We start from the raw sequence: 1,068,346 nt of genomic DNA on the forward strand, positions 1-1,068,346 counted from the left end.
ATAATTTAAATGTAATTTGAATGAAAAGAGCACAACGAAAGAAAGCATCCCCTATTTGTCAGTGACCACTGTGATGGTATTTGCATAAAGCCGCAAAGTATGCAACACATTTTCGGGCACAAGCCAAAGTTCAGCAAAGCACAAAACAATATGCAAATTGCCCAGCCAACCCGCATCCACCTCTTCACGCCAAAACAAAAAACAAAAAAAAAATAGCCATTGGGTCAGGAGCAGATCCCTTTTTGATTTTGTGCTTTTTTTTCCCCTTAGCTGCATGTGTTAAGCGACTGTTAAGTGACTTAAGCCCAGTTTACACGCTCAATTACACGGCGAGCAGCAGAAAAGGGGCAAGTCGAGAGTGAAATGGCAGCTAATTAAGAAGCGCGTTGCGCAACGGAAATCAAAACCATAAACTAAACTGGCGCAAAAGGAAACGCGGCGCGGAGTGCATCTAGCCGATGGGCCACGAAATGCCATCTACTTTTGGCCAGGCCAAGATCGAGCTCGAAATGGCCAAAACGGGCGAAATGGCAGCCGACAGAAGCACGTGCGATGCTAAGTTTGGCCAACCAACTAACCAAACACACACTCGTGCACTTTGAAATGCACGGGGCAAAAAAAGTGTAGTTAGTAATTGGGAATATTTACTAAAAGTCATGGCAATATATTGCACTTTAAAGGAAACAAAGGATTTTTAAAGGGCAAGGAATATACATTTTTCAGTTGTTGTTCCACTTTATTTAGTGTTTAACTTATGATGACTACCGATTTCTACGCAAATGTATCTCAATCTTGCTTTGCAAAGTGCATTGTGAATTTATTGCCAAACTCAGAGATCCTTTTTGCAGTGCCCTCCGACACATAAACACCCTTGAAATGCACTCGTGTGTCCCCGTTCTCCGGCGGCGTGACAGGAAAAAATATGTACCAAAGCCAAAACAAAACCCAAAACCCAAAACCAAAACCAAATCGCTACATTTGACCAAAAGCACGTCAATTAGAGTTTAAAAGGGGTGCGGTCAATGTGCGAATGACTTTGATACGCCGAAGGGGTTTAGATTAAGCAGAACATGGCTAAAACCGCAGCGAGTGGCTTCATGTTCAGTTTGGCTCTTTATTTAATTTGAAAGCAGCTGCTTGTTTGTTTTCTGACTTTTTGCACTTCTATTTTGTTGATTTGTGGACCCATTGATGAGTTTAAATGGTTAAGTCGAGTCTCTTCGACGCTAAGGTTCATTTGGCAGGAACAAAGAGGACTCGAGTGACAAACATATGGGCGAGTTCGTGTATTGTGCAATGATAAATTACAAAATATGTGCCTTTGGCAAGAGGCATGTGTGTGTGTGTGTGTGTGTTGGTGTGTGGCTGTCTGTTGGTGTGAGTGACCCAGTGCCAAGATGAGGCCACAAAGGCCATTTTGTTGTTATTAAGTTTGCCTTTTTCCGTCCGGTCTTTTTTCCCTTTTTTTTTCGTATTGTTTTCAGCTGCACATGGCCTTTGTCTAGGGAGAATGTGGTGCGAGGGGCGACTCGACAGTTGTAGACTGCGTGAAATTAATGATGCGCCAAAGTTCTGCTTCTCCAGCGACTTCATTGTTGTGCAGTCGAAATGGCAACGAAATGTCCACAAAATGTAGGTCTAAAGACGCTTTTATTAATAGTCCTGGTACGTGGTCACGATTAACTGCCATTTTACGCACTCGCACTCGTCCTGCCACGCCCACTTATATCCTCCATCCCCCCATCTCAAATGGCCGATGGGCGGTCTTAGCCTTTTTGAAAGCTTTTTGCTGTTGCGTAAGTCGCAAAGTCGCTCATCTCCGTGGTGTGCGTGTGTGCGTGTGTAATCTGCGTGGGATTTGGACACGACTTTACTTAAGTTCATAAAAATTCTATTAAAGGCACAAAAACCACAGCGCAGGGGCACGCCCCCTTTTTCGTATCCTGCACGCCCAAGTAGTTAGGCGTTCTGCAATCCCCAATCACCAAAGTCCAAGGATTGTAATTATTTATGATTGCAATATGCTAGTTAAGATATATATATTTCTAGGAAATATCAGAATTATTATCGAATATTGATATATTATTACTTTGGTTGTCATTTACAATTTGCATTTAGTTTCCGTGCCAAGTGAAGTCAAACTGAAGTGGTTGTTAGGGCGTTTTCGTGTCGGGAACATCCGATGGAGGATGGAGGACCCTCATCCGCGTCCGTGGCATTGTCCTGCTTTTGGAACAATCAGAGTCGACGTCTTTTAATAACATTTTGCGCTGCGTTCCCTTCCCTTGCACTTTTTTGTGCCGCTTTTGTCTTTCGGTGCTTTTTTTGTCGCTTAAGTGGTGGCACCCGGATCCTTCGAGTGCCGCCTGCCACGCCCCCTTTGTCCGTGCCCAGCCGCCCAACATTTTACATGACATTTTAAATTTACGATTTACATTAAATGGCGCAATGCAAGAGCAACAACAACGGGGGCCAACTGGCAGAGGAAAAAAGAAATGCAAAAAAAATATCAGAAATGGAGGAGGAATAAGTACAACGAGTGGTTGTAAAATGAAATTGCTCAGCCGCTTGAAGAGGCTCAGTTTCCATTGGGGGCCCCCAAATCCCCGCCCACTTGGACCGCCCTCTGCGGTTGTCTGCCTGTCCTCGGAATACAGTTAAAAACCAATTTCGTGTATGTAAAATATATATCAACTATATATTTAAGTGGCTCTCGCATTGCTGATTCCGTACTTCCCTCGCTTTTTCTTTTCTTTTCTTCCCTTTTCCCTTTTTTTTTACATTCGGGGATGTCCTTTATTTTTATTCGTTCTACTTGTCGCTTGTCAGGGATAAATGCATTAGCGGGTGTGGCAATTTACACATTAAGGCGTGACAGGGGGGCAAAGGTAATATACGAGTATGGAGAGGGGGGAGGGAGGTGGCTAGGAATAGAGGGTTGCGTGAAAATACATTAAGGATAGGAAATCTCTTGGCGACTGAAAATGAAATCGTGTTGAACAATCACATAAATTGGCTGAGACGCAACCATTGCGAGGAAAGGATATGTGGCATAGAAATTGGCTTTGTTATTTATTTTCCGAACTAAGCAAGAGAAATTGAAAATAGGTGAAGCGAAATATTATTTATTAAATACTGGCAAAACTAACCAACGCTATTAATAACCACTGCAAACATCTTCATGGGCAGCTTAATCCATCCGTTGTATCTAATGAATTTTCTCGTATCTTATTCGACTATCCAAATAAATCTGCACCAACGACTAATTAAACTTGCGGCCCAGGAACTATCAATTTATGATGATTCTTGATGGGCCCATAACTTCGCCACTCCTCGCTTCGCCACCGAAAACTGTTGGCAGTTGAATAAATAGTTGTTTCGTCTTGTTTGCTACACACAAACACGCACAGACACAAACCTGAGCCACCTGTCCACACACTTGACGTGTATTTCCGTTTCCGTTATGCGAAAACTTTTTTTTTTTTTGCGAGCCACCAACAAGCAACTAAGACTTTCCCTTTTTCCCAGCCCATTTTCATGTCGAACTTGTCGAGAGGGCGAAAGTTTCACGCTTAACATTTGCGCCGTGCAAAAGTTGAAAAGTTTATCCCGACACACACAGACACACAGACAGGACTAACTAACTAACTAGCGGACACCTAGCACACCTTTTTCACACACACACACACACACACAGCTGCAGGCGCACCTGTAATACACACACACGTATGCTGATTAGCGTGGGCCGTGATTAAAGGAAAGGGGAGAGGTGAGGGGATGGATACTGCCTGCTGGCTAATTAAATTTAACTGCTGCTTAATTGCACGCCCGCCAGGGGGCGCTGCCGTGCTATTAATAATTTTGACCAAAAACGCTAATGAGCCAAACTGAACTTGAGTTTAGTTTGAACTGAGGCACGCCTCCAACTCAAACTCCAGCAACTTCGAGTCAAGTTTTTCAATTTTTAAACGAAACGCAAGGAGTGAGAGGTATAAACCGGTATAAACACTTTGCCAGCAAGCAAACACTATTAAAATTAATTTGTTATTACTTTCAAGTGCAGCTTATAGTTGTGGAGAAGCCAGTTTTCTAGGGCTGCAAAGTATTTGCTTGGTAAAAATAAGGATAAGTCCCAAAAAGTAGATGCTAGATGTGTTAACTACTAAGTTTTTGGTTTATAAATTCAAAAAAAATTAGTATTAATGAGTAATGCTACTTTTAATACCTATTTTCCAAACTAGCCTACTTTTATCATGCCCAGGGTACTTAGCTTTTAAACTCCTGGTCAAAACTTTGACGTAACCTTCGCTGCTTTCATTTATCATGCCGCCAAAGGACTCCATTGGTCGTGTGCCTCCATTTCGTCGCCTCCACTCGCCTGGCCCGAATTCCTGGCCACCGGCTGAGGCTATTAATTTCGCGTCAATTAAAAATTAAGCCAATTATTTGTGCCAGCCCCGTGGCAGTCGAACTGGCTCAACACCGCTCTCTGTTCCGAGTCCTTTTGGGGCCTTCGTCCTGGTTTCGGTTCGTCCTTCTGTCCAGTGGCCTTTGCTATCCTTTCCCTTGACTGCTTTCGAAGTCCATTAGGGCTTCATTTGTTTTTAATGCCGTGTAACCTTTTGTCAGAACGAAAGAATAACATAAAATAAAATGGCGAAGGAAAAACGCCAAATTTCGAAGTTGGCACTTTCACGGTTCGGCCTGGATCGTTCAGTTCTATTTCCGTTTCCGTTTCCGCTTTGCTTCTTGTATTGGTATTGGTGTCAGGCCGCCCGCCGTTTATTGGCTAATTTAATTTGCATGTCTTGCGTTTGGGCAATTAATCAGCGGAAACAGCTGTCCATCGCCTTAACCCTTTGACGCGCACCTTCCTCAACCTTTTCCATTTTTTGACCAGTTTGTTTTGGCCTCTTTTTCGTTAATAGAGTGGGAGAAACTCTGTTGAATACTGGCAAGAATTAAAATTAACATGAATATCATTTCTTATATTCGAACGCAGGACTTGTTCAAATAGCAAGTGATCTTTCTAAAACTTCTTTTAACTTTATAAGTAAACTCAAGTATAATTAACTTAGACCATAAACTCGTTTCACTGTACGTACTTTCGAGTGTCTAAGAAAGTCGGATAACGAATGTAATGCAATGAATTATAAACGAAACAGGATGATTTTTGTTCCGTACATTTGCTTTTTCGGCACTTAATTTCAATCTTCTTCAAGTCGCCGCCTGCCATGCTCTTTGTATTGCGCAATCCTGTCTTCCTTATTCCTTATTGAATTACGAATCCCCGCAGTTGCCGCACTTCTAGCAGTTCTAGCAGCTCCTGCTGATGTCCTGTGCCCTTCGCCTTTTAATTGCATTTTCCGTGAACAGGACTGCAGCTCAAGTGGCTCACCTTTTCGCCCCCATTCCATCCTATTTCATTCAACCCGTCAAGTTGAAATTAATGCAGCAATTTGTAATGAGTTTGCCTCTTTGCTTTGGCGTCACTATTGTGCCGGATTTATCGCTGTCTCCGGGTTCAAGTACTCGTAAATATACTTCATTTCTTTCTGCAATCCAATTTGCACTGCTGCACTGCTGCACTGCCTGTAAACATTTGCCGCCCTATTATGATAATTTATTGTACTTAGCCGGCTACTAATTGTGCGTCCAAACATTTTAATGAGCCACGGCCTCACGACGCCTTCTGCATAGTCAAGTGCCATCGAAAGCTGGCTTCCGTAAATCAAATTATGCAAAACAGCGAAGCTGTACAATTTTTTATTGCGACATTCACGGCACCCAAAGTCCCAAATCGCAAACAACCGTAGTGCACTCATGTGTCGGCTGAATGTTTGACCAATATTTATTGTCGTCTCGGGGAATTTGTGCGTTTTTAAGAGTCCACTTGAAGCACATCAGTTGATTTGTTTGCTTGCTGCTTAATAGTACATATAATCTATGGATAGTTGTGTTTTTTATACTATTTGATAGGATTTTGATTATAAAGTATTGATATGTACAATATACTATGTTCATATGTACACTCTTCAAAAAGCACTACAATAACAAATGAACAACGCGGTTTTTTGTGTATTTTAGTACACTTAACGAAATAGCTTTACGAGCTCAATTCTGACACCTAACATGGGGATGGAGAACTTGGGACGAAGTGGCGACCCCGTTTTCAAACACATTGTCAAGCCATAAATTTGTTTGGCTGCGCAGTATAAATTTTTAAGCAAAGACAAGCCATGTCACGCACCCTCCAGCCAAACGAGTAACGGCCATTGGGAAAAAGGACAAACAGGATCAGGATCAGAGAACTGCAGCAAGCCACCGGCACCCTAAGTGTACCCGCTAAACACCGGGAGTCTCCGCACCCGGGTGTTTGGAGACACCCTAAATTTAGCAATGACAAACACCCGGGTGTTTTGCCACCAGGGTGTTTTTTGTACTTGCACAAAAACACCCGGGTGTCTGCTGTGCAAAGAAGTTTAGGGTGGGTGACGCGCAAGCAAGGATCGGCCGCAGGTACTTTTCTGTATGCATAAAAATTGTATGGGTGGAAGCGAGACACGGTCCAAAAAATTTAGGGTGAATGGAAACACCCAAGAAAAAGGTCGTGCACATGTTTTTGCGTTTTGATGTATCTAATGTCTTAACAAAAAACAAACTTATGTATTATTAAATAATATATTATGTATATTATTAAATAGTATTTATACTTAATTAACACAATTCTATTTCTATTGTTTTTTTTTTATCATTTTAAAAAGAAAAATTATACATACAAAGTTAAATATGGTAATTAAATATTAAAAATTTTAACAAAGCAAATAATATAAGATATAAAAAAGAAATGTCTATTTCGTGTTGGTTAAATTTCTGTAAATAGAATGCATAATTCTACAGATTTTCGGCATAATATATTTCGTTTTTCAGTACTTAATGTACTTTTCTTTTTCGTATGTTACCTACCACAGGCACTCAAATGTCTACCAGACACCCGGGTGTTCACCAAAACACCCGGGTGTTTACCAAAACACCCGGGTGTTTACCAAGACACCCGGGTGTTTCCGAGAAAAAGGCACTTGCCTTTTTCTGCATGTTTGCCTTCTCTACCCTTCGTTATGAGTGGCGAGTGTGATTGGTACCCGCGACGTAGGGTGCCGCATTGATTCGGGTGCGCAGGCACCAGGGTGTTTGCAGACACCCGAATATTTTGACCGGGTGTTTGTATGTACCCGCGAAAACCGGTGTGAGTGGCACCCGCACTCAAAATTGTTGAGTGTGATCAGGGTGGCAAAAAATGCCACTCTTGCAGTTCTCTGATCAGGATGCGAGTGAAACTATAAAAGCGGCGAAAAATTGAAATAAATTGAAAATAGCTGAAAAATATAACAAAGTGGTGTCCAGCTTTTGAGGGTTAGTGGGTGGAAAAAGGGGCAAGCAATTCGTTCTTGTGTGCTGTGAAATTCCCTCTTCTGTAAGTTGAATCCTTTGGTCCTTTGTATATGTGTGAGTATGTGTGTTTGTGTGTGTGTGCGTGCATATAAATTAAGTTTTAAAAGTGAGCGCTCTTTCTTCGCTACCGTTTTCCACATTTCACCTTTGTATTCTATTTGAAAACAAAATAAATGCAGCATCTAGAATTTCGTGGGAATTCGATAGACACAAAGTGCTGGTTGCTACGAGGGGAAAGTTTTTTGAGCTGCCTGACTTGGACTTGAACTGACTTGGAGAGCTCTGATTTCCGAACTTTCTCCTTGGGCCATCTATCCAGAGCCATCTATCCACAGCCAGTTGCTGAACCCTTGAGTGGGAAAATGCATTAGCATATGCACTGTGTATTTAAAGATAAACATGCCATTGACTGGGCATAGTGGTCGAGTTTCAATGGAGATTGATTCTGTTTGCTCCAAGTTCCGGTTCAAGTTTTCATTCGTAATTTACTTAATTTGATTCGTGCTTTGATTTGCCAGCAGTGTGATTTCTTTTTTGAGCGCCATCAGTGGCAAACTTTGATATAGCCAAACCATTAAAAGAGCTCATTAAAGTGAAGTGTAAAGTACGAGTATATTAAAGCAGCTTAAGCCAGGATTCAAGGACCAGTTGGCTGGCTTCTGTGCGAGACCAGCATTCATTAGGCGAGCTTTCTTTTATCTTTTATCGATGCGAGTGTCAATTAAATGCGAGTTTGCTTTCCAATTAAGCCACTTGATTAGCTTTTGTGAGCTGCAAAGCGACGTTCCACTGTGACCTGCCACGCCCACTTCCCGTGCGCTTTTGTGTGGCCGTGTGTGGGCGTTGACGTTGCAGTGTGACCAGCATTATGCGTGAAGCATGTTAATTGCGCCTAATCAGCGACACGAGCATTGGGTTCACAGTTCGCCACATGGGCGTGGCATCGCAGCGCTTAATTACGCAACCGAAAGGAGTTTCCACTCTCAGAGAGTTTTCTGCTGATGCTCGAGTTTTCCAATCGCCGACATTTTCGCATTTTGCGCTAAGTTGGCCAAAAGCGTCGGCGACAATTTGTTACTTCACCGCACTCGCTTTCGGTTAACAGATTTCTTTTTTCGGTGCAGCTAACTCAATAAGCCCCACGTTGTCTTGCATGACAAAAGCAATGACGACAGACACTCAACGGGTTATTAGCGAGGGCTTGTCAAAGGACCCCACGCTGCGGGGTTAAGGGTCACGTTGATGAGCTGCCGCCCCCTTGTTGTTGCTGATTTCAGTGCAGCGAGCTCGTCGCTAAATGGATTTTTAATGTCGTTGGCAATGCAGGAAAAGTTGCCCCAAAAGGTTCTTCTTCTCATCGCTGGAGCGAGTATCCTGCGAGTGTGCGAGTGTGTAGCTGTGTGCGTAATAACACTTAAACGCTTAAATTCGGCAATAGATTGGAACGTGGCAGCCTTGGAGCTGACGCGATACTCAGTCACAGAAAGCAGTCATTATGGGTTAGTGCCATAGTTGACAGGAAATAAATCTTTACAACCAGACTTTTGAGGTGATTCAAAAACCATTACTCCATTTACACTTATTTTGAAGATATCCAGCGATATTTGCAATATAAATACAACTTATTTTCTTGGGTTTTCTTGCGCTCATCACGCTGCCATCTCTGTGTATAGATAGCCCACATGCCGTGGGGGAAAGTTGGTGGTGCTGCCTCAGCTTCTTTGGAAGGTACGTGCAACAATCAAGTGTCAGCGTAATGAGCTATCAAGCTGCAAAATATGCAATTTGAGCGCGAGTGAATAGTGCGACTAAGAGTACCAACACACACACACACTCACACACACACTGGCACTCACACTGAGGAACGTGGCACAAAGACAGGCGCACAAATGCGGGTTGAGTGGAGGAACAACGACCACGACAACTACAACACCTCGCTATCGCAGGAGCTTTTGCTAAATTTTGCGTGTAAGTGACAAGTCCCGCATAAAAGGGCATAACAACTGCAAAACGCTGATGACAATGTGTGTGTGCGAGTGTGTGTGTCCTGCGGCTGTGTATGTGGATATGTGTGTGAGTATGAGATGGAAGATGGCGACGCGTTTTTGTTGCACTTATTAATGAACAAACAACAGAGCGGCTACGTAATCATCGTTGTCAGCCAAGCGCCATCATAATCAAGCACTCAAGCGCATAATTATGCCATGGGTGTGGTGTGCTGGTGTGAGAGGGGGGGGGCGGCGATGTTGCGGTAAGGCGTAGTGGGCGTGGCCAGGGATTGAGCAATGAGGTGGCGTGCTGCTGTGACGTTCGTTTCGGATTTTGGGTTTTGCGGTCTGACTGTTGTCCTGCGGTCGCCAACTAATGCCGAGCAGAGGCGTCCTCGCAAGGATAAAAAAATGGGAATACCTTGCCATAAAATCATTAACACAACGGCCTAGAAGTATGCAATAAAATGGTAGAAATAAGATAAATGCATGCTCTTTATCACCTTTTTAAGCAACATAAGTTGATAAGTTTTATGCATTTAAAGTAGTAGTAACCCCTCAAGTCAGCGCCCCTGTTGCCACAATCCGAGAAGTGAACACTGAGCAGCGTTATGACCAGGACACTGTGTGACTTTGGTCTCGTGGAGCAATGATACTCCAGTTGGCCGCTCTGCCCATCGCCGCTTTATGTTATTTTTGTGTTGGTCCATAATTTACAATTAAAAATCATGACACTTAAATATAATTAAAATATGAAAACGGTTCTGGATGCTGCGCAGCAATAAACTGTAATAAAAGTTAATTAGAAGACGGCCAAAGAGCGAGTGTCCTTAAAGCGCCGTATCCTGCATGGCAAAGCCACTAAATTCAGCAATATCCCAGAACTCTGCGCACCACTAAAAAGTATTGAGTACTAATGAGTTTTTAATCACCAATGCAGTGGACTGAGGACTATTGAATGCCGGAAGGACGAAATGCATTCGCCGCTGTTTCGTTGTTTATTATCCTGTCGAATGGCTTTAAATAATAAATGCTGGAAATTTCACCCGGAGCCCGAAGCCCCAAGCCCCAAGCCCGAATCCCGATGACCACAAAGTGAGAAGCCAGAACAATGCAGCCATCGGGGTGTTAAATGGTTTTGTCTGCATGTCAAATTACAGGAAGCATAATTTCAAGCCTGGCTGAAGCCCGCTCCTGTTCCCAATCCGCAAGCCGACCTGCAACCAACGACCCAACTGGGCCCAAAGTAAACAAAACGTGCCACATTCCAGCCAAACAAAACAAAAGGTGCAAAGCTCTTTGAAATTATGCATTGAATTTTTGGGTCTGCCCATGGAGACGGATGTGTTCTGGGTTTCGGGAAGGAATTGGAATCGGAATTTATTGTTGGTCATTAGGCAAAACCACTGGCACATTAAGCCGAGTTTTAAAGGCTTAATCGAGACATCGTCTATTGATTTCAAAACAATGCACTAAGAGGTAATTAACTCCAAGTCCTTTTAATTGGCATCGTTTGTTTTGTGTTCGATTTGGTTAATATTTAAGTGAGTATGTACTACTTCCGATTGAGGATCGTGCTGTTTCAGTTTTCTTGATTAACATTCGAAAGTTGAATGTTTGATTTTGAGATATGAGACCATTTGAGAAATGGGCAAATGCATTCCGCATTTCAGCATCGAACGAGCTCACTTCATTCCGCGTAATGCAGTTTCGAGTGCACTATGCGCCATATCCTTTGTGCGGTGTGCTATTAATTAGGCTTATTAAAATCGACGCTGACAGCTTTGCGGTTTGGCGGTTCGAGGTTCGAGGTTTTGGAGCTCCACACAGCAATGGAGAATTCGGCGAATCCGGTGCGGAGGGTCTTAGCCATCAAGGATATTTTAATCAGGGCAATTGTTTGAGCAGCTGCATAATGCAACGCGCCAGCTGAGTTGAGGCAGCTCAGTTGAGGCTCATTACAAATGAAAATTACCGCTTAATAATGTTTGAGGGCGGCGGCGACGGCTCTAAAATTCTCATTACTCTCTACGAAACTCTTTGAATGCAAAAATGTTTCAAGGATATACTATATATACTCCTGGCACATTCGACTACATTTCCCCTTCCCAGTCGGTCGGCCGTACAATTTTATTTCCCTTTCCCTATTTTTTGTGTATTTTTTTTTTGTGGGTCACAAGCCATTAGCCAGGCCAAACGGAAAACACGCTAAGCCGTCGCGGACACCGAGAGTCTAGTAGAGTCGAGTCGAGATGAGTTGAGGCGAGGCGAGTCCTTTATGCATGCAGGATGAGCCGGATTCGCATTCGGATTGGTATTCTGATGCGGCCGAGGCTGCGGTTGTGGCTGAAAATGGAGGAGGTCCTGCTGCGGACTGCCGCCCGCCACCATGGGCCAAAAAGTTAATTGTAAACATGACCCAGTTTGCCGGGCATCTCGTTCCTCCTGCTCCTGCTCCAGCTGCTGCTGCTCCTGATCCTGTTCCTGCTTGTTTGCAAGTCACTCATTCATCCGCAAGGGCGCTTTGTCTGGAGCGGGAACTGGAGACAGTGGTTCAGTGGTGGTTCAGTTGGGTGCAGTGCATCCCTGAATGAAGAATGCCGCTCCCTTTATTATGCGACATTGGCCTCCGCAGCTGCCTCAAAAAAGGATATTTGTAATGCTCCATTGTGCTGGTGTTGTTGTGAGCTGTGCGCTGTGTCCTGTGCGCCTCTGCCGCTGTCACCTAAGTCATTTTGGCTTCACTTGAGTAATGGCAGCGACGCCTTAAAATATGCAAAAGCTCGAAAAATGTTTATAATATCTGCAGTGCAAGCAAGGGGCGAAGCAGAAGTGTACACTGCAACAAAAACTATGGGCTGGGTGCTTAAAATAGGCTGCTCTTTTGGGTATAAAAAGGCATGGCACTTGAATACAGCCCATAAGTCTGTAATGGATTTTGCACACTTGAAAATAATTCTGTTACCGGGCCGCTAAGTTACTCGTTAATTTTCCCAGTGTACCCAGTGCTAAGGGGATTTCCATGGGTGCTGGCCCGATCCGCAGTTGTTCTTGCAGTTGCTTAGCTATCCCGACAAATGTCCGCCGGGCTTCGCTGCAGCACTTTCTTTGGGTCGAGGATGTGGGTGGTTGTGGGTGGCTATGGATGGATGTGGGTGGTGCTGGTGGGTGCAAGTGGGTGGGAGTGGGTGGTGAAGGGCGTGCGTGTGCTGGCTGCAGTTCAAGTTAATTGGATTTGGGCAAAGTGCTGCCACTGGCGGCTTTCGAAGGTTGTTTGCAGTGCAGTGTGCCCTATGTGAGTATGTAGGAATGTGTGTGAGTGTAAGGTGGTGTATGTGAGTGTGTGTGAGTGTGTGCTAGTGTGTGTGAGTGTATGAGTGTATTGGGGGTAAATGCAAGTCTAATGGCTGCAAGTGCCTTTTTAATGACACCTGAAGTCATTCGGTAAGCTTAAGCATTTGTGCCGGCAGTAAAAGTTGCCAACTTGCAACCGGCTGACTGGGATTTTCATTTGAAAACCCTTTTCCAACCATTCTTTTTGGGGTTTTAAAACGGTGAGATTGCTTAATACTCTCCTTGCCGCCTTCTTAAGCAACATTTATCGGAAATTAAATGCGTAACTTTGCTGGTATAAAAGGGTTTTCGATTGAATGGGGCTCAGTACACAGTTTGAATGGAATTTTAAGTAAATATAATAATACATTTTTGTTCTACAGCTCGTCCGATACTTTCACGCTCTTGGAGCCAAAACGCTTCACCTTTTGGGGACTATGACTTACTGGGGGAAAATATAAGCGAATTTTTCCAGAGAGCAAGTCACTGCTCCTGCCCCAAAGACTCCCCCATGGACATTTACATGCACGCCCACATGAAGTTATGCCATAACAAAGACGTTGCACATAGGACTACTTGGATATGCATAAAACTATGCTACATTGGCACTAAAACAAACAGCAAATGGGGATACGGTTGGGATAAGAGGATGATGCTGGGAATGGAAAGGAAGGAGAGGATGGGGATGAAGATGAGGATGAGGATGAGGACATGGCACCAAGTGGGGCCGTGTGTGTATTCAGTAATGTAAAAGATGCTGTGTGACAAGATGATGACGATGCTGATGAAATATGCCAAGGCAAAGGTAAAACCAACTGGGCAAAAACACCCAGGGATGGATAGTCTAAATAAAATCTCAGTTCTGAACAAAGAAACTGTGACTCAAGTAAAATAACAAGACCAGAAAAAAAGTCTCAGCCAACTATGAAAAGGTAACAAAGTGTCCATAAATAATAGACATAAACTTTGAGTTATAAGTTAAAACTTAACTTTAAAGTGAGTGCCAACTAATCTGAAATAGAACATGTATACTCTTAGATAATAAATTGTCACAAATAAAGCCATTGAAAGTTGCACGAAAGTAGTCATTTAAAGATGAAAGTTGATAAAGTGAATCAATTTGCGAATGGAACTAGATCAAAGGGTCATTCAGCTCGGTGCTCCGGTTGAACTGGCTTTTCTATCTCCCTGCCTGCACCTGCCAGCCAATGGGGCTTCTATGTTGGCTAAGTAAATGTTTAAAATATTTGGGTTGCCTGCTGCTGCTCCTGTTCGTCCTGCAGATCCTGCTGCTACTACTACACGTTCTCGTAGTTGAAGTTTTGTGCCCAAAATTATTAAGATGAGTGGCATAAATTATGAGCAGACCAGCAGCAGGCCCTGCACAGGACTCGTAAAAGCCGCTGGCACATAATCCTTGGGGACTGGAAGTGGGTGGATGGGTGGATTGTTTGATGAGTGAATGACTAACTGCATGACAGTTTAGCCGCTGTGTGCCTGTGGTCGTGTGCGGTGAGTGTGTGTGTGTGTGTGTGTGTGAGAGTGGGCGGTGCTGATCACTTTAAGTATTGACAACGTTGGACTGCATGGCGTATACGTAATGTGGCATGTGGTGGTCGGGGGCCGCTGGCAGTTAGTTTAATATTTATTTAATTTAATATGCTAATTGGATGTGATCTAAGTGTGTGTGTGTGTGTGCTGCTGCAACTTTACGAGCGAACAATTCATAAATAAATGAAAGCGTCGAAAGTTTTCACATGTCAACGAATTGAGTTTGTGCTTGAGTTTTGCCTGCCAACTACTGCACCAATGACTTTTATAAATCGTTTATAAAATTTGCCACCAAAAACGGGAAACGCTGTCGTGGCAACTTCTGCCGCAAGTCGGCAGCCACAGGCGACGACAAATTGTTTTTGCGATAAAATAAGACAAGTGACACGCGGCCCTAATCGTTTGCTGGGCGGTGGGCGTTGGGCGGTGGGCGGTAGTTTATGGGCGTGGCCAGTTGCAACCTAAAAGGCTGCCACTCCGTTAACGTTAATTATATCAGAGTGACTGAGCCGGAACGACATGGAGAACAAAAAAAAAAGGGGTAGAGGGTGTAAAGGGTGTGTGTGGGAGCTAAAACGGAAACGGAAACCGAGAGAATATTGTGAAAAACTTTTGCCTGACCGTTGCAGAAATTGCATTTAAAGTGTGGAAAACAGCAAATGCATTTCCCAGCGACGACCTCAATGTTTTGCATTCAGCAATCAAATTGAATTTGTCAGACGACATAAATAAATGGTAAATCAAACGAATTGCAAACTCGGCTGTCAGCGGGAAATGAAATTGCATGCCAAAAAGTATGCAATGAATTATATGTGAAAAAAAAACTAAAAAAAAAAAACCAAAAAAAATACCTCAAACTGTAACAACTCAAAAGTGGTAAGCAAAAACTGGGACTGCGAGTAAAAATAAATTCTTAAAATATACGAAAGTATACAAAAATTGTGCAGCATTGGGAAATATTTTGCACCAATCGCAGGGTGCACTGAATGGATTGGATTGGCTTTGGCATTTGGGTACGGAATCTGACATGGCAATCAATTTTCGGAAAAGTTATGAAAAAAACCCAATTTCTGCTAAGAAATATTGGAAATTAAAAGTTCTTTGATGCAGTTAGGTAGTATTTAGTATCATCGAGTTGAATGAAAGTCATTGAATGTACAAACTAAATCCTAGGAATGCGACATGGTTGTTTGGTCTACTTTACAGTGGGGTTGTATAGACAAATGATACCCTTGTGACAGCGCATTCAACTGCCTTATAAATCCGACTTTCCCTTTGTTTATCAGTGCAGCAGCCTCGACTCCATCCATTGCACGATTTTTCACATGTGCAGCTCAAATAATATGAATTTAAATTGGAGCCGTGAAACAAAACAAAAAGGGGGCCAGTGGGGATATAAAGGAGAGCAGCTCGCTGAACTGTGAAAAGTAGACGGGAAGTAGCGAAAATGATGCACACGCACACTCGAAATGCGAAAAGCGACAAGCTGGCAAAGTCACTCAGTCAGTGGGTGTGTGTGTGTGTGTGTGAGTGTGTGAGTGTGTGAGTGTGTGTGAGTGTGTGTGAGTGTGTGAGTGTGTGTGAGTGAGTATGTGAGTGTGTGTGTGAGTGTGGGCGCCGAAGTGGGTGGTTCGAAGCATATTGAACTTGTCAACATGACAGTGGAGCGGAAACGAAGCCAAGGAAAATGAATGAATGAATGAGTGAGTGGGTGAGTGAGTGAGTGAGTGGGTGAATGGGTAGCGATGTTCGAGTGCGTGTGCATAAAGTGATTCACGATAGTGGGTAACGTATGCAAAATATATGCGCACCCAAATCCAGCGAAGGTCCTGCGGCAACAGCAGCAAGGAGTAAGGAGCAAGGAGCAGGGATCCTGGATCCTGGAGCCTGGGGAGCAGTACTTGTTGAGCTGAGCCAGCGTTACGCCGCTCCTTTTGTTGCATTTCAGTCAGTAAGCAATTGCAATTGCTGCTTTGCGCAAACTGACATTGACAGCCCCCGCTGCTAGGCTTGGTATGAAAAAGGGGGCGTGGCACTGCGGCTGGCCTGCCACTCTCTGTTGCCCATCAATTTGAATGACATTCACAAACAGGCAGCCAGCCAGCGAGCGAGCGAAAATGCAAGGGAAATTCAGCATGCACGACAACGACGACGAGTAACAAGAAATTGTGACATTTGTATAGAAATAGTTTTGCAGTTGTTGCAAATAGTTTTGCAGACATTTTTTGATTGCCGCATACTTTAAGCCAGCGAGCCAGTCAGTCAACCAGAATGGATGCCTCCAGCTCGCAACTGCTCTCGCAAAAATGCTGAAAGATGTGGAAAGCTGAGAAATGGTTTCTGGCTGTAACTGGTATTTTTATTTTATTTTTTTTTTGCCTTTGCCAGATCCTTGGGGCTCGTTTACTCCTTTGCTTTGATGCGGCTTCATGAAGCTGCTAGTAATAAATCTCTCTTCATACGCAAAGGGTCTCATTTGTGGTTTTTAATATTCATTTCGGCAATTTGTTGGGAATGCCATGCATGGTTGGCTGCTTCTCAACAATCTGTTCTACTATATGCCGCAAATTAAAAACAAACTAAAAAATATGTATCTTAACTATGGCTCTTAAGTAGAACTGCTGGAAAATTCGGGGAATTATCTTGGCTGTGCTTATTTTAATAGCCCGGCGATTATAGTGGATTACATGCACATACCCTTCATTATCAACTTATATTTGCAGCATATTTGTGTGCCGGCTGCTTCGACGTCATCTTACCCATGAGTTGGCATCCGTTGCCTGTGCATTTGCCGCATTTTGCATTTTCAAAAGGTTAATTTTCCAGTTATCAAATAAAAGGCCAGGCATGCTCTCCCACCCTCGAATCCATGGAAACCGAGCTGGAGCAGGATGCAGCAGCTGGCTGTTGGATACACATGCTTGGCAAATAGTTTTGACAGCCTCCGGGGAAAGTGGGCGGCAAAAAGGGGGCGTGGCGTGTGAGTGTGTAGTCGTGTGGCCAAAGCCGTTGGCATCCTCTTACGTACGAGTACGAGTATTTTCGCCAGCATTTTTCTTGTAATAATTTTAGCTTTAACCTTTCTGGCATGCAGAGTGAAAAGAGCGCTTTGCATTTCAGCATTTTGCTTGGCTGCTTTTGGGGCCAACGTTTTTTTTTTTTTTTATTATGGCATATTTTAATTTTCATTCGCATCAATTTGCTAGAAACACTGCATTAAACTAGGAATGTTGGTCTTAAGTCTACGTTCACATGAATTTAATTCTTCTTCTCGGTTAGATTGTAGATTTGCTTGGCAACATCCGATAGCTGAACATCAATGGCCTTGGTGTCGTCATATAGCGACGGTGCCTCGCCCAGGATCACAAATGTGCCCACCAAGGATGCGATCATGAACAGCCAGAGGAACAGGCGATCCATGACCATCGCCACGAAGCCCCAGTCCTGATCTTCCTGTAAGAGGAAAATGGCCAAAAGTGATTAAAAAATGCAAACGATATTCAAAGAAATAAATCAAAAGAAGCACATTGTTAGTGGATAAACGGTATAATGGTATATTCAATATGAATTTATTTCAATTATGCACACTTTGTATAAAGTTGAATTATTAAAAATGATTGCAATGAAATTTGCTGAATACTATGTATGCAGCAAGAGCAAAAATCCGATTTGTTTTTATGTGAAAATATATATGTTTTTGCTGTTGGCTGCCAGCCAATTTGAAGTTGCCCGCCTGCAGGAGGGTTAATTGCGCTTTAAGCCCACACTTTGAGCGATTGGCTTTCATTAAGCACTTCTCGCTTAATCTACTTATGGCCGGCATCAGCATCAGTTCGGTTATCAATCAAAGAGCGAAAGCGCAAAGCCCCGAAAAAATAAATGGCCAAAAGCAAAAGGGCCAAAAGCAAAGAACTACGAGCAGGGGGAAGGGTGAGGGGTTAAAACTCGTGGCGACCAGACGCCGCAATCGCACAACAAAGAACATTTGGGGTTTGATTGAAACGTTTTGCTGTAGCTGTAGCTTTTGCTGATGAAGAGATGAGGAGATGAAGTGGCTCGATTGGTTGGAGCTTGCCAATTGCCAGTCAATTGAACAAAAGCAATTAAAAGTGGATTTGCCGAGGGTCGGAGTCTTTAAGTGCAAATATGGCAAAAGCTTAAATAAGTCGACACAAAAAGGAAAAATGAAGTGAAAGCAAGTGCCTTCCAGGAGATCAGACTACCAGTGGCTACCCAGATGAACGAGAGCCTCCGGATGGGGAGGACGACATCATCGGACAAAGCGATTTTTGCGGTTTCATTCTACGGCTACGCCCGTGGGTACGTGGGTACGTGGGCTCGTGGGTCCGTGGACAAACGGAATTTCCAATTAAAAATTCAATCAGCTGCCGGAGTACTCACCGCATTGAACTCGTCCTGCCTCTGCATGTGGTGCTGTATGAACATGACATTGTGGATGGCCTTTTCCAGCTCGAATGGATACTTTTTGCGTGCGGCCACATCGCTCAAAGAGTCGTCCAATCCGGATAGCACCGATGGCAGTCCATTGTAGCCGCTCAGGGTGCTCAGTCCGCCGCCCAAAGCCCCCACCAAGCCGCTGAATCTGCAAAGTTCGGGATAAGAGAGTTCAGAGACAGTGTCCTTGTGACAGGATGTGCAAGCATTCGACGTGGCTCAGAAATCATTTATGGCTGCATCACCATATGCAACTGTTACTTGGCTTCGAACTTTAAGTTCAATGTGTATTACCTCGAAGTATTTTGCACTTAACTAAAGTTCTTAGCATAAAATAAATATAAATACTATTAGTTTCCTTTGAAGTTGTAGCTTATTAGAAAATGTGTCACTCTTTAGTTACTTTTAATGTATAACCTTATTAATCATTCTTGTTATTATTGCTGTACATGTTCCAAGTTTTGTTGAGACCAAAGTGGGTTGATTCACCCCCAAGCTGGATTAACTCACCTGTTTGTGGCCGTGGTCACGTGCATGCCATTGCACCCACCGGCGCCCACACGACCTTGCATCCGCCGCAGTGAGTCCGGACTGGAGCCGCCGGAGTTCATTTGCATCTCGTCCATCAGCGCCTGGCCGAACTTGGTCTTGCTGAACTTGAGGCCGTAGTTGATCTTGTTGGCCGCCAAATCACGCAGCAGGTCCTTGGGCACACGCATCAGCAGCAGTTTGGGCAATCTCTTGATGAAGAACGACCTAATCCAGGGGCGCATCTTGTGCGTACTCGGCTTGCGGTAGTGTATGTTCAGTATGATAATCGTGATGACCACACTCAGTCCAACCAGCAACATGGTAAACAGTAGATATTTGCCCAGCAGCGGCAGTGCCAGCGATGTCGAGGGTATAATCTCCGATATGAGCAAAAAGAACATGGTTTGCGACAGGAGGATGCTGATGCACAGGGCAATCTTCTCGCCGGAATCGGCGGGCAGGTAGAAGACCAGCACCGATAGATAGGAGATGCCCACACATGGAATGATGAGGTTGACCGTGTAGAAGAGAGTCTTGCGCCTCAGGGTGATATTGAAGAAGATATCTAAACAGTCCATGGCCATTGCAGCAGTCACACATCCAAGAAGGCGCAAAAAAAGTGGGATACAAGAATGTGTTGGAAAAAAGAGGGAAAGGGATATTTTTTCAGGGGATGAGTTTGGGTAGAGCTTTCGCGTAATTGCTGGCGATGGGAAGCTTTAAACTCCACTAAACTCACCCGGATACGGCTCGGCGCAGCAGGGATAGTACTTCTCGTGCCGCTCAGCCGGAACGCCAAGGATGTCCCACTCCACACTGGGATAGTATTCGCGCAGGTCGATGCCTATCTCCACCTTGTTGTCCTTGTCGTTCTTCTGGCTGATGTGCTTCAAATCGATCTGTGAATCGAGCAAAGCGCCCCCCGTTGATGGAGCCGTTAAAGTTACGCTCCTTTGCCTTTTGTCCGGCTCACTGCCACTTGCCGTGACATCGCCACCACCTGGCGCATCCCAGTCCCTACAAATCTCCTCCAATCTCCTCCAATCTCCTCCAGCCGGCAGACCGGCAGCCCAAGTGCAGTCGTTAAAAGAGTAGCGAAATTTAAATGCCTTGGCAAACGCCCGGTGAAAAAGAGCTCTGTCCTGCAACCCATCCCCAGCACTCAGAAAAAAACTAGTGACTTAGAAATGTAAATCACAGAGAGATTCTTATGGTTGCTCGCCAAAAACTAATAACTTTTCTTTTGTCATTAAGAACATCTTCTTAAGCTTACATTTATAGTTCGTCTTTAGGGAGGTTTCTAATTTATTGTTAGATACAAGACTTTTTTTCTAAGTGCACCTGTCCCTCATTGCAGCCCTGCGAAGGGTCAGCGGAAACGGAAGCTGCTTGGGTTGGGTGGAAGTCGCACTTTGGCTTAATTTATGGCCGCGCATTTTTATGACAGCGACACACACAGTCGAGTGCCTCTGTGTGAGTTACTGCCGCTCTCTTTCAGCGACACTCTGCGTCTGTGTGTGTGTGTGTGTGTGTGTGAGTGTGTGTGTGTGTGTGCGTGCAGCGGTTAGACAAGTTTCAATTACACTTTTACAATTTCTCACATTTTAATCTGCGAGATGCCAACGACGCCTTTTCGTTGTTCTTACCGCGTCTTAGGCGTGTAAGTCGCTGCCTCATCTCCTTATCTCCTCATCTCTCAGATAAATGGTGGGCCATAAATCGTTGGCCACGCCCATTTATCTGGGACTCAACTTGCAGTGGCAGTGGCAGCAGATAGAAGAACAATGATGAGGACACCACTCACCTGATCACCGTCGTAGGTCCACGAGCCGAACTTCATGAAGCAGGTCTGCTGATCGAAGGGAAAGTAGCGCACATCAATCTCGCAGCTTGACTTGAAGATGGCCGGCGGAGTCCACACCACTTTGCCGGTGTAATGGAGGATGGCCTTCGTCATGGTGGTGACCACGTACTCGCCATCGGCACTAAAGGAAACCGGATTGAAATGAAAGGCAAGAAATGGAAATGGAAATTCCACAAACGCAATGTTAATACTCGTATGCAGTTTATACTTAATGCTTATGCCAAACAAATTGGTGCTTAAATGTACATTTATGTTTTGGATGTCCTTTTTTTCCACTACTTACTTGTTGTAGAGCACAATGTCGGGCAGCCAGATGTGCTCGGAGGGCACATAAAGCTCGGTGACGCCGCCGTACTCCGAGGGATCCCACTTGAATTTATGATCCTGCCACTCGTGCTCCAGCCACACGTTGGTCGTTAGAATTTGATCTTTGAGATTCTGCAAGAGAATTAAGCTCGCATATACCGAAAGCTCTACAAGCCGCAAGAAATGTGCAGGGAATTGGAGCGATGTCGAGTGGAGTGTTTGGGTGGAGTTTTGGGGAGTTGGGGGTTGTAAGGCCCAGCCATGCATCAAGTGGGATTTGCATTTTATTCATTTTTCGCCACACATTTTTTTTTTGGGGCTTCTTTATATCATTTGCACTCCTCGCCCCGACTAATGTGCTTTTTGCTGTCAGCTTACGGCGGCTTCTTTTCCTTTTCGGCTTGTTTTATTACCTTTTAAGCCTTTTGCTGGCGGTGGCTGGGCAAAAAGGCAAAACCAACGCCCAAAGTGGCGGCCCTGCAGCCGGAATTGCAGTCTCGGCCGACTGACAAATGACTTGGCCCGAGCAACTTTAAGCAAGCGAACCCCTCCATGTAATGAAATGTTGGAGTGAAATGTTATAAAAATCTAGTGCTCCCCGGAAGTTGTGTTTTTTGTGAGAAATGCCAGCGATTTATCTGTTCTGGTGGCAGAGCAAGAGAAAGCAACCAGTGCTGACAGGAATAAAGTAGATGTTGCGAATGTTGAAATATGCCACTTTAATGTAGGGTATATACACATTACTTATTCTGTAATTTCAACTTTCAGCACTCATTCCTCGACTCGCCCTTTCTCGCTGTCATTATGGCTTCATAGATTTCTCTGTTCGCCCGCTTTCGATTCGCCCCATTTGTTGCTGTTTATTGTTTTGCATTTTTTTTATTTACGAGCAGCAGAAAGTTGCTGGCAAACTTTTACGCACTTCTTGTTGCTTGTTTTATTTTTTTTGGATTTTTTTCCCAGCTAATGTAGCGAAACGCGGGCTTAATTAAAAAACTCCACCCTCCAGCAGCAGCCGAAATTCGATGATTATAGCAATTAATTGTGCTTACCAAATCGATGAGTTGGGACAGCCGGAGGCCCAACTTGACCAGCACCGTGTCCGTGTTATTGCTCACGGGTCGGATGAGGCGATTGTAGTTGCTCAGCAGATCGTCATAGAGGCGCTTGGCATCGGGATTCGCCTGAACGGTTTCGCAGAGGAGCAGCAGCACCAGGAGCAGGCACAGCGGCTTGCAGTGGCGCCAGATGTGGGCGAGCAGTGCGTTGCAGCAGCCAGGAGCCATGGTGACGTCACGCCGTTGAATATAAAAACAAAAAAAAACAAAAAAAAAAAACAAAAAGGAAAGGACCAAAGAAAGGACCTTGGCGCTGTGCGGCGTGTGGGCGGTGTGCCGGTGTTTTATTGATGCACAAAAAACACGCGCACAGGTTTTTGTTTACCTTTCTGCCTTTGCCGCCTTGGGTGCTTGCTGCTTGCTACTTGCTGCTTGCTGCTTGCCCCTTGGTGCTCAATCTCTGACGCAGTTGGTGGGGCACAGAGCGAGTAAGTGGCTTTTAGCACATGGCCTAAAAGTGTTTACAAGTCTCCAAGTCTCGCTGCTGCTAACTGATTTCCCGATTCGGCGCACTGCTTGAGCAGCTGAAGCCGCTGCGCCCAGGCAGCTGATTTTGTTTTTGCTCCCGCCGCCTTAACTTATTTAAATTATTTTTTTTTTTAATTTTGCACCAACAAAATGTTGTGCTTAAAAATTTCGAAAAAATATTCAAACTTCTTAACTAATTTTTCTTGATTTTTGTTTGCAGTTTTAAGCGCAGTTTCACTGGTTTTCAACGAGCCTTTGGGCCCCGCTCCGTGGTGTCCTGCATAGATATTCACAGGATTCGTACTGACGCGCGTTTTGTTTTTGTAGCCTGGCCAGGACCTCTGGCAGCCTCCGTTTTGTAGCTTTGTCGCCGACGGGATTTCATCGGAATGTGGCAGCCGCAGATGCTGCGCAGCGCCTGCGCCTTCGCCCATTCACCCTGTTATCCTGCGAGAGCCGCATCCTGTTACACACAGTAAGGCCAAGCCCTAGACGGCAAACTCTCTTCGACAGGATGCTCTTCGATGGGTCAATCCCTCAAAGATTCAGGACTCTGGAGACTCCATTACAACTCCAGCCTGGTTCGGTGCTCTTTTGGCCGTACATATTTTTTGGGGCTCTCTCCCGCGATTCCCGGCGAGCCACAGCCCAAAAAAATTCCCCACAAATACTCCCAGCACACACTTACGCAGAAACAAAAAACCAAAAAAACAAAAAAAAAAAATATATGAAAATTGGGTAAAAAATATGAGGCAAGGCAAAGGAAAACTTGAAGCGTGTACATGTGTACACATACCGCTGCACACTTGGCAAACACTCATACGCCACGTTGGACCCACATTTCGTTTAACCAGAAACCAAATTTTTCGTAATTGTCAACATTCGTTAAAATCTACGTTAACATGCATTTCGCCCAGGATCCACTCACACACACACACACACTTATGCATTGAGCCACACATACACACGCATACAGCTATCAGCACTTGTGCACTTTGCATGTTTAGCGCTGCAATGCTGGCTACACTTTTTGCCTTCTGCTCGTTGGGTGTTGGCTGTTGGTTCAGCTCGGTTTTGCATTTCGTTTCGTTTGGCATTTTGCAACGTCTGTTCACATATGTGTCATATTGCGATTTTGAGTTGTTTCTGTGGTTTTGGTTTGGTTTGGTTCGGTTTTTGCCACCCATACTTGTATTTCTATCTGCTTTCTATCTGAATTCCCCTCCTCGGATGCCTGTGATGTCTGTAATGCGTTTGCCGTGTTGAAAACCAGCCGAGCCATTTCATCCCATAACGCAGTGTGGTAGTACCTTTAGCTGGCTGAATTTAATTACCGCATATTGAAAATGATTGAATTTAACAGCTTTTTCGAATGGTTAATTGAAATTAACATGTTTTCAACGCCGGTGAGTTAAGCGAATTAAGCTTTCATTTTTACTGCGTCGCATAGTTTGACAAGGAAATGTATGTAGTAAAATTTAATTTGTTTTCTTGATAAATTGAAACGGCTGCAAGCTGGAGTCCATTTGGTTTAGGGTTTATTTGCCCTGTTGGTCAGTGTTTTGGCTGTAAGTTTCCAGAATGCCCAGCATCCATAATGATACATGAACTCGGTCGCCATTGAGCCGCGTGTGTTTTATGGCTTACGGTCATTGAAGGCATTTTTAGCTGGCATTTGTAGTTCGCTTTTTTCGCTTTCGTGCCCAAAATTGGTGGCATCAGCGTTTTTACTTTGGCCAAAACGAAAAGATTCAATGAGCAATTTATGCGCCTGCTGGCGGAACAACTTTAATCTAGTCTATTAGCTGCTTTATTGCTGTTTTCGTGGCCACCCTTTTTTTTTTGTATTTATTTATATCCTTTGTTTGAGCCTCATTTGAATGGGCTGCTGATACGGTTGCTCCCTACGACGGTTGTTATTGCTTTCATTAGCCAACCCATTCCGACGAGTTACACATGTTTGAATACTCGGATGTTTGCGGCTCTGGAATGGAGCTGCTGAATGGAGCGGAATGTGGTGGGGAAGTGGAGGGGAAGTGGTGGGAAATTGGAGGGCAGTGGAGGGATCCTCACGTTTTATTGCCACCCACTGCTCCACACATAACAAAGCAATCAAAATTACAACAACCAGCGTTTGCCACAATGGCAAACAACAATTTTTAGCTTGTTTGCAACTCAAAGTTTTATTTTTATTTTCCTTTTTTACTATTTGAGTTGATGCTAGATGGTTTTTTTCTGTTTTTTTTTTTCTTCGGTATTGCGGTATTTTAGCAACAACAGCGAGAAAAGTTTCGTTCTCTGCACTCTGCACTTCACCCTGGTAAATCAACAACGCAAAATGGGTCGACTGTGTGAGTTGTGAATTGACTTTGATATACCCTAGATATATACACGTACATATATAGAGGTGCCATCAATCTGAGGTTCTGTCTGCTGATTCTCGGTGTGTCAGTCTCTCGGTGAAATTAAATCTTTGATGTCATTGATGTCATAACTTATATCACAGCATGGCCCGCCATTTTCAATGAATAAGTTAACAAAACATTTTCGATAACAAAGCTCAGGCTCCATCATCAGGCGGCAAAGCCAAAGTTTAGCCCAACACCTGACTTTTCGACTCGCAACTAGCTCCTGACCCAAGGACCTCAGTTTCAGTGCCTCTGCCGCCCTTCAGCCCCCCCAACTTCCTGATTGCAAGAAAACTCAATTAAAATTTAAATTTTCGAACGTAAATGACAAAAGTTTCTCAACTATAAATAATCGGCAGTCGCTCCACTTGGCTTGCTCTTGGTTTTTGGCTTGCCACTTCAAAATCTGACAAAGCCGCGACCAGAGACACTCTTTCGACCCCCTTTCGACCCCCCTTTCGATCCCCCTTTGAGCCCCTGAAAAGCCAGTCGGATTCACCCCTCCATAAAATGCGTGCGTGGCTGCGTGATCGAAAGTTTTTGTCTATATTCGTACCATTTATCTAACTTTTATGGCAGCCACACCAGCGGCAACAACAAACGTTTTCCTGCTTTTGGCCAGAAATTAATCGCAAAACTGTTTGGTGTCTCTATATAAATCTCCCCTAACTGAAACAACAGAAATTTATATGCACAGGGATAAATAAGTGCAAAGTTTGCTGAACTAACATACACTAAGATACTTTTAAAAATACTTTTTCAATTATACTTAGAAGGATTGTCTTGCCAATATGGAATATTACCATAATGCTTGGTTGTTACATTTTGATAGACTTTTTCTCTCAGTGCTTAAACTATGTGCATATATACATGCGAGTTTGGTGGCTTGTTTTTTGGCCATGGCAGGCCAATCACAATGAGCGCTTGCCTGCCACTTGAACAACATAAAACTGATTGCGAAAATCTGTACCGCGCAACCCTCTCCAAAAAAAATTTGTCAACGTGGACGGGTTGGGAGTGGGGGAGGGGAAGAGGGGTAGAGGAGGGGGAAGGGGGTGAAGCGGTCCTTTGTTCATCAATTCGAGGCTGCTGCGCTTGTCGTGCCCATTGTTGACACGTTTAAGAGCCGTTTGCTTTTATCAGCACTGTTCAGATCGACAGGCGACAAGCGAGCGAAAGGACGAACGGACAAACGGACGAACGGACAAACGGACGAAAGGACGAACGGACGAGGTGGAGCGGCAGGACGAGAGGCCACCAACCTGCATATAACATTTTTATAACAATTTTAATTGTTTCTGTCGACTGTGGAATCGTGCAAGCGCCGGCGACCCATCAATTTAATGGCATTTTCGCGTGAATCGCGCCAAAAACCAAAATAAAAAAATAAAAACAAAAACGAAAACGAAACCTGGGACAAAGAAAATCAAAGCCAGGGGCGAGAACACTGCTGGTTGGTTGGGGTCTTTCGGTCAATTAATGAAGATACCGGGTTTTATGATGGGCCAGCGACAAGTCGTGCTGAAAATGGAGTAGGAATTATACGCCCATTGGTGGCGTGTTTATGGCGCCGTAAAATTGCCGCTCGGCATAAAAATGTTGCATAGTTTTTGGGCCGCTAAGCGGATGTCATTAATTGCGCATTAGTTAGCTTTCGCGCAGTCCGTGTGAATTTCGTGATTTCGCGTTCGCAAATCAAAGGGAATTCGAGTGCCAACGAGGCGTATGCGCAATCTAATTTGCCATTAGCGTTGGTATGCCGCTGTGGGTGTAAACGCATGAGTGGGTGTAGGTATAAGTGTAAGTGTGTGTGGGTGTAGGTATAAGTGTAAGTGTGTGTGTGCGTGTGTGGGTGTGTGTGTATGGGTGTTGGTTCTTAGGGTGATGACTTGGCGGTACATTGTACGTACTTGAATTTCTGTTTGGCTGGCTTAACTTGATTCCTTGGCTGCGCATGTGATTTTCTGACTTGGTTTTAAGTTGAACCGCCCGTTGAGCAGCCGGCGAAGTTCTGGCCAAGCAACTCAATATAATAATATTATTATTATAATATTTTGCAGCGGCAACAGCAGCTGCCACGCCCATCAGCTCAAGCTCATGTACACGCCCTCACAGTTTTATCAAAACAGCGAAGAAGCGAGTTGAGTGCACTGAAAGAAAGCAAAGCGTTTAAGTTACCAAAAAATGGGTTTCAATTTATTATAAGTAAGTACATACGAAATTGTGGATTTACTTTGAGATATATATATAAACCTAGGTACTTTCTGTGCTGTTTGAAGCACACTAGAGCACTTTTATGCATATGTTACTATGTATTTCTTGCAGTGTGTGCGGAGTGCGAGTGACAGAGAGTCATCAGGCTTCTGACTTAGCAACTTTGCAATGACAAGTTTCGCTGTCTCGCTTTGAGCGCGCGTTTTACTATGAATACTTTGTCAAGTTTTTGCTCCAGGACCCAGGACTCATTGTCGTTGTCATCATCAGCACTTTCACCGCCGCGTCGTCTGTGCGAAATCCTCTGTCGCTGCAAAACATGCAAACTAAGTTAACTGGCACAATTGTGGGTTGGGATGTGGGATGTCTAATGATTTGATGGCCATAAATCGGGATAGGAATAGATTTAATAGCAATGGCGTAGAGTATCTATCTTGGTCTAAGTCAATTTTGAAAGCGAATCAACAATTTGTCACACTTGCTTCATTATCCGAGGAATATTTGGGGAGCTCTAGAGCGGCAAACTCTTGGTAAATGTTTTGCCAACTTCGTTTGAGCACTCAATTTACCCAGCATTTCATGGCGAACCTCTCTCTTTCCCCCGCTCTCTCTCTCTCTCTCTCTCACTCTATCTGTTTCGTGTTCCATCTTGGCACTGCCACTTGGCATTTCCGGTTTCCGGTTCGTTGTTAGCAGCGCCACGTTGTCGTCTTTATGACCAGTTGTACCCCTCCATTGTTTCAGTTCCTCTTCTATGTAGATATATATATCTTTTTATAGTACATTATCTTATGCGACGCGGCTTTTGTCGTTTGCTCTTGAAATATTTGCGCTTCATTATCATAAAAAATTTATACAAATTGACAGAAATCCAAGTAAATGCATAAATCCGGCACAGATCTCAAAGTTTTAATTGCGCCGTCTTGGATTTTATGGATGTCAATATATACGCGGGATCCCCTCGCAAATTCACTGTCATCTTCATCAATATGGTGGGTGCGTTGGGTAGATTATTGCGGCCACTCGCTTTTATTGTTATTTCGGCATCGGATTTTTGAAGGGGATGGGATTTTTGGAGGAACTGGTAGTTGGGTGAGTGGGAAGATGAGGCCTGACTTGACTTGATTGAATGCCATTCGTTGGCCAGGTGGCGCTGCTCGGGTTCCTGTTCCTTCCTACGTCCTGTTGCTGTTGCCGGTGATTTATGTGCGTATGCGCGTCTTGACGTCAATTCCGCTTATGAAATTGTCTGTAAATTGGCCTGACATTGATTTTGGCTGGCTGCCATCCATTAGTCATCGGCGTATTGATTGACATATGATAACCGCAAGCGGTTGCCATTCACCAAAAGCTTTTATCCTTGCAGCAGGCGCAAAACACCGAAAACAAAGACCGCAAAAAGCACCGCTGATGCACCACGAAATATGCTCCAAATTGCATTCAAGCGTTGACACCCATTAGTCGCCGGCAACAAAGGGGGTAAAAACTCAAATAAAAACCCAAAAAACCGAATGCCGACAAAAACCCAAGCAAATGGGAAAATGTGAAATGGAAATGGAAATGTGTGTAAGGCGGAGGCCTGCACTTGGCATCAATTTTTATATTTTAAGCCACAGGCTGCCTGCCACTTGAGCCGTGAGAACAATGCGATGCCAATGCAGAATGTGCAGATTGCACTAGGCACGAGTTGCAGAAAACAAAACCAGCCACTCACTCGTTCCTCCAATCGAAACACACACACAGTCAAAAACAGAAAATACAAAAAAAAAGGAAAGGAAAGAAAGTATGAAAAGATGCTGCCGAAAAACGCAAAATGCAAAACGAAAACTCGAGGATATCCAGTTTGATGCAGATGGGCCAAAAATCCCAAAGACAAAGTCTCTTGCCATCCAAATGCGAACCTGCCAGAGTAACCCAATGAAAATCAGTGCGAAACGCTTTCCAAATTTCACCAGCCAGTTTCTGTTTCCTTCTGCGATTTTCCTACCAACTGCTTGGCATCTGTGCACTGTACTTTGTGCACTACAGGCTTCGTTCCGTGGCACCCGAATCCTTTTGGCAATTCCATTCCCTATCACTTTGTTGTAAAGCCGCTTGTGCGGATTTATTAGCTGAGCGATCGGATTTGTAACTAATTTTGAATGGCGAATTTTCGAACAATAAGTGGTTTTTAAACTGAGTATGGGAAATAGGCATGCAGATTGCAGGGAAGTTTATTCTTCTGGCATCTTAACTTAACTGCAGAATTCAAATATTCTACACATATATTCATAGAATATATACGCTGTTTTTCCCCATTTTTTAAGTTCTGGTTTTCACTTAATTTATTTCACTACTTAAATCGTAAAATCGCACTTATTTTGAGCTATTTGGCAATCGAACACTTTTTAAACATGATAAGTTTCTCTAGAGATATTTTATTTTTCGCAGATTTAATATTCTAAAGTGAAATTTAATTATTGGACTAATATCAATTTGGAGCCTAGAACTTTGGGTTCCAAAATACCCTCGATGAGAGTATTTCCCACTCGACTTGAGGCACATTCGGATTGGGTTTTTGATTTTGTTTGCTTTTGCTCGGGTGTCGGAGTGCGTGCTTTTGGCGTTTATGTCAAATGCAGAATTTCCGTTTCATACTTTCTGCACTTGCTGTTTATTGTTTGCCCTCGGTGTGCAGTGGTGCTTTGTGGATGTGCGGCTGTATGGCTATATAGCTATATAGCTACTGCTGTCTTTGTATCTGTGTGTATCTGTCTATCTGTGCGTGTGTGTATCTGTGTGCGATGTGCTCTGATGTGCTGTGCAATAGCTGTGCACTTGCATCTGTATGCTGTGTGCTGTATGCTGTATGCCGGCTTGTTCGACTATTTTATAACTTGTTGGCTTAACTTCCACAGAATTTTGTCTGTTTTGTTTGGTTATGTGCTATTTTCACTCGCTGCCACCCTGCTGCATGCTCTCGGCCAAAGTGCCAAAGTGTTTGTGTCTGTGGTTGCGCTTAGTTCGGCAATTGTTTTCCAGAAATTCCTTAAGCTGCAAAATGTTTGTTATCAAACAATTTTTCGTGGCTTTTCTCCAGGGCTCTTGCTCCCACTAACTCCCTTCTATTCCATTCCACTTCCACTAATTATAACGAAGCTGCCGAGCAGCCGGAGTTGCAGTTCTAATTAGTTTGATTTTAATAGGCGGAGTTGTCGAGCGGTTGCCTCAAAGCCTCGACAATAATTGAAACCATTGTAGTGCCAGCAGTTCATTTGCATATGTGAACAGCAGCACTTCCTGGTGCTTCAAATTTATGGTACATGCAGTTTAAATATTAAATTAAATGTCTTGCAAAAATAATTGAAAATCCCTGCCCTTCACTACAACTACCACGAGGAAGTTATGTGCGATTAGTGCAAATATTGCTGTCTCAGATTTCCACACAATGACTGGGGGAATTTCGATTATCAAGTTTTGGCCATATCAATATTTGGACAAGCGTTTGCAATTGATAATTGAAAAGTGTGCGGCCAATGGTACGTATGAGTAATGTACAAAGGCGGACCATTGTTTGAGTTCCTCGACTTGTACACGTGTGTCTGTGTTTCAGTGTTTCTGTGTGTCTGTGTTTCAGTGTGCCTGTGTGCGTGTGTGCATGTGTGCTGGTGTGAGCGGATTTCCGTAGTCGTATCTGAAATGAAAATCAAATAGCAAGGGGAAAACGTGGCTCGGGGAAAAGTGCAGCTGAAAGAAATTAATTTGTGTGCAAATATTTTAGATAGTTCTTTTTTTCCGGTTCTCCCGAGCTGCTTTCAGTGTGTGTGTTAGTGTGTTAGTGTGTGTGTGGCGTTGGCAATTTCAATTTCTTTGCCAAAGTAATGCTTCAACAATTCGCCACGCCAGAGGGCGCTCACGTGCACGGGCGGTCTGCTGATTAAGGAGAACTGCCAGCTGGCAACTTGTCTTGCAATCGCATTTGCTGCAACCAACACGGCGTGTCCTTGCCGCCACGGCAACTCCTTTCTCCCTTGGCAAAACATTAAATTGTATTAGCCTAAAACATTTCATTACACACGGCCCTTCGTAGTGGCGCAATCAGCTTGAAAAAGCATTTGAAGATTTAAGGCAAATCCCTGGGATGGCCAAGTTGCGCAGAAAAGATGGAGGTGGAGGTCAGCTTGTAGCATACTTTTTCGAGCTGTTCGCCCTGCGGCGTGCAGCTAATAAAAAGGGAAATATTATGCAACAAGTAAGCAGGAGTATACACTGCTCTCAATTTCAATGGCTGCCTGGCCCAGTCTGTACCGAGTGGCGCTTTATTAGCTGACCCATCTTCAGCTGCAACGCCCTTCAGCCATCCATCCATCCCATACCGTTCATCCTCGAATCCGCCCACTCATAATCCCGTGTAAAATTGTTTTCAAGCAGCTGAGTGCATTTCATGCTGTATATACATTGTGCAGCTCTAGGGCAGGCCTTCTGCAGGATCTGCTCCTGCCCCTCATTTGTTGGCCCAGCTCCCAAACATACGTAGTACGTACACAAAGCAGCACAAGCAAGTAGAAAGTAAAATAAGAATGCAGAATGTGTGCTGCACTACACAGAAATAATTTCAATCATGGCACTGTAATTCCCAGGCACACTTACCGTCTCCTGTGGACCCTTGAAGGTTCCGCCGAAGAAAACCACTTGCACTGCGCCCCATTTAATTGCCGGAGTGCAGGTGCTCGAGCAGATGAGCACCGGCATATATACATATATACTTTTATATATTTGGCAGTGCCCTCGATTAAGTAGCAGGGATACCAACTTGAAGCTCTATACAACTAAATTCGTTTAAAATTTAACAAAAATTCCAAGCATAACTCACACAAACAGCAGAGATTAATCAAAAAACCACAAGCCAACACAATAAATAGTTGCGCACTTGAAGAAAGTGTTTTTAGTAGTGAAATTTGCTATATTGAGTGCTCATAAGCATATTTCCACTAAATAAATTTTAATTTGCTTTAAGGAGGCAGCGTACTGTTCATGCATGCTCAAATTCACCGGGAACCACATACAAACAGGACGAGGGACATCGAGGGGAGGATGGCAGTGGATGGCAGAGGATGGCAGGATGTGCCAACACTCGCTATTTATGAGTTAATCAACCATGAACTTTAAAGCCCCGTTCTGAAATGCAAAAAGGACACCAAAGCCACAAACACTAACCGCACTCGAGACCCAATAATGAATTTGCATTTTCTACAGCTACCCAAAAGGCATTTTCCGGCTTGTTGTGCTGTTCAGCACATAGAGCGAAAGACCACCGACCAAAAAAACAGGGAAAAACAAATGAAAACCAATTAAAATTTAATGATTATGCAGTTTTGCATAGTAGCAAACATTTTCAACGCTTCGGCGGTGAGCCAAAGTTTTTAGCAAGGTTTCTGTTTGATTGAATATGAGTGTATTCACAGTGCATACATAATGGCTCGTTTAATTCCGCTCGAAATAAGTAATTCATGTGGCCAGTGATTTTAAGTCATTCATTGGACAGCAGCAAACCTGTGAGCCATAAACCAAAAGAGGAAGCGAATCGGAGACAAACAGGAAATCAAACGCAAACCGCAGCTGAAAGCCAATACCGAACGATCCGCGGAAATGCGAAGATACCGAGATAAAGACGAACGAAATAAGAATGAAAATAAGAAGCAACTGTAACTGTAACTGTAACTGTGTAACTGGTGAGTGTGACTGTGTTGGTGGGTGGATGACAGGCAGATTACGTTTCCGGTTGCCGCTGACAAGCGATGCCGAAACCGGAAACCAATGAGCGGCGTATAAATGTATTTACAATACCGCCAGCAAAATAAAGTCAAAGTCCGAAGAGTATGCTACTTACACAAACACTTCGTCACACACTTGGACAGAGAATTGCAAATTAGCAACTGCCCATGTGAAAGTGAAATGAACGGAAACGTCGCCCAAATGGGCCCGAAAAAGGACACAGCGGTCGGTTAAGTAAACAGCAAGCGCACTGCAAAAAAAGTTGAGAGTCGAGGAGTGCCGTAGGATGAAGATGAAGGTCGACTATAAATGCGGCCATCAATTAGGGGGGCGGGGCAGATCGATGCTCCGCTGGATGGGCTATTTATATACATCAAAGTGCGGCCTTTTTCGCCTCGCAGTCGACCACTTAACTCGATCGAGCGCTTTCCCAGACGGTCCAGTTTTTTTGGGGGGGGGCAACAAAACTACTGAAGGGTATCCGCTGTTCGCCAGAGCGAACCCTGCCGAATTTACTTTTTGTCTATTGCCCCTGACTTACGGCCAATTTAAAGTGCTGGCTTAGAGTGGCCAGGCCGCAACTGAGGTCCTGCCACATGTGTGACCGGAAGCAGCGGCCAACAAGCGGAGCTTAGGCCCTAGAACTCAAGTTGATATTGACAGCACACCCGCACTTATATTAACCCAGACTCGCAGTCGCACTAGGGTGGCTAGTCCTTGAAAAAGCCACATATTTTTTATAGCAAAAATATTTACAAAATGACTCTTAATAGAACTATAAGTAACAACTAAAAGAAGTAGTAAATCTGTTGTACTTGCTAAGTATTTTTTCTATGGCTGCGTACTTAAATAATAATTTATCATATCTAGATAAAGCAGCATAAATGTTTTTAAATATTATTATAAAAAATTCGAACTACCCTAATCCCAGCACACGCACACTCACAAAGCGGAGCACCTACACCCACGCATAGTTGTGTGCGTGTCAATGTGGCTGAGGGTAGGAAATGAGTTTCAAAGTGCTTAAAAGTGGCTGCTGGTGTTTGGCTTTCAGTCCGCTGGCCTGGAGTGCCAGCGTTGCGCTACATTAGATTAAACAGCTTAAGAAGTCAGCCAGTAATTCCAAGGCACCCAACACACGCCCAGCACATACGCAACCGAAAGCTGTCAACGTGGCGTATGAGCAATGTTGCCTTTTGCCACTCGCTTGCCGCCTTGAGTCGAATGGCGATGGCGATGGTGATGGTGGCTGGTGATGCGGTCTTCTTGTGCGATGTGGCAGAAAAATTAGTGACCCTGAATTAAATTGCCATTATTTTCAACTCACTCGAAAAGATGCGCAAAATACACACACTCGCTGGCATCGAGTGTATTTGAGCGGCTGCTGAAAAGCGGATTTAATATGAAAATTCCGCATTACGAGTTGTTTGTCGTTTCACTTTGTGTACTGCATACATGTACATATGCACGAGCAATTGCCAGACTGTGCATGTGTGTGTGTGTGTGTGAGTGTGTGTGTGAGCATGTTAGGGTGTGTGCGGGTTTTGCGATTGAAATTCAATTACTTGTGTCCCTTTTTGCTGCCGCCCAAAAAGCAAAGCAAAAAAAAAAAACTGGCGGGAACTTTTTTGCCCGCAAAAAAAAAAAAAACAGCTCGTAATATTCAGCGTCTGTGTGTGTGTGTGTGTGAGCCTTATATCTGGTGAATGTCATCTGGATATAGCTACAACTACAACAGCATAACTTTGAACAACTGTCAGCCGGGTTCAGAGTGGCCACGTATCTGTGTGCGTTACATGCCCTTTGAGGTTGGTTAACTGTCTCCTGCGTGGTCCGAGTTTTTATCGCCAGTTTGTTTGGGTCTCTCGGCTTCAGTTTGAGTTTGAGTTTCGCTTTGAGTGCGTGTAGTTTGGGTAGTTTGGGTAGTTTGGGTAGTTTGGGCCAAAAATACAAAACACTATCAGCAGGCCAGCACCAAGAGGCCGAGAAGAAATCGAGCGACATTGCCGACATGACACACAACAAAGTTATGGCCTCTCGTCTCGGCAATCGCATAAATCAAACCTTTGTCTTGCAGGTGGCAAGAGGACTTTGGCATAGATATAGAAGCATTTTTTGGAAGCATTTTGGCTGCATCAAATGAGTTTATTATGCCACATGGGAGGCAATTTAATTTACATTTTATGTGGGCGAATTTAAATGTTTGCCAGATTTGTGGCATATAAATTTGCTGCTTAGGCAAATTTTAGGGTTTTCGCTACCAACGATGCGAAATAGATCGATGGCAATTAAAGGAATTCAATTAGCAAAGAGCCTTCGGTGTTTTGCGATTGATTATGTTACGCACATGATTGATGGCCATTTGAGCCGCTGCGATTCAATCATAAGCCGTCGCTTGATTATCCGCATTTGTACTCGGAGGCGAGCAAATAAAATTAATGAGCCGCAAATGCAAAGTAGGGATATAAATCCACCAAATCATATTTAAAACACGTGGCTTTGTTCTTCGTGCCCAGCATTTCGTTGTTTTTTATTACATTTTATGGCTGTTGTTGTACCTTTCACGTCAATTGGAATGCCATACATTTCAATGATTACGATGCGCAAATATTCAATCAACTGTTTCGCCCGTTCGCTTCTATGTGAACCTCAATCTTGGCCCCTATTTCAATATTTCAATATTTCCATATCCGATCCGAGCACCGCGATATCGTCTGTTTTTGTTATGGGTTTGTTTGTGGGTTTCGCGTGCCTGATTGCTTCATGTGCGAACAATTTTGGCATTTTTTCACGTTTATTATTTTAAATAATCGATTTTCGGCCAAACATATAAAGGCGTTTATGTACGTGAGGGCCGGGGCCATATCCACTTGCATACATATATTTTATGGCCCCAGGCTAAGGACACTCATTATTCGGCTCGGCCTGTAATAATACCGTGAATAAGAAACAAGAGCTGAAGTGTACCGGCTGGCCTAAGCCGACTGTCCAATACCCTTCTCATTTAAATCCCGAAAATATATGGTGCGCAGGGGTCAGGGTATCTTTCATAATAGTTTCCAATTAGTGAGCCCACTTTGTAGGGCATACAAATCTAAAGCAATTTGTTTGTGGCCACTAAATTGGCCATAGCCCCGCCCTCTTTTCCCTTTGTGTGTGTGTATGTGTGAGGCGTCACAGCTGCGGTTCATAAATAAAAATAAATACATCGCTTGATTTATATGGCCCTAATGAGCTCAGCGCCCAGTTCAAGCGACTTTGGGCCCAACAAAAGACCAGAAAAACCGAAAGGAGGCGAGCCACAAAAATAAATAAATAAAATCCGCAAGCACATCATGTAAATACTGTGCAAATAAAGAGATACATTTGGCGGAGTAGGGAAATGACTATGGCTATGGCTATGGCTATAAGGTATGGGGATAAAAGATGGCTTGGCAGTTGCGAAAGTCGCAATGTTGCCTACTTTTCGGCTGTTTGGCCGCCAGGCAGCGCGGCCATTTATCCGCTACGTGCGACACACCAACACACACAGATACACACTCACACACATATAAACACACACATGTCTAAAACACGGCATCGCCATATGTATATGTGTGGATGTGTATATTCGCTCAATTTGGTTTATCGTGCTCTACGTTTGATCTGCTTTCAGTGCGTGCCCATCATCATCAGCATTAGGCATGATTGTTGTTGTTATTAGACAAATATATATCTATCCAAAGGGATATCCATATGAAGGGCAAGGGATAGCTGGAAGTCGTGCAACTGTTTCTGGCATAATGACGCTAATTTTGTACGGTCCGGTGGCACTGCGCCTACCCTAAGTCCTGTACTCGCAAGGCAGGACCTGCGTCGATAACTTATGAGACGCATTTTTCAGGACCTCGATGTCCTGGCCTAATGTCAGGTGATTTGACAATGGCATTTATTAATTAAAACATGTGTCGCACGCACGAGCGCCCACAGACGACTGAACCGCCAGCCAGACAGCCAGACGCAATTGATTCGTCCTTGCCCAACAGGGATAGCACTGGAAAAGGTTAACAGGACGAGTTGGCAGGGGGCCAAAGGATCAGAATAGAAGCAGACAGGACACGACAAAATCATATCCCTGTGCGATGTGTGTAAGATGTGCGAGTTGGGGGAACAAGTCAATCGGGTGAGACGCAAAGTTCATGCCAATCCTAATTCGTAGCATTAAAGGCCATAAAAAAGTGAAGCTTTATTTTAGATGCAATCCATTTGATTAATGGCGATTAAAAATAGATTAAATTTCGAATTTAGCTAGTCAAGTTAAATATTGCTCATTAAGTGTGCAATTATTTTCGCATAAGTATCGATGGTTAATTTAAATGCATTTGGTTGTATGTTTATTCCTGCATTTGCTTTATTTAAATTATTATCAGCTTTAATTTTTATTAAGCTCGCTAAATAGTTACCGAATAAATTGTTTTGTTATTCTATTAAGCCAACGTTAATAACTTTAAATAATATCCACTGAGTGCGCATTAAAACTTCCAATGAAAGGATTCTGGTTAATCATGAAACACTTAAATAAACCGTCGAAATTGTGGATGGCATGTAATCGGTAGTCGGAGCTCTTAAAACCTTTTGTAATTGCAAATTAGTGGCAAATAATCCGCGGACATCTCGCGGCCTGGCAATCCGGCTCGCAGGACCAAACGATCGATGGCAACTCTGGCCAAAAAGGAGGCACAGTGGGAAAAGGGAAAAGGACAGGACAGTTGAGTTGAGTTGAGGCCAGAGGCAATGGGACAGAGCTGAGCAAATGAAGTCACGTACGTGCGATTTTTCTTCTGCTTTGGGGCACATATTAAAATACGTGCGTCTCGCTTTTACTATAACTTTTACACAAACACACACACCCAAACACACACACACTTACACACTCACACACATGCACATTAATGGCGTCATGATGAGGCAGCTAAGTTTGCGTGTTTGTTGCTCCTCACAAAAGGGCTACAAATGGCTTAGGCTTTTTTCCCTGTCTTTGTGTTAGTGTGGGCTCTTATTTTTCGGTTTTATGTGCTGGTGTGCGTGCGTATATATATGTATATATATTTGTTTCAATTTCAATGACTGCAAACAACATTTGCACTTAGTAAATAAAATATAACAAACGCAGTGGGTCGGGTTATGCTGTCGGCACTCGGTTCTCGGTTTTCAGTTCCCAATTCTCAGTTACCAGTTCTCGGTTCGTTTAAAGTTGGCCACACTGCTTAATGTTCGTAATGTTGGGCTACTCGCTTTTGGCCAATGGCCAGCATACAGCACACAGCATACAGCATCCCAGTGTCCAGCATCCCAGTGTCTAGCATCCCAGTGTCTAGCATCCCAGTGTCCAGCATCCCAGTGTCTAGCATCCCAGTGTCCAGCTCCAGAATCAGAGTAAGAATCTGAACCAGATCCAGAGTTGCTCATTTGCATTTTGGGCGCTGCAGCCGGGCAACATAAGAGTTGGAAATGGGCCAATGAACTGACAGACAAAGGCCGGGCTCCATTCTGGGACTTTGACTCGAAAAGGGAACGCTTGCTCCAATTTTGGTTCATCTCCATTCCTGTGTACATATATATTCACACCCTACGGATTGAAGCATTGAAGTAACAGATGCCATATGGAAAACACTGATCACTATAGTTGAGTATCATTTCACTAATATCGAATTAATTCTTGGCGTGCTGTTAATTAACAACGTGTTCTTGGAATTCCAACATAACTCGAACATGCTCCATATATCAGGTTAGTTAACCTTCTGAATATCGCTCAGCACTGGCACTCGCTGGGAAAAATCAACAGAAACAATAAGCCATTCCCCTGTTCCCCTTTTTGGCCAGAGTCATGTGCACCGTGTCGCTGGGGGACAGTGGCAGACCCATTGTTGACTTGATTTGTATTCGCCTTGGCTTAGTGCAATGGCCACTTTGTTTTTCTGGTATATGCCACTCGAAATTCCCCCATGCAGGCAACTTTATTGAATTTCCAGTGATATGCAAAGCAGCGCATCTCAAGAACGACGATAAGACCCCGACAGCAGGACCAGAATCCCCAAAGCAGCTAGCCATTGGATAGTAGCCATGGGTGTGGACTTGACCACCCCGCTCTTATCCTCATCGCAGGCGCAGGAGTGCAGGCAAATGTCGCAGGTGTCCTTCCAGCGCGACTGGTTTTGGTAGTAGATTCCGGCCAATTGCTGGCAGCCCAACTTCGGCGACCACAGACAGCACCAGTCCAAAATCGGACCTTTAAGACACATTAGTTGACTGGCACAAATCGGAGTTTTATCACATGGGAATTACTTACCTGTAATGTTATATTTCTGTGGAACACAGCCGGGCAAATGGTACAATCGTTTGCCTTTTTTCGTTGAAAATAGTATCATTTCCTTATCCGTTTTATTTTTACAAAACATTCCAGACTGCGAGACGGTACACTTGCGCTGAATTTTCATGCAGCTCGAGCACTGTGGTCCCACTGTCCGCACCTCGACTTCGTCCTTCGATGCGCCGCCTAGTCCTACATAGCATAAATATACAATTAAACACACTACCAGACATTTTCCGGTCAGCATGTCTTATATCAAAAATCTAGTGTGTGGAGTGAGTGTGTTTATTTGAAAGATGGCTCTGTGCTAGTGCTGTTCATACTCGAATCTTATTACAGGACAGGTATTGTAAAAATTATGATAACACTTGCTGTTTGCCTTTAGTGAACAATTATTTCATACATGGTGAAAGTATTTTCGAATAAATTCAGCATTCCTAAATAATTCAGCTGCAATTGAATTCGAGGAAATTCGAGATAAAACTGTAATTGCCTAGCAATTCCATTTGACCCAAAAAATAAATAAATAAATTTAACCCAGGAAGTTAAACAGTACTTGTATCTACGGTTTTTTCCTGTCTATTTTTCATTTGTGTGAAAATATATCAGCCGCAATTTATCTGCCCCGTCACCTGTCCTACGTGCGTGTTCATGTGTGCGGCGGCACAAGGATAAGAGGGATAAGGAAGGTGTCGAGGCGACCCCACCGAACCTGATGAGGGTTAATTTGCCAACGGCTCAACAATTCATCAGCCAGTCCAATTAACTAAGCGCGACCCATTTCCCCAGCGATGCGGCGCTTTCTCCGGCTTGTCGGGCGATATAAATTTAAATTTAAAGGCCAAACAAGGCGCGGTGCCAAGTGTTTTATCGCTAGTCCCGCAGATTTGCTCGAAATGAAGAAAAACTGCCGCCAGAATCTCACAGATGGTTACACGATGGTTCCAGGCTGTCCAGGTGGCCAGGCCAACTACTTGTGTTTTTGCTATTCGAGCCCACTCCCGATGACAGCGTTTGCACTTTATCCTTGTCAGCTGTTATCGTTTGTTGCGCTTCTGAGGCACAAGGAGGTGTCCGCCTTGAGAAATTGCCGCACAAAAGTCAACGTGTAACGAGAAAATAATAAATGCCATTAATACAGCAGCACGAAGAGAGGTAGTCGCAAAAACAGAAAGCGAAAGCTTTCCGGAAGAAAGCGAATGGAGTATGAAATTGAAAAGCACCTGCTTGCACAAAGAAGTCGAAGATATAGATACCCTATAGGATAGCTCATAAAGAAATACCAGCGGAGTACATTCTCCAGCTTTTCTTCTGCAACTTACTTGCATTATAAAAATGTATTTCATTAGAATTTAAGCTGTATATATTAACACTTAACCCTTCTCAGTGCCTCATAAATATTGACAAAAGTGAGCCCTTCTCTTTGGCAGGAAAGATCATCATCAAAGATGTAAGCTGATGAATAACAAACACAGTTTAAACTGTAAAGTCAACTTTGCCAACTGCCTATGCAGAATCCCAAGCCCACGCAAGCAATCCCAAGTATAAATGAATGATTCACATTTGATAGGCTGGGAATTATGTTATGATCAATTATTGGGCGGCCCCTTCGCCAGTTTGTGTGTTTTTTGAGACCAGGTGCCGATTGTCACGCAATGGGAAGTGGGCCTAAAGGCTGTCGGGTTCTTTACTTTTATTGACAAACTCGACGGGAATTTGTGCGAAATGTGCGTGCGCGACTTGGCCAGGATATACCTTATCCTTTGAGTGTTCGTTTTTCCCTTTTTTTTTTGCATTTTTATTTTATTTTGTGTTTGAGGACACAAAAAGAGAAGTTGCATGTGTGTGTGTGTGTGTGTGTGAGTGCGGTTTTGGTTTGGGCGTGGCCCAGGGCACAGGACATGGCATTTTTTTTGTCGTAGTTCCTTCTTGTGTCTTTTGTTTCCACCTCGTGCCACTTGACATTGCTTGCGGTTTGTTAGCGGTCCGGGCGAATTCCAGTGTGCAACAATCTCGTACGGGAAATTTTGTTATTCAAAACACGACGGATTACCGTTCATTCCGCTTACTCACACACACACATGCGTTTCGGTAGGCAGAGCACTGAGAGAAATCATGTTAACATATATTGCTTAGCAAACTAAAATAGTTTTAAAACAATTCTGGATACTTATATTAAACTTATAGCTTAGTATCTCTTATTTATATGCTAAAATATGATTCTTATTTTAAATCAATCAATAGCCTTTAATGATTGACTAAAAGTTTCTCCCAGTGCACATACACGCATGCCTATGTGAAGACCGCAGGCGGCACCTTGCCCTGCGACTCTCGTCGCTGCCGTTGTCACACGGCGCACATTTGTTAGACACTAAGCCCGTGTATGCCTCTCCGGTCGGGATAAGAATGTTTATTATGTTTATCACACACACACACAGAAACACACACACACACACACTCTTACACACACACTCTTACACACACACTGTTACACACACATAGAGAGTCTCAGAACGCTTACAACTAGAAGGCAAACCGCAAAGCAACCGCACGTACAGAACTTAAAGGGGCTGACGGCGAATGACAGACAACAAAACAGCAAAATGAAGCCGCCGCTTCCGTTTCCGTTTCCGCTCGCAGCGGCCATTGTCTTTCGTAACTAACTTCAAAATGGCGATACGCCGTGCCGCGCAATTATGGCCACGCCTACGACTTTTGGCATTTTCCGGTGCCTTTGGTCCTGCCCGCTTTTATTTCGCATTATTAAATGCTTCAGGTAGATACTTAAACACGTTTTCGATTAGAGCAGCTGCTGTCATTACTCAAAGTCGCGGAGCGGAGTGGCGCCACCGGGAGTCTCCTCCGTCTCGTCTGTTTTTTTTTTTTGGGGGAGGCGATTTCCTTTTTTTCAGTTGCCTTCGCCTCTACCTGCGATTTTCATTCTTTCCATTCTTACTTATTTTGTATTGTGTACATCTTCAATATTTTATAATAAAGTGAAATTCCTGGAAGAGGAATACAAAAATGTGCAGCCAAAGTTGCGCCAGCGGACGATGAGCTGCGATGAGGACGATGTGGCAGGTTGAAGCAGCTGCTTACTGGAGTGTGCTGATAAGACTCGGGATCAGCTTAAAAGAAAGGGAAACTTGCAGTATTAAAACCGAAGCAAGGGGGCGGAGAATATTATTTTTGTAATCACTAGACTACTTCATTTCCCCTCGCTGATAAGCCAGACTTAAATTTATATTGCTGCCGTTGTGGAGTGTACTTGAATGTTATCTGCAACTTTAGTTTTGCACAATGAAAACTTGCCAACTGCAATCTGCAAGAAGCGGAAAAATAAATAGAAAAATTTGCAGTCAATAAATAAGATTTTCAGATTCTCTTGCTTACTAGAAAGACAGTGCCTTAAGCAAGTAACCTAATATGCAAGGATACTTTAAGGACCGCAGCTTACATCTTAAGAAGGAAGTGAAAAACAAGAGAGAACGCTATAGTCGAGTTCCCCGACTATCTGATACCCGTTACTCAGCTAGTGTAAGTGCGAAGGACAGTTTTTGGCGGTTTGTGGGCGTTAGAGTGGGCGTGGCAAAAAGTTTTTTGGCGAAAAGATAGAAATTTACAAGACTAATACAAAAATGAAAAAATATCAAAACATTTTTCAAAAGTGTGGGCGTGGCAGCTTTGGGCGGTTTGTGGGCGTAAGAGTGGGCGTGGCAAAAAGATTTTTTGCAAGTCGATAGAAATTTTCAAGACCAATACAAAAATGAAAAAATATTAAAACATTTTTCAAAAGTGTGGGCGTGGCAGTTTTGGGCGGTTTGTGGGCGTTAGAGTGGGCGTGGCAAAAATTTTTTTTGCAAATCGATAGAAATTTACCATACCAATACAAAAATGAAAAAATATCAAAACATTTTTCAAAAGTGTGGGCGTCGCAGTTTTGGGCGGTTTGTGGGCGTTAGAGTGGGCGTGGCAACATGAATCGACAAACTTGCGCTGCGTCTATGTCTCTGGAGTCTGTGTGCTTAGTCTCAACTTTCTAGCTTTTGTAGTTCCTGAGATCTCGACGTTCATACGGACAGACAGACGGACAGACGGACATGGCCAAATCGACTCGGCTATTGATCCTGATCAAGAATATATATACTTTATATGGTCGGAAACGCTTCCTTCTGCCTGTTACATACTTTTCAACGAATCTAGTATACCCTTTTACTCTACGAGTAACGGGTATAAATATATATTTTTAATTTTTAATAGTAGTCAGAGATAATGTTGCATGGCAGAAGACCAACCCTTGTAGACACTCCATCGCTTCAGTGTGTCTAAGCAGCTCGGTGTGGCCATGGCAACCAAGCCGAGAAGCTGGCGGAATCCATCATGGGATCGTGGTACGTAGAGTAGCTCGAAAACAGCCACAACCTGTCATAATTTGATGTCTTAAGCTGCCAGATGGGCCAGATAGAAGTGGGGGCTGCGAAGTGGGGGCCTCTTTAAAAATAAATCTGACGGTGCTTTAATGTTGTATCCTGTTATCGCCGACGACGTGCAGCTGTCGCTATTAGCGTGTGACTGCCGTGGCCTCCATGTCCTCCTCCATGGCCACTCCCACTCGCGAGTCCTTTTCGTCCTGCCAAATGGCTGCCGTGTTGTGTCCTTCCCCCTCATTGCCTGCTGCCTGCTGCCTGATGCGGCGTGTTGACAGGATATTTACAGGATTTCTATCAATATGCCGGCATTAGCACGTACGCCTGCAATGAACGTGAACGTGAGTAATGCCAGGCAAAAGCAGAAATATGGGGAATTCGTAATTCAGGCGAAAAATGCCTGAGTGAGAGACAATGAAAGCAGCTGAACGAAAGTCGCCATCATTAACTTGGCTGCTAATTTAATCATATTTCAACACACCAGCTCATTACATTACTGATTCCAAAATACACTCGCTGTTTGTATGCCTCAAACTTAGGCAACTTACATACAACTTGTTTGTAAAAGGAAAGCATCTTTAAAGTGATTTACTGAATTTTTATGGAAACATCCCATTGAAGTGGGCTCAATTCACTAATTAAATTTAATTTGTATCCCCTTTTAAATGACTCATTGGTGGGAAAAATCACTTGGTTGCTGAACTCCCATTCACTGTGTTTATTGCTCTGATTTCTCGCTATTTCTTTAGCAAATTGAAAGATCAACAAGAAACTCAGGTGCTGGCCGTTAAACTTATTCCTCTTAAATTATTTACATTTCATTTGTACCTGCAGTCGCTGGCTTCAATGGGTTAAGAGACGAGGGCCCCGGTCAATTGTTGCCAGTCAAACAAAAACTGGCACAACAACAACTAAAACAATAACAACAACAAAAACAAATACAACAACAGCAACTACAGCTACAACAAAAAGGAGAACAAGTATTTGTGCCATTTAAAATTTGCTTTACCAAACGTCAAGTGCCTGGCAGCGGCAGTCGTTCCAAAGTGCCACTCGGTTCAACTTAACTCTTGACCCCTGACCCCTGGCTTTGGCCACGCCCCTTCCGGCCATCAAGTCGGCCCACTTGGACCTGGCTTATGTGCCTTGGTAACAGAAAGAGGGAGTGAGAGACTACGGCCTATTGGCCATAAATTATTAATGATTACTAGCCCGATATTACAGTTAACTCACTTATTTGCTCATTCGCAAATGAAGGCCAATTGCAGCTGGTTGGCGAGGGAGGGGGGCGGCATGGCGGAGTCTAATTTACTTTTACCACAAAACCGGGCCAAAAGATGAAGAAGGGTTAGTCTCCAGCTAATTGTGGGTCCGATTATGTTTAAATATTTATTTTGATTGTTGAAATGGCAACGGGGCGGCAGCGGCGCATCTATCCGAAAACTTCTCTCATTTCATATTCATAACAACTTTTTCGCATTTATATTTCATATAATTTTATGCCTGCTGCGCATAGGCAAAATGTATCCTAGTATCCTATTTCATGCAAAATTACGCATTTTTATTAGCCATTTGTTTCTTGTGGACTTCCGCTTAAAATGGCATGCGCCCCCTCAATTGATTTTCATTATTAGCGGGGGGCGCAGGATCCAAATCAAAATTCAATTTTTTTTGTAGACATTCGCTGATTGTGTTTGATTGTTGTCTTGGCCCCGTAATTCGCTGACTTTATTATGCCTTCCTTGGCTGTTCTCCATTTGATTATTCCGAATTGTTTGCTTTATGTTCAAGCGTACGTAACATCAAGTTAGCAGTTTAATTCCATTCATGGAGTGCACTTTCTTCGTATAATTTTATACATTATAATGTAATTCAAGTGCTGGTAGAGAGAAGTCTTTATCTTTTGCACGAATTTAGATTGGTTACCTTGAAACTTATTGCAACCTTATCTTAAATCAATTAAATTTGCCCATAACCCAAATATGGATTATCCTGAATGGCGAACAACTTCGCACTCGAGTTCGCTGTGCTCCAAACGAGTGCAGATATCCTTTCAGAGGAGCGAACAAAGCCAACGAGGAGAAATCCACACTGCATCCTTGCTGAATGAAAATGGATGGTGGATGCTGGAAAGTGGATGTGCATGTGCATGTGGATGGAGATGGAGATGGAGGAAGGTGCAGATTGAAAGAGTGTTGACGGCAAACTATTGAAGAACTATTGAAAAGTATTCAGGCGCGGGAAAGTCTCAGCTGGGGCAGTGGACTAAATGGGCGCGGCACGAGTGGCCGGTGGGCGTGGCAGGCGGGCAGAAGCAGTCTACACAGAAAACACAAGCCAGCAAGAATGTGTGGACAAAAACAAAAATTCTTTCTAAAGCACTCAGCAGCCCAAAAAGCGTGCATATACACACATACACACACATGCAGGCACACACACACACCCACACAGCTGCAGTTAGTTGCACTGAAAAGAGGATAAACTGCATTTTTATCTTTAAACACACTTCAAGTGCCGTCATGGGCGTTTCGGTTTTTCGGGGAACGAGAGTGCTAGTGGGAGTGGCAGCCTAACAGGCACGAAACTCACCAACACAAGTGCACACGCGCACCTGCCGTCGCAAGTGTGTGTCTGTGTCTGTGTGTGGGTGTGGAGTGCAACGCGTTGCTGCTGGTGAGTGTGTCTGTGTGCGGCAGGTGTGCTTTTGTCACAGCTCGTCCTTGTTATTATTATGATTATTATTCAAGTCATCAACGACGGCCATAAAGCAAGTTTTGTGAAGGAGCCGCGCACTTGCACTTCAAAAACGCAGCGAACAGTTATGAAGGATCGTTAAGGATGCGAAGGTGCCTTCGTCACCCATTAAATCTATCTGCTCGGATTGCAGTTGCATTAATCACCAAACATAGCCCCGCCCCCTCCCCCTTCCCCCGTCGCAAAAAGCGGTCGATCGAAATGGGGAAACTATTTATGAAATCAGGCATTTTGGCCTTTTCGCTTAAGCGAGTTGTGCGATAAACGCCTGGCAGCCGGTTGCCATTTGCCAGCCACGCCCATGAAGACATTACGCGATAAGCCCCAAGGTAACGACACTGCAGCAGGATTCTACCTACATACCACAACCCCCTCCCCCAACCATCCCCTTCGCTCCACAATTTTTTCGGCAATTTATTGCCAACCTTCAAAAGGCGAACTATGCCAATTTCTGGCTGCGAGTTGGCAGCGAATAGGGAGTGCGAGCTAAGAGCGGTTTGCATAACGGCAGAAATTAATTTTTTAACACGCACACTGCCGGAATAAGATAAAACGTGGAGGTGCACAACGAGAAAAACCTGGTCATTACGTAATTAATTTTTAAAATATTATAAAAGTTGATTAAAGCTATAAGGAGGTTAGTAGGAGCTATGAGTTAGTCAATGGATAGCATATAACATATTTGGAGTTGATGAAGACCTGAAAAGAAATGGTGTAAAATCAAATAAAATAGATATAGATTGATATTAATATTATAGCAATGAAATGCACTTAATTTTTCTTGCAGTGCAGCAAGAGATAGAGCGAAGGAGCAGCCCGCTGCGCGTTGACACTGATTTTGACGCATTGCTCCCAAAGGATGTGACCCAAAAAGTCAGTGCGGCAAATGAGCAAATGTAGGCGTTGGCAGAAAGGGAAGCGGCCACAGAAAACCGGTTAAGTGTTCGCCAGTCTGGAGTGCTGCTGTAAACCTGCTCACGGAATATGAGAGCTGGAGATCCGGGGACCTATGTAGGTTCTAGGGTCTAGGATCGGGGAGTGGGAACAGCAGAACAGCAGAGCTGGAGAACTGCAGGTGGGTGCTCACCTAGTCGTTAGTCGTGGTTTTTAATTTGCGGCCGACTTCTGGGAGGCGGGAGGCAGATACAAAGTGAAAGGCAGACGGGCCCTGTGCAGTGGCAATCAGACAGAAGAGATCCCACCATTTTAATATGCATATTGCGGGCCGCAAAAAGTTTCGAGCGTCAGGAGCAGCAGGGCAGAAAGGAAGTCCCTTTGAGCTGGTTCAACACACCCGAATCCAAATCCAAAACCAAATCCCAGAGCCTCCAATTGATAGAGACGAACTGGTTCAATGCCAGGCCAAATGCCGAGCAAACACAAAAAGCAAAAAAAAAGAAAGAAAAAGTAACTTGCAGAGGATAGAGAAGGCAAAACATGAGGCAAGATGATTCGCTGCGAGCGTCGCACAAGTGCTACACAGTGAAAATGCAAAAAGAAAACTGCTAGCTAAAAGGGGTAAAGAGATGGGGGGGTGGAGTGGGGATGGAGTGGGTAGGGAAATGCGAAAACGCTGAAAACCATGTCAGTTTCATGCTCGCGGCCGCACTTAACATTATTTCTGCTGCACCAGCTACAAAAATCCACTTCTTTTGTGGAGAAACAACAGAGGCAACGCCAGCGAAAACACTACCCACTACTACTCACAACATTCTTATAACGCATACGCCGCGTGGTACGTGCGCCAGCAGGTCAAACTTAAATATTTAATGAAGCGCTTAATGTGCAACTTCCCGTCCCCTCTTTCCCTCTCTCTCTCTGCAACCCAACTTTAACCCTTAAGCACCCCTAATTGCCGAGCCCCATCGTTGGCCAGCCCCCCAAAAAGGCTCCACTTTGTTTTTGCCCTTCTTTGGTCAAGCTGGTGGGGATACAAAAAAAAAACCTACAAATATTTTCAACAAATTTTTGCCTAATGCAAAAAATATTTTATTGTGCTGCTGGCCTCTGAAAGGCGGGACAGGTGGGTCTGCTCATGCTACCATAAATTTGAGCTGGAGGAAAAACAGTGGAAAATGGAAATGGGGAAAGGGGAAAGGGGCTTCTATGGCCAAGCAGCCCCGAAATATTTGCGGCGGTCCTCTAAGCCCTGGCATGCGGTTTTCCAGGCATGTGCAGCATTTCAAGCAGCGCACTTCACACACAGAGCCAAAACAATAATACACATACACACACACACAAACACACACACACACAACCACAAAAGTACACACACATACAGCGACACACCCACACGGTGGCAAACAAAGGACGCGAAGGCAGGCAGCCAAAACCATTCAGTTTTTCGGACGCCCAGCGAAGGTAACTAGATGCAGGTGCTGGCTTAGTGATGTCATGATCTAGAACTACATCTGATTCGGGATATAAATAATTGCTCGGCAGGCACACAAAAGCTGCAAAACCGATAAGGAATTGTTCAAGAATTGAGAGCAGTTAAATAGCTGCCCATGAATCGATTGAAAGCGGATAAGTTGCAAAGCTCTGCCAGAAACTTTATCATTTTATAGTGAATTATTGAATGTACTTAACATTTAATAAGATTAAAGTCCTTAATCTTAATTTTATTTTTCTAAAAAGACTTGACGCCTGTTTTCTGACCCATTTTGCAGCAGCCACCTGACTAAACTGCCTTTGGTGACAAAGCATTAAAACCTCTGTGCAAGCCACCTGAAAGGCGGGCTGCTCCCGTAAGCCCGGCAAGAACAATGCCATGGAACAATGCCAGACAGGCTCAGATTCAGAGCCAGTCTGGAGCGCTTTGCTCCATCTCTCACTTCCACTCACTGGCGCACACCACTTGTATCCCATTAACATTACCCATACGCCCCCCTGGCCAAGCCATTTACTTATTTACATCAAAGCCCAAGTCAAGGTGTTCTGCACACGATGCAGCCTGCCTACCAATTACCCACTAAACTTAAGCCACCACCCAGCATCCTGTGCCACCCACCCACACACACATACACACACACATGCACGCAATTTAATGGGGTTGCAATAAAGGGGGGATCCTTGCGACAGCAGTGGGCACAATAAACTTGCAGAAGTAACAAAATTCAGTTAACACGATGGCCAAGGCGACGCGGGCGTGGCTGTCTGCGCTTTGGTTTTTGGCGCTACTGCCCACATGTGGCCATAATTTTTAAGCGCCAAATGAGCGGCCATCCATTGGCCATGATGTCTGGCATTTGGCCGTTCGGCTGCCATTGACCATTTGCCATTTGTCCTGGCCAGTGCGACACGATGTATACCTTTGGGTGTTGGCCAAATTGCGAAATGCTGTAGCCACCGGAAGTGCTGAGGGATGTGACGATATTCTAACCGTAGTTGGTGGCCTGTTTGGGACCTAATAGCTGCACGTTGAAATTAACAACTTAATTGAGAAGCAACACATATAAATCGAACACTTTGCCGCTTCTTTGCTGCTGAATTACATTATTCTTCATTTGAACTCATTTCATTTGGATTTCTCAGCACGATTCATGACCTTTGCTCAACCAAATAATCAAAATCAGACATTGGCAAACCCTTTTTAGTTGGCCAAAAGCAAAACGGATACAGTCAGCAGCAGTTGTGAATGGATTGTGGAACTGCAGGCATGTCACGCACTGTCTGAGCAAAATGTGCGTGTGCAAAACCTTTAAATACAAAAAGGCAAATATTAAACAAAATTTTATTTCTATAGAAAAACTGCGCAACAGTTGCAATTACTATCTATGTATATAAAATTAAATTCTCCTCAAAAGTCGTTTTTCTCAGTTTTTATCCAAAAATAATTTGGTTTTTGACCAAAACTTTGGAAATATTGGTCCAAATATCGAATGGCATATCTCGAATAACTTCTAATTAAATCCTCAATTGATTTGAGTTCAAATTTGGCAATTTTTTTTTGCCATTTTTTGCAAAATTTGATGAAAAAATGCAAAAATTAAAAAATTTTTTTTTTTTGCAAAAAAAAGTTATAGAAATATGTTGTGTTGATAAAAACCTGTAAGAAACTGTTTTTATTATGTTTATGCAACCATTTTTAGCCCAGTTATGCTGAATATACCAACTGAAAATAACGAATTTTATGAAAAATAATCAGATTTTTGGACAAAACTTTGGAAATATTGGTCCAAATTTGGAATGGCATATCTCGTTGAACTTGCAATTAAATCCCTGATCGGCTGGAGTTCATATTTTGGAATTTTATGTGTTGGCCATTTTTTGTAAAATTTGATGATGGTAAATTTACAAAAAATGCGAAAATTAAAAAGAAAAATGTTTTTCTGTCTTTTACCCAAACATAACAGAAATATTTAGTCTTGGCTAAAAGCTTTAAGAAACTGTTTTTATTATGTCTCTAAGACATTTTTTATACAAATTATGACGAAAACATCAAAGTCAGCGTTTTGCCAGTAAAAAAAGATTTTCACGAGTTCACTGAGCACCAAAATATTTCAAAAACATTGGTCATAGTCAAAAAGTTGCAACATGCTAATCAATACACTCTCAAAATAAAATGCCGAAACTTCCAGCTATTCAGATGTCGCTCGCATTTTGAGCAACAGAAATGCAGTTGGCATAGGACGAGTTTCAATTGTAAATATTGCCACGTGTTTGAGTGCAAATAAATAGGGTAGCTGGCCAATTTGGCCGGGCAACATGCGACTGGAATGCATTGCAACTGAGGCAGAAACGGGAACAGAAACCAATCGCATGTCCCACAAAGTGGCAGGGCACACATTTTGTCAAAAATTCCCCCGCAACACACAGACAAATGAAAGCCAAACACAGAAGGGAGAAACAAAAACAGCGAAGATAAAGAGAAAAAGGTTGTTGGCGAAATGTGGGCGTGCTGGGCGGAGAAACCACAATCGAGACCATTATCAATTACACGCACAGCAGGACACGGCGGCAGGACACAGGAGCAGTAACGGGAGCAGAAAAACAGAAACAGGAAGATGGAAAACAGAGGGAAAACAGAGGGAAAAGTCGGAGGACGAGAAGCGCAAACGAAATGAAAATACGCATAAAATTGCAATTTACATCAAATCCATTTGCACCCATATGTACAAGCACGCACACACACACACACGGGCACACACACACACGCATGCACAAACATTGTTGCCAAATAAAATTCATTCACACGCATAATGAAACTCGCTCTCTTTTGCCCAGGCTCTCTTCCCTGAAAATGCAGAGGGCTAACAAAAGGCATGCCGAAATAAGGACAACAATGTTTCGAAATAAACAAACAAATGCCACTGGACACCCGGGGCGGTGGTGGGTGGTGATTGCGGCATGGGCGGTATGGGCGGCGGGGGTGTGGCAAGGACGGGCGGTGGGTGGCAGCGATTGCTCTGATTAAGGAGCACACGCATTCATCGCCGCTGGAGAGTTTTTCGGCCGGAGAAAAATCCACGCCCTGTATGTAAATTATTAGCCAGGCTGCTTTGTGTCCGCCGAACTCGCGGCGACACAAGTCCCCTGGAGTTTCTCGCTAACAATTTCGTGGGAAGCTGAGAGGTGGTGGCCAAAAAAAACCCATGAGAGACAAGCAAAAAAAAAAAAAACACAAGAAAAGAGACACTTTCAAGCGGAAGAGTGAGTGTTGGGCGAAGGATGCTCTCGATTTGTAGACTTTTGCCATGTGGCTGAAAGTAAAACGCCCTTTTGGAGTTGCAGATAAGAGAGAGTGCACAGCTAAGAGAGTTCATTATTTTTATTTTGCTAATGGAACAAAAATTACAAAATTAATTGAATAAAATAACACAAACACCAGTTTGTGGAAGTTAATTCAAGCCACGATGAAAATACAAACACATCCTTTGCTAGCAAAATCTATTGCCTACTTATCAGCGCTATACTAAAAAGTATTGCCTACTTTCAGGCTTGTCCAAGAAATTACCAAACATGAAGGCTGAAACTGCTTGAGAAGCAGAGCCCATTGCTAGCTTGCCAGCATGCGAAAGGACCTGCCACTCGAAGAGAGCGAGCAAGGTCCTGTATCTCAGAGATTCAGAGCAAAAAGGGTGGCTGGCCGCTCTTCGATTTTGTCGCTTTGTGGCACAGCATGCGCAGAGCGGCGGCGAGAGCGCTGGCATGTGCCACACGGCCACATCCCGAGCAGCATCCACACCAAAGGACCAGCGGCGGCAGCCCCAGCTGCGAAAAAGTCTGCCGTGCAGCGGCGGCCATCAGTAGTTGCCTCAGAGCCCGCGGGTTGAAGAAATCGTACGCATCGAGCGAGTGACAAGCGCCGCGTCTCACCAAACAAAGAAAAGCAAAAGCAGAGCCCTAAAAAAAAGAAAAAGAAAAATACAAAAAAAAAAAAAATCCATATAAAAAAACCAAAAAAAAACCAAAACTAAAACAACAGATAAACGTAGAATACCTGCTACACTGACACAAAATCAGAGCCAGTCCAACGAATATTTTGTAGTAAACCCCAATAAAAAAAACAAAACCAAAAACAATCGCAATCGCAACAAAATGCTGCCACGAATCGCAGGCAAATGAGCCCGCTAGCCAACGGCTCCCATCTGCGGCTGCTGCAGAGCAGCGAGTCCGAGCCCGGTCCCGCATCCGCACTCGCATCCGCATACGCATCCGCCTCCGTATCCGCATCCACATCCGCATCAGCCTCTCGCCGCGTCGCCCCGTGTGTGTGCCAGTGTTCAGCCAAAGCGGACCGCCAGCAATTGCAGTGTAAGGCGGTGTCCGCCAATCGCATTCCAGCAGCAAACTAATCTAAACGGCGCCGAGTGTCGCATCTGAAAATTGAGTTTCGTTTCCGGTTCCGCCGCGCGTCTCTCAATCCGTTTGGCCAAGTCGGTCGGTTGGTCCGTTGGTCCTTTGGTCCAGAGAAGTTCCGTTCCGTTTCGGCGCGGTCTGGTCGGTTGAATCGGTCGTCCGTTCAGACAGTTTTTCCTGCTCAAAAATTGATGACAGCAGCAGCCCTGTAATGTAAGTCACAGCCACATGCCCTGCAACACGACGCCTTCCAAAATATGTGTGCTACACGATTCCTGCTTAACTGTTGCTCCAAACTGCGGCAGCGTTCAACGCCCCAGCCAGGCAGACACACAAAAAGGCAGACAGACGGACAGACAGGCAAACAGACGGACGGACGGGCGAACAGGGGCATCGGAAATGTGTGTCAGTGTGCGAGGAGCTCACTGTACTTGAGTATTGAGGCGAAGGCAAGCCCCGTGTTTATGCCAGACCCATGTTCTGATATTGAACTGAGAAAGGAACTGGGATATATATATATTTACAGGAATTACCATTGTGATAGAAAACTGTGCCACACAAATGTCAATAAATAATGTGCGTCCTTACATAAACATTTTATAAGTTCTTTTATATACACATTTACCTAAAAAAGTTCAGTGTTAAAATGTTTCATTGAGCAATCCATATGTTCCATCTGATAGATTGCAAATACTGAGATACATTTTAAAACGTCACATCGCTGCCTATTAATGGCATGCCTGTTAATTTAATCACAATTCAGTGACTCGTGTAAACAAATGTTGACTTCGCTAGGCTCACATGTCTGGGCTGCCTTTGTGTTGATTTTCTCGTTTTATTATTACCTCAAACGTTTTTCTCGTTTGCTCTAATGAATACGCTCCGACCTGTTATCCCAGTTTCGCCAGTCGCCTCCTTCAGTTGGCTCCCCCTCCTCACCTCCCACGCCACATTCCTTCCCCCTCCACTTGCAGGCACCTGCTACCTGCAAGGTAGCACGTTACCCATACGCCCCGTACGCCAGCCATCCAACCAGCCAGCCAACCAGTCATCCAACCAGCCAGCCAACCAGTCAGTCAGACAGCCAGACAGACAGACAGTCTCCTTCGGCTTGCTTTCCCTGCTTTCCCAGCTTTTCTTTTCTTTTATTTTCATTTTCGTTTTTGCTTTTTGTTTTCGTTGTTATTGTTTTTAACGCAAATTCCCACTTGCTTAGTTGCCTGTTCTGCCTCGTTTTTGTGTGCCATTGTCTTTGTCCTGACACACAAATGTTACTTTTTTCTGCATACATATATATACATACATATATATACGTTTGTGTGTGTACATTTATATACATATACTATCCAGGCAGCGCCATCGTCTTGTTGTTGCGCAAATATTTGCCTTTTTTGAAGTTGATTTTTGGTCTCCGTCTGAGCGCCTTTTGTTGCCATCTCAAGTTCTCAAGTTCCCAAGCTCCCAAGCTCCACCACCACCAAAAACGACCCACACCATGGCAATATGCTGATGAATCGTTGCTAAATTGAATATCGAGTGTTTATTTATATTGGCCGGCAAGTGTCACGCCCGCCAGTCAGCCAGCGAGCAAAGCCACCCGTGTCCATTGAGTCCGGCAAAGGAAGAGAAGCTCTGCAAATAATTTGAAATTGATGTATTATCTGGGCGGGAACGTGGCACAATTGTCTCAGTCGATGACCCGCTCGTCCTTTCGTCCTGCTGCACGCTTAAGTAGTTTGTGCAGCGCAAACAAAATTAAGCAAGTTGCAAGTTGCGCGGACAAAAGTTGCCGTCACAATTGTTATTTCAGCGTTGCACAGTGGAAACGGCAATTTGAGCAAACAATTTATAAAGTAAACGAAGTGCTTGGCGAAAACTTTGGCGAATAAGTACAGAAATCAATATGCAAAGGAATCAGCTACAGTTTATACTCAAATATTTAAATGCAAGATATATATTTTAAAAACGTCAGGCAGCGATATTCGATTTGGTTTTGCAGTCAGCAATTGGAATTGCTTTGTCGCTGTGAACCAGAATTTATAGCATTCAATTTCCAGTTGCCGCCGTCTAACTAAATATTTAAGCCAGCTCATTAGTCGGGATTGCCCGGCGTGGCACCGCACTTGGCCAGAACGTGCCGCCGCATTCAATCTGGGCTTTAAGCGCCAACTCCCGAGTGCATTATGCGCTTCGCTATCTTTCCGCCAGAAATCTGCTTCCGAATCATTGTGGCCGGCGTTGCACTTAGCCGACCCGCAGTGCCTACAAAAGAATACTACTCCATCTCCCTTCTCCCATCTCCAGCATGGCATTTTTATTTTCAAGCCAACTGCCCGCATTGCCGGCTGCCTGTTCCCAGTTCGCTGCTCCTTTGTGCTCCATGCTCCATGCTCCATGCTCCATGCTCCATGCTCCATGCTCCATGCTCCACGCACACACACAAGAGATGCTCACAGATGCCCGAAGATACGGATGCATCGATGTCGCTGTTGGTGGTAGTGGTGCTGTTGGTGCTGTTGGTGGTGTGCTGCTGGCTGATGGACATTTGCTGGCAGCTCTTGTGCCTCCTCGGCTCCGTCTCTTTATGCGCCACAAATGAAAATGCAGACAGACAACGGGCGCCAGCCGACGACAGCAGCAACAGCAGCAACAACAGCAGCAGCAGCAGCAACAACAGCAGCAACAGCAGCAACAACAGCAGCAGCAACATCGGCAGCAACGACAGCAACGTCTGACGATGACGTCGCATTTCTGGAGACAATGAAACCAACTGGACCCGGCACAGATCCCAGCCGAGTTCGTTGACAACTGTGTCTCGTCCTGGCCGCTCGTCCTTTTTTCCTGGCAGCCCCGTTTCTATTTGTTTAACATGCATTTGAATTATGAGCAAACTGAAAGGCATTCTAAAACCCAACAGCAGCACACACACAAAATAACCAAAACAACTTGGGCTTTAATTCATAATTATTTTTATGTCAGCGCACTCATTAAGAGTTGCAAGCTTTTCATTCCATTTCCATTTTCACTTCCAACTCACAACTCCCAGTTTCCCGCTCTCCTCATTTTTTTACTGCCCACATTTTTACCATTTTTGCCATTTTTCCATTTTGCCATTTTCCTTTTTGCACTTTATCCTGGCTTTGTCATTTGCATTCCACATTTGGACTCCTTTTAGCATTTCAAATGTACCCACTGCACATTTTGTTCGTTTAAATGGCCCAACATTTTCTGCTCCGTTGTGCATTTTGTGACTTTTAATTGCAGTCCTCAATTACTGAATGGAAAGCAATAATAAATTGGACGCCACACGAACTTTGCCCCATTGCCGACTTTAAAAGCTGCTGCCATTCAAGTTTGCCTTAAATCGCTATTGCCAAACTTTGTGCAAACGAATTTTCTTACGAAATTGCGCCCGTTCAGCGTTATTGCAATTTAACAACTGCACAAAACAACAAAAAAAAATATTTAATTTTCCCCTGGCAATTTGTCAACTGGGCGTGGCCCCTCAAAAGCCCAAACCAAACCAAACCAGACCGAATCAGACCAAACCAGACCAGAAAGAATCAGATACACACAGCATGTTGGCACATATAACAGTCGGTACATACTATACAGATATATATATAAATTATCATTGCCAGCCAAAACTCAAATGCGATAAATTGCCAGGCAACCGGGCAGCCGAGAAAAAATCTATAATTTACACAAAATTCGTTTCCGCATCGGAACGCTTTTCCAATATAAATTGTTACCATTCCGATTTCGCATCGTTTATAACATATTCATGCTGATGCCGCCAGATATGGCCATAATCGCACCAGACCAGACTCCCTTTTACCAGCCAACTCGCGATAGGAAGTGTGCCAAATGGCCAAGATACAAGTTCTCTAGTCCTCGACAACTTGGCAACTGTTTTTGGTTAATTCCATTTGGCTGCACAGCATCTTTGTTAGGCTAATTGATGATATTATATTCATTAATTTTTGGCCATGATTATTATTACAATTCTGCAAGCATGCCAACAGTCACACTTCCAACTTGAAGTACTATTTTTTAGTTTAGAAATTGATTGTATTTGTTGACTTAAGTACACTTAAGTCTATTTTTTGTTTACAAGTTGATTGTATTAAATGACTTAAGTGATAGGTATTTTAAAGAGTCTCAAGAAAAGGAGTCTGTCAAGCTTCTTTCAGTTTCCAATTGACACATTCCATTAAGTTTTCGTCCTGTTTCTTTGGCCAATTTTTGCAGCGACAACAACATTGAAGACTGCTAACTGGAATTGCTTCGAAACATCACCATCAAAAACGAAGAAACAACCACAACAAAGTGCTGCCAGCAACAAAAAAACGTAATCAGGAATTTAAGCAAAACCCAACAGAGAAACATCAGGGACAGGAAGGAAGACACAGAGAGCATGTTCATGGAATTGTCATCGTTAGCGAGCAACTGACGCAACAGCTCAAGGCATGTGGCAACAGCAACAGCAGCAACAGCAGCAGCAGCAGCAGCAACACTGAGCGGCAGGAGCAACATCGGGCAAGAGAAGCAACTAGGAGCAGGACAACCTCCGTGGACAGGTGGTGTGCTGCTGTAAAGCAGCACCATAGCTGCCATTACAATAGACGCCGCGGCGCAACAGCAACGCTGTCGTCGTCACAATCAACGCCAGCGACAACACCACCCGCATCATCGCCATCGCAGACGACGACGGCGCAGCAGCAGCAGCAGCAGCAACAACAACAGCAGCAACAGCAACAGCAGCAGCAGCAGCAGCGGCAGCAACTGCAACTGCAACATCAGCAACTGCAGCAGCAGCAGAAGCGGGCTGTTGGGCGCTGTGGGCGTGGCCGGCAGCTGCCCATTGCTCGCCACCCAGCAACTAATCGAGGAGCCGGGCAGCAGCAACAACACTGGCGACGACGACGGCGGCGCAGCAGCAGCAGCAGCAACAACGCAGCAGCAGCAGCAGCAACACTGCGACCTGCAACATCAGCATTCCGGTCGTCGGCGACGCTACGACGGCCTGTCATCGGTAGGCAATGCAACGCGCTGTGCAGCAACGGTAAGTGCAGTGAAAACAATTATGCATATCCCTAAAAATATAGAAAATATAAAAAGTGATAGCTGAAAGAACGCAAAGGATATGAAAATATGATAGCGACTAGCCAGAGTTTTTTATCATAATTTTTTGCTAGTCATAGGTTGCTCTCTACCTTACCATCAAGCATAGAAAACATTTATCTTAAAGCACACCTTACATTTGAAGATAACACAGTTGCCATGAAAACGTTTTCATAATTGTCAATAATTTGTTGGGGAAGTTGGCCCCTCAAGGAGCTGCGAAGATAGCCTGCGACGCGAAACTCAATTATCCCATCTTTACAAGTTACTTCCGAGAATTTCCCACGACCATTACGTGATCTCGTGTCAATCCTGCCAGTCGGAGCCGGAGCCTTCGTATCCGGAGGCCAATGGAAAATGTGAAAATGTGAATGTGAAAATCTGTGCCTGCGACTCGGGCCTACGCCTGCCCATTAGCTGTCAGGTTAATGCACCCAAAATGTTAATAAAACACAAACACACACACACACAGTGGAGCTTCGCACATATGAATTTATGATAAGCACACGCAGGAGGGCTAAAAAAAAAAAATAGGGGGGGTGAGGAGGAGGGGGACTTGGGGATGCGAATGGCAATGGACTGGGGAATTGGAATGGGAAACAGGCACTTTAAAGTTGCGACAGCGTGACGTGGGCAAACTTTCAGCGAGAGACGTGCTAATGAATTCCCCAGCACACTCTGTCTGTATTTGTGTATCTGCGTATCTGTGTGTGTACTTGTATCAGCATTTGTATCTGTATCTGTGTCCGTGTTGCCGTATCTGCGTGGCTCTGCCAGCGACAGTCGTATAATTTCTAATGCGATGCTTTTATGATCGCCGCACACACACACAAACACTCTGGGAAAAAACACCCACGGGTGCTGCCACGCACGTGTGCCAGCCTACTGCTAGGATACATGTGTGTGTGTGTGTGTGTGTGTGTGCTTGTGGAAATTAAAATGCATAAAAGGATAACAGCAGAGAGACAAACCACAGGCGCGCATCGAAGCCGCTGGCTGTCAGCAACATTGTCATTGTAGGCAAATTTCGCCAGCGACTGCAGCGACAAGCAAAAAAAAAAAAAGCCGTGAAAAAAACTAGAGAAACAAGGCAGGATTAAACGAAAGCGAAAACGAAAGCAAAAGCAAAAGCCCCTGACAAATTGTACTGCAGGGAAAATTGAGATTTTCGCGCTCATCAACGGCGATGACAACAATGGCCCAAAGTGCACGTGTTGCTGTGCTGCTGTGATGCTGCGAAACGCAGGCCACGTCTGGTTTAATTTTAGCACCGTCTATGGGTCCCTGAGCCAAACCGAATGCCACTGGCTTGAATAAGGGGTGGTGGGTCGAACACCTTGACACTACAAAACGGGGCGTATACGTAATACACACACTGCATACTATTAGGCGCTCATAAAAAATGTAACGTTGTCGCATAAAAATAGATGCCAAACTCGAACCCTAAACAACAAAACCCTCCTCTCATCGCATCTCGTCGCCGTTGTTGCGGCTTAGCGAAGAATAAACCATGCATAATGCCAACCAATGTTGTTGTTGTCGCCACCATCAGCATTTGAGTTATAAATTTTTATATGATTTCAGCTCGACTTGTATCATAATTACGTAGCTGTATGCCATTGTGTGTGTGTGTCTGCTTAGGCATCGTAATAAAATGTACAACATTTTATGAGCGCACTTAAAGTTTTGTGTTTTGCTAGTTGCCAGGACGAACTTGAAACTCCTTATCACGCACACTGTGCAAAATGTACTGCATGAATAGCTACTATATAACTCATACAATGTGCTTAGCCATGCTTATGATTGAAATGAGCAGCAACATAGCTTAAATACTTTTTTATAAACATAGTTGCTGCTGAACGGAATCGCAGTTTGGCATAGACAACAAATGGACATCAAACGGGGTTAGTTACGAGACATGAATATAAGGAAGTATGTGAAAAAGTGGCCAATTTTTCGATTTATTTTTTTCTGTGGGTGCATCTCCAGCAGCTCAAGTGTCTTCCTCTGTGATTGCGACTAACTGGAGGCACGTTTGGGCCAGGAGCCAAGGAAGCAGCGATTATTATTGGCAATCAAGTGGAGTGTCATCTTGCCTTTGGCTAGTTTGATCTCTGATTGCAGTCGGTGCGTCAGTAGAGAGTCGACAAATTGCTCCAATGGGTGGCTTTCTGGCATTCTGGCTTTCTGGCCCCGGGGGCATCGACAAACTCACAGCTCAGCTCACAAAGCAAGCCGCTTCATAACATAAATGGAAATATCACAGGATGACTTCTATGCTATGTCGATAAAAAGCCATGAATTTGGGTTAAATATTTTCACGTTCACTTCACTTCACTTGGCCGTCAGCATTCGAATTACAGCCAGCCAAAATCCAATCTACGTTTCAGTCATCCTCCTTCCTGCTACCTATTTTCCCCCACAGTTATGCAATGTACTCGCAACTCGCAACTCGTAATTCATAAGCCAGAAGCACAGCATGTAATATGCCTTCGATAACATTTTGCTCGTGTGACAAATTTTTGTCGCAACCAAAAAAAAAAAGAAAATAAAAAGGGAAAAAAGGGAAAAGGGGAAAAAATCACGAAAAAATGCTGCAGAGGAACAGGAAAAGTTTGCGAGGAGGAAAGGACCTCGGCTAGCAAAAGGACAAAGTGTTAAATGTTGACATGTCATGACATTCCAAGGAGCAGCGGCCAAGCAGATGGGCCTTAGTCCACGGACCAGGACCAGGGGCTAACGAATCTGCCAAAGGACTCGGCAGATAGAGCGATGGGTCCTGGTCAACAAAATCGTAAGCAGAGAGGGAAAGAGAGGGGTACAGAGACAGAGACAGAGAGGCAAAGTCGCTAGAACGAGCGGCTTACGTGCTGACAGCTGACAGGCAAACCAATGAACTACGATATGACATGGCCGCCGCTTCAGTCCCGCTCCGCAGATCCTTTTCCTGGAATAACATGCACTATGTGTGTGTGTGTGTGTGTGTGTGTGTTTGTGTGTGTGCGTGTGCTCGCTCTGTTTGTGTTTGTGCGGAACATCAACTAATATTGTCAACGCAACATTCGACTTGTTATCCCTTCCGCTCGCCTGACTTCCTCTTCTTAATTTCGTTTTGAACTCCTCGTCGTCAGCCATTTTGTCTGCCCTCTCTCTCTCTCTTTATTTCGCTCTCTCTCTCTTTCGCTGGCTCTGTCAGTTATTTGCAGAAATTTATTGAAATTGTTTGTCAAATTCCGTTTACTTGTTTTTCGCATTTTGCCAAAAATTTCCTTTTTTGCCAGCACCAAATGATGACAAGGACAACCAGACTTCCGTCGATGTCCTTTTCTCCTCTCTCCCTCTCTCCTTCACTCCTCCTTTCTCTATCTTCATCTGCTTCGCTTTTTTCTTAACTGCGTGTGTGTGTGTGTGCTTGGCAGTTAATCTAAGAAGTCGAAGTTGCTATAGGGTCGCTCGGTGGCATATCAACTATAAGTTGGTCCTTGCCTCGCGCATCCTGCCATTATATTTTTTTATAAGTTGGCGCTATAAAATGTTGCGCCATTTCCCATATGCACGCTGCTCTGTTTGTTTTTCGCATGCAATTCTCCCTTTTTTCTCATCGTTTTAAGAGGCGAAAATAAATAGGGCACCAGCATATACTACATATATAAATATATTCAAGAAGCGATCCAAGATTTTATTGATGTTGCTTGAATTTGAATGACATTGTAAAATTATACGCAAATGTATGCAGCCACCCAAAAAAAAAAAAAAAATGAAAAAGACAAGTACTCCAAGCGACTCGTTCTGCATAAAAGAGGAGCTATGGCTGGAAGGAGGAGAACATTTTCGTGTTCCCAAAAGTTTTATGTGCATATCTATTACAAGTTCGGCGTTATGTATGTGCGCCATATTGGACAACTGTCTTATACAAACAGATACATACTCGTATTTACCCATACGAGCAGCGTATGTCTATGCATAAACCATAATCAAATTGGCACAGAAGTGGAAGTTTAGTGGATGCTTTCAAGCCCATTCGATTCATAAGCTCAGCCATGAAAATGTAAATAGATGAGTTTTGTCATTTTGGTGACCATAAAAATGATTGACATGAAGTCTTGGCCTTGAGCAAGCATTAAATTAAGTTATTTTATCAAAAATTTCACTTTAATAAACTTAAACGTGTGTGTATTTGTATCAACTATTTTGAGTGTCAACTATTTTCCAAATATTTTAGCACTCTTTTCCTCTTGAAGCGATTGCCACTTTACTGATTTGCCACTTTCTACTCTGCTGTTGCAGGCAAAATTCCGGAATTAGTGTCTTGTGTTTTTTTTTTTCTCAACCCTTTAAGCCCAATCTCAGGAAATGCTTTCTCCAGAGAGAAAGAAAGTCGCGGGGGTGGGGGGGGCGGTATGAAAATTGCACGATAACACGGCAACGAGAACACTCGTCTAAATATAGGCTATGGCATAATAGGCTCAAGACGCTTTCATTCAACACTTTTTAGGCAGCAGCATGAAATGGCGCCAGCATGAAAGCCATTCACTCGCACACAGGCAAAAAAGTGGAACTGAAATGAATGGGCACAAGCAGCAGAGGTAGCAAGGGGAGCAAGGGGTGCAGAGGGGAGCAAGGGGGGAAGCAGAAGGAGCCAAAGGACCAAAAGGAGTAATCGAGACACGCACGAAAGACAAAGGCCAAGAGCAGCAGCAGCAGCAGAAAAAAAAAAGATTCGGGAATAAAAATGAAACGAACCCCTTTTCAAATTTCCAACGGATTTTCTTTCTGTTTTTTTTTTTGTTTGCCACTGCCGGACAAAAGGTGGCTGCGAGTTTTCATTTAGACGAATATTCCGGGCAGGTGGGCGGTTGGTTGAAAGCCCTGGAAATGCACGAAACAAGTGAAAAAGTATTGTGTGGCAAAAATAAAAATGTCAATTTGCCAAATGTCGGCGAGCGGAAGTTCATGCTCCCAGCTCAGGTAGAAGGAACTCCCAACCCCGGCGAACTTCAAAGTCCGGAGTCCGGAGTGGTGTCAGCGTTACCACAGCAACCACCACCAGCAGGGCAAAGTAATTTCCGAAATATCGTACTCAGATGCTCACACACACACACATACTCGCACACACACACAGATACACACACACAGATACACCCAACGACGTAGAAAAGCCAACCCCCAAAATCCGAAAAAGAAAACCACTTTAATTTCCTCGGTCTCCGTTTATATAAAATATATATCTTTCGCACCAGTCACAGCAATTCGCATTCATGCGGGTTCTCGAAATGATTTCGACACGGATACTTTTGCGTTGGAGAACCCCTGAACTCCTCCTGAACTCCTGGACTCCCCAACTGCTGGCCACCGCGATGCCGCCGCTTAAGCCCGCCTGTAGTTTAAAGTGTATTTAATTTAAATGACTTAAGGGGGTAGCAAATTGCTACCGAAAGGGTTGGCCACGGCCCATCTTGCATGTAATGAGTGGAGCTCGTTTACGGGGTTGGCTTTTTCCAACGTGGCAGTGGCAAAAGTTTTCCCGCTGAAGACCAACAAGTTTGGGAAGCTGTCAAATTGTATGGCAGCCCACTGCTACAAGGACCTTACCAAAAAACTTTATCAAAAATGGTTAAAGCCCAACTGCCAGTGCCTTGCAGTTGACTGCTATCGACTGGGGGGGTTCTGGCCAAAAAGGTACATTTTAAGAGCGCAGTATCCAAAGAATGGGACAGGCCTTTAAATTGGAGCCTTTGCCCTTTGGTCTCAATGGCCAATTTCGCTTTTGGACTGGATGAATTCGGTTCGTTGGCTGGAAGCAGTGCAATTCGCGCGTGCAACGTAATAAACTGTCTTGAATGCTGAAATGCCGAAATGCCGAAATGCTGAAATGCCGGAGTGTAAGCGGGTTGTAAGCGAGCGAGGTGGAAAAGCTGGTGGAAAAGCTGGAGGAAAACTGGGAACTGGGAAAAAAGCCGTGCCTGGATAAGGTGGAAAACCGCAGTCAGCCTCACAGTATCGTGCCCCACGGGCGAGAGTTGGAATCTCAGAATCTCTGAATCTCGGCCTGGCTGGCTGCGTTTAAAAACTTACTTCCTTCCGGTTTGTTAGGCGGCAGAAATTGCCGGGCAGCGAGGGGAGCTGAAATGGAAAACGGAAAATGCCAAATGCAGTGATACAAATGCGATTTTCTGGCAACGGAAAGGCGGAAGAGGTGTGTGCCATACAAATACACACACACACACACACACACAAAGTGGCAGGCAGAGATTTAAGGCTTTGGCTGCTGACACTTTTTCAAGTTGATGGCGCCACACACACACACACACACACACAAACATATACCAAACATTCACGTTACACTCTATTTGGCAGCGTACCCAACTCAAAATGCCGTGGCGGAAATTATTGAACGCACTCACACACATGCGCCGATACGCAGCGCTGGGAAAATCGGGAAAATTGGGAAAAAACGGAAGGGAAAGGGATTCGCACACATTAAAAATGCAAAAAGTCAACGACTGCGCAGGAAAAAGCCACTGAAGCTCAGCTGAGCATTATAATGCGAGAAATATATTCATGCGATTACAATAAGAATCGAATAATGCCGCGTTCTTTTGCGTGTCCGTGTGCATATGTGTGATTGTGTGAGTGAGTGAGTGAGTGTGTGTTTGGGCGACAAGCTAACGCCTCTGATTCAGTCGAATTCGGATTCAGATTGAGATTCAGATCCGACTCAACCAACTCAAACGACTTAACAGCTGAACCGCACAGGAAAGAAGCCATCAGATAGCCGACTTCACCTGGGGGCATGAAATCAATGCAAGTTGAAACTCAATTGCAGAGATATGATGCGCCCATGATTTATGGTTATTTTCCACTTAATTGAACCGCTGATCAACGCCGCTACGTCTCGAGACGCAAGAGTCCGAGCGATAGCCGCATGGAGATATCAGGCCATAAATAACGCGACGGACATAATAGCAAAACGACTCTGCATTACGCATACGCCACGTTGAGCGGCGCAAGTGCCATCGATTTGCTGCCACAATTCGATTGCTCGCCGCTTTTTTCGCCGACTGGATATAACGAAATATTTATGCGACGTCATTGGGGCATCATTTAAGTCGTTTGTGCGGCAAAATTTGCTGCACTGTGGAAAAAATCTGTTGGTAAAATATGTTGGTAAAATCTGTATGGCAATCTGTTGCAAAGTGTGCTAAATGGAATTTCATTTTTTCGTGTATAGTACAAGTAATAGATCTAGTTTTATGTGTGTGCCTTTTAATATATTCATAACTAGATATACATTTTTCGATGTACATTTCTTTTTTGTTGCCACCAGCTGCCCATCTGTTTTGGGCTTACTTCTTGCCTTAATTTGAATTTAATTGAAGCGCCGCTCGAACGAGCTGTTTTGGAAGGATGGCTTGAAAGGTGAAAGCTGGTGGAAGCTGGAGGGTTGAAAGTTGCAGGTTGGAAGGGAAAGCTGGTTGCGATGGCATTGTAACTGGCACATCCAATTAATGGTGGCCGAAACTAGCGCCGAATGTGTGTCGAGTGCTCGTACAGCGACTGTTAAATAAACTATGGAGTGAGTTACCAGTGGAGTCGAGACTCTTGTGCTTGGCATTTTGTTTTTTTTCGCTCGAGCTTGTTTGCCAGCCGCTTGTTCGGCTTTCGTTTGCTTTAACCAGCTTTTCCTACGTTTTTTCCCAGCTTTTTGCCGCTTTCTCCTGCGTTTCGTACACACTATATATACATAAAATGGTTTGGAAAAAATGCGTGTGTTTGCCACTTAAGTTTACATTTTCATTTGCTTGCCCCAATGACTTTTGCCGTTTACAATCATTTTTCCGCATCCAGCGGCGCGAGTTTCGCTGCCCCATGGAAATGGCGTATTAAATTAATTTTTAGCTTGTTTGAAGTTTCGACCGGGACAAGAGTTTGGGCAAACAGTAAAACCCACAAATAGAACATAAAGTCCTGTAGTTTATGCCAGCTGCAGTTGTGTGTGTGAACGAACATGGCCATTCGGCAAGAGCCAAGTTGCTCATGGCTATTAGCTTTGGTTTTTTAGTGCGTTCGCCTCCAAAAATGAAAAGCCAGCGACGGCAAATAGTAAAATGTCAGCGTAAACCCGTAATTTATGTGCATGTGTGAGCTGCTTGGGTTCTTGCCCCAAAACCCCGCTGAAAATGGCCAAAATGGCAACCGAAACTGATACCTCATGCCACGCCGCCTTTTGGCCCTTTTATGCGGATTCTATGCCGCTCTGCCACTCAGTTGTTGCCTTTTGATGCCGCTTCGGGTTCGCTTCGCAACCAGGCGTACATCAATCAATTCATTGACTCCGCTCGGAGCATAAAACCCGAAAGTATCCTCCTCGACATTCGAGGCATTCGCACAGCCGTGGTAATAAAACTTTTCGCCAGCCTAGTCAGCCAACCTGATGTACTCACTGCAGTAGAATTGGCATCAGTAGTAGTGGCAGTGGCAGTGGCAGTGGCAGCACCTTCCGATCGATATGGGTATAGTTTTATGTGGCCGACTGTGGCTGTAATTCATGTGCTGCCATCAAAGTAATCCCCCTGGCATAATATCAGTCAAGGGCAGTGTGAGAAACGACAGGCAAAGCCAATAAAACTAACTGAAAGGGGGGAATTTTTTGAGGGCAAGAGGAGCCAAAAGTTTTTGCCACACAAACTTTTTCACACAGCCACGATAATTATTGCAGGGCATATATTTTTATTCCAGCAACTTGATCGAATTTATTTATACTTTTGAGTGTTCACTGAAGCGTTGCTTCTGTTCTGTATAATTCCCCTTTATTCTCTCTGCGTTTCAGGACCCCAGAATGTCGATGAAAAAACTATTAATCACAGAGAGGCAGAGAGATACGAGTTTCTGTGGGTTGTAACTCAAGCAAAAGGCTTATTTCACAGACCCAGTTAGCGATTCAGGACATATTCACGCCACACTTGTTAGCCAGAAAAGGGGCATAAACAGCAGGGGAAGTGGGGCCAAAGGGGCTGGGGCCACGTTTTTGTTGTGTAAACAACAGAAACGAACGTTCGCATAAATTTCTCCTTTTGGGGCCCCATAAAAATTTATATAATTGAGCCGCGGCAGGCGCCTAACTGAAAAACGGGCCTCCAAAAAATAAAAAAAAGAAGAAAACTGAAAGAAGGAAAACGATGCTGGGACACGCGGAAAGGATGAGCCTGCCTCAAAAGAAAACTCAGTTCATCTTGGGGCAATGGAAAGTCTGGGCTGCTGGTGCTGAAGGGTTGGGGGGTTGAGGATGTGAACTGAGTGAAAGGAAGGAAAGTTGAAGGCAAATCAAAAACTCGGCGATAAGCACGAGTTCAGCCAACAGTCACGCTGATTGGTATTTTCTATCCTTTCTCCAGCTTGGCTTCATCATCGCAGCTCCCTTTTTTTTTATATATATTTCCTTTCGGGGTAAACCATAAAATATTTCACATTTTCACTGGGCACGAAACCGTCAGAAATTTGTGCTATGCGCGGCAAATATGCTAGAAAGTATAAAATTTGTAGCATACTTTATGGGGCAACATATTATCCCCAGTTTTGCCCAAATGTGCGTATGTATGTGTGTGTGTGTGTGTGTTATTTGGGGTCCAAACAAAAACTAAATCCTCGAAGAGCCCACCTGAAGCAAAAGAGCGCGGTAAACACGCAATTAAGCTCGAAAATGTCTCAAGGATTAGGCATTTCGCCTGTCGCTGTTTGCTGTCATCGGGAAACCGACACCCGAAGAATCCAGGACCTCAGATCCTGTGACAGCCATTGGCAACAGCTGTCGCCCGCTTATTATGTTTATTATAAATAATTTTGCAGCTGCTCACCGCCATTATTATATTGCATCTGTTTTTGAGTTGAATCCTCAATGGGTGCAGATAGAGAAAAACTGTGTTCTCTTGTTAACTGAAATATCTGAAAGGGCTTTCCACTATCAACAAAATTATAACAAATATTTTACAAAGTAGCAGCATAAAAAGGCGAGCATTTTAATGGGTGTCCTTGTTAATACTTGTTAAATTAATACCTGTTAAATGAATACTTTTTGAATAAATAATTGTTAAATTAATACTTGTTAAATTACTTCTTATTAAATTTATTCTTGTTAAATTAATTCTTGTTAAATTAATTCTTGTTAAATTAATATATTTGATAAAACCATGCTGAATCATACAAAATTTTTGTTTAATATGTCTGATTGTATGCTCAGTACTATGAAAGTTGTGGGAGTCCTTGCTGCAGCCAGGTGAGAGGGAATCAGGGGATGGATTTCGGATGGGAAAGGTAATGGCCCAGGAAACCTCTGAGCCCCGAAGCGTGTGTGTAGCTGCCGCAGCCAGGCAGTAAATAAATACTTGAGCAATGACATGTCAACGTTAATAAATGATTAACTTGTCATTTGAAGCAGCAGCAGCGTGGAGTGAACGAGGGGGTGGTGGGTGGTGGGTGGTGTGGTTTTTGTGGTGGTGCGGCCTTGATAGTGGAAGGTATGTGGGTAATCTCGATGGTGTTTGAGAGTTTGAGAGCAGTTTGCTTGTGTGCTGAACGTTGTCTATGCCTGATGTCTTAGATTTCGTTTATGTGCGTACTTAAGTTGTCAGTTTGCATATTAGATACGAGTATCTGCAAATAGCTGCCCCGCATTCCCAACCTTCCCCCTTTCCACCGCCCCAAGTGCCGGACCCAATCGCAATCAAAGTTATGTCACATGCGAGTCCAAAGTCTTTGGCTCTTGAAGGAAATAAAGTTTTCCCCTCAATCTTTCCGCTTCGCTCCGATTCGGTTTCGAGTGCCGGGTCACATAAATCTTCTAAGCTGGCCTGTGAGCAAAAACGAAAGCAGACATGATATTTATGATGTTGGACCAACTAGCAGCAGAGGAAAAACCAGCAGCAAGGAAGTACATAATCATAACGAATCAAATGTCCTTCGAAAGGATCAGGACTGGGGTAAGATAAACTAACCAGGAGAGGACGAGAAATGAGGAATGGCGGAAGCCCGGCACGGCAATTGTATCTCCACAGATCAGACCGGCATTTCCAGCATATTTTCCGGCTTCGTAGCTAATTAATTTCCATGAAAGCGAAATTTAAATGCGTATTTTCACTGCAATCACAAAGGCTACAACGTCCATTTGCCATTCGCCATTTGCCATTTGCCATTCGGGGGTGGCATATTTATGGCGCTATTTAATGGCCACAAAACCCCAAACGCAGTTCGTCTGCCACAGAAGCCCCCTTTCGCACTAATTTTAATGTAACAAAAAAATAATGAAATACACAAACAAAGGCGAATACCTTCTGGTTCTGGTTGTGCCATTAATTAATGCCACGATTATTATCTGGCTCCTGGAGTAATGACATTGCCACTGCACGTGCCACATGTCGGTTCGTTCACCCGACCAGGTAAACTTTCATAATTAGTTTTACTACCTGCCGCCCGTTGGCCCCCTTCCCTTCCCTTCCCTTTCCATCGCAGGACGAAGGACCAAGGACCACATGCATAAATCTACCGCACCTGCCCACGAACAAATCACGCTATGATGGCGCAAATGAATGGATGAATGAATGGATGAATGACTGGCTGTAGTAGTTGCTGCGAGCCAATTATTTACACTGGCCAACACAACATCCGCTTGCAAATCGAACACTCACGAAAATAAAGGAAGCTCTTTTGAATATTTCATAATTGCTTTATTACTTTAGATATTGGTTTCTAAGCACTGAAAACATGATTTAAGCGAACTTGTTTTTGGTAAGCCAATATCTTTTATGTTTTATTCTGATTATCTTCCCCTCGTAAACCCATTTTTGAATCCAGTCTGTGCTGGTCAGTGTGCCAGTTCTAGCTGGCACAAAGAATTACGAGTCCGAAGTTAGTCAGGGCTGCCATGTTCTTGCAAATTTATAAGCGCCCCACATCCTGTTTTCCTTTTGGCCGCGCATTTTACGACTGAGCTGGGTATACTACTGCCACATCCTGGGGCATCCTGCGACTGGATGCCGTGGCTCCAGGACTCGGGTGTTAGATTGATGATGCAGGTGAATTACGCGGCCCTCAAGTGATGTATGTATGTGGAGCCAAGTCAGCTGGCTGCCTGGCTTTTAATTGAAAACCGAAATGACTTTTGGCCCGGAAAATGTGGGCGTGGCTGTGTCTCGTTGATTTTATGCTAATCCATGCAGCTCAGCAGCTCAGAAGCTGAGTGGCGCAAAGTCCGGCGCAGAGTTACCCAAGTCATTGAAATTCTGCATAAAATTAAGCGGCTCCATCTCCCCTCGAATATGTCAAAGCAAAATAAACAGTCTCTCTTTCTTTTCCACGACTGATAATTATGCGCTGCCAGTCAAAAAGAAGAAGTCCAGCCCAGGTGTTTGTATCTCGGCTCAGAGTTTTTATCAGTTGCTGCAGCGAGCAGCGGCCACTGCATTGTTGTAAAATTCAATTAAGATCACTGGGACGTTATTATTTTTATGATAATTAGACAGCCCAGCGAGTACGGCAACGTTTTTTTGGGCCACAAAGTGTGTTGCAAGTATATATGCGCTTAAGCGCAAGCCAAAACTTTGGCCAACAAAGCCGCAACTTTGGCCAAGTCGAGATGAATCGAGTGACCCACTTAATTGGCTTTAAGGCCAAAATCAATTTATGCAGCCAAACAAAAAGGCAGCTTAGTGCCAGTGAGACTGTGATTGGCATCTGGCACTCGGATCGATTGCGTATACGCAATGTGCAAGTTAATCAGGCCAAAAAGCCTTTCGCTCAGTTCGCCAAGTTTAAGTTTCGATTTGAGGCGACAGTTTTGAAGTTAGGAGCGAAAAACTTGCAGCAGAGTTAGAAATTCGTAATTTCATAATTCGTGGGTTCATTTTTTGTGCTCTCTCTACTTTTTTATTATTTAATCTCTGCCTTTGGGTTGAGAAAACTTTCGGCTTTCAAGCGAAAAACTATCCAACTTTGCTTAATTAATTATTTAAATTACCCGAGATGTGCTAAATAGCGAATGATTTATCTGGATGCAAGCATCGCGCTGCTAGAATGTATCTGATGCAGTTTTAATTATTATTCTTTGTGCTTTTTTACGCCTTTTTTTATGGCCGCGTTTTCTATTTTCGGAATGAAATTATTTTTCGCTCTAACTTTGGTGCAGTCGAATGAAATATTTTGATTTGCCGCTGCCTGTGGCAAAAGTTCGTTAAAATATTCATAATTACTTGGCGTGTGATGCGGCGCCACTTCAGCCCCATTGCCACGCCCCCAAGCCTCCCACTTTACCGCCCACTTGGCTGGCCGAGGAAAAACTTGGCGAAGAAAACAGAAATTGTGCTACTTAATGAGCGGCGATGGAAACTTTGGCCAAAACTTTCGCTGGGGGGCGGTGGGGGCGTGGCACCACGGGGCACATTTAAAATAATTACGAATTTATTTAAGCTGCTTTATGGCGAAAATATAATTTACAATAGATGTCGAAGCGAAACTTTTTTCGCTTAACCCTTGAGCGCCGTTTTTTTTTTGTTTTTGGCCAAATGGAATTTATGCTTATGTCATAGATGGACAAATTTGCACAATGCTGTGTCGTAAAAGAATATTAGTATTCGCTGGCTCTTTGCGGCTCGTGTTGTTTCCTATTTTACATTTTTAATGGCTGCCAGGGCCATTTCATTGCCACACTTGCCAGTCGGGCGATATCTATATAGTATATATAATATATACATTTATATATGCATATATACAGTGTGAGTCTGTGGACATGTTTATGAATACTATCGTAGTACGCACGCATGTACGAGTAAATTCGGACACACAAAGACGCAATTATCTCGGGCATCCCAACATCTAACTACTGTCCCAGGGATATGTGCTCTATATACATACATATACATATGTATATACAAGTATATACACTTTGTACTCCCAAAAAAAGAAAGAAAAACATGTGTAAAGCGCACACAAAGGACAAGTTTCGCTTTCGCCAAGTCCATTTGCAAATTCTGTGCTGAAAGCGGGTTAAAGTAACACAAAAGCCCCGGAAAAGCCCACACTCACCGGTTTTTCCGCATTTCCAGCACCCAGTACCCAGTACCCATCAACGTTTGCAACTCTCGGCCTGTGCACATTTTTGTGTATTTGTGCGTAAAAGCCTTATAAATAAGTTATACACGTGGCTGGAAATGGGATCAGAAGGAAACTGCCCCAGGAATTGTATTGTCATCCGAATGGGAGGCGCGTTTAAATCCATATTTCAGCTATAATTTCACAGGGCTTAACTCTTTAGGCCAGCTAAAAGTTCGGCAAGTTCCGCAAGTTGCGCATTCTGGCCGTAAATTTGATTGCTTCCAGCGAGTAGATGAGCACTTCAAAGTCATCGTGCTAACAACATTCAGAAGCCGCATTTTTATTATTTGTTGCTCTGCCATTATGGCCAAGTGTGAAATGGCTAAAATCGAGGGAAAAAGCGCTCGCAATAAAAGCAAAAGTCATGCGGTTAAGCAGCAAACTTCTTCTAGTCCCGATCTCATTTATTATTTACAGTACTTTCCCTTACACATGAGTTCTATTGGGTTTTTTCTCTGTTTCTCAGCTATTTGGTGTGAGTTGAATTCCTGCTTTGCATGGAAATTGAAAATTACTCGTTGGGTGACAGTCGTCGAAATGTTGTTATTGAGCAAAAAAAAAAGAAAAAAAAAATGCCGGGGTAATTTAATGCAATTTATACAGACCGAAGCGGAGTGTGCAATTAGCAATCGGCCCTTGCCATATTGATTTGCAATTAAGTGCAGCGAAATGCGGCGAAAAAACAGCCATAGGAATATTTCTTTTATGCGGTTGCCTTTTTCCCTGCAATCCAACTTAATGATGCGCGAACTATTAAGCGCATTAAGAGCGATTTTTGCCCTTTATTTCCTTTTTGCCAACCACCCACACACCCTTAACCCTTGTGCACCAAAAAGTAGAACATAAAAAAAAGGAGAACTGGAACATTTATTACCTTTGACACGAGCCATTAAATAATTTAACGCGCCGCGCGGTAGATGAAAAACTGGTGGCAAGGTGAGTTGATGACACCTGGCACACGTGAGTGTTAACCGGAAATTAAATTAATATTTTTTTTTTTCCTAACTACTTATAAAGCTTTTAGCCCGGCTTTGTACAGTGATGGTTTGTTGGAGTTTTTGGTGGCGTAATCGAATTGAACTCTCAGACGGATTGGATTAAATTACGCTAGAGCGAAGCGGCTGAAATTGAAATTTAATTTAAAATACATCAAGCGGGCATTAGAGGCGGCCGTCTGCTGGCAGATGGCTAAATGAACTTGGCCAAGACAAACAGAGCAGACAAGACTGAGCAGCAAAATAGGGAATAAGCAAAAAGCCAAATGCCAAATGGCAAATGGCAACAGAACGACTGAAGGGAAACGCACTCACACACACATGCTGGAAAAGCGGCAGAGAAAAGCTGGAAAACAGAGCGGGCGAAGTTGACATATGACATTTAATTTAGTGTCTTCGGTATGTTGCCCTTGCCTGGCACAATGCCAAAAGCATTTGCTCGCATTCATTAATTTTCATTTTCGCAATGGTAACCAAAAAAAAAACAACCTCTCAAGTCCAACGAACCCCGCATACCCTTACGACCACACGCTCATTATCCTTTTGGCTGGTGAGTGGAAAATGGAAAATGGAAAATTTCCCACACCCCTGAACCCATTCGCCATTCGCCCGTTTTTCGACAAGGAATTTATGTCTAAGCTGCCGAAAAGAAAAACGCCAAAAAATGCCACTGTTTGAGTTGAGTGGCACTTTTTTGTACGCTGCTGCCACCGTCGACGTCATTATGTCGAGCTGGAACTTTTCTTGTATTTTTTTTTGCACTTTTTTCTCTGTATTTGCCTTCTTGTTTTCGCCCATCTACTCGGCGAATGCAGTCGCTGGCTAATAAAATATTTTATGCTGGGCTTATCTGCCATATCAAAAGCATGAGTTTTGCAGCTGCGACAACACAAAAAGCCGGGACAACGCATTATTAACAGCCCAGGCCCGCAGCCAAAAGCCCACAGCCCACAACAGCCACGCCCCCTTGGCACCTCACCTCACCGCACCACACAGCACCGCACCGCATCCACCCATCAAAGGTTGCCACCCACCAGCACCACCCACTAAAACATAAACACAAACCAAGCGCCGAAAGTATAACAAAAAATTCCCAAAAGCACAGACACACTCACACCCGCATTAGAATTTATGAGAGAAAGCAACAGTGCAAAGTGGCTACACTGGGAGAAAAGCTACCAAGCAATAATTAAATGTGTAAATTATTCACATCATTCATTCATACTTCATTCAATACTTTTTAAAACAGTTTTTACGTCTGCCTTCAATGCTTAGTATTTATTAGGCTATTAAATTATTTCCAATATTAAGCATTTTTTTCTCAGTGCAAATGCGGTTTAGATGGAGAGTTTCTGCTAATTTGGGGCTGGGTTTTTAGTCAAGTGCAGCTCAGCCAAACATTTTGATGCCCTGATAGTAGAACCACATGCGGTTCCGCATGCGGAAAGTGGAAACTTTCCACCTGCTTTCTCTGTGACAGAAGCTCGTGTTTTCCAGCTCGTGACAGCTTCCAGCTGCTGTGCACTCCCTTTTTGCCACGCCCCCACATCCCGCACACGCCCCCGCCCACGGCGAGTTTTCATTTCCTCAAACGTCATGTCCATGTGCTTGGGTCAGAACAGAAAATTTCAATTAAATCCCGAATGATAAGCGGACTTTAAGGCTATCAAACTTCAGCTCGCATTGTTCGAGTTCCTTGGGCATCACAACCTTTTGTGCGGAGATTATGTGCGATGTTCGGGATAATGTGCAGTACATTTGTACTGATAATCTCCCAAGAGCATCGCAATAGTTGTCTGCTTCTGTTTTCCGGATATTTTCAGGGGCTTTTTGTGTCGCAAAACTTTCAGTGTGTGGCCTTTGTGGACTTGACTTTGCAGCTTGAAGCTTGGAGCTTTGAATGCAACTTAATTATTTACATGAGTGCGACATTTATTAACCATTTGCTAATTGAAATTTTCATTTGTTTGCTTGCAGGTGAGTTGATTAACAAATGCGACTGATGGCTTGGCGATAATCGCAGATAAGTGATTGAGAATTTATTGTTGAATTATACCACAAATGGTAGCTAAATCACCTTAAGCACTTACAAATATCCTTCCGCTCTTCACAACTACAAAGTAAACTTGCGAGTTAAATATATAAATATATAAGTCGTATGAAGATGTAGCTCTTCTTTCTGTCAGCAGGTTATGACTTTTAAACAGCCCACCCATATTTATTTATATATATTTCACCCACTACCTTTGGCAAAAAAAAAAAACCATACGGTGCTCGGCAAAAATCGCGTAAGGATGCTGGAAAAGCCAGTGGCATTGCATCATTTTATCCATCAATTTTATAGCTTTTACAATTTTCTTTTTGCGCTACAAAATAGCAATTGTATTAAACGCGCTCGTTTCTGAGGGAATGCTAGTGATTTAAGGGGCATCGGTAGTAAGGGGGCCATTGGAGCAGACATTGTAGCTGCCATATAGACACATCAAGTAATTGAATGCACTTGCGACACGCGGCAGGAGACAAAGGGCGGCACACACACACACACACACACACATACATATATCTGGCTGAGGGGGCGTGGCAATTGGGGGAGTCTCAGCTGGATGTCGTTGCTTTGATTTCGAGTTCGTTCAATGCTATTAGCGCAAGTAAACTAGAGGCGTTGGTGCGAGGCAGATAAAGCCAGCCATGGATGAGTGGAAATGAGTGGAGGAGTGGATTCGAGGGCACAACATTGTAGTAGTTCCTCAAATGATGATGCCGATTATTGGCTCTTTTACTTTATTATAAACTAAAGCGAAAAAATAAGGTATGCCAATCCAATTAGCAGCCTTGCACTGAATCTGCTTGGCTTAGATGTTGTGCGTTATCAGTTTGGTAAATCACATTCAAAGCATACAACATTTCTGATCTGATTCCTGAAACTGAAACTAAAACTGAGAGAGAACTCATGCCACAGAGCTGTTGAGGAAACCATTTTATCAAAATTAGCACAAATTCCAGCATTAATTGGAGCGAATTCAGCTGCCGGAACAGCCAGGAGCCGCTCGTATCCTCGTATCCTCGTATCCTCGAATGCGCCCATCTCCTGGGCTCCTCGGTTCGTCGGCTATTTGCTCAAGTGCTCTGCCAATGCGATGGTGTGTATAAATGTGTGTGTATACATGAGGATGTATGGTTATATGGGTGGCTGGATGAGCGTGTGAGTGAGAGTTCTGTGTCAATAGTTGGCACACATACACCCGATTGTTCATGGAAGCAGGCGAACTGAGAGAGGGAATGGATGGATAGTCATCGTCTACTTTGCATAGAATTGAAATTTGAAATTGGAAATTGAAAATCGCTTTGCCAACTGTGCCGTCGAGTAGGAGATGAGCAGATGAGTAGATGAGCAGTGGAGAAGTGGAGGAGTCTGTCTGGCTGATTGACAATGCATTGGATTTGCATTAAATAATCGAACTACGCGCTTCTGTTGCTTTTTAGCCATTAAGTTGAGCAAATATGCGGGGATCTGAGTCGGCTAAGTGCTGCGGAATCACATCGTTTCGTTCTGCAGCGATTTCGGCAATTTATCAAATTGCCTTTGCCAAAAAGTTGTGCAATAATTTAGTTTCCAAGCTGATGGAATTGCGGGTATTTCTCGATTTTGGAATTGGGAGTTTCGTGGATGTTGGCGTAATCGCTTTTGTGGCTGGTTATGCACCCGTTATGTGTGCTAGTTTCTTTATTTATTATCTTTCCCCATTTTTCATCATTTGGGCCAGATTTTGCAGAGAAATTGAATTTGTTGCATGCTACATAGACGAACTTCAAATGAACATGTTGGTTTGCTAACCTTGCGTTTAAATGGGCTATGCATTCCAATGTTTTCCATCATAACTCTGTTCCACCATGTCGCATTTGTACGTGCGTGTGTGTGGTTGTGTATATGTATGTGTGCGTGACTTTCTACCCTGGCACGCCCACAGCCACGCCCAATGCCGCCCCCTTTGGCCAGGGCTCAGTTGCAGCTGCAGTTGCAAATTCAGTTGCATTTGCAGCAGAAAACTCAATCCAATTCGAGTGGCTGCAGTTTATGCTGTTTGAGTTTTGGTTTGCTTGGTTTTCGTTTTCATTTTCATTTTCATTTCTGCATCCAGCTCGCAGCTATGCATATATAGCATGGGCATAGTATTTGAATAATTCATGCGTGGCAATGCATAAGTCAGCACCGAATGGAACTCCTCTCAAGCCATCAAGCCAGCAATACACCAAGCCACCAAGCTACCAATCCACCCGCAGCTGAGTCCACATCCACATACAGATTGCAGTTGTTGTGGGTGTTTCCAGCTGTCCATTTTATTCAGGGTCCAAGGACCTCCGGTATCTGGTCCAAAGTATCTGGTATCCAGCCGAGTAGAAAGCGACCACCATGGCTGCTGCTAAGTCAATAAAGCTCTCACTTCGGTGAACTTGGCCGGGGGCTATGGGCAATTTGAGGCCCCGGGTGAAACTATGACAATGATGGCCAAAATCGAAATCGATCTGCTGCCTAATTGGCAGTGCACTGTATCGCAGGATATCGATGCGCCGTGTCAGTTAAATGCTAATGAATTTTTAATGCATTTCACTTTTTCGCCCTTCGTGGCGAATGGAAATGCATTGAAAATGCAACACAAGGACACAAGGTATGTCCGTGCTGGCAGTATAATAATTATCCGATTGTGTTTGTGTGTGTGCGAGTGCGTGTTTGGATTAATTAGCTGTCATTTATTCATTTATCGATTGCATCGCTCATTTCCTACCTGCGAATTGCTGGCGAACTGCGAGAGAGCGATGGTCAAACATTAATCAAGCGCCAAACTTCGTGTTCCGCTATTGGGGGTAATTAAATAACAATGAAGTGGGAGCGGAAACATCTGTTTTACAATATCAATTTTGCAAATAATGAGCGCCAAACAAAACCCATCCATCAATCAATCAATTGTGCATTCACAAACTCCGCACATAATTAGTCAAAGCACCAAAATGTTCAAAATGTGCGAATAAATCAGTTATATATAGGAACATTTCCATTACGAATCTAACCTTTATTTATTGTATATCATTTATATACGTTTCTGGGCATGTTTATGTATATATTCGTAGCCAAGAAATAGGAATCATTTTGTAGCGGACATCTGTTGTCCAACTTTCAAATGCTGTCTGGCCCTTCTTATAGATAAATTTGCAATCGCCTTCGGTCGCCTGTCAGACGGTTTGATTTAAATTTATGACTATGGTTTGTCCAAAGCATGTGGCGCAACAAAAAGTAAGTTGAACAGTCTATGGAAGGGAAGTGAGTTTCGACGCGGAATATCCTTTAAAAGTAAATTATATTCAGTTAGCACACACATAGATTGCTCAGTCTCTGCAATCAAACTCGTCGTTTAAATTTGAATAAATTTAAAAATAAAATAATAAATAAAAACCTAATATCATACAAGTTAAAATTTCAATTTCATTTCCATTAATGATTTATTTCTTATTTATTTATTTCGTATTTATTTATTTCATTTCGTAATCCTTTCGAACCAAAGGAAACTTCCTCTTAAGTTTGTAGTAAAGGGTATGTGAATGTGCTATCCTGGGACAGGAATGTAGGTTTTTCTCGTCCACCGATGGAATCGCAATCTTATGGCCAGCAGTCCAAGATGAATTATGACGCTGCAGTTGGTACGTGAAAGTGTGTGTGTCTCTTTAAAATAGATACAAAATACAGAGTCAGTGGAAAAGGTTATATGGAATTAATTTTGAAGCGCTGTTTAAACTTCGCCGATGTGGTGTTTTTATGAATTGCCCGCCATTTTGTAGGCCATCCGGTGGGCGGCGGCCATCTTGAGGTTGGCTGCCATTCGCTAAGTGTGTCAACTTCCGGTGCAGTGTAAGTGTCCTGCAGCAACAGCAGCAGCAGCAGCGATAATCAATAAAACTGACGGCAGGCGGCGTGCACTTTTTACCACAGTTTATGTTAAACTATTAACAGGATACTGGCTTCCGTAATGAACCAGCTGCCGCCGCAGTCCGTTGTCCTGAGTCCTGAGTCCTGAGTCCTTATTCCATAGTCGGTAGTTGGTAGTCCGTAGTTCTCGGCGCCATGGCACAAAAAGCGGGTCGCAGAAAATAGAGAAGCCGAGTAAAACAGCTGCATTGTTCACTCACACACACACAGAAGTAGAGCTTTGCTAGAGAAAAGCGACACAGATGGCGGGGAAATGCGGGAAAGTGTGAAAGAGAGACATTGGTGCAATGTCCTGGGCCAGTGTGGTGGAAAATCGACACTCAATATTAGCACCGTTTATGAGCTATGAATGCGTTACGACTACCAACTACCAAGTGGAGCAGACGCGTCAGCCAGCTGACCCAATTCGATGCACTTTAATGCACAACCAGTTTACTTTGTCGAGTTTAGTTACTTTAATACTAAAACACCGGTAGCAGCAACAATTGCGTTTCCGCTTCCGGTCGAGACAAAAAACGGCGTAGGCATTAATCATGCTCAACAATGAATCCGCTGCCACGGCCACTTCGCTACATTAATTAACTCATAAATCTTGTGTGCATATCGAATGACAGAAATTGGCAATGGGCTCTGCACAACCCCACTCCTTGTACATATACAGCCAATTATTTCTGCCCAAATCACTCGAAATAGGTGAACGAGGAGCCCAGGACTCAGACTCGGTCCGAGTTCGTTTGATTAATGTAGCCGCTCCTCTGAAATATTGACAGGCCTTGGCAGCTGTCGGCATTGTTTTTCCTACTCTGCTCTCCACGAACATCTCTCTATCTATCTATCTATCTATCAAAATGGGTGAAAGTCATTCCAACAGCCGGCTGTGCTTTGTTTCCTCCAAGTGCTGAAAATCGAACTCTGGGACTATCAATTTGCTTCTGACACTGCCTGAAAGATGATGAGAGTTGTCGAAATTTATGAAAGTTAACTGGGCTCAGATTGCTATTCGATATTAAAGAGCTGAAACTCATTTTAATGCTTCATTTCCACTTACCGTATATTAAAATCTAACTAAAGTACCTCAGCTACAGACAAAGATTACAAAAAATGTATAATTAAAGAGCCCATTAAATATGTAAAATATTGCTCATTTCATTTACATTAAATAAATGCATTATTAATTTATTCTAGAATTTAAAAAGACATTTATGTTTGTGTTAATCTTATAGGAATTTATTTATTAAGTAATATATTTGTTAATGAATATTTTATGAAAGAGCATTGATACCACACAGATGTCATACGATTTTCAGCGTATTTTTTCTCTGTGCATTGCTTAGCCCATTTGCCTGAATTAGATGGTTGTTTTTGGTGGCGAGGGCGAGGTTTCCCCAATTTGTCAGATATTCCACCAGATATTGCTGCTGCCGGCTCTAAAATGTGTGTCTTGATTTTATGGCGTGTCGAGTTGCCAGTTGCGGGTGCCATCTTCATTGCCATCACCATCGTCCTTGCCATCAGCATTTGCAGTTTGTGCATTATTAGTATGCATTAAAGATAAACACGTGGCACTGTGTGTCGTGTCTTGCAGGTGGGTAGGTGCGCATTAAATTCTCGCTACGTTCCACCCCAAAATCTGGGGGATACATTACCATTACCATTCCCGCTCCAATTCGGATTCCCCTTCGTCGCCGGCGGGCGGTTGGTGCGGTAAATGCGACATCAAATGGGATGGCTGACGGGGGCGGGGGCGGGGGCGTTGGCTTGCGGCTTGCCATTGTTAGGCAGCCAACTAGTGGGCGTGGCACGTGGTATATAGAGTACTTATCATGATGATTATAATCAGAGAGCAGCCAGCAGAAGAGCAGAAAGCAGAAAGCGGGCCACTTGGCGCTTGTAATGTTGTTTGTTGTTGCTGCCGGCACTTTACGACGGCTTGCTGCACATCAAAGGCGCCGCGTAATGAGCAGCGCACGCTTACCGCCACTACGCTTCCTCCTCCCTTCTCCCTCCACCCTCCTCCCTTCTCCCACCCACTGGAAACTACCCATGCCTCGACACACCCATTCCCTTGGCCAAAGCATTCCCATCCGCCGGCATGTCCTGTCGTCTGCCAGCGCAAATTGACTTTGTCTGTGTGTTTTTGACACCTGCGGCAATTCGTTTCCCAGCCCCCAAACCACCCACGCTTTTCGCATCAAAGATAATTTAAAGCGAACGCGAAACTAGTTCACGGGTAGCTGCCCCTCAGCGAAAAGGAGGCGGTAGAGGAGTTGGATGAGGTGGTGGCAACCTACATATTTGCTAGTTTCGAGGCGTGGCAGGAGCCCAGCCCCAAACCCCGGCGTCTATTTGCTTTTTGGCATGCTGTTTCATAGCCGCAAGTCCCAACATTCTTCAGTTGTTAGCTGCTTCACCAGCAGCAGCAGCAGCAGCTAACGCAGCAAAACCACCAGCAGCAACAGCAAAAGCAGCAGCAGCAGCAGCAGTTTCAGTTTCTCTGGCGGCCCCAGAAAGTATGCCACAAATTTTAGCTGCGTGCATGAAACTATTCCTCGAGAGATCCTGCGATGCGGAGAATGGAGGCAAATCACCCTTTGCCGGAATTACCTACAGCAGCCATGGAAGCCATGTTTGCAGTTTTGACAGCCTCAACTGCTGCAGCAACTACCCATTCAACTGGATTGTTAATATGGTATCCCAAGTAAACTCAGATGAGTACTGGCACATATCACTTTCAAATGGTCATAAGATGGATTAACAGAGGGCAGAAACTAATGAAAATATGTATTTAGGATATCTGCCTTAGGTGTTTTGAGCTTATCAGTTTCGTGTGACTGATTTCTGAGAAGCCTCTTGTGACTGATTTTTGAGAAGATAGTGATAACCTTGGATTTTAGCTTTCGGTATTCCTTTATAGCCTCCCCAGTAAGCTTGTCATCTCGAAATTACTTAGCATAATTGTCCATCTAAAATTGGCATTATGCAAAGGATATCTCGTCTGAGAATTAGCATTAACCGTCACATTTCAGTTCCTGCCTGGGGCACTTCATGTTTTCGTAATTCGTTTATTAAATTAACACCTTGGGCTATTTATGCATACATCTTGTTGTGATCCTTAAGTCGGACATTTTTGATGTACCCACAAGTCTAACGCAAAGGAATCCTTACGACTCGCTGCTCTTTTGCTCTTTCTTATGCAAATGTCATTGCATAAACATAATTAACTCGGGCCAGTCAACAGGGCGTATGAAACTTTTTGATGACCAAATAAAAGCGCTTCAAGAGCTTTCGCCTGAGCCAAACTTACTCGCCCAAGTTTGGCCATAAAGTACGGAGAAAAAAATAATACGGTTTAAAAATCCTGCACCTGTGTCCTTGGCCAATTGCCGTGTCCTTCAGGAGAAATATGTATAGTTTCGCAAGTTGGAGGCAAAGTGAATTCAACAGTTTGGCACTTATGCGTCCCAGCGGGAACTGCTGTTTATTGATAAGCAGATGGGATAATGCAAGTGCTACACACACACAATGGCTCTCAAAGTGGAAAGTGGAGTCAACGGGCCATGAGTGAGATGCATTTCGAGCACAATCCATATCCATATCCCATTGTGTCTCCATCTCCGCCATCCAGCTGAGCTGTCACTTCTGCCGATTGTCCTGCTCCCCCGAGCTCCTGGTAAGTCCTAGTAAATGTTGCTGAAATTGTTGCCATTGTTGCCCCTGTCAGTCCGGCGTTTAAAGCTCAATTGGTTTAAGTGCGAGCATTTGAGATCCCCTCACTGCTTACTACTGCTAGCTGGTTACTCCTGCATGAGTTGCGAATTCACGCTGCAACAACTCGCAGTTGCAGTAGCAGTCGCAGTACAGGCAGCAATTTGTGTGGCTTTGAGCCAAATTAACCGCAGCAACGCCCTGCTTTTGGCCCTGACTGATGAAGCTTGCACTCGAGTTGGACACATCATCTGTTAAGTAATTGGCAGAATAAGTTAGCTTGAGGAGTCTGCAGGATTTGCATCTATTAAGGGACAGCATTTGATTTTATTAATGCCTGACAATCAGGCAGATGCATCATCATCAAACATCTCATCTTTCTGAAGTAGTTTATCAATTGCCAACTTGAATACTTGCCGATATAAATATTAATCAAAAGGCAGTTCATGTAATATTTTATCAAATTAGTGGAATACTTAATAAATTCTAGTGTTAAGTGAAGAATTTAAAGTAGCTAATGGGTTTTCCAATAAAATTAAGAGACGTGGCAAATGCCGCAGTAACTCTGCGACACCAGCGTTGCTGCCGTTGATGTTGCAGCTTCCGGCAGCTTCCAACAGCCATTCACCTGGGATGGGGGCAGCAACCCTTTTGCATAGCACTTAGGGCAAGTTACGACTCCCATTCGGTATTCCATCTCAGCACCCCGCATCCTGTGAATCCTGCGAATCCTGTGCATCCGCCCGCCTCGCCTAAATAGTCCGCTGAGTGCAGAAGGCAATAAATGCTTATATTTTATTTAAAGCGCTGATGGTGAAAGCAAGTGCATTTCATGCTTCACCCACACACACACACACACCCACACACACACACCCACACACACATACGCTCTTCAACACACATACACACTCACGCTCTGTTTGAGCAAAATTAGCTTTGTCTAGGTGCGTGTGTGTTGCGCGTGTGAGAGCTCGTAGCACTCGAAATTAAATATTGCGCATACGCCGCATTGTACGGTTTTAGTTCCACCATTTGTGTGCGGTTCACGCACATTTGCACATCATTTGCGCTGCTCAAGTGACTGTGCAATGGTACATAGTTGGTAAGCCTCTTTGGACCCAATGCTCAGATGTTTTGAGCTCATTTGAGCAACCCTTTGCCCGCGCACACACACATGAGACTACATCAATGTTATTTATGCAAAAATAATTTTCAAATGTTTTGCATATTTCCAAAGGTTTTCGGGCCGCATATTCATAGCCACCGTTGGCCAGAGGAAGCCGCAAAAGCGCGCCTCCCGTGCCATCAACCTCGATTTGCCCTTTTCCATTCACGAATCAAGAATCTAATAAAACTTTGCCCAGCTACCTGGCATACATCTGCTTATTTGCTTATCATATGCAAATTTTCATGTTTCAAGTTGAAGTTTTCCTCTCGTTTCTCAAAAAAAAAAAAACGAAAATACTCAAAAAAAAAAGCAAAAACACACAACACGTACACACACTTTCAGATATATTTGTGTATATGTAGGCAGCCCAAGAATGTTTAACAAGCTACCTGAGGGCGCTCATAAGCAAAAGTTCAAATAACAAAATTTCAGCTTTTACTTTTACCCCACAAAAAGTACACGCAAAAAACTCAGCCAGGTATTTTGGACTACCTTCAGCCAGATTACGGCTGTGTGTATGTGTGTGTGTGTGTGTGTGCTCCTTTGATTATACAACTCTCTTTCTACATCTATCCCTTTGGCTTTTCCCCCTTTCCCCTTCGCAGCTCCAAGTTTTCCCCATTCGATTTGTGTGCTCACTTTTAGCTTTTGGCTATGAATTTTCCGAGCGCAACTACAACGCACCACCCTTTAGCATTTGCCCGAGAAATTACTACGAAATATGTATAAATTATGCATGCATCTGATTCTGCACATAATTCTCAGTTAAATTTGCATAATTTCGGAAAAATGCACTCAGCCAGATAGTCAGTCAGCTAATAACAGGCCAATCAATGCGAAGCACCCAGCAACTGCAATTATATAAAACATATTTGAATAAATTAGGCACTCGAATGGCTTCAGCTGGCTGGAAATTTTTAAACACCTCAAGAAAGTGAACTACTGGAAGTTTTCTTAAAATAAATACTAGTTACGGTAGTACAAAATGATGGCATTTAACTCAATGCGAGCAGTTCAAAAGGAAAAAGTTGCCAGAGTTTACAACTCTTGACTGTAGTTGCGTACATTTTTTTTGAGAGTGCAACATTTTTTGTTGGGCACAGAAACGAGTTGATTCGCATGGGGAACCAACGGATTAAGTGCGATGATGACGGGTCCTTTTGAAAGGGGGAGAAGTGAAATTCAATTACGGGGGCGCAGAGACAAAAGCAATTACAGCAACAATGCCCAAAATGGCAGCTGCCGTTGCGGCCATGTTAATATATCAGCCCAGAAGTATGCAACGAAAAAGGCGGCGTGGGAGTAACAAAGAAATGGGATAAGGGACGAAGTGGCACATGCAAAACAAATAACACGGAAATGAAAAACGAACTCGACTGGAACATTGCAAGAGTCCCTCTGCCCAGAGCGCACACCCTTACCACCCAACAGCACCCACAACACCCACACACCCATATAGTACAGCTCACATACACACACATATAGTACAGCTCACATACAGCAAGCGGAAGTTGACTCGCCAGCCATTTTGCCGTCGACGGCGTTTCCGGCAGAGCTTCACTTGGTTATTGTTGCTGCTTTTGCTGCGGTTGCTCTGCGCAGCTCTGCCTACTAAAAAATTTACTGGCGCTTAAAAATGCCAGCGAAAAAAAAAGGAACAAAATAAAAGAAAAGAAAAACGGAACAACAAGCGGGCCAAAGTGAAAGAACCCAAAAAGAAGAAATAAACCAAACAACAAAAATAAAGCACCCAGGCAACTACAAGTAAGCGCACAAAAGACGAGCACAGAAATGACATAAAATATTTACCACGCTGAAAGACATTTTCATTTGTGGCACAACACTGCAAAAGCACCAGCAACAAAAGTTGGCCAACAACAATGAGCCTGGACTTTGGACTCAGCCGCAGCTCATTACGAACAAATTGACGGCTAGCTAACAAATAGTTTCTCTTTCAATATTTGCTGCAATTTCGCTGGCTGCACTCAAACGGGCGAAAAAGCTCGGCCAAAAATACAAAAAAATTGAGCAGAGAAAGCTGATACACTAAAATTCACCCCTCAGTTCAGCTCAGCTCAGCTTTTTCGCCTGTCTGCGCACCCCGCAACCCGCAAGCCGCTACTCGCACCACTGAGTCCTGCGATCCTGCAACGTTTACGAGTGTTTTTAATGCCACATTTTGGCTGCTCCTGCTGCAGTTTCAGTTTGCTGGGGAAGTGATTGAAATTATAGCCGCCGTCAGACACGTCGAGTGCATTCAATGTCCGCCTCGTTCTCTTTACGGCCATAGAGCTGGTCAGTTATTTTTGATACTTATTATTTTTATATTCCACCACCCTCTGTTCACCGCTCGTCCTTTTCCCCTCCGGCAGCCAACAAGTGCTAATAAAATGGCAGCAAGCAGGAAAACAGGATGCCGGTGCTTGCTTTTGTGCGGCAGTGTTACACTGGATTGTGTACTTAGACTATATATAAAAATATATATAAATATATATACTTTGGGCAATTACATAACAATTTGTTCTGCTGTTGGCGGGGAACCTGAACTGCTGCTCATATTGCTTCTGCTGCACTTAATCGCACTCGTAGTGGACTTCAATCCCCGCAAATGAGGATGAAGCACCGAGCGTTAGTTTCAGAAAAGGGAATCTTTCTTATAAAACTGAGAACTTGTTCTGCAAGTGCCCAAATCAAGCTCGTCTCTTCTTGCTATCTATGTTTTTTTTTTATCTTTTTCAAATAGCAATTAAAATTGTGGCCCGCAGTCAGTGTCAGTTTTTTGGCTTCATTATCCTGCCAACTCCGTGTTACCAAAATGGAGAAGAAACATTTGTGTAATTAAAATGGCGAACAGTGGTGAAACACGCAAGCTTTACTTCATAGTAAGGGCTGTTAAACGGGATAAAATGAGATATTTCGAAGCTATAATTTTATAGAAATATTTTATACTATTTTTCTGTATGGTTTGAATGTTTTAAAGAGAAACTTGTAAATTATTATGCAGGCTTCATATGAATGTATACTGAATAGTACTCCACTGTGCAGTCGACCATCTAAAACTCTAGCAGCAAAAAAAGCAGCGAAATTTCAATGAGAAAGTTTTGCAGTTTACATTTTTCATTAATGGCTTTGCGAGCCATTTTCGGGGGCAGGACACGTCATCGTCTGGTTTTTATGGTGAGCACTGCTCTAACGAAAAGTTTACACACAAACACCCACACACATATACTCACACACACACACGCACACAGCTGGCATTGTGTATATATTAATAAATAGTCAGCAAATAATATTGCGCATACGCAGCGTTGACAGCCGCAGCAAGTCAAATTGTGGCCAACAAAAAGTGGGTGTGCGTGCGTGTGTGAGGGAAGTATAAATAATAAATAAATATAAATGGTCATATGGAAATGAAAATGAAATAATCTGCCAACTAAGAGGCGCATAAATAGCCCTCGAAATGACATTCATTTTCGTTGTTCGCTTGTTTATGCCAGCCATTTTCGTTGTTCGACTGTTCGGTTGTTCGGTTGTCCTGTCGCCATTTTCTGTATATGTCATGTTGCCTTCCCGGCTAATATTATTATTATTATTTCTTTGCCTGCTGTTTTTGCTCTGCTCTACGCTGCTCTGCGGTCACTGACACGTGTTTTGTGCTGAATTATGCAGACGTCGGTATGTGATTTGATTTATTTTCGGTCGAGAGAGAGCCGCACTTTTATGGAATCAATGCACAAATTACAAACAATTTACACATCAAATTAGCATAATTAATTTAGCCTCGTTGCCAAACCATCAAATTGATAAATGTAATTGGCCGAGGACATTTTTTTCCATCCCCTCCTTTCCCTCTGAGTCATCACATACGATTTTGTATGTGCACATCAAATTATGAAAAACTTTTCCAGCTGACACATAAAATCTTTTGCGCAAAACTTTTGCGAAGTTCAAGGAAAAAGGCTAAAAACTAAAGGATAGCAAACTTTTGAGTATACAGTTTTTTAGTTTCTCCGTTAAAAGTTTTAAGTTTTAAGTTACAGTTGCCTTGCTTGGGCAAATCTTGAGTCGGCATAAAACCACTTGGTCAAGTGGCCATTTCGAGTTAGCCAAAGGAACCAAAATGGATCGAGCTGCTCGAGAATATGTAAATATATGTAAATAACCATTTACATCGTGTGCAGTGTGATACGCTTTGTTTGTGCCACATGAAGTTGCATTGCCAAATATTTCAGTTTTATATCTGCCCAAGCAAACAGTTATTGCTTTTGTCTCAATTACTTGGGCCAATATTTACTGGTCCACATATATGTTGTTCCTTTTTCTGTGCATCTCTGCTTCTTGGCCACTCTTCTAATTGGCCAGTATGCCCAGGAATGGATAATAATTGCTTGTTTGCGCCTAATGTAGCTGGCTGTACACGACAGCACTTGAGAATGTCTGTTGGAATAACGCTGGGATTTTTATGCATAAAATGCAGAAACGCATATTGAGTGGGTGGCTGGTGTATGATGTGTAGTACGAGTATATGGGTAATTGTGTGGGCAGGACTCCGGGTTCAAACTATAACAAAAATGTCGGTAGTCAGAAGACGCCGGAAACGGAAGGATGCTCTAGCACACACACACTCACAGAAACACACACAGATTCACACACACTCACACGCATGTGGACATGCTTGTTTGCGATGGTGTCTTGAGTGTTTGAGCCAAAGATTAAATGGTGTTTACGGCTGCACGATGCTGCTATTGCTGCCCCAAAAGGGAACAGAGCTCCAAGACTTTTGACACTTTAGCAAAATTTACGACTCGCACTCCGCTCTGTGCTTTCCCCCGCAGCACAATTGCAGTGGAAAGTTTTTATGTTTTATACTGAAATAATGCTAATGCAAGCGGAACTAAATCCGTACTGCCAAAAAGACATTACCCGCAACTTATTTCCATATATTTATTTTTGCTCTATTTGCAACACATGGACACAGGGTTGGACCTGGCGTAAGATGGGTAGCGTGCTATTCGCAGCTGTATTCATAGCATTACACTTTGCCACCGGCGGCCTGGCCAACCCAGATGCAAAGCGACTCTACGACGACCTGCTGAGCAACTACAATCGCCTCATCCGACCCGTGGGCAACAACTCGGACCGCCTCACCGTCAAGATGGGTCTGCGCCTCTCCCAGCTGATCGATGTGGTAAGTTACCCCTAGTTACCCCTTTCTTTTTTGCAGCAGAGAGCAAAGCAAACTCTGATAACACGTTTCGGACATAAATCAATGGGGCTTGTGTCTTGATAGTTGCCGGATAACAGCAAAACTTTCAATTTTATAGTTCTCCGGGGTGTTCAAAGGGTTGAATAAGAGCTATAGCGAAGCTGCTTCTTTTTTGCAAATTAATTTAAGAGCTTCAAATGTTTAAAATGTCATTATAGAGTTTACCAAGATTGTGGAAAGTTTCCAAAAGATTGATGGTTGTAATTGCAAAGAACATTCTTAATTCCTTGATCCCTAAGCCAAATACTCTGCCAATTGGCGGAAATTTGTTACGAACAATGCCGCCAAACTGAGCAATCCATTTGTTTGACAAGTGTGCCCATCCAGAGGCTCCTTGGTTCCTTTGATAAGCTTATCAAATGACAATCATAACAGATTAATTCGCGAAAGCTCCGCAGCGCCGGTAAGTAGGCAACGGCATTTGTGTAAGCCGCAGCAAACAATCGGCGCACAATTAATAACTGTTTACCCGCCGATTAAAAAGCCAGGCATCTAAGCCGGCCCACCCTTCATTGTTCCGCCTGCTGGTGGTTGTTTGCATAATAAATCAATGGCTGTGGCCCCGTTGATTGCTCTCTTGATTAACTATGCAATCGACATTTGAAATTAAGCAATATCCCAACTTAGCTACATACGTATGTATATCAAACATATATGCATTCGTGGCAATATCGAGGCAGATCGGTTTGGGGCCAGGCAAATGGAGCACAATCTTCTGCTCGGTGTGGCTGCACATGACAGCCGGAAATGGGCAACCGGCTAACAGTTACGTGCTGTTGGCCACACAGTATCCCTGTTCCCTGCATCCCTGCATCCCTGCATCCCTGAATCCCTGACTCCCTTTACGCTGCGGAGCTTTGGCTCCTGCTCTTTGCCAGCTGCCCTGTGATGCCTGTTCTTTGGCTTAGATTTTTGGCTCCTATTTTTTTTCACCCTGCTGTTATAAATCACGCGCTAAGCACCAAGACCACTAAAGGACATGCAGGAGCAGCAGGAGCAGGAGCAGGAGGAGCAGCAGTCAGATGCAGAAGGAGTCATACCAATGCACATTGGCACCGATCTTTAGCAAAATCTGGCTTAATTAAAAAAGGAGTTGTCCTATAAATCTTACTTTTGGTCTTTTTTAGGGATTGAATGGATAAATGGAAAGTACTCAGTAGAGGATATACTTATATCTGCTTCCTTTTTTCTCTTAAACATTCTTATATACCATTATAATGTGAATGTTAATTGGTTTAAAGAAGTAAGAAATATAGAGTTTCTACTTCAACACGGAGTTGTTAATGCCCAATCGACCTACCAAATCACCAGAAAATCGAGCAAAGGGCCAAACTATTTGCCCAAATCAACCCTTTTGAGCCATTTCCCCTAGTTTCCACTCCACTGTGGCCAACCATCTGGGCAACTGGCATAAGGTGCTTATATCGAAATTGCGTTTCTGTGTGTGCGAGTTGCTGCTGGTGCTGTTGCTGGTGCAGAGAAATATCGCACAGCCGCCCTGTGTGCGCTTGACTGCTGACTGGCTTGCTTGAAATATTCGCAGAATTTCTTTTATTGCAATAGTCCACTAGTGGTAGTCCACGCTTAGCCCTCACTCTCCACCCATTCCTCCCACTCCGCCCACTTGCCATTTGGTCCTGTTGTTGTGGGACACACGTGTTGCCTGCCTTTCCTTATTGGCATACAATTGCTTGTAAATTCTCCGCACTGAAATCACTGCTTGTATACATTTTTTTTTTGTGTTTTGTTCTCCTGGAAATTGCAATCAACTGTCAGAAGGACGAAAGAGAGAGACAGAGAGAGAGAGAGAGGGGAGGTTGAAAAGTATGTGGGGGCTGCTACAAAGCAGCCGTGCGTTTTGGCCGTAGAATTTGTAATTTGCAATTTTCCAACTGCTTGCTCCTCGGTCACCTGATCCATGGCAGAGCTGGGCTTCAGGTAGCTTGGGCTTATTAGTTGCATAACTGCTGCTTGACCAGGTGACAGGCATACTGAGCATTCGGGCCAATTCCAGGTGGCCATCACAATGCGAGCTGCATTGTGTAAGACCGGCTTACATTTGCCCACCCAAAACGCATTCAAATGGCAAATGTTGCACATTTTCGTGCCAGTTAATTGCATGTTGCCCATAAATTACACATATTATTGGGGAAATTGAAACGGAGACCGAAATTGTGTTCCATACAAACCTTTTGTGTGCTCCTGTTGCAATCCCAACCAAATTAACTTTTCACATTCTATTTGAGGCACATAAATGTGCGGCAAAGGGCTTGTGGAATTCACAGAGCTGCAATTTAATTGGAAATACCGGGAGAAGGTATCTTAAGCGCTCCTTGTTCTAGGTCAATATAAATGTAAAATAAAATGGAATTAAGTATATAGGTAATTGGGTTTTGGTGCCAGCAGAAAAATGTATCTACAGAAAATGTTAAATTTTCTTGACCCAAGTTACACCTTTGAGTTTTCCAAAGTCTCTTGCATTTTCCCCCAGTTACCAATTGTCGGAATTAGAAAGGGTCTGCTGAAATAAGGCAGTATTTCATGATATTTTCGGAAATTAATTTACTGCTTATTCAGCTTACACCGCCTTTCAAAGGAGGCTCCTGCTGATCCTTGTGGTCACAGGACACTTTTTTGTGTGCCAAGTGGAATGCCTTTTGCAAAGTTTATTTACTGCACACAGGAAATTCGATTTAAATTGTAAACAAGCCCAGTCAGGCAAGTCATGGGCACGGCACCGGGCCATCCTCTTCCTGCCCAGAACTGGGTATCCGGATTCAGGATCCCCTGAGTGGGTAAACCTGTCACAAACACACACACACAAGGATGCAAATCCTGCTGCAGCAGGACTGCCTTAAAGCACTTGGCTTAAGCAATTTAAATGCTGTATATCCTGCATCCTGTGAGAGAGAGGTGGAGGGAGGGGGTGGATCCTTGCCGCTGCCCCCGCCTAAGTGCGAATAGGCGAGACGTGCAACAACGACAAAAGCAACACCAATTACAATCCTAGGTGCGAACTGCCCGAGGAGCTGCACTAATACGAGTACAACCACTACTACAACTACAACTACTCTGGAAGTCGGCATCCTGATTGCAAATTTCTCAATTTCTTATGAGATAAGCTGCGGCGCAACGCCTGTGCTGATGCGTTTGCTGCACTGAAAGAAATTCCCTAAATAAAATATTTTAAAGAGGCTATTTGGGTTTTAAAACAAGTAATTTAATAATGTTATACCTCGCATTGAATAACATGGAATGTGATCATTAATTACTTTTTGATGGTATCTCCACTGAACACAGAACTTTCCCGTTTTTTAGCGTATTCCGCTTGCTGCCACTGGTTGCAACGGATGCCCCACATAAAGCATAAAGGCTACCGGCTCAGCTTTCCTCCGCATCCTTCGGCTTTCCCGCTCCCATGATGCCGCATATTTTATCTCTTCCTTATGCCGTACTCATCGCCTTTCTTAGTCATTGTGCCTGGTTCTTGGCTTTGTCGTTTTATTGCCGGTTTTCCGCGTCGCCCTCGCCTAATGACCTTTCCACAGACTGGCAGCTCTGCTCTGCTCTCGTCCACAGAAGGACTAAGAGTCCTTTGAGCGGGTGATTACCGGGGGGAAGGGATGCCAGGATAAAGGATCCGTGAGTCGGCAGCCTGGGTTGCGTGGCTGGAAAAATCTATTAACACTGCGTGCCTCGACATATTGCCGCGGTCCCTGAGGTTTTCCCTTCCCCCCATCCTCCAAAGATTCCAGGTCCGAACTCTGCGGCGGAAAAAGAAGTGCGAGCAACGCGTTACGCCGCATCATTATCATTCTGTCGTTAATTACATTTTTCAACGCTTAAGTGATTTATTCCGCAATTTTATCGTTTTCTAATTTTTTCTATTGAGCTTTCCCGCATTTAATGAGTTTCCCCCGTCGCGCTAAGAAATATGAGGGTGCAGATTCAGTAGCTTCCCCAGAGATGTCTAGGAATGAGCCAGATTAAATGGGGATATGTTATGTGTTATGTTTCTTAGCCATAACTTGGTTAAAAGTGGTCTCAAAGCTCTAATAATTGTAGCTGATTGCCCCTTAACTTTTTTGGAGCAATGGCATTTTCTATAAGTTCCCAGTTGATTTTGGATTTAATAACGAGTTCCATGCGATATGCCATTCTATATATGAACCATTATTTCCAAAGCTTTGATAACAAATTTGATGGTTTTTTTTTTTTAAATGCCAAAGGCTACTTTCGATAAAATTTGTAGTTTTCAATTGGTTTTTTCAACATAACTTGACTAAAAATCGTCCTATAAACATAATAAAAACAGTTTCCTTTAGGTTTTTATTAACACAAAATATTTTTACAACTTTTTGGTGGTATTGAAAAAAAAAAATTTTTCTTAATTTTTGCATTTTTTGTAAGGGGTACCATCATCAAATTTTGCAAAAAATAGCCAAAAAAATAAATTGCCAAATTTGAACCCAAATTAATTTATGGTTTAAATAGAAGTTAATTGAGATATGTCATACGATATTTCGACCAATATTTCCACAGTTTTAACCAAAAATCGTAATTTTTTTGGGTAAAAAGTGCCAAAAACTACTTTTGACCAAAATTTGATATTTACAAGAGGCTATTATTATAACTTGGCTTAAAATGAATATATTTATACACATAAAAACATTTTGGCCCATTACTTCTATTCTTACTGCAAAATGAGGGAAAACTTTTTTAAGATTACTCCCTAATCCGTTTCCCCATTAACAATTTTCCGTTCGATTAGCGGCTCACCGCAATGGCCACTTAAGCAAGCGGAAAGTTTTAGCTGCTCTTAAAGCCAAAAGTTCCTCTCATCGTCAGATCGACAGGGGAAGATGATATCCCCTGGCACATAAATTGATTAAAAGCGAATGGTTATAGGAGACTGCAGCTCACTTCACGACATCCCGAACCCAATGCCACTTGCCCCCACTTGAAGCCACCCTCTTTTCCACTTTTCGGAGCACTTTGAAATAGATTTGTTAGCGACAAGAGCTGCATCGAGTTGGCAGTGAAGGCAGTGGAGGAGGAGCCCGAGTTCAGTTCACTAAAACAACATTTTCCGGGCGCAACGAGTTCTATTTGATGGTCTCCGCCACTCAATGGTGTTGCTGTCGGAAAAGCCACCCCACTCCATTCAGTGGAAGTGGAAACTGTCAGCATTAAATTAATGAAACACTTGTTAACATTCGAGTCTAACAAATCTGTACGCTTTTGTCCCGTTTACTTGCAGAATCTGAAGAATCAAATTATGACAACCAATGTGTGGGTGGAACAGGTAAGTTATTCGCTTAAACCATGCACGTATCACGACTCAACTGCGCCACAAACTGAAATAGTTAGACATATATGTATATTTTTGCGTTTGCTCAACTGTGATTTGGCTTTCGAGGAACATGAATTTGCCATTTGCATGCCTCGCTGACGTCGAATGCAAAATAATTTGTGCCAGCCAATTTGGACGCGCTCGCATTATGCCAAACTTCTAAGTTGGCCAAGTGGCCGGGCTCCATTTCCCAGGACCACCAGGACATTCGACGCCCACGGCCACTTCCACTTCCACTTCCACTCCCACTTCCAGTTCCTGTGCGCTTGCCACTCGACATGTCCATTGGCTTTGCACTAATGCGGCGAGCAGCAGTTGGCCACAAGCCCAAAAACCAAAACCAAAAAAAAAAAAAAAAACGGAATATCAAAAAGAAAAAAAATACGAACCAGAGGAATATCAATTGGTCCGTAATGCCTCTTTTATCCCAGCTGCTTTTAAACACTCTTCAAATTTTTGCCTTCTTTTTTTGTGTGTGTGTGGAGGGATTTTAAAGTTTTCCGGTTTTGCATAAAACATGCACAGCAAATTCCTCGCACACAAATTGCAGTCAATAGTGGCAGCAGCTTAGCCAAAGTATTTGGTTTGACAATTCACTAAAACCGAAAACAATAGCAAAAGCGGCATACAAAATGATATATAAATTATGCATTTGCCAAGCAATTTGCCATTGTGTGCATCTGTGTTTGTTTTAGCCAAATGCAAGTGCTCATTTCAGTCCTCATAATGAGAGTGTGTTGCATGTTGAATGGCACATTGTGTTCCCGAATGGAATTTCGCCAGCAATTCAAGAAGCTTCCTTTTAATGTTAAAAGTATACTTTAGTATATTGCACATAAAATCATAAAAATTAGAGTTATATCAGAAGAATAATATATTTAAAGCTTGAACAAATTGGCTGAACATTTGGTTTAAATTCATTGTTGCATTGGTAAACCAAATAATGTGTAATAAAGAGCCAGATAAGGCCGCATTCAGGAACCAATGCCATGCATTATAGTGCAATTTGTTTGTTTTCGCATTTGGTTTCGTGGTGTGCCACTCCCACTCATAAATGGGCGGCAGTCTGTCAATAAAGCCACAAACGCTTGCGCACGTAGCCCCATAAAAGCTTTTGTGTATTTGGCAGATGCACTTGCATTTAAGCAGGTGGCCAACCGCAATTAGATGAGCCACGTATTTCCATAACTATGGTGGCAATGCAGAATATATTATATTATTTGAATTTCTTGTTCTCATAAGCATTCAGCACTAGAATTATACATTTTATGTTTGATAAACAGTCATCACTTTTGCATGGCAACTCACTTACTTCATTTAATGGGCGAGACTCATGTAAGGACAATTGAAACCCGATTTCGTGTGTAAGTCGGATCAATATTAAACCAGTTGGGAATCCCACTCAGCAATTATATTTGCAATTATCGGGGAATTTCGTGCTTGGTCAGCACGAAAGCGAGCGTGCTCCTGCTCCGTTGACCACCGTGAAACCCCAACCCAATATCAACTCTGGTAATCCCCAGTGTGATGGCTCCCACTTGGCGTGGTCGTATAAATACTATATATATGTGGAAAGTGGCAATCAACATAATTACTGATATGCGTATGAGCAATAAAAAAGAAGTTCGATGTCAGCTGAAAGCGTAGCGAATAGCAGATACCTCAAAAAGCATAATATATACTCAATTCTTATAATTTCACAATTAATTTTAAATTACTTAAAAAATAGCAAGGATAGTGAACTTATGTTTAACTTATACTTTAATTGTTGTACCTCAGAGCACTCAAGAAGCGTATATACCCTTGTTTGACTAGCACCTCGTGCTTAAACATTGAAACCCAACATCGAAGCACAATTGTATTATGAAAATGTAATTTAATGCCAACAGCTTAGCGACCAATGAATTAATGCATAATTAATGCAATTGAAATTGCAGCCATACACGAGAGTTAAACGCCCTGAACCGCAAAATGAAATATTTATAGATACACCAATGGCCTGAATAGCCCCACTCAAAGTGCGGATATTTTCTAATTTTTTACCCCGCAAATTTATACATTTGTTTTTCTATTATTTATGGCAATGGGGCATAAATAATTGCCATTCGCATGGTGACATCTTTTGTTGTGTGCCAGATCAACACTGCTTAACAATGTGCATTTTGTGCAATTTCAGGAATGGAACGACTATAAATTGAAATGGAATCCGGATGACTATGGCGGCGTGGACACGTTGCACGTTCCCTCCGAGCATATATGGCTGCCGGATATTGTGCTCTATAACAAGTAAGTGCCAAACTAATTTTCGCCCAGCTCATTGGCTCCAGGATTTGCCTTTGCCTGCACTTTGCAAGCCAGGCTCCTCCGATGGCCATGTCCTGTAGCCAGGAACCAGGAACCAGGAGCCAGGAACTGGAAGCCTGGAGCCTCTTGGCCATTTGCATAATTGCCCCGAATGGGTGGCGGCATAAATCAAAGCCTAGCTGTACTGTTCCCCGACTAGGCCATTTATCAGGCGATGATTAACGTATTTTTATTTCAATGTAACTTGAGCACTGCGGTTGCCTTTCGGCTCTCCCTGGAGGCTGGCTAAGTGTCCTGGCGAGGTCCTGCCCCACACCGTCCACAGTTCGGGGTCCGAACTGCTCTCAAATTGAACGTTTGCGTTGGGTTGGTATAATTATTATAATTTGCTGGAGTGAAGCCAATTAGGGGACAAGGATCGAAATGTATGCAGTGATACAGAGGCACTGGAACATGTCGAGAAATTAAGAGGAAATTCAAATAAAGTATCTCAACTAATTAGAAACGAGAGCGAACTTGGCAAGTCAATGAAATTGATTTAAAGCGTAATATATATAAACTTCGTATTTAAAAAGCTTTCAACATTCAAATACATTTGCCTTAATATTCGGAGGTAAAATTGAACTTAGTATTATTGAAATATATCTTAGGCAACCATATCGATTCCTTGTGCCTTCCAAATTCATTTGGCAATCCTTTTAAGCACTTCTGCCCACTGTAGCCGCTCCGTTTGGTTGCCTGGACACTTGACTTTGTCGATTTGCCAAGCTGCTCGAGTACACGCTTCCCAGGACATCGGTCAGGATATCTTGGCCATGGCTGCTATGGATGTTGTTGCTGCGGCAGATCGGCTTACGCGCTTTATGGGCCCTTTATGTGTGTTGAAACGAGGGGAGATACTCACATTTTGTACTCCAGCGACTTGGCAATGGCAACTATACGCATAGCACACTTTCGGGGTGTTTCGTTGGCGGCAGTGTCATAAAAAGTCGTAATTTATTGCTTGGAAAAAGCTTAAATTTCATTTGCCAACCAGCCAGCCAGCGACAAAGGCATTGTAACTAAAGCAACTGGATGCGGGTGTTACCCGAATAACGCCATGGGTGTTATATGGCCAGGGTTTTGGTCGTTGGGACGCCTTTTTTTTAAACTGCAAATAATTTGTACGCACCATAATGAAGCGCTTTCGCTTTGTTGCCACATAAAATTGAACTTGAAGTGTCCTTTGTGTGCCAACGCACTTAATTGTGCTGCGTGTTTTTCTTTTTTCTGTCTTTTTTCCTTTTCTGTTCTCCAAATGCCAATCGAAATGGCCGCGTGGCCAAAGTCCATTTAATTTAGTGTCAAGTTAAGGTGATGGCTTACGGGCAGCTTTATGGCATTCCTCGCAGAGAATCTCGGCCGAGAATCTGAGCCAAATTCATAAAAGTTAAACGAATGATAGTCGAATATTTATCTTGTCGGCTTTTAATGTTGCCGCAAGGATAATAAACGTAAGTCCAATGTCAATATCAATATCCTGGCTCTCTCACTCTCAGTTTGATTTGTTTCCGCTCGGAGATCCTTGGAGCAAACAAGCGGGCATGAAAATTTATGCAGAAATTAAGCGCCAAGTGTTGCAGTGCAAAAAAGACGCGTTTGCTGGCTGTAATTTTAAATGCAAATACATGTGCAGCAGCCGGCGGAGGAAAACGCGTTTATTGTCGCACTAACACATAGCCATACCCATACCCATACACACACACACATGCATACACGCGCGCAACAAGGACGATGGCAATCTATTTTACGATGCAACTTTTTGTACGCGTGTGAGTGGCGGAATGGGAATCCCTTGCGCCTCGTGCGCCCATTTGTATGCAATGAAAAATGTTTAATTGTCTGCTAAACGCGCAATGGCAGCCAAATAAATAGTTGGCCAGCCTTTGTAAATGGCCCGAATTCGTGCCAGCCCTTCACTACCACCAACACCACATAACAAAAAAAAAAGAAACAAAAAAATACCTGCGTGCGTTGCGTGCGGCATTTGTGGCACATACCCATACATTCATATCCTTGCAGAAACGCCGCACATTCAGGGCCAAAATGCTGGGGGAAAATGCCACAAAAAAATTCAAAACAAGCGTCAAAAGTTGTTATTTATTGCTCGCGTTCGGGCATTCGTTCTTGTTTTTCGGCCAGCGCCGCAGCAAAATGCAACATTTTGTTAATTATACCCGTTACTCGTAGAGTAAAAGGGTATACTAGATTCGTTGAAAAGTATGTAACAGGCAGAAGGAAGCGTTTCCGACCATATAAAGTATATATATTCTTGATCAGGATCAATAGCCGAGTCGATTTGGCCATGTCCGTCTGTCCGTCCGTCTGTCCGTCTGTCCGTCTGTCCGTCTGTCCGTCTGTCCGTCCGTCTGTCTGTCCGTATGAACGTCGAGATCTCAGGAACTACAAAAGCTAGAAAGTTGAGACTAAGCATACAGACTCCAGGGACATAGACGCAGCGCAAGTTTGTCGAATCATGCTGCCACGCCCACTCTAACGCCCACAAACCGCCCAAAACTGCCACGCCCACACTTTTGAAAAATGTTTTAATATTTTTTCATTTCTGTATTGGTGTTGTAAATTTGTATCGATTTGTCAAAAAACTTTTTGCCACGCCCACTCTAACGCCCACAAACCGCCCAAAGCTGCCACGCCCACACTTTTGAAAAATGTTTTAATATTTTTTCATTTCTGTATTGGTGTTGTAAATTTGTATCGATTTGTCAAAAAACTTTTTGCCACGCCCACTCTAACGCCCACAAACCGCCCAAAGCTGCCACGCCCACACTTTTGAAAAATGTTTTAATATTTTTTCATTTCTGTATTGGTGTTGTAAATTTGTATCGACTTGTCAAAAAACTTTTTGCCACGCCCACTCTAACGCCCACAAACCGCCCAAAGCTGCCACGCCCACACTTTTGAAAAATGTTTTAATATTTTTTCATTTCTGTATTGGTGTTGTAAATTTCTATCGATTTGCCAAAAAACTTTTTGCCACGCCCACTCAACGCCCACAAACCGCCAAAAACTGTCAGTGTTGAAGACCTCCTTCGCACTTCCACAAGCTGAGTAACGGGTATCATATAGTCGGGGAACTCGACTATAGCGTTCTCTCTTGTTTTTAATTGCAATTACCACTTGCATTTGTTTTCCACTCAACTTGTAGTGGGGATTCCCCCTGGCATCCGGCCTAATTATACGGCTAGCACTCGCATGTGAGCTCATCAAATGCGCATACAGTCGGCAGACGTGACTACCAAAGCCATTTGGCACTCATACTCCGCAAGCGAGTATGAAATCCAGTTGAAGCTGCTAAAATAGGCTGCCTGCTTTGGAATTATACCCAGCCCACTGATTGGGGCCACTGTTTGTATTTGTGAAAGCCGCTTAATTCCAGCAATTAATTTTCATGTTGATCCAAGATATTAAAATCGCACTCGAGTGACTCAAGACCCCCCAGTTTCGGTTTTGGCCGTATTCAAACCGTTACCAAGCTAACTCCGGCCGCACTTAGTGGTTTATTTCGGTTAGCCGGCATGCCGCACACATAACGCATATGAGTTTATTTGGCAACCGTCGAATAATTACTGTTTGCCTACATGGAGAGTAAAATTCGGCAACATTCAGCTCAATTTTTGCGTCACTTAATTACTTTTATTTGCTTTTATGAAATCGTTTAAAATATCGTTGCTATTTAAGAGGATTTTGTGATATCATACTCCCAACACATGCCACAGACTCAACACTAAGCAAAACATTTGAAATTTCTTTATTTTTATATCAAAATATCATATGTTTGTTTTAGTTTCATGTGATAAACCATCTCATTTGATAACGTGACGTATAAATGATCGCATTAAGTTTTATTTGCCGTGCGGAAATAGTTCTGGCCATCGCGTTTAAAACAGATTTAGGACCACGCCCATACGTCTGTCCTATTTGGCCAAACCAAACCAAACCAAACCCAAAAAAAAAAAAAAATAATCCCACTAAGCCGACACACAAACACATTCGCACAGCAACTCAGTCATGGGCGAAACGCATTACCATTTTGAAATGCCATATTAGCTGAATGCCATAAATCTCTGCCTGGGCATTAGACTTCCCCCCATTTTGGCCACATTGGGATGTGGATGTGGATGTGAATGTGGATGTGGATCTGGCTTCGTGCACTCAGCACTCAGCGCTCGGCACTGGGAACTCTGAACTCGGTACTATTCCCAAAGTGCTCTGCTTTGGCTTTGTTTTCTTTAATTAAATGAATGTTGTTGACAACTTTATTATCAGCTGAACTTTTGCGAGGCCCGGACTTTGACCAAAAAGGGCCACACCCACACCAACACCCACAGCCACACCAATACCAACTCAGCTGAAGCTACAGTGGAATCAGCGGAACAGGAGCCGCAGCCACTTTAATTCTATTATTGTATGTTGCTAGATGGGCGTCTAGTTGCTCTGCTTGGTTTAGGTTGCTCCACAACCACCCACAACCACCCACAACCACCCACAGCCACCCACAGCCACCCACAACCACCCACATTCATCCCCCTATCTATGATTCTTTTTCAACTGCTGTTGGCTTTTAGTTTTTAGCATGAAAGCTGACGACAACTGCGTTGAAATCAAAAGAAACGAAATAAAATTTCATTATCTTTCATTAGATTTATAAAAATAAAAGTGGCATGGCGAAGTAGCAGAAGGACGAAGGGATGTGGATGGGTTGACTACAAGCAAGACAAAGGCAACAAAGGGGCGAGTGGGGGGTGGACAGGGGGTAGCGCAAAGGACATGGCCAGGGAATCGGGAATCTGGAGCAGCGGCAACAAAGTCAGCAAAAAGTTTTTCTTGCCCGCCAGCGGGTTGCCAACTCCCTTGATTCCGTGACGGTACAGTGGAGCCAACTCACACGAATACTTTATACAACTAACTGAAGTTCCACGAACTTCAACTAATCAATCAATCAGTTTTAAATAACAAATGATTTGGTTGCTCATTAAGTTTGCCATCAAAACATTTTCAGTGATTTTACTCACTGATTATTACCGATCACTTTCCTGTGGCATGTGGCCCACTGTGCACCGCTTCGATTTGTGGCCTGAAAACTTTGACTGGACGCAGGGAGCAGAGATACAAAGATGGCGCGCACTGTGCGGCGCTGAGATTAACGCGCTGATAGACGCGGCAGGCGCCGTCGGCTTGGCCAGGATAACTGCCAGGACCACAGCGATGACACTCATACGCCCCGTTGTCCGGCTTCCATACACATACTTATACATTTCTATATCTATATATATGTATATATATTTGTGTAGATTCTGTGTGTGAATCACCGTTAAGATAATGGCTGCAATTGCGGTGACCCCCAGGCGTGGTTTTGGCCTTTTTTTTCGGTTTCGGTTATAAACTTTTGTTCGCTTTGTTGATTTTCTTTCTCTGTCGCCCCAGACTCCCACTCCACTCCCCCCTTATCCCATCCTTAATCTCCATCTCACTCCCTTGAGCCTGTGTGTGTGTCTATGTGTGTGTGTGTTTGTCTGTGCTTGTGTGTGTGCACTGCCGACAGCCATTTTAAATGGTTTTTAGCCATTAATGGTTGCTGCTGCCACTGCCACTGCTGTTGTTGTAATAACATTTTAAAACGCTTTGCTTTCGGATTTAGATTTAGTGTGAGTCTCTGGCCAGTGGCCATAGCCAGAGGATCCGCAAAGGACCTTGCTGCTAATGGACCGTCGTTCGCAGCGACCGATGCCTATATGCCTTATATAGGGGGGCGTGGCACCCATCTTTCCAAATGAAAAACAGTGGCCAAACATCCAAGCATTAGCCGCAGTTTTTCGCAGTCTAAAATGAATTCGTAATTAGAAGCTAAAATGTATTTTTAATTAGTTCGGCACTTTCAGTCGATTTTGGGCAAAGAAAAAACCAACAAAATGCTGTAGTGGAAGACCAAAGAGAAGCTCCTACAAAATTGTTAGAACTTGTAGAATTTAAATCTTGATATATTCAAAACTTAAATCACAAGATGATAAAATATCAATCTTACATACCTAATATATTAATCCAATCAAAATGTAAATCACTTTCCAAATATAACATATTTTCCATGTCCTTTTTCCCGTTTTCAGCGCCGATGGCAACTATGAAGTGACAATAATGACAAAAGCAATTCTTCATCACACGGGCAAAGTGGTGTGGAAACCGCCCGCCATTTACAAATCCTTTTGCGAAATTGATGTCGAGTACTTTCCCTTCGACGAGCAGACATGTTTCATGAAGTTCGGCTCCTGGACCTACGATGGTTATATGGTGAGTTGGGATATGACCCAGAATTCATTCTTTCGAAGGGCGGCAACAGCTGGCAGCTCTGGCCACGAACAGATTATCCCCCAGCCCATCAATCAAAATCGAAACCAAATAAAACAAAAAAAAAAACAAAAAAACTGAGAATACGGCTTTGGCTTGATTCTATCTGACTGAGTGCTAATCAAATGTTGCCCTGACTCGATTAAAAAAGCATTAATTTAAAGCAAAAAGAAAGTGCCGGCTAAACGACTATTTAAACATGTTAAATTAATGGCATTGAACGATTCTTTTTTTATGAGATTCTCTCGGGTGGATTTTCGTGGTTAAATATGTGAGCGTTTTTCATTTGGAATGTGCCGTTAATGTTTACTTTGTTGTTTTCCTGTTTTTTTTTTTGTTGTACACTTGACACGTTTCACTTGCTGTCATGTGATAAATCAAGTGGGGACTCCCCATCTCGCATTTTCCATTTTCCATGCACATGTGTGTGTGCTCTTGTGTTTGTGAGATAACAGCTGGCAGCTGCGTTTAATGAACCAGCCACGCCCACGCCCACGCCTTTTTCAAAAACTTTTTGCGTCGGCAATAATGTATAAAAAGAAAAAGCGCCAAGTTTCAATGTAAAAAAATATTTAATAAACTTTATTCATGTCCTTAACTACCTTAAATTAAACAAACAACCGAGAATAATCCTGCTAAAAATGTCTAACAAAGTATATTCTCTACATTTCAAGCCCCGCTTTTTTCGAGTGTACGGCTAAATTGATTCGAGAAAAACAACTGTTGCGCTGCTATATTGCTATATGGCGCCTCTTTCCTGTTGTTATTGTGTTCATTATGGGCAGCAACAAAAGCGTAGGAAAATCGGAAGCTGGGGGGCGAAAAATCGAAAAATGACAGCACATTATTCTACATATAAATTTTCGTTTTCCTCCCCTTCACGCATCACAAATTTCGAGCACGCTTCATTGACTTTCGACTTTTCTACAACTCGTATGGGATGTGAAATTTGTGGATCGGTTTTTGGGCCTTTTTTTAGTGTCAGCACAAGTGCAGGACGAGCTATTAATGACGACTGTCTCGCAGGACTAGAGGTCCTTAAAGTCCTTTTATTTGACCAGTTCGACACAAAGAATTTTATTATAGATGTAGTTAGATATATGTTAAAATTAAAACTTCCAAGAAAGTAAAACAAAGAAAACGCAAGTCTTGTTATATTAGAGGAAGAAAATAAATTGTTGTTATACACAATACACTTCACTACAAGTTCACATTCACTGATAAATGAGCAACAGACAACAAATGACAAATCCAGCCAAATGGAAATGAAATAAAGGTTACAAGCGTAAATGTCATTTGTGTTTCGGTTTCGGTTCGCACGTGAGTCGAACTTATCGCGATTCCTGCCATCTGTCGCTGAGTTAGGATCCGGAACAGGAATAGGAACCATTCACCTACCGGCATACCCACCACCATGCCAATCTCCATCTCCATTTCCATTCCCAGCAAACGATTCTCCGTGCAATTGACGATTGTCAAAAATTTGTCAGAAAGTACGTTTTTCCATCACCTCTGATTTTCTGATTCTGTGATTCTGTGACGCTGTGCGGCACTTGGTCCAAATGTTTCCGAGGAAGCTGCGTCTGGGGAAATGGGCCAACAAATCAACATAAATAGATGTATGATTGGCCTGGCTTGGTGTTGGATCGAGGTAAACTGGTGAACAGGTGCAGCAGTTGCCAAAGTTGCCGGCCATAAATCAGCAAGTTTAAAGAAAGAGCAGCTGGTCCTGCATATTGATTATCTCACCCTCAAATCAATGTAATCAGCTCAAAGTTATTAAATTAAAACGTAATTTGTAAACGTAATATAAAACTGTTTTAAGTACACAAAAATTAATGTTTTAAGTACACAAAAATGAGTGTTTTAAGTACACAAAAATGAATGTTTTAAGTACACAAAAATACAAAGTTATATATCGAATCCTTTTCAGGTCGACTTGAGGCACTTGAAGCAGACCGCCGACTCGGACAACATCGAGGTGGGCATCGACCTGCAGGACTACTACATCTCCGTGGAGTGGGACATCATGCGGGTGCCGGCGGTGCGCAACGAGAAGTTCTACAGCTGCTGCGAGGAGCCGTATCTGGACATTGTGTTCAATCTGACGCTCCGCCGGAAGACGCTCTTCTACACGGTCAACCTGATCATACCCTGCGTGGGCATCTCGTTCCTGTCCGTTCTGGTCTTCTATCTGCCCAGCGACTCCGGCGAGAAGATCTCGCTCTGCATCAGCATCCTGCTCTCGCTCACCGTGTTCTTCCTCCTGCTGGCGGAGATCATTCCGCCCACCTCGCTGACGGTGCCGCTGCTGGGAAAGTATCTGCTCTTCACCATGATGCTGGTCACGCTCTCCGTCGTGGTCACCATCGCCGTGCTCAATGTGAATTTTAGGTAAGGCAACTCTAAAATCTCTTGCTTAAATGATTCCTATTTCAATCCTTGGTTATGTGTCTGTTTAGATCCCCTGTCACACATCGCATGGCGCCGTGGGTGCAGCGCCTCTTCATCCAGATCCTGCCCAAGCTGCTCTGCATCGAGCGGCCCAAGAAGGAGGAGCCCGAGGAGGATCAGCCGCCCGAGGTGCTCACCGATGTCTATCACCTGCCGCCGGATGTGGACAAGTTTGTCAACTACGATTCGAAGCGTTTCAGCGGCGACTACGGCATTCCAGGTACGAGCCACAATCTCATCCATAAACCCAATTCCGTATAACAATGGTATTCCTTCTGCTGGGTGGGTGCAGGAGGAATCACATTCAAAAGGAGCAAAAGTTTTCCACCCATTTTCCCGCTCCGCTTGACGCAAACTTTCTGTGTAGAACTTGGCGTCCTGGGATTCGTGGGCTTCTTGTAGTTCGCCATGCGCTGCAGCTGGGAAATTTATGAATGTTTTCAACTGGCTTTAGTGGGCACATTACCAACGGTGCATGCAGCGAGCGACGGGAAACTTGCAACTTGCAACTTGCCAGTTTATATTCCATTTTAAATATGCACAACAACATGGAAATTATATGCATTCAGACACACCGCTTTATAATGATGCCGTGTTGGGGGGGGGGGCGGGGCGAAATAATTTATGACAATTAACAAGTGCATCTGCAAGGACGCCGACCAAAAGGGAAAGTTTCCTTCGGGCATTATAAGTTCTCGGAAATGCCTTTTATGCTATTTTGTCGCCCCCAAACTGACGGCATTTAGATGGCTTATTAAAATGTAGTCAGCAGTAACGAAGCAGTTTTTTAATCAAGCGCACACTTGGCGTATACGTAATATTGCGTATACGCCGCGTGGAGCAATAATTTTCAGCTTACGGTCAAAGAATTAAATATTTCCTACTTCTTCAAGTGGCATTCAAGGCGCGCGAAAAGAGAAAGGGAAATCCTAAAAGAAAGGACCTGAAACTTTCAAATGGCCCAGCGAAATAAATGGAAAACAGAATGCAGAAAACTATTTATTGAGTTTCCTTATTGTATCCCCGGACCTGAAGTCCTGCCTCTCAGCTGCTGCTTCTGTTGGGCCATCCTCGAGGTCGAGGGTCCTTTTGTCCACTCACTTCCTTCGGGGACATTGTGCCAAGGAGCATTGCGACGGCGAAGACAATGCAGCAAAGTTGCAAATTGCATTTACAACTTTATTTGCCTAATGCTGTTAATGCTGGCAAACACTCGCAAAAAAAAGTGCCCACCCCAAATTGGGCTTTTGAATCTGTGCAAAGTTACGCAAAAAGCAGCGTCTCTTAGAGATGGAAAGTGTAGTTTAAAAGAGGCTTTGCTTTCAAAGACACAGCAGTGGTTTCAAATCTAAAAGCAGGGAGAAAGCAGCGAGTGCTGTTCTTGTTTAAAGAAATGTACTTGCAGTGCACTTATAAGTAAATACTTATCATTTTTACCAGCACTACCCGCTTCGCATCGCTTCGATTTGGCCGCCGCGGGCGGGATTAGCGCCCACTGTTTCGCGGAACCGCCGCTGCCCTCCTCACTGCCACTCCCCGGCGCCGACGACGATCTGTTCAGCCCCTCGGGCCTCAACGGAGACATCAGTCCCGGCTGCTGTCCTGCCGCTGCAGCCGCCGCTGCCGCCGCCGCCGCCGATCTCAGTCCCACGTTCGAGAAGCCCTACGCCCGCGAAATGGAGAAGACCATCGAGGGATCCCGCTTCATCGCGCAGCACGTGAAGAACAAGGATAAGTTTGAGAGTGTAAGTACCAACTATTTGTATTCCAAACCTCAATTAAACTTCAATTACATTGAAAAGTTGATTTACATTTTGTTTATTTCCACGTTTTATCATAAATTATGTTTGCAAACCAAGTGCACATGCAGTTAACAACTACTGAAAGTCTAAGAGAGCTTTTCAGTTCATTTTCATAAATAATATAAAAACCCTTGTTTAAGAGGATTAAACTCACAGTAGACAGAATAGTGCTTATAAAGTGCGCATAAAGTTAACAATTCCAGAAAAGTTAAGAGCAATTTGAAGCCATTTATCAAGGTTTTAACTGCATGGTAATTTTACGTACAGCTTGTACTTTTCCAGTGACTATCTCCTACATTAATTCCCTATTGCATGGCAAAAGCTTGCATTTTCATTTCTACTCGCAATCCTGATTCACAATTCGCAATGGGAAGACCGCGATGTTATTAATTTTCCATGTTGCAAAACGAATGTAATAATCCGTGCCACACCGCCGCAACACGCAGCATTGCAAAACGGACGAATCTCGCGCCGTCGCTGGCCAATCAGCCGCAATCATTGTTGGCAAACTCGCAGCTGGAGCAGGCGGACTGGATACGCTGTTGGCCAGAAACCCGAAACGACCTGGCCAGCATGTCTGGTGCAGTGTTTATGTCTGCTCTTGATAACCCGCATTAGGACCGTAAAACCCCCCACATTTCTGCCCGGCCAAAACGAACCAAAGCCAGTTAAATCGCGTTGCTTGCGTCCTTTCTAATCAGGAATCGCGCACGAGTGGGGTAGCACTGGTGGATCCTTTTTTGGATCACGTTGGCGAAACTGGTGGTGGTGCTAGAGGTGCTGGTGGTGCTAGAGGTGCTGGTGGTGCCGAGTGAAGGGCAATCGGTCTGTCGCCACCGTTTGGAGTTGAGTGATTGAGTTGTTTGTGCGCAAATACGAAGAGTTTGCAACATGCGGTTCCTGCACTGCAGTTTGCCATTTGCTGGGTGTGCAATTGCTTGCTATGCTGGTGTGTGTACATCGTCTGTGTGTGCGTGTGTGCTGTGTGTCCGTATGTGCAGATGGAGTGTGCGGTGAGTGTGGGCCACGAGTTGCAATCGATGTTTGCTCTGGAACATTTCAATTTAACTCGCAACGCCCGAACCGCAAATCTGATTTGGATGTGCCAAAACCATTTTATTCGAATGCCAAAATGATTAATTGAGATGGTTAGATGCAGTGAAACGCTTATTAGTTTTACTCCCAGCGCTTGTTTATTTCTATATAAAGAATTACTTTAAATTAAGCTTTTCACTAGTATGCACTTAGTTTTTGGTTATTTTTTTAGTTAATACATTGGAATCTGAACTCATTCTGACTTTGTGTGCACACTTTTCAGGTGGAAGAGGACTGGAAGTACGTTGCCATGGTATTGGATCGTATGTTTCTGTGGATCTTCGCGATCGCTTGCGTGGTTGGAACAGCGCTGATTATCCTGCAGGCGCCCAGCTTGTACGACCAATCGCAGCCGATCGATATACTCTACTCGAAGATTGCCAAGAAGAAGTTCGAGCTGCTCAAGATGGGCAGCGAGAACACCTTATAGCGACCACTTGGGTTCGCGGCCGGCTGGTGGAATCTAATCATCAGCTCGCTGCGGACCCTGTTCGCCGCTCGCGACGATGATCGTGGATAATATACGATGAGCCACACCATGAGTATTTCCTCGGCGTTGTACAACACTAACAGTAGCAGCAGCAGCAGTATAAGCAACGCCACTGACAGTGGCAGTGCCATTGGCAGTGTTGTAAAGGCTATTGTGAGTAGTGTTGGCAGCACCAACGAAACGGATGACTCGTGGAGCCCATCGTAAGTGTCCGCGAGGCGAGTGAAGTGAACATTGCGAAATGAATTCAGATACAATCGAATGGAGGCAAGTTTTTGGAGCAGTTGATCAAAATATGTATGTAATGTAATTTGATGGAGTTGTAGTGTTGATTAACCGCGACAGTGCTGGACAGCGAAGCAAGCCACAAGATAGCTGCGAAGCGAAGCGTAGTTTGTAAGTTTTTTGATGTACTTGATGTATGATTGTGTGGTCGAAGAAGTTTAGGTGGTTTCGGTGGTTCCCGAACCAGTGTTGTAAAAAGCGTATGGAGTTTTGTAAGTTATATTGTATTTTTGAGCGCCAAAAAGTTCCTTGTTACATCTTTTAGTTTTAAAGTTCCACACACAACACAACACAACAACAAACAAGAAAGCAAACAAAAATGATGAAAAAACAAATGAAAATGTTTTAAAATTGCATTTTAAATTTAAATCTGACTGCATGTGTTCAGTGCGTGAGTGTGGGTGCTTCTGCAGGAGACTGTGTGAGTGTGTGCGTGCCACAATATACATACATATGAAGAAGAAAATCAATTTTAATGGTTTATTTATTTGTGCATATATTTCGCATTATTTTTAGCAAAGCAAAAACAAACACAGAAGAATTGCGCCCCACGCAGAATGGGTAAAAATTAAGTCTCATAAAATTCCAATCTATTTTTAGCATAAATAAGTGAAGTAAATACGATAAACTACATTTAATTAGCCAATAAGTCGTAACTAGTGGTAGCTAAGCAAATCTAGTATTGAATTAAATTTAATATTAAAAAAAACAACACGAGATCCGACACATCGGCTCGTATGAAGCGCGAAATTCTGAAATAAATTTAGTTGAATGTCGATACAAGCGAGTCGTCGTCACATTTTTAAAGTCACACATTTTTACTAACCACACGAGCAACCAACACACACAAACATAAATATATATATACACAAATATATATATTATATCGTGCAAGCATACATATAAATATATATAGAGTACGTATACGTATTTATAGGATTGCAGCTAGTCGAAACACAAAACACAAAACAATTTCAATTAAAAACACGCACACAAACAGACAGACACGGTGCAAAACAAGTAACAATAACTAAAGCGAATGGCTATTTGTTTAGTTTGAAGCCATTTTAATCAATTAAATTATTGCGTTTAAAACGAATTCCATTTCCACTTGATTTCGATTTCGATATAGGTTTCGATTTAGATTTTGATTGTTTTCCCCCAACCAACCACTCCACCCTTGCCGTTTATATAAGCAGCTCCTTTGTAGTTATCGGCACTCATTATGCATTCATTGGAGCATACGGAGTGTTCAGAAACCTTTGGCAGCTTCAATTTAAAATAAAAGTTTTTAATTACTTTCAACGGGCCACGCGAGTGCCGTCCTGAGCTCCAAGTTCCGCCTTCTGAGGTCTGGAGTTCTCGTTTCTAGCCATTCGAATGGCCCCGATTCCAGTGAGCGGCACACAGAAAACACCTTCAATTTAAATGCCAAAGCAAACGAAACTTGCCACAAGGTTGACTGCCACGCCCACACGCCCATTCGCCCCTCGTTTATGCCTTTGCATTTTTAATTGATTTTGCAAAACTTTTTGCCGCCGAAGCAAAAAGAACAGTAAACATTAAGCAAATGCAAGCGCCACCGTTGCTTTTTCGCCAGAGGCGTTGCCCAAAGGGGGCGGGGCTTGGGGCGAAAGGGGGCGTGGCGGCGCCGCAAGGCATGCAACAAATTAAGTGCGGAATGCAATTTGCCATGCTGTGTGCATAAGAGGCTGTGTGCGAGTTAATAAAAAGCCAAAAGTAAACAAATACTTACACTCTGCTGAAAATGCACTGAAAATGAAAGAATTTTCGAAGGGTTTTTAAGCCCAAAATAATTTCAGAAATATACGATTCTAACGGATTTCTTTCTACTTTTGTAAAACACTTCAAATAGAAGGCTCAAAACGTTCCTTCTTATTCATAAAAGAATATGAAATTAAATTCCTTAAGTGTGTTAGATGCTTATAAAAGAATTGCTCTCAGTGTAATCACATTCCAGCAACAATAACTTGCCAAGCATAAGTGAAATCTGTGGAAACTATTAGCAAAGAATGTCGCGACAAGCGACAGCGACAACCCTGAGCTCGCTGCCAGGGTTGCCGAGCGGCCTGGGCGCTGCTCATTGTTGCAGCTTCTGCTGCGTCGTCGTCAGCCGAGTTGTGCGTGCGAGGCGGCAAAAGTTTAATTAAAATTCCTAATCGAAAATATTCAACATTTGTGAGTGTGAATTAATTAAAATAGTTTTCCAAGCCAACGAATGTGGCACTGTTTAAACACACAGAAAAAGTGGCACACCGAGCTGGGCTAGAAAATGATATAAATTTCGTACTTGTTGTGGGTGAAATGGTCGAGAGAACTGGGTGGGAAATTTTAAATTTTCATGTTTTTATAATAAAATATTTTATGCCAATGCACACAGCCAAAGAAGACACACACACACAATCACACGATAGCGTAACAAAAAAAAAAAAAAGAGGAAAACTAAACAGGAAAATCTAAATAGCGGATGCCGTTTTGGGTGTATTAAAATGTAAAGTGCATAAAAATCAACAGTTAACATTTTTTAAATATCTAGCTATTAAAACTAAACGTATTATAAAGCCTATTAAATAAACGTCGGAATATCATAAATCAAGTAATTAAATACAAATGCGAGGACTAAACTTAGAATGAAACCAATGATGTCACATTCAAATTAAATCGGTTAAATGAACAATGCAAAAAGCAGCAATAAAATCCACAAAAATACCCGTTCATTTATTTCACAAGCAGGAAATACAATTGTGCAACATATATTGAAATTATTAAACTGAGCTTATAATATATAAAATAAATAAAAAATTGACACACACAAAGTTGCTAACTAAAATGAAGAAAAAAGGGCGTAAACAATTTGACAACATTCTCGACTTCCGTATCGAAAAGCATAAAATAAAAAAGTCTGAAAAAAATCAAGTATATATAGAAAAAAAACATACACATAAATACATAGAATATGGAACACAACACATGACACCTTTTAAAATGCAAAACCGAATAACCACTGACACAAGGCAAATACGCAAAAAACTGATTGCAAAATATTATTCATAGAGGACAAAATTGAATTACACAAAAAGGACACAAGATATAGTTTAAAGCGAAAGGACAAACCGGTATTGCCAAATGGAAAAATAATATAAATTTTGTACAATAATAATAAATTCGGCTCTTAGTTATTGGTTTTGTTAAACTTAAACTTCAGAATCGTAGGCAAAAAATATCAACCAATTTTGGTGTGACTTGTAAATATTATATACATTTAAATCAACATTTGCTTAAGCTTTAAATATGTTTGTTTAATAGGAATTATTCAATCAATTTAAGTGTGCTGATATAAGTTTTGTTTGAATGCATAAAAATTGTTGAATCGACTATTTACTGTAAGCTTCTTAATTTCAAACAATTTTGTACAGATTTCCAGCTTAACAAGTCTTTTGTTATAGTTTTAGACAATCAACTATTAAAATATATTTAAACGCAGCAAAGCGAAATGAAAACAAAGAACTAATGACAAGTAAATGGCGTAACTTTTCTGTGAATAAAATCAACTAAATGAGTAAAACCCGTATAAAACATTTATGCATATTTAAACCTAATGTCACTATGCAAATATAAAAAAGCAAAAAGAGAAAAAGAGAAAAAAAGCAGACATACAAAAAATGCGAGAAGCGTGGAAGAACAATTAGATGAAATTCATTTCAACAAAAACCATTTTTGTAAATTGTTTCACTTGGGAAATCGACACGCTAAAGCCAAAAATAAAAACAAAAAACTAAATAAATAGAGACATAAATGAAAAATCGTTTTACCAAATAATGCAAAAAAAAACACGAGGAGGAAAAGTGAAGACACTCGAGTAAAAAAACAAAATCGAATTAACGTCAAAATACATAGAAGTGTATATGCTCTCATTGGTTGTGTTTTTAGGTTATAAACAAATAGGTTTGGCTCTGTGTGGGTGTGTGGGCGTGTGGGTGTGCCGGTCCTTCGTCCTGCACACACACAAACACACGCACCGCCCACACGCACAAGCAAGCAAACAGACAAACAATCGTTCATTCAATCACTCAATCAGTCGGTCTGTCGATCTATCGATCCCAATCACGATCGATCGGACCTATAGTTGTACAGTTCATTTCAGCATTGATTCATAAATATGTATTAACGGGTAAATTAAATGGTATTTAGCGACTATCTGTATATTATGCTAGTAATGTGAAACATTTTGAATTTGCCTTTTCGTAACGATTCTGTTCAAGTTTTCCCTAGGTTTCCTAGCTAAATGTTTAGTGTGCTTGATACAGAGAGTTAAGCAGTTAATTTAGGTAATCCAGATGAAGAAACCGTGTAATTTAAATACTGCCACAAATAAGACGAAATGAAATGCAAATAGAACATATAGAAAATATACACATATATACACATATATGTATCATCTATATATGATATGAGTACGAGTATTATGATATACGAAAAACTAGTTAAGAGCAAACAATTTTCGCAGTGTGTCCACGGAAATGGAAAACAGATCCTTTGCGAAGGATCTATAGTCACGTAAGGGAAGATCATGCAGATCGGGGCTCGAAGTTAACATTGAAGCTAAGTACTAACTATATAGGCAACTCACACCAATAACTCTGTATATAGTTAAAGTAACCACCACAGGACATACACACACACACCCACACACACACAGCAATGCATACACATGAAGCACGCAGTTGAAGCAGTTCATACCTGTATATATAGATATAGATTGTGAGGCAACCGCCGATCCATCAACGATCGATCATTCAGCAAGCGAAAAGAATTTAATTCCAGTACAATTCATTTCCCGATTACAGTTACAAAGGACAACGAACTTGTGAACACACACACAAATCTTAGATAAAGCACAGGAAAATACTTGAGGAGATTAGTGACGAAAGCTACTCAACAGTTGCCGAGTATGATGCCCTTGAAGAATATATTCGAAATAACTAGATATTTCCAAAGAAATTCGATATAATTCGCGTTACATTCCATTTTAAGAGGGGCATTTACACCAGGCTATAATGTGTTTCATTTTAGCAAAAGGAAAAGCATTTTAAGGCCAATCACACTTAGCACTAACAATTATCATAATTAGTTAAACGCGAAATAGTTATTAAACGAAATATATAAAATCGAGCAAATCGGACTAACTGAAGCAAAATAATTACGATGTAAAACAGGAAATTGAGGTATTTGATAAATATGCGGCTTGACCCTGAGATTCAAAAAACATAAAATCGTATGTCTTCCAATCAAAGGTCGTCTTTTGTAGCAAACACAACAAGAATCAAAGTCTGCGTATTGCTAAAGAAGAAAAACACGTAAACAAATCGAATTGGAAGCAACTGCGGCGCTGATTAATGCAGAAATGCTAAATATCTGAAGCGCAAACCAACACACACACAACTTAAAACACACACCTTCAAACTCACACACACACACACACTGAAAGTGCACTCTGCAAGCTCGATTAGCGAATAATCATGGCATTCTTGAAGAGTTAACAGGTTAATAGGCAATTCAGCAGCATTCCTTGCTCTCACACTCTCACTTGAACTCTGACCCCATTCGGTTACCAGCAACTAATCAAGTACCTGACAATAGATGAACTACACTTTTCCACAATTTCTAAGCACAGCACATCGATCCATTCCATTAAAGCTCGTCTTGTACATACAGTTGCCGAATGATTAGTATTATTTGGCTAATAAACTCTCACCAACTTGTCCAGTAGCGAGGCAAATCAAAAACAACATAAATTAATTCATTAAAAACGGTTTCAAAGACAGCTAGAAAATTTAGACACCGACACACGAGTACATATTTCAGAGCAATTAGAAATTTCCCCAATTCCCCATTATTTATAGCAGACACGCAACTAAACGCATGGAAAACCAGACGACTTTTGTAAAATATTTCCGAGAGCAAAGCCAAACACACAAATGATTTAGTTAGAAACTGGCTTTTTCAATCCGATTCAAACTACTAAAGGTGCTTCAGAAATTGCTGGAGCATAGAAATCCCATTTAAAGGCGTATGCAATGCTAATTTCCGGTTATTAACCCCTTGAAGCGGCTAAAAGCATGCAATGGAAATTTTAGCGGATTTTAAATCTATCAATTTGTGAAGCACCTCCATAAATTCAAAAGATAATACATTTTTGAAGAGGTTTTTAATCGTTGACATAAAAAAAAGGAAGCAGATTTGCAAGCAGCACAATACACACACACAACCCTAAGCTAAACACACACATTCACGAATAAACTCAAATATTTTATGCTTGTGTACGTATGTGTTTCGTATGAAATTGGGTGAATGGCATTGCATGTGTGTGTGTGCGCGATAAAGCCAAAATCAAATGTGTAAATTCATAAACAAGAAATCGCTCGAGTGTTTAACTATAGTGTACTAACTATATATTATATTTGAAGATATATGGCATATAGGAGGTATACACTATGCATATACACTTGCATGTATATTTTTTGTATTAACAATTAGGTGCCGTTAGATTTAAGTGCTTCCGTTGCAAGTTTTGTGTAAATTTTCTTTCAATTCGTTCGATCGAGATATGAAAAGCAAAATCAATTTTAGCGTCAAGATTTTTAACTCAAAAACAAATCAAAGCAAATGGCAAATCTCAAAGTCTTGCAACTCACTGGGGAAAACAACACCACGAATATTAAAGTTAAAGGTAAAACGCCCACGGGCCAAACTAACGGCAAATTGCTCAACAAAAAAAAAAAAAAAAAACAAAAAAAGATAAAACCTAAAACCGAATAATTAACGATAAATATACATACATATACGCAGTAAAATAAAGCCAGATATAAATACAAGTATGGAGTAAACATTTAGTTAGGCGTCCCAAGCGCTCGCTAAAAATTCTACACGAGAATCAATTTTGACTAAATTGAAAATTTAGTTAAATGGAATCGCATAACGTAAGTAAGCTAAGTAACGATAATCCGATTTATGTAAAATACTTGCGACTAAGTATAGACTAAGCTAAATTTTGAAACTGCAAATCAAAGCAAGATCAGCAAAATGCGAACCTAATGCGAAAGTGGTGGTAAAATGGACATTTGTGCATCAGTATAATTCAGATAAATGTGACACAATACTTAAACTTAAACGGAAAAGCGTTGCATTTACATTTCACATAACAAATACGTGCGTAAATATATATATGATAACTACATATATATATATATATATATATATATATTGAATATATATTCAAAACTCTCTTGAACAACAAAACAGCAAACATATTACATAACAAACCGAAACTAAATTAATTACACTCACGCGCAGCCAGCAAGCAAACAATTGAACATTGAAAATTGCAAATTAAAAATTGATCAAAAATTACCAGATCATACACAAATAAATTGAAATAAATTGAAGATATTAAACAGAATAAACGAAATCGATAGAAGAATAAATATGTTGACTAACACAACAGTATAAAAAGAAATGCATTAACAACCTAAATGTAAGACACTAATTAACGAACTTAAGCTAACGCAAAAACAAATTGAAATAATAGCAACAATTGCGAAAAAAAAGAACACTAAAATTGAAAACAATTAAAAAACGACAACACATTAAAAGAAAACAATTACTATATAAATAAATGTTACGCGTTATTAAATAAAGAAGAATGAAAATAATTTGTTTTAAAAAAAAACCAGTCCGTCTTTTACTTTGAATTAATCCACATGGGAATGAAATATTTGTATTTTAGAAAAGTAAAACAAATCAACAACTGTTCCTGGTATTTATTTTTTATCATTTTAAATCATTTTTGCATTCACATGTAGTTGAATGAACTGAACTTCGTGGTAGTGGCTGCCATGTATTTGCCCAAAGCCAAAGCCAGCAGTGAGAACTGGCATCCCGGATAGATTTCATGGCACTCCCGTGAGTTCCGCTTGGAGCGCCGGTAGATGCGATCGTACTGATGATGCGCCTGCGGCTCGTGGGCAGCCACAGGGGAGGGGGGCAGGCTGAAGACAGTCCTGACCAGCTCCTGCAACATGTTGCCACGTTCCTCGGACGGCAGCATGAACCGCGCACTTTCGCACAGAGCTCGAGCCACACACGAACGACCATTGAATCCCATGCTAACAGAGCATCAAGGAAGTGGTATTAAAAGTTGATTCATAAGGGACACAATTACATTAAGTTGCACTCACTTGTCAAATATGGACTGCACCTCATCGTAGAAAGCTCGTCGGGATCGCCGCTTGATGGTGTCCTTGGCCAGGGTGGCATTGAGTCCATGAGCATGCTGGATGACCCACTGGTGGTTGGGCAGATCGTAGGCCACGCCCCAGTTGACCGCCCAGCTGAGATAGTCGACATCTGGGTTGCCAATCATGCCGATCGTCATGCAAATGGCACCCTGCAGGATATGACCACCATTAGAGCCGTTTACCATGCCAACTGGCCAACTGACCATCAACACACTCACACCGAAACCGAAGAGCCCTCCGGAAATGCCAGATAACGCTTGTGCCGGCGCAGAACTTTGGTCACCTCCTCTGTGCTCCGTGTGCCATTCGCAGCTGGTGACATGGACATCACCTGGGATTGCACCTCGTGCAGCAGGAGGCAAAGTGCCAGCAAACTGAAGTGGCCAGTTGGGGAGAGTCTCATACTGTCGGTAGAACGTTCCGTTGGTAACTGAATGCCAGCAAAACTGAAAAGGCAACCAGTCGCTTTAGCGGCTTATTAGTTCGAGTGCCGTGTTGATTGCCCTGATTAGCGGTTGCCTGCAAAGTCTGCTTTTAACAAGTGCCCATTGTGAGGTGCTGCTCCTACCAGGGATTGAGTTTTGGTTTGGTTTCCCCCCCTGACTCCCATCGACATGGCCAACACTGATTGCCGTAGCATGTAAATTTCTGTCAACAGTGGGAAATACACTTGTTTTGTTTCCACTTCCACTCCAATTGTCAGCATTGTGAAGCGAAAAACAAACAGCACAAATTATGGAATTGCCAGTTCGGATCCCCGGAGAGTGAGTTCCATGCACTTGGGAATCCATCAATGTTTCCATACCCTACTTCAACATCAGACACATTTCTGTCACCACAGTTCGGAAACTTAAAGTGAAGCGGGTATATTAAAAGCATTAATAATTTTAACTAACTACTATAAGCGGTAGAATGGTAGAACTCACATGCGCTGCATTTTTCGCTGAAGCGCACCACAAAGTGGCCAAAAAAATGGTCAATAAAAATGTCGATGTACGAGTATTTACTTAATTTTCATTCAACTTTCTGCTGCGGCGCACAATAAAATTCATTTTTTTCATTTGCTCATCAATTTATGCACTCGTTTTTCATTTGTATTTATTGTTTGAACTGTGGAAATATTACACAAATTGTAAATACAAGCTTACTGCACGAAAGTATTGATTTTTTAACATCGTAACGAGCTTCAGTAAGCGCCAGAAATTAAGGGGCAAAGTAAAGGGGTATTCTAAATACTACTAAGTACTTTCCGTTCATCTCTTCTATAAATTAATTAATAATGCAAATTGTTATCAAAAATTGTATATGCATACCAATACCCCTAATCTGCATGCAGAAATACCTCGCTTATTTACAATTCCGTTTATTGCAATCAAAGTGAACATGCAACGCGGTGCATTAACTCTGTACAGGGTATCATAGCAGCTAGCTGTGTCCACGTCCAGTTCGATAAATTCATTGGTGTGTTTTCCATATTTTCCCCTTCACACAATCAATGTGCGTATTTCTCCTGGAATCGCTCGCTGATGAGCAGCAAAAAACTCTGCCGGCAATGTGGGCCATACAAACTGGCGCATTTGTGGAGCGAGTGGCCGGCGGTGAAGGCCTCCCGGTACTTGGGCTTGTGGGCAATCTCCGGATGCACGTAGCGCAGCATGATGCGGAAGATGTCGTGGAAGAGCGTCAAGCCCGGCGGAGCCAGCAGATGACGTGCCTCGCACAGGGTTCGCATCACACAGTAGTTGGGTTGGTAATTAAACCTGCAGGAAGAGAACTTAAATATTATACTTTGCATAAGGATCAGTGCTTACATGGTGGCCATCATGGAAACCAGATCGAAGAGCATGCCGTTCGGATTCTGTGCCTCATTGATCACCCGCTTTCCCTGGCTCTCCAGTTCCCTTCTCAACCGGCGCGACATCGCCGATGGTCGGCAGTAGTAGGCGCCGTACATATCCTTGACCAGATGCGAGGCTGGACAACCCAGCTGCATCTGCTGCGAATAGGATTTGCGGCGACTCAGCGTGGGTATGCCTTGCGGGTAGGCGAAGTAGAAGGACTGTATGGGATCAGCGGGATTCAGCGGCACAATCACGGGTTGCGCTGGAAGGGAATTGGGATAAACAGGAGCACCAGGTGGCGCCGGTGGTGCTGGTGGTGGTGGCGGCGGAGGTGGCGGAGGAGGAGGCGGTGGTGGAGGTGGTGGTTTCACCTTGGGTTTGCCCACACGCCTGGGTATCCAATCTTCAATGGCAGCGGGTAGTTCGTAAAGACTCGTAATCTCTGCCAGCCACAGCAGTCCCCTGGGAATCGTGTCCAGAACCGCCTTGGCGCAATTGGCAGTGAACTGTGTGATCAGAAAAAGTAAGTAAGTGTAATCAGTTAAATAGTATATGAATATTTACTCACCGTGAGAGCGGATCCCAGTTCAAAGGTGAGCCAGCGCTTCTGGCGATGGAGCAGATGGATCTTCTCGTGCATGTAGGTCACGCCTCTATTCCCGGAGTTGGACTTCAGCATTAGGGATGTAGTACCATTTCCTGCCGCAACTAAGGCCAGTAAAATGGCCAAAAGCGCCACGCGTAACCATATTAAGCTTGCCATGGCGAAGCTGGCCAAGAACTGAGTAACCAGCCTGCTGCCGGAGCGACACTTAACTCCAGATTGAATAAGTAATGTTCCCATTCCGTTCGCGTGGCTATCCAATTTGTTCCGGAGCCGCTATTTGGTCAAGGCATTATGGTGTGGAAAGGGGTCACTTGGCCGGGCTCTAATTCAATTAACAAGTTGCCATTTTGATCGAACGCTGAGACAAAGAGCTGGAATTATGATTCAGTTGGAATTATGTCTGCGACTTGGCTGACACTCGTGTGCGCGGCATGGCTTTTGGGCGAATGCCAGAGCAGTTTGCCGGATGAATTTGCTCCGCTGGCGACGAGTCACGAAGCCGGCAAAGTCAACAATGTCACGCTGACTCCGCCAGGACTCGGCATCGTCGCTCAACAGGGGAAACAGGACTTCGATCGGGACCAGGACTTGGACCAGGACCCACTGACACCACATGCGGCCCCATCGTCGCAGCGGAAACTCTCTAGAGGCAAGCGCTTTGTGGCCTTTCCACAGGGTTCATCAGCATCGGTGAGTCAACGAACCCTCCAACAATGGGACACAAAACTCATGCACAGAAAAAAATAATAATAGAAAATAGAAAAGCAAAAGTAAATGAATGGAAGCTGGAAGCAAGCAATGCTACTTCAACCTATTTGAATAAAACATTTTTGTGACCGTGTTCCAGGGCGCTGTCTGCCTGACCACCGGTGTCATTGGCAACCCCAACCTGCTGTACCTCAGTTTGGGCATCAATTGGGGCGTCGCCTACGACTTGCCCAATGTCACCTGGGTGCTGCAGAATGCCCACGGGTGGACCACAAAGAAGTCGGCCAAGGCGCAAATCAAGCGCAGACATCGACGTGAGCTCTATGGCCGCCTGGAGACAATGATAGACAGGTGAGTGGGCAGGGGGGGGATTCATGGATAGGGATTCATAGATAGGGATTCATGGGTCAAAGGCACTTGACCAACTCAGGTCCATTTGGGTGTGAAAATAGAGGCAAAGCTGAGATTCCAAGGGCTCCCGTGCAGACAAAGCATATTTAAAACGTATTGTATTCCCTGAATTGGGGAATGAACTCATCATAAAGTTTATCAAACAAAACATTAAAGTTCACTTCACTTGAGCAAATAATACATTTATTTAAATTACTAGGTTTACTGCCTATTTTCTGTTAATAAAAGTAGTTTAAAGTATATAAGTAACTGTATAACTATAATTCAAATGTATCCTATCAATACAAATGATTTATTAGCACAATTAAGAAACGTAAATCATCTCAGCAGCAGTCTTGAATTACTCGCATAAATTCGCGCTGATTAATGACTTGTAGGGCTTTTTATTTGCGAAACGCACTGTAACCACCCACTTACTCATATGTAGATACTTTGCATGGCTCAAGTGGCAGGACATCTTCCGGCTCTTCGTCCTGCCTTCGCTGCCAAAATCAGCCAAGTCAAGCCACTTGGCTTATCACGCACAGTGCGACCAAGGAAACTTCGCACCCAAAGTGGTCGTTGTCCCTACCAGACCACGCCCACCACACCACCCACCACCCCATAACGCCCACATTACCGCCCTACTCTGCGATGCGTGCTCATGGCATAATAATAAAATGTTGGTATTTTATATTAGCATTTAAATTGGCTTTTTGTATGCTTCGGAAATAGTTTAATATCCGTAGAGGACCGTGAGTCGAAGTCGAAGTCGAGGTCTGCGGTTCCGGCAGCTTTAACTTGGAGCAAATGCGAAAAATGCATAGCAAATTAGGCCGTAATTGGGGCAGAGTTATGTGCCGGTTGGCCGTTAAACTATCTGCAATCTGTAAAATGTCTTATCAACGATCCGCACACCCACACCAACACACCCAAACACACACATGTGCACATTGAGATACATTCGGTGATGGGCGTTGTCATGGTAATCAAAGGACTTGATCCCCTTTTCGATACGACTTGAGTTTCTGCCTCAATTCCTGGGAGCGACTAAGCTTCAAGTGGTCGTCAAAAAGTTACCATATTTGTCCTTCGACCGGCTGGCTTCTTCCTTTTGACATCCTTCGCAGGATTTTCCCCTGGCTTTGACCTTAGCTTCACGTGTCGGGAATTCGGTGACTTGTATCTTGAATATGTGTGTGTGTGTTGGGTGTTGGGTGTTGTGTGTTGGGTGTTAGCTCGTCTTGTGTTTCATGATTGTTTTCCCTCGATTGGTTTCGCTTTTCGATTGTCTGTTTTGCTTAGCGTCCCACAATTGATGCCCGGCAATTTCGCCCCTGACTTTTGGCATTGGCTCCTCTGGTTTACGACCGCCTCTCCCTCTAATGGGTCAGCTAAGCGCCTTCCCTGGCCTCAATTGCCTCTATCCGATATATATGTATGTATATATCCCCACATATAGCAACTACAACTACATTCACATGTGGCACTCACACAGTGACAGTGGTAGTGGGAGTCCTTGTGTATGCGATGTATGCCCTATGGGGTTAATGAAGTTGTTTGTTTGTTTGCTCGCCTGTCGCCCAGGCCGCAGCATTCAAGTTGACAGCCGCCACTGTTTCAGGCGGGGATTAGCCCTGAATGGTGGGGCACTCCCAGGCTTAAAATCCCCGGCAAATTATACTATTTCGAGGCAAACTGCTTTAAGCGGTTCATTATGTGCCAGTTCATGTGGTTCCCATTATTTAATCAAAGCAAATGTATATCTCAAACTGATCTAAATCTGTTTATAATTTATTCCAAGCATAATTTAGCTATTAGCCAGTCTCGATGAGTGGAACTCTTTTAGCAGAGCAAGGCCTTTCCAGTCACCCAATCAGTTGAGGTGTGAACTAATATTGCACTGCACTTTCGCCGTGCAGCAGAGTTGGCAAATATGGACACCATTGCCGTCCAGCCCATCGATCTCTGTCATCGCATCTTTGACTTTGCCCACCCAGGCGCTTCGACCTTTCGCCTGGCATCGACAGGTGCTGGGAATGGGTATGGTGGATGGGTATGCAGGTACAGGTGGTGCAGTTGCAAGTGTCGGCACAGGCAATTCAATTAAGTTGAATGCTTGCCACCCTCCTCCTCCTCCTCCTTTGCTCATCGACCTTTTGGGCCGGTGCCATGTTTATTGTAAACGTGACTGCTGCAAGTGTCTGAAGAGCATTCTAAACGTTAACGGACAATTGACACATTTGCACTTGGGCCAGTTTCCTTTGGCCCGAAGTGAAGTTTCCACTGCAGTTGGCAGTTTGCAGTTGGCAGTTTGCAGCTTGCAGCTTACAGTTTTCAGTCGCCTGCTGAAGTGGCACGTGCCACGTTGCTCCTCTTTGCTGCCATGATTTACGCGCACTCCGCATTGTTTAATTATCGTTTAATTGTTGCAAAGTTTTTGATTTACGATTTAATTGCAACGACAAATGCCACGCCCTCGCTTTTCCCCGGTAATGTCAGCCGTGATTTATGGTCACCGCCAACATTGATGACTATGATGAAACGTGCGGATGACTCCACCACATCCACGCCAGAGTCTCTGGTTACAGCCTCGCATCTGTTGCATCGCCGTTGGCAGCGAGTGCTCAGTCGCCCGAAGCGCTATCTCAGCTTTCCCGAGGGCTCCTCGTTTTCCGTATGTCTCATCCCCGACCAATCCCCTCCTGCTGTGAGTCCATTTTTGTGTCACCGTCTCCTTGATCAGGTGGCCGTCTGCTTCACCGTGGGCATCATTGGTAATCCGTACTATGGCTACAACAGTTTCGGCCTGAATTGGGGTGTGGCCTACGACCTGCCGAATACCACGTGGGTGCTGCAGCATCTGCACGGCTTTGCCACGCATCCTGTGGCTCCAGCAGTCCTGCGTAGAAGGTCGAGGAGCGCCATCTACCGGCAGATCGAGTCGGTTGTGGATAAGTAAGGGCGGATTCTTGATTTATTTGTGTAGCTGCTACCATACTTTTAACTTTATTTATGGAATTATTAGTACACTCTAAAGTGCAACTATTTTTTGTTTTTTTACTAACCTAAAATGCATTTAGCATGGGCTACAATGGACGTGACTGCATCTTGAGAACCCTTTGCGAGAGTCGCCAGTACTTCCAGCGCACCAAGATGAGCATGGTGGGCGAGATGCTGCGCACCATATTCAGGTAAGTTCCCCATGAAGAAGTATTCAAATATCCAAAAATCTTCATATATCCAACTATATCCACAGCTTGCCGAAGCAGAGGATTTTCACACGGGAACTGCACGAGAATGCGGATATAGTGCACTATGATCAGGCATATCGCAATGCACATACCGACGACTGCACGCAGTACAACTGCCATTTCTCCTTGCTGGAACTGGCATTTGGAAAATATACCACACCGCCGAAAAATTATTACGCCTAATAAATTTCCGATTCCTAAAAGTGTTGCGCATTAAATTCCTTTCAAGTGTCAACTTCGTTGCGAGAGGGGCAAGTGCGAGGGGAAGTTGAAAAGGGCACTTGTTGAGCCAGGTTAAAAAATGACACTTCATGTATCTTCTTCTGGCCAGCTGCAAGTTTGGCAAGCGCCATCCCACCTCCACTCCTCCACCAAATGGAATTGATGGTGTCTGTGGGCAGACTCCGGCTGACTGATGTGGCAGTCGGTCTCCCGACACCTTCTGGCCCATCATTATCATCCTGGCAGTGGGAAACACAAGCCTCAATTGAAGCCAAATAAAAATAAAAATACATTGGGCCAAGTTTCTTTGCTGCTCTTTTCGAATAGCGAAATCAATCAAAAGGAAAGTTGGCATTGTCTTGGACAATGAGTGAAAATTAGGTGACCGGCTGACTTATTTACGACTATGGGCCAAAAACAGCCATCATTTGGGCATCGAGAAATATGGGCTGTAATTTAGAGCGCAATAAAATCTGAGAGAATAGTAAATTGACAATTTAAATCCAATTTTAGCTTTTTATTAAACTATAACGAATGCGATAACCTGAAAAAATATTTACCTATTTAAATTCCTTTACTACCACAAATTCCCGCTAATGTGGAGCTCACCCACCGCGTATAGAACCACTTCCAGGTGTTCACACCTCATCCACATGCTCCACTGGCCCCATTTATAATGGTGAACGGGGAAATTGGGGACGTCAACAAGAGGCAGCTCAAGCTGAAAGATGGAGCGAAAAGTGTTAACAAGTAAACGTCATGTCCAGAACTAGAAACTAGAATTCCGTAGCAGGATGGCATGGACAGAATGGGCAGAATGGTTAGAATGGATAGAATGACCAAGACACGAGATGTCACCGCACCACACAGAGCAATAAATAAATAAGCAACGCCAGCAAGAAGAAATTCTTTGTTTGTTTGTTGGTTTGTTTGCTTCTCTTTTTTTGGCTCTCGTATTTATGTCAGCCAGATTAAATATATATCCAAGCTTATATCAGTAGCCCAGGGGAACTGGAACTGGACACAAGACCCGTCGTCCACGACGAACAATGTGAGCGTGGCAATTAAGTGGGAAAAACGTCAAGAATTGAAGTAGTTCCCGGGGCCGAAAATCCATAGCAGTTGAAAGTATTAATTAGTGCACATTTGGAAATTCAGCAACATGACTCACCTGTCAGCGCTGGCATTGCTGATGCTGCACTTGCTCCTGGTGGTGCCCATCCTGGCATCCCATTCACCCCTCCTCACTCAACCCCAACCCGTTGACAATTCCGAGGGGCTCAGCACACTGTCCAAACATTTCGAGAGCCCCATGTTGGCCAGTCTATCATCGACCAGCAATATTCCCAGCTCCGACTTCGACCATTCCGCATCCGGCAATTCCACAAGGATACTGCGGCGTGGCAAGCGTTATCTACAATTCAGCAAGGGATCACGTATGTCGGTGCGTATAGGTTGCATATATGGTACATAGGTATGGTATGTTGTCCAGTTTTAATTGGCTCCTTCGATGTCCTGCAGTGGCGCACCAATGGCAAGAACAATCTGTGGACAATCAACACTCTGTGGGCCTACGGCTATGGCTTCCGTGCCAATTATCCCTTTCCCTCCATCGAGGAGCAAAAGAAGGATAATGCCGTCTTCTTCCGCCTGTTCAAGAGGGACCTCTTCTCCAAACTGGAGACCGCTCTGGATGGGTGCGTTTTCTATTCTTAAGATATGCTACTACATCTGTTTATCCATTTAACCTTTATATTCAAATGTTTCCTTATAGCCATGGCTTCGATGGCCGAGCTTGCATGCTGAAGTCATTCTGCACCGCCATCAACGATGTGGATAATCCCAAGCAGAAGAGCGGAATGCTCTTCAAAATGCTCAAATTGATATTCCGGTAAGTCGAGCATATGCTTCATTTTTCGGATGAGTCGAACGCAGTTAATTAGCATTATGCTCATAAGTCCATAAACACAAAGAAACCAGTTTTAATTTGAGTTAATAACTATCATAGGCTGTTCATTTCCTACTTTGCTGTTAGTTGAGTTCTTACATTGGTTACAATGGTCACGGTTCGCTTGGGTCTAATTCTCACTTTTCTGGCGCTGGTTGCAGGCCAAGATCAGAACTCCACAGCCATCCACAGTCGAGCGAAGAGATATTTGGATATTATAGAGACCACTCGTATATTTGTGGGTAGCACAAGGAGCCCTAACTGAAAAAGGATTTTGAGTTGAGATTTTTCCAGTTAGAGCTCCTTTACAAGAGTTGCATAGATTATATTTAATATTAAATACCCCTTAAAGTTTCGCGTCAATGCCAAAAACAATGTGATCAAATCGCCGATTGTGTGGGCCCATGGCTATGGCTTTCGGGCCAATACGCCGGTGTTGGTCAAAAGGGAGAACAGGCCCTTTCGCAGGGACACCTACGAGTTGCTCCACGAGCTGATCGATCGCAGTGGCCTGGATGGACGAGCCTGTGTCCTGAAGGCCTACTGCACCGCCCTCGCCGGGGATCATGGTCAGGGATTTTTGTTTAAGCTCTTGAAATACGTATTTACGTGAGTGCCTGCCTGCCTGCCAGTTGTACATTATAGTACATTAATGCGCCCAACCACACACTTTACTTAATTGCAGCCTGGATGAGCACGACAAGCGGCACATGCCGCATCTGCGGGAGGAGAACTGCGAGCAAATCATGCACAGCCATTGTCCTTTGAGCTTCGACAGCATATCTCCATACACGGACGATGTGTAACACTACGCACCTGGATAAGCGAACAGATTGGCCAAATAAATGTGAATAAGTATCTTTAGATAATGTACAAAAAATAAGCATGTTTCAATTAATGTTAAACTAATTAAACTAAATGGGATATTTCGAGGACACTTCCATATGCGGAGTTTTCTAAACAGGAAACCACCACTGAACTTCTGGCAAATAACAGCAGTGTAGTGAACGGGTTTGTTTTTTTAGAGCTACATAAAACAAACAAGACGCAGATTGAATTGCACATCCAAATAAACAAATATACACACAAAACTGACGGACTGATTGCCTAAAATAATAATACTGAATGTAATAAAAGCACTTCAAAGTGATTGAAGCCTCGAGTGATTAAACATTAAAGTTCGTGCCATGGCACAAAAAAACTTTATACAATTGTTAATTCAGCATGTTTTTAATACAAATTAAAAACTTTATTTCAGCACAAGCGTGTTCATCTTCATTTAAGTTATGTTTAATACCCTTTGAAAGGGTAAACTAAATATATTCAGTTGCTACATTTATAACAATCTTTAAACCTCAATGAGTATCATAAAAGTTAAGTATTAAAGCTTTGCAATTTGTAAGATTTTACAGATTTTTGTGGACAGCCTTCTGTAAGTGCTTGTGGCTGCTGATGATATTTATTCGGTGTTGTTGCCATTTGCAATTTATAATTAACTTGTGTGCCATTTGCAGGTTTTGTTTGCAGGATGAGTGTTTCTGTTTTCTGTTTTTTGTTTTTCCGGCAGCCGCTGTATGGTGCGTGTGGCAATCAGCGACATGCATTTAATTGGCATTTTTATTAAACAGCTGAAAATGAGCAGTTGGGCAAAAGCTGCAAACAAATACAATCAACACGAAAAAAAAGGAAACCAAAAAAGGATACCGGGCGTAGCAAGGACTCGCTGGCCATTGTTGACCTCGTTGCATGACAAAAGTGCTCCAGCTGTTTAATGTCACCAGCACGAAAATGCCGAGTGGTGTTAAAATGTTTGCGGCAGCCTTTGATGCACTTGCCACGCCCCTTTGCCTTTGCCTTTGCCTTTGCCCTTGCCAAGGAAAACCTGTCGCCCACCGCAGCGGCATTAAGAATTAACTTTAATTAAGTTGAAAAACATAAATTACATGCACGCATACAAGGCCATTAAATTGCAGTTGCGGGAGCTCTCCACTCAGAACTTTGCCACAAGGATACACACGATTCGGAGTGGCAGCAGTGCTCCCACTGGGACATTGACCGCAAAACTTTAAGAGTTTATTGGGCCACAACTTTGTCCTACTTAAGAAAAAAAAAAAAAAAAGAATGCAAAAATACACATGTACTTAAATGCACACGCAGCAGCGAGCTCCTTCCACAGCCTTAATCAACTATTAATTATCCTGGCGTGCGTTGAATTGCTGCATCAAGAGGTCAACTCCATCCATCACCTGTGCACTGCAAGTGACCTTACTCGATCCACAGGCATCCAGTCACCAAATATCCTAACCACCCAAACAACCACATTTCACATTACCTTCACTGGATTCATTTCAAATCGGCTAAAGAAACTTTATTACATTTGTGTATCATTATTAAGAGTTACATTATGTAATGTTTAAGTATTTGTTGAATCCTTTGCCAACTTACTATTTTTTTATTTATATGTTATGGAAATACACTACATTTTTATTTATTACATTTCACAGAAAACTCAATTTTTTACTTGTTTCATTCGCTGACAGCGCAATTTTTGTTGCTGTTGGTTGCAGTTTAATTTTCTCATTTGTTGCTTGCATTTTTCTCGCTTTCCTTGTAATTTTTTGAGTTTGGATGTTTTTGCAATTAAATTTAAAATACCCTGAAATATAATTATATATATATATAAAGATAAATATATACCTACTTTAGTCAGTAAGTAAGCAAATGAAATCACCATAAATGCATTAAGACTTCAAACATTATCGACTGCTAACATTGTAAATAAAATGCCAATTTATTTGTATTCAAAATGCAATGTGTGAAATCTATCCGATATAACAAAATAACCATATTTAATTGCTCCGAATTAAATCTGATAGCTGGCACTTTGCAATTTCATTTAGTTCTCCTACTCGATCTGCCAATTATATATTTATTCATATTGATACAGTTTCTGTCCTTTTTACAATGCAAAGCACTTGGCAAATAAATAAAAGTCAATAAATTGTTTGAAAATATAAAAGCAGTTTGCTGTTGCCCCAAAATGTGAAATAATAAAAACTCGCTTGCTACTAAGCGCAAATAAATATTTTAATTGTCAGCATGAAAGCCATTTTAATTACTTAGGAATAAAGGCAATTTACAACTAAACGGCTAAACGGCTCTTCGACATCCAAAATTAATATGAGCCGACAGGTGTGGTGGTAAGTTATTTGGCCCCCACTTCGATACAGATACAGATGGTATCCGATACATTGGCATCGGTGTGATTTTGGGCCAATGCAATATAGACGAGATTAGCGCACAACTAGGGGTAATTTATGGGCCGTCAAGGACCTGCGAAATGAGCATCTGCTGCGCTGCACTGGCTCATTATGCATGCGTAAAGGACATGTGACTGGGCGGAAAAGGGCAGCACATCCTGGGTGCAGTTGCATTCATCTGTATGCCACACACTCATTCATTCATTAATCGAACAGAGGTGGTGGGGCCGTGACTGGCATGCAAATTGATTTGATGCGTTGTCAATTAAAATGTGCAATTAATTTCATTTGGTTTGCCTCACATTATCGAACATGTAATTGCTTGGTTGGTTGGTTGGTTGGTTGGTTGGTCGGTTGATTGGGGCTCTCTATCTATCTAACTATCTATCTGCATAGCTATCTTGTTCGGCGGCTGGGGGGATTTGAGTTAGGGAATATGGACCCTGACAGCGGCTGCTAATGAGCTCAGTTAGCCAATTCAGTTTGTGGCCAGGATCGCGTGTGCCTGCGTGTGTGTGTGTCTAAATTAAACCGTATATGATACGGCAGAGAGCATGGCGTATACGCAATTAGTTAGTCAAACGCTGATTGCCGCGCTTTGCACAATGCCGTCCACGCGAATAGCAACCGCGCAGTTACAAAGTTAGGTTTCTCTTATAATTTTTAACTTTTCAAAATTCCAGTGACCTTGAGCTATTAGCGTATTAACCCATTGATTTATTTCAAGCTTGCACTTCTACCTTAAAGTAATTCTATCTTAAAGTGCACCGCTACCTTAAAGTAATTCTATCTTTATGTACTTTTATCTTACAAATTCCCTGCTCTATTCCTCTGGCTGGCTTTATAAAAACCAATATGCCTAGACCAGACTTAATTTTAAAATCCCAAGACTCTCGGCATCAGCGAATCACTCTCGCTGCCGCCTCCCCAAATTAGTTCAAGGATTAGTGCAATAAAACTAACGTGCCATGGATTTGCGCAGCCCTTTTGTTGACTTAGGGGAACTGGGCCAGAGATTCTGGCCAGGAGAGCACAAGGGTGCAGAGGGGGCATGTCACAATTTCCCAATTAGCTACTCATTGAGATAAATTTCTTATGCAAATGATGACAAGGCCAAGACAGCCGCTGGAGTGGCATTGGCATCCAAAATCCCCCCGATTATCCCAGATGGCTGGAAAAGCTAGCTAGCTGGCTGAGAATACTGTGAAGATTGAGAAGGCTGGGGAGTTTGGGACTTTGACGGGGAGGGGAGGGGGGGGTGGTGGGGCAACTGCGCCGGTGGACAACGCCAGAGTGACATTGACTGACTCGCGATGACGAAGACGCAGCGGCACATCCTTTGGCTCACTCCTCCTAATTGGCTGCTGACATTTGCCAGCTAACAACAGAAACAGCAGCGGAAATTACAGAGAGAAAGAGCTGCTACTGAAATGGCAGCCAGAACGGCAGCGTAAAGCTGAGTAAATTTGACATAATTAAAATGCCTGAATCCAAGCTGAATACAACCCTAGTCAGACAGCTCGAAAATATAAATAAAAGGTGTAGCGCCGCACATTTTGCTAATTTCTTTTCAGTGATTAAGCCAAGGTGCTAATTATATTAGCCAACTGTCCCATATTTCCCACAGAATTTGTAACAATCTCATGACGAAATAGGGTTCCCGTTAAGATTCCGGTTCCAGAAGTTCAATGGACTTCACAGCCAGGTGTGAAATAATCTCAGAGTCAGTGACTTGAAACGAGAGCTGCTAAACCATAGATCATGATTTAGAAAACACATTTTCTTGAAGAGTTCATAGCTCTGTACTCTGTATCTAAGTACATTCAGCATTTGTTAAAGACCAGCATTTATTTTTAATTTAATTTAATTCAAGGACTCGGTATTCTTGGAGGCACTTTTTCAGATGTCATCAGTGCCTTTGCATTTCCAAAATTTAATTATAACTTGAATTTGCTTAAGGCTCTACCTCGCATACAAATGCAAACTTGTTTTGTTTGCTATCTGGGTGCGATAAAATTCACTTGAGAGCATCGCCTAGAACTTTGTTTTGCTCCCCCAAAGGATCCAAAAGGACGTGGCGCAAACAAATGCAAATTGCTCATACGCCGTGTGGACCAGAAGCCAAACCAAAAACCAAACGAGAACGACACGGAGAGCAGAAATGGCGCTTATTAAAGTTTGACTTGTACTTTTGCATATTTTTATCATCATTTTTTTTTTCTGTGTGTCTTTTTTTATGTTTTTTTTGGTGGCAGGGGGGGAGGGGTGTGTGTGAGTGCAGCGGGGCAAAGTAAAAGTTTCGGATAACAAAAATTAAGCATTGCCTTTTGCGTTCCATGATAATTGCGAACAATAGACGCAAACAGGAGGACGACTCCGAGGAGCGGGGGGGTGTGACCATGTTAATGCTTCCGCATTTGCGTTCAGCTGCAACATTGCACCACCGCCTGAGCATGTGTATGTGCGTGTGAGTGCACTGCAAAAAATAATGAATACCATGCGTAATTTATTGCGCGTTTAATTAGCTAAAAGAATTAATTTAATGGACTGCAAATTCCTACAAATAATTGCAAATATTTAACAAATATTTCAAATTATATTTTAATAAATGCTTTAAAGGACTAATATTGAAATGTAATATTTTAATTAATTTTCTCCGCGTGTGTGTGTTTGTGTAGGTGTGTGTGCCGCACACATGGAGAAGTTTGTGTGCCAGCGACATTCACGCCTCGCTGCACTTTTTACATGCTGCATGTTGCCTGCGGGCATTAAGTGTGATTTTATGCGATTTGTACCAGGCAAACACCCGTTCAACGCCGCCCCCTAAGCCGCCCATATCCTGCCACGCCCCCACCCCCGTTTCCGCACCCCCTCAAAACGGCGCCACTGGCAGGAGAAAAAACCGCAGAAGCAGCAGAACCTTTTCCTCCTTTTACCCCTTCGCACTTCTTTGCTAATTTACATTTGACAAATGTTTTGCATGCTGCAAAATTTTTGCAACTGCTGCGACGACTGCTGTTCGTTAGTGCGAGGAGCCCCTGTACCGCGGCTGCTGCCCGTCGGTGTTTTGCTAGCTGCATTTGTTTTCATTTGGTTTCTCTGCTGACATTGTTTACAGTTCAACTTGGTTGGAAATTAGTAAAAATCTCACACGAGCACCAGCCACAAAAAACCAAAAAAAAAAAAAGAAAAGCGAGACAATAAAAATACCAGCAACTCGTATCGAAAAGACAAATGCAAAGGAGCACACAGCACGAATTTCGAGAAACTAATTTAAATTGATGTGGCTTAACTTTTGGCTGCATTCAAGAGCGTAGACGCTTAAATACTGTGCAAAATGCACTAGTTTATGAACCGAAAAATCTCTAAAATAATATTAAATACATAAATGAACCATTCCCCTGCTTGAAGAGACTGGCAACTGAATTATTTTTTATTATACTTAGATGGTTATCCTGGCCATTTGCATGAGTTTATGCCAGAGCTCCTTGCTGCAGTCACTGTACGTTTTCCGGCAATTGGCACCAGCTTTTCCGGCATTCCGGGCATGCAGATACTTTTCAGGCACATTATCCAGCGATGGACTGTTAAATGGTTGCAGATAACAAGTGCTGCATTTTCCTGTAGCTTTTTAAAGGTAGTGAAAACTATACGTACACCAGCACCGCATTGAGTATCTCGCCGAAAATGTGATTGTGCATAAAGGGGCGTTGGGATATCTCACAGATACTTTTCAGCAAACAGGCACCTGCATTCCGATCTGCGAACCTGTAATAGGAATAACCGAGTAAAAGGCGATGACAGATGAGCCACACAATACCAACCGCTCCAAGCCCGTCTCCACGACATCGTACAGCCACACTCGTGTCACGTCCTGGGCAACCCGGCTGTGGATGCCTTGCCTCCACTCCCTGGCGGTGGACACAAAAGCCGAGGTGTTCCAGAAACTCCACCAGTAGATTGGGATGGGCGATGGCACGTATTGCGCCTGGTAGTTGACGAATCCCCAAACCGACTGCACCGTATCCGTCTGTTTGATGGGAAACGCCAAGCCACCGACCAACTGGGCGAGGAACAATTAGGAGCCGGAATGACAAAGTTGGATCGATGGTCAAACCTTGTTTGTGCCCTGGCCATTGAAAATGGCCAAGCGTTTGCTGCGACTGTGGCCCAAACCGGAGCTAGCATTGCTAGCATTCCCATCTCCTGCAATACTCGCTGCAAGGACGAACAGGAGCGGGAGCAGGAGCAGGACGCAGGAAGGACTCGGCTGGAACTGTTTGCCACTGGAGTGCATGGTCAACTAATTTTGCAGCCGATGCAACTTGCGGCTGCATTGGGAAACTCAGCTCTTAGTTTGCCAAAGAAATTGACAGACTGAGAAATCGCAAAGTTAACGGAAAACTACCATTATGCACTGAGGAAATAAGTGTGGCAAATCTTTGAAGAAACCAATTTAATTTGTATAAATTAACTGAATTGTAAAATGTCCAATTAAATTGCATCTGAAGCTAGATCTAACCAAATTTCAAAACCACAAAAGCTTCAAAGACCACATTTCAAATGAATATTTAAGGCAGAACATAATCGTCTATTTATGTTATTGTATTCAAAAATGAATGGATGGAATCAATAGTGAACATCGAAACCGCAACTGGAACCTGGAACGCTTACGTGGCTTCGAGATGCAATGCCTCCTTAAACCATCTGCCCTCCAACTGCACCCAGCTCCAGTACTCCGTGACCGGAATGGCATTGTGCATGTGCCGGGATTCAATCGCCTTTGGCAAAGACTCTCTGTTGCCACCTGGTTTTGTTGCAAGCCACGGGCTCTTTGTCTGCCACTTGGATGGCGCTCCCCAATGGAGGATACTTGCTTCAAGCGGTGTTCCTGGCTGTCCATTCTCCACCATTGTCCTGTCCAGCAGCCGTAAGCTGATTGTTGTGGCCAATGGAAATCCGCAGTTTATAGCGCAAAACTTGGGCAAGTATTAAAGATGAAATATATTTACCACATACACATTTTTATTGGCCAATTTATATTAAATAATAGTGTTCAAGAAGAATTAATAAAAAAGCCTCGCCGTGACATTAATTTTGGGTTTGAATATAAAGAGTTAAAATAAAATGTGAAAATTAAAAGCCACTTAATCAAGCTGAGAATTTCACCAAATGCGTGACACGCTTAATCCTTTCGAAAGCTGCAGTGATTAAAATATTTTAAAAATTAACCATGAGCTACTGTTTTTGTTTTTACCCAACTTGTCACTTTAAAGATTATTTATTGCGGTTGTTAGCGCGAACAAAAAAAGCCAGCAAACACTGTCCCAATATAGTAATTAAACAATCTGTTACCGGGCAATTTGACAATGTACCAAATGAATGGAATGGTTAGAGTAAAAAATCGAGGAATTAGTATTTCAACTGCAGGCCATTCCGATTGGGAGATGCGTTGCAAATGGATCGGACTATTTAGCACCTTGCGAAGAGCACTTGGGATGGCACCGAATCGAGTTAACGACACTCAATTGGGTGCTAATTGTACAATTAAACTTTGCCATCCCGAACTGGCCCAAAATCCGCTGGCCGGAATCGCTGGCATCAGTTCGATTCGGACAGCTAATGGCATCAACATATCGTAAAATAAAAAGTTTAGAACGAGGCAAATCGCTCCCAATCGAGAAACCAATTCGCCTCTAATGGTAATTATCTGCTTCATAAATTCGCGTTCAATTCCGTCCGCAGTTTCGGCCCCTCTCGAAAAATGGCAGTTTTAATTGTACAGCCCCGATTGGAACGGAATCAAACTGGACCATCGACCAATTGACCAGCGAACATCGGCCATCTCTTGCGCCTCGAATATTGTCGAAAATTGCATTAATTTAACGCATGATTGGCATTGCCGGCAAATGGAAGCGTCACAGCTAAAGTGAAATTATGCAAATTTCGTCGCCGCTTTTTTCGATGTGAGTGCCCAGGCACGCAGCAATCGGAATGTTCGATTGCTCAATTACACTAGTGAACAAAAGGGGCACAATTCGTGAAGATACGAATTGAGGAATAAGTGATTGGTGCTCTAAAATAGTAAAGTAGCCATTGGCTTCAAAAACTCTGCTCCTGAATTAAGTTTAAAATTGTAAATACATTTTTATATAAATATCCACTTGCATAGCTACCAAACTAGTACTTATAATAAGTGACTAAATTCTGGCATTAATATTTACATGTTATCTACAACTCTCCCATTCAAAACACCTCCATTAGAACTCCATGTTGGCTGTCAAGTGTTGACCAAGTGACTTTTGCTGGCTGCCATTAAGGAAAAATGGGAAAAACAATCAAAGTAATTGGATGTGCTGGAGTCGGCACTCTGCTCATATTGCTGCTGCCTCTTTGCCTCATCCAAAATTATCATGCACCCAGGGGTAATGGTCACTCGAATGACTCCCACGCAGTGGACACCACAACTGCTCCTGCTGCTGCGCCCACTGCACCACTTGAATCTGGCAGGGATGCGATGATGCGACTGCATCGGCAGAAAAGGTACCTGCTCTTCCCCGAGGGCTCCTCCTTTCAGCTGGTGTTCGACATCATCATACCCATCGTGGACTACACCAACTACGCCATCCTGGGCATCACCTGCTCCGTGGCCTGGGAGCTGCCCAGTAAGCCGCCCAGCGAGCTGATTGAAAACGTGCTCACGCGCATCAACGACGGCACCATCGGCACTGTCCGCCGCAATGGCAGCGTTTCCGATCCGGAATCGGACCCTCCATCGCAGTCCCTCTCCCAGGAGCAGACACAGTCCCAGTCCCCGTCCCAGTCCCTATCCCTATCCCATTCCCAGTCCCTGAATCTGGAACTGGACAATCGAGGAACAGGCGCGGCTAATTGGCAGGCAGTGCACGCACCGCCAGCGAATCCACCGGCATATGCGGCCAATGAGCATGACTCCCACTCGTCGTGGTATTACACGAATATCCAGCGCATCCCGACCGCTTCATACCCATATGCAAATGCGAATGCGTATGCAAATGCAAATGGACAGCAGCGCCAGGCGGCGATTCCTGCTAATTGGCATGCGCGACAGTCGCCCGCAGAGTGGCAGCAGAGGGGGGAGGCGGGGGCGGCGACGGCGACGACGGGAACGGACAACTGGTGGACGCGGAATGGACAGCGGGTGCAGCAGAACTGGCGCCAAAAGCAGCACATGTGGGGACCCTCGAAGTGGGAGTAAGTAAAGATGAGATATGCACAATAAAGTTAAAATGCACATATTAAAGTTAAAATATTAAATATATAAAAAATCTTGCTTATTTTGCAGCTATGCCTACACCCAGCGACCACGACAAGTGTTGCGCGCACCACCCAAACATCACATCTATCCCGTGTTCGCCAGGCGGCGGAGGCGACGCGATCTGGAGCAGGATGCCCACTTGGAGCGATTCCATCTGCAACAGCATCTCAGCTCGAGGCAGCTGCTCTTTGGCAAAATCGAACGCCTGTACAAGTCGTGAGTGCAAGACGCCCAATGCCATGAAGCATTTCGCTCAGTGGTGTAGTAAACCTGTAATCCCCTCCAGGCGACGACTGAATGGCACATCCTGTGTGCTGCGAGCGCTCTGCGAGTCCGCCCAAAGGCAACGGCATGTCCTGCGAGGGACGAGGGCGGTCAAGCCGCAAAGCTTTATAATGGAACTACTCTCGGCCATCTTCCAGTTGCCCAGCAGCGAGGATGTGGATGAGCTGACGGAACTGGAGCTTATGATGTCACCTCATTATCTGGAGGCACATCGGCAACCGGGCGACTGTCGGCAAATCTACGGCGAATGCAATCACACATTCTGGTTGGACTGAACAAGAAATATAATAAAATCCTGGGAAATATGAGTATGCTATTGTGTTTTATTCGGAATTATATATAAAATTTTTAATTTCTATTGCTTAACTAACTTTGGGAATTAATGAGCTATTTAGTGAATGTTGTAGTTGACTTTGAGTACCCAAACAGAAAGCTAGTCGAATATTGTAAAGAAAGATTGCGCAAAAGTCATTTGGAAGTTTCCTCACTTGCAGCTAAAAGCATTTTCCGATTTGAGCATCGAGCATTCGAGTTTATACCCGGAAAAACGGAGACTAGTGATCACATTACTTCAACTTCAACTCCGCAGTGCTATCGAAATAAGATGGAAGTGTGCTACTTTCGGGATGGAACGAATAAACCAAAAGTTGGGAGCGTGAAAAAGTAATTTGAACCTCTAAATAGACCAATGAGCACACGGAGCAAAAGGCAAAGGCAAAAGCAGCAGCTCTTCTGCTAGACAAACTACTTGGCAAAACACAAGAGAGACGAAAAGTGTGAAAACTAATGAAAGACAAAGGAGGGCAAAAGAATTTCAACGAACTGGAAACTTTCTGGAGGGAAAGCTGCTTGGCCAACACCACCACCACCACTACTACTTACAATTAACAGCCAAGTTTTGGCCAAGAACTCCACTGCTTCTGCTGCCTCTTCTTCGGTTTGGGCCAGCAACGCGATACTTGGCCAACAGTTGCCGCATGGACAACGCTTCGACAGCAGGTTGGAAAAATGTCGACACGGACAAAGAAGGCGAGCTGCTCCAACGCCATCGAGTTGGGAAATTCTGCAATAGGTAATTGCTGGCCGACCATCCTGACGCTGGCCATGCTCATGCTGGCCAACTTGGTCGACGCACTGAAGAGCGGGGATTCCATTCAGTTGGCAACCGGGAGCCCACCATCACTGAGCATAAACAATGCGGACAGCAGCCTGGAGCAGCTCATCGAGATGCGGCTGAATGAGTCTGCGTCCGCATCCGTCCAGAACAGCCAGTCAGCCAGCCAGGAGCTGTTGTCCCGGAAACGACGTTATTTGGTATTTCCGGAGGGCAGCTCCTTTCAGATGGGTAAGTCCTCAGTCACAGCACAGTGGCGTAGTGCATAGGGGATGTCATCATTTTAATATACAAATATTTAAAATCTTAAATATGTGCATATTTATCACAAATATTTAATGGTAAAAATCCTACGACTATAAACCCTGTTTATTAATACCCCGCAAACTACGCCACTGTCTCAATGCAAATCACATGCCTCAATTACCCCCCATCTTCATCCGTTCAGTGTACGACGAGATTGTGGGAATGGTGGACCACACGAACTACTTGATTCTGGGCATTACGGTGGCGCTGGCCTGGGAGCTGCCCAGCAAGCCGCCCAGCGAGGAGCTGGACGATCTGCTGACCAAGTTGGAGGACGGCACAATAGACATCAGTCGCAACGACACCGTGTCGAACATAACCTACGTGGATGTGGATGTGGATGTGGATGCCTCCACTACCACGACGAGCAGGCCGGCGGCGGACTACAAGCCCAACTACATCAATTTGTCGAGTTACGGCTCCTCCTCCGCCTCGAGTGGCAGCAACTCCTACTACAACTCCTACTACAGCCATTCGCCCGTCTTCCGCACTCCGATGCATCCGTCGCATCGATTGGCGGATAGTTATTACTCCTCACGTCCAAAGGGGGGCAGGCGGAAGGATAACCACTACTACTACAGCTCCAGCAATCCATTCGCCAAGTGGACGAGGCCCTACTCTCACGCCCAGAACTCACGCTATCCCTACTGGGCTCTAAACTCAAGGTGAAACTATACACTTAGGAAGTTTTCATTTTGAAAATGTATTAGAACATCATTATCCTGCTGAAAGGATTTTAGTGCTCTGTTTGGAATAAGTATTGAGTTCTGCTTAGTTGTATCCTATGCATGTTCATATTTTAATAAGTTATCTATTTCATTGGCAGACTCAAAGATAGATACTACGGCTACAAAAGTCAACAGGCAGCACCGCCGGTGGCGCAGCGGCGACAGGACAGCACCACCACCACCACCACCACCAGTCGACCCACTCGCAGGCCAGCTCCTCGACATCATCGCATATATCCGGTGTTTGGCAAGCGCAGCATTCCGGATGCAGCCAATCCGCATAAACGCCAGCGACGCAGCGGAGTGGCCACCGAGCACGAGGACAAGATGAGCCGCCTGGAGCAACTCCAGATCAAGCACCATCGCAGTAGCAGACAGTCGTTGTACGAGAGAATCGAGAAGTATCTGGACAAGTAAGTAGGATACCTAAGCATTGTGTAGATTTATTCCTTTAAGCCACCTTAAAGTTGAAACACAAGTTTGATGTACATACACTCAGTAGTGATTTCGGTTGAGAAGTACTTATCCACTAATTAGCATGCTAAACGACTTACTTCCTCCGCAGACGAGGTCACCATGGCCACCACTGCGTACTGCGAACGCTCTGTGAAACGGGCCAGAAGTCGGAGGAGGAGGAGCCCGGCACCTTCGTGGGCGAACTGATGCGTGCGGTGTTCACCCTTCCGGAAGCCATGGACAACGAACCGGTTGCCTATCGCGACACCCACTACGACAAGGCGCATGCCACCAAGGCGGACTGTGCCGCCCTCTATCCGGAGTGCAAGCAGTCCATGTGGCAGGCCCAGTTCATACAATAAACACCCATTCCCCAAGTCTGCTCAAAGTTGCTTTTATTCAGTTCCACTTGCCACCCATTAGCCAGGCCAGTAAGTTCAGCTTACACGAGTCCCGAAACTGACGGTCACAGTCCTCCGCATCCATTTGCATTACGCGGGAATACTCATCCTCTACGCCGGATGTGGTGGGCAGTCTGAGGTGTTTAATGGGTTTTAATATTCAAGAACTGATATCGTTAAAGTGCAATACACTTACGTAAAAACCAGTCGCACAATATCCTGTATCATCGAGTAGCCCCGAGGCAGCAGCAGGCGTTTGCTATCACAGATGGCCCTCAAAACACAGGCTTTGGCATCGATTCCCAAACTAAAGTAGTTAATAATATGGAGTTATTTATAATAAATTATACTCAAGACTCATCCTTACAGCTTACTGAAGCCATCGAAGTGCTCAAAAAGCTGCCTGCGATCGCGATGTCCGTTGTAGTGCCGCATATCCTTGAGTTGCGCCAATTCAGGATAGTGAGCTACTTCATGTGGTGCCATATCGGGATCGTAGGGATCGTACAGCGGCTGAGACCTCACATCCTCATAGGGTTCCACCTCGGGATCGTAGTACTCGCCATCTGCAGATCTATACCAGCGTTTTGACCACTTGGGCGACTGCGTGGTCCACTTGCTCCATCTGCCAGGCTGACTGTACTTCTCATAGTTGTGATTCGCTGGCGACCAGTTTTCGTAACGATTGCCATATTTGGACCAATGTGCCCACTTGCCAGGATCCACATAGGTTGGTTTTTGGGGCCTCAAATCGATGCGTTGTCGCAGTTTCACTGGCATGGGTTTCTTTAGAGGCGTGGCCTTAAATCTCCAGTTTGTTCCGGGTATCCAAACGTAGGTGGGTTCCGTCGTTGTCTTTGGTTTCACCGTGGTCGTGGTTCTCTGACGATATCGTTTTGGGTAGACATCTTCGCGTTTTGTGGGCACGGGGTAATAACAAGCCTGCTCGATATTCATACTCACACCCTTTGGGTAAGCAGAGATCAGACCTTTACTCAGCTGCCCTGTGAACTTCAAATTTGATCCTGAAGGAAATAAGACGAAACGCTTTCGACGCGAGAAGACTCTATCAAGCACATGATTCAACTCCGTGTGATTCGAGTCCACTTGGGCAAAGGTCCAGTGGATTAGTTCGAAGGTAAGTAGGATCAACAGATCGAGACGCATTTCTAAAGAGTACTGATTGAGATGTTCGAAGTGAAGACAACCAGTACCAATTTCCAAGTACTGCTTACCATTGTAGTCGAATGTACTGAGGTGTTAATTGCACATTCAACAATTGTAGAACTTAATTTAAGAAGTTTAGACCAAGATACGTGACTGATAAATAAGTTTTACTTTACTCAAGTCTGCCGCTCAACAGCCAAATCAATAAATTCATATTACACTTAGACTTTAGCTCCGCTGCACATTCATCAGCATCTTTGTCCATTATGCGACTGTATTCATCCTCCAAGCCATCCAATCTGGGCAGACTTTTAAATACAACTTTAAATAAGAATTTAAATTGTTAACAAGAAGGTTTTCAACTTACGTGAATACCACTCGCAACATGTCCTGCAGCATGGAATATCCAGGTGGCAGCAGCAATCTTTTGCTATCACAGATGGTGCGCAAAATACAGGACTTTACATCAATGCCAATCCTTAAAAAGGTATCATATCATAGGAGAATTTTATAAAAATATTCCATAAATACCCACAGGGAACTGAGTTTGGTGAAGCGATCAAACAGTGATCTGCGATCGCGGTGGCCGTGGTAATGGTGCGACTGCCAGGCTCCACTGTACTTGTGCTGCTTCCATTTGGATTCCCACTTTGGCGAAGGTGTGCTCCATTTCGACCACTTTGCCTTGCTTGGATCACTGCCCTTCCATTGGTAAGTGTGCCATTTTTGTTTCTGACTCCAATGCTGCCACTTATAAGGATTCGCATAGCTATCGTCGTCGATGCGATGAGTTTTCGGAGGCGGTTGTCTCCATTTGGGTTTGGGCAAAGTCTGGGCCTTAAAACGCCAGTCGGTACCGGGTATGTAAATAATTGAATCGGGCAGCTTTTCCGGTTTTTCAGTCGTGGTCTTGGGCAGAAACTTCTTGGGGTATACATCCTCCACAGCACCGGGTATGGGAAAATAGACAGCTTCCTCTAAAACAAAGGATATGCCTTTGGGATAGGTCGCCAGAAGTCCAGTGGCAAAGGAGCAGGTGAACTTCACAAACGAGCCCGGCGGAAACAACAGCGCTCTTCGTCGCCGGGAAAAAACTCTGGGCACTGCATCTTTAAGTTCCGTTTTCTTGGGTTTTCCCAGGTTTTCTCCCAAACTTGGGCCAAAAGCGGCATACAGCACCAACAAGGCAAAGATCTTGGCTCGTAGCATCTTGGCCAACTGAAAAGCTTAAGTTATGAACGCTGGCCAGAGAGGCCAGTTATTCTGGCAGTGCCAACCGATTGCCCAAATATTTACACACAGCTGATTGACGTCTTGATATATTTACGGTGATCATGTATCCATTAACCCACCGACCCAATTTGTACAGTAATTTGGGGAATCGCTTGTTTGTAGATCGTTCAGTTCCGCTTCGAAACTCAAGACGAATGGTTCCCAAAATGAAACCTTATTCTTTAACTACGTATATCCTAGTGCTTATTCTCACTCAGCAATCGGAATCTCTGCTGTGGCCAGCCTCTTCAAACTTGGGTGTAAGTGAAGTTTGCTCATAGCTGAGCTATAATACTAACTCATCGCCTGTAGCTGACATTATCCGTGTCCACACCCATTGCGGAACTCTATCCGGAACGTCGAATTCTGATTGATTGGTGCTTCGCCATCTCCTACAACTATCCGTATAACTTGACGGAGTTCTATAGCATACCCATCTGGCCAGGATTTGCCAACTACAAAGCGAAACGCCAAGTTCCCCAACTGGAGCTGACTGATGGAAACTTCTATGCCAAATATGGACATGATATGGACAGTGGTATGCATCCCAAGGACTTTTCGGCTGGGCAACTCTACGGTTTCCTTGAGGATACTCTAGCGGGTTATGGATTCCATGAGACGTGTTTGCTGAGAAGTGTTTGTGAACTAGCACAGCATCCCTTCGATGACAACCATCAGCACTTGCTGAGCGACTTAGTGACCTTTGTTTTAAGGCAAGAATAGTTTGGGAGACCAATATTATTAGTTAATTTACTTTATATTCTTTTCCGTAGCCCCTCCCAACACGAGGGCTTTCGGGATGACGAAGACGTGTACAGAAATGCCTACGAACTGGCCGAGCAGGATGGATTCCTGGGTCGAGATTGCTTGAGTTTATACTCGCACTGCAAACACGATCTATTACAGCTGATGAGTCAAGTTATATTTCACTAGAACTAATAAAAACGCTGGAAAAAGGCCTACATGTAAATTGCAATGTCTGTGCGTTTCATTAGCAGCCACTAATTAAAGCAGTGCGTTGTGTTGTCAAGAAATCGAGTTGAGATACACATTCTACGCGGTGTGATGGTCACCAGATCAGAATGTATCTCACCGGCGTCCACTTCATTGGAGCTCTGCTGTCGCTGTGCAGCATTGCCATACCCATCCGTGCGGAGTTCCCTCTGCTCTTTCCGGCATCCTCGGTTTACCAGATCACCTCCTCGCTGTCCGTGCCCGTGGTCATTCCGGATCGCAAACTCTTCTGGGATTGGGGTCTTCAGATGAACTACGCCCTGCCGGCTCAACCCTCCTCCTTCTACGCAGCCTCCATTTGGCCAGATGAGTTCTCTCGCCGGGGAAAGCGTCACCTGTGGAATGAGACCACTAAGTATCTTCCAGAGGGTGCCTCCACAATGCATCCGAGTGACTTTACGGCCGGAGAGCTGTACGAGAGTCTGGAGAACATGCTCGTCCAGTATGGCTTTGATGAGTCCTGTCTGCTGCGCAGTGTTTGTGAATTGGCGCGACATCCTTTCAAGGATATGGAAAACAACATGCTCACCGCCCTGCTGACTTTCACACTAACGTGAGTAAAACCATATTATATTTCATCTATGGACTTGGTTACAACTTTCAATTGCAGACCCTCTTTGCATGAGGCCTTTGCACCTGGCGAAAACATTTATCGGCAAGTTTACGAACATGCGGAGCAACAAGGATTTCTTGGCAAGGATTGTGGCCATCTGTATTCCAACTGCCCCGTGGACTTTCTCGGTGGCATCAGCAGCCTGTTGAGCTAGCAGCATTTACCCGATCCATTAAACTGATTGTGGATAAGCAGCTGGCCCAAAGGCATACTAATAATTTAGGCAAGCATTTTCAATTCAATGAAGCTTAATTGTAAACGGCAACTGTGTGCCAGTGCAGAAATAATCTAGGCCCATTAAATAGACGACAATGTTATGGCTAAGGTATTTATTTCATCTGACCAGTCGGGTGGCGAGGTTTATGATATCTGCTTCACAACTGGGATATGATACATGACACTGGCCACCGAGAAAGCCAATTCGCTCGGCTTCTTCGTATCTATCTCGATAGTGCTGCTCGTCCTCAGCGAATCCCTCGTGTTGAGATGGTCTGCAAAAAAGTTCTCTTTAGTATAATTATGCATTTATTAAATATTATATTATATTAAATAGTTCTAGCTTTCAAAGCTCGAAACTTACGTGAGCAGGAAGGTTACAACTTGGGTGACCATTCCATAGAAGTGGTCCTCGGCAAAGGGATGCAGGGCCAGCTCACAGACACTGCGGAGCAGGCAGGATCTATGGAAACCATAGGTCTCGAGCATGTTCTCTATGCCCCGGTACAGTTGTCCGGCCGTAAAATCTCCCGGATGCATGCCACCCTCCAGATCCAGCTGCTGGAGATTCGCATCCAGGCTGTTGTCCAACTGGCGCTTCTGCCGCCGGGACAGTTCATCTGCCCAGATGGTGGCATTGTAGAAGGCGGACACGGTGGCCGGCAGGTTGTAGTTCATCTGGAAGCCCATGTCCATGAAGACCTTGGTGCGGGTGTTGAGGTCGGCGGGAATGGAGATGGATGAGGTCAGCTGGAGCACCGTTGAGGCGGGATAAAGCAGAAGTCCATGAATGGGTCGGAACAGGGTGATCAGCAGCAGAGTGACCTGGCCGAGATCTGCGACGTTCTGCAGCTTTGGGCGATACATGGCGATGTGATCCACTTGGCAATCATGCAACAAGACACCCAAAATCCAGAGCACTCCATTGTCTATTTGGGGATTAATTAAGGCGAGCTGTGAATGAGCGGATCAACGACCAGAGCGAGATGCGTGAATAGCAATTAGAACGGTCCACAAAACACCTTTTGAAAAAGTGGAGCGCATGCTCCATCATTAAGATCCAAATGGCAGCGTGATCTTGCCAATCAAGAGACATCTTCGGCTGGCTCCATTTCTTTTCACAAGAACATTTCATAACCCATCGATTGGTAAAAGCTATTCTTGGTTCTACACAGAGAAAAGTTCAGATTAGATCTAAATGCTGTACTTACAACTTTCACATAAGCCGAAGACATCTTCTTCTTATATATTATTGAACTTAATATTTATTTACTAATTTATATTTATTAGAAAGTTCAACAAACAGTAACTATGTAATACTTATTAATTTATATATTTTTTTTTGTGCATTCTTTTCTATACGGATCTGTGAATTTCTTGGGCAAACACCTCTTGTGTTCTTTGTGCGTCGTGGCTTAGATCCAAGTTTAAACAAAGAACGATTAGTTAGCATTGCACTAGAACGCAAACAAGATGGTCCACAGAGTTCTGACCTGTCTTCTGTTGCTCCTCAGTTTGCTCTTCACCATTGACTTGGTGCTGAGCCACACAAAGAATATCTACACCTCGGATGAAGCTACTTTAAGGATTAGCAGAAGTATAAGCCATCCAGATGAGAGCGGGAACAGCAGCTTTACTTCCTTGAGTCGGTCCAAGCGTGTGGCCATCTACAATGGCCAGGGCATTGTCAAGGTGGGATTACCACACTGCAACACTGTGGATTCGGCACATCTCTAACCACTTCCACTTATCCAAACCACTTGCAGCTGGTACCGAGTCTGGCGTATCCTGTGAAGCAGACCGACAAAACGCAATCCTTTTGGTGGTTCATTAACGTGCAAGGCCAGTGGATACCGACCACCATACCCATATACTGGTGGAGTTTCTGGAACACCACCGCCTTCGTGTCCACCGCTCGCGAATGGCGCAAGGACATGCAGGCGAAGGTCCTGCACGACGAGGCTCGCACGTGGGTCTACAATGCCATCGAAGTGGGCATGGAGCAGTGAGTATGATTAGCTATCTTTCTACAGCTACCTAAATCGCATTATCTTTCTGCAGATTAGATGGTGCTTACGGTGGAGTTTGCCTGCTAAGAAGCATATGCGAGATCTCGCAGAAACCCTTCCAGAACAGCAACATCTTCAGTGAGATCGTAAACGCTGTGCTGGTGTAAGTCTCATATTTTTCAGTAAATGAAGAATGAACTATGAATGCAATTCTAGACCCACCATGGACAATGTGGCCAGCAAGTATCTGCATGCCCGGGACGCGGGACGTGGAGGAGCAGACTGCGAGCGAACCTTCAGCGACTGCAATCCGCTGCTCTGGACCCTGGTGACGAACATGGCCAAGAATCCGTTCAAGTGATCAGTGATCACACAAACATACGCACACACACACATCCGGCATCCTTGCTGGCACTCAGGGCACACAATTTAATTTCCTCATACAAATAAAAAGTGTATATGCTATAGAATCGTAAAAGCGCTTTATATAATCAGAGCCACGACTCCTACTTCTTGGCAACGGCTCGTCGTCGGAACTCGGCCCAAATCTCACAGAGCAGCGGTTTCACCAGGCAATTGCACTCCTTGAGCGGCAGGGCGCCCGGCTTGAGGCGTCGGCACTCCGAGAATGAGGGGTATGGGGTGCGGGGCTTCACACACGGCAGCGGTCCCCGTTCCCTTCGGCACGAGGGTGGTCGGCGGCCATCGCGATGACAGCGACGGGCCAGACGAGGGCAGTCCCCCTCCGAGAGATCCGGACAGGGCTGCGGACAGGCGGTGGAGGGTTTGGCCGATGGCTTGCGCCGCTTGATAGGAGCCGGCTTGGCCTTGGCGAAGCAGCATATCTTCTTGGGCTTGATCTGGATGGGCGGACAGGCCACCCATGTCTGCCAGTACTTCCGCTTGGCCTTGTCCGACTCCACGTAGTAGATGTCGTCGAAGCGCGGATTGAACGGACAGGCTGTGTCGTCGGGATCGCAGAATGGATTCAGCCACATGGACTCGGCCTTGACTATCTTTTTCTTCTTCTGGGGCGGAGCCTGCAAGCTGGGTTTGCCGCATGGGAACTTGGTCAACACCTTGGGGCACCGGCTCTTTTCCTTCTTATCACAACCGGATGCGAATCGCACACAGCTGTTGACCGCACCCAAAATCGTCGGGGTTGGGCGGAACAGTGCTCGGGAGGAATTAATACTCAGTGCCATTATGGAAGCTCTGGAATTTTGAATTTTTAACCGAAATATATTTTCCAAAAAGTTTTGGGCCGGAATTTAGATGGAATTTCGAGGAACACGATACTGGGAGGCTACAGACCTATCCAGCTCGAGAACGGAACTAAAACTGATGGCTCTGGGTTATCCGGAATCACAGTACAATGAAAGTTCGATTCTCGGCTCACTACGTTTACAATTTTGCACTACTTTGGGTAAGGAAGTCTAGAACATTGTACGGACAACTGGGGGCGTAAAATCGGGCACAGTCCTGGATATCCATGCGATGCCTGTACTTATCATCGGTCACCTCTTCGGGAACTCTGAAACATAGTTAATATTAATACATTTCATAGCACAATAAAGCACTTTACTTACGTCAGCACGATTCGCATTAGATCCTCCATGAGAAAACCCTGATCCTGACCAGCATTCAATTTGGCCCTCAGCTCACACATGGCTCTCTTGATGCAGGACCTCAAGTCCAACTGAAAACTATTAATGAATTTCTATTAATTGAATTTCTTTTGTGGATACTATAACTTAAGGCTTACACTTTTCCCATGGCCTCAAACTGATCGAAAATCTCTCTGCGCTCTCTGTATCCACGATGCAACTTCCAACTAGGCACTTGAGCCCAGGACTCGTAAACTTCTTCCTTCGGTTGATTTGGGTTCTGCTGATTTGCAGACAAACTCCATGGGGTTTGATAGAATGGGGCCCTGTTTAATGTGGGTCTGAAATATTTTAGAGCAACGTTGGAGTCTTTCAAAGTTATCTATCTGATTTTACCTCGATTGGTAGACCTCTTGCCTGCGATTGGATAAATGCCAAGGAGTTTGGTAAAATGAATCCTTATTAAAGGCAGGGCTAAAACATTGAACTTGTAGTTATTAACTCGTGAAAATAAATTATTATAATTTACCTTGATTTTGTTTGGTAGAATGGTACTCTATTAATAGTGGGGCTGAAACTAAACATTTTTAATTTATTTTCTTAACTAATGAATTGGGATACTTTACCTTTCGTAATAGTTTGGATAATAGTTTGGATAATAGCTTACAGGCCTTTTGCTATATGACCAATCAAATCGGCGTTTTGGCATTGGCATTGGCTTCGGCTTCATCCTCTTCAGAATCTTGGGCTGCCAACCCTCAATGGTGTCGGGAACAGGAACATACATATCAAACTCCAGGCTGTACTGAAGTCCACTTGGTCGTCCGCCCAGAATGAGTTTGGTTAGGGCGGCGGTCAGGAGGAGAGCAGCCTTGTCCGGAAAGACCAAAGCGCGCACACGCCGCGATAGAATGCGATTCTCCAAGGAGGACTCCGCCAGATGGGTTTGATTTCCAAAAGCCGAACTGATGGCTCCAAGCCAAAGAAGTACCAAAATCGTAGACCTCATGCCGCCACTCCGAGAACGCAACTGATCCGTTGTGTGTCAGGTACTAGTCGTGGAAAATTAACACCAGGTGAGCAGCGCTAATTGGGAAAGGTGGGCTGGCTTACAGCATCAGGTGTGCCTTGATTCGTACGCACCTTACATGTCACCTCGATTCGTTGGAAGCGGATTCATTTCGTTACATGCCGCCTCTTTGGAAGCAGGCTACATTTTGGCATTCCAATAGTAAAACTTTCACAGTTCACCAACTCTTTTAATAAAATTCCTATAACTGCAAAAAAAAAGTATATTTCCCCGAGAATGGTTAACATACATGGTGGCACTCGGATGATGGTGAACCGCTGCATCGAGCTCCTTCGTGCGCGGATCGAATGCGCCTCCACGCGTCACATCGCCAGGCGGTACCAGCGTCCCAGGGATCAGGTTAAGGTGGGCAGTCAATACCTGCCGGACGATCAGATACTCAGGGAGCGGGAGAAAGCGGATGTGTACAAGAAGAACAAGCGACGCTCCATGTGGGAGCAGGACGAGGGCCACGGCGGACGCATCTCCGCCGGTGAGGATCAGGAGCGCTTCGATAACGAGCAATACCATCCGCGGGAACTGGAGCAGCGCAACTACGAGTGCACTTGGGTCAATTTCCCGGAGAGTGTGGCCACCAAGCAAAATCGCAGGCGGGACTTCCTGGAAACGATGGGCACTACTGAGGCTCCCCGACGTCGCCGAACTCAGGTATATATCTTAAGAGCTATTTTAAGGAAAAATCAATGTACAAATCTTTTTTTTCCAGGGTGACCGACCGAGTACGGCAAAACCATGTGACGACGAGGCGCGCGCCTTTATCAACCAATGGGACACCAATGCGGCAATGATCCAGCGCAACAAATTTGTTCGTTCCACCGATTGCTGTCCACCACCCATTGTATCTCTCCGGATGTCGGACGCCTATAGCACCCGTAAACGCCAATTCCTATATTAATCCGTTTTTATCCACATCAGAAATTCAAGCGATTGCTCAACTCAGTAGCCTGATCAAATTGATAGTGTCCAAGGCATCAGATTTTAATGCGTCCAAATCCGAAAATGTTGTACTGTGTCTGTAGTCCAGATGTGATTTTTGTTGCTAATAAAACATTTAAGTGCATTTTGTGTATTCAAAATATTAATATCAGAATTGCTTTATTGGTCTGCTAATTACATTTAAAATATAAATTAAAAATTAATAATTTCTACTAGTTTTTGGTGGGATTGGGGAAAACGAAAAGGCCAAAAACTACTTTTGATAAAATGCGTCATTTTTAATTGGTTTTTTCAACATAACTTGGCTAAAAATGGTCCTAAGATAATAATAAAAACAGTTTTGTACATCTTTTTAACAATATTAAATATTTCTACAACTTTTTGGTAAAACTAGAACAAAAAAAAAAATTTTAATTTTTGCATCAAATTTTGCAAAAAATGGCAAGAAAAAAAGTTGCCAAATTTGAACTCCAGGCGATTCAGAATTTAATTACGAGTTCATCGAGATATCCCATTCGATATTTCGACCAATATTTTCAAAGTTTTGGTCAAAAATTTGAATATTATTTGACGAAAATGCCAAAAACTACTTTTAATAAAATTCGTTACTTACAATTGGTTTCTTCAACATAACTTGGCTAAAAATGGTCCTAAGATCATAGTAAAAACAGTTTTTTACATTTTTTTAACAATATTAAATATTTCTACAACTTTTTTGTGGAACTAGAAAAAAATTTTTTTTTTTTAATTTTTGCATTTTTTGTAAGGGTTACCATCATCAAATTTTGCAAAAAATGGCAAAAAAAAAAGTTGTCAAATTTGAACTCCAGGCGATTCAGAATTTAATTACGAGTTCATCGAGATATGCCATTCGATATTTCGACCAATATTTTCAAAGTTTTGGTCAAAAATCTGAATATTATTTGATGAAAATGGCAAAAAACTACTTTTAATAACATTCGTTATTTTCAATTGTGTTTCTTCAAAATAACTTGACGAAAAACAGACATAAAGATATTATAAAAAGTGTTTCTTATAAATAAATTTACTTTACATTTTTGCTGATTTGTGTAAAATAAGGTTTGTGTCTGAACTATAATTTACCCACCGACTCGCAATTGTTGATGGACAATTGTTTAGTATATATCTACGAGCGGAATGATATATTTTTGTAACGGCCATTCCGCGGTCACACTTAATATCACGTTTAATTGTTTATTATTCGGCGGTTGGTTTTTAATTGTTTTTTGGCAATGGCGCTTCTCAGGAACGCGTCCAATGGCTTCTTGGGCAGTTTCCGGCGCTTTGCCAGCAGCGGATGCACCATCTACAGCCTCAGTTCCGGTCATGTCAAGTGCGGCGTGTCCGTAATCCGCGTCTCCGGGCCGCAAACAAAGAAGGCGCTCCGAGCAATTGTTGCAAACAAAGAATACGAGCCTAAGGCAAGTCAATCAATATACATATATTACCATACCATCAGATGTAAGAGAGTTCATGACCTATTGAGTAAATAGGATACTAGGTAAACCCACAATATATTTAGAAAAAAGAAAAAACCTGTTGCTTATCTATATTCTATATATACTCTAGAATCTAGAGAATCTATCGTGTTTAAAAACACTTAAATTGTTTAGCAATTTCTAAACTAACATGAAACTCACTAAATAAATGTATAAATTTACATATTTCATCTACAACTTTATTGGTTATAATTGGCAAGTTGCCAGGTTTCATTTGTATTTACATATATTTAAAAAAAAGTAAAACCTCTATATATTAATATAAATAGTGAATAGTAATAGTTCCTTTATAAATACTTTTTTAAATAGGCTCGTCAGGCGTACTTGAAATCCTTCTACCATCCCGCCAGCAAGGAGATGATTGACCGCGGACTCTTACTTTGGTTTCCGGGTCCGGCTTCCTTCACTGGCGAGGATTCCTGCGAGTTCCAGGTGCATGGATCCCTGGCTGTGATTGCGGCCATGCTGGATGCTCTGGGCAAAGTGGATGGGTTGCGGCCGGCGGAGCCAGGAGAGTTCACAAAGCGAGCCTTCTTTGGGGGCAAACTGGATTTGACAGAGGTGGAGGGCTTGGCCGATCTGATCCACGCTGAAACGGAGGCGCAGAGGAAGCAGGTTGGCAGTGTACTTGGGGTCTCTTTGATTAAATTTTAAGTCCACTTTTCCTCCAGGCATTGCTACAAAGCACCGGTGCACTGGCGCGCCTCTACGACAACTGGCGCCGGCGTCTTATCCGTTGTGCTGCCCATTTGGAGGCCTACATAGACTTTGCCGAGGAGGAGCAAATCGAGGGCGGCATCATCCTGCAACTCGGCAAAGAACTGAAGGCAGTGAAACGCGAGATTCGCGAGCATTTGAGTGACCAGCGGCAGGGAGAGCTACTCCGCGACGGAGTTCGCACTGTGATCATCGGAGCACCCAATGTGGGCAAGAGTAGTCTGCTCAATCTCCTCTGCCAGCGATCCGTGTCCATAGTGACGGATCAGGCGGGCACCACAAGGGATATTATAGAAACCATGCACAATTTCGGAGGATACCCGGTGGTATTTTCGGACACAGCCGGTTTGCGTCGATATACCACGGATAGTATAGAGCAGGAGGGAATGCAGAGAGCCAAAAACTGCCTGGTCCAATCCGATTTGATATTGCTCCTAGCTGAAGCCAAGCACATTGCACAGCTGACGCACGATGACGCAGTTGCTCCTTTTGTAGATAGCTATCTGGGCGAGTTGGATATACCCCTGGACATGTGCTCAGGAAAACGCCTGCAATTGGTGGCCAACAAAACGGACACTTTGTCGGATGAGGAGCATCAACAGTTGGACAAGCTGTCCAATGTCTTAGCCATATCATGCCATAAGCCCGATAAGATGCCCGTGTTTCTGGGATCGCTGGAGAAGCAGCTGCAAGAACTGTGCGGAGAACCACGGGCGGAGAATCCACGCATCACAAACACCCGCTACCGCCAACAACTGGAGCGCTGCATCGAGAACATTGATATTTTTCTGCGAGATTACAGACCTGACGTTTACCCCGACATGGCCATTGCCGCCTCCAAGCTGCGCAACGCCGTGCGCTGCATCGAACGCATCACCGGACACATCAGTTGCGAAGATATACTCGACGTCGTCTTCAAGGACTTTTGCATTGGAAAGTGAAGAGATAACTATAGTTTTTAGTTGCGAGTTTCGAAAATTATACTGCCCCGTTTGAGTATTGAATGAAATATTCATTTGTAGCCTTAGAATTTTAATAAGAAAAATAAATTAAAATTTCTGCACGAATAAGCAAAATTGGAATTAGTTTTATTAAAAACCATCATAATGTTGTTTTAATTGAAATTTTTTATTATAAAATAATTTATTCAAAATTCCGTTACTCTCAGTGTGACCTTAACTTTGGAGTTGACCATCTCGCAGTCAAAAGAGATCTGGGCACACACTGTGATATTGTTTACGTGTTTTGCTCGCAGAGATTAGTTTGTTTTAGAAAAATATGTCATCCTGGATCACAGGACTGGCGGACAAGGCCGAAAACATCTTGAACAAGCTGGACCAAAATGCGGCAACAGCCCTCCAAACAGAGAACTCCACCGGATCAGCGGATCCAATGCGCAGGAGCATGACGAGCAGCACCCAATCTCTGTCCACGTCCATGAAGTCCACTCTGTCGCCAGTGAAGCGCTCGGGCGCCAATAGCTCATCTAGTGTAAAAAGCGAGGGCGGTGGCGCCGTGGTCACCAAGGACATGCAGCAAAAGATGACTACATCGCCCAGTTTCTCCAACAGCCCCGATGTAGCCCTCAACTCAATGGACACCAATGAATTGGCTGCCTTCAAGATCGCCCTGAATGAGATCACAGCCGAGAGGGATGAACTTCGTCTGCGCTTAGATGATCTCAATAACGAAACCGAAAAGTTCGATCTGCATCAACACACCCAGGTGCTGGAAGCTCTGGTTAAAACTCTTTCCGAGGAGCGGGACAAGGCAGTACATGACCACAATGAGGCCCAGACAGCCAACATGGCGTACGTGCACTCCATCTCCGAACTGGAAACCAATCTGGCCAAGTTGCAGCAGGAATACATGAGCGCCGCTCACAAATTGCAAATGCAAACGAAGGAAACGGAGCAGCAGCGCCAGGAGCTCCAGGAATACCGCATCAAGGCTCAGCGAGCCCTGCAGGCGAAGGATTCCCTCATCGCAGAATTGAAGGCCAAGCCCACGGAGGAGGGCGCAGATCCAAACCTGGTGTCCAAGGACAGTGAAACGCGTTTTCTGCAAATTGAACACGAGTCACTCAAACAAGAACTAGAGCACGCCAATGAGGAACTGCAAAAGGCGCGTTTGCAGCTGGACGATTACAATTCACAGGAAAGACAACGACAGGTGGAGCTTAGCTCAGCCCGCCAGCGTGAGGAAACACTAGCAAAGGAGTTGCGACAGGCAAGGGAACACAGTGTGAGCTCCGAGTCCGATCAGCGAGTGCTCACCCAGGAACTGGCATCACTTCGGCAACAGCTTAGTAACCAAATGGCTGCTGCCGCCACACGCCTACAAGAGCGGGAGCAGCAGCTTCAGCAGATGCGTCAGCGATTGAGCGAAGAAGCCAACACGGGGGCCAAAAACAATTACGAGACTCGGTTGAAGGCTTTAACCCAATCGCTGGTCGAACGGCAGAGTCTTCTGGAGAGAGTTACGAGTGAGAGAAACGCCCTGAGATTGCAGCACGAGAAGGCACAGACGCAGCTACAGCAGAACATGCACTTGGTGGAAATGGAAAGCCAAAGGGGCAGCTCCCGCCATGCGTTGCTCAACAGTACAGATGATGGTAAGTCTAACATACTTCGAGTACCAAACAGCACATTAATATAAATTCCACCCAGTTAAAGCACAATTCCCGCTTCTTATGCATCCAAGTCCATTTGACAATCGTGTGGCCCGTCGCTTCAAGCGAGCACTTCGCCAGGCGGACTCCATGGGCATTCGGGTGGGAACCTTTCTGCGTCGCTATCCCATGATGCGGGTCTCTGTGATCGTTTACGTGGCTCTGCTGCACCTTTGGGTCATGTTTGTGCTGCTCTCCACTACACCAAACTAATCGAATTAAATACATTTAATTGAGCAATTGTTGTATTTCATTAATTGTGTATGTATTGTATTTTACACGCCAAAATTGGATATCTAGGGATACGAGTATATGTGTCATGTTTGTGGTTGCAACAATTGTATATATCGATAGTATACTTGTGTTTCGCACTCGTTCTAAATTCAATATTCAATAAACATCAACTATGTACAGAAATTGCAATTGATTTAACGCTAAAAACATCAAGCAAACAAGTAACAAGACCGAAAAAATTCGCACTACTAAGTGAGGATAAGAACGATTCCTCACAGTTCAAATATTGCATAAAGAATCTACAGACGCTGTAAAGGTGTTAAGTAAATGTGAATTAGTTTAACTTCAGTTGCTGGGCAGAGCTGATAGTTCTAGCTAAGCGGAAGAAAATAGAGAGTAAACGCTTTTGGGACGATTCGCGTAAAACATGCGCTATATGCCCCGCAAGTTTTTATATCAGTCATCGGCATGGTAGCTCACATAGACAGCATCGCCACCGATGCTAATCAGGCACTGGCCCTAAGAACACAAGAATTTAATAGAAAAACTTTGAGGTATAGATCATTATTTGCCTTACCTGATTTTTGTGCTGATTATCGAACAACATGAGTTCGGTGATGTAAAAAGAGACCATGGCATTTCCGCCCAGCGAAGCGATGTGAGCCCTCACTACAGCCAGCAGTTCGGTAATAAAGCCATGGACAAATCCGCTGATGCCGCCATTTTCCCGGATCGAGGTGCTCTCCCGAATAAAGAAGAAGTTCAGGTTGCCCAAATATTTATCTATACGACCACCGGGTATGAAACTTAGTGGTGTCACGTCCACTCCATAACGATCGCGCAGAGGAAACTGTCAGGAAACAATATTATTAATATAACCACATTTATGCTATTTAAATGTTCTTACATAACGGCTACGTGGAACCGATCCAACGTTCAACGGCTTGACTCCGGTTGAAGGCAATCCCGAAACGAGGTTGTTTAGACGCGATGGCGAAGTTTTTCGCATTTTAAATGAGCTCATTCCGAATGGCGGAATAGCGGTGCTGGTCGGCGTGGGTGTGTCCACCATCTGATCCTCGTCCAACGGAAATATGTAATCCTCCTCTTGCAGCATTCGTTTACCGTGTAACTCTGGCTGAGATTGAGTGGCGTGCACCGTGCCATCATGAAATCCGTTCTGCTGTTGAGGTGCCGGCTGCTGCTGCTGCTGCTGCTGAGCCGGTCGTCCGCGTCCGCGGTACTTCATTCGGTTGGCATCGCTCAGGCCCATAGCCATGCCAGTGACTAGCAATTGAATTTGATCCTTCAGGAAAATAAGTAAGTAAAGTATTTATGATCAAATTTAAAGCAATTCCCTTACCGTCTCTGGCAGATCTAGTCGGAAACGAAGATCGCAGATAGCACAGGGTATCATAGTGCGTAGCTTGAAGTAAATGGTCTGCAACAGTCTGGAAAAGCAAATATTTGTAGTGCGGATCACCTTAAGAAGATGAGAACTTACCTCTGAAAGTGTTTGGGAAATCCGTTTACACTTTGGCCCACCTCGAGTCGAGCGCGCCACACTTGGGTGAACATCTGCAGATTCTTGACTGTATCCATTTCCAGCATTCCCGGCACCTGCTGCGTATTGACCACATGGAAGCCTTCCGGCGGATAAGGCTCCATTAATAGCGATATGATTTCCAAGTCTTCGATATCGTCCACTTCCAGGACACACAACTCCTTGTTGCCACAGTTCAGATCGATTTCGTTCATCTCCTCTTCATCAGAGTCGTCTGTATCCGATTGTTTATCGCCAGAGGCGCCTGTGGTTGGTACTCCTCCGGCATTGGCTACCAAATCCGGATCCAAGCTTTTCAGCTGGTATATCTCCTGGTTGCGTTCAAACGTTTCTTGCAATTTCTTCTGCAACTCATTAAGCTTTTGCTTGTCGGTCCACGAGTTGCCTGCCACGATCTTTGGTACCTGCGGCACCGGTAAAGCTGTGAGAAATAGAGCCGTTCCCGTGGCTATCAACGCTATCATACGCTCGCCAATGGCAACTTGTGTGCGTAGTCCAAAGATGGCATTCATGCCCTTGGCCTTCAGCTTGTTGATCAGCACTCGATGAAGTTCGTACTCCAAGAAGGGTAGACCATCCGATATTTCTTTGGCGTTCAGCTCCGCACGCAGATCTCTTTTGGCGCGCACCACTTGGGCCTGCATGAAGCAACCCCTTCCGGTAACCTGCATAAACTCGGGCACTTCCAGCGTGGCGAGCAGTACATCCGGAACTCTTCCCTTGCGGCACACCGCGCACTTCTTCATCTTCACATTGAAAGGCACCGAACTTAGGTTGTAGGGTATGTGGCAGATGGCACAGGCATTCCGGGGTCCATTGAGTGGGGGAAGTCCATAGCGTTTGCCTCCCGAACTGTTGCCGGTGCCCAGGGAACCGCTGTCCTTGCCAATGCTCGTATCCCCGGCGGTGCTTCCATTTCCGTCCTCCACGGAATTTGTCATGGCTGCAACGCTGGCGGTTGCTTTTGACATGGTAAAGATATCGGTTTGCGATACAGATCGATTGAACACCATGTTAATCACTGCCGCCGTTCCTGTGGCAGATAAAACGCAGACATCGTCACTAAAAAAGAAAGATAGGGTATTAATTACGCTTATCTTAGCAGGTGTGCTCAGGGATTTCAATATAATAGATTATTGAACTTTACGTACGATATGGTGGTGGTTTCGGCATAACCTAGCACCACATTACAGCCCAGGGAACGGGCATGCGATCGGATCTCCATTCGGAGCTCCGTCCACCAGCTGTCTCGTACTTCTGGCTCATCCGGATTGGGCACACGCTCCAGCAGTTTTACGGAACGTGCCGCGACCGTTGCGCCCAAATGAAGAATGAATCCCGTCGGGTATTTTGTCATGGTCAGGAAGGGATACTCCAACATATCCAGACTGTCGGCCGCCGTTCCAGGTTTGGCTCCCACCGACGGCTGCGTTAAACGCATCATCGCCGTGGCGGCCACCAGGCGCTCACTAGCCACACATATGGAGTTTCCTGTGAATGAAAAAGGGTACCAAAGGTACTATAAGCATTTGCTTTTCTGGGTCTTACACATAGTGATTACATTTATATTTACAGCGCAATATCTTAACCACGTATGGAGTGTTGGAGATATGGTGAAAGTATGGACCGAAACAATTTTTAATCCAAATTTTATTATGATAATTAATTAAAATAAATGTTGTATTCTAAATATAACCCACAAAGTCAAAGTCTGGGGGTACTTGAGAAATGTAATTTTGAAAACAACAAAACAAATGAAAACCTATAAACTCAGATCCTCAGATCGCATCAAATCCCAATTCTATGACACACGTAATGATGGTGTAGTGTAACATGTAAGGACAGATCAGATCGGATGAAGCATTCAAGACTTGGCGATACAGAAGAGCAATAGCCTGCTTAAAGTGCAGGATGTAAAGAGACAGAAAGGAGCACGCACAGACACACAGAGGTACATCGAGAAAGGACATCGAGATTAGGCGGAGCATCTACTTACGCTTCCGGTGGAACGTAAAGGCTATGCCTGATAGCGAGTTGTGGCAGCGGACGCAAAGATAGAACGTTGAAAGATACGTTTATGGTTACTCAGAGACGAGACGGTCAGAAAAGAACGCACATTGACGGAGAACACACAAATATTGATAGCCACTAGGTGCTCAAATGCTTATAGTCTATAGCCTAACCCTAGATATAAACTAAAGGGAATGATTATCCCTGAACAGTCATGTTTTCGCTTACTTTAAACGTTATAAAGATATTCGAAAGCAGGGCTGCTTACATGGACTGGATCCCTTACATACCTTTGGGCGTGACACTAAGGTCGGAGTCGGAGGATCTGCGGCAGATCTCGCCGACGGTGGCCGGCACCATTGTTGTGGCCGTCGAGGCGGTAGAAGTGGATGCGCTATCCGCATTCGTTGTCGCCGAGATGCCGCTCTTCGAGGGACTAGGCGTCAACTTTAGACGACTGTTGCTCACCGGCGAGGCGAAGCGTTTCAAATTGGGACTGCTACCCTCCACCGTTGTGGGTATATTGGACGGTCCAGTGCTTGCGGCTGCTCCTATGGAACAGGGTTGCTGTTGGAGCTCGGAGCTGGATCTAATTACGCGTAGTGGTTGTTGTTGTTGTCGAATGGCAAATGGAGCAAGCAATGATGATTCATTATTGTGGTTACTATGGTTAGTACTATTAGAGATATTTACAGATTGATCTAATTGGGTAAGGCAAGGGGAGTTATTGTAATCGAAGACGACTAGATTGGACTGGGTGGGAGTGGGTGTAGAGGGGCAGACGCGCAGCTCGGGCGCCTTCAGCAGCAGCGTGTTGGGTGGAACTGGAGTGTCATTATCGGGTGCCACTAGATGATTCAACGACGCACTGCGTTGCATGGTCTTCTCGTAACTGGGGAGAAAGTTCAACTGCAGCATGGACGAGGATCCGCTGAGGTTGGATCCCAGCCAATCATTGGAGCAGCTAGGCAACTCCGGTTGTGAGCTGTAATACGGCTTGCGTTCCAGCGAGGGCACAAACGGATGCTTTGGTCTATTCTCTAATTCGCTGCACTTGGGGCTCAGATGCATCAACTTTTGCAGGCGACGTGAGAAGCCTTTGAGGTCGTCGAGCAGATTGTGGTGGCTTGGACCCAAATCCTGCTGGCTGTTCTCGCAGCTCCGAGTCTCTCCTGGCTTAATCCAATTATCTTGTAGATCTTCCTCCTCATCCGGGAAGTCTTCGCCATTGCTCTCAGGTGGCCCTATTTCGAGATCCAACTGCAGAGAGTCTTCTGATTCAGTTGAGTAATTAGATGTTGGCCGTGTCCTGGCTTGAAACTCATCTCCAGGCAAATCAGGTGCCGAGCGGGTGTTCTCTTGGTACTCCATCAACCCGGGCACGGTGAGGAAACTCTTGACGGGCATGTGACCAGGACGGACGTTCGAATCGCTACTAATGGATCTGGTTATAAAAGGAGGAATTGAGGATTTGGATGTCGATGCCGCGAAACGAGACTTGCGTCGCCGCCTAAAACTCGAGCTGGCTGCAGTGGCCCCGCCAAAGATGCTGCTCAACGACTGTGTAGCATTCTCCGGTATCTTCGGCTCAATCCGCCGGATAAGTGTGGCGTATTTCTGGCTAAAAATCTTACTCGAAGAGAGCGTTAGACGGCGCATACGGTGTCGTAGTTTTTTCTCGCGATTGCGATCGCCACGCTCGTCCTCTTGCTTAATGAGATTCTGCATTAGTTCCGCATCCTCGGTGTCGCTGCTGGCACTCTCCAAGTAAAACATTGTTGCTGCTGCCGCCGCTGCTGCAGACGAGGGCGCCGACGAGCTGGGTTCCCTATAGATATTTAGACGATATTGGGGCGTGCGGCCGGAGAGAGGCAAACTTGAGCTGCTCGCCCCCGCACAGTTGAGGAAGTCTAGATACTTTTGTGTCAGTCTAGCCGTATTTGGATAAGATGGTACGTAAATGTTTTATAAACATAAACACGACACAACAACGAAACAACGACAACGATTGGAACGTGCAATACGATACGACAAGGAGCGAAAGTTTAGATATTGAGGGATGAACATCGTCGGAGAGATTTCGGTGTGGGGAAGAACGTTCAAAAGAAGAAAAAATTCGCTTTAGAAATTATTTAAGTTCGTTTTCTACTAGCACCTACTTTCGGCTACGGATGCTAAACAAATAATTTGTACAATCAAGGGTAGGTTGGCTTCGGGAACCGAAGTTTCAAATACTCTTGCAACCTGATAAGAAACACTTTTACTAGACATCGTTAATGGACTTATGTAATCATGTAATCAGACATATCAGCTATAATATGACAATTGCTTTGCAAGAGTATACTAAATAGCCAAAGAAATCATAAGTTACAAGTAACCAGACAGCGCTTAGTGTCACCAAATACTCACTCTTCGATTAGAGCCACATCCGCACTGTTTGGCTGACTTGTGCTGGTGTCCTTGATCAGCGTGACAGCCGTTCCAATGCCTCGGGCCACCACACCCACGTCGCCCTCCAGATCGAAGCACTGGGTATAACCGATGACGGCATTAGCACCCATATTAATAGCCTTAAGACCCATTCTCCGCTGCACTTGGCCAGACAACTTGAGAAAAACCACTTGGCGAGCCTCGTTGGAAGCGCGCGGGGTGCGTATTTTGTCGATCCACTGGTACTCCGGATCGTCATTGACCACTAATTCCTCAACAAAGCCATGAATCACCTGGGCGCGGTAGCCAAATGGCACACACTGAGCTGTTGGAGAAAAAATTATAATTAGACGAATCCCTAATGGTGTATATTAAAGATTATACAATGGAAGAAGGGGATGCCGCAGGAGCTCTGCCGAAACTTGTTAACGTCCGAGAACAGATCCACCTTAACAATCACATTGATCTCGCCGCGGATGCCGTGCATAGTGTCGAAAACGGGAATCCAGCCGGATAGCACAGTGCCCTTGCCGTGCACCGCCTGACTAGAGCTCTCCAGGCACAGAGGATTCAAGCTGATGTTGACTTTTCCGATTGCATCGTTCGCAGAGTACGTGTCGTAGTCCATAAGGCGAATTTGCAGGGGCTCATCCTGGAGCTCAGCATCGTCCACCTCGAAACGGAACCTATTGGAAAGCAAGGTTTACTATATACGGAGCTAGTTAATGGTCAGACCTCACCAATCGGTATTCCAGGTGGGATTCAAACTCTTGCGGAAGACATCCGTCTTGTGGGTCACCGAGGCCAGTTTGATCTCCACGAAGGCGTCCGTGGTTTCGCTGCTTTTGTCCATCACGGGCAGGTTGCGCGCCGCCTTAATCTTCACCCCCACCTTGCCCGGCATCCTGTCGCTTTCGCCTGTCGTCCCTTTTCACCAGATACCAGATTGTGACCACCGAATTTCGACCAGAAGTGTTCACGTTTTATCTTGTGTTTTCCATTTTTCCCAGTGCTCAGTGTGGCCGTAGTCCGTGAAGTGCAAAATACCTACAAATTAGCTACTTGTCCTGGGTCTGTTCAAAGATTTATTTTTGTAATCTAAATGAAAATATAAGAGTTTGCTAAGTCATTAAGCAATAACTAGCTTAATTGTTTTAAACAACTTTAAAGCAACTGCTGGCGAATGCCTTTCTAACTGAAATTTGCTTTAAAGTATTCCCTCCGGAGTTTGGATATAACTTAAAAATATGCTTAAATGTGCACCTGAAATAATAACTGCCTCTATTTGTATACACGTTTTATAATTTTAATACTATTTAAAATTTTACTTATTTTGTAAATGAAACTCTAAAAATTTTATGTTTTATAGCTAGATCTTCGACCAAGGATGACAACACTGGCGGAAAAAGAGGCGAGTGGGCAGCCCTGCAACAAAAATCAATAGTCGCCGCCATATTTTTTCACTCAACGAAAACCAACGCGCTTCGGACACCGAATTATGTTTAGAAAACTAAGTTATTTAGGATAAGCTACAGTTAAAAGTGCGCCAAGTGACCAAGTGACCAGTTATCATTAACAGAAACGATTCCCCGTCGCCAGCAATAGTCCCCTGAATCGCCAGTCTCCGGCATCCTATCGCTGCTTCTTCTTCCTCCGGCTTCAGCAGTCTTAAACTCCGCGTCCAAGTGCGAGGTATTCCAGTGCAAGTGCTAGTGCGTGTGATCTAGTGTGCGAGAACAGCCAGCGAGGAGCATGGAAGGAGCCTCAGTGTCCTCGCCATCGATGGGCGGCCCACGTGGCGGCGGTTTCCGCGGACGGGGTGGTGGAGCCCCAATGCGCGGTGGCTTCGATCGCGGACGTGGTCGTGGCGGTCGTGGACACTTTATGGGTGGCATGCGCGGAGGCGGCGGCAGCGGAATGGGCGGAGGACCGCCCATGCAGGGCATGATGTCGGGTCCTCCAAGGGGAATGCGTGGTTCCCGAGGCGGTATGGGCTATCAGGGACGCGGCGGTGGCTATCAGCCGCGTGGTGGCGCTCCCATGGGCATGCGGGGCGGTCGCCCGCCATTGTATTCGCAGCGTAAGTTGCCGCAGACAAACCCTTGACTCCCTACCACACCTTGTAAATCCAATCCAATCCAATTTAGCTCCCAAACAACACACAGGTGCCGAGAACAACAAGACGGTATCACCAGTGCCCACTTCGGCGATCAGTGGAGAGCAGCCAGCGGTTGAGGCAGACGGTGATGAGGTCACCGACGGCCAGACATCAGCAGTCGTCCCATCTTCGAGCAACTCACATGGCGGCAGTTCCGCTCCTGGTGGCAGCAACGGCGGGGGACCTCCTCCCTATCTGGGCCGTGGACGTGGACGCGGTGGTCCCTTCAGCGGACGTGGACGTGGTGGCGGCGGCTACAATTCGCACATGAACGGCAGTGGAGGCGGCAGTATGTACGGTGGCTCCCACAGCCATCACGGCAATTCCATGGGCGGCGGTCCGGGCAGCGAGCACGGTTCGATGCCCAGGCGCGGAGCTCCTCGGGGCAGGGGCGGCTACAATCAAGGTATGAGTCGGCCACCCTTGCATCACCATCAGGCACATAATCCCAATACACAACTTGCACCGGTACCAGCTCTCAAACGCGGCGCTCCCGGTGGTCCTGGTCCCAAACGCGGTCGCTACGAGGGCGGTCCCTACGGCCAGCGGCCCATGACGCCCAAGTACCATTCCACCCAGCAGCATATGGGTGGTGGAGGGGGCGGCGGCATGTCTTCGCAGTCCTCTTATGGCTCGCCGCCAAGTCATCATGCGCCACAACAAAGGTGAGGGCATCTAATTTTTAAAAATAATATAATCCATATAAATTAATCAGCCAAAAATATTACCAAATTTCTAAATCTGCAAAAATTATTTAACAACTTCTGATGCTATTCTTTATACAGTCATCACAGCTATCAGACTCACGACCAGACCCAGCAAGTGGATCCCTACGCGCAGAGCGGCTACAGCACCCAGACCACCCAGCAGGGATACAATGGCTATGGCCAGGGCAGCAGCAGCAGCTATGCGGCTCACACATCGCAGACAAGTGCTCCGGCGAGCAGCAGCTACGGCGCCCATCACAGCACCGAATACGATCAGAGCCAGTATCAAAACTACAAGTGGGTTACCTAATCTCGACCTCTATCTCTCTACTTTTCCTGCCTTCGATTGGGTCGATCAAGTGCTAATGTTTCTTTGTGCTTCGCAGCAGCTCGACGGGCTATGCTGCTCCGCAGGACACGCGGTACCAGTCGTACAGCCAGGACTACAGCCAACAGTACGGCTCGACTGCAGTGGACTACAATGCGACCGGACAAGCGGACTACAGCCAGCACGGAGCGCAGAGCACTGGCTATGATGAGCGTGCCTACGCGGGTTATGGTAAGATTTTTTCGTGCCCTCCAATTGCATCATCCGTCATCGGTGTCTTCTTACAGATTCGCAGGCCTACTCGCAGAACTATTCAAACGCAGCCGCCTACTACTAAAAATAATATACAGCTTCCCACTCCCACCCCTGACGGCACACTAGAGATCAGAACGCTGCGCGTGCTTCGATAGGCCAAGAAACCAAATAAGAAGGGATTAGGGCAGAAAAATATCGAGTAACAGGAAGGGAATTTATGTTGAATGCATTAATTAACTTGCAATACATAATACGCAACACACACACATACGGTCACTCAAAACATACAATTTTAGTTGTTAGGATAACAGTTCTCTTTTTCTTAGCATTTAAGCAACACTAGTGTTTCGACGTCTTTCTACATAAACCCCTACCCCAAATTAATTTTCCCCTTTGTTTTCGTTTCGTCTCCCTATGAATCCTGAACAGATATATCGAAAATATCCGCCTTGCCTGTTGTTTAATGTTCTCTTAATAGACAAACGGAGCTAGCCCGCACTGAGCTCCAGCCTAAGAAAAATTAAATGTGCTCCTCCTTAGTTCCATTTACAATTACAAGTCACCTGTGACCAAAGTATGCTACAATCATATTTTTTATATGACGGAAAAAATACGAGTACGCACGTACATGATCTTCTGAATGAACTAAACTAAATTAAAACATTTTGTGAATCATGTAAAATTGTATACAAATGAATGCAATGTATATTTTAGTTATTAAGCTGAAAACTGCAAACGACTCTTGACACAGTTATTTACAATCCCACATGCATCTGAAAGCGTTTATGATTTTGCAAGATTGTGTTTTTTCTTTATGAATGACGAAAACGTGACAAAAGCGTGACTTATTACTTTTTTTGTTTTACAAAAACCTCTTATAGCAACAATTTAAGCAACAAAAGCTCGTAATTATGTAACTCCTTAAAATTAAGATGAAAAAAAAATCAAGTAACAAAATACACAAAGTATATTAGAAAAAGATGCAGAAACCATAACCATAATCAAAGTCAATAAAATAATGTTCAAAAATGTGTTTAATGCATTAAACTTATTTAAGCGTACATATTATTATTTAAAATATTTTGTTTAAAAGAAATCAATCAGTAAAACTGCAAATTATTAAGCAAAACAATCAATCGAAAGACGAATAATAAGTGAAAAATGTGAAAAACAAACGTAAGACTGAATATATTCACGAACCGAAGCTGCACTGCAAGCATACAAGTCATGAAAACTGAGAGGCAAATGAATGAAATAACAAAGTATTAAGTATTTACGAAACGATTACAACAAAATGCAAAGAACAATTAATCGCCAAGCGATTATCAAAGTGCCAAGAATACCTGATCAACAAAACTCAGGATAAAAACGAAACAAAAATCCAATATTACGAATGCGTTATGAAATTTCAAGGACATCAGTCAATCAAATTATTAAGATAGTGTCGCGAAAATAATGTTTACTATGATTGAGTTTACACGTACCATAACCATTCAATTAGATAAATATCTAAATTTACAAACTGAAAGCACTGAAAGTACAAAATGCAAATATTAAAACATATTTTGGTAAGTTAAGGTTAAAGCCAAAAAATATATATACAAAAACTTTTAGCATATGATGATCTCAGCAAGCAAATAATATTTATTTAATCTGATTATTACAAGCAATTTTTACACAATCTAATCGCCTTGTTGTTAGTCGAAGTACTTAATTACATTATAAAGTAATTTTTGAATAACTGGAGGTAACTTTATTATTGTTACAGAAGAAAAATTTAGCAAAATAGCTGTTGAGTTCTTCATACAAGCAAATGCGGCCCTATTGCCGCATTTACCATATAAATTGTAGCATTTAGATTTTTTTACAGGAATGAGAAATCAAAATTAACAAAATTAAAGCGATATACGCTTATCAAATCTGAAGGAAACGAACTAAATGGATATGTCGAGGGTGGTAATCTCAAAGCAAACATCACGAATACAATGAAATCAAAGAGATTATGAATATATACAAAATATTTTATTTTACATGTTGCACTTTTATGTTATTTATATATTTTCGTTTATGTATACAATGATTTTATTTGTTATTGTTAAGCCGAATCAAATACCTTAACTACAGTCTTAAAAAGACTAAACAAGATATTATGCAAATGAAAATTGATTAAAAAGACTGAATGATACTTCAACAAGATACAATCTCTATAGATCCAAAAGAAACTAAATATAAAATCAATCTATTTATACAACAAATTTATATAGAATCGAATCTAGATGACAATGAAATGCCTGAAAGACTTTTTTTGAATTTCCTAATAAATATTTATAAACAAACATTTATTACCAAAGATCTAAAAACAAATTTTGCCACAAGAAAAAGGACCTAAAACCAAGTCACATTATCCAATAAAAATGGAATACAAATGAAAAACATTACAAAATATCAGAAAATCTACCATAAAGCATAAAGCGATATGTAATGAGATCAGACAAAGAGAATCATTTTTAAAAGGCATATAATTTTTAATTTGCAAGCTTAGAGATTTTATGAATATGCATAGAAACCAAATAACTGCATTATTTCACGTTTTTCTGTCCATTTGATTTACAATATTCTGTTATTTGTTTAATTTTTCTTTAATTTAATAAAACCTTTAAGAATGGCAAAATAACTTAATAAAAACATGCAATTAAATGGTAACTTTTAACTTTTTCAGCAAAAGCAAAATATTGAAAATCAAAAAACCCAATGGAGCGAAAGTATCTGCGTACTATGGAACCCATTTACCATTTCATACGAAAATTTATTGCAAGGATACGAATAAAATTCGGAAATATTTTTCAAAGTTTACTGAAATGACATACAACAAAATGCAATAACGTCAATAATTCAAATCAATTCATTGAGAAACATTTGTTTTATTAGAGTGATTTAAAGTATAAGAAACCTCCAAACGCAATAAATGAAAATGTAAACAAATTTTTGAAACTTTTTATTGTTTATTATATGGTGAGTTACTATAAACTAATGAGATATATTGTTCATGTATTGTTATTTATTATCTAACTTACCAAAATCATCGCCATGTTGTTACTACAAGGAGCAGCCCAAATTTCCTATTAAATGTAAACCATTTCAATTGCATTTTGCTATGCATTCAATTGAGAGGAAAAGTTTGTCTTTATTAAAGTACACAACGGAAATTAGTGTTTGGATTTGAAAACATTTGTTGGTTATTTAATAATAGTGCTTCATGCTAGGGAAATATGTGTGAGATATTTAAACATCTTTGAAATACGTATTCTTAGTTTTTATAACACTCAGCAAATAAAGCAGTACAAATTAAATCAAAACCAAGGGTTTAACTTCCAGCACATTTCGAGGGTCTTTGAGTATGTACAAATATGTATTCGATTTTTGTTTGTTGTATAGAAACATTGGACATTGGATACATTTAATGAACTAGAGAGCTTCCAATTGAGTATAGTTCTGAGTTTCCATTGATTACGTTTACATAATTATGCTGAAGACGTCGAAAATAGTGTTGTGCATTTTGTGTGAACAGAAACAATTCCGCCGCTTGTGGTCAGGGTCCAGTGTCGTTGTCTCAAGTCGCAATCAACTGGTGTTCGCTAATGTCCTTTGCATGAATGTCCTTAACGACGTTTGCCGAAGCGCAGGAAGACGTGATCGACATCCGTTCGCTTGTTGTAGTTCTTCAACAGGTCATCAGAGTTGGCCACCAAAGCTGCAGTAGACATAAAAGTCAAGTAATCTAAAGGTATTGTGAAAGTCAGGCACTGATAAACTCACCGGATGCCTCGTTGTTGATGTAGGACTTGAGGGCCGATGTGAGTTGATCGGAGTTCTCCAAAGCCTGGCACACCTTCCGGATGTGCGGGGGCATCTCCTCGACGATGCCGGACTGGCACAGTGGTGGACCCTGGACAGCGGCCCGTGTGTTGGACACGGCCAGGAGGACGATGGCCAGGCAGCAGGCGACAAAGAACTGAGCGAAGGACATGCTGCAAGTGGGTTATGAGGCATTATGATTGACATCGGAAGCTGGTGTCGCGCTTATTTGATTAACGGCAGCAAAGGTTGCGCAGCAAGGACATCCTCGCTGGAGGGCGAATTAGCTCCATGCTACATGCTGCATGCCCCATCCAAGCCCGCTGATTTTGATTAAGTGTAATGATCTTAATGCTACGTGCCTGATTGCCACTCGCTGATGATGGCGATGATGGCGATGCTGGCGTTGCCCTGGCAAAGTATTATGCATAAATGGAGTTGTACTTGGAGCTTTCTGGCTCGCGGCAGAGTATCCATTTTAAATCGCATCCAAGCAGGCGACTTAATGCTACCCTAATACGTTTACGCGACAGACAATTTGTTTCTATTAGCTGGAAAAGGCGGAGGCAAAGGCAACAGCAATTTGTTCTGCGTCAACGCCTCTGGCTAATGATTACGATGGAATGATGAAAGGATGGCAGTGGAGGCAGCACTCATACGCCCCGTGTTGCAGGCGGCATGCAAACACCTGTGCGAACGTGTTGTCCCCACATCTGTTTAGCTTAGAAAACCAACACCGGAAGTCGGGAGTGAGGAGGAGGTGGTGGTGCCAATCGGGAGCTGCACATAGGGCACGTTCCAGGGATCCAAACTACTGATGCTTGTTTAGGGCTCAATCAAGGTGCACATATGCATGCAAATCAATTGCCATGTCTGTTTGCTTACAAGACACCATCTATTGCGATTTAGTGGCAATGTCTCCCACTGCTGATCAAAACTATTATGTTCTTCGAATGCTAGATTAAATATGCCATTGCATAGAAACATTCCTCATAATATAGAAAGTGAATATTTACCACTTCATCCATCTTAGATTTTTGAAGTGTTTTTAAATAGTTTTATATAAGCACAATTCCACCTTTCTTTCAATCTTATTACCCCATCAAATATTGTAATCGTTTTTAAGTGACCTACTATATTAAAAGAAGAAGATGATATTCACTGAACACTAGTTAAGTTATTATTTAAGTTTAAGCTCATAAATCCTCAAAATAGTTCCAACATCTTTCAATAAGATAAACACTTTTTAGATTTGTTTAATCACACTTTTAAAGTGAAACCTCAAGGATTCACTTTCTATGCATTCAGTTGGTATTCCTCTAAAGAGTCTAACACTCGGCACAATTGAAGACACAAGTACCCACCTGATGAGGGCTTTGAGGTATCGGTGTTTCCACGAAGAAGTTAATGGACAAACTTGGTAGTTCAGCTGCTGCTCTGTTTGCTGGACTTGTTGAACGCAAGCACTCGAATGATGTCCTGTCCAGCCAGGACATCCGCTTTTATTTACTTCCGCCGAGGACGAGCGCAGATGGCGCCGTGGCCTCTGATTGGCTGACGAGAATATACGGGCAAAATGGGGGACGGGGGACCACATGTTGCGCTCCTTGCTGGATACTTGGTGGGCGTGCTCAAACATCACTCATACGCCACCGACACCGACCAAAGCACGATGTGTGCACTTGGCAAACTTTCGACGGTAGCAGCAGCCGAGGTGGGAATGAAAATGGGAACCCACCGAGTTCGCCCCAATGTGTTTATCTATTATATAACTTTATCAGCTCTTAATTATGTTGTAAAAGTTGTTGGCTTTATGATCAGTGGCCGGCAACCATCACCTATTTATGGGTAGTTATAATCATTTATGGCCACCATCGAACATTGTCCCGTCCAAACCACGGATCTGCTTTAAGCCGCAACTTTAAAGCCATTGTCCTACTGGCCACTGCATTCTGCTCCATGGATGCGTAAGCAGAGTAATCTTCGGTTTATGAGACTGGGATTTGCAGGCGAAGCGTTGCAATTAATTTGAATTTGTGCGTGTTTCGCCTGCCAAGTTCCTTGATAGAAATTTCGACTGTGACGTCAGGATGAGCTTCTTGGAGTGGGATGACTTTGATGCACATATAAACTGGGAAAATTCGAATTATGCAAGAAGGAAATCTAATTTGCTTACCCTTTTGTAATAGTCAGCGTGACTAATGAAGTGAGAGGAATGAATATTGCTCATAAAAACTATAGCACTATAGTGACGAGTGTCTTATAAAAATATAAAAAATAAAACACTAGTACATAAATATAAAACAAAAGAGAGAAAATGCATAAGTACGCTTTATTAGATTTAAAACTAAGTACATAATCATGTGGCTTATGAAATATTTCATTTATTTCCAAGATATTTCTGTTTTTACTAAAGGAACTTTAATGCTATACTACAGTTTATGGTTTTGCCTCTAGAAATACCCACGCAAAATGTATGTTTCTAATGTAATAAGATAGAATAGGATTTGATTACTAAGGGATAATGTGCTCCATGTTGTCCACCAGCGTTGAGCTTACTAATTGGGTTATGGCTGGCTGCCATTTGCTGTCCATCTTTGATGTGGACACATCCTGGCCAAATAATGCAATACCAGTGCCATATGCGAAATGCCAAATGAGTGGTGGGTTATTCGAAAAAAAAATCCACACTTTGCTGGCCCAACAATGTGTCGCGAAATTTGCACAAAATTTGAATAAACTGATTGAGTGTCAGTGGTACGCGAATAGTGCGTCAGTGCAGGGAAAATGGAGAATGGAAAGTGGAAAAGTGGCAAGTGGAAAACGGGCGAATGGGTCACCATGTAGCCCATCGATTAACATTTAAATTATTTTCGCCACTTTGCGGCCTACGCAAATGAACGGAGGAAAAACCCCAGCCAAAACTGGCTTAAATTTTATTAACTTCTTGGGAATCGTATCGTACACGCTAAGGATATTGGGTTGAGGGTCCTGGTCGCCCCCCTTTCAGTCGAGTAACTTGGCCACAATCGGTTCCGGCGCCGACATGGCATAGCCCAGCTGATTGAGAGCTCTTCGGATCTCGATGAAGACACTGGCATCATCGATGGTCGCCGGCAGGATGACACGCTCGTTGCGGGCAAAGTCCGCCATCGCCTTGCGCATCGTCTTGCCGGAACGAGTGCGTGGCAGGTTGTTGACGGACGTGACCAGCCGGAAGGCGGCTATGGGCCCGACCACGTCGCGGATCAGCTTGATGATCTCCGTCGACAGCTTGGCATCGGTCTTCTTGCAGTTCTCCACCGGTATGTACAGGCACAGTGGCACCTGTCCCTTGGTGGCCTCGGGCACTCCAAAAACGGCCACATCCACCACGTCCGGATGCCGGAGCACGGCGTCTTCCAGGCTGGAGGTGGACAAACGATGACCGGCCACATTGATCACATCGTCGTCGCGAGCTGTCACGAAGATATAGCCACGTTCGTCCTTGTAGCCCGCATCCATGGTATCGTAGTAGCCCTAAGATGAAGTATATTATAGATTTTAGATATGAAAATATACATCTAAAAATCCTTAATATTTGAGAGGATTTCTTTTGATGACTCACCGGAAACTTTTGAAAGTAGAGCTTGCGGAAGAGCTCTTCGTTCTTGTAGAGCGTGGCCATGTTTCCGGGTGGCAGCGGTAGCTTGAGAGCAATCCTGCCCAGCTCCGAGGTCTGCGCCTCGCTGCCGTCCGGTTTCAGGATCTTGACTGCAAGAGAGATGTCCCAGGACTTAAATCCTCACCCAGTCAAGCTATCTGGAGCATCACTCACCGTCGTAGCCCATGAGGGGCAAGCCCGTGGAGTAGGTGGGCGGACTGAGGTTCTGCTGGAAGCCCAGACAGGTGGCGGTCACCGCGGAACCCGTCTCCGTCTGCCACCAGTGATTGAGCACGGGCACCTTGAAGGTCTTCTCGATCCAGGACTTGGTTTCGTAGTCACAGTGCTCGCCGGCAATGAAGATGGCGCGCAGCGACTTCATGGAGTACTGCCGTCCATAGCTGATGTCCGGATCAGCACGACGGATGACCCGGAAGGATGTGGGCACCGAGAAGATCGAGCGCACCTGGTATTGGTCGATGATCCTGCAAATGGATCAATTCATGAGTGTAAGAAACCACTTGGAGCATTAACACTCACCTAAAGTACTGACCCGGATCGGGAGTACGGTCCGGTTTGCCCTCGTACATGACACTGGTGGCACCGAGGCAGAGTGGACCGTAGCAGATGTATGAGTGACCCACCACCCATCCCATATCTGATGCCGCCCACCAGGTGTGGCCCGGTTGGATGCCATACAGAGTTTTCAGCGTGTACACCAGGGCAACCAGGTGGCCTCCAATCGTGCGCAGTACTCCCTTGGGCTTGTCCGTGGTGCCGGAGGTATAGAGGATGTACAGAGGATCGTTGGCCTCAATGGGCACACAGGCAATGGGCCGCTCGCCCTCCGACATCTTCAGGACATCCGACCAGAGCACATCCGTCAGAGGATCCAGATTGGTGGTATCTGGCGATACATTGTCCCGCCGGAAGATTATGTTCCGCTGCGGTGGTCGCCAACGCGACATGTTTATGGCTGAATGCAGGATGTCCAGGTAGGGCACCACCTTGCCCGGCTCCACGCCCACATTGGAGGCGATCACTAGCTTTGGCTCCACATGCTCGATGCGCGAGCAGAGTTCCCGGGCAGCGAAGCCACCAAAGACCACCGAGTGTATCGCACCCAGGCGCACAATTGCCAGCATAGCAATGATTGTCTCCGGGATGAGGGGCATGTAGATGACGACGCGATCACCCTTGACCACGCCCAGTTTGGCCAGTCCGCCGGCCAGCAGCACGATCTGGTCATACAGCTCCTGATAGGTAACCTGACGCACCGTGCCCGTCAAGGGGCTGTCGTGGATGAGGGCCACATTGCAGCCGCGACCGGCGAGTATGTGGCGATCAATGGAATTGTAGCAGGCATTCAGGTAGCCACCCACATACCACTTGGTGAACGGCGGATTGCTGTTGTCCAGTACCTTCTCCCATGGCCGATCCCAGTCGAGCAGGTGCGCCTGCTCCTCCCAAAAGGCAGCCGGATTCTGAACACTCTGGCGATAGGCCTTCAAGTAGAGGGGATCGTGCGCCGCCACCGGCATGCCGCATACAGTTTCACCTGCGGGGAAAGGCGGAGCAGCAGGTGACCATTAGATGTGGCGGGGGTTGAGTGTTTACCCTATTGGGTTAATCGCTGCTTTAAATTGGGCTACCAAAACTAAATTACAAACCTTCCACTCAAGACCACCTTACACCAGGCACATTGAATTTTAAATTATCCAAATGTCGCGGTCACTCAACTGATTGCTACTCGTATATACCCAACCTGGCCAACCATGTACTCCCCACATGGGTGTGCGGCTCACCCAGACGCCGAGCATAATCCACACGTCATTGCCGCTGGATATTGGACCCCAAAAGGCTTCGTGTTGAATAAGCTAATCGAATTCATTAATATTTAGTGCCGACAGTTTGGGCGCACAACTAAACTCTAATTAATCACTTCAAAGTCGCATCGAAAGTTCAATATTTTAATTGGCGAGCAGTGGTTGAAAACACTTTATTTATCACTTTGAACTCTTGTGCATGAAATCCTATCTCCATCCAACTGAAAAGGTCCAAAAGACTTCACTTTGATAGTTTTTGGAAAATTTCAAAATCTTTCGAATTCATTTAGTTCAGCGCACAATCAAAAATCCTTAATAGTTTTCCAAACACTTTTTTGATTTCTTAAGTACGTTCTTTAAACTGATGTATTCAATATGCGTTTCAAAAATCACGCGATTACTCATGGAATAAACTTTATAGCCTTTCATTTGAATTTGGAAACCTCTTTCGACTTACTGTCTTCGTAGTTCACTGCACTAGGACCGGGTTCCATTGTGATTTTCTATAACTTCCGCTCTTATATATATTAAATACAAGTTTATATATATATACTTATTATATATGTTCTTTTTGAATTTACAGATCGAACGAGCTCAGCACAACCGTCGCACTGGAGTCGAAACTTTGCAATGGGTCTGGAGAATGTAGAACGCAAGTTGAAAACCAAAGCCTTACAGAAACACCCGATCAAAGGTATGCTTTCGAAATGCTCCGAGATTGGAAGAGCCGGAACGGTGGAATGGGTTAACAAAACGGAGCGAAATTTAAAAACCTTAAATTTTATTTATACGAATTGATTGTAGTTACACATCTTCAGCGTAGTCGGGGGTTCCACTTAATCATAAATGCAAAGAACTATTTCTTTTTCTTATCCTTCTTGGTCTTCTTGGAAGGAGGTGGCGCCGCAACCGCTTGGCCATCACTCCCATCGGTGGCCGTTTCCACGCTGAAGCCCTTGATGTACGGCTTGACCAGTCGGAAGATCAGCTTCTCGTGCTGCACATTGCTGGAATCCAGGCTTAGACGTACCGTGACAGGGTCAAAGGAGTGGAACACCACGTCGCCGCAACGCTGCGTGTAATCCTCTTCGTTGAAGGTGAAGACAATCTCGCTCTTGGTGCGCTCCAGACCGTCCTTGCCATCCTTGTCCGACTTCAGATACAGGGTGCCTTCCAGGCCATACTTGGGAATTAGCACTTGCAGAGCATTCTTGCGCACAAATAGCACATATCTAAGGATAGTTAATACATATATGAAAAGAATGTTTGTACCCCTGGTTCCTGTGGCTCACCCTTCCTCGTCCTCCTCCTTGCCGCGGAAGAAGAGATGCGTGTTAAGGGCCACCGATGCGCGACCAGCATACTGAGCCATTTTGTGGCGGTAGTTAAGGTTGTGGCACAGCTCCTCGTTTGACTTGCGCTCCAACAGCTGGGCATAGGTGCTATCCGCGCCAATGGAGGCGGCCAGCAGGCGATGTACCATGATGTCGGAGTAACGACGAATGGGCGACGTAAAGTGCGTGTAGATGGGAGCAGCTAGACCGTAGTGGAAGAACTCCTCCTTCTGCAGACTGCCGCTGATGAAGTACACCGCCTGCATCATGCAGCGTGTGGTGAGGATGCGGATCATTGTGTTAAAGTACGGATTGTCCGCCTTGACACACTTGTCCAGTGAATGCGACAGCTCCAGTCCCGAATCGATGTCCACCTGGAAGCCCTGGTAGCGCGCTGCCTTTACCAGCGGATCGAAATTGGTGGGCGGCGGACGAGGATGGCGACGCAGAACTGCGCACTCGGAGAACTCCGTCGCAATATGCTCGGCCACTGTGATGTTGGCCAGCAACATGAACTCCTCCACCATGGAATTGGTCTCGCGCATCTGCTTCACCTCCACCTCGAGTGGTTCGTGTGTCTCGCTGTCCACCTGGAAGCGGATCTCGGGCGAGGCCAAAACAAGAGCTCTGTAAATTGCGAGTTGCATTAGCTATTGATTGCCCGCTGTTGAAAATAAACTTACCCACTATCCATGCGTCGCTTTTTCAGTATTTTGGCCAACCGGTTGAGGTTTCTCAGGGACTTGGCTATTTCATTCTGTTGCGTGGCATCGTCGATGATAACCTGCGCTTCCTCGTAGGTCATGGCACGCTTCGATTTGATAACGCTCTTGTGGAAGCGTTTGCTTAACACATTTGCCTCGTTGTCCACTTCCCACACGCAGGAGAAGGCAAATCGCTCCACGCCGCCAACCAGTGAGCAGAGGTTTGAGCTGAGTAGCTCGGGTACCATATCGATTCGTTTGCCCACCAGGTATACGGTGGTTCCTCTGGCCGCTGCCTCCTTGTCCAATGCGTTTCCAGGCCGAATAAAGTGACTCACGTCAGCGATGTGAACGCCCACTTCCAAGTTGCCATTGGGCAGTTCCCTGCAGTGCAGAGCATCATCGATATCCGTGCAGCCCGGTGGATCCACGGAGCAAATGTACAGATCCCTTAGATCCACTCGCTTGGCGTAGTCCTCCTCGGTAATTGTCCAGGGCATTTGCGGCAAGAAGCTGAGTACTTCGTCCGAGAACTTGCAGTGTGGGACGTCGTGCTCCAGCAGGATGACCTCGTTCTCGGTGGCCATGTCTCCCAGCGGACCCAGGGAGCGCACAAAGTGTCCATGTGGGTAGCGCGAGTTCCGCGGCCATGTGTCAATCGTCACGATGATGCGCTGATTTTGCAGTTTAGCCGCCTGTCGTGTTTCGATGCGGATGCGTGGAATCTTTCGGTCGGCGGGCACAAAGATGTGCCGAGTGGTATCCTCAATTAAACTGGGCTGCAGGATGCCACAGTACTGGCGCCACTTGCGTCGCACAATTCCGACAATTCGCCCTGTGGGCGTGCGCTCTGCGGATGAGGCAGCGGCGCGCACCTGCTTCAACATGTCCTTTTCATCCTCGGCCCTTTCCTCGCTGGGCACTTCGTCCGCATAGACATTCTTCTCCTCCAGCACAATTTCACTGGGCGCCGACCACTCCGCCTCGGGCAACAGCTCCACGGCCACCAGGTCGCCATCCACTGCCCGATTTAGGGCTTCTCGTCCTTGGATGAGGATCTATTAAACGGGTAAAGGTTAAGGAAAGGTTGTTAATCGTACGTCAATGATGGTATTTTATCAATTTAACTTACACCCTTTTCGAATTTCTCTACGCTGACGCTGCCCTCCAAGTAGTTCTCCCTGGATGCCTGAAAAGCGCCCTGCAGTAGCTTATTTTGACGCAGTCCTTCCAGCAGCTCCTTCATGCTGAGATGCGGCGGGTACTGGGGCAGACCCTTCTTCTCGTTCTCAAATGTCTTGTGCGACAGCTTATCGATCAAAAGTGGGAAATCCTCGAGAGATTTAACGTACTCTGCGGCTGAGGTCACCAGAATACCTTCTGCCTCGGCCTTGGCGCGATTTCCAGCATCATCTGTGAGCAGGATAACCCGCGTAGCAGCTCTGCCACTGCGCTCAAACTCTTTAGTGGATTGCGAGGCCTGCAGGTGGTCATCGTACCACTTGGTGGCCAGGCGAATGGCCCGATCATTGCGATCATTGGCGGTCTCATCTGGTTCGCGATCAGCATAGGTGTCCCTGGAAGAGACATGATTACAACATAGTCCCCCATTGAAAGCCTAAGCAACCTACTTGTGGTGCTCGTTGACGAACACATAGAAGTTCCTGGTGCGGTCGTGGACGATCTCATTGAACCGCTTGTAAATGGAGGAGCTCTTGTGCTTCACCTCGTTGAGCACGGTGGTCAGGACGACTACGTTGCGCAGCACATCCTCCTCCAGCACATCGATCTGGTCCAGAACCACATTCGTATCCAAAACGAGGTAGTGCGGGAACTTGAAGAGGGTGCTCTGATTCGCGTGCTGCGCGGTCAGCTGGTAGACCTCGTTTTGGAAGCACTCCCGGCACAGCTCGGAACCGCAACCAATGTCATCGCGCAGATAGTGCTCCCGCACGATCTTCAGGATATTGCCGCGCTTGGTTTTACGCGTAAATTCGCGTAAAGTTTGCATTTTGTTGAGCCGCGTTCGAATTGTTGCACATCCACATGTGTGCCGGAATGGGGAGGCCCGAGCACGATGCGACTGCGGTATTCAGGCCGGTTCACACTGCAGACGATATGGTTTGAGTCTGTGGTCAACTGCAGATTCCACCATATCTTAGGGTCAAAATTAGTACCATTTGTGCAACTGATTTTCTATATCGGCGCTTAGCACGTGTAGAACGCACGTTGCTCAAATTTTGTTATTTAAAACGCTAAATTACACAGCTCACCGATGGTGCCGAACGAGAAAAGCTTCCCCCGAGGCGGGACACTCCACACCGAGGCCAAGGCCGCCGACATCAGTTCGAATATCGTGAGTATGCCCCGCGAAATCTTCGAGATCGCTGTACATACTTTGCGGTCCCACAGGTTTTTGGTGCCTCGCAAAAGAAGGTGAAAAAGGCACCGAAGGTGAAAGACAATTTCCTGAGCGAGGAAACCGAGGAACAAAATGGCCAACTGGAGGCCTTCTCCGCGGAAACGCTCAATATGGACACGCTGCAGGAGGACATGCTGGTCATGGGAGTGGTCAAGGAGACGACAGCCACCGCGCTGCAGATCTCCTTGCCCGGCCGTATGTTCGCGCGCACCTTGGTGGCGGATATATCAGAGGCCTACACGCGTGTGGCCAAGGCGGCCATGGGCGGCGACACCAGCGAGTATCACGACCTAAGCGAGCTGTTCCAGGCGGGCCGCATCGTCTACGGCAAGGCCATCAAAACAGAGAAACTGGGCACCGGTCGGATTAGCTTGCTACTCTCCCTCAAGCCGGCCGATGTGCATGGTAATCTGCATCACAAGAGCATTAAAAAGGGATTCATCTTCTCTGGCGCCGTGGCGGAGATCCAGGAGCACGGCTATGTCATCGAGTCGGGAGTACAAGGACTGCAGGCGTTCGTGCCGTGCGAGGAGCCAGCACAGAAGCTGCACGTGGGGCAGCTGGCATTCCTGAAAGTCAAAAGCGTTCATCACGACACCCACCAAAGCACCTGCTCCTGTGTCCAGGTGGAGCAGGACCAGCTGCGCATCAAGAGCCAAAACGAGACGAATCTCGACTACATTCTGCCAGGCAGCATTGTAAAGTTTAAGGTGGCCAAGCACCTAAAGGACGGCCTCAAAGGCAGCATCATGAACGAATCCTTTAGTGCGTACATCAACGAGCATCACCTGACTAACGCTTTGGATACTTTGGATGCCTACGAGCTGAATGAGGATTACAATGCCAGAGTGCTCTACGTGATGCCCCTCACAAAACTGGTGTACTTAACTCTTAATCTAGATATCAAAAGTGGAGTGGCAGCAGAAAAAGATCAGGATGAGGAGGAACAAGAGGAGGAGCCCCTCAAGGTGGGTTCCGTGGTGGAGAAGGCCAAGGTCCTGCGCCTGGGCAGCGGTGGAGTGGTGCTGCTGCTTAACAAGAAACTGAAGGGGATTATCTCCTACGGTTCCATCAGGGCCAACTTTAAGGGGAACTATGACAAGGACGAAGTGTTGTCCAAATACGGAAGAAAAACCAAGCATAAAGTTCGCATCCTAGGATACGATATCATCGAGTCCTTGTACTACTGCTCCGATGATCCCAACGTGGTCAGCGAAAAGCTGTACTGCCTGGAGGACATTAACGCCGGCGACCTGGTCACAGCGAAGATCTTCAAGAAGGACGACAAGATCAAGGGCTGGTCGGTGAGAATCGGCAAGGTCAACGGAATACTGGAACAGTTCTATCTGGCACCCAATGTCCGCTACGATGTGGGACAGTCGTTGAAGTGCCGCGTCCTGGAAGTGAATGCCGAGCGCAAGATCTGCTACGTGAGCAATCGTAGCGAGTACTTGGGCAAGGGAATAAAACTTCTCACTGATTATGCGTCCGCTCACGTTGGAAACGTCTATGTGGGCACTGTGGTGCGATGTGAGGACAACTATGTACTCGTCAAGTTTGGCAATGGCATCAAGGGAGTCTTGCACAGGCAGAATCTAAAGGAAAATAACTCCTTCTTCGAGGGACAAACAACCAAATTCCGCATTCTGACGCGCAACAAGGACCAAATCACTTTGACTCTGCCGGAGGACAAGTTCCAGCTGGGTGAGATCTGTCCCGTTGAGATAACCAATGCCTTAGATGCTGGACTTGAAGTTAAAATCACCTACGCCGCCGACGATGACGAAGAGGATGAGGACGGGAATCCCAAGCTGGAGGAGTTCATGGGCCTAATACCACTGCGATTGCTGTCGGATCACCTGGAGCTGCTGCACGCCCAAATGCGTGTCCATCCCGCGGGCTCCTACACTGAAGCGGCCTGCATTATGCAGAACATCTTCAGCTTACGAGATGTCCCCTACTTCAGTGGCCAGGTCACCAAGGACTGGCAATCGGTTCAAGTGGGAGACATAATACGCTCCTATGTGAAGCACGCCACCGAGCAGGTGGTGGACCTGATGGTGTGTGTGCGCAACTACAACAAGCCGGTTAAGGTTCACGTTAAGATGCTTCGTCTGAATGCCGTTAAGAATGCGCCCGTGGAGCTAGTTCCGGAGCAGCTACTTTTGGTGAAGGTACTCAGCAAGGAGGTGGAAACTAAGACGCTAACAGTGTCAGCCAAGCTTACGGATGTCTGGAGCGGAGATCTTAGTGATACTGCAAAACTGGTCGAAGGGTAAGTTCAAAATAGAATCTAATTGAGTTCATTAATAAGATTCCCTCCCTTTCATTACAGCTATTTGAATGAAGTGGCGCAAATAAAGACAGCCCTGGAGGAAGCCTCTGCTCCAATCGCAAAATACTCCGTTGGTGAGAAAATCAACGTGGTGTTTAAGGGCATCGATGCGACCTCCCACGACTGGGTATACACAGTGGAGGGCAATGCCAAGGTGTCTGCCCTGCTGCTCTCCAGTTTGGCCGGCACTGCCAAAGCTCCTGAGACGGGTAGCAAGCACGAGGCAGTTATTCTGTGGATCGACTACTCCAGCGACGTGCTACTCATCAGCAACAAGAAGCTGGACATTGCGCATATTTCACCAAGCGGCGAACTGTCTACGAATCTGATCGGCAAGGCTGGCATGAAGGCCAAGGTGCTGCTGAAACTGGAGTCCGTAGCAGTGTGCTCGCTGAAGAAGGGCACAAACCCGTTGGTCATCTGTCCGATTCGGTTGCACGCCAACGATTTGGAGAACTCTGGAAGTGCCGAGCTGCGTCAGGGAGATTTCTGCAATATAGCCTTCATCCATGACAAGCTCCATATCGCAGTGCCAGAGACTGTTTGGCGCCTCTGGAGAGGTGTGAAGAGAACGGCGGGCACAGAGGCTGCTCCTGTGAAAGCCAAGAAGGCAAAGGTAGAGGAGTCACCGAAACAGAAAAAGGCGACAATTGAGGAGACTTCAGCAAAGAAGAAAGACAAAGCGGAAGTTAATGCGGAACCTAAAACAAAAGTTAATGCGGAAACTAAAACGAAAGTGAAAGCGGAAACTAAAACAGGAGTTAAAGCAGAAACTAAAACGAAAGTTAAAGCTGAAACTAAAACGGAAGTTAAACCGGAAACTAAATCGAAAGTTAAAGCAGAAACTAAAACGGAAGCTAAAGCCACACCCACCAAGCGAAAGGCAGAAGTGGTAGAAACAATTACCAATGGCCAAAAGAAGACGCAACCACTAACCAATGGCGTTGTGAAGGAGAAACCCAAGCAGAATGGCAAGCTCTTCTTCGAGGATAAGACTCCAGCCAAGGATGCCAAGTCCGAGACACCAAAAACCAATGGAACAGAAGGCAAGTCGCGTTTGCCCGGTGTGTCTAGTTTCTGGGAGGAGGATGTGAACCAATCCAAGGAAGCTTCCAGCGATGATGACGAGGAGCTGAATGAGGCGGAAACACAAAAAAATGCAGCCAAGAAGAAACGGCTCAGCGCCAAGGAGAAGGCCAAGGCGGAGGTCAAGGAAGAGCAGCGACTGCGCGAGATCGAGGAGCGTAATGCCGATCCCAAGGCACGTCTGGAGACAATCGACCAGTACGAGCGACTTGTGATTGCCCAGCCAAACAACAGCATATCCTGGCTGAAGTACATTGCCTTCCTTTTGTCCAACACGGAGATTGAAAAGGCTCGCGACTTGGCTCGAAGAGCTATATCGACGATATCCTTCCGGGAGACACAGGAACTGAGGAACATGTGGAGCGCTCTGCTGAACATGGAACTCGTCTACAGCAACAACTTCGATGATGTGCTCAAGGAAGCCCTCAACTGCAATGATCCTTTGGAGATCTACATTAGCGTTGTAGACATTTTGAAGAGGAACAAAAAGAAGGACCGACTATCCACCGTACTGACCACAATCCTCAACAAGTTTAAAACGGAGCTCAGGGTGTGGCCCGTGGCCGCCGAGGCGTACTTCTGGCTGGGCAAGTCCGACCAAGTGCACAATCTGCTCCAGCGCGCATTGCGGGGTTTGCCAAATCAAGAGCGTAGGTTTCATTTACCTTAGTTAAAATGTATCTGGTTTTAATTTTTCGTAATCATTGCAGACATACCCTGCATTGTGTCCTTTGCCAAGCTGTATGCGAAGCACGATAACAATGACATGGCGCAGACGCTGCTCGACGATGTAGTAACTTCCTATCCCAAGCGAATCGACATCTGGTCGGTATATGTGGACATGCTAATCAAGGCGGGTCTTATCGATTCCGCGAGGTGAGTTTCATAGATTCCAAAAAATAAAGTGCAAGGATGTGTAATTTACTGACTGATTTCATTTCAGAAACGTTTTGGAACGTGCCGTGTTGCAAAAACTGAAGCCAAACAAGATGCAAGTCATCTACAAAAAGTATCTGCAGCTGGAAGAGAACCACGGCACGGATGCAACAGTGGCCAAGGTCAAGCAGCAGGCCGAACAGTGGGTGAAGAACTACGCCAAGGCGGTCAAGTAGTTCCATCTGGCAACCGCATTCTAGATTGTAAATTAGGATTAATGCGAAAAGTTATATACAGTGTTTTTTCATGATACTTTATTCTAAAACTATTTTAAATGAAGTGTGATTCCGAGTGCTACCTTTAAATATATATGTATGATAGTACCTATATATTATAGAAATACATATAAAAAACGTTGCTTTGGCCATGACCCCTACACATAGAATGTAGGGCTGATGCCAATATTCAACTTAAGACTTGAACAATAATTGAACATATTCTCTGCCACGGTGTATGATGGATATGGGTTAACACTTCACGTTCAGGGCTACGGATTTGACGGATTTGGGCGTGGGACAATGACCGTAGCGGTGACACTGACATTACAATGAGAAGTGACGTGATTTACTCTTACATATTAATCAATAATAAGAAATAAGACGCTAGCAAATGTTACAATGGTTTGTTGATTTAGCAATTAGATTTAATTTATACATAAAACAGTCTGCGGTCACTCCTTGAAGATACCGCGCGCCTTGGCAGACGGCTTGCGCACCCTGCCTCTGCTGCTCACGTTCACCCGCTGGTCATCTGAGTCCACCGAACTACCCTCCTCGTCTTCCTCCTGGTCCCGCTCGGTGGAGGCCTGTGATCGCTCCTGGGAGCTGGCATGGGCATCGCCGTTGCGCATTCGTTTTCTCCGATGGGAATAGCCAGCCGCCGCTTCTTCCTCCTCAGACTGCTCATTGTAGCGCGGCCTCTTTTGGTTACGCCCGGCGCGCTGGTTTCCACCCCGGTTGGCACGACGACTGCGCGGCACAACATAGTCGTCATCGTCATCGTTGTCGTTCGCTAAGGAGTTATTCGATGGCGGGCGACGTGTGCGCCGCAGCGGACGCTCCTGAGTTGTAGCAGATGAGGAGGAGGTTTTCGCCTTGCGCCTCGGACGACCATTGCTGGGCGAGACGTAGCTGGTCAGTGGCTGATTGTCTTCCGAGTCGGAGTCTTCATCCTCATCTTCGTAGCTCTGCGAGCTAGAGCCTCCATCAGTGCCCTCATCGGAGGCAGCTGCATCCTCTTCCTCATGATCCTCGTCGTGCGAATTTGCCTGGCTAGCGCGTCCACGCAGACGTCTTGTGACCACGTTGCTGGTATTGTTGCTGTTCGTGGTAGAGGTGGGTCGCCGGTGATTGGCTATGGCTGAGAGCAGACGCGAGTTTTCTAGCACATCCAAACTGGTGTCCAACTCATCGGCGTTTCGTTGGTGGCGCGAAAGAATGCGACGCGGTGCCCGCGATGAGTTCACGTTGCCTAGGTAGTTGTGATCGTGGGTGGAAACCGCTGGTTGCTGTTCCGCCCGTGATGCTGCGGCCGAGGACGTTGTTGAGGTGGCATGAGAACGGGTCATATGGGTATTCCGTTCTGGCGGCGAGGCTAATCGACGGCGCAGGCTCAACGGATGAGGGGCCGCTGTTGCGGTTGAGCTAGATTTTGCAGGTGATTGATAATTTTCTGCAGGAAAAATGAGTTAGCTACCGTTTTATTGAAACGAATTTAAACTTACTTTGCTGATTGTTGGCCAGCGGCTCGTTGTCACTGTCGTCGTCATCGTCGTCACTCTGTGCTGGACGAACGACGGTGTTCCGGTTCGTGCGCAGCTGACGGGAAGGACCGGCAGCGGCCTGAGCCAAAGCAGCTCGACTGGTAGAGGGCACGTCGTCCTTTGTAGGTGTTGGCAGTATCTAAGGGTTAAGAAGGATATATTAGATAAGATAACTAAGATAAACAGTTACTTAATGCGACGACTAACCTCCTCGGCTTCCTCACTGTCTTCTTCCTCTTCCTCCTCCTCTTCCTCTTCAATATCGCTGCCACGACCCCAATCCATTAGCGCCCGCTTGGCGCTCTGGCGCGTGGGTCTGATAACAGGAGAGTCCGTATCGGACTCGATGATGCGACCGTTGCGCACAGGCAGGTGGTAACTGTGATCGTTCTCGGCCCCTCTGCTTCCGTTGGCCCGAGTGTTCCGTGAAGGACTTTCCAGGCTGGAGTTGGCGGCAGCTGCGGCACTGGTACTCGGTCCATTGCCCATTGGTTGGGATCTGCTGCTTGCCGAACGGCCTCGACGTCCTATCTGGCTATCCTGGGTGCTCTCATCGTGTTGCGATTGAGAAGCTGCCTCTTCTGCGGAACTGCCAACCACGCGACGTGAACGACGTGGCAAACTGGGGCCAGGAGCAGCATTGGCTGGACTTTTGTTCAACCGTCGCCTCTTGCTGGAGTGGCCATTTGTCTGTCTGTTGCTGGACGGGCGTGTGGCACCAGGTCGTCGGCGACTGTTGCGTCCCTCGTTGGGATTGTAGCTATCTTCGGAATCGTTGACATTGGAGTCATCGCTAAGCCGTTGCCGCTGCCTTGCCCTGCGCGTGCGTGTCTGCTGGGGCGAACTATCATTGGATTGGGCTCTTTCCTCTTCATCGCTGGTGGCATCAGACGTGGCTTGCGCACTGGTTTCCTCCTCCTCTTCCTCCTCGCTACTACTGCTTTTGATTCGACGCTGTTGGGCGGCGGATGAAGAAGTCACGCGGTTGGAGCCAGATGAACTAGCATTTACGGCCACACCGTTTCGCCGACGAGAACGCCCTCTCGTCGATTCCTCTTCCTCCTCATCATCATCGTCTTCATCATCATCCTCCTCGTCCTCATCTTCACTGGAGTTTGCGGCTGGCAATCTTCTGGCCGCCGCTGTTGGATTTTGATTGCGACGCGTGGATCGCTCCTTTTTGGCTCGCTTATTGGGACTGCTGCTGGAACCGCGTCCTCCACCACTGCTGCCGGATTTGTTTTTATTAGCGCGCCTGCATGCCGCTTTCCAACTAGTGACCACTGTCTTGATTTGCGACTCAAATAGCGCACTGAGTCGCAAGGTCATGGCATAAATCTGAAAAGAATTGAAAACGTACAATCAATTAGTATTGGTTGCAAAACGGTTAAAAGTATTGGGTGGTAGAGAACGTTAGTATCACAGACTGGGAGATGAAAAACCTTACCGCTAGATTATCCTACATTAGATGATAGTCACGGAGATCGTCATTCATTTGGTTAGACATTATATCAAAATGTTTTGATGGGTTATACATATTTTTTAGATTTGTTTTTGTTTTTTACATTTTTGATGGTTATGAGTTGGGGTGGTTAATTTGAAGATCGAGATTGAAGGCATGTTCACGGAAGGCAAAAGAAACGTAAGAATAGATGGATGAGCTTGCATTTGTGTCTACGTGAGTGAGTTTGGGATGGGGTCACAACTTAAACGAAAAGGCAATAGCTGAGAAAGTGGATGGATATCTCAGTCTTGAAATGCAATAAATGACGATCTGCAACCGATCTGCCAATCTGCTCTCCACTCACCCGTGAGCGCTTGTTGGTGTTGTAGTTCTTTGAGTTTTGGAAGATCAGTCGCACATCCTTTGCAAAGTCCAACGGATCATCGTAGTTGCCGCCCAGCAGATCCTCCTTAACAGTGCGCAGATCCATAGGAGTAGCTATGATCTCCAGGTAGTCAGGGAAGTCGATGGTGTCAACTGGCTCGCGGAACGGCGCCGAATCTGTCCTCGCCCACATCAGATCAAGCAGTTGACGACAGTCGGCACGCCAGTCTCCTTCCGAGTGAATTCGAGTGGATCTAAAGAAGATTGTGTTATTGATCAATATGATTATATGAACTTAAAAGTGTAGCTCTTACCGCCTGGCTGAGGATACCCTTTGCCTAGCTGCTGCTGCAGCGGCTGAAGTAGTTGGTCCTGTGCTGGTCGATGGCACGACATCCGAATCAACCTCGTTCTCCGACTCGGACGAATGGTACACATCAGCGAGCTGATGATAAACAGCAGCCACGTCTATCTCATCCGGCTCCCTAGAAGACGTTTATTTTTAAAACAATTTACTATTTAAAGCTGTAATCACCTACCTGATGATCCGCAGACAAAGATCTGTAACTATTCGCGAATGCTTGACGATAATGGCGTGCCGGCGATTGTACTGCTCCGCATTGGTAGCCAGGTAGCGCACATCGAACTGAGCTGAGGTTATGCGGCGGTAAAAGTGATTCTCAAAGCGAGACTTTATTGTGGTCAGATCGATGGGATATTCGATCAGATAAGCGTAGTCCGGATATATGTTAAGGTCGACGGGGGCAAGGAAATGTTCCGCTATAGAGAGACGCATAACCTGTAAGAAAATAAATTAATAAATAAACAATAACATTTACAATAATTAACACCGATCCTTACCTGTTCCAATCCATTAATAATTCGCCTGCAGGTGCCATCACGATCGCCTCTGTGCCATTCCTCGGACTTGGGCTGGTACAGAGTGGCGCGAATCTCCTCTGGGAGCACTGGAACAGCACCTCCCACTTCGTCGGGTACTCTTTGCTGGTCGATGGGTTCCATGTCCCAGGGACTCATAAACTCGTACTCCCCATTATCCCAGCGCACGCGGAAACACATGAAGGATGAGTCGGGGAAGTCAGCGGAGAGGGCGTGGCGCGATTCAATCTGGCCCATCCACCAACCGTCGACAATCATGCAACGAAACCGGTCACCAATGCTCCAGTTGCGCTGCACTGCAAGATCGAAGGTCTGGCGCAGCACCAGGAAGTCCAGAACGTCGGGCATGTCGTGATACTTAATCTTAAACGTTGTCCCCGTCATGTTGCCCTCCTCATCGATGATGGCCAACTTCAAGCAACACAGTCGGGGTGGGCGGATTTCGTACTTGATTCCAATCACACGCACCAGCTCGTGGTCGCGGAGTGTGTGAAAGTTCCACGGCTCCGAGCTGTGCGACAGTTTGTAGACCTTTTTCAGACGGACTGCATCCAAGTACTTTGCATGTCCTTGCCGGAAGTAGACCACCTCATCACCCATCTGGGGATAATAGGGCGCCTTTCGTGGAATCACCTCAGATAGCCACTCAGCTGGACGATACAGCTCCGGTATCTCACCGTTTGCATCTGTGGGCGGGAACAAAACAGTCTTGCGTCCAACCTTCCGGGCCGTAACCTGTCCACTTCTGGATCTGCCCGCTCGCTCATCATCGCTGCTGTCATCGCTACTGCGTGGTCGACGTGAGAGTGGCTTACGCTTGGATCTTTTTGGTGGTTCCAGATTCGGGCCAGGAGTATCCGCCACCCAGTCAGAGTAATCGGAACTGTCCGTTTCCGACTCATCGCTGCTGTCCTCTAGGTTTTCCTCCACATTCGAGTAGCTGGTGTCGCCGGACGAGTTGCTGGACACTTCTTCTTCCTCTTCCTCAGGCGGCGGCGCTATCTCATCGTAGCGCTCTGGCTCCTGATCTCGAACAGCGCGAGTGCGGTAAGCGGGCTGTGGCTGTCCGGCAGCAGGCTGGGCGCCACGTCTTCGTCCAGCTCTTGCGCCACCGCCATTGGCACGCGTGTTCCGTGGCCTGCCCACGCTACCCGGTTGCTGCGAAGATGCTGCACTGGCAGTGTTTATCATGATGGGTCGGCGGCGCATTTCGCGTTTGTACTCTTGCTTTTCAAACTGACCGGCAGAGTAAATAGTCTGCTTAAGGTTTTGCAACTGGGGATACTTCATAGGACGCACGTAAGTGCGACGGATGAACTTTAGAGGTAGCGCCTGTTGGACTTGTGCCTGGCCAGGATCGGCTATCGGTTCTGCCGGAGGTTGAGACGGCCCTGCTTGTTCCTCAGCTGGCGCGGCAGCTGCTGCACCCCATCCTTGACGAGGCGTGCTCAAACGACTGCCCAGGACATTGCCACGAGAGGATTGCCGGCCGTTGGAGTCCGGCATTTGACGATTGGTCAAACGTTCGAATGACTGATTGCCGTTGGTCGGATTGGCATCATTGGCATTGACATTAACAGACTGCCGATTGGCCAGGGCTGCAATCATGCGGTCGATATGGGAGTAGTTAGCTCCATGTGGTCCTCCAACAGGCACTGGTGGCAATGCTGCGGGCGGAGCTTCAACGGGTGCAGCAGCTATAGCAGCATCTCCTCCTGCACCTCCATCATCGATTACAACGCCATCCACGCCTACCGTAAGATTTGGAATCAATTGGTCCAGGCTGCAGCTCTCGCGGCCAGGCACAAATCGTTGAAACCTCGATGGATGCGGGTTACCATCCGCATCGACCAGGAAAGGCGGGGGCATTAGATGCGGCATTATCTGTGTTTGCTCGTCAACCACATGGTGCTGCGCATCTCTTATTAAAGGTCGGAAATCCGTGTGAAAGAACAGCTCCGTGGGAAGCTAAAAGGTAAAATACATTTAACTGTATGCTTTTGAATATCCTTCGATTCCACAATCCACTTACCATTTTGTACTTTTCAATGCACACGCCCAAGCCAAAGATAAGAATGTGTCCATGCGAATCGGTGGCAGCTATCATTGTGCCATCCGGTGACCACTTGGCATCGAAGACACTGCCATGGCCTTGGCCATCGATGTCGTTCAGGAAGTTGGCCACACAAACGCCCTGCTCGATGTCCCACAGAAATACCTGGCCATCGTGGCCGGCGGAGAGCAGGACATGCTCATCTCTTGGGTTCGACTCAAGTACGTAAAGCTCATCCTTGTGCCCACGCAGAACACGATGCAGCTTGGCTGACTTCGAGTCCCAGATTTTAATCTGTTTTAAATGGGATTATTAATTATAAGTTCATGTTAAGTAACTTTTAAGAGGTAATACTTACAGTAAAATCGTTAACGGCGGTGATGACATAACGGTCCGAGGCATCCCAGGCAACCATGGTTACCTTAAGCCTCTTTCCCTCCTCTGGCTCCGGACAGCTGTAATTCCAATACAAAGTTGTTAGTTCCCAGTGAATTGAATTCCATGCAAGCTAGCACTCACCTGGCCAGACGCTCCGTCATGCATAGTTTGGAACTTTTCCACTGCTGCGACTCGAACGTCCAGATGTGTGCGGTGCCGTCCTTGCTGCCTGAGATGAATCTCAGTCCACGATGCGACCACTGCACCGAGTCTACGGCATCCGTGTAAGCTTCTGTCTCCAATATCCGTTTCGGACCGTCCTCGCCCATCATATAGACGCGCACATGGTGATCGGCAGAGCCAGCGGCCAGAAAAATGCCGCCCGGCGAGAAGGTGGTACACATCATCTGAGCTTGTCCGGGTCGCAGCTTCTCGTGATACTGCGTTGGCTTCGGGGCAAACGTGATCTTTTGGCCGCGCGGCGTTGAGTATTGCCAGAAGGCGATGGACCCATCTGTGCTGGTGGTCACCAGATATTTAAGATCGCTCCGCGGCGACGGACAAAAGTTGACCGAAGTTATCATGCCCGTGTGAGCAGAGAGTACGGCGATGGGTGAGGTGGTTTGCATGTCCCACACTCTGAGGATGTGATCCAATGACCCGGCGGCCAGCATCGTATTGTCCAAGTTAATGGCGATGTCTGTAATCTCGGATGAAGCGCCTCGCAGAGTGGCCAGCAGGCGTCCATCTGCCGCTGACCATATCTTGATGAGCAGATCATCGGCTCCGGTGATGATATATCGCCCTGTGCGGTCAAACAGCACACAGTACACCGAGGACAGGTGGCCCACGGTGCGACGGAGCAACTTTGTCCTGCGATACAGGTCCGTGGGCACCAGTAGCTTGCGACGCACATCCCCGCCATGTTCCCGTCCAGTTAGAACGCGATCTGCGGAGATATAAATGGATTAGTCTCTCGATTTGCTCCTGAAACTCTACCATGACACTAACCTAAGTTGTGAGTCGGCTTCGTGAGGCGCGAATCCGGCAGCGAGACTCCATTGAGGCGGGTGCAGTAGTCCTTCAAGGTGCGATGGCAGTAGACGGTTTCCTTGGTTCGCAGGAGGTTCTGGCGCCCAGTACCCAACAGCGAGTTGATGCCCGGCACACTGGGTGTGAGCTCGCGATCCACCAGTGGACCCAGACGGCTGCATATTTCAAGCAAGTGATCCGCGCCAATGTGATTGTACTTTCGTTCCTGCGAATTCGAAATTAAAAGGTAACGTCTTTCTATCGATTTGTCGATAACCCGTGCGATAACTTCAACAACATATGGTTGTCTCGTTCCCGCTCGCACAAGTCAAGGCGAAGTGGTGGTTGCTTGCATATGTCTGTGCGCATGGGCTTGTGTATGTGTGCGAAACCAAAATGTCGGCTGGCTGCAGCTAATTGCTAAAACTAAATTACAATGAATTTGTTTAAAAAATTAAGATTTTTCAAAATTTGCAATTTTAATGGGGTTTTTAGAATTTTTCCGTTCGACTTGGACCTTTTACGAATTTTTGTTAATTTTGTTGTCCTTTTAATTAAATAATTGCTTACTTATTTGTTAATTTAACAGTCAGAATGATTGATGTCTTTAGTTGTAATGTTTTTTTTAATTAACAACTCAATTTTGATGTGCAACTTTTGTCTCTATCCCCTCACCCGATGACGTCACAAAGGGGCCCGCACGACAGAGATGGAAAATGCCGCAGCAGACACACACTTACGCAAGACTTAAATGCCGATCAAAAGGCATTAAACGATAACTTTGAAAAGCTAATTGATTAATTATGAAAACACTCACCAATTCCTCAAAGGTCTGCTCATGCTCGTTTCCCTGCCAATCGAGACGACGCGGCAAAACCTGGGAATCAAAAGGTGGTATATATATAGACGTGTGTAAATATATATGTTTGTATGCATGTATGACTCTTATCACTTGCACTCCGTGACGTCGACGATGACGTCGCGGGGCATCCCTATGATTCCAATTCTTTTTTCATGTTTTTCGCTTTTTTTTGGATGGACTATATATTCACGTGGCCCCAGCAAATCCACAATTCAGTCTGATTCCCAACTCTGAGACAAGCGGACGTACAAGTGGGTTTTTCGTCGTTCGCTGCCGGCAGCAGAAACAACAACAAAACCAAAACAAAGCGTATAAACAAACGCGGTTTTCTATTTTTTTTTTTTGGCCCCCCTCCCTCATTTCGAGTCGGTAATATCTTTGCCCAAAACACTGCAGCAGCTCCATCAAAACTTACCTTCTTCTCCTCGAGTTCCCGGATCAAGACCTACAGTTGGATGGGAATTTAGTTTGAAAATTAGTGTAAATGTTTGTAAACAAAACGAAATTGCGCTCTTTTTCCGCGAAATTCGATGCCACAGCGATCTCGCGCGAGCGCTGCTTTCAACCCACCTTTGCCGTCTCCTCCAGCGGTCCCGCGGCCAGGAACTTGGAGATGAGGAAGTACAGCTCTGCAAGATAGGGAATTTCACGGGTTTTAGTGCAACAAGTTGTCGGGAACGCGCTCGCAGGGAGTCGCCAATATGCCAAATATATCTGGCCAAAGGGGCCCGTGCATTTCGCTTGGCCAAACGCAGTCGAAAAAACGCAGCCATTCGATTCGAAGGGCGAGCGAAACACAGACACACATTTCACAGAGTCAAAGGGGCTTCGTTTGGGGGCTTCAATGGGGGCACTCGCTACGCCAGCGGGCTGTACGCACCTGGCTTTAGATCATCACCGGAACTGGGCCGTCTAGTTTCCATTATTCATTGCGAATTGCAGCCTCGATTATGACAAAATTGCAGTTGCTTTCTTCTAAAATTCTTTTCGCAGCTTCTTCTTCCCGTGTGACACTCGATTGCCATTCGCCGCGAATGGCTTGCGCAGGCGTATCGATAGTTGGTGACGAGGCTCACGAGGTGGCTATCGACTGTCAGTCGACGGGGGCAATTTTCGTATTTGAATTTGTGCAGATGCCCCGAAATGCTTCGCAGGTTTCTATGATCTGAGATATTTACTTAATATTGAGAATTTTAATTATAGTTAAATGGCCACACTCTTACAATTATGCAAATGTACTATATATGTGCAAAAGACTTTGGTCATTGTATTGGATTGAATTTGTACTTTTCAGTTAAGTTATCTTTGGTTGCTAAATGAATCAATAAATAGCTTACAATTATTCGCTTGTGATTTAACAATGTCTTTTAAGGGCATAAGGACATATGTACATAATAAATTAAAAGTAGTTGCATAATTTTATAAAATAAATAGATATTAATAACAAATGAACATTCCTTTTAATTTTCAAATTTTCCCATTGGTATCGATTATTTTAATTGCACTTCGTTCTGTGTGAATGGCAAGGATAATTTTCAAATATAAGGAATTTCCTCTTTGTATTATAATTATTAAATAAATTACTGCAACTATTTATTAGTTAAAAGCTATGCTGACAGAATATCGAAATATTCATTTGAAGACGTGTGGATTTAAACATGAATACCCTAAATGCAAAACGTACACCACTAGTTATGGATATCGGAGCAGCTGCGATAATTATTTTTTAGGGAGATTTTGCCATTTTCTCATGTAACAAAAAAGTGGATCTAGCCACAAAATAAACGTAAATAATAAATGCTCTTGGTAAATAAATAGCGGAAAAGGCGATAGACACACCAGCGAACATGGAGTGCAATCTGGGCAGCGAGATTGGACAGAAGATGCGCGTAAGTTATTGGAAAAAATCAATGAACTCGTTATGGATACCAATCGGATACTCCAATAATATATGTTTTTGCACTCCATTAATAGAGCGCCGTAAAGGCAAAGCTGCTAGAGCTGGGCACCGGAGGATCGGCCGGTTTTATAGACGATGAACTGCCGGACTACGTCATGGTCATGGTGGCCAACAAGCGCACCAAACAGCAGATGAACGCCGAGCTGAATTTATTCCTAGGCGACCAGACAGACCTCTTCGTCACCTGGCTGCACGAGGTGCTGCAAAAGCTCCAGGAGGTCACACTCCCCACATCCAGTGGTATGGTGGATATCCTTATCTTTCTGAAGCACCCACTTATTCCCATTTTTCAGCTTCCAGCAAGAAGCGCAAGTCTCGCGGCCAGGGAGAAACAGCAAAGGTCAAGGAAAAGGAGAAAGACAAAAAAGGCTCGAAGAAGGATAAGCGACCGCACCGAAAGTCCGGAGATGAGCTGTCGGAACCACAGTCAAGTTCCGCTGATGCCATGCCCGTTATCAGCTCCATCACGGATGTATTTGCCGAAGAGCTCCTCGAGAAGGCAAAGAAAACCATGGACATCGATCATAGTGCCAAAGACGAGATCTTGCACAAAAAGAAAAAGCGCAAGTCCATCGAGGATGAGGATGCATCGGCTAGTAGGCCGCAGGATGTGCCCGCCGTCTCCGAGATTAGCTCAACTACAACCGGTGTTAACCGACAAAAAGACCTCGCAGAGCTGGCCGAAATTCAAAAGAAAATTTATGCAGCCAAGAAGCATTTACGCCAGATTGGCGAGATCGGGGATGAGAGCGACGAAGACGATGAGGATCTTTTGAACTTGAGCGCGCGGGAAGAGTCTGTGGACCAGGAGCCAGACGAGGATCCCCCGCAAACGGAGGCACCACCACGAAAAGCTAAGAGTCCCATTATTTTCAACAGACGCGAGAAGACACCTGAAAAGCGTCCAGAGGCGGAACCGGAGATCGATTCTCGCCAGGAAGAGACGGAGGAGAGGAGCCCCAAAAAAGATTCGGCGGCTGACAAAGCCAAGGAGGACCGTGCTGAGCGGCGATCAGTGCATGACCGTCTCGGTTCAAAGGCCCAAGCGCCGGCAGAGCGTTTGCAGCGCAACCAAAAGGAGCTCTATGTGCCGGCCCATCGGCGACGCAGCGAACCCGAGGTCAGCAAAGAGCGCAGTCAAAGGGAGCGCTCCCGAGAACGACGCTCCAGTCGCGATACCTCTAGGGACACCAACCGTAATCACCGCCAGCGTCGTTCGCCTAGTCCAGAGGCTCCAAGTACAAAGCAACGCATTGGTTCTCGGGTTATTGTGGCCGTTAACAAGCCACCTGAGCCGTCGGACGATGAGGATATGGCCGACAAACCAGTCAACTCCGTGATTAAGATCAAGCCCAGGCCAAATGTTTCTCCCAGGCGACAGGCATGCAAGAACCTCCTTTTGCGAGCCGTTGCCGACGCCCAGCGCTCCACAATCCTGGCCAAGACTTCGACAAAAAAGGAGGACGAGGATGTGGGCAAGATCACAAGCTCTCTGGGCAAGCGCAAGTCGGTAGATAAGAGTGATCGGACTCGTGAGCGTGATCGCGAGAGAGACCGAGGCAAAAGGAGTGCACCAAGCAACGAACTCTTCAGGCGCACCACTCGGGAATTAGTGGTAAATGTGACACAAAGGGAAGGCAAGCGTGCACGGCGGTCCAACGAGAGTCGCGCTGAGATCAAGGTGGTGGAGGAAGAATATACACCAAGCTTAATAACTGAGCAAGTCGAGACGTATGTGCCGCAGTTGCTGACCAACGTGGATGAATTGGATTTGCACATCAGCTCCCACGATGAGCCTAGTCCCAGTTCTGGAGCCCTCAAGACTCAGTTTGTGGTCACGTTAAACGGCGACAAAGCTCTCGGAGCTAAAAATGGCAAGGGAGGCGTCTTTCGCAAGCGGCCGAGCAACTCACGTAGACGCTCCTCCTCGCCAGTATCCACGCCACAAGTGTCCTCCTCCAACATTGAGCCCACGTCAACGACGGCAGACAAGCGACGCCGATCCAATCGGGAAAGAAGCTTCTCGCCATCGCCGAGACAGAACAGTGGCTCACCCTCCCTGCCGACAACACGCAGCATCAACCGCAGCGAGGTTCTCCGGCAGCCACAGGAGATCAAGAAGATCATCATCAAAAATGACACAGATGAGGATGATGAAATGCACGGGTCACCGAAGAAACGATCACCCAACAAGCGCCCACAAGCGGCGGTAGCTAACACATCAGCTAATGGGCACAAGGACAATAAGGATAAGACTAAAATAGAGGACGGCTCCACAACTCCACCGCTGCCAGCCAAACCAAAGGCGCGGGCGGAGAAGAGAGCTTCCAGCAAAGAAAAATCCGTAAGATCTAATTCAGCGGAGGCGTCTTCGGCCGCCAAATCCGCCAGCGCATCCACATCCATTTCTACAACTACCAAAGCCAAGCACACGCCAATTCGCTTCACTCTTAAAAGTGAGGACGAGCCGAGTGCAAGTAAGAAGCGTCGTTCTGGCAGCCCCGACCGAGAGGTCGTGGCTCCGGAGAGACGCAGGGTATCCATACGCAATGCGGAGGACAGGAAGTACGACAACTTGCCGGCGTGTAAGTGTATCTATTATTCAAATCTAAATTGAACAATTACTTAAGACTTTACCCTATTTAGTGAGCGCAGTTAGCGTGGATTCTACAGTGCTGAAGGTGAACAAACCCAAGGAGCGCTGCAAGTATCATCCAAACTGTACAAAGCAGTTCTGTGAGTACTACCATCCAACGGCACCATGCAAGTCTTTCCCCAACTGCAAGTTTGCGGACAAGTGCATGTACTCGCATCCGAAGTGCAAATTCGACATGGCCTGCATGAGCATAGACTGCAACTACGCCCATGGCGGCCAAAGGGATCTGAGCCATGTGCAGCTTGCTGCTCCACCACTATGTAAGTGATAACTTTTGAATTTACCTGTACATATTCAAAAACTGTTCCATTTTATAGCCTCTCACGTCATACCAGTGCAGAACTACAAGTCGATATCGGCCCCTGTTACATCTACGACTGCGACTACAATGTGCAAATACTACCCCAATTGTTCCAAGTTGGGCTGCACCTTCTATCATCCCAAGCCCTGCCGCTTTGGCAAGAACTGCGTAAACAAGCTGGAGTGCATCTTCTACCATCCGGAGATGCAGAGCAAATTCAAGTGGGTGGCATCTTTGGGCTAATGTGGACTGCACTTACGTTCAAATGATATTTAGCAAATGTACTCTGGACTCCCGGCCATCGGTCACTATTCGATACCCCCTTATTTCAAGTGTATGATTAGGCGAGCTTGGAGTTTTTTTCTATCTATATACACGAAGTTGTATACCTATTTAATCTTCATTATTATTTGCATTCATCCTACTGCTTATAATTAATAACTTGTGTATTAGTCATTAGCAGCTCTCTCACATAAATGATAAACAAAACTAAAATTTGTTGGTCTTGCGAATTTGTTTGCATTCAAACCATAAAGTACACGTCATGGTAAAGTTGACGAATAAATTTAGCAATAGTTGCTACAAATTGGAAAAGAACACGATTGTTTTATGTATGGTTTGACGGGTGTCTTTATGTGGATAATTGAACAGACAATCAATTGGAAAAAAGTCGAAATATTTAATATTTATTATATAGTACAGTCTCTTAAGTTTACGCTTAGATATTCTAGAGCAAAATATGTTTTTTATTTGATTTACTTAACCAATACTTTCTCTGTTCTTCTAGTTGTCATTGCTTTTTGTTACTAATTTTTTTTTGTTATAAGGCCACATTTACTGATATATATACTCGGGTATATATAGGCATATAGGATTTTCGGTTTTTAATTTCGATTTTAGCTCAGCTAATTTAGTTTAGGAGTCGGCAAACAATCTTATTTACAAAAATACTCGTACAATACATTTGATGGGCTTCCTTGCGGAATGCAAAGGGAAAATCGACGTCGGAGCTCAACTTTGTTCGCAGCTTTAGGATTACATATACGAGAAATCGAATACTGAATCTAAACTATCGGAACATAACTACATAACGACTATAGGGCGGTACGTATGTCATCTAAACTACTAGAATAAATAGACAACGGCATTATTAACTAACTAAAGCGTAGGCATGGGATCGGGAACGAGTCGAGGTGGAAGCCTGGCTGCTGCTGCTGCTATTGCTTTGAGCACCTTAAGATGTAAACCGTAACTAGGGGCCAACTTAGTACAAAACATCGCGTTACTCCTACAGCTAGGTGTATATGGGCGGATTTAAAAATATCTTTTGTTTGCTTTGCTAATCGTCGTTCATGCTCAAAACTAAATAAGTCGCTCTTCCGGCGGTGGCTTCAGTACGTTGTCCATTTCCAGCCGTGGATTACAATACTCTTGCGCGCTCGGGCTGTAGGTGCCCCTGGTGGCCCGCTTGTTCCTGGCCATCACCAGGAAGGTGCCCAGAAGGGCTCCCGCGATCAGCAGCAGCACCACTACTACAGGTATAACAATGATGGCAATGTCTGTGGTCGAAGGTCCATCCTCCTTGGCCGTTATCTGAAATGGAAAAGAATTTAGTACATAGTTTTCCGTACATTAAATTTGTAGTCTAGGGTATAAGGGCAACTTACCGGTGCTGTGCAGTTCTTGCCTGCAAAACCTTCCGGACACTCGCAGTAGTAGTCCGGTTTGGTGCCACAGGACTCCACGCAGCGACCGCCGTTGGAGCAGAGGTCCGTAGCGTTGCAGGGATCGGTAAAGTTGCAATAGGCTCCGCAATGGGGTTTCTGGCAGATGCACTGGAAGGATCCGGGCTTGTTGAAACACCGGCCCAATCCGCCGCAGTAATCTCCCTCCACGCTGCACTCGTCGATGTCATTCTCACAGCGAATGCCCTCGAATCCGGTGCCCTGGCAATCGCACTCGTACCTGCCGACGAGGTCCTTGCACTGACCTCCGTTCTGGCATGGATTCGATTCGCACTCGTTGATGTCCTGCTCGCACAGACGACCAGTGTATCCTAGGCTGCACTTGCACATCGGTACCTTAACCGTATGAAGTGTTTCGATGAATAAATGATCATTGGGGGAATCTATTTTTAAGGCACTTACCGCTCCTGTGGTCAAACAGAGTCCACCGTTGTCGCAAGGCGTTATTTCACAGAAGGGAATGTCACAAAGTGGACCCTCGAAGCCGGACACGCAGGTGCATGTAAAGTTGTTGCCAGTAGAAGCATCTGCAAGGAGGGAAGATTAGTAATTGTTGAATGAAAAATTTGTAGCATAATAATGCAGCAACACTTACTGAATCCATTCTGGCACGTTGATCCGTTTCGACATGGCTCGTTCTCGCAGGTCATTTGCTTCAGCACGTCGCACTGCGGACCCATATAGTCCTCTGGACAGTCGCACACATACGAGGCGATTAGATCCGTGCAGTTGCCACCGTTGTGGCATGGTTGGTCCGCACACTCGTCGATGTTCTGCTCGCAGTGCTGACCCTCGAATCCTGGCTGACACTGGCAGTAGAAGGCAGCCACCTGGTTGATGCAGGTGCCGTTGTTCATGCATTCCGTGTTAAGACACTCGTCGATGTCCGTGCCGCAATCATCGCCCTCGAATCCAGGCTGACAGGTGCAGGCGTACTCATCCGATGGAGACTGGCAGAAGCCGTCATTTTTGCAGTCCGTCTGGAAGCACAGGATGCAGCCCTCCTCCGGTCGCGTGGCATTTAATCGAAATTGGGCCTTTTGCTGTACCGAAACATTGGTGCGCGAATACAGTTCCGCCATGGAGAAGTAGGGCAGTAGAAGATCGCCGACCCTTGCCTCTCCCACACAGCCCTTAAATTGGGAGCCCTGCTGGGCGGACAGAGTGGATCCACGAGCTTGTCGCGACTCTGGCATGCCACCCAAGTAAACCTGGGTACTTGTAGCGATCAGGGACTGGAAGGCAGCTTGGTCGATGTCGGTGGAAAAGGCTGGCGTCGGATCCACCATCGATTCCCATCCCTTCCATCCGCCCTCCAGTTTGCTGTTGTGTGCCCTTAGGTAAATGCGACTCCATTCTCCGTCGGTGTTCTCCTTCTCAAAGCGGGCAGACTCGCCAAAATGCAGCGCACTGAGCTTCCAGGTGATGGTCACACGTCCCCCGTTTACTCCGATTTCAAAGAATCCGTCCACATTGTCGATGTACAGGAGAGTTCCTCCAGCACGAGTGCGGAAGGCAATATCAATCACCGGTTTGAGGATCTGCTTGGGAGCCGCTTCACTGACAATATCGTCAGATTGAGGCTCCTGGAAATAGAAGAAGGCAAGAGGGCTGCGTTCCTGGCCAGTAAAAGTAGTGTTGGTAACACACTCATAGCCATCGTCCAGATTTTGGCACAAGCTTTGGCCCGGACATGTAACGTGTTGGCAGAATTCGATCTCCTGGCAATTCTTGCCCTTGTAGCCATTGGGACACTTGCATGTGTAGTCGTTCCATGTGTTCCTGCACTCTGCGTTATGCAGACACGGATTCTTTCGGCACAAATCATCGGACACCTCACCAGGTAACACAGAGGCGCGATCGATGGTTACAGCGCCCAGGGGCTTGGCATTCACTTGGACGTCCGTCACATTCAGGGAATACATCTCGACAATCAGATTGAGCGAACCGTTGCTGACCTTCACGTCTTGGATTATGCCCTTGAAGTAGTCCCTGCTGTCGTCCGCCTCCTTGGGCACTGTTGTGTCTTCAATGGGTACTCCTGCTCCCGGAACCGGAACCATACCTGGTTCTGTGGTCGCTCCCAGAAGTGACTCGCGTGTGGGTGCAGGTCCGCCCAAGTAAAGCACCTGTGCATCCAGCAGACCCGTCGTGGACAACGTCTTGCGGAAGTACTCGGTGCCATTGAGCTTGACCTGCACGAGCGTTTGATTGCGCACCACTTCGATCAGGTGGTTATAGCCGTTGTCCAACTTCTGGCCACCAACGGTGTAGGCCTCCGGAGTGCCGCTAAACTGCATCTTTACCAGCAGTTCTCCGCCATGTAATTTGGCCGCCACATATGAGTCCCCAACATCTGTTCAAGTATTAAGAGACAGGGTTAATTTACGTGCATTTTGAATTCGATTTCAACTCACTTTTAGTGGGCGCTTTGCGTGGATCGGTGCCCAAGTAAAAGACTTGGCCGGTTGGCTCGCGGGTACGAATAAACATGGAAATGTCTAGGATGGATCGAATGGCTCGCCTAGCCACATCTGTGGTCTCCACAATCACAGCCGAGTGGGTGGTGTTCTCGTGGCCAAAAGTAGCTGCAGTCATATCTAATGAAAGCGAAATTATAACGTTTCAAAACCTGTATGCACTATCTCCGCTCAAGACTACTTACTGTGCTGACATGTGTGTCCAAAGAAGGGTCTGGGACAATGACAAGCGAAGGTGTGCCAAAGGTCCGTGCATTCACCGTTCGAATGGCAGGGATTCGGTTTACATTGCTCCGTGCGAGGACAACCGCTTTGGACATTTTCCAGCTTGGTGTAGCTGACATTCGCATCCTGCTCATCGGGAAAGATCCATTTACCATTGACCATGATGTCCTGCATGCAGCCCACAAAAGCTGACGGCTGGTGGGTGAGGTGGCGCAGATAGGACTTCAGATTGGGAATAGTGCCGCCCAGATATGTGCGCGGAAACGAGGGCTGGCTGTTGTTGGCCGTTTCATAGGAGCCAACCGGAAAGATGGCCTGCTCGTCGTTGGCCGAAAGAACTAAATGCGATGTGTTTATGGCCACAAATACCTTGTGCCAGTTGCTGTCGTTCAGCTTCGATCCGATAAACACGCCCTCCCACTTATTAAGTAGCGAGGAGTGTAGATTCAGACGTCCATTAATCAGCTCCAAAATGTAGCTAACTGGTTCATTCTTTTCGCCGGTGGTTCCAAAGGCCAGAACTCCATTGGGCAGAGTGGTCCTAAATTGAAGATTAATGTCGTAGCCCTCCTCGCGTTCCGTGGTCACCGAAATCAAGCTAGTGGCCACCATAGACAGCGTGGTGGTCTTCTCGCATTTATCGCCTTGGAAACCGTTCTCGCAGGTGCAGTTGTACAGATGAGTTACCTCGTTGATCAGATACGGCAAGCATGCGCCGCCATTTAAGCAAGGCTGCAAAAAACGGAACAAACATTATAATAAAGATATATTTAATTTTAATTGAGAGACTTACATTCTGGTCACAGCCTTTGAGGAGCACGGAACAGTTTTTGCCTCCGTAGTTCGCATCGCAGTCGCAGTCGTAGTCGTCTATCTGGTCGTAACAAGTGCCCCTCTGGCAGGGATTATAGCGATCACACTCATCTATGTTGATCTCACAGTGGGTGCCCTCGAAGCCAGGTTCGCACTCGCAGGTATAGGTGCCAATCTGCAGATAAAGACAAGTTGAATATTAAATCTCATGGTTTATAAATCCTTAGTTTGGTAACTCACTCCATCATTGCAGTTTCCGTGCTTACTGCAAGGATTACTGTCGCATTCATTAATGTTGATCTCGCAGTTCTTGCCAATGATGCCGGGCACACAGACGCACTCGTAGCTGAGGAATATTTAGGTTAGTCCACAAATCTAAAATAGGATTGCGCTTCAAATGACTTACCCGCTGGCATTCTCGAAGGTGAAGGGCTGGCTAAACACCTTGGGCAGATCAGTGATCCGACTCATTTGGTAGAGCGTCATGTTGGAACGCTCCAGGCAGTTGCCATTGTACTGGCAAGGATTACTCTCGCACTCGTTGATGTCCTGCTCACAGTTCTTGCCCTTGTAGCCGTTGTGGCAGTCGCAGAAGTAGTCCTTAACCTTGTCCACGCACTTGGCACCATTCGTGCACGGATTCGAGAGGCATTCGTCTATGTTCAGCTCACAATTCTGGCCCTCATAACCGGTGCCACTGCAGTCACACCGGAAGCCGCCCAATTGGTCGATGCACTGACCTCCATTCAAGCAGGGATCTCCCACACAGTCGTCGATGTCGATGTCACAGATGCGGCCCGTCATTCCCGGAATGCAGTTGCAGGTGAAGTTGTTGATCCTATCAATGCAGGTGGAGCCGTTCGAGCAGGGATTACTACCGCACTCATCGATGTCCACTTCGCAGTTCTCGCCCTCGTATCCTGGTTGGCATACGCATTCGTAGGCATTTATCTAAATTATTAAAATTTGATTAAATATTTAGTTTGGGGTAATACTCGATTTTTGGTAATCATCAAGCATTATTAAAGTTATTTGATTGGAAATTCATAAGTGGACTAGCTTACTAAGCTTCTAAGCATTAGCATCGGGAATAGTTCATAAAAATCTAAGCTCCCACTCACTTGTCTCAAAATCCGATGCTTTCCGAATTTAAAGAAAAACAACTAATTACACTTTAGTAACAAACTAATCCTCAGTCAGCAGCGGCAGACTCGGATCCAAATCCGACTGCCATCTACCTACCTTGTTGTGACACGTGGCTCCGTTGAGGCAGGGAAAGCTGAGGCATTCGTCCACATCGGAATCGCAGTGGACTCCGGTAAATCCAGGTGTGCAATAGCACTTGTACGATCCCTTCTCGTTCTTGCAGATACCATTGCCGCAGATCTTCGGATGCAGTGTGCACTCGTCCACGTCGTTGCCGCAGGTACGTCCAGTCCATCCCCGGGTGCACTTGCACTCGTAGTCTCCATTCGGTAGGTCCACGCACTCTCCGCCATTCTGGCACGGTTGGGTGGCGCACTGGTTGCACACCTTGTTCTCCGGACAGAGGCACTGGTTCTGGACACAAACCATCGGCTCCTGGCAGTTTAGTGGCGAACAGTTTTCGGCCTTCTCGCAGCGATCTCCCGAATAGCCGACGGCGCAGTAGCAGTGGGTTCCGTTCATGGAGCAGGTGCCTCCATTGAGGCACTTTCCATTGGTGGCATTGCAGTTGATGGGTGTCAGGGCCAAAGCAGCCGCTCCATCGCCCGTGCTCGTTTGACAGTTGTAACCTGTGATTGTCTCTAGAGATTAGTATGCAATAGGACTTGGCTTTACTATTTAACTAACTAAATAGTTGTGGAATAAATATTTTAAAGTATATTTCGGATTGCTCAAAGTGTTGACCAAGTATTAATTGTTTAACTAGATCTACTTTTCTACGTATTTAAAGTTAGCTTATCTGGGGTTGCACTAAAAGTTTACAACTGGTTAGATTTAAACTAGAATCTTGAATGAATCCACAATGTTGATTATTCTGGAATTATTCTGTATTATTAGATAATTCTTTTGCTTAAATTACCACTGGAAAGGGGGAACCCCTAGCTCCATAGTAAATAGCTTTATAGGTACCTCAGCGAAGTGGATTCAGACAGGACCCTGGTCGAAATCAATATCATTTTAAACCCATTAACCGCATGCAAATTAAACTCCCGTGAGTGGATCAACCATGACATGCACACTTTTAGGACAACCCCGGACAGATGTATGCCAAACCTGTGTATCCACTAGCACAAATACAGGAATAATTGCCACTATAGCCCAGGCAGGTGCCACCGTTCAAGCAGTTTTCTTGGGGACATGCATTCAGGGAGGCCGAGCGTTGGGTCGGAGATTGCAGTGGCTGTTGTGGTGGCTTCCTGTGGTGGCTACCGCTGGTGGTCGTTCCCACCGATGTACGGCCGGTTGTTATTGGAGGTATCTTGGTGGTTGTTAGGGTGTTGGGAATAGCTGGGTTAGGGTTTGCTGTGGCTCTTGCCGTTGTTGTGGGCTCTTGTTCTGGTGTCGGTGTGGTTGTTGTTGGCAGGCAGTGACCAATGGGGCCTACGATTATTACCCATCAAACGCAACATGGTTTTGTACAATACAAGATTAGGCCATTAGCTTATAGCAAATAAATATACATATACATATATATACACACTTAGTGTGGATGATGGCGAGTTGTTATCAAATGAGCAAATATCTAAGGGAATATGCAACTATACAAGAACCCCCTCTTTCAGTACTACCGCATCCATTGCACCTACTTAGTTTTAGCTCACAACGCTTGCGTTTGAGCCACTCGGGCGAAATGTAGCGCTTCTTCTTTTCGCTGGGGCACAGCGTGGCATCGAGAATGTCCAGCTCGAGCGGAGTCAGCGGCTCCAAGTCGGAAGCTTATATTTATCCCAATTGATTAGGTTGCGAATTAAAGACCATAAGACCCAAAGTAAGCGAGTGAATATTCATGCAATGCCCAGCAAATGATTCCCATAACCGGAAAGAATGGAACTTGGAACTCACCCGATGAGCCTGGCTTACACACGCACTTGCCGCCAACACACTCCGAATCGATGGGACACTGCTGGGCGCAGCTGGGTGCGATCTGGCACAGTTCACCCGTGTACTCCGGCGGACAGAGGCACTGGAAGCCGATCTGTTTGTCCAGGCAGGTGCCGCCGTTCAAGCACTGCTGCGTCTGGCAAGTCATGGGTCGATCACAAATCTCACCGCCCCAACCGTCCAGACACTGGCAGGTGTACCAGCCGTAGGTATCGAAGCATCTGCCGCCGTTCAGGCACGGATTCTTGTCGCACTCATCCACATTCGTCTGGCAGAAGGCACCCGTGTAGCCGGTGCCGCTGCAGTCGCAGCTGAATCCATTGATGCGGTCGATGCAGCTGCCGTTGTTTTGACACGGCTGTGATGCGCACTCATCCGTGTCCACCTCGCACCTGGCACCAGCGTATCCCTTGGGACACTCGCAGGTGAGTGCTCCACTTCCGCCAATCACCACACACGCTCCATTGTTCAGGCAGGGATTCGTCTGGCAGAGTGGATGGATGTTCACCTCCGTCTCGCAGTGCTGACCACTGTGGTTGGGATCACAGAAGCACTGGTAATCCCCTCGTGAGTTCTCCAGGCAGGAACCGCCGTTCTCGCACGGATTCTTGGCACACGGTGAGCCATTGTCCTTCTGGCAGTTCTTTCCCGAGTAACGTGCCGTGCACCGACACTCGTATCCGTCGGGACTCGAGGAGCAGGTTCCATGGCCCATGCATGGGTCATTCAGACAGAAGTTGTCCGGCAGTCTGGTGAAAAGATCGTGATCACTGCAGGGACCTGGTGTCAAGGGACAGTGGCCAAAGACCACATTCTGCACGGTCGAGTTGTTCACAAACTGCAGACCTGGTCCATCCAGGAGGCAGCCGGAGAAGGAGTTGCCCAGTATCAAGATGGCGTCCTTGTAGCCGATGTCCTGGTTCGTCAGGAACTGGCTGTTGTACGTGGAGTTGGCTGTGGAAGGAGAACAAATGAATTCACATTATTTTCTAGTAATTAATATTCTCTTGGTTTGTTTGCTCATTTAACTCGCTTCTCTCACGTATTCTTTACAATCGTTGAATTGATTTTTCGAATGAGTTCATCATTACCCCTTTTCTGCCTCTATTCAGTTAGCCAGCACAATTGCATTACTTAACCCTCGTGCTGTGATTCACATCCATGTGCTTTGCTGTCCACGACTGACCCGAATGAGTGGGTGGGTGATAGAGCCCATTCCATTCCGGCACAAATCCAATTTGGGGCAGTCAGGAAGACATGGTTACTTACCAAATATGCTTGCCGCGCGATCCACATGCAGATAGAGATTGCCGTACTCGTACTTGAACTGCAGCGTATGCCAGCGGTTGTCCAGCAGTTGGTAGGGCAGCTTGACATCCAGCCGGTTGTTGGGCCCATGGACGGCGGGTCCGGCCAGTGAGATTTGCAGAAAGTCATTGAGCACTGAGATTACAATGGAGTTCTTGTTGTACTGCTGGGCGAGGATCTCGCCGCCGCGGCACGAGCGGAAACTAATCGCCGAGTGGTCCCAAATGGGCATCGGCGTGGTCAGGCGGAGGTAAGTGGAGCCATTAAAGTATGCCTCCTTCGTTGGCACCGCCACTGAGGCGACATCTGCAAGACAAGATCAAGATTGCCAGGGTTAGTGGGATTAGCCAATGCACTGAAAAGAATTTCCTATAAATAGTTTTAATCATAAATAGAAGTAGCTAAGAAGTGTATGTATGTAGATACCCGCGTGCAACTGATATGAACCACCCAATTTCACTTGAAATCCAAACTTAATTCATATAAAACCGGAAACCTGCAGTAATTTCGCTGAATGCATTGGTTGATGGGTGAATTAAATGAAGTGAGTGAAATAAAAGCATGACAAGGCCAGGTCGGTACGGTTCGGGCCAAGTCAAGTCAAGTCGGGCTCCCATTTAACTAATCGCATTTCATTCGCATTTGGCCAACGCATTTGTAACCGTAGACTTCCTCATTTCGCGTATTTGGCACACAGCACACGGCAAATGGCCAATTGGTTTACTTTGGCTTACATTTTCCCACTGCTGTTTAGTTCAGCATTTTCATTTTCGCCGCGTCTCTGTCCATTGCTCTCCGGCTAAGAAAGTGTTTTGTCTTTCGAATAGCATTGACCAAATTAGACGAGTTGCCAGTTGCCATGGCCCGGCACATGCCACTTAAATGGTAATCAGTTAAAGGCACCCGTCTGCTCAACTTTCGTTTGCGCTGATCACCAAAGCGCAGAATCAATTTCAGCTTCAGTAGAAAAACAGCCACCGCAGACCAGAAGACTCCATAACTGACTACAAGTCGCTTCTTTTTTTTTTTATTCACATTTTCTAAACAAATACGAAAAAATGGCAAGGCGAAACTAACTAGCTTTCTTGTGCACGAGGCGTTAAGATTTGCAAAGAGGGAAACTGTGAATGTACCAAATGTACATATGTACAACTTAAATAGACTTGCATGTTCATAAGCTGGTTTTCATCAATAGTCTGCAGATCAAACAAAAACCTGCAGAAAAAACAAACCTAAACAAAATCTTAAAACGGAAAGAAAGCGGCTCAGGAAAAAGTTATTAGCGAAAGGAAATCGAAACAAAATTCAGCGAAACCTTTCGTTTTTACATAAATTCGATTTTTATACAACAAATCTCTTTACAATAAGTTAGTTATTAAAAGCCAGGAAGCCTGTTATAATGCAATGCTTAAATAGCTTATTATGAGTTTAGAGTATTCATGCTTTTTCCTTGAGATGAACTAGACAGCGTTTGATTTATTTTACATACGCTATATACTTTTTAATTTGTTCACATATTGATGGTTTGCATTTGCCATTTATGATTTTTAACAACTCGGTGTCATTCAAAAACCGAAAAGACCATTGCTGTTTCAATGGCACTGTCCATGCTGAGATTTATGACCAAAAAACAACATTTACTTAAGTTTATTTCCCCTTAATAATGCTGGCACATGTGTACTTGAGTATTTTTGCACTTCCCACACGCAGAAGAGATCATTTTAGCACCTCCTGACTCCAATGAACCCGTCTGTGGTCCGCTGTGCCCTTTGGGCTGCCCTGACCCATGGCAGCCACGAGCTTAGAAAGCGCTTGGGGGACTTTGGGGTACTTGGAAGACTTGGAAGACCTCGACAGAACCCGAACCAGGTTTAAACACAGCGGGCAACAAAATACAATAGTTTATGAGGCCATCGATTTTGCCGCCTCTTTTTACGCGCTCTTCTCAAACATTTTATTTCGTAGCCATTCAAAGGCGATTTGTTTCGCTATTTGCATTGACAGTACGCTGTTGTTGTCACCTCTGTGATTATGTGTGCCAGGTGAGAAGGGGGCGTGGCCGGGAGGCGGGCAGCCAAGGTGTAGTTGGTGAGCAAGTAAATAAGTCGCAAGCAAAGTAGCTCATAATTATATTATACTCACGTACGAAACTATGCAGAAAAGTATTCAAAAGTTAAACGGCAAAAATGCTATAAAAATCACACATGTACACGGAGAAAAACAAAAGCCTCAAATTAACAAAAAATTACAAAATTGAATTCATTTACTAGTTTGTTACTTCCTTATTGTAGTCTTAATTTATGAACTTTAGTTTATTTTACATTAAAATTGTACTCAAGTAATAGTATTTTTAATCGAAACAAAATGTATTTCATCTCAAAACCATATGTATCTACTTGTAGAACCAGAATTCGATTGGATTGGTCGTTTATATAATCGTTCCGTTGACTGTTTAGATTGGCCGCAAACAAACGGAACGGAAATTTCATAATCATAACCAGCGGCAAGAATTCTATTTCCATTTTTTATGCTTTTTTGCCGTTTTTCGAGTTTTTTGTTTATTATTTTCAGTTGTGCCATGAATGACTCGACTTTGGAACTGCAAAAGTCTGGTTTAATTCTGCTTTGGAGAGCGTAAGAATTCTTTTTAGCGGTGTCATAAAAGAAACAGTTTAATAGCTTCTTCGTCTTTTGTCAAAAGCATTCTGGGCAATCTGCTGGAAATGCTTTTTAAGCTTTTAATAATGGTCTCGCTTGGAGTTTTTCGAGGACAAAGATTGTTTTGTGCCCGTTTCTTAGAAAGAGGCGTGGCAAATAACCAGAACCTACGAATTTTAAATGATCTTTATTGTGACAGCTTTGAGATTGTGAGCTATTTTCGTAGATTAAAGTGTTATGAAAGTTCCTATTGTACTCTTCTTGCATAATCTTTAGAAATGAATTTGAAAGTATCCGTGTCTTCTATATAATATAAACTATACAATTCCGTGCCTAGCTGGCACTTAACTGCTACTTAAATGATGAGCTACTTTAAATAGTAACTCCCTTTAGTCGTTCATTGCAACCTATAATTAATAGGCTGACCATCATGCTTTTGCAAATTGTTTTGCTCACTTAATGGGAACTATATAATAATTTCTTTGCGGAGTTTCCCTAAAACTGCAGAGCCCCTATACTTTAGTAAATTTTCCAATTTAAAAGAGAAAACGCTCTGGATCTTCAATCCATCGTCGAGATAATCACTCATTTTAAGTTCCCCCATTTCAGGTTTCCCATACTATTTACCACCCGTAAGAAACGAGTGATTTATGCAAAAAAAAAATGGTATGCGAAAAACTTTACTATGGAGGAAATGAATACTGCCAATTCCTGACCCACCCGCACTCACACCTCGAGTTGGCTAAAATGAGAGGCTCTCTCCAGTAGACCCAGTTAACAAAAACATTCAGCCCATTGCAACACACACACACACTCGCATGGCAATGGTGTAAGACACAACATAAGTAGATGTATGCAAATTGGCTCAGCTCGCTTTGCTTCGGTTTTACCTCAAGCTCTGCCAGTTGCATTTTGCATTTTGCATTTCGGATTTTGCACTGCATTCTGTTGGTGTGACTAATCAGCGTCAGCATATGCAAAAAACAATGCCGCACCGAGTGCAATACCAACGTGGAGTGTCTACACACAGCTGCGATCAGAATAATAGCAACCGAGAGCTCTGAGGCTTTAAACAATGGATAATATTTTTGTGAAAATATAAAGATCTATAGCAGCATCAAAAATAATACCTATATCGTTCGACTTTCAAGCATTTTCATTATTATCTAAATGGCAGCTGTGCACACATCCAAATGCATATTAACTTCGCTGACAGATGTCACCATAAGCTATTGCATTTGGCATTTTTTTCACGAACTTTTCACGATTCTAAAGCCTGAAGAGCTCTTTTGCTTGTCATCCCCCATACCTTCCCCCTTTTTTACATGCATCCAACCCTTATCCGAAGTTGCAGGTCCGCTGTTTGGCCACAACAAAACAGGTTGCACGTTGCTAACTGGGCTAACTTGAACGGTTGCCGAGGATTTTGTTTTAGTTTCTCCCTCAAACAGAAAAACACTTGAAGTAAAGTGGTAAATTGAGATGATAGAACCACCATTATTTAAGATTTAAATTTTCACAAAAGTTAGTGTAAAATACCTACATATCGTTAGAGAAAGTCTACAAGAGTATTGAATTGGTTTAAATATATCTTTTTTTTCTGTGCAAGTATTCGTTTTTTGTTGATGCGGGCCACTCTCTGCATTTGGTCATACTTCAATTCTTTTAGCTTCGTTTAAATGGTATATGGGGGTACATGACTATAGTCATGTTGCCTCACTTGGCAACCCACACAAAAACACGTTAACTAGTATTGTTGTTTTCAATTTTTGCTCTAAATACTTTTTACTTTTTCCGCAGCTTTTGAGTAACCGAACGCCCACGAAAAATTTCATTTTGCACTCGATTGTTTTGTGGTTTTCATTTCGCTTATCGGATGTTCAGATGTTCAGAAGTTGCATAAATTAAATTTGACCGAATTACACTTTTTTCCGTTTCTGTATTTCATTTGTTTGACGGCTGCAACAACAATAACACTGTTTTTGTTTTGTCTAATTAAGTTTGAAATTTTTTAATTGCATTTTAATTGTTGAATTTTCGTTTTCAGTTTTCGTTGTCTGTTCGTTATTTTTCTAATAATGGAAAAGTGAAAACGTGTCGCGATTAAAATTTAATTACAGCTTGTTGATAATACGATTATCGAAAGGGCTTAATTGCACTCGATGCTCAATGAATAAGAGAGCTATAGATATTTTTATATACGGGCAAATGATCACGGGGAAGATCTTAAACAAAGATAAGCGGAAAAATAATGAAAACGCAATTTTAATAAAGTTTTTTTTGTTGTTAAATTTTTCTTGTTATCTAAACCTTGTAGTTTAGCTAAGGAAACTTAAATGGATTTATATTATTAAAAGTGGAAATGGGTATTTAATTAATAGTAGCCAGGTATGGATACATTTCCGCTATGAGGCTTGTTTGGTTAAACTTTTCGGAAGTTTAATTAATCTCTTAGGAATTCTAAAGTAAACTAAGACATATTAAAATCAAAGAGTTATATGTCATAGCGCAGAACGGTATCTTCGTTATGAAAAATAGATACCAACTGTAACAAAGATCAGAACTATCTTTCAAGCTTCAGCCAACAATTCTTCTAGGGTACATGGTATAATCCCTGTTGAAAATGGTTCCTTTGTTGCGTTCCCTGGAGTCAACGCCTTTCTTCCCAAGATTAGTTAGTTCCCATGTCCAACGCTCTATTCTATAACTTACACATTTTCATGTCTGACTGCACTTGAGACCCGAAGAGCACATTGCTCTAAGCCATCATTTGTTCCAACACCTCGTTGGCGAGAAGAAAGAACCGAACCAAACTGAGATACGAATGCGTTCCCACACTAATTTCCGCTTGGGCTTCCAAGAAATGTGGTGAGGAAATACTTTTAAATATTTAAATAAAACCGCCTCTGCTACACAATATGGTAACAATACATTCAAAGTGGTCAGAAGCTAATTAGTTTTCATAAATCAACGTTTCCCATGAAAGCTGCAGATTATCAGGCAAACAAACCTAAAATTTCGAGTGCGTCACCAATCCAGTGGATTCGCTCAAGTTACTCTCATGAAATTGTGCACAAAATTAAAAATAAATAGAAGGTAATAAAATGAAATTGCCACGAACTCGAGAGAAATAATGGCAATGATATCAAAGCATGCATATCAAGGTTTGATATCAGCATACATAAGTGTGAAAAGTTTGAAGTTAGTGTTGACTGCAAGTAACAATTGAAGTTGAAATGAGTTCATTGAATACAATTATTTCGATTTTGTTAATTAATTTTCCTTTTTTGTGCCATTTCTCGTTGAACTTGTCTACAGTTAACCGTGTGAATAAGTCTTAACGTTTAACAGTTAGCGTTTATTCATTAATATCTCTGGTTCTGGGAACAGCAAGATGACTCTCAAGCGAAAAGATCCCCAAAAATAAATGCTTAGAATGGGGCACTCTCAAAATTAGACTCGCTTTTTCTCTCCCCCGCTCGTTTGGCGCCGTTCTGTATTTTTCTTTTTTTGTTATTTTTTTTTTTATAAGCCAACTCTGCGCAGGCGCGCCTGGGAACCAGTTTTGTGGCAGTCGGTGTGTTGTGTTGTTGCTCGACCGCTTTCTGTGTGTTGCCAACAAGGCGGCCCTTGTACATTCTGTGGGCCTGGAAAAAGGGGCGGCCAGACCCGTTCACAAACTGGCACAAAGCAATGAACTGTTGAATAAAACAAAACCGAAAACACGCCTGAGAATCTTTTCCGGTGCGTCCCCAAAGAGCAGCACCACCACATCCACCAGCACCACCAGAATCACCAGAACCGCTGGAATGAACCTCTAGAACCTTCAGAACTTACAAAACCGCCTGAACCCACAAACTGGGCAAACACAGACTTCGGGTGTATAAACGCAGTCCGTGGGCGTTGCACCGCGGAAAGGTTTTCAAAATAAATTTAGGGCTGTGAGTAATTATGGAAAAATGTGTAAAATCATATCAGGAAGTGACTTGACACATTCAGAAGGGCATACTGTACATCACGGTAGTATAAACTATAAAGAATTTAAGCCAAAGAAATAAGTATAGAGAATAACATCCCAGTATATATGTATATTTAAAAACCCTGCTACCTTATATAAGCTTTGGTTTGTGAGTTGCGAATCACAATGTGCTATTAATATGGTCACAAATAAATATTAAAAGCACGCATTCTGCGTCCGTTAATTGCCTTCAGAACCGTGGAGTATTCCCCAATTTCCCAGCTCAATTACCAAACAATTTGTGTTCGATTTCAGTGCGTTGTGGCCCATGGTATCGTTGTTGCTGTGACTTAATGCTAACAATGGAATTTGTTGTTGCTGGCAGTACGCTGCGTATGCAAATAGCGACAGATAAAACGCCACTACGTGATCACCGCGATAAAGACAATCCAACAGACAGCATTGAACAACGCCCACAAATTTTAAACATTTGTTTGCATCCCAATTTTTTTGGAATTAATATCGTGTAAAAGCGAAAGCTGCACAGTCTTTTTTAGTTTACTATACTGTCTCTTTACGATATATTGTTATATTGTTTCTCATATTTGTGGTTTTTGTGCATCGGTAATTTCCCAAGGTGGCTGGCTAATCGATGCAGACGCAGAAAACAGGCAACGTTGCAGTTAGAAACTAGAAAGAACTATGCAGTTGTCTCGACCTCAAGTTACCTCAGTCTAACTTACAACAGAAGGCTATATCCCAAATATTTCGGCTTTAGACATAATAGGTCTTGAGATCTGGGCTCTGCATTCTCAGTATTCCACTTCCGCCACAACTCCATGTTCCCCCATCAAGAAGTGGGTAGTAAAGTACCCCATAACCTTTAAAGGACGGGGGCAAATCAGTTCTTTTTTAGTTATACTCTGGCTATTTTTATAGACCTGGCTAACGACTTGCACTAATGGCCAACGTCAGGCAATGGTCGCGGCCGGCTGCGTAGGCCCACGGAACATGGCCCACGACGACCTGCGTCACGGCCGATTGCACTTTAACACTTGACCAGACCAGGCTGAAACACCGGACATCGGTGACCGTAGAGTGGAGAACGCGGGTGTGTCCCGCGCACAATTTCCATTCTCGATTTTCATTTACGTGCCAGAGAATTTCCATAAACTCGCGGGGTCACGTGTTGTTATCGTTAACGCAATGCAGGTAGTTTTGGTACATTTGTGTTTTCCCTCCACTTTTCCTGCGTGCAGAGAGTACCTGCGCCGCGATTTTCCCCTGAAAATGATGGATTATAGCTGTTTAGGGCGGAAATTCAAACGAAAGCCGTACAGAAACCACTCTCGACGTGAAGATGACGCTGATGATCTTCGCTGTCGGTGTCTGGATTTTACGATTGTAGCAGCTATAAACCAGTTGCTGTGAGATGCCTTACAGGGATTTCCCAAACCAGACATTCATTTTCTCTTTCTTTCATTTGCCAGTTTTCCCTGTCAATCATAAACCAAAGTCATTTGATAAATTCTGTGATAAAGGTTGTGGTATTTCGGGCCCATTAAGAAGTTGGATGTTACAGCAATTCCATGTTAATGGAAATAAAATGAACTCCAGTATTAGGGTTTTCCACTCTTTTTCTCTTTTATTAAACAAATGATGCACTTGCACTTTTGTAATTAAACTACAAATTTGTTTACTATAAACTCAAAAAGTGGATAACCTGATTTGCTATGTGTTTGCTGCATTCCAGGGCTTTCCCTACCTGGAGCTGGAAAACTCTGTGTCTATCTGTGCTCCCTTTTCCTGAGTGTTCTTCTTATTAACCTATCAACGGAATTGCGGTATTGCTGACGTTGAGTTGGCCGCGCTTTTGCAACTGTTGTACTTCACTTTCCGGCCAAAAGATAAGATTGCGCGTAACAACAGCCGGATGGCTGGCCGCTTGGTGTGGGTTGGTGGTACTCGAATTGTAAATAAATAAACCCAATTTTTGAGGTCGTTTTTGCACAATCCGATGGAAAAAGGGGGCAGACAACACCAAGCCAACTGCACAATTGAGCCGCGGACAAGATGTAACGTAAAATTACACATAATGAGTCAGCAAGAGTTGTGAATCAATTATTATGATCGTTATGCGATAAGTATCACAGATTTCACTGTTGTGATATCGCTAAAGGCGCTTTGAAAATGCAGACAAATGAGGCATTATAGCCAAAAGATCGAACAAGTATCAAAAAATGCAAAAATAATAATTTATTACGTTTTCCGGTTATTTTCCTAAAAATAAGTTATTCATTTTTATGTTACAGAGTGTAGGAAATGCGGGTCAAGTTAAAATATCTCTTCTATTTTCAGTTATTCATTTTTCTTGACTGAGATTGCTAGTATTAACCGCTTTTGAAGCAATAATTTGATTGATTACCTCGCTCAGCGACTAGAGTTGAGGAGTAGTACTATACTAAATATAAATTTATACGCAATCGAAGCTAATACATTTCTAAGCATTCCTTCTGCTTGAGAGATAAGACCGAGCACACAATCATCGAAAATTAGAAATGAGTGTATAATTAACACAGTCAAACTTCAGGTAAGCCAGCTCCGTGAGTCACTTCTTGGAGGAAAACCCGTTGAACGAGTTTTTCGTATGCCCGAAATCAATGGAAATCCAAATTCCTTTTACCCAACATGACTTTTCCTTGGGCCACATCCCCAAAAACACACGAATGCCCCCTTTCACACATACACACGACCTGTTGCTCTGTTTTCCGATTATGAGCTTTTGAAGCATCAGCAAATGTTCTGGCTGAAGCTAAAGAATGCATGTGGCTCAGCATATAAACTATTTACAGTGTGACATCCCTAAAGCAAACTGCTCAGTAAGAGTTAATTAAAATTTATGGAATTTGATGAGTGTTTAAGTTTTAGGAACTTGAGTAGAATTGGTTTATTTTTAAATACAATGCTGCAGGTTTCGTTTAAATGTTAACATTTAAGCCAGGCTTATAGACAATAACAACATTACAAATTCCTTTTAAAGTTGGTAAACATTTAATACATTTTAATAATTTATAATGAGCTTGGTCAATGCAGTGGAGTCATCACCGTAGCTTAAGAACCATGTAAACACTGTGTTGCTCTCTCATGTCCCTGACTATTGTTTCCCATCCTCGCTCCCCATCTCCTTCCGAATGTCCTCGACTCTCGTTCTCTCCATCCATGTGTTCTCTCTCTCACCTGTTGCTAAGTAAATAAGTATGAAGAGCGGTATCCATTGAGGCGACGAATAAACTGAAATGGCGCGCTTGAGCAAATGCGACGTAATTTGAGCTGCGCTTTTCGTGCGGTCTCGACTTCTTGCTGTTGTTGTTGCTGTTTCTACTGATGCCGCCACCGTTGTTGTTGTTCCTGTTGTTGCTTGCCGCTGCTTTTGTTGTTTTGGCAGTGACGCATTCGCGATTATAGCCATGATCGTTGATTTGTTGGCTCCAGTCGTGTTTGTCGTATTGGAAAGGGTTGCGTTTGGCTAGATGTTATTGATATTCAAACGATACTCATTGAGCTTGTTGTTGTTGGCAATTGCATTCTCCCTTTTCTTTCACCTTTCCTCTGCTCCACGCAAACACTCACACGCACAAACACACACGCACACACACGAGCAATCGGCACTTGGCTTAGAACAGGTTATTTTTATTTTTTTTTTAAGTTATATTCCTCTCTTTGCTGGCTGTAGTATTTGCACACTTTCGCACGCGACACTTTCTAGCCTGAATTTGAATATTGAGCACAGAGATTCCGCTTTGAGCCAACTAATTTGCCATTTCTTCCTAGGCCACGATTCTGAATCACACCAACACACACACAAGCACAAGCACAAGCGAGCGCCGAAGACTTGGCTTAAAAGAGAGGTGCGCTGTTCTTGTTGTTGTTGTCGCTGCCCTTTTGAACTGCAAGCAGCACACACACACGCGCGCGCACACACATTGGCCAAAACGGGGGGCAAAAAAACGTTACGAGCGCGAGCGACCAATTAAACACACGTCCGAGCAGCAAGAGAAATTTTCGACCGTTTGAATCGCCGATACTCGATTCATTGGCTTATATACGCTGCAGTGTGACCAGTTCGCTTGGCTTGGTTTGGCCGGATCTGGTTTTCGGTATTGCACCGAGCCGGCATGCATGGTCACACTAAAATTTAAGTTGCACAGTGGTACAAAATGCATATGTAGGAAATACAAAAATACTTAGCTTCTTGATTGTTTTCGCATAAAAATGTAATATTTACTTTGCACTTTTGCTATAACTATTTGATAGATTATTTTATAGTATCTGTATCGGTGTGTAAATGCACGATACGCGAGCTCAGAAAAGTTTGAATTTTGGCGGGAACATTTGAAAGTTAGTTTAAACTTCGTACTGATAGTTTCCGGCTTCATAAGATAACTGAATATATTTGTAAATTGTGACCTAATTTCATTTTCCGCTGTATCCAAGTGCTACGAAAACAACATGCAGCATATTTCACATAGAATTACAGAGCCCTTTAAAAGAACGCGAATCTTAACTTGCGAAAATTTCGCACTCTACATATTTCCAAGCTGGAATGCATAAAACTAAATTCCCCCATAAATCAAGAGGCCGGCGGATAGCAACAACGTACTTAATGTAAATGTAAGCGGCAACAAAGCGCCGACTTATCGGTTATTTCAAAAAGAACCCAGCATAAACAGCCTACGCCGACATGTCGTCGATTTTTGGAGGTCTAGGTGGGACTATATAATGTCGGTAAGCCCGGCTAGAAATCACAGCAGTTGGAGCAGCAGTTGCAAAAATGGAAAAATCGCGAAGTAAACCTGGTTCGCTTTTGCTACTGATTCTACTGGGCATTTCTCTGGGGGATGCCATGGCCCTGGAGGACATGGACTCCCAGGAGATGATCGACTTGACGGATCTTGGGGACACTGTGTTCGGCAATCCGGATGTGGAGACCACTGGAGCTTTGGTCGAGGCACTCGATGTGGAATCCGCGCAGAATCCCGAGGAACTGGGCACCTACCACGAAGGTGACATCTTGATTCCACTGAGCTACAGGAACGCCCGATCCAATGGCACCCGTAATGGCATTTTGGCGCTGAGCTCCCGCTGGCCGGGCGGCGTTGTGCCCTACGAGATCAAAGGACCTTTCACTAGCCAGGAGTTGGGGAATATTAACAACGCCTTTAAGGTAAGGTTTCAGTAATAACGCCTATGCAGTATGGATTATATATTTCGGATTTTAGGAATACCACAGCAGAACATGCGTGCGCTTCAAGCCCAGGACCACCGAAAAGGATTACATCTCCATTGGCAGCGGAAAGTCTGGCTGTTGGAGCAGCATTGGTCGCTTGGGTGGTCGCCAGGAAGTGAATCTGCAGTCGCCCAACTGCTTGCGCACATACGGCACTCCCATCCACGAGCTGATGCACGCCTTGGGCTTCTTCCATGAGCAGAATCGTCACGAACGTGATTCCTATGTGCGTGTGATGAAGGACAACATTAAGCCCGAGATGATGATCAACTTCGAGAAGTCCAGTTCCAAGACGCAGTACGGCTTCGGCGTGGAGTACGACTATGGCAGTGTGATGCACTACTCGCCCACCAGTTTCACTCGGAATGGCCAGCCCACGTTGAAGGCACTGCGTTCCACAATCGATGCCAGCCAGATGGGTCAGCGCAAGGGTTTCTCCGCCGGAGATGTGCGCAAGATCAACGCGATGTACAAGTGCAAAGTATAGATCACAGTTCTATTCAAAGTTAACTAACAGTATTTCGACAAACATAAATATTTATCATCAACAATCAATTCGGTTTACTGAAAAAATATGTCTATGGGTACAATATTTGGTTAGATAATTAACATTCTCCTATGTGCGTCGTGTTGTCTTGTACTGCTCCGGGAATTCCCACGCCATCCCATCCTAGTGGTACGGCAGGTTCTTATTTGTCTCAAAGAAGTAGTTGCCCTGCATGTTGAGCTCCTTGCAGATCGTGGAAAATCTTCGGATGGCGTTGTAGGTGCCGAGGTTACTGCCATCTTCACGGGGAAACACAAAGCATAACAGAAGATACTATATATACAGCACAGCAAGTGTCCGATTGCATGCATTGGGTGGTTAGTAATCCGAATCCGGATGATTCACTCCAGTCAGCGGATGGTTAGTGGGGACGCGCCTTTTGGATGGTGGCCTTACCTGGGCCCGCGAAACCGCCACCCGTCGCATTCAAATCCAGGTTCATATAGAGGGCCATATTCCCGGTGGATCCGTGTCGAGACCGATTGTTTAGGAAATCACGGATGTGCTGAACGATCAAGTCGATGGCCACTGAAAAGGAAAAGAGTGGGCAATTAGTTCACAGTCCATTTGGTTAAATTAAATCGTAATGCTGCACCATCGTAAGCATTGCAACTCAATGTGGAGCAATCCACTTACCTTGCCGCTCCTCACGAGCTCCGCCGATCCAAGCGGTCTAGTCTAAGCCCAGGACTTATTCTAGCTCTAGTTAGTGGGATCTATTACCTAAACGCATCTAAGCTGGGCGGCATTTTCTGTTAATTGGTATGCTACTGTGTCTTGTGACTGAAGTAAGTGTGCTTTACAATAAACTGCTTGTGTACTTACTAAATGAAACACCAATTTATCTTCACGCCTTGATAGGCTAATCACTGACTTGCATTTGTATATTTGAGACTGCATTAAAGTGTTTAAGAGGGATTCGCGATTCGATAACACTAAAGTCGCATGTTTCGACTTCTAAGATGCCCGGTACTTATGCTACTAGAAGCTAATTTTTAGTAACCCATTGAATTTTGGTTATTAATATTGCTTTTAAACTAATATATAGTTAGTTGTATTAAGTGGAACAATTCATAGGAACATCTATAAAGTATATGACCAAAATTTATGAGTTAAACGAATGAGTTAATTGTGTTTGCAAAGCTACTTAATTGCAAAAAAGTTAACACAATCTAGTCGGGAGTTTATACAAAATATTTGGAAAATTCAAGAAAATGCTGCTTATAAAACTTAATAAAGTTATTGCTTATACTAACATTCACAAACCAGAAATGGATAAGAGTAGTTTTCAAAGTATCGGGCATCGGAATATAGATACAATAGTTATATGTGTAACATGTGTGGTTTGGTGAACAGAGTGCTTAAGTCCTCGGAGGAAAGCCAATTGGGTCTAGGCACCAGGGTTAACTTTTAACTGTCGAATTTTGTACAACTTAAGACTGGAATCGCATTCGCTTGGTTGGGCTGGGTTATCTGGATGAACGGAAACGAGCTTACATACACACTACCATGTATTGTTGAACAAATGCAAGAGTAGATGCTAAAGATAAAGATACTTTTCAATCTTAAAACTACGTTAATCGGTTACGATGAGAAGACCAAATGAGAAGCGATGCCGGCGCTCATTAATGGACATTTGCCTTAGTGTGCTGCGCCGCCACGGGTTTCTATATCTGTCTTTAGCTTTTGGACTTTAGTTTTTTTTGGCAATTAGTACAAGCTCAAGACGCGGCGCTAGGACGAGGAATTGGCCGCCTCAGAAGCGAGTTTATATTTGCGTTTAGTGATCTCGCTTCATGCTAGACGCCGCTACCCTGATTGTGTTGCTGTGCTGTGCGCTGTTGGTAGTGGCGAGAATCTCCCCGATATGGTGTACAATAAGATCAATGGCAACTGCAAGAGATACAATAAAACAACAGGAACAAAACGAAAACAACGCAAAAATAGTAACGCAAGAGATACAATTAACAGAGATGACGGAAAAACAAATAGGGAGGAGAAATGTTGATTGGCATATAATACTTATATATATATATATGTATATATGTAAACATCAAGCAGTCTGTGTGATAAGGGTTTGTTGTCCCCAGACGGATTAATAGAACCAGAAACAAAAGAACCATTGCTAAAACTATGGTTATAGGCAACCAACTCAACGAAACACTACAAACGCTTAATGTGTAAGAGTGTGTATTGTGGGCGCATAGAAAGTAAATTAAAGTGGATAGGAGTGTGGGTGCTGCTGCCTCACCTGTGTTGTCCGCGCCTCGTGGTATAATAACGTCAGCAAACTTTTTCGTCTGAAATGGGCAGGGTCTTAGTTATTAGTTATATTATATGGCGCATGTAGCATGGGTTAAACTTACGGGCGAGCAGAACTCCTCGAAAGCCGGCTTTACGAAGGTCATGTACTGGGTAAGCACAGCATCCAAATCCCGACCACGTTCATTGATATCACGTGGCACTAAAAAAGGTTTCTTACTTATGTTGGTTATTGTAATCTTGCAAAACCGCGACTTACCTCTCCTCGCCAATCTGGTATCAGAGTCTGTGTCCACGAACAGCTTCATGTGGAACAGCTCGCGTATCTTGGGAAAGTAAAACACCAGGATGCCCTCGAACAAGACCACATCGGCTGGGTAGATAACCAGAACGTTTTCAAAGTCGCTAAAGGAAAAGCAAGTTATTATTAGAACTTATGAGATTAAACTTCGGTAGATAGCTTCGTGTACCATACACTTTAAAGAACTAAGTCATCCACTTATGGTAAAACTCACAGCGAGTTGGTGCGGTAGTCGTAGCTGGGTATCTCCACTTTGTGGCCCTTCAGGATGTTCTGCAGCGTGCTGTACATGAGCTCCTCATTGAAGGCATCCGGATGATCGAAGTTGAAGAGGCCCTTCTGTGCCTTGGCCTTCTCCGCGGGCGTCAGTTCGCGGTAGAAGCTGTCCTGGCTGATGGACACCACCTGGCGCTGCGTGTGATCCATTTCCGCCTGGCCAAGTTGCTCCATGATCTTTTTGCACACAGTGGACTTGCCGCTGGCCGTACCGCCGGCCACGCCGATCAGGAACGGCGACTTGACCTCATCGTTGGCCGCTGCTCCGTCGCCGTTTGGCAGTCGCAGCGTGTCGGCGTTCCTCAAATCCTGCATTTTTCTTTTACAATAGTAAAATCAAATGCTTTTACTTCACGCAACAGCTGATTACTTTCGAGATGGGATTACCACTAAAATACTATCGGTATCTCGAGTATCGTACCCGCTAAGGGGCACGGTTATCGATACACCGGAAGTGCAGTGCTGCCACACAGCCAAAAATTGCAAAAAAAGACGTTACTTTTTTCTTAATTAAGCTAATATTAAAACTTTTGTGAATACAATTATTTGGCTAATTTTATGACTGAGCAAATAGTGAATGCCAAATCTACACATACATGGAACATGATGACGCCGGCGCGTTGAGATTTGAAAACAATTTACTAGCGCATTGGAATTGGAAATATTTGCACAGCTTGGCTTTTTGTTTGAATGCCTGAGAATGCTTTTTTGTACCTGTATTTGCATAGTAACTGTTTCTGTATTAGCAATCTGCTGGCGGTCATATGCCAGTGTCTTTTCAAAGCCCAACTATGAAGGCTGCTTTAGATCTCAGCCCGCTTAGTTGCTTTTACTGGCTTCTCCACAGTTTCTTTGTAATTTCTGTGCTCAAATCCTGTCACGCGGTGCCCATTGTCGGAGGTCGGATCGTGTCAACCGTGGGCAGTACACTACAACATTTTACCACTTAGAACTTTAATTTAAAGCTCCACTTCCACTTAAAGGCGGCAATAGTAAATATCCGTTCATGGTCTCATTGCAAGATGTAATCGCGGGTAATACAACGAATGGAGTTTCCTATCAGCACTTTTGCGGTGGCAGCCTAATAAGCGATCGTTGGATTCTATCCGCAGCTCACTGCGTTTGGAGAAAGTAAGTTGGAATGCTCCTAATATATTGACTATATCTAGTTTGCTGTATTTCAAGAAACATTCACAACATTGCCGCCTTTATTGGCTATGAGAATATTGAAAACATTGGGCAGCTGGAGCCATATGGTCTGGAGAGCGTCGAGTATATTTACTTCCAACCGTGCGTAATCACTTGAGTCAAGTTTAATACTCCCCTTTAAGGGAGATTTCTATTTTAGAGAGACTCTTTTCTAAAGAGTTTTTTATATCTTAATGGCAGATCCAACTTTCGGAATGACATAGCTCTGCTTTATATGAAACGTCGATACTGGAGTGCTCCAGGAAATGGCTTGCAGTACGCACAACTTCCCCCACATGGCATGAAACCGGACCAAAATGGTATGAATATAATCAGCAACTCAATTGGGAGAGTGCGATACTAATCCTTATTTTACATAGAATCCTGTCGCATCATTGGCTATGGAGCCACACAGCACGCGGGTCCTTGTCAAAAGAAACTTTTCGAGGCAGAAGTTCGCGTGATTGACAACCAAAAGTGCCGCGATATTATTGGACACATCTGGGCGCCACAGAATGGGGCAAATACGGTGTGTGCCCTGGGCAACAATCAGGACTCCTGTCAAGGGGATTCCGGGTAAGCTTTCTGGCTTCAGTATTCAACAAGCTTAATGCCTAATTAATTTTGTTCCAATTGAAAGCGGTCCTCTTATCTGTCCATATGGCGGCAAGGACTACATCTACGGTCTGGTGTCCCACGGACTCACCTGCGGCATCCAGGGCATGCCCAGCATCTATACGGTGACCAGACCCTACTACGATTGGGTCCAACTACTGATGCAGTCCTAGATCTCTGGCGATCACGTATAAATAGTATATTTATTATGCGATATCAAACAGAAAAAAACAATTATGAATATTTACTTAAACAATGCAGGAATAGCAGAAACTAACAACTTACGCTTAATTACTGTAGGCATACATATACATATAGCTAGATTTATATTAGACTAACTAACCATTTTCACGACTTTGCTTATCAGTTCTGTCTTTTCTTTAGAGCCACCTCTAATGATTTTCACAAAAGTGTTTTCTGATTGTAAAACATTTGAAATAGCGAAAGCTACAGCTGGAGGTACAGAAGTCTTTAGGTGTAATAGCTATTTTGGTATTCCTTAAAAAGTAGTTAAACAAATTTAAAGAGTTTCGATTTGCACTGCTGACACATGTAGTCGTGGAAATGGAAACTAACCTACTGCTTCTCGACCGGCTCCGTGGGAGTGGAGGACGCACTGCTCTCCACTTTGTCGGAGAGCTTGCCCGTTCCCGTTTCCGGAAGTGTGAGAGTGAGTAGGCCAGCTACTAGAACGCAGCAGCCGCAAATCGTTGTTGGAATGTACCAGCCCAGAGCTCCCAGGACATCGACCACATACGGTGCCGATATGGAGCCCACATGGGCGAAGGTGGAGCAGGTGCCCAGCGCGGAGTTGCGTATCTGGGTGGGATACAGCTCGGCAGTGTAGAGCGTGACCACGGAGTAGGTGGCGCTAATGCCGAAGCGACCCAGCATGGCGAAGGCCACGATCCAGGTGGTGCTGCCGGCGGGCACAGCGAGGACCAGCAGCAAGGACACGCCCGTCCACATGAACAGGAACATGGTGGTGAGGCGGCGACCCGTGAAGCGCAGCATTATCACTGGGACGAGATAGGAGGGTATGTCCACCAGACCGGTGCCTATGATGTACAGGTACCTGGACACCGACAGATTGGCGGCATTGAGAGCTGCATTGGGAGAAACATTGGATGATATAAAATAGATGTGCAAATCCTTATGGAGTAAACCCACCCGTCACATAGTAACTCAGCGAGGTGACGCAGAACATGAAATAGGAGGCAAAGATCATCCTGCGCACTCGGCCATTGGCATACAGCTCAATGATGGACTTGAGCGGACCATTCTTGAGCTTCTGTCCAAAGGAGAAGCCCTCCACGGGCTCCAGCTGCAATGGTAGAATATTCCATGAGCACTCCACTTGGCAATCAGATGCACTGAACTCAGGGACTTTGCACTCACCGACTTCTTATCGCTGGCCACTGGAGATGGAGCTGCAGCGGCGGGCTGAACTTGGTAGTGGCTGGGCTGTCGGAAGAGAATCTTGTAGACGCGATCATATCTCTGGTTCGTGATCAGCCAGCGCGGTGACTCAACCATCAAGCTGTTGGAAGAGATCCTCGTTTCAGGAGTGATAAATATATTAGGGACTAGGATCACTCACTAGCAGTTTAGGATGAGTAGCAACGAGGGAATGGTGAGGGCCAGTTGCAGATGCCTCCACGGCTGGATGAGGTAGCCCACAATGGCCAGGATGATCATGCCCACGGGATAGGAGGCTGAGAAGGCGATGGACATCCAGGAACGATGCTTCAAGCAGATGTTCTCCACAACTAAAACCAAACACACAAACTAATGAAAGAATTATGGAAACATAGTTACGAACTTACTCATGGTAAATGCGGGATAGAACAGACCGGAGGAGGCTGCTCCCAGGGCGAAACGTCCGGCCAGGAAGAGGCTGTACCAGGGCGAGAAGCTGCAGAAGAAGCTGCCCACGATGAAGAAGGCTGCGCCCAGGGTGAACGAGGTCTTGCGACCAAATCTGCAGGCAAACCAATCATCAGTTATCATTACTAATCATCATAGCAAGGAGCAATGGCAAAAACCCACTTGTCGGCCAGAATGCCAAAGGAGAAGGAACCGCAGAACTTGCCCAGCGAAATGGAAACCTGGGCGGAGGTGCGCTGTATGCTCCTGTCACAGGTGAGATCCCAGTCCGCAACGAAGGTGGTTTCCGGATGGGCGAACTCATGTTGTCCCTTCACGCGGCAGGACACCTCCGCCGGCTGGGAAATCTGCGACAGATGACTGGTGTGGTTCCTGGCCGCCTCGTAGGACATCTTGGCCAGGTGGCCATAGTTCCAGTCCCACACGGTGCAGCCGCCCGAATCCAATCCCTTGCCCGCAATCTCACGCTGCTGGGCCAGCGTCCAGTTGGTGGCGTGCAGCTCCGGAATGCCGCACCACTGGTCATCGGGCAGGTGGCCCAGCAGAGTATAGGAGGAGACATGGAATCCATTCAGTATGTTGGGTGTGACACACAGAAAGAAAATCGCCCTAATAAGGAGGAGATAAGTAAGAGTTACACTCGGTAATTTGCCAATTAGGTATGGGGTATATTTCACTTTGCTGCTAATTGGGTTTTGTTTTCGCAGTTACTCTAACTCGCATCCGGATAAATTGTTTACAACACGCAACTCCAATCGAATTGGTGGCACATTGACACCGCTTGGCTAACTGCTCATCGGAATGCAAATAATAATATCAGCGATCATCACACAACAATGGATTCAAAACAAAGCTGTGAAGGTTGTGGGCGAAATATTCGTTAGTCTATCTATGTATATATGTACATACATATATGCTGATCACATAATCAGTTAATGGCAGTTTAAGATTCGCCAGAGAGCATATGTCTGCTGCGAACGTTAATCATTATACAAATCGGGCAACCGGAACGATGTGCGCATTATTTACATATCCATCCGATTTTCAGTTTCACGTGACTCCCCCACCCACTAAAAACAGCCACGTAAAGTTCCGCGACAAATCATCAGCATTCAAGTCAAGTCAAGTAAAGTCACTGCCTAGTAGGACTTCCTCCAGTGACTCAGTTGAACGTCCTCTACGCCGAAGCTCAGAGATCATATCAGAGGCGAGTGGCTTCATGTCCCCGTAGCGATCTGGGTAATGGAACCGGTACTCGATCCCACATCGCCCGATTTCAATTCACAAGTGAGTGGAGTGCCTTATGCCTTATCAAACTACGATTAAGCCGAGTGCAAATGTATTACTACACACACTGATAGGCCAGATTTCCGTGCTATATTGAAATGCCACACCGACGAGCACTCAAATGACCATTGGCCCCTCGATTGGAGCTCCTCCAGCTGGATGAGTCTACAAATCCAGGGCTTCCTGGTGTTTCTCTCTATAGCATACCTCATTGAGCTGCGACAAAAAGGTAAAAAAAAGCTAATTGATTTAAGTTTTAATTGCGCTGACTAGTTCATGGCTAAAAGGGGATTATAGCCTTTCAGAGCGCTCAATCAAGCAGAAAAACCAATTAAATCTGTATTAGTCAAGTTGGCGGAGAAAAGTGCACCACCCTGAGTAATGTCAACGAATTCTAAGCACTCAGCCTTCCAAAAGCTGCTTCACTGCATTCATTACGAACTGGGTCAAGTGGAACGTGATTCGAGCCGAGTGGCAAAGTGACTTCCTCAACTTCGATCGCATTATGGCAGCAATATGACTCCTCTCTATTCCCATTGATACGTATAAAGGCACCAGAAGTTGTAACCCAAATTAGCAGCTGCTCCCATTGTGCAGTTTTTACTACTAAGAATGGAATTGATTTTCTCGCAGTGTAGCAACTTACCACACAAATGCGCCGCCACTGCCCACGACTTCCAGCTGCTTGGTGAGCAGATCCTTCATGCTTTCCTCGCTGATCACCTCGCGATTCTTCTCCGGATTCTCCTTGGATTGAGTCATGTTGGGTTACCAGCTACTTGGGGTATGCAAAATGCGAAATGCTGCAGTTGCTGCAGTTGCTGAAGATGATAATGATGTTGTATGAGGCAGAGGAGTGACCCCACGCAAACGAATTGTGCAGATTGCTGCCACTGAACTTGAATTCCTTGGCTGTGCAATCTATTTTTGAATTCTGATGGTGGATTTGAATGCTGATACGAATCGGGCTTAGGAACCAAGTGTTTTAGATCCGATCCGGAATGCAGTGCATTCACTTTGGGCGCTCTTTGCTGGAGATAACAGCTCGATCGCTATATACTTGTATATAACTTTCACTTTCGCCCTCGACTGCAGCTCGTCATATATATACTTTTTATTTATTTATTTTTTTTTTTTTGGGTGTCTGTGTGATTGTTGCGGCTGTTTATCTATGTAGTTTATATATTCTGGTTCTATTTTCTGTTTATGTTTTTTCAATTGGTAATGCAGCACATGGGAGCGCTTCACTTTTGACGGACGGCGACACGTTTTTCTCGCTCTGCTTTTACTACGCGCTTGTTTTTCTTCTCGAACCGAATTTTTCCCAAGTTAAAATAAACATCAAAATGAAATTGAAATGATATATTTTTTCTGTTGTTATATTCTATTCACTGCCTTGTAGCTATGAGTTTTGGTGGTGCAACGCGTGCAGTTGCGTTCGCCTGCCGGTTTTCGCCGATCTTCGCTATCAACTACTTGTCGCCTCGGGAGCGTCTCACAAACTAAGCCCACGGGAGGCCGATCGCCGCGTTTTGTATGCCGCCGATCCGATCCGTTGAAGGATTGGGGGGCAGATGGAGGAGGAGTTGGAGGAGGAGGAGCAGGCACTGGGGCGGTACTGACATCGCACTCGGTCAGTGCCTTAGTAGCGCCGATTCGCTCGCGATCGTTCGGCTCTTTGGGATCCAAATGCGCGGACTTATGTTTCTTACATTTTTCAATTCGGGTGGCAGACATCAACAAAAAAATATTATAAAAATTGAAATCACACTCGTTGGGCGTCCAAAGAGAGAGCAATACTTAGCGAATGTCAATAAGTGCGCACTCCACAAACAAACGCTGATTTTTAAAAAAAACAATTGAATATTTTTGAAAACACAGCAATTGTCGAAAATTGCGCGATTTGTGTGGCAGCTGTTGTCAAATTTCCAGAATTAGTATAAACGTATAATTAGAACTCAGATGTGAGCATTTGCAAAAATCAACGATTATTTAGAACTAATGCAATAACAACTGATTATTTCGCTTGGTCATCTCCTTAACAATAATGTTATTAACCTTTTTAAGCTGCCGAAAAATTATGTTATTTAAAAGTGAAAAACATGTCAAGCTGAAAATGCTTGGTTCATAAATAATTTAGCACAATTTTCTACCAAAAAATAACGTTTTCACTCGGAAATCTCTCATTAAAAATGCGTAGCAGAACACGAAGGCATGTAAATACACTGCCGAACACTTGAACATATGGCACATATCGCACTCGTACTTGGAACCTCTCCCAAAACCATTCTCATAGACACCATGATACCATTACAATGCCCGAACCCCGCGATATATTTACATTAACAGGCCGTTTGGTGCTGTTGTCTCTGAATTTCATTACCATTTTCATTTTCCCCCCTTTGCTTTCTTGATATTATTCGAGAGTCGCGTATTGTTTACATTTTGTGTTTTTGAGTTTTTGTATTTTCGAGTCGAAATTCCCGAGGAGCAAAAAAGAAAAAAAGAGTAAAAAAGAGCGCACTTCTGAATGACAACATTGTATACTCGTACAATGTGAAAATAATGCCTACTTTCATATTTTGATATTCTCCCGACTAGTTTGTGAATGAATCTGGGCATCTATCTATATATGAAAATATAGAGTTTGTAGTGAAAAACCAACTCGAACCGGAACTTTGAAACGCGGCGATGGCACCGAACCAGATCTCTACGCAGTGATCCCCACTATCAGGTGATTCGATTAAGGTTAACCCGCCTTATCAACTGCTCAGCTGGCCAAGAGCTGGCAATTGAGCTCAATCAGAAGTCGATCGACGTCAATATCTTAACTGCCTGCTAACCCTGCGGCAGCAGATGCAGATTGGCATTGAAGGGGAAAGGGGAAAGGGGAAAGGTTCACATTGTGGGGCATACATATATACTCGTAATAACCCGTGCATTCCAATTATGATTTCCTTTGTTATCGCATTCTAATTTCAGCCTTGCCGCAATTGCTGCTCACTTGTTCACTTGGCTCAATTCGCTTCCCAGGCGCATTCTATTCATCTGTTAGTTAGTTAGTCGTACCTACTAACGGTTTTAGCCATAGTCTATAGACACTATACACTCTAGTCTTAATTGGAGCTTCGGTTGATGGCTCGTTGTGATGCACATGGGCGTGCCTCCATTAGCAATTCGTTTTGGGCTGAACCCCGGCATTATTTCTCCAGTCCAGAGCTTCATTGTTTTCCAAACGCACGTGCAACTTGCTGCGGATGTGTACTATTTATATAGCAGGGTATTCTCGTTTACTTACCCCAAACCTATCCACTTTCATCGGTCAACGTTCCATTCAGAGCTAATCTAATAATATCAACCCATCAACGCAATCGCCCCGAATGCTTTATAATGTGATATGCATTGTCGTACGGAGATATATTGCAATTTAAGGCGACTCAAGCCCAATTTAAATACAGCACAGCAAATGAAACTGGCCTTATATCAGTTTATATCAGTTTATTGTAATTAAATGATTTTGCACATTACAAATGATCTACATGTATTATAATGTGCTCTTAACTACTTACATTTACTACTACCCCACACACAGAACATTCCATGGAAACCTTTGAGATGATAATTTCTACTTATAACGACAGCACAATTTAGACATCCAGGCGTTGGCGAAGCTTAAGTGAATGATTGCCCGGAATTGTTCACGAATTCATAGAAATCCACACAGTTGCTAAAATGAGCACACTTAATAGAGACTAATCCCGACCAAGACTCCGACTCAAGCTCCTCCAATGAGGCATTCAAAAACAACACTTTAATTGCTAAAGGTACAGATATATGTAGTTGTGGTTATCCCTCAGAATGCCCTGGCATAGCCCAAGTTCAGCAGCCAGATGAGTCCGAGCACAAAGAAGCTGTAGAAGGTGACGTTGTAGAGATTGAGGCGACTGAGCAGTCCGCGGATTCTGCCGCTGGCAACAACATCCTGGGCGAGTTTGGGCCGCTCCACGAGCATATCCTTCCAGCTGACCACCTGGGGTCGCACCACAAAGACGGCATTCACCGCCGCACGGAAGCCACTCTGCACCGCGCCGCCCATCAGGCTGCGATAGCTGGTGCCCACGGCCGAGGAGCTGGACCAGATGACCCGATGCCAGGGCTTGGTCTGCGGCTTGTGCTGCGCCGCATTCAGCTCGTCCGTGTGGCACTGGCACTCCAGTGGCTGGCGCATCTCCTCGCCAAAATGCTCGGCCAGCAGATCGACGACATCCTGCAGCACCTCGTCCTGATCCTCTGGCGCGTGCAGCACGTAGCCGCAAAAGCTGGACAGGCGACACTCGTGGCCACTGACCAGCAGCGGCTGGGCGCTGAGAAAGTTACCGGAGTAGCCGAGATCCGTCCAAACGGACTTGCCGTATCGCAACCGGAACTGGCTGATCAGCTGGCGGCGCCTTTGGCCAGATTTGGATGGCGTCCGCGGCTGATAGGCTGTGGGTATGGGTGGCACGAACTCCAACTTTTGCACCTTGTTCCAGGGAATGGCCAGGATGGCAGCCTGTGCCGTGTGCCTGTTGCCCTGATCATCCGTCACCTGGACGTAGTTCTTGTAGTGGTCCAATCTCACGGCCCTGCAGTTTAGCGTAATCGTGATGAACTGCAGCTGCTCCAAAATGCTCTCGATCAGCATCTCAGTGGATATCTCATAGAAGCTACTCGGGTAGGTGAAGTAGCTGTATACGGGAGGTGTAACTATCATTAAATAGGGTCATTAAAAGTAGCTAAGCGGGATACATATAACACCTTTTGGATCTACGGTAGTATGATTATGCTGACACATACGTGACCTATAAAATATAACTATTCCAAGTCGGGCAATCAATCAATTTCATCTGAACTAGCTGTCAGAATGAATCTGATTTTCAGTTCATTGTCTAAACATGTATTCTATATTTACTACTGCCTTTGTGCTTTATTTGCTATTTTTAACCATTTTTATAGGCACTTGCACACCTTTTCTTTCAAAAAGTGAGACACAAATATTACAATGTTGTAATCATTCATCATCAAAAAAGGCATCAAGTATTCGTTAGGTATAAATATACTTTGTAGTTTTCTAAGTTAAATGCTAGATTAATCCAACTTACAAATCAATCAGCATTTTGAGACCACCACAGGAGCTGCAGATGGACATAAAGACATCGTAGTCCACCTCACTGGCCGGAACGCCACAGACCAGCTCCACCAGGCTGAGCATGAAGTTCCTCGACTTGCTGAAGAACAAATGGTGGCAGATGTGCTGCTCCATATTGGACACTCGCTCCCGCAGACTGAAAAATCATACTTAAGTCTATGGAAATCAAAGGCATTGCTGTGGTATCCAACCCACTTGAAACGCTTCGAACGAAACTTGGGCATCCGCAGGTCCAGCATCTCGATGTATCGTCCCAGTTCGAATTTCGCCGGCAGAGCTGTGAGTCCACGATCCAGATCCCAGCATCTGCGCAGCCTGCCATTGATGCTCCTCCGCCGACGCGGTGACAAGTGGACGAGGGTCAGCAGGGCGAGCATGTCCTGCTGTGCTCCATCCACCAGTCGTATGCCATTCTGACCCATCTGGCCGCCCAGGCCATCGCTCGCCTCGATGAGCCTCACCTTCAGGGTGCTCTCCATGGCCAGGATTTTGAGGGCAGAGGTCAGGCCCGAGAGACCTCCGCCCACAATCAGTACATCTAGTTCCGGAGTCTGTGTGCCAAAGGGCAAATCCATTTGGAACGGCCAAAAATTTGTATTTTCATTTCATTTCACTCTGAGCAATTTGAAAACTTCCGCCTAGACAGTTTGACATGCTTCGCACAGTTTGGGAGCGTTGGCTCTGACGTGTTGCATACTTTTGGGCTGAATTTTAAAACTGTTGCTTGATCACCGCTGCAAAAGGTGGAACCTGGTTAAAAACGCTTAAAATGCTAAATAAGAGGAGTAATTTGGCACTTTGCAGTTCCAGTAGCTGAGTAACGGGTATCTGGTAGTCGGAGCATTCGACTACAGCATTCCCTCTTGTTTTCATTTATAACCCATTTGCTCGACCGAATCACGCCACAATTCACATGCACGATAAGTTTAATCAAAGCTAAAACTCTTTATCGGCGAATTAGTCAAGTTAGTTAGTAATATAAAAATTAAAAAATCGTTGAACTAATAACTTTTATAATGATTATAAAATAGTAAAAATAGTATAAAATAGTATAAAATAGTATAAAATAGTATAAAATAGTATAAAATAGTATAAAATAGTTTAAAATAGTTTAAATAGTACAAGTTTAGTAGTTTAAAATAGTACAAATAGCGTGCAAAGTTGGGAGCTAGTATCTTTAAGTTCGTTGAACCATAAATCAGAGATACTTGATCAGTCCATTAAATCGAACACATGTACTTATGGTGGTGGCCATATGAGTTCTGTGGCTTTGATTCGCTTATCAACGGACAGCGCTGACAGTAATCAGTTTTATCACAGCCACTGATATGCGAAGGCATACGCTATTAACTTGATTAATGACTCCAAAATTTTAATGTTTCCATATGGAGCCATAAGATTGCTGGCTGAGCAAGTGCACTAGAAGATTGCACTCAACGAGATTATGGAATTTTCTTATCAGCCAAGCATTTAGACCTAATTCTTTTAATGAGCGAATTGTATATGGTCGTTTTACGAACTGAGACGCGCCTCAATAAACAAAGTGGTCACAAAGTTCGTTGAACAGACAGAGACTGGTTCGCAAATACGATTTAAATATTAATATATTAAATGTGCGTGACTTTTATTAAATCGCTTGCAAAGGTTAACAAATGTAAACAAATAGAGCTGAGAAAATGGAATGATTAAAAAAATATACATCTCTGAAGAAATGAAAGTGCGCAGAATGCCTAAATGCCTAAATGCTTAAATTCGTTGGAATGACCAGAACGCTGGCCAATTGAGGCCATCAGTGTAGATTGAGTGATTAAGTGCCCGGCCAGCTCCAATTAGCTCGACTTTCCGTTGAGCATCCCGGCCAGCTCCTGGTCCCCGCCGCCCTCCTCGGCAGCTTCCTGCGGCGCCGGCTTCTTGCCAAAGTTCTCCCCATCCTCGATGGTCTCCGGCATGGGCTTGTTCAGCGTCTCCGGCAGGAGGAGGGACAGCAATCCAGCGGTGAGGGACAGAGCGCCGCAGATGATCAGCGGCAGTGGGCGCCAGATCTCGCCCAGCAGTTTGAGATACGGTGCCAGAATGCCACCCACGCGCGCCACCATGGAGGAGGCGCCCAGACCCACATTCCGCACCACCGTCGGAAATTGTTCCGCCGAGAAGATGTAGATGGTGCCATACGAGGAGGTGATGGCCAGCTTGCCAATCATGGCGCACGCAATGATCAGCCAGTCCATGTCACTCGGCACGAAGACGGTGGCCAGCAGACTGATCCCGGCCACCAGCATGGTGCCGCACAGGATGGAGCGACGACCATAACGGTTCAGCGTGAAGAGGAGCAGCGTATAGCCCGGTATTTCCACGGCACCAGAGATCACAAAGTTAACCAGCTGGTTGCCGCCCAGGTTGTTCGTGTTCCACGAGAGTCCATAGTACACGCCACTGTTCACAAACCAATCGAAGAAGATCAGCAGCGTTTTCCGGCGCAGATTGGGATAGCGGAGCAGATCGAACACGGTGGCCGCCGGCTGGGAGGCGGCCATCTCGTCCTGCTTCTTCTTTTCGGCCACCTCGTCCACCAGCTGCTCGTAGATTTCATTGGGCACCTGCACCTTGTTCTCCTTGGCCGCCTTCTCGATGATCACAAAGGCCTCATCCTTGCGACCCTTCATCAGCAGCCAACGGGCCGACTCCGGAATGATCCAGTAGTAGCAGAGGAAGAGCAATCCCGGCAAGGTCAGCGCAATCTGCAGCCAACGCCAGTCGTGGATGAAGTACGCAAAGCCAGCAGTGAGCATGAAGCCCACGGAGAAGAACATCTGCATGGCCACGCCAGCGAAGAGGCGATACGAGGAGCCCACCATCTCCAGGGCAATCACATAGGCCACCAGGAAGACGCCCGATGTGGTGGCGCCCACAATCATCCGGGAAATCGTGTAGCTAAAGTACTCGGGCGCCACGGCAGCCAGCACGCCGAAGATCACCTGCAGCACCAGCGAGGCGAAGAAGGTGGGCTTGCGTCCCAGCTTGTCGGACATCTGGCCAAAGATGAAGCTGCCCAGCAGCACGCCCAGCATGAACAGCGAGTCACTGGTGGCACTCAGCAGGCTGCGGCTGCACACCATGTCCCACTCGGTCACGGCACTATTGAGGTACTTGCTCCGATCGTAGACGTAGCGGGAACAGGTCTTGGTGTTGTTGCTGCTCCGCGGAATGCTGCCATTCAGATACGCCGCCGAGTAGTCCACATCGTAGTAGGAGCACCTATCGTCCTGCGGGTACGAAAGGTTCCACAGGTGGGGCGATAGCTCGTAGGTGCTGCCATTTTCGTATGGCAGCGCACATCGGAAGTCGGGTTTGGCTAGCAGGAAGACACCGGCTAGCTTGTGGAAGGCGCAGACTATGGCCGGCAGGCAGAGGAGATAGTAGATGCGCTTCTGATAGGGTCCAAATTCACCCAGGTGGGTGATGACGTCGTCGTAGCCCATTTGGTGGAGTGGTGCCAGGTGTAACACCTGAGGTTCGCCGGTGTCGTACGATAACTGACACGCGTCACCGTGACGTATGCGCAATTTATAAACGTATTAACGCCTCTGCGTTGCGTATACGCCCGATGAACCCGTTCGATTGTGCAACAATCTGGTTGGAGAAACGGAACCAGGTTGCAACAGCAGCTGCCACAGCAGCAGCACTATGACGGAGCACAGCGAATCTCTGACCAGCGAATCTCGGACTGAATTGGAGCGCGCGATCAACCGCTCGCCAGCTGCCTCAGTCTCAGACTGAAAACACAGAGAGCATCGAGGGTTTGTGCGAGCCCAGAACAGAACGCCCGCCTTATCAGCGTGTCTGTGTGAGCGGTACAAGTCTATCAGTGTGTCTGTGTGAGCGGTACAAGTCTATCAGTGTGTGCGTATGTGCGTGTGGTAGAGCAGCGCTTCGCTGCCGCCGGCCGTTCAACCCCGTGGCCAATCTATTGATCAGCGATGCGCATTGGGAAACTCTAAATAGAATCAATAACTTCCATTTCAGAACGGGGATGAAATCGGGGCTGAGGAGGGGAGACGGGGAAGTGGCAGCTGCCTCACTGATTTGGACATCGTACGCTGTCAATTGCTGTCCGCAGGAACGTCTTCTGACCAAAGAAAGAGTCCACCGAATTCCAAGCTGTCTGCCAGCGGAACAAAGATTCACAACAAACTAATAGAATTTGTCTAATAAATGAAAATGAAATGAAAATTAATATGAAAAACTGGAATATCGAGATCATTCAACTCCAAGTAGCGTATACTAATATTGCGACCACGTCTGTGTGTTGATAGTAGGTATATGGTATTATAGATACTACACACTCTTCCACAGACTGCTCTTCTAATCGAGTGGCGAGTCTCTCTCCCTCAAGTCGATTTCTCTTAAAAGTTGTATACTTCCGTTTCTTATCTCAAACATGGGCTGGCTTGTTTAAATATTAATTGAAAAGTGCCAAGAACATGTGGCAGTGTACTCGAAAATGGTGCACTGCAAATAGAAGAGCCACTTTTACGAGCAGCCACGTAGAAAAAAGCTGAAGGTCAAGATGTGAATAAGATGTGAATAATGCAACATTATGTGGTGGCCCCAAGAATCGTACGATTATGATTCGCATTCCAAGCTATATGAGTTCTGCTTTCAGCTATTTATGATTGCATGTATAACTAAGCACTTGGCAATCTCGTGATTTGGAATGGCTATCAAGTGAGTTTCGATTGAGAGTCTCGTGTTTTTGGCGCTGATAAGCAACGACTACGAAAATAAACACAGCGGAAACACGTTTCGAATTCCGGGTTTACGAGGGGTCAGTCAGCTAGAAGAGGAGGGGAAAAACTAATTAATCTCTGGAAAAGTACATACGTTTATTTCAAAATCATCTACTACATATAAGTGGTAAGCTAAAGTTAAACATAGGTATAGGAATAAGTTATGCAGCAACACGGGGCATTTTCCAGCTGATTTTCCGGGGAAAACCGCCCCTAATCTTCGGCAATCGTAACCCCCTTTATAAGACCGCTCCTCACTACCCGGCTAAATGCTTGAAGGGTTATGATCTATTAGTTGCTACCCTTTCTTTTAAAGGGTTATGATCTATTAGTTGCTACCCTGTCTTTTAAAGGGTTATGATCTATTAGTTGCTACCCTTTCTTTTAAAGGGTCATGATCTATTAGTTGCTACCCTTTCTTTTAAAGGGTCATGATCTATTAGTTGCTACCCTTTCTCTTTTACGTACAATTTGTTGTTGTCTGGTCTTTTCGTTTTTGGTTACGTGTGAGATTTCAGAATTTTGTATAATACTTGCGCTATTCCCTAAAGGTAAATGCCCTGCCTTTGGCCTGACCGACTTCTAGATGCCCTGTAGTCTCTAAGTTCGGTAAATTCTGGAAACTTTTAAGTTCTTCTAGTACTTGTGGCCATTGGCTATGGCTGATCCATTCGCTTCGCCTGATCCCTTGAGTGGCTGCGCCTCGGGTACTCGCAGTTCTTGGCCCGTTTCCAGGTAGACATCGCCCTTGGTCTTCTTGCCAAAGCGCTCGCCATCGGCAATGGTCTCCAGCATGGGCTTGTTGTGCGTCTCCGGCAGCAGGAGCGAGAGCAATCCGGCCGCCAAGGAGAGCGATCCGCAGATGAGCAGCGGCAGTGGCTTCCAAATGGTGGCCAACATTTTGAGGAATGGTGCCATCATGCCACTAATGCGTGCCACCATGGAGGCGGCGCCCAGAGCCACATTCCTCACCACGGTTGGGAACTGCTCGGCGGAGAATATGTAAACGGTGCCATACGACGCCGTGATCGCCAGCTTGCCCAGCATGGCGCACGCGATGATGAGCGTGTGCATCTCCTCCGGAACGATGACCGTGGCCAGGAGACTGAGACCGGCCATCACCAAACTGCCGCACAGGATCGATCGCCGGCCCCAGCGGTTGAGGGTGAGCAGCAGGAATATATAGCCTGGTATTTCCACGGCACCCGAGATGATGAAGTTCAGCAGCACATTGCCGCCCAGGTCGTTGGTGTTCCACGAGAGTCCATAGTACACGCCACTGGTCACCAGCCAGTCCAGGAAGATGAGCAGCGTCTTGCGCCGCAGATTGGGATAGCAAAAGAGATCCCACACGGAGGGCGGCGGTCCCTCAACCTGCTCCAAATCCTCCAGCTTCTGCTTGGCCCTCTCCTCGCTGTCTTCACCCTCATCGAGCAGCTCACTCAATGCCTCATCGCTGATCTCCACCTTGTTGAATCGCGCCGCCTTCTGCATGTTGGCGATGGCGCAATCCTTGCGTCCCTTCGAGAGCAGCCAGCGGGCGGATTCCGGAATGATCCAGTAGTAGAACATGAAGATGAGTCCGGGTAGAGTTAGTGCAATCTGCAACCAGCGCCAGTCGTGGATGAAGTAGGCAAAGACCGCCGTCAGCATGAAGCCCACGGAGAAGAACATCATGACGAAGATGCCGGCGTACAGGCGCTTGTCCGGACCCACCATTTCCATGGCCACCACATAGGCCACCAGGAAAACACCCGAAGTGGTGGCACCCACCATCACTCTCGCGAACGTGTAGGTGAAATATTCCGGAGCAACTCCGGCCAGAACACCGAACAGCACCTGGATGACCAGCGAGGCGAAGAGTATGGGCTTCCTTCCGTACTTGTCGCTCAGCTGGCCAAACACAATGCTGCCCAGGAGCACGCCCAGCATGAAGAGCGAATCACTGGTGGCAGCCATGAAATCCCTGCCACAAACCAGGTTCCACTCGGTCACCGCACTATTGAGGTACTTGCTCCGATCGTAGACGTAGCTGGTGCAGCTCTTGGTGTTGTTGCTGCTCCGCGGAATGCTGCCATTCAGATACGCCTCGGAGTACTCCACATCGTAGTAGGAGCACCGCTCGTCCAGCGGATACGAAAGGTTCCACAGGTGGGGCGATAGCTCGTAGGTGCTGCCATTCTCGAAGGGCAGCGCACATCGGAAGTCGGGTTTGGCCAGCAGGAACACCCCGGCCAACTTGTGGAAGGCCACTGGAATGGAGGTGAGGCAGATGAGGGAGTAGATGATCTTCTGGTAGCGTCCAAAGTCGCCCAGATGGACGATGGCCTCGTCATAGCCCATGGCGACACTAAACACTCAACACTATTGTCCGGAGTCCACGAGAGTCTGAGTATTAGATTCCGTTCGCGCAGCTGACTTCGTCGAGTGGCGCCGGTACAATGAATCACAAAATCGGAAACACTATGCTTTTTTGGCACAATCTCGTGATGTCGACGCACTCGCAAGTTCCACAGAAATACTAGTAGACTCTCTGACGTGTACTTTGCTCCCTAGGGAAAGAGCGAAAGAGAGAGCCGGTTCCGGCAATTATCGGCCAACACGTGTTGCCAAAATACGTTGGCCAGCAGAGGAGGAGAGGAAGTGAGTCCGCGGTGGAACTGGAAACAAGGCTACTGCGCGCAAGAAACCGGCACTCCGCTATCCAGATGCGTCACCTCGGGCCAACGAAACCGAACTGAATATCCAAACCAAAGCAAAACCAAACCGAAGCTAACAGCAATAGCTCATAGCAATAGCCGACAGGGCCAACGAAAGGCGGCTATATATCGGACCCTCTCTGTTACGCGCATATATCCATCCGACTGTTTATGTTAAGTGCGAACAGAAGAACGGGCAAACAAACGCAAACGCCGGCTGCATGCGCACTCTCAGTGGAATTGGAATCGTTGGAATCATTGGAATCGTTGGAATCGGGAGAACGGCTCTCCTAATGCCAAGGCACCAATACCAATGACAGTGGCAGTGGCAGATACCACCACTCTCCTCTTGGACGAGGAGTAAGTAGGTGGTGAAATGGCTGGCAGCCACCCTTACTCGTGTTGGTAGCACATTACACCGATCCCCGTCCGCTTAACGGGAAATCCTCTACCAATTTCCATTTGCACAGCCGCTCGCCGTCTGGAATGTTACATACATACATATGCACATATGTACATAAGTGGAAACTCGCTTGCCACATCGGATGGCAGTCGTTCGTCAATCAGGCGATCACGATCACATTCTCAATCACTCAAGACTTCCCCCCGCGCGCTCTCTTTCACTTCCAATTGAGCTGCGCTGCGGCAGACAATTAAGCGGCTCTCGCAAAAAAGACGAAGAGATGGCTGCAGCTGAGGGTGGCGACTAGGGGATACCCCTTCCTGTTAAAAGCATAGAACATACTACTTATACAGCTGTATCTATAAGTTCACTGACTCGTAGTGCTAGGTATTTTCCACATTAAAGTCTAGTGTTACAAAGTTGGAGAAGTTCAATTATATATACTTTTTCTACAGTTTGTGAAAACCAATATACCCCCATGACAATTAATTGCTCCTAATTGAGCTCAATTAATAAGCGGGGCGCTGACCCATTGTGAGAGCGAAAAATCAAAGGCGGAAAATCGTACGATACAATGGCTCCTCTTTCACCCTCGTCGCATTCCCTCATACCCCTATTTATCCAAATCTCCAGACGAGGTATCATCTTGCAACAATAGCAGGCAGAATGCAACCAGCTTCGCAACTCCAGGGTAGCTGCCAAAGTTAAGGCAAGGAAAGCAATTAGTCACCTCACTTTTTACCTAGTAAACAACCCCTCTGTATTTTTAAAAATTAAGTATGGGTGCTATGTGGGCACCAATTGTCCTGCTCCACGTCACTAAGCTAAAAATATAAAGGCAGCAAACATATGAGCTCACCTGGTGGCTTTTAATAATTCATGAAGATACTGTTCAAACCTACGTGCAACGCACCTGTGTAAGCAGCCTCGCTCGATATATATTCTACATTTTGAAAAGTTGCCAAATCTTCTTGCGCTGCTGAAATAATTATAGTATAGTACTGAGTACCAAGTACTGAGTTTTCCGCCGGATAAAGCACAGCCACGATGGACCAGTCGTGGTGCAGGTGTTGCAGAAGAGTGAACCACTTGATAGCGCCGCATTCTTCATCCATTCCATTCAAACTTGGCCAGTTTCGTTTGCATCTTCTTTATTAAACTAGAAACTGCACAATCAGCGGTGAATCTTTTAGAAGACTTGACTGATTATCGTTACAACTAGAGCGTATCAACTTCATTTGTAAAGATTAACAATAAGTAGAATCTTAAATATCTCTATCCCTGAGTAAATAGCTTGGCTTACTAGCAAAAATGAAGACTAAAAATAATGTTTTTAAGCGATCTGATTATTTAGCTAAATTAGTAGGATAAGTACCAGATACTTCAATTCCCAGATAATAATTTGTAGCGAGTAATTTGAAAACGAACCAAACGATTGCGGATTTGAAAAGTAACGTACGTTTAAGATTGGCGCCAAAATGAACCGGCGGTCACACTGCACCGCAGATTGTGCGCACTAACTATCGGCGATTGGCGCACCTCTAGCGGCCAGCTGATTCGCGTTGTTGTTTCTGAGCCGTTGCTTTTCGAATTCGAACAAAAGTGGATTGTTTGTTGACAAGCGGTTTCAGTTCGACTCGATCTACCAACGCGACGGTACGCGGTTCGCAACGCTCGTGTTCGCCGTCTTTCGATCGCCGCTGGCATTTCAAATCTAAACTGCTTAACTGCTAAAACCGAGGCAAACGAACACAACACTCAGCTGAAAATACTTCAAGTGTTACAAACTTTTCGGATTAGTGTCGCGTGGGAATAAATTGCAAGTTCTAAATTCGAAGCAAACAACATCCGCGGAGCAGATCCGAGTAGTATTCCAAGTGGGCAGCGCCTTCATCAATGTGTGTGTGTGCGTCCCCGGAAACATAATCCCCATTTACCAGTTACTCACGCACGACGAGATCGGCCGCCGTCTTCAGGTAAGTGCCCAATATCTCTACAGGATTAGGGGGTTAGAATGCGAGTGGTCACCTGTGAAGGCTTGGGATTTGCTGCCACTTGCTTTCTGTTGACTTGCGCTTTCCGCTTTTCGCCTTTTCCGCCTGACATTGGCACATTCTTGTCCACGAAAATCGGTTACCTACATATGTATGTGTGTGTGCATGTACATACATGCCAGTGGTGCAATCAAGAAATCGATTAGCAATCGCGGAAGTGACTATATACCCTACATAGCAGCACTTTCCACTGGGCATCGTCTTTGGCACAATTTATGGTTTTATTTTCAATTAAAATGACGCAAACAACTGATTGGGGAAAGACCCTTTACTAAGATTTCATTGAAATTGTACACGGGAAAGAGGTTGCTTATGTTATAAGTGGCATATTAGGGAAACTAAAGTGCAAGTAATCATTACATTTTATTTGTTAAATGTGCATTTGTAGCAGGTTTTCCTACTATTAATATTAACTTAGAATTTCTTGCAATGTAGTTACCTATCAATTAGGTTTTACTGAAAGTCGTAATACCTTGCATACAGTTCAGTATTTTCAGTGTAACACCATCATTCATATTGTATTATATGTACATATATGTTTGCCCTCGAATATTATTAGTTCTCTATGGAACAGGAGGCTCGGAAAGAGTAGAACAAAAAGAGTGCGCAGTCGCAACGGCAACAGCAAATGTCACCACCATTCCTGCCATTCCCACAGCTGTCCTCCTACCACGCATCCTCATCCACATCCCGCACCCACAACCATATACCAAATACACACATATATACGTACCATGTTCCTTGTGTACATAATTCTATTTATAGGCAGGGGCCCATGTCAACGTCGTTTTAGTTGTTGTTTTTGTTGGGTTTGTAAAGCAAACTCAAAGATAGATTTGTGTCCCGACCATTTTAATTGAGTGCGGAAATGAGCAAACATTTCTTGGAGCTCCCCCACCAGGGACACACAAGTGTCGTTCTCCCCGATCCACTGGTTCCTTCTGATTCTCCATTCCAGGCACATTTCGTTTATTTATGTGGCAAGGGAGTTGGAGGAGCTGGAGGAGTTGGAGGAGCAGGGATGTGGACGCCGCTCCTGCGCATGCGTGTCCATGTTTGCAGACGTGCCCAACCTATTGTGAGCACTTTAAAGCCAATTAAACGGGTTCGTCGATACCCTTTCATGTGGCCAGGGTATTTACCTTTCTCGGGGGGTGAGAAGCGGGTCCTTTTTCACAGGAATCGCTGGCTAGAAATATGGGTGCTAACACTGAAACGTTATTACATATCCAAGATCATTAAACGATTGTTTTACTTTAGCTGTTTATAATACAAATTGTATAGATGTGCCGAGGTATCACTGTAGCATTTCACCCAATATTCGCACAAGGGTGTTGTGCATATAATTCCGCATAATTCGAGATCCTTTGCGGTGCGCAGAAGGAGCCAGTCCTGTCGCTGTCGCTGTCCCTGTGCTGCCTGTCACTCAAGCCCAGTTCAACCCCCTTTGCAACCCGACGTGACCTCCCCCTCGCCGGGAGGCAAGCGATTCCCAACACGCGCCACACAGCTGACAGGAGAACCCAAGATCACGATCCTCAACTCTGCCGTCCATTGTCACCGCCGACAGCTGCCCATATTATATGGAATTTTATAGAATCGGGGAATATAGCAAAGTATGGACGGAGGAAATCCACTTTTTGGAGTGGCCAAGAGTTGGACTCGCGATGCGTTAGACCAATTTGCATATAATACAAAAAGAGAAACACTGAAACGGCCGACGACGATTGTTCAGAGATTCGCAGTGAAAGTCAGCCGGAGTGTGTGGTTTAATTGCAGCTTTTGTTTTGATAGTCGATTAGCATAATTCGAGATGTGTTTTGCTCTTAACGTGGCGTCGTTGATGGATTTTTTATGTACATGCCCCTCTTGTTTTATTCATGTACTCTTTGTTTTTTTTTTTTTTTGCTGGGCCAACGCAACACGTGCTTGTTAAATATTGGATCAATATATGCAAGGAAAGTGCCGTTTCAGTTTCCTGCTCAAAAATATATATATTTCGCAACACGAACAACAACTTTGATTCAAACTAAACTAAACTTCGAACTCTGGGATAAGATAAGATAGTATTTCGTTTTGAAACCCTAAATAAACGAAAAATTTCCAGCTTAAACTTCAACACTATTTCCAATGTGAATCATTTATGATAATAAATGACTATGTCTATTTTTATAGTTACAAACGACTTCCCTTATTTGCAGTAACATTTAAATTCAAAATCCATAATCCCATCATCTGTAATTTTTGGTGATAAATTCAAAATCCATAATCCCATCCTCTGTAACTTTTTGTGATAAACTGTTACTTTCGTTTGATTAATGACTATCAGTCTATTTATAACATTTCAATCATTAAACATTCGTTTAAAACAAAGAGACTGAAAATAGATTTGCATAGCTATAGTTTTCGATGGGAAAGAGGCTCGACTTTCTGCGATTGACTGGTTGTGGGATTGCGTGGCCAATAAATTTGGTTATAATGTTTTATGGTTCGCATTACAAGCAAACTGACGAAAATAATTATATTTGGCTGGCATTTTTCTGGCGACAGTCAAACGGGTAATTGTGCTGAGTAGCGAGATAAGATTAAATGTTGAAACGATAACACATATTTGGGAACCACACACAGGCCGCCCAAAAAAAAAAACAAAAAACAAAGGCTGACTGGTTGGCTAACACAAAGCCCCAAATGCGACCCCAAATAAACAAAGTGGGGAGAACAGCCTTAAAAATGGTGTTCCATGATTTTTTCCCCTATACTTACAAGTGCAAAGTAACGACTTGCAGGTCGCCGCCATATGGAAAATCTGTGAACATGTGTTGGGGAAAATGAGTTATAGGCTCGTCACACAAATCCATCAACGTCTGGAAATGACTTGGTTAATGGCAGTGGCAGTGGCAATGGGCATGGGAATGGAAATGGAAATGGGATTCGGATCTGGGTCTGGATGTGGATCTGGAACTCCGGATGGCCAGCGGTTAGCATTTGCATTTTAATTGCATCTCCGAATTGTAGGAAGCGAGCAGCGTTAATTGCCGGTTTGGCTCACAGACAAAAAAAGCGCTTTTCAATTGTCGGTAGTTTTCCGGCTTTTTTCGGATTTCATTTCTTTTAACTGCTCCGCATTAATTGGTTCCACTTGCTCGACGTTTAACTATCGACAATCATTTCTTCGCCTCAAATAATCCCCCAACTCGCCGCTTTATTTTCATTTTTGTTTTTTTTAAACAATTCCAAGTCGTTGAACCCGCACTGCAAGCAAAAGCACTCGACTCGGCATTTGTGGGGCACGAAAAACTTAAAACTAAACTAAAATACGTACAAAAAATTATAAACAAAATCGTACAGAGATGGCAAATAACAGAGGCGAGAGATTGAAAAACAAAACGCTACGAAAACTTGTTTCGCTTGTGACTTTTGCGCATGCTCAGCGTTTTGCTTGCCAACGCTTTACGGTACAGTGAACTCTGGCCCCGTCACCGTTGCGTTTTCCCGCTTTTGGTTAAGCGAACCAAACTTGTGTTGTTTGGGCCATAAATTTTACAGCTGCAACTTCTATTGTTGCAAGTGTAATTGCTTTTCGACCAATTTTCCCCCTTTTCTTTTTCCTGTTTTTTGATTTTTTGGCCCATCCAAATGGGCCAAGTTAGAGCATTTAGACCGAGTGACTCATCACTCTGATCGCATTTGGTAGTGGCCACTGGCAGCTGCAAAATCTGCGGCCAAAACAAGATCAACTGGTTGCCCAGCGATGGCTTCTAAATCCATGCAGTCGCTACAGTTGGGGAAAGGTACTGTAGCTACTTCAATCTGGAACAATATGGATTGCCTTTGATTTGATTCCGTACCATCTTCAGAATGTCAGGTATATTTACCTATGTCTGGGTCACCTTTGTACTTCATTGGGGTCACCTCATCAACATTACTTCATCTAAACATCCGTTTAATGTTAGTTCCTATTCGAAATCCTATCTTAAGTTAATGAATTATGTAAGCTAGCACATTTTCGAGCAGTGCACTGCTGAGTTTTGTGGCCCCCGCGCTACACAATCCGTATCCGAATCCGAACCTGAAGCTGAAGCTGAACCTGTCGCACCGTTAGTGCGTCCCTGTGCCTCCATCCTCGCGGACCCGGTTCCCTGGGCTCCTGGATCACGTGAGCAGGCCTTGGTCTTGACTGGTTGAACTTGATATTGATATCGGAAGATGATGGTCAAGGAACTGGCCGGAATGGCGAACGCAACTGGTTTTGGGTTTTGATCATAGGAGATCGCTTCTGGCTGAACAATGCCAATCTGGCCAACAATGCTCATTGGATTCCGATGAAATGCTCAGTTCAGTTCAGTTCAGTTCAGTCCACAGAAAGCTGAACGATTCGCTAACGGACTGTGAGTTATAAGTTGTGAGCTTCTTTCTCAGCGCTTTTGGCCTCAAATTGCCTGCAGTTGTTCATGGGTTGTTCATGGGTTGTAACCCAGGAAAGTGTCGCAATTATTACACAATTTTCGTGGTTCGCTGTCTCGTTTCGACTTTGCTTTAATTTTCCTTTGTGTCTGAAATGTTTTGGTTTTCCACCGCGGTAGAATGGCATACGAGCTGGTTTTCTGCGTTATGAAATGTTGGCAATTGTCTCGCTTGCAATATTATTTTTTGCCTCTTCTCGTTTTCCTACTCTTTGTTTCGGGTTATGTTTGGTGCCAGGAAGTGGCACAAATATGCTACGCCAAAGGGCACTTAAAAGAAATGGGTCACCCAGCGGAGAAAACCAGAAAATATGGCAATGGGTTAGATAACAAATGCATTTCTCGATTTTGTATGCCAACTGCAAGGGAATCCATAAATCGAGATGGTTGGAATTGATAGGGATTCAATAAAACCAAGTCGAATGCGGTTACAAATTGAAAATTTCTCATAAACACTTAATTGCCAACTCTTTGCTTCAGTTTCCCCCAATTATTTATAATTTTCCCTACACATTTCCCCATCTAAATCAATTGATTCGAAAGGCTAAGTATCTTTCGTAGATCATCTGCTTCTCACATTTCTAAAAGTTTCGCCGCGAGGCAAATCAAATAAACAACCTGTGTGTTGTTTCCATTAATTACCAGCTTGCTTTTCCCTTTGCAGCCCGATAGGCAACCCCTTTTGGCCAACAGTTTGCCCTTAAACCTCCCCCCCCGAAACCCCGTGTGCATTTCCTTAACTGTTTTTTCATTTTGACCATTTCCAAGCAGCATTGCGCAATGCAACAGAATGCATAACAAAGCGCATGCCAAAACAATAGGCGCATAACGAACATGATTATTAATTATTCAGCAAAGGCAACGGTCATTTATTGTGTTTGCTTTGGCTTTTGGTTTGAGTTAAGGGCTTTGGTTTTGGTTTTGGTCATCGGTTGCTGCGGGTCTTTTGGCCAAACCGGAAGCTGAACCTCGTCGCTCGCAACGGTAGAACAGTTTTCCATGACACACAGAATGACACGATTTTTTAAGCCATTTTGGGAAATTTAAATGGGCAGTTGGGATATGAAATGTAAAAGGGGAAAATGGTTTTCAGAATCAACCTAGAAGCTCATATGGTATAGTATGTATTTATTGGCAGTGAATCATACTTCAACATGTCAGGCATGCACTTCTTATCGCAATGTAACGCTTATCAACACCTTTAAGGACAAGAAACGTAGTGTTACATTAAATAATAATATCACTACCCCTATTTTATAATGCATTAGGGGTAAAATATTATTTGAAGCAAGACAAGTCGTTTCCACTAAGAACTTTTAGAAGTAAACTTTCAATTTACCAAAATTTCTACTACTAAAAAGGTTATAAATAAAATGTTGCAAGTAATAGGTGTGTAAAAATAATTAATAAACAAGAAAAAGTGAGAAACAAAAAAGAATTGAAAGCATTGTCAGGTGTGGGGTTCGAACCCACGCTCCCTCTCGGGAACCAGAGCTTAAATCTGGCGCCTTAGACCGCTCGGCCAACCTGACTGTGCAGAATCGCCGACAAAAGAACTGTTTAAGCGAACGGCTGCCTGGCAGCCAGTGCCATTTTCGCTGTATGAGGAATAAGGGGAAAAAGGGATGTTTTACCCCCCTCTTTATATAGAATATGTATGTTGTATGTTAAGTACTTGCATACCATTGTTTATCTGTTTCTTTGCATAGTGATTAGTTATTCAAATGACTAGGCTGTCTACTGCTTAATTATAGTTGCTTAAATACTTAGTGTTATTATCCTTGATAGGGCATTTTTAATAATTTATACCCATTCGCAAATATTTATTTATAGAATGCTTTGCTGCACTCGTGAATAATTGTGTTTTTTGCAAATTTTCGCTCTCATTTCGCTTTGTTTCGTTTCGTTTCGTTCCGTTTGTTGGTATTGATCAAGCGATTACAGAACAGCAGATAGGCAAACAATGGACTCGGGTTCCTCCCCCCCACCACCCCCCATCGCAACCCCCTGATTTTCACATTTTCAGGTACGTCACAGCCCGCTGAACTGCTCTATCCAATCCCATCCCATTTGCTTTTTAGAAAGCTCGTAGGAAAAGCTCTTGTGATGCCGCTATCAGTTGCATCTTACGAATGCGAATCGCTAATCCAGCTCGGATTTTGTTTTGTTGCTCCCACCCTAATCGCTTTGTTTACCACAATTCGACGAGCTTTGAAGAAGCTTGCTCTTCACCCAACCCATGTAGCATAACACCCATTGCACCCCTTGTTGAATGCCCCAGTCAAGCAGCTGTTGCGTGTGAATAACTCAATTTGCCAATTGGAGTGAAACATAAGCAGCGCGGGATAGTCACGAGTATGGAAAGTACTATATATTCATACATCATATTCAATTATTCATACATCTGCGGTCTGCAAAGTTGCACCCAGATCTTAACTTAACCTTAACTTTAACCTTAACTTTATTATCTGATTTTGGGATTGTTTGTTCGTATTTTATACGGATCACAATAGATTCACACCTCAAGATCTACTCGCTTGACCCCTGCTGTATGCGTAGTTAAATCCGGAAGTTGTTATTCACGCCGCTGCATTGCCGCGCTGCGACTTCCTGGTGCAACATGGAGCGGCTGCCATGACTCCGTCGCACTTGAGGCAAGTGCCACGGGTGCCATTGTTTGATCCCGCTCCCGAATTGGGGCACAAACAAATAAAACCCTCTTTTGAGTGTGGGGAATGATATAAAATGTGCCTGGCACGCAGCTGGAATTATTACTGTACCACCCACCCACCCATCACTACTACTACTACCACCACCATCCATGTGCCATCGGTAATTGCGGATTCGGCGCAGTTGGCAGCCAACGAAGCCGAATGCCGTAAACGATACGATATGCTGGAGAGGCACGATGAGCAGCAACCCCGTGTTTCCACGTTTCCATGCGGGGCATCCTGCCCAGAATCCGGCAATCCGCAGTGCATGTCGCGCGTTTGCTGCAGTCGTCACGCCACGTGTGTCCGTCGCCCTCTTATAATTCTCAATTGGTTTTGGTCGTTGCCTTTTTTTTTCGGGGCGGTTGCCCGAATCGTGGAACTCGGTTACTGGGTGAAAACTGCACGGCAACAGCAGCAGCTGTGGCAACATCATCATCATCATCGTGCTCATCATCTTGGCAAAAACAGCAGCAACACAAGTTGCATTTGATGTCAAAAGTTCAGCATCGCAAGCAATTTCCCAGTTATATATACACCATATATATAACTCGACACGCGTCTGCTTTCGATCCAACATTGTGTTTAGCTCTTAATGTAGGTCAGAAATTGCCATAAATTGTGCAATGGCCGCAAACTAATCGAGAAAACTCAATTAAAAGTGAAAAGCTGCATCTCATTGGATAATCCCAGCGGATGGGCAAAAGTTAGCCAGCTATGGTGGAAAGTGTTTAATCGATAGTGAAAAGCGGAAAAGTGAAAATCAATTGTCACTGCCTGTGCAACAAATCAGCAAACTAGTTACCAGTATTCAGCATTATTCACTCGCATCCCAAACGGTTTCACATACAGTCAACCCCCGTGGTGACTCACCCAGCACCCTTATTCGCACTCCCTTGTTCCCCATTTCATTGAGTGCCAAAGTCTTTGCCCCAGTGCATTGCACTGCTATTAACCTATTGAGGAGTTTGGCCTGCAGTCGTGGATCCCGCCATGGATTTCTATGCCAACAACAATCCGGTGCACTCGGCCAGCACGGGTGAGTTCAGTTAACTTGGCTTAATTGCCAAGACAATCTTATCGCCAGACATTATTTCGATTAGTGAGTGCTGGCAATGGCTTTTTTTGAGCATTTCCCTTTGTGATCTAGAATAAATGTTAAAACATTCGCTCGAGAGCGTAATTAAAATGCAGTTACTTTGCGCAACTAATTGTTAATTAAATTGAATTGAAAATTGCTTTTTTTTTGAGAAAGTGCGTCGAGTTCAATGAAGAAGACATTCAATGTTTTATATCTCCTAAACCTTTTATATATAAAAGTTCTTTAAAGTAACTTTATCATAACTTCATTTGTTTTGCACAATCTTAACAAATGCATTTCCAGTTTAGTGACTTTAGTGCTGACTTTGCAACTTCTGATTAATTCTCGAATAGACAATGACGAATGCCTGCCAAAAAGTAATGAAAACAAACAGGCAAATTGTGCGCACGTTTTCGGAAAAAAAGCGAAGAAAATTACAATAATAAAAAGCTGGCACGCAACAATGTTTTCCTTTCCTCTTTTTTTGTTTTGTCGACGGAAGAGGGCGAGTAAACATGATGATATCACAGCCCACAACACCCACTCCGTTCAATTTTCGCAAGTAAACATTGTCTACTCTCTGTTCCTTTCAAGAAAATCACGCAGAGGCGTCTGCTTTGCGGGCTTAGCTTCTGGCTAATTGCTATTCGGACCTGGTTTTCCATGTGACCATGTGTTTGGCTTAGGGTTTGGGTTTGGGTTTGGGTTTGGGTTTTAGCGGGTCGTGGGTTCATTGCATGTGCTCGGATTACGTATACGCACGGTGTGCCCTGACCAAAATGCAAATAAGCCGGTTAGCTGCAGCAGGTGTCGCCCATTTGGGTGGCTCTGTCCCGGCTGCACTTCATCATTTAAGGAGCACAAAAGGTTCGTTTGGTCTGTGCGGCTTCACATTTCATGAGCTTCTTGAACATGACTTGGCTGTTTCTCCAGTTCTCCGTTCTCCAGCTCCCAGCTCATCCCCTCCAGCTCATCATCCTCCATTTGGAGGCCTCCGTTCGCTGTGTGTTCTTGATTTTTTCCACACCTTCGCTTCTGCTCTTGTCCATTGTCAATGTCGCCTTGAAGCATTTCCTCCGCCGCCAAGTCATTTGCAGCTGCCACACTTGGTTGCCTACTCTGCACTGGGAGAAAATCGCAGCTAAAACTAAAGATATATGTTCTGTGATATATTCTACCTACTGTTCTTGTTGTAAGCTACTATTTCTATTTAGGTTTCTTATTAAATTGGGCTATTTCGGATGAATTATGAAATATTAAACCTTTATTTATAAATAAATGTGCAAAGAAGTGAAATGTTTGCATAGTGCCGCCTTGGGTGGAGCAAAGAGTGAGAATCTGGGAGACCTGGAGCCTGCATTTCCATGCCTGGTCGTCGCCAAGAATGCAGCCGGGCCAGTTCTTCTGCCCCCCATAAACGGCCATCAAATGCTTCGTCTTTTTTCCGACCTCCATCACTTGGTTCCTAGGCAACTTCTCGCTTTTTATTACATTTTTTTGTTGTTTTTGTTTTTGCATGCACTGTGTGTGCTGGTTTTTTGCGCAATTTGTAATTTATGCCGCCATCTCATGCGCGCCGCAGATTCGAGTGGCCCAGCCACATGGGAAGGCAGTGGACTGAAGATCAATCACTGGAGGAATGGAGGATTGGAGGAGGCCCAGGAGAAGAAGGCGACAACGTGGCCGTGATTGTGGCTCTGTCTGTGTCTTGCATATGGAACAGTGTGTGGAAGAAGCCCCTCCTCCTCCATCGAGTTGCCAATCATTATGTTTTTGCTCTGTGCATAATCAAGATTATGTTAAATTGTCTGAGTAATTGTTGTTAATTTGCCTGGGCGCATTATAAAGCGATTTCCACCATATGTCTGGGGTTAAGCTCCGCTTTCTTTCTGGCCGCAAACTGGGCTAATTATGATGGATACATTGCAGCCCGTAAATTGTTTACAACACTTCGGTATCAGCACGAGATCGAAGTTTCATTTAATAAGCACCCTAATGCTGCATAAGCCACATAGTTTGGGGTTAAAAACTGAAGGAACATGAGTCACTTCATATGGAACACAAAAGCACACCAAAATTCTGGGTCGATAAGAATTCACTTGGTGGTTAATGCAATGTGCTGGTCGTGACATAATTTAAATGCAAAGTTCGGAACTAAAAGGTAGCATGAGTCAGCATATACTGGATAGTAACTATTATTATCTTTTATATGTAGGTTGGTTTTTGGTATTAAGTCAATCAATGGCTCATGAGAAATAACCATAAAATTCAATGCTACAATTGAATAGTGAAAGAAAGAGAGAGGATACTTTCCTAACAAAACCCATAATGCACATCTGCTTTCCATATATGTACATCTGTCTACGCTAAACGTTTCCTAAGTGTTCTATTGGAGAAACTCCCACTCACCAAAACCAGTATCTCATCTCAGCATCTGCATCTATAGAATATCAGTCTCTCCAGTTCTCTGTTTGGTGATGAGAATCTGTCAAAGCAGAGTCCCACAAACTGACTCATTTTGCAAAACAAACAGCGGCTTAACAATCATTTAATAATTTAGCACTTTGCGGCAAATTTATCTTGATGAACTGAGAAAACTATTGTCTCCCGCTACAGTTCCCCCATACAAAATACAAAATTCGAGAGCATTTTGTCGCCCTAATTTGTGGGTAGTTTGGGTAGCTGACATGGAACTCTGTCTGAATGCACGGCACTATGGAAAGAGATGGGGGAAAAGCATTAACCTAGCGAGCGCTGAGTAAATAGATTTCACCTTGACGCGCTCGCCAAAACAATAATGCCAACGTCACTGACTCGCTTACCGAAATCAGATATCTGTGGGGGAAGATGCAGATATATGCATATATAGAGCTATAGGGAAGGTGCAGATATATGCATATATAGAGCTACAGCTCCAAATGGGAGCTTGCGGTTTTGCTATACGTTTGTATATATCTAAGTGATGCTAGGTGTTTGGCAAATCGCACAACAAGGTCGTACAGCGGAGCTCAGATGTATATATGCAACTATTCTCTGGTAAATTATAGTAAACTGATTATATTTTATAGGTCATTTTAGGTATTTTATGGTAAATAGTAGAACAGCAGTAGAGGATACCTTGAGAAGTGATATTTAGCTAGGAGAAATGGGTATCATCCACTTTGCCGGGTAATGCAGTGCTGTATTATCTCTAAATTGCTAGACAGTAACTACCATTTTGACCGCGTCTGTGGCCGGGGGGCTTATCAACGGGTCTGCTCACACAACGCCCATGAGTCAGAAGCAGAAGTAGAAGTAGAAGGCAGAAGTAGAAGGCAGTGCATGACCAAGAAAGGTAACCAGCGAATAGACACAAGCGAAAGGCGAAATGAGCGGAGACAGACGAAAAACAGAAACTGCCACAGCGACAGCAGTTAAAGAACAATGGTATCCATGTGCCAGGGAGGCGAAGGTACCTCCAGTGCCAGTACCAGTTCCTCAGCTCCTCTGCTCATCAGCTACTCTATTCCTCAGTTGCTCAGCTGCTCAGCTGCTCAGTGGCTCAGTTCCCAGAAGAGAGATTCAGAGAGAGCCACAGAATGAGAGAGAGAGAGGAAGGCACAGGTAGAATGGCCATAAAACACCGGCACCACTAACGCTAGTAGTGGCCCTAATGCCTCTCCAGCCAGCCAGCCAGCCAGCCAGCCAGCCGATCGCTCCACTCCAGTCCACTGATTCCACTCCAGTCCAGCAGTCCACTCCACTCACTTGTCTTTCCGCACTCGAGCAGTGTGGAGCGTTGTACCTGGCCGGAATCGCAGTTCTCGCTTCTCTCTGTGTGGTTGGCACTGCGAGGTAGATAAGATTTTTCGCATTGATATTGTCCCGCGCCATACGTTTGTACCTGACATAATAAATGTAAAAGCGAAACTATTGAAATTGTCTTTAGTTTGATATTATAAAGTAAAGTGTTTCCTTCTGTTTTTTTACTTACTTACATTGGCAGTGCGCAAAATGTTGGAGGACACCCAACTGGTGTGGGTGCGAGATGCCGCCGAGGGCTATATACAGGGCCGGATCACCGAGATCGGCGCCAAGGAGTTCGAGGTTACGCCCACCGATCGCAAGTATCCGAAGCGCACGTGCCACTTCGATGATATCCACTCCTCGTGCGATGGACCCCAGGATCACGATGACAACTGTGAGTAAACGAGTTTCTGAAATATTCGATGACATCAATTATTATATAAGTTGGTTAGGAAAGTGCAAGAACTGCTCTTGATCGCAAAATAACTTTCCAGTTAAACTTGGAATTAGTTGTAGGTTTAAATAAACCAAATATTTCTGTATACCCTATACCCTATATACTCTTTATAAAGCATATACATATAAGCACAATCATTTACTCGAGTCTAGAAAGCGAAACCACCAAAAGAGTTTAGTGGGCTAAAGATAAAGATTTCGAACGTCAGTGATCTTGAATTAATATCAAAGGTATGAGGCTCATTTTCAACTGCAGCAGGTAGCGATCTTATCTAGCAACCCGATAAGATGGCTTTCACATTAAAGATACCACCTATGTAGAGCGAAGTTTTTCAGAGAATTAGCTTCAAATTGAGTGAGGGAAACGCAGGGCAATGGGATGGGTACGACAGATCTGACGAAATGCTGTGTGTGTGTGTTTCCCAACCCAAGAGAGTGGGGTAATCGTTAGCTACGCTCGCTTACCTGACCTCCGAACCCTGCAGACGGACGGGTGAAAGTGGAAGGGGGGGAGTAGGGAGGTTAGGGCCATAAAACGCGTACAATTTCCAGCGTTTTACTAACCCAGTTGATTTTATGATGCAGGCGAACTCATGCTGCTCAACGAGGCCACTTTTCTGGACAATTTGAAAACACGTTACTACAAAGACAAGATCTACGTGAGTACTCAAAAATTGAAAGCCACGAAAATGGAACCATGTTAAGAACTTGCATTGCAGACATATGTGGCCAACATTCTGATCGCCGTGAATCCGTATCGCGAGATCAAGGAGCTCTACGCACCCGATACCATCAAGAAGTACAATGGTCGCTCCCTGGGCGAACTGCCACCTCATGTCTTTGCCATTGGTAACTACAATTGATCTGCTAGAAATGAAAGAAGTATATAACCTAATTTATTATTCACCCACAGCGGATAAAGCCATACGGGATATGCGAGTGTACAAGTTATCCCAGTCGATCATTGTGTCCGGAGAGTCGGGCGCCGGCAAGACGGAGTCCACCAAATACCTGCTCAAATACCTGTGCTACTCGCACGACAGTGCCGGTCCCATTGAGACCAAGATATTGGATGGTAAGTGTTTTATATCTAAGGATGATTGAGGAACAGCTCCTGATGATTATACTCTTTGCAGCCAATCCCGTGCTGGAGGCCTTTGGTAATGCCAAGACAACCAGAAACAACAACTCCTCGCGTTTTGGAAAGTTCATTGAGGTGCACTACGATGCCAAGTGCCAGGTGGTCGGTGGTTACATATCGCACTACTTGCTGGAGAAGAGTCGCATCTGCACGCAGAGCGCCGAGGAGCGTAACTATCATGTCTTCTACATGCTCCTCGCCGGAGCTCCACAGCAGCTGCGGGACAAACTGAGCTTGGGCAAGCCAGATGATTACAGGGTACGTAATTTCCGTACATTTCTGAGTTGTTCTCCCTTCATGGCTCAACTTTCTTTGGCAGTATCTCTCGGGCTGCACACAGTACTTTGCCAACGCCAAGACGGAGCAGCTAATACCGGGCTCACAGAAGTCGAAGAATCACCAGCAGAAGGGTCCGCTCAAGGATCCGATCATCGATGATTACCAGCACTTCCACAACCTGGACAAGGCGTTGGGCCGTCTGGGACTCTCGGATACGGAGAAGCTTGGCATCTATTCGCTGGTGGCAGCTGTGCTCCATCTGGGCAACATTGCGTTCGAGGAGATACCCGATGATGTGCGCGGTGGCTGCCAGGTGTCCGAGGCCTCGGAGCAGTCGCTGACCATCACCAGTGGGCTGCTGGGTGTGGACCAAACGGAGCTGCGCACTGCCCTGGTCTCTCGAGTGATGCAAAGCAAGGGCGGCGGCTTCAAGGGCACGGTTATCATGTAAGGATTGAAACTAATGGGATTCATGGCAATCGCTTGATGACTTACAAAACGTTTGTTTATGCAGGGTTCCTCTAAAGATCTACGAGGCAAGCAATGCTCGGGATGCCCTGGCCAAGGCCATCTACAGTCGACTCTTCGATCGCATCGTGGGCCTGATCAACCAGAGCATTCCCTTCCAGGCTTCAAACTTCTACATCGGCGTGCTCGATATCGCCGGCTTTGAGTACTTTACGGTGAACTCGTTCGAGCAGTTCTGCATCAACTACTGCAATGAGAAGCTGCAGAAGTTCTTCAACGATAATATACTGAAAAACGAGCAGGAGCTGTACAAACGCGAAGGACTCAATGTGCCAGAGATCACATTTACGGATAACCAGGACATCATCGAGTTGATCGAGGCCAAGTCGAATGGCATCTTCACGCTGCTCGACGAGGAGTCCAAGCTGCCGAAGCCCTCGTACTCGCACTTCACCGCCGAGGTGCACAAGTCCTGGGCGAATCACTACCGCCTGGGTCTGCCGCGATCCTCGCGTCTGAAGGCCCACCGCACTCTGCGGGATGAGGAGGGCTTCCTCGTGCGTCACTTCGCCGGAGCTGTGTGTTACAACACGGAGCAGTTCATTGAGAAGAACAACGATGCCCTGCACGCCTCGCTGGAGGGTTTGGTCCAGGAGTGCGATAATCCCCTGCTGCAGACCCTCTTCCCCTCGGGCAGCAGTACTTCGGTTCGTGGCAAGCTCAACTTTATATCCGTGGGATCCAAGTTCAAGACTCAACTGGGCGAGCTAATGGAGAAACTGGAGCAGAACGTAAGTAACACGATGGACTTTTAACTAAAATCGAAACTAAATGGTGTCACCTTTCAGGGCACCAACTTCATACGCTGCATCAAGCCCAACAGCAAGATGATCGACCGACAGTTTGAGGGCAGCCTGGCGCTGGCCCAACTCAAGTGCTCGGGCACCATTTCGGTGCTGGAACTCATGGAGCACGGTTATCCATCGCGTGTTCTCTTTGCCGATCTCTACAGCATGTACAAATCGGTGCTGCCGCCGGAACTCGTTTCACTGCCGGCTCGCACCTTCTGCGAAGCCATGTTCCAGTCCCTCAATCTGAGCGCCAAGGACTTCAAGTTCGGCATCACCAAGGTCTTCTTCCGGCCGGGTAAATTCGTGGAGTTCGACCGCATCATGCGCTCTGATCCGGAGAACATGCTGGCCATAGTGGCCAAGGTCAAGAAGTGGCTGATTCGATCGCGTTGGGTGAAGTCCGCTCTGGGAGCACTCTGCGTGATCAAGCGTAAGTAGTTTCCCAAACCACTTTATATGACCTCTTGTCTGATGTTCCTTATGTCTATTCCCTAGTGCGCAATCGAATCATCTACCGCAACAAGTGTGTTCTAATAGCCCAGCGCATTGCGCGTGGTTTCCTGGCTCGCAAGCAGCATCGGCCGCGCTACCAGGGAATTGGCAAGATCAACAAGATCCGGACCAATACGCTAAAGACAATCGAAATAGCCAGTGGCCTGAAAATGGGTCGCGAAGAGATTATTAGCGGGGTCAACGATATCTACAGGCAGATCGATGATGCCATCATGAAAATCAAGGTAATTCTTGGTAAATGCCAGTGTAAATCCTTTACTAATTCCTTAATCCAAAACAGATGAATCCACGCATTACCCAACGGGAAATGGACTCGATGTACACCGTGGTCATGGCCAATATGAACAAGCTAACAGTTGATCTGAACACCAAGCTTAAGGAGCAGCAGCAGGCCGAAGAGCAGGAGCGTCTGCGCAAGATCCAAGAGGCCCTGGAGGCCGAACGGGCCGCCAAGGAGGCGGAGGAGCAGCGCCAGCGCGAGGAAATCGAAAACAAGCGACTGTACGTGTTAGCCTTTTTTGAGTTCTGAATTCTTAACCAGCTTGCAATCCAAAATCAACAGCAAAGCGGAGATGGAAACTCGACGTAAGGCCGCGGAAGCTCAGCGGCTGCGCCAAGAGGAGGAGGATAGGCGTGCGGCCTTGGCGCTGCAGGAGCAGCTGGAGAAGGAGGCCAAGGATGATGCCAAGTACCGACAGCAGCTGGAACAGGAGCGACGCGATCACGAGTTGGCCCTGCGTTTGGCCAACGAGTCCAACGGCCAGGTGGAGGATAGTCCACCAGTTATCCGCAAGTATGTGATTATATGGTCAAAACCTAATTGAAGTTACAAGGCCGGAAATGAGAGGGTGATGTCTATATTAAATGGGGTTTAGTTCGAATGGGCAAAAAAGATATTTTGTTGGCCAGTTAGGTTGTCCATTTATATTGTATATATTAATTATTATTATAAAACTCACCAACTTTTTCCTTCTCCCCCACACGGAATCCACTCCACACTTTCCACAACCAAACACCACCACCCAACACCCAATCCAACCCAACGAACACAACACAGTGGTGTCAATGACGCGTCTCCCATGGGTTCCAACAAATTGATCAGGTATAGCACGCTTTATGAATTACCTATGTCTACCACTCTTGTAAATTTTGTCAATCTTTTCTTGCTTTCCCAAAAACACTAATTGGATAATGACTACCATAAACAAAAAAAAATCAACAAACAATTCTTTACTACTTTATAACTACTTTACTTTCTGTATATTTTTGAAAAAAGTTTTTCACAAGTTGTGTCAAACATTGCTTCGCGGTACTTGAATAAGTGAGTTGGTGCTGGTTTTGAAATCATTTCATACTAACTAAATTACTAACACCTAAAGTAATGAGCTCCTCGTGCCCACTAATCCAAATCATCTGTAGCATCTACTACTACTAATACGACTAGCAAACTCCCATTGGCTTTTAGTTGTTAACTTACGATTCTCCTATTTATCCTGTCACTATGAACATTTGACGCCATCAATGACTCACTTTGTTTGCTTGCGCTGATATACATATCTATGTAAAAGTATTTACTTGAATATTATGCTAATGACCATTGCTATTCCTGTGGCAGATCGGAAAATGTTCGGGCCCAACAACAGGCGCTGGGCAAGCAGAAGTACGACTTGTCCAAGTGGAAGTACTCGGAGCTGCGTGATGCTATCAACACGTCCTGTGATATTGAGCTGCTGGAGGTGAGTCCCTATATACATACATATAGTATTTAAAAAAAAAATAAACACCATGATTTTGTAGGCCTGCCGTCAGGAGTTCCATCGCCGCTTGAAGGTGTACCACGCCTGGAAGGCAAAGAATCGCAAGCGCACCACCATGGATGAGAACGAGCGTGCCCCACGCAGCGTCATGGAAGCCGGTAAGTAAAGAGCACAGGCATAGTTATTGTATAATATTATTAACCATCTCTATTGCAGCCTTCAAGCAGCCGCCTTTGGTGCAGCCAATCCAGGAGATTGTGACCGCCCAGCATCGCTACTTCCGGATTCCCTTCATGCGCGCCAATGCGCCGGACAACAGTGAGTCCAACTCTAAGCTATAAAAGAATGAAATATTCTAAAACTTAATGATAAATCCTTTTGCAGCCAAGCGCGGCCTGTGGTATGCCCACTTTGATGGCCAGTGGATCGCTCGCCAGATGGAACTGCACGCGGACAAGCCGCCAATTCTGCTGGTGGCCGGCACGGACGACATGCAGATGTGCGAACTCAGTCTGGAGGAGACGGGTCTGACGCGCAAGCGCGGCGCCGAGATCCTGGAGCACGAGTTCAACCGCGAGTGGGAGCGTAATGGGGGCAAGGCCTATAAGAATTTGGGTGCCAAGCCGAATGGGCCAGCTGCCGCAATGCAGAAACAACAGTAGACCCCCAATACAGCAAACAGGCACTGCATTAATCAAATACGTTGCCGTTCGATGGTCAATAGGTCAAAATTGCTAACTAACGAAACTCGAAAACAAGTTTTTTGTCAGTCAAATTTTACTGAAAGCGACCACGTCCATAAAACATATTTTTAGTAAATATAACTCTATTCGATTAGAAATGTGAAACTTTTAATTTGGATTGCGATACCATTTGCCCAATCATTTTGTGCGCGCCCGAACTGTTTTTTTGGGGGCCTTATACACATAATAGCTATACAAATATATATCACTAATTAAGTGAATCTTATGATGTAAAAGGAAACGGCAAGTTGTATTTAGTATTTAACTAATTACTATTTAAATTGTGTATTTAGTTCACTGCGATGTATTTACATAATTGAATATATATTTTACAGTATTTTAAAAATAAATATTGAATCAAAATCAAATGCAAATTTTAAACTTAACCGGAACTCAAAATTACCGCTAACCCTCAGCTCAGTGTGAATGGGTCGTTTTATTTGGTGTTCCTTGAGTAATTAAAGCCTCAGTGTGCACAAGCTATTATAAAGAAGAGTGTGACCCTTTCAGGGTGACCATCACTGCCATGCGATAGTACTTTAAAGTACGGTCACCATAAGTTGGCAACACTGGCCCCGGTCTGAAATAAGCCAATTTGTATTTTAGCCTATTTATCTGTGTTAAAAGCCAGTCGGGGATCAACAGGTGATTCATTCAGCATGCCCACCATTGGAGTTAAACGGGATCTGCTCTTCGAGGCGCTCGGCAAGACGTACAGTGAGTTTGCAGAGTCCACGTGTAATCACGTTTTCATCGCTTGGAGCTCCCTAATGTTTACCCCTTTCCCGTAGCCGATGATGAGTTCCAGGAGCTGTGCTTCGCCTTCGGACTGGAGCTGGACGAAGTGGTAGGTGTAGTCCGTTAATAAAAAATACACATATATTGAAACGCCCTGAAATAATGCCCACAGACCACGGAGAAGCAGATGCTGACCAAGGAACAGGGCGATGTGGCAGCGGCGGCCAATGCCAGCGAGGAGATCATCTACAGAATCGACATACCCGCCAACCGGTACGATCTGCTCTGCTTGGAGGGTCTGGTCACGGGTCTGCTGGTGTTCCAGGGAAAGTGAGTTCGAAACATCGCCTTTTTAACAATGAAATCATACAACAAAACTCTGCCCTTTCAGACTCAAGCCTCCCAAGTTCCAGTTTGTGGAGCCGGCCAAGAGGCAGGTGCTGAAGATTGACCCGTCGACGGCGCAGATTCGTCCGTACGCTGTGGCCGCTGTACTTCGGAACGTGACCTTTACGCAGGCCTCCTACAACAGCTTCATCGATCTGCAGGACAAGCTGCACCAGAACATCTGCCGCAAGCGTACGCTGGTGGCCATTGGAACCCACGATCTGGACACCCTACAGGGACCCTTCAGTTACGAGGCTCTGGCGCCGGAACAAATCAAGTTCAAGCCACTTAATCAAACCAAGGAGATGACTGGCAGCGAGCTCATGGACTTCTATGCCACGCATGCGCAGCTGAAGCAATATCTGCCCATCATTCGGGAATCACCGGTTTATCCAGTGATCTACGATGCCAACCGTGTGGTGCTTTCACTGCCGCCCATAATCAACGGTGATCATTCCAAGATCTCGCTGAAGACCAAGAACGTGTTCATCGAGTGCACGGCCACGGATAGAACGAAGGCAAAGGTGGTGCTGGACACCATTGTGTGCCTCTTCTCCGAGCACTGCGCCCAGAAGTTTACCGTGGAGCCGTGCGATGTGGTGCAGCCCGATGGCAGTGTGATTTCCTACCCGGAACTGGAGGTGCGCGAGGAGCGGATATCGGTAAAGCGCGCCAATGCCTATATTGGCATCGACGAGCCGGCGGAAAAGCTCGCAGATATGCTGACGCGCATGTATCTGGAGGCCAAGGTCGATGGCGACTCGCTGGTGGTTAAGATCCCACCTACGCGGCACGACGTGATCCATGCGTGCGACATCTACGAGGACGTGGCCATTGCCTATGGCTACAACAACATCAAGAAGTCCCTGCCTGCATTCATGCAAATAGCCAAGCAATTCCCACTGAACAAACTGACCGAACAACTCCGCGAACAGGTGGCCCAGGCTGGTTTCACCGAGGCGCTGACATTCACGCTCTGCTCTCGCGATGACATTGGACGCAAGCTCAACAAGAACATCGACGCCCTGCCGGCCGTGCACATCGGTAATCCTAAGACGCTGGAGTTCCAAGTAGTGCGCACGACACTATTGCCCGGTCTGCTGAAGACTCTGGTGGCGAACCGCAAGATGCCGCTGCCCCTGAAGCTCTTCGAGATCAGCGACGTGGTGGTTGCCGACGAGAGCACTGAAGTTGGTGCCCGCAATGAGCGAAGGGTGTGTGCCGTAAACTGCAACAAGACCGCTGGCTTCGAGGTGGTTCACGGCCTGCTGGATCGCGTGATGCAACTGCTCTCTGTGCCCTGGAAAACGGCCAGTGGGTCCAAGGGATATTACCTTCAAGCTACCGAGGGTAAGCTGCCGAAAGGTTATTTTAGATCCTTAGTAAGCCAAATTCCATTTGATTGCAGATCCCAGCTATTTCCCTGGTCGGTGTGCTAATGTGATGTACGATGGGGTTGTCATCGGCAAGATTGGTGTCTTGCATCCCACAGTGCTGCAGGCCTTCGAGCTAACCACGCCCTGCTCGGCGGTGGAGTTCACCATTGAGCCTTTCGTCTAGAAGATTGAAGCTATTTACGAATGTTTAACATTGTCTAAAAGTTCACAAATAAACGATCACAAAATAAATTAAATAAAAGCAATATCCCAATCCATTTTAAACGAAACAATTTGTTGTAATTTTTTATTTATGCTGTTTAATGTTCTCTTTTATATTTTCCTTCAATACAATAATAATAATTATAAGAGTAATAATAATCCGTAGTATACTCATATAGTATGTGTGTATTTAATATATGTAGTTTTTTTGTTTTTCTTGTTTTGCGTTTTTTTGTTTCCATACTTTTCATATTTGAAGTATATTTATATTAATTTTTAAATTAATAAATCTATGTGAATTTAATTTCTTTCGCTTGAAAAAAATTCTATATTTATTCAGTATGCTTTTGTATTTTTCTTTTTTTTATTCCCCATCGTTTTGCTTGCGGTTCAATCAAGGATGCATCATCTCATAACGGCTGTATGTCCTCAGATATTCGGTTGTATCTTCTTTGTTAGTCAACAAAATCGAATAAAGGTCCTGTCGGGCATATAGGTGTTTGTTTAGGTGTAGGTGTATGTGTGTGTATATGTGGTAAATATATATCTCGCAATTTGTTGTATCAAATAACTTAAACAAACATCTCCACGTATTCCTATTACGCATTTACTCATTATTTGCTTGCAGCTAAAACATTGAAAAATAGAAAAAAAGTAGTTTCATGCTTCACTTATATTATCATTTATTTCGTATTTTCATATTCATCATCGTATTTATCATCGATAAAGTATATCTTGCAATCGGGGTTTTTGTGTTTTTCTGTGTGGGATTATGCGTGGATTGCTCTTTAAACGGTTCTCTAAGCATTTATGTATATATCATCTCAAGCAACGTTTACGTGTTTTCGTTCTCCTCTAGAATTTTACAAAGCAATTGCATGACGACCACCACTTATCCACCCGGGTCCGGGTTTTCGGACTTCGATTTCACTCGTGCCCACTGGTGGTGCGATCCTGGATCAGGCAGGATGGGGTTTTGGGTTGATCAAGTGTTTTTACATATCTTCTTCGTTTGTTTAGTTTTCGCTCGCGTTCATCAGGGATCGAAATAAAAGTTTATGTATCTCATATATGCTATTCGCTAGTATATATTTTAGATAGGTATATATTTTATGTACGTCTATGAGCAGTGTCGGAAAAGCATCAAAGATGGCAAGCAAGCGCCGCTTCGTCGTCTCGTCTCGTCATCTTAATTATCTTCATCATCGTATCATATATCGTTTAGTTCTCGTAAATGGAATATTAAAACGTTACTCGACCATTAAGTTATTGATGTTTTACTTAGTTATTTAAGCAATTTCAATTTCTACTAACTACATTTTTCGGGTTATCGACCAAGGGTTTCATTCACTTCCGACCAGAAGAACACCAAGCTCTGCAGCAGCTCCGTCTCGGATGTTTCGTTCGGATTGTGGTTTTGGTATCTTTGAGTTTGGGAGTAGTTAATGGTATGTATACGTTGTAAAGTTGAATTAAGTAATTATCTGTCGATTGTGGTTTTTCGTTTCGTACTTTTTGCGATTCATAGCGTATGCATATGCGTTTTCATAGCTTTGTTCTAGTTTCCGGTTTCGTTAGCTTCTTGTTGTTTAGTGCGGTTTGGTTTTTTTCGGGGACAAAACAGGGGGATAGAGAATAGTGCGCGCCTAAAATTTACAGTTTCGACATTCATTTGTTGCCTTTATTAATGTTATTAAATATATATATATAGATGTATTTATGTATAAGTGTTGTAATAAAAGTTTGTGTGTACTTTAACTTTAGCTGGCGCTAAACATTTCACTTTAATGTTTCATTCATAAGACTGACTTCTATCTTAACGTAAATGTATTTGTGTATGTATGGGTGTGGGTGTGTGTGTTTGTTGTGTGCGGGGGAGGGGGTTAGTGCATGTATATGTTGTGTGTAAAGAAGATTAACTTTTCGTTTCGTTTTCCCTCTAGCTGAACACACAAAAAGCTACCACTAACTTCATGCTTCTTCAAAAATATCAATACATTTAAAAATAAATAATATATATCGGTCCCAGTTGCCTGGGCACCAGTTTCGAACATGTTTTCTTCTAGCATTTAGCTTTTTATCATTTTTGCATTTCTTTAGCGTTTTTATATGTTTCTGGTTAAATTTCATGTTTTGCCTGCGAAGTTAAATAATTACCCAAATTCAAAAGTTTTTAAATTGATAAACTAAAGAACAAAGCCATGTTGCAATTTTCCATCATGCTGTTAATTGGTATCCACAAAAGTTGGCAGGCGGCAGTTAGAAGATTTAGGATTGGGGAGAAGAAGCCGAGAATCCGAATAGAAAACGTAGAAATTCAACAAATATTATTTCGCTTTGCATTTTCAAATCAGTGAGATGCTAATGGTGTTACGGCTGCTACTGATGCTGACATTTCTGCTGGGTGCTGGTAATTTTTGTGTAGGAGTTCTCTCAGCCATAGCTGCTCGATTCAGGCATCGAAGAGATCCTCCTGCTGAGTTTCGCTGGCACATCAGTTGGACCAGTTGGTGGTATAGTTGGTCCAGGGCATCTGTATAATACGAAAAACATTGCGTTAGATCAACCTAATATCTACTGTTCAAAATAGCAAGTGTTAACTCACGTGTTTGTCGTGGTGATCCCACACCTCCATCTTGTCCGGCATGTGTGCGGAGATGTCAACCGCTCCAGGAGCGCCCACAAAATGCTGGTAGCCATAGGAGGGCATCAAGTTGACGTGCTGTTGCTGCTGCTGGCTCATATTTGGAGGTGCCTGCATGTTGTGGTAATCCATGGGCATCTGAATATATTTGGAATAGTAAATTGAATAAAGCTAATCTTGCAAAGCCATTTCATCAATTGTATCTTACATTCATTTGCTCATGCTGCTGCTGCTGCGGATAGGGTCCATTGTTGTAGGCCCTGTACTGCTGCTGCTGCGGCTGCTGCTTCAGCCAGTTGAGCGGTTGTTGCTGCTGCTGCGACTGCGGCGGAGGAGGAGGCTGCTGCAAGCCCGGAGGCTGAGCCTTTGGCTCATGTGCCCAGGGGGGCAACACACTGGCTAGAGCATCTTCCATGCTGAGTGTCGAGGCTCCCACGTTAAAGTTGTTGTACTTCCATGATGCGGCTCGCTCGGTACCAATGGGACGCGGCATCTTGCGAATGTCGTCGTGATTGGGCGACATTGCCGATGGTGAGCCCATGCCCGCCATTCCGCCGGCTCCATTCTCCAGGTGCAGCATGTCGCGGCCGCTGTAAGAAGGATACTCTAGAGCGCCGCCATACCAACGCTGTGTAGCTGCTCCGCCCGGCTGTCTGGCAACCGCTCCAGGTGGTTGTCTGCCTTGATTTCCTCCAAACATATTCGACTGCGTTCCACCCTGCGGCGGTGGCTGTGGTGGCTTGGTGTTGCCTTGCGGGTAGATGACACGCTGATTCAGACGCAGTAAGTTATTACCATCCACGATGTACGATGAGGCCGTGGGATCCATGGGATAGTTCAGCTGCTGCTGTTGTTGCTGCTGTGAGGCTCCCACCATCCGTTGCAAGTTTTGCAATGTCTGCAGATTCTGCAAATTCTGCTGCTGGCGATCGATCATCGCCGATGCGGCGGCAGCAGCTGCGGCCTGGGCAGCCACCGAATTGTTGCCGCTTACTGGGTTGGAACCAATAGCTCCGAATGTGGGCGGTACTCCAGCCTCCGGCGCAGAAATCGGCATGGGCACATGGCGCTGGATGGGAACTGTGGCCGTGGGCGGTTTAATAACGCCTGGTGAATGGGCCGGAGCCGTCTCACCCAATCCTTGCGTTCCATTGATGGAGGGCTGGCCCACTGCGGGATTTCCTCCCTCGTTGGCTGCCACCATTGGTGACCTGGCTGGCGCTGTTGCAGGCCCACCCGGTTGTCCACTGGTGATGATGTTGAGAGCCTGTTGGCTAGATTGCGGTTGCTGTTGCTGTTGCTGCTGGATCACATTACCCACTGGAGGCGAGGTTGAGTGATTCGACGAGGCCTTGGAACTGCCCACGGGCGAGCTGAGGATGTTGCGATTGTATCCTGGTGCCTTGGAAGCATCCGCTTGCGGCAGACCATCGCCCACAGCTCCAGCTCCACCGCCGATGCCTGGATCGCCCAACTTTCCCCACTGCGACTGCTGGTAGTCACTGAACAGGGAATATGCGCTAGACAACTTCGCTGCCAGCTGGGCACTGAAGCTATCGCTGGTGGTGTTTGCTGCACTGGCGGCCATCAGATCGTTCAGCAGGTTTGTGTTGATCACGAGATTTTGCTGGGACGTCTGTGGTTGCTGTTGCTGTGCTGGCTGCTGTGGCTGCTGCTGCTGAGGCGCTTGTTGTGGCTGCTGCTGCTGTTGTTGTTGCGGCTGCTGTTGTTGTGGCAGCTGTGGGCCAGGAACTGGTGCTGATTGGGGTAGTTGCTGTTGTTGCTGCTGCTGCTGCGGTTGCTGCTGTGGCTGGGCTTGGATGGGAGATCCAACTCGCTTACTGGGCGGTGCAATGGGAGCAATGGGTTTCACATTGCTGTTGGTGGTGGCTGCTGCTCCTGCTGCCGCGGCTGCATTCACAGCGGCCACATCCGCTACATTGAAGGTGCCAATTGGTCCAGCCAATATGTTGCTGTTGCTACTGTTGCCACTTACACTTCCGAGCTGGGCAACGTTGGAAGCCGCCGTTGCGGTCGACCCTCCTTGGCCAGCAACAGGCTTGCCCCGTCCAAATGGTGCCACCACGCCACTGCTGCGTCCACCGGCAGCGCTGATCACCGCAGATGTAGCACCACCCTCAGCCTTTTTGGGTGAGGACTGTGCAACAGCCGCTGCCTTTGCGAAGTTTTGTGCCCCCGGTGCCACAGTCGATGATTTACCCAACGTGGTACTGCTCTTCTGTGCGGCTGGCTGGGATTTAGAAGAGCTGTCTGCCTTGCTCTTGGTCACGCCATTTGAGGAGGCACCTCCAGTGCTGCGACCAGGCTGCTGTTGGCCGAGATAGCTGCTGCCACCCCTGCCGTTCCGGGAACCCGATCCACTGGAGGCCGACACCTTGGTGCTGCTGCCATTAGACTTGACCGATGCTGACGCTGATGACCGTCCACTTGGGGCCTTCACTGACTGCAGCTGCTGCTGCTGCTGCTTGTGCGCATTACTGTACGCAGCTCCCGCCGGTGTAGTAGAGCTGGCAGACGAGCTGGACGAAGTGGAGGTGGTGGAGGCAGCTGAAGAAAAGGTGTACGCATTAACACCGGCAGCGGTGCGATTATCCCACGTTCCAACAGACATTGGAGCGCTTGCCCCGCCACTGGACGCCTGCTTAATACTGCTGTTAATCCTGGGCAGCATTTGCAATATGTCCACATCGGGATCCTTTATCAGTGCCAAAATGAGCATATGTGCCTGTTTTGTAGCATCGGTTAAGCCCTTGATCGTGATGCAACGCTCCGATTGGTTCTTGCCCTGCTTCTCCACCTCGATGTGAGCACCAGTGGTGGCGCGAATCGCGTTAATGTTGCTTCCACCTCGTCCAATCACCCGGGAGATGGCATTCACGGGCACTTGCACCTTCTTGCAGGTCATCTCGGGTACCGAAGACGTTGCGGTAGTGGCGCTTGTGGCCAGAGAGCTAGAGCTGTTGCTGGAGCTGTTGCCTAGGTGATGGTGCGGATGGTGCTGCACGCTGGTGGCCGAACTGGTGGCTGTCACAGGCACAGGTGCTCCACTCGCTCCCACCGCTGTGGTCTGCTGGGCGCTGCTCTTGCGGACTACTTCCTTCCAACCATCGACTTCGGTGCGCTTCGCAGGATTCAAACTGGTGGCACTCGCGGCTTGTGACACTGGCTTTGCAACTTCCTTGCGGGTAGTAGTATTGGCGCTACTGGTGTTGGTAGCGGTGCTGCTGTTTATGTTGCTCGCAGACTCGCTGCTCTGCAGTTTGCTGGAGCTACTGGGTTGCTGCTTAGCTGGCAGTGCAACCTCCTTGGGCGCAAGGTTCTCCTTCTCACGCTTATTGCTGCTGCTGGACGAGCTGTTCTTCTCCTCCTTCTTCTTGAGAGAGGGTTCCTCCTTTTTCACATCGAGCTGCCGCTTGAGAGGGGCAGCCTGTTGCGCGGCAGGAGTTTGCTTTACAACTTCGACTGCAGGTTGCTTTTTCACACAGATGCCCTTGAGGACGGTGTTCGATGTGACGACTGGAGGAGTTGGTGTTGGAACTGGTTCCACCGTTACCAACACCTTGTTTTTCGGCTGCTTCTTGTTCTTCTTTCCCTGGTTGTTGTTGGATACGGAATTGGCTGCCGCCTCCGCAGCCTGAGCGGATTGACAGCCACCCAAGCGCACACCTTTGGTGTCACCGCTGGAGCACGAGCCCTGATCGATGCCAGAGTCTCCCTCCTCGCGGGCGGCGGCCGGCGCTGCCTCCTCGTCTTCATCGTCCTTGTCGGAATCATCATCTTTGTCACTGGCGTCATCGTCATCGCCTTGCATATCGTCTCCGCCAGCACCATTACCCTGTTGTTGACGGCGCTTCTCCTCTTTCTTCTCCATCTTCTTCTTCTTCTTGCGCTCACGACGACGGGCGGCGGCAGCTTTGCGACTCTCCTCGCGAGTCCGCTCCAGATCCAGCTCCTCCAATAGGATCGAAGCATTCTTATTGGCCTTGACGGCCTGGGCCTCTTTGGCGCTACGCAGGATCTTCATGCAGTCAAAGCACTTGTCTATCAGCTCCTTGTCACTTATGGTACCAATGAAGCGAATCATCTCCTGGTCAGAGGGAAACTGCGACACATACTGCACCATCCACTTCACAATCTTGGTGTGCCCCTTGCGGAAGGCAGCCATCAGGCAGGAAACGCGTCGATTATCCTGTGAGTCAATGTCTGCGTTGTGATCGTACAGGAGCTCCACCACACTGAGGTGGCCACCATGGGCAGCTAGCCAGAGTGGAGAGTTACCTTTCTTATTTTTCACCTCTACGCTGGCATTACGAGATAGAAGGAGCTCCACGAACTTTTGATGACCCTTGTCGGCGGCAATTGTTAAAGCAGTGTCCCTGGACGTCGGCACTGGAGCAGCATTCACGTCCGCACCCTTGTCCAGCAGAACACGACCGACCTCTATGTAGCCGCCTGAAGCGGCTTCCATAAGCGGTGTCAGACCCGTCTTAGCTCGATGCTCCACATTGGCGCGTCGGTCGAGCAGCAGACTTACGACCTCGTGTCTGCCCTGGAAGCAAGCCAAAGTCAGGGCTGTATTGCGATTCGTTTCGATCTGGGCATTTATGTCGGATCCTTGATCCAAAAGCAACTTAACGGCCGGCGTATGACCATTCATGGCGGCTAGCATAAGCGGTGAAATGCCCAACTTGCTGCCCGTTCGCGAGTTGATCTCTGCTCCGTGACTAAGCAACAGTTTAATGATGTTCACATAGCCCCCACTGGCTGCCAAGCTCAGTGGAGTGTAGTCAGATACATTGCGGTGCTCTTTGTTGGCGCCAACGCTAAGCAGAAGTTCCACCACCTCGTATCGGCCGCCCGAACAAGCCAGCGACAACGGAGTATCCTTGGTACGCTCTGATTGAGCCTCCAGCTCAGCGCTGTGCTTGAGCAGAATGTCTACGACTTTGTCGTGGCCAGCGGTGGCGGCTAGGATAAGCGGTGTGAATCCCTTCTTATCGCGGTGCTCGATGTTTGCTCCCCGATTGATCAGCAGTTCCACCAGTTCTTCATGACCGCCGGCACAAGCCAAGGTTAGCGCCGTATCGTGGTTGGATTCCGTCTCTGAATCTATCTCGATAGTCTTGTCCACACTCACGGTGGTCGCAACGGCTAGCTGGTTCTGCAGTTGGGCTTGTTGCTGGGCTGTTGCGACCTGCGGCTGTTGATGCTGGTTGGTGTTCACTGCGAGGAAAATTAAGTTTATTTAATTAAATTTTATGAAATAAAACATATGAATTTGGGCATATAAGATTCTAATTACGAACGGCAAAAAACCCACCTTGACTGCCGGCTGGTGTCTGGCGCACCACGCAACGACGATCCTTGCGCGACTGCTTGTCAATGGCCTTTTTGGCAATGCCGCCGGGCATCGACTTGGTGGCGCTCACACCGCTGCTGGGCGTGGGAGTAGGCGTGCCCATCGGCCAAATGGAGAGCTCGTTTTGTTGCATTTGCTGTTGCTGGGAGGCCTGAAGAGCGAATTGTGTATATCCAACAGCAGGCTGCGGCACTACAACAGAAGCAGGATGCGTCTGCGTGGCCACCTAGAAAATTATGTTTAGCGCATAAGACATCACTGGATTCTTTTTCGTTTAATTAACATACCTGATGCTGGACACAGGTGGGTGGACACGGCGGCGGATGCAGGTTAAAGTGCTTTTGCTTAAGAGGAAGTGCCTGAACACCCACAACAGGAGCTCCTGCCGGCATCTGGCCGCTTCGCTGAAGCAACAGCTCTTGAGCCACCTGCTCTAACTCACTCTGGGTGGGCGGACGCTGACCGCCAGTTCGATGCTGAAATAGATGCGCCTGCTCAGCGTGTAACTGCTGCTGTTGCTGTTCGGTAAGGGGCTCTCCAACGGCCTGTTGCTGCTGCGCCTGATGCTGAGTCATGTTTGGTGGCAACTGGAAGAGCAACTGTACTGGCGGAGCATTCTTGTCGCCGCTCTCCACGTTGTAAACGAAGTTGGTTGCAGGCTGCTGCTGATGCTGGGCAGCCACAGCTTTAATGATGCGCGCGTTGGAGTACTGCTGAAGCTGCTGCTTCAGTTCTGGATCGTTTTCCAGGGCAAGCTGTTGGTGTTGCTGAAAATCGGCTGCATTGGGCAAAGCTTGGTGGTGAAGCTGCTGCTGCTGTTCATCCGTAAAGGGCAGTAAGGAGAGGTGAGGAGAAGGTGTTTGCTGGTGTTGCTAAAAAGAAAAGTAAATTGTGTTCTAACAATCTGAATTCTGCAGCAAGGAAAAATGTAACCAACCTGCAGGTGCATTTCCTCAGCATCGAGTAGTCGCTGCTCCAGTTGGATGTTTTGTTGCATGGGATAGTCGAGGAGGACAAGATTTGCCTGTCGCTGGGCATCCTGCGGAACATCGCCTGGGTTAATGAGACCCGGCGACCTAACGACGCCCACCAACTGCTCCTGACCAGTCCACTTGGCGGTAGATTGCGCCCAATTGCCAGCAAATCGACCCTTGCACATCTGATTGAGGCTAAACTCGGCCAGCTCGGGATAGTTCAGGCTACTTGCCAATTCCTAAAACGAAGAGGTAATACATGGTTATTATATGCAACTAATGCTTAACACAAGAAATCAATTAACTTGCCTGGAATATGTCCTCCATTTCGCCATCATTGGCAAAGTGCTCCAAACCCGAATACAGCTCACTTGCGCTAGCACTGCCATCATCTTCTGCAAACAGGGATTGTGGTAATCAAATTAGAACCTTAATATCACAAATATCTGTTGGTGATCTTACCGCACTGCTGGTCTCCCTCTCCATGCTGCTGCTTCTGGTGGACTGCAGCCGCTTTGGCGTGCGCAGCTGCCGCGGAGGCTGCTGCCAACTGCTGCTGGAGTACGCTGTTCAGAGCTGCGTTGCTGCTGGCCGCTGCTTTGAGATTGCTTATTTGGGGCAGGACATGAACCAGCTCCGAGTTGGTAAGCTCTGGCGGGAAGTCGCACAGTGTCTGCGAGGTCAGGATTAGGTTCTCTAACCGAGTGGCCATTTTGCGCTGTTTCAATGGCAGCGAACTGGCACCGCTTTTGGAATTGTTATTATTGTTGCCAGTTCCTTGGTCGCTGTCAGGCTCGTCCAAGAAGAACTCGTCATCGTCCGCATCATCCTCTTCATCCTCGCCATCTCCACCACCTTCGTCCTCGTCGATGTAGTCTACCTCACCATCGTTGTCCACCTCCGCATCTTCGTCATCATAGTTCAGCTTATCGATCTCGCCGCTGTTCGTATCCTGCTCTTCATCGTCATCATCCTCCTCCTCGTCATCCTCCTCTTCCTCCACAATTATGCCATCTTCCCTCAGAGCGGCTGCCAATTCAATTGGCTCTGGCGGCAGGGTGTTTTCCTCGCCATCTGCCCCAGCACCACCCTCTGCATCATCCTCGCATTCGCTCTCAAGTCCCGAACTAATCTCATCCTGATCCTTGTTAACCGCAGCCACTGCAGCAGCTGCTGCTGCGGCCGAGCAGAGCGTGGCCAAGTTCTTCATCTCGGCGCGAGGCTCCGATCCGAGACGATCTGCTTCGGTCGGTGAGGACATGGTAGTCTCCTCCATTTCTGGCGGAGTCTCAGTGGGCGACTTTGGCTGATCACCGAAGAAATTGTGCACACCCACCATATGCCAGCCGTCCTTGAAGAAGTTCAACTGGGGTGTTTTAAGAGCCAGGTCTTTTCTGGCCCTTGACCCATTTACCGCCGTCTCCAACATGCCACGGAAATCCTCCATGGCCGTCTTGCGCTGCAGAGCTACATCCATGGACTGCTGTTGCAGCTGCTGATCGACATAGTTGCCGCTGCCAGTGGGCGAGGGTAGTGGAGAAGCCGGAGAAATAGAGTAGGCCATGTTCGCGGATGATGCCGCTGCTGCGGCTGCAGCCGCTGCATTGTCCAGTCCAGCAACGCGCTGGTGATGAAGTTGAAGTTGCTGCTGAAGCTGGAGATGTGGATGCTGCAAGTGCTGCAAATGCTGCATATAGAAAGGAGTTATGTTATTTGGATGAATAAAATAGGCTAATGCTAGCAAAATGTACCAGGTTGTTGTAGATGGAGACCATTGGGTTCTGCTGCAAATTCGGCAACACTTGCTGAGCGTGCTGGGCAGCCGCTGCTGCTGCCGCCGCCGCCGCTGCTGCAGCTGCTGCTGCTGCCGCCGCTTGCTTCCGGTTGTTCTTGTTGGTGGCCTTCACCTTGGGCCTGTCGCTGATAGCAGTGCTCTGCAGTACTTCCGAGGAATGGGTTATTGCTCCGCTGGAGTTTCGCTGTAAGTAACATGGCAGTTGGTATAGAGATTGTTCTACAAAAAGGGCAATTGGACTTACCGCTGGGATCTGGGCGCAGGCACTATTGTCCAGTGCTGTCGGTACGGGCTGATTGTTGTCGGCTCCTGATTGTAAAGATGAATACAAAGAATAAAATATCAATTAAATAAACATTATGCTGCGTTTTAGCTTACCTTTAAGGGCTAGCTCGTTTGGGTCGCTGCTGCTGCTCTCCGGCGGCAGTTCACCCTTCTTCAGCTCCGGCATAAAGCCGCGTCGGCGCTGCAAGCGTGGATCCTCTCCAGCACATGCAAACTGTGGGGTCTTCCCATCCTCACCCAAAGGCTGCGTGCGCACCTGCTCACCATGCTGTTGCTGTTCCAGCGGGCAGTCTATAAACTCCACTACTTCGCCGGTTTTCAACGCCCGATGACGGTTGGGTAGCATGGCCTTCAACTTGGGCTGACCTGGCTGAAGTTGCTGCTGCTGTTGCATTACAGGCTGCTGGCAAACGGTGTGAAAGAGTACAGGTGGTGCGGGCGGTGCCTTTTGCGGCGGCTGCAGAGAATTAATGTGCTCCATGTCCAGGTCGAAGTGCTTACATGGCACTAACTGGTGGTGCTGGCCGGCTGCAGGTGGCTGCTGTTGTTGTTGCTGCTGCTGCTGCTGCTGCTGATCAAAACCCGGCTGCAAATGGAACAATCTCGACTTGGCAATAAGGCCCTCCTGCTGCTGAGCGCCAAGAGTAGTCAGGTCGATTCCTCCGACTTCTCCATACTCCTCCATACCAGTCTCACTCCCCGTGGTGCTGGTTCCGGCCCCCGCACTCATTCCCGCCGTAGCCGTAAGCTGCAGTTCACCGGCATCCAAAAAGTCACCAGTTCCCATTGCCACAATGTTGGAGGATCCGTTGCCGGCACTGCTGAACTGTTGCTGGTGGAAATGTTGCTGGTTGGTTGCACGTGCCGCCTCGGACAACTCATGCAATCCAGGGGGAGCGTTCAGCTGCTGCAACTGATGCTGAAGCTGTTGCTTCATGATCTTTTGACGCATCTGATTTTGACCAGGCTGGGTGGTGGTGGTTGGTGCTGCCTGGTTAACATTCGCAGCCGCTGCCAGTTCCGTAGGCGAAATGTTCGGGTAACGGAAAAGCAGCTCGACCACACGAGTGTGTCCACCCTTGGAGGCTTCGATTAACATGGTGCTGTTGTCCTTCAGCTTGTGGAACGGGTCGGCGTTGTTTTTCAATAGCAGCTCCACCACAGACTGATGACCCCCGGCACAGGCTAACGACAGGGCAGTGTGGTCATTACTGGTGGTCTGTTTGTTGACATTGGCGCCCTTTTGAATGAGGAACTTGACGGTGCACAGGTGTCCGGCACGGCAGGCTTTCATTAGTGGCGTTCGCCCGCCCTCGGACTCGTGCTCCAGTTCAGCTCCATACGATAGGAGTACACCGGCCGCATCCGTGTGTCCGTTCTCGCAGGCATGCGTCAAGGCAGTATCGCCCGTCTGGGTCTCTGCATGAACATTGGCCTTCTTCTTCAGCAGGAAGCTTACCAGATCGGTGTGTCCCTCTTGCGAGGCTTCCATGAGCGGTGTGGAGGCACCAAGCTCAAGATTAGCTCCCTCCTTGATCAGGAATGCGGCCACCTCCATGAAGCCACCGCAGCAAGCCAGCGTCAAAGCTGTCTCCTGGGTCTCCTCGGTGGTGGCATTAATGTTTGCACCCTTGCTGAGCAAAAGGGCCACCATCTCTTCGTGTCCCTCGCGAGCGGCCTCCATGAGCGGTGTGTAGCCCTCGTCGTTCACCTCCTCGATGTTGGCACCTCTCTCTATCAAGAGTGTAGCCAACTCCACGTGACCGCCACAGGCGGCCAACGTTAGCGGTGACTCGAAAGAATCCGTGGGCATGTTCACCTGGGCACCGGAGTCCAGCAGCAGGCGAGCCACCTCCACATGACCGTCCATTGAAGCCTCCATTAGGGCAGTGTGCATTTCGTCGGTTTTGTGCTCCTGATCTGCACCTGCCTGGAGCAGGAATCGCACCATGTCCAGGTGACCCTTGTAGCAGGCTAGTGTGAGGGCGCTCTCCTTGAACTCATTTGAGTGGGTGTTGATGCCGGCTCCATGTTCAAGCAGCACCTAAATGGTTACAAGGATAACAAGCAATTAGCTAAGCAAAAGTTAAAAACCAATACACTACTGCCGAATCCATCAGATAAGATCAAACTAAATCACAGAGCTTGGCATCTTCCCTACACCAATCAGTAACGCGATTCAGGTCGCAGGTGTGCCAACACTCTCAAATCTCGGATTATAATCATTTGTATTGTATTGTATGTATATTGATTGCACGGTATATACTGGTATCACTTACCTTGGCTACTTCCACATGGCCGGCGGAAGCCGCTTCCATCAAGGGCGTGTGTCCGTTCTCGTTCTGCTCCTCGACGTTGGCGCCGTGCTTGAGCAGCACCTTCACCACGTCCACCTGACCACCGGCGCAGGCAAACATGAGCGGGGTGTTGCCGGTGGCGCAGTGGGCGTTTACATCGGCGTTGTGGTTGAGCAGCAGTTTGACGATGTCCAGATGGCCGGCGGATGCAGCTTCCATTAGGGGCGTCGAGTCCTTTTGCCCTTTGTCCTCCACCTGGGCGGCAGACATGGCCAGCAGAACCTACGACAGACGAAGATTAGATTAGTGATATTCGGTCTAGAATTATCTTGCGGAATTGTTTTGTTTGCTGCTAACTAATTCGGGCCTATTTATCGATAAACCAGCTGAGCGGGCAAGCGTTCAGTGGCGGCGTTGCCACGTCGACGAATAGCCCGTGAAATTAGTTGGCACGTGAAAAAAACAAGGTGTATTTTTTTTTTAACTAGTTTTGACCAGAATCTAGTTAAATGGCAAAAAGTTTTTGAGAGATTGTAATGCAACATACCTGAGCCAATTCGTAGTAACCCGCAGAGCAGGCCATCGAGAGCAGGGACTCGCCATCATCCGTGGAGGCGGCGGCATCGTTCAGGTTCACGTTGCCCTTGCAGAGCAGTCGCTTCACCGTATTGACATCGTTATCCGTGCAGGCGGCCACAAGGGATCTGGAGAAACCACTGCTGCAGCAAAATAGGGGATAGATTGCGAGTAAATATACAATGCATTCCCGGGAACAAAACAGACGCCAACACTCACTTCTTATCGCGGGGACTGTTGGCGCAGCGCATCTTCGTTAGCGCCTGCTTGGTCTCGTCGATGGCGTGGGTGGCGTGGCGCAGGACAGGGGCCTTCTCGTTGGCCGCGGCCTCGAGTAGGGCGGAGATGTTGCTGGAACGCTTGTTGTTGGCATCCAGCAGGAAGGAACTCACTTCGGGCGCGTCCTCTTCCTCGTCCTCATCGTCGATCTCCTCGTCGTCCGCATCGTTGTCCTGTAGCACATCTGGTGATTGGGATAGGCAAGAAATTACTATAACGTAAAGCAAGCCAAAGAACTTAATACACTTACCTATCTCCTCTTCGTCCTCCTCCTCGTCGCCTTCGGATTCATCAGATTCCTCCGACTCCTCCTCCGTTTCGTCCTCATCCTCGCGCACCTCGCCCTCATGTGGACAGCTATCCGGATCCGACTCGGGAATATCGTCCTGTAAGGGAGAATAATACATTTTGATTCGTTAGATTCTGGCTGCTGTCAAGTCGAACTGATTTCTACTAACAAACTCGAAACTTTTACTGGGGGTGAGTAGAGTAGTAAAAAGTTGCCTACGAATAAATACGAGTAAATTTAGCTGGAAGTTACAAATTAGAGAAGCTATTTAATAGTTGATCAGTAGAGCCCATTCTTGTTGTCTAAGGCCAGCAACAAAGTGGTGTGGTTTAGGTGTGGTTTTAATCATGTGTGCGAGGAGGAAGCGGAGTAATTGGGTTATAGAACGATCAATTATTTTGCATAAATTAATGGTTTAGTAAAACTGGTGGTTTTGAAGATTGAGGTACTTTCGTTTGCCTTCAGTTAATGGATTATGTTGGGTTTCTTTTTTGTTTTAATTTTTGGGATGCGGATCGGGAAACGGGTAACGGGTTTATAACGCGAAACTGAAACTTACCAGGAGATCTGGCCTTAAACACAAGAATGCCAATAGGATCTACAAATAAAGAGAAACGAAAGAAACGTGTACATAAATAATAAAAATTAACGCAAGCAGAGAGAGTAGAGTTGAAGATTTTAAGGACTAGTTGAACTACATCTATTGTAGAGGTTACAGCGATTTTACATGGACGAATGAATGCAGCAGATAGTCCACGCTGTATCGGAATCTTCGTATCATTGCTTTGGTCAAGTTTTTCAAAAACGTGCTAGAAGTTGAGCGGTAAACCATTGCTGCCTTGTCCATTTGTTCTTCTCATATGCGTTGGAATTCGTTTACAACGGAAATTTAAAGATATATACTTTTTTTTTAAAACTAATTCAACATTGACAAACTTCAAATATGACAAGGACTACATGGCGAGCATGAAAAGTTTTTGAATATTCCTACAAAACAAATGATGTTTTAACAGAGTTGCCAATGCGGCGAAAAAGCGCAGGCAGGGCAGGTTGGCCAAAAATGTAATTATCGATAACAGAGTAGAACGAGGAGAAGACGTAGAGTGAAAACTAGCAAGAAACAGGACAATCCATTAAATGCCTAGTTACTTCTACTTACATTGGTTTCCCAAATGTTCGCCGAGATATATAATGGGAAAACCTTTTTTGACCCTGATTTTTACCACATTATCAAGTTGTTTTATTGGGAAATTTGAAGAGCCGCATGAGTCAGAGTGCAGTTCGCACATCGATTTAAATATGGCACGCACACACTCTCAACCTCTGCATAAATGTGTGTGTGTGTGTGTGTGCTCACGCCCACGCCTTAAATAATTGAACCAAAAATTAAAATAGGGGAAAAGACATTGCTGAAAAATATTGCCGAAATACATTTTCAACACGAGGCCAAGTGCTGTCTGCTTAACCTTTGATGAATGAACAGAGGAACAAAAAGAACATAACCAAGCTGAGGAGCAGTGAGAAACGGCAGCGGAAAGAAAAGAAAAGCAAAGAGAACCTACAACAAAAATTCATCATGAACGAGTTCAACAGCAGCCGTTCGTTTGTTCTCGTTGCTGCGCATTGGTATGCGTGTTGGACCGTGTGTGTGTGTTCGTAAATTTGTGAAAAAGAAAATCAACCATAAAATTTTTGCACGCTACCGCAGAAAATAATCAGCAAATTGTCTCTCTTTCTTGACCAAAAAAGTAAGAAACCCAAAGTTCATTACACTCAAAGTGCGTTATGATTATTATGGCTCTTATTTATTATTGTTTTTTTTAAGTGTTTCACATACGTTTCACTGCTGCAACAACAAAAACAACAGCAGCTAAAAAGAAGCAGATGCCGCGCTGGCGTTGCCAGATCGCTAACGGACATCTTTGTCACGCTGCCCAAAAGAGAATTCGCGAAAGCAGTCGAACAAAAATTATGTACATGTGTAAGCAGCGAGGAAATTAAACTACAAATTTGCGTGGGAGAGGCGGGGGGTCAATTGCAAGATCCCACCGATGCAATGACCTTTGATTTTAATTGAGTAGTTGCAGCATAAAAGCTTTTACGTTTATTTTTCGTCTTTCAGCTTGCATTTAGCATTTCGCAAATGTGCTTGTGTGCTAGACAAAGAAATACATAGGCATTTACGCATACTATGGCAAGCCAGCGAGCAGTCGAACAGCTGATAAATCATCATTCACCCACACTAACAAGCGAATAGGGCTAGCACACACACACACACACGTGTACACTCAAACAACAGCCTTCCGGTGTGTATGAGAGAAAGAGAGCGCTGCTGCCCTCACGCTGCAACAACAATTGCGTGTAGCACAAATATGTGCGATCAATGCGATTCGAGGTATTTCCCCACGTAAAAGCGAATATAATGCGAATCTGTAGAGCGGCCAGCGTGTATTTACTTTGAATTATAAATACTTGTTCAGCTACGATAATAAAGCACTCGATTATTCTGATAAGCTGTGCCATCTGTCTTAGCCGCACTATCTATTGCTGCACTATCTATCAAGATCTGTTTACTTTTATTTTCTATAACATGTGATTGTAGAAGAATAAGATTTCTGCAATTGCAATGCTGCTTACCACTATCCTCATTTCTAGACTAATTGATTTTTGGAAAGGAATAAATCTAGTTTTATCCACTGAGTTCATTGTACTCTCCTGTAACTCTAAGCAACAAAAGATGGTTCCGAGTAATAGATGGGCTTATAGAGATGAGTTAAGTATGTGTTTATGACTAAGGCCGAGCAATAACTAGTTCTACTTCTAGAGGCTTCGAGTTACAAACTTGAGAAGAGTTCCAAATTGCAGTTGAGTACAATACTCTTCAAGAGGAATTAAAGCTGGAAGTTGGACTAGTAGAACACTACGTAATGGCTTAAATGCAGGCGCGATGACACCTGGCCCACTTACCTCTGAAACGGACTCCTCCTCCGATTCGGAAAGGTCTGTGGTGACGGGCTGGGGATAGAACTCGGTGTCGGTGTCCGTATCCGGCGTGATGATGTTCTGCAGCGCCGAGGAAATGGCGTTCACGATGCCCGCCGACGAGGATAACGAGGAGGCGGTTGACGACATGGACGAGGTGGCGGAGCGATTGGAGGCGGAGGCCGAGGCAGCGGCAGCCGCATCCTTTAGCTTTTGCTTAAGCAGGACAGCGGCATTGGCCACATCTACGGCGGGATTTAGGGCCATTCTGGCCCCGCCTCCCGCTCCACCAGATGATGATCCTCCTGCACCTGATCCACCGGTAGCAGCGCCAGCGTTGCTATCGGCGGCAGCTGCGGCGGCGCCCATCAGCAAAGTGGTTGCGGCGAATTTCAAATGCGCCGAATCCTTGCTGGTCAAGTTGGGGGTATTACCGGAAACGGGCTGCTGCTGCTGTTGTTGTTGTTGTTGCTGCTGCTGCAGGGCCACCTGTCGCTTCAGGGCGGCCACTGCTGCTCGGGTCTTCTTCGAGGACGAGGAGCTACTACTGGGGGCAGGAGCAGTTGCGGTTGCTGCTGTTGCCGCAGCAGTTGCAGTTGCATTTGCAGGAGCGTTGGTTGCAGGCAGTGCTGGGCTGGGCGCCGAGGCCACGGCGGAACGGAACTTGGCGGCACTTCCAGCTCCGGTATTGGCTACCGATGCAGGATTGGCTATTACCGTGGTGCCACTACCGGCACCGCCACCGCTGCCACTCCCACTCGCACCGCCTCCGCTGCTGCTGTTCGTTGTTGTTGTGGTGGTTGTGCTGCTGGTGGCCGTGGGCGGTGTGGGCGTGGCCGAGGCATGACTGCTACTGGTTCCAGACATCTTGGCAGTGTTATTGGTGTTGTTGTTGTTGTTAACTTTCAATCGACTATTGCTGGGTAATGGTGTTGGTGTGTTGGTTAAAACGCCTGATGACTCCGTCGTCAGTGGCTCATTCTTGGCCGACAGGATCTTCCGCCCGCTGTTCTTCAGACTATCATTCGCCAGCAGAGCGGCGGCTATCGATTGTCTGGCGGCAGCGATACGGGGTAAATTATGATTCAACTGTCTGTTGGGCTTTTGATTGTTGGTGGTGGTGTTGTTGTTGTTATTATTATTATTGGAGCCAGAGCCAAAGCCTGCGTTATTCTTGCTGGTTGCTGGTGCTTTCGGTTGATTGGTTGTGGTTTGTTGGTTAAAATACGCCGTGGAGCGCACATTCAAGTCATCGCATTCATGGTTTTTCGCATCATTATTCATTTTACTCTCTCGCTGGAGGTTCTGTGTTGTTGGGGTTATTCTTTTTGATTTACTTTCAATTCGCGCGTCCTTTCGGTCATCAAAAGAGGTAAAGGTATAGAAATTAAAATTTGTTTTGTTTGGGTAAACAGAGAGGTCAGGTCCCAAGTAAATGTCACTCTAAGTGAATTTAACAACTTTGTTGATGTGTTTTTCAAGGGAGGGGGCACGTCGGCGGCGGCGGCACAAAAACACATCAACAAAAATAGGTTCTTCGGTTATATTGATTTTTGGATATTGTGAGGAATCGGTTTATATATATGCGATGGGCAAAAGAAACTAACACACACATTCGCACACACACACAAACACACACGCACGCACATCAGCCAGCGGGGTGGCAACGCTGCGCATTCTTTCACTTTGCCTTTGCACACTCGTTCGTCGTACATCGTTCGTTCGCATTTAATTCTCCCATTCCATTCCATTTCCCCTGTCCACTGATTCACATTTTTACACCGAAAATGGTTCAGGTGTAAAGCGAAACAAAAAAATCACACTAAATCACTCAATTTCCCTACGTTTCGTATCGCCAATTTCGTTTATTCACGGATACAAGACCAATCGATGCGCAATTAGGACTCGGGGCAACGTGCTTCACTATTTATATAATCGTAGAGGGGAGACGCCGCCGAAACGACCAATCAAAGGTTGCACTTTGCAAGTTTACAAACATTCTAAAACTTGCAATTGCAGTACTTTATTTATAAAACTTTTCGCAGCAGTTTCGACTTCGCCCGAACGAACGAAGAAAAAATCACTTTTCGACTTTGGCGTATGCGTTTCTCGCTTGGTCGATAGCCTCATCTCTCTCCCGCACACGCGATGCCCCGACGCGGCCAGTCGGACCGCTATTACCGTCTCGCTCACACGCGCAGACGAAGGCAGAAAATAGCTGAGCGACTGAGGGAAAATTTTTTTTGCCACTATTCCGATGTCGATTTTCACCAATTAACTGACGTTTGCAGTACAAAAAACTAGCACAATGCATGCCCCACACGATCGCCAACAATTTGGTGATATTTGCGCGTATTACCGTTTAAAATTTCTAGCAAATTAATCAATTTTTCAGCAGTGTTAAATTCTCTGTCTATCGTCAGAGTTTCGGATCGCCATATTATTCCCGGATATTGAAAGAAAAGGTAGGACCGTACTGTGTCTTGCGATATGAACTCACATCGATATTTCTCCCTTCCCTTTTGTTTCCGGCAAGGAGGTATTTTTAAATGGTCTCCTTGCGGTCCCATTGGTTTTTAATTTGTTTACTAACGTAACTTTTGCTTTATATATGAGAGTTAATATTATGGGGATGCTTTTAATTTTGTTTTAAAATTTTGCCTATCCAAAATTTTAAGGTTTTGAGTTTGCGGTTACACCTACGACGTGCCATTTATTTTTTTTAATTTAAAACAAATTTTCAATTATACAAGTGTGGCCATATAGGAACAAATAAGCAACGCCAATTTTCTTCTTTAAAATTCTTAAAAGGTTTTTATTTAAAATATTTTTATACATGATTTCCACAGCTTCAATATAAACGATCTTCCGCAAAATATTGTGATTTTATCCTATGAATGCTAATCGGGAAACCCGGGCTGAACCGGGAAAGTCATCGATAGTACATCGCGTACATACAGCTTATCGTTCCAGCTCTAGTTTTTTTCCAAACTAACAACACGACGTGTCATTTGCCGGATTCGCAGGAATAAAAGAATATTAAAATGCACACGGTGTTAACCCGAGGAAACGCCACGGTGGCATACACGCTGAGCGTTCTGGCCTGCCTTACCTTTAGCTGCTTCCTGTCCACCGTCTTTCTGGACTACCGGACCGATGCAAACATCAAAACGGTCAGGGTGCTGGTGAAGAATGTCCCGGATTACGGAGCGTCCCGGGAGAAGCACGATTTGGGCTTTGTGACCTTCGACCTGCAGACGAATCTCACCGGCGTCTTTAACTGGAACGTGAAACAGCTGTTCTTGTATCTCACCGCCGAGTACCAGACACCGGCCAATCAACTCAACCAGGTGGTACTGTGGGACAAGATCATCCTGCGCGGCGAGAATGCCGTGCTGGACTTCAAGAACATGAACACCAAGTACTATTTCTGGGACGACGGCAACGGCCTGAAGGATAACCGCAACGTGTCGCTATACCTCTCTTGGAACATCATCCCGAACGCCGGACTCCTGCCCTCCGTTCAGGCCACTGGGAAGCATCTGTTCAAGTTCCCGACCGACTATGCCACCTCGTCCATTTAGAGCTTAGGGCTTATGCTAATTAAAGCTGGTTCCGCCCAGGTTCCGTAGCTTGTAGTGTTTATCTAATAAAACCCCAAATAAAATATCTTTGTAAAGAATTCGAACTGTATCCCAGGTGAAAGAACTTTGGATAAATTCGTTGAAAATAATTTATGTTTGGTCCTTTTTTATACTGACAATTTAATCTATAGTTTTCTATATTTGTTAACCAGCGGCTGACATAAGAGCACTACTACTTAATTTTCGGTTTTTCTCCTCAAATCGCGGTTTTTTACTGGTACTATCAGAAGGAATCTCTTGGGTGGAGTTTATAGTTGGGACCAAGAAATCCGTTGCCGCATCTACGATGGGAGAAATGATTTCCAAAAGTTGCGCTGAGGTGTTAACGGATACAGCAACAACCAAAATGGCAATAAGGAGCTGTAAAGAATTTTCAAAATATTGAATTTCGGAACACAGATATTATAGGCAAGAACTATTCACCAATTTAACTGAGGCCATGTTGATATCGGCTAAAGAAATCCAAGACCATACTAAAAAGGTGTAAACCGTCGCCAATATATATATCTCGTATTCAAGGCCGTATCGAATGAGTTCGTCTCAAAAATGTAAACTGAGTCAAATTGGTTTAAATTTTTTACAAGTCTTAGGCAATCGTTTAATATATACCAATTTCAAAGACTCACTGACCTCTGAAAATATAATCCTTAAGCCAAAAATTTCGCTAAAGCCATGATGATGAACCCAACATGTGAAAATACTCTTTCGGTTAATTCACGACTGATATGACTAAGAATGGATTTTGCATTCGAAAGATTATTTTTATTTGAAACTTCATAAATAGAAGCATTCAGTTATTAGATTAGTTATTGTACAGTGGGGATTTAGCAATATTATTTAATGTTGCAGCAACTGACATGCGATAACACAGTTGTCCTTGAACTAGTATTGTACAAAAACATAATAAATTCATATATGTATATTTATAAGATCAGTTTAGTTTTAATATGGCAACGTATGGATGTGTGTAGACATTTGTAGTACAAACTTGCTTAAATGCATTCAGGAGATCGCAGTTTTATGATTACTTATCAGCATACATATTTTAGCCTTGGAATTTTAATGTTGCCCGACTTGGGACATGCGAGCGTCTCTTGTTTTGATATTTCCTAGTCTATATTTATAATAATTAAACATACAAATAAATAAAATTTTATAATAAAACAATACCTTTTATGACTATAAATTTGATATACCTATAGTTTAAATAAATAATTTAAATATATGTACGTTGAGATCATATTTTTGAGATACTTTTTACTATTGGTTTTTTGCTTTATGGCGATATTCTTCTAAAACTTCCCGCATTCGCTTGACAAACATAGCCTGATCATTCGGAATGAAGCCCAGGAAGGCGTTCCTGGGGGATGAATACAGCAGCATGATAACTTTGCAGACAACCTTGTCGGAGAAGCGGGCACAGCCACAACTGCCGGCGGTCATCGACGCTGCTAGCGATTCGTGCTCTTCTCCCTGCGTCGTCGATCGGAGTATTATGATTTTTGATTCCTTCATAAACTCTCCGGCGAACTGACCAAGGTAAATTGAAGGCATCAAAATCATAGACATATCTTTTGGCCAATCCTCTGAACTGATCCCGGGTTCACCGTTTTTTAGAGCTATGTACACGGAACACTCCAGCTTGTGACTAATGCTCTCCTTTGAATCTGATTTTGTTGTCCAATTTAGCGTTCCAGTCCATAAGAGTTCATTTATAATGGGCTCCTCTTCCGGCGGAGGCGCTTCTTCTGGCTTTGGCTTCATGAGCGCTTTGGCGCCCAGCTTTCGTTTTGCTCCCTGAAGAACCTCTTGCAGTCGTCCGCTAAACAAAACCTGATTGTTGGGTATGAAGCCTAACAGAGCTTGGCGATCGGTCGAGTACAGTAGAATTAGAGCCTTGATGTTGCAGTTGGGATTGGAGGTGAAGTGGATGCAACCAACGAAACCGGAGCTCATCACCCTGACCAACGAATCGAGTACATCTCCTGGGCTGGGTCGGAAAACTACCATCTTGACATCCTTAAGAAATTGTTCGCCAATTTTATCAAGCACACTTTTGGATATCAACTGTGTTTTCAGCTTCTTTGGCCAGTTCTCAAAATTGATCTCCGGCTGACCATCTTTAATCTTGGAGCTGACGTTGCATTGAAGCGTATGCAGAGTCTTTGGTTGATCCGACTTCTGTGGGTCCTCCCAATCCAGCTCTCCCTTCCAATGTGGTTCCTTTGGGTCAGCATTTTCAGGATTCTCCGGGTCATCTGGCAAAAGCAACGCCCCTAACATACGTGTTAGCCAGTCGAGTTCCCCCTCCTTATCATCCACTCCTCGTGCTTCCTCTGGAACCGACTCCATGTTTTTTTCAAGGCGCGACTAATTAAATTTGGATGAAATCGGAGAGGGAACTTGTCGGTTAGGAATTTGTTTAATTTTTTGTTTATCAGTGATATGCTTCTTCTTGCATTTAGCGGTTTGTTATTGGTATCGCAGTATCTATCGGCTGGTCGATTGGCGGCCATCGATGGGCAGCGCAATGCAACCCTGGCCAATCACTCTCACTTCTTCTTCTGCGTTTGTGTCAAAACAAAATTGAAACTAAAAACTCGCTAAAACCGTCTACCAGCGCAATTATCATTGGAATTCGTGTTATTTATGTGTTCGAATGTAAGCGTCGGCACCCCACATCACAGTGTTCATGACCCCACGTGTGCCACCTTGGTTTAAATGCCACCAATCTCCTGGCAGAGTAGCGCGTCTGAGCGAATGAAAAAACTGGAGATGTTTCGCTCCAAGCACTTGTGACTGACCAAATCTCATTTAAAACTCTGCCATGCTGCAGTACAAGAGTGCCGCCAGTGCGGCGACTAGTGCGCCCCCAGCCACGGCTTCGGCGGCAGGCGGTGCCAGCAAGGCGACGTTACCACCAAATGGAGCAAGTGCAACAGCTTCGCAAACGCAGGTCCAGGGTGCTCCCGGGACACCAACCATGCAGCAGATCATCAACATTCACCAAATGCCTCCCCAGTTCGCGGGCGGAGCGGTTGCCGGGAACGGTCAGAACACTAGCATGCCCCAAAACATGTTCCAGATCGTACAGCCCATGCCCATGCAAACGGTGAACATCGATGGCCAGGAGGCCATCTTCATACCAAACCTCAATGCACAATTGGCCACCGCTCAGGCGGTCAACTTTAACGGACAACAGGCCTTCATCACGCCCAACGGTCAAATTCTGCGGGCTCCCCAGATGGCGGCCAATCCGGCTGCCTCCAACTGCATCCAGCTGCAGCAGCTGAACGGCCTGGGCCAGGAGCAAACCCAGCTGATCACCATACCCGGCACCAACATTCAAATACCCGTCACCAATCTCATTCAGCAACAACAGCAGGCACAACAAGTGCACCAGGGTGCAGTGCAACAGCAGGCGCAAGGAACTAATGCTTCTGGAGCCAATGGAGCGGCAGTTGCCAACAGTGGGACAGCGGGTCAGCTGCCGGGTAGCATCACCATACCGGGCACGAACCTGCAGATACCTACGTCGGTGGCGGCGGCCAACGGATTGCTGGGAAACATCTCCAATATCTCCAACCTACTAGGCGGCGGGCAATCAATAAAGTTGGAGAACGGCCAATTGCAGATGCGACCGCAATTGGTGCAGTTTCCGGCGCAAGCCATGCCGCAGCAGCAACAAACGGTTGCTGTGCAAATCCCCGTTCAGACTGCCAACGGACAGACCATCTACCAAACGGTTCATGTGCCCGTCCAGGCAGCGGCAACAGCAGGCGGAGGACTGCAAAACCTTATGCAGGCGCAATCCCTGCAGATGCCCGCCGCCTCGCAGATGCAAATCATCCCGCAGTTCTCACAGATAGCCCAGATTGTTACGCCCAACGGTCAGATTCAGCAGGTGCAACTGGCAATGCCGTATCCTCAGCTGCCACCGAACGCCAACATTATACATATCCAGAATCCCCACCAGCAGCAGCAACAAGTACAACAACAACAGCAGCAGGTCCAACAGCAGCAGCAAGCGCAACAGCAACAGGCACAGCAGCAACAACAACAGGTCCAGGCGCAGCACCAGCAGCTTCTTCAGGCGATCAGCGAAGCCTCGGCGGGGGGACAACTGCCGCCCAATCAGCCCATTACCATTACCAATGCGCAGGGCCAGCAGCTGACCGTGATTCCCGCCCAACTACGACCAAATGCGCCTCCCGCACCCACTCCTGCCCCAGCTGCTGTGCCCACACCAATGCAGATGCCTAATCTTCAGGCGCTGCCCATACAGAACATACCGGGCTTGGGTCAAGTGCAAATCATTCACGCCAATCAGCTGCCGCCAAATCTGCCAGCCAACTTTCAGCAAGTACTTACCCAACTACCAATGCCGCAGCCTCAGGTGCAAACTCAGGGCCAAGTGCAGGTGATGCCCAAGCAGGAGCCGCAGAGTCCCACGCAAATGATCACCAGCATCAAGCAAGAGCCGCCGGATACCTTTGGACCCATTTCCGCAACCGCTAATCCACCGGCACCTGCCTCCACTCCAAGCACATCCTCACCGCAACAGCAGCAGCAGCAGCAGCAGATCAAGTTCCTACATACGGAAAGCAACTCCCTGTCCAGCCTGAGCATACCAGCCTCCATTCAGATCACAGCCCTGCCACAGCAAGCGACGAATCCACCGAATACCCCAGCCACACCCCAACCAATTCCTGTATCGTTACCTGCAAGAAGCAAAGTCAACGCTGTTAGCACGTCTAGCACACAGATTACGATTGCGCCGACTGGTGGCCAAGTGGTATCCGTGACCACGCAGTCTAGGGGAGCAACAGCCAGCATAAGGAGCACGAACACCAGCACGACGACTATAACAACGCCGACACAGAGCCATCTCAATATGAACATCAGTGTGGCGAGCGTCGGAGGTGGTGCACCTGGAGGCGGCGGTGGAACAGCGACTGGAGAGTCGAAACCACGCTTAAAGCGAGTAGCCTGCACCTGTCCCAATTGTACCGATGGCGAAAAGCACTCGGACAAGAAGCGCCAGCATATCTGCCACATCAGCGGCTGCCATAAGGTGTACGGGAAAACCTCCCATCTAAGGGCTCACCTGCGTTGGCACACTGGCGAGCGACCCTTTGTCTGCTCCTGGGCATTTTGTGGCAAGCGCTTCACCCGCTCCGACGAACTGCAACGCCACCGACGAACGCACACGGGTGAGAAGCGGTTCCAGTGCCAGGAGTGCAACAAAAAGTTCATGCGCAGCGATCACCTGTCGAAGCACATCAAGACGCACTTCAAGAGCCGTTCTGGCGTGGAGCTAATTGAGCTAAGCATCAAGCAGGAGACCAAGAGTGGCAATACGCCCAAAAGCATTAGCACGATGAACGGCATTGTGACGATAGAGATTCCGGGCGGCGGTTCGGCGGCGGTGGGCAGTGGAGCCTCCAGTGTGGCGGCCACGGTTGCGGGCTCAACTGTGACGCCGGGCGGGGCAACGATCGTTCAGCTGCCGACTGTGGAGGCCAGTGGCGGGGGCGATAGTTTCGGCGATGATGAGGATGACGAGGAGGATGAGGAATTGACCGAAGAGGACGACGAAGACGAGGAGCTCGACGAGGACGAAATGGATGATTGCGAGGATGATGAAGATGACGAGGACCCGGAACTGGACAGCGGCGATGAAGTGAAAATGACAATTGCGGTCAGTGAGCCGGGCGACAATTCGTCCAACTAGCATTCGGAGTCGCTGTTCATGGAACAGTTCTTGTTTGACCACTTCCCGTAGCACCCACCGCCCCTGCCACGCCCCATGGGACCATGGTTTAGCAATAAATAAATTGTACATAGCGTAATTATGTAAAAGCGAGCATTTTAAATGTTTATCTTCGTGTACAGTTCCGGTTGCGGATCATCCTAGATTAGTGTACATAGCTTAATCGAGCCTCGTATTTTAATTAAGAATTTTTATTATACATTTTATAACATTTTTAGGGATTACATGTTTTTAATTAAATAACACCAATAAAAGCAGAACTTTATATAGTTAAAAATTGGAACTTTCAATTGACATCAACGTCGATCGGCTCAGACCCCGAGTTTTGGAAACTGATACTTCCGTCTGAATTAATTGACGGTCCAATCGACATACTTTCCGAATTAATTTGATCACACCTTACCCAGCTCTCATTCATCTCTGTCTCTGGACAGGCTAGCTGGTCATCAGCCTCCTGAGTCGACGTAGGTTGTATTGATCTGCTCAATTGGGTGCCAAACATATAGTAGTCCGGATCAGACTCGGAATTTGTCGGTCCATTCGGCAATCTGCCCGAATCAGCTTGATCACATCTCATCTGTGTCTCTGGACAGTCGGCGTGCTCATTTTGAAATCCTGACCTGTGCTTGTGGTGGTGGTGCTGCTGCTGCTGTTCGTCCTCATCGTCCCCGATTCCGCTAAGATCTGATGGCGTCAGGACTGGCAGAGCCACTGCTTGAGACACTGAATAACGATTTGTGTCATCGTGGATCTCCACCACTTCATTATCCTGAGAATCTGGCTGAGTTGCATGAGCTGATTGGTTTCGCCTCTTTTGCTTTTGCCATCTATCCAATCGGCTGATGTTGTCCTTCTTGGTCTCCGCGGCAGCAATTTCTCTTCGCTGGGCCACATAGTCCTCCGGATACGGTTGGACCATCTTCCTGCGCACCGCTTTCAAATACATTAGGTTGATAAATTCCTCGGACTTTCTTTCAAAACGTCCTTTTGCATCAAATCTCTTTTTGGCTTCCCACAAGCAATTCCAAGCAGTCATATTGACTTTTACTTTGGTGCGTAAACACAGCTCCCTTACTTCGTCCTCGGTGTATGGGCGCGCCAAGTCCTCCTCGGTTATTCTCTTGAAATGCAGGGTACTATACTTATTAACAGAAATTCACAAAATCAAATGCCTCTTACCGTTTTTTCGTGCATCCATAGAATCATTTCGTTATTAGGATCGCTTTCTTTGAATTCCTCTCGTATTTTTTTGTCCTCATCGGCTAGATACTTCCTCAGGTAGCTAGATATTTGCATTCCAGACATTTTACACTTTGTACAAAGGGCACGATATTAAATTTAATAAAATCTACACTTTCCAATGGTATTCGCGGCTAAAGGCCGTTTCCGATAGGCTGTAATGTTATCGATTAATCAGTATTTAAATTTTAAGTATTTTAATGTCTTAGCTCGTTTCTAGCTACATTTTTTCGCTAACTACCAAATGAACTACATTTCATTTTCCCAATGAATATTGCAGAACTTGTGATTTTATTAAAAAAAAAAGTATTCCTAACAAGAGGAGGTATTTAAAAAAACCACGTTATAATTAACAGGGCCTTAAAAACTGTCATTAATAATATATTTTATCTTTTATAACCTAGCTATTTTCTCCCTACGATAGTTGGAAGCCCTGCTTGCCAATTTTTTCGATAGTCGATTAACAGCGAGTGGGCATTTCCGCGTACGCCAAACCAGCGCACAAAAGAGAAATGTAAAACGAAGGAAAGCGAAGAACGAGAGTTTACACATAGCAGCAGCAGGCTAAATTCACAAATAAATCGTCCATCCTGAGATCTAAAATACATCAAATATATCGCGTTGAAAGCCGAGTTCTCATCAAAAAAAAACTTTGACCGAAAAAAGTGGCTAGTAAAGCAAACAGTACGAAATATCTACGTGTTTTTATTTTCAGCCCTGCACCTCTGTGACCGTCTGTGTGTGTGTGTGTGTGTGTGTGCGTTTTGTGTGCAAATGTGTGTAATGTGCGCTTGTTTTGTTTTGACTAAAACCCCATTCGTCTAGTTCTTTTCACAAACAAACATCATCTATCAGTTTATCAGAAAACTAGGCCGAACTTCAGTTGGTCGAATAAGCACGCATTTTGTCCAAAATTTGCCGTGGTTCCGTCTGCTGATAAAACCGAGTGGCAACTCCGAGTGGTCACCATGTATACAAAAACAAGAAACGACGATGAAAGCGAGTCGCGCGATAAATAAATGAAAAGCGAAGGCGCAGCAGAAGAAAGAGCGACCTAAAACGTTTAGGGCAAATAGCAGAATCGTCGCTTCTGTCCCGACAAACACGCACAGAAATCAGCAAAAAAAAATAAAATAAAATAAGAAAAATAGAGGACCCAAAAAAAGGCACCAAAAACATTAGAACTCGGTAAAATTTCACAGTGTATCGTACGAATATCAAATATTGCAGAATTCCAAGCTGCGGCTTCCTTTTTCTTTCAAAATCCTTGAGTAAGTGCGGGCAAAGAGCGGAAGGAGCGCGTAAAGCGAGCAGAGACGGCAAGTAAATTTGAGCCCGAATTTCCGATTGAGGTGACTTCCTGGGAAAAGTGAACTGATCCAGGTAATCCCACATACATAGGTGCCTGGTATCCTCGATTTCCAATGTGCGACATACGGCTTTCCTTCTTTTTGTTTCGCCCGCCCACGCCATTCTTCTTTCTAACTGTATAGTGTTTCTGTGTGTGTGTGTGCTGCGCGTCCGTGTGTGTGTGTTGGTGCTTGCACTTTGCGCGCGCTTACCGAAATCATTTTCGTTTGCATTTACTTATGATTTACAATTTACTATCCGCAGCTGTGCGAAAGCCAATAGCAGTTCTATAAACTTCCTATTTGATCTTCAATAATAAAAAGAATCACTGTGTTCCAAAACTCATATCCGATTCTAATATCAATGAAATATGTACCTATAAAACATAACAAAATAAATATAAAAGTTTTCTTTAAATTGTTAAATTATCGACCTCTTATGTTAAAATAAAATTTTAATCATTGCAGTTTTAGTTCTGCTATTCGTTTTTCCCTAAACTGCATATCCATGATATGTAAACCAAACCCAAACCTCAACCCTCCTTTGTTTACTAATACAAAATAATAATTGAAACCACTTTATTAATATTTTGCAGAGACGCTTATCATCAGGCGGTTATTATGAAAGGTTATGATTTGATTCCAATACTCCTAAATACATTTAAGCTGAAACTCAAAGCATTCATTTTTGTTGCTAAGCGAGGTTTTGTCTCCTAACATGAGCCCTAACTTCCTTGAAACAATTCCAGATTTTAACTCTATCGCTCTCACATCTGGCATGTACTAATATAACTATCTTCCATATTTACCAAACAGGCAATCACTATAAAATGTCTCGTAACAAAGACAAATACGACAGCGCCAATCGGAGGCAGCAGATCTTTCTGTCGCAGGAGGATATTGCTGCTGGCAAGAAGACGAACTGGAGTGGCCTCGAGATTACTGGTGGGTGTCACTCACACTAAATCCCTTGAAATATCATATTAATTCTATCATATCTCTGTTTATAGGCTGCGTCCGCAATATCAGCCCGTCGCTGTGGGAGTTTGAGCATTTAACCTCCCTCTACCTGAACGACAACCAGCTGCTGCGATTGCCCGCAGACGTTGGCATGTTGACCAGCCTCCGAACCTTGGACCTGTCCAGCAATAAGCTTAGAAGTCTGCCCGCAGAGCTCGGCGAGCTCATCCAGTTGCGGTGAGTTTGTGGGATGGCATATCTAACTAATTACGTTGTAAAATGTTAAATTATGTTTTGAACTCGCTGTCCAGGGCGCAGGCCCTAATGATCACTGATCCATGCATTTCACTAAGCCACTCCAATTGTCTTTCCTCCTTTTAGGGAACTGCTGCTGAACAACAACTTTCTGCGCGTACTGCCTTACGAGATCGGCAAGCTGTTCCACCTCCTCATACTCGGCCTCATGGGCAATCCGCTGCAAAAGGAGTTCATGAACATCTACAACGAGCCGAACGGCACGCAGAAACTGCTCACCTACATGCTGGACAACTTGTCATGTGAGTCCCCCCATGTCTATCTAAATCCCTGTGTGTGTGTGTGTGTGTTCGCCTGGTGCGTGAGCAGCTCCTGACCGGACCAGGTGTGTGTCTGGCGTGTGGCTGCGTGTGTGCATGTGTGGGGTAAAAAGGAAAGCACGCGAAAAAAGGCTTCCGAAAAGAGAAAGTTTTTGAAGAAACTGCGGGATCAAGGGTATTTTAACTATCTCATTGGACCTGGACCTCATTGGACCTTGTTGATAAAAAGGAAATTTCATTCGATATTTCTTCCATGTAACTATCTTATGTAACCGCGCTATATTCATATATGTTCATTAGGAAACGTAGGGCAAATCCTGGTTATAGAGATCAAAAACGATAGTGAAACATACAGCAGTGGTGTAACATAAAGATATATTTCTTCGTCCATAAACAAACGCAGCTAGTTAGCTAATCTTTTTTCGCACACCAGGACGGGCCATAAAACCTGTTGCCAAAGCCATAATTAAAGTTCAAACTCACGGCTGCCCATTAATGCCAAAATAAAATACATAATGCCCGGGCATCAATTAAAAATGTCTAATTGAATGCAACAATTACAACAATTGCCAGAGTTGGCCAAAAGAACTGCACGACCTCGACATGCAAAAGCCAAGAGCCGCTCTCTGATGCCAATGCAAGTTGGCCCAAAAGAGAGCCGGCGGCTGAGCGTCTCATCGTCTCACCGTTCGTGTGGGCCAAGTGTGGAACCTAAGAGAGAGCGACTTAGAAAGAGAGAGAGAGAGAGACTTGACTTAACGGCTTTTACTGTTAGCCGGGCTTCGCTGTCGATCGCGTTTAGCAGCTGACTTCAGTCTGCCGCTCGCTTGGCTACGAGGCGGACGCACTAGCTCCACTCTGCTCCCCAATCTCTCTCCAGGTGGAAACCCGTTCGCGAGCGTCGCGCATGCGCCGTGTGTTTCGTAATTGCGATCGCGTCGTGTCCCAGTTTCTTGGCGTTCGCTTTTCATTTCGTTGCGGTGGAATCGCTCGACTGTTGGCCAACCGAAATGCCTCTCTGATAGGTGGCTCGCGCTCCAGCCGATCAATCTAACCAAGCGGCCAAGTGATGTGCAATCGACTCGATCCGCCGACAGGATTCAGTTTGGGACTAAGACAAAAACAGTATGAGATCGCATGTGGCCGTTTACAGGGCGCCAGAATCAGCAGCACCACCACCAGCAGCACCGCCGCCCAACTACGCATCCCTGCGATACCACCAGCATCCGTTGACCCACCATTGGCCGGGTAGCCAGCACCCAGCTCCTGTGTATAGGCTGCATCATGGTCCACCTTCTGCACCACCGCCCAATTGGGCAGTTCAGTCGGCTAGCCAACCACCTCAGCCTGCTGGCTATGGCATGGTCAACCAGCAGCGGATCAATGAGTGCGCCGGCATACCGCTCATCTCGAATGCCTCCAGTCACTTGTCGCCAGCCCAGCGACAGCGATTGCTGAGGAAATCCGCCCTCAAAACATGTCCAACTTGGCCACCTGGAGGGGCCACCATGTCCCAGCTGGCTGTGCATGCCCAGGGCATGCCGCTGCTCCAGCAGAATGGCAAGCAGCATCTCCAGCAACAGCAGCAGCAACAGCCGAAGCAGCTGCAACACCATCATCCACAACATCACCATCATCCTGTGGCCAACAACTGGAGTGCCTACCAGCCGATGAGCAGTCAGGCTGGCTTCAAGTTGGCTGACAAATCTCGAGCCCTTCGCTATCAGAATTCGGCACCACCTGTGCTCAGCAGCCAGGAGAAGGCGCCCAACAATGCTGCTAGCCAGGATCAGGCCACATCACCAGCAGAGACCTGTCTGCCGAGGATCATAAAACCACGGAAGCGCCGCAAGAAGGATCGCAAACCGGGCAATGGGGTTATACTCAAAATTGAGGCGGATATGCAACCGAAGATTAGCAATCTACTGGATGGTTATACCGCAAGTGCGGGGGGAACTTACCACCTACCATCTGGAATATTGCAGCATGATCACACGCACGGTGTTTGCTTCTGCCGAGAATGTGACCCACTTCGTTCGCTTTGGGATTACCCGCTCCGGCGATCGCTTTCGGATGCCTCATCCAGCGAGCAAGGAGGCGGAAGCCGGGAGTCCTCTTCGTCCACCTCATCCACACACTCGGACAGCTCCTGCGATAGCTCCATTTGCAGCCAAAGCCTGCCCAGCTCATTGGCCTTGCAGGAGGAGGCCAACGAGGAGTTCGCACCCATTACCGGCGATAGTAGCCGGGCGGAAAAAGTGGGCGTAATCGGATCCCAGCGGAGTCATCCGAGCGCTGTGACCACACCTTCGCAATGCCTGAGCGATGATTCCGGCTACGGGGATATCCTGAGTGGAATCAACATTGCCAACGATCTGTTTGGCAATTGCTGGCGAGGCGGGAAGCTGGGCAACGCCTCCTCCTCGATTTCCGCCCAGGCGGAGACGCTGCTCGATGAGAGTCTCAACGAGATATCACGCAAGCTGATCGAGACCTGCAATGCAGTGGATCACGCTGGATCGGAATCGGGATCGGGATCGGGATTTGGATCGGGTGCAGCCAGCGACAGCGGCTTGGATAGCGCTGGCAGTCACAACTGCGGATCGGGTCTTGTCTTTAACTTTGAGCATTTGAATCTGACGGATGCGACGCCCACAACCTTGGATTTTCTCGTGGATTGCAACAACAATAGCAGCAGCACCACCACCACCAGCAGCAGCAGCAGCATTGGCAACGGCAACAGTTTGGGCTTGATGTGGCACGGAGGAGGAAGGCAGCCTAGTGGAGGTGGCAGCCACGATGACAGCCAAGTGGCAGCTGCCAAACTGGGACCAGACAGCCGGGCCACACCCACCAGGCTGATATTGGGCACGGTGGGTAAGCTGAAGCCAGCGTTTTCCACCATCTCGTGACGATGCCCGTGGAAAACTAATCAAATCCAAAGCCATGAAAATGGGAAACAAGACGCGATATCGCAGCCCAGAAAGTGGCTCATTTTGCGACGATTTGGAGAAACGTGAGACGAGATGGCGATGCGTGGGCGCTTTTGAATTGGGAAATGTAAATCTACTCGATGGATTTTTGAATTTCTACCCAACCCAAGTTGCGCAACTCCGAAGGCGAAGGCGACAACGAAAGAAGAAAACCCATTAAATGGATATAACGCACATGTGAGGCGATCATCATCATCACATCATCATCATCAACATCAACAACATCGACGTGATCGCAGTGAAAAACAAAAGGCCAACGAGTTGACCAAATGGGCGCAGGCAAGCAGGCTGTTGGATGTGATCCCCGGCTAAATGGAAACTTATATAGACAGGCCGGGACTGGAAACCATGTACATACGAATCCCAGTCCGACTTCCACTTCAACTTTCACTTTCACTGCGGCGACGGCAGCGGCAGCGGCAGCGGCGGCGTTTTGTATATCTGTATTTTTTAAGACATTTTTCTTTTCTTTTTCTTTTTGCGAAGACCACAGATCCACAGATGACGGAGCTGCGGGTGGGGGTTTCGGGGGAAGGGTGCGACTCTTATGCAGATTTTGTGGCGCAAAAAGAAGAAGAAACTGTAGAAATCGTGTAGATGTACGATGTGAACTCTAGAGATACTTTAACTATATACCCCCATATCTCCATCTTACTACCTTACACATACAATTAGTTGTTCAATTGTTGTTATTTGTGCATTAACGTTATTCCATTGGGCCCAAACAGAAAACAAAAAGTAACCAAGCAACCCAAAATCTGTACTTCCCAAAATCTGGGATTTATATATATAGGGATATAGGGCGGTCGGTCCATGGGTGTTAATTTTTATCGTAGAGGTTAGGCAACGTTCCTACATGTTAGTTTTGTATCTTTATATATTTTTTGGGTTCTATTTGATTTTAACTGATTAGTTGGTTTGGTTTTTACTTAGTCCGTAATCGAAGCGCTACAACGTGAACTTTTATAGCCAGTAAGTTATATTTATATTGGGCAAACACAACAACAGATTGGATCTCTAGTGGTTTCTACTAAAAGCTTATATCTGTGCTGGGACCCAAAGGGGTCAGCCAATTAATTATTATTATATAAGAAGTAGGAGTTTTCACCAAGCCCTGTTCAGTTTCCTACAACGAATAAAGAAACTAAAACTAAAACCTACATCGTTCAGAAGAACTCTTTGCTTCCAATTGAATATTCATAAGCCTAAAGTGAGAGTTTCATTCTCTGAGGCGCTCCATTCAGTTTATATATCCATATCGCGTTATATCTTCGATTTGAGATTCGCATTTTCGACTTGTCTGCAATGGTTTTGCGAGAATGGGAAACAGGCGAACGAAGATCTGGTGCACAATTAATTCCGACTGGGATCGCCAAGCATAAAATCTAAATCTGAAAATCGAGAGCAGCCCTAGTTACCTGCTTACACAGGTAGTGTTGCAGTTAGTCGGCGAGTAAAAGTTTTCGCCTTATTTTTAATTAAAAGAAACTCACGAACGCGCAGCGCGCACAGAAATTGCTTGAAGTTTTCCGCTCCGCTCTGATCTGCTGGAGTCCACCAGCACAACTTGGCTCAACTTGGCTCGGATTGGCTTGGTTTGGCTTGGCTGAAATTAACTTGGCTCGAATCGTGTTGGCTGAGAGTAGCAATCGGAGTTGTCTCAGCATCTCGGCGCTGGAAAATGTCACAGATTTTCCATTGGCAGGTTCCGGCAGACAGTTTGTGTTACCATTCCCCAGATAGAAATTACCACTCGAAGCTAATTTATTTAATTAATATTTTCACTAGTTCGTATTGTATTGTGTGCGCGGCGCATTCTTATTGTATTATTGTATTATGGTAGTGTAGGCAGTTTGTGTTTGTTCGTAAGCATCGTTTTTGCACAAATAACAATCCTATAGTTAACCTAAACCAACCTCCCAAAATCCATTCATCAATACACACCGCATTTGTAACCCAAACACACATGAAAAAGGCAACACAATATGGCCAACTTATTTATTTTGATTAAGCCCGAACGAGAACCCAATAAAAAGTGTAAACAAAAATGTCAAACAAAAAGAACTTGATTGCTGTTTTGATAGCCCCAAAAAATACCAAGAGGTGTTGAACAAAATCAGAAAAATCATAAATGAAAAATGGGGGAAAAACAAAAAATCAAACTCCATCATCTATAATGAGGCACGTTTGAGCCGCATTTCGGAGCCGGAAAAACAAACAGAAGTCTATCCAACGAATTGCCAGACGCACTGCACCAAACAGCACTCGAAAATGAACTTTCCAAACATTCGAGGAGGAAGCTCATCGCTGGGAGAAGGCCAACGCTTGCGCAGATTTCAATTACCGAGTGCCGCTGAGTGGGAACCTTTCACCCGGGTGAATCTGCTTGTGGTTGGATGGGCTGTCTTTGACTTGGCCGGCTTGGCTTTCGCAAAAAGATTAACCGCTGTCATAACCGTAACTGGCAAATTAATTTCTGGGCATTTGTGCCCGTCATTAGGCTAATTAATGTCTCCATTTTAGGGCCTCATTTCGAGTTCTGACCAGCTAGTCAGTTAGCCAGTTAGCCGGCTAGCCAGTAGTCTTCTAGCTGGCTAGCTGCCTGTTAGGTCAGCTTCCAACATCGGCAGGCAGGGCTGCTCTTTCGCAATAGCCGGCAAACCTCTGGAGATCCGAGCTGGAGTTCCAAGCTGGAGTTCCATGCTCCATGGCTCGCACTGCGGACCCGGACAACGGACGAGCGTTGAGTGGGTCAGTGGATAATTGGGTCATTTGCAACACTGTTTGCGCCATCAGCCGCCATCTAGCACCACCGCACCATCGCACCACTGAACCACTGAGCCACCGGCCAGCTAGTCAGCCAGCCAGTCAGTCAGCCAGCCAGCGGTGGCTAATGTGTTTTGGCTACGTCAATAAATGCGTGTTGTAGTTGCTGTTGTTGTTGTTCTTGGTCATAGATGATATGGCCGGTGGCCAACGAAGCGGGGCCATCTTTCTTAGCGTCTCTTCCAACATGCTAGTTGTTGTTCGCTTTTCCTTCTGGCCCCTGAAGTTTAATTGTTTTTCCTCACCTTCCTTACCCAGCTGCGGGTATTTCTAATTTGTCGTTCTATTCGCTGCGGTTTCGAAATGACAATTTTTTTTGGACATGAAAGATGGTTTAGAAAAGCTTATGGTTCAATTGGGAAATCAACATGCTCACTTGAATCGTAATAAATCAATTAAAAAACTAAATCTAAAATGTACAATCTAGTTTATTAGGAACGGATGTAGATTTTCAATACACTAGTTTGAATGCTATAAATAAAAGTTTATACATTGTTATTAACTGTTGGATAGTTTATATAAATCAAAATGGGTCAAAGCTTTAAAAGTTATTTATTTAAATGTTCTTAGTTTTCAGTAAGCGTACACACATTCCATTTTCCATTTCTGTTATTTTTTTTTTAAACTAACTTTTCCTCCATTTCCTCCAAGTTTTCTAGTCAATTCGTTTAGCCGCTTTTCCTGCTGAATTTTCTTTGGCTAGAAATTAGCATTTCGCCATGAAATTGAAAGTTTCAGTTTCCAATTAACTTGGCCAGTTCAGTAGGCCACTTACACACACCACACACACCGGTAGTTCATCCTCATCGTCATCAGCTTGGTGTGGAGTTGCCCAAGTTACTATCTCCACTTCCTCTGAACACAAAAAGGCAAAAAAAAACACGGTTAATCGGGATAAAGGCCAAATGTCTTCGAAAAAGGTTACGCAAAATGTCAAACAGTTAAGAATCCAACTGCTAACGGCCACACAAATGTCATTATTACACTTATTCTCCACTTTTAATGCCGTCTGCTCGTTCGCTGGGTCGTCTTAAAGTGGTTTTCTTGCTTTTTGCCGGCAAACGTTGTTTGTTGTTTGTTTGTGATTTTCTGATTTTCTTTTCAGCCGTTCTCGTGTTGCCGACTACTTTGCTGTGCATTTTCACAGACAATTGCCGGTTGCCACTTGTCTGGCCCATTAGCCAAACTATATGTATATACCCACACTATTCATGAGCCACTCGAAGCGAGATGAAGGGCTCCACATTTTGAATTGAATAATTCGACGGAGTAAATGTTGCATTCATGTTGGGCAATGTGTAAATTTGATTGTCTGTGTGGTTACTCATTAAAAGTCACGTACTTCTTTTCGATTTTCGGTTGTATGCAGAGGGAACTTATTATAATATTTATAAACATTATATGGACATGCAAAAAGTAGGTTAAATGTGCTTACCAACTCGTAGTAATTAATCCCGATGAATGAAAAGCCAATGTTACAGAACAGAAAGTATGCCAGTATTACCTAACACCAGTTAATTGGGTCACTCTTTTTTCCCCACCTCCCAAAGATGATTATTAGCTTGATTGGGTCACCAGTGGCGACTGAAAGCCCAGCAGCAGAAGATGGTCTTCAGAACCAGAAGAGAGCCAGCGATTGAGCCCAGCCAACTTGGCCATTCATCCATTTCAGATGCCAGATTGACTACTTACTACATAATATATGTATATATATGTATATTTATAAGACCAGATCTCGCAATGCGTCGCTGCAGCCCCAAATGACGAAATCATTTGTTGGATGTAGGATGGTGTCTAGTGTCTGTGCCTGTGTCGTAATCTTCCGGGAAAAAAGAGCGAAGATGCAACCTCGTGGCTTGGAGCCCATAAATCAAAGGGCCGGTGTTAACTCCTAACTCTTTCTGCCATTTAAAGCAGTCGCCTTTGTAGCCTACTATGCTCTATGAAAGGTTTATACTATATACCTTCTTAATGGATATATCTAGGATCCTATCCCATATAATATGTTATGATCTTCAGAAGCAGCACGAAGAATCTAAGGTCTGTTAGGGTTGACTTTGTAGAGTATACCGATCTTCGGTCTCTGGTTGTGACTTATTCTCCCTCATCTTTTGTACCTTTTTTGTTTTTTTGTTGTGTCCGCTCACGAAATGGGCACAACATGAATTAATTTTTTTCTGTTTCTGGCTTTTTTCCGCTTGCCACTTGCCACCGTTGGTTGTACAAATGCTGCTGCCCCTCTATGTAGGTTTATCACTCGATTCGTCTGAGCTTTATTGTTGCTACCACTGTCTTTTTTTTTTCATCCGTTTTTCTGGCCAATGACGATGGTTTTTGTTTTTGTGTGTGTGTTGCTGCATACGATGCTGTTGTTGTTATTGTTATTGTTGTAACTGTTACCTAATCGTTTAATTGGCTTAAGTCGGTTGATGATCTCCTGGCGGCCCCTTCGGTCGCTTTACTATACTATACGTAAGTCTTCTCGTTTTCGGCTTTTATTTAATTTAATTTTTATGACAACTTTGTGCTTGGTAATGCATTTTAAACGCATCGCGGCGTCATCGATTCCCACAACGTTTGCCGATTTAGTGGAGCATGCCGAATCGCAATGTGGGAAGAGGAAGTGGAGCGAAAATATACTATCAAATAGGCTGTGGACTGGGCAGTACCCTGTAAAACACACTTGAACCACTCTAAAACACAATTATGTGCATATAACACTTAGGCAAAGATATATCGTAGTTAAGATGGAATAGAAAAAGATAGGATAGACGATCAGCAGGATCAGATCAGATAGGAAAAAATAAAAACAAATGTTGTTAAAGTCGGAAAACATAAACTAAATTAATAAAATGATTACTTAAATATTCTTATATTGTATGAACAAATTCTTTATAGTGTCGATATTAGTTATTATATCAAAGAGCCCTATAGAATCCCTTAAGAACTGTGAGCTAGGTTCATCTTTCTTATCATATCATTATCATATGCTTTTATATAATATTATATGTGTACTACCCCATATCGCTAACCTTTTTGGCCAATATACCCCGGCTTTCGCTCCGTTTAGTATGACAAAACGGCCCAAACAACCGAAATGGTTTATTTATGTAGCGAAACCGGTATTTATAACTGCAATTGGGAGTGAAGAAGCGGCGGCGATGATGATGATGATATTAGTGCCAAAAATTATAATAGTGTGGCGAGGGCAGTAACAAAGCGGCTGATCATTTGTGGCCCGCTGCCGAGCCACGCCCCTCCGCCCTGTGCCCGCCCCTTTGTCCGCCTTTGTGAATGTTAACGGTTATTTCGGTTACGAAATGTGAACTTTTTTTTTTATTTTTTCTGTCCGGGTTTTATATTATTTTGTGCTTTGTCATTGCGAAGCTTTTTACGTTTTTATTTTCATTGCTTGTTGGGCCGATTCGTTGGTTTTTTATTCCAGTTTTTTTTGTTTTTTTTTGTTTTTTTTTGTTTTTTTTTGTTTTGTGTTGTTGTGTTTTTTTTTATGGAGTAATTCGCATAATTGGCCCATATTTCGTATAAATATGCATCTGAAATCGGAAATGTTTTTCGTCTGCGTCGCCTTTATTATTATTGTTTAAAATGCGGAAGTGAGCTGAGCTTACAGCCTGTTTTCAATTCAGTTTTCGCTTTGGTTTCGTTTTCGTTTGCCGGTTGTTTCAGCTTTTGGCCCGGCTTTTTGGGCTTATCAAGGTTGTTGTTGCGTAAAAGGAAGTGCAAATGGTTAGAAAGTTTAATGGCCAGGGAATGGGAATGGGAATGGGCCGAACTGCACTGGGAAAAAATCAAGTATTTCCTGCTTAAGACCCCTAGTTGCCTCCAAGAGGCAAAAAGCGCAGAAGTAGCGAACTGAAAACAAAAACCATGCATCATTGCTGCGATTTCTCTACACAGTCATTTTTAGTACTTAAGAAGCCATTCTTAATTAAAGACCTCACGAGTTTTAGCACTTCGCTTTGCCAACAGAAACTTACTTATCCAATATATTAGTTTAATCACACTTGTAACTGATGCCTGTCTTCTGGGGGAAAAAAAGTTCGAAATGGGTTAATTTATTAATTCTTCGGGTGGTGAAATGTGAAATGTTGGGAAACAACGATTTCACCTCTTAAAAACTTGGCAATCTTAACCAAAAATGTGAAATTAATAAAAACTAAATTTACGAGCAAATAAATTTCCTTTTTTCTAGATATTCAACCGCTTTGGTTTTGAGCTATTTTTAAATGCTGACTATTACTTATTTATTTTCTAAAAATTGTTTATGAGGCGATATTTTTGTTCAGGATTTAGAGAGTAGGATAAATGCATTGCATGTAGAGATTTATTTATTGGTATTATTTATGAACGATACCTTTCGTTCAAAGTCGTAAAATAGAATTTATTGCTGCTTTTAATTGCTATTTGGTTTATTTGAATAATGATAGTTATTATTGAGGCATTTCTCAGAGTAACAGGAGTAGCACTTAAGGTTTCTAATTATTGCCGATCTATGATGTTTTCCTTTGGTGCTGCCTGGGATTCGATGGGATTGGTTTGGTTTGGATTGGTTTGGTTTGGTGTGGATGGCCCATTGCAGGCTGTTTCAATGCCAGGAGGAGGCAGTGTTCAGTGTTTAGTGATCAGTAGGCAGTAGGCAGTTGTCTCGTCGCCGCTTTCCAACTGCGGGAGAGAGAAAGTAACTGAGAGCTGCGACTTCGACTGCGACTTCCACTGCGAGTGCGCGCAAAGATTTAAAAGTGGATCAGCGAAAGAAAAATAAACGTAACCAAGCAGCGTGCGGCATTGTTGGCCGTTGGATCGCGTGAGGCAGCTCCGCTGACTCCTACGAAGATGCTGCCACTGCCACCTCGTGCACTGGGAAAAAACTGTGTGCTATATGTATGTGCTTCATTTATAGCGAAAGTCTTATCATTCCGAAACTTGGTTCATTAAAATATAAATCACTTACAGCTTTGTAAATCGCAGTTATAACAAATGCAGCATTAACTTCTTCATATACATGTGTTAACTCTAAGCTGAAAGCTCTTTTGGTTTTATGGGAAACAAAACAGCTCTTTCCAATTACAGATAATTATTGATAATTTCCCCTAAATGCACTTCATAGAATCAACAATGCTCAGAATCAATTGAATTTGTTGACTAATCATTGGATGTTTTTTGTGGTGTGTTGGCTGGGTTGCTTCGTGGAGAAAGAAAGCCCACGCCAGTGTCTTGTCTGCGAATGGAGCTGCAACTGCTGTGCTGTGCTGGTGGAGATGGGGTGCTCTGTTCCTATGCTCCTCTGAAGCGGCTGTTGCCACTCGTCATCCGCTTGCCTGTGCATAATCACTGTGCGCGCACATTTTCAATTGATTTTCCATGTGACGCAGCACAATTGGAGTCTTTTGAATATGGCGCTCACGTTCGGGCACGATCTGCTGTGTGTGAGAAATCCCGGCCAGAAATGCAGCGGCAAATGCTGTCCAACTGGTTTCCCACACGCACATATGTACACACATAGTATATTCTCGTATGCAAGTGCACAGAACTCTGAGCCCCCTCACAGCTGGGGCCATCAGAATAGCGATTACAAGTGGCACCCCAAAAAATATATCGTGTGACTTGTGCTCTAATGGAGGCTAAACAGGCAGCACTTTGTATTCGATCTCTGCAGTGTTTTGATTTCTTGGTTAACTGGTTTACTCTGAGTAGCGTCTCATTTTCCAGCGCATATTCATTATTTTTGCGCTAATGAAGACAGGCAACGCTATAAATGTGACCTCGTTTGTAGTTCCTTGCCTGAAGTGCACCTTAAATTGTGTTTCATTATTATGATTTTAATGCCAGATTGTCTTGGAGAAGCAGCGCATACCATCGATGGCGAAGTGGACTGACAGCCGATACCAGTCAGAAACTGGCAATCAGCAGCCAGCAACTTTGCCACTTGCAACTTGCAGCTTGCAACTTGCGATTGCTGAACGCCATTGAACATTGGCAGTCAACTGCTGCTGCGATCGCATCGAGCGAGAAAAAACTGGTGCAAATGAAACAAGTTATCTAATTGCAGTGCTCGCAGAAGTGTGGCAAGTGGCGAGTTGACTTTTGTTTTCTATTCGGGCCTGGCCTCCACTTCTCTACAACTCCTCCTCCTTCTGCTACTCGTACACCGCTGGAGTCCACCTCCTCCTCCGTTTCCATCGCCTCCATTTACCAACGTGTTGTGCATACGAAATCGTTGGCTTGGCCAATACACACACACACACACACACACACACACACCGCACACCCCACACCACACACCACTCACTCACTTACAAAACAGGCTCTGCATATTGGCCTCTTGGCGTTTTTAATCGCACCAAATTTCAATTTGAATTTCACTTTCTTTTTCGATACGCTCACTTGGGTTTTTGCCTTTCGAACTTTTGTTTGTTGTCTTTTGGTTTTTAGTTTTTTTTTGTTTCTCTGCTTGCCCGCTATTGTATTTCATTTGGTTTCTTTTTGTTTTCAAACGCTGCAAGCAGCGACCATGAAATCTTTTGGATAGAAAGGGCTTTCTAATGGCGCCCGAGGAGGGACTCCCAAAATGAAGATCCAGGGGAAAGGTGAAGCTGGTGGGTGGTGGTGAGAGGAGGAGGCTCCCCCGGATGGAGGAGGAATTGGAGGAGGCCGACACGACATGGCGTGACATTAGGCTGCTGGCTACGATGCGACTATTGAACCATCGAATGGCAACTTTGAGTGAACCGTGTCAGGAGAGAGTAAACATAATTGATATGCATCCATTAGGCAGTAAATAATCTTGATTGTGTGACGTTGGAAATTTATGACCGATCGAGCTGCTGGATTAAGGAAAGGATCGGAGACTGTGCACCGTCTTGTCTGTCGATGATTGGGAACATTGCCAATGCAATTGTGCTTTCCCAACGGAAAGTCATGATACTACTTACCCCAAGTCAATTAACATCTGACAGCGGAGAACCCACAGAATAACGTGCCAAAAAGTAGGGCACACCAAACAAACATCTTTCAATTACCACCCGAGTATGGAGAAACAGGTTTCGTTTTCACTTTTATTTTGGCAATGAGAACTCTGATACAAAGTTGAGCAAACAGCGAACTTACTTCTAAACCGAATTATATAACAAATAAAATCGAAAATTTAGTGTTAATATATCAATTTGTGCATACACTACAATAGAGTAGATCTTAGTTCCAATTATTACACTGTAAACTGATGTGAATGAATGATAGACTATGCGATGCTAATAACTTACACATTTCGCTGGGTGGGTAGTGGGTAAATTGGGTTGTGACTTTCCACAGTAACTTACCCATATACCTTTTACCATATATACCATTTACGATATACACATGTATGCCAACAAACAGCTAGCCATCTTTACCCACAAGCCGCTAAAAACTATGGCACGCTTCGCTGGCTGAACAAATTTGTTTTCAAATTTCGTCGAACGCTTTGTTTTGAAAAGTGTTTCCGATGTGTCTGTCCGCCTGTCTTTTGTTACACCTGTCCATGGGGTAATCACTCACAAATTCGGTGAAATTATTTTTCACCATTCGTCCCACTTGAGTCACATTGCCGTTTCGAGTGGGTGCGTGGGTGTTTTAAAGTCGACTGGTAAAAGTTTCGTAACCTAAGCACCTTTAACCCGTGATGATGATTATGATGATGATGATGATGATGATGATGATGAGGAGCAGTGCCACTTGAGGATGCTATTTATTTGCTCACAAGAGTTGGCATTGAGTTCGCTGTCAAAGTCTTTTGTTTTGGCGTTTTGTAATTCCAGCATTATTTTAGTTAATACGTGTGCTTCAAACAACAACGATCATTCAAATACACGCGTTACGTTTGCTTATTCAACCCTTTCTCATTTCGGTGACTCATTTTCGCCTTCTGTAATTTTATTGTGTGCCGTTTCAATTAAATAACCATTTGCATAATTAAAGAGCAACCAGAGTGCCTGGGTCCTAAACACGAATTGTACAATTAAAATGCAATCAAGGCTGTGTTAATGTAGTCATTAAAGGCTGTCAGCAGAAATAACAAAAAACCCGAAAAAAAAAACATATACAAATAAATATATAGCAAACACAACCGAAAACAAAACAAGGCGCAGACAGCAACAAAATTATGAAAAAAAAAATCACAAAATTTATTAAAAAGTGAAAGTTTTTAGTCGGCGTCACCGCTTGCACAAAATTACCAGAGGGAAAAAAGAAATGCAAAAACAATCAACAAGTCTGCGAAACAAAGCAAAACAAATCGCCCAGAGCCACCCAGCTACCGCTTCGCTTTAAGAGCGCCAGAGAGGAGGAGTCCATAGGAGCTGGCCATCGTAGCGATTAGGTTCCACATTTCCACATTCCCACTGCCACCCCGTTTGTTACCAAGTCGTGGCTCCCTTTGGCTGCGGCACCATGTTGTAAGCAACGGCCCAGTCACGGCTACCAATACGAGAAACGGTGGCGCGGGTGTGGCTCGCAAGCTTTTCCACCCGCACCACCAGCACCAACAGCACCATCAGCACCACCCCCATCAAGCGCATCACCAGCGCCACCAGCAGCAACAGCAGCAGCAGCACCAGCATCGCTCCTATTACGCCCAACTGCCGCAGACACCGCAGCTCGGTTTCGCCACAGCGCAGCATGCTCCTCTCAGCTGGAGGAGCACATGTCCCGGGCGGCAGGCAAGCAGTGCTTCCTCATCACGTAGTAAGTGGTTCCCGCAGCACTCGTGATGTGTTGTGGTACATATTGTTCTTTGCCAACATATCTTTAGTACCTTGGTTATACTAGTTAAGTACCTAGATCCTAAGTACGAGTACCTTTAAGGCGCCATCACTTCTGCGCCTCGGTGGTTTATGCAAAAAGCGAATCACCACCACCTGACTTGGACTGGTGGTGCCGCTTTTGCGCTGGGGCAACCCAAAGGCGGAAGCAATTTGATTGCTTGTGCATGTCACTTTCACCGCTTGCAATCTGCGCCCAGTGGACAGACGGCATGGGGGATTTCTACGGGGTGGAGATAAGTGCTTGTGGATTGTGGGAGAACGTGGATGGAGCCAGTGCAGCACTGTGTCAGTGGGATAGCCGATACGGAGTGCTCGTGTGTGTGTGTGTGTGTGTGGTGGAGTCTTTTATGTGCGGGTGCTAGTTTCATAATCTCTTGCAACTTGGCATTTTCACTCGCCCAACTTTACTAACCGCATATCCGCTTCTTTATTTTGCTTTTATCTTTGCAGTTACCGTCAATCCACCGCCGCAGAGGCCCTGGCTGCCACTGGCCAAGCCCAACAAAACGCGACCAGCCTGTAAGTTGAAGCTAAAGCTTAATGGCCGTCAATCGGCCTACAAGAATTTTCTATTAGCCCGCAAATTGCAGTTGCCCTAGATAGCTAAACAAGCCGCTTTTCCATCGACAAGTCTTTTAGCAGTAATAGGTACTTGAGAGCAGTTTAGATAAATTGTTTTAATTAATAATGCTGCTAAAATTAAAAAAAAGAACTTCCACAAAAGCGATAACCCCAGAAAATTAGTATGTAGTTATCTTTCCAATTTTACCTTTAAGAATTAATACTATGCATAATATGCGATAACCCCAGAAAATTAGTATGTAGTTACCTTTCAAATTGTACCTTTAAGAATTAATACTGTGCATAATATGCTATGCTTTTCATTAATAAATTCATTTTCTTACCTAACCCGTAGGCATTTTTACGGTCATGTGCTATAATGTGCTCTGCGACAAGTACGCGACGCGACAAATGTACGGATACTGTCCGACGTGGGCGCTGTGCTGGGAGTACCGGAAAAAGTCGATAATCGACGAGATACGGCACTATGCAGCGGACATTATCAGTCTGCAGGAGATCGAAACGGAGCAGTTCTATCACTTTTTCCTGCCGGAGCTCAAGAACGATGGCTACGAAGGCATCTTCTCTCCCAAGTCGCGAGCAAAGACAATGTCCGAGCTGGAGAGGAAGTACGTGGATGGCTGTGCGATATTCTTCAGGGCGTCCAAGTAAGTACACATGTAAATCTCTATTGGATGAGTAACTAATAGAGCGATCTCATTTCACAGATTTACGCTGATCAAGGAGTCACTGATCGAGTTCAATCAGCTGGCAATGGCCAATGCCGAGGGCTCCGACAACATGCTGAACCGCGTGATGCCTAAGGATAACATCGGTCTGGCCGCCCTGCTCAAGGTGAAGGAGAACGCATGGGAGCCGATGTCCGAGGTGACGCAGATCTCGCAGCCGCTGCTCGTCTGCACGGCGCACATACACTGGGACCCGGAGTTCTGCGACGTCAAGCTCATCCAGACGATGATGCTCAGCAATGAGTTGAAGACGATCATCGACGAGGCGAGCCACAGTTTCCGGCCGGGTCACAAGAACGACTCCAATGCTGTCCAGCTGCTGCTGTGCGGTGACTTCAACTCGCTGCCCGATTCAGGCGTGGTTGAGTTCCTGGGCAAGGGCCGGGTCTCCATGGATCATTTGGACTTCAAGGACATGGGCTACAAGTCCTGCCTGCAGCGGCTGCTCTCGAACGACACCAACGAGTTTACGCACTCGTTCAAGCTAGCCTCCGCCTACAACGAGGACATCATGCCGCACACCAACTATACGTTCGACTTTAAGGGCATCATCGACTACATCTTCTACACAAAGACGGGCATGGTGCCGCTGGGCCTGCTGGGTCCCGTCTCCAATGACTGGCTGCGCGAGAATAAGGTTGTTGGATGCCCACATCCGCACATACCCTCCGATCACTTCCCACTGCTGGTCGAGCTAGAGCTGATGCATACGGCTAGCCAACAGGCGCCTCCTAACGGGCTGATCAATCGCCGGTAGCAATAGAATAGACGCGGCAGACCCACCACCAGCAACAGCACCACAACCAGTACCACCCTGATGACGACGACGACGGCGTCGGCGGCCACGCGCACGTCGGCTGCCAGCGGGGGAGGAAGCGGTAGTGGGAGTGGGAGCGGGAGTGGCGGTGTAGCTGCAAGTGGAAGTGGAGGCGGTGCACTGATGATCCCGGGCGGATATAGGGGTCGGAGCTGCAGCAATAGCGGATGCCATCGTCTGACGGCTGCTCTTGGAGCGGCGAGAAAAGCAGCGAATCCCCCGCCGCCGGCGGATAAGCAGCTTACCGCTCCACATCCCGCTCCCAACTGACGTGGCGATCTGCTCGCATCAAAATTCAGTTTAAGTTAGATACGACAAACTTTGATTTCTAATCCGGTCCCTCAGCTCTTGTACCCACCACCACCACCACCATCAACCCCTCAAGATCCCTAAGTTATAAGCTGACGACGTTGTGGAGGTCCGCCGCTTTGTGCGCTGGATCGCAAAGTGTGCTCACCGATGCAACCCATTAACTAAGATCGTAATCGTAATAGGAAGGAATATAATTTACTTGCTGCACTCCTCTTGCGCGCTTCTCGTTTTGATTTTATCAACTGCACGTTTTCACTATCGAATAAATCCATTATATACAATATGCATATGTCAACAGTTAAATTTTTGAAAACACCATCCATCCACATTGTAAATCTAAGCCGATTTCATTTAACAAAATTACTAGCAGCCGTTCGTAAGAAGTTCCCCGAAACCAATTATGCATTAAGTGAAAAGTAAATTACATTGTGTAAAAAGTAAAAAAACAAAGATATCTAAGTAAAAAGAACCTATGCAATTCTAACTGATCGAACCGTTTTCCAAATTGAGTCTGTCAGGGTTATAAAAACTACAGAGATACAACATACAACTAATGTGTATAAAAACTATTTTGGCCAGGCAACTAATCTGTAGCGTTAATGCTCCGGATGTGCAAAGTAAAATAGATCCTTTAACTAGTTGATAATGCAGCGCAGATTCATGTAATGTATAACATTAGAAAGCTTCAAAAATAGGCCGACGGACTTTGATTTGAATGCATTGGGATAGGTCGATTTGTGTGGATGGGAATCGGTCAAATATTGTGGGGCGGAAATTATTACAATGAGATGTGAAGCAACAAAAATATTCTCAATGAATTCATTTCCGCCTCTTCGATTCTGAAGGATGAGAAATACACCCACCCTATTGTGCATATTTAGACCTAAAGAGATCTTACAAATATAAACTATATGTACATACATGCGTGCAGCTAAAATACAAAGTAAATGTCGAAAGAAGTATTTTTAAGTATTGATTGGCCGAAGAACCATCATCCATGGAAACGTTTCACCACACACAAGAACACCATGTCCGGCCCTCATTGTAAACTCCATAAAATGTCGAGGTATAACTGGATAATTCAATTTGTAAACTGCTGGCATAGACGAGGCGCACATCGGCAGGCGAACTTCAATCACCGAAACCCCTCATCAAAATAAATAAAGTCAAGAGAAAATCAAATGTACATATAAACATATTTTAATTACTTGGTAATCAGGTACTGAACGGAAAAGCCTCGCCGATGGCATTGTTCTCTTCCAAACGCTGGGCAATTGGGCTCCAAAGCTTTGGGTAGGATTGTTGCAACATCTCCAGGTTACCGACGATGTACAGCGCCCAGCGAGCTCGAGAAAGAGCCACACACACCCGATTGGCTAGGCGAAGGAAGCCAATTTGGCCGGACGCATTGCTGCGCACCAGCGATAGCAGCACAATATTGGCCTCCAGGCCTTGGAAACTATCCACACTGGCCACTTGCACCGTGGAACGATACATTCGGGGAAGCTGCAGAAGGAAAGAGAATTTGACAATCATATAATGTGTATTATGTATTGCTAACATACCGCTTTCTTGATGCACTCTATTTGGGCATTGTACGGGGACAGGATCGCAATATCGCTGTGTTTGTATTTGGCCTTCTGAATCAGGAACTCAGTTAATTTGGCCAACACGCCAGCTTCGTAAAGGTTCTCGATGGACATATCAGTGGTGCGTTGCTCCGTTTGGTTGTGCTGAACAAAGTACAAGTTCTTAGCCATCAGGCGGATGTTGTCGTATGCCTTCACTGACTCCGAGCAGAGCAGTTCGTCATAAATGCTGGGCACAAGGAGATCGGAAATGCACGGGCGCATGCGGTACTGCAGATTGAGCAGTGAAAATGGCAGACCCGCCACAATGAGTCGTTCAAAGAGCGAGATCTGTGGGACCTTACTGCTGCCGGTGAATGGTTGCAGCTGCTTGTGATCGCCGACAAGGATCACATGCTCTGTGTGTGGCGTTAGGCAGGCCAGGATATGTGCCTCCTGAATCTCAGCTGCCTCCTCAAAGACGACGCACTTTGACTGCAGCAGCCTGAACAAGAAGTTAACACGAGCCGCGCACGTGGTGGTCATAGCCAACACGTCCTTGTCCCTCGCTAGAAAGAACTGGAAAATCATGCGCAGTGTTTCGATACGCTCGGCAACCTGATTAAGCTGCTCCTGAGCCGCCAGCGTCTGCTGGTAGCTGTCCTCGCTGCCATCAAAGTTTGCGTACAGGCCTTGTAGGTTCTGAAACTTTTCCTTGTATTCACAATTAACCAGCCACCAAATTCGCTTCAAGCGCGGTGGCACCAAATCCGGGTTGATCATGGTACGCACATTAAACTTGGATATTTGCGGATCTCGCGACTGGCTGCCAAAGCGAAGAATCTCTTGGGTGTACTGCGACACCTTTACAAGGAATTTGTCCAGCGAGTTGTTGGTATAGGTCAGCACAATGATGGGTCCCGTGCCCAGGGCTTTGGCATTCTGTATCAAAGTGTTAACCAACTCCACAGAAAGGTGTGTTTTTCCGGTGCCTGGAGGTCCCTGAATGATGCTAAACTCCCTGGTTAAAGCTTCCTTGAAAGCAGTTTTCTGACTCTCGTTGAAGGGCAAACCGTCGGGTAGTTTGTCCAGCGTGAAGGGCTTTGTATTAAAACATAGCTTAACTCCTGGTTTCATGTACGCTGGCGGTGGTATCTCCAACTAAATAATTGATAAAGTGGAATCAATTTCAGTTGTTCAATTACGCTTAGACTTACTTCTCCGTCTAGAATATAGCGACGCATGGGAAACTGCTCTGTGCTGCAGGTGCTCAGGTAATTGTGAACCCTGAGATAAGGCTCAAAAAACACTGGCGCCTGGAACATGATCAGTGGTCGGTCGTAGATGTTTCCAATATTATATTGTTTGACAATCTGCACACTTAGCTGCGGATGTATAGAAATATAATGAGCATTCATCTTTATAATGATGAACATATAGCTTACGCAATCCTCCTTTAGTTTTTCTGGCTCCGTATAGCCAACGGAAGCCAGAATTAGATCATCAAAGGCGAGACTCGTGGTAAGACAGAGCAGTGTCCCAGATTTTATGGATTGCAGCCAAATCTTATAATCATTCTTCGATGCTTCGGTAGAGTTTACCTTCAAGAAAACTAGGCTGTGACGCTGAGCCTCCGCAAACTGCGGATTTAAGGACAGATGCGCATTGGACCACAGAAGGCCCTGTTGCTTAAACTCATCGACATCCGTTTCGCTGCGTAGTTGCTGCACAAACTCAATTAATGGGTCCAAAAAATCTTCCTTGAGTAAATTTCGCTGTGCATTCAAATATTGAACCACTTTGTTGGTCACTAAAAGCTCATTTTCTTCATCATTGAAGGCCTTAGTGTCTTCCTTGCCCAGTAACCTGTCCAGCGTCGGATAAATCTGTCCCTTGACATTATGTGAAAGGTTGCCGCTGAGTGCATCGAGACCTTCTGCCAATTCGCCTTTAAAGGAAGGTGCCAACTTTTTGTATAGTTCCACCAATTCGTAGCCCTGGCGACTAAGTACGCCATGCTTATGAGCTCGCAGAAGCATCCACTTAATATGGCTTAATATCAGAGCCGAATCCGCATCACATTTTGCCACAGCGGCTTTGGCCTGCAAAAGATTCTTGATCTTGTCCAGAAGCACCGTCTGCCGACTGAAAGCGGACAGAAAGATTTCATCAAATCCACCCAACTCCAGTTCGCAGAGCGACCACAGGATATCCACGAACAGGCCAACTCGTTTCACACTATCATTGGCCAGCACTTGATTCACGAAGAGATCTCGATCCTCGGACAAGAAGTATAGGAACATGTCGACGGCTGGCATTTTCAGCGCCTTTGTCAACTCGGTCAGGGAGAACCTGCCGGAGGCCTTGCCATCACTTCCGGCACTCACAGAGGAGGCCTCCAGGCTAAGTTGCTTCAAGTAATGTCCTCCCACTGGAACCAAACAGCTTGATAGTACAAGTATCACAGCTGGTGATTCGTAGGGTACTTACCCTCAGGTGGACAGCTTTCAATGTGCTCCTCATTCGCTCTCAGCTCCTGGGACTTAAGCGTCTTCTCCAGGCCCTGCAACAGTTTGTCCTCATCCTGGTTAAACCAATCTTCATCTGAACTTGACATGATGTTTCGTATGAATGCTTTGAAATCGCAATTGAAATGCCAAAAAGTGCGACGTGCAATTTACAGTGAAGCTTACTTATGTGGACAAATGCATTAAAAAAAATCCATTTGTCTCAGCGGCATTTTTAAGTGTGCTTATTAACTATTAAGCAAAATAACATTTTTTGTTTATTACCATGTACTAAAATTATTTAATTAAAACGATTAAATATTATTTGGTACCTGCTAAAGAGTATCTACTGCATTGGCAGAAATCCTGATTATTATGCGACGCTTTAAAGCGTTTACGACCTGGTCACACTACGCTTGGAACTGAATGGATGGTTGTGGTGTAATTTAGCGAAATTCTTTAAGATATTGCGCGTTAAAGTTCTTACACATTGGAATTACTGCCGTCAACAACAATTATAATAACACAAACACGTCTAAGCAACTAAGTTGAGTAAGTACAAAGTGAATCCACATGAAATTGTTTACTTTTAAATCAGCCCGCGCTTTTTCCCTCGCATAGAACAAAACCAAATGGAACGGAGTCGCAGAGGCAGAATTCGGCGGATGCCTACGTCCGGATCAGAAAGCGATGGCTCCACAGCAGAACCAACTCGCAAGAGGAGCAAACAGCAGCTCGAGCAAACCCAATCCGAGGCAGAGACGGAGGCGGACTATGTCGAGTATCACGAAGAGGAAGAGTCGGAGAAATTCGAGAACGCGTCGACTTCGCAGACGACAAGGTCTCGGAACAAGCAGGCGCGCCAAAGAACTTCAAACATGTCCCAGCGCAGCGGCAACTTTAATCTAACTGTAAGATTTAAGGATAAACCATTTAGACCCAGTTTATCTAACACATATTTTTCATAGTCTGAGTTATCCATACCGAACGCCTTCGATCGCTGCGGCAAGGTAATTTCCATGCGCCTCACCAACTTCATGTGTCACTCCAATCTGTTCATTGAGTTCGGGCCCAACATCAACTTCCTGGTTGGCAACAATGGGAGTGGCAAGAGCGCCGTAATCACGGCACTGGCTTTGGGTCTGACCAGCAGTGCTAGAGCAACTAACCGGGCCAGCAGTATACAGAGTAGGTAGGAGTAAAAGCAATACAAAACATCCAATTATGATACATCCATTTAAGAGCTCATCAAGAACGGTGAAGCTAGTGCCACCATATCCATAACGCTGTGCAATGCGGGATTGCGGCCCTTCAAAGCGGACGTCTTCGGGCCCCACCTCACCGTAGTACGACAAATACGCCACTCCTCCTCGACTTACGACCTCCAGGACGCTCGCGGTAGAAGCGTCTCGAAGAAAGTGTCTGAGATTAGGCGCATGCTGCTCTGCTTCGGCATCAATGTGGAGAACCCCATTTTTGTGCTGAATCAGGAGGCGGCGAGGGAGTTTTTAAAAGAGTAAGAAGATCCGCAATCGTCTTAAGAAATGCCTCCTAAGCATGTTTTATTGTTTGCAGATTGGAGCCAGCATCGAATTACAAACTGTTAATGAAAGCAACTCAACTGGATGTTTGCACCAGCAGTCTAACGGAGTGCCATGCTCAGCGACGTCATTTCACCCAAGACCTGGAACAACTGCAAAAGGTGGGTGTAGTTTAGCTAATAGTATTTCCTGTCTCTATGTTTGTGTGATTTTAAAATTTAACAGAAAAGAGAAGTGGTGGCCAAGCAAGTTGAAGCGGAGGAGGAAAAGGTGTCAATTCTTAAGGATAAGGAAATTGTCAAGGTAGGACATTTGAGTAGAATATAATAGTTAACGCTAAACCTAACATCGCTTTACTTACTCAGGTTAAATTGGAGCAGTGCAAAACAAAACTGGCATGGATGGCCGTGACGCAATATCAAAAGGAGCTCGAGAATCTAGAACATTCAATTAAACTGATTGAAAACAAGAAGGCGAAGCTGGAACAGACAACATCCAAAAAGGAGAGCACGCAAGCCACCATGACCCAACAATTGAAGTGAGATTATTAATATTCTATAGATGATTTATTGTATAAACATATCCCTTCCTATTATTTCCTCACCAGGGAGTTTGAGGCTTCTAAAAATCAAATATTGGCAACCTACAAGGCCCAGGATGAGAAGCTGAGAGCAGCCAAGAAGGCAGTGCAGGACCTGCTTTTCCTAGCCAGCCAAGTCAAAGCCCAGATCGGGAACGCAGAACGTCGCATGCGAGAGGATCAGCATGCGTATGATGAATGTGAAAAGCTAATAGGAAACTATCATGCCGACTTTAATCGGGTTAAGGAGCAGCGGGAAGAGCACGCTAACAAGATGGAGACGTTAAAGAAGCAGGTGGCCGATAGCGAACAGATCATTGCCCAGTTGCGAGAGGAGCAGCAGCAGATTAAACGAGACATTAACTCGGTCCAGGAAAGGGTGGACGCTGTACAAAATGAAAGAAGACAGCTGCATAAATCGAAGCGTGAGTGAATATCTTTCTTCTGAAAAAAACCTATTATTTATTGTTAAATTTTTACAGAAAACATCAGTTGGGAGATGGAAGCACTGTCTCGCAACAAGTCCAATAAACTTTCCGTGTACGGTGAGCAAGCGATACAGGTTGTGCATGCACTGCGAACTCAGTATGCCGGTTCCAACATGCATAGAATGCCTCGAGGGCCGCTGGGCCAGTATATCAGTGCGCCCAATCCAAAATACCGCGACCTGATTGAGAACCAGCTCATGTCCTGCCTGCGCTCGTACATCGTTAGCTCCGACCGCGAGCGCCAGTCGCTGCGGGCGTTGCTGCAAAACAAGTTCCAAGGCGGAAATATGCCCACTATTATAACCAGTCCGTTTACGGATCGCGTTTACGACGTGTCTCGAAACAAAGTGCAACCCACCACACCAAACACCACAGTGTTAATCGATGAAATCAGGTAAATGCATTTGCAAATTAAGGTAATTTATTTAATTTTTAATTTTCTACATTTTAGCTGCGATGATCCTGTGGTAATGAACTACCTTATTGATATGCTACGAATCGAAACGGTCCTTGTGACAGAGTCCAAAGAAACCGCCGAGTTCCTCACCTCCGACACTGAGAATGTGCCGCCCAATCTAACGCGTGTGCTGGTGCCGAACCTGGGACTGGAGTACATACCTTCTCCCAACTATGCTGTATACTCGACTAGGATAACACCCGCCCGCTATATTCATATAAACGTCGATGATCGGATACGACAGCTTCAAATGGAGCAAAGCGAACTGCAGGAAAAGGAGGCTTCTTTGGAAATAGACTACATCCAACACAGAAAGGCACTGGAAAACACCCAACAAATGATTTCGAAGAAGAGTACTATGATTGGTCAGCATCAATCAAGGAATCAGAAGGCTATGCAGCAGATAATGGAGCTGCAAAACTTTGACTATCAAGAGCTACCGGAGTACGATCGTTTGGTAAGTGCTATTTCTCAAAACCTTTCGGTAATAATTTATTTTATTGCTTTTATAGAAATCTCATTTAGCTGATAGCGGCGAAAAAATTGAGAAATGTAGGGCAGAACGGGAAACGCTTCAGGAAAAACTTGTTAGCATCCAAGAGAGCAAGGCAGAACTTGAGTCAACTGAAGCCGCAGAGAGGCGAGCCCTTGACGGGATTCACAAGAAGCTTTCCACACTGGACACCGAAGTTAGCGATGTCGAAAGCAAGATCCGCAGCCTGGACCTCCATTATGAGGAAAACACTCGTAATTTCCAAAAAACGTTGGAGCTAGAGAAAAAAATGCTCGGCGAGAAGAAGACCGTGCTGAACGAATTGGAAAAGGCTCGCGAAGAGGCAGAGAAAACGGGAGAGTTTGTAGCAACGACGCAATCGGAGGAGAAAATTCGCGAAGCAATAAGTCGCTACAAATCAAAGATTAAACAAGTGGAGCAGCTTAACTATAACCATGAAGAGGTAGAAAAAGGATTGGCGGAGCTGCGAGATGAATTGGGCCTGCAAGCTCGGCACCTGGAAGTGGTTGAATCCGTGATCAAGAAGCTCCGCGTGGCCTACCATCACCGAGCGCAACTCTTTCAGAGATCGCGACATCATTACTTCACAATGGTTCAGTTTCAATTTGAAGTACGTATTGAGTTCTTGAACCGCGATAATTACCTTAAACATGGTTTTTTTTAACTTTTTAGCAAGCGCTTGCTATGCGACAATTTAGAGTTAGTTTCGAGACCAGTGACAAAGAAAAGACGTGGAAGATCAACGTATTTCCGCCCAGTGGGAATGAGACGTCCAATACCAGGAGCTTATCGGGCGGTGAACGATCGTTTACGACGGTTTCCTTGCTGAAAGGACTTTGGAGCACTTCAGATCATCCGTTCTACTTTTTGGACGAATACGATGTGTTTACAGTGAGTTCGATTTATATTTGCCACTTTTTTGAGTATTCCAAAGCAACGTATCTTCTTTCAGGATGAAGTAAACCGCAAGTTTATCACGGAAATTCTAATCGGCGAGGGTTTGGAGTGGATTTCGCGTCAGTATTGTTTCCTGACGCCCCAGGACACGAGGGTCGAGGCTAGCAATCTGATCACCGTGCACAAGTATGAAAACTATTTAATCGAATTTGAGCACCACATTAATTGGATTCATTTGTTTTTTTTTTCTAGACTTGAGGCTCCCGAGCGGTAACACTGTTAAATAATAAACCAAAACTCAAAAGTTGCAGGGCGACGAAGAATAAGAACCAACTGTATTTTAGGAGTTAATGAAATGTATGAAAAGTTTCCATTTTTTAAATAAGATTTATATTGACGAGATAATTTTAAGTTGCTTACGAATAAAAAAATGTTCATTTTTCATTTATTTATAAATATTGTACTTTTAAAAGGTTTTTTAAATGTCTTCATATATTTCATTTTCAAAATATCAAGGGACTTCCTCGATGTGGCAACTTTGGAAAGAGCAGGGTGGCAACCCTTGCGAATCATATGTTGGTTGCATGTTCGAGCTGCATGAAGCGGTATGATGTTTTTTTACACTATTTAAAAACATATTTTCTTCAAATTTAAATAAACTTAAGTTTTAAATGCTTAAGGAATTCAAATTTCATTAGATTCTTAAGTCTGCCAGTTTAGGTTTAAGATATATTCCACATTTGAACCGAATACATCAAGCAGTCTGAACGTGCATTGACCCTCAGCTGTAAGTAACCTCAACGCGGCGGCGACTGGATTTATCGTATTTGTTTGTTGAAATTGTTGAACTTATTAAACTTGCACAATGAGCCGCAACTACAAGGAGGATCAGACCAACGAGGTGGAGGCGTTGGACTCCATATACTGTGGCGAAATGGAGAGTAAGTTGCACGGCATTTACTAAAAAGCCACATTAAGAATTGCCTCTGTTCAGTTCTCGCCACGGAGCCGCACCACAAATTCCAGATTCCCATCGCCACGGAGGAGTACAGTTCGGAGGAGCCCGAGAAAGGTCTGTCCTGCAAACTGGTCTTCACATACACAGCCACCTATCCGGATGGAGCACCCGTGGTGGAAATCGAGGAGCCAGAGAACTTTGAGCACACGTTCGAAACGCGTCTGCTGGAACACCTGCAAAAGACAATTGAGGAGAACCTGGGCATGGAGATGATCTTTTCGCTGGTGAGCAGTGCCCAGGAGTGGCTGAACGAGCGTTGGGATGAGCACAAATTCCACCAGGAGGAACTGCGAGAGCAGAAGCTGCGGGAAGTCGAAGAGGAGGAACGCAAGAAATTCGAGGGCACCCGTGTGACGGTGGAGTCCTTCCTCACATGGAAACTCGAATTCGAGGACAGCACCGGCATTGCCGCCAAGCGGGAAAAGAACAATGTGTCCAAGAAACAAACCGGACGCGAACTCTTCATGTGCGACACCACGCTCAACGATTCGGACATCAAGTTCCTCCTGGAGGCGGGTGAAAACATTGAGAATGTCAAAATCGATGAGACGCTGTTCCAAGATATTGGCGAACTGGATTTGGATGAAGATGATGATGAGGATTGGGTGCCCGGGGCGGACGACGACGACGATTAAGTTACAAACTAGGTCTACTCCGTAGAGTGAAGTTACAACTCAATGGCATATTTGTGAATTGTAAATAACATTAAATGCCAACTTCTTTATTAATCTTAGTTGTTTGGGTTCTGCAAGCTCATTTCGGAAAGCCGGAAACTGGTCTCCGCTTTAATGTCATCCAGGTCGAAGAACTCCTCATCGCTCTCCTCCTGCTTTGGCTTCTCTTCCATCTGGCTTTTCCTAACCGCTGGCAGTTTCTTGTTGGGGAAATTCAGATTAGACCAGGAGCCGGGCTCCAGCTTGGGCAGTGTAATCTCCACTTTAGTGCCAAACATATGCGCACTGGCATTGCTCACATTGACAATCTGCAAGAGAATATGATTAGCCAGTTTACCATGGAATTTAGATAGCTTTGGAACTTACACCACGCAATTCCAGGTCCAGGTCAAACCTGGCGTTGTCCTGCTCGGGAAAGACCAGGTAAACGTGCAGCCTGATGGGATTAAGCTCCACCACACTCTGACTGTAATCATACTTTTTGGCATAAATGGCCACTACCACATTGGTGGCCGTCTGGTGCCAGTCGTAGCGGCACTGCACAACCTTTTTGTCGTCGTTCTGAAAGTAGAGTTTACCAAATGCATCTCGTTTCTTCCAAGTCTATTGCTTTCTAAGGCACCCACCTCTTTAACCCATTTGTGCTCACCGTAGGCACAGCCCTTTTGCGCCATAAACTGGGCAAAGTCCGAGGTTCGTTTCTGGCAGCAGGACCAGAATTTCATGCCCTCGTGAAAGATGGGCACGCCCGGATGGTAGGTGCACTCTCCAAAGTCGCTGCTGGTACCCGTAAAGGAGTACGTGCATCCGTTATTCTTGCAACTGGTTCCCACTTCGATGGCATCGCTGGACTTTTGAACAGCCGGCGTTTTGGCTGCAAACACGATCTCTTTCAGGGCAGGAGCCACGGCGGGCTGTAGGACGGTCAGCGGCGAATCAATGGGCGGACGCGGCAAGGCTTCCCGGATGGGTGCCCGCACCTCGATTACATCGTCCTTGTCGGCGGACGCATCTCGAACAGGTTTCTCCGGCTCCGGTGGCTTCACATTGGAGTGCTTTGCCAAGGTGCAGCCCTTGATGTTGAGGAACTCGGTGAAGTCCACCGACTTCTTGTTGCAGCAGGACCAACCCTTGTAGGCGTCGTGGAAGAAAGGTTCGCCCGGATGGTGCCGGCAAGATTCTGGACGGGATTACGGGTGGTTAAACAATCCGCATTGACTTTAACGCCGGCTGCTTACCATCGTTGTTGGTCGCCGGATCGAAGAGTTGGCCACAGCCTCTGTTATAGCATTGTTCCATGATTATGTTGTTTTGGTTTAACTTAATATGTGCCAATTTCGCTTAAAATCTAGAATATTCGCCTGCAAACAGATGTGTTTCATACTTTCTTACCATCAGCATGGGCTCCGATATTAAGGCGCTAGTGAGTGATGGTCACACTGCAGAGGCAAGCGCGAAAATTCAAATTGATTGATTTGCTCACTTTCATTTACATTTCTTATTTTACGTAATAATATATGCTTGATAATTATTGAAAAATCTGAAAATTTATTATAAGTGTCCAAGGTTAACGAAGTTAAATTTTCTAGTATTTCAATTCAATATCTTTGGGTTATTTCTATTAATTTTATTGTGAACTATGTCATGGTTAAATATGTGTTTGTTTAAAAATAGGTGCACTTCTTGGCGAATAAACGTAAGCAGTGATTTTAATGCCTTGAAATATGTGACAAACAGCTGCTTTTTTGCACACCGATCATCGCTGGTGGCTTTTGGAAAGGCCAACAGTCGCGAATTGAGAGCAATTAAAAGTGATAGTAAATTTGGAATTATGTTAATTGCTGCCACTGTTTAGCCGACCAATGCGGTCTTTATAGAATTTGCTAATTGCAAGACGGAATTGAACCAAAAACCATTATTTGCCAAATCACCTGAAGGTCAGCAAACGACTGGGTTGCGGCTTTGGGTTTTGGGCTACGTGATTTTTGAACGGAACTGGCCAGCGACATTTTGAAATTAGATCAAAGAATGGGCGGGATACTGGAGTGCTGGTCTCTGGCGGCTTCTAACTGGTTCCCGGAGGCCTCGGGTAATGTCGCCGCCTTGTATGATTTCATTTTTTCATTTGTCGCACTCAGTCATAGACACACGTTTTCACGGTTTCATTTTCATTTATTGCCTGCGGTGTCGGGGCATAAAGTATACTTTATACTTGCTCACTGTAAGAAAAATCTAAGCTTTTTCTCTCAGTTGCAGCGAAATATGCATTAAAATGTATCAAACTAGAAAAGTTATCTATTTATTGTAATAGGTACGTGGAACATACCAACAATTTTCCAGCATAATCCCTTCGTTTTGAAATCGATCTACTTTTTTCACCGTGCAGTCGTTGAAACTGACGTTTCGCTGGAAATTCTTGTGGTCAACAAGGTTATCAACACGTTTAGCCTGGCGCTGTTCCTGTGCCTCGAAAACAAAATCAGAGAGAACGCATTAGTTTCTCGACTATCAGATACCCAGCTCAACTAGTGGCAGTACGAGAATAAAGTTTCAAAATTTGTTCATATTGATAACATCTATCTTTAATCAACTTGGCTGGTGATCCTGATTAATTCTTTCTTTTTCCTGTTACGAGTACAAGCTTTTCTAAGAATCTGGCATACCCTTATTCTCTGCGAGTATGTTTATGGTATAATTATGACAAAGTCGGCGTTTTCCACAGCTCCACAGGCACATTCGCCGCTTTAACTGCGGCTGTGAATCATGCCATGATCCAATGATCCGTTGCCCATTGTTGTGAAACCGAGCGAGAATTGTGGACTTTTTCTGGTGCGGTGCAATTCTGGCATTTGGCTTTTGACAATCGCAGAAATGCAACATATATAAATAAATAAAAAAAAAAAATAAATATAGCGGACACTCTGGTCGCAACATCGCCAGTGTCAGTGGAAATTAACACCGCCCGTTTTGACTTTGGCTTCGGCTTTTGTCTTTTGCCCCGGCCGCCCGGGCGTATACGTAATTTAGCATACAATGGCGAGCCAGCAAAAGCCATATAACATGCAATTGTGGCGCTGCTGTCATGTCATGCCGCACAGATTTCCCGCAATGGCAAAATTCGCAGCATTCCAGAGCCACTGACGATGCCCAAGATGTGCGTGCTGCAAATGCCCGGCAAGCAACCATTGCCAATACTTATTTGGTCTACTTATCCTTATCGCCGATTGCCGATTGGCTGCCAATTTCCCAGCTGAAAGCTGAAAGCTGAAGGGATGTTGCAATTAGGTCGCTGCAATGCAAATGATCTGCGCGCTGCACGCTCTCAAGTTCGTTTCCCAAGTCTTTTGTTTGCCAATCCAAATTTCAGCTAAAACACAGCTTGGCCGTCAGTTGATTGCTTGTTAGTTTCAATCATAATTATTTAATATTATGAATGATATGCTTGGTTTTTAGTGAGGTTGAGGTGCATAAATAGATGATAAGAAAAATCATACATAAATAGAATATAAAATATATAATGAATTCTTTAGTAGATGAGCCGGCAAATATTTTATTTCAAAGTTGGAGATCCACACACACACATTGCAACTCCTCATTCAAGTTAAACACTATTCAGTTGTTAATAAGAGTTAACACATTTATTTACAAGACAATTGTTTCTAGTCTCCAGCTCTTGCTCCTAGTTCTCCTCTCCGGCGGCAGTCAGTCCACTCCACTGTCCACTGACCACTGAACATGACTCGGTGTTTGGTTTTTGGCCACAGCTCCATCCGTTGGCTCAGAAGTATCTAAACCGCGTGGTGTACGGACTACCGAAGAAGTTGTATGTCGCATAGGCGGTGTCGGGGGTCTGGAAGGTGGTGCTAAAGTACGTGGACGGATCCCCCGCGGCCGCCACTGCCACAGCCGCCGCTGCTGTTCGAACAAACAAGAGCATTTTAATTGGGTTTCTCACACGACGCGGCGTCATTAATATTGGATTATTAGGTAGGTATATTGGGCAAGTGCACTTGGAGGCGGTGGGATTTCGTATTGGTATGGGGTATTGGGTATTAATTGTGGTTGCTGCGGGTGCCAAGTGGTGAATTCCAAGCGTGGGCGTCACCCAATGACACAGCTCGAAGGTCGCGCCGGGGTCTAAAGCTCATTCCGTCAATCACAATCGCCACTGCAATCACGGCGTCGACGTCACAGTCGTCGTTAGCCGATCTCGCCTTTGATTGTCCACCGAGTCGTCCGTTCGTCTGACAACGCCCAGCCACTTTGATTAGAATGTCGGTCACATTTGACCACTTGGGCCAATCGGTATGTACACTGCGGAAATTAATCACCTAAAGCTATGCGTTTTATAAGAAAATCCTATTGAATTCCAAGAAGGCGGTAAGAATAATGAAACAATATCACCATTTGAAACGTTCGTTTTCTAAGTCTTTTGTTTGTCCAAAGCAATCTGTGGCAACAAATGATCTCTGTCTTCAATTAATGGTAGTTAATCACCTTAAGAAGAAGTAGTTCTGCAATTAAAGTCATTTAGGGAACCAAAGGCGGAGATTTCGAGGAAGCACTTTTCTTTGTGTAATTGTGGTGGGTGGCTGCGGCTGGAGATTGCCCAACTGCACACACCGGCCAATCGCCGCTCGAATTCATGCCTGGAACTAAATCAAGAGGGGGCGAAAGGAATGGGGCATGGAGCATGCGGAATGGGGCGGGGGAGCTGCCATTAATCTACGCCAGTCTTGGGCAATTGTTACGCTGCGGCTTCAGTTGGACGTCGATTGGTGCTGCCGAAACCATTACCATGGCCTGCGGGCGAGTGGGTCTCCTAGCCGCAGGCAGTCCTCATCAGGAAGCCAAATGCCGAATGCCGAATCCCACTGCGTAACCATTTGGCTATATGGTTTTGCGGCTATTCGGTGGTGGTGGGGGAAGAGAACTTTTGCCATGCAAAGTTAATTACACAATGGACCAATGGGTCCTTGTCGACTCTCAGGCTTTTCAGTTTTTTCCAATCGTGCATAAATTGTCAAATTGTAAAAATTATCTCAACTTAGCGTCGTTGCCGCAAACGCTTTTTACGCTTTTTGTTCCCAGCTTCAGCTTTAACTTCATTGTGAAATGTCTCTCCATTCATTTGTACGAATGAGTTTGGCATCGAAGTCGGAGTCCTCCGGCTTCAGCGCGCATTCAGCATGGAAAAAGTTGCCCCATTTCTGCATGCTCAATATCGATATGCAAAAACAGAGCAAGCTGTGCTCGCAAAAAGCGAAAATCAACTGCCAACATATTTTGCATGCGGCAAAAATGCAAAGGCAGCCAAGTCGCATTAGTCGCGCATATCATTGGCTCCGTCTGGCCGGCGTCTGCTCCGTCCCTCCGACTCCATTCCATTCCTCGCCAGACTAGATTCCGCTCCTACTCCACGACGAATCCGGCACGGGACCACTTGCGATCTGAGTTGGAGCCGCGAATCGCGAGTCACCAGCGGCAATTGTTGCCTCAGCACCTGCTTCTGCTGGGATCGTTAAGGAAACTGTTTATGTGCCCTGCCAGCAAAGGTTATTTCGATTCACTGGTGCTGTTGGTTCTAAAAAGTAGCTAAAAACTAACTAAAGGCTCAAACATCAAGCAAGAAATATACTTTTTTGAGATTATTCTGTGCTTATTTTAATTTCATTACTAAGTAAGTTTCGAGCTTTCCAAGTTTGTTGCCTAAGTCTTTTGTTTAAAACATCCTCTACAGTTTACAGTTTATAGAGAAAACTGTTAGTTGTAGTTGATTTTTGTTTAGAACTAAATAACTGCTCAAGTTCGTTGCCTAAGTCTTTTGTTTTGTAGCCATCCTTTTCTCTTTGCTCACAAGAGGAATACCTCAAACGCCTTACACCTTAACCGGCTTATCTGCCCATTTGCATATGCATCACTTTGTCCGCTTTCCGCAGGAGACCACTAGTCAGCCACCTGGAGTACATGTGTTCCTCTGCGGCCTGCTACGCCAAGTGTGAAGCTGTGCGCCATGGAGAGACAGAGCATGCCCAGGTCGCGTTGCAAGTGGAAGTTGGAAGTCACAGTCGATGGTTTCCCCGGATCCGTCTTCGTCTCCGTTTGAGTCTTCGTTTGAGTCTGCGTACCAGTCTTTATTTGCCGCCATTCAATCGCGGAGCCGCTGCACTTCAAAGTCGGAACGGAGCTGTTAATTAGGCGCTAGTTTTATGTGCGCTTAAAATAATTGCTACCGCGGTGATCGCTGATCGGTGATCACTGATCAGCCGCTCGAGTGCTTTAATCCAGATACGAAATACGAAAAAAAAACATAAAATACAACTCAAATGGTGCATTGATAAACGAAAAATGCTGCAAATTTAATTGTGTTTTTTTTTGTTTAATAATATTTGTCGGTTTATTCATAATTTAAAATTTCGTTTTTTGTTACAAATAAAATAGGGTTAAAACAAAAGATAAAATCATAATACAATTCCAATTTGAAATATAAATTAAAAAAGAAGCGAAAATCATAAGACAAATTAAAATACAAAACGAAAACAATAAGGTGGAAAATAACTTCAATAGCGTTTTCAAGCTAATTAAACTAAGTAATGTTAAATTAACATTAATGGTTGGGGGGAAGGGGGATAGGAGGGGGGTAGGGTGCCGAGTTAGTGGGCTGTTTTTACTTGTGGGTGGCTGCAATTAGCTAAGAGGGACGCATTTCCGTTTCCGGTGCTGGTGTGCAAAGTGTGTGATTGTGGTGCTTTCGAGTGCTTTGGGTTAATTACTGGTAATCGGTGTGTGGTGTTGTTTTGTAGTGTAGGGTAGATTTGGTATTCGGTGTGAGGAAGATTTGTTACTTTAACCAAAGAGTTTTCCTGCGAATTAGACATTTGTGTGGGTTGCAAATTACTGGGCAATCGTTTAACAATATAACAAAGAAATAACAAAAAAAAAAACACGACTACATATTGCACTAATAAAGCTTTTCTTCTCTAGGAAAGTGTTTGCGTGTGTGGCTGTTCGAGTGTGTGAGTGAGATGGAGGTGGTGGAGCAGCTATCTCTATCTGTATATTCAGACAGTGCGCTTAAAGAGGTTCGCATTACTTTGCTGGGGCGGCACAAAACCGTATCCGGAGGCGCCCACGACCACGCCGCTGGACTCGTCCACTGCGTCTGGAGGGGATGGGGGGAACACCACGGGTCCTGCAAGGAAATCGTTTACAACAATTAAGAAGGTGCAACTATCTACATTCAGAATGTTAATTAACTTTTGCTGTGCAGTTAAATAAAGAGTTCTATTTGAGATCTGTGAATGAAGTCCATGTTCAACTGAGGACATCTTACCCCTGTTCTGTCGAGGATCCCGAACCTGTGTGGCCGTTGAGGGTCCCGCCAGCGCCACGGGATCGAATCCAAAGCGAGTCCGGCTGGGGAACTGGCCCAGGAAGTATTGCTGGCCCGCGGCGAAGGCCACAAGGAGGCAGAGGGCGGCGATGGTGACTAACTGCAAGAGGAGGTGGACAATGCTAAATTAGTTAAGGACTGCAAGTACCTCGCTATTTGTGTATTTGGATATTTGTGTATAACATGGCTGACGGCGTGCACGGGCCAATTGCACTGGTTACACGCCGGCCAAAGCAATTAAGCCGTGGCAATGTGTGCCAATGCCATAAGCCGACAATTAAATAGCGAACGCAAGACGCAGAATGCCACATGCTTTTGCTTTTGGCCCGGTCAAGTGCAGTTGCCTTGAGCGCGAGCCAGAAAGCCAGAAAGCCGAAAGCCTGGCCAGAAGCCCGAAAGCTAAAAGCCAAAAGCCGGAGTGCCAAGTACCAAGTGCCGGATAGCCGGAGTGCCATTAACAGTTGCAGTCCGCCAGCGATTTGATTTTGGTTCTGGTCGATGGCCAAAAGGCCTCTGCAATTGGCCACGTCAACTGCGGCAATGGCCCATGACGAATTTATGACAAATATGGCACACTTTGATATGGTTGTTAATTGTAACATTCTCGAATTGTTTAACAATTAACACAATTAACATAATTTGGTGCTTAACTTAAAATTACAAGCTTATTTCGGAATAAGCGATCAAATGTTAATTGCTACTTTGTTGATCGTTTACAACCAGTTACAAATTTTCCAAATATTTAATGCACTCATGTGTGGATTAAAAAGTGTGCTCATATTATATTTAAATGTTCGCTTAACCAGCAAGTATGTGGCAAGAGCTTTGGAAAAATAAAATCTTAATTACAGCCTGGGCTCCAGGAAGTTTTCAACTGATTTGTGTGTCGCAAGGCGCAGTAAATTAAAGCATGTGTTCCTTTTATGTGGTTTTGTGCTGTTTCATTGAAAGCATTCATTTTAAAAGCATAAAAAAGGCAAGGCATTGGAAAATGTATGCGCTTTATACAGATTATTCAATGCACATCACGTTGAGCAGCCACAACTGCGCTGAAGTGTGATAAATTTGTTAAATAGCAATCACGGCAGCGATTATTTTCCCCACTGACCCCAATGCTGCTCGATCGCCTGGGATGCTAATGGCCCATGGAGCTGGAGCTGGAGCTGGCGAGGAAGGAGGTGGCCAATCAGGTGGGTGGCTGGGTGGCAAAAGGGGGGCCACATGCTGTGCAAATTGTCTGGCCGACTGGTTCATAAATCCACTCGGGCTGTCTTCATGAAAGTCCGACCAAAAGTCGAACGTCTTAGTTAAGGCCGTCATTCGCCGGCTGACTTACTGACTTTACTGACAGACTGACTTTAATCATAGGGCAAATTTGACTTAATAGAACGGGTTTACGTTGGCCCCATCGATTGGACAATCCCAATGGCCCATATGCACCCGTTTTTCATATGCACATTCATATTGCACTCATATAGTAAGTAGTGCAACCTGCTAATGCAAATGTTGCCAATGTTTTTCGGGCCTCATTAATTGCCTAATGGGCCGCACCTTTTCTTGCTGCGAGGGTTCAAAAAGGGGCCCCTTTTCGGGGCAACAATAACGCTAATTGCTATTAGCCAAAATATGCTACAAAATAATCACAAAATATGCAAACAAGGCGGTCGCAAAGTTGCCAACAAGCCACCGTTAGACTTGTGAAAAAATTGTTTTAATTAATTCGTGTTTGCTGCCGCCACCGTTGTTGCTGCTGTTGCTGCTGTTTCTGTTGTTGCCGTCCAGCCTGAAACTAAACCGAAAACTGCAACTAAAACTGAAACCAAGACGACTATTGCCACATCCAAGTTTTTTTTTAAAAATTTGAAACAGTGGCGCAGGATTGAAGTTCTCAAGAGCGAGGAACATGAGATCGTTAAGGGAAATGCTGTCAAGTTTACAAGTGAACTACTTCACTGTCATTTCGAGTCACTTGAGCAGTGACTAATGATCCGATCATTGGGATTAGGCTATAGACTGTTTGTAATTTGATTGCTACGTTTACTCCAGAAGTTGGCACTTTAAACTGCGGAAACAACTTTGGTTCGCATTAATGTGGCATTTATCTGGGAATTAATGAATATCACATACACCAATATTCTTCATATTAAGATATAAGATATTGTTGTGCTTCTGAATTCAAAATAACATTAAACTTATTGAAAGCTTATTAATTATTAAGCTTATTATCATTAAGCTTATTGAAACAAATAGTTACCCATAAAACACCAGTTCATTAGCTAGCGAAATATTTCTTTTCCAAAACAGGTTTCATTTAGTAATTGATGTAAAACCAATCAAACTTCCTACATGAATGGCTTAAACGGAAATGAGACACAAGCCTTTCAAACCAGAGCTAAACAAATTAGATTCATCTGTCTTGACCACTGGTTTTCTGTGTTGGCATCTGTCTGGCTTCGGTTTTGGTATGGTTTTGGGTATGGTTTCCCCCTCCTGGCGATCTTGGCCAGAAAATGCGGCCTGTAAACACATGTAGCCGTCAGAATGTCGTCGTCAGCCGGCTGTTTGCATCTGGAATTCCGCAAAAATCAGGCAAAATCTCAGCCTTACATTGGCTGCTACTGGCGAATTTGAAAGTAATTGATTTAACTAGTTTAGTGACGTTTAATTGGGACTAATTAGTGGCTGGCGTTGGAATTAGGAACAATGCCTGCGGTCTTCCAGAGCCACCACCCCCAAAAAAAAAAAAACGGAAAATTCCGACAAATTAGGCGAACAAATGACCTTAGATATGATTTCGTAATTGGGCGACTTGGGCTACGGAGCAGCAGCATAAACCACACCAGAAAACACACACACAATTCAGATATCGAGGCACGCAGACAAGCACCTTTTTTTTTTTACCATTTTTTCTATTTAGTAGTAGTTGGCCAACGGCGGCTCATGCGAAAATAAAACCCACCCACCCACAACAATGATTAAGTGCAGCAACATGTGAGCGTGCCAGCGCATATGAAGCCAAATGAAAAGGCAAGTAAAAAATCACTAAACAACGACAGCGACTTGGAGCTGTTGTAGGAGCACCATGCAGCTCCATGGAGCACCATGCAGCACCATGGAGCAGCACCTTGGACAGACGACGATAGCTGCATTGTCTCGTTAGCTCCGCACGCTGATAGCCCCTGGATTTGGGGTATAATAGCGCTGTCATGCCGCAGATATGGCCACTAGTAACTTTGTGGCACTTGAAATTGAATAAAAATTGACTTGTAATTGTAACTTTGCTTGTGGAGTTTTAAGCCGCTTTTTAGGCAGTCTAGATAACAAACAAATTAATCCTAAGGATCAACTTTTTGGCAACTACTGGATAGCTTTTTAATAGAATGAAAATGAGTGCCATTTAAACTTTTCTTATTTGTCAAGTGTATTCAGCAATTCCCTTCCATTTTCTCACTTTAATTAACTGCTTATTGGTTATCTCTTATCTATATGAACAGATCTACTAAGGATTGTTGTAGTCTGCTCTACTTTAAACACTTTCCATAAAGTTAAATTCCAGCTAGCTACTCCCTTCAAATTTTCAATTTGTTTTTTCTATTATGCGCTGGCATTTATTGGCGTTTAAGTTTTGATTGGCTACCAATGTGCGGTAAAAGATAAATTATATTTATTGCTCGGCCAAAGCAACAGGTAATCGAGACTGCGACTTGGCCCAAAAAAGTGTGCAAAAATTTGAATGAGTCAGAGGGAGCCTGGAAAAGCTGAAAAGTTGAAAAGCTGAAAATCTGAAAAGCTGATGGATATCCAGGTGGCAGGCGAGCAGCTGCTAATTAATCTTGTTTATATTTAAACTTTAAGCGATTTGTCATTTGGCCAGTTGTTCGCTGGGACGTAATTAATTTTATGTGAAAACTACACGCAGTTGGAAAAGTGAATGTGATCGCAGCGATTGAACTCGGAACCCCGAACACAAAGTTATTATTGTTATCTTTTGTTAACGATAGCAACGCCTAGTTGCAGAGGTATTTTTTTTTGCTTTTTTTTGGCAGAGGGTTCAATGCTCGATTGAGCAACCATTTGGCTGACTTTCAACACGGAAGTTTGAGTAAAGAGCTCAGAGCTAAGAGTTAAGAGCTCCGGCAGCTTGGACTCTGCAAACGCAAATAACGCCGCTTGTCCGAAGCTGGATCGCTGCAAAGTGTTGGATGTAGTAGGTGCAACCAACAAGCAGAAAAAACAAAAAAAAAAAACCAAAAAAAAATAATGGAAAACCGACGACTGCCGCTTCAAATTACTTTGAATTGTGTTTAATAGGTGGGAAATGGAAATGGAGTCAGTTGGCGACTTCGTGGCCAGCTGCCCCGCTGATTTTCTATTGCTATTGCTGTGTTGCTGAGTTGCTGTGTTGCCCAATCTATTGTCAATTGTAATTGAATTATTAAACATCAATTTGCCTAGGAAGTGCAAATTGCCAGCGGTCGTGCAGCGTGAGAATTCGAGGTAATCCAATTTGATTTGGTCTTTTCAGTTCTCTTGTTTAGTCTGATTTTTCCTTTTTCCTGCCAGTGAAATGGGTTCAAGTTCAAACTGGTTTTCAGCTGCAAGACGCGGGCAAATTTGTAACGTTTAGAGTCTGACAAAATGCCAAACACAAACGACAGACGACGACGATGGCGACGCACATGCCTCATAAATATGGTAATGGAGCGCGAATATCTGGCCACAAATGCCATACTTTTCGCAACTGGCCGTCGTCGCATGTGGGCAGTTGGTTTTCGAACTCCAACTGGACATGTGCACCGCATGCACTTGCCATGGATACTCCACCAACTGACCTGACTGACTGACTGACTGACTGACTGACTGACTACATGGACAACTGGCTGGCTATCTGGATATCTGCTGGTGGCTATCCGATTGCGACAGCCGTTCCAACGCAACTGGAGAGCCCGAAATCCTATGCCGAATCCTATGCCAAATCCTATGCCAAATTCTATGCCAAATCCTATGCTCCAGCTCCAGCTACAGCGCCAACGCTAATCGCCGTCCAGCGACAGAAAGGCATAATAAAAATTGTTAAGCTCGCTCCGTGCGATGAAACGATATCGAATGACATGGCCTGGAACACCAGAAATCGGAGTGTACCACTCCTGGCGCGACTCAAATGTGCAAAGCTGACTTAAATGCCTCTTCTGGGAAATCTTAGCAGCTATAACTCGCGTTTCAACAAAGCTAATGCCTAATTAACTATAAATATACCAATGCTTAAACTAGCTAGTTGTAAATACTCCGTATTTCTCCCAAATCTAAGCTCAATTTTGCAATAGAGTCTGTATCACAATGCCACAATGTAAAGCAAAAGCCAAAGCCGACTTGCGAGTAATTATGCACGGAGTGGACTTGTCGTCGTCCCCGTACTTGGGCATTGAGCAATCGCCACTTTCCGGCGTGACATCTTCATTAGAGGGAAGCCAAGCGCAGCCAACTACGAATTCAAAGAGCACAGATTCGAAAACCGAAACTCTAAATACAAAATACAAAATACAACATCAAATTGTACAAGTACGTATGGCAATTAATTTGAATTTCCACACGCAAGCAACAGAAAGCTGTGTAACTAGAAATCCAAACTGGACGGACATCTGCTGGAGCGATTAACCGAGTTGGCTGTGAGCAATTAATAAATCTTGTTCGTGTGCATGGTCGTCGTCGAATCCTAATCGAGAGCGACACTGATTGCAGTTTCCCAGGGTGCCAGTTTTGCCTTTTGCCTGGAACAGCCACTCTTTCAGCAGGCAAACATTGCATAAGCCATTTTCCAATGCAATGCACGCTTGCATTTTTATAATGCATAAGTTTGACTTAACTCGACTTTTTTTTTTTTACTTCTTGGCATTTTTCACGCACAGCTTCGGTTCATTTGATTCATTCATGACTGCATCTGGGGTTTGGTTATTCGATTTTATGGTGGCTTACAGCTGGGAGAGCCGGCTTGGGACACGCAATGGGACACGAGAAGTTGGTCAGCCGGCCAACTAGCAATTGGTCTTGGCTTTGGCATTTCGGCTCTTAGCTCTTGGCTCTTGGCTGTTGGCCATTGGCGCGTGTGTATCGCACTTTTCAATTAAGTTACAAAACGCATGCCCAAGCACGTTTTCGCCTCGTTTTCTTGTCCAATCTGTCTATGCGTCTGTCTACCAGCCGTCTGCTAGTCTGCTGGTCTACGAACTCCGGACCCCGATACCCGATCCCCGATAGCCAAGCCCCGGATCTCAGATCTCCATGGCCTTCAACGTGAACTTGAGATTGTTATGTTATTTGGGTTTTTTTGCGCGCACGCCTGAGATTTTGCGTGCGTTTTCCCATGTAATTGCGGGCTACTCGACTTGATTGCCAACTGCGTGGCGGAAACTGTTTGGACTTCTTATTAAATCTGTTTAGAGGCGTATAATTTCGCGTTTCATTGACCCATAAAGCATGTTGTGATTCAGAATCTGATGCGAATGAAAGCCGCTGTTTATGAAAATTAACCACTTGGCTTTACCCAACTTGAAAGATTTTGCATTTTCAAATAACCACAAACTGAGTATAAACAATTCATTAGTGGGAGAATTCAATGCTAATAGTATCTTGGCTCAATACATATTTAAATAATCAGATTATAAAACAAATGGGACTTCCTAAAATAAATTTTTAAAGAATTTTTTTGGGAATAAATTAAACATTGTTTAAGCATACATTTTGTATGAATGGAGAATATTGTTCACTGTAAACCAATAACATTTTAATGGGCAATAAAAACAACTGGATTTTTTTCGAAAATGCAAACGAAAGGGAAAACACATTAGTAATGAAAAGAAATTTATAAAATTAAATATTGATTAAAACTGAGTTGATTGGTCAGCATTTTAAAAGCGCTCATAAAAACTCCCTATCAAGATCGAATGATGATAAAAATGATGATATGCATATTTTGGCCATATGCATTCAAATTTCCATCAAATTTTCAGCGCCTTGAACGCGGATGGTCACCGAAAATAATGCACATAAACTTATACGAGTATGGCTTATATATGGCCTATAGATTCAGATATAGACATATCGAGGCGGTGGCCTGGCTTTCATGGCCCGCTGACACACGACATTGTGGACCATAAATTAGAGTGCCAGGGCCCAATAAAAATTCTTGCGGAGCAAACAATGACTGGGTCGACCGCAGCAGTCATTTGGCAACTGTCAAACCGAAATAGTTGACTTCATTTGTGGCCTAAACGAGGCTCAAACGTGTTAACAATTACGGCGCATTAGCGACCGATGCAAATGCTGTGACAATTGTAGCGAAAAACGAAAGACTTAGGCAACGAACTTGCTGCAACTAACGAGGAAAACGCGAACGAAAAAATACTTACGAATTTCATATTTGCTGGCTGATTGAGCTGCGCGGCAGTGTGTGCGTGTGAGAAGCTGCAATTAGTTAACAAATATTTGAATTATATCTGGCTCAAACACTGGCACTTTTCATTTGCTTGACACGTAATCGATGCTTTGCTTTGCTAGGTATTTCATCAATTTTTTGCGTTTGTTTGGTAAATTCTTGCTGCTGCGAGTTTCGTTAGCAATGGTAGCAATGCGTTATTTTGATGCGATGTTAATTTTGTTGATATTTTTTTTGTTTTGTTTTCTTATTTTTTTTTTCGTATGTTATTTATGGATGACAACCGACGAGCACGCGAAGCCAGGAAAAACTGCATCCAAAGGCTGTGAACTGCGGAGTAGTACTCGTTGTACTCCAATATTGTTGGGCTCTTACACGGTGGGGCTCTCGGACTTTTGGATTTTGGATTTCGGATCTCGGATCTCGAACCGCTGTACGTCGGCCTGTGCGGTAAAACGTTTAATGAATTCCAACAGATATGCTCAGTTGATTTTATATAAAGCATGGACCGATCTCTGCCGCCGTCGACGGCGCAGTCGTGCGTTTGTTTTGAGTGGGTTTTTGTTTTCTGTGTTTGGCGCGCGATTTGAGTGAGTTTTTTTTTTGTTTTTTTGTTTTGTTTATGACTCTGTTGTCGTTGGGGCTACGTGCTATTCGGTTTTTGCATTCACCCCCGGCCACGTGATGTTTGTTCTCTGCAAGGGAATCGTCGGTATAGGTTAATGTTCATGTTAATGTTAATGGGCAAACTGCAGTGGCGGTAGCGAATTCAACTTTCTAGCGAATCAATATTCATCGTCTTGGTTCCGGTAACCAGTTTTGGGGTGGGTTTGGGGTGCACACAAAACGAGTCGATCAGCTGGCGATGCTTATGCAAATCGGTGTATCTAGCATATGTAATTGGAAAGCTGGCAGCACCTTGACTTGATTGCAGGTGAAAACATCATAGCAAACATGGCTCAAAGCGTGGCATTTGGCAATTTCTTCCGGCTCTGGCACTTCCACTTGACCGTGAAAAAATTTGCTGGATATTCGTTTGATTTAAATGACAATTTACGCGTTACGTTCGCTTCAGTGATTAAGAGTGGCATTATGCATAATCTGAATCATAATTATGTGCTCACAATACGCTCGTTCTCGGCCGGAAGCGTAGAATTCCGAGCCGCTTAGAATCCGGCGGCATTTTTTATTTTAAATTTTTTTTTATTCCCACAACTTAAGTGTATCGTTAAACGATTGACATTTGCCGCCGTGTGGCCCTTAAAAAAAATATGTATCGCGATAAATGTGAAATTCATGAGGAATGCCTGTCATGCTTGATTAGCTTTAATCTTATACGATTTGCACACTTGTTTGCTGCTATGCCAGCAATGTGTTCGTGTTGTACTTTTTGTGTTGGCTTTTTTTTTTTAAGGGGACTGGGAATAGAGGGGACTGCAGGCAGCTGAAGCGGCAGCAAGTTCAAGTTCAAATCACAGCTGGCCACAAAAGCTCCTTGGATAGCTGCAACCGCCAAAGTCGAAATGATTGACTAACAAGCGATACTCTTCGAAAAAGGTAATAGTTGCTAAATTATGGTCTTTATTAGATTATTTGCATATGCAAAACATTTTAGGAGCTCTTTAGCTGTTTTAAGAGGATTAAATAGTTAAGCATTGCTTTGTAATAAATATATATTAATTATTTGGGTAAATTCAAAATTACTAAATAGCTAACATTCTGCTTATGCTTAACTTATTTAAGAACATTTTCAGACATAGTTGTAGATACCTCTTATAACTGAAAACTAGGGTAATCCCCTGCAGTCGACTCCATGATCGACGATCAGCCATTTGGCCAGGGTACTTGCGCATTGTCCAACTGGCCTTCCGTTCCGTTCCGTTCTGTTCTCTTCGGTTTTTGCATTGTCTTCACTCCACGGCGAGAGGGTCAAGTTCAGATACAATTGCTGTAAGCGAGGCAATTAATGCGGCTAATTGTTGATTGCCATTGATTTATGCTGAATCAATTAGCCAATTGCCTTGCGCCAGTGTATTGGGTATTGCGGACTCGCTTTCTTTGATTTGGCCAGATTCGGTTAGATTCGGCAGCAGGTTATCAATCACCGAGCGGCCTCAGATTTGGCCTGTCTTGACCAGTTCCCCGGGTTATTGCCACTTTGAGGAATTGGATTTGAAAAGTGCTGCTTGTTTGGGCCTCAACTCTCAACTTGTCCGCACATGACAGCCGATAGCTGTAGTTTATAAATGAGCTTTTAAGCGAACTACTAATTGCCAGATTTGATCTTCTCGGGTATGCTAAAAATAACCAGATGATGATGCGATGTTCTAAGCATGATAATGAGCACACATCCTGTTGGGAAACTCGGCTCAAGCATTTATCATTAATCATCCCCAACTTTCATTAGGGAGCTTTTGGGCTGCCACTCCCCGAAATCGAAATCGAAAATAACCGCCATATCTCACTCCTCGCAACCATGAGGAAGTCGATCCGGCACAGGTGAGTCAAATATATATCGGATCGGGGCGACAAGAACGAATGAGGCGGTCAGAAAAGCAAAAACAAATGCAAAAAAAAGTATAATCTCAGCGGAAACTGGCTCGAAAAAGGCAGCTGTAGTTGTTGTTGCTCGAGGGAGGTGAAAAGTGAAATGATTTCATAAATGACTGATATAATTAGGCACGTTATATGCCAATTAGCGGCGTGTTGAGGAAGCAACCTCTGCCGCCTTTCACAGGTGACACATCTTGCACCGTTAGCCGCACACGTCTAATTGTGCCCAAATGTGCATTTGAATCGCATCATTATAATTCCGAAACCAAATCCGATGTACATATGTATCCGATGCAGCTGCATGCCAAAGTTCCTGCCGCATTTGCATTGGTAGTCGCAACATTCTCACGACCAGCGACCTTGACAATGACCCCCAAAAGGCGGCGCCTAACGCACGCCGAGGAGGAAAACTCTTGGCGCACTCGAACTGGTTTTCCTGCCCGATTTCCACCAGCTGAGATCCATGCGCCGCAAGACCCGAGGCGTGAAGGCGCCAATGTGCGTGTGCAATAAGCCATAAAAACGTCTCGCACCGTGACAAACGGGCTGTTTGTGGTTGTTGGCGTTGTAATCCGTTTGAAAGCTATTAATATGCAAACTGGTTGGACGCGGGAATTATGCGCCAAATTGGGGGGAAACTGTCCAAAACAATAATTTGCATTCATCAATTTTACAGTCTAAGCTGCACTTCCGCAGCGCACTTGTAGTTGGCAAAATTGTGCCACATTTATTGACAACGATAAACATGCACAAATAATTAAAGACCCAAAAGGCTGACAAATTATCAGTTCACTATTTAATAACCAATTTAAATTATTTATTAAATTGACAGAACTAAAATATGTAAAAGAAGTCACATATAGAGGCCGTTAACTGGTTAGAAATATAAAGGAAATGTTGAATTTTACTTTCCTTATAGCGAAAGAGAAACAATATTTTCTAAAGATAAATTTAACTATTAAAATTTGATAATAATCTCCGATAACGGTTGATAGTCACTTTCGATAACAGCTCAGCAATACGGCGTGACTTGAAATCGATGAGCCGCCGATAGTTGCCAATCACAGTAAGTGACTCACGGTTGCCCACCACTAATAGGCCGGCGAAAAAAATTTGTCTGCAAATATTATTTTCCGTGTATGTAGTTTCATCCAAGTGGGCCACCGAATGCAGCCATGACCAAACCGACGCGCGCACACTGTTCCCTGGCGCTGCTGGCGCTCCTCGTCGCACCGTTCGCGGCGCTCGGCGAGGATATGCCCAGGGAGCCGGAGTACATGAAGCGGGAGCACAGTCTAGTGCGTCCATTCCAAGGTGGGTAATTGGTCACAGGTGATGATGATATGGAGAGTACGTGTACCTCTAACGTGGCTTATGCCTCCTTTCAGGCGTAGGCGTCATCCTGCCACACTGGGACTTCCTGGGTAACACGATGGTGACCAGCAACTATATAAGACTGACGCCGGACTTGCAGTCCAAGAGCGGTGCCCTTTGGAACTACTCGGTAAGCATGAGCGCTGGTCTCGCCCCGCGACTTTGGATGTTCTATAATTATTGTGTTATATCCAAAGCCCGTGATGACTCGCAATTGGGAGGTGCATGTGGGCTTCAAGGTGCACGGCAAGGGAACTGAACTGTTTGGCGACGGATTCGCCATTTGGTACACAAAGGAGCGCATGCAAACCGGACCGGTCTTTGGCAGCAAGGATCACTTCTCCGGACTGGCCATCATTCTGGACACCTACAGCAATCACAATGGTCCACACAATGTATAAACCGCAAGACTTGGTATTTTCAATAGCTATATTAATCTGATATTTGTAGCACCAACATCCCTATCTCAGCGCCATGGTGAACAATGGCAGCTGGAGCTACGACCACGATCGCGATGGAACGCACACTCAGCTGGCCGGCTGCGAAGTTCGCTTCCGAAATGTGGAGTACGAGACGCTGGTTAGCATTCGATACGAAAACGACATTCTGTCGGTGTCCACAGATCTGGAAAACCGCAACGAATGGAAGAGCTGCTTTGTAGTGGCCAACGTGGAGCTACCCACGGGTTACCACTTCGGCATGTCAGCAACGACGGGTGATCTGTCCGATAATCACGACATCCACACCTTCAAGTTCTACGACCTGGACTCGAACGTAAATGTAAGTTCACATTTGTTTTGCAAACATCGGAAGGGGAGCAAGCATTACTTTAGCTGTCTGCTATTCGGCTGAAGCGATAAGGAGTGCAAGGAACCCGAAAGCGGACTTAAGTTTCAATATCTGCGTTTATGTATAAATAGCTTGTTTTTAATTGCTAAATCTTGTAATAATTTAGCAGCTGGCGTCAAACACACTGTTTGATTGCAAATCGTATTAATCTTTATATGACTCGTTAAAGATGAGTGTTCATTCATATTCATATCATATTACTAAAAACCAGCTTTACTTTCTTGTTTCAATAACCCTCCACTTTCTTTCTTTCTTGTTCGCAGCACGATGAGATTATCCGGCGCTCCAATATCATACCAAATGCCAAGACTTTCGAGCCCCCGCGCGAGCACAAAGAAGATCCCAAGCCGGGAATGTCCAACGCCAAGATCTTCTTCATCCTCCTCTTCGTTGTGGTCGTGGCGGCTGCAGTGGCCATCTTCGCCATCTCCTACTTCAAGGATCGCAACGCGCGAAAACGTTTCTACTGAGCTCCCTAGTCCGTCGAGCTAGTTCATTATAGCATCATGTTAGAAGTTTCCCGGACCTCAATTGAGCCCAATTTTTATTTATACATATACCGTGACTGTATCCCATTTCTTTTCACCCCTTTTAGTTTCCTTAATTTTTTCGAGAGAGGGTAAACATAATATTACACGTGTTGGAGAGTTAAATTTAAGTGCAAATTTTTAATCTGAACTATAGGAAAATTGAGACCGTGAGAACATTATTGCGTAGACAAGATTAAAAGCCACTAAACAAAACAAATGCATGCGCTTCTTAATAAACCAACCATCCGCTGCTAGTGCTGCCGTCCAGCTAACATGGACTCAATCTGGCGCACCTGGTTACTGACAAACCGATCCCGGGCACTGATATCCTGGCGCTGCCCCGGCGGCTCACCCTCCGACTCCAAGGCATCGTTGGACTTATGCATACCGCTCAGAATGCACTGCTCAAAAAGCGACTTGGACCGCGCATCATCGTCGTCGTCGTCTAGCGAGTCATCGGAGCTGTAGTTCGGTTTATCGCCATCCTCCGTCTGCTTCTTTGACTGACCATTTTCCCTGCAGAGAGTGCTGGTACTGGCGTTCGCCAGGCTGGAACTGGTGCTGGCACCACTGGGCTGAGGTCGACAGCTTCCCGCAGCAATGGCCTATTGAAAGGGGGAACAACTTTAATAATACAGGGTGTAAAAGTTTGCAACATCTACATTCCGATTTCTTAATCCACCAAGACACTTGGTTTTAAGCGAGTGTCTCACAAAATGTTTATAAAGTGAAATATATGAAGTGTTTCGAATGAAGTATAGTTTTCTAACCTGACTTAGAAGATTGCAGTCGTCATCCGAGTCCATGGAGAGTGAGCTCAGTGAGTCGCTTTTCTTCGGCGGTAAGCGCGGTTCTACCTCTCCCTGCACTGCACTGCGCCTGGGCGGAAGTTTGGGTGCCTGAGCCTCCTCTGCAGTCCGCATGGGAAGCTTCAGAACAGGCCCAGCCTTAGCAGAGCCAACTGTGAGATGAGACAGTCCCGAGATGACCGAAAACGTGCAGGGACTGTCCTCCACATAGTACTTGCTCATTTCATCCGACACTGGCAGATAACTGGGCAATGCATTGCCACCGCAGCGCATCTTAGAGATTGCATCTTCTGCCGGCATCCGAGGGTCCATTCCGGGAACATCAGCTCGTGGCGCAGGCACTGGCTGCGTCTCATTTGCGTTTAAATCATTCGGAATGGACAGAATGGAGAGATCGCTATTGCTTGGCGCTTTGGAAAGCACGGCGGGAGTGTCCTCCGTGCAATAGCTACGAGGAGCATCCCCATTGCCGTTGATGTCGTTTCCACGCTGTCCTCGAATGTCGTTTGCATTCGCGTCGTCCATCATGCTCAGATTACTTAGGCTGGTGGCGCAAGAGAAGGCGGCCGGCGTGTGCTCCACATGGAATCTGTTCAACTTGTCCTCGAACACAGTGCTGGGCTTCTGTTCAGGTGTATCTAAGTTATTTTGTGTGGTCACTTTTCTGTCCCTTCTCGGAGATTGAGGCATACTCTGGGTGGGTGAATCGGGCAGCTCTGAGGGTGAGATTACTCCACTCTGCATCCGGCTGTATTCACTGATCACGGAGCCATTGTCCTCGCAAGCAACTGTTTCGTCGTCGCCCACCAATGAGTCCATAGAGCTGCGACGCGAAAACATTAGTGGAGTTTCTAGCGCGGAATCGATGTTTTGAGGCGTACTTCCGTCTGCTTGTACCGGGAGAGCAGCAGGCTTCGTTGGAGTTTTCGGCGCCATGCATTTCTCCGGTTTCTCTGTGAGGCTGTTGAGCGAGTCGAAGCGACTGAAGCTGCCAGGAGTGCCTTCCTCACAGTAGTTTATTGGTCGCTCTGCAGTTTCTGTCTCCGCTTCGGTGGCCATTTTTTGTTTAGCTGCTGAAGTCGCCACCAGTCCAGGACCATTGCGCAGCTCCGTGGCCGAGGAGGACTTGGTCAGTTGCAACTCCTTACTTCTAATCTCATTAGTCTCCGTCTTCAGCTCCGGCTGTGCCGTCTGAGCGGATCGTCTCTCCTTATATCTAGCACTGAAATCTGTTGGCTGATCCAAGTCGATCTCAAAGGTCTTACTGCTATTGGGTTTGTGCTCCATGTACTTCATGGAGTAGTCAATGGGCTGCTCTTCTGTGGGTGTGACAATTTCGAAGGGATTCTTGGCTCCCTCCGACTTGGTTGAGTATTTAGTAGAATCGGATTTGCCCGAGTAAATGGACTCTCGGCTCTCACACTTTCTGTTCAGAAAGCCAGTTGTGCTGACTGTTGAAGGTCGCACTTTTTTAAGCGATCCCGTGGGATTTGAGCTAAGGCGCAGTGAGCTAAATCTCCGTGGCAACGTACCTCCATGGCCAGCTTCCTTGTCTAGTGGCAGAGACCCACCATCACCATTGGGCATAAGCTCCTGGGTAGCCCTGAAGTTCACCAGATTCTTTAGAGCCGAGGCACTGCCCTCAGCAATCATGGAATTCTTGGAGCTGATTAGGGCTCGTAAGAGCGGGATGGCATTGTGGTCAATGAGATATTGCTGGTCCTCGGGACAGCGCGCCGAAAGATTCCACAGAGTTCCGCAGGAGTTGCTCACCACGGTAAGGCTCTCCGATTTCAACTGTTGCAACAGAATGGCAAGGCAATTGTACCGTCTTAGGATTTGCCGGTACGGCTCACACACCGCAATGTGACTGGAGACATTTCGTAGAATGCCGCCTGCATTTTCGATGATCTTAAGAGTTTTACTCGGACCTTCGTAGCTAAGCATTCCCACCAAAAAGGCCAGTGCTCCGTCTACTGCACAAAACTCCGCCTTGTTGGTGCTGCAGTGCGCCGAGAGATTCCAGAGGGCTGAGAGTATGGCTTTGAGAGTATTCTCATTCTTGTTTTGCATAGCTGCTCGAGCCAAGGAGGTCACGGTGCCCAGCTCGTTGAAGATAGTCTTCATATGTTTGTCCGCGCGCCAGGAGAGATTGCGAAGCACACCAGCAAGAACCTGAAGAACGCAAAGGTAATTAAACTACGATCTTTTCCTTAATCTCCATAATTAAACGCACCTGAAGCAGTTCATCCGGAGCCGTGTTTAATTGCGCAATGACCACCTCCATGAACTGCCGCTGACCGCACAGATACGATTTGTTATGGACGTTCTCGTCCCCAAAGGTGAGATTCGTGAGGGCCATCAGGCCATAGCTCCTCAGGGCGTTGCACTGTTCCCGACCGGTAGCCGGTCCATGGACCGCATGATCGAGGTGAACCAAATTGGGAATCGCCTTGAGGGCTCCCAGTTCGCACATGGTCTGGCGGTGCTCCTCATCGAAACTAGCTTTCATAAGGAGCTTCATAGCGGCCAGCGGATGCCGATCCTCATCATCTGCGATGGCCTCACCGCCGCTCTGCAACTGGGTGCGCAGAAAGTTACAGTAGTCGAGAATCTGGTCCAGCAGGCGCAGCATCTTCACCTCCCGCTGCCGCTCCTTCTCCTCCGGATTATTGTGCACGATATTGTGGAGCGCCTGACTGGCGTACTTCCTCGCCGTGGAGAGGCCTTCGTCGTTGGCGTGCAGAATCTGCACCAGGAGCTGGATGCAGTCCGAACTGCGCAGGGCGGTGCATGTTTCCGGATTTCGAGACAGCTCCAGGAAGTTGCGCGTCAGCTCCAGGCGAGTAGCGTCGCTCTCGTTCAGCGTCATTGCTTTGAGTGTATCCTCAGCTATAAGTGCATTCAGATAGCAGGGTTTCTGGGAATAAACCTATATAGCTTTGCTTCTGGAAGAGTCCTGTGGCAAGGTCGCCTCAACAGGTAGTTCCTTTCGTTCTGAGATCCTCGATCTTTGTTCGAGATGGCCTGCGTTTAAGCCATTTTCCAAGCGCGCAGGCTCAGCGCTTCAGTGCTACCGATTAAGCTACTTTTTAGCTAGTTATGGCTTAGTTCAATGATGAGTCTTTTGAGTTCTTTCGCAGCCAGGGATTAAAACAAATAATGTAATATTTATCTCAGAAGCTCTCAAAATATTGTTTAAATAATTAAAAGCAACTGCATGTTATTAATCAGATAAGTTTATTTTTTTTTAAGCACTGAACTTAGCTATATTTTCCAAGCGACTGTTCACAACTCTGGCCCGCTTCAGGACTAAAATAAAAATCGATTTTCAATCAATGCTATCGAGATCCAAGACTTAATTTTTAAAACTGAAAAAAAAAAAGTATTTGCACAAATTATTATTTCATTATTTGTGGGCTACTTTTTAAAACAATATTTTAATCATATTTATTATTATCATATATTATTGTTACACCTTTAAGAACAATAATATCGAGTATTTATCAATACACTTGTCCATCTCTATCGAACCGTTACGTCACGTCAATCAGCTGTTGCTGGACGCAAAATTGTTTCTGCCGCAAAATAATGAACTTCCTGAAAAAGGTGAGTTAAATAACAACAAAAAACATTTACATGCTAAAATAAATTACAATTCATCATAGTTGGTGCCCCAGGTGGCGACCGAGGTGCAGCAGCTCAGCCGGTCAGGATTCCACACCAGCTCCGTGTGCTGTCGCGTGCAATCCGGGCGATACCGCATAACCACAAAGCGAAACAGGCCGCTTACCTATGAGATGGCCAATCCCCCGCATTTTATTGGCCACCGTAAATCGTGGAACTCATGGAACACATGTAAGCTGTGAGAAAAGTTTATTAAGCAAGCATGTTGATGATACCCCTCTCTTAGCCACGATGAAGGATGCCCTGCGTCCGTCCCAGACCGCCATAGAGGATGTATTCATCCGCAAGTTTGTCACCGGCACCTGGCACGCCCTCGTCTGCTCCGAGATCATCATCAAGCGGCAGCACAACACTATTAGAATTGCGGCCCTTATTCGCCAGGCGATAACCCCCCGAAAAATGTACTTCCTTATTGGCTACACGGAGGAACTGCTATCCTACTGGATGCAGTGTCCCGTGACCATGGAACTGCAGACGGTGGGCGATAAAAAGGACGTGGTCTTCAAATACATTTAGTTGATTTTCCTATTTACATGTCCAATATAAAAGTGTAGATTTACTTAGTGAGTGTACTCGACCTCGCTGCTGTTGTTTTGTAGCGATTTGATGGCCTTGTTTACGATAATAACACCGTCGAGATCCTTTACCTAAAGTGAATTTTTGATAAGTTATGGCTTAGGAAAGGGCTTCTTATTTACTTACCGTTTCTATCAGTCTTTTGACGTCTGCTAAAGATGTTTGCTTTAGTATCAAGGACCTTATGTCCTTGACTAGTTCTACAAACAGGAAAACAACAATCTTCCGGGATCCCCCGCAGACTTTGTCCCATATCTTGACCAAATCAGTTGTGCAGATTATACCAGCAAAGCAGGTTATGTACCAGTTATCCACCAGCGTTGAATTGGCATCAAACAGGCCCAGTAGCTCCAGGTGACTATAAGTAGTAATGGAAGGAAATCAGTTGAAGTACCGCACAAAACAAATGCAATCTTACTTAAGCAAGGCCAGATCTTCGCGTTTCAGCATATTCTGCGTTTGCTCCTTTAGCTTGACGCACTCCTTCTTCAGTTCGCGGGTGTACTTGTAGAATCCCTTTGCTATCCAGTAGGTTTCCACGTCGTCGTTGAATATTTGCAGCAACGTGCGCACAATCTCGATGAAATGCATGTCGTCCGCCTGGAGACTGGCACTAGCATTGCCATGCCACAGTCGATTGGACTCCATTAGCCACATGGTGTGCATGACCTGCTCCTTCTTCTTATGGTCGGCACATCGGAGCACAGTTACAGCTCGCAGCAGATCCTCGTACATTTCGCGCCTCTGGTCGCGTATATACGCCGTGGACGCTTTGTGGAGCGGCAGAATACCCATGACCAGGGCCCACAGATAGCTTCTATTGTTGTTCGGCACCGTGTAGTTCATGCAGAACTGCTTTAGCTTGCTGAGGTTGCGTATGTCATCCTGCAGAAGTTTGTTCAGCGACTTTTGCTCCTCGACGCTGTTTATTTGGCATTTTTCGTAGTAGATGGACCTGAAGTTCCTTTCGTCAGTATTTGTGGTCATTTTTGCGTTTATTATCCCAACAATAGGGATGGGACTCCCGTCGATGACCGCGAAGAGCAAGAAATGTCATGACCGACGTGATAACACCCTGGTTAACATAAAACTATAATATTGAAACCATTAATGTACATATATTAAACATATACATTTGTTTTTCAAAACTAAAGCGAGTAAAATTTTGGGCATTTCAAAATTCAAATAAAAATCAATAGAATTTTTAATTAAAACTATACAAACGGATGGCGAAACATAATACTCGATGCTAGGGTATGCAAATCGATTGGTGGCAAATCGATAGTGTCATCAACGGTTGTGCCATCACTAGTACCCACTGGATGCAAAAATGTCTTTTCTGAAAAGGTAAACAAAATGTGCAAATCGTCGTGAATAAAGACAATAATACGCTAAAAACGAAGGCGTAGAAGGGCAGTCGGAAGTCCTGCAGTTACGGATAGAGAAAGCCGGACGCTATCTATCCGGAATATCTGAGTGAACACGAGCTCGAGGCTGTTGCTCGCCAGCACATGAAAATCAATAATTGAATCAGAAAATCAAAACACGGATTCGCCCAGATGCATGCAGGCCCGCGATAAATTATGCAATTGTTGGAGCCATTAACAACCCCCCTTCCCCTTCCCATCGTTCCCGTTCTCGTTTTGGCCCCGTTTGCAGTTAATGTATTCAAATTCAAATGGTGAACTCGATTTTGGCCGTTGCCGTTGTTGTCACTACTGCCGTGCATGTTGTTGTAATTGGAGCTGGGAATCGCGATGGAGCAGGAAATCGGCACCTGGGATTCGGTGCTGCTGGAGAACCTGTCCGAGGATAGTTTCATAAACAACATCCACCAGCGCTATAAGCGCGATCACATATATGTGAGTGCTTAGAGACCTACCAACTCTTCACATTTCTATACGTTTTCATATATTTCGATTTTCAGACCTACATTGGAACTTCTGTTGTGGCTCTGAATCCATATCATCACATATCCGAGCACTCTCTGGACAATGTCCGCAACTATGGCGACAAGGGCATCTTCCAGCTGCCGCCACACATGTAAGCTATCCTGCAGGAGTGTTTGACTCATTTTCATTTCTTATAAAACTTTCATTTATCGCAGCTATGGTCTCACAAATCTGGCTTACCAATCGCTTAAGGATCAGAGCGAGGATCAGTGCGTCCTTCTCACCGGCGAAAGCGGAGCGGGCAAAACGGAGACCTTTAAAATGATTGTGAATTTTCTGACCCATATACAGGATCGCTCACACTGCCCCCCCACTCCGAATGTCCTGCGTAAGCAATCCTCAACCAGCTCAGCCAGCGGGTTGGTGCTGCACGCCCACAGGCGGGCCTCCAGCAGCTGCTCCGGCACTGCCAATTTTATTATATGCAAAAATCGGGCGGAAAATCCGTCAGCAAGTGTTTCACGGCGGCAGAGCCCTTCGCCAGGACCATCGCAACGATCGCGGACGCGGGCTGAGAGCATCGAGCGCCAAAGCAGGCGCCACATGCGGGAGAAAATCGTCGACTTTGATTTCTCACACCACAAGAGCAGTGAAAACATTAGCGGCCTTCCCGAATCGCACGCCCACCACTTGCATCCGACCAAGTCGTGCTTCAAGCACCAGCAGACCCAAGTTAGCGCCTGCACTGCCATGCCCGCGGGCGTCAAGGGATCGCCGAAATATGCTGTACCCACCGTGTACGGAGGTTGCCGCCAGTGCGGCCACAGCAAGTGCGTCCGTGCTCAGAGTCTGGAGAAGGAGGAGCGGGATGATCTGCGAGGCAGCAACTGCCGCCTGTCCACCACAGCCCCCGCCACCAGCAACCCGGCACATCCGCATCGCGGCAGTTGCTCCAACCTGATGCGCCACCACTCGACTGAGAGCCAGCCGGAGCGGGAACGGGATCGAAGCTCCCTCATGGGGTCCACGCAACGTATATCGCTGTACGATGCACACAAGCTGAGCAAGGTCCTGGGCGATCTACCGCCTCCTCCGCCTAGTTCCGTTTCGCCCACGCCCTCGGCCAGCTCTTCGCTGCACAGGCGTCACAAATCGCCCACGCAACGTATGCGCGAGTGTGTCACCTGTGCAGATGTGTTCCTGGAGGCCATGGGTAATGCCTGCACCCTGAAAAATAACAACTCTAGTCGATATGTAAGTGAAATGGAATCTTTACATATTTTTGTTTTAAGAAAAACATTGATGTGATTTAAATTAATCTATTGTTTCAGGGCAAGTTATTTGATATCGAAATTGATTTTAAGGGAGATCCAATGGGAGTGCACATTACACACTGTAAGTAAAACTGAAGCTATTAAGTATAAATATGTATTATGACAACTTTTATTTAATTCGTGCCTACTTCTAAGATATGTTGGAAAAGGTTTGATCGAATTTTAATTATCTTAGTTTATTCATGATCAGTCTAATACTTTATTTGTTTACAGACCCGTATAACCGACACTACCCTTGGAGAGCGAAATTTTCACATCTTTTACCAGTTACTATTAGGAGCTGATCTCCAGTTGCTAAGTAAGAAGTTGTGCTTCTTTTAAGTGCTACCTGCTTATTGTTATCTTCTTAGAATCGCTCAAGCTGTATCGAAATGTGGAAAAGTACGAGCTGCTTCGTAACACAACTGCCATGGAGGAGGACCGCATGAATTTTCATTATACTAAGGTTAGATATTAGCCGGATAATTTGGTTTATTAATATGCACGAAACCTAATCATCACTTCTATTTCAGCGATCCTTAGACGTGCTGGGCCTTAGTTGTGAAGAGAGCAACTCCATCTTTCGGGTCATTGCAGTGGTTCTAAAGTTGGGTAACTTTATTTTTGTTCCCATTACTAACATTGACGGAACTGAGGGTTGTCAGGTGTCCAATGTTTACGGTAGGTACTAACTAAATCACCAGCGACATAATTTTTATAATTTTCTGTTTACAGAGGTTCAAGAAACAGCACAGCTTCTTAATATGGAAGCCCAAATTCTCATCAACTGCTTAACCAGAGCGAATAGCTCGAACAGCGCTCAAGAGGATGTGGGTTGCGAAATGGATGCACGACAAGCAGCCATCAACCGGAACACGCTCTGTCGCACTCTCTACAGCCGTCTTTTCACGTGGTTGGTAAACAAAATTAATGAGTCTCTGAAGTCAACACAGCGAGAGAAGAACCTGGCATTGCTAGATTTTTATGGATTTGAAGTGCTGGACCACAACTCCTTTGAGCAGTTTGCCATTAATTATAGCGCGGAAAAGATTCACCAGGCAAGTACTCATGACTCATCCGCAATCTGTAGAATCAAAGTCCTTTAATAATATAAATTAATCCTTTTTTAATTTCAGAACTTTGTGTTTCATGTGCTGCGTTCGGAGCAAGAACTCTACATCCGCGAGGGATTGGAATGGTCTCGGATTGACTATTTCGACAACGAGTCAATTTGCGAGTTGATAGACAAACCCAGTTATGGTATACTGAGCTTAATTAATGAACCCCACTTAAATAGCAACGATGCATTGCTTTTGCGAGTTCAGCAATGTTGCGCGGGGCATCCCAACTTCATGACCACCGGCAGCAACTCTATGTGTTTTCAGTATGTTTTTGAGCTATATGGTCTCAATTTAAATGATATCTCAATGTATTTGTTTTCAGGATTCGTCATTATGCAAGTGTAGTGAACTACTCAATACATCGGTTCCTCGAAAAGAACTCCGACATGCTGCCGAAATACATAAGTGCTGCCTTTTATCAGAGCAAGCTTTCGTTGGTGCAAAGCCTATTCCCCGAGGGGAATCCCCGTCGACAGGTTACCAAAAAGCCCAGCACGTTGAGCTCGAATATCCGCACCCAATTGCAGACGCTGCTGGCCATCGTTAAGCATCGCCGCTCCCACTATGTGTTCTGTATCAAGCCCAACGAGGGTAAACAGCCGCACCAGTTTGACATGGCACTTGTTCAACATCAGGTGCGCTACATGTCGCTCATGCCGCTGGTCCACCTGTGTCGCACTGGACATTGCTACCACCTGCTGCACGTTAAGTTCTTTCATCGCTATAAGTTGCTCAACAGCCTGACTTGGCCCCACTTTCATGGTGGCAGTCAGGTAGAGGGTATCGCCCTAATAATCCGTAACCTACCGCTGCCCTCAGCGGAGTTCACGATCGGCACCAAAAATGTGTTCGTGCGTAGTCCCCGCACCGTATATGAGTTGGAACAGTTTCGCCGTATCCGTATTAGCGAGCTGGCCGTGCTCATTCAAAAAATGTTCCGAATGTACCACGCAAGAAAGCGCTTTCAGCGGATGCGACACAGCCAGATGATCATATCGAGTGCCTGGCGCACGTGGCGGGTAAGCAGATTTGTAGGAAATCTAATAATTTGCATGATGAGCTTTGCATTACTTTCATTTTCTGCATGTATAGGAATGCCGATTTGGCATTCCCTTCACTGGTCGTAGGCATTTGTGGAGTTTATATCGTGTCGTAAGCATTGCATGATTTATTCTAATTTATCGAGTACTTGTTTTTGCTATATATTTATTAATATTTAATTAATTTTCATTAGGCCCGCGAGGAGTATCGGTCCTTGAAGTACAAACGACAGGTGAGATGGGCCATCGATATTATAGGTCGCTACTACCGCCAGTGGAAGATCAGGCAGTTTCTTCTGACAATCCCCTTGCGACTGCCACCCAACACGCTAAGCCCGCTTTCCACCGAATGGCCAGTGGCGCCCTTATTCCTCGCAGACGCCTCTCGTCATCTTAGGTCCATTTACCATCGTTGGAAGTGCTACATCTACCGGAACTCCTTTGATCAAACAGCACGCAATCGAATGCGAGAGAAGGTCACGGCCAGCATAATCTTCAAGGATCGCAAGGCTTCCTATGGAAGAAGGTAACAGCTCTTTATTTTTTATTATTCAAAATAATATTCAATGAATAATTCGTTTACAGTGTGGGCCATCCTTTTGTGGGTGACTATGTGCGTCTGCGACACAACCAGCAGTGGAAAAAGATCTGCGCCGAGACCAACGATCAGTATGTTGTATTCGCAGACATAATCAACAAGATAGCGCGCTCCAGTGGCAAGGTAAGCTAGCATATTACAATGTTTAGTGAAATATTAAAACGAAGTTTGTATTATTTCAGTTTGTGCCGATTTTGCTGGTGCTGTCCACGTCGTCGCTTTTGCTGTTGGACCAACGAACGCTGCAAATCAAGTACAGAGTGCCTGCATCGGAGATTTACCGAATGTCTCTGAGCCCCTACCTAGATGACATTGCTGTGTTTCACGTAAAAGCGGTATACATATTGTGTAATTCCTAATTGAATTCCTAATATTATCAGTTATTCCTTTCACAGTCTGAATTTGGACGGAAGAAGGGTGATTTCGTTTTTCAAACGGGTCATGTGATTGAAATTGTGACCAAAATGTTTCTGGTCATACAAAATGCCACGGGCAAACCCCCGGAGATACACATAAGCACTGAGTAAGGGCTAACAATCAATCAGCAATGACCTAAATCCCCTGGATATGGAGCTATGTTGCTCTACATCCGAGGACGATTAAGGAGCTTTACCAAAGTTCATGGCAACCAATACTAATTTCTAACCCTACAGATTTGAAGCGAATTTCGGCCAGCAGACTGTCATCTTCTCGTTCAAATACGGCGGCATGTCGGACTTAGCACAAGGCCCACCCAAGGTCACCCGCAAGGCGAACCGCATGGAGATAATTGTGTGATCCACAACAGAATCGAAATCTGTGTATCTTGTGGTAGCTCATCGAGTCTGCTGTTATCATCTTCTTCGCCTTAGGCAGAGCTCGAGTTCGGCGGTCCGTATCCAAAACTGTCGCCAGTCATCATGCAATTGCAATTAACATTGCTTTTTGCTATGGCCGGGGTCAGTCGACTTTTATATGGTCCCAGGGATCAAAATACAATTTTAGCAATATATTCATACACTCACACTTACAATTTAGTTTCGTTCACAAGTGACAATCAGAGTAACCAATTTGTTGTCAAGATTGTGCCAAAAGCAGGAAACTAGAATTGTGCCAAGGAGTAAAAGAAAACAGAGCGAGCTAATTTTAAACTGCACCATTTTATTTAACTATGTAAAGTTAAAGAACAGAAAACTAACGAAGTGAAAAACTGAATTTATTCATTTAATTTGTCAACCTAGTTTTAAGTGTAAGTCGTGCACCAAGTCGATTAGCATTGCAACAATAAGTATGTACTGCAAATAAGCACTGGTAGCAGCTCAGCTCGAAAAGATTGGAAGCAGGATTTTGAGTAGGCGCGTGTGCTGGATGAGCAGTGTTTAGGATTTTACACAAACTATGATATTTCCGTTATAGAAACCAAGGCATTTCTCTTACATTTAAGGTTTCATACACAATAATTAGTAAACTAATGCTAGAGACAGAAATATAAACCTCTTTATATACTGGAAACACAAATGAACCCCAATATATGCAATTTGCAGCGACAAAGCAAGATAGAAACTTTTCCGAAGCAAAACAAAACATGTTAAACAACTATTTACAAAGCAGAGCAGATGAGTAGTTAAATATTTCAAATAAATATATAAATATATGTATACACCATACGAAATTAATAATGAGTCTATATAAAAGCGACAACAATTTGGGGAAAATACAGAAAACATGTTTGTTACAAGTTGAGAACGAATGTATGTAGTTGTTTATATATAACTTGTTATTGATAGTTCGGCCATCTACGTAATTAAAGCTGGAGTTGAGTTCTTAGAGCTCCAGCGATGTCACATGGTATCTGCGACATGGAACTCCATCAGTTTTTATTTGTATTTAAGTTTTAAGTGAATACTTCGAAAGAAAAGCCAAATATGAGTAAATCGAAACCCAACCAGTTGGTAGTTTATAAAACAAAGTTTAGCAATAATAAAACATAAACATAGTAAATTGTTTGTACACACACCCGTAGGGGGAGAACTCCCCTTACAACTTTGATTTTTGCTTCTTAAGCATGTTCCTCAGAATGCGACGCAGAATCTTGCCACTGGGGTTCTTTGGAATTTCATCAACAAAGATCACGCCACCCCTCAGACGCTTGGCAGGCGAGGCGTTTTCGTGGACGAACTGAATCACTTCGTTTTCGGTCAGTTGAACGTTAGCTTGTTTAACCACAAATGCAAGAGGCAGCTCGCCAGCTTCTTCGTCCGGCTTTCCAATGACCGCAGCATCCTTAATCTTGTCGTTGGTGAGCAACAGAGCCTCAATCTCTGCAGGCGGCACCTGGAATCCCTTGTACTTGATCAGCTCCTTGATGCGGTCCACGATGAAGAACTCAAAATCATCATCATAGTAGCCAATATCACCAGTATGCAACCAACCGTCCTTGATGGCTGTCTGCGTGGACTTTGTGTCTCCGATGTAGCCCTTCATGATGCCGTCGCCCTTAAAGCAGAGCTCGCCGCGCTCGTTGGCTCCCAATAGCTTGCCAGTGTCGGGATCGATCACCTTGGCATAGATTCCAACCTTCAGAACACCCACACTGCCTGGCTTGCAGAACTCATCGTTCTGCACCAGAACACTCAGCGTTGATTCGCTGAGGCCGTATCCTTGTCGAATGAATGGCACTCCAATACGCTCCTTGATCTGATCCTCAGTTTCGCGACTCAGTGGGGCTGCTCCGCACAGCAGGACCATCAAAGAGGACAAATCGTACTTATCCACGATGGGGTGTTTAGCCAAAAAGACCATCAGTGGCGGCACCATGAAGGCCATCATCACGCGATACTTTTCGATGGCGGAGAGGAAGAGGTTTTCCTCGAACTTAGGCAGGTATACCAATCGTGCGCCACGGCAGGCAGTGGTGATGAGGGTCAGGCAGCCAAAGGCGTGGAACCAGGGAATGACAGTGAGCAGAGTGATCTCCTCCATGGGAATGAGAGTGGGCTGGCTATTAAAGGAAAAACATTTTAAAGAAATGCTTTAATAACATACCATTAAACTTACATTTGCGAGTCGAGAGTGGCCAGTAGATTCATTTGGGTTAGCTGCACTCCTTTAGGAAGTCCGGTAGTTCCGGAAGAGCACACAATAAGAGACACATCCGCGTCCTTATTAGCCGCTGGGCTCGTGAAGTCAGGCTGTGTCTTGAACTTGTCGTTGTCCATCAACTCGTTAAAATCATAGATGTTCTTAAAGTTTTTGGAAGTTCCGCTGAGCGCAATGACGCCCTTGACGAACTTATTCTTGCTGGCCACCTTGGCAACACGATCAACGGTGATCTTAGAGGCGAATATGATCTTGGGCTTGGACAGGTTAATCGCGTGGTCCACCTCGCGATCGGAATAAGTTACGTTAAGAGGAGCAACCGTAGCTCCAACTGCAAAACCGGCAAACATGGCCACGGCGAAGTTGACGTTGTTCTCGCTGGACAAACCGACGACGTCATTTTGTTTGACTCCCAGCTTCTGAAGGATGTATGCTAGCCGGACAATGGACTTGTGCATGAAACTGGCAGTGTACTCCACCCCATTGACGGCATCCACCAGCACCGTCTGGTCGCCAAAGCTCTTGTACTTGTCGAGGACGTACTGGCCCAGGGATCTGGAGTCCTGGGCCTCCCGTTCAGTCACAGGACCACCGTACACAATGTTTCCGGGCAGTAGCTTTGAAGTCATATTGTGCCTGCAGAGAGATACAAGCATTAGAGTTATAATTATTTTATAACGAGCTATAATGCAAGATAACGGACAGCAGAACTTATTATCTACCCAAAAATATTCCAATATATCTACATAGGTCCCAGGCGAGTGTGAAGTTTTCCTCGAAAATGGTAACAGAAAAAAGGTACAGGGGTTGAAGTTAAGCAACCCTTCAAACCATACTTTGAACCCCCCGGACTATCTAATCGCATTCGAATTGCAGATCTTTTACTTATGCCGAACATGCCATCGATGTTAACAATGTTCCCGCTATCTCAGATAGTGGATTATAGGAAATCTGCATGTTTGCAAGTCCAGGTTCCAAAGGTCGCAGTTCACAGCGGATGAAGCGCCTTCTTCCGGCGCCCCTGCGGTCTAACATTTGGATTTTCAAGCGCACAATACTTAAACCTTGTAATGTTTATGTTTTACACCGCTAATATATTCAGTATCATTCAGATAATCTCGTCAATATACTTATGTACATACGCTAAAGTTTTCTAGGTTACGATGCGAACGGGAGCGGCTTCCGTGCGAAACTAACTGTTCCTGGTCGTCGGAGAATGGTAGGGCGGAATGTCGGGCTGCGTTGACGGAACGATTAGATTAGCTTATTTGATAGCCCCGGCGGTGCCACTGCGCAGGCGCGAGTAGTGGCTTCGGTTTTTTTTTCATTCAAAGTACACGAAAAGTGCAACCGAAAATCGGTCAGGGGATGGTGCGGTACGAATTTGCAGGAAAAACAAGAGACAGCTGTTTCAAATCTTCATTCGATAAATGCCTATCGAACTTTTAGCTGACGGTCTGGCAACGCCGTGTGTTTATTTTTATTTACGCGCGGTACACACTGAATTTTACGGCATATTGGTTTCGCAACTTTTACAAGTTTTTTAAAAATATATTAATTTATCAATTATTAAATGATATCCAATGCTAAAACAATAAGTTTCACACTTATACACTTATAAGGATATCATGAAGAAGTGAAAGACATGCGTGTTACAATGACATAATATTCTAATTATTAATTTATATGGATTAACTTATAAAGTTTAGGGTAAGTAATTTTAAGGGCGCGATCAAAGAGTTTTTCAATCACTTAACACTAATCGAATGTAGCGCATTTGCGTGGCGCCTCTGATCGGTCCAGTGCCGATCTGATTCATGGATTGCTATCACGACACGCATCGGAATGGAGTAATAGCACAAATATAGGAAAAATGCGAGGGACCAGTACTTAGTTGTTGATATTCTTGGGCGTGGAACAGAGGTACGTACTACTGCCGCAGAGCTGCCTCAAGATAAACGTAATCAGCATGAAATTATCGTTCGCACGGCTGTTTAATGGTCAATACATATCTCGTTCATAGGCACCATTAATTTAGGGTGACGACGCCCTTCCTCAAGCGAAACCATGTCTGCGTCCGTAACAAAAAAGTTTCACAAGTTGGATATAAACCGAACGGAATGGGAGATACCGGATATATATCAGGATCTGCAGCCCGTGGGATCGGGTGCTTACGGTCAGGTGTCGAAGGCACTTGTTCGTGGCACCACCATGCATGTGGCCATTAAAAAGCTAGCAAGGCCCTTTCAATCCGCCGTCCATGCAAAGAGGACGTATCGGGAGCTTCGACTGTTAAAGCACATGGATCATGAGAACGTAATTGGTCTGCTGGACATATTCCATCCACATGCCGCTAATGCATCGCTGGAGAACTTCCAACAGGTGTACTTGGTTACCCACTTGATGGACGCAGATCTGAACAACATTATACGGATGCAGCACCTGTCCGATGACCACGTCCAGTTTTTGGTCTACCAGATACTTCGTGGCTTGAAGTATATCCACAGCGCGGGAGTGATCCACCGAGATCTTAAACCCTCCAACATTGCCGTCAACGAAGATTGCGAGCTGCGCATTCTGGATTTCGGGCTGGCACGTCCAACGGAGAACGAGATGACGGGTTATGTGGCCACGCGTTGGTATCGCGCTCCTGAAATAATGCTCAATTGGATGCACTACGACCAGACGGTGGACATCTGGTCGGTGGGGTGCATCATGGCCGAACTAATTACCCGACGCACTCTCTTCCCAGGCACCGATCATATCCACCAGTTGAACCTGATTATGGAGATGTTGGGCACGCCACCCGCCGACTTTTTAAAGAAGATCTCATCGGAAAGTGCACGTTCCTACATCCAGTCACTTCCGCCCATGAAGGGGCGCAGTTTCAAAAATGTTTTTAAGAACGCCAATCCGCTGGCCATCGATTTGCTGGAGAAGATGCTGGAGTTGGATGCCGAGAAGCGGATCACAGCCGAGGAGGCTCTTGCCCATCCCTATCTGGAGAAGTATGCAGAGCCCAGCGGGGAGCAGACCTCACCACCATACGATCACAGCTTTGAGGATATGGATTTGCCCGTGGACAAGTGGAAGGAGCTGATCTACAAGGAGGTCACCAACTTTAAGCCTCCACCATCGTTTGCTCAGGTTCTAAAGGATGTCAAGTAAACGCAGACAATCAAGAATTTAAAGTATTACTTAGGCCAAATTTATTTGTTATAAATTACAAGGAATCAAGTTCAAATCCATTTTTAGTATTAACGTTTTAATTTTGTTTTGTGCTTTGTTTTACAGATTTGTTATGTCTTGTCAAGAATACTATACTGTATATTTTACAATATATTTGTTTTATAAAAATACCATTTCAAGTCTGTATGTCTGTCATGTATAAAGAAAAATGAATCGGGTTTGCACTGATAAGATAAGAAATCACTTATTCGAATTTTTTTCAACGTAAAGTTACGGTAGTTCAGTATACTTTTATTCGCCGACTGCTAAAGATATATATTTGCACATTTTATTCAGAATGGAAGGATTTACGAGAGTGGAAGTTGACAAAATCGTTTGGGAGTTCCCGGACTCCTACCAGTTAGTTAGTTTTCTGGGTGGCGGTTCATTTGGTCGGGTGGCCAAGGTGAGAATAAGAGGCACCAAAGAATACTTCGCCTTGAAAATGCGCCCCTTGGAGAGTGAGGAGGATGCTAAGGGTGCCTATCGCGAAATCCGACTGCTAAAGCATATGGATCACCGAAACATCACCTGCCTGCTGAACGTCTTCCATCCACCGGCAGTGGGGATGGCATTTCGGCAGGTTTATTTGGTGACTCATCTTATGGACGAGGATCTGCAAGTGTACTCGCGTTCGAGAAGGATGAGGGAGCACGAGATAAGGCCAATCCTTTACCAAATACTGCGGGGTCTGAAGTGCATGCACAGCGCCGGTGTTGTTCACCGTGATTTGATGCCCTGCAACATCGCAATTAATGCAAATAATGAGGTGCGCATACTTGACTTTGGTCTATCTCGTCGGTACGCAGAAATCACTAGGCCGAAGGACTTTGTGGGTACTTTGTGGTATTGGGCACCGGAACTACTCTTCCTCAGGGGTCAGAACACAAAAGCCATCGACATGTGGTCTGTTGGTTGCATTCTGGCGGAACTTATTTCGGGACGGGTCCTGTTCCCCGGTGAACACTACTTTCACCAACTGGAGTGCCTTCTCGACGTAATGGGCACTCCGACTGAGGAGTTTGTCAGTGGAATTGGCTTGGAACGTTCGCGTAAATACGTGAAGAAGTGCCCGTCGCGGGAAAGATGTGATTTTCACCACTTGTTCCCGGGTGCTAACATCCAGGCTGTGGATTTGATGGAGAAAATGCTAGAAATGAAACCCGAAAGACGTATTACAGCCTCGGATGCAATGCGCCATCCATACCTAAGGGATTTTATTCAGCCACACCATATCTACGAAGACGTCGCACCAACCTATGATCAGAACTTCGAAAACCTAATACTGCCTGTAAATGGCTGGAAGGAACTTATTCACAATGAGATTCAGAATTTCAAACGAAAATAATTTGATTTACATAAAGAATAAAGAAATGATGTTACCATATGTGTTTAAGTTGTGTCCAGAAATGGATAACACAGCTTATCTCGTTAAAAGATAACTGAATGCTAAGACAGTTCAATTTAAAGGGGAAATCACCTTTTTCTTCATCAAAGCTCAACGATTTCCGGCATTGAAATACCCCTATTAAATCGCCCAGATCTGGCAACGCTGCCGACAGCTGATTACCTTACCGGCTTATTTTGTTTTACCATTCGTTAATAACAATTATGTTGTGCTTACGAAATGTATTAAAAAACTGCCTTTCGGCAAGGAAAACGTGCAGCAGAAACATCTCCGCCCTGTACATAACCGGCGACAAAGCGACCGAAAACTATGCGACTCTGCAGCCGTATATGGACTTCAATGGAACCTTCAGCGACCGGCAGTCTTTGGACCAGAGCATCTCCAGCCGCGGACTGGACATTCGATTGGAGAGTGTGCTCGCCAAGTACGAGCAGTATAAGGCACATCACGCCCAGCTGTCCAAGGTGGCGGAGGAACGCGAAACGGTGACCAAACGCCTGAAGGTGCTAACCAAATCTGGTGGTAAAGCGGATCAGCTGGAGGAGTTGAAAGAGCGTGGGAAATCATTGCGCAACGACCTAAAGATTCTGAAGCAGGCACTCTATCCCATAGAGGATGACTTTATACATGACTATCTGCACCTGCCCAACCTTCTGCATGTTCAGTGCCCTGTTGGTGGCGAGGAAAAGCTTCTCTATCGCCACGGCATGCCCAATTCAGAAAATAAGACTCCATCCCACTTGGCACGCAAGGAACTTGTACACTTTGTGGACAACAATCGTTACTACTTGATGGAGCAGGCTGCTCACTTTGACGTAAAGGCCATGCAATCTCTGGCCCGGTATTTCGTCACCCGGGGGGATTTCATTCAAACCGCCAATCCGGACTTTGTGCGTTGCGTTCTCTTGGAGGCAAATGCAACACCCTTGTCCGACTATCATCTGGTTCAGGAAGAGCACCTGCAAAACAAGATCAATACAGCCTACTTAACCGGTGGTGCGTCCTTCGAGAGCTACCTAGGTGCCATGACCAAGCTGTGCGTGTATCCCTCGGTGCTGCCCCTGCGGTATGTCTGCTGTGGTCGGAGTTACAACAGGGCGGAAGCGCAGTTGTATGGGCCCATTCCCAGTCTCTATACGGCGACACAAACGAATGCGGTACAAAGCTTTGTGGCCACGCAAACGGCCAGCGAAGCGGACACCCAACTAGAGCATATTCTTAATCTGGCTACTGACTTTTACAAAGCTGTGGACATACCTTTTCGGATTTCTTATGCAACAGCAGCAGCTCTAACTCCGGCGGAGAGTATCCGGGCAGTGATCGAAGTATATGCCCCCTCACTGCAGCGCTACGTGTGTGTGGGACGGATAAGCAATTACGGAAACTTTGTCTCCAAGCGAATCCTTTTCAGCACGCGGCGGGAGAAGCACTATGATTTTCTGCACTTGGTGGGCGGACCAGTGCTCTACACATCGCGACTGATAGCAGCTCTTTTGGAGCATGGCGTTCGCTTGGAGGACTGCAAGCTGTTGGGCGGTATTAGTCAGAAGCCCAGTCATCAGCAGGATCTGCAGCAATTTAAGGACCTTTTCACGTAGAAAACGATCAGTGTTTAACTTGTTGTTGTTTGTTCTTAGGCCTAACAATAAGTAGAAGTTAAGTTTTACATACAATTATATACAATCTAATGTAATCTCATGGTCAGCAGTTGAGTTGGCGTTGAGCCCACACACAAAAGGCTAATCGCTGCACTTGATCTGCAGCTTGGAAAATCTCTTGCGGAAATTTTCACATTTAGGCGTCGTGAAGGTAAAGACATTTCTGGAGTCGTCCAGCACGGAATTCGGACTGGATCGGGGAATCCTCAGCACATACGTGGTGTTGTACTTGAGCTTGCTGAACTCCAGCGGGTCCTTCTGCAATCAAATAGAACGTAATGTAGTTCACAAACAGCCATAGTCGCCACAGTTTGATCTTTGTTGTTCAGCATACACCTATGGCATGATCCGAAACAATTCATCAATATTGGGAAAATTTTGATTGGCATTTGGCCACGTACTGGCCATTGGGAAGACGTGTTTTCCGTGTCAAATGGAGGAAACACGATTGCGCCTTGTTAAACAATACCCCATGGTCAACGATGTTCCACTAATTTGCCCTTGCCCGGTGGTCCGGCCAAACGGCACGAAGTATTCCGACATGTGGCTCGTGGCTCCCATCAAATCCCATCATCAAGGGTATTACTTACTTTGGCGCGAATCGCGCGGAACTCTCGCTGCTCGCAGTTCGTCTCCTGGGGACACAGTTCATAGACCCTGCAATCGGGATGATGGCATGAAATGTATGCATTTTGGCAAATTTGTTTACAAATAATTACTTCTCCTTGTGCGGCTGGAAGCCCAGAATCTGCACAATCATGCCGAACTTCCGGTTCAACCGGAAACCCACTTCATACGTGGCCACGCCCGCTGTCCGGTTTGTAATGATGGGCGAAACTTCATTGAGGTCAACTGGCTCCGCATTTGTGGACCGTTCCGAGCTCATGGAGCTGCTAATGTGATGATGCCGACGTCTATTGCCATTCCCAGAGCACTGGAGCGGAGTGATTGGCTCCAGCGGCTGCAGCGTCGTGTTGAATAGCATCGAGAGCTGGTCGGACTTGAGGCGACGCGAACCCAGGTAGGAGATGGCCTGCACCTGGATGTAGTACGAGGAGTTGGGCAGCAGTTCCTTGATATCGTATTGATGGGTCTGTAATAATCATAACGTGCTCAATTCTAAGGCCTTACAATGCTCACATTGGGTTCCACTTACATCCTTAACGTAGGAGCTGTTGGTGATCATCGAGGCCTTGGCACTGTTTACGTACAAGGACCAGGTGATCTTGTACTTCTCGACAGGCAGATTGGACTTGGAGGGGCACCACACCAGCTTGAGGGTCATGTAGCGCCCATCGAACTGCTTGGCGATGATCTTCGAGTCGTTGGGCTTCTTTGGAGGCTTTGGATCTGGAGGGAATAGTGAATAGCACAGTAGGTGAGTAGGTTGGTTGGAAGACCAGGTTATGCTCAGGTATACACTTACTGCCCGTCGAGGGAAAGGGATCGCTGGGCTCGGAATATCCACGGAAGCCGTAGGCATTCACGGCTGCCACTCGAACCTCATACCAGCGACCAGGTCGCATGTGAAAGAAGATGTACGTGCTGCAGGGAAACAAGTTATTATATTTATTATATATTGTAAAAGAAATATTTTCTAGAATAAGCTCAAGGTCAACCTACTGTTTGCTGTGCCCGATGTTCTCCTCCATGGTCTTCTCCACCTTCTGCCACTGCCAAGGTCCCAGTTTTCTGGCAGCAAAATACCGCCCTATGTGGGATCGCACCTCCACATGGAAGTAGTAGACCAGCAGCGAGGACTCGATCTTCAGATCGACAGCATGACCACGTGACCTCCGGAAATACAGGATCTTCGGTATGGGCGGCAGCTGCGTGTTGTTCCTAACGCCGAGAGGTTCAACGCACATGGGACCACAACTGGAGGCACAACACTTCTGCACCTCGGGGCATTCATGATCGTACTGACAGTTGTCCAGGCAGGAGAGCCTGGCACGGGATTGCCTGCCAATTTTGGGGCAACTGCCAGCTCTGGGTCCCAGCAAAAGCTCCTGGATGCACTTACTCAGACACTGTTCGCGTCCGGCTTTGGTTGTGGGATTGCTGCCACACTTCGCCAGGCACTGCAGCTCCAGAATCTTATCCTTCACATCGTTGCTATCCCGGAACCAGTGTGCCAGCTTCTGTCGCTGCAGCTGATTCGATGCGGATGTGGATGTGGAGGAGGTGGTGTAGGAGGAGGAACCATTGGCCACGGCGCTCGTGAATAGCTGGCCGAGAAGAAGAAGGAGCGCCAGCAGCGCCACTTGCATGCTGACCATCTGAAGCGATGCTCCGATTCGCGGTGATTGCAATCTGCAAATGATCATGCGTCAGGTGATCAGCTCTCGGTTTCTGGACATTCCGTGCGTTCGTAATTTGTGCCGATCATCATCAGCAGCAGCAGCAGACCGCTGATTATGCTGAAGGATCACCCGCTCCGGCCGTCTTCCCGCGAATAGCGTTGGGGGAACCCGAACCGGTTTCACCCATTTTGCATGACCAACTAACTAATCATTCCTCGCATTTGAGCCGCCCGACCCCGAAGTCGAGGCAATGAAAATGCAAAAAACACATAAATGTATCTCAAGTGCTTGACAGGACTTCAAAGCGCGCATCATAGTGCGTGCCACGAGAGCATCGGACAGACAGCCAGACGAGGCCGGCTATCTTCATTTCAAGCTGACTTCCCGATGCCCTGCACTCCACTGGTCAATTTCGAGATGAAGAAACTTTGGTATTTCTCTCACTGTAGCACAAGTATCACAACCCGTGTGGACTTCCCCATAAAACTTTTACCTCGTGCGAATATCTTTGCACCTTTCTAAGCCCCAGACAGCTCTTTTTCATCTTAATTTCGCAACGCCAATTCTCGGAAGCCGAGAAGCAGACTCTCGAAATTCTTCACCTGGTGGCCGTGAGTATCGATGTGCTCGCATCGATTCCATGTAGGGTATTTAGCACGCAAATGGGAAACTAATGTTTTATGGTATGGTCGATGGTCGTCGGTTTATGTTGTTGTTTGGGTTTTTGTTGCCGTTCGGTTCGACTGCGTGTGAATGTGCAGGCAGCGGGAACAAAATCGAGAAAAATACGACTACGACGAATGTGCGAGAGCTGCAAGTGGATGTCACCACATCCACATCCATAGCTGCATCCACATCCACAGTCGGTGGGGCAGTGGCAGTAGCAGTGGCAGGGGCAGCAGAAGCAGAAGCACCGCCAGCAGCAGCCTCATCAGATCAGAAGCCTAGCCAGCAGATGCCGCACATACCAAGGCGATACAGACACTCTGGGAGCAGGAGCAGTTGAGTGGCGAAGTGGTGCAGCGATGGGTTAGCCAGGAGGAGATGCCTTGCTACAGCACAGTTGGGTTCAGAAATATATATGTACATATATGCAGGCATTACGGATGGATAATAAGTAGAATCAATTCGAAGCATCGAAAGTATGTAGCTGGGAATACTTATTGCTACCATTGAGTAAGAGCAAAAGCAGAGGCAACACTGCGTATGCGTAATTTCTATTGATGGAGCTGTTTAACCGAAAAGTAATTATCTGTTTTCTACTTTCTATCAACTTGGGTTTGCCGAAAAGTATGCAATAAATGTACTTGTGCTATTATAGGAATAAAAGCTAAGGATTATTAGTGATAGCCATAGCTACATTATAAGCTATGTTTATTGAAACTATAAGCGAAAGCTATAACTCAAACATAATTGGAAGACCTCTTTTGCTGACCGCGGCTGTGTGGGACTGCGACTGCCACTCCGACTGGGATGCGATGGACTGGGAGCCAAGGAGCTCGGAATGGCCGCGGGGAGCGGGTGGAGCGAGGCAGCCTAACTGAGGGACATTAAGCGACAAATGAATGTGCGCGACGATCGACGCAAGAAGATGAAGCGGCGACTGCGACGACGACGACGACGACGATGATCGCCAAGAGCAGACGAGATGAAATGCACCAAGTTCCGCGGAACGAAAAATTTGCAACAAAATTGGGCAGTAAAGCGTCGGCAATGCGGGGATTGGATTGGGGTTGGGGCTATGGACATGCTATATGCTATATGGTGGTATATGGTGTATGGGGGGAATGGGGGGTGGGCATGGGGATGAGGATCGCGGCCACGAATCTTCCAGATGAATGGGTTCTGCGGCTGACGCTGATGAGACAGTCGAGTCGCAGCCAGGCTGGCTGCCGTTGCGTAGAGGCGATTAATTGCTTTTAACGATTCAAAAATTCAAAATTACTTTTTATGCTTCACGCACACACCAAGGCGAAAAGGCACTTGGCCAGCATAGCGATGCACTTGCGAAAAATCCCATAAATGTTAGAACATTCAAATCGCACAGCCTCAATAACAATTTGGGAAACAAAAGAAATAGAAAATCACGGCAAAGTATTTAAAAGTATGAGAAAAAAATAAGAAGGAGGTAATTACTACAGTCAAGTTTAAGGTCACGTTCGACCCATATTTTCTGCAAGTGTACACACACAGGGGCGTTGCTAAGGAGGGCAGCGGCTGGCAATGGGGATGAGGTTGGGGATGAGGATGATGGGGGGCACTAAGATCCGGATCGATTTCGTTGACGTCGTTGCTGTGATAAATCGCTGGTGGTTGCTGCTCTCTTGCTGGAGTGTTGCTTTTGTTTCGCCTCCACTTGCAGTCCCCACACCAACCCACCTTGCTCCTCCATTTGGGGCTTACTACAATGGCAATCCGGCGACAATGGCCAGTAAACTCGAGGCAGCAGCAGAAGCAGCAGCAGCAGCAACTGGGTGTAATATGATGCAAATCGTTTAACACTTTGACCAACAGCTCATCGCATTGTTGCCTCCGCCACTGCCCAAGTGCATTGGTGGTAAAAACAAATCGAAAAAGTTTAACTTTTCCAGGGGGGGGCACGTAACAAAATACCAGCAAATGGGGAGGGGGGAGGGGAAGGGGAGCAATCGTCAATATTTTGGGGACCATCTAGCCAGAACGGCGAGATCAAACCGAGAAGTTCGATGGTCTTGTTGGGCAGGAAGGGCTACACATTAGCCATGATCATTGCTGAATCATAGTTATCCATAATGTAAATATCAAGCGAATGTTTACTGCTGTGCATTTGAAGAAACCGTGAAGTTCCCTTCTCAAATATCATGAAAGTAAAGTATGATTCCATTTTAGTATGCGTCAGAGTGTCAACGCTTTCGATGCATGCAAATTCATAGCCCAAACAATTCATCATCGAGAAGTGCTCAAAACAACAAGCTTATGATTATCTTACAAATTCAAGGTCTTAAGCTTGAGGTGCACATTCTTCAATCGGTAGTCCCAATACCAAGCTCACATGATCTAGCTACTCTTTGGCTCCAAACTTGCCATCTTTCCCATCTTTTCCATTGTTGTCAAGTGCGGTATTCCACGGATCGCATGGTGACACTTAAGCCCGCGAGGAAACCCAAGCGACCCCAATGGAAGACCATTTATGGGGTTCAAGCACCCAGCTGGGCATGTGCTCAAGCTCAAGCTCAAGCGGAGCGAATCCGAGTAGGATCTGTGTCCATGGCGGTGTCGAGTTCTACGTCAGGTTCTGAACCCGAAGCCGTGCTCAAGGTTCAGCGATATGATATGTCGTGTGTGCATTCAAACTCGTACTTCCGATTATGGAGTTTAGCTTTTCTAATGGCATTCCTTTTCTAGAACTCAGAACTGTTCTAAAATCTTCTGGTTGTATAAAGATATACTTATTTTCCATTAATTTTCCGATATAGGGGAAATATTCTCAAGACACTTTATTTTTTCAGTGTTCTATGGGCGAAAGAACGCCGGCAAACTCAAGTGTCTGGCTAAGAGAGCTTTTTGGGGCGTGAGAAGTGATGTTGCCGCATGTCAACCGTGCACCAACCGATGGGATCCGAGCCCATTCATCCCCTTGGATGCCCCTATATCGCCACCACCATCCTTGCTCGTCCGCAATTAGCGCGAAGACAATCTCATTTACGCCGACGGAATTGCGCAAATGGCGAGTGTTGGTGCGAAACATTTTTAGGTACTCACGGTAATGGAAACACTTACGGATGCACTGGCTCCACGCCGCGATCCGTGATCTCGTACTCCCACGCAGTCGGAGCGCCTTCTTTGATCGCCTGCTGCCACTTTAATGTTTAATTCGCCGCACTGTTTCGATTTCCGCTCCTGGGAACTGTTGATCGGGCTGCACGATCTTAAGTATCACAACCGCAACCGAATCTGAATCTCAATCTGAATCTGAGTCCGAAAAAGTATCTCAATCTGAATCTGAATCGAAATCTCAAGTGGGAGCTCTTTTCGTGCGTCCGTTGCGCTGCAGCCCCCAAGAGAGAGTGACACACTGAACGCCACGGACTCGGACTCGGACTGCAGGGCTCGAGCTCCAATGCTCCCGTTCTCCGTTCTCCCGCCGCTCTCTCGCCACAGTGGGCTTGGTGGCGGATTTTCTGCATAAAATATTCATTTAATAAGATTACTAAAAATTATAAATTTATTTACATATCTGCATTATTAAAATGAGAATAAGGACAAGTAAATACATATTCATAGCAGAAATAATTCATATTTGAATGCTTTATCGGGGATTTGTACCACTGTGCTGTGCTCCACTTGCTCCCAGTCCCGCTCCCGCTCCCTCTCCCTCTCCCGCTCGTCGTCTTGCGGTCAGTGTGTGTGCGGTGCCAAAACAGAGATCTCCACCTCCTGTCTCGCTCGCTCTGCCTGGCTGCTACTACGATGCCGCGCCCCCTTGTTTTCATTCAAAATTTCATTAAAGGATGCACACACGCATGCACACCCCCACACCCGCACACTCCCCCACACACACACACACACACGCACACACAAACACACACTGGTCTGTTGATTTGCATGCACCAATTACTTTATTTTCGTGATTACACATTTACACTGTGATTACAACGGGAACCTGGAAACAGATTAGGTTCTGATCGTTCGCATCCTTGGATTCCCACAGCATGCTTCCCTTCATCTGGAACACAGAGAGAAATAATGTTCAATAAATATATGAAATTTAAATAAATATAAATTTCTAATAAAAGAGTTTACAGAACATTACTTGATCTTGATAATGATCTTTTAAATCTATAATGATCTAATAAAAGAGGTTCTCAAACTTGCTAAAGATCTAATAAAGTTATTATATAGATGATATGTGGGTTCCTAACTTACCACCGGCAGAGTTTCGTTCACAAAGATATTGGCCCAGTAGGCCTTTCCATCACTCGCGCTCTCTATGCATCCGTGGTCTCCGTCGCAAGGATCGGGAGTGATGGCCGCCTGGGTCTTGATGTAGTTGAACACCCATCTGACTTCGTGCTTCAGAAAGCTAACGCCATTGCCTGTAAATGGGGGTGATATTAGTCAGTTTCACTATAAGATCATATTATATTATTATACTATGATTTTGGCTTGGGTGTACGTTTTTTTATCAAAGCTGAAACTCTAGTTCAATTATCTGAAAATGTTTTGCATGCGCTCTTTAATCGGATTGTTTGGCCAATCTTTGCTACAGCCCCCTATCGCGAATTAGTACTCCAAATGTTCGATTCGTGCTGAGATCAATCGTTTCGATTTCGTCTCCATTTCTGCTGATTCATCAAAATATCATTAAGCATTCAATTTGTTATTTATGGATCGACTTTGCTGCGGAACCAAGGCTGCAATCGAAGTGCATTAAACAGTAGAAGTAAACAGTAGTAGCTGCTGGAAATTCGGTGAAATTTCCTAGATTTACAATCTTCTACCAATAATATATACGATACTAGCTTATCATTGGAGCTGCTCCACCACCGAATATTTTGGGGGGTTCCAAACACTTTGCCCCACCAAACATCCGCCGTTCACCTGATCGAAATTCTGCGCCCGCACCACATCTATTTTTACTTCCGACTGACTTTTGCTTAGAATGTATGTGTTGCTCTGAGCACTTCCAATTCCGAATGCACGGATCTGCTGTTATCAGCGGAGCACCTACCATTATCATCGAAGCGGACGGTAACCTTAATGGTCGCGTTCCGGGCCATGGAGCAAGGCAGTGTCGTGCAGCTCTCGATGTCCAGGTAGCTGACCTGGTACAGAGAACCTGAAAGGAGCCAAGGAAACCGATTTAATAGATAGTATATCAGTAAAATAGAAGTTATAAACTATTAGCCTGAGATCTTAAGTTCTTAGATCCTTTAAACAAAATAGGGATATCACCTGCAGAGTTGATAAAGTTAGGTAATCCCAACCTGAATGGATTTGGTTACGTGACATAGTACATGCCATTCTCCTACATGGCACCTGGCAACAAATTAAAAACTTGAATGAAAAACTTTCCCAACAACTAAGCCGAGTTATCTGCGATCCACGACCAGCCACATATACGCATTTCTAAATAATCTACAATCTATGACCAAGTGCACTTCTCAAGGCCGTTAAACAGTTTCTATCTTTAAAATGAACCGTGTTCAGCACTAGATTACACCACCCAATTAATTTGGCTCCTAATTGATTACTTTTCCTCCCCCCAAGAGGGCGTTCGCCTGTCTATCATCGTTTGGAGGTAATCCCCCATAAGGGCGTCATATCTGTTTGTTTACCGTTCCTCAAATCTAGAACATAAATCATATATTTACAGTGCACAGTCCATAAATACTCCATTTAATCAAACATCGTAAAAACCAGAATACAATTAATAGCTCGTGCTCTGGGCAACGAAAACTAGTTGGCGAAGGTTTAATGCCCTAAAATCAACTAAGCTGGGTAATTAAAAATAGTTAATAATAGGATTTCCTTTTTCTTGGCTGTCCAGTCAACGGGGTAAATCTAATTTTATATTCAGTTGATCATGAATCGGATTTTTTTGTTCATGTCACTGGAATATCATTTCTTACTTTTATTACTTCAATCCATCTAACCTACTTTCAAATTATAGTCCGATAATATTTTTCGAGTGATTCATTATGGTAATGTATCATAAATTAGATTTATCATGTCATGTAGTAGGTGCTACTATCTGGGAATTACCCTTTACGACTGTCATATATACTTGTTACTCGTCGCGTAGTAGGGTATACTGGATTCGTTGACAAGAAAGTAAGCAGTTAAGTTTTGTCAGATTGTGGAATTTACAATACACTTGGTAGAGATCTAATCGGAATTACTCTGCAAAACATTCAATTCACTAAAATCAAAGGATGGATGTTGCGGAAGTAATTCCTATTTATTATACTTCAGTAGGTCGATTTCTTACCAAAAGACATTGTTTCAAATATAAAGCTTTTGTTTCTTTTTGAATGCGTACCTTTGCAAAATCTTGGTGTATAAGAAAATTTCTCGAGGTATTTTCTTACCGTTTTTTCCCCCTGCGGAAATCAATTGATTTTATATGTTGTATAAATCGACCCACCGAAAAGCACTGATCCTGGAAAATACTCACCACAATCCTCGAAGGGCAAAGATCTTAGGGACAGATACTTTTTGTAAACAGCATCTCTGGTAGACTTAATTGTTCCGCCAGCCAATTCGTGGGCAGCGCAAATGACCAAGAGTATTTTTAGATAGTAATCCATTGGGGCGCCGCGCATGGTTTAATCGAATGATTGAGATCTTGATCGCGTTTTGATTAGAATATCGGGCAAACGAATTTTGCGTAGGTGTGCAAATAACAAATATCAATAACAATAACAAAGAGGCTCGATAATCAGGATCACGGGCTGGCAACGTTTTCTTTTGGCGATACGATTTGCTTGGTGGCTAATAGGTGACTGACACCAGGAATAGTGGGTGCCGACAAAAGTAGCCGGCCTCTCTTTTCTTTTGGAGTGCTGGCACTCTCCGGGCAAACGTAAATAAATAAATAATTCGCGGACGCTTAAGCAATAAACTTTGATTTATTGACTGGAAGCCGATTGGAGCACATAACGCTGACTTTCGCTTCAGCGCCAACTGATAAGGTCACCGAAACACTTTCAAGATTCTCAAATGGGAAGTCCGTGACGTAGCTGGAGGTGTGTGTGTGTGGGTCTGGGAGTGGGTGGTTGGGCGGCGGGCACGCGTGTGAGTCGCGCCTATAAATACACGAAAGTAAATCAAGTGACTCGGGCGATGTATTGATAAAAGTAACCAGCCACTTGACTTTAATTGAAAGTTAAAGAACATTGCAAACCATAATTAAATATCATTAGATAATGTCCCCTTTAATAAATCAATTTAATCCGTAGACAGCTAGGTGGAAAATTTTGGAATGTGAATCATTCTGGTGGTCGAACTCCTCACTCAATAATACCCTTCAGGTAGTTGGTGTTTTTGATGATCCTGAAATCAGTGCGCAGCTGAATGAATTGCCGCACCACCGACTTGTCCAGATAATTCTAAATAAAGCAGGGTGGATACAAATGCTAACGTAAGACAATCGATCAAAATCAAAGACACCGCACACTTACCAGTGTGTCACCCGTGCAAACTTCTTGAAGGTTTTGGGGCTTAACGAGTAGTAAATTGCACAATGCATGCAGTATGTCAAACAGCTGCGTAACCAGCGGACTATCCAGCTCGCGAATGCACTTGCGATATTCGTTCACGTCGCAGATGGCGCACATGGCGCCAGCCGTGTTGAACTGCATGGTCTGCAGGTGATCGTAGATCACTCGGTGCAACCGAGTTCCAAACTCTGTAAGAACATTCTGCAAATTCTCGCCGTCAACACATTTTTTAATCTGCACAATCACTGGCTGCAGATTCTGCACGACTTGTAGGCACGCCTAGAAGAGAAATATAATTAGTTATAAGCTAATGCAAAATGGAATATTAACGAAATTTCTATCTTACCGCTGAGGAAATGGTATCCACGTCAGTTTCCGGCTTGTAGTCGGTTTTCTTTTGTTCATATTGCAAATACACCTTGACCCAGCCAATTACAGCGCTGATGGAACGGTCCAGACCCTGGTCCAGCTTGGTCTCGATTTGCTCCATCAGAATACGCTTTTTGAACACATAGTCTGAGTACTTGGGCGTATTACTAGAAATGAATATATTATACATTTTATAAAACCTAAACTAACAAAGTTCTAACATACCTCACACATGGTATGACTGATGTGTGGCAGAGCTTGTCCAGCAGATGAACAATGATGTTCGTCTTTTGCACCACGTCAAAGAAGTAGAGCTGGGGAAAGACCCTACCCTCGGCAAGTGGCACTGCCTGCAGACCCAACTCCAGTGCGTAATCCACGTGCTCGTGCATCAGGAAACGCAAAAGGATATCGTTGAGCTTAATAGCATTGCCTGGTAGCTCAGTCTCGTTGGACAGCAGACGACAGCGCTTAAGCGACGCCTTGGCCTCCTGCAGCATGTTGATGGCCAGCTCCTCAGACAGAAACGTCTCCCCCCCATAGTCCTCGATGGCAGCAATATTGATGTTGGCTCGCGTGGCTATCAGCACCTCCATGTTTCGCCGAAAGCCCTTAGTGGTTGCAGTCTTTTGGTGTTTCTTGCTGGCATAGAACTTATCCAGTTCTGTGGAACACTTGGCTGTCAGGCACTTGGTCTCCATTTCAGCGTAGCCGGCCAAATGCTTCATAAAAATCTGCTGTGTCAGTTTCTGTAGCAAGTCGTCGTCGATGGTGGACATGTAGATTTGAAGATCCGTTGACAATTTCAGTGTGCTGCATTGTTTTTGTAAAATGGAAGTAATAATAAATTTTGATATTTAACATAACTTCCGAATGACTCACCGCGAGTATAACTCATAAAGGGTCCGGAGGTATTTCTCCTCGTCCTTTTTGTCCTCTAACTTAGTCATGGCGTACTGGTGCAGCTTCAGTTGATAGATGTTAAGTATGAACTTGGACATAACCTGCTGCGGATTGGCAAACACCTTTTGGATTATCTCGTAGTGATGTTTGCACAACGGAACTATGCCTATAAAGATGTCTTTGCCGCTGTACGGTTGCATTTGGCTCTGCTCGATGTAGGCGTCTACACACTGGGTGTAACCCTTGAATTGGGACAAGATCTGGGCCAGTGTCTTCATGCGCTCGATGTCCTCGCTCTTCTGGGCGGTGGCAAACTCTTCGATCAACCGTCGCTCGACTTCGTCGTATTTTTTTTCGATTTTCCTTTTGGACTCTGCAAAGTTGCCGGGCGGCAGATCCTGCGAGATAGCATAAAGCTTTTGAATTACATCAGCGGCCTCACTTAATCGTGTGGCATCCGAAAAAATATCGTTGACAATCACAGGCCCAGCGGCCAAGAACTCAGACATAAAATTGAGTAACTTTTGGGCCTCCACTGAGCGACTGCGCGGTGTGTTGACATTCTCCAACTGCTCGCCCAGGTGCATGATCTTGCCGGCCACCGAGTTGATTTTCTCGTCCAGCTGGCCGAACACATCAATGGCCGTTTGGTGACGCTCTTGGAGCTTGCCAATCTTTTTGGCGTGCGACTCCTTCTCCTGGCGCAGCGACTCCTCTAGCCGTTCGCACTTGCTCTGCTGCTTCTCCTGCAGGATCTTCAGGTCCTTGATGGTCTGGATGAAGGTATCGTGCAGGGCCACAGGATGAAAGTCCTCGCTGTTCTGCAGCTCATTGTTGGTGCGCCAGGTAAGTCGTTCTATGAACTCGCCCACCTCAAAGGGTTCCTGTTGGTCATGATTTATGATTATTAACCAAAATCAATCCTACATGACCTATATGACCCACCTGTTCAAACTCCTCCATGTATTGCGATAGCATTTTAACGAATTATAAAGTTTTCCGATTTTTATGATCTGATTTAGTAGGCGTTTCTTTCGTGCTTCTTCTTTCTATATTATTGTTGCTTCCGCTCAGCTGTTGCTCCAGAGGTTGCCACATTTCTCACTTTCTTGCAGCTGGCAATGTCGCTCGGTTTGTTTACGTTTTTGTTTGCTTTCTTGGCCGAAAATTCAAATCTTTGGCGCTTGTTATATAAGCAATGTTATGTTTTTAGTTAAGTTAAATAAAAGATGGATTTTTATGCTTGCTGATCTTAATTAAATGTTTATTATAATATGAATGCGCGTCTTACTTATTGCCTCGTATCAAAACCATTTTTTTTTTACAACAAATTGCAATGTGCTAAACAAGTTAAAATTTCAAACATTAATATTTTGTATAACCTTTATAATTATTGCGTGGAGTCAGCGATTTATTAAACCTTAGTTACAGTTTTGAACTGAATATGAAAATATGAAGAACCAATAACTTTGTTTTTTTTTTTTGTAAATTTTCTGTGCGGGTTTTCCCCAATAGACATTTGCTTAGCGAAGGAAAGCTAGTTCTTAATTGTTTTTTACAAACTGCGTCTGCTGCTGCTGCTGCTACTGCAGTTGATCCTGTTGCTGTTGCTGCAGGTGCAGGTGCGGATGCGGATGTGGGTGGGTGAGCGTGTGACCGACGCCGCCGGAGGTCGACGGCAAGTCCAAGGCGTGCGGCACGATGTTGATGGCACTGGCGGTGCTGGCCGAGGAGGCCAGATCCACGGCCGGCAGACGCACTCCATCCTCGAATTGAGCGCCGCCGGCCAAGCTGTTCAGCACATCCGGAATGGAGGGCGTGTCCACTAGCTGGTGCAGGTTCTTCAGCTCCGTGGAGCGTAGGCTGGCCGATAAACTCTCACTCGAGGCCAGCGATGTGGATAGCGGTGAGTTGCGTTCAATGGATGATGCTATGTCTGTGGGAGAAGGCGCTATCAAATATTTCTTAGCTTCGGAGAAGCCCGCTCACTCACCAGTTCTGTCCGTGTCCGGGGAACAGGTGTTGTGACCTGTTGTTCCTTGCGGCTGCTGCATCATCATCATCAGCTTCTCCTCCATCTGCATAATAATCTTCTTTTGCACGTCATACTTCTTGTTCACGGACTGCCAGAACGACAAATTGAATGGTTAATAAAGTTTTCTTTTCAAATAAATCCAGCTCTACCTTAAACTTTTCTTCGTACTCATCCTTGACGGTGCTTAGAAGTCGCTTTTGCTCCGTCATGGCCTTCTCGCTGTTGGCCAGCTGGGCCTGCAGGTCGCTGATCTTGTGCTTCATGCTTTCCAGCTGTGATGTCTTCTCGTCCAGGCTGTGCCTCAGTTCTAAATAAACAAACACTGAATGATTAAACATCCGTGTGATATAAACAATAAATAAGCACCCTTCAGTTCCAGGTTGCTGCTCTCTTGCAGCATCTGCAGTTCCTCGTCGCGGGCCCTGAAGTTATCGATCTCAGCCAGACGGTCGCGACAACGGACTTGCACCTCACCCATGATTATGAACTCGGCCTCCAGTCGTGCCAGCTCTTGTTTGCACTGCAGCCCAATGTCGGCCTGCTGCTGGGTATGCTGAAGCTCGGTTCCCAAACTGAAGACCTGTCCGCGCAGGGACTCCAGTTCATAGTTCATCTCCTTGTGGCGCGCCAACTCGCTGGTGAGTCGCGTCTGCAGGTCGTCGTTGGCCTGCCGCAGGCACTTCTTTTCCTCCAGTTCGTGCTGGTACTTAGCCCTCATCTCGCCCAGCTCCTCCTGGTGGATGTTCTGGCGCTCGTTGGCCAACCGAATAGCCTGATCCATTTTGCTTGCCAGATCCTTGTTCTTCGCATCGAAGTTCTTAAGCTGCTCCCTTAACCGATCCCGCTCCATTTCCAGGCTGCGCTTGTCCCTGCTTCGACCCATGAGCCGTCGATTGCGCTCCGCGTGAATGGATCGTCGGTAGCTCTCGTATTCCAGCTGTAGGCACATCAATTGACCCTGCTCGGCGTCAAAGGTCTCATTGGCCTTGATCGCATGCTTAATGTAGTCGTCCAGAATATCTTGCGGGTACAGAAGGTTCCTCTCATAATCGATTCGCTGCTCCTTGCACTCCAGCAGAAGTTCAATCAGCCAATTCTCGTACTGCGCCGGAGCACTGTCCAGTCCTTCCACCGTCTGAGTGGCTGCATGGGTGCAGCTTCTAGCCGGATCCTTGGGCGCCGAAATGGCCATGTTCCGGCCGCTCCTCTGCAGGCGGCTGCCAGTCTTTTGCGTATTTCCATTCTCCGCTCTCTGTCTATGGGCCGCACAATCGGCCTCGTCATCATTCTCCTCCAGGTGCTGCTGCCGCAGTCCGGCCAGGGCCGAACAGGATTTGGTTCGTCGCATTGGGTTCTCTGCCTCAGTACTCCAACTGGCTTTCTTTGCCGCCGAACTTCTGCTATCCGCACAGGAACCATTTCCACTGTAGCTTGCCATACGATTGCGGCGCTTCTTTGCCAGCTGGTGCATGGATCGGCTAGTCGGCATATGAAGTCCACCCACGCTGCAGAGGTTACGGTCCGTCTCGTTGCACTCGCCACAAACGGCAGCGACCTCCTGGTTGACAGGTGGATAGACGGAACCACCGACAAGGGATAATTCGGAGTTAATTTCCGGGAGGCTGCTTGGACACGGTGCGTTGACAGATCGCTCCACGTTATGCCGGTCCTGGATGACCTGCGACAGGCGACGGTCATAGGCAGTTCCTCTGTTGACCTCCAGGTATGAGTGGCTGCTCTCCTCCGCCTCGCGAGAGACATCCGGGAAACTGAACTGACTCTGCTGCTCCTTGCGCATGGGTGAAGAAGGCTGGCTGACGGCAAAGATAGCTCTCACTGCATGGGAATTCACCGCACGGCCCGGCTGTTTGATATCTCTCATATCCTTTAGCGGCGTGGTTTCTGGTGTGGCCTCCACAGCGGCTTCCGGCGGTGAGGAGCCTGTCATGCCCACCATAAGCTGCGAGTTCATCGACGGTTGGAGTGGCAAAATAAACGACGTGGTGGGTGTCAGCGGTATGCCGCTACTGGTCGTGGCAATCTCGTTATGCGGACTCCAAATGGGACCCAGTTCCCCACCGGAGGCAAACGAATCGAAGCGGGTATAGATATTCCTCGATTGCTGAAACTCTCTCAGCTGATAGCTGTAGTCCGTATTCGAGGTGTTTGAGGTCATGCGACTATAACCAGGCGTCATGGGATACGCATAGCTGCCGTCTTCGTTGCTCGTCTCAGGCAAGAGAACGGGCAGCGATAGGTTGGCGCACTCCACAACCACGTCATGCGGCTCCATCTCCTTCCAGCGCGTATTGTTTACCTCAGTCTCTGGCGTGGCCGTCACCAGCATGGGATGCACTCGCACAGTGTTCAATAGCGGCTTGATTGTGTGCTGAAAGATGCCTCCGCCGTTGCCCCGCTTGATGAACTCCACCAAATAGGCAATAAAGCTGCACGGATACATGCCGTACAGGCGGTGGAACAGCATTTGTAGCCCCAACTGCAGGTGGACAAGCTTCTCGTCCGGCAATTTATTGCTATTCTGCAGCTTCCACGAGGCCAAATGGCCGAACACCTCAAACAGATCGTTCAGAAAGTTGGGCACAGAGTTCGGTATGATCGGCAGCAAGGTAATTATGCACAACAGGGCGCTCATCAGCGGAACTATCTCCTTCTCGTGCTGCAAGAGAAATGAAAGTTATGTTGAATCCGGCCAGAAATGTAAACACCCCCAAACGCACCGTCAGCAGCTTAAACACGCTCTTGATCAGCCGGTGTTTCTCGATCTTGTACAGCCAAGTAGGGTGATGGCGCACAATGAAGCAGAACACCTGGAGGCTCTGCACACGGTGCTGTGACTGCTTGAGGCAGTCGTCCAGCTTGTCGAAGATGTAGCCATCGTGCGGTGCCTGGGCTTTGACCAGTACCTCCAGAATGCGCTGAGATCCGGTTTTAAAGAAATAGTCCAGCATGAACTGCACCAGCCATTGCTCCTTGTCTATGGAATGGTATGGGTACGTTGGTATAGTGGGCGTTTAAAGCGTAGCTGGCGATGACTTACTCTGGGATAGCAGCTCCACAAGTTTGCGCTTGGCCTCCTCGTTCTCCAGCGTCATGTTGGACTCCAGGTCGCCAATGATCTTCTCAATCACCATGGCGGCGGATTTATTGGCTTCCTGTCGCTGCGATTGATTTTTCCGCCCGCCCTCGGTCGACTGTTCCTGCTCCTGCTCCTACTCCTGCGCCTGCTACTCCGCTCCTGGTCCTTCTACTCCACTCACTCGTCGTCGTGGTTGTCTTTTGCAGAGCTGCGTGTGCTTTTTCTCGTCTTGGTCGCTGTCAACTGGAGAACAAGTGTTCGCATTGAAATCTCGACTGCGTTCGATGCACTGCACTGTGGTGTCGGTTGTGGAGTGGCCATTGAAAATGCTTACCTCTGCTAAACTCATATTTTTTTACATGTTTGTCTTGCAAATGAAAAAGGTTATTTTTTTGTGATATTCCTCTTGCGCTGTTATCGCCAGCCAATCGATGGTTTTGTCTGGCAACGCCGCCGGCGAATGTCCGGCAGCTTTGGCCGCAATCAAAACAACATCAGCTGTTTTGGCGCAACTTTTTGCCGATTCCGTAGCGAATGTTATAATCGTGGTAAAATAATGCATTACTCAATAATCCGACGACTGGCAACGCAGCCAAAGTTAGCCAATGTGCCCAAAAGGCAAGCATGTGAAATAATATTATCAGAATCCATTCCAACACTCTCTATTGCAGAAAATGGAAAAGCGTTGTGGGCTTAGAGGTGCACGCTCAGATTGCCAGTGCGTCCAAGCTTTTTTCCGGCAGCGGCACATCTTTTGGAGCACCACTCAACTCGTCGGTGGCGTATTTTGATGCCTCCATACCGGGAACGTTGCCAGTGAGAATAGGAACTCCCACTTGAGTCGCACTCATTACATTGCATCCCCGCTTACAGGTGCTCAACAGAAAGTGTGTGGAATCCGGCATTAAGACCTCGCTGGCTTTGGGATGTCGGGTGAACGAAGTGTCTATGTTTGACCGCAAGCACTACTTCTATGCAGATTTGCCTGTAAGATTTCATATTCATATATAACCATGCTATTATTAATAAACTGTTTCCCCCCAGAATGGCTACCAAATCACACAGCAGCGTGCCGCTCTGGCCAATGATGGGAAAATGACCTTTCCCGTGATAACACCAGGCAAGAAAGTTTACTACAAGACCGCCAAACTACTACAGTTGCAATTGGAGCAGGACAGTGGGAAATCACTGCACGATGATTATCTGAAACGAAGCTTGGTTGATCTCAATCGTGCTGGACTCCCTCTAATGGAGCTGGTGTTTGCTCCAGATTTGGAAACGGGCGAGGAAGCGGCATCGCTGGTCAAAGAATTAATACTGATACTCAGGCGTCTGCAGACATGCAGTTGCAAAATGGAAGGCAAGTTAAAAACTAATTGTTTGTCCTTTCCTGAAACCGATTAACTTGCATTGTAGAGGGTGCACTCCGTGTGGATGCCAACATATCCATTCACCAAGAGGGAGATCCCTTGGGAGTGCGCACGGAAGTAAAAAACATCGGCTCGGTTCGGAGCATCTCGCAAGCAATCACGTATGAAATTAATAGACAGCTGGAAACTGTGGCCAATGGCGGTCTAATAACAAATGAGACTCGCAACTGGGATGCGGAGAACCGGCGCACAGTGGCCATGCGTGACAAAGAGGTGCTGCAGGATTACAGATTCATGCCGGAGCCAAATCTGCCACCCCTTCATGTAAACCTCAAGCCTGGTTCAATTTCAACAGAGGATTTACTTTCAGTGGCTGCTCTAAGCGAGGAAATTCCAGAATTACCAGAGGACACCAGACAACGTCTGATGGAGCAGCACAACCTGAATGCGGAAACCGCCATCATCTTAGTGGTGCGTACTTAGATCTTTTATCTTTTAAGAACTTTTTTATTTGATCACTTAATGATTCCATTCTAGAACGAACCCATTCTGCTGGAACATTTCTTAAGCATCTCACGTAGTTTAAGTGATTTGCCAAACAAAGTCATTTACAATTTTCTTATAAACGATTTGTTAACCTACTGCAACAAATTAAACTTGGATGTGGAGGATTGGTAATACTCGGTGCTAACATACCTGAACCATTAAATAATTGATTATGTTCATCCTAATGTAGCTTCATAAAGGCTGACGACTTAAAGGACATTTTAAAGAGCTTACATAACGAGCTGATTAATCTCCAGGCAGCACGACAGCTGGTTGAACTGCTTCATAAAAACCCTGAAGCGAAAGTCAATGAGGTAAGTCCCGCCTAATATCCCGAATTGGTGTGATTACTCATATTATCTACCCATCACAGCTAATTGAACTGCACAACCTGCAGCAGATCTGCAGTCCGGACGAGATCGAAAACCTGTGCCAGCTGGCTATCGCCAACCAGGCCAAGGCGGTCCAACAGTACCAGAAAGGCAAGGCCAAAGCTTTGTTTGCCATCGCAGGCGAAGTTGCCAAGCTGTCGTCCCAAAAGGCCAACATGAAGTTGGTGGTGCAGTGTCTGGAAAAGCTGTTAAAAACCACCAAGAAATAAGAGCACTGGGCGATAGTTGTGTTCATTAGAAGTGTGTTTCGCTTGTATATATTTTATAAAAATGCAGTCGACGAATCGCACTGTATATAGGATTAAATATGCTAAGTATTAAATATAGTTGCTTTGTTTCGTGCTGACTAGTTCGGTGTTCTGGCCAATATGTAAATGCAAATGATGTAAATTGTCGTGTGATATATGGTTCGGTGTTCTCCCTCGTTCAGGGAGAATCGGAACTCGTGACCCATTAATGCATAAATATTTATGTGGAGATGTAAGGATGTCATTATCGCTGCGACTGGATGGAACGCACTATATTCGATTGTCTAACAGGGCAGACAATGAACAGCTAGAATTGTACTAAGGCAAACGAGTTGAAATGCACGTGATGATTAACTCAGTTGCGTCTGGAGGAGTCCAGGAAGCCTTTTTCTAAATAAATGCAAATGGCAGTGAGCGTTACGTCTTCTTGGCGGGATCAAATTTAACCAAATCTTAACTTCTCATCAATCTAATCGCGATCGTAGTCCCGACAGGTCGACGGCGGCAGGCTCATTGAAACGGCCGAATCGAGACTGAAATGTATGATGTGTTAAGGTTTTGGAATAACAAATAAGGACGTCATTCTCACCGCCGACTCTCGCTTTCCAGGAGATGGGGATCCACCGGGTGTTGGGAGATATTGCGCAGTGAATCTCCCAGTGTGCTTCTCAAATGCTGCATTTCCCTATTGGCCTTTGAGCTGCGCAGAATGTACTGCTGCCGCCGTTTGGCCTCCTGAGCCAACTGCTCGCGCAGCATAGAGATCTGAAAAGTGGAGGGTACATGATGTAGATATTACTTTACTTTCAAATGTTCCTAGGCTACGTACCTGGTTCTCCAGGCGCAGCACTTGTTGCCGATGCGACTGCTCCCTGGCGTCGAGCAGCTTCTCTGCGTGCATCTGAGCACTGCGATAGCGATCCCCATCCAAGCCATCATGGCATTTGGCGCTGTCGTTCATGCGCGCCTTGCAGCGCGCCAACTCGGACTCCTTCTCCGCCAGCAGCGTCTCCAGGCGGCGCACCTTGAGTCGCAGATCGCGCGTCTCCTGCTCGATTACACTGTGATCCAATCCGCAGTTGAAAGAGCCTCCAACAGCAGTGCCGGCATTGCCGCCACCCACATCGTAGCGGTTGGAGTCGAACTCGCCGGACTCAGCAGCGCCACCGTAATAGGAGTTGGACTTCTCAGCCCGATCGTAGGCATTTCCGCCCGAAAACTTGCTCTTTCGGTCGCATTCCAATTGCTTGACTTTGTCCTTTAAACAATTGTATTGAAAAATTTAATGAATTAGAAGCTAGGTTGAACCAGGACCGACAACACTGCGTATACTTAATTTATAAAAATAAATAACGTATACGCCCAGTGAACTTTTGACTTTTCCTACCTGCAGGGTCTGCAGCTTGCTGCGTAACTCCGACTTCTCCCGCTGCGAGGACTTCAGCTGCCTGCTAAGCTCCTCCTCGCCATTGCCGCCTCCGTTGCCGTTTGTCAGACCCTTGTCACCGCCACTCTCCTGGTTCCACTTGGCAATCCGAAGTTGGGACTCCAAGGCCGAGCGCTGAACCTCCAGATCGGTGACTTGTTCCTGCAGCCGCTGATTGCCATCCAGCTGCGCCTGTTGGCTACGTCGCAGCTCGTTGAGATTGGTCTGTGCGCTGTCCAGGCGTTCGGTGAGGATGCGCTTCTCGTTCTCGGCGGTCTGCAGCGACTTTTGCACCAGCTTCAGCTTTTCCTCGTTGGCCTGGGAACAGTGACCCTGCTCGGAGAGCTCCTTCTGCAGCGTCTTGAGCTCGCCCCGCAGCTGGGTTTCACTCACAGCGGACTTCTGGAGGCGCTCCTTCAACTGATCTACGGTGGTCTTAAGGGCGGTACAGCGATCCTCCAGTTGGGTCAGGGCACGGTTTTGGTTCTCCAGGCGCTCAGCCATTTGACGAATGCTGCAGTCCTTCTCCTGCAGGGCCATCTGTAGCCTGGTAAGGTCGCCCTCCATGGCCACCCGCTGCAGATCGAGTTTGCTGGCGCGGCCCTCCACCTTGGCCAGTTCCTCCTGCAGCTGGCGCTTCTCGTTGTCCAGCTTGGAGCACTGCTGTCGGCTCTTCTCCAGGCGTTCCTCGTTCTGGCCATTCTCCTCGGATGTGGCAGCCAGTTGCATCTCGGTTTGGGCCAAACGTTCCCTAAGCATCTGACACTCATCGTTGCGATGCTTGAGCTTCTCCTCCAGCGCCTGGATGGCGGAGATCTTCATCTTGCGGTCCGTTTCCAGATTGCTCTTCTCCTCCTGGAGATTCCTTAGCATGGCCTGCAGCTTGCCCAGCTTGGCGTCGCATCGCAGCTGCTGTTCAGCAGCATCTTGGAGCTGCTTCTTAGCCGCTCCCAGTTGGGATTTGTAGTCATCCTTCTCGCGCTCCAACTGAGCCACCTGGTGCATCAGGTTGCGGACACCCTTCCTCACCAGATCCGGATCCACATCGATTGGTCCATCCGGACATTGTGAAGTGCTCCGGTTGTCATAGTCTCCGCAACTGCGAGATGGACTGAATCTTCGCGAGGGACTCAGCAAACGATGTGAGAGATTCACACTGCCGTCCACTTGGATGCCGGCGATCCTGCGCAGAGTGTGAACCACCGATGATAGCTTCTGTTCGGTGTCCCGCTTGTGTAGCTCCACGCACGACAACTGCTCATCCAAAGCCCGGATGCGACCTTCGGCGCCGCCCAATCGGGCCTTCAACTCCTGAATCTGCTGGGTGGCATCGGCCAGGCAGACCTCCAGATTGTGCTTCTGATCCTCCAGGCGCTTCTCCCGACCACGACCCTCCTCCAAGCGCTGGGCCAGCTCCTGCTCCCTGGCATGGAAGCGATGCTCCTCCTGGTTGTTCTGACACCGAGCCCTGCCCAATTCCTGGCGGGTGGCACAAAGATTGGCCTCGAGGTCCGATAGTTGCTTCTTAATCTGGCAGAGCTCCTGCTGGGCCCGCTCCTTCAACTCCACCTCGGCAACCAGTTTGCACTGCAACTCCTTGCCGCCCTCGTCCTTCTGGGCAAACTCCACTTGAGCCTTCTGCAGCTGCGCCTTGGTAGCATTCAGATCCTGGGTGGTCTTTGTGAAGTGATTCTCCGTTTCCTTCAGTATGGTGCTCAATCGCGTGCGTTCGTTCTCCAACGAGTTCTTGGTGTCCTCCAGATTGCTGATCTTCTGCAGAGCCTCCTCGATGGCGCGTGCCTGCTCCCGCTTGGCGCTCTCCACGCGCTTCACGTGATCGCGCAGCTCCTTGTTGCTGCCGGAATACTTGTCCCGCTCGATGTTGCTATCCGCCAGTTGCCGGCGACAGTCGGTCAGCTCCTTGCGCAAGCTGTCGATGAAGCCCTCACCTGAAACGGGTATTTTCGATTAGGATTTTGGTGAATTTCTCTACAAGATTAGATGCCCCGGAACTCACCCTCTTTGGACTTGCGCAGTGCATCCTGCAGCTCGTTGTTGGTGCCCTCCATTTTGTCCTCCTTCAGCCGAATCTCCATCTTTAGCTCCTCACTCACACGGCACAAGGACTCGCGCTCCTCCCGCAGGCTACTCAGCTGCAGCTCCTGCTTCCGGATGCACTCCTCCAACTTAATCCTACAGAGCAAGTAAACATAAATATCTGGAAATGTAAATGTTTATAGTATCACCCACTTGTGCTCCTCCTCCTTGGTGCGCATCTGCACCATCTCGTCCTTCAGCTGGGCAATGGCCGCCCGCTGCTTCTCATCCCGCGCATTGGCCTCCCGTCTGCTCCGATCGAGGGACTCCTGCTCGGTCTTCAGATCCCGGGATACCGCCTCCAAGCGCTCGGCCACCGCTTGCTTATCCCGATGGGCAATCAACAGGGCCTGCTGCTTCTCGCTCTCGGCCCGGATCAGTGCCTCCTCGTGCTGCTGGACGAGGCTCTCGAGATGGGCCTGTAATGTGGCCAGGCGCTCCTGCAACTTCTCGATCTCATCATCCTTGGCCGTCTGCAGCGCCTGCAGAGCCTGTTGCATCCGCTTCTCGAGGGCATTCCGCAACTGTAGGATCTCCTCGCCATGTCGCTTGGCCGCCTCCTCGGCACAAGCCTGCAGATTGGCGATTTTCTGGTTGAAGTCACTCTCCGCCGCACGGGCAGCGTTGAGCAACTGCGTCTTGGTCTCCTGGGCCTTGCGCTGGCACTGCTCCAGCTCCTTCTGCAAGCGAGCCACGTGATTCTTGAGGCTCTCCTCGCGCACCAGAGCCTCCTGCAGATCCCGCTCCAGCTGACTGCGTCGCTCCTCGGTGGCCTCCAGTGAGGTGTTGGTATCGAAGAGCACCGACTCCAGGGACTCCTTCTCCGAGCGCAGGGCGGCGAGGAGTTCGTTCAAGCGATGGGTGTCCTTCTCGTGCAGATCGATGACCACCTGCTTCTCCTCCACATCCTTCACCATCTCCTCCAGATTTCGATTCAGGCGACTGTTAGTTTCGGTGGTTTGCTCCAGACGCTGGCGTGTCCGCATGAGTTCCTCATTCAGAGCCTCCTTCTTGCGACACATCGCCGTGAGCTGATTGTGGATGTCACCACGATCCCGGGTGACGCAGGCCAAGTCCTGCAGGATTTTCTCCTTCTCCAGCTGCAGACACTTGAGCTTCTCGCCAGCTGACAGATTGTCCGTCTCCAGTTCGAGTCGCGCCTTGTCCAGTATGGCCAATTCCTTCTTCAGTTCGCCAATTTCATTGCACTGATCGACGGACTGAATGCGAAGCTTCTTGCACTCCTCCTGCGCCTCCTGGAGGCAATTCTGAACGCTCTTTAGCTCATCACTGGTGGAGCAACTGTTGTTGGATAGCTTCTCGTGCTTCTCCTGCAGATCGCACTTCTCCAGCAACAGCTTGTCCAGATCGTACTCCAGATCGGACTTTTGTTTCTCCAGCAGATTGATCAGATTATCGGACTCGATGCGCTGCTGCTCGAGGAGATCACGGTTCAGGCTCACGCGGTTGAGCTCCTCGCGCAAGGATATGGTCTCCTCACGCAAACGACTGCTGCGATCTTCCTCGGACCTGTTGGGATTCCAGATGTTTAGTGGTTATAATCTAAGGGGTGTACCCTCGTTAATACCTCAAATTCAACTCGGTTATGTTCTTGTCCTTCAGAATGCGTTGAATCTCCAGTTCCACCGCCTTTTTGTCCTCCTCCATGGAATCGATGCGCTTCTGCAGCTTTCCACAGTTCAGCTGCATCTTCTCATAATCGCTGCTCAGATTCTCGAACTATAAGAAATTATATAAATTGGTTAGCTTACTCGTATTATATAATTATGGTATACATTTCTATAATGTTGTTTAACGCCATTTTGATATAGACAAGCTGTATACTATTCCCGATCCCAGGCAACCCATTTAGAGATACGAGATCCCGGTGCTGATGAACCTAGCCCCTTGTCATTTCCACTCACGCCGGCTGCAAATGCAATCTTCGCAGCCATAATTTGTAACTCATCGCAGACATGGCATCACCCCGGATTTGAGTTGGAAACATCATCATTATTATAATTATTATAGACAATCTGCGGCGTAATCAGCGGCAGACGCAGACTAATCGAGTTATCAACGATCCGCCCCCAATCCGCCTTGACATCCACACTCGGAAAAAACCAGATATTTCTTATTAATTAAGAAATATTCCGAAGAACTTTGGATCCCTGAATGGGAAACCTCCACAGAATCCACTTACCGCACTATTGATGTCGGCTCGTCCCATCTCGGATTGCTGCTTCTGAACGCGGATGTCGTCCAGTCCGCGCTGCAGACTCTCCCTTTCCTGCAGCAGTTCCGATAGCTTGGAGTTGCTGCTGTCCAACTTCTCGGTGAGCTGCTGCATCTTGGTGGTCAGCAGCTGTTTGGTGCCCTCGCTGGTCTCCAGCTGCGACTTGGTGCTGCGCAGTGTTTCACTGCTGTTCTGGAATTTCACCTGCATGTCGTGGAGCGCCAGCTGGTATTTGTGGAGCGCCGCCTGGACGGCTGAGATGGTGCCCTCGGCGAAGGCTTGAGAGGCGCGTGTCGAGTTGCGACGTGGTGATTTCCCACCACCACCACCGCCGGCGGTGCTACCTGCTCCGCCCGCCACGGAGGCGGCGTCACGCGTCAGGTGCATGTGCTGCATGACACCGCCGGTGACCTCGGCGTCCGCCTCGCGATCCGCGTTCTCAGCATCTTGAACGACGGCCTGCGCAATTTCGCGCATGGAATTGTTAAGTCGCTCGATCTCGTCGCTATAGCGACTGGCCAGCGCTGCTTGGGATTCCGCTTGGGCGCAGCGATCCTCCAGCTTCTTCAGCTGATTCATTAGCTCCAGTAGTCGCTGATCCCGCTCCATGATCTCGTGCCGGGCACTCTCGTACTGCACCTTCAGCGTGGCCAATTGATTCTGGAGCTCATCGTTGCTGCGCTGCGATTGCTTCAGTTCCTCATCCGCCGCTCGCTTGGCCTGCTGGACGGCAAAGGCGACCGTTGCATTGGAGCCACTGATGTCCTTGCCCACGCAATTGATCTCCTGACCCATCTTGGCCACCTCCGCCTTCATGGCCGTCTGCATCTCCTTGAAGGATCTCTTCACGGCCACCACTTCGCGCCACATCTTCAGCAGGCGATTGTGCTCGCTGTTGTAGTAGTCCTTGAAGGCCTGCTCCTCCTCCTTGAACTCATCCTCCTTGATCAGCAGCTCATCCCGCAGACCCGCCCAGTCGTTGGTCAGCTTCTGCAGGTCATTGGTCAGCGCCTCGTTGGTGCGATTCGATTCCTCCAGCTGCTGACGCAGTGCGCTGTTCTGGGCGAGGATCTGCTCGCAGCGCTGGTGCTCCTCCTCCAGTTTGCGGCACAGTTCCGCCGCTCCGCCGCCAACGCCACCGCCGCCGGTGACCAGGACATCGTCGACATAGTCGCGACTGCAGCTGGGCGGTGGCGAGTCCAGTGAGGAGCTGCAGGGCAAGCTGCTCTGCCCCAGAGTCAAAGAAGTTGAGCACTAAAAAACAAGATGTGCATGAGCTACAGTATCCTTGGATTTCAATTGATTTATTTCGGAATGGAATTGAATGGAATATGTTGGAATTTCAATGATAACTGCAATCACATTAGCCTGTGATCCCCAAATTATAAATCAAATTGATTAAATCGAACAATAATGATATTACTCATACGCAACGTTGCCCTTAAACAATTAAGAGCATTCGTACCCAGCTGTTGAATACTCACCAGCACTTGGTTGGTCGGACCGGTGGTCAACTTGGGTCCAGCTCCCGCCGTCGGCTTAATGGTCTCGTGCATGCGATCCTCCAGGTCGCTGCAACGCTGGCGATACTGCTGGATCTTCGATTGCAGTCGGCTGACCAGGTTGGCCTGGTTGTGCTGCGCCTGCTTGTAGGTGTCCAGGCGGCGTCGATAGCTATGCGACTCGTCGGCCAGCCGTTGGCGCAGCTCTTGGTTCTGCCGCAACAGGGCCGAGGGATCTCCGCCGCCGCCGCCGCTCACTCCTCCACCTCCTCCGGCGCCCGGCGGACCCGGACTCATCATCCTGGGCGTTAGGCCGCCCGCAACGGAGGCGGAAACGGAGGCGGCACTGGCCGAGGGGTCACGCCCACGCTGGGTGCGCGAGAAGGGCAGCCGGGAGGCGGTGCCCGGTGGGTGGGCTGTTCCAGCCGCCTGAAGGTCGATGGCCGATGGGCAGGGCGTTTGCTTGAAGTTATCGCGATACGCCTGCATCTGCGAAAGGAGTTGGTTGGGATGAGTAAAATTTCTGTGTTGCGGTTGGCATTGCGTGCAGCCGCAAAAATCACACAAAACTTGTTTAGTCTTGGTATAAGCACAACGCTCTACCCTCTAATTTATTTGAAATATTTAAGTTCTAGTATAAGTAGATTTAAACTAACAGATAAACAGGGTTTGATTTCACTTAAGACTGTATACGATTCATTACAGCTTATATTAATATTTACAAACATGATTTTATACCCATTAATACTAAGCTTTCGCAACCCATCAACCCCTTCGGTGATTTTCAATAGGGTATTGCTTTTATGAAGCGGAAACTTTCTGGCCAAAAGTTTGGCGCCTCGCCTACGCTGCAGACGGACTCGATAAGTTAGTCCAAATTGATTTATTAACTTGTTCCGGGCCTGGAGTCAGTCGTCATGACAGCTCCACCGAGGTGATGTTTCCTCGCAAATAAACAAGCTCGGCGCCCCATCTTCACCTGCCCCTCCCACCTTCCTCCTTCACAATCGTCCAAGGATCCCAGCCAGGACTTCTCTCCATTACGTCCATACATTCAAATGATATTTTTTGGGGGGCCCACTTGAGGAAATTGTTTTTGGAACCCGGACGACACGCATTGCACAGTCTGTCACCAGGACAGCAAGTGTTTGTGCCCACCAACCCCGTGCTACCGCGTGCTCCTCCAATCCGTGGCCCAACTGCCAACTCCACTCCCCCCGTAAGTCATAAGAATTTCCTTGTCCTCGTATTTATTTTAATAAACAACATTTCCGCCGCTGTTGAAACTTCCTTTGACACGAATGCGTCTTCTAATTTTGAGCTCCTTATGCTCCGCTCCCCATCCTGCCCACCAGTTCACCCAATGATTCCCCCAACCATTGCCATCCATAACCATAAACGTATAATAATAATATCCCTGATAGTGCGACTATGATTTGGCATGCAATCTGCTCCATGGCGCTTCTACTTTCTATTTTAGTTCCCGATTTGCTATCACCAAGGACTCAGTCAGATGGAGGTCGTGATTGAGGTTTATAGGGAAAATGGGGGGAAGTCGTAGCATATGGAATGAATCATAGGTAGATATATATATGCATAATATTTCTTGAGCAAGAACCTATTCAACCCAATTCATTTACTTAAGGATTTTTTGAGCATAACTCAAGACATTCAATGTTCTTTTAAGGTTTTCTTTAAAACAGCTTTAAAGCATTCAACGTTTTGAGAAACAAATCTCAAGTCTTTCTCAAAAAGTTACATTGGTAACAGAAATCCCTAAGCTTTATTCTAATATACCGGATTTTAAGGGTTTATTCTTTTAATTCATACATTATTTCGTGTTTGGTATTTCTTGAACTTTATTTAAACTATTAAGCTCCTACTCTTGAACAATTAATTCCACAGCTAACTGCAACTTACTTTTCACTGGCAGTGAATGTGGTATTCCAGCTAAATCCTTGAGGCACTTGCTTTTGTTTCTTTCACTTTATTATGTCCAAATTAAGACCGCGCACTAGACACTGTTGTTAACTGATTGAGCTCCAATTGAATACTCATCAAGTTATCACGGAATCCTGGGGCTTTAGGCTCCTTGGCTCCTTGGCTCCTCCACTAGCGTGTCCTGCCTGGTGGCAATTGACACAAATTTGCGGAATGCGGAAGCACTAACGCAACTAACGCTTTTGTTTTTTTTTTTGGCCAGGATTCGAACTGTCTGCGGACGCGGAACTGAGCCAACTGAGTGCCCAGTGAAGTTGCCAGCAAGGAGGTAGAAGAATGGAGCAAGTCGCTGGGATTCCCTTTTCGAACTAACCGCCATTAGGGCCAGCTCCGTCTGGAGACCCACTGCAACCTGTGAAGGGGTGCTTGGATGGGACTGGGGCAGAATAAACATTGAATTAACAAATTCCCGGTTACCAGCGGCAACCGCAATTGATTACGGAAAGAGGAGCTCACAATTATGTTTGGCGTGCGAGCGAGCAACAATCCAAAATGCAAATGCATATTGCTACGAATGCGGTCGGTCAAATCGGTTGGATGGCGATATCGATGGGGTATATAGTATATAGCTGGTGGTGGCTGGTGTCCCTGGTTCGCCTGGTCACATGGCCAACTTCATGCCCAACTGCTTTTAATAAGTCAACCAGCAGTGAGATAGCACAGGTGACTCTGTCGATGCGATTAACCCTTTTCATGATTTATTTGCGGTGAATACAAATGAGCTGCCATGAATAGTTCCACCCTTGCTTGTGATTATTATGCTCAACAATACAGGAGTAAAAAATAATGGTTCCACAAAATAGGAATCATTAAGAATTCTGGAATTCTGAAGATACTGCGGAAGGAACCTTCCAATCTTATCATAGTTTTGTTCAAACATCAAGCGCATTTCCACCGTATTACAAAATCGAAAAGTTGGCATTATCAGCAGTCTCGATCGCTTTGAAAATACCTCGCTAAAAGCAAATGTCAAAATGTTTCCTGGCTCAGGTTGCGAATTCTATTGCGATGGTGGACTCCTGGGGTTATCGCCATCGTTCCATATCAGAGAACTGCATACTCATGCAAGCCACACGGCATTCGCCATATATAAATAGTAGTAGGTACATAGGTGAGACGGCTATTTCCATGGCACAGCGACGACGAAATAATGCCATGAAATAATAAAGCCCGATCGCTGAATTTCAATTTGAATATACATACATATATATATATTTATATATATATATATGGAATATATGGAAATCCAAACACGCTTATCAGGACCGCTTTGAACCTGATCGGCGACCTTGGGCAGGAGGAGGAGATATCAAAGTGCCAGGTACACAGAATGCGAATGCCTTCCATTAGGCACTCGTGTCCGCCGTACAGATGTGGAAATCAGACACGGGAATAACTATGTAGACTCTCAAAGTCCGAAGATTGGTTATGCATTCGCCCATTAAGGTGTTTTGTTTGCTTCACTTTCGGTTTTTAATCTAAGCTCTATACTATGTGTAGGTGTGAGATTATTGGCGAGCATAAGTTTCTTCATACAGTAGACCCCCTTATCGCCTTATCAGCAACAGCAATGGGATTGAATACCAGGCCAAAGTCCCGCCGGCGACAAAAGTGGACCTGGAATGCATCGATCGTGTGCTATACCCGAACTTACCATGCTGATCTTCGGCACGGACGGAGATTTCCCGGCTCTCTTGGCAACGGGCGCCACCTCCACATCGATGGAACCTTCAAGCGGCGACGATGATTTATACCCGATTGCCAAAAAAAAAAAAAAATACTAATAAATCTCAGACGTACGGAGAAGAGCGGATCATCCGGAGAGTTGGCGACAATGAACATCACGTTCGCCAACACATTGTTCGGCTGATCAGGCAATTTATATTGCTACACTGAGAGAGTTCCGTCATCCAGATTATGGCGACGCTATTTTATAATCCCATCGAGTTGACTAATCTTGATTTGTAATGCTGTTACATGGTAACTAATCAATAGCAATCAACTAGTAGTACTTTGAACTTGCAGAGTTGTTTAAGAACTATGAATCTTTCATATAAACCGAAAGTCTAGCCTGGCAACTAATAATTATATTGTGATAAGCCATTCAGCATGGACAAAAAGAAACTGACCTACCAGAAATTAACGAACTATTAAGGTCACTATTTGGAAATAAGCAGACTTTAAACTTAAGGTTTTTGATCTGATAGTGCTATTTATAGGTCTTCAATGGAGTGATTACCTGATGGACTCTATTTCCAGTGGCCATAAAAGTAGTGCAATTAACTAAGCAGTGTGATAAGATCCAATCATTTCAAGAACAATTTGCTGGTTGATTATTAGTTTGTGGCAGTTTTTCTGACAGTGCACAAGGTATAGAGACAGGGATTGGCCGATCCCAGCGGCGATGGACATGTGTGTCTGGGTTGGGTTATCAACGGTCGCGGCTGCATCCCATAGGTTTAAAGTATAGCTCCTATTTAAAACGCGATTTAGTCACAGTTCGGATTTTGCCAGCAGCAGCAGCACGGCAGCGATAATCGTTGATTACAAACGGCGTAGATAATACGGAATACGCGAGTGAGCGAGCGAAGAAGATGTCCCAGACCCTGGACGATCTGCTGTTGCGCCAGGAGCACGCCCGGCAACTGCGCCAGGCCACGCGCTCCAAGTTCCGGCGCATCAACTCGCTGGATCTGATACCGGAGCACCCCAGCCAGTCGGAGGAGGAGGAGGACAAGGAATCCCAGACGGCCCACAAGCACTTTGTTACCCTCAGACGCCAGCGCACCGCCGATGGCAATCTCCTGAGGCATCAGTTTCAGACGCAATCGCCACCAGCACAACCCCATCTGGGCACCCGAGTCCTGCTCTTCGGGCCACAGTTGCTGATGCGCCTGGTGCTGACCATCTTGAGATACGTCCTCTACATACCACTGTCCATTGCGGCGCCCAGCTTCTGGCTGTCCGCCCTGCTCTGGATCTTTTGGAAACTGCTACGGGTGCCCATTGCCCTGGTCAAGTGGCTGCTGAGTGGCGAGGAGGAGCTGGGCGCAGTGCAGCGCCAGAAGACCATACTCCTAAGCTGCGGCAGCACCATACAGACGCTACATTTGGCCCGGAATTTCTACGGTTCCGGCGCCCGTGTGGTGGTCTTTGAGTTCGAGGGCTTGTTCGGATTGGCCAGATTTTCCACAGCCGTGGATAAATTCTATTTGGTGCCACGGCCGACGGCCAGTAATCCGGATCAGTACATTGCAGCCCTGTGCCACATAGTGAAGAAGGAGCGACCCTCGGTCTATATACCCGTGTGTGCCACCAGTCCGGCGTACTATGATTCCCTGGCCCGACCCCATCTGGAGGTGCTGGGCTGTGCCAGTTTCATACCTGGCGTGCAGGAGACCCTGCAGCTGGACGACTGCCTCCAGCTCTTTCAGAGATGCGAGCAACAGCAGATGGCTCTGCCAGCCCATGTGGTGCTGACTGCTCCGCGGCAATTGCAGCAGATCTACGAGAGCGGTTTCGTTGGCAGCTATAGGAACATACTGATGGCCGCCGGAATGCAGGGAGTTCTGGAGCGGCACAAGTACATACTGCCCAACAGGCGGGCGGAACTGAAGCTGAACCAGCACGAGATTAGCGAGCGACAACCGTGGCTGGTGGTGCGGGATCAGCCGGGCTATCATCACTATGTGACCTGCACCACCGTCAAGGATTCGCGGGTGGTGGCCAATGTGAGTTGTCGGGTGGAGCATCATACCAAGAATCTGATACCAGTGCCCCGGGATGATGAGGCGCAGATAGAACTCTGGTTGCGCTCCTTCTTTGCCAAGGTGCGCTTCCAGAGGCCCATCAATGGGCACATAAGCTTCCGGCTGGTCAAGAGCCCCGCCCACGGCGGTCAGTTTGTGCCGCTGGGCACGCGACTTGGCGTGGCCCTGCCCTACATATGCCACAATCGATCGCATGCCCAATTGCTGTGCCGAGCGATGAAGTGCATCCACCGGCGGGGACTGCCCGAGGACGATTTGCCCAACTGGAGCTGGTCGGCGCTGGAGAGGAGCACCTCGACGACGGCGCTGGACAAGCGAGAGGCACTGTTCGCCTACTGGGATCCGTTGCCCTATTGCGCCTACTATCATTTCCAGCTGCCCCTGGAGAACGTGAAGCTGTTTTTGCAGCGCCGGAATCGCAGCGCAACCAAAAGCTTATCGCCGCGCATCACGGTGCCGGTTCATTGAACGGAGCCGCCGGAGCTGGAGCCACAGCATCAGCATCAGCATTAAGCATCAGGCAACAGCCGCATCTAGCATCCAGCATCCAGCGTCAGGCGTTTCTTCAGCGAGAGAGATTACACAGACTGATCAATAATGGAATATATATAGAAATCTATATGGCATATATACTGTATATATTTGCATTCTATAATATTTCTTTTTTTTTGTTTACGCCAATGGGGTTCAACATCCATCTAAGAAGATTAGGCCGTTAAAAAACAAACGTGTACCGCTCACACACACACACACGCACACCACATACACACATGCACGAATATAGATTTTATACCACAATATATTGTACAATAAATAATATTTATATTTTAATGGCCCATTTGACTTAATTTTTTACTTGGAACTCAGCTCGATGGGTGGCACTTTTTCGTTTTGCGATGTAAAAATTACTTGATAGATTAATGAAAGCCAACTATTTAGGATTGTTTCTTCATGATGGTGTTCGAATATTATTATTATATGATCTTAAATAGAGTTGGTTTTCTTTTCTATATTTTGATTACTTCATTTGCAGGTAAGCACTTTTATTTACGTCATTCACTTGTTTTACTGAATTGTTTCTTTAGTTATACATATATCACTATTTATTTAAACAGAAGATCAGTAGATAACTTTTTTACACCTTTGATCCCATTTTCAGCACATATTTGTATCTTTTATTTACCCATCTATATTAGTAAGCCGTTTGTAAACTGCATCTGGCTGAATATTAAACACGTTGCCGTTGTTCCTTGCTTAAATACACAAACCGAACTGACCAGACGGCTTGCAAGGGTTTGTCCTTGGTCCTTTGGTGGTGCCTGCACTCCTGGCGGTGGTTGTTTTGGCCACGTTTCTGCTTCCTGAGCCCGGCTAGTTGTTGTGGACACCTTTTGGGTTACCAGGCAACGGCTGTGGGTCAGCTTAATTGCGGTTGGCTGGCGGTAACTGAGCCATTTCCATTCGGGATATCCTTATCAATGGGCCAGCGAAGTGCATTAGAGGGTGGACACCACTGCACCAGAAGGATAAAAAGAGAAATTTCAAAATTATTTGCATAATTTATGGGGTAGAAAGGCGTCTCTATTTGCATTCAAGCGTAACAATTTGAGCTTACTTATCATCTAATAAATTAACTTAATTTAAAACGAAAACACCAAAATAAACACTATTTATACAAATACTGTGAACTAGAATGCTATTTAATCTTTCAAAATTAAATTGTTCTGTTATCACTGAAATTTTCCCTCATAAAGATAACAGCATTGCCGTGCTTACTCATGTCCACCTGCATTTCTTTGCTAAGCTAATACTCTTAAGCCATTTCTATTATATTTCTAATAATATTAAAAAATATTATTAAAAAAAAAAAACAAACTTTCTTTTTGCCAGGTGTGGGGTTCGAACCCACGCTCTCTCTCGAGAACCAGAGCTTAAATCTGGCGCCTTAGACCGCTCGGCCAACCTGGCTGAGGGAACTTGTTGTCAAAAAGTACCATAAATCTTTTGCTCGCTGGGAGGAGGGATTACAATTTATTTAATTATAATAATTACGTAAGAACTATATTTACATTACAACAAATAACAAATGAGCGTTAATTAACTATAGAAAAAAAGGAACAACAAAATTACCGATTCAGAGACATTATTTCTGATGAGCAATATTTATGGGATTTAATTGCCATCGTCACCAATCAAATTTTTGCCCCTCTCCAAAATACAGGTTACCCCTACCTCCATGGAAAAATTATAGTTCAAAAAGTAGCTCAGTTTGTTTTTATAAATCCACATTCCACACATGTTCCACCCCAAAGTGTGACCGTATGTCCCATTGTTTTTACAAACTATTTCATTCTAGAGTTTGTTTTGCTTTTGAACGTTAAAACATGATAAAAATCCTGTTTTTTGAATGCACGATAGTTAGAAGTGTATAAATAATTTGGAATTCGATTTTCACCGCGTTCATTTTGAGCGAGAATTTGGTGTGACCAGCTGACAGCGTCGGCAAAATGCGAGCGACTTTGGAAGTCGTTTTGGTGTTCTAAGTGAAAAAAGACCAGCTCCAATCAATGGTGATTGGATGTGGAACAATGAACAACAGCCCCAAGGATCCCTATCGTGGTGGAGGAGCAGGAGGAGGAGGCACTGGGCCCCAGGAAGGCGCTGGATCGACGGGTGTGTCCATCAACATCGAGAGCGACGACAATGACTCGACCACGGCGGAGCACGACTTCCTGCTGCCTGCCTCATCATCGTCGGTGACCTCTGGAGGTGGCGTCGGCGGAGGAGGAGGCGGCGTCGCCGGGGGATCAACCAACACCAGCATAAACTTAGAGCACCACCACGTTCCCACGGCGCGGAGCAGCAGCCTCAGCGGTGGTAATGTGCGTCACGGTAACATTCTATCCACATTTTTGGCCCGTCAGCGATCGTACACGCCAGCCAGCAATAGCAGTTCTCCGATACGGGTGACCACGCAGATGAACCGTCGTCTGCAGCAGTCCCGGAGCATGGGCGCTAATACCGGCGGCAGTCTCGAGGAGCCTTCCAGCGCCGGAGCAGCAGGTGGACCAGGTGCATCGCCTGGCGCTGCGGCAGGTGTTCGGCAAATGGGCTTTTGGCGTGTCAACCTCAACGATGTCTTTTCGCTATCAACTGCTCCGTCGACGGAGGCACTGCGGTCCTTCATCACACATTCCAATTTTAGATATCCACCTGCAAACGCTGCAGCTTCCACGGCACCAGGACCTCAGCCAGCCGCCAATCCCGTAGACAACTCGCACATACTGCTCGGCCAGCAGCAGCCATCGCTCCCTGAGCCAGTCAGTCCCCTGCGATACGGGCGTGTTGCGGCAGGATCTGGTGCCAGCGGAGCTGGAGCCATGGGCAGAAGTATCTCCCTGCGTGAGGGTGAGATGCGACACAATCACAGCCTTAACGGAGGTCGGCACAATGCCAGCGTCATAGGATTAAACAGCACTCCGGCGGCCTTCGACGAACGTGAACCAAATGAGAGCCAAGACCTTGACGAAAGCGATGGCAACGGGGAGAACGGAGGTGGTGGAGGAGGAGGAGGAGGTGGCAATCCACCAGAGCCCGCAGAGAATCATCCAGAGGACGAACATTTCATCTCGGATGACATGGTCGTTCAGATCCTCAGCCATTTTGTACGCTATCTGCCGCTTATCTTTATACTGTTTATCAAGTTTTTACACGACCACTTGCTGGGCATTGTGGATCTTCTGGTGCTGCAGACTGTGATGTACAATGTTAACCGATCAGTACGCAATCAGGTGGCCCGTCTAGCTCAGAAGAACTACCCCGTGATGGTGAGGGATGCTTGCCTTATTGCCGTGGTTGTCGCAGTGCGTCTATTTCTGGCCACTGCGCCGCCGGATCCCTTTGGTCTGATTGTGCCACCGCCCAGGAAATCCGTTTTCATAGAGGTCACAGCGCTGCCTTTTCACACAAGCTCCGAGGGCGACAGCCCCACAACATCATCGGAGCCCGCCAGGGGCACCATGTACACGGATACGTATAAATCCCTGAACGTGATTCCCCTGGGCATGTTGCTCTACTACATTGCTGTGAGCGATCTCATTATCAAACTGCTGACAATGCTGGTCAAGCTGATAATTACCATGCTGCCGCACAACTTGATGCGACTCAAAGTGCGGGTGAGTAATGCTTTTGCAAAGAAAATACAATCAAACACTCAATACTAACGTAGATTAATGAAATCCATCCATAATGTAAACTTTAATAATGCTCCATAAATAATATCACTACTGGTCAATTAAAATAAGTCGTAATTTCTCGTCAAGCATGAGTCATTTAAAAAAGTAATCTAAAGTAAAGCTCATCCATAATTGGAAACTCCCATTCTTAGTATACATTTACGTTTACATTCTGTGTAATTCTCTAATAACACAAATTTTACTTTGGCATTTCAGGCTCGACTTTATGTGTTGGTTGAGTACACCTCCCAGTTCTACCGGGCGATGACCCCCATTACCCAGTGGTTCCTGTTTCTCTACGAGTCCTATTCCGGCCTAGAGGTGGTATCCGGAGGACTGTTTTCCGCACTGTACCTGGGTGCCAAGATATTCGAGCTGGTGGAGCGCGGCAAGTCGCTTAAGAAAGCGATTGTGACCTTCAGAAAAAATATTGTAAGAATGTCTGCGACATGGATGTTGTGTGCCCATTGTTAATACATATTTATTAAAGGATTCTGAGCGACCGCCGACAAAAGACGAGCTGGATGCCGCGGGTGCTCTGTGTCCAATCTGCCATGACGCCTTCAACACACCCACTGTGCTGGAGTGCGGCCACATTTTCTGTGATGAGTGCGTCCAGACCTGGTTCAAGCGCGAACAAACCTGTCCAATGTGCAGGGCGAAGGTCAGCGATGATCCCGCCTGGCAGGACGGCAGCACGACCTTCTTCCATCAGTTGTACTAGCTGCGCCACCAAAGAAATTTCCACGGATTTCGCGTGTACATATAGTCGCTAGCTAGCCCTTTGTTTAATTAAACTGACAGTTATTAATTATTACTACAAGACATGAAATAGCTTAAGTTATATTGCATTTTTTGGTATTTTGTTATTTGCGACGCTTGGCGGCATCCAGAGATCTGGCTTCATAGAACTCTCCATCGCCGCGGGTGGCCTTTTTATTGATCTCCATGTGGCGCTCCTTGGTCACAATCTCTTCCAGCACCTCACTGTCGCCCTTGATGAGCCGGACGCGACCCGTTACCGGGTCCACCTCTCTGCGGATCTGGCTCTGACGGCGCTGGTATTCCTCTGGAGTTTCCGGTGCATGCGATTTGCTATTCATCAGTGCTTGGGTTTTGGGGTGGGTTCAGAGTGTTCAGCAAACCATATACTGAATAATAAATATATACAGGGGGGCTCTTACGGACCTATTGGTATGGCAAAGTCCTCCTCCTCCTCCTGGTTGCCCCTTTCGGGTTGTATTGGTGTTGGTGAAGATATCGGCGGGGATTCCTCCTTTTTCCGACTGTGTTTCTTGGATTTCTTGGACTTGTGCTTTTCCTTGTGTTCCCTGCGCTTCTCCTTGTGCTTTTTCTTGGATTTTTTCTCACTTTTTCCCATTTTAAACGGCTAGCAAGTGAACGTAAACAAACTGATTTTTTAAGAATGACAGCAAAAATTCAATACTCGGATACCCTGTTATTAGCTGTGGGGTATGTTCTGTTTGCGGTTTGTATGATGCAAGTATTATAAAGTGTTTGTATATTTTTGGGCATAATTTAATGTAATTATTCATATTATTATAAACTATAAAGAATAAGGACAATTAATTAAATATAAATAATAAACTGATATACCTTCTGTACTACGGTATGTGACTGCACAATTTGCAGTGTTGGCTAATGCCGAAATTCCTCATCGACCTACAACACTAGTCGATTTTGACAGCGCCGCGTGGAATGTGGACAGCAAGTGGAACCTAATCAGACGCATGTTGTGTTGTGTACAAAAAGAAACGTCAAACTGAAGTCGAGCGAACCAAAACTAAACGGCCAAAAAATACGCAAACCCACTGGAAACCGAAAAGGATAAGGCACAGGAAATACGATTGTTTACCAGAGAGAGCGGCGGACCCGTAGCGAACCGCTCCCCCAAAAAGCGGCGGCCCCAAAAAAATCGCCCACAAGAGAATCCACCAAAAACCCATTTGCACACACACAAACACAAACACAGTCACACAAACACACTCGCGCAGCCAAGGAGCAAAAGAAGAATTGCGCCAGAAGAAGCAGTAGCATAAAGAATCTAGTAGTGCAACCACCCGGATCCACAGGTTCTCGTTCCAAAGGTTGGAGCAGCGCCAGAGGAACAGCCAAACAGTCAGCAGAAGATCACCAGTAGCAGCTACCAGTCAGGATCATAATTGCCAGGATGAGCATGGAGAAAGTAGCCAACAAGCAGTATGAGTCGTAAGTGGAGCACCTCCACCACCCACGCGCACCGCCTGCCACCCACAACCACAATCCCTGCCAGCAACAAAACTGGGCCAGCATCATCTTTTTTACTTGGCCAATTGTTAGGTTATGTTCTGGCTGCATTTACGTGCGCCCAGTCGCTTTATTCATTCCGATCCTCCTCCGACTCGCGGAACAGTACCTCGGCGGCCAGCTGCTCGTCCTTGTCGCAGGCCAGGTAGGCCTGGACGGCCATAACACGTTCGAAACCCAGTGCCTCCAGTCGCTCTACGGCGGCGGCTTCTTCGGCGCTCAAGGCAACTTGAAAGTGTTCTCCCTCATCCGGATTGTGACTGGCGCCGCCAGCACTACCGGCAGCACCTGAAAGCATGCTCATGAACCCCTCCTGGTCGTGCTGAACAGCTTCAAAAGCAGCTGGGTCGGTTTCAGCCAATCTTTCCATGATTAGCTGCATTAGCTCTGGATTCTCACGAATCATTTCACGCATTCGGGTCAAGCGAGGATCCGCCATCAGATGCTGCAGCTCTTCAGTTGACTGTCCGCTCGGGATTTCCGCTAATTCCTGCTGGGGAGAAGCCTCCTGAGGAATCCCATTAATCAGATACTCTATAGCCCTTTCCGGATGATTAAAGCTGGCCCGGAGAGCTGAGCGTACATCCTGTTCACCATATCCCATGGACATGAGTTCGCGCACCAACTGCTCGTTAGAAGCAATAGAAGGCGTTACATCCTGCGTGCGCATTGCAATTGGGCCAGCGGCCAACGGTGATGGCGGGGAAACCTGCTCCACTGGCGGTCTCTCATCAACCTTCTTCTTACCCATCAACACAATGATCCTGCCCTCGGCTATGCGATATTCACTGAGGGGCATGGCATCCTCCATAATGCGACCACTGTATATTAGCTGAACATTCTCCGGGGGCAAGGCGACTTCGGACAAACTACTCAATCTCTGCTTTAGAGTCCTTACATCCTCCGTTTCGTTCATCTCCAAGGTGATTGTGCGTTGGTCCAGCATCCGTATGGACAGCTTCATCGCTTTTATATTGTTGAATTCAATTTTGCTGTGATAGTTAGTGATTGAAATGTGAAAGTGCGGCGGTAGTGTCATCTGGTGAACCCTTAGTCGAATTTGATATCCAACCCTTGACATACTAATCAAAATCCGTATTTTTCGTGTGTCATGTACGCGCTTTTTAGGAAAAACTGGCCAGATCTCGTCGACAGCGACGACAGCGATGTGGAGAACGAGATAGACGTGGAGAAGCTCCCCCCACTGGAGGTGGGTCCCGGCGAGAACCGGCTGCAGCACACATACTGCCTCTGGTTCTCTCGCAAGGGTACGCAACGGGCGGCCGCCGACTACAGCAAATCGCTGCACGTGGTCGGACGGTGCGCCAGCGTGCAGCAGTGGTGGTCGCTCTACTCGCACCTCATCCGGCCCACCGCCCTGAAGCCCTACCGGGAGCTCAGCCTCTTCAAGCAGGGCATCAAACCGATGTGGGAGGACCCGGCGAACAGCAAGGGCGGCCAGTGGGTGATACGGCTGCGCAAGAACAAGATCGAGCGGGCCTGGGAGAACGTTTGTATGGCGATGCTCGGGGAGCAGTTTCTCGTCGGCGACGAGATATGCGGAATCGTGCTACAGACGAAATATCCGGTGAGTTCCTAAGATCCTATGTATATTATGCCTTGTTTGGGGAAACCATGCCGAAATAACTACCTAGTGGGTATTTTTTTTAAACTAACTTCTCCGTCTTCAAGACAATATTTACTTATTTATTAATGTTAATTTCAAACATTTCCTTAAAGTAAAGACAGTTACTGATTGTTTTTATATTTTATTCCCCGTTAAAATCAAATAATAATTGGTTTCTAAGCTGAAATTACAACTTCTCTCTGAACAAAGTAAATTTTTAAATGTTGCTCGGAAAGGACCAGTGTTGGGCAACGTTTCGCAGCGGTTCACTGCCCTACGTATTACTTAATTTTTATATTTATTTATAAATTCCGCGTATATATGTATGTATTATTGCATTTTGCGGCATATTCCCCAGTTCCTTTTCAGGTCGCGATTCGCTTAAACAAAAGTGCCGGTCGCGTTTCATTCATAAAAATTCTCGCGCATGACGTTTCTCATTTCGAATGGGATCCACAAACAAACCCGTGCTGATTGTTGTTGCTGTTGTGTGGTACTGACGTAATGAAACTAATGTGCCGGCATTTTTAGGACATTTCATTACGCGTTTTGCTGTCCTCTTCGCGGCTGTTGACAGCAAAAGTGAAAACACGAAAATGCCGAGCAAAAGAGAAAAGAGAAACCACTTGCAGATTTTATTTACAATCAAAAGTAAAAGGCTTACACATTAATGTCTTGATTACATAAACATATCAGCTGTTTAAAATGAAGATGATTTTAATTTTACGAAACTATCCTGATCAGGCATAATTATAAAATACCAAAATTAGTAATATACCGCTCTCCTTTAAATTCCACATCCAAATACACCCACACATATACACTTAATTTGCGAATCAAGAGAAATTGAGAGAAAGAAAATGTTCCCAATTCTCAGTGCTGAATTGGTTTGAGTCCCTGCTTAGTCCTTATTCAGTCTGGTATTTTTGGCCACTCCAAACAGTATATAGTGAAGGAAATCATTGCAACCGGAAGGTATATTCTGGTAGTTGCCGCACGGTCACACTCGAAAATTGTTTGCCCGCGCGAGGTGCTGCGTTTCATTTCGGCTCGCATCGGAAACACAAAAAAATCTCTTAGCCGCCGGGAAAATCGCGAAACAATATTGGGTTTTTTGTGAAAAAATCAAGAAAAATATTGTCAACACATTTTCCTAAGATAACAACAAACAAATGTGCGTGTGAAACAATTGGCGACAACAACAAATCGTGCACCCCAGACAGCCAGTGTGCGAGAGCGAGAGACCGTGAGAGGTGGTCGTGCGTCCCTCTCCAACACACACACTGAATCGGCGCCGACGACGCGTACGCAACAAACGAAAATAAAACGCAAGCGAAAAGGAGAGAGAAAGAACAAATAACGCCCACCGTAACACCCCCCGCGAATAAGAAGAAGAAGAAGCAGCAGAGAAGCTAAAGCAGAGAAAGACGAAGAAGCAGCAGCAAAAGCAGACGGCAGAATTGGAGCTTTGCGCAGAAATCGATTTTTTTGCCCATTTTAAGAGATTTTCGGTAGCCTCTCCCACTGCCGAAAATCGTTTATCGCTGCGTCCGTGTCTGTGTGTGTGTTCGTGCGTGTGCCTGTGCGAAAGTGAAACAAACAAATACAACAGGCAAAAGATTAAAATTATATAGTACCAGTGTGAGTCACAAATAAAAAGAAGAAAAAAAAACATAAAAAAGAAAAAATTAATTCAGCAGCAGCTTTAGCTTTTTAGCTGCTGGCATTGAAGAGGTGCTCTGCCGCAGTCAACGTCGCTGCCGCCGCCCGCAACACGCGCTCTCTTTGCCTCTCTCTCCGTTTCTCTTGTGAGCGAAATAACACCACACACACGTAAAAAAAAGCATAATAATATTAACCAAAACGCCAGCCAAAGTGCCAGTTAAGTTATAATTATACACTACAAGTAAACCGAGAAAAGAGAGAGCTGCCAGCCAAAAGCGGAAAATCAATAAAAGGTCTCTCGCAAAAGTGGAAAAACGTGCAAACAAGTTAAAAGCAAGGCTGCAAAAAAGAAAAAGGAAAAACTCCGCGCGCGTTTACACGTGTGGTTTATGTGTGTGCGTGTTTAACGTTTAACTGCTAATCGCAAAAACGCAATCTGCGAAGACCGCGTAACAAAGGCTTACGTAAAGCTTGGCAAAGAGGAAAAAAACCAAATAACAACAACGAAGCATAAAAAACAATATATCCAAAATCCAACAAATTGAGAAACTCAACAGAAAACAAGGATAGTCCCAGAAACTAGAATCAAATTCGCGCAACAAATAATACACCGAGAATAACCTTCTCGCGCACCCTTCAAAAAGCAGGATAACACCCCGACACAAAGATGACTAAAGACAGATTAGCCGCTCTCCATGCCGCCCAATCCGATGACGAGGAGGAGACGGAGGTGGCCGTCAATGTGGATGGCCATGATTCCTACATGGACGACTTCTTTGCCCAGGTGGAGGAGATACGCGGCATGATCGACAAGGTGCAGGACAATGTCGAGGAGGTGAAGAAGAAGCACTCGGCCATCCTGTCCGCCCCGCAAACGGACGAGAAGACCAAGCAAGAGCTGGAGGATCTGATGGCCGACATCAAGAAGAATGCCAATCGCGTGCGGGGCAAGCTCAAGGGCATCGAGCAGAATATCGAGCAGGAGGAGCAGCAGAACAAGTCGTCGGCGGATCTGAGAATCCGGAAGACGCAGCACTCGACGTTGTCACGGAAATTCGTCGAGGTGATGACCGAATACAATCGCACGCAGACCGATTACCGGGAGCGCTGCAAGGGAAGGATACAGCGTCAGCTGGAGATCACCGGACGACCGACCAACGACGATGAGCTGGAGAAGATGCTGGAGGAGGGCAACTCGTCTGTGTTCACGCAGGGCATCATCATGGAGACGCAGCAGGCCAAACAGACGCTGGCGGACATTGAGGCTCGCCACCAGGACATCATGAAGCTGGAGACATCGATCAAGGAGCTGCACGACATGTTCATGGACATGGCCATGCTGGTGGAGTCGCAGGGCGAGATGATCGATCGCATTGAGTACCATGTGGAGCACGCTATGGACTATGTGCAGACGGCAACTCAGGACACCAAGAAGGCGCTCAAGTACCAGAGTAAAGCCCGACGAAAGAAGATCATGATACTGATCTGCCTCACTGTGCTGGGCATCTTAGCGGCCTCATATGTTAGCAGTTATTTCATGTAAATCTCGAATGCAATTACTTACACGCCACATTCACACCACACACACACTTTTCACACACACACACCCAAAAACACACATACTATATCTCATCCAGACCCGATCTATATACATAGGATGTTGCGCAACCCACCCAGAGAAATTGCAGAAGACAAAATCGAAACTTAAACTGTAAGAGACCGCAACCAGTGAACCCCCGATAAAAACAAAAAAGAAAAGCACACGAAATTAGGGCTCGATTACACCAATTATAGCTATTATAATATATAGAGAAACATGTATGGTTAGTAAGCAAGAGTCTCAAGTCCCCAGAGTCTATCCTATATACACATGAAACTCAAGTTATAGCTACCAGAATATTTAGTACTTGTAAACAAATTGCTAATTGAAGAGTTATAAAAACCAATGCGAAGAGAGTTGAAACACAAAACAACAAGACACGTAATTGCAAATAAAGAAAACATGAAATTTTATTGATTATTGTTATAATGCGAAGCAAAAAGAAAACAAAACGAGAATTCTAATAAAAAGAAAGATACACTTTTTCACTTCTCCACTGAAACACAAGAAAGACACACATTGCAAATGCTTTGCAGGGAAAAGTGAAAGAAAATCTTGTTGATTTACTCGTTTTTCCGACTTTGAAAATGCATTTAGTTTTTGTTGGTTTAGCTAGTTTAGTTCTCCTGTTGAAAACTCACACTCAAAGTAGCCTCATCATCACCCACACACTCATACTCACACCGATGAAGATGAGAAAGATGCAACAAATCTCTAGTTCACTTTTGAATATTTATTATAAAAAAAGATTGTTTACTATGCGATATAATAACTATATTGACTATTTACTATAATGCTATTTACTTAACATGTTCATATTTATTGAATGCATATGAAATATATAAATTATACAAACACAGCGCATATATATATACAAATATAAATCTAGATAAATAGCTAACTCGGACATTCTCAATGGAGATGATAATGCGAAACGAAAACATGGCAAGTTGAGGAAGTTAATGGAATGCCGACTTTAAAGGGGTAAACAATTCAATCACACTCACATACATAGACAGCTTCAAATTAATCGGTAAACAGTTAAATTTAAAGTTGATTATTCAGTTTTTTTTATTTTTTTGCCCCTTTGTTGCGCAAACAATTGAACAAGTTTTTATGTTGCTTAGCTTACCGGAAAAACTAGTTTTCTTTTGTTGATTTCCGTTTTGTAATCGCCCGAAAAGTTAACAGAATTTAATGGATTTCGGTTTCAGTCAGCTATGATTTCATTTCATATATGATTTCACACACACCGCACCGAACAGCACACACAGTTTGTAATACATTTTTTCTTTCTGAATTAACCTAATTTATTTTTCCTTTCTTTCCTCCCACCGCCCCACATCTCAATAACTAACAATCGGAATGCAAATTCAAAACTATACTACCCATATACATAACCCAAATATCTCTGGCATGCGGCTGTAAAAACCAATTTAACAAATAAAACAAACCAATCAACTCTTCTGCACTCACAATTCTGCAAAAATAAAAAATGAAAAAAACAAAATGAACAAACCATATAGAATCCAAGCATCCAAGTAGCATGCTCCTCATCAAGGCCTATAATCTGCATTATCTACACACGTTTTGTAGTACAATTCAGGCAATGCAAAATCATTATAGTTACTAATTACAATAAACGCAATGTGTATGAGTTTTAGACAACTATTGTGATTAAGATACACAGTGAAATGCTTTCGCTTCTAAGTAGGAAATGCAAATTTGTTAATGCACCAAACGAACTCACGCGAATTGGTCGATTTCTGTTTTGAACACACGAAATTGCCAACTGCAAATGTCAGAGCTGCATTGCATTACAAGCACGTTTATTTCTTATTCAATACGTTAATTCACCTTTTGATCTTTTGAACGAGCAACGAATGAAAAAGTAAATGAAAAGCCAACACTGCAACTACAACAGCAATAGCGAAAATCAGCACGTTTTCACCACCACCACCAAAACAGCAGCAACAACAACTGCAAAAAACACCCAGTTAACAACGCGTTCAGTGAAAAGAAAAATCAAAAGAAAAATATAACAACTTCGTATTATGTCAATCAATCAAGCTGCAATTTAATTTCGACCACAAAATGCAATCTAAATGCCCGAAAAAAATGAAAAACAAACGAAAAACGCGACTCCGCCCTGCCACGCCCTCATGTATATTGGAAGTTCCAGTGCTCCAGTGTTCCAATGCTCCAGACCCGCAGCTTCCAGCGCGAAAAACAGCTGCAATGCTCCATTCCCACACGCCGAGGTGAGTAATACGCTATAATTATTCAACATTTAGCATTCTTTTTATCGGCAATTCCCGCAATTACTCTCTCTACGTTACGTTTTTACGTTTTCCCCTGGCGACTGACTTGTCGCGACCATCATTGAAAAATCGCCGAAGGTCGCGTTTCCATCTCCTTTAAAGTCCCCATCGCCACCCCATCCCCCGCCCCCTTGAAGTTCCGCCCATTTTCTATTAATGAATTCGTGCCCTTTGTGTTGCGACATTTCGAGAGTTTCAAGAGTGCGAAACAGAGGGAGCGATAAAGCATCGGGCAAACAAGATCTTGGCAAACGACTGAAGCAAAACAAAAAAGAAACTCATTTATACCCTAGACGTGATGGGGTATATTGGGTTTCCACAGCTCCACTTTATCTATCTCAAAACCTTTTTGAATCAATATTTTTATAAACCTTCAGGAACACTTGGTTAAATGAATTAGAATTTGGTTTTATACCTTTTATCTAAATATAAATATCTCCTTATAAAGTATCTTATAGTCACTGCATTCTATTTAGTAGTTTTTCTAGTTCTCTGCTCCATTTGTTCTAATCATCGTCGCTTTAATTTCTATTTGCCATTCGGCTCTTTTCATCTTGCTGTCTTTAAAAAACACTATTTAATTACTAGAGAGTCTCTTTAACTAAATGTGAAATGGACAATAGACGAGATAATGAATATTTATAGTGCAATAATTATAAAAAAAGTTCTCTTTCTCCTTAATAACATTATTAGGCTATTAAAAACCAGTTGAGCTTAAACGTTAAATCGAGTGAATGCACTGGTTTTGTCATCGATTATGAATGCTACAGAAAAGCTTTTAACATATATCTCACACGAATATGAATATTTTTTGCAGCCTCGTCATACAAATGAATTCGAACCAAGTTAAGGCACTTATTTTCTCACTTTGCGCTTTTATTTGTTACTTATAACAAAAGCATCTTTCGTTGATGATCTCATACAGTGTGTATCGAGTCATTTATGGTTTTTTTTTGGTTGAAAGCGCAGATATGTGTGTTTTTCAAGCTCGCTTAAAAATGAGAAGCAATGTAATCTTTATCCCTATTTATTTAATATTCACAGTGGTTCTTTAGGTTAATTTAACACTTGCTTTCAAGGCAGTCATGCTTATTTTATTGAACGTATTTTTAAACGATGACCCCAGAGAGAACACGATATCGTGGCAGTTGCGTGTTTAATTCGATGGCACTATCCATCTGTGAAAGTTTCGTATAATATGGGCCGTTTATCATGTATCATTTCATTTCATTTACTTTTCCCCATCACTTCCTGTCAGCGATTCCGAACGAGCTGCACGAGTATCGTAGTATCGTCGCCCCTCTAATGTGAGTCGAACATGCAGAGAGTTCGCGCCTCCCCCGATTCACAATGTGCGCTTTGAATTGAGTCATCGTTGTCACCCAGCGACCTTATACTTTTGTTCCCTTCACCCAGCCACACACACAGTGGCTCACTCACTAATTCATCATAGGATCTGTACTGACAACAAAAACAGTAGATCTTGAGTCATATATCCGCATTTTTGAGTTAATGATGCAGAAGCTGTCTTCCAAAGTCAAATACCTTCTATGAAGTTGATAAAATCGTATTTACTTTCCACCTCAATTAGTTATCAAAAGGCTTACAGCAGTTGTACACATGTACAAGAAAACAAACGATGAGCTGTGCTGAAGTAACTGATGAATCATCATCAGTGTTATCACTTGATAATGGCATATCGGTTGGCTTAGATAACAAATGGCGTGTGTGTGGACAGCGCTTGACTTTGTGTCCATGTGCCGCTCTTGGCGGCTTTTGTAGAGCGAGAATCCGTCTGCAATGTTCGAATGCAATTAAAAGTTTAGCCCTTGAGTGACGTTCACCACCACACTGCACCCCACTCCACTCCACTTCACCACCTCACCTGTCGCCGCATTCACATGTAACCATTTTTTTCAAAGTCTTTGCCTTTTCACCTTGTTGTGCTCTATCACATGGCTTTTGTTTGCCTTGTTGTTCTCAAGCCCTCATGTGGTAAAAATGCCCGCAGCATTGTGTACGCTTCTTGATAGGGTATATTGGCTTTCACATCATCTACTCTGGAACTAAGAGTTACCGAAGGAAACATAAAGTTAAGCAACTTTACCTGCACATGTTAAACTTATATTTCAAACAACTTAATACTGTTTCAACTTAAAAGCAAAGATGGGTTGTAGTTATTTGCAGGGTATCTCTTGGTGCGACTGCCACTTTTCCCCCAGTTGTTGGCTTTGTGTCAGCCTTCTTTTCTGCCAACAGAGTTTGATGACACCACACTGCAGTGCCACGCCCCCTTGCAGTATTCGTACATATTATATTTCCCAGTCATGAATTCAATTTATACATTTATCTATTTTTTCACTTGTTTCCTGCTTTTATTTATATTTACTTATTTGTCTGACTTACTATCTATTATTTTGATGGCTTGCCAAATTCAGCTTTTTTCCTTTATTGCGATGTGGGAGTTTTTTCATGTTTTTTTGTGTCCCAACTTTGTCTGGTGAGTCACAAATCTTAGCGGCTTATGAGTACATTTTTTGCTGTTGTTGTTTGCTGTCAGCCAACGATTTGATTTATTGATTCACAAGGAGAAGCCATTTTTGCGAACCTAATGAATACCCAGTACGTGTAATATCTGCTATCTATGTGAACTTGACTGAGTGGCGCACTCGTATCTCATCTCATTTCATCTCATCTGCTCTTCTCGGATGTGGAAAGTTTTTTAGAATCGTCATTGTCGTGTTAACATTTGAAACTTGCCTGCCAAGATGCTCTCAACAACTTGAAAACTTTTTGATTCGCAGGGCCGAAGTTTCGCTTTCTCGAGACTCTCTGACCATGTAGAAATTTGCAATGCACAAAGGAACAGGAAGCCTGCATCCTGAATCCTTCATCCTTCATACAGCATACTGCATCCCGTTTCCTGCATTTTCCACGTACGAAGCACACAAAATGCGAGGAATTTATCTACAGAGCAGGAATTTTCCTAAGAAATTCAGCCCTTAAATATTTTATATCATGTAAGCTTGGTATAGAAGGTACTTTAAAGGAAGTTTCTTTTGTAGCACTTGTTTCTTGAAGTGTACGCATGCATGATAGCTTTGGCGTGGAATCAAATTTGCTGAAATCCATAAATGTTTATGCCCAAGCTCAAATTAGAAGAAACTGGAACGGGTGGCGTTAGAAAAAGGCTTAGCTATCGATTTTTGTCGTCGCTGCGAAACAATTTGTTAATTGAAAACAAATTTCATGGCACGTCGGATGAGTTTCGGCACAGAGGTGTGTTGTGAAGTGGGCGGTTTTGGGGCTGGTTGGATTTCAATATGACCCATGGGGGCCATCCAAACTGGACAAATAGCACACACACATACGAAAGTGGGCGTAGATTTTGTTAAGCCAGCAAAATTAATTTAGAGTTTTGTCGCACAACAACAATTTCGTAGGCTATAAAACTCACGTGTAATCCCCAAAACGTAATTAAATTTCTGAAAAGTTTTGTGTCGAATATGCTTAGCAATTTTACGTTGTATAGTTTTAATAAAATAAATAATTTCATATTTTTTGAGTCTTATACAAGTTATCCTTTTAATGTACAATCAGTTTGGAAGATAAAATTGTATATAATTTCAACTTGGTAAATCCTGGAATAATACCAAATTAATTCTGATTCGGTTTTGGCCTAAAGGGTATGCCGACATGAAAGTCCTTTAATACATGTGGCTGACCCTTTTTTTAAGGGGGGATTTACTTCGTTTTGCGGAAAGAGTTCATTCGCCTACTTTTATGTACTCCCAAAACATCAGATACGCCTACCTCATGACCACGCCCACCTGCCCTTCTTTTTTTTTTGCCAAATTATATGTGTATTTAATGCTGCTGCAGTGGCAAGACAGGAAACAAAAACATGAAATGAGCTCTGGGGCATTTAACGAGTGGCAGGGAAAAATAAAATGGTTTTTCCCGAGGAAAACCTGACCCAGTAATACGATGTGGGTGGTTTGTTTGGGGGTCCATTGTTCCCTTAACCGCCAAAAGAACGAAAAAAAGGGTTGAAAGCGATTCCCATTTCCAAGGTTGACCCAGGCTTCTTACGAATATTTTCATATTTTTTCGTATTTTTTTCTTTGTTGTTTTCCACCAAAACGAAAATAAAATGCGAAAATAAAACGAAAACTGAAGAACTGATATTCTCACATTTAAATTCCATGCGCTTCGCTTCATCTCCAATTTCCTTTTTAAGTTGGCTCACAAAGACGAAGAAATGCCAGTTAACCAAGCGTGAGTTCAGAAAAAAAGCAGAAATAAAGAGTGAAAAGGTTGAAACCATAAATATTAATGGCTGCGTCGAACGGTTTTACCTTTAATTAAATGAACTTCTAGAGCTTGTTGGTTACGTTACGTGTTCGTTCGTTCGTTCGTTTCAGATGGCTCAAAACAATTAATTGTGCAACCTGGTTGTGTTTCACTCCCATTTTGCTTTGAGTTTGAGTGCACTTCAAATGGTCCCGAATGAATGTTATAAATGGTGTGAATGAATCAAGCCCTATCACAGCTGTTGTTTTCAATTGTTGTGCAACGAAGGACTTCCAAGATAGATTGTCCTCCAATTCATTCAGTTATAGTTTGAACTCTTAGCTAGCTCCTCTCTGTTTTGGTATTGCAATTAAACTGCTGCATATGAACTAGTTTCGCGTAATTTTATGTGCACCCTGATTGGCAACCCTTGCCATTCCAGAAACTACCTCTAATTAACTTGTTCACGGAATTCTCCTGCCAAGCGTACAAAATTTGCATCTTCGCAGAAAGTGTGCAAAAAGTTTATGAAGGAATTGCAATCAACGAAAAGGTGCCGAGTAATTACTGTTGTCAAAGGGAAGGAACTGCAGACGAGCACGGAAGCGTGGCAAACCAAACCAGTGACTCAAAAAAGAGAACGAATATGGCATAGCTGTCCTTACGGACGCGGTAGAGCAACAGTGGCCTAGCCCAGCTGGCCAGGAATCCGGTCGCCCAGACTGACTGCCAATCTCCTCGGGGAGAGTGGTGTGTTTTGGCACAGAGGCAAAAAGGATAGCTACAATTCCTACCCAGAGGCATCATCAACTCCTGCAAGTCACTGACAAATGGGCTTGACATTGTTAACCCAAGGCAAATAAAAAGTATCGCAAAAGGGTGAAATGCGTCTGGCCATTAGCAAAGCAAAGGCAAATACTCTACACTTTAGCAAGTTATACGACAAACCTATGATTTATGAAAGAGTCCTTTTAAGGACAGTGTAAATATAGAAGAAAATTTAATGAACAGAACTTAAATAAGGAATATTAACAGTTGAAAATTAAATGATTTGTAAAGCTGATCTCTTTTTTAGAGGATACTGTAACCAAAATGGACTGTGAACGAAAGGTCCTGGAAAATTCCAAGGCGTGCACATAATTTCATTTGACGTAATTCCAACTTTTGCACTTTGCCTTTTGCTCCTCGACAATCTTGCCGTTCCTGTTGCTTTTCTCTTGCTTTATTTTATACATTTTCTTGGTTTTTTTTGTGCTCAGCGGGTAATAAGAAGCAGCGACATCGGCGACGGAGACAGCAACAACAAAAACATGAGCTACATTAACTAAACCGCATAACGGCAATCAGAAGGATAGAAGCTGGAAGCTGGAAGCGAGGAGCTCCAGAAGGGGGCGAATATGCGGGTATTTCTTATGGTTCTGTGGCTGATTCAATTGCTGGCAGAGGCATAACCTCTCAGTGTGCAGTCGCCAACTCCTTGCTCCTTTTCCCATTTCCTTGTTAGTTTTCCTCACCCGCCTTTCCTCGCTGCCGTTTTCCATTTTCATCGTGTAGTTGCAGCACAAAGTGTGCGTTGGCTGCGGGAAACGTCTTTCTCTTGAATGAATGGCAAGCTGCAATGTCGAGTTCACTCTTGATAGTATTACTGGGTTAAAATTGTGTTATCCAGGGATTTGCGGTGGGTATGCTGCTTAAATACTATTAATATACGAGAGTAAGCTAATGGATTAATTCTGTTGCTCGGATTTTAAAAATGCTGATAAAGTAAATTAAATTCAATTTATTATAGCATACTTTTAGACACTTGTTACATTCATTTGTAACTAGATGTTCTTGTGCAATGTAGTATTTTTTAAGGAATATGACTTTTATATTCATACACAGTGCACTTTTCGGGGAATATGGTTTCCAGGGTATCATTTCCCTCCGTTTAATGCGCCCCTCTGTTGCCCTAACATCTTTTGATTGCCCCACAAAAGCTTCAACAGCTCACCATCCGCGCCACGAAGCGAGGGAAATTTCTTTTTCTGGTATCTTTTGGCTATGCAACACCCACTAACATTTTTCACTGGCTCCCCTTCCAACTCCCAAATACCCCATCCCCCTCATCCGCTTGGAGAGTTGCGCACATTGTGCCCGTGCACTTTGGGGATACAGCTTTAAGAGTTGTGGGTCGTTGTGGGAGCTGCGACTGCGATTGTATAATAAAATTAAATTGCGTACTGCATTCAGGCGACGGGTGTTGATGTCTTCATTGTTGTACTTGCACCGTACAGTGTACAGTGTACAGTGTGTTACCCACTGTGGTCGCAATTAAGCCTGAATGTCGCGCAGCGGTGGCCAATGGCCTTGAGATGTCAGAGGCAATTTCTGGAGTACCATTTCAGCGGCTAATTAGATTGCATTTGAATATTAAATGCCATCCAATGATGATATGATAAACTCCTCCCGAGAATTAATTAATTGCTGAGCGCTGTGGTCTTGCAGTGCTCTCATCCTCGGGCAATAAGTCATATCCGTTTCATCGTCCTCCTCATCCTCCTCATCCTCCTCCTCCATATCCTCTTCTTCTGCCTCCTCTTCCTCCTCCTACTAGCTACAAAATCGTCCTGCTGTGCAGCCTTGTGGGGAAGGCTTTTACGAGCTGTCCTCGAGCAATTTTGGACTGACCATGGGATGCTTTTATGTGTACGCAATATTAAAGAATGGTTCCAGGGTATTTTGTTGAGTAGCTATGGTCAAGTGGTCAGTAAAAAAGGTAATTAAAGAAACAAGAATCTGTTTTTTAGGTTAGTAATAGCGAAAAAAAGTATATGATTCGTTCGTGTTAAACTGCTGATCAAACCAACATCCTGCTACCCTGCACCATCGCTTTAAATCCCATTTTAGCCCACATTGCGTATACGCCTCATTATCCACGAAACCACAAGGAGCCCCATAAAAGGCATACATTTTTCACAGCAACATTGGTTGTACCCTCGTACCTTTCTTGTCTTTATATAAAAGTTATCTTTTAAGTAATTTTTTCTTTGCTCCTTGTGCTGTTGTGGCTTTATACACTGCCCCACTCCCCCCGGCCGTCGAGTTGTGGGACAATTTGTCCAAGGCGTTTCCTTTCTGGGGGCGTGGCAGCAGCAGGGACATGCCTGTGTCGACTTCCTTCCTGCCTTTCCTTCGAGTTCTTTGTGCGTAAAATACAAAAAAGTGAACAACAAGGTGGCCAAATGGAGTGGGTCGTGTGGTCAAAACATGATGTGTGTGTTGTGTCAGCGTCTTTTAGTAAAAGGAAGTTATGAGCGTGCGTACACTAAGCGATACAAATGGCAGGGATTAGCTAGAGATTTACAGTTGAACAGGTTACAAAATTTGTCAAAACTTTAATTTAATACTAACGACTAGACAGGTTAAAAGTTTTTTTTAAAACTTTCCTAAACAGAAGATCTTCCTTTTTTTTCAGTGCTCTAATAAGAGAGTAGCTTTTGGTTTTTGTGGCTTACGTCATATTTTATTGTTGCTTTGCATACGTTCATTTCGAAGGCGGCCTTAAAGGATTTGGATTTGGGCCTGCTGAAATGCCGTTACCATGTTGTAAAATTCATTCACATGACACACATGTGCGAGCACTGCGATGACGGGTGAAGAGGTGCGGGGTGCGGGGGTGCCGAAAACGAAAGCAGCGACTGAGAGAGGAAAGAGGTTAAGAGGGAGACAGCAGCAACAGCATCATCATCGTCGTCATTTTCAGTCGGTCACAATGTCAAACAGAACTGTACACAACAAACACACAAACATGGTAGCTCCAAATAACAAAAAAAAAGAAGCGAAGAAATCCGAAATGAGTGGCAAAAGTGGCAAAAACAAGTCCCGCACACGCACACATGCATGCACAAAGAGACTCAGAGACACACACACATGCGCCGCACTTCGCTCTTTTCTTCTTTCCGTTATGCCGTTTTGCGTTTCCTTTTTGTACTGCTCTTCCTTCCTTTCGCTTTGGGGCTTAGGCAACTAATCCATTTCGCTTGCTATTTTTAACAGCGACGCGGCGACAGGCAGCGCAGTCGGTCGACAGCAGAGCTCCCAAGGGTCACAGGATCCAAGGATCCAGGCAGCGCTGCCCGCGTCGCAGCTGTGGCAAATCAAAAGCCGCACTCACTCACTCGCACACACACAAACGCACACTCGCAGACACTGACACCAACACGCACCCCTCGGGTTAGGCTACAGTATTTTGGCGCTCCCTGCGCACGACACTCTCTTTTGGCCCATTCTCTCTCTCGTCGGCCGCTCCTCTCTCTCTTTCTTGGACCTTTGAATTGTCATTTTATGTGGCACTGTGTTAATTTCCACACGGCATACACCCACACCTACACAAACTAAAACAATGTACAAAAAATTAAAACCAATGCTCTGCGGAAAAGTTACAATTCAAAACTCACCTCGGCCTAACCCGTTATCCACCCTTACCATTATTTCGAATTTTCCTCTTTCAAATTATATGTTTAGTCACGGAAATTAACATGCCCGTCATATTCAAACAAAGGGAGTACAGTAAAGCACGTGTAAATCTTCAACAGGGTTACCACCTTTTCTAAGTTCACCCATACGCCATGTTTTCTTACTTTTTCTAACCATATATTACTCATACGCCATGTTGTCCCCAAACTTCTGCAAAATATCACTTATACGCCATGTATTACGTTTTATAAAAACAAAGCAATTACCGATTAAACATTAAATGTACCTTAAAAATCGATTCCCTTGTGGAATTTATGGAATCTGTTCACTGCTGCGATTGTCTAGTTAAGTTGGCCAATTTATGTGAATCGCCCGCACTTAACTGGGCGTTGATTTCGCATGGTTGGGTGTAAGCCCAAGCCAGCTACCCATGCCCTTCAATTTCCGCGCAGACAATCGCATTACTGGTCAGCCAAATCGATGCGACCCCGCCCCCTTTGGCCGCCCCTTTTCATGAATTTCCTGAATTACTCTGGTCTTTTCGCACTAATGTGGCTTCGGATTTGGCTGGAGATTACGACTCCCCGGCATTATCCCATAAAAGTAGATAGAACACAACACTCACTTATCGCTGCAGGCATATCATTTAATTTCAACATTATTTGTCATATACAATGTGAGCGAGTAAGATGGCTGCGAAAAACGGGATGGCAACACATTTGGCTTGCCCTTTTTGGGCTGGCACCAAATGAAACGCGCTATTAATTAGTTTTCCTAACATCTCCGGCTGCCAAAAAGCCTCGGGATAGATAAGTTTCCCCACACAATGGTACACCGAGAAATAATTAAGCAAAGGAAAAATGTTTAATGCAAAGCTTCCATTAATGTTTATTTAATATTGCTATACTGTTATTATCGTAGTCAACAAAGCTGCAAATGTGCAACGCATGTTTTCAATTAAAACTCGCTCATAGCTAGCTAATATTTTTTCTCAGTGCCCAAACACTCGGAAACTTTTTCTGTGCTAACACCAAAGTTGTGCCCACAAGTGCGAGGGAGTTGGATGCAGTGCAGCCTTCTCTTTTCCCCGCCGCAGGATCTGTGAGCATTGTCGGAAAATTTTTGTAGCCTTTTCCGTCGCGTCATTTTAGCTATCTGTGTTCATGACTTGTAATTATTTTTGCTGCGCTCTGTGCTTTTCTCGTTCCTGTTGCCATTTCTGCTTTCTGGGCTTTGCTTTCCTTTCCTTCTTTTTTTTCCGTGTCCTTTGGGCACAATTACTTTTGGCACTAAATTTATTTTTATTTGCCTCGGGGCCGCTCTGTGCTGCTGTGCTGCTGTTCCATTGGAATTAATCAAACCCACAGCCGGCGAGCTGTGTGTTGTGTGCAACATAATGTTGACTCTGCCGCATATGTATATGTTACCCATAGATCACGCCCCTTTTGATTGGGCCAGATGCCGCATTGTGGATTGCATGTCAATGTGTAAACTGCAATTGATTGATGGATTGATGGCTGGCTGGCTGGTTGGCAGATGGTGTGTGGGTGTTTGGGTGTGCAGTCCAGGGATTATTGACCTGTTAAGTCGGCGTTGGTGGGTTAAACATCCCCTCGTCTCACACAATTCAGAATAAAGTTTGCCTTGGGCATGGAGTTGCCTTCACTTGTGTATGACGTTGAATAAATCAGATAGATTGCGGTGCAATTTGTAGAATTGCGATTGCGTCTAGACTCAATGCCACACGTTACAGATATAAAATAACTCGAAACTTTAAATTAAGCTAGTTAAACGTGGCTATAGCTGTGATTACCGAAGTTCAACGCAACCATACAGCAATTAAGTAGAATGAAAATTCGACTATAATGCAAACTTGTGGGGAAATAAGTTTGAAACTTTCTACCAACCCAACTCCAAAAATCTACCCGCAAAGTAACCCAGTTTGTTGAACTCTCCTCGTTGCCCGGCCTTTGGTACAGGTGTAGTTTGCCCAACGGGCTACGGTTTATTGCCCACAACCTGCCCATTGCGCCTCAAGCTCCAAGCTCCAAGCCCATTACATAATGGAATTTCACTCGAAATTGGAAGTTCATTTTTGGGTGAGCCCCGCGAGCAGTCATTGTCATAGCTTATCTTTTAACCATTTCTCTTGTTTCACCCAAATTTGCATTTATTTCAGGCTGAGAAAGCACATATAAGACGGGCAAAAATATAAAAAAAAAATCAGAAAGCAAACAGTGAAGCGAGAAATTTGATGTCATAGAGCTGGTTTTTTGTTGGCCAAAAGTTGTTGGCTCTTTGCGGCCGCGTTTCTCTGCCAATCCACCTTCATTTCGTTAATGTTTCAGGTCTTCAAGGCCAGGCCGTATCAAATTGTTTAACGACTTTTTCTTTATTGTCTGTCACCTTAGACTTAGTTTGTTGTTCTCTGTTATTCCACAGTTTTTGATAATGTTTGGCGATGACGGCATTGAAATGGTGTTGTTGTTTTGTTGTTTTGCCCCGATTTTTATGAGCTTTCTCGCAGCCAAATGACTTTCAGTTGTCAGCAAATGTAAATTTACCAAAATGGCCTGATATGAATGCGGGAAAATACCCCCACAATTGGCCTTCTACACTTGCTCATTTCGCTCGTTATAAATGGTTTGTGTAAAACCCCCTTGATATGCGAGTATATGGAATCCTGAGTATGAATCATTCTGTTGGCTTAGATTAAGTAAGTTATTTTCATGGCAGAGTGGGCCACAACCGATTTATATTCACTTTTTAGTAGTAGGGTAAGTTTACTGGAACTGTACTTATAGTTCAGTCTAAACAAGTTTTATAAAAGAAACTGGTTTCGTCAACCCCGTAGGCTTCAAGCAAAGACTTTATTTTTCTATAACTACTACAGAGTTTTTTTTGTCCACATTTTTTGCCGACTTCAGCCTGTCAAGAAAGGATTGTGTAGCTCGTCGAGTTGAGAACTCTGTTTATCCTTTGGCTGTTTCTGTTCTTAATGGAATTGTTAATGCTAATCGCAACTTGCAGCAGCTGCAGAACGAAATAAGCTCTGTTTTTCTGTTTTTTCCTTCTTTTATTTATTGTTACCCGTAGTTTGCTCGTCTCCTTTTGGCCCGTTTGTTGGCTCAAAATTTATGCTTAACGTTAATTTGGGCCAAATGGAATTCAGGGCCTGAAGAGTGCCATAAAGTTGCCTCCAAGTGCAGCGCAAATTTGGACTAAGGCCACGACGAGGAGGAGGGATTGCAGAAGGACGATGGTGTTGATGGCGTTGGCCATTCCCCTAAAGCGGCGTTTGTGCATCATTTACTATAAACGTCGTTGGGGGCCGTCATCGCCATCATTAAAAGCACAATTCCGCGGCGATTATGTCGTTTTGAAGGCTTAAGAGGAAATGGGAAGGCGAAGAAATGGAGCAAAGCTGATATTATGAGTATCACTTAAGACTGAATAATCTGCGAAGGAACTCTTCGCTTCTGACGAAATTTTTAGTTAATTTTCATGGGAAAATCTCTACACGTTTCTCGGAATATTCTAAAAATATAACTCCCTTATTTCTTGCAAACAATCAAGTTTGCCGTAAAAACCGCTGTGGGTTTTCCTACACGCCATTTAATCAAATCTACAGTCTTGTAGAAAAAAGCAGCCAAAAATATCTTAATAAAAAGAAGCACGCCCACGAAGATAAATGAAATGCAAAGAGATTCGCTCTCGTCTCATTTTATTTACGTATATATTTATTTGTATTATTTGTAGCTTTTGCCCGCATTGTTTCGGATTTCTAGGCTCCTTGACTGAATTAATAAATTAAATTGGCGTGCAAACAGTTTTCTGGATCTCCGGGCGGCGCTTTTTATTGCATTTGCATTCGTTATAAATGCGGCATGAAATTGGTCTGTGGGGCAGGAATGACTTGGATGACATCTTGTTACCATGTCAATCATGATTATCGTACTTCTTACCTTGACTTTGACTTTTGCAATTTGTTTTAATTTAAAGAGAGCACCATAGATCTTGGAAGCGAATGTAATTTATGAGTTTAGAGTTTAGATCGTTGTGAATGCTTAAGTTCTTACTACTTGCAAAAACCACTTCAAACTAAATATAAGTTATTTATAGTAGTCTATATTCAGCAAATGTATTTTTGGAAATTCTTTTAGAAAACTAAATGTTTGTGCTTTAATAATAATTTCAATATCAAGAGCTTTTAATTAACCGCAGTTTCGCTTTTCCTATCTGTCTCAAGTCTTCTAGAATTTTTCCTCTTTTCGAGTATTTCTACCAATTTTGAGTGGTCCTGATTCTTTAATTGGGTTTTCGGGTCTGGGCCAAAATCTCTTCTGGTTGCTTTTCTTTCTTTTTCTGCTGGTGCTGCTGACAACGCCACTTTCGGTTACTCAGCCAGGGCAATAAAAATTGTTTACCCCTGTATACGTTAGCTGGCATTTTGCTCCACCTCTCGTTTTGGCCATTTTATGCTAGTCCTGCCACACGCACCGGCCACAAGAACAACAACGATAAGAGCCGAAAAGGAAAACTGGGGGCTAAGAAGGAAAGAATTTTCCCTAACAATTATCGCATTGGGTTTTTATAACTGCGCCTAGACCTCTGCAAATGGCTGTGACTCACGCCGCACACACGCACAAAAGTCATAGCTAATAATAAATACATACTCGCACATATATACGATTTTCTTTTTGGCCAGGAAAATTTTCTAAGGCGCCAGCAAAACCCTGATATCGTTGTTCTTGTTCCTGTTCTTGCTGTTTACTGCTGACGTGTGCATGCCATAAAAATCCAGCAAAGTAAGACGACCTTGCCTTGGCAACGAAACCCCACCAAAAACTGTGTAAGATATTTTTCCCTGGGTTCTGCGAGCGATTTCTGAGCTGATATTTCGGAACTCAATTTGCATTACATTTACTTTGTTCCCATAATATTTTATAGATGTACATTTGAGCATACAGATTGGGCACTTTATAACTGGATTTTATAATTCGGATCGAATAAGTTGAAAATGTGGCTAAATAATGCAAAAAGCCGCTTTAGATCTTTATAGATTTTTGGTCATATATCCTGTGATGCTTTTTTCTACATTTTTAATTTCGTTTTTAATTTGTTTGCATCATAAATAAAATGCGGACGTACGCGGCTGATAGTCTTATTTATAGTTAATTTGTTATTTTTATCGTTTTGGAAAACAATGCCAAAATATGCCTTTACTTTGTGATGATGTCCGACAGTTTTTATGGGATCGTATATAAAATTTGATTAGCTGCTGCCATCGGCGATACACATGAACACTTGGCGCCAGTTTAATGAAGCAATCAATCCTGCCACTCGGCTCCACAAACCTCTTTGATTGGGGTTAGCTGGGAAAACAATAAAACTTTCCACTGACCCATCGTAAATCTCGCAGCGGGACTGAAACTGAGAGATGCGTATAATTTTTTGAGGCACCCATTTCTCGATTTCGATTTTTGTTTTTGCTTCGCAACAGAAAGAACAAAAGGCGGAACCAGAAAAAAGTGTTGCCTACATTTGTGGGACTACTCGCTTCGTTTTCCTTTTTTGGGGCTTGTTTAGATATTGCCCGGAAAACAGAAGTCTGACCTTTGACTCGCTTGTTGTTTTTGCCACGGCGTGTGCACTTGTATTTGTATTTGTATTTGTATTCGGATGTGGGTGTGTGCGTGAGCTCGTTTTTAAGGTGACCCAAGCCAAGTCGATGGGAAAAAGGAAAAACACAAACTCAAAGTTCAGCGCCCGAGGCGCACTTGTAACTTTCCACATAAATTAACTGTCAAAAAGGGCAGCATCCGCTGCGATGAGGGAAGAAAGTATACTGCCGCCCAGGAATTTCCTTGTAAATTTGTCTTGTAATTACATTTGCCAGTTGTTTTTGCCACTGCCTCGGTTTTGTGCACTCTAATAACAATCATAATTAATCAAAACTTGAAAAACAAATAAAAATATTTCATTTCCTCAGCATTCTCATTGAGTTGAGTTCACTTGAGTTGCAGTACAAAAAATGAAGTATACGCATATGACGTATACGACATGTGTTCGCTTGCCTTGATAATGGGATTAAAATCCAACGTAAATTGAAACGAGACAATTGCTAAACAATAATTGATTTGCTCGAGTATTAAACTAATCCAAATTGCGTTGACGAGTTAACGTAAATAGAGTTCAACCATATTGCGCATACGACATGTGTACAGTAGTTTGTGCGTTAATTGCATCAATCAATTGAAATTAATACGATTACTGTATTCATGAAATCCCTGGTTAATACATTTTGTGATACCAGTGGCCAGCGGCATCAATATTTAATTTAAGCCAATTTACAAAGAGCAATGGGAATTTACTGCTGAACAATAAACAAACAATTACGAATGCAATGAATAAATTTGCTGAATAAAATATAATGACTAAAGTATGTATATACCACTACTGGCATATAATAGTAATGATATTTTCGTGGCGTGTCATAAATTACACATATGTATGCGCATAATATATGGCTAGGATATTCTAGGATATGCGCTAAGGATACCTGTCCTGCTTTGCTTACGCGCAGTAACGATTTAAGCCCCATTTCGACTGCGACAAGGGCAAATCTATTTGCGTTTCTCTGGATTTTCTTTTCCTTTGTTTGCTGATGCATAAATAAATCTTCAAATTAGTCAAGTCAAATGGGAAATTTGTCAAGTTTTGGCTGGTTCTGGTTCTTTTCTGTTCTTGCTTTTCCCAAACGCGTGTGATATAGTCGCAGTTTTTCCAAGCTTTTCTTTGTCTCTACTGCGTTGCTGCGTCGATAAAACATTTTGATTTATTTAGGAGTTCAGCCAAGGCAACAGTGTTTTCTTTGGTGTTCGGTGTGTGTGTGTGTGTGTGTGTATTTATCCTGATATGTATACCCAGCTATATGTGCACATACTTGCGAGGTGGATTTAGTGTGTGTGGCAGCTTTCTTGGGCTTATCCTCATGACGTTGACCTTGCCTTGCAATCGCTTTTGACTATGCAATTAGCAGTGAGTGTGGGTGTGTGTGTGGACTGTGGGCGTGGCATGTGCTGATATATTCCTGTGAGTGGTTCAAGTTGTTTGCTAATTAGCAACAATTTGCGTATCGCACACAGGACATAATGAAGGCACAACACCAAAGTTCATTATGAAAAATGTTCATACTCCTTGGGCGCGATCCTTTTGAAAAGCAGCATCCTAATGAATAGTCATAAATTTGTTCAACTTGTTTCCACAGTTTTCGCCCTTTTTCCCACTGCCTCTCAAGTGTTTGGCCTAATGTTGGGCCAATTTATTGGCAATTTCTTTGCCATCACCTGATGCTGAAGCCACGCCCGCACATAAATTGTCTCTCAATCTCGCTTGCTCAATGTTTTTGCTGCCCAAATTTGACATTTCTCATATCAGGCATTTCCTTTTGGGCCACGACTTTGATTTATACTCGTTATTTGGGTTTATTTATTTGCGATTTGGTTTTTATCAAGTATACACACGCTGAGTTATCAGGCAATTTAGAGCCTGTACAAGTGAATTTGTTTGGCTTGTCACTCAGTCCACCGTCCAGCCATAATGATAATGGCAAACCGATAAGATTTGCAGCTTAATGAAATTGAAATTGAAATGGAAATCCAAGTAGGAAATACTCGGTTCATGAGTAATTGTTGCTTTAGGATTTTGGGTGCTCAAGTGTTGTGAATGAAAGCTGATTAAATTCGGACCAGCCAGAAAAGAGCTTTGGCCATGTACAAACTACCAATTGTGCTTATCAGTATATATGCATTTTAGCCTTTTGAGATAAGTGATTCTAAACTTGAAAAGAGGAAAATTCCCAACAGTTCAGCTACTTAAATGGTATAAAATGCTAAAGAAATCACCCCTTTAAATGAGAACTAAAGCCATTATACACATCTGCCATTCATGTACTTCCCTCCATACATTTATCATGCACTCTTTTTTTTGTATGCTGCCAGTTTTCCTTCGTTTCGTAAGGAAATTTTCCGCCTGCAGGCGCTGCTAAGTGTGTATTTTGGGGCGTGTCTGCATCGATTTGCATTGTATTATATTATATTAATGCCATTCGGCAGAATTCTCTATAATTCATGTAGTCAGAGTGCATAGCAGTAATATTTTTTGACAGAACATGTGCCATACGTAAAAAAACAGAGAACTAAAAGTGCAGCAAAAGCAGCAAGTGGATTATTTAATATCCATGTGGGAGAGCCACGTGATGTTCGTTCTAACCAGCCAAAAAACATTATTTTCCAACTAACTTGGAACACGAAAAATGAACAGAACCCTGTAGTTTGCTGCTCGGTTGAAAAAAAATAAATATAAAAACGAGAAAAGCCCCCAAAGAAGCAGCAAAAACCAAAGAAAAAGACGATGAGAAGCAAAAACCATTTTGCAACAGATAGGGGCGGATATGAAAATTTGAGGGAATTTCAGGGGGGGGGATTTTGGGGGAATAAACATCTCTCATTTGGCCGCAAAAAGTTTGGCATTGTGGTTTGCTTTCCACCCACTATCTCTCTCTCTCTCTATCTATCGTTCTCCGTTTCCTTCGCACCGCCGCGGCATGTGAAACAATTTTGAATTTCGATATGAAAAGCCAGTCAGTTCTCCACAGTGCTCCAGTTTTTTGCCCCCTCCTTGGGCGCCACTTTGCCCATTTGTCGGTAATTAATTTTGTGAGTGGTTTTCCATTAATTTCGGAAAATTTTAGATCATCGTTCTGGTGATGAGCTTGAAAATCAATTAATTTCCGTTTTGTTTTCGCTTGGATTCAAGTGAGTGCAACATGTGGCACAAATGACTCGAATTTGCTCTCAAAAGGAGATTTAAGGATTTTCGAAGCAATTTTAAGTGCCACTATCACTGGCTAAAGGATATCCTTTTCTACACAGCATAGCTTTAATTGAAATCATATGAGCCAGTAAGTTAAATAGAAGGCTACATGTCATAAACTTAACTTGCCGCACAATTAAGCCCGTAAACTGCACTTGCCTCGCAAATTCCATTCGCTTGACAACATTTTAAAGGGGAAAGCAGCAAGGAAACCCATTCAAAAGTTTCCATTTTCGCAGAACTTTGTGTGTGTGTGTGTGTTTTGGGGTATTCGTTATTCGATAGCTGCCACTGCTACTGTCGCATCCTGTCAAACGGCAACAGCAGCTGCCATCCGATCTGTGTGTGTGGTGTGTGTCCTTGTTGCAACTGCGTTAAAAATCACTTGGCATGTCGATAAAATCCTCTCCGGATCCCGGATCTCTTTGGAAACTACAGCAGACAGGGCCTTAATAAATTTCAGCACGTAACCACGGCAAATAAGGAACTTTGGTGGCTGACAAACATGCGGGAAGCTGAAGCTCTGCAGGGCATTTGTGTGAATCAATCGATGGATTTTCTGCTTGTCTGCTTGTAATTTTCGATGTTCCTTTTATATCGCCGAACAATATTTGATCGCTTGGCTGAATTGCTTGCCTTTTCTGCATTTCTGCATCCTTGACGATGGGAGATGGTTCAAAAATATTGCCACCCCGACTGACTGACTCACTGACTCACTGACTCACTGCCTCACTGGTGGCTGCTGTTGAATGAACGAATGTCCTTGTTGGTTGGTACAACCTTCAGTTGGCATTTCATCTCTCTCTCGTTCACTGCAGTCGTTGTGCGGTTGTGTGCTTTGGAATTTGCATAGTTTTCGTTTAATTTACACGCAGTTCGAAACCAAAAATTGAATCCTGTTTTTGCAGCAGTTTGAAAATGGGAGCATACATGAAAATTCTTTCGCAGTGCGCAAATCGAGTGAATTTCTCGCACCATAAAGTGCAACAAAAATTGTTTTACCAGAACATAATAACAATAGCAACAATAAGCGTGATACATAATCTAAAACATGGTTTTATCACCATGCAGGTGAAATTTGTCGGGAAATGACAGACACGCCATTTTCCTGCAAGCAATGTAAAATTCATTAAATAAACAACTTTTGCTAATTTGTGTAATTATTTATATTTATGGGACAGCTGCAAATTTCCGCACGTTTCGCGCTCATCCTGTCTGTTGCTTTTGCCACACAAATACACGCTTACAAACACACGCTTACAAACACTCGCACACATATGCGCGCACTCATGCACACACACACACGCACACATATGCGCGCACTCATGCACACACACACACGCACACATATGCGCGCACTCATGCACACACACACACGCATATCCTGTGAGAGGTTGCAAATTAAATGAGCGCCCATAAGTAGGCAACACATTTCATATATTTTCAATGATTTTTCGGCTGCTCACGCACAGGCAGTTTTCAATTCCCACCACGTCACCTTCTCTTTCTATCTCGCTCTCTCACAGATTTTGCCGCTTTTCCCAGCTTTTCCACCTTCCCGTTGCCATTCCCTTTAAATGGCTGCCATTTACTTTCCGTTTCCGTTACATTCTGGGCACGACTTGTGTTGATAAGATATCACGGATATCGGGGTTGCGAGCAGGGAGGCCTTCCTTTGTCTGCCTTGTGTCGCTCGTGTAATTTGATTCGCCTTTGCCTTTGCTTTTGCCTTTGCCATCGTTTTTAGTGCAAATATGGGTTAATGCGATTTTTATGTCATTTATTTTACTGATTTCTGGCTGGCGACCCACTGTGTGTGTGGGCTTTTCTCCCCCCCCCTTCCCCTCACTTGATGGAAATTCGCTGTTGGAAATTTTCTTTGCGAAAAATCAATACAGCAATTTAAATAGACGTCGCATCAAACTATATATTATACGCCATTATTATACGCCAATCCGCATTGGATTCCGATCACATTGCGTTGCTGAGAACTGTGAGTAATCATTATTACAGTGGTAATTTGGTTTCCACACGAAAATATATCACACAATTATTTCCCAAGCTAAATTTGCTGTTAAGCTATTTTATGGACACTTGAAAGCAAGTGAATTTGGCAGCTTGAGCAAGCAATTTGGAGTGGTCAAGCCATTTAATTGCTTCTTTCTACCGCAATCAATGAAATAATAATTGAACATCTTTATAAGTGTTCAAATACTGTCAGCATAGAAAATCGGTATATGCCAAGTTGGTTTTGCCTGGGACCACATGGCGTATACTGGATATACTGGATATCGGAGTAATCAAGACTGGTATGCTGCAACCTCAACTGTTGACACTAACATGTCAGTTGCATGGCACTCATACGCCCACATGCTGCTGCAACTCTATCTGTGTGTGTATGTGTGTGTGTCAAGGACTCGCAAAAGGATTTTGGGGGACACCGAAAAAGCAATCCCCATAGTCAGATAGCTTAACTGGCATGTATTATTTACCATAATTGAAATGCACAACATAGATTTGCACACAAAAGAGCCAATTAAAAGCAGAAGCAAAAAAAATCGATAGTAATTCATTAAAGTTATTAACGAATGGTTGGTTGGAAATCCAGTAAGATTGCCACTGCACTCGTTATTACGTACAATTCGCAGATATATCCATATGCATATGTAAATGCACGTATGTGTGGGATGGTGGAATGTTGAGCTCGTCACTATATGTGCACGTCAAATGTGCGTGATGGCAACGCAACCAGACGTGACCTCATCCACGGACCACCACCCACTGGCCACCCACCAGCCACTGAGCCACCCATTGAACCACCAACTGAACCACCCACTGAACCACCCACTTGCCACCCAACAATTTGCCACTCCCGAGCAAACACACACTACCCATTTATGCGGCATGTGGCAGAGAGCGTGAAATGTTTGCGCTTGTTTAGCAGTTGCTAAACATTTGTTATATTATATAGGTACATAAATGTACATACATACATAGGTAAATATTACATAAGTACAGCATATAGTTTTCTATATTTTGTAGAAGTGCTGAAGTCACTTAGGCATATTAACACCGCATTTGACAACAGTAAATTCCAATTTCCATTTATTAATTTCTCCAATGGCGAATTTTGGCTTCTGACTTACATTTTTCCCTGCCCACATTTATCGATTCAAATGAACAAATGAAACTTTTCAACCGCAAGTATTTTTATTTCAATAACAATGCGCTGCAGCATTGGAAACTTTTAATTGCCATGCACTTCGTGTTTATTCATATATAATGCTTTCTTTTGTTTGCGGCCCATCACATGGAAATCGAAATATCGCTTAAAGCTGGATTTAAGCTGCGAGATAGCAAACAGAAATTTGAAATTTCAATTCGCTGTTTGTTGCATTGTTCGTTGGCCATGAATATTCGATCAGAATCGCAGCCAATTATTTATTAAACCCATACACTTTGCCTTCAGTTAGTTTTGTGTTTATACTGCAGTTTATCGATTGCGTATGCATCTGTTTCTGCAACGATAAAATTTATGGAAATTTGTTTGCACATCAGCTTTATTGGGGAAAATTTTCTATGACGTCAAACGACGTGAGATAATAAATTGATATTTTGCATGTTTTTTGGGTGACTACCTTTAAAATATTCACGCCTTTCGCTGGCGGTAATTGCTGCCTTCCGGTGAATCATTTTCACTCACTCCCAAGTGTTGGAAAGCGCAGGCAATTGACTCTGGTCATTGTAATTATATTTAGCTAGTTGCGATACTTTGTTGTCTCCACTTTAGTTGCAAGTCACGCTATCTAAATGCACTGCGCGAAAATGTGCCACTTGGGGTATCATTTGATTGCTGTGTGTGAATAATTGCAGTAGCTGAATAATTTACATGTAATGACCTTAAAAGATTCCTCGAATCCATTGTCATGCATCGTTATATTTCATATTTAGCTGGAAAAATATTATTTATGGAACATTTTTCCACAGAAAAGCCGTGGGAATGCGTAACTGGCCTTACGCATATGCATAATAATTGAATTCTCTCGGCATTATCGCCATGTATTGCGTTATCCTTCTGGCATTCGACGAACTTATTTAAATTCCTTTGTGCAGCGAACGTTTGGGCGTCAGTTGATGGCAATTTGTGGTAGTTTTCGCCGCTTAATGGCAACTTTTGTGAGGGTTTTTTATTTTATTATTTTTGCCTTGTGCGAATTTAACGCCAACGCGGGCATATTTGCAGTCTCATTTTAATAAATTCGCGTCCATAGCTTCTGCCATCTGCAAACAATGCGCAAAACGAGCGAAAGTGGAGCAGTGTTGCCCTGAAATATTTACAACCGCCCCCTTTGTTTGTGCCAGTGTATGTGAGTGTGCAAGTGCGTTTGGGTGTGCAAATAAACACTGCATAAATGAGGGCGCGCGTGATGTATTCATGAATGATGACAACCAGCGCCAGTCTTGTCATGGTTCTAGGGTATCTCATATTCTATAGTCTGTTACAATGCTTGCTGTTAGTCTTAATACTCGAAAGATCGAAGGGAACACGACTTTAATATGTACAGAGCATTTTCCCCCTTACTGTTTGGTAGTTCTATTTCCAACTCCATTTTTACACTTGCTGAATATTTACCGACTGACGAGTTTGCGCGTTGAATAATTTACAAAGTCGCAGACGAGTGTTTTAAATTGCTCAGCACAGGTTGTCTGTCAGCAGAGTAAAAGCAGCACTGAAAGAAATGGAAGCGAGTGAAGGAATGTCAAACATAAATGTATTTAATAATAAATACAAGAAGTAATCTCTTAGCATTTGATATCAGTAGTTATTTGAAACAATGTAATATATTTTGAAACCTTTAAAGCTGACAGTTTTTGTGCAGTGTAGCCACTGCTTCTGACCAGCAGGCGAGTCAATTAGAGTGCAGTGTAAACAGTGAATCCGTCACGTGCAGATAGATTCTGCCAGCCATGTCGGTTGTTTGTGTGTTTGCACTTTTGTCGGCTTGAATGTCTCCATCGCTCATAAAGCGAAAGTCCCTCTAATCACGCTTTTTATAGAACCTTTGAGTGTTCTAATCCTTTTGATTTCCAAAGCACATTAAATAGTCTGAGCTCACGGAGCACATGAAAGATTAAATTAGCTTTATGTTCCCAAAAGAGGTTGCATATTTCAATTCAGATGGGCGAAAATCTCTAAAATTATGATATTAAAACCAATTTATGGCTCAACCGCTGGGAATAATTGTTAAGTTTTCGACTTTGACAAGCGTTTTGGATGCATATTCCCTATCTGGATCCACCAAAGTCCACCCACTGACCTCTTTTCTCCGCACGTCGACAATTTTGTGTAGTTTGCATTTCAATTTGTTTGCCGTGACTGCGAAAAAAAAAAAAAAAATTGTTCTCCTGCGTGACGAGGCATCGATTTTTTGTTCTTCATAGCAGCTATTTGCTGACCACGCCCACTTGATTGCATTAGCCCCGATCGGCTGGTAGCATGCAAAATGCGATGGACGGAAATTTGCCACCTCCTCTGGAGCTTTGGAGCTTTGGGGCAGAGGTCAGCCATTCAACTCCCTTGGGTTTTCAGTTGGGCAGCATTTTATTTCGCAACGCCGTTGTAAAGATTCACTCTTTTGTTCTACGCCTGAAATTGAAGGGAAGGGAAGGGAAGCGAAGGGAATTTCGCAGTAAATGCTACGAACGTATATCGTAAATGTGTATAGTTGCCTGCTTATATAATACGTGCCGATGTCTGAATGGCAAGCACACACACCACACACACCAAACACACCACACACACCCACAGTCGCCGCAACGCAAATAGCAACAGCTTGGCCTGAAATAAAAAAGAAACGAAGTAAAGTAAAGAAGCTGAAAAAAATATGTTGTAAGTACGTGCGTCTAACATGTGCACTAGACTATATGGGACCATATAGGGATGGGCTCCTCTTTCTCCCCATGGATCCAAGCCCCAAATGAGGGGATGGCCCCAATTCGGGGCACAGATTGTTGGGTGTTGTGTGCACATCGTAAAACCGAACTGAAACTGAAAAATTGCTTGTCAAACCATCAATGGCAGTGCGAAATAAAACATATAGTAAACTGACGAACTTGTTGAGCCCTTTCCCTTTTACGCTACAAACTTAAAAGGCAACTTGCTTTTACGGCAAAGCATAAAGTAATAGCTTTATTTAATAGATTTATATCAATAAGTCTGCTAGAGTAAAACATTATATTTCTCTCTGTGCAATTCGCCGTCTTAGTTCTATGCAGTTAGGCACATTGTGCCAAGGTAATTGAGCCGCAGCTGCTGTTGAATTTCCCACTGCATTTCCACCTTGCCAGTTTGCGAGCCAAATAATTGGCCTTTGTGTTTAGAACGGGTCACAGTGGCTTACAACAGTATTCACCATTGTGCAGGATTTGTGGGCGGTGCTGTGCGCTGTGTGATGGCTAAACAAAAGGACAATGAACCACGTCAATGCCCCGCAAACCGCTGACACCCCGGCTTTTGGTGGAAGTCTATTGCTAATCCGTCAGTTGGTCACTTTGCCACACATGCTGCAATTTGTGGCAACGAATTTAAGGTTTGACTTTAAGTTACAGTTAAGTAGTTACAGTGAGGTGCTAAAAGCTTTCCCTTAAAGATAATTAACTAAACTGCAGAAACTCGTCTGCGAATACACAGCAATCCAGTTTATTCGTGGCACCACTTGAATTTCCTTATTTACGATCTTGCCTCCACATTGATTACGTCAGTTTGGTTTTTATGGTTTTCTTGTTTTTTTGCGTTGCTGCTTTTTTTGTTTTGTGGCGGTTGCTTGTGGCAAGCAATCAGCTTGAGAATTTCCGTCTTTTCCAAGTGTCTAATGAAAGTTTTTCGCCGAAACTTATTCCGATTAACATTCTCCACGTTTCGCTGTTTTCGCCTTTGCTTTCATTTCGCTGAGATGGATTTTTGTTACCACTTAATTTCCCTTCTTTTCTTCATTTTTTTTTTGTTTAGCCAGCTTGGCTTTTGGCTTTAATAGAAAACGTGCGCTTAACACGCAACTTGCCATGGTTTGCATTTAGAAAAATATGTTTTTGAAATCAAAAATTAATAAACATATAGTGCCTAGCTATGAACTTTAAACACGCTCTTTTAAATATTAAACTAAAGTTTAGAGCCTTGAAATTAAAACTTCAATTTAAATACAAAATCTAAATAACTTAAATATGGAATTGGGACCGAAGTTTTTCGCTTTGCCTTAACAAAAAGCACTGTGGATTGTGGACAAACTGGCAAAAGGAGGCCGCCCCACAGTGAGACGTGCTAAATTTGGAAATGGAAATTAAGTTAGCGCCAAAAGCAAGGCGGGGCACACAGGCGAAACTTGGAGCAGGCGCCTCCAATATGGCGTCAGGTGGTGGCCATCGAGGAGGTGGCTCTGCTCAGTGGGTGGTGGTGTGTTCGTTCAGGGCTGAACATAAATTAAACTCCACTTGACAACAAGGAGCTTCACAGTTGCTGTTCCTGCTCCTCATGCTCCTCATGCTCCTCATGCTGTTCCTGCTGCTGCTGTTGCTTTTCCAGCTCCTGTGGTTGCTGTGGCGTTTTTGTTGTGCTTGCTCATTTGGCTGCCAGCTCCCTGTTGTTGTTGCTGCTGCTGTTATTGTTGCTTTTGTTGTTGTTTATTGTCGCCAGCTAAACAAACAAACACTTGACTACACGCACGTACAACCACCCACCATCAACCACCCACCGAAGCCACAACCCCCGACATTTTGGGAAATGTGCTAATGCGCACAAAAAGCAAATTTACATTTAGTGCTGCATATTTAAAGGGGCTCCTTGCTCGTCCTTTGTCCTTTGTATCGTCCTTTGTATGGTATCCCGAATAAAAAGTGCAAAATCCATGAAATCGATTTGTGCCATCTGCATTAATCAGTTTATTTTTGGCATCTATTTTCATTTCAATTAGAATTAGATTTGTTAACTTAAATGCTGAAATGCCACAGTTCGCAGCAAGTTCGTGGCGCAATTTAGAGCAAGAGTTACAAACAAAAGTTGGCTTAAGATTGCAATTAAATTTAACTCGGTTAAATTTAGCACACCCACGCACTTGGACTAAACCCAAAAGCGCTGAAATACACCCCCTGGATTATAAGTATATATAGATATATATATTCAGAAATGTGTATGTATAAAAAGCACAGCGTAGAATAGGAGCTTAAATCAGATCGCATAAGTTGGCAGCTTTTAATGAAGGAGCGCGAGGAGCTGATAGAAGCTGGGAGCTGGAAACTGGGAGCTGGGATGAGCTGGGCTCAAGCTTCGCCGCTTCATCAGACACTCAAAATCCTCAACTTTAGCAGCAGAGTTAAGCAGCAGAGTCGCCGGCAGAGCTTAATCCCAAGTGCCTTCGTCCTTCTGCTCGCAATCTCCTTCCCCACCATCACCATCCCCACCAGGCTGCCCAACAGCTGCCTCCATCCAGCCATCCATCCATCCATCCATCCTTTGGAGAACTTCGACTCTGCTGTGCGACTCCCTGTGCGTTTGCCGTTCTGCTCGAGTTGATGAAACGAGTCGAGTCCCAGGGCCTAAGTCCATGTATTTATGTGTGCCGTAGGTTTCGAGGAGCCATGAAACTTTTCAGTCCGTGCACAGAGAGAATAACGAATGTCGTTGGCAGTTTGTATTGCGTAATGCTGGGCCTATTAGGATTACGAACTTGCACAAGTTCGCTTAAAGAAGTTTCTTTTTACCTATTGAGCTTTCTAACTTATACCCAAAAAAAAAGAGTGTGAAAAATTGCTACCTTTGCGTTGAATACTCCTTTAAATAATGAGTCCTTTTTCTGGCTGTGTGAATTCCATTTAGCATAGAATTTGTCCCATCCGAGAGGCAATGAAATCAAGACGGCAGGCGGGGAATTCCAGCCCACACGGGTTGTCTATTTTTAAGGGGCATCGTGGGGATGGGGAATCTAAATGGGATGGGAAACTGGATGGGATGGGAAACTGAATGGGATGGGAAACTGGATGGGAGGGATGTGTTTGGCTTGTGGGTGGCTTTGAGAATGTCGCTTGTCCCGCCGACCTCGAGTCATAAATTGGGCACAGTGGCAGCATAACAATAAGTCACAAACACACGCCACTGCTTGCTCCTTTTTTCCCCTCTTTTCATGCATAAATTTAGGAGCAGAGCGCCAGAGGAAACGCTTGACTTGGCAACGGCCTGGGTGCTCAGATCCCACGTCGTCGTCCACTCTCAGATCCTCCAGTCTGGACTAACTGACTGCTCTGTGTGTCCGAACTCGGGAAAGTTGGCAAGTTGGCAAGGGCGAAGTCGTCATTTGTGCAAACATAAAACCATTGTAAACAAACATGGCCAAACGCTTAATGCCAACACACAAACACACAAACACTCGGGCAAGACACACGAAGGACCTCAGCATAAGCTGTAAGTTAAACCGTTAAAATTGGTTTACACATCCATGCCGAAGGTACGAGAATCCTCCACAATATTGGGGGGGGGGGGGGGGGGGGGGGGGGTAGTAAATGGCCAAAGGTGGAGCTGTGCAGAGTGGAGTGGAGTGGAGTGGAGGTGGAGTGTGCCACTGACAGCAACCATTGTTGTCAGATAGTTTTTATCCCCGCTGTCGTTGCTCCGGCTATCTTATCTGTATTGCTGTTCCACATCCCTCCTCCGTTTGGTTCCTCTGCCACTTTGCCAGCAAACAAGGAGTTGGCCCAAGTACTCGAGCACCGTCCAAGTACAGTGGTAATCCGAGCTGCAGACACACAAGTAATTGGTGGTGGGCGGATATTGGATATTCAAAAGCATATCATGGAATCCCATAAAGATTGTGATACATATTCATATATGGATGTGATACATGAAATTACGTATACGCACCGTAGCGCAGTTGCTTTGGCCTTTGGGAAATATAATATTTTTAATTGGATGTGTATTTAGGAATGCTAGTATTAAAATGTTTGCCTAGCCAGTGTCTACTTTATGTGACCTCCAATGACGAGCTGTACTTTCGGTACTTGTTGGTACTGCTGTCCCAGCAGAGATCCAAACAGCCAACCAGCCATCACTTAACCACACGCGCCTATAAGCAGGCAATACATTTTAACGGCAATGGAGGAGACCCAGGATTCAGCAGGATGTGCAGAGGATGTACAGGGAGGATGAGCATGTGGCTGAAGGTGGGTTGCTCATCACTTATGGCCATTATGTGATTGTCGCTGCATGGCAGGCGCAAGGAAATGTATGTAAATCCATCCACATTCTCTCTGCAATTCCGAAATGTGTAATGATGACGACCATCTGGATAATGATGTTGATGTTGATGAGGACAACGTACCTGCTGCCTGCAATGATGTATTAAATGCTAAATGTATTTCAAATGCTAAAATACCAGGAAGAGCGGCTTTCTAGAGAAATATGTGTTATATACCATATATATTCATAGTAGTCCTTGAAAGGACACCTTCCAAAATTAGCAATTACAGCTATATGAGCAAAAGCATCTGCAGTTTCTGTTGCTACTCTCGCTGCGCAGCCTTGTACCCACCAGCACCATCAGCACCACCACCACCAGCACCACCACCACCAGCACCACCACCATTAGCACCACCACCATCAGCACCACCACCACCAGCACCACCACCACCAGCACCACCACCATCAGCACCACCACCATCAGCACCACCACCACCAGCACCACCACCACCATCAGCACCACCTATTCCCATTGTTGACTGTCGGACGCAATTTGCAATGGGGGCAGAGAGTCCTTGATGGTTCAATTTGCAGCCAGGCATCCATCCTCGCAGCTGAAATCAATGTGTGGCCGTGTGGGTGTGTGGGTGTGTGGGCGTACGGGTGTGTCCTGCCACGCCCCTGATTGAGTTACATGCTGCATTACCCATGCAACCGCCCCCATAGTCGTCCTGGCCGCTTGGCTCCTCCTCTTCGAGCGGCGGATTTGCGTAAGCGAACCACATAAATAGTGATGGAATCCCAGTGCCGTCACCTGCACTACATAGTCAACTGTCCACCCACACACACTCTCACACACACACTCTCACACACACACTCTCACACACACCAACCCACCTGAAATGAAAGGTCGGAGACGGGCGGAGACCACAAAATCCCCAGCATGCGCCGCGTCCGGAGGTTAGAGCGGCACATTGGTCTATGGGTTACAGCACGTGTCCTGTGCCGGCAGCTTTGCCAACATCTCTCGCCCAGGCAATTTGCTCATGCGGTTTGTCCTGATGCTTCGCTTGCTTCTCCCCCTCCTGTCCTCCTGCCCTCCTGTCCTCCTGCCCTCCGTCCATCGCTGTCTCGTTTCGCTGATGGATGACCATCAAAATTCCCACCATTATCGCCCGCTCAGCCTTTTGTGCGCCCTTTTGTTTTCGGACTGCTCGATTGCCAGCCTGAAGTTGACCGATTAACTTGCCGCGGCGACACAAAAGCCCTGTGCCCTTTGCCACTTCTGTTTGCAATTCCATAAACAAATTTTAGTTTAAATTAGCAGCGGGAAAGGGGAAGGGTGTGGTTTCGATTCTTCCGGGGATTTTACCTACCTTATGCTGAGAAATATTTCATTCGAACTGTGCAGCTCACAAGCTGTTTGGCATTTACTTGTTGAAGTTAGCAAGTGAAATGAATTTAACATGAATAAGTGCATTACTATTGAAGCAGAGTCGCCTTCTGTGTAATAAATATTTATTCAAAAGATATTTTAGCTTTGGAAACAGTTGCCTGATTTAGCTCTTTCCGGCTCTGTTAGGCCGGCCTTCACTCAACCGAAATCATACATTTTAAATTTGGACTGAGCTCCCAAAGGAGCTGCTGGGCAGAAAGGCAAACACGACTCCGCTGTGATCCGCTCCAATCTTCAATCGCCGGAGATGTTTCCCGGGGACACGAACTAATTTGCATACATTTTGAGCGCGTTGTTGTGCTTCCATTGTTTCCGAAAGGGAGGAAGTGGGATTGGCTTATTGGGTTCGTAGGTTGATAGCATGGTAGCTTGGTATGTTTGTAGCTTGGTAGGTTGGTAGCTTGGTTAGTTTGGTAGGAGCTGTCTCTCAATTAAACTGTCATGTCAAAGTCAGTCGCGTCAGTGGTGGCGGCATTGAGGAATGGCGATGGCCATCGTGGTTATCGGGGAATCTGTGGGGTCTGCATTGGTGTAGGTTCCATCTATTCCCTCGTCTCGTCTGACGCTGCTTCAGCTTTTACGGCCCAGTCGTCGGGCCCGGCACGTCACTCGGATTTTAAGTGCCAGCCCAGCCAGCGTAGGCAACTCAACCCCCACCTTCTGTTTGGCTCTGGATCAATTCAATTTGCTGCTGTGCCCTTGCTATTTCAGGCCTAGTCGCCAAATGGCAGGCACAGCAGCTCAGCCGTTGCCTTTTGACATTTCGAATTGATGCCCAGCGATTTATGTATATCATTTCCACTCACACATCGCATCCACATACACATCTCATCCACATCCACATCCTCATCCTCATACGAGGACATTATATGTGGTTTTTGACCATGCAAATAGCAGCAAATTATCCTGATTTTGCGGTATTTATTTCGTTGCCTTTGGGCAGATAAATATTTATAATTGGGCAAATCTCTACCCTGATAAATGCAAAAGTTCGATTATTGAAAAACAAGTACTTATGCTACTTTAATTACAATAAATATACATAAAAGCGGCTTTTCACTTCCTCTAAATGCGAGATTTCGTTTCGGTTTGCTGCAGATTTTAAGCTTTTACAGCCGGTTGACTTTAAATGCAAGTCTCCTCCTTCGCAAGGACCATTAAACCAGGAAATTTCTCTAATGAGCCTTCAGCAATGAAAGCAAACATAAAACGAAAACTAGTTGGGAAACGAAAGTTTCCACATGCTCAAACTTTAACTACAACTGGTGGCAGTTGTGAATGTGTGGCTAGGCCACTAATAATTGAATACTTAACCCAGTTATTATGTGGTGTCAAGGTCGTGTTAAATCTTTAATCCAGCGAAATTCACCTGCTTCAGATTTCCATGCAATATTGATAACCGAATGACTTTAATGCCTTTCTATTGTTGACCTCTCGTCTTCGCGATGAGAGATCAATTGAATGGCGACCGCGTGGGATGGCAACTATTTTTAAACATTTGTGTGGGTCAGGGAAAAACGCTGTGACGCAAATTACTCGATTTGCACACTGCAAAAAAAAGCTTAAAAATGTAAGCGAATATTTATATCAGATATTATCAGATTTGGAAGCTATTAACACTACGACTTCAATAGTTTTTGGTATGAAAAACTTTATTATCATTGTCACAGCTACAAACTACTGCCCTATTTTTCTCAGTGTGGAATGTGGCTGGCTGACTGGCCAGTGGGTGGGAGGATATCGCGAATCTAGCTGATGTCATCAGCCAGACGACAAGGACTAGTGGCTTCTGTTGCTCTGACGTTTTCGTCCTGCCAAATTAAATAAATAGAAAATGGTTTTTTTTTCTCTTTTTATTTCGTTGTTTGCCATCGCTCTAATGAAATTCTACCACGCGCCACACTTCAAGTAGGCGATGAATGAATGTGTGTCCAGTCCAGTCCTGGTGGGTGAGATCCACGTCAGTGTCTGGGTATCTGGGTGAGCAGCTGGTCATAATGAGCCACTTGAGTGGCGCACACGCATGCAAAAAGCATTCGAGGCTACATTCGAGTCGTTATGTGGTGGTGGTTCGCTAGTTCGGTGGTTCCATCGGTGGCACCATCATCTGGCCTGTCCTTCGACCAGAGACAATGCCAAGGAGCACGGCCAGAGATGGCGGCAAGGCCAGGAGGATTCTGGGGGGTGGAGGTGTCAATGAGGTGGGTGGTTGGGTGGCACAAGTCCGACTTCCTGTTGCTGAATCTTGTGAGCACATGCACATGGGAAATAACTGCTAGGTTTCGCGCTAGTTGCGATCTGGATACATACCTCCAGCTGAAATCCCATAAGCAGTTAAATTTACTAAGAATTTCACCCAGAAGGAAGGAGATGCATTTTCTGCGAGTGTACTGCAGCAAATACTGTCCCACGAGTACGGAAATTCCATATCCGCTGCTCGTTTATCGCATTGCCAGTGCCAGCAGGACGTGTTGTGCAACGCTGTTCATTGAAAAGCGCGTAGAGAGAGTAGCACAATTTGCCGCAGCTACAGTTTGATAATCATTTAACACTTTTCCGTACATTTCTCGCTACAGATAAAAACCGAACACCGCCGGCCAATGCATACAAATGAGCGAAGGAGCCCGGGAGTCACGTAGCCACGTACCCAGCAACCAGGACGCACCACATCCTCAACCCTTGGAGCGGCGGAAGAGCGGTGGCTCTTCTAATTAAGACAGAGTCGGTCTGGTCTGGGCGAAAATTAATGGAAGCCACGAGCGGCGGAGGAGCATTTTCGGTGTTCACACAAATTAAATTCCATCAAGTTTATTTGCTGTAAATGAGGCAGTGGCAGAAGGAGTGAAAGTGCTGGCCCTAATTTAATTTCCCCACCCTTAACCCTTTTGTGCCCCCAACCATTTGCCACTTAGAAGCGAAAAAGCGAAACAATAGGCCCATAGACAACTACACTTGGACACACACAGATGCTAAATCAGATCAGTTCGGTTAATATACGTTAGATTTTCCATGTAAATAGTCATTATAATTATTATTGTGGTCTACGCTGAATATTGTCTCGAGCAATTTCAGCGGTAATCCCTCGGGAAAACTCAAAATTGTAAACATAAATCTAATATTTATTACGAAACTTCATATGTGTGCATCTCGCAAATGCTATGATTGCAAAATTAAAAACAAAATGCAAAACAAAGAGACGAAAGAGCAGTGGGCAAATCTATTAATTAGTAATTATTATAATGTGATGTTATATATATAAATCAATCTTTAACAAGAAACCTAAAGCAAGTAAAACAGAAAAATGAATAATGAAGAAATATACAAAATTGTTAACCAACGTAACAAATTTCACTAAGTAGATTTTTCGAATTAAATTTAAATTATAATAATTAACAATTATAGCAAGAAAAACAGAAAGAAAAAAACAAAATAACTTTGCTGTATACACGAGATAAAACTGCGTTTTTCTACTAAAAATGAATATGTAAAATGATTTTTTCAAATTTAGATTACCTACCTACCCCATATTCCTAATTATATAAAAACCAATTATAAATATATAAATTACAAATTCTATGTAAATGTTGTGCGTATATAAAGCAAAGCGTAGAAGAACCCCACATTCAAAATCGTTCAGTTATTTATTATGTGTGTGCTATATCTTCTCTATGTATACATAAAAAGAGCGCTTGGCTTCGACTAGCTAACATTTTGGGCCTTAAACCAAAGCAACCTACTCAAGCCGGGGCCTTGGTGTTCTTCTTATTACCCAGCATTCTTCAGATCGATATATGTATCTATATACCCCTGGGGAGGGGAGCAATCCACACACTAATCGTTATTCTATATCTACGTGAATGTGTTCGTTTCTAAACTTGTAAAAAAGCACGCACCCCTCCTCCGTTCAGACACGAAATGTTTGTAAAATATTGAAAGAGAGAAAACAATGGAGGATACGAAATTAAACTATAATATTAATACGATTTTCGGGAGTAAAGGAAGAAAACATTTTAGTTTTTCTACTTGAATCGCATTTCTTCCACTTTTCACCAAACAAATCAAATTTACATGAAAATGATATGATACGAAGAATTGAATTTTGAGTCTCTTCAATCCTCAAGCTCAAAAAACCAAACAAAATTAATACGAAACTAAAAATTAATGAAGTTTCTAGGTTCTATTATTTAGTTGTCTTGTTATTTATATGTTTAGCTTTAGTTCTTGTCTAATTTATTTATAAGTTTTGGCTCCGCAATAAATACAGACAATTATATATATTTTTTCTATAATTTGTTTCATTTTATCATTTTCTGATTGTGAACGAAAAAGGAAAAAAAATTAACTTAGAAAAGGATAACAAATGAAATGCTAAATTTAAGCGCAAAAGTTCAATTAATAAAAATTAGAATTTTAATATTAACATAATTTGGACTATTTATATATACATACGCATATATATACAACTCTATATATGAATAATTAGTAACAAATCAAATCAATTTCCATAACAACCGCCAGAAAAAAAAACTAAAAAAAAATATATATATTCTTAGTGACGAGTGCAACAAAATCACTCGTGCAATTGTACTTTAAAATTGAATAAAATTCAAAAAGAAAAAATTAACAGTGGAGGTGGAAAAGGAACGAATGGAATGGAATAAAGCGTTACATGCAACTCTGTTTTGCGTAGGGTTGCCAACGCCAACTAGCAGGCAGCCCTCAGAAGAGGAGAGCAATAGTCGAAACACAAGCAGACGCACTCACACACATGGCTTGAGATCGAGAGAGCGAAAGGGACAGACAGAGGTAGCTTCAGCACGATGTTGAATTGATAGATTGATGATTATTTTTGGTGGATGTGTCGATTGTGGATTGGGAGCAGCAATTGCAACAATAATTCCAGGCATATCGAAGCATTTTTACTCAGCACTCAGACGACAGCAATCAGCGAAATCGGCAACCAAAACTGATGGCAATAACAAGCAAAAGTAAACCAATTCGGGATCAGAGAGCGAAGACAAACAGGATGAAGGAGTAACCACACACAGAGACACAGATATACAGAGATACACACACACAATCACAATAAAGGACGAACGCAAACAAGTAAATACTTAACGGGATTCACATATGTATATTCAAGAAGCAATAATGAAAGTATATTTCCAAGTATGATAAAACAAACAACCAAGAAAGTCGAGAACTAACATGGATAAATATTTATACATATATTTTAATTATAGTTACAAATTAGCATATATATAAATTATACATACATACAAACATATATACCGAAGATAGTCCAAATAATTTAGCAAAGAATGAAACCAAACGAAGTAATGTTTAATATTTACAAAATATTAAAATATCAATGTGCAATTTAACAAGCGTTTAAAACACCACACTGACACAGCCACACAAAAGTAATGCTACACCTATATATACACACGTATGTAAAACGATTATAAACATTATATATGCGTATATAACAAAGTCGATACGAAATAACGATCCATTTAAGAACAGGAGAGATGGCGAGCGACGAACTTTGGTGGCGAAAAACAATTTAGTTTTGTGTGCGCACACGAACACCACAGTAAACCCTACTTAAAAGGAAATCAAAATTCAACTAACAAAACCTAAAAAAAAAAGACACGAAAACAAGCCGCGCTAAATGCTACAAAAAGCGGTTCAAGTCAAGTTTTTGAGCAAATACTCATAATTGTTAAAAATGTTTAAATAATATAATAACAAAAGCAAAAAAAAAAAACAAAAACACAAAAAATTAATTAAAAACCAACAAAAATCCGTAACAAAAACAAATTGCATATTATCATATATTTTCTCTCTTCTTAGACAATTTAGTTAATTATGAAAAGTAATGAAACAAAAAAAAACAACATTATACTTAAGTGTTAGTCTTATACATAACTAAATGTATGATTAATAAATGCAGAAAAAGAAAATCATGGAACAGCAGCCGACGAAAGTAATGTGAAGAGCACAGTAACAGCAAACAAAAAAAAAAGTGAAAACAAATTTAAATTAAAAACCAGCAAAGAAACAAAATCGAAATGAGAAAAACAAAAGTTAAATTAAGAAATTAGATTTGCCTTTGTGTTAATATCAAGTGTGTTTCTTATTACCATTATTATTATAATTATAATTTTTTCATTTCCAATTGGTCAGACGTGTGAAATGATTTCCTTACATATTGATTGAGAAATAAAAAGTATTAAACAAAAAAGCTATAAAAGGTGTTATTACTTCCTACTCTACCCTCGAACTGGCATGGTTTCATAGGCTTATTACCTATAATTAAGAGTATCTATTATCAATTACTAATAATTCATTTCACCTGCAGGAGGATAGCTTATCAGTATGGAACAGGACTGCCACTGATATGACCAGTACAACACGTATCCGTGATACGTTACGCAGGATATTAAATATACCTCTTACAACGGCAATGGAGTATAAGATACACTGTGATAGCCTTAAATATGTTTCAATGTAAGTATGCTTAAGGTTTTACTCACTCTGCCGCCTAGATATACTTGTAGCTGTCAGAAATATCTTGTCATTTGTAATTCGCAAACTAATCTGGTAATTCGAATACCACCTGTACCATACGCAGACCGAGACGTCGAAATCGTAAGCTGGGAAACCTCTTTAATAGAAATAAATACGGCTTCAATGCAAGATATGGCAGATCGTGATGAAAACTCTCGATGATCAAGATATTCGTGAATTTAATAAACTTAATGGTTTGGGAAGGGAAATTACCAGCACTGGTTATCATACAATTATCTAATTAAAGAACCAATTTTCTTCTTTTATTTTGCAGTAATAAAGGCCCATTGAAAAGCTGAAATTCAGTGAATAACTATAAACAAAAGAAAAACAAAAACAATAATTACACAAACAGATAATATAAGTCGCTAGTGAAAGCAGCAACAGTCACAAGTTCATCGACAGCACAGACAGGAGTTATACACCAACAGCGAGCACAATAAACCAACCTGGACACACCAGAACATCTCAACCTCATCCGCAATCGAAGCATCAACCAACCAATGAATCCAACCGCATCGACAGCGAGGACAACCCGAAACAACAAATCCACAGAAAGGCAAATTAATATTTAAGCGCTAATGAGACAAATCTTTGTATTTTAAACGAGTTTACAAAGTGTGTGTGTGTATATATGAAACGCCATAAATATTTTAGTTCGTATGTATAAAGTTTACATTAGGCATTCCCTATTAAAGAAAATCAGAGTCCCCCAAACTGCCCAAAACCTAAGACCGAAGCCCCTAGAATCTGGCTTATCTATCCTAGTTTATTTTGTATTAATTTACCAAACCTTATCTCAATCCTTTTACACAATTGGACCACTCCTCCCACAGGCGTGCCCTTGTGTTGTAGCCTTATCGATTATCATCATAGTCGGCAGGCAGCCAACACACAAGATAGTAAATCAATGAAACTGACACACCAACTAGCTGATGCTGTATTTATCTGTTTGCAATGATTATTTTAAATTAATGATACACACCGAAACTGAATAATCAAATTGTTTGTTTTTGTTCTTGAAGAAATACAAAAAGTTTTTTACGTGAAGAAAAAAAAGAGAAAAACTAAAAATTGAAACTAAAAGCAAAAACCCAGTTGTTTTACATATACCAAAAAGCATTCATCAATCGAACTATTTCACACATCCAAACACATTTTATTTTCTCCGGTACAGTACAACCAACGCAAGCCTAAATAAAGGAAACTATTAAAGTTGCAGAACATATTTTTAAAACAACTAAGTGGTTCCTATCTTTCCTTGCAGTAAGTATAATTGCTTGAGTGTAATAAAATAGATTACGAAATCGTAGGTCTACACATTTACTGGCTTTATTAATTGGAAATCTCGAGATTTACTTTAAACTTACATCTAATACTTATAATACATCCGACATTTGATCTTTACGTGTCCTCGAACATTGTCAAGTCCATGATGTAAACATTGGATACGAGACAATCACCTTCCTGGAAGAGAAAACTAAATTTAGACTGGGCCCAACTTACTCCACTTGATTACCTACCCCAGGTGTAATGCCCACGAGAGCATCCGCATGACCATAGAACTCTTCCTTCAAGGAGATGACGATGGTCTGCAGGTTGGTTGTGTGATCCCTTATATACGAAGCGACTTTGCCAATATTTGTGTTGTCCAAGGCGGCATCAATCTCGTCGAGAACAAAGAACGGCGCTGGATGAAAGCTGCACACAAAAATATTAATAATTGTTTTCAACATATGGCAAGTAATAATATCCGCATACCTGTGGGTGGAGAAAAGCAGGGCCAAGGCCGCGATTGTTTTTTCGCCACCACTCAAGTTATTCATGGGTTGGAAACGTTTGCCGGGCGCTACACAATTGTAGTTAATACCATCCAGATATGGTTCTTCGGGATTATCAGGACTGATATAGGCCTGGGCTGCCTCGTTGCGAGCCAACTTCTTGTAGATACCGTCAATGGCGTCGGATATGTGCTGGCAACAGGCAACAAAGCGAGAGGAGCGTTCGTTCTTCACCCGTTCAAATGCCGCCTTGGCCTTCTTTGCTTTCTTTCGCGCGTTCTCAAACTCCTCATTGGTGGATTGCACTTTTTCCGTCACGGCATCGAGTTTCTGCAAGGCCTTCATGTTGGGCGTCTGTATGCGCTCCAAGACGTCCAGCTTGCTTTGCAGGTCCTTTTGAAGCAATTCGTGGGTCTTCTTAAAGGCGGAGTCATCCTTCAGCTTCGTATACTCTCGTGGTAGAGATGTATAATCCACTTCAATACTGGAAATACATTAGTTATTTTAATAAGGTTATTTTTGAGCCTGTAATTGAATAGACTCACATATTTTCTATTGCTGCAGAGGTGGATGGGACATCCGGATCGCTTTGTCGCACCGCGTCGTCCAGCGAGCCGCGCAACAGTGGCACCACGATGCAATCGGTCTACGGAGTGATCACAATGTAACACAAAATAATGGGTTATAAAAGTAAATAATTCAACTTACCTTTGCTTGCAACAATATGTTCTGTCGCTCGTTTTTCTTGGCCTCGATCTTAGACTCTACCGAAGATAAATGACTGCCCACGTTATGGATTTCCTTGGCCAAGTTTGCCACATCCTTGCGGGCTTTAGATATGTCCTCCTCCATGTCATCCACGGCTTGCTTTTTGGCCAGCTTGTCCTGCTTGAACTTTTCCATTTTCTCCTTGTCTTCGTCGATTTCCTTCAGATAGCGCGCCTCAGCTAATTTGAGGCCCTCTAGGGCATCTTCCTCATCCTGTACGCTGCGCTCCCACCGCTCAACGTTCTCTGGGATGGCATTTGTTTAGAAACTTCAAAGGCATATTATTTTATATACTTACTCTTCGTGTCCTTTTGTTTCTCGAAGTCCAGCTGCGAGTTAATGGAATCTATCTGCTGCTCGAACTCGGCCCGCTTACGCGCTCGCTCCTGCTGCATGACCAGTTCACGCTCCTCGTACTGCCGGATGTTCTTCACGCCCAAGCGGCGGCAGAAGGAGGCATACACTTTGTCCTCCACATTGTTCATGTTTTCTTTGATTTCCTGGATGTGCTCTTCGCGGTTTTGCATCCGACGCTCGATCTCAAGGATCTTGGGCTGCAAAATTGAGATAAAATATAACTATGGGTTCATTTTATAATTTAAAATGTAAACTCACTCCAAAATCATCCAGCTGGGTTTGGACCTGTTGTAACTGATTGTCATACTGGCTAATTGACTTCTTGGAGGACTCCAAATCGACCATACTGTATTTAAGCCTGTTTTCCAGACCCTTAATCTGCGACTCCACAGTGGCGAGCTCACTCTGCTTACGTGACTTCTTCACCAGCTCCTTGAGCTCTTCCTGGAGGCGCTCTTTCTGCATTTTCAGCTGAGCCATGTGCTTCTCGTCCCAACGCTTGGCTTTGCGAGCCAGATCGTGACTGCCGCCAGATATGAGACCCGATTTCTGGTAGAATGTTCCGTCCAGAGCCAGAGCATCGAAACGTGATCGGTCTATCTCATAGGCCACTTTCATTGCGTCCTCGGGAGTCTCACAGACAAGAGCGTTGCCTGTGGCGAAGAGAACCGCTCGTTCGATCTCTTGAGGCTCAAACTTTAGTACATCGAAAACCAACCGCACGTTACGTGGATCGCTGATGTTACGAAGACGTTCCTTCAGAGGCTTAACTTGCAGATAGTCCAAAGGCAAGAAGGTTTCCACTTCCAGCATTTGCTCCTTCAAGATCTGTAAAAAAAATATAATTAAGAATGTATTCAAATCCCAGCTGACCATCTGAAACCAACCTGAATGCAGTGACGAGCCGTCTTCTCGGTGTCCACAATGATGGCTTCCATGAACTTGCCCAAAACTTTGGTGACCGCCACATTGTAGCGCTTGTGCGTGGGCTGACACATGTTAATCATACGGTCGTACACTCCTGGTACCTGTTTCTTAAAGAGCTCCACCACCTCCTGCTTCTTTTTCCTACGAGCATCCTCGTGCTTGTCGCTCTTGGCATCGCCCAGTTGATCGCGTACGTCCTCCAGCTCGCGTTGCTTTTCGGCAATCTTTTCCTTGGATGTGCCAACATCTCGGCGAAGCTCGTCCTTGATCCGGTTCTGCTCCTCCAAGGCGGCCTGGGATGACTTGATGTGATCCATCAGTTTGTCTCGACGCTTAACAGCTTCCTCGCGCTGTAATGTGAGCTTTTTGAAAGACTCCTCCACGGAGGCGCGACGATTAGTCTCCCCATCTAGCGTGTCCTGTTCGGATTTTTGCTCCCGGTTAACTGAGTCCAGCTCTGAACGGTACTGGGTAGCTGTAGCCTCCGCCTCCTGCTTGAGGCGATCGTACTCTTGCACAAGGCCCTCTTCCATGTTGACGCTTTTGCCCCGGCGCTGCGACTCGTTCTCGATCTCGTCCTCAAAACGTTTTTTCAGGGCCTCCACATCAGCCAACTGCTTCTCCAGTTTCCGTATGTCCGACTGATGGGCATTGTCCGCCTCCCTGGCAGTTTCCAAAGTCTTTTGTAGAGAAACGAGCTTCTTCTTGCAGTGGGTAACTTTCTCTTTGGCCTTGATGTAAAGCGGCCTGCGTTTGTTCATCTGCGTTTCAAACTCTCTGATTTCCTGATCGATTTTGGCCAGGTCTCGGGTTATTTTTCCGGCATCCTTTTTCTTTTCCCGCAAGATTTCATCGGCGGCTTCTTTTCGCTGTTCGACTACTTTAACTTCCTGCTGCCTCACCTCCAAATCGCTCGTATACTTCCGGACGTCCCTCTCCACGTGAAATAGCCTAAACAGTTGATACTCCACTTGCTTCTCATTCTGTTGGAATAAAAAGGTGTAACTAATTGGATCGAGTTGAAAGAAATCAAAGTCATACGTATTCGTTTTGCAGACGAGTGTAGCGATCGGCTTCCATCTTTTCGTGTTTGGCCTCTTTTCGTTCCGCCGCGATGCCCTTCTTCTTTTGGTAAGTAAACTGCGTCTCCTCCTCGGCCACAATCATTTCCTGCTTGAGGCGATTATAGTCATCCTTAAGCAAGCCAGAACTGGAAATGGAAATCACGGGCTAGAAAATCATTGATATTTGGCAAAAAATGTAAAAGTTACCCGCTAATTTCCTCAAACAGAGCGGTACGTTCCTTGGGTGTCTTCATGGCTATGTTCTCAACAGCTCCTTGGAATACTAAGAAGTTCTTGGCCTTTACATTGATGCCAATTTTCTCTAGCTTGTTCAAGTATGTGCTGCTCGATACGCTCTGAAAGGGTGAAACAATTAGGTGGCCAATAAGAGGATTAGTTGTCAATGCGAACCTCTCCGTTGATGCGGTATTCCGAGGAGCCGCCGATAACGGCCCGCTGGAAGTCCATGTGGCTATCCTGATTGAGCACAAACTTGGCCGTCACATAGCAACTGCGGGAAATGGGCTTTCCAATGGAAGAGCCGTGGATCAGGTCGTTGAGGCGCTTCACTCGCAAACTGCTGGTCTTCTCGCCCATCACGAAACTGATGGCATCCATGAAGTTGGACTTGCCGGATCCGTTGGGTCCAATAACCGCGTTGAATTGCTTCAGTGGACCCACAACTATGTGACCGCGGTAGGACTTGAAATTCTCCATTTCGATGTACTCCAAGAAGGCCGTCTCGTCGTCCGGCTTGCGGACGGGCGCCGTCGCCACCCTTTGGGCCACATCGTCGTCCTCTTCAGTCATTCACACGCTCGGTTACGACAAATAGCGAAGAAAAATAACAATATGAGCGCGAAATTAACTTTTTTTTCTTCTTATGACAGTATGACCGTATCCAGCTAACGCCACCAATATCAGACGCCAGAGATGGTAGGGTGTAGACAAACTATCGATAGGATGAATAAGCGATAGTACAATTTCCATTTCGATTTAACTACAACCGATTGCTATCGGTCGTCTTTGTTTATAAAATGCAACTTGTAAACAAAATGCATTTCCTCATTAAGGGATAATTTATGGAAATTTAAGTCATGAAAATCGGTCGAAAATCTTTTATATATAGAAACATACATATGCGTTTATGTATATATGTAAATAAATAAATCAAAATGCGATTTTTGGCACTTGGTCTTGCATCTATAAATGTTATAATTGCCCATGTCTTTATGTAAAGATTTATATACATATGTATATATGTTATAAACTCAAATAAAACACAAAATATAAAATTAAGATCTAAATATTCCATATATCCTGGTTATGTCAGTCCGACTTCTAAGAATAGTACTTTCCTAGTTAATCTATAAAGTTGGATACGATCAACTTTTAAAAGTACAATTAACATTTAAGCTAATTGTATGTCTTTTCTGCAGGGGAAATATTCGAATCAGAAGAAATATATATGCGTATGGTAGATGTCCATGCACATATAATTATAGAGACGTCAATAAACCAAATAAACAGAATCTAAAAATATGAATGGCTTAATGTATTAATACGTTAGTCAGCCAATAATAGCTTGCATACGAATTTAGTTTTATGGCCACTTGGAATGCTGACCTATGGCAATAAAAAATATATCCCTCGATTGTTCCTGAACTTTCTACTCCTTTCAACTGACAATTTCCCCTGCGAAGTGCACACTAGTTGACTCGCTCGCACTACTGGAATGTTCTGGCCTTTTCTCGCAGGGAAATCTCGAATTTTCCCCTCCCGTCGAATGAGTATAAATAGCGGCGCAAATTTCCCAGCCGCTACATTTGAAATCAAACAGCCAAAGTGAAAACACTTCAGCAAACAAAAAGTAAAGAAAACATTTCAGAGTGACAGTTGAAAACTGAAAAGTCTTTACCAAGTGAAAAAGCATAACTCCAAAAATTAAAATAAGTGAAAACTATCCATAAGAAAACGCAGCCAAGTTTAAACCAGAAAGCAAGAGAAACAGCCAAGATGCCAGCCATTGGAATCGATTTGGGCACCACGTACTCCTGCGTGGGTGTCTTCCAGCACGGAAAGGTGGAGATCATCGCCAACGACCAGGGTAACCGTACCACCCCATCGTACGTGGCCTTCACGGACTCGGAACGCCTCATTGGAGATGCGGCCAAGAACCAGGTGGCCATGAATCCCAAAAACTCGGTCTTCGATGCCAAGCGTCTGATTGGACGTCGTTTCGACGATTCCAAGATCCAGGAGGACATGAAGCACTGGCCGTTCAAAGTGATCAATGACAACGGCAAGCCAAAGATGAGCGTTGAGTTCAAGGGCGCGGAGAAGCGCTTCGCTCCCGAGGAGATTAGCTCGATGGTACTCATCAAAATGAAGGAAACCGCAGAAGCCTATCTGGGCACTACAGTGAAGGACGCCGTCATCACTGTGCCGGCCTACTTCAACGACTCGCAGCGCCAGGCAACAAAGGATGCTGGCGCCATCGCTGGCCTCAATGTGCTCCGCATCATCAACGAGCCTACGGCGGCGGCACTGGCCTACGGCCTGGACAAGAATCTGAAGGGAGAGCGCAATGTGCTTATTTTCGATCTGGGCGGTGGTACCTTTGACGTCTCCATCTTGACCATTGACGAGGGATCTCTGTTTGAGGTGCGCTCCACGGCCGGAGACACCCATCTAGGTGGCGAGGACTTTGACAACCGATTGGTTACCCACTTTGCCGAGGAGTTTAAGCGCAAGTACAAGAAGGATTTGCGCTCCAACCCACGCGCACTACGTCGCCTTCGCACGGCAGCCGAACGCGCTAAGCGCACCCTTTCCTCCAGCACGGAGGCTTCGCTGGAGATTGACGCCCTGTATGAGGGACACGACTTCTACTCCAAGGTGAGCCGCGCCAGATTCGAGGAACTGTGCGGTGACCTCTTCCGCAACACACTGCAGCCCGTTGAGAAGGCACTCAATGACGCCAAGATGGACAAGAGTCAGATCCATGACATCGTGCTGGTTGGAGGCTCAACCCGTATTCCGAAGGTTCAGAACCTGCTGCAGGGTTTCTTCGGCGGAAAGAGCCTGAACTTGTCAATCAATCCGGACGAGGCGGTAGCATACGGAGCAGCCATCCAGGCTGCCATTCTGTCGGGTGACAACAGCAGCCAGATCAAGGACGTCCTACTAGTCGATGTTGCTCCACTCTCGTTGGGTATCGAGACCGCCGGCGGGGTGATGACCAAGCTGATCGAACGCAACTGCCGCATTCCGTGCAAGCAGTCCAAGACCTTCACCACATTCACCGACAACCAGCCGGCGGTGACCATTCAAGTGTTTGAGGGCGAGAGGGCTTTGACCAAGGACAACAATGTGTTGGGCACCTTCAATCTGACTGGCATTCCGCCCGCACCCAGAGGAGTGCCCAAGATCGACGTCACCTTCGATTTGGACGCTAACGGTATCCTGAATGTGACCGCCATGGAGCAGGGCACTGGAAACGCCAAGAACATAACCATCAAGAACGACAAGGGTCGCTTGTCGCAGGCGGACATTGATCGCATGCTTAGTGAGGCGGAGATGTACGCCGAAGAGGACGAGCGCCATCGCCAGCGGATCGCCGCCCGCAATCAACTGGAGAGCTATGTGTTTAGTGTAAAGGAGGCGGCCGAGAATGGTGGCGATCGCATCAGTGCCACCGACAAGAGCAGCATTCTGGAGCGCTGCAGCGAGGCGGTGAAATGGTTGGACAGCAACACCACCGCCGAGAAGCAGGAGTACGAGCACAAGCTGAAGGAACTGACCCAGTTCTGCAGCCCCATCATGACCAAGATGCACAAGGGAGGTGGAGACGGGCAGCAGGCTCCAAATTGTGGACAGCAGGCGGGCGGTTACAAGGGTCCCACTGTCGAGGAGGTGGACTAAGTCGAGCAAAGTCCGCCTATGTTGATCTCATAACCAAAAATACTCAAATATCTAAAAATATCTTAGTTCCAATATGCTATTAAGCAGTATTAATAAATATTATTTACGAATTGCCAAAGCACATAATTGTTTATTTTTAAACGTGAGTAATCGGGTTGTTTGGGGGACTGGAATAAACACACCAAAATAATGGGTTATCCATATATTCGCATAGCAATATTAATCACTTGGGCAGACCCTCTCGTTCGGCCCAATCCAGCCAAGATCCCTGGTAGTTCTTAACATTCTTGAATCCCAAAGCGGCGGCAGCTTCTGCAGCCTTAAGGCTCCTTTTGCCAATCTTGCAGTGGAATATAATCTCCGTATCTGGCTTTGGTTTTTCCCTGCCATATTTGGATTTGAAAAGCTGCTCACTGGCCGCCAATTCCTGGCTCACCACGCCCAGCGGAATGTTGATGCTGGCGGGGATTTGTCCAGTTTCCTTCAGCTCCTCCGGCTCCCGGACATCGATGAGCAGTTTCTGTGGTTCGCTGGGCAGTTTCTTGACCACATCGTAGTCCACGACTCCAATTTGAGGAGCTTGACTGCCGTAGAAACGCTGGAGGAGATTGCTTTGAGTGCTCCTGGCGGCGCTGAGCGGGATCTGGGATCTGGCGACCCTCAAGGCCATCATACAGTGGCGCATCATCATTTTAATGTGCTCTATAAACAATTAAATTCACAATAAATAACAATATTACGTAAAATCACAGAGAACAACAAATGAATGCCGGCTGTCAGCTGTTCAACCCAATTCACCTCATTTGTACAGTGTGGTGAGTTTAATTGGCGCGCACTTTTAAAATTAATTCCAAAATCATTTCTTGATAAGAATATGGGGTGATGTGCTAAAATAAAACCAATTCTTCATGTTTTTGAATTCATAACGAATGACTTTAATTAATACTTGTATTTAAACATTTACAACACTGAAGGCGGCATATTCAAAATTCCCTTATTGATTGCCCTAAAGCCGCCGACGCAGATGCTCGGTTCGCAATCAAATCGGTTGCCATGGCGAATAAATAACACTCACGTACTTCGTGTGTGTCAAGGCCAGGAACCAAATCACCCGTCAACGCCTGATAAGTTCAGCGAACAAGATTCCCGGCGTCCGGGCTTGATTGAATCAATTAAACGGAATGGATTGCGATCCCGGATTCTGCGCTCATGTAAACACTCTGTGGCGCAAGGCATAGACGACTGGTCTGGCCATCTTGTCGTCGGCAGCGGCACGCGCTCGTCAAACCAGAATGGGTTTGGTTAATTTTCAGGTTCACTGATAGTGCCTCATCCGCAAAGGAGGTTGGTGTGAACCCCCCGGGAGCAATATTTGGCCCGATAAGCTGGCCACTGACACAGACTTAGTCTTTCTGAATCCTCGGCAACGAGGGGTTCAACGACTGCGTTTCGGCCCGGTATCACTTATCAAAATGCCCCCTGATAACGCCCCACCTCAACAATCGGTGTTCCAATTAAGACGCGCGTGCCTGAATGAGTTAATTGATGGTCTGTTGTTGTTCTCAAATATATTTCGAAGTTTATTGTATAAAATATAGCTTATGACTACTGAAATGGCAACAATACACAGAGTTAGCTTCGCAGGATGTTCACAAAATACATTTGCCTAGGACACGAGCGTCTGATGCTAATACAACAAGTGATGTGAGCAGATGGGGGTAAAGGACTTTGCACTGATACGGTACACAATTGTGGCTCCTATTTTCATTTGGAGCCGGCGATGTGGCCAAGGGACTCGCCAACGCGGATCTTCTGGCCGGCGATAATATCGAATTTGAAGTTCTTTGGCGCCTCGAAGAGCAGGACAATGGTGCTGCCCATGTTGAACTGGCCAACCAGATCCCCCTTGCCGAACTCTTTGGGCGCTTCTGTTTTTTCCTTGTTCAGGACCAGTTCATCGTACTCGTAGGTGCTGGGCGGATGTTTGCCGACATTGAATCCAGTCCATTGGTTCGTCTTCAGATCGGCATCTATGTAGATTTCGACGGAGCCCACGTTAGTGGCACCCACGGCGGTGTAGGAAAAGAATCCGTGCTTCCACTGGCCCATGTACAGCACACGTTCGTTGAGGCAAAACAGACCTGGCAGCCAGCCAGCAACTTTGGGGCTCACGGACAGCAGTTCACCGGAGAAGTGACGACGAATGGTGGGCTTCCAAGCGGTGGGCGAGTGGAATCTGTGGTAATCTCCGGGAGCCAGATATATCACGCACTGGTACAGCTCCGTAGAACCATCGCTCTTCTTTTTGAGGGCCTGAGCATAGGAAGCACCGGAGTTGGCCTGCTCCACAGTCTCTAGTGGGCCAAGGAAGTCCTCGATGCTGTAGTTCACACCCTTGACCTGCTCTATCAGCGAGTCCGAGGCGCTGCCAAAATGTAGAACCTTACCATCGGCGGGTGAGACTAGTGGTGCCTGCTGATCGATGACACGAGCGCCCTCCTTAAGTGGTCTTGTGAAGAATTCAGCCAAACTATTGTAGTGCTCATAGTCCGGATACATGGCCTCGCTCAGATTGACATTAAATGTGTTGGAATACCATCCGTAGACATAGGGACGCAGACTCGGAGGCAAGTAGCAAGCGGCCAGCCAGCCCCAGCATCGGCTAATTATGCGCAGCGGCAGGGAGCAGTATATGCGCGACTGGAGCTCGGACGCTGTCCGTGGTTTTCCCTCCCGTTCGCAGCGATTCTTCTGCAACTGCCACTCGATGGCGCCGAACACACAAATGCCCATTGGAGCCCAACGCAACAGGAAGCCCGTCCAGCGCGAGAGTAAATTGCGCCGAATCTGTGCTAACTCCTGACTAGGATTCTGATGCTGTTTATGCTGCGGGCGCCGGTGGTGTAGTGGTGCCTCCTTGGAGACGGGATTCGAGGAGAACTGGCGCAGATGACGGGCCACCGGCAGACTGGCATTCTGAGCCTGCGGCTGTGGTCCTTTGATGGGCTGTAGCTGAAGCTGGGTCGGCTGATGCTGCTGCTGCACCACCTGTCTGAGATTGCCGGCCTTGAGCAGGAAGCGGCCACGAGGTACGAAGTAGGAAACCATTGTTGCTCTCGCTATTGATAAACGGCAGCCCCCGCCGCACTAATCACGTAATCACGTCTGCCTATATGCCCAGATAAAAATGGCACGATGTGGAACTGGTCTCGGCTTCTGTTTTTTTGTTTCTGTTTGTTTAATCTGGCGCGATAAATTTGGCTGGCTTTTAAATGACTGAGCGGCGTAGATCCGCAAAACTAGAGATTCGGTCGGAACCTAGGAACAGTTGCAAAACAAAACACTAGCATTCGGTGAAGGGGAATTTTGGTTCAGTCGGCCCTCTTGTGTCAGAAGTGAAATGTTCGTGGGAGGAGGAGTAGTTCTGGATGCTTCAATTGTTGCTTCCGTATCGCTGTGCTGCCTGCAAGAGACTGAAAGTTTTCCATGGGCCGTCACATGCGAAGAGGCTACAATGTGACCACCGACAGTGCTGCCAGCTTTTAAAAGCTAGATTGTGGGCGACCAAATTCGGGCTGCCCAACTGCTAGAAATTTCGAACTTGATAACGGAATCTTTTCAAAACCTAAATTTTCCTTAGCAATACACTTTATGTAGTTATATGTCCAGCTTTAATTGCAAACCTTTAGTAGTCTCAATTTAGTTATAACATCTTTTATGTTTACATTCCTTTCTTTGAATTTCTTCGCTTATCATTGTTTGCGGCTTACCAACAATACAAAGATTGCGAAAGTCAATGTCCTTAACCTTTAATACTTTGGCTAGTTGTGTGGTGCTAAATACGTCATTTCACATTTTTAAGTACGAAACTTACCCAATTGACGTAATCTTATTAAAACTGATTGTATTGCTTGTTTTTGAAACATTATTAAACTTTTAGTAAATTATTTTGAGGTTTTAGGATAAATTAATTGAGTTGACAAAAAAATATGTCTTCTGAAATCGTGGTTCTCTTAGCAACCTAAAAAATAGCTAGGCTGGCAGCACTGGCGACGGCACTTCGTCTAATGTTCTTTCGCTTACCAAAACAAACCAATAGCCAAACCCCTCGAGTTCTCTCTTATCAGCGGGAATTGTGGTCAAGGCCTACAGCTCCGCGGCACGCTTAAGCTTCTCCGGCGGACACAATTAGGCAATGTTTTTGTTTAAAACTGGATTTTTGTTATTTTTTTTTCTTTTTTACTGTCCTAGGTTGTTGTTGGTTGACAATTTACTGTCCGATTAACTGCGCCATTTTTCCACACTCTTTTTCGAAGGGGGTGGCAACTCTGACAGCAGTTGCCATCAGCTGATGAATTATTTGTGTTTTTACACTCGGTGAAAGATTTAATTGTATGCAAAAATCGAAGGACAACAAACAGCAGCGACCATGAGCGAGGCGGAAAAGCAGGCGGTGTCCTTCGCCTGCCAGCGCTGCCTGCAGCCCATCGTCCTGGACGAGCAGCTGGAGAAGATAAGCGTGCACGCAATGGCTGAGTTGTCTTGTAGGTGATAGGTGATATACAATGGAAATCCGTCTAATGATTCAGTCTTTACAGTGCCCATCTACGGAGACAATGGTAATACTTTGGATCCGCAGGACGCCAGCAGCTTCGACCACTTTGTACCGCCCTACAGGCTTACGGACTCTATAAATGGCACTGGCTTCATGCTGGTTTCCGATGGCAGAGACAACAAGAAAATGAGTGCCGCTTTCAAGCTGAAAGCGGAGCTGTTCGACTGCCTCTCTTCCAACTCTGAGATTGATCATCCGCTGTGCGAGGAGTGTGCCGACTCCATGCTGGAAATCATGGACCGGGAACTGCGCATCGCCGAGGATGAATGGGATGTGTACAAGGCGTATTTGGACGATCTGGAACAGCAGCGTGAAGCGCCCAACGTTGAGGCCCTAGACAAGGAGCTTGATGAACTGAAGCGCAGCGAGCAGCAGCTACTGTCGGAGCTGACAGAGCTAAAAAAGGAAGAACAATCACTGAATGATGCCATTGCGCAGGAGGAACAGGAGCGAGAGGAGCTGCACGAGCAGGAGGAAAGCTACTGGCGCGAGTACACCAAGCACAGACGTGAGCTTATGCTCACCGAGGATGACAAACGAAGTCTGGAGAGTCAGATTGCGTACTCGAAACAGCAGCTGGACAAACTGCGCGACACCAACATATTCAACATCACCTTTCACATCTGGCATGCCGGCCATTTCGGTACAATTAATAACTTTAGGCTGGGTCGATTGCCCTCTGTATCCGTTGATTGGTCAGAGATCAACGCCGCTTGGGGACAAACGGTGCTCCTTCTCTCTGCGCTTGCTCGGAAGATTGGCTTGACCTTTGAGCGGTATCGCGTAGTACCCTTTGGAAATCATTCGTATGTTGAGGTGCTCGGCGAGAATCGAGAGCTCCCGCTGTATGGCAGCGGCGGATTTAAGTTTTTCTGGGACACCAAGTTTGATGCTGCCATGGTGGCATTCCTCGACTGCCTCACTCAGTTCCAGAAGGAGGTCGAGAAGCGCGACACCGAGTTCCTGCTGCCCTACAAGATGGAAAAGGGCAAGATCATCGATCCCTCTACGGGAAATTCCTATTCCATTAAGTAGGTTTCAAAATAGTAACTATTTTGCGGATAATAATGATGGTTTCTTTACAGAATCCAGTTTAACTCGGAGGAGCAATGGACCAAGGCATTAAAGTTTATGCTGACCAACCTGAAATGGGGATTGGCCTGGGTTTCTTCGCAGTTTGTGTCACCGTGATTTTTCGTTCTCTTTGTCTTAAAATGTATATTTATAAATTACTTAACTATCCTCTTAGTATTAAATCTAAATCTTTCAAGTTTTAAATAAAAAAGTATTTATATTATTATGGGCTGCTTTAATTTCAGGTAAGCGTAGGGGTAAAAACGTCTTAGTTAAATACTTAATAAAAAAGTTAAATATCTAGTTTTGTACAGCTTTTTTCTTTGTTTCTGGTTCCTCCTCGCTGTCGTCCGAGTCAGAGTCGGATCCGGAGATGTCATCCCCTATCCAGAGTGTGCCCTTTTTCTTCTTTTTGTCCTTGGTCTTGTCTTCGGCGGGGGATTTCCTTTTGGTGCCACTGGTAGAGGCTTCCTCGACCCCTTTCTCCTTGTTCTCCTCGGCCTGCTTGAGTCCCTCCTCGAAGGCGTCGTTAACCTTTTCTGTTAGGTTAGCCCTGGCCTCCTCGTACTTGTCATCCTTAAAGTCGTGCTTGGGCACGGCCAGCAGCTTCTCGATTTTTCGCTTTTTCCGCTCCTCGGCCTCTCGTTCCCGCTCGCCCTGCTTTTCCAGCCAGGCGCGCACCCGCTTCTCCTCGTTGATATCCCGCAAACGACGTCCACTCAGGTCGCGGCAAGCCTCGCGGTTGGTAGTCTTTTCAATTTGGGCACCAATGGCGCGAAGCATGGAACCAAATCCCCCTTTGCCACCGAGTTGACGCAGAACGCAGTGAACATCTCCAGATGTAAGTTTTCCATCCAGACGCTTGCCATTGCTCACTAGGTAGTAATCCTCAGGTTGCAAATTCTGTAAAATGAAGACTCCATTAGCAAATCTTATGAAATTTATACGTGACATACTCACTGTGTTCTCCGCAATTCGGCTGCACAGCTCATCATATTTAATGTGATCCCCACAAGAAATTATATATTTACTGTTTATAAAAATATTTATGCCCATTTCGACAATCTCCCTTTTCGATAACGATTATTATTTCTACTCTGCTTTGTGCTGCATCTGCGCCCGGGATGCGTGTGTTAGAAAGAGAAAGCGGTGATGCAAGCGTTATCGGCTGCCCTAGGGTTGCCCCTTTTTCGATAACGTTACTTAAAATGGCTTAAACTCGCGAATTAAGGTGTGATCTTTGTTATATTACCGGTGAAAATCCATTAAATACTCCGAAGTAAGTAATATTATAACGAATCCGTAACAGCTCCACACTTTTTATTGCATATCCCAGCTTGCCGCCATTGCGTTTTTATTTCCCAGCAAGTTGGCAGCCCTGGCTCTCGCACACAAAATCTCATTAATTAGTTCGCATTTTAGACGACGAAGGTAAAATTTTAGCGACGCGTTCAACGTAAATTTGCAGCCCCTAAAAACATTGAAAGTTTCGCAAATTTAATACAAACCGGTAGCGGCTAAACTTGACCGTCTATTGAAGAGTGCGAACAAAGTGCAGAGCAAGTAAAATGCGGTAAATTTACAAACGCAGCCACGTCACAGAGAGCGCATTAAAGAAAAAAGAAGAGAGTGCGGATTTTGGCAGCGAAATCCTAGTCTGAACAATGGACGTTAAACGAATGCACTAAAGTGCGGCGGCTGTGGGGACGTTAAATGTTAAGCAAAGTTTTCGGCATCGCTGGTAGGCAGCAGGGTCGGGGCGGGGGCGTGGCGGTCGTTGGAGGCGGGGGAGCGGCATTAAAAGATGGCAGCACAAAAGCGAACAAGATACATACATATACGTTCATATAGCGGCAAGCTGAAAGGCAAATGAAAAGTCCCGCATTCAAATCGCCTTGGTATTGGTATATTGGCATTAGTTTAAATACACTCAATAGCCAAAAGCGAAAAAAAAGCAAAAGCAAAAGAAAAGTGGCGACTCATGTGAGCAAAACGCAAACAAAAAGACCAGCGCAAGACGCCTCTCTGTGCGTGTGTGTGTGCGTGTCGGTGCTAATGTTTCGGTGTGTGTGTGCGAAAAAGAGACGATGAAAATAAGCAGCAAATGAGCAACAAAAACCACCCCGCCATTCCCTTTTCGCCGTCTCTTCAGTTCTGTGACTTTGACTGACATTTTCTATCGCCGCCGCCGCAGTCGTCGCAGAAATAATCAAAATCAAGTTTAGTGCTATGCAAATTAAAATTTGATTTCGCAAAGAGCGAAGAACAAGAACGCAAATCTAATGCAACCGTGTGTGTCGCCCGCCCGCCGGTTTCGCAAAATTTCCCACATCTTTCTCTTCCTTTTCCCTGTTTTTCTTTCTCCTCATTTTGTTATCGACGGTCATTCATCTTCTAGTCGATTTTCGACGTTCTTCTTTCGCCCTCTTTTCGTTGGCGTGCCTGAGTGTGCGTTTGTGTGTGCCGTGCGTGAGTGGCCCAAAAAGAATTTGGATAATGTGAATACAGAAATTTATTAATTATAAACTAAATCATTTTGCAAGGTCCGCAAATTCGTTGCGAATGAATGGCTATTGTCAATTGTTGGCCATTCGCTTTGTTATAAAGGCAGGCAGTCTCTTTCCCTGCCCTTTCCACCCCCTCTCTCTCTCTTTCTCTCGCGCTATGAAGATAGCTCACTCACTCTCCCCGTGTTTTTTGTGTGCGCCAGTGTGTGTAAGCGTGCGTCTGTGTGTGCGTGTCCCTGCACTGCTTTGCCGCCTTCTTTGTTCCCCGCATGCGAAAAGGGGGCGGGGCGGGGGTCGTCGATTTATATCCATATCATTTGCGCCTGTTTTAAGGCCCACCGATCATGTGCCATTAGACCTTGTCCCACTCTTCCGGTTATCAGCCCACAGCTAACCCAAATTTACCTCTCTCTTTTGCAGCAGCAGCGATTCCAGGGGTCAGCTTCGAAACCCGAAAACTAAACTCAACCTGCGAACTTTCACACTGTTCAACATAGCTAACTAATTTTTGTACTAAAAAGCAAGAATAAGTAGTCGCAACCAAGTATTCATATGTACATTTATACAATCCTGTATATTGGAACGGACAACTATTTATAATCACACATCATCATCCGGGAAATCGATTGATCAAGGATCGAGCGATTCTGAAGTACCAAGTAGCGTACCCCAAGGAACCCCGAATCCCAGGCCCCGAGGAAAGGAAGTCAACCGATTATAGACATATATAAGGCGACTAATCGTATATTCCAAAACACTCCATTAGCGTTTAGTTAGGACAGATATATTTATACGTATACATATAGATGTTTAACGAAATTTTCAATTAGGCGCCAGATTAGGAACGAAGTAAAGCAATAAACGACGAACCTCAGCGTTAAGCAAATAGTTTTACCTACCTTAATTGAGAATATATAGTTTATATAATCCAAATAATCAAGCCAAGCCGAGAGTGAGTCGAAAGTTGTAGAAAATCAAAGTATTCAAATCTTTAGCCGAGTTCTCTGTTAGCAGCTAGCACCTATTAGATTGCCGCAAAGACACCTGTTTCATTAGCAGATACTTATTTAGATTTTTTACGTAGCTAGGAACATAATCTGCAAATTTTTGATACATCCCCTTCCGATTAATGCGGCCAGGTGCAGTTGTTGCAATTCCGGTCCGAGTGTAGAGTCAGTAGAGACAGTCGCTGTAGTCTAGTGTATAACCCGATCGCAACCGCAGTCCCGGGACATCCGACAGCCATGGATGAGTCGCAGCCGAAGACCCTGTACGTGGGCAACCTGGACAGCTCAGTGTCCGAGGACCTGCTCATTGCCCTCTTCGGCACAATGGGCCCCGTCAAAAGCTGCAAAATCATTCGTGAGCCGGGCAACGATCCGTATGCCTTCATCGAATATTCCAACTACCAGGCAGCCACAACAGCCCTGACCGCCATGAATAAACGCCTATTCCTCGATAAGGAAATCAAGGTAAGCTGATAACCTGCTCTCTTTAGTTATCACAAAGTTTCTGAACATGTTTCATTTCTGAAGACTCATTACTTACTTCTTTTCCCACACATTTTCCCCACGCCAAAGCCCTCATGTTAATGTTAATTAGACATAAATTAATTGATTACTTATTAAACGAATGCTCTTCGCAGGTCAACTGGGCCACCAGTCCCGGCAATCAGCCGAAGACAGACATCAGTTCGCACCACCACATATTCGTGGGCGACCTCAGTCCCGAGATTGAGACAGAGACGCTGCGCGAGGCTTTCGCCCCATTCGGCGAGATCTCCAACTGCCGCATTGTGCGCGACCCTCACACCATGAAGTCAAAGGGTTACGCCTTCGTGTCGTTTGTGAAAAAGGCGGAGGCAGAGAACGCCATCCAGGCGATGAACGGCCAGTGGATTGGCTCGCGGTCGATACGCACCAATTGGTCCACGCGCAAGCTGCCCCCGCCGCGCGAGCCCTCCAAGGGCGGAGGCCAGGGAGGCGGTATGGGTGGCGGACCGGGCAACGGGTCCGGTGTAAAGGGAAGTCAACGCCACACCTTCGAGGAAGTGTACAACCAGTCGAGCCCCACCAACACCACCGTATACTGTGGCGGATTCCCGCCGAACGTAATCAGCGACGACCTGATGCACAAGCACTTCGTCCAGTTTGGTCCCATCCATGACGTGCGGGTCTTTAAGGACAAGGGCTTCTCGTTCATCAAGTTTGTTACCAAGGAGGCAGCCGCCCACGCCATCGAGCACACGCACAACAGCGAGGTTCATGGAAACCTGGTCAAGTGCTTCTGGGGCAAAGAGAACGGAGGCGATAACTCGGCCAATAACCTCAATGCCGCAGCTGCTGCGGCAGCAGCTTCTGCCAATGTTGCCGCCGTTGCAGCCGCCAATGCTGCAGTTGCCGCTGGAGCGGGTATGCCCGGTCAGATGATGACGCAGCAACAGATCGCCGCCGCTACGGGAGCGGCGATACCCGGCCAAATGATGACGCCCCAGCAGATTGCAGCGCAGTATCCATACGCGTACCAGCAGATGGGCTACTGGTATCCCCCTGCGGTATGTAATACATTCCTTCAATATGCAATGACACAAATGATTGAAACTAACTTTTTGCGTTCCTGCAGGCTTATCCCACAACCCAGATGCAGACGCAGTACATGCAGCAGGGCTACTATCCCTACGCCTACACTACCAGTGCTCAGCAAGCGGGAGGAGTCCGTAAGTATACCTTTCTCAGCTCCTGAATAATCATGACCTTGGCTTAATCAGCTTGCATACAATTTTCAGCGGCTGGATACCGCATGGTGCCGCCGAATGTGGCATGGGGCGTGCCCGGAACTGTGGTGCCCGGTGTGACGGCCGCCGCAGCATCCGCGGCCGCTGCAGCGAATGGATCACTTGCCCCCCAGATGATGTACAGTGCTGCGATGCCACAATACCAGACCCAATGAGCTGAGATGTGACGCCAGCTTCGACGCCGTTTGCAGCATCCGGGAAGTCGCCCCCAGCCGCAGCCACAACCACCTCTGCTGCATCAGCTTCCGCACCTGCAGCAGTTGCAAGCGCATTACGCACGTTTAGGTTACGTACAATACCGAGTAGTAGCTAAATCGGAACCGCTCCTGGCCATGCCGTTAACCAGCAGCAGCAGCCACATTGACGGTGGCGATGTATCTGGAGATTAATAGGATGCGCGAGTGTCCAGTTTTGAAGTTGTGGCTACGGTTGCGGCTGACTGCGGTGGACGAAAGCGGAATAGGGGGTGGTATAGCCCCCCGAAGTCGAAGGTTAAGGCGGTGCGTGGAACTCAACTTCAAGTGATCCACGCCGGCGACAACTGAAAGAACATCAACTGAAAAGCTCCGGGCGATGGGCGGGTAGCTGTAACAATCTAATCCAATCTAAGTACGTGTTAAAATAATTTAATGATTTGTAATTTAAGCAGATATAGGCGTATAAACGAAACGGAAACAAAATAAACCGAATGAGAAATTCAACAAAAACAAACAGAACAGAGAAAATGCTAATTACGCGCGACAGAGTTTAACAAAAAAACAAAACAATCGAAACAAAAAACGTGACAAAGCAAATTGTAATTGTAACTATGTGGAACATGTGTCAACGAAAACTGAAGACGGAAAGGGTAGTGTCAGTAGGATGAAAGGAAAGCCACAAGCAAGCCGAATGCAAAAAAAAAACAAGAGGAAAAACAAATTTAGTCACTAAGAGAATGTAAATTCGAGCATACATATTGTATATTTCCAATGTGGAAAACGAAATGCGATATAAATATGTAAAATGTAAAATAAAGAAGCAAAAAAATATATAAAACAAGTGAGAAAACGAACAGACGCTGTTTTTAAATTGAGATAATGAATTCAGGAGAACTGCGGTTTAAAAATTAAATTTATATAAAGAGATTGGATAATCAAGGTGGTTATTACTACAAAATTGGTGGAGTCTAAATATATTTTAAATACTAATAACTTCTGCAATCGTGCAAAGAAAAAAAATTAAGAGTAAAACGAATATTCATGGATGAATTTTATAGCTTCAACATTCTCTAGTGAAACGCAGTTTTATTGCGAAACTAGTTTTCATGAATGCTAATTCTTCCGCTTACTTTCTCTTCATTTAAATGCACCTGGTGATGTCAGCAGTTGGTCAATTCTCAATACACTACCAATGACTTCCAATTATATAGTTTTTTTTGGGCATGACATTATTTTAGATAAAGGATGAAGTTGATGTTTTTTGAAATCGATTTTATTTAGCGTACTCTATAGATTTTGTTTATGTATATAGTTGTATATGCATGTAGTTTTGGATCTGTGTTTAGTAACTAGTCATAGAACTCAAATTCCGGGTGGGCGAGCTGCGTAGAAGCTGGTTCAATGTGTCGCGATAAGCGACGCGGGCATGTGCGCGGGTGTAGATGTATCTGATCGATCTGATAACACCAGATCCATACGCACCTGCTAGGTACATCATTTTTTGGGTGTGTTACTAATAGTATAGGTGAATCGGAGACGATTGTATTTATGGCTGTAGGTACATAGATTGAAACAAATGAACTAAACTAGACTAACCATACGGACAGTGATAACTATTAAAACTTAAATACGATTCTGCGCTGGTAAATGTATCTTTGTGGGTGTGTATAAGTATATCATCGGTCTTAGGTCTACGCTTACTTCTAGATTACATGTAGCTTGTGGATGGGCACTCAATGTACAACAAAAATATGCTCTATAGTTCAAGGATACAATGGAAGTAGTTGTGAACTTCTTGGGCCGCCTGTCTTACAAAAAATAGCTACGGAATGTTTCAAAAAAACTAGTTTATAAAGCAATTACTGTCATAAACAAAAATAGGGCGAGTCTACTATTCTAGCAACTCCATTGAAAAGTACAGATATTCTTAAAAATATATTATGTTAAATGAGTATAACGATAATGGAGCTGCATGACAAATGTCGCACCACATGGACATGGTGGAGAAACGACGAAAAAATACAATATTCTTAGGCTAAAACACAAGAAATAGATGGGAAACAAATCATATTCAATAATTCACTGGTAAATACAAATGTAACAATGTTTGTGAAACGAAAACTCTACTGATTGATTAGAACCTTATGGGCGAGAAACATGGGTCACATAATCAAAACTAGTGCAACGAGAATGGGTTGCGTTCTGAGACTCACATCACAGCTGCTCCACATTGGTTTAATGGAGGAGGGCAGGATCACTGGCTAGAACAGACTAGATGGTAATGTCGCCATAATCTTGCGACCACTTCTCGTACGAGTTGAGGCTTTGTGGCGCCACCGAGCGCCGGATGCGCTTAAGCGAACTGTGAAAGTCCTGCTCTGTAATCGCACGCATTGCACTGATGTCCAGACACTTCACTTGCTCAACATTCAACTCTCGAATGGGTTCCAATGCGGCGTCCTTGGCCAGGGCCGTTAAGTCGGAGCCCGAGTATCCGTCCGTGATCTTTGCCAGGCGGCGCAACGCCTCGGTATCCAACGGACTGCCTTGCTTCTGCAGCAGTCGATTGAGGAGCAGCTCGCGGGTCTGCTCGTCGGGCAGTGAGACGTAAACGCGCTTTGTAAAACGACGCAGGGCGGCCTCGTCCAATTCCTGCGGCCGATTGGTGGCGGCCAGCACCACGATTCTATCTCCGTCCGGATTTCCAGGCAGCCCATCGAACTCCACCAGAAACTCGGTCTTCAGGCGACGCGATGCTTCATGTTCGCTGCTGCTTCGCTCCGAGAGCAACGAGTCCACCTCGTCGATGAAAATAATGGAGGGCTGCATGTGACGAGCCACGGCAAATAGTGCCCTCACCAGTTTCTCACCATCCCCCACGTACTTGCTGGTCAGCGAGGCAGCCGAAATGTTCAGGAAGGTAGCACTACACTCAGTAGCCACAGCGCGTGCCAGCAGGGTCTTGCCATTTCCGGGAGGACCAAACAGCAATAAACCCTTGGCCGGTGCACGAAGTCCTAACAAAGGAAGAAGGAATGGTTATGGTGACGGTTGTTGGTCGCAGAATAACCAACTTACCCGTAAAGAGTTCCGGTCGGACGGAGGGTAGAATGACCATTTCCTGAAGAGCCTGCTTGGCCACATCCTGACCGGCAATGTCAGTCCACTCTACTTTGGCCCCACCCTCGACGATCTCGTCGAGTATAAGCTGCACTAGCTTCTGCTCCACTCCTTTCACACTCACCACCGGAGTGCTGGCGCCACTGCCACTGGGTCCGTTGTTGTTTATGGGAGTCCGCGAGCGCTGAGGCGGCGTATTGCGCCCAGAAGACTGTAATATGCAGCATTTAGTGTAATTAGTATTTTAATTACTATCCGAGTAGTATTTGCCAAATGCAATATAAACATTTACAAATTTGGTTTGCTTATCAGATACTCACAAATTGGCGCCGAACGGCGGGAGGCGTTGCAGCCGTCTTGGCTGGTTGCCTTTGGACTGCGCCTACGGATGTTTTGGAGCCAAGGTTGCGGGGCAGCGTTTGTGATTTGTTGGCTACGGCCAAGTTGACGGGTCGTTTGGATCCAATCGTTAGTTTTCGGCCAGATGCTGTGAAAGAAAAAAGCACAATCAGAGAAGCATAATCTTGAAGAGTCTACTCCTTTTAAGGTTACAATTTGGCCAATCGAAATAAAAAATTGTAAGAAAATCAAGTGCCATGTGAGGTGATAGGGATTGACTGATCGATCTGCTTTTGCTCGCTTTGCGCTGGCGTGTGAGGATCTTGTTGGGTGCGCGTTAGCTGGTGAGGAACTTACCAGTGGGTTGGGCACCGGTGGTGGCCTTGGGCCCGTAGCCACTACTGCGCACCCTTAGCTTCATTGGTTCGTTGGTCATTCCCGCCAGCATGGGCTCCCTGGTCCTCTGCGGTTTGCTTGGCGCCTGCTCATTCTGCTTCTCCTTTAAGGAGAGGCGCTGCATTTGCAAATCCTGCTCACGCAGAGCTGCGCGCCGGATGAACACGTGCGTATGGACAAAACGGAGGGGACAACAAAAAAGCGGGGTAAACGTGCAAAATGAAATAAACAAAAAATGAGGTAAACAAAAACTATGTTTAAGGGGTATAGGAAGTTTGACCGCTCACTCACCTAGAAAATGGAGACGATCCCGCGCCATCGAAAGGTTTGTCTGCATCTTGTCATGCAGGCGCTGGGCCCGATCCCAGACATCACCACGTCCGCTCCAGCAATCGACAGCTATGCCATCCTCCAGCTCCTTGATACCCTTCCGGTAGAGCTCAATTGCCAGCTCTTTGTGACCTGGAATAATGATATAATAATATTTAATAACGTTTACATAGCCCGTCATGTTCGCTTTCCTCTAATAAATAGTTTCAATATATAAAAATGAAATATTTGAAGGACTACCACTCAATAAATGTCCATCAAGGCAGACAACCCCTTCTCCTGCTGACATTTGGGGCATCCATTGTGCGCGCGTTCTGGCTTATTGATTCTCACACTCGACAGACAACAAAAGCGGCCAGCGGGCGATGACTCATTGAGCATTGAGCACTCGAACTCGAACTGGAGCTGCCACCCCCGACGCTGTCACTCACCTTCGTTCTCCTCATCAATTTTGAGCGCCTTGGAGATGTACTCGAAGGCGCGTCGATGGTGATGCTTCTGCTTGGCCAGCAAGGGATCGCCTGGACCAGGTGAATACCCTCCTCCCGGACGATTTGCGGCCATCTCCAACGGTTGAATGGGTCTGAAACGCTGGGGCTGGTTGGATAACTGCTGCTCCTGGCCGTCGCTGTCACGATTTAGCTCCGAAGGATGGTTCAACGACTGCTGTTGCTCCTTGGAGGAATTCTGCACCACGATTTCAATATTACAGTCGCGTCGATGCGGACGGTAAATCACTTTTGTGCTGGCACCGTAAAGGTAGCGAAAAATACAAAACAGCTGATAAATCAGCGAGCGCAGAACGTTAAACAGAAAGATGATGGGGAACGAGACGACGTAGAGGTTCTGCTTGTGCACAGAGGACGAGTAGCCGCCGTACGTATGATGGTGGCCGCTGCGTGGGGAGCACGTAGTGGGGGTCAGGTCATCTGTGGTGGTGGTGTCGTCGTCGCCGTCGGGTGAGCTGCCCGGACTACGGCGATTCGATGAGGAGCCTCCACCGGCGGCAGATGAACCGCCGGCGACAACGGCAGCAACGTTTGAGGCGCTCGACGAGCGGTGCGTGGACTGGCGACCACCGACGCCACCGCCGGATGATCCTGTCGCGCTGCTGGACTTTATTGGCGATTTGGTGCTGCTGCTGCTGGCGCTGGAGGAGGACGACTGGTTTTTAGTGCGTACCATCGATATCGATTCCGCGCTGTCTGCGCGTCCAGCACTCCGGCCCCCCGCTCTCCTTGCCCTAGCCCCGTGAAAGTTGCACTGGGAAGTTATCCTTTAAGCCAAATAGGTTGGCCGTGGCACGCGTTGGTATCGATGCCGCACAAAAAACAAACAAATTCTCGAATATTATTGTTGTACGTCGTTCGAGCCAGTGCTCATTTTGCTGATATCCGAGAGTACTGATTTTTTCTCCGCACTTACAACTCTCCCGACGTTGAAAATTGAAGCTAAGCTCTGGAGTCCCAGCCAGTGCTGCCCAACTATCGATTACCAAATCTGGCGGAAATAGTTATGAAGCCAGAAAAATAACCAATTTCAAAGTTTAAGTGGTGGGATGTAACGCCTAAAATATGGGTAGGAAGATTTTCAACAATGTGCAATATTGAGTCAGTTTTAATTGAGTTAAGTTCGATTTAATGTTCTTTTTATAGTCTTCATTTACTCTATATCCATTTTTTAAGTGTAAACTTGTTGTCTCCTTAAAACCATCCTTAACGGTTAGCTGCTTCAAAGGAAAAACGCAATCTTGGCATCTCCAACAGATTCAGCTGTCAGTAAAGTTGCCAGACATTTTCGGATTCGTTGTTTTTAAATGGCAAAATTAAAATTACTTGATCAATTTCAAGCTACTGATAGACAACACATTTTAGAATTGTTAAATTCTTAGAATTTAAACACAATTGCCGAAAAAATAGGGGAAGAACATCGCATTGTTTTGCGGTCGCCCGGTGTGGCAGCCCTGGCAGCTGGGTTGCGATATATCGACCTTGGTACACCAACTGCCATCCCCATCACTCTCTGGGTTGTTTTTTTTGCGTTTTTGCATAACAAAATCTGGGAATTTCGGCTAAAAGCGCCAGCGATCTCTGTCCAGGAGAGCACGAGAACAGGAGCGGCACATCTCACTTGGAGAGCAGTCGGAATGGGACAGTACACGGCGTCGCAGCGCAAGAATGTAAGGATACTGCTCGTGGGCGACGCCAGGGTGGGGAAGACGTCGCTGATTCTGTCTCTGGTCAGCGAGGAGTATCCGGAGGAGGTGCCTCCTCGGGCCGAGGAGATCACCATTCCGGCAAACGTGACGCCCGAACAGGTACCCACCAGCATCGTTGACTTCTCTGCCTTGGAGCAGTCGGAGGATGCCCTGGCCGCCGAAATTAACAAGGCGCACGTGGTGTGCATAGTTTACGCCGTGGACGATGACGACACATTGGATCGGATTACCTCTCACTGGCTGCCGCTTATCCGGGCCAAATGCAATCCCTCCCTGGACGGCGAGGGTGATGCCGAAGCGGAGGCGGAAGGAGATGTTCAACGGGAACCCATTCGCAAGCCAATCGTTTTGGTGGGTAACAAGATAGACCTCATTGAGTATTCCACCATGGACAGCGTGCTGGCCATCATGGAAGACTACCCTGAGATTGAGAGCTGCGTGGAGTGCTCTGCCAAGACACTGCACAACATCTCCGAGATGTTTTACTACGCCCAGAAGGCTGTGCTGCACCCGACTTCACCCCTGTATATGATGGAAGAACAGGAGGTAAGTGCCTCCATTGTAGATCATAGGTCGCATCTATATCATTGCGCCATAATAAAACTAAAAAACTCCTAATTTTCAGCTTACATCCGCCTGCAAGAAGTCGCTGGTGCGCATCTTCAAGATCTGTGACATTGACGGGGACAATCTTTTGAACGACTACGAGCTGAATTTATTCCAGCGACGCTGTTTCAACACACCCCTGCAGCCGCAAATCCTTGATGAGGTGAAGGCCGTTATACAGAAAAATGTGCCCGATGGCATATACAACGATGCGGTCACCCTAAAGGGCTTCCTCTTCCTACACTGCCTTTTCATTCAGCGGGGGAGGAACGAGACGACCTGGGCGGTGTTACGGCGCTTTGGCTACAACGACCAGTTGGAGATGTGCCACGAGTATCTTAGGCCACCGCTGAAAATACCGCCTGGCAGCAGCACAGAACTCTCGCACCGTGGTCAGCAGTTCTTGATTGCTGTGTTTGAGCGCTATGATCGCGATGGCGACGGAGCCTTATCACCTGAGGAGCACAAGATGCTCTTCAGCACATGCCCGTCTGCACCATGGTCCTACTCTACCGACATTCGCAAGTCCTGCCCGATCAACGAGACTACTGGATGGGTGACACTGCACGGGTGGCTCTGTCGGTGGACACTGATGACGCTGATCGATGTGGTCAAAACAATGGAGTATCTGGCCTATTTGGGCTTCAATGTTCATGAAAACGACAGCCAGTTGGCGGCCATTCACGTAACTCGAGAGCGTCGCATCGATTTGGCCAAGCGCCAAAGCAGTAGGTCCGTGTACAAGTGTCATGTGATTGGACCAAAGGGTTCAGGAAAGACTGGAATGTGCAGGGGTTTCCTAGTGGAGGATATGCACAAACTAATCGGAAAGGAGTTTAAAACGAATGTGGTTCATTGCATCAACTCTGTGCAGGTGTATGGCCAGGAAAAGCATCTCATCCTGCGCGACATCGATGTTAGGCACGCACTCGATCCCCTCCAGCCACAAGAAGTCAATTGCGATGTTGCCTGCCTGGTCTACGACTCATCCAATCCCCGTTCCTTTGAGTATGTGGCCCGCATCTACATCAAGTATTATGCGGAGAGCAAGATTCCAGTGATGATAGTCGGCACCAAGTGCGACATGGACGAGCGTCGGCAGGACTACCTTATGCAGCCGTCGGAATTCTGTGACAAGTACAAGCTGCTACCTCCGCATCTCTTCAGCCTAAAAACCAACAAAAAAGAACTGTATACCAAGCTGGCCACGATGGCAGCGTTTCCGTGAGTACACCTTTTGTGATCCACTGTTGGGTGCTTCTTTTGTAAGCTAATACGGCTAGCCAAAAGCAGTGAAATACTTTTAAAGCACCAAGCCTTTCAAGTATTTCACTTTATAGTAGTTTTAGATTGCATCTAACATTCGGGATTAATGGTTACTTATCTTATTATCTTCTCTTCTACCCTTTTTTTTTGTGTGATGGTTGGTGTCTGTTTTCTGTGTTGTTTGATGTTTGTACACGTCGACGGCTTCGCGGATATGCAGTCGCTTCCAGGCCGCCTGGATACTGTTCTACAAGCACAGGTTGGTACAGCTGTGGGAGTCGGCGTAAGTGTTACCAATTAAACTGAACTTGTTACTAATGTCAGCCTTATATTTGTTGTTCCATCTGCCACGGTGCCCGTACTACTTCCTTGGGGCGCACAGATTCCCATCCATAACCGCTTGATTAATGTGGTGTGCGGCAGCTTCCTGTAGTTCTTAGTTTTATCGTTACGATACCTTTTAAAATCCTGCCTCTGGTTTATCAATTCTAATTCAATTCCCTTTTCTCACAAGCAGCCACCTGAGGCAATTCGGCCTGATGACGGAGGACCCCAAGCTGTGGTGGAAGGCGGGACTGGGCGTGGCTGCAGCTACCATGCTGGGATTTATAGTCCTGAAAACGATAAGTGCTGCCGGAGCCCACACCCGCTAGATGAACCCACTAGGTTAAGAGGACGGGCTTAACACACAATTACCACAGACACGTTAATGTTGGACAAATTCATGTAACTTATTTATTATTTACTTGCTTGGTACTGTAAATCCAAATTTATTGTTACGAAAACTAAAGCAAACCATGAAAGGGACACACGCCGATGCTCGCATTCCTGACTTGTAAATACACTTGCCAAGTTCACTCGCAGGAATCGGGCTGGAGCAGTGGCCAGTGGAGCACATTGCGTATGTTGCATTTCTATTCGTATATTAACTTACTTAAACCATGTACTCTCTGATAAGTCAAATAAGGTATTGTTACCAGCATAATCGAGTAACGAAACAACCAATATCGTGCATAGCTGATAGTGATATGTACACGTACTGCGTTCTATATAAACCAATATATACTACATCTAGAGAATCACCGGGTTAGGTGATATCGCACTTTTGTAAATACGCGCAAAGACCCTAGTATGAGCAATAAATCTATCTATATGTGTGGATTGGCATATAGCAATATTTAATGGCACTCGATGTTTTAGTCATTTTATTTTCCCAAAAGGACAAGTTTATTTCAATCTGCATGATGAGTTTGGCTGGCTACCGCCTCAATCATTATTAAATGTTCCACATAAGTCATTCGGTTTGTAAAAGCTTTAATAATAATTTATCTTACTATAATTGAGTCTGTACACGACTCTGGCTTGTCGAGGTCTCAAATCATACAGCAAATACTATGTTAATCCTACTTTTGTATTCCATTGATCGACGCTGCATTGGCAGAAGCAGGCGACATACAGTTGCCATCTGGATATCGCTTCTGGAACTGCGTAATAAGCTCCGGATCGACCAGTCGTATGCCATCCAATTGGTTTCCCAGGGTTATCCAGTTCGGTTGGATGTTGTGCGGACGCCCAAAGAGCTCGATCTTTCGGGTGCCCGGGCTAAGACGCTCGATAATGCCATAAATCTCATCCGGCTTGTGAGAGGTGGCCCGCACCTCCGCCACAATCACATCACAATCGAGTCCTCGGTTCAGGTTTGTGGGATTGCCCTTCATGCCCACCAAGCAGTGCTCTTTGCCATGGTTTAGCCAGTGACCCGTACGTCCAGTGCGAATAATCCGCTGCAGTTGGTTGGTCTTTACCCAGATGAGTTCGTCCACGCGCTCATAGCCCCACAACTTGAGGCAATCGCGGCCAAGTTCCATGGCTCGTCCTGTGACCCATAGAAAGATCAAGCCGTCATCCTGAAGAGCCGGCACGCCCAGAGCTCTCATTTCATCGTCCGACATTGTGCCGTAGGGCAGTTCCATGTGGATATCCCAAGGAGGATCGGCCATCACCACAGCAAACTTTCCCAGCACCGTCATGTCCAAGAACCGCAGGTCGCATTGAATCCATTGCGGCGGATAGAGCGTGCAACTGGAGTCTACGCTGCGCTTGAGGCTCAATTTGGTTTTCACATCCGTCGGCTTGTTTGTGTTTATATGCGGCAGGGTGTCCACCTCATAGTGCACGTACTTGCAGGTGGCCATGTGAAAGCAGGTGTTAAGAAAGCTGCAGTCCCCCAGAGATTCGTCTGTGTGAGCCTGGATGATCTTTTTGAAATGCAGTTTGGTACACTTGTCTGTTGTCTCACTGCCGGAAGTATCACTGCCATCGGTGGATTCCTGCGACTCGGCCTCGCAATTGTTTATAGCTTCCGCGATGATTTCACCATCCTCCGCTGCAGTTTCTGTCTTGGGTACTTTCCCGGTAACGCTTTCGCCCGCATCAACATCCGGGTGAAGCTCCTTCTCGTCTCTTCGTTCTTGTTTCTTCTTGGCCGCCATCTCGGCGGTGGCTTGTTGGGCCTTTAGGCACTCGACTTTTGTGCCGTGGGAGCAAAACTCCATGACCTGTGCTCCCCCGTGGGACTTGAACTTCTCAGCCACGGATCGCTCTTTGGCTGTGGGCTTGGTTAGCAGCTCAAGTATCTCCTCACCCACCTGCTTACTCTGCTTTTCGCGGGTGGAAGGCATTGACAGCAGCATCATAATGTCGTCCGGAGCATCCAGACTTGTGGACTCTTTCCGTACTGCATTGGTTTCCAGTTTGATTGTCTTCTCTTGCGGCTGATCACCATCCTCGACTTCCACTGTAAAATCAACAACAAATTATTTTGTCTTACAAAGAAAGTAGTAGTTTATGCGGGACCCACACTTCCTCTTGGCCTCCTCCTCCTTTTGCTGACACGTATCGTTGGTGTCCTCCAGGATCTCCTTTAGCTCCTTGGGCTGCACAGAGATGATTTCGCAGCCAGCCTCTGTGCCGATGGTCACGTTCCTGATCACAATGGCACCCTGGTTGGCCAGTTTTCCAAGTATAAAGTTCACCATCTCCAGGCTGCTGCCGGCTATCTTTTCCACCACCTGCGTGGATACGATGGGCAGGGCCAGAGAGCAGGAACTGAGCGTCTGCAGCACCTCCTTTTGTACCTCCAGGTCAGCCTCGACTGAAAAGGCAGAAATATATTCGTGTTTGTGGTTCCAACTTGTTGCCATTGCCGGTGCTCACCAAGTTCCTTTTTCGGATTCGTCAGATCCTCCTGAATGTCCGAAAGGATCTCGATGCGCTCCTTCTTGCGCTTTTCCAGCTTCTCGCGAAGCGTGTTCCGCTTTGTCTTAAGCGACTTTATGTCCCACGCGTCTGCCATTGTTTATAAATTGCTGCCGGCCTATGGTAAACAAAGTAATTTTTTTTACAAAGGCTGGCAATGTGACCGTGTTAACAGTGCAGGAAAAAACGCTACATTAAAATACTAAACTAAGGTAATCTACATCTACATTTTACATAACTGAATTTAAATGCTGGCGTCCACCCTTGAGAACTATAAAAGGGTCAGTGTTGGAAGTAGGCTAGCATTCAAAATTTAAATTCAAATACTTTAAAAGTAAAAACATATCCTCCTAAATATTTATAATCTTGTGTTTATGATATATTGAAACACACCGTTGGTATATATGTTTTTTCCTGTTCCGCCCAGTTGATATTTTCAAGGAATCCGATCTGGCCACACTGCTCCGCTCCCCATCGCAAAAAGCGGAAGCTGCGACGTCGCTGCTCCGCAACATTTTGCCCAATAAAACGTGCCGATACTCATAAATATTTGATGAAAACCGCTCCAATCGTAAATAATAACCAAATCAATTTCATCTGTGATCGAATCGCGATAAAAACGCGCGCGAGTGCCGAAGAGAAAGAGAGCAAGTGCCGCCTTTTGCCTACTCCCCGAAATTCGTGGCGTTTTCTTTTTTGTTTATGCGCGCAAGAGAGAGCAAAGCATAAAGTGCGCGCACACACACACACCTACACACGCGTACACAGAAGTGGGGATTTGCGAAAATTTAGTCAATGTGTGTGTGTGCGCATAGCATTTGCACACATTGTTATTGTTGGGGCGAGACACAGAGAGGGCGACAGAGAGAGAGAGAGCTAGAGCGAGAGAGTGAGAGTAAGGCAGCTGAACGGGGGCCAGATTTATAACGCGACATTCGCACTTTTACTCTGGAGCATGACGGTTCTTTCGCGGCACTTTCGACGCGTTCCAAAGCTGCAGCCCAAGCAGCAGCAGCTTCCGAGTCCGTACCGAATCCAAATCCTATTCCGATTGCTAGTCGACAGCAGCCGAAGAGGAGGAGCTGTCTAATCCGCAACAGATTCGCAGCGCGTACATACATATTGATTCAGTGCGAGTGCGAGTGCAGTTGCAGCGCGCGCCCCATCACAACAACAAGAAAGAAAGAACAAGAGGAAGAAGAAAAAAACACACACCCCCACCAACCACCCCTCGTTTTTCACTGTGTATACTACAGCTTTTCGTTTCTTTTTTTAAGGCGGCGGCACGCCCTTCCCCAACGTGCGTGTGTGTCCGTGCGTGTGTGTGAGTTTGTATGTATGTATTGGCGGGATAACCCAGAAAATCGACAAAAACTTTCGAAATATTGAATTGTGAAAACTATCAGAAAATCAGATAAATTATGTGCCTGGTCGACATATATTCCCCAGTTTGCATCGAAATAATGTGCAACCCAAGTACATAAACAACAGTTTAGAACACACCTCGTGTACACGAAAATAAAAATACCTTGTGAAGAGAAGCAGCAAAGAAACAACATGAAGATGGTCGATAAGTCGTCCAAGCTGGTGGATAAATTTGCCGTAATCAGCGGCACCGGCGGCAGCGGAGCCGGAGGCGGTTCACTCAATCTCCAAGGCGGCGGAGGAGGCGGTGGCTCCGGCGGAGGAGGAGGTGTCTCCGGATCTGGTGGCATCTCCGGCACGGCCGGCTTGTCCGCCGGAGCAGGGATGACCACTGGCCAGAAACCGGTGCCCATGAAGCTATTCGCCGCCTGGGAAGTGGACCGAACGCCGCCCAATTGCATCCCAAGGTGAGTGTAAACAAATTTCACTCATGTATGTACATACAAAATGCGAGGTAGTGACAGTAGATACCCAGTAGCTTGCCAATTTGTTTTGTTTTGCCTTCTTTTATTTCGCTTTGTGAAAATAAAACACACAAAAATGCCAACTGAGGTAACAAGAGTGGTAACTGTTATTTAACTAGTGTATTTCCCATAGCTATACATTGATTACATAAAAATAGCTGAACAAAATATAAATTATTTGTATTTTCGACATGTTTAGACTAGAACATACCGTATCATTACTGTTGGCCAAAAGTACTGAACGTAAAGGTTAGAAGTTTCTGATACCTGAAAAAAGATAATACAAATCAGCAGTTTGTTTACAGCTTATTGTTGATTTTCTGCCAATTTGGTTTCGTGCCTGGGTTTCCGTTCGATTGGGTTTTGTTTTGTTCCTATTTTTAGTTAACAAAGGCAACAACTGCGCTAACTGTTATTTAACAGGTATTGTTGTTGCCGCTGGCAGTGCTTATAGTTATTTACTCGCCTCGGCTTAAGAAATCGAAAAAGTATTTAAATGCAATATAAAAGAGATTGATTTAAGGCGATAAATCGATTTCATGTTTTTGCGAACTTGCTGAGCAGGGTATTAATAATCTAAAATTCCTGGAATACATACATAAAAAAAGGTTTATGATCTTGACCCCGCTAACCAAATATGTGTTAAAAAACAAAACCGTGATAGTAAATCTGACCGCAATTAAATCCCAACCTTACCCAATATTATGTTAGAGATAAGATGGAAGGTTTGAAATTAAAGTGAGACACATGAAGAAGTATGAAATAATGTAGGAAGCAACTCGTAATTTTTCAATGTAACCTAAGATCAAGGGTCTATTTTCAATGAATGCCAGAGACTGTATGACTTTGTAATCCAAAAGTATTGTGAAATTTGAAATATGTATTATGAGCCCCGCCAGTGATGCGTACATTATAGAGTTGATAATTTCGCAATCTCTGTTGATAAAGCTTCTATCTCTGAGTGGCGATCCGCAAATAAACCCGTTTCTTTTGGGGCATTGTTTTGCGTGCTTTCGTTCAATCCACACGTCTTGTGCCATGCCTTTGGCCCAGTAACCCCGAACCCAAGATGAGTAATGCCCCATCTCATCTGGCTGCCATGCTGGGGGCTACTTCTGGTCTGGCTGATAAGAATTAGCGGCCTATTTGCATGCGGATGAGTCAGACTGTGCCCACTTTGGCTCAGATGTTGACTCTGGACAAAGATTAATCTATAATTGGGACAGAGACGCCCCACTGCGTAGCACAAATTAGAAATTAGCCGGGGCACGGCGCACTTTTTTGGCCGAGTTTAATCGCATTTGTGTATTTTAAGAGCTCTCAAGGCGATAAACTGGTCAAGTAGACGGGCATTAATATATAAGTAGCCAAAGACCCTGAACACTCCCACTTCCAAATAAAGTTTAAGCAAGTGAGCAGTGAAAAATCCGTGTAAGACAAGTTGTCAATCTATGAAATACATTTAAAATGAACTTTTAATCTGAAGCAAGATGCATATGATTTCGCTGTTTTGTTTGTGTAGAAAAAACAGAAGTGATATACAACTTCGGTGTTATTTCTCGCTGTGCAGAAGGACCATCAGGCGGTTGGAAAGTGTTTACTAAATATTTGATGGCCAAGGCCAAATGGGCTCCTCTCGCCTTCTTTTGGCACCTCACACCTCCTCACATTTGTTGGGTCTTTTTTGTCTGTTCGAAAGGTCATAAACCGCTGATGCCGCTTCTGTTTTATCTTCGGGATACATTTTGAGTTTGGGTTTGAGTTTTTCGTCTTTGTTTTGCTTTGTTTGTTTATAATTATGCGCTCGCTTGGCTGGCTTATAATTAGAAACTGAAGCTAAGCAAGCAAATTGGGAATTTTTCAGTCACCAACTTTGAACTTTTCGACCGAGAGGCGAGAGGCGAAGAAGGGGGTGAAACTTTCACCAGAGGTTAAAAAAAGCCAGTGAAGACGGCATATTTTCCAGTTGGCTAATTAAAAATGTCATTCTGGCTAATTGCAGATGAAAGTAAATGTAATTTGTAGTTATGCCACTGCACTTCCAAAATGTGTCGTCACATTTCCTATTTCCCTGTTTCCCTGTTTTCCCTCCGACTGCGCAAATTGTATCTTTATGTTGATTTTATCTACGGCCGAATGCGGCACGTAGAGCATATCCAGACTTTGATTAGGGCTCACGCGGCATTAGCGCAAGTCTTCCTTGCGGTCGCCAGTCGTACGTGACCCGTCTGAACCGGCGACCCAATCCGATCCCATCCGACCCGGCTGATGGCTGATTCATCCGGCTCCGCTTGACCCGTCAGAGCAATCAAATTCAAATCAAATCAGAAAAGGGAATAATGAGGGCAAGCACACACACACTCATGCACTCATCTACTTGGTGGCAATGTCAGGGTTTGAAATGCATTCAAGTTCGAGGCGTAGCAAATTATCCTTGGCAAAGTTTGCTGGCTTGCTGTGTATCTCGTTTTAATTTGCCTGATTTGTCTGAGGGTTGCGGAAAAGTTGTGTGTGCCAATGCAGAGATACAGAAATTGCCACACTGTTAATTTACTTTCATGGAAGCTACGGCTGAATGAAACTTTTTCCATTCCGATTAACAATGCGGCGGTGGGAGGTGAATTACAATACTCGTATCCTTATCTTCTGTTATGCGCAGCAATTAACTTAATATTCTCATAAAACTAGAGGGTTTTGCACTCCATTAATTGGATTGGTTCTTAAACAATTTCTTTGTTGAACTTGTGTAATTGGAATTCTTTTCCAAATGTGAACTAAAATAAACCAACTTGAAACTTTCTATGATCTGTACTTTTGTAATTAAAATTCTTTTCCAAATGTGAACTAAAATAAAGCAACTTGAAACTTTCTATGCTTTATTTTTATATGACTCAAATTCTTATCTAAGGATCTTAAGAATATGTGAAATTTACTGAAAGTAATTGAAACTCTATGAGGGCTAGATTTTATTAGGTTTACCCTAGCTTATCTTTATTAACATACAATATTATTTGGAGTGCCCTTATCAGCAGGACACTTTTAAGGAAACATTTTCCAAACTGTTTGCCTGCCTTATCGGTAGAAAACAAATCATAAATTTGAGTGGCACTAATCCTTTCCCTTTCTCCATTTACGGCGCTTATCTACAATGGTTTTTACTTGCGCGTTTTGGTGGTTTTTATTGGTTACCTGAAAATTGAATTGCATTTCAGCCATTTACAAATCATTTATTTGGCCGGGGGTCGGCGTACGCAATAAAAATGCACTTGGGATAGGTTCGGTTAATTTGATGTTTGTGTGTTGCTTGTGTTATTTGTGTTATTTGTTATTTGCGGTTCGCTTCGATTTATTTTTACACCAGGAAATTTCATGTTTTTCATGTTCCCAAGGAAGTGGAACATGTCGGTTGATGGATTGATCGATGGTATTGGCTCCATTATGTGACGCTTTCTTTCCTTTCCCATTTGTTTTTCATTTTTTTTATATTTTTTTTTGCCCAGGTCTAATTGTATTTTAAGTGTCGAGCTCTTTGTTTATAAATAAATGTGAAATGGCTGTGCGGTATTTTGATTTCTGATAAACATGCAGGAATGTTTTCCTCATCGCTTTCATGTAATTTATAAACTGCGCCAATGTTTTTACTACAAATTAATCTAAAGCCAACCAAAATAGCCGAAGAGATGCGGCCAATGTTGTCAGTGACATATTTCCCAGGTCCAATTTGTATCTCTGCCTGCCGATCGAGCCAGCTGTTAAAGGTGCGGGGTGCGGCGGGGTCGAGTATCTGTATCTATAAGTAGAATTTATAGCGCGACAAGCGACAGCAGTTGGCTGAATTTTTGTTTTTTTTCGCTGTAGCGCGTGTTTGCCCACGAAAAGTTAGCCTTGAACTTTTTTTTTTTCTGCTCATCTGCTGTCGTTCTTTTATTTTGCACGAAACCCAAACAATATCTAGAGCATCATCGTCACAGCATCACATGTATCATTTCGTGTGTATCTGTATCTGTATCTGTATCTGAGCAGCATCTGTACCTGCATCTGCATCTACATTGGTGTCTGTGTGTTTGATAAATTGAATTCTTTTCCGTTGGCTATTTCACTGCATTCAGTGGCAATATTTTTTATCTTTATTGTTCATGCCGAAATATTATGTCAACGGAATGGTTCGCTCTTTGTTCGAATGGAATTCGATTGCTCAACTTACAGATATCCTCTAGCAAAAGGTTAAGAATTAAATTCAGCCATTTCACAGATATCCTCTAGCAAAAGGTTAAGAATTAAATTCAGCCATTTGGCAAAGAGATATTTTATAGCTTACAAGTGCAAATAACAATTAAGTTTACCTGGTTACCATATAATTTATATTGGCTATATAAAACCTACATATGTTTTATATAATATACCCCACTTGTTCCTAATTTTTCCAGGGTATACCAATTTATGCTGATAGCTTTTCGAATTGATTCTGGGTGCAATTTTAATGGGATTTACTTTATTACGGTGTCAGTGCTGCTGGCACTGCTGTTGCTGCTGCTGCTGCTGTTGCTGTTGCTGTTGCTTTCCGCTGTCCCAACGCCATCTGTGCATCATCGAGATTACCGGCGACGAGTCAGCAGCTGTGCTTTTGGCCATGACCGATGATTCAGGTCTGCGGGTGTGGAGGTGTGTCACTGTGGGAGTTTAGTGCTTGTTGTGGGCGGGGGAATCACCTCAGCAATCAGTTTGCCTCGGAAAAAAAAACACGAATACATGAAAAAAAAAGAAGATAAGAGTAGGGAAAAGAAAGTGGTTAAGCACTCGAGTTTCTTAACTGTTTTGTTGCGGCTAGACCGAAATTGAACCGAAAACCTAAACTAAAACCCAAACCAATCGATTTCCTGTTGCGTTCGCCGCGCTCTGACCCAAATTCCTCCAAACGAATTTTCCCCCTTGGCTGATGGAGAGCCCCCTTCAGAGACCAGAAGCCGGGCCTCGACCCAAATTCTCTAGTGCAACCGGAGGAGAAGGCGGGGAGATCCCAGATGCGCCCTCCCCTGCATCTGATGGTGATGGTGGTGTTGATGTTGGTGGTAGCGGTGGCATTCTCCTCTAAGCGCATTAACCGCGATCCCGAGCCAAGTCGAGTGTCGATTTGAGTTGAGTTGAGCTGGTGGCGTGTTAATGCCCACAGCTGGCAAATCTCCTGGTCATTAGGGTCGATGGAAAAGTGCAGCAGGAAAGTCAATTAAATTCGATGTATGTCAGCATCAACCAGCAGCCAAGTGACCAAGTATGTGTGTGTGTGTGCGATCAAGTCAGGTGGGGATTAAGCACAGTTTTCCACATTGTGGTTAGTTTCTCCTTACAAAGTCGTTAGATTCCAATCAATTATCCAGTATTCCATGGCGTTGGAGCACTTGAAAGCCATTGATTATTCCTACAATACTTGCCATCATATCATAAGATCTAGAAACTAAAAGCCAGGTCGTCAATCAAAGTGTTTTATATCCATTGCCAATCAGTTGCAAGCCCAAAACCAAACAATGCAAAATTCATTTCCTCGACATTCATTGTTGTTGCTATTTCTGCTGTGGCCGCCATCCTGTCCTGTCCAGCTTTTCCCGACCGTTGACTCATCCAGTCAGTGTGTTGGTCGAACTGCTTCTGCTTGCACTGGATTTTCCATTTTTCATTTCCGCCCCCCTCCGTTTTTTGTTTGCACTCGCGTCCAAGGCGATGGCGATGGCGAATGCGAAGGTGCTGGCATGGAAGTGGCGTTGAAACTTGGAGTACCACGACATTGTCCAGGCATGTCAACGTCAAGTTTGTTGACTCGTCCGGGCAACCTGCGCCCAAGTGGAGTTTAGCAGCAACACCAACAACGGCGACCGTATCACCGCAAACAGCGGCAACACGAACGGGTGCACCAGCAACAACTACAACTACAACAACTACAGGCTCTACAAGCACTACAACAACGCCAAAGACGGCAGCAACTGCAATAACAGCCGCAAACAACGTGCAAGTTGGCGAAAACTTCCGCTCCCCCAACTTCCAAGTTCCATGCTCCATGCTCCAGGTTCCAGGTTCCATGCTGGCCAAAAGCAGACAGGCCAAACGAGCTACGGATGTCAGCTGCATAAATCGTTCGCCTCCAGACCCACAGTTGTACCTTCACCCCGCCTGCGATGTGCATGTGCTCCTCCGGTACAGGGAAATCTCCTATAGACGATTCCTAGCTTTGCAGAGTAGATCGATTTCCTACGTTTCGGTTTATGCTGAATTGGTAACTAAAGCTGGAATTTTCTAACATAATAAATATATTCTTCAAATTAAACATTTTTTACACTATTAAGTTGCATATGCTCGATTTTGTTGAACGAAACTGGAGACCCTTACACATTTCAGTAAACTATCAGTACTCTTGATCATTCAACGGAAGGGAAGTTGTGTGTATGGAGGCTCTACTGTATGCACTAGCGCCCAGCTGTAGATAGTGCCTCCCATCGAAAGCTGTTCATAAAAGTGCAATTTATTAGCATACAAAGTACGTCGTCTAGAAAAGCAGAATGGCTAAGAGCAGAGTTAGGCGTTGGTGGGGCAGGTTTTTAGGCACCGAGAGAATGAAAACATTGAAAGTTGCTCAACCTGGAGTGGTTTCCTCCGTTGGCCATGAAATGCTGACCATGTTAGGGAGATTCGTGTGCGGTTCCCAGCCTTTGTTGCCATGCATTACAAGCTGTTGACCCAGCATTTCATTTTGGCTTTAACCGGGCCACCAGATACATACAGCTTTGGCATTAGCGAAAGATTTAGAAGATAATGTAAACTGGAATCTATACAACAGGCCACAGAATGTAATCTAATCTAACTTAATGTAAAACATTTGATGGGCTGTGATAGTGCAATCTATTAGATAAAGAAGAACCCCTTACGCTATAGATACAAGTCTGGTGAAAATATTTTTCGTATATGATGTAACTTAATGAATAGTTTATCAAAACATGATTATTAATTGACTTTTATTATGGCATTTTCACATCAGGCGGTGGTAGCCAACGCATTGATGCTGAAAGTTTTTCAAATACTTCATATTCATACGATTGTGTTAATGAACAAAATAATATATCAGATGCATAACAATGCCTTGCTACTTTTTAGACAGTGATGTAAAAGAGTTGAGCCAACAAAAATATAATGGCGTGTTGGCAGTAACACGCCCATTCACTTACTATCCAACAATATTGGCTACAAATGGCTGATAAAGCCATCACGTTGGGCTCTATAAAATAATGTGTGTGATGGTTTATCGAGCCCAGGTAGCAAATCGGTCCTCAATTAACCCATTAACGAACCCTTCCTATGCGGTAATCCCATTCAGACAGACTCACCTTTGTATTACGTATGCGTATGATCGGATGTTGGCCAAAGTGGTTAGCCCAAGTGGGGAATGAGATCGAGATAAAAATGCAAATACAAAACACATTGATTAAGCCAAAAGTGTGAATCGATTCGATTCGATACGATAGCGGTGAGGGTCGGTCATCCAAAGATCTCCGGCCAATCTCTGCTCGAAATTGGATTTATCTAGTTGTTTGGTCTCGTGCCGGCAAACTGCAAATGTGATTATCGGATGACTCAGTGGATGAAAGCCGCAATTCGAAAGTGAAAGGTTTCATTATATCTATTTTCGGGTTTCTTTCGCCAAAGTTCGTTGCCAAAAAACATAAGTTGAAAAAACTTTTCAACGATTTTCAGCCACTTTTGCGACAATTATGGAATTGGAGCTGCCTGACCGGACTGCCTGAGTATTTAAGTGGCTGAGTGCCCGCTTGACACGAATTCCGGCAGATGATGCTCATATTCTCATTAATAAATACGAGGAAAGTGGTTTATAGTTTGCGTATTAACATAAAAACTTTGCCAATGCTGAACTTTAACTAAAAGGAGACCGGGCCAGCGGTTTCAGAGTAGCAAAGCAGCCGAGAGTGGCAGCTTCACAGCGAGTCACTTGACACAGTTTGTGGTTGAGCCGCAGGGTTGCGGGTGGTTTTTGGGGTATTGGTGGGGTTTTGGTGGGGCTAGGTGGGGCTTGGGAGGTCGGTGGTTGTGGTTGCGACTTCTGCTCGAGCTTAATTCCAACGTAGGAGCCGAGCAACTTTGGCTTTTGACTTGGCCCGTACTTGGCAACAAAGTATTTAAACCGATTTGTGTAATCTTCTTCCGTTAACGAGAAATTATAATTGAAAGACGAAATACTTTGAGAGCCCTTTTGTTTGTGCAGAATGTTTTCCCAATATTTGTAATCACTTTAAAGCAAGAAGTTTAGCTTTGAAAACTTTCTCCACCTGTTAATCCTTGAGTGCTTAAAACTGTTACTGATAATTTGATACTATTTTGTAACTTTCCGCTTTTCCAGTTTATAGATTTTAAATGACTTACATATGCATTAAAACTGACTCATCAATTGGGTAATTCCCATTTCACTGGCTCTTGAATCCCCATGATATAGAAACTAAGGAATGTCGGAAAATTTCAACCTACTTATACTTATTTGGCCTTTGGCAATTAAAAAATGGAATATATCTGAGGAATTCTTCATTTTGTGGCTGCGTGATATAAACAAAAGGCTTTCATTGTTTATATCTTGTGGCATTATGCCTACATATAGATCGTTGTCTGTGTGCCTATGTATCTCACATTTATACTCGAAAGTAAACAAGTGCCAAGTATTCATAAGTCCGAGCACGCTCTAACAGATCATAATTTTCATTTTATGGATATACAGTGCGTTTCCCACGAAACGAACCGTGTTCTGCGATTAATAGAATTTTCATTGTAGCTTGAATACATATTGCTTTGCTGGGTTTTCTAGAAATATATCAGTTTTTATCTTTTGTCTTTTAACTCAAAAGTATCTAATAGATAGATCAACTGAAATGAATTGACTGAAATTCCAATAACTCTATGATCTCACATCCCTTAATTTAATTGAAATAGATAACGCATTTACAAGCCATCGCAACTTAATTATCAAATATTCCAGAACGGAATTCTGTCTATGCTGTTGTAGCACTCGCACACTGCACACTGTAAACTAAAATGTTGGCCAGCAAAATGCAATTAAAATGAGAAATGGGCGGCTAAACAAGTTGGGAGGTGCTGCTGTTGTTGGTCTCCACATCCTGCTGGCTTTTCGGACCACACGCAGCGTCCAATTTGGATTTATTATGGGGAGAGCAGGAGTGTGTTCCTCCAAGAGCGCCATTCCTTTCCTGCCCAGTGAGATAGTGTCAGTTGCTGGTTAATTTTATTGGATTGCCTTACACTCTCCAGCGGCGAACACACTTTAAGTTTCTCGATTCTGGGTGCGCCGGGCTATTAACTCAACGTGGTGTCGTTCGCTTTTTTGTTGACTCTTGGAAAATGTCGTTTAAATCGCTTTCGACCGGGCCCAAACCACCACCGATGTGTCCATTCTCTTGCGGATAAATGCCAGTTTCTTTGGTTTCGGTTTTGGTTTTGATTTTGATTTCCAGAGGGCGGGAACAAGCTGAAGACATTTCACATTTATTTATAACACACATCAAACTGGGCGTTTCAGAAATAAAACAATTTGCGTCAGCCTAGTGTGGTTTAATTTATTACACATTTGGGTTTATTATAAAATTTGTCCTGAATATTTATGAACTGTTGCGGTGCTTCTTGACACACTTTATCACTGTAGATGTGGTAATATTTATTTATTTTTGATAAAAGCTTCTCCTGATGAATGGTATTATATATATAGATATATTTTGAACCCTCTTGAGGATTCTGAAACGACAGCGAGTGATTTTGATGGATTCGATCGGCTTATGGCATCAATACCTTATGCAATCAATCGAATGGCATTGGCAAATTGCTTTTCTAACCATGAAGTCGAAGCCAATCTGAAGCCGCAGAAATGCTTGAAAGGTGGCGGGGTAATAAAAGGGGAAAAATTGAGAAAAATCGAGTTGTGGCCGAGACTGAGCGGGTCATATGATATATGGGTCATTAACGAATTGTGCGGCGACATGGAATATGTGTGGAATATATGTTCAAATAATAAAAACAATAAATAATAAGAGGAATGTGTCACACGGTTGGTCGTTAAATTCAAGTTTAGACGGCGGCGTTGTTCGCTCAATTGGAACAATAGCTCGCAAATAATATTAAATAAATATTTAAAGCTTATACAAAAAAGGCTCAAATTTTATGCACTGAGTCATTTGGCGATCGGTAGTCACACATGCGGCAAAGTGGGAGCTCATCAACCCAACCCACACACACAGCTTATATGGTTGGTGTTATATGTCAGCTAATTACCTCATAAAGGCCACGTCATAACCTCACCAATTATGCTTCAAGTGCAAACACCCAAAAAAAAAAACATGTGAAGTTGCTGGAGATTTGTAAAATCGTCAGATTGAGCAAATTATATTATGTTGCTATAAAGCTGGGGGAAACTGCGGGAAATCTCGAGTTTATTATGAACTTCCTTATGGCTGCACTAAAATGTGCAAAAATGCAACAGAAAGCAGCCAACTTAGTGAAGCTGAAAATTGTTTATTGCACCTATTGTGGTTTTCAGTGTTCGGGAAATTGAAAGTATCTCAAGCAAATCATGTACATTTTTATGATGATAAGGGCATTTACAATCAGTTGTTAAACGATGTTGCTCTTTAACGCATTGTTACTTTAAGTGAGTGTAAATTAAATGGCTTAGAGATAATATTTGAACATTTCATATTTTTAATGTATCTTACTAACATTAAGTATAAATTAACTAACAAACGGGTTTTCTTAAGTACAGCATCAGCATTATCATTAGCTTTTAATTAATTGTGATTTGTTTGCACACTTGTGCGCTGAATAATTCCTTTATTGCTGACCTGTCCTAGGTCACTTACAATCGCGTTGTGCTGGCCATTTTCCGCAATTTCCCAACGTTTAAAGTGCTAACCACACCACATGGCACACCACATCACATATGTGTTCACCCAACCCAACCCCTTGAGGGAACAAAACTCATGAATGATTCAGGTGCTAAGAGTGGAAAAACGAAAAAGGTGTGAAAATAATTACGTACCGCTTTTAGACACATCGATTGCATTCCTCGCCGCTGAAACTCAATCGATGTTTACAATATTTATAATAAGAACGAAGAAAGCGTTTTGCGGCTGCAGGCACTTAAACTATTTCCGTTTTTTTCTCCATTTTTTATGGTGCCTCTCAATAATTGATAGACCATAAGTTTCGTGTCATATTCGATCTATGGCCGTTTGGAGTGAATGAACCAGAGTAACCTTTCCAGCTGGCCTGCAGCACTTTTCCCACATGGGTTAAGGTTTGGGGGCGGGTGCATATGGTGGGCGGGCAGTAAGTTGAGGAGCTGAGCCACACCCACTTTGGCCATGTGACGTCGCCTTTGTGTTGTTGCTGTTGTTGTTATACTGACTTTGGAGAACGCGAACGTAAAGTGGCATTTAGTTGATAATTGTGGCAAATTACCAACGCTAGTTACATCGATTTTCATACCCTCCTGATGGGTCGGTTAACTACGAAGGGGTTACTGAACTCTCGCAGCTGGAAAGCTTTTGCTCTCATATTACTTTTAATTGGATATGGTGTGCTATGAATTTTACACATTAAACACGAAACTATTCCTATTAAAAAGAGTACTTTTTATTCATTTTCTAAACTTTTTTCGTACCATGTGTGTATTCATTATATTTTGGGGCAGAGTATTGTTCGTCTGTTTGGCACATTGCACACATTTGGTTATTAGAATTTGAATGGCAATCTCTGTGGCTGCGTCTCTGGCTTCGTCCCCCAAAAACATTCCCCATTTAGCATTCCGAATTCAATTGCAGCTCGTCTTTGGTTGCCATTGTTTGGGGGCTCCATCCGTTTCCGGGCATTGTCTCGTCCGTCGGTCTGTCGGTCTGTCGGTCTGCCACTTTGTCATTTTGGCTGTCAGTCAGTCAGTCAGGGTCTGCGTGATTCTCGCATAAATTAACTAAGCACCCCGATCGAATCCCGAACCCCTCTGGCAGCCAGTGGTTCCCTCTGGTGTCGTGGCAAGTAGTTGGCATGCATAAGTAAGCCTCACACTCCGGAAAACTTTGGATGGCAACGCATTCGGCATGCAGTTGATCAATAATGCAATGACCCAAGCCGGCGACAGACGGGCGCCAAGTAATGCCTAGGCTGCAAACTTTCGGAGCCCTCTAATTAAACGCCCCCTCCAGAAGTCCCCCGCCCCCATTGTCCTGCCTCAACTTCTGGCCACTCACTGTGGCGCCACCCACACATCGGTTTTAACCGGTTTTGGCAATATCGTGCCTTAAATTCATTTAACCAGTAGCTCTAAACTAAAACCCAGACCCGTCGCGTTCGTGACTCATGCTCACAATCCTTGCTCAAACTCAAGCAAATGGCTCCCAAGCGAAATGGAAATGCAAAAAAAATATAAAAAGAGAGGACAACGTATAAAACACGCTTAAATGAAACCGTAAAAGTTGCCCATAAGTCGCGACAAAATGACATAAACTAGCTTAACTGATGGCGCTTGTAGATGAATTCGAGTTTTGGCAATACCCTGGAGCACTTGGGTGTGTTTTTCTGGGGAATCGCGTAATTAATCATCATGTAAATGATATTGACTTGGCAGAGCTCAAATATGAAAAAAGATTAGAAAATATGATGTAATGTCTTGCACCTTCTAGTGACTATGCATCACTCATACGCCGTGTGTCACTCGTGGGTATAACTCATTCGACCCGTGGCCCCATACTGGTTTGCCCACTTGTGGTTATAATCGTACGGCAGCGATTTGCTGATTTGACGAGCTCTTTCCCCAGCTTGACATCTTGTCAGTGAATGCGGGCTAGCTGTCCTTGGAACGGGTCTGGATAGTCAGCCAGGTCTCGGTATTGTCTCCGTCTCCGTCTCCGTCTCCATCCGTATGGTGGTCAAGTCAAGTCTTTGTTGTCTACGAAAGCCAGGCACTTGTCGTCGCAGCAGGAAATGCAAAGTGCAATTTGCATACGGCTCTCTGGCGGCAGTTGAGCCATCCACGAGTCGCCCCCGCCGGTTGACTATCATTGTGAATCATATGTACATGCGCACATCATCCCGTCATCCCATCATCCCATCATCTCATCATACAAGGCCCATTCACACGGACAGTAACTGGTCGCACGCGAATCTACGGATAAGTTAGCGGCGGAAACAAAACTGCAAATTAACATGTTAACAAAATAGCCAGTTACAGTCGGTCTTTTCATCTGTTTTGCCCATCTGTCCGTTTGTCCGTTTGTCCGCCGGCTTGTCCGTTTGTTTGGCGGGTGTTAACAGCCAACTCGCAACATACAACAGCTAATCAACGAGAAAGCAAAAATGGAAATGAAAATGGAAAATAGCTCAGCGAGCTAAATGGAGGATGAGCAAGGGTGTGATGAACGCGATCACGCAACCCGGGGCAACGTATTTGCGCCCAGTGTCGTTTTATTACCGGAATTGTTGTCAAAGGTGCCACTTACGGATCACATCGCACATTCCCACATCAGCTCTGATGACCGCACGGTAGCCATTCTGTAGTATTCTGTAGCACTCGCAATGTGAGTATTTTACTCACTGCTATTGTATTGTTTAAAACTTTCCCTATTTGCCTTACATCAGAATTATGTCATGGTTGCAAAAACTAAAGCATGAATCGTTTTACTAAAATTGTAGATTTTTTATTTTGTGAATTTCGTTGTTAAATTACTCAGACAATGAACAGCCATTCATCAACATAAATTCACATTTATGCGGACACACTCGAAAATGTCAAGCAAAATATTTAGCCTTTATTGAGACTCTGGACCGGCGGACCGTGGATCATTGCGATGTGATGCCCTCTCTTTCTTCATCTGAAATCTTGCGCCAGTGACACAGTTTCCATCTCTTTCTGCTGTCTCTATCTGTCTCGCTTGTACGCTCTTCACTTTGATTGAGGCGATTTGCGAACTCAATTTGTTTTTATGTAGCATTTTCATTTCGCTCATTTTCCCCCTCTGGTATTTATTTGTTGCACTAATCAGTTTCAATTTCCATTTTTTCATATTTTATTCGTGGCATAAAAAGTGGGCGCAGGGGGTGGTAAAGCTTATCAAGTGCACGCCCGCTATCGCACTCTATTTATATACCTATAGTTGATGATTAAGTAATTAATGCCACGACGCTTGTCGAGTGCTTAACCGGGTAATTGGTCTGATTTCCAATTAAGTCAACTTATTATGTAGGTTTTTATTGTTTTCCAAGAGACTCCAGAAACCAGAGAGTGATTTGCGCCATAGAAGATTGGCTTATCCCCATGGATCAGCCAATCAATCCTCTAGCCCATAATTCATATTCATGTCCAATGTCCGTTGTCCGTTGTTCGCTACCTCAATTGGTCATTTATCAAAGCTCCTTTGCAACAAAGAAAACATTGTTCGCGACTCGGGTACGATGAACTGGAAAGAAAAGATTGGATAGTCGGGGATGACGGGACGAGGAGGTACTCAGGGAGATAAAGACGCGAATAAAGGCAACAAAAATGTATAAGAAAATGTATAAGCTTTCCGGCAGCATTCGACGTGTGTCATTCATGGGCACAGCGCACAAAAACAAAAAAAAAAAAAGGTTGATAAAAAACGCCATGACAATCAAAATGCTAAGAAAATAATGGACAAAAACGTAATGCCAAAATTGTGAAGGAACAAAAAGTAAAACTCACAGAACCCACAAGTTGAAGCCTGAAAACGACGCGTTGTTTGCTCAAAACTCGACCAGTCAATGACATTGGCCAGACGAAAACAAATATCAAATGCAATAAAGCTAAATAAAGCTAAGTAAACCCAAATGAAAAGCAAAATCGAATAATGTAAGGGCAGCGAGCGAAGAACGACAAGCGAAACGCGCCCCTCGATTTCTTATAAACATTTAAAAATACACCCAAGACGAGAACAACAATAAAATGTCAACTTATTTTTAACAAACAATGCAAACATGCCATGTCAAGTGCACGCAAATCAAATTGAATGGAAACCAGTGTTCTTTGCTGGTAATATGGGAGTAGCGATCCTATCGATGTGACATCGTTAGTCACTCGAAAACTCATTTCTAATGCTGATCACATTTGGTAGTTATTAATGAAATACTGCATGATCTACGTGATAAGGTTGATGATTTGTTTACGGCACTTGGGAAGAGCTGTCCAAATGCGGAAACAAAGTCGCAATGTTCTAGGAACTTAATATCAATAGGATTTTTATGGCTTGTTATTGAGTGTCTTTACAAATTTGAGAAATAATATTTAGTAATATTATCTGGGCATTTATTACCAATTGTTACAGTGTCAACAATATGGTTTTCTTCCCTTCACTTTGTTTATGAACTTGTGCTATTTTACGTTTTATTTTTGTAACGCCATAACCAAGTCATTGAATTCTTTGAATTGCGTGAGCTGTCTGTTCGACTTGCCCTATAAGTGTTGTCCCCGTCTTTTCACCCAGTAACCACCTCATTCACTGCCCCTTTAATGAAATTTGCATCGCGCAACAAAACGAATGTTTTGAATTATTAATTAAGAAATTAATTGCGCGTTGCCGACGACTACGCATTCGCACTTGGCCCCACTGCATTCCATTCCAAGCGCTTTCATTTTGCAGTTGCACAGCAAGAAAATGATATATACACATCGAGTTTAATTAAATACCATGTTGCTATTGAGTTTTCAATCTGGATACATATATTATAATAAGCTTACATCATGTAAACTAGTTGTTTGCTGTGCGTTTGTAACCTTTTGAATAGCCCTCGCAGCATATTTAAATTTATTTACTGTGTTTCGCTGATGGCTGGTCAAGGGAATTCAATAAGCGACTGCCATTGTCCGGCAATCAATGGCTGGCCATAGTTTCGACCTGATCCCGGCCACCATCTGCATCAGCCGTCCAGTCCGCCGGGTGGGGTGTCCAATCATTGTCCATTGTCGAGTCATCCGGCTGTCTGCTTAGTCAGCTCCATTTGCATATCTTTCACACCCCGGCAAGCCGGATATCTTGCATACTACGTACGATGATGATGATGATGATGCACCCGTGCTCCAAGATCACCCAACTCCACCCAGCGTCCATCTTTGCTGATTGGAGCAGATGATGAGTGAGCAGGTCCAACAAAAGATGTCCGGAGTGCGTAATCCGCTTCGCTGCGAGGGGCATTACTGAGCAGAAATTAATCAGGAAATAAATTATTTATACTCATACTCCTCGGACAATCTGGACTTTGTCTTGTGCTGCCAAAAACGTTAAAAAAATGCCCAGCTGGCTGGCTGCTTTGTGACAGTGCAAAATAAAAGAAAAAAAAACGAAAACTGAAATCCAATTTCCTTTATGGCTTAGTTATAAGCGATTATAATGGCCATTACATCTGACTTTGCTCAAAATGTGAGTGGGATATATGATTTCCTTTGAAAATCGCAACGCAAGAGAAAACTTTAATTTTAATGTATTTCCTCTGCACTCTACATCGAACTCAATTCGGCGGCACATGCATGTGTTTTTCTCCATTTTCATTTTCATTTTCATTTGCTTTTTATTTCAGTTTGCATTATACAACAACATTTTAGTTTTCTACTTGATTGCATTTTACTTTTGATTTTTCTGCATCGCTTTCCAGGCATTTCCTCGCAAAATCGCAAAATCTCTTGGCGTGAAATTGTTTCTTCGCTTAGATTTCGATGATCGATTGTTCAGTGCATTGGAAATGCATTTAACGAGCTCTTTTCTATTTTCTTCCTTTTTTATTTTGGGCCATCTTTGCTTACAAAGTAAATAGTAGAGTTTTACCTAAGATGGTGCATGTGAATTGAATTATTATGGAGCTAGTAAATAAGTTATCATGAAAGGCTTTTAAAGAGTAGTAGTTATAACCCTTGTCAGAAACTTAAATCTGTTCTTTTTCAACCCTTTAGATATCACTGCAAACTCAATAATCCCACTGCCGGTGTCACATTTCCCTTTATCGATTTAATACTAATCCGGGATGTTTCCGCTTGCATTTTCCAGACTCTGCTCGCTGACAATAACGCGTCTGTCCATCCTGACTCCGCTGCCCGGCGACACCACCTCCTTATCGCTGGCGGTGAAGATGCAGTCATCCAAGCGGACGCTGCGCAGCCACGAGATACCCATCAACGGCCTGGCCCTCACTTCATCCGCCTCCCTGCAGGGCAACTCGCCGATGTCGGTGACCGGAGGTGCTGGTGGTGCTGGTGGTGGCGGCACTCCGGGTAGTGTGGGCACTGGAGGCGGACTGGGCGTGGCTGTGCCCTTGACGGAAACCGAGCTGGACTTGCACTTCAGTCTGCAGTATCCGCACTTTATCAAGAGAGATGGCAATAGGTGGGTATTTGCATTATCCTTTGCATAGTATCCTTTGTATAGTTTAGTACATACTCGCCTTGTTATTCACAGACTGGTTATTTTGCTGCAACGCCGCAAAAAATACAAATCACGCACCATTTTGGGCTATAAAACGCTGGCCGAGGGCATCATTCGCATGGACGCAGTGCTCCAGAAGTCGATGGACATGATCATCGAGCTCACCGCTTCCGGCAAGAATGGCAGGCCAGGCACAGTGGTGGCCTGTCTGCGGGCAGAGCGCGTTTCTTCCATTCCAGTTGACCATGACAATAAGAACAACAACAGCGTCCTGCTGGCAGGTGAGTGTGAACAATCTAATCTAAGGATGCTTCAGTATCGCATGGAACTGAATTCGAATGAACTCATTTGACTATCCAAAGTTCATAGTTTTTGTAATTCGGTTTGCTGTCCCATGATGGCACAGCCACATGGATGAGCATTCCGTGCTAAAGAATTTATTGGTAAATCCATAAAACACAAATAAATGGACCCACGAGTCGCAGGTCCAGGTCCCAGTCCAGATTAGAGAAGTGCTAATGACGCAAACTGGGCAATTAATGACCCAAGTGGGGGATGTGGGAAAGTGTGGCTGGAAGGTGGCAGGAGATTGGAGCTCCAGCACTCCATGACGGATGAGTGGCTGTCCCGAGATCAGATGATGCTCCCAATTTGAGCTGATGTTTATGGTAATTGCTTGTGAAACAATTCAAGGGAGACGGCCAACGAGGGGAGTAGTAGGTGTCCAGGAGTGACGTCAGCGCACGCATTTCAAAATTTATGCCATGAATTTCCCCACGACGGCGTAAAGGCCCCTCACATGGCAACAGAAGCCTCATCCATGGCAATCTAATTGAAATTATTTTTCAGCTATTTCTGTTTGACAAGAGAATGGCGTGCGAACCGAAAAGAGCGAGCTCGAGTCGAGAGGAAATTCAATTATGAAAATAGCGTTGAGCGAGTGGCAAACTCATTTACCATGCGGTTTCCCATCGGCAACATCTGGTGGTTGCCCAACCGAAAATAAAAGAGGCAGGCTAAATACATATAAGGGTAGGGGCTACAAGGAGTGGCCATTTAAGATGAGTTCCAAAAGCGAGGCACCGAGTGCTCCTGTGGAAGTAGTTAAGCTGTTGAGCCCTTCTTCTTGGATGGCATGAATGGTATGAAGGGATTTGCAGTGTTCTCACGTCACTCGGTCAGGGCCAAGGTAAAGGTAAAGGTCAATCCCCAAGCTCACCTCTAACCTGGAAGGGCTGATGAAATATGTATGACATGCAAAATTGAATCTTTGCAACGTGATTTTGCGCTTCAAACTTTTGCAGCTTCTAATGGCAAACTGATCGCTGACATGGGGAAGGGTTGCCAATCCAAATATTTCCTTTTAAATGGTATATACCTAATAATTAAGTTAATTGCTTGGTTAAATCACTTTTCAGTCACCTTTTCAACGCGTTATATTTAAATGTGTAGACTCAAGTACTTAGCTTTGATTAACTTGGTTAAACTAGAACAGGGTATGCCCACTTTTGGTTTTACAACCCCAACTTACTTTCCCTTCCGGACCGAGGACTGTAAATCAACTCTATTTGCCATAAATCATGCCGTTGTCACTGTTCGTTTGGCGCAGCAGAGGATTGGCTGGGGAATCCCTAGATGAACGACTACTGGTGGCCATCAAAAGTTCGCTGCTAGCTGGCCACTTGGCCACTTGGCATGGGGCCAAGGCTCGTGAATTTGGCTCCCGTGCTCTCCGTTCAATCCATTCCGTTTGGCAGTGACAGTCAGACCCATATATACTCGCACATACTGAGGGTCAGAACTTGAACCCGAGCTAAATGAACTTAGTTATGGCCAAAAGAGGGGACAAGGGGGGGACACAGACAGCTCTGGGTCTCGCTTTCTAATTTGCAAAAATGGAATTCAAAAGCAGAACACACAGAGAGCATTGGGCAATGCGAGGAAAACCTTTTTGTCTCAACCTCAATTTGGTGTATTGATTTTCTCTTTATGCGGTCCGGCCTCCAAAAAGCGCTGCTGATGGCACTCGGTTCTTGTATTTTCGTTTGCGGGCTGCGGGGAGCGGTACCAAGTGCACTGGGGCAAAAAATGTTTTAAAATCATTCAGTATTACTTGTTTAAAGTCTTTTCTTCAAAGTTTCAGTTTCTTTAGCATGGGATATCCTCCTGTTGCACCTTCATTCACTCGAGTAAATAACCCAATTTGAAAGCATCTTGTTGATGATATGGAACTAATGGTACATATTTTTTCGGTGTGGACTGGGTGTGGGCCTGATTTGCCGCCGGGCTGTTCGCTGCTTGTTGAATATGCCTCGCCCCGTTTCGCCCACCGCCCACCACCCACCACCCACTAGCAACCAGCGGCAATCCCGCACCCGTTCGCATCCATGCCCGCAGGTGCCAGGCCGGGGCAGGCACCATTAGCAGTTGGACTCCTGCTCCTTCGGCGAACAGCAAAACCAAGAGCAAGAGCAGTGGAACTGGTTTGCTTTGAGCGGGGTGTTGGGATGATGAATATTCCATGGCCATAACGGGCTTAAACTGAAAAACAAGAGACCTGTGTAAATTGTACCTAGCAGTACCCTAGTTTCCGAAAATTTCGAAAGGACTGCAAGGAATCGTCGAAATGAATATGTATGTATGTGTTCTGCTGGGTTGAGTACTCATAAATGTTTTATGAGTGCTTTAATCGGAGTGTTCGGCTCATTAATTTTTCATGGCAATAACACTCGCAGTATCAACTGCGAAAAGAAACAGGTCGTTTGCCATTGTTTAATTATTTCTAAAGTGTATGTTTTAAATGTGCGATATATTTGTGTTTCTAATCACTTCTCGTTCGCTGGTCATCTCGATGCTGCGTAGCCCTTGGCTGTTTGCCTAATAAAGTCCATAAATAAATCTCAAGGCCGTGAGCAAATCAATCAAAAGAAAGAAACTTGTGATTTCTGGCCCATCTGTGCGTCTATATTCCCTTCGATTAAGGTCTTATAATTTGTGTAGAGGATAATGCCACGCCCACATCCTGCTGCTGCCCCCTCTTCGTCGCTTTCTCGTTCTTATGAAGCTCCTGTTGATGACAGCTCCGACAGCTTTTCTCTTTTTTTCTTTTTTTTTTCCTGTGCTGTTGCCACAACGACAGGAATTAAGTCATTTGTCCTTGAGTGCCAGAGATAAACGTTGTGCAGAAGTGTCATGGAACGAGGGGAGGGATTGGATCGGATTGGAATGGCATGGGGGCTGAATAGGGAGGCTGTATTGCGCCTCTAATGACCGTACAGCCACCCCTATATACATACATATATAGTGTGCCCCACACCCCAACGCGCTTACTGCTTTTTGCGCACCCCGACCATTGAGTGGTTAATGGCGAAATGCGTAAATTATGTCGAGAGTATCCACATTGTTCACTTCCACGCTACTGCTGCTCCGGTTGCTGTTGCTTTTCCCCTTTCTGGCTATCATCTTTTCAGCCTCCGACCTCCACAACCACCTACCACCACCCACTTGGCCGCCCCATCGGCTGTCAGTTGTCAGCTAATGACAAGATTCGTGTGCTGGCCAAGGTCAAATCAATGTATTGGCTTTCTGTGCCAGTGCCAGTTTGCTATTCCTCTTGGCTTGTTTACCCGGCACTTGATGCTTGGTTTAGGTTCAAGGGTGTATTGTGTTTTGGCAATAACACATTTATTATTTTAATATTTTCCGCTGACCCATCTTACGTTTGCCAAACATACAGAGGTCGTTGATACTGTAGAGCAAACTAGAAATGTGAGAGATAATTTTATGGCAGCTGTAAAGGCCTAAACATTACTAATGGCTTGATAGTATGTTATTTAATGGATAATAATATATAGTATGCTACCTAAAAGAAGTAGCTAAAAGTCGGAAAATTGGGTTTTTCTTTGCTGTTACTGTGGCTATAGATATAGAGAGCACGGACACTAAATCAATGTCGCTCGTCGCTTTTCAATACGCTTTTCATTACTCATACGCAGCGTGGCACCAACAGAGCGTGGGATGAATGTGCGTTGCGTTGCGGTGAGATGAGCTGAGCTGAGGTGGAAATGGGCATCCAAATGGGATGAGGTGTTGCTGGTGAGGCATCTGAATGGCGGGGTTTTGCCCATGACACATCTTTCATAGCTTTCGGCAACACTTTGTCTGCCATTATAGCGTATCTCCGCCTCATTCTGTCTCTCTGTTAGCCTTTGTTTGTTTGCTTTGCCTAGGAGCCCATGTGGAAAACATTTTTCGTGGAAATTCCTTGGACCCAAGTGTGCCTGTGCTTGTGCTGGATGCGCTCGTCTTCCTGGAAGCGCAGACAATGTCCCCAGACGGGGAAAAAGGTCATTAAAGTGTTTAAGAATTGCATGCAATTATAAAGGAATAGATAGCGAAAGAATGGAAAACAGGAAAACAATGCCTGGGAGAGAAGTCATTAACTTGTCTGCGTAATTGCAACAACGAAGACAAACAAAATAATTGCCCTCAAGTAGGAAACTTGCATTTTCTTCTCTGTTCTCCCATTTTTAATTCTTCTCTTTAACCAACACGCCAAGGGGGGCAAATGTATGTGGCACGGAATGATAGTCAATAAGCTGGTATGCAGCTTCTGCTTTGGCCCAATTAATCATCCACTGCCAGCAGTTTTTCTCAGCCACTCCATCCATCCAACCCAACCATTCTTCGTTTACCTTGCTGTGCCCGCTTTTTAATCATTCCCGTACTTATCACTTAACGGCTTTGAGGCTGTCAAAAGTTACACTTAACCGGAGTTTGCTCCGCACCCACACACAAACACACCCGGACGGGAAGCTATAGCTCATCCACTAGCACCGCCCAGCACGCGATAGATACCCAGATAGGAGCCACCCGGAGACGGAGCACCCACTGACACCCACTTTCCCTCCTACTTCCACTTCTACTCCTACTCTCACGATTCTCGCGCAGCCAACCGGCTACAGAAACCGGCCGGTGAATAGCTTTGGCTAAATGATAACGACAGCACAACATGCGAGAAAATAAACAAACAAGCCTTGTGGCGGGGTTATGCTGAAGAAGATCGAGTATTTAATACCCTTCATTTTCTTATGCCTATTAATACGATATGATTGCATCAGAGATCATTGATCAATGGGACTATGTAAATGCATACCTACAAGAAACACACATGATATATTCTGATTACAAAACTGTTTGATAATATGCGACTATAGTAAATAGATAAGGTTTCATACATATATGTATGGGCTTGACTAATAAGAATTCTTTAATTTTAAAAACAAGAGTGTTAAGCCCATTTTATCGATTACCAAGAAACAAATTGATAAGCGTTGGTATCTAAAAATTAATTATATAGAATGTGAGTGCATACCCTTAGATTACATTCAGTACTGGGTATAAAAACAGATGAGAATCGTAATTGAAATGGACTGAAAACGGGAGTGGAAGTGGTAGCCAGTTTTCGAAAATGAAGTGCCAACGGTATGGGAATGGGAATCGGAGTGCAACAAGTGACATCAGAAGGCGATGACACAAATCTTATCGCAAACAATGTAATTGTCCGATATAAGCGAGTGTGTGAAAAGCTCTCTATATATGTATATTCTCTATAAACCAGTTCACACGATCAAAAAACATGCTCTATAATTCTAGATCAACAGGAAGGAATACGTAAACTGAGTAGTTTTAAGCTCCACATACCTTAAATCTGTAACGTACATCTAAACTTAATTCATATAATTTATATATTGTCTTCGAGGATCTTTCATTTCAAAATTCTCTATATTTTACTGAATATCAAATTTCACACCAGAACTTTAAGAGCACTTTTATTCCGTAAGCAATCGGATATATAATTAATGAGCTGATTGAGTGGGTGGCCCCTTTATAAGACCCATTGGGGAGGCACCTCCACCCACTTTATACCCACTTAACACCCACTTCCTACCTAAACTTTCAGTTCAATTGCCCGAATCGGGGCGTAAAAATAGCTTTAATGAGCATTTCCCATGCAGTAAGCTTTTGACACTTGTTTAGTAATATCGAATAGCGACCCATATATACCTTCATACATACATACATATGTACATAGGCGTGTTTGTTCGGATACAATGGAATATATCGAGGCGCACGTTCAATTGCACATATTGATTTGAGTAATTTCTCTCGGTGCGCGAGTAGCTCATCTCTCTTTGCTCGCAGGTGCTCTCTCCCACTCTTATCCTGCCAGTGCTGACTGAATATCAGTGTAAAAATAGCTATATTAATATGTAGATGGCTATATTATATTATATTGTTTATTTGTAACATTCTTTAAATACCATTTGATGTATAATTTATTAACTCGAAAACAAGAATAAACCCTTTAGAGATCGTGAGGTATAGGATTGGTTATAGGTTTGATCGCTGGCTAGCAGCACAGCCAGCTATATTTAGCCAGAAAGAAGCCAAATGGGCAGCACTGCACCCCACTCTCTCGCTCCCACTGGCCCCACTGCGGCGCGCTCTCTTTCACACATCGCAAGTGCACAAAACGTGCGGAGCTGCGAGCAATTCATTCATTTCACTGACAAGCGCTCGTCGGTTCACACACTCGGCACTCGAGGAAGAGGAAGACAAAGAGAAAGAGGCGGCGAAAGAAAGCGAAATAATAACAACAATAAGACGGCAGATGAACAGATAAATCGGGTGTAGTTAAAACCAAAACCTAAAAGCCACAACAACAGCAACAGTTAAGAAAAGACAGTAAACCGTGTTATCTGTGATTTATTGACCAAAAAAAAAATAACAAAAAACAACGAAAATAACGGCGTGCACTTGCTTAAATCTTAAAATTGATGAGAAACGCACTTAACTGTGAAAAGGTGATTATTAAGAAAATGTTTAAATAAATAATAAAACAAATATATATATGTACATATTTGGTTTACAACTGTTTAAATAACTTGAGTTCGAAGTGTTTTCATAAAGACATGAGTGTATGAATACATCCATATGAATAAGACGAGTGTGTGTTTGTGAATAATTAAATTCCAAATAGATTTCTTAACGGTTCACAAACTAAAACGCAAAAGCCAGCTGCCGCTGAGCGTTTATCTTAGTTTTATCCAGCGATACGAGTTTACCCAGCTTACCATTACTTATCCAAAATATACAATTCGTACATACATACATACATACATACATACATATATATTAATATATTAAATGTATTAATCTTGTTGCGCAGATCGCGTTGCTGAATACTCCGACGAGGACGAGGAGGCCGAGTTCAGTTCGGGCGAATTCAACGACGAGGCCAACGAACTGGGCCTGATCCGGGGCTACGATCCCAAGGATCCGCGGGACTACAACCATCCGGCCAAGCATGATATGCGCAAGTATCGCAACAAGCTGCAGCGCTCCGGTATTGAGGACTGCGCCCTAGTGGGTCACCATCCCGGCAGCATTCAGCACCATCATCCCGGCGTGGTCGTCGATAGCGATAGCGAGTTCGAGATGAAGGACAAGAGCTCGTCACGGGCCAAGTTTAGCCGGGTGAGTCAATCACATCGAATCACATCATATCTTTATATCGTGTAATCCCGCCCAGCTGTTCCGCGTGGCACCCAAAAAAAAAAATGAAAAATTGTCTCTTACCCAAAAGTATTTTCATTACCGCTCGATATAATTGCGTGGCAACACGTCAGCAGGCGGAGGTCTTCTATTTGGGGGGCTCTAAAATTCATTATGCAAAGTGAATAAATATCACTTAGTGGCTATCTATATAGATTACAAGCACACATTCGCACATTCTGCACATAAAAAGGGGCAGAGCCCATTCACTAAAAAGCTAGAAACGCAACAACAGAAAAGGGGGAATTTTTTGAACCTTTTTATCAGTTGGTAAAGAATGCTAAATAGAAAGATAGATAGATAGGAGGGGTATGGCATAATTTAAATGTGCACTTAACTTGACTAAACTAAGACCATGTAAGTAATATTTAGATTCAGTCTGATATCTTTCAGGATTACCTTGTTCTAGTGCCTTCCATCCATGCCTTTTCCGGAATTTCCCAAAAATTAGCATAAGCTAATCTATGTATAAGGCATTTCCATATTATTCACATTTAGCCCATTCTAGTCATCGAAACTATGCTTAGCCTTGTCTTGCATTGTTAGTACCTTGTTATTGCTACCTCCTCATTCTTGCTAGTTTGGCATTTGCCAATTGCGAAATATTGTCAGTTCCTTGCTGCTAACCCAAATGAAATTTGTATCAAATATGTATCCGCATAGTATAGAAAAAGAGTGCATGTGTACAGGGGCACAGATACTTAAGTATCGGGCGGGAAAGGCATGCCCCAAACGGGGTGGCCAAGAATTTCTGTGGCAAATAGTTGACAATTGTTGGGGCGGCGGCCTTGGCGTGTCGCTCACTCGACTCAATTTGCTTAGACTCGCCCGGTGGCATACTTTCGAACCTATGACTATATCTCAGGGTTATATCGGGGTCGTGGACTTCCGCCTAAGAATATATATCCAAGTTGAACTACATGGAAAAACTTCTTATTCCAAGAAATGAGCAGAGAGGAGTGTTGTTCACATGAAATATGAAATAAAAGGATTTCTTTTCGAAAGAAGCAGCATATTTAGAAATTCCATGCTTTATTTAAATACCTTTCCCCTTTGAAGCATTCCTACCAATCACAACAAAGACAATTTTCTTAAGCTGCCGCTTAAATATTAAAACAGGGAGACTTTGACTCACTACTTGGCCCAGCTGTTTGGGCCAATTATGGACTTTCGCCCCGTCCTGGTGGGGCCCACCCATTCCCCCTGCGCCCCCTTTATCTACGCACCACCTGGCCAACATCCGTAGCACAGGTGTAAAATTAGCCTGCGGCTTTTATTGTCATGGCTTCTGCTTCTTTTTTCGTTGTTGTTGTTGTGCTGGCTGGCTTTTTATCGCAGGATCATTTTGAATGCTTGCCGTAGACAAAAACACGACTAATGACAGGCCGCAGCACAACAAAAAAAAAGCGTAAAAAATAAAACAAACAAAAAGAAACCGATGAGCGCTGGGCATTTAAAAAAAAGAACGATGCATAAATTTTAACAGCTCCCCAAGTCGTCGTCGCTGTCGCAGTCCTTGAGATTTCGTTTAATGGCCCATAAGCAACTCTAGATTTATCCGGCGGCAATTAAGAGGTATTAATAGGGAAAGGGAAGAGCGGAGAAAACAATATTTTCAACTTAATATAAGCTCTTTATGCATAAAGAACTTGTGTTCATATCGTAAAGATCTTGTAGCTGCTAGTGTGCCACTAGTTGTGCAGTTTAATATCCTTACCTATTTCTTTAATGGTTACTAAATTGATGCAATTATACTAATCATTTCCCTTTTTAGACGATCTCGCTGCAGCAGCGAAACTTCAAGCAGAAGATCGTGGCGCTCCTGAAGCGATTCAAGGTGAGCGAGGAGCTGGAGGGGGAATCTGGCCATCGAGGAACGGCGGCGCTGCGCGGAGAACGCGACCTGGATGCACTCTTCCAGGAGCTGGAGTCGCTGTCCTGCTGCGAGGGCGACGACTCGGGTCCGGACATGGACAGCATATCGGTGGGCTCCACGCCGAAGCCATCGCTGCGTCCCTTCTTCACCAACTCGCGGATCATGTTGCACGACAACATCACCGGAAATGGCGGAGATCTGAGCCAATTGGTGGGCGGAGGTTCGGGAACCGGAATCGGAAACACTGGTGAGTACCGGGTGAATATCTGTCAATATAGCGGGTTGATTTGACTTTGCATTTTTATTGATGTGCTATTAACTGGAGTTTGACTAAACGACTTTTGTTCCATCAATTTTGTTTGGCTTTCTAATGCGTTGCGTTGCGTTGCATTACGTTGAGTTTGTGGGCGTTACGTTGCGTTGCGTTGCGTTCTTATTACGTTACTCATTAGCTTTGTACTGACACACACAAAATTACAACTTCAATTCAAGCTTAATAAATTAAAGTAATACTAATCATGTGGATTTCTTTTTATCAGACTTAGTTGAACCGAAATAATATACACACATAGTTTTGGCAATTTTCCGGAAATTTATTATGTAAACTCTGTTTTCAATAGCAGGTCTTATTTTCGTACATTTTTTTCGGTGCTGTCTGTCCGCTTCTCTGCGATTTTCCATTGTCAACAGTTTAGGTCAAGGTTAAAAAACACGAAAAATAAAGAAAACTTGCGGACAGGAATGTCACATACACGCAGAAACGCATACAAAACACAACTCAGCATACCGACACGCACACATACACACAGTTGAAAAGGACAAATTGTTTTTCCCGGAAAATGGAAAATGGAGGCGTGGCATTGGAGACAGTTAATTGTTCTGTTGACCATGTTGACTGTCACTACCACCGCCCACTGAGCAAAAGTAGGCGCGGCATTGAACATTTTCCGGAAAAAACAAAAGCGCAACAGTAACTATTTTCGTAGCTTTGCTGAATTAACTTTAAATTGTGTTCAATATAGATGTAAGTCAAGTATTTTCGATCCAAATGCTTAGCTTAACTATACTACTTAAGTACTATATACTTGAACAACAACTCGAAACAAACAACAAACAAACATAAGATACATTTTGCATGGCTTGAACAAATCTCTCTTGCAGGCAACTCTGAGCGCCGATCATCGGATAAGAGCGACCAATTGACCAATTCATCTTACAATCTTGAAAATAACAAAAACCAAAAATGCATTCATTTAACAAACAATAACAATTCGGCAACAACACCAGGTCTGTGTACATTACAGCAAAATCTAAAAAAAAACAAAAAAAAAAAGAATACCCCCCAATCAAAATTATAGAAATACTACACACCATCACTCCCCTCCTAAAAAACCTTCAAAATGAGACCACAAACAGTTGTGTCTATCCACATACTGCAATCCGTGTCCAGTTTGTATATAAGTAATACCAGCCCAACCTATCAGATACATTTTCCATGCAGAAGATGTGTGCTATTTTCTTGTTTTTGAGTGCTAACGCCTTCCTGAAAATATTAAAAGTTATTGTATTACAAAGTTTAACTATTAAAGCTAATCTTTAAAATCAATTTCAAATATATTTCACTGCTATTGAAATATTTTAGACACAACATGTCGTGAGATTGTGCCTTTTTTCGGATTATATCAATCTATGAATCGAGATAAATGAGCTTTTATTCCGATTTCTTATATAGGATTACAAATTTTAATATTTAAAGGAGGCGTTCACCCAAATTCCTTGCCTTGCTCCACACTCACGCACAGCCCACACACGCATACAGCTACACAGCCACAAAGCCACACACACACTGCCACAAGTACACTGGAAATGTAAATGTATGCCTTGTTCGTATCCTAGTTGTTGTTGCACCACACCGCTCTGCACCTTTGCATGCTCGAAATTGGAGCGGGATTAGGGGGAATCTTTGATTTGTGCGTCAAATCCATTGATCGTTTGTTTTTCGTATACATAATACATAGTTGAGGTGCATGTTTGTGGGGTCTTAAAATAAAACTCCCCATCCCTTTTTGCCCCAACCCCCGCTCAACAAAAAAAAGGAGTCCACGTACTCAACATGTGTGAGATTGTGTGTGAGTCTGTGGCATGACAATTGAACCTTCGACGCACTTGAAGCGCTTTTCCAATTAGCCGCGACATAGTAGACGTCAGACCCTTGAAAACAACACCCTTAATCACGGCCCTATGCCGCCAGTATACCATAGCACTGGATAAAGTCTTGGATTTGTTAGCTTCCCCGGTTTTTCCCCTTTTCCCCATTTTCTCCCCCCCATTTTCTTTCACTTTCATTTTATTTACGTGTCGTGCGTTTTTTGATTAATCGGCGCATGGCTTTGAAAATTCAAGCACGACGAGCCGGAAATTTCTGCCACACAGAAATATGGCTACTTTGCCCCACCTTTAGTCCACCTCCCCTCCATTCATGGTCATAAAATAAAAGAAAAGCTTTAATTATATTCTCGGTCCGTTCTTTTTATTATTTATTATTTACACGGTGCTCCTGGGACTGGGTAACTCTTCGCAGGGGCGTTCTATTTCGGGACCTACTATTTGTGGCCGCCATTCTGTCTCACGATTCTGTTTTTACTCGTCTTGTTTGCTCTCCGCATGTCTTGTGCCCCCAGTTTCACACCGTCACTCACTAGAGCCCCATTCTCCCGCCGGGGTCATCCTAATGGCCGTGTCTTTGGAAAAGTGAGAGGAAGCCTTTGAAAAACACTTTATGTTTGAATAAGAATAGAAATGGACTTTCTGCTATATCAACTTTCCAAAACCATTACCATTATGATAGCTCCTGCATTAGACTAAACCAGATACCCAAAAACCTATAGTTTAACCCATTTCTTCAACTCTTTTGTGCTGTCCACAGATCGCGGGGGTAATGACAGCTCCGGCAATGAGGGCAACGCTGGCTATACGGATGGCCAGAACTCCGATCCGCAAAACAGTCCGCCCAGGGACAAGGACTACATGCGCCTGCAGCAGATGCAGCAGCAGCAGTTGACCCCAGTGAGCTCAGTGGCCGCCAGCATGGGCAGCGGGAGCGTGGTAACGCCCGCTCAGACGGAGAAGCGGTCACGATTGTTCCGAACTTCCAGCAATACTCCGGCGAACACAGGAAGCGGTGGCAATAGTGTCAGTGCCATTAGCGCATCGGGTGGCGGCAAGAGGAAGCACACGCTGAGCCTGAGTGCCGAGCCGAGATCCGTGCTGGAGACTTGCCTATCGCCCACCAATGTGGAGCCACGCAAGCTGCTGCTCGACCAGCTGAGTCGCGTGTTCGCCGGCGAGGACAGCACCATTCCGGAGGTGGTGACCATCATTAGCCCGCCGGAGGCGTTGGGCGGCAGTGCGCTGCTGGCCAAACTGGTCACGCTCTTTGCCAACTCCTTCAAGCCGGCCTTCGTGCCGCAGAACACTGCCGAGGTCAAGGCGGTGCTCCAGGCGCTCATGGCCAAGATCCAGAAGTAGTAAGTGTTCGCGTTCTATCATCATCACATATGCAATGCTAATGCATTTTCTTGTCCACTTTTAGTTGCAACTCCAACGCCAAGCCACCGCACACGGTGAAGGTGCTGCTAATTGGCGGAGATTGGCTGCAGGGAGCCACTCTGCGACATTACGTGGAACTGATGGGAGTGCGACCTCCGGATTGGCTGAATCACCTGCGCTTCTATCTGGTGCCCGTGGGCGGCAGCTGCGGCAGTGTGGCTCGCCATCTCAGCCAAATGGATCAGGCGTATGCGGTGATGTTCGGTTCGGACAATTGGACGCAGCTGTGCGAACGGGCCGCAGCCACAGCGGCAGCGGTCAGTGCGGTGACCACAGTGAATGCCACCGCGCTGACAACCAACCTCGCGGATGCGGCTGGTGTTGCCAAGTCCGACATCGCAGAATTGGTGCAGCGTATTCAGCGCTACCTACTGGCGGCAGGACCCTGCACGCAGATACCCATTGCTGAGGCTATGGTTAACTACAAGGACGAGGACTCCTGCCAGATCTTTGTGCCGTTTGTTAGTGTAAGTATATAGCCTAAGAATACTTTTCCATCGGCCATAAAACACTAACCATATTGTTCTTAATATACAGGATGTTCGCATTGGATATCTGGACGCACAGGCCTCGCTGGATCTTGAGGAAAACGCAGCTGTTTCCAACGCAGTCGGTAGTGGAATGGGCTCTGGATCTGCTTCGAGCTCAGCCATCCCGATAGGCAGTCAGAGCTCGCCAAATGTGCACGGCGTGGTGTCTGGTTCGCCGCCCCAGCAGCAGAGCTTGGGACGCATCTCACCGCCTCTGCAGACGCCACCGTCATCCGCATCCTCTCACCGGGAGCGCAATACCAGTGAATCGCTAAGTACGCCATCGTCGGTGCAGCAGCAGACGTTCAGTGGAGCTCTTGCGGCGGCCGAAGCAGTAGAACTGCAAGTTGACTATTGGCCCCTGGTGCGGCCGGGCGAAGGTCACACCAAGGAGTCTAAGGGTGGCTTGTCCAAGGGTAGCGACGCTGGCGGCAAGAATAGCATTAAGAGTACGTTTAGGAACCTGCAGGTGTGGCGACTGCCACAGCATGCACAGCAATTGGGTGATATGTTCAATGGACTGACTGTTAGTTTCGCCACCAAGGAAAAGAAGCAGAAGCAAAGTGAGTACATCCTACTTCTTGTTTAATACTTTATCCTAACACCTTATCCCAACCCCTTTTTAGTTATGCGCTTGGGCAAAAAGAAGGATAAGGAGCGTGATCTCGAGAAGGAGCAATGTGTAGAGGGCGTGGCCCGTTTGATTTGCTCACCGAAACAATCGCATCCAGTGCCACTGCGAGGTAAGAATGTCCATCTTCCACACACTGAAGTGTTTTACTAATTTTTCCATCGCTTCTCTTTGGCAGTGTACATTGATGGCACCGAGTGGACGGGAGTCAAGTTCTTCCAAGTATCGTCGCAATGGCAAACGCACGTCAAGAACTTTCCGATTGCGCTCATTGGCTGCACTCCCATGTCCTGTGCTGAATTATCCTAGTCATTTTAACCCCCGACCTCACACGGGACACTCCCAACTCCCACAAACAACACAGATATACGGACACAAAAACTGAAATGTGCTCGGAGCAAGGGAGCCAGTCACTTGCGCGGCAATAAATATTGTAAAACTGAAAAGAATGATAATTTATTTATAATTAGTATTTGTAAATTTTTAGTTAATAAACCGTTAGCCTGTAACGTTCATTTAAGTTCATTTCCGCACGCAACTTGTGAATTTATCAAAGATACTTTCGACCCGCAACCAGACACATACAGACAAACAAGACACTACTAGTTTAATGATATGCTTAACGTAATTATAAACTCGTCAGAGATGAACAACGCGTATCAAAATATCCTGTACAAGAAGTTCTAGAACTAAAACCAAACTAAACTGTGTAGTTACCGTTTCAATAAATTTCTATGGACACGTTGCTCCTGCCTGTTGGCATGTACTAGCATACACATATATATTCTCTAACCGACAGTTCCCAAGCAATCGGGAGCATTAGGCCCCCTGATCTCAAAATCGCCGCTCCCGTTTGGCCAACTATCAAACGAATCTAAAAGTACTGCAGCATACTAAGCCTAATTGACAAGATATTGACATTATACCCAAGCCCGTCGTCTATGTACTACCTAAATCAGAAAAATATCTGTGTGTAAAATTATATACAAAACATACTATATATAGTTACCTATCTTATCTACCATATATACAAAACCATGTGTACTACTCTTATTGTTGTGATTTTTGAAATTTCAAGGCAGCCCAGTCTTATTAGCGGATGTTGGAAAAGCATAAATTTATACATGTATACATAAATTTATACACAGCAGGCTCTAATGCAAAAGAAAGTTCGATATATCATTATTGTATATTGTATTCTATTTCCCACTAAAATCGCATTCGTGTCCCCGTAGTTGTTGCGAACCGATTAAATACGAAAACTCTACGTGTTTTTCCCAGTTTGAACTGAATGATGGAATGGAGTTCGAGGTGCGTTGATTGCGTTGCGAAGTGAAATATTGTAAGGCGTGTAATTTATAACTGTACTATTAAATATATTAAAGTTAACTACGAAATTATAAACATTTTTTATTGCAAATATTGAGATGTACATATATTTAAGAACAGCGAACATGAATCACCTGCTTTGGCAGTCCGTTGACTAGGATGCAGCGCTCGTTGAGACCCAGAGATCCACCAATTCCACCCGGTGGCAGCAGAAACTCATCGTCTGGGTAGCCTTTGGGTTGGGCAAACTCTTTCAAATGTTCATTGCTTTCGCTGAGCGTGTCCAGTAGCCAAACGGCCAGATTGCGGGATTTACCGTGACGAGCCAAGACGAAAAACTGCGGTAAGGTGTATGCATTAATATTGGCTATAAGAGCCCTAGGTTTTTTCACTTACCCGATCCAGCCGGTCCACCAGGTAACCCACAATCAAAGCCCAATGCGCTCGGTGTCCGTGTCTAACGCATGGCGCATGGTTTACATCGGAATCGTAGCTTTGGAATAACAAATTATTTAAGGACAACGCAAGGAAAAAATGCTTAGACTTAATTGTAAGCACGAAGATATTTAAAGCATACCAATGGTGAAAAAGACATGATTTCGTTTTAAAAGACATTTATAAACCTATTTAGATACAGCTTGTATAAATGCAGGTGATTTAAAGCTAAACAAGACCCGCTAGCCCACCCGCATGGGTGGCGAAACCAGAATGACTCCGTCGCCTCTAACGAATAGCATGGGAATAGTTCGCTTGGCGGTCTTGTACACCTCCTCGTAGGTTTCCTCGTCGATTTCCACTGTGGTCACCGTCTCCTCCGCGTCACCCAGCACCATGTTCAAATGCTGATCAAAGGCCTGGATAAAGGATTATATTAAGAGATGGCTGGCCAACAGCAAAAGAGGCATCAACTCACGTGAAGACGTCCTCGCAGTTCCCGCTCGTTGCGCATCTTTACGTACACCTTCTCATCCAAACTCAATCGGATGAGATCCAGGGGCTCCTTCACCGGCAAAATCACCTGGCTGAGCTGCAAGTACGGCATATAGAGAACTTCCTCTTTGCTTTAATGCTTGCACTTACCTGCTCTGTTTCGTCGGCCATTTAATTAAAATATTAGCACTTTTCGTACTTACTGACTTTAAATTGTATATTTAAGTTTGCAAAATCTAAAATGCTGTTTATAAGTTGTAGCACTAAACAAGCGCGAATTTTACAACACTGACCGAGAACAGTGTGCTGTTAACCGTTTACAAGTGCTGTTGGGCGCCAACGGCTTTAAATGCGGGGGAATACCGAACTTAAACCGGGTTTGAATTTTAATATTTTTGAAAAAGGATACGGCACCAGTAGACAGCCTCCGGCACTTAAAAGTGCCCTGACTTTTTTGCAGTCCAGAGGTCCGGCATGCAACTGGCACGCAGCTGGTCCTGGCATATGCTTCCTGGTCAGTTCAAACAAATACTGGGCACTAAATAGTTCGCCATTTAGGGTATACTCCTGCTCAATTGCATCCTTGAGGAGATCAGCTGCCGTGGGACTGCCACCGAGCAGCATGCTTAGGGCCACTAGGCCACAAGTGGGTCCAACCTTGGATACGTATATAATTGTATAATAAACTGAAAAATCTTTATTGTTTCCTTGCTCACCTGCATTATACTGTTTACGGAGTAGTATTGGCAGTGTTTTGGTGGAGCATCTTCGCAGACGCGACTTAAGTAGCATCCTTTCTGCACCTCAGGATACTCCGCAGCCCAACTGCACTTATCGGTGGGTATATGGTCCGCAGCAGGACGTTCCTTTGTTGTAGCTGGTGTGCCAGGAGTGACTTTCATGGGCGGAGTGGGAGGAGGTGGTGGCACAGGTGGAATATTCGACATGGTTTAGAATTAAATAAATAAATAGACTAGCAAGTTAACAGACAATGGCCACAGCTGTTTCCACAGACAAATATTAACAGTATTAAGTTATCGATAGGCGATGTTCTGTTTTCACCTGGTTGCAACTTTTGTACAGTGGGCACAAAATGAATAAAGCCCACATAAAAAAATTAATTAGGCTTATTTGACTTTTATTGTAAATTTTTCATGTTTATTCTTTAAATTAAACCAAAGAGCATGAAAATTCAAAAAATGAATTGTTGGAATAAAATACATACGAATTATACGCAATTTACATATATGTATTACCAAAAACAAGGAGCAATTTTACATGGAATACTATTCATAGTTATAGGATATATCGAGTAACGTTATAACTAAACAAAATTCACGCTCGAATGTTATGCATAAGGGAGTTTTGTGGAGCTCAGCCAATTACAATAGAGTTGCCAATTCGATGGTGCAGGAAATTATGTCGTTAATTACATTTAAAAAGTTATTCATTTATTAAATTTACAATCACAAGATTTTTTGTTTGTTTAGAAGATACTCTGATGTTGTATTCTCAATGTTGCTGTTCTGTTGCAAAAGCCAGCAGCGGTTGCGTGCAAAATTTGACTAATACAATGGCAAAAATAGTACTAGGGAGATAGGCGGGCGGTCGGTCAGAAACATGAATTATTAAATACGAGTAGAGTACACAGAGCATACTTATTCATTGAACGGTTACTTAGGTCGTAGGAAATTGGGTATACTGGTTAGGCCTTTGCCAGAGGCCATTTAAGACTCTGCTGATGTTGATCTGAATCTGAACTTTGCATCCTATCAATTAATTAATTACTATGCTGTTTTGCTGAAATTGTTTTACTTAATCATAGAACACTTTCCTCCGTCGTCCTTTGTGTTTTTGCTTGCTTCTCATGTTCATTATTATGTTGGAAATATTATTTAATAATATAGATTGTGTAATTATCCATTTTGCGTTGTTGTTACATTAGCACTGACAGTTGTCGGGATTGCCAGGACGATTGTTTTGCGAGCCCAAGGTGATCTGATCGGGGAAATCGTTGATGACCTCAGCCTGTGCGAAAGTAAAAAAATCGTTTTAGTATGAACTAAATAATTTAAAGAGGATTTCTTACCTCCGCCTCCAACTCTAGCGCATTCTTGGCTATAACTTGAAACGCCATTTCCACGTTGATGCCCTCCTTGGCGGACGTTTCGTAGTAGGGTATATCGTTCTTAGATTGGCACCACTGCTGCGCTCGACGCGTAGACACCTGGCGGTTGTCCAAATCCACCTTGTTGCCCAACACCACGAAGGGGAAGTGCTCGGGATCCCGTGGACTGGCCTGTATGAGGAACTCGTCGCGCCAGGAGTCGAGATTCTTGAATGAGTTAGGCGCCGTCACATCGTAGACAAGCACACAGCAGTCGGCTCCGCGGTAAAAGGCCACTCCAAGCGACTGGAAGCGTTCCTGACCAGCAGTGTCCCAGATCTGTCATGAAAATTTCACGAGGTAAGTCAATGAAATCGAGTGTTTGAAAGTTCGCAGTGCTTACCTGCATTGTGACCACTCGGTCGTTGACCACCACCTCTTTCGTGCAGAAATCTGCTCCGATCGTGGCTTTGTATTGGTTGGAGAAGCGTTTGTTTACATACTGATTCATCAGCGAGGTCTTGCCCACACTGCTGTCGCCCAGAATGATGACTTTCAGCAGGGATTTCTTACGGCCAGACATTTCGATGCAGTTTGTGGGGTTGGCTTACTCGGGGTTATTTCTTTTGGTATTTGACGCTGAAAACCACAGAGAATGTTATTGATTGTGTGTTAAAAATACCATTGCGGTTTTCTCTAATTCGATTAAGGAGTGTAGGCGTGTAATGTGTTATTGACTAAGATAAATAAAATAGAACTGTGCGGGGTTTGTAAAGAGCAATGAAAAGCCGTAATCTGTAGCAGGATATGACTGTTCAAATGCTTAAGGTGCAAGCCAGGCGCAGTTGTAAAATGTTTGTAATGTCAGACTATTTGACGAGCTGTGGTGCTACGCTGTGCTTGGTGATAAACAAATCGGATGAGTCATTCTGAGCAATCCGCATTCAGTGATCGCTGGACTGTGTGAATAGGAGGACACGAGGGGAGGGAGGTGCCCGCATCGAGGCGATAAAGCGTGATCACTGCTGGCGCAGCGGAGAAAGTGCGCTGAGTACAGACAAAGACGAGGTCGAGCTGAAAAAGCGGGTCTGGAATAGCAGGAAAAGTGCCTGGGAAAACGCCCATTTCCTCAAAATCCTCGATGGCAGGGGGGGGAGTAACTATGGTGCAATCGAAAATAGTGCGAAAGTGGACTCTCCAAGGGGAGATAAACTCCCCCGCCCCCTTTTTAAGACCATGAACAACTTGTTTTTGGACTCCACCATTACAACTGCGCCACTAATTGCGTCGGTGTGCGTGGGTCTTTGTTGTGTACGTTTTTCGTGTGTGCGTGTGTATGTTTGATGTGGGGGCTCCACGGGCATTTTCCATGCACTTTTCGCCTGCTGCGTAACACTCTTTTTGCCGCTTTGCTTTTGCTATTCACTTTATTCCTTTTGTACCAGCACTTACTTTGAACACTAGTGAACACTCCACGAGCTGTTTCTTTGTGGTGCGCCTCGATTTTACTAAAATATATTTAATTAATTACGCAGTGAATTTTGTTGTTGTCTCGCTAGGAGAATCGCTCTCATCTCTACTGGTCAGTAGGGGTTATCGATGGCGCAGTCGTTACAACTATCGATAGAAATTGACAAAATTGTCGGCTGCCATTAACCAACACTTTTTTTGTGGCCAATTAACGAATTGTATCCTATTTTTGTTGAAATTATCACTGAAAAATATAGAACAGCCAGGAAAAAGCGAAAGCTGTTAAACGCTGGTCACCTGGGCTTACATAGGAGGCTATAATCGACATGGCCACGCTTCCGCCGCGCAAGAGCCAGACGCCTACGAGGATCTGCATCTCCAAACAGCACCTGACTCCGCTGCAAACATTGCTCCAAATGGGATTTCCCAGGCATAGAGCGTAAGTTTTCCATACCTAGTCTATTGGGGGTCACCTGCCGCTCTGGCTTCCATCAAGACTCAAAGGCTATGCGTACGAGTGACCCGCTTAGAGTCTGTGTTTCATAGAATCAGAGTATTGATTTTTTTGGCTTATCTCTACACAGGGAGAAAGCTCTGGCGTCAACTGGGAATCGTGGAGTCCAGATTGCCTCGGATTGGTTGCTGGCCCATGTCAACGATGGCACCCTGGACGAGTGCGCCCCCAGGGAGTACATTATATATGCCTGTCCCACGGGTCCGTTTCTACAGCAGCTGGAGGAGTTCTGGGCCAAGTCGCGCCAAATGTGCGGCTGGAATGGAGCTCACAACTACGTGCCCCACATAACCCTGGTCTCGTTTTTTAAGGTACGTTTAACTTGGATTGTAGCAACTTTATTTATTACCTTAATCGACATTGCAGGCCCCCGATGAGTGCTCGCTGCAACTGTCCAAGGCGCTCAAACAGGTGGTGGACATGACGGGCGCCTTGTTGGATCGTCCTCTTAAGCTGGAGCCGTACATGAGCCAGAACTTTATGGGCTTTTTCGTGGCCGAGGAGGATGCCAACTATCTGAAACGGCTGGCCCTGCAGTACGTCAAGGAGGTGTCCAACTCAAGTACGAACTCTCCTTCTGTTGGTTGCACTCTCTTTGGGTTGTTTTGGTTTACCTTTCTCACGTTCTGTTCGATTCGGTTGATGGTTTTCCATTTTTCGGAGTGGCTTACACGGTTATGTTGTTCTCCTCTCTTCCTGCACACTAATACCCGGATATCTGGATAATCTGGGCTATGCTGCACAGTCATTAGCGATACCTATGAGCAGTTGGACGCCATTGTGGCCTGCTTTCCCTGGTGCGGTGCTGTCTCATCGGGCACCCGCTGCATTCCGCGCAGCAGTCGATGTAAGCCATTAGCAAAAGCCATTAGTTTGAATAACATCTCTATTTGATTCACTCAAAAGTACACTTTCCCATCACTCTATGCATGATTTACTTGCACTGGTAGATAACGTACTAATCTACTCACCCTATTGGTAAAATTCAACATGACGCTGCTAATTGTGGTTAATTGTTTTTATCAGTAAGAACTGTAAATAGCAAGGTATGTCGATGTTTTTGCTTGCCGCTTTCAAACCACATATTTAATTTGTTTATACCGCGCTTCATTTGTTCGAGAAATAGTTTAGTTTATTATTTAAACCAAGCACTGTTAAGATTAGTGTCACTACGTGTCATGCCAGAAATTTGATAAACCCATGACGTTTGGTTTTGCCCTATGATAACTTTAAGTGGCTGTAATTCCTTATCAAAAACATCGATTCACCGTGTTAGATACAAACGCATATAAGCAGCACCGCATTCGCATTCGTTTCCATTCAGTAATCGTTTGTTCCGCCTAGCGAAGGGCCACTAATAGCTTCCAACTACCCGTAGCCATCTCACTCGAGCCACACGTAAAGAGCCTGCACCTGACGCTTGCCTACCAGTTCCCGCAGGCACAGTTTAATGCACTGAAAGCACTCGTGGAGACCTTAGACGCCGGCTGCGCCTCCAATTGGGAACTTCGTCTATATTCCCGCGATCCTCGGCTCGCCACCAAACAAGTTAGAGCTCCTTATTATCGCTCGAGGATTGGTTATAATTCCATTTTTTATCTTGCAGGTACAGAAGGTAGTTTATCCACACAACCCGCACGAGACGGATGAACTGGAGCTCCGCATCGGCGACTACATCTACTTGAACACCGAGGTGGTGGACAGCTCCAGTGACGGCTGGGCCGAAGGCATATCCTGGTTGACTGGTAGCACTGGTCATTTGCCTGTCAATTACACCGAACGCACGGCCGAATCGGACGCCTGGACCCTGCATCGTGTGGTCCAGCTCTCCAAGAGCGTAGCCTCTTCTTTAACTTCCGCCGAGGATCTGGACATTGTGGACGGACGCAGTATATCTACGGAGCCCGAGGAACGTAATAGTAAGTCGCATTTTAAAAAAGTGAATTTAAATAAGTGGATCTAGTAAATGTAAAAATTACTTATGTTTTATTATTTCGCCTCCCTCAACAGACACCGCACATCCCGATATCATTGAAGGCTCATCGTTTGAGGAATCCGAGCAGAGCGTGGAGAAGTATTTGAGACAAACTTTGAAGCCCTGTCTGGAACTGCCCTCCGTGCAATTGCTCAACAGCCACAACTTGACCCATCAGCACAACCCAAACACGCCCACGATCGAGATTACGACCAATATGTCTTCTTCCTCAACTTCCGCGTCCAAGCAAGCGGTGGACGAGATCTTGGTGGAACCACCGGCAGCACAGCCTCCGCGTCCAGATGACACACTCAGTGTGCACTCGGACCACTCCTTGCATCCTGGATCTCTTGACGCCTCGCATGCCAAGAATAGAAAGATCTACATTATGCGGCATGGCGAGCGAGTCGACTTCACATTTGGCACATGGATTCCATACTGCTTCGATGAGTTTGGCAACTACATGCGAAAGGATCTGAACATGCCCAAGACGCTGCCTCGTCGAAAGAACAGTCCCGAGGGCTGGCAGAATGACTCTCCGCTGACCAATGTGGGTGTCTATCAGGCCAATCTTATTGGTCAGGCCTTGCTTGAGGCTCAAGTGCAGATCGATCATGTTTACTGTTCGCCCTCGTATCGCTGCATCCAGACGTGCACCAGTGCACTGGAGGGGCTGAAGCTCACGGGCAAGCAAAAAATCAAGCTGGAGCCGGGTCTGTTTGAGTGGATGGCTTGGTATCCGAGTGGTGTACCCGACTGGCTGACAAAGAGCGAACTGACCGAGGCCAAGTACGAGGTTGATCTGGATTATGAGCCGGTGCAGCCATCGTCTGAGCTAACTGCTCGCCTAAAGGAGTCAACCGAGCAGTTTTATGAACGTAACCATGACGTTATTCTGCAGCTTTTGGAGCAGACAAGTAAATTTATCAAAATGTGGTTTTGAAAAATAATCTAATGCACACTTTTTTCAAATCTAGCTGGAAATATTTTGGTTGTGGCCCATGCCACCACACTGGACACTTGTTCCCGGCAACTGACCGGTGGAGTTCCGCGCAGCACGAACGAATTGCGCCAAGTCATCCACAAGATCCCTTACTGCAGCCTGGCAACGGTGGAACAGGTGGACGGCGTCTGGAAGCTGGTTGAACCCGAGTGTCTGCCGGTGACGCACTCGAAGAATCCGCGGTTTGAGTGGAACGCCTTGTCGGCCACCTAGTGCCAGTGCTTAGAGCAGTTTCTGTGCAAGCATTGAGACTGAGACTCGATTGGAATGGACCTGGAGGTGAATCACACGCTGAAGGAACTATACGTAAATTTTTTGTTTGCTTAGCTTTTTGAAATCCGTATTGATTTACTGTTTAGAAATTGGCGCCGCATTAAGTTGATTGTACTGCCATACAAATTGAAAGTAATTTAGATGTACACTTACGATGCAAAGCGATGGAATGCGATTTTGCTGCGGTGTATAAACAATCCATCTGTTATAATTGCCCTGCTTGTTGAGAAGCCAGCGCGACGAACTCATACTTTATTGCAATCAATGCGATCTATTGACTATATATTGAATATATACATTTATACCGTACGCCAGTAATTATACTAATTGAGCGCTAGCTCGCCGCTTTAGCCATAGATTAACTTGCCCTGTTACTAGCTTAGTTGTTAGATCATTTGATTAGCCTTGCTGCGTAACGCAGTTCTTTTGTAGCCATTTAACCAAGAGGCAGACTTGTCTTAGCAACTTGTTGAGACTACTCCGTACGTAAAGCCCAAACATATATCGATATTATCGACTAGATTTAGAAGTACAAAACCATGTAACAACGCACAACATAATGGAACAATAAACAGTATACATTGAACACGTGTACGAGTAATGCCAAAACATTGAGGTGTGAACTCCATTTCGCTTCCACGATCCCCAAGAGGAAAGACGGACGATATTTTGCATTGTCTTGTGCGACTCGGAAGGGGTCGACCTTTATTTAATGCGCATAGAATTAGAATTAGTAATGTAATTGGTTTAGTTGTTAAATCTATAATATAATTGCTGAACATTTTACTTGAATTATATATCTGCATTTTGTATTGTATTGATTCGGTAATATATATATACCCATATATGTATATGCTTTTGTTTGTTTTACTTTGTGTGTGTTTGATTTAAAGAGAAACCAAGGGTTTCAACATAGCGTTTAAAAACTTTTCTTCTTATCTCATTCGAAATTGCTTACGGATCTGCCGCTTAAGTATTTGAAGCATTAAATGGTATATTTAGTAAAAGGCGCTCATCTCATGCGCGTTTTTGGAGAACTTTTGAGGGCTTAAAATTGTTGCTGGAGATGTATTAACTCATAACTCGGATTAAGCGAGCGGCCGCCAAGCTGGGCCGAACTGAAAAGCTAGCAGCAGCAAGAGGACGACGGCCATTAGGCCTGCCCTCAGCCAGGATCATCGCCTCGCCGCCGTCCTGTCCAATTGTTAGCACTGCACCTTGCCGAACTGGGCGCGACGCTCCTGGTACTCGCGGTACTCCTTGTAGTGCATCTGAATCTCCTGCGAACGGTAGCGCGTAAGCTTGATGGACTTCCTTGTCTCCGGAGTTATGGCAGCCCGATAGCCGCCCTTCCGTAGAAGTGAATCAATGGTCTGCAGCTGGTCCCAGCCCTGTTCGGTGGCCACCTGCGGCAAATAGGTGGCCGTGCGCTTGCAGCCGCGTTCCGTGAGGAACTCGATGCGGATGCCATGGACGCCTAGCTGCCAGTCCAGGTGGCCCTGAGCCTCCTCGAAGTTCTGCAGAATGGAGACCGAGACGGTAAGCCGTGGCAACTCATCCCTAGAGATAGGGGCAAATCTGGAGTCCTTAAAGGCGCTGGTCAAGGCGTACTCCCGCAGACCATGGTGCAGTTCCATTGCACTAAATGTACCAATGCAGCCACGCAGCCTCTTGTCGCGCCCAATCTTCCAGGTGACAAAGAGTGGGTAGGCGTCGTTGCTGAATACCGGCACCGACGGACCATCGACATTGTTCAGCTCACAGTCAAGCACCTCGAAGCAGAAGAGGCACATGTCTGGCACCGCGACGCTCTTCATGCCATGGCCGTTGGAGAACCGTTGCGGCTGGTGCACCATCTGCTGGTGCTGGTATTCCGAATCCCCGTTGCTGGAGTGCGGCTGCTGCTGTTGGTAGTTGTTATAATGGGAGTTGGACATGCTGCTCTGCTCCGTGTCAGAAGTAGTACACTAATTACGTTAGGTAGGTATATTAAAGTTACAACTAATGGCAGTGCACGTTGATGCTCTAAGTTCAATTAACACAACAGAACAGCCCCAGTAGGAGTTGCCACAGAAACGCCGCCGCCAGTCCTCTAATCTTCTTCTGAAAATCGTTGGGTTATTTTGTGCTGGGCTGGAAACTCAAGGCCTTGGCTCACCTGCTACTGCGTAAACTAGGTCACCTGCTGTCCACCAGTCTGCGCTGACCTCTAGCCTGTGATTCCTGGCTACCTGCTCGCTGATCCAGACCTCGTCCCCGTGTTCCTTGGCTGCCGTCCTGCTGCTAGTTAGCTCATAAGCACCTCATTGAATTGCGTCCGCTGGTCCGCTTCTGCGTCTGCAAAGGATCGTGTGGGAGATTGACAATAGAGGAGGGTGCTCTTGAGTGGATTTCCATGTTCATTTGGCCAAGCGATCTTCACCTTAGGTTTCACAACAGTCTCTATGGGAAAATTCGGGGAAGTGGGGAAAATTGGAGGAGAAAGCCCCCCTTCTCCTATCGCATTAATTGCTCTTTGTTCGCCCTGGCTGTTCCCCCCACCCCCCGCACTGCTTAAGGGCTACGCCCCACACATGCACACGGCCCTTTGTCTTGGCTGGCTTATCTAGGAGCCAGGGAGCACTGCAAGTACCCAGCAAGAACAACATTTTACCTTTTTTCAATGTAAACAAATATTACACTTTTTACGAGTTCAGTTGCGAACTAGAGATGGCTCAACGAGAATGAGGCCCCCTAGGTTTATATATCGATAATAGCGCATACCAATACAGGTAACTGCTGCGCGCTGTCCAACACTGATTATCGATAACACCAAAAGTGCATTGCCGTGTTTGTCTGCATATTGTTGATTTTCATTTGTTTTTGTTTAAATCAAAAGCAAAATGGCTCTGGCCAACGTGCTGCAGCTAAGCCAGATCGCTGGCCATGTCATCCTGTTTATCCTGTCCCTGTGCATCGTCGTTCCATTGTTTATAAACCTGGACCAATTCTGGTAAGTGCGCAGTTTCCCTTTTGTTCCCTGTAAATTATTAAGTATATAAGTATTTATTCCTATTTTCCACAGTGGCCACTGCCTGCTCTTCACAACTGGCAAATGGCGGGAGGAGGACGGCATGTTCGATGTCCAGTGGGCATCCAATGGTTTCTGCAACTTTCCCCTGATTACCGGGATCTTTCTGCTCATTATTTCGGTGGTGCAGATATACAGGTATGTATCTTGTGGGTATTACTCGACTATTTTGATATCTAAAAAGCGAATTTCCTTTGCCAAATAGATACGCTCGCATGAAGGAGGAGGCCTCGTTTATAGCTCTGTTCGTTGACGTTGTTCTGGGCATTTGGATGCTGGCCATGTCCATTTTGTCGGCTATTTTCATTACCTTGGGCTTCATTGTCTGGTGCGATGGCATGACCGAGAGATTCCCATCTTGTGCCATTTCCGCTGGTCAGAACATTATCCACGGCGACACGGAAAAAATTAACACCTCCGGATTTTACATTGAAATGGGAACAACTCAGGTAAGATGGCACAGAAAACCGAATACAACGAACTTATCTGTTTTAAAGCTATCTTAAGCACTTCTGAATGCAAAGTGACTTGCAATATCAAATTGTTTGATTACGTATACGTAATATCTTAGGATTTTGAATTGCATGTAAAACTAAAGATTCAGCCGCTCTTAGGATATTAAGTTAATTAACTCTTTAAACCACTTTTCCCGATTTCTTTACAGTTCGGTGCATGGGGTTCATTCGCAATCTCCGTTGGCATCGGCGTCATCGCCCTACTGAAACTCATTGACAACCACCAGGTGCGCAACATCAAGGTATCCATGTACTTGGAGCGCCAGAGGTTGGTGAATCAGCAGCAGTACGACGGCAGGTCAACCCCGCCGATCGTTTCGAACGGCTCATCGGACTCGGAACAGAACAAATAGTTGACGTTTGTGACCAGCCAGCAGTTTGTAATTCTCTACGTATTTCTCATCACGTGCGTTATAATCATTGTATGTCATTTGGTCCTCGTCCTTATCATTGAGGCAGACAGCCGGCAACACACATTATCTTTGTAGTGTAGCTCGAAACAAACTAATGATATTAGCTCTATGTTTTAAGCCAATTTACGTGATATATTGTATATATATATATGTATTTAATTGAATATTCCATGTTACAAATATAGTAAAACCAAATTATTATTATTACTGAGAGTGTTGTTTAGATAACTACTACCGGGTAAGTACTTACGTATTGGGCACCTCCCCCCATTGATTCCAAAATTAAATAATCAAAGCAATGTGTTATGTCAGTTACATTTATTTTGCAGTTATCTTCTGTGTTGTGTGTGTTTTTCTTGTTGTTGATGTCATTCGAATCTGTCGTAATGTCAAACGGATTTTGGGTTTGGATTTCACGTTTGCATTGCAACAAAATGTTCTTATAGACTTTAAAGCGACGCTATTGTACATTTAATATTAAATTCCGTATTTGCTTGCGTAGTCTGTTACAATTCAATTAAAAATTTCTTGATCGCACGGCATTTAGGCCCTGATCGCTGTATTTTTTGCGTCTAAATTCAATCTTTGCCTGCACCGAGTTTGTTTCTTAAATGTGGAGCAAAAATGGTGGAGATTTACTTTTGGTATAGAGAAAAATAGTTACTTGTACATTTACGGGCTTTGTAGCTTTGCAGCTGAATCTCATCGATACTGTATCTGCATCTACGACTGCTTGGAGTTTGGTTTCGGTTTTCTGTTTTCTGTTTTTCATTTTCATTATCGTTTTCTGTTTTCTGGCATTCATGAAACAATTTCCTGGGATCTTACAATTAACACTACATCAATGTATGTACTATAATTAGTATTTTTAGTTTTTGCGTTTTTTTTTTGTTTTGTTTTATGGGTAATCATGTTTTGGATTTCTTTGAATAGCATATTATTTAAACTTACATTCTATTTTTGGTTTTTGTTTTCAGTGTTTTGTGTGTTTTCATATTTTGTTTTTTCATTATTTGGTTTTGGTTTTTTTTCATTTTGGTTTTTAAATACATTCAAAAAACGAAACGCAAGGGTGTAAAAAACGATGTGCAGTGTTTCCTTGTTGCGGTTTCTCTTTGTACGAAATGAGGCGATAATAACCAAATCTCCTGCGGGCTGCGATTCAATTTGCTGGGGGCTAATCGATCCAGTTAACGCCAATTTTGGAAGGCGTCCTGGAGGATGGTCCGGATGACGACGCCGCGCCGCCAAAGGACGCCGAGGGCTACGCAATTTGGGATGATAGTGGGTCGAATCGTAAAGCAAAATCATAGTTTTTCTTAATGGTCAAATATAAAAATTGGCTCTGGCGCATGTTTCGTTCAATCCATTGCATAGCCCACGACTGGTGGTTGCGGGCGTGTCCTCCGATCTCTGCCGGATGTGGCTAGAGACGTATGTCACGGAAATCGGTCGAGTGTGCTCCGATTAACCCCTGGCACTGAGCCCCTTAATCGCAGCCGGAGGTGATTTGCCGAACGCAAAGGGTGGTTGTGTTTTTGGTTTTGGTTTCGTGTGTATCGTGTGTATATAAGATCAAACTCCCACCCGTCCGCCCCACACCCCACCCCCCACTAATCCGCACCGGGAATCGAGGGGGACGGAGCCAGGACAGAATGGGCTTGAATTTGGATTTTGGTGAGCACTGCCATGCGATTTCCGTGACCTTTCCATGGCAGTGCGTGTCTGATGGATGGCGGGAAAAACTCTGGTCTGTTCGTGGACATGTGTCTCTCGGTGTGACCTTGTTTGGGCGGCGGACCAGCAGCCGAGTGCGTCCCGCCCTCAATGGTTTATCCGGCACTTTGATGACCGGATCCGGCTATTCCCGCACCCAACTGGGCAACGCCGTCGCTTTGTGTAGTGTGCCAGGGATGGGCCGAGTGCGCAGGCGAATAGCCGCTGGGGCAAGGGATCCGCACTCGACCCTTCCCTGGCCCGCGATGCTCAACTGCTCCTGGTACTAGCACTACATAATACATACATAAATAGTTGGTAGTACCATGTGGCGTGTGGTGTGTCGTTCACATAAGACGTAATGTAAAATTAGTTATAAAACTTTCAAAAATTGTTTTCTTTATAAGCGTTTTAAAGTTGAAATTGTAGTTTTTTTTTCGGATTTTGTGTCTCCTCTGTACTCTCATTCCTCTAGGCGGATTTGATATCCAAAATAAGTTGGTTTTTTTTTGGTTTTTTCTTTCATTTTTTTTTTTTGGTTTCTTGTTTTAGACAAATGCAGGTGAAATACTTGCGATGCCATTGCCTACGCTCGAAAAAATGCATTTTCCTATATCTCGTGGTTTTTCACGTTCTTCTTTCTTTTTGGTGGACGCACAGCAGCGGAGAAAATTCATACCAATTGCACAATCCAAAGGTGTTTTTTTTTTCCCCATTTAATTCAATGGCGCACAGGACGAGCTAGGCCCGTCTGTGGATTCCAATTTAATCGTCCCAATTAGTAGTTAGCCAACTATGCAATTTGCAGCTTTTTCCCCCACTCAAAAGTTTCAACATCGCGATTCGAATCGATCCGATCCACAACATAAAAAAAGTTTCGTATAAATTTTCCCGCATCTGCTGTACGTTTGTATCTTGACCTGGCTGGGTTTTTTTTTCTTTTTGTTATCCTTTTTAACGTTGGTTTCGGAACACTGGGGTTCGCTGGAACACAACATTATTTACCTACTTGGTAATACATAGCATTAGTTCTTTGATTTCATTTTGTTTGTCGTAATTCGGGTGTGCTTACTTGGTTTCAACGCGATTTCATTTAGTTATAACAAACAATTTTCAACAATTTTGTACTTTTTGTTTTGTTTTCTTGGGTTTCTCTAGCTTTAGCTTTACTCCTTCATTTTGTTTTCTGTTTCATTCATCCCTGTTTCTTTTGCACTACTGCTTGCGCTTCTCTCTGTTTAACGGTATCACTAATCGGTTTCTGCTGTCGCTTACATAGGAACAAAACGAGAAGGAACATAATTGAACTTGAATTTGATACAACTTGGCCAGACTATTGCTGAGTGTTTCTCTGTGAATTAAATCTCTTTTCTTTACTATAAATACCCATTATTGTTTAACATTTGTGTTGGATTAGTTACACATCTGCCCGTTGCGCATCTTGCTGCTTTCTACATTCTCCAAAATTGCAAATGGCGGGCGGACAGTGTTGGTTCGAGCTGTTTGAGTTTAACGTACTGATTTCAGACCGTGGAAAGGCGGCCGGGTTTGCTGAGCTGCTTAACTGATCATCTTTCATCTAATCCGATCTAATACCGTGGACTGGGCACTTTATACATGTAATTTTGATTACAGCTTTTGATTTTCGAGTTGCCAGCTCTTTGGTTTTTTTTGTTGGTGTTTTTGGTGTTCAGTGTTGGACTATGGACTGCTGAGATGGCTAGTGGCTTCTGCTTTTGCTTCTGCTTCTGCTCCTGCTCCTTTTGCTTCTTCTGCTGCTGCTTTTGCTATTGGGTGGGGGGATCGGGTGGGCTTTTCGCGGGTGGGTGGGTCTGTGGTCTGTGTGGGTCGTGGGATGCAGTTTGGTTCTGCGCTGGAATTAGCACGTTAAATCAGACGCTCGCTGTACCATATTCAGAAATCCGTGTTGTTCGTACCGCCGTCGCCCTCGGCGCCCTCCCCAGCCACGCCCACTTCGCCCACGCTGGGCGGCAGGGCCAGGGACAGTGGGGGGGCGGCCGAGCCGGCCACCATCATGGTGGGTTCCGTGTTCCGGCGTTTCATTTTCAGCTTGTTCTTTTTCAACATGGTGGCCTGCGGTTAACGGTTATTCATTTGACATTACATTTGTAACGGTGGTATTTAAAGAGAGAGATAGAGAAAGTTTTTCAATTTAAAGCGTCCGGTGCATTGATTAGTTAGAATAATCGAATTTTTATAGATTATAGTTTTAGCATTTGTTCGGTATTCGTGTGATTTAGTGTATTTTCATTTTGGTTGGAGAGAAAAAGAGAGAGTAAGAAAATAGAGCGTTAACGTAAAGGAAATAAATTTCGTTTGCCTTAGCTTAGATTCGTTATAAGTGCTTCAAAAGCTAGCTGAGAAATCAGGCAAAATGCAACGGAACTCAATCAACAAAACGGTTTCGGTTATAGATATTTCGATACTGAATGATGGATTACGTAAGCTTGCAGTTGAGAAACGGAACGGAAACGGAATAAATGGAAATGGAACTAATTTCGATCAAGTTCCTCCAAGCGGGGGGAAATCAAAGAAAATTATCGCATAAAAATTAATCAAAAATGTTGTAGTCAACTTCTAGGCGGTGTGGTGTGTTCATGTGTGTGGCGTGGTGTGGCGTGGTGTACTGAGGTGGATAGTGGTGGCTTCAGTTGGCTAAGTTCAAGTTCAACAGCGGTGGTCACAGTTTTCTTGTGCAGTGGGTGGTTCTTTGGTTGGTTGGTGGGTGGTGTGTGTTTCATCTTGGGTGGTGGTTCAAAGTACTTAGAGCTTGACAGCACCAACTTTTATTTACAGCTATTTGTTGTTATTAACTTTAAACTTTTTTTTACTTTTTGTTTGCTTGTTTATGCTATTTCTCGCCTTTGGAAGATAAAAGTTAATTTGCTTGCGCATTGGAGTTTTGCTCTTGTTTAAATATTCGATTTTTGGGTTTACAATTTGGCCATTTTCTCTGCTGATCTGTTATGGGTTACTTTTCTGAGGGATTATAGAGAGTTATGTGTCTGACTATCTGGTTTCTATGGATTGAAACAGGAGAACCAATATCGCAGGCCGGAAGCCAAGCTCTAGGTGCTGCCAAAGCCGGCAGGTAGCGTCATCGACGCCTCCTTCTCCCCATTCTCGGCCAGCTGCTGCTGCTGTTGTTGCTGCTGCTGCTGCTGCTGCTGCTGCAGTTGCTGCTGCGACTGGGACTGCGGGGATCCCGATACCGACACGGATCCCGATCCGGATCCCTGTTGAGCCACTGAAAGGCTCAGAACCGCCGGCGAGATATGAGGCTCGGTGAGGCGGCGCTTACTCTTCGTTTTCTTCAGCATGGTGGCCTAAATATATAGCGTAAAACACACACATGGTCAACTTCGACATACACACAGGCACATCACACGCACATCAAACAGAGAAACATTTTAGAACGCTACATACACTTCTTCTTTTGCCGATTCCAGTTATTATTTTTTATGTATATATATATTTCTTTTCTTTTTTTTGTTTTTTTTTCTTTTGAGCTGCCATCAACAAATGAAAAATGCAGAATAAAACGTGGCTATTTTACATGGTTAGAGGGGGGTGGCTCGGGGTGTTTCAATTGGTGTGTGCTCTATTAATTAATTACGACACAAGGGACGGGATTTACCAAGGGACAAATTACAAAGTTAACATACAAAACACGCATATCCAACGCACACGCAGACAAAATGTTACATTGCTTCAGGTTCGATGACAATCGGATTTGTTTAAATTAATTATATTTGTTCATTGTCGTTTGGAATTTTAAATTTGACTAAAAGGAATATCGCTCTAGGTTTCCAGTATTTACCAGTACCGATTGTCATCATGTTTTCGTTATTAACAATTACTGTTCGTCTCCAATGCACTAAGGAAATAAAACAACAGGCATTCCCACTATTACGAGTATATCCGAATTGCGGTTGCTCTCTTCGTGCCTATAAGTTTGACTTATGTCTAAATTTCAACTGTCTTGTAAGCTCTGTGGATTTTCACTAAGTTAGTTCTTGTTAGAGGGTGTAATAATTGAAATGAATGGAAAACTAAAAGTGTCGCCCTCGCAATATTCAATAAATAGTTAAGAAAAGCTTTTTTTAGACGTGAACTTAGATGCTTTGTCTGTGTTAACTTAAGTATGAAATGAGGATATGTTTTAAGAAGCCAGCATGCCAGAGAACAAAGAAACATCAGGTACATGCAGGGAATCGGCTAAGTGGAGGCCAAATCCAAATCCGAAAAATCCAAAAATCCACACTTACCTTGAGGGCCGACTTCAGGACGACCACATCGCCGGGACTCTGGATCCAGGGCTCACCGTCCACCTGGACGGGCATATCGGTATTCAAGTGTATCTTGATGTGACCACCCTGCAATTTAAAATTCATACATTAATTACATGGTGTTTAATCTAAAACAAAGCATCTAGTGCTTACCTGAGCTATGCGCATGGCCGTACGAATTCCGGATTGGATTTGACCCAAGTGGACCACGCCCGTCACACCGACCACCTCCAACATGCCATCATAGTGGTTGGGCGTTGAGAACTGGTCGTCCTTGTCGGGACCCCAGGGATTGGCACCGCTGCCCCAGCTGGAACGCAAGATATAATTGGTATTAGCATGCATTTGAGGAATGTAACATTTTAGTAAAACCATATGTACCTTAAAATGTTCAAGATGATGATGCCATCGACGGGTGGCAGTTCGACAATCTTGCCATCGACCTCCAGGCGCAGCTCCTTCTGCAGATCCTTGACAGCCTTGCGACCCACGATCTTGCGCAGTCCCATCTTCACGTAGTAGCCCTTGTTGCGCAGCCGCGAATTGAACTGATTGGGATTCTCCTCACGCGCATTGTGGAAGTCCAGGCAGAGATCGGCATCTATGCCAATGCCAAAGTAGTTGTTCATCACGAAGATCTGAGAGTTATCCTCGTTTTGGGCGCCACCTGAATGGAACGCCAAGTTCGTTTAGTCATCTTTGGTTTACATACTAATTGGATCGAACATCGACACACAGGACATCAAATATTTAACTGACAACATCGAGTTTGATAATATATCCATGGCTTAATTTACCTAATTTGTGGTTGAAACTTGTTGTGTCTGAGCTGATTTACCTTACCTGGCGTTTGTGACATGCAAATCCCTACAAGGATATTTAGTACACATCGAAACTAAACAGCATTTCTCATCAGATACCAAACTGGGCTTGCGGTTTACATAAGGGGTTTTTTGGGGTAATCTTGGGGAGAGACTTAATTTCTGTGCATTTTGACGTACATCTTCTACAATCTTGAACTATTTGGTTCTATTAAATATTTATAGAGCAAGTGTTAAAAATCTCCGTTCCTGCAGCTACAAGTTATTACCAAGTAAAGCTTGGATACATCTCTCAAAAACAAGTTAGTCAAAGGATAGCTTTTGAAATTTACATATGCTACATTTGTACAGCCTAGAATATCTATATTCTCGGTTTGCGTATATTACAGCTTAATCCGGGATTTAGTCAAAGCACAGGTTTAATCACAACACAAATTATAAGGTTCTGGGACTGGGATACTGGGATACACTGGATCGGATAGACTGGATCTTGAAGGGGGTTAGACACTAGACGGGTTTACGAGTATGTAACGTAGAGAAAGAACACACGAACGAAGTTTTGAAAACACCAAATGACCTGATATATCACTCGATGTCAGAGCCGGTAATTGATGATGCTGATTGGTTTGTTGCGATTGCGATAGGTGTGCTTGGTGTGCCTTCTTCTTCTTACCGGTTGTTTGCGAGGGCGCCTTCATGGCCGGCTCTTCGGGCTTATCCTCCGGATGGAAGACAACCGTCCAGCGGTCCAGCCTTATCTCCTCCGCCTCGATGACGTCGCGCAGCAGATTCAGCGGATCCTCACCGCCGGTGTAGCCGGAGCCCCAGCACAAAACGCGAGCCAAGTCGTTGCCTTGAGAGGATTGCGATGGGAAAAGTTAATAGATTTCAAATAATATGATATGATACTAGTTTATCTGGGGTAGAAGGTGGCTTATGTCACTTACCTGTTCCCAGTGGAACAATGGCGCACGGTGGGCTGGAGCACTCCGAGTCCTGGCCCACATTGTCCAGGCACTGCAGCACCCAACCAATGGTGCCATCTCCGCCGCACACCAGAATCTTGTAGTTGGTTATTTGCCGGAATACATACAAACTACGGACATGATGGAGCACAACAAAGATAAGTGGGTGATACCTAGACAGGTGTATAAGTGGAACGTACCCGGGCAAAGGACCGCCATTATCCAGATCGAATACCTGGTAGGGATTCAGCAGCTTCCTGAAGCTGGAGATCAGCTCCAATCCCTGGCAGCCACCGGACTTGACATTGACAAAGACCAGCAGTGGCCGCACATCCGAGGGCACCATGCTGGGCTCGATGTTCGGCAGGAGCAGTACCAGCAGCTTCTTATCCTCGATGATGGTCTCGCGGAGATTGTAGAAGGCGCGAACCTGCAAGCAATACAACCCACATCCCATTAGTTGAGTGGCACGTGGGCATTGCCATATGCTCAGATACCCACCGCCTTCATGGAGTCCTCGAAGGTGAGCACCACGGAGCCGTACTCGTAGTAGATGGGTCCGATGCTGATGAACTTGTTCTCGTCGGTTACGTACTTGTTGAGGATCTGCTCGTAGTTGCGCTGCGAGAGACCGGTGGGCAGATTGCCCACGAACAGCGCGATATTGGGACCATGCGGATCCTGCTTGTGCTGCATGTAGAACCGCATGAGCTCCATCTGGCGAATGGAGTCCTTGCCCAGCTGCTTCATAATATCCCAGGGCCTTTCGTTCCACGACAAAATGCGTTCGGTCACGCCGCGATCGAGCAACACTTCCGAGCACCTGGCGAGGATTATGCATATGGGTTATCGCTGGTTTAAAGCCAACCATATATAAGGACCTACCTGTAGTCCTGTATCTGGTTATCCTGCAGCCCGAACTTGTCCAGGGCATCGCGTATCAAATCCTTAATAACTGTGCTATTATCTACAGGAACACTGACATAGGGATCCTCCAGCATCGAGCACTGCAGCTTGCCGGGGTAGACGCGCACATGGCCGCGATCGCGGTCGTGGAACCGTAGGTATATGGCCGGTCGCTTGCCCTCCAGGTGCACCAGGTTGAGCACGGGCGTGGGATCGAGCATGGGTGTGTCCTCCATGCCGGCGGGTGCGTACAGATCGGTCAGATAGAAGGCCTGCGGATCGCGCGTGATGTGGAATGCCCGCAGGGCGGTGGTCAGCAGCTGCTCCAGCGTATAGGTGCGCTGCACGATGATCACGCGGTACTGCTGGCGTCGGAATGAGTTGTTGCCATCGAACACCTTGATCATCTCTGTGGATTATAAAAGTTTAGGTTTTGCGTTTCGCTAATCCAGAACTCTATGCGCACCTATATCCTTTTCCTCGCGCTCCTTCTCCTTCTTCTCGCGATCCTTCTCCGACTTATCCGACTTGTGACCGGAACCGGAATCGGGTCTATAGTGACCGGAGGAGCCACCGGCAACCGATGCCGCGGCACCAGCTGCCGATGAGCCACCAGCTCCGCCACATCCGCCGCCTCCGCCTCCGCCAACTGCACCACCGCTGCTGGGTCCATGTCCCGATTCGGCTTTGCTGGCCGACTCCTCGTCCTTGAAACGTGGTGTGTCGCCGCTGCTGAACTCCTCGGATATGCTGCGTGCTGTTGATCATGGAAATGTGGGTCAGTAACTGCTCGCATCCTCACTGGGACACACATGGTTTAGTAGCAACAAATGCGGCCTTGGCCTGGTGTTAGATACTTAGTTACGCTCGGAAAAATGTGCATTAAACTATATCTCTTTTTTAAAAAAGGTTCATTATCTCAACTATATATATTTAATACATAATCTTCCGAGGATTTCGCATGCGGTTATGTCGGTGTTAATGATTAGTGGCATTGCAATGTGGGGCGGAATGGTGCGGATGATTAGTGGTACGATGGTTAGCGATTAGTGGGTTATGGCCAAGTGGTTCAACAGAAAACGGGGCACGTGGGACGGGTCAACCAAAAACAAAAACCAAAACATTGTGGTTAGCGCAAACTGAGGTCCTTTGGAAACCCAGATCCTTTCGGTTAGCAGGGACTGAGACAAAGACAAATAGAGAGAGAGAGAGAGAGAGAGAGCGAGAGAGAGAGAGAGAAAGTAGTGAAAGGAGTACGGTTGGCTAGTCACCTCTGCGCTTCTGGTAGCGCGGCTTGCGCCAGCCGACGGAGAGGCCCTGCCGCACCTGGCGGAGCAGTCGGCCCAGGACATGGCCATCGCTGGCGTCACTGGCCCTCGATCGACTGCTGGCCCCGCCGTCGCTGATGTCGCCGGCGAAGGCCACATCATCACTGGCCCCGCTCGGCCGGTCGTCCAGGTAGAGATCATCGAAGCCCACATCGTCGTCCACATCGGTGGCGTCCAGTCGCCCGGCCAGCATGTGATAGTTGTCGTCATACGGATGGTAGTTACCATCCTCATCCTGGATGGTGATCTCAATATTCTGCGACAGCCTGTCCAGGCTGTAATTGCTTTTGCCGCCCACACCGACCGCATTCTTGGGCGATCTCTTCGAGCGTCGGCGCTGGAACAAGCCGCGTCCGTACTTCTTATAGCGCGACACAGCCGCAATGGCCGCCGACTCCTGGAAGGACTTGCTCCTGCCCACCGGCGACAGCTGCAGCAGCGTGGCCGGGGCAGAGGGCGAGGCCGAGGAGCAGTCACTCGAATTGGAGTTGGACAGCGGCGAGCTGAGGGAGCCGCCCTTGCCCTGCGCCTTGTGCTTGGGCATGAGTATCGCTTTGGGCTTGGGCTTCATTTGGGCCAGAGCCCCAGTCTTGGGTTGCTGGCGTCCACCCTGGACGCTCAAGGCATGTCCGGACTTTACCGGGGCAGTGGTGGTGGTGATGTTGGTGGCGTTGGCGCTGTTCCTGGCGGCTGCTGCAGTTGTGGAGCCACCAGGAACATTGGAGGCATTGCTATTATTACTACTATTATAGCTAAGGTTGCTAATCAGATTGAGGCTGCTGTCGAGGTCATCCGTATTGGTCAGCTCGCCGCCCGTGTCCGAGGTCTCGTAGCAGCTTTCCCGCGGCACCGTCTCGCCCTCCGCTTCCGCCTCCGCCTCGGCATCCCCGTGGTAGTCCGTCTCGCTGACGTCCCGCGGCTGCCGACTGCGCAGGGATCGACGTCGCAGGGCCACGTCGCAGTGGTCGTAGTCATCGCTCAGATCGCCACCGCTTATATCACAGACACCGCCATCCACATCGTCTTCATCTTCGCTGGGCGAGAGACCGCCGCCGCCGCCGCTGGAGCCTCTTTTCCGCCTCCGCTTGCCCTGGCCCAGTTTCCGAAAGAGATTCGTGTAGAGCAGGTGCAGCGAGGAGTTGGCCGAGGGCGACTTCTGCAGATTGCCCATCACATTCGACGTGGAGGTGGTGGTCGTCAGCTGCAGGGCGCTGTCCTGCTCCGTGTTCTCCTCCTCGGGCTCATCATCCGGCTGATCCTGGTCCCGTTCCCGCTCCCGATCCCGATCCCGGTCGCAATCTTGCTCCGCCTCGTTGCTCGTCTCGCCGACTGTCAGCGAGGAGGGCGTGGGTGAGTGGCACAGCGAGATGGAGCCACAGGAGGTGGGCGTGGGCGGCGTGGAAAGGAGAAAATGTTGTTTCGATTGCTCGAGCCTTTGCCTGTGGAGCTCGAGCAGCTCCTTCAGGCCCAGGCCCGCTAGCGAACCCGATCCGGCGCCCGGAATGGGGCAGCTCAAATCCGGACTGGCTGCCGGTGGCGCGCCCACACACACACATAGATAGACACATCATCAATCAACCGAAAACGCATATAAAACGCATCCATAAAACCCAAAAGAGAAAAAGAAAAGAAAAGAAAAAACACAACGAAAACTAAATCAAAAATCAAAAATCAAAAAAGTATTGGGAGAATCGAGCAAAATCGTTGGTGGATTTGGTGGAGTGATTGATAGATAGATAGATTGATAGGTAGATAGAGTGATGGTCTGCCATGATCTGAATGAGCTGGAGCGATGTGGTATCTGATCGTTGGAGTTCTTGTACTAGTTTTTTATATTCTTTTTTTTTCAGTGATCGGAGTGTGCACACAACACAACATCGATAGCAACTTTTTGGGGGGGAGAGTGGGTGAGTATTGCTACATCGCTATAGAGGGTGAGTGCGCCGGCCTACACTGAGAAAAATAGCCACCTTTTATGCTTCCTCAATCAGGAAACTAATGAGCTCGATAAAAATCAGTTTAGCTGATTTGAAAAGGCATCATTAACAGGTTTATTATCAGTGTAGGACCTGGCTGATTAGGACTTTGGTTTTGAGAGGGCCAGTGGATCCTGCAGGATCAGGACAATGTACTTACGACACGAGTAGTCGCGCACGAGCGAAGTCTTCGATTTGACCTGGACGCCGATGATGGCCTCGATGGGCACCTCGGTGCGCGGAATCGAGACTGAGTGCGGAGGTAAGTAGATAGGTTGTAGAATACCAAAATTACATTCGGTTGGCAGGTACATGCGACATCCGGCATGGGTCGTCATGCCACACCACTCGCAGCGATAGCCTGTTCATCAAGTTGCAGCATTAATAAATATTACTATGATTTATAATTAATTCAAGTCATTTACCAGTGAGACATTCCGAGGACCAACAGGTTTTCTTGCAGTAAGCGCATTTGGACGTTGATGGAAGATTGCCCTCTCGCCAGTGATGCTGTAATTGGACAATATATCCATCCATTATCCATTGCCGATCCTCACCAGAGCGGAGTTCGCACTCACCTGATGCTTCACATTAAGCAGCTCCTTGCCCGGCACATACGTGGCATTCTCGGTGCAATCGGGCACGGCAAAATCTTGGCACTCAATATGCGCGAAATATTCGCAGACTGCGAAGAGATATATTATTAGATCTATTTATCTACATCTAGAGATAAACAATTGGCTATCCTAAAAACTGGCTGACTAATGTGCAATGATGCATAAACGTAGCATACTTTTATGGCAAACGCCTTGTGAAAATTGGTATTGGTTCTATAGAGAACCAAATGCGCTTGATGACTTGGAACAATGGATCGCAGGTGAACAGAAGTGACTGACACGGAAAACGACTGCTGCGAAAGCCATTATCACAGAGGGGGGAAAATATCACAGAGGAGGACACAGAAGTGGACTGATGTATATATTCTGTCACTTACCTAAACAATGCACCGCTGGCGTTTCATCCAATCGCTTACGGCAAACTGTGCAGAATTTTCTCTTGTGATGAGTTGGCTCGGACCAACAATGGGCAACGGGATTCTGTGCGGAATGGAATGACACATGACAGCTATATTCGTTCTGAATTGTGAATGCCAGCTCCACCGAGCTGCGCCGGCTACGGCTACGGCGTACGTACCTTTATAATACATGGAGCGATGCCGGAACAGGGCGTTACCACGCTGCTGACACATCGTTCGTGAATGATAAAGTTGCAAACTGAAAGTGGAGGAGATGTGTGGTTATGCAATGGGCTGGCAGAAGTTCACAAGTTATTTCAATGAGATCACAATGTCGAGTGCTTTTCTAAAGGGAACCGGCTGGTGCAACACTGCGTATACGTAATATCATTCAGTATTAGAAATATATGAAAATATTGCGTATACGTAATATCATTCAGTACTTGAAATATATGAAAGTATTGCGTATACGTAATATCCTTCGATATCAGAAATATATGAAAATATTGCCTACGTATCACTCAGTAATAGGAATATATGAAAATATTGCGTATACGTAATATAATTCTGTATCAGATATATATGAAAACATTACGTATACGTAATATCCTTTAATATCAGAAATATAATATATAAGAATATTACGTATACGTAATATCTCAAAATAGTTTACATTTTAATAGCTTACTTTGCAATAATATGTGTTTATAGAACTTTATGTACTACAGTTCTGTTAATGCTTTTAAGACAAGTGATTTCTGGTAGATAGTTTTCAGACCTGTGTGCAAACTGCGTGCTAAATGGGCCCCTGGGACCCCCCTTGCGCTCCACCGCTGCATGCAACCGCAAAGTCACCGCGTCATTGGTAGCCTGCATGCCATTCATAGTTGCCGAGTTCACGGACGACGGCACATTCATTGAAGTTGGCCGCAGGGCGCCAGAGGGGGCGTGGCAGGGGGCGACGCAAGTGGCAAGCTCTGAGCTAAGTGGCCAAGGTAATGGAACCAGCGTGAGTAGAGGGACGCTTGGGGGAGGGGGGCACACTGCACAAAGCCCGACTGCTTAGCTCCCTCTCTCACTTGTGCCAGATAGCTAAGCCCGCTCTCTAGCCATCCCGTTTCCCCCCAGCACCTGGACTAAAAGTTAACCCCACAATGCACAGAAGGGTAGATGCTTTTGGAACAGATATGGGAAGTTCTTGTGATATGATGAAATTGGAACCACTTTTGAGAAAATGCAAAGCAGTGCACAATCTTGTTTTCCAAATTGAGTATATGATATTTACAGATCCTTTACTTCACAAAAGATCAAGTTTCTGAGCCTTTATATGAAAGTTAAAATTTATGTATAATACATGTATTTTAAAGTCCTAAGGCATCTAATGGCAACTTTTTTTATGATATCAGCCAAAAATGAAAACGCACTGCTTCCCCTTCAGCCACAACAAAACGTATGCATTTATGCTCTCGTTTTGTGTGCAGCAATCTTAACATATTTTTAGCCCGCCGTAAAAGTTGTATTTACACATAGACAAAAGTCGGGGCGGTGTACACAAACAAACACTTGCTGCGTTCGTGTGTATGTATGTAAATGCATAATTATCGCTGTGTGTGCAGAGGGGGAGTGGCACGGGGGCGTTGGGTGGTTTGCGTTTGGCGTTCGGCGGTTGTGAAAAGAGAGAAAGCTGAAAACTAGGCCGCTGACCTGAGGCGCAGTGCTGACGTCATGAATGAACTCGTGAATGTGCTTTAGTTTTTGGCCCGTTTTATAAATAAAACAGCGGGCAGTCGTCAAGCAGTGCAAGCAGAGCGAAGAAGAGAGATGGAGAAGGACAAACGTGACGCTCGCTGCAGTTGCGAATGCAGAACATAACTGTAGTTCTCCCAGCCAGCTGTCTCGCTCTATCCGAGGCTTTTCCTTGTGACTTTCTTCAAACTGTTGTTGTTTTGTTGCACGTGCGATGGGTGGTAGATGGTTGGGTGGTTGGGCGGTGGTGGTGTTATTGCAGAAGCAACAGCTGAGCATGTATACGCCCTGTGGGTCAGCGCTTGAAATCGGTGTATTTTTTCCCGTTTTCGGTACTTTCCACTTTGTTGCATGCCTGCATTATGTATACCAGCAAAATTTGTGTGCTTTCTCTCGCTCTCTCTCTCTTCCTCCTTTTACCGTTTTTTGTGTAGATAAGCATAAGCAGACAAACAGCGATGCCAACGCATGGGGAAATTTTCGAAATGCTTTTCTTTCTGCTTGCCTTGTGTGCGTGTGTGTGTGTGTGAGGAAATTTTGGGTTGGAAACTCAACACACTTTTACTTTTACTTCTCTTCGCATTTCCTTTTTCCCTTCGCCCAAAGCAACAAAACCAAGAATAACAAAGGAGAACGAAGAAGAGGCAGAGCAAGAAGCAGCAGCATAAAGCCAAATTTAAAGCACACACCAATACACATGCATGCGTGAGAAAAGGACGAAGCAGGAGGACAAATCGAAGGAGGAGAAGAGGGGGAGTTGGAGGTTAGGGACAATTGAATACGCACAAGTTGACATGCGTAGTGCGTGAAGAGGAAGCACAATTAAAATTGATATTTGCCCAGAGGAGAGTTATACAATTCAATTGAGGTGTAGCCAAAATACACACACACACACACTCACACATCTACATGCCAAAAGCAGGAAGAGAGGCTAAAGAAGAAGAAGAACTCCTTGAATTAAAAATAGCTGGACTTGCTTAATAATAAATAAGCGCACACATAAACACATTCGCAAAGAGACAGTTGGATGACGCATATCAAACACGCATAAATCAAAATCCCCGAAATGTCTCTGCACAGCGAGAAAAGTGGGTCAAAACATGCAAATTTAAAATAAAACAGATAACTTTGAACTGAACCACTTTGTTTGCTTCAAACTTGTATTTTTAAAAAAAATTTAGCATTCTATAACCTGAATTCTATTATACAAGCATAGTTTTATGACTTGAATATTCATTTAATTTGCTAGCAATCTCTTCTTGATTGAAATTAAGTAAACTATTTCTCCAGCAAATTGCAAAATATTTTTAACCACCATGGAAAAAGGAAAATGCAAGTTTTTCCATCACCTAACATAATTTCAGGTAAGACCAGCTTTAAACGTGTTATATCTGTATATTTCTGTATTTTGCCCTGGTTAACCGACATTTAATCGTTCTTGGCTTGATTTCATTAGCGTCGGAAGTGCTTTCCACTGAAGATTTTTCCGGCTGGCCTGCAACGTCAGCATTGCCCTTCCTCTTTATCGCTCTTTCGCATTCCCCCACTCCCCCGCTCTGTGCGATGATCCAGCCAAGCTGACGACCCCGAAAGTCTGTTTATTATACTCTAACTGCGCGGGGTATATATGTATATAAATAAGATGTGTTTGGTCTGCACAACATGATTGAAAATGGCTGTGAGTAGATCACTTTCTGTGGATATATTTTATATTTAATATAAACCATCTACATTTTATATGAGTTTTATTAATATTTACACTGTTAATTACGTATAGGAGAACCATGTTATAGCGTATTTTTTGATCGCCGCGAAGGGCTGCCCTTTGTTGCTGCTGCCGTTGTTCTCCATTCACTTTGGTTATGAATGAACAGCGTCGACAACGAGGCAATTAACAAGGCAAATCCCCCTTCCATTCATCACCCCCATACCAAAAACGCCAGCCCCACTCCCCACCACCTCACCACCCCATGCCCCACTTGGTTTTCGGTTCCGCTGGCATCGTCGTCATTTTCCATGGCGGCCATTGATGACGCACTTTTAGCCCTTCGCTGCTATCGGCAGGGGCACCTCACTCGGATTCAGATTCGGATCCGGATCGGTGGGGAGTGGGGAATGGGGTTGCTTTGGTTTGGGTTTGGGGCTCGGTGTTGCATTGAGGTGGATGGTTCATGGCTACCAGCACAAGCTACAAGCTGCCGGCTTGTAGATATTCCAAGCTAAGGCAACCAACCAACCACCCACAATCCACACTCACACTCACTCCCCTCCCGCAGGTCATGCATCCAATTTGATTTGGGTGCGCACCTGCTGCTCTTGTTGCAGTCCGCTTCTTCGCTTCCCCTGGAAAACCAATTGAAAATTCGCCTGCGGCCTGCGCTGCATCTGTGTGTGTGTGTATGCGTGTTTTTGCACAGTGTAGGAGAGTGCATTTCGCATTTGACCTACTTTCGAGATTCAGAGATTCAGAGAGCCTGAGCTCTATTTCTGGCACTTTTCTGGCCAAGTGCGTGGGCAGCTGCAGCTCCAGCTCCATCTAGAGTCCAATTGGATGTGCAACTCATTTATGACGAATATTCGAATCATCTGCCCACTTAGGAACGACGCCTCTGCACTATTTTACATTTGGCTGGCCAACGCGGCGTATGCTTAATGAGTGGCCAAGCAACGCCCAGTGGTATGCAACACACACTCTACATATGTATGTATGTGCCACACTCCTCATACAATGGGTATATGGTATGCCTGCTCAATATAAATACGCCATTAAAACAGCGCCAAAATGCACTGAAAATGTCATAGGCAAGTGCAAAGAAAACAATGAGGGAATCTTGGCATTTTTGACTGCCAGACGGGCAATAATAAATTCGCCAAAATTGCAGCTATATGGTGGAATAAGCGAATGAGTGCAATTATGGAATCTTAGAGATACAAGCTTTTATGATCCCTCGCACTGGCCATTAAAGTGCTCTGAACAACAAGCCATGGTCCGCTTAAGAAGACCAAAAAGATGTAAACAGCTGCGCCTATAAATGGGCATTCATTACTGCATCGTTTGTAGTTTGTTTTCAAAAACAATTGTGGCATTTCACAATATATGTTTAATTATGGCGAGTGCTTCATGTGTAAATCACATACCTTAAGAAGATCAATGAAATTACTCATTACACAATTGCATTTAAAAATCTGTAAGTATGCATTACAGACATTATATTTCGCTTGATCCATTTTAGTTAATAGATAATAGATAATAGTGCTAATATTGACAATAAGAATGGTTTTTGAGGCACCAACTGGAAAACTGCGAAGTGGCAAAAGTGTAAACAACTGAGGCCGCATAAAATGGCAAGCGTTAATCGCGATAATTATAATAATGGCAACAACCAGAGCCACAAATCCCGAGAACAAAATGGCACAAATAAACAGAGGAAAAGCGTAGAATATTCATCATGATGCCGATGCCAGGCGCCTAACACACTTCCCATTGGGAGAGTCTAGTGGCCACAGTTCGATGGATTCCGCATCCGATTTGGTTCCTGCCGCGTCTTGAATCGCGCTGGGCGAGTGATGTGCTCTGTTTCATAGATTTCCATGGCAATGGCACATATGTATGTATATGTACATATATAAGAGCCCATACATACATACATACATATATATACACACAGCGAATCGGAGCTGTCTATGACGTCGTTGGCGCTCCGCTCACGTCACGGCAGACACGGCCAACAGCCGCACAATTTGGAAAAGTTCAAACGCGCACACTTATCGGCCGCAAATAGCCCGATGATGCCGCCCCTATACTCTATACTACACACCACATCTAGATGCTGCCCCTGGCGGAGCACACAAACTATACGATCTATACGTTATATAGAATCTATACGATCTACACGATCCGTAGAATCCACACAAGGCGTAGATGACCAATTGGTCATGTGGCGATGACGTCGGGTCTGCCGATCACTCTGCACGAGGGGAAATTGTTTAGTTTCACAGGGAAAACGCATACGCCAATTGGTTTATCTTTGGTTCTGATTATCTAGATTTCCCAATTTATCTATCTTATCTTCTTTCCAGTGTCAAGATACCCTGAAGTTCATTTATAATATTACAAAGAAATTCGTAGAATTTATACTATTTAAAATAAAATTGTAGAAATAATGAAGTAATCATGATAAGATCCCTCAGCTTCTCTATTCAGTGCAAGTGCAAGATTGTGTACCCACAAACGCCTCATCATCAGCGGCCGCATTTCCATTCCAAGTTTATGGCAATTTAAAAAGTATTTTCAAAACTAGACGAAATGTATTTTTACATCTGCCGCTGGCGTTGAAGATGTTCGATGATTTGCGTGCTGCGTTTTCTCGCTTCTGTTTAGTGCCCATTAATTACAACTTGAGACTGAATTGAGAACTGATGGACGAACTCAAATTCGGTGGAATTGTGATGCACTATTGGTAAATTTTCAAGAAAGATGTTGTTTCATAAATAATGTAGATTGAAGGCAAGACTATTCCAGAGATATATTCCGTTGTAAGTTCTTAGATTTTCCTTTCTGATTAAGTAAGCCTGTGATCTCATTGAAAATATGTTAAGTACTAGTTGGGTGCTTACCTTCGCAGATATATCCCTGCTGGATGAGGCCCCAGAGCAGATCCGAGCAGTGGTGACAGTATGTTGGCTTATGAAATGTCTTCTTCACGAATGAATGCCCACCATCCGCCATTTTGTTTGCCTGTGTCCGCAGCCCGCCCCACTTCCTGTCCTTCTTCTGCTTCCGGTCTATCCTGCGCCTCCTTGTGCTGCCTTATGCCTTATGCGTTGCGGGTTGCTCCTTGTGCGTCGTCCTGCTGGAGGATGCTGTTGCAGTTGCAGTTTGCTGTTGCGCTTGCAGCGGCAAGGTCTCTCGATGTTGCAGTTATATGAGCAGTAATCGCGGCTGCTGCGAGTGCAGTGTGTGTTGCAGTTGCAATGTCGCCTGCTGCTGTGTAGATGGGCTATTTCGAAGTGGGATTCTGGCGGTTTGGCAACTTAGGCCGCTGCTGCCGGTGCGGGCGTCGACGCCAGCTGAGGCAGCGCTGCCGCTGTACCAACCGAGGGCGTTCGATAGGCGTGGGCGTGGCAGGACTGCTCCTTCTGATCCTGCTGCTGATGTTGCTGCTCCTGGTGCTGCTGATGCTTTTCCGACTTTTCCTGTTGCTGCTGACAAAAGCGATGCGATAGTGACGACGGCGAAAGTGACGGCGACGACGGCTGCATTTTCATCCATTGGTCAGGTAGCGGCTCCCTTATCCGGACATTTGCTTGCCGGGATCGGTGTTATTCCTCGCTTTTGAACTCTATTTATCCTTAGTAGTTTCTATATACATATTGGCTATGTATCATATTTGTTTGGATTCATATTCATGCATCTTTGGTTTTGGCTAAGCGTTTTCGTTTATAACTTTCTTTTGGTGGTGAGTTTTTAACTGTTTTAATTATTTACAATTTCTGGCGCTGCACTAAACAAAAAATTTGATTAATTGCTTGTTGGAAATTTTCTGCATTTATGTGTGCCATTTGAAATATATACGCATATATGTATGTATGTATATTCCAGTTGAATTTTGTATATAGCACTGCACACAGTCGCGGACACACACGTAGGCACACTTCACTCGGCGGGCGGTCTTCACTTTACTACTACCGAAAAGGAACAGTCGCAGCAGAAGCAGCAGCAGCAGCAGCAGCTCGGAAAATGTTTTTCTTCGACTTCGCTCGTTCCTTTGCTTTTCCACTTTCCGCTTTCCTGCGCTGATACGTGGGCGCCGCACACCCCAAAAGAAAAAACAGCAGAGCCAAAAAATGAAAGGAAAACGTTTCCCGATAATAAAATCCACAAGAGCGGGAGTTTCCACAGGGAAATGCGAGAGAAAGAGAAAGCTAGCGAGAGCGAGTGAGAGAGAGTGGGCTGCGCGAGAGAGAGAAGGCACGCGTCATGCGTGGTGAGTTGGGTAAAAAAGTTCCCAGTATTTGTGGAGCATCATAAAAAAGTAGTAGACATCAATATAATAATAGAAGTGGCAAAAATATGATATCAACAGCGTGTACCGCTGGGGAAAAGAGAAAGGGAGCCACAGGGAAAAGGAGAAAGAGAGAGAGAGAGTGGGAGAGAGAGAAAGAGAGGGAGCTAGAACAAACTGCATTGCTTCAGTTTCCCCCATCCAAGGCGATTCTATCAATTTCCATAGCTGCGGCGCCCTCAAGTATGCAACATGTTCTGCGATGAACCAATTACCACCGCCACCCACTTTCCCAGCACCACCCCACTCCCAGCCCTCCAAAAGAGCCACCCACCGCCAGCGGGTATGGCCAAGGACAATCCAGTCAAACATTATATCATACAGGTCCTAATAATAGACGGAAACAAAGGTAACGACACTTGAAGTTTTCAACTTGATGACAATAAACGATAGCTAACGGAAGGCGCACAAATCCACATTGTGTGTATACGCAAAGTTAAGGTCGGCATAATGGCCCTCGAGCGCAAGGATCTTGGTCCTTATTTAGTGTATGCGACTTAACATGTTTTCAGCATTGATTTTCCATCAAGTTATGTCCCAAGCTCATAATACTATAACAATCTATGCTGACAATAACTCCTACATTTTAGTTGGATTTCTAGTTCCCTATAGAATAACTCATCTTAAGGCATTGTTTATGCTCTGCACAAAATTATAATAATTATAAAAACTCAAGGCAGATAAATTTAGTTTATAAAGCCAAGTAATTATGGAACATACAAGCTTGAAGCTGAAGGAGTACTGCGAACTTGAGCAATCAGTTGTGAACTTGGACTTGACGGTACTATTATTTGTACCGCAACTGTGAGTGTGGAGCCAGCCTGACGACGTGGAATGTCCAGGACCCGTTTCCCGTGTCCATATATCCTGGCCACCAGGCGATGTCCTGGCGACATGCGCACTCCGGAACCCACCACACACTCGCTCGCCCCAAACTCAACTCCACCACGACGGAGCGGTTCAACGAAAGTGGCCAAGTTTAAGGATAAATCACAACGAGCAATATTTTTGCAACAAATGCGACGAACGGAACGGGAGGAGCAAGTTGCGCGGGGGGGCATGGTGGGTGATGAAAACTTTGCGGCTTTGCTTTTCTTAGGGAAATTATTGTTTTGTTTTGGGCTGTGCGAAGCAAGCAGCAGCGGCAGAAACAAAAAAAAAAAATGGAAAATTATGGATGCTAATGGGGGGCCCAAAAAAAGCGAGATATATAGATTTCAGAGGCTGTGTATACACACACACTCTACTACAACTGTAGACAAAGCAGCCGTACTTCGTACCCACTGGGGCCGTGGTGGCGCCCACCCAGCCCACTGTTGCCCCCCTCTGGACTTGCCACCCACCACCCACTTTTCCCACCCAATGCTGCGCGCTTCGCTCTTTTCGGGCCGCATGAGCAAATCGCAATAGATAGAGAATTTTTTTCTTTCTTTCTTTTGCTGGCGCGGCTTGATTCCTTGCCACCACATATATATGTACATACATGGTATATGTATGCGAATATATATGTATCTGAACGGAGTGCGTGTGGCCTTGTCTTTTTTCATTTTCATTGCTAATCACACGAAGGAGTTAATTTGTTAAAACATTTCGGCTGGGGAAATGTTGGGCCTGGAAAACTCTTGGCACTTGGCACATATGACAACGTAATTTTCACGCGCACACACACACTCGCGATTTTGGAGAGAGAAATTTTATGTACCATACATTTTTGAAGCTGCAAAATTTTGCACATTCAATTTTCACACTGCCACTAATGCTGCTAATGCTACTGCTTCTGCTGCTGCTGCTGATGATGATTTTCCATTCGTTTTTCTTTTTTTTTGTAGCCGCACTTCAGACTTTTTTTTCCATCACCGGATGGAAAATTTTCACACGCACAGCAATCGAGCTGAATCGAGTTTTTCGCGAGTTTTCAGCGTGATTTCCCCCGAGTTTTCCACGCCGTTTGTGCACTTTTCCGCTGCGATTGTGTGAGAATTTTCCTGTGTGCTGGCTATGTGGAAATGGAAATCCAGTGAAAATCCGCAACCGTTACGTACGGAAGAGCACACCTAGCTGCTGTGTGTGCTCCGCTGAAGACGATGGTGCGCTCTGCGGACGGGTCTGCAACTTTCTCGCAGCGCAGCGCCTTTATCGCTGCCTTCGCCGCTGCTCCGCCTGGCGCTCTCGCTGCGTCCCGCTCGCACGCGCCGTGGGCCCAGTCGCGCCCTCTCGCTCGACGGTGAGTGTGTTGAGTTCGCCGAAATTCCTGTGTGCGTGCGAGCCCAACAACAAACAGGGGGAAATTTTTGGGAGCTCCCGTTAGTGAGAGCGAACCAGCTCGCTCTCGCTCTCTCGCTTGGCAGGCAGGATGCTCTCTGGCGCCCGCCCCCCAAATAAAAATGAAATCAACAATTTGTTGGTCGGCGAGCTGCCAACTTGGCCCCAAAATAAATGTGGCCAAGCTAAGGAAGGAAATTGGCCGAAGAAACAACCTTCATTTTAAATTAAGGTTTTATTGAAGCTAACAAACAAATTGTACTTACTGAAAAGTATTTATTTTTACGCCCAAAACTTACCTTCGTTAATGACTGATTGAGTAAGTTACAAAATATATCCAATTGAAATTATCTTATATAAAATATCTCACAAAAACTAACTTTCCAAAAATCATTGCCTACTTTTGTGAGTGGTTACATGTCATAACAATGACTTACCCAACTAAATAGCTTAAACACAGCGTTTAAATTATCTGAAATATAGAAACACTCACGTTCGATACGATTTTTTATTTGCAGCAAGGAATGCATAAAGTAAACAGAGTTTTAATTACTTTGGATACAGCAATTTGCATATATTTATAGGGCTTTTAACTTACAACTAGAGAGTTGAGCACACCGTCGATAAATCGAATCGCTTTACCTTGCTTATCATTAAGTTAATCTTTACAAATATGAATGTGTGTGAGCAACCGATATTGCTGCTTTTGTGAAATAAAATGTGTTGCAAATTGCATTTGCCAAGCGAAATTAGGAATAGGTTTTACAGCACTCTATACACAATGTTTTTATGCTGACACAGGGTGGTTAAATTATAATAGAACCGATATACTTTTGGGTTACGTTGAATACAGATACACGCATACAATTAAGGCGACTTTAAATGGGTTCAATAGATAATGCCCTTCTGGGTTTACTTTTGGGGTCACTTAGAGCCAACTTAGCCCAGGCCGTGATCGTCGAAGAAACTCTGCGGGGTCTCATCCTGGAAAGGGAGAATGCTTAGCTTCAGTTACGTGATCTATACTTTACAGGTAACTGGGGGTAAGAGGAAACCAAATAAAAGCATCGATACTGGGGGTTACCCCTCATAAATAGACTATGAAAAACGGGTAGTAAGTAGTAGCAACTAAAAAACAAAAGGACACCAAACGGGTGCGCTAAGCCAGACAGATAGGTAAATAGACAGTTTGGAGGCAGTGGAGCTGAGAGATCAGATCAGTGGAGGCGGAACAAAGTGGGCGTCAAGAGGTCAGAGCAGTCAAATGGGTCAGTGACAACAACAGCAAAGACAACAATCAAAACTAAATGTATACAAAGACACTAAAAAGAAACTGAGGATCACCAGGTCTTACCATTTTCATATAGCATACGAGTAGTACAATTAGATTTGTTTCAAAAATACTTGGTTTTTTATTTTAACTTGTTTTTCTCAGTTACAAAACACAGAAAATTTGGCTAAAACGTACAACACACATACATAAACATATATATATATATTTACTTGTAGATATAGATAAACTAGAGTTTTTATTCGGTTACCACTAGGGGATGATTATTACAATTTTCAATTATATATCGTTCTCATTTTATCAACATTAAAGCTTAGATGTTTCTATTGTAAGAATAGTATTGCATATATTTCCCACTAAATTAGTTATTGCCCATTTGGTGATTGATTGGAATGATCTTTCGATTATATAATGTAGATAGAAAGAGGAATATTAATTCAGTTCAGGAACCCCAGGTGGGACTACGTGAGGTTGGCTTGTTTTGCATGAACTTAGCTGAATCTATTGTATCTGTGTGTGAAATTTACGAGAAAAAGAGTGTATGGAAAACCACATGCCAGATGCTCTGATGTTACTATCTAGTATTATTGCTTTTTGGCGCCTCACGCTGTTTGGCGTCTTCTTGCTTATCTGTTTTTTCAGCGTTTCAGTGCTGTACAACAGCCAAATCACACACAAGTGTTGAGGAGTGGATGGAGCAGTGTTGTAAAGTGCCAAGTGCAGCACACGTTATCGCTGGGGGGTGTAACTGTGTGTGTTATTGTGTGCTTGCTGTGTCTGGGTGTGCGTGTAATATCAACTACATAAGTTCTAGGGTGTTCTAGTTCTTTAGAGGAGTCCAATGTCTCTTAAAGTGCCCTCAACGGCTTCGTCCTGGAGTACAGAGAATAAGAACAATAAGAACGAGAAGAGTAGAAGGAAAGAGAGTAGTAGTGGTAGTACGAGTAGTAGTTGTGTAAGTGTAAGTAGAATATGTCCAAAAAAGAAACCAATTTCGATCTTGTTTTGATTTTCTTTCATGTACGGCACAACTTGGAAACACGAAATGCATATTATATGGATGAACATCACAGCGCAGCGCGGGGAAGGCAGGGGAATGGAAGCTGGGCAATATACACAAATATATATATATATACAGCTGGACGAAGGTTTGACTGATCTGACCTATCGACTCTCCACTAACTCTTTGCAGATCGGGAATATAACTTTATGTTCTTTACACTGGTTCTTTGGGATTGGGATTTCTTTTCTTCTTGGTATTTATTTATTGTTTTGATTGATTAGTTGAGATACTCATTGAAGTCCTGTGGTGGTTGTTGGTGGTGGTAGTAGTTGTGTTAACATCGATATATGCAGTGGCGGGTAGGGTAAGCGTTAATAATAACAAGAGAGAGGGTACATGGGTTACACATTTATATATGGCTTATGGTATGGCAAGAATATGTTTAGTTCAACATTGTTTCTAGTTAGTAATTCATCTACAAAGGTCATGCATAATAAACAAGCCAACTACGATCGACATCTTGCTACAATTCGGGTTAGGAGACTTACAAAAGTTACGGTCACAAAATAAACACAAGCTACAAATTGTACTATAAATGGCAAACAAGGTTTTAGTTTTAGTTTAACTGCACAGCAACATCTATGGCAAGTTCAATACTGTGGCGATTAAATATTTCCTGGTAGATTCTCACAATTCACAATTCGTTTTCGAGTAGGCAAGTTTCGGAACTCAGGACGGCATGCAAATAAACAAAATCGAATGAATGCGTGTGTGACAACTGAGGTGGTTTACATCGGATTCGGAACTTAAAGATAATGACAACGCTGCTGCAAGGACACACACGCACACTGGACTTAGGATCTATTGCAGCGAGTAAAAGAACTCTTCTTGCTTTGAGTTGTTAGAGGTGGTTTGTTTATAGAGATTAGTTTTGATTGCAAAAATTAGAGAAATAAGAACGAGAAGTAAGTAAGAGTAGAGTATAAAGAGAAAACCGTGATTTGATGAGTTATGACATTGTAAACGTTATAGATAGGCATAAAAATATAGATGCAAACAAACACTAACGAGGTAACGAAACTAAAAACCATCAAGTTGAATAAATATATAAAACAATTAACAATATCCGGCATAGGTAGAGTGACACAACCGTTTTAGGCATTACAGATCATATGTCTCGGGTGTACTGACCTCTTGGAGCAGATCCTGCGAGGCGATCGCCTTAAGTACGTTCTTTTTTGACGTCTCCTGGATCTCGCCGCCAATAAGCAGCTCATCCAGGATAAAGTATGCTTTTTCAAAGTTAAAGATAATGTCCAGCTCGCAGACCTGTTTAGCAAATGGAAAATATGACACTCTTTATCGCTTCCATAGCAAAACGGTGTTAATAACTTACGCTGCCAAAGTACTTATCCAACAGCTCCACGTAGCGATGAATGATCTCCAGTGTCAGCAGTTCGTTGTCGTTCTGCTCGATGGCGCAACAGAAATACAAGCTTGCATATCTATAAGCCAACAAACGTTAATGTTTAAATAATTATATTTCTGTGCACAGCTTTTATTTAACTAACTGACAACCTTTTGCTGGTTAAAGAGTATTTGATAGCATTACACACCTTTTGTAGACAATCTTGCAGTCCTTCCACTCCAGAAAGGAGCACATTTTGGGCTTGCGGGCCAGTATCGTGGTGACCAGTTCCCGGGTGATCTTCTTTTTCACCTTATCCGGATAGGCCATGTACCACTTTTGTAACCGCAGCTTGCCCTGCCGACTGAACAGCAGCATGAAAAGCATCTGGAATAAGGTACCAAGCTCGTAAGTACAGAACGTTTATTGATTTAACGATTTGAATTAAATTTTCACATCTTTTTGGGCCAGCGAAGCTCTCAATTTCCACTGACACAGTCATCGAGCACCCCCACCAACACACACACATGTACACCTGGAGCCACCGCTTCATCAACACACAAATTTGATTCGATAACGAAATAAATCACTTGTTCGCCGAATTTTTCTTAAGCCTTACCATTGACTTTTGTTTTCCTCTGTGTGGTTAAGTTTTTCCGTGGGCTGGGAGTAGAAAATATATGGAAAAACCTTATTTTTCCATGCAGCCAGCGAGCAAAACACACATAGAAAGTTCTTCTTCATGCACTGCTGCCATTCGCAATGCACCTGCCGACGTGTTTAAGTGAATGCCATGTACAGTGGGCCTTAAGTAAATAGAACTAGGCATACATTATTTAAACACAAAGTGGTGTATGATGCAAAATTACTTGATATTTTCGTGGGACATTTGATATTTTGATAAGAAAGACGTACACATCAAAATATTATACAGTATTATTATTATTATCATATAATATTTCGACCCTTTGTATTAATGTTCCACTGTATCTGAGCCGTGCGATATGCACCATTCACTGAGAACTATCGCACGACGACTGCAGTTCTTCGTGCCCATCTCTATTGGGCTGTGTAGACGTTAGCAGCTGGCCGTACTCGTGCCGTTTAAAAGCCGGAATTTCATCAGTTTGATTTCAATTGCAAGCGAACAACCTGCGACCATGTCAATAAAGCTCAAAGCTAACCTCAACAATCCGCCCATAAGTAAGTATCAAAGGGATGCCGGCTGCAGTGACCTTCAGTGCCCGGAGGATGTGCACTTGAGTGAGGTTATATCCGCATCGGGGTCTATTTATGTACACAATATATTGTGGTATTCCAACCGAACCCTTTTTTATTGCATCAGCCCGGTATCGTATGATATTAATTGATTCATTCGACTAGGTGGCCTGGCGACGGCGCATCTAATCAATGGCACGGTGCCCGTGGAGATAGTGTGGAGCAAGGAGGAGACTTCGCTTCAATTCCCGGATAATCGCCTGTTGGTGTGCCACTCCAACAACGATGTGCTCCGCGCCCTCGCACGCGCTGCTCCGGACTACAAGCTGTACGGAGAGACGGCCATCGAACGAACACAGATTGATCACTGGCTGTCTTTCTCACTGACCTGCGAGGATGACATATCCTGGGCACTCTCCTTCCTGGACAAGTCCATTGCCCCGGTGACGTACCTGGTGGCCAACAAGCTGACAATCGCCGACTTTGCACTGTTCAACGAGATGCACTCGCGCTATGAGTTCCTCGCCGCCAAGGGCATTCCTCAGCACGTGCAGCGTTGGTATGACCTCATCACCGCCCAGCCGTTGATCCAGAAGGTGCTGCAGTCCCTGCCAGCGGATGCAAAGGTTAAGAGAAGTCCACAGTCTTCCAAGGAGCAGACACCAGCCAAAACAGGCGAGCGCAAGCAGGAGGGCAAGTTCGTGGACCTGCCAGGTGCCGAAATGGGCAAAGTGGTGGTGCGCTTTCCACCAGAGGCCTCTGGCTATCTGCACATTGGTCACGCCAAGGCAGCGCTGCTGAATCAGTACTACGCCCTGGCGTTCCAAGGAACGCTGATCATGAGATTCGATGACACGAATCCCGCCAAGGAGACGGTCGAGTTCGAAAATGTCATTCTCGGCGATCTCGAGCAGCTGCAGATCAAGCCCGACCTATTTACGCACACCTCAAACTACTTCGACCTCATGCTCGACTACTGTGTCCAGCTGATCAAGGAGAGCAAGGCCTATGTGGATGATACCCCTCCGGAGCAAATGAAGCTGGAGCGTGAACAGCGTGTGGAATCCGCAAATCGCTCTAACTGTGAGTTGATCTTAATTACTAGACTATATTTTACACATCTTAATACATGTTTTCTAATTCAGCTGTCGAGAAGAATCTTTCGCTGTGGGAGGAGATGGTTAAGGGCTCGGATAAGGGTCAAAAGTACTGCGTGCGCGCCAAGATCGACATGAGCTCCCCCAACGGATGCTTGCGCGATCCCACAATCTATCGCTGCAAGAACGAGCCACATCCTCGCACGGGTACCAAATACAAGTGAGTATAACAAAAAAATGTACATAGAGACTCACATGTAACCCTTATCATTTGCAGGGTGTACCCCACCTATGACTTTGCCTGCCCCATTGTGGACGCCATCGAGAATGTGACCCACACCCTGCGCACCACTGAGTACCATGACCGAGATGATCAGTTCTACTGGTTCATTGATGCCCTGAAGCTGAGAAAACCGTACATTTGGTCATACAGTCGATTGAACATGACCAACACTGTGTTGTCCAAGAGGAAACTTACCTGGTTTGTGGATTCCGGTTTGGTTGATGGCTGGGATGATCCTCGCTTCCCAACGGTGCGTGGTATCATCCGTCGCGGCATGACTGTGGAGGGTTTAAAGGAGTTCATCATTGCCCAAGGCAGCAGTAAATCCGTAGTGTTCATGAACTGGGATAAGATCTGGGCCTTCAACAAGAAGGTAATCGATCCGATTGCTCCTCGTTACACGGCCTTGGAGAAGGAGAAGCGCATTATTGTTAATGTGGCTGGCGCTAAGGTGGAAAGGATCCAGGTGTCCGTGCATCCCAAGGATGAATCACTTGGCAAAAAGACCGTCTTGTTGGGTCCCCGCATCTACATCGACTACGTTGATGCCGAAGCCTTGAAGGAGGGTGAAAATGCCACTTTCATTAACTGGGGCAACATTCTCATCAAGAAGGTAAACAAAGATGCATCTGGAAACATAACTTCCGTTGATGCTGCCCTCAATTTGGAGAACAAGGACTTCAAAAAGACTCTTAAGCTCACCTGGTTGGCTGTGGAAGATGATGCCAGTGCCTATCCACCCACTTACTGCGTTTACTTTGAGAATATCATTAGCAAACCTGTTCTGGGCAAGGACGAGGACTTTAAGCAGTTTATTGGCCACAAGACCCGTGATGAAGTTGCCATGCTGGGCGATCCTGAGCTGAAGAAGTGCAAGAAGGGCGATATCATCCAGTTGCAGAGGCGTGGCTTCTTCAAGGTCGACGTCGCCTATGCTCCGCCCAGTGGATACACCAGTGTTCCTTCTCCCATTGTTTTGTTCTCTATTCCTGATGGACACACGAAGGATGTGCCAACTTCCGGCCTAAAAGTGAATGCTCCGGAAGCCAAAACGACGGTGAGTTGAATTGTGCTTTACAAAAATTAGATTGTAAAATAGGGTATTCAATATTCGACATAAGACGTACAATTAACTCCACAATCAGCTGTTTGGAGCTCTGTGAACTTTTTCGCTCTCCCACTGCGGCTCTCTGAAGCTCTTTCACTTTCTCTTAGTTATGTGCCGCGTTGGTGCGACGTAGTCTTCTTCACGGAAGAAAACCAGTTGTATGCTGAACTACCTGGCGTGTGGAGCGTTATCGTCAACCTCAGTAAGGCAAACACAACAAGTTTAAAAGAGAGGCTCGTTGAATAATAAATGTAGCCCTTGCTGACGTTGCAAACAGATTTTAGAAAATATTAATACATTGCTGCAAATTAGCTTTGAATTTAAATTAATATAAAATGTGTGTTCTTTTAACAGAAAAAGGCATCCTCACCTGTGAGTTCTTCCGGTCAAGCTTCCGAATTGGACAGTCAAATTACCCAGCAAGGCGATCTGGTCCGCGATCTGAAATCCAAGAAAGCTGCCAAGGATCAAATCGATGTTGCTGTGAAGAAGCTGCTCGCCCTGAAAGCGGATTACAAGTCAGCTACTGGAAAGGATTGGAAACCAGGCCAAACTGCTGCCCCTTCTGCATCTGTACCTGCCGCCAGCTCATCCCCTGCCAACGACGCCGTTTCCGTTAATGCCAGCATTGTCAAGCAAGGCGATTTGGTCAGAGATCTGAAGGGAAAGAAGGCTAGCAAACCGGAGATTGACGCTGCTGTTAAAACCCTTCTTGAACTCAAGGCTCAGTACAAGACTCTCACCGGTCAGGATTGGAAGCCAGGCACTGTACCACCCGCTGCCGCTCCATCTGCAACTCCAGCTCCATCTGCCGCGTCCAACGATTCGGTGGCCCAAATTCTTAGCCAAATCACTGCCCAGGGTGACAAAGTTCGGGAACTGAAGTCAGCTAAAGCCGATAAGGCCACCGTTGATGCAGCAGTAAAGACGCTGCTTAGCTTGAAGGCTGACTACAAAGCAGCCACCGGCAGTGACTGGAAGCCAGGCACCACAGCTCCAGCGCCCGCCGCAGCGGCAGTAAAAGTCAAACAGGAAAAGAATCCGGAGCCAGCTTCTGGCCTTGCTGTAAACACACTGCTCGACAAGATCGCGCAGCAGGGTGATAAGATCCGTCAATTGAAATCGGCGAAATCGGAGAAATCTCTAGTGGAAGCTGAGGTTAAACTTCTGCTGGCTCTAAAAACGGACTACAAATCCCTAACGGGTCAGGAGTGGAAACCAGGCACTGTGGCACCCGCTCCCACAACTGTAGCCGTTGTAGATCTCACTGGTGGAGATTCAGGCAGTGACGTTGGCAGTGTCTTGAGCAAGATTCAGGCACAAGGCGATAAGATCCGGAAACTAAAGTCAGAGAAGGCAGCCAAGAACGTTATCGATCCCGAGGTTAAGGCTCTGCTGGCCCTTAAAGCTGAATATAAGACGCTGAGCGGTAAGGACTGGACACCAGACGCTAAGGCTGAACCAGCTGTAGTAAAAAAAGAAGCTAGCCCCGTTTCGATGGCATCGCCGGCTAAGGATGAACTCACCCAGGAGATTAATGCTCAGGGGGAGAAGGTACGCGCCGCGAAGGGCAACAAGGCAGCCAAGGAGGTGATCGATGCTGAAGTGGCCAAGTTGTTGGCACTCAAGGCCAAGTACAAGGAGGTTACGGGCACCGATTTCCCTGTTGCAGGTCGCGGAGGCGGCGGCGGAGGAGGTTCAGCCAAGAAAGCGCCAAAGGAGGCGCAACCAAAGCCAGCCAAGCCAGTGAAAAAGGAGCCTGCAGCCGATGCGTCCGGAGCTGTGAAGAAGCAAACCCGCCTGGGTCTGGAGGCTACCAAGGAGGATAACTTGCCCGACTGGTACTCGCAGGTTATCACCAAGGGTGAAATGATCGAATATTACGACGTTTCTGGATGCTACATTCTGCGTCACTGGTCCTTTGCCATTTGGAAAGCCATTAAGACCTGGTTCGATGCTGAGATTACACGCATGGGCGTCAAGGAGTGCTACTTCCCCATCTTCGTTTCTAAAGCGGTGCTGGAAAAGGAGAAGACACACATCGCGGACTTCGCCCCGGAGGTGGCCTGGGTCACCAAGTCCGGTGACTCTGATTTGGCCGAGCCAATCGCAGTGCGTCCTACCTCCGAGACCGTCATGTACCCCGCCTACGCGAAATGGGTACAGTCTTACAGGGATCTGCCGATTCGTCTCAATCAGTGGAATAACGTTGTCGTAAGTATTGCCCTGAGTTTGCACAATGTATCGTTTATTAACAACCACATTATGTTCTTTTATGTAGCGCTGGGAATTCAAGCAGCCAACTCCTTTCCTGCGTACCCGCGAGTTCCTGTGGCAGGAGGGTCACACCGCTTTCGCCGACAAGGAAGAAGCCGCCAAAGAAGTGCTAGACATCCTCGATCTGTATGCCCTGGTGTACACCCATCTGCTGGCCATTCCCGTAGTCAAGGGCCGCAAGACTGAGAAGGAGAAGTTCGCGGGTGGTGACTACACCACCACCGTGGAGGCTTTCATCTCGGCTTCAGGACGTGCAATTCAAGGAGCTACCAGCCACCATTTGGGTCAGAATTTCTCCAAGATGTTCGAAATCGTGTACGAGGACCCTGAAACGCAGCAGAAGAAATACGTTTACCAGAACTCCTGGGGCCTAACTACTCGCACGATTGGCGTGATGATCATGGTGCATGCGGATAACCAGGGCCTGGTGTTGCCCCCACATGTTGCCTGCATTCAGGCCATTGTGGTGCCATGCGGCATCACCGTTAACACCAAGGATGACGAGCGGGCGCAGCTGCTGGACGCTTGCAAGGCCCTTGAGAAGCGCCTTGTCGGCGGTGGAGTTCGTTGCGAGGGTGACTATCGGGACAACTACTCGCCCGGCTGGAAGTTCAATCACTGGGAACTGAAGGGCGTGCCGCTGCGCTTGGAAGTGGGTCCCAAGGACCTGAAGGCCCAACAACTGGTGGCCGTGCGTCGCGACACTGGCGAGAAGATCACCATACCGCTGGCCGATGTGGAGAAGAAGATACCCGCGCTGCTCGAAACAATACATACGAGCATGCTTAAGAAGGCAGAAGAGGATCTGACCAGTCACACGAAAAAGGTGACCAACTGGACGGACTTCTGTGGTTTCCTAGAGCAGAAGAATCTCCTTCTGGCCCCCTTCTGCGGCGAGATCAGTTGCGAGGACAAGATCAAGGCGGACAGCGCCCGCGGCGAAGAGGCCGAGCCAGGAGCTCCGGCCATGGGTGCCAAGTCGCTGTGTATTCCCTTCGATCAGCCAGCTCCCATTGCGGCCAGCGATAAGTGCATCAACCCCAACTGCACCAACAAGCCCAAGTTCTACACGCTCTTTGGACGAAGCTACTAGAAAATGAAAGTGATCTGGAAGAAGCCAGGCTTCGTTGCTTATCTAAATCATTTTTTTAACGAATGAATTCGATTGGTTAGGATCGATTGACCTATATGTACTCTGATTTTCACAAAAACTTACTATTCATTTTAAATTGATTAAATGTTTAAATTGAAAACCATATACTTGTATTTCGCTTGCACAACCCAGACCTTTTAACCTACAGCTGAATGGCTTGCCGGACTAATTTTAATTGGGGATTTTTCAATAAGTTGTCAAACTATTTAACCTCAGTTACGCCGCGCAAATATAATTAGAAACGGTGAAATATACGAAACGTATATAAACTTTGTTTAGTTCCGTTTATAAAACATAAATTATTTATCAGCTTCTTTTAAAAAGGTATCAATCTTATCGCCAGCCAATTAAATACTTAACTACGTGCCAATTAAATTATATTTTATAGACTACTTAGTACTGACTGATAGCTATAATTCTATTCTTGTTCTACTAATCAAATCCATTTCTAAAGGAAGCTGTCAGTGTGAAGAAATCGTTCATATCCTCCATACCCCTTTTAATCTGTTAATTACACCAATTAAAACAGACTTAGCCGCTCCATTTCAATAAATGGATAATTTTTCACCACTCGCAATCAGTGGATTCCATCTAAAACGGTTTGGAGGTGGGTAGCGATATGACCACATATAGGAATTGATACCAATGATACCAGAGCCCAAGGCATTTACTTTCTGTTCGAGCGGCGCTGCTCGCCAAGATCAGTAATATAATTGTCATACATATAAGTGGGTTTTGGAATGCTGGAACCCTAAGCGCTGGGTGAGAGTGAGTCCAGCTAATTAAATGCATATCTCATATCTGGCCACTTTGCGTCAGCCAGCACTCGCTGGCGACTTGTTTTAAATGGAAAAATAATGGCCGAGCCCACGCCGCGGATGGGGTATATGGAAATGGCCCCAGTCGTGGACAATATTGCGTGCCCATGTGCGTAAACATCAACAATCGCAGAACCACAAATAAGTGACAAGCAGTCCCTGTCAACTGAGTTAAGCAAATATGACTATTTCCATTCGTATTGCCGCGATTTGTAACTGGTTTAAACTACTGATGCAATGGGAAAATATCACAAGTCAACACGAAAATGGGTTAGCAAATAACAAGGTTCTTAAATACATTTTTTATAATATTATCCCATTTTTTGTAATATTAAGTGTAATATTCGAGTATTTCCTTTCCAGTTATCCACTTATAACATAATAGTATTTATGGCAGCTATTTATCCTTTTCACATGCAAAGTTGCGAAACAAAGTCTTTAGACAGATATACCCCATAGGCAAGATACCCGGCTCAGTTTCTTAGTTGACTCAGGTCAAGCCTTAATGTGTTCTACTTAGTCGTTAATCGAATCTCGAGCAAATAGCAAATATTTAGTGTTATTTAGTATTCAGCTGCGCGAAAGCAAGCGCGATTTGCAATTATGTTTGATTTATGGCGGCGTTCCTGATTCGATGGTGGAGAGCATTGGATCTTAGAAATCCCATTTATTCCATCCGCAGCTCCAGCCTTACCTCTTAACTCTTAACTCCAGCCCACTCGAAGTAATCAATTGCAAAAAAAATTGCATAATGATGGCCGCGACTGATTGAATGCATGCTGCATACGTATGTGAGTAAGTATCTACTCAAGCAACCTGTTCACAAATGCCGCATTATTCATCGGCGGTGTACAATCAAAAAATGTAATGTGAAGTTGGAGTTGGGGAAGTGAAAAGAGTAGTTCTAGTGTTCCAAAGCTTCAATATATGTTTATTTCCTGATTTAATTCAGATTAGCAATTAGGCTTTCGATAATAGGAATCAAGATCTAAATATAAGGCTAACAAAGTTATCCTAATTCAATTTAGTTATATTCCACTTCAGCTGATGACAATATTCTAACTTAATTCTCACTTAAGACCTAGACTTGTTTAATTAAAAACAATAACATTTTGCGTTTTATTTAACAAAAACTACATCTCTTTATGGAAATCTTTGACGTAATCGTAATCCATCAACAATAGGAAAATTTGATGTGTTTTTTAGCTGTGCATTAAAAAAATGTTAATTATAAGCTGCAAGTATCAAGTTCTTAGTTTAGCTTATAAACAACAAGAGTGTGAAAGGCAAACATTAGCTAGTTAGTAGTAACCAGATGGAAGTCAAACAGGATCCAGCTGAGATTCAAGATATTAGATTGTTTGAGTGTAAATGGCAAAGATCAAAGACATTTACCAAGGAGTTCCTTGGAGATTCGTGGACACGTGTGTTGATATCTCTTCCGCTTCCACTAGAGAAGTAACCTGGAGAGCTGAGACTTGGACTGGTCGTGCAATTCGCGGATGGGTGACGAGTCAGTTTCCTCGGTTCTGTCGCGTTTACAGAATTAATTAGAGTGGAACTATGAATTGGGCTGGACCAGGGGCATCGGTCCAACGACTTGGGCTGCCAAAACAAATTATGTCATCAAAGGAAAGGGAAATGGAAATGGAATACAACTGATGAGCTGCGAAGCCTGTTATTAACCGCAAGGTCCGTAGGCCAACATGCCCATGCCCATACCCCCGGCTGGAAATAAAAAATGAAAACGTAACGGAGACGTTGCTGAATCACAATTTCAAGGTCGTCCCAACACGACATCTTCTGTGGATGGTTGCTCGTTACCAGATTGTGAAATCCCCAGCGATCCTGTGCCCCAATGTGTCCAATGCCCAGGCCCCTCATCCCCACATCCCCACATCACGCCAGCTCACAAACCAACTCACCTGACGGGGCAACTTTTTTTTTTAACCGGCCATTATCAGCGCTTGCAGCCGTGGATCAGGTTCCTCCAAGAGGAAAAAATCTCTTCTACAGCCGAAAATTGCATGAATGCATTTTAGCGCGGAAATGCGCTGGTATGAGTTGTCTGAATTCGTGCATACGCCACCACAGTGAAGCTTCAAATAGTTACGATTATTAATGAAGTATTTTAACCCCATTTAAATTGTTTTAATAGGTTTCTATGCACAGGTGTCAAGCAAATGATTTCATTATCATTTTCAATAATTCATCATTCGAGCTAAAAATACATTACAAACGTGTTTTTTATTAGATAAAAGATGCCTTAAATAGAAAGATAAAATGGATTTGATGGAACTCTGGAGACAAGCCCTCCACAGGAAGTTCGCCATAAAGGAGCTGCACTGTACATATGCATCTGTTTCGCTGCCATGGATGACATGCGCTTTTTTAGGGCCACCTCAAGTGGCTGGCCTTGGTGCGATGCTGCTCCTTTTTTTTGCGGTCGAGGGGAATTTTGTTTTGGACTCCGTCTAGGGTTGTCACCCCACTACAGTTGGGATGCACCGAATCCGTATGCGAATCCGAATCCGAAGACGGGAGATCCATTAGCATTGCCCTTGCTCGACTTGGAGTGCTTTAAGTGCCGTTTAATTGGCTTTAATTCGAGTGTTTCGATTCGCTGTGTGTTTTTCGGCTTTATTGCCTGGCTGAGGGCAAGCTCATCTTACGCCTGATACAACCCGGAAAGCAGCGCTGCTCACCTGGTCACCAGACACACACACACACACACACACATCTGTCGCCGCACACGTTTCATAGCTGTATTGGTGCGGCGTTGGCGAGGCAGCGACGCCGGCAGAAGCGAGTTTCCTTTGAGCCGAGTATAACTTCAAGCCAATTGCCCGCTTTCAATTCAGTTGCCGCTGAGTTTTCAACCGATTCGATTCGAGACCGCCAAACAACAACAACAACATCACTCGAAAGATTCGCCAGTCACCGTCACCGTCGCCTGAGAAGTGAGTTTCAGATCCAATCGAGGTGCTAATAACTTGGACCAATAGTCGTCGCTTGGGCCATCCTAATCCCCCCGTGAACTTTGGCTCCGTGTGTGTTTGCCCTTACAATTGACACGAAAAGCCCCAAATGAAAACAAAAGTCAATCCAGCAATTGCAAGCGAAATGTGTGCGAATGTCATAATTTGCGTGCCTCAAGTTACGTGCACCTGTCCGTCCGTCCAAAAAAAAAAGGAGGCGTGAAATGCTGTTTATAGTGTGTGCTAGTTCAGGAATTAAAAAAAAAAAAACTCAGATCGGATCTGTAATAACAATGGGAATAAAATTCAATGGAAATTAATGCGGCTAGAATGGAAAGAGCAAATGCATTCGAGTTTGTGTCTTAAGTCTTTTGTTTGGGACGCGAAAAGTGGAATGGAATGGTCGCCAAAGGAAACAAGCATTTGCATGAATGGAGGAGATTGCAAAATTATGCATATCTAAGCATACAATTTCCTGGGACTAAAAAGTTGTATATTCTTCAACTGGGGTTAAGGCAAAATTGCTTAATGCTACTTTTTGGCTCCAGGCATTTTAAAGTGAATGTTGTATTTTCCTTAAAAAAAAGTAAAGTGCAAGCTCTAGAAACGAGAATCGGTGAATAACTTATAAATGTTTTAATTGGCTTGTCGGAAACGTAAACAATTGCGTTTGAATAATTTAACAAATGCAGCATTCTATAATTTTGCAATCAATCAATGATTCAGTTGTATTACTAAATGTTAAGCAATAGAAACCAGGCGGTGGAGCATTTATTACAAAGAAAAACATTCCATATAATTTTCATTTTACTGATTCTCATGATGTCTGCATAAAAAGTAAGCTACTTTAATCAGTGCGCCCATAAAACGAGAGTGAAATGCCAAGTCTTTTATGCTTCTGGCTAATGGGTGGAAATCGCTTAAGTCATCGTTACCTGGCTAATTGCTTGGACTTCCACCCGCACTCGCATTGCCCAAGAGCCTAATGCACACACACTAAAGCCTAACTGCCCGAAAATAAAAACCCCAAAAATAAGGCAATGGTCCAAACATTAACCCATTGCGGGACGTACACTTTCCCAAAAACACGAAATAAACAAACAGACGGTGGCCGCTAACAGGTCTTTAAACTTGTCACTATTTACCAACGCAAACAGATGATGTGCGATGTGAGGTGTGATGGTATCCCAGCTGGTGATGGGCTACAGGTGGGAAGGGGGGCTCCAGGGGAACGGACAACGGACCCCCCAAATCCCAATTGGCCGCGGCAATTACACGCGGTTGGTCAACACTTCGCAGTTGTCTCTGCTCCATCGTACTTCACCACCGCTGACATTGAAAAGAATCTGGCTCGGAGTAGGTTAGACAAACAAACGGCCAGTAACTCGATCTTGAAAATATACATATAATCGTAATACATCGAAACATCCCTTGCTTAGTTGTACCAAGTAATCGGCATCCTTTGGAGCATTGCTTACTCCAAGGGCTTTTTTCTAAATCATAATTTATATATAGAGACTACTTTCCGCTTACAGATCGCTGCTTAACCATGGACATACTGAGGAGCGATGCCGACTGCGGCGAGTCCGATATTGCCAAGTTCTATGCCAACAAAACCATACTTATTACGGGAGCCACCGGGTTCATGGGCAAGGTGCTGGTGGAGAAACTACTACGCAGCTGTGGCGACCTGAACGTCATATATCTATTGATACGCACCAAAAAGGGAGTCGATCCCAGTGTGCGCAAGGAGCAGTACTTCAAGTGTGTGGTAAGTTAATTCCATTGCCTTCAACTACCGGAACTCAATGCATTCCGTGATTAAATGCTGTAAATTGTACAGTTTATGGCTCGTAAATAAGGCCCAGCCCCCTCGCTTTAAGCAGCTTAATTAGCAGCTACTTAGATTGCCATTCTCCCTTGTACCACGTGACGTATGCGTAATGGCCATATAAAGTGCAACGAAGTGCATCAAAGTTCCATGGAATCGTACTGCCTGCTATGTTGCCAATTAAAAATCGCAATATTGATGTGTGTGATTTGGATTTTCTATTAATTACCAACTGAGGCAACAAAAAATTACATTTCCGGGGCTTCTCCAAAAAGTATTGACCAATATTTAATTACAGCACAACGAAAATTCTAGAAAATAAGTTTGATGTTTAGGGAAACCACCAAGAATATGTGACTGAAGCAAATTTCACAATTCGCTACTAAATTATTTGTATTTCACAATACCTCCAAAATTGTAGTGTGCAATTGTAGTTCTCTTATTGCAAAGCTAGTATAGTTTTAATGCACTTAATCTCTCATTTATTACACGTTTTATAATAGTTTTCCGTTTATTTCAAAGTGATATATGCGAGTTAGTCATAGATTGAGACACTCCATTTCGAATCAGCCACACGTCAATAAAGATCTTACAAAATCCGAAGCGATCAGTACTATGGCCTTGCCCACCGGCCGTTAGCCATAATTTCCACCTCAGACAGCCTGACAATTCCGAATCCGAATCTGAATCGCGACGCACTCGCACGTGAACTTAGATATAAATTCTATATAATTATACGCCATAACTGAGCTAATACCCCGTTTGCCCTCCGCCAAAAAAAAGGGGGAAAAAAAAAAGAAAACCTCAACTCCCGCAAATTACCAAATTATCGCACAGCTCAAAGACACAGAAATCCGGTGTTACGTGGTGGCCACAAAGCGACCCACTCAACACACATCCACGGCGTTTATAAGTCAAGGTGATCATTATTGGTAGAAAAAATCCAAAAACTTACAATGACTCTTAATTGTTGGACGTTAAGACGGCGCTAAAACCAGCGACATGGCCCATTAGGCGATTCTAGCCAGTGGAACCAGTGGAACAGCAGGCCGTTTGGAACTCCAACTCCAACGCCAATTGCCCATTGCAACGCCATGACACTTAACTAATGACCCAACGACCGACCGCCTCTTATTTTCGCTTTCAGATCTTTAGCAAGCTGCTGGAGAAGAATCCCGGCATCGTGGACAAGGTGCGCGTGGTAAAGGGCGATCTGCTGGAGCCGGACCTTGGCCTGAGCGCCAATGACACCAACACACTCGCCTCCAACGTCGAGGTGGTGTTCCACTGTGCCGCCAATGTGCGCTTCGACCAGCCGCTGCGTCCCATGGTCATGATGAACGTGGTGGGCACCCTGAAGGTGCTCCGTCTCGCCGAGAAGATGTCCCAGCTGCAGGCTCTGGTCCATGTGTCCACCTCCTACTGCCAGTGCAACGAGAGCGTGCTGGAGGAGCGTGCCTATCCTGCTCCGCAGAACCCCTTCTCCATCATCGAGATGGTGGAGACGATGGACGACGCCGCGCTGGCGGAGATCACACCCAAGTAAGTGATGGGAAACTGCTCTGAGTCATATGTCGATATGTAGATGTTGTAAATATGCTATTTTTATTTAGTAAACAAAAGTTTATTTAGATTTAGGCTGTCTAAATACTGGCTGTAGTATAATCGAGTGCCACAGTTTCGTGCTCCTTTGCAGACGCACCTTGGCACCTAATAACCAGTTTCATTGGCTTGTTTTTAGATTACTAAACGGCTTGCCAAACACGTACGCTTACAGCAAGGCGCTGTCGGAAGATTTAATTTGCAGATACAACAATAAGCTGCCCATAATCATCACAAGGCCCTCGATCGGTACATATATACTTCATTTTTGGTTTGCCTCCTGGCTAATTGCTTTATTAAATCCATTGCAGTGACGGCCGCCATTCACGAGCCACTGCCCGGCTGGATCGAGGGCGTCAACGGACCCACTGGGCTAATGATTGGCGCCGCACGCGGAGTCATCCGATCGATGCACTGCAATCCGGACTACGCCTCCACGGTGATACCCGTGGACAAGGCCATCAACGGCATGATCCTGTGCGGCTATCAGCGAGGCAAGGCCAGCCAGGAGAAGGGTAACCAGCAGTCGGGTGTGGAGTTCTGCAATCTGTGCATCTCCAGCAAGGCGCTGATGTCCTGGGGCGACAGCATCGAGACGGGTCGTCGTTTCTTCTACGAAACGCCGCTCAGCTTTGCGCTCTGGTATCCGGGTGGATCCATCAAAAAGAACTACTACCACCACCTCTTCTGCGTCATCTTCTTCCACTATCTGCCCGCCTACTTCATCGACTTCTGGCTGCTCGTCTTTGGCCAAAAGCCATTGTAAGTATTAGCTTTTCCCGGGTGTTTACTGTACTAACTCATGGATGATTTCCCGCCAGCTTACTTAATGTCCAACGCAAAGTGTCCATGGGTCTGAAGCTGCTGCAGTACTACACAACGAAGGAGTGGGAGTTCCGAAACGAGCGCTTCCAGGAGATGAGCTCCCAGCTGAGCCTGCTGGATCAGGACCTCTTCGACACGTCGGTGGGTCAGGTCAACTGGGAGACGTACATTAGCAACTACATCATTGGCATGCGCACCTATATCCTGGGCGAGAGTGAGGCCACCTTGCCGCACGCCAGGAAGGTACTGCGTCGCCTCTACATCCTCGACTGGGTCAGCAAGGTGCTGTTCTTCTCCCTCAGCTTCTGGTTCCTGTGGACCCATCTGGATGGCTTCGTGGAGCGGGGCGATGCCTTCATCCGATCCTCGCTCAGCACCATTTACCACGAGCGAAACAGCACCCTACATGTATAAGCACTTTTTTAATTATGTATGTACTTCAAATATAGTCCGCAAGATTTTGTTTCTTTTTAAGTTAACTTGCTGTGTTTTACTTTTAAATGTAACTGGTAAATGCTAATTTAGCTTAATAACTTTTTTATTCACTATATATAGAGGATTTCTAATAGCAAAGGCATCCAAAGTCCTGAAAAATCAAAGGTCAACAAAAGGAATTTGTGTGAAATATCAATAGCACAGTAATTCAAAAATAAAGGGTTAAGTTTAAGTGCAACATATAAAAAACGTATAAGTTACGTTAAAGTTAAAAACAACACCTTAAAATAAAAGCACAAAGCAAAAGCATAAAGAGAAGAACAAAAATTTTATAAAAAATATATACAAAATCACAGGAATTATAAAAAAATAATATTATTTTAATTAATAAATTTTTGATTTAAAAAAAACTTTTTTGCAAAAAGATACAAAGAAAATATAAAATATAATACAAAAGTATACCTTGTATTGTATTGTTCTCTATTATATTATTTAAGTTTTCAAATAGTTTCCAATACTTCGTATGCAGTACCCCACATCCCCCCTGAGCTCGACACTTGGCGGAAGATGATAAATCATAGCTTAATCTTGAAGTCAAAGAAAAACGTGAACGTGAAATCAAAACCGAAACCAAAACCGATAACAAAAAGCTAATCTCTCCCTGGCAACGATGCGAGTAATCCGGCGGCGCTGCAGCCGCTTTTCTAGCGGGCACTCCACCCGCAGAGCTTTAGCTGAGAGAAGAGTGCTCTCACCGCTCTCGCGACTCGCGAGAGAGCCGAAAGCTCGGCGCTCCGAAAAAGCCGACATATATATGCATATGCATGCGAGTGCCTCGGCCAGTTTGGTGCGGCGTCGAGTAGCGAGCGGTTGTGCAGAACAGTAAAGTAAATTAAGCAGCAGAATGTATCACCTGAAGAGTCTGGCCCGCCAGGGCGCCCTCCGCCAGCAGGAGCTGGCCACGCTGGCCAAAGCGCTGCCCACCGCTGTGATGCAGTCGAGCCGCGGCTATGCCACCGAACATCAGATACCCGATCGCCTCAAGGATGTGCCCACCGCCAAGGATCCGCGTTTCTTTGACATGGTCGAGTACTTCTTCCATCGCGGCTGCCAAATCGCCGAGGAATCGCTGGTGGACGACATGAAGGGCAAGCTGACCCGCGACGAGAAGAAGCAGAAGGTGAAGGGCATCCTCATGCTGATGCAGCCCTGCGACCACATCATCGAGATCGCCTTCCCCCTGCGCCGCGATGCCGGCAACTACGAGATGATCACCGGCTACCGTGCCCAGCACAGCACCCACAAGACGCCCACCAAGGGAGGCAAGTGTTGACCCCAGATAACCCCCAGATAACCCAAGATATCATAGTCAGAGTTTTGTAGTTAGCTAGATAGTTACTTCTAAGTATAATATGGTTTCCATTTGCCATTTGAAGCGAATTCAAAGGGTTGCAAACAAAAAACCAAGCCCACAAAAGTGCTAAATTTTTTAGCAATAAAACCTGTAGGAAAATTGCAATTACCAAGCCAGTTTAAAGCTAAAATATGTGAGTTTTGAAAAAAACCTAGAACAGCAGTTGTTGCGCGATGCAAAATCGATTTTTCCTTAGGCATTTGTGCCATTTCTGGCATTTCGTCTTGATTTTTCGAGTTATGTAACCCAAGTATGAGCCACACATACCCCCCTGCCCCCTTGCCCCTTTCACCCCACGTTCTGCGCATGTACCGCCGCCTGTTTTGTTTACGTTTTAGCCGACTCCCCTTTGCTCCCCCCCTTTTTCTAGGCTTTTCATTCTAGGCCTTTTAGGCCGCATTGCATAAGTTGGGTACTCTGCTACACGTGTTTTCATTAGATTTCCAAACCCTTCAAGTGTTCACCACCCATTCAGCATTCAAAAACAGATGTACTTCTGTATAATACATGTATTCTGTGGCCGCTTTTCGCACATTTCATTATTTTCTAGCTGGCAAATAATGTATTTCGATTCCTTCGGTTCTTCGCTGCTTGTTTTTGTTTGTTTTGCCTTTGGCTGGGTGCTATTTATAATGAACTTTTGCTTGTGTTTTGCTTTCTAATTGAAATGGGAGCACAGCACTGCACAGTGTGTCGAAGTGCTGGCTAAAAAGTAACGCCCAAAAAGTTAACACCCAAAATAAGAAGCTTCTTGTTGTCAGGCCACGAAAATTGTTTGTTTCGAATTTTGTGTTTTTGGCTTCGTCGCACGTTATTAATTATAGAATCAGTTTGTTGCTTATCAAAAGCAAAAGTACAACGAAAATCACAAAAATATGTAGTGAAAAATATGCGACTAGGGAATCTTATCTGACCTTGGTTATGCGCAAAAATAGCAAACAAAAACAGCCGAAAAACCAGAAAAAAAAAACGCTATGCCCCTAGAATTTGTTGTTTACGATTATTGCCACGCTTCTTGGCGCTTTATGATCTTGTTTTCGATCCATAGATCGATCGATCGATCATGTGCTTCAGTTGTTGGGTCACCAAAAAGTTGTAAACAGTGAAAAAGTTGTTACCAAGTGAATCCACCTTATGGCTGGCTGGCTTGTTAATGATTCACTCAAACAGCGCTCTGCTATTTCAGTCGAAAGGTGCTAAAAATTGCTAGTCTATTTATTTACTTAGTACTAGATCAATGGACAGTGTGTTTAATGGCTACCATTTTGTGCGCTCCATGCTCTAATTAATGCTAATTCCCGCTGATGCATCTGCCATTTAGCTGTTAATTATTTAATACGTTCTGTATGTACATACATACGTACATCAAGTCCCCGGTCTCGAATTTCGGCAAAACTTTTGCCCATTTAAAAAAAAAAAAGCCGGCTCATGAATTTCGTTTTATTTGCTGCCCTGCTGAATGTTTGGTTGTTTGTGCCTCTGAAGAACTGGTTTCAATTTGCTCCGGTTGTCTGTCAGTTCGGCTTTGTTCACGTGATGGTCACGTTGTGCCAAAAAAAAAAGAAAGAACTGAACAGAAACTGGGAGTTTAGGATACATGCGTCATATGCTGTACCACTGTGCTGTTTTTCTTTAATTTTCAACACATGGGGGTCCATTCAAAACCGATTTGATCTGGTCTTCGACTATGGAACTTTCTACACATGTCGATGAACCGAACTAAATTGTCTCGGCAATTGAGGGGTTTGCTCTGTAATTACCCCACAACAAGTGATGCACTCAAACTCGCATCGAACGCGACAAAATACAAAACTGATAGTGATAGTGTAAAGCGGCCCTATCGCCAGTATATAATATTTATTATATGTGGCGACAGTTGTGTTCACACAAGTGCACAACACATTAGTTCAAGTAAATAGCGTTTCCCACAAGTACTTGGCAGTTATCTTATAGACAAACAAGTTCCGATTCTATTTGCTCGCCTCGAGAGCTGCACTCGAAAAATGCGTATGCAAATCGCTGTCAATTGTGCGACACTTGAGGGCGTTCCGATACTCACGCCCCTAGAAAAACAAACAAACCTGTTCGCATTATATAGTTCTTAGCTAAATGGTTGATCACGAAATGGCGTGTTTCTAGGCACTAAAACTTTGCTGGGGGTGCGTCCATGTCAGCGTCACTTCCGTTCAGATCCCCAATCTTATCGAGCATAGAGATCTCAAGGCCCCCGGACAGGGAGATTTCGGAGAAGTGTTTGCACTCGCCATTCTAATCATATGGCGTTGAATTCTGGTCAGCTGACTTGCTGAGCCAACCGGTTTGGTCTATACGAAATACAAAAAGATCCTCGCCTGTTGCCAATGGCACATACATATACTCGAATGTATGTGGACTTATAGACACACTTATAGACACACTTATAGACGTGGCTATATGGCACACACAGCCACACGATCGAGCCCCCAAATGTGTTATCGCAGCGATTGTATAAGACTACATAGACTAGCATATATAGCTGCTAGCTATCTGTGGAACCTTAATAGATTCATTTTTGTATTGTTTTTCGAAAAGTATTTGGCAAAAAGCGAAAACAAGTCGCCTGATCAAGCCGGTTGTTGCTGCTCCTCTGGCATTTTTGTTGCTTTTTTTATTTATTTTTTTTGTTTTTTATGGTAAACATAAGCGAAAAGAAAGGCGCAGACTGGGGCTTCGCCAAATAGAGAATGATGTTGCGCTGTCGTCAAGCGCTGTGGGTACAGTCAGCACCATTCTCAGCTGGACTTGGGGTTCGATTCGATATGATGACGGCTCACTGGCTCACTCAGCGAAAAGGCAAAGAGCAGACGCCGAATGGCCGGAAGAAAGGCGTTCCAGACTCAAAAAACCACTCATTATAATCTCAAAAGGGTGCAACGTTAGTGTGGCAGAAAGAACTTACAATAAGGGCCTCTTTTAAGAATTAAGAATTACTACTTCACACGCTGTGACTATAATCTTACACCAGCTCACTTATCTTTAAGTTTATTTTTATAGAGCAAAGATAGTGAGCAGCTAAAGATTAAAGATTCAGTAAGAACCTAGAAGTACCTATTTTTAGGTTGTTTACAAGCAAACGGATCATAATTCACTTCTTTCAGTCGCGACAGCAAAATCTACTTTCAAATCAAATGTACTTGAAAAACAATGATACACAAATAAGTTCCAATCCGGTACATAGTGAATTGTAATTTGCTGAACTTGTGTACTCATCGTTTTTTGTTTTTTTGTTTATAAGTTCCAGTTGCCGGGCCCCGAAAATTCTACACAGCTGATAATGTCAAGAACGCATTTCGAGTGCCAAAAGCGATTTTAGATTTTGTGTTTTCTGTGGAGAAACCAAAAGTTCGCTTGAATCATGGTCACTATCGGCTTGGCAACACGGCATTTCATTTAATCGAGTGAATTAAGCTAATTTGGGATTTTATAGTCTTGTTTTTTGGGGGCTCGTCCCGGGGTTCCAATGGGGAAGTCATTAATTCACCTAGTTCTACATGCATATGTCTGTATAAAGGCCATTTGGTGGAACTTGCTCTGGCCAATAAAGGCGCATTTATATTTATCGATCCATAAAACGGCGGGCACTTTGCTCTTTAAAGTTTCTTACAATTGAACACGCTTATTAAATTCGAATTACAAGCAGGAAACTTTGGCTTATCTAATCGCGGCCTTAGCAAAGATATCAAAATTAAAATGTGCCAAGCAAATAAAGATAAGACCGAAGGCGGGGTTTTTATGGTTTCTGATTCTGTTCCTGGGACTGTTGCGCCATCGACGAAAGGTTTCCCCACGTCTGCCAGATGCAATGAATTTGTTTTTAGGGCACGTGATTTAGTTGGTAAAGCAGCCAAGAAATGTGCGGTTGTATCATCGATACGAGGAGAACTTTTGCTTTCCGCGAGGAATTCGTGTAGTTTTGTCGTCTATTTTTGGATTTGTCTATTGGATTTAGGCCAAAAATGAAAGCTGCAACAAGGTCGCCGAAAGTTCTGAGCACACCTGTCGTATACGTAATGTGCTTATGCAATTTCTATTACCTTGCAGGCATCCGTTTCTCGTTGGACGTGTCACGCGATGAGGTCAAAGCCCTGTCTGCCCTGATGACCTTCAAGTGCGCCTGCGTGGATGTGCCATTCGGCGGTGCCAAGGCTGGCCTGAAGATCAACCCCAAGGAGTACTCCGAGCACGAGCTGGAGAAGATCACTCGTCGCTTCACCCTCGAGTTGGCCAAGAAGGGCTTCATTGGACCCGGCGTCGATGTGCCCGCTCCTGACATGGGAACCGGTGAGCGCGAGATGTCCTGGATTGCCGATACCTATGCCAAGACCATCGGTCACCTGGACATCAATGCCCATGCCTGTGTCACCGGCAAGCCCATCAACCAGGGCGGCATCCACGGACGCGTCTCGGCCACCGGTCGCGGTGTCTTCCACGGCCTGGAGAACTTCATCAACGAGGCCAACTACATGAGCCAGATCGGTGAGTGTTGCATCATCGCTGTTTATGTTTATGAGCAGCAACCTAATGGCCATTTCTCCTTGATACTTAGGCACCACTCCCGGCTGGGGCGGCAAGACCTTCATCGTTCAGGGCTTCGGCAACGTGGGCCTGCACACCACCCGCTATCTGACCCGCGCCGGTGCCACCTGCATCGGTGTCATTGAGCACGACGGCACTCTGTTCAACCCGGAGGGCATTGACCCCAAGCTGCTGGAGGACTACAAGAACGAGCACGGCACCATTGTGGGCTACCAGAACGCCAAGCCCTACGAGGGCGAGAACCTCATGTTCGAGAAGTGCGACATCTTCATTCCGGCTGCCGTCGAGAAGGTCATCACCAGCGAGAATGCCAACCGTATCCAAGCTAAGGTAAAGTTTTAATTAAAAAATACGAGTATCAAAAGAATGCTGTAAATAATTTGCATATATTTTAGATCATTGCCGAGGCTGCCAACGGCCCCACCACTCCCGCTGCCGACAAGATCCTCATCGATCGCAACATCCTGGTCATCCCCGATCTGTACATCAACGCTGGTGGTGTCACCGTCTCCTTCTTCGAGTGGCTGAAGAACCTGAACCACGTCTCGTACGGTCGCCTGACCTTCAAGTACGAGCGCGAGTCCAACTACCATCTGCTCGGTAAGTTATGTCATTATTATTATACAGAACAATGGGCTCTTGAAGGCACTTGCTCCTCATCTCTCTATCTCTATCTATCGATCTATCTATCTAAATAAGTATAGTTTGGCCCATTGATCATGCCATCTCATTGATCGGTTTACGGATAAGTTATGCTATTTATTTTAGAAAACACAAAACCTATCAGAATAGCGCTTGCTTCTTCGGCATTTGCTCTTCCCATATTGGTTCAGTACTTCCAAATTTCGTTTCTCTTTAATTTACTTTCGATCCTATCCACCTACACCTGCAAATCCAACCATAACCAAGAGACTCTAAGATCGTAATTTAATTTTGAAGTATCATCTAAGTAATTCGTTGTTTATTCTTCTTCTTTTTCCGTTTCTCTATCAACAATGTAGCCTCAGTCCAACAGTCAATCGAAAGAATCATTAATGACGGTACATTCTGATTATTAATTCTTTTCGTTACCACCTATCCATACCAAAGCCCAAGAAACTATTTCTACCTCATGTTTACCTCTTTTTGTAGTTAGTTTTGTTTTGTTATCTGTGCATTATCTATTACTTGTTTTTTCCGCATTATCCAAACGACATTTATGTATCATAATCACACTAATATTAGGATACATCCAATCCAATGCTTTAATTCGGTATCTAATTATTTGGTGGCTTAAAACCTTGTCATAGATGTCAATGTTGTCCTTTGAGCATGTGGCACACTTATCTAATTGCTTTCGTCCTTTTTCGTTTCCCCCATCGCTGTCTTCCTGCAGAATCCGTGCAAGAGTCCCTGGAGCGTCGTTTCGGCCGTGTGGGCGGTCGCATTCCCGTGACCCCATCCGAGTCGTTCCAGAAGCGCATCTCCGGCGCCTCCGAGAAGGACATCGTGCACTCCGGCCTGGACTACACCATGGAGCGCTCCGCCCGCGCCATCATGAAGACGGCCATGAAGTACAACCTGGGCCTGGACCTCAGAACCGCTGCCTATGTCAACTCCATTGAGAAGATCTTCACCACATACCGCGATGCCGGCCTGGCCTTCTAAGCCCGCTGAGTGTGCTGAGTGTGCTGATTAGCCCCCAGACTCTTAACTAGTTAATTAAGCAATCGAACTCAAGAGCATAACTATTGCTATTGCTCCATGCACCGCCGTCTTAGATGAAAAGTCACAAAACCGAAATGCAAGAATCGTTATTTATATCTATGGCAATTGGAGCTGGCCGGAATAACTCTTTTAAAACAACAAAACAAAACAAAACAAACAAAAAAACAAAGAAACAAACAAAAGCCAACTTTCGCCCGTGTTTCGTATTAAGTTGAACAAGTTGCGAGCTTATTATTGTTGATTTTCTGTAATTTTTAAGTTAATGAGCGTCAAAGTGAAGCAATTGCATTTTCAATTATGTATCGCAACGTCTCGTACCGTCAAGTCACGTTTATCGTACGATCGCTCCGTTGCCGTAACATTAAAATAATCAAATATACACAAAACTAAACTCTAAACAAGTGCATTTTAATTGTCGATTGGAGTTGGTCACTTAGCTAATCACAATGGAATACAAATTGTTAGTCTCAATTATAATCTACTCGTACGCAAAAACGTATATATCGCTGGATCGACTGGAATGTATCAAAAATATATATGGGTTCTACTATAATACTATAAGTACACTTTTGTGATAATAAAAAACGGAGATACAGCACAGCGTACATGCGAGAGTATCCGTGTCAAATCCGTATACAAATTGGAAGTGGATTGATAAGTGTTTAAAGAACTAGTGGACTACAAGCTACTGGGATAGTATATCTCCGGGTCCGAGTGCATGTCAACGTTGTGCAATCTTCTGATGGGAGTAGTGAATCAAAGAACCAACGATTTTGGAAACAATTGCTGCTTCACATAGTCGTTGATCATCTCCATAAGCAGCTCGCGAGTGACTTTCGGATGCTTCAGCACGTAGCCAAAGTCTTTCAGTTTCGTGTTATCCAAGTAGAGGTGCTTGTGCTGGAGCTGCTCCTCGTCGAGGTAGGGTGTCAGCGGAGTGTTGTCGATGCCATTGCGCTGGCAAATCTCGGCCCAGGGTGCCATGTGCTTGTCGTTGATTTCACTGACGGTGTCCGTGGGATAAAGCTGGAAAATGCAAGCGTATGATGAACAATAAGCTGAAGCTTAGTGCGGCGATTAAAAGCTAACTTACTTTTGCCAAATTCGACATTACAAGGCCGAAGAAGTCCAAATTAATGTCGAAAATATCCACCAAAAGATTACTAATGGTGCCCTGCGTCGATGCTGAATCATCGCAGATGTTGTAGATCTGGCCGGCGGTCTTGGGACTCTGAGCCAGTTGCCAAACGGCAGCGCACACGTCCGATACGTGCACCGTATTCAAACGCATGGCATCGTTCCACAGCAGCTTCATTGTCTCGTTGAGGTATTTGTAAATGGCAGCGATTATAATGCGCGGCACTGTGAACGGAAGGCAATGGCGGGTGGGGTCGGGTTTAACCCATGCCCATGTGGTTTGTCAATTACATCAATTATCGGGTATCAGCGAAGAGGGACACTCACTCAAATAGCGCTTATCGCCAATGCCATAGACCACGGGCAAACGGACGACCGTGTAGCTGAGATCGTCAATGTTGGCCAGTTCCTTTTCCACCTTCAGCTTCTGCTTGGCCACGCCCGTCCACGGATCCGACTTGCAGTCCTCTTTTAGCGGCGTCTTCTCGCTGCTGTTCACACATCCGGAGCTGAGTTCCACGTACCGTTTGGCCCGCTGATTAGCCGCCTCATTGGCACAGTTCAGGCTGAGCTTCAGGATGCCCTCCTTGTAGACGGCATCATCCTGGTTGGCACGCGTCTCAGCCGCACAATTGATGACGATGTCCCAGGCCCGGCCGGTGGTGGGGTGTGGCGCAAAAGCCGCCTTGCAAGAGGCTGTGGACAAACAAAGGGGAGCGTCCTATAACCAGTTTAGGTGCAACTGCATTAGGGTGGCCCGCTTTGGCAGCAAGCTGGTACTTGTAAGTTCTAGATCCGCATCCTGGTAGAATGAGCCACCCTAATGCAGTGTGATTACCTACCGGCGTTTATGAGGTTGGCGCTGCAGAACTCCACCCGATCGCTCTCGAAGACCCGCGTCTGCTCCTCGTTCAGCCATGCCATCTGCGGCGGCGTCTTATCGGCCAGTCGTATTTCCTGCGCCAGTTCATTGTCCAGCAGATAAGTGGCCAAGTTGCGTCCAATGAAGCCGCAGCCTGCGGGAAGAGGAAGAGCGCGGATGCAGTTAGCGTTGCTGATAAGCGGAAGTGTGGGGGGAGCGGGGGGTACGAGGATGTTGAGGATGCTGCGAGGGGGCCACTTACCACCCAAAATCAGAACAGTCGGCTTCTCAGACATGCTGCAGGCGCGACACAGTCAACCGGAATGCGAATGAGTCAAGTTGAAAGATATATATTTGTTAGCGGTCGCAATGGTTTTTGTTGTTTTGTTTGGCTGTATTTCTGGTGTGACCGTCGCGTGTCATTGTCGATAAATCAAAACACTTCATTACTCCGTATTCTGGTCACACTATGGCGCCGCATTCAAACCACGTTTTATGTACTTCAACTAGCGTCGGACGTTGGGCCTATTTAAACAGACCAGGATAAAGCACCTCGATACTTCTTACTCCATAGGGTTTAAGTGTCACATAAATATCCTGCAGGGTAACCCTATACCCGCTGTCACGAAGCACAGTAATTATAACTAAATTGCATTCCGTTTGAAATTTATAGGTTATAAGTTAGCGAATAGGGTTGCCAAGCTCACCAATAGTGCACGGAAATACTATCGGGACCTAATCCTTTGGGGTCAATGACTTGGTCACTCTATTAAAAGTCACATTTTAATCGTCCATTTTGGCCAAAATCGTCGAAGAGACCGGAACATAAACTTTTTCCTTTAAAGAACTTAGAAAGCAACATGCCGGGGGTTACAGTAAAGGATATTGATCAGCACGTGCTAACCAAGACTATGGCAGCTTTTCTACAAAAATCCGGAAAAGTTGCCGTGCCAGAAGTGGCTGTGTACGTAAAGACTGCCAAGTTCAAGGAGACTGCTCCCACCGACGACGATTGGTTCTTCATTCGTTGTGCCTCCATCATGAGGCACCTGTACCTGCGCAGTCCCTCCGGGGTGGCGGCCTTCACCAAGATCTACGGCGGACGCATGCGCAACGGAGTTCATCCGTCGAAGTACTGTCGCTCATCGGAGGGCTGCATTCGCAAGGTGAATGGGAAATGGTTGTGCTTTAAGGTTATGTTTAATATCACATCGTATGTATCCTGAACAGGCTCTTCAAGCTTTGGAAGCTGCTCACATGGTGGAGAAGCATCCGGAGGGGGGTCGTAAGCTGACTTCCCTGGGACAACGTGACTTGGATCGCATTGCCAACAAGATTGTGGCCAAGCAGCGACAGGCTACTGCACCAGTTTCCATGATTATCACTACCTAAGATGCCAATACTCAACATGTAACCACGAGAGAGCATATTTAAGTGCCTTGGACTTGTCGATGACATATTTCTGAAACATTCTCAATAAAGCGACACGCTAACACTAATAATAATGATAAATAATAATATACGTAATAAAATAACATTGTACTTGAAATATAACTGATATGACACTTTATTTTTGGCACAAACATGCCGAATAGCAAGAATACAGATTCAAGAATGTTAGCTAGACCACAAATCTCCCGATTTCTGGTTGCCAGGAGCTCTGAAACCGCGAACTATGACTTCGGCCTGCCACCAACCGCTGGTTTCATTTGCTGCCTTTAAAAAGTCCTGCTCTTCGCTAGACTTGCTAACGTCTGCCCCAGACTTATCCAGATTCAGCAGGCCAAGATCGTGGTAAATGTCCAACTCTTTGCAGCAGCGTAATTCATTCGGTGCGTTCTCGCTGCAATGCAGGAGATGCAGATGTATGTTCTTGCAGCTGCGTGGAACTTTGCTGAATACATGCTTGGGGATTAGATTAACGGAGTCACAATGGGATCCTTGAAGACCACCGGTGTCTGTAAGGAGTTCCATTTCGAGAAACACATTGGTGGCATTCAGTTCGGTGGAGAAGAGCGTGTACAGCTCCTCACAGGTCAGCAGGCGGAGCAGCGCTTGGTTAATGCGACCTTCGGGCAGGGCATGGTGCTCGCAATAGTGATCTCTGGATATTGAATCATGTGGTATGTGCAGGGTATAGACCTCCGAGGGCATGAACGTATTGTTGCCAAACAGAAATCGGAGGCTCTTCACTTCAGAGCTCCTGAAGGCTTGTCGGATGACCTGTAAGCGAGAACAGGTAGATAAAGACCAAAAGAAGTCCTGGATGTACGGGGAAACGCACCTCTCTCATGTCACTAATGGATTCTTTGGTGGCCTTTGCCTTGGAGCGCTGCTGGTTGCGTTGATAGTGGGCAAAGGACTCCTGATCCTTGGATTGCCCCGATTCATCCGCTTCAGACCATTTATCCACATAATATTTGTATGTTTTGTACACGAAGGGAATTTGCCGGCGTTGGTAGAGCAAGAAGTCCAGGATGCCATTCACGAACTCCGCCGTTGTCCCACTGGTCAGGACCTCAATGTTATCCAGCTTCAGATCAACATTCTTGATATTTTGATCCATTAAAAGGTCGCAATATAACAAATTTAAACAAATGCTCTTTTCGAAGTTCGAACTAATTGCAAACGTTGCCAGACTGTAACAGTAATCGATAAGTTTATGAAAACAGTGACTTTTAACAATTTGTTTTTCAAAGCCTAAATTGTAAACTGTATATAATTGTAAATACTAAATAACTAAATATCGATAGAATTAATTGAATAGATTTAAGAATGAACGATAGTATCATCGATATATCGAATGTAGATAAGTGATCGAGGAGCAAGAAGAAGGGACTTTGGATCGAGAAGTTGAAGGAGAAACATCGTTAATAAAGAATATATAAAATTGTTACAAAATTAATTTTTATTTCTGTGGCTAGCTATTTCCTTTATTAAAATCTAACTGTTTAAGCATTTTCTGCCTTTTTAACTTTTCACAACGTTTTTAAAAATATTTGTTCACCTTTAGAGTTGCCAGACGTTCATGTTTCGAGTGAACGGTAACACTGCAAATGCGAATGACTAGTAATTTTGTTGCCGACAATAAAGAGTAAAAAGTTCATCAAACGTTCGGCAAAGCAGCAAGCACAACAGCAAAATGGTAAAAAATCATCTGCAGAACACCCTGAACACATTTACGATCGCGAACCACACATTTGCAGGGACAAAACCAATCGGCCCAAGGGGGAGCTGGCGACAAAAAAGATGACAAGGATAAAAAGAAGAAGTACGAGCCTCCAATCCCGACGCGCGTTGGCAAGAAGAAGAGGCGCGCAAAGGGTCCGGATGCGGCCATGAAGCTGCCCCAGGTCACGCCCCACACCCGCTGCCGCCTTAAGCTGCTCAAGCTGGAGCGCATCAAGGATTACCTGATGATGGAGGACGAGTTCATCCGCAACCAGGAGCGCCTGAAGCCCCAGGACGAAAAGAACGAGGAGGAGCGCTCCAAGGTTGACGATCTGCGCGGCACCCCCATGTCCGTGGGCAACCTGGAGGAGATCATCGATGACAACCACGCCATCGTGTCCACATCGGTGGGATCCGAGCATTATGTCAGCATCCTGTCCTTCGTGGACAAAGATCAACTGGAACCAGGCTGCTCTGTGCTGCTCAACCACAAAGTGCACGCTGTGGTCGGAGTCCTCAGCGACGACACTGATCCAATGGTTACGGTGATGAAACTGGAAAAGGCACCGCAGGAGACTTATGCAGATATTGGTGGATTAGATACTCAGATCCAGGAGATCAAGGAGTCTGTCGAGCTGCCACTGACCCATCCCGAGTACTACGAGGAGATGGGCATTAAGCCGCCCAAGGGCGTCATCCTATATGGACCTCCTGGCACGGGCAAGACCCTGCTGGCCAAGGCTGTGGCCAACCAGACCTCGGCCACTTTCCTGCGCGTTGTGGGCTCAGAGCTTATCCAGAAGTACCTGGGAGACGGACCGAAGCTAGTGCGTGAGCTCTTCCGTGTGGCCGAGGAGCACGCTCCATCCATTGTGTTCATCGACGAAATCGATGCAGTGGGCACAAAGCGCTACGATTCAAATTCTGGTGGCGAGCGAGAGATTCAGCGTACTATGTTGGAGCTGCTGAACCAGCTGGATGGTTTCGATTCGCGCGGCGATGTCAAGGTGATCATGGCCACCAATCGTATCGAGACTCTGGATCCGGCGCTAATTCGTCCCGGTCGTATTGACCGCAAGATCGAGTTCCCGCTGCCCGATGAGAAGACTAAGCGCCGCATTTTCACCATCCACACATCGCGCATGACGCTGGCCGAGGATGTAAACCTCAGCGAATTGATCATGGCCAAGGATGATCTATCTGGCGCCGACATCAAGGCCATCTGCACAGAGGCCGGCTTGATGGCGCTGCGAGAACGCCGCATGAAGGTGACCAACGAGGACTTCAAGAAATCAAAGGAGAGCGTCTTGTACCGGAAGAAGGAGGGCACGCCCGAGGGTCTTTATTTATAAGTCGAGCGCAGATATACTTTCAGTTAATTTTGATAATTCCCCAACACATGCATTAAACCACATTAACACTAGAGTCGTTTCCCGATGTGAATAAATTTGTAGTAGCCGGGAGTTGCTGTGCTAGTTTTCCCAGGAGGTCGTCCACGTAGGTCCTTTGTTTTGCGGATATCACGTTGTGTGTGGGGCGCCGTGATGCTCCAAGTATTTGAAGTGTGCTCTATCTGTTGCATTTGGTAATTCCAGATTTTGGTAAGCCTCTTGTTCTGCTTTCAATTCTAAACTTTGTGGATAACAAACTGGCTTCTGTTCCGGCGGTCGCAGATCCTCGCTCTGCTCCGCATCGAAAGTAGTGGTATTGGAAAAAAGCTCAAAATTTACGTGTTCTCAGTGTGAAACTACTGTTTAAATTAAAATAATGAGCTTTTTAATAAAGTTATTTAAAAGTTAAATTTAAATCAGCGATATTGCCAGACTGTCGTATTCGGACAGGACCTCTTGGCTACCGATATTTCAATCTGTGCCACGTTTCTAACGGTTAAGTGGACGGTTACACTGCAAACGGTAAAAATCAATAATGCAGAAATAGCGGGCGATTTAGATTGAGCTATTAACTACACATTTAGGTTTAAGGCCTTTGTCACTATGCTCGTCCCCCGTCACTAAATTTGTACATTTGACATATATTTATGTAACGATTTAAATACTAAGCCATATATAAAATTTTGAGGAAAATCAAAAATAAGTTCTACTGGCAGCAGGCCTGTTTAATTCTGTTTCGAGTTGTGGTGAAATTTATTTCTCTCCTTTTTTTGGCACCCAAGATGCAGAACCCCATTTGTGAACCGTTCACCAGTTGGCCAGTGAAGTTCGACATCAACGAGCTCATCAAGGAATTCCAGCCGGAGGAGAAAGGGCGCCAGGTGGCTGAGGATAAGTCGCCACGGGACTTTCTCCACCTACCTGACAACAACTGGGTAGTCCTGCCCAGTTTTAAGTACAGGCATGAGCACTTGACCCCGTATCTTTCCAGTCGCCGGAACAAATATATGCGGTGTCGCTTTCAGAGATTTCTAAACAATGTTCCCAGCTGCTACGTAACCATCTCCTTGTATGGCTCCAATGTGAGCAAGTAGGTTATCGTCTAAACTTTTGTTAGGAAGAACTCGGTTTAATAATAATCCTCTTCTAGCATGCCCAAGCCAAGGCGAAAGAGTCTGAATGGGCAGTTCTACGGTGTGGATAACAAACTGGCTCCTGTTCCGGCGGTCGCAGATCCTCGCTCTCCTCCGCACCGAAAGTAGTGGTAGTGGAAAAAAGCTCAAAATTTACGTGTTCACACTTGAAACTACTGCTTAAATTAAAATAATGAAATATATCGAGTGACCTGTGGCTTTTGTTTTATGTCCAAGCTATTTAAAAGTTAAATTCAAATCAGCGATATTGCCAGACTATCGAATTCGGACAGGACCTCTTGTTTACCGTTACTTTAATCAGTGCCACGTTTCTAACGGTTAAGTGAACGGTTACACTGCAAACGGTAAAAATCAATAATGCAGAAATAGCGGGCGAAAAAAAATGTTTACAAAATGCATTAGTTGCTTTGGTCTCGCAATAATCTCGGTTTTTTTCGCCTGCCTCTTCGTCGAAAATTGCGGTGAGCACAGGAGTAGTCCATAAAATGCCAGGATCTTGATGTAGTGTCCTTTTTTCTCGCCTCTAGCGGCCCTGCAAAAGACGCTGCGCCACTACGAAATTTTCCACAAGGACGATGTGGTGCACAGGGTGGTCAAAAGGGGTGCCAAGCACAGCACGAATCCTTTCAACATCATCAAGGAGGTGGAGTTCACCACGCTGGGCAAGAACTTCCGGCTGATCCTGCACCCGCACAGGGATGTCCTGCACAGCAAATTCAGGGCCTACGCCGTGGATGCGGATGGCAACGAAACGGTGGTGCACATGGGTAACATCAGTATCTATAGTTCCATAGCACATTTCTAAGCACTTAATCTCTGCAGATCACGATAGCTTCTATTCGGGCCGAGTGTTTGGCGAACTGGAGTCCTCTGTGCGTGCCCACATCGAAGACGGCACCATGACCATGTCCATTCACTTGCCAGAGGAAACCTATCACATTGAGCCCTCCTGGCGACACCTGCCGGAAGCCAAGAAGGACACCATGGTGGCCTACAAGGCCTCGGATGTGAAGGTGCACAAGAATGAGGCTGGTGCCACCCCCAAAACCTGTGGCTACATCAAGGAGGGTCTCGAGCTGGAGGACAAGGAGCACGATGATACTCTGGACAACGAGCTGCACGCTAGGGAGAAGCGTCAGTCCGATCAGTACGAGTACACGCCCACCAAGACCCGGTGTCCTTTGCTCTTGGTGGCAGACTATCGATTCTTTCAGGAAATGGGCGGAGGCAACACCAAGACCACCATTAACTACTTGGTGAGCTCCTTAAGGAACCCACGTTATAACTTGTAACTTATAACTTGTAATCCTTAGATAAGCCTCATCGATCGGGTGCACAAGATCTACAACGACACCGTGTGGCAGGACCGCTCGGATCAGGAGGGATTTAAGGGCATGGGGTTCGTAATCAAGAAGATCGTGGTGCATTCGGAGCCCACGAGACTGCGAGGAGGCGAGGCACACTACAATATGATTCGTGAGAAGTGGGATGTGCGCAATCTCCTGGAGGTGAGTTGACTTCATTTGCGCCCCTTCACTTTTCGTGTAGCTGCTCTACCTCATGGTCATCTAACTCTTGTATCTCTCACTTTAATACCGACTCCTCCGTGGCCATTTCACCGGCTAGGTCTTCTCCCGGGAGTACAGCCACAAAGACTTTTGCCTTGCCCATCTCTTTACCGATCTCAAGTTCGAAGGCGGCATTTTGGGCCTGGCTTACGTGGGCTCCCCGCGTCGCAACTCCGTGGGCGGCATTTGCACTCCAGGTTGCTACACCCAGTTGTCTCTCATGTTTGTCCTTTTCATTTGGCTTATAGACTTTCGTTTCCTTGGTTATCCTTTTACTTTAGTTTTCAGCTTGCTTTTCAAGGGGTGCTATCTTAAAACTAACTTATTTTCTTTTCATCTCCAAGAATACTTCAAAAATGGTTACACTCTGTACTTGAACTCGGGTCTGAGCAGCTCCCGCAACCACTATGGCCAGCGGGTCATCACCAGGGAGGCTGACCTGGTCACGGCCCATGAGTTTGGACACAACTGGGGATCGGAGCACGACCCCGACATTCCGGAGTGCTCACCCAGCGCCTCGCAAGGCGGCAGTTTCCTCATGTACACGTACTCCGTCAGTGGCTACGATGTGAACAATAAGGTAGGGATCTCCTGTACAATACCCACAAATAGTAAATGACTTCTCCTTCCGCAACAGAAATTCTCGCCCTGCTCCCTGCGTTCCATTCGTAAGGTGCTGCAAGCCAAATCTGGCCGATGCTTTTCAGAGCCCGAAGAGTCCTTCTGCGGCAACCTGCGAGTCGAGGGCGATGAGCAGTGTGATGCTGGACTTCTGGGCACCGAGGACAACGACTCTTGCTGCGACAAGAACTGCAAGCTGCGCCGGAACCAGGGAGCCATGTGCAGCGACAAGAATTCACCGTGCTGCCAGAACTGCCAGTTCATGGCCTCCGGAATGAAGTGCCGCGAGGCGCAGTACGCAACCTGCGAGCAGGAGGCTCGTTGCACCGGCGCCCACGCCGAGTGCCCCAAATCGCCGGCCATGGCGGACGGAACCACCTGCCAGGAGCGGGGTCAGTGCCGGAATGGCAAATGTGTGCCGTACTGCGAGACCCAGGGTCTGCAGAGCTGCATGTGTGATATCATCGCGGATGCCTGCAAGCGATGCTGTCGCATGAGCATCAATGAGACTTGCTTCCCCGTGGAGCCACCTGATGTCCTCCCCGATGGCACACCCTGCATCACCGGATTCTGCAACAAGGTATGCTTGTGGTTTCCGTCCTTGGATTGACCTTAATCTCAAGCTGAACTTTGATTTTTTCCAGGGCGTATGCGAAAAGACCATACAGGATGTGGTGGAGCGCTTCTGGGACATCATCGAGGAGATAAATGTGGCCAAGACCCTGAGGTTTCTCAAGGACAACATTGTCAGTAAGTATTGCAATCTTAAATAATATATTTCGAAGATCACTTCTAAACCACACTTGCCCACTACTATTTTCAGTGGCCGTTGTCCTGGTTACTGCAGTATTTTGGATACCCATCAGCTGTGTCATATCTTACTTCGACCGCAAGAAGCTGCGCCACGAAATGAAGCTGATTGAGTGGAGCCAGAAACTGGACCTCATACATCCCAGTGACGAGAGGCGTCGAGTGATTCACATACGGTACGCGCCCAACTTACTATTTCATATTTATGTGATGATAACGTGTCTATACTTTCAGAGTGCCGCGCCAGAAGATTTCGGTGGCCCGAGCATGTAACTAGCACAAAAACCCAGTGGGTTCCTTTTGTTTTAATCTTCCGTGAGCATTCTTCTCAAAACTGCCACAATTCGTTAACATTAAGTGACATATTTGAACATACGCAACACAGATTGAATAAAATTCCATATAATATAGACCAAGAACAAAGAGGTCAGTATAATTGGATGGTGTCTGTTTATGGGGTTTCTTTACATTATTGAAGTCTTTAGAAAAGCGCTCTCAGCTTTATTTTCGTTACCTTATTAAAGTTTTTATTTTTTCGGATCATTTAGTTAGCTTACTGGAGTGTAATGTATTTCTACTTCTTCTTATTACTCTTGCCGTTCGTCTGAGGAGCTGCTTCTTCGTCGAATTCCAGTTCGCTATCCTCCTCCTCGTCAGAATACTCCTCGTAAATCTGACCGTCGTCAAACTCGCCAAAGTTCATCTCCACCTAAAGGTACATATAGAAATGTGTTAGAGATAGGAACACAAAGTTGATGAATGGATAGAGCTCACCTTGCCGCAGACGTAGACGGGTCCAGTTCCCTGCACCAGTTTGAAGGTCACTGATCCGTTGGGGAACTCGACATTTGGCCTTAAGCTACGGGTCTCGCCGACCTTCAGCACGGCAATGGGGATCTTCACCGTCTTCTTCTCGCCATCGTCGTTTATGTTCGTCTCCGCCTGGTAGAGAAATATAAAATATTTGTAAAAATTCCATTATATGTTAGGTGATATCAGTGTTCCCTCTTAAAGGAACGCCATGCCGTTCTATAATTTACGACCGGCAGACCGAGGCGAATTCCCTGTATCGAGGCTCACCTGTACAACGTTGAATTCGCCGGTCTTTGCCTCGGGGCCGAGGGAAATCTGTTTGATGATGAGCTTGTGCGAGTGGACGATATACTCCTCGGGCACATCCGGGACTTCGAACTGTGCGATGGCCTCCTTCTCGCTGAGTGTGACACCTGGAAGTGAACGAACGGCGAGGAGGGTTGGATTTCCGACTGCTTTTTTTGCCGGCTGGAGGAGCTGCACGCAGCTTGGCTATGGGATGCCCAATGGAGCGCTCTTCCAACCCAAATGGCACTGGTACTCACCATAAAACGACTCGGACTCCATTTGCAGGCCTTGGAACACAGATGTACAGTCAATTAATAATGGAACTTTTTGTACTATACACGTGCCCGTAAAACGGCGATGGCTGCAGTTGTGTGAAGCGTTGAGCGGTGCGGTTATCGAAGCGCAGGACTATCGATAGTTTTTATTCAACTTGCTGGGAACTAGGATGTGTAGGTAATGAAGCCTTGAATAGTTGTTGAATATATAGATTACTATCATATTAAGTTGCAACAAACGAATAAAGAGTGTTACATTCGATTGGATACTGAAAGTGGCAGCACTGCGATTTTGATTCCCAGGCCAACAACACCTATCGATATGTGCACCCTACGTTGACCTGGCAACCCTGCGGCAGCTACCATTTTGCAAAAGATTTTGCTCAACACGTGTTCGCCGCTGGTTTTGTGTGGAATTAATATTAAATATTACCTACCATGGCTGAGGAATCATTCTACGGTAATAACAATTAAGCAGATCAACTATATAAGCAGCGAAACGGGCCAAAAATGGTCGCATAGAAGGCGTATTTAAACCCGAAAAGACGGAATGTCTGCGACGCTTGCCGGTGTTTTTTGCCTCAAGGTTGCCGCTGGCCAATTTGTGTGTCTGTCTGGCCTCAAACCCCCGCATTTGAATGTGTGAAAAAGATAGAAATTTAAAAGTATAATGGCGTCTCTATCCGTTCCGCAGGAGTCACTCTGACCGCCGAGAGCGACAGCGTCACGTGGGATGTGGACGAGGACTACGCACGCGGCCAGAAGCTGGTCATCAAACAGATCCTCCTGGGCGCCGAGGCCAAGGAGAACGAGTTCAACGTGGTCGAGGTGAGTACTCCATGCGTTGTGCATGTAGTAAATCCCATAAATTGTATATGCGCGCGCCGGTTGGTGTCCTCCTCTTTTTTTCTCTTTCAATTTTTTTGCTGCATTTTTCCGGCCGGCGGGGCTGGGACCGGTTTCCATTTTCCCCCCCCAGCCCGGAACAACCTCGAACTTTTCGCTCGCTGTGGGCTAGGGTAATTTTGTCTGTACCTCTTCAGACGGCCGCCGATTTTCGATGGCAATGGGCAGTGCTAGGTACATGCTTCTTACTATCTAGGTACTTGCAAAGCAGATGTAGGTACTTTACAAGTGTCCCAGTAAATCCGAAAGTGTACAAGTAGCTACTTAGGTATTCTCTATATTGTTAGGATCTCCTATACCGAACTTTCGAGAATAACCTTTAAATTCCATCTTGTGTTGAAGAATAATTTCTTAAAAGTTACTTCTTTTACAATAAGTCAAGTTAGCTTTACTTAACCTATTCAAAAATGTTTCTTAGTTGTACCTAAACTTGGTGATACATTAACCATCAAGATGCTCATTATTGAAGTACCCCACCTTTCCAAACCGAATTCATTGGCGCAACTGTACGCAGAAAGACATACGCGGTAGACAAAAGAGCACTCTTTATTGACTCAAGTCAACGGCGATACACGAATCGGCTGCCTCGGCATCCGCAATTGTTTGCATTAGGTCGGGAAAGCTTTTCGAGAACTTGAACATACTGCGCAGCTTCCTATCCATCCGGCAAATTACTCCCGCCGCCGGAATACTCCAGTTCCAGCAGATCATGTCGCACTTCAACAGGGCGAGATCTTCGCGCAGCGATTTCAGGTTCTTCGCGGGAAGGAGAAGGGGTTTCCGGTCAAAGGTCATAAATCGCAACAAAGCAAGCTGTCACTCACCAAAGCCACGGTCGTATCAATTGAGGCGATCTCGTGCCCCTTAATGACCACCAGTGTGGTGGGAGCACCTCCCTCGCTGTTCCTTTGCGTCACGTGCGACACAATCGACATCTTCAAGTACTCGGCTGCCGCGTAATCCACGCTACCCTTGAGGTCGGCCATGGTCACCTCGACGCCATTAAACTGGGTGGATTGTCCTTTGGGATCATTTCGCCTTATGTATGATATAAAGTTTCAAGCTCACCTTCTCGGTTGTCAAGTAAAACTGCGGCTTCATGCTCTTGTAGAGCAGGAACAGCGCATTGAAGACAATGCCCACCACCATGCCGTACTCCAGGGTCCAGAAGACGCAGGTCAACACGGTTACCAGGAAAGGCAGCATATCGCGCTCTGCAAGATATCCAGAGTTACTACAACTACACGTGGTTCCTATTCCCACGCAACACTCACTCTTAGCCCGCCAAATCTCGCCAATGGTCTCGTACTCCACCATAAAGAACATGGCCGCAATGATAATGGCTGCCAGGGTCGCCTTGGGAATGTAGGCAAACGTGGAGGTGAGGAAGGCCAGGGTCATGAGAACGAGAGCGCCGGTAACCGCACCACCCAGCGGGGTTCTCACTCCACTGGCATTGTTGATGGCTGTCCTTGTGAAGGAACCAGTGATGGGCATGGAGGAGAAGAAGCTGCTGAGGATGTTGCTGACGCCCAGGGCAATCATCTCCTGCGATGCGTCCACAATCTTGCCCTTCGCTAAAAATAGTAGGAGGAGTTAAGGGTATGGACTATGGACCTAATAGTTAATCTGCACTCACAGAAGGCCTTGGCCACAGCTATGCTCTCCAATATAGACAACAGTGGAATGGACACCAGGGCAGTGCCCACGGTTGAAATCATGCCACCAAAGCTGATGGTTTCCCCCGTCTCTGGATCCTCCGTGTGAAAGGGAGGAGGCTTGAAGGGCGGCAGGCCTGGTGTGATGCTGCCGCTGACTAGAAAGGGCAGCTTGCCATCGCTTTTCAGGAGATAGCACAGCAGTATGCCAATTAACACGGCCACAGCATTGCGGGCCAGCGAAATATACTTCCACACGCTTTTGATGCCAAAAGGCAGGTCTTTAAGTTGCTAAAATTATTCAAACGTTAATAGACTCGCTAATCAAACATTCTAATTAAGCAATTTGAGGCATTAAAGGTGCTTATTTATAGTTACCCACCCTCATGAGCAGCAGGAGTACGAGTGTGCCGCAGCCCAGGATGGCATCGTTGCGGCGTGTGTGCGTTATGTGGCCAAAGAAGTATATCCAGCTGTTAAGGAACCCACTGGCACTACTGCTGATGCCGAAGAGGCTATTAACCTGGCCGGTGGCAATGGTTATGGCGGCTGCCATCGTAAAACCCGTCGTCACCGGCACCGATATAAACCGCATGAGCACTCCGAGATTGAGTAAGCCCATTAGGGTGATGATGCAGCCGGACATGAAGCATATCAGCACCGCATACGCCGGGTTGCCGTTCACATATGGCTGCACCATTAGCGCCATGATGGCCGTGGGGCCTGTGGAACAACGATTTCAGTTACTTGGCCATGTTCGGAACAGCTTCAGAGGCCTTAGAGAACTCACCCACTGTGATGTCCTTGCAGGTTCCGAGCAGTATGTACACAAATCCACCCATAAAAGCGGAGTAGAGCCCATAGGCTGGCGGCAGATTGGCCACAGCTCCATAGGCTATGGCCTGTGGAACGGCTGTGAGGCCCACGGTGAGACCCGCCACCACATCCATGGCCAGAAAGCTCAACTGGTACTTCGGCAGCCAATCAGTGACGGGCAGGTATCTGTGCACGGAGCGCATGCTGCAGCAGCTCCTCGCCTTTGAGCCCACGGCACCGCAAACATTTGGCAGGCGCTCCCGATAGAGATCATCTGGAAAGCACAATTGGGCTATTGAGTGGGTGTTGCTCCCGGGGCGCCTTGAAATCTTGATATGGCCACTGCTAAGTGGTTTACTTGATTGAAAAACGCTATTTTATGTACACCTATTCACAATCTCTGCACATGATCTGAAGTGCCTCGATGATTTCCTGCGGTACGCTGGTCTTGTGACTTCTGGAAAAATACCATTGATGTGTACAAGCTGATAGACAAGTTCATCCAGAGAAAGCAGCAGGCTTGTCTCTTGACAATTCGTTGATTTCAGCACTTTGGACCCTCTGTTTTGGTGTCTCATATTCTAGATAATTGCTGAGCTGCTTATAGTATCCTTGGCTAGTTTATATCTTATTTATTCAACGGGGGAAATTTACTTTTTGATCCCTTCACGGTTGATGAACACGTTAAGCCGCAGGAAGACGGCTTGTCACTGATAATTCATCTTTCGGAGCTCGTAATAACACGAAATCTGGTGGATTCTCTTGTCTAATTACGGACTCATTACCGGGTATTTACCATAAAATACGTAGACGCACACACCTTTGGTATCCTTTGTTTAGTTTCGTTTACTCACTTTTCTAGGTAAACTTGTTTCCTATTTATAGCTTTTATCACCTTTATTCTCTTGACTAATTATAGTACCATTGAGTAATAGTTTCTATTTCCTGATATTCAAACTTGGTGTTAATAGTAGCAGGTGTAGTACCCTTCGCATCACACCGCTTTCACTTGTCCTCTTGAGGGAACACGTTGTCCACTTACCTTCGTTATCGCGCATGTCGACAAGATCTTTGAAGCACTTTACGATCGATCGGCCAATACTAGAGGAACTTTTGATTTGGATTACACGTTGTGGATGATTAATTAGCGGTCACTTGTTAGATTCACGCTTGCTGGACTCCGGTTCAGTGGAGCCTGGCTGCAGTTTAAAGGGAACGAGCCGATCCGATCCACTCCAGCGTGGGCAGACGAGTGGTCAAGCGGCCGCCAGTCGACGGGGTTATTACTGAAAGCGACTGTGCGAATATGTGAATGCGTAGGCAGTTATCATCGGACAGTTCAGTTCAGTTCAGTTCTGTTAGTTTTGGGGAAGGTGTTCGGCTGACAACGATAAGAGATAGAGACGAAGACGAAGACTGCAGAGCGATTAAGTGGGCCAGTCGTGATGAACTTCGCGCTATCTCCTCACGAGATCCGAAATTTGTGTAATCGGGGTATTTAACAGCGATATCTGGACACTTGAAAGGCCTATATAGGTCAATCTTGGCTAGGAATCTTATGCAGTTGAATTTGAAAGATGTTGCTTCCTAATTAACCGATAGATAACTTTTGAAACGTGTCTTACTTCATAAACCACTTGAAAAGCCTATGAATCTATCTAACCTGAGAATCTTACCTCTTGTTTACGCAGGTGAACACACCCAAGGACTCCGTGCAAATTCCCATCGCCGTGTTGAAGGCTGGAGAGACCCGCGCCGTTAATCCCGACGTGGAGTTCTACGAGTCGAAGGTGACGTTCAAGCTGATCAAGGGCAGCGGACCCGTCTACATCCACGGGCACAACATCAAGGACGATGTGGAGGTGGTCGACATGGAGGAGGATGACGACGAGGACGATGTGGCCGAGGATGAGGAGGACGAGCACCCAAAGAAGCGCGCCAAGATCGAAAACGCCGCCGATGGTAAAAATGCCAAGAACAACAAGAAGAAGTAAACTGCTGACCGCCAATCATCCATCGAGGTTTAAGCTATGAACGTGTAGATTTTAAAGCAAAAACAGTTTTAGGCCCTATATTACAATACGATGCATACTGAGAATACAATCTAGTTCCTTTTGAACAGCTCCTTTTACATTCAATTCAAAGACAACGTTGTGTGCTCGGGTCGTGTTATCCCAAGCGAATGTTCTGTCGCTCAGCCAGGAGTTCCGCTCCCGTTGGGAGCAAATCGAACTTCTTGGACTGATCGGACACTAATCGAACACACAGATTTGTATATATATTAAAGTATAACTAAAGCTAAGCCGGACTTCCTGTACGCGCCTCCTTCATATTTGCAGTATGAAAATAAACTGTCGTCGGAATACAAACAATATTATTGCATTTTACTTAACATTCTTATCTTCCCCGTTTCGTACACATTGTTCGTTTATTGAAACCATAGGTTTAATCAATTTCAGTTTTATTTCTCCCATCAATTCGTTACTCATCAATTTGAAATTTCAGATTTGGTAATGCTAAAGGGCTATCATGATTGCAGTTCTATGAAGTGGATCAGAGCGATATCGGGAATGCCTTCAAAGATTGCGGGTTGCTGCTAGTAAATAGTGATCTCTAGGAGTTCAGTGCTTAGTTCGGTGACGGCATAATCTTGATGCGCTCGAAGGCTTGTTTCTCCAGACTCTCGCGGTGCTTGGGATCGGCAATCTGGATGAGTTCGTACATCCTCTGGCGCACGTTCTTGCCGAACAGCGAGGCGATTCCGTGCTCCGTGACGACGTAGTGGACGTGGGCACGCGAAGTGACGACGCCAGCGCCAGCCTTCAGCGTGGGAACAATCTTGCTCTCGCCCTTATTGGTGGTCGAGGGCATGGCAATGATTGGCACACCCAGTCCATCGAGACCCTCCGCCGCTCCGCGAATGAAGTCCACCTGTCCGCCGAATCCGGAGTAGAATCGGGAGCCAATCGAGTCTGAGCAAACTTGTCCAGTCAGATCGACCTCAATGCAGCTGTTGATGGCAGTCATGCGGGGCTGCTGTTTCACAATGCTGGTGTTGTTCACATAGTCGATGGCGTACATCTCTGAAAGGTGGACGAACAGTGAGGCATTAGATCGTGCTCATCTCCCATACATTTAGAATTCAATCTTGGTGTTTCAGGTCTAAACCTACCGATGAAGGGGTTGTTGTCCACGAAGTCGTACAGAGCCTTGTCGCCGATGAGGAAGGAGCCCACAATTCTGCCCTGGTGCATCTTCTTCTTGCTGTTGGTGACGCATCCCTTGCGGACGAGCTCCACGACACCGTTGGCGAACATCTCGGAGTGGATGCCCAGATCCTTGTGGTTGTGCAGAGCGGCGAGAACGGCGTCCGGGATGCTGCCAATGCCCATCTGGAGAGTGGCGCCATCCTTGACGAGATTCTCGGCAATGAGCTTACCGATCTTCTTCTCCACCTCCGAGATCTCACCAGTTCCGTGCTGAGGCAGATCATCGGTCACCTCGATGGCGAGATCGAAGTGAGACTTGTGGATGATGGCATCGCCAAAGGTGCGCGGCATCTTGGGGTTGATTTGAGCTGGAAAATGAATAGCATCAGTCACGGGATAAAAGAGTTTCCTCGAGTTCGCAGCTCACCAACAATGAGTTTCGAGTTGAGCAGCGCAGCTCGCACACAATCGACGCTGGTGCCGAGGGAGCAGTAGCCGTGGTTATCTGGGGGCGACACGTGGATGAAGGACACATCTGGCTTCACGATCTGCTTGTAGAACAGCTGCGGGATCTCGTGAAGGAAGATCGGCACATTATCACCACGGCCCTCGGCCACCGCCTTGCGCACATTGGCGCCCATGAAGAAGGAGTTCGAGCGGAAGTGGTCCTTGTACTCCGGCTTGGCGTACTCGCCAGGACCCTCAGTGTGCATGTGGCACACCGTGACGCACTCCAGATTGTTGCTCTTTCCGTGCTTGGCCATCGCGTTCAGCAGTGCCACGGGCGTGGCGGCTGCTCCGCTGGCGAAAACCGTGTTACCTGGAATGCAGGCGAGAAACCGCAGGTTTTAATACCAATATATTTATTAGGCACACGCTGCTAATCAGCCAAGCCGCAGATATTGTACACTTTATGAAACGTTAATCTATTGAGCAGGTCTTATCTAGAGATTTGCATGACATGCTATCCGCGGACCTACAATTAAATTACTATTCAATGTTGCCTAATTAACGATGCTTTAAATGCTAAATGATAACGAAACTACCAGTAGATACTATCAGTTAATGAACTATTTTGATACATTAAAGGTTCAAGTCGTATGTTCCCAGCTAGATTTATGAGCTGTTAATCTGAAGAGCATGGCTTGATATATTCTATGAAATCCTGACCAGGCAATTAATGCACATCGTACTAAAATTATCCCCCTAGGAATATATTTACATCGCGAGCTAAACGAAAAACATGTTTGCCAATTAGTATACTCTTAATAGCTGATCATATATGTATTAGTTATTAATCAAAGTAATATAACTTTCTATAAAGCTTTAATCAGCAAATGCGTTTCTGTAAAACATTCATTACTATTTACATGCATTATATTGCGCTGGTCATGCTTTCATTGAGTAACAAACAAAGTCTATAAATTGTTTCGCAAAACGATTAGTGCCGAAATTCAGACATTTTCTCTTTGATTATTCCACTTCCTCTCTGAATTTAGTTCGTTACTCTCTAGAGCTTTAAAGCTATAGCTATATACATCATATGTACTAATTTATATTAGTTAATAGGCGAGTGATAGTGAGAAGGCGGGGAGTGGGAGCGCCCATTGCCCAGAAACGCGTGATAATGAATGTTTGTAAATAAATAACACCGGTTTCCCAGTGGGCATTACATGGCAAACAAGACTTCTGCCGGATCGAGATTGCAGTATAATCAGAGGGTATACATATAGATTTTGCCATTTGATTAGCGAGGTGGAAAAAGCAGAGGCACATGAATTCAGCGAAAAGTATCTGATTGGACTGTGTTACGTAAGACAACTGTAGCTTCCAATCGAAATGTTTGGACAAACAAGATAATATATATAATAATAATATACTATGCTTTGGATTGCTGTATAGAACGACTTTAAAATCAGAGATATAGTAGTGTGGTACCTAGCATATTTGAAAGAGCAGCCCTATGCATTTTTGAGCACATGCATCATGTTTGGCCAATCTATTTTGGTTTCCCCCTCAAGAGGCCGGCATTCCGAGGTACTTCTGTATGCGGCATAGGAAAAAACTAAGATGGGCAAATAAAGTCGAACGAGCGAGCCCCTTCAACTGGGGAGTCATGCGATAAGTGTGATTCTTATCGGCAGACGTCTGAGCCACGTCGACACGGTCAAGTTTTCCGCAAGGCGTCACTATCTGCACTGCCAAACCTTCATTGTGATATTTACTGTGTCTCGAAAACCCAAATATGCATATCTTACGCACAGGTTTAGTTAGTTAGTGCCTACTGTACCGCTTATTATCTGCCAAAAACGTGCCAAACGAAAAAGTTTTCCAAATCAAATTACGTCGCAGATTTGGCATGGCTCGTGTTGGCGATTTTGGCTAAAATTAGAGATACCGCTTTCGGGTGACGCTGCGATGTGCCACTCCCCCTCCAAAGACCCGCCCCCCGCCGCTATAATATGGCCAATTTGCACGGACCTGCTGATGAGATGCCGTAGAAGTGCTAAGAAATAGAGATATCAGCGGGAGAGGAGGGCGTGTCCAGAATCTCAGGAGACTGCCTCCAAATTGGGACAATTGAATTTAATCAGAGTGGAGGCTCCCCAAAATCAGATGATTGCTATCTTTATACTGACACAGAAATTATCTAACTAATACGAATATCGTTGTGATAAGAAGGCTTGCTGGAAATTAATGAATATTTTTCGGAGCACTCCATGATTATGTTTCCATAATTCACCTGCCGATACTCGTTGCATAACCTTGCCTTCTTATAAAGCTGCTAAATACTATAGTATATGGTGTATGGTATATGGGTTCCTACAAAGAGGCGTTCTTATCAGCACCACTTCCAAAGGCCGGCTGAGTGGATAGACGTGTTTATGAGCTACATTCGCGGTCGTTCTTGCCACTAAGCCGAGCTTTGCATCGGACTCTTCTCTTGTTTTTGCCCTGGGTACAAAGTACAACTTGTGCTGGAAACTCATCTACAGCGCTGAGCATATGCATTATTAAATGGGTATAAATATATATAAGGCTATATGCATTAGTAAATGTGACACGCACAGCTGTTTTCAGGCGATTAAATGTATATAATTTACACTTGTGCTGCTGCAACACCAGGAATTACAAATAACACAAGGTTCACTGATAGCCACAAGGGGAGTAGCTTTGAATGGCAACTTTTCGATAAGGGGAGCTACTTAAAATGTGATTTTCCTATTGTATAACTCACTAACCATTTATCATACTAGAACCTCAATCAACCAAAAACCTATCCCCTCACAAGGTAATTCAATATACTAAATATTTGCTTCCAACTTGCATATTATATAGACTCCCCACCCCATTGGCCCACGAGTGCCTCCTAATCACGGTCAATTAAATGCCAACCATCCATGTACTGAGCACCCTGTGACTGCCCTTCCTTATATACACACACACACGTAGGTATATAAGTACATATGTACATGCATATGTGCTCGAAAGTAGTTTGGATTGCGGGCACACATGGGCTTACATTTGCATGGCCCCACAACCCGGTGTTCTCGTTTCCATTCTGTTTTCCTAAGCAGGCCCACTAGAAGGTTACATAACCGAAAGATTGCAAACAGCGCACGATAAGAGGGACCAGTTCCGTTCCGAAGAAGGGAGGGGGGTTCCTAGCCAGGACTCACCCGATTTCACACATGCCACGGCCTCCTCCGGCTTGACAATTGGAGGCTCCCGATCGATGGGATGCGACAGCTCCCGCACGTAGGTGAAGTAGTTGTTGTGGGCGGAGACCGAGGAGGCGGTGGTCGCCGTCTTCAGGAGGCTGTTCAGCTGACCCACATGGCGCGCCAATTGCTTGCTCATGGTGGACTGTGTTGTGGTAGTGTGTGTACTGAGTACTCTGTTGTAGGCACGCACGTCTAGAAGGGTTAAGCGAGAAGTCCGCGAGATGCAGGAGGCGATGAGTGGTGGGTTTTCACTGGGGAGAGACTGCTGCGCTGAGTTCCGTCCGCTGCGGCACCAAATTTGCAACTGGTTCGCCAAACAAAAACGCCATAAAAGCTCTGCCGCGAAAGCTGTCTGCCGATCACAATCCAATCTCCCCGAGCTGCGGCTCTGCTCCTCCTCTTCGCTTCCAGTTCGAGTCGTGCTCACGTAGATGAGGAGTACATTTGATTATTCGATGTGTTCCAGTGCTTTGAATTTCTAGGCTATATTGTGTATTTGTACATTTTATTTTGATGTTTCGAAATTTACCAGCTGCCTGTGTTGAGCAACGCACGGGTGGTTCGATAACAACGGCTATCGGTATACATCGATAGGACGATTAGTTTGGCGCCACTTTTGAAAGCTGATAAGTGCAATTTGTAAGAGAGCAAACCCCATTTGTCTTGTTTTTAAAGTACATACTGGTAGAGCATTTACTTGGCATTTATTCACTAGGGTTATTCGTTTGATTAATCAAAAATTCCTAATACATAAAAGCGCTTTGGACTAACGATTAAAAAATAACAAATTACATTAGTTACGCGTTAATATCATAAAAAGACCTTATGTGATGTATACAACGCAATTCCTCTATGTACAGGCTTAAAACGTAGGCTCGTAGATATATCAAAAGTTTGATCTATGATTTATTATAGCGCATGTGCATGTGGTACATTGCTATGACTAGTTTATGCGATTAGCTGCCTCTAGACTATAGACTCAAGTTAACTGGCCGCTTGCTAAACGGCTTCGGCACAATCTGGGGATACGAGTTAGTATATTCATGTAATGGTCTATCGCTAGTATTCGTAGGTTTAGATTCTAGTTTCAGTTTAAAGGATTGCCAACCCCGTCGCTCGGAACTCTGTCGATCCGCGGATCTGGACGGAGCCTAAACACCATCAGTGATTATCGACGAAGTGTTTTGGGCGAACGGAAACAAGGTAGGAGATTACAACACGGCGATGCCATTTGAATGTGTGACTAGAGGGTTACTTATAGTATGAGTTGTGCAGCGCCCGAGGCGAGGGTCTTTGGGCTTCTGTCTTCTGGCTTTGATTACTTTCGGTTAGTTAGCTGATGCAGATTACTTGCTGAATGTTCGTTTACAGTGACTAAGGCTACTGCTTAATAATCCTACTTAGATAACGCTATGAGCTAGGCTTCCTCGCCACTAACTGATTGGTTTTCATGCTGTGGGCTCCCCAGTTATCCTCACTGACTTTCTGGCCTTACCTCGTGGCCAGCGTCATGTTCAGGCACAGCTCGTGATCCCGCAGATCGCCCCAGCCGCCGTTGCCCTTGCGCAGCTTGGACTTCTTCATCAGACTGGGCACCGTGAGGGTGAGGGAGCGCGGGAAGAGCTGGTGCGAGTTGCGGGCTATCCGCAGCACGTGCTGCACCTTCGAGATCACCTGGTTGGACTCGCAGTTCTTGTTCTTGTGATGAACGCCACTGGAAGAGAGAAGCACACGACGTATGACTATAAAGCTCCTTTGGAGGACAGGCGTTCTGCTTACCATTCTCCGATGTGGAAGACCCGCGGACCCTTGACAATCATGGCGTGCAGCTTGCGCCGCAGACACTGCTGCGAAACGTGCTGCAAGGACCAATCCCAGTTGTAGTCATCGTAGGTGCAGAAGTGGCGGGCGCACTTCCGGATGTTCGACCAGGTGGTGCGATTGAAGGCGAAGCCCATGTTGTGCTTGCTGCTGACCCAGGGCATGACCTCCACCTGCCGAAGAGAAGAACCAGGTCAACCAAGCACAATGCAGAGCAATGGCAACAAAGCAACAATATATGTACATAGAAAACGGATAGGCAAAAGGTTAGGTGAGGAGTGGAGGCATGCAAATTTCAATCGACGCGGTTCGAATTCTGGTCTCCGTCTCCAGTGGCACTTTCTTCGTCCCGGACTAACCACTAGGTGGATTCAGAGTGCGAAAGCCGGATTTGCGGGTGGGGTACAGTGCGCGCCATACCAAATACCTTGCGATAGTCATTCTCGATGCTCTGCCTGTCGATCTTCGCGGTGCGTACGCGGGCGTGCAGCTGGCAGATGGAATCAAGATCAGGAGCGGATTGGGGCGGAGATGTGGCATGCCAGCACGGGCACATAGACAAGTACAATTAAACACAACAATTACAACGTGGCGGCAGTGGTGGGAACAGAAGGGTAGCTATGCCAATGGTTGACCCCATTCCCATCACTGCCAGCAGGATGATAGCGTTTACAGGATAGAACAGATCATGCAGAACATATTGCCAAAGCGTAAATGGATGGATGGAGTATGTAACAAAGAATGGTAAACGGGGACCGACTAGCTACGCAAACAGGGATGGGTGGTCAGGCAGGAATGAGTGGTAAGAAGGAGTCCGCGGAGCTGGCGGTGCAATGCGGTGTCGCTACCTTCTGATAGACGGAATACAATGACGGCAGGACATGATAGTTCCATGTTTGTGCACCATTTTTGCTGCTGCTATGGCTACTTTGCTCATTATTGTTGGTGTCGGATGTGGCGGCGGTGGCGGTGGCTGTGGCTGTGGCGGTGACAGTGTTGATGAGGTTGCCCCGCCTGCTACTGGAGTCACTGGCTCTCTGGTGGTCAGATGTGTCGCCCACATAGACTTTGGATGGCGGTGGTGATTGCGCAGATGATGAGGAGGAGTAAGAGGACGACACAGCTAATTGCACAGAGTTTCTATTGTTATTCCTATTGTATCCTAATAGACTGTTTGTCGAGATCAGCGAGGAAGCATAGGATTTCTTGTTAGTCTGCGTGCCAGAATATTCGGAATAGAACAGATACAAATGGTAAATTACAATAGTCAGATGGTGAGCTTAAACAGTGTGTGTGTGTGTCTATGATCGAATGGCCAGTGCCCATTAGGGCAGTGGCTAGCCATCCGAGTCCCGACAATGGATGGCTTGGATGAATGACGCTTTGAATGAATGTGTTCTGTAGCAACGGAAGCTTGAAGGATATACATAGATGGGCTCGAGACGCTCGCTGCATTTCGCAGCCAGTGGTCTAGCACTCATGGGCACTGGACCAACCTGCTCCGGTTCTCACCTTGCTGTGGTACGTGTAGTAGTTGAAGGTCTTCAGATAGGTGCCCAGGGACAGCACGTTGCACTGGGGGCACAAGTCTTTGGTGCGCTGCTGCATCATGGCCAGCAGGTATAGGAAGTCCTCGGCCACATAGTGATCCTCCTCGAGGAACAGTACCAGTCCTGTGGGGGCATTGAATGCTTTAGTTTGGAGCAATAACCGAGAGAGCAAGTTGCTAACCTGTGTGGTAGCGAGTCACCTCCAGCTCGTTGAACACCCGGTTGGCCTTCCAGATCCAGTGGTGCTTCGTCTGCGTGAACTTCGCCTCCCGATAGTGGCCATAGAGATCGGGGTACATCGCATTGTTGCAGTTGGTGATCAGCGCTCTGGAATAACAGATACTTATAGCAAACGCCTGAGGATTGTTGGCCACTGTTAACGCACTGCTCCTTTTTGATGTTCCGCGGACAGTCGTTGGGATCCACGCCGGGATACTCGTTAGGATGCGTCTGAATGGAGTAGGGGTAGAAGATCTGCATCACCTTGCAGAAGTCGATCTGCTGCACCAGGTCGTTGATGTCGTCGTCGTAGTAGTCGTGCGAGAACACCAGCAGCACCTTGGAGATGTCCCGAGCCTGCGCCAGACTCACGATCAGGTGGCGCAGGTAGGTGATCCTCGTGTGCACCTGGACCACGATTATCACAGAGTCGTTCTGCAGCGGTCCAAAGACGTCCTCGTTGAGCACCATCTGCATGTCGTTGTACCTCACGATCTGTCGCTTGATCTCCGTGATATTCGGAGGATGGTACACGTCGAAGCTGATGGTGCTGGCAGTAGCAGCTCCCGGACTACTGGCGTTCAGGAGCAGGGCTAGGACGTACGGAATCCAGATTAGCACCTTACTAGCATGGCTAACTCGGCGATGGCTTACCCGCGCCTGTGAGGGCTCCTGCTCCCGAGGCGGTGTGGTTGCGAGAGTGGGGCGTCAGATACTTGTGCAGAGTGGCGGGCACCATGGCCAGGATGGCATCGTCCGAGTCGTTGGTCACCGCGTCGCCCAGCACATTGTCCCGCGAGTCCACTGGATCAGGGATCAGGATTGGTTTAGAGCTGATTAGCTGATGATGCGGAATACTGGCGTCTACTTACGATAGTTGAAGTTGTTGTACTGGAGCAGGCCAAAGATGCCCAGGGCCAGCAGGAACAGGCTCCGCATGTAGAAGTTGTTGCGCTTGCGACCCATTGCTCCGGTATTGGGCAGTGGGATCAGGATGCGACCTGTTCAACGGCAAACAGCAAACGGATTTAGCAAGGCTGACTTTTCTACGCGGCGATCTCGTTTCAATTACCCCTCATTTTCGACATCGCGTCGCTCCTCGCTGCCGGAATCGAGTAACTGCTGCTGCTAACTCACTGGTGGAGCACCTTCATCTCGCCATCTGGAAGTAGTGGCCACAATTATTGCGAGAATCCCAGTCACCAGCAATCCAGTGATAACTTGCTTGCGCCTTAAGTACTCATTTAAAAGCTGCCAAACTTATCACATAATTGGATGAAGAATAGACAATTGATTTGAACAATAGCTTCACTTCCGAATGCCTCAAAAAGTGATAACCTTCTATACGGAAACATAGCATAATAGAACCTTTGCCTCGTCTGTCAAAGGAACTAAGATCATCTGGAAGTGAGGCTACAATTCGGTAAAGTGTAAGCTGGTCTCTAATGAGATCAGGTTCTCCAGGGCGCACCCGCACAATGGAACTCGGCATGGGAATGCTAATCAGCAGAGTAACGAGTAGGGTTCCGTGCTTGGGCACTGAGTACTCAGTACTGGGCACTTGGCTCCGGGCACTGGGCACTTGAGTTTAATTAGCGGCGGAGGCTCAGAGCTCGCCAGATGAACGATGTGCGGTGCGGTGCGGAGGAGCACATGGTCGCCGCATGGAGAGAGAGCCTGCCTGCCTGCCAAGTGGGCGGACTGCGTCTGAAATCTCAATTCTGAAATCACAAATCCGCGGCCTCGCGTCAATTGGCGTAAAAATAGATTTGGTGGCGGGCGGCTCAGCGAAATTTCACAAGTGGAACGCTTTTGCCTCGAGGAAGCGCAATTTGCGTGGCGGAATCGGGAAAGAACTAGATAATACCCGCCACTAAAGCATCTAGTGTCTAGAATCATGCAACATCATATGCAGAATCTACATTGTAGATACGCATGTTTCTGCTGCGGAATTTTGGGGCGTTTTTGGATGGAAACGCGATGACCCATTTGGAGTTATGCTATAATCACAGGAAGGGAATCCAGCAGTAGTCATCTAATAAAGTTAGGAATTGATTGAAATTACCTAATAAAGTTGGGAGCTTATAGCATCAACACTCATGATTTCTCGCTGTGTAGAATCACTGCCGCAGACAGCTAAACAATATAAAAGTACACTTTCATACCTTCCTAAGTGCTTTCGTATGTAAACAATGTATGCTGAAGAGAATAATGAAATTAGCTCATATCAGCCCTGTGGTTCAAGGTCGAAACTAAATAGTATATAGCATATATATACTATTTATATAGACATAAAAATTCACATAAGGTTCGAGACTTGTATTTGGAGCCTTGCAAATAATGTGTAGTTTTTACGGCTTTTCCGCGAAACTTGGCTAGTTTACTTGGGAGTCACGTTGTCGCCAGTTGAAAGCAGTTTCGATTCCACAACTGGGCATCGGACAGCTCGGAACCAAGTCACATGGGTGGTTCTCCAGGCGCCCAGCTAACTACTATATGTATACTCTATGTAGCTTGAGTTTGCAACTGCGATTGATGGGATACGAAACCCTACTGACTGCGACCATCCAAGCCAGTGAAAGAAGCGAGTTCCCGATCCTAGGACTCCCACTCCACTCCGGAGGAATGCGTAATGAGGCCCCGTTGTGCCGGGGGCAACTAATTAGAATGTTTCCTGGCAACGTCAATCTGACGCACTTGAGTGGGGAAAATCAATGGGCATTAATGACTCGACCCTTTATTAATAAATTGTAAGTGGGCCAATTGACTGACACGACTGAACGCGACTTTGAAATTCAGGCGGTGAAAAGCGAGTGCGGAAAAGGTCTAGGAATAGCAGTACACTGAGCGAAGTTTTTGCTTTCTCTTAACAAGTGTGTTTTGTTAAATATTCAGCATTTAAGTTAGTTTCTACGAGCAAATGAGCCCTTGCAACGGCAGATAAAAGTTCATTGACTTGGCTCATTCATTCAACGAATGAAAAATGTATTATGCATTAGCTTTTAAATGAAATAATAAGGCTTTTGTTATGAACAAATAAGCATGTAGTTGATTGTTGTGATACCCAAAGCAACTGCAGTAATTTCTTGCTGTGTAGGAACCACCACTACTCGCAAATGCAGCCACTTTTTTTCTGGGTGTGTCGGTGGGAGGTGGGCGCTGGCAGGGGGCGGTGGGGCAGGGGCAGGGGAAGTGTGGCGAACAGGTATTTTCGGTTTAGTTGTTACGAAATAAGTGGCGAAAATTGGCGTGCCGAAGGCGAAGGCAAGAAACCAAAACAAACACACGAAAACGCAGGCAAATGCGCCGTACACTTTGCATTGTTTTTTCGCTTTTTTTTCTTGACTTTTTATGGCTTTTGTTGCTCTTTGCGGGCAGTGCTAATGGCGCAGGTTAAGCGGACTCACCTTTGCTGGACTTTTCGAGCAGTGTAGCCGAATGGTAGGAGTCCAAATCCTCCATTATTTCGCGGTCGCCACTTTCCTTGCGGCCAATCGATTTTTCAGAGCGCCCCCAAAAGTTCAAATGCAGCGTAACGAATTCGCAGCTTTCGTCCGCTTTACCGCGCATTTTCGGAATATACACCACTTGGGGGGATTCCCCGGGGAATCGAATTCGTCACTTTTAGTCCTGTTTCTTGTTTGTTTCGCACTTTACGCACTTTTCACTTTTGTTTTTGCAATGCAAAATGCTCCTGCACTTGCGATACACACACATACCAACAGCTGCTACGGCCGCCGCTGCACACACACACACGCACAGCGGGCAAACGGGCATCGCTATTCCCGTCTCGCTTCAACCCACTGCCGTGCGCATTTTCACATTTCCCGCTTTTGTTGTCACTCCGCTTGATTCACTGGCCGTTCATCCGGGTGCTCCGTTTTCACTTTCTATTGACAACAACAACGACAAACAACAACAAACTCGCGAGTCGCGATCAAGTCCGCTGCGAACGAGTATCTGCGTAACTGAGTAACTGAGAATCTGTATCTCGCGGAATCGGAATCAACACAAACAGCTGTTCGGGCTGCGATGGCCAACAATCGATAGCTTAGCGATGGCAGTCGATTGCTAAGAATTTCAAAAATAAAGTTCGCTCATTAACTTGTTTTTTATTTAATTATGTGCGTTATGTGCATTACAAGGTAATATCTTCCTAGCGCAGTTTCCTAGCCTCGCGTTCGGATTCCAGAAGCGACAGGATGTCGCCCTCGCGCACAGGTCCTTTAACATTGCGAATAATCTGGCGGTTCTGGTCGCCGAGGAACTCAACCCGCACCTGAGTGCACTGTCCTCGGGATCCTGTGCGGCCAAGGACCTTCACCACGCGAGCATACTGTGGCTTGTCCATACTGAATACAAAACTCGATATTTATTTGGGAATAAATGATTAGAATTTGAAGTAAATTTGGATGTGAACATAGAAAACTATCAACCCTTTTATCATACGTGGCGCCACCTGTGAGCCTTGTGGCGCACTTTAAGCCTAGACGCCAACCGCAATAGCAAATTGCATTCTCCTTTGCCGACTAAAAATCGAGCTGGCACCTTCAGCAGTAAGGGAGGCGAGTTGGCAGTCCCGCAGCCAGTTATCGAACCAGTTCGATTTCGAACCACGCAACTCTAGCATGTAATCGTTCGTCTCGCCGTCTAACATTTGTGTCGAACTACATTTTGTTTTGCCATTCAATAAATCTATTATTTACCACTAAATAAGCGGCGCCACGGAGCCCGGAAAGAGTGTCCGCGTTCTGGAGACTCGACGAACAACGGCACGCAACGATACGTCCATGAAAATCGAACGGCAGCAGCAGAAGCAGAAACAGCAGCAGCAACCACAACCAGCGGAGGCAACAGCAACAAAATACACAAAATAAAGAAGCAGCAGACGGAAAAGTGCCCAAATGGTGCAGAACTGAGTGGAGAGGCTACCACGAACGGAATTCACACAGTGCCGGAGCCCGGAGACGCCGAAATGCTCTAGTGGGCGGCGGTCCAGAACGAATTTCTCTCCGCGGAGAGACCACAGTTGCCAGCGGACGAGGATGACTGCTTCTGGCGAAGCAGGAAGCTAAGAGATACATAGCCATCGTTTACGGCGGGCAGCTCAGATATCGGGATAGGATATGTTCGCGGACCAGCCCACTTGAGGAGAGGATCCGCGCGCGAGGAGAGGAGAGGATCTGCAGCCTTGTTTAGTTAGCATTTAGTCCGGTCATCGTGCCTGCGCCTTGTTAACCACACTCTCTTGTTTACGTTTGCTTGTTTGTTAAACTCCACAAATCGTCCTTCCATTAATTGTTAGTCACGAATCCCTCTCGTTGAGCACACTAATCAAAATGAAAGCATCCTCGTCGATATCGAAACGTAAATTGAAATTGAAATTGAAATCGAAAGCTAAGTTGCAATTGAAATCGAAGCGTCCAGCCGTTAAAGCTACAATCAAATTACACCCGTCCAAACCCACCTCGTCATCGCCATCGCCATCGTCACCGCCATTGAAGATTGGAGCCAGGGCCGCCAGGACTGCGCCAGGATCAGTCGTCTGCCATCCCAATTGAGTGAAGCCGAGGATACACGAATCTAAGGGTGAGTACTGCTCTGGAATTCCGTGCTCAATTTATAACTAATGGCTTTACTTTCTTACGTAGTTTGTGGATTGTTGGATTTGCATGGCACATTTGCATAAAACTATCACCTTGCGGACTAGTAGTATACTTTTGGAAAGGCATAGATTATACATCCTTAAAATTGCACGAGAATGATTAATGACCTAGGTGTGGTTAGGGAAATCATTAGAATAAGAGAATTCACATACATCTAAGTAATATGCCAGTTTCAGCAGGATTTTGTATGTTCTTTGTATCAAATGTGAGCCATATTTTGCAGAAATTTTGTTATTTTTATAAAATATACTTCAGTATATGTAAAGAAGATATATGATCACCCACCCAATTATACTATAGCCTAATTAATTAGTTAGCAGCACATTTATATTGATAAACGCATTTACAGAAGTGCATGTTTTAATAGTATATATCTTTAAATATTCAACAAATAGCACAACATTTAAATGCATTACCAGGCAGAAAACGTTTTTGTTAACACAAGCTTGTTGTACTGTCATCCTATATCCTTATCCATATTATTATGTACGATTTTACCTATTTAACAACATATCCTTTTTCTTTTTCAGGTACTGAATGTACTGCATCAACTGTAATATAAGTTACGTGAATAGGAATTTATGCGAATAAGAGTAATTAAGTGAAGCGCGGAGTTAAACATTTCTACAAACCGGACATCAAAAGCTACAACCATCTTAAAGGACTTGCAGCGCTTTGAATTGATATGTTCTCAAGCGCTGGCCATTTCTCACTTGAGTTTAATCGGTTAGTGTTTCATCACCCTTTACATTCTGCGCATTCTTTATATTTATTTAGGCGTAAATTGGATGCACCCGTGCGAGAAATATTTCTCTCCCCCACAAATCCAATACGTAAGGGTTATTGGGAATGGAAGGCACTTGGGTGGTTGCTTCTGATTGATTTGAAGTACGCTGCTTTGCAAACTAATTCGATTTCAGTTCTTGAATGTAAATTTATTTAAATTTCAAAGGATAGATTTTTAAAATTGCATACCTTACAAAATTGTATTTTAATGCACTATTTATAACTTTCATACCTCCGAAAGATGTTTGATTAATACTTATCTAATTGATCTATTGTTAGTTAACTTTAAACACATTTTTAATAGTTATCAGATTTATGAGTCTGATACTTTTTCGGTTTTATTTCTTTTTTTTTGCGAACCAATTTATTCTTTTTTCCCATGCAAAGTAATCAAATTCTTTCCAAGTAATATAAAGAGTAGCCCAAGATCCCTCGTAATCTACTCATCATAAACTAATGGGTAACTTGATCTTTTACTAGCCGAACCTAAACGAGAATTTTTAGTAAAGTTACAACTTCAGTATTGAAAACCAATATTTAACTAATAGAAAGCCTTAGTTTAGTCTTAAATTATTTAAATTGCTCTAATTTTTTGTTTTTCCAATCTTTCAACTATTTTTTCAGGAACTACTGGAACCATTCGGAACACCAATATCTTCCCTTGATTTCATGTTGAATTTTTTATGCAAATTACATATGTGAGTATTCAGCTTATATTTATTATTATATCAATTGTGTTAAACCTAAAGTTAACTACGAATGCAAGCGAGCATTTCAGAAATGAAAACTAGTAGGAATAACTGATAACATGGATATACTTAAGTACTTTCCCATTTTTCGAAACTTAATGATTAATCCTGAAGGGTCTTAATCACGAGTCAGTCTCTTGTTATTGGCATAATTGTAATAATGCCGAAACTGTCTCTTCACTTTTATTACTTACTTGATTATAATATACCATGATTTCATTACTATATGATTTCATTATGGTTTATTGGTCTGCTCGACTCTAATTGAGGTCCTGAGTCCTGTAGCAAGTTTCTTTCTTGTGCCGAAGAGGAGCAACAGTTGACCGCGCCCAAGTGCATCCTTCGGTGTCCTTGCAATGGGCGTTGCACCTGAAAAGTGGGCGCTTCCGCGCTGAACTTTTCCGGCTTTGCTGGCAACTTTTGCCGCGAACAAAGTGCCACTATTGACCTTCGGCAATACTCGCAGCCGCCGTGTTTCCCCCAGTTTGCCAGTTTTCCAGTTTGCCAGGAGAGAGGAGCAGGGAGCAGGGAGTGGTCTAGACCGCCATCAGACGCCGTTCATCGGACTCGCCTGGTTCAGCAATGGCGGTCTTAACCTCATTAGAAACAAATGAGGCTGCCGCCGGTCGCCCCTCCCTTCGCATTGTTTTCCAACTTATTCGAAAATAATTTCCACATTTGCGTTTAGGGGAGGAATCGGAATCGGAATTGGACGCCGGAGGTGGGTCTTCTGGCTCAACCCTTGCCCATCCCCTTGGCCTTTTCAGGGGATTGAGGACTACAAAGCGAGACCAACAACTCCGCTGCTCTGTTTATGTACAATGCGAACGGGCGTCTGGTGCTTCCTATGCCAGTGGGCCAGAACTTGAGTCTGGGCTTAGGCAGCAGGCAGGAGGGAGCAGGGAATGGGAATCAGAATGGGGTCTGGGGTCTGAGGACTCAATCTGGACCTGCGCATATTGGTTGCACACAATGACTCCTATTCGCCTGGTGCCGTCTCGCTTGCTCCGCCGCAACCACGGACACTCTGAAAAGAACATCCTTTGTGTGTTGTTGTACAATGTACATGAAGCACCATTATGTTGGAGGTCGTCCCAGCGCCGCCACTCGCACTCCTGCTCCTCCGCGGGCCAGTCCATCAACAGCTGGTCGGGATCTTCGAGGGGCAGTGGTGCTCCACTAAGAGAAAATATCCTCGAAATGGGTGTATTGTATATGTATCAATATGTATAGTGAGTTTCAAGTCAGAGCAGGATTTTTAAATCAGCACAAGAAGAATAAGTTTGAGTGGCAGAATGTTCCATTAATATATAAAGTATGATTAAATGGTAAGGCATCTTTCAAACACACAAAGTGTATTGCCTTTCAAAGTTAATCAAAAGTAGACCTTGGATAACTTGGATAACATTTGTAACTAGTTTACCAAAAACAAAACCTTTTCCATTCCTCAGTTTTAAGAATTTAGATACAATCAGTTTCATAGAACTCAAAACTATATCCAAGTCAAATAATGAATATGGCTTCAAGCTGTTGATTAATAATGGTGAATTGACATGAATGTATAAGTTTTTAATTTGTATTCCAGGATCGTGTTGAATTAAAATTGCTTTAGGATACTAAGTTAGGCAATAAATAGGCTACATTTAGAAGCTACTTCCCTTTTCTGTGAAGCATCAAAGTTGTTGAATGACTGACACTGACTTTCTGAATCACGAATAGGTGTACTAGGTGAAAAGTACTAGATTTTTCGCTGAGTGTGGCACCCACTGCGATGTGCTCGTCGATTAAGTTCGATTTCCGTACATAAACGACGTGAGCGCCATCCTCGATGTCCGCATGCAACAATTGTGAATGGGCGAGGCTGTGGGTGCGCCAGAGGATGAGGATGAGAATGAGGATGGTGATGAGAGTGAAGCCGAGGATGAGGCAGTGGAGGGCTGGCCAGGAAAGGCAACCCCGAAATAGTCTATGTACTCTGGCTGCTCGGCATGGGCGCACATACGTGGCTGGCAGGGTGAAATCTGCCATCGCTGTCAACGCTGGAAGATTCAGATTCAGATTCAGATTGAGATTCATAATCGCAACTCGGGACGCTGGCACTCGTTCAGTTTGACTTTCAGCGCGTCAAGGCATTGTCACCGAATCCTCGTGCTCCGTGGCTCGTGGCCAGATTTGTGACAACAATTAGTGGCGATAGTAATCCGAAAAGTCGCGCAGATCCGAAGTGAGCAACCTGTCGCGGCATTGTGGATGCATCAAAGGTGATTTAGTGTCGTGTCGTAGCATACCTGTGGTTGGGATTCTTTGGATTCCTTTGGCTTGAAACTAAGCCAAATCCTTCGAGAGCTCCTGGCACCTGGGCAACCGTTCTCAGGGAAACCCTGGGCAGAGCCAGTGGCCTCCGGCATGTGGCAATGGGAAGCCCTCATCTCACGCTAGACTTACCTGCCTGCCAATCATCGGAACTCATAACTTGAAAAGAATGGGAATTATCCGGCGAGGCGTACGCAATCTAATAGGGATAGAAAAATCATCATCATCTGCCCTCGAGAGGAGGGTCTGTCTGCTCATATTTCATTGTTGTTTCTCAGCATTTGTTCGGCAGCAAAATCAATAAGGATTTATTTAATTATTTCATAATTTCCGTTCAACTGCATTCGCACAACAATGAATCAAACTAGTTGCTGCTTTCCTTCGCCGGGGGTTGAACTTTAACTCCGAGTGCCTTCAATTTGTAATCCATTCGTTTATCGGGCGGTCCATGTCCTTATGTCCTTCTGTAAACAGTTTACCCGCTTCTCATTAGGATTGCATGGACTTTGGATAGGTTTCCATTCACCGGCGGCATATGTGGAAGCATAATAGTTTGGCTGGCGACTGGATCAAATCATTATTATGCAAATTGAATTGAAATTAATTGCTACATGTTACCATTTCACTTTTATTATTCTTTTCTTTTTCTGGTTTGTTCAAAATACGTTCAATTAGATGGGAAAACAATGTGGATAATAGGGTTTGAATAATGTCGTTCTGCTTCTAAAGTTCCCTATTTAATTTGAATAAATAGTTTAGAGAATGGTTTAAGTTAAAGTCTACTTTTAGTTTTCTATAACAGTCAAGAGGAAAAGTTTGGAATAATTATGTTTGAATAAAGTCAAGAAATCACTTTCTGTTTCTGTTTCAATAAAGCTTAACTTAGTTTGGGTTTATAAACAAAAGATCAATACATATGATTGTATATACTAATCCTTCTATCATTTATCTATAACTTAACTAGTAACTGATATTATAGTCCTTAAGATCATAAGTTTTAAAGGAAATATAGCTTATAAAGTGCGTTTAGTACGTTTAGTAAGTAGAAAGAGCGTACAAGGCTTTCATGTAAGTTCTCTAGTTTCAAGAGGTAGCAAAAGCATTCCTTGAGTGATTGTGAAACCGCTTAGGTAACCACTCGCATCAGTCAAAGGTAATTCCCTCTTCTGGATGAATGTTCCCAGCCCCATCTCACCACTTTGCCATTTCGCCATTCGTGGTGGCCTTAAAATGCGCCGGCAACTAACTTTCTTTGTGACCCAAGTTTTAAAATGCAGCTACGTGGCTTTCAGTAGCAATTACGCCATTAAGGTCGAGCCGAATCTTTGATGTCGGCGATGGCACTTGTTAGTCTTGAGCCAAAGGATGCAAAAGGATGCCAGGATGGCGAAATGCGAAATGCAAGATGATGCACCAAAGAGGTGCCGATTTCCCCTGCTGTTTGGCGCTGTCTTTGTGCCGCTGATGCCTTGGCCACGGGGGAGATGCGGGCCTCAAGTGGCCGAAGCCGGAGGCTGTCCTTCTCCGAGAAAGCGCCGCCATCGCCAGGATGCCTCCCTAGTTGCTAGTCCCTCGCCGGCGGATTCCTTTGCGGTGCCGAGCGTTTTAATTGTGCCTTTCTTTGTTCTTTTCGCCGTAATGGAGTGCTATGCAAATGGCGTTTTGATGAATTTCCTTGGCTCTCCGCCGGCGCTATCGCTTTGTGGATGGATGTTGACTGCTGGCTGTTGGCTGTTAGCTGTTCGGTTCCCCAGTTGTCCTGGCCCTGCTCAAAACAACGAAAACAAACAAGAGCAGCTTTCATCCCCTTTCATCAGCTCGCCGCCCGTGTATGTGTGTCTGTAAGTCATGGCTGGCTGGCAGGGAAGTGCTGCCCAGGCCCAAACCCAAACCCAAACCCAAACCCAAACCCTTCTGCTCTCCACTTCTCGCCAGGCTCTGCTCATGTCCTTTGTGCCATCTTGTTGTTGTGTTTGTCGCTGTTCTGTTGTTGGCGGCCAACCTAACCAGTGATGACCGTTTTTAGTAACAAAAGCTAAGAGTTAGCTAGCTAAAGAGTTAGAAGTCCTATAACTAAACACAAGTACTGTCTATAAGGTTTGGCCAAGAATGTCGAAGTACTCGATGAATGAATATTGCCAGTTTCTTGGTTGAAATATAGCTCTCTTTAATATTATAGCTATACCATATGTTATTAATCTGAAGTAAGAGATTAGAACAGCTGCGTCTTTAACTATGGGGATACGTCCATTAGTAATTTCTTGATATTTGGCAGTAAGCCATGTATACATTATGATTGAATGCACTTGAAAGGTTCCTAAACTTTGGGTTTTATGGTACTGTAGTTTATACTAAGATGTCCTTAGATGTGCTTATTTAACCTTGGCAATCCAGATCTGTTGCTAAATCATCAGTTTTGAAAGTTTCTCCATATTCTAGGCCACCTTTAGAGTAATTTTCAACCGGAAAAGCGCTGAACTAACAGCTCTGCGCCAGTCTTTATTGCAAAGGGGAGGAAAGGGAATATTTTTGATTTACCAAAAGCGCGACGCGGTGCTTACTTTCTAGTTTCGGGCTGCTCTCGAACGCGTCAGACAGCTCGAGGAATCCGGGGACTTTAAAGGAGCGGAGTCCTTGCCACCATCCCCGATTTTAGCATGCCTTTATTGGGGTGTGTGCTCGAGTGAGCAAGTGAGTGTGTGCGAGTGTGTGTGTGAGTGTGTGTGCGTATTTCGTGTTCAAATTTTGTACATAATGGATTATTGTCCTTTTGCCTTTCCGTTCTCCGTTCTCCGTTCTCGGGCCATGCGCCCGACTGCTGCATTGGTCGATATCGTCAACCAATCAAAAGCGCCCTCAAAATGGCCGCCATTCGATTCCGCTCCTCACTTTGCCCACTTGCGTGCATCCTCCTTTGTGACGAAAGGCGAAGGAGCCGTCGCCGCCGCCAAGTGGTCATTCAAACTGGCTTTGCATCCGCATCCTTGAGGATTTCCCATGCCCATTACGGCTCCAATTACGAGTACGGTTTCGATTTCGATGCCTGCAGCGCAGATTGCAAATTGCGATTCTGGGATGGAAAAGTGGGCCACTAGAGTAGTCAGTTATTATTGTTATCTAACCCTTATTAGAAAGAACTTTAACTTAAATGATTGCCTTGTTATCCTTTTGTTGCAGGCCTTGTCTAATTGCCTTCCAAATTCGCAAACGAGCGCATCTTCCATGTCCCAGCTATTTGTAAAATACGGGCGTTTGTGATTTGAAACCGAGAAAACACGTTCGTTAATCGTAACTGGTAACTTAAGCGTAACATTAGGTAAATATTTAGCAGCGATCGCTCGTCCTGGTAAGCCAATTTAGAGTGGCATGAGTGGCCATCCATCGGGACTCCGGAAACATGATGATAATGAGTGTAGTGGCCCACGACCACCAGTACCCGGAGAAGAGAGCCGTGTTAAAAAGGTGCTCAAATCAGTGGAATGTATATGAAAGTCCTCTATAACTGTGATCAATACCATTCCTTAGATGACCGAAGGGGTAGCAGATACCTCGAAGAATTCGTCGCCATCCTACCTGAACTGGGCCCGGACGCTGAACCACCTGCTGGAGGACCGCGATGGGGTCGAGCTCTTCAAGAAGTACGTCGAGGAGGAGGCGCCCGCCTACAACGACCACCTCAACTTCTATTTCGCCTGCGAGGGCCTCAAGCAGCAGACGGATCCGGAGAAGATCAAGCAGATAATCGGAGCCATCTACAGGTGAGTGCCATGCTTAGTAGTATGCTGATTGCTAAATGGTGGATAACTTACCTTGCCATCTTATCTGCCACTTGTAAAAGATTCCTGCGCAAGAGTCAGCTGTCCATCTCCGATGAACTGCGCGCCCAGATCAAGGCCATCAAGACGAATCCCGAGATCCCGCTCAGCCCACACATATTCGATCCCATGCAGCGCCATGTGGAGGTCACCATCCGCGACAACATCTACCCCACGTTTCTCTGCTCCGAGATGTACATCCTGTACATCCAGCAGATGTCCGCCCAGCAGGAGCGCTGCAGCAGCAGCGGCGCCACGGGCTCGGGAAGTGGCGGCAGCAGTGGCAGCGGTGGCAGCAGCCTCGTCGGTGCCTGCGCCCTACCACCGAACACGGCGTCCGGCAAGCAGCAGCAGCTCCAGCCGCTGGTGCCGCCCGGTGCCTTCATCAATCTGCCGGTGAGCAGCGTGAGCGGGCCGCCAGCTGGCACGTGCAGTGCCAGCGGCAGTGTGTACGGTCCATCGACCTCGGCCAGCTCCAGCGGCTCCATCAGCGCCACCGACACACTGCCACGCAGCTCCACGCTGCCCACGCTGCACGAGGACTCGGTGCTGTCGCTCTGCGACGACTTCGAGAAGGTGCAGATGCAGGAGGGCGGCGGATCCCTCGGCTCCGGATCCGTGGGCGCAGGTCCGCGGGCGCCCGACTACCCAATACGCCTGACGCGGGACCTACTAATAGCCACTCAGAAAAGAAGACTGGAAATCCGACCTCCTGGGTAAGTCAGCGCTCTTTTGTCCACTCTAACTGTTCGTTGATAACAAAAGCTAGAGTAGGATGTATATAAGCTAGTATATAACGAAATCGATAGTCGCATAGAGGATAGCTCTCAACTAGAATATAGAAACCACCCCAATTTGAACACTAGCCGAGATCCACCATACCCTTATGTTTGTCTTAAGTTCTTTATTGTTAACGATGATTTTCTGTGATTAACTCCTAATTTGTTATATATTTGTTTCTTTTACTTTTTACACATGTACATGAACGCTCACAAAAACACGCACGCCAAAAACACGAACCACCCCGCATACTATATACTACATACTCCAAATATTCCAAATATATATGCCCACCAACACTCATTGGACCTCAAAACACCACCCGCATATGCATTGTACATATGCTTACCTCTACACTACTGACTCGATGAATATACACTGCGTTTTCCTTATTTGTTTGACCATTTTTGTTTGTGGATCTTGACGAATCCCCCACTCACATACACACGAACACACACAATTGGGCGCCATTGCATGGATACATTATGTTCCTGGTCCGATCTGCATGCGAGTAGTGCCCACGGTTACGTGTACAATCCAAGCACTACCAACACCTCCTATGTGCCGAATTCGCGTGTTGATTCGGAAAGGGCCAGCGTTAGCTCCGGCGGACGCACCGACTCCGACACCATGTCCATCTCCAGCTGTTCCATGTGAGTAGCAGCGCCAGTGGAAGCCGTCTGCCCCAGAGATCCACAAGAGATGGATACTAGACACGCGGAACCAGAAGTCCAAACCACACAGCTTGACTGACTAATGATTCCTCGTTTCAGGGACGGTCGTCCGTACATCCAACGCAGACACAGCTCCACGGAGAGCAAGGCGATCCGCCAGAGCGCGATGGCGAACAAGGAGACCAACACCTTTCAGGTAAATGGGCAAAAGGATTATCGATTGACTGATCTCCATCAATTTCTTCTGTTCACAGGTGATACCTCGCACACAACGACTACATTCGAACGAGCACAGACCACTGAAGGAAGAGGAGCTGGTGTCCTTGCTGATACCCAAGTTGGAGGAAGTGAAGCGAAAGCGCGACCTGGAAGAAAGAGCCCGCGAGGTGAGTTTGGCATGAGATGCGGCTAAACCAACATTCACTTACTATGCAACACATTTACAAGCAGAGAAATCCCGGTGCCGCTCTGCTTACCAACGAAAGATCCAGTGCCAGCGATCGAGCCTTCGCCGAGGCGATACGAGAGAAGTTTGCACTGGACGAGGACAACGACCAAGACATTCTGGACCAGCATGTGTCGCGGGTGTGGAAGGACCAAACGCCGCACCGCTCGCCGGGAACGATGTCGCCCTGCCCACCCATCCCGTCGCGCCGACGTACAGCCACCCACGATTCCGGAATGGTCAGCGATGGCGCCATGAGTCTAAGTAAGGCTAACCCAATCCATTAAGACGATGATTTTCTAAACTTTTGTCTAACCACAGGCGGACACTCAATGAAGCACTCAAAGTCCATGCCGGATCACAGTTCCTGCTCGAGGAAGTTGACAAACAAATGGCCTTCCATGAACACAGACAGTGGCATTAGCATGTTCTCGGCCGACACTGTTACCAAGTACAAAGATGCGAGGTAGGTCAATGTGGCTGTAGTACTAACCCCCACTAACTCTCATCCTAACTCTGCTAAAGTTCTCGATCTGGCTCTAGCACGGCCTCGAAACTGGAGGAGGCGAAACGAAGACTGGAAGACGAGCCGCGGCGCTCTCGTCGATACGCCCAACCGCCGATGCAGCAGCACCTGTCGCAACAGCCACTGGCCTCCTTCAGCAGCAGTAGCAGTGGCGGCAGCATCAGCCTGCCACACCAGCCACCGCCTCTGCCGGCCAAGCCGCCGGAGACGATCGTGGTGTTCTCGTTCTGCGAGGAGCCAGTGCCGTACAGGATAAAAATACCCGGTACTCAGCCAACCCTGCGTCAGTTTAAGGACTATCTGCCCCGAAGAGGTCACTTTAGGTTGGTAGTATCTACTGTGCCACTCTAAGATCTCAATGCTAACTTTGTAAAACTTTGTGTCCGCATAGGTTCTTCTTCAAGACGCACTGCGAGGACCCGGACAGTCCAGTGATTCAGGAAGAGATTGTTAACGACTCCGACATACTGCCGCTATTCGGAGACAAAGCGATGGGTCTTGTCAAGCCATCCGATTAATATTAAGCAAGTAGCGTAGATTTTGTATTAAGGCAAATCGTGAGTGTGGCTTGGTGCACTGATGCACTGATGCACCAAAGTACGGCTAAGTACGAATACGATAACGAACGCACCAAGTGTACGCATCTTAGAGCTAGCAACTGGAGAAGCTATTTCCGACAAATCAAAAGCTATATCTGTACGGGCGACCGGCTTTTGTAAGCATCACAAACTACTCTCTGCGGGGGCAATGTATTTTTCTGTACAACAAAAACTGATCTATTCACCGGCCACCCAAAAAAAAAAGGTGGTCGGATCTACGTTTGTAAATCCATAACGAGAGCTAATCGGAGCTATTGGTAGAAGAGAAAGATCCTCTTTTATGTTGACACCTTGGCGGCCGTACATTCAGTGTCCGAAAAGCGTTTCAGTCCCGCAGCCAGGGGCTGAGATAATTAGGAACTGCACAAAATCAATATTATTGAGAAGATTTATGGGTTTACCTCGATTGGGATTTGTTTGTTACCTTTTACTAACTACGGACTGCCTGCAATAAATTTTGTTAATATTTTTGTAATGTGCATTTTATGATGATGATGATATGATGATATTAACAAAGTTCTATTCAACTCGACAAAAATCAAAAGATAATCTGTTTTATTTTTGTATATCTATAACACAGCATACACACTTAACATTTATGTATTTATACAATGTATTGTAATTGCGTCAATTGCATCTACCGATCTACCGATCTACCATTAGGCACATTTCATTTTGGGGCTCGATCAGTCCAGCAGCGACCAATAGTGGGATAGATGTGGGTATATTGGAGGCCCTTGGCCGAAACGGACGAGGTCGAACGATTGATTTATTTAAATAAGTTAACGCATACACTTACTATACATATTTTTTTAAGAAAACTGAAATAACCGCAGAAATATGCAAGTAACGGATAAATTTATTATATCAAACATATTTTATTTGTGAGCAAAATGCATATAGATTTAATAAAAAAGTACATGGATAGAACGTAATGAGCCAAATGATTTCGATTGCATTCGGTTGGTGGTTGGGTGGTTGGTGATCACGATGATGGTCGGGATTGGGTCTTACACAATATATAATTATCTATTATATATCTATTCAATAGTGGGCTAAACTGCCGTGCAGTCGTCTCTCTGAACGTGGGCCACATAGTTCTGCTCGTTGATGAACGTATGCGTGCACTTGGGGCAGTGGAAGCGGCGATGGCGATTGGTTCCTGGACTCTCGTGCTCCCGCAGATGGGCCTTCATGTTGTACATCTGGGAGAAGCGCTTGTTGCACACCGGACAGGCGAAGGGCTTGTCACCCGTATGGGATCGCATGTGCCGCTCCAAGTGAGCCTTGGTCCGGGTCTTGAAGCCGCACACCTGGCACTCCAGCCGCTTGGTCTCGTTGTCGTGGATCATCTTGTGCTTGTACAGGGCCACCTTGTGGACGAATCGCTTGGAGCAGACTTCGCACTGGTATGGCGTTTCGCCGGTGTGCCAGGCCATGTGGTGCTTCAGTCGAAACTTGCGGCTAAAGCGTTCCGGGCACACGGGGCAGGCGAACTGCTTTACGGGCTCGTGGTTCTGCAGGTGCCCTATGAACCCGGAGTACGATTGCAGCGTCTTGCCGCACTGATCACAGACGTAGCCCGGAAAGTGCTCGCGTTTTGTGTGGGCATTGTAAGCGCGCCGGCTGCTGAACTTCTCCGGGCAGCTGGGGCACTGTATGTTGACCGTGTATTCGCCGGAGCTGTCGTTGTCCTGCTCCTGGTCGTCGCCATCGGATATTATGTACTCTATTGTGCCGTCCAGATGCTCGTCAAAGTCGCTCATGGTATCTTCCTTAAAGAAGTCTTCTTCCTGGGCCCCTTGCTTGGCATGTGGCAATAGATCCTCCTCCTCCTCCATCTTGTGGGCTACCTCCTCTACCTCGTGCGCCTCCTCCTCGTTAATGATAATCTCGTTGTCGATATCTAGCTCTAAGTCTACGGATTGATACTCTTCCTCCTCCTCTGATTGTTTGATAATGAAGGTGTGCTCCTCCTCGGCCACTTCCTCCACGATGCCGGCGGAGCCGACCAGCGTGACAGTGGTGCCCACACCCTCCAGCTCCTGCTCCTGATCCTCCTCGTACTGATGCTGTGCCTCCTCAATGTTCCCATCGAACTTGCTTATTGTGGTTTCCCGGTCGAGATCCTCCTCCTTATAGGACGACTGCTTGTGGTCCTTGGATATGTAGGGACTGTGGATCAGCTCCAGGATCTCCTGGCGCAGCTTGCGGGCTATTTGTATGGACTTGTGGTATCTGGCAAGCTTCTCGCAGCACTTCTTGCAGATCGTCGACGATTCCTCGGTGAGGACGTAGTCCGTGCCTCTGGTGCATTGCAGTACCAGGTCGCTGATCAGCACCGGCGGATGTCCGACGGTCTCGGTGTGAATGTCCTTCGGCACGCGCACCGAGAACTGACAAATGCAGCAATTCATATTTGATTGAAATTTATTTACAATTTCCAGCCAGTGTGACCGTCCAGTGGGACGAGTGCTCCGACTGTGCCGCTATCGGTTATCGGATATCGGGATACTGATCTAGTTCACTTCCTTAGCGGTTCCAATTTCAAATTTAAATTTTGGCACGCGCCAACAAGTTCTGAAAATTGAAAATTCCTATCGTACTCAGTGAAACACGAATGAATGATATTTAGCCATGTATTTACTTTGTTTTTTTATATAATATATTGCCAACAGGGCATTGAAAAATTAAACAAGCTTAAAACGCCTTCACTGTGTCACTCTTGATACGCGTTCAAATTCTTTTTGGGCAAGATGATATTGTAATGCTGGAATTTTGTCCAAGACAGCAGGATGTCCTTCGTCCTGCCGTGCGGCGCCTCTCCAAAAGTCTGAGGATAGTCTCTTTAGCCATCAGATTGATAGTAGATGATTCCATACACTTACCTTGCAGCACCCGTAAATTTTCATTACTTTCTTCTCCTCCTTGTTGCTGATGAACCCTCCACCTAGGCACTTGGTGCATATGCCAATTTTGTCCATCTCCTTCTGAATTTGCTCGAAAATCTCCTCTGAAAACAGAATAATTAAAGCACCTGCGCTTAACTGATTGGCCGCACTAACCGTGGTCCTTGGAGGTGGATCCTCGAACAATTGTCCTGCCGAACCTAGTTAGGCCGTGCATGTGAATCACCATCAAAAGGTACTTGTTCTTGCCACTAGAAAGCTGAACTCTAGGAACATTTATCAGAAGGGCATTGACACGGGAGGCACTCTGCCTTCGAATGGGCTTAACTAATTGCGAAACAGGTGCCAAAAGGTTCAGCGTTTTCATTTTGGAAAAATTTTAAGAAAAAGGCACTGGAATTTAGATGAAATATTCCGAAAAGAATCTGGTCCGAACGGTAGCAAGGCTCCAGCTAGACTGATTTCATCAGAAGCCTTCAGGTCGTATGCCAAATTCGAAACTGACACAAAAATCGTGGCACATGTGATGATTAAAAAAGTACTGAGCTTTCATATTCTGTAAAAGAAATATTTGTATGAACGGCATTTTGAAACATTACATTACGAACTGAACTTTTCGATTTATTATTACTCTATCTCGTCAGAAATGAAAGCATCAACCATTTTCCCCTGTTCGAGTGACCCCCTAATAATAAGCAAAAAGATCGCTACTTTTATATTCGATTTGTTTTAATTAATACTAAATTTACATTTTCGAAATGTGTGCATCTTTAATTCTTAACGGTTATCTTGAAGTCCTTATATGTGGTCCACGAGTGAAGTATATTCCTCGTCCTTGTGTGATCAGCACTGCCGAATGTCTGCGGACCCATTAGGAACCATTAACCGGTGCTCCGGGAACCAAGGACCTTCTACTTACCCTGGAGGTGCCATAGATCTTCATTTTCTTGCTGTCCGCCTCGTTGAGAATCCTTCCACCACCGAGGATTTTCGCACAGATGCCCTGTGGCTCCAGCTCCTCCAAAATGGAGTCGAACACCGTCACTGAAAGAAGGATATGTTAGGCTGCTCAAGGATAAACTTCCTGCAGTGAAAACTCACAATGGTTGTCAACATCGGCGCCTCGGACAATAACTCTTCCGTATTTCGTGAAGCCATGCGTATGAATATTCACTAACAAATAACGATTCTGACCCTTGGTTATCTTGACCCGGGGAATGCCTACCAAACTGATCAGATCGGTGGAATAACTTTTTTCTGAGAGCAAGAACAAAACGTGTGCTTTACACTTGTTAGATGTATAAACCTTTCTTAAGCCTTACGAAACGGAGAAACAATACGGGGAAGCTGACTCAAGGACTTGAACATTTTCATTTTATTTAACCAAAGGAAAGGAAAAGAAGGCAAATTTGCGTACAACCTGAAAAATTTAGATCCGAAAAGGTTTAGTGTGAGCAGTTGCAAAGCTACAGACTAACTGCTTTTTAAAATAATTTTCCATTTTAAATGTCATTTCCGAAAAATTCATGGCACATAGGATCATAGCCAATGCTGAATTAATTTCAGTGTATTTATGTGGAGTCTTCGGTCGTTGATTGCAGCTAATATCCCTCGTCGGACGTTTCGATCGTGTAATCCGGGTATTTGGTGGCCAGGATGCGCTTCGTTTGCGCGTGATCAGCTTTTCCAAAGCCCTGAAAAGGAAATTAATTGATAAGCAATGCTTTTCCATACATCCACTCTCTAGCGACCCTTTCGCTGAAGGAAGAACTGAAGAACACGTTCAGAATAGACCAACCTGCGAGTATCCGTAGACCTTCAGGTACTTCTTTTCGGGATTGTGTTCGATGCGACCGCCACCAGGACACTCGGCACGCAGGCCCAGTTTTTTAAAGACCTCCTCCTCGCGGTCGAAGATGTCGGCTGTGGGACAGTAACCAGGGTAAATGGATGCGTTATGGGTAAGGTTAATCCAACTCACCATGCCATGTGCAGTCGTCAAAACCGCGGACCACTGCCTTTGAGGCATCTCCTCCATCGATGACATTGATCAAGACGTATTTGAAGATGCCCTCTGGGCTGATGTGCACCAATGGCACGCCGGCAAGTGCTTCCTCGGACATTTTGTGAATCAGTCGTAGGCCTTTGGAGAGCAATTGGAGGCGATTCATAGTGGAAAAGTGTTTAAAAATAGTATTTAACTTCTTACCAACCGGCAAAGTTTCCAAAAATGCTGCTGCCTTAGTCCAACAATGTGACCAGATACTTTTGTTTTCGTTCACCCTATCTATCGATACTGTTGAAAGAAAAATATTTAGTTCTTCCGTTAACAGAGAAACATTCTGTTCAACATTCGGTTAAACATTTTGTGTACATTTAGATATTTGTATATTTCTATTATATTTAATAAGCTCAAAAACAAAACGTTGTACGTGACCAAAAATATATCGATTACACCACAGCCCATCATCGATAACATCGCCACTATCGGCACAGCTCTGGCGTTGACAACAAAATATACACAAATTAAATTGTTTAAGCCGAATTTTTCGATTGGATTCCAAGGCGACGAGATGAGCTCCACGCGTCCGTTTTGCTTCGTTTGCGGCAAGGAAAAGTCCGTGGGCGTGTTTCAGCTGATAGAAGGTAAAGCCTGCTCCCGCCGTGCCCCGAATTCCTAATAGCCGACTTTTTCACAGGCTGCATAGTGCCTGGAACCTTTAAGCCGATCAAGGATATACTAAAGTACTTCGAGAAGATCATAAACCAGCGGCTGGACCTCTTGCCCAACTCCACCGCCTGCCGGGACTGCCTGGAGTACCTCTTCAACTACGACCGGCTGGTGAGGAATCTCAGCCAAGTGCAGCGCCAGATTGCGGACGCACTCCTCGGCTGCAGGCAAGTGGAGGGCAAGCCGGAGACCAAGCAGCAGGCGGCGAAAAGAGCTCGCGTCCAAGTGCCGGCCTTCAAGATCATCCAGGCCACCGCCCTCAAGGAGCCCGAGAAGCAGCCGGGGGAGGAGGATGAGTGCGAAGAGTTCATGAAGGAGGAGATGCTGGACGAGGAGTTCCAGTTCAGTGAGCCGGACGACAGCATGCCGTCGTCGGAGGAGGAGTTCTTCACCGAGACCACCGAGATACCCTGCCATATATGCGGCGAGATGTTCTCCAGCCAGGAGGTTCTCGAGCGGCACATCAAGGCGGACACCTGCCAGAAGAGCGAGCACGCAACCTGCACCGTGTGTGGCCTGAAAGTCAAGGACGACGAGGTCCTCGATCTGCACATGAACTTGCACGAGGGCAAAACGGAGCTGGAATGCCGCTACTGCGACAAAAAGTTCTCCCACAAGCGGAACGTCCTGCGCCACATGGAGGTGCACTGGGACAAGAAGAAGTACCAGTGCGATAAGTGCGGCGAACGCTTCTCGCTCTCCTGGCTGATGTACAACCATCTGATGCGGCACGACGCCGAGGAGAACGCCCTGATCTGCGAGGTGTGCCACCAGCAGTTCAAGACCAAGCGCACCTACAAGCACCACTTGCGCACCCACCAGACGGACCGGCCGCGCTATCCCTGCCCCGACTGCGAGAAGTCGTTCGTGGACAAGTACACCCTGAAGGTGCACAAGCGAGTCCACCAGCCGGTCGAGAAGCCAGAGTCGGCGGAGGCCAAGGAAGCCACCGCCACGTTTTTTTAGGGTAGTCCTTTGCTAGATTAATCTAAGTAGCCCAGCTGATGGGTGCATAAGCGCGCGTATGTATCATAAAATTAAATCTAAACAATCATTGACGGAAAGTCCCAGTTCTGTGCCCGTTTTTCAGGAAATCTAGCAGGTAAAATCGCGAATTCAGCGAATTTCGCGAATTTTCGCCGGCTGTGGCCATAAAATAGGCAGATGTTTTTTAAATCCCCTGCAGAGATCCTTTCTACCTGTGAGCTCGGTATATATAAAGGTGTCCAGGCGTCTGCCAAAACTCAGTCGAACATTTCTGTCATCCGGAGCACATCTCATAGAGAAACATGGAGTCGTTATTGGTTCAGTTAAACACTTGCAGCGAGCTGATCGCCGAGGGCTACAGCAGCACCGGCAACATTGGCTGGCTGAACGAGTTCTGCGCCACTTTCCTGGACTTTGCCAGCGATCTGAAAGCCAGGCTGCCGGAGGTGGCACCCAGCGGCGCCAACCTGGATGTGGAGACCATCTTCCTGTGCCTCACCCAGGTGGTAACCTGCATCACCCACCTGGAGAGGACCATCAGCATGGAGGCACCGCAGATGACCAGGCAGCACTTCCTCGATCGCTTGGACTGGTGCTTGCGGCGACTGCTCGTCTCCTTGACGCAACTGGAAAGCAACGTAGCACCAGTCAAGAACCTAGAGGATCACTCCTTCGTTGAGCTTATGGACCTGGCACTGGACCACTTGGACGATTACATGGAGAAGCTGGCCCAGCAGAGCAACAACTCGCTGCACATTCTGGAGGAGAGCTTCACGGAGGACACCTACCAGCTGGCCAGCATAGTCAATCACATCGTTCGCCACGCCCTGGCCTTTGCCAATGTGGCCATCAAGTCGGACAAGAAGGCTTTAACTGCTCTGTGCGAGACTCTACTCACCGAATGCGCCACTTTCCACGAGGAGGCGGGTGAGCCCAACAGTGGTCATCGGAAGTTGGAGGCCCTCTCGCTGGAGCGGGCCCTCTATGCGCTGGAATCCTTTCTAAATGAGGCACTGCTGCACTTGCTGTTCGTCAGCCTGATAGATCTGGAAAACACATCGGTGGAGAAGCTGAAGGAGGCACTGCAAAGGGATCCTGTGGGAGCTCAGGAACTAATCTCCGCATTCGACACCAATATGGATCGCATTCAGCAGATTGGAGTGCTGGCCATAGCCTTCTCGCAGGACATCAAAACGAAGACGATTGTCAGGAGCTGTCTGGCTTCATTGGAGTCCCTGGATGCCAGCATTGTACCAGCTCTCCAGTTGCCAGAGTCCATCTCATCCTCGCACCACGCGGAAGTCTTGCAGGAACATTTCAACCAGGAGCTGCTGATCTTTCGGAACGTCATCCACGAAATCATCGATAGCTGCTCCCTGATCAACAACTACCTGGACATGCTGGGCGAGAGGATCCACGTTCAGGACAGAAACCACTTAAAACTTATTGTCCAGAGGGGCGGTGTTCTGGTGGAGCACTTTCGGCTACCCGTTAATTATTCGGGACTCAGTGAAGATGGCAAGCGGGTGCACAAGGATCTTATCCTGATCCTGCGAGAGTGCCAGGCAGTGGTTAACCTGGACATCCCTGTAGACCCAAAGCGCATCGTGAAACGACTTAAGATCCTGTACTCCGTTCTGGCCAAGCTGAGGGATTTGATAAGCAAGGATAACCTGGAACCCGAATCCTTGGGTGCCTCCGCAGCTCAGGTTCCCGCAAATGCAACGCGAACTTTTGTGCGGAACAGTCGATCCATTGGCAAAAGACACCGATCCTTTGTAAAACAAACCGGAAATTGCTCAGTTTTCGGGCCACAGGACTCACTTGCTGAATCCGGTCACAATGAAAGCGATCTTATTAGTTTCCAAATCACCGAAATTCTTAGATTAGATTGAGCGGGGCAAGCCATATTCTAAATACACGGGCACGTCTATAGGAAATATAAGTAACAATTTTTTAATGCTTCATTAGCTTGAAGTGTTTAACTAAGATTGCACATATCCTTTACAACAATTCTAATTAGCTAACTAAGCCAATTGTGTTCTCTACATTTATGTAATTACTTCATTCATTTGAAGCCATTCTCATAATTTATATAAAATACAATAAAAACATACCGTTATAAACAACTCATATAAATTGTGTATCAAATTAAAAAATATTTGGGGAATTAAGAAATAAATGAAAATCTACTCCTACACTTGAGTAATGGCAACTAGTAGAAAAACGTAATTATAAAATGAAACACCTATCTTTATTTCTTTTAACATTTCAAAACTGTTTCAAACAATTAAATATCCGCTTGCAATAGTTAGCAAAAATAATTTTTAAATATTCAGCTCACATATTTTACATTTTTTCACCCTGTTCCATTCCCACCGTTCCGGCCCTAGCGTCATTCGGCATCGTTCGCCAGCCCTGGTGGGCATGATGCCATGGTTGCATTTCACGCGTTTTAGTATAGCTTCCGATATTCATCATTTTGCCAACTCTATTAAATTCCATACACAATTTAAAAGGTTGTAAACAAAAGCCGCTATACCCGGAATCGGCACTAGGACAACCGTCGGCGCAATGGACACCTGCTTTTTCTGCGGCGCCGTCGAGCTAAGCGGCACGGGCTCCTCCAGCTCTATGCGCTACGAGAAACTGTCGGCCAAGGTGCCGTCGTCGCAGAAAACAGTGTCTCTGGTGCTCACCCACCTGGCCAACTGCATCCAGACGCCGCTGGACCTGAAGCCTGGCGCCCGGCTGTGCCCGCGCTGCTTCCAGGAGCTCTCCGACTACGACACGATCATGGTGAACCTAATGACCACCCAGAAGAGGCTGACTAACCAGCTGAAGGGCGCTCTAAAGTCCGAGTTCGAGGTGCCGGAGTCCGGCGAGGACATACTCGTGGAGGAGGTGGAGATACCCCAAAGCGATGCCGATACAGATGCTGACGCCGAGGCGGAAGCCCTGTTCGTGGAACTGGTCAAGGATCAGGAGGAGTCCGACTCGGAAATAAAGAGAGAGTTCGAGGATGAGGAGGAGGGCGACGACGACGACGACGACGACGAGTTTATCTGCGAAGACGTGGAGGTGGGCGACTCCGAGGCCCAGTATGGCAAGTCCGACGACGGCGAGGACAGACCCGCGAAGAAACGCGTCAAGCAGGAGTGCACCACCTGCGGCAAGGTCTACAACTCCTGGTATCAACTGCAAAAGCACACCAGCGAGGAGCACTCCAAGCAGCCCAACCACATCTGCCCCATCTGCGGCGTAATCCGGCGCGATGAGGAGTACTTGGAGCTGCACATGAATCTGCACGAGGGCAAGACGGAAAAGCAGTGTCGCTACTGCCCCAAGAGCTTCTCGCGCCCAGTGAACACCCTGCGCCACATGCGCATGCACTGGGACAAAAAGAAGTACCAGTGCGAGAAGTGTGGCCTCAGGTTCTCCCAGGACAACCTGCTCTACAACCACCGGCTGCGCCACGAGGCCGAGGAGAATCCCATCATTTGCAGCATCTGCAATGTGTCGTTCAAGTCGCGCAAGACCTTCAACCATCACACGCTCATTCACAAGGAGAACCGGCCCAGACACTACTGCACCGTCTGTCCCAAGTCCTTCACCGAGCGCTACACCCTCAAGATGCACATGAAGACCCACGAGGGTGACGTGGTCTATGGGGTGCGGGAGGAGGCGCCCGCCGACGAGCAGCAGGTGGTGGAGGAGCTGCATGTGGACGTCGACGAATCGGAGGCGGCCGTCACCGTCATCATGTCCGACAACGATGAGAACAGCGGCTTCTGCCTCATCTGCAACACGAACTTCGAGAACAAGAAGGAGCTCGAGCACCACTTGCAATTTGATCACGACGTAGTCTTGAAATAAACTACCATTGCCTACAATAAGTAATTGTATTGACCTAGAATATTTCCTTCTCTTTGTACTTGATTATTGTAGAAACCTACAAAATATAATTTACTGGTATTCGATTCATGGCGTTTGATTTAGACTGAAGCGTTCTTCAAAATAATTGTACCGCGTTCTGTAACATAATCATGAAAATATATAACTATGATTTTAATTCAACTTTCTTTTTCAATACTAAGGGCAAACGAACGATATATAACAAAGTGATGCTGGCTAGTCTTGGCACGTAAGGAATCTATATTCTTCTATAATCTCAAGACAGTTCCTATCAGAAAAACCATAATCTCTGGATCAACTAATTCGCAACAGATGATATTTATACGGCGGTGCTACATCGATGATGCTATCCCAAGCTCAGAAAGACAACTGCACGCGGCATTCGCACATCCATTTAACTAAAAGTCCGGTATATTAACGTTTACAAATGTGTATTCCGACCACGTTACAAGAACTCTCAAGAATCTTAAGCTTACTCGTTCTCTTGAGAACGCAGGCGACCGTTGGGGTTGGTGAGGCGGACAGACAGCTGCTTGGCGCGCTCAACGATCTCCTTGCGCTTCTTGGAGGAGACGCCGTGGGCGATCTCGCCGCAGTAGACGCGGTTCTGCATGAGCAGGACCTCCAGCTCACGCACGTTGTGCACCAGGAACTTCTTGAATCCGGTGGGCAGCATGTGGCGGGTGCGCTTGTTCGATCCATAACCGATGTTGGGCATCAGATACTGTCCCTTGAAGCGGCGACGCACTCTGTTGTCGATACCTTTGGGCTTGCGCCATTTGTGCTGCAAGGAAACAAGTGGATGAAACGAGGGTTTCCTAACAAACAATCTTCGTTAGAACTTACCGACAGCTTAGCATATCGGTCCGACTGGTGGCGGATGAAGTGCTTGGTGCGCTTCTTCACGATCTTGGGCCTGTATGCTGGGCGGATGGTCATCTTGAAGCTGAAAGGGCACAACAAAAGCAGCTATTAGTGCACTGCGCATCACTTATCAAACTAATAATGCCCAAGGTGCTCCACTAATGCATTAATCAGCAAGGCTGGGGTGGCTTATTAGCCAGTATCCATTGAGTTTCCGGTATGTTGCCCCACGAATTTCCAACACAAACAGAAGCCATTTGGCGAACTCTCACAGGAATCAGTCGGAATTCGGTCGAAATACGAAACGCACACTTGCGAACGGCGCACGGACCAACTCAGTTCAACTTAAAACCGCCAAAACCGAGAATTACGGCTAAAAAGTTATAGAAATACACGTGGGCCTAAAATCACGCACATACCTTGCCGGAAACCAGAAGCGAAAAGAAAAAGTTAGTGGTGTGAAAAAACATCGATACGTCGAGCGTCGATGTTCACACCGATATTTTTGTTCGTGGCGATGCTAAGCAATGTGTTGCGAAACATCGGTTGTGGAATTTAAATTTTCGCGCGCTATCAAAGTTTTGCAAATATAATCATTTATAAATCGGGCGATAGGAACAACTGCGACTGTATGTGGAACAAAGGATAGAATGATCTTTAGCTTAATAGAGCTCGTTATTTGTATTAATATGCTTTACCTCTTGGCCCACTGTGCAGTACACTGGTTGCAACAGCTGTTGAATGGCCGTTTCACAGCACCGTCATCTGTGAAACAACAATAAAAAGAAGGCAATATAGAGGTAAAAAGATGACAGAAGTGGTCAAGAAGCAGGTGTTCCTGAGCATACGGAGGCTGGTTTGTGAGCCTTCAAGTCGTGGATTTTACAACAGTCCAATCCAAAAAAAATTCTTGGTATACAGGGTGGTCTTTCGGACAGAGCATAGGGTGATTCGGTCAATAAATGGCAGTGCTGTTAAACGCTCTGTTAAGAATATTTTAAATAAACGTTATATTAAGTTTTAGCTTGCCAAAGAGATAAAAGCACAAGCTTAACTTTACCGAGAGCGCAAGTGCAAACCTCAAAGCCGTTGTTGCAATTTTAAATACGACAAATAATTATTTTTGCTACCCTTTTGCCTTGCAATTAATTTGGATAACAGAGTCCTGTGGTATGCATCAGAGGTCCAGCGACGGTCACACTGGCAGTGGCCGTCAAACCGTGGTTCTTCTTCATTATTATATAATTAAAACCAATGCGAATCGAAACCAAAACAAACCAGCACAATTCCCGTGTGTGAGTAGTTACAATGGTAACGCGGTGACAAATGCGCACTACTCCACACGCCCGAATTAAAGATAGGACAGCAGCAAGATGAAAGACGATGGAGCACCAAACGTCGCGAAAACCACCGACCCACCGCCCCCCAAAAGGTTTCCATCCGGAAGACCCCACAGCTACGGAGACGGGGATGCGGGGAAACTGTTGCATGGCAGCGTTTTCTCGGAGCGATTCTTCGGCTCCTTTCAGTGGGAGGAGTTCGCCTGCGGATGCGGCGCTGCCTTTGTCAACATCGCGGTCACCTATCCCATCTACAAAATGATCTTCAGGCAGATGCTGCACGGAGTGCCCATCACCTCGGCCTTTGCGCAGCTGCGTCACGAGGGACTGGGCTTTCTGTACCGCGGAATGCTCCCGCCGCTCGCCCAGAAGACCATCTCCCTGTCTATTATGTTCGGGGTGTTTGATGGGACGAGGAGGTACCTCGTGGAGGACTACCGCCTGAACGACTACGGGGCCAAGGTGATAGCGGGTGTGGTCGCCGGTAGCGCCGAGTCCATTCTCCTGCCCTTCGAACGGGTGCAAACCCTCTTGGCGGACTCCAAGTTCCATCAGCACTTCTCCAACACACCAAACGCATTCAGGTGAGCAGGGCAAACGTATGTTTGTGGTAAATAGAAAAGTTCTTATGTCTTTTTATGCTTCCGCAGGTATGTGGTATCCCACCACGGCTACCGGGAGCTCTACAGGGGACTTGAACCAGTATTTTGGCGCAACGGCCTGTCCAACGCGTTATTCTTTGTGCTGCGAGAGGAGGCCAGCGGGCGGCTGCCTAAGAGAGTGAGTATGCAGCCTGATCACCTGAAGAAACATACTAAGAAACCTAAAAACAACCCACAGAAATCCGTGTCCACCCGAACGGCCCAGGAGTTCGTAGCAGGCGCCGTGATCGGGGCGAGCATAAGCACAATATTCTATCCGCTCAACGTGATCAAGGTGTCGCTGCAGAGTGAGATGGGCCAGCGGTCAGAGGGCAGCTGGCAGGCGTGCAAGCGAATTTACGTAGAGCGCGATCGCCGCATCGGGAACTTCTACCGCGGATGCGCCTTCAACACAGGCCGCTCCTTCATCAGCTGGGGCATCATGAACACGGCGTACGAAAACCTAAAGAAAGTGATGCAGCAGCAGCCCCAGTTGCCACTGGCCTCGGAGTAAATGCGACGTTTCGGGAGTAGAACTAGAGTAAACTTAGCTGATTGTACACAAACGGTTACTTCTGCCTTTAGCTAGCCAATTATTTCGTTCGATTTAAGTCTCGTGTAAGTCGCTTGTGTTGCGATGCTGAATTCTAGGTGTTAATGTACATACACACATCCTAATCGGAGAGCGCCAGCTCCTCCTCCTCATATCTGTATATCTATTCAATTCGCCCCGCGGATGCCAAGTACAATACAACGTGAGCATTTAAAGGTACCCAATCTACGAGTTACGGTTTAGTTAGCTACTATTCGAGTACGTGTAAATAATACTAGATGATGTGCGATATAATACGAGTGTGTTGTTTGTTCGCTAATGACTTTGTGATTCATTGAAGATTGAAGATACTAAAACTGATTAATTTACGCGGTAAATTCAATGTTCTTAAACGAAAATAAAAGTGTATTTGTAATTACGAAGCTTAGGCGTACATCTTATGTAAGTTTCAGCATTGCATGGTTATCTATAAGCACACACAACTTAAAGTTCTAATCTAGGGCTAGTGGTAGGGTACGAGTATCACAAGTAAGATTAAGAGCGGCACACCAGGCGGCCTACCGCCTTTTAAGGGAGCTGCGGTATCGCTGGTAGAAGTCCTCCATGGCCCTGTACTCGGGCTCCAGTATGTCGGGTATCTCCTTGTCCAGCGAGGCGAAGTACACCATGGCCACCGAGCTGCTGCCCCTCAGCTCCAGCTCGTATCTTCTCAGCTGCTGGAAGAATCCCGAGTTCGGGCGCACCTGCGGCCTGATGGCCTGCACATGCTTGTAGGCCTCGCGCAGGCTCATCCCCGCGTGCTTCATCAAATAGGCCAGGCACAGACTGGCCGAGCGGCTGACTCCGGCCACGCAGTGGATCAGCGTGCAGCCACCGGAGAGACGCACCTCCTCGATCAGATCGGCCGCCTCATCGAAGTGCTTGGACAGGTCCACCTCGGAGCGATCCTGGGCCATGATGCGCAGGTAGAGCGGACTCTTCTGGCTGGGCAGCGGTGTGTCCGGCAGCTCGGGCGCCACATTGATGACGCAGCTCACGCCCAGCTTGTCCATGTAGGCGGGCACCACAGCCGCAGCTCCGCAGAGGATCAGCGATGGAGTGAGGCGGGACAGGCCGGGAAACGGTGTGTGGTCCTCTAACTTGGATGCACTCAGCTGGCTGCAAGGAATCAAAGAGCACAGAATAGTAAGTATTATGAACTTGTGTTTTTGCGAACAAAGAAAAGCTTATGCAATTCTATAGGTGTGCATAGATACAAAAGATTTGGGGACTCTGCCAAATGGTGCTGCGTAAATATTTTGGCTGGATAACCTGGTGCACTTCAAAGTGGGTGAAAAACCCGATAAAATAGGAACATTTCGCGGGCGAACAAAGGCGAACAACTGGTGCTAAGCCAAACACACAAATGGGCCATAAACAAGTGGCAGGTATTCGTGTATCTTCTGCGTAGTACTGGCCCACAGCTCTCTGGTTAATTTTGTGAATGGAAAAACTAAAGCATCGAATCCATCGAAAAACAACCCAACCCATCCAGATCCCAGCAGATCCCATCACCTACGTATTTGTGGGTCGACGTCATGGTTTTCTGCGCTGCGTAGGCACAAACAATAAACATATTGCCAAAATACCTACGTACGTATATAGCCAAATTTGTATCTGTGCACCTCAAAAATGCCCGTTTATAATTAGTTTCGCGGAGTGTATAATAAATGGAGGCGATGTGAAAATAGCTTGCTTCTATAATGGTATTTGCCGAATGCGTAAACAAACAGATCAGTCATCGCATAATGGGATTCTAACCACTGCATCTTCGATCTCTTGGGATTTAGTCTGTTTGGCTAGGTCTAAGCTAAGAGGTCAGTTACCTCAGATAACTGATACATATCATTGGGATTAGTCATCCCATCTTTATGTAATATTGCCATCCATATTTTGATAGAGACACTTGCTAAGTTCCAACTTTATAACGAAAACAGAGGTCTGCCATCTGGTTCCTCGTCGCCCCCTTTCCATCGAAATCTTCAAATCCACATTCCCCCAGTCGAAGTCGCCCAGAGATCAAATAGAAGGTGCCAATCCCCTTCCATCTTCCGCTGCTGTCATCGCCCTCCAAAAGCTCCTGCCACTGCGGAATGTAAATGTAAAATTAAACACTTGACTGATTCCGAGACGACGAAGCTATACCCTTCATAAGAAACTAAACAAATTCGCAGAAATATTCACCTGAGTTTCCTTCTTTAAATATAAATCTGCATACCTTTGAGCACCTTTGTGGCACTTAACAAGTTATATTTATTTGAAAATCATGTAAAAGTCTCTCAAAACTAATAGAGTATTGCCACTTTCTGTGTGTCAGAATGGCTGGTTCCTTTTGGTTTTATTATATGTTTACGGCGACTCGGCGTCGTCATTAAATAATAATCACAAATTCCACTGGCACGGCGCCAAAATTAATCATCGGTCACTTTCACTAGACCAAAGTGGCATCCAGTGGCATCGGCAGAAAATTTCTTGATTTGAAAATAAGTGAAATTAAAATATTTCACACCGCCCGATGCTTTCGTTATTCACTTTATCGCCGAATGCAAAAATAAAAGCAAGAACAAATTGAGATGTTTTCAAATTCCACCTCCATTATTTATGGATTCGCCACGGAGCGATGGAATCTGAAATCCTTGTCGCTGGGCTCGTTCCCATTGTCCATCACATGATTGTTGTTTCGGGGGAATCTAGGTTAATGGGTGGCGAGAATTCGCTGATCTTCTGAGCCTATCAAACTAGCAATCCCTCTAATCATCGCGAAAAAGGCAAGATTCCTTACAACCCAGATTTTGAGCTCCCATATTTTGAGCTCCCAGATTTACCTCGAAGCCAAAAAATGCGCATTTTCCGACTGCCAAAACTTTGACAGACCTGCAGACAGACCTCCGTCTGCCCCATGATAAATGACTAATTTCATTTTGGCAATTATGCCGTCCTTGAATTCAATTGTCAGAGTCAGGGCCTCCGTCCGATAAAGAATGCCAGAAATAATTGAAATATTTAAATATTCAAACACGGCCATGCCCCTGCATTATGCATTTCAATGAAAAGCATTCAGTTCCGACTCGATTTCCGCCTTCAATAAATTGGGACACTTGCGAAATATGCTCGCATGTGAGTACATCGGCATTCGGATTGGAATTTGGCTCAAAAACAAATAGGATTTGAAAAACGCATGTGGCGAAATGGGCTGCATATGTTGTTTTTGGCCATATGTATGGAGTTTGTGTCTCAAGGGGGAAATGACATTTGTATGAATATCTTGAAACTGATTACTGAACTGAAACTGAAATATAATAGGCAATGCTTACTGCAATCACCCCAAAGCATAGTAATGGCTTTGTAACCCTATATCGCATTTATTGCACTATTCTGCCAAGTAAAACTGAATAGCTGCTCGATTCAGGTGTAATTATTTATAAACTGAAACAATTAGCTGGTAGGCAGCAACAAAGGTTCGCCGAGGTGACATCATAGCGACCTTGGGCAGAGTGTTTGGCGCTAGTTTGGTGTTTGTGGCTAACGAAACGGGCTCAAATGTCGAGCACAGACATGTGTACTTGGCAGGAACCTGCGACATGTGCGTGTAGTTACTTACTTCTGCCGATTTTCCTTCTCGACAGTCTCATTGGCAAAGGGGACGCCGCTGATGGCGATGCCGCCAACTATTAACTCCTGCATGTCTATGGGCTGAAGAATTCGCGCGCCACTTAATCGGGAATTTACGCTCCACAATAAACAAATTCCGCGGATTCCAGGCCAAATTTGAAAACTATTTTCCGCCTTGCTCTCCGGCGATTCAATTCGATTCGATGCGGTAAACAAAGTGAAGTTCTTTTGGGAACTCGTGGGGGGAACAATACTGGTCTTTTTGGCAAGCCAACGACGACTGGCCGACGAACAGAAATGCTTTCGAAAAACGTTTTCAGTTCGAGTTGATGTGGTGAATTTGCGCGCCGAGGTGCGTGCGCCAAAGGTGTTTTGTGTGGGTGCGACGAGGTGGGAAACTGGGCATCGCCTGCCAACGAACTTCCACCTGTGGGAGCTTTGCCAACGATTTTGAACTCGTAATTGGGTGGGCGTGCCGCGTGCATTGGGCGTAGCTGCTAAATATGATGTATAACTACTAGGATCAGTCAATTTCAAGCTTTAAACATACCAAACAATTTTAGTTAATTGTAAACTTGAGTAACCGGACACCAAAGAAGACTTTATCAAGAGTGCAGGGGTTTTCACTATTTGATTGAACTTCATTCATTAATCTCCATTTTATTCAATTGAATTTCATAAATTCCAAATTCAAAAACTAAAAGCCCGCCAAGTTACAGTTCCGCCATTCCCTATTCCGACCAACGCACATGTGAGCGACCACCGCTGAGCTGGCCACACTCACCACTCCAACGAAATGCAAAACATCGACGTCGATTGTTATCGGTGCCCAGTGTCATATCTAAGAAAGCGCGAGACGAAAAGCAGACGCCGCAGAAATCCGGTGAAAAGAGATTGGAATTGCACGCGATCCGAACGAGCTAGAGCTAATCCGAAATGGGCAAGGAAAAGGCGGCCGCGTCCTACAGCATTGGCGACCTGGTGTTCGCCAAGGTGAAGGGCTATCCGCCGTGGCCGGCCAAAATCACCAAGAGCAACAACAACAAGAAGTACAATGTTTACTTCTACGGCACGGGCGAAACGGCCAACATCAAGGTGGAGGATCTGTTTCCGTACGCAAACAACAAGGAGCGCTTCGCCACCGAGAAGATCATGAAGCGCGCCAAGTTCATCGAGGCCATCGAGCAGATCGAGAGCGCTCTACGCGGCGAGGATTCGGCGCCCATCGATTTGCTCGGCAGCGGCGCGGAGCCAGTTGCTCAGCCCGCATCTGGCGATGTCGTCAAGACGGAGCAGCCAACGGAACCGGAGGCACCCACTGCTCCACCTGTTGCAGCACCGGCCGAGAAGCCCAAGAAGAGTGGCAACCGGAAGACAAAGGCGCCACCGCGCCATGTGGACGGCGACAGCGAAGCCGGCGCTGAAGCCGCCACTACGGAAGTAACTGCTCCGCCGGCCAAGCGAAGGGTTCCTACCGAGGGTCTGGCTACTGTTACAGCCGCCCCCGCTGCCAGTTCGGCCCCGGCTCCTGCGGCCCCCACATCCAGCAAGAAATCAGTTAAGAAATCCAAGCCCACGGCAGCAGTTACTCCGATTCAGAAGCGGTCACGGCCCGTCAATGTGAGTGTGATCAAATTAAGCGGGTGCAAAACTTCCACCTGACACTAATGTATATTAATTTCCAATTCTGCCCGCACAGAACATCCGGAACGAGATGCTCATGGTGTACATGCCCACAGCCAAGTGTTTGGGAATCGACATAAACTACAACAAGCCGGAATCCTTCGAGAGCGCCGCTGCCGAGGAAGCCTGGATGGAGAACGCCCGCAAAGAAGCCTTGGAACTGAAACTGAAACTGGAGAGCGGCCAAATCGAGCCAGAGTCCATGCCCGAGAGGATCGTGGTGGAGCCAACTCGCAGCGAGATACCCAAGCAGGAGGCCTTGCGATTCATCGAGGAGCTCATTGAGCACGAGGATGCCCTCTTCATGGAACGAGACTTCATTCAACTATCCCAGCAGCTCCGCGAGTGTTTGGGTCTGCGACGCGCCAATGTGGGCAAATGCCTGGAGATCCTCGAGCAGTTCAAAGAGGTGGAGCTCACCAAATTGATGCTACTGCGCAATCCGGAGTGCGTGGACATAATGCGACGACTGCGCCGATATGTGGGCAATTTGGAACTCTGGAAAATGGACCTTTCCGACGAGGTGGAGTTCAAGGAGAGGGCGCAGACCATTCGCAAGGTGTCGTCTGGCATATACGATGGCTTCAAGAGCCTCTTCAATCCGGAGCCCGAGAGCGAGGACAACTTTTGGATCGATTTCTGCGAAAAGGTTAAAATCTACAAGACCTACACGAAAAATATCAACGAAAACCTTCGCGTCGGAATGAACGAGCGCGGATACAACAATCTGGTTGTGGCCAAGGAGGCCGCCGGTTCAGCCGAGTCGGCTCCACAGTGAATGTTTGAGAGCATGCTCTGCTTGAGCAACTGTATGATAAGGTAGGTTGGATTTTGCTGACTTAAACCCAATTCTTCAAGATCCCCTCCTTTATTTCAGTTACTCCTAAGCGTTACAAGCCAGGCAACTTTAAGACCGTGCTCTGGATGACGAAGTTTTAATGAGCCGAGTGAGCTATTGCTTAATTTCTAGGATACAAATTCAATTAAATTCCTTACGAGAACCTTACTGAACCTTACATCTGTTTGCTGCCAGGTGCATATCGTGCAGCGCTCGGGATGGGACTTTTCCTGCCGCATCCGCTTATTATTACCACCAGACTTAAAAGCTTTTCAGCTTCAGACCCCTAAATATTTACTAAGTTTGTAGATGTTTTGAATAATAATGAATTAAAAATAGATGGTATATACAAATTCGCAATGGCTGCTTTATTTTGTCGTTATCCTATACATTCTAAGCAAACACTAAAAAAAAACTTAATTTATGAAGTTCAATTCTTAACATAATATAGAGCTCCAGCACTTTGTGCTGATATATAGATAATTCATCATTAGAAATGGAAGGTGAGAGCTCCATTCCTAGCATTATCTAAACCTATGAATAAGCAACTAGCTCTCCCTGGCGTCTCCGATACCATCCGGCAGAATGGCGAACATGGCCTCCGATTCCGGCAGACAGGGTGAGTCGTAGATCTTGCAAATGCGGGTCTCGCCCTTGCCCTTGCGCAGATACAGTCGCGTGGTGGAGGAGTGGGCCATGATGTGCCCGCCAATGGGTTTCTTGGCATCAAACATGCCGGGTGCGCCGTCCAGCGAGGCAGTCACCTGGTTGGTAATTACCACAGCCACTCCGAACTCATCAGCCAGGCGTTGGAGCATGCGCAGGAACAAGCCCAGATGGTTTTGTCTGGCGGCCAGCTCCCCGCGTCCTATATAATCCGATCGGTAGAGCGCCATGGCACTGTCCACAATCAGCAAAGCGTATCTGCGAAATATTAAATAATTAAATAATGTATACTGAAGGATAAGCCAGCGTACCTGGACTCGAAGAGCATGCCCGCGGCCATCTGGATGAGCTTGGTCTGCTGATCGGAATTGTGGGCACGGGTGAAGGCCACATTGTCCAGCACCTCGGATTCATTCAGTTTGTATCTCTGCGCGATGGCAGCCAATCGCTCCGGACGGAAGGTGTTCTCCGTATCGATGTACATGCACTTGCCCTCGCCGCCCTTTTGGCTGATGGGCAGCTGGCAGGTTACTGCCAGTGTGTGGCACAATTGCGTTTTTCCGCAGCGGAACTCTCCGAAGATTTCGGTAATGGATCCCGTCTCAATGCCGCCACCCAGCAGTTTGTCCAGCTCCTTGGAGCCCGTGCTCAGCTGCACAACATCGGCACGCATTTGATAGAAGGTGCGAGCACTGAGGAAGCCTAGGGGCACGAGTTTGTTGGCCTCCGTGATGATCTGTTCCACCTTGCCGCCGCCCAACCCGGGAATGGCCATCAGTTGCTTTTTGGTGGCATTGGCCACCGACTCAACGGTGTGCAGACTGGCCTGCTGGAGCAGCTTGATGTCCTTTGCCGTAATGCTGCCGCCCTGGAAGAAGGATGTTAGCGAATGCCCAGAATTCTGGTCGAGATCGCAGTCTACTCACCATTAACTTGGCCACGCTGAGCGGACCCTCCTCCTCCTCTTCCTGCTGATCCTGGACATTCGTGAGCTTCTCCATTTGACAGTTTCGGAGTAAAATTTGCCTATTTGTTGATTTGAGTTTCGTTTTTTAAATTGTTCGTCTTGCGTGAGAGAATTTCATCAAAAAATTGCACGGCGCGCAATTCACCGCAAAGGAGTTAATCATTCGCCCCGAACGCACACACGTAAATCACTACAGTGGTCTCCGCCAAAAAGGGACACGATAGATCACCATGGCGAACCATTACTATTTCGACATTAAACTGTGAGTAGACAGATGTTCTGAACAGAGAGTGAAAAATGAAATCCAACTTGGTTCCAATTAAATTCAGTATGTACCTTTTTACTGATTAGTAAACTTCGGGATCCGGATGCAGTTGTTCTGACCCCAGCCCTGTTTCGAAGCTGCGTTCTTGAAGCCCTGGACAGTTTCTTCTGCGAGGAGAAGCCCACACTGGAGATCGTTAAGTTTTGCGCCCAGCAACAACGCGTTGTATTTCGAGTGCCAGAGGAACTGCATGATATAGTACGCATGTCTATTGAGCTCATTGGTCACTACCAGCAAATGCCCTGTCATTTTGAGATACTGCAGTCCTCTAAATCATCGCTTGACTTTGAGAAAAGCATAGAGAAGACCCTCTCAGGACTGCCAAATTTTGAAGATTAGCGATATGGCCAACGCAGTTTAATTCATTGTCTAATTATAGAACTTTATATGTTGTAACCGTCACTCAAAATTTGAATTGCAATTATAACTGATTTTACTGTGATCCGATTTTTTTGCCATTCACAACGAACCTGAATGCAATCAGTGTTGGTAGTAGACATGAGCATGAGAATATAAAAAAGAACAAATAGGGTAAACCATTTCAATAACAGTGCATTTAAAATTACATTTGTTATGACTTTTAAGATAAAATTTAAATCAATAAATTTTTAAGCAATAAGTTCGCACCTTTTTTTTATTTATATATGAAAGGCTATTTTTGTTTGGCTATTTTTCATAAACTTCTTGCTGTTATAAGCCGAATTGGCATCTCTAGGGGCGCACAGCTGTTTGGGAAACAGAGAGAAACAGCAAACAAGGGGAGTAATTACATAAAAACACACTGACCGGCAACTTTTGGACTGATTTTCCCGAAGTTTCCGCCAAAAAACAGAGGCACTGGCATTTGCACCCAAAGCATGAGTGGTTACCAATATCTGGACGTGAAGCTGTGAGTTCCGGGCCATAATTGCCGCTCCGTAGAGCCCCATATTCCCCACGTGCGCACGTGCATCATGCGAATATAATTAAGATAATGCACGTTTCTAATTACCAGGAAACTCCGTGATCCAGACTCTGTGACTTTGACGCCCGTGTTCTTCTTTGGCTGCATCCACAGCTCCTTGGCCAGTATATTTGGCGAAATCGGTGGCCAGACAACACTGGACATTGTGAAATTTAGCTCCAGCCAAAAGCGCTCCATTCTCCGGGTGCCAGAGAATTTCCTGGAACGAGTTCGCATAGCTATAGCCCTGATAGGATACTACCAGGACGTGCCCTGCCATTTTCAGGTGCTCAGCACATCCCGCAAGCCCTTGGATTTCGAGGATTCTCCCGAGGAGTTCGTAGCATTTAACTAACTTAACTGCATCAGGATGTCATTCTCATACTGCAAGGAGTACGGCAAGGACAAGGTGATCTTCGTGACCAAGGAGGACCATGCCACGCCCAGCACCATCGAGCTGCCGCCGCCAGAGAAGCCGGAGGGCGTGATCACCAAGGACGGCAAGATCAACTGGAGTTGTCCGTGCCTCGGCGGAATGGCCACCGGTCCCTGTGGCGTCGACTTCCGTGAGGCCTTCTCCTGCTTCCAGAACAGCACCGCCGATCCCAAGGGATCGGACTGCTACGATGCCTTCACCAAGATGCGCGACTGCTTCCAGAAGTACCCCACCGTGTACAACAAATCTGGCGGCGATGACGACGACGATGATGGCTTGAGCGAAGCCTTGGACACGGATGCCGCTTCAGTTGGTGGCCAGAACGCAGATCCGCTGGCGGATGTGGGCAACAATGGAGGCGGCGATGAGGTGCTGACCCCCAATAGCAGTTCGGTGGTGCCCAAGGCTTAGGCCGGAGTACATACATATGTCGTACATTAAGATAAGAGCTAGGTGTGACTTCGTACAAAATAAATAAAGCTTGTCATGGCTGGTGGCCAGTCGGGCTTCAATCGATACAAAAATGTAAATGTTTCTTTAAAATAATCTTGCTTAGCGGTATTCACTGTACCCAATAGGCCGTTATTCCATTTGTTTCCTATTTCTGGTATATTCTGAAGGCGCTAGCCACTGGCTGGCGGTATTTTTCCACCCTGCTGGCACACTGTTTACGAAGAAGCAAGCAAAGAAAACGGAAAAATAAAAGCGTATTAAGATTTCGTGTGGAAAGTAAAAATGCTGTAGGCGCAGTGTAAAATGCATATATTGCAGATAAATCGCGTTTGTGAGATGCTTAAACGCGAATTCAACATCAAGTCGGTGCAGAACTTCAAGGTGCAATAACACAAATACCCGAATTATCGAATAAACCAAAGTGCAATTGGCCAGTTGAGACTACAACCACCATAACAACAACAACAACAGCAGCAACAGTGAAATAATAATATAACCTTGTGTTTTGTTTTTTCGTGGATCACAAATAAGCATATATACACAGAATTAATCGAGGTGCAAACGGTGTAAAAAGTGATTAAATAATAAAGGTTTAACAGGAAAACAGAGTTATTGTGTGTGCGAGTGTGTGTGTGCGTAGTGACAACAATACAAACGCGGCGACCAATACAAGCGCACAGATAGTTTTCATACGTAGGAAAATACCGAAAGTAACAGCGATAAATAATACAAAACAACAACGAAGAGTCTCAAAAAGTGCTGGAAAAACTCGCGATAAGAAAAACAGGAACCTCCACATCGGCAGATCACTTGAATGCTGCCGCACTTTGAAATCCTGAGACACAATGGTTTCGTTAATTGACACAATCGAAGCGGCGGCCGAGAAACAGAAGCAGTCCCAATCGGTGGCCACCAACTCCTCCTCCTCCTCCTCATCCTCTTCGTTCTCGGCCTCCCCGCCATCTTCGGCCGTTGGCTCCCCAGCTCCTGGCGCCCAAAAATCCAATCTCACCGCCAGCGGCAAACCAAAGGAGAAACGAAGGTGAGTCACATGGACTATGTACATGGTAACCCGGATGCCCTGATCTATAATCCCATCCCCAAATTCGATCTGCCTAGATCGCTTGTTTGCCCATTGCATAAGCGGCTGCTTTCTTTTTCGCCCGCTCTTTGTCGCGATATTCGTTGCCAAACGTCGCTTCTCGCGTTTCTTCTCAGTTTCCCAGTGCGTATGCGGTATTTCGTTTATTTTTGTGCTCTGGAATCAAAAATTTGCTATAGCAATGGAACCCTAGACGCTGGCTTTTCCTACAATACCTCCATTTTTAATCAGTATATCGCTTATATTCACCATGTCGATGACTTTCTTCTTGCAATTTCCTATTGTTATTCATTCTAGTAACCTTTTATACCAACCCCATGGATTGATTTTCTTTCGTATCTCATAGATAAGTCAATCTTACTTCCTGATTTAAAAGCCACAATAAAAGTGTTTTAACCCTAAGGGCGCAAATTTCATTTTTCTAATGAATACAAATTCCAGCTTGGCTTGAATTTGTGAACTTCCCTCAATGGGCGTCACTAATTGACGAAACAGGGACTTGGATATAATGGAAAGCCAATCATTAATCACGCGTTCAACTAATTTTTGCATTCGCGGCAATTATTATACGATCGATGGCGACGGCGACGGCGAATCCAACGGCCGAGACCCACGACCTTCAGGCTTTCAAAGACAAAAGTCGAGACGAACCGAAATCGTTCAGTTTGCATATGCATTGGCTGGTTTCCGCGGTGGAATATGATATCGAGGGGTATGCAATAGGCGAACAGTGTCCGCTGTCGGGCGCAAACACTTGTTGCTCTTCTGAGAAGGTATGTCCTCAAGGATATGCCTCATAAGGCCAAGCCCCCAGTGGCTGCGATTTATTTTTAGACGAGTGCATTGTGCTTTTCTTTCCTTACGCACTTTGGGTTATTTTTAAGTGAGGCGAAAATCCAAAACAACGAGGAAAACCTGTTGTGTTCGATTATGCGTGCCCCTCTGCTCCACAAGATCAACCCGTTTTTTCCTCGTGCTTCGCTTTTGTTGTCTTTGTTTTGTTTTCGTTTTTGGATCACGCCCCTCAGAAAACTTAAATTTATTTATTTTATAATCCCCTAAAGCGACAAGTTTATGTTTCACTCAAGCCATTTACATGGGATTGATACAAAGTTTCGCTTGGGCCTACGTGACTACCGTAAAACTGAAGTAAAATAAGTGTGGAAAAGCCGAAAAGCGGTTCTATAACCATTTTCAAAATGCGCTCTAGCTTCGATTAGACCCACTAACCGACTATTCGCGTTTTCCCATTTTTTTCAAACTGGTTCCAATACATTTTGCAGTGCGACACATGAAAACAATTGACTGTGGTCGTTGATAATGTGAAATTGAATTGACCGCCGTTGGAGAAAGCTTGGCAAATAAACTTATATTGCCCTAAAATCACTTTTATTGCATTTCCCTGAACACTTATCGATTTTTTCGATTGTCCGTCGCTAAACTTTTGCTTATCGATCGACGCTTTCGATTGCAGCACTCCGAACTTGAACAGATCGTAACTGCAGCTACGGTGTGACCTCAATAAAAGTGAATTATTACAAGTTGACATGGAGGGAGGCAAGAATCTGAATCAAGATTTTGTATGTTTATTTTTCTCTTTAAATTATTTTTGTGCGCTGTTAGACCTGCGCCAAGAAGCTAATGAATAAACTTAAAAACAAGCGAGCAATAAATAAATTTCAATAGCAACGCAAAGAAACGCATAAAAAAGTAAAACACGCTTACACACATTCCACACACACAAGCATGTGTGTATTGTAAAATATTTAAATGATATGCCCTGTTGTTGGTATTGTTGTTGTTATTGTTGTTTTTCGTCTGGCCACGACGACCTACTTTTTGCGCAATCGAACTAAAAATGTGACGATCCGGGGAGGATGGAAACGCCCGCGGGGGGTGTTATGGGACTACTATGTATATTGGGGGGAAAGAGAAAGATGGAGGGTATTGTATTAGGCCCGTGGAGTTATTGTTAGCTCAAAGAAGCTGGGTCCGCCAAAATCGAATTTTTGAAATTTGAAAGGTGGAATCGTTTGACCATCGGTTGACCATGTTTGACCACCAATTACTTTTTTTTGACCACGTCCAGTTTTGAAGATATGGAATTTCGAAAATTTTCGAAAATTTTCGAACTTCAAAAAGTTGACTTTTTTGAACTTTTTTTTTTTTAAATCGCAATAACTTCGTTTGACCACGTTTGACCACCCTTTAGAATTTTGAAAAAACTTTTAGTTTGGAAAATATAAGCACTTAAGCAATTAAGCATTTTTCATACCTCAAAACTAAATATTTTCAAACAAAATCGTTTGACCATCCTTTAAAAATGCTTTTTATCGTTTGACCACCCTTTAAAATTTTTTTTTTTCATTTGCTTACCCTTAAAAAAAAATATTTTCGTTTGCCCAACTCTTAAAACTAAATATTTTCAAAAAAAAACTTTTGACCATCCTTTAAAATTGCATTCTATCGTTTGACCACCTTTCAAAAATTATTTTTTTCGTTTGCTTACCCTTAAAAAAAAATAAAAACGATTTCCCACCTCTTAAAACTAAATATTTTCAAAAAAAAACTTTTGACCATCCTTTAAAATTGCATTCTATCGTTTGACCACCCTTCAAAAATTATTTTTTTCGTTTGCTTACCCTTAAAAAAAATAAAAACGATTTCCCACCTCTTAAAACTAAATATTTTCAAAAAAAACTTTTGACCATCCTTTAAAATTGCATTCTATCGTTTGACCACCCTTCAAAAATTATTTTTTTCGTTTGCTTACCCTTAAAAAAAAATAAAAACGATTTCCCACCTCTTAAAACTAAATATTTTCAAAAAAAAACTTTTGACCATCCTTTAAAATTGCATTCTATCGTTTGACCACCCTTCAAAAATTATTTTTTTCGTTTGCTTACCCTTAAAAAAAATAAAAACGATTTCCCACCTCTTAAAACTAAATATTTTCAAAAAAAAACTTTTGACCATCCTTTAAAATTGCATTCTATCGTTTGACCACCCTTCAAAAATTATTTTTTTCGTTTGCTTACCCTTAAAAAAAATTTTCAAATAAAATTCAAATAAATCTTACAATTTTGGCAAAATACTCTCTCTTTCTTTTATTGTTTCTTAAAAATAATTAATTTTGTTAACAACAATTTTTTAACAATAATTATTTTGTAAACTTTATATTATATAAATTTGCACCTGTGACATAGGGTTAATTTTTTAGGTAAATTGTTTTTTTTTACATTACAGGTACTTTAAAGAATCCACAATTAAAAATCTCTTTCCTCCTCGATTCTCATAATATGTATATAAATCGTCATCCGAAACTCATAATTAGAATATATTTTTTGTGTGAAGACTGAAAAAGTTGTGCGTGAATTTAACAACGTTTTGTGCTGAAAAAGTTAAAGTCGTACTGTTTTTAAGAAAAGTGCTTGCGTTCTAATATTTGAACCCTTCTAAATTTTGTTGACAGTCTTTTTAAAGACTTGCAATTTTTGGAATATTGATTTGTGTTCTCGTGAATTTTGTTGACAGTCTTTTTAAAGACTTGCAAAATTAAAATTGACCAGATTTTACAATTTAGTAAAGTTTCATTTGTGTCTATTCCTTTGTTTGTTGGAAAAGGAATTTAAGTGAAGTGGGTAAGCACAAAATTCAAAATAAATTTGTGTACTTGCTTTCTATTCTAAAGATTTTCTTTAAATCTAAAGATCTGCATTTTCAATATTGATTTATTTTTTTACAAACCAGAGTCCTTGCTTTTTTTGCGTAATCCCTTAAACATTTGCAGCGCAATTGTGAAAAGTGCTAATTAAACATTAGTGTAAAACGACAATTTTTTTAACTGCATAAAAGGAATAAATTTTATTAAAAGGATGCCGACCAAATCGCATGTGGATGTCCCCGCCTTAGTGGAGGCATTTTGCAATGGTGATATCTTTACGGAGACTGGAACTCTTAAGCCAAGAAGCGATAATGTTTGGATGGATATTAGTAACAAATTTCAAGGAACAATCAGCGCGAAGACGCTAAATTTGTACGCCAGAATTAATCGGAATGGCATTATAACGATGGTGAAAGAACGATGTGGCATTAAGCAGCTGGATATCACTGGCAATAATAGCACTTTAAATAGCACATCTCCCGATGATGACCCAGAGTTCCAGATCATTGAAGCTGTTAAGAATGGACCATTGCCTATTTTATATATTAACCTGGAATTAGACCAGGAATTGTGGACATCGATTGCCCCTAAAATGGACCAAAAAACGGATTTGAGATCAAAAAGCTATCTGCAACGTAACTGGACGGATGTAATAGCCAAGCTGATGTACGAAAAAGTTCCTCTTCCGTGTGCATTTAACTTCAAGAAGGCAAAACTTTCCGACGAAGTGGATAATATATGGCTTAGAATTGAAGGCTATTGCAATGAGTGCAGCTCAATTTTAAAAGGACATTGCCTTGTGAAACCCGATGAACATTGCGGCATATCGATATCCGTTTCGGTACCGGACACACGAGGTATTCCCCATAATTCAAAACGACGGTGCACTGGATCCAGAAGACTTGAAATTGGCAACGAATTGCTTTTAAAAAAAGCCGCATTGTGGAGGAAGGAAGCAACCGACAATATGAATGATGACGACCCAGAACCAAGTTTCATCCCAAAGTTACCAACTCTTCGAAAACTTCGTGAAGAGGCAACCAATAGGCACCTCGGAATCACCAAGGATCGTGATCCAGTTTCATCATTATACCTTAAAAAGTATGAGGGTGAATTGGCCGGATGCATCCTTGATATTGGACTGGATGAATTTTTTTGCATATACTGCACGGGAGCCCAAATAAAAACATATGCATCAAGGATAAAAACCATTAGAAAAATTTCTGTCGACGCAACTGGAAGCGTCGTGTTACCCATTCAAAAACCGAACGGCGACTCAAGTTATGTATTCTTATACCAAATTGTGATGGAGGGCGACGACAGCATATTTCCAGTTTTTCAAATGCTGTCGGCTAAACATGATACAGCCAGCATACAGTTTTGGCTGAGCCGATTTATTTCGAAATCAGGACATTTTCCACTGGAGGTTGTGTCCGATTTTTCCTTGGCTTTGCTCAATGGAATAAGCTTGAGCTTTAACGAGTGCCGCATTAAGACATATATTCAAAAATGTTTTCAAAGCCTTTTGACGGATGAACGAACGGATCTACCACCCTGCTTTATTCGACTTGACATCGCCCACCTCATAAAAATGATATGCCGGAAGAACGTTTTTAAAGGAAAGTTGCCGAACATAAAGGATTTTTACGTAAGATGCATTGGTCTAGCAACAACGTGTGAGACAAAGGACTGTTTTGCGGAAACAATAAAATCAGTGCTGATTGTCGCACTAAGCCAATCCTCAGGAGAAGACGAAAAAGGACACTTTCTTTCGAGCTACAGGAACGAAAGAAATCTGCTCACCAGAATAGCTACATTTGCTGCCCAGGATCACGATGAGAAACATGAAGAAAATTTCATACCAGAGGACCAGGAGGAAGTTGACGAGGACGTTTCGGAGTTTGTCCTCAATATAAAAAACGCTGCCGAAGAAGAAGCGTTAAAATGCAATTCTGTCCGCTGTCGGCCAAATCCATATTTTCTGCCTGATCTGATGTCACCATTACTTAAGTTGTGCAAATATTTTGTACTATGGACCAACGTAATGAAAGAAAAGTTCTGCTCGAAATATGATGTCGGCTCTTCGGCACTTGTGGAAGCTTATTTTAAGGATTTGAAAAACACAGATATGAGTATCTTCCACCGACCAGTGCGAGCGGATAAATTCGTTGTGCAACATATTCGCTGCATCGAAGCTGTTTGCAAGCTGGAACAAGCCGCCATGAAACGAAAGTCCGTTAATATTCCTACCTTTATAAAAGAAAAAACACCCAAAAAATTGTGCCGTGAGGAAACCAAGGAATTCCTGGAGGAAATTCTTGAAGAGAACGAAGTGGAATACCTTCTACAAGAAGAAAACTGGAAGGTAAAAAATAAAACGATAAAGCCCACGGAAAATGTCGAAGAAGACAATGGAAATGATTATATAAACAAGGAAACGGAATTAGTGAAACGGCCTAAAGAAAAACCAAGAGGAAAATATCTCAAAAAATGTCCTAACGTGGAATTATTGTACAATCGACCTCTTCGAAGGAAACGGGACGAAATATTGAATAATGGTGGATCAATGGGACCTCTCTGGATTGGCAAACAATTATTGCAATTTAAAAATACTTGCCCGCTTGACTCCCTCGTGGAAATATTGTCGACCGCGTACATCGACAATTTTTATTACAAAAACCAACTGGATGATTTCTACGCTGACAACTTAACGATAGAATTGGTAAAAAAGTATGCCGTCGAGGGAGTTACTTCTAGTTTGTACCGCGAAAGGGGTCTGGTCCTGAAAAGTTTTTTTGATGAAAAACACCAGACAATACATTGTCACGCCAATATTGGGGCTTTTATTGAGAAAGCCCTAAATGGAGTACCCAGTGCGTCAAGTCATAGGATCCATAACAAAAACAAAAATGATTGCGAAAACAAAAAGAAATATATTCTAAGTGGTGCCATAGAATACGTTCCTTCGCCAGGAGGTGCAATCGGACACTATATTGCATATTGCCGCAGAATAATTGGATCTTGGGAAGTACACAATGATATGTGCAGACAATGGAGAAAGTTTACAGCGTTAAATACAAAAATGACACTCCACATTTTGATATACACGAGGAAAAATTAATATATTAATATAATTAATAAATAAAATTTATATAATATAAAGTTTACAAAATAATTATTGTTAAAAAATTGTTGTTAACAAAATTAATTATTTTTAAGAAACAATAAAAGAAAGAGAGAGTATTTTGCCAAAATTGTAAGATTTATTTGAATTTTATTTGAAAATTTTTTTTAAGGGTAAGCAAACGAAAAAAATAATTTTTGAAGGGTGGTCAAACGATAGAATGCAATTTTAAAGGATGGTCAAAAGTTTTTTTTTGAAAATATTTAGTTTTAAGAGGTGGGAAATCGTTTTTATTTTTTTTTAAGGGTAAGCAAACGAAAAAAATAATTTTTGAAGGGTGGTCAAACGATAGAATGCAATTTTAAAGGATGGTCAAAAGTTTTTTTTGAAAATATTTAGTTTTAAGAGGTGGGAAATCGTTTTTATTTTTTTTAAGGGTAAGCAAACGAAAAAAATAATTTTTGAAGGGTGGTCAAACGATAGAATGCAATTTTAAAGGATGGTCAAAAGTTTTTTTTTGAAAATATTTAGTTTTAAGAGGTGGGAAATCGTTTTTATTTTTTTTTAAGGGTAAGCAAACGAAAAAAATAATTTTTGAAAGGTGGTCAAACGATAGAATGCAATTTTAAAGGATGGTCAAAAGTTTTTTTTTGAAAATATTTAGTTTTAAGAGTTGGGCAAACGAAAATATTTTTTTTTAAGGGTAAGCAAATGAAAAAAAAAAATTTTAAAGGGTGGTCAAACGATAAAAAGCATTTTTAAAGGATGGTCAAACGATTTTGTTTGAAAATATTTAGTTTTGAGGTATGAAAAATGCTTAATTGCTTAAGTGCTTATATTTTCCAAACTAAAAGTTTTTTCAAAATTCTAAAGGGTGGTCAAACGTGGTCAAACGAAGTTATTGCGATTTAAAAAAAAAAAAGTTCAAAAAAGTCAACTTTTTGAAGTTCGAAAATTTTCGAAAATTTTCGAAATTCCATATCTTCAAAACTGGACGTGGTCAAAAAAAAGTAATTGGTGGTCAAACATGGTCAAACGATGGTCAAACGATTCCACCTTTCAAATTTCAAAAATTCGATTTTGGCGGACCCAGCTTCTTTGAGCTGTTATTGTTGGTTTTCCTCTTGCCTTCCATGCACACACTTTTGCTTTGCCACTGGCGCACTGAAAGAAATACTAGCTTATCATATTTCAAACCATAAAATCGGAAGTTCAGTCGCTCTCTTCTCTTCTAGATTTACTAGTCTTTGAAACCCTTTCCTATTCCAATTTTACTATATTTGTGTACCAATTTTTGTTTCTCTGTATGGAATTAAGCTTGTTGCAGCGAGGGAGACGGATATAGGCAGAGCGAGGGAGACAGAGTGAAGGTAACGCAGCTTCCGAATCTTTTTTTGGTTGTTCAGTTGTGTGTGAGCTCTATATGCATCGCATGCGGTGTAAGTTATGATGCCGCAATTGCTGGCAGGGAAAGTTCAGATTTATATTTAAGGCGATAAATTGGATTCAGCTGAGAATGCCTCACAAGTTTCGTGAACTGAGCAAAAATTTCGGATTGTGATTATCGCGGAACCTGTTTGGAAGTCACTTTTTTGCTGTAGGGAATGTGGGGAATTAATTGCGTTGAGAAGAACAAAGCAAGTTCTTTCTTGGTTATGGATAAGATCTTTACGATCAGCTGTTGCAAGTAGCTATTTCTTTGGATTAAATTTTACTACCAAGATGAGGGGATAGTTCCTGGTCTCAAGGACGGATACTTGGATCACCAAGTGAAATCGCAAGCTTACAATGCTGATGACTGTTCTTACTCCTCTTGAGATGAAATACATTTTAGCAACCAAAAAGTTCCATGATAGACGTGTGTAGCATAAAAAGGTAAACATGGGGTTATCACAGTAATTTCAGTTGACCCTGCCTGTTTCTTCGCCTTCTCAACGAGCTGATTACATTGCGATTTGATTACGTTTCGCTGGGTTGGGGAACTAGCTTTCCTTATCTCGTTTCACTTTCCGTGCTGTTTGCCAAACTAATCCAAATATTTAACTCTTATGCTATAGTTCTTATCGGCCGGCTGGGGAAATCGTGGATAAGTCTGAAAGTATTTAGTCATCTAAGCGGTTTTTCTTGCAGAGTGAGAAAAAAACAATACCCATATTTTTTCTTATTGGTTTTTAATTTCTGGAAATTTAGGTTATTTTCCAAATATTTCAAAAATTCGTTGATCAGTTTTGCATTAGATACTTAAAAATTTCAAATACCATATCTAGTTTGGTATTGATTTACGAGAAAACTTTTCTCGGTGCAGAGTTTCTAAAATTATAACATGACAGTGCCGTGCACTGCAGCATGTGAGCCAGGGAAATGGGCGGAAAATGAGTCCTGGACGTGCGGAAATTTTCCGCCAGCGCTGCAAAGTAGACTATAGTGTGCGGATCAATTATCGGCTGAAGTGGGGCGCACTGACATAATTTATATGGCTCTAATTTGAATCCGCCACTCAGTTGGTTTGTCGTTATCGCCCCGTTGGGCAGAACCGAAGCGCTGGCTCCCTGCCAGCTGAATGCTTTTACGAGGCGGGCGGACCGGACTTTATCTTATCACTCCGGCCGGAGCGCACTTGTCCGGATAGGCAAACTTGTCTGATAGCACACGGAATCTGACGTTAACGTCGGTTCTCCCGCTCTTTTGCGATTTTTCGGTTTGGTCTGCTGCCCAGGTATAAATATGACGACTTTGAGGCTATGGAACCTTTCGCTCATTTGGCGCTCGAACTCCCGTACGTCGTGTTCTACCAAAATATTCGAAGCAGTGGAGTTGTGGCCAAATCAAAACACTATCAGTTCTTATCGCACGCGTGTGTGTGTTCATCATTGATGGGCTTAGCCGGATTCCAGCGAAACAAACGGCGCAATCAATGTTTAATTCCTACGAGAGCTGCGATTTCTCGTGTCCCGGCGACAGTTCCTTCTACGGCGAAGATGTGATCCCCGGTTCTACTTTCTACGAGTGCGATCCAAAGCTGCAGCAGCAGCAGCAGCCGCAGCAGCCGCAACAGTTGAGCAATGGCTCTGTTTACGGGCGAATGCCCATTAATGAGCCCGCCGTGAACTTTGGCAACGGGTCATTCTACAATGCCCCTCCTGCGCCCAGAACGCAACCCTTTGTGGGCGCCATGCTTGGACGCAATGTGTCCTCTGCTGGGATGCAAAGGTACCATCCGTACCACCTGCAGCAGCCCCAGGACGCCTTCTACCACCAGAGGGGATCCCTCCTGAACGTGGCCACGCCATGTCGCGAGAGCCGCCCCTGGAGTTACGCCTACTGCTACGGCTACGCCCCCACCAACACCCAACCTTGCCAGTTCTCGCAGTTCGTCGACATCGAGGACTTCATGTGAGTGCGAAAGAAACATTTGTTGTTTTGGCTGATTCTGTAATATTGGTTGTTACATAACATTGAAGAGGTCATTTGAGTAAACAAATGGAAAACCAGTTTGAATCAGTTGCAGAATGCCACTAACTAACTACGTTCTACCGAAAGCACCTGAAAGAGCTGAGCTCTGAGCTCTTAGAAAAGTGGCTGTGTCCCATTGTAAAAGCCAAGCCGAAAGCAAACGGCGGTGCACTTATCTATGCTTATTTGCGAATCGCTTTTATAATAATATTTAGATACGCAGCCAGAGATAGGGCGAGGGGGACGGAGATATGGTGCGAGAGAGGTGTCGTATGAGTCAAGGTTCGCTGGGTTACTCCCAAGAGAAGTGAGAAGTGCCCTTTATAAGATTGCTGGCGGCAAAAGACTTTCCCTCTCTCATCGATTGTTTCGCAGAAATGTTTAATGGCCGCAATATAGTTAATGAAACTGGAAACTAGAAAATTGTTTGTCAGTTGCGCCGTTGTGTAATTGTTATCTGCCACCGATGACTTTATGCTGGGTATTTCCCAAGTACCTAACGTCATAGCAGTTACCGTATAGGGTTCTCCTGTGGGTTCCAAAATCCGTTGTTTTGATGAACGATTATCTAGCGATTGACGCAGATTAGAGCCCCTTTCCCTGGATTTCTCCTCCACAAAAACTTTGCATGCAACGTGCACAGCAAGCAAATGTGTTTGGAATGGTCGTCGGGTTTGCGTTTATTTACGTTTTGCACACGTTTAAGCCAAATTCGGCTGGCCCATCTCCATGCTAATGAGCCGAAACCAAAAAACTGACGCAATTGCAGAACGCGCTGCCCAAAGTACTCCACCCACTTAATGCTGCCCCCAAGAAGACGGCAAACAGCCCTGACCCGTTGATGCCTCGATTTACTGCCCCATGAACTTGGCATTAGCACCTCGAGTCGTATTTTATGTGTTTTCGCTGATATCTCGCCTGGAGATATCACTTGGTACTCGGGGAGCCAACTTGGGCCAACATTTCGCAATGCTCGAAATTTAAACTCAAACAGCAGCAGGTCAGTATCCCAAGGTATTTGGGGGATCAGCTGGGACTTAGATAGCCACGTGCTGGGATCGTGCTTCTTAAATGTACAAACGCATTTGGTACTCAAAGTACCATATTTGGTATCTTAAGATTGCTGCATGTGTAATAATGAAAGAGTTGAGTGACATAAAGAAAAGTTGGAATTGCATTCATAAGATATTGCAGTAGATCTATCTACGGTTTGTCTTGAAAGGTTAAATTTAATCATGTTTTTGGAAATTATTGTTTTTATAGTTGAGCTTATTTTTTGCCAGTGTTTCGAGCGGCTTTGGAGCGGAAATACTTAGTAGCAACAACAGCCGCACCAGCGGCAATAACAAGGCAATTCTGCTGGCACAGGCTGAATATTTAACAGGCTGTACTTGCTTCTGTTCTAATGAACAGACAATGGCCGGATCGAAAATATATATACATATATATATGAGCGTACCTCCCCCGCCAAAGCACCGCGAATATCACTCCATTTAAGCAGGCCATTAGCATGCAATTCAAAGTCACTCTCTGACGCTTTCTATGGACTGCGGGCTACCGACTATCGGATTTGTGTTTATTAATGCATATATAATATATAGAGATCCACGAGTCTACGCCTGTACTAGTGTGCACTGTGATAGCAAAGTAATTTAATACTATATAATAATTATCTGTGCAGCCATTCGAGTTTTTTGCCTGGTTTCCATCAATCAGTTCAGTCGCTTGATTGACAATGAAAATCCCCCTTATCTCCACTGGCTTCTGGTTTATTTATTTTGATTTATTTGAATGCATTGTGTTCTCACTTTCACAGAGTTTGCTAATCAAAGTTTTATCTGGGAGGTCAGAATACTCCTTTTATAATATAAATTCATTCCGAGTGCAGAGTCAAGTTTTGCATTGTTTACTTCAAGATTTCCTCTGTTTACAATCCATCGATTAGTGGGGCTGTTATCTCATATTCAAAGATGTCATAATAGCAGATTATTATACCCGTTACTCGTAGAGTAAAAGGGTATACTAGATTCGTTGAAAAGTATGTAACAGGCAGAAGGAAGCGTTTCCGACCATATAAAGCATATATATTCTTGATCAGGATCAATAGCCGAGTCGATTTGGCCATGTCCGTCTGTCCGTCCGTCTGTCCGTCTGTCCGTCTGTCCGTCTGTCTGTCCGTATGAACGTCGAGATCTCAGGAACTACAAAAGCTAGAAAGTTGAGACTAAGCACACAGACTCCAGAGACATAGACGCAGCGCAAGTTTGTCGATTCATGTTGCCACGCCCACTCTAACGCCCACAAACCGCCCAAAACTGCGACGCCCACACTTTTGAAAAATGTTTTGATATTTTTTCATTTTTGTATTGGTATGGTAAATTTCTATCGATTTGCAAAAAAATTTTTTGCCACGCCCACTCTAACGACCACAAACCGCCCAAAACTGCCACGCCCACACTTTTGAAAAATGTTTTAATATTTTTTCATTTTTGTATTGGTCTTGAAAATTTCTATCGACTTGCAAAAAATCTTTTTGCCACGCCCACTCTTACGCCCACAAACCGCCCAAAGCTGCCACGCCCACACTTTTGAAAAATGTTTTGATATTTTTTCATTTTTGTATTAGTCTTGTAAATTTCTATCTTTTCGCCAAAAAACTTTTTGCCACGCCCACTCTAACGCCCACAAACCGCCAAAAACTGTCCTTCGCACTTACACTAGCTGAGTAACGGGTATCAGATAGTCGGGGAACTCGACTATAGCGTTCTCTCTTGTTTTCCACTACAAAGTAGCTTCGATTCATTTAAGTGGTATTACTTGCAGTTATGGAAACGGGAATACCTCTTTTTAATAGATACTTAAGCTTTTATTAGACGGCTGCCAGACTGACGAATAGATCATATTGTACTGTGCCTTTGTCGGCAGATATGATGGACTTTTCATCACATGGACTCCTTCGTTGACAGGCGGTACTTAAGTTAACTTGTTAACAAAAAATTTTAATATTTTCGCGCTGTTGCCAAGCAGATTTTCAGCACTGAAACACCTGACGTGGGCAGGTTTTTTCTTCCATCCCAGCGAATCAATAAAGCAACGTTGGCAAATTTTTCCAAAAGGCCAAGGAAAGAAATGTACGTGCTGAAATGGGTGTCACCCTTGGATTATACAAGTTCGCCCACTATTTCGATAATAAATAAAATATTAAGAAACCACGAGTTATGTTGCTGCATGCGGCTGCTCACGAGATTTTCTTGGCAATCTCTGCTATAGCTATAGTTTTTCCGCAGTCCCGCGGGAGACGGGCCATCTGTCTTTTCTTAGAATTTCCCGCAATATACAGATAGTGTGTGTGTGGGGTCAGTGCTCTGTCCTATAAGTTTGTATGATCGATTTGACTGCTCGGTTGCCGATTAAAACACGTCGCCAATGTGGACGAGTCGAAACCGAGGGTTTTAATGGGGCTTACTCACCCAGCGAAGACAACTAACTCCACAGAGTCGCCAATTGCCAAATCATCGGTGTTTTGTCAATCCCCTGGCGAAATATTCCAAAAGACGAAATATTCCAACACCAAGAAATTGGTGCCAAGGCAACTTAGTTAGTTTTTATCAGTGGAACGTGTGACTGCCGGCTATTCTCGGAATCCCAAAAACAGACGTTATAAAGTATCTAAGCCCCATGGCTCTACTGCCAGCTCGGAATGCACAGCTGTCCCAAGGGGGCACCTCTGTAGGTCAGGATCCCCTCGACGATACCTATGAATATTGGATTTATTCAGAATGTTTTTCAAGAGTCTGTAGATAAGAAAAGCAAAGAAATGCCTTATCAGCATCGCCGAAAAGAAAAATACTTTTACCTGCCGCGACTTTGAGATTCTCTTGAGATATAATGCTGTATAGTTTGTTTAAATTATTGATTAGAATTTATAATAGTAGTATCTCGAATACCTTCTGCTTTGATCTTTATCCTCATTTATTTTCGCTGTCGAAAAGAGTTGGCTAGAAATAGCTGCCAAGAATTTTGGCGCCGTGTCGATCGCCGTTTATTTTTTCGCTTGGCCTGGCAACAAAAGCGAAAATTACAAGCGTTTTGCCTAATTGAAAAATTGCGAGCTCTGGTGGCCACCAGCGTGAATTGAATCACAAGCAATCAAACGGGCATAAAAGTGCAGCAATGCAAATGCACGCATATTTCAGGCAGCCTCCGCCGTTCTAGATCCCTCCCCTTTTTCCACCAATCAGTGGCGTACGTGATCGTTTTGAGCTTATGCTAATTTTCCATGCAATCGATCTTTGCAGGAACAATGAGAAACGCAAGGAAAAGTCTCGCGATGCGGCTAGATGTCGTCGCTCCAAGGAGACGGAGATTTTCATGGAACTCTCCGCGGCTTTGCCATTGAAAACCGACGATGTCAATCAACTGGACAAGGCCTCCGTGATGAGGATCACTATCGCTTTCCTCAAGATTCGCGAGATGCTGCAGTTCGGTGAGTTTCCCTTACGATGAAATCTTTATAAACACCATCTAATATATTACTAATTTCAGTGCCCAGCTTGCGCGACTGCAATGATGCCATTAAGCAGGACATTGAAGCTCTAGAAGATCAGCAGGAGATCAAGCCCAAGCTAGAAGTGGGCAATGAGGATTGGCTCAACGGCGCTGAGGCCAGAGAGCTCCTTAAGCAGACCATGGATGGATTCCTGCTGGTCCTGTCCCACGAGGGAGACATCACCTACGTGTCCGAAAACGTGGTCGAGCATCTGGGCATCACCAAGGTGAGTGTTTTCAACGACTTCAATGAAAATTATTCTAATTTGCTGTTAACCTTCCACAGATTGACACACTTGGCCAACAGATCTGGGAGTACTCGCACCAGTGCGATCACGCCGAGATCAAGGAGGCTCTCAGCCTGAAGCGTGAGATTGCCCAGAAGGTCAAGGATGAACCGCAGCAGGACTCTGGCGTGAGCACCCATCACCGGGATCTGTTTGTGCGCTTGAAGTGCACCTTGACCAGTCGTGGACGCAGCATCAACATCAAGAGCGCTTCGTATAAGGTGAGATAGTGACTCCATTTAAGACTCCATTACACATATTAATCACGGCATTCTTTGGGTTTTCAGGTCATTCACATTACCGGTCACTTGGTGGTCAATGCCAAGGGCGAGCGCCTGCTGATGGCCATTGGCCGACCCATTCCGCATCCGTCAAACATTGAGATTCCTTTGGGAACCAGCACCTTCCTAACCAAACACTCCCTGGATATGCGTTTCACCTATGTGGATGACAAGTGAGATACACACCGACTTCAAGACGCAAACCCATTTCAAAAACACAGCTGCTTAGGTTGCTTAGAACTACAATTTTGAATGATTGAATAATTGCTCTGCCAAAAGCGGCACTTAGCTGTCATTTACTCAATAAGTTATTTGCTTTTTGCTACTGGCAAACTTATTTCTATTAGAAATCGATCTCTGACGATAAATTATCAATTGTTGAGGCAATTAAGCACTTATATAAGTAATGAACACAAATTAATAGATAGATTACCTAAAAATTGAAAGCAAGCTAGAACAACATGAAATGGGATCCCGTCTTGAGAATGGTAAACTTGGTTCTCATTTGTTCTCTCTTCTAATTTCAGGATGCAAGACTTGTTGGGATACTTGCCCAAGGATCTACTTGACACCTCTTTGTTTTTGTGCCAGCATGGAGCGGATTCCGAACGCCTGATGGCAACCTTCAAGAGCGGTAAGTGGCATCGTCCAACTCTCAAAACTCGCGACTCATTAAAACAAACTACAGCTAACTAATGCTAAACTAATTACTTTAATGTGCAAATTAAAACGCGTTCGTCGTTAGTTGGTTGCTGGCGATGGACGGGGACGGAGAATGGAGAACGGAGGACAGGAAGGATGCCGGAAGAGTCCGGCACATCAAAACAAAGTTGTCACTCGTCCGGCGGCGTTACCCACCTGTCCTGTGCTCCGTATCCTTCGTATCCTGACTCCTGGAATCCCCAGCAGTTCCTGTTCACGTCCAGCAGTTGCCATAGCTTATTGCATTTAATTAGTTGTAGCACCTTCCTCTTGTTCGAGACCTTCCTCTTTTCCACTTCCCTTTCTTTTTTTGAAACACAAAGACCATTAGTCGTTGGCTTGACTTGGCTCTGCTTTAATTTCACTTTAGTTGCTAATTAGCTTTTGCGAAACTAAGCGAATTGGTCAGGCAGCGGGACAGCTGAAATCTCTGCATCTATCACTATCTGCCATTTCATATCTCTACCTCTTCATTTCAACGAGTTTTCTGCTGATTCAATTATGTTTTCGCGTAGCTTTGGTTTGTTTACTCGGCATTTCATATCGCATGCCTGAGCTAGTAAATCTGTATAATTCAGCTATGTCTTATTGCCTCACTATCAGCAATGCCACCAGAGAGTCATTCCCACCCATCTTGCTTAGAAATGGAGGACTTGCCAAAGCCCTCGGCTCATTTGCAATCAATTTTCATAAGCCAAAGTATCGTTATCACGTCGGAATATCCAAGCAGATCGATAGATAAATGGGTCTGACTATAGGGAACAACTTTACTTTTCTCAATAAAAATAGAATTTATATATGTTTGCTAAGAATTATGCCACTGGCACTTAACTATTGGCTAATAGTGATATATTGGTTGTAGTTCTCTGTTATTTCTCGCAGTGCAGTGAAGTCCTACCACTTCGATGGCAGAGTGTGAGGAGGAAGTGTTCCTGTAAGCATTTTTCTTAATTTCTCCCCAGCTCATCGGGCGCGGCTTCTTGTTATTGTTTGCTTATTTGTTGCTCTTAATGGCCGCGTCATGTCGTCTACATTGGCCAAATAATGTTGCCACTGCCGATGGTGCTCCGATGCGGCTCCTTGGCTGGCTGCACTTAAAATGCCAACGTCGGGCAATAAAAAGTCTTCTGCTGACCATTGTTCGGGGTACAATGTACCCAAAAGTGCCCAAAAGCGCAAGAGCGCATCCTTGCAGCCATGGAACAGAAAATTGTCACTGCACTACAATTGGAATTATTATTGGCTGCGATGACTTTGGCTTCTTGGCCGGACATTTGCCCGCTGCTCCCACTTCTCACGCTCCTGGTTTTCGGGTAGACACGTTCTGCGCGAAATGACTTTCGGTTTTATGACGCGACGTATCCATTTGACCAGGACGCTCGAGTCCTGGGATGCAGCTGCCGATGCTGAGTTCTGTGTGCATCTCGCATATCGTTAGCAAAACTCGCCAGCAAGTTGTAAAAATGTCTTCGAAAGTCGTAAAAGTATTTCATACATTTTTGTTTTTATTAAGTTGCTTTCGCCGCTCTGCTGAAGTTTCCTTTTACTTCTCGCTTTTCCAAAAAGTTTCCTTTTGGAACGCTCGCCAGCAATATTATTGTTTATGAGTGCTGTCCGTTTTTATTTCCATTTGATTTTCATCAAGTTTACATGGCTTTGTAATAAGGGGGTCAGCTGTTGGTTCTTCCTTAAAAGCTCCATTTATCTCCTCCCATTTTACTCCCTGAAAATTCGATGATGATGATGGAAGGTGGTACAGTGGAGAGTGCTATAAAAAGCACTTATCAATCGGAATATAAACGGAATAACTGTTGCATACTCTTGGACACCTTTAGGAAAGTATCAAGAGCCCTCGTTACTTTTAGGCTCCCTTAGTTTCATTCAAATTTAAGTTGGACCAGTACTTCTCCCAATCCTAGCCCACTTCTCCCGTTTTCGTGCTGTGCATGTGGGTTCTTTGCCTGCAGCTGGCGCAGCTCGCAAAATACTAAACGTCATGTGACAAACAGTTCAATAAAGTACAAAATGTGCGGAAAATCGCAAATGTCATGCGGGAAAATCTCGCATCGGGCAGCGTTTGCCATTCGGATGCGTGTGTGTTTGTGTGTGTGGTGGAATGGAAATGGGAAATTGCGCTAGAGCATTTCCATGCTGCAAATAAAGACGACAATTTGGCCGCGAGGCGAAAAATTATGAAACGAGCGGGTGGAAAGCGAGGAAAATGTTCGAGGAAAGTGGCAGTGGATCGAAAGGGGGCAAAAGTAAACTTAACGTGCCAGATAAATATCCTCTGACAGACAGACAGCGAAGAAATAAAGCCAGCATCGCTTTGGATTTTTTGGGATGAAGATGGAGGTGGAGGTGGAGATGGAGATGCAGATGGAGAATCGAGAATGGAGGTGGCTGTGAAGTATAGGAGCTCCGCCAGCGAGTGTTGCAATAAATTTTGCAAAGCAACAAAAAACAATACCGAAAAGTGGCTTTGGCAGATTTGGTGCTGCGTGTGAAAAGTTCCCCTTCGGAAAATGCATTTTCCACTGGCACTGCATTCTGGGGGCATTGCCGCGGCATTTGCCAGACGTTCAACTTTCAACTCTTGCCACAAGCCAGTTTCCAGCTTCCCGCTGTTTGTTTCTGTTTAAGTTTCCTCTTTTAGTTCTGTTTCCTTTCTAGCTTTTCCGTGGGGCAGCTGACAGTTGTGTTGTGGGCTAAAAGGGCGGATGATCCTGGCCAGGCACGTACCAAGCGGGGGGCGTGGCACCAAGTGTTGCATACTTTTCGGCAATGGCCTACGCGAGGTGACTTTAAAGCGCTCCACACGAACGTCATAAACTAAAACTATCAAAAAGATAGCTGTTTCATAAAGTACATGGTATTTACTCTTAAAAACACTTATTTGAACTTTTTGAAAGTAATTGTATTAGTCAATGGTATCTAACCAAGAAATTGTTGTATTAAAGTTAGGCAATACCTATGTATACTCAGACAGGATTTCAAGTGCAAGTTTGGCTGGGGAACTTCACAGTTTCATTTGCTCCCACGCCTTCCTCGCACGAGTTGTGTAATCAACATAACAAGCAACTGCCAGTTTACGAGTCTGTTAATGTCTCACACACTCCGGAGACTCCCAGCCAGACGAGCTTCCTGGCCATGTCCCGTAGTCGTCGGTGCGATACTCGCATAAACTATACTGAGTCTGAGCCCCGCGAATGCTTCCTGCCAAAAGTGTCGATGATGCTGACGCTTAGCGCTGCTGCCAAGTCGTTGCACTCATCAGAGTCGCCCACATTCCCCCCTTTTTCGGGTGGGCAGGGGAAGCCATGGGCTCCTCCAAAACGGTTTTACACAAAAGTTTATTTATCTTGTTTGGGGCTAACATGCACAGTGGGCTGGGAGAGGTGTTCCATCAGAATGAAGCAGCGAATTCAAAATTGTTGCATACTTTTACACACGTTTGCAGTTCGGCTTATTGCCCCACGAAGGCTTTTAAATATATGCATTTGATGCATTTCAAGTGAGGCTAGCCCACTGTGGCTCAACCGCTTTATGTTAATGCACTTAAATTTGGCTCGCGGCGTAAGTGGGCGTTTGGGCGCATGGGCGTGGCTGGGCACGGGTTGTTGCAGCTGCCGTCGAGGCAGCCGCATTTTATTACATGCATAATTTCGCCAGGGGATCCTCGCTGGTCCGCCTCGGTCCACTTGCCCTCGGGCGGGGGTGAACCACGGAACTACCTCCTACTACTACCCACTTCGGGGTAATCCACATCTATTCCCATCTTCGCCTTCGTCCGCGTCCCGCTGCTCGTCTCTTATTTATTCGTCTGCATCGTCTGGGCCATGAAAGCGCCAAACTAATGCCGTCGAAACTAATGGTCCAATTCGAGTGGCTCGTCGGCATCCTCATTTCGGCAGCTACAACTCCCAGCGACTTCGGCGACTCCTGCTGCCATGTCCTGCTCTGTAATCCTGCGTCGCCTCCACTCGACTCGCCTCGCCAGGATTGTAAAATTTTCCAGTTAATTTTAGCGTCCTCCACGTCCTCGACGCGTCGCTTGCATTTGACAAATTAAAATTGCATGAGCGGAAATGCGGCTTAAAGTTGCGCCGGATGTGGCTGACTGACTTGGCTGCAACAGGAACTGGCTGCTTCCTGTGCGAGCTGCCAACTAAATTACTTTTCCAGCTCAACTTTTCCCTCTTTGTGTCCATCAATTTGCCAACAGGTGGCTAGGAAGTCCATCATCTCTTCATTACATAGGCTTAAGGTTTTCACGTTGGATTCTGATCGAAATGAAAAGACTTTAAGACTTTGAGAGTAATCTTAGACTTGTAAATATTTCTGAGAAATATTAGGATTCATTCCATAATTAATTTTTGGCAAATAATGAAGCACAATCCAACGATACCTAAAACCAACAGATTATTTATATACAAACGAAGTTTAAATGGTGCTGGTTAAGGTTTGCATTGGCCAAATTATCTGCCGGGGTCCTTGGCCCTTTATGCCTCGAAAATCCGCGCTCGGCTAATGTTAATGAACCGCGATGGTGGAGTTGCCTCCACCATTCCTAGGTTCCCAGGTGGACGCACGCTCCTCTTACCTGTTGATTTATGGCATCCTCCATCCGGCGGCGCTTAATTTGCGAGAGTTTATTAAATATGCCGGAGCTGCAGCTCCTCTACGTGAGTGCCGCGCTGCATTCAGCTACTCCTGCGAAGTCCTGCGGAGTCCTGTGAGTCCTGCGAAGGATGCCATTAGTTTGGGAGGGAGAAGTGAGAGCTCCTGCTCTGCCCGATCCCGATTCCCGGCGGATGCACTTTGTGTTGTGTTGCTGGCTTAGCTGAATGGCTCTATTTGGGGATGCCGCCCACACCCATTCACCGAAAAATATCCTGGACCATCCTGGCACCTCTGCAAATATTTCATTTCATTTGTGTCCGGGCAGTGACTTATGATGATGAATGTAAATGCTGTAAATGCAGTAAATGCACTTTTCCTACACTTTTCCTACCTTCAGGCAGTTTTGCAGCTTAGCTGCGGGAACTCACGCCTTAAAGTCGCACATCCTTTTGCAGAATTTTCCGCTACGTGTCGGCGTCCATTGTCACGTTACAATGCTGGGGATTTTCCTTCCCCTTTTTCCCAAACAATTGAGGCAACAATTGCATGGCAGCAAGTCCCACGCATTTATATCTTGGCTCCCTCCATTCAGCCGGCATATCAAATTAGATAACTATTCCATCGAACTGCTGCTGGTGCAACAAAAGCGAATGCGTTAATAACATTTAATGTGCCTGCCACGCCTCCCGCCCGCCCGCGCTAATGACATTTGGCCAAGTTCATTTCGATTCCTTCAGCGCTTTTATGGCCGCCATTCGGCGTCGGGGGGCTGGCTAATTGAGTTTATAGTCGCTTCAATCGCTTTGGCAGCCCGCCCACCCTTCATCTTTCCCCTTTGGCCATGCACTGCACAAAATGATTTTCCCTTTTAATGTACACTAAACTTCTTATTAAAGATTAAGCAAACTTATCATTGAAAATATCGATGTTTGTCCGCTTTAATTGCTCGCTTTGTAAATTTTTAAGAGTATTATTAATCTATCGATTCTATAGATATGAATATCAATGAAATATGTTTCCACTGTTCATAGTGATAAATGCATCCTTCAGGACATTGTGCACTGTATGTCCTCTTTATCGGTGGCTTTGGCTTGCATACTTTTGTGCGCTGGGGTGGGTGGGCAAAGTTTCGCCGCCTTTGCAAGTTTTTCGCAAGTCTTGCAGAAAATTATACAAAAGGCGAAGGCGAAGCTTAAGGGTTTTGCGGAGGTGGGTGGCATGCAAATATGCATTTGATTACACGCTCCAAACAAAGGCAAAATGATAAAAGTTGCGCGCCAGCCGCCGCAGAGTGTGCAGCGACTTTTCGCCATTTCCCGCCCATTTTGCTCGTTTTCCTCGTTTCGCCCATCCCAAAAAAGCTAAGTAAATTTGTGTGTTTATTTGCGAAACCTCAGAGGAAACTTTGCTTGCAACACCCACGAATTTCGCGGACGGGAGGTAAAAGTAAAACGACAAAGAACACAAAATGTCAATCGACCAAGTGGAAAATTTTCATTAAATTAAGAAAGCGCACAATTTTCCCACTGCTGCAAAATTGTCGCAGCAGCAAAGGACTGAACTGAAAACAAAAAAAAATGTAAAGGAAAAAGTAGCGAACCCAATGAATGTGCAAAGTTTTATGTTTTTGGCTGCCGGGCGGAGATTTTCCTTTTGCCAATTTTCCTTTTCGTTTTTTAGTTGCATTGAGGTTTTCTTGTGTGGGTGCTGATGATAGTCGTTCCCAATTTTCCTCCCCAGCCCCCACGGCCTTCATTTTCCGAAAGGTTGTCAGACAAAACGAATAAATGTGCTTAGGCAAGCGGGAAAAGCAGCAAGAAAGACAGCGCAGCAATTGCATGCAAAATTCTTATCGATGAAGAAGTGATGAGCCTGAAAGTATGCAACACTTTTGCGCTGTGGCACAGTGGGATCTACGAAAAACTTAAGAACCGAATGGGAAAGTTACTTTAGACCCATTTGAATAGTAAATCAACATTTTTTAAGGGTTACTGTTTCTAATATATACAAGCTCTTGACCGCGCTGTGGCTGCCAATTGTCCCTCCTCATTCGCTGCCTCTGCAAATCCCCTAACAAATCCCCCCACAATCGAAAACAAAATGTCAGGCCTTTAGCCCAAACTGCTCCAGCAACCTTTCACAATGCCAGCCACAATTTGCTTAACAAAAAACCTTTTGACTTGGGCTTTTGGGCCCCGTCTGCGTTTCTCTTCCCCGGGGCTCTGCTCAATCAATCAAAAGGCGCTTGTGACTTTGGAGAACCCCCTTTGATCCGCTGCTGCTAAATAAGTCGTGTAAACTGGCAAAATATTTGCGGTCCTTGGCGAAGGATTCCCTGCTAGAGTCCTGGCCTGGGCCTTCTCCACTCCATGATGGCTCTAATGAAGTGTTGAACACTGTTCTTGGCCCTTTGCCATCGGCCATTCGCAGCGTTGACAGGTCAGCATGTTGAAATTATGGCCAAGTCCTCGTTTGTTTCCATCAATATCAATTTCATTTCCTGATTTACTGGGAATCTGTGAAGATGGAGACTTTGGTATTTGTGACCACAATGAAACCTTATTTATATTTAACATTGTTTTTTATATAGATGAATTTCAGTTCTTTAATATTTAAGAGGCTCTACTTTACGTATAAGCTGTTTGGATTTGTTTGCCTTCTAATTTGCCCTCATTACTGTGTGTCAATATTTTTCCACATTATATTTCCCCCTGCCGAAGTGAACAGTAGAGCTCTATTTTCGTAGGGAGTTTTGACTTTTGAAGGTGGAAATATTTGACAGATTGATGGTGCCCCTTGTTGATTTCTGGCCTGTCGCTCGACACGAGAATGATTTTAAATTTGTTGTTCCTGGCGCTGGTGTTTTGGCGCGCTCTGTCATTGTCAATTATTTATGGCGGGGGCGGATTTGGGATGAGGGATGCCGCCTCAGGTTTTGGTCATGCTCCTCCGCGCCTTGAGTCCACCTTTCCAGATCCCATCCCTCCGCTGTATTATGCATTGCGTGTCAGCTACACTGTGTGCCTTTCTTTTTTTCCGCGTCATTTTCTGAAATTGGCATTTAGTTGGCGACGAACGGGATTTACACAAAACTCACCCGCGAACGCACACATAGCAAACCAATCTGAAATGCACAAGTACACTGTGAAAAATGATTTATAATTGAATTGAAAGCTCAAATTTGTCACGCTCGCACTTAGTTCTCAGTTGAGTGCGGTATATCTCCATCTATTTAGAGCTCTACAAACAGATATACTACTTGTTTCTCTAAGTGTGCCCGCATATCTGTGAAACTTGTCTGCCTTGCGCTGGTTTTATACAATGGGTGCATTCACCTACGCGATGTCCCGCTGAGAAATTTCCTTCCCGTTCAATCCAGACCCCGTTCCCCACCCCACCCCCTTTTCGCCGCCTGTCGCTCAGCATTTGGTTTTTTCTCCAGTCTGCCGCACTTCCTTTACATGTGTGTGTACTCTTTCTCTTTCTCTTGCCATTTTCCACTCCCCTTCTCTCTCTCTCTTTTCAGTGTCTGTGGGAAAAGTGTTGCCAATATCTGTTACTGCATCGCTGCGTTTGTCCGTCCGTTTGTCCGTCTCTTTCTGCCCTATTCTGCCGTCTCTTTCGTCTCACATTTCGTTTATTAAATGACAGCACGATATCTGCAAATGAAATTTTCCTTCAACGCATTTAGCCTCTGCCGGCGTCGCCGCTGCAATTGCTGAAATTGACAGTCAGACAGATAGATTGACATTTAAGCAACACTCGGCTGCGCTGTCTCTTTCTCTGTGCATCGTGCGGTCTCTTTCTTTCGCTGGCATTCGGATGCATCATAAAATGTTGTGTTCTAACCGCGAGTTTTTTATGGGCCTCAGCACTTTACCTCAAGGGTACTGCATACTTTGCAGCTTTCTCGATATTTGTACCAGAGAACTGCAGCAAGCCACCGGCACCCTAAGTGTACCCGCTAAACACCGGGAGTCTCCACACCCGGGTGTTTGGAGACACCCTAAATTTAGCAATGACAAACACCCGGGTGTTTTGCCACCAGGGTGTTTTTTGTGCAAGTACAAAAAACACCCGGGTGTCTGCTGTGCAAAGAAGTTTAGGGTGGGTGACGCGCAAGCAAGGAACGGCCGCAGGTACTTTTCTGTATGCATAAAAATTGTATGGGTGGAAGCGAGACACGGTCCAAAAAATTTAGGGTGAATGGAAACACCCAAGAAAAAGGTCGTGCACATGTTTTTGCGTTTTGATGTATCTAATGTCTTTACAAAAAACAAACTTATGTATTATTAAATAATATATTATGTATATTATTAAATATTATTTATACTTAATTAACACAATTCTATTTCTATTGTTTTTTTTTTTATCATTTTAAAAAGAAAAATTATACATACAAAGTTAAATATGGTAATTAAATATTAAAAATTTTAACAAAGCAAATAATATAAGATATAAAAAAGAAATGTCTATTTCGTGTTGGTTAAATTTCTGTAAATAGAATGCATAATTCTACAGATTTTCGGCATAATATATTTCGTTTTTCAGTACTTAATGTACTTTTCTTTTTCGTATGTTACCTACCACAGGCACTCAAATGTCTACCAGACACCCGGGTGTTCACCAAAACACCCGGGTGTTTACCAAAACACCCGGGTGTTTACCAAGACACCCGGGTGTTTCCGAGAAAAAGGCACTTGCCTTTTTCTGCATGTTTGCCTTCTCTACCCTTCGTTATGAGTGGCGAGTGTGATCGGTACCCGCGACGTAGGGTGCCGCATTGATTCGGGTGCGCAGGCACCAGGGTGTTTGCAGACACCCGAATATTTTGACCGGGTGTTTGTATGTACCCTCGAAAACCGGTGTGAGTGGCACCCGCACTCAAAATTGTTGAGTGTGATCAGGGTGGCTAAAAATGCCACTCTTGCAGTTCTCTGATTTGTACACATTTATAAGGATACCTAAATATCACGGAAAAGGTATTAGGAAAATAGGTTTCCCAAAAGTCGAGCTAAACTCCCAACACTGTTCATTGAGCAAATACTGTTTGAAAGGATTTGGGACCCTTCTTTCATATTGATTGGTTGCCTGACCGATGGCGAAAGTAATTCCATTATGAATGAAAGCCCTTTCTCTCCCGAAATTATTAATAAAGCCAAACAAAATTAAGTAGAGAAGAAGATTTGTGCCAGCATAAAAGAATAGGGGGCTTTGCCAGCCAGCATTCTCCTCTGAATTATTAGCCAGAAAAAAAGAAAGTATAATGCTGAGAGTAGGAGGTGCCGGCAAATGAAAAAACTTGCCCCAAATCTCTGTAGAAATCTTTAGCAAGTCCAATTAGACGTTTGGCAAATGGACACAGCAGCAGCGAGTCCGGAAAAGTCCAGTCAAACTAATTGCTCAACATGAAGCGGCAAAAAAGAACGGAAGGTTCGCCTGCGGAAAATATTGCAGCCAAAGTTTCGTGTGCTTGTTGTTTGTGCAACAATTGTTGCAAGTCAGTTGGCGGCGCTAATGAAAAACGACAGGATGCGAGGGGGGAAAAATAGTTCAGGCAACCGCCATTAAATTTTGCTTAATAAAGTTGCAGCTGCTCCTCTGCGCGAAAACTGGGAAAAAATTACCAGCCATCAGCACTTAATTGTTTGAACAGTCTTAGGGAAAATGGGAAAAACGGGGTTTCCCTCCCAAATATTACTGGTTACCAAATTCAGAGCACCTGGCGGCTGGAGGCAGTTACCAATCCCAGTTTCTCCCACTGGATGTCTTGATGATGTCTTTCCTTCCGCTCAAATTGAGTTAATTAAATGAGCGCCGTGGAGGCGGAGATATGTATTTTCTCCACGCGAATGGAATTAATGAGCATAATGGGGAGGATACGCTGCGAAAAGGGCGAAAGTTTTCAATTACCCAGCATTTATTTTTGTTAAATTCTAATTAATGCAAAACAAAGAGAGGTGCTGCAAATCGCATAGCCCGCTGCACTCTAGTTTTCTTCTGCCTCGTCAGCTTTTCAGTCATTTAAATTTTCCGCACGCATAAATAAATATTGACTTGTGGCCAAAGTCGAAGTCTGAGGCTGTGCGTCAAATAAATATGCAAATTCTTTGACTTTTGTTTTCAATTACTTTTTCCCTCCACTTCCGTTGTTGCCTTCCCCGCTTTTCCGGTCCTTTTTTTCCCCGCTTTTCATTTGAGTCTCTTTTCCTTGACACACGGAAAAAATAACAGTGTTTTTTTTTATGGAAAAAGATTCCTAGCAATTCAATGTTGTATATTTGTTTGTCTTACTTATTTAGCATTTACTTTTTCAAGGCGTTAAATAATATTACTTTCTGCGTTCAATATTCTCGACTTAGTGCTGTGCTGTGTGTATGAAGTTAAACTATATTTAAGTTTGGCAAATTAAGCAAATTTGTTACATTTTGTGGTCGTCCCTCACCGCATGGCCCATGTGGCTAAACTCCCGCTGACATTTTGAGTAGTTTTTAATGGGCTCCATTCAACCCGACAAACTTGTCGATTTCCTCGCTGCGGGCGTTCTGTGCCATAGAATCCAGCGAGTGTCCTTTTCTGTGGCCAGCAGCTGCACACATGCGAAGGATCCTTGAGTAGTTTTCTTCCCTTCGACCACAAAACTTGGCCTATACTGTGCGCACTTCGTCTTCGAGCCAAATTCCTTCTGCTTTTCAGTGAACATGGGGTTTCTGGTTTCTGGTACATTCATTACCCCGTTTATGGGCACTGCTGGCAACTCCAACTTATAATGGCCAGCTTTAAGTCTATATTTCTTGGCAGTAAGTTTGCATTACGCCGGAAACCCTTTCAAGTCGTTGGCCACTAACTGGGATTTGCGCTCCCTGCCTTTTGCTTCCTTCGTCCTGTGTAATGTCCTGTCTTGGCTGCCAAGGAAAAGGTGGTAAAATGCAATTTTCCACACGACTGGCGGGTTATGAAGACGCAGGAAAATCAAACCCCAGCTTTCTTTCAATAAGCTGAAGTAAAAAATATATAGCGATATATATAGAGGCGGAGAGAGCGAAATTTGCATAAATTCCCAGCACATATTGCTTGCTGGATTGAGGATTATGTCACGGCTTAATTCAATTAGGACAGATTACGCATACGCCACGTGGCCGCCCTAAGCGAAGGCCAAAAGGTCAATGCTACGTCTAAATCTAAGACGCTACGAGTCAACTACCTTTGTGCCTGCGTTGTAGTCGAAACAATCCGCAAACAAATCCTTGATTTATGCGCACATCCTTGGGCAGCCAAAGCCAAACATTTATTTCCTTATCCACTTGTGCCAATGTGATTTCGACCCATCCTCGTCATTCCTGGCTCTCAACTCGGGGATCCTCTGGACTCTGGACTCTGGTCAGCAATCAGGATGAGCAAACGAATGGGGTACAGTGAACTCTTAAAAGTGTAGAACTTCATTCTGAACAAGTGGAGATTGGAAATCTTTTGAATCCGTAATATTAAAATACATTATTATGTATAAGATTGCATACTACATAAACACATGTCACTAGGTGTTTATTAACATTTATCAATCGTCCACTATATTCCGATTATGGCACAGAATTAGCGTCGATGTAATCCTCGAAGTGCACGCCTGAAACTGACCCCGCCAAGGATTCACCTTACTAAGGACCTGCTGCACCTGCTCCTTTGGCTCCTTTGGCAACTCTCGGTTCGTGCGCTGCGTTGATGATGATTTACTGTTGTGTTGCTGCCAGGATTTGCCCGTGTACTCGAGCGTGTCTGAGCATGCATTGTGCGCATCCTGAATCCCACATTCACATCCTGTGCATCCTGTGCATCCTGCATCCTTCGAATCCGCCGTATTTCGTGCTCATCCCGCTTGATACATAACCTTGAATGCGGTTTTGATGTTTGTCTTGCATTCGACTCAAATAGAGTCTGGTTTTATCCCTATTGCCAACTTCTCTGTTTGATTATTTGTACAAATGGCCAGCTTCCATCCGCATTTTGCCCCACTCCGTCCGGAGTCCTGGCAATTCCACTGCCATGGCCATGGCCATTGCCATGCGAAAAGCGGATTGCATTCGTGTTCATAAATTGTGGAAGGCAAGCAATGGCAATGGCTCCAAATGGCAGCCAAGGAATGCTGGTTAAAAAATTGCTGATAAATGATCTTTGCTGCTGCTGCTGCCGCGCGTAGATATTTTAATATTTTCCGTCTCAAGCTCAAGCTCAAACTGCCGGCAGGACTCCGGAAAAAGTCCTTGGCTGAGGGCAAATCAAGTTCACTGCTGCAGCTGCAGTTGCTTTTCCCGCTTTTCCTGCTTTTCCCAACTACTGTTGCTGCTGCTTTGCTGTCTGCTCACTTTGCTAATTCCACATAAACACTGCCAAATGGCAATCGTCTGAGTTCCGAGGCGGTGCTGCTTAGTTTAGCTTCTTGCAGTTTAGTTGTAGGTATAGTTAGCACTCGAAAACTGGCGAATTTGAACAAGTTGCTCATTCGAAATATACATTTTTTGAATACAGAAAAGCCTTAGCGTATTGAAAGTAGGATATTGAATAGTTTCCTCTTTGGAATTATTTTGAAACCCATTTTAGCTACGTCTTGTACTGAGAAAGTAGCCACACTCATGATTCTGGTGGACACTTTTGTGTATCATACTTTTTAAGGACATTTTCCGCTGGCTTCAGTCAAGGACTCAACTGGACTGACTGCCACATATGTCCTGTTCGCATCAATCTCACTGAGCTGTCAGCGGAATTTGGGAGCTCGGCCTCCTTAGATCTTGTCTCGTTAATGACTCCGCATAATTACCCCAACCGTTTCCGCGCAACTTTCTTCTCTATTTTTTTTTGTTTTTTTTTTGGGTTGAGCACAGGACCACTAAGCCAGAGGAAAGCCAAGAAAAGGAAAAACTAATTTTCTGCTGCTGATTTCGAATTAACTGAATGAATAAATAAAAGAACGAATCAGAGTCAGGCGAAGGATGTTTTGCCAGAGATTCAACCCAGACCACAGAGCGTTTTAGTCCTGATTTCCCAGGATTTAAAGTCACTCTTCTATTACAAATTTCTTTGGCTTAATTGCAGCAAAGGTCGCTGGGCACTTGCAAACTTTGGCGATTCAATTAGTTCTTGGTGCTCCTTATGCAAATTTATTTTTATTGCTGCGACTTAAACAGGATATGACCCTGTTTTGCGCACCTGTGTCCTGCCTGCTGTGCACTTGAGCTAATCCTGATTGCTGGACTTGTGGTGCAAAAGCATCCATGAATTTCAATCGCCCTGCCCGAATTCCTATGAATTTTCATCATTTATTTAATGTGCTTGTCGCTGCCAGTGGCGTCCATAAAAATTTGATTGAAATGATTTCGGCCCAAGGAGCTGTCGCAAAAATACAGATAAAAGCTCTACCTACGCGTGTGTGCGCGGTTTGTCCTTTATATTTGTTTTATTCCAGTTTTTTTTTTTTTTTCTGGGGAAGGCGCTTTTAATTAAAATCGGGTTTATGTGGCGTCCTCGTTGGGCCAAATTACTTGGCAACGTATTTGGCTCACGGAAAATGCCTAAGACCCTTATGCCACGCCCCCATTTTTACGCCCCACGCAGCGCGAGTTGCTATTATTTAATTTTTATGCCCCAGCGCTTTTGGCGCCGTAATTTGAGACTTGACAATTTGCCAAACAGCAGAAAAACACTGGGCCGAAAATGCCTACTTAATGAGATACGGCACTGTTGATTACACTTTATTTGGAATAGAAAATATATATGAATATATCAAAAAGTGTATTTGAGATATCTTGAAATCTGCTATAGGTATGTAGTTATTTTGAACAAATACTTTACAGTGCAGCTAAGCTTCTGGTAACCATGATTATACTTCCTGGCTGCCGATTAAGGCCAAAAATATCTCAGAAACAGCAGCAAAGTGCCAAAATGTAACCGATTCGGGTTTGTATCTGGTTCAAGAGCCCAGCGCCTCGATTATGACAGAATTAATGGGCGGGGCATTTGCGGCAGACCGCAGAAGATTTGTTTATTGTTTTTGCGGTGGCGATTGTAATATGATTTCGCTGCCAAGAGCAGTGGGCGAACTTAAACCAGAACTTGAGCCACATTCAACCAATTTATTACATACACTTGCCACTACTAATTCCCCTACTAATATATATATATATGTATCTTTATCTTTCAGTGCTGAGCAAGGGACAGGGCGAGACCTCGCGCTACAGATTCCTGGGAAAGTATGGTGGCTACTGCTGGATTCTTAGCCAGGCCACGATCGTCTACGATAAGCTGAAGCCACAGAGCGTCGTTTGCGTGAACTACGTCATAAGGTGAGTCAGTCAGATTTCCAATATATCTATATATACTATATATATACTAACTGTAGAACAACGGGTCCCAAGGAGACCGAATTGAGCTATTATATTGGGCGGGTTTTCTTTTCCATTGAAGCGGAACAATGCCGGATATTTGCTCATAACATTTTCGGCGAGTTTTTTATCTTTTAATTAAGCCACCAAGCAGGAAGTGAATTTCGTATTAATCCTGCCGTTTTTAATCGACCAAATTCAATTTTCTTGAATGGGGGGTAATTGTGGGTGGTGGTGGGTGGTAGGTAGGTCGTTGGCATTTGCATAAAGAATTCTGCGCCTCAGTGGGCGCTTTATGTAAGTTTTCCTCTCTTTTCGCAACGATTTGGTTTTCTAATCCGTCATTTATCGAATTGTCAGCGTGAAGTGGCCCAGATTTTCCATTTGATAACAGTGCCAAATTAGCATCCCGCCATCGATTTTCCTTCCCCTCAATTTCCATATTCATAATCCCCATTCGATATTTTCTATTTTCTGCGTGCAAACAACTTCGTTTCGTGCCTATTCCATTTGCGTTTTTACTTGCGCGTTTTCATTTTCGTTTTCGTTTTCCATATAATATATATTTTATTTTAACGGACGTTGCGTGAGCCCACGTGCGGGTCAACAATGAATAATAAATTAACAATGTCTCTAATGAAGAAGCACCTCTGCCCCCGAAAGCGCCCAGTTACCCCCCATTCTTTTTTTTCAGCTCGACTGGTAAGTACCCCGCACCAATTCGTATTTACCTAATTTAAGCGTGTATGAGCAAATATTTGTGCATTGTTTCGTTTCTTCCTTTTCGAGTTTCCTACTTGCCTGCCCCCCAAACAAAAATCCACGGAAAAAATGAGCTCCTTTTTTTTTATTAAAGGGTGTGTTGTTTAGTTGTTTTAGCAAAAATACAAATTCATTTTTAATTGTGCACCTTTTTTGTGGGTTTAGAGACTCGTGTCGTTTCTCATACACTTGAATTTATTTGGTAGTCCAGGAGATTTTTTTATGGATTTAACAGGAACTTTCACTTTAATTCTAGTTGAAACAAAAAATAGTTGAAATGCAATTTTATTACTTAAAATATCTTGAATAGAGTTCTGGTAAAAGTTCATAATAATTTTAAAATTTTAACAAGTTTCTCTCTGTGTAACGCCTCACCCCTTACCCGCACTTGATGACGAATGCAGTGATGCGGTGCAAATGAATGCTGACAATTTGCTTTTAATTCACACAACATGTGATTAGCCTCCCCCTCAGTTTCCCCTATTTTATTCGTTTTATTCATTTCTCTCGTGTCTTCATTGTTCTTTTAACTGCGTCAATCAAGTTGATTCAATTGTTCAATCCTTGATTAAACTTCTTACAAATCGATTGTGTAACTACCCAATGCGTGTGCGTCCCACAGAAATAGGGGATTGGTTTTAAAATGAAGTGAATGAGAATCATTCACAGAATATTATAGAAAGTGTGAGTATCTGAATGTTATTATTTAAAGTTGAATACACTCGTTCAAGCTTTGCATCTTCGATGCTTAGTGTGTCAGCTATTCGACTCATTTCTATACATTTCGTAGCTATCCGCTTTCCACTCGTGTGCATTTGAATGACAACAAATATATTGGTTTGCTCGTGAGTTGTAGACCTATTTGTTTTTGCAGTTTTTGTATGTGTTGTTTGCCTAATTGAATAAAACAATATTACACAAGCAAAAAGAGAGCGAGTGAGCCTTTGAAACACTGCCAACTAAAGAATCTCTTTGAACTTTGTTTACCTTTCGGGTTTCTCTCATTCTTTATATATGTACGTACGATATAACTATATAATTATATATGGGATGTTGTTTGGGTTTTGGTTTACTCGGGGCTTGGCTTGATTTATTAACTCTGATAGCAGTTTCTCATAACGCAACAGACGTGTGATAAGTGGCACACGGGAACAAAAATAAATATTTAAGACACCATTATGAATGAATAAATCAAAGGTGGGATTAGTACTTTTCTATTTAAACTTTTGTAAACAAAATCTATATAAATGGTTAAAAATCGTTTCCAAAATTCTAATGACACCTTTTCCAGCTGATAATATTTATTAACAAAGAAAATCTTTTACCACCTATATATTTTATGATTCACATACTCTTTTTCCCAGTGCAGATCGAGCGTTCTTCCGTCTCTTTCGCTCCGCTCTCTCTTAACGAGCTTGTCACTCAGTTGGCAGCTGACTCAAGGTCGCTTATCTTTGGGAGCGGTGCAATCTGTTTCAGATGCGTAATTGCCGCTGCATATTTATAGATTCCTACATTTTTGCGAAGCCAAGAAAAGCGGCGAGTGCTCGCGAATTTCCCACGCCAATCCAATTAACATTGATTAGTTGACTTTCCTGGACACAAAATTTGCATTTTTATAGCTTGTAGCCGTAGTCCTTGCATAATTCCAGCCACGCGTTGCTTTTAATTACCAAAGTCCCTCACACTTTTCCTTGCCGAGGCTTTTGCTCCTGCCTTTTCTGATTTATCGCACTTGACAGAGCCTTCGGCTGGCATCACAGTCTCGTTTTCCTTGTTGCCTGAAACTTTTTGGGCCTAATGGAATTTACACGAGTTCTTAACACTTCCCCCCCCAACAAAGTTTCACCGGTTTTTCTGGGCTCAGGACGCCATTTTGTGGGCGAGCGACTAAAAATTAAAACAATAAATTAAGGACATCGAGCAGGAGGCCCAAAAATGTGTTGCATACTTTGGGGCAATAAAAGGGGATTTCATTATGATTGCCCGACCTGCCATAAAATGAACTGAAAGATGGCCAGATGACTTTAAAGAGAATTTAAGACTGAGCTTCCTTTGTACTGCCCATCCATTATTCATGCCTTGATGGGCGACCTTTTCACAGAGAAATTCCATTTGCAGACCACAGCATAAATATTTCATATACACATGCTCTAATCGGGATTATTGACGGGTTTCTCCTTTTCGAATAAAGGGTTCTCCTAAGTTCCTAAGTTTATGTTACCCCATCCGAAAGTTTTTCTTTTCCTCTTTCCTTTTACCTCACTTTTGGGTTTGATGTTTGCGTGGTCGTAATTTTGATTTTGATTTTGATTTCTTTCGAGCGATAACTTCGGTCACCTGGCTAATTGAAAAAGTTGAAGGCAGTTTCGGAGTTTTTTTTTTGTTTCCTTCCCGTTGACCTTAATTGCCTCGGATCGATGTTCCACTCAATCCGCACCTGCACATCCATATTCCCATCCTGACTCCGGTGTCTCTTTAATGGAAAGGTATTTGGCAGCAACACCCGGACAGGCGTTAAATTGCCCCGCAGCCAGTGCAGTAAGCCAAAGTGGAGATTTATGGCCGCACAATTACCAAAAGGCTGTTACAATGGCCCATGGATATGGGGAGTGGGCGAACTATCCCTGGTGGCCAAGAATGGAAATACACAGTGGGAAAACTCAACTACTAGTGACAACATCTACAAAGTCTTTTTTTTTTGGAATAAATACATCGGAATTCCTGACTGCAAATATTCTGTTACATACTTTAACTCACCTCTCATAATTTCTTTTTTTAAAGGCTAGCAACAACTATAGTTCTAGTTACTTAATATTTTCCCTGTATCCCAGAATGAAGAATAACGTGCCTTGTAAATTTTCCTCCGCTTTTCCCGCACCGATAAGGCTTAGTTATCTGGTCACGTAGTCGGCAGCAGTTCGATCGTGGAGTCCTTGGGCAAGTCCTTATTAAAGCCGCGTTATTAATGCGGCTGAGCGATGAAGTTATTCACTCGCTTTCGATAAACCAGGCTGGCCCAATTTATTATGCTAATGCTGCCCCTTTTATCCTTTTAGCCTGCAATCCACAAAATTTGAGCGGAAATGTTTGTTGATTTCCGGGCGAACTAAAGTGGCCGCTCTGACGTCAGGATAATTAACTGCGAATGGGGCAGCACTTTAAGTTGCAAACACTCGGGGGATGCTCGGAAAATCCAGCAGGGTGGGGGTAAGCATTTCACACACGTGTAAGCTCAACGAAATGTGAAGGTAAAGAGCAGAGAGAGAGAGAGAAGGGGAAAAGCGAATTTTCAACCACTTGACGTTGATGTAGGGAATTTTTGTCTCTACTTGAGGAATTTAATTTGGCAAGGCGAAACGGAAAAGCGAGTTTATGGATGAGTTTTTGCTATCCCTGGGCAATTGTTTGCTTATCGCGGCGACTTGCAGCTGATTCTGTTTTGATGAAGTCGCTGGCTCCTTATCTTTATCTCAATCTTTATATCCGGCCTGTGTGCTGTGACCCCATCAGCGTCAACATTGCGTATACGCAACGAGTGTCGCCCATTATTTGTATAAATATTTTCATCATTCCGCTGGTGCGGCAACAAAATGACAAATTCATAGTCGCAGCTGAGCCCGTTGAATCAACTTGTTTGCATATTTATTATTTGTACCTTGATGTAAACGGCGCGGAAAGCGTGGGAATGCCGAGAAAAGCTGGGGGAAAAGCAGGGAAAAAAACGGATGAAAAGCTTGTTACAGTTCCACATGTGTGTCGTTAAATTATGTCCTGTGCACGAGTGGAAATTGCATTTTGATTGGCTTGTTGCTGCCACAGATAGGACAGCATCTTGAGCACTCTCCTCATTTATTTGACTCCCATTTCCCCGGCGAAGAGTTGGGTTTGATTGCACATGAAAACGTTTTTATGCTGCGCATAAAATTTCCGCTGGAAAAGCCAAGCTCTTTCGGACAAACGGAACGTAAACGTTGTAAATTTGCCAGCATCAAAAATGGATCTTCAGCGTTATCGAATTGCGAAGCAATCGTTTGGCTAATACACTGAGAATACAAAAAATATTTTTCCATATGAATATGAATGAATAAAATATGATACATTTCACAAAGTAATAATCGATACAATATTCATTCTAAGTAAGATCCTGGCCTTTCAGCAAAGTTATGGCTTACACGTATCCAAGTGGTATCCAACTTTCATCTCTATTGTAAGCCCACTTTGATGGCCTTCGCTTTTCGTTCTCGAGGCAGTTCATAATTTGATGGGAAGCCGCTTTAAGAGCAGGCTTTAAAAGTTGATGGAGTGCTCTCGGTTTTGGCCCGTTGTGAATTGGGTTTGGGTTTAGGGGGTTAGGAGCGGGGGAAAGTGCCGGATTACCATATTAACATATATCTGCGGCAAATGCCAAGGCAAGGCCTGTGTGATACGCACAATAAAACCCGATAAATCCGCCCGAAATCACAAAATGTTGCCAACTTGAAGACTTTTTCACACGCAAAGAGGTGACTTTTCCGCCGGAGTGAGGGGGACACACGCACTCGGGGATTTTCCTGCTTTCTCCTACTTTCTCGCTCCCACTTTAGAGTGCTTGATACGCAGTGGAATTATTTTCCTGTTCGTCCTCACTGGTTTCCCTACTAATGTCGAGTTTTCCTGGCCGTGCGTTGCATATTTGAATAAACGTCAATGTAATTGACACTTAGCGGAGAAATGCGAATGGCTCGTGAAAGGTGGGCGAAAGTGGAGAAAGCTGCAGGAACAAAGACGGGCGAGAAAGGGTGGGGGCTTCCCCTCTTTTTTTTTGGGTGGCCAATCTTGTGGGGTTTCCGATTTTCCCTCCCAGGCGGAAGTCAACGAACTGAACGCGTGTCTCCTGTGTGTGTGTGTGTGTGTGTGTGCGTTTGCTTACCTGTTTATTTCCGCTTCCACCTGTCTCCGACAGGCCGTTTTGTCCTTCGTCCTTCGGCCAGCAAATTGCGTAATTTAGCTCACGAAATGTATTTTCCTTAGCCATAATTTTAAAGTTGGCCCAGACTGCGGAGTCGGGCCATAAACATCGGCATTATTCATCCGCCCCATTTGCTTTTTCAGCGTAGACCCTTCGCAGCCGCATATTTCTGGTAGATTTAATACTTTGTTTTACGCATTTTTCCTTTTACACGGCAAATAAAAAATAAGAGAACTTGATATAACAATTTATAGGAAATTGCTTGTAGAAATATTATTATTGAAACAAGTGCTTTGAATACCTAGATTGGGTTCACTGTTTCGTTATTACTACACATTATTTTCGGGTATTATTTTTAGGCGCTATTCGGGGTCAGGAAAATCCCTCCAACGCACAGCTATAAATACACGTGCCGTGCGATTTGGGCAATGATGTACCAGGAGGACCACCCACCCCCCTCCCACTAAACACACCCCCTCCATCCATCGGCAATGATGTGACAATTACCTAGCATACTTTTTTGGGGGCCGGCCCTGACATTTGTCGGACAATAAAAAGCACGAGCAAGAGGCAAATCAATTTCACCTTCTCGCCGCCTATTACAAAATTTATTTGTTTGTTCGCTGAGCTTTTCTTTTTTATGGCGCTTCGATTTAACAGGAAAAACAAGGGGGAAATCGGCGAAGCAATAGGAACAACATCATCATATGTTTTGTTGTTCCTGCAAATATTTTTGCGTCGCTTTTGTGTTTGACTTTTATTTTTTTTCTCTACCCCAAACGTTCTCACTTTCTTCACATTCTTTTTTCTCTCCCTGTGTGAGTGTCGTTGACTGGTGAAAGTGAAAGTTCTGCTCATTTTCCATGCCATTGCACGAGCCTAAACGCTGCGCTCTCTCTCCCTCTCTCTCTGTCATGCTCTCGCTCGCTCTCCCCGGGGGATTACATAACGCGGCAAAAGCGAAAGTGAAAGCCGAGTGCTTCTGGAAAAAAAAGGAAATTCGAGTTCAAGGTCCCTCGTAGGCCGCATGCTCAAGAGCGATTTGTGCCGTTAAAGAGAGCCTCTCTTTCGCTCTCTTTGCGAGCCTAAAAGTAGGCCGCATTGGAGTGAACTGGAGCTGGCTTCATATTCCCAATACCGCCCACTCCACCTCCCCCCCCATTTTGCACCCACTGCTTTCTTTTCGCTGCCCGGGGCGTGGGTAACAAGTTCCTGCTTGCACCAGAGAAATCAGAAAACAGCTGAGCGGAGAATGTGGGAGGTGTGAGATTTGGGGGCGGGGGCGGCACGTGTACCGTTATGCGAAATGTGAAGAGCGATTGCAGGCAATACGGCTATCTGGTAAATTGTCTCCAGGTGGTGGCGCCTCCTTTTTGTGCCAGACTTTTGCTTTGTTCTTTCCACTGCTGTTTTCAGCGATAAAAGGAGAAATGATAAGTGGGGAGATGGGGGTTTTCTTTGGGGGTGCTCCTTCTATCACACCTTTTAATGCAAATTTTGCGTTTTCCTTGCGCTTACAAAAAAATTCATTGTCTTTAAGAACTGTAAAAAAATGTTAGGTATCGATAAATATCAATCAAAGCGATAGGCAATATCGACATCACTTTTAGCTATATAAATTTAAAAAGTACAAGATTTTATTTCTGAGTTTTCAGAGGAGAAAGTCTTTCTAGGAACACAAAAAAAAAAGATGATAAAAAAAGAGATAAAAAGGAAGTGGGAAAGAGAGACAAGCATCTTATCGGGCTCAAACATTTGGCATTGCATAATTTGGGGCGCAAACGGCTGTCAAATATTCGAGTGCTCTGGGCCTCCAAAACAGAAGTGGGGTGTGTGGAAAAGCCGGAGGGGGTGGAAAACTTTCCCATCGTAATTGCAAATTACGCAAGTGGAGGGGCAGGGGAAGGAGGGACCCGGAGAGACAGAGCCGAGTTATCAGAGTGGAAATGTTTTTCGGCAGCATTTGAGGGCGTCAAGGCGTCGGCCCCCAAAAAGCAGACAAAAGTCAATGGGAAGTGAGGAAAACACGCCAACTACGCATAAAACTAAAGAACTTTCGGGTCCAAAGTTGACACAAGCCGCTGTCGAAGACAATAAAGAAGACAAACAGCGGCTCGATAAACAGAGAAATGAAAGAGTTCTGGAAAAAGTGGGGTTCACTAAAACAGGAGGCAGTGGATTGCAAAACATTTTTACAATCGTGCTGAAGAAGCAAGGAAAGCAGATTAATGTTCGGTTAGTGTATTAGTTTGTTAACTTTAAGCTATAAATGTTTGATTCAAGAAAAGTTCCACTATGTTTTCCCAATTCTCAATGACATTGTTGAATTAAATTTGTTGCTTTATTCTGCATATATTTAGACACACAAGTCAGCCAAGTCAAAGAACATAACTATGACGACACGGATAGTTCTCGAAATACATATCCTTTCCCCCCGCCGATGGAAGGTCAGTTCCCCGCCCCTCCCCTTTCTGGTCTACGTGAGCTGGAGCAATGCCAAGGCCTGAAATTGTTGAAATTAATGTGCTAAGATCTTACACCGCGCTGGGCGCTAGATAAACAAATTCCGGCGATCTAGCTAAATATATTAATGATAATTTGCCGTGCTCGACATCGGGCGACAAACCGCTTGACTATAATCGGATCAGAGCAGCGCATAAATCGTTGGACTCTCCTCTTTTTTCCACTCTTCCATTAATTCTTTTATTTATTTGGCTGGCTGCTGCTTCTTGCTCCACTTGCAACATGTGACCCGAAGTGCGGGGAATGGGGATGGTGGCATCCCACGCAATTCGCTTTAAATCTAATATTATTTTAATAATCGCCAGCCTCTTGTTTTTTGTCACAATTTCACTTTTTTCCAACCCATTCCGCTCTGCTTCTCTTAATTCAATAAAAAATTGTTTAGAAAAAGCCACGGGCGAATCAAGTGTAATGGGTTGTGTGAGGTCTATTCGCAATTGAATGGCTTGAAAATGTACGGATTATTGAAATGTTTTTCAAAGGTTTATGTTGTATTAGAACTAAATAAATAACAAAACAAAAAAATAGCTACTTTCCTAATAGAACAGTTTCTAACTTAGCCATCTTTATTTTTCTTAGACATTATCAAGCTTTTATTTTTACAGGGTATCGCAGCTGCGAGTAACAATTAGTGCTAGCTAAACGCGAGTCACATGAATTTTGTCGCCGTGTCTAGATTGATTCGAATGCTTCGCGGTCTTGTCGATGCCGAAAGCCATTTTCATTTTCACTTTCGCTTTCATGCGGCCAGCGTGTGCTCACACAGAGAAAAATCAGATCGAAATCATGATATTAAAATGTACAAAATGCATACACAGCGACTATATATATATTGGCCATTTAAAAAGCTTTGTTGAGTTTACAGTTTATTATTTGGACTAGCGACCCATTCGGAAAATTTGTTGCCGTGCAGCGCGGAATCGGAATGAAAATAGAAGTGGGAGGCATCGAAAACAGCGCGTGGCATGAGAATTTCCAAAATAGCCGAAATAAAAAAAAAAAAACCTAGAATACAATTCTGGTCACATGCAGAACGATGAAAATGCTGGCGGGAGTCGTGGGGGAAAAGCGAGGCACGTGGGTTTATTCCATTTCCCAGCCAGTGAAAAGCCAGAGAAAGAGAATCCGAATGGTGGAAGAGCGATGAAAGAGGCTGGAGCATCTGATACACATGTTTCTGAGTGACTTTTGATGGATGCCACGCCTCGGCTGTATATCCTACATCCTGCAGGACCCTCTTTTATTTGTTTTCCTTTCCTTTCCCGTTTTTGTTTTTTATGTTTGCCCATTGTCCCTTTTTTTAAAGGCCGTTGTCTTCTTATCAATTTGCGAGCAAGTTTATTAATTTTCCTTGACCCAAACTAGATTTATATTTGTCCCACATAATGACGTGCATAAATCATCAGGACATCTGCGAATTTTGGGTTATGAGGAGTTGTTAGGAGTTTTATGAAAAAATGGGGAGTTTTTTGTTTTAAAAATTTAATATTTTCGTAGTTTGACAAGTTAAAGTTTCTCGGACTTATAAACAGCTGATCACAACCACTCCCAATCCGATTGTGTGCACTTTCGACCATCGCGTGCCATTTGGTCATTATTAGTGGGCTCTTTTATTATTTTGGCCAGACATTGTTTGGACAGCAGACCAAGTTTAATATTAATTCGTGACTGAACGCCCCCAAAAATGACCGCCCACCGGAAGGGGAGCAATCAATGTGGGGCCCAGTCTTTGGCTGACTGGCTAACTAACCGAATGAATAAATGAGTGAGCGAATGAAAATGGGCAAATGGGCAAATGGGAAAATGGCTTTTCCTTTGATGACTTCGTTTTGAAGCCAATTTCCCGACCGCCGTCGACATTCAATTGCGGCGCTCTTGGCCTTTTTATTAGCGTTTCGCTGTATTGAAGTACTCATCATCATCATCGCCATCATCTCCGGCATGCCAGCCATCAATCATGCCACGCCAAATTGTTTAGAATAAATGTTGTTTTAACTTATTATTATTATTGTTTTGTTGTTACTTGCGTGTCGGCTGTCTGGTATCATTCTCGCTTTTTGTTGCGCTGGCTTGTTATTTTAATTAAGCGTTTCATTATGTCGCTAATTTGTTGAAATTAAAGCTGGGGGCAAAAAAAAAAAGATAAACCAAAAACACATGACAAGCATTCGGTGGCAGAAAAGCGTCTAAACGTGACACAAATTTTGTAATTTTCGCAATTATTCGATGGCGATAGCATCTTCATCTTTGAATATCAGTAGGCTACAGAGAGAGAAAATAGTGACTACTGTGGCACTACCCTTATGTTTATGAAGTAAATAAATTTCATTTGGCAATACGCTTTGTTTTCTGTGTACACAAACCCATACTAACTTTACTTTTTTAACATCAGATGATAATTGTTTATTTGAGTTCCCACTCTTCCCTCAAACATCCATCATTATCGGCGTATCTGTATCTCGACTATAACTCATCCGCTTTCCTGTTCGCGCGTCGGTGAATCCCCCCGCTCACTTTTGCTCCATCTTTTGGCTTTTTGTACCTTTTGTTGGCTTCATACCGCGGCGCTTAGATAAACATACAGATACGGATACGGATACAGATACCGAGGAAACAGATACATTTATGGGGCAGCAGGACGTGGTGGACTTTTCGGCCTCTGTTGGCCGAGAGCACACAAAAAGTGTGATATATAATAGCCAGCTGTCTCCTTCTCCTCTTCCTCCTCACATTCCACGCAGTTTTCCCTCCGACAGTTGTCAACACTTGAGTGGCGTGTTGTGCCATGTCCTTCGTCCTGCAAAAAACATAAAATCCATAGCCTGTCACAGAAGGATAAATCAATATTGTCCTACCACCAGGATTTGGCCTTTGATTCGCTGTTGATTCGGTGCTCGTAAATCGCGGATTATCCAATGCCCTACCCCACGAGGCTTTCCGATCGATTTGCGTCAGCTTCGATAATCTTATCTGGGCACCCCAATCCGCAATTAGCTTCTGGTCAACTTATGGCCCATTTATAAAGCATTCAGCAACCCATTAATGGCAGTTCCATGTGCACTGTGGAAATTGATTACATTTGGCAATATCCGCTGGATTCATCTGTTAAGTATGTATTGATAACTGCCATAGTTTTAGCATGTATTAAGTTTAAAGGCAGCTTTCTTTCGAATCTGCAATGAAACTGTAAACCAGTTTGCCTTAGTGTCTCTCCTATCCACTTCACAGCCATTCAAACACCTGTTTGCCCAAACATTTGGAACCTATCTGGCTGATTGATCGTGTATGTGTATCAGGTCGGATTTTTCGCATCGTCGATTGAAGCGGAACACGACATACGGTAGCTGTTTAAGTAGGTAGAAAAAAAGGGAGGATATAGGAAGAGAACCCCCGAATTATCTGGAGAACTTGCCCCTTTCATTCCCATTCCCATTCCTCATTTACGTTTTTTTTTGTGTGAATGCCTCGTCATTGCGCATTGTTTTGTCTTGTGTTTTTTTCGGGCCTAACTTGCACACAAAACTTGATTTGATGCTCGGTTTGGTTACTCGTTTTCCTCCACATCACTCCCCATGAACGTGTCCGCCTTATCATATGTTCCCCGTCGTTGTCTCTGTGCATTGCCAAATCTTTCGCCGACTTTTTGTTTTCATTATTTTCGCAAAGTGCTTGGAGGAGAGCCGCCCGTGGAAAGAAAGAAGAAACCAGTTCCACCAGATGCCGGCCGGCACACAAACGGAGAAACACAGACGGCGGCACACATTCGCTTCTGCCTGCTCCCTGCTCACTTTTTGCACATTTTCCCCTGTGGAACCGAGCACCCCGTAAAGCCCATACCAACCGATCCCAACTCTCGATCGCCGGAACCCACGGCTCTTTGACTCACTCGCTCCGCTTTGAGTGGGCTTTCGAGTAGTTGGAGTTCATGCTGCTCGGCTCGGCTCGGCACGTATGCCAGATTTGAAAACACACTAACCAGACTGGCCCCAGACCAAGACCCACAATCGGCTGGGGGCATTTCCACGGAATTCCAAAACAACGTCTGCACCTGCTGCCCCGTGAGTAGCTAGCCACACTTGCGGTTGCTTGAATAGAGCCAGAAACTAGAATTTACTTATTACTTTAGCTATGCATTCAAGATACAGAAGATATAGATACCTGATACAATGTCTTGAAGATATAGATAGGTTCACTATATGTACATATTAAGAACTGCTATCAGAAGCTTCTTTCTTTTCCATTTATTTGTATCTGAAGTGTGGTCTTTGCTACTAATTTAACCCCTGCTGTGCCCATCTAACATACATATGTGTCTGCAAATCCAGTAGCAGCGACGTGAGTGAAACGGCGTCGCCCCTTTCGATTTCACGAGTTCGACGTCTATTGAGCTCGTTTCGCAAATTGTGGCCAGAATTACGTGGCAGCTGAGTAAGGCAACAGAAACAGAAACATTGGGCTGCAACTGACGGCGGAACTTATGAAACAATTCTCCAGATGCCTGTGATGCATGTAAAAGTTGGGGCACCGGGGGAATTTGGGGGCATCTGAGCGATTTGCAACTGCGCAAATGATTTACTCACTCGAGTCTAGAGGCAGTGCTCTCGATATGGTCATGGTTTTCGATGTGGATCTGGCTAGAATCCATGTGGGCAGATGTGCAATTGCTATCTGCGCACATAAGTCAATTTGCTTGCTGTTTAATTGCCGGATGCCAGCAAACTTTTAGACGCCGATTACTTTCTGAAATTATTTCGACATATGAATGTACTTCATTCACTACGGGTTTTTAGAAGTGGTAATGAAATAAATTTTATTAGAAGACTCATAACTTTGCTTCAATACAACGGTTATTTTATTAGAAGATGAATAACTCTACTTCAATACAATGGTTATTTTATTAGAAAATGAATAACTTTACTCCAATACAGTGGTTACTTTATTAGAAGATAAATAACTTTGCTCCAATACAATTCTCATTTCAATCAGAGAGCCAACTTTTCCCCTGGCAACAAAATGCTAAATTCACAATTGCTGATTGCAACAGCTTTAATTGAACTGCGTGTTTCGTATATTGAATAAAAATATTACGTAAAGGCTTTCCCCGTTCCTCCCCCATAAAGTCGCATATAAAAAACCAACCTGATACGTCAGCTACGATTTGCAGAACTAAAGTATTTGTTTTTGCGGTCGAATTCCGCGAAGATAAGGTTTCCCCCCAAACCGATTTCGACCAATCCCCGTGTCATGGTCTTGAGTCATCATGCGACGACTACAATGCTTACGGCCAACTTTCAGTCGAATCGAATTCTGGGGGCTTGTCATTCCCTAAGGCGACCGACTATGATGCAGCACTTTGCGATCTGACAGTGGTATTGCATTTGCCGGGGTGAGTGGATGTAGATGCTATATAGAGTATATAAAGTGTAGACTGGTTTATCTGGACGCCTGATTTATTTGGGTCATATATTCCGGAGTTCCTGGCTTTGCTGGCGTGCTTTTAATGTGATTGAAGTCCGACAGTTGATTTGTATTGTGGCCAAGTGAATTGCAGAACGCTTCAGCTTGTCTGCGGCGACATTTAGTCCCATTTCCCTTCAATTACTCCCCTTTCCGTCCAAAAGTCCAACACAGACGCCAATGCAGCATCCGAAAATAAACTCAAAAGGGGTGAAAATTCCTTTCCAGCCAGCCAAAATATGTCTTTTTCGTCCGGCATTTACTGGCTCGCCTTCCTCGTGGCTCGTTTTGTTTGGTTTTGGCACACTTTGCGTTTATTTTTAAAACAATTTCCACTGTTCATGGCTCGCGAAAAATTCGCATCAAAGATGCGGAAAATGTTGCCACTGACAAGGTGATAACTGCTCGATCTTGTCCAGTCAACAAGATAAATAATAATCGATTCATTAAAGGGTCGCTAATGGATTGAATGGGCATGGCAATTGAAGGCAGCAGCCCAGAATCCAGTTTACTGTGGTAATATTATGTCTATCAGACGAAAATGGGGTTGTTATTGGTTTATCATAGACTTGAAATTCATTTTTTTTTGGCAAAACTCGAAAGTTAAGTAACAATGTTAATATTACAAATATATTTGGATTTTTATGTCACATTCGATATTATATTTAAAAGAGGGTTTATTTTGTCATGATTTTGATTGAGCAAAGTCTGCAATGGACAATAATTTGTTGCTTAATGTATCTTTGTCTGAGTTTTTCTGCCTCCAATTATTTATGGTTCGCCTTGGTGGGAAAAATGTTTGGCCCGAATTTAATTTGAATTTATTTCTGTCATCCTCGGCAGCAAAAACTGCATAAACATTTCGAATTTATTTGCCTTCATTCCGACTTTAATATGGTGTTTGCCATGTTCTTTTCTCCTCTCTATCGATTCTGTTTGCTCTGGTTTGGGCAACACATTTCTGGGGATATTCTGACATTTTTGAGGGTCGTGTGGGAGGCGGAATCACCTTTCAACCGCCCACTTTCGTACACCTTTCCCCATCCAAAAATTCCCGTTTAAGTGAGCTTTTAACGAAGAGGCTCACGAGATTTCATCAGCGAGTTGTGTAAATTTGATGCACTCGAGAAGTGAGAAGACAAATACCACTAAAGCCGATATACCCTCACACACACACACACACACACACACGCGCTAACGCACACTTACGCCACTCACGCACCTACACACTTAAACGCTTTATTTCGTTTTCAAGGCAAATCGTAAAATTTCTGCAAATACTTTGCTCCTGCTGCGTCTCTTTCACTCGTCAGCTCTCTCTTTCGCTCGAGTTTCGTCCTGCCAGGCCTATTATTTATCCTTCTCTCTCTGAATGTGTGTGTGCGTTTGTGTGTGTGGCGGGTTTCGTGTGTCCTTTTTTATGCCTATCACGCAATGGCTTTAGTTTTATGGCGAAATTAGCGAACGTCGACTTGGGCAATGCCAGCTCATATTTGTGAAATATTGGATTATGACCAAGAAATACTGAGAAAAATAACTCGTTGGCGCAAAATGTTTCCTTGTTGTTACAGGATCTTTTGACTAAAATTGCCTAAATTGTACCACACTTTCAACTGCATGGTCACATTGCTGAAAAAGGAAATATCGCTCATCCGCCATGTTGGTTGTATTTGTTCATTGTAAAATCCTGATGCTTTTACGATCGCTTTTAACAAATAATAATACATTTTCCTCTGTATAAACGCAATCCTTTCATGTGGTAGCTGCCCTCGAGTTGTTACTGTACAGGAAATTGAAAAAGCAATAAGTTCTTGTTTCCCACTGATAAACATGAATATTTGTGGGGTCTTTTTACGACTTTTCGTTCGGTGGAGTGGGAAGCTGATTCCATTGGCCCACGCATCGATTTCCGGACTTTGGACTTTCTTCATTCAGGACTTTTTTCCGTGCATTACTGCTGTCATACTTTTAGGCGCCTGCGAGGGCATGAATAAGTACAATATAAATACCTGGACACTGGTAATACGAACTCGATTTAGCGTTATCATCACTATCAGCTGATGTTGCGGGTCCAATGTTTAATGCTTAATTTTGGTAGGCAGAACTGTGTGCTCTTTAATTTGCTGGTGAAAGGGAGACTTTTGAGTGGCAGAGGTTTCTTTTGTGGCGCTCAGCTGATTTGTTTGGCATAAAAACAATAATAAATCGCTGGTGAATATGAGAGAAATATTTCAGCTCCCAGCTTTCCACTCAAAATTCAGCCGCAGAACGAGTGCTTTCGAGTGGAAAGCACTCAAAACGCAGTGCGCCGGCGTTGCGCTCTCTTCACTCAGAACGCGCTGCTCTCTTGCGGAGCCGCTCTCTATTTTTGGCGTCGCTTCGCTGGCGCTTTGAAAAAAGCCATCGCTTTCGGACTTCCACTCATTCGTCTCTCAAATTTCGCAGCGCTCACTTCACTTTTTCCGTGCACTGCTCCCCGAAAAATATAAAAAATTATAACTTGAACCGAAAAAACAGAGAGGCGGCGCACTAGTGACAAAAAAAGGAAAAAAACAAAAACTATTAACTAAACTCTGCCGCCGCCGCCGTTGCTATCTCGCTCGCACCTCTCCGATCGCCGCGCCGTGCTTAAAAACAATCGCCGATTGACGTTTTGTTTTACTTCGCCAGCTGCCGTCGAGTCGAGTCGAAGTGCAAAAAGTTAAATAAAATGCTTAAGATCCACGCAAAGGAAAATACTAACTAAACACGCCCAAACGGAACTGTAAATATTTAATAACAAAATAACCACTCAAAAGCCAAATAAAAGCGCTGAACCAAGTTCAAAAGGTAAAAGATCAACAGAAGCGAAGTTAATAAATTACATAAAAAGCCTGCAGTTTTTTTATACACCTGTGAACCTCGTGAAAATATAAAAATAATAAAAAGTCAGCCTCAAGAATATAAAATCAAGCTAAAAAAAAAAATACAAAAGTTGACAAAAATAAACTTAATCACACACACAAGTGGGGGCCTATATGCAAATTATAAAAAACATATAATTGCTATTTTAATCAGCCGCTGCCTGTGTGTGTGAGCGATTATCAAAAATCTGAAACGGTCCAGAGAAAAAAATAAAAATGCCAAAAAAAAAAAAACCAAAACCCATAGGAAGCTCATTAGAAAAGTGTGCAAATGTTTGTTACACGCGGAATGCAGAAAAGCGCCCGAAAAATTCATAAACGATCGTATAAAAATACGGAATATAAAAAGTAAATGCAATAAAACAGACAAAGTTTTACACAACACTCGTTCCTAACCTGTAAAATGCTCTGCTGCAGCGCTGCAACTGCGACGCCGACTGCAACAAATTGCATTCTGCGTGCATTGTCCAAAAAAGAAAAAAAAAAGAAGAATTCCTCTCTTTGCTCTCTTTCTTCGCCTCGCTGTTCGCCACATTGCAGTTGCAAATTTGCATTACATAAATTCGCTGAGCATTTGCATTTGTTTATTAAATCTTAATGGTGTGTTTTACGACCAAGAGTGCGTGTAATTAAATAGATTTATATTTCTTGCTGCTGCAATCGATTACACAACTCTCCGTAAACACAAAACACAATTCCCAATTCTCCACTCTTTTGATCTCGTTTTACTGTCTTTTCGTTCATTCAATTTACTGCACACACACAAACACACAGGCACACACAAACGCGAACAATTACTGCTATTTTAGGGGGGCTGTCCAAGCAAAGGAAGAAGCAGAAGAAGGGGGCGCGGCAGGGGGACACCCGTTATTGCCCTGCAATTGAAAGAGGAAAAAAAAGAATAGGAGGAGCAAAAAGGAAAGGAGAGCGAATTTACAGCCTCTCGCTTTTCAGACAATTTGTGTTTGTTGTCGTCCGCTTGTTTTGTTCCTCTCTTTTTATGGTCGCCGATTTCTCGTATCTCTACGTCTGTGTTTTCCGTTCTTCGACGCAATTTGTTACACAATAAGAAAATGTGTTTGATGCAACATCAAAGTTCGCCAAAAGGACTCCCAAGCGATAGACCACTACAGCAGCTGATGCATCGTCTACTCTCAGCTTTCAGCTCGAAACCTTTTCAAAAACACATATAGGTTGCCACCAGCAAAAGTGAATAATTATCAATTGATGTTTGATTTACATAAAAATAGAGATATTCATAACGGGAACCGGTTAAATAGTTATCTCTGTCACTGTTCCGATTTATTTGTTTCACCTTTTGCTCAACTGCAGCTTGTCTGGTTGCCCTGGGTAGTTAATTTGTGCATCTGCGAAAATCGTGTGGAAAAGGGGCGCGGCAAAAGAACATCAGGCGATCGAGCTGCGCTGCTGACATCGCACTTCGAAAGTCTCGCACTCGAAAGTCATCAGAGCACTCGAAGATTCGCCATCTGCTGTACACGTTCTACGTCCCACGTTCCACGTCCCACAATTAGTACAACTTCCACTTGAGTTGCACGGTTCAAGAGTTGAGAGAAAAGATCGCGGGTGCACTTTCTATCTGTATCTCTTATCAGCAGTCGCTGCAGTCGTTCTCGAACATTTCATCAACCCATCGGCACTCCAAATGGCCTGAAGTGTTTTTTGCAGTGTCCACTGCAATCACAGCAGCGGTCGTAATAGTAGCACACTGTCGTCACAAGTTGGTAATCAGTGGTAACCATGAAAAATCCCTAAACTAATCTCAAAAGCATTGTTTTTCAATTACTTTGTGATTGCTATTGTATGCAATGACTGAAACATTATTCATTTTTGTGCTAGTTGGTGTTCAGTTTGCTGCAATTTGATTTGCGCAATTAAAAACTAATTCTATTTCCTCAAATATGGCATGAGTAATCGGGTGTAACGATACTAATTGAATTACTGATGAACGCAGTGATATATCATAGTCTCGTAAAAATAATGACTTTGTAATGCAAAGATTCATTGGCTTAATATTTGAGCTCAAAATTCAAGTTTTCATTCAAGCTCATTCCTTTTCTCATACTAAATATGTGTTATAAGATCCCATTGATAGTCACTGGACAGCGCAGTCATTGTTTTTTAGCACTCCAGATTAGCTAGTATAATGTTAATGGGCTGCCAAAAAAGTAGCCAAAAATAGCCTCGTTTCAACTGGTTTATAATGACCTTTCGCCAATTCGAGTGGCGCATTGTTGGTGCTATCATTTCAACCGTAGCTGTACGTAGTTGTATTCACTTGCGCATTTTTGGAGGCCTTCAATTAATAATGTGATGTAAGCCTCCTCCGCCACGAAAAGGGGCAGATCCACCGGTGCCGATCGTCGGTTCTAACTGGTTGGGACTGGCCCGTGTCATGCGACGGGCCCCAAACAATTGCCGAGCTCAACAATGAAGATGAAGCAATTATTTAAGTGTACCAGCAGCCCAGCTTCCACTACGTATGTACATCTGTGTCCATAGGTTCCGTATGTTGTTGTCCACTCTGTGCCTTCCGGTTTAGTTCAGTTCTAGGTGGTGGGTGTGTTCCATGGGCGTATGCCACCCAATCCCACTAATCAATCGATTCTTGTTGAATTGCGCAACTCCCCGAAAGTCGTGTGACATTGAGCACCTTTACCGCCCCCAGAAAGTGGGCTGGTCACCCTCGAGCAAATCGCAGATCTTCGATTGCCTACCCGTTGGACAGAAGACAAAAGACCCTTCACTTCACTTCAATGTCGAGCTGCCCCTATAACCACTTCTCGAACAACGTATTTTGTACTATTTCACCAGAGGGACGAGCCCCCAAAAAGTTGCTTCGCCTGTGTTGCTGTTGTTGCTCCGACTCACTACCACTGGAAATTATAAATAATACGCGGCTGTTTGTTTTGGCGTTGGTGGTGGTGGTATTCCGCCTCATCATGTCCAGCACTCGAGGCCGAGACACATATACAGTATACTATTATAGTATAGCTATCGTGCGATGGCGCCTTTATCGCCAGATCAGTCGCAGCACGCATTCCACGGGGGTTTCACGGGGGCCCCACGGGGGCTTCACGCGCCCAGCGCTTGACTTTCAGCCACTCCGTGCATGCACAGTTTTACGGCCGTTTAACGTAGGCAGGCAGTCCGTTTTACGGACGGAGACGTCGTCGTCGTCGTGCTGCAGATCAGGCTGAGTCGGCCGATCGCGCGAATGCGAATGCGAATGCCCGTATCTTATCGCAGGAGGAGGTGGAAAATAAGTTACTGAGACATCACGTCAGTTGCCGGGTTCTCTCGGGATTTTGGGTCTAGCTGGCTGTGTTCCTTCCATCGGATTACTGATTACTGATTACACCCTGTAGCAGCTTGGAGCTTATCAATCTGGGTCTGGTGGCGCTGTTGTTCTTGGGACACACCCACCTAGTGCCATTGCTATCTATCACGACCGAGGAGAACAGCAAAAACAATATGAACGATGCCCCGCCGTTTCTGATTTCGCTTGGATAATTGATAATTGATAATGCTCAAAAATCGGTCTGGCATTGGGGAAACGTGACTTATCGCGCGGGCCAAAATTTTCCGATGGCAGTTGTGAATTGTAGGAAACCGCCGCCCAGAAGTCACTAATTCTCAATTCTGAATTCTGAATAGGAATGGTCGGTGATCACGTTTGACCCAACGGCGCACGGACTTTTACCTGCAATAAAGGTGCACTAAAAATAGTTCTTTGGGAATTTTCCACTTTATAAACCTAATGATTTACTCAACAATGATATGGAATGTTAGAAACAGGCTTTAGCTAGGATCTGCCCAACTGTCTAATGAAGTAATCGGTACTAAATCTTTGCTATTTTAATCCGTAAAAAAACGTAAATAGAAATACCACTTGCTGATAAATACGAAAACATATATTATTATTAAAAGTCTTTATCTACGAAAGTCTGAGTCTCAATTGGTGAGCAGTGTTATCAAAGCAGCTAATGATAAGTGATATTAACCTTTGTAAAAAACGATATTGAATTCTTTTCCGTGTATTCAAACGAAGGGGTTTGTTTTTACTACAGAAATTCCCGCTTAATTCGGCTCGTTAGGGGACCCGTAGAGTTAATTAGTCTAGTTAATTGGTATTTACTAACCCAGAACGAGTGGCAAGCAGATGTGTCAGCTGATCGCTTGAAAAGAGCGCAGTATACTCTCTTGAGATACTGAGATACAGAGATACATTGCATTGTTCAGATACATTGTTGAGATACTTTCGAACGAATCCCGCGAATCGCTTTTCTCGCCGTGGTGTAACAAACGAGTGCAACGCGAATAAGTTACCGAAAACAAGCATTTCAATTAAACCCAATTCGAATCGCGTTTGTGCCTCTTCATCTTGCAGTAATCTTGAGAATAAACATGAGATATACTCACTTGCTCAACAAACGGCTGCAAGTGAGCAAAAGGAACAGCAACAACACCACCACCAAGCAGCTGAAACCGAAGAGGAGCCCGAAAAATCAGCAGATCCCGAAATAATCCCTGAGGAAACCAAGGAATCAGTGAACACACCAATTTCCTTAGAGCCGGAAACTAAGCCTCTGCAAATTGAGAGCGAGCAAGCAGAGAAAACCAACGAGGAAACCAAAACAAGTGCAACAAACCCACCAGTAACTGCAACCTCCACGGCTGACCAGATAAAGCAGCTGCCCGAGAGCAATCCCTACAAGCAGATCCTCCAGGCGGAGTTGCTGATCAAGCGGGAGAACCACTCGCCAGGACCACGCACCATCACTGCCCAGCTGCTCAGCGGCAGTAGCAGTAGCAGTAGCAGTAGCAGTAGCAGCGGACTGCGTTCCGAGGAGAAGCGTCCCAAGTCGGTGACCGCTTCGGTCCTCCGCCCGAGTCCCGCTCCACCACTGACCCCGCCGCCCACAGCGGTCCTCTGCAAGAAGTCACCGCTCGGCGTGGAGCCCACTCTGCCGCCCACCACCACCGCCACGGCAGCCATAATCTCCTCGAGCAATCAGCAGCTGCAGATCACACAGCAAACCCAACTGCAGAGTCCCCAGCAACCAGCTCAAGATATGAGTAAAGGATTCTGCTCGCTGTTTGCTGACGATGGACGAGGTCTGACAAGTAAGTATCTATCCATCTTTTGTTTTATAAAATACAAGGAAGTGTTACAGAGATCTCTTTATCTTTTATCATGCACTCTCAACAGTTCATTTCCTAACCCAAATGCTGACAAGTTAAGATAACTACTTGAATAGTTACTGCAATGTAATCAGAGTATGCTCTTATCAAGAGCTGCACTATATCTCGTATTAGTAACTGGCATTTGAAACGATTGAGATTTCTGTAACACATAACACACCTTGCGCTACATAACTGAATTCGGTTGTTAGGGAAGAAGGAGTGATTGAAACAGCTGATAAGTGCTGAAGATAATACAAAACAGGAAAGATTTCACAAACCGCTTTTGAGTAGTTTTTTTGTTTTTTTTATGTTTTTGTGAAGTGCATCAGGTGCAGTGCTCTGCGTTCAAGGCTAAAGTCAACGCTTTTCAGCGACAAAACAGCGCCAACTTATACATATGCATTCCGGTTGGCTTGTTTATAAATGCTATGCAAAAATAGGCAACTTGGTGACGCGCGCTATTTAATGTGATTTGACGCAATGTGCGATTTGATTGGTCAGTCAGTTATTCAGTCGCACAGTCAGTTAGTCACTCAGTCAGTTAGTCACTCAGTCAGTTAGTCACTCAGTCAGTCAGTCACTCAGTCAGTCAGTCACTCAGTCAGTTAGTCAGGCACTCAGTAAGTCACTCACTCACTCACTCAGTCAGCTAGCTGGTCAGTCGTACTGGCGATCGGTCGCTTTTGCCTTTCGGCTCGCTTATCTGTGGCCGCAATTTGCGCAAATAAAACTATTTATTTGTAAAGACACAACCCCCGCCCCGCCGACCTGCCCGCCGCTCGAAAAGTGCATTAGTAAACAATGTTCCGTTCGCTCGCTCGGCTGATAAGTGCACACAACCAGGTATATAATGGCTATATAGAGGGCTATATACCAGGGGGGGCGGATTCCGATTCCCATTCCCACTGCGATTCCCATTCGCATCCGTACTTAACCGCAAGCCGGTTGCCGATGCAATTGCCCGGCACTTATGTCACAATTTGCCGGCATTACGCATACGCAGTGTTGTGTGCACGGAACCCCGGGGGATCGTTTATTGCAAGATTAGAGTTTGACGGTGTTGGTTGGTTTTGTTTTTAAGATTGAAGATCGCCGCTATGGAATGGCACTGTAAAGTGGGTTACCTTAGGTAATCAATTCGAACGTTCTGAATTGTGAATTATTGCGTATACGCCGCGTGTTACATCAAAGCCTATTTCTGATTTCATTGTATAATTGAAGTGATATACAATAGGCCTTATTAAAATTCTATCCTTGCCGTTAGCAATTTACTTTTGTTGGTTAGTTAATTGTTTTATTTATCAAATTGGCAGGCTATAAACAGATTTCCCTACATGAAGACGATCGTAAACATATTTCTATAATATTTTCCACTAGAAATCATATGATTAAATTATTTCGGAAAACGTCACCGATTGTTTTGCCCACTCTTTTCATTTCTCTATTGGAATATTTGTGTATTTCGAATGTTTTTTGCGCCCATCGAGTGAATTTTTCCACTCTTTTATTTTCTTTTTTATTTGCCTCTGCCGCCGCCTGGTGACAAAAACAGAAATATGAATATTAACTTGAGCCAATTAATATGCTAAGCGATGTGGCTGTCATCGGGGGGAGGCAGGGGTCCCCCCAAAAAAAAAGAGTGAAAACCAGGGGCTGTGGAGAGCTGAATTTTTTGGCGCGTGTGCCAAGGTCCGTCGATGGATCAAGCGGTGCTGTCTCGCATGTGTCGCCTTTGTCGCCCCTCCAGATCCATTGGCCCCCAGAAAATGTGGGGGTATTTACGACTTTCCACTTTCAAGTGGACCTGCAGCCTCTAATCGCGTTCGTTTTCGTTTTCATTCGGCTACGGCCTCTTTGTGTTGACATTTTGCTGGGCCTGCAGACTCTCGGATGTAGAGATACTAGAGAGATACTCGTGCTAAACTTTACTTTACTTTCTTCTGGCGCATCGTCTATATTTATTTTCGTTGCGTGGAACGTAAATAAACGGGGGAAACGCCTCGGCTTTATTTTCGTCCCAAATCCGATTGCCTTAAGGGGATGATGACGATGATGGGTAGCCAGTGTTTTTATGTAATTCTTGTCACCGCGATTGTTTGGTATTTTTCCAAACACCTCAAATATTCCGTTCGTCAACCTAATCAGTTGTAACACTCGATCGCCTCGATTGCGTTCTCAAGGCGACTTACATACAGCACAGGCACAGATAATCAGCAGGGAATTCTTCTCGATGGCCAAGCTAAACTAAAGCAAGCAACTCGTTGGCAAACAAAAAACAAAGTGCCACAGTGTAATTACCTTATGCTCTTATCCACTCCCAATCTACAAAAGCAAATATTTGTAACGATAGCACACGGATAGGAGCACTCGGGCCATAAATATCAATGGGCCGATACATTTATGGGCTTAGTCTGACTAACTCAGTGGCTGGGCAGTTATGCTAGGAGTGCGGATGGAAATTTGGGATCGAAGGGGAATGTGGGCAACGCACTTCTATCGTGATTAGCACGCGTGATAAGCACGCCCATCACGACCAGAAGCACAAATGTGGAATAAAAATAACAGACTGTCGGATGGTTGAATTGGATTCTCTGCTAATCACCCGGGTTCAAGTTCACAGCTGATATGGATGAGTCCCAGCCTGATTCGAGCTCTGTGGCTGTGTAAATTGTCAGTATTTTTCGGGCTCTTACATAAGGCTAAGCAGCCTTAGAAGCTCTAGATTTGCAGCAACACATCACGCCCTGTCTGTCCCCATTTCGTGGCTCTCTTGTGATCTCTGCGGGCTCTTAAGTGCCCGTGTCCGTTGTTTACATATTTCGATTCTGATTTGGAACTACATACGTCACGTCACGAGTCGCCGTCTTCAATTGCAGATGATGGCATAAATTTATTTAAATTGAAGCCGTTTTGCTCCCGGGTTCTCGATTCTATGTTCTGGGCTTCTCTCTTCAATTGTCCCGAAGATTCCTCGCAGTCACGCGTTGAGCATACATTTTCGGTATGAATCTTGTGCTGAATGAGTGCTAATGCGGCAACCTGTTCCCTCGAAAACTTTCGAATACACACGCACACACACGCCTCAAGTGCACCAAATGTGGCTCAAGTGCAGAGATGCCTTTCACAAGTTTCTCACGACCGACCTCTCATCGGATGCACATAGAGAAACGTTGGGTTCTTTGCATGGCAGATGAAAAAGGCCTTGATAAGACACAAAAACATCAAGTAATCAAGTGGTTATTAGGTCTTTATAGTGAAATGCTTCTCGATGGATTCCTTTAGACGCAGTCCTTGCACAATATTTTTTGAAGTGTGACTGGGTTACTTGTTGACCGGGTGACTCGATAACTGGCTGGCTGGGTGACTGGGTGACTGGATCACTGGGTGATGGCCAAGAAACACTCGCAGCTGCTCCGTCCTCTTTAGCCTTGCGTGTAGGCGCAGTTAGCCAGTTAGCCGCTAAATGCCATTCCCGGCCTTGCACCTTGGCGAAAAACAACACATTCGATGAGCTGTAATATATGGAAGCACTTTGCAAATATCTCATAAAATGCACTCCTCGATTCCGATATAGATATAGATAGACGGACCCCTGTGTTTTCGGTTCTGTTCGTCGTATTATCGTGCGCCATAATTTCTGTTGTTTTTTCCGCAAAAAGCTTTGGCAACGTTGAGTAGCACTCGAGTGCCATAATTACAAGTCACACTGCCGGGTTGGGGGCTCCATAGAGCAGGGGTTTCGGGGGTTTGCGGGGGGGCTAGACCTTTGGGCCTGCATTGTTAATTAATTTGTTTGTGTCGAATGCAACGACCGCAAGAGCAAGCAGATGCCAGCTACAAGCTGTGCAAATCCCTTACACACCGCTAATCTGATCTTTATTGCCGCTTTCCTGAAAATGGCATTGGAATATGTTCTGCACGGAGAGAAAATTATGCATAGACTAGCAGTATTACACAGATAAATATGATTAGTGAGACCATGTCGCTGTGTCGTGCAAGATATAACATGGTGTGACCATGCATGCAAATATCATGCCAGAATTAGGTTATTTTAGTAGTAGTTATTTTAGTACTACCAATTAGTTGAAATGAGATGAATTATTTCTCGCCATGTGAAATGCACTGACTAAGCCCCATGTGGGCTGGTGAGGAGTCGCAATTTCTACTATTTTCTGGCTTATATGGCTGCCCGGTGGCAGTTGCCGCAGTTGGGATTTATCCGCATTATATATGGCTCTTTGATAGAAGTAAGCGGCCGAGCCAAAGGCAAACAATGCACTCGCACTTACAGTTTACATTCACGAACTTGGACTTGCATTTGAAATTCTATTTGGCCTGCGGTCTGTCCGTCGTTTTAGTTAGTTTTTCATTTCCATTTTGCAACTTAATAGTCGGCACACACAGGCGGTTGGGACCAGTTTTATTAGCATACCATCTAGTATAGCAAACCCCATGACGGGTATGGTATTGGTATTGGGTGGGGATTGGGGATCGAGATCGGGATGAGTTGATAACTGAGGCTTAGCTAAGGAATTTCTACGTATGAGTGAACTCAGGTGACGCACAGGCCAATCTAGCGGGAAGATCGCGCCTGGTTCAAGACCCCATGCTGATAAGCGAACTTGCACCTGATCTGGGGCGATGCACCCGATAGTTACTTAATTCCGTAAAAATAACCTGGAATCCAGCGATCTCTTATCGTTGTCGAGTTCCTGTTTCAGGAGCATTTGTTTTCGCATCGCTTCGCTTGCATTTATTCCGCGTACGTCAATAGGCCCGAAATGCTGATTAATGAGTCGTCCGGCCATAAAAATCATGGCTCTGCTTCGATTCCACCGCGATGGCAATTGGAGCGACTAATTCACGCGGGGAACGCATTGCCTTCAATTAGATTCAATTGAGAGCTGTCAATTAGGGGCGACTCCGGCGGCGGGCGATAATTGAAATTTCGGCAGCACACATGCCACAATTAACAGTATACCAAAAACCGAATTGAGATGTAGCCCAAGTAGCAGAAGTAGCACCCCAACACAAACTAGGTGAAACCGCCACTAACTGAATAACTGACTAACTGAATGTTTCTCTGTTCGATTGCAGTGCTTAAGGAAGAACCCGACGATTTGTCCCACCACCTGGCCTCCACCAATTGCATCCAGCTGGACGAGATGACGCCCTTCAGTGACATGCTGGTTGGCCTCATGGGCACCTGCCTGCTGCCCGAGGACATCAACTCCCTGGACTCGACCACCTGCTCCACGACGGCCAGCGGCCAGCACTACCAGAGCCCCAGCAGCAGCAGCACCTCTGCACCCAGCAATACCAGTAGCAACAGCAATAGCTATGCCAACAGTCCGCTCAGCCCGCTCACACCCACACCCACGGCCAACGCTAGCAATCCCAGTCATCAGCAGCAGCAGCAGCAACAGCAGCATCACAACCAGCAGCAGCAGCAGCAACAACAGCAGCAGCAGCAGCATCATCCACAGCACCACGACAACAGCAACAGCAGCAGCAATATCGATCCGCTGTTCAACTATCGCGAGGAGTCGAATGACACCAGCTGCTCCCAGCACCTGCACTCGCCCAGCATCACATCAAAGGTGAGTTTCCCCTGATCTCTAAGCATTGATTATCCTTACTGATCGAAATTTTCCCTCTATTGCCACAGAGTCCCGAGGACAGCAGCCTGCCATCGCTGTGCAGTCCCAACTCGCTGACCCAGGAGGATGACTTCTCGTTCGAGGCCTTCGCTATGCGTGCTCCCTACATCCCGATCGATGATGATATGCCGCTGCTAACGGAGACGGATCTCATGTGGTGCCCACCAGAGGATCTGCAGACCATGGTGCCCAAGGAGATCGATGCCATACAGCAGCAGTTGCAACAACTGCAGCAGCAACATCACCAGCAATACGCCAACAACAATGGCTACCAGCAACAGCAACAGCAGCAGCAGCAACTGCAGCAGCAGCATTTCTCCAACTCGCTGTGCTCGTCGCCAGCCTCAACGGTCTCGTCATTGTCGCCATCGCCCGTGCAACAGCACCATCAGCAGCAGCAGGCGGCGGTCTTCACCAGCGATTCCAGCGAACTGGCGGCGTTGCTGTGCGGATCCGGAAATGGAACACTGTCGATCCTGGCAGGAAGTGGTGTTCCGGTTGCGGAGGAGTGCAACGAGCGGCTCCAACAACATCAGCAGCAGCAACAACAGCAGCAACAGCAGAGTGGCAACGAGTTCAGGACTTTCCAGCAGCTGCAGCAGGAGTTGCAGTTGCAGGAGGAGCAGCAGCAGCGTCAGCAGCAGCAGCAGCAACAACAGCAGCAGCAGCAACAGCAGTTACTCAGCCTGAACATCGAGTGCAAAAAAGAGAAATACGATGTGCAAATGGGAGGCAGCTTATGTCATTCCATGGAGGATGCATTTGAGAACGACTACAGCAAGGACTGTAAGTATCTTGGGTGGCAGTTTGGGGATTTAGGTATTAAGCAATCAAGCGGAAATAATATGGCGGATTTTAGACAGATCACATAAAAAGGGAAGAATGTGCGACTGTTTGGGGGCTAATTATGGCGTAGACATTTTACGACACTTTCTTTCTTTTAATAGAAAGCGGCATTTGATAGATTTAATAAAGCTGAATAGATTGATTTACGGCCCTTGGGAGCTCTCTCTACCTCTCTCGCCCATACGGTTTTGAAAATATTCCACAATTTCGCCTCCTGCATTTGGAGAGGCCTAATTTTATGGCAGTTCCGCGGCTAAAAATAAAATACGTGGAAACTTGCTTTATTTTTTATGATATGCTGCCAACGCACACGCACACGCACGCACTCCAACGCCTACATGTAAAAATAGAGGCAACCATACAGAAAAATTCCTCTTTTCAGTTGCGTGTCGCGGAAGATGTCACTTGGTTCAGTTGTGTGGTTGGGTTCACTTTTCCGCCTGCGGGAGCCGCGGGAGAGCTAATTGATGTGGGTCTGTGCGCCACTCCAGTGGTTTGAAAGCGCTTTGCGTAATATTCACACACTGCTCTCTTACCTTTGACACATGTCACGGCACGAGGACTGTGCTTGATGCCCAGGAGCTGACGGAATCCGTGACACCAGCGCCTAGCCCCGTCAATTGTATTGACTGCAAGTGCTGGCTCTTATGACAGGGTATATCGGGGAATATTGACAGATGCCGCTAGGCCTCTATGAATTTTCCACTAGCTAATCGTCGCTGATTTATGTCGCACACAGCAGGCGCGAGAATACGAAACAAACTTTCTATATGAGCTACTTGTTGTATATGTAGAGTTGTAGATACTAAGATACTGAGTCAAAGGCAGAACGACAGAAGTACATATATGTTGTGTGTGAATGTAGAATGTGCCCACTTATTTATGTGCAAAATGCTTGGGGCAGCCAAATATTATTGTTCTAAATTAGCACCAATGTCATGGGCAAAGGAATTAATTCTTGGCTGGCATTCGATTCAATAAATTTGGGGGATTATACTGCATATTTCAACTAAACAGTCTTGGCTTCTTATTAACTTGAAATTGCTTTTATTTTAGCCGCAAATCTGGACTGCTGGGACCTGATCCAAATGCAGGTGGTGGACACGGAACCCGTGAGTCCCAACGCCGCATCTCCTGCTCCCTGCAAGGTGTCTGCCATCCAGTTGCTCCAGCAACAGCAGCAACTGCAGCAGCAGCAGAACATCATCTTGAATGCAGTGCCATTGATCACCATACAGAATAACAAGGAATTGATGCAACAGCAGCAGCAGCAGCAGCAGGAGCAGCTGCAGCAGCCGGCTATCAAACTGCTGAACGGAGCCAGCATTGCGCCGGTGAACACCAAGGCCACCATTCGCCTGGTGGAGAGCAAGCCACTCACCACGACGCAGTCTCGAGTGGCCAAGGTGAACCTTGTGCCCCAGCAGCAGCAGCAGCAGCATGGAAACAAGCGACACCTGAATAGCGCGACAGGAGCATGCAATCCCGTGGAGTCGAAGCGCCTGAAGAGCGGAACCATCTGCCTGGATGTGCAGTCGCCACAGCTGCTGCAGCAGCTGATTGGCAAGGATCCTGCCCAGCAGCAAGCCCAAGCAGCTAAGCGAGCAGGCAGTGAGCGCTGGCAGCAATCGACGGAGAGCAAGCAGCAGAAGCAGCAGCAACAGCAGTCGAACTCGGTGCTGAAGAACCTGCTGGTCAGCGGACGCGATGTAAGTGCCGGTTACTGCATTGTGCCCATGCGGCCCAAGAAGCAGCTGGCCAAGGTCTAGGATCGAACGATACGAGACCTTTACCACCCGCCTCTCAATTAGCTAATGGAAGCACCCACAGCCGGCTATGATTAACAAAAACCAAGGATTGTTAGGCTAAGAGCATGGACAAGCCCATTTCTACAATTTGTCTTTGTAAATGGATCGATTTTATATTGCTAACTAGTGAATACGACTACCACTGCATCAGCTAAATTGTAAACTATAAAATGTAACCAACAAGCAACCTCCTCCCGCTGCGTGAGGAAGGCGGGCCTAGTTTTAGTCCGTTTTTGTAGTCCCTAGACCTTAGTCCTTAGATATACATATATACATATATATATATATTAGCGGATAGCTCTAGTCTAGATGTGTAAGAGAGCTGCAGTCGCAGCTGCAGCGTGGACTTTAAAATTATAAATTTGTAGACTATTTAAAATAGTGTTAATCGATCCGAACCGAACCGAAGCGGTCCGATCCGATCCAATCCAATCCAATCCAATCCAATCCGATGCGAGCCAGAAGAGCGGAATGGATCGGTCGAAAATCCTAACTAAGTTGTAGCTTGGCGCGATTTGTTGATTTCTTTTTAAGTTACCGACCTAAGACCTAAACAAGTTGTTAAAAATCTTCTGTTCTGTTGAGCAATTCTGTTGTACATACGACGAGGAGCGGTAGCATAATACTAATCGAGTAGTTTTAGCGAGTGATCACCGTGCCGTAGCAGAGAACCATCACAGCGGATCGCAGACGCACACTCCGGACGTAGTTGTTTAGAGATGTAGAGGAGATGCAGAGGAGATGAGATGAGATGGGAGGAATGCGAATCAGAGAACGATTGCAATAAAATTGTAAACTATATAAATTCAAATACGGCAACTTTAAGTTTTTTACTGTGATAGCATTTGCTTTTGTTGTTTGATTTACCGGCATCCATCAGGTTTATGTTCTAGACCTTATCCCTATGATTTCTGTTAACTTATTCGAGCAATTTGTTAGATGTGTAAGCTTTGACTGAGCAAAAGGAAGTAGCAGCAGCAGTGCAGGAATACGGATATAAAAGATATATGATATATTATATATGATTGAAAGACAGAACGCGTTTGTTTTCGAGTTCATTTTTGGCCTTTTTGTTGATGAGTTGATGAAATAGCACGCAGTTGCACAAGCGGCACCCATGTAAATTGTCAAAATTTGTGAACGAAAAGTAGCAAAATTGAAAACTCAAATTCGAGCGCTGAAGGTACAAAAAAAAACAAAAAATAAATAAAAAGTCAAGAAAAGAATATATCCCTAGAAGAATCAACTATAAGTTAGTCAAATATGCCTACTAATCTAGTAAAAAGTCAAAACTAAACAAAGCAAAACAAAACAGAACACAACACATATACATAGAGCAACTACTAGCAATTAAATAACAATCCTCGTGCTGTCGGCTGTCAGTTTTCAATCGCACAGCACACACATCTTATAGATATAGAAATAGAGTTAGAGTTAGCTGTAAAGATATAGTGCGTACATCGTATATAGAACAAAACTCGGGTCGCCACTGAAGCTTTAACCTGGCAGGAGCTTTCGTTTCTTATTAGTTGTCGTTTTTAATTTAGTTTGTAGTTCCTTTGTTTTGTTTTTTTATTAGCCTTAAATACATTTAAACGAACGAGGAGAAGTGATTTTCCAAAACGAAGAAAAGCCAAAAAACATTACCCAAAGCTGTGTTTCTTTTGATTTCGCCTTTGATTTTCTACATTTCGGGGGCCCTTGAATAATTAAAAACCTGAAAAGCCTATTGATTTTCCACCGCGTACTGACCTACATACATGCAAAGGGGATGTTCCATAGCAAAACATACGCATATCTATACGTATGCCAATGAATTTCTCATTGTGTCGCCTGGCAGCTTAATTAACTTTCTCAGACTTTCTCCATGGCGTGACTGACGCACATCGACGGCCATGCGACACCGAAATCATAAATATCCAGATGGCAAATACGCAGCGTATATATAAAGCCATGGAAGGCAAACAAATTTACACGCAACTAGGCCCGAATTTAAAATGCCAAGGCTCCCACTATTGACACTGCTTTATTGGCGCTGGCATTGAGTCCTTTGGCGCAGGATACTCGGCCAGGATACCCACATCCTTTGGCATTCCGATAAGACCCGGCGGCAGCGCGTGCCGCATTCTAGCTTAAGTTTGGGCTTCCCATTCGTATTGATTTTGCACCTCCAACTCGCTGGGTAGTCCACCCATCTAACCATACAGCCATCCGGGTCTATCCTTTGCCTGTTTCACTTTCCTTTCCGCTGCGCACAGCTGACGCTCTTCTGCCACTTTCACTGCCACTTTCACTCTCACTCAGACTTTCACTTTCTCCGCTGTTCTCGTGTTCTCTTTTTCCCGGACCCGCCGCTCTTTTGTTTCGCGGCACGTGTCTCTTATGTACCATGTACCAGGAAAATACGCCCGGGTTTGGGCTCACTACCCGGCTGCTTTTATGGCCTACACGAGCTTCCCACTCTGGGCGGACTTTCTGCGTCACGGCTGGCACTTTTCCGTAGTCCTTGGTCCCTGCATTAATGAATCGCCCGTCTCCGACTCCTTCCTCCGACTTTGGTAATTGGCTGCAGCTTCTCCGGAAGCGGGGAAAGCAGACCCAATTTGCATTACGCTCGGGCGACACATGTGTGTCTACGTGGCCAAATATTTAGCCCTACTTAGGCAGCCTTCCTTTCCCATCCTCATTTGCCTTATTTACTTTGTTACTTGTGTTTTGTATTTTGTATTTTGTGTTTGTCCAGGAGAAGAGCTTCTCTGGCTAAGTAGAACAATTCATGGGAGAAATCGCCAGATAGATCAGATCGTAACCGCATCTACCTCGTGTGGCAAATCGAACAACTGAAACTGAAACCGAAACTACCTCCGGATCAGCCATCAAAATAGTAAAATAGCAAAAAAGCAAAATAGCAAAATAGCTACCTAGCTAAATAGCAAAATACCAAATAGCAACCTCAATTAAACGAACGAAGGCCAAAATCGAAAAGCACACGTAAGGCGCCCTACTAGGAAATTATATTGTTAGCAAATCGACAAGCAATCCTCGAGATATTAACTAGACAAATACCAGACGACTTAGCATATATATTCCACTCGATAATCATTTAGTCAGAGCTCCGAACTGGGGTCTTGAGCATACTTGAGTAAAATAATTATAGCCCGAAAAGACTGCGAGCCGAAAACTCTGAAAAAATTAAATATACACATAGCGCGGAACTTATACATAGATCTAAGCAGGGATGTACATAGGAAACATGGAACGGAGCAAACACCAGAAGCTACTAAGTTAGTGCTAGTAAGCTAGGAGCTAGTCAGCTCTCAAATTAATCGATGTGGCTTTAACTAAACTTAACTATAGGTCTCCTAGCCTATTCAGTAATCTAATATCTGCCTAATATTTAGCTACGATCGAGTTGTCGAGATAGTATTACAAGTCAAATTCAGATCGACTAACGATAACAATAACAATACGACTTTGTAGTAGAAGATCACGGATCCCAATCATCACATTTAGTTGCAATTTTTCGCGTTACGTATGACAGACGAGAGATGGGAATGGAAGGGGAGTTGAGATGGGAAGTTGAATAGTTGGATAGATGGGTAGCTTTATCGCGACGGAGTGCAAATTCAAGAACGAGAATCGAACAGAAAGTACATACAATACCACAAATATACCACATATACCTCAGTACATGCATAAGTACGATCGTGTAGGTCGTTCGGGGTCAATCAATGGACCTCGAGCGGCGCTTACTTACATACCTCGTGTATACATATAACATTAACTAAAATATACATACATATACCTATCCTAAAAAAACATATATGCCTATTCCAATGACTTTTGATAGTTCAATACACCTTAGTGAATGTTGTGCGACCCTTTGATAACGAGCGTTTTTTACTACCTCCAATTCTTGTTGTGTGTGTGTGTGTCTCTCGCATTTATAGCAATGAATTAACTAGGGAGCCCCCAAAAGCTAAAACCCAACTAAACCTAAACTAACTAACTAAATTAAAGCTAGCGCAAGTCTAGAGCAAATCTAGTGCAAGTAAATTAAAGTAAACTAACTAAATGTTGTGTCATTTTTATAGCCTACTTATGTGCGTCGAATACCTCGGAGAAAAGCTTCAGCAAAGTAAAGTAACGAAAGTAAAGTACATTTAGTGAAATTTTGTGAGTCAGTCACCTCAGCCAACAGAAACACACACAGCCTCTCCCCCTAAGCTACAGATTTATTGTGCAACTTTATTAGCTGTAATTTCGGGCTAGCAAATAATACTATACACCCTGACATATCCGTTTTCCGAACGAGTAAGTAGCTCCCGTTTTGGCCAACTCATCATAACTCAAAATGAAGTGAAACGAAAAGGAATGAAGAAGTCTAGGTGACAAGCACTTTGTGTGCGTTGCAATTGATTTGGCGGCTGGCTGAATTTGATTAATGCTCCTGTCTGCAAATTCCCATCCACTGGCAGTCAATTTGAAGTTCCCACTCTCATTTGGCTCTGATTAATTGGGCTGGCCTGATGGTGTTATGCAAAATTGTGTTATGACTGCCGGGATCAACAGGTCACAAAGTTCTATCTACAAGTGTATAACCTTTGTGCCAGGACTCATTTGTCAGAGTGGCGACAACGAATGACGAGTCGTTTTCACGGGGCATTTGCCACTGTTTGCCATGCCAACAAATCGCTTCAACCTCCTCCGGTTAACTTGCAACAATTACCAATACTCGTGTGTTTGTTCACACACAAAGCTTCTTATGTGAGAGCCAAAACCCGAAAACCTATCCCATTTAAACACCCTAACCCACACGAACACCCCACAAACACAAACGACACCGAGAATACCTCCAGTTCCACAAGATGTTAGCGTAATTTGAAAACTAGCCTTGAATTAGACTCGATTAAGGCAAACTAGTGTGTAAACGCCGCAAAGTATGCAATATTATACATATATACACCTATATACATAAATATATATATATATTATATATATACAAGATGTCAAGCAACTTATACATATACAAGTGAATGTAGTACGATACGATATGGCATATGCTGCTATGCTATGATATGATATGATATGATATCTGGATTATAAAGTATTTTAATAAACTTTTAATAAATATTTTAGTAAATCCAATAAACAATAAAGCCGAACCTCCAGCAAATCAACCGATGCCGCAGATAAGGGAATATTACCTCGGAGAAAAGCGGGAAGCCTGTGTATTTTCTTCTTGGGAAAACTTCGATAAGACATGGGCGACGTCGTTGCTTACAAGTTTTCCCTTCGATTTATGTGCATACATTGGCCCTCGAGCATATTTGTATTGACAGGCCAGCCTGGGAATTGATTAATCTCCATTCACCATTCAGCATTCAGCATTTTGTGTGTGTGTTTGTGTGCCACTGACTGGCAATTTATTAAAATCTTTTGATTGGAATAAATGATGCTGCCAGCTAATCAAGTTGCCCAAACTTGCGCCGTCGCTGGAATTGAATTCCTTATTGTCTTGTCTTGTCTCCTCGACTCAAGACACTTGAGTATGCCGAGCACATCGAAACACACGGATAACTTTCTGTCTCTTATCTCGGGATTTTCGTTTTACTTTCTGGCCAAATTTAAATCTTTCGCTTCGTTTGCCCCAAATAAATGATGAATGTTCGCCACACACACGAGCGCTGTGCCAAATTAAATTCTAAAAGAAAAGCTTACCAACCATTTTGGAAATATGCCTGGCGACAATTGCATTACGTATACGCCACGTTGTCTCACTGAACGAGATGGCTGCATGAGTTATTCAAGTTTATTGCTTATTGATTTCGGGCCACAGTTTTCAATTTCAATTTCAATTTCGACATCTCCTCGTTATGGAGGGCCTGGGAAATAAGTAGGCAATCCTTTCGTGCGTTTTCCCAGGAGTTTTCCTATGCGTTGCGTTGCGTTACGCAATAAGAGTCGAGTTGTGGAAAATGTTACAGTAGTCCTTAAGTACTTTTGCTGCCTACTTTTCCCTTTTATTGTGCGGTGACAGCAGATTTTTCTGCACAAACTTGGCAGCAACACGCGGCCAAAGTGAAAGCAAAGTTTCGCTTTAATTGCTTTTGTTTTTCTATTGGACTTTCGTGAACGCCGCATGGGCGTGGCACGTACGCAACGAGGCGTCGATGAAATGCGATGCCATAAAAAAAGAGAATCCAATTAGGCGGCTTTAAAGGCGCAGAGTCCTGCAAAGCCAACTCAGCAGAACAGCAGAAACACTGGGCAAATCCGCCATAAAGTCGGCCCAAAGCTCCTCTCTAAGACATCAAAGTGATGGAGCGGCGGAGGAATGGCAATTATCGTAATGCTCTGGCATTTCCGGAAACCTTTACCAGCACAATGCCAGGACAATGCCGTCTTTATCTAATAGTTTTCGCCTGTTCCGTGGCACCAATTGACTTTAATAATTTATTAGAGCATATTAGACCAATAGCCGAGTTCTGGCTGGCATGCCACACAATATATCAAACAATAGGCCTAGTACACGACTCCTATGTCCTGGGGGGCAGTGCGCGTGCCACTGGAGCTGCTCATCATTTCGTTACGCATACGCCCTGTCGTCCGTGGGGCGGGCATAAATGTTATTGGGTGTTTCCCCCCATCGCTGTCGATGATGTGCCCGCGGGAGCTGGTTCTTGGCTGGCACAGATGTTGTGGCTCCGACTTTCACTTTCTTTGTCGCCTACATTGTTTGTCCATCGCTCAACTTACAGCACTTTCGCCTTCAGTTTCGCTTTCGTAATTGCTGCAATTAGCACTGGCTGCAATCGAAGACTGCCAATGCGCGCTGAAAGCTTGGCAAACAGAGGGCAGGGGTGCGGTTCAATGGACTGCACGTGAACCCTTGTCCACTGGACATCATCACACCCGTTCGGGTAATTCTGGGCAGCTCCATCTTCGTCATCGCCGTTGTCAAAGTCGGCACAGAGAGAAAATGCAATTATCTTTAAATAGGAACGTTTACATCAACATTTATTAATGTACTTCAGAATTCGATGCTAGCATGTTACTTTCTCTGTATAAGAAATGCAGGCGGCAGCGGTCGAAATTGATATATTCCCCACTTCCTGTCAGTCAGACTGGCCGGAATGGAAATGGGCACGGACTGGTGGCTTTGGAAGCGAAAGTGGGGGCGTTCTTTGTGTCAATCCGCAATCCAGAGCATAATAATGTCCCGCCGCTGGATTCTGTTTCAGCGCGAGCAGCAGGACCCATTCCCAACCATCATTAAAATATGATTTATTGCGGGTTTCCCAGTCTCAAATGGGGTGGACTTTTGCGGCCTGGCTTTTCACTGCCTGCTGCTGGCCGCTTTCCCGTGGCTTTTCCACTGGGACTCCTAAGGCTTGAGCTTGTTTAAACGAGTGACTTTGAGCATCTTCATGGCTCCGACTTAGCTCTGTTTTTCCGCTCGATTTTCGCTTTACTGTCAAGGTATCAAAATTTCTTTGCAGGTCCCATCGAGTTAATAGGCCGACATTTGCATAGGAATAGCTACGAAAAACACAGTCGCAAGTTGCGTTCTCCAGAGATTCAGGGGAGTAACTTGGCTGCAAATCGGTTAATTTAAATTAATTTAAGCACAGATTGCGGTACTTGAGGCATAATTGTAATTTCAATTGTAAGCTATTAGTTATGAATACAAATAAGTAAGGATTAAGTAAGGCAATTAAGAAAATCGATCCATTTACCAAAGCAAATGTATACTAATGAATCCTTGTGTACTTAAAGAAAACTGGAGTGCTTCCTATACAAAAATAAATAAACCAACTTTGTGTTCTAATATCTGAAAATGTTAACTTAAAACTGTGCTAATTTTTACCTTTTTTCTGTTTCTCCGTTTCTGCCACCCCCAAAAAAACAGAATGACGAATCCGAGGCAATGATAATCGATGAGGACAACTCCCTGGAGCAGCCAACTCCACTGGGCAAATATGGCTTGCCCCTGCACTGTCACACGTCCACGTCGTCGGTGCTGCGGGACTACCACCACAACCCGCTGATCAGTGGCACCAACTTCCAGCTGTCTCCAGTCTTCGGAGGCTCCGACTCTGGCGGAGGTGACGGCGAGACCGGTTCAGTGGTTTCCCTTGATGACTCCGTGCCCCCTGGCCTGACAACCTGCGACACGGATGCCTCCAGCGACAGCGGCATCGATGAGAACAGCCTGGTGGATGGATCATCAGGGTCACCGCGTAAGAGGATGCTCCCAAGCTCCATCAGCACTGAACAGGTTGAGTGTGCAGCACGCCCTTCGCAAGTGGTGACTCCAGTGAGCCAGAAGTCGTTGGAAGAGGAGCTCGACGGATGCGCAACTGGCAGTAACGCCCCCAGCAGGAAGACTTCGATTTCGTTCCTGGACAGCAGCAATCCACTGCTGCACACGCCGGCGATGATGGACCTGGTCAACGACGACTACATCATGGGCGAGGGTGGCTTCGAGTTCAGCGAGAACCAGTTGGAGCAGGTTCTGGGTTGGCCAGAAATCGCCTAGATTCAGTACCTTAGTAGCATGCACTGCATTTGACAGGAGGCATTTTTTTTTTTGGCGAAGGATTAGAGAGAAAACATTGAAATTAAACTGAGCATCGAGAAGGAAGCTAACCAAAAGATTGATTTTGAGCCTTGCGTGAAAGTACGAACCCAACTTGACAACCGGACAGGACCCATGCCCACCAACCACCAAACCAGACGATGATCGAAAACTTGACCTCTGACCCCTGACCCCTGGCCGCGACACCGACCCCATGCTAACCGACACATTTACAAACAGGAAGGGTTAATCACACTTGAATAGTTTTGTAGCCATGTTAACTGCCTAGAACAGAAGAATATACACGTATGTAATTTAGTCTTAATGTTTTTCTATATGCAAACCGTTTTACACAACAGATGGATGAGGAGCAACATAGCGGAGGAGGTGGAAAACCAGTCGAAACATAAATATAAACCTATAGTTTACAAAAAGAGAAAAAAAAAAAACGTTGAAAAATGTTCATAGTTTTTTGCTGGAAGGCTCAAAGAAGTTTTTTGGTGATGGTTGTATTCTGTTTTATAACTTTCAAGCAAAAATGCTGTGACGACAAAAAAAGTTTTTGAACACGTTTTACAATAAATATTAAAACAAAAAAAAATAGAAAAAAAAACTAAAAAAAATCTTATATAGTTATATAATATTTAGTTTAAGATTTTAATTTCAATGTTTTCAAGTGCTACAGTGAATGCTTGTAGTTATTATATTTTTAACATTAACTAATTGAACTAAGTGAAAATTGTAACCCATTCAGTTGATCTTAACTTCAGTCTATACTTTGAGCATTTCTTTAAATTTACTTTGTGTCAATCATTTTCAATCACTTACGGATTTCTTATTCCTGATTACCAATTCTTTATGTAAATTAGTTATAATTCTGTGTAAGGCGCATCATACAAAACAAACTGTTTGCTTGCTTAAATCCAAATTTATATCCAAATTCAATCAATGTTCAGTGTTTCCAAACTTGTTTTAATATATTAATTGGCAAAATAAATCTAGAATTCATTTCGATGAAAGTTGCATGCATACAACTGCGATTCTTTTTTGAACTTGGGAGGAAGTGGGTTTAGTTTCTACAGAATTTAATGGAATGAATTTGAATTCACAATCAAATTCGCCGTTGGCGTTTAATTCGCCCCACCACTTAGCAAAGACACGAACCATATGCGTGTACAAACGCTGTAGAATGTATGTAAAATATGGTATCTCATGGAAATAATTGTAATAAAGAATAAATACATTTACTTAATACACTAGATAAATAAATGTGCTATTTAAATTGTACGTTATTTCGCCACAACTCCATGATTTGCTCTTCAGGCGCTACCCACTTGCATTCCGGATATTTGATGGCGCAGTGATGGGGCAAGTTCGCCTTTCCTGCTTCGATGGCGTCTCGAAAAGCGGACTGATCCAACCAGGACAGCAGCCAGGACCATTTGGTGGCTCCATCTAGCAGATGCTCGAAGTCCGAAGCCTGTCCTTTGATTACCTTTTCCCCTGCGTTGTGGGTCAAAGTGCAAATGGATTTGAGGAGACAGGCGGTTAGATCAACGTCGCTTTTGAGAAAGGTCCGCTCAATCATGCCCAGAATGTTGGGAAGAGTGGTGGCTATTTAAAAACAATATAAATAGAACTTGTAAGGAATCTATCTATTGAACTTACCCACTCGATCTCCAGTTTCATTGCGGTAAATTAGCTTAAAGTTGTCCAGGATTCCCGGCAAACTGTGGTTATCATCGAAAAGTCCCCTGGCGGTGGCATTAGTAGAACTAGGTGCTGGTGTGGATGAAGACCCCTCTTCCTCTGAAGACTTCGGCTTGTGTGCAGAAGAATTCCCGAAAACGGGACGCTGGTCATCTCCTGTGATGGCCTCCAGTCCCAGGCTTCGGATGAGGTGACCCACCAGGACTCCACCGGCCACCACAAGACCGCAGCTTACAACAGCAGCGGAGTTCACTACAACCAAAGGCTGTGAAGAGAAATGCTTTAAACCTGTGCCTTCCTCTCAATGGTTGCCCATTACCTTTGGTGGAGCATTGTGCTTTCGCTTGACAGGCACCTCCAGGAAAGGCACCAGATAGTCCAGACCCAGGGCTATGTGTTTTCCCACTGCATCGAAGGATATCAGCTTGAATCCTTGTCCAGGATGCGGCCGTGTTTCGTGCTGCTTGGCAAGCTTCTCCGGTCCTTCCTCCTGCTCCGACTCCTCCTCGCCACTGGCGGCCCAGATGACGGCGCAGCTGGCCAGGAGGGCACATGTCAGGTACAATAGCTTCATCTCTCCGCTGGCAGATCCGTTCGGGTGCGTAGTCGATGAGCATTTGAATCAATTTGCCAGGTGGTGTCACCAAAAGACTTCTCATCCACCGCCGTCGATTTGCTTGGCTGGAGTAAGTGTGCACTGAGGGAAAATATTTATGACATGATAAAAGGAATAAATTCACACGTGTAAATATTAAGTTTGAAAATGCTGATATTAATTTCTTATACAAATTTAAAAATATACTTGAATTGGCACTAAAGGTACTTTATCTTATCATATCCAAAGCATATGAAATGTTTTTCAGTGTAGTTACCGCTTGGCTGCCTCTTGGCTGCCATAATTTTGAACTGCGACTCCAGTTTCCAGTTGCCACCCGTGACTGGGAAACAAAATGCAGCAAAGTGGCGAGTGTGACATAACAGCTGCGGAGGTGCGAAAACGATTAGCTGGAGGAAGTGGAGGAGTGTCGGTAGATGAAAGCGGAAGATAGCATAGCTACCTTCTCTAATTGGGGGAGAAGTGGCCGAAATTAATCCAATTTTCCGGCATTTCCATTATATAAGCAAACAATCGCGTGAAGTAAAGCAGGTAAAATATTTTAGATAATTCTTTTTTATTTGAAATCGCTATCTTACAATAACTTACGATTACTTATGCTTAATTTAGAAGTCAATAAATAATTAAATATAACAATGTTGATGGAATGAAACTTTTGATGTTACTATCCATTGAAGAACTCGGGAACCCTTGGTAAGCTCCCAGACTTCCAGTTCAGCTGATTGGGCCATTTGCAACTGCGATATGTGTGGTTACAACTGCGACTACTTCTGGCTGACTGGATGGCGTGGTAAACTGCTGTGCCATCGACGATGGAATGCAACCAGGAGGAGCTGGAATGAGGAAGGTGGTTTAACCTATTCTTAAATTCGAGGTATCAAGCTCCTAGTTACCTGGTCAAAACATTGAGAGCCCTATCGTATCCAGATGATAGGTTCTGCTGCAGATACTGGCAGATCATCCGCTGCACACAGACGGACACGTCGATGTTGTGCTCCTCCAGTTGCGACTCTACCACATCAGTCAGCCGGCGCACTGTTCCACAAAGGATATGTATAGTTATATCCACTAAAAGATTTAAGTTCCACTTGAACTTACCGCCTCTGTCTGGAGCGGACTTGTAGCCGTATCCATTGCCCAGCGAGGTGATCACCAGTGGGGCTAGAAGTAATCGAACCACAGCAGCTATGACTGCTCCAGCGGCCACAACAACTGCGGTGTTGACCAAAGCTCCAGTTCGCAGGTTCAGTAGGTTTTGTACGGCATTCCGAGCCAGATGCATGCTCCTCTTCACGGGAACTTTGAGGAAGGGAACGATGAACTCCAACTCCACACTCACATCCTCGCCGCTGGCATGGAAATGGAAGCCACGGCCCTCGCGATCCTGTCCAGCATTCTCCCCTGCATCCAGCTCAAGTTCCACGTCCATTCTTCCGGCGTGCTGGCGCGGTTCAAAGTCACGGAACCGTAGCATTCTGGCACTGGCATTGCCGTAAAAGTCGCCGTAGCTCAGCTCACTCCCATCGACACTTTCGCCGAAGAAAGCGAACTGTGGAAACAGGGCCATTATACCCAGCACATGGAAGATCCGCACCAAGCACATGCTGTCGCTCCAGCGGCTGGAATTCGTCTGATTGTCACCCCCAAATGCGGCACTCGCTTGGGAGCCCACTCCATGCAGTCGGAGTCGGAGTCGGAGAATTACATGGCCCACGCACCGGCAATCAAGATATGATATTCATTTAGTCGGAAAACCAAGGCGTAAGACGGAGGCGCCTCTTCAACGCTTCGTGGCTCCCAAGTGGGGAATTTGGCGAATTCGCGATGTCAAATGGCCAACGATCGATGGAATAACGATAACTGATTCGTTGTGGATAAGGAAGAAAGCATGCAAACTCAAAGAAGTGATTCAACAAGTTTGAATTCGCGCAGATAGAGCAGGTGCAGCAGTCCACAACGGCAGACACACTTGGAAAAATCTATGTACATAACATAACATAGGTAATGGTAATAGGTAATAGGTAATGCATATTTCTCGCAGTGCACTGGCAATCTCAGATAAACTCTCCTTATTAGAAAGACATTTGTGGCCCGGAAAATTTGCATATTCCGCGAAGTGAACTCACTCATGGGCTGCAGTTATGTCACTTGCAGAGCCACGAAGGTTGGGTAAACAGATCACAATTGAGCAATAAGCCATTTGTTACCCATTTCGACCAGGTTTAGATGGTAAGTGCGTTAACGTGTTAAGGTTAGATAAACAAACTAGCGCTGGAGTAACGACCCCGAGTTTAAAGTGATATATATATGAAGTAATCATAGGAGAGATATGATCTGTGGAATAATGATGGCTTGAGTTTAGATGGGCTAAGGTTAGATAAACACATTTAAGGTAATTATAGCAGAAATGATTAGTGGTTTCAAGCTACATACATTTAACATATATGTATCTTATTATTAAGATGGTTTATTTACTATTTGATGATAGTGTAAAGTAACCCGCTTCGGTTAGAATCCTCATTAAGTAAACACGTTGATTGCAATTTTGCGTTTATTAAAACTTATAATTTAACGCGGTGGACTTTAAATTGGAACATGGCCAGGCTGAAATGGTATGTGGACAAGGGTTTGGGATGTGGATGCATTGGCGACCCGGATTGGCGACATCAGCGGATGGAACTGTCGGAGGAGTGGGGTCCGAGGGTGGGATCGAATCGAACCATCTTCTTCGTTCTCCGCTTGACCCTCTGACGCTGTCGCTCATTGGCCAGTTCCCGGGACCAAGGTTCCTGGCGCTGAGGTGCTGTGGGCGGATAGGCGGCCTGATCCAGGAGGCGCATGTGGTTGCCAGTCAGCGGCAGTTCCGAGTCGGTGCTGTAACTGGGAGGACTACGCATGGGCTCGATCAGCCGTGCCTTGTTTTGGATGGCGGCATTATTGACGCGGCTGTAGACACTGGAATCCTGATGATCCAGACCCGAGAAACCGCCAGCCACACGACCGGGAACGGTCTTCTTCTTCTTGGGCTTCTTGGGAATGTTCCGCATCTTGGGCGGCTTGGGCTCCTCCTGGATAACGCCCTTGCCATAGATCCAGTTGAAGGGCTTCTGCCGCTCGCCCATCACACAGCTCTGGTACTGGACCGTGGCATCGGGCATATGGGGATACAGACTGGGATTGACCCAGTCACTCTCGTTGTACTGCGTCTCGCAGTGCTTCACATGGGAGGTCTTCAGGCGCTCCGGACGCATCAGGCCCGCCGGCGGAGTGACCCCGAAGTCGAACTCGTCCTCGCTGTCGGAGGTGTCCGTTAGGACGAGTTGATCCTCGCAGGAATCTATCTTCCGACGCTCGCACTCCCGGCGGACGTGGTACAGCAGCCTCTTCTTGTCCACGAAGCTGCGGCAGTAGCAGTTCATCAGGGACTTGTGGCAGGAGCACTTGCTGAATCCCATTCCCTTGAGGCAGCGCTTCAGGTCGCGAATTTCCTTCAGCAGTGGGTTCTTCACGATCCGGAACTGCACGGGCTTCATCTTCACGTAGGGATTGGCGGAGCGGGCGAGCGTCTTGGCATCCTTGAGCGGTCGCAGGGTAATGGTGTACACATCGTTCTTCTTCTCGATGTGCAATGTGGGCACCTGCACCAAATCCTCGGCCTTCTCACCCTGCGGCGACTTGGGCGACTTCTTGTGCTTGTAGTAGGACATGTACTTGGACACGGGCACGTTGTCCACGGGAAAGTCACTGAGGAAGTAGCTCATTAGGCCGCGTATGGAGCGTCGTATGGCGCCGGGTCGCCAGCCGGGCTTGTTGGCCAGCGGATGGGCGGTCCACAACCAGCCCATGTGGCCGGGAACCTTTGTGTCTGCCACCGGGGTGGCCATATTTGGCTTGGGTCTCTCCGCCGGGCGATACATGGAGTAGTACCTGGACTTGAAGGGTCGCTTGACCCTCGGGCGACGCTTCTTCGCCTTTCGCGGTTTGCCGCAGGCATCCTCCACTGGCTCCAGCTCCTTGCCAGCCTTCGTCCTTTCCGGCGATGCAGGACGACTCTGACGCTTCTTGTGCGCCTTGGCCATGGCACAGGCCTCCGTGCAGATGTCCTGGATCTTCTGGCTCTCATCCGCGGCCTTAACATTGAACAGATCCCGCAGCTCCGCAAAAACCTTGGCCAAATCTTGCGGCTGCGATGGACCTTCTTGAGCAATGGGAACTTTGGTGTCCGAGTGGGTGGCTTTGGTATTGGACTCGCGAATGCTGCGCCGCAGTAGCTGGTAGTCCTTCACTATCGTTTCAAAGGCTTCCGAGGTGCGTTGAGCATCAGCATGGTTATCATGCGCCGAACATCCTTCGACCGAACCCATATCGAAGCTGAGGCTCTCCACGGGATTGTCCAGATGATCCAGCAGAATCTGCTGGGCGGTGGCCTGCTCGTCGTAGGGTCGCTCCTTGAACTCCGGCACGGGCTTGTAGCCACAGCAAGGACAGGCGGCCACCTTGGGTAACCAGGAGACATCCTCGCCGCAAAGGATGCAGGATCGGGTGTTGCTGATGTGCATCTGGCGCAGTTTTGGCGAGGAAACCTTCTGGCACAGCCGGTTGACATTTCCCTCGCCCAGAATGTTCTGTTGGCAGGCGGAGAACTGCGTGGCAGGACCCGCCGGTGGCTCGAAGGTCACACAGCCGTCGTCCACGTTGGGACAGGAGTACACGGGATAGGGGCCAGCCATGTCGACCAAACGGGGAATGGGATCCTAAGGATAACCATTTAGAAATAATCAGGAACGCTGGTTGCCTGGCTTTACCTGACACTGAACGAAAGTCTGGGGCTTATCCTCGCTGCATGGGGGCGAATCCTGCGTCACCTCCGCATCACTGGGCATGAAACCCGCACATGGATCAATGGAGGAGGTGGACATGAAGGACGCGTCCTGCAGATCCACATTCATGTTCGGAAAACAGCCCCGCTCCTGGCCGCCCGCCAATCGTTCGCAATCGACCGCATCTCTATTGAAGTTCAGGTGCTATCGCATTCAGGCTGCTCGAGGATCAGGTCCTGGTGGCGTTACTTACTCTTTGAGGGTCTGGCAGCGCATCTGCATGGCGAAGCGGATGTTCATTATGCCGACGGTGCATCCCTTGCAGGTCAGCTCCACATTGGCATCGTGCACGATCTCTTCGAACTCGTTGATCATGCGGCTGACCACCGCCGCCGGTGGAAAGTAGCAGCCTCGCGCTGGAGAGGATTAGATGAGTGATTTGACTACGATTCGGACGATCTCTGTGGCCTTACCAATCTCCTTGCGCAGATAGACCACGGAAATGTTGATGCCTTCGGCCAGCTGCCTCTGCAGACACTCGGCCTCCATCTGGAATGTCTTGTCCGGATTGAGGGGCAGACAGTTGACATTGATGCTGCTGGAGTCGAGGCAGATCTTGCAACCACGGCACACATTCGCCTTGATCTGCAGCTTGTCCTGGCACTCGAAGTCCCTGCCGGGCATGTTGAGCTTCTGGACAATCAACTTGGCGGCAAAGCAGCGCATGTAGTCCCGGTTGGGCTTGCCCTTCTGCCCAGGAGCCGGGCACCTGGGCTGGTAGACCTCTTCCCGGTTCTTGACGGGGCAGGAGGAGCAGCAGCACGCGCCCTTTCCCTTCTTGTCCTTCTCCGGCGCCTTGCCCTTCTCCTGGTACGTGGAGCAGTGCATGTAGTCCGCCTTGCAGCTGGCCAGCCGGGTGCTGATCATTCCGCGGTGCTTGTAGTACGTGTCCCAGTTCATCAGCTCCTCCACCGGCTTCTCCTTTCGCTCCACCGGCTCCGGCTTGCACTCGAACTTCTCCATCCTGGCTGGTTGCTGTTGGTAATCGAAAACCGGGTCGTCCACGAGTTTAAAAATTTCGTTGCACAAATAATTTTAAAAAGCGCACGAGGTACGTCACGAGAATTCACATAAAAGTAAGCAATTTGTAGAGAACTTGAGCCTGAAGCGATCGACCTGAACTTTCAATAGAGAATGAGCTGGGCTTCCGAATCCGCCTGTAAGGCCCGGGTGAAGTAAGACTCATGGCCTCCTGGGTTACCTGGAATTATATTAGCATAGAATCCCAATATTTCAATAAATCCCAGTTCCCACAAATTCTACAACTATTTCCCCAAAGAAAAGAACAATTAAATTACAGGAAATTCCTGCCGGAGTCGTCATTTATTCAAAGATATCAAGTGTACTTGTGATTGCTTAAATCAAAACAACTGGACTCCACCATGGTGGCTAGTTGGACCTGTGCCAAGGTCTGTTCAATGGCGCTGGATCGAATCGCCGGGGATCATCGTAGCCACCGACATTCCGGAAGGGCAGCTGCTTGCGCGGCTTCTTCTTGGGCGGATTACGCAGGCGCGGCTTTGGTGGATCCGCGTGGACATTGCCCTTGCCGTAAATCCAGGGGAACATCTTCTTGCGCTCGCCCATCACGCATCCGCCGTATTGGACCAACATGTTCGCCGGATGCGGGTACATGGTGGGTGCGGCCCAGTCGTGATCCACGTACTGCGTTTCCGCGTGCGCCCTGTCCGGCTGACGCACCCGGTCGGGCTTTATGACTCCAGCCGGCGGAGTAACCCCAAAGTCGTACTCCCGATCACTGTCGTTGTCGTCGCTGTTGGGCGAGTACACGAAGGTATCCGAGTTGTTGGGCCAACCACGCTGGCGACACTCCTTCTCCACTTCGTACTGAATCCGCTTCTTCTCGACGTGACTGCGGCAGAAGCAACTGGCCACCGGACGACGACAAGTGCACGGGGCGAAGCCCTTGTCCTGCAGGTTCACCCTCATCTGGCGGAGTCCGGCTGCCATGGGATCCTTAGTGATACGGAAGACTACGGGCTTCATATCCGCATAAGGGTTGGCACTGGAGGCCAGGGCCTTGGGATCCTTCAATGGACGCAAGGTGATGATGTACTCATCTCCCTTCCGACTTATGTGCAGCGTGGGATGCTGCACCAGTGGCTCCTCCAGCTCCTGGGCCTTGCGGCCCTTGCGGTGTCTGTAGTGGTAACGCGACAGACAGATGTTATCCACAGGGAAGTCCTTTAGAAAGTAGGACATTAGTTGGCGGATGGGTCGCGAAATGGCGCCTGGTCGCCACGATTTGTGGCGCGCCATTTCGCTTTTGGTCCACATCCAGCCCATGTGGCAGGGAATCTTGCAGTAGCCCGTGTGCTTGCTGCCCGAGATGCAGTCCACATGGCCGATGCGGGAATCCTTGGACTCCCTCTTCAGCTTCAGGAAGGTGTAGCTGCAAGAAAATGGGTTAACCAATCTGAGTACAGTGTGCAGTTTTGTATCTCACCATCGGGACTTCTTGTGGTGGGTGCGCTTCTTCTTGGAATGCATTTTGGGTGGCTTGGGATAGGCCTTGTCAATCTCGGCCAGCGTCTTCTGCAGCGCCTTCCTGGCCTTCCGGCGCGCCTTGGACGACTTGCTGTTCCGGCAGGCGGCATCGCACTCCTTTCTCAGTTCCTCGGCCACCGCATCCGCCTCGTCGGCTCCCTTCTTCTTGCCGTACATGTTCCGCATCTCCGTGAAGATGGACACCAGTTGAGAGCGACGCAGTGAGGTGTCCGAGTTGTTTTGCCTAACCTCTTTTTTTTCCGCTTGGGATTTGGCTGCAGCTTGAGGTTGAGCCTGAGGCAGTGGCTCCGTCTTGCACTCGTTTTCCTTGAAGAAGTTATCGCATAGCTTCCGGATGCGACATCGAGTGCAGGGCTTTCCGCCTTGGCAGCCACATTGCTTCGGCACATTGGGATCATCCTTATCCAGGGATTTCCTGATGTTGTCGCCCATGGCCTCATTATCCGCCGAAGCTGCGGACTGGTCCAATATACAGGGCTCCTTGCGCAGGCAGTCCCTCAGCAATTGCTGGGCAGTGGCCGTGAGATCATAGGGCTTCTCGCTGGAGGGTATATCATCGAACGTTTTGTAGCCGCAGTAGGGACAGGCGGAGATCTTGGGCAGCCAACTGATGTCGGAGCGGCAGAGCTGGCAGAGATTCGGTGGCTTGTAGGGCTCCTGTTTCAGAACGGGCTCTTTTACCGGGCAACTGCCCAGGAGCCTTCTGCGAGCGCCCTGCTCCATGGAGGCAGTCAAGGATAGGGCCTTCCTCTTCCTGGGAGGCTTTTCCGCCTTGAACTCATTGCTGTCACAGGAGGAGGTGTCCGTGCTGGTACTCGGCTGCCTGCACTTGCAGTGCCAACAGCGAGATTTCTCGTGTGAGTCTGGAGGACTGGGCACCTTTATCTCATCCAGACCCAGTTCATCGATGAGCTTCTTGAGCGCCGCCTTCTCCCTCTTCTTCTGCGTGCCCACATCCGGGGGTAATTGCATTCCTTTGTGGAAACAACCACATCTGGTGGTGGCACCTCCTTTGTTGTCCTGACCCTCCTGATTCTGACTGGCGGCGTGTGGACACTGGAAGGGTGCGCCTGCGTGCGACATCAGGCGCTCGTCCGTGATGCAGCTGTTCGTGGCACACTTTCCGGAACGGCCCAGGGTGAAGATGATGTCCTTCTTGTTGATCGACTGATCCACGGGCCTGCACACGTCATAGCAGCCAAACGGAAGCAAGCCGTGGCTGAGGAGGATTGTGATTTAAATGCTACATTTACCCACTACCACTACTTACTTTATTTCCGGTGGAGCGGAGCTGATCTTCAAGAGCAGCTCCACCTCACCCACTCTGTCGGCCTTGGGCCCTTTGGTCAGCTTAACTGTAACATTCTGGGTGACCGAGCAGGTGGGGTCAGTGAGCTGGCGCAGAATGGGGGTGTCCAGCATGGCGTTGCCCGATCCAATGAGCTCATCGTTCTCCTTGAGCGTCACGCCCACGCCCTTGGAGGTGAGGGCGCCTATCAGCTCGCAGGGACTGGTGGTGAAGCCACCCAATGCATCCGCGGGAAACTGATCCACGAAGATGCGCTCCATGGACAGCTCCTCGAAGTCTTCGAACAGCCGCACCGAGTAGATGGGCCTCGAACCAGCACTGAAACTGGCCGACTTCCGTGGAACTGGCAAGGTGGAGTTCACCAGGATTACGTCAAAGACATAGTACTGCGTCATGTCGATGCTGTTGGGTAACTATAGCTAAAATCAGTTGAAAATTTCATTCACTCTCTAGGGATTTGGCTAAAAACTTTTTTAATTTGTGTTTATATAAAAGTCCAGTCTGAATAAAATCGATGTGTGCAGGAACAGATATGTGAATAAAATGGCAAAAAGTGTAAACTGGAGTTTGTCAAATCAGTGCTGTGGCAAAGGTCACTTGGGTTCAACAATTCTTTTATCTACCTATTCGATTAAGTAACTTAACTTAGCAGAATGACTTATCAGCCACAAAGAGATTGCCTTGTTTAGTTCCATAACTGCCAACATTTGTGCGCAATCTTCAAACATTCAGATTAGAAATGAACTCCGACCGTAGGTATAAACTGCTTTCTTTTCTTATCTTTTTGATAGTTAAGATATAGTTAGTTGCATATTGTTTAGAGCTCTTAAGCAAGATATTTTAAAAAAACTTAATGAAAATCCTTGGATTCACCTGCTAAACTTGTGAATACTTTGATTGCTTCAATAACTCAGTTTGCTCACATTAAAGCATTTGCCATTTCGCGTTCTTATCAAAAATTAAGTAATAATTTGTTCAGTCGAAGGTCCGCAGAGGTGACACATATATGTACACACAACTCTGGCCACCTTGTCGTCCAAAAATAGCCGAAACATTCTTGCAGAAAATAAAAAATAAAACACCCGCTTGGTTTGGTATATGAGTAAATGAGTAGCGCATAATTATTGCCTGAATAATTTAAGATTTACACAATATATACTACTATACGTTCAACAACAGGGATGTGAGTAGCATTCTCGCAGGGTAACTATGAATTTGGAACTGCACTTGGTGGTGACAACAACGAGGTGTGTGCGTAATGCATTTGCGCGCCAGAGCCTGGAGTCCTGCCCTCCAGTTCCTCCGCCGCGGGCAGTTCGCTGGCTAAAAGCAATCTGATGCTTGAGATCGGAGCGCTTACTGGCGGGCATTGATGATGTCCACGAACTCGGGCTTCAGGGAGGCGCCTCCGACGAGGAAGCCATCGATGTCGGGCTTCTTGGCCAGCTCCTTGGCGTTGGCGGCGGTCACGGATCCACCGTACTGGATGCGCAGGCTGGCGGAGACCTCCTTGGAGATGTTGTCGCTCAGCCACTGGCGCAGGAAGGCGTGCACTTCTTGTGCCTGCAATCGGCAAGGGACAACATTAGTTCTGGACGAGATTAGCCTCTAGCTAGCGAACTCACCTGATCGGGTGTGGCGGTCTTGCCGGTGCCAATGGCCCAGACGGGCTCGTAGGCCACCACCACGTTCTTCCAGTCCTTGATCTTCTGGGCGTAGGCGCACATCTGGCGGGCCACCACCTCGTTGGTCTTGCCGGCCTCGCGCTCCTCCAGGGTCTCACCAATGCAGGCGATGACCTTGAGGCCCTCGGCCAGGGCGTGCTCGGCCTTCTCGGCGATCAGGGCGTCCGACTCGCCAAAGACGGCGCGACGCTCCGAGTGTCCAAGGATCACCCAGTCGGCGCCGATGTCCTTCAGCATAGCCGGCGAGATCTCGCCGGTGAAGGCGCCCTTGGCCACCTTGTAGGCATTCTGGCCGGCCAGACCCAGTTCGCAGGGCAGCAGGTTGCGGGCGTACATCAAGTAGATGGCCGGGCAGCCGATGACCACCTCCGTGTTGGGGTCCAGGGCGGCGGAGCTGAGGGTCTTGGCGATCTCGGCGATGGACTTCTGGTCGCCGTTCATCTTCCAGTTGCCTCCCACGCAGAACTTTCGGCTCATGTTGTTGCTGTTGCTGTCGCTGTCGGTGCAATCGGTGCTGAAATTTGCGAAGAACTGCGAAATTTGAGGGGATTACTATTGGAGTGTTGAAAATTGATAACATCAAGTGGGTGACTCGATGACTGGAGGCTCGCCGGCGACTTTTCCACTCAGATTTTCCCCCAGTTTCGAGATAAATCCCGGCACGGAGCACACACCCACCTCGAAGTTCGTCTGCTGATGTACTAACCTTCTTTTGACCTTCGTAAGTCTTCCACTGGCACTTGAAGAGCTTTGGAAAAACAGCTGTGAATTTGCCAAGCAGAGCTTGCGAAACGACGGTTTTTAGCACCTCCGCCGTCACACCACCCACAGTGGGTCGGTTGTGATCCATGGTGCGGATGGTATGCTGGCTGCGATGAAATGGGAGGCGCTGGAAAAGTAATGCTTTGGAAATGCTCTGGACACCGTTCCTATTCAGCTTGGGGAGCACTCCTGGAGGCATTTCTTGTGTGCTTTCGTCAGGATTAGTAAAACAGTGACTATGACATTATATAAGTGGCTTGCTGGCATTTTGAAAATGTTGCCGGTTTTAGATTTAGCAGGGACGCCAACCATCTGATGGGGAACTTTTTGGAAGTGGAGCCCAACAGTTTTGGCGTCGTTTTCAGAAAGCTTTGGAAAAGCTCAAAGTAACAGGCTTGCCAACATTCGCTATGCTAAGAACACCCCAAATACGTTTATACCCTTCCATCAGGCATATATGTCCTACTTCATCAGGACTTATAAAACTTTAAAAAATAAAATATCAATTCATTCATTCTGGTTTAATCGCTTTATTTAACTTCAACTTTGAAATTCATGTCGCATGGCTTCACTTGGTTTTCACAGACGTTCAGGTATACATAAGCAGACATATATGTTACACAGTAAATACTCTAACAACATTAAACGTATGTATGTACATAGCTAACTAGTCCGTAGAAAGGTATTATGACCATACACTCAAAATAAATGCGCTCAGAATAGAGCTCCTAATCTCTATATGTCACTACCCAACTAATTGATCTAGATCCGATATAGAATTTGACAACGTTTCCGAAAGAGAGCTTAAGAGAGTCTAAGAGAGCCTAAGAGAGCCTAAGAGAGCCTAAGAGAGCTGGGAAGTACTTAACGTAAAAGCTTTGACTTGCGAGTATTTCCTCAGGGGTCACCTCTTGCCCCCTCCGCATCCTGGTGATCCTCTTCCAGTGGACTTTCCTGCTGACCCCGCTTCGTTTTCCCCCGCAAAGGTCAACTCTCCGCACTGGTCGCCAGAAGGGATGGCGAGGAGGTGGTCAGACCCACCGGCACCGTTTCCTCCTGCGCGTGGCCCGTGGGCGGTGGTGATGGAGTGGGCGTGGAGGCCGAGGACGAGGCCGTCGATGAGGTGGGACGGGCGGCGTGGGGCTGGAGGAAGTGGAACAGGTTGGAATGCTGCATGAAGCTGCCCACCGATCTCAGGGGACTGAAGAAGTGCTCCGTGGGATGGCTGGCTGGCTGCTGTTGCTGTGGCTGCGCGGAGGACTCCTGATCCCGGCTGAGATTACTGCTGGGTTCCTCGTGGACACCATGTCCCTTGGCCAGGGAACTACAGTTGCAGGAACGGCTCTTCTTCAGCGAACTCCTGGTGAAGGCCGTGCCCTTTCGATACTTGGGCTTGTGACCATTTGAGCCGGGACATGCCTCGCTATCGATCACAAAGACTCCGGATTGCTCCTGGGGGGCAGGACTCGCCGCGGATCCTGGCAGGCAGTGAGCGCTATTGGAGTTGCCAGCAAACAGTTTGGCCCTCAGGAGAGCCGGAAGCGGGCCATTTGTCGGCGATGTTTGAGTGGAGAGCGGTCTCTCCCTGGACTGTGCATCTATGGGAAGATCCTGATTGTTGCCCATCGGTCTGGAGTCCGTGTCATCCGAGCGCAACTTCTCCCTCATGACCAAAGCCAGGGAGCGACGCAGCTCCACGGGATCTATGCCAGGCTGAGCGGGATTGGGGACAGAGCTGGCCGGCACAAATACGTCCTCGAACTCCAGATCATCATCATCCTCGTCCTCATCCTGGCTGAAACTGTAGTTGTGGTTGTCATAGGAGGCGGACGGAATTGAGGGCTTCGCCGGGGCAGCAGGCGCAGGTGGGACAGTGGAGCTGCTGTTCCGTTCACTGCTTCGCTGGGAACCCGGTGCGGGGGAGGGGAACTCGTAGCTGGTTTCACCCAGCTCGGCGCCACTGGATGCCTCCACTATGTTCCACATCTCTCGCTCGAGATCTGTGGTCACCGAGGCGACGGCGGCGACCGTCTGGTTGATGTTGTTGAAACAGGGCGACACCACTCCGCACTTGGGCAGGAGCTGGGAGTTCTTCAGGGCCTCCTGCTGCTGCCTCAACCAAATGGGTGAATCTGCGTGGAAAAAGCGGAGGGTTATAGGGATTTTGCGAGAGTTCCAGGAAGACAACGCGCACTCACACTCACCCACATAGAGGCGCGGCTGCGTGGAGCGCATATTGGAGTCCATGGACTGCAGGCGATGCTGACTGGCCACCGAGAAGCGGTGGATGGCCTCCGCCTGCTGGTCAATGTCCACGCCCATCATCTTCAGCAGCAAGTTCTTCAGCGCTGCGCGAAAGTCCTTGAGGTGATAGGCGTACAGGACGGGATTCACGGCCGAGTTCAGATGCGAGAGAATGATGCAGAAGAGCGTCAGCTTGGGATGCACATAGCAGTCGGGACAGAAGGCCTTGATGCAGTTGATCGTGTAGAGCGGTATCCAGCAGATCATGAAGAACAGCACGATAATGGACAGATTCTGGGTGGCCTTGACGTCCCGCTTCCTTGCGGCTCCCAGCACCCGCAGCATGGTACCCGTGTGTCCACCTCTTCCGGGTGTCGTCACCTGCACCACGGCCGCCGAGGAGCGCCGACTGAGATCGGAGGCGGGGTTCATTGTTACGATCTGACGGACCTTCAAAGTACATCAAGAACTTGAATAGTAGAAGCTACCAGCTTCTTTAGAGGATTAGCCCACCACTCACCTGTTTGATGATGACCCGGTAGATGTGCGTGTAGAAGGCCAGCATCAGCAGAGCCGGAGTGATGATGGTGGCAAAGTAGAGGAAGACGAGGTAGTTGTAGTCCATCACCTCCACGAAGAGGCACTCCTGGTTATGGTTGACATCCGCGTGCCAGCCGAACAGCGGCAGGAAGCCCACTATCGTCCCGGCCACCCAGCACATGGAGATGATGACTGCAACGCAAGAGGGACATTGTTAATCAGAGTGCCCTGAACCGAAGCCTTTGAAGTGGAGCTTTGCCTCTGACGTCATATGATCCCTGCCATCTAAACTGCCAGGAAGGGTGACTACACTCCCCAAATGACGCAAGTAATTACTAATTTTCCGGAGCAGCAGCATAGCCACACTCCACTGAACCGGACATATTGGAAAGTAATCTTTGCCTTCGGGCGGTCAATGTGCTTCGTAGTGCACTATTGAACAACTTACTATAGATCTTGGAAAACATATATATTATATTTGTGTGATATTTTTAGATAGATCCGAATCTCTCTGTTTCCGGACTGACATTAAAAATCTCGAATTTGAAAATTCATTGAATCGAATTTCCCAGCGAAGTCTAGCAAGGTGCAGAGTATTACTTGAGGTAGTTATTAGTTAAGGATGTTTGCTACTGTGCACTGTTTCCTGGACCTTCATTCAACTGTAGTCCAGAGGAGGCGTCTTTTGTTTCACTCAAGCCGCAACTCAAACATGGTCGATGGCCGGAATGAAAAACAATGTGCTGTATATTAGCCATCCGGAGTCATTAGCATCACGGCAACAAAGGCACAATGCTAAACAATGGCCAGCACAAAGTCGAAACTGTTTGACAATCATATCCTGACAAGCAGCTGAATGCAGAAAACTAGTCCTTAAAAGTGGGTTTTTGCACACCATCCCGTACTTACTATTCCATATCCTATATATACTTACATATTGCCGTCCGGGTGCGGACATTCCTCGAGTAGGCCATGGGATACAGGATGGCCCAGTATCGATCCACGGAGACGGCCACCAGGCAGAAGATGGAGATGGTGCACAGCACCACGAGCAGGGAGACGGTGAAGAGGCAGGCATGGAGGTTTCTGGGCAGACCCATCGAGGCCAGGATGGCGAAGGGAATGCCCAAGGCGCCCACCAGCAGATCGGCCATGGCCAGAGATACAATGTAGTAGTTGGTGCGGCGACGCAGCTTTCGTTCGCGCCGGAAGACGATGATCACCAGCACGTTGCCGATGATGCTGACGATAGCCACCAGGACCTCGAAGACGGTGTAGGGTATGTTCAGCTCGGAGCTGGGACTGTCCGAGTCCTTGGCATCCTTGCTGGTGGTGGCCGCGTGCAGCGGCAGCAGTGGACCCTCGAACGAGAAATCCGTGATGGAGTAGTAGCGAAAGGCGGACATGCTGCTGGATGCGATTGTAGATATTCCACGGATGGCACGGGTTCCGCTCCCGGATCGAGTATTTAAGGCTGGTGCCGAGCTAATGGAGGAGGACGGAACAGGTGTGGGCTTCAATTACAGTGCCCGCTGGCGTGTGAACTCCCTAATTGACTTGAGGTGGCCGTGGCAGTAGCAGCGATAGTAATAGCACATGCTGCGCATTGCGTATACGCCATGCTCGCCGCCCTGCGGTTGCTCCTTTCCCACTTTCCCGCTTTTCCACTTTTCCGCTTTCCCTCTTTGTTTTCCTTTCAGTTGATGTATTTGTTTTTCTGCCGTCGACGTTCGCTGTTTAGCTGGAAAAAAAACGGGAAAACTTAATCATCGTTCGGCACGTTTGTTACACACACGCAGCAACTTAATTGTAGCAATTTTTTAGTGTAATAAATTGATAAATATTTGCCAAAAAATACATGTACATATCGATAACGTGTGCGACCATAAAGGCTGTGCCACAACTATCCCATACCCTAGATAATCAGTTAGTACATTACTTGAAAGGGGCCATCAGTTACAGGACTTCCTTGAAGTCAGCAGCCCAAGGATCACAGTGAAATATGTTGAAACTTCGATGGCTTTCGTGATGATGGTGGCTCTGGCCTGGTTTATGGGCTATCTGCAGCCACAACTCTGCGAGTACACAATACTATACACACCCTATCTGATTCGCGTGCGGCAAATACAAAGCTCGGAAAGCAAACAACTCCCGACCGGCAACAAAATCAATTGCCAGACAATCGAACCGGGTGCTGCAGAACATAATAAAAGTGTATGAAAAGCGAGGGAGCAGCGAGAACAACACAGAAACAGACGTCCCATAAATAAAAGAGCATCCTACACAGAGAAAAAATATATGAACTAAACGATTTAGGCAAAGGAACTAGGCTTACTCACTATTCAATTTGTTTTGTATTACATTGAGAGATATAAGTTGCATTACTCTTAAAAACTGATGATGAACAATTAGTAATTGAAAAACATGCAAAGTTTTTTGATTCATTTCACAAGACTCATTTATTTAAAATATCATCTATTCTTGAAATATTTCTTAAATATGAATGTATTATATTTTTAACCCCACTTGAATACCTCTATATCACTTATCATTCCTCTGTGTAGAGAAAGTGATAGCACTCAGTGATTTTTCCAGCTGCACTTTCCCTATCTCCTCCGGGATTTCCTCGAGTGCAGAGTGAAGGGATGAAAGATTTTCCGGGATTTGTCCTACAGGAAGTCGTGGCGTGGCGCGTTATCAAAAAGCGTGTGAACAGTTGCCAAGCGGAAGCCGTCACTCAGGAGCAGAAGTCGGAGCATTGGATGGGTCAGGATGGATCGGGTAACTGGAGGGCAGGAGAGTTGGAGGACTGGAGTACAGGAGGACTGACTGCTCAATCGAGTGTTTGGGCGGCGAGAGTGCATCCATCAAAAGCCACGACAACGATTCGCGGTACATGAAAACGTTTTCCATTTAATTGGCCCTGCTCTTCCCTCCTGCTCCCCGCCACCCTGCGATTCATCAAGTGAAAAGTGGAGAGGTGGAAAAGTGGAAAGTGAAAGTGGATGGTGGCTGGTGGATGGAGGTGGTTATTGTACTTCATCAACGCGGAGCACTTAGGAGTCCGGGTAAAGGGCTTGTCGAATTAACGCCGTTATTTAGCCAGCTCTTGTGGGAGACACCCACTTATTGCCCAACTTATTGGCTATGGAATTTATGCTGCCACTCTTCGTGGAGAGGAACCATTGTGCTAAGGGGGGTGGGGGTTAGGTATAGGGGTCAGAGGTCACGGGGTAGTACTCCCAACGGACCCCGTTCGCGTGCTGAGTCGCCGGGCGATCCGAGTGTCGCAGGTCGATCCGCTTAATTGCCTTTTGCCTAATTAATTCAATCGCTCGGTGGCAGTCACATTTGCATTTCCACCACCAACTACATTCCCATTTCCATTTCCATTCCACGCCCGTTTCGGTTAAAAACTCAATCAACAAATGGCACTGCGATTGAGCGATTTAATTAATTTGGCAAACGCAATTAGCGATCTTGGCCATGCGCTGCGTGAGGCCAATGCCAAAGTGACTCCAACGCGAAAGACGTTCTTTGGGTCAGTGCACCTGACACCTCGCAGCTCAATCGGTGCACAGCGAGAAATGCGCGGGCTAGTTTATGACTTGATATAAAATGTAGTATCTTCCCTTCAATATTACCACCTTAGATACCTCATACCTAAATAAATCACAGCACATTAATTGATGCATAATGAATTATTTATTATTATTTATTTATTTGCAGTGCATCTATGATTTGTTTGAACACATTTGATGAATTCATTATGACACCCTTTGCATGTCAAGCCATGGCTCAATCACGAGCTGCGACTGCGGCTCTAACGCGTTCATAATTTGAATCGCTCTCTAGGACAAGTTGGTAGCTGTTATGATAGTGTGCCTGGTTGGTGGGCGTACGTGACTGGGAATCGGAATCCACTACGTACAGTGTGCTCCGGTTCACGGCAGTTCCGCTCCTGTGCTGCGATCTGCACAGCATAACTCATACGCCCCGAGGTACGCCATTGCCCCCAGAGAAGTGTTCAAACTTTTAGCGCATTTGTCAGGCTCACAAAAGGGTGGCAAATGGTTTGGTTTTCTACCCAAGACCTTGCCGTGCCCATCCGTAATCCCAACTGCCTGGTATGGAGTCCCAAATGCTGGTGCAGTGCTGTCAAAATCAGTTGGCATTAAGTTTATTACCATGTCGCCATCGAATTGGCCACATTTTTGGCCTTGGCAGCGGAATAACAGCCAGAAAAGTGTTTTCCAGCTCGCTGCATCTGCAGTGCACACTTGCGATTTTTCTCTTATCATTTTGTGCACTGCGCGAAATTCAGAGTCACATTAACACGAGTACATTGAGTACATTTTCAAGTTTTTTTTGCGAATTTACTATAGTTTTGTTGCAGTGTGATTACTATTTGAGCTGGTTGGCAGCAGATAAAGTGCGTTTCTATTACAAGACGCTATCGGCGAGAGGGCGCTGAAAAATGACGTTGGTGATAAGGAATAAGGACCAAGGACGAAGGACCCCGCACCCTGAAAGTTGCCTTTGCCAATAGCTGCGAACTTGCAGCAAACACATTCTCCATCTGCTGGCTCGGATTCAAATGTATCTGGAGTGTGGGGCATAACCGAATCCCCTGGAGGCGGCTTGAACTTTAAGCTTGCCGCACATTTTCTTCGTTTTCTATATTTTCCCGGGGCCATTTGTCTTCGTTGCGTTTTGTGCGTGGTCATCCTGCGTCGCTTCACACGTTTAATTACGGCAAACGAGTAGCTGCAGCTGGAACTTCAATGTATCCAGCTGGGTTACCACCCAGCACCATCCAGCACCACCCACTGCCACCCACTACCACCCACAATGATACGCATTTTTTCTGCCTCGAATAGCTGGCAAATTAATTGGCGAAAAGTACTTTTTATACTGGCCCGAGCTGATTGCACTTGCAGAGTTCTTGTCGTACGAGTAATTGCGAATCCTTCTAAATGGAGTGATATACATACATTCATCAGGGCAATCGACTGGAAATGCAATAAAGTCGATTCCGCACCAAACCGGTTACTGAATGAATGCGTAGTGCTAGTGCTAAATATACACATATTGGATATCTCCAGTGGCTGCGAACGGCGCCATAAATAGCTCAAATCTTCACACGTCACAGGTGTGTTGTACATGCTTATCGGCCAGTCATCACTGTCAATATCCAATTGGGGATTGGGCTTGGGATTGGGATCTCGATTGCTCGATTGCCCGATTCCGGTCTGGATTGCACCATTCAAGTGCTTGCACGTTGCGATCACGTGCAGTCGCTCCTCCACTGGACATCCGACTTCTGATGGGGCATACAGAATGCAGTATCTTTCACTTCTCCACAAGCAATAGTTGCACAATAATACTGCTCACTGTCTCCGGGGGGAACAAGTGACGAGTTTCCCATGTCAGGGTGCTGGCATGTTGATAGATAACTACATAGTAAGAGGGTCTTGTCTGGGTCTGGCATATAAATACGTCCGTCCAGCAAAAGTCCCTGTGTGAATAATCACCCGTCAGTGCGGGTCACAGTGGATCCGGAGGAGGCAGTCCCAAAATCGGACACGAAAAGAAAGGAAAGGGTTCTGCTCGGTCGTAGGAAATGCCACTTGGAAATGGAAGGGTAAAGTACATCTCAGGCTTTTTAAGAACAAAATCATGTACTGTTCTACAAAGCATCCTATATCCTTGTAGAAGTCCTTATACAAAGTTCTTTAATGGTTTTTAGATAGCCTTGGTGCTTAGATGTGTTTTGGCTAAACTTATTCATAACCCATTTTTGTACCATATACCATTTACAGCCGCATCCACTGTGCGAAAATGGTAGGTGGTTAGGAGGTGGGCAGTGGGCAGTGGGTAGTGGTTCCTCCCAATTCCCAATTCGGCAGTTGGCAATCGAGCGAGCAGCTTTATGGCGGAGGGACAGGAGCGAAGTCCGGCGGCTACCGCACATTGCCCGTGATAATCGGAATCGCAATGGCGATGTAGATAGTTAGTGATAGTGACACCTCCGCCGGAACCCCAGAGCCCCAGAACCCCAAAACCTTTTGTCCTGAGGTGAGCAATCGCTAACGAAGCGGCTACAACTGCGCGATCAGCATTTCGGGCATTTCGCTTATCGGCACCCATTTTTCGGGCGGTGTAAACATGTGAGTAAATTGTACGTAATTAAATGTTATGACTTTCTTATCTGCCTGCCTTGTTTTCGTGGCGCTTTTGGGCTGCGCGGACATTCAGGTCCCAGGCTGTCTCCCAATTATCGGGCATCCGTATGTGGGACACAATGGCCTCTGGGGGGTTTTATTTGTATATGTATTTCTTTTTATTTTGTTTTTTTTCGGTCGGCCGGACAGTCAAATCAATCAAGCTGGAGACACTGAGCTCCTGACCACGCCGCGGCATTTCACCAGGGCAGGCAATGCCGCACAACGCTGCGTATGCGTAATATTTCATACGACTCGTATTCCCCAGTTGCAGCCCCTCTGTCCAATACGACAGCTGCCATCTTAATTTCATTTTCTATTTCAGTGGAAACCATAAAGGAGCTCTGCCAACTGGCAACCCACTCCCCACTCTCTCTCTCCTCCCAAAAAGCCAACCAACCCCGAAGGACTCTCCCCCCTCCCCTAGCCCTTTTGCTGGCTTTTGGTGGCCCATTAAGAGTCCTGTGATTGAATTCGGCTTACGCATGAAGAGTCACAAAGATTCAGCGCCGCATCCATCAGATTGGCCCACTCCAGGGCCATCCACCAAGTTTTAAAGCGGCTTAAGACGTCCGCTGCCAAGGACAAATGTCAGCCTGTGAATCCCCGGCTTTGCATAAGTAACCCCATTCCTCGGCTCCCCTTTAAAGGGGTGCAATTTTAGGAGGCTAACCAGAGGCCCACCAGAGTTGGAGCACAAATATTTATGAAGCCAATAAAGATTCTATTGATGTTTGCTGCTTGTTCTACACCACGTTCTGGCCACTCCAGCGCATCCCCCGTCCTTGGCAGATTGGCATTTCATTGTCAACAGGACTCGGGCTCCATTGGCCACCCACATTACCCATCCTGGATTCTGTCTCCTCCGTTCACGTATCTGTCGACAGGCGACAGCACACATCGTTTCGTCGTTTGCATTTCTGTTGATTTTGGCGCAATGACACGCAGCTCGTTACAGTTTGCCGGCTGACTGGTCCCAGCCAGTTGTCCACTTGTCCATTTCTACCCCGACCTCTGACCCCTGACCCCTGATCCCTGACCCCTGATCCCTGACCCCTGAGCTTGCAACCGTAACCCCAAGCGGAGGATTTGCGCAGCAGTTATGTCTACACTTGGAAACAACCATTCCGGAATGTGGCTCTCAATGGCTTCAACGAAACAGCACAATGGAATGTGGTATGTCAGAAGTGACCTACTTAACCCAAAATGCCACATCCTTTGGGGTTAAGTAAAGAAGAGGGCGTGAGGTTACACAAGTAGATGTGATACAACCACTTTTTGAGTTACTCGTTTATATAAACAATAGGTGCTTGTATAGGAATATCTTATAAGTTATTTAAGTACTTGGCTAAAAATACTCTGTTTGCAAATAATAATCCTTGCTTAACTTAAGACTTTGAATTCTTTCGGCGAGTGTAAGTTTCGCAGCATTCGGGAGCTTATGTCCTGTCAGCTCTGCATTCCAAATGCCTTTGCAAAGGAACTCTGACAGGATGAATGAGGAGGATGGAGATGAGGAGTCAGAGGCAGTCGGAAAGGCATTCGTGGGTGTTAATGGCGCATTATCCTTGACAAGGCTGGAAGGATCTGCTGGAAGGCAGTTCCTCTTTCAGCCAGCCTGTCAGCGTGCTGGAAAGTTTTGTCTCCATCATGGCCGGCAGTTAAATTTAATTACACTGCCCGAAAAGCTGACCCCCAGCCCCGTCGTCGAACGCCATTGTAACCGGAGTCGCTGGAGGAGCCGTAGGCCGCCGCTAATGATGTGTGGAGCTGTTCATTAGGACGTGACCAGCGGAGTCCATTATCCCAAAGCGGAGAAGTGGCCAGCAAGTGGCGCACTTAGTTGAAACTTAATAACTTGCCGCCAGCAACTCCAACTTGGCTAAGTCGCCACCGACCGAAGTTACCCATTTCCGCCCATTTTCGCCCACTTCCGGCGGATGTGATTCGCATTCGCCACCAAACGCCATACAATGTTGCACGTAAATTAATGCAGCCTGCGTGGAGAAGGAGGAGCACCCACATACCCTGCGACCATTAAATACTTTTTAAATGCCATCGGCATTTGCATTTGCATTTAAACGATCTCACATTCTCTGTTCTCTGTTCGGCGAACCAAACCCAAATCGGCATTAACAACGACGAGTATCGTTGTCCATTGTCGTTTGGGGATGCGCAGTTATAAAAATTTATTGCCTTCCGATTCGTTTTCACCCGTTTTGGGCGCACCGTGACGTCGCTGGCCAGGATTGTCGCGTGCCGACGTGCAGCTGCTCAGGTAAGCCATCGCCATCTATATCCACATCCACATAGCCATTCCACCTCCACATCCACATAGCCATCACACCCAGCGGATGCGAATGTGATCAAGAGCTATAATGGCAGACTCCAGACTTTGAGTCCAGGGAGAACTTGTTGCAGACACAACCACAAGTATTTGCGATTGCTAAATAATTTAAAATATACTTCCAGCTGCTCCACTCCACTTTATCGAAATGTGTGCAATGTGCTTCAAAAGCAAATAAATATGAACATAAATTCTATACTGCTTACAGTCGGCAGCAAATTGATCGCAGTGAGTCACCAATTAGAGCGAGACTTTCTGGCGGGCAGTCTAATGGGCAAAGTCAACAGGGGATGTGAGGAGGTCTTTTTTGGGTGCCAAAAGGGGGAATTATCACTTGCAATGTTTGCCCAGATGACTGCCGTTCCGCCGATTTAATTCGAGCATAATTAATGCAAAGCCAGCGCCTCAACTTGTTAATTATGCAGGCAGACAAATGCCATGAATGACCGGCCGACTGAACTCGAATCTGAATCTGTGTCTGAATCTGTATCTGAATCTGAATCTGAATCTGAGCCGCAATTAATGTGCATTCCACGCTGACTTTCGACGACTGGCATTCTGCCTATCGCACAGTCCACTGGGTGCCACCTCCTCCTCCACTCCTCCTCCTCCACCACCTACATTCTCCCCACTCTTTTGCCCATCACGTGCTGGCCCTGAATCATGCCCGATGCTCTTCTGAGTTCTATTTTGGTGCTATGTAAAAGTTTCGAATATAATAATTTCTTATTTCGAATGCTGGGCAATCCACTCCGATCCGCCCCATTGGTAATGGCCTCACGCGGCGCCATCAGCTGAGTGAACTAATCCACGCCAGGAAGCTGCACTGCATCTGCATCTGCATCTGTCAATGAAAAGCGGACTCCCCCTGATCAATGCAAATTTAATGCAATTGGCATATGTTTAGTTCGCTGTGGGAGTAATCCTGCATCGCTGTATCCACGTTCCTTGTTCCTTGTTCCTCGTTTCTTGTGCCACAACTGTTGCTCGTATGCGGCATCAATTCAGCGCAGGATAAATGTAATTGAGGCGATACGAGACCTTATGACCGGGCACAATGCGAGGACAATGCGATGGCGATTGCTGGGTGAAAGGGTCTGGTGATGGGGTATGCAATAAATACATACATAAATGCTCACACGGAAAAAACACGATACCTATAAATCCTTGCACAGAGAAAAAATACGCAGGCGTGGAGCAAAGGCTTTCAAATGCATTCATTCTTCTGAAATATTTTCACTAAGCATATACATTTGAGTTCTATTTTCTCTCTGCAATTTTTCTGAAATATTTACACTAAGCATATACATTTGAGTTATATTTCTCTGTGCATCGAAAGAGCGGCGCTAAATTGGCCATCAATTGGAGTCCACTCAAGGGCGCCTCGCTTTTCTCCAGTTCAGCTGAGTTCACAGCGCTTTGCCGCTTTATCATCAGGTTGTTAAAGCCCCCCATAAAGGCGGTCATTAAATGGCCAAGTGATGTCAACATTAGGTGTGCCACGCCCACCTCTCACCACCCACCATCCACCATCCCTTCCACCGCCCCGGACACGTGGGTCGAAGCCATCCACTGGGATTTGCAATATGTCGCCAACATATTCATCATCGAACCCACCTCTAGTCCACTCCACTCCACTTCAGTCCACTCCAGTCCACTTTACCTCCTGACTGTCAAAATATTGACAATTGGTCTTTAGCTGGCGTGAAGGTCGACTGCACATTAACTGCAGGCACTCAAGGGCACTTTGGTGGACGCTTTTGGAGGGGGGGGAGTGGGGCTATTAGGAGGCTGTTACAGGGTTGGGGCGTGGCCAAAAGCAACGTAAATCTGCGACACTTTTCGGCCATCATTTCGCGAAAAGTTTACTCGGCCAGTTAGCGCGCGATTATCTTCTAATTAAGTGCTAATTCCCAACCGCAACCCACTTACGTATGAATGTTTATGTATCTCCGTGCTAAAATCGCTGCGTGACTTACTTTAAATTCGTACAATCGAATCGAAATCAGATTCGACGAAGCTGTTGACTTTGCCACAAAACACCAGCGAGCAGTTTGGAAATCGACCGCGTCGCGCTCTTGGATTTTGGCAAGTGCTGACGTTCGGTTTGCGGAGTTGAGTTCCCTGGGTTGTTGATGTGTCTGCCCGAAAATATTTATAGAAGCAATTGGGATGGAGCAGGCGGTGCCAGGAGCAGCCTAATGAATCCATCTCTGGGTTCGGTTTGACTTGCTCGACCCGCTGCACACGTTTCCCAGCGGGACGAAGGGCTTTCCAGGCAAAAAGGATTGCCGCCGACGAAATGAGGAAACTACAGGGAGCCTTGGGCCTCAGAAACGTGCCTGCAATAGCCACTCAGTTACGCAGGAAGATAAATGATACACTTCTTTGGATGTTAGCTTCAGTGCACGAGTTCGAATGTATAGCCTATAGACGACTGTGACTCAGACAAGTTATTTTTTGAGCTAACAAAACATCATTATCGCCATTCTATATTTAGAGAGGAAACCAATTCACATTGATAAAAATAAATGCAACATGAAATGTGCTGTGAACTTTGCATGCTGCTTGTGTTTTGTTAGATAATTACTTATCATCCATTTCAATTGTTTTACCTATTGATTGGTGTGTTATCACTACTTTCAACATGGAAGTATAACCCATAACCCTTCCCCAATAGCATAATTTCCTATAAATATATTTTAACAAGAGTTACAGCAGCGCCTTTTGTAACTATGCAAACTGAGCTCATGTGGAAACTGAGTTCATTGGATTGGCCTAAGTTTGTGATAAGTTTGTGATAAGGGGCCATTGCAATCACAGTGTGAGTGTTGAAACGGGGAAACCCCAGCGACTTGTTGACACAAAAGCTGCACATTCATGCTGCAATTATTAGCATGAATATTTCAGCACTTTTATCAGCCGAATCGAAGGGGTGCGATTAACATCGACGACGGCTCCTCGAAGTCGAAATGGCAGAAAGCAGAAGCGAGTGCATCGGACATCGTTGCACTTTCGAATGCAATGCGTTTGCATTCGCCGCGTCTGTCGGCGTTTGGAGGCTTAACCGGAAACTTTTAATTTAATTAATTTATACACAAAGGCGCAATCAAGAGCACTGGCGACTTGAGCAGCTCGAAGGACGGACGGTGGACGGTGGGCGGTGGCATGCGAATTGCGGTTACAAGCGCCGTGTGCATCTGATTGATAGATAGATACAACCCAACCCCCTCCAACCTCCACCCTCCATCCACCACATCGCGACCCATTGCGATAGAGCGCTTTTGATGTTCACTCGCCCTGCTCGGTTCATTTCGCCTTAGTTCGCTTTATTTCCCTGCCCATCGAGTGCAATTCCAAAAATCCGCCATAATTCAGAGGCTGCAATCCAAAAGATACAAGATGCATTGCTAATGCAAACTGCAGATGTCTTTTCTTTTCGGGCAACAGGTGAACTTTGTTTATTGATGCACTCGTTCCGCTAATTTGTTTGCTCGGGATGATTTAATGGGCTGCCCGCTGACAGGGTCAAGGGTGTGTGGATATTCGAATGGATATATGGATAGCTGTATGGGTGTATATGTGTATGGATTGATATATGGCTGATGGCTGATGACCGGAACTGGATGTTATCAATTAGCCAATCAACAGGACATGCGATACGTGCAACAGGTGAAGACTTTCCCCGCCGCCAAAGGCAAATATTTAGTTGCCTTTGCGGTTAGCATAAACATAATGCTGAATGTCTGAATGTCTGAATTTTATTGATTTTTTTTTTTTGGGGGGGCTTTCTAACATATGTTGTTTCTTCGTTTGTTTGCACTAGCACTATATATAAATTAAAGTAAACTTTGGGGCTAATTAGTGTAGTTACCTGAAATGGAAGTAGGATTTGCAGAGAGTGGCGCTAAAATTGAAAGGAGGAGCCACAGGTGGTATTTTACTGCAGAGAAACACCTTTGCGAATTTATAAATCCGCGATCCAAACACCTTCTCTCTTTTCGGAACTTTATTAATTTCTTAAAACCCGAGCCGCTAATTCAATTGACACTTTTTTCGAGCCTCGCTGGGCTGCCATAAAAACTGGATGGAAAACTTTTCCAAGCTTATTTAGTTTGGCATTTCATTGAGTCGGGGGACACATACAGACGCACACATACACAGGCACACAGGCACGCACAGCGGATTTGTTTATTAATTATTATATTTATTTTTTATGGCAGTCGAAACAGAATTTCAAAACTCGATACCGCTGCGATATGCGATGCGATGCAAAGCGATTCGATTCTCCACTGCGGATATGCGAAATATCCACCGCGCTGGCCAACGCTCGACGGCAAAATGCGCGAATGTATCGCACGGATGGCAAGCGCAAGCGGTTGGGATTCGGGCTCGGGATTTCCGATTCGGATTCCAAACTGGGGGACTTCGGGAAAAGTGGACGGGCCCCCGAACTACGGACTACAAGCTACGAACTACGGACGCCTGTTGAGTGCTTGGGAAAGCGCGGAGTGTTGCAGTTCTACGGCTTGGCCTCCGTGTCTCCGCGGAATCCGGATATAATCGTAAACGAAATATGCTGGCCCTTTTCTTTATAGCTATGATTTGTGGCTGTCGCCGAGATTCCGCTCGCTATTTCGCGCTATTTCTGGCCGCCGTTTGTGCGTGTTCTTTACACTCTCAATGGCACTCAAACATAATTGAGACGTAAACCGCGATGGGCAATATGTATTTTCTTGGACTCGGACGAGCCAATAAAGAATCGACGGGACTCCCAATCAATCGCCAGCCGCTCATTGATATTGATGGCCCAGCTGGTTGATCCTTGGCTTCCGAGGGGGTAGCACTGCTAGTACCGCCATTTGGTGAAGGCGGATGTGCCCAAGAGCACGCAACCCCCCGAAATAATCGTTTGGCCAAAATCAATTTGTGCCATTGTGTTGCTTTATGGGCTGCCTCGCTACCATTCCAGTATAGATGGTATAGATTCTGGTTCTATAACCAGAAGCCCACCCATAAAACCCCCATCGATCCATTGGCTTGTTAGCAGTTCATCAAAATTGTTTGCCGCATATTAATTGCCCGATGTTGTTGCTGCCGACTGCTGGCTGCTGCTACTGTGCCAAACGGAGTGCGATCGAGTATTGCTCAAGTACCGGGTATTATTAATGCCCCCATGCCATCGTATCGTATCCATCATAACCATCATATCGAGCCATACCATCGACTGGGAATATCGTTTTATTGACATTTGAAGCACGTGACTGGCCTGCGAAGATGTTTGCCTTCTGTCTAGCGAATAGTCACTGCTTTAGATGCTTTAGATGTGCAAACAAAATCGCTGCAGCCCATCGGGCGTATACGTAACGAACTTGTAAGTTTTAGAACCATATCTATGGGTCGGGTCCACGTGCTGGCAATTTGCACGTCCATTTTGGGCTCTACAGGGAGATTTCAATGCAATCGATTCGGAACGTAGTCAGATCGCACAATTTATGGCCGCACTTTAATTGCTTTTGAATTTTAAGAAATTGTTCAAATCGTGTGAGCGAGAGGCAGGGGCGAGTGACAGAGACTGACACAGCGCAAGAGAGCTTCACCACAGCCGTTTGCAAGCTTACGTTAAAACTTTGAAAGGTTCGTGTCTCTGCTGCCAGCTGTAAAATACAAAAAAATGTTTTGACGAAAGATTGTCGCAGTTTCTACTTTTAACTTATTTCCACACTGTAATAAACTGTTTCTGCATTTATTGAACAATAGTGCTGAAATTAGTACCACAGTCAAAATAATCTATACCTTGGAAGGGTCTTTTCATTATTTCTGGGCTGAAAATGGTCATAGAGCTGAAATAATAACTTTTTTAAGCAGCTAATTACCTAAACTTACGAACCAAACCACGTTTTTTCGTATTTCGAAAAATTAATTTTTTGTCAATTTTCGCATTTTTGATAAGGGTTACATCATCAAAATTTGCAAAAAATGGCAAAAATTTAAAGTTCCCAAATTTGAACACAAATCGATTTGGGAGGTAATTAGAAGCTAAACGAAACATGCCATTTCATTTTTGGAGTATTATTTCGAAAGTTTTGACCAAAAAACTGAAGATTTGTTACCCAAAAATGACAAAAAAGAGCTTGGACCAAAAAACCGATATTTTCAATGGGTTTTTTCGTTATTTCTGGGGCGAAAATGGTCATAGAGCTGAATTAATATCTTTTTTATGCAGCTAATTACCTAAACTTACGAACCAAATCGCGTTTTTTCGGATTTCGAAAAAATAATTTTTTGTCAATTTTTGCATTTTTGATAAGGGGTTACATCATCAAAATTTGCAAAAAATGGCAAAAATTTAAAGTTCCCAAATTTGAACACAAATCGATTTGGAAGGTAATTAGAAGCTAAACGAAGTATGCCATTCCATTTTTGGACCAATATTTTCCAAGTTTTGGCCAAAAAACTGAATATTTTTGGATCGAAAATGAGGAAAACGAGCTTTGAAATCCATGGGCATCCATTTGTACAATTTTTAAGAATTCTTGTTTAGAATTATTTGAATGTCAAATACTTGGGAATATTTTAAGTAGTACTATCAACAGCTCATTAATAAAATGAACAGATCAGCAGAACAAACTCAGGTCTTAAACTTGTTAGCAGAACGGGCAAACGCCTCAGATCCACATGTTGGCCACTCGTCTCCATTCGGTCTCGGTTTCGTAGAGCCAACCGAAATGCGATATGGGGAACCCCTTCCCACCGAAAATGGCAGCCACACTCAATGAATTCCACAGTCAGTTGAAAGGGTAAAGGGGATTGGGAGGGGGAGAGGAACGGGAAGTGCATGGGTGCTAAACGTTTCATAATTGTCGTTGCCTGCTTGTACACTGCAAACAATCGATGGTGCAAACTCATATGTTCTTTGTTGCTTAATGGACTCTTAAATATATATGTTCTTTTAGCGAAGTTGTCTTTGATAAAATGGAAATATTTGCATTCCTTTAATTTTAAAATATTTATAAGAAATATTTCCATTTATTTAATTTTGAAATATTAATTAGAGAAAGTATTACAGCATTTCTCATTCTGTAAAAGAACAGAGCGATGAGCTGCACTCCCCACTGCGCTCGGAGTATCCAGTTACTTCCCGTATCCCCAACTATCTGCAGAAGGCGGGGTTCTTGCCAATGTGAATTTTGTTTACCAGCCATATATCCATATCTTATTTACATATGGGCATTTCTGCCGCCCCACAAGCGCGCATTACACACATTTTAATTAAGAGGCAGCGCCAGACGCGACTGCGTCGCTTCGGCTTCTGTTCTCGGCTCCTAAATTCTGAATTTTAAATTCTGAATTCTACATTCTGAATTCTGGGTTCTGCTTGTGGTTCCTCGTCTAGTGCTGTGGTCACAGCGTAGTCAGTCTTCAGCGCAGCTCGATAGCGAAAGATGTGCGCCGGGAGCGGCGCTTCCAGTGCCACCGAACCATCAAATCCAAGGTCGCTGGGATAGAATAGCTCCATAGAGTGCGGATTGGCGCCATGTGCTGCTGGTGTGCACGTGTCTACTGGACGGTACTGCACAATCTCCTGGTTCGCCTGCTGGACAGCCTGATGGAAGTGAGATCGCCCGCCTTCTGTAGCTGCTGCTTTGGCTATCAGCGGCAGGCCAGTCCGGAAAGTGACGTCGCAGAACGGGTTTCCAGCACCGACGACGATCCACATCAGCAGCCCCGCGGGGATTACGTCATTGTGGGTGAGTACGCGGCGATCTCTTGGCTCCAAAACAAAGCCAAATCCACAGAGCGATAGCATATAAACAAAAACAAACAGCAAGATAGAGTTCTTCAGTCTAAGTTGCTAACAATAGATACACGTTAATGTAGGTTGATAATCAATTGGAAGATTAAACTGCATCTAAATCCATTTACTGATGCTACATTTTGAATTCTTTCAAGACGATGCCGACGTCAACTACGCGGAGATCGAGGAGCGGCATGTGGAGAAGGAGCAGTACTACTTCACAGTGGATCGACCCACGGCGGAGCGAATGCTCCATGGACGAGAGGACGGTTCCTGCCTGGTACGTCCCTTCAAGGCAGCCGACCAGTGCATCCGGTACATCGTGAGCATCTGGGCGGCGGATCAGTACTATCACCTGTTCATAAGGCAAGTGGACAGGAGACAGCGGTACGCCATTGGGCAGAAGAAGTGCCAGGAGCGCTGCTTTGGTTCGCCCTCGGAAATTGTGGACTTCTACACGGAGCACCCACTACTCTGCACCAACAAAGTCCGGAGCCAGTGCGTCCGGCTGTGTCCCATCAGTTACGCTTAGCTAAGGGGGAAAATCTTTATTGCATAAGAGTGGGGCAAGTATGTACAAATGGGGTTAGCTTAAGACGCTCAGGCTAGCTTAGGTTAGCTCAGGTGGCCACCACCGCCTTGAAGGCGCACTGGTTGTTCTGCATCAGGGCGGGCCAGAGGAAGGCCTTTATCAGATCCGATCGCCGGTCCGCCTGGGGATGCCGCTCGTGTTTCTCGGGCCTCAGGAAGCCTGCATGGGATTTACGTAGATTTAATGACAATCAATTAAAGTTTGATTAAAGCGCAGCTTAAGAACGCACCCAGGTTGAAGTCCATGTCCAAGTAGTAGGGCGCCTTCTGGTTGATCATCCGCCAGGCCAGGCGAACACACGCACTGACGTAGTGCGTCAGCGGGGGGCAGGACTCCAGGCAGGGATACTCGTGCAGAGTAGAGAGCACCTGGTTGAACACCGACCGCTCGATCTCGCCCAGCGGGAAACTCTCGGCGGTCTCGAAGAGGTGCTGGCGAACGGATCTGTCCAGGGCCAAGGTGGTCTCACTGCTGCTGTCCAAGGGGCAGTTCAGGACTCGGCGCACTTCCAGGACCTTGCGCTCCCGCATCCCGTGGCACAGGCGGAAGGAGAGCTGTACCAATAGTTAAGCAAATTATTATTAAGAACATGCGTTAATTTAACTTAAGTTGCTTATGAGCAAATAAATAAAACTATGAAAATCTGATATATATGACTTTTTTTCATCGGGATGGGATGGTACCATTTTCGTGCAAAGGCGTCATTCATCTGCGATCGAAAGTGATTCAAATCCGAAGCGCCTACGTAATTTTCTGGCTCCCTGCGGCTCCACTTTCCCTCGCATTTTCACTGCACCAACCTGCCTAATCATCATCCGCCAGTGCGAATTCGATCTGGCCAAAATGGATATTTTGCAATCGCAATTTGCGGTCTGACAGGATTTGTAGCATCCAGAGCCCACGGGCTTGGCGCTTGTAATTGATGGCCAAGCACTTGAAAATTGAAAGTAATCTTCGCTGGATGAATTGGTCTCACGGTTTGAGAGTCACTGTGCTGTGCTAGCTTGCTAGGTAAGCAGTGCAAGCAGTGCGCACGCTGAAGGCTACTTCAAGATCAAGGTTTGGCAGCTATTGACCTGCCAACTAGAGTTTGCCCCAATTTTAAAACAATCGTTTTTTACTTTTGACAAGAGCTTCATTCTATTTGAATAGCTTGAAGAATGGTTTGGAAAAATATCTCTTAGCATTGTGAAGCTAAAATGTTATTGACATGGAATTGGCACTCTGAAAGATTATGAACGCCCATAATAAATTGACGCCATTCATCACAAATAACGCCGTACTGTCTTGACAAGTGAAAACGAAGCAGATAATTATAAAAGTAAAATTATGTTGTTAGCGATTTATATTCGAAAGACAAGTGACTGATTGACTGGCTTTAATTTCTCCTCATGATTAAATCGCTAATTCTTTATCGGTTTCTTCAGCCAGCTAAAGTTTTGCAGCAAAATAAAATGCAGAATAAAACAAGTTCAGTAAAAAAATGGTAGTGAACACACCCAATAAAAAAACTTAATTATCTTCCCAAAACTTATTTATCTTCCCAAAAAAAAAGTGAAAAAGAGTCCGACTCGCAATTGGCACTAGTTTCTCCCGATCGAGGTAATCTCGAAATTGGTTTTTATTCGGCCTCTTTAACAAGCCATTATTGAAAGTTCGGACATATCTAATGTGTACAATCTACAATACATTTCAAAACACATATGAATGCTAGGTACTTCAGACTCACCACGATCATGGAGAAGAGTATCTTCCCCTTGAGGCTGTGCGCGTGTTTTATCTGGGGAAGACTGTCCAACGCCTCCAAGGCGTCCGCTCGGTTCTCGACGTAGAGATTCCGATAGAGCGACACCATTTCGCTGTGGAGATACAGAGATGGAGATGGAGAGATCAGAAATGGGAGTGTGGCATGTAGGCACGTGGGCAGGTGAGAGTTGGATGCGGTCGCGATCTGATTTGGCTGAGATCGTTGTGTGGGTGTTGCACCTTATTGGAACTCGGTCAAGTGTAAGAATCTAAACATAACATTGGCTCACCTGCCGTCATCGCTCCCAGAGTCGTCCGAGTGGTAACCATCGCTGCAGCTGCTCGTGCTGGCGCCGCCGGGGGGCGTGGTCTTGCCAATGGAGTGTGCGGAGCCGGGAGGACCGCCCTCGGGACCCATCATGTGGAGCACCACCTCGCAGCCGCGGGAGAAGTTCATCAGCAGGCCGGCGGCGGGGCGCTTCTCCACGAGCGCCTGTGCGTCCAGGCGACGCACCTGACCCACACAGGTGAGCACCTCCTTGTCGTTCTCCACCCGCGTGCTGAGATTCTCGACCAGCGTTTGGAGCTGCTTCAGTGCCGGCTTGTCCAGCATTGTGAGCAGGGTCTTGTTGTCGATGAGTCGCTGCTGAATGTCCCCGTAATTGATGGCCAGCAATCGTTGGTGGGAGGAGTGAGCTGGGTCCTGGTTGACCGTCACCATGCTCAGCTCCTCCAGCTTGTGAATGGCCATCTTGTAGGTGTCCACATGGCGCTGCAGCTCGGTCTTTAGGGCCACATGTAGGGAAATGAGCTGGCCGGAGGCATCGGTGGTGAGTCCATGAACACCCAGACCTTGTACGGCATTATCGAAGCTGCGTCTCCGCTCCCTCAGAGTTTGCCGGAGTCCTGGCTCATACTGAGCCAAGGCCTGCAGCAGTCGAGTGCATCTCTGCCGGAGTCCGGACTCATGGGGATTCGCGAACAGACGCACCAATTGCCAGGCCACCGTTTCACTGGGCACCTCTGGCTTGGGAGTGGTGTTCAAGGTGGTCAATCTGGGTGAAAATTAAATAAGAAATAGTAAACCTACTACATTTTATAATAACTCACCTGGTAAAGAAGGACTCCAGAAGGTAGGCACTGTGCGGCAGGTGCTCCAGCAGCAGGTCCAGCGGCAGCTCCGCGATCACTGATCTGAGAACCGAGGGACCCAGTCTGCCCACCACGCCAGCAGCCTCCCTGTACTGCCTCCCCTCCGAGAGCAGCATCAGCCGGCGAAGCACCTGACGCGGACTGGTCAGGAACTCGCGACCATCCCTGGAGGGTCCACGAATCCGCTCCCTGCTGTCCGCCATCGATGCGGCGCCAAAGGAGAGGGGAGGCGACGGCGAATGGCCCTGGAGCTGCAGAATAGCGTCCTGGTGGTTCTTCAGCAGGATCTGCTTCCTGGAGGCGTGGGAGTTGCGGATTACTCGGATTGCTCGGGTTACTCGGTTGTGGGTTAATGGAATAGCTTTGTACAGATGCAGATGCAAAGTCAGTGAGATGCAGATCAGATGCAGATGTAGATGCAGATGTAGATACAGATGCAGATCAGATTTAAATGCAGATATAGATGCAGATGCAGATGTAGATGTAGATGCGGATGCGGAGTCTGAGACGCAAGTTCAGTGGGGCTGCTTACAGCATATTGGGTGTGGGCGTGGGCTCCATGACGATGACGATGCGTTTGGGGTTTCAGCTCTGGTCGCCAAACTGCAAACTCCGCGGGAAGGGCTCTGAAAAGGCGCCAGACACAATGCCACAATTAATAGCGAATAGGAAATCTCTTTGGCAAGAATTCGCGCACAAAACAATTGGCACTTTCACCGGCGCCACAACAACAACAACAACAACAACAACAGCAGTACCAGCCAACATAATTTATCATAAGTTATCCATATGCGTGCATAATACAATCTACAATCGCCAGGCTTGTCAGTTGCCAGTTGCTTGTGGGAGTTTCCACCTCAACTATGACAACTAGGAAAATGTTTAGGGCCTCCGCACAAAGCGACTTTCCTTGCAGCCGCGTCTCGAATGCCAGCCATTTCCCAGGTGGCCAGGAAAATGCCATTTAACCCCCACTCGCAGTGCGCCTAATTGAAATTTTTACTTTACTGCTGTGGGCTATGCACTGTTGGAATGGGTTAATGAATAAACGCATCGGAGCAGCTATTTGAGTTAGAACTTTTTGGGCACCTGCAGCAGCTCCCCTTTTCCAGAGACTGAGTACTCAGTACTTAGTACTTTGATGGGGCTGCAGGGAATCGGACACTGGGGCAGCCAACCCGAACCGAAAAAAGAGCTGACCATGTTTGTCTTCCCGAGAATCGAGCTGCGGAGAACATTAAATGTTTGCCAACCAGCCGAAAAGTCCGGAAAGGCAGCCAAGCACGGCGATTAGGTAAGTGGCTGTCATACGGATGCACCGAGAGAAATCAGTGGTATGGCTTGAACTGGGTACACAGCTTAGTAATAATATGAATTCACATGCTTACTCTAGAACCTTCAGTAAATGCTTGTAATATTTACCTAAAATTAATGGCCCGAGTACGCCACAAGTGTTTTAAATAGTTAACTCCGATTAATAACGATTTCTGGAGTGTCTGGCGGCAGTAACACTTCCAGCGAACAGCCAACTTGGAGCCGGAGGTGACAGTGACCCAGCTCGCAAAGGTCAGACATCGTGCATTACCGACTTCGCCGACTTAACCGACTTCTTAACCGGCTTAACGGACAGGTAGACGCCTTAATTGAAGGCCCGTAAGTGCGCTTTGGCAATACCTACCTACCTGCCGTTACCAGGTGGTGGCCACGAGAAGGTGTGTCTCACTGTCTCAGCTGGGAAAGAATGTTCCACTAGTCGAGGGCGTGGCCCTGTGGGAAACAGTTGGTGCCACAGATTTTACAGCGGATTTCCGATCTGCGTGCGTGTTGCCAAAACAGCAGGCAGGATTATCAGCTTGGTCATCAGTGGAGTTCGGTGCTGATCTGCACATGCAGTGTGCGAAATACGAGAGATAAACAAAAGTTACCGCATTTCGCTGGGATCATGTAGCGAGAATCCAGACATGACGGCTACAAAGAAGGTGCTCCGCGATTACCAGGCAATTATGACTACACGGGCGACAAATTGAAAGATGCCAGCGGAAAGAGCGGAGCTGCTGGGAAAGCCATAGAAACGTGGCCATGACACTTGGGATGCGCTTCGCTGGGTTCAGTGAAGTTAAAAACAAAAAAAAAAAAAAAAGAGTTTGGAGAAGGGGCTCTATGGAATACGTTATGTAAGCTGCTGACAAATGAGCGGGCTGAGAACGGAAGCCAAACTTGTCGCCACAACGCAAGAACACCACTCATCGCATATACCCACATACCATACACCATACACCATACACCATCTCTATCTCTATCTGTAGCTGTAGCTGTATCTGTATCTATATCTATATCTGTATCTTTGGCTGCGGCTTTTAGTTACACTGGGGGTCTCAGTTGGTTTAATGAACCCGGCGAAAATAGCAAAATAGAAATGTGGCGATGTGAAATGATTTGTTGGGCTGGCCATAAGGCAAAACATGACTCTGGGGGCTCGCCATTATTGTGATTACAACAATTCGTTATGAAGTCGCTGGCTCTGATAGTTTCATACTTTCGCAGGCCAACAAACTTCTAATTGCCACGACCCCGTGCTCCGCATGCAATCGAGTGGTATTCCTACTGCCCCTTACTTTGGTACCGCTTTTCGGGGGGATTTACAGGGTATATTCTAAGGTAGAGAGACTGGAAATGAAGAATCAATAGATAGATAGATAGATACATAGATATATAGATAAATATATAGATAGATAGATAGATAGATAGATAGATAGATAGATAGATAGATAGATAGATAGATAGATAGATAGATAGATAGATAGATAGATAGATAGATAGATAGATAGATAGATAGATAGGCTCTAACATCTATGATTTCTTTTCTTGAGAGGCTATATTTTGGCATGGCAACCTATTGAGATACCATCTAACTACATTTGCAAGGTCGTAAATGGAATCGCCAATCTGACTAGATGTTGAGCACTGCCCATTTGATGCCCTGGACTCCAGAGTTCCCATTTCTTTGTCATAGTGCTATCCATAACGAGCTCGGAATGAAGTTTGAGCTGGGAGCTGGCGTGCGGCTGCCATTAAGATTTGATGGCGATCAACGATCTGTGGCATGCCGGGGTTCCATCAGACACCTGTGCCCGTGGCAATTAGCCGCCAGACGGGAACTGCCAAAAAAAAAAAAAAAAGGGCAAGAAGAGCAGCAGACAGTGGAGTCCATTCCGCTAGTCGTTAATCAAAGAGAGCGACCCAATCACGCTGACCTCAAAATCCCGACAAAAACCAGACAAAAAGCGGAGCGAATTTATTGTCGTAAGGCATAGAACGCACAAGTTCTGCATGGCGAATAAAAAAAAGAAGAAACTTGTTTGTGGAACGATCGCTAACTGTTCTTGGCACCCATTCCACAAAGGGAAGAAACGGCCCTTGTTTCCCTTGTTCCCATATCTTCCAATCGATCGCGAATTAGCATATCTATAACTCCAATACTGATTGATTCCCTCATAAAGCATAAACAGTCCGCGGCTAAAACAAAAGACACCCGCGGGCCTTTGGGCCCCAAACTACAGCTCACCTACTTAGGCTTTTGGGCTGAAGTCCAGCCCATCAAGATTTGACAGCTTCCCCGGCAATCTAATTCGTATTAACTTTTTTTTCTGGCTGCCAGAAGCCACTCTTCTTGGCCAGCACCATCTCAATTATGATGGGAAGAAGTTGGCGACTGAAACTGGGTTAATTCCATTCCATTCAATTAGAATACGGACAGCGGCGAGTTTATGGTTGCTACAAGTTGCAAGTTGGCCAGCTAATTGGCGTCGCCTGCCGCAGTGTCTCCATTTCTGGGAAAGATCTTCGCTCTTCTCCGCATAATCCGCACAAATTAGGCTGTGTGCCTTGACTAAGCAGCCATAATGAGACACTCAGCATCTAAGCATTTGGGCAACGCATCTCATTCTCACCAGCTCCACAGGTATCGCACTACTTAAGCCATTCATTTTTATTTGGGAGTATTCTACATCATTTCATTTTATGGTCTCGTCTATAGGAAATAGTTAGGAGCTTAGAAAAGAAAACTAATTAACAAGGCAGTTTGCATGACAGACGGAGCAGCAATTATGCTTGTTTCGATAGTTTATTGTTTGCTTGGGCGTGGCTGCACATTTATCATTTATTTATATTTCTGTATTAGCATATTGATGCAGCACAAAAGAAATAGAAGATGAAACGTAGCCGCACTCAATTCAAAAGGAATTAAAACTAAACTATTACTACTTAAATGAGCCTGATGCGTGCAAAGTATCTTTAATAACACCCAGTTATGATGCTCAACTCACAAAAGTATCTTGTTTTGCGCTTGGCTGGGCACAAAATAATGTTTCTATCCGAGAAGCGTTCAACTCCATTGGTAGCTCCACTCCCACATGGTGGATGCTAGATGTTTTCGTGCCACTTACATGGTTTTCAGCGGCGCTGCTTGTGGGTAAGTGTGCCACTAATCCACAGGAGAATCGCCAGGTCGTCTTCTCACTTGACACCGAAGAAGAAGTCGCAGATTTTCCGCTTTTCCTCGGCGGCCGAGCAATTTTCACTTTGCTGCCGACAGCGACAGGGTCAAAAAGCACAGGCTGTCTTTTTCTGCGGTCTTTGCAGATTGCAGCCACAGTTTGTATCTTGTGCAGAATGCAACCGCAAATCACAAAGTTGACGGCGCCTTCGTGTTCATTTGGCAGCAGCAAAACTAGTCAGTCTACAAACATTTTTGCACTTCATTAACTCGTCTAACATTTGGGTGGCAAATGCCACGGGAAATTCCTCGTCTCCGCGAAGAAGCTGTCAGTCTTCAGTGCTCAGTCTTCCCGCCTTCACTCTTCTGCGCCCGATTCTTCTCGCTGTTTACCGTTTAAGCACGCGCCTCCACCAGTGGAAACTCGAAACTGGTGGAAAATCTGTTCGAAACTGGAAAATCGCGACTTGCGGAGCACGACCGATCGCGGTAAAAGTCCAAAGCAGACTGAAACTGAACGAATGTCATGACCACAGCGGTACACACAGTCGCTTGCTAACGGGAGCAAAAGAGAGCGCTGGCAAAAAGAGAAAGAGAGAGCAACTTCAGCTCTAAGTTGGCTCAAAAACCAGCAGAGATTGCCTCCTCTGCAGAAGCATTTTGGGCAAGTTCAGAAATGCACAGTGCAAAATAATGTACAAGTACTAAAGTACAAGCAATAAACTTCAGGTAAATGGATCTTTAAGAATTCAACCTGTATAGTTATCCCTAGAAGTTCGCTTTATTTTAGTTACTATAGTATATTCTATCAGATTTGTAATGTATGCCTTAAAGATACAGTAACTTGCATTTAACCGAAACGATCAATTTGTTTCCCAAACTTTTGATCCGTATGAATAGTTCACAATTGATGTGCAAAATAATAACTCGATTCAGGTGCCCAGTTTTGGTGCAGCAGATACATTGTAGTGGCAGCTGTTTTTTGCCGCTTCGAATTGAGCCAACTAATGGGCGATGTTTGTTTGCTTTTGGCCAAGTTAAGCGCTCGCCGCTTCGAGCGGAAAGTGCAAGCCACCGGCGCAGATGCAGCTGCTCTTTTACCACTTTACCATTTTAGCATTTACCATTTACGATTTACCGATTGTTAGTTTAATTGCAATAATGGACGACTCCGCATCATGGGATTGTGGAATTTGGGTTAGTGTGTGCGGTTTTGGCAGCAGCAGCAGCAAGCTGGGTAGGAAATCGCACAATGACGAGCTTTCTAAAGAAGCCGAAACTAATAAAAGAATTTCCAATCGAAGAGCGCAGATTTGATGACTTTGTATGATGCAACTGTGGGAAAGGCGGTAGCTACTTTGCCGCCTCAGTTTTGCATATCTGTGCTGGGTGGGCTGCACTTCGGTTTCAGCCCAATCTCAGCTAATTAGCTTAATTACCCAATGCCAGAGGCGTATTAATTTCACCGGCGGCAAACGCGGCAAACGGTGAAAAATGTTGGCTCGAAAACAAAGGGGAGCAACTGTTGACTCCCAAACTGCAAACGCTTGGCATGCACGGCAAAAAACAATTCACTTTTGCAACAACTGAAATAGTTTTTATTAAGTTATTTAAAATGCGATTGCTTTACTCTTCGTAGTTCCTCAACAATCAAAGTTCAGCTTACTAGACAGAAAAGTTTAAACCTCCCATGACATCAAAGTGCGATAAGAATATCATAACTTTATTAGTTTCGCTGTGGGGCGAAAATGAGCCAGAATGAGCCGAGATCGACGCCAACTGATTGGGGCCCATTGCCAGCGCCTTGGCCAAAAGATTCGGCCTCGGGCCAAATGTGTGCCACTATGCATGTGCTCCAAACTCCGAGCTCCGAAAATTGCGCCACCTTCACATGTTGTGCGCAATTGGAAGACGCTCCACAAACTGTAACCAAAGCGGAGCAATTAACGAGCTCCCACAAAGGTGAGTTGAGTGGTCTGGTACTATAAAGGGGTATTTTCCATGGGGGGAGCCCATTTATACGCGGCAAGATGTGTGCGGCATTTGCATTTAGCCGGCTTAACAGGGCGTTAAGCTTGCGACACGGCCATAAAAATAGTGGCACATCTTGGCGGAGTTAACGTACTTATCTGCCGTAATCCGCAGCACCAGAGCTCTAAGATTGGGTGTTAATAAGTCAAGGTCTCCGGCAATGGAGCGAACCATCTGTATCTGCATCTGTATCTGTTACTATTGGTGTTTCAGTATCTTCTCCTGGGAATGAGTAGTTGGCAGATCTTCCTTTTCCTGCGTTTCCAAACGCATTTCACTTTTCGCCAACGCCGACAGGTGTGCAAATATTTGCAAGAAATTGTCAAGTGGCGGGGAGCTGAAAAACAGAGAGACATTGGGAAACCGCTTACCAAATCAAGTAATTAACGCTTTGATTTACTAAACGCATCGGATTGTCGCCAGTTGGTTAATGGTTAGTGTGTAACGCTCTTCATGTTCATGTGCGAAATGTCGCCGATTTTGGGCTGCTTTTTTTCCATCCATCTCACTTATTTTCCCCATTCCCCCCATTCGAGCTTTTCATTTCGACTTTTCACTACTATTAGTTATTTGTCAGGCGAAGTGAGGCAACTGCCGCAGCCCCTCCAGAAACTGGAGACATCTGCCAATCCTGCCAATTGGCGATTTCTCTTTCGCTGGAAAAATGCGGCAATAGTCGTAAAACTTTAACACAAATATTGAGCAAAGTAATTATGAGACCCAACTGGCCGCCACATAGATGGCCACTTGGAAACTGCAATCTGGCCTCCTAAGTGACTCGGGATGACTGCGACTTTCAGTGACTTTCAGCGACTGGATTGATCGTTAGGATTGATCGTTAGGATTGATAGCTTGGCCCGATTTCTGAGCCATGACCAGATGGATGTGGATGCCACAAGTTGGTCAATCTGAGGAGAAACTACTAGACTGCAACTGCTCTCAAAGGTGCCGAGTACCGAGTACGGAGTACCAATCATCCCATGATGCACTCGTAATCCTCATGAATTTCATTACCTCATCGCCAAGTGCACGAATCTCGCAGATAAACATCGCTGACGATTGCAGATACAAAGATACAGATACAATGCCCATTTCCGCTGCTTGCAGCCCTTTTTGAATTGATTAAGCCCCCCAAGCCCCTCAAAAATCAACTCCATTGTGGTGCATCCGCGGCTCAAATCTCTCACCTTGGCTTCCGTGAAAATAATTCAATTTCATGCCGCATTATCTGTGTTCTTATATAAGGCCCTCGAGGAAAGTGCACACATTTGTCTGCGATGCGGTTGCAACTTGCAATTAAACCCAAATGGACACAGCACTCATCACTTCGATGAGGAGAAATTAGGCCCCCTCCTGGGATTCCCAAGCAATAGCAGTAAGTCTTTGCAGGCATCGGAGAAATTATCAATAAATATGAACAAACTCACTGCATAGACTAATGGGTAATAAATAGTTGTATAAAGTTTAATGATGATAATGAACCTTAAATGTACTTAGAACTTCAACGCTATAGAAGCTCTTAAAGCAATACAGCTACATCATATCAAAACGAAAGTGTTCAATAAAGAACTATATGATTTTATTCAGTACCAAGATCAACCTGATTTCTCTCAGTGCACCCACTCGGTGGCTCGCCGCATCATGTGGCTGATATGCGCGGCTCCTTGACAGGCTGACTTTGGTTTGGTTTGGCCAGCCGTTTGACAACAACTTTCACAAACTTTTGCCAGCGATCGCGATTCTTATTACAGAATCAGGTGCGGGACTCTCACTCTCTCTTTGAGTCAGTGAACTGGCCACTGCCAGCGCGCAACTTGCCACTTGGGGCACGTTCGGTTGACAGTAAAAGTAAAGCCGCGCGGGAAAAAGTGAACGCAATCGAAGGCGACCCACTTCCCGATCCAACAATAAGTCGCCCCAATCTTTATCTCTATCTGCATCTCTATCTTTTTTTTCGGGGACCGGCGGATGCTGCATATGCTGTATATGCGGGAAATCTGTGGAGAAAAGTGGGTGGCCCACAGCCAAAAGCAACTGTCTTCTGTCCACTGTCTTCTGTTTTTTTGGGTGTCGAGTGTCAGTCGTAGAAACCGAAATCGAACCGAAAACTAGCCGACAAACGCACACGCAAAATATACCAAAGTGGCCCAAACGAGCCATTGGCGTGACTTAATGATGCATAAATAAACAAGGCTTCCACTTCCAGACTGGGCTTGGCTCTGGTCCAGCTTGAGATACAGATACTTTTACACGGATAAAGTAGTGCCAGGGAATATGTAACTATTCCCCTTTAAAATATATATCTTAAAAGCTTAAAATGTTTTAGTTTTATGAATTTATAAATCACTTTCTTGACTGCTGATCGATCACTGATTCAGTGAACTTCCTATATTTATAATTTATCTTGAATATATTCAAGCCTAGCTTTTCCTTCCGCTCCTACGCTCCATGAAAGATATCTCTGTAATTTTCTAGATTTTCACTTTCGATTTTTCGCAGTGTATTCAAGCCACGCATCTCTATGGCCAATTGCGGCTTAATTGCGCACACTGCGGCTGTGTGGCAGCAATCCAACGAAAGTGAGCTGACAATCGCCGGGAAGAGAAATGGCTAAAAACAAAAGTGAGCCGCCGTCGAGATAACCAGAATTTCCAGCCAGACTCCTCTCATCCTTTTTTGGCAGTCTGCGCAGAATCCCATCGCTTTTCACTTTTTCCTGTGGGTCGAACTTTGGCTTCCCCTCGAAGAGAGTGGCATAAATAATTGATAAGAAGATACGCGCAACACACTTTTCGAAAGCTGTTGAAAATACAAACTTCAACATGAAATTCAAAGTAAGAATAAGGAATTAGGAATTAGTTATGTAGTTGTAACCGAAAAGCATGCTTTATTATTTTCAGATCTCTTTTAGCTATAATCCACTTGTATGTATAGTTTGTAATATTTTATAGAGCCCTTTAATTATTTATTTAACTCAGTTGAAGGAAATTAGCTGCTTTTGAGCTACTTGGCAGACTACACCTCAGTTTCAAACTCATTAATGGAAAATACTTTTTCAGTAAAACTCCAATATCTTTCTCAACTATTATATATAGTATATCTTATATTTGTTCATCTCCACGTTGGATTGTTCAGTAATACCATAGCACATACACGTAAAGCACGACCAACACGAAGAGCAGGTGGATGAGAAAGAACTCGATGGCCAGGGTGAACAGAGCCAGGGGCTTGAAGGCCACGTAGGTGATCTGGATGAACATGGCTGCCCGGGATCTGCGTGTGGTCATCAGAGACTGAAGACTCAATGGCTTTCCTACTCCTGAATGGTGAAGGTCAACTGCTTGCTGCGCGAACTCTCGAATCGATTGGGCGTGTGCATGCTGAGCATGGCGGAGATGCCGAGTCCCAGGATGCCCAGGAGCAGGGTCACCACGAAGAGTCCTGCCAGGATGGGCGCCGTCACAAATCCTATGCAGTCGTACACCTCGCCATACTCCTGGCGTCCATTGAGCCACGGCTGCACCTGGAAATCGCTGAGGAGCAGACTCTGGATGGTCTCATTCCGTGCGGGATTCAGGAAGTTGACGCTTTCCGCTGAGCAGCGGTACGAGAAACCCAGCGGTGCGGAGGGCAGTGTGTACTCATCGCCACGTGCCACGAGGACACTCTTCAGCTCCCGGTACTCCACCTCCACGTTGCGCAATGTCCACGATCCGCGGATCAGGGAGAACTTAAATCGCAGCGTGCACTTCTCGCCCGAATGCATGAAGGTGATGCTCAAGCGACCATAACCCTTGGCCCGCTGATCATCGAAGGTGATCTGCTTGATGTGCTCCTCCAGCTTCAGGGTGTCATTGGTCAGCCGCAGCTCCAGTGGTCCATTGAGACTGAGCACCGCCTTGTTGCCCTCGGCCACGTAGATGAAACTGGCCTCGGTCTCCTCTGGGCCGTCGGCTGCCTTTGCCTTCTCCTCCTCGTCAGCAGCTGGTGAAGCCTCCCGCTTGGCCAGGAAGTGGGCCTCCTCCTCGCGGCTGGCCAGGATGCCCAGCACCTCACCGCGGCCGTAGGTGCTCACGGCTTCGTTGTAGGCCAACAGAATCTCAGAGTCATCCTCGTCGCCGTGTCCAGAGAGGCTCACAACCTAGAAAATATAAACAATTTATTAATAATTCATTAAGTTTAGCGTGCAAAACTTACTTCAATGTTGGCATTCAAGCCGAAGGGTTCGGCTGCTAGTCTCCGCTGTGGCAGATAGTTCCAGGCTCCACTCTTGACGAGATTCTGGAACTTGGGATACCTGGTGCCCTCCAGTCGATTGGTTGCGTTGCGCACAAAGACCACGATTGCCTTGGCCTCCGTGAAAAGTTGCGTCAGCGGCAGCTCCCTGCTGCTCGACTCCACCAACGCCTGCGATTGCAGACTGGACACCCTGGCGTGGCCCCAGAAGATGAACGGCCCACTTATGGATGCACTGCAGCAGCCGAGTGCCAGGCACAGCAAGGTCGCCACGAGAATCAGCTGCATTCTGGAGTCGGATTGCAAGTGTGCGTCTATCACCAAAGAATGCCTGCCCTCGATTGAATGGGCCATGTATGTATGTACTGAAAAATCGATTGGGCAAGACTCATGCGCAGAAATAAACCAGAAACCAGAGGTGGTGGGTCTCGCTGGGTGGTGGATTATGCTTCCATATAGTAGTTCCCACATAGTAGGTCAGTTCCTCTGAGTTTGGGAAAGCAAGGGAAAGTAAATCCACCACCAATTCGAGCGCCACGTGGGATCTTTACTTCAAACACATGTTCAGGAATTTCACAGTCAGGATGATAACTATGACTTTAATAACTATGAGTACATAGTCACATGAGTCATTAAATGTACAATAATTTACAAAAATATAGTTGCTAATCTAGTGACTACAACGCTTTGAGTATTTAACAAATTTACATTACAATGTCCAGTTAGAGGAACCTAAAGGCTAAGCCGATGACTACGAAGGCTAATACTAAGGGCTTTGGTGCGTTTGGAGCTGAGCTTGAGGAGTAAAAGCCACCCTTGAAGTTCTTGGTGCCTGTGGATGAGATAATCAATATATTTATATTACATCTACCACTCTAATCATACACTCACGTTTTTCATTGGTATCCCTGACACCACAGGTGCGATAGGAAATGGTCGCCTTTCGCTTTTGGTTCACATAGCCGGGAATGAAGAGACTAGGTGCATCCAATCTGCCGGCGGCTATCAATCGAGACATATCCAACTCCAATCTGTGGGCCAGTGGCCCCTTGAAGTGGATGATCATCTGGATGCAGGCACCACCATGCAGCTCCTTGGTCTTACGCGCATCCACATCCAGCATCCATTCCGGAATGCCCATCACCGATCGTAGCTCATCCAGAAACTGGGCACTGAACACAATAGTTTAGGATTCATCTATCGAAGGGAGTTATGTTGGATAGAGGTAGCTATACTTACACTACGAAGCGGGGTGGCTTCTGTAGGTTTATGTACTTGATGACATTATGATCGGGTTCTATATTCGCACAGGCAAACCGCTCGTGGGAGTGGTCAGGTCCAAAAATCACAATGGAACGCCCGATGGCGCCCACGGGAGCTTCCAGGGGAAAGTTGGAGTCGGTCAGGACAACGCGCTCACCTCCAAGATCTGGAAAGCCATGTATAAAATGAAAAGTTCAAAGAGATGTATAGTATACCTATACCTATTGTTCCCAGACGGGCGCCCACATCGCCAACGTAGCAGCGCAGCGGATTATCCGGACTGCACTCCTGCTCATAGAGATCCAGCTGAAAAGGAGTGATTTTTTGTATATATTAATATCCTTTAAATATGAGTGGAGAACATACATTCAGGGGATCCGCCAGCTGTGTATAGTATGGATTCCAAACATAACCGCCAGCCACACAGCGCGTAATTGTGGGCTTTACGGCTGCATCCACGCCCACGGGATTAACGAAGATCTGCCAGTTGTGGTTTCGCGTAGAGTTGCGATCGTTTTTGCCCGGATGCCGTAGCTTAACCTCGATCACCGTCTCCGACTGGCTGCCATCGTTGTGGATGAGCTGCGTCATCTTAATGTAACCATAGGCGTATCCCGTGGGATGATGGAACGAGGCAATGGCTCTCAGTTCCCTGGCCTCACTGGGACTGTAGCCACGCTCCAGAGTGCTAAATTTACAGGTTAAGTTAAATGAAAATCTCAACTAATTATATTAATCTCACCTGCAAGCCCATCGAGCATTCTTCTGCTTCTTCTGAATAACCACAGATCTGCCAATGATGCTGTTGTAGCCGAAAAGTGGAAGATTCGTGTCGTTGTAGGAATCCTCGAACTGGGTTGCTCCCTCAAGACCTCCGAACTTTCCACTCAGATCGCCCATCTCATACTGATCGGTGGTGCCCCTCTTGGGAGGTGGTGATGACTTTGGACTGACGTCGAAGGGATTCCAGTGACCATATAGAGTGGATGCCTCGCAGGGAAAGGCCAAGTTCGCTTCCACGGGTGTCTAAAACACAGAAGGTAAGTGGATGCACATAAGATTCCCTGAGAGTTACAAAGATACATACCCTATGGATGTGGTATCCTGTGTTATCCTGCAGTCCCTTCAGTTGCACCTCCACATTGCTGACATCGTACTCCGATTGCTGGGTGATCTCCACGCGGCCGCTGACTGTCAACGAGTCTCCATTTGCGTACCACTCCTTGGCCACCACCTTCCGCCGGAAATGACCAATCACGGCGGAGCAAGCCAATCGCTCGCCTCTGGCCTTGGGACCACTATCCTCGTAGATAACCAGCGACTTACCCAGGATACTGTGTCTGCCGGACAGTGGCAGATTGCCATCCACAAACATTTTCCTACTTATTTTCTGGGCCACTCGTCTGCCGCCAGCGATGGTCAGGGTTCCCGATCTGGCATCCATGGCGCCCACTCGGCACATGGCGGGTATGCTGGGTTGGCAGAAGTCGTCCACACTGCGATTGCCCCAATCCACGCGGAAGGGATTATACACAGGTCCTGCGGAAATGCATCTCTGCTGCCAGTCATAGAAGTCCTTGCCGGGTGCATTGCTATGGATTGCCCAGCGATGATCGTGCGTGGTATTCTGCGTGGAGCCGTCCGCCTGGATGAGGTACTCGAATAGCACGCTGGTATCCTGCCAAGGCTGCTCCGCCGGCTGCCGGAATATGACACGACCCACCACAGGATAGCGGAACAGGACCTAAAATACAAGCGGGATTTGGGATTTAGGATCAAATATTACTTCATCTACCCACCTGAGCCGTAACCATGTTCTGCTGGTAGATCCCATTTCGTTGGTATTGACTTAGGCTCGAACAGCCCCAGATCATCTTTGTAATGTCCGTGACATTCGATCGATTGAAGGTGTAGATGACCAGACTCCTTTGGGCAATGCTCTGGCGTCCTTGCAGGGGCAGGAATACGTCCCAGTAGAGGCCATTCAACTCGGAACTCGTGCCGGGCAAGACATACTGATGCCAGTAGCCTTTATTGCGACCCTGCAGCTTCCCGGAGAGATCGCCCACGGGATACTGCTCCTGGGTTCCGTAGCCGGGTGGTGGTATATTCTCGTTTAGCTCCCGCGGATTATGCATGTCCCCGGTGGTCAGACAGTAGTCCTCGTGACCCATTCTCGAGGGCACCGGCGGCAGGCTGTGAATCCGAAAGGCGGCCACATCTTCGGCGAACTTGCGACTCACATGCTGCGAAAGCGGTGCTTCCAAGGTGAAATTGAGGAAAGTGGGGTCGAACTTGGAGCGCTGCATGAAGGTAACCTCTCCCTTGACTCCACCCGAGTTGATGAAAGTTCTGCGGTTCAGAAAGAACAATGGTTATACTTTCAAACGGCTTGGGATGTAAAAACCACTTACTTGTGGGTCAAAGGTTGCACATGGCGAATCTTCGTGCACGCGAGGTACGAATCTGGATGTTGGTTGTCAAAAAGTACCAAGTAGAGAGTTCTATGCGGAATGGTGAGATCCGAGGGCAGCAGCGCCAACTGGGCATCCCTGAAAACGCTGCGTTGTGGCGCACGAAGGGCATTCTTGGCCACTCCAATCCTGCCGAGACGTGCGTCCAGATCGCCAATGCCCTTGCCAGCGCCACTTCCTTGGGGATCGAACACCTGCTGCAGGAAGTTGCAGTTGTCCTCCGTGCGATGGTGGTCATGCTTGAAGATGTCCGTCACATAGATCTTCCAGTGGTGCTGGGTGAACGGTCCAGCCTGACTTCTGTCCTCCTCCAGCGCAGCTGGTTGCGCCCTGATGTGGTAGAGATCCGAGTAGATTAGTGTATCCCCAATAGCTCCCTCCGCCGGCGCCAGCCAGCGGAAATGGACGGATCCGGCCACCGGAGTATTAAAACGTGCCTCTGCCATGTGCTCCACGGAACTCTGGATGGTGGTGATGGTGGCACAGATCCGTGCATTCGCGTTGACCTCTGTGAGCAGCAGTGACTTGCCCCAGATGCCGCGATCCCCAATCAACTGCATGTTTCGCTCCCACGTGGAAGTCTCATTGCCGGGCAGTACCAGGTACTCCAAGTCCTCATCGAAGGACAGCACCTGCGATCCCAAGCGACTCAGTTCGCAGCGCTCGTCGGGATCAGTGTTGGAGTAGTCCACGGGGAAGCGACGTACTGCCCAACTCCAGACCTGGTCGGGGTACTGCAGTGTGGCCTCCAGATTGGCCTTGATCTCCACCGTGGTGGCATTCATTTGCCGAAAGGTGATCTCTCCGTGCAGACCTCTTTGCGAGATGTAGGCGATCAGATGCTGTGCATCAGCTGAGAGGCACGAAAACGACAGTGAGAGTGGGCCATCATGAGTCAGGTGAGATATCACAAAGGTGCACAGCGAGAAATTTAAATGAATAAAATAAATATATATCATTAGAGATGCAAATTTAGTTAACTTCCAATCAAAATATGCAGCATCCGGCATAAGTATTTTGTTCACCCTGAACTTATTTAATAACCTGTGATTTCTCTCAGTGCACTCGAGAGTGTGGTGAGATATCTGAGACAGAGTCTGAGATACTTTCGTTTTCTGTGGCCACGCAATATCTGCATACAATGCACGGATAACCGATTCCCAGCACTCACCGCCACTCATTAGTGATGCAATCCAGCAGACGGAAGCCAGCCACAAAAGCTGACCACCTGGAGCCATGGTTCTGGTGCTGGTTCTGCAGCTGGTTGTGGTTCTGGTTGTGGTGCCCACGGAATAACCAGATTCCTAGAAATGCGCTGTTCGAATGGAAAAGTGCTGTGGCAATGGCGAGCGTGGCTGACTTTCACATCGTAGTGCGCATGCGTGCGCCTCGAAACTCGACTGGAAACTGGTAGCTGCTCGTACTACCAAGTCATTTCGTGTTCGGTTTTGGCCATCGACTTGGCCAAGTGTGGGGAGTTTCCCACTGCGCTCCACCGCCTCGCTGGCTCCCCAGCTTTATCGCTGCTTTTGTTTTGACCTGGAACTGGTTTCCGGCTTCGCTCAGCTGAGTCAGTTGTGCAGTAAGTACAAGTACCCCCTCCAAAATAAACCCCTTCCCTGGGAAAGTCAAACTCCAAGGGCTTTGTTGTTTTTTCAAGACGACTCTCTTGTGCTTTATTCCAAGACTTCGTCATCGTATCATCATCTAGTTGTGTTGTATAAAAACAGTTACTTGTTTACTATTTTTAGATGGTTTTTTTTTTTTTGTTTGTTATTCTTTCGTTAATATTCCTGACCGGGTTAAAAGTTTTGTGAATTTTCTCATCTTGCCGTGTGTAGCTTACATTATACTGAAGTAAAGATTCGATTCGCGTTTAACAACTTGTTGCATGTTGCATTTTGAAATGGATTGTAGTGTGCGTGTAGATGTGAGTGTGTGCTCGTGTCGAGTATTGAGTGTTATGTGTTGAGTTCTGAGTATTAGAAGTACATAAATATAGCAGTATATAGAGGCCTCCTCCGATCAGCCTAGGTACTAGTGGTACCGGGTACCTTATTCAAACTAAAAACCCCCCCGCCCGTCTACTTCCCGGGGTAGGAGGATCAACCTGGAAGCTTCGAAACGCATTAACTAGAAACACTGGGTTATTTGTTCGTATGTTTCTTCATATTTCAGATATCATTTTGGGTTGTTGTTTGTTCGTTTTTGGGTGTTTTATATCGCTGATAGTTCATAAGCAGAAAGTTGAAGTGGTGGTGGTGGTAAGTAGTAATGTAATATAAATTCGCATTAACAATTTGAGTGAATGAACTTAATGTTTCTCTGTTATTAGCCTAACTCTCGATAACTTGCAATAATATTGATAACTCATAACTGATAAGTAAGTAACGAACGATAGATATGCATAACGATAAATATTTTGTGATAGTAGGATATATATTTGGCTCTCAGTTAAAATGTTCCCTAACAATAGTTTTGCTATAGGTTTACCTCTCTCTCTCCTGGTCCTGCGAGATTTCTCAAACGAAAAACATTGTAACTCACAAAACTGGCTAAAAAATTCATAGTCATAATCATAATCAAAGTGAACTCGTGGGCACAGGACTAACGAATCCAGCCTGGCTACCCATCAACATCGTCTTCCTCCTCCCTACATCATAAATCATACATTATACATCATCATACATCATATATCATACATCCTCATTTCGATTTCGATTGCGATCTCGATCTAGATCTCGATGTGGTATTCATCACTCTTTAGTACTTCAACGGACAGCGATATAAAAATAGACACGGCTTGTTTGTTGTTTTTAAGCTTTTTTTGTTGATTTTATAGGTGTTTTAAATAAAATAGATAGCATTTGTTTTATAAATTTTACGTGTAAAATTTAACAGTAAATCAACTAGAAAACTACGCGTCAGTTCTTGCCGTGACAGTGTGAACATGATCGATCGTAAGTATCCCTAACTATGATGGACAGATACATGGTAAATGGTTCTGATCGCTACCAAATGTTGCTGAAGAAGTTCTTTTTTCAGTTTGATCGGATGTTGTTGATCTTGTTGGTGGTGTTGTTGTTGTTGTTGTTGTTTGTTGTTCTTGGTACAAGATACTTGGTACTTGATACTAGATACTTGATACTTGGTGATGGTTAACAAAAGAGAGATTACAAGATACTGAGAATCTACATATGTAAACGAGCGTTTCTTTTAATTACGTTTATTATTACTGATTTGACTGATTGATTTAACGTTCTGATTCTGGCTGTAATATGGATGTTGAGTTAGAAGTTAGGATGTGATCGGATGCGCCTTAGGCGGCCTCCTCCTCCTCCTCTTCACCCTTGCCGGTGAGCATCTCGATCAGGGCGGCGGTATCGATCTGGTTCTTGTCGTCGACCACCATCTGATCGTAGGCATCATCAACCTCCTTCATGGTGAACTTGTCACCGAAGTTCATGAGCATTTCGCGGAATTTGTCACCGTCGATGAGACCATCGTTATCGAATGTTTTGAAGGCAGCAATAACAACTTCGTCTTCATCGTTGGCACCGGAGGTGGCCATGCGGTTGGCGAACAGGGTCAGCAACTGGGTGAAGTTGATCGGACCCGAGGCCTCGCCCAGCATGGCGTCCAACTCCTTGTCGTTGGCGATCTTGCCGACGGAGTCGAAGGCAGCGCGCAGATCGTTCTTGCCAATAATACCGTCCTTGTCGGCATCCATGAGTTGGAAGGCCTATCGATCCCGCACAGAAACGAAGAGAGAGAGATAGAAAGAAAGAGTGGGTTGGTGACTTGGTCTTCTGGACAAGTGCGATAGATGCTTGGATGGTATGTTATGGTATGGATGATAGGATGATGGGATGTTGGGATGGGTCTCGAGTGATATGTGACTGCTGATGATGATGTACGAGTGCCGCCCAAAACTCACCTCCTTGAACTCGGCGATCTGCTTCTGGGAGAACACAGAGAAGACCGAGGAGCCAGCGCGCTTCGACTTCCTGGAGCCACGGGATCCGCCCGACGCTCTCTTCGAACCAGTGGCGGATGCGGCCGGGGCAGGAGTTGCAGCTGGTGCTGGGGTTGCTGCCTCGGATGCGGCCTCAGAAGCGGTTTCGGAAGTACCACCCTCTTCCTTGGTCTTCTTCTTCTTAACCTTCTTCTTCTCATCGGCCTGGGGAGAGAATACAAAGGGGTAGTTATTAGTAGGGTCATTCTAGGGTCATTCTAGGGGGATTCTAGCCAGTCATTAGTCGTTGTGGTCCTAAAGTTGCGCTTCTGGAAGTTGTACTCTTTCTCTCCTCTTAGGGATCTCAGTAAGTAATCCAAAGGATCTAGAAGGTGATCCCTGAAGGGGGTTTACCATTTAAGGGATGCCTTTCAATAGGCAGCCAGAGAGCATAGGCCAGAAAATATGTATCTGCAGCCAAGGCAAAAAGTTTTCCACTCGTTCTATAAATAAACCGGACGCATATTACGTAAGCTCTCCGCCGTGCGCCACTTGCTGTCTCGCTCGCTCCCCGACACGGATATCGGATTACGTTACAGACGCGTAACACTCGCTTCGGATCGAATCGGATCGAATTGGATGAGAACGATCCATTTATAGAACTTTCTGCACTATTCTCACTGCATACTCGAACGAAAGGTGAATCGGGGTCACCGTGATTTCGAGTTATGGTTCACTTCATATTCATATCCTCTCGATCTTTCGATTCACGGCACTGATCGGCATTATCCTTGCTGCATATATCCAGGCACTTGGTGTCCAGTTTGGCTTGATTCAGTTCGGTTCAGTTCGTTTCGTTTCGGTTTAGTTGGGCTATAGTGATATTCCGGGACGAGTCCTTACCATGGTGCTGAACTTTGATGTGTTGTCTAATCGAGTCGAGCCGTCAGAGCACACTGAATCTCTGGCTGATTTTATCGCCAAGACAATGATGTTTTAAGAGCTCGGAGGAGCTCTTCCTCTTCCCACCATTGGGGCCACTCGTGGAGGTTCGGCCAACTTCGTGGCCACTTCGGGCGCCATTCGCTGTATCCGTATCTGCAATATTCGTGCTGCCTTTTTTAGTATCTGCAAGGCGAGGTCCGCCCAGGAGATCGGCGGGGGGCTGGCGGCTATATCTATATAGATATAGCCATGGCTATAGCTATAGCCTATAGCTGTATCCGAGGTGTTTACTCATCGGCCGCTGCTCTAATCAAAAATCTAATTTTAAAGGCTGTTTGGCTTTTGGGCAGCAGCAGCCTATACATATGTTCGGAATTTATTTCGGGCCGATTCGGATTGGTTCGTAGCGCTGCTCTCTGTTGTGGATACATTTCCCCATCCTCAGATACGATTCTGTTTTGTTTTCTTTTACTATGCTCTACACTGCTCTGCTCCACTCGGCCCATCTCTTGGCCAGAGGCCACCTCCCAAAAGGTGTCCTCTTGCGCTGAAATCACCTACATTTTCCTTCGCCTGCGAACAGCATACATATATATCTATAATATATACATATATATACGCCTATATACTCGATGTTTTGCTCGCCTACGTTTATTTTTCTTTTTCAATTCTTTTTTTGTTTTCGAAATGCCCCGCACATTGTGCAATATGAAAAGAGGCGAGCGGCGAGAATTCCAAATCTATAGATATATGTAGATATATCTGTATACACGGCGATCGGGCGGATTTCGTGTCGCATAAATATCCAACGAACCCGATATTGGACCAGAGTTATTTCGGCAACAAATGTGGAATAAACATCTGACTTTATCTATATGCTAGTCATCCGCGGACATTGCATAACAATGGGAAGGCTGTAGGATTTCCATTTCAGATCAACTTTGAGCACCACGTCATGATACATTAACCTTGTTATTGAATACATATATTAGGTATTACAATACTCAAAATAATTTATGCAGTGCTGTCAATTTTAAATACCTAAACAGTAAAATTGTGTACAACAGAAATCAGCAAATTGTGCATTCTTTAGTTTTTATTTTAGTTTTTAACAAGCAATTTAAGCCCAATTGGCTTAGCCATATAGTACACATTCTTTGACTTAATAGATTTAGATAATAGATTTAATAATAGATTTTTTTGGCGCAATTAATTCGATTCAGTACGCTTTTTCCATAGTGAATATTTTAATAAAGCAAAACAATTTCGAAAACAACATTTATATGATGTCATCTGTGGCACCTGAATTCATTCCCCTCGCTGGCTAATATTATAATAAATTAAGGCTTTTTGCATAAATATGAAACGGAAAATATCTCAATTAACGATGCGATCCGTGCGAGAAAGCCTTCATAATTCATCGATCAGACATAATGAAAATCGATTTCGGCTGCAGTCTTCTTCGTGCTCCATTGAAAGTGATTTTCGGCGAAAACTCTCTTGGCGCTGCCAGTTTGGCACGTAACCAGGCGACTTTTTGGCCTGGGGCCAAACCAAAACAAGAAGATGTTGAAGAAAAACTGCCCACAATCTAATACGCAAAGTAGCATTGAATATGCGCGAATGTATAAATAGCACAAAGTGCAAAAAACGAGCAAGACGCAGTCAAAGGAATGTTCAAATTAATGAAAACTGCCGCAAATGTATTCAGTTTTCCAAGGTGCCGAATGTATCTGGGCATATTAATGGTTTTTGACATTCTGGAAGCATTGTTTATGAAGGGTTAACAATCAAATAAGGTGAACAACAGCCTATACATAACATTTGTTTATCTCATGGGTTTCTAAATTTAAACGCCAAATCATCTCCTTGACGCTCTACTAGGTTAGTCTGTGTGAATATACCCAGTTCCACCTGATACATGGGCGAACTTGGAGGCTGCTCTGTTGCTCTGTCGGGAGATCGGACGTCATTGGGAATCGACTGTATTCAGTGCCCGCAACGCATTCCTATCACATTCCCGCTCCCCTCACGCCTTGGCCGCCCGATGGCCGAAAATAGAAGAGCCAACGCGCACCACTGTGCTGCCCATTTCGATCTAAGGAATAGTTTGGAACGGAATAGTTAGCGACGGAACTGGCTCAGTCTGTTAGCAGCTTACCGCCTTGTCGAAGTCGTTGGACATTCCCATGGAGACGAGCACCGAGTCCGGGGCCAAGGAATGCGCCTCACATATTGCTCGGTGCACCTGCATCAGGGACACGAAATCCGGATTGGGTCCATTGCTATAGTCAAAGCCATATGCGCCAATGGTCATTATGCCCAGCAGGTTCAGGTGTTTGAGGTTGCTCCTGATGAACTGGTAGAGTGCAGGCGCATCTTTTGCCTCTATTCCGCTCTTAACTAGAGTCGAAGGATTTGGGAAAGTAAGTATACAGCTGGCTGACTTGGGGGCGTGCGACTCACCATCTTCGCCACTGGTGTTGATCTGGATGAGCACCTGCAGTGGCTCCTCAGGGGTGGGCTGTTGCTTGGACCAGGCTGCGTCCAGTTTGGTGGCCAGCTTCTCGCTGTCCACGGTCTGGATCATACGCAGATTGGGCACAGATAGGACCTGTACCAAATAAACAATGAGTTGAACAAGATAAAGTTGCTGATAATGGATGGAAGCTTATGATGCTGACCTTGTTGATCTTGTTGCTCTGCATGTGGCCTATGAAGTGCCACCTGATGTCGGGGCACTTGGCCAGTATGTCCGGGTGGCGGCTCTTCTCCTCCAGCTCCTGCACATAGTTCTCCCCAAAGTCCCTTTGTCCGGCCTCGTAGGCTTCGATTACGGCCTCCGCCGGCTTTGTTTTGCTCACTGCAACGAGCAGCGGCCTGGCAGCTGCAACTTCCTGTGTAGCAGATAATGATTTGCATGCAGGAGATCATGACTAAATGAATTTAATTAGGTGAACTAACTTTGGGCCGCTGGAGGAGCACCTCGTCAATGCGCTTCAACACGTGCTGCAGGCCGGCTTTCACGTCGAACTCCGCCATTGTGCGTCTTAGCATTTAACTGAGAAATGCAAAATGATTAATATGCTCCGTATATAAGTGCAGATAAATAGTAGTTATAGTACTTACGGTTGGTTAACTCAATGATAAGAAATCAGCCTTGCAAAAATAAAAACAAACTTCGAAGTCTGCGATATCAGCTGTTTGGCAGTGTGACCTGAGCTTACCAAAATATACCAACAAAATACTTTTTATTTGAAAAATACAGAAATAGGCGGGAAATTTCAAAATCTATCCTATGCCCAACAGCAAAAGGTATATTGCATTTTAGGCATATAAATAGAGCATGAAGTTTCAATTAAGAGGAGATACCATTCTAGTCAACATCCAATTGCCTTTGCTTTGGCAGTAAGTCTCGCCGCACATTAGCTTTTCGAAACCCTGTGCTGGGGAGAAATGCCTTCACTGGGACGCACACAGACTCCTCGACTTCAGCCATGGCGGACGCTATTGGGTGCGCCTGCGAGCAAGTGAACTCCGTGCTGGACTACCTGGCCACGTTGCGCATCTGCGAGGTGCGGCACTGCTTCGAGCTGCTCGGCGTGGCGCACATGGAGGTGCTCGGAGGTGTGCTCGTCTTCATCCTGATGCAGTTCACCAAGTTCACGCTCGTCCTGATGCTGGCCATTCTCCTCGCGTACGGTATATTCTACCTGGTAAGATCAGGTGTATTCCTGTGCTCCCTCTCCTAACGTAGCATTCCGCAGTGGGACACCTTCTTTCCGGAAATTAGCCAGCTCGGTCGCAGGGGAATGAAGATGTTCCGCAATGTGCGCACCTCGGCCAACCTGCCGCCATTCGCTTCAGACGTTGAGGAGACGCCTGGTAACTAATCTGAAAGATAGCTTTCGAAACCTTCCTCATACGTAACCTCTTACTTCACCAGGAGAGTACCAAATCCGGCCGAGAGGTCAGCAGTACACCACTGGCATGATCACTCCGCCGAACATGCCGATGCTACTGCCGATGGTGCAATCGAAGAATCTCAGGACCACCAGTCTCCAAACGGATCGCCGCCGACAGGAGGAGGAGAGCAGGAGGGGATCGCGTGGCAGGGGACACTCGTCCTATCAGGAATCCCAGGATACGGACAGAAAGCACCGCAAAGAGAGACCCTACTGGCGATCTGCTAACTCCGAAGTGGAGAGGGAGCACCCGTCCACATCCAAGAAAGCTCATCATGGCGCCAGCGGCGGTGGTGAGTCCAAGCGAATGTCCAATGCCATGAAGATACCGACGGTTACCAGCGGAGTGGTGGACAAGAGGAGAATTGCCAACATGACCAGTGACCAGCTCAAGCGACTGCCCAACATCACGAGTGGAGAGTCGCGGAGGACCACAAAGATGGTTGGTGGTGCCAACGATACCAGGAAGTTGCACCACATAACCAGCGGGGAGATGGCGGACTCCCGAAGGATACCGAAAATAACCAGTAACGCCACTGAATCCAGATGGTTACCCAGGGGGGAAGTGGTGAAGGAAGCTCGGCGGATTCAGCAAATAACCAGCAGCACCAACGAATCCCGAAGATTACCAACTGTAACCAGCGGCGAGGTGAAGGAGTCCAGGCGGAGTTCCCATCCCCAGGCAGCTGGCGAATCGCGTCGCACTTCGAACAATCAGAGAGATGGTGCCGGAGGTGGTGGAGAGTCCAGATCCCGTCGGTCTGCGGAGAAATCCAATCCCGCCCAAGGTCGCCGGCAAGAGGAGCAATCGAAGCAGCGGCGCAGCAACAATGGACACTCCGGCGTGACCAAGCGCCAGTTTCCGGAGGATCACTTCGAGCGCCTGAAGCTGGAGAACCGGGAGTTCCAGGCCCGCCGCCTGCAGGCGAGTGGAGCTGCATTCCGGCAAAGTCTGAGTAATCCCACCTCCGAGGGAGCGCTGCTCACCAAGCAGGAGAACTTCATTGACAACCACCGGCCATACGACAGGCGGGACGTCCAAAGGAGCACCAGGTCAAGTGAGTAAACAGGGAGATACCTATCATTTGCTCTCATAATCAAAAGTAACCTTTTTCTTGTTAACATAGGTAATCCAAATAAAGATGCCAATCATCGGCACCGAGCCCATCATCGCCTGCCTAATCCGGTACTTTAAAATGAAGCGAACAGAGCTCCCTTTTCCCAGCTGTGAAGACAGGTGAAACCACGTAGTAATCCATCCAAGAGTATTCCATCTAATTACTCCTCCAAAGCCTTTCAACAACCAGCTCCGAATCGAGAAAGACCATCCAGTTTGCCGCATATCCCCAGACGGTGGAGATGGCTGACATCACCGAGGAAAGACCAAGGAGGAAATCCAAAGAGCTGCAGAACAGAAGTGCCCCAAAGTTTCCCACAGGTAGGAGCACACCTGTTGATGACATCCAATTGAAGAGCAGGGAATCCAGTCGAGAGCAGGTGAATCATCCGGAGGAGTATCCCTATGTGGTGGAGATGCCCGAGCAGGAAGAAAAAAAAGCGAAAAAGGGCAGCCCATCTGCCAAGTCCAAAATCAAATAAGGCCTTAGAATGGATCTCATTTTGTATGTTATCTAAATTATTGATTTTTGTAAGCAATTAAAATTCAAAATAAAAAACGTAACGTCTTATGGGCAGCACTGGCGTACAGCCTACTCGCAGCTGTTTTTGGTATTTTTACTACCGATTCGCCGCAGGTTGGCAGCACCTGGCGAATGTTTTTGTTTTGCATCGGAAATCGAAGTAATTTGCATTCCATAAATTCGCCAGAAATAGCGCAATTTCACGGCTAATGCCATTCCAAATAGCTTCAGCAGCATGACCATCTTCAATCTGTACATATTCGACAAGTTCGGCACACTGCTGCACTACGCCGAATGGAATCGCACCAAGAAATCGGGCATCACCCGCGAGGAAGTAAGAGATTCATTCACAAAATAAACTTATTCAATAAATGGGGATTTGTTTTTAGGAAGCGAAACTCACCTACGGAATGCTCTTCTCCATCAAGTCCTTTGTGAGCAAGATATCGCCCCACGATCCCAAGGAGGGCTTCCTCTACTACAAGACCAATCGCTACGCCCTGCATTACCTGGAAACTCCCTCTGGATTGAAGTAAGTTGATTGAAATAAGCAAGAATCATAGAACATCATCTTAACTCTTCCATTCCAGATTCGTTCTCAACACGGACACGACGGCCATCAACGTGAAGGAGCTGCTGCAGCAGCTGTACGCCAAGGTGTGGGTGGAGTTCGTGGTGCGTGATCCACTGTGGACGCCCGGCACGGTGGTCACCTCGGAGCTGTTCCAGTCCAAGCTGGACGAGTTCGTTCGACAGTCGCCCATCTTCGGCATTCGCAATATCTAAGCAAATAAATAGCTGTAAGCTCGAACTCTCATTACGTAGCTATGCAAATTCCGCCACACAAACTCTAAGGTCTATGTCATTAGCTCCGAATGGTGAATTGCGCTGCCAAGTGCTCCAGCTCCAGCACCGAAATGCAGCCCGCGAGATCCGGGCTCCGGAAACGGCATGCACTTAAAATGTCTGCGGGGCCAGCGAGAAAAACTGGCCTCATGGTTGCGCAAGCGCTGTCTTTTGCTGTTGTCCACTGTCCGCTGTCCACCTGTCCACTGTCTACTGTCCAAAGCCACTGCTCACAAAGGGGGACAAATGTCAAAGAGGTTGCCGCAATTCGAAGGTTTTAGTCAACTCCATGTGCTGAGAAAATTACTGCTGCAGGCGAACTGGGACTACACGGCTAAAAATGATGCGATTGATATGAATAGAGCTACGAATCCTCTGCCAGTGAACTGCAATCGAAAACCAAATCAGGTAGCCAGAGAAACCTTTAAATTAAAAAAAAGAGTCAACTAATATTAGCCACACATATGGAGCTGTTAAAACTTTATGGCCTGTTTTGCATACTGGACCTTAGATAGATCGCGCTTATATTTGGCCAGATGAAAGCGACTTGCAGTCATGTAACAAATGTATTTCTACCCGTGTACCTGCAATTTTTGACAGACAACTCAGCTCAGCTCGTCAAGGGTTTTCGCAACTATACGTTGTTGCCGCGGAAAATGAAAATGAAAATGATTTGCAGAATGCATCCATAATCGGGGGAGTTGCTTCGCCACTCTGGTCGTCGAATCCGCAGCGGCAGCATGAAGGGGCCACACAATATATACAAATGTGGCTGTGGAGATACTCTTTCCTGTGCGCTGCCCGATGTCTCACTTATTCAAAACGATTTGTGCAAGTCACAAGACGTTTGAACTAAATATGTTTTGTATGTTTTAGCGTTCGTTTTTTTGTTTTTTTATTTTGGTTTTGTTGCTCGCATTGTCTTTGACGAATTTTAAAACAGGTTTTAGCATTGCAAAAGCCGCTGGCGGGACAATAAAAAATGGAACCACACAGCGGTTTCTTTTCTCCGCTATCGAAGAAATCAATTTCAAAGCCAAACGCCCTGGCCAAAGACCGCGCAAATAAATCAAATGCTCGACCAACACATCAACAGCTTATGATGATGGACCATCGACCAAATGCCAGCCGAGGAAAAGCAACCGAAAGCACGCACAGGTTACCAAATCCACAAGATAAAGGTGCCCTTTCAAAATCGACAATTGCGTAGACTCTCAGCTGGAAGCACTAGCTCATAGCATAGATGGATGGATAGGATACCTGTTCCAAAAGAGAGGCTGCATACCACCGATCATGGACTTCGATGTCACCGCATCGGCTTCCAATTAGCCGTGGATCTGGGATCTTGGGGTCTTGGGGGAAGTCGGAGTATCGGAGTACCGGAGTGCCGGAGTCGAAGCTTTCGTTTGCCATTCGCCAAAGTTACGCAAATTTCGGGCCACTCGACCTGGCACTGGCGTTTTGCGTCATAGAAACTCCGGATCGCGCGGCAAGGTTATTAACGCCTAGGAATTGGAAATTGTCGCCCGGTCACGTCATTAAACGACCGCTATCTTGATTGCTTTACGATCGCTGCAACTCTTTCCCCTGCGCAATTAAAAGTTTAACGAGCAATTGTGGCCGCTATTTATTTATCTCACAGTTCACAGTTTCTCCGGAGAAAGAGGGCCAGTCGCCGGAGATGTGACGCTGCCGGATGACCACCCACCCACACGGATCTCGTGCTGCGATCAAGGCCCTTCGAACAGCCGGAGGCGGACTGGATCCACCAAAATGCCCATAAGCCAAACACATCGACCAGTTGAAATATTATGCAAATTCATAGGCCTATCGCTTACCAAATTTGGCTGTTTTGCGCGCCAAGTTGGGGAAATGCTCGAAAAGAAATCCCCATAAATTTGGCATCAATCTTGAGACAAAGCCGACCAGAGTTCAGGGCAGGCCGAGCCCTATAACGCATTAATTGCTATGCGAATCCGCTGCTTTTTTGTTTATCTCGCATTCAAAAAACATTTGTGATTTTTAAAAATAGCCAACCAGCATGATTTACAACGTACAAGTTCAACGATATCCAAACTAAGAGAGTTGGAATCTGTTAAACGAAAGTAAAGCAGCACGTTTTTAGTTCTCAGAGGAGAGATCATAAGATGTTATAATACAATCGAAATCTTCTGAACAAAAGTATCTATTGATTTTGTTTTCTGACTGGGAACAAAGTTCATTTTTTTTATTAAACCGGCTATCTCAGTTCGATCGCTTTTAGCCAACTTAAAACTATTAATTACAACTTGCTAACAAAAAACAAGCTGAAAGTTGAATATCTGCATATAGATCTATGCCTGTGCAAATAGAGTGATTTTAGATAAAATGTATCATATTCGGGGCAGAAACAAATGGATTTCAAAACTCTACCTTTATTTCACTCACCTATTTACTCAACTCTTCCATTGAACGCCCGCCAATGGGAGTAATGAAATGCCGATGCAGCCCTTTTGGCACAACCTTCAATTAACTAGGCCCACAAAAGTGGCCTGAATCGAGTGCTCGTTTGCTGTCCACTGGCTCGTCACCAATTAGGTGGCGATGGCGATGGTGATGGCGATGACAGCCACACCGAAACGCTAATGAGATGAAGGTGTCACGGTGGGGTCTTGGCCTGGCACTTTTTGGCCATTGCGTTTACTGTTGATATTGGCAAAGCACTTGACCTTCCCAACAATTGGCCTACAGGCTGAGTGCACAGAGAGAAATCTTTGCTACCTTTCAGCACTGATATTCGACTGAGCCGAATATGTTGGTACACGGAAATCTCTGCCTAAAATATATTTACTTCTTATTGCCTACTAATATCCGCACTCATTTGAGAGACAGACATTTCTCTGCATGGCATAATATAAAATTGCTTATAAATATTCGCATAATTACCATATTTTAGCTCCGTGAGCATACAAGTCATAAAAACCAAGTGCGGCAGGAGTAATGAAGTTACCCGTCGATCGGGAACTCCCATGCACTTGAGACTCGTGATATAAAGAAGAGGGCATTGCTCCAGGAATTCCCCTTGAATGTCTGATGGCTTGAACCTTTTCAAGGTTCTCGGTTCTCGGTTCTTCTGGAGATTGAGTTTAAGATCGGCGTACGTGCCGAGTGCACGTAGGCCAGACCAAGTGGAGGATCCCAGGGGGGGATCTCAGGTGGGGAAGTTAGTTAATTGATTAGGGAACTATGACTAGCGTCTAGGCGCGCTTCCTTGTCAGATGCCCACCTCGTCACGTAGTCCAAAGTCAAAGTCACAGGGAAACCAGTTGGCCTAAGCTAACTTGGCCTAAACTCCAGCTACTCCCCTTTCGGAAAACATAAATGTGTAATCGCGCCTTGGAAGACAACAATGGCAAGCGGCGTCTCCATTTCCCATTTCAATTTAAATTTCCATTTGCATTTTAATTTCGTCACAGCCTCAAATTGTCATTAAGTGTGACTGGCAGATAGTTTCGTGGGTGGTTGAGTGGAAGTCCCACCGTGGGTTTTTGGCCACCTTCATTTGCATCTGGACTGAATAACTTGAAAATGAGTTTATCAAAGTGGAAGATATTTTCACCAGCAGTAATTGTTAAGATACATTTGAAGCGGCGACTTTGCTGCACTGATTAACATCGTTTTCTGAACTTTAAGTGTGTGCATATTTACTTTAACACATCCATCTTTTATACGCTACAGATGGCATTGGGCTATATTGTCGCGTTTCTATAATGGCAATTGTACTTTTAGGAAAACCAATAAGCAAACACTCCAAGTACTAAGTTTTAAGATCTGTAAAACCAAACTGAAATAGCTTACAAATACTAGAGAGCCCTTGAAAGATTCTGCACTTGAAAAACAAATGAGCATTAGATACTATCAATACTAGAACCTAAACTAAGAAACTAAATCTAAAGTAAATAACAGCCAACTTTTTGGAGTCACGTGTCATAGTTCTATTTATTATTCGTGACTCACTGTCAGAACTCAGATTTCACAACTCCGGGGCATTGACGTCAATTGTTCATATAGACTAGGTTATGGTAATCTTTGGAATATATATTCAAAAACAGTTTTCGCACTTCTTGTTTGCCATACTTAATATTCGCTTAGAGCTTCCTAGAACGAATCATCCCAAATGCAATGGAAGATTTACTCATGGTCATGGTAAATTAATTCTAGAACACTTTTCGCACTTTAGGCTCATTTGCATAAGGCGGATTTTTCCATCGCCAATGTGAATGGCCTTACTTGCAATATGATTTAATATGAGTATGAATAGAACTCATATTTGAGAGACCCACGATTAGTGACCAATTGAAAGGCGATTTACTTTGGATTTTCGAATTGTTTTTATTTGTAAATATTTATTTTCTTTTTATTTGTCTCGGACGGAGAGCAAGTTTTGTTGTTGTCGTCTATACGTAAATTTGTGTGTGACTTATAACTTATGTCGTACCGTGCTAAATACCTAAACCTACACAAATGAAGATACGAAAATGAGTGAATGTGGGTGTTTGGGTGTTTTGGGTGTTTGAGTGTTAGTTGTTGGTTGCTGGGTGTTGGGTGTTGGAGTGAGTGTGATTGTGATTGTTAACCATTGCGGTGCAGGTGTGTTGGTTTGGATAATGATAGAATAGAATAGGGTTTAATTTAAAAAACGATTATCGACTATGTCCCGCCCTCGCATAGACAGACGCAAGATTAAGTGACGATCCTTCCCATCGGTGATCCGCGAGCCCATCTCGATCTCGACCTGGATGCCCGGACGCCAGTATCCCGATCCTCGAGGTCCCTAGTTGGCCGCCTTCTTCGACTTCTTCATCCGCTCGCCCTCGTTCTCGTTCTCATCCAACTTGGCGCTCTCCGTGCTGCTCGACTCGGCATCGTACTCCAGCTCGGGATCCGGTACCTCGGCATAGTGCACATGACCCACCATGGTGGCACCGGCCACCACGCCATCCTTGAACTCCTCGGGTCCGCCCAGCTGGGAGGCGTGGGTGCCATCGCCGTACTTCTCGAGGGTGCGACGCACCAGCTCCTTGGACGGCTGCTTCATGTTCCAGGCCCAGCCCAGCTTGTGGAACGCATCCAGCACCATGGTGGTGAAGTTGACGGTGTAGTTGCCCAGCTCAGCTGCCTTGTAATCCCAGGGGAAGACGTGGTGGTAGTTGTGCCATCCCTCGCCCATGGCCAACAGAGAGACGTAGATGTTCTCGCTGGGCATGATCCGCCTGGAGAGGAACAGATAACAGCAGCTCAGTTAGAAATGTCAGTAGAAACATCTGCACTCATTCCCCAAATTCAACATGATAGTATCAGCATCTGACATGGTAATCACACTTACTTGTCGTAGGGGCGGGATCCCCACAAGTGGGCGGCACTGTTCACGGACCAGGTGAAGTTGAGGCTGCTCACGTAGCGGAACAAGCACTGCTGGATGAAGGCCAGGGTCCAGGTCTCGCCCCAGCAGTAGACCGGGATGACGGTGGGCAAGATGAAGCAGAAGAAGGTCTTCAGGGGGATGAAGTACTTCTGGTGGAAGCGCACCACGGGATCGGCCAGAATGTCGCTCATGTCGATCTGGCGACCGCGACGCAGTACCTCCGGATGCTTCAGCATCATCAGCCAGCCCACGTGCGAGAAGAAGAAGCCTCTGTTGGCATTGTGGGGATCCGCATCCGTCTCCGAGTATTTGTGATGAACTCGATGGTCGCGAACCCAGTCATACAGCGTGTTCTGAAAAGCGTTATTTGATATTACATAAAGAAGTTATCAGATAAACATGTTAATCACAAATCTCTAAAATAAAACGAAATTGACCGTAAAAATGATATATCTTTTAAAGTATCCGTATCTAAACGCTGAAATCTTCGCTAGGTCAGGGGGGTTTATTTAACAAGTCGTCAAATTTGATGGCTTCTCTTAATATCCAAGTCGCTCAGCATATGTACATACATACTCGTATTTTACAATGTATATATCTTATTTTTTGAAGCTGAGCTTGATTTTAGCTTCTGTGGCTGCGCTTAATCGCTGCAGTCATTAAATAAGACAAATGTATCTGCGGGATACACAAAGCACTTTGGCGAGTAGTTGGAATTGTCAATTTTACAGTTTGTCAGCCGCGACAGGCATTAAGTTGTTATACTTAATGATGCAATTAATGTTAATTGCATTACAGCCCCGAAAAATGAACGCAAAAACGAAGGTGTCGCGTCAAATGAATTGGCAAATTGCGGACCACTCTTCAGGTGGCATTACGTGTGCCACCAAAGGTCGACTAACTAATCTTGGAACCCATCTAAAAACCCTAGACAACTCACCTGTCCAGCCACACAGTAGCAGACCATCAGAATGGAGCGCAGCACGGTGTTGGCCTTGTAGCTCTTGTGGGTCCAGAACCTGTGGGCTCCGGCCGTAACTCCAAATCCGGCCACGCCGCCCACAAAGAAGGCTAAAATGTATAGAGATAGAGAGTTAGAGTTAAAGTTAAATGTAAGTGTTGGCTATAAAGATTTTTTGAACAAAAGCAGTGCTAATTGGATGGCAATAGGAAAACCCGAAATTACATTTCCGCAAATTGAGCTATTTGAGGCTGAGTGCTAATTCCGCGGACAAACAAATGGAGTATAAAAGAGAACCAAGATCGCCCAAGGTTGTCGATACGGGGAACTTTATAATAGACAGACAGTTCGGTGAATGACTGATCACGACTGCGACTACTGTCATCAGAAATATCAGGTGCAAGCCCTTGCAGTCGATCTCAACCATTAGTTCCTCAATTAGAATATGCAAAATGCCATTGTCACCATTCCCATTGTACTGGATAATTAGAAGTAATGACTATTTGATAGCAAGAGGGTTTTCCGCCTCAACTAACGATCGCCGGTATGGAGGGATCTTTGGGCATATGCTCACACCTCGCATATTTCGGCAACCGACTAATGAACCATTAACGATTTCTCTGAATGGAACGTCCAATTGATTCGAGGAAAGATTAGCCTTCAAAATGTTGCGACAAAACCAGTTTCGTCTCACCAAAATACCAAAAAAAAAAAAAGTTAACAATTAAAGGCCACGCCGAGTGCGGAAATGAACAAACTTATCATTGGTGTGCCCACAAATGGGTGACCACCTATGAGCTGAACTTTGAGAAACCAATAACCATAACCATAGGTACATTAAATCTATGCATATATGAAGTATATCTATGTATCTTGGGGTCCCAGTTGCTCATGAAATATTCCCATTTCTTGTGCTTGTTTGTTGCGGTAATGCAAATGGCAGTGCACATTTATATTTGGGCCGCCATTCGAATGACTATATCACGATATCTAATTTTGAGATTTGCATTTGCATTTTAAATGCAGTGCAACTTGGGGCACTGCAAGCAAATACAGGTCAAGTTCAGTCTGTTTCGAAATTAGATTTCCGACTTGACTACGGAATCGCTGTATTGCATTAACCATTCGCCGTTCATCTTTTGTGATTCCAAAACCGAAAAAACATCTGTGTCCCTGAATCGCAAGAAGTGCGTTGACTCGCTGCCCGCTGCCTCCTTATACAAATGTTAGTTTTTTGGCCGGATTCATTAACGCCCAATGTTAATGCGCTTATGTAAGTCCCCTCGGCGGCTTTTGCTCCCTTGATTTTCAGACCCATCGCATTTAATCAATATCTCGAACCGAGCACGACAATTTTCGCCATCTACGAAAACCGGCAAAAGATGATAATTCCCAGCATGCCACTCAGGAGCATCATCGAGCATCTTTAAGCGCTGCACGTTCGTCCGGCAATTTGCCAAAATATTTACGAGCTCGACGCCCCAAAAAGGGATACGCAGCTTGCAAGGATACTCCCTGTACTCAGTTTTTCAGTTTTTTTCGGATTTTTTTGTACCTGTCATACCACACAATGTGCAATAAATATTGAAAATTACCAGGTATTAAGGCATTTTTCGCTGCACGGCCATTAAGGGGGAAGTGCCCCATGTAACCCAAGTAACCAAGTACCTGCAGCTTCGTATGACCTGGTAATTCCAATGAAAACGAAATCGCTGGTGGAGCATCCCCCCTCCAAACTGATTTCTGTCTCAATGTCAACCGATTTTTTGCCCCACTCGCATGTGTAGTGCTCATAAACTGAGTCAGTGCTTACCGCACAGATAAATCATCTTTTGTCTGGTTTGTCTGAGTTTTGAGTTTTGCGAGTTGAGATCTAAAATGGTTACACCTTGGTAACTTTGAAGATCTGCAGTTAAAAGACAGATACAAGTTAAGATCAGAAGATAGTCCTCGTATTATCTAGAGCCACCTTCGGAACCACAAACTATTTTTAACTATTTATGAATAAATCATGATTCATGGAAAACACTAAAAGACCCAGAAATTTCTAGCTCAGCCTTGTTTATCCAACTTCGAGGTTCGATGACAATGGTTTAGATCTTCCAAAGACCCAATTAAATTTGTGTCAAGCGATTCTTGTTTCTCTTTCGCGGCGACAAGCGCTCTTTTGGCCGCATATTTATACCAGAGGCAGCACGTTTTGGTTTTGTTTTCTGCAATCCACCTGTGTCAGTCAATTTTTATGCTGAGACTGAAATTGCATGCCAGCCAAAAGCGAAAAGCCGAAAGCTGAAAGCTGAACACCGAATACTGAAAACCCAACCCCAAAAGTAAAGCGAATGAAAGAGATTTCAACACACACGTCGTATAACAAAAGGCAGAAGCTGAAGGGCAATATAAATAGTGGGTCTTTTTTTGGGGGAAAGGGCGGCCAAGTGTTAAGCGGCAATCAATTAAAGGCAATAACAAGGGGACGCATTTTGTAATGGCCGAGAGAAAGAAAAGGCCAACGGGCGCGCTAAATTGCAAATAATTGGTGGGGCAACCCATTTTTCGGGGGAGTGGAAGCCGCAAAGACAACATCATCAGCAGCAGCGACACCAGCAACACAACTACACTGAGAGAAATAGGGGGCCCTACTTGCTAAGCAGCCGAAACTTGGCCAAAATAATATCTGAAAGGTGATCTCTACTCCAAGTTCCAATGTGAGTTATTCAACTAATATCCAGTGAAAACTGGCTAAAATATACTTCTGAATGGTTTAAGCAATCCCAACACCCTTGTAACGATGTTTTTCTCGCTGTGTAACGTTTTTCCCTTTCAGCATCGATCAGAGATGACTCTTTGTTTCCACACCTGTCCCCGTCCACCATTTCCAAATGCGAGGCGATAGAAAGAGAGAGTGGGCATTACGCAATGCCGGATGGGATGGAGATGGAATAATATGGAATGGATATGGATACGGATGCGGATGGCTTAGATGATGCGAGAAGGTATCGCAATACTTACACCAGACGGTGGTGTACGGATTGAGTTCACGCAGCGGATAGGTCAGCAGGCAGATGAAGGCCACGATGTGCAGGAGCGAGATCTGGATGACTTTGTCCCACTTGAGCGGAGCCTGGAACTGCCAACCCAGCACGCGATCGCCGACAAAGGTGCGGGTGTACTCCTCGAGATTGATGGCATCCTTGGGCACGTGCTTGGCGATCTCCTTGGGCACCACCGACCTGGGCAGCTCCTCCCGCTTGGGGGGCAGCTGGAGCTTGGCACGGGGCGGCAGTTCGGGCGAGGAGTCCTCTCCACGGCGCACCTGTTGCTGGGCATCACCATTGGGGAGCTTCGAGCGCCTGGCCAGGAGCGGCGGACTGGAGTCCCCCGCGATGGCCGGCGTCTTGCTGCACACTCGCTCCGACGTGGACAGGTGACCCATTTTTCGCCCTCACAGATCTTTATGTGTGTGTGTGTAATTCTCTAGACGTATATCTAGATGTATATATGGCTGGAACCCGGGTTTCTTTTTGGGTTCGCCGGCGGAAACCGCGTTTCGTAACTGCCGCACTGGCGCACACTCGCCGAACTTTCTTCACAGCTTAACACTCAAACACTCAGGGGGCCTAATTGCCGCAGTACTTGGCCCAAAAGTACGAGCAGGAGGTGGAGTTGGAGTTGGCTAACGTCCAAAGCAACACACAGTGCACACACTGCGAACGAAATGCGCGGTTCGCTTAGGGTTTTCTTTGTACTTTTGTCGGCGTCTCAAGACTTCCTTTTCGTTTCGCGTCTAACGAACTTAACGCGGCGCCGTTCCGTAGACAAATGATCGTAGCCAAATGTGTAAGTTCCTACCTATGCCGCTGCTGCTGCTGGGAGCAGCTCAACTGGGCAGCGACGCGACTGAGCCAAAGTTGACTGATTGACCGACTGACTGACGGCAGCGGAGTGGAGAGCAGCGGTGGGGAGTGGAGTTTCCGATCCGACGCACAAAGGTAGCCAAAAGAAAAGAAATGGAGAGACGAAATGGCCAAGAAGGCCAAGATTATGCCACCGCCTCACCTCACACACACAAGCACACGCACACGCTCGAGCACCTGCAGCCTATGGCTTCGGCAACAGCTTCGGCTGCAGCTTCGTGTTTCACTTCGAATCGGATCGGATGAGATCGGCTCAGCTCGGTTCGTATCGGTTCGGTTCGAATCGAAACGAAGCTTCGGCGCAGAATCAGCAGCGCAGTCAGCAGCGCCGAATTCACGTTACCGCTACCTCGAAATTACGCCAAATGTGTGGGTCTCTGGGTGTCATGCATCAGTAGGTCAAACTGTATCTCCGCTGGAAACCATAAACTCCGAAGAAAGGTTTCCAAAAGTTGGGCAACATGCACGTTCACCTGCGAGCTGGCACCGAAAATGTCAATAGTATTTAACTATTTTTATATATTATATATCACATTTTATATATATCACTTTTTGATTAGCCCTAACTACTTTACGCAAATGTATGTTGCTGAGTAGCATGTGTTCTACCTTTTTGTTTTGCTCCATCTTTCGAATCCAACTCATTACACGGTACCACACGGTCTGCACCCATATGTGCATTCTTATCTGACCACCGACCACCAGACATGTCTCCCCCGTACCCCTCCCCTGCCCCACCGATCGCCGCGAACATTCAACAACCGACAAGAAGTCTGCCGGCACTTTTCACGATTACTCACGAATGCTCGAGTTTTGCTGGCGATCTGCAAGTCGCACAGACGATTCTAATTGCACTCGCTAATTGAAATCGAATTCGTAACGTGGGCCATGAGATTTCGCACGCCAACTGAAGGAGTTACGTCTACTTCCTACGTGACGAAATCACACACTTGTTCTCTTGTTGCCAACGGCGCACAACTTATCACCGCCCGTTAGATTCTGCATTCATTGAACATGATATTCAAAGAAGACCTTTCTTTCGCAGCGATTTCTATTTCAAAAGCACTGGCCGGATTCTGCGATTCTGCTGCTGCCCATTTGCATATGAACAATCTCTCCTTTTGCAAGCCCAAGATACGGAGAAACACACATATATTTATAAATATCGATCCAAATCGTCATCTTTTAGCAGGGCTCCATGTGTGCGTGTAGTGGTGTGGAGTGGTGTGGTGTTGACCAAAGTCAAAAGCCGTTCGATGATCATGAAGTTCAGCTCCCGAAGTCCGAAGACGAGAGTTGCTTTCTCTTTACGTAACCGCGGCGACAGAAACAGAAACCGAACTTAATTAAAACCCAAACCCAAAAGCAAAAGCAAAAGCTGCGAACCCGCGGCGAAATAAAACCCCCCAGCCAAGGAAACCCTCTGCCCTGTCCCATCGTAAAACTGGGTTTACGACTTCTCTCCAAAACATACGAATCCGAACCCGATTCCGAATCCAAATACGAATCCCATTTACGAATCCGAATGTGAATCTGTATCTGAAGTGAATCTGAATCTGCGAACGGTCGTTTGCGGTGTCACGCGACCTAACCCTTTGATCTTTGGCTCTCGACCCACTGTGGATGGTATGGAATGGGATGGCGTATCTGCAAGATACTCATGCTGCTGCTGCTGATGAGGTGCTGATGTTGTAAGGCCCCGGCCATTAGCCAATTATGCAAAGACGCAGAGGGACAGAGAAAAACACTTGGAAATCGTTCGCGGATGGTGGCGAATGGTGTGTTGCCTTTGCTTTGTTTATAAACAAACAGAAATTATTGGAAACCACTTTGATATATTGCGCAGCTTCTCTTTTCGCACTGTCAGCGCTTTATATGAGGGTTCTGGCCAAAAAGAAATATGAATAAAGTTCCCCTTCAACAAAGCCAGCTCTCTATTGTTCGCGTACCCAGCCATAAATATCAGGTACATACGAGTATGTACATATGTATGTGCCTTTTGACTAATCGCTTCCCGTTCCACTGTTCTTGGCTCAAAAGACGGCCATTCATGCGCGAGATATTTCAATTTGCCAGCGATTAGGCCGTGAATGGTGAGCCCCCAGCATCCAAGCAACACCTGCCCAATTCGACACTAGATAGGTAGATTTTGGGGGCCTATTGGGTAGCCTTTAGTAGTGGAGTTGCATAAGCCACTAGTCAACAGCGATTTTGCGTACTCCACGTATTTGTGCAACCTTCAACTGTCGCTCAGTCAGTCAGTCGGCTTATGGAAAACAAATTAACACTAAACAAAGCGCAGAACGCGACGCGACTGCAATTTGCCACAGAGCGGAGCGGATCTCAGATCTCAAATCTCAAATCTGCCACAGCGCAAACAGCTAAAAGCGAATAGGGATACACCGCGAAATATCTCACAGATACTTTTGAGTTTACAGGGAAACAAAGTGAGGTTCACTCGCTTACCAGCGTGAAAAAATAAAACGATCATATCAATTCTCCAGTAAAACTCAAAGGATTAATTAAAATAATTCGTATTTCTATACAAGCCAATATCTTTTGATTTTAGTTTTATAGGCAGAACATTGCGTTTACCTAGTAATTTTCCCTACACCTCACGTGTGCTTGTAATTTTAAGCACTTGTTGGTCATAAAATGTTTCGAGTGTGCCAGCTTTTAGCAGGCAAATTCATTAGTAATCACTTCAGCGCAGAGTCATTAGGAATTGGTACAAGTGGCCGACTGAAATGTGAGTCAGTGGAGTTGCGTTGAGTGTGGAATGCTCACACCCAGCTGAATTATGGATTATGATCACTGGCAAATATAGGCATTAGAATGTGTGCATTAGAATGGCATCGATCGATGGGCTGCCAGTCAGGCGCATAGTTTGCCTAAACCAAGTTTGATGAGCAAACATCGGAGGAGAAAGAGGATGATGGGTTGGGAAAAGGCTTCTGGGCAGACACTGAGTGCGGAGTCAATATTGACGGATCAATCAGCGACACAGCCACTGAACACACATTGCGTATGGCTAATAAAATCATTAGGCACAACCCATAAACCCGGCTCAAAAGCACCTGATGCCGAAAACTATATGGATAACTATATATGTACATATATGCAGATATGTATTCGATCATGGGAAAGCAAACGAACCCATTGCCAAATGATTTGCCATCTGAAGCCAGGCGAAAGCCAAATAGGAAGGGTCCAAATCGGACTTGAAATGAAGTCGGAATAGTGCACAAAAAGAAAATAGTTTAACTCTTGAAATAAGTAATCAAGGTGGTTACACTCATACTATCCATTCCCGCAGAAGTTTTTCTATATGAAAGTTGAAGTTATTTTCCACTCATATCATTCATAGCCATGAACCAAATATAGTTAGCCCCCACATAGCCCACTTTTAAGTTATCTAAAGTGTTATTTAAACGCCTACCTAACTTTGAAATTCGTATTAAGCGATATTATTTTCTCTTTGTGTGAGTGGGAATGCATAATTAGGGCAACCTGTGATTTGTAAGCTAGATTGTTTACCCTGGGCTTCCATCCCACCTCCACCTCCATCTCCAGCTCCATCGCCATTTCCAGTTCCATTCAAGCCCACGAAAATGCCACGGAGTTCGAACTGCACCTCTGTTTACTATGTTTTTATGCTGACCAATAATTAGGCTCACAGTTTACTCTGCCGCCCTTTCCGCGGCGGTTAATTTATTTTTACGACTGACGCGACCATTTGTCGCATCATTTTAGTGGGCCGATGATGCAATGGGCGGCACATAACTTTACATGAACTTCTCCCGGTTGAGGAAATGATTGGCGGGCAGGGCGTTTTCCTCCAACTCCACCTGTTCCTCGATGCACTCGACAATCGGACGACCCGTCTCCACCGCCTTGGTCAGTCCCAGGCGCACAGCCACGGATCCAATGGTCTTCAGATCCTTGGCCCAATCGAGCGCGGCAAACACACGGATCATGGAGGAACCAATTCCGGAGGCATAGTTTCCATACTCCCCACTCTGGTAATCCCGGGGTAGCAGATAGTGGTACTGCGGCCAGTAGCTCTTGGTGATCAGAAAGATACTGTTGGAATCGGTGGGCTTGAAGCCCTTGTGAATGCTCCAAATGAAGTGGGATGAGTGCACCAGGTTTCCCAGGTTGATGACAATCAGACTGCGCAGCCAGAAGCCCACAAACATGGAGGTGGCCAGGGAGTCGCCAAAGTACTGGAACGGAGTGTTCACCGAGAGCAGTACGTTCAGGAAGATGTACAGCAGGACATAGAATCTGCAAAAGTATATAGTATATCCTATAAGATAGTTTAATAGCTCAGATTAGGTGAATTCCCACCTCTTCTGAAACATGACCACAGGATCACTTTCCAGGTCCGACATGTCCACATCCTTGAGCAGTTCCTCCTGCTGCGGCGAGTACTTCAGCAGGCCACCGCGCACCTGGGCGTACATAAAGCTGTGCTTACTGTAGTAGGGATCCTCGTCCTGCTGGAATTTGGCATGGTGGAGGCGATGGGCCTGAACCACGCTGTAGATGGAGCCCTGAATCGGAAAAAAACAAATGAACTATGAACTTAACCAAACAGGTTCGTGTCTCAGGTAAAACCAAACGAGCTAAAGCTTTCGCCAGAGGCGTAGTGCGTAAAAGCTCTGGGGGGGATTGGCTCACCTGACCGGCGGTCGTCTGGCAGAACATGAGGAACACCTTCAGGGGCTTGAAGGCGGTGAAGGTCCTGTGCGCCCAAAGACGATGCACGCCCACCGTGACGCCCAAGGTGCCAAGCAGAGTGAGCATGGCAGCTGAGTTGCAGATAGATGATATTTGGGGTTAAGAAGCCAACCACTTGGTATGCGGCACGTGGAGCTGTTTAGCCCCCCCGAACTCACTGAATAAAATCGTGGCCCACGAAGCGCTGGTGAGCAGCACGTAAATCCCGTAGACGCCGAGGATATTTAAGTGGATATAGAAGAGAACCAGCGGCCAGATGGCATCGCGTTTCTTGTGTATGGAGTCACCACTATGATCCCGCTCCTTCACTTTAGTTGTTTCCATTGTGGGTTTGCCAAGTTCCTTTTCCTAAACCGTATCCCAATTGGTTCCGCCTTTCGCGGCGTTCCTGACTTTACTGAAAGCCCGCCATAATTACGGAAACCAATCGAGCGAGGTGCACTGGATTATTCATAGACCCATTGCCTATGCATAAGCCTCAGGTATTCCAAGGGTGTTCAGAGTCGAGTGGTGTTATAATACAAAACATAGTTTATTGACCCGCAGGTAAGTAACGAAAGCAACGATGGGAGATTAGCGTGCCTATGCGGCGATCCCAGAGATCCGAGTGATCCTGGCTGGCATGGGATGGGTATTGGGTGTCGGGTGTCGGGTGATGGGTGATGGGTGATGGGTCATAGCCTAGTTTAGAAGACCGGAGTCACATATGAAGACTCCGGTCCTCGATAAAAAACAGAGCATAAGGCATGGCTTGGTGCTACAACTTAATACTACGAAAACCACAGGCTGAAAACATAATACACGGCCTAGCTCAGTTCTGCATCTTGGCCAGCTCCACGATATCCTCGCGAGGAATGTCCTTGTCCCCGAAGCCCCACACCGAATCCTTGTGCGCATGGTCATCGTCCAGGAAGCGAGTGCCATCGCCGCACTTCTTGGCTCTCCTCAAGACCATGTCAGGGGATACCGATTTACCTGCAAGGCGGGTAAATTAGTATAGATGCATTGGAATGGCAGAGGATTCAACTCACGTCCTTTGGCCAGGCCCAGCCAGGCGCAGAAGTCGATGAAGCCGGTGGTGATGTTGAGGCTGTAGTTGCCGAACTCGCCCGTCTTGTAGTCCCAGGGGAAGACGTGGTGGTAGTTGTGCCAGCCCTCTCCCATGGCCAGCAGGGAGACGATGGGCGCCTCGGTGGACATGAGGTTCCTGGAGTGAAATTAGGGTTAATGTTTGCCGACCGGAGGTACAGTGATCTGTCTTACTTGTCGTACGGCTTGTTGCCGTACATGTGCGCCACGCTGTTCACGAAGAAGGCGACATTGAGGGTCCAGGTGAAGCGCATGTTGAAGTTGATCCAGAAGGACATCCAGAGGTTCTCGTTCCAGAAGTACCAGGGCACAGCCACCGGCAGAACGATAGAGCAGAGCGCAAAGAGCGGTATGTAATACTTGCGCTGGAACATGCAGACGGCATCCGCCTCCAGGTCGGACATGTCGATGACCTTCCGCTTGGCCACCACCTTGGGATGCGGCGTCAGGAACAGCCAGCCCACGTGGGCGAAGAAGAAACCACGCTTCGCATTGTGAGGATCGGCGTCCGTCTCCGAGAACTTGTGATGTATCCTGTGATCCAGAGCCCACGTGTAGGCATCTCGCTGCAAGTCAAGCAATCAGTTACATTCTACCCAGATGGACAATGAGGTTAGCACTCACCTGACCGGCGATCGAGAAGGCAAAGGCCAGCAGAATCCTCAGGGGCAGCGAGGCGGTGTAGGACTTGTGGGACCAGAGGCGATGGGCTCCCGCCGTGATGCCGATGCCGGAGACCCAGACGGTGACCACCACTGAAAAGGGGGGACGAACAAACGGATGTCATTGTCTAAACAAACAAATAAAACACACACACACAGCGAGTTGTTTGATGACGCTTCTCTTGACTCGCTTGATTTGCTCGACGGATGACAAAACGCCCGGCTCTAAATATATCTACGAATTCGGGTTGGCCTATTTGGTCGTTGCTCGGAAATCTTTGCCGCTCCTCCTAACGTTCGATCACCAGCCGAATATACGAATATATATCGGGCAATTGAGGCGTTCGTTAACTTCAATTGCCAGCGGTCAAAGTTCACGGGGCTGCCTTGCATACAGATACAACACGATGGTTGTTTACCTCTTGCATAACATTAACTCATTCAAATCTGACTGCCATGCGTCATTTTGGACAAAAACATTGAACAGCAACATTGTTGTGATCTTTAATTTATATACACTAGAACTTGTAACATTTAATTACATTTAAGCTACAATGATTCCCATGCATCTGCATTAGAACTTAATAAACCCATCTGCCCAGGGGATTGGTAATACAGACAACCAATTTAAACTGGCCCAGTTAACAGCGCGACTGGCGTTTGGTTACAAAATACCTAATAGCCGACCATCGAAACGCTGTTTGCATGTTGGCAGATGCAATTACGCAGATTGGCGACCAGGTCGCCGGGGCGTTAGCTTATTAGCTGATTAGCTGCCCAGATGTTAATTACACGGGGACACCACAGTGGACACTCACCCCAGAGGAATGTGTAGAAGTTCGCGTAGAAGAGCTGGTACAGTCCGTACAGGGCACCGACGTGCAGGAAGGTCTGGGCTCCCAGATCGGGCCATCTGATCTGCGGATGGTACTCCTCCTCCTCCAGCTCCTCCTGCTGCTCCGACGTCTTCAGCTTCTGGTCCTGTTGCTGCAACAGCTGCTGCTCCTTGTAGACCGCGTTCTCCTCCTTGTACCCCAGATTGTCCTCATCCGTGACCGGGGTGTGTGATGTAGCGTCTGTGGCATGGCCTCTGTGCTTCAGCTCTCCTCCATTCGGGACAGTGGTGGTGCTGCGGTTGCCGTTCCTGTCCAGACTGCAGGAGCCGTTGCAGTGGCCCACGGAGGGCGCCTGTTTCTGGCCGGGAATCGGGGATGAAAGGCACATGCTGCAGTAGGAGAAGGTAGAGTGGGTTTAGCATATTGTTTTGGAATAATTTCAATACGTTACTCATACGCAGTGTTGCCAGCTAGAAAGCTATAACCATTTATATTCCAGAATAATACTTCATATTCTAATGATTTTATTTAAAATAAGCTTAGATATGAGTAATACCCAAGCAAACAGCCAAAGGCTAATAAACCTTTCGTACTGTAAACATCTTCTGTTGACCGCTAAACTAGTTTTTTTTCGCTGTGCTATCAAAGCAAATCTACGGAGACTCGCTAATTGAAGTTTAGGATGGCTATAAGCGCTATAAGCACTATTAGCAGGCCATTCTGCGAGTTTCGACTGTAATTGGTGTGAAATCTGTTGCCAGCCTCACGTGCCACGCCCCGCCCACCCAATCCGCCCCCCTTGGAGTCGAAGGGTTTGCTCTGGATATTAACAGCATTCCGTTTATTCAGTTTTATTTGTGGAATAAACGCCGGCACTCAGGGCCAGCGTTATCGCAGCTTATCGCCGGTTGAGTTCCATGTTGCAATCGCCGATCTGCAAGTGGCCACTATCTGGTCGATGGCAAATGGAACTACACAACATCATTATGGCCATCTAGTCACAACAAGAGTGACTCACACGCAGGTGCCAAACAGGTGGATCTTCGCACACGCAGGTGGGCCACAATTCGAACTAATTTCATGTAGTATGGTGTGACACTGTCTGCAATCAGTGGATGATTCCGCTTCGTCATGCAACTTCCCAAATGGCGGGGATTTCGGCGATTCCTAATCTCATGAGCCCAATTGCTTCATAGTTTCCTTATCTAACCTCCTCTTTCTACCAATAAAAATATGAACTGGCTCTATAATGGTTAGGTTTCTTACCTAGAGATACCGACTACCATAAGTTAATTATCCAGAATTATTATCATTTAAGAAATCACAAACATAAAATGCATTATATTTACACTTCGCTATTTTATGTTTGAAGTTATCACATTTATATCGAAGCCAATAAACAGACGGACTGAACTTTTATTGTTATATGGAACAGTAAAACCAAATCACTAATGTACCAAAGTTAAATAAATATCTGCGGAAAGTGGGAAAATCGTGAATAGATTTTTAAACACATCTAAATAGCCGGGGGCAGCTGGGCAAACAAACGTATGATCTTCTTGGAATGTAAAACGAAGGCAATATACCCCTGAATTCGAAAAGTATAAACATTTCACATTTTAAACTAATTTTGGTTTCGCACACACTGTTTAAAAATACTTTGTTTTGAAGGGAACTCAGCATTTATAAGTTAATAATGTTTTTTTTTCTCTCTCTTTTTCTATTTGACATAAGCTAAGTTGTTTCAATTGGCTACCAGTGTTGAAAATATTCCACTCTTTCCGATGCAATAAATTCAGCATTTTCGCCACTTGCGAAACAGCCCAGAATTGCAATCATAAATTGCCGAGAATTGATTTCACCGTGTCGCACTCCCACCCAAAAGCCATATACCTTTGGACTCTACGAACACTGGGTATAGTCGAATAGGCGAATAGTCGAATAGTCGACGCCCCCGCAGAACATTTCCTATGGTCTTCGGTCGCAAGGGGGAATGGTCGATCTGTTTCTCGTGCGTGCGATGGCTTATTGCCTTGCTGATAAGCATTGCACACCTGGCACACCTGGCCCATATTTTTCCCACTGGACTGCCACCCCCCTGCAGTACCCCTCCCCCCCACACACACGCGATTCATTCAAAATTTTCGGGCTAAGAGCGCTGATAAGACGCCTATCGACCATTGCAAATACTCCCTTGCGATAGCCGACTGCGTGATTCACTTCCAGTCTGACCGCTCCAGGTGCTCGGAGTGGCATGAGTAATGGGGGTGCCGTGGAATCGCTCCCCTTACGCAATTCCTTGGGGCGATAAGATTGGGGGAGTCTGATCAATTTACATATTGATAATAAACCGAACGGGTTCGGCACAGTGGGGCTGCCAAACGGCAAACGTCAAACGCGAAAACACTCCCCAGCTTTTTCAATTAGAAAATGTAGCCACGAATGCTAATTTCGAAGAGGGCATGTGGAATGTGAGCAGAACCTTCTGACGAGCGCTGTCACAAGAATTGATCAACATTTTCATTGGTCTCGAGCACGCGACTTTCGCATGAATAAATTAGGTTTCGTATAAAACCACTTCACTCTCGTTTGGTTAATTTTCAACGCGCCAACTTGGCAACGCACTGCAGTCGCGCATAAGAAAAAAAAAACAATCTAATTCGGCCCAATAATAAATAATAATAAACATACTTGTAGTCCGCCCCTTCATTTGGCCACTATTTTATTGGCATTGGCATTTGCCGCAAAATGCTCTGGAGTGTTTTCATTTCGCTGCCCGCGATAAAGCTGTCCGTCCGTCCATCGATTCCATCGAGAGGTACTACGGTTCCCAGTTTGCGGTATCCGATTCCCGTACTCCTCTCCGATTTCTAGACACCCCCAGACATGGCTAATTGCCTGATGGCTCGCACGTCGTCGTATCACCAACTATTTTCCCATATCGTCACTCAGCCAGCAAGCGATTTCAATACCGGAATGCCGAATTTTATTGGAAATTTTCCATGCTCCCAAAAAAAAACAGGGAACAGGGAGCAGGGGACTTTTTCCCGTACGTATTGCACTGGCAGAGAAAAGCCAACAGCACAGATTTCCCAGCCAAGAGATCAGGTATCGTATCGCCACTTGTTGTTGCCCGGCTGGCACCTTTAATTGGAGCTTTTAATGGTCGCGGGGCAATTGAGGCACTCGCTATCTAAAGATAATTCAGACCAGATCGCTGGCAAACTATGCTTACACTGAGCAAAAGTGCCCTAGCTAATTAAAGACGGCATTCTTTCGTTAATTTGTATAGCAACAAAGTGCTACATATTCATGGCAAAACTATTGAGTCTCCCACGGCAAATAACATAAAATGTAGCGAAATATGATGTGAAAAATCATTAAAATCAATTTTCAAATAATCTAATTTAGCACTTGAAAAAGCCCCTAGAGTATTGGAACTGTTTGTTCCTGGAAAGGGTTGGCGATAGGGGTTTCCAAGGAATTAGCAAGTCGAGTGTTGCTTATGGGAACCACTTTTGTGAGTTTAGTGATATAGATATTATCCCTATATCAATAAGCCTACTCTGAGTGCAACACATCTGTGAAAGATGATAATATTTGTTTCGTTTGGCACTCTCGCTTTTTGATATAGTGATTGTCACAGAGTCTGGCGTCTCAGCGACTCAGACTAAACAATAAACAAGAATTTCGAAAGGAAAGTAGTTACAACTAGCCAGCAAAAGTAACACGAAAGTTGTATATACATTTCCAACAAACTTTTCAGAAGCATTGGGACTTCGAATTGCGTTAACTGGAAACTCCTTAAATTGGTAGGTGCTTAGTTAAATTGTTCAATGAAATTAAGTGTAGCTCATGAGCGATTTCTTTCTTTAATGCCCGATTTCGGGGGGGGGGGGGGGGGGGGGGGGGGGGGGGAAGGGGTTACTAGACCCCCCTTCCTGAGAGTTCTAACCCAAGTTAGTCAGTCCGGCTGGTCGGTTTATTGATGTGGGTCAACGCGTGTCGCGGCAATCAAATCGTGAGGGATAATAATGTGTATACAGTCTAGAGCTAACACCTGGGGGAGGTTCTTTCGGAGGTTTTTCACTGGATGGAGTGGCACTTTCCGGCGGGTGGTGGTGGGGTGTGCATGTTACTCGCTCTGTTGACTCCCACCGAACTCCCCATTCACTCCCCCTAATCGACGCTGGTAATGACAGAAATGAGCAAACAATTGGGTTACAATTTGCATGTGAGCTGTGTGTTTGAGGGAAGGCAAGGGTGCGGGTGGTCAAATTGGGATTGGAATTGGTACTGGGATTGGGAATACTATCCAAATACCACGCCAAGTGGGCGGGTACCGATAAATGGAGCTTCCCTGTTGCAGCTTATGCTCCATAAAGTTAAAGGCGCATAAAAAACAACCATATAATCGCCGGTTATTCGTTTTCTGTTTAAAGAGGCATTTGGGGGAATGGGTAGAACTATTCAAATAACACTATTATGCTATATTGTCGATCTGTCAGAGAGTTCTTAACAAAAACCATATGGTACACCGCGATTATACAGTCTGTGATCACTTTGCTTTTGGAACCTACTTTTCGTGTGGTTCGGGATTCTGGGCAACTGAGTCCGCGGCGATAACTTTGGTGGTACGGATCCTGGGGGTTTCTCGGGATACGGATTCGCCGGGATTCGGATTCTTCGCGCTCCACACTCTCTACTCTTCTCTCGTCTCGCTTCGTTTCGCTTTCTCCGCTGTTGTCGACCAGGCGAACGAACTCAAGTGACTAACGACGCCCTCTGAAAACGGTCGACATTTTACATCCAAAAGAGCGCGCGCTGCCGGCGTCGACGTCGACTGCGCTGCCATAGAACTATCGGCGACAGCGACGCCGACTGCGGTAAAGAGCATTCAATTTGTAGTTTATTTGTTGTCGCTTCGCTGCGTCTCCACAGTTATTATCTACCATTCCGCCTTGCCCTGTTCGCCCATCCACCACCCGCCCCCCTCGCGGTCCACCCGCTCTGTTTGCATTCTCTGTTGTGCTCACACATTCCGTAAACATTACACAAACAACTCGCGGTTCAAAGTCAATGCTGCCGCTTCGGAACATGACCAACTTTCAGGAAAACCATGGGCTATAGCCGAACGATGAATACCCTATGTTGTCAATTCACTTGTACTTTTGTTTGCTGACACGAAACAGCAACTTGTGCTGTTGATAACCAACTATAACTTTTCGGGGAAGACAATTTTTTCTCTCCTTTTACGAAGCACTCGCAGTTAACATACGTTTTGTAGAGTATTTAACAGTGTGTAGGCGTCAGCGTTGGCAGAGCTGTTGACGCAGACGCCAGCGCCGCGGCAGACGTCGGCAGAGCAGCAACAGTCGCGCGAGCGAAGCCGGCAACGGGTGGTATACTCAACGCGAGTAGCCAAGAGGGAGCCCACAACACGTATACGAGTAGTGGGCCGTGAGTGGCGCATTTCGTCATCGCGTGAGATCCCAGAGCCGTAAATATCGGCCAAGTTCCCAGTTCCCAGTAGCTGGTACCCACTTTTCCCTTTTCCTTTCCCACTGGCCCACTTTCCCAGAGAGCGGCAGCGGGAGCGGGAACGGGAGAGGAGAACCTATTCCTCTCAATCTGTTTGTTGCCAATGGCATCATTATCGGCGTGTCGCTTTTATCTGTTTTTCTGTTTTTTCGTTTTTAATACTGCCTACCATATTTTCATGTTCTGCCTGGAGATAATGCTATTGTAAGAGAGGCGAGGGGACACGCTTTTTAAAGAGTTCTTTTGTGCTGGTAGAAGACTTTTTTCGAAGCCGATTTTTAAAAACCGGAAAGCCACACTTCGCTTATCGCAGCAGTTGAACATTTCTGTCTAAAACTAAACGCTGCGATAAGCCTAAAAAATTTTGTTTTATTTAAAAAAAAAACTTTGCACTCAAATGAAATCCAGTAATATAACTTATAGCTAGCTTTCGTAAAACATCATCTTCGGTGGGTGGCATGATGTAATGCTAGATCTGGATAAATATAGAAAACGCAGCGAGGCACAAAATTCTAGGCATACTTGTGCGATCACAAGCGTGCTGCCTGTGAGAGAGCTCTCCAGTGGAAATAGTAACTATGTAGCTCCAAGTTTATCGGCGGCTTATCAGTAGACGTCTACCATGCCATGGCAGTCATCGTGGAACGACATTTTCAACCATCTGGCGAAGTGTGGTGCTGATTGCTTGGGGCGAAGCATAGTGGATTCCCCCCTTCGATTCTGCCCACCTTATAAAGAAGCTAACTTATAGCCGATGAAGCGATAAGCTGATATAGTCTTCACCACAGCAGCGGACTTATCTGCCACACTGAAATTGGTTTATAAATATCACCTAACAATTAAAAAATATTTTATCAGTCCTTCCATCAACTTGCACTAACTTTCGGGCTTCATATGGCTTCGTGGTACATAATCTTGAGTCAACTGTTTACTGATACAGAAAATTTAGTTAGTCAGAGTTTAGTTCATTTAGTTTAAGTGCATATTCATAAAAATTCAAAAAATAATCATAAAATGATTAATCTTTTAATCTATTACACAACAAATGTGGAACTTTGATAACAATATGCTAATTTATTATTTTGGCAAAGAAATGCTTAAATGACTAATGGGTCAATCTTTGCAAATTGTAAACCATAATAATGGATCATTAAGCCGAATGTCGATTGGACACCCGCTGATTATATAGCCGCTATATATAAACGCTCGTTCATGGCAGATTGTGATTCTCAAACAAGCGTTTGCAGACGAAGCTCATGAACTTGGCACTGCGGCGTGACTCAGAAATCCGTCGCCATCGCCTGGAGATGACATAATATTTTGTGATATAGGACAGCCGCCGCCGCCGAGTCCTGAATGGGGTTGGGAATTCCCAATTCCAGCGGCAGGATGTGAACTGCGACATGTCCATTAAAATCTACATACAAAGTGCCCATCAGTCCATTCGCAAGTGTGCGGGCAGCGTTTTAATTAGGGCGTGGAATGGAGTTGCCCAAGACGGCGGAATGGCGCATTATCGCCCCAAGGACGAACACACCACCCATCCCATCTGGCGCACAACACCCCTAATGATAACCGCTCGTCTAGAACGGCGCACAATTAGGCACCATCAATAATAGATGACCTGGCGGGTTCATTTAGATAGAATCGCCGATAGCCGACTAGCCAACACCCCGCCTTCCAAGGATCCCACCAACTTGTCATCGCACCTCCTGTGCCTCCTGTCTCGCCCAAGGGTCACGCCCCCTTGTAGCACCACCACCACCCACCGGGAATTCCCCAGACAAGAGCAACGAATTGGTCTGAAATCGAAAGTTCAACTCGAGCCCTTGTTGTGTCCAAAACCACATAGACTTGCTGCTCCCGAACTTAAAGCCAGTCGTGTTCCCTTGCATGTCCATGTCCTGTCAGTCCTGTGGCTTTAAGTCACTGTCATACGCAAGCGATTTGTGGTTTCCATTGTTTGCCCGCAGCTCGTGTAACATGTCGGAATTGTTGAATTGCGTGATTTCGCGGTGGCTTCTAATTGAATTTCAAGACTGCAATCAATCGACTTGGACAGCTTAAACGAGTCAGGAATGCACTAATGCCGCAATGAAACCAAGCGATTCTTGCAACAGAATCGATTAATTGGCTGATCAAATCAATGGCTACTAATGTGCATAAAATGCCAGCGCTTTATGAAGGTTATGAAATCGAAATAAAATATTATTATCATGATTAATTACACAAACAAAGGATAATCAAGGTCTTTTCTTTAGAAGAGTTCATTTAGCAAGCTCTAACTTCACTATAATGAACATGTAGTTCATTCAAATATGGCGCTTTAAAAGCTTTTCATGGGGTGTTCCATGTTTGAAAGCTTTCCTTTCCCAAAATGAATCAGTGTGATCCCACACACCCTCTTCCATGTTGCTGCCACCCCCAATCACACGTGATTATTCAAAAGACATAATTACACGGCACGCAAATGAGAGGCGCCAAGTGGAAAGTGTAGCCACAAGATGAACCCCTTTCGCCACACGTGCGAGTCCCTCAGCGAAAAGCAACAATTTTAATCTATTTAGAAGAACATACGTCAACTTTTTAATTAAGCAGTTGAGCAGGCATCCAATGACTGACACAGTCTTCCATGTAATAACCCCTTTTATGGCTGCCCTTAACCAAAACATGTAACATGTGCTCCTTGAAAGGATTACAAATCGTAACACATGTAGAGACCCACAGGGAATATGGCGCTTGGCGCTGATTAATTACAAGAATTAATTACAGAATTGGAAGTTAGCTTAGTTTTAGATTGTTTAATGTTTATTCACGTTCTCTAGCTCATGTAAAAAACTCATATTCCCAGATGAACCGGCGAACCAGTGCTACACTCTCGAACGAGAACCCGCTCTAGACATTCAGGTAGTTGTCGGGGAATTCGAAGGTAACATCGCGACCAGTCAGCTTCTTGTAGACCGAGGTGAAGGTGTCGACCTGCAGGGAGAAAAACAACACATATTAGTGGGCATGATCACAGGGATTTACTTATTTATTACAGTGTACAGCACCGCAACCTCCCCTGCAGCAGAAATTACTGCAGCGAAGATATCGTGCGGTTAGCTGGATTAATCTTCCGCTTGAAATAGGAAGTCCCGAAGCACCAGGCAACTAAACGGCGCTCGAGAGGCAAATAGGCGGTACTCAAAGTGCATCGTGTGTGTTTTCAAACTTATAACTAGATTATTATCTATGTTGCAATCCTTAAGTAATGATGCTGTCCTGGTAAAGTAGACCCACCATTGTGGAGTGATTCGTTGCATTACTTTGCGTTCTGTTTGACGATCGCTGGACTTTAAGACGTCCAGAAAATAACACAAGAACGGTAATAGAAACCAAAGTATTCAAAGCCTATGTAAAGATACAAATGTGGCGCATAGGTTAGTAATGCAGTAGCCGTGGCAAGTCGGCTCAACATTGTGGAGTGATTCAACGCCCATTTATTTACGTTCTGTTTGACAACCGCTGAGCTGAGGTAATCGCTTAGCGCATAACACAAGAACGGTGTGTACAATTAAGAGTTCTTGCAGTTTTTTAACTGTAGCAAGCCTTTAGTAATGATGCAGTCCTGGTTGAAGTAGACCCACCATTGTGGAGTGATTCGTTGCGTCAGTATGCGTTCTGTTTGACGCTCACTAGACCATGAAAACATCCAGCGAATAACACAAGAACGGTAGTAAAAACCGAGGTATTGAAAAGGTTCTAAGAAAGTGTGGCGAGCCGGAAAGTAATGCAGTAGCCGTGGTAGTTGGGCTCAACATTGTGGAGTGAAAAGCTGCATTTCTTTACGTTCTGTTTGACAATCACTGGTTTTGGAAGGACAATCAGCGAAAAACACAAAAACGATAAACAGTTCTATGTACAGATAACCATATAAAATCAATCTAAAATTATATATCTAGGATAACACTTTTCTAGTGCTTGGTTTCAAGTATTGATTTGAGTATGTGGTAATGTGGCGAGCCGGAAAGTAATGCAGTAGCCGAGGTAAGTGGGCTCAACATTGTGGAGTGAAAAGCTGCCATTAATTTGCGTTCTGTTTGACAATCCCTGGTTTTGGTAGGACAACCAGCGAAAAACACAAGAACGGTGTATCAGACCAAGTGTGGCCAATATTTGGAGATGCAGGACCGCATTGGCTTCTAATGCCTGCAATAACGAGTAATTGGCCCTGGATGCTCTGCGTCCCCTGGCGAAGATTGGGCTCCATGACAAATGAAGCCCAAATATCGAGGGTACGCGCTGCTAAACACACGATGCACTCTGCTTATTGAGTGGAATAGATGTTGGATTCTATGCTTACTTTGTGTTCAATGGTGGTCTGCTGGTTCTTGTCCAGGTGCACCTTGACCAGCTGGGAGCCGTCCAGCTTGACGCGGATGCGCTTGCCCACGATCTCGGCGGGGAAGACGAGATCCTCGAGGATGGCGTCGTACACAGCGGTCAGAGTCCTGGAGCGTGGACGCTTCTGCTTGAGAGGATTGCGGGCCTTGCGCGTGGGCTTGGGCAGAATCTTGCGCTCCCCAATCACGACGACATGCTTGCCCGAGAACTTCTTCTCCAGCTCGCGGACCAGGATGATCTGGATCTTCTGGAACACCTTCTGCTGTGGAATGGGCACGTAGATGATGACGGCCTGCGTGCAGAGAAGTGGGTTATGGCATTACTACTGGCAGGCACTACATTTAATGCTGACTGACTGGTTTACCTTCTTGCTGCCGAACTCGATCTCGCGGGCACGGGTGATGTGCAGATCGCGCAGGTAGGGCTTCAGGTCGCTGTTGGCCTCGAGTTCCACCAGCGCCTGGGCAATGGACTTCTCGAAGTCATCGGGATCCGAGCCGCCGGGCTTGATAATCTTGGAGCCGATAGCCATCTGCAATGTTTCATCACCGGTATTTTAGGTTTTCGGTCTCAATTACACACACCATTTTGGAATTGGCGAAGTCGCGTCCCCACAACGCAATGCAATCACAAATCGCCGGCAATCGGCGTTACTACGCCAGCATTTCACTGGATTCACTCGAAAATCGCAATTGGCCATTGTCGCTGTGGCCGTTTCTCTTATTATTTCGCTGCACTGCGTTGTGGCGAGCGCGCAATTTGCCCATTTTCGGCGGCGGAAGAAAAAAAGTACCACCTTTGTCGACTATTTTGACAGGAAAGGAAGTCGAGCCACGACGTAGAGGTGGAACAAAAAGCGAGTTGTTATCGATGCGACACGCGCGATGGCTGCTCGATACTATCGATACTGGTACAAGTCCAATTATTTCTAATGTGGCCTTCGAAATGCTAAAGGCATCCAATGTAGCAATGTAAAACAACACCCATCCCAGAAATTTGATTTATATTTCTTTGACATGTTTCAGCATTTTTATCTATTGCTTGTAAATATCGATAGTTCCGAGCGAAGATAATATACAAACGAAAATATGAGTTAACATCGATAACATTTTATGCATCTGTGTGTTCACATTTGCGCAAATTGTAATTTAAAACTTACGGGCTATCTTATGTCAAAATGTTTTTGGCTATAAATATATAAAATAGCTGATCTTCTCTTGTCTAAAATAAAAATAGTTTCCAAAATATATATCGATAGGTTTGCTTAAGGTTGTTGGCCATGCTTGTGCGGTGTGTGTCTCCACTATTGTTGCTATTTAAGCCCCACAGAGGGCGCAAGTGATTCCGCAGGTGGCGTTGATAAAAATAATTACAAGCATTCTTGTGAACTTTTAATATTTCAAACTATTTTAACAGCTAAAGTTATGTAACTTAAAAATGATCTTTCTATATTTTAAAATATTTCGTAATTCCTAGTAGCCATTCACCGTGTGCACCTTAACCTTTAACAGCTAAGTTTTTAACTAAAGAAGACTATTGAATGATAAGTTAGTATCTTCTTGTGGTTTTTAGTTTTTCCAAGAAATGTATTCTTTTGAATAAATACGTTAAATGTCTTCAAATGCGGACGCACGTGTTATTTATTTATAAGCATACTGACGTTTAAATGTTTAAGGCCTAATTATTATTGCTAACGTTTTTTCGGCGTGATGATTGCCTATAAAACCACTTGCTTTTCAGTCTAAGTCATCAGTTTCCCTTCTCGTAAATCGGAAAAGCCAGAGATACAGATATGAAATACTTTTCGGTCCTTGTCGTCCTGACCCTCATTTTGGCCATCAGCGTGGGTCAATCGAATGCTATCTTTGTTGATGTCCTTGACAACGTGGTAAGTTTCGCCTGCCAACAATTGTATTTTACGATTAAGCTTAAATGTTCATATTTTTACAGGAAACTGCTCTTCACAACGCTGCTAAAGCGGGCTTTAAATTAATAAAGCCCATAGAAAAACTGATTATGCCGAAATAAACACTAATTTTCAAATCTGGAGAACAACAATTTACTGACGGCAGACATTTAGTTAAATTTGTTGAAATTGGCTGCCAATAAAATATTAAAAATATATTCTGATTCCTACGTGCTCAGTGAACAATTATATTTTATTATCATTTTCTGTCTGTTGAGTTTACAAAACTTAACTTAGTGCCTTTGCAAAAATATTGTGAGTCCCCCAACTTTCGTTCGCCAAAAGAAAGATATTAATCCAAAATGTCAAGATAAAATGGTATCTAATAAATGGTAACTCTGATTTGGATTTGCTCAAACTCCTTTAAAGGATTTCAAAATTAGAAATTTCTATATTTGTTTTATGGTATTAAAATCCCCGATTGCTCCCTAGATGTGCAGACTGATTTGAATCTGATTGACTGACTACCTTTAGTGTACTTTTAACTGAAAAAATCCCCCTGCAGCCTTATCTGTCTTTGTGTTTTCCAAGCTGTCCGTTCGCCTATAAAAGCTCTCGCCTTTTGCATCACAGCCATCAGTCGCTCAGACCTCACAGCAATATCAATATCTTTGCCTTCTCCCAAGAAAAAATCCAGAAAATATCACCATGAACTTCCACAAGATCTTCGTTTTCGTCGCCCTCATTCTGGCCATCGCCATTGGACAATCCGAAGCTGGTTGGCTGAAGAAAATTGGCAAGAAAATTGTAAGTCCTCCAATTGGAAGTTTACTAAGCAGGAAACTAACTGAGATCCTCTTTTCATAGGAACGAGTTGGCCAGCACACTCGGGATGCCACAATCCAGGGTCTGGGAATCGCTCAACAGGCCGCCAATGTTGCAGCCACAGCTCGAGGTTGACCACGAAGATTACTTATAATTATTTATTAAAAAATCTATTTATTATATTGCTCTATGTAAATAAAACATTTAAAACACGGATATATATTTTATTTTATTTAAACTTTATTTATTTAACACTTGGACTAAGGCATAACATACATACATATATACAAATACTTTATTGGCCGATACAAAAATGCATTTGAAAATGAACTTTAATTTTCATTATTTATATACAATAATAATGTAATCATCATAATGAAACCCTTATCACCGAATAATTTGTAGCTTTCGCTTCTTTTGCGATTGGGATTGGAAATGAAAGATTATGTCTTATCTGTAAAAATATATTTTGATTCGCCTATAAAAGGACTAGGCTCCCAGTTTCAATTATCAGTCGCTTAGTAAATACTCAAACAAAGTCAATTTTTGGCACTTTTAAATAATAATGAACCACTTTACAATCTGGATTTTAGTTGTCCTTTTGCTGGCCGCTTATTTGCAACAATCGGAAGCTGGCTTCTTTGACAAACTAGTAAGCTCTAGCCATTTAGATGAAATTCCTTGTTTATAACTCAGATTGTGAATCCTTAGAAGGACGTTGGTCGTTACACTATGAATGCCACTCTTCAAGTTGCTGAAGTCGCCACGAAGGCAGCGAATGTCGCAATTACTGCCAGGGGATAGATTTAAGTTTAACTTAGGCTAAATTCATATATGTTTTGTATATGGCTATAAATTAAATCATAAGAATGTACTATCAGCATTGCTTAAATCATGCAAATTCAATAGTTGCTTTATCGCTGATAAGTGAGTAGTGTATTCATTTCAAATGCTTCTTATTAATTGGGAAACAAAGAAGGTGTTTCCTCTCTCATTCTTAGACTCCCGCATTGGTATGTGATCCAACACATATGACTCAAATTGTAAAAATCCCCGCAATCCGAGTCGGATTGGATTCCTCTCGTGTACTTTTCAGCCATAAAAATCCCCTTTTGAGCCTTATCAGGCGCTGAACTTACATTCATTCGCCTATAAAAGCGCTCGTCTTTTCAGGTGCCATCAACAGTCGATCACTTTCCAGTGCAATAGCCACATCAGAGCTCTAGCTACTCTTGCAAAATCTTAAGTCGCAAACTATCACCATGAACTTCTACAAGATCTTCGTTTTCGTCGCTCTTATTCTGGCTATAACTATTGGACAATCCGAAGCTGGTTGGCTGAAGAAAATTGGCAAGAAAATTGTAAGTACTGCAATTTGAAGTTTATTAAGCAGGAAACTAACTGAGATCCTCTTTTCATAGGAACGAGTTGGTCAACACACTCGGGATGCCACAATCCAGGGACTGGGAATCGCTCAACAGGCCGCCAATGTTGCAGCCACAGCTCGAGGTTAACCACGAAGATTACTTAGAATTATTTATTTAAAGATCTATTTATTTTATTGCTCTATGTAAATAAAACATTTTAAAAAGAAAATTAGTCGTCTTTTTTATTCATCTATTCATCGAAGTGTTTTGAGGTCTTTATAACTGAAAACAACTTCTGTAGTAAACACTATCAATAGTTTTTGAAGCGCACGTGCCAAACCTAAAAATACAACAACTAACACACAAAATAATTCGTTTAGCTGTATTTGATGTCTTAAATAGATTCCCATTCTCTTGATAATATTTTCGATTGGGAAAACCCACGAATATGCCTTATCGCTAGAAGTAGAACTGTGATCGCCTATAAAAGACTTGAATCTAAGTTTTAAGTCTCAGTCTGAAAATAACATTAGCAAACAAACATTTGCTGCTTTTTCCGCTTTGTAAACAAATAAATTAGTATGAACTTTAGACACATTTTTGGTTTTGTGCTCATCATCCTGGCAATCAACTTGCAGCAGTCGCAAGCCAGTTGGCTGAGGGACAGGGCCTCAGACTTGGTATACATTAATCTTATATCCTACATCTTGCATTATTATTACCTAAATTATTCTCCATAGAAGAAGAAAACCGAGCAGACTTTTAAGTACATCAAAAACGCGGCACTGGAGGTCATTGAAGTCGGCCAAAAAGCCGCGGATGTTGCTGCCACTGCCAGGGGACAAAAGAAGTAGAAATATGTCGGATTCAATATATTTGGTAATAAAATATAATATTAAATAAAATCAAAGAGTATTAAGTGCTAAAAACTCTCAAGACTCTAGTTTTATTTTTAGTAAGCCGCTTGAGTGATTAAATATTGATAAGCCTACAGGGAAATACTTACGTTATCACCATTTATTTTTGTTGTGTATATTGATTTAATTTTCTTTTTATTAATGTTCGCTTAATTAGGTAGTAATAATGTGACATCGGCATGAAATGTGTATGTTCCTTAGGTTAATTGTTCTAGTGACTTAGAGTAAATTAATAAAAAATTACAGAAATGAGCGGCTTAAAAAAGTGTAAGACTTTTCAACCTCGAGCGGTGGCTGCCACATTGGCGGCTTGTTGGGCGATTCCCAGGACCTGGATTGTGGCATCACGAGTATGTTGGCCAATGCGCTCCTGGAAAGAAAACCCAAATAAATATTTTATTTCGTAGCTTAGAAAGGAATCCTTACGATTTTCTTTCCCAGCTTCCTGAGCCAACCAGCCTCCGAACTTCCCAGGCTGATGGCCAAGATGAGAGCCACGAAGACGAAGATCTTGTTGAAGTTCATGTCTAGATTGTTGGCTTATTATTGAATTGAGAGGAGGCTTAAGCTGTTGCAGTGAGAACTTAAAGACTGATGACTGGACATCCAAGAGATTGAGCTTATATAGCGATACCAGCAGATGCTGCGGCTGCACAGACGGGGATTTTTTTTCTGTGGGGCAAAAGTTCACCAGATGGACTCAGATCGGAATATTACTTACTGAAGTGGTGTTTCAGTATCAGTGGTAGGCTAGGAATTCTGTTACAATTTGATTAATTAAAGATTTAAAGAAGCTTTAAAATATTTTATATCTATAAATTAATAACAAAGCGATGGAAGTAGACAAAGCCATACATACATGTGTAACTATGTACATTTAAGCTTTTAGTGGAGCATTAAAATATTGGATTCACAAAAGTGTATATATAGTGTTGCCCCCATTTAGTATTACCGTAGGACAAGCCTCTCATTTTTATTACTTTTTAATTTTTATTAATTTTTTTACACACAAAAACCGTTTGTCTGCCTATCAGCATCACCCATGTTGTCTTCATCTTTTTCTGGTATTAAAGACTCTTTATTTACAATACGATTATCAGTCGCTTCGTTCGCATTGGAACATACTTATCAACAGGATTAATAACTCAGGGATTGAACCAGAAAAAAACGAGACTATACTTCTACTTCTATTTTTTGTATCCGAATATAATTTCTATAGCCCAGAACTGAGAGTTAAAAACATTGTCATAAAAAATGTGATATTTCCTGGACACAAGAAATCCCCTCAACCAACATATCATTTTTAAATGCTTAAACCACTTTTTACATAAATAATCCCCCTTCATTGACCGATCCCAGCATAATGTATTCCATAAATTGTGGCTACAAACAGTTTCAATAAAAGCAAAATTCAAAGAGAAAAAGTGCGGGAAATAACGCCAAACATTCGAGCGCCAAGCGAAATGGATTAATCAGCAAACACGTTTCATTGGCTTCCCCACAACAAATCACAAAAAAAAGGGAAAAAAGTAAAAACAACTGAGTATTACTCAATGGGTTGAACGATCGTGGAACTGAGTTAGAACTACTAGATCGACTGACACATACGCGATACCTCGAACTTGGCTTAATTAATTAATTAATGAATGAAGGTCTGAGGAATGTTGGTCAACAGATCTAGGCAACTTAGTAGATAACTACTGAGTATTTGGAGAATGTCTGCTCTGAGTAAAGAACCTAGCTTAGTGCCTAATTAGCAACTTATATTTCCTCTTCCCCATATAATCTGTAATAAAATATACCCCGTGCGAATTACATGAGTAATGGGTAGCCAACGTTTACTACTCACAAGTTTTATGAATGGACTTCCTCGCGTGTGATTTCTCTTGCCTCCAAAAGCACAAAGAATCCACACCCAAGTGTAAAAGTACCCAAGTAGAACTCATTACCGATGACGTGTGCCCATTATGATTCAAGTGATCGATCAAGCTGGAAGTGTAGGGGCACACCTGCCATTGAGCCGATCTTCCCCCTTTCATCTGGCTATTTCTTTATGGCGGCTTTCTTTATCAGCCACCAGCCGCTTATCAGTTTGAGTTGCGCTGTGAATCCCGGAGGAAAAGTTCCCCGGCGGCATCTGCTGATTACTCGCCTAACGAGGAGACAAGGCCAAGATGCTCAAACATTGACACAGCCATTGTCTCCAGATGGACTGGTTGTCTTTCTCCGCTTGAAATGGGAATTTAGATTGCGGGAATGCCTGCTGAAAGATCATCTGAATCATTCTGCTGAAATGTTTATTGCAAGTATGCAGTAGCTTGACTTACAAAGTTGATTCAATTGAAACCGAAAAGAATTATGTTGTGAACTTAAGAGCTGAGGTATTTGCACTATAAATTCCCCAGTTCCCCCAGCACCACTAATAAACACATTTCGCAGACCTTTTTCCTCACCTTAATGGCATTTAAGAGCCGTCGTCTGAAAAGCTGCCTTCAATTGGAGTAGTTGAGCTCAGCTTTGGAACCAGTTGCGGCATTTACTGACTTACTTACGCTTCCCTGGGCTCACCAACTAGATGCTACAAAGGATGAGGATGAGGTTGAGGACGAGTCCTGGTGGTTATGACACAGGACTCGCTCGCTACCTCCCTTTGTGTCTCCATCTGCCACTTGTAGCTGTCACTCAGCGGTTAATTCGAGCGATTTTATTTACATTTCGCAGCGGCCATGGAACCGGAAAGCAGCAGCAAGGAAGCGGAGTCAAGGCCCAAGATGGATAAAGCGTTTTTACTTGTTAAGGAAATTAGTGGCATATCCTGACAGGGCGCCTTCGCCTTCTAGAATATTCCTATTCCTAGTCATGTCGCAGAATAACAGCATATATATCCTTATACATATAAATCCTTGCCCCATTCTGTGTGCGTTTGTGTGCGTTTTGCCTCCCTTTGCTGATTTAATTCATTTGTTGTCTTGGCTGCGCGTCTATTGTCTGCCCCTCGTCGTTGTTGGTTTTTTTAAGGCTGAAATTAAATGGTGGTGGATACATACCCCATTTTAAATCAAGCAGTGGAATTTTCCTAGCGAAAAGTTGCCTTTTCGCTATAAAAGCTGCCGGCGCCAGAAGTTCGGTGATCAGTCGCTCCGTTCGCACTGCAAAAGCTATATCTATCTATATATATATAACCAGTATATATACCCATCAACTTCACCATGAACTTCTCCAAGATCTTTGTCTTTATCATGCTCATGCTGGCCATCAGCTTTGGGCCATCTGAAGCCGGTAAGCAGAGGAAACCGGACAAGAAACATGTAAGTGCTGCCACAAGATATACCAAATACTTATAGTTCTTACTTATTTTTTATAACATTTACTTCGGCAGGATCGAGTTCTCAAGACAATTGTAAGTGCTGCTAATAAAATCTACCAAATTATATTTTTTATTTTTTTACTAATTTGTATTATTAATTACTTCGACAGGAGCGCATTGGCCAGATGACGCGAGATGCCGTTGAAGGAGTTTTGCTTGCACAAGGAGCCACCGGCAGCGGTTGAGCATTTGGTGGCCATCAAAGGACTCTTCCAGGACAACGCGCTTAATTGTAAAGTGTGTACATTCATTTGCCAGCCATAGAAATAAACCAGCTCACATACCCGTAATTTACATGTGCATATGTGTCCATGTTTTCGATGCTGATTACACTTTCCCAGGGTGGCTGGGCTATTCCGGTTTTCGCGCAGTTTTCCCACAGTTTTCCCGGAGATACTCGTGATCGGGGAGGGCTCAAGTGTAAGGGCTCCCTTGGGCCATCAACTTGTGCGCCGGGTCCACCTCTTGTTGCTGGTCATTTCGGGCACAAAACGCGTCCAAATGTCAAAACACTTGTGAACTGCGACCCTTTTTGTGGGCGGTGTGTTTTTCTCGGGTTGAGAAAGTTGAAATGGATGTGTGTGCCTTGTTGTGTTTGGGGTTATGTATTTTGTGTGTTCGGCTGGTAATTTGTTTTGATTTACTCACATGAGAGCGGAGGTCGCGCCACGTGACCGCAAAGTTTACATTAAATTATCGTAGCTCCTTGAGGAAATGAATCGCAGGACTCGCGAGTGAAAGAAAAACACTGCGAGTGGGGGTACTGAAATTGGAATATTCCTTCTAGCATCACATGAGTGGCTAAAAAAAGTAATTACAAATTAATGGCATTTGCCGAGATGGCTAAGCAAACACGCGTTTTAGTTTATCGCCCAAAATGATTTAAAAACAGGGATGAAATAGCAAGTTGATGTGTAAAGTACATTATAAGTTATATTTTTGTGTAAGAGTTTTTTGAAAGTACATTATAACTTATATTTTTGTGTAAGAGTTTTTTGAAAGTACATTATAACTTATATTTTTGTGTAAGAGTTTTTTGATAGTACATTATAACTTAGATTTTTGTGTATGAGTTTTTTTAAAATACAATTTTACTTATATTTTTGTGTATGCGTTTTTTGAAAGTAAAGTATAACTTATATTTTTGTGTAAGAGTTATTTAAAAGTACATTATAACTGATATTTTTGTGTATGAGTTTTTTGAAAGTACATTATAACTTATATTTTTGTGTATGCGTTTTTTGAAAGTAAAGTATAACTTATATTTTTGTGTAAGAGTTATTTAAAAGTACATTATAACTTATATTTTTGTGCATGTTTTTTGCAATAAAAGTGCTGTAAGTTCGTGGAAAAAACCGCAAGCGAATCAATTTTAAAGGCACTTCCCATGTCGCCCGACCTAATTACACGGCATCTCCATCGGATTAGGGAACTCGCCTGGGAAATCGACAGCTTGGGATGCCCAATTCGACGCCTCGGGCTCAAAAGCGCTAAAAGCCAGAGCACATGGTCTGAATTATTGACAGATTAGACCAGGATTGTCTGCCAGTCAATCATTATCGTCGTGGATGCCAACTTCAAATGATGCTGACGATGGAGATGGAGATGGAGCCGTGGCAGCTGCCAAATGATTTGAATAACAATAAAGATCAGCTTTTGTCTGCCGGCTGTATTTTGTAATTTATGCATTGATTTCCGCCACCCCCTCGCAGTAATAATCATTTTGAAATTACACAAAAAATAAGAAGCGAGAGACTCGTAGTGTAATTTCCGCGTGAGCCGCCCGTGGCGCAGATTGTAAAATTTGAAAATTTCATAAGGCAAAGCCCCGAATCCCGGAAAATCATGCCTAAGCCCCTCGAACAGCACTCGAGAATCTGTTGCCAAAAAAAAATTAATGTGTAATATGCGTTGTAGCTGTGGAGAAGAGCGGAATAAGTATGTGGCACCCCGCCAGGATGCCCCTTGATGCCCCTTGGAAAGCGAAATCCTCTCCAGAAATCGTTTACAAACCATTGAGAAGCCGCCGATGTATCAATAATATTTGCCCAGCCAGTTCAAAAAGGTGGTGAAAGTTGTTTTAAAATATATTACACGCAGATGGGGGATGTTTGACTTAATTTCTTTTATGGCTCAATATAACCATTATTCGCACTACTCAGCAGCGTAATCAGCGAATTTAAATGCCATTCGCCGTTTAAAGTGTCAAGAGCAGTTGCAAAATGGGGCGCAACTTCCACTCCCCAAAATAATAATAAATAAACTGCGGTTTCACTTTCTTCATTGCATTTGAGAGCTCTGTGCGATAATTTATCATATTTAAAACGCCATAGTCGCTGCGAGTTGTCAGCTCATAGAATTTCCCAGACAGCTAACGATGTCAGGAGATTTCAACTCAACTCTTTGTTGAGTATTTGCAAACAACAGATGCCAAAGGTAGCTCAGCAGATACTTTAGTACCTTACAGATATTTAAAATGTATTTTCAACATTCAGAACTAACGAAAAGTTTGAAAACAAGCGAGCTTTGCAACTTTGAGTTGGAAAATGTATCTGTATCCCAATGTCTTTCCTCACATTGTTAGTTACATGTCATCATCAAATCAGTCGTTTTGCCAAACTGAATGACGCTCTGATTCCATTTCCAGCACTCGACTGCCATTCTAAGCGCGTTATAAATCACAAGGATACACAAAAACATATATGTGCACACATGTCTGCCAACTGAACTCATATTGGTTGCTTTTTATTTGGTTTTGCCGAGCAATGCGAAATAAGAAGAGCAGCTCTCTGCGGCGACAACAATGCAAAACAATTCAATTTATGAAATATTTACCCCGAATACCATCCTCTTACCCCTTGCTCATCCCGAATTCGTATCTTTGTCTATGGCGCAAATAGGTGTGCTGTGTGCAACTGTGTGTGTTATAGTATCTGTGTGTTTTTCATGGAATTACACACATGTGTATATACATCTCGTACGCAATTCGGTTGCCCGGACATTGCCAAGATTTATTGTCAGCTTGACGATTAACAAAGGTGGCCCCGGATTTTGGCCCCCTGCCCCCCGAATCCGAATAACTTCTCACCCCTTTCGAGCCAGCAATTTAATAAACAGACGAACAACAATGGCAGCGCTTTTGGGTGCCTTTTCAGGACAAACGAAATGAAATTGCTGGGCACATGGGCATTTTTATTTTTTATTGTGTGTGTATCCTGTAGCAGAGACATTGAGCGAAGGTCCTGTCAGCGCATAACTTTCCCGGGGCAATAAAATCAATTCAATTGTTGTTGCCAGCTTCCAGGCGAATGCCTCCCAACGAGAGATCCTTTTGAGATCAGATCGCGTGAGATATTAGATAGATAGGTCGCAGTTCTGAAAATTCCAAACACACACACAGCAATATGAATATGAATGGGGAGGTGTTGGGTGCACAGTTCAATGCGTCACCACTGGATGACCTCATGGGCTCAGGATACTTCTTTTTATGAGGCATGCCAATGATGGGCGGAAAAATACCAAAATCTCACTTGATAATGGAACTACAAAGGAACATAACATTGAAATACATAGCATAAAGAATACAGAACCCCATAAAATACAAACGAAACTCTTACCATAAACATGACAAGCTCATTGGCAATAAAAATCATGTAAAAGAGTTGCACAGCGACTGAATAGTAGAAATCAAGTTTATTGTTAAGGGAAATGCGATGTTTTGCTCTACTAACCACATTGTATTGAATACATTTCCCTTTCTGCCATTTCCCACATCCCATTAATTATTTCTCGCCAAGATAAGCGAGCAATCCAATTAAAACTGGCGGCGCAGACCGAACTTTTGACTTTCAATTAATAACAATTTGACGCCTCAGCAGCTTCCTCCTTCCTACGAAACAAGGATACCCCATCCACATCCTGGGCATTTTTACAAAGATTAAAGAAGGCAGTGGGCCGCAAAAAGAGAGAGACATTTCCGAGCTGACAGACACACGTCAGATCCTTTCGAGGCGCAAATTAATCTCGATCCTGGCAGCGAGTGGCGAAAAAATTATTAATGAGGCGCATGTGTGTGAGTGGGAAAAATGTTCTAATCACGAGCGCGGTGAAAAAAAATATGTGCCCAGCACCGGAAAAATGAGGAAAATGGGGAAAATGCGAATGAAAACGCAACAGGGCGAGCGACCCTCATTAACGGGAAATTAGTTTTGCTCTGATTTCTGTCATCTCGGCATCTCAACATCTCGGCATCTCGGGCATCTAGGACTTTCTGGGAACAAAAGGACACAAGGACAGTGCTCCTTTTTTCCGGGGGTGATTAAATGCGGAAATGAGGCAAACATTCAGTTCTCCTGGTCGCTGACACTTTTGCGATTAGCGCAAATCAAAGTAGAGCAGAGTAGAGAAGAGCGATTCCTAGGTGTCGCAATTGCAGCAAATTAGTCCTTTCTGCCAGAGGATTTGAAGGACTCGGCTGGCAGGACAACAATGGAGCAGAGGATTAAGTTCTGGACGCATTTCATTTGAATTAATTTGCGGCACTCAAGTGCCACACATAAATCCTCTGCCCTCTGAAGGGCATTATGTAAATGCGGACTCTTGTCCTGCAACCTTTCTGCTATGGCTTTTGTTGGTCCTGCAATGCAAGGATCTACACTAACAGAAAATTTAATGCCTAATTGAAGCACAAAACTAATATATAGATATATCCAGTTGTTTATGAGATGTGAGTAAGTGAAACCTGTAATAATTTTTGTATTTTCTATATATATATCCCCATAAAAGTATTTTTGCAAGTCAATATATACGATATTTTTCTCAGTGCCTTGAAAGAAGCGTGTATTGTGCGGAGACCTTTTGAGCGCACTTAATTATGCGTAAATCTTGCAGAGATTTTTCCGAATTTTCCCAGCGATTCAGCCTCATTTTACACCAAACTTGGCGCAATTATTGCCGCTTTTTCTTGCTTTTTGTATTCCTGTCAGCGGCAGGTACAGTCTGACCTCTGACTTCGACTGATACAGGCGGTACAGTAGAGCCCAATTACAGGATGGCAGTGCTCCATATAGAGTTTCATTCGCATTTTTCAATTACCCATCATCTAGGGCTCAGTTTTCTTTGCCATCCTCTCCACTCATTTCGGCATTGTTTGTCCTCTCAGTTGTTTGGTTTATTGATATGTTGTCGTTGCGGAGGTCCTCTGGGGAAAATGGGAAAATGTCTGGACGCGTTTCGGGTTTTTTTTTCGAGCTCTCCAATGGCTGCTTCCCCAATAATTTGTTTAATGGCAGCGTAAAAAATTAGACCATATTGAATGTCAATTGTTTGATTTTTTGATTAAGGTTCGGTTTCGCATCGCTGTTGGTTGGTTGCTTGATTGTTTGCTCTCAGCATTGATTAAATATTGAAAGAGTAAAGTAGCGTAACTTGAGGCTAACCTGATCTGATCCCCGGAGTTACCCCTCAAAAATGGAAAATAAGAAAATACACGAGGCAGGCTGTAAGTGAAGAGTTTTCCAGTGGGCTTTACAATATTATTTTTAATAACAATCCTGGATAGGTGGGCCATCTGTGGCGGCTTTGCGTCAGCCAGTGGCATCATTAATCAAAACTCTTTTTTACTCTACGGCCCACAAGGACATTAGCATAACGAGGCGAGGAGAAATGGAAACTGCGGGAAAATGGGGGAAAATAAAGCAAAGTCGTGTCAATTTACGCGCCAGCAACAAAAAAAAAAGGGAAAGTCTCAGTAGAGCCAAAAGAAAACACTTTGCACTGGCTTAAAAATTGCAAACGGATATGAAAAGTCTTACGGATTTTCCTCTCACGCTTTCCCAGGGAAAGCGTCACACATGTGCCCTGCTTCCCAGCCCAACTATTTAGCGGCGAAAACATCATTAATTTTTACAATCGCAACGTCGAAATTTTGATGCCGATGCTGATGACATCAACGCCCAAATCATTTCTGTCACGCCAGGACACTTTCACCCACTCTACAACTGTATCTGTATCTGAATCTGAATCCGTATCTGAATCTGTATCTGAAACCTCCCTGACTTTTGCAATTCTTTAAAATTCGCAAAGGAAGTTGACTGGAACATATGCTGCGCGGAGTTCCGCCGATTTTGGCAAGTGTCTTCAAGAGCCATTTACTTTTGACGTTTGCTGATTGGCGCCAATGGCAGTTTGCTATTTTCCTAAGGGTGACGAACAGAGATGCCTAAAAGAGAAAGTAAATGGAAAGAAATTGCTTTTAAATCACATAAAATCACTTGAGAATGTACATATAAGCTATAACAATAGACCAGAGATAAGCGAATTCGTTGATTATATTAGTTTATTTTTTAATATTGTAGTTTAGCATATTCGTTAGGTATTTTATATTTAAAAACGCAGCTATAAGCCAGCTAAGTGCTCAACACTGGCGAGCGAACAACTTCCTTCTTCGCTAAATGAATGCAAATTTTTATTTAAACATTTCGCTAAATGGCAACGAGCTGTCAATATGTTTGTTCGCATCTTCATTGTGTCATGAGAAGTTTGCGATCTGGAAAAGTAAGGAAAAACAAGGAAGAGGGTTCGCGTTTTTATCAGCCGTGAGTGCTAGTGACAGCTTGAAAAATGGCAAGTTGAGGCAAATTTGATTTGCACTTCGTGTTAACACTGATTCGCAAACGAATGCGAGGGCAGCACAAAAATTCTGACAGATACTTTAGTTCGCCTGAGCGTAACTGTACCAATTGAGCGGAGCTCATGAATACTTTGATTAGCCAGGGGCCAGCAAGTCCCGCAATGACCAGCAATGTCCGTTTAACCCCCGCCCGTAAATAGAAAACTGCCAGGACTAACAGGACCTAACGAGCGTAAAATGCGTTTTGAAGTTCGCTGGCATCACCGCGTGGCAGCCCATGGCAACCCTTAACCCATTCAGCCTCCTTGTTGGCCAATTAACAGACCGTTGACCACTTGACCAGCCGGAGAAAGTGTTTTCCCCCGTTTTCCCCCTGGCTATCCCAACCCCTTTTAGCACCATTCGGCTGTCTAATTGAAAGTCATTGTGTGCTGTATGTTGTATGCTGTGTGTGTTGGCGTGAACGAATTGAATTTAAAGTCCAGTGCGTGGCACATTTGTCGCATGAGTATGCAACCTCAAACAGGTTGGCCAGCTGCCCGAATAGCTGCCAGGGTTGCCAGGGTTGCCACCAGTGCGACGGCAACTGTCAAATTTGACAAATGACTGGTGGTCAAGCGGGTCGCGCGGCGGTTTTGTCCAGCCAAATTGTGCCGCATGAGTGGGCAATTCCTGGCCTTGTTTTCATTACGTGCTCATTGCACACAAGTTAAACAGTTGTCCGAACTTTTCAGGGATTACACAATATTATGTAAAGTGAAAACACTTTTTTTTAAAGTCCAGTTTCAATGAAAAATGTATGTGACATAAAAGTGGCCATCTCAGTTGCGCGATTTCAATCTTAAAGGGTTATTTGCGCTTATTACTTTTTTCGTACCCGAAAGATGTCAGCGCTGTCACAACCTTATCATTACCGCCTTATCTAACCTAATAACTGAGTGAAATTGAAACAGCTTAACCCTTATAAACAAGTCACAGCTGTCAGGGGTCTTAACCCCATCGCCACAGCCCGTTTTCCACCATAAATCAAGGCGTCAAATGGAAAAGCGGGCGATTCGCAGTGAAAAATTAGGAAATATGAACGCGGATGCAAAGTGTGTGTGTGCGTGTGTCCCCAGGACTTCAAAATCGAATTCCGCAGAAGGGGTTGCCAAGTCAAACCGCATGGATGAAGGGATTCGGGTGGCAGTGAGGCAGGATTTGGAATTGGTTCGGGGACTTACAAGCGTCCAACATCAATCAAAACACGCGACGAGCGTCGATCTGATGATGATGCGATTTGCACTAACGATGCAATCCCTATTCCTACATATAGCCCAACTCCCAGTGTAATCCGCACATGTGTGACAAGAAGTCATTTGAAATTGGTTGAAATTTAAAGTAGTTTGCCACGCTCGCGAACCCTTTTGGGATTTCCTTCGCCACATCGTCGAGTCCTTTGAATAATGATGATGATGTCGTCGCGGGCTTTTCATCCGCATTCTGGCGAAAATTTGCATGTGGCACATCGATGTGTGGCGATGGGAGTGCGCGGAATTTGGCATGTGGAATGCGCCATGTAATTTACACGTCTGACAAAGTATCAATGCCATTGCCGCCGATGACACGGCACCCGTCCTGCGAGTCCTTTTTTTCCCCCAGCCGATTTTGGGATTTTGGGTACGCCGTCGTCGGCACTGCACACACGGGCACACATGACACAAATCGTCGCAAATCGTTTTTTACAGCACAACAAAGACGGCAGACACTGGAAGAAAAACTGGGTATAACTAGGCTTACTTTACCTAAAAGGTACTTTTAGAAACAAGAATAAATTTAATAACATTTTGGAAGGTGGCGAAAAGTATGCTGTAGAAAGTTATGCAGTTCTATTGAATGAGTTATCTTGTAGCATATTCTTAACACCTTTGAATTAGATTTTAAATTTTACTTTACTTAAAAGGAACTTAAAGAAACAGGAGTAATATAAATAAAATTTTAGAAGGTGGCGAAAAGTATGCTTTAGTAAGTTATGCAGTTCCATTGAATGAGTTTATTTTGTAGCATACTTTTAAGCACCTTTCCATTGAATGAGTTATGTTTCAGCATACTTTTAAGCACCTTTGAAGTAGATTTTAAATCTTAAATCTAAAACTTATCTTTTTTGAGCATTTCCCTTTTGTAAAAGACAGTTTTTCCATGTATGACCGCACCCCTGGCTTTCCCACACCCCCTTCCCCAGTGTAATGTGTGCGTTTTCACGCCGTCCTGTGGGCGGGGTGCAAAAAATATCCCGCGGCGCTTTCGCTACACATCCTTACAACAATGTGTGAAAGTTTTTTGCTGTCTCGCAGCCCTCGCGGTGGCACCCCAAAAAAAAAATGAAAAGTAAAAAACGAAGCTCGGCATGTGTCAGCCACAGGCTCAAGGGGCACTCCAGACCCCCACTCTTTGGACCCCCCTTTGTGGGGTTGTGTCTGCGCCCGTTTAGTAGTTTTTAATGTTGTTTTGCCACCCGAGGCATCTACTTGGCCTGCGGCACTCTGGGCTCCTCTGCGAAATTAATTTCAACCACAGAAGCTGCAACATTTCGATGATTAATGATTTGTTTGGCTGCCACACGCTATCGAATCGCCCGAAATTTGATATGTGCGTTTTTTTTTTTTTATTGCTTCCAAATTGAGATTATTCATTCCTCTGTTAACATAATTCATTAATAATTTTTATGACCGCTTGCCAGCGGGTGAGCCAAAGTCAAGACGAGTGCCATCAGCCATCAATCTGAAAGGTACAGTCGCGCCCAAAAGCAGCTAACATGGGTGGAGTGGGTAAAAAGTGGACAGGGGGCATGCAAATGGCGCACTGCCTTTCTTCTTTCATCAGCCGCCATTTACCAGCACTAGAGCAGCCCATTCAAGCCAATCGAAGCAGAAATGCCTCAAATCATGTGCCACACATGGCAAACAGCGCCAATGTCAGTTTGCCAGATACCACGGCCACATTTCCCCATTTCCACATTTCCGCATTTCCCCTCTGGACAAAACCCTTTAATGAAACGCCCGTGTTTGGTTGCCGCAGGAACCAGCAAAGGACAGCCAAACAAAAAATGGGGCAAGGCACATGCAACGACTAACAGATACCCAGCAGCATGTGCTGTTCAAAAGAATGAGTGGTAAGCTTACCTTAAGGCAACTATATAAAGTTCTTTTTGATGATGTGTTTCTTTATTCTCTTAAGAAAACATTCTTTTTAAGAATTCCTAATAACCCTATTTCAAAAATGTAATGGGTAGCACAAAACCAAGTTGGACAAACTTTAAAGCAAACAAAGGGCGCGAGGCAAAAGGGGCAGTCGATATCAGTCAGTCAGCCCACTCCAGCCACCCACATATCCTTCATCCAACCCTCGGGCCAGCGGCTTCCAAATGCGTTTGACAAAATGACATCCCGACCAGCAACAGGAGCAGGAGCAGAACCAGCACCAGGAGCGGGAGCAGCAGCAGGATCTGTGGATCAAACCAGGAACACTGAGCTGAATCAGGACAACAATCAGGTCCATTGAGCCGTGTCTGGTGTTTGGCGACCGGCAAGAACTGCGTGCTTCACGCTTTATTGGTTCCATTTCGCATGTGTGCCGGGGAGCAGGAGGAGGAGGAGGATGGGTTGTCCTCCAGCCAAGTTCACATACCCTGGTCCTCGTCCTCTGGCAACCCGGCTAATTTGCAAATAATATGCGTGTGTGTGTTTTAGCGAGTGCGTGTCCATGGCATGTAAATTTCGGCAAATTTCAGCAGATTTGGCCAAAGAAAAGGGGCAGAAATGAAAAAAGGGGTTCGCTTCATTCGCTTTGGCGGTTTGCGCATTTGAAATTGGAAATTAGATTTGCAAAAAAGCCATTCAGCCTGCGTTTCTTTTATTTTCCGTATTTACTTTTTGCAAATTAAGGTCGCAATTTTGCGTACCTTTGAAGATTCCGCTCGCTGCTCACGTGTCCTGGCCACCAAGTTGTCTCAATCGCAATCCACTCGAGATTTTCAAAAGGAGCTGCGTGTGCTTTGTGGGTTCCTAAGTCGAATGGCAAACATGTTGCCAAATTGTATTTGTTGTGCAAATCTTTGATTTTTCAAGCGGTTTATCTACGCTGGCTCTTATCGTGATGCCACTGACAAAACATCTTCCTTCTCCTGCCCTTTGAATCCTTTGACCTCCAGCAGGATGCTCTGAAAGAAAGCATAGTAAATGTTTTGCTGTGAAGGAAATTCCTACTTTACTTGAGCATACTAAATGTTTTTGCCTGTGTAGCAAACTCAATTGGATTGCATCTCCAGCGGAGCTGCCACAAAAGTGCGTCCACTTCTGACAGCAACTGAAACTTTTCCATTATGCAAATGGCAGCTGGCGATAAGAAATCCAGCAGGTAGCAAGGACTACGGCCAACAATTGATTATGATTATGATTGAGCGGCGCGCAAAAGTCAATAACAATAACATTATGCAGATACAGATACAGATACAGATCCTGTCGCGTTTCTTTTTTTTCCAACAAAGGCAGTCGAACAATGGACCAGGGGGGAAGTCCCTCGAAGTGAGCACTTAAAATTAATGGAAATGTGTAGCCAACGCCACACACACACACAAATAAAATTTAAATAAAAACCCCGCACTCCGCAATCTTTGTCGAAGCGTAAAATATTATGTCATTATCAAACCAAGGGGGAAAACGCAATAAAATTTCTCTAGTCGAATTTCAGGACAGCCGGCTGGGCAGGAAGTGGAATCCTGAATTTACAATTAGCCGCGGACGTCGCCTTGAGTCCTTGAGGTCGTCATGGTGTGTGGCAATTGATAAAGCTCGAGTGCAGAAACTGCCTTTCAACCAGTGTCCTGTGGCGTCTTCCTTTGTATTCCGCTTTTTTCTTTAAATTTATTTCACCTCGCAGGTCACTGACGAGTGCCAATCAGAGACAGCGTCAGAATCGAAGATGCACTGCGAAAAATATGTACCCAAAACATAGTTATAATATCATCCCAGTGCCAGTAGATGTTCTTAAGTTAAATGCCATGCAGTAAACTTATTACAATGATTTTTTATTCATTTTAAACTGCTGTAAGCATTTTGTAGTAAACTTATTACAATAATTTTTTATTAATTTAATTTAATTTATTAATGGCTGTGCGCATTTTCCGAGTGCAGGATTAAGACCACCGTGGTGTTCTTATCCGGAATCTGGCATGGAATACGGCATGCGTCGCGTCTCAGGATTCTAATTATGCGCAGGACACCTCGTGGCAGGATGTACAAAAGCACGAGAGCACTGCGAATGACATCCGCTGCCGGTCGCCTTGGTCGCCTTGGCTGCTCCTTTGGCCAGCGACCCTGCAAGTCGGATATACCAGTGTCCTGGCGTTCTGGTGTCCTGTTGTCCTGGTATCCCAGTGTCCTGGTATCCTGGCAACCTCCCAGTCGCGCTCTCAACGGAGTCTCCGAGTCATTAAGCTGCCGTAATTGCAGAGTGAAGAGGAGGGGTCCAGCTATCGGACTGGATATCGGATACTAGCTCAATAACCATAAATATGGAAACTAACCCAGAGACCCCCGCAGTTTTTATTGCCGGCGACTTTCACTTGATTTGGTTGTGTCAAAAGTTTTCGGGCCACTCAATCGGCGTGGATTGTTTATGGATTGTGCCACAATATTCCGCCCGTCGCTGGCCGCTCATTTCCGCAGCTCTTTTGCGAGGAGGAAATGACATTTTTCTACGGCCCAACACAACAACATTTTGCCAAGTGACATATATCACCTACGAATGTGTGTAGGATGGCACGGAGTCCAACGTTCCACATATCCGCCTTTGGCTTTGGGTTTTTCCCCTTCACTGAAGAAGTGCTCGAATCTCGAATTGCTGGGGATAAGTCGATTATATGCGGAAATGAAAACCCATAAAAATCCTTTCCTACGGTGATTAGTTAACATATTTTTATTTCTCCTCGTCGGGCGCCAGTAAAATAGAAGTGGCACTGTAGTAGTGAGCAGCCCAAAAGGGGAAGCAATTATTTATGAGAAATATTATTTATTATTTATTACTGTTGTTGTGCTGCCTGCCTTTGTGAGTGTGTCCTTTTGGAATTGCCACGACACTGAGGTTGAGGTCCATTAAATTCTCCCTGCTCGTCCATTTATGAGCCATGCATATGAAAAGAGGGTCCTGGGCAACCAGATTGGTTTGTTAACTTCCTTCAGTGCTTACTCACAAGTGGGTTTATATTGTGGTAAGAGGTTAAAGGAGTTTGTAGAGCTTGAAGGGAGTTTTCAAGACCTATTTAAATGCCATGCATAAATTTGTATTGATTGTTAAAGCCACTCGTTTAATTAAAAGCCTAGGGAAAACTTCATTATGCGAGCGTTATTAAAAGCAAATTTATCCAATTTGCTGCTCAAGGGAAAAAATGAACATTTGCCGCCACCAATTCCACAAAAAGTGGAATAATTTAAAAATTAGGCAAGTCGAAAAAAAAACGTATATCAATTACCGCCTAATTTGCATAACTTGGCAGCGAACAAATTGAACCGAAAATAGAAAAAAACCCAAAATCAAGAGACACCAAATGCAACCGCATCCTGACATCGCTGACAAATAAGGCGAATCAATCAAAGGACCCTTGCTGGTTGTTGTTTCCCAGTCGCGTGTTGGTAACTAATCAAAATTCAATTTCGACTGGCAAACCAGCAGCAGTCGCTGCCTTAAAATCAAAATTCGCAATTGATGCGCGTAATCAAGTGAGCTGTGGAATAGAGAGTGGAAAAGCGAGTGGAAAAGCGAGTTTCCCAGGCTGCGAAATCGACCTTTTCTGATGGGTTAATTCGCCAACGAAACCTTCGTCCTTCGGCGCATTTCAGTGACAATTGAAAAATAGCCGCTGCCAAAACATGTTTGCAAACATTGTAACCCCCTGTGTTATTGTGTTTTTCGCATTTTGTGGCTGCCGAAGCGTATCAATAAATCCATTTAAAATTGCGTGCAGGCCGCGTGTGCTACTCCCGGATTTTTCGAGTGGAGTGGAGTGTGTTTTGTCATTCGGTTTTGGCATAATGCAATGCGAATTATGGCTGCTTAGGGTTCTGCACACGAAGGATATTGAAAATAAATTGACAGCGACAGCAAAACAAAAGCGCCAAGAGACGTCACCAATTGACATCGATCCTGCTGCTGGTTTCCCTTGCCCAATTTTTGCTATTTTTGGGCTGGCTAATATGTGGTGCGCAACCCTCGGTTTTAAAATGCAAAATGTGAAAATCAAAGTAAATCAATTTCAGCTGCAAAAGCACGTTCGCTACCCCGACTCAGACCACTAAGTCTGCCAATAAATCAAATTGCGAATTTTTACTTGGAGCGCATATAATATGCGCATATGTGAGAAACCAGAGGATTTCTTTTTTTTTGTTTTCTTCAGCAGGATGCAGGACATAGAGTCATCTCGGCATCTTTATTGTAATTTGTGCGAAATCCTTCAAATCCCGCACATTTATCAAGTATATTTGCCCATAAATCAGCTCACATGCGTGCGCCTGAGTTGGTGTATTCAAAAATTTTCCATTTCGTGGGTGTGGCACTTTTCCGGCCCGGAACTTAATGTTTTAAAATGGCCCATAAAATCATCGGCAGCTATGAAAAGTTCACCATGGCCGCGTCTAATTTGCACATTTTCACTATTTTCGTAACATTTTCCCGCTTTCCCTTTTACCCGCACAGCTCAGGCATTGTTCTCGATTTTTTAATGTGGTTATTTATGCGTCCTGTTTATGATTTTATGTGCTTTCTATGCTAAACAGATCGCCAACTCTAGGTGACGTCATTTATCATACTCAACGACTTGGGGGCGTGGCGGGAAAATTGCGACGATAAACCAAACCCCACTCGAAGATAATTATGAATTATTATCTCGCCGGGAAATTAGCAGTGATAATTGAGAGAGCTGCACACACATGATTTGGTAATAAATTGGTTTTGAGCCATGGAAATGGAAACTGCAGGATGTATAGAACCATTTTATGTTAATTCGTACAGAGAAAAGTTCGCAACTACAACTACAACAATTGCCATTGAAAAGTATTACTATCCGAACTGACTAAGTAAACTTGTGGCTAATTTGCGTTTAATCTTTCAAGCATCTGCCAAACTTTCGCCAAGAAAGAAATGTCTGGGTAAAAAGTTTATGCAAACGACAACTTTTTAGCTGGTTTTTCTTGTGGAAAATGCTTTCAATTATTTAGGGAAAATGCCAACGTTCGACGGGCGATGGCACATTACACATTACATTCATAGATATATATTTAGATAAGTATTTACGACTCGCCCGTCATGTTGTCAATAACAATTTGGCAACGACACAAGCAATCCCTTCGACTTTTCTGGGTGGAGCAACAAATCGCTGCAAATTACATGCATAAAATTTTATCACCCAATATCGGAAATGGATTCCTTGTTGTCCGGACGAGCTGGCAGACTAATGGCCAAAGTCTGACCCGACAAAGGATTCAGTTGGATTCAACACTGTGGATTTAGGACAACAGCTGCATGAAAGCTGAAGAGTACGAAGGAGTTCCGTTGGGAGATCCTGGAGCAAAAGGGGTCTCTCGATGGTCATAAGCACTCATAATTTCAATATTATAGAGTGGCAAGTGCATGGAAATGGGCCATTTGTGTGGCCATTTTCAGTTGATGGAATTTTAAGGTGCCGTGACTAATGTGAACTGTGAACTGCGAACTGCTACTAATTACTCGGCATTACTGGGCCAATTTCACTGGGGTATTCGTCATTGCCAAGGCGATGATGTATTTGGTCAGCGGCTTGAAGGCAATCTCTGGAGGGCAAAGGGACGGCATTCAATCATGCCAACTGTTGCCATCACTCAGGCTCAATCAGTGGCAGTTTTCCCCGTTTTCCAGTTTGCCAGTTTTCCCCGTTTCCCAGTTTGCCAGTTTCCCGGGGAAACGGAAGGGTAAGTAATAAATGAAAACGGGCTCTTCGGATTACATAACGCCGCAACGCCCTTTCCATGTCCTGTTTTCGGGTTACATGAGACAGTTACTGGTCGGCCAGAGATTGGTGGTCATTGGTCAGCGGGTTGGGATTATGTGGCGTCTAACCACAGAGGGGTCCTGAAGATGGGACGTGTGTGACCGCAAAAGGGCTTCAACGGAGATGATGGGTTCTTTTGGCCCCCGGGCAACCAGTTGATTACGATTACTGGGTTGCGGATTAATCAGCCATTCAGTCGTCATACGTTCCGTTGACTTGCACATTTAGTTACTTCATCAAGTTGCTGTTGGCTTTCGGGGAGTATTCTTTTAATTGCCCGGGAGAAATGGGAAGGGGATGGTATAAATCCATGACTGCTACACTTAAAGGACTTCGGCAAATTACAACTTTCAATCATTGCCATTTCCGGAACAAAGCACAGCACAAAGAAATCTATCAAAAGCATAAGCAGCAACTATGCTCACCCCTCTAGTATTTACAGGGTATGCGTTATCATAAAAGACTTGCAAAAATAAGTCGCAAGTATCTAAAGTATTTATTGCATACTTTTGAACCCCTTCATGGGCTATTACTACTACTATTACTATTACTACTGCCATTTCAATATATATTTATACTAAGAGGTATCGCATATTCGACCCACACCGGATGGTAGCACACCCCCTCACACGCGGCCATAAATTACAGAAATTTGCGACATAAATCAAGGATGAAAGGCGCATATTGGCAGCATAAACTCGTATAAACTTTTCACTTTTCAATATTTGCAAGCGGACAACATCTTTTGTGTGGCTTCTGGGTGGATTTATGTGTTTGATTTGTTTGACATATTGAAGTGGTCAAGCGTGTACCACCCGTTGGGCGGGGAAGGCTGTCAAATAGAGGGGGCGTGTCCGGTTCTGGAAAAGTGGTCCAAAGTTAATTGATTAACGACACGAACAGTTGAAAAGTGGAACACTTTGGGCAGGAAGCCTGATAGGAAGCCTGGTAGGAAAAACTTGTTTATCTGTCGTTCGGCACACAAAATTTGCGACAGAGATTTGTACAATTTCCACAGTGATTTGTGGCCATTGTCCTGGCCAAATTGTCCAGCATTGTGGTCCAGTGCGTAGAATGTCCTGTGGCGAGTTTGAGACATTTTCTTTGTGCCAAATTGATTGGAATTTTACGAGAGCAGTGTACCTGGTTCCCATCGAGGGCTTCACTGGTCAAGCCTTTGGATATCCTTTTCGGGGGTGGATGGGATTCTTCCCCCATATTTTTTCCGACTCTTATCGCTGTCATTCAACTATCCACTTATACTTATTTATGCTTTTAATAAGCAACATGACATGCTGCAAATGTCAAACCTCGGCTGTCATTCAAATGTAGCCACTGCCCTTCACTTTCTCCGTCGCTTTTCCGGGCACAGGATGCGCTTGATTACTTGACATCTCGCCTGGTGTATATCCATGTATTAATGAAGGAAATAAATTTAATTTCGGCAATTAATGCCTCGCCTGGTCCACGGGGTGTCCTTTTGCCGAAGGTCCTGCGGCATCAGATGTCAGCACTTGTCCACTTCCACACAATCTCTGGCTTTATGTTTATCATTATTGACTCGTGAGCAGCAGTTTTCCCCCAGCATTTCGTAATCAAATATCGTAGCTGCTCCTTTCACTTTTCTCCGCCAGTAAATTTTCGCAAATTGCAATAAAAGCGAGCAAGAGTGGAGGAGTGGAACTACTTTCCCCAAGGGTGGACATCGCTTAGTCATCATCCTCATTTCATCGCCGAAGTTGCCATCATCCTGCCGATGATTGTCATCATTGGTTTTTGGCCATTGTCTTGGCCCCGGGCGGCTTATTGGATACCTCGAGTGATACTTTAGGACTCCAGTTTCCCCTCCTCCAGCAGCTGGCCAGGGTCACTCCAAATCCAAATCCAAGTTGTACTGTATTTGCAGAGTGTAGAAATTACAAAAAAAAGGATATTAAAGGATGGTTAAGTACTTTTGAACCAATTCAAGTTATAGCCACGATTTTCGATATAGTTAAGTTACAACTTACAATCACTGTAATAAAAAGTATCTTTGTCACTTCCGACCACATTTTTCGCTGTGTGTACAATGAAAACTGGCGCAAAAGTTGCCCAACTGCGGCGCTTCTTTGTTACGAAACCACTTCAAAGGACCTCAAACCTGTCAGACCAGCGCTCTATTGTCTCTATCTTTTTTGTGGACGCGAGGTGTGAAATCCCCTGTCCTCTTTTATTCACTCACACACTCGATCATTCACTCACACACTCACACACACTCACTCACTCCCAATTAGCGAATCAAAGAGGATGCGAACCTCAAAGGGAAGCGCTGGAAAGTCTGTTAATAACCTGATTAGAGATTAGCAGCAGCTCGCGGCACTGGGGCTTAATTAAATGCTACCTGGGAAAATGGGAAAATGGGACGTGCCACATGTGAAAGTGAAGCCGCACAAAGGAGCAACAATTTCCATTTTACCCGTCGCGGTTTTCTGGTCTTTTGCTTTTCCCAGCGCTTTTCCAGCGCCCGCGGCCAAAGGATAATGGCTCTGGTCTCCTTTTCCCCGTATCCATTACACTCGACTGGCGATGACCAGGAACCATTGGGTTGATGATTCCAATGATTCCGATGATTTCGATGATTCCGAGGGGTGGCCAGTACGGCGATTAGTCGAGTCCATCAATGGCACATCAAACTGTCCGGCAATAACAACAATGGTACCATTCAATCAGCGCGCATAAAAACATAAAGAGATTTTAATTTTTTGATTATGTGTGTGCATGTCCTGCATGTCCTTTCCCCCCCGGGGAAAAAGCCCTCCCCCTACTCACTCTCACTCCTCGTGTGGAAATCGTTAATCAATGAAGTTCATGCGTGCCGAGAAGGGTCTTTTCCATGGGTCAACACGGCTTAGCATAGTAAAAAGAAGAATCCACATCGATGAGTAGTTGGCCGGAAAAAGCCAGTTGATTAAATTTCAATGTTGATGTCGTGCTCGAAGGACTCCCAAGAACTGGACCCTTATTCCGTAATTTCGATTTAAGTAATTTCCTTCTTTAGCATTCGTGCATGGACTTGCGATACGGCATTTTGGATTTGGATTTGGATTTGGAAAGCAGCAAACCGATAATTGGAGTCAATCAAGGGAAAATGTCGTGGACTTGATTAGAAACAATTAGGGAACTGCGACTGTACCAAGAGTCCTTCAAGGGTATGCCTCAATTTAGTCCAACATTTGTTTAATTGGAAGGCTCTTGAGGTCTCAATGGTATTCGAAATTACGTATGCAAGCATAACACGCTATTATGTTGGTTTATATGAATACATATATGTATGTTTCCAGTAAGTGTCCTTTCACTTAAGGATACATTTTAATGGCTGCTTCTTGTATTGATATTTATTTCGACTGTAATAAAATTGTACCTTCAAGTACCCTAAATATTTTACCCTAAGCTGAATTGGTTTATCCTCTTTGTTCGCCCCTCGAGATCTCTACTCTTTGCTCCTCCTCCTTCCGCTCAATTAAACATTTGAATGCAATTTAGAGAATCCTTCCATCCCGCGGCATTTCTCCCGACCAAACAACAAAAGACAAATCATTCCTATTAATTCCGCACTCGCGGAATGTTTCATTACCAGTTACGAGCGGCACTTTCGGATACTCCATATGTGTGCCTTTCTTTTTGTAAGGACACGGATACGGATTCGAATGCACAAGGATTTGAGTTCGCATCTGGAGTTGGAGTTGGTTAGGGAGTTGGAGTTGGGTGCTCTGCTTACTTTTCATTTGGCTGCCCTGCCTTATTACGCTCATTCATATGCAAATCGCTGGACTGTAACACACGCACAACAACAATAAGGTCGTCGTGAAAGAAAGTCGGGGAGAAAGTCACCGGAGATGGAAGGCGCGCTGGAATGGGAAAGGCGCTGGAAGGAGAAGGAGGCTGCTTCCATTGTGCGACGTTCGCCAAGAGCGATTAAAAGAAAACTTCGCCAGACACTCGAAAAAGAGTATTTGCACTTTAGTTAGTCTACTCTCCTAGAAATAACTTTCTACAATTTATCTTAAGATTTTTTAGAAGGTAACACATTTTATAAAATGACTGAAGCTTGTTGCAGCTTTATTCTAAGACTATCTAAAAGGTAACACATTTTATTGAATTATTGCAGCTCTTTTTGCAGCTCACAACTTAAGATAAGTAAAGTGTAAAAACTTGAAATGTAGTTGTAACACAGCTTTTTCCTGAGTGCATGCTCAGCATAGCAGGCTGTACTGAAAAGCATCTTTAAGAAGTCCGCGGAGCAGGGGACCTTACTTTCACCTTGTAACCCAAAAATGCTCAGGGTTGTTGGTGTTTGATGTATTACCCGAAAGCGCTCCTCCCCTCTCCTCTCCTCTCCTCTCCTCTCCCACCCCACCCCTGAATGCCCAGCGAAATCGCTTTACGGGGTTGGTCCGCACTGTCAGTGTGGTACTGTACCTTCATCCTCCAGCATCACATACAACATATACCATACAACATACACCATATTACATACAACATACAGCATATCCCATATCAAATTTAAACGAATCGCTTCCGCTTAACGCGACTGCCCGGAGTTAGGGTTATGTGCATTATAATTTTCCAACATCAATTCGAAATCCAAATTGTATCGTTTCCATTTCCCCGCTCAACCATTTTCCCCATTTTCCATGATTATTGTTTTGCATTTCCTTTGTTTGGCGAAACAATTAATGTTATTTGCATAGTTTGGTGGGTTGCCCAAATGTTTTTGGGATCGCGGGTTTTTTGGATAAGGACCAAGGTCCGCATGTGGTCCAATTTGAAGCGTTTTGTATCTGAAGTCCCGCCTGCGGCACTCTAACCTTTCTCCAGCCTCGTTAACTGGTCTTTTTTGGCTTTTGTGCGATGCGGCTATCAAATTGTATTTGACTTTCCAAATCTGCCGAAAGTGATGGGAAGGGGGAGGGGAGTGTGGAAAGTGTCCGACTGACAGGCTCAAGAGGTCCTTTTTGCCCAATTTCCCGCATTATCTCAAGTGCTGCGTGCTAATGTGCAAAAACTGTCCATGTTGAGCAGCTTCAACTTTCGCAATCTCCAAATTTGCAGGGGAAAAGCCACTCGAAAGCTTGGGAAACTTGCAAGTGTTTTTCCTTATTTATTTATTCGCCTGCCCAAGTGACACGAATTTGTCATCTACCGGTACAGTCCCGAACATGCTCTTAAGGCCACCCCATCCGCTTCGTAAACTGACATTCACATATGTCGCTGTTTGTTCAGCCACACACCCATTGGAAAATGTCCTTGGGGCGGTGGTTTGTTTGCTCGGCGGCTGGAAAGTTCAATTAGAAAATAGAAAAATGTTACAAAATGCTTGTAATTAAGTTTCGCTTTTTCATATGCAAATGCGACGCCCTTTGTGTAATTGGCATTAAATATTCCCCTTAACCTTTGCAACCTGACCTAGTGTGCCACATAACAAAACCACCGCCTCCTTGAAAATGGAATTTAAATTGAATTCATAATTGCAGGCAATCAGCCAACTTGTAAAAAGCGAATTTTCCAGGAAGGAAATGCTGCGACAGCACGACTGTCTGCTTGATTTTGCAATAACTTTCTGTTTGTCTGTGCATTTTGCCAACAGCTTGTTGCTAATTTTTAATAAACATTGAACGCGCGTTCAAGTGCCTGATTTTCGCGAGGGTTGCCACAAGCCTATGCAAATTTCCTCATAACAATTTTCCCATAATGCGAAAGTCATCACGTGCGTGATTATTGCTGTATAGGAAAACGGGGAAAAAAAAAACAAAGTGCTGATGATTATTATCGCCAGACAGTTTTCCCATTACGTGGCGTTTATGAAGGAGCCTGTGAGTCTGGGACTCGGATTTTATTTATTCTTAATTTGCTGGCCACGTGCATGGGATGACTTCACTGTAATTCAACCGAGTACAGTCGCGTCCCGCGCATTTCGCTTGCATATTTACGGGGATGTGAGGTCTACATTTTGTGTAGAACTAAAAACTACTCGCACTTCAGATTAACAACTATAGTTCTGATTATAAAATTATCTTTATTTAAACTGGATTTATTTTAGGTGTATAGTATTTGAGTTTGGGCGTAGTTCGGTGTTTTCTTCGACGTCTAGTTGGTGCTCTACTTCGATGGTTCACTCGATTTCTGCCCAAGTGATCAGTTCGCATGTGTCCACCCAAACTCGATCTATTCAAGCGCGTTTGGTTCTAAATTATAAAATCTTTACTGTTATTATAAGTGTTAAAAACACACTAAATCTTATATTACCTGCAGTGAAGTGTTTGTGCAGAGCAAAACATCACTAAGGTGAATATTGTCATTTTCCTAAAAAGAGACTATGAGTTAGTTAACTATCTTGGTATATGGAAGCAGACTAACCTCTTTAAACTCCACATCCCGTCCTTCAATCAGCAGCAATGTGCATAAATAATATAGTAATATGCCCAGCAGCAGATAGCTTTTCATGGCGACCGCTTAACTTGAATTGCAGTTTACGAATGGATTATATGGTAATGAGGCAACTTAAAGTACGCATTTTCTGTGCAATTGAGAATGCAATTGAGATTGCAGTACTACAACTACTACATACTACGACTGTATTCAAATACATTCTATTCATTCATCGCATGAGCAGCATTATTCTGATATGAATGCCGCTCTCTGTGGACAATCCATTAACTAATGAAAGCGATCCGGATACTTTGCCATTTTTATTTCCATTCATTTATTTGCACTCTCGCATTTCCCTCTTTTTTCGCATTTTAATTTCATTGAGTTTATACAACAATTTGGCCCAAATGCTGGCACTTACCCTTGCAAATTTCCCAAATTTCATGAATTTCGTGGGTTTTTAGGGTTTGAGAGTTCGAGGGGGTGTAGAGCACCCTTGTACCCTTGTGCTCATGCAAAAATTGAAAAGGACACAGGATGTGTGTCCTGAGACGCACTTGGCATTGACATTTAATGGCATGTCAACGTCTGTGTGGCACGTTGGCATTTATTGATACGAAGCTCAGTTAACAAGTCGATAAAGTTTTATAGTCGAGGGTCTCAGCTGCCGTTAAATGGACCTGGAAATGGAAATGCAATTGCCAGTTTTTCTATATGAGAGGGGGGGAAATAAACAAAGTATCGGAAAATGCTGCTACCTGAAAAAACCCCTTCTTAGTCGCCATATGGCTAATTTTACAGCTTGCCTTCTAATTTCCCACTCTTAAAAAAAACAAACTTTTCACAAAGCGCAGCCCAATGCAATTATCAAACTTCTGAGGGGTTGGCTCGTTGGTAAATTGATTAGAAGACTTTTCCGCTCGCTTTTCCCACTCTGCTTGTACTTTTTCGCAGGACTTGGCAGGACCTCCTGCTAAAGTAGCTCAAATTGAGTTTATAATTGGCCGATGGGCGTGGCCGTAACCGAATTACTCCGCCCACTTGGCCATTCAATGTTCCTGCGGTCGCCAGTTGGCCGATGTTTTGATTGCAGCGGCTCTTCAGATGTGCAGCATACTAATAGGTTTTAAAAAATTCAATGTTTCATGCAGCTGAATGCAGCACAAGTGACTTAAAGTATCTTTATACTTTGAATCTCGGCAAGAAACTGAATGAAAACGCAAAAAGTCAGCGAGCAAGTGCAGAAACAAATACTATCTGCGAATGAATGAATGAATGAATGAAGTACAAAGAAGGGGTATTGAGTGATTGGGTCAGGGTTAAAAGAAAAACAGATAATACAGATAATAATATTTTTAGCCATATAAAGAGGCATTTGCAACCCATTTAGAACATATTTATTCCACAAGTGAAAGCATTATTGAAAACAGTTGTGAGTAATTATGTTGGGGCTACGAATCACCCACAATGCGATTCATTTTGGGTTTAAGGAACCATTAAGGTTGTTATCATCGAAACTGAAAACCGGTTATCATTTCACCCAATTCCGCGAAAATCGCAGCTTTTCAATGTCACTCATGTTTGCCAATTCCCAAATCGAAATCTATTTTGTGTGTGAGTTTGTAGCGGCGAGTGGGTATTCGGGTATATGGGTGTATGTGGTTCAAGGTTAACAGAAATCGCCAAAAAGCCGATAATGAGCTGCACAAGCATACTATGTATGAATGTATGTATGAATGTATGAATGGATGGATGAATGGATGAATGGATGAGTGGATGGATGGATAGATGGCGCCCCAAAGTCTTGGATCTGGTTTTGAAGCAGGTGGTCTGTCGGTCGGTCGTCGCCAGCTGATAAACATCATGAATATTAATGCACACATCATAATCACCGCTTGGGGGCACTAAATCAAATGCAGCCCGTCGAAGAGTCAAGTTCACTTTCACTCCACCATGACGCACTCACACTCGCGATGAGTAGTCACTCGCTCTCTGCGCGGATCATCATTCGCTTTTTTGGCCAATTTTGGTCACTGGCCCACTGGCACTTGTCACTTGGCAGTTGGCAGTTGCGCATCGCATACAAATGGCCAATGGAGCGCTCTTTTCTGGGCTTCTGGCTATTTTCGGATCCCAGGCAGGCCTGATGAATGGGCCTGGCATCGATTTGGGCACCAATACTCGCTGGCTTTTGGCTGGCTTTGTTTTTGGCAGCCATTGCATCACCAGCGAGCTGACCATTTTTTATTTGTTTTATGCTTTTTAAGCCACGTTTTGAGTGCACGCGAATGGCGGGTGAAAGCAAAGTGTGGCAATCAATGACGACATCAAGCCGCAGACCAAGTCCACTGCATCGACGGGTTTGACCAGCTGGCCGAGCAGCTGTTATACAGCTGATAATGCAAAGACACTTAAAGAAATATATACATATTATAGCTACATCTTGCAGCAACTTGAAGTTAAAGTTACAAACCTATGAAACTGCATAAACTAACTGGCTTAGCCAACAATTCTGATAACAAGTTCAATGAACTGCTTACATTTTCGAGTAGCAATCATACTCAAACGTTGAATCACAACAAATTTGAGCTGCTAAATGCAACAGAAGTGCATTTACTTATATATATTTTGAGGATGATTTTTTCCGCTAGTATAAGGCAGCAATTTCCCGGCTGAGTCAGCAGCCAGTGGAAACTCAATGAAACTCCACAGACGGGGTAAATATTCAGTAGTTTATTTAAATAGAAACATGTTTTTCAGACTTTTGTTAACTCGCACTGGCACTCACATTCCGGCACTCATTCCATTCACTCACACGCTTAACCAAATAGTTGATGGCTGTTGTTAGTTGATAATTAGCAAAATATGTACAAATATATGCGGCATAAGTATGGTGTAGAGTAGAGGTAAACAGTTCTGAATCCGAATACCACCCACCACCCACTTAAGCACTTCAATTAGACGCCAATTGTTCTTCTGAAAGAAATCTGACGTCAAGGCAATTTCGACTGCGTCGTCTGTTGGCTCAACTTCCTCTGCTGCACCACACTCTCGATCCAGTCGGTGTACTCGGCCACGTTAGTATAAACCGCCGGCTTTCCGGCCATGCCACACTGCGTGAATCCGTAGCTGACCACGCCGTAGGCCACCCATCGCGAGTGCTGGCGATCGAAGTACATCAGTGGTCCTCCAGAGTCGCCGGCACACGTGTCCTTGGCGGACTCGCCGCCGGCGCAGATCTGCTTGGGTCCCAGTCGCACTCCGTAGCCGTCCAGGATCTTGGTGCAGTTCTCGTTGGAGACGTAGGGGATGCGCAGCTTCAGCTTGATGGGACTGTGGATGTTGATGAAGTACTTGTTGACTGCAATAAAGTGAATCACATGTTGAAATAAAGATGAAGTTATCAATGATGGGTTTTGTGGATGTGGATGAAGTACTACTACTGTTGACTGCAATAAAGTGAATCATATGTTCTACAAAGACCAAGTTATCGTTATCCATGATATAATATTTATTTTTGTTGAATGGAATGGTGAATTTTCCGCAGACAGTTTATAAACAGCAGACTGTGGTGCTAAATGAACACAGTAAACAGAAACTAAAGTCGCCATGGGAAGTCCCGTGTTTTGGTTTTCAAAAACTTCCATTAACAACATACTTATTGACATTATTGTCAAACAAGCACACCTCGTTCTAGCACTTTTAAGAAGTTAAGATATAAAGATAGTAGTTCCAATATCTGGATACAATATACTCACATAAATCCGTGCGACCCCAGCCGGAAACGGAGAACATCTGGCCCTCGGCCAAAGTCACCGGTTCGGATTTGCTGGGCAAACAGATGGGCATCACAAAATGAGTGAAAGATACTGGATGTTTTAGTCGGATAATGGCGATGTCGTTGTACTTGTAGTTGGAGAACTCCTTGTACTCCGGATGCACATGGATCTTCTCGTAGGCAATATCCAAGGCGGCATCCGCGCAGCTTAAGTAATTTGGCTCCTCAATGCAGTCGGGCTCTGTTTTTACATTGAATTCGCCCAAACGCACATGCTTTCTATACGTATGGGAAATATTTTAATATATTAAAAAAAATATTTTTGTGTAAATTCCACTCACAATCCTTGGCGATCACGAACGCCCTCGCCTTGAACACAATGAGCAGCTGTGAGGATGTGACGATCGTCTATTAGAGCTCCACTGCAGCCATAGTCATCTAGAAAACGAATGAGAACCATATACATGCATCTTTCTCAGATAGTTGCAAACAGCTGGTGAGCTTGTAAAAATGAGTAATAATTTTGTAATATTTATTCGGACTCACTTGAGTTGTAAACAAGCAGGGCGAGCCAAGGAAACTCATCAAGTTCGGCGATTTCGCCGCCGTAAATTCTATTAGTCACTTGCTTGCCGCACTCATGCAGCAAATTGAATCCCGAACTTGGCTCCACAGTCTGAATCCTACGCTTGAGTTTCTTGCGCTTGAAACGAGCGGTGACATCGAGGAACCTACGATACTCAAACTTGGAGAACTGCAGCACGGGAAATAGGTAATCCTGGCCATTTGCCGGGCAGCAAACGAGGGATTCGTAGGCAACCTGCGGCTCCGAGACTTGCTGCTCCACCATCTCGCACTGCACCTTCTTCAGGAAGTTGACCTTCTCCGCGGGCAAATTGGTGGCATTGCGCACCTGCAGATACGCCTTGCACCTGCTGACCTCCATGCAAACGCCCCGCTTCGTCTCATTGGGTATATCGCACTCCTGCAGGACTTCGCCGGCGGCCAGGAAGCGGTTGCAACAGCCGAAGAGTATCCATAGTCGCAGCACCGAACCGAGCATGGGTAACAGTATCTATATATCTATATAGCTTGATCCGCAGATACAATCCAAATCCAAATACAAATCCAAAACCAAATCCGTTTGTCGGGCAAGAAGAAGCGGCGGCAAAGGCTTACGAACCGAAACTGAATGGCAACGCAGTTGGTTTAAGCGTAGTGCCAAAACCAAAAACCAAAAAGCGAAAAGCCGAAGACCCCTAAAAATCGGAAGAGCCGAAGAGCGACCCCCGTGTTTTCAGTCTTCAGTCTACAGTCTACAGTCTCCGGTCTTTAGTCTGCAATCTTCAGTCTTCACTCCACCAGCTGAAAGCTCCAACTCAGGTGTCAACAAATGAGACGCCCCCGCCCCACTTAGGCGGCGAAAAAACGAGTCCAAAAGTGCAGTAGTCGGCGGGCAGGCAGGTCGACGGATAGCGATACCGATAGCGATCGTCCGGCTGGTCCGGTTATAGTATGTATATTATTGCATAACCACAACTCAGCTGGCCAGCTGGTTTCACTTTCGTTCAAGGCGAGATTCAGACTCTGGTGCTGTTCAAAGCTTCGCTTGCCCAAGATTGCCCACTTTTAGGCGGCAATATCTTTACGGCAAAGCTTTGGTTTTTGGCCAAAGTCCATGTACATGGCTCAAAACAAAACAAAACACACCTGCTCGAGAAACCGGAAGTTTTCTTGTGGTTTTCTGGCGCCAATTAAAGCGCGGTGGCAATGTCATTTGGACCGCGATTGTCGAAGCTGTCGCCTTCAGCTGGGAAATCCAAAGGTTTTCGCCGCAGTTCAGTCACCTTCTTGGGGTGTTATAAACATAAAGTGCTTTAACTGAACTGATATTAACTCATATTAATAAATTTATATATATATAATATATCCGTTTATAAATCAAAGCAAACAGGACTTTTTCACTTCATGCACTTTCCCAAAGAAATAGTAAACCCAATTCACTCATTTAAAAGCCATTCAGTTATTAAACTTGTATTTGCTTTAATAAATATTTATGTCTACTAAAATCTAGAGGCTAGTTACTACACTAATCTAAGAGTGCTAAAGATCACAATTTTCGTTTTGAGCATTCAGTGAGAACCCAAAAAGCCTAAGCCCGCACATTCTGCCTGATCCAGATGTCATAGGCAGCCACATTCGTGTAGACACCGGGCCAATCCTTCAGTCCGCACTTGTAGCCAAAGGACACGATGCCCTCCAGCACCCAGGAATCATCACGGAAACGCATCAGCGGTCCACCAGAGTCGCCATCGCAGCTGTCCTGCCGGAATTGACCGCCGGCACAGAGTTGCGTGGCCTCCACGTTCACCTTGATCTGCGCGAATCTCTGCCTGCACTTGGTGGCTTCCACATAGTTGACCGTCACCTTTTGCTTCACCGCACTGCGGTTCATCTTCAGAGTACGACCCCAACCGGCTACGGTGAACTGCTGGCCGGATTGCCTGGACTCGGGACCCACAGACGAGGGCAGGCAAATAGGTTGTATGTTGTCCGAGTAGCGAACATTGCGCTCCAGGCGAATGAGACCAATGTCGTGCACCTGATTGGAGGCCTTTTCGCTGTAACGTTCGTGAAAGCGGATCTCCTCGATGCCCAAACGCTGGACCTCCGGCGAGCAAGTGCCTCCACCTGGGGGGCAGTCCACCGCGGTGCGAGTGTCATGCTCGCCCAGTCGCACCGAGACACTGAAAACCAAAGGAGAAACAAGACGAAAACAATTAATGAGCATTTAAGCCATTAAACACTAGAATTAAACCGCTAATTGCCGCTTGGCCAGCGGCGAATCGAGAGCGCAGCGAATTGAGAACCCGGGTTTAGTGAATCATCAAAACAAGTTAACAAGCGGCAAGGCACACTCTAATTAATATTCTTGAATATACATCTTATCTCATACATATACGAACTTTGCCTGCTCCAAGTCTGGGGATTCCTTTGGCCTCGTTAGCCGACTTAGCCGGAGATTTAAGCCAGTTTCGCGGAATTGCCGGACAAACAAGCGTGAATAAGCCAGACTTTCGCCCATCCCGAGAAACTTGATTGGAGAGTAGATCTAAGATCTAAGCATTCGTAACACTAAAACTTGATTCATCTGGCGCCCATTCATGAATCCAGATCTATAGTAAATCCCCTAGTGCTCAAGTCACAAACATCAACAATCAGTTATTAAATCTGGATATTTGGGTTCTCTTAGCGAAACTTAAAAATGTGGAAAGACAAGTGTAAGTTTTCCATGATAGATCTACAGAACTTTTAGAGATGCACAAAGCAGATGAGTAGAAAAATTCCCCTTTCTTTGACTTTGGAAAGTCTGAAAGAACTTGTGGTTAGAATCTCTGGAAACTTTTCGTAGAGATTAGAATTAATTTTGTGAATTTCAATAAACTTGTGTTTTTTGTATATAAATAAAATCTTATTTATCTTTTGTTTTTAACCACAAAAACTAATTAATTTTCAATTTGATGCGCACAGGTGCTCCCCTGACCTGCCTCTTTGCAATAAAAAAACCACTAAATTCAGCAAAATGCAAGTCATTCCTTTGAGCTAAAGACATATATATTATTATATTTATATACTCACAGTGTGCCCACTTCCCGTTCGATCCTGCCAGTTAAACAATGTGCGGCCGTGAGGACATATCGCTGATTGATGAGCGATCCTGCACAGGCGGTGGACAGACCATTTCCAGTTCGTCTGCGGTACTCCAGCAGCACCATCCAGGGAAACTCGTTCAGATCGGTGTCCTGGCCATCGTAAATCCGGTTCCTGATAGCCACGCCCCCGCAGGTGGGCGGCTGAGGCAGCAGAGTGGAGCCATCGCCAGTCGAGGATCTCTGAACTGGAGTTCTGCTGGTAACTGGCTGGTTGCCAAAGCTCCAGGGACGTCTTTCTTGTCGGGGAAAGACGAAACTCTGTGGCCGCTCCTCCTCCCAGTCGCCGCCAAAGCCATCGTAGTCCGGAAAGTTGGGATTCTGGCGTTGCGTCCTCACATAGCCCGTGTCCTGGGTGCAGCAAACATAGGGCTGATTGTTGCTACCTCTGCCACAGGCCGACGACTTGATGAAGCTCTTCTCCTGATCGCTCAACGTGGCCCGCTTCAGCACGGAGTAGAGCGTCTGACACTCGCTGATGAGCACACAAAGTCCAGGGGTTTGATTGGGATTCAGGCATCGCGAATCTGCAGAGGATATATGTACATATATGTATTAGCATTTCAATCAGGTTCTGCAGGGGATGCCCCTGAATGCACGCGCCACTCTTCTGACATTCTTGCGGTTCAGGCTATCTACAGTTTGATCATGACACACTTAAAAAAACATCAAGATACAAGACCTTGCACTGCATTAATTAAGTTATTAATAACTTAAAACTTGAGCATCGAAACGAGAGCTTGAACTGCTTAAATTTGAAATAGAAAACTAATATTAGAGTGACTCTAAGAATACTAATACTTTTATTCATGGTATGAAATTAGCTAATCTCATGGTCACAATTTCGAGTTAATTGGGAATTTTATTCTATTTTTGAAATGCACTTCTCGGGAAACTGCCCACTTTAAATTCTGGCGCGTGTGAAGCTCGTGGAACCGGCTCAATTAGAAGTGCAACTGACTTCCTCGCACTTGTGCGTATTTTCCGCGATTTGGGAATTTTTCCATGGCTAACACTCACACTGGGCTTTGGCCTCGTGGGCAATCAGAATGCACAGAACTACCGCCGCGAACACTTTCATTTTGTTGCTAAATTAATTACTATATTGTATTAAGTCACTTAAATCACTTGCGAGTGGGTTCGTTGCCAGCTGACCCTATAAAACATACTGTGAGATGCCTGGAGTTGGTCAGAGCTTTTTATAGCCGCAGCTGCAGCTTCGTGAGCTCCGAGATCTCTCGATCGGTTCTCGATCGGAACTCTAGAGCGGGTTCGACAATCGAGTGGCACTGTTCTCTGTGCTGCGGTTTTATCTTTGAATCGAGTGGCTAGTGTTATGGGATTTGTATCTTAGAGATGCGTGTCACTAGGTGACACCGCGGGTTTTCAGTTCCGAGTTTATGCTTAGGAAAACCTCTTTTTTGGGTGCAACGAACTTTTGGGAACGCAAGACCTCAAGTCAATGACGTTGGTCAGGAATTCCTCCACACGTCATAAATATTTGAGCAACAGGAAACGGTTCAAGTCCATCACGGTTAGTCATACAATAGATATGTTCTATATAAGGTTTAACTAAAATTGTGACAAATCCAAGGGCATCGCATGTAATTAGGCACTTGCATCCCTCCAGTGGGTTTGCCCGTTTGTCATGCATCATCTGCAAGAGACCTGTGCTAGTAAAGTACATATATATGTATATCAACTATGCCATGCAAAATCCACAGGCAGAACAGACCTGTCATTCCCGGGAACGCCTGGTGATTTACCAGCTAACAAGGTGTCGTTTGCATCATATAGTATGTAAACCAGTTCCTAATGCGAAGAAGATTCTGAAAAATTTCCATAAGCAAAGGTAAAAATGAAAATACAAAACCTCAGGAAAAGAAAAATATTAGTTGGCCATTAATATAACAACAAATCACTACAGACACTAATAGATTCTAGCCAGTTTATTTTTAAAACTAAAAGTCCTATTTAAAAGATAAATCCATTATTTTTAATACTTTCTGTTTCTCTGCGTATCTTGTAAATGAGCTTTGAATCAGCTTATTGCGCACGAAACCCAATGTTTCAGTGGCCTATCTTTCAATAATAATCTTTGCGGTATTTAGGAGTCAGTTGGTGGCCGGAAGTAACCGCGGGATACATTTCGGACATTTGATACTTTTATCCATTTGATTTCAAACCCTTTCATTTCCTCGCATTTCCCCGGCGTTGCGAGTTGCGGGTTGTTAAGGGGATCAACATGTTACCGCAAAAGGGTTGAGCGCCGACGGAAAGGAAAAGTTGAAAGGCAACACGCGGAAAATGTCAGCGCCAGATAAACGGAGTCTTTGTGTGCCGGAAAAGCAGACCACGGGTTCAGCGGTCCCATTCCGTGAGGTCTAATTAGGCGTGGAATATGTTAGAAACGCAGCATCCTGCTGTTAAATGAGGAAAAAAAGAATTCAACATGACAGCGGTGGGATTCGAACCCACGCCCTTTCGGACTGGTGCCTAAAACCAGCGCCTTAGACCGCTCGGCCACGCTGCCGCAACGAGGCGCCAACCGCCGTCTAGAAAATAAAAGGTTCTGAACGAAAAAATTCTCGTTTTTTTCTAAAAATAGAACAATTGTATTTGAGTTATTACTCGCAGTAATTGTGTTTGTGACTAGTCTCACTTATTCAACGCTAAATACCATAAACCATATTCCGATTTGTTTGGTGGTTTTAAAGTTTAAGTTTTGTGGTTGGTCTTAAACTTAAAAAAGGGGAACAAAAAGTGACACAATTAATAACAATTACTTTTAAGTAGTTCAAACTTAAATGTGCCTTTAAATGGGCAATCTCTTGAAATATTTTGGTTGTGGTTTTATGACTAACTGCCTCAGGCAACAAAAGCAATAGAAACATGTGTTTTTGTAGATAATAAACTTAAATAGGAACATAATTAATTTCACAATATGATTTATATGAGTAATATTCAACTTGACAAAACGATTTATTCAAAATATATTCTGAATAAGCCATTACCACAGGGTAACGAAAAATAACCAAGGCTAATCAACAAAATTTGTATAACAACTTGCTATTTAGCACTTTATTAGGTAAAAACCCTAAAATACGAAACGAATTAAAAAAAAAGTTTCTGCAGATTTGTTCTTAATAATAAAAAAGAACAAAAAACTGTGACAGCGGTGGGATTCGAACCCACGCCCTTTCGGACTGGTGCCTAAAACCAGCGCCTTAGACCGCTCGGCCACGCTGCCTGTACTCATACGGTGTCAAATGCGCACTTTCAACATAGCGAGCCTTGAAGTCGAGCACACTACCATTGTTGGCATAATTTTGGGGTGGATTTTCATGCAGTGTTGCCGACACTCGTCTCAAAAAAGGTAGTTGGAAAAGTAGTTACAGCAAGTACGGAAATTAACGTAGTCAATTCATGGGCGTTGCTTAAATAGGAACTTTCATCATTTTGCATGAACAATTATCTCGCTAAAAATCGTAGGAATAAAATCTTTAACCATTTGCGTATTTAGTGCAAGTAGTAAAATGTGCCAAAAGGCTATAACAAAGGCAAATACTTTACGAGCAACAACGCCAGCGAAGCGATTCTAATTCATTGACAAACGCATTTTGATTTTGCGATAATGGGAGTTGGGGTTACAACAGCGTTACGGTCACCTTTGACTCAAACTTCCCCTGTTCTTTGCCATTGACCCCCTTCTGAGGTCATGAGGTCCTGAGATTGTTGCTCTGCGATTTAAGCATTTTGCATTTCTCGACTCTACCACCCATTTTTTATAGAGTGCGGTGGCAGAAGCTTCAGGTTTTATAGCCTTTTTATGTGTGCCATAGTTTCGCTTTTGCACTGGCCTTTTACGAGCGTTTTATAACTTGTTTACATTAGGCGAACACCACCCGAAATGTCACGTAACGGAAGTGCTGGGAATCGTTTTATGCAAAAATCTATCAAATCGCTGGCGGGCTGCATAAAAAACGTCGTAAAGCGATGCCTTCATTTGGAACTACAGCAGCTGTCCAGGGAGTCAGGGAGAATCCGATTCCGATCCGAGATTGGCGAAGTGCAACGAAGCGATTTCGCAAAGCGATTCCGTGGATAATTCGGGTATTAAGTGGATTGGATATCGAGCAACTCGAGTTTAAAGCTTCCAATGGGCGGAATGAGGCAGGTGAGTCGAATGGTGGGTATAGTGGCCCTCTTCCTGCTGATTGCTCCACAACCAGCACTATTGTTTGGGCAATCGGATGAATCACTTGAGATAGCTGAGCTGGAGCACGGTGTCGAAGATGCAATGGAAAATATGCAAGCGCTCTTCGAATTCGGCAGCCGAATCACTGCAAACGATTCCAGGCAAATCTCTAGGGCCTTCGTGAGTTCTAAAAGCTTGCTTAAAATATTTCAATCTATTATTCATTCTTTATCGTTTCTTTCCAGGAAAAGCTCAGTAATCATATTATAAAAAAGACCAATACCAAGCCCAGAGTGCGTGGAAACCTTATTATTTTCTGAGATCACAATTTTATGAACGAACTTCTACATTAAAAAATAGTTTCACTGGAAGCACAATTTTTCTTAATTCTTGGACTAACTTTTGTTAATAGAAAATAAATAAATAGGTGCATTTAAACAACGAAATAATGTTAAGTGCAACGAATTGATTTTCCAGAAAATATGTTTTAAGATTTTTCTTTACTTTAAAGCATTTCTAGAATGAAAGCCACATTGTTAATACCTCTAGCTCTTTCAGTCTTCTTTGCAAAGTTGTCAGTCGCAACAAAAACGGAGGAAGAGCCTGTGAGCCATTAAGTCTGACATGTGTAACATTAAACAATAATTAAGAAATTAAATTATTCTAGTCCAGTTCGGAAGACCAACTTGAAAAGGTTTTCAACATCAAGCCAGCCGAGAACACCAATATTCGATTTTCCTACAAACTACCAAAAGGGAAAGTCCACGCAACTTCAACTGCAAACGGCAAGAAAAAGAAGCAGCCTGAATATTTCTTAAATTTCATGTTTAACAACTACCGAAATCCCAAGAAACCACTGGATCACAATACACTTGTCAAAAAACTGAAGACGCGACGCACTGGCAGGCGATTGCTGCCCAATGGAATGCCAAATCCTTATAGATACTTTCCGCTTAAAGGCGAAGATATGTAGATACTATACTTCACTGTCTATTGATTTGCTTACTAACAAGCAGACCGAAATGTTTACGCACTGATAATAAAAATAGCTCTTTACTGCTTATTCATTCACAGAAAAAAACCCAAATAAAACGATTTTGTTATAAACCTGATAAGAACGAGTTCTTAAGTCTTTTAAATAAATGGTAATCATAAGTTCCTATCAAAACATGTTTGCGATCGATATATTCTTGAACTTGAGCCCTCGAAGGGTGCTTAAATCATAAATTTTAAGTGCATTAGCTTTGTTAACTAGATGTAATTAAAGCATAATTAGGGTATTTAATCAAATGCCGGACAACTACAAGATAAAAAACCAGACCTGGGAGACATCGACAGCGTTATCTTACACTATTTGCGTGCTTTTTGCTAGACTAGCGGAAATAATTGTCAAAATGCAACAGTGTTTAAAATGGATCGATCACAAAAGTGGGTCTTAGATAAGAACTTTGAACCTTAGATAAAAGTGTTCAATTTTTCGTATATAAAGTATGGAAAACTCGCAATTATCTTTAGTTCGATATTCAAACATGAAAATAATAGTAGTCAGTCTTTTGTTGGTGGTTTCTTTGTTGGGAAAACACCAGGCCAGCGCAAAGAGTGTGGCCAATACCTTGGTAATTTATAAAATGGATCACTGTTCAAGCACTTCTATAGATTATACAACTTTAGGCCAACGAAATCGGTCAGGATGCCTCCTCTTTCGGCAATGAATTGGGCCAAGAGGTCATTCAATATGGCCAAGAAGCCGCTAACAGCGGCCTGAAGTATGGAGAAGCAGCGGTAAGTATTTGAAAATCTAGGGAAATGCTTAGCATATAGTAATATTTTTTTTATAAATGTAGGAAAATGCCTCCTCTGGTTGGGAACTTGGAATGGATGGCAGCATTTTCGGTCACGAATTGGGAGATGAGGGCGATTTGTTGGGTCAACAGGTGTCCAATAGCGCCATTAACTTTGGACATCAGGTCTCCCAGGAAGCGGTAAGTGGAGGAAGTACAGCAGCATTTCAGAACTCTGCTAATGCTTTTCATTTCCTTACAGGAAGAGGCAGCCAGTGCAGAACTCAAAGCCTTGGCGGCCAATCAAACTAAGGTATACAAATAAAATGACGATAAATGCATGCATATTCAATCAATCAAATGCACTTTCGTATTTCGCAGAAATCCGTCAGTAAGCGTGATGTCTCAAGTGCCAACGAGAGTCCTTCGGTCACCTGTGCTTGCACCTGTTCCAATGATGGCGCCGCTTCCAAGCTGGGCAACAAGGTGGCAGAGTCGGCCGGGAAGGCAGCTCATGATGTGGCCAACGCTGCTGGAAATGTGGCCTCGAGTGTAGCTGGCGCTGCTGGTACTATTGCTCACGATGCTGCCGGTGCTGCTTCTAGTGTTGCAAGTGCTGCTGGACACATTTTTCACGACGCTGGAAAGGTAGGAGGTGAAATTGGAAATGCTGCTGGAAATGCTGCTGGAGATGTTGCTCATGCTGCTGGAAATGTGGCCTCCAGTGTGGCTGGAGCTGCGCGACACATTTTCCACGACGCTGGAAAGGTAGGAGGTGACATTGGAAATGCTGCTGGAAACGCTGCTGGAAATGTCGCTGGAAGTGCAGCAAATGCTGCGTCTAGTGTTGCAAATGCTGCTGGACACATTTTCCACGACGCTGGAAAGGTTGGAGGTGACATTGGAAGCGCTGCAGGAAACGCTGCTGGAGATGTTGCTCATGCTGCTGGAAATGTGGCCTCGAGTGTAGCTGGCGCTGCTGGTACTATTGCTCACGATGCTGCCGGTGCTGCTTCTAGTGTTGCAAGTTCTGCTGGACACATTTTCCACGATGCTGGCAAGATCGGAGGTGACATTGGAAATGCTGCTGGAAGTGCTGCTGGAAATGTGGCTGGAAGTGCAGCAAATGCTGCTGGAGATGTGGCCAATGCTGCAGGAAATGTTGCTGGAAGTGCAGCAAATGCTGCTGGAGATGTTGCTAATGCTGCTGGAAATGTTGCTGGCAGTGCAGCAAATGCTGCTGGAGATGTCGCTAACGCTGCTGGAAATGTTGCTGGAGATGTAGCCAATGCTGCTGGAAATGTTGCTGGTAGTGCAGCAAATGCTGCTGGAGATGTTGCAAATGCTGCAGCAAATGCTGCTGGAGATGTTGCTAATGCTGCAGGCAATGTCGCTGGGGATGTTGCAAATGCCGCTGGAAATGTAGCTGGAGATGTTGCTAATGCTGCAGGCAATGTAGCTGGAGATGTTGCAAATGCTGCTGGTGATATTGCACATGATGCAAGCAACATTTTCCACTCCATATTTTAGAGTATCTCTTTACTTTTCTACCCATTTATTCTAATAAATGAACGAGCAAATTAATGACCCATGCACTTGTCATATTTTAAGAGCTGGCTTTCTATAAAATCCCTTAACATGTCTGTTTGGACTTCTGAACGTTTATAGTCGATGTATTTTTGGCTCTCTGACACTAGGACCTACTTGAGACTGTTATGAGACTGTGATAGATTAAATAACATTATAGATACCGCAAGGAATACCCTGAAATTAAATCAAATGAGCGATCAATCAGAATCAAAACCTACCGCCAAACAGTTGGGAATCAAGAAGCACTCATGTGTGATTCGCTTTTATTGGCGGCGTCAAAGAAGCCGGTAACTCCCACATAAGCCAAATGATAAGAAATGCCTATAAATGCAGTGTTGCTAATAGAAGTGATTCAGTAATTCGCTGATACGAGCCCCAACCACTATTAATTCGAACAGCATGTGATTTTTGCAGTGTGCAATGTTCAACACACGATAGTTTCGATACTATTACAGATAGCGTATGTCAATGTATTTTTTCTTAAAGAGAATTTTGTTCTCTTTACGATGATAAAAAAATATTTCTTGTATTTACAACAACAACAAAAATATGAGTACTTTATTCAAAACGTAGACTTAAGAGATAAGAAAAAATTGACCACTATTAATTCAAATGCTGCTTAATATAACAAATTAATATAAATTAAAATTGTGTAACGTCACCTTTGGCCTGTATTACACATTTAATACGTTTTGGCATTGATTTCAACAAATTTTGGCAATGTTCTCGAGAAATCGAGTCCCACATCTCTTGCAATTTTATTTTAAGGTCAGAAATGTTCCTTTGTGGCTCATTGCGAAGCTTTCTTTTCATTAGCCACCAAATATTTTCAATGGGGCTTAGATCAGGACTATTTGCTGGCCAATCTAAAACCTCCATTTGTTTATATTGAAGCCAATTTTTTGTTGTTTTGGCTGTGTGCGATGATGCTCCGTCCTGCTGAAAGGGAACTGGCCCGTGACAAAAGGGAACTGGCCAAAATTGTCAAGTCTGATCGTCGCCAATCTTTAAGAAATTTGGCTTCAGAGTGGTCGCAGAAAATTGGAAAAACTGTGAAACGAGAATGGACGCGACAGCAGTTAAAAAATATTGGATATGGATTCTATAAAGTATGTTTTATTATACTTTTTATATCATAACCAATAACTTATCTGACTCGTAGGCCAAGGAAAAACCCTTGCTCACGCTTCGTCAAAAAAAAAAGCGTTTGCAATGGGCTCGTGAAAGGATGTCTTGGACTCAAAGACAATGGGACACCATCATATTTAGCGATGAAGCTAAATTTGATGTAAGTGTCGGCGATACAAGAAAACGAGTAATCCGTACAAAGGGAGAAGCATATCATAAAGACTGCCTTAAAAGGACAGTAAAGTTTCCTGCAAGCCTTATGGTATGGGGATGTATGTCTGCCAAAGGGTTAGGAAAACTACATTTTATTGAAGGAACGGTTAACGCTGCAAAATATATTAATATTTTGGAAGATAGTTTGCTGCCATCAATACCAAAACTGGCAGACTGTGGTGAATTCACCTTTCAGCAGGACGGAGCATCATCGCACACAGCCAAAACAACAAAAAATTGGCTTCAATATAAACAAATGGAGGTTTTAGATTGGCCAGCAAATAGTCCTGATCTAAGCCCCATTGAAAATATTTGGTGGCTAATGAAAAGAAAGCTTCGCAATGAGCCACAAAGGAACATTTCTGACCTTAAAATAAAATTGCAAGAGATGTGGGACTCGATTTCTCGAGAACATTGCCAAAATTTGTTGAAATCAATGCCAAAACGTATTAAATGTGTAATACAGGCCAAAGGTGACGTTACACAATTTTAATTTATATTAATTTGTTATATTAAGCAGCGTTCGAATTAATAGTGGTCAATTTTTTCTTATCTCTTAAGTCTACGTTTTGAATAAAGTACTCATATTTTTGTTGTTGTTGTAAATACAAGAAATATTTTTTTATCATCGTAAAGAGAACCAAATTCTCTTTAAGAAAAAATACATTGACATACGCTATCTGTAATAGTATCGAAACTATCGTGTGTTGAACATTGCACACTGCAAAAATCACATGCTGTTCGAATTAATAGTGGTTGGGGCTCGTATTACGAAAAACAATAACATGCAGTCTCTTACAATTCTAACCCTTTTTGCCATCGTCCTGGGGGCACAAAATGCTAGAGCTGGAACCCTCAGCTTTGGATCCCTGATGGGGGATGTGTCCCAAGTGGCCGTTGCTGGGGAGAAGGTCATCCATCATCTGGAAAACGCTGTGGCCAGCTCCCAATCGGATTTTGTCCAGCCCAACACCTTGAATCTCCTAAGCGACATGGGAAACGCCCTGGGAGATCTGGCTGTAATATACTACATATCTAATACATATTTATTTTAAAGCTTATATATAATATTTATTATTCTTTTAGAACGCCATTACCAGTTTGAGAGTGGAGAACGATTATATGCAACCCGAGGCCACCAATCTTTTGGGCGATGTTTTGGGTGGAGTGGGCACTGGTCTCGGAGATCTGGCCGTAAGTCACAGAACTGGAAAGTCCATTGGAAAGTTTCCAGTCTAAGATTTTGTTTCAATTGTCATAGAATGCGATTACCAGTCTTAGTGCTCAGATGCAGAACGGACCTCAGGCTCGCAGTCTTTCGGTATGTTACATCTTCAAGCTTATTGTACTAAGTATGCTGTAGTTTATCAAATTAACCAAATATTCTTGATTCTTTTTAGTCCAATGGTGCTTCTATTATAGCTGAAGGCGGCGTAAGCTTTACTCAATGAATGACACATAATTAATACTAATAATACTTAATTTCCAGGCCGTGAGTGCCAAGACTATAGCCGCTGCTGCCGATGCTGCTGCCCCCTACATAAAGCAGCTAAATGCTGGCCTAGGCGATCTGGCTGTAAGTGGCTCTCAAGAGCAGTTGCTAATCTGATGAGTAACGAATTGTATTACCCCTCGCAGAATGCCCTCACCAGCCTGTGAAGAACAAGAAGAACAAGAAGAACTCGGGAGCAGTTCAATTAACAAATAAATATTCAATCGCGCAAAGAGCTTAGTGAGTGCTTCTTTTGTGTACCAATTTGGGCAGAGTTCATCAACAAGTTGGGCATCAATTAGTGCTGGCTTGTTTTGAAATCCAAGAAGAGTAAACAAGGTCGGGTTCCAGAATCAAGAAATGCCTGCATCTGCTTCTAGCTCGATCTCCAAAGGGAGGCACAAAATGGAAAAGGGGGTCAAATGATACGAGGTGAATCGAAGTCGGAACACGTGATTGCCAACAACATTAGGGGCTCAAGTTTCCAACAGAAAAAAAAGTGGATAAAATCCATCAGTAGAAGGAGGAAGCGCCATGCACACATGCCGGTTTTTGAATAATTTTTATTATGACAAGTAGGTTGCCTTTGTTCCTCGAACCCAACAGAAGAGAATTAGGTCATCTCGAGGGGACTCATAGGGGATATCGGGGCGGGGCAAGAAGGTAGGGGGTCCCTCAACTCCGGAAGACATTCCCTGCTCCTCGGGGTTCATGTGTTTCCCGAGGCCTGCTATTAAGTCACTTTATCGAGCGGCAAATGCCCGTTTCTTCCTCCTCCGCTCGCTCACACACGATTCCAATCGCAATCGCAGTCCCCCCAAGGAAAAGTCGTGCCAGCCTCACCTGTAATTATGAAAATTAACAAACATTTTGGTAATTAATTTCGGCAACCCTTTTTTGGTCGCCTCTCAGCTTTCCAGCTTTGTGGCACCCATAATCCCGCATCAATTAAAATGCACAGCTCGTAATCCCCACCCACGAAACCTGACTAACCGATGTTCGTGCGAACACTGGATAAATATTACAATAGACAAAAACTGTGGACTGCAGCTATCGGCAAACGGGAACTTTAAGCACCCTTTAAAGCTCTCAAATGAGTTTTTACCATGTGGAAATAATATGTTTATGATGTGGTTCAGAGCAGCAAAATGCAAGTTCCCTATAATTCGATTACCAAACTCAAACGTAACGTAAACACCTATTGATTAAAGTGTATAAATATGATAATAGAAATCGTTTTCATTAATTTGAGACACATTCTGTCCATCAGTTGGCCGTCATTGTTTGGGCCATTAATTGGCGGTTTGACAGCTAGCCGAGTCCACGGATCGCAGTTACCAGTTGCGTGGGTGTGATTCGGTAATTGAATCGCATATATACAATATATAAATATATAGTGTATATACAGATATGCAATGGATGGGATAACAAGAGGGGGCAGGCAGGACTGGCAATTGTGCAAATCGAGTTGGCCCGCACAGACCGGTTTCGGCCTGTTTCTATGTTAGTGGTCAAGGTCTAAGGAGCAGCGGACATTTGGACGGACTCGGACTCCACTGAGGAGCGGCTGTATAAATGCTACCAAAGCAGAATAAACAATAACAGCAGGCCAACAGAGAAGAGCAGCAAAGCAAAAAGCCAGGCGAATGTTAAACCACAACGAGCCGAGAAAACAGAACCAAAAGGAGTCACGAGAATTGCATAAACAATGTATGTACAAAGTCTGTCGGAGTTCGTACATAAATCGAGTTATATATAGCTGGGGTAGCACGTCGACTAAAAGTGGCGAGGGTACCTCCGGTCGACACATTTTTCAACATACTGCAACTTTTTTAACGGACGCTCTCTTGAGCGGACAAGCTCTATAATCGCATATAATTCCAACTACTTCTACATTTTAAAATGATTCCTTAAATGAAATAAATAACATATATTAATTTTACAATAGAGTAAGTATTATAACCTTGAAACGATTGCACTCCCAAGAGCAAGAGTGAGCCACCCTGCTTTTCGAGGCAAGGGGCACGCACATGCATCATGCAACATGCAACAGCGGCGTGATTGCAATGCAGCGAAAAAAAGCTGGAAATGCATCGAAGTGGCATCTAAACAGGCATGTGTACGTGCCTCGTTAAAAAAAAACTGCATTTACTCCCCGAGTGCAATGGTGTTTGTGTGTCAAAAAGGGTTGCCAAACCACTTTTTTTTAGTGCAGAGAGCCTTATGTACACAATATACTCGCACAAAGGAGAAATCCCTATAATGAACATTTTTCCAGCCGCAGAACTGGTTTTCGATTACGTCGTTGCAGCCTGTGCTCCTCCTGCCACTTTTCAACTTTGGCAGCGATGCAGAGAAGCCAAAGGTTGTCTTATCGACACTTGACCAAAACCAGGAGTAAAACCAAATCCCAGCTCTTCAGAAGGGAGATATGAATCAGGTATTTGCCCAGCTATCGATGCGCAGCCACGATTCCGAAAATCCGAAAAACCAAGAACTAAAAACCAACTGCAGCCCTAAAAGCCACAATTTCAAGCTGTCAACTGTCACTCCCCGAAAAGCAAAATTATCAGACTTTTGACTGTAATTTGTGATACTTAACACGCACATCAGCAACAGCTTCATTAAATTTAATTAATGCTTAGGCACACATAGAGCAGGAAACATTAAGAAAAAGTGGCTGTCAGAACCAAATTTGATTAATAAAATAAATTGCTTGTGTTAACAAAACAATAACTTACTTATTAACTACTTACAAACAAGTTCATTAAAATTGTAACATAACTAAGCAAATTTTATTTGTTAGGTCTTAATCCCGTTTTCCCAGTGTAGGGACACCTATCAACACATGTCTAGGACCAACACATCATTAAGCTCGTATCAGTTTACAGTGTTTTCCCCGCCGCCGCAGCCGAAAAATACTCACAAATTAAATTAAATGAAGTGGGTGTGAAAATGCTGCAGGTGGAAAAGGGGATGGGGGGCGTGGCACAAATTAAAGCCGCACAGTGCAAACGTTAAACAACCGAACTTTGCTGGTCAAAAGGAAACACGCTCAAGTGGTTTTCTGGCCACCAACAGACCCCAAATACTATATACTATATACTATATACCCCCATATATTTACGGTCACCTGTATTTTGTGGTACCCTCGTGGTGTCCGCCTGTTGATGGTGAATCTAGATAAGCAAATTGTTGCCGAAAAATAGAGGCACAAAGGAAGCGATTTGGACGTTTTAATGATGATAGAGCATGACACAGAATAAATGAAAATGAAAATGAAGTGTGGATGAAAAAATTCATTTAAATTGCGCTGCGCACAGAAACCGTCAGCAAAAGTAACAGTTAGTGAAAAAGAGTTTTGTGCCCCGGGAAAGTTGAGGTGTGAGCCACAGTCTTGATTAATGAATGCCAGGATTATTTTGGTTTATTTTGTAGATACACAACTGTAGTGACGGGCACAATTGTGCTCACCGGAAAAGTAAATGATTTCGCCAGGAAGCGAATCAACAAGCTGGATCTGTAGATTCTTTTTTTTTAATGAAATTAGCATAGTTAGGGGCTTTTGAAGAATACATTACATATTTTTTTTACAACAAACGAAGCATGACTTGGGTGCAGTATTTTCCTCTTCGTTGTACTAAAATCAATTTAGCAATAAGAAGCAAACCTGGCAGTTTAATTTATATATATACTTCTCTTTTTTCCGCTCCATCTGAAGAAATGCCATTAAGCGATCCCAAAATGAGCCCTACACATGTCTTCACACAATTCGTACGGACACATGCATTTGCAAGCTGCTCCTGATGTTTGTCATAAACAAAGGTCTCGATAATTATGATAATTCTGTTTTTATGCTCCGCTTCTCGCAACTTTTTCTCGCTCGTCTGCCTGTCAAATTGTCGTTGTCATAAAAATAAATATGTCCAAAAAATGAGAAAACCTCAAGTGTGTGCAAATGGCAGCTCACAAATACACAAGTATTATGCACTAAAAAAAAATAAAAAAAAAATTAAATCAATTTACATGTTCAAGGATTACGGATGTAGTTGTCTGATATCAATGATGCATGCAAATTCCTTTGGAACTCAGAAGTTTTTAAAGTTAATTAATTTGTTTCAGTGCAGCCATGCCCACAATCAGGTATACAAATATATGTGTTTGCCATGTTGTGAATGCATATTTCTTGGCCTTTTTGCTGTCGCTCAACCTGTTTCACCTGAGCGAGCTTCCCCGAAACCCCTAAAACTCTCAAAACCCCGAAAATACAAAAGCCCTGATGAGTGGACAGTGGGTAGGGTGCATTATCAGCATGGTTATTATAATTATAATTTGGTGTCTGCCTTTTTGGGGTTTCCTTTGAGCCGCCCCCCTTCCCTTCCCTTCCCTTCAAAGGAGGGAAACAAGGATAACAAGACCGTGTGCAGTTGGCACTGGCTAAAAGTGATTTAATTTATAATTTTTGTCGGCGGACAGGGCTTCCTGTGCGCCGTCGCTTTATAAGTGTTTTTAGCCACTCGTGGAACCCTTCTAAGCTGCGATTCTTAATGGGCAACGAGGCGTCTCAAGGTCTTCTCTGTCAACTGATAAAGAGATAATGTTGCAAAAAAAACGCAGTGAAGAAATTATAAGAAGACGGGGTACAAAAAGTGAAGTAGCAACTGCCTGACTGACACACACATTCAGAAAAACATAGCCATGATATCATCGCAGAAACAGCCACAAAAAAGTAAATTTAATGGCAAGGAAAGCAAAACACTTAATGCCAAATATGAAACCCTTTATAATAGCCTAAAAAAATATTAGTATTTTGGTAAAGAAATGAATGGAGCTTATATTTTTTAGATTTTTAAACATATTTTTTTCAAGTGTGCCTGCTCCAACTGACAGCGGAAAGAGACGGCGAAAGACCCACTGCTATCCCCACTCCTCGCACACAGACACAACAGCAAGTTCAAGTTTGCGAGGCAGGATCCCATTCAAGGCCCCAACCAGCAGACTGCGCGAAGAGGAAGAACAATGGGTGAGGAGGGGCATTGAAAAAGATAAAAAAAAAGGAAAACAACGAACAAACAACGCAAACAAGTTTCGCTTTTATTTAGTGCCCAACAACAGCGCCAACTTGCAGATTCCCCCTCACACAAGCGCAGAATTCCACATACGCGCCTTATATAGCAAGGCAACTGGCTATGTACCCAACTTTGTACCAAACTTTTGCGATCCGATGCGAGCGAATGTTCCAGCTTTACGTGCCGCAGCATAAAAATGGAACAGGCAGCCGAAGTGAAGTGAAACAGATCAGTTCAAAATACTAGTAGTCCGCTCTGAACATTACTTAACCAGTTTTAGTAATTTAGCATACAAATCTTCCCAGTTTTAGTACTTTAGCATACAAATCTACACAGTTTTAGTATTTTAGCACAAAAATACTACGCTTTATACATGAAGTTGGTCACACTTAAAACGAAACAGTGCTGCTTTTGATTAAAAAGAATACCAAAGTAGTAAAAATAGGTTTGGAAACTACCAAATTTGGAAGTATTTAGCATCTTGCACTATATCTTCAGCCAGCGTTGTAGAAGCAGCGGCCAAAAGCGAAGGCGATCGCACTTAATGCTCCACTGATTGCACAACGATCGTTGAAAGGGAGAATGCGATGCAGAAGAAAGGATAGAGGAGCATGTTGTCAGGGGCATGCCATGGGTATGGTATCTCGGAGGAGGGGCAAAGATCAGGGGAGCAGTGGGCCCAAAGGGGGCGGACGGACCAGTAGACACAATTGTGGTAGACAACGCAGTCGGTGTCAGTAGGTAGACCCCATCATCATCGTGCACATAGCATTTAGGGGCTTCATGGTCTGTGTGTGTGCCGTGTGCCATGTGCATGTGCATCTATGTGTGTCACAAGGAGCAGAAATTAAAGTAAGGCAGGAGGTTTCTCGGACTGATGGCATGTGCAGCTAGAACTTTTCTAGACCCACTCCACTCCACTTCACTCCACTGTGCTCTCGTTTAAGCCAGCACACGATGGCCATTTAATTATTGAACCCTGCTGTAAGTCCCCCTAATGGCCAGACAGCCCCCTGCAACTTTGTTGCAATCTGGTTAACGATCGCTTGGACTAACTGCTACCTATGGAAAATACCAAACTTTTAATTATAACTGCATGATCCAAGCAAATGTATTATTATTCAAGTGCAGTGCCTTGCTCTAAGATCAAATAATTCCAAATCTTTGATATAGGATCATTGGATCGTTTAGACTAGCTGCTACCTATGAAATATACTAAACTTTTAATTATATGTTTGATATATGTTGAAAGACAGCTTGAGAACGAAACTCCCCAGATAATCACCCGAATACCGATTGCAATGAAAAGTGATTTCTCAGCCAGGATGAATCGCCAGCTGCCGGCTGATTAATCGCGGATCGTGATGGGGCTATCGTCTCGAGATCACGTTCCGACTCCAACGGAGATCCTCCCTGCGCTCTGCGAGTATGTTAAAAATAGTACCGCCGCTTATTTAGATCTTAAGTCGCAGATATATGATGTACTCCATACCGTACTCCATATCATACCATGTGCCCTGTGGGCGGTGTGAGGTCGTCAGCAACTGATGAACTGGAATATGGGATTGGAATCCTCGCCGGCCGCTAATTGGAGCTCTCACCCCGCTCTAACCCCGCTCACCCTGCCAACATTCTCGACAATGATTTATTCCAAATATTTACACTTGTTCTGGCTTTGTGGCCTTATAAATCGCAGTCGGCAAATGTTTTGTCACGCGATCCCCCAGTCGTGCTCCTCTAAGCATGTGGCTCCATTTCATCGTGACACAAAGTCCATGCTCCAAAGTGTCAAGTTCTGAGTTGGCTCAGTTCGGTTCACAGATTGCCATAAATAACGAAATGGTTTCGAAAGCCACTTAGGCCAGTTGTACTGAACGAAAATGATGATGGGTTTCTATCATATGTAGTATTTCTCTGCATGTAAAAGACGCAAGTTCCTCGAATCCTCGAAGAATCAAAGTGTTTGTTTTTCGACCACAGATCGATGTGAACAATAAAGTTTTTTTGTGTAGTGGGGATCACAATTTCAGAGTTCGCCTGCAAGCAAGAAGATAAGCGAAGGACCTCGATCCCCAACTGCGACCTTCGATAAATCAGAGGCCAGCTGAAATCCGGAGCCAAACTTATGGCCTCCGCTTTTTCAGTGTTTCAGTGTTTCAGTGCTGACAGTGGCCACCTTTAACCCTTCTCCAACCCCCGACTAATTATGCCGCGAGGCCGAATACGGAAAAAAAAAGAAAAACACAACCCAAAAAAAAAATATAAATAAATTTTTGAAAAACGACTTCGACTTCTTCTTGGGGCAAACAAAGACTTTCCCTGATGGACGACACTCTGGGGAACATTTTGTGCGCCCCGCCCACAAACAAGTTGCTTACGGGGCGCAAATGCAAATCAAATGACAAAAGCAATTAAATTTAACCCATTTCCAATGCGAAAAAAAATGTCGCACTTTTTGTGGTTATTTCATGTGGAAAATGTACTGCATCACGACTACAAAGGGTTCTGCTTGCGGAAAAACTAGAAAACACAAAAAAAAAAACCAGAATAAGGAAAAGAAAAAAGGGCGCTTTTAATTATTTGGCGCCTGCATGTGTCTCAATTTAAATTAGCTGCCAGGCGTTTTTCCTACGGCTTCCAAGGAAATTAAAATTCAATTTAAAAATGCCACGAAAATAACAGAAAAAAAACGCGGAAAGCTGAACAAAAGTGGGCTAATTTTGTTATTGTCCCTCGGGGGGGAGGGTTGCTATCAAAGTTTGCAAAGGTCCAAGACGAGTTCAAAAAAGGGTTGCCCTTGGAAATTAGTTTTAGAATTTATGGTGCTTCAATGGGCAAGGGGAGGGGGATGGGGAATGTGGAAGGGGTGTCTTTAGTGCGCCTTTCAATTGCCATAAATATGATTTATGATTGGCGCATTTAATAGGGATAATTTTCATTATTTCTGCCACTGGAAACAGCAGCATCCCATTCGCTTCACACCCGCCCCAATTAACGCAGAATTGCAGCAGGCTGTACTGCCTGTCTGCCCCATCGCCCTTCCCCCTCCCCCTTGGATCCAAGTGCTGCTGCCTCCTCGTGGGGCAACTATTCATCAGTCATGCAATCGCCGCTGCCTGCGAGAATCCACTGCGATCCTCAATGACATCAAAATGTGCGGTCGGCATGCCGGGAACTTTGCGGCACACAAGATGTGAAGCTGGAGGATGTGGAGGAAGCGGAGGCTGTGGAGGATGGCCCCCGCCAGAAAACCTTGAAACGACAGCCGAAGGGCTGGTGCCCCCAACTCCCCACTCCCCCAAATCTTCGTGGAGCCCGAGTTTCCTTTGGTCGCGGGATCAGCACAAAGGCGGCGTGCAAAGTAAACAGCGGCATCAGCGCACAGTGGTTGAAAATATGAAGGAAAAAGATGGGTAAAGATAAAGATACTTATACCAAAGATAATTATACCAAAGATATTTATACCAAAGATACTTATACCAAAGATACTTAACTATCTTGTTAGTTGTTTTGTTTAGTTTTTAGCCCACTGTGCGGAAAGTAAGAACTTTGGGATCCCTGGGCACGACGCCTGGCCAGAACAAACATTGTTAGCACTAAATGTCGTCGTAGTCCGCCCCCCTCCCCTCTGGCCCCTTAACCCTTACGCTGCCCCCCGTCCATCCGTTGCAGCAATATTTACACGCGGTGCACGAAGTTGCAATGAATGTTGCTGTTGCTGCTGCTGTTGTTGCTTGTAGCTGGTTGGTGTCGACAGATACGCCGAGGCATTAAAGAATAAAAATAAGAACGTCTTCCTGCCCCAGCTCCCTACCCCCCCTCCACCACCACCACCCCCCTTCTTTGCAGGCCTTTTTCCATCTCCTTCGTGGGAGCGCGCCGCACTTGAAGGTGCATTTTCTCGGGCCTGGCCTTGAAAATATCCACGTCCCTAACTCGCCAACTAACCAACACACTTGGCCCGAAGGAATATTTTTCCAGCGTGATACATATTATATTCAGAATATTAAGAAAGTTTATACCTTTCTGGGGTTCAGCGGATATATCCCATCCCATTTAAGAGGCGCAAATGCTTCAATTTGATGTCCCTGCCACTCCTGCACTCCAAACTAAAGGATGATGAAAGGTGGAACCGATCCAGATTCCCCTCTTTCCGCTCATAAATCTTAAGTGTGGTGTTGCTCTAATGTCGAATGTTTCGACAACTGCCAAAGATGCCAAAAACCGAGATCTCAAAAACCACTCGAATGCAGCCCACTAACCACTGACCCACTCGAAAAAGGGAAACGCAGCAGCCTCTTGGCCAAAAGTTGTGGCATGGCCAGGAGGCGAAACCACAACACAGACGGGTGTTGGCCTCTCGATGATGCACTTGGCCAAATAAGTGTTAAAGTCCCAAAAGTGCATTAGTACTCCCAGTTTCAGCAATCACAACATGATTTTCCCCAGTGTGCTCTACACTCTGCAGTCTGTTGCTGTTGCTGTCTTTGTTTTCGGTTTTGGCCTGGTCATATCTGTGCCTGCAGCAGGACACTGTGGTCACGGCCCTTTTGGCACTGCTGCCCCGACACTGCTGCACATTAATTATTGTTTATGTCCGGCCAGACAATGCAACATGGCCCGAAGGAGACTGGCGGCCGTGTCAAGTTCAAGGGTTCATTAAAATGGCCCAGACAATGGCTTTCTGGCTTTCTGGCTTTCCGGCCCACGTCGGCTGAGGAGCGCAGTGCCAGTAAGCCTGCACCACCGGATGCAACACAGATAAAATGCAGATGCAGCCGCTCATCGGCTCATGGGATTCTCTAACTCTGCAACTCTAATTTTCAGTTAGAGGTGCAGCTGCCCCAAGTTCATAATCTCGATTGTCGGCTTTGCATTTGCTCGGCGATACGTGTGACCCTAATCCGCATTGACATGTCGCTCAAATTAGATAATAAAGTTGTACCCGCCTCGTGGGCTTGTCTCGGCAACTGCCCAACTTCAATCCGAATCCCAAACCCAATTCCAATCATCTGTATCACATGGTCGTGGTCGTGGTCGGGGTCTCTGGCTTCAACTTAAACTTTGCGAGGAGATTGGCTGCTCCTATGACAACAATGAGACAACGACCCGAGCAATGAACACTCTAACTCTTTACAGTGCACTCAGAGAAATTAAAAAGCTAAATTATACTCAAACGTGCTTATGAAGTTAATGCCACAGAAACTGGTAAGTTATATAAAAGTATGCAGCGTAAAGGAAGCTTTTCTATTGATAGAAACCTAAAGCACTTTACTTTACAAATAAAATAAAAATATTTATGTAAATAATTTAGTGCACACCCCTGTTTCTTCCAGTGCAACGAGCCCAGCCCAGTCGAGCCGCACATAATCCAATTAAAGTATGGATTTATGAACTACTCATCTGTGACTGCAACGTTTGCAGGGAAGTTAAGCCCTTTTTTACGGCCAGTGCGTGATTCTTCCAGCGGGAGAAATGGCTGCAGAAAGGGAAAACTGTGGAGCTGGAGAAAAGTGCGGAGAAAGAGAGTGATATTTTAATGGCTCCAACGAGCTGCAAGTTATCAAGCAACTTTTGCTTGCAACTGCAACTGCAGGCGCATTTTCAAGTGCACTCCACTCGATGACAAAACGGTGCGAAAGGTAAAATCAGACAATCAGATGGCAGAAATGCAGAAAAGCTGAAATACAGAAAAAAATGAAAAGTAGAAATGCAGAAAAGCGAAGTAAACGAGGAACCGCAAGAGACAGAAATAATTACACATTTTCACTCAAAAAGCGACGAAGTAATGCGAAATACGTGGTATGCTGCATCTTTAAAATGAACTTAGTGTAGTAATATTCAGTAAAATTCAAGAAATCAATAAGAAATATTCATGACCATCAAATAAATACTACAGTGAATACGTGAGTGGGTAATAACTTTGAAGCCACTTTCAAGCCATATACACTGTGCGCAAAAACGTGTGTGCTGTGCCATCAATTAACGCACCCATTCTTCAGCTGAAAGAAGCTCTTCATGAATGAAGCGTTACCCTTTCTAGCTGAAAACTGCATGGGGGGGTTAAGCACTCTGGCACAGAAGAAAAGCTGCCCGAGAATCATCATAGTAATCTTGATAAGTAAACGCACACACACATGCAAGGCATGTGCATACGTGTATGCGTAATTAGCATGCACGCAAATAAATTGTTAGCAGTTGCGGGTTAAGCACCATGGGCGTGGGAGAGGGGGGGCTGCAGGGGGCTGCCGCTCGATTTAACGAGCTGCGACTGCAACGGCGACGCAAACTGCAACAGAGACGGAAGACTGCAGAAAGGGACAGCAGACAGAGGCTTTCATCAACGCGTCAGCTCCCTTACACTGTAAAAAATGTCAACTTGATATCAATTATTGTCACTTTTTAAATATTAATTACCATTAGCAAAGGTATTTTAGCACTTGTGGTTGAAACAGTCTTTAGAAATAATTTTTAATGGGTAACTCAACTTCAGATGGACTGACCCCGAAAAGTATGCTGTAATGTTTATTATATTTAATATTTTTGTTATATTTGTTGCATATTAGCAACTATTTCTTCCTGTTTCCCCTTGCTTAGCCCCCTGAGACCCACCACACGCATTTGAAGAATTATGAGGCGACGGCAACGCACATTTCGCTGAAGGAGCCGCCACAGCAACAAATCTTCCCCCAATCCCCCTCACCGCCACCCCTGCTTCTTTGCGCTCTTTTCCGCCCCCTTGTGCCACACCCCCTTTTGGGCCTCTTTTTCTCTAACCAGACGTAGTGCATGCAACGTAGCGTTTCAATTTATGCGAAGTGATTCGTCATGCGATTAACTTTAGAATCCGCACAGCCAAAGACCCATGCATTCTTCAGCTACAGTGAACACTCGCTAGCACTAAATAATAGAAGAGATAGCTAGCAATAGCTATAAGTTATATATTTTTATATCAAAAGGCTTAAGCTTAAGCTATCTTTTGTACGATTATTTATAGCAAACTTTCGATTGTGCAGACTTCATAGCGATGCCCCACTGTCTGGTCTGGTGGGGGGAGTCGAGTGGGCTGGCACATGAGTGTGCGAGTGTCTGAGTGCCCCACCGCATGGTGGTGCATGGTGGTGCTGTTTCTGTTTCTGTTTCTGATACTTGTGCTGGTGGTGCCGATGTTGCCTAGGCCCTCAGCCTCGTCCGCAAGGCATTTGCATATGACTTGGGAGTTGGATGTTTGGATGCAGTGGAGCAAAGGGGGATTGGGGGAGTGGGGGGCCTTGAAACCTAGACGGCGACAAAGCCATCGTCAAGTTTAAGGCTACGGGTGGTGCAGAGAGAGGGGTGGAGGTGGTGGAGCACATGGGGAAGACTCCACAGCAAACGACTCAATTGGCAGCGTTGACACCGCCATTTGTTTCACTTTTCATGCCTTTTGTTTGGGCCTTTGCCTTCGCCTTACCTCTTCCTCTTCTTTGGGCCTTATCGCTTGCTTTGTTAGCTGCTAAAGTACCTCCTTTCTTCCACTTTTCCCGCGATTTTCCTGCCATTCTTCGCCTGCAACTGCATTCGCCATGGCTTCGGTTTGGCCATGAAAAAGTTTAAACACCTCGCCGGCCAGGGAAATGGCCTCCCCTCGCCCCCACCCCCCGCAGACCCACCTATTATTGGCTAATAGACCAACGAGTCGGTTGCCAACTGATTAGCCATTGGCGAACACTCCCTGTTTTTACCCATTCTTGCACGAGGAAAAATACTTTAGAACGTTGAATGTGCTATTGAACTTGACAAAAAAGTATCTAGAACTGTCTGGATTTCAAAGAAATATAGTTCAATTGTGAGGTAAAGTATCTATATCTATTGATTCTTTCACTATCCACTATATTTACTCATAATATAATGCAGATAGATCACTTTCTCTTCTTTCTCTCAATGTAGCCACTCATATCCATCAATTCCCCAGGCGTTGACACCAAACAATTTGTCAAAAGATAATTTGTTGTTGCAGCTGGCTAGTAAACCTTCCTTTTGCGCCCCTTTCGTGATAAGCGGCTAACGAAGTGGCCATTGTTTGCCTTTAAGCCCAGTCAGTACAATGCCACGCCCACTTTTTCACCCACTTCACCGAGTGCAGTCAACAGATTGTGGGCCATTCAACCCACTTTGCAGCTGCCTCGTTAGCCAATTTCCACCTGATGCGTTGCATCGTTGCATCGTTGCAGCTTTTCGGTGGCCAATTGCATTCGAAATGCATACGGCTAATGAATTTCGATTTTCTGCAGAACTCTGGCCCTCCGCACAAGTGAACATATCGCTTTCCCGGGAAAAACCAATGAGCTGACACACAACGGTCACAAATTAATGACAGCCAATTGACTTTGCGGTCGAAATGCCAAAAGGGTTGACACGTAAATTGATTGATGCAAACTGGAAAACCTAAGCAATGACACAAGGAAAATTTTATAGTTTATTACGATGGTTAAAGAAATTTTAGGAGAGTGTTTAGATACGATTCTTTACAGTATATAAATGACAGATAATCGCAGCCATTGGATCAGAACTTATAAACTTGCATCGTAAAATCACTAATCTTAGAGAAATATCATAGCCAATCATAAGATATAGTTTCCTGGAAAACTTTTGTGACTCGCTTCGTTTTTTATAGATGACAGCTTTGACCCCTCCCTTTTTTTTTTGGAGCATTCACATTTTTGGGGCACGCAAATTTCGGTCTATTCCCGTAGTTTATTGGCGGCACTTTGATTGCTTTAAGCACACAAAATCTATGGTCGTAGCAAATGAATAGATTCATAAAAAACGGCAGCGAACGCACGAGAAAAGATTTCCGATATGTGCGTAGAGAATTGTGAAGATTGGGGGGGGAAAGACGATCGGTCCATTTAAATTTGTTAATTTACCACCATGTCTGCTTTTTTTCTGATCTCTTAAAAAACCGAACTCTGCGGACTGTCTAACTTCGAATAGGCAGATGTCTCAAGGGCTCCAAAGCGGGGAGACAGTTGCCCAAGCTTCCACTTGCAAGGGCGTCGACATAAAACATAAAAGGGGGACTAATCCTAATAAAATAGAGCAAATTTCATTAATAATGAGTTTTGTTTTGGCGAAGACTAATCTTTTATAATTTTTGAATATCTTAAACATTTCTTGAGCATGAAAAAAACTTTATTTTCTTTCTTATTAGAAGAGTATTGCGCATTCTGGCAGACTTTGTTTGCCCCACCAGCTGGCTGTTCAGCATGTGAATGATTTATGCCCCCAAAAATTTTGCCTGTGTCCTCATCTCAACTGAACTCAACTCCAATCCAAACCAATCCAATCCAATCCGCATGGCAAACGCGTAGTTACGCATGTCGACAGTCTTCAGTTTGCCCCAAAAGGGGGAATGGCTGTTGGTCTCCTACGAAATCAGCCCCTCGCACACTTGGCCCCCAATTAAATAGCAACAATTTGGCTTTCGTTCTATAATGAAATAGACGGAGCTTCTGAAATGGGCGGTTCCTGGAACTTGAGCGGATGTGTTGATTTATGGGATTCGTTTCTTTCGACTTGGGGGCCAGCATTACGTAAGTTCACAATTGAGCCAATTCCGAAAGAGAACTCTAAAAAAGGGGTAATTGCAATCCTGTGGGAAAGTTTTCTTAATTAAACTTAAAGCGCACACATTCCCCCCTTTTAATACCAATGTATATTACATATCTATAGATTACAAATTACACAAAAAACGAGTCTGATGGAAAACACAGAATGGCATTTCAACAGGATCAATTTTATTTGAGTTTCCTCACTTTTTCGCGTGCACCGTTGACGGTCATGGTCTAATTGCACCCAAAAGGGTTAAGCAGACATGCAAAATTCGATCAAAATGCAGAGTGGCAGGGGCGTGCAACTCGAGGGGGGTGGCAGCTTCAGAGCAGCGAGGCGCATTAATCCAATTCCGATTGTCACAATGGCCCCACAAGAGCGCCAGCGGATGTAACGGTTCGCAGGCAAATGACAAAAAAAAATCGCATGCCACGAAGTTCGTGGAAAGTGCAACAAAGGTCCAACTACCCATTTCTCCACCCGAAACCCCCAGTACATTTTTTTTTTGCCTGCTACATCTTCTTTTTTGCCACAATAAAATTGCATGACAATGGAGGCGGACCTGGGAGCAGGTTGCCCAAAAACTGAGTCAACTGTTGTTTTATACCACTTTCCACAGCTACAAGAAACGGTATCAGTTAGTCGAAGCATCGTTTATCATACCGACTTGTTGCAAGTCGGGCTGGAAAATTGTAACTCAGAGGTGGGGCAAATCGGGAGGTGTGGTCTGGAGCCATGTAATTAACCTGCTAAACCGCTGTGACGCCAGCTGCCCTGATATTCATGTCGCAGACTGTACATATGTACATATTTATATATACTATATATACAGACCAGAAAAGAGAGATTGGGGGATACAGAACATCGGCACTGGCAACATTTTAAATTGCCATAATAAATGACCAAAAATAAATAAATGCAATTTTAAGCAGAGTTGTGGGCCGAACGGGCGGAGGGTGGGGTTTTCCCCGGTGGGAGGAGCCCCAACATTTTGTGGAGCTCTTTCGGTATACACATGCCATTTTGCTCTGTATTTGGGGGTTGCTTCCGGGTGAGTGTGTGTATTCGCAGCCAGAACTTTCATTTTCATTTGCAAAAAGCGAGAAAAAATGGCAAAAACGGAAAAACAACGGAAAATCAGCCGAGCGAATGACGTGGCACATAACAATTTTCGATATATTGCACTTGGTTTTGGGAAAATTGGTTTGAAAATAAAAAATATTCACAAAATTCCTAAGGATCACTTTGGACTTAGTATGATCTACACAATTATTTTATTAAAAATGTCATCTTAAAATACCACCAGCTCAAAAATAAATATTTCTATGTATACCAATAGCAAAAATTGATTTTGAACAAAGCGAAAACATCAAATATTAGTCCTAAATCATCATAAAAAATAAACTTTTTGATCGTCTAACACCTTGAAAATGGTATATTGCCACAATGGCTTTCTGTTTTTTATAGTCTTACATCTTGTCAATATTAACCCATCGCTTTTCCTGGCCTTCACTTTCGTATTACCCCATTTTATGTCCAGAAAGAGTGTGTTCTTAACTTTATTAAGCCGTGTAAGCGTCTTATGGCAAAGCAAACACGATTTTGTAGCCGACCCACCCGTTCTGTGAACCCCCACCCACTACTAATGGCACCACGTAACCCCAAGAAATTTTATGAGTCACTCGGACGAGCGGAGAAATAAATACGAGCATAAATATGAGCATAAGTATGTTGCCCCAAAGATGAAATCTACGCAACAAAATAACAAAATCGCCCAACAAAGTGCGCAGTAAAAATAAACAGAACCCGATGGTATAATATGCCGATAAAGCGAAAGATCCCCACCAGAAGTTTCTAGTTTCTAGCGATAAAGTGCACCGAAAAAATTGGATTAGGTATACAGGTCTTATAGATTTTATTCAGACTCATTTAGGAACTTTGATATAATACTAAGGATAAATGAATTATTATGTATTTTTTAACTTTACTTACTTATTTATTCATTGAATTTATTAGTTTAAATATATGTTTTATGGATCAATAATATGCATCAGTTATAATCTAAACATTTATTTCATTTAATACTATGATTTTGAGATGTGAAAAACTCTCAACATGAAACACCTTGTGCCTCCCACTTTTACTCTTTGCCTTCTCCCACTTTTACTCTCCTCCTTTCGCACGCCCACTCACTTTTCTTACGCCACCCCACACACATACATGGAAACGCGACCTCGGATAAGGTAGAGAATGTTCTCAAACTTCGGCGAAACTCCGCAGAAAAAGAAAGAAAAGTGAGCGGGGGAGGGGGAAACGGGTGGATAAGTGAAGAGGCGGGAGAAGGGAGCCGGGGGGGCGAGCGAAGCCAAATAAATGCGATGAAAAGGAAACCCAAGAGGCGGAAAACAACGCAAAAGCCAGCCTAGGAAAATGGAAAAATGTTTTATGTGCAAATATACACTTATAAGCATACCAATACAGTAGCGGGCAAATTATTATAATCTATTTAAAAAAATCATCAGCGACTTTAAACTTTGAAATATTAAGTGATAAAATGTTTGATTATCAATACTCAAACTGATACTTTCTATTACCTTGTTGACAAACGCCATAATGTAGGCTTTTAAAAATTCTTTTAAATAATTTAAAATTAAATAAGTCAATAGTATTGCCATTAATTTAGCCACCACTGTATTCCAGAATTCTCCACGCACACAAACAAGGCTCCACAGGAGCGCGAAGAAGGGAAGCGGGAGGAGCAGCGTGAAGAGACAGCAGTTTCCCTTTGACGTACTGACGTAATGCGGCAAATGCTGCGCCAAACTCCAATTTATCTCTGTCCCTCTCCCACCCTGCGTGCACACATAAAACCTGCCTCCCACCGCCCTCTCCTCCTGCTCTCTTTCGCTCCACTTCGACTCCATTCGTGGCCACCAACAATTTTTCAAGGTTTCAAGGCCCCAGTAGCATAGAAAATTCACGATCAAGAACATGGAAAGTTGTGCTCTCTCCCTGCCGCTCTCCCCCGCTCTTTGCCCACACTCTCTCTCTGGAGTTTTTGGAGTCGAGAGAGCGACACGCGCAAAAATGTTCGCTGAAGGGTGGGGAGGGGAGCTAGGCAGAGGGAGAGGCAGAGGCGGGGAGCCGACAAGGGGAGTTGCCAATTGCCTGTGGTGGTGTTTTTGTACGGAGCTTGCGCAGAGAGAGCCACAGAAAGAGAGAGCGAAAGGAGTGGGAGAACAGCAGGAGTGGGGCCTGCGTGCTAGAGGGAGAAAGACGATGGAGTTAGACTGGACATCCTTCTCGCTCACTCCTTAGAGATGTTTGCGCCTTTTGTTGTTGCCCCCTTCCAGAAGAATGGGAAAGTGAGGGAGTAGGAGTGGGAGTGGGAAACTCCCTCTCGCTCTCCGCCAACGGAGTTTCCAGGGTTTCCAGGATTGAGGTTTATTTATGGCCCACGGCTTTTTGGCCAGCATTTTGATACCACGTGTTTTGTTGGAGTTGGCAGCACGAAAAAAAAAACAAGGAGTTTGGGCCAACAGGAAAACATTGGCATAGATAATGGCCAAGCGCAAGAGGAAGAGCGTGAGAGGAGGAGCGCCAAAGAGGACGGAAGAGAGGGAACAGGACAACAGTTGCTAAAAAACGGAAAACAAATGACTCATTTGTTCCTGCCAATTCAAAAGGGAGTGCAAAACAAAATGGTCAGAAGGGAAAATCAATTGAATGGAGGATAAAGGAATAGCAGTGAAAAATATAGTGACAAAGGGAGAAATTGTGCAGTCGTCTATTATAATTATTATGATATGGAATTGTTTAGAGGCCCAACAATGAATTTTAGACATAATAATTATGATATAAATTTATAGAAAGTTATATGATGAAGAAATACGTACAAATTGTATGTACTCTAAATGAAGTATTGTGAGATCATACATACATACAACATATATACTTCAATTACATTTGAATATGCCCTCATTAAAGATTTATGTTCTAAAAGCTTTGTAGATAGAAGTTTAAATGCATTTTTTTTAATAAAGAATGCCAAATAATGCTCTTTTTAGTAAACAGAGTTGTTGACAACTGGGACCTTATATATAGACAGGACAGCCCCCAAAAGTTTTCGCATAAAAATATGTAGAAACTTTTTCCGCAATATCCCCCTGAAAATCAACCCAAACTCCCCATTCGATATTGCTTTTCCCTCCGAAAAAAGCGAAACGAAGAAAAATGTCATTCAATTTCGATACATAGAATGCTGTCACAAAGCCCCAAGTCCCAAACACGTTTTGGGAATTACATAAGCGAGTCTTCGGAGCGGAATGGGATCCCGGTGGGGGAGGGGGAAGAAGATGATGGGAGGAGTGCAGAGGGGGACTTTTGCGGGACAGGATTATGGGTCGCAAACAGGAAAGCAGGCAAAACAAAAACCGGAAGAACAGGAAAAAGTGGGCGAAATGTCAAAAAGTGGGCAGCACAGATGGGAGTTGCGGAAAATGAAAGGGGGAGGGGCGAATTTGAGGCCTGTTCTACTCTTCTGCCCACTCAATTCTAACTCTGCTGCTTCTTCTTGGAACATCGGTATACACTGAAAAAGAATCGTGCTTCGTGTCTTATTCCTTTTAGTAACGTTATACTTCAATTAAAACAATCAAAAGAGAATTGGAAAATCAAAGAATCTAAGGATGAGCCATGTATTGAAGAAGTTCAAAAATTCTAAGCCTGTTTCTGTTAATACCGTCAAAACGCAATAAGAACCCAGTTGCTTTCAGTGTAGGAGTTGCAGAAGAAGAAGAGCGAGGGAAGCAATTCGAGAATCTACTTTCAAGGTCTGTTTGCGAGAGAGAGAATTGCAGAAGAGAGAATCGCTGCAGTTGCCCTTGGAAGTTGAAGTTGAATAGCTTGTGGGGCGCGGGGTGGGACACGTAAGCACCTTGCACTTGAAAACCGAAGTGCGGGCAGCGCTGCCGGCGTCGACAACGCCGTTGCATTTGTTGTTGTTCTAATGCGCGCGCAACTCTCTCTCTTCTCTCTCTTTCGCTCCTTCTCATACACGCTCCTTCGCGGTTGCGGTTGTTGCAACTCCAACTCGAACTGCGGCAGCGACTGCGTTTCATTTTCGGCATGTTGCAAATTTCGTTTTCATGCAGCAAATTTCAATTTCATGTTATAAAATCGCACGATTTGCACTGGTATTAGTGGATCAGCGCGGTCGTATGTGTGTGTGAGTGTGTGCGAGTTGCATATTTTTAGCTCTCTGTCAATTTGCCACTTCCTTTTCTTTTTTTCGCTGCCGGGGTCTGCTTCTTCGCCTCCTCTTCCACGTTCTCTTCCGCTCTCTTCGCAAATTGATGTTGAAGGTCAGCGTGTTAGCGAAAATTGCATTATATTTGCATGTGTTTCTGTGTTTGGCTTATCAAACTTGGTCACATCACAATTTCGGGGAGTTTTCGGCCAGTCTGGCAAACAAAAAGTTTGCCAAACTCAAATAAGAAGAAACGAGTGGCATGAGTACTTCGGTACTTCGCTAAAACGTGCACAGACATGTGCAAAACGTTCAAAAGATAATTTCAAAATGCAAAAGCACAAAAATTTCATTTTTTTCCTCTCTTATAAGATGATCATGCATTTACATTAAAACTACACTTAAAACACTTTTATGTGCAAATTATTCTACGTACATACATACATTACTTAACCAAAACATTAAAGCATATTTTCTTGAATTCCTTCTTATAATCATGTGAAAATGGGAAAAATGAAATAAATTAGTCAGTGCGAACGCCATTTGTTAAATTTGTTTCATTTTCCTTTTCAGCACTTACTTTTCCGACTTCATTTTCCAGCTTACCTGTGTGTTTCTATCTGAGGGAAACACTTCTTTGGTTTAGAGTGGGCGGAGTCTCTCATTCTACTCCCGAATTCAGAGCTACAATTTATGGAATATGCTTTGCGGAACACCCTGTATGTTTATTACCCATGTATTTATGTTTGTATGTTTGAATGCACATACATATGTATGTGGTTGAGTACCAGCATAAAAAATACCCCCGAAAATGCTGAGCCGAAAAGTGCGTGCGCCTCTCCTCCCCCCTCTTTCGTAGCTCTACTCTGCTATTCTCTTTTCGCCACCCCCTACCGTTATCCTTTATCCTTGTGGTTGCTGCCAAAAAGGACAAATGAAATTTCAGCTCGGATGTGCCGTCTCGCTCACTTTCACTTGGCGCCACGGAGAAAGATTCACAAAAGGAGGATTCAGGATAAAGTACAAAGTGGGAGGGAACGTGAAAGCAAGCTACCTCCAAAAAAGAAACTCGAAAAACAAATTCAACTGCCGTTAGGAAGAGCATCATATAAATATAATATATGTATATGGTATGTGTACATATATGTACATATGTATACATAGATACTTTTATAAAAAGCATTTGATAAAATATTTTTATGTCAATTTCAATTCAAACTCATTACAGTTTTTGAAACATTCTTGAACTTTGATACTTTAAGGTTAAACTAAACTGTATTCTGTTAAAAAATAAGTGTATAGAAACATAAAATAAGTGTTGAAATGAGTGTTGAATAGCTGCTCAATGTGTGAATTCCAAAAATAGGATTGAAAGTATTTGTTAATTTCTTAAACCTTTATTTTAGTTCAAAGATATCTACAAATCTCTTGAAATATTTTCCAACTACAACTGTGTGTAGTTCACTTGGTTGACATAATGCTTGCAATACGATTGGAGTGTAGCACATCCGTTCGTTAAGTGGGAATATGTATGTCTATAGGGCGAATGCTGACTTCATTTCGCTTATGTAACGCAGAGCTGCGTGAATCAGACCCACATTGCAGCCACCAGCCCCCCAAAAAAGGAGCGAAAAGGGACTCGGCCGGAGTCCTGGACCATTCTACATTCTGCCATTCTTGCCACCCGAATCCACCATCATCCGCATCCGTCAACGGACAAGTGGCAACAAAATGGAGTTTGGGTTATTTTTGGCAACGAAACGAAATTACGACACCCTCTGTGTCGAGTGAAAAACACGACTCTCTCCGCCGCCGTTTTGTCTCTTTTTATGGCTATATATTTGGCATGTATTATGTTTACCGTTATGTACGAAGTTGAACGGTTGGAGTTTGAGTTTGAGTCGGGTTGCCATGCCAGTTGAATTTCAAACCCTATTTTGGGTTTCAAAGTTGCTTCCGATTGGATAAACGCGGGAGTATGAGTAATTACAAATAATGCTGCTCTGCCGGAGGAGCGAGGGGGAAGAGGAGGGCTTTATGGTTGGAGGAGTACGGGTGGGTGTCGAACACATCTGCCCAAAACACCCTCGGGACTTTTAAAGCGATGGAAAGGCGCAAAACACAAGGCAAGGCCTGCATAAATGGATGGTTATGGCTTGAAACGTGGGAGGAGGTAGGGGACTCGCTCTGGGTTTGTCTATCCATACGAACAAGTATCTTGCAGATACTCTTACGCCACCGCAAAGTTCCTCCTTCGAAGAACCCGCTTTCACACCATGGTTAGAAGCCAAACAGGAAGCCAAGAAACACGCAGAAAGTTGCAAACAGCAAACAAAGTCGTCACTCATATGTACAAACATACATACATATATTTGAAGTTGGTCCCATAAATAAGCACAAGTTTATCCATTAAAATGGCTGAGAGATCGGAATTTAGCAGAATGAAACACCTAGGAAAAATCATCTAAACACAAGTTAGGATAATTTAAGTTTAAAAACATAATTTAACGACCTGGAAACTCTTTCTTCGGCCCCCAGGGTTGCAGCCCAGCATTGCCATTAATTATGCAAATTCAACTTGATGCGTGTCGCCGAAGAATTATGAGCTCAGCTTTTGCCCCGGGCTGCAGACTCTCTCCTCCTCTCTTTCTCAGCTCTTGGCCCTTCCTCTTCTTGTTGCCCTCTCCTCTTTGCACACATGCCATCGTGTGCTCTTCCTTTTCTTATTATTATTACTTTTTCGTTATGCATTGGTCATTAAAATTAGGTCAGAGTCGAAGGGAACACAAAGCGAAATCCTTGAGAATTATAAAGCAACGATGACAACAACAACAAACTAGTTCGCCCCTTCTTTGTTCTCTTCTCCACCCTTCTTCCGCACCACCTCCTCTTCAGGTTCCAGCGATCCTTTAGCTAGAACAACAAACAACACATACACACATACATATACATGTACGATCCTATTACGCAATGGCTGCCGATCTGCCTACCTGACTGACTTAATTATTATATCAGAACCCTCTTTTCTCGCCCTCCTTCTTTGTCCTCTTCTTTCTACTTTCTGGCAGGTCGAAATCGGGAGAAAAAATGGAAACTGCGCAGTTTGACTCGAAAATAAGTGGAATTGGACCTTGACTTTGCACCGCAGTTCCCAAAAGAATAGAACCCCGGATCCTGAGAGTCCTATAAGAAAACCCCACCTGGTTCCGAGATCCCCACCCCTCCCTTCCCGGACCGACCAACCCGTTCTACACGTGCCCTTGTTTTGCCGTTTCCACCGCTTCTTCTTGTTCGTTTTCGCATACTTTTTTTTGCAACACGCGCAGCGGGAATTTTTATATAAAAAGGAGTCGAATAGAAGGAGGTAGGGAGAAGAGAAAAGAGAGGCAGAGGACAATACAAAAAAGCGAGGATACAATAAAAAGGCTCTGCGTTTGAAAGCCATTTTTGGATTTGGTGGCGACTCTGATACCCTACAGACAAGGGGCAACTAATAGGTCCAATTGGAACATAACATAAGATATGTTTAAACATACATACACATTTATCTAGCAAATTCGAAATCTTTAAGCTAATATTAAATATTGGTTTAAATACTATTGTACTTACATACATGTTCCAAATTAAAGCCCCCTTATTTAAATTTTCTTGGTTCCATTGAAGGGTATTCTTCGGTTCTTATTAGTTTAATGTTTTAATTCTTTTTCAGTTTGTCTCTGCTGTTGGCTGTGTATTTTTAATGCCACTTTTATTGCTGGCATTCGCACGCATTGTATTTTTGTGCGAATGTGTGTGCCAATATATAGAAACGTATGTATATTTGAAAAAAGCTATCGACAGAGAACGGCAGTTCCGTCAAAGGGAGACAGCAAACAGCATTTCCACTTAAAAGATTAGCCAAGGAAAGCAAAAGTGCGCTGCAAGTTCGAGTTCCAGCGACTCGGCAACCCTGTTCTCATGTTGTTTACTTTGCCGGTTTCTGGCACTAACACTTATGCACACCACATGCATGTGAAGCAGAGGCAACGCGTTCGGCGTTAGAGTCAAACATGTTGGAGGGGAAACGACCGGCTTCGAACACGAATCGAACTTGCTTCGAGCCGCAACGAAAGTGAATTTTTGCGAATCATCGAAAGCTTCTAATTGTAAATGAAATTGGCTTTGCAATAAAAAAATTCCCTAAATATACAAACATATTTATATATAATTTAGATACATTTAATTTGCAAAAAAAAATTATTACAAGCGAGAAGGGTAAAAACTATATTAAATTCCGTTTTAACTGTGAAATTTTAACAATTTTTTAGAAAATCATATTAAATATTACATTTCCTAAGAATAGGTTGGATATAAGCTTGTTTATTTAAACATATATTAAACAATTGTACTATAATTTTAAAATATTTCATATATATTATACTCATTAAATATTAAAAGTAAATGCTACAAGAGTTCAAATATAAAATGAAAGGAAGAAAATTTACAGATTTTAGCCTACACTGGCAAATTCTAGTGAATTAGACGCTTTTCCAGCCTCCTTCCCCAATTTTCCCACTCCATTTCCCATTTTAGCGCCAAAAATCTGTTGAGTTTTCCGCCGAATGAAAAGCGAGCGGTTGGCGGCGGTGGTGGAAAGTGAAAACCAGCCAACCACCACCCACCAACCCCGAAAAACGTGAAGAAGATGTGCGGAAAATCGAAGTGGAGGAAAACTCCAACTGCCCGACGTTCGATGTTCGATGTTCGTTTTTCGTTTCGTTTCGTTTTCAGTTCGTTCGCATGGTCCGACAACAGCGAGCAACACGGACCAAAATCAGTTTGAATTTCGCTTTCGATCTGGTTGGTTGTGTTTTTTGGCTTCTCTCTGCGTGCGCCGTTCGTAGGTGGGAAAAACGGAAAACAACAACAGCGAAGAACAGAAAACAGAAGAACTTGCTGCAAACCGAATCGAAAAAATCGAAGAGGAACACTTCTTCAACTCCAGTTTACATTTGGTCCTGCGAATTTAAAAACCAATCGGAAATTTACACTCTCCTCTATTCCTTTCTGTTTTGCCGGCAAAAACAAAAAAACCAGAAGCGGCAAAAGAGAGGCGCAAAAACAAACGCAGAAAGCGAAGCAAAATGTGAAAAATTGCCGAACATGGCGCCGCGTGTGTGAACGAGAGCGAACGATCGTGTGAGAGGGAGATAGGGACAGGGACGGAGCGAAGATAAACAATAAAAAACAATTTTTGATACTTAACGTTCTACAACAACAATAAACTCAGCTCAGGTACAACAACAAATCAGAAAATTACGAAAAAACACAACAGACTGCATTGACGGGAATTTTTCCAAGTATTTTTGATACACACAGCAAAGAGGTGTACGATTTTTAAGCAATAAGTGAAAGCAATTACCCATCAAGTTTAAAGTAATACCATCTCTCGGTAGAACCCCACTCGGAAAATCCGTATATAAACAATTGAAAAATTAATCTAACCAGACTAAATCGCAGAATAACAAGCATTTACTATACACAAACTACAAGAAATAAATTCCGAAAATAAAAATCTATAAAATCCGTACAACTGAACATAATCAGACTTTTGTCTGCAAAATTTCGAAAAATTTACAAAAAACCCGCTAAAATTCACGAAAACTCACTGGAAAACACACGCCAGACCAGCAGTTGAGAAATATTCTGGAATCGGTTCAAAAATAAATAAATATATGCCAGCAGCATTTAAATAGACCGCAAATCGCGCATCGAAAAAATCAACAAGCAATATTTTTGAAATTTATAATCGTGCTCAAAATGCTGATACGAAATAGAGATTGAGGATTCTCGAGGACAGCCAACAAAATCTTTTCTCGCTGCAAAGAGTGCATATTCTCATAGGAAGCAAACACAAATTTATGGCTCCGCGTCGCAACAGCAACATCAGCAGCAGCGGCAACAGCACCCAGCAGCAGCATCACCAGCAGCAGCATCATCAGCAACAGTTGCAGCAGCATCAGCAGCACCAGACGCAGCAGCAGCAACTGCTGCAGTTCTACGCGGAGAACGCGAATTCTTCAGGCGTCCTAATGGCGCCCATGCAGGGAACTGCTGGCGTTGGCGGTGGCGGTGGTGTGGTCCACTGCTGCCTGCCCAGCGGAGATTGCCGCAAACTGGACACGCTGATACCGCTGAACGAGCTCTCCCTGGCGGACTGCATCCGCGTGCTGTGCAACAACGAAAACTGCAGCGCCGGCCAGTACATGCATCGTGAGTGCTTCGAGTGGTGGGAGGCGAGTGTCCTGCAGGCGCTCAAGTCCAATGGCCGTGCTCGTTCCTGGTCGGAGCGGCAGCGTCTGCAGCATCTGTGGACCAAGAAAGGCTACGAGCTGGTCCAGAAGGCTTGCAGTTGCAAGTGCGGCAGGGGGCAGCTGCGCAAGGATCTCGACTGGGTGCCACCGAGCAGCCAGGGCGTCATTTACCTCAACGGGTCAACGGTGGGCAATGGTAGGGCCAATCTGGGCAATGGCAGCCTCAGCGAGGACGACGACAAGAAGAAGGCCAAGAAGAAGCGGAACCGCAACAACAACAACAACAACGGCGGCGGCGGTGGTAATGGCAACGCCAAAATCCCCCTGAGCAACAACAACGGCAACAGCTACGCCGGACTCACGCCCAATCCGAATGTGGGCGTCATAGGATCTGGTCTGCCCCACAACAACGGCAACACCACCTCCAATGGCAGTGGCAGCAATGGCTCCTCCTCCGGCCTGCTGCAGCCCAGTGCGCTGGCCACGTTGAGCAACATCCTCAATCCGAACAATGTCCTCGGCCTGGACCTGCGCGCCCGTGCTGGCAGCCTGTCCTCCAGTGGAGCCGGCAGTGGTTCCACCTCGCCATCGGCCTCGCAGTCCAGTGGCGAGATATCCGTGTCGCCGGTGCAACAATTGCTGCAACAGCAGCAGCAGCAACAGCAGTCGCTGCTCATCCAGCCTCTGGGTCCCGCTTTCGGCAGCAATCTGCTGCAAAATGGACTGGGCTTGTCCAAGAACCTGCTGATTGCTCCCCAGCAGCAGCAGCAACAACAGCAGCAGCAGCAGAATAACCTGCCTGCTTTGGCCAACATCAGCAACTTCAAGCCATTGGCCAGCTACGAGCAGCAGCAACTGGTGCAGCAGCAGAAGAACAAGGAGGTGGAACTCTATTCCGAGCGAGTGCGGTAAGTCCAAGATACACAAGCCAAGTTTATCCCTTACTCTTGATGTTTATGATAAGAATAACCGATAAGCGGTTATATGCGATGTTTCCTTAGTCTTAAATACTTGGTTAACTTGTTTAACGAAGCGAAAGGTAGGCGAAATTCCCCAGCATGTGGTTTCAATATTTATTCGCCAAACTTTTATCAATTACACTGAGCGACAGGGGGGCATTTAAGGACATCACAAAGTGTTTCAACTATTCCTTTTAATAAAACTGCCAGTAGCTCGAAGTTTTATCAACAAACATGCCAAAAAGATACCAGATTGATACACTGGTTCCGCTATCGTGTTGCACAGTGTTATCAACAATTGAGGCGTTTGTTTGCCCGTTTTTCGTTCGTTTGCCGGTTCCATAGATTATATAACCTTGACGGCTGAACAGCTGCGAAACACAGGCAATATTTGCTGAAATATTAAATATTAAATAAAATGCGCTTGTTGATTCGACAAATTTGCGAATAATTTCTCTTCAAGGAAGTTGGCGATCTGCAACCTCTCAGGGGATTTATAAAATATAATAATCTTTTTTAATAATTGTTGCTTTGGGTCAAGGCTTTCTTTTATTCTGTAGTTCTTGATTCTGCTTAATCATAAATCATAGGCAATGAAAAATTATTGAAATTTATATGCTGCCACATAGCAACGGACATTTATCGTTTGGTATGTTTCCCAGATGTGTGTCCAAATTTTAATATTTCCGTTTCCCAGAGCAGCGAATAATATTATTTATTTCAATCGCGATCAGAAAAATGCGAATAGGAGAACAACACGAAAGGGAATTAGATCGCTTTTTGTTTTTTTTTCATGTTTTTTATGTTGTTGTTTTGAACGCGATCTTCAGGTTTCAAGAATCTCAACCCCTCTCACCCTCTGTCCATCTCTTTCACGCGCCAGCTTGCCCTCTCTTTCCAAGCTGAGAACTTTGTTTTGCCTTCTATGGCATAATTCCATTCATTCTTCTGCTTTTCGCTCTCTATCTTTCTCTCTGTTTTGCCCACTTTTCAAGGCCACGAAATTTGCGTCTTTTTTTGCGTGTGTTTTTTTTTTACCCTGAAAAGGGGGTATTATTATTCTGGTATCTGCTTTCTAGTGATAAAAAAAAGCTACATGCAATTCCAGCGATCTTCTTGTATTTAAAGGGTATTCAAGAGTATACAAGTTTCGGTTTGGTGTCCTCTCTCTATTTGTCTTGCTCCTGCAATTTCTTGCCGCCTGCATTTTTATCATTCCTGCTTATCAGCATTTTGTGATGATTTGCGTTTAATTCAAAAATAAACGTCTATAAAATTGTTTATCGCCGCTCGTTTTTTTGTATTTTCATTTTTCATTTCGTGTTTTGTTTGCATTTACTGGCGTTTATTTTTAGCGCCACACGCGGCCCATTTTTATTTTACTTAATTTCTGTTGTTGCTGCCATGATAAACAAACTTTGCTGATTCCAAAAGGTGAGCAAAAAAAAAAATAAATAAAAAATAAAAAGGAAGAAAGCCAAAAGTTCTTGTCTTTCCCTTTAAATTTGCCGTCTCTGTTTAATGAATGAATGTGTTCGCCTCGTGCCCTCTCTTTCCCACGCTCTTGTTTTAACTTGTTTTGTCTGCCGGCATATTTGTGTTTTTCCTCTTTTTTGTTTTTTTTTTTGTATTTTGTATTTGGCGTCCAATGTCAAGGTTAAGACACATTTTATGTATTCATTTTCGGTGGGTGGATGAGGCGGAAGTCTGTTTGTTTTTGTGCCTCTTCCAGTTTCTCGGCTTTTTTGCAGAAAGCTCTTCCTGCTTGCCTCTCTTTCTCTCTCCCTCTCTCTGTCTATCTGTAGCTGTCTGCAAATAATTTCCCATTCGTAGGCCCAAAACACTCACGTGGGCGTAGCATCCTCCCCCTGATTACTTGGTTTTCACTTGGATTTTCACCCCATCTCCGAAATAACGGCGCAATACTTTCCCGAACGTTCGCAACTGCAAGTAAATTGCGAAAGGCACGCCGAGAATAGAAAAACTACAACAATTTGCAGCTACAGACCATAAAAACAAAGTAGCAACAAAGTCAGCGTCTTGAATTTGCATACCAAACGCAACGGGTGTCCAAAGGGTGTGACTAGCTGGCAATTTCAGATGTAACTCATGGATGTGGCGTTCAGATACATTTAAGTTCTATTTTTGGCTACATATTATAGCATTTCACAGATACATTGTGATTCTATCTAGCAGGTTGAATCATCATAACTACATTTTTTGTATAGCTTTTTGTTTATTAAGTTATAATACACAAGAAGGCATAGTTTCATATTCCTCGGACTGTGTCATTAGAACATAGGGTATTGCTCAGTCGGCACCTTATCTTCTCTCCATATATATTTGTTTTGAAAAGCCTCAGACAATATGCCAATCCCCCTTCTATAACGAGTGCGGTGATATGGTGTGAAAAAAACAAAACTAAAGCGAAAATTAACAACTTTCGCACGACTTTTGTTGTTCTGACTGTGCCGGCGAGAGAGAAAGAGAGACAGCTAGATACCGGAAGATTTGAAAGAGCGAGAAGGAGGTGGCGATATAGCCATATCGGTGCATAGTTTATCTTTGGGTCCGGGGGTTCTGTATTCCGTAGTAAATATGAGTGAATTACAGTCGTGAGGCATTGCAAAAATTTAATTTTAAATTCTGTTTTTGTTTTTCTCGCTAGTTTCAACCCCTCCCCCTCCCATACCCCTGCATTTCCATAGCCCCCCCGCAGCTGCGTGCTAATTGAGCACGTTCCAAAAACTGTCGTCTAGACTTGAAGCATAAATTTCTGCACTGTAAAATTTTTATTAACGCGGAACCCCATTACACATCCATATCGATGACGTTTGTTTTTCTCTTGTTTTCCGCTGCTCGGGGGCTTCGCATATTGGAATAGGTTCTGTCTGATTTCGGAATATATTTCCCTATATATGTGTGAGGTTAGGTTTCACTTTTCGCTCGGCGATGATAAATAAACAAAAGACGGGGGCAGCCAAGCATGAAATGAAATGGTGCGACTTGGAACTCGATGACTATGGGCATAGATACTATGTGGGGTTTACAAAAGGCACGGGGAAAAATCATGATGTTTTTGGGGATCTTTGAATGGGAGTAGCTTAGAAAGATTATAATAGCAAAGTATGTAACTTGTAACTTATTATTCTAAAGTGGCAATAAATAGTTTAGATTTTCTAGAAGTGTAGTTAATGTATTTTATTTACATATGCGATCCATAAAAGAGCGTTCTAGGGAAGGGGGCGACTCAGCAATTAACGACCTTTTCTGTTTGGGCAGCCAAATTGAGGAAACATTAAAAGTCGCGCCACAACAGACACTTTTTGTTCTGTAAAGCTTTGTTTCGGACACGCTGCGTAGTTCCATCACAACGGGTGACCACTGTGGCAGACTCCCCCCACATAATTCGTAACCGCAACCAAATCTGCAAAACCATTTGCAAATTAAAGCGCATAACGATGTGTGGGCAGAAAGAGAAATGTAGGAGAAATGTTGAATGTGCAGGGAGGGAGGGGGTGTAGTAAAAAGCCACCTAGGGAAAAGGAGCGGTGCAAAGAGGGGGAAGACGGGGGAAGGGGGTAACTACTCACCTTTTGTTGAATATCAAATCAAGTATGCATTGCTTACTCGTTTTCCACCAGGTTCCTACGCCCTCACAACCGCAAAAGCTATTAATGAAATCTTTGCCAAAACGACACGCACACTGCAACTTAAATAAACATATGCACAACAGGGTAGCCTGCACAGTGGTTGCAAAACAAATATTCACAATATTCATAAGTTGTTTCTATTTTACATGTGCTTAATATCTTGGGTAATGCTGTTTCACAATCCGGAGAGCACACATTATCTGGATGTTGTTTTATTACATATGCCTTAAACATGCCACCAAGGAGTTTCCACATTTATCCACAGTAACTGGTGCATTGCAGCACTCCGCACATACACACGCACACCCACACACCCACACCTTCTATGGGCGCCTGACTGCCTGACTATCGAACGACTCGGCGCATGACTCTCCGGCGGAAAGTTCCCTCGACGTCATTATTGTCGTATTTTCATTGCCAACAGACAATGCCAGGGCAACTCCAGCTCCACCTCCACCTCCAGCTCCGTTTTCCCTGGAACCTCCTCCTGTACTCGCCACCCACATCCGTGTCCACATCCGCATCCAACTGTATGGGCGCACATGTGTGTGGCTCCATCCGCAGGCTTTTTGCCAACTTTAAAGGCTTCGTTGGCTCAGCAGTTTCCGTCCCTCTCCTCTGTGTGCTGTCTCACTCTCTTATGCAGAACTTAAATCTACACCGGGAAATATCGGTGGAGCCAAGTTAAGGAAATAATATGAAACTTTCAATCTTCATGTACTATAGCTAGCTTATTGCAAATATTAGTTTAGATTTGCGGTAAAGTTTTTAAACTAGTGATTAACACATTCCCATTGCTGTTATCTCAGGATCCCGAATCCTTTGCACAGTGCACTGCTTCCCCTGCCTCACTGCTTGCTGCACTGCTTCCCCATTTTAGCCAGCATGATGTCGTCTGTTGGTTCATAAGCCAAGCTTTGGGCGTGTGTGTGAGTGTTTATCTGTCTGCCTCCCGTCTCTCAGTGTATGTGTGTGTGTGTGTGTGTGTGTGCTTTTAGGCTTTTGTGTTGGGCCATTCAGCCAAATGAGAAAGAGAAGAACCCCAACTCCTCCCTCTCGTTTCCACTGCAGGCTGAAATTGCAATCAATATTGTTGTTGCTGTCGAGCAGCTGCCAGACACAAAAATAAAACGCAACGTGCAAAAAATTGCAAAAAAGAAGAGTGGAAACAGTAAAAACGAGCCTGGCGAAATGAAAGAGCAAGGATGTATGAAAGGCGGGGAGTGGGCGGAGGGGGCGTGGATGAGCAAGTTGAAAAGCGAAAAGTAAAACAGAAAACAGAACATAACACAGAACAGAAACAGGAACAGGAACGGAGCACAAAACATGAAATGTTTGTGCAAATGAAACAAAACTGTTGTCCTGCTCCTCCTTCTCCCCTCTCCTTCGCGCCTTATCTGTCGGTCTCTCTCTTTCGGACCCAGCTGGAGTTCTGATTGGAACGCTCCTGCTGCAGTTGGGATCCTATCGGAATGCACTGCAGGAAAACGGGACAATGCATTTCGTTTGCTGAAATAAAACATATTCATTATAATTGTGATTTAAAAGTACATTAAGTTCTTTGGAAATGTGTATAAAACACTCCATACTTCGAATAATATTTATCGAATAATATAACTCGAAATACTTTTCTCGCAGTGCTGTTATGCATTTCGACGACTGCCGCACTGCATGTGTATATTTGTGTGGGAATGTTTGTTTTGTTTCCTATTTGATATCCATTAAAGCGATTCCACATTCGCCGTCTGTCTGCTGCCCCTGACCCTGTCTCTGTCTCTGTCCCTCTTCCTGAATAAACTCCCTACTTTCTCCCCTTTCTACCGTTTCTCCAAGTCTCCACTTACCCCTATTATATTCCCCATTCAATCTGATTGCGAATGCATTCGGCCTTTTGTGGGCGTGGTGGCCCCCTGAACTGCATGGGGATTTTGTGTTGCATTTGCAATTTGTGTCGCTTGCACTTCTTTTTCCTCCTCTGCCATTTCGGTTTGCCTTGTTTATTTGTTTATTAGTTGCAATTTTCATTTGGCCAGGGGCCAGATGGACTAAATGGGGGGGACGTATGTACGTGAAGGGGGGGTGGGAGAAATTGAAAATTGACTGTCTGGCAGTTTTTGCAACATTTTAACCCTTGCCGTTTTCCCCATGGCCCATTCAACTTTTGACACCTACTCAATCACAGTCTCCTTGGCTTAGCCATGAAAAACCCTCAATCACTCTCTTATTTTTTTCCCCTCCCCCAAATCCCCCCAATTCCCCCCAATTCCCCTATTTCCCCATTCCCCCCGCCTCCGAAAGGAGTCAGACAAGAGCAACAAATGAAGCTTAAATTTTAATCGTCACTCTGACGATAATGTTGATGATCCCCCCGCTCCTCGCTCTTCGTCTTATTTTTTCACGCTTTTCCCTCGTCAGTTTCGTGTTGGTCTTCCTCTTCTGCAGTTTCCTTTTCTTCATCTGTGCTCCATGCATCCTGTCAAAGGACAGCGTTTCGACGCCGTTCAAAGTCATTTGGTTTTATGATTATTAGCTTGTTTAGTTCTCTTTCTACCACTGGCAATACCGTGTAGCAGTGCTTCTAGAGGGGTATATCATGTCAAGATACTGTATCTGCCCAAGTTTCCAAGTTAATGAATTTGAAATTGCTTCTGCAAATGGTTAGTTGCAAATGTAAAACTACATAGCATATTTTAAAGAGCTGTAATACATCCACTGTTCAAAATTCATATCGATTGCAGTGTTCTGAGTTACAAATGATTTACAGGGTATTTCAAGAGCTGGTATGCATTGCATTAGCTTTTTTCTAGTAGCTCAAGCTGGTACTTTTCGTTTTTTTTTGTGGGTGCGTAGCTGACGGCGAACATATTCTTTATGCTTATATAATATCTATTTAGTTGCACTCTGGCAAGTGCTTACCCCGCCCATTTAGTTTGTCCGTTTGTTGCTTGTTTGTTTGTTTGTTGTCTGCGCCCATTCTCGGTCTCTTTCTTCGCCACTATGGCTATCTCTATTTCTATCTCTATCTCTATTGCCATCCATCTCCTGCGACACGACCGATTGCGCTTGTTGTGCGATAACCGTTGCCATTTGTATCTTTTCCATCTTTTGGCCATAACAATTTGACGCTTCATGACTTTGGATAGGGACAATATGCCACAGGCGAGCGAAAGAGATGGCGCTGTGTGTTTGTTTCGTGTTAACAACAATTGCGTTTTGTTTAATTGAATAAGTGCCTGGGCGGTGCGGCAAATGTCGATGGCTTTCAGCACACGAAAATAAATATAAAACTCGAGGCTTGAGGCGTTGATTTGCGGATTTCTGCAGACTCCGAAAAGGGTAAAAATAAAATGAAGGGAATTAAAGATGGGGAGCCCAGTGGAGGCACAAAGGTCCCGACAAAACGCATTAAAGTCTCTGTTTTGCCTTCCCCAATTTTGGGTGCATGCAACAGCGGCAACATCATTTGCCCCGTTTTGGGCAATAAAAGCAAATTATTTTTACGATCAAGCCGCCGCAAATAAATAAATGCATTTTTGTAGGTTTTCTACCCCAGTTCTTCGGCTGTCGCTTCCCTTACTTCTTTTTTTTTTTTTTTTTTGTTTTTTGGCCTTTTTTCTTTAGTTTATTATTGCGGACGCGACGACACCAAATGCATTTTTATGCGTTCGCCTCGGGGCGTGACAGATCATTAGCAGAGGGCCAAAAAATGCGCTAAAAAACGAGGGAAATGAATGGGGAGCAAAAACGTAGCGAAAGGAAGCTCGCCAAATTTCTTAATCGCCTGACGGAATGAGAATAAGTGTGGAAAGGAATTGAGCTAATTGCAGGATAATCGAGCGAAATTCATTTCCTGTGTTCTGTAATAGGAGAAGAAGAGTGGAGAAGAAGACTGGGGATCAAGAGTATACAGTATAGGGTATTCAGCAAGCCTATCGATGGATTCACTCCCACAGAGTGGCAGCAACTTTCTCACGCCATTACTTCTGTGTTTCATCTTGCGCACACTGCTGCCGAGCAACCCAATCACCGATATTTGTAATTAACAATAACACAGAGATATATGTATGTAAGTATATCTATATAAAAAGTGTGTGTAACCGTTTGGGGCAACGATCGCTGCCTTTTGATATCCGATGATCGAAGCGGATCGCAACGAAACGAATCGCAACGAAACGACAGAAATCGGAAGGGGAATGGCTCCATTTCATTGTGTGGCGGCAATTGCTGAAAGGCCGGCCCGTTGCACATGCGAAAAATGCAGCGTATCTATTGCAGCATGCCACATCGATCGGTGGCAACAACAACAGCAACATCATCATCATCATTATTATTGGCACAAGCAAGTGAGACAAGTTTATTGAACTTGGGCAGGCGGCGCCAGCGGCAATTAAAATTAAATGTTAAATGTGGCAACAGCAGTGTGGGGCCAAACTGCTCGTACTACACTACACTACACTACAGTGTGTGCAACCTTAAACGGACAAAATGTTGTCGTTGATTCAATTAAAGCAAAAACTAATCAACGAAATTGGGCTCGCAAGCGCGAAAGAGAGCAAAAGAAAGAAGCACATGTGTGTGCTGCTCTTTGCTTTCTGCCTTAAAAAGCTAACTTTCACTTTCGAGTGCAACTCCTTGTCTCCCTTCTTCTCCGCTCCTCTTCCCTCCTCTCCTCTCTCCGCTGCTTCACCTGATGACAGCCCCCCAGCAAATGATAATAAAATTGCAACATTTATTGGGGGCTCGCGGTGGGGGATGGGGGCATTTTATCGACGACATGGACGTTGCTGCCTCGATCAACTTTACTTTCGTTTAGTTTCGTTTCGTTTTGGTTCGTTTTATTAAAAATGTGAGTGCAATAAAAAAAGTGCATTTGCCTGAGATTTAAATCAATAAAAATACATAAATTGAAAATGGTCAAAAGCGAAAGAAAGTGACACTGCAACGATACAACAACCAAAAAATAAAAAAAGAACGACTCGAAAAGAAACCTATAAATAAATATTTACAGTTCTCGCCTTCGGTTTGTGGCTTTCTGTTGTCCTCGTTCCTGTTTCCCCGCTGACCTGGAAAATCGAAGGCCCTGAATACTTAATAATAAAAGCTGTTGCTGTCGATGCTTTTGTAATTGCCTTGACTGATAATGCTGCAGCTTCTTCCTTTTCTCATTTTGTCTTCTTTTGCTCGTAATTTTCTTGTTGATGTACGAGTTTCTTAGGGTTTCGTGCTAACATTAAGTTCAATACTCTTCCAAAGAGTGTTACTAAAGTGCCAGGAGTTTTACAGTTCATTTTCGGTCACTTTAGCTGTCAAATATGTTTTGCATTTTTAAATTGATATTGGTAATACTGAATACAATGCCCTATTATGTTGAAATATATTTAAATCCGAAGTTTCATATCGAATGGTTGACAAATTGCTCCTGTGAGGGTATTCCATTCTTGAGACCCCCATCTTGAGCCAGCCTTCCTGTTTATCTTCTTCACTTTCTTTTGTTGCGGCTGCTCGAGCTTCTTCGCCTGTTGCTGTAAAATAAATAAATGCAAAAAATTGTTTACCCTTTGGCCATTCGGGCAAATGTCCTGCAATAATTTGCAGCATTCGACTGACAGCGGCTGCAATCTTGCCGCTGCGGGTGGGAAAGAGACGGACTCTGTTGCTCTGTTGCACATGACCGTGTTGCATGACTTTGTAGTAAACCTGAAATGCAGTTGGAGTTGACTTCGTTTCGTTTTTTATTTATACTTCTTTTTTGTTTTTGGCCCGCATCTTGTTTATGCACGCGATAAACTTGTAGTACAAAGAAACCAAGGAGAAATGTTTAAACGTAAATTCAGGCAATAACAAAAGCCTTGAGCCTCCGTTGTCAAGTAATACTGAAGTTTCTCGGCTTTAATCTTAAGGTAGCATCTGCTGGGCAAGCTGACACTCAAGTCTTTTTAATTTCGTTTTCTGGGGCAGGGTAAGGGGTTTCTTATCAACGGTTGAACTTGTAAAGGCTTTGGCCTAGGACCCTTATGAAAAAGGCAAAACAGAACGGAGAGTCTGTGCTTAATTGTATTGCAAGGAAAACGCTTGGAAAATATATTAAAAATCAGGGGAAGGGTAGTACGACTAATCCTTAACTACGTTTATATTTCTTTCCTCGCATTTTAAAGCTAATCCCAAATACTTGCCATCAATCCAAAACTAATCCCAAATATATTTTCTTCTTTACTTGCAGGTAAGTGAAGTTCCCTGAACGATCCACCTTCTCTCAGGTGCAGAGGCCATAAATCGCGGCAAGTGGCAAACGCAGAACTTTAGCTTTACGGCCAGGTGGGAAGGTGGGGGTGGGTGATTAATGGGGCTGGGATGGGGTTTTCCCGGGGAGCAGCTCCCTCAACTCGCTGAATTATTTGTCGACGCTTTAAGTTAAACGCTCCCCGTGGCGCCATAAACAAAAAACAAGCGGCTAGCATTTAAGCGCAGTTAAACGGTTCAATGACATAATGAATTTAAACACTAGCAGAAAATGTTGTCTAGTTCTGCTAACAAATTCGAAACCTTTTTATATGCATTTCAAAAGACTTTGAATACCGAACTTAATTTCACACTGCCTTCTTCTTGGTGCAACATTTTGTCGCCGTGCAGCAGAGCCGCCTGCAACAAGAAGCTGGCTAACAAAAGAGGATCCAAGGATCCCAGGACTCGTCTGCTGCTTTGCTAATTAGCTGCATTCATAATTTCGTGCACATTATTTACATGCTAAGCAGGCTCAGACAAAAGGAAGGGCGAATGCGCAGGAAAGGGGCGGGGGAATTGAAGCGCAGACAGAAGGCAACCGCAATGTGGTTGCCACGCCCCCTGGCTCATTTACAGTTATGCAGAGCATTCGCTGGCAAGTTGGCAAAAAGAACAGAACTCTTACAACTGCGAAAAGAACAAAAAGAAGGCTAAAAAGGCTGAAGGGGGGCCAAGAGGTGCCAGCGTGTTGCAAGTGAAAACTTTTTTAATTGAATACATTTTTCAAGTTTATTTTGTATATTGAACCCAAGAAGCAGCTGAGCAAGTTCCTTAACTGTGTGGCCTGCAGTTTACTAACTTTTTGTTCTTGTTTGTTTTTTTTTCAAGTGTAAACGACTGCACTTGGCTTAAAGCTGTCTTAAGCTGAAGTTGGATTTTTTTGTCATCCTCGTTTTTTCTAAGGTTTCTCGCACAGCGGGAGGTATACTTACAACTCAGTTTTTGTTTCTTTGGTGTCGTGCCTTTCTTGACTTTGACTTTGGTTTTACTGTAAACCCTATATTAAATGTCTGTAACAAGCAGATGCATTATTAAAGTCAAATTATAACAAATTTATTTATTTGGTTATTTATTTTTAGTTAATTCTCTTAAACTAACTGACTTTGAAGTTCGTTTTGTTTTTGTGCTGTCCACACAAAGTGGTCCATTAAGCCGGATCCCCAGAATCGATAAAATATTTAAATGCCGACAATCAATTTCCATTTCTCACTACTCAGGACGAATTATCCTGGCGCCATCTTGGCAGACACTTTCCCAGAGCCATATCAAGTGGCCCCAGAGGTGCCACAGCAAGACCAAACCAGCACCCACTGCCCCTCCCCTTTTTCTGATTTATATAGAAGATAGGGAAGCGAGGGAGGCAGGGGCGTGGCTGGAGCGGGCAGAAGGTCAGACACGCTAATTACCCGATCAACTGTCGTCCTTCCTCTTGGCAAGCACTCAACTCAAGCCGGGAAAATTCCGAGTTTTCCGAGAGTGCCAGACATTTCATTCATTCAACTTTATGGCTGGCTGTCGTCTGGCTAATACGTAACTTTTATTTTTCAATTTTGCCGCAACTCTTTCTTTTTTGCCCTTGCCTTGCTGCTGGTTGGTTTTCATGTTTTGTCAACATTTTTCCGCTTTGTTTGTTTCGTCTGGCTTTTCCTTAATTTTCCCTTGTTTTATCTGTTGTCCTTTGGCTCTTTTATGATTACAGTTTTGTTATGCGGCCATTGTGCAGTTGTGCCATTGTATAGTTGTATGCAGTCCACAAATCAATTTTCCCCGTAGTCAATTTCAATTATACAATAATTGTTTATTGTCGTCATTAATTTTGGGTTGTCATCCTCGCTGATTTGCATTTTGCCAATGGAAAATTGAAAAACTGTCCGATGAAAATCCAAATCGAATGCTGCCTATAAAAAAAAGTCAAAGCTCAAATTCGGTTTTATGGCCATAAAAAGCTTTGTTTTTGGCCACTCGACTGCCAGCTGCCATTTTTCAGTTTTCAACTTTTGGTTTTTCTCATTTTTCGTTCATTACGTGGCCTGTCAAATTAAATTTGACTTGCAGTTGCCAAATTCGTAAGCGCTCAGAAAAAAACAAAAAACAAAAAAAATAAAAGAATAAAAAAATATCAGCAAATAAACACACGCAAAAATGTGAAAAGCAAAAGCGTTTGAAATAAAATACGCAACTTGCTTTGCAGTCAGAAATTTTCAGACATAAAGCTGCACTTTTGATTTAAGTTTTGATCAAGATTGTTTAATAAGTTTTAATACTTTGGATCTTAATCATTCACTAATAGAGTGTTTGCTTATAGAACTACTTGAAACTGTTACAAGTGATGATTCAACGCTTTCCTTGTAAGCGTTCTTATATTTCACCCCATCCTTCACTTGTTGCATTTAATTAACTTGCCGGCCGCTGGGAAATATTACTCATACGCCCGGTTATCCGATTCGCTCGAACGCTGAAATTGGCCATAGAAAAACGCGTTTCAAACTAGTTGCTTATTGTACAAAAAAATATAATCGAGTTGTGTGCGTAGCTCACTACCTTTCTCTCTTTTTCTTTAAACAAATTCACAGCGATTGCACAAAAAAACGTGCCACGCATTTGAGTGACGCCGTTGTTTTTCTTTATTTATTTATTTATTGCACTGCGAGGTAAATGCACTTTACACACTTAGCCACGCCCCCTTTGTTGCCACCTCCTTTCGCCTATTTTGCGCAAGCTACAACAAAGAGTACACCGGCAGATTTTATGAAATATTCACATTGCATTAGGCGACAATTTATGACTTTTAATTAACCAACCCAACAAGTCCACGTACAAAAAAAACATTTAATTTTCCTCAAATTTGCATATTGATGGAAATGGCGATAAAACAAGGAGAATAGTAAATTGAAAAATTGAATATTTTTTGGTAAAACAACTAACGAGCAAAAGCACCATCCATTTAGTTGTCAATTTCTAGTTAGCCAATAACCAGCGGCAAGTGTAAAAAATATTCCAAAATCCAACTAGATAAGCCCACTGAGTGGTGGGTGGATGGGGCAGCTGGGGAGCCTTGAACGTGCCTCGAATAAATAAAAGGCGGCAGCGTAAAATGCCAACACAAAGCAGTCGGATTTCGTGGTCGACCGGCAATGGATCTCCGTCCCTAGAACCATTTTCGAATACAGTCAAGCCCCTTGAATGGAAACCTTACAGCATTTTGTGCTTATTATATTATTAATAACCTGGCTTAAACAATTCCAGTGTTAAATACTCCGTTTATTGAGTATTCCAGAGCTCATATTTATTTGTTTCATTTACCTCCTACTACTCTATTCCCCCTCACCCTGTGTTCTTAAGCTCCGCCTGCATTATTTTTACTTTTCTTGCAACCTTGGGGCTTTGTTTCAGCGGGCATTAAACTACGACTACTACTACTACTACTACTACTATTCTACTACGACTGTGGGAAAGAGGAGTAGCTGCCAGTGAGCCAGTGAGTGAGGGGAACAGGACGAGGGCTATGATATCAGTGTCAATATTACGCTCGTACGCCGTGTAATTCTATTAATTATATTTATAAATTACACGCATATAAACCAGAGAGGCATTGCCGCACAGAAGCACTGAGAGATTAAGTCTATATAGTATTTTGTATCACAAAACACAGAATGTATAATTCGATTCACATATGATTTGTTCAGTTGTTAGTTGTCTTTATATATTTACAGTATTTTATTAAATACATGATTAAATTACATTTTTAAATGTATATGCCATGAACAAGGCCCATCCGTTTTTCTCCGTGTGCTCTGGCTCACCGATGCACGAGGCAGTCATTGCAACAGTGCGCTGCTGCTGTCTCGCTGCTTCGCGGTTTTTCAATGGATCTGTCCTTGGCAAAGTGCATTGCCGGCAGAGCAGTCGGCGCCAGCAGAGCGTTGCATTGCGTTCATTCGCCTCGAGTGCAGTTGCAGTTTGTATATGCAGTTGCAGTTGCAGTTGCAATTTTGTTTGCAATTTCGCAGTCGGCGTGGCAGCGCTGCCGTGAGTTTGTGCCGCCTGCTTTTGCTTAATTTATTGACTTGGCTGCGGCAATTTATTTGCCAAGCGACTAAAACTTCAATTACGCACGCACTTTCTAAAAATACGTACGGGGCACCGAAAAATATATGAAACGACGCTTGAAAAAAGGCCGAAAATTGTTCAAGTCTCATTTTACAGTTTCGGCATCTCCGATTGCTGCAAATATTTATGAAACAAACTCCATTTCGTGGGCACAAGCGACTTGCATTGTTGTGCGTTGAGGTTGAGGGCTGTGAAAAGGAAAGTACACAAGCACACGCTAAGTGGGTCACTTGAAAAGATCAGCTGTCAAATACACGAGCATATCATATACGTACATATAAGCACACAAGTGGGGTCGAAATTGTAGATCTGAAAACAGGGTTCTTCGATATTTCATGCAATAACACTTTCAATTAGAATTTTATCACATTCCTGAAAAATGCACATTCCCGATAAGGGAACGTGGCAGATCGATCGTAACTCGGAAATTATCGTTACCCCCACGCAGGATCGTTGTGAAATTCGGTACATAAGTGCATTTCAAGCACTTCAAGTCACTGGTGCTAATAAATCAAACACAGCTGTGTGAGTATAGCCAAGTTTTCAGGCTTAAGGCTCGAGCTTGCAACTTGATAAGAAAGAGGGTTTTTCGATCAAAGGAAAGGGGCCTGACTTTATCGGTCTGATTTTTTCCTGCTGCAGCCCCGACACTTGAGCAAACATCGTGTTCTTATCGGCACTAAACTTTGACTTTCATTTACAAGATTTTGCATTGAACAGAAGAATGGAGCCCTTTCATTAGCCAGCCATTAATGGGAAATTATATTGACAATTGTTCTGCGATTGTTCGCTCGTTGCGATCAATGGGTTTCCATTGTTTTCGCATGGGTTTCCTCTTGCCTGGCGCCATCTTCTGGTCACTTGGCCTAACCTTTTGCCACGCCCACACCCACGCCCACGCCTACGTCCGCAGAAAATTCGATTATTCACATGCGATAAAAAGAGACGAATCGGACAAGTTTTCGGTCAACTTGGCCATTTCAAAATTAATATTCTCACGGCGCCAAGTTTTCGGGTTTCTCTCAGATTTTTGCAGTTTCGTTTTCAATTGCATTTAGCTGTCCGTTGATTTCCTGCTCTACACTTTTTTGCATTTTAACACTGAGAAAAGTAGGCTTTACATTCATTATTCCTCAAAAGATGATGCAAGTGAACGGAATATGTTTTAAAAAAAAATAATTCTTATTGCCCTGTGTTAGTAATAAATAAATATATGGGGATCAATATTTATTAATATAATTCTTTATTTTATAATTGTTTCTTTAGTGCTACTATATTATTTTCTCTCTGCAAAGCATTTGTTTCTTGTTTATTGCCATCGTCGATTTTTGTCAGTTGATCTTTGACACATTTCAGGGTGCGGCTCTTCAGCTCCTCCCGTGAATATTTTTTGTTGGTTTTCTGCTTTTTTGGGCCGCTTCGATTTGTTTTTTCCTGCTTGTTTTATTTTATTTTTTTGGGGGGCTGTGAGTAGGTGACTTTTCAGCTGTTTCAGATGTTTATCGTTGGTCTTCCTCTTCTTCGAGCGACATGTGCACGTACTGGAATTGTTTTTATTTTTGTGATTTTTTGTGATTTTTATCCGTGTGTTTGTATTGGCAGCATGTTCCTTTGTGATGGGCGATTAATTGCATATTAATTTTGTTTATTTTTAAGGGGCTGAGGCACCGCCGATCTTGGCACGTTTCCTGCGGTAAGTGGGTGAAAAGCAAAAACTCAAAAAGGCAAACAAAATCCACACAATAATAGCATATAAAATCTGCTTAAAATTTCGTGCGCGTTTTGGCTAAAAAAAAAATGTTTAAAACTACGTTTTTTTTCGGGCATATTCAGCACAGCGTGAGAACAAAAAACGAAACGCCGTCTTGGGTTTTTTAATTAGTTTTTTAGTTCGCTGCACACCTGTCACCCTGAAATTAAAGTTAATTTCCAAACTGCAGCGCGGCTGAAATGGAAAGCAAATTCGCTTTCAATTTCGGCACCAAGTCGAATGCAATCTGCCTGTTGCCATCTCTTTCTGCTTTTGTTTGCCACGCCCACTTTTATGTTCAGTTGGCAGCTGGCAACGACCGTTATTTTTCTATTACCTGTGTTACTTTTTTTTTGTTTTTACTTTTTTGCAACATCATCTTCATTAGCGATCGGTAGCAAAGGTACAGTGGTTAAAGTCAAGTTTAATGTTAAAGTTATACTTAAATGGTTTATATAAAACGTTTGCTGTTTTATATTTAATTGTTAAGACTAAAGTGTTTTCTATTATTTTTTTTTATTTTTTAAAATTTTGACTGTATTTTCATTTTGTCCTCAATTGATTTCAGCCCACTGTGCACGTCACTTTTGCTGCTGCTTCTTTTGATCATCTGCTGCTGCAATGGCAAATAAATTCGTTTTTTTCTGCCTCTGTTACAAGTTACTTAAACAATTGCCTAGTTGTGGTGGCCACTTTTGTTGTTTACTTTGTTTGCTTTGCACTTTTTGCACAATTTTGCGTTTGTTGAACCTCGTTTGCTGTGGCTTTTGCTTTTGTCTTTCGCTCCGTGTGTGATTGTTGCAAAATTAATTTTTAAGTGTACGAAGTAGAAAGCTCAACAACAAGTGGCCAAATGTGGGCGTGGGCTTTTGTGGCAATTTGTCCATATGCTGGTTGCTTTTGCCCGGCGTCTAATTTGAGTAATTATATTCAAATTTAAGCCCATGTAAATTTCTTACAAAATTATTTGCATTTAAATTGCCACAGCGGGCAGCGCGCGAACTCTACGTCATTGTTAACAATTATTGCGAATTATCTTTATACATATATATGTATATACTAAGATGGAACTTGCTATTGCATACAATAATATATCTATAGTTTTCCTCTTTCTCGAGCTTTAAGTGAAACCAAATTAAACTTGTCGCCCACACAATGAAAACGCAACCACCCCCAACAACCATATAGAGCTCTCTTTCTCTCTATTGATACAGCTCTGAATCGCTGACATCATACTATTATTATGGTTATTGTTGTTGCTGCGTTTAGCTGGAAATTGCAATGCACTTTTAAGTCAACTTGTAGCTCTAACAGTAAAATGGCAAATAGCAATAAAGCCAACAACGAATAAAGCTGCTCTATCGAACCATTCGAATGATTCACTCGACCACTTGCTCAACATTTGTGAACAATTACTCTGCTTTAGTGTTAAATACACACAATTATTACAGCGAGGATAGGGAAACCAAAATAGAAATTGACAAGAGTAGAATGCCACTTCATACCCAAATGAATGAATGAATTAGTAAAATTAATTGCAGTGCATTTGGCCGTAATTAATGAAATGTCACTGTTCATAGCCATTGAATCGATAAACGATCGATCGAAAGTGGATTCGAGTAGACGGTAGACGTATGTAGATGGCTTTAATTGAATACTGGTAGTAATTAAAAAATATTCTAGTTGGCGGTGAATTTATCTCATTTGCTTGAATAACAATTAAACGCTTTGTAGTTTACGGTTTGCATTGAGTGAGGTCTATTTTTACACCGTGCACTTAAGGGGGGGGTAGGGTTTTAAAGGGAGAAAAAAACAGGTTTTTACAGATTTTTTTTTGGGCGTACGGTAAAAGTAAATTTATTTCTAATTATTGTACATTAAAGAGTAGTATTTGAACTATATTCTGTGAAATATTGGTTGAAAAATATTGAAAATTGACCGAATGGCAGCAATTCTTCGCAGGCGCCTCAGAAAAAATACATTTTGCGGTGCACGTCATACCTCAGCACTGGATAATCTGATATGAAATACCCAAAGTTTTTCCATCAATTTTTATGTCCCTCTAGGTATCCCTGTCGAGTTTTTCCATTTATTATAATTTTTGAACTTTTTACAAAACTTGAAAGTGAAAATACCGATTTTTGGCCAAAGTTCATGACTATTGTTGTTAATAATAAAAAAATTAAAATCAAAAACGAAAAAATCTCGACAGGGTTACCTCATAAATTATGTAAGGAAATACTGTAAAAAATTTGAGAACGATCGGTTGAATAGATTTTGAGATACAGAGTGCACCGACTCAAAAAACATCGATTTGAGAAAAACGTGTTTAAAGTTTTTGTTGCTGTCTTCCCCGCTGAGGGATTACTCAGGTAGTCGTTCGAGACCCGCCTACTTCCAAAGCTATATCTTTGTGAGTTTTGCTCCGATTGACTTCCTATTTACAGACAACAATCTTGAGTTACTATACTTTCATAATATGCAATTAAAAAAAATCACTTTTTTTGAACCCTCAAAACCCTACCCCCCCCTTAATAATATCTGTGATGATGACATTGTCTGGTGCTCTTGACACTGGTGCCACCAATGGAATCGATTTACATGGGCGTTTTCCTAGTGTTTAGAATCATTTTCCCAGATCTCCGGTTCAATTAGTCATGTCAAGCGGTGTGAGCTTTATTATTTATTTATCTATGTATTACTTTGTTTAATTTTTTTTGTTTTTGCCCAAGCCAAGCGTAATAATTTATTAAATATCGCTGCCCTGCCCACTCCTTTGTTTGAGCTCTGCGCATATTCGTTATCTCCTTCCCAGCGGGTTTACTTTCTTATCGCTGGCATACCCGGCGTATGCTTAATGTGAGTGCACTCGGAAATGTTTCCATTGAATGTTCTGTTCCCTCACGATGGCTTATGTCATTCTCGATCTGAGGAGAGATTTCCGCTGCAATCCCCAAGGAAATAATTGTGTGTTTCTCATTCTCGCCGTCTCGACTGCCTCGCAGCTGCCCGGTTTTCTAAGCGATTTCTTGTAGCTTTTTATACCCCAAAAAGTAACCCTTTTGTTGTCATAAGTCGGAGCCGCATTTATTATGGCCCTAACCCTAACAGGTAAAGAAGTTCGGTGCGGAAGGAAAGCGAGCTGTGCAGACCTTATAGTCTAGCCCTATCTTAATAAGAAATCTCCCGACCGCATAAATAACACTTAACATGTTGTGGTCTCAACACATTTGGCCCTTAGTCCCTTTCTGTTGTCTCACTGCCCCTGCTCTCCACCATTTTTGACCATATTTCATACGAAATTTGCTTAGTTTTTTTGTACCTATTCATATATATTTTTCTACTCTTATAAAAGGTTGCTGTAATTTGGTTAGAAAGTTTGTCGTGCTCTGAAGATATCTTATTTGCTAGATCTGCTTTTGTTCCATTAGCTAGCTTGTAAAGTTTAAATATGCTTTTAGTTAGATTTGATATCAATAACAAATTCAAATAGTTACAAGACTTCAGAATGTGCAAACTTACTTGTAGGTGTGTGGAAAGTTGGTTCTCTTGGTAAGAAAATACAGGTAAGCAATTGTGGTCATATTATGGTGGTTGTTCCCTCTTTCTCCCCCATCAAAGTTGTCAACCGAATAGTGTAAGAGGCCGCCTTTGTAGTTTTGCCAGCAAACATGTTTGGTTTTGGTCTAATTATGCTGCTATGTGGGCTTTGCTGCCGTGTTGTGTTGTTAAGTGAATTGCCTTTGCCTTGTGACTCGACTAATTTCGTTTGTTTTACTTTTGGCCGTCCGCTCGCTAATGAATTTTAATTGCAATCTGGCTGGCTTGCTGAGGGCCAAGGGGAATGGGAATAGTAAATGCACTGTGACCCCTGCGAAAGGGAATTCCCACAATTTTCCGCCGACACGCTGACATTTTCCCCGAGTATTTTACCCCAGAATTTTCACGCCAACGCCCACGTAACAAATTGTGTGGCGATGAGGTGATGATGACTCAACCCAAAAAGGGGAGGTGGTTGCTTTTTTTTTATTTGCCTTATTTTCTACCATATACCATTTTCATTTGTGCTTCAACAATATGCGTTGGCTGACCACAGACAACAATTACACAATTATGCGCGAGAAGCGCGGGGAACGTGCCGCAAAAGCCTTGAATTAATTAAAAATCTAAGCCTAAGCTTGGCGGTCATAAATAAGCCAGACGGTCGCAGTAATATAACAATGCCACTGGCCAACGATAATGTTGTTTGCCCTGCCAGCCAGCCAGCCAGCTAGCCGCAAGAAGAAAGGTACATGAAAACGATTTTGTAACACACATACGAAACATGATTCAGAAAATCAGAAAATATGAGCACATTTTAAGGAGTTTGTCCATTGGATAATTGCAATTAAAGTTTAAGACCGATTTGCTTGGAATGGCGATTGGTACAGTGCGGGACATGGCTATAAAGACATTTATGGCTGGCTGATTGATGGTTGTTATAGTGTTGGCAACAAATCCTATTATTCGAAGGAATCCGATTTCAGTTTTCGTTTCATAATATGCTTGTTGAGAGAAATAAACATATGTATAATTTCTTTAATTGAAATAGGTTTTTTTTAACTTTAACATAGCTACCGAAGTACATGTTTCGAAATCTCTTACAGTTTTTCTACGCACTGTAGTCGTGCTTAATTGAATGCATAAATCAAACGAGTGCATTCATTTAGAGTCCTCAATCCCGCCCCTCGTTGGCATGTCAAGTGTCAGTTGCACAAAACTCTGAAAATGTGGATTGAAAATGGGTGGAGTTCAAATCACCTCGAAACGTGCCTTTGTCTATCGGCATCGGCGTCCCAAAGAAATAGTTAGGCACACAAAAAAAAAACTCAAAAACACACAAAAACAAATAACAAATGAAACGTAAATCGATGGAGCACTGGAAAAATATTGCCAATTAGAATTAATGTGGGCACTCGCGATGAGATTTCAGCTTCGCAGACATGTTTCCAATTATTTTTGAATATTTCTCTGCTATTTGCACTTGGCGGTACTGACTTGACTGACTGCGCTGTTGCCTTTAAAAGTAACGAAAAGTACATTGATTTATCGAGGAAGTTTGCCGAAATCAAAGAGTCGCCGCTGACAGCTCAATTTGTCATGAGATACAGATACTGCAGACACGTATCTCAAAGATACACATCTGGGCTTGGGCTTCGGCTTCAGCTTCAGCTCGACCTTCTCCTGGTTGCTATTTGCCCAAAGATCTACCAACTGGTATTACGCATGGGAGTCTGCGAGCATTCCCAGATATATTTCCTATCCCCTGTTTGAGCTACACAAATATGTATTGATCACGAATTCCGCGAAGTGCAAACAAACTTCAAAATTTGGCAGATTTGCTGGCAAATTCAGTCAAGGAGAACAGGCAACTAATGCCTAAATATTGGACTAACAGTTTAGCTGGCAGGCAACTAAATGATGATCAAGGAATATACAAAGCGCGTCCTAATGATTGTTTCTTAAATAAATAACTTTTTAGTATATCCCCAAGACTTTCTTATGCGATACTTGGAATGTAATACGTTTCTAACTTACCTACTTACCCTTGTAACTCTAGTAAATACATACATTAGTATGCAAATGTTTTTCTTTCACACGAAATTCTTGGGCTAAGTGTAATTAAATGAGTTTGCCCAGCGAAACTAAGAAACGCAGACATTAATTTAGCAGAAAATAATATTCAAATGTGTCTGGGCCTGGCTTACACATGTTGCCCATCGATCTGTCGCCTGCTCTGCTTCCCGTGCCCCTCCTCTTTTGAAACATTTGAATACGAAATAAAATGTTAGTGGCTGGCAAAAGTTGTGGCAATTAATTTGACGCCTCTGGAAAAAAATGTGTCCCCACATGTGCTGTATGCTGTACGCTGTTTGTTGTGTGTTGTATGTTGTATGTTGTGTGGTGTCTTGCAAAAGAGCCAGAAAATCCATTTTAATTGCAAAAACTGTGCGTGTGGCATGAGAAGTAGTGAAAAGGGATCAAGTCACAGTTGCCGCCTGGCCTGCTCCATATACATATGTATGTTTGTGCAAATGTATGTGCATGGCATATAGATACTATGGTAGATCTATGAACTTGCCACCGCAAAGCACGCGAGCTGCTGCGGTCTAGTTGCTGCCCCCTCCGTTTAGTTTGGCCCCACAAAAACTTGGCAACTTTGCACATTTGCCCCAACTGCTCGACAACCAGCACTGCATATTTGTCCAAAGTAATGAGACTTTTCACAGCTTTTTTTCTGTTTTTATTTTTTTTTTCGGTTTTTTGTATTTCTGGTGTAGCACAGCGTGAAGTCGAAGTTGTCTCCTAGACAGCCTCGAAATGCATTATGGGAATTTTGTGGCATTTTCATTACCAGCTGCCCTCCTCCTTCCTCCTCGTTGACTTCATTTCACATATGAGTCTGGCTCTCGCAGTGTGTCTTAGTTTTAATTTGTTTGCGATTAACACGCGAGTGTAAAAAATAGTTACAAGTATTATACGTCTTTTTCGTGATTCATTTTAGGGGTGAGGCTTCAAAAATGGGAGGTACCCGATTAGGTAAGATTAAGAAAGGATTAGATATACTCTGAGAGAAAACGACGACGGTTTCGGGTTATAAAAATTTAAAAAAACTCCGTCTAAAAACATTGACTAGCAATTCAAGCCGAGGAGCGTGAGATATTTTTCCTTTCATCGGTTTGTCTTGATTTTGTTCCAGCTGAAGGAGTCCTGAATTCCTGACCAGCAGCTGCTGACGCGGGCAAAATTTATTGGAGCCCCTATTAGTGCCCTTTCCATTCCCTGATTTTATTTTACTTTATTTTCTGCAAACACCTCTTTTTGTGCGGCCCGCCTGACCGCTCGCAATTAATTAGCGGCAATGAGCTGTTGCCTCTGCCTCCAAAGTTTCGGTTTCAGTTCCAGAATTTCTAGACTCGGTTTGTATATATCGACTAATGTGCGTCGTTGTTTGTGCTGTTTGTGTTGTTATGGGTCTCTTTATGCCGCTGCAACATCCACATTATTTGTTCGTTTCTTGTGCTTTTGGTGCTTTTGCTGCTTGGCTGGCCAATGTCTGGCTAATTTTCTATTTATTTGACCACAAACTCAGATGGAGCACCATCACACCGCTCACACATGGATAAGGCACACTCCGGCTAATTTATGGGTTTCTTGCACTCTTCGCATTGCCCGGGAAAGGCATTAAAGCCTCTCTATATATATAAATATTATTCCCCCAACTGCTGGCCAAGTGCATTTTGGCCTGGCTTAAAGTTTTAGTTCGTGCAGAAAAGGAGGTGCTGCCCTGTTGCTCTTTCGTTGCTGGAGATCCTAGAACTAGTTTACTTTCAGCCACTGTTGCACGCTCATCAACCTGATTTACCTATTAAATCATGACTTGGTGCACTGAGGAAAAAAGGCTAAATACTACAAAAAATAGTAATATACTGTATAGTACTTAGAAATATATAAGCTTTCTCGTTGTATCTTTTCGCTTTTCATTTTGAAAATACCAAAGTATCTCAAAGCGAAATATTACTTATTATTTTCCGTGCATTCAGATTTCCTTTTGCCATTTGTTTAGTGGCCGTCGGCTGTTGGCACACGCCCTCCCCCCAACAATTGCTACTGGGCTTAAAGTTCAGACCAGGTTGAGACCGAGTTCATGCGTGGCTTGTCAGCCCCTCCCCTCTCCCCACTCCACTCACCCCCTGAACCATCAACACTTGGCCTTTGCGGCGGATTCCGATTTGGAATTGCTGTAGAATGACTTTTTGCCATGATTTATGTTTCCACGTTGCGCTTCAAGTGCAACAGTTTGTATTTGGTTGAAAGTGGTACGTAGTGGGTGAGCGAGAAGGTCTAATGGTTTGCAAAGCCAACTTGTAGCACAATTGATGAACAACATTTTTCTTACTGTGCTTCATATATAATTTAATTTATAATTTTGAGCATGTATATTTTACTACTGAGTAGCTTCATGTTCGATCATAACTGCTTTGAAAAAGATTAACTTTCGATGTGGGTCGGTCTGGTCTGGCATTTGCTGTTGCTGGGCTGCTGCTTTAATTAGCTCAGCATTGTTTATGCTTATTTCGATTTGTTTCATTTTTCTCCATTACTTTTGCTCCCCCGGTTTTGTATTTTGTATTTTATTAATTAATTTGCCCGCTTCGTACTTGGAACAAAGGCGAACGTGTGGCAAGAAATGTGCTCGTATATCTATCTGTCTGTCTGTGTTTGTGCAAGATCCAAGACATAACACACAAGACACAAGACATAAGACACAACCCACATGATTAACATTTGCTATTTGCATGGATTAAATCAGAGCCTCTTGGCTAAATTTGCGCAATTAAGCGAAGCTAAAGTTTGTTTCCATTTTCCACTGCAATTTTAGATCGTTTGCAAAGATCGAACAGATGCGATAGTCATTTTGGCCGGGTTCAGTTTGCTTTTGCTGGCTAAGGGGGCTGGTTCAACTAAACTGGTTACCGTTTTAAGGCATAAACTACAACAATTAATAACAGCAACAAACGCAGCGGCAACTTTTCATGGTTTCGCTTTACACAGGCAACTGGAAAATGTTTTAAATATTTAGCATCCATTAATCAATTTGCACTCGCCGCTGATCTTGCGCTGCGATGCGGTCAGTTTTTATGCCTGGCTCAGATTTCAGTACAGTAGTTAGTCGATATAACGCTCTTATAGAGGAAGTGCATAAACTCAGGAATTGGAAATATCGTTCAGTTGGGTTTAATAATATTATCCACATATTTCGATGCAATTATTGTGTGCCAACTGTTATGTTGGTTTCTATTACAGAAGAGATTGCACATTGTTTTATTGCATTTCATATGCATTTTGTAGTTCGTTTATGTTCACTACCTAAAAAAGCGATAAGGAAAAATTCGATTTAAATGTTAATAAATTGCTGTGGGATTTTATTTATTTTATCTTTGTATGGGGGGTGCGTGTTTAAAGCCTGGGAAAAATACAAAAGACAAACCGCACCCAAACTAACAAGGAGAAATGAAAAGCGCAATAAAGGGGAAAATTTGGTAACAGAGAAATGAAAGTCAAATTCGTTTTCTTATTTAATTTGATTTGCCTTTTTCGGTGCGAGATGAAAACTCATTTCGATTTGGATTCGACGCTTGCGGTGCCACTTTGCCATTTGAAGTGCTATTTCTTACCAAGTCCAATCTCATACTTTGCATTGATTTATCTTTGCTTGGCCTACTGCAGTTTGCCAATATCCAGCTCGCTTAGGGAAAAGTTCAATCAAATGAAGGGGCGTGGCCCAAGGAGGGCGGTGGGTTGGCCAGACTTAATCAATAACCAGAAGCAGCGGCAGCAGCAGCGCCAAACAAAGAAATACACATTTATTGTATTTTATATTTAAAAGTGTAGTGCAGGTGAGAAGAGGGGCTGTGGCCCACAGCCAGTTATTTATGGGAAAAACGTGAGAAGCGGCTATTGCACGAAAACTGTGTACGTCGCTCGTCTATTTACATTTGCCATTATTATTATTATTATTATTTTTTTTTTTGCATTGGTTGCGCATTTTGGGCAGCGTCTAATTTATTGAGAGGTGTGGTCCCAAAAAGGCAGAAATAACAGCAATCGCAATCAAATTATCAACTGTACAAATCTCAACGACAATTTGAAGCGCTTGAAGAATCGCACGGACAGGTACTGGGAAATAAAAACAGAAAAATAGACTCGCAATTGGCGGCGCCCAGAATTTGGCAATTTATCGATGAATTGCAATCGCAGCTGTGACATTTGTTTGGAGGCCAAACCCAAACTTCGAAAGAAAGAGCTGACCCAAAGAAGAGCTGCGATCTCCATTCAAATGATGATGAATATTGTGTGGTCAAAACGAAAATGAGATCGGTTCAGTTCAATCTAAGCAGATCACAGTTTGACCGGCAAAACAGCGACAAAACATGAAAACCATTAAACTCGAGGCAGCTGCTTGGAGACACGTCTAAATTTAGCGGGCCTCGAGATATGAGTATCATAGACAGACAGTTGGTAACAGAAACATAAGGCCAAGACGACATCGGTGAATGTAACTTATCGCGAAACGTTTTTCATATGAAGTTACCAAAGTGAATAGCTAGATAATACAAACTTTTAGACCCATTCAGCTCATTCAGCGCGTTTTTGTTGTACAATATTATCGACTTCTGGAAATTGGATTGCTCCACATTAAACGGTTCTCCATAATCGATTAATGGCATTTTCGAGTGCTACATTGAACACTTTCGGTTTGTAAATTATCCAATCACCCGATTATCGATTATAGCCACCACATGCTCTCCACATCCGTTGACTTATATTTTTGCCACGCACTGTCAGTGGCCCGCGCTGTATTTGCATAAATTAAACTAATTGGGCGCCAAAGCAAAGTCACCGCAAATGAATTTACATAAACCAATGGATGGCTGACTGCACGAGAGGAGGGGGCTTACAGTGGAGCGGGGGATCCACAATCGAAGTTGAAGTGGAGCTCACTGGAGCCGTTGTTTTTGTTTTGTGTGAGGCAATCCCCAATCCGCAATCGCCAAAACAGAGAAGACTGAGACCCACAGAAATTGAAACATTTCACATTTTTAATTTGTACGTGATAGGGCAAATAGTTTTGCCACTTGATGGGCACCCTCGTCACCCCGCTCCTTTTGTGGCACGGAAAATTATGCAGCACACAAATCAGCTCCAGTTTTTCCTACAATTTTCCGAGTTTTCCCCTCTTGACTTGCACTGCACGCTAACGTGGCAGGGCAGACAAATCGACTATTTTCTGTCTGGCAGCACTTAGCACGTGATTGAAAATTGCCCGGGAATGAAGTGATTGGGTTTCCACTCCTCCGAGAAGGAAAACAGTGGAATACTAGTATTCCCCTTTCCAGTTCTGATTGCCTGCAATTCATTTACTGCTTCCTTCGTAGTGAATACAAAATATATTTCTCTGTACAAACAATTTGCGGAACTTTGCTCTTTTCGTTTTTCTCTTTGTCTTTGGCATTAAAGGCAAATTTACAAATTAGTGTGAAATTAAGGCCAAAACCAAAACCAAAAAAAAAAGGAAATACCCAGCGCTAAACCAACACAAAAGGCGCAGAATAAACACTCAAGATCCAGAATTAACGATACCCCTTCGCCTCAGTCGTCGTTTTCGAGGTTGTGTTCCCAGAGAAGGCGTCGCCAATAGGAATAGGCCACTATCCAAAAATAAAGGCTGAAAACTGAATGGTAATTCAGAAATAATTCACTTTGCTAAGCAAAACCATGTAAAAATCACTTACCCAGGGTAAAAAATACAGGAATCGATTCAAAAATGCAAAAGCTACAACTTAACGCGTAGTCGATAATAAAGGCGGTGCAAAAGATCAGATGGATTATATTTGTCACCAGATAGATGACCACCAGAACTTCGATCTGCTGTAAGAGATGAAATGAGATCAGAGAGTGTCCTTGCGGCGGTGATCTCATACCAAGATACTGCTCATCATCAGAAAAATCGATCCAATAAAGTGCACCATATAGGCAGTCCGGCCCATTAGTAAAAAACGGCCATCTGTGTGTAAAAAAATATAGTTTAAATCAATACGAAGCTTTTAAATCAGAGAAAATAAAAGCAGAGCTTACCTCTGCTTACCTTCGCCAACAAAGAACCCCAGGATCGATGCGAAAATCTCGAAAAGCGCCATGAAAAAACATCCCGCCCGTAGATTCACGCAGCAGCAACAGGATTTCAGCCTAAGTCCCCGACATTTCATCTCTTGTTTGACAGCAGGCCAAAGGCCTGGTCAGACCCAACCTCCCACCCTAAAAATGTCCAGTTTTAAAATGGGAAGGTCACACTGCAGCAAACACTGCTTCAAAGTGCACAATGGTCACTCTATTTGATTAGAGGTGTCAATAAAATGCTATGCTTTTCAGCCATATAAGAACAAATATTTGGCTACAAAATAGCTTATATGGCACTTCAGTTTCGCTTGTGTATCATTTTAATTTTTTTTTTTGGCCATTCAAGGTCGGAGTCAGCTGCTCGGAACATGTGATAATGTTTGGTATTCTAATTTGAAACGCCTTTGTCTTGGCTGCTCAACTCATTTGGCTCATTCAATTTGACAGGCGACGGAAGCGGCGCCGCCTATAAATTACAGCACATTCATGGGTCTTGAATTTGGACCTGGTTTTTGATTCCGCCACTCGGACTTCGCCAGCTGTGTCTGCACATCACTTTCAACTCAATTCAAGTCCAAAATTCCAGACAGGAAGAACCGGCCAGCCCCCCAAATCGAATGCCCCTTGATTGTTCCAATGACAGCTATATGCTATAAGCTATATAAGCTATATAGCTGAAGCTGACAGGAGGCGGATCTGACTCATAGATCTCGAAACGAATGCAAAATTCGGCCAAAATGGCATCGGAAAATAAAACAAACTTATACTCTGCTTTAACGAGATGCCTGATTGGAAAATGGCTATTAAGTTTGCAGTCGATGAGCGTAATAGTCATTAAATCAGTCATGTTATAACTACAACTATAAATATCTATACTAAGTTTACATTGATTAATTTCGAAAATGTCATAAATATTTGGCTGTCTTGTCAATTAAAAAACGATTCAATTCGCCATTTGCAATGTGGTAATAAACCATAATTTCATTAATTCATAGCCCATGCAAATACGATGTTCGATTTAATTCTCGCACGTTGTGCACCCCCATAAAGAAAGGGTACACTCATAAAAATTGAGATCGCTTTTGATAGCAAGCTCTTGCTGTTCTTGACTCTAAAGGGGTAAAGAAAGAGCCAGAGCACACGTGTTCGGGCCAAAAATGAACAATAATAGGCGGTGGGAAGGCCAAAGCAGCGCATTTGGGCCATTAAAATTCATTAGCCGTGCACATCTCGATCTGGAGTGCGAGATCCGATCAATAAAATAAGCAAACAATAAAGAGCGGGTCGAGCACATTCGATATAAACGGCGATCCGAACTGACCAGCAGCTGTGTTTTTCGATTCGAATTAAAATTCATATTGCCCAAATTAGCAGCAAACATCTCGAGGGGCAAAAGTTGTGGGTGCTGGTGGTGAGTTGAAGTGGGAAATGGAAGAACGCTTGGCTTAATTAACCTTTCAAAATTGAATTTCCTCACCGCCTGTAATTGTTTTAAAAATAAATTACAAATTTGCACCGCTCGGCCGGCTGATTAGCACAAGTCGATGACTAACTCGAAAATGACGCGACATTCGGTCTGCTTTGTTTATGTTATATAATCGAAGTCAAGGTGTAAATAAACAGCGTATTATGGCATTTCTAATGGCTCAGCTTTCGCGTCCCACAACCAGATAAGGTATTTTTACTTTACTCGACTTTTATACTTTTTTTTTTTTTTTTCCTTTTTGTTGTAGATAAGTTGAAATTCCACATACGCTAAATGGGGGTCCACCGCCCCCCTCGCAAGTTGATAAGAGCGAGTGAGAGCGCTGTAGAAATAAAATTAAAATTTAAATAAAACCGGAGGGGGTAAACAAAAAAAAACGAAACAAAGCCAAACGAAATCTATTCAATGTCAAGGTCAACAAATGAATTCGACTGTTGTGTCCCATGTCGTTTCTTCTCTCACTGCTTTTGCACATTTTCTGTTTGCTTTCGTTTTCTTGTTAATTTTATTGTATATTTCTGTAGATTTTTTTCTTTGCCTTATATTGGCCATTGTTGATAACTTTATTTGCTTTGGCCATAGGCGATATAACAAGCTGAAATGAAAATATGGCAAAAATTCCCAGCACACCCCCCTTGAAAGTTGCTGGGGGGATTTAAAAATAATTTTATTTGTTTTAATTGTATAATGTCATGCCTAAGCTTTTAAGGCCATTTGAGCAACTTTTGTTTCAGTTTTATTTCGGTCCCTCTGACGTCAGTAAAAGTGTGCAAAGTAAATGAAAAGAAATTTCATTACACTTGCATATGGAGACTACTAGAAAGTCACGTAGTATTCGATTAGTCAGAATAATGCCAAGTTACGTGGCTTATGGCCAATATATATAGCAATATTTACATAAGCGCATAGTTGGGAGTGGGAAATCCTTATCGCCATTGCATCCGGCTTGAATTTGAATTCAAATTCGAATTGGAGACTGAAGGAATTTCCGCTCGCCTGTCATATTTGCAATTTTCCAGCTGTCAGAGAATTTACATTTTTATTTAGATGAATTTGTGCATTCACTTTATATGCGCTTATCTATCTTTTACTGATTTATGCATATTTTTCTACGATTCTTTCCAGCTCCACATCTGGCTGCAATGGGATCTTTTCGCGTCGCCTGGACTTTTCGTCGTTCAATTTGCTGCCAAAGACTCGTTTGAATTCTTATCAAGTCAAGGTGAGTTATGTCCATGAATAAATATGCACCAGTCCTAGGGTATTTACTCGCGCACACACTCATTCACAATGTGGCTTATTATTCACTCATTGAGAAACCGCAAAGTTAGCTCAACTCAACTTGAATAGAATCGAATCCGCCTTCTTGGAAGGAAAGGCAAACAAATATCCGCCTGACTTGACAAACTTGCAATTGGATATGCCTCGGTTTAGACGTAGAAGTAGATGGCTCTTGACTTGACAGTTTATTTTTGTTGGATTAGATAATTTCCAGCTGGTCTGCGGAGGCTGCCAAGCTGAGCTAGATTTCCCGGGAAGTGCAGCGTAGAAAAATACAAATATTCATTGTCTAAGCTGTTTTTGCAGTCACATGAGTAGCGAGACAAAAACAACTTAAAAGTACTGTGAATAACAGTGCTAGTATTCTAATATTTGCAGTTTATTATTAAATATAAATATTATTGAAAATTGAAATCGAAATCGGTTCTCGCGGTGCACTTCATCTTCGATTGTGAATGAGTGCATTGAAAGGCAATCAAGGGGAAAAGTCTTTGGGCCTGCTGCTTATCTTTCAATCTCCGCCGCCTCTCATTCAGTTTTTCCTGCCCTCCCTCCAAAATGGGCTCCTATATTACCCCGATTCCCCTGCGAATTGTTTCGGATTTCTGTTTACACTCGGTGTAATGCCCAGCCAAACAATTTCATGGTTGTGGGAGTAAGAGAGATGGCTGGCTCAAGTGTAAGTTGATTTCAATTGTGCGCCACTGCACTGAAAGAATACCTTCACACGCCAAATAAATGTAATAAAATCTAGCTATCAATATTTGAAGTAAATAACGTAATGAAGAATAATATATTTTTTTTCGGTGCCCTGGCAGTCATTGGATTTGGAGATTGGGTCCCGCTTAAACCCTTCGAACTGAACTGCACATTGTTGTGGATTATGCTCGGTTGAATCCCATTGTTGCTGCTGCTTCGGCTGCTGCTCCCTCCGATTGATATATATGATTGGGCTTGTGGTTAAGGCGGGCACACGGCTATTGAACCGAGTAAAACCGATTTGGAGCCGCAGGTCTGGGCTGGGAATTGCTTCAAGTGGCAATTAGCGAGCCTCCAAGGCGAACTTCACCATTTGCGGTTGTCAAACCTTCCAACCGAAGCTCATCCTGGTCAGAACTCATGAAATCATAACATATATGTATATGTACATGGATGCACAAGTCCTTGGAGTGCGCCTTGAATATTTCATAAGCAGCAGACTGAGTGGCAAGGGCGAATTTGAGAATTTCCAGCAGGACAATTGGGGGAAAATCCTGGAATGAACCCCAGCTACCTCACCTGTCCATCTCGCCTTTTGGTTTGCTGCCACCCGAGAGAGAGAGAGAGAGAGAGAGCTTTGAATACGTTTTGCGTAGCCAAAAATTGTATCTGGCGAATGTATCTGTATCTGTATCTGCAGCTGGTCTCGCAATTTCCCTTTTGGCCAACTTATGCGATGTCTGCACGCAGCAGCCAAAATGCAGAAAGAGAAGGCATTGTCTGTCTGGCAGCGAATTGCTTTTAAAAACTTTACAATTCAATCTCTGGCTTGCTCCTTTTTTGGCATGCATTCCGAATTGCATTTCGTATTGAATTTATAAATATTTAATGCCATTCAAAATGCCATGCAACCCTAGCAAATTTCGTTTTTGTTTAAACTGTCTAGGATTTGATGGTTAGAACTTTTTTTGTTAGCCCGGCTTAAAGGACTGGAACAGAAATGGAAAAGGAAAATTCAAGTTTGCTGGGCAAAGTTTTTCCTGTTTGCCCAAAGGATTTTTCGACTAATCCCCAAGTCAAACAAAACGGATCAGAAGCACAAAAAACACCAAAAATAAAATAGTAAAACCGGTTCGCGGTTCGTCATAATTAAGACAAGTCAACTTGTTAATCATCCAGCAATTTGCTGTGCCACTCAATGATTCCCGAAAGGGTTGTTGCAACGCCTCGCTGATTTTTTAATCAGCATATCATAGACTTCTGGGGGTTAACCTTTTTCCCAATCAGCTGTCGACATTTTGGCTGTCAGGGGATTTGCGTCAAAAAAGAGCGTACAAAACAAGCAAGGCAGCTATAATTATAATTAACACAGCTCCGGGGATTGAACTTCAATACCAATTCGGACTCTGCACATCTGCTAATTGTTTCGCCTCTTCCTTAATCCTTTCCTTGTTATAATTTCATATTTATTTTTTATTTTTCTGGAGGGGTGTGACCATTGATGATGATGATTCAGGGGAGATCTGCTCGCGTTTTCTGCGCGTTTTTAATACGCCAATCAATCTTTGTCTCTGGCGAACTTTAAGCAAGAAAATAAGTTTTTATATAAATGATTGATGAACGCTCGCTCTGCCATGTGTGTCTGTGCTTTTTGCTCCGAAATCGCGAACGCAATCGCAGTCTGAATTTTCAAATTTGAATAGAAATAAATAAACGTACGTTCGTTGCCTGTTTGCGATCATTTTTTCTATTCGCCTTTCTATTCCAAACTGACACTACACATCACAGCCATTTCCTTTTGCTTCTTGCTGGCGGAAATTTTCCCGAGCTGTTGTCAAACTCAAAATTTGAAGGGAAACGACAGGCACTTATTGGTTTCGTATACCACTTTTTCTGGATGCTCTCAACAGGAAATTATGTGTGGTACATTTATAGGAAACTAGAAGGAGAATGTAAAAAGTTGGCAAGTTTCGCATAAAGTGAAAAAAGTAATGGAATTTGAAGACATTAAAATAGTTTTGAAAGGGTATTTAGTGCTCAGCGTTATCTTTTTTTTTTAGTGTGCCCTGGGGTGGCGACACTTTTCCAGATTGATGGCTGCACATTCAGTGCGCCAAGAGTTTTCCGTTTGCAGTTCTTTGCCAGTGTCAGCGAATTTTGAGCCGAATTCCAGCGGAGGCAAAAATTCAGTTGATGGGCGCCACTGGACAGGCCAGAAATTTATGCAGTCTCTGCCACACACATAAAAACGCGCTCTCCAAAGGAGTGCAAAAAATGTGGCATATGCGCTATGCTATCCAACGGTCGTTGCAATGTGCACATTCCGCTCCGAATTAAATTTTTATTAAAGGCAGTAAATTTATGCAAAAGTTCTCCATCTCAGACATGTCTACGCCCACTCAGGTGCGAGTGGAATTGCTTCGGGCCATGTTTGCCAAAGTTGTTGCCATTGTGGCCATTGTTGTTGGTGTTGCTGTTGTGCGCGGATGTTGCTGATGGAGTTTGGCTGCCCGTCGTCTGCTCTTCTTGAGGAGTGATGTGCGTCGCTTGACTGCCTTAAACATGACATTTATTGTAACTGTCTTTCGGGGGGCTACCTTCGCAGCAAGCTCCGCCACTTTGCCCACTTTTCCCGCTTTTCCGCCCCCCCCCAGTTGAAGCTGCCACTGCACAGAGCGGAAAATTGGAGGCGCACAATGGAAAGTATTAATCCTTTTCTCAGAACAGGCTGGTTGTCATTTAAATTATTGCAACAGATGATTCTTGGTGGCTCTCTTTATAAACACCACTTGTGTTAGCATTAATAACTAACTTTTATTTTGTCAGTGCAATCGCTGTTGTCATTTAAGCATTTGATATGCATTGTGTTGTGTCTGTCTGCGTTTGGTTGATTATGTGTGTGTGTGTGTGTACTTATAGATCTGTGTGTTGTGTGTTTGCCAGACGGCGCCAAACGTCGACAGTCATTGTCATGGCAACATGTTGCAGACACCGCTGCAGTTGTTGTTGCTGCTGCTTGCATTGCTACTGCTGCAGCGGCCAGACAAACATTGAGTACTCCACTTCATTTATCCCCCCACTCGCCACCCACCATCACCCCCCTTCTTCTTTCGCCAACTGGTGGCCCCCTTCGCTTATCATCCATTTATTTCAATTTCTGCACTTTTGCGTGGTGCAAATTGCACAAAATTTGCTCAAGTGCCTCCAAAGTGCACAATGAAAATGAATAATTATGTTTGGCTGCATTGGGCTTGTGTACGACTTTTCCTCGTGCTTGCTTCTTATCCCCTTGTCGTTTGGTATGCTTAATTAAATGCCTTCGAGGCAGTGACAAAAACATATTTCTAATAAGCAAGTAGACAAATGTACAATTGTGGCCAATAAAATAGTGGCGCGGACAGAACTTTACCAAGTTATTATTGCTAGATAATGTGCTGTGTCTAAAAACTCCCTACTAAACTCAAACACATCGTTCGATATTTAAATTTATTAATATTGATATCGTTTTATAAGTAGGTTTCTACAGATTAGCATTTTACGGGTTCTATTACCTTAAGGACATTTAAGTGCAGTTATCTGTTTTTCCATGAAGCCAGTTCATCGACCCAACAGCTTATGGCCTTTTTCGGTATTCAGTTTTGAATGGCATTTTGTGGGGAAAATTTAATTTCCATTTTCCTCATCAACTTATTGCGGTTATGTCTCTTTCGCACCCCCTCAGGCCATCTCTTTCTGCGGAGCTGTGTTGTGTATGTGTGTGTGTGTAGGTGATTTGGGCATTTCCCGTCGTTAGCTTTGTCGCCTGGATGGGACAGGCGCAGGATAATGTCGGCGCCGTCCTTGTCCCTCCGCAAGAAGGAGACGCAAGGACATACGGACAAACGGACGGACAGGGACGAGGACATGTACTGACAGACATTGAGAATGATTGAAAGAGAGGGGCCCAGAAGACAGAAGACAGGAGACACAAGGCAGAAGACCCAGCGACCGACATTGAAATGTTGTTGAACTTGCCTCGCTCTTCAGCCTCCATAAACAGAGATGCCAAATGTCAACTCAGGTGGATATGGATGTGGATGGGAATGTGGTAGTGGATTATGGGAAAAGGTGAGGCTGATGGGCAGCGCTCAACGGAGACATCAAGGCTGGCGGTCTGTCCTGTCCGTCAACTCGTATTGAATATTTGCTATATCACATCGATTAGCTCGCTGTGAAGGCTGAAAACAAAGTGTAAATATCACCAGCAGCAGAATGATTTCTTTAGAATTATGATTCTTTATTCCTTCTCTGGGAATACTTTCATACTAATTGCAGAAATTGCAACAATGGTCAGTTAAGCTGTCACCAATATAATTATAATCTAATTAGAGTTGAAAAAGTAAGCGATTAGGAAGTTTGCAGCAATTAAATAAACAATTACTACTGTACTTTACACATTTTTAAAGCTTAAATGATATTTTATTTTGAAATCATTTCGCAACGCACTCATTCCACAGTGAACTCTCGTTGGCTGCGCTAATTACAACCGCAAATGCTAAAAAGGCGCGCATTAAACAAATTTAAAATGCATTGACTTGCGATGTTAACGAGCACGCACACAGACGCACATTTATTTAACCTAAAAAACGCAAAAACACTTCAAAGTCTGCTGCCCACACATCCAAAAAACAAAAAAAAGCACACATGTCAGCGTCATTTGCATTCGACAATTAAGCATTTGTTTACAATCCACAACAGCAACAATAAAAACAATAACACCAGAGTGAGAAAACCAGCAGCAACAACAAAATGTATTTCTTTTTTGTTGTTGTTGTTATTTTTTAATGTTCATTCCTCGCTTGAGTTAATCTCACACCCACAAAACTTCGACGTTGTCTCGTCTCAATTTTTATGATTTCATTTAGATTTATCGCACACACACACGAAAAGTTGTGCAAATAACAACAAAAACGCGGCTTTGTTTATAACAATTGCACAAATGTTTTTTTGTAAGTGTAATTATTACTTAGCTTGAGGAGGTGTTGGAATTTTCGTATTCCGATTCGAGGCCTCAATAAACATAAAAATCGAAAATGCTTAAGGTTTCCAAATGGTTAAAAGTGCAGCAAGGTCGCTCGATTGACATTTCAATACAGCTTCCACTTAAATGTATACTTAAAATACGTGTTTAAAAAGTAAGCCACTAAAGAGGCAAATGCAATGTTCGCAGAAAATCAAATTAAAAAATTATCTCTGGCCAGGTAATTATTTGATTGAATTAATGAAAATAATGTTGCATGATTCGCTGAAATGGAATTATTTATCGAGGCATTTATTCAACAAACTTTAAATATTTCATATATTTATCACTTGTTTCTTCTGCAATTTTCCGCATTTCTTCGGCATTGTTTTTCCCGCTGGAAAGTTAATTGAAATTTTTAAGGCTCGGCCTGGAATTGTTTTCGTCGTTGATGTGCTGCAGTTGTAGTTGCAGTTGCAGTTTGAAATTGCAGCTGCCGACTGAGCCACTGAACCACAACGGGTTGCAATTTTGTTTTGTGTTTTTTAACGCTTCATTTGCCTTGAAGAGCTGGCGAACTGGAGAAATTGGCCAAAATGAGGGGGAATGGAATTGGTGGCAGTAAAAAGCGAGTTTGAGGATGAGGTGCAGTCTGCAAATGTAATTTATATGTACGCTACTTTTATTCCTCATCTCCTCTCCTTTCCACTCACTTCACTTTAGTTCACTTTATTCCATTCCACATTTCATTTGTTGTGCGAGTGAATTTCGGGGATTGTTTGCCTTCAAGTCCCGGCAATTGTATGACAGCTGGCTGACTGACATAATGTCCGATTGGCCCGATGCTAATGACGATCATCAGCGCTGCAATCATCATCGTGATCATCACCATTATCATCATTATCATCATGTGTCGAGCGTTTTCAAGTGTTCAAGTGTCAGAGATGTCGAGTCAAGCAACTGCAACTGGAGAGCTTATTGAAAATTATTGTAATTCGCCGGAACGTCTGGCCCCAGATTCATGAATACTACTACTATATACTATACTGTATACCCCCCATGCCCCATGCCCATCCAGTAAGAAAGAAAAAAAACATTTTAATTGAATCGATTTCAGCACTGGCGATGACATAATTCCTATGGAGTGCCACCCTCAACTAAAGTCGAGTCACCTACCTACATGTTCACCCTCCTCGTATTCAGCACTATAAATCTCCTTAGTTTGGCGCTAGTTTTAATGCGCCATGTTTTCGATTTTCCAGTTGACTTTGATTTATGCTACATTTTTCTCTTAATTGTTAGCTGGTTTTTCACGCTGGCGAAAATGTGGGGGAATGTCAACATATGTGAGCGAAATTCAATTAAAATTTTCCTCGACTCGATCACATTTTTTTGTAGACACACAAAAGTGTACACAATATGCGATTCGGTTGAGGGCTGCAGTCTTTAGTTTTATTTGCGTTAATGAAAATAAATTGCTTAATTTGTTTAGTGTAGTGGTAATGTTTCGCTGTTCTCCGCGACGAGGGGCATGCGAAAATAAATTTAAATGTTTTTCGGCTGACATGACAACCGACAAAAACAACAAGGCCAGTTGGTGCATAAACAAAAGTAAATGGAAAATGTTAATTATGCTCTTTTTTTTTACTACCCAAATTGCAATGACATTCGGTGGTTTTTTTTAACGCCCATAAGTTTCGGTCATAGGTCCTTGGAAAATCGCTCCAAGTATGAAAACTTTGTTAGCAAAGATCGTTGACTGGCTTTAGCTGATGGCCAAATAATCGAACGATATTGCTGAGCTGCTCTGAGCCGGGCCAAATGCCTTTTATGGCCAATTCGCATGCAGCACGACAGGGACAACGTCATTATCCTCGCTCGCCTCATCTGCTTTTATCCCAATGTGCATTGGAATCACCAATTTCTGGCCATAAAATCAATGAGAGAACAAGTTGCCCATTGTGGCATCACACCCATCCCTGAAGTGTTCACTTTTATCCCTTGCAACCAACCAACTTGCAACATTTGCTGCATACTTTGGTGTTGCAGTCATAACGATTCCTAAGCTGACTTTATGCTGGCCATTATCGAAGGATCTGGTTAAGGGTGCATCCTTGTTGGTTTTCGTTTCAATTTCCTATTTTTTGGAGTTTTTTTTTAATGCCTCTTCGAAGGGGCTATTATGCTTTTTTAAGATGAATTTTATGCACATTGCTTATTATGTAAGGTTTAAGCTTATTATTTATTGGAAATACTTGCAGTTTCTTGCCGCTTTCTGGTTCCTTTTACCAATTTGTGTTTAAAATTGTGTGGTTCTTTTGGCAGTTTTTCGGTGCTTGTCTGTCTACAAAGTTGCCAATTAGGCGAAAACTTTTTAATAACAGCAGCTGCAGTGGCGACCTGAACTTCTTCGCTCCATTTCCCTGCCACTTGAGGTTCCCTTTTCCCTGTTATATCTTTTTTCTTTCGTCCAGCCAGTGACCTCGTTCAATTGAGCAATTGTTGCTGCTGTTTTATTTTTTATATACACATATATATCTTATTTTTGCTCTTTTTTGCTACTTCGCTTCGCTGAGCAGATCCAACACCTGTCACCCTCGAAAAAGTAGCAGAAAAAATGCGCTTTGAACCTGAAAAATGGAAGAAGAAAGCCAGGGGACGACCAATCAATTTCATGACAAAGCCTCGCCCGTTCAGCATTTACCATTCACCATTTTTGGCTTTATTCCGAAATACCGAATTTAAATATCAAATATTTACAGTTATGGGCATCAGCAGAGGGGAGGGGGTGAGGCAAAAAAAAAGGAATATCAACTTTTATTGCCCAGGACCCCGGCTATTTATTGTCTGCCGGTTCAGACACCTTACACCGTATTTACTTTTTATTCTCCCTTTGATATTAAATTGTGTCTACAGCCAAATGCCATAAAAATCCCACTTAAAGCTCCGACCCCCCTTCCCCTCTCTCCCCATCCGTTCGTCGGAAAACTCAGATTTTCCCACGCATATATATATAAATAGGGGGCGGCTTTTCCACTCCTCGCATTCGACCTTCGCCTTGAATAATATATAAGTGCGTCAGTCTGCTTTTTTCGGGGGGGTCAGAAAGTCTGCGTGCCGCACACATTTGCCAAATAACTCCCACAGGAGGCGGAAGGGGCGTGGCGGTGGGCGGGAGATAGGTGCAAGGACAAGGTCAAAGCACCCGGCAAAGCTTGGATTCTTCGGGGGGCGGGGAAGGGATTTTTCGGGGGCATAGGCCTGCGCACGCCCTCAAGTGTGTAGGCACGGTTTATTAACATTCACAAGGAGGCTCTTACACCGCGAGAAACAGTTTCAGATCAACCATTAAGTGAAAGAGAGGTGTGAATATAAACATACATATATACTTTTTGCACAAATAACCCTAAATCATCGTAAGTATCTATAGGATACTTATATTACATTATTCTCTACAAAAAACGCCTTGGTTTTTCCAGTGCTGCTTCCTTTTTCCTCGAAAACAGCCTGAGGTGGGGCATTAAAAAGGAAAAAGCTGGGACTAGGGTCTCCCGTTTTGCGCCTACGCAAGGGCAAGTGCAAGGACAACCGATTGGGGAGCCAAAAGAGGGGGCCAAATGTGGGAGGCGATGGCGGCGACACTTCAATGCCAGGGCCATTGTCACGGCCATGGCCGTGAGAGGAAAAGCCGAAGCAGAAGCAGAAGCCGGCCGGCTTTTCTCTCGCCGGGAAAAGCTCCCGAGTGGAGGAGCCTCTGCAGCTGCGGATGCCTATGGCGCCTGCGTGGGAACCTATCTCTCTCTCAGCTCTCGATTGATTTCCCGTCCTCGGCGTCGGGTTTAATGTCCTTTGCAGCCGGGTAGAGACAACCGCTGCATATTTCAAGCGAGGCTCCCTGGGCTTTTCCCAACTTGGAAAATCGAGAAAGTTTCCTCAACCGTGTGCGTGTGTGGGTGTATGTGTGTGTTTGTTTGGAGCCGTGGAGCCGTGGAGCCGCCTGAAAATCCCCCGTGACTAATGTGGCGACTAATGGCGTGCCGCCTTGCGGGGCGCGCTTCGTCCTTTAGGGCCTATCCTTGTCTATTTTTGAAATACTTGGCTTTTTATGGCATACTTTATGGCGTTGGAATTGCTGCGCTTAACATCACCGGCTGATGGCACGGAGAACGGGGCGCCTGAATTCCCAATGAGTTTCGACTTTCGACTGGGTTTGACCCATGAATAGCATTTTCTCATGGCATTGGGGCGAATTTTCGTCTAGGCATCTGAGAAATCTTTCACTTTGGGGAATGTTCAGCAAAGATATTTTAATTGCGCGATAGAGTTGCAAAATCAGGCTTGTTGTGTTATTTTAGTGGCATTTCCAAATTCGGAAATTTAATATCGGTTTCCAAGAAATCAGCCAATTAACGTTTGAATAATCATAGTCAGCTGGAGTCATACTCTTTCAATTTTAGCTTATGAAGTGAGTTTTTCTTATAGCTTAGTATGACTTTGGGATCTCCGATTCCTGCTATTGTAACTGATACTTCCACTGCAAATCATCCCATTTTTCCCCGTTTTCCCATCGACTTTAGCCATATGGTTGGCCAGTTGAATAAGAAAAAATAAAACTACACACGCGACAATCTATCTGCCAGTTTTTTTTTCCCCCATTTCTTTGCCGAGTTTGCTCTTTGTCTGCGCTTGTAATGATTAATGTCAAGTTTTTGCTCCTCTTTTTTTATTTTTTCCTCTTGGTTGCTTGGCAATTCTGTGTTTTTCTGGTTTTCTGTTTGAGTTTTCATTTTTCAATGTTTGCGTTTTATTTGCACTCGCTGTCTGCAGTTTAATTTCGCTTAATGAAAAATTGGGTGACTCATAGGGGGTACAACTCATTTAATTGCCTGACATTGGCGCGGAAAGTGAGAGTTACTTGAAGATTGAAGATGGAGTAATGCATATAAATGTGTTGTACGCCCGCCGAAAAAAAACAGTTTGTGTGACAAGTCTACTTCTCGGTGTTTTTGTGTGTGCCGCTTACATTTGGTGATGATTAATGGTGCATGTTCACGTCAGGCGGGATTGCCATTGCGGTTTAAAATAACAGAAAATACTTTGGGAAAAAAGCGTAAATGATTTTTCACATAAAAAGGAAAAAAAAAAACAATGGCTTTTCACCCCACACTCCCCATTCCGAGCAGTTTTTAAATTAATGAACGCTTGGGTGCAGTTCACGTTTCCAGTCTAAACCATTTATTTCGCGGTCACAAAAGTTATTAAAAAAGCATTCGAAGCGATTTCTTTATTATTTTAATATTCCTTTTTGGGGTGTTTATAATTATTTATGAGTTTTTTGTGTTTTTTTGTGTGATCACTAAATGATTTTGTCAAACATTTCTGTCATCATTATAAATCGAGGTGAGGATTTGATGACTCTTTGATGCCGCTGCCGCACACTGAAAAAAAAAAGGTGGTGGTTGGGCGAGAACAATTAATCACTTTGGCCAGTGACCGACCATGTCAAAGCCATGTCCGACCTCTTCCTGGGCCCACTTTTATGCGATTTTAATGACTTTTTCCTGCGGCACGGGTTTTCCACGAGTTTCCCTTCCGCCGCTTCCACTTGAGCGACGTCTTCCACTTTGATGCATCTGCAGCTTGTGCCTCTCACCTGAAAGTGCATCCATCATGAATGAATGAATGAGTGAATGAATAAACGATGTCGACTGAGTTGCGAGGGAATCTTAAATGATGAAAGCACAGGCGTTGGACTGTAAACGTAAAGACTTCTGCTGTTTCTGCTCCAAACTCGTTCTACTTATTGATAAAGTATATGGATACCCTTTATATGGATTAATTTTATTCGATGAAAAAATAAAATGATGATTTAACCTTAAGCTGCATCATCTTTAAAATAAATATTTCATATGAAAGAGTACTTCAACGACTCGAATGATAACCCCTTATTATTGTTGTTCATCTGCTGCCTTGGCTGCTCCTTTTGTGTTTGAATATTTTGTGCGAATCGTGTGTTTGGTTCCTTTGGTATTTTGGATGGGAATGTGTTTGCCTTTGAGCTTTTATCCTGGCATCTGGCAAACAGTCTTCCCTTCTCCGCCGAGGAGGAATCCCCTGCTTCCACTTCAAGTCGACAGTCACTTAAATTGCCATTTCAGCAGCTCATTTCTTTGCCTCGGGTTCGTTGTCTCCTGTTCCTCGGTTCACACGTGCAAATCAACAAACGGAATAAAATCGAGGAGCAGGAGTAGCAGGAGCAGATGGAGGAGGAGCTCCTTCAGTAGTTCAACTGCCATTCATCATACGCACTGTTGTGTTCGAGCAAGCATATAAAAATGTTTTCCTTTTTTTTCGGTGCGGATTGGGTACCTATTGAAGAGTTTCGTTGCCTTCAAAGATAACAGACGACAAAAAAGATGGGGTAAAAGTGAACAAGAGCCAGGAACTTTAAGGGAAAAGTTCGGAAAGGACCAGGCTCTGACCACATGCTGTTCTGCATGTTTTTGCCCATGCCTTTTAGTTGTTATCTGCCACAATTTAGTGGCACTTCCTTGCAACATCGTCGCCGGTCACCGAAGTTGTAACAAAAACAGGTGCACTGAAAAATGTGACTTTGTTACTTCTTTAGCAAAAGATGTTCACCTTTGTGAATCATATGAAAACTTCGTGTGGCAAAGTTCAATGAAATTGCAGTATAAATAATACTTATGTATATAATGAGCCTTAATTTCTTTCTGTGCAAAACTACAACAAGCTCATCAAGAACAGGAGGCTACAACAAACCGAGTTCATTGCTCGTTAAGTTATTGTCACCTTTATAGCCGCTCGACCCGACTCAAGTGTCTGGGCCATAGACTCGCCAAGTGCTCACCTTTCCCCCACTTTCCTATTTCTATATATATATATATTTTTTGTTAGTTTTGTGTGCATAAGAAATTTGAAGGACCGCCCAGTGTAACAGCCACCCGGACAGTCTGACCTTTCACTGATAGAGTGCTTGCAGGAAAATTCGATTTTGAAGTGAGTTCTGGAAGTCCACTTCCGCTGGATGAGAAGCATTTATGTGGCGGCACCTGCAGCTGTCCTGTGCTCCTTCACTAAATACAACTAATCCCCAATGTAAACGAAACTAATTCGATTTGCCCAACTCCGCAGACCAACTTTGTTCCCCTAATTACATTCTGTTTACTTTGGCAATTAAACTCGGGGATTTACCTCTTTTTTTCCCCCCCATTATTCGAGCAACACACACTCATAGGTACCCATGTGTGGTGTGCATTCGATTTAAGCCACTCGACTCCCACTTTCCCCACTTTTATTTAATATGCCGGGTATCAACTTGCAAATCAATTTCAATTTCGGTTCCATAAGAACATTGGACGAATGTCGTTGACATACGCGATTCGGTGGCTCCTTCCTCCGATTTATTTTCCCGTCTGCTGGCTTTTTAGTTCACGCGGCACGTAGATGCGACTCCACTTGACTTGGCCTCCGAATAAATAGTTCAATAATAAATGTGCTCTTCTCCTCTGGCTCCTCTGGCAGGGATTATTGTTTCAAGCACTGCTTTCGAGTGGGGATCGTGGAGTGGAGTGGAGTGTGGGTAAATATATATAAATTGCACCTGTGCCTGACGTGCGTTTTTCACTCAAATTAATTAAAGCAGCTCCTTGCTTCACTTTAAGCTCTCGGAAATGACGGGACAAAAGTGCAGGGAACTTCTTGAGGGTCGGGGGCATGCAACTTCCTTTGGCGTGTTTCCGATTGCTTGTTAGACACACTCCAGAGTGCCAGACATGCATTTTTGTACTTAGTTTGCGCGACGACCAGCGGACTTTACACAGAGCGAAAATATCACAAGTTATAAGTTTTAAACCGAAAGCAGAACAATTTGTAAGCTAGGGCTTACAACTTACTTTGATTAAACACTGATATAAAGTTGAGTTATGGTTCAAGTGATATTTGTTTACTGTGTAGCTTTCCTTTAGCGCTGAATGGTGTTCACATGTCTATAGCTATTTTTATGGCAAACTTTTTATTTGCACCTCATAAAATGCGGCAAATGCGCCGTGCTGTATGCAACACAATGCCAAATAAGTTTTCAGCCATATCCCTGAGCACAAAAACATACATACACACATGGCTTTAATGCACATGTAGGTGTGTGTTTGCTGTGTTGTGTCGATGTGTGTGGATGTGTGTCTGCCACAAATGTGATATTTATGACGCTCGCCCAGACAAAGAATCCTTGCCAGCTGCAGGTGCTCCGCTCCTCCGGGGCAGAAGCAAAAGAACTGGCATCTGAACGGACCAAAATGGATGGCCAGGGCAAAAACATTTATGGCGAAAAAAGAAAAGAGTTTTCGTTGGGGAAACTCCTGGGCCAGCCTGGAAAAACTTTCACTGAGCTGTGAGCTCTGAGCCCTGGTTCTTATTCATTCATTTCCCGCCGACCTTTGTGGCCTTCGTCGTCTGGACGCTGGTGTAATTAAATTTTAATTTTCCCTCGCCAAAACAAAACAAAACAAGCAAATCCCATTTAATTGATATTAATTTCATATGTTTTCTTTCTCTTTGCAGGTGAGTTTATGTTTTGTATTTTCCTTCTACCGGATGGTAATGGTAATCTCTGGTGAGTTGGCCTGTAAACTTTCTAGTTGCTAAATAAATCTTGTTCTGTTATCTTTGGTTATATTTTTGTAAATAAATGCTTATCTCGCATAGGGCATAAATCACTTTATTTCCATTATGGCTTCAATCCCCAGCGGATACATTAATTATTATCAAAATTTGATACTATTTATAGTTTGAACTTTAAATTCCAAAAATAATGGCCTGCGAAATGCTACACTCAGAGTTAAAGCATTGCTTTTATGAGTTTCGATGTTAAATTAGTCAGTGTTCCCAGGAGTTAAGCACACCTTTTGGATGCTTTACACACGTAGCGGGCATTCAAAACTTTTATGGACCGAATTGTGTCACTCTTCCTTTAACCCTCTAGTGCCCCCCTATTCCACGTTCGTTCGATGTTTTCAATGCGAAATGCAATTTCCTGAGCGCGTAATTTTGGCTTTTTATTTACAACGCATAAATGCGCTTAATAAACACGCTGCGCATGGCGAATGTGGCACGTTGCACGCTCTTTTTGCAGTTTTTGCTAGTGTTTGCTGTTTTGCTGCTGCACTGAAAGAGTTGTAAAACACGGCGAAATGGCCAAAGCGAAGTTCCGCTGCATTAAGTTGGCCAACAATTTGGCCGGAGGGAATGGCATAAAGTTTATTAGTTGCCTTACCAACCAGCCAGCCAGCCAGCCAGCAGTTTCTTCTAGTTCGTACCTCTGCTCATCGCTCATACGACGTGTTGTCTGTCCTGCGGGTATACCCTTTCTTTGGGTACTTTGCTTCTAACGTGATGGATAAATGTATCTTATGATAAATAATGCTAAACGCACAGTGCCTTGCCATTTGGTAAACTAACCATGCACTTATACAATAAAGTTTTCAACAATACTTACCTACCTGAAATAGTTTATATATATGTGTAGCTTCTCTATGAAGAGTATACCCCCATTTGCCCACCCATTTAGCTTTTTATGCAGCTTCTGTTTCTGCTGCTGGTTTATGTTTGCCGGGGCAAATTTTATTAGCTGCGATGGCCAACAATGGCTGAATTTGTATGCTTTTATTGCCGCTGTTTGTTTGCGCAGTTCGCTGGAGCTGAAGAGGTGAACAAACCGCTCGTTTTGACTCCCTTACCTGTCCATATGTGTTGCCTTTGTGCCACCACCTATTTTTTTGTATTTCTAATCCCACTGCTCAGTGTCGTTACCCATTTGCGTCTCAATTCAATTGTTTTCGTCCCTGGGCTTCTTCGGCTTATCTGCGGTGTCGAGTCCTTTATGAAGCTGTCACTTTGATGCCCGCGGCCGAACTACGCACTTTTCGAACACCTCCCTCCTTGGAAATCGCAATGTGGCTGTCAATCCAACCAAACTGCGCATTCAACTCACTTCGAGGAATTCCTTTTCCAGCTGACGACGCAATTTCCCAACTGCGCAGGTTCAGCCTGCTCAAGTTGTACGAAAGTACCCCTATAACTCCACCCCTTCCTATCATTCAAAAAGTCAGGATCTGGTTGGACAAAAAAAAAACAAACCAAACAAAGAAGGCAAGATCATCTAATAGAAACGGACAAAAGGACTCTGACAATGGGAATTACATAAGTCTTTTCCAGCTGCCTAAACCCTTTGTGGTAATTATACTGCCGCACTGTCATTAAACAAAAAAGTATTTAACATTACAATCATTGAGAATGTTTGCTACTATAAATATGGATAGTTAGTTCACCTCTATACTTTGAATATTTTATGCTCTATGCTTCAGATGCAATGGGGATTTTAATACCCAAATTCTGTCCAACTCACTGCATCAAAAGCAAAGCAGTTTTTCTTTTAGGGTTTGCAACCCCTTTGTGGTTGCACATGCAGTTGCATTCGTCCTTTGCGATGATCCTGTCTGCGTCTGCTGTAATTTGTTACGTTTGAATTGCTGGCAACTCGTTTTTAATTGCCGCACGAGTGCCTGTGTGTGTGTGTGTGTGTGTGTGTGTGTGTGTGTGTGCAAGTGTTGCAAGTAGTTTGCCTAATTGGTTTGCTGCATATTCCAGTCGTGTCTGCCCACCCGATTCTATATAGAAGTAAATGCAAATATCGATATGGCAAGGCAGCTTGTGCAGTTTTTCGAGGCTGCCAATTATGCGACTAAGCTGCATTTTGCAGACCAGACAGACGTCGTTCTGGGATTAGCCGTCTGCCATAACAAACTCCACATCCCTCGTTGTATTTTTACTTATTTTGCTCAACTGCAATCGTGGAAACTTCCCAGTGAAATTATGAATTTAAATTGCGGCTAATAAATCGCCGCAAATAATCATATTTTTACCCATTTTTCTTTTACTTTTGCGGTCTTTTCAGACTGGCAAAAGGAAAGAACGGAAAAAGGAGCACGAAGTCAGGACATCCTTCTGCAAGATTGCAAGTAGTTGATAAAGTGCATTTTGTGCTGCTGAAGCTCTGATGCAAATGACACAAACGACAACATTTCAACTTGGTCTGCTTCCTTGGGGACTCCCTACGTTGTACTCCTTTCGTTTTTTCCCATTCCGCAGTTTTGCAGTCAAAATAAGTAAAAATGGCCAACCAACGGCTCCCATCGTTTGGCTTAATGCAAATGCAAAATGGATTTAAATTGGCCAGACAAAGTCCGCTCGTCGAACTGGGCATGCCAAACAAGCGGACTTGCTTTAACTTTTTGGCCATTGAAAATGTAGTTTTCAACTGCGAAGCGCTAAAAATGCAATTAAAAGCGAATTATTCCGCCAGGCAAGGGAGTTGCCACAAACTCTCACACTTTTGCCACTTAAATAATTTCCGAATAACACTGGCTGGTTAAAGCGCATTTTTGCCCAATTATGCAGTTTTATTTTTATGTTTTTCAGCTACGTTAAAAAGATACAATTTCAATTAATTTTAAGCTCTTCCCGCCGCATCCGTTTACCTTTTTTCTCGGATATGGAAATTTGATTTATCAATGGTTTTTGGGGGGTTTAAAGTGAAAGGGTTTTCCGAGTTTGGCTGGGCTCATAATTTGGGTTTAGAGAACATTAGATGGGGATTAAGTTCGGGGTAGCGTGAGTTATTTCCACTAGATACGCCAACCGACTGGAAGAAGAGACAAAAGCTGCAGATACTTAGAGAAATTATTTCATACCCCCGTGCTTTTAAATTTCCTTTTTATGGGGCGAAGTTATTACCACATCCATAAATTCGAATTATATATTTTTTCTAATGTCCTTAACGATGCCTAATCCCCTTGAATGGTTATAAAAGAGCGCATTTGGAGGATGGCTTGGATAATTTCTTTATGTTTTCCGCATCCTCAAGCTGAGTTTTCTCCATCTCAAGTTTCAGCGATAACTTTGCTCGCATATATATGGTATTACCTTTAATTATCCCCTTTTTGCCGATTTCTCCACCTCATTGACAATGCACGCCCCCAAATGCCGAGTTTACCGATCTGCACTGATCCCATTGCCATTTATACTGATAACCCCATCGAATCGAATACTCACTCGTATCTGCCGGGTATCGTAATTCAGACCGAAATTATATGGTCCTCGTTACCTGGCCCGAATTCGTTCGGTTTGTCGTCTTAAATTTCCTTCGATTCGGCGGCCTTCTCGATGAATGAAAAGAAGAAAAGAGCAAAGACAAAAGCCAAATCCTGATTGTGCAGCTAAGACTGAAGCTGAATCTGAATCTGAATCCGAAACCGATTCCAAGTGCCATCTCGGGGAAATAACACTACAAGAAATCTCTAGTCTTGCTTTTCGAGGTTTGATTACTCATTTTCCCGTAAATGAAAACTGAAAATCAACATCTATGCACGTAATCCATTTAATGTGAATATATCTTGCTTGGCCTTTGAGTTTTTTAATCTGCTCACATCCGATTTTATTCTGTTTTCCTTATGATTAATTGCTGTTTTCCCAGTGCACACACACAGTTCGCCTTCGGAGATAAAATATCTGAACGAGTCGAAGAGGCGGAATCTTCTGCCTCTGTGTGTCCTACCTGAAGAAGTAGAAGAACTGGAATTCGTGCCGCAGTTGTTGTTCTCTCTCCACCTTTACGGATCCCAGTTCGCATTTCCCATTGTTCATTGATCTGTCTGCCTGCCACCACCCCTTCCAGTATAGTATTTTTTGTGAAAAGGGTCTCGTGTTGGGTTTGGGATGCGTTGACAACAGGCATTCGGCGGCAACCGCAACGAAGCTGATCAGATTACATAATGTGACATAATTAATTTCGAAATTTATAAGAAATCCGTGGCAGTCGATGAAGAAGAATCCAACATACATAGGTAGGCCCCATCTAGGGCGATTAGCTAGTTAGTTGGTGGCCTCTTTTTAGGGCTCCCAATCGCATTTGGGTCATCGAACACACACGTGTAGGCACGTCGCCTGATTTCCAGTTAATTTTCCGCTATCTTCAGCGAGAAGATCGCGTTCTTGTATCTGCCAGATACTTTTTCACTTCATTTTACATGGGCTGTAACTCATTTCAGCGTATTTATTCTTTTGTCGTCGTGTATGGTGTATGGTCGTGTATCTGCCGGAATATAAATCAAGCAATTGCCCTGGTCACCAGAGACAGAGCACATATGTCTTGCTGCCCCTCCGAAAGTTAAGGCACCTTAAGGTCGCACAGCTTTGTCTGGTATCTGTTATAATTTTATTTTATTTATCGCTGAAATTGAATCGTCTGCAGCCACCGAGACAATGAGACATTAACCCAATAAGCAGGGTGAACAGATGGAAAAGGCGAATATCTCTTAATGTACGAATTGTGATTCAGTGCCCCCGGGAAATTGAAAATTTAAGTTGAGCGATTCAGAAAAGCTGTCAGCTTTAAGAGGGAAACTTTGCTTTATTTAATCAATGTAAATCGTGTGCTGATAGGACATCAGTTAATAGCAAGATGTTTTATAAAATAAAACAATTGCTGATATTTATGGAAGCTATAGTTCGCTGGAATATTTTGTATCTAGTTGTGTAATCCACATTTCATTTTCTTTGTTTCGCATGACAACTTCGCATTAGGGAAGTGCATTAAATGCCGTGCAATTCTATATGAAAAAAAAAAAAGAAAAATACACCAAAATCTCAATTGAGATGCAAATGATCAGAGAGCCATGTTATTTGCAGTTGTTTCTGTTTTTGTGTTTGTTTTTGTGTTTATTGTTTTAACAATTCAATTTGCATAAAAATTCAGACAGAAATAGAGGGAGATTGAGCCAAATTGCGTCATGGCATTGTTTAATTTATTATATACACGGTGCAAATCACTCTCCCTCTCTCTTTCTCTCTTCGATGAGCTGTACGACCCAATTTGAAGCGAACCGCAAATTCCTTGGGGGGATTTCGCAGCTATTTCTACTTGTTGATGGCTCCTCCAGCCCCCAAACCCCAACTCGCAACCCCCCAACCCCACCGACATATTGCTGTTCGGACCGATAAGGTTCAATCAGCTACAACTTGAGCTGCTCAAGGATGCGAGTGCCATAAAATCCCCAACAATATTTACCATAAGTAATAAAAATGCGAGTAAATTGCTTTTTTAAGCTCAAGTAAATCAGAGACTGTGGCCGGACTCGAGAGTCTGGTCTTGCTTTGTCTGAAAGAAAGTTCATAAGACTTGTGAATACCCTATGAATGAATTTAAATAAAAGTACCAACTTCCCTTTTTGATCCTGGCCTAACAAGGCATGTTAATGAACTCAAAGTTTGCATATGGATTGATCTATTCTATAATATGCACCATCCCAAAAATGGTAACCGAACCATCTTCTATCATATAAATGCTAACGTTTTTGTTAGCGGACGATACTACCCTATATACCCATTACAAATACCGGGTATACCAGCAGAACCAACAAAAAACAGTAAATGGAACAGCGCAGCGGCGGCAACAAAGTATGTGTTCGATAAGGAGGGCAGTCCGCAAACCCCGAAGGTTGTTCGGACTCAAATATATGTGCTTGCTGCTTATTATATGATATTGTATTGTATTGTACTGTACAGTGGGGCACATATCACTAGCCAGGCGCACATATGTTTGACCAGAGCTCAGTACTTAGCTATGTGTAATTTGAAATAGTGGCCATAAACAAACGCGGACGGATGCCATTTGCGATTGTTCATGTGCGGATCGGATCTGCGAACACTATAATGGATACTATAGCCGTGCATATATAGCTACATTATGTTGGCCCAGGACGTGACTTATGCGCTTTTCGCCTGTATTTGTTGTGTGCGGGTGATCGAAAACAAAACCATAAACCTTGTCTGGGGCACATAAAAACATCAAGTTTTCCGCCTGCCAGGGGCGTGGGTGTTTTTTTTTTCGCGGTGCAGGGAGCGGGGATCTGAATGCATTGCATACCACTTAATTTCGGTTATTATGCAGTTTTTGTTAATTTATTTAAAGCGATAAATATGAGCTGCGAGTAGGTTTCCCAGTCGTAAAAGTCCTCAGCATAATTGTTTAGTACCAATATAGTGTGAGTATCTATAGAATCCGTGGCATCGTTAAACAAACAACTAAAGAACTTAAATTCTAGTAGTTTTCGTTGCGTTTTTGCATTTCGCGTTCGCTCGCAAAAGCAAAACACGCGAGTTCATCGCTCCAATTCAATGAAATGGACTGAACTGCGGAACGGTGGAGGTTACATACCTGTGGATATCTCAACGCAAATATATATGCAAATGCGAGAATATATATATATATTCCGATCTTCCGATCTCTGCGATCTTTGCGATAGTTTGTGCTATTGACTCTTGGCCGAGCCAGCGATCAGATAGCGAAACATCATCATCGTCAGCATCCGAAGTGCAGCATTCATTCTGCTGTCTATGTGGATCTTCAGACTTATAGAGCAGGTCATAAAAGTATGATTTGTATGAGGAAAACAAACATTCGAACCCAATACGATAAATATAAGTAAATATTTATACCAAAATAGAGAGAAAATAGAAAATACAACCACTAACTTTTTATACCCGTTACTCGTAGAGTAAAAGGGTATACTAGATTCGTTGAAAAGTATGTAACAGGGAGAAGGAAGCGTTTCCGACCATATAAAGTATATATATTCTTGATCAGGATCAATAGCCGAGTCGATTTGGCCATGTCCGTCTGTCCGTCCGTCTGTCCGTCTGTCCGTATGAACGTCGAGATCTCAGAAACTACAAAAGCTAGAAAGTTGAGATTAGGCATACAGACTCCAGGGACATAGACGCAGCGCAAGTTTGTCGAATCATGCTGCCACGCCCACTCTAACGCCCACAAACCGCCCAAAACTGCAACGCCCACACTTTTGAAAAATGTTTTAATATTTTTTCATTTTTGTATTGGTCTTGTAATTTTCTACCGATTTGCAAAAAAAATTTTTGCCACGCCCACTCTAACGCCCACAAACCGCCCAAAACTGCCACGCCCACACTTTTAAAAAATGTTTTAATATTTTTTCATTTTTGTATTGGTCTTGAAAAGTTCTATCGATTTGCAGAAAAAACTTTTTGCCACGCCCACTCTAACGCCCACAAACCGCCAAAAGCTGCCACGCCCACACTTTTGAAAAATGTTTTGATATTTTTTCATTTTTGTATTAGTCTTGTAAATTTCTATCTATTCGCCAAAAAACTTTTGGCCACGCCCACTCTAACGCCCACAAACCGCCAAAAACTGTCCTTCGCACTTACACTAGGTGAGTAACGGGTATCAGATAGTCGGGGAACTCGACTATAGCGTTCTCTCTTGTTTTTAATTCCATTCCAAAACAAAGGTCGCGAATCAGCTATTCGGCAAACGTATTTACTTAATTATGTCTTAATTATCTAATGATTGGGTGATGACTTCATTACAAAGCACTTAATCGAGTAATTAATTAAGCGGCGAATTCATTAATCATCTTTTGTGGCGTTAACGATTTCAACTGGCAAGAACTGGAATCTATTTCCACTGAGTGATGGGGGAACTAATCGAATGCCCTGCGGTGTGCTTGTTTTTCGGCACATTTTATCGAATTCGAATTTACAATTTTTTCGTTGTGCAAGATCTTTCCATTCAATGCCTCTCTCTCTTTCTCCCACATACGAAGAAACGATGCCAAACATCCGCTGTGCGAAATAAAAAAAAGGAATAAAAATCAGATAAATAGATTAGAAAAGAGAAAAACAATGCAAATTTATGTGAAGAGCATTAGGCATTAAATACATTACATTACAAGTCAGGCAACTAGCGACTAATTACAAATTGTGCCGGCATGTTGCACATAAAAAGCAGCAGCAACAACAATCAGCGAAAAACATCAAAAGCAGCTAGAGCAACAACAACAATAGCAACAACACTGCTACTCAATGCAATTAGTCAAATTCAGCGGCAACAACAAAAACAACAGATGACGAATGCTGCGCCGTGTTGTTGCTGCCGCTGCCATTGTTGTTGCACTATTTGATTTGCCATGCGAGCAGCGCTGCCGACGTCGCAGTGGAGCGCCGAGCAGAGCAGAGGAATGAGTGCAATGCACTCGGCCAGCGTGCGAGAGCGGGACGGGTGGAGCGAGAGCGCCAATAGTGTGCGATGGAGCGGGCGATAGATGAAACAGAGAGATAGTGGGAGGTGGAGGTTGGAGGTGGGAGAGCAGCGGCGGAGCTGCGCAGCTAGCTAGTTTTCAGCTAGCACAGCAATGTACGTTTCTATTAAGAATAAAAAGTAACTGTAACTGCGCGAATGCTTTCGAACTTTAGCTAGGAACCTAGAAAGCAAATGTATTTCTCAGATACTCTCCTTAATCTGAATCGACTGAAAAGTATCTTCTCGTAGCTCCACTTCAATTAAGTAGCCACTTTAGCTACTTTTCTAATCATTGACTAAATGGACAGACCTGCTGTAGTCGTAAAACAAAAAGCGAAATTGTTAAGCGCTCATTTCTCTCGCCTTCTGTGATAATGGCAGCAGAAAAGAAAAAATGAGCACAAACGTAGCAACAAAACATTTGACGAGGCGACTGCCCAATAGGAAAAAATGTGCGATAGGTCGGAGTTTTCATGTGTGTGCCGCGTATTTTCCGCTGGCTTTTTTTCCGTTTTCAGTTTTCAGCTCTGTGCTTCTTTTTTTTTTTTTTGTTGCTTTTTTGCATGTTTCTGCTGTTGCTAATTGTTTGCGCTGACTGCAATTTGCATGTGTCGCGATTCGCGAAGTTTATTGACCGCTCGGCGTGGGCAGCTCAGCGGCAGAGACACGGCGACGTTAGCGGCAGCGCCTCTGGCAGCACGCCCAACTATTTATAGATAAGAAAATGTGGCAAGCGGAGGCAAAAACAACTGAAAACACACAAAAACTAAGAATTACAAACCCCTGAAAAGCAACTAAAACTAAGCTAGTTGCGCAAGCCATTAAGACACTACAAAAAAAAATTGCATTCGCAAGAGGAATTTCACTCGAATAATTCGGGGAAATACGAAATAGAAATTCTGGGAAATCCGTCGCATTTTGTCTGAATTAACATTCTCAATTAATTTTCCACTTAAATTGAGGAAACACAAATTGCAACAATGCAACTACACAGCACCCGAATTCTTTAGTCGTATTTCAGGGAAAACTTTTCTAATGTTTAAATTTAGTTTAAATGCACTTATTATTAAACGAATAGAAAGTAGGAAACAAATTTATCCTCTACCAAACTTGGTTACTTTGTCGCTGAAAACAATCACATCGCTCAATGAAGTGAAGAAGCTGCCACATGAAATGTTGCTGACCGGATGTTGCACATTGCAGCACGCAGCTGTTGCTCCTCGTTGCTGTTGTTGCAATCATAGCGCAAATGAAGCAAATATTTGCTGTTAACAACTTAATGCGCTTGTCGCCGCAGCAACGCCCCGCCCCCTTTTCCCCCTTCCCTACTGATTATGCGCCTCAATCAACAGCAGCAACAGCAACAAATACAACATCAGTGTGTTGCTGCTGCACTTCATAATTTCTGCTATCTTGAGCTGCGCTTTTTATTTCAGTTTTAATGCAATTAACTTGGCACTTGTCTGACTTTCCGTCTCAGTCTGTCTGTCTGTCTGTCTGCTTGTCTGTCTGACTGTCTATATATATAGATATGTATCTACCTTTTTTCCCGCCAGACATCGGTTGACAATATTCCCCCCTTTTTCAGGCATGTCGAGTGGGCCGGCTGCTTTATGGCCAGCTAATGCTGTTTTTATCTCTTTTTTCTTGGCCAAGATTTATTTTATTGTTATTGGAACTTTCAATAAAAGTTGCCCGTCGCCGTGGGCTTTGCTCGCGAAAGAGAGGGAAGCTGATGCTCGGAAAGAGACAGCGAATGGGAATCTGAGCTGCTATGCCAGCTGAAGCTGTTTGTCTGATTAATTCGCCATTAAACTGTGATTAATGTTGTTTATTCTGCGCCAACTTATTAGCTAAATGTGTTAATTATGAGTGTCGATTGTTTGGATTACAGCATTAGCGCTTTTTGTTTTGTGTGCACTGTAATAGTTCAGTAATAGTTTAGTCACGTAAATAATTACAGTTGGAATAGCGTTATGGGTATGCCAGGTATTTCAAAATATTTATGTAACCTAAACTTCTCTAACAAGGCTGCCATCGTACGGCATCAGTTTTCATTAACTTCTAGCTGTTTCAACCTTAGAGTGTCCACTGTATTTGGCGCTGCACTGTCATAATTAACCGCCAATTATTATTCATATTTATCGTGTTCGCGATTTTCCCGCCCGCACTCGACAGCAATTATCGCCGTCTGGGAGATCGATGATCAGCAAATCACCATATCACCATATCAGCATATCACCCCCGCAGCAAAAAACACGCACTCTGGCAAATGTATTCATGAATAAATCAGACTCATGCTCGAAACTCAGACGCAAATCGTCCTTCACAGCTTGCTGGCTATTTGCATTTGCCATTTTTGTCGCCGCCACCGTCGTCGTCGTCGTCGCATTTTCATCACTTTTCACACCAAACATTTAAATGCGAAAATCAATTAAAAATGTTTGCTGCGGGTAAAATGTTGATGAAGGGGATGGGGGTGTAGTACTATCTGTTCTCGAGGTTTTCGTGGTAATGACCGACGAGCGGAGTGTCCATGACAAAAATGCATAAATAACAAAGGCAAACAGCGGCAAACAGACGACAGACAGCCGAAAGAGATGGCAATACGGCGGGTGAAAGAGACGACAAACATTGGGCATAAACCAAATTGATGAACATCAAATGCATCACTTTTATAACTCAGTTGAGCAGGATCATTTACTCAGGATTACTTACGAAATTAAAAAAAGAACTATTAATTATGCTAATCAGTTTCATGCTAAGTAATCTTGGCAAGAACCCAATGGAACAGCTTATTAGATATTTTAATTAATACATTCCTGAACGCAAAGTGTGCACTTGGCAGGGCAGCTATCGGCTATTGGATGTATTCCCATCTATTGGCGGCATTGAGTTCGGTCACGACTTGGGCGACATGTGGCACCCACGGTGAATAGAGATCGAAGCAAATCGAAGCAGATCGAAGTGCAGCAAATTGCACTGTTTATGTGTTCTGTGTGCTGTGTTCTGTGCTCTGAGTTCTGCTTTTTAGCATTTGATCTTGAGAAGTTGCAATGTCTGGCGGCAAATGAATGGCCACGTTTGGCTTGCGCACTATACTTATGTTTTTAGCAAGGGGGCGGGCAGAGGGCGTGTCTGCATAATTACAGGCGTTGACAATGGCCAAACGACGAGACGGAGAGCAGACGACCAGCAAAGCGGGGCTTGACTGTAATTTGACCTTAATGAGGCTGGTCGCTCGAAGTGCATTTTAATTACAAGACGCGAATTAATGGCACTCTCGGTGGGGGCACATAAAAATATATTAGCAAATGTATTTAAAATTTAACTCCTATGGGAAAGTACTTAAAGGTATACATTTTTCAGAAGATGAACTTAGTTAGTACCTCTTTATAATTTGTACCCAGCCAACATAATTTTGCATAATTATCTCGCGTGTTTTTTGGTAGTTGTTTCAATATTATTTCCTCGCACAAGGAACTGGGTCAATGTCGGGAAATTCCATTCACCTCCCCGACACGGTTTTAATTTAGACATTTGCTGACATTTATGAGGCGGCCATAAAAATGTTTGCCCGTGTTTGGCCAGCTGATCGGCGATGTAAGCGTTGAATTTATGACGCGCACTGTACGCGCAGCCCGGCTTTATACTCTTGGCCACAAAACAATTGGCCACAAAATGTGTGTTTACGACATTCGGTCGGTAGTGGTCACTAGTTCACTCACTTCTTTGGGATCCTAGACCTATAAAAGCATGTGGCTTCTGGGCCGTTTGCTATTGGCCATTGGCCATTTGAGTTTCTGGCTATCTCTCGCTGGCCATCTCGCTGCCATGTAGGCTCTGCACATTTGTCAAATTGATTGCGAAATAAATTCGAGTGTGCGATTTCTTCATTAATCGCCGCCAACTGCAGTTGACATTGTCCAAAGATGATGCATGTGGCAAGTAGCTTGTGGCACACAGAACAGCACGGATAATCTGCATAATTTAATGCTGAATTATAGACTTTGTATATTCATCGGTGGGGAGCCAAAGAGAAGAGGGGACACTTCACAATTAATGGGTAAATAAATTCCGGCCTATTCAGCCAGCGACGATTCCTTAAAAGGAGATTCGCTTTTGTGGGTTAAGCCTTGAGTGCTTGGCCATGACTACCAGTTAGAAGATGTAATTCGATAGAACTCTGCGGCTTTAGCAATTCGTTAAATTAAGCCACTTTAACCGGTCATACCAATTTGGGAATATTTACATTTTTGGGTTGAATGAGGTTCTCTACGCATTTATAACTTACAATAGAATTTGTATAAACTTAGAGTATAATTTGTTGTAGAACCCTTAACTAACTTGTCATATGACTTTGAATTAATCACATTTTTACCTTCCCATCTCATTGCAGGTATGTGCCATAACTTCCTATATAGATATCAATAAACCCAATGCAATCGTGAGTAGAAAAAGCGGCGCTTGGAGATAAAACGATGAATCGAAACCCGCTCGTACGACTTTTAGTTATAGTTTTTGTTGCCCACACAACAATTCTGGTTCCCATCTGTGGCTAATTTGCATAATAAGCGCACAGCTGTTAATTAATAGCGGAATAACGGGCAGCTGCCCAAAAAACAACAATCATGGACCTTCGGTAGCGGCGGATCAAAGACACCGAAATCGTATCGAAATTATGAGAGATTTTCTCTTTAGGCCGCTCATGGGTTAATGCGAACCAATTTGAGTAGGTGGAGTCAGTCGTTCCACGAAGCTGAATACAAAAAAACCGAGGCATTTCCGTCTTGGGTAAAATGTGGCAAATCACTTAGCTGACTGCAGACATGCCACGCCCCCCGCCCCGGCAACAGTTTACAAGCTGTAAATTTGGCCAGGAGAGTGGCAGCAGAGGGTTAAGCGGGCGGGGTGCGCAGTACCAGCAAAACTGGCAATTTTCAAATTTGCGATCATCGACAGGCGCCACCAACGCGCAACGTCAACTAGGCACTGAAAAAAATAACTACTTAAAATAGTTAAAACTTTTTGTAAAATACAGTAATTTATTAGCAAAGTTGATGAATCAGTTTTTGAAACAAAGTTTTATTTTGAATAATTATTACTACTTACTATTAACTGTAGCATGGAATTTTTTCGCCAAAGTGCAACATCGATAGTTGCAACTTGCAACTTGCAACGGTGTGCATTTTCTGCTGCCACCAAAAGCGGCAAATGGCAAAATGTTTTGCAATTTTCGCTGCATTTGCAGACAATAAATTGCTGGGCATTTAATTTGGCCATCGCACAAGGTGGAGCCTTTGGTGGACGCGGGCTGAGGGGGGGAGTGGGTGGGAGTGCCCCAAGCCGAGGGGCATGTGCAACAAGCGTCGGCTATCTGCTGCCTCTCTGTTTGCGCCGAGTAAATTGATTTGTTGCGGCTCCAAAGGCACGCAGTCAATCAAGCGCGAGTGCTACAATCTCTATGAAAAATCTCAGAGCTCCAACTTCCCTTCCCCAACTCTCCCGATTGCCCCCCAAAAAAGGTGGCCCAAGGAGGAGGGGGCAAGATGCCACCGGCGCGATAAGAAAATGTTGAGCAACATTGTTGCCAATCGACAAGAAATTGCACTTAAAATTCGCGCGAAAAACTAAATAGAAATAAAACGCTTGTTAAGCGCTTTTTTTGATCCGCTGCCTCGCTAAAAATGTCGAGTGCTGAATGCCAAAGTGAGCTAAGCAGCTGAGTGAATGCTATGCGATAGAGATTAGGGGTATGTATCTTTGTTCATGGGGTTTGCTGCTTTTTTTGGGTCAAAGATAGGTGGAGATAAAGGCATGGCGGAATTAGTATTGGTATAACTAACTAACTAATAAATAACTTTAAATGAAAGACCTCCTCATATGCTCCTGTAGAGCATTATAGTTATATGACATAACTTGCCCCATTCATTGCTCGCACTCATTATTTATAGAATTTAATATATTACTTATATGCGATAGATGCATTCAGAGTAGCTGAGTGCACTTAACCCACTCACTCGCTGTTGCAGTTGCCACAGTTATTACGCACAGTTGTTAAAGTAAGTTGGCCCGCAGCCACGCGGCTCTTCATGCTCTTAACCCCCCGCAGCAGTTCCCATTAACCCATGAGATCCCCATGAGTTTTTGGCATCGTGTGGTGTCATAATCGCCCATCGATTGGCTCTCTCCCTTACTCCTTTTCTCTCTGCCTCCATCTCGCTCGCACATGCAAGTGCATACGCCAACACACATGCAGTTTTGTTGCGCTTGCAGCCGCTGCCTCTGCCGCAGTCGACGTCGGCTGTTGTCGTTTGGCCGCCATCGCAGTAATCTAATGTCAGATAGTTTTGCGGTCGCTAACCCGCCTCGCTTCGACTGCGACGTCGACTGCGGCAGCAATTGCAATTGCACTGCAATACAATCGTGTGTGTGTGTGTGTGTGTGTGTGTGAGTGAGCAGAGCGCAATGCACGCACTCGCATAAGGCCATCTCGCTCGCACTCGCACGTTGTGCAATTAGATGGTGCGCTGATGAATGCAAATTAGAATGAAAACCGCACAGTGGAGCCAAAAATAATATATACAATATATATCATTGCTAAGCATTTAAGTACTTGACATATTATGGTAACGGAAAAGTTCAAATTATTGCTGATAACATGGCGGATACTTAATATGGATGACAACAGGGCGGATACGTTATTTGTTCAGCATTAATACTAATAATAATTAATACTAAAACCTAAATGTTTGCCTGTTTTAAGTTACTCATGTATCAATAAAAAATGGCATCCACTGTAGCCCGTCTTGGCTCTCAAGTAAGCGATATTTAATCTGCCATTTGCTTGCGCCCGAGCGTCTCTTTGCAAGAATGTGGCTCTAAACCGAAGCCTGGCCATAAAAGCAAACAATTGTTGACATCTGCCACACGCTGCTATATGCTATATGCTATATGGTATATGTACCTCTCGAAACCCCCGACTTTTTGAGCAGCAGCAGAGGCCCCCTCCACTCGTTTCCTTTCGCTTGTCAGCTTGTCAATCAAGTGGTCGTCTTCCACAATTATCCATTCTAATGACAGCGAAAGACAGAGAAGGAGACAGCCAGTTCAAAAGATGGCTTGCACATGTTCGCTTTGACAAAATGCCAACAAAAATGCCAGCCCAGCAGCAGCAGCATATGCGGCACTTAAATAATTCTCGAAAAAGCCGAAACCAAAAAGAAAACTAACAAACAAAAAAATCAAGATGTTAAAAAAAGCTGGGAAAAACAGCAGGAAAAGTCCAGAAGATGTCGAGCTACACGCACATTGTTTGGTTATTGGCCAATGGACCACATTGTTTGTGTAAAAATATGTCTAAAATAAATGACCAAACAGTGCACAGTGAAAAATTGTTTCTTAGGATCTGTGAAAGATAGGTTTATTTAAAATAATAGGCTATAAAAATGTACACTCTATTTTTAAACAAATTAATCATGTGCAGCTTACTGACAGTAAAAATGTATCATTTGATTTTCAAACTGCACAGCAATCGTAAAACAAAAACACATTTTCTGTCTGTGAGGCCCATAAACGCGCAGCAACACCTACTTTTGCTTTCAGCCTTTTTCAGTTAACGTTTTTATAGCTGCCTACACTAACCTATGACAATAATTAGCTGTGCAAACAAAATGCGGAGAGATATGGCGCTCAAGTATGATTTTGTTTACATATATATTTTCCAACGAGAGATAGAGAAAAGAGCTTTGTTTGTTTAATTTCTGATGTTTCGGCAGGACAGCCGCAAAGTAGGCAATGCCAATGGCTGGGCATTAATTTAAATTGCAGTTCGTTGACTTTCATGCCGCCTGTTTGACTTTGTGAATTTGAATCGACTCTCGACGCTTTTCCATTTTCATTTTCCATTATCTTGGCCCGCAAAAAAGGTGGTTGTGCAATTTTCCCCCGGGCTTCAACACCTACCACTTTGAGCTAAGTAAACGTTGGCTGTTGGCTGCTGTTGCCATGGCTTTCTGATGAATGGTGTTTGGCCAAGAGCGAAATTATCATCATCAGCGTGGCTGTTAAAGCGGGAAGCCAACTTCGAGATGAGCCAGAGCTAGCCAGTCTGCCCATGGGACGTATGCGTAATATTTCGCTAAATCGCCTCTAATTAATAATGCAAATCGCTGCAGATCAGCGATAAGTTACAGCCAGCTAGTTGCAACAACTCAATTACCCACAGCAGCTGCAGTTGCTTTTCCTCGATTTTTCCTCGGGGGCACGAGCGTGTGGCAAGCGTTTTTATCGCGAAAAGCCGATCGGAAACAACGCCCATAAAGAAGGAGAAAAAATACCAATCATTATTTACGGGCTCAGTGGAAAATGGTATGTTTGCTGATTTTGTCAGGCTTTGAATGAACTGCAATTGCAGTTCATTGGTAACCACATGCAAACTTCTTTAGAAACCAAATGGAGTTAATAATATTTTTATATACATTTGCACACATCAAAGGTGTTATGATGTCTATTATGATGTCTAGATAGGAGCCAAACAATTTTTATGTACTTACATTGAATACCAAACACGACACGGCTGTATCTGCCGTCATTACTGCATTTAAGTGAGTGCATTTCCCTTTCTGCTCCAATCAAACGTGCTTACTCGCTAAATTATGAGGCGTTTTTAATGGCTTCCTTCATTTGCAGTTGCAGATTTTCGCTTTCAGCTTCTTCGCGTGCCTCGTAAAAGTCGCAGCAAATGCCTTTAAATAGCAGGAAGATGCAGTGGGATGGAGAGGTGGGGAAACCGCCTTGCAGTCTGCCAAAAGCCAAAAACTTGCACTTCAAGTGAGTCTGCCGCTGAGTTGAGTTCGTCGACGGAGTGTTTTGCGGGCTTTTGGCCTTATATTTTGTTCATTCATAAGCGAGAAGAGCCGAGAGCCGAGAGCCAGCCGGCTGTCGAAACATGCTGATGCTGCTGATGTTTGAAGTGCCTTTGATGCTCATTTCATTTCGTTGGCGTTGGAGAAATGTAAAATGTATTTTAAAATCTGGCAACTGGAGGGGTCCGCCGCCTATTGATTTTTACGACCAGCCAAAGGTAAAGTTCAACGAACTTTCGGGCACACATGGTTTCGAGTGTTGCTCCTACCTGAAAAAAAAAAAAAAAAAACGGAAAACGTAAAACGGAAAAAAACGGACCCTCACATGCATATTTTTTCATTAATTTTTGGACTCGAGTTTAGCGGCAATTAGTCGCATCCGTTGGCTTGCATAAGTAAATAAATTTCGCTTAATTTTATTTTATTTGCTCGTGTTCGTTGGCAAATCTTCAACTCCAGACTTTGTAGAGTCATTGACCAACTTCACTGGGTTTGTGTAGCCCAGTCCAGTTCAGTCCGTGGTTGTATTCCCGTCCCTTTCCCTGGCATGCTACCCGTCTCTTTCTCTAGTGTCCACTTTCCGTTTTTATATTCTTTTTTTTCGGTTTGTAGGGACAGAGGAGCCTTTCATGTCTGTTTAACTTATTTGACATGGGTCGCAAGAGCTTCGCGAGTAAGAGGGGTTCTACACGTTGTCCCCATCTCTTTCTAGACGTCGCTCGGCATACCCATCTCTTTCTATTGGTCTCTGCTGTCTCTCGTGCTTTCTCTTTCCAAAGCCGTCCTGGGGCAGTCCATTATGTGCCGGCTTATTTGTTTTAATATTCGCTGCTCGTTTTCTTGCTAGTTTTTGGCCAAAGTCCTTTGCATATCGGGGATAATGGGCTTTATATATATATATATGTATATAGTATATACTGTGCTGCTTCTTCTTCTCCTTGGCTTATCGTTAACAGCACATTAAAGGATTTCAATGCCTTGGGCTGGTGGCAAACATTTTGTGCACCACAAACATTTTGCTTATTGACTTTGTTGCCACTTTGACGCCTTATCGCCCATCTACATGGCTATATCTTGTAGCTGCTGTCTGTGTTTCTGGATTTCTGGATGCCCGATGCCAGACAGAGAAGAGGGGTAAACCCTACAGAGGGTGGAGGCAGCAGGAGAAAACCAGTGGCAGACAAACATTTCCGCTCTGCTGGTCGCCTATGGTCACGTGCCGCTGTCGGATTTAACTTGAGCTTCGATTTAGCTTGGCGGGGTTTTGGGTCCGATTTCACTTCCTTTTGGGCCACCAAGGACACGAGTTTCCTGCCGCAAATCAATAAGCTTAACCCTGGCAGTCACAAACATTTTGTGAGCTAATTGTTAACTAATTTAATTGTAAGTCATAGGGCTTTAAATCCAATTTCCGTTAAATATTGTCTAGCCTGAAACTTGGGTTCCTTAATTTATTATCTAATATTTGGCTTAGTTCGGTTTAATTTGGTTTGATGCGAAAACCTAGACACTCTGCACCTCCTCCAAGTCGCTTAAATTTCATCAAACTAGTCCATCAGCAGTTCGATGATGGATCTCCCTCCAGAATCCCACCTTCCTCAAGCGCTCCTTCATTATCTCTTTTGTCTGCGATTCAATCAAAAATTTGCCTTGGCTTTGCGCAAAAACAATTGAGTTTGTCTCGGCTTGAGTGGGCGATGGATATAGGTTGGGTATAGGTTGCCGCTTAAGGATTCTCCTGGCCATCTCCGCTGGATGGATGCTCCGCATCCTGCCCCCAACCACCTGCATCCTGGTCACGCCCCAATTGTGTTTTTGGCCTTGTCGCGGCCTGTGTCTGACAACAACTCTCGGCAGACGCCACTTGTCACGGTCCCCTTCCCAATTTGCTCCCTCTAAAGTTTAGTGGGAGTTTTCGCTGCAAGGATTTTCGTGCACATGGAAGGTGTCCTTCGTGCACGCAGAAAAATCTGTAAGATAACATATAAGGTTGCTGGTACATCTGTTGCCAAATGCGGCTGTATTTTCTTCAGTGTGGCTTTCCTGCATTTTAAGTGCTTGCAGAGGCCACCTTCAGATCCTTAACTTCAACTTGTGCCCAACCCATCGCCTGTGTTAATGTCACTTGGCAAACTTTCGCTGCATCGCCGACGTCGTCGTCGTTGTCGCCGTCATTGTCTCATGTGCCTCCTCTCCTGGAGAACTCCAACGTCCTGCCACCGTCCTGCCACCCAGAGCCCCGCTTCGATTTGTCCTGGTCGTTATCTATTGCTGGCAACGACAGGCAGCATTGATTTAATGACATTGATGGGGCGCCACTCCCCGCAGCACCCGCCTTTGCCCCAACATTACATTCTGCTCTTGATGCTTTATTTATTGATTTAACTTTGCAATATCGCTGGCATACTCGTATCCTTTCTATCGCTTTTTTCCTTTGCATTTTTTTTTTTTTTTTTATTTGGCGCACTTAACGCGTTTTTGTATCCTTGAATGGATTTCCTTTTTATTTCTGCAGCGCCGGCAAAATTTATGCGCTGCCTTCGCTATCAGCCAGCTCCTCTCCTTTGATCCCTAAGCTTCTTTTAAATAAATATCCAAAAAAAAAAAAAAAGAGAAGAATAAGTGCTTAGTTGAGTAGTGCATTGAACTCGTCCTTGCAGCACTCGCTTCTATTGCCTTTTATTGGTTTTTGATTTGTCTTTACCTTTTTGTGCCTGCCTTTCCCCGAAGTATTGTTGCGTTGTTTTCTGTTCATTAGCCATAAGGAGCTCAAGTCGAATCAATGCGAATCTCAGTCGGAAAGTGATTGCAAAAATTAATTAACGAAGGGCCACGCCCCTTACGTCTGCCTTTGAAAAAGCCATGATACGCCCTTTTCATGTCTTGTGTGTCTGCTGAATTTTTTGTGTGTGCCCTTTTATTTATTTATTTATTTATTTCGGTACTCTGGTATTCTGGTATTTCGGGATTCATTTAGGGATCCACTGTCTATCATTCTGTGCGGGTGTAATGAAATTATCCTGCGTGCTTGAAATTCTCTCGTAGCAAGTTATCCTTATCCCCCGAGCAAGTTCAAAATTCGTCCTTCAAACCGGTGACTGCCGAGCCTTATGAAAAAAAAGAAAAACCCACAGACAAGAGTCGACTGCAATTTAATTACTCTGCGGCTTGCTGTTTGCAAACAGTTTGCGTATATACGCGTATATGTATAAACGTGTTGTGCTCTTTGGTATATCTGGAAACCGAGGAATTTGCTTTTCATGACGGAGTCAAGCACCTGAGAACTCAAACTCAAACTCAAACTCAAACTAAAACTCAACCTGAAACCCAACCAACTGACCCTCTCACACATGAAGTCTGACCAAACAGTGCAATTTGTAAGCATTTTGGCCCCAGCTCAACTCAGCTCAAACGTTCATTAGTTTGATTACCCCGAAATGGAGTTGCAAACGGACTGAGTAGAGTCCTGTGGTCGCCCCAACATATGCAATGAAAAATTCAGAAACGCAATCAAAAAATTTACCCCGAGTTGATAGCACTCTGAACTTTAAGCCATTACGAAAAAAAGGACATGAAGGAACAACTTGACAAGCAGCGAAAGTTATGGAGAAGGGATTTCCCAACTTATACACAGGAAAATGTACTATCTTTCTTTGGGATTTCTTGGTTGAGCAACTTAACATGAATCCATGACACTTGGATTACTTCACCCTTTAATAACATTTTCTTCGAGTGCATTGCCAACGTTCGTGTTTCTGGGCATGTGCTTTAAATCATTTTCATTTTCAGTTGAGCGCTGACAGCAGCTGTGGCTCTGGTTCCGTTTGTGTCCGCCTCCTGAGTCCTGAGTCGCAGGTCCTGCATCGTCCTGTCTTCCAGTGGCAGGACCTCCAGCTCCATCTGTTCCTTGGTCATTGTCCTGTGCTGATTTCTGTTTTTGGCTGTTCAACTTGCCTGTTCGTTCTCCTGCCGTCTGAGCCAAGCACTTATCGCACCTTGTTTAGTCAGTTAAACTGTCAACTTGGACGAGAGCAGTTTTTCCCAACACCCCCCGTCGCATTTTCACCATTTCCACGCTTTTCTTGATTAATTGCAATTTGTGTGCGCGCTGTGTTGTTGATGAAGTTTTTAGTGTCCGACAAAGTGCTGTACTTTCAAGGGGAGCGCAGCGCGCTATCCTCGCTAATTATTAATGTAAATGTTTTCACTTTTAATAGAAGCTCAGCCGCGCCCTCTGTCTGGGTCAGTTTTTCTTTCGTTTGAGGGGCGGCGTGAAAATGCTGGGTGGCACGCTCTTAATTGCCCCCAAACATGCAGCTTACATGGCCATTGGCCAGCTTTAAATCGTGAATGCGAGAAGGGGGAAGGGAGAGAGGAGAAGGACTTTTCATTTCGCTGAAATCCACCGCCGTTTTTCCGTCTGAATTGTGGCGGGTGTCATTATCCTTGCGGCTCATATGCGAGACGACGAGCTTGTGCTTGTGCTGGTGCTCGTGCTCCTTAATTAGAAATGCTAATGAGCCAAAGCTCCCAGCCAAAAGCTACTTAGCGATGTTAGTGACACCTTCAAAAGTGATTCAACCGCATGTGAAAGCGGGAATTTCGGGGATTTCGGTGGCACATATAGAGGGAGCATTGTCTCGGCATTCGTTCTTTTGTGGCACGATTAGCGCTCCTGAAGAGCAGCCGAAAAGTTGATATCATCGCCATATCAGCACATGAGCTGAAAGCACAGAGATGGGATGTCCTTGATTGAATTGGGAACTGGGAACTTCATGGTTATATTTATAAAGATACCAGGCATGTGTATTAATGTATATTAATTGCAGCTACTTTCTTTTTCGGTTACTCACCTTTGAACTGCGTAACAAACAGTTTGCGTTGCAAACTAAGCCCAGATTGATTAGGTCTTGTAGGAGAAGCTTACACAAAAACATTTTTGGAACTTAAGTCCTGCGTTCGCCTCGGAGAAAGTCCTCCAGATCCTGCGAGTGCCAAATAAGCCCTCATTGAGGTGCAGCCACAAGGACCCTCGTCATTTATTGGCCTTTAAAGCGGCGTCGAGTGCACTGGCTTCTTCTAGCCCTCTCTCTGTCTCTGTCTGTCTGTCAGTCCGATTGTTTGCCCGTCTCTTTCTCACGCCTGCTGTCTGTCTCTTTCACTTTTGGTTTGTGTGTGTGTGTTATTTTCTGGCTAAAGGACGAAAAGGAGTGGGTCTGCGGTGTCGGGGATTGGAGGTTTTTAATGTCGTGTTTATTTTGACATTTTCATTATGTGCGTATCTTGTTTGTGGCAGAGCGACTGTGTGTGTGTGTGTGTGTGTGTATTCGTTCATTGTCTGCGTCTGGCTGCGTTTTTTATGGTTGCCACCCCGACCACCAACCGCCAACACAGCAAACTTCTTCTTGGCCTTCACTTGAGCTTTTGTTTGGTGTCAAAACCCCCTTTTTAATTATATTATTTGAACCTTTAACCTGGAAATGTTAAAGTTTTCCCGGCAGAGTTGAGTGCATTTGCTTTTTCGTTTGCCTGAGACTTGCATTTGAAATGAAATTCTTAAAACTTTCCTTCGCCGTTGCCGTTGCCTATATTGAGTGTCCTTTTTGGCCAAGAAAGGAACAAGTTTTCCGTCGCTTTTGTTTTAATCAAACTTTGGCCGCCTCCTCTTCTTGTTTATTTTTTCGTTGCCAGCTTATAACTTTTCCCTGAGGTTAGAATTTCCACGCTTTTCCTCTTTTGTATTGTAATTAAAATGCAGACGGCTGTCTTTGCTCCTTTTCCTTTTTATTTCTCTAGTTACTATTTTTGCATTTTTTGTTTTATTTTTAAGCTAGCCAGCATGGCTGTGTGGCAATTATAAAGATATGCTCCAAATGAGTTCCATTCCGAGCCATTTCTCAGTGCGGCGATAAAAATTACAGCAAATGAAAGGGGAAAAACGCTGGAAAAAACGTAGAAAAACGCCCGGAAAAAGGCAAATTTAATTAGGTTCAACTGCGCTCTCCTCTTTCACCCCTTCTCCTTCAGCGATCAATTGGTGGGCAAATGCAACCGTCTCAGTTTGTTGACTCCCACTTGTGCCCACTCTTATCTGTTTCCCCATTTTCCCCTCATTTCCCTCGATTTCCCGCCACTATTTGCACTTCCAAATGGAGGCCCGACTATTTCTATTTCTGTTGTTGACAGCACTTATCGCCTGGAGCTGGAAAAAGTCTACTTCGGTTGAGGTTCATTGATCCATGGGTGTGATAAGAACCCAGTGGGTGCTTAACCCTATAAAAACTACAGGGTATGCAAAGGAACGTGCAAAAAACTTAAAAAAATACCAGGTTCTGGTTTAAGAAGCCTTGCTTACATTTAAGCACCATTGTGTATAAACCTCCTCTTTTTCAATCATAAACAAGCTAAAATAAAGCAAGGCATAACGCATACGCACCGTTGCCAAGTTGATAAGCAGCTAACAAGCGAAGTACAGCAAATAGAAACCCCTCGTCTTTGCAATTATATAAATGAAAGAGTGAGTTGCATCACCCACCTCACAAGTCGCAACGATACATATGTTTGTTTGCCGTAAAGCATCGGGGGGATTAAGTTAAGTGGAAGAAATTACACCAGAGAGGATACACTTACTCTTTCTCCGGACTTCGTTGACTTCTTTGGCTTTCCGCCGGAGGAGAAATGGCTTTCAGTTCGTTTAGTTTTGGCTGCTAATGTCGTGGGGATTAAGTTCGAATCAAAGCAATGTACTGTGACTTCGTAAAATGCAGCAGCAGAGAACGGAATGAAAAAAATCAAAAAAAAAAAAAAAAGAAAAACCCCGAAAAGGAGTGCCTTAAAAAATAATTAAACAATTAAGTTGGACAAGGGCACCATCATAACACTATTAACAGCCACCGAATGCATTTAAATTGCCTGCTTAGCGGGGAAAATGCGGGGGCGTGGAGTACTTGGATCCAATAACCATCAATGTCTGGCAAATGTCTGGGTGATGCCTTTGAAATTTGCTTTTCATATAAAAATAATTGTTATGCCCGAGAATAAAGTTTAAAGTGGAGGAGAACCCAACCAGCCAGCAAAAAAAAAATGAAAGCAGGGAAAGGGAAAGCAGCCTCGCGGCGGGATGCAGTTCAATAAACTGCGAGAAAAGGCAAAAGCATGCTTCAAGGCGCCAGCTTTTGCTTGGGCAAAAAAAAAAAAAAAAAAAAAATGTGAAATTGGAAATTGCATTTGTTTTGGCCCTTGCCTTTTGCCCCATACATAAACCGCTCTTAGCCAATCGAAGAAAGCCATTATGCCATAGCACATTGAACGCACGATAAATAAGCACAGACCCAAAGTCCAGTCTATAGCAACAAAACCCCAAACCATGCGCAGCAAGGACCGAATACGATTTATTTGCAAATTGATATTTAAAGGTCAGAAGCATACTAAAGGATACTAAACCGGCCAAGAGCAGCTTAGGGCCATGCCAAGCACTTGGCTAATGGCAAAATGCAAAAGATGCAAAAATCCGTATATCTTGAGGGCAGAGAAATTAAAATTTGTTTTCGAGTGCTTTCAGTGAAAGCAATATTATCCTTATGATGGCAGGACATCAAAAACTTGGCACAGAACATGGCCAGGAGTTTGGAGGGGGCGGTAAAAGTTTCTTGAACTCGCCAAAGCGAAGGCAGCTTATCAAAAAAACATTTCGACTGCGCCGCCTAATGAAGTTATAACCCAGACAAACCCTGACTAGATATGCAAAGCTCAAACTCCTACTCGCTTTTCGTTTTTCATTTTTCGTTTTTGCGTTTCTGTGTACTTTTATTTTGCAATTGTGTCGCGCATTTGAATTAAGTGCAAATGACATGAGATTTTTAGGGGAAAACAATGCGAATAGCAGCTGCCTCTTAGGAGCTGCAACCCCTCGACAAGCTTTTAAGCCACTTCACAGTTGTATACTACAACAACAGAGCGAGAACAGAGTGAGTGGAGTGCATTTTCCTTTCCTTTCCCGCGACTCTCTTTGCTTTTCCCTTTGACTTGGCACTCCTTTTGCTTGTTTTCCCTTCGTTTCGCTGAAGTTTTCATTGTCTGGCTTCGTACTTTTTGAATTTATTGAAATGTTTGTTTGTCTGCCATGTTTGGCTGTACAGGAAGAAAAGCTGCATCTATTCTTCTATTAAACATTAACAAAAAGTTGCGAATTTCCTTTATTGCATTCTAATTTTGAAGTCAAGTTGCATTTAATGCCCATATTAATATTCTTTAGCAATTGCATTGCTTTTTTCTCACTGTGTAGTTGTTGCCTGGCTGCATTGTTGATGGTGGTTTCTTCGTTTCTGCACAGCTGCGCCTGGCGGTATGCTACGTTGTTCGCTGTTGCATTTGTTGTCGCAAAATATTATTACTCCATTTCATTTATAAAAGTGGCACTGCCCCCCATCCCCGTAATTCCGTAATTCCGCAACTGCAATTCCATTTCATTGTCAGTGTCTTGTGTCTTGTGCCCTGTGCCTTGTATCTTGTCTGTTTGTCTCTTTGCCTTGTTGGTTTGGGGGGGAAAGTAGTAGTTGGTGGCATTGTTGCTGGCTTGTCATTGGCTTTAACTCCTAATCCACAGGTCACATCTGGGCCATTGATCAAAGTGTCTTTCTGGGCAGACAGCCAACTTATTCCGCTGCTTAAATTAAGCACCTAACACCACGCCCACCTCGGCAAACAAGCAAACAGCCCACGAGGAGCCGCGACTGCTGTCAGTTTTGCCAATGACAATTTTCAAATTTAGTCTGCCATTTCTTTTGTCTCTGTGGCAAAAAACGCCTACGGGTTCTTCGCGGGGATAACCATTTAGAGCGTAGACAATTTTTCAATTTCCCCACTCACACTCACGCGATTGACAATTGGAGAATGAACAGTTTTTCCGGGTTAATAAAATAGTTTTTCCACGCAGTTACGCCCACAACGTCGTCTAATGAGGATTTTTCCTGCTCTTTAAACGATTGGCGCAAAAAGGTAACTGCGGCGATGTGTGGGGCCTTTTGAGGCTCACATGTGTTTGCTCACTGTCTGCACAAACAGGCGGCGAAACACTTTTATTAACTTTAGCATAAAGCTTAAAGGAGCCAAAAAATAATCGAGATAAACAAACCAAACAGGAGGATGAAGTATTTATGGCTGGCATTTTTAATGGATTAAGAGCAGTAGTTGCTCCACCGACTTCCGTCGGCGCACTTAAGCCTTAGGGCCAGAAATGCCATTTAATTTAATGTGTTTATGAAAAGCCCAGCACTTTGAACTCAACTAAGGAGAATCGAACTCGAACTCGAATTCAATTGAATTGTATTAGTTTCTTGGTCCATTGTCTCCGTCTTTGGTTTTTGGGGTGTGGCGGGAAAACCTTTTTGATTTGTGGCCCCACTGAGTTTGGGTGTTGGTATTTATGGTCGGTTGTCGGGAGGAAGTGCTGCCTGATTTATGCGTCCGAAGGAAGTGACAACTCAATGGCTTCATTAGTGTCCTTCGACGAGCTCTGAACCAAAACCCAAAAACGCGCTCAAACCGAAGAAAGTGACGTGAGTTTATTGCACTTCGACTTTTGACTTCTGGCGAGTGCCATGAAAAGTTGTTGCGCTCTCGCAATAATCTCAAATTCAGCAATAATAATTTCATGCTTATAATTTGCTGAAGTTTCCCGATGCGGTTTTGCCAAAAACTTTGCACACGCGATTCTCATAAATTATGAAGAGAGGCAAAGGTCCTCAATCCTTTGGCCCCGTCTGAGTTCATTCCCGGTTTTTGGCCAACGACCGCCGTCAGCCCAGAAGAACTGAAGGCAGTTGAAATTAGCAAATCGTCACGTAGCCAACATGGAGCTGTGGAATGTTTATGGCTCTCAGAAAACAGAGAAAAAGTCGAGGGATATAACTTAAGATAAAGTAATGTGGGTTACTAAGTTGTAAACATGCTGAAATAAATTATGATTATTAAAGCTACATTTATTTATATTAACTAGAATTTAATTAAAAATAGTTTAAAGACTTGCAAGAATTTCTCCCTGTGCAGGGAAAAGCTGAGCAAAAACCGAAGATGGAATGTGCGCTACATGTGCGTCTGCATCCTTTTTATTTCATTTTTTGGCCGTGTTAAGAGCAATAGCGAGGCAAAAGATTATTGCTGCAGTTGGCTGTGCTATCTGGGTTATTGTTATTGTCGGTAATCCCAGACGAGCATCACCCAACACTCACCCACAGATACACAGATACACGCACATTCTCCTTGAGCCATCAACTTAATTGCTTTAGCAACTCACCCCGACATTTTCCGCCGCCATTCTTTTGTTTAATGAGTGAAAATTGTGCCTCGTATCGCTTACGAATATCTCCCAATTTTCTTTCCCCCCTGCTCGGCATGCAAACACTCATTAATCGAAGCCGTTGTTGTGAAACAATGTTGGGAGTTGATTTTATTGTTTCCAGGATTTATGAGCTCTGCTGGTTCTGGCCCCCAAGAAGTTGGCAAACAAACATTGCATTGTCGGGCCCGTGCAAATATTAATTTGTTGATTATTTAGCCTGAGAGGCGGCACCGTGAAAAGAGTGTCATCTCGAAATGGAAGAGGGCACGGAACAACACAAGTTCTCAGCAAATATTGGCAAAGATTCCAAAGGGGCTTAAGCGACTTGCCCTCTTAGCTCTCTGCTCCTTATTAAAAGTGCATTAAACCTGTCCCAGAAACTGAACAGAACACAAACGTAAACAGATATATAGATATAGATATAGAAATAGAAACAGAAACATTCCTCAGCTGCAATTGATTGGTTCTACGTGTCCTTTGGCTTAATTCCGATACATTCCAATGTCATGCCACTGAATTATTCAACCTGGTCTGGTCGCCAAACCCACTCTCTTCCAGTCTGAGTGCTGTTAGTTCGTCTGGTCAGGTGCCGGACCATCGTCAATTACCCAAACAGAGTCACAAATATTCCCTCATCATTGGGTTAGTTGGCTTTGATTGGCGGTGGAGGTGGTGGTGGTTGCAACTATTCCCACCTTGGCCATATTTCGTGGATCCTTTCAACACCTTTTGCCTTTTTGACGGCTTTATTACCAGCCGGTGGAAAATGAAGCGCGGCAGTGTGTGTGTGTGTGGGCTCCTCTGCCGGCTCGCCATATTGATTATCGATTTGGGAATTGGCCTGGACTGTTTGTTTGCCTGACTTAACTTACACTCCTGGCCAAGCCACACACCTGGCTAGCTAGCTAGCTAGCTGTATGTGTGTGTTCATTCAATTTGGGCAACGTGTTAGCCACTTTGGCTTAGACAACACGGCGCTCTGTTTTTGCCCGGCACGTTTGGATTTTATGGTTCATTTGTTGGCGCTTAGACGCTGGCTGGTTGCTTCGTTTTGTCCCTCGGCGGACATATATTGGGAATGCTCATTGGACACCACCTTCAAGTTGACAGCGGGCACCGTGGTGGCGGGGTAAACGAACCTTGTTTCTAAACTCAATAATTTTGGCAGCTGCGCGGCGCATTCAAATTGGGAATCGAAAGCGCTGCTACAAACAGCTTTTAAGTTTAAGAGTGTTTCATCAATTCAAACCTACTAATACCTTTCATTCTTTTTCCAATATTTTTTTTTGCAGATTGAGGACGAGGGCAACCACGGCAACGATGAGACGCGTCTCTTCATCCTCTCCTCGCTGGCCCAATCCCAGATGAGCCGGGTGGCCTGCATTTTGTGCGAGGAGCCGCTGCTCGTATTCGATCGCTATCCACTGGTCGATGGCTCCTTCTTCCTGAGTCCCAAGCAGCATTCCAGCGGCTGCATCGAGGTGAGTAACGCGCCACCAAGTACACTCTGCATTGCTGTCCCCCAAACTTACTTTGTCTTGACTTCTGGAGCATGATAAATGTATTGAGATTTCTCTGCGCTTTGGCCGCACTTTGAACATGTTCTAGCTGTATTTCTTACTGTGTAGCCATCATTTATAAAACGTCAAATGTGGCATGGCAACCTTTTGGCTGCACAGTGCACACCCACACCCACAATCACAACCACGCAGCTTTCACTCGCCCACGTGCCCCCGAGAACTTTCAGCTGCAATTAGCGGGCGAACTACTCCATCGCCTGCCACTCCCATTTGCTCATTTTTCTGGCGACTATGGCGACTCTGGCTCTGGGGACTGCAGACAGACCCCGCAATTTATGACCCATTTAAGTCAGCGTAATTACGCCAGCGCCCAAAGAAGAGCCCGGCAAAAACTGCAGTATGCAGTATGCAGTTTGTAGTATGCAGTTTGCCGTTTGCATTTTGCACATTTTGCATTTCATATGGAGGGACTGCACGCACGACCTACGCCTTTATACTGTGCCTGCTTTCCCCAGTTTTCCTGGTTTGCCTGGTTTTCTACTAGCTGCCTGCCTCCCTGTCAGTCTCGCCCCTTTTTCCCCCCCAAACTTCTGGGGGCTTTAAATTAAGCCTGGATTTATAATTCATTGCCAGCTGCTGCTGCGGCTGCTGCTGCTGCTGCTGCAATCGGAATTGGCTCCTTTGTATGTGCCTCTTTTCCCTTGACTTTGACTCGGTCTTCTGTTCGTGGGCGGCAGCAGCAATCTCCTGGGCAAGTTTATGCATTTTGCATTTTATTTGAAATTATTATGTCGCGTCGCAGTGGCAGCTCCACTTCCACTTCCTCCTCATCCTCTTCCTCTTCGAGTCCTTGGCTTTTTGCAAGGGGAGCCATGCAAGAATGCGCTCAATGCTAGGGCCAAACCCCTCGCTTGCTCGCCCTTTGACAAAAGTGGAAAGTTGATACCCTAACAAAGGGAGCTGTTTGCCAACTGGCGGTCTATTTGACTTGCCAAGCCTTTGAAGGCCATTTAAGTGGCAAAAAAAAAAATACGTTTAATTTTATTGTAAGTTTCTGTGTAAAAATGAATCTCTGACAGTCTGTTTGCCTACAGACATTTCAGAGGATTACTCATTATTTCCTTTATGTTACAAATGCTAGTTGTAAAAATTGCATTTTTAACAACGTTTACTATTTATATGTTTTGGAAACTCCATTGCTACATTCCACTACCAAAACAAGCGCAGTTATGTATTCAAAGTCTTTCTGCAAACACAAGTGTAGCTCCCAAATTTTGGCATAGTGTATTCAGGGGCTTAGAAGTCGCCATTTCAATTCATTCGTTTTCCTGCCATAATTTTTCATTGTTGGTGTGTCTGCTCGGTGGCCCCTGGGCTCCTGCTTGAATTATGCGGCTGGATCCTGCCCCCTTTTTTTTTTGTGTCCTTTTGTCTGCACCCTTTTCACCGCTTCCGCTTTCTCACTCCAATCCCTGAATCCAATCCTCATTCCTCTTTCCTTTTCCAGGTTAAATACGAGGGACGCACTCTCTACTTGACCTGTGTGTGCATGAGCTGCCTGGACGGAACCTCCAGCAGCCGCGTCATCAACTGCAGGTGAGCATCGCGAAAGGGGAACTTGTGGTGGAAGGTCATAAATTAATGATAATGATTTGGTGCCTTTTTTTTGTTTGCCTCGTTTGCAGATTCTGCAAGGAGCCGTGGGATGGGTCCAGCCTGGTTTTGGGCACCATGTACGCCTACGACATCTTTGCGGCCATGCCCTGTTGCGCCGAGCGGTTCAAGGTGAGTTTATGGCCCCATAATGTTTATATTAGGTCAATCAAGAAGCTTTAAGACAGCCTCAAAGGAAATATAAAACCTTTTATGGGCAGCTCTTCGATTGAATCAACTTTATTTCGACATGATTGATATGTGCATGGCAATGGTTATAATTTCCACAATTTTCTTCTTCCCCTCCTCCCATTGCAGTGCAATAACTGCTTCAAGATGCTGATGCATCCGCAGCAGCGTCTGAGCTTCTACAGTGACTACTCGCACGGAGTGACCTGTCCGTACTGCAACACGCAGGACACGCACTTCGTGAAGCCGCTGAGCTTCTGCTACGCCAAGAGCCCGGCGACGCGGCTGCCGACGCTCGCATAACATGAGGCCCCGTTGGAGTCGCCCGTGGGAACAGGTGCCACCGCCACTCAGGTGCCAAACGCCCAGGGCGCTCCAACGGCCTCCGGCTGCAGCAGCAACACCATCGCCATCGCCAGCAAGCAGCCACCAAAGCAGCCGCTCTACAATGCCGCCATCGATTATTCGGCACCGCTGCAGCAGCAAATTAATCCGGACTTGATTGGAGCCCATCCGCATGCCCAGCAGCATCAGCAGCAGGTGCGGCAGCAGCAACAGCAGCAGCAGCAGCAACCACAGCAGCAGCAGCAGCAACAACAACAGCAGCAGCAACAAACACAACAGCAACAGTCACAACAGCAGCAGCAACATCAGCCTGCGGTCAGCTCATTTCAGAGGAGCAACTTCACTCAACAGTCGCATAAAAGCATGAACATGATGGCCATGACAGATGTGATGAGCAAGTACCAGCAGCAACAGCAGCAGCAACAGCGCCAGCAGCAACACAACCTGCAGCCACAGCAGCAACATGCAACACAGAAAGGACTCGAGGGCCTTCTATTGACCAATACCAACACAAGCAACAACAATAGCAGCAGCAGCAGCAGCAGTATTAGTAACTTAATCATTAGCCATAATTCAGCCAGCAATACAGGCAACAAAATGCAGCCCACTTGGGGCCAAAGTGATGCCATCTCGGCATTGTGGGGCTGCTCCAGCAGCAGCAGTGGCTGCTCCTCGGGCAGTGGATCGCAGCCCTCGTTGAGTCCGACGGCCAGCAGCATTGGCAACGATGGCTCCAAGATGATGTTGTGGGCGGCCCAAAGCTCGCCGCAAAATGCTGCAACACTCAGGGATACAGGATTCAAGGAGTTGCAGCGCCATCAGCAGCAGCAGCAACAACAGCAGCAGCAGCAGGTGCCACAGCAACTGCCACATGCAGCCTCGCCCACAGCCTCGCTGACCAGTTCCAGTTCCTCCTCGAACGGATGGAGCGCCTCGCATTATGGCAAGCCCAACATCTGGGAGCTGCCAGGATCCGCTGGCCAAAGGACGCCGGCCAGCAGCCACGACATCTTCACCGATCTCCTGTGCAACCTGAGCATCAGTCAGGACAACAGCAGCCAGCAGGCCAAGGCCGATGCCTCCGACGTCAGCTCGAATTCCTCCTCGTCGGCCGGGGAGCTCCTGGAGGCAGCCAATATCTGGCGGTTTCCGGAGTACGCCAGTCAGCAGCTCTACAACGAGGAGCCCACTGGCGGCGCAGCTGCCTGCATGCAGCTCTTCAACGACTATCTCAACATGAACTAAAACGAAGGATTAGGAGCCACAACAGCCTGCAGCATTTGTTACTCTAGCTAAATTGAAAAACAAAAGTTGAGGAAAAAGGAGTAAGCAGGAAGAGGAGAGGCTATATATAGGAGCCACTCCTGGAGCGAATGTTTTAGTTTTTAAAATCATTTGATTTTTTATACATCTAAACACACAACACATCTAAAACCGAGAGAAAACAAAGCAAACTAAAAACAATTTTCTTGTTATTTTTGTTGAGTTTTTTAGTTCTTTGTTTACACACCTACCTAAACGAAAACAAGCAATTTTTAGTTTTATTTTATAAAGCAAATTTTTTATACATTTTACCAAAAAAAAAAAACAAACAGAAACGTAAAACAAAAAAAAAAAGGGAAAACGAGTAAACGAGATGAAGGGACAAAAAAAGAAACATTTACATCACGATTGAGGGAAAAGTTTTATTTAGCAAAAATTGAAGGCAGGGCATTAAATTGTTTAAACAAATCATGATAATTGCTGTGCTGCTCAATAACACAAAAAATTATAAACATAAAAGGGAGAAGGAGAAGGAGTAGAGTAGGAGTATAACAGGAAGTGAGAAGGGGAGAACATGAAACATTTGCTACAATTTATGAAACGTAAAATTACAAAAAAAAACCTAAATTTAAAAACAACATAATCGATAAGTTGCACATCTTTACCTAAGCGATTGGTAATTATTCCTAGTTTTAGAAAGCGAAAGGAGAACCTCTAGAACCGATTAAGTTTCTCGCTCCAGTTCCGAAGAGTTCAGTTAGGTCCTCAGAGTAATTCAGCCCCCCAGCAAACCACCCATTCACCCACCCACCCACTCACACACACCCATAGCAACCAGGCGGCACATGCAACAAGGTCATCACTACCAACACCAACACCACCACCCCCAGCACGAGCAACCCCTTTCAGGAGTATTTCAAGCAGGCGACCCACACCCACGCCCCCAAACTCTTAGTTAAGTCCTCGATGAAATGAAAATATAATAAAAAATACTTTCGGCGCAGCGTGATCATTAATTATTAAGTCTAAGTGTTAGGTTATAGCGATCTTCTTGTATATGTGTAGGGTTCTTCTCTTTGTCTAAAATAGCAGAGCAGCCGTATGTGATGGATCTCTAAAGGTTGAGTGCGAGCAAACCACATGCAGGCACTCACTATCAATAGGTTTAGTAGGTTGTAAGGTCGATTTTTTCTAAATTTTAAATATGGTATGCAAGCAAACATCCAACAATTTATAGAGCGGTTCAATGTTTCCTGTTTTGTGTTTATTCCGTGCTTAGAAAAGTCACCAAAACCCTGGGGTAAAAGTCCTTCCCTATCCCACAGTCCTCTTACCCTCAACCTTCCACTCGAAATTGTGAGTATTTAATCGAATTAAAATAAAAATTTCCCTTTTGTGAAACTGCTTGGGCAGACTAAACCTAAAAACCTTTTCTAAACCTTTTCCGTCTGTGAAATTTTTAATGAAATTGAAAATTAAAAACCAATTGATATGTCCCCATCTGTGAAAAATTCAAATCTTCAGTTTCTCTTTAACCCCAATCAACTGTGAATGTTATTTAGGCAACCTAAATCTGAAATATTCTGTGAAAACTTGCATGTAATTGAAAGTAAAAACCTTTTGATATTCACCATCTGTGAAAGTTTTGATGAAATTGAAATGAAAACACCTTGATATTACCCCGGTCTGTGAGGAGAAGTTTAGGCAAGCTAAACCTTAAACAAGATCAGCAGCAACTGTGTTAGATTATCCAGCTTCGGTTCTCTTACTTTCCCCCTTTAAAATGTCGTGAAATTTTAATGAAATTAAAAGTAAAACCCCCTTGATATGTGGCCCCACTGTGAGTAAATGTTTAGGCAGCCTAAACTCAAAATCGATCAGCAGAAGCTGTGTTACCCCAATCCCTGAATCCCTCGAGTTCGCAACGAACTCTAAATTGTAGATCCTGTAAGTTTCGTCAAATCGTCTGTGAGCAGAGTGCCGAGTTCTTCCTAAACAGCATTCCATTTCGGAGAGATGTAGTTGCGCAGGCTCGGCACTTTTAAGGAAACTTCACTGTGAGCGTTCGAAAGGACAAAATTTTTATGAAAAATTCTAAACCCACACAAAACTGTGACTAGGCCTGGCCCAACAACGAAACTCGTGTGACACCCAGTTGAGAACAAACATTTTCAGAAAATGTCTAAACCACGGCCCCCAAACCAAAATTGCCTCCATTAAGACAGCCAAACTGTGACATCCCCCATTTGCTCAACCCCTGTGAACATTGAAAATGTATTTGCATCCCTGTGAGTTGTCCTTCGAAAGGATTGCGATTTTTGAGAAAAATTTAAAAACCCCCAACCCGAAAGCACTTGTGAATGCTCGTAGACTAAGCGGTTATCTCTTTGGTTTCACATTATTTCGTATATTTCTCAGCAGTGTGATATTTCTTTCTGTGTTTCCAATGTGGCATTGCATGTAATTTTTTGAAAAAGAATTCAAAAACCTCCTCGAATATCTGTGAAATACCCATCCTTCAACCCCTTTTATCCCCATTTGGTGACTTTTGGTGAGGGAACTGCTTGAAATACAAAACCCTGGGTAGCGGGAGTGGGATCTTAGGTTGCATGTGCTGCAGTTACTCCAGTAATCACAAATCGAACGCCTCCTTTTGGGCATTTAGCATTGCCGCCATTTTACATACCAAATAATACACGTTAATTAAACGACATTTTTTTCAGAACGCATGAAGGGACAAACTGAGTGATAGTAAATTTTTTTGTATACAAAAAACCCACGATAACGATAACGTCTTCGTTATTCCTACTTATATAGAGCTACCGTTAAGTTTATAAGTACATACCCTATACCCTATACCGTATAAACCCTACACCTAACTAACCTAAATTAATAGAAACTACACATTTTGGCATTTACTTGAGAGGATTATATATAAGTTTGGCACAGTTATATATAATTTTCGTCTAAATCTAAGGTTTTAATCTAGCATACATGTACGCGCAGGAGGAAAGAGAGGAAGTGAACTTATTTATAGGCAAGCCCCAACACACACACACACACACACACACAAACATGACACACAGATACACAGATATACAGCATATAGTTATATAGATATTTAATTGGAGTAACCTTAGAGCCCTACGCTAAACTACACTACACTACAAATTATATTGGTATAAGTTCTATGCAAGCAAAGCTGCCTTGCACAAAAAGGCAGCGGCACCTGCACCACCAACTACTACGTAAGTCAGCCCGTGTTTTAGTTTGATTCAGTGTTTGTTTTAGTTAAATGTCGAGAGATGAAACCACAAACTTATGCCCACCTCAGCCACCAATAAAGGATAGAATCGAACGATGGACCGCGTATATAGAGGAAGAGAGAGAGAGAGAGAGCCCCAAAACAGTAATAGTCAGACTTCCGATCACAATTAACTCTAATTAATCGCAACCACTAGACGGCGAATGAATAACACATACTTAGTAGAAGTCTTGAGTCCTTAAGTAATGAGGCGAAGAAAACAAGGAAGGCGATTGAGCGAGAGAGTAAAACACATTAAAATGTAATTTATATTACCTCCTTAGCAAAAATCAATAACAAATAACGAATAACATATAACAAATAACAAAAAAACAATGTTTTCTTAATGCATACATATAAACTATGAGAAATCAAGGCAAAGAAAAACAAAATATGTACGTTTAAATCAAGTAATCAATTCATAAACAATTAAAAGCAGTTTTTGTTTAGTTCATAATTTGTACTCAAAAAGAGAAAAACAACCAGCACTATCACATTTTATGTTACACAAATGAAATATTTGCGCGCCTTCCCCATTATTCCCAATTTTTTGTAATTTTTTCACAATGCTTAGTTACTGGAACATGCCAAAAACCGTGTAGAAGCAGCAGCAAAATGTTTAAACTTTAACCGAAATTCTTAAAAACCAATTTTTGATGGCTCCCTCCGAGCTTTCTCAGATCATCTGATGACGAAATGTACAAATTGGTGAAGTTTAGGCACTTTCAACCGCAGTCCTCCTCCTCCGATTTCCCAAGGTCAAGGCAATATAGCGCAGCAGATATTTCCGGAACAACACCCCCCTTCCCCCACTTTGTAATCACCCCCCGCCCCCCATCCACCAAATTTATAGATTGTTTTTTTTTAGCCACCCGAATGTAATTTTTGTTTAATTAAATATACACACCTAGCACACTTTTGTTTATGCCTAATTCGTAATGTGTAATATATGTATACTTTGTACCTTTTTATGTTATACACAAGTCCTTATCCCCCTCAAGGAATCAACCCCTCGCCCAGTGTTTAATCCCCCCTCCCCACACCCCTACGCTCCTCCTCTCCTACACATTTTGGCAATTCAACTTGAATGTCTACTTTTAATGTAATTTAGTTGAATATTTTAGTTGATTTTTATTATTATTATTCGTACTCCGTATGGAAACTAAATAAATTTAATTGTATTTGAATAAACGAAACGAAAAAAAAAGGAATAAAATTACATTACTTTCTGCTATTATTATTACTACGATTAATATTGAATTTTTGTTGAATTTTCAAATGATTAAATGAAATATTTTTAATAATTTCCATTTGGTTTTATTTCTCCTCCCACCTTTCATTTGTTTTTGCTACCCATTATTTTCGGTTGCAACTGCATTGATAAATCCATTTATCCATTAATGGATATAACTAAGTGCCGGACGACAAAACTGCCGACTAGAAGAAGGAGCAGCAGTAACCTTCACCGAAATGTATTGCTTAGCATCATCAACGACCTTGGTTCCCGATCCAGTTTCCTCCGATCCTCCGATCGCGATTTAGTTTAGCAGCTACCTCAGTTTAGTCACATCGATAGAGTCTTAATTGAACCACACAGTACATAGTTTACTTACTCGACGTAGGAACATGTTAATCGCAGCTTTTAAACAGATATATGTTAGCTTAGAACGGGAAGTATGCAACGTTTGATTTAGAGAGCGACCCCACTCCAGTTTCCCGTGTTTGGATTTGTATACCCTACCTTTGCGTTGTTCTTTAGCTAACTTGCTTACTGAGTTACCTGCGTCCCCTGATGCACTAAATCAATGTCTTAGTTGAATTTTGAGTTGAAAGCGCAGAAAGCTGAGTTGAGATGAATGATGGTCAATGTTGTAGTCGAATTTTTGTTCACGTTTGTTCTCGTTAAGTTGAAGATTTCATGCCAAAGTACAAACCTTAAATCAATTCTTCGTAATTCCTAATACCTATCGTAATACCTCCTAACCCAAAGTCCCCTCCAGTTTCTTTGAAGTCATACCAATCTAAGTTCGCTTGAGGTCGTCTGCCGCCTCACATCCCAATTGGGCTGCACTTGTTTAGCATCTAAGTGTATTTTATAGTCGCATATATGGTAGTCATATATGATGGTCAAGAAGATACATATAGGCAGGAATACGATCCCCGAGAAAACTTTAGTTGCATTTTTGGCATTTTGCACAGGTTTTGCTAGAAACGAACTTGGTTTACTTACTATAATTCGTGTCCGTATGTATTTGAATATTGTATTGGAATTATCCTTAGGGTTACGTAGCATTTAAGCAGCAGCGTGTGCGAGCAGTATAATGAACCGATGTGTGACGAACCGCTGGTTAAGTGGACCAACAGTCGGTTGATCAGATCTTTTGGGTAACCAGAGATCCACTATTACTAGGCGTGGGTCATCGTGACATCGTGTCATCGATGACCCACCGAAAACTGGAGTGTTGAGCAAGCAATACGAGCGAAGGCCCCCAATGGCAGCCAATCTGCGGAAGAACTGCGCAAGAGCCCCAACTCGCCGCCTCTGGGCTTTTTGATTTAGCTAATAGATTATGTAGGAAACACAAAAATCACACACCACACACCACACACTACCCACTACACTATATCTTATATATTAAACATCTTTTTTGAGGCGCACCCGTGCTGATGTGGAGTATGAATTGTCGAACAATCGTTGCCATTTATTTCGCTATAAGTCACCAGTCCAAGTCGTGTCTATGTGTTGTACTTAGGTTTTAGCAGTGCCCACGCGTTCGTTTTTAACTTATAATCCTCGATGTTGTGTTTTGTTCTCTGTAGGATCATGTATTACCTAGACTAGCACTAAAGCATAGCCTAAGCTTCATTAGCATATAGCATATAGCATATGTATATGCATATTTATTGTGTATAGGGATATGGATAAGGATAATGATAAAGATAAAGATAATGAAAATGATATAGAAGGCGAAACCGAAGGACTGATCCTGTGCGCGTGTGTGTCGATATTTGAAATGTGATCCAAGACTGACTGACTGAAACAAACTCCAAGCAAGGCAAGATGAATAACGATAAAGCATAAGTACTATATAGAACATCCAGGCAATTCAGGTATGCGAACTAATCAAGAATTCAAGGACTTCCAGCGAACACAGAGACTAACTACGAAGCAACAAAAGCAAACAGAACTTTCTACCTCATTGTTGAAACGTTTGTAGCCGAGTGTGTGGCTCTTTAGCACCCGACAATACCTCAGATGCAGAACCAAAAAAAAGAAATCGATTGAAGATTTGAAGATTGAAATGGGAAACGAACAGAGAAGAGTTAAAAAAGAGAGAGAAGGATTTAGAAGCAGAGATGAAGGACTTTCAGTGTAAATTTAATACGTATTACGGTGTAGTAACCATCATCTCCATCTCCATGTCATATACGACATATCTCATCGCCAGTCACGTCAGTCATCACACACACACACACAGAGGCAAACGCCACACACACACTCACACACACACACACTGCCACAGTCTCAGGACCCCAGTCGTATCATCGCATTCCATTATCTTAGGGATATAGTCACGCGTAAGAAGACAACACCAAGTCAAATCAAACCATTCCAATCGAATCATTCGAAACGAATCATTTAGGCTAAGCGAAAGGACGAAGCAGGACAGCCACAAAATAGTTGATAAGCACTACAATTGGCATCATTAACAATCTTAACAATCATTTTGCAACACACTTTTGTTTGGATTTGCAACTTGCATTTCGATTTGGATTTGCATTTGGATTCACTTGATTTCCGATTGAAAAGAGCTCCCCGATATGTGATATTTAATTGGTAATTGGCAAAATTGAATTTGAAATCGATAGGGAAGATAAGATCGCGAAGGAAACTCAACATCTGTGAGCATTGGCTTAGCACTTAAGTTCGAAAGAGATTAAGGATTATATATACATACGTGTACTTAGATTCGTAAATTCGGATTTGGATTCGGATTCGGAACACCAACTGTGAGCGCATTAAAGATGAACGAGATCTGAAATCAAATGAACTTTAAGAAAAATCATATGTGGTATATTTTTTGGCTTGAAATTTGTAAAATTCGCATAGGAATCGAATTCGATCGTCTATTTTGGATATTGTACGAGTACTTCGGTAAGCTTAGGTTTAGTTCTTTCACAAAATTGCAAAAAAAAACAAAGAAAAGAAAATTACAAAAAAAGAAAACACTTGAGTCTGCATCACATCTGCTAGGAAACGAAACAATCATGCACTTTTCGATAACTCATAACTGTGACGAAATTTACACACAATCCGGCATTCGAGACGAGATTACCCTAAGTTAATCAAAATTGACAAGAAACATTTTTGTGGCTGCCTCGAACAAAAAAAAAATAAAGTAATCACTCGCTAAGTAGATCGCTTCGGGTCCCCTAAGGACTCCCAGGCATAGAAATCTAAGCTCTAGGCTAAGCACGCTTCCCAACTAACCGCCATTGTCCTGCAAAAAAAGGATAATGGGGTACCAATATTATACTCACTCTCTTAACACACTCACACACACACACGAATACAAATTAAAGGAATAATTACCTCAGATTAGAATTTTTCTAGTTTAATTCTTACAAATATACATATAAATGTTAAATGACGAAAAAAACCAAAAGCAAACTAACGAAAATATTATGAAAATCACTTATACACTCCACAAAAACAAAAACTAAAAACCAAAAACAAAAAGCAAAAAAACGAAAGAGCAAAACGAAACGAGCATTTTTTTAATGGCGAGTTATGAGAAATTTTAATAGTAAAATTCAAGAGCAATTTATTATACAAAGGCAAAGAAAATAAGAAAATAACAAATAATTACCTAAGCATATACCATACATACATCAAAATGCATGCAATCTCAACTAAACTAAACCAAAAATCAAGTAAACTAAACTAAAGTAAATTAATGCAAACTTTTAATGTTTCCCCGATTAAATTAAATTATAGAGCATACACATATATAAATACTCATTTACCATATAGACCAAGAACGCTGCCAAAAAAACAAAAAGAATATCAAAGCTGCCACTCCCGCAACTCCCAAAAATGATTGAAAACCCAGCTCAAAGAAAAAAATATCCGCTAAAACGAGAGGAGTACCATATTGTAGGGACTTTAGACATGTGTATCTTTTAACGTATATTGATCTTGGCTATTATTATTGCATTATTACGCATTACGCACTGCGAGTATCGTATGTATATCGAGTATCTATTATATATGGCATATATTGTATATGAAGTTTTCATTGTACTATTTAATAATCTATTGGAGATTGATCCTTGTATGTTTCGTTATAAGTACTTCATACCCACACCAACATACACTCACTCATACTCACTCACCCACACACTCACACTTACACATACACACACACCAACACACTGGCACTGGTCATCCCGCAGATCCTTTTCATTATAAAGGGGGGCGGGACGGGAGTCCTGAAACCGCGGCTGGGCGTGGTCGCGCCTACTCACATAGAAGAATTTCTGCTGCTCAGGTAAAGGCGTTGACCACGCCCCGCCCGACGAAAGGACACGCCCACCACCCCCGCCCCTTTCGCAAAGGATCACTTTAAGGATGCATCGTGCCAAGGATTTTGTGTTAAATTCCGTTTATTTAGTTAAAACTAGTATTCCGTCTCTTTCACACTTCGAGGCTCAGGAGAAAGCTGGAGAAATGGAGAAAGTGAGATGAGGAGGAGAAAGAGAGCGAGAAGGAGAAGGAGTAGTGGAGCCATAGTGGAATTTTGTTTAAGTTTTTTGTTTCGTTTCTATTATTGAAAAGGAAATTTATGCAAATAATAAGATAATAATATTAAACAAAGTACACTTTACCTTATTTAGATGCAATGAAACTTTAATTCCTTGAATTAGTCAAATTTGATTTTGGACCTGAACAAAAACAAAATACAAAAACCACAAAAAAAAATGCAATTACATGTGTAAAGAAATCAAATAAAATACTTACTTAAAATAGACAAATGTGCCGCAGGACGGGGATTTCAGTAGGCTCATCCCGAAACCGAAAAGTATCGAAACTGAATAGATCCCCCTCCTGTTTTGGCACTCCTCCATTTTGGGTTTTGCCTGGAAAGCGATTGTAAAACGAATATTTATTGTGTATCTCTTACTAAGCAAAAAGCGAGCATCCTTTGATTTCCTTGTTGAAAACTAAAGCAAATATACAAAGCGAAGAGCGAGCGGAGAGAAATTACAAAGTAACATTGAACGATACAAAAAACATGAACCTCAGCACTCCTGCATCCTACACAAATGTAACAAAATGCAAAAAAAAGATAACCCTAAACAAATCCTAGCGAATCAAACGAAGAAAGCGAAGAAGGCAGAGAGTGGAGAACGCGAAGAGAGCCAGTGAGAAAGCAGAGAAAGTAGTCAGCGAAAGCAAAAAGCAGAAGCCGAAGCAAAAGCAAAAGCGCCCCTCCCCCTTTTCGAAAGTACAAATTGTTTTTATTGTGAGATGATCTTTTATCGAAACAAAGTTGAAATGGCAAACTGATCGATAATTATCGATTGGCGTCGATAGACAAGCAGAGTCTGAGGACCACACCACGCATTCTGTTCGATCCATAGTTTCAGCCCAACTTTGCTTCCGAAAAACCAACCGAAAAAAAACCAAACCAAAAAGCTAAAAAAATATGTAAAATTAATATTAACTCAGAGAATGTTATCCCGTAGAAGCTTATCGAATATCGTCTATCGATACCAGCAGCAATAATCCTTTGCCAGCCTCTCTCTAAGCTAACACACACACGCACACACGAAAAACACACTCATCTAGACACTCACACCCTCATCCTCATTCACATTCACTCATCAACGACATTCATCATTGGCATTAAATCATCAAACTAAAAAAAATATAAAAAAAAATACGAGAAAAACTAATTCTAGAATCACACATACAAGCATATATTGTACTCCCACATTTAGCACTTAACACATTCATACATAAATCACTCATGATATGCGTATTTGTCTCTATTTATAATAATAATAAAATAATAATCTACGGAATATGTAACATTTACTATGTACTACCTTATGAATCGATTACACTTCTAATTATATACCTAAATATATATATATATTTTGTATAAGCGATCGGCTTGGATCGATCCAGCGGACTCTCAAAGAACACAAATGAATCTTTCAATAAAGCGCGACCATTGTCGCTTATAATCATCAAGAACCCAAAAACTGAAACTTTTATTTATGCTATAGATGGGAATATCTTTTACTAAAGGCAATGGGTAAACTTAGAACTGATGTATGTCAACCGGTACTTGGCCTAGGAGTCGCTTTTGTTTTTGCCGGATTAATCTGGCTGTGCGGTCAATCCTTTTAGCCGATAATCGCAGCTCAGGTCCAGCTGTGGCAGTTCAATTAGCGTCCTTCAGGCAGCCACCGAGTACCTGCCCAGCTTTCTAATTAACTTTGCCGTAGGATGTGGAAGGGGCTCAGCTCTAAAGGGGGGGGTGTCGTTTAAGCCACATCTGTGAGATGTTCGCTGAGTGGCAATATGGAATCCAATTTCAGCTCGGCAACAAAATTGCACTCGAAAGGAGTCTGGTGCTGCCGCACACTCACACACAATGTACAAATTCAATTGCAACTAATGCACTTCATGCGTCTTCTCAGTGCTGAGCCACCCTCCCCTTCCCCTTTTTTGCAGGGGGCACAATATCCTTGCACCACCCACTTGCCACTTGCCCGCAGACGTGTCTGCGTGTGAAGTTTAAGTTGTTTGGCCGCGTGGGCGGAGTGGCAGGACTCCTGCGCCCCAAGACGCCCAAGGATCTGTGTGTGTGCATGGCGAGTCAAGGAGCTGAAAGCGGAAATCAAACACGAGGCGAGGATTGCTCGCTTCTTAGCCCGCAGATGAGCGTTTTGGTCCTTCGTCCGATTAGCAGGGCAAGTACACTGAGCGATATAAAGTACCTCAAAATACAAGTGTATATATAAAGTTCAGAACATGTTTGCTGTTTGCTAGTAGCAATTCTCACAGTGTAGAAACGTTTGCTTCTCCCGTCTAGTGCCCCATGTCACGCCGCCTTTGGGAGGTTGGGCAATGGGAGTTCGTGGTGCTGGTTCTGGTTCAGACCACTGCCTTTCAGCCCGGAGCTCTTGGCTGCAGCTGTGGCTGGCTTTGGCTCCGGCTGCTGGCTGTGCGCATTGGTATAGGTGGGTTTGGCCAAAAAGGGGGGAGGAGGGTGGTAACGTGGCCGGCATGGCAAATATTTAACGCAAACAATGCGCTTAAATCAAAAGCGAGCCATGTCTGCGGCATAACTGCGCGTGAGGCAGACATTTCCCCGCCCACGTCCTTGCGCCAAATCTATTTAACCTCACACGTTGCAGGTCCTTTTTTATGTCCTGCTGCTGATGCTGCTCTTTAGTTTTAATGCTCCGGCTTGGAGCATGCAAATCAGCTTTTTATTCGACTGGCCTCCCCAGCCGAATGACTTCTCTATTCAAATCCCGATGCCGATCCCAATCCCAAGGATGCCAACCTGGGTGCATAAGTTCGCCACGGAATGACCCTCTGGGGAAATTCATAGTTGATACTTGTGGCCATTGAACTGTTCGGGGGTAAAAAGTCAGAGGGACCGACAATAAACACTACAGACGATAACCAAAGTTACCGCACTGCCAAAAAGTTGTTAGTCATTAAAAAAAATAAAACCTTAAAATAAACTTGCATGTGGACAAACCAAAAATGTAATTAAGGAGTGGAATATGTTTATTTATAATTAAATTTTTTGAATATCTTGAAGGGTTTTGACTGCCAAGTTTCATTCTCAGTGAAAGGGACAGGACCTAATCTTTATCTCAGTCATGTCAAGCCAAAGTTTGTGGCCCAAAACTTTGGCAGTTCCCTCGTGCCAATGAAAGTGGTCAGTTAAAAAATGTCAATCCCCCCCCTCCTTTGAAGATGCCCAACTGAGACAAAGAGGGGCGAAGTACAGCGAAAGTAATATGTCTGGGCCAAGCATAATTACCAAACTTTGCGGCCGAGTTCACATAAGTCATACTCCGTCTGACCATTTGGACAAGAGTCCTGTGTCAGGATTTATGAATGCCAAATAGCTGGGCGGGAGAACGGAGATGGGCTGCAAATTAAACACGACACTGCGTCGTTATCTTTATAAATCAAAGGGAATTACATGGCCATGGAATCGCAACCCTCCTTGAAAGTCCAGCCCACATGTGAATGCCGCAAATTCTGGAAATTGTTGCAAACCCTTTCGGCAAACAGCTCAAAGGATTCCCCCGCACCCTTTGTGGACATATTTTTAATGATTTATTCCCAATTTAGGCAAGATTTCGTACTTAAGATGCTCTGCCTTATGGCCGTTTTCCACCCACCCACCACCCCCCCCGGGACACAAGGTCAGTGGTCACCGGGGTTCTCTGCCATTGGAATTTCCTTGCCCGCAGATGGAAGGGTGCAGCTTTTCCATTTCCCTTAGCTTTCCTTCCTGGTAGTGTGCTAATATGCAAATCCAATTTATTGCACTCCCCTTCTCCAAACTCCAGATTTCCATTCTACACTGAAAGAATTTAATCAACATAAAATGTTAATTCACATGTAATTCATATGTAGCTTCTTCAAGGCATCTCTCTCTTGATTAAGTTAAAAAATGGTATTTTGTTTTGTAAAAATAAGTACATTGGTAAGGTGCTCATTTTTCTCAGTGTTTTTTTTCCAGTTGTCCTTTGGCTGGGCGTGAGTTATACGAATCCTTTTTATCTCGACTGTCGCCTGGCGTGCGTCGGGCGCATAAATCTTGTATAAGTTGGAGTTCGCTCCTTGGCAAGGAGTCAATATGCTAAATCAGCACAATCCTTTGCTCCGCAGCAAGGATTCTGCGAGGAAGGATGTTTGGACAGCTGCTAAGACATTTCAATAACGCTCTTTGGGGGGCGGAGCTGCAGATTGGTCCTTGCTTGGTTGCTCCTCCTCCAAAACTGACTCTCCTGACCGATGTTTGTTGAATTTTAATCATTTGCGTGATGCAGCCTCCAGTGGAGTGTGGTACCTACATACGAGTATGCCAACCTACCTACAACTTTATCGAGAGCGAGAGTGTGGAAAAGTAAAGGTGGATTATGTTTGAGTTGGCAAGCCAGGAAAGTGCAAGGACCTCAAGGATACGCTCGCACGGTTTTCTGTTAGCCAAACAAAGTGGTTGAGTGAATGCAAATCGACTGGAGATTACAATAAACAAGAACATGTAGATGAATATAATACTTAATACTTTAGAAATTATTTTACCTTTTATCTTTATTTTAAAATATATATTTCATTATGTGAGCTATGTCCCTCGATCGGAGTGCTTGATCCTGTAGCTCTTTTGCAACTCCGTCTCCCCGCTTGACTTTCGCAACCGGTTTTGAAAGGATTTCCCGGGGGCCATGGCTGTCACTCCTAAATGGGCGCCCAGAGATTTATGATGGGAACAGCAAACAAGCGGAGAAAGTGGAAAGTAATCGAAGTGAGAGCGCTGCAGTTTAGATGAGCGAAAGACAAAGGAACTATCCGGACATAAATCATCTCCCGGCGGCAGGCGGCGGATGTCCTGCGGCGCTGGCTGCTGCCACTTGAAGTCAGAACCGGTTCGGTTCGGTTTGGTTCGGTTCGCTTAGGTTCGTTTTGACGCAGGATCCTTCAGCGGACAGGACTCACTTCCCGATTTCCATTTCTATATCCATTTCCATTTCCATTTCATGCCTATTGTTCTGGCCGGCGTTGCAAATTTGTCAGCGAACGAGGAGCAGCACAAATGTCAGCGCGATAAGCGTGCAGGCACTTTTATCTGAAGGATATGCGCAGGATGAATCACTCGCACGTCGCTGCCCAGAATATTTCACTGCCAAATTGGCTGGCTATCTCTGCTACTAAAAAACTATGAAAAAAACTGCATAGTTCATCGTTTCGACTTCAATATACCCCGTTGCCAAAGGACATTTGCAAAGATATAAACGGGTGTGTGTATAAATACATATATATTTTTATTTAGCACCTTGTCACATAATAATCAATATTTCTATAATATGTAGGGTACTGCTTAAAAGAAGCTAGATTTTTAAAAAAGCAATAAACATGATTGGCAATTTGGTCGAAAGGCATGAAGAAAAGTTTGCCTCTTTTTGGCCAAGATTGATAGTGGATCCAAATGTCATGGGCCATTTGTATGCCGGACACACCACCCGGAAAAAAACCTCCGCCCCTTATTTTTGGTCAATCGAACGAATTGCGCTTAAATATTTGCGGCGCTTATCGAAAAATTTGCGGCCCATTGTCGTGAGGATTGATGCAATTTTAAATCCGCAACGAACAAGGACATCTGCTCAAATATTAGCTTATGAAATTGTTTAAAATGCCACGCACTAACCCATTCACTCTGGTCACGCTCCGGAAAACGGAAAATCTGGTCGAAGATGGCTAAGGAGGTGGAGTTTGAGGGCGGGAAACCCGATCTCAGCCTTTTGACAGTTGCCACAATTTATCATAATTCAATGCATGGCATGTCCTGTCAATCACTCGAATCGACATGGACCTGAACATCGACATCGACATGGACATGGACATGGACATCGAAGGGGTGAACCGAGCACACATTAGCCCCTGGGCAGGGGTGTGGATAAGGCCGATGTGGTTGTGGACATTTTTACAAGTGACTTATGAATTATTCCATGCACTTGCTCCTGTCCATCTGCAAGACCCACACTGAAAACTAAGCGTTACAATAAAAAATCTCAAAATAAATTGCTATTAAATATTTATACTTTGGCTAGGAATGATAAGTAACTAAGGTAACTAGGTAATAGGTTCCTGTAAAATGTAGTAAACATTTCTTGCAGTGCAGTTATCGTCTCGCTTCACTTCCTCTTTATGGTTGGCTTTTTGTGTTTTCCAATCAGATTAGCCTGGTAAAGGGTAAAGGGGTTAAGATTATGGGGTTATCCCCGTTGGGAGGGCACTACATGAAAGGGTCAATAAAGGCTCTGGAGACGAAGATGCCGACGTTTATCAAACGGAATATGCGATGCGTACAACCATTAGACACTGCCCACTGATGGACGATGGACTATGGACGATGGACAGGCGAGACGTGATCCCAGATACGGCTCATCAAGTGCATTGTCGTGGGACAATAAAGGGTTAATCGGCTAACAGAGGGATTGCCATATTATCTTCTTGGCAAATTGATGTTCGGAAGACAGCAGAAATTAGCGAAAGTAGAGCTAAGTATTAAGTGCATCAATTGAATGGCGTATCACATGATACCCACTTTGCTCAACTCTCCAAGGACCTCTGTAATCTGATAGGCTTACTGAACAAGAGAGATTGAAAACAAAGTCTTGCTGAGTTGTGATTTTACCAAATAACGCAAAATTTTAAAATTCCCAAAAACACAAAGATAATTTTTGGTAAAACATCATAGTCTGAAATTTTGGGAAAACTACCCTTTTTGTTTGTAAGTTGGCCAAAATACGTCACAGAGCTGACAAACTTACTGTTTTCGTCAGCTGAGGACCCCAGCTAACGATCCATATCACTTTTTATTTGATTTTAGAGTTTTAATTTTTCGACCAAATTTCGCATTTTTTGTAAGGGGTACCATCATAAAAAATCGAAAAAAATTGACCAACTGAAAAGTGCTCAAAATGGATTGCCAATAGTTTGGGAATGTTTTTACGAGTTCAACGAGGTATGACACTCCACAATAGGACCTCTCTTTCCCAAGATATAGATATTTTTCTTAAATAAAAGTATGACACATCTATAATTTTACTTGCAAAATCCCCTTTCCAATAAGCATAAAATCACCCTCGTTTTTGCATCTGAAAAAAAATCTCTAATAAGCAAACACATATGAGGTTTATTTCGTTACATATATATATACATGTATATATATTGTAATTTATTTAAGAACTTGCTCGACTAATTGACAGAAAAATATAAAGATATAGGATGTATTGAATGGGTTGTGCTGAGTGTCTTCCTATGCGAATGAGCGATTCCACTTAAGCCTAGGCGAAATCTCGGCGATTGCATAATGCGGAGCCCCCTCCCGAGGTGTACGGAATCACAATCACAAGTGGTTGGTTGATAAGAAAGAACAGACGTAGAATTTTGCTGTGCTGGTTTGAGGATCGCAGTCGAACGGATAATTTATTGGCCAGTCGCCGACTGGGCTGGTGATGATTTAATAGCGGACCCTCGGGAAGGCTCTCTGGTCTAACAGATAACAGATAACTCGACTGGCTGATAATTTTGATGCGTGACTGGGCGCTGCGCCTTCTCTCTATCTCCACCTCCTTACAAGGTCTTGTCGAACAGGAACTCGCCCAGTTCGCCGTTGGAGTCCATCATCTTCTTTAGAGTGGTCAGCTTGCCGGCGAGCTCTCGCTGTCCGTGGAGCTGCTCCTCCAGATAGACACCGGTCAGGTAGTCCACCAGGTGGTAGTGGTTGTATGGCTTGCTCTCGCAGGTCTGGATCAGCTTGCGGATGGACTTGGTCACCTTGATCTCCAGATCGAGCGCGTCGGACAGGGCGGAAGCGCCATCGGTCCACTCCTGCTTGGCCACAGTCTGCGGGGGATTCGCCAGGATTAGCTGGTTTTATTAGGTTTTCCAGGGGACTTTAGGGGACTTACCGGCACATTAATCAAATCGCTAACGCCCTCGGTCAGCTGACCGCGCATGGACAGGTACTCAACCAGCTTGGATCCGTGCTCACGCTCCTCCTTGGCGGCCTTGAAGAAGTGCTCGGCGAATCCAGGGCGGTTGACGGTGTCACGGGAGAAGTAGGCACCCATGGCCAGGTACTGGTAGGAGGCGTTGATCTCCTCCTGGATCTGGTGGCGCATGCCCTTTATGCAGGCATCCTTCATGTCCACCCAGTCCCTGGTAATCTCAGGAACAGCCAGGGAGCCTGCAATGGGATAAGGTTGGGTTTAGTCGGGGGACCACGATAAGATCATATGGCTGGTTTCACACGGATTTAATTAGCTTCAAAACATTCATTTTTTTATAAACAGAGCTAAGTTCTGATAAATTTCAAGTTATAGAAACCTTTGCACTCTTGGTCTTGACCTCCATGGTTTGAGTTTTGTTTTTCTTTAACTTGCTGCGCTTTTCGCTCTTTCTGCAGCTCTCTCACGAAACTCTTGCTTTCTTGCTTGGCTGAGGGGGAGGGGGTGGTTGGTTATTTCATTTAAGAGGGCGTAATTGCATAGACCTTTGAAATCGCGCTTGGAATGCCGCTATTCTAGGGCAAAAACAAAAAACCGTGTGCAAAACTGCAGTGGCTCACTCTTCCGCTCTCTTTGTTTTTGTAACTGCATTGGTAACGTGCGCAGCACTCGCCGCCATAGTAACGGCATTTGTTTTGGTGTAGTGCCGTGTGCAAAAAGCATGGTTGAGCATGCTTGCTCACTCGCACAGCACAAGCCGTGTGCAAAGAGCGCCTTGAAATGTAACAACAAAGAAGTTAAAAGCTAATTTTTGCCGCATTATTCATGGAAATGAAAGCGAAATTCGCATTATTTAATTATGGAAATTGGCGTATAGAAACTGGTTATCATTTCACCAAAGCATAACGGAAGTATCAATTATTTTAAAATCAACTGGTTTGTTAACTCCACTTTGGTAAAGAGAGTGAAAGAGCGCGGAAGAGAAACGGCGCATGCTCTTTTCAACGCATTACAAATGTTTTTTTTCTCTTCGCTTATTGCGTCGAAATTTATTGTTTTTTTCCGCTGACCTGCCTTTGTTTTTGTTTGAAATTCAGCTGAAAAACTTTTAACAATAGTACTTACACTTGAAGTCTCCATAGGCCTGGGCCACCACGGCCAACAGGAGCAGGCTAGCGATTAATTTCACCATCTTTGATCGTCGAAGGAAGTCTTTACACAAAATCACAGAACCAAAATTTGTTTGTCACTTTTAGTTTGATTTGCTTGAAATGCACAAATGAGAATGAGGCGACTCGAGTTGGGCTACAATGTTAAATAGGGCCCTTCTCGGCGTTGAAATTGAAAATCTAGCTGCCTTTACACACACTGGCGCAGAAGGCGTCGCCTGCTTCAATTTGATGGGCTTGATTGGGATTATTTTCGACTTCTCGAATGCTTTCCAGTACCTTCTGCTGACAGCTTTAATCAGATTTTTCAGTGGAGCTAATGCCTTTCTGCGTTGTGTTTTAGCGAACTCGAAAGCGAACTGTCGCTCTGAACGGCGCACAAAACACTTTTAAGCGCGCGCGCTCTCGTTTTTTGCTTGTGTGCGTGTGTGGGTTATTGGGAGAGTGTGCACTGTTATCTTTTTTTCAACATGTCGCCCGTTCTTTGTTAACCGTTTAAATGGCTGATAATTGAATATTCCCGATGATAGACGCACTTAATATGATACACACGTCCTCTATATGGGCATACTTTGTATAAAGTTGGGTTTCCTAGTCAGATAATCCCCACTTACACAGAGGTATAAACACCAAATGCAATATGGCCGCTCTTTTGCGCTCCGCGTCAGCTGTTCTTTGTTTTTGTTTTGGCCGTGGGAGAGCGACACGTCATGGGTTGCCAGGCGGTTTAATTTTCGTTGACAATTTAATGCACATTTTGTCAAGTTGATTTGCACGTTCGAATGGGGGGATCAATCAGCCGCTTTGATAACTGCTTAATATGGCGACGGCTCTTTTTTACGTGTCGTGTTGATAACGGGAATACGAAGTGGGAAAACTTACAATTATATAATTTGTCTGTTGATTGGAGAAACCCAACACTATTTCCGAGCATTGCAATACATATTGAAAAATTATGTTAATAGCTAAAGTCTAAAATTTGATATATTTCATTACATACTGCAGTAAATTGCCATTGTTTCGCATATAAAAACATTATCTTAGGATGTAGCTTGTTTATCTGCAGTTTATTTCGAATCTTCATTGTTTACTGATAAAACTCTCAGGAAACCTCTTGAAATCCAAAGTGCAGCGTCCATCTTTTGCACACGATGACAACCCTGTCGTGAGTCACCTTCCAGCAGGCAGCAACAACAACACTGCGAGCGGCCATGTTTGAATGACACCGAAATCCCCGCACTGAGCGCAAAACAAAACATGCCCATGCACGCTCCAAAACCTCACACACACACAGTCTTATCGATCGCATAGAAAGAGACGTACGCGACGCTATAAACAGCAGTTGATTTTCAGAGTTCCACCAAGCAGCACACAAAGCGATTGAATTTTAAATAAAAGCACAGGCACTTGAAGTGAGTTTAGAAATTACTAACTAACTACTTAGTGAGTGTTTAGTTAAGAAAGGAAAAACAGAATTTTCTGGAAACGGTGTTTATTGACCGACCACCAAAAACATTGAAAAACCAAAACATTCCGTTGGTGGTGGGTTTGTTGTGAAAAAAGAGCAGAGAAAATTCAAGAAAACGCTACGACGCAAAACAGCAAAACTCGCTCGAAACGAAAACAAAAGTGTCTGTTTTCCAATTGTCAATTGTTGTGAAACTAATTTCCTTTGTTTTTGCCTCTCGATTTTGGTTTTAATTTACAGTAAACAGCCGTCATCATGAAAATTTTCGTTGCACTCGCTCTCTTCGCGTGCCTCGGCTCCCTTGCCCAGGCCGTTGATAACGAATACTGTCAGAACACCGTAATCACCGCGTGCTCTTCGTCAGCCTTCTCGGGTGAGTAAAGAGAGCGCCTCTAAGAGAGTGTGGCTAATCTGTGTTATTGTTTGTATCTTTGTAAAACATAATAATAAAAACAAGCGCTCACGGGCTTTTTCACAGGCAAAAGTAAGTGAAATGTAGGTTGGATGTTTTAGAAGAATGTTGGAAATTAACTGCACTATCTAAGATTTAGTAAAAATTAACTCTTTCCATTTCTCACTGTGTTACGGCCCTTTGCTTTGTTATTTAAATCTTCTTGTTATTAAAATTTCTATAAAAAGCGAATTTTAAAATTCTATTGTGATTATTAGTATAGCACTATCTAGTTGGGAACCATTAAAACTCATCACTAATAAATGTGCTTCAGCTCTCCGACTCACAGATTGTAATGTTTATTATTTTCTTCTTCTCAGGCAACTCCATTTGTAATGCCCGTTTCGCTGGCATTGACCACATTGAGCCCGAGATCCAGTCCTACATCAACGCCAACTTGGCCAAGTCGTACGACTACCTCCTGCTGGCCACCCACTTCAACTCCTACCAGAAGAACCGCCCCGGCTTCCAGAAGCTGTACCAGGGACTCTCGGACCGCTCCTTCGAGGACAGCATTGCCCTGATCAAGCAGGTGACCCGTCGCGGAGGTATTGTGGACTTCAACACCCGTCACGAGTCTTCCGGCTCCGTGAGCACCAAGCGCGGCACTCTGGAGGTCGACGAACTGCACTCCCTGGCTCTGGCTTTGGACACTGAGAAGCAGCTGGCCACCGGAGCCACCCATGTGCACTCCCGTGCCACCCACGCCACCGACGCCGAGAGGGATCCCGAGCTGGCCCACTACTTCGAGGAGAACTTCCTGGGCAAACAGGCCGAGAGCGTGCGCAAGCTGTCCGGTTATGCCAATGACCTCGCCAAGCTGATGAAGGTCCCCGACCCATCCCTGTCCGTCTACCTGTTCGACGAGTATCTGCAGAAGCAGTAAGAAGTGGAGACCACCCCCTCCTGCTCCACCCAACACGCTCCTACACTGTCCCCTCAAAATTGCTCTCATAATTCCCTTATAAATTAATTTGTTTCCTTGGTTTGTTCATCAATAAATCGCAGTGCAGCAGCAGCATTATCAAAGCAGCCACAAGTGAATGATTTACACCGCGAAATTCACCTTGATTTACCCGCACACCAGATTGTGATAATGTTATCATAAATAAGTTAGCCAGTTCGCCCCAGCAAATGTATCTTTAGCCTGTACGTTACCGCTTGAACAAATAAACACATCAAAGTAACTAATTATCAACTAGTAAAACAGCAGCATGTTTGCCTTTTTGAGATAAGGTTTGGGTTCTTTTTGGAGTGGATCTGGTCCTCAATGTGGGGCGTTTGTTTTCGTTTTTTCTCCGAGTGCAGCTGATTGCGGGCTGACTCTGGCAGTGTACTTTGGATACCATCTGGAACAATGGAGCTTACAATGGCGAAGTTTTATCGAAAACTACTCAGTTCTGCGATTACAACGGGTGTAATGTTCTAGAATTTCGTGGTTTTTGCTTGAAATTTGCTGAAAACCAGCCAGATTGTTCTTTGGTGGCATAAAAGTTTTAAAAATATGTATGGAGTAGTATTTTATGCAAATTTTAATGATAATGTGTACATGATATGTATAAATAATATGTACATATATTTTGTAGTGTAAGCATTTGTATGGTATAATATAATATGCTATTGGGCAACTATTAAGAATATGGCTTTTCCAAAACGAACAGATATCATTTAGGGATCATTTGGGATCTATCTATCTAACTATCTTGGTAGTACTCTAGCACTTTATTACTTTCTTTCAATTGGCAACCCATATCGATGGTGAAAAGTGAGACATCATGCAGATCATGGCAGCTATCTTCCGAGGGATCTGTGGGGCTTAAAGGAGTACGACTATCTAATCAGTGACACACTCCTCCTCGGCTGATAGGGAGGAGCCACGTTTGTTCGATTTGTTTGCCAATCCACGAGAGATTCTCTCCGTCGCCTTATCACTGCCTGGTGCACACGGCTTTGCGGCTCGATCCGTGAAAGTTCCGCCGGAATGGGTGTGCGGGCGCCATCTTGGCCGTTTGCTGACTAAGTCGGAAGCTACACGATGACGTGGATGTCAAACGGTTGCGTAAGACGGCGCAATCTCGGATCTTCGTTGTGCCCTGAATTTGCATCGCAGTTTCCCTATCTTCCCAAGCGCACCTCCCATTTACTGGCCCTAAGTACAATAATTGTGTAAGTAAATGAGTGAAAGGCCAATATCGGGGAATCCCCTGTATATTGTACAAGGTTTATCCATGAATAGGTGTGTTCTATCAGTTCTTGGAAAATTCCTACAACAGCTGCTCAATTGACGTGTGAAATATGCTTAGAATATATCTTTAATCACTTTTGAAAGTGGTTTTCTCTAAGCAATTTCTACAGCATTTGAGTGGGTAGCTATTATGTGACTATACGACTATGCGACTATGGATCCCAGCCACGCATCGGGGCAATTTATCAATTAGCGACGCCCATTCAATGAGGACTTTGCTCATATCGCCGCACATCCGGAGTACGGATACGGTCCACTAGCACGTGAAATGAACGTCAATTTGCCATTTTAATGCTGCTATAACTACTGTGTACTACTACGCTGTAGTGGGTTTTGGCCAGTGCCCAGGGGTTAGGGTTCAGGGGTCAGGGGTCATCAAATCGCAGCATTCGTATCTGCGGCATTAGGCGAATCCGTGTAATAACTGCGTGCTCTTATGTAATTAGAATATGACAGCCATAAGGGAAAACCCTGTGCGGAATCATAACAGTTAGGATTCAAGTTGATGTGGTTGTGGTTGGGATTGTGGTTGGGTTGCTCCGAGTGGTTCTTCAGTGTCTTCGAGTGCGTGCAGCGGTCATTAAATAATAATCCACTTAATATTAATTGCCCTGATTTGCGGATGGCTGCTGCCCCAATGATTTTCGTTATGTCCGCAAGATACACAAAGAAAAATGAGGGTGTGCAAGTCTTAGAACTTATTATATACAAGAAGGAATACCAGTTTGGTCACTCACTTTGACATTTTTATAATGAAAGATTGTTCAAGCTTTAGCCTCACTACAATATAAAAATATATTTATATATATATACAAATTATTTTTCTCCGTGTAAAATTACACTAAAAATATATAGAGAAGGGCGGCTAATTGCGGTCATTTGTGGTGCATTTGGCGAGGATCTTAACTTTGTCATTTGTAATTGTTTGGCCATAAGCCATCGCAGCAATGATGTGGTCCTAAACTGGTTTTCCCAAGCGATTCCACACATGCTCTAAATGGCGGCCATAAAAAGGTGTCTTCGCCCCAAAATAATTCTATTAATTTATGCATTTTAATAAACGCGTCGAGCAATTACAAAAGGGTTGAGGTTTCGATGAGGGCAGGGGTTAAAAACTATTTGGGAGGCCAGATGTTGTCAAAGGATTCTGGATATTTCGGTTATTGTTCGCCAGCCAGACAACTATGAATATGAGACCCTGTGTGGGTGAGTGTGTGTGTGTGTGTGTGTGTGTGTGCGTGTGCGTGTCCAGGACATTCGGGCACACATAATATGTATGCAAAATAGCAATTTAATTTCGTTTTATTGCAATGCCATTTGCAGCCAGTGAAAGGCAGCTGCGCCGACAGCTTCCGCCAGGCTCCCATAAATAATCCTTGAACCACCTACCCCCCCGCACAAGCCCCTCTTTTCAACATACCCCCCCTCACCCGCTTCTACGCCTGTGCAATTTTAATGAAAAGTCTTGTCTCCTGTCCCTTTGTTTTTCGCCATGTTTTTCGGTGGCAAGGCAGACAGGCCAAGAAGCGAAATTGTTTGCCATTTTTCATTAACAAATTTTTGCTGGCGCGGGGGGGACGGGGACTGAATAAACGTCCTTATCGCAACGTAAATATTTCAACAGGACTTCCATGGCAAGTGGCAGGATGTTACAATCATCGTAGTTCCCTCCATCAAATGCACAGCTTTGTCTTTAAAAACGAAATACTTTATAAGCAAATGACAAAGGTTTTTGCTTCTTGTTGTTAGTTGCTTTATATTAATTAACCATTGATTACTTTATACGACTTGCTTGTAATCTAATCTTCTGTATATTGCTAATCAATAATTATCAAATAAAGCGCGCTGTTGCCACATTAATGCACACGGCTTGGTATTCAATACTAAATATGACACATTAGTGTTTATATTTACCTTTTTTAAGTGTGTACTTTAATCAACTGATGATTTCGACATGGGTCTATAAAAACGTATAAAAATGGGCTAACAAGTGGAGGCTATGAAAACTCTGAAGATCATTTTCATACAAAGATATAAAGCAATATGACAGTAATTGATAGCAATCATCTCGAAAAGGGAAACCAAGTTCCTGGGGGATTTCTCGATTAGCCAGGCAATCAAGTGGCGAGGTAAGAGGTTTACAGGCAAACAAATAGGGCAAAAAGACTGGGGATTGACTAATGGATTTCCATGTGGAAATTCGCGATAAGCAAATCGCTGATAAGCGAGCAATACCGCTTTGTTGTTGTTTTCCCCCGTTGCCAAATAATGCAATTTTTCGCAACTTGCCTGAGGTTTCCACCAAGGGGATGGATGGTCAGGATATGCGTGTATTTCGAAGGTAGAGCAACCTGATCCCGATCCGCAGCCAACCCCTTGGTGTGTTTTTGTTGATTCTTCAGCTGCTCAATTTGCATGAATTCACTTTTCAAGGTCAGTGGGTAAAACAAGTTGCAAAAAAAAAAAAAAGTTCGCAATTCGCATAAGGCATTAGGCATAAGGCACCCCATTTGGAAGCTGGAACTTGAACGAGCCACCCCGATTTAGTCAGCAAGGGGTTGCTATCGTAATTGTTATTTTAATACCCTCAATGTGGGTAATGGGAGTAGCTCAGTCATTTATAAATTAACTCTTAAATACTCTATTTCTTCTTAATTTAATAACAATCAATGATCAATGTGTAAGTTAAAGGTATTGCACATAAGCTCTCTTAGATATTTTTAATAAATAATACGTCCTTTAAATTACTTTAATATTACAGAGATAATCCTGTTTAAAATTCGGATCAACCATTAGGGTATTTCCAAATTCGACCCCAGAGGCCTTGCCTTTTCCCTCTTGTTTTTCAGCTCCTTGGGCTCTTCTGACGCGAGTCCTCGAGCGGAAATGGTCAGAAATGACATGTGGCCGGCAATTTGCATACGCACACGCACATTTGCTAAATTCCAGGAGGACCACCAAACTCCCAGAAATCAAACAGAATACAAGTCCTGCCAGCTGCGCCCTCTCCACTTCCGATTTGCCGAATAATGCGTGAGTCAGGCACGCGCAGAGCTAGAAAGCTGGAGGCGACTGTACTTTTCGCGCCACCCCTGAGGGTTGCAAAAAAAAAAACACTCGAAGCGCCCACAAAGTTCGCAATGAGCGTAAATTCTGATTCAGTTTTCGGCTGCTGGCTGTGCGTCCTCAAATATTAATGGGAAATGGTAAATTTTCCGCACTGGCACTAAATTAAAATTCAATAAATCATAATTTGCTCTGATTTGTCTGCTCAAATTGCACTTGGCTTTCTCTCTCTCTCTCTATCCCTTCGATATTTCGACTGTTTCATTGTTGCACTCGAGTTGCGGGCAAAAGTTTATCAAAATTTCATTAATGTCTGCGTTTTTTGTTTAAGTTTTGGCTTTCCATTTTGGCAATTATTCCGCCCAGGGAGAGAGAGACAGATAGCGGGTTAGAGAGAGCCAGAAAAAGTTTCACTCAAGAGGCGGACAAACTTTCAATGTGCAATTTTTCCGGTCGAAAGTTTTCACTAGTTTGATTAGATTTCCCACCCAAACCAAAGGCGACGGCCGACAACCGACTTCAGTCCAGTCAGCACAATAATTTAACTTTGGTTTTTTCGATTTGGCTGTTGCACTTTCGGTTCGAACGAAACCTAACCTCACTCTTCGAGCCAAGCTAACCTCACTTTTGGGCTCAACCTAACCTCAAAAGGCAGTGCTTTCGCTCGCTAATTAATTTCGGCGTGTGGCCAACGACTTTGGCTTGCAGCTAATTGTTATTGTTTTAACTACCTCGAACGACGTCGTACTACTCCCGGAATCGTACCCCCCGCCTAACAATTGGCGCTCCATTTTGCGGTTTTGAAAATTCAGTGAGCGTGTGTGTGTGCAGCAAGGCGAGAATTTGCGCTATAAACATAAAAATTAACGACTGACAAAAGGTTGTAAAAGACAAAGACGGCTTCGCGGGTGAGGGGTGCGGGGTGAGGGGTTGCAACTTTAGCACTGCCCCATAGTTTCGGCTGGGCATTAAAATCAGTTTTTACGACCTTGCCACACCCACTTTGCGGAATTTTCGGTGGAACGTGCTGCCGAGCAGTAAGCAGTTGATTAAAAACTAGGAAAAATCAACAGGAAGTTCGGCAGACTGGAATTCAGGCAAATATATTAACAATTGCTTGCAACTATGACATAAAGTCGGAAGTTTCTAGATTGAAGCTACCACTGAAATATCCTTGTGCATAGCCTTTCCAGATAATGGGCCATAATTATTTGATAAAGGAAGTATCAGACAATGAGCAGCCTCAAGTACTCGATTTCCATAGCTTCCAAAGATTTCCAGTGAGATGCCAGCGGAATAAGCCGCTTACTTCAAGTGGCCCAAACAGTGGGCCATGTACACGATGTACAGCACTGCAAATGCGACAATTGCTGCCAGTTGGACAAACGAGCGACGGATGATGACAGCGCGATTAACTCGCTGTAAGCCATAAACGCTGCTCTGGACGGCTTTTCCCGCTCTCCTTGCTTTTCCCGCTTTTCCTACACTTCACTCCGCATTCGGCTGCGTTTCGTCACTAATTTTGTATGCATGAGCAGAAATGAAAAGCGGAGCGCAACAAACAAAAAAAAGAAATAGGAATGGAGAAAAATGGATAGCCGTAATCGGCTGGGCCGTGTTCATAATGCGCCGGAGAGGCACTTAAAAAATCAAGTTAACGCCAGCCAGCCGAACAAGGATCCTCCTCCGCATTTTCCACTTTTCCTTCTTGCTCCGGGCTTTTCTCCGGGCAACATTTTAATCCATATTTCCGTCTGACGCAGCACTCGCAGAAATACTTCTACTTTCTCTTTATGTAAATCTATCTATATCTATAAAGCTCATACTAAATTTTCTTTTGAAAATAATAATATAATATTTATTACTCATTTCTTAGGCTTTCAAATACACCGCTAGAAATGGGAGTCTTGTCAGGTAAACCTTTCAAAAATGGTATCTGTTGTTTTAAGTGTACTTTTTTCTGTTGTTGCCGGTGCTGATGTTGTTGCTGCTGTTGCTCCGTCGCCTGGCAGACAATTTAAAAAGATAATAGCATTTTTTTGCACCGCCCCCGCCCCTCCGCCCTTTGGCGGGCATTAATGGCAACTAGGATGGCGAGGCGTACAACAAGTGCAACAAGGATTACCGGCAGCCACAAAGTTGCCCGGATCCGGGGATCTGCGTGCTCGGAGCCATCTGGCAGCTGCAGACGACCAGATGAGCAGACGAGCAGAGGAGCCGGCCAACCGCCGGGGAGACGAGTTATTGCAGCCACTGGCCCGCAACGGACTTCGCCAAAGGAGTCCTCCAAGTGGAGTCCTTGTCCTGGTGCTCCTGGCGCACCTCCTACTCCAATATTCGTTCTCCTGCGACAGGAGCAATTCGCGCTTTGTGCGAGGACATGGCCAAAATTAGCATTTGACCATAAATTGGGCCATGCACTTGCACTTGGCCAGGCGCCGTAATCGGAGCAGTCCTGCAAGCATCCTGTAGGGATGCCGAATGGCAATCGAGGTCCTGCGCCAGATGCCTTTAAGAGCCGCGGTCAGGGCGAATGGCCTTCGATGGGTTTAAGGAAAGCGTAAAATAAACTTAAGAATTAAATTTAAGGCAGCTTGAGGGGCAATAAAACCTAAGCTGGTGTTGAAATGAATTTTGCTAAGCTGCATATTAAATGAGGTAAAGGATAATGTTGAAATGAAATTTGCTGTGTTGCATATAAAGCTAAAGGATAGGCATGCCTTACTTAATTTCATTGTGTTATATATTCCTGTAATTTATGCGACATTTCTTACATATCAATTATCAGCATAACTATCTTAATAATGAACTACTTCGCTTAATCCTTTTCGTATCCATTGCAATGGAGAACCTTTTCTTGAACTGATGCAAGGAAACACACATGCAAATCGGTAGATGCACTCAAGGACCAAAGGATCCACCCTGCAGCCAGGATACTACCACTGCTATCGAGTTGAAGGCGGGCATTTCAATCACTTCAATTTCCCCTGGCAACAGTGTGTGCAATCACAGTGGCCTTCGGCACATGACTTTCATTCCCCCTGAAAAAGGGGAGCAACTTGATGATGATTGACAGCGACCTTTGCGATAGTCACTCCGCATTTTGACCGGCCTAATGCCAACGTGTCAGACTTTGTCAACGTTATGACAAGTCTGCATTCCTTTCGGCTCTGAAAGTGACTACTGCATGATGGTTACCAAGTGCTTTTGTGGGTGAAACAAAAGCAACTGGCAACTGGTAACTGGCAACTGGCAACCGCGAAGCGACGCGACGCGACGGCGGCACGTAGAGCGAAACTTTCCAGCAAGATAAGCAGATTTACTTAAAGTTTGCCGAAAGTCAAAGTCTAGAATTCCCGACGTGCCTCCGACTTTCAGCCATTCCTAGTTTTCCACCCACTATCTCTTTCGAAGATTCCCTTGCACAGATAACCCCTCACGGGGGTCAAAAGTCGGTTTCCTATATGTGCGCACCTCATAAAGGTTCAATTTGCGGAAGAAAGTAAGGTATTTGACACACAAAATGCCATATTTTGACTACATAAGTTGCGTAGATTCAGTCTGACAGCAGAACTAACATCAAACATTTAAACTGGGAATAACCAAGGTTTAATAGTAATAAAGTTCAATAATTCAGGCTGCGATTTAGGCATCCCATGTTGCTTAAGCACTAAAAGGATTTCCTCGTACCGCCAGTGGGAAATCCGCGGCTAATCCCATTTCCTAACCTCGTTACTCTGGAACTCTCAACGCAGGAGTTTCGTAATTACAACTGCATCTGATTAGCACGAAGTTTGCCACGTCTCGATGTTTGCCAAAATCTAGTGTCTGAAATGTTGGGGAAAGTTGGGGGCTTTTCCAGCGATTTTGGCTGTTTTTTCATGGGGCAAGTCGAAGGGCAAACCGCGAGCTGCTTATCGATGGCTGCGTGTGGCGTGGCTCCATTCATTCGCATTAGTTGCAGACTGGAGGGCAGTGATTGTGGCTGGGAGAGGTGGCTTTTAAGGGGGATTTCCAATGGCTTTTCAAGGGGGTCGGTGGTGCAGCAGGTGACAACACGTAAATGCAATCAGCAGGTGCGCACGTAGCGATATGCTAGCGAGTATCTCAGCCGAGTCACTGTTCCATTTCGGCACTACAGCTTTTTGCCGCCTTCCACGTAGGTGACTGAAATGCGAGTGAAATACGCGGCATTTCGCCCTGTTTCAAGTGGATTAATCAGGGCATTTAGCGATTGACGAGCGCAGGTGAATGTCGCCTGTCAGTCATCTCCATTCGATTCGTTTCAATTCGATTCGAATCCCATTGTCACGTATCGGTTGGAAAACATTTTCCATGCGGTTTGCTCAGAGGTCGAATAAATAATTGCTAAAAGCCACAAAAAGCTGCGAATGCATCCATAAACTCCAGTTAAACTGGCATTCAAGTAATACAAAATAAAGGAGCAACAAATTCAGTGAAACTGTACCAGTTTTAGTAACATTTTCCGCTGGAGCGCAGCAAATCGAAATAATTGTGAAAAGATATACACACGCTCCCCATGGCATCTTATCGCATTGCGATTTTAATAACAATTTCAAAAAGATATTGCCCCAAGGGGGTGAGAGTAGAGAACACAGTAAAGACCCTGTTTATCCAGCGGCAACATCGTCAAATCGGTGGACTTATCAACGCTCCACAGAGCAGCCGCAAAAACAATAAACCATTTGGCAATTGTCTTTCCGAACCTCAAAAAACCCCGGTCGCATCTACATCCTCATCCATATCCTCATTCGCATCCTGTTTGTTTTCCTGGTCGAAACTCACGTCGTTTGATGGGCATAAAGTGAAATAATAAAACATTTTAACTCGGCATTTGATGGGTGCTTTTATTTTTATTTGTGCGGCACAGCGACCGGCAAATAAAAACACATCACGAAACCGAAACTGAGACCGAGTATCGGGATTATCCTTGCGCCAGGACACAAACACCTTGGAGCGCTTTAATTTTTACGATCCAGCCGAAAAATCGTAAATGGAATATGTCCTTTGCAAGCAGCAGAATTTCCTTGTAACGAGCCAAAATTTATGCAATTAGAAATTAATATTATACAATTTGATCCACGACCTTATGGCCGAGACACGCGCTTCGAGTGTCATAAATGTGGGCCAAAACTGCATGTTTATGCCACAATTTGAATGGGGACGTGCTCCCAAATCCTCCCAAGGACTTCCATCCGAAATTGTTAATGCGCAGTTCAGCCAGAAATTAATATTGTCACCGGGATGCATGACGACTTTTCTGTTTGGCGACAAATTTGACTCGCTTCCTTCCCATTTGGCGATAACTTTTATTAATCATTTAATTCGGCAGTATAATAATCTCTGGCTGCTGTCGATAAGCAGGAGCAGTAAGCCCAACGTGGGAATCCACCAACTGGCCGGAATGTCCAGGAGCGGGATTACTGCTTCCCTGGGATAAAGATACCAAGTCATTACAACGCATTCATTACAGCGCATTCATAATTAGAAATGTTTACACAAATCAACTTGCCGCGGGGCAAATTCCATGAGGAAAGTTTAAGCTAATTAGGATAGAAAAAGAACTTGGGAATACCCTGGAAAATATTGGCATATTAGAATCTTAAAAAGATTTTACAAGAAGTTTAAGTTAAGTTAAAAAGTTAAGTTACTGGCATAAGTAACTGTGATGTAGGGTAGTGTAAGTTAGTTAGAATACCACGATGAGTTCGAATCTGCACTCTTAATGGGTATTACTACCCTCCTATAATATTGCATCACTTGTTATCCTTTTCGTTAGCTTCCGATTCATTTGCCTAACCCCATCACTCCCAGAACTGCGCAACTAATCAACAGCTGAATTGGGAAATCAACCTTTTGAACTTCGCATCCAACATTTTTAAAGGACTCTGCGTCCTGTTCGATTTCCAATCCCGCCCAACCCCCTGGATAGCCAGCCCCGTGGCTAATTACAAATTCGGGCAAATGCGCGCTAAAAAAATAAGCCACGAATAAGCGAATGGTGCCGAGGGGTTGGACCTTGCCACACAGGAAGTTGCAAGGAGAAACCTAATAAATGGAACCAAAAATGTGCGTACATCAAGGAGCATTTCGGGTGGTGAAAGGCGATAGCACTCTGCATAGCTAAGTGAATTTGTAGCTGCATAAATCGAACTTTCACTTTTCGGCAGCATTTCTTCTGCCCTTTCGCCACTTGGAAAAACAGGACACGTAATGGGAGGAAAAGCTGGACAAAAAGCAGGAAAAGAAAGAGGAAAAAACCTGAGAAACTCCTAAACTCCAATTCACCGTGCTTGCTGGCTTGCTGTATGAAATTAGCATAATTTCCTCAACAGCTTTCATTATGTCTGAATTTTAAGCAATTTTTTGCCCCGAGTCCTGGCATATTTTTCCCCCCCCCCCCCCCCAAAAAAAAGTAGAACGTCCTGGCCCATTGCAATTAAACGTGTAATTACTCGACTGCTTAAAAATGCGAGCACGAGGGTCCATGTCCTTCCACGATTTCTAATTGTTGTTTTCGTTTCATTTCTTCGCCTTTTTCACGGAAGTTTTAACTTGTTTTTATTTGATTTTCTCATTTATTCTGGTCTGAGTTATTAGTGAGTTCAGAAGTCCCCTTCTGTTTGCTTGTTGTGACACTTTCAAGTGGAGCGGGCTTTTCTTTTCTTTTTTTATTCGTTTATTATTTCAGCTTAAGCGAGCTTTGTTTCCCATTTTCCGTATCTCTATCCAGTGTATCCTGCATATCCTTCTGTAGCTCCACCGAAGGATGCCATCGCTATTGGACACTAATCTCTATAGTGGCGCCCGCACCCGGAGGTTTTTCCTGATTTTCTGATTTTCTGCAAAAGTCAAGGCAGACTGCACTTAAGGACACTCGGGAATCAGACTTGCTGTCTGGCAGGAACAGAGGAGCGGAGACAAAAAGCCGAAAGGAAGCAACAAAAGATTCGATACAACTGAAATGATTTCCTTGGACGGAAAAGCGAAATTGGCAAAAACGCGAAAGGATCCTGGGCAGTCTATTAGCGCACAAAGGACTCGATGGGCGGATAGTTTTATGATTTTGATAGCATGTGACAACAGGATGCATGTCCTGGGGCCATCGACTATCGTTTCCTTAGCACATGATTTTCCATCGCGGCTTTTATGGCCCTCGATAATGTCTAATGGATGTATGTAAGTCTCACTCACTACTTTGCCAGACAAATTAGATGTGAAAAGGGAGTTTAATGTTCCTACGACGGCTCAATTAGGCAGCTCAATTTATTATTATTCGTATCTCTCTCAAGATAAGTCCTTTGCCGAGCTGTAAGTTAGCTCTCAACTTACTAGCAACTTACCCGGTAATTGGCTTTGCAGTTGGAAAACTTTTAAAGACTTGCCACAATATGTGGCAACAAGAGTGGCTCCTTTTTAAAATCCTCTTGCCTCTCAAACTGGGGAGGTAATTTCCCACTTGCCAAACTCACTTCATGCGTGCGCGATTTGCATTCGCATCCTGTTGCCTCATGGCGAACATCCTGATATCCTGTGTGTGAAGGACTCGTAAATCTTTCCCCTCTGCCCTCTTGGCTGCCCGTCTGTGCCATAAATCATATGCAGCCAAGTATCTGAACCAGAAAAAATGAGACAGGAGAAAGCGTTTTGCTTTTCCATCTCCGCTGCTCCGCTGGGAGTCTTTAAGTAACAAATTGCTTATCTAAAGTTTGAAGCTTCGGAAATTTGTAGGGAACTTAGGATAATATGTACATTCGATTGGGAGAAAGCATCAGGCACAAAGTTATATCTCTGATTTACTCAGTTATACATAAACTATGCATAAAAACAAGCTCAAAGTTATATCTCTGATTTACTTGATATATACATAAACTATGCATAAAAAGAAACTCAAAGTTATATCTCTGATTTACTCAGTTATACATAAACTATATATCTTACAAATATCACAAATATATATCTCTGATTTACTAATTTATACATAAACTATGTATAAAAACAAGCACAAATATATATCTCTGATTTACTAATTTATACATAAACTATGCATAAAAACAAGCTCAAAGTTATATCTCTGATTTACGTAGTTATAAATAAACTATGTATCTCACAAATAGTTCAAATATATATCTCTGATTTACTTGATATATACATAAACTATGTATAAAAACAAGCACAAATATATATCTCTGATTTACATAGTTATACATAAACTATGTATAAAAACAATCACAAAGTTATATCTCTGATTTACTAATTTATATTATACATAAACTATGCATAAAAACAAGCACAAATATATATCTCTGATTTACTAATTTATACATAAACTATGCATAAAAACAAGCTCAAAGTTATATCTCTGATTTACTTAGTTATACATAAACTATATATCTCACAAATATCACAAACATATATCTCTGATTTACTAATTTATACATAAACTATGTATAAAAACAAGCACATATATATATCTCTGATTTACTTAGTTATACATAAACTATGCATAAAAACTTTTCCCACTCCAGTCCCCTTGGGAATGTGATAAGTTTCCGCCCTTGACGATGATTTTCGTAGAGGAACTCGGCTTTTAATTTGATTTCGCCGCTCAGTACAATTTTCTATTTACTTTTCATCTACCCGCAGATTAAGTAGAGCCCCTCGGCGATGGAAAACTAAAACTACAACTAATCGCAACCCTTTGGGCGGGAAAAGCAATCTCAGCTTCTGGCTGCGGGGAAACTATTCGAATTCCAAGGAGCGGGTTTCCAAATAGAGCAGTAGTTGGCGCACCCAGGACATTCGGGACTTGCAGGATGCCCGGGAGACGCTCTGCCAATTAACAGTTACATGTGTTTGAAGGAAATAATTGGGTTGCGTGACAGCCAGGACATTTGCTGATGGGAGAAGGGGAAAGGGAGCTAACCAGCGAGCTTAAATAGTAAACAAATAGAGCGGGCTGCTCTATGAAAAGCAAACAAACGCACACGCGGATAAACTATGCAATTATGGCGATTGCTGATAGTGCGTCATCGCCCATCGCCAGCCAGGAACTAAAGGAACTCCTTCTGCTCATTTCCATTCCAAGTCGTCATAATCATCGTAGTCATCATCAAAGTCCGCCGCAGGACAAAGGCGTTGCTAAAGTTATTAACGCTTCGTGCGGCGTCAATCAAATTGGGGCTTCCCAAGCAAGGATGTGTAAGGATCAGCCCAACCCTCTGACTTGAGCGCAATTTTTGGGTCAAAAAGAGTGGAAAACGTGTGCTGGCTGGTCTCGAAGTTTATGTTAATTTAATTGCAACACCAACCGCACTAGCATAGTTCCACGTATCCTTGGAAAGGCGCGTCCTGCGGAAAGGGTTTCTCCTCCGGCAATTGATGTGCTTGCCTTTTGCGGCTGCTCCACTCGGTTGCCATTGACAAATTCTCGGCTGGCAGGCGGCCGTCTTAATTAAGTTCCTTGGCAAGGACTCCTCCTAATTGCGTTAACCTGTTTGTCAAGCCAAGCTGAGCGAGATACTCGTGTGCATATCATCCATCGATAGTTCCACATTTGATATGCCATCAAGAGAGCACACACACATCAAAGGCAGGCGACTCGCAGGAGTTGTGGGTATCCTGGGGGCGGGGGATGTCATTATAAAATATAAATTGATCCTTGGGCCAAAGGATGGCACGTATGTGGTGTTGAAGGATGTTTTAGTGCGTGAGCTATACAAGAATAGGGGATATGCTATATGAAACCCTGAAGAACATTGTCTCTTATATGCTATTTTATGGATAGTAATCGTTTATCAAAATCAATGCCTGGTGAAATGAACAATCTCCTCCCCTTCCAGCACTCCACTCCACACCACTTTACCACCCAAAACAATTTCGGAAAATGTTTATTTATGTGCAGCGCAGTTTGTATTTATGGCCGAATCATGATGACAAATGTCAGATGTGGCAAACACTTGAAATGGACACTGGACACTGGACAGTGGAGGTTAGGTAAGGATGCCTATGTGGACAAGTCACCCTCTGCAGGACATCAAGACACTGGGCTCAGTGTTGCGGAAACATTTGCAAATATTTCTTAGGCGATGCGAATCGGGAATAGGAATAGGAATAGGAAATATTTATGGCCCGCTCAGCACATTACACACCTAATTTCTATATTAGTTTTCCTCGGCCGAAAGTGCTGAGCCTGCATATTTATACAACTTGATTGGATTTTCGTCACGCCCTCGCTGGAAAATCCTGTCCATCCATCAGACGTAGAGTTTTGGCATATTTTGATGGTTATATTTCTGCTTTTATGGTCGCCTCATTAGGCGCCATTTGCCCCTCGTGTTTGCAAAGGGTTTAAGTCCAACAAATGACTGCAATTTGCGACAAGGCAGCAGTTCTATTCCCCCATTTTGTATCTACTACATCGCTGATGATTTAATCGTGCGTAAGTAATAGTTATAAATTTCCACTGTCCTTTATTGGTTCCAGTTGCAGCATTCATCAAATGGCTGTTTAAAAGTTTCCATTCAGCGGAGCTTTCATTGAAAACTCATAATTTTGATTTACGAGGACAGCTGTTGGAATTTTAACAATAGCACGCAGATACATCCCCTAGATACCTCATCCCACCCTCGGTTCCATGCTCATCCTAATTCCCATCGCTAGTATCGCATTAGCACATCATTTCCAAGCAGAACCCGGAAAAAATTACCAGCTGGACATGTCTTAAATTTCACTTCAAAACGATATAACATTTAGCCTCCGTTCAACTGTAGAAATTGGAATAAAAAGATTCATTTCTATCACAGTTGAACTGTAGATGTTGGAATAAAAAGATACATTTCTGCCTCAGTTTAACTGCAGAGGTGTGGATAAAAAGATACATTTCTATCTCAGTTTAACTGTAGAAGTTACCATAAAAAGATAAATTTCTATCTCAGTTCAATTGTTGAAATTGTGATAAAAACATACATTGATGTCTCAGTTTAAAAAATAGAAGTTGGGATAAAAAGATACATTTCTATCTCAGTTCAACTGTTGAAGCTGGAATAAAAAGCTACATTCCTGCATTTGCTGTCGGTAAACGCTTGATTTATGTGTGTAAAATAGAAAACTGGAGCTCATGAACCGGCGGCATAAATTGAAGCTAACCGAATAATCGCCAGTTCCCAGGAGATATCCTTCAGTTCGCCGAACAAGCGGGCTAAACAAACGCAATTGAAGGCCATGAATTGCAAATGAATTAATTTTCGGCAACAAAGGCGCTCAAAAGTTAAAATTGAATTTGTTGCTCATTAAAATGAGCGCCACTTTTGATGGAGGTGGATAGTGAATAGCTGGGGAAATGGGCAAATAGATGGGTGGTTTTTTAAATGGCGTGGCGTTGTAGGCGACGTGGAAAACCACTTAGCCACACACACACACACACACGGTTTGCGGCACATGGCTAACCACACACGCACAACACGTTATGGCCACAATTAAGGCTATCATTCCAGAGGCAAGACATATGCAAATGGGTCGAAAAACCCTTCTGCTCGTTTATCATCGCATCGCGGGGGAGTTGGCATCACATTTTTGGGAGTACCAACCCCGGGAGGAGCTCAGCATGAATTTTAATTACTGCGTTGATATTTCAATTTGAATTTTGCCAGCTCAGTTAATTTCATTAATAAATATTTATGGTGTTGTCCTTGGCTAAGCGTCGCAATTTCAAATCTCCATGTTCTATAAAAGGGTAGTTATGCTACAGAGTGAATAAATATGTGAAGTTATGACATTAGATTGTTTTTAATAACTCGAAGTGAAGCGAAGAAGCTAGGTTACAGAGCAACTTTCCAGGACCCTAACTTGGATCTTCCTTTCCCATATATATTATAACAATCCCTGTTATCCTTTCACACAAGCCCATTTCGGAACCCATCGTTCTTGGTCAACTGTCAATGATTGCAATGCATCCTTTGATGAGTGGCAAGCCCAGTCTCGCCGTAGCTTTCCATGTTGGCTTCAATTTTGTCAATTTACAAGGATACGCTCAAGAACTCACATGGACGCACAAAACTCGCAGGACATCAGGACATGCCACTCGTTAGCCATCCGGCCAATTGATTGATGGACGCACCGAGCAATCTCCCACTCGGAATGGAGGGCCCAACAAAGGGACGTGAGTCCTGGGCAGATCCTGGCAGGAGCATCGCATTGAAAAGCACTTATCGCACCGCTCACCCCTCAATGGGTTAACTCCTTAACCCCCTGACAGTTGAAATTAAATCAACGCTGATTTCAGTTGGGACTTTAAATGAGTCTGTCGCATTCCCCAACCCATTTTGGAACTTATCCTGGTATCCTTTCGCGGAACTCCAATCCTCCGCCGCTGCAAAGTACAGTCTGTCACGGCACTGTTAAGCCCGTTGGCAACTCGCAGATTAACTCAAATTTGTGGCGGCCCAATAAATTTCACGGCGCGGCATTAAAAATTAAGCGCAGCCACAAAAGAACTTGCAGTCGACTTCTTGCCGCAGCCGTCAGCTAATTACACTTGTCTGCAAGGACTTGGTTCATTTACAAGATTAGTAAATTTTTAAAAGAAAAATGGTTTCAGTTTCACAGAAAGGAAAATAAGTATTTGCTGTTTGACTACTTACTTATAGATTAATTCCTTTAAATGTATCGTTCAACTTTACAATTTCTCATATATATAGAAATAAACCCTGCAGACGAGTGTTCCACGTTCGTGCTGGATTCTTTCGCTCCAATAAATTTCACCTGAGTCTCCGCAGTCACGCCTTTGCATATGTCTGACTCCCAGTCCATCTCCATCCACGAATGCCTTCCTAATTTATGTGATACCAGAAAGTATCTACGTATCTATGCATCTTTTTGCCGAAAACTTGCAGCTTGTCGCGTCCAATTTGTACAGTTGAAAGTCAGGGAAACTAAGGAACCAAAAGCGTAGACTTAGTGCCGGAAAATGGGGTTTCCCACGAATGGTGGTGAGGGTATAGGAATCAAATGAAAAATCCATTTACCGAGTCGCATTTTTCCCCCGATCCCATTTGTTTTTGGGTAAATGTGGCAATTTTTTCCTCATATTTCTGAACAAAAAGGCGCAGCATTACAAAACAAATTACAAAATACGAAAAATACAAAATAAGAGGCATATTTCTCACTTTTATGATGTTTACTGGCCACGCCCCCTCGCCCCCTGCTTTTATTTGTCATGACCTTTCACCCCTATTACAGCCAGCAGGACATCGTTTTTAATACACCATTCCATTTTTCTATACAATTTTTTTTTAATTTTGAATTTCGAATGGAAATTTACATAATTTATGGGCAGCAACAAAAGTCACACACAGATACGGATCCGAAATCCGGAGTTCCATGGAAAAAAAGGGGGTGGCGACCTGAAGCATATGCTGGAATGAAGTTTTTTTCATTAAAAATTTGTTTATAATTTACGATTTTTTAAGTTGCACAACCGGGCAAATGAGACGCAAATTATTTTTGGTCCCATTCGGGATACCAAATACCCATTGCCTCGACTTTTTGCTTCTTGATTTGGTCAGGCAGCCTCATTAAGAGCTCATTAAAAAGATTGCGCGAGTTATTTTTGAGCATTTTAACACGTTTTTAATTTTAATGCATTTTATGGCCCCTTAACAACGTCCTTCGTCACAGTTCAAGTCATCATCATCATTGGATTTCACCGCGGGCTGACTTTCACTTGTTGACTGCGAATTTTCCACTGAAATCCTCATCCTCATTTTCATTTTCATCCGCATCCTCATTCTCGTCAACGTCACCGCACATCAGCACGTCAAACTTCATTAGGGAAATGGGAAAGTGGTGAGGATGGTTTTTCCTGGAGGGTGACTTTCCCCGCTTTCCCTGCGTTGCCTTCATTGTTTTTATGGGCTGCGCTAATTAGTAACGAAGTCATAGAATTTTACAGGAATTGCTCTCAAGGATTGTCATGCTCTTGTCATGCCCCTTCCTGTAAATTAAACCTCACTTGATGCAGTCATCGTTTGTGGTTTTTCCTGGGGTTTCTGTTCTCAAGAGGAAGAATAAGTTAAGTCAGTTAGCTCATTCAAAATATGCATCATTTTCAATAGTATAGATAGTAAACTAGAATCTGAGTAAAATGCCACAACAAATTAATCAGTTCAGGAAACCAGACTGACCACTTGACCAGCACATAACTCAGAGGTAATCCCAACTAAGTGGAAACCAAGAACGAAGGCAATTACCAGAAAACATTTTACCATTTGACAAAGTGAAAGTGCAGGAGTTGCGGGCCCAAGACGTTGGCAGCTCCATAAATTTGCGGGCACACGGACATAATTATGCAGACAAGCGGCCTCAAAGGGTTAAGACTGGAGTTTGGGGCGCTCGACGGGCTTGTAAATTAAAAATACCACGCCCCGTCGTGATAAATCAAAGTCAGTGGGCTTTGTATTGGGATTTGGCGAAAGGAATTTGTAGACATTAAGAAAGTCCAACTCGGAATTCTTCGCCAAGCCCTTCCTGTTGCTTCATTTCTTGGCATTTGAATAAAGTTGGACCTTGTTTTGGGGAAAGTGTCGTTGACATGTTAAGACTTCTTACAGATTTATGGCCCAGCCAAAAAGGAAAACCCTTGGTGGTTACTTTTATGGTAGAAGAAGGTACTGAGCCAATTTAAAAATTGAATTTCAAAACTTAGCACTCCGATTTCGAGCTAATCATGTCTCAAATTGGCCAACACATGTGCCTGGTGGCTTTTAGATCTTTTGAGCGAAAAGTGAAAATTTTGACACATGTCCCCATTGTCTCGTGGCTTTATCCCGCAGGCCCTAATGCGATTATTTGCTGTGTTTTTGCCCCAAAAATTTGCCAGCAGCTCTGGCTAAATTGGATTGCAGTTGCTCATAACTGTCACACATGGCAGAGGAACTACTCAGCATCCTTATCTCTGGTGTGTCAACACCGAACCACCCGAAAAAACAAGGACCAAAATCCTGAAAACAAGCAAATAAAAGGGAGAGGAAAATTCAGGGGATATTCGAAGGTATCTAATACTCTTTAAAGTCCAAAATTCTAAGTGGTTATCCTTAGCACTACTCCCTGATCTTTCAACTAGTGAAGAACACAAAACATATTCGACCCTTGTTGTTCTCAAACATCATCTATTAGCGATTATTCCCTTTCAGGCAGGGCACAATACAACAATTTCTGGGCAGTTTTTCAATAAACCCATCAAAAGGTACTAGTGCTGACGCTTTGAACCCTCGCCCATGTGCCTAACCCCGCCCACTTTCCACTACGAAATGCCCCCTGGCTAACTCATTGTAAACGCAATTTGATTTATGAACAATGTGGAAATTGAAAATTGTCGCAAGGTCACTTTAATTTGAGAGTTATGCGACTTTAAACTGAATAACACAGGGGATGTCCCTTGCTGATGATGCGGCAGGAAGTGAATTATGTCATGGCTCATTGTGAGGTTATGTTACGCGATGACACGGGTACAGTACCGCCCCCGAGCAACTATGCTCGCATGCGGCAACTGTACTCGAGCTTTGTGGCGTGTGAAAACAGGATGCGACACGCGTCGCTTGTTAACCGCTCGCTGTTGCAAGTTAAAGAGCAATTTTGAAAACGGGACAGCAGGGGTGACCAGTCGCCACCCTCTTTGTCTTTAGATTTTAGGGGTTGGGGATTTATATTCCATGTTTGTTACTAGCTGTTTACTCGCTGGCCGCTCAAGTGCCGCAATGGTTTAGTGTCAGCTTATAGTTTTGACATTTGTCGCCGGAATAAAGCTGATTGCAGATGGGTATCGGAAGTGGGTCCTGGCCAAGTGCTGATGGCCAGTGATGATGGATGTCCTGTGATTGCCTGCGATCTGCTGAAGTGTGAAATATGTCTGTAACTTGTAACTTCTGAGCACAGAAATGGGTAGGATTTATGAAATAAATATTTGCACAAAACTTAATTCAATTTCTGAGCTGAATGATACTCTTTTTGCGTATTAATTCAGTAAGCTATTTTGTTTTTCTACTTTTTTGGATTACTTGGATTATTCAGAGGAAGGATTCCTATGCCAACCAATGAAGGATGTGCAGATTACCCCTGAAAACTCCGAGTGACCACTATTCACTGCACTGAAATTCCTCGGGGGCATTTTGAACTCTTTGGCTGCTTGACAAAGTTTCACTTATTCGGCAATTATTGGAAATATTTTTGGGTTTTAATTGAAAACTGGTGGCTGTGACCCGCCGCTCCGAGCCACTTTCATGCATGCCTGCACCTGCTGTCCACAATTAAAACTGCCCACTCCACTCAAAGAATGCGAACTTTTCATGGTTATCACTTGGCTCGCTGTGGGGGATTTTATTTTTCATGGCTTTTCGATTTTAATTGAAATTTATGCCCCGGCTCTCAAAGGATTCTGTTCACACTACCTCCTGCCATTTATTTTTGGTCACGTGCTCATTCGCCAAAAAAAAGAGAAAGGAGAGGGAGAGAGTGTTGCAAATTGTTGGAAATTTCGAAATTTACATGGACAAAAGGGGTGATCCTGTGATTTACAGCCCGCACTTTCGTAATTTATGAGCCGCAGCACTTGAAAAACAAAGCCAAAAACCAAAAACCAAACCGAAGCGAACCAAAAACACGGAAAGTGCATGCAAAACATTCTGTGGCGCCATTTTGTTGTGCTTTGCGACTTGTTCATGTGTAAAATTTGAAATTGTTGTAAATAATTACCCTAATGGCTGCCGCCGCCCCATTTTCTTGGTCCTCGAATTGGAACTGGAGCTGCTGGCAGTTAATTTGGCGTCCTCGGGCATCGTCGCCATTTGTAATTAAGCCTAAACCGTTAATATTTCAGCCAGATAAGAGCAACTGCATCCCCAACTCCGCACCCACACCCACACCCACACCCAAGTTCAAGTGCCCATAAATTCACGGCCAGAAGTTGGTCTTTCGCGAAGGAACTCACATCCAAATTGTTTGGGGCAACATTTTTCGGTTCGGGTGTTAATTTCCAGGCAGATTTCCACATTTTTCCTTATCTCAGGGTGTAGTGAAAGTGAAAATTTCCCGGGCATTGGCAAGAATTTAATTAGCATACCGAATCGTTAACAAGATTGCAAAGCCAGTGAGTTATGCACAAGTTTCGCATTTAAATATTGCCGAGTGAGAGACGGGTTAATCCTTTGAAATGGGGTATATGCTGTAATTTAGACATAGGTTGGGTTTGCTGCAAGTTAAGACGCAAGAAATCACAAAGTTAACTTGGAAATGAGACATATTTGAAATTGTTTTTATTTAAAACAAGGAACAGCGAAATCTATACAGGTCTCTTATCTCAACCAGAATGTGTATGTGTGAATTAAATTTAAATATATTTAGAGTACGTATAATAAGTAATCTTTTAAAGCAACCATATAATGGCAAAACATATTACTACTACGGTGTAACATTATTCAACAACTACTGTAAGATATTATTAAATAAATCCATTTTCAGCCAATTTGAATATCTGAAAACACACCAAATATTTTGTTAGTTCAATTCAGTAATTTGTTTATCTTATTTAGTACTTACTGTTATGGTGGATATTTATTTCAATTTTGGGAAATGAAAATTTCGGCTTTCCCTTTCGTTTTCGAGCAGCGTGAGCATTTTGCGAGGAAATGAAGAGTAGAACGACGACTAGCAGCCAACTGAATTTGAAGTATATCATTTTGAAGGTAATAAATCCGTGAGTTTTGTTTCTGAGCTGAGCGTTGAATTAAGACTGAAGCTGTGGCTGCTCAAGAGGCAGATTAAATATTTCCGATTCGACTGCTTATGACATCACATTTCTCCTTATCAGCTTGGTTTTTACCAAAGAAGAGCTCGTCGGCGAACCGAAAGGTGAACCCCCGGGAGCTCTAAAAAAACCCAAAACAGCTGAATCGGCGTGGCTATGATCATTCATAGGTTTTTATTTACTCTCAGGCGTATTTAATCTGTATTGATGTCGAAGAAAATATACAATTTAGCAACAACAATGTGCAATTAAAACATTTTGTTTCGTTGTTTGTTTATTTATGTTTATTGAAAAGTTTTTATGGCAAGCAGGCAAACTGAAAATGTATCGCAGTATTTGCAGTATTCTGTAGGTTGTGTTTCAGATATTTTGTATTTTTGAAAGCACCTGAAATTGATTAAACATGTAGTTTGGAAAATGTATGTTTCACTCACCTATGTCTGTGTTGTTTTTGATTTTTGGCAACGGGCGTGTTTTTATTAGTTTTTATCAATAAAACGGAGGATAAAGAACGAAAATCCCTTAACCCACTGTGAAACCCAAAACACTCAATAACTACACAAACATGCATAAATTGCATTATAAGCGACCCAAACAAAGCATTATGAGTCGGAGCCCTCGAAGCAGCCATAACTATTCATTATCGACGCATAAACGACCCTTTAAGCACTCATAACTTCAATTTTTATTAAATAAACAGCACAATGCGATGTGCCGGAAAAAGTGTCACACATATAGTGAGGATATGGCGAATAGTCAGGGGATGTGCCACATCCTTCTGACCCACTAAATTGGATCTGCGAGTCGCCGGAGAACCCTTTCCCTCCTGCATCCTCGCATCCCTTGCCTCATCCGGCGTAATTCAATATTTGACTAGATGAGATTTATGGCCACAGGGTGTAGCGACTTCCTGCGAGGTCCTTTCGCTTTATTTGCGCAAAGCATAATTTTTGATTTAGTGCGATTTGTGTCAACGGGTTGTGCAGCCCAATAGTTTCGCAATATTTTCGCCCAAGTGAAAGTTTTACCCGTTTTCCTCGCTTTCCCCGTTTTTGTTTGCTTTCCAGCGGATATAAGACCGCATGCTGATTGTCAATCTGAAGTGAGGGGCGGAGTTCAATGTGACCCCCTTTTTTTTTTGGTTTAGTCGGAAACGGATGTTCTGCCAGCGGAATTCGCATAAAACTTTACTATTATGCCGAAAATTTGGCCGAAAATTGAAAATGTTTTGTACTTTGTATGGCAAATCGCGAGGGAATCCGAGGAACTACGAGGGTGACTGCGGCAGGTACGACACCCAGGATTCAGGATTCAGGACTCAGCATTCAGGATGCCATAGATGATAAGGCACATTGGCGATGGGGCAATTTGCCGCCAGAATTTGCATATCGAAAAAGCGCGAAAAAGGGTTGATTCGCACCACCGGAAAAGCGCGACAAGCGAATTTATTACAGGTTGCATTAGATTTAATTGGCGGATGGAGCGTGCGCAGAAAAGCTAATACTTCAACGCCCTAGATAAAGTCACCTTCTACCGAACAAAAACACATTTTTGGAAAATACAACGATATGCGGAACTCTGAAGAGCGATATGATTGCAAAGAATGTTGTTCCTTCAATAGAAAACCTAATAAAATATGATGGGATTTTGTATCGCATATGCTTTGTATCAAAACCACATGTTTTGCCAAAGAAACTTAATTATAACATTTGTTATGAAAAAGGGTGTGAACTTCTAGTTCAGAAGAGCTGAGTTTTGAGTTCCCTTTTTATACTATAAGGAAGTTCATCGAGATCCTTTAAGTGTAACCAGTGTTACGGTATCATAGTGTTTTTAGTGAATAGATCCTTAAGCCGGGTTTTATATGTGTAACCAGTGTTACTGTATCATATTGTTTCGAATGCTGTAAGCAAAGTCATTGTCTATGAAGTTGGAGGTGTCCTGTATAAATGTCTACTTGTCAAAAACTCTAAATACCTCAAGTTGAGTTGCTAAAAATGGAGGACAAGTCGCTGTACTTCCTTAAGATAGATGTTTTGTCGATTAAATATCCTAAAGAAGAAATGTTTTGTTAGTCTGAAGAACACGTCATCTTTGTCATAAAAACCATACTAGCAATCTAGTTCTAGTAGTTTAGCCTACACCTAAAGTAGCAACTTACTTCCTGGGCGGTTGGTTTCAGTGGTTTCCTGGCCAAGTTCGAGGTCTTAGCCCCCCGTCTCCTCCACTCCAATAGCCAGGACCTGAGTAGCTGGCTTGCAAAAGGTGCGACGGAAGTTCCCTGGGATTGTAAGGATCATACCTGAGCATCTGCTGTTGATTCCATTGCATCCTGGGATTATTATGGCTGCGCCAAGGATTATTACATTGGTTACGTGGATTACTATTTCTGATCACAGGTGCCTGAGGTACTGGCACCACTTCCCGAGTTTCAGCAGCTTTCTCCAGGAAAGCATCCTCTTTACCATTTAGCACTGATTTCCTATCGAGGGGGGTTTTCATACAAAGTTTGACACGTCCGAATCGGAAGGATATAGTTCCCTTTAGTTCGATCAGTTTCTTGTGCGATTCATTGTCAACGGCCATAGCCAGATGCAGAAGCTCACCCTGGTTCAACCTCGTCATAACCCTCCACTCAGCCGTTGAGACTGGGTTCTGCGCCTGAATGATTTCCAGGACCTTCTGGCTGCTTGTGGCTAGACTATCTGGAAAGTAGCCGAGGACCACATTCTTCCTGGGCAGTTCAGATTCGTCCATTAACTTTAGTTTAGTGGTCACTTTCGACTGGATGTGGTAAAAGTTTCGTTTGAACCATTCGGAGGTGGAGGAGTTGGAACAAGTCACAAGGAGCCATCCTCTGCGAGCCACACATCCTTCGAACTGCGGCTTCTGGCTGCCAGATTGCTCCACGGTGACGTCAATGATGGCCTCCTTGATCCTGGCCATTTGCTCGCTGGTCAGCGAAGTCCCAGCAGACTCCGCAGCCAAGCCGATTCTCACGCACTGCACTAAAACCGAGTAGGGATACGGATTGCTGCTTTGGATTCCATAGGGAGCGGGTAGAAGGCCCTTAACTGTGGGCAGAGCTTGCACCACCGCCAGAGCCTTTTCTCTGGTCAGCCCCTTCTGCAGAGCCTTTCGGAGCAGCTTCTTTTGCTTGGTTTTCAGCCTGACAAAGCCAGGACCCGAATCCACCGAAGGATTCCGGTTGGGTGATGCTTCTGGAGCAGCATCAGACTCATTTGTTTCTAGACTATTCATTTGGTTCCCACGAGTGCACGGGAACGGAGGTCGCCCACGGCAGAGCCCGAGGTGCCGCAGGAAGTCCGGATTGAAACTGCGGTTGGACAGGTGCGCAGAGTTCGCCTGCTTGAGACCGAGTTCCCCCTCGGCCACACATCCCTCGACGCTGGCTGTTCCGCCTTGGATTGGGGTGATCTTCCAGAGTTGTCTTCTCTTCGCCCGACTACCATTCGCCAGGACCCGTCGGCAGAGACATGACCTGGCCGGGGTCCTGTTTCCGGCCGCCCTCACGAGGAGAGTGTAGTCGCACTTCCGGGTGTACAGACAGTTACGGCACGTCCATCTGGCTCCATCGAGCTCCGGATGGCGCGTGTGGCTCCGCCTATCCATCACCCGGCTGACGGCCATTTGGTGCTTGTAACTATCATTCTTTAAATGATTTTCGTCACTTAAGAGAACACTAAAGATTCTGCTTAAGTATAATGAGAACATTTTGTTTGAATTAAGTGACTTAAAGTGTATTATTGTCTTGAAATATATAATATATATATACACTCAATGAGTTTTCAACATTTAAAACAAAAATAAATGCACGAAAATCAGTAAGAGAGAAAACATATACTACAAAAACCGATTTTAAGTACTTAGAATATATAAATAAGGAATGCATTGTAAGACCAATATTTAAACATGGTTACAAAACATTTTTCAAAAGAACATGGTCGTGAAAAACAATTTATTGTAATTAAAAATTAAAGTAAACCTACTCTAAAAGTAAACGTTTCTATGTACACCACATGTGTAAATGAGCAACTGATTCTGAGGCTGAGGAAGTGTTCCTAGTGTAGCAGGCAGGTCCTGCGACTCACTTAGTTGCGTTTCATCTCCTCGATCTGCTTCAGCAGGAGCTGCATGCGATCCTTCATCAAGGGCTGTCCTTTTTGGGTCCTTTTGCTGATGGCCTTGGTTTTCTCCAGGCGCTTCTTTTTATAGGCCTTCACCTGGGCGTCCCGCTCCGCCCGGACTTTCTCCCGCTCCGCAGCCTCCTGGGCAGCCTTTTCCTTGCGCTTCATATTCCGAATCTCCGGTTTATTTGGCTTTTCCTGCGAAGATAATGCAAAAACATGTGTGGCGTATACCATTACCATATACATGCGTGATTTTCTCGCTTACCCCTTTGGCCTTTTGGTTGTTTTTGCTCTTGAAGTAGGGCTTCTGGTTGTGGGCCACCTTGCCAGGGCCTTTGTTTGGTTTTCCGTTGGGTCTTCCTTGACCTTTCTGTGATCTCGGTTTCATTTTTGTGTTTTTATTAATTTTTAAGCAGCGAACTAATCGATTTATCGATGTCTGCACGCATGTTACCTTCTGGCATTCACCAACACTGTAAAAAAACAGCTGTTCATACTGACCGTATATCGATAACGTGCTGCGATAACACGAGGTAAATATTGGAAATAAAAATATTTAGCATGTTGAAACTAGGCAAGTTTCTGGCGCAAAATGGTGAGTGAAACAGTTGGAAAATGTATGGAAATTGTAATAATTATATGTTTCATAGCCACGTTGGTCAACCTGGTGGGCAGACAGCAGCTGGGAGCCGCCAGCCGGCTGTATTCAGCTGCCCCGGAGTCATCCGATTCGGATTTGCCAATTGACATAACGAATCCCTACGAAAAGGACCCCCAGCAGTGCATCCTGTGCAAGCACAGCATCGAGCCGCACTACAAGAACGTGAAGCTGCTTTCCCAATTCCAATCGCCCTACACGGGTCGCATTTACGGGCGTCACATCACCGGATTATGCAAGCGCCGGCAGGAGCAAGTGGAGCAGGCCATTCTGCGTGCTCAGCAGTGCCTGCTGATGCCGGGTTACCACAAGGACCTCGACTTCCTGCAGGACCCCAAGCTGTTTGATCCCGAGCGGCCAGTTCGCCCACACAAGTACTAGTTGTCTGATAACTTTTAGTTTCCTCTTTGTTGCAATGGGAATATACAGTTTCTTAATGTTAAATCTTAAAACTATGTTTAACTAAGCACACTCCTCCTCCAGATAACGCAGCATCTCGTGGGGAATGCCCAGCCTAGTAAGCAGATCGTCCTTTGAGAGTCCTGGCTCCACCATCGTTAGTAGGTCGTCCACGGAAGCTTTGAATGCCTGGTGCCAGATCTGTATATCGCCCTGCAGTTCAATGATTTTACTGCTCCTAGGACTGTCTGCGAGCTGCTTCTTTCGTGTGCCCTGCTCCTGATCCTCATCTGGCGCATTAGTAGCCTCCGGAGCATCACACCTTTCCTTATTGTCCTTTTTTGCTGGTTTCTTCTCTGCTTCCTGTTCCTCGTCCTTGATTCCTTGGGCCGCAGCGAACTCCAGCTTCTTCTTGGACAACCCAGTCCTGTTCTTGGACAATCCAATCCTGCGAGAGCTCAGGGATAAAGGCAGAGCCCGCGGAGTCTCCTGTTCTCCGCCTTTTGGTGTAATTGTAGCGGAATCCTCTCTCTGGAGTCTGATCAAAGGCGTGGACTGGCAACCACGCCTACTCAATCCGAGTCGGGGTCTCCGTCCAGATTGAGGCGTGTTAATTGCCTCCCCAGGCATTTAAAATAAGAAAGAAGTACGATCTAAAAGATTTTGAAATGTCGCAGAACACAGAAATGCAAGCAGCTGTGCGCTTCGATATCGATAACACACGAAGTAAAAGGCTTAGTACCCGAAGTGTGCCAACAGAGGGCGCTACAAAGGAATGTAGATTATTAATAAAGATTATGTAAATAATGTATTAAATTAAAACTAATACAAATATTCGAAATCTAACGTCTTTTTAAAATACCTCTTTTAAAACTGTTTCCAAATTAAAAGCCACAATTTTGTTTTATTTTATTTTATTGAGAGTAGTAATTAAAAAATTGCGTTTTAATACACAATGCATAAAACTAAACATAACTATTTCCGGATTCAAAATTAACAATATACAGTACAAATAAATATTGGATATTGTTATCCAGTAAAATGTAAAGCAATTACAACTAAAACTTGTTTTTCGATTTTAGGTTCTTCGACAATTGCAACTTAACAGAAACGAATTTTATTTAAATTAATTTGAAGTGTAATGTATAACCAAACCGTAAAATATAACGCTGCTACTCTCCATTATTGATTAAACACTCGACTTAGGTTTTATTGTACTTTATTCTAGGTAGAATTGGTATGAATATATAAACTCGCGCTGAACGATCCTGTCTTTTGGGGACTGTATATAAAGTGTCTACAAAAACTAGGCGCGCACTCTCTATTGCTAATCGGTAATCCGTAATCTGCTCTATGACTAAACGTGACCTGATACTGATACATACTGCCGAATCGGGAAAGACTCGCGCGTGTACACATTTGGCTTAACTGCGATTTGCGATTCTGCGACCAGACCGACTCTGCTCTGCTCTGTTCTGATATGACTATAAACTAACGTAGACGAGGCCTAGGGGCTAAAGCGATTGACTGGCTTACAAACTGAACCAAACGGGGTGGGGGAAACCAAACTTATTGCGGCAATCGACGGCAGGTGGTCGATGGCGAAAAGTACGAGGAAGCTCTTAAGGATCCAGCTTGTGGTAGCGCTCCACGTCGGCGCAGCGGAAGAATACTTTGCACACGCACTGCTGATCCTGCGAGAGCAGCACCAGGCACTCCCGGCAGACCAGATGGCGGCAGGTGCGTATCTCGTAGCCGAACTGCGCGCTCCGGCAGTTGATGCAGCTGGCGGGTGGAGCACTTGATGATCCCGAGCCTGCGCTGGAGTTCGTTGCCAACTGGCTAAACCGCGTCACCTTCTGCAGCGCCTGTTGGATGGCCTGCTCGATGGAGGTTGTGGTCGAGGTCACCGTGGCACAGGCGCTACCGTGATGGCTGTGCCTTGCTCTCTTGGCCGCCGGCGGCGAGTGCGGCGATCCCACGAAGGATGCCGCCGATGAGGATGTGGCCGTGGCAGTGGCCCTGCTCTTGCGCTGCTGCTGCTTGTAGGCGCTGCTTAGTGCCGAATAGGTTCCCGCAGCCGGACTTATCTGTCCCGGCTGGCAGGTGCTGCTGGCGAACTGCGAGGCGTGACGACGACGCTGGCGTGAGGTGCCCAGCGAGCGGGGCACCGCCTTGAAGTGCTCCGAATTCTCCATGAGGAACTTCTCGATGCGCGCCTTTAGCGCCAGATTGAGAATCGCCTTGCGTTGCGCATTGAACTCCAGGCCTGTGAATGGATCCGAGGGCTGGCGACCCCACTTGGCCTCCTCCTCGGCGTGCTTGTCGATGGTGGACTGGTCCACCACTTTTCCAGACGGCAGCACGGTGGGAAAGATCTGAAGAGGCATTGAGAGAATTGATAAGCAGAGCTACTGAGTAAATGCAACTTTCATTATGAAGTTTTTAAACTAGGAATAAGCATTATTCACATGGCTTCCGATATCTACATTCTTAGACTTTGATAAAGTCATTATGACTGAACATTTGGAAGAATGATTCAGAAATATAATAAATATGTTATTACTAGACTAGCATGTTTTTAAGAATGGCATATCTTCATTATAATTCAGTTCAAACCATTGAATCCTTGGAACTACATTTTCTAGAATATAATCCTGAAGCAATTGCAATCTATTTTATACTAACTCAGATAAAACTGGCTTGCGCTGAATCTAAGCAAGAAGATATTTACCATGAGCTCCCAAGTGATGGAGTCGAGGAACTCCTCAGGAATGGAGAGCGTCGACTGCTCCCTGAGCTCTGGAACATTTCGCGGTGGTGATCTCTGCCCGGTGGGCGTCTGGGCCGCGTCCCTCTGGCCGTAGGGATCGCTAATCTCGCTCCAGATGGTCTTCACCAGCTCCCGATCGGCTTTGTCCAGGGAACGGGCGGGCAGTCCCCACATCTGAACTTTCCTCAGGACCGGAGGACACCGCTCCGTGGCCCGTATTACCACCTTGACGCTGTTCGTGCTGGCCAGGATCTTGTGGGCGGACTTGAAGAAGAACACCTTCTCGCTCTGCTCCGAGTTGGAGCTGCTCCGCGAGTTGTAGTCGCTCTGGTAGCAGAAGGTCACCGAATCCACGCCACGCCCCAGATCGCGCACAAAGGCCACCCGTTCCCAAATGCCGTCGTGTCGTCCGTGCAATTCGAAGGCAGTGGATCGTAGGGCACCACAGGAGGGCCAAAGTTTGATGACCTTCATGTCCACCGCCTTGGGGAAGTCGAAGACGATCTCAATGGGCGGCTTGCAGACGGCGAAACACATGAATCCACGCTCCAGCTGCTCGATGTCGTCGGCCACCAGATTGGCTGCAGTGTACCCATCCTCGCAGACGGCGTCGCTCTCCACGGAGGGCTTCAGCTTCGGATTGAGGAAGTTGATCAGGCTGCTCATCGTGAATGGCCTATGTGCTGCTCTATACACTCAGCGTGTGTTATGTGGGCTCTTTAAGGGGTATATCTATTGTCTGCCCCACCTGCTCTTTATTCGCAATGAAAATGGCGTCACTTCTCGGGAGTCTTTTGTTGTTGCCCCTGCCTTCGGAGGCTGGTAATCCTGGCTGGTAAGCCGTTGCTAATCCCGCAGAGGGTGCGCTTCCTGCTCTCAGCCGATCCTGAACACTCACAGCCTGGCCTGGACTTCGGCTGGCATCTCACAACGCTGCTTCAATTATAATTATCGCCCTGCCTCTTCGAATATTTATAAATCACTCGCTTGTGCAGTGTGACCATGCCCGCGCGCAGGTGGTGGGACCAGGCGGACTGCACGGCGGAGCAAACTCTGGCTGCGCTCACTACTCGCGCACGGTCACACCAATCGCTGGGGCGGTTCAATTTTACAAATTCAAATTTTTGCTTGAATCTATAATTGAAGTAAATCAGTTTTGTTGTACATAAAACAATTAAACAAACGATTGCTGTGTTAAGACTTATTCATAGAAAGGTTATACTAATGCTCAATAATATTAGTAACCATTTTTATGGTAATTAAACGGACAAAGTTTATTTATATTTAATAAACAAACGAACGTCGCTTATCTCTCATATGATATGATAAGGTTTGTCGGATTGCAGCAAAGGCACTGAATTCTTTGAATTATCAAGTATATAGTTAAAAACGTAGTCAAGGGAAAATCAAATCGAACTTGTAGAAATATGCAGTAAAACCTGTTGAATGCCAATTGCTGGTGAATGGTCAAAAATCAGCCACTTTTACGATGCGATTATTTGGAAATCTGCCCCACCGGAGGCAGATTGTGGCCACTTCTTAGGCCAAAAATACATGCACATAAAAAAAGTTCTACTATTTGCGATTAGGCTAATCTCCGATTTGAATGGTTTTTGCCGGTCTGGTTAATGGGTTGACTATTGGCGGAGAGATAACGAAAGGCTATAAGTGGCCCCACATGTGGAAACTATGCTCCAGTTGCTCATCCAGTTGCGAACCATGAAGGCCATCGGAATCCTGCTGGCGATCGCCTTGGCCACCGGCTTCCTGGTGGTTTCCGCCGTTAATCTGCCCGGAGTGCCCGTGGATTTTGACCTGGACGACCACATCCTGTCCGCCATTGCGGACGATATATCCGAGCGTCTGGCCAAGGAGTACATTGCCTATCTGAAGACCGGCGTGGAGACGCCCGAGTTCTTGAAGCTCACCAATCAGCTGGCCAAGTCGCACAGCCAGAAGGATATATTCACCAGGAACATGCCCGATCTGGAGGCCAGGGACAGCTTCTTCGTGTGCGTGGCCTGTCGCTCGGTGATGCGTGTTTTAATCCGCACCATTCGCGAGGAGGAGGGCGAGCTCCATGGGGAGGATAGCTCCGTGCTGATGAAGGATTTCGCCATGGACGTGTGCCGCCGCTTGAATCTGCAAACGGAGGAGGTCTGCGAGGGATTGATCGATTCCAACCTGCCCACCGTGGAGTACATCATGCGCAATTCCGAGAGTGACTCCCAGAGCTTCTGCTCGCTCTTCATGGAGTTCAGCTTCTGCAACACCGGTAGCAATCAAGATTACAATTGGACTTTGCCTGTGGACAATACGAAAGAGACTTTGACTGCATCCAAGTCGGACACGGCCACCTTCAGTGATTCCGACATCAGGATCTGCCAGTTCTCCGATATACACCACGATCCCTACTACACTCCCGGCAGCCTGGCCACTTGTGACGAACCCATGTGCTGCCAGAGGAACAAGGAGACGGCCGAGGGTACGGAGGGCGCAGCTGGATACTGGGGCGACTACCGGGACTGCGATCTGCCCTGGCACGCCTTCGAGTCCGCCTTGGACAACGCGGTGGCCAACTCCAAGTGCGACTTTGTCTACCAGACCGGCGACATTGTGGACCACATGGTGTGGGCCACCTCCGTGGAGAAGAACACCATGGTGCTGACCAAGGTCAGTGAGCGACTCAACGCGGCCTTCGGAGATGTTCCCGTCTATCCTTGCATCGGCAACCACGAGCCTCATCCACTCAACCTGTAAGTAAGGGATCCTTGAAATCTAAATTTATCAATTGCATGAATCTTAATTTCTAATCTTTGATTATCCCGGATGTACAAGTGGACTAATAATCCTTATCTTTATTTTGCCGCTGCATAGCACCCAATAATTTATTGTGTTTTTAACTATTTTCAATTCACCGGCTTATCTATCTCGACTATTGGACTCTTGCAGCTTCAGTCCCGAGGGCGTTCCAGATGAGATCAGCACCAAGTGGCTCTACGAGCACCTGTACAACGATTGGTCCAAGTGGCTGCCGGCTGAGACCAAGGAAACGATCCTTAAGGGAGGCTACTACACGGTGGTGCCCAGGAAGGGCTTCCGTATCATCGCTCTGAACAGCAACGATTGCTATACGGACAACTTCTGGTTGTATCACAGTGGCACGGACAAGATTCCCCAGCTCCAGTGGTTCCACGACACCCTCTTGGAGGCCGAGAAGAACGGCGAGTACGTTCACGTGCTCACCCACATCCCGTCGGGCGATGGCACCTGCTGGTCCGTTTGGGCGCGCGAGTTCAATCGCTGCATCACCCGCTTCAGCTCCACGATCAGTGGCATCTTCACAGGACACTCGCACAAGGACGAGCTATTTGTGTACTACTCGGAGGACGAGGGACACGCCACCGCAGTGGCCTGGAACGGCGGTGCTGTGACCACCTACTCCAACAAGAATCCCAACTACCGGGAGTACGCCGTGAATTCGGAGACCTACACTGTGACCAACCACTGGACCTGGATCTACAACCTGACTGCTGCCAACCTGAAGCCGGATGAGCAGCCCGAGTGGTTCCTGGAGTACGAGTTCATCAAGGAGTTCACCGATGACATGAGTCCGGCCGGCATCGACAAGCTGCTCGATGAGTTCGCCGAGAATCCCGCCTTGATGAGAAAGGTTAGCTGAGCTCTTCTCAAGTATATCATCTTTATTATAATACCCCTGTTATCTCTAGTACTGGCGCTTCCGAGTGACCTCAGCAGATCCCCAGGTGAATGGAGGCTGTGATCGCACCTGCTTGGCAGGATCTCTTTGCCGTGCGGCTGTCACCATCAATTCCCAGCGAGGACGCTGCGAGGAGCTCCGTGAGAAGTTGTTTGCCGCGGTAAGTTAACTTTCTACCTAAATACCCGGATCCACAACTAACTGATGATTCTCTTTCCGCAGCTGGACAATGAGGAAAGCACATCGTCGGGCGGCGGTGAAGCCACCACTCCAAGTCCCAGCACCCCAGGTGATAACGACGACGACAACGGCGGAGGAGCCTCCGCTTTGGGACTGCTCAGCATCAGCTCCTTGCTGGCCATAGTCCTGTCCATCCGCCTAGCTTTGTAGTGATCCTCATTTGTACCCCCTAAGTTATATAAACCATTCGATTCCATTCTAAAAATGGCCCCTCTCAAGTGGCAAATAGAAGTATGCGCTTATCCCTATCGTAGCTAATCTATTGATTTTTGTTGAGGGACTTTGCTTTTCAGCCGGTTTCGTTATCACGTTAATGGCGATTAGGCGAAATTGGCTTATTAAACCGTGCTGGCCATAAAACAAGCAGCTGGCACCACTATTTTGCTGAATATTGAACTACGGATAAGTGTAAACACGTGCACACGATCCAATTTACGACACCTCGATTATGGCAAGAATCGTGATCAAATGGTGAGGATCATGCCATAATCTGACTCACTATGGGTTGCACTTAAAAAAATAAACTCTGTAAAATGTTTAATTTGCATCTTATAAGCCTAGTAAGCAACTTGTATTGTAATAAGCTTAAATAAATAAGAATGTTACCTAATGAGATCTTTGGCTAGCTTGAAGTCAGGTGTATCAGTAGTACCAATGGAAAAGATGCTTCCGGTCTTCTTCAAGTCACTTATAGTATATACTCCTTACCAAAATCTCCTTTATAATACTAAATGTACTTGGTAGTTTAGCTGTGAGATATCATCCCATTCGATAAGTGGTCGAGCTATTAGCAGCTTAAGAAGGCTGTTTCCGAACTTCAGTTGGTATGGGAATTTCGCTGTGCGATATCATCGCATCTGATAAGTGGCCAAGCTGATAGCGGTGATGTGAAGCTATAAGTAAGGGGCTCGACTTGAATCCCCTAAGCAGTCTCGCCATGAAGTTGATCCGGAGCACAACTCTTTTGGGCGTCGGCATTTTACTCGTCGGATGCGGGGCGTTCAGCCTGCCCACCGCCTTCGATGTCCTCACCGAGGAGCAGCGCACCACATCCCTGGTGTCAGGTGGGTTAATGATTCTAGCAAGGATTATGTAAAACCTTTTCAGCTTAGGCCTTTAAGCAGTGATAACCGCGGTATCAATAAACTCATTCCAAGTTGAAACGCCTATCAATACATGAATGGTGTGGATCAGATACTTAATGCGTCCAAATGTTTGCTGTTTTTGAAATGATAATCCAGCTGACAGCTTGAAGTGCGCCCATTGACAACCGTGATTGTTTGGTTTTTTGCAGCCAGCATAGCGGAAGAGATAAGCCGCGAGTACCTGAAGTACCACCGGACTGGCATCGAGACGGAGAGGCTACAGCAGCTGGGCAAGGATATCCGGAGTAGTCACAGCAAGAAGGCCATATTCACGGAATCCATGGCCGATCTGACCTCAGCGGATCAGTTCTTTGCCTGCACCCTGTGCAGATCCACCATCAATGTGTTTGCTCGCACTTTCACCGAGGGCGAACTGAGTGGTCCGGAGCGGGAGGATGAGGCGAAGAGCTTGTTGCTGGGAATGTGTGACTACTTTGCGGTTAGCACCCAGGAGGTGTGCTCTGGATTGTTCGATCTCAACTGGCCCATTTTCGACTTCATTCTGAACGAAACGGTGGCCAAGTCGAACACCTTCTGCAGCATGCTGCCCATTGCCATATGTCAGGTGCAACAGGACGAGTACAATCTCACTCTGACCATCCAAGGAGACCTGCCCAAGGAATCCAATTCCAACCTGCCCGCCAAGAGCGCCGAGGATATTCTCATCCTGCACCTGACCGACATCCACTACGATCCCGAGTACGCCGAGGGCAGCAACGCCGTTTGCGATGAGCCCATGTGCTGCCGGAATCCCTTGACCACTGGATCTGATTCCACGGCAGCTGCTGGCTTCTGGTCGGATTACCGTGACTGTGATTGCCCCAAGCGGCTCATCCTGAGTGCCTTTGAGCACATCAAGGACAACCACAAGATCGAGTGGATATATCACACTGGCGACGTGCCGCCCCACAACGTGTGGTCCACCACCAAGCAGGGCAACCTGGACATGTTGTCCGAAATCGACCAACTGCTGGCCCAGTACTTCCCGGACACGCCCATCTACCCCTGTCTTGGAAACCACGAGCCCCATCCAGCGAATGTGTGAGTACCCTGAGTAGCCTGAGTACCCGTAATTTGCGGTCCATCAACTTTATTAAGCTAATCACCTAGCAGGGAAAACTTCAAAGCAGCGAATCCGCAAGCGCCTCGAATTAGGGCAATACATTACTTCTCGATAATAATACGATGTGACTAGTATTAATTCCGACCCAAAAAACCAAAAAATGTTGAATCCTGCTCATTTTTAAAGGACTTTTATATAGTCACCACAAATGCTAGCACTCCTGAAATTTAAAAAACAGTTGGAGGTCATTGGAAAGCCATTTTATGGGTATTGTTTAAAAACTTATAAAATTATACCACTGCTATTTAGATAAACTTCAATTAAGGGTACTTCTGTTTGCCGCTACTAAGGTCTCTTAAATGCGGAACAATTATGGTTTTCGAACTTCTGTATTTTCCGCTTAGATAAGGTTTATTGCAATAATTGGCCACAATGGTAACCCCCTGGAAACCCATAAAATGTCTTTAGGTGCCAATAGTAAATGTTTACAATGGCTAATTGGGAAAATTGAAAATGCTATCCTAAAAATAATCCACTCAGGTTTCAAGTGATCGGTTTTAAAGCGATTCCTGGTCAGTAATAGGTGCCTAGTAGATGCTGGATCATTTTTAAATCTAAAATCTATATCATAATCCTTTTCTGCAGTTTCGGCAACGACGAGATACCCAGCGCCCTGAAGGTGGACTGGCTCTATGAGCACGTGTGGAGCTTGTGGTCCAAGTGGCTGCCCGCCGAGGCGGAGACGACTGTTCTACGTGGAGGTTACTACACCGCAGCCCCGAGCAAAGGACACAGGATTGTGGCGCTGAACAGCATGGACTGCTACCTGTACAACTGGTGGTTGTTCTACAATGCCACCTTGATTCAGGAGCAGCTGCAGTGGTTCCACGACACTCTGCTGTCGGCTGAGGAGGCGGGAGAATCGGTCCACATTCTGAGCCATATTCCCGCTGGTGATGGAGACTGCTGGAGCAACTGGGCTCAGGAATACAACAGGGTTCTCAGCCGATTCAATGGCATCATCACTGGCGTCTTCAGTGGTCACACCCACAAGGACGAGATGAATCTGCATTACTCAGAGGACGGCTATGCCACGGTGGTCAACTGGAATGGCGGCAGTCTGACCACCTACTCCAACAAGAATCCCAACTACCGGCTGTACGAACTCAGCCCAGAGAACTGGCAGGTCCTGGATCACCACACCTACACATTCAACCTGACGGAGGCCAATCTGACGCCCGAGCAGCAGCCCAAGTGGCAGCTGGAGTACCAGTTCACCAAGGAGTACACCGAGGATACGAGTCCCGCGGGTATCGATCGCCTGCTGGTGCAAATGGCCGAGAAACCCGCGTTGCTTAGGAAGTTCTGGCAGAACAAGTTCACCAACTCCGATCCCAAGTTGGCCGAGGGCTGTGACAACGCCTGTCTGAGCAAGACAATCTGCAGGATAGCCACCAGTAACTACCAGGAGCGCACTCGCTGCAAGGAACTGCAGGCCATCCTGGCTGAGAGCGTGAGTACCTTATGGGATTCCCTTCTTATCTAACCACTTACCACTTATCGCCAATCCCACTTTCAGTTGGAAAATGACCCGGATACGGATGATAACGACGGAGGTGGAGCAGCTGGACTAACTGCCCTCAGTTTGGCCTCCTTGCTGGCGCTTCTGGCTGCAGCCAAAGTACTTGGTTAAACCTTATCCTAACCCCTTCTATTCTTAACCCAAACACCACAAAGAGATCCGAAAATAAACACACACACTCTTCTTGTAGTCAACACTCAGAATGTTTGATATACATGTATATATATATATATATATATTACCTAAGATGCCTCTCGGGTAGCGAATACTTTGCGAATTAGCTGGATTAAGTTAAGAGTTAAGTTTAACCACTACGATGGAGTCCGGGGAGGAGTCGTCCAATGCTCTGGGCATCTTTGTTTCATCATTTTTTTTACAAACATGTACATTTTTTTGGACAGTGTCCCAGTGTCTCGCCGAAAGCGAACTTAGAGCGCACAGATGAGCGTGGCGATCTCCATGTCCGGCACATCGGCCTTGCGCAGGACAATGGCCGCCTGGTTCTGGTAGCGACCGGAGGACACCAGCCGCACGGTGCTCACGCCACAGAAGATGGCCTGCTCGGGACCCAGGTCACTGGAGGCGCCGCACACGGCACTGGCCAGTTCCATTCCAATGGCGTCCAGACCGGCGGATCCTCCGATCTCCAAGCGATCGCTGGGCAATTGACACTGTTTGGAAGAGAGGATGTTAGCTGGGCTGAATGGGCTCACTCAAGGGCTGTACCCACATCGTAGTTAACCTTTGGCTGGGCACGCACACTCTTGCCGCCAATCCTCAAGCTGGCTAGAGAAACCACGGCCGGAAAGAGCGCCGAGATGGTGCAGTTGCGAGCCTGGCCAAAGTTGCTCATCTTGTACATGGCGGCCGTGTTCTGGACCAAAACGTTGCAGGCTAAAATCGGGAGAAATACTTTCTCTTTGCACATTATATTATTAAGAAATGTAGGACTTACGTTGCGTGATCTTGTGGAACCGCACATTGGCCACAAAGGAGCCGCGCACTGGAATTCGGTACTGGAGCAAAGCGGCATTCTGGCTCGAACGGAAGAACTTCTTGTTGCTAACTCGTGGCCTGCACAAAAAATGTGATTAGGTCATGGAAGGATATAAATACAAAGTCCCACCATTGTCTGTAGTTGTTGCAGAACTCGTAAACCCGCTCCTCCAGCGGCCGATGGTGATCCTTAATGCCCGGAAAGTACTCGCCATTCAGCTCCCAGCCGTCGACAAACTATCGTGTAAAGTGCGTCACACTTGGGCATAAATTTAGTGGCCCTCCGGGTAAGGAGCACTTACCGCCATTAGGGCTCCTGTCTCGCAGTTCGCATCGTAGTGCTTCATTGTAATCTCCACAATCGTGTCTGGCTCCCCCATCACATACAGTCCGCAGACCTCGGGCTGCAGTTCCTGGACATCTGCTGCCGTTCCAGCTCCTGCTCCTGCTCCTCCTCCTCCTCCTGATGCTGCTGCTCCTTCCCCCGGAACTACTCCCATGCCAGCTGCTCCTGCCGCCTCCAGTTCGAGCAGAACGGCCTCCCGGTTGAGGGCCGAGTTCAGGGGGTTGAGCTTCTTGAAGATGTAGTCACCTGCCTCGGAGGCCACATGCATGCAATCTGCGGTGAAGGGGTGAAGGAAGTTAATGGCTCAGCACTGGGGGAAATTAGTTGTTACTACTCTTAGTCGGGGAAAGCAGTTATTTATATGTATAAGCTTCAATTGCAAACATTAATTGCAGTGCAACCAATGCACTGAATGCCTTCGAGCAGCACAGCCCACGACCGAATCCAAAACCGAAACCGAAACCAATTTGTCTTGGCCAATTTCGACGATACCCTGGATTAGGGGTGGGCTATTGAAATCCCCTTTGATTGTATGATGGCTCCTGGGCAACAATTAATTTATCATGCGCATCCACTTAATGCCGGCCATAGTTGGCTGATTTATGGCCGGCATTATTAGCCAGTGGGTCACCCACTCATACGATTTTTATGACCTCTCTGTGGTTCGGTGGTTGTGTGGCATCCAGCAAACCGGGTCGAAAAACAATTAAACTGCTATTTGACTTATTTTTTGCTCCACTCTTGGCATGCATGTCACATACTTGGAGTGTCCTCGTGTGGGCTTTTTTGTGGGATGTACGCGTACGTGAATCCCTTGATGGGGATTGTGGTCCTGGAAGGATGGGAAACAAAGTGGATGAAGGGCACTTGGCACTCCTGGCACTTGGCGCCAATTTGTTTATGACACTCGCTAATTGCCATCAACTGGCGGCTTTTTGGCCTCTCAACATATCTATATATCAATACCATTTCAGCACACAATAAAACAGCTCTATTCATAAGTAATTAGGCATTATGATTAAATAATAGCACGCAAAGTGGCTGGTAGTTAATAAATAATCATAAACTATTAAGCTGCTTATTGCGAGTAGAATTTAATTACCTATTGCTTTTAGTTTTTCTTTTTTTGCGGAAAGCTTTGATTTTTAATACAACAATTTTCCCGGAAGCCTTTCAATTATTTCGAATAGCATGTTGAACTTTTGTTCATAATTGTAACTTTTTCCATAACTGCAAAATATCTAGGCGACCTGAAGTCCTTTTTGTTTAACCCCCGGATTAAAGTGGCATTCATTTGTCCTTCGAAATTGTATAGCTATTTCTGGAAGTGACGTCATTAAGCTGACCCACCCCCTCCCCCCAACAACCGCCACTCTCCCCAAGTGAACGTTGTCCTGACTATAAATAAAAGCAATTATAAATCGGCAGTGGCACAGATCTGTTGATGTTTCACCTGATTCCGGGATTGTGAGACTGATGCAACTTTCCATTTATTCGAACTTGCGACAGGCGGTTGCTCTGGCGATGGGATTTTCCCCAGGGAGTTGGGGAGGGGGGGGAAATGGGTGGAAAATCTGGGTGGTTGGGTGGCAGTGGGATTAGGTCAATTGAAGTTGGCACGAGTTGCTGCCAGTACGTTGAGCACTGAAATTTATTAAGTTTTCGTTCGCAGAAATCACAATTTCTCAGGTCTCACTGGCCATCGCATCGAGTGGCCACAAGTTTGTAATCTTTCATTTCCATTTGGGCAGTTTGGGTCAGTTTGGCCCATGGCCAAAGGGGGGGTGAACAATGAAAAGTGGAGTGCACTTTGATTTGAATTTTAATGGGCAATACATTCGGGTTGCTTGGCTATACAAATTGCGCATACGCCCCGTGTTCCCAGGCATGGCATGGAATATTACAAGAAGCGCTCGCAACTTATGCAGAAATCAATTTGAGAGACAAGTAAACAAGGTTTAGAAAGCGCCTTAAACTTGTCGCTGCCGCCAAAGTGCATTTTCCATTTTCCGCCGAGGGCACTTGACTAAAAAGTTTTCCACCCCCCCCTTTTCCCTTTTCCCCCTTTTCCATGCCGCGCATGAGAATCGTAACTTACCTGAGACCGTGTGCACATTGTGCGGCACCGCAGGGTTGGGGAAAAGCTCAAAGGACCGCTTCACACTGGGCCAGGCCTGAAAGGGAAAAAATGGCAGGGAAATTAAGGGCATGCACTGTGCAAAAGGCGGGCTTAAATATTCCATCTATGATATATTAAAATGCTTTGCAAATATTACAAACTATTTTAAACTTAAGGCTTGGCAATGTTTAATTTGAAGTGGAGCATCCTTCCTGACGGAAAGAGAGCTGCCTCCTGCTCCACACAATCCGCACAAAGGAGATACATCCAGACCAGGAGAGGGGTCAGCGCGGGCGGGGGGGCCAAAGGATCAGCGGGATGTCCTTGGCGGCTAATGTCCGCCGACTTCTGTAGTTGTTTCGCGAAAGAAAGAAAGCATCGCGGGGGGCAGCTAATGCGGCACTTAGGGCTCAGTCCACAATGCAACTGCAGAGGAGTGGAGAGGACTGGCCAGGATGTGGCCAGGATGTGGCCAGGATGTGGGGGACGAGAGGTCAGCCGGGCAGAGGACAATAGCCGGTTTTAATTAAACTACCACACACGATTCTCCAATAAACAGAAATCGAGCAGATGACGCCCAGGACGTGCTCGTCCATAAGGATATATATATATATATATATTACGAGGGAGCTGGGCAAATTTTAAGCATGACAAATCGGGCGCAAAAGTTAAAAGTTTTTATTAACAAAAACGCCACTCAGCCTACGAGCCAGATTTTTTTTACACCCCGCTATTTTCCTTTTTATGATTGATTAGTGGTAACTTTTTTTTTCAGATTTTCCCGTTAATTGAAATCGCACCCAGACCGCTGGGAAATTGATAAATGGTGACGCATTGGCCGCGTACCGAAATAATTGCGCTAAGGCCAAAAAGTTTTGGCTTTCGTTATTCGGCTTTTGGGACATTTGTTTGCGCAACACTCGAGCTTTGGCTTTAACGAGTCGCCGTTGCGTTATGGAACTGTCAATTAGTGGCGGTTTGTGCCACAGCAAAGCAACTTTAATCCCCGGTCCCGGGGAAGATTCCAAGTCAGGGAGGATTGCCAGCCTGACGTCACAAATCTTTCAGCTTCAGATTCGAAGGATAAACTGTCAACAGGCTGTAAATAAATAATAAACATGATCCCTTTGAAAACACACTTGGCAGCGGCCTGATTTGCATAATCACAATGCTGCCATCGGAATTTCGGATTCGAGGGACTCGAGAACTGCGCCAGTGTGGGCGAAAATCACACTGGACGCCTTTATGTCAAACTAAGCGAATCGCAGGATGCGCCAGCTGCTCCATCAAAAGGACCTGCGCCCCATTGGGACCATTGGGCCGCCATCGAAAAGTTGCCACGGCGATTGAAGGACTCGATTCAAAGTAGCTGAAACTTCTGTGGGCGGCAAAAATAGAAAAGTTCTATGGGCATTGTGACAATCCTGGAAAGAAACCCGTTGAGTTGAAGTCCTTTCCCCTGCTTCACCTCTATTGAACTTGCATTCCTGCATTTATGTGCTATTGAATGGTGGGCTTTTATTAGCACAACTCTTCAAATTATATGGCATTGCAAAAATAACTTTCTCTCATAATTGAGTGATTCCTGTATTCTGAATTTCCTTATCTGACAGCTGACATTATCATTTAAATAAACCATTTAAACTTGTTGTTGAAATAATTAGGAATTCTTTTATATTTTCAAAGTCATGCCTGGAATGCCTAAGACAACCGCTTAAAAAATGCCGCCATTAAAAAACAGGAATATTCAATTAGTTTTCACTTTGGCTCATTCTAATTTGGATTTTTGGCAGCTAGGAGGTCGCGTGATTTGATTAATGAACCCATTGTTCCTTTGCTGAATCCAGTACTTTTTCGGCATTATTCATTATTCGGGAAACAGGAAGGGCAGGAATTAGCACCCAAGGTTAGGCGTTAGACGTCAAATTCCTTTGTTGCCATCACCTCAGCTCCAGGAAACCCGCTAATTAGCAAAGGATATGCGAATCAGGTCCTCACATGCCACTTAAGATGCCAGAAATATTTGTGAGTTGATTAAAAGTTCGCAATTTTGCTGGCGGAAGGAAGCACCTGACAAAATTGGAATCCTTTTTCGGGGCCCAGGTAAATATTGACTTTTGGCATCGCGAGAATCTGGCTGGAGATCCGGTGGTAATCCTACAGCTAAAGCAAACACTTGCAATCGGTGGGGGATTCTTCGGTGGCGGAATGACTAAGTTATGAGACGGCTTCAAAGGAGGCGGCTTTAAGAAGGACGCGATACTTGCCGCCTTTCTGGCCATGAATAAGTGATGCACTCGCCGGTGTCCGGCGGAGCAACAGGCTGCCAGTCGATGACCATAAAATATTCAGACTTCTTTATGGCCGGCGTTAATTTCACTCGAGAAGTCGTCGTCCTGAAAGGATTCGTCTGACTGAGGGATGCTGGCTCAAGTATGCACATAATGCCGGATGCTTAAGAATATGGCCAACTAAGCGCGGCTCAAGTCGGAACTAAGTCAAATGAATGGCCACGAAATGAAGAATATACGAGTCCCTGGAGGCTTCAAAACAGAAGAGCATCCTGGTGAAGCGAAATGGCTTAATTATGACCCTTTCCCCTCATTTATTTGCCATCTAAAAAATGGCCTTATTTGCGTCAGCAACTCATTCAACTCGGCGATTCAAAGTTAAGCTCGGCGTTTGTCAGAGCTCATAGTCATCATGTGAAAATCCAGGGATTAACATTGGAAGCCGCAAATGAATTCGATTACGCATACGCACTGTTGAACGCCGAACACCGAACGTTGTTATTGGCTGTAATTACTTAATTAATTTCGCGCCACCGCAAATGAACTGTGAACCGCAGTTTGGCAAAAAAAAGCGTTATTCTGATACTGCCATTTTGACGTCATGTCTTCGCCTTGGAGCTGCTCACGTATGAGCTGCAATGTCATATGAAGAGGGAAATTCGAGTGCTGCCACGGCGGAAATTAGTTCTGCCTTAAATGCCTTGGCTACATCCTCCTCCTCGATTTATGTCGAACATATTGCATTCGAGATTTATGCACGAGTTCTGCCCGAACGGAATTGAATAGATGGCATAAATTTCGCGCAACTGCTGCTACATGATGAATGAAATTTATGGAAATTAGAGGGCTCCCATACGATATGAGACCTTCGAAAGCAGACGCAATTACAGCTCACAAAGGATGGCGAACAATATAGGGGTGGCTATCTAATCTTGATCTCAGAGTGCCAAAATATTGTTGCATACTTCAAGGCGCTTCAAGTTCATAAGGGAACTCCCTTGTGAGTGTCTGAGTGTGTAAGTGTGTAGGTATCCATGTTCGGAAAGTGAGTAGAACAAAGCACAAGCCCCTAAGCACCCAATTTGTGGCAGTTGCAATTAGGGGTCACCTCTGAACGCTTAAGCTTATCTTTCCATGTCATACCGCTCTACAACTCAGTTTCCCTCTGTTGCATCCGATGACATTCATGTTTTAATTGTTGTCGTTCTCACATGTTGCCAGAGTGAAAAACGAAGCTCCACGGGTGGAAATAGAGGAAAAGCGGGAAAAACGGGGAAAAACGGGGAAAAACAGGAAAATGCGGGCGGAAATGGGACAGCAGGGGTGTGGCTGTCATGTCCTGGCTTAAATGGCTGTAAAGTGCCAAAGCGTCGGTGTCAACATTAAGCGCACATCAAGTGCAGGACTCTCAGGCAATCGAGCAGGATGTGGATTTGCAGTGGTGACAGAAGGGTAGGGGGGTGTGAAGGGGGAGTGTTGAAAATCTCGTCCATGTCTAAAGTGAGTGACCACGAAAGGAATGAGTCAGTTGCAGTTTCATTGCCTTCGATTCGCTGGTTTTTCCGCCCATGACTGTTTGGTTTTTGCCACCGCCCACGGCTCACAGGCAGGTGCGAAATTTACATTTACATTTATCCTTGGCCAGTGAAGTGGATTCGCAACGTCCTGGCTTCACGACTCTGAACCCACAAAGTTGCCATTAAGCAAACGTATCGCAGGTTCTTCATGGTTGATGGATGGCAGGTAGCAGGAGTGAACCTGAGTGAAAAATAGAACCTTAATCGTCCAGCACTTGCCAATATTTTCATATCCAAATGCCTTCCGTCTTTGGCAGGCTAACATGACAAATGTTTATTCTCTTTGCATGTGTTACTTTCGCACATTATACTGTTTTCCACTTCTGATCGCCAGAAAATGAATTACTTGCCTAAGGCAAACTTACATTACGCACAGATGCATCATATTTCAGTGCTGTTCTACTGAAATAAAATTCCTGAAAATATTTTTCCGTGCCATTACCCTTTTTGAATTAATCCCAACGACGCCTCTGAAAAGATGGATTCGATTGGGTATTTTAGTAGCTGCTATCTTATCTGTCTTGGAGGAGTCTCAATCATAATTAGCACGAGTTCTATTTTTGTTGCGACTGCAAGCAAATGTCACGGCAACTTTTCCACTGATTGGACCATTACCAAATCGCATTAGATATTCATTTGCGACGGGCCGCAACTATGACCCGCTGACCCTCTGACCCGCTTGGACTTTCATAAATTGATTACTAACTAGAGTTTGCAACGTGAACCTAATGAAGGTAATCAGTTGTAGCATAAGCCGGAGCTGAAAGGCTGCCAAAAAGTTTGGCAATAACGCCGACAGCTAGAATCAATCAATCTGGCCAAAAAAATCTGGGCCAAGGGAAATTAGATCAAGTCATTAGAGCAACGGGGAAACAAAAGTTGGCCCAACTTGTTGATCGAATTACAGGGAGTTACACGCGTGACTTTGTCATCAACTAATACACAGGGAATAAAAAGGATATTCTTGTGTTCACTTTGGAATGCTACAGCACTATTTAGAAATATATATAAGTGGCTATAAGTATTTATTCTGTGTTACAACTCACCTGAACGCCCAGCACAATCATGGAGAAATAGAGATAGACAACCAACTTCATCGCGATTTTCGATTGGCGAAATCTGAGGCGAAAATGGCCAATCCCCGCGGGGAGATTGAAAAACAGTTGACGAGGTTTGAGGCGACTTTTCAATTAACCCTCGAGTTCCGGTGCGCCTTTTTCTTTTGATCCTGTGACCGCCTGACTGCCTGACCGTTGCTTAGAGATTAGAGATTAGAGCAGGAATCACGCACCCAATAACTTCATTAGAGCGTGGAATTAGCGACGGAGGCACGCGATGCGATGCTTGCTGGGCACACGTTGCGTATACTTGATGCGGGTTTGAAATTGCGCCGGGGAAACCGATTTAAGTTTCACAGGGTAAAAGAAACCAAGAAACCGTTGCAGGACGAAAACAAGGACGATGCGTCTACGCTGCCGCTCGACGACCGAGTGTTGGTCCTTATCAGCGCCGCATTTCCTTTTATAGCCAGTCGTCCTTGCCGAACTCACAGTTTTTTATAAACTTTTCTTTCGGGGTTTTTCCTTGATTTTTACATGCTTTATCTTTGTGTGTCTATGAAGTTAAGGCTTTATATTTTCCGTAAAGAATTTTCTCTATATTTTTTCCCTGCTTTAATATTATTATTATTTCGCTTCGATTTTCACTGCATTTTTGAAATACTTGCCGCTGTTTGGTTACTCACCACCATCAGCTTTTCCGGTGAATTTTCCGACGAGCATTGCCAACAGAAATAGCTGGGAAAAGCTTAGGTGGAAAGCTCTTTCAAATGAAAGTGCGACTTTATTTGAAAATGTATCTTAGAAAATACAACCCTATTCTTAATTTAAAACGGAACTTACAATGTGCTCTTTTTGTGTCTAAACTATTTGATATAATTCTTTAATGATATTATCTTATTTATGCATTTTTCAATTGAATTAACAACATTTTTTCCTATATAAACATTTAAGTGGTCTACTTTAATTCAGGTTCTAGTTTCAAATCCCTACTTCAAGCCCATGTCCAAAGTGGGGGCCACAGCCACGGGAATAGGCACATTTCTGGGATGACTCACATCCCCCCGGTCGTAGTAACCTCCCAAGTGCTCTCCCGGCACGTGGTACAGTCCATAGTGCAATCCATTGTTGGCCACCTGTTGGTGCATAGGAAACAGTGATCAAGTAGAGGTTTCCCAATACCCTGCCACCCACTTACCCTCTTTAGGCCATTAATGGAGGCTAGGAGCAGGGCCATCTTGGCCAGCAGCAGAGCTTTGCCACTCACTATGGAGAGCATTTGGAAGCCCATGGGTACCAGGATGGCTCCCAAGGCAGTCACTCCAAACATCATGGTTATGATCATGTTATAGCGATGTCTTCTTAGCCGGGCACTGCCCACAGGATCGGTGCTAGAAGCCTCTGAGAAATGGTCCATCAATGAATGATGAATGAGGTATAAGTTAACCAGAACCCACCACTACTTAGATATCGCTCCGTCAGCTTGCCCAAGTTCACCTGCAGGGTGTGGGTGGTCAGGCCCTTGGCCAAGCTCACTGCCAGTTGATCGAACCAGGTTAGGTGCTTCAAATCCTTTCGTTCATCTTCGGGTCGTGTAATATTCGGAGCGGACACCAGGCGAACGCCATCGTAAATAGAAATCTCTGGGGACGACATAATGCCCTCGAAGATGTGCAAGCTTCTGGCGCGGAAACAAGACCACAGACTTTGCTGCACTCCAGACCGATAGCAGTCTCGCAGATCAGTGCGCAGCTTCTTCAGCTGCGATATCCATGATTTGTCCGCCTGATCCTCGCCAGCCGCGCACCGATCACCGAGGATCACGCCAAGTAGGAATATAAACAGAACCGACGGTGCTCGCATTGTTCGCCCTTCGAAAGCCAAAATGAAACTGCATCCAATGAGCCGCCAACGATGCGGTTTTTATAACCCACTGCTGACCAGTGATCGGCGACCGATCTCGTCCAGTGCACCCGGTCATTGGGGCACCAGTGGAAACCCTCTTCTGGCATCCCTAACGGTTTTTTATTTAGCGGTCATGGTCGGGAGACAGCATTGTTGGTGACTTCGAAACCGAGTCTGGGCAACCCAGAAACGCAGATGGGCGGTGCTAAAGTAAACTTGTCAACAGCGATTTGCAAATGCCCACCATCGCACACAATTCTAATCAGATGCGTTTCGACCCTGTTCAGTGGCAATTGGCCATGAATTAGACGCTCGATTGCGTTGGCAAGCAGCTTTCAGGGGGCGTGGTCTCTTATCTGTGGGCCAGTTTCAATTGGAGTAGGAAAGTGGGCTTGACTTGGTTTTCTAAATCGTTTTTGAAAGATTTACGAAGCCATTAACTTGTTGAACTGGGTACGAAATAAAATATTTAAATACATTTTAAATATTTAGTGCCCAAACCAAAAACCTCGAAGACTGGCAATTCGATCGTTTTAAACATTGAGTTTTATTTAATTATTCTTTATTGGCTAAGAGGTCATTCATTGCATTTCCTTTGCTTGATAATTGTTTTGAACAAATTCGTACTAAGATTAAAAGGTTTTATCGCTTTAATAGTTACATTGAGTGCAAAAGTTGACGTTCAGTGATTGGTTGATGCTCTAGACTTTAAACTAGTTAACAAAGTTTACAAAAACAGTTCTACACTTGCCTAAATATATATATATACGCACCATGGCCAAAATCGATATTCTATACTCTTAAATGGGCTTTTCATTACTCTCCTTTTGGTTTTTTCCTTGTTTGTTTTGGGTATGTGGTAAAAACAGTTGCTCAGAGCTGGGTGCCCAGGATTCGCACCCTGCAGTTCAGATACAATAGTACTATAGATACGGCGCTGCTCCCTCCTGATCCTCGTTAGAAATATCCTCAGTGCTTCTGTGTGTGTGTGTGTGTGTTTGTGTATTTTGTGTAAACGCGTCCTAGCAAAAAATATATCCCATATCTCTGTCCACCGGAGCCCCAAATCCCGCCAATCCCTTCTGCATTCCGTAGACTACGTGGCGCTTGGCAGGCGGTGGCGCCAATATAATCAGGATCCCGTGGCCGTCGAGGGCGTGGCAGCGGCTACTCCGCGTCCAAATCGCGGCAGGTACAACCCGAACTTGGACTCCACTCCCGCCAGAAGAGGAACTGCCGCCCGGTAGCCACCGATGTGGTCCAAGTTCTCGGTGGTCACCGACGCCGCCGCCTGCTCCAGCGGAGTGGTGATCTTGTGCGCCTCGGATCCCTTGGGCTGGGTACCTCCGAAGTCCACGTAGAAGAGGCGCTGCAGCAGTTCGTAGGTCACCAGGGTCACACCGAACTGTGGCGAGGAGCGGAACACTCGAGCTGTGTGATAGGTTGCAAGAAATTAATATAAATCCACCGAAGAAGTTTTGCTTTGACCTACCGGCTGTGCCCTTCCAGAAGGCTCGGGGTCCCTCCTCGGCCATGATCTTCTTGGTGGCATCCCAGACGCCGTTGTAGGTGGTCTGTCCGGATCGGGCCACCACCTGGAGGCGGGTCTTGATGACGTCGGCGGGCGTGACAAGGGAGGCGGCCGGCACACCGGCAATGGCACCGGCGGCCAGCAGGGTGAGTGGGTGGTTGTAGCCGTCCTTGTCGGCCATCATGGCCTTGGTGTGGGCGTAGGTCGGGAAGTAGATGGCCGAGAATGGCACATCGCGGAGCAAACAGGCCCTGGCTCCCTTGTACAGTCCAAAGAGTCCCAGTTCCCGCACCACCGACCACGCACGGATCTTGCTCCCACTAGCGATTTCTCCAGCCACCTGCAGACGGATCTTCACAATCTCCAGGGGATTGGTGAACACCACCTGCGAGGCACCGGCACAGCCACCAGCCAGAACCTCCGCCCAGGTGGGAATGTTGCCCTTCTTGTCGGTGAGCTTGTCCCTCACCAAGTCATTCACCGTCAGCTTGATGGCTTTCTCGGGGGCCACGCCCATCAGCTGGGGCAGGAGACCTCTGTAGAGACCCATAAATCCTTCGTGGCGAACCACCTGGGGATTAAAGCATTGGGATTAGATCATTTCACAGATTATATCACAGATCAGACATACCTTTTTGAAGCAGTCCCATGAGTTTCGGTAGGCAACTTCACCGATGTAGGAACCCGCGCGCTGGTTCTGCATTCGAGTCTTGACTAGATCGATGGGATAGACCACAGTGGCGCCCACAGCTAATGGTGCATAATATATAAATAGGTGTCCTTTCTAGGAGGATGTACTGTAGTGCATTCGAACTTACCGCCGGCAAAGGAACCCAGGGTAAAACGGTAGGAGCTCTCCAGGATCTGAATAAAGGCAGATCGGTCCGCAGGACTCTCCACCGCCTTGATCTCCGCCAGACGATGTGTTATATGCTTGGTGTAGTGCTCGGGTGCGATGTTGCTCAGGTCACTATAGTCGATGCGGCTGAAGAATGGGAACATCAAATCCGGATTAGTTTCGATTGGCATATAAGATGTATGGGAAAGGGAAACTAAGAGATACCAACTGAGTTAGGTTTTGTGGGTGCGGGATTCTGGGAGTGGATTCATAAACGAACAAAAAGCGGAAATCAGGCCAAGGAAGGACGAGATCACTTGCCTACTCGGAGGTATCTTTCTCCTGCGCTTCCACCAGCTTTGGGAGTGAGAATTGCGAGTGCAGCGCAGAGAAGAGGAGAAATGAAGAGAAACACACGGAGAGAAAATGATACAAACAAGCAACAATTAGCACGAGACTTGACACAAATAATTTGGAAATTCCTTAGGATAATCGCCCACTTTAAAGGATGCACTTGCTCATACAAGACAATCGGACTATCACTTTATTGCCTACAGGGTCATCAATTTAAATTTCCACTTCATAGTTTTAAATGCATACTTATAGTGACACCTGAAAATATATCATTCAGTCAACTCATTTTCTATCACTTCCAGCTGATAATTTCATTCCAGCTATACAAACAACTTGTATCTACAAGCTTAACTATGTGAAAAGTAGCAAATACATTAGGTTGAATCATTGCTTCTGAAAAATGTTCATTAAGGAAACATCATCACTCTCATTAGAGCCTTGGAAAACTTAATTTTTGTAGGATATTAATGTAAACTATTACTTTAACACATTAGTATCAAATTATAGCTGTGAAAGCTGTCACTTTACAAGTCCTCAAAAAGTAAAGATTGTTAAGTACATTACTGGTACCGTGTGCTAAGTAAAAATGTATCTCTTTTATAGAACAGTAACAAAAACATTAGTTAGCAAATGAATATGCCACTTAAATTGACTTAATAACGTAAATAAAATGCTAGTTTTTGCTAATTCGAATCCAAAGTTGGCAAAACTGAACCCAAGGTAGTGTCTATGGACTCACCCTGCTTGGTGGACGGCGCCCGCGAGATGGAAAAGGATGTCGATCTCAAGCGGCGTGATTTGGCTCATCGTCTGGGCGGCGTAGAGGATCTGATCCTTGGTGATCATATCCGTGCGACTGCCCTCGGTGGCGTGCAGGTAGACTTGTTTGATCAGTTCCATGTTGTTCAGCAGCGAGGTAAATGCGATGAAATACGGGAAGCTCACTTTGTGACCCTCCGTTACCTAGTCGAGTGCAAAAACGATCCTTAGAAGGATAATCAGATGAGCAAGAGTTGCCATAGCTACCGAAACTAGATTGTCCTTGACGCCGGGGGTCAGTAAATGGCGCTTAACATTAACTATGATGTCCTGGAAGTCCAAGGGCGAGATGAACCCAGTGCCAGCTGGATCCTTGCTGCGGAAGGCCTCCATCGCGTGCTCCTCGTGAAAGTCGTGCAGCAGCTGCGTGAACTCAGCATAGTTGATAAGGCGTTGCTTCTTCTACAGTTCGGGTAAGTATATACAGTATAGTTGTTAAATAATCGTCAGATTGCAGTGCTCTTACATCACCAAAGTAGCGCTTGATGAAGGGGCCATCTAAGCTAAAAGGTATCTTTGAGTGCAGTTCAGTTTTTTGTACGACATCAGCAAAGTCAGCTGTAAAGTGGATAGTTTAGTGGTATAGTTTAGTGGCATACTTCACAGGATTTACTTACCGTAGGAAACAGTGCCGTTGCCCTTGCGGTCGAACAGCTGGAAAGCGGTCCTGTAGAGGGCATCTGGGGTGCAGAGCAGACCCTCGAAGGCCTGGAACTCCGAGAAGGAGATGAGCCCATCCTTGCTCGTGTCCGCAATGTTGGCCAGCAGGCGCACCGATTCCTATGCGATAAATAATGTTGGTTGATTGAATGTAGTGCTTGGAAAATCTTTACTGAACAAACATGTGATGGGGAACTTAGCCATAGTATTTCTTTCAGTGACAGGTTAATCTCTTTCGAGTGGACATTAGACCGGTAGTTACTCCCTAATGGGAAGATAAACGGGGGCCGTAAAAGAAACTGCCCCCGCAGACTTCGGCACCTGATTGAATCAGTTCCCATTTGCGGGGGCACCTACGAACCGCGATCTGTGATCAGGTTCAGTTCGGTTCTCAGACCATAAAGCTGATAAGCGGACCCATTAAAATAGAATCTGTGACGTTGGCGCTTAGACACGAGGCAGCCAAGTGATTGCTGGGTTATTTGGTTTATGCGTTTATGGGTTTACTACATCTTTGCGGGTGGGTCAAGGTCAACCAGTGAATCACAGTGGCTAGTTGTACGGCTAGTACGGCTCTGATTTATGTTCATAAGCAACTATGTGCCGCCGCCAACGGGGGCGAACTTATCTGGCGATAAGATATGGCCGTTTCTTATCGGACGGACTATGCAAAATAACCTTGCAATGACCCGCCGACTGCAGGCGAAGTACTCACGTCATTAAATGCAGATTCCGAGAAGAGTCCTAGGAACTTTCGCACAAAGTCCTCGCTGGTCATGTAGTGCTCGCCATTCTTCTGGATGGAGGCGTACTTCAGGAACACCTCTCGCAACTTTTCGGTGCCGGCGCGCTTCAAAAGCGACGGAGACTGCAAGAAGAATCGCGAAGAAAGCAGAGAAAGGGGATTAGTTTGTGGTAGGAATAGCTTCCTTGGGGTTTCTTCTCTTGGTTTCCACTACTTGCTTAGCTTGAAAATCTTCTCTTCTTAGTCTAAGTAACCTTTTTGCTGTATATATGTATTTATTTATACGTTTATCTTCATGGGTAGTTGGGGAACTACCCTTCTTTACCCGCCACTGTCACCGTCGCACTCTCTTTTCGGCGCTCTTGCGCTTGAAACTCAATTGCAAAAGCAACACGTGTCAGTCGCTCGAGAATCGCAGCCGAAACTTACATTTGGCAAACTCTTGGTCAGCGGCATTCCTGTTTTTTAGCTGTGACTGCTTCCGTGTTTTCAGTTTCAGTGTTCTTTCCGCGAGCAATTGCCGCGTCCAATTAGCTCATCAATGCAAGCCGATCTAATCCAAACCGCCCGAGTCGACACCACCTCGTCCCCGTTCCGCGATTAACTGCGAGTGGAGCGCACTGACGAGCGCAGAATCGCCACACGAACGGAACCCCGCTGGGGAGAATTTCTCATTAACCGAACTCTTACTCTTATTTTCTTCGCTCATTTCAATGTCAATGAGCTCTCTTATGCTTATGGCGACTCTCTTTTGATCGTTACTCTAAGAGCGGGTGGGGTTATATGTTCTGTGTTCCTTTAATGCCATTTTCTTATATAAAAACAAAATGATTAAATATAAATATATTTATTTAGGGGAATATTTAAAGAGGGTACTTCGATTTAATAGCAAATTTCAAATGTTATAATTACTAATTAAAATGTTTTTCTTTAGGGTGAAGTACTTGGAAACAAATAAATTGATTAGTTACTAACGACATTTGACTTGTCATATTAATAGATTAATATTATTTAAAGGTAACTATTTTTAAGTAGTATTACACAGCTTGTTTGAACTGATAAGACTTTGTGGAGCAACTGTGCGCAAAGTAGTAATCGCAATCACTTTCATATACATACATCCCCTCTGAGTATTGAGTACCGGGTAGCTGATAGTCGAATATCCAATACCCTGTCTCATTGCTCTGCCACTTGTTTACTCGCTCTCGCTGCAATTCCGCCTGAGTAATCACCTAAAGGTCAGCAGCTCCGTCAATAACAAGTTCAACTTCGATGACAATACATACGTGCGATTCGAATTCGATTACCTAGCATTTATCAATTGACTCATTGACGTAATACGATTAGCACGCGATGAAATTGTCATTTTCTCTCTTTTTCTGTTTTATTTTTTTTTTTTGTGGGGGTCCCTCACATTTGCAGATGCGCTTGTTTGTGCCAGAGAATTGCGAAAAACAAAAGCAGATTTCATAATAAAATCAGCGAAAACACAACGGCATTTATGGAGCCCCACGACTTGAAGATACGGAAATGTGGAGCCAAATTCAGAACTGGCTGGTTGATTGGAGTTAAATACCCTGGGGAAAACGGCAACATTGATTGATGTGCCATCAATTTCAGATAGCTTCTGATTAAAATGGATTATAATGGCAAGGATTCCCTAATGACGTGTACTGGTTACATGCGAATACTGAAACAAATGGGTAGCTAACAAGCTTTTCCAAGGTAATAATCAAAAAATATTATATAAGACTAGTTATCTATAATCCTTTACTGCATGCATAACTATTCATACATAGCTAGATACTTTCACTTTAGCTACCTCTTTTTGCTTCACTGTTTTTGAGGTTTTGTGTAGTGGAAATTGGATTTATTGGATGGGGTTTTATCCCCACCCCCCTCCTTTTGTTGTTAGTAGTCTGTCTGATCCGTCAAAGTGTCGTATTGACCTTTGCGAATCGATTGGCGGTGGCAATAAATGAATTCGTTTGCCGGCAATTTGCTGCACAATGCGATGCCATCAAGAATTCATGGGAAGCAGCAAAAATACGAAAATTGAATTGTTCCCTTGATGAGGATGTATAATTCATATTAAAGCCGGGATGTGTGTATTAACTTTCATTTCAACTGAAAGTAATTAAGTGGCAATGTTTGCAATGCGACTGCTTATTAAGGCGTATTGTTTATTCATTTACTCTGTTGCGATTGCAAATGCTGACCATTAAAGTTCGCTAGTTGAAATATTAATTTATACATTTTCCTTTTTCAGAAATTAAATATTCCCTACAAATTGAATATTTTCATAGCATTTCAGTGGTATGTTTCATTGAATTCATATGAAGCCATTGACTTTTGACAGATTCACTGGGCGTGAAATAATCGAAATCAAAGGAAGTTCCGCTAAAAACCCCGATTCAATTTGTTGCCACTGCAGACTGAACTTGTGAATCCCCAAATGTACTTGAATGCTGTTTTATATATTCATGCCCGGCAGAAGCTGTTTTTTTTAACCCTCTTTATTCGGGCAGCGCAAACAAGCGGAAAATGTTACACATACGCCCCGTGTGACGGCAGACAGAAGCGATTTGTTTGTTTGTTTGCTCGGTTTTGTATTCCCCCTCTCCCCGTGCTTGTCCACCCCTCTGCATGACTTCTGCTTTGTTGCATTTGCATAATGAGTTCTTCTTGGCCACGGTCGTCCGTAGACCAAGTCAAAGGTTGCAGGCACAGGTCGCTTTTCCACCGGTTTTCCCAGATTTTCCCCGCTTTTTTTTTCGCCTGCAGCGAGTGGCACGTGCATGTCACTGTTACTATATCATTGTAGCTGCATCGATGGACACTGAGAAAACTGGAAAATATTTCCCTTTACCACATTTTATAGACGAAATATCATAACTACATTTTACTTTTGCAGTTTAGCTTTTCAAAAATCAAATCCATTTAACTTCAATAATGAAAAATGCCCAATTAATTGCTCGTTAATTTTTTTCTCTGTTGGTGCCATGGAAATTTGTTGCGCGAGCGGCAAACTTTTGTTTTTGTTTGCAATTTCCGTCAAGGTCAAACCGGCTGTTCATTATCGCTGTGGTTGTGGTTGTTTCTGTGCTCGGATGGGGTTACTTCAGCCACCCCCACCAAACTGAAGTCATACAGGGAAATGAGCAACTGGAAGCTCGAGAAATTCCACCCAAAGCAAACAGACATTTGTAATATTGGCATACAGTAGTTAAGTTTGTCGTCCAACTAACCGAATTCGACAATTTTCGGTTGGAGGGTGCTATAATGGGAATATTCAGCAACAGCTGCACCACTGGCCCATTACGTATACGCAGCGTGAGCCATGGGACCACAGTCAGCTGGCTAATTGACGACAGCAAAAGCGAGAGAACTATGCAAATATAAAGAGACCATTTAGAACTGAGGGGCTGGAGCGATCGGTGACTGCAAACTGAGAAGCGGAGAATCGAAGAATCTCGACCTGAGAAGGCGGTGACTTTTCCAAAGTCGTGAGCGGAGAAAACCTGGCCACAAATCCGTGGCATTGAAGGTGATTCGCTGGATGCTCGGAAAGCTCTCAAATGATATTGTTTTATTTCTTTATATAATTGTTTTGCCTGCAAGCTTTCCTGAGATATCCAGTATTTATCGTTTATCTTTCGACTATGTCGTAATGCGCTCTATCGTTCCTTATTGATATTAATTAGTCTGGTGCGGGGCACTTCCGCCATTGGTCAGTTATCAGATCAATAGTTAATTAGTTTCCTGACGCAACGTTACCTCATCCTTATCGTGCATATTCACTTATTCACTTATTCACTTATACGTATGAACACAATCCAAGTCTTTGAATTTTTGTGAACTCCAGTCACGTTCGCGTTATCTTCTTGAGTGTTCGTTTATCGGAAACTTGGGCTAAGTCTTCGATTTAACTATTAGTTAAATATGTTTTTGATGGTCACTCGCGAGTCTTTGTGCTGTATTCAATACTTTAAGGCTTTGCTAGTTAGGAATTCTGGTGTATGCAAGGAATAAATAATATATTTCCACTGCCCGAACCGGATATATTTATTGCCAACTTGTGATATTTCTGATATCTGAGGGACGCGCGCGATTTTCTCGGCTGTCATCCGCTGGCGTCGCGCTGCTTTTCCATTCTGAACTGTCGGAATTATAGAAGCGAGAGCTTTTCCCGCTTTCAGTAACTTTTGCCACTGCGAGAGAGCCGCAAAAAAATAATAAATGAAAGAGAACCCCTCGGCGATTGCATTTCCACTTCCACTTCCATTTCAGATTCAGATTCATATTAATTTTGATTCTCATTTCAGTTTGTTATTGTTTTTTGCCCGGGCGGTGCTCTTTCTGCACTGCAGTTTCATTGCACTGCAGTTCCCCAATAAACAATGGCATCTGTGCAACTATTACAACTACTATTCATAAGAAGGGGTCTAATCAGGGTGGTGGTATGATGTGGGCCAAACAAAAACACTTTTGATAATAGAAAAATGCAGTGCGAATCGTGGCTGCAATGTGTTCACGGAAGTAATTTCGTTCTAAGTGGCCTCAAGGTGCGACCATTGGCTCTGTGAATCCTCATCGCATCTCGAACAGTCAGGGCCAAGTTGTCAGGGATTTAATATTAATACTATATCTATCATAGCAAGTTCGAACTGTCTGTAAGTCGGACCATGTATATACGGACAGTACGGACAAGTCCTTTGATAAGTTTGCACATTCGAACTGCTATTCGCGTGACCCCCGCTGTTCATTCACATGCATGGCTGGCAAGGTCGCCATTTTCGAGCGTGCCAAGTGGTTGACGATTTCACGTTGTGGAAATGTTCTTAAATTCGGTTGCACTCATTCACAGCTGCTCGAGTTTCTCTGTTTACAATGTAAACACGTGCTGTGCGAAATAACACACCGAAACGAGCGAAAGAGAAAGGTAATTTCGTGGGGTGAAAGGGAGAAAAGATAGCGCGAGATACGAGACATTGCGTATACGCATCGTTGGCCATCTGCGGAGGGCACGTGAATGAAGCGTGTTTTGGGCGGGTATAAAAATAGCCAGGCGGGCGAGAAAATTGTGTTATTATATTAACGTCATTCTGGGGAACATCAGCAGCTCTCCTCAAGAATTTCAGCAAGGCCGAACCATCCTACAAATTATTTCTGAGGGCGGAGTTATTGTTGTTGAATAAAATGAACAATTACGACAGCGGCAGTTATGAGCAGCAAGCTGCACGAATCGGCAGACATTTTTGTTATGAAGGTTAGCCAAATGTCAGCCCAACTCGGGTGTCCTTTTTGTGGCACGACAGGCACCAGCTTGTGTCTGTGAGCACTCACATACCAGCGCAGCCAAAGGACCTCCACTTCCGCATTGTCACTCACTCACTCACAAGGAGTCCTGAACCTTAACAGCGCATTGAATGTCACTAATTTTTAGTTTTCTGATTAAGAGTGATGGATGGTAGGTGCTGAAAGCGCTGTGTTCATTTGTAGCTGTCTGTTATCCCTGCTAAAGAACCCTTTAACCCCGTATCCTTTTCACTTCTCTACTGCTTTGCTTTCAAATCTTTCAGGAGAGTAATCTGTTTTTGTTGAGCGGAAGGCACTTGCAAAGCAATTAAGATGCAACGTGTATTACGAATAAGGATTTAACTGAGCAGGAACAAGTTACTAAAAGTGTCATCATGCCGAAGATCTTATACACTGCCTTTCAAATTACCCATTGATTAAATATAAAATTGAGTATGTCATTTGAGTGTGTGTTCTGCGAAAGGCTAAGTTATAATCCTCCGATTCAGCGTGTTTTTATTTCCGTCCGTTGGCACTTTTGCTCTTTTCATTCCTCCTCCAGCCGCACTTATTTTTAGATCCGAGCACCTAATCCGCCACCACTGGCTGGGTGGCCAAGTGGGGTTGGGCGGTGGCTCTGGTAATTAAAGCGCAAACTGGCGTCCACTTGAGGGGAGGGTGGTGGTGATGGGGCCGCGGCGGAAGACAAAGGCTGAGCTCCACGAGTGCACTTACTTCTTGGCATCGGGCGACTGGCAGAGTGGGTATCCAATTAAACGGAAACGGTATGTGCATTGGCATTATCAGCGGCTCAGCGGGTGGCTTTAACTGCTCCGACTTTTGGCTTCGGCGAACCCAGCAGGGAGTAGCAGGAGTAGATTCCACCAGGTGGTCACCAGGTGGGCGCTGCACAAGGAATGCTTCTCTTATCGATTTTTACGCACTTAATTCCGCGTTTAATTTCGCGGCCAATTCGATTCACTGCCACTTAGTTTTGCACTTGGCTGTAGCTATGGGATATTGGTTCCTGTTCCTCAAATGCGCCCAGGTGGTTGGAGGCGACAGCTGCTGCACTGGGAACACCGCGGAACACAGGACCGTGCCAGACGAGAAAACGCGCTAAACTGGATGACAACATGGAAAACATTGGCTAACAGGGGTCCAAACGGTGGTTGCGGTGGGAAATGTTAGCAGCCGAGTGGGAAATGTAAGTTTCCCACCCTTATGTTCTGTGAAAATAATAGTGTGCGGTAGGGGAAACTCTTTAATTAAACGCTATAAAATATATTCAATAATTAGTTTATTAATATATTTTTATTTTCCATTAGAAGTGATGCTTTTCATTTGCAGCGGAAAATGCAAAACTTTACTCAGGGAAATTCAGCGCAGGTGAGCTGTTGGATAATCAGAGCGCCACCCTGCGGTCATGTTTACCATATTCAAAAAGAGCGTTAAGGATAATATATACGATTTTAAATTAAAAGTAGCAAACAGCTGGAAATCTTTTATTAATTAATAAAAGTTGATTACCAGACTTTACCCAATTTACCTCCCTACAAATCTTGGCTTACTAGCTAAAGCCATTAAAACTGAACAATATGGGCAGCCATAAACCAGTAGTCATAAATATTTATTCAGTTTAGTACAATAGGTAAGCATGCACAGTTTAATAATAGCATTTAATGATGATTCGTCTTTGAACAACAGTTTATTGCAAGTAATAAGCCGTAGAAGGACACCACTCCTTTTTGGAGCGCCCCGAATAGTTTGCACTGTAAGCTGCATGTGTGTGTGTGTGGGTGTGTGTGCCAGTGTGTGAGAATGCCGGGGATTCGCCGACTATAGCCTAACATATTAGTTATATTTAATAGATAGTAACAAACGCAAGGGTAAGCCACAATTGAAAATCACATTAGGGGTTCTTAAGTGAAAGAATGCAACGAACCAAGAGGCCGGAACGCAATAAACAACAACAAATGCCGCCGAGTGCTTTAAGTGGTGTGTATGGACGATCCTCGGGATCAACAGCTTGCAAAAATACATTTCTCTCTGTTTGCCGAAAATAGTTGTTCTCTCTAACTGCCTAAATCTCTGTAATTTCCATGGTTAATCACTGTTTGACACCCGAAACTGGAGCTATTGCTAGATCTGATGAGTCGGTGCTTTTGCGTGACTATCTCCGCAGATCGATGACCTTGATCTTGGCCTGGTTATCCATTCGGATGTGCTGCGCCTCCATGAAGAGCGGCGGGTCATTAGGATGCGGATGAAAGCCCGACTGCCGACACTGGGCTATGTAGTCCAGGCCGTAATGTGGCGTGAGTATAAAGAAACCAGTGCTGCAAGATATGGTAGATATGGATACAAGATAATCAGGTGTTGTCTACGTTGACTCATGTGACTCACGTGTTGTACTTAGGCGCGCACACAATGGCCAAGGCTTCGGGCATCATAATCTGATAGGAGCAGTGCGTATGCAGGTCAACGGAGGACAAAAACGCCGTCTGGGTGGGATGAGTCTGTGAAAGAAGGTTATTCTTCAATATAAAAGGTTATAAAACTAAGAATTCGTAGCCCACATGAATCCATCCCAGCGTTATCAGCTGCATCTGGTCCTGCACATCGAATATCTGCTCCTCGTGCATCGTGTTGCAGCTGTCCGGAGTACCTTGCTGTTGCGGCGTGATGATGTGAGTGATGTACAGCTGGTTCTGGGACAGATGACCAGCCAGTACGCCGCATGTCTCGATGTTCTTCGAGGTGTTGGCAAGCGCCAGCTTCAGAAAGACCTCCATTGTGTCACCGGGCACGTGAACAAGGCGCAAGGAGCCAGCCAGCAGAGAATCCGTGCGGTTGTAAGATGGCTTCTGGTTGCGATCGAAGCTCGGCTTGGCGCTAAAAATAAAGATATTTTAGAAAGAGTAATTATTTTTCCCTAATTGTAAATAGCAAACCGTAGTCCTAAGCGAAAGTTTTTGATTTTCATAGCTATTCAATTCAACATTATAAAGTAATTCAGATAACGCAGATAAACTGCTTGAGGAAACAATCAAGTTAAGTGAACTATCAGTTTTCTTATCAAGTTTAATCAAACTGAGGATCGGTTTATAGCTTACGATGGTTCGATAAGCAAGCCTACGCCTAATGTTTGTTTGGGTTTCCAATTTCAAACCTCGAATGAGGCCAACGCATTTTATAAAGCTATCATGAATTGGAACCCTGCGGTGGTTACGTGTAAACAGTAAACTAACACTGTGCATTTGCATTTCGGAATTTAGTTCAGAATACAAGAAGATTTTACGCTGCACTACTGATCAGATTTCTAGATTCGTTCACTTTTCCTAAAAATGCCTAATCTCAAGTCTATGGTGGAATCTCACTTGGCTGTCTTATCGGCGGCTGCTTCGCTGGCAGCGGGGAGCAGGAGTCCGGAGCCCGGCAGGCTGCGATTGGCGCCCGTGGGAAAGTCATTGGGGTAGACCACCTGGTCAAGCAGGCCCAGGTCCGGAGCCGATGGCTGGTTGCCCTCGTCGATGAGCACATGCAAATTGGCCGGGATGAGCGATGGAATGGCGCTTGAGCCTGCCTTCTCTTTTTCCTTCTGCCGCTGACGTTCCCTTTCCCGCTCCCGTTCGCGCTCCAGCTCCTTGACCCGTTCCGCCTCCTTGCTGGCCAGGAACTGCTCGTACTCCCGTTGGTAGTGCGTTAGTAGCTTGGCCCTCAGTTTCTCCGTCGTGGGCATAATCTCGTCCTTAATCTTCCTGTTGATATCCCGCACCTCGGCCTTGACGCTGCCGTAATCCGGGTGCTGGCGGATCTTCTCGATGAAGAGGGTCATGTAGCGCAAGTACAGGATGAAGGCGTTCTCGTGGTTGCCCTCCCGCAGGTAAACATTGGCCATGCGCAGCATCTCGGTGCCAGAGCGGTAGTACCTGCAAGGACATGGGCTGAGTGTGTGTGGAACTGAGAGCCCACAAGTCCTTGGCCAACCAAGGTCACAGCCTTGGCAGGAAACCTTGGGCCACGGAAGCGAAGGACTCACCGCGTGACTGGCATGTTCTTGTCCACCTCGATCAGGTTGCCGCAGTGCGACAGGTGCTTCATCCGCTCCTGCGGCTCCACGTCGCCCATGCTCATGTTATTCACAGCCTTCGACATGGTTTCACTTGCTCCTCCCGAAGTTCCAGCTCTTTCTCGTTCTTTCCACTGCCTTGCTGCCTGGCAGTCCTTTGGCTATTGTCTTGGGTTAGTGCTCGCGCGGATTGGACGCACTCGTGGCTGTCAATTATTTGCTATTCCGCAATCTTCTTGTGTGGAGAATTACTCATAATTACGCAGGGCGTCCTCTGAAAAAGCTGGAAACAGCTGTTCACCCACGCAGTCAGCTGTGTGCGATAGACCGCGAAGGGTCATCGACTACTTATCGATACCAATCGATGCTGGTTGTAAGAAAAGAAATATCGGTTTTCAAAACGAACGTTACTTTTTGAATTTATTGCTGTTTTGAGTGTTTTGTCGCTACGATTTATAAATGTGAGTGTATATCCGGTACTGCCATTTAAATAGATATTTGAAACAAAGGCTATACACTCAAACCTTATTTTATTGAAAATAAAATAATTACCATAAGTATTGATTTATCGTGGTTTAAAATGAAGTGAAAGCACATTATCACATAAGTTTGTTAGGCTTGTGGGTGACATAATCTTAAAGGAGCTAAAAGTTGATATAGGATTATAGCCATCTAAGAGTACGTTGCAAATTTGGGTGCCAGAAAGCGAACCGTATATTCCCCTTCCAATTGCACGTACTTAATCCGTATCGCAGAAAATAAAACACGGCTAATCTGGGCAATATACTCAAAGTGAAGCGATAGTTGAACCTTATCAATTGCTTATTTTAAAGACCCCTCAGTTGGATCGATCGTAAAAGATCTATTGGGTGCCCATTCAGTAGTGGCGCGTGGTTTGAACCCGAAAGAAGTCGGCAGTAAACTTGCTTCTGGGGTGAGTTCAATTTCAAAGTAAACCCTATACCATATACCAATTATATGTTTAAATATTGGAAACTTGGAGTGCGAAACTCTCTGGTTTGCTGGAGTCAAAGTGCGCACTTGTTTACCCAAGGGTATTAGCACCAAGTGGCCCAATCTCGTACTCCCCATCTGCGGAAACTAACGATATGATAAGCTATCTGCGGATTATTTAAAGCATGCCCAGCGGGCAAAACCAAGAGTACAGATAGAGAAATGGGGGGAACTTTCAATATGATGAATACTAAGTGAACTAAGTGAAATTTTCAAAGAGCTACTATTATCAGTCAGCTAAATTAGTTATACTTTCTTTACAGACATGCAGTTTATATCTGTATCTTAAATCTACATATATCCTAACATTTTTTAATCATAGTTAATTTCTCTATATGATATATCGTTTGCAATACCCATCAATCATGGATTTGTATGACTGCTTGAGCGACTGACTGACTGACTGACTGACTAACTGATGGATTGATGGCAACTGCGCCCACAACTGTGCCCAAAAATAAAGTAGAGAGGCCAAAGAGCCGAAAACCCATTCACAGATTGAAGCGCCGAGAGCCGAAGTTCCCGTTCCCGACTCAGGTTCGGATTGAGATCGAGTGCGGCTTGGCTTCCAGCTCGTTGCGATCAGTCGAGTGCCAACTTGGGCGCAAACAAGGCGACGAGCCAAACCCACGGATCGGTTTTTAGTTCGAGATAGTTTCGTTTTGGTGGGGAAGGGGTTCGAAAAAATCACACAAAAAATCAAAAAAAAACAAACTGTCGCGTTCGTGGAAAGATAAATAAATCGAAAAAGTGGGGCCCAGCGTGTTTTGAAATCGGCTCTTGGCATCGACAAGCGCCAAAAGTGCAACTGCAAATGCAGCACATTATCCATTAATTGGGCAGATAACGAGCGTGTGATAAGCGCAGAGCACACATAACGCCAGCAATTGAAGTACCCACCGATATCGAGCAGTGTATGTGAGTGCTGTAGCTAGTAAGCCAGGGTCAGGCTGGTCGAAAACAAAAAGGAGTTCACATTGCATAACCCTCAAAAACAAGTCCAAGCTTCCCGAAAAATCAGTGCAAGTAACCTCAGATAGATGTGTATCATGTGCACAGCCTACTCATCTTATAAAAGGCTCATCAAACGAAATCTTCTGTAATTTGCTCAATTGGCGCGTTTGTCCGGCGATCAGCGTTTGGCGGCCCGTATCCAAGAGATACTTTTCCACCTCCACCTCTGTATCTGTATCTTTATCTTTATCTTTTGTTTACTGTGGCGAGCGTTACATTTTCGAGCCTCCAGGCGATTGCAAAAGTATCTGGAATCCGAAATCGAAATCCGCACACGAGATACATGTATACCGGCCCATTTGTATCGGTATCTATGTATCTTTGTATCTTGTGCTGTGTATCTTGTGCGATGGCCCTGCAGCTGATAGTCACTGCGGCTCTTTATGGCCGAGCATATTTATTTAATTTTCGTTTTCAATGTCAGCCGCGCGGTGTGTAAATTATGCAAAGTGTACGGCGGATAATGTGAATCGGATCGTCTGGTCTGGTGGTCAGGTGGATGAGCCACTCCACTGGCACTGGCACTGCTTTACATGCGCGGCAATTACCCACTCGATTTCCTACTTAACGCCTTTAGCGGCAATCCCAATCCGCACCGAGAACAGAGCGTTCTATGTGGCACACAGTGCGCATACAAAAGAAGTCGATTCATCAGAGAGTTTGAAACAAAACAAAAGCAGGAAAAAATAGGAGGAAGTCGGGAAGGGGGCGTCGAAAAACCCCAACCACTTTGGGTTTTAAGTTGACCATGGGAAGTATCTATTGTAGCACATGGTCTCCATATGGTCATCTGCTTAGTCAGAATGTGGAAGAAACAGGCAGCGATACACGGAGAATAAATATGTCATTTCTAAAAATATTATTGAAATATATAGTGAGATATACTACATAGGAATTGTGTACTCTATAGTATAATAATTTTATATAATATTATAATTTTATTATTAATAGTATAAATTCAAATTCAAAGCTAGCGGTTCTATGCCATTGACCGCTGCTGTACGCTGACCACTGAGCCGCCGAAGAAGCCGCCCGCTTTCGCAACTGATAAAAACCGGTTCCGGAGACGCTCTTCAGCTGCTGATAAGAGATGTGCCGTCTGTTTTGTTCGACTGCGATTCGGTTGCTTGCATTGTTATTATTATGATTATTATTAATGTTATTGCTACTCGACGCGTTATTGTTATTGTTATTGCGGCTGTCAGTGGGTCTGCTGGAGGTCACGCCCGCCTCAATCGCAACCCCATGCGAAGTGCGATTGCGAACGGTCGCGGGGCATTTGCATTTGTCCGCTTTATCTATAACCGATTGGAATTGGATCCAGCTGTCCAGCTGTCCCACTGTCCATTTGTCCAACTGTCAGGTGATGACTGCTTTCATCACCTTCGCGTTTTGTTGCAGATACTTGCAACACATGGTTTTTGTTGCCAAATACGAACGGGTATCTTCGTTTCTGCGCATTTCAGTTGCTTGAGAGAAGATAGCAGATACTTATAAAACACTCACTCGGATTTATAATTGATCAAAAGATCGAAGTGAATTGAAGCGTTTCAAACGTAAATACTTGTATTTATTTAAATGTTACAAATTATGTGTTTAAGGGCCTATTAATTAACTGATTTACTGCTTCATTAATTTCATTATAAGACTGTTAATAATTAAGCAAACTTACAGATACTTAAGCAAAGGCACAGATACTCAAACTTTTTGACTAGGATTTGAGCTTAATTGCCCAAAATGCGGTTAAACATTGTGTATATTTTTTAATTATACCATGATAGCTAAATGCTAATTGCTATTTGACATGATCGTTTAAAATTTGTGACTATTTTGAACATGGTTAGTTGGTTAGAAATTTAGCCACAGATAAATCGCTTTAATTGCTCTGCAAAATTAAATTAAACTAGAAAAACTAGTTCTTATTTTGAGGGAGGTGCAGTCATAAGATTCTTTTATAAATATATAAATATTATATTTTTATTATACTTTCAGATTTAAGTTAAGTGCTCCAGTCAACCATGGCCAATAGCAAGATGGCCTTCCTGGCCTTTCTGGCCATAAGTTTCTTGTGTGGATTGGCCAGTGCCACCTACAAAGTGGGCGTGGGCCGTGCGGATATCACAGGACCGCCCGTGGAGATCAACTTCGTAAGCATAAGGCTCTTCCTGCAGTGAATCGATATAGACTACAATCCCCTCCAATAGATGGGCTACGCCAACATCAAGCAAGTGGGTCGTGGCATCCACACCCGCGTCTTTGCCCGCGCTTTTGTGGTGGAGGACGAGAAGGGCAACCGAGTGGCCTTCGTGAGCGCGGATGCCGGCATGATGGGCTACGGCCTGAAGAGGGAGGTGATAAAGCGGCTCCAGGCACGTTATGGCAACCTGTACCACAATGACAATGTGGCCATCAGTGGCACCCACACCCACGGCGCTCCTGGCGGATTCCTGATGCATCTGCTCTACGACATCTCCATTCTGGGCTTTGTGCCGCAGACCTTCGAGGTGATGGCTCAGGGACTGTATTTGGTGGGTTTTAACTTTCAACTCAACCTGTAGAGCAGCTAACTAATTCAATTTATGTTGCAGTGCATCAAGAGGGCGACGGACAACCTGGTGGATGGTCGCATCCTGCTTTCCAAAACAACTGTGCTCAATGTGAACATCAATCGCTCGCCCACATCCTACCTAAGGAATCCCGCCGAGGAGCGGGCCCAATACGAGCACGATACGGACAAGACACTGACCCAGCTGCGATTCGTGGACCTGGAGAACAATCTGCTGGGCGCCTTCAACTGGTATGCGGTGCATGCCACCTCCATGAACAACACCAACCGACTGGTGACCAGCGACAATGTGGGCTACGCTGCCCTGCTCCTGGAAAAGGAGTACAATCCGAACAAGATGCCCGGCAAGGGCAAATTCGTGGGCGCCTTCTGTTCGTCCAACCTTGGCGATGTGTCGCCCAACATAATGGGTCCCAAGTGCTCCATTTCCGGCAATGAGTGCGATCTGCTGACCTCACGTTGTCCCACCGGAGAGGGAGATTGTTTTGCCTCCGGTCCCGGCAAGGATATGTACGAGAGCACCCAGATCTTGGGCCAGCGCTTGGCGGATGCCGCTCTCGGGCTGCTCAACGAACAGAGCCAGGAGTCCACGGCGCGGGAGGTCACTGGTGACGTGAGGTTCATCCACCAGTTCGTGGACATGCCCAACTACAATGGCAGCACCTACAATCCGCTGAGCAGGAAGGTGGACAAGGTCAGGGGTTGTCAGCCGGCCATGGGCTACAGTTTCGCTGCTGGCACCACCGATGGTCCTGGAGCCTTCAGCTTCGAGCAGGGAACCACCACGGACAACCCCATGTGGAACTTTGTGCGCGACTTCATCGCCGCTCCCACGCAGGAGGACATCAAGTGCCACGAGCCCAAGCCCATTCTCCTGGCCACCGGCAGGGTGAGTGCCTCCATTATCCTATTACTATTAATTAAGAAGGAAGTCTTCTGTTATAAGAATTTCCTAAGTTGCCCAAAGGTATGCAGCAACAATATTCATCTTTGTTTCTAGTAGAATACATACATCTATGTATTCGTATTCATTTTTATGATTCACACTTAAATGGGGTAATTAGTTGTCAGGTCGTAGACATCAAGGTAACGTAGTTTGAAACCAGGTTATAAGATCTCTGTTTAATTATTTAAAGATCCAAGTGCACTTTACGCATATCTAACAAGTACATCATCCACTTTTAGGCCACCTTCCCCTACGAGTGGCAGCCAAAGATTGTCTCGGATCAGCTGCTGAAGATCGGCGATGTGATCATAGCCGCCGTGCCCTGCGAGTTCACCACGATGGCAGGACGACGCCTGCGGAACCAGATTCGAGCAGCTGCCTCCGCCGTCGGCGGCATCGACACCGAGGTGATCATCGCCGGACTGACCAACATATACACCAGTTACACTGTGACTCCGGAGGAGTACCAGGCGCAGCGTTACGAGGCCGCCTCCACGATCTTCGGTCCGCACACGCACTCCATTTACATGGATGTCTTTGAGCGGCTGACCAAGGCGCTGATGCGGAATGAGACCGTGGATGCGGGTCCAAGTCCGCCGTACATGAATGATGTGATGCTATCGCTAAACACCGGCGTGCTTTTCGACGGACATCCCATAAACACGGACTTTGGCTACGTGAAGTCGCAGCCCAACAAGGTGTACGGCATCAATGAGACGGTGAAGGTCACCTACATATCCGGAAATCCGCGCAACAACCTCTTCACCGAGAAAACCTACTTCACCATCGAGCGCAAGATCAACGAGGATCGCTGGAAGGTGGCCTACACGGATGCCAGTTGGGAGACCAAGTAGGAAACGCTAAGCCTTACACATTTTGAAACCTAATTGAAATGGTTTATTTTCAGAATGGTCTGGCACCGAACCAATACGATCCTGGGCTTCAGCGAGATGGACATCTACTGGGACATCAGTCCGCAGACTCTGCCCGGTGAATATCGCATCCGGCATTCCGGGGAGTACAAGTACATCCTGGGCGGCAAGTATCCCTACGAGGGACTCACGCACTCCTTCACCGTTAAGGAGGACTAGGATAAGGATATCCACGTGGCGTGATTTTATACATATTCCTGGCCAGAGACGACTGCTGTCGGGGGGCCCATCAGAAAGAGAAAGAAAAACCAACACTGAATCCATGTATTTATTTACCATTTGTAAGTGACGAGGGAAAAGCTTTATTTTTGCGAACGCGAATAAAAAGGATGCCAAATTATGTTGAAACTAAGCGAGGTGTTTTTAATTCAATTGAAATGGGTGTTGTAGTAGTCAAGCATTAAACATTCATATTTTAAACCACTACAATTCAAATTGCCCGCCACCGCACACGATCCACAAACAGCTGTTCGAATGGAATCCGAAATGCGTACTTCATGTGGAATGTATCTGTGTATTTTACACAGAGCGCATCTGTATCCGATTCAGTGTAAAATACTCTCTTTCTCTCTGTCCTCTCTTTTCCAGTTCGCGCTCTTTCTGGAAGTCGGTATTTATCTATATTCGAGGCGGCAACACAACAAAATCAGTTCCACTCGGTATTTCCAAGCGTGCGGACGCGAATTAAAGTAAATCCCAACTAAAATAATAATAGAAAATATTGTGGAAAAGGAATTTGCACCTCGAAACTAGAGAAAACTGTCTTTAAAGTTAATTCTAAACGAAAATATCCGAAACAAACGTGAATTGAGTGCTTCCAGTTCCAGTGCGTAAAATGTATCTATAAGATACAAAGTGCGGGTGGGCGATGCAATCGAGGTGTTCTCCGGAATTTGTAAACAAAGAAGGCGGCCAGTTTCATTGACATCCATCGAGATCCAGCAACAAGTTCATACGAAGACCCAGGGTAAATAGTAAATGCAAGAAATTCCTCAGATACATTTTCTAGAACTTCTGACGTGTTCCTCCTGCCGGCATCGGCATCCGTCGTAGTCGTACACTGATAACAATAATCGGGAATGTGGGCCAGCTAAATTGAATATTCGATTTTGATTAGAGAGAAATGCCCTGCTCCGCAGTGACAAAAAACTAAACTGATTTGTGTGCTCTCACATACTATATGCACTTGTTGTCACCACATGGCGATTCAATTGACCGCCTTTTGCCCCCACAAATTCCCCATTTCCTACTGCTGATGCTCCCCCTTTCCCCCTTTCTCGCGCCTCCGCTGGCGATAAGCCTCTAAATATCTGGACTCGAAAAAGTCTGTGCGGCATATATGTATATATGTATATATATATAGTTTTTACGTCCGTCTGGGTGTGTTTATATAATGGAGGAAGTGCCGCAGTCACGTAGTCAATTGTCGGCATTTGTTTTGGTCCAGTTTCCCGTGCACTTCATCTTCATCTTCATCATCAGTTCCAATCTCTGCTCTCTAGCTCTCTGTTGTGGTGCTCCTGTTCCTGGAAATCCACCCCCGCGTGTCCTGGAACTAGTTCCTTTCCCAGGATGCGTTGCCAACTAGGCGAAAAAGAATGGTTGGGTTCAGTAGGGGAGTCTATGCATTTGAAATAAATGGTTTTATCCTTTTTAATAAATTAAAGAGTTGTATTGAGTATTGATTCAGGAAATACATAAATAACTAGTTTTGTGGAAGGGATAATATTATTTTGGAGAATATTGGACCTTTTTGTAATTTTATAAAATTTAATTAGATTTTTTAAATATTGTTTAACGTGTGATTATACTAAAAGTACCTCTTAAAGTATAAGAACTAAAAACCAGTTGAATTTACTCCCATTTAGCAGAGACACAAACCCCGTTTAGCCACTCTTATTGGCTATTATTGCTTATCTAATTGGAGGCACTTCACCAATTAGAGTCTGCTTGGGATGATTAATGGCCATGCGTATTTTTCAAAACACAATCGGATTCAATAGCTGCAATTAACTTACGAGCAAGTTGTGCTAATATATGAAATTTATAAATTATCCATAATCTGGTTCGTTGCTCCCCGCATGCCTTTTTTTTTGGCCTTTCGCCTTTACTTCCATTTGATCAGTATTTGTTTGCTAATTAGTTCGGCAATGACGACCGGTTGGCAATACTAGAGTTGGATGCCAGAAAACGAAAGTGGCTGCCAAACGGAGCATCCAAGTCCAATTCCAGACGCGGCAATGAAAGTGGGGAGAATGTGGACAAGGAGCTGCTAGTTGGCCCACTTCCTTGTCTGGTTTTTGTTTTTCCCATTTTCGAGCCACCTTTTTCCCAGCTCATCTTTCGCTTTTATAATGCTCAGCATATGTAGTTTTTGAACCGGTTTCCCATTGCGATTTGCAATATGCGATTTCCATCGGGGGACGCCTTTTATGCTTACATTTCAAGGTGAATTGTAAAATTTATGTGTGCACACGCTCCATGACGGCATCTGTGACTGGTATTAAAACACTTTGCCATGGGTTAATCATGGGGGCCAGCCGGGTGTTAAGGTGACTGGGGATGAGCTGCGAACATTTGTCATTCATTACTAATTAGCAAACTCGCTGAATGCACTTGAATTACTCCCGCCGCCGAGTCCTTCGTTCCTTCCTGCCTACTGAATATTTCAGGCGAATGCCTTTTTTCCTACACAGGCAGAAATTGAACAACCTTTTTTTTTTTATCAATAATCTAAATAATATTTCAAATATTTTAAAATACGTTATCAATGCTGCTTTGTGGAATTTCTACAAATTCCTGATAAACAGCAAACTTTTCATACCGATGAATGCAAACTTACTTATAGAAACTTTACATTACACTTTTCATAATTCGTTATTTTCATAATTCACATTTTTCATTATTCATCATCATTTTTTTGAGTACTTTTCTTGGGGATGGCGGGTTTAAGCAAAGTTGTGACAATCAAATTAACGCTTATAGAATTGAAAAGTTCACGCCCTGCGAGTGCAACTTTTGCTGGCAGACAAATCACATTAGCCACGACTTTGAATCCGAGTTCTTGGAGCAACTGCACCATGTGGCCTGGAAACTGAAACAGCTCTCGGCCTGGCCAACTCAATTACACTTAACCAAATTGTTTGCATAATTTGCGCAAAACTAGGCAGCCACAGACCATGATTTTCCCACAAAGAACTCTGCTTTTTGTCTATATTCTTTTTTTTTTGTTTTGGTTGCACGTATCAACAAAGTGAGGAGACCTCATTCGGTGGTTAGGGCAACGTTGGTGCCCATGATGATGATACTTAAGGCAATAATGATGATGATGACGTGGTTATGGCGAGGCGCGTCTAACGAGTCCATTAAGTCGGTGAATTAAAGAAAAACGCCGAGTCAAATTACAGTGCCAACGAATAAATCGATGGTGCGATTCGATGCGATTTTAATTATGCATTCGATCGACGAGCTCAGTCTCACTCAAATTGGCCAAATTTAATGGCAAGTAGGGTTTCTGGCCAGGAAGCCGTACCCACGTCGAATCGGCGAATTCCACTACGAATGGGTAAATGTCACAACAGACATGGGAAATAAAAAAAAAGAGCTGGAACTCCAGCTCCGCCTGGGGAAGGTCAGTCCGCGGGTTTGGGGAGCTGACATTTAGCAGTTGGCAGATGGAAGACTTGGCGACTTCGTGCCACATTAACAGCAACTGGCCCAGAGAGACAATGTGGCCAAAAGAGCTGCACACTTTTCACGAGTTCACAAATGCCAGGGCCCAAAAGAGCAGGTGCACAGTGAAAATCCCTATATGGATATGGAGTTATAATTGCTCATTCTCAGCTATCTCATTAAAATTTGAATAACTTACCTCGCAAAACTCTTAATTATTTGGCAATATCTCTTTATTAGCAAGTTCCACAAATCATGCAATTAATTCGCTTTTAATTAACCTATTTATAATATACACACAATTCATTTATAATCGAAGAAGCTCCACCCAAAATCGATTCAAGTTCTATTCTGGCTATATTCAATCCAAAAAACTAGTTTTGAAAAGACATTCAAAGACAATGCCAGTTTCTGATAAATGTTATGATTAGCTATTCTCAGATTAGACAAACTTATACTTGCTTTCTGTGCCGTTCCGACTTTAGTTTCACGCAGTTTTCAGAAATGATAAATTATTTATTGACCCCCAAAACAAAAGAAGATATCCAATATAACTTATCACATTCATAATATTCGGCCACTTCTTCGCCCACAAAAACATAAATATTTATACTGCTTAAAATGCTTCCACTAAGATTAAGTTGATAGTCATTACGGAAATTAGTTTTAAAGTAATGTCATATTTAAATTAGGTTTTCGATGTTCTGCCATTATTCATGCCCAGTCGCCACTTGTTTTCGCCAGTGTAGTGCCAGCTCCAAATTGGCTGCAGATGCACAGTTATGAGTTCGCTTTCGGTGGCTCATAAATGTCAGTGGTGCTACTGGGCTGCTGCCGGTGGTTGAGTTATGGCTCCAGAGCCGTCCATCTCGGAGTCGCTTCAGCAGCTTCGTCGCCTTCGCCGCTCATAAAACTGATGGACATGGACGACTTTGTGGGGGCCACAACACACCACACTATACCAGTATATGCCAGTCGACCTTGCCAACAGCCAACCCACCACCCACTTGCAAACGAGGGGGAGTTGGGTGGTTGGGAGGTAGCTGCATTTGCACCTGAATAATGATGTCGTGCCTGCTCAAATTGTCCCGCTGCATTTTATAGAATTGGTGCCGTTTGCTGACAGTTTCATTTGAGCGAAAGTGTCGCTGTTTGGCGGCTAAAAGGGCGACAGGCGCCCGGGAAACAGGTGCATATGCCGCTCTCGATAAGCGGGCTGCTATTGTGTGGAACAGGTGGCACAGTGGTACAGTGGAACACACGCAAGGTGGACGAAGGCAGCGACAACAGGAAGAGTTCCTATGTTGTACTGAAACAGAATCAATTGGGTGGTAATATTTATAAATAGGATTGGTATCTGTGTTATGCTTACTAGCTGTAGTTGACTTTTGACTGGATCTTAACTAGGGTTCTCCAGCTAGAGGCTTCACTGTCCGGAGCCAATACAATATGGCCAACCAGGTCACCGTTTGAAACTTTTTCCTCCGGCAACAAGGACACTTTTTGCCAGCTAGGAAGCATTTGCTGACTGGCCAGATGCAATGCAAGTAATGATAGCTCGCTGTCAGGCGGCACAAGAGTATCTGCGTATCTGTATCCGTGGAGCAGTCAGCCATCTCCATCTCCATTTTCATTTTTATTTTCATTTCTATTTTCATTTTCATTTTCATTCCCATTCCCGTTTCGTCACTTTTCGCAGTCAGTCAGTGGGTCGAATGCGCAGAGCTTAGTCAGCGTTTTGCACACAAAGTATTTCATAACTTAATTGCAGCTGGGCGCCAGATAACAAATTTAGTCGAACAAAAGGCGGCAGGCAGCAAGTGCATTTTCATTTTGCAGCGCGCTCCTTTCTTCGAAAAAATGTGCTGGAAAATCATGGAAATCGGGGAAAAGAAGAGCCAACGAAAATTGTTGCCGGATTGCATAAAGCACAGAATACACGCAAGTCAAAAGCAAAAGATTGCAGAGCTAGCATTTCATGCTCAGATGGGCGGACTGTGAAATAGGGGCGTGGCCCAGTGGTGAGGAAAATGCAATCCGATGATGAAAGTCCATTTCATTGCACCACAGTTCGCACCACACAGCAAGAAGTGCAACAAGCGATGATGATGATGATGAGGCGTGAATTGAAATTGATTGGCAGATTAGTTTGCCCAACTAACCAAGTGAAGTTGGAGTTGCAGTGAGGAAAGTGCAGGAAAATCGCCGCCTTGGCTGCTCCCTGCTCCTGAAATTGAATTTTCCCCAGCCATGCATTAATTTCCGTAACCATATCAACTTTCTGCTCTCTTCCACTCGGCCGAAGTTTGTAATTTGCTGCCAATTAGTTGCACGTGAAATCCAATTTCATAAATCTTCTGTCGAATTTTCTGGCGACCGCATTGCCGCAGTCTATGGTAATTGGAGCTGGAGCTGCCTGACATTTGCAGTCATTTATTCCTGCTGCCTCTTAATATTAATAATTCTGCATTTTGCATATTTTCCATACGCGCTTCATTTGTATTCCACTCCATCATGCGCTCCATTGAGCGGCCAGAAATGTGAGAAATTCCGCGTTTAATGTCCAGACAACTTGGCAGGTGTTATCAATATTCACATTGCTTGATTACCTTTAATATTTCGACTCAAAAACACAGGTAATGTGCTAACTGTACATGCACAAGCTCGATCGGCACTCGTAAATTTAGCAACTTAATGAATTGAAGTTTATGGCCCCGCATTCATTCAATTTTATAAGCATTAGGCATTACCATAAAGATGTTATGTTTAATACGGCCAAATTATCGCTAATACGCTGACATTTATAGTGGAGATTACTTTGGGAGGCGACAACCGTGTTAATCCTGATTATCTGAATGTTTTGTTAGATTTGAGTAGCTTTATGCGTTGGTTAACCTTTTAAGATTACTTTCAGTTGAGAGAAATATATCTGGCTAATTATATGCGTTTATATATTTTGAGATTTTTGTAGTAAAAGTATGAAGAAGCATAAATATGTGAGGAATGCTCTGCATGAAATTTGAATTGCTTCTCAGCCAAGAACTCCTCTTTATAATCATGAAACGCACCTTGGTTCTTTCGACTTTTGTATGGGTGGTCGCTTTTTCCTTCATTGAGCTGAAACTGTGCAACTCGTGGCAACAAACATGCTGCTCTGTTGCATTGGAATTCGGCAAATGAAGGCGAGTAATTTGGGTCCACGCTCCATGAAGAGATCATAAAGCAGTCGCCCGGGAGTTCGGTGAACTGGGCGAAAGCAGAAATTCCTCATTTCCCCACGAACTGCAGATACATATTCTCTGGTTGCTCTGGGTGAAATAATATTTGCATTTCAATAAGTTTGATTGTGTAACGCTGTTTGGCTGTTTGGCTGTTTGGATTGGGATTGGGATTGGGCGAACCGTTAAAGTTCTGGTCATCATCGCTCACAATGAGCGATTTCTGTTCATTTCTGTTCGCTTGGGTTCGGTTGGTTCTCCGCTGCAGCGACGCGTATCTCTCAGATACATTTGCATAAATAACGGAGTTCCTTGAACCCCCCATTAATTTCCCGTGAGATGCAGGGCCATGTTAGCCAGAAAACCTCTATCTATGTATCTATCTGGCATCAGGAACATCGCTCTAAAACAGGAAAGTTAAATGGAATAGAACTTAATAGCTGTTGCCCTCGTTTTGATTCTGATCGGAGTGTCGAAACTGGCCAACTAGAAATGGAAATCGGAATAGATTTGGAATTTAGAATTTGTTAGAGGGGACTAACCGGTCTGGGTGAGATTATTTAATATTTGCTGACAGCCGGGCTCGCTTTTAACACATGTTAGCTGACATAAATCGACTCGCTCTCGGACATCCATAATTCTGGACCAAAGTGGCCAAAACGAAGTCGAAGTGTTGGCCAAAATGCCGCGTATTAATAGAAGATCTTAACTGCTCGTGACTGATTAATGTGAGCAATTACCTGCTCAAGTGCGAGACTGTCTTTCTGTCTTTCTATCTTTCTGCCATGGCAGAATTAATTACTGCTGATTAATTATTCAACGCCCAGCGCCTTGAAGGGCATGCATCAGCCTTAATTCGTCCTTGTGGTTTTTCGAAGGACTTTTCGGGTCGCCACCCACCAAATCCAACGAAACACCGCAGACAAACATCTTGTGTATGCAAATTGAGTGGCGCATTTATCTTAAAGATGCGAATTAACAGCGCGCAGCTAATTAATATCAATTAAAATTTATTGGCACGTTAACTAAGCCGCAATCTATGTAGTCCCGCCTCAAAAACGGAACTGGAAACCAACTTGAATTCGCTGTTCCTGTCAACTGAGACCGATGGGGGTATAGTGGCTTAAACTTGAAACTTGATACATCACAAGATATAAAGGCCACAAGGGGTTTGCGATTGCCATGCGAGCTTACATGTGCGTGAGTGATTAAACGGGTTGCTCGTCTATGGAATTAAAAGCTACACACAGAAAACCTTCAAAGCAGCCAAACGAATATATAAAAACCAAGCAATTATTGAGGGGATTTTTAAGACATCCCTTTGCTGAAATCGAATGGCATGGGGCAAAGTCAAAGCTCGACGAACGGGAACAGTTTGTGATGCAGAGATATGTAAAACTGAGCATTTTGCTCGTTCCACTTTCGACTGTGACAAATTGCACATTTTCCAATAGTTATTTTTTTGCGAGGCACTAAGGGAAGCGCATATAAATTGCAAATAGCCGCTGGCAAAGGAAATACAGCCACTTAAAGAGCATTTCCCCATGCCGTGGAGTGTCACCGAATGTTTTGGACTCGTTTTATTGGCGTCAGTGCCGTAAAGTAAACGCCATAAAACAATCCGCTCGATGGCAGGTCAAATTAAAAAACGCTCATTAAAATAAATTGCCAAGTGCCCAAACTCAAACTCAAGCTCAAGCTGAAGCAGCAGCTGCCCCTCGAAAACCGAAATTCTATTCGGCGGCGATATTAATCAATATGAAAGTCGATTTCGGGTTCACTGAGCTTAGAGCTTCCACTTTACACATGGCCGGAGATTTAAGGCCAAATCGCAGGCTATACCTACATACCTATACCCTTGTAACCAAGCATTCCATCTCTTTGCAGACTAAAACATGGCAGCGGACTGGCGACTGATGTTCCTGCTCGGAATCCTGCTCCTGGTGGGCATGCCCGTGAATGGAGAGGTGTACACGGCCTTGGCCGAGATGGAGGAACTGCTGGAGACGGAATCCGTGCTGATTACCAACTTGGAGGGCTACATACGCGTCCAGGAGGACAAGCTGAACTTTCTCAAAAAGTGAGTACTCCTTCACTGCATTCACTTTTCTTACTAGGCTTTAATCACTACGAAAATAATTGGAAAGCTTATCTGAGCCAATTTTTATGAAATCCCGCATTCTGGGCCACAATTAAATGTGCGTTTTGTAATTGACCCGCCGAGAGTTAATATAGTTTTTATTTGCCAATCACTAACGTGCAAATGCAATTAGCAATTAGTGGCTTTGTTTGCTTTCCATTTAATTAGCTCTAATGAATAAGGCCTTCTGATGTGAAACTTGTTGCGGCAATGCTTGTAATTGTTATATAATAAATTTATATATAAATTTATATTATATTTTGGTAGTTCAAGCGTAGTTTAATTTTAATTGTAATTAAGTTTTAAAATAGTTTATGCCAGTTTATTAGTATTTAGTGAGTGCTTTTCATGGCATGTCCAATCAGTAAATGGGAGAGTCACTTTTCTGCTGTATTTTAAAGATCTGAGTTATTCAGCTTGTAACTTCATCTGGTTACACGAACCCCAGACCTATAAAATACCCCCATGATACTGTGCATAAGCACTTCCTATGCAAATGGTGCCAAGATGTTGCTAGTCCGTAAATGGGGAACTTGAATAGAGAGTGGTTCAGGTAGTCGCCTGCATTGTGGTAATTACTTTTGCCACGTGCGAGGGCAGCTGTTGCACGCACCTATGCTGTTTTACTACTTCTGAATACATGTATCTGTATCTGTATCTGAGGAGGCGCCCCTCACACACATGACTGCAGATACATATCTCGTGCTTATATATACGAAGGGGATCTATGTGGCGTGCATATATCGTATATGACAACTGGCAGCGGATATAATATGGGGGAGAGAGCGGGGTGCAGGATGCGGTGAGCCAACTCCCCTAATCAAATAATGCCAGTCGCACTCCGGACTCAGAATTCAGAACGCAGGATTCAGGATTCAGGATCTATCTTTGCGGCTGTTTCTGTTTCTGTTTTAGTCTCTGAGCTGTTCAGTTCAATTCAGCTTACTTCAGTTTCTGTTGCTGCATTTGTACGTTGGCTGTGTCACAACAAAGGACGAGACAGGATCCTCGCAAACAGCTGACAGCTGTGTGCCTGCCATCTCTGTCTCTATCTCTATCTCTGTCTCTGTCTGTGTGTGTTATCCTTGTGCGCTGTCATTGCCCCTGCCTTCCTTTGAGTATCTGCATCCGAGTATCCTGCGGATACTCAGCATCCCCCCGCACTCTTGTCGCGTGCCGTCTGCCGGCGTTTAAGTTTGAATGCCTCTTAAATTTTCCAAGCGGCTGGCCAGCTGTTGTGGGTGCCTCCAATTTCTGGCTAATCCGCTTGACAAATGCCACCGACTGCGCTGATTTGCTGCTGGCCAAAAGGCAATTAAGTTGGCCGCCACAAAAGGACAACACGCGTGCATCCAGCCTGCGGGCTCAAAGGCATGTCTACTCGTATATCCATGCACGTGGGTGGCAAGATCCGGATAAAGTTGGCCCCGGAACACTGCCTTTTGCTCCGTGTTCCTGTGGCAACCAAATGTAACGGTCGCTTGGGCAACAAAAATCCGGCGAAGGGCTGCCTTTAGGGAGAGTTTTTGGTCTGCACAAACATCAGAGCCGAACAAGTTTTACTTTTACGAGGAGAAGTCGACAAAATGTTACCCTTTAAAAGAACTAAGTGTTTCTACTGCTTTAAGGGGTCGCAAATCTAAGTGACACATTTAACATTCTTAAAGCACAACGGGCTACGTTTTGTTTCAACTTTTTGAACCAAATGAAGTTGAGCTCTACTTTATGACTTACGTCAGAAATATGTGCATATTAAACAAAACTCTTCTGTGAAAGCATGCATTAAAAGTTTGCCATAAATGATGCCGCTATACGGATGCTAAACATATTAATAAAAGCCTGATATGTTTTCAACAAACAATAAACTATTTAAAATATTTCGGCAAAGAAACAAAGCAGCGAGCGAACAAAGGGAACAAGAACAACTAGTTCTTCTATGAATTGAAAACACATCTTTAAGAACTGAAAACACACCTTTAAGAATTGAAAACACACCTTTAAGATAGTTAAATTATGTGACACTTTCGGCGCTGACAAAGTGCTGATATGATCTGCTCTACACTGGTTACGTATAATCCAAGGCGGCTTTAAAACACATTCATCATACCCCTCAACTTGCCAACTAAGTGGTAGCAAAACAGAATTAAAGTCGCGAGGGAGCGCATATGAGTTGGTAAATAAGAATTAAAAACGCTGATAAAGCGAACCGAATGAAACGCCGGCTGCTCCTGCAATTCGCCAGGGGTTTTTAGGTTTTAGGTTTTTAGTTGGGACCGCGTTGAAACGTCTCGTCTCAGTGAAGTTGGCAGTGAAATGCGTTTCAACCCCCGTTTGCTGAGCAGGAGCAGATGTTTCTGCCTTTTCACATTCATATTCACATTCACCAGCACATTCAGCAGCACATTCACATTCACATTGAGTTCCTCGGCGGCCTAATGGAACGCGCCAAACACAGTCGGTCATTGTACGGGTGTCTTGTGTTATGTACAAGTAAATGGTGTTCCATGGGGTGGGGAGTATGCTCGTATCGGAGCACGATCCACTCGACTGCGCGCCGGCGCAGGAAGTGGAGGAAGTTGAGGAGCTGCCGGCTGGAACGGCTCTCCAGATCAGTCGAGTCGCAGTTGCCGAGGCGAGCGGATCGTTAACCCTGCACAGTGATCAACTACGAAGAATAAAACCCAAAGTAGTGAAAGAACACCCCTTAGAGGTTGTGGAATTACCAACCAGTACAGTGCCAACGCCAGCATGTCGCAGCACAACTATACGAATCCGGCCTTCTGCCAGAACAGCGAGTTTTATCCGGTGCCCAGCGGTAACGGCAACTCGGCCTCGCGAGTGGAGTCCATCTACAACAGAAGCCTCCAGATGAACTTTGGAGCGGCTCCTCCGCGCGCCACTCGTGATCCCCGCGAGGGTCCCCTGCGAATGCAGCGTAGCATGTCCACGCGCTCGGTGACGCGGAAACAACACCACCAACAGCAGCAGCAGCAACAGCAGCAGCAGCAGCAACATCTGCAGCAGCAACAGCAGCAGCAACATCTGCAGCAGCAACACCTGGCGCAGCAGCAGCAGCAACAGCCGCATCAGCAGCAATCCTCTAGCGGTCGCTATGCCTTGGTTCCTCTGGAGGAGCTGAACAGCAGCAGGGCCAGTAGATACGCCATAGTTCCCGGACAGGCGGCCCAGCGCTTGGCCAGATCGCAGGATAATCTGGATCGCTATGGCTCCAGACATGGATTGCACGAAGAGGAGGAGCCGCACTCCTTCCACGAGGAACCCCACCAGGAGACACAGTTCGCCAGCTTGCCACCCATACTCAATTTGCCGTCCAGGCCCAGGAATATCAACAACAACACCAATCTCAATCCCAATCCAAATCAGATTAAGCACGCTTTTAGCAGCGACTTTGGCAGCAAGACCTTCCTGATCGTGGATAAGAACAGCAACCAGAGGTACCAGATGGTGCCCACCGCCGAGGACGAGGAGCTGGTGGACGAGAACCAGGAGATCATACAGATGCACAATGGCCGTGCCCATCGATATGCAGTGGTGCCCACGGATGCGGACGACGATGAGCTGGCGGAGGAGCAGGAGCAGCAGGAAACCTGCCTGAGCAACATGGAACTGAGCAGGCAGTACGCTGCAAGGACCTCAACGCCGCAGCAAAAGAATGCAGCTGCCGCCACAAGGGCGTTGCATGAGCTCCTGACCACGCCCAGAAAGATGCAGCCGCCTCCGAGACTGGCGCACTCCACGCCCCGCAACGCCGCCCACCACGAGCAACTGCAGCTGGAGCGGCGCTTGGAGATCTACAAAAGCCAACAGATCTACCAAAGTCAGCAGGTTGGCGCGGTGGCTGGAGTGCCTCCAGCATTACCACTGCGCCAGAACCGACTCTCCCCGCAGAGACTGCACTATGAGACGGTGAAGCCGCTGCCCATGCAGATCGCCGATCGATCCATGGCCGTCATCAGTCCCAGGGTGCAGGAGCAGGAGCAGGGGCAGGGACAGGAGCAGGAACGGGAGCAGGACATGAGCAGCATCCAGGGCAAGGGCAAGAAGAACAGCTCCTATCCGCAGAAGATGGCCAATGCCACCATTACCCTGGCCGTGGTCTCCCTGATGCTCGTCCTGGGCAGCACCATGAATGCGGGCCTCATCATCTACATGATAGCACACGTAAGGATATTCATTTTGTCCTTTGAAACACCAAAATAACTTGATTTTTCCATCCTGCAGCTGGGAAAGTCCTTTTACCTGCAGTTCAGCCTGGTGGCCTCCTTCTCGGGAATGGGACTCGGCTTCCTGGGCTTCAAGTCGCGCCACTGCGAGTGGCTGCCGAACAGGAGCTATAGCTCCGGCTATATCCTGGTCACCGTGTTTTGCCTCTTCAAGTCCTGCGGACTGCTGGTGATACTCGTGGTGGATCCGTTCCCAGGATTTCCGGTCCACGATGTGACCACTGGCGTCATACTGGGTCTGTCCACCTTCACCATGTTCTTCATCGGATTGGGAGTGCTGGGCAGCTTGTGGTGCCACCGACCGCCGCCAGACAACCGCGTCAACGTGGTCTAATACCCTGGACATAGTTAATGCTAGACTCTAATTAGTTGTACACCAACACCAACACCATCCACTTTGACTTCAAGAACTTGACACACCGAACGGCTAAAAGACCAAAAACCAGAACTAGATTTATAATCAGCGGAAGATCATCATCCCCGAAACGACTGTACATAACAAGTGGGTTGTACCTATTGCTAACTTTAGTTTGTTTAACTTATTGTTCACCTCGATATAAGTATGTTACGGTATAAGAATACAATAAAGGCACGCAGATACCAGTACAGCATTTTTAATCAATAAGGAAATATAAATTATACAATTAGGTTAGTTATAAAGTTATTTATGGTGAATAAACACTTTCAAAAATAGGTCGTGTGGTAAAATATATAATCAGCTTTGCGATGATAAACCTGATTGAGTAAACAATTATTTCTCAGCCATCAGCGGTTTCTAACTTTTGAAGCACAGTGCAATTTAAGGGCAATCTGCTGAAACCGATTGTTTCTGCATTTACTTATTGACAAACAGGAAAGTTACTAGATTTTCTTTAAGCTGCAGCTTATTTGTTGCCGCAGGAATTGCCATTTTTTACGGCCAAGTTAAAACTTTAGTTGAAATGCAATTTGCCTGCTCGCGAAAAGCACTTTGTGAACTGTCTGCTAAGTTTGTAACTCTCTTTAAATTGCAGCAAAATGGACGAGTACCAGCGGGAGCACTCGGATGCCTCCAATGACATAACCGCCTATGTATCCAATCCCATTAATGCCTACCTGCTGACCAAGCGGCTGACCACCGACTGGCGCCAGGTGGAGAACCTGATGGAGCACGACGTGGGCACGGACTTTGTGCAGAACATCACCCAGTATCGCAGCCTCCTCAAGTTCCCCTCCGACGAGGATCTCAATGGCGCCGCGGTGGCGCTGCTCCGCCTGCAGGACACCTACCAACTGGACACTTCGAGTGTGGCGCGGGGCAAGCTGAATGGCATTCAGTACAGGTGAGTTTTGGTGGCGCCACGGCAATCGAGAGGTAACAGAAAAACACCATCTTCGACTTTCTGTTAGCCAAAAAAACAAACAACTCAACACCATCCCTTGGGATACACTCACTGACCAAAATGTATTATCCCGCAGCACGGAAATGTCCTCGGATGACTGCTTCGAGTTGGGCAGACAGTCGTACGTGAACCACGACTACTACCACACGGTGCTCTGGATGAACGAGGCGATGGCCCGCATGCTGGAGGAGCCTTCCAACCACACCCAGAGCTTCACCAAGGCCGACATCCTCGAGTACCTGGCCTTCTCCACCTACAAGGAGGGTGAGTGCCATACCTAGTCCAAGTCTAGTTCAAGTTCGACTTCCCCACATCCGACTGCAAAGTGGCAAAGTTGCACTTGCAAAAAAGCACGGCTTAAAATGTGAAACTTATTTAACTACTTGACTGCCTCCTTTGGTGAAAAATATTCAAGCGTTGCATGCTGCAGCCCGTGAAATTGTTTATAATTTTCGCCATAAGCCATGCATTTACATTTTTCATGTGACCATAACTAAGTCAGCATACGCTTAAGGCAGCTGCTGCTTCAATAACTTGTAAAAATCTCGCAAGTTTCGTAGTCTCCTAAACTGGAAGGTGTCCTTCAGCTTTGGTAATTAAATTCTCAGCGTGTGTTCGTCGCCCCAACTCGTTGTTGTCCTGGCTCGTTTGCATGGCACTTTCGAGGTCCATTTGGCTGCAGGAAATTGCACTCAGTCCCCGGCCACTTGCCACTTGCCTCCTGTTGTCCGTTGTCCTGCCACTTTTCATACTTGCCATACTTTCCATACCTTCCATACTTTCCACGCTTTCCACCTGGAGCCGCTCTCAGGATTCTCCATTAAGTGCGAAAAGTGTTGGCCATCTTTGTGGGTAACTATCACGTAGCGCAGGACGGGATCAGCACGTCCTTTGGCCAGGGAGTTGTATGCTTTATAAACGTCTTATTACGCCGGTTAGTGTCCCCTAACCGTTCATCACGCATCCGTATCCTTGCCTCTAGTTGTTGCCACACAGGGAGAAATTGATGGAAGACACGTGGCCAGTTAAGTTGGGTGTCTAAAAGTGCGCAGTGATTTAAGGAAGTCTTAGTCCTGCTTTTAGATGCCTTTTTCGAAGGATTCTAAAACACTGGTGCCCTCTAACCTATCAAAACGCTGTGAGCAATGTAGTTTGACTTGCGAATTTCCCTTTCACATCGAGCTCTTTTTTCCTATGCACTGTGGGCGTCTAGCTCAACACCCCACAGAGGGGCGTGGCCGGGGGCGTGGCCGGGGGCGTGGCGGAAGTGCGGCCATATTGTGTTGGGAAACAACACGAAAAAAAAACAACTCAAATGGGTCCGCCCTCGAGGCAAGTGACAGGCTTTCTGTCACCCAACCACTCATCACCCGTTGCTCCTGCCAGTTGCTCCTCCCAGTTGCTCCTGCTCCTGGTGGCACACACATGTGTCGTGAGATGCAAATTTAAATTCCTGTCGCCGACAGGAGCTCAAAAGTTGGGGTCGCCGTGGAGGCGGAGGTTAAAGCCGGATTCTGCGGCAACTGAGGGGCAGAACTTATTAGTGGGGGGGAGGACTCGGGTTAAATGATGGTCTGGAGCTGGACGCAAATGAATAAATAAGTGAGCAGCTTGCAAACTTTGAAAACAATCCAATCGACTTGATGGTCTCTCGGTAACTCAGGAAGTTCGAGGTCAGGCGGTGGAACTTTCGAAGAAACTGTGGCATACTTTGGGGCTGGGGCTGAATATCGTATGGCACTTAAGACCCATTTGGAAGCTGATGAATTAATTGTGCGGCCGGTCAAGTGCAAAACTCTTGACTTTAAATGAGAGTCTCACTAATGTGCCACTTGTTTATTCAGGTAGTTATGGCCCATTAAATGCTACAGTCGCTTTGATGTTTTGTACTTTAAAGTTCTACAGTTTAAATGGAAGTTTTTCTGTTCAAATGGGGAGTTGTAATTAATTATTTCTTGCAGGCAACATTGAGAGCGCCCTGACCATGACCAACGAGCTGCTCCAACTGCTGCCACATCACGAGCGAGCCAATGGCAACAAGCGCTTCTACGAGAAGGAGATTGCCCAGCAGCTGCAGCTGAGCAAGATGAAGGGCGACGATGGCACCGATGAGATGCCCAAGTCCGACTTGGTAAGCAATGGCTAGCCAAATTCCCAAGATTTCTACCTCTAAGTTAAACCAATTGCAGCCCGTGGCCAAGAGTGATCCGGCCATCTTCGATATGACAGAGCGCCGCGCCTACGAGATGTTGTGCAGGGGCGAACTGAAGCCATCGCCATCGGAGCTGCGACCACTGCGATGCCGCTATGTCACCAACGGTGTGCCCTTCCTGCGTCTGGGTCCGCTCAAGCTGGAGGAGGCCCATGCGGATCCGTACATTGTGATCTATCACGATGCCATGTACGACAGCGAGATCGATGTGATCAAGCGCATGGCACGCCCCAGATTCCGCAGGGCTACGGTACAGAACTCCGTGACCGGAGCCTTGGAGACGGCGAACTACAGGATCAGCAAGTCCGCCTGGCTGAAGACCCACGAGGATCGGGTGATTGGAACGGTGGTGCAGCGCACGGCGGACATGACTGGCTTGGATATGGAATCCGCCGAGGAGTTGCAGGTGGTCAACTACGGCATTGGAGGTCACTACGAGCCGCACTTTGACTTTGCCCGGGTTAGTTTTCTCTAACTCTATCTTAAATAATGCGAAAATAAATAAATAAAAATATGTTTTAATCCTTTGCAGAAGGAGGAGGAACGCGCCTTTGAGGGTCTTAATCTGGGCAACCGCATTGCCACCGTTTTATTCTACGTAAGTCGCATTCACTCCATTTTAAGTATAATAATCCCACGTGCATGCGTGCTATTTTTCCGCATTTATATGCACGCGCAGATCCCACACGAATAATAAAAACACTCGGTGAATTTTCACTTTATTTGCCCAAGGCAGCAGAATCATTAGTAGGGCTTATTTATATGCAGATATGCGTAGGTTGCAATGCCAGTGAATGGAATTCCATAGCCGTGAATGAAACAGAACGCACATATAAACAAACTCCAAGGCATCCTTACAAATGTCGTATTTTCATAGCCAAGAGATACTTTTATTTCGCTATTGTTAGTTGAAGCTCAATGGCGAGCTTTGTATTGGTAAACACAACTAATTGGTTTTGCAGAAACATGTGTGCAGTAGAATTCAATATAATGATATACATTTTTAATGCCTTTTCCTGCGTTTTTAATCCCAGATGAGTGATGTGGAGCAGGGAGGCGCCACTGTCTTCACATCCCTGCACACCGCTCTGTTTCCCAGGAAGGGAACGGCTGCTTTCTGGATGAATCTCCACAGAGATGGACAGGGCGACGTGAGGACGCGCCATGCCGCCTGTCCCGTACTTACAGGCACCAAGTGGGGTGAGTTCCGTGCCACATACTAATCACTAAAGATCGTACTCTAGCATATTCGATGATGCAGTGTCCAACAAGTGGATCCACGAGCGGGGCCAGGAGTTCCGCCGACCCTGCGACTTGGAGGAGGATCACGGCGAGTTCGCCATCTAATCCGGAGTCTAGTTAGCGAATGCAACGAATCTTTGATGCGGAATCTCAACCTTCTCCGTCGGCCAACGACTTCCTATTGTAAATAAAGCACCCGGGCCGCAGAAGTTCGCATCTGTTCTACTTATCGGTTCATCGTACATGGGAACCCACTTCTACCTAGCTGTATCCTAGACTCGTATGGAATTTATCTACTTTTGTATATTTGCCTAGTTTAAGTAGTACAAAAAATTGCAATAAAATCGAATTGGAAAACAAACGAGTGGCTTGTACATATTAACAAGCTTTCGAGCAATAAAAATTACCTAAACCGGTGAAATTGCTGCTTAAATCGATGATGCTGTAAGTATCCAATCACCAGTGGCAGGAAAAGCACGGAATTGAAAGGACATCAACGGCAGAGGGACACTCTGATCCGGCTCTGATGTTCGATTAGTGGGTGGCAATTTATCAGCCGGAGGACTCATCCATCAAGTGCGGCAAGTGGAGCTCCGGCTGCATCAGCTGCTAGCCGATACAAGGGCTTTTTCCTGCGGGTGAGTAAATACAAATCGGCTTATCCTTGCCGCATCTGCCGCATTACGTTGCATACTTTGCGGCGCTCTGGGAAACTATCGAATTTCGCCTGAAATGCGAAATGCTCAAGGGCGGCGAAAAATGGCCTGCCACATTGCATTTGGCATTGGCCAAAAATACACTTTATGCTGAATTTTAACTGAGATTTTAAGATAGTTTGATCCACTGAAATTTGTTCCTTTGCCAGCAAAGGAATATAGAGATAGTGTGCTTCTTTTAGAAGATTTACAATTTTGCATGCAAAGGTTCAACGGAAGTCTATCATAATAGTTGAAAACTTTGAATGAAAGCTGTTATCAGTTCAACATTACCAACTAACAAACTCACTTGAAGCAGAAACTAGTTATCAGCACAAATTTACTTTAATTTATAGTACTTCTTATCAGATTTCTTGAGAACATGGGCATACAGCTTATGTTTTTCTTGTATCTCATAACTTGATTCAAGATTAATTTGATCAATTTACACATTGGCAATGACTCAAATGTTAATAATAATCCTCAAGCGTGTTTTACGAGTATGTACCTAAGCGTTACAAACCTGACAAGTCGTGAGTACATGTCATATATTTGAAACAGACACACTTCCGCTGCACTTATCATGTCATAATATATAGCCCAACTTTTAATGGAACCGCGATTAACATACTCTTACTACTAAGGAGTATAAGGCTTTGTTGTTCTTTAAAGGATTTTAAATATGTAAATAGATGACTAATATTTATATCTGTTTTGAAAATAAAGTAAAGTCCTTAGTAGTTATAATGGAGTATAAGGCTCTTAGCCATTTGCCAAATAAACATTCGTTTCAAAACAAATCATGGTTTTTCATGGTTTTTCCGTACCAATAATGGTATTCTAACAGAACCAAGGTTCTTAAAAACCCAAGATAGTATAAAGATAAAGACCGCAATTATTTTGTTATACTCATTTTATTAAAAAATTCCCAAAAAAAGGGGAAAAAACACAAAGCTCTTAGTAGGAGATGCCGGTGTTGTCGCGGATCCAGTCCAAGTAACCGGTGACGCGGGAGAAGACGGCGGGGTGGCCAGCCTGGCAGCCGGCGCCGGAGCCGAAGGAGGTCACTCCGACCAGGCGGTTGCCCTCGTGTGTGACCAATGGGCCACCAGAGTCACCCTGGCAGGTGGACCGGCCTCCGTCGGTGTTGATGCAGATCATGTTGTCGTGGAGGGACCAGGTGCGGCTGCACTCGCTCTGGGATATGATCTGGACATCGACAGCCTGGAGCCAGTCGGGCAGTGGGCTGCCATCGTAGGTGCCGCCCCATCCGGAGGCAACAGCCCACCATCCGGCGTAGTCCTGGTAGCGGTCGTTGTAGCTGGGCAGCTCCACCTTGTTGACCAGGTGCCAGAAGTCGACGTGCGGGGTGCGGATCAGGGAGATGTCGTTGTGCAGGTTGCCGCTGTTGTAGTGGTGGTGCTGGATGATGTCGCCACTGCCCACCCAGTGGGTGTACTGGGGCTGGTTGCGCAGACTGGCTCCGTAGTTGATGGTCACTCCACTGGCTCCGTTGGTGCAGTGGGCGGCGGTCAGGACCCAGGTGTTGCCAATGATGGAGCCACCGCACCACCAGTTTCCATTGCCGCTGAAGAGCAGACCCACGATGTAGGGCACCTTGCCCTCGTAGGCTGGGTAGCCGTTGGTGATGCGACCCTGGATGTCCTTGACGGGCACGGGGGTCAGCTTCTGCTGCGGGGTTGGGATGGCAGTGGCTGCGGCCACGGCCAGAGCCAGGAATACGAACAGTTTCATCTTGGACAACTTGGTCTTACAACTCATGGTTTTTCCACAAGCTGAGCGCCCTTTTATACCGAATACAATGTCTTATCATCCTCAGGAAACGACGGTTGTATATTGTGTCCAGTTTTTGGCATGATAAGTTTGCCGTCTGAACGTAGTCTATTCTAAATATATGGCGTGTACTTAAGCTTTAAAGTTGTGTACATTTTGTAAAATCTGATAACTTAATAGAGCTGATGCTATAACACAAATGTGCAAAGTATTGATCTTAAGTTGTTTTGCAAGTCTTTTCTTAAGTTGTATAAGTTAGCCTGCTAGGTTCTGATAGGATGCTTGAGTGATCGTAGTATGGACTTTCCATTGCTATGCTGAATGAGCACAAAAATGTATGAATGAAAGCCAAAATCAGCTGATTCACTGAACACCTAGTAGTACATTGTTATCAGCAAATAAAGCCTTTTATTTATGGTCCTCACTCGAATAATTATCATTCATCGTACGTGTGGCACAAACTAGATTAAAGACCTAAGTATCATTGATGGGGAAGATATGCATGCCTCGTAAATTTCAAACATAATGCTTTCAGATCGTCTGGAATTTATCAAAATATGACTTTTAGTTTGAACTATTTACATATCTTTCTGTTTAGATAGCCCTCAGAGGATAAAAACTAAGTATTTTGAATTAAACAGATGTGTGATATCCTGATATGATAGTATCCATAGGTTCTGCCTTATAAAAATCTAATTTTATTTGATTTTTGTATAGTGCTTCGATTGGCAAGTAAAATAATCATCTTGGCAATCTTTAATTCGCTCTTATTGATTATAGATTAATACGACTACGGACTTATTCTAATACTGTCACTCTTCAATGGCCAAGTACAGACAATAATTCAACAATTCTTATCAGCCAGTTTAACTTGTCACGGCTGAAATCTGGCAAAATATATTGGCACCAAATATTACTAAGAAGCGACAAGAAACTATGGCTCGTATTGATAAGGCGATGGTATAAATGTTCGGCCAATTTCTGAAAACGGCACAAGTTGAAAGACCTGCAAAGATGAAAGTGTTCGTATTCCTGGCTCTGGCCGTGGCAGCCGCCACTGCCATCCCAACCCCGCAGCAGAAGTTGGTGCCCACTCCGGTGAAGGACCTCAAGATCGAGGGTCGCATCACCAACGGCTACCCAGCCTACGAGGGCAAGGTGCCCTACATTGTGGGTCTGCTCTTCAGCGGCAACGGAAACTGGTGGTGCGGTGGCTCCATCATCGGCAACACCTGGGTCCTGACCGCCGCCCACTGCACCAACGGAGCCAGTGGAGTGACCATCAACTACGGAGCCAGTCTGCGCAACCAGCCCCAGTACACCCACTGGGTGGGCAGTGGCGACATCATCCAGCACCACCACTACAACAGCGGCAACCTGCACAACGACATCTCCCTGATCCGCACCCCGCACGTCGACTTCTGGCACCTGGTCAACAAGGTGGAGCTGCCCAGCTACAACGACCGCTACCAGGACTACGCCGGATGGTGGGCTGTTGCCTCCGGATGGGGCGGCACCTACGATGGCAGCCCACTGCCCGACTGGCTCCAGGCCGTCGATGTCCAGATCATTTCCCAGAGCGATTGCAGCCGCACCTGGTCTCTCCACGAGAACATGATCTGCATCAACACCGACGGAGGACGGTCCACCTGCCAGGGCGACTCTGGTGGCCCCCTGGTCACACACGAGGGCAACCGCCTGGTCGGAGTGACCTCCTTCGTGTCCGGCGACGGCTGCCAGTCTGGTGCTCCCGCTGTCTTCAGCCGTGTTACTGGTTACTTGGACTGGATCCGCGACAACACCGGCATCTCGTACTAAGTGATTGAGCAGCGAAGATTTTAGCTAAATTCATAGAACACTTTGTCTGCAGTCTTTTAGATTTCAGATGAGAAGTTAGCATCCAAATAAATACTTTCTTTTTGAATATATCCACCTGTTCAGCTTTGAATTCTGAGGGATGGAGATGGAGAGATTTAGAGAGTCAAATCGAACGAGTTGTTTGCTTAGCATCGCTGGTGTGGCTGTTTGTATCTGACATCTTTGTTTGCACAGCGTTTCTGTCTGGATACGTGACAGTTTCCAAATGGAATATGGGTCTACTTGGCCCAGTTGCTACTTGAATAAGAGTCAGTCTGCATCGGTAACTCTTGGTTCACAGTGCTCTGTTCATAATGTTGGATCGGCACTGTCTTTACTTTGGGATTTTCCAGCTTATCATTTGGGTTGGAGTAGCGAATGGAGAGTTTTATTCATCGGTGGACAGTATGCAGGATTTGGCACAAGTGGAAGAAGAACTCCTAAATGCCACGCGTTCGTATCTGGAGTCCCAGCAAAAGCAGCTTGACTTCTACCGCAGGTAACATTATCTCAAAGTACTTGGACTTGAAAATTACCATTTCATTTAATAGGTATGTGGAGCAAATAAAACGGGAACATGAGTGGGCAACATCGCAGTTGAAACTGGATGAGTATCTCGGCCATCCTTTGCACGCCTTCAGATTGCTCAAGCGATTGGTTCGGGATTGGGATGCGCTGATCTTTGAACCCATAGTGGCCAACGACGCCAGAGAAAGTAAGTATTGTTACTCCATACGTGACCCATACAATAAGTTCTTGATACCCAAAAGAGTTTCGCGCATTCGTGGAGGTTCTGAGCAGGGACTTGGGCTACCCTGATCAATCTGAGCTCCAGGGAGCCATCAAGGGATTGGCCAGGCTGCAGAAGGTCTACAATCTCCCTACCTCGGACTTGGCCGATGGCATCATCAATGGTTTTCCCTACGAGTCGGATCTGCAATGGCGTGAATGCTACGAAATCGGTGTGCAGCTCTTCGATCTTAAGGAGTATAAGAAATCCCTGGAATGGCTGCAAGTGGCACTTATCCTTCTTCAGAGTAGTTCAAGAACGGAAAAAGATGCGAATCACTACGTTGCAGATATCCGGGAATATGCATCCATGGCCAATTATGAGTTGGGCAATCCGAAGAAGGCCAGAAGGCTACTAAATCAGGTCCTTGATAAGCAACCCAAACACTCCGCGCAGCAAACTCGAAAGTATCTGGAGAGTAGGGAGCCGGGAAAGAATGTCCGGGAGACGAACCCCTCGTGGTTTGCCAACTACACGAGGCTATGCCAGGGCAGAAGATTACCCGAAGAGCGGAGTGGTGATCCCTTGAAATGCTACCTGGATGGTAAACGACATGCTTACTTCATCCTGGCGCCACTGCAAGTGGAGCCGGTGCACCTGGATCCGGACATCAATGTCTACCACGGCATGCTGAGCTCCAAGCACATTCAGTCCATCTTCGAGGAGGCAGACAAGAAGGAGATGGTTCGATCCGCTGTGGCCGGAGATGGTGGAGCACGCACCGTGAAGGATCTGCGGGTCAGTCAGCAAACCTGGCTGGACTACAAGTCGCCGGTGATGAAGTCCGTGGGTCGGATCATTGAGTTTGTATCCGGATTCGATATGGCCGGAGCCGAGTTTATGCAGGTGGCCAACTACGGAGTTGGAGGGCAGTACGAGCCGCATCCGGACTACTTTGAGGTCAATCTGCCGGAGGAGTTCATAGGAGATCGCATCTCCACCAGCATGTTCTATGTGAGTTGTAGTTCTTAAGTTTTCGAATCTTTTTCAAGCTTTTACTTGCTGCAGCTCTCTGACGTGGAACAAGGTGGTTATACCGTCTTCACCAAGCTTAATGTGTTCCTGCCACCTGTGAAAGGAGCTCTGGTCATGTGGCACAATCTGCATCGATCCCTGGATGTGGATGCTCGCACTTTGCACGCCGGCTGTCCAGTCATCGTGGGTTCCAAACGGAGTAAGCACACGCTTTTTTTTGAGTATCTAAAATTTATATTTATCACTTCATGTTCCTATTACAGTTGGCAACATTTGGATGCACTCGGGCTACCAGGAGTTCCGTCGTCCTTGCGGCCTCACCTCAGATAGCTACAAGTCAGTTGGCTATCGAGATTAGGTGTAATTTACACATTTAATAAATTAATATCTTATTTTAATTGGCGTTGAGCTAACTTCCTAGTCAAAGTCCCTGTAATGCAGTGAGATTTCCTGGTTCCTTTCCAGATCGCAGGGCCTTACTTTATCCTGATTGCGTTCTCGAATCCACACATTGGCAACTGTTTAATGCATTCGTTATAAACTGACACCTTGCTGTTAAAGGATTCACTTACTCCATTTGCTGCCCTGAAGCACAGGACAAGCGGCGTGTTTGGTGCGAAAGTCCTGATCCCCAGAGGGATGCAGATTGTACCAAAAGAGAAGACTTCCTTTTTCTGGAGTCA

The 1,068,346-nt window shown here is 44.7% G+C and overlaps 176 protein-coding genes, 7 long non-coding RNA genes and 9 other non-coding genes across 294 annotated transcripts in view; 87 read left to right on the forward strand and 105 right to left on the reverse strand.

Moving 5' to 3' along the window:
• Nucleotides 1–17,432: 17,432 nt before the first annotated feature.
• On the reverse strand, nt 17,433–23,369 carry LOC6538709 (acetylcholine receptor subunit alpha-like 2). Its single transcript, XM_039375722.2, has 8 exons — nt 22,924–23,369; nt 22,533–22,851; nt 21,458–21,612; nt 21,115–21,295; nt 20,050–20,209; nt 19,290–19,875; nt 18,726–18,927; nt 17,433–17,777 (listed from the first exon to the last, which is right to left on the reverse strand). Exons 2-8 carry the CDS (start codon nt 22,764–22,766, stop codon nt 17,583–17,585), a joined length of 1,713 nt encoding a protein of 570 aa, XP_039231656.1. The 5' UTR covers nt 22,767–22,851; nt 22,924–23,369; the 3' UTR covers nt 17,433–17,582.
• A 15,733-nt stretch (nt 23,370–39,102) lies between these two features.
• Nucleotides 39,103–40,106, reverse strand: LOC6538711. Its single transcript, XM_002099190.3, has 2 exons — nt 39,771–40,106; nt 39,103–39,710 (listed from the first exon to the last, which is right to left on the reverse strand). The coding sequence occupies exons 1-2, from the start codon at nt 40,036–40,038 to the stop codon at nt 39,475–39,477; spliced, it is 504 nt and encodes a 167-aa protein (XP_002099226.1). The 5' UTR covers nt 40,039–40,106; the 3' UTR covers nt 39,103–39,474.
• A 13,099-nt stretch (nt 40,107–53,205) lies between these two features.
• On the forward strand, nt 53,206–114,193 carry LOC6538713 (acetylcholine receptor subunit alpha-like 1). Its single transcript, XM_002099192.4, has 10 exons — nt 53,206–53,986; nt 58,025–58,838; nt 89,866–90,075; nt 95,414–95,458; nt 97,683–97,792; nt 103,975–104,155; nt 106,146–106,606; nt 106,675–106,886; nt 108,107–108,411; nt 109,787–114,193. The coding sequence occupies exons 3-10, from the start codon at nt 89,884–89,886 to the stop codon at nt 109,991–109,993; spliced, it is 1,713 nt and encodes a 570-aa protein (XP_002099228.3). The 5' UTR covers nt 53,206–53,986; nt 58,025–58,838; nt 89,866–89,883; the 3' UTR covers nt 109,994–114,193.
• A 3,984-nt stretch (nt 114,194–118,177) lies between these two features.
• On the reverse strand, nt 118,178–119,741 carry LOC6538714. Its single transcript, XM_002099193.3, has 3 exons — nt 118,877–119,741; nt 118,597–118,805; nt 118,178–118,524 (listed from the first exon to the last, which is right to left on the reverse strand). The coding sequence occupies exons 1-3, from the start codon at nt 119,057–119,059 to the stop codon at nt 118,212–118,214; spliced, it is 705 nt and encodes a 234-aa protein (XP_002099229.1). The 5' UTR covers nt 119,060–119,741; the 3' UTR covers nt 118,178–118,211.
• A 407-nt stretch (nt 119,742–120,148) lies between these two features.
• Nucleotides 120,149–121,341, reverse strand: LOC6538715. Its single transcript, XM_002099194.3, has 3 exons — nt 121,066–121,341; nt 120,468–121,003; nt 120,149–120,416 (listed from the first exon to the last, which is right to left on the reverse strand). The coding sequence occupies exons 1-3, from the start codon at nt 121,339–121,341 to the stop codon at nt 120,149–120,151; spliced, it is 1,080 nt and encodes a 359-aa protein (XP_002099230.3).
• LOC6538716 lies at nt 120,848–125,659 on the forward strand. Of its 2 annotated transcripts, XM_039375724.2 has the most exons (6): nt 120,848–121,794; nt 121,952–122,163; nt 124,705–124,879; nt 124,949–125,160; nt 125,286–125,396; nt 125,462–125,659. In XM_039375724.2, the coding sequence occupies exons 1-6, from the start codon at nt 121,501–121,503 to the stop codon at nt 125,637–125,639; spliced, it is 1,182 nt and encodes a 393-aa protein (XP_039231658.1). In that variant the 5' UTR covers nt 120,848–121,500; the 3' UTR covers nt 125,640–125,659. The 2 variants fall into 2 exon arrangements, with proteins under 2 accessions (XP_039231658.1, XP_015048988.1); XM_015193502.3 differs by lacking the exons at nt 124,705–124,879; nt 124,949–125,160 and having other exon boundaries at nt 120,850–121,794.
• Nucleotides 125,660–126,492: 833 nt separating this feature from the next.
• On the forward strand, nt 126,493–130,921 carry LOC6538717. Its single transcript, XM_002099196.4, is given in 6 exon segments — nt 126,493–127,122; nt 127,200–127,375; nt 127,453–127,569; nt 127,819–127,871; nt 127,941–128,235; nt 128,312–130,921. Coding segments are annotated over 6 exon segments (1,044 nt in total). The 5' UTR covers nt 126,493–126,840; the 3' UTR covers nt 128,433–130,921.
• A 3,407-nt stretch (nt 130,922–134,328) lies between these two features.
• On the reverse strand, nt 134,329–135,183 carry LOC6538718. Its single transcript, XM_002099197.2, has 4 exons — nt 135,004–135,183; nt 134,711–134,949; nt 134,544–134,654; nt 134,329–134,470 (listed from the first exon to the last, which is right to left on the reverse strand). Exons 1-4 carry the CDS (start codon nt 135,181–135,183, stop codon nt 134,329–134,331), a joined length of 672 nt encoding a protein of 223 aa, XP_002099233.2.
• Nucleotides 135,184–136,498: 1,315 nt separating this feature from the next.
• LOC6538720 lies at nt 136,499–138,773 on the forward strand. The gene is made up of 4 exons (XM_002099199.2): nt 136,499–136,588; nt 137,151–138,119; nt 138,211–138,399; nt 138,470–138,773. Exons 2-4 carry the CDS (start codon nt 137,212–137,214, stop codon nt 138,741–138,743), a joined length of 1,371 nt encoding a protein of 456 aa, XP_002099235.1. The 5' UTR covers nt 136,499–136,588; nt 137,151–137,211; the 3' UTR covers nt 138,744–138,773.
• A 610-nt stretch (nt 138,774–139,383) lies between these two features.
• Nucleotides 139,384–141,452, forward strand: LOC6538721. Its single transcript, XM_002099200.3, has 4 exons — nt 139,384–139,813; nt 140,031–140,553; nt 140,715–141,029; nt 141,182–141,452. Exons 1-4 carry the CDS (start codon nt 139,477–139,479, stop codon nt 141,432–141,434), a joined length of 1,428 nt encoding a protein of 475 aa, XP_002099236.1. The 5' UTR covers nt 139,384–139,476; the 3' UTR covers nt 141,435–141,452.
• Nucleotides 141,453–141,471: 19 nt separating this feature from the next.
• LOC6538722 lies at nt 141,472–142,640 on the reverse strand. Its single transcript, XM_002099201.2, has 3 exons — nt 141,841–142,640; nt 141,670–141,780; nt 141,472–141,607 (listed from the first exon to the last, which is right to left on the reverse strand). Exons 1-3 carry the CDS (start codon nt 142,638–142,640, stop codon nt 141,472–141,474), a joined length of 1,047 nt encoding a protein of 348 aa, XP_002099237.2.
• Nucleotides 142,641–142,812: 172 nt separating this feature from the next.
• Nucleotides 142,813–143,931, reverse strand: LOC6538723. The gene is made up of 3 exons (XM_002099202.3): nt 143,176–143,931; nt 143,008–143,118; nt 142,813–142,948 (listed from the first exon to the last, which is right to left on the reverse strand). The coding sequence occupies exons 1-3, from the start codon at nt 143,847–143,849 to the stop codon at nt 142,813–142,815; spliced, it is 921 nt and encodes a 306-aa protein (XP_002099238.1). The 5' UTR covers nt 143,850–143,931.
• A 124-nt stretch (nt 143,932–144,055) lies between these two features.
• LOC26535924 lies at nt 144,056–144,882 on the forward strand. Its single transcript, XM_015193503.2, has 3 exons — nt 144,056–144,172; nt 144,225–144,625; nt 144,686–144,882. The coding sequence occupies exons 1-3, from the start codon at nt 144,068–144,070 to the stop codon at nt 144,843–144,845; spliced, it is 666 nt and encodes a 221-aa protein (XP_015048989.1). The 5' UTR covers nt 144,056–144,067; the 3' UTR covers nt 144,846–144,882.
• Nucleotides 144,883–144,899: 17 nt separating this feature from the next.
• On the forward strand, nt 144,900–145,856 carry LOC6538724. The gene is made up of 2 exons (XM_002099203.4): nt 144,900–145,479; nt 145,537–145,856. Exons 1-2 carry the CDS (start codon nt 144,995–144,997, stop codon nt 145,691–145,693), a joined length of 642 nt encoding a protein of 213 aa, XP_002099239.2. The 5' UTR covers nt 144,900–144,994; the 3' UTR covers nt 145,694–145,856.
• On the reverse strand, nt 145,854–146,782 carry LOC6538725. Its single transcript, XM_002099204.2, has 2 exons — nt 146,120–146,782; nt 145,854–146,030 (listed from the first exon to the last, which is right to left on the reverse strand). Exons 1-2 carry the CDS (start codon nt 146,620–146,622, stop codon nt 145,874–145,876), a joined length of 660 nt encoding a protein of 219 aa, XP_002099240.1. The 5' UTR covers nt 146,623–146,782; the 3' UTR covers nt 145,854–145,873.
• Nucleotides 146,783–147,067: 285 nt separating this feature from the next.
• Nucleotides 147,068–148,141, forward strand: LOC6538726. Its single transcript, XM_002099205.3, has 4 exons — nt 147,068–147,447; nt 147,522–147,760; nt 147,817–147,927; nt 147,981–148,141. Exons 1-4 carry the CDS (start codon nt 147,229–147,231, stop codon nt 148,123–148,125), a joined length of 714 nt encoding a protein of 237 aa, XP_002099241.1. The 5' UTR covers nt 147,068–147,228; the 3' UTR covers nt 148,126–148,141.
• Nucleotides 148,142–148,159: 18 nt separating this feature from the next.
• LOC6538727 lies at nt 148,160–149,010 on the reverse strand. Its single transcript, XM_002099206.4, has one exon. The coding sequence runs from the start codon at nt 148,967–148,969 to the stop codon at nt 148,271–148,273; it is 699 nt and encodes a 232-aa protein (XP_002099242.1). The 5' UTR covers nt 148,970–149,010; the 3' UTR covers nt 148,160–148,270.
• LOC6538728 lies at nt 148,940–150,590 on the reverse strand. The gene is made up of 7 exons (XM_002099207.4): nt 150,515–150,590; nt 149,998–150,423; nt 149,901–149,942; nt 149,768–149,845; nt 149,530–149,712; nt 149,354–149,470; nt 148,940–149,298 (listed from the first exon to the last, which is right to left on the reverse strand). The coding sequence occupies exons 2-7, from the start codon at nt 150,378–150,380 to the stop codon at nt 149,169–149,171; spliced, it is 933 nt and encodes a 310-aa protein (XP_002099243.2). The 5' UTR covers nt 150,381–150,423; nt 150,515–150,590; the 3' UTR covers nt 148,940–149,168.
• On the forward strand, nt 150,549–151,521 carry LOC6538729. The gene is made up of 2 exons (XM_002099208.3): nt 150,549–151,109; nt 151,168–151,521. Exons 1-2 carry the CDS (start codon nt 150,678–150,680, stop codon nt 151,354–151,356), a joined length of 621 nt encoding a protein of 206 aa, XP_002099244.1. The 5' UTR covers nt 150,549–150,677; the 3' UTR covers nt 151,357–151,521.
• A 1,053-nt stretch (nt 151,522–152,574) lies between these two features.
• On the forward strand, nt 152,575–154,638 carry LOC6538730 (tRNA modification GTPase GTPBP3, mitochondrial). Its single transcript, XM_002099209.3, has 3 exons — nt 152,575–152,839; nt 153,227–153,532; nt 153,589–154,638. The coding sequence occupies exons 1-3, from the start codon at nt 152,651–152,653 to the stop codon at nt 154,573–154,575; spliced, it is 1,482 nt and encodes a 493-aa protein (XP_002099245.1). The 5' UTR covers nt 152,575–152,650; the 3' UTR covers nt 154,576–154,638.
• Nucleotides 154,639–154,844: 206 nt separating this feature from the next.
• Nucleotides 154,845–156,722, forward strand: LOC6538731 (golgin-84). Its single transcript, XM_002099210.4, has 2 exons — nt 154,845–156,248; nt 156,304–156,722. The coding sequence occupies exons 1-2, from the start codon at nt 154,913–154,915 to the stop codon at nt 156,516–156,518; spliced, it is 1,551 nt and encodes a 516-aa protein (XP_002099246.1). The 5' UTR covers nt 154,845–154,912; the 3' UTR covers nt 156,519–156,722.
• LOC6538732 (C2 domain-containing protein 5) lies at nt 156,546–163,578 on the reverse strand. Of its 4 annotated transcripts, none has more exons than XM_039375818.1 (11): nt 163,284–163,578; nt 162,928–163,229; nt 162,523–162,868; nt 160,404–162,043; nt 160,100–160,126; nt 159,255–159,594; nt 158,044–159,165; nt 157,903–157,990; nt 157,447–157,845; nt 157,117–157,389; nt 156,546–157,058 (listed from the first exon to the last, which is right to left on the reverse strand). In XM_039375818.1, the coding sequence occupies exons 1-11, from the start codon at nt 163,445–163,447 to the stop codon at nt 156,996–156,998; spliced, it is 4,764 nt and encodes a 1,587-aa protein (XP_039231752.1). In that variant the 5' UTR covers nt 163,448–163,578; the 3' UTR covers nt 156,546–156,995. The 4 variants fall into 4 exon arrangements, with proteins under 4 accessions (XP_039231752.1, XP_039231753.1, XP_002099247.1 ...); XM_039375819.1 differs by having other exon boundaries at nt 160,404–160,702; nt 163,284–163,575; XM_002099211.4 differs by lacking the exon at nt 160,100–160,126.
• A 396-nt stretch (nt 163,579–163,974) lies between these two features.
• LOC6538733 (glycine-rich cell wall structural protein 1) lies at nt 163,975–167,020 on the forward strand. Of its 7 annotated transcripts, none has more exons than XM_015193509.3 (6): nt 163,976–164,623; nt 164,709–165,107; nt 165,177–165,366; nt 165,487–165,705; nt 165,798–165,967; nt 166,024–167,020. In XM_015193509.3, exons 1-6 carry the CDS (start codon nt 164,296–164,298, stop codon nt 166,071–166,073), a joined length of 1,356 nt encoding a protein of 451 aa, XP_015048995.1. In that variant the 5' UTR covers nt 163,976–164,295; the 3' UTR covers nt 166,074–167,020. The 7 variants fall into 7 exon arrangements, with proteins under 7 accessions (XP_015048993.1, XP_015048990.1, XP_015048995.1 ...); XM_002099212.4 differs by having other exon boundaries at nt 163,977–164,623; nt 164,691–165,107; XM_015193508.3 differs by having other exon boundaries at nt 163,978–164,623; nt 164,691–165,107; nt 165,795–165,967.
• Nucleotides 167,021–169,133: 2,113 nt separating this feature from the next.
• On the reverse strand, nt 169,134–171,363 carry LOC6538734 (dromyosuppressin). Its single transcript, XM_002099213.4, has 3 exons — nt 171,211–171,363; nt 169,808–170,019; nt 169,134–169,742 (listed from the first exon to the last, which is right to left on the reverse strand). Exons 2-3 carry the CDS (start codon nt 170,016–170,018, stop codon nt 169,651–169,653), a joined length of 303 nt encoding a protein of 100 aa, XP_002099249.1. The 5' UTR covers nt 170,019; nt 171,211–171,363; the 3' UTR covers nt 169,134–169,650.
• A 796-nt stretch (nt 171,364–172,159) lies between these two features.
• Nucleotides 172,160–175,943, reverse strand: LOC6538735 (acyl-CoA synthetase short-chain family member 3, mitochondrial). Its single transcript, XM_002099214.4, has 5 exons — nt 175,773–175,943; nt 174,030–175,047; nt 173,664–173,974; nt 173,454–173,599; nt 172,160–173,365 (listed from the first exon to the last, which is right to left on the reverse strand). Exons 1-5 carry the CDS (start codon nt 175,807–175,809, stop codon nt 172,853–172,855), a joined length of 2,025 nt encoding a protein of 674 aa, XP_002099250.1. The 5' UTR covers nt 175,810–175,943; the 3' UTR covers nt 172,160–172,852.
• A 136-nt stretch (nt 175,944–176,079) lies between these two features.
• On the reverse strand, nt 176,080–179,432 carry LOC6538736 (exosome complex exonuclease RRP44). Its single transcript, XM_002099215.4, has 5 exons — nt 178,985–179,432; nt 178,486–178,930; nt 177,333–178,411; nt 176,608–177,276; nt 176,080–176,547 (listed from the first exon to the last, which is right to left on the reverse strand). The coding sequence occupies exons 1-5, from the start codon at nt 179,362–179,364 to the stop codon at nt 176,172–176,174; spliced, it is 2,949 nt and encodes a 982-aa protein (XP_002099251.1). The 5' UTR covers nt 179,365–179,432; the 3' UTR covers nt 176,080–176,171.
• A 110-nt stretch (nt 179,433–179,542) lies between these two features.
• On the forward strand, nt 179,543–184,560 carry LOC6538737 (protein RRP5 homolog). The gene is made up of 5 exons (XM_039375821.2): nt 179,543–179,709; nt 179,766–182,050; nt 182,111–183,846; nt 183,907–184,072; nt 184,140–184,560. Exons 1-5 carry the CDS (start codon nt 179,629–179,631, stop codon nt 184,306–184,308), a joined length of 4,437 nt encoding a protein of 1,478 aa, XP_039231755.1. The 5' UTR covers nt 179,543–179,628; the 3' UTR covers nt 184,309–184,560.
• LOC6538738 (bromodomain and WD repeat-containing protein 3) lies at nt 184,365–193,988 on the reverse strand. Of its 2 annotated transcripts, none has more exons than XM_002099217.3 (15): nt 193,828–193,987; nt 193,518–193,576; nt 193,363–193,392; nt 192,903–192,962; nt 192,065–192,311; nt 191,195–192,002; nt 191,034–191,130; nt 190,655–190,969; nt 188,584–190,590; nt 188,262–188,521; nt 188,037–188,207; nt 187,703–187,976; nt 186,102–187,232; nt 185,856–186,033; nt 184,365–185,803 (listed from the first exon to the last, which is right to left on the reverse strand). In XM_002099217.3, exons 1-15 carry the CDS (start codon nt 193,868–193,870, stop codon nt 184,803–184,805), a joined length of 6,681 nt encoding a protein of 2,226 aa, XP_002099253.1. In that variant the 5' UTR covers nt 193,871–193,987; the 3' UTR covers nt 184,365–184,802. The 2 variants fall into 2 exon arrangements, with proteins under 2 accessions (XP_002099253.1, XP_039231751.1); XM_039375817.2 differs by having other exon boundaries at nt 185,635–185,803; nt 185,852–186,033; nt 193,828–193,988.
• Nucleotides 193,989–194,643: 655 nt separating this feature from the next.
• On the forward strand, nt 194,644–198,461 carry LOC6538739 (zinc finger CCCH domain-containing protein 14). Its single transcript, XM_002099218.4, has 5 exons — nt 194,644–194,836; nt 194,922–195,147; nt 195,201–197,492; nt 197,554–197,823; nt 197,881–198,461. The coding sequence occupies exons 1-5, from the start codon at nt 194,795–194,797 to the stop codon at nt 198,105–198,107; spliced, it is 3,057 nt and encodes a 1,018-aa protein (XP_002099254.1). The 5' UTR covers nt 194,644–194,794; the 3' UTR covers nt 198,108–198,461.
• Nucleotides 198,462–198,523: 62 nt separating this feature from the next.
• On the reverse strand, nt 198,524–218,220 carry LOC6538740 (protein crumbs). 7 transcript variants are annotated; one of them, XM_015193512.3, is made up of 15 exons: nt 217,376–218,220; nt 207,484–207,828; nt 206,176–207,168; nt 205,387–205,713; nt 204,370–204,902; nt 204,249–204,266; nt 203,534–204,078; nt 203,368–203,473; nt 203,108–203,302; nt 202,275–203,046; nt 202,027–202,209; nt 200,205–201,965; nt 200,012–200,136; nt 199,532–199,945; nt 198,524–199,457 (listed from the first exon to the last, which is right to left on the reverse strand). In XM_015193512.3, the coding sequence occupies exons 1-15, from the start codon at nt 217,605–217,607 to the stop codon at nt 199,227–199,229; spliced, it is 6,780 nt and encodes a 2,259-aa protein (XP_015048998.1). In that variant the 5' UTR covers nt 217,608–218,220; the 3' UTR covers nt 198,524–199,226. The 7 variants fall into 7 exon arrangements, with proteins under 7 accessions (XP_015048998.1, XP_015048996.1, XP_015048997.1 ...); XM_015193510.3 differs by having other exon boundaries at nt 204,249–204,290; XM_015193511.3 differs by lacking the exon at nt 205,387–205,713 and adding an exon at nt 205,920–206,048 and having other exon boundaries at nt 204,249–204,290.
• A 743-nt stretch (nt 218,221–218,963) lies between these two features.
• LOC6538741 (zinc metalloproteinase nas-8) lies at nt 218,964–219,912 on the forward strand. Its single transcript, XM_002099220.4, has 2 exons — nt 218,964–219,362; nt 219,418–219,912. The coding sequence occupies exons 1-2, from the start codon at nt 218,970–218,972 to the stop codon at nt 219,910–219,912; spliced, it is 888 nt and encodes a 295-aa protein (XP_002099256.1). The 5' UTR covers nt 218,964–218,969.
• A 50-nt stretch (nt 219,913–219,962) lies between these two features.
• On the reverse strand, nt 219,963–223,190 carry LOC6538743 (uridine-cytidine kinase). Of its 2 annotated transcripts, XM_015193516.2 has the most exons (6): nt 222,750–223,190; nt 222,494–222,639; nt 222,339–222,436; nt 222,224–222,272; nt 220,369–220,500; nt 219,963–220,211 (listed from the first exon to the last, which is right to left on the reverse strand). In XM_015193516.2, the coding sequence occupies exons 1-6, from the start codon at nt 223,124–223,126 to the stop codon at nt 220,096–220,098; spliced, it is 918 nt and encodes a 305-aa protein (XP_015049002.1). In that variant the 5' UTR covers nt 223,127–223,190; the 3' UTR covers nt 219,963–220,095. The 2 variants fall into 2 exon arrangements, with proteins under 2 accessions (XP_015049002.1, XP_002099258.1); XM_002099222.3 differs by lacking the exons at nt 219,963–220,211; nt 220,369–220,500 and adding an exon at nt 220,813–221,865 and having other exon boundaries at nt 222,750–223,188.
• A 396-nt stretch (nt 223,191–223,586) lies between these two features.
• Nucleotides 223,587–224,891, forward strand: LOC6538744 (elastase-1). The gene is made up of 6 exons (XM_039375644.1): nt 223,587–223,732; nt 223,795–223,942; nt 223,997–224,101; nt 224,201–224,319; nt 224,380–224,575; nt 224,640–224,891. Exons 1-6 carry the CDS (start codon nt 223,603–223,605, stop codon nt 224,785–224,787), a joined length of 846 nt encoding a protein of 281 aa, XP_039231578.1. The 5' UTR covers nt 223,587–223,602; the 3' UTR covers nt 224,788–224,891.
• On the reverse strand, nt 224,799–229,293 carry LOC6538745 (organic cation transporter protein). The gene is made up of 7 exons (XM_002099224.3): nt 228,435–229,293; nt 226,664–227,110; nt 226,441–226,595; nt 226,215–226,383; nt 226,013–226,154; nt 225,785–225,938; nt 224,799–225,720 (listed from the first exon to the last, which is right to left on the reverse strand). Exons 1-7 carry the CDS (start codon nt 228,548–228,550, stop codon nt 225,191–225,193), a joined length of 1,713 nt encoding a protein of 570 aa, XP_002099260.1. The 5' UTR covers nt 228,551–229,293; the 3' UTR covers nt 224,799–225,190.
• Nucleotides 229,294–231,577: 2,284 nt separating this feature from the next.
• Nucleotides 231,578–233,640, reverse strand: LOC6538746. The gene is made up of 3 exons (XM_002099225.4): nt 233,172–233,640; nt 232,930–233,112; nt 231,578–232,515 (listed from the first exon to the last, which is right to left on the reverse strand). The coding sequence occupies exons 1-3, from the start codon at nt 233,549–233,551 to the stop codon at nt 231,642–231,644; spliced, it is 1,437 nt and encodes a 478-aa protein (XP_002099261.1). The 5' UTR covers nt 233,552–233,640; the 3' UTR covers nt 231,578–231,641.
• Nucleotides 233,641–234,575: 935 nt separating this feature from the next.
• On the reverse strand, nt 234,576–236,756 carry LOC6538747 (organic cation transporter protein). Its single transcript, XM_002099226.4, has one exon. It carries the CDS (start codon nt 236,453–236,455, stop codon nt 234,806–234,808), a length of 1,650 nt encoding a protein of 549 aa, XP_002099262.1. The 5' UTR covers nt 236,456–236,756; the 3' UTR covers nt 234,576–234,805.
• Nucleotides 236,757–237,838: 1,082 nt separating this feature from the next.
• LOC6538748 (organic cation transporter-like protein) lies at nt 237,839–240,520 on the reverse strand. Its single transcript, XM_002099227.3, has one exon. It carries the CDS (start codon nt 240,104–240,106, stop codon nt 238,400–238,402), a length of 1,707 nt encoding a protein of 568 aa, XP_002099263.1. The 5' UTR covers nt 240,107–240,520; the 3' UTR covers nt 237,839–238,399.
• Nucleotides 240,521–242,514: 1,994 nt separating this feature from the next.
• LOC6538750 (myosin heavy chain 95F) lies at nt 242,515–261,266 on the forward strand. 6 transcript variants are annotated; one of them, XM_015193518.3, is made up of 18 exons: nt 242,515–242,841; nt 255,160–255,354; nt 256,002–256,075; nt 256,136–256,265; nt 256,330–256,491; nt 256,553–256,815; nt 256,877–257,283; nt 257,351–258,095; nt 258,153–258,585; nt 258,651–258,892; nt 258,949–259,169; nt 259,231–259,461; nt 259,726–259,770; nt 259,945–259,989; nt 260,284–260,404; nt 260,466–260,583; nt 260,642–260,743; nt 260,810–261,266. In XM_015193518.3, exons 2-18 carry the CDS (start codon nt 255,168–255,170, stop codon nt 261,085–261,087), a joined length of 3,804 nt encoding a protein of 1,267 aa, XP_015049004.1. In that variant the 5' UTR covers nt 242,515–242,841; nt 255,160–255,167; the 3' UTR covers nt 261,088–261,266. The 6 variants fall into 6 exon arrangements, with proteins under 6 accessions (XP_015049004.1, XP_015049009.1, XP_015049007.1 ...); XM_015193523.2 differs by lacking the exon at nt 242,515–242,841 and adding an exon at nt 250,377–251,132; XM_015193520.2 differs by lacking the exon at nt 242,515–242,841 and adding an exon at nt 254,864–255,008.
• Nucleotides 248,831–248,914, reverse strand: Trnal-uaa. Its single transcript has one exon. It is a non-coding gene; the product is annotated as a tRNA-Leu (tRNA).
• Nucleotides 261,267–261,709: 443 nt separating the features above from the next.
• On the forward strand, nt 261,710–263,959 carry LOC6538751 (phenylalanine--tRNA ligase beta subunit). The gene is made up of 5 exons (XM_002099229.4): nt 261,710–261,885; nt 261,960–262,015; nt 262,079–262,236; nt 262,298–263,643; nt 263,702–263,959. The coding sequence occupies exons 1-5, from the start codon at nt 261,828–261,830 to the stop codon at nt 263,851–263,853; spliced, it is 1,770 nt and encodes a 589-aa protein (XP_002099265.1). The 5' UTR covers nt 261,710–261,827; the 3' UTR covers nt 263,854–263,959.
• A 598-nt stretch (nt 263,960–264,557) lies between these two features.
• Nucleotides 264,558–283,879, reverse strand: LOC6538752 (ankyrin repeat and KH domain-containing protein mask). 8 transcript variants are annotated; one of them, XM_015193527.2, is made up of 18 exons: nt 283,752–283,879; nt 281,378–282,745; nt 278,970–279,008; nt 278,372–278,507; nt 278,062–278,305; nt 277,814–277,982; nt 277,249–277,548; nt 275,063–277,013; nt 274,929–274,993; nt 274,641–274,868; nt 273,352–274,576; nt 273,199–273,284; nt 272,853–273,128; nt 272,203–272,787; nt 271,877–272,141; nt 266,744–271,779; nt 266,497–266,673; nt 264,558–266,424 (listed from the first exon to the last, which is right to left on the reverse strand). In XM_015193527.2, exons 2-18 carry the CDS (start codon nt 282,674–282,676, stop codon nt 266,386–266,388), a joined length of 12,120 nt encoding a protein of 4,039 aa, XP_015049013.1. In that variant the 5' UTR covers nt 282,677–282,745; nt 283,752–283,879; the 3' UTR covers nt 264,558–266,385. The 8 variants fall into 8 exon arrangements, with proteins under 8 accessions (XP_015049013.1, XP_015049014.1, XP_002099266.1 ...); XM_015193528.2 differs by having other exon boundaries at nt 277,814–277,985; XM_002099230.3 differs by lacking the exon at nt 278,970–279,008 and having other exon boundaries at nt 277,814–277,985.
• A 483-nt stretch (nt 283,880–284,362) lies between these two features.
• LOC6538753 (signal peptidase complex subunit 3) lies at nt 284,363–285,125 on the forward strand. Its single transcript, XM_002099231.4, has one exon. The coding sequence runs from the start codon at nt 284,437–284,439 to the stop codon at nt 284,974–284,976; it is 540 nt and encodes a 179-aa protein (XP_002099267.1). The 5' UTR covers nt 284,363–284,436; the 3' UTR covers nt 284,977–285,125.
• On the reverse strand, nt 285,112–285,564 carry LOC122319441 (accessory gland-specific peptide 95EF). Its single transcript, XM_015193530.2, has 2 exons — nt 285,460–285,564; nt 285,112–285,396 (listed from the first exon to the last, which is right to left on the reverse strand). The coding sequence occupies exons 1-2, from the start codon at nt 285,475–285,477 to the stop codon at nt 285,181–285,183; spliced, it is 234 nt and encodes a 77-aa protein (XP_015049016.2). The 5' UTR covers nt 285,478–285,564; the 3' UTR covers nt 285,112–285,180.
• Nucleotides 285,565–285,954: 390 nt separating this feature from the next.
• LOC26535842 (protein PTOV1 homolog) lies at nt 285,955–287,395 on the reverse strand. The gene is made up of 2 exons (XM_039376761.2): nt 286,207–287,395; nt 285,955–286,150 (listed from the first exon to the last, which is right to left on the reverse strand). The coding sequence occupies exon 1, from the start codon at nt 287,386–287,388 to the stop codon at nt 286,297–286,299; it is 1,092 nt and encodes a 363-aa protein (XP_039232695.1). The 5' UTR covers nt 287,389–287,395; the 3' UTR covers nt 285,955–286,150; nt 286,207–286,296.
• A 450-nt stretch (nt 287,396–287,845) lies between these two features.
• LOC6538755 (transcription factor Sp4) lies at nt 287,846–291,086 on the forward strand. Its single transcript, XM_002099233.4, has one exon. The coding sequence runs from the start codon at nt 287,864–287,866 to the stop codon at nt 290,768–290,770; it is 2,907 nt and encodes a 968-aa protein (XP_002099269.3). The 5' UTR covers nt 287,846–287,863; the 3' UTR covers nt 290,771–291,086.
• LOC6538756 (telomere-binding protein cav-like) lies at nt 290,881–292,207 on the reverse strand. Of its 2 annotated transcripts, none has more exons than XM_002099234.4 (2): nt 291,989–292,207; nt 290,881–291,929 (listed from the first exon to the last, which is right to left on the reverse strand). In XM_002099234.4, the coding sequence occupies exons 1-2, from the start codon at nt 292,112–292,114 to the stop codon at nt 291,096–291,098; spliced, it is 960 nt and encodes a 319-aa protein (XP_002099270.1). In that variant the 5' UTR covers nt 292,115–292,207; the 3' UTR covers nt 290,881–291,095. The 2 variants fall into 2 exon arrangements, with proteins under 2 accessions (XP_002099270.1, XP_039232696.1); XM_039376762.2 differs by having other exon boundaries at nt 290,881–291,945; nt 291,989–292,130.
• A 351-nt stretch (nt 292,208–292,558) lies between these two features.
• LOC26534737 (CCR4-NOT transcription complex subunit 6-like) lies at nt 292,559–312,296 on the forward strand. 2 transcript variants are annotated; one of them, XM_015193531.2, is made up of 8 exons: nt 292,559–292,732; nt 293,994–294,025; nt 294,214–294,342; nt 294,408–294,594; nt 294,739–294,914; nt 310,021–310,089; nt 310,487–310,799; nt 310,860–312,296. In XM_015193531.2, the coding sequence occupies exons 2-8, from the start codon at nt 294,019–294,021 to the stop codon at nt 311,635–311,637; spliced, it is 1,659 nt and encodes a 552-aa protein (XP_015049017.1). In that variant the 5' UTR covers nt 292,559–292,732; nt 293,994–294,018; the 3' UTR covers nt 311,638–312,296. The 2 variants fall into 2 exon arrangements, with proteins under 2 accessions (XP_015049017.1, XP_015049018.1); XM_015193532.3 differs by lacking the exons at nt 292,559–292,732; nt 293,994–294,025; nt 294,214–294,342; nt 294,408–294,594; nt 294,739–294,914 and adding an exon at nt 308,889–309,490.
• Nucleotides 294,921–299,979, forward strand: LOC26536240. Its single transcript, XM_015193535.3, has one exon. It carries the CDS (start codon nt 296,060–296,062, stop codon nt 297,842–297,844), a length of 1,785 nt encoding a protein of 594 aa, XP_015049021.1. The 5' UTR covers nt 294,921–296,059; the 3' UTR covers nt 297,845–299,979.
• Nucleotides 312,297–313,193: 897 nt separating the features above from the next.
• Nucleotides 313,194–316,228, reverse strand: LOC6538757 (NFX1-type zinc finger-containing protein 1). Its single transcript, XM_002099235.4, has 5 exons — nt 316,068–316,228; nt 315,023–316,008; nt 314,795–314,962; nt 313,575–314,738; nt 313,194–313,515 (listed from the first exon to the last, which is right to left on the reverse strand). Exons 1-5 carry the CDS (start codon nt 316,192–316,194, stop codon nt 313,225–313,227), a joined length of 2,736 nt encoding a protein of 911 aa, XP_002099271.1. The 5' UTR covers nt 316,195–316,228; the 3' UTR covers nt 313,194–313,224.
• A 254-nt stretch (nt 316,229–316,482) lies between these two features.
• LOC6538758 (structural maintenance of chromosomes protein 6) lies at nt 316,483–320,966 on the forward strand. The gene is made up of 14 exons (XM_002099236.4): nt 316,483–316,636; nt 316,706–316,995; nt 317,053–317,272; nt 317,327–317,600; nt 317,660–317,786; nt 317,851–317,928; nt 317,991–318,163; nt 318,233–318,630; nt 318,688–319,087; nt 319,145–319,607; nt 319,663–320,274; nt 320,337–320,555; nt 320,617–320,747; nt 320,814–320,966. The coding sequence occupies exons 2-14, from the start codon at nt 316,717–316,719 to the stop codon at nt 320,833–320,835; spliced, it is 3,396 nt and encodes a 1,131-aa protein (XP_002099272.1). The 5' UTR covers nt 316,483–316,636; nt 316,706–316,716; the 3' UTR covers nt 320,836–320,966.
• Nucleotides 320,967–321,331: 365 nt separating this feature from the next.
• On the forward strand, nt 321,332–322,307 carry LOC6538759 (RWD domain-containing protein 1). The gene is made up of 2 exons (XM_002099237.4): nt 321,332–321,502; nt 321,556–322,307. Exons 1-2 carry the CDS (start codon nt 321,427–321,429, stop codon nt 322,212–322,214), a joined length of 735 nt encoding a protein of 244 aa, XP_002099273.1. The 5' UTR covers nt 321,332–321,426; the 3' UTR covers nt 322,215–322,307.
• Nucleotides 322,265–323,651, reverse strand: LOC6538760 (cysteine and histidine-rich domain-containing protein). Its single transcript, XM_002099238.3, has 4 exons — nt 323,492–323,651; nt 322,880–323,433; nt 322,620–322,814; nt 322,265–322,561 (listed from the first exon to the last, which is right to left on the reverse strand). The coding sequence occupies exons 1-4, from the start codon at nt 323,550–323,552 to the stop codon at nt 322,310–322,312; spliced, it is 1,062 nt and encodes a 353-aa protein (XP_002099274.1). The 5' UTR covers nt 323,553–323,651; the 3' UTR covers nt 322,265–322,309.
• A 2,218-nt stretch (nt 323,652–325,869) lies between these two features.
• LOC6538762 lies at nt 325,870–337,558 on the reverse strand. Of its 2 annotated transcripts, none has more exons than XM_015193536.3 (5): nt 337,454–337,558; nt 337,053–337,107; nt 329,587–329,746; nt 329,347–329,445; nt 325,870–326,165 (listed from the first exon to the last, which is right to left on the reverse strand). In XM_015193536.3, the coding sequence occupies exons 2-5, from the start codon at nt 337,059–337,061 to the stop codon at nt 326,032–326,034; spliced, it is 402 nt and encodes a 133-aa protein (XP_015049022.2). In that variant the 5' UTR covers nt 337,062–337,107; nt 337,454–337,558; the 3' UTR covers nt 325,870–326,031. The 2 variants fall into 2 exon arrangements, with proteins under 2 accessions (XP_015049022.2, XP_039231704.1); XM_039375770.2 differs by having other exon boundaries at nt 325,870–326,168; nt 337,454–337,557.
• Nucleotides 337,559–340,709: 3,151 nt separating this feature from the next.
• LOC6538764 (vesicular integral-membrane protein VIP36) lies at nt 340,710–342,601 on the forward strand. The gene is made up of 5 exons (XM_002099242.4): nt 340,710–340,945; nt 341,020–341,135; nt 341,203–341,400; nt 341,456–341,785; nt 342,118–342,601. The coding sequence occupies exons 1-5, from the start codon at nt 340,807–340,809 to the stop codon at nt 342,322–342,324; spliced, it is 990 nt and encodes a 329-aa protein (XP_002099278.1). The 5' UTR covers nt 340,710–340,806; the 3' UTR covers nt 342,325–342,601.
• On the reverse strand, nt 342,503–346,271 carry LOC6538765 (adenomatous polyposis coli protein). Its single transcript, XM_002099243.4, has 3 exons — nt 345,430–346,271; nt 343,155–345,368; nt 342,503–342,989 (listed from the first exon to the last, which is right to left on the reverse strand). Exons 1-3 carry the CDS (start codon nt 346,063–346,065, stop codon nt 342,636–342,638), a joined length of 3,204 nt encoding a protein of 1,067 aa, XP_002099279.1. The 5' UTR covers nt 346,066–346,271; the 3' UTR covers nt 342,503–342,635.
• Nucleotides 346,272–346,689: 418 nt separating this feature from the next.
• On the forward strand, nt 346,690–347,532 carry LOC6538766 (28S ribosomal protein S24, mitochondrial). The gene is made up of 3 exons (XM_002099244.3): nt 346,690–346,802; nt 346,862–347,051; nt 347,107–347,532. Exons 1-3 carry the CDS (start codon nt 346,785–346,787, stop codon nt 347,394–347,396), a joined length of 498 nt encoding a protein of 165 aa, XP_002099280.1. The 5' UTR covers nt 346,690–346,784; the 3' UTR covers nt 347,397–347,532.
• On the reverse strand, nt 347,377–348,505 carry LOC6538767 (TBC1 domain family member 7). Its single transcript, XM_002099245.4, has 3 exons — nt 347,875–348,505; nt 347,583–347,814; nt 347,377–347,527 (listed from the first exon to the last, which is right to left on the reverse strand). The coding sequence occupies exons 1-3, from the start codon at nt 348,441–348,443 to the stop codon at nt 347,441–347,443; spliced, it is 888 nt and encodes a 295-aa protein (XP_002099281.1). The 5' UTR covers nt 348,444–348,505; the 3' UTR covers nt 347,377–347,440.
• A 224-nt stretch (nt 348,506–348,729) lies between these two features.
• LOC6538768 (unconventional myosin-Ia) lies at nt 348,730–355,400 on the forward strand. 5 transcript variants are annotated; one of them, XM_039376770.1, is made up of 18 exons: nt 348,730–348,803; nt 349,116–349,318; nt 349,384–349,499; nt 349,564–350,602; nt 350,680–350,743; nt 350,818–350,831; nt 350,896–350,980; nt 351,033–351,127; nt 351,195–351,342; nt 351,397–351,719; nt 351,798–352,045; nt 352,105–352,801; nt 352,875–352,934; nt 353,017–353,348; nt 353,408–353,543; nt 353,603–353,755; nt 353,816–353,943; nt 354,074–355,400. In XM_039376770.1, exons 2-18 carry the CDS (start codon nt 349,214–349,216, stop codon nt 354,195–354,197), a joined length of 3,867 nt encoding a protein of 1,288 aa, XP_039232704.1. In that variant the 5' UTR covers nt 348,730–348,803; nt 349,116–349,213; the 3' UTR covers nt 354,198–355,400. The 5 variants fall into 5 exon arrangements, 4 of the variants coding, with proteins under 4 accessions (XP_039232704.1, XP_002099282.1, XP_015049023.1 ...); XM_002099246.4 differs by having other exon boundaries at nt 348,751–349,318; XM_015193537.2 differs by lacking the exon at nt 352,875–352,934 and having other exon boundaries at nt 348,752–349,318.
• Nucleotides 355,330–357,871, reverse strand: LOC6538769 (4-coumarate--CoA ligase 1). Its single transcript, XM_002099247.4, has 3 exons — nt 357,641–357,871; nt 356,457–357,134; nt 355,330–356,400 (listed from the first exon to the last, which is right to left on the reverse strand). The coding sequence occupies exons 2-3, from the start codon at nt 357,125–357,127 to the stop codon at nt 355,437–355,439; spliced, it is 1,635 nt and encodes a 544-aa protein (XP_002099283.1). The 5' UTR covers nt 357,128–357,134; nt 357,641–357,871; the 3' UTR covers nt 355,330–355,436.
• Nucleotides 357,872–358,271: 400 nt separating this feature from the next.
• Nucleotides 358,272–359,860, forward strand: LOC6538770 (mitogen-activated protein kinase p38a). Its single transcript, XM_002099248.4, has 2 exons — nt 358,272–358,421; nt 358,522–359,860. Exon 2 carries the CDS (start codon nt 358,566–358,568, stop codon nt 359,664–359,666), a length of 1,101 nt encoding a protein of 366 aa, XP_002099284.1. The 5' UTR covers nt 358,272–358,421; nt 358,522–358,565; the 3' UTR covers nt 359,667–359,860.
• A 152-nt stretch (nt 359,861–360,012) lies between these two features.
• Nucleotides 360,013–361,113, forward strand: LOC6538771 (putative mitogen-activated protein kinase 14C). Its single transcript, XM_002099249.4, has one exon. The coding sequence runs from the start codon at nt 360,025–360,027 to the stop codon at nt 361,072–361,074; it is 1,050 nt and encodes a 349-aa protein (XP_002099285.1). The 5' UTR covers nt 360,013–360,024; the 3' UTR covers nt 361,075–361,113.
• A 74-nt stretch (nt 361,114–361,187) lies between these two features.
• Nucleotides 361,188–362,827, forward strand: LOC6538772 (serine--tRNA synthetase-like protein Slimp). The gene has a single exon (XM_002099250.4). It carries the CDS (start codon nt 361,338–361,340, stop codon nt 362,730–362,732), a length of 1,395 nt encoding a protein of 464 aa, XP_002099286.1. The 5' UTR covers nt 361,188–361,337; the 3' UTR covers nt 362,733–362,827.
• Nucleotides 362,722–369,144, reverse strand: LOC6538773 (anosmin-1). Of its 2 annotated transcripts, none has more exons than XM_002099251.4 (7): nt 368,855–369,144; nt 364,416–365,105; nt 364,219–364,337; nt 363,949–364,142; nt 363,512–363,885; nt 363,383–363,449; nt 362,722–363,050 (listed from the first exon to the last, which is right to left on the reverse strand). In XM_002099251.4, the coding sequence occupies exons 2-7, from the start codon at nt 365,069–365,071 to the stop codon at nt 362,874–362,876; spliced, it is 1,587 nt and encodes a 528-aa protein (XP_002099287.1). In that variant the 5' UTR covers nt 365,072–365,105; nt 368,855–369,144; the 3' UTR covers nt 362,722–362,873. The 2 variants fall into 2 exon arrangements, with proteins under 2 accessions (XP_002099287.1, XP_015049028.1); XM_015193542.3 differs by having other exon boundaries at nt 368,837–369,144.
• A 526-nt stretch (nt 369,145–369,670) lies between these two features.
• Nucleotides 369,671–372,790, reverse strand: LOC6538774 (NPC intracellular cholesterol transporter 2). Its single transcript, XM_002099252.4, has 4 exons — nt 372,252–372,790; nt 370,806–370,913; nt 370,001–370,170; nt 369,671–369,800 (listed from the first exon to the last, which is right to left on the reverse strand). The coding sequence occupies exons 1-4, from the start codon at nt 372,397–372,399 to the stop codon at nt 369,714–369,716; spliced, it is 513 nt and encodes a 170-aa protein (XP_002099288.1). The 5' UTR covers nt 372,400–372,790; the 3' UTR covers nt 369,671–369,713.
• Nucleotides 372,791–372,985: 195 nt separating this feature from the next.
• On the reverse strand, nt 372,986–375,667 carry LOC6538775 (exocyst complex component 5). Its single transcript, XM_002099253.3, has 6 exons — nt 375,514–375,667; nt 374,548–375,452; nt 373,891–374,478; nt 373,643–373,832; nt 373,258–373,575; nt 372,986–373,185 (listed from the first exon to the last, which is right to left on the reverse strand). The coding sequence occupies exons 1-6, from the start codon at nt 375,544–375,546 to the stop codon at nt 373,087–373,089; spliced, it is 2,133 nt and encodes a 710-aa protein (XP_002099289.1). The 5' UTR covers nt 375,547–375,667; the 3' UTR covers nt 372,986–373,086.
• A 272-nt stretch (nt 375,668–375,939) lies between these two features.
• Tsc1 (hamartin) lies at nt 375,940–380,171 on the reverse strand. The gene is made up of 7 exons (XM_002099254.4): nt 380,035–380,171; nt 379,662–379,943; nt 379,342–379,598; nt 376,970–379,280; nt 376,753–376,910; nt 376,562–376,691; nt 375,940–376,504 (listed from the first exon to the last, which is right to left on the reverse strand). Exons 2-7 carry the CDS (start codon nt 379,753–379,755, stop codon nt 376,152–376,154), a joined length of 3,303 nt encoding a protein of 1,100 aa, XP_002099290.1. The 5' UTR covers nt 379,756–379,943; nt 380,035–380,171; the 3' UTR covers nt 375,940–376,151.
• On the forward strand, nt 380,170–382,357 carry LOC6538777 (glutamyl-tRNA(Gln) amidotransferase subunit B, mitochondrial). The gene is made up of 8 exons (XM_002099255.4): nt 380,170–380,318; nt 380,372–380,516; nt 380,574–380,687; nt 380,745–381,060; nt 381,117–381,541; nt 381,608–381,744; nt 381,807–381,930; nt 381,990–382,357. Exons 1-8 carry the CDS (start codon nt 380,257–380,259, stop codon nt 382,215–382,217), a joined length of 1,551 nt encoding a protein of 516 aa, XP_002099291.3. The 5' UTR covers nt 380,170–380,256; the 3' UTR covers nt 382,218–382,357.
• Nucleotides 382,234–391,980, reverse strand: LOC6538778 (rootletin). Its single transcript, XM_002099256.4, has 10 exons — nt 391,438–391,980; nt 389,500–390,006; nt 387,983–389,269; nt 387,368–387,519; nt 385,933–387,309; nt 385,700–385,875; nt 383,644–385,631; nt 383,086–383,514; nt 382,846–383,021; nt 382,234–382,789 (listed from the first exon to the last, which is right to left on the reverse strand). The coding sequence occupies exons 2-10, from the start codon at nt 390,004–390,006 to the stop codon at nt 382,726–382,728; spliced, it is 6,156 nt and encodes a 2,051-aa protein (XP_002099292.2). The 5' UTR covers nt 391,438–391,980; the 3' UTR covers nt 382,234–382,725.
• A 1,939-nt stretch (nt 391,981–393,919) lies between these two features.
• Nucleotides 393,920–396,119, forward strand: LOC6538779. Its single transcript, XM_002099257.3, has one exon. It carries the CDS (start codon nt 394,113–394,115, stop codon nt 395,754–395,756), a length of 1,644 nt encoding a protein of 547 aa, XP_002099293.1. The 5' UTR covers nt 393,920–394,112; the 3' UTR covers nt 395,757–396,119.
• Nucleotides 396,120–396,310: 191 nt separating this feature from the next.
• On the reverse strand, nt 396,311–397,670 carry LOC120322032. Its single transcript, XR_005561791.2, has 2 exons — nt 397,419–397,670; nt 396,311–396,801 (listed from the first exon to the last, which is right to left on the reverse strand). It is a non-coding gene; the product is annotated as an uncharacterized LOC120322032 (long non-coding RNA).
• Trnal-uaa lies at nt 397,173–397,256 on the reverse strand. The gene has a single exon. It is a non-coding gene; the product is annotated as a tRNA-Leu (tRNA).
• Nucleotides 397,671–397,775: 105 nt separating the features above from the next.
• LOC6538781 lies at nt 397,776–400,363 on the forward strand. Its single transcript, XM_002099258.4, has 3 exons — nt 397,776–399,463; nt 399,740–399,955; nt 400,014–400,363. The coding sequence occupies exons 1-3, from the start codon at nt 397,856–397,858 to the stop codon at nt 400,245–400,247; spliced, it is 2,058 nt and encodes a 685-aa protein (XP_002099294.2). The 5' UTR covers nt 397,776–397,855; the 3' UTR covers nt 400,248–400,363.
• On the reverse strand, nt 400,275–400,952 carry LOC6538782 (ADP-ribosylation factor-like protein 6-interacting protein 4). Its single transcript, XM_002099259.3, has 2 exons — nt 400,712–400,952; nt 400,275–400,631 (listed from the first exon to the last, which is right to left on the reverse strand). The coding sequence occupies exons 1-2, from the start codon at nt 400,902–400,904 to the stop codon at nt 400,390–400,392; spliced, it is 435 nt and encodes a 144-aa protein (XP_002099295.1). The 5' UTR covers nt 400,905–400,952; the 3' UTR covers nt 400,275–400,389.
• Nucleotides 400,953–401,261: 309 nt separating this feature from the next.
• LOC6538783 (eukaryotic translation initiation factor 4E type 2) lies at nt 401,262–446,143 on the forward strand. 3 transcript variants are annotated; one of them, XM_015193543.3, is made up of 4 exons: nt 401,265–401,752; nt 402,959–403,418; nt 444,714–444,862; nt 444,987–445,253. In XM_015193543.3, exons 1-4 carry the CDS (start codon nt 401,715–401,717, stop codon nt 445,066–445,068), a joined length of 729 nt encoding a protein of 242 aa, XP_015049029.1. In that variant the 5' UTR covers nt 401,265–401,714; the 3' UTR covers nt 445,069–445,253. The 3 variants fall into 3 exon arrangements, with proteins under 3 accessions (XP_043063135.1, XP_015049029.1, XP_002099296.1); XM_002099260.4 differs by having other exon boundaries at nt 401,269–401,752; nt 445,197–446,143; XM_043207200.1 differs by lacking the exons at nt 444,714–444,862; nt 444,987–445,253 and adding an exon at nt 408,249–408,983 and having other exon boundaries at nt 401,262–401,752.
• Nucleotides 401,857–402,907, reverse strand: LOC6538784 (UV excision repair protein RAD23 homolog B). Its single transcript, XM_002099261.4, has one exon. It carries the CDS (start codon nt 402,867–402,869, stop codon nt 401,901–401,903), a length of 969 nt encoding a protein of 322 aa, XP_002099297.3. The 5' UTR covers nt 402,870–402,907; the 3' UTR covers nt 401,857–401,900.
• LOC26535113 (syntaxin-1A) lies at nt 404,447–408,983 on the forward strand. The gene is made up of 2 exons (XM_015193544.3): nt 404,447–406,661; nt 408,249–408,983. Exons 1-2 carry the CDS (start codon nt 405,790–405,792, stop codon nt 408,265–408,267), a joined length of 891 nt encoding a protein of 296 aa, XP_015049030.1. The 5' UTR covers nt 404,447–405,789; the 3' UTR covers nt 408,268–408,983.
• An 89-nt stretch (nt 446,144–446,232) lies between the features above and the next one.
• On the reverse strand, nt 446,233–450,739 carry LOC6538785 (structural maintenance of chromosomes protein 1A). The gene is made up of 11 exons (XM_002099262.4): nt 450,231–450,739; nt 450,027–450,175; nt 449,797–449,965; nt 448,716–449,738; nt 448,087–448,656; nt 447,770–448,025; nt 447,412–447,716; nt 447,249–447,349; nt 446,684–447,187; nt 446,446–446,623; nt 446,233–446,389 (listed from the first exon to the last, which is right to left on the reverse strand). Exons 1-11 carry the CDS (start codon nt 450,627–450,629, stop codon nt 446,327–446,329), a joined length of 3,717 nt encoding a protein of 1,238 aa, XP_002099298.1. The 5' UTR covers nt 450,630–450,739; the 3' UTR covers nt 446,233–446,326.
• An 897-nt stretch (nt 450,740–451,636) lies between these two features.
• On the forward strand, nt 451,637–453,864 carry LOC6538786 (heat shock protein 68). The gene has a single exon (XM_002099263.3). It carries the CDS (start codon nt 451,836–451,838, stop codon nt 453,741–453,743), a length of 1,908 nt encoding a protein of 635 aa, XP_002099299.1. The 5' UTR covers nt 451,637–451,835; the 3' UTR covers nt 453,744–453,864.
• Nucleotides 453,846–454,530, reverse strand: LOC6538787 (rhodanese domain-containing protein CG4456). Its single transcript, XM_002099264.3, has one exon. The coding sequence runs from the start codon at nt 454,432–454,434 to the stop codon at nt 453,967–453,969; it is 468 nt and encodes a 155-aa protein (XP_002099300.1). The 5' UTR covers nt 454,435–454,530; the 3' UTR covers nt 453,846–453,966.
• Nucleotides 454,531–455,296: 766 nt separating this feature from the next.
• On the reverse strand, nt 455,297–458,000 carry LOC6538788 (phosphatidylserine decarboxylase proenzyme, mitochondrial). Of its 2 annotated transcripts, none has more exons than XM_002099265.4 (2): nt 457,827–458,000; nt 455,297–457,206 (listed from the first exon to the last, which is right to left on the reverse strand). In XM_002099265.4, exon 2 carries the CDS (start codon nt 456,849–456,851, stop codon nt 455,508–455,510), a length of 1,344 nt encoding a protein of 447 aa, XP_002099301.1. In that variant the 5' UTR covers nt 456,852–457,206; nt 457,827–458,000; the 3' UTR covers nt 455,297–455,507. The 2 variants fall into 2 exon arrangements, with proteins under 2 accessions (XP_002099301.1, XP_039232716.1); XM_039376782.2 differs by having other exon boundaries at nt 455,297–457,216.
• Nucleotides 458,001–458,017: 17 nt separating this feature from the next.
• LOC6538789 (beclin-1-like protein) lies at nt 458,018–459,636 on the forward strand. Its single transcript, XM_002099266.4, has 3 exons — nt 458,018–458,287; nt 458,342–459,389; nt 459,444–459,636. Exons 1-3 carry the CDS (start codon nt 458,173–458,175, stop codon nt 459,547–459,549), a joined length of 1,269 nt encoding a protein of 422 aa, XP_002099302.1. The 5' UTR covers nt 458,018–458,172; the 3' UTR covers nt 459,550–459,636.
• Nucleotides 459,637–459,646: 10 nt separating this feature from the next.
• Nucleotides 459,647–460,718, reverse strand: LOC6538790 (replication stress response regulator SDE2). The gene is made up of 2 exons (XM_002099267.3): nt 460,393–460,718; nt 459,647–460,335 (listed from the first exon to the last, which is right to left on the reverse strand). Exons 1-2 carry the CDS (start codon nt 460,486–460,488, stop codon nt 459,733–459,735), a joined length of 699 nt encoding a protein of 232 aa, XP_002099303.1. The 5' UTR covers nt 460,489–460,718; the 3' UTR covers nt 459,647–459,732.
• A 22-nt stretch (nt 460,719–460,740) lies between these two features.
• Nucleotides 460,741–465,784, forward strand: LOC6538791 (nucleolysin TIAR). 4 transcript variants are annotated; one of them, XM_015193549.3, is made up of 5 exons: nt 460,741–460,863; nt 462,360–463,411; nt 463,585–464,493; nt 464,562–464,655; nt 464,707–465,784. In XM_015193549.3, exons 2-5 carry the CDS (start codon nt 463,184–463,186, stop codon nt 464,886–464,888), a joined length of 1,413 nt encoding a protein of 470 aa, XP_015049035.1. In that variant the 5' UTR covers nt 460,741–460,863; nt 462,360–463,183; the 3' UTR covers nt 464,889–465,784. The 4 variants fall into 4 exon arrangements, with proteins under 4 accessions (XP_015049035.1, XP_015049037.1, XP_002099304.1 ...); XM_015193551.3 differs by having other exon boundaries at nt 460,852–461,005; XM_002099268.4 differs by having other exon boundaries at nt 460,853–461,005; nt 464,725–465,784.
• A 668-nt stretch (nt 465,785–466,452) lies between these two features.
• LOC6538792 (spastin) lies at nt 466,453–470,584 on the reverse strand. Of its 2 annotated transcripts, XM_002099269.4 has the most exons (6): nt 469,547–470,584; nt 469,077–469,247; nt 468,747–468,932; nt 468,371–468,537; nt 468,009–468,261; nt 466,453–467,947 (listed from the first exon to the last, which is right to left on the reverse strand). In XM_002099269.4, exons 1-6 carry the CDS (start codon nt 470,298–470,300, stop codon nt 467,202–467,204), a joined length of 2,277 nt encoding a protein of 758 aa, XP_002099305.1. In that variant the 5' UTR covers nt 470,301–470,584; the 3' UTR covers nt 466,453–467,201. The 2 variants fall into 2 exon arrangements, with proteins under 2 accessions (XP_002099305.1, XP_039232713.1); XM_039376779.2 differs by lacking the exon at nt 468,747–468,932 and having other exon boundaries at nt 469,547–470,583.
• A 372-nt stretch (nt 470,585–470,956) lies between these two features.
• On the forward strand, nt 470,957–474,392 carry LOC6538793 (mitochondrial Rho GTPase). 3 transcript variants are annotated; one of them, XM_015193552.2, is made up of 4 exons: nt 470,957–471,879; nt 471,959–473,163; nt 473,426–473,464; nt 473,723–474,392. In XM_015193552.2, the coding sequence occupies exons 1-4, from the start codon at nt 471,262–471,264 to the stop codon at nt 473,856–473,858; spliced, it is 1,998 nt and encodes a 665-aa protein (XP_015049038.1). In that variant the 5' UTR covers nt 470,957–471,261; the 3' UTR covers nt 473,859–474,392. The 3 variants fall into 3 exon arrangements, with proteins under 3 accessions (XP_015049038.1, XP_015049039.1, XP_002099306.1); XM_002099270.3 differs by having other exon boundaries at nt 470,959–471,879; nt 473,426–473,488; XM_015193553.2 differs by lacking the exon at nt 473,426–473,464.
• Nucleotides 474,393–474,399: 7 nt separating this feature from the next.
• Nucleotides 474,400–476,622, reverse strand: LOC6538794 (N6-adenosine-methyltransferase MT-A70-like protein). The gene is made up of 3 exons (XM_002099271.4): nt 476,422–476,622; nt 476,066–476,359; nt 474,400–476,002 (listed from the first exon to the last, which is right to left on the reverse strand). The coding sequence occupies exons 1-3, from the start codon at nt 476,558–476,560 to the stop codon at nt 474,609–474,611; spliced, it is 1,827 nt and encodes a 608-aa protein (XP_002099307.1). The 5' UTR covers nt 476,561–476,622; the 3' UTR covers nt 474,400–474,608.
• A 281-nt stretch (nt 476,623–476,903) lies between these two features.
• LOC6538795 (phosphofurin acidic cluster sorting protein 2) lies at nt 476,904–510,835 on the forward strand. 5 transcript variants are annotated; one of them, XM_015193554.3, is made up of 12 exons: nt 476,904–477,034; nt 477,741–478,295; nt 495,452–495,787; nt 495,860–496,107; nt 503,058–503,365; nt 505,218–505,566; nt 506,481–506,606; nt 508,246–508,846; nt 508,912–509,395; nt 509,466–510,021; nt 510,085–510,201; nt 510,268–510,835. In XM_015193554.3, exons 2-12 carry the CDS (start codon nt 478,021–478,023, stop codon nt 510,396–510,398), a joined length of 3,531 nt encoding a protein of 1,176 aa, XP_015049040.1. In that variant the 5' UTR covers nt 476,904–477,034; nt 477,741–478,020; the 3' UTR covers nt 510,399–510,835. The 5 variants fall into 5 exon arrangements, with proteins under 5 accessions (XP_015049040.1, XP_002099308.1, XP_039232705.1 ...); XM_002099272.4 differs by having other exon boundaries at nt 476,921–477,034; nt 477,913–478,295; XM_039376771.2 differs by lacking the exon at nt 476,904–477,034 and having other exon boundaries at nt 477,383–478,295.
• Nucleotides 478,302–484,259, forward strand: LOC120322031. Its single transcript, XR_005561790.2, has 2 exons — nt 478,302–482,575; nt 482,622–484,259. It is a non-coding gene; the product is annotated as an uncharacterized LOC120322031 (long non-coding RNA).
• On the reverse strand, nt 498,194–513,376 carry LOC6538796 (UPF0692 protein CG33108). 3 transcript variants are annotated; one of them, XM_039376783.2, is made up of 5 exons: nt 513,065–513,376; nt 512,758–513,005; nt 511,815–511,911; nt 511,553–511,756; nt 498,194–500,135 (listed from the first exon to the last, which is right to left on the reverse strand). In XM_039376783.2, exons 1-5 carry the CDS (start codon nt 513,293–513,295, stop codon nt 500,052–500,054), a joined length of 864 nt encoding a protein of 287 aa, XP_039232717.1. In that variant the 5' UTR covers nt 513,296–513,376; the 3' UTR covers nt 498,194–500,051. The 3 variants fall into 3 exon arrangements, with proteins under 3 accessions (XP_039232717.1, XP_039232718.1, XP_002099309.1); XM_039376784.2 differs by lacking the exon at nt 498,194–500,135 and adding an exon at nt 503,400–503,545; XM_002099273.4 differs by lacking the exon at nt 498,194–500,135 and having other exon boundaries at nt 511,474–511,756; nt 513,065–513,375.
• LOC26536005 (U6 snRNA-associated Sm-like protein LSm3) lies at nt 512,016–512,656 on the reverse strand. Its single transcript, XM_015193557.2, has 3 exons — nt 512,499–512,656; nt 512,332–512,445; nt 512,016–512,272 (listed from the first exon to the last, which is right to left on the reverse strand). Exons 1-3 carry the CDS (start codon nt 512,517–512,519, stop codon nt 512,096–512,098), a joined length of 312 nt encoding a protein of 103 aa, XP_015049043.1. The 5' UTR covers nt 512,520–512,656; the 3' UTR covers nt 512,016–512,095.
• Nucleotides 513,377–513,576: 200 nt separating the features above from the next.
• Nucleotides 513,577–516,049, reverse strand: LOC6538797 (ras-related protein Rab-7a). The gene is made up of 4 exons (XM_002099274.3): nt 515,908–516,049; nt 514,859–515,094; nt 514,438–514,794; nt 513,577–514,376 (listed from the first exon to the last, which is right to left on the reverse strand). Exons 2-4 carry the CDS (start codon nt 515,036–515,038, stop codon nt 514,290–514,292), a joined length of 624 nt encoding a protein of 207 aa, XP_002099310.1. The 5' UTR covers nt 515,039–515,094; nt 515,908–516,049; the 3' UTR covers nt 513,577–514,289.
• A 67-nt stretch (nt 516,050–516,116) lies between these two features.
• Nucleotides 516,117–520,299, forward strand: LOC6538798 (protein UBASH3A homolog). 2 transcript variants are annotated; one of them, XM_002099275.3, is made up of 8 exons: nt 516,117–516,364; nt 516,510–516,750; nt 516,806–517,001; nt 517,185–517,286; nt 517,818–517,987; nt 518,046–518,358; nt 518,450–519,331; nt 519,392–520,299. In XM_002099275.3, exons 1-8 carry the CDS (start codon nt 516,252–516,254, stop codon nt 519,628–519,630), a joined length of 2,256 nt encoding a protein of 751 aa, XP_002099311.3. In that variant the 5' UTR covers nt 516,117–516,251; the 3' UTR covers nt 519,631–520,299. The 2 variants fall into 2 exon arrangements, with proteins under 2 accessions (XP_002099311.3, XP_039232714.1); XM_039376780.2 differs by lacking the exon at nt 517,185–517,286.
• Nucleotides 520,300–520,357: 58 nt separating this feature from the next.
• Nucleotides 520,358–522,467, reverse strand: LOC6538799 (uncharacterized protein CG5902). 2 transcript variants are annotated; one of them, XM_002099276.3, is made up of 3 exons: nt 522,344–522,467; nt 521,849–522,027; nt 520,358–521,793 (listed from the first exon to the last, which is right to left on the reverse strand). In XM_002099276.3, the coding sequence occupies exon 3, from the start codon at nt 521,625–521,627 to the stop codon at nt 520,896–520,898; it is 732 nt and encodes a 243-aa protein (XP_002099312.1). In that variant the 5' UTR covers nt 521,628–521,793; nt 521,849–522,027; nt 522,344–522,467; the 3' UTR covers nt 520,358–520,895. The 2 variants fall into 2 exon arrangements, with proteins under 2 accessions (XP_002099312.1, XP_015049045.1); XM_015193559.2 differs by lacking the exon at nt 522,344–522,467 and adding an exon at nt 522,113–522,264.
• Nucleotides 522,468–522,484: 17 nt separating this feature from the next.
• LOC6538800 (transmembrane protein 179) lies at nt 522,485–523,895 on the forward strand. Its single transcript, XM_002099277.3, has 4 exons — nt 522,485–522,682; nt 522,755–522,898; nt 522,966–523,209; nt 523,425–523,895. Exons 1-4 carry the CDS (start codon nt 522,573–522,575, stop codon nt 523,626–523,628), a joined length of 702 nt encoding a protein of 233 aa, XP_002099313.1. The 5' UTR covers nt 522,485–522,572; the 3' UTR covers nt 523,629–523,895.
• A 575-nt stretch (nt 523,896–524,470) lies between these two features.
• On the reverse strand, nt 524,471–546,662 carry LOC6538802 (diacylglycerol kinase theta). Of its 8 annotated transcripts, none has more exons than XM_043207199.1 (17): nt 546,579–546,662; nt 543,089–543,975; nt 536,905–536,984; nt 536,705–536,807; nt 536,289–536,395; nt 536,136–536,220; nt 535,871–536,071; nt 533,678–535,261; nt 532,873–533,163; nt 532,386–532,815; nt 532,002–532,323; nt 531,483–531,930; nt 531,113–531,388; nt 530,096–530,381; nt 529,868–530,024; nt 529,694–529,801; nt 524,471–527,498 (listed from the first exon to the last, which is right to left on the reverse strand). In XM_043207199.1, exons 2-17 carry the CDS (start codon nt 543,198–543,200, stop codon nt 527,319–527,321), a joined length of 4,770 nt encoding a protein of 1,589 aa, XP_043063134.1. In that variant the 5' UTR covers nt 543,201–543,975; nt 546,579–546,662; the 3' UTR covers nt 524,471–527,318. The 8 variants fall into 8 exon arrangements, with proteins under 8 accessions (XP_043063134.1, XP_043063133.1, XP_015049047.1 ...); XM_043207198.1 differs by lacking the exon at nt 533,678–535,261 and having other exon boundaries at nt 531,209–531,388; nt 531,483–531,631; nt 531,701–531,930; nt 546,579–546,651; XM_015193565.2 differs by lacking the exon at nt 533,678–535,261 and having other exon boundaries at nt 527,436–528,751; nt 531,483–531,631; nt 531,701–531,930; nt 546,579–546,653.
• Nucleotides 546,663–547,292: 630 nt separating this feature from the next.
• Nucleotides 547,293–551,278, reverse strand: LOC6538804 (AP-1 complex subunit sigma-2). 5 transcript variants are annotated; one of them, XR_005561788.2, is made up of 6 exons: nt 551,120–551,277; nt 550,709–550,887; nt 550,489–550,597; nt 550,284–550,421; nt 549,310–549,393; nt 547,293–547,782 (listed from the first exon to the last, which is right to left on the reverse strand). XR_005561788.2 is itself a non-coding variant. In XM_002099281.4 (5 exons), exons 1-5 carry the CDS (start codon nt 551,120–551,122, stop codon nt 547,738–547,740), a joined length of 474 nt encoding a protein of 157 aa, XP_002099317.2. In that variant the 5' UTR covers nt 551,123–551,277; the 3' UTR covers nt 547,293–547,737. The 5 variants fall into 5 exon arrangements, 4 of the variants coding, with proteins under 4 accessions (XP_002099317.2, XP_015049053.1, XP_015049052.1 ...); XM_002099281.4 differs by lacking the exon at nt 549,310–549,393; XM_015193567.2 differs by lacking the exons at nt 547,293–547,782; nt 549,310–549,393 and adding an exon at nt 548,182–548,962.
• LOC120322030 lies at nt 550,790–551,118 on the forward strand. Its single transcript, XR_005561789.1, has 2 exons — nt 550,790–550,908; nt 550,977–551,118. It is a non-coding gene; the product is annotated as an uncharacterized LOC120322030 (long non-coding RNA).
• Nucleotides 551,279–551,545: 267 nt separating the features above from the next.
• LOC6538805 (bifunctional glutamate/proline--tRNA ligase) lies at nt 551,546–557,737 on the forward strand. 2 transcript variants are annotated; one of them, XM_002099282.4, is made up of 6 exons: nt 551,546–551,703; nt 551,884–552,801; nt 552,864–553,035; nt 553,093–554,155; nt 554,561–556,420; nt 556,488–557,737. In XM_002099282.4, the coding sequence occupies exons 1-6, from the start codon at nt 551,661–551,663 to the stop codon at nt 557,574–557,576; spliced, it is 5,145 nt and encodes a 1,714-aa protein (XP_002099318.2). In that variant the 5' UTR covers nt 551,546–551,660; the 3' UTR covers nt 557,577–557,737. The 2 variants fall into 2 exon arrangements, with proteins under 2 accessions (XP_002099318.2, XP_015049055.1); XM_015193569.3 differs by lacking the exons at nt 551,546–551,703; nt 551,884–552,801; nt 552,864–553,035; nt 553,093–554,155 and adding an exon at nt 554,334–554,408.
• A 3,565-nt stretch (nt 557,738–561,302) lies between these two features.
• Nucleotides 561,303–566,169, forward strand: LOC6538807 (putative fatty acyl-CoA reductase CG5065). Its single transcript, XM_002099284.3, has 6 exons — nt 561,303–561,414; nt 562,968–563,203; nt 564,411–564,805; nt 565,005–565,114; nt 565,177–565,627; nt 565,687–566,169. The coding sequence occupies exons 2-6, from the start codon at nt 562,982–562,984 to the stop codon at nt 566,102–566,104; spliced, it is 1,596 nt and encodes a 531-aa protein (XP_002099320.1). The 5' UTR covers nt 561,303–561,414; nt 562,968–562,981; the 3' UTR covers nt 566,105–566,169.
• Nucleotides 566,170–566,964: 795 nt separating this feature from the next.
• Nucleotides 566,965–574,219, forward strand: LOC6538808 (glutamate dehydrogenase, mitochondrial). Of its 2 annotated transcripts, XM_002099285.3 has the most exons (6): nt 566,965–567,447; nt 571,620–572,054; nt 572,125–572,444; nt 572,510–572,714; nt 573,116–573,154; nt 573,490–574,219. In XM_002099285.3, the coding sequence occupies exons 1-6, from the start codon at nt 567,030–567,032 to the stop codon at nt 573,759–573,761; spliced, it is 1,689 nt and encodes a 562-aa protein (XP_002099321.1). In that variant the 5' UTR covers nt 566,965–567,029; the 3' UTR covers nt 573,762–574,219. The 2 variants fall into 2 exon arrangements, with proteins under 2 accessions (XP_002099321.1, XP_015049056.1); XM_015193570.2 differs by lacking the exon at nt 573,116–573,154.
• LOC6538809 lies at nt 574,209–576,239 on the reverse strand. The gene is made up of 5 exons (XM_002099286.3): nt 576,083–576,239; nt 575,801–575,974; nt 575,286–575,654; nt 574,915–575,183; nt 574,209–574,847 (listed from the first exon to the last, which is right to left on the reverse strand). Exons 1-5 carry the CDS (start codon nt 576,114–576,116, stop codon nt 574,578–574,580), a joined length of 1,116 nt encoding a protein of 371 aa, XP_002099322.1. The 5' UTR covers nt 576,117–576,239; the 3' UTR covers nt 574,209–574,577.
• Nucleotides 576,240–576,599: 360 nt separating this feature from the next.
• On the forward strand, nt 576,600–577,374 carry LOC6538810 (40S ribosomal protein S19b). The gene is made up of 2 exons (XM_002099287.4): nt 576,600–576,986; nt 577,051–577,374. Exons 1-2 carry the CDS (start codon nt 576,681–576,683, stop codon nt 577,210–577,212), a joined length of 468 nt encoding a protein of 155 aa, XP_002099323.1. The 5' UTR covers nt 576,600–576,680; the 3' UTR covers nt 577,213–577,374.
• Nucleotides 577,364–578,476, reverse strand: LOC6538811. Its single transcript, XM_002099288.4, has 2 exons — nt 578,105–578,476; nt 577,364–578,043 (listed from the first exon to the last, which is right to left on the reverse strand). The coding sequence occupies exons 1-2, from the start codon at nt 578,384–578,386 to the stop codon at nt 577,438–577,440; spliced, it is 888 nt and encodes a 295-aa protein (XP_002099324.1). The 5' UTR covers nt 578,387–578,476; the 3' UTR covers nt 577,364–577,437.
• Nucleotides 578,477–578,777: 301 nt separating this feature from the next.
• Nucleotides 578,778–580,416, forward strand: LOC6538812 (26S proteasome regulatory subunit 4). The gene is made up of 2 exons (XM_002099289.4): nt 578,778–578,965; nt 579,027–580,416. Exons 1-2 carry the CDS (start codon nt 578,963–578,965, stop codon nt 580,341–580,343), a joined length of 1,320 nt encoding a protein of 439 aa, XP_002099325.1. The 5' UTR covers nt 578,778–578,962; the 3' UTR covers nt 580,344–580,416.
• Nucleotides 580,417–581,091: 675 nt separating this feature from the next.
• On the forward strand, nt 581,092–581,724 carry LOC6538813. The gene is made up of 2 exons (XM_002099290.3): nt 581,092–581,472; nt 581,533–581,724. The coding sequence occupies exons 1-2, from the start codon at nt 581,165–581,167 to the stop codon at nt 581,642–581,644; spliced, it is 420 nt and encodes a 139-aa protein (XP_002099326.1). The 5' UTR covers nt 581,092–581,164; the 3' UTR covers nt 581,645–581,724.
• Nucleotides 581,725–581,838: 114 nt separating this feature from the next.
• LOC6538814 (ADAM 17-like protease) lies at nt 581,839–584,954 on the forward strand. Its single transcript, XM_002099291.3, has 10 exons — nt 581,839–581,997; nt 582,064–582,303; nt 582,359–582,792; nt 582,850–583,044; nt 583,163–583,301; nt 583,449–583,684; nt 583,742–584,305; nt 584,370–584,475; nt 584,549–584,711; nt 584,770–584,954. Exons 1-10 carry the CDS (start codon nt 581,919–581,921, stop codon nt 584,810–584,812), a joined length of 2,199 nt encoding a protein of 732 aa, XP_002099327.1. The 5' UTR covers nt 581,839–581,918; the 3' UTR covers nt 584,813–584,954.
• Nucleotides 584,955–584,968: 14 nt separating this feature from the next.
• LOC6538815 (nucleoplasmin-like protein) lies at nt 584,969–586,049 on the reverse strand. The gene is made up of 4 exons (XM_002099292.3): nt 585,894–586,049; nt 585,616–585,761; nt 585,310–585,477; nt 584,969–585,244 (listed from the first exon to the last, which is right to left on the reverse strand). Exons 1-4 carry the CDS (start codon nt 585,913–585,915, stop codon nt 585,110–585,112), a joined length of 471 nt encoding a protein of 156 aa, XP_002099328.1. The 5' UTR covers nt 585,916–586,049; the 3' UTR covers nt 584,969–585,109.
• Nucleotides 586,050–586,219: 170 nt separating this feature from the next.
• Nucleotides 586,220–591,663, forward strand: LOC6538816 (nucleoplasmin-like protein). Its single transcript, XM_002099293.3, has 3 exons — nt 586,220–586,371; nt 586,606–586,739; nt 590,983–591,663. Exons 1-3 carry the CDS (start codon nt 586,350–586,352, stop codon nt 591,283–591,285), a joined length of 459 nt encoding a protein of 152 aa, XP_002099329.1. The 5' UTR covers nt 586,220–586,349; the 3' UTR covers nt 591,286–591,663.
• On the reverse strand, nt 587,346–590,983 carry LOC6538817 (sodium-independent sulfate anion transporter). Of its 2 annotated transcripts, XM_002099294.4 has the most exons (8): nt 590,334–590,983; nt 589,266–589,565; nt 588,858–589,198; nt 588,457–588,766; nt 588,092–588,394; nt 587,886–588,031; nt 587,642–587,824; nt 587,346–587,573 (listed from the first exon to the last, which is right to left on the reverse strand). In XM_002099294.4, the coding sequence occupies exons 1-8, from the start codon at nt 590,347–590,349 to the stop codon at nt 587,364–587,366; spliced, it is 1,809 nt and encodes a 602-aa protein (XP_002099330.1). In that variant the 5' UTR covers nt 590,350–590,983; the 3' UTR covers nt 587,346–587,363. The 2 variants fall into 2 exon arrangements, with proteins under 2 accessions (XP_002099330.1, XP_015049058.1); XM_015193572.3 differs by having other exon boundaries at nt 587,886–588,394.
• A 55-nt stretch (nt 591,664–591,718) lies between the features above and the next one.
• On the reverse strand, nt 591,719–596,706 carry LOC6538818 (4-hydroxybutyrate coenzyme A transferase). Its single transcript, XM_002099295.4, has 4 exons — nt 596,181–596,706; nt 592,928–593,320; nt 592,464–592,868; nt 591,719–592,374 (listed from the first exon to the last, which is right to left on the reverse strand). Exons 1-4 carry the CDS (start codon nt 596,359–596,361, stop codon nt 591,920–591,922), a joined length of 1,434 nt encoding a protein of 477 aa, XP_002099331.1. The 5' UTR covers nt 596,362–596,706; the 3' UTR covers nt 591,719–591,919.
• A 204-nt stretch (nt 596,707–596,910) lies between these two features.
• Nucleotides 596,911–603,813, reverse strand: LOC6538819 (alpha-1,6-mannosyl-glycoprotein 2-beta-N-acetylglucosaminyltransferase). Of its 2 annotated transcripts, XM_002099296.4 has the most exons (10): nt 603,223–603,813; nt 600,888–600,977; nt 600,688–600,816; nt 600,470–600,619; nt 599,982–600,408; nt 599,778–599,923; nt 599,559–599,719; nt 598,895–599,260; nt 598,005–598,219; nt 596,911–597,939 (listed from the first exon to the last, which is right to left on the reverse strand). In XM_002099296.4, the coding sequence occupies exons 2-10, from the start codon at nt 600,901–600,903 to the stop codon at nt 597,717–597,719; spliced, it is 1,833 nt and encodes a 610-aa protein (XP_002099332.2). In that variant the 5' UTR covers nt 600,904–600,977; nt 603,223–603,813; the 3' UTR covers nt 596,911–597,716. The 2 variants fall into 2 exon arrangements, with proteins under 2 accessions (XP_002099332.2, XP_015049059.1); XM_015193573.3 differs by lacking the exon at nt 598,895–599,260 and having other exon boundaries at nt 603,223–603,811.
• A 94-nt stretch (nt 603,814–603,907) lies between these two features.
• Nucleotides 603,908–604,256, reverse strand: LOC6538820 (40S ribosomal protein S28). Its single transcript, XM_002099297.4, has one exon. It carries the CDS (start codon nt 604,164–604,166, stop codon nt 603,972–603,974), a length of 195 nt encoding a protein of 64 aa, XP_002099333.1. The 5' UTR covers nt 604,167–604,256; the 3' UTR covers nt 603,908–603,971.
• A 166-nt stretch (nt 604,257–604,422) lies between these two features.
• On the forward strand, nt 604,423–616,712 carry LOC6538821 (axin). Of its 5 annotated transcripts, none has more exons than XM_015193575.3 (13): nt 604,423–605,404; nt 606,012–606,207; nt 606,892–606,965; nt 612,507–612,791; nt 612,855–613,087; nt 613,168–613,860; nt 614,440–614,577; nt 614,698–614,794; nt 614,853–614,984; nt 615,049–615,307; nt 615,365–615,509; nt 615,587–615,892; nt 615,961–616,712. In XM_015193575.3, the coding sequence occupies exons 4-13, from the start codon at nt 612,696–612,698 to the stop codon at nt 616,085–616,087; spliced, it is 2,226 nt and encodes a 741-aa protein (XP_015049061.1). In that variant the 5' UTR covers nt 604,423–605,404; nt 606,012–606,207; nt 606,892–606,965; nt 612,507–612,695; the 3' UTR covers nt 616,088–616,712. The 5 variants fall into 5 exon arrangements, with proteins under 5 accessions (XP_015049061.1, XP_002099334.1, XP_015049062.1 ...); XM_002099298.4 differs by having other exon boundaries at nt 604,424–605,404; nt 615,569–615,892; XM_015193576.2 differs by lacking the exon at nt 614,440–614,577 and having other exon boundaries at nt 604,424–605,404; nt 615,569–615,892.
• LOC6538822 (zinc finger protein 771) lies at nt 616,373–618,647 on the reverse strand. The gene has a single exon (XM_002099299.4). It carries the CDS (start codon nt 618,583–618,585, stop codon nt 617,224–617,226), a length of 1,362 nt encoding a protein of 453 aa, XP_002099335.1. The 5' UTR covers nt 618,586–618,647; the 3' UTR covers nt 616,373–617,223.
• A 144-nt stretch (nt 618,648–618,791) lies between these two features.
• On the reverse strand, nt 618,792–619,558 carry LOC6538823 (sex-regulated protein janus-B). The gene is made up of 3 exons (XM_002099300.3): nt 619,234–619,558; nt 619,057–619,181; nt 618,792–619,001 (listed from the first exon to the last, which is right to left on the reverse strand). The coding sequence occupies exons 1-3, from the start codon at nt 619,442–619,444 to the stop codon at nt 618,888–618,890; spliced, it is 450 nt and encodes a 149-aa protein (XP_002099336.1). The 5' UTR covers nt 619,445–619,558; the 3' UTR covers nt 618,792–618,887.
• Nucleotides 619,559–619,785: 227 nt separating this feature from the next.
• LOC6538824 (sex-regulated protein janus-B) lies at nt 619,786–620,522 on the reverse strand. Its single transcript, XM_002099301.4, has 4 exons — nt 620,400–620,522; nt 620,179–620,334; nt 619,997–620,121; nt 619,786–619,937 (listed from the first exon to the last, which is right to left on the reverse strand). The coding sequence occupies exons 1-4, from the start codon at nt 620,449–620,451 to the stop codon at nt 619,848–619,850; spliced, it is 423 nt and encodes a 140-aa protein (XP_002099337.2). The 5' UTR covers nt 620,452–620,522; the 3' UTR covers nt 619,786–619,847.
• Nucleotides 620,400–621,367, reverse strand: LOC6538825 (sex-regulated protein janus-A). Of its 3 annotated transcripts, none has more exons than XM_015193577.3 (4): nt 621,287–621,367; nt 621,059–621,220; nt 620,876–621,000; nt 620,400–620,771 (listed from the first exon to the last, which is right to left on the reverse strand). In XM_015193577.3, exons 2-4 carry the CDS (start codon nt 621,198–621,200, stop codon nt 620,679–620,681), a joined length of 360 nt encoding a protein of 119 aa, XP_015049063.1. In that variant the 5' UTR covers nt 621,201–621,220; nt 621,287–621,367; the 3' UTR covers nt 620,400–620,678. The 3 variants fall into 3 exon arrangements, with proteins under 3 accessions (XP_015049063.1, XP_039231519.1, XP_002099338.2); XM_039375585.2 differs by having other exon boundaries at nt 621,291–621,358; XM_002099302.4 differs by lacking the exon at nt 621,287–621,367 and having other exon boundaries at nt 621,059–621,248.
• Nucleotides 621,368–621,552: 185 nt separating this feature from the next.
• Nucleotides 621,553–622,872, forward strand: LOC6538826 (serendipity locus protein beta). The gene is made up of 2 exons (XM_002099303.3): nt 621,553–621,723; nt 621,777–622,872. The coding sequence occupies exons 1-2, from the start codon at nt 621,651–621,653 to the stop codon at nt 622,772–622,774; spliced, it is 1,071 nt and encodes a 356-aa protein (XP_002099339.1). The 5' UTR covers nt 621,553–621,650; the 3' UTR covers nt 622,775–622,872.
• Nucleotides 622,873–622,940: 68 nt separating this feature from the next.
• Nucleotides 622,941–624,928, forward strand: LOC6538827 (serendipity locus protein alpha). The gene has a single exon (XM_002099304.4). The coding sequence runs from the start codon at nt 623,098–623,100 to the stop codon at nt 624,688–624,690; it is 1,593 nt and encodes a 530-aa protein (XP_002099340.1). The 5' UTR covers nt 622,941–623,097; the 3' UTR covers nt 624,691–624,928.
• A 306-nt stretch (nt 624,929–625,234) lies between these two features.
• Nucleotides 625,235–626,867, forward strand: LOC6538828 (serendipity locus protein delta). Its single transcript, XM_002099305.3, has one exon. It carries the CDS (start codon nt 625,370–625,372, stop codon nt 626,669–626,671), a length of 1,302 nt encoding a protein of 433 aa, XP_002099341.1. The 5' UTR covers nt 625,235–625,369; the 3' UTR covers nt 626,672–626,867.
• A 257-nt stretch (nt 626,868–627,124) lies between these two features.
• LOC6538829 (60S ribosomal protein L32) lies at nt 627,125–628,097 on the reverse strand. 2 transcript variants are annotated; one of them, XM_015193578.3, is made up of 3 exons: nt 627,994–628,097; nt 627,557–627,656; nt 627,125–627,494 (listed from the first exon to the last, which is right to left on the reverse strand). In XM_015193578.3, the coding sequence occupies exons 2-3, from the start codon at nt 627,647–627,649 to the stop codon at nt 627,183–627,185; spliced, it is 405 nt and encodes a 134-aa protein (XP_015049064.1). In that variant the 5' UTR covers nt 627,650–627,656; nt 627,994–628,097; the 3' UTR covers nt 627,125–627,182. The 2 variants fall into 2 exon arrangements, with proteins under 2 accessions (XP_015049064.1, XP_015049065.1); XM_015193579.3 differs by having other exon boundaries at nt 627,990–628,013.
• Nucleotides 628,098–628,755: 658 nt separating this feature from the next.
• Nucleotides 628,756–630,530, forward strand: LOC6538830 (mitochondrial nicotinamide adenine dinucleotide transporter SLC25A51). The gene is made up of 3 exons (XM_002099307.3): nt 628,756–629,498; nt 629,565–629,694; nt 629,755–630,530. The coding sequence occupies exons 1-3, from the start codon at nt 628,948–628,950 to the stop codon at nt 630,067–630,069; spliced, it is 996 nt and encodes a 331-aa protein (XP_002099343.1). The 5' UTR covers nt 628,756–628,947; the 3' UTR covers nt 630,070–630,530.
• Nucleotides 630,486–634,274, reverse strand: LOC6538831 (dual specificity protein phosphatase 18). Its single transcript, XM_002099308.4, has 2 exons — nt 633,749–634,274; nt 630,486–631,266 (listed from the first exon to the last, which is right to left on the reverse strand). The coding sequence occupies exons 1-2, from the start codon at nt 633,829–633,831 to the stop codon at nt 630,666–630,668; spliced, it is 684 nt and encodes a 227-aa protein (XP_002099344.2). The 5' UTR covers nt 633,832–634,274; the 3' UTR covers nt 630,486–630,665.
• A 305-nt stretch (nt 634,275–634,579) lies between these two features.
• Nucleotides 634,580–636,640, forward strand: LOC6538832 (PC4 and SFRS1-interacting protein). Its single transcript, XM_002099309.3, has 3 exons — nt 634,580–635,379; nt 635,459–636,261; nt 636,320–636,640. The coding sequence occupies exons 1-2, from the start codon at nt 634,696–634,698 to the stop codon at nt 636,218–636,220; spliced, it is 1,446 nt and encodes a 481-aa protein (XP_002099345.1). The 5' UTR covers nt 634,580–634,695; the 3' UTR covers nt 636,221–636,261; nt 636,320–636,640.
• On the reverse strand, nt 636,628–638,009 carry LOC6538833 (DNA repair protein Rad51 homolog). Its single transcript, XM_002099310.3, has 3 exons — nt 637,873–638,009; nt 637,258–637,814; nt 636,628–637,204 (listed from the first exon to the last, which is right to left on the reverse strand). Exons 1-3 carry the CDS (start codon nt 637,945–637,947, stop codon nt 636,829–636,831), a joined length of 1,008 nt encoding a protein of 335 aa, XP_002099346.1. The 5' UTR covers nt 637,948–638,009; the 3' UTR covers nt 636,628–636,828.
• A 66-nt stretch (nt 638,010–638,075) lies between these two features.
• Nucleotides 638,076–638,680, forward strand: LOC6538834. Its single transcript, XM_002099311.3, has 2 exons — nt 638,076–638,175; nt 638,265–638,680. Exons 1-2 carry the CDS (start codon nt 638,144–638,146, stop codon nt 638,575–638,577), a joined length of 345 nt encoding a protein of 114 aa, XP_002099347.1. The 5' UTR covers nt 638,076–638,143; the 3' UTR covers nt 638,578–638,680.
• Nucleotides 638,681–638,962: 282 nt separating this feature from the next.
• LOC6538835 lies at nt 638,963–639,536 on the forward strand. The gene is made up of 2 exons (XM_002099312.4): nt 638,963–639,127; nt 639,233–639,536. Exons 1-2 carry the CDS (start codon nt 639,096–639,098, stop codon nt 639,534–639,536), a joined length of 336 nt encoding a protein of 111 aa, XP_002099348.1. The 5' UTR covers nt 638,963–639,095.
• A 15-nt stretch (nt 639,537–639,551) lies between these two features.
• Nucleotides 639,552–640,141, forward strand: LOC6538836 (mitochondrial intermembrane space import and assembly protein 40-B). Its single transcript, XM_039376085.2, has one exon. It carries the CDS (start codon nt 639,552–639,554, stop codon nt 640,026–640,028), a length of 477 nt encoding a protein of 158 aa, XP_039232019.1. The 3' UTR covers nt 640,029–640,141.
• Nucleotides 640,142–640,290: 149 nt separating this feature from the next.
• Nucleotides 640,291–711,954, forward strand: LOC6538837 (protein similar). 2 transcript variants are annotated; one of them, XM_002099314.3, is made up of 12 exons: nt 640,291–641,112; nt 655,712–655,899; nt 655,959–656,188; nt 656,248–656,469; nt 656,536–656,702; nt 657,057–657,163; nt 672,044–672,185; nt 693,232–693,968; nt 699,126–699,628; nt 699,697–700,474; nt 701,591–702,243; nt 710,255–711,954. In XM_002099314.3, exons 1-12 carry the CDS (start codon nt 640,916–640,918, stop codon nt 710,882–710,884), a joined length of 4,554 nt encoding a protein of 1,517 aa, XP_002099350.1. In that variant the 5' UTR covers nt 640,291–640,915; the 3' UTR covers nt 710,885–711,954. The 2 variants fall into 2 exon arrangements, with proteins under 2 accessions (XP_002099350.1, XP_039232018.1); XM_039376084.2 differs by lacking the exon at nt 640,291–641,112 and adding an exon at nt 650,803–651,353.
• Nucleotides 711,955–712,091: 137 nt separating this feature from the next.
• Nucleotides 712,092–713,368, reverse strand: LOC6538838. Its single transcript, XM_002099315.4, has 3 exons — nt 712,953–713,368; nt 712,592–712,898; nt 712,092–712,537 (listed from the first exon to the last, which is right to left on the reverse strand). Exons 1-3 carry the CDS (start codon nt 713,205–713,207, stop codon nt 712,197–712,199), a joined length of 903 nt encoding a protein of 300 aa, XP_002099351.2. The 5' UTR covers nt 713,208–713,368; the 3' UTR covers nt 712,092–712,196.
• Nucleotides 713,369–713,501: 133 nt separating this feature from the next.
• LOC120321910 lies at nt 713,502–714,891 on the reverse strand. The gene is made up of 2 exons (XM_039376086.1): nt 714,143–714,891; nt 713,502–714,082 (listed from the first exon to the last, which is right to left on the reverse strand). The coding sequence occupies exons 1-2, from the start codon at nt 714,850–714,852 to the stop codon at nt 713,914–713,916; spliced, it is 879 nt and encodes a 292-aa protein (XP_039232020.1). The 5' UTR covers nt 714,853–714,891; the 3' UTR covers nt 713,502–713,913.
• An 895-nt stretch (nt 714,892–715,786) lies between these two features.
• LOC6538839 lies at nt 715,787–719,270 on the reverse strand. The gene is made up of 4 exons (XM_002099316.4): nt 718,543–719,270; nt 718,323–718,485; nt 718,055–718,256; nt 715,787–718,003 (listed from the first exon to the last, which is right to left on the reverse strand). Exons 1-4 carry the CDS (start codon nt 719,090–719,092, stop codon nt 715,916–715,918), a joined length of 3,003 nt encoding a protein of 1,000 aa, XP_002099352.1. The 5' UTR covers nt 719,093–719,270; the 3' UTR covers nt 715,787–715,915.
• A 153-nt stretch (nt 719,271–719,423) lies between these two features.
• On the reverse strand, nt 719,424–722,530 carry LOC6538840. Its single transcript, XM_002099317.3, has 3 exons — nt 721,929–722,530; nt 720,597–721,877; nt 719,424–720,542 (listed from the first exon to the last, which is right to left on the reverse strand). The coding sequence occupies exons 1-3, from the start codon at nt 722,360–722,362 to the stop codon at nt 719,519–719,521; spliced, it is 2,739 nt and encodes a 912-aa protein (XP_002099353.1). The 5' UTR covers nt 722,363–722,530; the 3' UTR covers nt 719,424–719,518.
• A 527-nt stretch (nt 722,531–723,057) lies between these two features.
• Nucleotides 723,058–724,648, reverse strand: LOC6538841 (triosephosphate isomerase-like). 2 transcript variants are annotated; one of them, XM_002099318.3, is made up of 3 exons: nt 724,359–724,648; nt 723,593–724,183; nt 723,058–723,530 (listed from the first exon to the last, which is right to left on the reverse strand). In XM_002099318.3, exons 1-3 carry the CDS (start codon nt 724,611–724,613, stop codon nt 723,324–723,326), a joined length of 1,053 nt encoding a protein of 350 aa, XP_002099354.1. In that variant the 5' UTR covers nt 724,614–724,648; the 3' UTR covers nt 723,058–723,323. The 2 variants fall into 2 exon arrangements, with proteins under 2 accessions (XP_002099354.1, XP_015049069.1); XM_015193583.2 differs by having other exon boundaries at nt 724,331–724,379.
• A 280-nt stretch (nt 724,649–724,928) lies between these two features.
• Nucleotides 724,929–740,111, reverse strand: LOC6538842 (G-protein coupled receptor 176). Of its 2 annotated transcripts, none has more exons than XM_015193584.3 (5): nt 739,644–740,111; nt 728,133–728,939; nt 727,179–727,390; nt 726,619–727,108; nt 724,929–726,546 (listed from the first exon to the last, which is right to left on the reverse strand). In XM_015193584.3, the coding sequence occupies exons 2-5, from the start codon at nt 728,602–728,604 to the stop codon at nt 725,402–725,404; spliced, it is 2,319 nt and encodes a 772-aa protein (XP_015049070.1). In that variant the 5' UTR covers nt 728,605–728,939; nt 739,644–740,111; the 3' UTR covers nt 724,929–725,401. The 2 variants fall into 2 exon arrangements, with proteins under 2 accessions (XP_015049070.1, XP_002099355.1); XM_002099319.4 differs by having other exon boundaries at nt 726,613–727,108.
• A 2,954-nt stretch (nt 740,112–743,065) lies between these two features.
• On the forward strand, nt 743,066–744,387 carry LOC6538843. The gene is made up of 2 exons (XM_002099320.4): nt 743,066–743,520; nt 743,723–744,387. Exons 1-2 carry the CDS (start codon nt 743,307–743,309, stop codon nt 744,097–744,099), a joined length of 591 nt encoding a protein of 196 aa, XP_002099356.1. The 5' UTR covers nt 743,066–743,306; the 3' UTR covers nt 744,100–744,387.
• Nucleotides 744,101–752,045, reverse strand: LOC6538844. Its single transcript, XM_015193585.2, has 7 exons — nt 751,503–752,045; nt 747,590–747,683; nt 747,016–747,351; nt 746,196–746,960; nt 745,889–746,018; nt 744,389–744,713; nt 744,101–744,318 (listed from the first exon to the last, which is right to left on the reverse strand). The coding sequence occupies exons 2-7, from the start codon at nt 747,616–747,618 to the stop codon at nt 744,188–744,190; spliced, it is 1,716 nt and encodes a 571-aa protein (XP_015049071.1). The 5' UTR covers nt 747,619–747,683; nt 751,503–752,045; the 3' UTR covers nt 744,101–744,187.
• Nucleotides 752,046–756,438: 4,393 nt separating this feature from the next.
• On the reverse strand, nt 756,439–758,230 carry LOC6538845. Of its 2 annotated transcripts, XM_015193586.3 has the most exons (3): nt 757,781–758,230; nt 756,922–757,724; nt 756,439–756,856 (listed from the first exon to the last, which is right to left on the reverse strand). In XM_015193586.3, the coding sequence occupies exons 1-3, from the start codon at nt 758,171–758,173 to the stop codon at nt 756,715–756,717; spliced, it is 1,338 nt and encodes a 445-aa protein (XP_015049072.2). In that variant the 5' UTR covers nt 758,174–758,230; the 3' UTR covers nt 756,439–756,714. The 2 variants fall into 2 exon arrangements, with proteins under 2 accessions (XP_015049072.2, XP_002099358.3); XM_002099322.4 differs by having other exon boundaries at nt 756,439–757,724; nt 757,781–758,178.
• A 742-nt stretch (nt 758,231–758,972) lies between these two features.
• Nucleotides 758,973–765,230, forward strand: LOC120322005. The gene is made up of 4 exons (XR_005561749.2): nt 758,973–759,044; nt 759,131–759,260; nt 759,317–760,122; nt 760,203–765,230. It is a non-coding gene; the product is annotated as an uncharacterized LOC120322005 (long non-coding RNA).
• LOC6538847 (myosin regulatory light chain 2) lies at nt 764,767–766,535 on the reverse strand. Its single transcript, XM_002099324.3, has 3 exons — nt 766,415–766,535; nt 765,494–765,736; nt 764,767–765,298 (listed from the first exon to the last, which is right to left on the reverse strand). Exons 1-3 carry the CDS (start codon nt 766,415–766,417, stop codon nt 764,876–764,878), a joined length of 669 nt encoding a protein of 222 aa, XP_002099360.2. The 5' UTR covers nt 766,418–766,535; the 3' UTR covers nt 764,767–764,875.
• A 1,667-nt stretch (nt 766,536–768,202) lies between these two features.
• On the reverse strand, nt 768,203–769,661 carry LOC6538848 (pyridoxal phosphate homeostasis protein). The gene is made up of 6 exons (XM_002099325.4): nt 769,586–769,661; nt 769,421–769,517; nt 769,141–769,353; nt 768,923–769,070; nt 768,618–768,859; nt 768,203–768,554 (listed from the first exon to the last, which is right to left on the reverse strand). The coding sequence occupies exons 2-6, from the start codon at nt 769,511–769,513 to the stop codon at nt 768,486–768,488; spliced, it is 765 nt and encodes a 254-aa protein (XP_002099361.1). The 5' UTR covers nt 769,514–769,517; nt 769,586–769,661; the 3' UTR covers nt 768,203–768,485.
• A 173-nt stretch (nt 769,662–769,834) lies between these two features.
• LOC6538849 lies at nt 769,835–772,133 on the forward strand. Of its 2 annotated transcripts, none has more exons than XM_015193587.2 (5): nt 769,835–770,172; nt 770,224–770,341; nt 770,403–771,479; nt 771,549–771,658; nt 771,729–772,133. In XM_015193587.2, exons 1-4 carry the CDS (start codon nt 769,954–769,956, stop codon nt 771,614–771,616), a joined length of 1,482 nt encoding a protein of 493 aa, XP_015049073.1. In that variant the 5' UTR covers nt 769,835–769,953; the 3' UTR covers nt 771,617–771,658; nt 771,729–772,133. The 2 variants fall into 2 exon arrangements, with proteins under 2 accessions (XP_015049073.1, XP_002099362.1); XM_002099326.4 differs by having other exon boundaries at nt 769,836–770,172; nt 771,714–772,133.
• Nucleotides 772,134–772,174: 41 nt separating this feature from the next.
• LOC6538851 (trafficking protein particle complex subunit 1) lies at nt 772,175–772,909 on the forward strand. The gene is made up of 3 exons (XM_002099328.3): nt 772,175–772,395; nt 772,451–772,593; nt 772,652–772,909. Exons 1-3 carry the CDS (start codon nt 772,297–772,299, stop codon nt 772,845–772,847), a joined length of 438 nt encoding a protein of 145 aa, XP_002099364.1. The 5' UTR covers nt 772,175–772,296; the 3' UTR covers nt 772,848–772,909.
• Nucleotides 772,910–777,320: 4,411 nt separating this feature from the next.
• LOC6538852 (acyl-CoA Delta(11) desaturase) lies at nt 777,321–783,102 on the reverse strand. The gene is made up of 4 exons (XM_002099329.4): nt 782,282–783,102; nt 779,252–779,382; nt 778,273–778,664; nt 777,321–778,159 (listed from the first exon to the last, which is right to left on the reverse strand). The coding sequence occupies exons 1-4, from the start codon at nt 782,703–782,705 to the stop codon at nt 777,721–777,723; spliced, it is 1,386 nt and encodes a 461-aa protein (XP_002099365.1). The 5' UTR covers nt 782,706–783,102; the 3' UTR covers nt 777,321–777,720.
• Nucleotides 783,103–786,865: 3,763 nt separating this feature from the next.
• LOC6538853 (acyl-CoA Delta-9 desaturase) lies at nt 786,866–788,329 on the reverse strand. The gene is made up of 4 exons (XM_002099330.3): nt 788,088–788,329; nt 787,870–788,000; nt 787,537–787,742; nt 786,866–787,473 (listed from the first exon to the last, which is right to left on the reverse strand). The coding sequence occupies exons 1-4, from the start codon at nt 788,251–788,253 to the stop codon at nt 786,972–786,974; spliced, it is 1,005 nt and encodes a 334-aa protein (XP_002099366.1). The 5' UTR covers nt 788,254–788,329; the 3' UTR covers nt 786,866–786,971.
• Nucleotides 788,330–788,442: 113 nt separating this feature from the next.
• On the reverse strand, nt 788,443–795,287 carry LOC6538854 (acyl-CoA Delta-12 desaturase). The gene is made up of 6 exons (XM_002099331.4): nt 795,097–795,287; nt 790,499–790,905; nt 789,643–789,773; nt 789,193–789,584; nt 788,961–789,136; nt 788,443–788,904 (listed from the first exon to the last, which is right to left on the reverse strand). The coding sequence occupies exons 2-6, from the start codon at nt 790,902–790,904 to the stop codon at nt 788,741–788,743; spliced, it is 1,269 nt and encodes a 422-aa protein (XP_002099367.1). The 5' UTR covers nt 790,905; nt 795,097–795,287; the 3' UTR covers nt 788,443–788,740.
• A 3,556-nt stretch (nt 795,288–798,843) lies between these two features.
• Nucleotides 798,844–801,335, reverse strand: LOC6538855 (40S ribosomal protein S7-like). The gene is made up of 4 exons (XM_002099332.4): nt 801,240–801,335; nt 800,808–800,975; nt 800,403–800,735; nt 798,844–799,036 (listed from the first exon to the last, which is right to left on the reverse strand). Exons 2-4 carry the CDS (start codon nt 800,973–800,975, stop codon nt 798,953–798,955), a joined length of 585 nt encoding a protein of 194 aa, XP_002099368.1. The 5' UTR covers nt 801,240–801,335; the 3' UTR covers nt 798,844–798,952.
• On the reverse strand, nt 799,290–799,425 carry LOC6538857. Its single transcript, XR_005561867.1, has one exon. It is a non-coding gene; the product is annotated as a small nucleolar RNA psi18S-1377 (small nucleolar RNA).
• LOC6538858 lies at nt 799,465–799,604 on the reverse strand. The gene has a single exon (XR_005561870.1). It is a non-coding gene; the product is annotated as a small nucleolar RNA psi18S-1377 (small nucleolar RNA).
• On the reverse strand, nt 799,636–799,773 carry LOC6538859. Its single transcript, XR_005561869.1, has one exon. It is a non-coding gene; the product is annotated as a small nucleolar RNA psi18S-1377 (small nucleolar RNA).
• Nucleotides 799,808–799,945, reverse strand: LOC6538860. The gene has a single exon (XR_005561866.1). It is a non-coding gene; the product is annotated as a small nucleolar RNA psi18S-1377 (small nucleolar RNA).
• Nucleotides 800,051–800,189, reverse strand: LOC6538861. The gene has a single exon (XR_005561865.1). It is a non-coding gene; the product is annotated as a small nucleolar RNA psi18S-1377 (small nucleolar RNA).
• Nucleotides 801,336–802,181: 846 nt separating the features above from the next.
• Nucleotides 802,182–802,592, forward strand: LOC6538863 (andropin). Its single transcript, XM_002099333.3, has 2 exons — nt 802,182–802,331; nt 802,394–802,592. Exons 1-2 carry the CDS (start codon nt 802,236–802,238, stop codon nt 802,469–802,471), a joined length of 174 nt encoding a protein of 57 aa, XP_002099369.1. The 5' UTR covers nt 802,182–802,235; the 3' UTR covers nt 802,472–802,592.
• A 250-nt stretch (nt 802,593–802,842) lies between these two features.
• LOC6538864 (cecropin-A2) lies at nt 802,843–803,390 on the forward strand. Its single transcript, XM_002099334.4, has 2 exons — nt 802,843–803,156; nt 803,217–803,390. Exons 1-2 carry the CDS (start codon nt 803,058–803,060, stop codon nt 803,307–803,309), a joined length of 192 nt encoding a protein of 63 aa, XP_002099370.1. The 5' UTR covers nt 802,843–803,057; the 3' UTR covers nt 803,310–803,390.
• Nucleotides 803,391–803,676: 286 nt separating this feature from the next.
• On the forward strand, nt 803,677–804,066 carry LOC120321856. The gene is made up of 2 exons (XR_005561582.2): nt 803,677–803,826; nt 803,886–804,066. It is a non-coding gene; the product is annotated as an uncharacterized LOC120321856 (long non-coding RNA).
• A 276-nt stretch (nt 804,067–804,342) lies between these two features.
• LOC6538865 (cecropin-A1) lies at nt 804,343–804,765 on the forward strand. The gene is made up of 2 exons (XM_002099335.4): nt 804,343–804,535; nt 804,596–804,765. The coding sequence occupies exons 1-2, from the start codon at nt 804,437–804,439 to the stop codon at nt 804,686–804,688; spliced, it is 192 nt and encodes a 63-aa protein (XP_002099371.1). The 5' UTR covers nt 804,343–804,436; the 3' UTR covers nt 804,689–804,765.
• Nucleotides 804,766–805,062: 297 nt separating this feature from the next.
• On the forward strand, nt 805,063–805,477 carry LOC26536326 (cecropin-B). Of its 2 annotated transcripts, none has more exons than XM_015193589.2 (2): nt 805,063–805,221; nt 805,282–805,477. In XM_015193589.2, the coding sequence occupies exons 1-2, from the start codon at nt 805,123–805,125 to the stop codon at nt 805,393–805,395; spliced, it is 213 nt and encodes a 70-aa protein (XP_015049075.1). In that variant the 5' UTR covers nt 805,063–805,122; the 3' UTR covers nt 805,396–805,477. The 2 variants fall into 2 exon arrangements, with proteins under 2 accessions (XP_015049075.1, XP_015049074.1); XM_015193588.2 differs by having other exon boundaries at nt 805,285–805,477.
• Nucleotides 805,478–805,585: 108 nt separating this feature from the next.
• On the reverse strand, nt 805,586–806,057 carry LOC6538866 (cecropin-B). Its single transcript, XM_002099336.3, has 2 exons — nt 805,885–806,057; nt 805,586–805,828 (listed from the first exon to the last, which is right to left on the reverse strand). Exons 1-2 carry the CDS (start codon nt 805,981–805,983, stop codon nt 805,736–805,738), a joined length of 192 nt encoding a protein of 63 aa, XP_002099372.1. The 5' UTR covers nt 805,984–806,057; the 3' UTR covers nt 805,586–805,735.
• Nucleotides 806,058–808,576: 2,519 nt separating this feature from the next.
• Nucleotides 808,577–809,119, forward strand: LOC6538867 (cecropin-C). The gene is made up of 3 exons (XM_039375870.1): nt 808,577–808,766; nt 808,838–808,858; nt 808,936–809,119. Exons 1-3 carry the CDS (start codon nt 808,668–808,670, stop codon nt 809,008–809,010), a joined length of 195 nt encoding a protein of 64 aa, XP_039231804.1. The 5' UTR covers nt 808,577–808,667; the 3' UTR covers nt 809,011–809,119.
• A 21,430-nt stretch (nt 809,120–830,549) lies between these two features.
• Nucleotides 830,550–831,081, reverse strand: LOC26535959. The gene is made up of 3 exons (XM_015193590.2): nt 830,911–831,081; nt 830,800–830,856; nt 830,550–830,738 (listed from the first exon to the last, which is right to left on the reverse strand). Exons 1-3 carry the CDS (start codon nt 830,995–830,997, stop codon nt 830,574–830,576), a joined length of 309 nt encoding a protein of 102 aa, XP_015049076.1. The 5' UTR covers nt 830,998–831,081; the 3' UTR covers nt 830,550–830,573.
• Nucleotides 831,082–833,633: 2,552 nt separating this feature from the next.
• Nucleotides 833,634–835,763, reverse strand: LOC6538868 (CLIP domain-containing serine protease B8). Its single transcript, XM_002099338.4, has 4 exons — nt 835,247–835,763; nt 835,042–835,138; nt 834,681–834,979; nt 833,634–834,283 (listed from the first exon to the last, which is right to left on the reverse strand). The coding sequence occupies exons 1-4, from the start codon at nt 835,761–835,763 to the stop codon at nt 833,916–833,918; spliced, it is 1,281 nt and encodes a 426-aa protein (XP_002099374.1). The 3' UTR covers nt 833,634–833,915.
• Nucleotides 835,112–836,651, forward strand: LOC120321796. The gene is made up of 2 exons (XR_005561515.1): nt 835,112–835,196; nt 835,266–836,651. It is a non-coding gene; the product is annotated as an uncharacterized LOC120321796 (long non-coding RNA).
• Nucleotides 836,652–836,718: 67 nt separating this feature from the next.
• LOC6538869 (serine protease 7) lies at nt 836,719–839,572 on the reverse strand. The gene is made up of 3 exons (XM_002099339.3): nt 839,431–839,572; nt 838,340–838,937; nt 836,719–837,447 (listed from the first exon to the last, which is right to left on the reverse strand). Exons 1-3 carry the CDS (start codon nt 839,489–839,491, stop codon nt 836,853–836,855), a joined length of 1,254 nt encoding a protein of 417 aa, XP_002099375.1. The 5' UTR covers nt 839,492–839,572; the 3' UTR covers nt 836,719–836,852.
• A 1,291-nt stretch (nt 839,573–840,863) lies between these two features.
• Trnal-uag lies at nt 840,864–840,943 on the reverse strand. Its single transcript has one exon. It is a non-coding gene; the product is annotated as a tRNA-Leu (tRNA).
• Nucleotides 840,944–841,580: 637 nt separating this feature from the next.
• On the reverse strand, nt 841,581–841,660 carry Trnal-uag. Its single transcript has one exon. It is a non-coding gene; the product is annotated as a tRNA-Leu (tRNA).
• Nucleotides 841,661–842,541: 881 nt separating this feature from the next.
• Nucleotides 842,542–843,720, forward strand: LOC26536305. 2 transcript variants are annotated; one of them, XM_015193591.2, is made up of 3 exons: nt 842,542–842,788; nt 842,854–842,901; nt 843,276–843,720. In XM_015193591.2, the coding sequence occupies exons 1-3, from the start codon at nt 842,570–842,572 to the stop codon at nt 843,579–843,581; spliced, it is 573 nt and encodes a 190-aa protein (XP_015049077.1). In that variant the 5' UTR covers nt 842,542–842,569; the 3' UTR covers nt 843,582–843,720. The 2 variants fall into 2 exon arrangements, with proteins under 2 accessions (XP_015049077.1, XP_039231672.1); XM_039375738.1 differs by lacking the exons at nt 842,542–842,788; nt 842,854–842,901 and adding an exon at nt 842,936–843,213.
• A 378-nt stretch (nt 843,721–844,098) lies between these two features.
• On the forward strand, nt 844,099–845,973 carry LOC6538872 (circumsporozoite protein). Its single transcript, XM_002099340.3, has 5 exons — nt 844,099–844,224; nt 844,280–844,390; nt 844,453–844,590; nt 844,652–844,702; nt 844,771–845,973. The coding sequence occupies exons 1-5, from the start codon at nt 844,099–844,101 to the stop codon at nt 845,917–845,919; spliced, it is 1,575 nt and encodes a 524-aa protein (XP_002099376.2). The 3' UTR covers nt 845,920–845,973.
• A 121-nt stretch (nt 845,974–846,094) lies between these two features.
• On the forward strand, nt 846,095–849,062 carry LOC6538874. The gene is made up of 6 exons (XM_002099342.3): nt 846,095–848,339; nt 848,407–848,514; nt 848,582–848,641; nt 848,721–848,753; nt 848,810–848,896; nt 848,959–849,062. The coding sequence occupies exons 1-6, from the start codon at nt 848,055–848,057 to the stop codon at nt 848,977–848,979; spliced, it is 594 nt and encodes a 197-aa protein (XP_002099378.2). The 5' UTR covers nt 846,095–848,054; the 3' UTR covers nt 848,980–849,062.
• A 24,461-nt stretch (nt 849,063–873,523) lies between these two features.
• Nucleotides 873,524–953,524, forward strand: LOC6538875 (headcase protein). The gene is made up of 6 exons (XM_002099343.4): nt 873,524–875,924; nt 906,103–906,199; nt 949,649–949,837; nt 951,384–951,472; nt 951,562–951,661; nt 951,848–953,524. Exons 1-6 carry the CDS (start codon nt 874,624–874,626, stop codon nt 952,019–952,021), a joined length of 1,950 nt encoding a protein of 649 aa, XP_002099379.3. The 5' UTR covers nt 873,524–874,623; the 3' UTR covers nt 952,022–953,524.
• Nucleotides 902,717–903,630, reverse strand: LOC26536132. Of its 4 annotated transcripts, none has more exons than XM_015193593.3 (4): nt 903,460–903,630; nt 903,296–903,378; nt 903,107–903,242; nt 902,717–903,046 (listed from the first exon to the last, which is right to left on the reverse strand). In XM_015193593.3, the coding sequence occupies exons 1-4, from the start codon at nt 903,578–903,580 to the stop codon at nt 902,964–902,966; spliced, it is 423 nt and encodes a 140-aa protein (XP_015049079.1). In that variant the 5' UTR covers nt 903,581–903,630; the 3' UTR covers nt 902,717–902,963. The 4 variants fall into 4 exon arrangements, with proteins under 4 accessions (XP_015049079.1, XP_015049081.1, XP_015049078.1 ...); XM_015193595.3 differs by having other exon boundaries at nt 902,743–903,046; nt 903,107–903,239; nt 903,460–903,615; XM_015193592.3 differs by having other exon boundaries at nt 902,743–903,046; nt 903,450–903,595.
• A 16,320-nt stretch (nt 953,525–969,844) lies between the features above and the next one.
• On the reverse strand, nt 969,845–972,017 carry LOC6538877 (ferritin subunit). Of its 4 annotated transcripts, XM_015193596.3 has the most exons (5): nt 971,858–972,017; nt 971,535–971,621; nt 970,789–970,899; nt 970,371–970,648; nt 969,845–970,305 (listed from the first exon to the last, which is right to left on the reverse strand). In XM_015193596.3, exons 2-5 carry the CDS (start codon nt 971,599–971,601, stop codon nt 970,033–970,035), a joined length of 729 nt encoding a protein of 242 aa, XP_015049082.1. In that variant the 5' UTR covers nt 971,602–971,621; nt 971,858–972,017; the 3' UTR covers nt 969,845–970,032. The 4 variants fall into 4 exon arrangements, with proteins under 4 accessions (XP_015049082.1, XP_015049083.1, XP_039231310.1 ...); XM_015193597.3 differs by lacking the exon at nt 970,789–970,899 and having other exon boundaries at nt 971,858–972,013; XM_039375376.2 differs by having other exon boundaries at nt 971,535–971,955.
• An 816-nt stretch (nt 972,018–972,833) lies between these two features.
• On the forward strand, nt 972,834–974,704 carry LOC6538878 (ferritin heavy chain). 3 transcript variants are annotated; one of them, XM_039375377.1, is made up of 4 exons: nt 972,834–972,990; nt 973,287–973,419; nt 973,504–973,530; nt 973,818–974,704. In XM_039375377.1, exons 2-4 carry the CDS (start codon nt 973,302–973,304, stop codon nt 974,381–974,383), a joined length of 711 nt encoding a protein of 236 aa, XP_039231311.1. In that variant the 5' UTR covers nt 972,834–972,990; nt 973,287–973,301; the 3' UTR covers nt 974,384–974,704. The 3 variants fall into 3 exon arrangements, with proteins under 3 accessions (XP_039231311.1, XP_015049085.1, XP_002099382.1); XM_015193599.2 differs by having other exon boundaries at nt 973,525–973,530; XM_002099346.3 differs by lacking the exon at nt 973,504–973,530.
• Nucleotides 974,705–996,109: 21,405 nt separating this feature from the next.
• LOC26534816 lies at nt 996,110–996,627 on the reverse strand. Its single transcript, XM_015193600.2, has 2 exons — nt 996,422–996,627; nt 996,110–996,356 (listed from the first exon to the last, which is right to left on the reverse strand). Exons 1-2 carry the CDS (start codon nt 996,558–996,560, stop codon nt 996,340–996,342), a joined length of 156 nt encoding a protein of 51 aa, XP_015049086.1. The 5' UTR covers nt 996,561–996,627; the 3' UTR covers nt 996,110–996,339.
• A 147-nt stretch (nt 996,628–996,774) lies between these two features.
• Nucleotides 996,775–1,000,286, reverse strand: LOC6538879. 2 transcript variants are annotated; one of them, XR_005561440.1, is made up of 3 exons: nt 998,791–1,000,286; nt 998,607–998,681; nt 996,775–996,828 (listed from the first exon to the last, which is right to left on the reverse strand). XR_005561440.1 is itself a non-coding variant. In XM_002099347.4 (2 exons), the coding sequence occupies exon 1, from the start codon at nt 1,000,278–1,000,280 to the stop codon at nt 998,808–998,810; it is 1,473 nt and encodes a 490-aa protein (XP_002099383.3). In that variant the 5' UTR covers nt 1,000,281–1,000,286; the 3' UTR covers nt 998,466–998,681; nt 998,791–998,807. The 2 variants fall into 2 exon arrangements, 1 of the variants encoding a protein (XP_002099383.3); XM_002099347.4 differs by lacking the exon at nt 996,775–996,828 and having other exon boundaries at nt 998,466–998,681.
• An 82-nt stretch (nt 1,000,287–1,000,368) lies between these two features.
• On the reverse strand, nt 1,000,369–1,001,236 carry LOC6538880 (thyroid transcription factor 1-associated protein 26). Its single transcript, XM_002099348.4, has 2 exons — nt 1,001,046–1,001,236; nt 1,000,369–1,000,975 (listed from the first exon to the last, which is right to left on the reverse strand). The coding sequence occupies exons 1-2, from the start codon at nt 1,001,166–1,001,168 to the stop codon at nt 1,000,742–1,000,744; spliced, it is 357 nt and encodes a 118-aa protein (XP_002099384.1). The 5' UTR covers nt 1,001,169–1,001,236; the 3' UTR covers nt 1,000,369–1,000,741.
• LOC6538881 (28S ribosomal protein S18c, mitochondrial) lies at nt 1,001,231–1,001,890 on the forward strand. The gene is made up of 2 exons (XM_002099349.3): nt 1,001,231–1,001,375; nt 1,001,431–1,001,890. The coding sequence occupies exons 1-2, from the start codon at nt 1,001,342–1,001,344 to the stop codon at nt 1,001,817–1,001,819; spliced, it is 423 nt and encodes a 140-aa protein (XP_002099385.1). The 5' UTR covers nt 1,001,231–1,001,341; the 3' UTR covers nt 1,001,820–1,001,890.
• On the reverse strand, nt 1,001,828–1,002,566 carry LOC6538882. Its single transcript, XM_002099350.4, has one exon. The coding sequence runs from the start codon at nt 1,002,465–1,002,467 to the stop codon at nt 1,001,901–1,001,903; it is 567 nt and encodes a 188-aa protein (XP_002099386.1). The 5' UTR covers nt 1,002,468–1,002,566; the 3' UTR covers nt 1,001,828–1,001,900.
• Nucleotides 1,002,567–1,003,039: 473 nt separating this feature from the next.
• On the reverse strand, nt 1,003,040–1,005,658 carry LOC6538883 (RING finger protein 37). 3 transcript variants are annotated; one of them, XM_015193602.3, is made up of 3 exons: nt 1,005,359–1,005,658; nt 1,004,572–1,005,293; nt 1,003,040–1,004,215 (listed from the first exon to the last, which is right to left on the reverse strand). In XM_015193602.3, the coding sequence occupies exons 2-3, from the start codon at nt 1,005,274–1,005,276 to the stop codon at nt 1,003,460–1,003,462; spliced, it is 1,461 nt and encodes a 486-aa protein (XP_015049088.1). In that variant the 5' UTR covers nt 1,005,277–1,005,293; nt 1,005,359–1,005,658; the 3' UTR covers nt 1,003,040–1,003,459. The 3 variants fall into 3 exon arrangements, with proteins under 3 accessions (XP_015049088.1, XP_015049087.1, XP_002099387.1); XM_015193601.3 differs by having other exon boundaries at nt 1,004,572–1,005,298; nt 1,005,359–1,005,657; XM_002099351.4 differs by having other exon boundaries at nt 1,004,572–1,005,657.
• Nucleotides 1,005,659–1,006,304: 646 nt separating this feature from the next.
• Nucleotides 1,006,305–1,008,824, forward strand: LOC6538884 (sphingomyelin phosphodiesterase). Its single transcript, XM_002099352.4, has 4 exons — nt 1,006,305–1,007,366; nt 1,007,563–1,008,283; nt 1,008,342–1,008,491; nt 1,008,554–1,008,824. The coding sequence occupies exons 1-4, from the start codon at nt 1,006,330–1,006,332 to the stop codon at nt 1,008,719–1,008,721; spliced, it is 2,076 nt and encodes a 691-aa protein (XP_002099388.3). The 5' UTR covers nt 1,006,305–1,006,329; the 3' UTR covers nt 1,008,722–1,008,824.
• Nucleotides 1,008,825–1,009,493: 669 nt separating this feature from the next.
• On the forward strand, nt 1,009,494–1,012,564 carry LOC6538885 (sphingomyelin phosphodiesterase). Its single transcript, XM_002099353.3, has 4 exons — nt 1,009,494–1,009,635; nt 1,009,866–1,010,757; nt 1,011,425–1,012,292; nt 1,012,359–1,012,564. Exons 1-4 carry the CDS (start codon nt 1,009,509–1,009,511, stop codon nt 1,012,470–1,012,472), a joined length of 2,001 nt encoding a protein of 666 aa, XP_002099389.1. The 5' UTR covers nt 1,009,494–1,009,508; the 3' UTR covers nt 1,012,473–1,012,564.
• On the reverse strand, nt 1,012,543–1,021,192 carry LOC6538886 (corticotropin-releasing factor-binding protein). 2 transcript variants are annotated; one of them, XM_039375599.2, is made up of 8 exons: nt 1,020,982–1,021,192; nt 1,020,737–1,020,932; nt 1,015,802–1,015,877; nt 1,013,660–1,013,976; nt 1,013,488–1,013,594; nt 1,013,317–1,013,435; nt 1,013,092–1,013,255; nt 1,012,543–1,013,032 (listed from the first exon to the last, which is right to left on the reverse strand). In XM_039375599.2, exons 2-8 carry the CDS (start codon nt 1,020,785–1,020,787, stop codon nt 1,012,790–1,012,792), a joined length of 1,077 nt encoding a protein of 358 aa, XP_039231533.1. In that variant the 5' UTR covers nt 1,020,788–1,020,932; nt 1,020,982–1,021,192; the 3' UTR covers nt 1,012,543–1,012,789. The 2 variants fall into 2 exon arrangements, with proteins under 2 accessions (XP_039231533.1, XP_039231534.1); XM_039375600.2 differs by having other exon boundaries at nt 1,020,737–1,020,936.
• A 518-nt stretch (nt 1,021,193–1,021,710) lies between these two features.
• LOC6538887 lies at nt 1,021,711–1,022,716 on the reverse strand. The gene is made up of 3 exons (XM_002099355.3): nt 1,022,206–1,022,716; nt 1,021,947–1,022,149; nt 1,021,711–1,021,884 (listed from the first exon to the last, which is right to left on the reverse strand). Exons 1-3 carry the CDS (start codon nt 1,022,609–1,022,611, stop codon nt 1,021,738–1,021,740), a joined length of 756 nt encoding a protein of 251 aa, XP_002099391.1. The 5' UTR covers nt 1,022,612–1,022,716; the 3' UTR covers nt 1,021,711–1,021,737.
• Nucleotides 1,022,717–1,023,198: 482 nt separating this feature from the next.
• LOC6538888 (calcium-binding mitochondrial carrier protein Aralar1) lies at nt 1,023,199–1,033,990 on the reverse strand. 6 transcript variants are annotated; one of them, XM_039375282.2, is made up of 11 exons: nt 1,033,634–1,033,990; nt 1,027,571–1,027,723; nt 1,026,813–1,026,975; nt 1,026,662–1,026,753; nt 1,026,403–1,026,597; nt 1,026,116–1,026,339; nt 1,025,344–1,025,379; nt 1,025,003–1,025,169; nt 1,024,816–1,024,934; nt 1,024,146–1,024,755; nt 1,023,199–1,024,084 (listed from the first exon to the last, which is right to left on the reverse strand). In XM_039375282.2, the coding sequence occupies exons 1-11, from the start codon at nt 1,033,697–1,033,699 to the stop codon at nt 1,023,786–1,023,788; spliced, it is 2,124 nt and encodes a 707-aa protein (XP_039231216.1). In that variant the 5' UTR covers nt 1,033,700–1,033,990; the 3' UTR covers nt 1,023,199–1,023,785. The 6 variants fall into 6 exon arrangements, with proteins under 6 accessions (XP_039231216.1, XP_039231219.1, XP_039231218.1 ...); XM_039375285.2 differs by lacking the exon at nt 1,033,634–1,033,990 and adding an exon at nt 1,031,378–1,031,721; XM_039375284.2 differs by lacking the exon at nt 1,033,634–1,033,990 and adding an exon at nt 1,028,030–1,028,207.
• Nucleotides 1,031,864–1,033,359, forward strand: LOC120321720. Its single transcript, XR_005561432.1, has 2 exons — nt 1,031,864–1,032,869; nt 1,033,183–1,033,359. It is a non-coding gene; the product is annotated as an uncharacterized LOC120321720 (long non-coding RNA).
• A 525-nt stretch (nt 1,033,991–1,034,515) lies between the features above and the next one.
• On the reverse strand, nt 1,034,516–1,037,441 carry LOC6538889 (STAM-binding protein-like A). The gene is made up of 5 exons (XM_002099357.4): nt 1,036,941–1,037,441; nt 1,036,279–1,036,830; nt 1,035,478–1,035,793; nt 1,035,305–1,035,417; nt 1,034,516–1,035,237 (listed from the first exon to the last, which is right to left on the reverse strand). Exons 1-5 carry the CDS (start codon nt 1,037,054–1,037,056, stop codon nt 1,035,072–1,035,074), a joined length of 1,263 nt encoding a protein of 420 aa, XP_002099393.1. The 5' UTR covers nt 1,037,057–1,037,441; the 3' UTR covers nt 1,034,516–1,035,071.
• Nucleotides 1,037,442–1,038,563: 1,122 nt separating this feature from the next.
• On the forward strand, nt 1,038,564–1,043,794 carry LOC6538890 (neutral ceramidase). 2 transcript variants are annotated; one of them, XM_015193604.2, is made up of 6 exons: nt 1,038,564–1,038,902; nt 1,040,991–1,041,145; nt 1,041,203–1,041,526; nt 1,041,587–1,042,453; nt 1,042,750–1,043,360; nt 1,043,418–1,043,794. In XM_015193604.2, exons 2-6 carry the CDS (start codon nt 1,041,017–1,041,019, stop codon nt 1,043,599–1,043,601), a joined length of 2,115 nt encoding a protein of 704 aa, XP_015049090.1. In that variant the 5' UTR covers nt 1,038,564–1,038,902; nt 1,040,991–1,041,016; the 3' UTR covers nt 1,043,602–1,043,794. The 2 variants fall into 2 exon arrangements, with proteins under 2 accessions (XP_015049090.1, XP_002099394.1); XM_002099358.3 differs by having other exon boundaries at nt 1,038,564–1,038,898.
• A 297-nt stretch (nt 1,043,795–1,044,091) lies between these two features.
• Nucleotides 1,044,092–1,061,913, forward strand: LOC6538893 (prolyl 4-hydroxylase subunit alpha-1). Its single transcript, XM_002099361.3, has 9 exons — nt 1,044,092–1,044,409; nt 1,052,220–1,052,412; nt 1,057,730–1,058,038; nt 1,058,175–1,058,362; nt 1,060,060–1,060,229; nt 1,060,288–1,060,770; nt 1,060,843–1,060,908; nt 1,061,345–1,061,510; nt 1,061,572–1,061,913. Exons 2-9 carry the CDS (start codon nt 1,052,228–1,052,230, stop codon nt 1,061,655–1,061,657), a joined length of 1,653 nt encoding a protein of 550 aa, XP_002099397.2. The 5' UTR covers nt 1,044,092–1,044,409; nt 1,052,220–1,052,227; the 3' UTR covers nt 1,061,658–1,061,913.
• Nucleotides 1,052,419–1,057,322, forward strand: LOC6538892 (TPR-containing protein DDB_G0280363). The gene is made up of 2 exons (XM_002099360.4): nt 1,052,419–1,056,654; nt 1,056,715–1,057,322. Exons 1-2 carry the CDS (start codon nt 1,055,221–1,055,223, stop codon nt 1,057,048–1,057,050), a joined length of 1,770 nt encoding a protein of 589 aa, XP_002099396.1. The 5' UTR covers nt 1,052,419–1,055,220; the 3' UTR covers nt 1,057,051–1,057,322.
• A 1,229-nt stretch (nt 1,061,914–1,063,142) lies between the features above and the next one.
• LOC6538894 (serine protease 1) lies at nt 1,063,143–1,064,044 on the reverse strand. Its single transcript, XM_002099362.3, has one exon. It carries the CDS (start codon nt 1,064,027–1,064,029, stop codon nt 1,063,205–1,063,207), a length of 825 nt encoding a protein of 274 aa, XP_002099398.2. The 5' UTR covers nt 1,064,030–1,064,044; the 3' UTR covers nt 1,063,143–1,063,204.
• A 984-nt stretch (nt 1,064,045–1,065,028) lies between these two features.
• Nucleotides 1,065,029–1,065,969, forward strand: LOC6538895 (serine protease 1). Its single transcript, XM_002099363.3, has one exon. It carries the CDS (start codon nt 1,065,056–1,065,058, stop codon nt 1,065,857–1,065,859), a length of 804 nt encoding a protein of 267 aa, XP_002099399.1. The 5' UTR covers nt 1,065,029–1,065,055; the 3' UTR covers nt 1,065,860–1,065,969.
• A 187-nt stretch (nt 1,065,970–1,066,156) lies between these two features.
• LOC6538896 (prolyl 4-hydroxylase subunit alpha-1) lies at nt 1,066,157–1,068,061 on the forward strand. Its single transcript, XM_002099364.4, has 5 exons — nt 1,066,157–1,066,397; nt 1,066,450–1,066,613; nt 1,066,669–1,067,642; nt 1,067,697–1,067,862; nt 1,067,927–1,068,061. The coding sequence occupies exons 1-5, from the start codon at nt 1,066,213–1,066,215 to the stop codon at nt 1,068,019–1,068,021; spliced, it is 1,584 nt and encodes a 527-aa protein (XP_002099400.1). The 5' UTR covers nt 1,066,157–1,066,212; the 3' UTR covers nt 1,068,022–1,068,061.
• A 19-nt stretch (nt 1,068,062–1,068,080) lies between these two features.
• Nucleotides 1,068,081–1,068,346, reverse strand: part of LOC6538897 (prolyl 4-hydroxylase subunit alpha-2) — a 4,181-nt gene continuing 3,915 nt past the window's right edge. The window contains exons 5-6 of the mRNA XM_002099365.4: nt 1,068,236–1,068,346; nt 1,068,081–1,068,181 (exon numbers count right to left, since the gene is read on the reverse strand). The exon at nt 1,068,236–1,068,346 is cut by the window's right edge and continues 55 nt beyond it. Coding sequence (XP_002099401.1) covers nt 1,068,081–1,068,181; nt 1,068,236–1,068,346 — 212 coding nt within the window. The remainder of the gene's footprint in view (nt 1,068,182–1,068,235) is intronic.

The sequence above is a fragment of the Drosophila yakuba genome, chromosome 3R (genome assembly GCF_016746365.2).
Source record: "Drosophila yakuba strain Tai18E2 chromosome 3R, Prin_Dyak_Tai18E2_2.1, whole genome shotgun sequence".
In the NCBI taxonomy this organism is placed as follows: domain Eukaryota; kingdom Metazoa; phylum Arthropoda; class Insecta; order Diptera; family Drosophilidae; genus Drosophila; species Drosophila yakuba.

What these genes read in the sequence shown, in the direction of transcription:
- LOC6538709 (XM_039375722.2), bottom strand. Translation starts at nt 22,766, where the DNA reads ATGGCTCCTGGCTGCTGCAACGCACTGCTCGCCCACATCTGGCGCCAC. An exon ending in CTGCGCCGAGCCGTATCCGG is followed by an intron (nt 19,876 to 20,049) that starts GTGAGTTTAGTG and finishes TGGACTGTTTAG; the next exon opens with ATATCTTCTTCAATATCACC. An exon ending in GGCAGGACGAGTTCAATGCG is followed by an intron (nt 17,778 to 18,725) that starts GTGAGTACTCCG and finishes TTCCTCTTACAG; the next exon opens with GAAGATCAGGACTGGGGCTT.
- LOC6538711 (XM_002099190.3), bottom strand. Translation starts at nt 40,038, where the DNA reads ATGCTGACCGGAAAATGTCTGGTAGTGTGTTTAATTGTATATTTATGC. An exon ending in ACAGAAATATAACATTACAG is followed by an intron (nt 39,711 to 39,770) that starts GTAAGTAATTCC and finishes TGTGTCTTAAAG; the next exon opens with GTCCGATTTTGGACTGGTGC.
- LOC6538713 (XM_002099192.4), top strand. Translation starts at nt 89,884, where the DNA reads ATGGGTAGCGTGCTATTCGCAGCTGTATTCATAGCATTACACTTTGCC. An exon ending in TCTCCCAGCTGATCGATGTG is followed by an intron (nt 90,076 to 95,413) that starts GTAAGTTACCCC and finishes GTTTACTTGCAG; the next exon opens with AATCTGAAGAATCAAATTAT. An exon ending in GGACCTACGATGGTTATATG is followed by an intron (nt 104,156 to 106,145) that starts GTGAGTTGGGAT and finishes AATCCTTTTCAG; the next exon opens with GTCGACTTGAGGCACTTGAA.
- LOC6538714 (XM_002099193.3), bottom strand. Translation starts at nt 119,059, where the DNA reads ATGAGACTCTCCCCAACTGGCCACTTCAGTTTGCTGGCACTTTGCCTC. An exon ending in CGGAGGGCTCTTCGGTTTCG is followed by an intron (nt 118,806 to 118,876) that starts GTGTGAGTGTGT and finishes CATATCCTGCAG; the next exon opens with GGTGCCATTTGCATGACGAT. An exon ending in GTGCAGTCCATATTTGACAA is followed by an intron (nt 118,525 to 118,596) that starts GTGAGTGCAACT and finishes ATGCTCTGTTAG; the next exon opens with CATGGGATTCAATGGTCGTT.
- LOC6538715 (XM_002099194.3), bottom strand. Translation starts at nt 121,341, where the DNA reads ATGGGAACATTACTTATTCAATCTGGAGTTAAGTGTCGCTCCGGCAGC. An exon ending in AACTGGGATCCGCTCTCACG is followed by an intron (nt 121,004 to 121,065) that starts GTGAGTAAATAT and finishes CTGATCACACAG; the next exon opens with TTCACTGCCAATTGCGCCAA. An exon ending in GTTTCCATGATGGCCACCAT is followed by an intron (nt 120,417 to 120,467) that starts GTAAGCACTGAT and finishes CTCTTCCTGCAG; the next exon opens with GTTTAATTACCAACCCAACT.
- LOC6538716 (XM_039375724.2), top strand. Translation starts at nt 121,501, where the DNA reads ATGTCTGCGACTTGGCTGACACTCGTGTGCGCGGCATGGCTTTTGGGC. An exon ending in ATCGAGTCGGTTGTGGATAA is followed by an intron (nt 125,161 to 125,285) that starts GTAAGGGCGGAT and finishes AAATGCATTTAG; the next exon opens with CATGGGCTACAATGGACGTG. An exon ending in ATGCTGCGCACCATATTCAG is followed by an intron (nt 125,397 to 125,461) that starts GTAAGTTCCCCA and finishes CTATATCCACAG; the next exon opens with CTTGCCGAAGCAGAGGATTT.
- LOC6538718 (XM_002099197.2), bottom strand. Translation starts at nt 135,183, where the DNA reads ATGCACTCCAGTGGCAAACAGTTCCAGCCGAGTCCTTCCTGCGTCCTG. An exon ending in ATGGCCAGGGCACAAACAAG is followed by an intron (nt 134,950 to 135,003) that starts GTTTGACCATCG and finishes TTCCTCGCCCAG; the next exon opens with TTGGTCGGTGGCTTGGCGTT. An exon ending in GTGGAGACGGGCTTGGAGCG is followed by an intron (nt 134,655 to 134,710) that starts GTTGGTATTGTG and finishes TTCCTATTACAG; the next exon opens with GTTCGCAGATCGGAATGCAG.
- LOC6538720 (XM_002099199.2), top strand. Translation starts at nt 137,212, where the DNA reads ATGGGAAAAACAATCAAAGTAATTGGATGTGCTGGAGTCGGCACTCTG. An exon ending in TGGGGACCCTCGAAGTGGGA is followed by an intron (nt 138,120 to 138,210) that starts GTAAGTAAAGAT and finishes CTTATTTTGCAG; the next exon opens with CTATGCCTACACCCAGCGAC. An exon ending in ATCGAACGCCTGTACAAGTC is followed by an intron (nt 138,400 to 138,469) that starts GTGAGTGCAAGA and finishes AATCCCCTCCAG; the next exon opens with GCGACGACTGAATGGCACAT.
- LOC6538721 (XM_002099200.3), top strand. Translation starts at nt 139,477, where the DNA reads ATGTCGACACGGACAAAGAAGGCGAGCTGCTCCAACGCCATCGAGTTG. An exon ending in TACTGGGCTCTAAACTCAAG is followed by an intron (nt 140,554 to 140,714) that starts GTGAAACTATAC and finishes TTTCATTGGCAG; the next exon opens with ACTCAAAGATAGATACTACG. An exon ending in ATCGAGAAGTATCTGGACAA is followed by an intron (nt 141,030 to 141,181) that starts GTAAGTAGGATA and finishes CTTCCTCCGCAG; the next exon opens with ACGAGGTCACCATGGCCACC.
- LOC6538722 (XM_002099201.2), bottom strand. Translation starts at nt 142,640, where the DNA reads ATGCGTCTCGATCTGTTGATCCTACTTACCTTCGAACTAATCCACTGG. An exon ending in TTCGATGGCTTCAGTAAGCT is followed by an intron (nt 141,781 to 141,840) that starts GTAAGGATGAGT and finishes TAACTACTTTAG; the next exon opens with TTTGGGAATCGATGCCAAAG. An exon ending in ATTGTGCGACTGGTTTTTAC is followed by an intron (nt 141,608 to 141,669) that starts GTAAGTGTATTG and finishes TAAACACCTCAG; the next exon opens with ACTGCCCACCACATCCGGCG.
- LOC6538723 (XM_002099202.3), bottom strand. Translation starts at nt 143,849, where the DNA reads ATGCTACGAGCCAAGATCTTTGCCTTGTTGGTGCTGTATGCCGCTTTT. An exon ending in TTCACCAAACTCAGTTCCCT is followed by an intron (nt 143,119 to 143,175) that starts GTGGGTATTTAT and finishes TACCTTTTTAAG; the next exon opens with GATTGGCATTGATGTAAAGT. An exon ending in ATGTTGCGAGTGGTATTCAC is followed by an intron (nt 142,949 to 143,007) that starts GTAAGTTGAAAA and finishes TGTATTTAAAAG; the next exon opens with TCTGCCCAGATTGGATGGCT.
- LOC26535924 (XM_015193503.2), top strand. Translation starts at nt 144,068, where the DNA reads ATGGTTCCCAAAATGAAACCTTATTCTTTAACTACGTATATCCTAGTG. An exon ending in CAGCCTCTTCAAACTTGGGT is followed by an intron (nt 144,173 to 144,224) that starts GTAAGTGAAGTT and finishes CATCGCCTGTAG; the next exon opens with CTGACATTATCCGTGTCCAC. An exon ending in TTAGTGACCTTTGTTTTAAG is followed by an intron (nt 144,626 to 144,685) that starts GCAAGAATAGTT and finishes TCTTTTCCGTAG; the next exon opens with CCCCTCCCAACACGAGGGCT.
- LOC6538724 (XM_002099203.4), top strand. Translation starts at nt 144,995, where the DNA reads ATGTATCTCACCGGCGTCCACTTCATTGGAGCTCTGCTGTCGCTGTGC. An exon ending in CTGCTGACTTTCACACTAAC is followed by an intron (nt 145,480 to 145,536) that starts GTGAGTAAAACC and finishes TTTCAATTGCAG; the next exon opens with ACCCTCTTTGCATGAGGCCT.
- LOC6538725 (XM_002099204.2), bottom strand. Translation starts at nt 146,622, where the DNA reads ATGTATCGCCCAAAGCTGCAGAACGTCGCAGATCTCGGCCAGGTCACT. An exon ending in GTTGTAACCTTCCTGCTCAC is followed by an intron (nt 146,031 to 146,119) that starts GTAAGTTTCGAG and finishes ACTTTTTTGCAG; the next exon opens with ACCATCTCAACACGAGGGAT.
- LOC6538726 (XM_002099205.3), top strand. Translation starts at nt 147,229, where the DNA reads ATGGTCCACAGAGTTCTGACCTGTCTTCTGTTGCTCCTCAGTTTGCTC. An exon ending in ATGGCCAGGGCATTGTCAAG is followed by an intron (nt 147,448 to 147,521) that starts GTGGGATTACCA and finishes AACCACTTGCAG; the next exon opens with CTGGTACCGAGTCTGGCGTA. An exon ending in ATCGAAGTGGGCATGGAGCA is followed by an intron (nt 147,761 to 147,816) that starts GTGAGTATGATT and finishes ATCTTTCTGCAG; the next exon opens with ATTAGATGGTGCTTACGGTG.
- LOC6538727 (XM_002099206.4), bottom strand. Translation starts at nt 148,969, where the DNA reads ATGGCACTGAGTATTAATTCCTCCCGAGCACTGTTCCGCCCAACCCCG.
- LOC6538728 (XM_002099207.4), bottom strand. Translation starts at nt 150,380, where the DNA reads ATGAGGTCTACGATTTTGGTACTTCTTTGGCTTGGAGCCATCAGTTCG. An exon ending in TTCTACCAAACAAAATCAAG is followed by an intron (nt 149,846 to 149,900) that starts GTAAATTATAAT and finishes TCAATGTTTTAG; the next exon opens with CCCTGCCTTTAATAAGGATT. An exon ending in TTTGAGGCCATGGGAAAAGT is followed by an intron (nt 149,471 to 149,529) that starts GTAAGCCTTAAG and finishes ATTCATTAATAG; the next exon opens with TTTTCAGTTGGACTTGAGGT.
- LOC6538729 (XM_002099208.3), top strand. Translation starts at nt 150,678, where the DNA reads ATGGTTAACATACATGGTGGCACTCGGATGATGGTGAACCGCTGCATC. An exon ending in CCCGACGTCGCCGAACTCAG is followed by an intron (nt 151,110 to 151,167) that starts GTATATATCTTA and finishes TTTTTTTTCCAG; the next exon opens with GGTGACCGACCGAGTACGGC.
- LOC6538730 (XM_002099209.3), top strand. Translation starts at nt 152,651, where the DNA reads ATGGCGCTTCTCAGGAACGCGTCCAATGGCTTCTTGGGCAGTTTCCGG. An exon ending in ACAAAGAATACGAGCCTAAG is followed by an intron (nt 152,840 to 153,226) that starts GCAAGTCAATCA and finishes TTTTTTAAATAG; the next exon opens with GCTCGTCAGGCGTACTTGAA. An exon ending in CGGAGGCGCAGAGGAAGCAG is followed by an intron (nt 153,533 to 153,588) that starts GTTGGCAGTGTA and finishes CTTTTCCTCCAG; the next exon opens with GCATTGCTACAAAGCACCGG.
- LOC6538731 (XM_002099210.4), top strand. Translation starts at nt 154,913, where the DNA reads ATGTCATCCTGGATCACAGGACTGGCGGACAAGGCCGAAAACATCTTG. An exon ending in GCTCAACAGTACAGATGATG is followed by an intron (nt 156,249 to 156,303) that starts GTAAGTCTAACA and finishes AATTCCACCCAG; the next exon opens with TTAAAGCACAATTCCCGCTT.
- LOC6538732 (XM_039375818.1), bottom strand. Translation starts at nt 163,447, where the DNA reads ATGCCGGGCAAGGTGGGGGTGAAGATTAAGGCGGCGCGCAACCTGCCC. An exon ending in GATGTGGCTCTAATCGAAGA is followed by an intron (nt 162,044 to 162,522) that starts GTGAGTATTTGG and finishes AAATACGGCTAG; the next exon opens with ACTGACACAAAAGTATCTAG. An exon ending in CGGTTCCACGTAGCCGTTAT is followed by an intron (nt 157,390 to 157,446) that starts GTAAGAACATTT and finishes GTTTCCTGACAG; the next exon opens with TTTCCTCTGCGCGATCGTTA.
- LOC6538733 (XM_015193506.3), top strand. Translation starts at nt 164,296, where the DNA reads ATGGAAGGAGCCTCAGTGTCCTCGCCATCGATGGGCGGCCCACGTGGC. An exon ending in AGCCAGTATCAAAACTACAA is followed by an intron (nt 165,706 to 165,794) that starts GTGGGTTACCTA and finishes TGTGCTTCGCAG; the next exon opens with CAGCTCGACGGGCTATGCTG. An exon ending in GCGTGCCTACGCGGGTTATG is followed by an intron (nt 165,968 to 166,023) that starts GTAAGATTTTTT and finishes GTCTTCTTACAG; the next exon opens with ATTCGCAGGCCTACTCGCAG.
- LOC6538734 (XM_002099213.4), bottom strand. Translation starts at nt 170,018, where the DNA reads ATGTCCTTCGCTCAGTTCTTTGTCGCCTGCTGCCTGGCCATCGTCCTC. An exon ending in CATCAACAACGAGGCATCCG is followed by an intron (nt 169,743 to 169,807) that starts GTGAGTTTATCA and finishes TGTCTACTGCAG; the next exon opens with CTTTGGTGGCCAACTCTGAT.
- LOC6538735 (XM_002099214.4), bottom strand. Translation starts at nt 175,809, where the DNA reads ATGGAACCCGGTCCTAGTGCAGTGAACTACGAAGACA. An exon ending in GCCCCTCATGGGCTACGACG is followed by an intron (nt 173,600 to 173,663) that starts GTGAGTGATGCT and finishes TCTCTCTTGCAG; the next exon opens with TCAAGATCCTGAAACCGGAC. An exon ending in TCTACTTTCAAAAGTTTCCG is followed by an intron (nt 173,366 to 173,453) that starts GTGAGTCATCAA and finishes ACTTCATCTTAG; the next exon opens with GGCTACTACGATACCATGGA.
- LOC6538736 (XM_002099215.4), bottom strand. Translation starts at nt 179,364, where the DNA reads ATGCAAACTTTACGCGAATTTACGCGTAAAACCAAGCGCGGCAATATC. An exon ending in TTCGTCAACGAGCACCACAA is followed by an intron (nt 178,931 to 178,984) that starts GTAGGTTGCTTA and finishes TGTCTCTTCCAG; the next exon opens with GGACACCTATGCTGATCGCG. An exon ending in AAGCGACGCATGGATAGTGG is followed by an intron (nt 177,277 to 177,332) that starts GTAAGTTTATTT and finishes CGCAATTTACAG; the next exon opens with AGCTCTTGTTTTGGCCTCGC.
- LOC6538737 (XM_039375821.2), top strand. Translation starts at nt 179,629, where the DNA reads ATGGTGCCGAACGAGAAAAGCTTCCCCCGAGGCGGGACACTCCACACC. An exon ending in CCGACATCAGTTCGAATATC is followed by an intron (nt 179,710 to 179,765) that starts GTGAGTATGCCC and finishes GCGGTCCCACAG; the next exon opens with GTTTTTGGTGCCTCGCAAAA. An exon ending in GGTCTTATCGATTCCGCGAG is followed by an intron (nt 184,073 to 184,139) that starts GTGAGTTTCATA and finishes ATTTCATTTCAG; the next exon opens with AAACGTTTTGGAACGTGCCG.
- LOC6538738 (XM_002099217.3), bottom strand. Translation starts at nt 193,870, where the DNA reads ATGGAAACTAGACGGCCCAGTTCCGGTGATGATCTAAAGCCAG. An exon ending in ATGACGGAGCGTCTGGCCAG is followed by an intron (nt 191,131 to 191,194) that starts GTGAGTGCTAGC and finishes TTGGAATTACAG; the next exon opens with CTGTCCGGAGCCAGAGGAGG. An exon ending in CCGCCGTTAACGATTTTACT is followed by an intron (nt 190,970 to 191,033) that starts GTAAGTATTACC and finishes CATTTAAAACAG; the next exon opens with ATTAAAATCTGGGACTCGAA.
- LOC6538739 (XM_002099218.4), top strand. Translation starts at nt 194,795, where the DNA reads ATGGAGTGCAATCTGGGCAGCGAGATTGGACAGAAGATGCGC. An exon ending in GTACGACAACTTGCCGGCGT is followed by an intron (nt 197,493 to 197,553) that starts GTAAGTGTATCT and finishes TACCCTATTTAG; the next exon opens with TGAGCGCAGTTAGCGTGGAT. An exon ending in GCTTGCTGCTCCACCACTAT is followed by an intron (nt 197,824 to 197,880) that starts GTAAGTGATAAC and finishes TCCATTTTATAG; the next exon opens with CCTCTCACGTCATACCAGTG.
- LOC6538740 (XM_015193510.3), bottom strand. Translation starts at nt 217,607, where the DNA reads ATGGCTATAATCGCGAATGCGTCACTGCCAAAACAACAAAAGCAGCGG. An exon ending in ACGCAAAGCGCCCACTAAAA is followed by an intron (nt 201,966 to 202,026) that starts GTGAGTTGAAAT and finishes ATACTTGAACAG; the next exon opens with ATGTTGGGGACTCATATGTG. An exon ending in AACGTGCCAGAATGGATTCA is followed by an intron (nt 200,137 to 200,204) that starts GTAAGTGTTGCT and finishes CCCTCCTTGCAG; the next exon opens with ATGCTTCTACTGGCAACAAC.
- LOC6538741 (XM_002099220.4), top strand. Translation starts at nt 218,970, where the DNA reads ATGGAAAAATCGCGAAGTAAACCTGGTTCGCTTTTGCTACTGATTCTA. An exon ending in ATATTAACAACGCCTTTAAG is followed by an intron (nt 219,363 to 219,417) that starts GTAAGGTTTCAG and finishes TTCGGATTTTAG; the next exon opens with GAATACCACAGCAGAACATG.
- LOC6538743 (XM_015193516.2), bottom strand. Translation starts at nt 223,126, where the DNA reads ATGCAGGATTTGAGGAACGCCGACACGCTGCGACTGCCAAACGGCGAC. An exon ending in TCGAGGAGTTCTGCTCGCCC is followed by an intron (nt 222,273 to 222,338) that starts GTAAGTTTAACC and finishes TGCCCATTTCAG; the next exon opens with ACGAAAAAGTTTGCTGACGT. An exon ending in TGGCGGTTTCGCGGGCCCAG is followed by an intron (nt 220,212 to 220,368) that starts GTAAGGCCACCA and finishes TTCCCCGTGAAG; the next exon opens with ATGGCAGTAACCTCGGCACC.
- LOC6538744 (XM_039375644.1), top strand. Translation starts at nt 223,603, where the DNA reads ATGAAGGCTGCTTTAGATCTCAGCCCGCTTAGTTGCTTTTACTGGCTT. An exon ending in TCGGATCGTGTCAACCGTGG is followed by an intron (nt 223,733 to 223,794) that starts GCAGTACACTAC and finishes TTCCACTTAAAG; the next exon opens with GCGGCAATAGTAAATATCCG. An exon ending in CATGAAACCGGACCAAAATG is followed by an intron (nt 224,320 to 224,379) that starts GTATGAATATAA and finishes TATTTTACATAG; the next exon opens with AATCCTGTCGCATCATTGGC.
- LOC6538745 (XM_002099224.3), bottom strand. Translation starts at nt 228,550, where the DNA reads ATGACTCAATCCAAGGAGAATCCGGAGAAGAATCGCGAGGTGATCAGC. An exon ending in TTTGGCATTCTGGCCGACAA is followed by an intron (nt 226,596 to 226,663) that starts GTGGGTTTTTGC and finishes GTTTGCCTGCAG; the next exon opens with ATTTGGTCGCAAGACCTCGT. An exon ending in GCTGAGTTACTATGTGACGG is followed by an intron (nt 225,721 to 225,784) that starts GTGGGTTTACTC and finishes CTCCCAATGCAG; the next exon opens with CTCTCAATGCCGCCAATCTG.
- LOC6538746 (XM_002099225.4), bottom strand. Translation starts at nt 233,551, where the DNA reads ATGGATTTGCCCTTTGGCACACAGACTCCGGAACTAGATGTACTGATT. An exon ending in TTTCGTTCGAAGCGTTTCAA is followed by an intron (nt 233,113 to 233,171) that starts GTGGGTTGGATA and finishes ATGATTTTTCAG; the next exon opens with TCTGCGGGAGCGAGTGTCCA. An exon ending in CTCAAAATGCTGATTGATTT is followed by an intron (nt 232,516 to 232,929) that starts GTAAGTTGGATT and finishes TCCCGTATACAG; the next exon opens with CTACTTCACCTACCCGAGTA.
- LOC6538747 (XM_002099226.4), bottom strand. Translation starts at nt 236,455, where the DNA reads ATGGGCTACGACGACGTCATCACCCACCTGGGTGAATTTGGACCCTAT.
- LOC6538748 (XM_002099227.3), bottom strand. Translation starts at nt 240,106, where the DNA reads ATGGGCTATGACGAGGCCATCGTCCATCTGGGCGACTTTGGACGCTAC.
- LOC6538750 (XM_015193523.2), top strand. Translation starts at nt 251,087, where the DNA reads ATGGATTTCTATGCCAACAACAATCCGGTGCACTCGGCCAGCACGG. An exon ending in GGTTCCAACAAATTGATCAG is followed by an intron (nt 259,771 to 259,944) that starts GTATAGCACGCT and finishes TTTTGAAAAAAG; the next exon opens with TTTTTCACAAGTTGTGTCAA. An exon ending in GCTTCGCGGTACTTGAATAA is followed by an intron (nt 259,990 to 260,283) that starts GTGAGTTGGTGC and finishes TTCCTGTGGCAG; the next exon opens with ATCGGAAAATGTTCGGGCCC.
- LOC6538751 (XM_002099229.4), top strand. Translation starts at nt 261,828, where the DNA reads ATGCCCACCATTGGAGTTAAACGGGATCTGCTCTTCGAGGCGCTCGGC. An exon ending in GACTGGAGCTGGACGAAGTG is followed by an intron (nt 262,016 to 262,078) that starts GTAGGTGTAGTC and finishes TAATGCCCACAG; the next exon opens with ACCACGGAGAAGCAGATGCT. An exon ending in TTACCTTCAAGCTACCGAGG is followed by an intron (nt 263,644 to 263,701) that starts GTAAGCTGCCGA and finishes ATTTGATTGCAG; the next exon opens with ATCCCAGCTATTTCCCTGGT.
- LOC6538752 (XM_015193528.2), bottom strand. Translation starts at nt 282,676, where the DNA reads ATGAATAATGATGCGAAAAACCATGAATGCGATGACTTGAATGTGCGC. An exon ending in GTTTAAGGCCAGATCTCCTG is followed by an intron (nt 278,508 to 278,969) that starts GTAAGTTTCAGT and finishes TCTCCCTTACAG; the next exon opens with GACGATATTCCCGAGTCGGA. An exon ending in GACACCAGCCGGCAGTCAAG is followed by an intron (nt 271,780 to 271,876) that starts GTGGGTTTTTTG and finishes TTTTCCTCGCAG; the next exon opens with TGAACACCAACCAGCATCAA.
- LOC6538753 (XM_002099231.4), top strand. Translation starts at nt 284,437, where the DNA reads ATGCACACGGTGTTAACCCGAGGAAACGCCACGGTGGCATACACGCTG.
- LOC26535842 (XM_039376761.2), bottom strand. Translation starts at nt 287,388, where the DNA reads ATGGAGTCGGTTCCAGAGGAAGCACGAGGAGTGGATGATAAGGAGGGG.
- LOC6538755 (XM_002099233.4), top strand. Translation starts at nt 287,864, where the DNA reads ATGCTGCAGTACAAGAGTGCCGCCAGTGCGGCGACTAGTGCGCCCCCA.
- LOC6538756 (XM_002099234.4), bottom strand. Translation starts at nt 292,114, where the DNA reads ATGTCTGGAATGCAAATATCTAGCTACCTGAGGAAGTATCTAGCCGAT. An exon ending in TATGGATGCACGAAAAAACG is followed by an intron (nt 291,930 to 291,988) that starts GTAAGAGGCATT and finishes CTGCATTTCAAG; the next exon opens with AGAATAACCGAGGAGGACTT.
- LOC26534737 (XM_015193531.2), top strand. An exon ending in CATGCTGGACAACTTGTCAT is followed by an intron (nt 294,915 to 310,020) that starts GTGAGTCCCCCC and finishes TTATCTTTGCAG; the next exon opens with TTACCGTCAATCCACCGCCG. An exon ending in CAACAAAACGCGACCAGCCT is followed by an intron (nt 310,090 to 310,486) that starts GTAAGTTGAAGC and finishes CCTAACCCGTAG; the next exon opens with GCATTTTTACGGTCATGTGC.
- LOC26536240 (XM_015193535.3), top strand. Translation starts at nt 296,060, where the DNA reads ATGAGATCGCATGTGGCCGTTTACAGGGCGCCAGAATCAGCAGCACCA.
- LOC6538757 (XM_002099235.4), bottom strand. Translation starts at nt 316,194, where the DNA reads ATGTCAAGTTCAGATGAAGATTGGTTTAACCAGGATGAGGACAAACTG. An exon ending in TGAAAGCTGTCCACCTGAGG is followed by an intron (nt 316,009 to 316,067) that starts GTAAGTACCCTA and finishes GTTTGGTTCCAG; the next exon opens with TGGGAGGACATTACTTGAAG. An exon ending in AAAAACTAAAGGAGGATTGC is followed by an intron (nt 314,963 to 315,022) that starts GTAAGCTATATG and finishes ATACATCCGCAG; the next exon opens with CTAAGTGTGCAGATTGTCAA.
- LOC6538758 (XM_002099236.4), top strand. Translation starts at nt 316,717, where the DNA reads ATGGAACGGAGTCGCAGAGGCAGAATTCGGCGGATGCCTACGTCCGGA. An exon ending in GCGGCAACTTTAATCTAACT is followed by an intron (nt 316,996 to 317,052) that starts GTAAGATTTAAG and finishes TATTTTTCATAG; the next exon opens with TCTGAGTTATCCATACCGAA. An exon ending in GCGAGGGAGTTTTTAAAAGA is followed by an intron (nt 317,601 to 317,659) that starts GTAAGAAGATCC and finishes TATTGTTTGCAG; the next exon opens with ATTGGAGCCAGCATCGAATT.
- LOC6538759 (XM_002099237.4), top strand. Translation starts at nt 321,427, where the DNA reads ATGAGCCGCAACTACAAGGAGGATCAGACCAACGAGGTGGAGGCGTTG. An exon ending in ATACTGTGGCGAAATGGAGA is followed by an intron (nt 321,503 to 321,555) that starts GTAAGTTGCACG and finishes GCCTCTGTTCAG; the next exon opens with TTCTCGCCACGGAGCCGCAC.
- LOC6538760 (XM_002099238.3), bottom strand. Translation starts at nt 323,552, where the DNA reads ATGGAACAATGCTATAACAGAGGCTGTGGCCAACTCTTCGATCCGGCG. An exon ending in TCCGGCGACCAACAACGATG is followed by an intron (nt 323,434 to 323,491) that starts GTAAGCAGCCGG and finishes AATCCCGTCCAG; the next exon opens with AATCTTGCCGGCACCATCCG. An exon ending in TGGACCTGGAATTGCGTGGT is followed by an intron (nt 322,562 to 322,619) that starts GTAAGTTCCAAA and finishes ATTCTCTTGCAG; the next exon opens with ATTGTCAATGTGAGCAATGC.
- LOC6538762 (XM_039375770.2), bottom strand. An exon ending in GGATCCTCGACAGAACAGGG is followed by an intron (nt 329,446 to 329,586) that starts GTAAGATGTCCT and finishes ATTTCCTTGCAG; the next exon opens with GACCCGTGGTGTTCCCCCCA. An exon ending in TTTTGTGCCGCCCCAGCAAA is followed by an intron (nt 326,169 to 329,346) that starts GTAATGCGAACC and finishes TTGTTCGAACAG; the next exon opens with CAGCGGCGGCTGTGGCAGTG.
- LOC6538764 (XM_002099242.4), top strand. Translation starts at nt 340,807, where the DNA reads ATGACCAAACCGACGCGCGCACACTGTTCCCTGGCGCTGCTGGCGCTC. An exon ending in GTGCCCTTTGGAACTACTCG is followed by an intron (nt 341,136 to 341,202) that starts GTAAGCATGAGC and finishes TTATATCCAAAG; the next exon opens with CCCGTGATGACTCGCAATTG. An exon ending in ATCACAATGGTCCACACAAT is followed by an intron (nt 341,401 to 341,455) that starts GTATAAACCGCA and finishes TGATATTTGTAG; the next exon opens with CACCAACATCCCTATCTCAG.
- LOC6538765 (XM_002099243.4), bottom strand. Translation starts at nt 346,065, where the DNA reads ATGACGCTGAACGAGAGCGACGCTACTCGCCTGGAGCTGACGCGCAAC. An exon ending in CTCCGGATGAACTGCTTCAG is followed by an intron (nt 345,369 to 345,429) that starts GTGCGTTTAATT and finishes TGCGTTCTTCAG; the next exon opens with GTTCTTGCTGGTGTGCTTCG. An exon ending in ACTGCAATCTTCTAAGTCAG is followed by an intron (nt 342,990 to 343,154) that starts GTTAGAAAACTA and finishes CCCTTTCAATAG; the next exon opens with GCCATTGCTGCGGGAAGCTG.
- LOC6538766 (XM_002099244.3), top strand. An exon ending in GTGGAACTCATGGAACACAT is followed by an intron (nt 347,052 to 347,106) that starts GTAAGCTGTGAG and finishes CCCCTCTCTTAG; the next exon opens with CCACGATGAAGGATGCCCTG.
- LOC6538767 (XM_002099245.4), bottom strand. Translation starts at nt 348,443, where the DNA reads ATGACCACAAATACTGACGAAAGGAACTTCAGGTCCATCTACTACGAA. An exon ending in GAAGATCTGGCCTTGCTTAA is followed by an intron (nt 347,815 to 347,874) that starts GTAAGATTGCAT and finishes TACTACTTATAG; the next exon opens with TCACCTGGAGCTACTGGGCC. An exon ending in TCAAAAGACTGATAGAAACG is followed by an intron (nt 347,528 to 347,582) that starts GTAAGTAAATAA and finishes AATTCACTTTAG; the next exon opens with GTAAAGGATCTCGACGGTGT.
- LOC6538768 (XM_039376770.1), top strand. Translation starts at nt 349,214, where the DNA reads ATGGAGCAGGAAATCGGCACCTGGGATTCGGTGCTGCTGGAGAACCTG. An exon ending in ATAACAACTCTAGTCGATAT is followed by an intron (nt 350,603 to 350,679) that starts GTAAGTGAAATG and finishes CTATTGTTTCAG; the next exon opens with GGCAAGTTATTTGATATCGA. An exon ending in GAGATACACATAAGCACTGA is followed by an intron (nt 353,944 to 354,073) that starts GTAAGGGCTAAC and finishes CTAACCCTACAG; the next exon opens with ATTTGAAGCGAATTTCGGCC.
- LOC6538769 (XM_002099247.4), bottom strand. Translation starts at nt 357,127, where the DNA reads ATGACTTCAAAGCTACTGCCCGGAAACATTGTGTACGGTGGTCCTGTG. An exon ending in GCCACTCTCGACTCGCAAAT is followed by an intron (nt 356,401 to 356,456) that starts GTAAGTTTAATG and finishes TTCCTTTAATAG; the next exon opens with CCAGCCCACTCTCATTCCCA.
- LOC6538770 (XM_002099248.4), top strand. Translation starts at nt 358,566, where the DNA reads ATGTCTGCGTCCGTAACAAAAAAGTTTCACAAGTTGGATATAAACCGA.
- LOC6538771 (XM_002099249.4), top strand. Translation starts at nt 360,025, where the DNA reads ATGGAAGGATTTACGAGAGTGGAAGTTGACAAAATCGTTTGGGAGTTC.
- LOC6538772 (XM_002099250.4), top strand. Translation starts at nt 361,338, where the DNA reads ATGTTGTGCTTACGAAATGTATTAAAAAACTGCCTTTCGGCAAGGAAA.
- LOC6538773 (XM_002099251.4), bottom strand. Translation starts at nt 365,071, where the DNA reads ATGGTCAGCATGCAAGTGGCGCTGCTGGCGCTCCTTCTTCTTCTCGGC. An exon ending in TCCCTTTCCCTCGACGGGCA is followed by an intron (nt 364,143 to 364,218) that starts GTAAGTGTATAC and finishes TATTCCCTCCAG; the next exon opens with ATCCAAAGCCTCCAAAGAAG. An exon ending in ACAGCTCCTACGTTAAGGAT is followed by an intron (nt 363,886 to 363,948) that starts GTAAGTGGAACC and finishes TGATTATTACAG; the next exon opens with ACCCATCAATACGATATCAA.
- LOC6538774 (XM_002099252.4), bottom strand. Translation starts at nt 372,399, where the DNA reads ATGCGCGGCGCCCCAATGGATTACTATCTAAAAATACTCTTGGTCATT. An exon ending in TTTGCCCTTCGAGGATTGTG is followed by an intron (nt 370,914 to 372,251) that starts GTGAGTATTTTC and finishes GGCTCCTTTCAG; the next exon opens with GTTCTCTGTACCAGGTCAGC. An exon ending in CGTCCGCTTCGATGATAATG is followed by an intron (nt 370,171 to 370,805) that starts GTAGGTGCTCCG and finishes CCCCATTTACAG; the next exon opens with GCAATGGCGTTAGCTTTCTG.
- LOC6538775 (XM_002099253.3), bottom strand. Translation starts at nt 375,546, where the DNA reads ATGCTATCGCAATACATGGAGGAGTTTGAACAG. An exon ending in ACATGGAGGAGTTTGAACAG is followed by an intron (nt 375,453 to 375,513) that starts GTGGGTCATATA and finishes CATGACCAACAG; the next exon opens with GAACCCTTTGAGGTGGGCGA. An exon ending in TGGATACCATTTCCTCAGCG is followed by an intron (nt 373,576 to 373,642) that starts GTAAGATAGAAA and finishes TTTCTCTTCTAG; the next exon opens with GCGTGCCTACAAGTCGTGCA.
- Tsc1 (XM_002099254.4), bottom strand. Translation starts at nt 379,755, where the DNA reads ATGGTGATTGAGAAGATCATTGGCGACCTGGAGTCCAACATGACGCTG. An exon ending in CAGCAACCTGGAACTGAAGG is followed by an intron (nt 376,911 to 376,969) that starts GTGCTTATTTAT and finishes TTGTTTATTTAG; the next exon opens with AACTGAGGCACAGCCTGGAC. An exon ending in CCCGGACACGGACAGAACTG is followed by an intron (nt 376,505 to 376,561) that starts GTGAGTGAGCGG and finishes CTTCTCCCACAG; the next exon opens with ACATAGCATCATCCATTGAA.
- LOC6538777 (XM_002099255.4), top strand. Translation starts at nt 380,257, where the DNA reads ATGCATTACTCAATAATCCGACGACTGGCAACGCAGCCAAAGTTAGCC. An exon ending in CCATACCGGGAACGTTGCCA is followed by an intron (nt 380,517 to 380,573) that starts GTGAGAATAGGA and finishes CCCCGCTTACAG; the next exon opens with GTGCTCAACAGAAAGTGTGT. An exon ending in ACTTCTATGCAGATTTGCCT is followed by an intron (nt 380,688 to 380,744) that starts GTAAGATTTCAT and finishes GTTTCCCCCCAG; the next exon opens with AATGGCTACCAAATCACACA.
- LOC6538778 (XM_002099256.4), bottom strand. Translation starts at nt 390,006, where the DNA reads ATGCAGGCGTATCGCGATAACTTCAAGCAAACGCCCTGCCCATCGGCC. An exon ending in ATAACCGAGTTGAATTTGAG is followed by an intron (nt 387,310 to 387,367) that starts GTATTAACGAGG and finishes GAATCCCAACAG; the next exon opens with GTCCGAGGAAGATCGCAGCA. An exon ending in TGCTGCGCCTGGAGAACCAG is followed by an intron (nt 383,022 to 383,085) that starts GTACGTAGCCTA and finishes TCCACTTTTCAG; the next exon opens with ATCTCTATGCTGCGCGAGCA.
- LOC6538779 (XM_002099257.3), top strand. Translation starts at nt 394,113, where the DNA reads ATGTCCCAGACCCTGGACGATCTGCTGTTGCGCCAGGAGCACGCCCGG.
- LOC6538781 (XM_002099258.4), top strand. Translation starts at nt 397,856, where the DNA reads ATGGTGATTGGATGTGGAACAATGAACAACAGCCCCAAGGATCCCTAT. An exon ending in TGATGCGACTCAAAGTGCGG is followed by an intron (nt 399,464 to 399,739) that starts GTGAGTAATGCT and finishes TTGGCATTTCAG; the next exon opens with GCTCGACTTTATGTGTTGGT. An exon ending in TGACCTTCAGAAAAAATATT is followed by an intron (nt 399,956 to 400,013) that starts GTAAGAATGTCT and finishes TATTTATTAAAG; the next exon opens with GATTCTGAGCGACCGCCGAC.
- LOC6538782 (XM_002099259.3), bottom strand. Translation starts at nt 400,904, where the DNA reads ATGGGAAAAAGTGAGAAAAAATCCAAGAAAAAGCACAAGGAGAAGCGC. An exon ending in GGACTTTGCCATACCAATAG is followed by an intron (nt 400,632 to 400,711) that starts GTCCGTAAGAGC and finishes CCAAAACCCAAG; the next exon opens with CACTGATGAATAGCAAATCG.
- LOC6538783 (XM_015193543.3), top strand. Translation starts at nt 401,715, where the DNA reads ATGAGCATGGAGAAAGTAGCCAACAAGCAGTATGAGTC. An exon ending in GCCAACAAGCAGTATGAGTC is followed by an intron (nt 401,753 to 402,958) that starts GTAAGTGGAGCA and finishes CGCGCTTTTTAG; the next exon opens with GAAAAACTGGCCAGATCTCG. An exon ending in TGCTACAGACGAAATATCCG is followed by an intron (nt 403,419 to 444,713) that starts GTGAGTTCCTAA and finishes TTTCACCTGCAG; the next exon opens with GAGGATAGCTTATCAGTATG.
- LOC6538784 (XM_002099261.4), bottom strand. Translation starts at nt 402,869, where the DNA reads ATGACACTACCGCCGCACTTTCACATTTCAATCACTAACTATCACAGC.
- LOC26535113 (XM_015193544.3), top strand. Translation starts at nt 405,790, where the DNA reads ATGACTAAAGACAGATTAGCCGCTCTCCATGCCGCCCAATCCGATGAC.
- LOC6538785 (XM_002099262.4), bottom strand. Translation starts at nt 450,629, where the DNA reads ATGACTGAAGAGGACGACGATGTGGCCCAAAGGGTGGCGACGGCGCCC. An exon ending in CCCAGCTGGATGATTTTGGA is followed by an intron (nt 448,026 to 448,086) that starts GTGAGTTTACAT and finishes TCAATTTTGCAG; the next exon opens with CCCAAGATCCTTGAGATCGA. An exon ending in ACATATTGTTGCAAGCAAAG is followed by an intron (nt 447,350 to 447,411) that starts GTAAGTTGAATT and finishes ATCACTCCGTAG; the next exon opens with ACCGATTGCATCGTGGTGCC.
- LOC6538786 (XM_002099263.3), top strand. Translation starts at nt 451,836, where the DNA reads ATGCCAGCCATTGGAATCGATTTGGGCACCACGTACTCCTGCGTGGGT.
- LOC6538787 (XM_002099264.3), bottom strand. Translation starts at nt 454,434, where the DNA reads ATGATGATGCGCCACTGTATGATGGCCTTGAGGGTCGCCAGATCCCAG.
- LOC6538788 (XM_002099265.4), bottom strand. Translation starts at nt 456,851, where the DNA reads ATGGTTTCCTACTTCGTACCTCGTGGCCGCTTCCTGCTCAAGGCCGGC.
- LOC6538789 (XM_002099266.4), top strand. Translation starts at nt 458,173, where the DNA reads ATGAGCGAGGCGGAAAAGCAGGCGGTGTCCTTCGCCTGCCAGCGCTGC. An exon ending in CGCAATGGCTGAGTTGTCTT is followed by an intron (nt 458,288 to 458,341) that starts GTAGGTGATAGG and finishes CAGTCTTTACAG; the next exon opens with TGCCCATCTACGGAGACAAT. An exon ending in GGAAATTCCTATTCCATTAA is followed by an intron (nt 459,390 to 459,443) that starts GTAGGTTTCAAA and finishes GTTTCTTTACAG; the next exon opens with AATCCAGTTTAACTCGGAGG.
- LOC6538790 (XM_002099267.3), bottom strand. Translation starts at nt 460,488, where the DNA reads ATGGGCATAAATATTTTTATAAACAGTAAATATATAATTTCTTGTGGG. An exon ending in GCCGAATTGCGGAGAACACA is followed by an intron (nt 460,336 to 460,392) that starts GTGAGTATGTCA and finishes TTCATTTTACAG; the next exon opens with AATTTGCAACCTGAGGATTA.
- LOC6538791 (XM_015193549.3), top strand. Translation starts at nt 463,184, where the DNA reads ATGGATGAGTCGCAGCCGAAGACCCTGTACGTGGGCAACCTGGACAGC. An exon ending in GCTACTGGTATCCCCCTGCG is followed by an intron (nt 464,494 to 464,561) that starts GTATGTAATACA and finishes GCGTTCCTGCAG; the next exon opens with GCTTATCCCACAACCCAGAT. An exon ending in TCAGCAAGCGGGAGGAGTCC is followed by an intron (nt 464,656 to 464,706) that starts GTAAGTATACCT and finishes TGGCTTAATCAG; the next exon opens with CTTGCATACAATTTTCAGCG.
- LOC6538792 (XM_002099269.4), bottom strand. Translation starts at nt 470,300, where the DNA reads ATGGTACGCACTAAAAACCAGTCGTCCTCCTCCAGCGCCAGCAGCAGC. An exon ending in CACCGGTGCCCAACCCACTG is followed by an intron (nt 468,538 to 468,746) that starts GTAAGTTCCTCA and finishes TTTCTTTCACAG; the next exon opens with CATCTGGCCGAAAACTAACG. An exon ending in CCGACCGGAACTCTTTACGG is followed by an intron (nt 467,948 to 468,008) that starts GTAAGTTGGTTA and finishes TTCCTTTGTTAG; the next exon opens with GACTTCGTGCACCGGCCAAG.
- LOC6538793 (XM_002099270.3), top strand. Translation starts at nt 471,262, where the DNA reads ATGGGACAGTACACGGCGTCGCAGCGCAAGAATGTAAGGATACTGCTC. An exon ending in ATATGATGGAAGAACAGGAG is followed by an intron (nt 471,880 to 471,958) that starts GTAAGTGCCTCC and finishes CCTAATTTTCAG; the next exon opens with CTTACATCCGCCTGCAAGAA. An exon ending in GTACAGCTGTGGGAGTCGGC is followed by an intron (nt 473,489 to 473,722) that starts GTAAGTGTTACC and finishes TCTCACAAGCAG; the next exon opens with CCACCTGAGGCAATTCGGCC.
- LOC6538794 (XM_002099271.4), bottom strand. Translation starts at nt 476,560, where the DNA reads ATGGCAGACGCGTGGGACATAAAGTCGCTTAAGACAAAGCGGAACACG. An exon ending in GAATCCGAAAAAGGAACTTG is followed by an intron (nt 476,360 to 476,421) that starts GTGAGCACCGGC and finishes CTGCCTTTTCAG; the next exon opens with TCGAGGCTGACCTGGAGGTA. An exon ending in GGAGGAGGCCAAGAGGAAGT is followed by an intron (nt 476,003 to 476,065) that starts GTGGGTCCCGCA and finishes TTGATTTTACAG; the next exon opens with TGGAAGTCGAGGATGGTGAT.
- LOC6538795 (XM_015193554.3), top strand. Translation starts at nt 478,021, where the DNA reads ATGAAGATGGTCGATAAGTCGTCCAAGCTGGTGGATAAATTTGCCGTA. An exon ending in AACCGGAATCGGAAACACTG is followed by an intron (nt 505,567 to 506,480) that starts GTGAGTACCGGG and finishes TCTCTCTTGCAG; the next exon opens with GCAACTCTGAGCGCCGATCA. An exon ending in GCATCCAGTGCCACTGCGAG is followed by an intron (nt 510,202 to 510,267) that starts GTAAGAATGTCC and finishes TCTCTTTGGCAG; the next exon opens with TGTACATTGATGGCACCGAG.
- LOC26536005 (XM_015193557.2), bottom strand. Translation starts at nt 512,519, where the DNA reads ATGGCCGACGAAACAGAGCAG. An exon ending in TGGCCGACGAAACAGAGCAG is followed by an intron (nt 512,446 to 512,498) that starts GTAAGTGCAAGC and finishes CCGTACTTGCAG; the next exon opens with CTCAGCCAGGTGATTTTGCC. An exon ending in AACTGCGAGGACGTCTTCAC is followed by an intron (nt 512,273 to 512,331) that starts GTGAGTTGATGC and finishes TCCTTTATCCAG; the next exon opens with GCCTTTGATCAGCATTTGAA.
- LOC6538796 (XM_039376783.2), bottom strand. Translation starts at nt 513,295, where the DNA reads ATGTCGAATATTCCACCTGTGCCACCACCTCCTCCCACTCCGCCCATG. An exon ending in CCGTAAACAGTATAATGCAG is followed by an intron (nt 513,006 to 513,064) that starts GTGAGCAAGGAA and finishes TACGTATCCAAG; the next exon opens with GTTGGACCCACTTGTGGCCT. An exon ending in TGGTGGACCGGCTGGATCGG is followed by an intron (nt 511,757 to 511,814) that starts GTAAGTGAAAAA and finishes ACCTTACCGCAG; the next exon opens with TTTTTCGTCTTGGCTCGTCA.
- LOC6538797 (XM_002099274.3), bottom strand. Translation starts at nt 515,038, where the DNA reads ATGTCTGGCCGTAAGAAATCCCTGCTGAAAGTCATCATTCTGGGCGAC. An exon ending in ACCGAGTGGTCACAATGCAG is followed by an intron (nt 514,795 to 514,858) that starts GTAAGCACTGCG and finishes TTTTCATGACAG; the next exon opens with ATCTGGGACACTGCTGGTCA. An exon ending in CGCTAGAGTTGGAGGCGGAG is followed by an intron (nt 514,377 to 514,437) that starts GTAAGAAATCCT and finishes ACTTTCGCACAG; the next exon opens with GCTGAGGTCATCAACGATTT.
- LOC6538798 (XM_002099275.3), top strand. Translation starts at nt 516,252, where the DNA reads ATGGCCACGCTTCCGCCGCGCAAGAGCCAGACGCCTACGAGGATCTGC. An exon ending in CAAGGAGGTGTCCAACTCAA is followed by an intron (nt 517,002 to 517,184) that starts GTACGAACTCTC and finishes TATGCTGCACAG; the next exon opens with TCATTAGCGATACCTATGAG. An exon ending in GCAGCTTTTGGAGCAGACAA is followed by an intron (nt 519,332 to 519,391) that starts GTAAATTTATCA and finishes TTTCAAATCTAG; the next exon opens with CTGGAAATATTTTGGTTGTG.
- LOC6538799 (XM_002099276.3), bottom strand. Translation starts at nt 521,627, where the DNA reads ATGTCCAACTCCCATTATAACAACTACCAACAGCAGCAGCCGCACTCC.
- LOC6538800 (XM_002099277.3), top strand. Translation starts at nt 522,573, where the DNA reads ATGGCTCTGGCCAACGTGCTGCAGCTAAGCCAGATCGCTGGCCATGTC. An exon ending in ATAAACCTGGACCAATTCTG is followed by an intron (nt 522,683 to 522,754) that starts GTAAGTGCGCAG and finishes TATTTTCCACAG; the next exon opens with TGGCCACTGCCTGCTCTTCA. An exon ending in TCGGTGGTGCAGATATACAG is followed by an intron (nt 522,899 to 522,965) that starts GTATGTATCTTG and finishes TTTGCCAAATAG; the next exon opens with ATACGCTCGCATGAAGGAGG.
- LOC6538802 (XM_043207199.1), bottom strand. Translation starts at nt 543,200, where the DNA reads ATGGCGGATGGTGGGCATTCATTCGTGAAGAAGACATTTCATAAGCCA. An exon ending in TCGCTCCATGTATTATAAAG is followed by an intron (nt 536,808 to 536,904) that starts GTACGTACGCCG and finishes CATTCCGCACAG; the next exon opens with AATCCCGTTGCCCATTGTTG. An exon ending in GCGCTACCAGAAGCGCAGAG is followed by an intron (nt 533,164 to 533,677) that starts GTGACTAGCCAA and finishes CATGATCAACAG; the next exon opens with CACGCAGCATATCCGAGGAG.
- LOC6538804 (XM_002099281.4), bottom strand. An exon ending in TGGATAAGTACTTTGGCAGC is followed by an intron (nt 550,422 to 550,488) that starts GTAAGTTATTAA and finishes TTTGCTAAACAG; the next exon opens with GTCTGCGAGCTGGACATTAT. An exon ending in CGCAGGATCTGCTCCAAGAG is followed by an intron (nt 547,783 to 550,283) that starts GTCAGTACACCC and finishes CTCCCTTTCCAG; the next exon opens with GATGAGACCCCGCAGAGTTT.
- LOC6538805 (XM_002099282.4), top strand. Translation starts at nt 551,661, where the DNA reads ATGTCAATAAAGCTCAAAGCTAACCTCAACAATCCGCCCATAA. An exon ending in CCTCAACAATCCGCCCATAA is followed by an intron (nt 551,704 to 551,883) that starts GTAAGTATCAAA and finishes TCATTCGACTAG; the next exon opens with GTGGCCTGGCGACGGCGCAT. An exon ending in CTCCGGAAGCCAAAACGACG is followed by an intron (nt 554,156 to 554,560) that starts GTGAGTTGAATT and finishes TTCTTTTAACAG; the next exon opens with AAAAAGGCATCCTCACCTGT.
- LOC6538807 (XM_002099284.3), top strand. Translation starts at nt 562,982, where the DNA reads ATGGACATACTGAGGAGCGATGCCGACTGCGGCGAGTCCGATATTGCC. An exon ending in AGCAGTACTTCAAGTGTGTG is followed by an intron (nt 563,204 to 564,410) that starts GTAAGTTAATTC and finishes TTTCGCTTTCAG; the next exon opens with ATCTTTAGCAAGCTGCTGGA. An exon ending in CATCACAAGGCCCTCGATCG is followed by an intron (nt 565,115 to 565,176) that starts GTACATATATAC and finishes AATCCATTGCAG; the next exon opens with TGACGGCCGCCATTCACGAG.
- LOC6538808 (XM_002099285.3), top strand. Translation starts at nt 567,030, where the DNA reads ATGTATCACCTGAAGAGTCTGGCCCGCCAGGGCGCCCTCCGCCAGCAG. An exon ending in CAAGACGCCCACCAAGGGAG is followed by an intron (nt 567,448 to 571,619) that starts GCAAGTGTTGAC and finishes ATTACCTTGCAG; the next exon opens with GCATCCGTTTCTCGTTGGAC. An exon ending in CCAACCGTATCCAAGCTAAG is followed by an intron (nt 572,445 to 572,509) that starts GTAAAGTTTTAA and finishes CATATATTTTAG; the next exon opens with ATCATTGCCGAGGCTGCCAA.
- LOC6538809 (XM_002099286.3), bottom strand. Translation starts at nt 576,116, where the DNA reads ATGTCTGAGAAGCCGACTGTTCTGATTTTGGGTG. An exon ending in CGCCAACCTCATAAACGCCG is followed by an intron (nt 575,655 to 575,800) that starts GTAGGTAATCAC and finishes GTTTGTCCACAG; the next exon opens with CCTCTTGCAAGGCGGCTTTT. An exon ending in TGGCGATAAGCGCTATTTGA is followed by an intron (nt 575,184 to 575,285) that starts GTGAGTGTCCCT and finishes TTCCGTTCACAG; the next exon opens with TGCCGCGCATTATAATCGCT.
- LOC6538810 (XM_002099287.4), top strand. Translation starts at nt 576,681, where the DNA reads ATGCCGGGGGTTACAGTAAAGGATATTGATCAGCACGTGCTAACCAAG. An exon ending in CGGAGGGCTGCATTCGCAAG is followed by an intron (nt 576,987 to 577,050) that starts GTGAATGGGAAA and finishes TATCCTGAACAG; the next exon opens with GCTCTTCAAGCTTTGGAAGC.
- LOC6538811 (XM_002099288.4), bottom strand. Translation starts at nt 578,386, where the DNA reads ATGGATCAAAATATCAAGAATGTTGATCTGAAGCTGGATAACATTGAG. An exon ending in CCATTAGTGACATGAGAGAG is followed by an intron (nt 578,044 to 578,104) that starts GTGCGTTTCCCC and finishes TCTCGCTTACAG; the next exon opens with GTCATCCGACAAGCCTTCAG.
- LOC6538813 (XM_002099290.3), top strand. Translation starts at nt 581,165, where the DNA reads ATGCAGAACCCCATTTGTGAACCGTTCACCAGTTGGCCAGTGAAGTTC. An exon ending in TATGGCTCCAATGTGAGCAA is followed by an intron (nt 581,473 to 581,532) that starts GTAGGTTATCGT and finishes ATCCTCTTCTAG; the next exon opens with CATGCCCAAGCCAAGGCGAA.
- LOC6538814 (XM_002099291.3), top strand. Translation starts at nt 581,919, where the DNA reads ATGTTTACAAAATGCATTAGTTGCTTTGGTCTCGCAATAATCTCGGTT. An exon ending in GCTACGATGTGAACAATAAG is followed by an intron (nt 583,685 to 583,741) that starts GTAGGGATCTCC and finishes CTTCCGCAACAG; the next exon opens with AAATTCTCGCCCTGCTCCCT. An exon ending in TCTCAAGGACAACATTGTCA is followed by an intron (nt 584,476 to 584,548) that starts GTAAGTATTGCA and finishes TACTATTTTCAG; the next exon opens with TGGCCGTTGTCCTGGTTACT.
- LOC6538815 (XM_002099292.3), bottom strand. Translation starts at nt 585,915, where the DNA reads ATGGAGTCCGAGTCGTTTTATG. An exon ending in GCGAATTCAACGTTGTACAG is followed by an intron (nt 585,478 to 585,615) that starts GTGAGCCTCGAT and finishes TTTCTCTACCAG; the next exon opens with GCGGAGACGAACATAAACGA. An exon ending in CCGTCTACGTCTGCGGCAAG is followed by an intron (nt 585,245 to 585,309) that starts GTGAGCTCTATC and finishes ATGTACCTTTAG; the next exon opens with GTGGAGATGAACTTTGGCGA.
- LOC6538816 (XM_002099293.3), top strand. Translation starts at nt 586,350, where the DNA reads ATGGCTGAGGAATCATTCTACG. An exon ending in GGCTGAGGAATCATTCTACG is followed by an intron (nt 586,372 to 586,605) that starts GTAATAACAATT and finishes TCCGTTCCGCAG; the next exon opens with GAGTCACTCTGACCGCCGAG. An exon ending in ACGAGTTCAACGTGGTCGAG is followed by an intron (nt 586,740 to 590,982) that starts GTGAGTACTCCA and finishes TTGTTTACGCAG; the next exon opens with GTGAACACACCCAAGGACTC.
- LOC6538817 (XM_015193572.3), bottom strand. An exon ending in CTGCAAGGACATCACAGTGG is followed by an intron (nt 589,199 to 589,265) that starts GTGAGTTCTCTA and finishes GTTGTTCCACAG; the next exon opens with GCCCCACGGCCATCATGGCG. An exon ending in TTGATACGACCGTGGCTTTG is followed by an intron (nt 587,574 to 587,641) that starts GTGAGTGACAGC and finishes CTTCCCGCGAAG; the next exon opens with AACCTGAAATCGCTGCGCGA.
- LOC6538818 (XM_002099295.4), bottom strand. Translation starts at nt 596,361, where the DNA reads ATGAGCAAGCAATTGGCGCGCCATGTGGGTCAGCTGAACAGCCTCCTG. An exon ending in CGTGGCATGTGTGAAATCGG is followed by an intron (nt 593,321 to 596,180) that starts GTGAGTCCTGGC and finishes CCTGCATTCCAG; the next exon opens with GTAACACGGTTTTCGCCAGC. An exon ending in CAACTCGAAACTCATTGTTG is followed by an intron (nt 592,869 to 592,927) that starts GTGAGCTGCGAA and finishes TTCATTTTCCAG; the next exon opens with CTCAAATCAACCCCAAGATG.
- LOC6538819 (XM_002099296.4), bottom strand. An exon ending in GTACAACAACTTCAACTATC is followed by an intron (nt 600,620 to 600,687) that starts GTAAGTAGACGC and finishes TCCCTGATCCAG; the next exon opens with TGGACTCGCGGGACAATGTG. An exon ending in GGTGACTCGCTACCACACAG is followed by an intron (nt 599,720 to 599,777) that starts GTTAGCAACTTG and finishes ATGCCCCCACAG; the next exon opens with GACTGGTACTGTTCCTCGAG.
- LOC6538820 (XM_002099297.4), bottom strand. Translation starts at nt 604,166, where the DNA reads ATGGACAAGCCACAGTATGCTCGCGTGGTGAAGGTCCTTGGCCGCACA.
- LOC6538821 (XM_002099298.4), top strand. Translation starts at nt 612,696, where the DNA reads ATGAGTGGCCATCCATCGGGACTCCGGAAACATGATGATAATGAGTGT. An exon ending in ATAATCGGAGCCATCTACAG is followed by an intron (nt 613,088 to 613,167) that starts GTGAGTGCCATG and finishes CACTTGTAAAAG; the next exon opens with ATTCCTGCGCAAGAGTCAGC. An exon ending in TGGAAGAAAGAGCCCGCGAG is followed by an intron (nt 614,985 to 615,048) that starts GTGAGTTTGGCA and finishes ATTTACAAGCAG; the next exon opens with AGAAATCCCGGTGCCGCTCT.
- LOC6538822 (XM_002099299.4), bottom strand. Translation starts at nt 618,585, where the DNA reads ATGAATTGCTGCATTTGTCAGTTCTCGGTGCGCGTGCCGAAGGACATT.
- LOC6538823 (XM_002099300.3), bottom strand. Translation starts at nt 619,444, where the DNA reads ATGAAAACGCTGAACCTTTTGGCACCTGTTTCGCAATTAGTTAAGCCC. An exon ending in ATCCACCTCCAAGGACCACG is followed by an intron (nt 619,182 to 619,233) that starts GTTAGTGCGGCC and finishes TTCTGTTTTCAG; the next exon opens with AGGAGATTTTCGAGCAAATT. An exon ending in AAATTTACGGGTGCTGCAAG is followed by an intron (nt 619,002 to 619,056) that starts GTAAGTGTATGG and finishes GACTATCCTCAG; the next exon opens with ACTTTTGGAGAGGCGCCGCA.
- LOC6538824 (XM_002099301.4), bottom strand. Translation starts at nt 620,451, where the DNA reads ATGAAAATGTTCAAGTCCTTGAGTCAGCTTCCCCGTATTGTTTCTCCG. An exon ending in CGCCGATGTTGACAACCATT is followed by an intron (nt 620,122 to 620,178) that starts GTGAGTTTTCAC and finishes TCCTTCTTTCAG; the next exon opens with TGACGGTGTTCGACTCCATT. An exon ending in AGATCTATGGCACCTCCAGG is followed by an intron (nt 619,938 to 619,996) that starts GTAAGTAGAAGG and finishes ATGGGTCCGCAG; the next exon opens with ACATTCGGCAGTGCTGATCA.
- LOC6538825 (XM_002099302.4), bottom strand. Translation starts at nt 621,248, where the DNA reads ATGAATCGCCTCCAATTGCTCTCCAAAGGCCTACGACTGATTCACAAA. An exon ending in TGACGACTGCACATGGCATG is followed by an intron (nt 621,001 to 621,058) that starts GTGAGTTGGATT and finishes ACTGTCCCACAG; the next exon opens with CCGACATCTTCGACCGCGAG. An exon ending in AGGTCTACGGATACTCGCAG is followed by an intron (nt 620,772 to 620,875) that starts GTTGGTCTATTC and finishes TTTCCTTTTCAG; the next exon opens with GGCTTTGGAAAAGCTGATCA.
- LOC6538826 (XM_002099303.3), top strand. Translation starts at nt 621,651, where the DNA reads ATGAGCTCCACGCGTCCGTTTTGCTTCGTTTGCGGCAAGGAAAAGTCC. An exon ending in CGTGTTTCAGCTGATAGAAG is followed by an intron (nt 621,724 to 621,776) that starts GTAAAGCCTGCT and finishes ACTTTTTCACAG; the next exon opens with GCTGCATAGTGCCTGGAACC.
- LOC6538827 (XM_002099304.4), top strand. Translation starts at nt 623,098, where the DNA reads ATGGAGTCGTTATTGGTTCAGTTAAACACTTGCAGCGAGCTGATCGCC.
- LOC6538828 (XM_002099305.3), top strand. Translation starts at nt 625,370, where the DNA reads ATGGACACCTGCTTTTTCTGCGGCGCCGTCGAGCTAAGCGGCACGGGC.
- LOC6538829 (XM_015193578.3), bottom strand. Translation starts at nt 627,649, where the DNA reads ATGACCATCCGCCCAGCATACAGGCCCAAGATCGTGAAGAAGCGCACC. An exon ending in ACCGATATGCTAAGCTGTCG is followed by an intron (nt 627,495 to 627,556) that starts GTAAGTTCTAAC and finishes GTTTCCTTGCAG; the next exon opens with CACAAATGGCGCAAGCCCAA.
- LOC6538830 (XM_002099307.3), top strand. Translation starts at nt 628,948, where the DNA reads ATGAAAGACGATGGAGCACCAAACGTCGCGAAAACCACCGACCCACCG. An exon ending in AACACACCAAACGCATTCAG is followed by an intron (nt 629,499 to 629,564) that starts GTGAGCAGGGCA and finishes ATGCTTCCGCAG; the next exon opens with GTATGTGGTATCCCACCACG. An exon ending in GCGGGCGGCTGCCTAAGAGA is followed by an intron (nt 629,695 to 629,754) that starts GTGAGTATGCAG and finishes AACAACCCACAG; the next exon opens with AAATCCGTGTCCACCCGAAC.
- LOC6538831 (XM_002099308.4), bottom strand. Translation starts at nt 633,831, where the DNA reads ATGCAGGAGTTAATAGTTGGCGGCATCGCCATCAGCGGCGTCCCCTTT. An exon ending in GAGAAGGAAAATCGGCAGAA is followed by an intron (nt 631,267 to 633,748) that starts GTAAGTAACTAC and finishes GATTCCTTGCAG; the next exon opens with CCAGCTGAGTGCATCCAAGT.
- LOC6538832 (XM_002099309.3), top strand. Translation starts at nt 634,696, where the DNA reads ATGGGCAAGGAAAAGGCGGCCGCGTCCTACAGCATTGGCGACCTGGTG. An exon ending in AGCGGTCACGGCCCGTCAAT is followed by an intron (nt 635,380 to 635,458) that starts GTGAGTGTGATC and finishes CTGCCCGCACAG; the next exon opens with AACATCCGGAACGAGATGCT.
- LOC6538833 (XM_002099310.3), bottom strand. Translation starts at nt 637,947, where the DNA reads ATGGAGAAGCTCACGAATGTCCAGGATCAGCAGGAAGAGGAGGAGGAG. An exon ending in TCAGCGTGGCCAAGTTAATG is followed by an intron (nt 637,815 to 637,872) that starts GTGAGTAGACTG and finishes TCCTTCTTCCAG; the next exon opens with GGCGGCAGCATTACGGCAAA. An exon ending in GGCATGCTCTTCGAGTCCAG is followed by an intron (nt 637,205 to 637,257) that starts GTACGCTGGCTT and finishes AATATTTCGCAG; the next exon opens with ATACGCTTTGCTGATTGTGG.
- LOC6538834 (XM_002099311.3), top strand. Translation starts at nt 638,144, where the DNA reads ATGGCGAACCATTACTATTTCGACATTAAACT. An exon ending in TACTATTTCGACATTAAACT is followed by an intron (nt 638,176 to 638,264) that starts GTGAGTAGACAG and finishes TTTACTGATTAG; the next exon opens with TAAACTTCGGGATCCGGATG.
- LOC6538835 (XM_002099312.4), top strand. Translation starts at nt 639,096, where the DNA reads ATGAGTGGTTACCAATATCTGGACGTGAAGCT. An exon ending in CAATATCTGGACGTGAAGCT is followed by an intron (nt 639,128 to 639,232) that starts GTGAGTTCCGGG and finishes TCTAATTACCAG; the next exon opens with GAAACTCCGTGATCCAGACT.
- LOC6538836 (XM_039376085.2), top strand. Translation starts at nt 639,552, where the DNA reads ATGTCATTCTCATACTGCAAGGAGTACGGCAAGGACAAGGTGATCTTC.
- LOC6538837 (XM_039376084.2), top strand. Translation starts at nt 650,875, where the DNA reads ATGTTTAATTCCTACGAGAGCTGCGATTTCTCGTGTCCCGGCGACAGT. An exon ending in GATGGCAACCTTCAAGAGCG is followed by an intron (nt 657,164 to 672,043) that starts GTAAGTGGCATC and finishes TTTATCTTTCAG; the next exon opens with TGCTGAGCAAGGGACAGGGC. An exon ending in TGCGTGAACTACGTCATAAG is followed by an intron (nt 672,186 to 693,231) that starts GTGAGTCAGTCA and finishes TTCATCTTGCAG; the next exon opens with TAATCTTGAGAATAAACATG.
- LOC6538838 (XM_002099315.4), bottom strand. Translation starts at nt 713,207, where the DNA reads ATGAAGCTATTGTACCTGACATGTGCCCTCCTGGCCAGCTGCGCCGTC. An exon ending in AGCACAATGCTCCACCAAAG is followed by an intron (nt 712,899 to 712,952) that starts GTAATGGGCAAC and finishes TTCTCTTCACAG; the next exon opens with CCTTTGGTTGTAGTGAACTC. An exon ending in TGAAACTGGAGATCGAGTGG is followed by an intron (nt 712,538 to 712,591) that starts GTAAGTTCAATA and finishes GTTTTTAAATAG; the next exon opens with CCACCACTCTTCCCAACATT.
- LOC120321910 (XM_039376086.1), bottom strand. Translation starts at nt 714,852, where the DNA reads ATGTGCTTGGTGCGGATCTTCCATGTGCTGGGTATAATGGCCCTGTTT. An exon ending in GCTCTCAATGTTTTGACCAG is followed by an intron (nt 714,083 to 714,142) that starts GTAACTAGGAGC and finishes TCCTCATTCCAG; the next exon opens with CTCCTCCTGGTTGCATTCCA.
- LOC6538839 (XM_002099316.4), bottom strand. Translation starts at nt 719,092, where the DNA reads ATGGAGAAGTTCGAGTGCAAGCCGGAGCCGGTGGAGCGAAAGGAGAAG. An exon ending in CTATCTGCGCAAGGAGATTG is followed by an intron (nt 718,486 to 718,542) that starts GTAAGGCCACAG and finishes AATCCTCTCCAG; the next exon opens with CGCGAGGCTGCTACTTTCCA. An exon ending in AGACTTTCGTTCAGTGTCAG is followed by an intron (nt 718,004 to 718,054) that starts GTAAAGCCAGGC and finishes GGTTATCCTTAG; the next exon opens with GATCCCATTCCCCGTTTGGT.
- LOC6538840 (XM_002099317.3), bottom strand. Translation starts at nt 722,362, where the DNA reads ATGACGCAGTACTATGTCTTTGACGTAATCCTGGTGAACTCCACCTTG. An exon ending in TCCGCTCCACCGGAAATAAA is followed by an intron (nt 721,878 to 721,928) that starts GTAAGTAGTGGT and finishes AATCCTCCTCAG; the next exon opens with CCACGGCTTGCTTCCGTTTG. An exon ending in CACCACAAGAAGTCCCGATG is followed by an intron (nt 720,543 to 720,596) that starts GTGAGATACAAA and finishes ATTTTCTTGCAG; the next exon opens with CTACACCTTCCTGAAGCTGA.
- LOC6538841 (XM_002099318.3), bottom strand. Translation starts at nt 724,613, where the DNA reads ATGCCTCCAGGAGTGCTCCCCAAGCTGAATAGGAACGGTGTCCAGAGC. An exon ending in CTTACGAAGGTCAAAAGAAG is followed by an intron (nt 724,184 to 724,358) that starts GTTAGTACATCA and finishes CAAATTTCGCAG; the next exon opens with TTCTTCGCAAATTTCAGCAC. An exon ending in AGACCGCCACACCCGATCAG is followed by an intron (nt 723,531 to 723,592) that starts GTGAGTTCGCTA and finishes TGCCGATTGCAG; the next exon opens with GCACAAGAAGTGCACGCCTT.
- LOC6538842 (XM_002099319.4), bottom strand. Translation starts at nt 728,604, where the DNA reads ATGTCCGCCTTTCGCTACTACTCCATCACGGATTTCTCGTTCGAGGGT. An exon ending in CCGCACCCGGACGGCAATAT is followed by an intron (nt 727,391 to 728,132) that starts GTAAGTATATAT and finishes CTTGCGTTGCAG; the next exon opens with TCATCATCTCCATGTGCTGG. An exon ending in GCGCCTCTATGTGGGTGAGT is followed by an intron (nt 726,547 to 726,612) that starts GTGAGTGCGCGT and finishes TTTTCCACGCAG; the next exon opens with ATTCACCCATTTGGTTGAGG.
- LOC6538843 (XM_002099320.4), top strand. Translation starts at nt 743,307, where the DNA reads ATGTGCTGCTGGTGTGCACGTGTCTACTGGACGGTACTGCACAATCTC. An exon ending in CGGGGATTACGTCATTGTGG is followed by an intron (nt 743,521 to 743,722) that starts GTGAGTACGCGG and finishes AATTCTTTCAAG; the next exon opens with ACGATGCCGACGTCAACTAC.
- LOC6538844 (XM_015193585.2), bottom strand. Translation starts at nt 747,618, where the DNA reads ATGGAGCCCACGCCCACACCCAATATGCT. An exon ending in ACGCCCACACCCAATATGCT is followed by an intron (nt 747,352 to 747,589) that starts GTAAGCAGCCCC and finishes CCACGCCTCCAG; the next exon opens with GAAGCAGATCCTGCTGAAGA. An exon ending in CTGGAGTCCTTCTTTACCAG is followed by an intron (nt 746,961 to 747,015) that starts GTGAGTTATTAT and finishes ATTTTCACCCAG; the next exon opens with ATTGACCACCTTGAACACCA.
- LOC6538845 (XM_015193586.3), bottom strand. Translation starts at nt 758,173, where the DNA reads ATGGCCCATTCAATCGAGGGCAGGCATTCTTTGGTGATAGACGCACAC. An exon ending in GCTTGAATGCCAACATTGAA is followed by an intron (nt 757,725 to 757,780) that starts GTAAGTTTTGCA and finishes TATATTTTCTAG; the next exon opens with GTTGTGAGCCTCTCTGGACA. An exon ending in GAGAGTTCGCGCAGCAAGCA is followed by an intron (nt 756,857 to 756,921) that starts GTTGACCTTCAC and finishes GACCACACGCAG; the next exon opens with ATCCCGGGCAGCCATGTTCA.
- LOC6538847 (XM_002099324.3), bottom strand. An exon ending in AGATCGCCGAGTTCAAGGAG is followed by an intron (nt 765,299 to 765,493) that starts GTGAGTTTTGGG and finishes CGGGATCGATAG; the next exon opens with GCCTTCCAACTCATGGATGC.
- LOC6538848 (XM_002099325.4), bottom strand. Translation starts at nt 769,513, where the DNA reads ATGCTAAGACGCACAATGGCGGAGTTCGACGTGAAAGCCGGCCTGCAG. An exon ending in AGAGCAACAAGATCAACAAG is followed by an intron (nt 769,071 to 769,140) that starts GTCAGCATCATA and finishes TATTTGGTACAG; the next exon opens with GTCCTATCTGTGCCCAATCT. An exon ending in CCAACGACTTCGACAAGGCG is followed by an intron (nt 768,555 to 768,617) that starts GTAAGCTGCTAA and finishes ACTATTCCTTAG; the next exon opens with ATCGAAATGGGCAGCACAGT.
- LOC6538849 (XM_015193587.2), top strand. Translation starts at nt 769,954, where the DNA reads ATGGCGGACGCTATTGGGTGCGCCTGCGAGCAAGTGAACTCCGTGCTG. An exon ending in CGTACGGTATATTCTACCTG is followed by an intron (nt 770,173 to 770,223) that starts GTAAGATCAGGT and finishes AGCATTCCGCAG; the next exon opens with TGGGACACCTTCTTTCCGGA. An exon ending in CCAAAGGAGCACCAGGTCAA is followed by an intron (nt 771,480 to 771,548) that starts GTGAGTAAACAG and finishes TTGTTAACATAG; the next exon opens with GTAATCCAAATAAAGATGCC.
- LOC6538851 (XM_002099328.3), top strand. Translation starts at nt 772,297, where the DNA reads ATGACCATCTTCAATCTGTACATATTCGACAAGTTCGGCACACTGCTG. An exon ending in CGGGCATCACCCGCGAGGAA is followed by an intron (nt 772,396 to 772,450) that starts GTAAGAGATTCA and finishes ATTTGTTTTTAG; the next exon opens with GAAGCGAAACTCACCTACGG. An exon ending in GAAACTCCCTCTGGATTGAA is followed by an intron (nt 772,594 to 772,651) that starts GTAAGTTGATTG and finishes CTTCCATTCCAG; the next exon opens with ATTCGTTCTCAACACGGACA.
- LOC6538852 (XM_002099329.4), bottom strand. Translation starts at nt 782,705, where the DNA reads ATGGGTCACCTGTCCACGTCGGAGCGAGTGTGCAGCAAGACGCCGGCC. An exon ending in GCTACTGTGTGGCTGGACAG is followed by an intron (nt 778,665 to 779,251) that starts GTGAGTTGTCTA and finishes AACGCTTTTCAG; the next exon opens with AACACGCTGTATGACTGGGT. An exon ending in GGATCCCGCCCCTACGACAA is followed by an intron (nt 778,160 to 778,272) that starts GTAAGTGTGATT and finishes GTTCCTCTCCAG; the next exon opens with GCGGATCATGCCCAGCGAGA.
- LOC6538853 (XM_002099330.3), bottom strand. Translation starts at nt 788,253, where the DNA reads ATGGAAACAACTAAAGTGAAGGAGCGGGATCATAGTGGTGACTCCATA. An exon ending in GCCAGACGACCGCCGGTCAG is followed by an intron (nt 787,743 to 787,869) that starts GTGAGCCAATCC and finishes TTTCCGATTCAG; the next exon opens with GGCTCCATCTACAGCGTGGT. An exon ending in GTGGTCATGTTTCAGAAGAG is followed by an intron (nt 787,474 to 787,536) that starts GTGGGAATTCAC and finishes ATACTTTTGCAG; the next exon opens with ATTCTATGTCCTGCTGTACA.
- LOC6538854 (XM_002099331.4), bottom strand. Translation starts at nt 790,904, where the DNA reads ATGTGCCTTTCATCCCCGATTCCCGGCCAGAAACAGGCGCCCTCCGTG. An exon ending in CTTCTACACATTCCTCTGGG is followed by an intron (nt 789,774 to 790,498) that starts GTGAGTGTCCAC and finishes CCCCCTTTTCAG; the next exon opens with TGGTGGTCACCGTCTGGGTC. An exon ending in CCTTCTCGATCGCCGGTCAG is followed by an intron (nt 789,585 to 789,642) that starts GTGAGTGCTAAC and finishes CTTGACTTGCAG; the next exon opens with CGAGATGCCTACACGTGGGC.
- LOC6538855 (XM_002099332.4), bottom strand. Translation starts at nt 800,975, where the DNA reads ATGGCTATCGGCTCCAAGATTATCAAGCCCGGCGGCTCGGATCCCGAT. An exon ending in TCGAGTTCGGCAGCAAGAAG is followed by an intron (nt 800,736 to 800,807) that starts GTAAACCAGTCA and finishes CTCTGCACGCAG; the next exon opens with GCCGTCATCATCTACGTGCC. An exon ending in AGACCACCATTGAACACAAA is followed by an intron (nt 799,037 to 800,402) that starts GTAAGCATAGAA and finishes TTCTCCCTGCAG; the next exon opens with GTCGACACCTTCACCTCGGT.
- LOC6538863 (XM_002099333.3), top strand. Translation starts at nt 802,236, where the DNA reads ATGAAATACTTTTCGGTCCTTGTCGTCCTGACCCTCATTTTGGCCATC. An exon ending in TTGATGTCCTTGACAACGTG is followed by an intron (nt 802,332 to 802,393) that starts GTAAGTTTCGCC and finishes ATATTTTTACAG; the next exon opens with GAAACTGCTCTTCACAACGC.
- LOC6538864 (XM_002099334.4), top strand. Translation starts at nt 803,058, where the DNA reads ATGAACTTCCACAAGATCTTCGTTTTCGTCGCCCTCATTCTGGCCATC. An exon ending in AGAAAATTGGCAAGAAAATT is followed by an intron (nt 803,157 to 803,216) that starts GTAAGTCCTCCA and finishes CTCTTTTCATAG; the next exon opens with GAACGAGTTGGCCAGCACAC.
- LOC6538865 (XM_002099335.4), top strand. Translation starts at nt 804,437, where the DNA reads ATGAACTTCTACAAGATCTTCGTTTTCGTCGCTCTTATTCTGGCTATA. An exon ending in AGAAAATTGGCAAGAAAATT is followed by an intron (nt 804,536 to 804,595) that starts GTAAGTACTGCA and finishes CTCTTTTCATAG; the next exon opens with GAACGAGTTGGTCAACACAC.
- LOC26536326 (XM_015193589.2), top strand. Translation starts at nt 805,123, where the DNA reads ATGAACTTTAGACACATTTTTGGTTTTGTGCTCATCATCCTGGCAATC. An exon ending in GGGACAGGGCCTCAGACTTG is followed by an intron (nt 805,222 to 805,281) that starts GTATACATTAAT and finishes TATTCTCCATAG; the next exon opens with AAGAAGAAAACCGAGCAGAC.
- LOC6538866 (XM_002099336.3), bottom strand. Translation starts at nt 805,983, where the DNA reads ATGAACTTCAACAAGATCTTCGTCTTCGTGGCTCTCATCTTGGCCATC. An exon ending in GGAAGCTGGGAAAGAAAATC is followed by an intron (nt 805,829 to 805,884) that starts GTAAGGATTCCT and finishes TTTTCTTTCCAG; the next exon opens with GAGCGCATTGGCCAACATAC.
- LOC6538867 (XM_039375870.1), top strand. Translation starts at nt 808,668, where the DNA reads ATGAACTTCTCCAAGATCTTTGTCTTTATCATGCTCATGCTGGCCATC. An exon ending in GGAAACCGGACAAGAAACAT is followed by an intron (nt 808,767 to 808,837) that starts GTAAGTGCTGCC and finishes TTACTTCGGCAG; the next exon opens with GATCGAGTTCTCAAGACAAT. An exon ending in ATCGAGTTCTCAAGACAATT is followed by an intron (nt 808,859 to 808,935) that starts GTAAGTGCTGCT and finishes TTACTTCGACAG; the next exon opens with GAGCGCATTGGCCAGATGAC.
- LOC26535959 (XM_015193590.2), bottom strand. Translation starts at nt 830,997, where the DNA reads ATGAAAAGCTATCTGCTGCTGGGCATATTACTATATTATTTATGCACA. An exon ending in GGGATGTGGAGTTTAAAGAG is followed by an intron (nt 830,857 to 830,910) that starts GTTAGTCTGCTT and finishes GTCTCTTTTTAG; the next exon opens with GAAAATGACAATATTCACCT. An exon ending in GCACAAACACTTCACTGCAG is followed by an intron (nt 830,739 to 830,799) that starts GTAATATAAGAT and finishes TTTATAATTTAG; the next exon opens with AACCAAACGCGCTTGAATAG.
- LOC6538868 (XM_002099338.4), bottom strand. Translation starts at nt 835,763, where the DNA reads ATGCTCGGTTCGGTGCTGCGACTATGGATACTCTTCGGCTGTTGCAAC. An exon ending in CCTGCTTGTTTACAACTCAA is followed by an intron (nt 835,139 to 835,246) that starts GTGAGTCCGAAT and finishes TTCGTTTTCTAG; the next exon opens with ATGACTATGGCTGCAGTGGA. An exon ending in GTTCGTGATCGCCAAGGATT is followed by an intron (nt 834,980 to 835,041) that starts GTGAGTGGAATT and finishes CCATACGTATAG; the next exon opens with AAAGCATGTGCGTTTGGGCG.
- LOC6538869 (XM_002099339.3), bottom strand. Translation starts at nt 839,491, where the DNA reads ATGAAAGTGTTCGCGGCGGTAGTTCTGTGCATTCTGATTGCCCACGAG. An exon ending in CCACGAGGCCAAAGCCCAGT is followed by an intron (nt 838,938 to 839,430) that starts GTGAGTGTTAGC and finishes TATCCTCTGCAG; the next exon opens with ATTCGCGATGCCTGAATCCC. An exon ending in GAACGGGAAGTGGGCACACT is followed by an intron (nt 837,448 to 838,339) that starts GTGAGTATATAA and finishes TTTGGTTTTCAG; the next exon opens with TGTCTCGGTGCGACTGGGCG.
- LOC26536305 (XM_015193591.2), top strand. Translation starts at nt 842,570, where the DNA reads ATGGGCGGAATGAGGCAGGTGAGTCGAATGGTGGGTATAGTGGCCCTC. An exon ending in GGCAAATCTCTAGGGCCTTC is followed by an intron (nt 842,789 to 842,853) that starts GTGAGTTCTAAA and finishes GTTTCTTTCCAG; the next exon opens with GAAAAGCTCAGTAATCATAT. An exon ending in AGACCAATACCAAGCCCAGA is followed by an intron (nt 842,902 to 843,275) that starts GTGCGTGGAAAC and finishes AAATTATTCTAG; the next exon opens with TCCAGTTCGGAAGACCAACT.
- LOC6538872 (XM_002099340.3), top strand. Translation starts at nt 844,099, where the DNA reads ATGGAAAACTCGCAATTATCTTTAGTTCGATATTCAAACATGAAAATA. An exon ending in AGAGTGTGGCCAATACCTTG is followed by an intron (nt 844,225 to 844,279) that starts GTAATTTATAAA and finishes ATACAACTTTAG; the next exon opens with GCCAACGAAATCGGTCAGGA. An exon ending in TGGCGGCCAATCAAACTAAG is followed by an intron (nt 844,703 to 844,770) that starts GTATACAAATAA and finishes CGTATTTCGCAG; the next exon opens with AAATCCGTCAGTAAGCGTGA.
- LOC6538874 (XM_002099342.3), top strand. Translation starts at nt 848,055, where the DNA reads ATGCTGTTCGAATTAATAGTGGTTGGGGCTCGTATTACGAAAAACAAT. An exon ending in CTATTATAGCTGAAGGCGGC is followed by an intron (nt 848,754 to 848,809) that starts GTAAGCTTTACT and finishes CTTAATTTCCAG; the next exon opens with GCCGTGAGTGCCAAGACTAT. An exon ending in CTGGCCTAGGCGATCTGGCT is followed by an intron (nt 848,897 to 848,958) that starts GTAAGTGGCTCT and finishes TACCCCTCGCAG; the next exon opens with AATGCCCTCACCAGCCTGTG.
- LOC6538875 (XM_002099343.4), top strand. Translation starts at nt 874,624, where the DNA reads ATGGCTCCGCGTCGCAACAGCAACATCAGCAGCAGCGGCAACAGCACC. An exon ending in CTCTATTCCGAGCGAGTGCG is followed by an intron (nt 875,925 to 906,102) that starts GTAAGTCCAAGA and finishes GATTCTTTCCAG; the next exon opens with CTCCACATCTGGCTGCAATG. An exon ending in GTTGCGCCGAGCGGTTCAAG is followed by an intron (nt 951,662 to 951,847) that starts GTGAGTTTATGG and finishes CTCCCATTGCAG; the next exon opens with TGCAATAACTGCTTCAAGAT.
- LOC26536132 (XM_015193593.3), bottom strand. Translation starts at nt 903,580, where the DNA reads ATGAAATGTCGGGGACTTAGGCTGAAATCCTGTTGCTGCTGCGTGAAT. An exon ending in GGGGTTCTTTGTTGGCGAAG is followed by an intron (nt 903,379 to 903,459) that starts GTAAGCAGAGGT and finishes TTTTACACACAG; the next exon opens with ATGGCCGTTTTTTACTAATG. An exon ending in TGATGATGAGCAGTATCTTG is followed by an intron (nt 903,243 to 903,295) that starts GTATGAGATCAC and finishes CATCTCTTACAG; the next exon opens with CAGATCGAAGTTCTGGTGGT.
- LOC6538877 (XM_015193596.3), bottom strand. Translation starts at nt 971,601, where the DNA reads ATGGTGAAATTAATCGCTAGCCTGCTCCTGTTGGCCGTGGTGGCCCAG. An exon ending in GGCCTATGGAGACTTCAAGT is followed by an intron (nt 970,900 to 971,534) that starts GTAAGTACTATT and finishes CCTCCCCCTCAG; the next exon opens with CCAAGCAAGAAAGCAAGAGT. An exon ending in TCAAGACCAAGAGTGCAAAG is followed by an intron (nt 970,649 to 970,788) that starts GTTTCTATAACT and finishes ATCCCATTGCAG; the next exon opens with GCTCCCTGGCTGTTCCTGAG.
- LOC6538878 (XM_039375377.1), top strand. Translation starts at nt 973,302, where the DNA reads ATGAAAATTTTCGTTGCACTCGCTCTCTTCGCGTGCCTCGGCTCCCTT. An exon ending in CTCTTCGTCAGCCTTCTCGG is followed by an intron (nt 973,420 to 973,503) that starts GTGAGTAAAGAG and finishes AATAAAAACAAG; the next exon opens with CGCTCACGGGCTTTTTCACA. An exon ending in GGGCTTTTTCACAGGCAAAA is followed by an intron (nt 973,531 to 973,817) that starts GTAAGTGAAATG and finishes TCTTCTTCTCAG; the next exon opens with GCAACTCCATTTGTAATGCC.
- LOC26534816 (XM_015193600.2), bottom strand. Translation starts at nt 996,560, where the DNA reads ATGATATACTTCAAATTCAGTTGGCTGCTAGTCGTCGTTCTACTCTTC.
- LOC6538879 (XM_002099347.4), bottom strand. Translation starts at nt 1,000,280, where the DNA reads ATGGCCGTCAGCCGGGTGATGGATAGGCGGAGCCACACGCGCCATCCG.
- LOC6538880 (XM_002099348.4), bottom strand. Translation starts at nt 1,001,168, where the DNA reads ATGAAACCGAGATCACAGAAAGGTCAAGGAAGACCCAACGGAAAACCA. An exon ending in ACAACCAAAAGGCCAAAGGG is followed by an intron (nt 1,000,976 to 1,001,045) that starts GTAAGCGAGAAA and finishes TTATCTTCGCAG; the next exon opens with GAAAAGCCAAATAAACCGGA.
- LOC6538881 (XM_002099349.3), top strand. Translation starts at nt 1,001,342, where the DNA reads ATGTTGAAACTAGGCAAGTTTCTGGCGCAAAATG. An exon ending in CAAGTTTCTGGCGCAAAATG is followed by an intron (nt 1,001,376 to 1,001,430) that starts GTGAGTGAAACA and finishes TATGTTTCATAG; the next exon opens with CCACGTTGGTCAACCTGGTG.
- LOC6538882 (XM_002099350.4), bottom strand. Translation starts at nt 1,002,467, where the DNA reads ATGCCTGGGGAGGCAATTAACACGCCTCAATCTGGACGGAGACCCCGA.
- LOC6538883 (XM_015193602.3), bottom strand. Translation starts at nt 1,005,276, where the DNA reads ATGAGCAGCCTGATCAACTTCCTCAATCCGAAGCTGAAGCCCTCCGTG. An exon ending in CCATCACTTGGGAGCTCATG is followed by an intron (nt 1,004,216 to 1,004,571) that starts GTAAATATCTTC and finishes ATGCCTCTTCAG; the next exon opens with ATCTTTCCCACCGTGCTGCC.
- LOC6538884 (XM_002099352.4), top strand. Translation starts at nt 1,006,330, where the DNA reads ATGAAGGCCATCGGAATCCTGCTGGCGATCGCCTTGGCCACCGGCTTC. An exon ending in GAGCCTCATCCACTCAACCT is followed by an intron (nt 1,007,367 to 1,007,562) that starts GTAAGTAAGGGA and finishes GGACTCTTGCAG; the next exon opens with CTTCAGTCCCGAGGGCGTTC. An exon ending in GTGAGAAGTTGTTTGCCGCG is followed by an intron (nt 1,008,492 to 1,008,553) that starts GTAAGTTAACTT and finishes CTCTTTCCGCAG; the next exon opens with CTGGACAATGAGGAAAGCAC.
- LOC6538885 (XM_002099353.3), top strand. Translation starts at nt 1,009,509, where the DNA reads ATGAAGTTGATCCGGAGCACAACTCTTTTGGGCGTCGGCATTTTACTC. An exon ending in CACCACATCCCTGGTGTCAG is followed by an intron (nt 1,009,636 to 1,009,865) that starts GTGGGTTAATGA and finishes GGTTTTTTGCAG; the next exon opens with CCAGCATAGCGGAAGAGATA. An exon ending in GAGCCCCATCCAGCGAATGT is followed by an intron (nt 1,010,758 to 1,011,424) that starts GTGAGTACCCTG and finishes CCTTTTCTGCAG; the next exon opens with TTTCGGCAACGACGAGATAC.
- LOC6538886 (XM_039375599.2), bottom strand. Translation starts at nt 1,020,787, where the DNA reads ATGAAGTTGGTTGTCTATCTCTATTTCTCCATGATTGTGCTGGGCGTT. An exon ending in TGATTGTGCTGGGCGTTCAG is followed by an intron (nt 1,015,878 to 1,020,736) that starts GTGAGTTGTAAC and finishes TTTCCCTTTCAG; the next exon opens with GCCTGGCCCAGTGTGAAGCG. An exon ending in TGCAACAACTACAGACAATG is followed by an intron (nt 1,013,436 to 1,013,487) that starts GTGGGACTTTGT and finishes TTTTTTGTGCAG; the next exon opens with GCCACGAGTTAGCAACAAGA.
- LOC6538887 (XM_002099355.3), bottom strand. Translation starts at nt 1,022,611, where the DNA reads ATGCGAGCACCGTCGGTTCTGTTTATATTCCTACTTGGCGTGATCCTC. An exon ending in GGAGCGATATCTAAGTAGTG is followed by an intron (nt 1,022,150 to 1,022,205) that starts GTGGGTTCTGGT and finishes ACCATTTCTCAG; the next exon opens with AGGCTTCTAGCACCGATCCT. An exon ending in CCATTAATGGCCTAAAGAGG is followed by an intron (nt 1,021,885 to 1,021,946) that starts GTAAGTGGGTGG and finishes ATGCACCAACAG; the next exon opens with GTGGCCAACAATGGATTGCA.
- LOC6538888 (XM_039375282.2), bottom strand. Translation starts at nt 1,033,699, where the DNA reads ATGCCAATGCACATACCGTTTCCGTTTAATTGGATACCCACTCTGCCA. An exon ending in TCAAGGACAATCTAGTTTCG is followed by an intron (nt 1,026,340 to 1,026,402) that starts GTAGCTATGGCA and finishes GCACTCGACTAG; the next exon opens with GTAACGGAGGGTCACAAAGT. An exon ending in AGAAAGATACCTCCGAGTAG is followed by an intron (nt 1,025,170 to 1,025,343) that starts GCAAGTGATCTC and finishes CCCATTCTTCAG; the next exon opens with CCGCATCGACTATAGTGACC.
- LOC6538889 (XM_002099357.4), bottom strand. Translation starts at nt 1,037,056, where the DNA reads ATGTCGAAGGCTGTGAATAACATGAGCATGGGCGACGTGGAGCCGCAG. An exon ending in GCCGCCGATAAGACAGCCAA is followed by an intron (nt 1,035,794 to 1,036,278) that starts GTGAGATTCCAC and finishes CTTTATTTTTAG; the next exon opens with CGCCAAGCCGAGCTTCGATC. An exon ending in TGCGCGCCTAAGTACAACAC is followed by an intron (nt 1,035,238 to 1,035,304) that starts GTGAGTCACATG and finishes CATATCTTGCAG; the next exon opens with CACTGGTTTCTTTATACTCA.
- LOC6538890 (XM_015193604.2), top strand. Translation starts at nt 1,041,017, where the DNA reads ATGGCCAATAGCAAGATGGCCTTCCTGGCCTTTCTGGCCATAAGTTTC. An exon ending in CGCCCGTGGAGATCAACTTC is followed by an intron (nt 1,041,146 to 1,041,202) that starts GTAAGCATAAGG and finishes CCCCTCCAATAG; the next exon opens with ATGGGCTACGCCAACATCAA. An exon ending in TGGCTCAGGGACTGTATTTG is followed by an intron (nt 1,041,527 to 1,041,586) that starts GTGGGTTTTAAC and finishes TTTATGTTGCAG; the next exon opens with TGCATCAAGAGGGCGACGGA.
- LOC6538893 (XM_002099361.3), top strand. Translation starts at nt 1,052,228, where the DNA reads ATGGCAGCGGACTGGCGACTGATGTTCCTGCTCGGAATCCTGCTCCTG. An exon ending in CGCACTTTGACTTTGCCCGG is followed by an intron (nt 1,060,771 to 1,060,842) that starts GTTAGTTTTCTC and finishes AATCCTTTGCAG; the next exon opens with AAGGAGGAGGAACGCGCCTT. An exon ending in ACTTACAGGCACCAAGTGGG is followed by an intron (nt 1,061,511 to 1,061,571) that starts GTGAGTTCCGTG and finishes TCGATGATGCAG; the next exon opens with TGTCCAACAAGTGGATCCAC.
- LOC6538892 (XM_002099360.4), top strand. Translation starts at nt 1,055,221, where the DNA reads ATGTCGCAGCACAACTATACGAATCCGGCCTTCTGCCAGAACAGCGAG. An exon ending in TCATCTACATGATAGCACAC is followed by an intron (nt 1,056,655 to 1,056,714) that starts GTAAGGATATTC and finishes TCCATCCTGCAG; the next exon opens with CTGGGAAAGTCCTTTTACCT.
- LOC6538894 (XM_002099362.3), bottom strand. Translation starts at nt 1,064,029, where the DNA reads ATGAGTTGTAAGACCAAGTTGTCCAAGATGAAACTGTTCGTATTCCTG.
- LOC6538895 (XM_002099363.3), top strand. Translation starts at nt 1,065,056, where the DNA reads ATGAAAGTGTTCGTATTCCTGGCTCTGGCCGTGGCAGCCGCCACTGCC.
- LOC6538896 (XM_002099364.4), top strand. Translation starts at nt 1,066,213, where the DNA reads ATGTTGGATCGGCACTGTCTTTACTTTGGGATTTTCCAGCTTATCATT. An exon ending in GGCCAACGACGCCAGAGAAA is followed by an intron (nt 1,066,614 to 1,066,668) that starts GTAAGTATTGTT and finishes GATACCCAAAAG; the next exon opens with AGTTTCGCGCATTCGTGGAG. An exon ending in CATCGTGGGTTCCAAACGGA is followed by an intron (nt 1,067,863 to 1,067,926) that starts GTAAGCACACGC and finishes TTCCTATTACAG; the next exon opens with TTGGCAACATTTGGATGCAC.